This window comes from Chiloscyllium plagiosum, unplaced genomic scaffold (assembly GCF_037043375.1).
Source record: "Chiloscyllium plagiosum isolate Xiang-an unplaced genomic scaffold, Cpla_swu_hap1 HiC_scaffold_7, whole genome shotgun sequence".
NCBI lineage: Eukaryota > Metazoa > Chordata > Chondrichthyes > Orectolobiformes > Hemiscylliidae > Chiloscyllium > Chiloscyllium plagiosum.
In genome coordinates this window covers 86,711,763-87,865,195 of record NW_028270145.1, presented here as the reverse complement: position 1 = coordinate 87,865,195, position 1,153,433 = coordinate 86,711,763, and the positions used below count along the sequence as shown (strand labels likewise).

At 39.9% G+C, this 1,153,433-nt stretch overlaps 2 protein-coding genes and 1 long non-coding RNA gene across 13 annotated transcripts in view; 2 read left to right on the top strand and 1 right to left on the bottom strand.

Moving 5' to 3' along the window:
* The window catches only part of qtman (queuosine-tRNA mannosyltransferase), a 379,156-nt gene extending 286,671 nt beyond the window's left edge, over positions 1-92,485 (top strand). For 3 of the 11 annotated variants that reach the window (XM_043694102.2, XM_043694103.2, XM_043694106.2), the window contains 3 exons: positions 25,002-25,072; positions 27,779-27,870; positions 73,225-75,637. In XM_043694102.2, the coding sequence (XP_043550037.1) occupies positions 25,002-25,072; positions 27,779-27,870; positions 73,225-73,308 (247 nt within the window). In that variant the 3' untranslated portion in view covers positions 73,309-75,637. Of the gene's footprint in view, positions 1-25,001; positions 25,073-27,778; positions 27,871-28,154; positions 28,252-64,042; positions 66,423-73,224; positions 75,638-80,992; positions 81,067-90,770; positions 90,966-92,202 lie in introns of those variants that run through there. The other 8 variants (XR_015757718.1, XM_087989230.1, XM_043694110.2 and 5 more) reach the window with 8 other exon arrangements.
* Positions 92,486-247,877: 155,392 nt separating this feature from the next.
* On the bottom strand, positions 247,878-989,772 carry arhgap15 (Rho GTPase activating protein 15). Its single transcript, XM_043694095.2, has 15 exons — positions 989,660-989,772; positions 936,306-936,534; positions 904,569-904,751; positions 857,973-858,041; positions 853,799-853,869; positions 812,969-813,056; positions 796,855-796,944; positions 602,740-602,835; positions 600,601-600,730; positions 558,218-558,340; positions 500,641-500,739; positions 454,937-455,014; positions 370,774-370,908; positions 301,425-301,530; positions 247,878-253,302 (listed from the first exon to the last, which is right to left on the bottom strand). Exons 2-15 carry the CDS (start codon positions 936,423-936,425, stop codon positions 253,128-253,130), a joined length of 1,563 nt encoding a protein of 520 aa, XP_043550030.1. The 5' UTR covers positions 936,426-936,534; positions 989,660-989,772; the 3' UTR covers positions 247,878-253,127.
* On the top strand, positions 738,746-799,426 carry LOC148149658 (uncharacterized). The gene is made up of 3 exons (XR_015757719.1): positions 738,746-738,935; positions 762,183-762,210; positions 798,572-799,426. It is a non-coding gene; the product is annotated as an uncharacterized LOC148149658 (long non-coding RNA).
* Positions 989,773-1,153,433: the final 163,661 nt, after the last annotated feature.

The window sequence follows — 1,153,433 nt, the reverse complement described above, 5'->3', positions numbered from 1 at the left end:
AGGACAAACAGAAAGACAGCTAACGATCCGCATCCACGAACATCAACTAGCCACGAAACGACACGACCAGCTATCCCTAGTAGCCACACACGTAGACAACAAGCAACATGAATTTGACTGGGACAACACTACCATTATAGGGCAAGCGAAACAAAGAACAGCCGGGGAATTCCTAGAAGCATGGCACTCATTCACAAACTCCATCAACAAACACATCGACCTGGACCCAATATACCGGCCACTACAGCGGACAACTGAAACTGACAACCGGAAGTGGCAGGGACAAGCCACCTATAAATGCCGGAGGAAACACCACAGAAGCGCTTCACAGGAGGCTCCCAAGCACTGAGGATGTCACCTAGACAGGGGACGAAACGTTTGCAACAAAAACTTCCAGCTTGGCGAACAGAACCACAGCAGCTAGAGAAGTAATTGCTGGGTCTCTTGCTGAGATATTCGTATTATCGATGGTCACACGTGAGGTGCCGGAAGACTGGAGGTTGGCAAACGTGGTGCCACTGTTTAAGAAGGGCGGTAACGACAAGCCAGGGAACTATAGACCAGTGAGCCTGACCTCGGTGGTGGGCAAGTTGTTGGAGGGAATCCTGAGGGACAGGATGTACGTGTTTTTGGAAAGGCAAGGACTGATTAGGGATAGTCAACATGGCTTTGTGCGTGGGAAATCATGTCTCACAAACTTGATTGTGGCAGGTGGGACTAGATTGGGTTTGGATATCTGGCCGGCATGGACGGGTTGGACCGAAGGGTCTGTTTCCTTGCTGTACATTTCTATGACTCTATGAGTGAAGCTAAAATAGAATAAACCAATTTGACCACTTCTAATACAAATTCAAGGATTTTTAAACACACAAGCAAAATATAATTACATTAATTCTAAAACACTCCTTCATAAAGTAAGAAGAAAAACAACTTTTGTATAGTGCCCAAAACATGCCCATGGTACAGTATCTAAAACACTGCTTGGACAGTACTCACAGAAAAGTCCCTGCGACACCTTGATAGGTTTTCAACTTCAGGCTAGCTGCAGTTCTAGTCTTATTTTGGAACTATATCTAAACCTTTCAAAATTTTCAACTGCTAACAAATGTCTTCCTATTCTTCTCCAATCTACCCAGCAACTGCAATTCCTCTTCTCTGTAAACACCGTCATTAATCTTTTTTTCTGAATCTCGTCCAAAGTGTCCATGACCTTCTTAAAACATGGTGCCAAGAATTAAACTCGATTGGTTGGATTTTATGAGCGATCTATGAGTGGGAACTCAGGTGGGTAAACTGTAAAGTAGGTCATAGTACTGTGGGTGTGTGCCTGATATGGCCCAACCTCACTTGCACGGCTGCAATTTTACATTCTCTGATGAAGAGCTTATGCCCGAGACGGCGATTTTCCTGCTCCTTGAATGCTGTCTGAACTGCTGTGCTTTTCTGATGTCACACTTTTCATCTCCGATCTCCAGCATCTACAATCCTCACTTTCTCTCTGTAGTTTTACAGATGGAGGATGTGCCATCAGTCAATTCCTTCTCCTGCCAGGGTTTTGTTCCTTTGTTTCTCAGATTTAACTCTTTGTGGTAGAAGCATGTGCTCATCATCTAACGCAGCAATTCTGATGTGAGCCTGCAGGCTGCTGGTTAGTGAAAGGAGTCAAGATCAACTGGAGCACCCTAACTACCTTCTGACAGTTATTCCTCTTTGCCCATCTTCCTCCCTTCCCCTCTCCTACTAGACTGGGGCAAAAGCAAAAAATGCTGGAGAAACTCAACAGATCTGACAGTCTGTTCACTTTCGAGTTCAATATAGCTTCATAACTGTACTTCGATTTCCAGAAGGCACTTGATAAGGTGCAACATAAAAGTTTTTTGAGGAAAAATATAAGCTCATGTGTATGGAGTAACATATCGGCATGGCCAGAGGAAGGGCTAGCTAGGAAACAGAGCAGACATAAATGGATCACTTTCTCATTGGTGAGATGTAATGAGTGGTCTGCCACAGGGATTATTGCTGGGGTTTCAACTTTATTTAGTTTATATAAATGACTTAGGTGAAGGGATTGAGGCTAATATTGCTTATTTTCCAGATGATGCAAAGATAGAGAAGTAAATTGTGAAAAGGATGCAGGATGGTTACAAAGGGATGTGGGTAGATTAAGTGAAAGGCCAAAGATCTGGCAAATGGTGTATGAACTTAGGAAAATGCTAATAGAATATTATTTGTTGCAAAGGGAATTGAATACAAAAGTAGGGAGGTTAGAATTCAGTTATTCAGGGCACTGTTCTGCCTCTAGAATACAGTGTACAACATTGGTCTTTTTGTTTAAGAAAGGACTAAATGCATTGGAATCAGTTCAAAGAAGATTTATTTGATGAATACCTGGAATGGATGGGTTGTCTTATGAATAAATGTTGTCAAATTAGAATTTATAAGGATAAACAATTACTTGATTGAAACATATAGGATCCTATGGGAGCTTAGCAGAATGGATGTGAAAAGGATTTTGTTTTCATATGAGAATCTAGAAGCAGGCATCACTGTTTAAAAATAATAGCTTACCTATTTAAGACAGAAATGAAGCACCTGTTTTAGGTGCAATCTAGAAAGGGGAAAGTTTTAGGATTAGGGGTAGCAGATTTAAAACAGACATTAGGAGAAATTACTTCTCTCAAAGTGTTGTGCATCTATGAAATTCACTTCCCCAGCATGTGCTGGACACCCAGACATAGAGTAAATTTAAAGAGGTGCTTGACAGATTTTTAATTAGTGATGGGTGGAAGGATTGTGGAGAGCTGGCAGAAAATTAGAGTTGAGGCTGAGAAGTGATCAGCCATGGTTATGTTAAATGGGGAGCAGTCTTGAGGGTCTGATTTGACTACTCCTGCTTCTAGTTATTCTGTTTCCAACAACTGCCATATTGTTTTTGTAATCTCTTTAAATACTTGAGGAAGGGATTGAACTGGGTTGAGTTGTCAATCCCATGCTTGAAAATGAAATACTATTGGTGCTCACTGTCAAAAGGCACAAGTCATGGGAATTAGCCTGTTGTTTGTGGAAACAGGACTCCCTAAGAATTTGGTGCTATCAAGAAAAGAGGAAATTATGGAATGAAACCAAACTGTTCTGTCATGTAGTTTAGTATTAGTTCGATCAGCATTGGTGTAATATGGAGAGGAGTTGGCTTTTCATTTCTTAATGATTAATTATTATCCTGACAACATACTAATAATAAAATGTAATTTATTCACTTATTTCAAAGTGAAATTCCACACAGATACATTAAATGCTAGTCAGTAAGGATATTGGGTAAGCCAAAGGCTTAAACAAGCTTGGTATGGAACTGGAGATGGATATTTTCCAGATGCATTGGTGAAAGATACAGACGTCATTGCTGAGCTTATATTGTGTGTCCTTCATAAGAATAGGAAATTTGTTGTCTACCAGAATTATGGCACTTTGTTGCAAGTTTTTAAGAAGTTTCTAGTTGGAATCTTATAGGGGTCTGAGCGAAGTAAACTATGACAACATTATTAAGGTTCCTTATGGTAGCCTAGTTAGCAAGGCTAAATCACACGGAATCCAGGGAGAACCAGCCATTTAGATGCAGAACTCGCTCGAAGGTAGAAGACAGAGGGTGGTTCTGGAGGGCTGTTTTTCAGACTGGATGCCCGTGACCAGTGGTGTGCCACAAGTGATGAGTCCACTGCTTTTTGTTATTTATATAAATGATTTAGATGAACATCGGAGGTATAGTTAGTAAGTTTGCAGGTGACACCAAAGTTAGACATGTAGTGGGCAGTGAAGAAGGTACCTCAGAGTACAACGAGATCTCGATCAGGTGAGCCAATGGGCCCAGGAATGACAGATGGAGTTTAATTTAGATAAATGTGAGGTGCTGAATTTTGGAAAGGCAAATCAGGTCAGGACTTAGCCACTAAATGGTAAGGTCCTGCGTAGTGTTGCTGAACAAAGAGACCTTGGAATGCAGGTTCATTGTTCCTTGAAAGTAGAGTTGCGGGTAGGTAGGATAGTGAAGAAGGCATTTGGTATGCTTTCCTTTATTGGTCAGAGTATTTACTATAACAGTTGGGAAGTCATGTTGCAGCTGTACAAGACATTGGTTAGGCTACTTTTGGAATATTGTGTGGAATTCTGGTCTCCCTCCTATAAGAAGGATACTGTGAAACTTGAAAGATTTCTGGAAAGGTTTACAAGGATGTTGCCATGGTTAGGGCGTTTGAGCTGTAGAAAGAAACTGAATCGTCTGGGGCTGTTTTCCCTGGATTGTTGGAGGCTGAGGAATGACCTTACAGGGGTTTATAAAATCATGAGAGGCATGAATGGGGTAAATAGACAAGGCCTTTCTCCTGGACTGGGAGAGTCCAAAACTAGAGGGCATAGGTTTAGGGTGAGAGGGGAAAAATTTGCAAGGGACCTAAGGGGAAACCTTTTCATGCAGGGGGTGGTGCATGTTTGGAATGAGCTGTCAGAGGAAGTGGTGGAGGCCGGTACAATTACAACAATTAAAAGGCATTTGGATGGGTATATGAATAGGATGGGTTTAGAGGGATATGGGCCAAATGCTGACAAATGAAACTAGATTAATTTAGGATATCTGATTGGCGTGGATGAGTTGGACCAAAGGGTCTGTTTCCATGCTGTACATCTCTATGACTCTAATGGCAGAATCAGCCAAGATGTCTTGCGATTTCAATCCTTACATCAGGAGCATTTGGCTCCAACTTATATTCTTTTCACCAGCGGCATGTCAGGTTCCTCATTAGGCAGCAGTGAGTTGGTAATCAAAAGGGGTTCTTGCTTGTTAAGTGCCTTTTTGACAGCCCAAATGACCTCATTGACATTCAGCTTTCTACCTTACCAAACATAGTCCATCAACTAAATGGTGAGAAACTTGACATAGAAATGAGAGAGGTTTCTGGTGAATTCAGTTTGATGCTTGTTCCAAAGAACTTTCATGTTAGCTATTGATCTCAGGGCACTTTCCATGGACAATGTCATCCATTATGTGCTGACCTTTGAGAACTGGCACTCTCTGATCCACTTATAGTATGCTTCTGCACTTCAGTGTTGCAGCTTGGGCTGCACTGGCAACTATCATTGCAATGCTGCTGCAGGGACACTGTGCATTCAGGGTCAGGGACAAACACCTATCCCATGGACTGGGTCAGGTTACCTTTGAATGCTTTGTTCACTCTCATAGCACACAATCACTTTGGACCCTGCCTTGCCTTTGTGCATCTTAGCCCTTCAGCCAGATCTATCAGGTTGTGAGCAGGCCTCAGTCAAGTTGAGAGGGATAGATTTCACTCAGAGTGTCCTAGAACAGTAAGTGAAGGAAAGCCTTCAATACCATTTGAGTGATTTGCAATTGGTCCAGCAGCAGCTCGGGATGATCAGAGTCAGGCCGCTCGTCAGTGGGTGAAGAGCTGAATGCCAGACAGCCCTGAATGTTCCTACTGTAAAATGGGCATTTTCCTCCTGGAATATCAGAGAGGCAGGAGTTAAGGGAGATGAGAGCAAGTGGCACAGCTGTTAGCTTTGGTACAGGTGGGGAGGTGTACTGCACAAGTGACTAGGTAGAGCAGTCAGCATACAGAGTTAGTGATGTCAAGGTTTGGGATAGGTGGATGCATGAGATGTTGCAGGCGTTGATGAGAGTGTAGAACATGAGCCTTGGTGTGAGGTAGGCACAGTAACAGAGTTAGAGAGTGGACCTTCTTCCTATTGTACTGGACATTCCTCCAGACAACTGAGATTGCTTTAACCTGGATGTCAACCTCAGACCAGACTGTCTTGAACTGATGTCATGGTCTCCACTCCTTGTCCTGTTGTAAAAGGAAGGTCAACCAGAATCTTCACATTGCAGCACCAATTTCCCCATCTGCCATGTCCAGTGCAAATTTCATGAACCATGGAGGCATCTCTGCACTGACAGTGCTTGTCTGGGTGTATGATTGGCACATAGGCTAACATGGAATTTTGTGATATCCGCTAATTGGTGAGTTGTTTCAGGAATGGCCCATCTTACAACAGGGCTGGAATCAGACTTTTTTTCATTCAGCCATGAATTTCACTGTCATCAGGAGTATTCTTCCTGCATGTACCTTATCTAGTCCTGTTCGAATTTTATAGATTTCTATGACATACCCCCTCATTCCCCTGAACTCCAATTAATATAATCCTAACTGAGTCAATCTCACTTCATATGCCAGTGCTGCCATGCCAGGAATCAAAGTAGGCCTGTTTTCTTTAGAATTTACAAGTTTAAAGAATGATCTGATTGAAGTCTTCAAGATATTAACAGGAAAAGGCAAATTGGATAATAGTCTCTTTCCACTTGTTGGAGATTCTTGAACTAAGGGACATAGTCTAAGAATTACTAAGCACTTCTACAAAGAGTGGTAGCTGTTTGAAACACTCTTTTACAAATGTCATTAGATACCTGATCAGTTGTCAATTTTAAATTTGAGACATAAATTTTTAGTCAAAGTGTGGCACTGGAAAATCAACAGAAGATGAGACAGCATCTGTGGAGCAGGAGAGTCGATATTTCGGGCATACATGAAGGGCTTCTTGACTTTTCTCCTCCTTGGAAGCTGCCTGACCTGCTGTGCTTTTTCCAGCATGACATTTTTCGACTCTGACTCTCCAGCATCTGCAGTCCTCACTTTCTCCTAATAGAACAGGACATTGGTTAGGCCACTGTTGGAATATTGCGTGCAATTCTTATCTCCTTCCTATCGAAAAGATGTTGTGAAACTTGAAAGGGTTCAGAAAAGATTTACAAGGATGTTGCCAGGGTTGGAGGATTTGAGCTATAGGGAGAGGCTGAACAGACTGGGGCTGGTTTCCCTGGAGCGTCAGAGACTGCGGGGTGACCTTATAGAAGTTTACAAAATTATGAGGGGCATGGATAGGATAAATGGGCAAAATCTTTTCCCTGGGGAATCCAGAACTAGAGGGCATAGGTTTAGGGTGAGCGGGGAAAGATATAAAAGAGACCTAAGGGACAACTTTTTCACGCAGAAGGTGGTGCGCGTATGTAATGAGCTGCCAGAGGATGTGGTGGAGGCTGGTACAATTGCAACATTTAAGAGGCATTTGGATGGGTATATGAATAGGAAGGGTTTGGAGGGATATGGGCCGGGTGCTGGCAGGTGTAGTTTGTGTAGGGATATCTGGTTGGCATGGACGGGTTGGACCAATGGGTCTGTTTCCATGCTGTACATCTCTATGACTCTATAACTCTAGTGAATGAAAATAGTGTTTCGATCTAAGTTTTCAAATGGTGTTCAAAAATGTGTAAATTTCACTGTTTTGATTTGCAAAGTAGCTTTTTATTCAATGTGAGTGTTAATTTTATGCTTAGATGACTTATCCTGAGGATTTTACAGGTAGAAACAGTTATAAATCAACAAAATACTAACTTACAACAACCATTTGTATTTGTACATTTCTTAAAATAATTAAATGTCTCAAGATATTTCATGGAAGAATTATGAAACAAAATGTCACTGAGTCACATGAAATTAAGCAAATGATAAAATCTTGGTCAAAGAAGCAGATTTTAAAGAAATGTCTTCAAGAGGAGAAGGATATTGTGAGATAGAAAGGTTTAGTGCCGAGTTTAATGTTGAGGCAGCTGATTGCACAGCTACCACTGGTAGGATAATTACAATCAGAGAATGTTGAGGCCAGAATTAAAAAGTGCAGATATCGTGGAGGATTACAGAGGAGGGGTGAGATATAAAGGGATTTGCAAATACGGATGTAAATTTTAAAATCAAGGTGTTATTTAACACCAGTGTGATGGGTGAACAGGATTTGGCGCAAGTAAGAACATGGTCAGTAGATTCTTTTTACAGGCAAAAAGCAGTGTACCATTTGATGTAACAGCTCATTGAGAATTCAGTGTTATTTACAGTGATATTTCTGGTCAGCTTGTTGAATCCCAAGTAATTCCAAGGTTGTTTGGAAGTTTCTGTCTAAGCGAATAATATAATAAAAAGTATGACTAAATCAAATAAATGGCATTTCCTTCATAGAGTCATAAAATGTACAGCACGGAAATAGACCCTTCGGTCCAGCTCGTCCATGCCGACCAGATATCCCAACCCAATCTAGTCCCACCTGCCAGCACCCGGCCCATATCCCTCTGAACCCTTCCTATTCATATACCCATCCAAATGCCTTTTAAATGTTGCAATTGTACCAGCCTCCACCACATCCTCTGGCAGCTCATTCCATACACATACCACCCTCTGCTTGAAAGGTTGCCCCTTAGGTCTCTTTTATACCTTTCCCCTCTCACTCTAAACCAATGCCTTCTAGTTCTGGACTCCCCCACCCCAGAGAAGCGATTTTGTCTATTTATTCCTAACCATGCCCCTCATGATTTTATAATACTCTATAAGGTCACCTTGGCCTCCAGGGGAAAATTGCCCCAGCGTATTCAACCTCTCCATATAGCTGAAATCCTCCAACCCTGGTAACATCCTTGTAAATCTTTTGAATTGGAAGCAGACCAGAATTGTACATGATATTCAAACAGTGGACTAACCAATATCCTGTACAGCCGCAACGTGACCTCCCAACTCCTGTACTCAATACTCTGACCAATGAAGGAAAGCATACCAAACGCCTTCTTCAATATCCTATCTACCTGCGACTCCACTTTCAAGGAAGTATGAACCCAAATTATTCTCTGAACTAAAGGACAGATGCCCCTACCCCAAAAAACTTAAAGGTATGTGTAATATATCATTTCCTAATATAATTTCCTAATATAAGTATGGTACTTATACCATCAAACCCAGACATATATCAAATGTTCTTGTAATTTTACATTGTTTTTCAATGGAGATAGGAGTTATTCCATGTCAGGTTATTCCATGTGTCTCCACACCTCTTCTAGCTAAATCATCATATGCCTCTGTTCTGTTTTCCCTCCTGTGCCACAAATGCCGGTCAGTAAAAGAACCCTGGATGGATTTTTTTGGACACACCATTTTTCATGAATTTGCTCGTGTTTTTTGAAGAGGTAGCAGGAGGGGATTGATTGATGCTGTTGGTTATGTGTACTTAGCTTTCCAAAAGAGTTTTGATACATTGCCACATAACAGACCTGTATGAAAAGCTATCATTCATGGACTAAAAGGGGCACTAGCAACATAGATGTGAATTTGGTTGATGACAAGAAACTGAGAGTAGTGGTTAATGGATATTCAGGCTTGCAGAAATATTTCTAGTGGAGTTCCTCAGGGATTGGTGTTGGGAACTTTGCTCTCAGGTATATATCTATGACATTGATCTTGGTTTACAGGGACGTCATTTCATTGTGAACTCGAAGAAGGATAGTATAGAGCTTCAGAAAAGCATGAACAGGTTTATGGAAAGGGTGGACAAGTTGCAGGTGCTGTTCGATATAGAGAAATGGTTATTGATTTATTTGATAAGAGTATTCTAGAACATGCTAACAGAACTGTGAGTGTACCTGAACCATATGGACTGCAGTGATTCCAAAAAGAGGCTCATCTGTGATTACATTCCCTATTGTGTGGAAACAGGCCCTTCGGCCCAACAAGTCCACACCGACCCTCCGAAGACTCATTTCCCTCTGACTAATGCATCTAACACTATGGGCAATTTAGCATGGCCAATCCACCTGACCTGCACATCTTTGGACTGTGGGAGGAAACCAGAGCACCTGGAGGAAACCCACGCAGGCACAGGGAGAATGTGCAAACTCCACACAAACAGTTACCCAAGGCTGGAATCCCCCCACCTTGTCTCAGACCCAACCCTCGAACTCAGCACCACCTTCCTAACCTGCAATCTTCTTCCTGACCTCTCCGCGCCCACCCCCACTCCGGCCTATCACCCTCACCTTATCACCTTCACCTTAACCTCCTTCCACCTATCGCATTTCCAACGCCCCTCCCCGAAGTCTATCCTCCCTAACTTTTATCTTAGCCTGCTTGGCATATTTTCCTCATTCCTGAAGAAGGGCTCATGCCCAAAACGTCGATTTTCCTGCTCATTGGATGCTGCCTGACCTGCTGCGCTTTTCCAGCAACACATTTCAAGGCTGGAATCGAACCTGGGACTCTGGCACTGTGAGGCAACAGTACTAACCACTAAGCCACTGTGCCACCCCATGCCACAATGATTTTAACTCCTAGACTGGATAAGCTGATAACTTCTTCCTGGAACTACATAGCATTTATTTCAATGCAAGGGGCCTAACAGGGAAGGCAGATGAACTCAGGGCATGGTTAGGAACATGGGACTGGGATATCATAGCAATTATAGAAACATGGCTCCAGGATATAAATGCTTAAGGAAGGATAGAAAGGGAGGCAAGAGAGGAGGGGGAGTGGCATTTTAGATGAGGGATAGCATTACAGCTGTGCTGAGGGAAGATATTCCCGGAAATTCATCCAGGGAAGTTATTTGGGTGGAATTAAGAAATAAGAAAGGGATTATCTCCTTATTGGGATCAGATTATAGACCCCCTAATAATCAGAGGGAAATTGAGAAACAAACTTGTAAGGAGGTCTCAGCTATCTGTAAGAATAATAGGGTAGTTATGGTAGGCGATTTTAACTTTCCAAACATCGACTGGGACTGCCATAGTGTTAAAGGTTTAGATGGAGAGAAATTTGTTAAGTGCGTACAAGACAATTTTCTGATTGTGGATGTACCTACTAGAGAAGGTGTAAAACTTGACCTACTCTTGGGAAGTAAGGCAGGGCAGGTGACTGAGGTGTCAGTGGGGGAGCACTTTAGGACCAGCGACCATAATTCTATTAGATTTAAGATAATGATGGAAAAGGATAGACCAGATCTAAAAGTTGAAGTTCTAAATTTGAGAAAGGCCAATTTTGACGGTATTAGGCAAGAACTTTCGAATGCTGATTGGAGGCAGATGTTCGCAGGTAAACGGACGGCTGGAAAATGGGAAGCCTTCAGAAATGAGATAACAAGAATCCAGAGAAAGTATATTCCTGTCAGGGTGAAAGGGACCGCTGGTAGGTATAGGGAATGCTGGATGACTAAAGAAATTGAGAGTTTGGTTAAGAAAAAGAAGAAAACATATGTCACGTATAGACAGGATAGATCGAGTGAATCCTTAGAAGAGTATAAAGGAAATAGGAGTATACTTAAGAGGTAAATCAGGAGGGCAAAAAGGGGACATGAGATAGCTTTGGCAAATAGAATTAAGGAGAATCCAAAGGGTTTTTACAAATATATTAAGGACAAAAGGGTAACTAGGGAGAGAATAGGGCCCCTCAAAGATCAGCAAGGCGACCTTTGTGTGGAGCCACAGAAAATGGGGGACATACTAAATGAATATTTTGCATCAGTATTTACTGTGGAAAAGGATATGGAAGATATAGACTGTAGGAAATAGATGGTGACATCTTGCAAAATGTCTCGATTACAGAGGAGGAAGTGCTGGATGTCTTGAAACGGTTAAAGGTGGATAAATCCCCAGGACCTGATCAGGTGTACCTGAGAATTCTGTGGGAAGCTAGAGAAGTAATTGCTGGGCCTCTTGCTGAGATATTTGTATCATCAATAGTCACAGATGAGGTGCTGGAAGACTGGAGGTTGGCAAGCGTGGTGCCATTGTTTAAGAGGGCGGTAAAGACAAGCCAGGGAACTATAGACCGGTGAGCCTGACCTCACTGGTAGGCAAGTTGTTGGAGGGAATCCTGAGGGACAGGATGTACAGGCAAGGACTGATTTGGGATAGTCAGCATGGCTTTGTGTGTGGGAAATCATGTCTCACAAACTTGATTGAGTTTTTGAAGAAGTAACAAAGAAGATTGATGAGGGCAGAGCAGTAGATGTGATCTGTATGGACTTCAGTAAGGCATTCAACAAGGTTCCCATGGGAGACTGATTAGCAAGGTTAGATCTCATAAAATACAGGGAGAACTAGCCATTTGGATACAGAACTGGCTCAAAGGTAGAAGACAGAGGGTGGTGGTGGATGCCTGTTTTTCAGACTGGAGGTCTGTGACCAGTGGAGTGCCACAAGGATCGGTACTGGGCCCTCTACTTTTTGTTATTTATATGAATGATTTGGATGCGAGCATAAGAGATACAGTTAGTAAGTTCGCAGATGACACCAAAATTGGAGGTGTAGTGGACAGTGAAGAGGGTTACCTCAGATTACAACAGGATCTGGACTAGATGGGCCAATGGGCTAAGAAGCGGCAGATGGAGTTTAATTCAGATAAATGTGAGGTGTTACATTTTGTGAAAGCAAATCTTAGCAGGACTTATACACTTAATGGTAAGGTCCTAGGGAGTGTTACTGAACAAAGAAACCTTGGAGTGAGGTTCATAGCTCCTTGAAAGTGGAGTCGCAGGTAGATAGGATAGTGAAGAAGGTGTTTGGTATGCTTTCTTTTATAGGTCAGAATATTGAGTACAGGAGTTGGGAGGTTATGATGTGGCTGTACAGGACATTGGTTATGCCACTGTTGGAATATTGCGTGGAATTCTGGTCTCCTTCCTGTCTGAAAAATGTTGCGAAACCCGAAAGGGTTCAGAAAAGATTTACAAGGATGTTGCCAGGGTTGGAGGATTTGAGCTAGAGGGAGAGACTGAACAGACTGGGAATGTTTTCCCTGGAGCGTCGGAGGCTGAGGGGTGACCTTATAGAGGTTTACAAAATTATGAGGGGCATGGATAGGATAAATAGAGAAAGTCTTTTCCCTGGGGTCGGAGAGTCCATAACTAGAGGGCATAGGTTTAGAGTGAGAGTGGAAAGGTATAAAAGAGACCTAAGGGGCAACTTTTTCACGCAGAGGGTGATACGTATATGGAATGAGCTGCTAGAGGATGTGATGGAGGCTGGTACAATTGCAACATTTAAGAGGCATTTGGATGGGTGTATGAATAGCAAGGGTTTGAAGGGATATGGGTCGGGTGCTGGCAGCTGGGAATAGATTGGGTTGGGATATCTGGTCGACATGGACGGGTTGGACTGAAAGGTCTGTTACCATGCTGTACATCTCTATGACTCTTTACCTGATCTTAAATGTATTCAGCTTCAAGTAACCTCTTCAAGGTGTTGTCCTAGCACTTCTTATTTGGGTCTATCACTAATTCCTTACAATAAAGTATTCTAATTTGACTATATTCTCCTCTTCACTGGAGCACTGCTCTATACAACCATGTCTGTCCAAATCTTCACAGAACTACTCAAAGCAAAGTAAAATGAACAAATGTCTTTCTAAGCTTAAATGTGTTCCCTAAATTAAAAAGAAATCTGTCTATAAATTTCTAAAAGATGCTAAAACACAATGGCTTACCTTGCTAGATCTTGAGACACCCTGTGTTAAACCAAAAAAACCCTTAATGCTGCTAAAGAAGCTCCCTCAAATTGTTGAAAAAGAAATCACCGTGGTTAGCGAAATACTTAAAAGTTAATCATTAACTTCAGACACATTGAAAATTGATATGCTACTGAAGGTAAGTAATAACCTCCAGAATGTTGATAGTGGGGAAAGCGGAGGTGGTAGTGCCATGGAATGCTAAGTGAAAGTTATATTTTTTTTCTTGTTGTCAATTGTCATTGCTTGGCAATTCTGTGATGTGAGACTACGACTTGCCACTTACTAACTCAAACCCAAATATTGTTTACGTCTGGCCCTGCAAGGGTGCAGACTGCATCAATATCTGAGGTGTTATGACTTGTACAGAACATTGTGGAATCAAGCAAGCATTCCCACTTCTGATGTAATGATGGAGGGAATATCTTATATTTTGTCACATTCTTCTTTTGTTTAATTACGTTTCCCTATTTGGAGGCGCCCATAAATTTTGAAATATTCAACGTTTGCGAAAGGTTTTGTAGGTCAAGTGCCAGTTGCCATCGTTGTGGGTATGTTCGCTGAGCTGGGAAGTTGATTTGCAGACATTTCATCCCCCACCTAGGTGACATCTTAAGTGCTGCTGTGCTGTATCTTCTGAAATTTATTTGATTCCATTCCTGCTGTTTCCGGTTGCCGGTTCTGCTTGTTCATTTAAGTGACTGGTATATTGGGACCAGGTCTGCGTTTATTGATGGTGTCCGTGAATGAGTGCCATGCCTCTAGAAATTCTCTGGCTGTCCTCTGTTGCCGGAACTGGCAACAGGAAGCAACAGGAATGTAACCAAATAAATTCCAGAAGACATATTATAGCAGCGCTTCACATGAAGCTCTCAAGCACTGAAGATGTCAACTAGACAGGGGACGAAATGTCTGCAAATCATCTTCGCAGCTCGGTGAAGATACCCACAACTTTGAAATATATTTCCCATTTCCAAGTCTAAATTGGTAATGTAAACTGTAAAGAAGGTTAACTGAAATATGCTGGTATTTCCATACTCCAGTTAGATATATTTGGCTTAAGATGTAGGCAAGCAAAACAAAGCATGTTCAACAATATGAGATACTAATGAGACCACTAATGTAACCAGATTAAATGGGGACATAGACTTTTTATTCTAATTTCTTCATATGTACAGAGTACCACAGCAGATGTACATGGACTCATGTAAGATAACAGATTTCATCGAGTTCCAAACGAGAGTTACATTGAAACATCTCCTCAGTTGCTGCTTGACCTGCTGAGTTTCTCCAGCACTTCTGTTTTTATTTTAGTATTATATCTGCTTTAGTCTAACACTTAAATCTTGCATAGTATCTGAGAAATCAGTGGCACATCACAATATTCATATTATAGGGCATGTTTTGAAAGTGAGCACTGTAGATGCTGGAGGTCAGAGTTGAAGAGTGTGGTGCTGGCAAAGCACAGCCAGGAGCATCCAAGGAGCAGGAGAATCGATGTTTCGAGCATAGGCTCTTCATCAGGAATGAAGGGGTGGCCTAAGGGGGCTGAGAGATAAATGGGATGGGGCATGGGCTGGGGGGAAGGTAGCTCAGAATGTGATAGGTAGACGAAGAAGGGAGTGAAGATGATAGGTCAGAGAGGAGGGTGGAGTGGATAGATGGGAAGGAAGATAGACAAGTGGGACAGGTCAAGACGGTGGTGCTGAGTTGGAAAGTTGGATCTGGCGTGGGGGGAAGGTGAAATGAGAAAACTGGTGAAATCCATATTGATCTCATGTGGTTGGAGGGTCCCAAGGCAGAAGATAAGGCGTTCTTTCTCCAGGCATAAAGTGGTAATGGTTTGGTGGTGGAGGAGGCTCAGGACGTGTATGTCCTTGGCCGAGTGGGAGGGGGAGTTAAAGTGTTCGGCCAAAGGGTGATGGGGTTGTTTCGTGCCTGTGTCCTGGAGATGTTCTCTGAAGCGTTCCGTAAGTATGCGTCCTGTCTCCCTAATGTAGAGGAGACTTCATCAGGAGCAACAGATACATTAGATGATGTGTGTGGAAGTGCAGGTAAATCTATGACGGATGTGGAAACCTCTTTTGGGGCCTTGGATGGAGGTAAGAGGGGGGAGGAACAGGCACAGGTTTTGCAATTCCTGCAGTGTGAGGGAGGGTGGGTTGGTGGGGGGCAAGGACCTAACAAGGAAGCTATGGAGGGACTGGTCTTTACAGAATGCAGATAGGGGTGTCTGTAGGTGGCAGAAATGGCGGAGGATAATGTGATGTATCCATTGGTTGGTGAGGTGGAAGGTGAGGATGAGGGAAATTCTGTCCTTGTTGCAGAGTGGTGTGGTTGAGGGCAGAGATGCAGGAAATGGATGAGATGCGCTGCAAGGGATCATGGGAGGACCACGTGCGTCCTCTACTGTATCTGCTCCCAGGCAGACCAATTCCACCGCCTCCGCCACATTTGTTCCAAGGAGGACCTATAGGAGGACCTATTCCATCACAAAACATAGTTCCTCTGCTGTGTCTGCTCCCAGGAGACCCAACTCCACCACAGAACATATCGACATCTACACCACTGAAGTCCAGCGTGAACTCGCAGACACCTTCTCCTATTGCCCCCTTGACCACGGCCTCACCTCCCATCACCAAACCATCATATCCCAAACCACATACAACCTCAGGGGATCTCCCACCCATAGCCCCCAACCTCATCATCTGGGAACCCTGCACCACCCAGTTCTACCTCCTACCCAAAATTCACATACTTGATTGCCCCACTGAACTTATCTCTACATACCTTGACACAGTTCTATCCCCCCAATCCAGGAACTCCCCACCTATGTTCGGGACACCATCTACACTCTCCACCTCCTCCATGACTTTTGTTTCCCTGGCCCCCAACGCCTCATCTTCACTATGGACATCCATCCGCCATCCAATGCCTCAAAGGAGCCTTCCACATCTGTCAGCGATGTACCTGCACTTCCAAACACGGAATCTACTGTGTCCGGTGCTCCCGAAGTGGTCTCCTCTGTATCGGGGAGACAAGATGCCTACTTGCGGATCGTTTCAGAGAACATCTCCGGGACACCCGCACCAATCAACACCACCGCTCCGTGGCTGAATACTTCAACTCCCCCTCCCACTCTGCCAAGGACATGCAGGATCTGTGCCTCTTCCACTGCCAAACCCTTATCACCCGACGCCTGGAGGATGAACGCCTCATCTTCCGCCTTGAGACCCTCCAACCAACACGATCAATATGGATTTCACCGGTGTTCTCATTTCCTCCCACCATATCCCAGATCAAACTTTTCAATTCGGCAACATCCTTTTGACCTAACCTACCTGTCCATCTTCTTTCCCACCTAATCGCTCCACCCTCCTCTCCGACCTTTCACCTTCACGCCCTACTTCATCGACCTAAAAACATCAATTCTCCTGCTGCTCGGATGCTGTCTGACCGGCTTTGCTTTTCCAGCACCTCTTTGACTCATATTTTGAAATTGTCTATCCTTTCTAAAATGAGTATAGTCCTCCTGTCGGTTAGTACATTCCTGACAGTAAAGAGATTGAAATTAGTGCAACCAGAATAAAAAGAACAAACAGTCTGACTATTTCAATTTATTTGTACATACAGTGTCACAGCACGAATATGCCCACTTACCTGAGATAATAGATTTTGTTGCATTCAGAGTTCTACTGATGGAGTAAATATAACACTACCAGTGCAAGAGAGGCAACCTTTGATAGGTTAACTTATATTAATGGTGTTTACATTACAAGGATGAAAGGTAAAATATTGATAGCATTGCAAATAAAATAACTAAGTCCAAATACTGAGCATTTCCAAATGCATCTGTGGGTTGATACCCTTTCAGCCCAATATTACACTTGAATGTTAATTTGGAGTATCACAGTTAGCACCTGGGAGCTCGAAGTCTCCAATCCATTTTCTTTTCCACTTTAAAGATGCTTTAAGGAAAGCTAAAAGGTCTAACTTTTTTAAAAAAATAAACTTTTTAATAATTTTCTAGTTAGCTTAAATTTAGAGAAATATTACTTTAACTAACGTTCTGGTGGGGAAGCTCAGTCTCGTGTTTTGCACAGCCTGTACTATGTGAAAAGTTGTTGGTACTCCTGGCAGCTTGGATGACGACGTTTAAAGGTAGTGCCAGGATTTGGCCAGCTGGAGTGCTGGGCTTCAGAGCTTACACCTATACTGGAAGCACAGCAGTGCTTCTGCAAGGCTGAGAATTGTGTAAATAGTATGCTTTTAGACATGGTCATGCTGCAGCTTACAGAAATACTTTCAGAGAAGGAGTGGGTGACCACCATTATGGAGATGGAAAGCAAACAGGTAGTCAGGAAAGCCTCAGAGCGCATATCGATCAAGAACAGATTTTCTGTGTTGGAAAACAGTAAGACAGTGGGTAGCACAGCCAGACCGCAGCAGCACTAAGAGGAGGTTAGGGCGTGTGGAGGAAGAGAAGAAGACCAATAATGATAGGTGACCCAATAGTGAGGAATGGAGGCTGCCGCAGATGTGGTTCCAAGATGGTGTACTGCCTCCCAAAGATGTCACTGGCTCCAGGGCATTATGAGTCACGTAGTTACCAAAGACATAAGTAAAAAGAGGGATGAAGTTCTGTAAGAAGAATTTAGGGAGCAAGGTAGTAGACTGAAAAGCAGGACCTCAAATGTTGTAATATCTGTTTTATTCCAGGTGCCACATGCTAGTGAGTATGGGAATAGGTGGACAGAACAGGTGCGAGAGTGTGGTGCTGGAAAAACACAGCAGGTCAGGCAGCATCCGAGGAGCAGGAGAATCTATGTTTCGGGCAAGAGCCCTTCATCGGGATTCCTGATGAAAGTCTCTTGCCCGAAACGTCGATTCTCCCGCTCCTCGGATGCTGCCTGACCTGCTGTGCTTTTCCAGCACCACACTCTCAATTCTAATCTCCAGCATCTGCAGTCCTCACTTTCTCCCCGGATAGAACAGGTGAATGAGTGTTAGAGTCATAGAGATGTACAGCATGGAAACAGACCCTTCAGTCCAACCCGTCCATGCCGACCAGATATCCCAACCCAATCTAGTCCCACCTGCTGGCACCCGGCCCATATCCCTCCAAACGCTTCCTATTCATATACCCATCCAAATGCCTCTTAAATGTTGCAATTGTACCAGCCTCCACCACTTCCTCTGGCAGCTCATTCCATACACGTACCACCCTCTGTGTGAAATCGTTGCCCCTTAAGTCTCTTTTATATCTTTCCCCTCTCACCCTAAACCTATGCCCTCTAGTTCTGGACTCCCTGACCCCAGGGAAAAGACTTTGTCTATTTACCTTATCCATGCCCCTCATAATTTTGTAAACCTCTATAAGGTCACCCTTCAGCTTCCCATGCTCCAGAGAAAACAGCTCCACCCTGTTCAGCCTCTCCCTATAGCTCAAATCCTCCAACCCTGGCAATATCCTTGTAAATCTTTTCTGAACCCTTTCAAGTTTCACAGCATCTTTCCGATAGGAAGGAGACCAGAATTGCATGCAATATTCCAACAGTGACCTAACCAATGTCCTGTACAGCCGCAACATGACCTCCCAACTCCTGTACTCAATACTCTGACCAATAAAGGAAAGCATACCAAACACCTTCTTCACTATCCTATCTACCTGCGACTCCACTTTCAAGGAGCTATGAACCTGCACTCCAAGGTCTCTTTGTTCAGCAACACTCCCTAGGACCTTACCATTAAGTGTATAAGTCCTGCTAAGATTTGCTTTCCCAAAATGCAGCACCTTGCATTTATCTGAATTAAACTCCATCTGCCACTTTTCAGTCTTTGGCCCATCTAGTCCAGATCCTGTTGTAATCTGTGGTGACCTTCTTCGCTGTCCATTACACCTCCAATTTTGTTGTCATCTGCAAACTTACTAACTGTACCTCTTATGCTTGCTTCCAAATCCTTTATGTAAATGACAAAAAATAAAGGACCCAGCACCGATTCTTGTGGCACTCCACTGGTCACAGGCCTCCAGACTGAAAAACAACCCTCCACCACCAAACAGTCAGGGAGAGATTGAAGGACCAATATGTCAGCACATCTCACATCTCAGTATTAGTGGATTTCAACTAATTACCCAAATAATAGTGGATGTCACATTGCCCAATATTAATTGCAATAGATAGGGTGTGAAAGGTAAGAAGGGGACAGCATTCTTAAAATATATTCAGTCGAGATTTTTAAACCAGCAAATTGAAAGTGAGGGAGTGTTGCCAGACTTAATCTTATGGAACGAAGTAGGCAAATGGTAGAAACATCAGTGGGGAGCATTTTTGTGATGGTGATCATAACTTCATAAGCTTTATGGTCATTGTGGAAAAGATCAAATATGGACTAGAAATGAAGGACCTGAATTGAGGCAGGTTGATTTTAATGTAAGACAAAATTTGGCCAAAGTGGACTGGGAGCTGCTGCTTGTCGGAAAATTTGCATCTGAGCAATGGGATTCATTGAAAAAGGAAGCATTGAGAGTAAATGTTCCTGTAAAGGCAAAGGGTGAGACCAGCAAGTCTCGAGAATCCTGGGTGTCATGGGATGTACAAGATTGGGTCAGGTTAAAAAAGGAAAATATGGCAGATACTAATGGCTCAAAGCAGCAAAAGCCCTAGCAAGGTATTCAAAGTGCAGGGGCTTGCTTAAAAATTAAAGCAGGAACATGAACAAGAGGCATGGAGAAACACTGAAGAGTAAATTAATAGAAAATCTATATTGCTGTAAAATAATAAAATATATTAGGGGACAAGTTATAACTAGGGAAAGATCAGGGTCCATTAGGGACAAAAGGGACAATCTGTGTGGAGCCGAAGACATAGATGAGATTTTAAATGAATATTTTGCATCTTATTGGAAGGACTAGCAAGGCAAAGAGCTACATTGTGAATGGTGAACCCTAAAGGTTACAAAGGACCATATGGACCTTGGTGCTCATGAATTTGGATCCATGAACTTAGCAGGACAGGTTGATGTGGTGGTTAAGAAGGCATATGGGGCACTTGCCTTGACTTGTCAAAGCATTGAATACAACAGCAAGGAGGTTATGATAGAGCTTTATAAAACATCAAATATGGCACCGTTGAAGTACTGTGTACAATTCCTGGCCACCACAATATCGGAAGGATGTGGTTGCACCAGAGAGTGTGCAGACAAGTTTCACCGGGATGTTGTGTGAGGATTTCAGTTACAAGGAGAGAGACTAGATAGATGAGAATGAAGGGGAACCTAACTGAAGTGTACAAAATGATGAGTGGCATAGACAAGGTAGATAGGAAGAAATATGTCAATAAACAGTGGACATAGATTTAGTGAAAGTGACTGGAAGTTGAGAGAAGATTTCTGGAATTAATATTTACCCAGTATCAGGTGCATTGGAACTCATTGCCTGAAAGGACGGTAGAGGCAGGAACACATAACATTTAAGGAGTTTTTAGTGAACATGTGAAATGCCATTGCATGCAAGCCTGTGGACCACATGCTATAAAGTGGAATTAGACTAGGTTGATGATTGACGTGGGCAAGTTGGAATGAAGGGCCTCTTTCCATGTTGTAAAACTCTGAGTATTTCTATTAATTGCCTCAGGACAATAAGATTGTTGTCTTTTCGAAAGATGGCTCCTGAGGATTGGCATCTTGGAACTTGATTGGATCCAGTCTAGATGGTGAAGCGGTGGAGGAGAGATGGTGGTGCAGGTGTCATTGATGATGATAAGCGGGCTCAGGTCTGATGGACTATCTTTAAACTATATCTTTCTTTTTCCTTATTCTTGAATTATTCAAAATAATACCAAATCATGGCAACAAATGAAAGCTTTTCATTTGTATGTTATTGTACTGTTACTGTAAAATACATGTGAGAATAAATCATTCATTTGGACTAAAGGAGAGTTGTTGGCATCAAAGAGAATATGCCAGTATGACTTATTTGAATTGTTAGTCCACCACACACACATGTTTGTGGCTGAATGAAGTTGGAAATGCTCTCCTCCACCTCTTAAAAACAATTTTTTTTAAAGAAAAGCTCTTTAATTTATTCTGCTAGTTTTTCTTTATTCTGTTAGTAGATGGTGTAGGGACAATGAGGTAGACATAGCCAGGATTAGCTGTGCTTCACGAGTAACAAGACCACTGAGAAGAGGATGGATGAAAGCTGTGGTTGAATTATCAAACATGTACCATTGTACCAGAGAAGTCTGGCTGCACAGACTTTAGAGCATAGTATAATTTCATGGCCATAGCAATTCTGTTAAGCAATAAAAGTATGAAGATGGATTTATTTGAAATTCCTTGTCCACTATTTTAGCAATAATAAATAGGTTAATGTCTCTGCTGAAATAGCAGACAGTGATTTCATGAGACCTCGTAATTTCAAGGTCACTCAAAAGTAGTCAAATATGTATTTACTTGGTATGGTAACACTGTGCAACCTTTATACATGATGTAAAACAAGAACAATAATGGATTTCTGGGAGCGATTACAAGGCCACCAGCCTGCTTCTAGGGCTCAGGTAATCTGTATTACTTCCCTTCTGCAGAGATTTGAATTCATTCTAGGATTCTAACTCAGTACTGCATTGTTGGTGGCCATCTTTCAGATGAGATGCCCTACCTGTACTTTCAAGATTCCATGACACTATTCAAAGTTCCCTCTAGTGTCTGTTCACAATTTGTTTTTAACCAGTAATACTAAACTACCTTATCTGGTCATTTGTACTTGGTTGTCTGTGAGATTGTTACACGTTTACATGTAGTGCATGAAATGTGGTAGACAAAGGCTATCATGTAATAATAGGGACAAAGCATATTGGAGTGTCATGAGATCATCATGTTTTTATGTAAATAAATGTAAATGTTATCATCTGTCTTCAACACTCCAGGGGCTTTTAAATCTCAAGCATGGCACTGTTTTGCTGAAATCTTGATTTATCTCATCGTCTTTGCTCCTCATTTCAGCTCTATTCCCACTCTGAGCTGTAGCAATGTATTGTTGAGTATGAACTATAGCCATGTTCTGATTGGTTTCTGACAGCTGCAGTTAACAGTTATGTGCACCATAGAGTCATAGTCATACAGTGCAGAAACCAGTCCATGTTGAACATAATCCGAAACTAAACTAGTCCCACCTGCCTGCTCCTGGCCCATATCCCTTCAAACCTCTCCTATTCATTTATTTATCCAAATATCTTTTAAATGTTGTAATAGTGCCCACATCCACCACTTCCTCAGGAAGTTCATTCCACAGGCGAACCACCGTCTGTGTAAAAATAAAACTTGCCTCTCATGTCTTTTTTAATTCTTTCTCCTATCACCTTAAAAATATGCCCCCTAGTCTTGAAGTCCCCCATCCTAGGGAAAAGATATCTATCGTTAACTCTTTCTATACCCCTCATGATCTTATAAACTTCTATAAGGTCACTTCTCAACCTCCTGTATAGGCTCCAGTGAAAGAAGTTCCAGCTTTTCTTTATAACTCAAACTTTCCATACTCAACAGCATCCTGGTAAATCTCCTCTGCGCCCTCTGCACCCACTGAAGCTTAATATTATCCTTCTTATAATTCAAACAAGCAAGGAGTAAAATTATGAAGAAAATTGCTGCAAAGTTTGCATTGCTTTTCAAAATTATTTTCATAGATGCTCACCAAATCCTGATAGAAGTTTGTATAAATTCCTTTGTTGGCGCGATAATTTAGTTTTGTTGTAACTTTTAAATTTAGTAAAAACTTAACTCATCGATGATAATTGAGTGGGGAATCATTTTATTTGATTTTTATTTTCTTAACACTGGAATCTGAGCAATATGAGACAAAATAAATATAACACTTTCAGCAGGTTGTTGCTCGGGCTGCAGACAGGTTTGAATTGACCATGATTTCCAGATCATGTGAGTATCGCTGTAAATCAGGATTGGATTGCAACCTAAAATCCAAAAATGTTTTTCAAAAAAGGGCAAATAACAATATATAAAAATGTGAAAGCCTATTACAGCAATACGCAGAAAAAAAAAGTACATGGACTGGATTTTCCAAGGAGTCTCTCAATGCAATGAAAGAGCATCGTTTTTTTCTGAGAATCTGACTTGGGCTCCTTCAGAAATATGAAGCCGTTTTTCCATTCTGACAAGCTGTTGATAGTCAAAAGAAGGAAACCATGTCCCTTTTTTTCACAGCAGTCAGTTGCCATGCTCTGAAACTATTGGTCCAGCATCACAGACAGCCACCTTCACAATATTGCTAAAATGGTAAGACTCAGGTGAGGGTGCCAGGTGTTCAGGATGATAGGAGCTAACGGTGCCAAGTAGGTATGGAGTAGGGTGCAAGATGGAAAGGAAGCCAGGTCACAGATGAAGTGTTTAGGATAGATTGACGTGAATGCAAAATATCTGATCCAGCGGGGAGCAAGAGATGATCGGGTCCTCCAATAGGGTTGGAAAGTTGGAACCTGGTGGAGGGTGGGCAGGAAATGCAGGGAAGGAGAAGTCCTAGGTTCAGCAGTAGGGCAAGAGAGTTACTTCCCAAGTACGGAGGGAACGTGTCATGGGATGAGGATTTGGCGGGGGGGGTGGGGGGGTGGGGAGGAGACTGCAGGTCCCAGGTGATGAGGACGTGACAGGCAGGGTCTGAGGTGTTAGGTGTTTGAGAGAGTGTAATTAAGGGAATGTAGGGTAAACTGGGGTCAGTTGAAATGTTACCCACCGTCTAGATTAGGTTTCAATATCCTTAACTTTTTCTGAGTAACTGTGTACTTAGCTGCAAATGAACCCTTCAAAATTCTCTGGTTTAAATGAATTCCTTTGGAGATTTTCCAAGCGTAGGGGAGCTGTTCAGCAGGATTTTAAATTTCCCAGCAATTCCATTGACTACTATAATGGGGATTCCTTAGTGTCCCCAAGCGCAACTTCCATCTATGCTTCAGAAGAGAGTTTCTGGGTATCGGAAAATCCAGACCATTATTGTCCACAATTTAACTTTCAAACTGCTTCTGATTGTAATTTTCAGTGGTTTACTTCAAAAATGTACAATTTGTACTAATGCACAACAAAATCTGCAATTTTATGATAAATGTTTTTTTTAAATTAATTTGAAATTACTTTAATGCAAACCATGACCACAGTCCCTATTTGAAAGAGCTCCTGTTTTCTTGGTTAGGTTTTGTATACCAAGATAGCCACATTATTGCTGAGGAACAATTGGTTTACTACCAATAGCTGACCACTTCCCTGTAAACAAAAAAGAAAAGTGGAGGGTTTTTTTATATCATGTACCTCAACCCAATCAATATCCAGTTACGGTACAGCTATGTTAGAAACTTTAGAATAGTGTCAATCCAGAGCAGGAAAGTGAAGGTAATAATTGTGCCAAGAATTCTGTATTGCAAGATGGTTCCTAGTTGCTGCAATATAGTTAGTCATGCTAATAAGGACTAACTGATCACTTCATATATTGTTGGAATTTTAAGACTCGGTAGCATATAGTATTCCTTATGATGTGTAATTTTATGAGTATATTTTTGCTGATATCACACCTATTGTAATTCTTCAAATAACTTGTTGAATGTTTTAATTTGTTAGGTTGGAAGCAGTTCACTGTGGTTGCTATCCATTGTGTCCTAAAGCCTTAGTTTATCCAGAGATATTTCCAGGTAATCTTCTTGTGTGAACAAATATTATTGACAAGCTTGAAAGTCACTATTATTCTGTCAAGGTGGCTGCGTACCTTGATGGCTGGAGCACTATGATCAAACAGTTCTTCATTCTCCTCTTTCCACCCACCCCACTCCACTCCTTAACCTCACAGCAATGTAACCTTCTGGGAGAGGCAACAAATCAGAGGATAAACTATGACTGCCTGCAACAAAAACTTGCATCTATATCATACTGTTAGCCCACTAAGTTATAATAGAGACAACTCACAGGAACAATTATTCTGTAAATTTTACACCAAGCCATATGAAGCAGTAAGATTACCATCAAGTTTGTATAAAGAGGCAGGTTTTAATGAATTACATGAAGCAGGAGAGAGCAGTAGAAAAATGGCGAGGTGTAGGTTAATTGCAGAGTTAAGTCCTAGACAGCTGAAAACAGTGCCACAAATGAAGTAATGGCTAAAATCAGGGGTGGACAAGAGACCTGGAGCAAAATGTTGAGAACTTTGAGAGTTGTAGCCTTAATGAGGTTAGAGGTGGAAAATTGAAATCCAAAGATTTGGAATCAAGGAAAACTTTGGGAGGCAATGTAAGTCAACAGGTGCATGAACGTGTGACAGGGAAAAGAACCTTGAAAATCCTCTACTATTCCTTCTAGTAATCAAAACTAATTTAAGAAATAACATGGATCATGTGTTATATGTGAAGGCATTTATCTTTTCAATGATGATATCTCTGTCCCAGTCAAATTCTAGGCCCCTTGAAGGTACGCAGAGTCATCACCAAATCCCCCTGCCTCTCAAAAGATGTTAAATAGAAATTGTGACTATACAGTATGTTTTACAAAACTTAGGCAAATGTATTAAATTTACTTTAGAAAAATATTGTCAGTAACAAATGTGAAAAGAATATGAAGCAAGCATAAAAGTTTAAAAGTGGGAACTTAAAATCCTGGTTCAATGAAGTTAATACCATTGACTAAATTAAGCTAATGAAGGCTAGCAAAAAAAAGGCCTTTCAGTGGGAAAACCTTGTTCATTTGGACAACATGTAGAACCCAAAGAATCTTCCAGTTCTTCATTTCACATCTTAAGTTTATGTAATCAGAAAATTGTCAATACCTATCAGTAATTAAATTTTAAAATGTAATATTTTTCAAATTTTCTTATGCATAATTACAATATTAAATACATCCCTCCTTCAAAGGAAGTGAGCAATAGAAATGTTTGATCTACAAAATAATGGTATATGAATAAAATAATTTAGAATTGCATTGGATCTATGACATAGAAAAGTCCGTTTCAGCCCAATAGTTTGTGTTGTTGTTTATCCTCCACATAAAATCTAACCATACTTTACCTAAGTCATCTTTGCATGTCCCTTTTTGTGTCATACCTGACTTTCTTTTATATCAATCTGTGCCATTTTCCTATACTTCATGGGGTATCAAGTTCCACATTCTAACTACTCTCTGGTTAAGAAGCTTGGCTAGTTTCTTAATTGGATTTATTAAATACTTGATTAGATGTTTTGAATTTTTTGCTGAATTTAAAATTTACAAAGAATTTTATTGTATATTAGACTGTTTGTTATTTGCGATGTAGAGAACACTAAAATTCCCCTCTTCCTTTATACAATAGGTTTCTCTTAGTAAAATGCACCATTTTATCAGTTGGTTATGGATTACCAGAGTCTTTTACCCAGCTTTTACAAGCAAGTTAGTGCTGGGTTTACTGTACTGCTACACTGCCAATTGTGCACTCCAGTCTCCACCACAAAACTTTCATTTCTTTAAGCACCAAGTTTAAAGCCAGCATGAATTCAGAACCACAACTGCAAACTATGGTCAAACTCCAGGCCAAGATATACATTTTTCTATCCCCGGGATACTTGTCTGTCTGGCATTTTGAAGTGCCAGTGAGTTGAAGTCCATTTTGAAGATGTCTCTTTAATACGACATGCCCAATAAACACAGTGTGCAGACACCTATTTTGCTATTTGAAGACACGGGCCACAAAATTTATTCGAGCTGTTCCTGCTCCACCAGCATCATTGTTATATGAAGTGAAATAATCACGATCGAGCGAGAGTGATTCCAGGGAATTGCTTACCCTTGACTTTAACACAGCATTTGGTGTGATGAGGTGCATTTCTATCCACATTGAAAATGACACAAATAAAAACTAAAATATTTCAATGTGAAGTACCAATTAAACCTGTACTATCTGTTGTACAAAGTTTCAATTCTGGCAGGAGTGTAGGTTCTCATCAAAGGGTTAGCATTTGAAGGTCAATTATATCCAACATCAATTTCTCTCCAAGCCACTCACATTCTGACTTTGAACTATATCACTGTTCCATCATTGTTACTGGGTCAGTATCTTTCAATGCCCACCCCCCACCCTCCCTTAAAAAAAAGCATCACGAAATACATTGGTTTAAGAAGGCAATTCTTCACCACCACCCCGAGGACAATTAGCAATCATTAGTTAATGCTGGCCTAGCCAGTGGCACCCACTTTGTTCAACAATGAAACAAACATAACGTGTTTCCAAACATCCATTCTACTGGACCTAATATCATGGCAATGTTCTATCTACATTAAATCTCCATAGAGAACTAAACACAGTTTGAATTAATAAAGTATCTTGATTTTTACATACTTAGATGATTGTTTCACAAAAACTTCTAATTTACTTACAGATGTGTATCTATACTCTACACCGCAACAATTATTTAAGAGACTTCAGACTTTCTGCAAAAGACCTTATCTTGCAAGAAGGAATGCTATTAAGGTAATTTATTTAATTAATTATCAGGAGGAAAAGGTACCTGGGCAACCTTGTGATTTTCTACAAGTTTCATTTGCAAGCTCCTGCCTATGACATTACATGATAAAGTACTGAATTGAAGAACATCTGAACTTTTTCTTTTTTCTTGATTTTGTAATCGCATAATTAGAACGCAGCCAAACATTTTCAATACTAGACAAAAATTGCAATTGTTCAAAAAAGTTTGCTTCGAATTGCTAACTGAATTCAAAAATTTTGAGAGAATTCTATGATTTCTCTTTATTTAGATTAGGATGAACAGGAATTGGCTGGTTCCTCTGTGGTACATTAGCGACAACAAATGTTGAGACAGTGAGTTAATTTGAGATGGTTTGACCTTGCATGGTATGTGAAATGAAAACTCAATTTGTCTTTTTTGATAGTTCTCAAGTCCATTCAATATTTTCAATTTTTTTAAATGGTTACAAATACGTCCACAGAAATTGCTGGAAAAGCTCAGCAGATCCAGCAGCAACTGTAGAGAGAAATCATAATTAACATTTTGGGTCAAGTGAACAGACCTGCTGAGCTTTACCAGCAATTTCTGGTTTTGTTTCTGACTTACAGCATCTGCAGCTTTTTTTTTATTGAGAATACATCCTTCTTGCTTCAGTTGTTTAGCTAATCTTCATGTTGATGACAAGCAGAAAGCGGTTTTCCAGTGTATTTCATTGTCAGCCATTTTGAAACTTAGGTTCAGTTAAAAACAACTTATCACGGCAAGCCCAATGGTAAATATGAAAAAGTTTGAAGGGTATCCCATTAATTCATTCTCTCTTCATTTTTGTTTGAAATGTCTGGGTCATTTGTTCAAGTCATGGTCTCTTTCAGTTTTTAACATGTTAATGCACAGGTATATCTTAAAGGGAACGTTTTCTGCAGCACAGCTTACAAGGAACTTTGTGTTTCTGGAAAATTCAGAAAATATTTTTAAAATGATATTTATGTTCAATAATGATTTGTTTTATCAGATTAGATTCCTTACAATGTGGAAACAGGCACTTCAGCCCAACCAGTCCACACCGACCCTCCAAAGAGTAACCCACCCAGACCCATTTCCCTCTGACTAATGCACCTAACACTATGGGCAATTTAGCATAGCCAATTCACCTGACCTGCACATCTTTGGACTGTGGGAGGAAACCGGAGCACCCGGAGGAAACCCACACCAACACGGGGAAAATGTGCAAACTCCACACAGACAGTCGTCCAAGGTTGGAATCAAACCTGAGACTCTGGTGCTGTGAGGCAGCAGTGCTAACCATTGAGCCACCGTGCAGCCTAAATTCTTGAAAATAACTGGCTACTACCAATTGAACTGAAGTCATCAACAAAACTACATCTTGTGTACTTTATAATAGTCAGAGAAAACTAAGAGACTAAATCTGTGAATTAGATTTTCTAAAAGTAAACTCTTTTCCTCCTAAAGTAATTATATCAACTAGGTAAACAATGAACAAACAAATTAAAAAGCAAAACTTCATTCAGTTGGCAAGTTTTCATTTGATGATATGGAGAGCCTTTATATTCTGCAATTGTTTACATGCTTTTGGGATTGCAGTTCTATTAGAATTGTTTTGATAAGGAATATGATGACATTGAATACATGTAGTAGAATATTGTTATATGCAGTCAACTGATGTTGGTATTAAACAGATGCTTACATGCAATAAGACAAACCTTTCAAGGATTACATAACTTATGCCTACAACTGAGGATTCAGCTATCAACTTTGAATAAATATGAATTTACAGTATTATAGTTGCTTCTGTTAGAGACAGCTGTATTACTGCATACATTGTTGCCATTATTCTTCAGAATTATATGGGATGTTTTGTTATTCTTTCCTGTGATGTGGGCATTTTTTGGCAAGACTAGCAAGGCCAGCTCAATGCAGATTTTCAACATATATTCATATTGCTTTTCAGGCAGGAATGGATAATAAAAAAATGATAAAAGCTATATTATTTGGTCAGACTGTTTTCCCAAAACTTCAAAACAATGCAACAGCTTAAAAATCAGTAATTACTGCTCCAAGAAATCAAGGAAATCACTTCCAACACCTTAAAACCCTTAAAAAAGGACCAGCTCTTATAGCCATAAATTTCGCCCATCCTTGAGCAAAATGACTTGGTGAAAGTCTAGATTAGAGTGGTGCTGGAATGGCACAGCAAGTCAGGCAGTGTCCGAGGAGCAGAAAATCAACATTTCTGGCAAAAGTCCTTCTTGGTGGACCACTTCTGAGGTGTATTAAGAGTCATGTGACTGAATCTATAGTCACATCTAGGGCAGATAGGTAAGGATGACAGATTTTCTTTCCTAAAGAATATTAGTAAACCAGATTTATTTTTATGACAATCAATATGCTGGACTTGCACATCGACAACAGTGAATTGAGGGGTGCATAGGTTAGAACTTAGAATATAGAAAAATACAGCGCAGTACATGCCCTTTGGCCCTCGATGTTGCGCCGATCCAAGCCCACCTAACCTACACTAGCCCACTATCCTCCATATGCCTATCCAAGCAGTGGGAGAGTCCACCACTGATACTGGCAGGGCATTCCATGAACTCACAACTCGCTGAGTAAAGAATCTACTAACATCTGTCCTATACCTACCACCCCTTAATTTAAAGCTATGCCCCCTTGTAATAGCTGACTCCATACGTGGAAAAAGGTTCTCATGGTCAACCCTATCTAAACCCCTAATCATCTTGTACACCTCTATCAAGTCACCCCTAAACCTTCTTTTCTCCAATGAAAACAGCCCCAAGTGCCTCAGCCTTTCCTCATACAATCTTCCTACCATACCAGGCAACATCCTGGTAAACCTCCTCTGCACCCGTTCCAGTGCCTCCACATCCTTCCTATAGTATGGCGACCAAAACTGCACACAATACTCCAGATGCAGCCGCACCAGAGTCTTATACAACTGCAACATGACCTCAGGACTCCGGACCTCAATTCCTCTACCAATAAAAGCCAGTACGCCATATGCCTTCTTCACCGCACTATTTACCTGGGTGGCAACTTTCAGAGATCTGTGTACATGGACACCAAGATCCCTCTGCTCATCCACACTACCAAGTATCTGACCATTAGCCCAGAACCCCATCTTTTTGTTACTCTTACCAAAGTGAATCACCTCACACTTACCTACATTGAACTCCATTTGCCACCTTTCTGCCCAGCTCTGCAGCTTATCTATATCCCGCTGTAACCTGACACATCCTTCCTCACTGTCAACAACTCCACCGACTTTTGTATCATCCACAAACTTGCTCACCCAACCTTCTAGCCCCTCCTCCAGGTCATTTATAAAAAAGACAAACAGCAATGGTCCCAAAACAGATCCTTGCGGAACACCGCTAGTAATTGCACTCCAAGATGAACCTTTACCATCAACTACTACCCTCTGTCTTCTTCCAGCCAGCCAATTCCTAATCCAAACCTCCAACTCACCCTCAATGCCATACCTCCGTATTTTTTGCAGTAGCCTACCATGGGGAACCTTATCAAACGCCTTACTAAAATCCATATATACCACATCTACCGCTTTACCCTCGTCTACCTCCTTAGTCACCTTCTCAAAGAATTCAATAAGGTTTGTGAGGCACAACCTGCCCTTCACAAAACCATGCTGACTATCCTTAATCACATTATTCCTATCCAGATGCTCATAAATCCTATCCTTTACGATTCTCTCTAAGACTTTGCCCACAACAGAAGTGAGACTCACCGGCCTATAGTTACTAGGGTTATCCCTACTCCCCTTCTTGAACAAGGGAACCACATTTGCTATCCTCCAGTCTTCTGGCACTATTCCTGTAGACAACGAGGACATAAAACTCAAGGCCAGTGGCTCTGCAATCTCCTCCCTTGCTTCCCAGAGAATCCTAGGATAAATGCCATCAGGCCCAGGGGACTTATCTATTTTCACCCTTTCCAGAATTTCCAACACCTCTTCTCTACATACCTCAAAGCCATCCATTCTAATTAATTGTGACTCAATATTCACATCGGCAACAATGTCCTGTTCCTGAGTGAATACTGACGAAAAGTATTCATTCAGTGTCTCCCCAATCTCCTCAGCCTCCACACGCAACTTCCCACTACTATCCTTGATTGGACCTATTCCTACCCTAGTCATTCTTTTATTCCTGAGAAAGTGAGGGCTGCAGATGCTGGAGATCAGAGCTGAAAATGTGTTGCTGGAAAAGCGCAGCAGGTCAGGCAGTATCCAAGGAACAGGAGAATCGATGTTTCGGGCATAAGCCCTTCTTCAGGAATGAGGAAAGTGTGTCCAGCAGGCTAAGATTTCTCCAGTTTCCTCATTTCCCCTCCCCCCACCTTGTCTCAGTCAAATCCCTCGAACTCAGCACCGCCTTCCTAACCTGCAATCATCTTCCTGACCTCTCCGTCCCCACCCCACTCCGGCCTATCACCCTCACCTTGACCTCCCTCCACCTATCGCATTTCCCAAGCCCCTCCTCCCTACCTTTTATCTTAGCCTGCTGGACCCACTTTCCTCATTCCTGAAGAAGGGCTTATGCCCGAAATGTCGATTCTCCTGTTCCTTGGATTCTTTTATTCCTGACATACCTATAGAAAGCCTTTGGGTTTTCCCTAATCCTACCAACTAAGGACTTTTCATATCCCCTCCTTGCTGCTCTTAGCTCTCTCTTCAGATCCTTCCTGGCTACCTTATAACTCTCAATCGCCCCAATTGAACCTTCACGCATCATCTTTACATAGGTCGCCCTCTTCCCTTTAACAAGGAATTCCAATTCCTTATTAAACCACGGCTCCCTCACACGACCCTTTCCTCCCTGCCTGACAGGTACATACTTATCAAGGACGCTCACTAGTTGCTCCTTGAACAAGCTCCACATATCAAGGTTATTTTATTTTACATTAGGATTAATCCTCGGCACAACATCATAGGCCAAAGGGCCTGTTCTATGTTCTAATAGTATAGTCACCATTCAAGTAGATTTTGGGCCCATGGCTTATTGATTCAGTTTAATGATGTGGAAGAACATACTTCTGCAATACTAGCCCACTGATATTATCACCAAGATTAAATTCTAAAAAGAACCTCTGTAACTTGAAAATTCAAAGAAGTTACACACTTAATTGTTTAAACTGCAGTGGTTTCCTGAACATCATTTAGCATTTTATTAGCTGAAACAGCATATTAATTCATTGACAGACTTTTTTTTACTAAACTAGTTTACCATCGCTCAACTTCAGTAGCAATTTAAATGAAACTTTACCATATGTAAACAAGTCCCATTAGTTTAACCATGCAAAATGGTAAACCCCTGTCAATTAGGTTAAAAATGTGCAAAACAAAAACTCAATTTAACACATAATTTCAAAGTAATTATCTCTCAATGTCTATTAACTTGACAATGGTTCAGATGCCAGCTCATAATACTTCAGAATGCTGAGTGCACACTTCTTCTGTTCCTCATCATTCCTGCACACTGCATACTGCACATTCTTCTGGTTAGGCCCAAGCTTTAAAGGGAAACTGTTGCCAACTCTCCAGCTGCATCCAGTATTTGAACTTTTTCTAATTCAATATGTATGCTGTTACATTTTTGCAATTGTTACTTCCCTGAATGAATGATGAGGTCAATTGTCTTTTACAATATTTCCAAGAATAGCTGTCTCTTTCAAAACTCCTTTCAAGAGATCATTTCAGTGTGTCTTCTGATGATGAAATGGTAAAAGTAATTGACAATAATATTGATTGACATGTTGAACATACAGTATTTATTGTGGCCCAGAAACACTTTTAAGCAGTTAATGACTGGAGGTTAGTCACATGGGGATTGGGTGGTGCAGTGGGTTAGCGCATTGTTTCTTCATTTTTGGAACCTTGATTTGAATCAAATCCATATTGATGGAATGGAAGTCCCGTGATATGATTTCTATGTAAATTTAGTACATGCAGTTTTAGTACAAATCTCAGTGAACATTAGCTAATGCAGAAAACTACAATAAGTTTGACATGAACAAAGCAAAAGATCATGCTGCTGGGTCATTACAGAGAGGGTAGGCAGTGTTATGTTCTGTTTGCAATTGATGTCAGTGCATAACAGTGGTAACTGTTTTATATATAGTGGGAAACTCACTGTCTAGATTCACGCTAGAGGAACAGCCACATGAGGTTGAGGAAAGGAGTAATAGAGAGTGCAGGAGGAAAAGAAAATAAACTGACATGTCGCAAACACTCTTTTAGTAATGGCTGTGGGATGGATATATCTCCTAAAATTCCATCTAGACTTTTAGGTCATTTATTTGTACTGTCAAGTTTCCAATGTATCTCAATCCACCAATAAAAATGAGGAAATACTTAAAACTTTTAACTCTGTAAATCATCGTCTGTTAAATACGGATTTTCACCATATATTTATGTTTTTCAGGCAGGAAAAGTGAATTTAAAAAAAATTGGAAATATACATGACAAAAGCTATATTATTTGGTCATACATTTTTTTCTTAAAGTTCCAAAGTAATGCAACAGCTTATAAAACAGTAATTACTGCTACAAGAAATCGAGAAAATCAGTCCCAACACTTAAAAAATTCTCAAAAATGGAGTAGCTCTTAAAGCCACAATTTTCTCCCATCCTCCGTCTTGGATTGCACAGAATCCTTCTGGTTGCTTAACAAGGTTAGATCACACGCACTACAGGGAGAACTAGCCATTTGGATGCAAAGTAGGCTCATAGGTAGGAAAGATTGCTGTTGGAGGGCTGCTTTTCAGACTGGAGGCCTGTTCTGTGCTGGGTCGACTGCTTTTGTCATTGTTATAAATGATTTGGATGTGAATAAAGGAGGTGTAGTTCATAAGTTTCCAGATGACACCAAAACCGGTGGTGTAGTGAACAGTGAAGAAGGTTACATCAGAGTGCAACGGGAATTTGATCAAATGGGCCAGTGGGCTGAGGAGTGGCAGATGGAGTTTAATCTAGATAAATGAGAGGTACTACGTTTTGGGCAAATCAGGATAGGACTTACACACTTAATGGTAAGGACCTGGGGAGTGTTGCCAAACAAAGAGACCGAGGAGGGCAGGTTTATAGTTCCTTGAAAGTTGAGTCACAGGACGGCAGAGTAGTGAAGAAGGCGTTTGGTACGCTTGCCTTTATTGTTCATTTTATTGAGCATAAGAGTTTTGAGGTCATGTTGCAGCTGTACAAGATATTGGTTTGGCCACTTTTGGAATACTGCTTTCAATTCGGTCTCCTTGATATAGGAAAGATGTTGTGAAACTTGAAGCTGGAGCTATTTTCCCTGGAGCTTTAGAGGCTGAGAGGTGATCTTATTGGAGTTTGTAAAGTTAAGTGTTGCTGAACAAAGAGACCTTGGAGTGCAGGTTCATAGCTCCTTGAAAGTATAATCGCAGGTAGATAGGATAGTGAAGAAGGCATTTATTGTTCAGAGTACTGAGTATAGGATTAGGAGGCCGTGTTGCAGCAGTACAGGACGTTGGTTAAGCTATTTTTGGAATTTTGCGTGCTGTTTCGGTCTCCTTCCTTTCGGAGGGATGTTGTGAAACTTGAAAGGGTTCAGAAAAGATTTACAAGGATGTTGCCAGGGTTGGAGGATTTGCGCTATAGGGAGAGGCTGAATAGGCTGGAGCTATTTTCCTTGGAGCGTCGAAGGCTGAGGGGTGACCACATAGAGGTTTATAAGATCATGAGAGGCATGGATAGGGTAGCTAGATAAAGTCTTTTCCCTGGGGTGGGAGAGTCCAGAACTAGAGGGCATAGGTTTCGGGTGAGAGGGGAAAGATATAAAAGGGACCGAAGGGGCAATATTTTCACACAGAGGGTGGTGCATGTATGGAATGAGCTGCTAGCGGAAATGGTGAAGGCTGGTACAATTGCAACATTTAAAAGGCATCTGGATGGGAATATGAATAAGAAGGATTGAGAGGGATATGGGCCAAGTGCTGGTAAATTGGACGAGATTAGGTTGGGATATCTGGTCAACATGGATGAGTTGGACCAGAAGGTCTGTTTCCATGCTGTACATTTCTATGACTGTATCAAAGGTATGGTTTGGGTAAATAAACAAGGCCTTTTCCATAGGGTAGGGGAGTATCAAACTAGAGGACGTAGGTGAGGGGGAAAGATTTAAAAGGGACCTAAAGGGCAACGTTTTCACTCAAGGTGGTGCATGTATGGAATGAACTGCCAGAGGAAGTGGTGGAGGCTGGTACAGTTACAACATTTAAAAGGCACGTGGTGGTTATATAAATCGGAAGGGTTAGAGGGATATGGGCCAAATGCTGGCAAATAGGACTAGATTAATTTAAGATATCTGGTCTGCATGGACAAGTTGGGTTGAAGGGTCTGTTTCCACGCTGTATATCTCTATGATCCCATGACTTGTAACCATATGCTGCCCAGTGTGTTCTCTATGATGGATAATGCAAATGGTTGCTGAAATGCAGAAAATCAATTTGGTCAACATCTAGTATTTTTCAAGAATTCATATTTCTTAGGTTGATATAAATATTATCATTTTGGGAAAACTAAAATCATGTCTAAATCCATGCAATGTAGTATCCTTGAGTGAAAGACGCCTTCCTGACCATCCTAGAACAGAAAGCTTTTGAAACCTGAGTGCTACAATAATTAGGGCAACTTGATCTACTTGTCTCTCCTCTGGATTAATGGGTTTTGGCCTCATTGTGTGGGCAGAATTTAAATTTTGGACCTGCATGCAGCAAAGGATACCAGTATCATGTTGGAAACCTGAAATATCATGAAGCAAATTTCATGGTAGCTGTTAATAGCCTAACCATGCTGTTAACATCCAACATCTAGAGGACTGTGGAGGTTTAATTGTTGAGTATATTCAAGACAGATATCTGTGGATTTTTGGAGACAAATGACATCAAGAGGTACAGGGACAGTGACATTGAGGTATGATCAGCAACGATGTAATTGGCTATCCCCATTCCTATGTTCGTACAAGTTTCCTGACCAATCAGAGCAGGATACAAAGCAGTCTGCACGTGACTGTTCAAGACTTGGGATTTAAAGGGACCCTGACAAAGAATAGACTGAATAATTTCTACAATATCCAGTGGAGAGACAACTGCATCATACTCGAGAGTTTCAATCTAGGAAGCTACCTCACCTCCATCCCTCAGTTCTCAGACACATCCCGAGAGATCACGCTGTGGAGCTATAACACTCATCATCAAGCAGTGTTTTCAAAGAGAGAAGGAATAACAATGGCTCTGAAGTAAAGTGATTGTGGCTGTATGTCATTGAGGAGGTGACAGTAGAAGTTGCTTCCATCTTCATTGGCATAGTGTCACAAGAGATTATTTGAACTAATCAAGGTAATAAATGTGAGTAGAATGTTGTATTCAAGTTCCAAATCCCTCTTTCTGTCTTCTATCAGCACCATTCAGATCTTACAACTTCACTTATGCTCTCTTTCAAGGCACTTCCTCACAATCTCATCAGAGCAGGTATCACTGACTCTCACCCTCATTGTCACTAACATCAGATTATCGATACATGATTATTTTAAATCCTTTCACCGTTTCACTTCCAATTTAAATCTTTCATTAATGACACAACTACTTCAAGCACCCCATAAGAATTAGTGTAAAAGGTGGACAAAAGACTCCTCCAAGAAGGTCTGAGAAAATTCGCATCTTCCACTAGCTCAAATACACACATCTTTGAGGGGATTCCAGGGCAGTTAGTTGGTTTGTCACACATTGTACCTCATATCACAAGTAAACGTGCATAGATTTTGGAAGGTGCAAGATCTGTTCAGCTGAATGCAATGCTGAATTTGGAAATTATTGATGAAGTGGGCTAGACCAGAACAATGCTGAAAATGTGTTGCTGGAAAAGTGCAGCAGGTCAGGCAGCATCCAAGGAACAGAAGAATCGACGTTTCGGGCATAAGCCCTTCTTCAGGAATGAGGAAAGTGTGTCCAGCAGGCTAAGATAATAGGTAGGGAGGAGGGACTTGGGGAGGGGCTTTGGAAATGCGATAGGTGGAGGGAGGTCAAGGTGAGGGTGATAGGCCGGAGTGGGGTGGGGGTGGAGAGGTCAGGAAGAAGATTGCAGGTTAGGAAGGCGGTACTGAGTTCGAGGGATTTGACTGAGACAAGGTGAGGGGAGGGGAAATGAGGAAACTGGAGAAATCTGAGTTCATCCCTTGTGGTTGGAGGGTTCCCAGGCAGAATATGAGGCGCTCTTCCTCCAACCGTCGTGTTGCCATGGTCTGGCGATGGAGGAGTCCAAGGACCTGCATGTCCTTGGTGGAGTGGGGTGGGGGGGGGAGTAGTTAAAGTGTTGGGCTACGGGGTGGTTGGATTGGTTGGTCCGGGTGTCCCAGAGGTGTTCTCTGAAATGTTCCGCAAGTAGACGGCCTGTCTCCCCAATATAGAGGAGGCCACATCGGGTGCAGCGGATGCAAGAGATGATGTGTGAGGAGGTGCAGGTGAATTTGTGGCGGATATGGAAGTATCCCTTGGGGCCTTGGAGGGAAGAAAGGGGGGAGGTGTGGGCGCAAGTTTTGCATTTCTTGCGGTTGCAGGGGAAGGTGCCGGGAGTGGAGGTTGGGTTGGTGGGGGGTGTGGACCTGACGAGGGAGTCACGGAGGGAGTGGTCTTTTTGGAACACTGATAGGGGAGGGGAGGGAAATATATCACTGGTGGTGGGGTCCGTTTGGAGGTGGCGGAAATGACGGCGGATGAACAATAGCAGGTTCTACCTGGTGGAGCTGATGTAGACTAGTGGGGAGAGGTTGGAGGAAGCTGTCTCTGGTGTGAGTGCTATGATGTGTCCAGCCTTTGCACTGATGCCCATCTCCATGCATACGCAGTCTGTCAGCTTAAATAAGATGGATGAGAAGCCCTCAAATAAAAGCAAAATAATGTGGATGCTGGAAATCAGAAATAAAAACAGAAAATACTGGGCAGGGTCATATTGGAATTGAGATGTTAACTCTGTTTCTCTCCACAAATGCTTCCAGAACTATTGAGCTTCTTCACCAATTTATTATATATGAAGCTCTCATTCTGTTCATTCAGGATTTGTTGAAATGCAACAAATTACTTATCTGTTCTTGTGTTCTTGGACAATGCAGATAGGAAGGTGAAGAAAGGGCTCATGGAATGTACTCAGCATTCCCAGTTACTACTTCATGCCCTCCCATCCTCAGTTAGAGCTCCATATACTGGCCCTTGTCCCTATGACCAAGTTTTTTACAAAGCTCCAAAACCTAGAGAGTGACAGTCACAATCAACTAAGGAACTAACAGCCACTATTTGCTCAGCTGGAGCTAGTTGGATAGTAACATGAAGGAGTGGTGGCAAGAGGAAGAGAAAGATTTTGTTGTTTCTCAAGGGAAATTATTTCAGTGCATCATAAGCTTCATTTCAAATCATCATTCATCTTTATCACAACCTCTTGGCCTTGAGGTAAATGGTATGACAAGCGTGGAAGACAGACATATATGTCAGTGAGATGGAAGGATCATTGACTATGAGAATGTTTTGTGTTGTTGGAAGGTTCAGTGGCCAATGGGTACAGCAATGATATTTCAAATAGCTGCAATGCTTCAGGTTAGCTGAATCATGCTTATATTGTTCCATCCTAGAAATCACTGGTAATTTATCCTCACCCACATCCAGTTCCTTCTCATGTTGTTCTTCCCCTTCTCTTCTCAATTCTCCAATGATGAATAGTGGTTGTTACTTCTTTGCTCCTGCAACTCCAGTCATGACTATGTTGTGCAAGGTTTAGCAGACTACTAGACACCTTTGATGCATATTAAATGGGCAGCCCCCATCTATCCAAGTACCTGAATTCAAAAACCTAATAATAACTTACTCAGTGACTACTCTTGTGCTCACGTGGCTTCAGTTGTATCTTTCCTGTATAACAATAGTAGGAATCCCCACGTCTATGATCAGCTACATCTTCAAAGAGTAGCCCTTTTTTTCCAAAACAGTGATGACTGCATCTACTTGGAGGTGCAAAGATCTGTTGTAGAGTTTGCAGGTACAATGTAAGCATCTTGGCAGCATCCTGGTTATCTTATATTGATGTGTGCGATAATCTCCTGGTGGTTATATACCATCTGGACATTAATGTCCTTCGCTGGTGAACTTTATTAGTGACATGAATGTTCTTCATGGAAGGAAATCTGCCATCCTGACCTTGTCGAGCCTAAGGTGACTGCAGACCCACAGCAATATGGTTGATTCTCAGTTGCCTTCTGAAATGGCCAGGTAAAAACAATGACTGCAGATGCTGGAAACCAGATTAGTGGTGCTGGAAGAGCACAGCCGTTCAGGCAGCATCCAAGGAGCAGCAAAATCGACGTTTCAGGCAAAAACCCTTCCGGAATAAAGGCAGAGATCCTGAAGCGTGGAGAGATAAGCTAGAGGAGGGTGGGGGTGGGGAGAAAGTAGCATAGAGTACAATAGGTGAGTGGGACAGGGGATAAAGGTGATAGGTCAGGAAGGAGAGGGTGGAGTGAATAGGTAGAAAAGGAGATAGGCAGGTAGGACAAGTCGTGGGGACAGTGCTGAGCTGGAAGTTTGGAACTAGGGTGAGATGGGGGAAGGGGAAATGAGGAAAGTGTTGAAGTCCACATTGATGCCCTGGGGTTGAAGTGTTCCAAGGCAGAAGGTGAGGCGTTCTTCCTCCAGGCGTCTGGTGGTGAGGGAACGGCAGTGAAGGAGGCCTAGGACCTCCATGTCCTCAGCAGAGTGGGCGTGGGAGTTGAATGTTGGGCCACAGGGCGGTGTGGTTGATTGGTGCGGGTGTCCCGGAGATGTTCCCTAAAGCTCTCTGCGAGGAGGCGCCCAGTTTCCCCAATGTAGAGGAGACCGCATCGGGAGCAACGGATACAATAAATGATATTAGTGGATGTGCAGGTAAAACTTTGATGGATGTGGAAGGCTCCTTTAGGGCCTTGGATAGAGGTGAGGGAGGAGGTGTGGGCGCAGGTTTTACAGTTCCTGCGGTGGCAGGGGAAGATGCCAGGATGGGAGGGTGGGTTGTAGGGGGGCGTGGACCTGACCAGGTAGTCACAGAGGGAACGGTCTTTGCAGAAGGCGGAAAGGGGTGGGGAGGGAAATATATCCTTGGTGGTGGGGTCTTTTTGGATGTGGCGGAAATGTCGGCGGCCAAGCAAGCCATTCATATGGACCTATTGCTGAAAACTTTCAAAGGCACCATGAAAGACAACAGCTGAAACAGCCCTGTTGCCCCAGCAAAATCCTCCTTCCTAAAATCTGGGGCTAATGCCAAAATTTGGAGAGCTGCTCACAGACTAGTCAAGCAACAGTCTGACATAATCATATTCGTGGAATCATAACTTATACACCATGTCTCAGACACCACTATCACCATCCCTGGATATGTCCTGTCCCACCTGCAGTACAAACCCAGCAGAGATGTGTCACAGTGGTATACAATTGAGAGGGAGTTGCCCAGGGGGTCCTCAACATTGACACTGGACCCCATGAAGTCTGTGGCTTCGGGTTAAATACAGCAAGGCAACTTCTTTCTGATTACCACATACCAGCCTCCCTCAGCTGATGAATCAGTATTCCTCCATGTTAAACAACACTTGGAAAAAGCATTGACAATGACAAGGGCACAACATGTTCTCTGGCTGGGGGATTTCAGTGTCACCTGGAGTGGCTCGGTAGCAGGACTACTGATCAAGCTGGTTGAGCCCTAAAGAACATAACTGCTAAACTGAGGTCTGCGGCAGGTGGTGAGGGAAAAACAAACTTGACCTCATCCTTACCAATCTGCCAGCTGCAGATGCATCTGTCCATGACAGTATCAGTAAGAGTGACCATCACACAGTGCTTGTGCAGATGATATCCTGCCCTCACTTTGAAAATAACCTCCATCGTGTTTTATGGCACTATCAATGAGCTGAATGAGACAGAATTCCAACAGATCGAGCAACTCAGGACTGGGCATCCATGAGGTACTGTGGGCCGTCAACAGCAGCAGAATTGTACTCCAGCACAATCTGTAACCTCATGGCCCACATATTCCCAGTTCAATCATTACTACCAAGGCAGGGGATCAACCCTGATTCAATGGGGAGTGCAGGAGGGCTTGCCAGGAGCAGCACTAGACATACCTGAAAATGATGAGTCAAATTGCTGAAGGTACCGAACAGGACTAGTTTGCAGGACTTCCCCACCCCGCAACAACAACAAGGATACAGCCTCCCTCGGTCCTCACCTTCTACTCCATTAATCTCTCAATACAGCGCATTATCCTCTGTCATTTCTGTCACCTACAATCAGACCTCACCACGGTTGATATATTTCCCTCTGCACCCCTTTCTTCATTCTCCTCCCCCACCCCCCCACCCCCCACCACCAACCCACCCTTCACACCTGATACCTTCCTTTGCTACCGCAAGAGGAATAACCTACGTCCATACTTCCACACCGCTCGCCTCCATACACAGCCCTAAAGGATGTTTTCACATTCGGCAGAAGTTTTCCTGCACATCCACCCACCTCCTTTATTGTGTCCTTTGCGCTCGTTGTGGTCTGCTCTACATCAGGGAGAAAGGACGCCAATTCGTGGAGCGTTTCAGGGAACATCTCTGGGACACACGCACCAAACAACCCCACTGTGCTGCGGCCGACCACTTCAACGCCCGTCACACTCCCCTAAGGACATGCAAGTCCTCGGCGGCCTCTGCCGCCAAATCCAAGCTACCCGACACCTGGGGGAAGGGTGTCTCATTGGTCACCTTGAGATTCTTCAACTCCATGGCATCATAGAGTCATAGAGATGTACAGCGTGGAAACAGACCCTTCGGTCCAACCTGTCCATGCCGACCAGATATCCCAACCCAGTCTAGTCCCACCTGCCAGCACCCGGCTCATATCCCTCCAAATCCTTCCTATTCATATACCCATCCAAATGCCATTTAAATATTGCAATTGTACCAGCCTCCACCACTTCCTCTGGCAGCTCATTCCATACAAGTACCACCCTCTGTGTGAAAAAGTTGCCCCTTAGGTCTCTTTTATATCTTTCCCCTCTCATCCTAAACCTATGCCCTCCAGTTCTGGACTCCCCGACCCCAGGGAAAAGACTTTGCCCATTTACCCTATCCATGCCCCTCATAATTTTGTAAACCTCTATAAGGTCACCCCTCAGCCTCCGTCGCTCCAGGGAAAACAGCTCCCGCCTGTTCAGCCTCTCCCTATAGCTCAAATCCTCCAACCCTGGCAACATCCTTGTAAATCTTTTCTGAACCCTTTCAAGTTTCACAACATCTTCCCAATAGGAAGGAGACCCGAATTGCACACAATATTCCAACAGTGACCTAACTAATGTCCTGTACAGCCGCAAAATGACCTCCCAATTCCTGTACTCCATACTCTGACCAATAAAGGAAATCATACCAAATACCTTCACTATCCTATCTACCTGTGACTCCACTTTGAAGGAGCTATGAACCTGAACTCCAAGATCTCTTTGTTCAGCAACACTCCCTAGGACCTTACCTTTAAGTGTATAAGTCCTGCTAAGATTTTCTTTCCCAAAATGCAGCACCTCGTATTTATCTGAATTAAATTCCATCTGCCACTTCTCAGCGCATTGGCACATCTGGTCCAGATCCTGTTGTAATCTGAGGTAACCCTCTTTGCGTAATGGTTGGACCCTGAAGAGTGTTGCCAAATAAAGAGACCTATGGGGTCAGGTGCATATTTCCTTGAAGGTGGAGTCGCAGGTAGATAGGGTGATGAAGAAGGTGTTTGGCACACTTGCCTTTGTTGTTCAGAACATTGAGTGTAGGAGTTTGGACATCACTGTAGCTCTACAAAAAATTGGTGCGCCCACTGGTCGCATTTATATAGGATTGAGAGTGTGTTGCTGGAAAAGCACAGCAGGTCTGACAGCATCTGAGGGGCAGGAAAATTGACATTTTGGGCCAGAGCCCTTCATCATGCTCCGTCCCGAAACGTCGATTTTCCTGCTTCTCGGATGCTGCCTGATCTGCTGTACTTTTCCAGCAATACACTCTCAACTTTGATCTCCAGCATCTGCAGACCTCACTGTCTCCTAGCATTTCTATAGGAAGGATGTTGTTAAACTTGAGAAGGGTGCAGAAAATATTTACAAGGATGTTGCCAGAATGGGAAGGTTTGAGTTGCAAGGAGAGGGTCATAAACTATGGCATTTTTCCTGCAGTGTTGGACGCTAAGGGTGACCCTATGGAGGTTTATAAAATCACGAGGGACATGGATGGGTGAAAAGCCCAGGTGTTTTTCCAAGGTAGGGAAGCCTGAAACTAGAGGGCATAGGTTTATGGTTAGAGGAGAAAGATTTAAAAAGGAGGGGTAGCTATTTCATGCAGGGGGGGATGGTGCATGTATGGAATGATGTAGAATGGTAGTTGAGTAGCATTAAATGAAAGTTTCACTTTTTCTTTGGAAGTACATACTCTAAAGGCATTGCCTTTGGCTTAAGGTACCTTAGTAAACTTGTAACATGTACATATCAAAACGAGGTTGCAAAATATTGGAAGCAGTGTTTGCTGAATTGTAGCCTATTTTCAGAGACCACAAAGTTTGGGATTCCATGTGTGTGGTCACACAGATTATAAATGTGTCTGAGCTGAATCAATTTTGCTTTTGGTCTTCTTGAATGTGTAGATGTCAATACAAAGGCATTCCCACAAACTAATTAGAAAGGAGTAGGGCAGAAGAGGTCATTTCTCTTCCTGTCTACGGATGGCACAGGTAGCATCGCTAGAGAACATCCTGTCGAGAGAATGATAAATATCCAACCATGGATTGCTGCAGCGTGGCCTGTCATTTGGAAATATCACAATGTCCTCAATAAATTTTCTGGATGATGTCCCAATAGAGAGCTCATTGGGCTATCAACCTCTCCAGAGGGAAAAAGGCATAAGAAAAGTAAACTACTTGGACCATCAAATCAACTTCACCATTGAATGAGATCATTGCTGATCTAATAATTATTAATTCAGCTTTCCTGACTTTTCCCTAAAATCTTTGATTCTCTTTCTGATTAACAATATGTCAGCTTAATGATCCAGCCTGGACAACCTCGTGGTAAAGAATTTCGCAAATTCCAGACCTCAGAGAGAAGAAATTTCTCCTCATTTCTGTCTTAAACAGTAATCCCTTAATCTGAGGTTATGCCCTCTGGTCCTAGATTCTCCCACAAGCCAGAAACAATCTCTCAGTATCTACTCTGTTAAGGCACTAAAGAATCTTATATTTTTCAACATGGTTGTGTCTCATTCTTCGAAATGATAATGAGTATAGGTCCAAGCTACTCAATGTTTCCTCATAAGAAAATAATTCCATTCCTGGGAGCAACTCAGTGAACTTTCTCTGACTCTTTCCAATGCCAGTATATCTTTCTTTTGATAAAGGGACCAAAAATATTTATAGGATTCTAGATGTGGTCTAATTATTGCCTTGCAAGACTTAACTGTCATATTTATTCCATTCCATTTGAAATAAAGGCTATCATACCGTTTGCCTTCCCTATTACCTGCAGAACTTGTATGCTAGTTCTTTTTTGTGATTTATGTATGAAAATTCCTAACTCCCCTTGAGATGCTGCTTTCTGCAATCTTTCTCCACTTCATAATAAACCATAGGTCCTCAATAATGCTCGTGATGATGTTAAAAGTGCTGTAGCCATGATAGGTTGCTGAGATCATAAAAATAAAACAACAAACTGTGAATGCTGGGGTTTTGAAATAAACAGAAACAGAAATTGGTGAAGAAACTCAGCAGGTTGGCAGCATCTGTGAACCAAAAAAAAGAGTTAATTTTCGAGTCCAAAGGTCCTTCTTAGAACTAGAAGAGAACATGTTTCTTGTTAAAATATCAAATGAATCAAAGAATGAATTGGAACTGAGGGGCACAACTGCTTTGAGATAACATGAAGAGGTATTGATGCAAAGAGAGATCAAGAGTATGCATGTGGTGACACATGGCACTGAGTGTGGCCATACCTACTGTCTGAGGAACATTGTGCATCATCAAGATACCTGTGCTGCTGGATGGATTTGAAACACAAAGGATGAAATTTCCATTGGGAATCCATGTATGGTATGTCAGAGCTGGAGACAGTAGCCGAGAAGTGAGATGTGGCTATGAAGTGAGTTTTGGCCAGTACCTTGTCAAAATGAAAAGAATGATTGTGAACAACAGGGAAACCTAGAAAATATATGTAGGAGTAGGCCATTCAGCCCTTCAAGCCTGCACCACTATTCAATATGCTCATAACTAATCATGCAATATCAGTATCCCACCCTGCCGTCTCCCCATACCTCTTGATCCCTTTAGCCACAAGGGTCACATCCAACTCCCTCTTGAATATATCTAATGAACTGGTTCCAACAGCTTCCTATGGAAGATTTAAATGGAAATCCTGACAAAGAAAGGAGCAGAAATTCTTCAAGATCGGCATACCTGGAAGAGATGTGACAGGAATTAAACAGTAAAATAAAACAAATAACAAAGAATGTTGGAGATCTGAAACAAAGGAAAACTGGAATTGCTGGTGAAACTCAGCAGGTCTGACAGAGAGAAAATAGAATTTGTGTTGCACAATCCAGTGACACTTATAAATGTTTTCTCACCACAGAAGCTGACAGACCTGCTGATGGTCTCCAGCAATTTCTCTTTCTCTTTGTTACTGGGTACATGTTCTGACCACTCATCAAGGCAGTATGTCCAAATCGGCGTGCATTTTACATCACACAGTAGAGTCTCTCAGAACACTTACATTGTCCTTGGTGTGTCTGGAAATATTGGGTGCTTAAAGCTGCGAAGACTTCAACTTATTGGACACATTTTTCTTCTTATTTTCATGGTGATCTTGATAGATTGTCAGTGGTAATCTGGTATTTTCCTTTGCATTTCATAAGACGCTCACTCTGAAACAGCTTCCAACAAAATCTCTATTCTGGGTGTCATCTTTGAAATCTTCTTTGTGTTCAGTAGTTACCAGCAACTTGTGATCTATTTCAATCAAGTATGATAGGCCGAGGACATTCACAAACCCATGTACTTCTTTCTCTATAACTGCATGTCATTATTCAGTTACAGTAAAAATCCTTGAAGTGTAATAGACAGGTCATCAAATCCCATAGTGCAGAATCTACCCATACTTAGAGAAGACTGCCTCCAATGATATGAGCACTTTTTGATTGTGTCAAATGATTGCTGATGATGCTCAACCCACAGGTGACCTTGCTTCAAAAGTTGCCTGAGAGGTTCATTTACCTCAGCTGAGTGGGATAATAATTTTCCAACTTGGTTCATCACATCCACATATCCATAAAACATTTTATTATGTGAAGCACCCTGTATGATTATAATCTCTCAATGAATGAACATGTAAAATGGGCGCAGCCGTTGAAACATCACTCATAGTAAATAAAATTGCCCATTATTTAATATATTTCATTATTCTCAGTTTTGGTCAGAGAGTGCAAAAAGATAGTGAAGGAAATAGCAGTGCCACAATGTGATGGTAAGATCTCTGTTACTTGGTTTAATTTGGTTGAAATTAACCATGGCGTACCTGCCAAGAGATTCCTGTACTTCTTCATTCTAACACAAAAGTAGAAAAATATTCCATTCCCCAGTATTGACAGAAAAGATTCACAGTGTTTATTGCCCATCAAAGTATTTACTGAAGTTGAAGTTCTGGTAAGTATTTGAAGCCAAAGGGCAAGAGTAAAAGAGTTATTGACTATAATTCTTTGTATATAAGAGCTAAAGTTCTTTTATACTTTGGCATTGAAGTTAGTGAATTTGATGATGTAATGATACCCTTTGGCTTTGAGCATTATTATTTATAAATCGGTCAATATTTTAACACTGTCACTCTCCAAAATGTTCACATTTGTGTACCGTTAGACTTTGAAACACTGAATAGTATGAAATGTTATTAAAGAACTGATACTTAAACTGTAGCTAAAGGGTAAAATAAATACTGACTGACATTTGCTAGATAGAAATGTTTAAGTGTTGTCCCTTGGAGTTTAAGTAACCTGTGCATGCAATAATACATCCTGAATGACCTTTACAGTCCTTCTGGCAATATTTGAAACTCCCATTGAAAGCTGAGCTTTGTCTTTTCCTCACCAGCTTGCTTTTGCTCTTCCATATATTTCTTCTTTTCCTTCTCATGACGTATCCTTCCTTATTCATTCTTGTGAATTAGAATAGGATAATCTTAATTGTCACATGTACTCCAGCTTAGGAGTAAGAGAAAAGTTTTTACTATGGCTGCCTCTAATGGCATCATCTTAGGTACAAGTACCTAGGTACAAATCTTGGATGCAAAAGAGGATTAAAAGGACAGGTGGTGACGTTATCTACAGTGTCTAAAAAAGTAATTAGGAAATAAGATAGTTATAACAGTGGTAAAAGATTTTCATTACAGTATAGTAAAGAATTTCAGATAGCAGCAGCTCAGCATGTGGTCTGACCGCCAGTGCCAGGCACAAATCCAACAACTGTCCCACTCAGCTCCAGCCTCCAGTCTGCTCCTCACTGGCACTCAGCTGCAACAAAGTAAGTCGCACTGTACTGGGACTCACTTCTCGCGCTGCACCAGTACTCTGGCTTCCCTTCATGCTGTACCAATATTCAGGCCTCACCTTGCACTGCACCAGTACTTGGGCTTCCCTTCGCACTGTACCAGTATTCGGTCTTCCCTTCATGCTGCACCAATACTCGGACTTCCCTTCGCACTGTACCGATATTCGTGCCTCACCTCGCACTGCACCAGTACTCGGGCTTCCCTTCGCGCTGTACTGGTATTCGGGCTTCCCTTCGCGCTGCACCAGTACTCGGGCTTCCCTTCATACTGCGCCAGTACTCAAGTATCCTCTGGCACTGCACCGGTACTCTGGTTTCCCCTCGCACTGCCCCGGTACTCGGGCTTCCCTGGCACTGCACTGGTACTCAGGCTTCCCCTGGCATTGCACCGGTACTCGGGCTTCTCCTGGCCCTGCACCGGTACTCTGGCTTCCCCTGGCGCTGCACCGGTACTCAGGCTTCCCCTGGCGCTGCACCAATACTCGGGCTTCCCCTGGCACTGCACCGATACTCGGGCTTCACCTGGTGCTGCACCAGTACTCGGGCTTCCCCTGGTGCTGCACCAGTACTCGGGCTTCCCCTGGCGCTGCACCGGTACTCAGGCTTCCCCTGGCGCTGCACCAATACTCGGGCTTCCCCTGGCACTGCACCGATACTCGGGCTTCCCCTGGTGCTGCACCAGTACTCGGGCTTCCCCTGGTGCTGCACCAGTACTCGGGCTTCCCCTGGTGCTGCACTAGTACTCGGGCTTCCCCTGGCGCTGCACCGGTACTCGGGCTTCCCCTGGTGCTGCACCGATACTCGGGCTTCCCCTGGCGCTGCACCGGTACCCAGGCTTCCCTGGTGCTGCACCGATACTCGGGCTTCCCCTGGCGCTGCACCGGTACCCAGGCTTCCCTGGTGCTGCACCGATACTCGGGCTTCCCCTGGTGCTGCACCGGTACCCAGGCTTCCCTGGTGCTGCACCGATACTCGGGCTTCCCCTGGCGCTGCACCGGTACCCAGGCTTCCCCTGGCGCTGCACCGGTACTCGGGCTTCCCCTGGTGCTGCACCGGTACTCGGGCTTCCCCTGGCGCTGCACCGGTACCCAGGCTTCCCTGGTGCTGCACCGATACTCTGGCTTCCCCTGGCGCTGCACCGGTACCCAGGCTTCCCTGGTGCTGCACCGATACTCGGGCTTCCCCTGGCGCTGCACCGGTACTCGGGCTTCCCCTGGCGCTGCACCGGTACTCGGGCTTCCCCTGGCGCTGCACCGGTACCCAGGCTTCCCTGGTGCTGCACCGATACTCGGGTTTCCCCCTGGCGCTGCACCATTACTCTGGCTGCCCCTGATGCTGCCTCGGTGCTTGGGTTTCCCTTTGTGCTGCACCAGTACTCAGGTTTTCCCTCACCTTGCCAGTAATCGGGTTTCCTCTCGCTTCGCCGGTACTCTGGTTTCCCCTGGCGCTGCACTGGTACCCGGGCTTCCCTTCACACTGCGCCAGTACGCGTGCTTCCGCTGGCGCTGCACCAGTACTCAGGTTTCCCCTCACCTTGCCAATACTCTGGTTTCTCCTCAAGCTGCTCCAGTACTCGGGCTTCCCCTGGCGCTGCACCGGTATTTGGGCTTCTCTTCACACTGCATGAGTACTCGGGTTTCCCCTCATGCTGTGCCAGTACTCGAGTTTCCCTTCGTGCTGCACGGTACTCTGGTTTCCCCACACAATGCACAGGTACTCTGGTTTCCCCTCGCGCTACACTGGTACTCAAGTTTCCACACGCAACACTCCAGTACACTGGTTTCCCCACGCGCTGCTCCAGGAACGCTGAAAAGAAAGAAACAAAAAAGAAAAGAAACAAAAACAACAAGCAGAGCAAAGGAGCTTCAGCTGGAGCGTCCTATCCTGCCACCATCTTGCCAGAAGGCAAGAGTTACCCAAAGGTTTCTAAAATGGGTCAAATTTTGCCTGCATAAAATCCAATTTGATTTTTTTAAAGTAGTATTTGGCTCAATGAAATTAAATGTAAAAGTTTGTGTTGTTTTTTGTTTCTTCTGAGATCCCTCTGCATGTTGATGTTACTAAGGATTCTGCTCTTTGCAGTATACTTCCTTCCTGCATTAGATTTTCCCAAATGCATTACCTTGCATTTGACTGAATTAAACTCCATCTGTGCTACTTCTTCAAACAAGTTTCTAGCCTATCTGCATCCTTCTCTGTCCTCTGCCTATCCTCCTTACTATTTGCTACTCTCCCAATCTTTGTGCTGTCTGCGAATTTACTAATCATACAACTTACATTCTCCTTCAAATCATTTATATGTAATACAAGCAACAGGCATCCCAGCACAGTTCCCTGCGGAACACCTCTGATCACAGTCATAACATACCCTTCCACCGCTACTCTCTGTTTTGGTATATAAGCCACTTCTGTATCCATCTCACTAGCAATATCACAGATCCCATGTGATGTACCTTTTGTATCAATCATCCATGAAGGACCTTGTCAAAGACCTGCTAAAGTCCATTTAGACAACATCTACCTCTCTGTCCTCATCAATCATCATTTTCTGTAATTGTTGAGGGTTACTGTTCATAACAATTAGAACAGAAATATACCAAACTTTTGGTACCATCTTATTATTTGCATGTTTTCTTTTTTATCAAATAACTCTAGTAATAATTAAGTTCTGATTTTAACTCTGGTAGGAGGTGATTAGGTAGGTTTCAAGCAGGCCAAGGGGTCTTGCAAGTTTCAGAGTTTAGAAATTTTAATTGCTGGACCTTGTTAGCTGGTCAGAAGGGAGAATGGCAATTTCAAGGGTGAGGTGACTGAGTACCAAAGAAATTGTCCCTGAAATGCAAAATCAGTCAATTACTGATTCAAAGGTGTCACTGGACCCACAATGTTAACTTTGCTTTCTCTCCACAGATGCTGCCAGACTTACTGTATTATCCCAGCAATTTCTGTTTTGTTTCTGATTTCCATCATCTGCTACTCTTTATTTTCTTTAAATTTAGCATTGTCCTTTACTGTATTTAAGGAGAATCTTGTGTTTAAAGCATTGTGAAGTTAGGAACCTTACTTGCAGGCTCATTACCCATTAACATGAGTAGGCACTTTGTATTGTAGGCATTAATGAAAGGAATGCATCTGATGAAAGGATTTTGAACATTTATAGAATATAGCGATTCCACTTTTAAAATTTTGGTTTTGTTTGAACTTTAATTTGTCCCACATGAAATGCACTGTAAACAACCCTTTGAAAGAATTGTAAGCTTCACTATTCAGTGAAAACTATTTCTTTATTTTAAATTTTAGTAAATTTCCATTACTTGACCAGATTACTAGAAGACAGACTGTACACAGCATGCTTAGACTCTTTCAGAAACATTAGTCTTGCTATCCTTAGTTTGATTCGTTCAGTTGGCTGGATAGCTGTTTTGTAATGCAGTGCGATGCTAACAACATAGGTTCAATTCCAAAACAGGCTGATGTTGCCATGAGGTTGTCCTTTACCTCTCCTCTTGACTGAGGCAGGATGACCCTCAGATTAAAGCCCCTCCAATTTTCTCACTCTAATGGTGCTGTAGGACTGTGGTGACTTTACATTTATTTGCGTAATAGCTCTAGAAAGGCACTCTGTGAATTTTAATTATTAATTTTCAATTCTATTTTGATTTGCCCATATGAGGTTACAGGTTTAATTTTGGACTTAAGAAATGTCAGTTATAAAGGCAATAATGGTAGGAGGAATTTTGAAATGTCATAAAAGTTTGTTGAATTTCATATTTGTGTTCAATGACTGCATTTGCTACAGTACAAATTGTTGAATGGGAGGTGATAACCAAGTGGTATTATTGCTAGACTATTAATCCAGAGACCTAAGTAATGTTTTGGGGAAGTGAAATTATGGCAGATTATAGAATTTGAATTCAATGTAAATCTGGATTTAAGAGTTTAATGATGACCATTGACAATGTTGGGAAAAACCAACATCCTGTTCATTGATGCCCTTTCAGGAAGGAAACTGTAATCCTCACCTGGTTGGCCGACATGTAACTCCAGTCCCTCAGGAATGAGGTTGATTCTTAGATACTCTATGGGCAATTAGAGATGGCAATAAGTGCTGGCCAGCCAGTGATGACCACCTCCTGTGAATAATTTTTATAAAGCATGTTCTATACATTATTGTTTCAAAACGTATGTCACAAGAGTGTAATGCTAAAGGGTGATACAAAAAGTGCTTCAACTGAGCATCACATTGACATCAAGATAGATTGCTTGATTAGGGGTTTACATCAGGATTTGAAAATTGGTTTCCTGTCATAAACATGCTCTTGATTGAGAAAATTGATTTTGGTGAATCTGGTGATTTTGCTGATCAGGTAGAAATTTTTGAAGGCATTAATACATGGTTCCCAGTGAATTGGTTGCATTATACAAAATAAAATCCTTATTATATTGTTTTATATTTAGCCATTTGCATGGCTGTACAAATTGAGGTGAATGCTTAGTAAGTTATGATATAAACAAGAAACAAACTGCTTCAGAAATAATTTTAACTGTTTTTGTTTTGCTGAGAAATATATAGTGAGTAATAGGATTTTAATTAGTGACCTGATCTAGAAACATCGGATTAAAATTTGAACAGTTTATGAACTTCATCCAAATTTTGCAATGCATTAAGCTCTTGATGTTTGTGTATGGAATGAGCTGCCACAGGAAATGGTAGAAACTAGTACAGTTGCAATATTTAAGCAGCGTTTGGATGGGTATATGAATAGGACTAGATTGGGTTGGGATATCTGGTCACCATGGACGAGTTGGACCGAAGGGTCTGTTTCCATGCTGCACATCTCTCTGACTGTATGAACAATTTCTGCTTTTTTTAATGCAGTACAGTCCTCCATGTATTTTCTGAATCAAAGCATTTATTTTGGAGCTCATATGTGCCATCACCACAGGCAGTTTTTCTTTCTAAAATTATGGCCATTAGGGCTCAGCATCATGTGACAGGAAGAGCGTAGCTTTACAAGATTATATCACTGACAAGGGAATTCTACTGGGAAATAATATTTGTGGTCCATTTGAAAGACAGGAAGAACGTTTTAGTGAGAAATATTGGACTGCCTTTCATGAGGTTATGTCTTTCCTTTATATGTAGCATATTGGATAATAGATGGCTGGCAGTCCATTACAAGGCAGCAATTCAATCAGGTGAATCTCAAAACATCATAAGCTGTATGATTGAAATACTATCTTCAACTAATTGCTACATATTATTTGTTATTTGTGATTTATTGTGTATAGATTAATCCTTGACTGTTCTTTATTCCTATATGGAGTAGTGACAGTGCAGACTATGATACAAATGGAAATTTAACAGAAATGTCAAGAAAGTGAGGAAACTAGAGGTTTCATATTGATACTACTCGCACAAATTTATTCTGAGTTGAAAGTTAAGTAAAACTAAGAAGCAGTATCTTATCCTTTATCCTAAAAGAGCAATGCCTGTTTTTACTACATCTAATTTGTTTGCAACTTGAAGAATAAGAATAGCCATTCTTTTTATACCAGTCTTCCATATTGGATATGTTCTTGATATCATCGACAGAGAGATTTGAAAAGCAATAATCTTTAAAGATAATTTCTCACATCAGAGCTTTAATGTGACCTTTCATGTACACTAATAATGGTCCCTCTATAGAAATCATCAATAAGTTTGACATGTTTCTGATTTCATCCACATTTGTCAAGAAATTGCAACAGTTGTCTCAATTGCTTTTGTTGCTGAGTTTATCATTAAGATGTCAAAAGCCTGGTATGAAAGTTCAGCTCTGGGTCCTGACAACATAGGATGAATATTCACGTTGATGGTCATTTCTATGACATTGACCCTTAGCAGACACTGATAGTTAGCAGGGATACTTCTTAAAATTTTCATGAACAGGATGTGGGCATTCCTGGCTAAAGCAGCATTTATCCAGTCCTACTTGTGCAGAGGACAGTTAAGAGTCAAACATATCGTTTTGAGTCTGGACTCTCATATAGGCCAGACCAAGTAAGGATAGAAACTTCCTTTCCTAAAAGGCATTAATGAACCTTGAACAATGATGTTCAGAACTATAGCCATAGCAGTCTCAATGCGAGCAGATAATCTGTGGGAAATGTCAGGAAGATAACACACATTTAATTGAAGCATTTCCTCAGCCCTTGCATCCATCCCAGGGAAGCCTTTGCTCTGTCTCAGTGTGATATGGACCCTTCCCAAGAGGAGGCCATTATCATGCCTATATAAGGAGTTCTGTGGTATGTGACATTTTCTAGATATATAATTCAAGTGTTACTGCTACATTAAAAGTAGAATGGTGTTTCAATGGTTAGCTGCCTTCTGGCACCAGAGACCTGGGTTTGAATCCAGCCTTGGGTGACTGTCTGTGTTGGCGTGGGTTTCCTCCCACAGCCCAAAGATACGCACATTAGGTGGATTGGCCATGTTTAATTGTCCATAGTATCTAAGGATATGTAAGTTATGTGAATTAGTCATGGGAAATGCAGGGTTACAGGGGTAGGGTGGGGTGTTGTGTCTGGGTGAGATATTCTTTGGAGGGTCACTGTGGGCTTGATAGGCCGAATGACCTGCTTCCACACTGTAGGGATTCTATGATTCTGTGATATTAATCCTATATTACAGTGTATAAACTGAAAACATTCATGAAGGAATATGTGGAGGAGATTGTACAAATGCCTGTTGTTAAAGTATCGACCATGAAACAATGGATCCAGAGGACATATGAGACAACCGTTTTGGAGACATAACATCTTAACAAACCATTGTCACCTCCACAAATTTCATCACCCTCCTCCCAGCCCTTTATGAACTACTATCCCATGACATTCAGAGTGATTGTGATAAGTAATGGGTTTTATTTATTGTGTGCCACTTCCTTCCTGGCACAAAACCATCTGCTCAAGGTTGTCTTCCGATTATTTGGGATTTAAATTTGCAACTAGAAGCTAAGACTGGCATATATTGTATACAACGTTGCTAGATCTAGTGACACAAAATATAAATCATCTTGCTGGTTGAAGATAGGAATGCAATGTGGGTGCTTCTAAATAGTAAGTCATATTTTGTACCCTATGTTAGTGACATCTTTTTCACTTTCTTTTTGCTTTTGGGATAATTCAGAAATAATCTTGGTTTTATTCTTCACAGACAGTAAGGTAGTGAAATTCAGGATAACAACATTCTCCTAAACTGTACAAGTAAATACAGTTGATTATCTACCTCTTGGATAATTATTTCTAAACAAACAAAATAGTGTTTGTACTCATATTTTATAATGTTAAGTAACTGAAAAATCACTCCTAGATATCAGTATGACATTAACCCTCTTGCTTACCTTACCACTTGCTTTAAATTAGCTATAATTTTCTGGGTATCCTTTTATATGCATTTCGGCTGTACATGAACAAGAAAGATGATTTACTTCAGGGTATGAAGTTTGGTGCTGAAACCTGCATGGGTAAGAGGCAAGGTCAACACAGAAGCAGGTCCTGTGATGTACAAAGTTCAGGTAGGCGAGGTGGCCTGAACAAGCACGTGGACCACGTGAAACCTGCAAGTGGGTCAGGAGCAAAACATAGCCGGCCCCTCAGAACAGCCAAAAGGCTGAGATGGACATGGCAGTAATTGTAGCCTTGACGCCTTTACCACCTGAAGAAAAGATGCATTTCTTCAAAAGATGCTGCAGATGCAAGAGCCAGCTTTGGTCTGGAACACTCCGCCCACATCTGAGGCTGAACTGGAGGAATTGGACAAGGTGCAAAAATGTCCCGGAGTGAGAAATACTTTTACTGCTACCACTAGGTCATGGAGGTGCCACTGTTGTACTGGAGTGGACAAAGTTAAAAATCACACAACACCAGGTTATAGTCCAATAAGTTTATTTGGAAGCACTAGCTTTTGAAGCACTTCTTCTCCCTCAGGAGGTCTACAGGTTCCAAATAAACCTGTTGGACGATAACCTGGTGTTGTGTGATTTTTAACTTTGCTGTAACTAGAGAGGATATTTCTGAAAAATCGTCCAGTGAAAATATATGGGTAGAAGTTACAAATAAGAAAAGAAAGATCACTTTTGTTGGAATTATACTATAGGCCCCCCATAAGTAAAAGAGAAATTGAGAAACAAACATGTGAGGAGATCTCAGATATATGTAAGCAGAATAAGATTGTAAAAATGGGGGATTTTAATTTTCTATATATTGACTAGGGCTACCATAGTATTATAGGTTTGAATGGTGAAGAATTTGTCAAATGTGTTCAAGAAAATTTTCTTTATCAATATGTGGGTGGTCTTTCTAGAGAAGGAACAAAACTAGACCTTTTAGGCAATAAGGCAGGGCAGGTGATTCAAGTAAAATTGGTGGAACACTTTGGGTCTAGCAATCATAATTGTAATAGTTTCAAAATGGTTATGGAAAAGGATATATCTTCCATAAAAGTTTTTTAAAAATTAATTGAAGTAAAGCAAAATATTTTATGGTATGAGACAAGAACTTACAAAAGTTGATTGGAGTAGACTGTTCACAGTTAAAAGGACATCTGATAAATGGGAGGCATTCAAGAATGTAATGATGAGAGTTCAGTGGCATTATGTTCCTGTTAGAGTGAAGGGTAAGGTTGGTAAGATTAAGGACCAATGGAAGAATAAAGATATTGTGGTTCTGGTTGTGAATAAAAGAGAGAGTGAGGACTGCAGATGATGGAGAGTTAGAGTTAAAAAGTGTGGTGCTGGAAAAGCACAGCAGGTCAGGAGCAGGAGAGTTGATATTTCGGGCATAAACCCTTCAGAATGTGAAGGGGGAAGGGGGCTGAGACATAAATTGGGGTGGGGCTGGGAGCAAGATGATAGGTGGATGCAGGTGGGATGTGGAAGGAAGATGGATAGGTCAAGAGGGTGGCGCTGAATTGGAGGGTTCTGGGAGGAGGTGGGGGGTGGGGTGATTTGGAAATTGGTGAAGTCAGTGTTGATGCTGTGTGGTTGGAGGGTCCTGAAGTGGAAGATGAGGCATTCTTCACCCAGTTGACGGGTGGATTTGCTTTGGTGGTGGACAAGGCCCAAGGCTTGTATATCCTTGGAGGAATAGGAGGGGGAGTTGAAGTGATTGGCCACAGGGTGGTGGGGTTCTTTGATGTTCCCTGAACCGCTTCAGGAGTTGGCATCCTGTCCTTCTGATGTCGAGGAGACCACATCGAGAGCAAAGGACTCAGTAGATTAGGTGAATACAAGAGAATCTTATTTTAGATATAGCCAGTTTGGTTCAATTGAATCTCCTATTCAATGTAAAGAGTGTAGGGACATTCTTAGAAAAGAAATCAGGAAGGCAAAGAGGATATATGAGTTAGCATTGGCGGACAAGGTTAAGGATAATTCAAACAGATTCAACAAATACCTTAAGGACCAGGGGGTAACTAGAAAGAGGGTAGGGCCTCATAAGGATCAAGAGGGTCGTCTTTGTGTTGAACACCAGGAGATGGGAGAGATACTAAATGAATATGTCATGTCAGTTTTTACTGTGGAGAAAGAAATGGAGTCTAGAGAATGCAGAGAAATAAACTTTGACATTTTAGGAACAGTTCACATTATATAAGAGGAAATTCAGGAGGTTTTAGAGAATATAAAGATGGATAAATCTCTGGGACCTGATCTGATGTATCCCAGAATGTTGTGGGAAGTAAGGGAGGAAATTGCGAGAGCCCTTGCAGAAATATTTCCATCAGCTATAACTATGGATGAGGTGCCTGAAGACTGGAGGGTTGCTAATGTACCTTAGTTTAAAAAAGGTTGTAAGGAGAAACTGGGAAACTATAGACCTGTGAGTCTGACTTTGGTTGTGGGTAAATTGTTGGACGTGATTATAAAAGATAAGATTTATGGACACTTAGAGAGGCAAAAGTTAATTAGGGATAGTTAGCATGGTTTTGTGCGAGGAAATTTACATCTCATAAACTTGATTGAGTTTTTTGAGGAAGTTACCAACAAGATTATTGACAGAGCAGTAGACATTGTTTATTTTGATTTTAGTAAAATCTTTGACAAGGTTCCGTATGGTAGATTAATTAGTAAAGTTAGGTCTCATGGGATCCAGGGTGAGCTTGCCAATTGATACATAATTGGCTTAACATGCAGGAGATAGAGTGTGATGTTGGAAGGAGGCCTGTCACTAATGGTATTCCACAGGGATCAGTCCTGGGTCCTCTTATGTTTGTCATTTATATAAATGATTTGGATGAAAACATATAGAAGGCACATTTGGTAAGTTTGGGGATGACACCCAAATTGGTAGCATTGCAGACAGTAAAGAAGATTTTCTAAGATTACAAAGGAATCTTAATCAAATGGTCAATGGGATGAAAAATGGTAATAGAGCTCAATCTGGATAAATGAGAGGTATTGTATTTTGGTACAACAAACAAGGATACGGCTTATACAATTAATGGCAGAGCTGTGGGTACTGTAGTAGAATAGAGGGACCAGGAGTGCAGGTACATAATTCTTTGAAGTTTGCATCAATATAGACAGTGTGGTTAAAAAGGCATTTGACACGCTTGCCTTCATTGCTCAGTCCTTTGAGTAGTGGAGTTACAAAGTCATGTTGAGGTTGTACACGACATTGGTGACGCCTCTTCTGGAATACTGTGCCCAGTTCTGGTTGCCTGTTATATGAAGGATATTATTAAGTTGGAGAGGATTCCAAATAAATTTACCAGGATGTTGCCAGGTTTGGAAGGTTTGAGGTACAAAGAAAGGCTTGGACATTTTTTCACTTGAATATAGGAGGTTGAGAGGTGACCTTATAGAAGCTTATAAATTCATGAGGGATATAGTTGGGTTAATGGTAGTTTTCTTTTTCCTTAGAATGGGGGATTTCAAGACTTGGGGCATATTTTTAAGGTGAGAAAAGAGAGATTTAAAAAATAAAGGCAAATTTTTTACGCACAGGATAGTTCGCATGTGGAATGAATTTCTTGAAGACGTGATGGATGCGGGTACAATTACAACGTTTAAAAGACATTTGGATAGGTACATGAAGAGGAAAGGTTTGGACAGATATGGGCTAGGAGCAGGCAAGTGGGACTAGTTTAAGTTGGGAGTGCGTTCAGTATGGTCTGGTTGGACCGAAGGGTCTGTTTCTGTGCTGTATGACTCTATAGCTCTATAAAAAGAACAGGTCTACGTCTCTGGAATTAGGGGGATGTAGTGATTGAAACAAGGTCAGCAAGGTGGACCTCATAGAATATGAGTTTCCTGATTGGGGCTGATAATTTGGCCCAATCAGGGTGTCCTGGCGGCAGATATAAACAGGAGTGCCAGAGGTTCTGTTCACCCTGACAGCTGGCTCTGAGGAAACTGTACCAATGTCAAGTACTATGCACATGTAAATTAAGAGTGACTTGGGGATGGTATACTGACCTCTATGTCCAGCAACTCATTGCTGTACCAGGGCGGCACGGTGGCACAGTGGTTAGCACTGCTGCCTCACAGCGCCAGAGACCTCGGTTCAATTCCCGCCTCAGGTGACTGACTGTGTGGAGTTTGCACGTTCTCCCCGTGTCTGCGTGGGTTTCCTCCCACAGTCCAAAGATGTGCAGGTCAGGTGAATTGGCCATGCTAAATTGCCTGTAGTGTTAGGTAAGGGGTAAATGTAGGGGTATGGGTGGGTTGCGCTTCGGCAGGTCGGTATGGACTTGTTGGGCCAAAGGGCCTGTTTCCACACTGTAATGTAATCTAATGTAATCTAATCTAATCTAAAAGTGACTCACATCACTCAAAGAGAACCAACTTAGACAAACATCTACTAGAATACTAGTAAGCTTAGTGAGGCAAGATAGATAAGTCTTTGATCACAAAAGTAGAGGAGCACAAGTGTTGGGAAAGAACCATCGGTTCATACTGTGTACAGGAGCAACAAGGTCTTTAGGATTCAGGATTTATGTGCACATTATTTAGCGTTTAGTATATCTCTGTTCCAGCAGCTTCTGTTCTCGGTTGATCTTCTGTATTTTAACTACTGTTGAAAAGTTACTGTTACTTGCTTATGATACCTAGATTTAGAATGGCAGGGTAACCATCCTGATCTATGTTACCATTTTTATGTTACCATTGTACAGTACACCAGTCAGTAATGGCTGACACCCTGTGTTAGCTTCCAAACAAATAAATATTGTTTAGTACTTCTATTTTTAATTTTTTTCAGTCAAGTGTCTTGTTGACCAGACATATCTGTATTAGATTTTTGTTTTTACTTCATGATATATTCCTGATGTGAATTTATCATTGCAAATCATAAGGGCCAATAATGTGACACCTACTACTTTGGAAAAGGACTGGACAGTAAATCACTAAATGTAAGAATAACAATTTGCTAACTTGAGCACAGGTGAGAATCCTTTATTGTGTACACTCTACCTTAGCCTGCCTTTACCTGTGTCATTCAGATTATTAGATTAAAGTCGCCACATTTTGAGAGGACCATAGGGCTGGTCTCTCATCGGCAGTTTAACCTAAGAGTCACCACACCTTAGAGGGGCAAGCTTGAATGGTTCGGACCTTCATGGTGACCTCAGTTGGTCCAAGAATTGAACTGATGCTATTGATGTCCCTCCACATCACAAACCAGCCATCTAGCCAACTGAGCTAACTGATGCCCTCAAGATTATTAGCGTGGGAATCTATCCTACTCCATATATTAGGCATCAGGATTCAATATTTAATGAAAAATGCTTAGGCCAAAAGGATGGTATTAATTTTGTAATACATACAGTATAAAAACAACACCATCACTTCAAAGTACTGAAACACATGAGAGAATTCCTTTCTCATTTCATTCATAGGTTCGATTTAACTATTTATTTTATTTTTCGAATTTGATAATCTTCCTTGATTATTCATACAACTAAGCCTAGACTTTCTCAGCTTTAAATAACCCCTTCAGGGTTCCAACTAAACAGTTTTGGTCTGGTATTTTCAAACTAAATCCTTACTCTAAAGTCACCTAGTTCTTAACTGTTGTGACTTATCTCCATTCTTCAGGAATTGCATTTTAACTCCAACCTGTCACTGAAAATGTAACTGAAAACAATAGCTTTCCAAGCTATGAGTTTTTCCCCAAACAAAAGAAGTACATGATCTTCTAGTAGAAAGCAAGCTAATGCTCTTCTGTGTTTACTCTGACTACCCATAAAATGCCACAAATTCAAAGCAAATTCTCATTCATCACTCCAGGGACTTTCTCATACTAGTCCAAAAGAAACCTAGAAATACTGACAAGTGAACCATTAATTTATAGTTCTTTTTATTGACTGGTTAACCTGACATGGGTAGTATGAAAATGCTGGAGTCCATTGTAAAAGATTTAATAGCAGAGTATTTGGAAAACAGATATAGGATTAGACAGAGTCAGCTTAGATTTATAAAAGTGAAATCGTGCTTGACAAATCTACTGTAATTTTTTTAAAGATGTAACTTGTAGAGTTAGTAGCAAATGGTTGTGGCTTGCATGGATATCAGAAGGCTTTCAATAAGATCCCGGATTAAAGATTAACTTGTAAAATTGAAGTGCATTGAATAGGATACTATGCTGATCTGGATGACAGACAGAACACAAACAGTAGGAATAAATGGGTCATTTTCCAATTGGCAGACAGTGACTAGTGACTGCGAGCAGAAGTGCTTTGACCCCAGCTATTCACAATGTATATATAATGGTTTAGATGTGGGAGAACTAAATGTAATATCTCCAAACTTGCAGACGATATAAAGCTTAGCTGAAGGGTGAACTGTGAGGAGGATGCAAGGATGCTTCAGTGTGATTTGAACAAATTAAGTGGGGAAATGCATGGCAGATTAAGTATAAGTGAATAAATGAGAGGTTATCCACTTTGGTAGTAAAAATAGGAAGGCAGATTATTATTTGAATGGTGGTAGTTTGGGAAAGGGGAACATGGATGTTCTTGTATGCAGATTGCTGAAAGTAAGCATGCAGATGCAGAAGCAGTGAAGAAGGCAACTGGTATGCTGACCTTCATAGCAAGAGGATTCACTACAGAAGCAGAGGTGTCCTGTTGCAATTGTCCAGAGCCCTGGTGAGACGACAACTCTAGTATTGCATGAAGTTTTGGTCTCCTTGTCTGAGGAAAGATGTTCTGGATGTGGTAGGAGTGCAACAAAGGATTACTAGATTGATTCCTGGGATGGCAGGACTAACATACAAAGAGAGACCTGGTTAGTTGGAACTATATTCACTGGAATTTACAAGAGAGGGATCTCATAGAATTTATTAAAATTCTAACAAGAATAGACAGGTAAATGCAAGAAAGACGTTCTTGATGACTGGGAGACCAGAACCAGAGGTACAGTCTAAGGATATGCAGGAGGCCATTTTGGGCTGAGTTGAGGAGAGATTTATTTTCCCAGAATGGTGAAAGTGTGGAATTCTCTATCGCAGAAAGCATTTAAGGCCAAAGCATTGAATGTTTTCAACAAGAAATTAAGCATGGTTCTTGGGGCTTAAGGTTTCAAAGAGAATGGGGAGAAGGCGGGAACAGGGTACTTTGTTGGATGATCAACTTTGATCATGATAAATGAAGTCAAGAATCACACGACGCCAGAATATAGTCCAACAGGTTTATCTGAAACTGCAAGCTTTCAGAGCCTTCACTCCTCCGAAAGCTTTGTCCATCCCAGTCCAACACCGGCACCTCCACATCATATTAAATGACAAATGACAGACTCCAAGAGCTGAATGGACTACTCCTGCTCCTATTTCCTATCTTTGTATAAATCACCTTACATACAAGGCCAATGGCAATGGTAATCAATCTGAAGAGACCCTATTTCAAGTGGAATGTTTGTCAACTATCAAATCATATATATTAGGTTTTGCTGTTTTAGTTGTCAATGTGGTGATCTGAACATGATTGCATTTAAGGTGTTCAGTGTCTGAAATGAGGAGAGATCTTTAGAGATGACAAATTTAAACCAAGGTAACTAATGTATTATTTTGTCACACTATCCCAAAACCAACATTAGATCCATTGTTGTCAAACTGTGATACTTTCTGTGTTCAAATCTGACTATTAGAAACCATTTTAAATATAAGCCCCGCATTCAAGAAAAAAGTGTAAATTTTTCACTCTATCATTTGGACTAGATTTAGATGAAAAAGCCTGCCACCCATGACTCCTCCCCAAACCACAAATATCAGTAGGGTCAGGGGTGGAGGCTGTGAGTGGGCTCATTTGAAAAGAGCAGTGTGTTAACATTACGCACGGGGATCCAAGATGGCGGCATCCTGATAGGATCACGTTTGCAAGGCTCCGCACTGCAACACCGACCTGACAGAGCCAGAACCCATCCAAAACACTTTACTATGTGTAAAAACACAGTAAAGGAGCTGGAAACCTGAAAAATCTTACTTACCTTTGTCCTTGCAGCTGGAGAATGCCGAAGAAAGGAAGAAGCTCGCCCAAGGCCGGGGCCGCAGCCTAGCCCTCTGAGGCAGCGGGCTTGCTTACTCACCAGACCCTGTTTGAGGAGCTGATCAAATCTCATGAGGTCCCAGGGAGGCAGATCCAGGAAAAACATTGAAGAGAAGATGACTCCTGAATCTGCTATGCTGCAAGACCTGGGAAAAGAACCGATGAGCTTGAGCTCTGGGCTGAAGGGTAGAGGCATAGACTGACTCCTCCAAGAACCGGATTGAAGCCCTGGAAACACAGGTCCAGGGTCTATTGGATCTGGTAGACAATCTCGAAAACGGCAGCAGAAGAAAGAACCTGCTCATTGTTGGCACACTGGAGGGGACAGAAGGTAAACGTCCAGTGGATTTCTTCGAGAAGTGGTTCCCGGGGTCCCTTGGTTTGGAGAAAAGAGCCTACCGGATCGCGGCACAAAAGGCAGGTGCAGGTTAGCACTGACGCCCTGTCCTGGTAAGATTCCATCATTATAAAGACAAGCAGAGGGTCATGAAAGCCTCTAAAACCCAGGGGAGAGACCCGATGGCGTTGGTATGTTGCGACTCCAGGGTAATGTTTTTTTCAAGAACTCTTGGTGGCAGTGGTCCAGAAAAGAAAGTCCTATGATGGCGTCAAAAGGAGATTGAGAGAGCTTGGGATCCAGTATGCCTTAAGATATCCAGCAGTGCTTTGGATCAATCATAATGGATTCATACTTTTGTTCGACTCGTCAGAGAAAACAAAGAACTTTGTGGCCACTTTGACATAAGTCGAACGGCCGAATAGACATAGAGGACAGAACTGTTCGGGTTTGCTCTTCTTTAAAAAGGACTTGGTGGAGTCTCCTTTCTTATAATCAGTTGCGTGAAATGATGTCTGGGATGGATAGAGTATTTATTTTTAATTTCTAAGTTATGTTAAGGGATGGGTGATATATTTATTTTTAGTTTACTTGTCTATAGTATTAGATATTAGATTAGATTATTTACAGTGTGGAAACAGGCCCTTCGGCCCAACAAGTCCACACCGACCCGCCGAAGCGCAACCCACCCAGACCCATTCCCCTACATTTCACCCCTTCACCTAACACTATGGGCAATTTAGCATGGCCAATTCACCTAACCTTTACATTTTTTGGACTGTGGGAGGAAACCGGAGCACCCGGAGGAAACCCACGCAGACACAGGGAGAATGTGCAAACTCCACACAGTCAGTCGCCTGAGGCGGGAATTGAACCCGGGTCTCTGGCACTGTGAGGCAACAGTGCTAACCACTGTGCCACCGTGCTGCCCACAAAATAACTTTGCTCTTGGGATTTTTCTTTTCTCTCTACCAGGTGGTCGGTGGATGTGGTGCAATCCTTGCTGGTAGCAGCTGAGAGGGCAGTTGGGATGGTTAGTAGGGTTGTAGGATGTCTTGGTAACCCTTTGAAAGGGGGGGGGGGTAAATTCCTCCAATCAGTGCCTTTGATGATTTTTGTTTGTTTTTCTGTTTTTGCTGTATATAGTTTTTATGAGTTTTGTAGATCTGTTAGATGTAGTTTTTTTTTAGTCTTGTGTGGGTTTTGTGGATTCTTTTGCATTAAATCTCAGTGATCCATAGTTTAGGTTCCTCCTCTCTGGAGTCTAGGTGGTGCTGTGGAAGGTTATAGCTAAGGATGTGTTTAAGTGGTGCGCTTGGAATATTAAGGGGAGTCATTTGCCTGTCAAGAGGAAGAAGGTACTTTCCAGCCTTAAAAGGGAGAGAGTGGATGTGCTTTATTACAAGAACCACACTTGGGTGATGCAGAGCATTTGAAGTTGCAACAAAAAGGGTATGACAGTTTATTTCTCATCTTTCAATGAGAGGAGTAGAGGGTTGGCCATTTTGGTTGGAAAGAATCTCCCATTTAAGTTATTAGAGTGCATGAAAGATACTCATGGGAGATTTGTAATCCTTAAAGCTTTGTTACATAGGGAAAAATATGGGATATTAAATGCTTACTGTCCCCTGGCCCACCACCTTAAATTCTTGACAAATGCACTTTCTAGACTGGTTAACCTTGCATCTCAACATATTATCGTAGGAGGGGATTTCAGCTGTCTCATAGATCCTACGGTAGACAGATTGCCCAACGGCCCACCGATATCTTCTTTGCGATCTAAACAATTACGGGATTTGTGTGCTGAATTGGGGTTGATAGATGTTTGGAAGCTCCTTCACCCTATTAGCAGGAACTTCACGTTCTTCTCAAACCCACATAAATGCCATACCAGGATTGATCTTTCTCTGACCCCCGCAGCACATCTGGGTTCGGTTGCGTCATGTACAATTGGCAATATCACTATTTCCGATCACAGTTGAAAATGTGTTGCTGGAAAAGCGCAGCAGGTCAGACAGCATCCAAGGAACAGGAGAATCGACGTATGCCCGAAACGTCGATTCTCCTGTTCCTTGAATGCTGCCTGACCTGTTGCGCTTTTCCAGCAACACATTTTCAGCTCTGATCTCCAGCATCTGCAGTCCTCACTGTCTCCTCCTATTTCCGATCACTCCCCAGTGTATTTAATGGTTGAGAGTAAGGGTACAGTGGTAGGCTCGAGGCACTAGTGACTGACTGGACCCCTTCATCCTTAAGGATAGCAAGTTTATTGAATTCTTTTTTTTAAATGACTTCAAGCTTTCTTAGATATTAATTCAGGCTCGACCTTTAGCCCATCCATTCTTTGGGAAATAGCTAAAGCCAATGCTAGGGGTGAATTTATTATTCACCCAATAAGAAGCAACAGACTGGTGAGCAGCAACACTTGATCGCGATGCATCTGAAAGTAGCTGAAAAGGCATACTTTGACAGGCCCTCACTAGTTAAACTGCAGAGGATCACGGTGCTCTGGTCTACACTGAACTCCAGGTTCTCACGGACAGCCAAGAGGGAGCTTACATTTGCATGTCAAAGGCTGTTTGAGCATGGGGATAAGCCAGGCAAGTACCTAGCATATCTTGCTAGGAAAAGGAGTGCCCCCCCAAGCCGTAATGGAAGACAGTGGAAATTTGACTTGCAATTCTAAAAGGATTAATGCAGCATTCTGGAAATTTTACGCTGAATTATACCATTCTGAAAGCTGTGAGAGTGGGTGGGCTAGGATGGAGTCCTTTATTAAGAATTTGGGCCTTCCAGCAGTGACGCCTGAACAAGAGTTGTCAGAGCAAAAGGTGCAGGAGGCTGTCAGACAGCTCCAGAATAGGAAGGCTCCTGGTCCTGACAGGCTCCCCAGTGAGATCTATAAAGAATTTGTAGGTATATTGTCAGAGCCGATGCTTAGTATGTTTAACGACTCACATAGTCGTGGCCTCCTCCCACCATCTCTAAGAGAGGCGAACATCTCTCTCTCATCTCTCTCATTTTTAAAAAAAAGGGCAGGCCCCAGAGGATTGTGCTTCCGATAGACTCATTTCACTTCTGAATGTTGACTTCAAAATTCTATCCATGACTCTGGCATTAAGGCTAGAAACGATTTGAAACGATACTTGTTGGGAAGATGGTGTTATGAGGTAGCGCAATTAGGTTCAAACTTTCTATGGAACACCTCCAAGTTCCACCATTGATGAAGCTGTAAAAAACTTTTTAAAGGCTGAAGAATCGTCACAATGGATAATGTCAGGAGGTAACTTAACATCATCCAAGTATGTCAACAGCAATCGATACAGGGATTGGTGATCTCCTTAGATGCGGAAAGGTCATTTGACAGGGTCGGGTGGCCATATCTTTTTCATGCTTACAAGCGGTTTGACCTGGGAGAGACTTTCATTAAGTGAGTGGAAGTTTTGTATAGTGATCCTCTTGCTGTGGTCCTCGCCAATGGTGTATGGTCAAGCAATTTTAATATTTGTAGGGCCAGTCGACAGGGCTGTCCCTTGTTACCACTGCTTTTCACATTGGTGATCAAACGGCTGGCAAAGGCAATATGCAGGGATCCCAATATAATAACTCCAGAAGTGGGGACGAAGTCACATAAGATCTCACTGCATGCGGATGATGTTCTTATTGTCTTATCAAAACCCAACAGTTTCAGTGCCACATCTGATACAATGCATCAATCTGTTTGGTGGCTTCTCGGGTTATAAGATCAATTTTGCAAAGTCAGAGGCCATGCCCATGGGTTGTCTCCTGAAAGTGCCTGATCCTGAGGGCGGATCTCAGTGCCCCTTTAGATGGTCGCAGGAGGGCTTTCTCTACTTAGGTATATTTATTACTCCCATTTTTGATCAGCTATTTAAAGCCAGTTTTGCCCATTTATTTGACAGAATCAAGCAGGACCTTTGTAGATGGGAGGTGCTTCTGATCTCTTGAACGTTGAGATCGCTTGTGAAATATGGGAGGATATCTGGGAAAATGCAAGAAAAATCTCGATTTGCAGCAGGACACACAACGTGCAATTGAAGATTCTCCTCAGGGTCCATCTGGCCCCTGACTGCCTTGCTAAATTTAAAGCGGGAGCATCTTCAATGTGTCCTAAATGAAAAGTGAGCATGGGCACGCTTACTCATTGTCTTTGGTCCTGCCACAGACTGCGGGCATACTGGAGTGTTGTGGTAAGTGAAATAGAGAAGGCCTTGGGGACGGAGGTGGAGATGGACCTGGTATCTCCTCTTCTTGGCTTTATTCATTCTCTTTCATTAGATGCACAGAAGAAAAGCCTTTTCAGCATCCTCACTTTTTGTGCCAGGAAGAATTTTCTATTAGGGTGGGACAATCCCCCGGGGTTGGCTGGTTGGCGTAAGCTAGTCATGGAGCACACCCCTTGGACTGTCTGATGAGTTTGGTGCACCATAAAACTGAGAATTTCTATAAGACATGGAGGCCCTTTTTGAACTATCTGGGTACAGGTTTGTCCGCCATACTAATAAGAGCCTTTATATAGCCATGGCAATTCTATGTAATGTGTTTGGTGTCCAGAGGGGAGGAACTACGAACATATGAATATGTATAAACTTATGCGCTTGATGATCGAGGGCTATTGATTTGCTTTGCTGAGCTGTGTTATGGTTGTTATCATTATTATCATTAAGATTTTCCTTTTTTGCTTAGTTATTAGTATTTATTTATGTAATTAGCAGTTTTTTAAAAAATTGGTTTGAATTGTTTGGTTTTGTATTTGTAATATTCAAAAGAAAAAAGTTTCTTTTTAATAAAAATACATTTTAAAAAAATTATGTGCAATCCTATCTATTGAAAAGAGCCTAAAGTTTTTGATTTGATGGCATTGTTAACTTGATTTTTCCCAATCTTTTACAGCAGTGATTTAAGATAAATTTTATCTATCTGCTGTTAAGATGTAAGCGGCATGTGAAATGTTACAAAATAAATCAAAACTAATTCTCCATTGGTAGCTATTTGGACTATCTACTTATCAAATTTGGTAGCTCATGTAACCTTTTTATATCCAAAGACTATTCAGTCATGCTGTTCTCCTTGGCAGTACATCTGAGCACTGTAATGAACTCCACATGGTAAACACATGAACTAGTTCAGCTTAAGTTTAATTACTGCAATAGCAGAATTATGCTTCAACTTTTGCTCTGAACCCCATGTCTTCCATATGAGTGAACATGTAGCCAAATGGGCTTCTAAATTTTAGAATGTTATTGTCTTGAGATTACTGTCATAATGAAAATGTTAACAGCTGATAAAGGCCTTTGATGAAGTAAATAAAAAGAAAAAAAGAAAACTCCACATTTATAGGACTTTTCAGGACCACCAGATGTCTCAAAGCATTATATGGCTAATGAAGTACCTTTCAAGTGTAGTCACTGTTGAAATGTGGGAAAGCAGTTCAATTTGCATACAACAAACTGCATTGTGATAATGACTGGATAGTTTTTTTGTGTGATGTTGATTGAAGGATAAATGTTGGCTAGCAGAACAGAGATTACACCCTCCCTTGCTCTTCTTTAATGGGATCTTTAAACTCCACCTGAGCAGGCAAATGCCTTGGTTTAACACCTTATCAATGGAAATTACAACAGTCCCTGGTGCTGCACTGGAGTATCATTATTTTTAAAGGAAAGTACAAATAGTAGTCTTATCTACTGCAATTCTGGGACTCCTGGTTCCGTCCACATTTGCTCCTATCTCCTTATTTAAAAGCCTGACAAACTGTCATCACTTGCCCTTTTGCATTCTCCTTCTTAACCATCTGTTTTTCCCTTTTCTCCAATTCAGTGTTCCTTCTGTTCCAAATGTGAAGTGCTTTGAGGTATCTTGATGTACACAAACAACATTGTAGGAGTAAAGTTGTTATAATAAATAGGTCATTACATATAGAAGCTAGACCTGTTAAATCACAAGTTATTGCTTATGATAAAATAACTTAAATTGAAACTTTCACATTCCTGGACATTCAAAAGTACTTCACGGTGAATAAGGTACTTTTGAAGTACTTTCATTATGTGGAGAAGTACTGCCACCGGAGATGCACCAGTTAAATTGTTGCAATGATGGTCGAGGGATAAACAATAGCCAGAACACCAAAATGACTACCCTATTTTTCTTTGACTGTTGCCATAGTATAGTTTATGTCTCCTTTAGAAAGCCAGATGGGGCCTCATCTAAAACACTATACATTTCACAATGCATTCCTCCTTGAAGTGTCAGCATAGATTATCTGCTTTAGCCTCAGGAGTGGAATCCACACATTTCTGATTAGCATGAATGTTACCACTGAACTAAGTCTGACACTTTCAAACCTTGATTGGTCTATTGTAATTGGGGCTGGCACTCAGAGATGCCTTCACAATCATGGACAGTGTACAAATAAGGTTAACAACCAAAATGGGGGATTATTGATGTGAGGAAAGGTTAAAAAAAAGTGCTCAACAGTGAGTTCTTCATTTTCTTTGTGCGAATATAGATTTTGAAGTATTTTAAAATGAGTTAGAAAAGAATTATGGAAATTGATTTAGAACCAGTGAAGGTTGATAAACAATGGAATGACATCACCTAGCCATTCCTGATGAAGAGACAAATGTTGTATCTCTTGCATTTGCATGAAAGAGGGCTTGGAAAAGAGAGAGAGGACATTTTTGCTTGGTAAAGAGAGAGTGGACATAGATAGCTCCTCTTCTCATTTAAAATTGGGCCACAGAATCTTTTATATTCATCTTCAAGGCTGTGCAGAGATTCAGCCTATTGTCTCCACAAGATGACACTTCTAGTAGTGCAGTACTCCCTCACTGCTGCATTGGAGTGTCAGCTTTGATATTTATGCTCAAGTCCTGGAGTAGGATTTTTTTGTTGACTTGAGCACACAAACTTGTGCCTCAGAGCAAAGTGCTGCCAACTTAGTCAAGGTTGACAATTGTTCAGAAATTTTAAAAGCAGCAAAGAGAGTCAATGTTCACGGCATTATTTGAATAACATGCCTTTTTCAAACAAATCATGTGCCACAAGATCATATTCAGTTTGTTTTTTTAACTCAGGAGGTGTCTGTGTTTTCTTCTGTCCCTAAATGTTTAGTGCAACCTCAAATGAATAAAAGGGTTGCCAGATTATCCCACCCACCACTGAGAAAAGATGGCGAATAAAAAGAATCTCTTTATTTGTAAGCTTCCAGTTTCAGCTGTCCGGATCCAGGTGGAAATGCACAGTCACATCTCCATTGTCACTGCCTCTGCTGTTCCAATGCAAACTTGCCATTGAGAAGCAATCTGTTGTAAAATCTTCTTTACCTCTATTTTACCTCATGAATAGCCACAAGGCACAAAACATGAACCTAACGCTATAAATGACCCGTGTACAATGAATGGTTTAGCTTCTTGAAGAACCACGGATGAAGACGAGCAGAAGTTATAATCTGAGCTCCTCTCTCTAACTAGAGCAATACAGCAGTATTTTGTGTTTTTGTGTAGATATTTCCTTTTCTTTAAAACTTTATTCCTAAAACATCAGTGTTGTTACCCGGCTGTAGAACTAAGAAAATTTTTACCAAAGGCTTTTATACAACTGCAGTCAGTACCATTATGCTTACACCAACAGGAATTCATTTTGTAGGGTAGAGTAAATCCATTGTTTTCCTTTCCTAAATTGACGTACAATATTACCAATAGGCAATAAAAAAACAAACAAACTGCAGATGCTGTAATCAGAAGCATATTCAAATTGCTGGAAAAGCTCAGCAGGTCTGGCAGATCTGTGGAGACAAATCAGAGTTAATATTTCGGATCAAGTAGCCCTTCGTCACATGGGAAGGGTCGCTCGACCTGAAACTTTAACCCTGATTTCTCTCCACAGATTCTGCCAGACCTGCTGAGCTTTTCCAGTAACTTTGATTATTTCCAATAAGCTACTGTTTTGAACAGAGCCTAGGTTAGTGTTTCTGGAAAAGCACAGCAGGTCAGGCAGAATCTGAGGAACAGGAAAATTCATTCCTGAAGAAGGGCTTTTTCCCAAAACGTCGATTTTCCTGCTCCTCAGATGCTGCCTGACCTGCTGTGCTTTTCCAGCACCACTCTAATCTAGGCTCTGATTTCCAGCATCTGCAGACCTCACTTTTGGAGGTAAAAACAATGACTGCAGATGCTGGAAACCAGATTCTGGATTAGTGGTGCTGGAAGAGCACAGCAATTCAGGCAGCATCCAAGGAGCTTCGAAATCGACATTTCAGGCAAAAGCCCTTCATCAGGAATAAAGTACTACCTTTATTCCTGATGAAGGGCTTTTGCCCGAAACGTCGATTTCGAAGCTCCTTGGATGCTGCCTGAACTCCAGTCCTCAATTTTGCCTACTGTTTTGAACAGTTCTGGCAAAATTAGCCAAAACTTGGGTCACATCCTCAGAATCTGTGCACGAAACAGAGCAGACGTGCTGTTTCGCTACAAGTGCAGCAGAATTCAAGCCAGGTACACTCAGCTAGTTGAGTTAGTCAGAAGAACCGGTGACCATAATAGTTTGAAGTCAGCAATTTGTAACCATGCCACTGAGTTCTAGTATTGTGTGCATTTAAGTTTGAGGCTTTTCATTTTCATTAAATTGTCTTTATGTAAAAGAGCAGCATTGATGGAAAAGTGCAATGTAGTAAGTGCAGGTTTATTTTTTTCTAAGCACACTGTTGAGTACTTTATTATATGGAGATGTAAAAGGAAATTTCTTTGTCCTTTAAAAAAGTTTCTGTTCTTTCGTATAGGTTGACTTGGCCCGCTTTTCCTGGGTAGTTCTTCGTGGCAAATTCAGGTCTCTGCTCGCAGCAGAAGCTGGAGAAGATTTGTGACAGATGGGTTTAAGTCACAAACTTGCAGCCTTAGGCAGAATCTGTGGAAGTTTCCAGAGTGTGCCCATATTTACCTGATCAGAGAGAAAGAAAATCTGCAGAGGAAGCTGAGCCTGGCTGCTTGTCATAGCTGACACAGAGCCATCTGCCACAAACCTGTGGCGGCTTTAGATCTTCGATCCCTGCCACCACCCAACCCAAATTAAATACAGATTCATAGCAAAGTTACGATGGTTACACATGTCCCTGTTTCACATGCAGGAGACTATCTGTTCAAAAATATGTGGCCTGTTGTGTAACCACACTCATGTATCCCATATGTGGTGCCACATTGAATTTCCGGTCGAATCTGTTTTTATCCTTTGTACTGTATGACATGGTGCCTAAATACTTTCTTCTTGTGGACTTGATGGCAGCCAAGCTGCAGCTTCAAAAGCTCACACTTGGCTGTGTTTATACCTAGGTTGCCAGGTTATCGCTCGAGTCCTGTCATGTCCTCAAAGGGCCACAGGGTCTGAAAGGAGGATCAGAGTGCTAGCGGACTAATCGGGCAACCATCCATGAATTGTTTTCAGGCAAAGATTGCTTCTGTCTTTTTTTATTGTGAATTAATCAGTGTGCTGCAAGGATTCTTTAGCAAAGGTATTAATAAGAAGTCTGGCAGGTATTCCCTTGATTCACAGTGTTGCATTTGCAATTAATTAATTTTAGGGAAGGCTAAAAGATAAACAGCTGCAATTCAAACTAGCATTGAGAATATGTTGTGTGGTGCCATCTATTTGATGCACTGTAAACAGGGATGTTTTCTTCCCTCTCCGTGTGCAGACAGCAGGCACTATCAAAATCTACCTCCAACAAACTGTTTCCTAACTGATTATAGCTGTAAGCAGTTGCAAATTCGAGTATTTGAATGAAAAGCACAATTAAAGAGTAACATTTGCTGGCATAAATACTAAATAAATGTCCAGAAATATTCAGCATTGGTATTGCAGTATTAATTAACACTTGCCCAAAAGATTGGCAAATTGAGCCCTTTTACTTCTCGAATACCTCACAGCTATGTCACGATGCAAAGGATTTTTTTAAAATCATGCAGTAGTGCTGTTTGGGGTCATAGCTTTCTTCTCAGCATCTCTTCAGTGATACTGTATCTCTGTCGCTTACAGCAATGTTTTTTTGGCTTTTTAGATAGACTTGGCTTTTTACTCTGGAACGCTGATGGTATGACACCAGGCCAGGAAAATATAAGCAGCAGTAAAAAAAAACTTGGCGAGATAGGACACAATGAATCTCTAGTTTATGTACTTAATTTTAAGAAAAATGTTTCATGAGTAATGTTGTTTGTTAGGAGCAGAATGTGCTTAACTGTGGCATTAATAGACTTCGCAGAGGTTACTCAGGCCCCTGGGTACATCACAAAACTGTCCTCCTACACGATAGAGCGTGCAGCTGCAATTTAGCCCCAGGCACACCTACCCACAGTCACTATCTAATGCATTTTACATTTGTGCAGATGAAAAAGAGGAGGACTTTGCACTCTTTGTTCCTTTGTACCTCACATCAGCTGCCACATGGAAACTGTAGTGTAGGTTTTTCTTTGTCTTTAATCTGTAATTAGGAATTCTGTGTATAGTCTCTTCATTGTGGTTGCCGTCGGAGTTGACAAATATTACTAAGGCATCATGGTAGTCAAGTATAAGGAAAAGAATAATACATTATACCAGTGCTGGGAAGTTTTGGGAGGAGCATTCATTGTTCCCAAATTCAATTCTCACTTGAATGAATCCCCATGTCTGCAAGAATATAAACATGGAAAGGATACACATGTTCAAGACAAGTAAAGAAGAACAAGGAATATAGGAAATAATCTTCAGGAATAATTTCTTTCACCTGGTTATGACATCAAAACAAGAAGACATTAATGCAATTTTTTCATCATGACTGAAAATGTCAGACTGATTCAGATGTGCACGTTTGCAGTGCGAAGAATGCCCACCCCAAATCACAGTGGCAAGCTTTGTAAATAAAAAAAACCTATGGTGGTGACTGCTTCTAAGTCAATAGTGATGAGTTTGATATAATTAACTCTTGATGGGCTGTCAAGTAATTGTGGAGTGAATGTAGAAAATGTTAAATAGCTACTCAAGTTAATAGGATTTGTTCTCTTTAATAAAATGTTCCATGCTAGCCTGAAGTTTAAGACCTGCTGCAAATATTTACATTATATCTGTTGATATAGTTATTGCTTTATAGTTATTGTTTTATTTTTAAATGTGAAATTAGTTGGCTTGCAAGATTAAATTTTTTGAAATAAAAACATTTGAAAACCTGTCAATGAATGTTGTATTTTTAAAAATTCAATACAGTTTACACCGTGTTCAATGAATTACAATGCACCACTTTCTGAAACTGTTTACAGAATAATTGTATTTCTGGTTAGAAATACATCTTTGGATTACTATAGCATTTGCAATAAACTCCACAACTTAAATTCTGTGATTGAAAAGTATTAATCAGATCATATGATTGAGCCAGCACTCTACTTCCATCAATCAAATCAGTTTTGTTGCACCCTTTGTTCTCTGTGTAACAGGCCTCAATCTAGGGATCCTTTGTGTTTGGTTTATAAAGTTACATTACAAAAGGGTTTTAAGATTTCCCTGCCGTCTTTTCTTTAACGGGACCTTTTGATCCTAAACCTGCTGTGGCTAGTGAAATCCTCACCCATTCTTTAGCGTCGCACATCATTGGAATTTGAATAGACCTACCTGAAAGTCTTAACTTTCCACACAGCGTTAGTTGTTCTCCAGTTCAGTCTATTGTTCCTGTGGACAGAAGGGGGTCTCGGGGCACTTTTTGTCCATCTTTTGAGTGGCCAAAGGTGCTTTCTATGTGAGTTATATTCCCCTGGAAATAAATAACCAGGAAGAAAGAAATCCATATACCTCATTTCCTGCTTTCCATGTTTAGAGCTGAAGAGCAGGAGGTCATCTTAACACACCAGTATACCTTAATACCTTTAGACATTGGATGCATAGAAACCCGCTGAATGACTCCCTAAACTTTCATTGTGTGCACCAACCCCTACTGTGCTGTGTTACAAATCACACTGACAAAGGAGCGTTCACTCCATTCCCTATACCTTGATTGAATTTTTTAAAATTTACAGAAGAATTCCTTTATTTCCATACCAGTGATTCTTTTTGGATCTTACCCATAAAGATCCAATATAAAAGTTCAACAACATTTAGAATTTGTTATATGCAAACTGCAACTTTTTGAATCAATGAGCAAAATTAGAACAATAACAATATATGCACATTGCCTACATTGAGATAAAGCAGAGAGAACAATAAAGTGTTAGTTCATTGGATTATAATCTGTGAATTGGTTTATACATTAAAATGCCCCTTGCAAAGTTATTTTACAGCTGTGCTCCATAATTCTACAGTATAATAATTACGCCATTTGTTTTTGAGGTTTAGTGTTCTTAGTTTGGCTTTCAATGCTTGAAATGGCAAGAATCAAGCTTGCTATTGGAGTGAATATTTTTTGATAGCGACTGTGATAGTCGAGGTCCTTGGACAGCAGAGAATTCCACCTGATAAGCAGAAAAAGTTGATAAAGGTGAATCACTCTTCTATAAGAACTGCTTCTGTCAACTAGTAACTGAATAATATGCATACCCAGTTTTCAATAAGTATACTGAATATCATTATGTTCTCGTAATTAAAGGATGTGGAAAATGAGTAAAATATAATGAGGAATAGGAAATAATAATGTTTTGGAAAAATACATGATCCCTCACCTTTCCTGTGCTCAAACACCACAAATTCATATTTCAATGGGATCTTGTTGGCTTTCTTAAAACATAGAATAAGACAATTATTAAGACTTTCTTTACCACTGTCAAAGCATACAAACATTAAATGCAAAGACAAAGGAAGAATTACACTTTGACCATCTATAAGTGGAAATCCAATTTTCACAACCTTCCATAAATCTGTGGAAGGATTTATTATTCCTGAAATTGATCTGTTAGTTACTATGCTTTTTTCTCTTTTTTTGGAATAATTGTGTTTATATGAGGGCTGATGACATTTTTGGTGGAAATATTTAAAAGATTAATATTAAAAATAATCCTTGAAAATTAAACTACTACAAACTTTACTAACCTTATGTTCTATCTACCCTATTATTGACTTTTCAACAGAGGGAATAAAAGTGGTCAACGGTAAATCTAACAGTAGATTATCTGGATTTCCAAAAGACACTTGATAAGTTACCCCAGTATCAACTAATAAATAATGCCAGAGAATGTGGATCTGTGGGACAAGTGACAGCATAGATTGTTAGTTGGCTTCAAGATGGAAAGCAGAGTGGGAGTAAACAGTATTTATTCAGAGTGGCAGAATGTGGGGGAGTGATGCTCCAGAAGGATCTGTTCATCAATGACTGATGTTTGCAATTTATATTTACAGTTTAGACCTTAGAATCAAAAACACAATTTACAAATTTACAGGTGATAGCAAATTGGAGGCAATCAGTTCCTTCAAGAACTGCAATAAATTACAGAAAGAATAAACATTCAGAATGGATGAATAATTGGCAAACTGTTCAATACAAAATTGTTGCACACAGGAGGTCATTTGGCCTGTTGAATCTGCACTGACCCAGTTAATGAGTGATTCACTTAGTAGAACTCCCCTGTCTTTTCCATGTAACTCTGCACATTCTTCTTATAGCATGAGTTTGAGCCATACATTGGTAGGAAGAATAAGGAGATCGCTTACTACTTACAAAGTTAGAGTCTAAATGAATAATGGAACAAAAGGATCTTAAAACATAAATATGTCAATCATTATCAGTTATGCCTAAGCATAAAAGGCCTTTTAAAAAAAAGCAAACCAATCACAAAGCTTTATTTTTTGACTTGTGATGATAAAGGCCTTCTCTATCAGAGCTTCCAACATACTCAGAGTCTCACTACCTTCACACTTGGTCCTCAAGATAAATGCAGTTGGACAGAGGGCATTAAACACATCGTTGTGGCATTTGCAAAGCTGGTTTGGAAAGAAACGCAATTTTTTGTTGAGGTTCATCTCAAGCAGCTCCATGATGCAAGAGTCTGAATGCATACAAACAAGAAAAGTATCAGTTCTTGCTGGAGGAACATCAATTTGGCAAAAGATTTTCTTTGGTCTACATGAAACCAGCTGGTCTTCCCTTGAGCAGTTTGCACCAGAGAATGTATAACATGAAATATAAAGACACATTGTAAATATGACTTGCAATGGAAAATGTAACGAAGCATCCCAAATTATATTGAAAGAAACTGATATGGATTGCACTTTATGTATTGTGAAATATGAGTTTTGTGTGTACTCTTACAAATTTTATAAATTAAATATATCTTTGAAAAAAAAGCTTCATTTCTAGAGGAGTAGAGTTTAAAAAGAAGTTAAGATAATTCTGTTTCAAACTTTTGTTGGATTACACTTAGAATAGCACATGCAGTTCTGGTTACTGTATTAAGAAAAGGATATAGACAGGATACAGAAAAGATTTACAAAGATGATTCCAAAAATGCTTGGTAAACATACTGATAAAAAGCATTACAAATTGCGTCTTTTCTTTTCTAGGGCCAATCTAATAGATGTCTATAAATTATGAAAAGTTTTGCTAGAATGGATACAAGAGAGAATATCTCTTCTTGTGGGGAAGGATGTAATTGGAATGCATTCAACATAATATAAACACCAAAAAATTCAGAAAGAGTGTGTTTACCCAAAGAGTGATTAGATTGTGAAAGTTGAGACCACACGGAGTGGTTGAAATGAATAGTATATGCACATTTAAGTGGAAGCTAGAATGCACAGTCATAATGTTAGATTTTGATAAGGGAAGATAGGAAGAAGCTTGAGTGGTGCATAAATACCTTATTTATTAACATGATAAATATTGCAACTAAGTGGGTCAAAATACTTGTTTCTGTGCATTACATGTATTTCACGGTGGCAAATAATGACTTTTGAATTTAATAAAAACCTTGAACAGAAGAGTAGATAGTCTAATAGGGACCATGTGACCACAGTCAGTTGTTGTGAAAATCCCACCTGGTTCACTAATGTCCTCTCAGAAAGGAAATCTGCCATCCTTACCTGCTTGGCCTGCTTGTGAATCCAGACCCACAACAATGTGGACTCAACTGTCCTCTTAAATAAATGCTGGCAATACTTTTGAAAAAAACTCCTATGTAATGAATGCTGGTGACATCATCATTGGACTTATATTGATGTAGCTAAACTACATCTGCCAGTCTCAAATCGGTGTCTGAATAATATGAGTTGCAGACTGTTGATCTGAAAGATACAGTTCTCAGAAAAGTTACTTTAAACGTTTTAAGAGCACTTTTGATGTTTTAGGTCCTAGCATTAGAAATATTGAAAACTCATTTTATTTAGGTTGATAGGTGACAGATAGAATTTGCAGCACAGATTTGGACATTCAGCCCAACTGATTTTTGCTACACAAACTTGCTCTTTGTTCCTCTTCATCTATTAAGATATATCCTCCTTATGATTGTCGCTAAGGATTCTAAAGGGCCTAGATCTATAATGTCACAGTTCTGCTGGTTTTAGTTTTGTCAATGAAGCAGTCAGTGGAGACGAGTTGCTTTCCCACAAGATTAACAGTATGGGCTGGAAATAGATTCACCTCTCCTCATCTCTACATCTCTCCCAGTCTCAGTTTAATGAACTTGGAAAAAGAAGAAAATATTTCCGCAGACAAGAAAAGTAAATTAATTGTGGCATAATCTTTACTCTGGACACAGGTAGAAAGCTGGTGTTTATGGTTGAGTTACCGGTGATACAACCTGAACCATTTTATTTCCCACTGAAGTTAATGGAACAGCATTTTGGACAGGATGTTTGTTGGATTGCTGGTTTACAATTGTTCATTCTTGTAAAAACCTGAAACTGAAAAGTCTCATCTCCGAAAACTCTTCCTTGTAACTGTTTTAAAAACAACTACTGTGCTAAGACCCCACCTTTACAGGAATGTGCATGTTTTAGCTGCTGAGCACTTCAGCTGCTTCCATCATCTGACTGTTTACTACTTGAAATTCTGGGAGGCATGTGGAGCACTAAATCATTCTTACTCACGTCCCACAAAACAGTTGGCCTAATCCAGTAGTTGGTCGTCAGTGTTCGTTAAAAATTAAATTACCCTAAATTACAGATGATTTGATCCCCAAATGATTGAGGTTCAGGTGTACCTTTAAAGATTTGTACCTCTAATATGATTTCAGACTTCCAGTGGCTGATGATTCCTTACTGAATTTTTCTACAAAACATTTGCCTTCATATTGACATCATTAGATTACTTACAAGCATCATTGTTCAGTCATTGCAAGGCTATGGGAAATACTTAGGGAAGTAGACATGAGGAATGTTGGATCAGCCATGATCACATTGAATGGCAAGCAGGTTTGAGTAGCGTAATGGTCTACTCTTGATCTTATTTCTTACGGTCTTATGTTTCAAGTTGAAATATAAATTTGTATCTTTTTTCCATTGTGAGATTACTGTTTGTTATGAAAAAAAAATGTTTTTTTTCTGCTTTTGTGCAAATGTGTTTTAGCCTGTTCCTTTAATATTATTAAATTTTGAAAATCTATTAGGCTGGAAACTGTTTTGGATCACAAAATCCTTAAGTGTCCCTTGCTCAAACATGTGAAGCAAGAAATTCCTGTTGATGAACATTGCTGTGGGTAAGGTACTCTGCTTTTAGAGCAATGTTTCTGATATCATGGAACTTAAAATGTTAGCACACTTAAATCTACCTCTCTCCACTTTGTGATGCTAAGTGTTGTCTTGCATGTCCAGGGGAGACCTTAAGGCACAGGAGCATGCGGCAAGGTCTTTGTTGTTTGCAAGCAAAAAAAAGTCATGGCTTTCAGTGCTGTAATGCACAAGCAATAAAATTTGTCACATTTTGTAAATGAAGCACAGATGAAATCTGCATTTCATTTTTTAAACTCACTTAACTAGCACATTAAAATGAACTTTAGGCCCATGTTTGTGAAACTCATGTTTTAGCAGCTTTTCTGTAAAGATAATCTCACAGTTAACGCTTTGTTTTAATGTGATTGTTATGAAGGACAATGTTAAACATTATAGAACATGTCACAATTAATAGTTTCAAAATTATTTCTTCAGTTCAGCTCTCTCAAAGTGAAATAGCTCTCAAATTCTAAAATGGGTCAATAGTACCAACAGATACTGTCAAGCCTATATATATTGATAGTGTTAATCTTGTTCTATTTACTGCTCACATCTGAATTGACTCGCCATCAGCCTCAGGGTTACTGTTGTATTTTCCACTTTGAGCAAACAGTTGAAAAATGAAAAAGAAAAACTCATTGAAAATGTTTTTAGAAAAGCATTGTGTGAGTTATACAAAGCAACTGACGACAATTTCATTGCTATTGTGCCCACACCCTCTATAAAGACTCATACACGCACCAAACTTTGTGCTTCTTAACCTCTGTATTGAATCCCTCTTGCTAGTAAAAATGACGAGGTTAAACATTAAGCGCTTCTAGTGAAAGGACACCTGTATTTGCTGGTCACATTATGCGTAAACTGAAAACGCTTTACAGCTGGCCAAATTAGCATAATTAAATTCACATCAATTAGAAAAGCTCAATCAGCCCATTCTAGCCTTCTCATGCAGATACTGGCATTTGTCTAAGGTGATAAATAACAAAGACTTTCAGAGTTGAAGACTTCATAGCTGAAAGGAAGAGTAATAGGATTTGTATATTGTCCTGATGTTTCACCTTAAAGCTAGTGGAAGTGATTAGCACTAAACATGCCATTGAACGAGGTACTGTTGCATTTTGCATTCCAATTACACTAGAACACAGGAGTCAGCATTGCAGATGTGCATTTTACAACATGCCACTGTTGCAATTACTCTTTTATCCACAAATAATGAGGGTAAACAAAGCCTGGCTTTGTGACTTTGGCCCTGCTTTGCACAGGGAAGCCCCGATGACCCTGCGATCGTAACAAGACTTCACTGTGTGATGCTTGCAAGTAAATTCCTCCAGATGAGAAGTGACATGGGGTTCAAGGGTTAATTTGTGTAACAGGCAAATTTGCATACAAATGAAAAATGATGAAATTTCTGTTCTCCTAAATTTTCAATGTCAGTGACATCAAACAGCAGACTGCACTCCCTTGCTGTTCATGGAATATTCATTACTTGTGAAACAGAAGCATCTTGTTAGGTTTTAATCTAAAACTTCAAATCACTAGCTTAATTTGTTAAACTTTATCACTTGTAACACTTGCCTTCCTGTTTTAGCTGTTCTTTGTCTTAACGTCATGTGTACTTTATGCTTCACTATATACAGCTAATAAATTAGACAAATGGAAGCCTCATTGCTAAGGAATCTTCATTCATTTCACAAAATCATCTATGTCTGTTCTCCACTACCAGAATTAAGGCCTCATTTTATTTTCCCAGGATCTGGAGCCACAGCTAGAAAAATAGTAACAATGTTAATAAAACTAAATTGTGGATGTCATATTGCTTTTATTGATTTAAATATATCTCAGAATGTTATTGGATGTTATAGAAACAAACAATTCCCCTTTGCCTGTCAATTTATATGAATGTGAAGATGTGGGTTCAAAGAAAAATGTATAGTAAACATACTCCTTTAGCAAGTTCTGAATTTACACTTTCAATTCATATAAGGCTAATCTGAACATATTTGTTACATTGGCATTCAGATGTAACAGTTGCTAACTTAAATTTGTTTGCTGAACTGGATGATTTTTCTAAAGTGTGTGCATTCATTGTTTAGAATCTTCAATGTGCTAGTCACATTTAGATATGAGCCTCATTAAGTTCACAGATCAATGTCCACAGTCAATGTATAGATATAGTGATACCCTATTAGTGTAGGGTATAGTATAGTCCCCAGCCCAATGTAGGGTATAATATAGTCCCAAGCCCAACCTCAGGATATTGATAGTGTGTTATTCAGCAATGATAAGGTAATGCTAAGTGGCAGTGGTTAGATTCTCTCCTGTCAGAGCTAGCCAATTTGTAGCACTAATATTAGTCATCACTTATCTGGCCTCATCTGATTCTATCCAGATCTTACAGCAATGCAGACGTTGGTTATTCCATTGTCTGAGGAGCTTCAGATTGTACTAAACATTGTGCAACCATCAGCAAACATCTTCACTTCTGATATAATGATGGAAGGATGGTTATTGTTGAAACAGAAAATGTTTAGTCCCAGGATATTGCTTCAGAAATTCCTAAGGGTGATGTCCCAGAGTGAAGATCATTGTGGTTTGTTGAAGGTCACCATGGTTGACGACGCCACTGTTGTAGGTTGGATCTCAAACAAGGATGAGGTAGGATACAGGACTGAGATTCAGTGCTTAGTGGCATGGTGTAAGACAACAATCTCTCCATCAATGTCTGCAAAACAAAGGAACTGGTCATTGACTTCAGGAAATGAAGTGGAGGGCATGTCCCTGTCTGATTCAGCGGTGCTGAGGTGGAGGTGTTTGAGACCGTCAACCTCCTGGGAGTGACAATCACCAACAATCTGTCCTGATTCACCATGTCAACACTAGAATCAAGAAAACAACAATGCCTCTACTTCTTCAGGAGGCTAAGGAAATTCAATATGCCCACATGGACTGTTTCCAGTTTTTATACATGCACCATGGAAACACGCGAGCATTTTATGTGAATTTTATTCCGAACAATGTTCAAAGCTTGCTTGCAAAGTAACAAAACTGAAACTATTGTTATCAAAGTATAAAGGTCCCAAAAAGCAGTGATAACACTTAAAGAAATATTGTTAAACAGACAAAAGTAAAGCCAACTTAACAAAAATATCTCTGAACATTATATGACATCCCAGTGTGGTATGAACTACTATTCCCAAAAACTACAAGAAACTATAAAGTGTCATGAACACAGCCTAGTTCATCACGCAAACCAGCCTCCCATCCATTGACTCCATCTACACTTCCCGCTGCCTCGGGAAAGCAAGCCAACATAATCAATGATCCCTCCCACCCCAGTTATACTCTCTTCCACCCCCTTCCATCAGGCAGAAGGGATAAAAGTTTGAATAGATGAACAAACAGATTCAAGAACAGCCTTATGAATCGACCTCTCACGTTAATTCTGACCTTTCTCTCTGCACCTTCTCTACAGGTATAACACTGTATTCTGTACTCTGTTCTGCTACCCTGATGCATTAAGTATGGTATGATCTATCTGTATAGCACACAAAACAACACTTTTCACTGTGTCTTGGTATATGCAACAACAATAAATTAAACTGATAAATCAAGCTCATCATCTTCCTTTGTGTTTGGTGTATCTAATGTGGATAAATCTCTCAAAATTCCCATTGGCATATATTTGCTCAGGCTGCTTGATGTCACATGTTGTCAAATACTGCATAAAGCAATAGGGCAATAAATGGCCAGGTTGGGTCTGTCCTGCTGGTTATGGGCAAGTCATAACAAAACCATTCTCCAGTTGACGGAAAGATACTAGTGTTGTGGTTGCACAGCTTAATTTGGAGTATGAATAATCCTGAAGGATAATTCTTCAGCTCCATAGCCACAATATTGAAAGGTCCTATGGCTTTTACTGTTTTCAGGGCATTCAACGTTTTCATATTGTATGGAGAAAAATGAATTGACGGAGAACTGGTTCAAGGCTGATGGGAACCTTAGGAAGAAGCTGAAATGGAGGATTCACGCAGCACTTCTGCTGAAGATGTTTCTCAATGGTTTTTACACTGGCAACCTGAATTTTACCATCACTATATGTTCATGGATCCTCCTCCCCATACTCATTAGTTAATCATCCACTAACATTCACAACTGCATGTAGCAGGGTAGCAGAACATTCACCTGAACTAATGGCTGTGAAATTCTTCGTTCAGTCCATGTCTATCACAGAATACATGTGTGCAGTTTGGAGTATCACAATGCCACCGAAACATGGGTGAAGAGAGTGTACAGGGTTAAAGACAGTCTTGTTTTCTCCTGGGTTGCTGTGTAACAGGGGTTCCTGTGAGATACTTGTCAATTCCAGGAAGCTCCCAAACAATCCGGGAAGACAAGCAACTGAAAGTGCCATTTATACTCATATGCTGAATGTCATCAATCAATATATATCTTGAATGTCGAGCATGACCAGTAGCACATTTCCCTTCGTATACAGGTTCCTAACATAATGATATGCTGAGGGAAACTCCTAGCGTTTTTACCCATCATCTTTCATATGTGAATGCCACTAAGTTCCCAGACTAGAAAAGGAATATCAGTTTTCTTGAGATAAACATTGAATGAGGATTTGACTTTGTTAGTGATTACACCTGTCTAATCTGATCTGAATCAGATTGATGCACAGATGGCTTTAGACTGGCATCAGGCACTGAAATTTTGTAATCCCAGCTTTTGATGGAAGAAGATCAGACAGTGCCATTCAGGTTGAGAGCTACACAGTGTTCATCTGTATATTAACAACAGATTTTTTTTAACTGCAGTGTAGCCAAATATGAGACATTGTTATATAATGTTCAGAGATGTTTTTGTTAATTTGGCTTTACTTTTGTCTGTTTAATAATATTTCTTTAAGTGTTATCTTGCTTTTGGAGACTTTTGTACTTTGACAGTAATAGTTTCAGTTTTGTTACTTTGCAAGCAAGGGTTGAACATTGTTCAGAATAAAATTCACATAAAATGCTCCAGTGTTACCAGTTATTCTGTCTATTTCTGCTGTTTGAGATTAGCAAGGCCTCTGTCCACAATACTGTGAAATCAGCTGGTGGCAGGGGGAGAAAGCCTAAATTGCAATCCAGTGATTAATCCTTCCTAATATTCTTGTCTTGTTTCTGTCAGATAGGTCTTACTCCTTCTTGGTACTCTGACTAAGTACCCAACTCGAGAGTTGTAATCTGCTGTCGGGAAGAGATCTTTGAGTGTAACTATTCAACTAAGGGATTTCCAAAATTAAGTTTCAAATTTCCCAAAATTGTGCATTGCTGAATAACTCATTGTGCATTGGGGTTCCAATCTTATCGCCAAGAAAGGTTCACCTTAGATTACATTTAAATCAGAAATCCTGAGCATCGGGTACAACGACAGGCATTTCAGATACTAATCCATGGTTTTCCATCTCTGTAATATGAATGCACAGCATGATTTCATACTCTATTGTGGAATGCAGAACATGAAAATGGAGAAATTGTTCTGCTCTGAAGCACTGAGGAAACCAGAAAAATTAATCCCTGTTGTCACAGATTCTGGTAATAAGACAGGTGATTGAGTGATTAAGTAATTCAGCTGGCATCTTCATTAGTGTACCCAAATCTTGCAATCAGTTTTATTAAAGAAAGCACGATGCATGCAAAAATCCTGATTTACATAAGTTTATATTGCATAATGTGGAAGAATATTATTTTTAATAGGTTAAACTGCAGGATACTGTACAATGTGCTTAAGTTAGAATTTCTCTCATCAGCTATAGATATGTTGTAAATCTGCAGTAATAAAGTCCTATGTTTTTTTAAAAATTCCCTTCTGTGATTGTCGCGCTTCACTATTCTTGGCATTTTTTTACCACAGAAACTTGCAAGGGAATTAAAATAAAACAGTGCCTCATGAAGTCTAGCACAATAAAATATCACCATAGTTTCTGTCATGATCTGCTTTATCATGTTTGCTGACAGCTCAGAAATGTCTATATCCATCAGTAGCAAAATTGCAGCTCACACTGGAAAGAAAAAGTCAAAATAGAAACAAAGCTGCTGCTGAGATGAAACTTCTCTTTGACTTCATTGCGTCACATAGCTTGCAGAAGTAGCGCATAGCTGATAATGGTAAAATTCAATGACTTAAGATATAAGATAAAATGTATCTTATAAATATAGTTGTTTCAAAGCAATGGTTCAGTTTGGTATGGGCTGGGGGCTTGTTGGTCAGGGAGCTTGCACAACCTGAATCTTCCCTCTCACAAAATAATTTTCTCTTTGTACTTTTTCCTAGATGTTTGACTTAGCCATCTCTAGAAATTAATGTAATAAACATAATTTTATATATCTATTTCATGGCTAAATTAGTGTGCCTGATCATTATACATTATTGCAAAAGAGCAATAAATGTCAGCCATTAGTTTGCACAGAGCTTCCCAACCTGAGAGTTAGGACACAAGTAGAGTTTTGAGCTGAAATCCTGAGGTTGCAAGCACCAAATGGGCATTGGCTGACCACTGACACAATCATCCACCATCACCCCCGCGCTCTGTCACTCTCCACAGGGTCGAAACAGTTCTCCAGCCGGAAAACAGGCTCACAGTGAAAAGATGTTTGGAAAGCACTGGTTTAGTTTGATATCACTGTTGTCTGTAATTCAGAAAGTTGTGGGTTTTACAGCCAGTTCAGGACTTGAGTGCAAAAAGGTCAAGACTTGTCATTGCATTGCAGGACTGAAGAAGCATGCAATGTCAGTGATGCTGTCTTTCAGGTGATACAAAGCCTGTCTGCTCTCCCAGGTGGAGAGGGTCTCATTCCACTATTTTGAAGAGGAGCAAAGGGAGTTATCCCCAATGTCTTGGCCAAAATTTATCACTAAATCAGCATAAAAGAAAGAACCACCCCGTCGTCATCATCTTGCTCCCTGTGGGAGCTTCCTGTATATAAATTGGCTACCATATCACCAACATTACAATGGCAACTACACCATAAAAGTACTTGATTAGCTGTAAAGTGCTTTGGGATGTCCTTAGATGTGACAGGTACTATATAAATGAAAATAATTCTTTTAAGGCTGCAATTAGTTTATATAACCAGTAATTAAATACTGCAATTGTAACAAATAAAACAAGTTTGGCAGATTGGCTCACAAATCTCAGAACATTTGATATGGTTTATTAGTTGGTAGATGATTTTGAGATTTTTACATTTGTAGTTCATATTTGAATGTGGGGATATTTGTTTTTATCTATGTTAGTTTATGAAGATCTAACACCTTTTAATGTAGAGGAGGCAAGATATATTTTTGACAACATGGCAAGCATTGTTTGCTGCACTCCTTCATGTCTACAATGTTTTAATTTTGATATCTTGAAGGGGTGGGCAACTAAAGTAGTTTTACTATAGTTCAGTAATCTTGTTCATACGGACTCTACCAGAATGAAACGCCATGAGATACTGAAATACAGAAAGTTACATTTCTGGTTTTGTATGGACATGATTAAGTGATTCTCATTAAATCACAGATTTTATTTTTAAAATAACAACTCCCTGAAATGTAAATCAGTTTAAGAAATATAATAAATAGAGTGAGATGCTATATAATTTCTCCTTTTGATTTAAAGATTTCAATGTGTTATACATCATTTCAATCCAAGGAAATTGACATTTTCCCAGGGCTGTCAGTCATCTCTCCTTTGGTTTGACTCCTGGTAGCTACCTAAGAATACACTGGGACTGATTTCCTCTCTGTTTCCTTCTGTAAAGTGTTTATGTTCTTTGCCTCTTCCTTAAAGCCTCAGCATAATGTATGTAACTGTCTGAGGATGGAGTGATGCGTGAGTGGGGATGAAGGGCAGAAAAATTGTCACGATAGTGTACTGCTGTTTAAATTTACAGTGCCAAGTTGAAGTGCCATTCTTCACTGCTATTCCATTCAACTGTTTTGCTTTGTGAAAATCCAAAAACCCATTTGCGCTGTTTGCCTTCGTCAGTGTACTCCTTGAAGTGAAATACTTGGAATTCAGTGCTTGTGCATGAGTACAAGGGGAAAATAAAAAATAACCTGCTCTGCTGCTTTATGATTTTCATTTTATCTGACGTAAGAATAGAAGTTGTTATTGAGGATTCTGTGTCTGAAACATTTACCTTTTCTCAATCCGCTCCTGTCTGACCTATTGGTCATTCTCAGTATTCAGAATTCGTGGTAACTGGTTTCTCAAGGAAAGAGGAAATATTGATAGTTAAACTCTCCTTTTTAAAACACCACCTTTTTGAAACACCAAACTCTGCAAATACTTTGTTAAAGCACAACAGTTTCTGTTGGAGGAGGAGGCACACTCCCATAAGGCACTGTGCCATTGAACAGGTCTCATCTCTGAGTTAAACAGATTTCAATGCAAGCCTTCAACTCGGAGAACACATTTTGATGTACAAATCTAAATAGCTTCTCAGTTACGATGGCTTCTGAAATGACTTTCTGCAACTAGTGTGCACAGATAAACTGATTCATATCTATTTGAACCAGATTTGAACTCCAAAGCATTATATTCCAAATGAATTGTGTGATTTGCACACTTTAAAATTCCATGGTTCTGAACATTTTAGGCAATGTTTTAAACTCTTAGCTTTCTTTTTTTCTAGGATTGCTTGCTACATTGCCTTTGTTTGGAACGTTCTTCTTTTTCTCCCTCTTATTTTGTTTTAAGAGGCTTTCTGTACTAATTGAAATAAATCCCCAATCAGTGTGACCTTTTAGAGGTAACTATGGAGCTATTGCTTTATTCCTAATGCACTTTATTGAGGTCCTTTATGTTTTGTGTAGTTCTACCACCTAAAACGCAATTAATTGACTTCTGCCAGCTGTCAGTTACCATTTATTATCAATTAGTTCATCAAATTGATTAGCTGGCTTGGCCAAAATACGTAAAATGCACTTCTTTTCATTATAACTTTATTTACATGGGAGGAAGAACCATGATTAATTGATGTGATGGTGAAAAAAAAGCTTATGTGAACATTTAAAAAGAAGGTTTTCTAAGTAGGCATACTGTGCTCTTACAGTGATTGGGGTGGTGCAGGATATGTTGAAAGGCCTCCCCCTGTTGATGTGTGCGATATCTTTAGATACTGCACATCTGGCTTAACATGTTCAATTTAGGTCCTGAGACCTTAATGATCACTTACTTTATCTTGATGAGGTTTACTGTTAGTTAAGGATTAATTTCTGTTTAGATACATTTTGCATTAATTCTCTTGATGCTGTTAATATTACTTGCAGTTTTAATGTTACTGATCATGTGTACTAAATATGTTTACTGTACACAAAGTAAATATGCAACATACTTGGGTTGATTGCCATTTAATCTTATGCCATATTCTTTGAAGCATGCTCAAACAAATACAACCATAACCAGGGATGGTTTAAAAGTTATATTTATGTAAATGCTGTGCGGTACTAATCTCTTTAGTACAATTTATTGCCTATCCCAATCTGTTGAGTGTTTTCAAATATGTTTTCCATGCTGTTAAATTTCTTATAGCACAAATCCTATGTGACACTAATTTTGTTTCCATGTTTTACTTTATTGTCTTCCACTGGATGTTTCCCACCATCCACTCCTTGTCCCTGTCATTGTTGGGAACCCAGGGGAAAAAGCTAGTAGCGTCAATGGATGAGACAAGTGAAATAGATGGCCCTGAAAATGTGGAAGTTTAACATCTTCAGCATTTGGCATTCAAGCAATTAATTTTATTGGTCCCGGTGAACTGAACATAGACATACAAGTGGAGGAAGAACAGTTTCGCAAAGAGTTAAGAGACGTCAACACACCTTTGCTCTATTTCCACTACTCCACAGGTTGCAATATGAAATAAAAATACTTTCTTTCTAGTTTCCAAGGAGACCAGTTCAATGCCTAGTTGATTTTATGGCTGATTTGCAATGCAGTGTGATACCAGAAGTTTCAATTCCCACACTGGCTGAGGTTACCGTGACAGACTCTCCTTCACAACCTTTCCCCTTGCCTGAGGTGTGGTGACCGTTAGGTTAAATGACCACCAGTTGTCTCCCTCTCTCGAATGAAAGAGCAGCCTTATGATCTGGTAGGTGACTTTACATTTAGGTTCATATTAGTTTTTGAACAAAAGATCTATTAACAAGGTTCATTAATCATTTGTTTTCAAAACAAAGTTTATTCAATATTTGGTTAACATGCACAGTTAATAATATAGAAGTGTAAACTCTTATCCCTATATCTCGAAGAATGAAGCATGCAGAGATTGTGTGCAGCGTACAAAACCCTGGTTAGACCCCACTTGGAATACTGTGAGCAAACCTGGCTTCCAATCCTCCAAACCTTAGGAAAGATACATTGGCCTTGGAGGGTATAGAACATAGGTTTACAAGAATGATATCTGGGACTTCAGGGGATACATTATGAGGAGACATTATGTAAATTAGGCTTGTTTTCTCTAGAATTTTGAAGATTAAAGAGTGACTGATTGACGTCTTTGAGATATTAACAGGAAACGACAGGATAGATAAAGATAACTATTTCCACTCATTGAGAATTCTAGAACTAGGGAGTATAGTTAGAGAATTAGGGCCAGAATGCTCAGTAGAGATCTTAAGAAGCACTTCTATACACAAAGCAACTCTCTTCCTCAAAGGGCAGTTGATGTGAGAACAGTTGTTAGTTTTAAATCTGAGATTTTTATTTGCTGTGTAGGGGTATAAAGGGGTATGGGTCAAAGGCAGATAAATACAGTTAGACCACGGATCAGCCATGATCTCATTTAATGACAGAACAGGCTCAAGGGACTGAATGGCCTACTCCTGTTTCTACCTTTATAAATGTGCTGTATTCTTAAAACACATACACAGAATCACACCCTCTTAAAGAAAAGAGTGTAAAAAAATCATATTTCTTTGGAATATTCTTGAGGGATCAAAGATAAAGTTCAGAATGTTCCTGAGAATGATGCTGTCATGTTCTTGCATCTGTGTCAAGTCACTAATTGCATATTCAATGTTAGTTCGGCACACAGATGATATTGAGTTTCTTTTTATTCATTCACAGGATGTGACCATGCCAGAGCACAGTTGAGAGTCAACCATATTGCCAAGGGTCTGGAGTCACATATAGGTCAGACTGGGTAACGATGGCAAGTTTCTTCTCTGAAGGACATTAGTAAACCAGTTTTTTTTTTCCCTATGACAATCAGCAATGGTTTCATGCTCTTCATTAGACTCTTAATTCCAGGTTTTTAAATGTCATTCTAGAGTGCTATTCTAGACACTCATAAGTACATACACTTGAGTGTATAGTTCATAAGTCACATGGAATAAAATAACAATTATCCACACAAAGTGTGAATTATGCCATAAAGCTTCATGTTTGCTTTGTAAAAGAGTTTTATTGCAGTGTTTGATTCTACATGAAGTAATTAGCTAGATTTACTGTCTGATCAGGTTGCAGAAAATCTGGAAAGGATGTTTCAGAACTGCCACCATGTATGAAAGCTTCAACACTGAATAACACAAGATTGTAATGAGAGTAAAAATATAGTTAAGGATGGTTTTAATTACTTTCTAAACCACATGCTAACCTGCAATCCTTGATGCCCTTGATTCTAGTAATACATTTACTGTAACTCATCCTGATTTATTTTCCCTCGTGCTCCCACCTTCATTCCCTTAAGTTCATGGGATACAGATTTAAATCTTTATGGTGCACCCATGGCACTTCACAGAAGCATTATAAAACAAAATATGATATAAATCTACCTAATGAGAAAGTGAGGACTGCAGATGTCGAAAGTGGAGAGTCAGAGCTGGAAAAAGCACAGCAGATCAGGCATCATCCGAGGAGCAGAAGAGTGGGCGTTTCGGGCATATTCATCATTCCTAATGAAGGGCTTATCCCCGAAATGTCGACTCTCCTGCTCCTCGGATCCTGCTGTGCTTTTCCAGCGCCACACTTTTTGACAACAAATATTCCGAAGGAAATGTTAGTTCAGATGACTGAAAGCTTGGTCAAAGAGGTAATGTTTAAGGAAGTGAAGAGAAAAGAAAAACAAAGAAATGAAGAGAAGAAAGAAGAGGCAGAAAAGTGAAGAGGTGTAATGAAGACATTTCAGAGTTTAAGACTTGGGTATCTGAAAACGCAATCTCCAGTGCTGTAATAATTTAAACCAGGGATGTCAAAGAAGCCAGAATTGGAGAAGTGTATGTATCCCGAAAGAGTTAGCTGCTGGAGGAGAGGATAGGATTTGGACAGATTTGAAAACAAGGATAAGAATATTAAAAATAAGACATTTTGAAACTAAATCAATTTTAAGACAGCAAGCATAAAGTGATAAGTGAACAGGATTTGCTGTGAGCTAAGATATGGGCATGAGTTTTGGATGACACATGGTTTGACACAGTGTGGGAAACCAGCCAAACTATTGGAGTTGTCAAGTATTAGGGGAACAAAGATTAGTATGAGGATTTCAGCCAAGACAGAATTTATATCAAATGACTTACATGGTGAAAGACCGCAGAAAGCTACCGCATAGGTGGATTTGGGAGTTCTTGTCCATAAAACACAACAAAGCCAGCATACGATACAGCAGGTAAAAGGGAAGGCAAATGAAATGTTGGCCTTAATTTCAAAGGGAATCAAGTTTTAATGCTACGATATTATTGGTAAGACAGATGAGCTAAGGGTTGACATGTGGACTTGTGATGTCATCGCAGAAATGTGATTGATGGACGGGCCAGAAGAGCAACTCAACATTCTGGGGTAAAGGATCTCCAAACAAGAGTGTGGTGCTGGAAAAGACAATAGGTCAGGCAGTATCCGAGAAGCAAGTGAATCAACATTTTGGGCATAAGCCCTTCACCAAGAACGGGCTAATGCCCGAATCATCGATACTTCTCCTCGGATGCTGCCTGACCTACTGTGCTTTTCCAGCACCACACTCTTGACACTGATCTCCAGCATCTGCAGTTCTCACTTTCTCCAAGTGTAGGATCTCCAGGCAAGACATGAGAGAGTGTAAAAGTGGAGGTGGTGACACATTATTAATTAAACAATCAGTTATTGTTGGACAGAAGGACAAAATCATGGAAGAGTCTTCAAATGAGGCTTTGTGGATAGAGCTTAGGAATAAAAAGGGGACAGTCACAGTGCTAGGAGGGTGTTATATTTCCCCAAGTGGTTGGCAGGCAATGAAGGAACAGATATATGGACAGTTCACTAAGGTGTATAAAAATGCTTATAGGGCAGTAAAATGAGGGGATTTTAAATTCTCCAACATTAATTGAGTAAAGTCTTTCGATGGGGCAGATTTCTTGAAAATGTATTCAGGAGGGGCTTTTAATTCAACAAGAAGAAGCTCCAACAAGAAACATTCCAGTGCCGCATCTAATTCTGGGGAATCAAGCTGGACAGATATTTGAGGTGACAGTGGGAGAGCATTCTGCTGATAGAGACAATAACACTGTACATTTAGAGAATGGTTTTGAAAAACGTATCAACCATGATTAAATGGCAGAGCAGACACGATGAGCCAAATGGCCTAGTTCTGCTCCTTATGGTCTTACGTTTTAAGTTTGTTATTGAAAAGGAAAAAGATGGTTTGCAAATAAAAGGTTTTGGTCTGGGGAATGTCAGATTTTATTAAAATAAAGCAATATCTGGCCAAAGTGGACTGGGAACAGATACTTCTGGGTAATTCTATAGCAGAAGAGTGGGAGGAGGTGTTCCAAATGGAATTGGTGGGAATGCAGGCCCAATTTTTTGTGTGAAATACAGCAGCAACAAGCCCAGAGAACCCTGGATGTTAAGGAATATTCAGGATTGAATAGAAAGGGGAGAAAAAAAAGGTACAAATCAACAGAGCCCTTGTGGTGTAGAGAAAGTGCAGGGGGTAATTTAAAACAGTTAAGAGAATAAAGAAGGGGCATGAAAAAAAACTCTGGTTGGTAAGATTAGAGAGAATCCCAAGATACTTTCTAAGTATATCAAGGGGAGTTAAGTAATTAGGAAAAGAGTGGAGACCATTAAGGACCTAAGGGGAAATCTGTACGTAGAGCCAGAGCATATTGATAGGGTGTTAAATGAGTGTTTCATCTCTGTCAAGTTTGGAGAAGGAGGGCGTTGATACAGAATTTTGGAAGAGAGACTGTGAGTTTCTTGAGCAGGCTGACATAGGGAATGAGGAGGTATTGGAGAGCTTAACAGTGTACAAATCCCCAGGTCCTGATGAGTTGTATCCCAGGCTACTGTGAGTGACATGAAAGAAAATTATATGTGCTCTGACCCAAATTTTTAATTCTTCTCAGGCTCCAAGGTACAAGAGGGCTGGAGGATAGCTAATGTGGTTCCCCTTTTCCAGGAGGTAGTAGGTATAAACCGAGGAATTTCAGATCAGTGATTCTCATATTAATGGTAGAGAAACTATCGGAAAAAATTCTGAAACTGAGAACAAACCTCCATTTGGAGAGGAAGATTTGATCAGGGACAGTCAGTATGGCTTTGTTAGAGGAGTGTCACACTTAACAAATTTGATTGAACTTTTCAAGGAGATGACCAGGTGTGTAGATAAGGGTGGTAGTGTATTTGGATTTCGACAAAGCCTTTGGAAAGGTTTCCCCACATGGGAGCCTGATAAAGGAGGTAAAGGCACATGGGATCCCATAACTTGGCAAGTTGGATCCAAAGTTGGCTGTGTGGTAGGAGACAGAGGCGGTGTTAGAAGGCTGTTGTGTGATTGGAATCCGGTGTTCAGTGATATACCACAGGGATCAGTGCTGGGCCCCTTATTGTTTGTGATATACATAAATGGTACAGAAGAAAATATGGGGGAAGATGGTAGGTAAATTAATGAATTACATGAAGATTGGCCAGATGGTTGACAGTGAGGAAAAAGGTCTTAGGTTTCTGGATATAGATGGATTGGCCAGATGGGCAGATAAAATTTAATCCTGATAAGTGTGATATGCACTGATATGCACTTTGGAAAGGAATAACAAGCCAAGGGATGACTCAATGAATGGCAGGACACTAGCAAGCTCAAAGAAAACAAAGGCATCTTAGGATATTTGTCCCCAGATCCCTGAACGTTGCAGGACAGGTTAATAGGAGAGTTAAGAAGGCACTAGGACATTTCCCTTTGTAAGTGGTTACACAGATTATAAGAGCAGTGAGGCTATGTTGGTGTTATTCAGGACTTTGTTTAGAGCACAGCTGGAGTACTGTGTACAGTTCTGGTCACCACACTATAGGAAGGATGTAAATGCATTTGGGTGTAAAGGGGAAGATGCACGGAGATTCACCAAGATGTTCATTTGTTCATTGACAGCTGAAAATCCATTCTAAATTCACTTGTTCTTGTTTTACATAACATGTCAGATAGTTAGATTAATGTTCTTGGATGAAATTTCAGATACCAATTGTTTTTATTGACAGGAATTAAACATAATCAAATGTGTATGTAAACAGAAATGATATCAACTTGTTGACTGTTGACTGGAAATACAAGCAAAATTTGCCTTTACATACTACCTTCATTGTAGAAAATATCTCAAGGCAATTCACTAAAGCACAACCAGGCAAAAATGAATAGCTAAAAGGTGATGTTCAAGGGTGACTTAGAGTTTTGTGAAAAGTCTGGCCTTGAGAGCAATCAAATGCCAGGGGAGATGCTCTGGTAAGAATTAATAAGTAAAAGTGGAGCCATGCAACGAAATCCTATTAAGCTACACAATGCAAATGAAACTTTGGAAGAGAATGGTGGATTTGAGGAAATCACAGTCAAAGTCAAAGAGCATGTCACTTGTTACTTTGAATAAAGTTGCTGCTCTGCTGTGGCTGAAGCAGAACCTGCCGAGAGATTCAAACATAAAGTCATGGGAAAGCTGGACATGGATTAGGGAGGTGCAAATACATTCAGGACTCTGGACTGGAAGTAGAGGTCGGAGTACAGAATCTTGCATTGGGAGGAAACTAAGTTCAGAGTGAGGTTTTTGCAGAGGGGTCATGACACCGGTTCATAAAAAGTAGAAGTACGTTGGGTGGCGAGAGGCACAAGGAAGGTGTCAAAAGTGGACTTATTGGTGATCAAGGCAATGAAAGCAGAACAGAGATAATGGACAAGAGTATGTAGGTGAGCTTATATGGATGGTGGATAGGAAGGCAGGAACAAGTGTCAGATAAGTTAAGGTAGTGATTGAAATAATGAAGGATTAGGAGTACCTCAGTGCAGGCATTGACAGACGAGAAGAGGAAGGATGTCTCGGGCACAATCTTGGAGCAGCGTTTGGGGGGATTGCAGAGAATGACGATTTTAAATGAAGTAAGTAGACGATGAGGTTCTGGAAGAAATAGCAGAAGAAATATTGAGGTGAGATTTAATGACAAGCTCACCACTACCACAAAAGTGATTTGAACAGGCAAATGTTACCAAGCACAACCAAGCTGAGGGGCTCCAGTATGAGACAAGATGTTACTCCTCCACATTGTGCCTCGTTCCTTTCAAAGATCTGATGTTACTGCATTCACTCACAATAAGGATATGGTGAAACTGGCCTTATTTATGAGTGAAAGCACTCTTTAGGGAAATGCAGTGATGGATGATTTTCACTCTTTATAAGGCAGAGCTCAGGAAGCAGTGACATGAATGGATTAAAAGGGAGCATCGTGAGATCACATCTCCTCAAACCAGCCCGTGAGCGTGATAGTCAGTAAGACAGGACAATGTGTGTTTACAGCTGATAAGGAGTCAGAGGATTGGAACCTCAATTTGCCTTATGGATCATCCCAAGACTAGCATGGCAGGTAACAGAGGGCTTGTTCGAGGTCAAGCTCTGAGATGCCAGCAGGAGAACAGAAAGGTAGATGAGTAGGGATATATTAAGGTAAGAATTTAGAGAGGCAAATTATCCAATGTGGGAGAAATAAAAGAGGTCCAATTGTCAGATAGGAAGGAAAGGAAACAGGGGACAAAATCCAACAGAGACAAAGAACACACAAAATGAAGATTGAAGATGAATAGACAGGGAGATTTGAAAATGAGTTGCCAAATGGTTCAGGTTGGGGTTGTCTTTGCACAACGAATATACAAATGAATACAATAGGAATACAGATTGGATTGATATGGCAGAGGAACAGCTCACAAAAGACAACAATAAGCAGTAAAAATAAGAGTCAGGGTCTTAATGGGATAAAATGATCTTGTAATGAGTCAGGTTGGAGCATAGATGAACAAGAGTTTAAATTTGGAGGCGATTTTGGAGAGGGAGTGAGTCTATGAGGTGACAGATAGTTGCCAGTGGATACAATGTTGGAGAAGAAATCATTTGCTATATTATGTTACATGAACTCTGACCTATTAACTGTCACTCAGTCCAGGTCCCATGTGTTATGTTAGTTTAACAAGATTAACTCACAAAGCGCTATTGCCTGACCTGAAATGACATTCCTACACCACCTTGCTAAAGTTCCTCCAAAACGTATGCCCTTTTATTTGGACAAGCTTGCGTAAAAACTCCTAACTCTTTATGAGGTTTCAACTGCTTTGGATTTCTTTGTATTATGTAAACTGAATATCTAACATCATTTTGTCTGTAATCATCAGGTAAATGTTTATTACTCAACACTGAACAAATCGTGATTAGTTAAAGTAATGTTTTAGAGAGTTAAACAGTAAACAACCAACCTCACACATTATATGTCATTGTGATAAATGGTTCCTTTGCAACACCTGAGAGGAAACCATTTTTTCATTTTATTTACATAGCCAGGAGCATGGCGAGGACAGCCATTTGGGAGCTATGTACTTCCATATCATTTATTCAGCAAGATGCCCTGAACTGACAACTTGGAGTACCAAATCCCCACACTCACAGATTTAAGGGGCTGGCAAGATATCTTTCACTCTCATGCTCCTGCCTCTCTGTCCTATGTTAGCCTCTGAGAATGTTCCACGCTATAGCAGACAATGACAGAAGGTTCCAGAGTAAACTGGATGCAAAAGTGAGCCTACATCCAGACAGAAGGATGATCAGATAATATCTTTACCATTTTTCAATAAGCAATGAGTTTAGGAAATCAGATGTTCATGTATGGCATGCTGCAAAATGTTCACTGACATAGATATATGAAATAAACCACATCTCAAGTGGCACCTCATTCCTGTAGAACATATCTCAATTGACCTTCTAATGAGAGAAGAATGACACATGCTACTTTAGGCAGCTGAAACATGGGGCAATTTTCTTTGCTGCAATTTTCATCATTTATTTGCACATCAAGCATTTGAAGGTACAGTGAGAAATATGATGTCCGATAGGCCAATGTGAAATGATGAGCTAAATATCGGGCTTCGATCTCTAGGTAATAATTTGACAGAATAATTAGCCACTCATTGTGGAACCCACCCAATTATTATTCCATTGTTCGCGGGGTGTCTTCTGCAAAAGTTAAACAATCTGTTCAACCACCTTGCCACGCAAGTCACGCAGACAAAATTTCACCCTAATATCTCTGGTAAAACCTAGAACAGGTAGCAGTGAGTTTAACTATGAGTTATTTTCTGTCTCTTGAGCAGAGGCCAAACAGGTTCCATTTTGTACATTGTATGAGCTAAGATCTATTCCACCTACACTCCATATATCATTCCACCTATGCAATGTGCAAACTGGTAGAGGAAATATGCCAAATAAAAACTGCCTTCCCAGATAATGCCGTGGAAGTTACAATATGAGGAAAGGGAAATAAGCTCTGTCAACTAAAATGGTAACAATACCAGGCAAAGAGTCTAACAAGCATGGATACAGTCATTCAGCAGGTCACTAAGGTATTAACACTGATAGTAATTGGAAAGATTAACAGAAGAAAATGTATGATTTTGAAGGAAATTATTAAGATAAACAAGAAGGTGCAATGTTGATTACACTGCTATGTGACTGACTGTCAATCGTTTTGCATTACAATCTTGAGTATGAATGCAAATATCTTACATTAGTACAAATATCTATTCAAGGAGGTTGCAGGTGCCAGCTGCCTTTGAATTGATTTGCAGATTATTGTCAACTTGTACTTAGCTAGTAGCCTGCTGTAAATGGATCATAAAAGCGAGGTAATGAGGATATTTTATAACTATTATGATAGGCTATAAAAGGCAATCACTCTTAAGAGCGATTGAGAAACATTATTTGTACATAGGTGGAAATGAATGCTTTTCTATCTTTATCTCGATATATTCCACATATCGTTATTACAGACCAAGCAAGATAAACAGTATTGTGCAGCCTTCACGATATTGCAAAATTATGCTTTCCTCTGGTAAAACACAAAGTCTTCACCAGACATGACACATGATCATTGCCTGGCGGGATAGGTGTTGGTCAATAGTAAGTAGAACTGTTTATCTGTACAAGGATGCCATTATGTATAATGGTCTGTGAAATAATATGGAGTTGGGGTTCCAGTGGGGTACTGAGCTGTGGAGCCACACCCAACAGTTTGTATAATAACTGCAATTTTCACTTTGGTAAAAGTAAGAAATATGCACTGAAGAAGAAATAAATGAATTTTCAGTGCAGACAGGTTAATAGAAAACGCAATTCACTATGATGAAGTGTACGGCTGGTTCACTTTATTAAGAAAATTAGGGAGGTTAAATCTCTTGGAAGGTAACAACCCAAATAGAGTGGAGGAACAAATGGATCTGGCATATGTTCAGGTAATAAAGAGTACAAACATAATGCTGGGCTTACTTTCTAAAAGAACAGAATACAAAAGCAACCGATAACAGGGAGATAAGTGCTCACCTTTTCTGAAAGAAGCATCATTGAAATACTGTAACAGCAAAGGAACAAAACCTTGAAAGGAAAATTAATTAATCAAATTCAAATGACCTTCCTGGGGTTGATAACATGCTCCAATGACCCCACAATCCCCAGGGAAGTGGAAGGCCTGAGCTCTCAGGGTTACTCAGGCACGAGCATAGTTGTGGAAGAAAGGAAGGCAGCCAGGACAAATCGACTATGTACTCCCTGGACCTTGAAACAGTCGCCAAGGCTAGTCTCAGCAGCAATGCCATGAGGATGCTATAAACGTAGTCAGGTTCACTAAGCTATACAAAGATACTGAATCAGGAAGGAAAAATAAAATCAAATGAAATCTCCAAGACGGATTACAGAACTGAGAGGATGCAATAATTAGGGAATACTGAGCAGTTTCAGGCAATTTTCCCTGGAAAAGAGAAGACCAAATGGAAAACTTTAAACTTAAGTCAGGATTTAATGGAGGTGGATGTAGGGAATTTATTTTCTCTTAACTACAAGTGCAGAAAAAAAAGATTATCATAAATATAAAGTAACAACTCCAGAAGTACATGTGGACTTTTGAACTCTCTGTCTCTCTTTCCCCTTCCCTTCTTCCTTTCCATATTGTTTCTCTAGGACAACGAGAGATCCAATGCCTTTGGGAAATAATCATTAACTGAAAATTCAAGAAATGTACAGATTCTGCTATTGCTGCAGTATGAAACAATGAATAATCAAATCTCAGGTTAAAATCTAACACCGACAGAAAACCTCTAACGGCTTCTATACTGCGTAGTTTTATCTATTTGCCTATGCCAGTCACTTTCCCTGTTAAAGTATTAGTGTATACTTTCATTATATTTTTCCTAGGGTCAGTCAGTAAGAAAATTCCTTTCTTTCACTCATGAGAGCCTTTTTAATTGGCTCCTTTATTTTCTAATGAACACCACCATCTTCAAGTTCCCCACCAAGCCACTCACCATCCCAACCTGGAAATATATCCCTCTTCCTTCACTGTTGCTGGGTGAAAAACCTGGACCATCCTCCCTCAAGACAAAGTGGGTCAACCCACAGCAGGTGGACTGTAATGGTCCAAGAAGACAGTTCACTACCACCTTCTCAAGGGCAACTGGGGATGGGCAATGAATGTTGGCAGTCAGCGATGCCCACATCCCACAAATGAATATATTTTTAAAAAATGAAAGTATATTTCAATTAAAGTGTGACAGTGCATGTTAAAATGAAATAATAATACTTGTTGAAGCAGTAGTGAGATTCTGGCATGCACTGCCTTATAGAGTGGTTGAAGCAGATACTTTTGATGTATTTCTCCAGTGACATAGAACATAGAAAAGTACAGCGCAGAACAGGTCCTTAGGCCCACAATGATGTGCCGAGACTTAATCCTAATGTAAAATATAGTAACTTAACCTACATACCCCTCAACTCACTGCCATCATGTGCATGTCTAGCAGTCGCTTAAATGTTCCCAATGACTTCGCTTCCACCACCTCAGCTGGCAACGCATTCCATGCTTTCACCGTCTGAAGAGGTTAGATCCTAAGATAAAGGCAAGGATCAACAGGGGTCCAGAAAAGTAAAAGCTGTGGCACATCAGAATCAGTCCTTTGGACATGACTGATGGCACTTCCATAGCCACTGAATTAGTAAGGACAAGAAGTAATCATATCCAAGTTGCTGATGTCCAATTGAACACTGTAATCAGTGGTGTATCACTGGAACACTCAAGTTTACACCAATCGTTGATTTTTTTTTCTATTCTTTCTCAGTATGAGGGCATCACTGGTTAGGCCAGCATTTATTGCCTGGGGGATTAAGAGTCAACCACATTGCTGTGGGTCTGGAGTCACGTGTAGGCTAGACCAAGTAAAGATGCCAGTTGTCTTCCCTAAAGAACATTAGTGAACTAGATGGGTTTTTCCGACAGTCGGCCATTGAATTCATATTCCAACAGCTGCCGTGGTGGAATTTGAACCCGGGTCCTCAAAACATTACCAGGGTCTCTGGATTAACAGTCCAGCGATAATATTACTAGGCCATTACCTCCTCATGTAGGGCCCCATATAGGTTACGTTATTACCTCTCCATTCATTGTGATATCGCAATTATCTGGGAAACCAAGAGAACTAAAGAAAATTAACTTCTACCCATATACCAGGACCCCAATAACATCCTTCAACACTGTTTGAAGTTTTTGAATCCCTTTGGGTTATGAGTTTGATTTCATGGTAGGTCATCAGCAAACTACCCGGATACAAAGACCATACTTTGCATTGCCATGGAGATGGGCTTTAGAAAGGAAACTGTTTTTTCAAATAACCCCAACAGTCACAGCTGCAGGTAGTCTGCCAGCATCCAGGAGAAAGGGCACAATTAGAAGTTGAAATTATCTATAGCTCCCAATGTAGGTAGGTGAAGCTCATGTTGAAATTTAAAAGTTTTATGAAGGTTTGAAATGAGACTGGAAGACTTGTTTAGCTTTTACCAGAAGGAAAATAGTCATGAAGAACCCTGATCATAAAAAGTAATTGTTGGGTTAAAAATTATTAGGCTTGGGAAAAGAAATAACAGAATTAAATTGTTGGAAGCTGGGAATCGCTCTGGTTCTGGGAAAATTTAATTCTTACTTAAGGGACAGTGCAAAATAATCTGTGATGTGAGTTTTATGGCTGTGCTAAAAGTGAAGGGGTAGGTGCTGTTTGGCAGATGCCTATGAACACAGTATTTAGTCAATTATGCTTTCAGTCTTTGTTATAATAAAAATCTTAAAACATGTATTGTGACATTCTTTAACCTATCAACCGAGACTTTGAATTTCTTTTTGTTTTAAGTTGGCAATGTCTGGAGAGAGAAAATCCTGAGCTATGTAGATTTAACCATTTTGTTCTTGCATCACATCATGCAGAAGTCCCAGCAGTGGCTGCAATGTCTGTTAACATCCATCTACATATATCTGGATACTGACATCTGGAACATTTCACTTCTTATACTTTTTACCTTTAAGAACTGACAATTATTGGCCAAAGAGCTTTTCCTCAAAGTAAGCCTTTGTAGAGAAAATTAGTGTCTTTTTCCCATTACCGTGCACACGTGTGTTTTTGTGAGCATGTGTGGTAAATATTTGTACTTTCATAATTCAAACTGTTTTAATCTGATTTAATCTTGTTTTATGAAGTCAGTAATTTAGTTGTTTGTTAAATAAGTCTGATTGATGTATCCTTTTCTTCAAAATGCAATATAGATAAATTATATACTTGGCCATATCAGTAACTGTATGAAGTATTTGCAATTATGTTGTGACCAGTGGGGTGGTGGGATTAGACAATGACAGTGCGCTCCTCCAATTCAGCTTGGAAGATATAAAGAGAGCGCGGGGAAAGTGGATGCACTTATGATGTCACATGAAATAAAGAAATGCATGTGTAGATTGGTAAGGGGTGATTCAAGTGGAAGCAAGTTTATGTAATGTATATCATGGACTAGTAGAGCAGAATGTCCTGATTCATTGCTGTAGATTAATGATACATGATAGAATGATTTCTACTTTTAGATAATTTAAGTTTTCTATTCCAACACAAAACATACCAATTAATACAAGAAATATCCAGTGCAGTCAACTATAATAATCACCTCAGCACATTATATTATTCACATCACTTAAAGCAGGAACTAGACTAAACGTAAGAAATTTGGAAAGTTTTACTTAAGTTTAACAGAACAGTGCAGGCTGAATCTATGTTAATGTGAGTAAGAGATAGGAGTGCATAATGAGTTGTTTTGTGATTCTGACCTTATGTGCAGCAATGGAACTAGGAATCCTCATCAAACAGAAACCTTTGAGCATGCCACTTGAGTCAACACAAAGGATGATAAAAGCTAGTTTGAATAGAGCTGCTCTTTATTTCATTCACTGTCCTGCAGATTGACAAGTGGCATTTCTACAGATACCTCATGCAATGTCAGTACAGTAAAATTTATAGTTGGAACTTCTCTCAAGAATGTTGGTATTGATGAAAGTGAGATTTATAATGGAAAATGAAAGCTTATTGTAATGGGGGTAACATAATTGGCATGAATAAATGATTAGCTAGCAAGTTGTCACGCAGAGGTCAGTGCTAGGGTCTCAACTCTTACAGTGGGAATACAAAGTGTATGGGGTTGACAAAGAGGGCTATCAGGATGGAAGTGTTTACATTTTGTGGTTCACTAAGCGACAGAAATAAAGGCTGAGACTCTCTATTTGAGGAGGCTTCTATCTTGCTGTAAGTAACAAGTGCCCCATAGAGATGAAAATGGCAGCAACCACACCAGAGAAAGTGTTTTTTTTCTGTGAGGGAGGGGAGCTTCTAGTTTGAGGAATGTGTGGCCCTTCACAACCGTTACACAGATACGCATACGCTGAAACTCAAAAACACCTGAGAGCATTACATGCTTTTTGAACCATAGGCATTAGTTGATTGTGTGCAGTTCATTTCCTTGTCCCAAGCACTCCTAACTGTATCATTGCAAGAAAATAAATGAATACCACCAATGCCAGTAATGCGATAACAATATTAGTCTCTCTGGAAAGATGCACAGTTGTGAAGCTAGCAACCTCCAACGATTTAACCATTGTCAACACGTGGTACAGGAGTAACTCACTTCATGTCTTTTTTTTAATTCACTCATGGGATGTGGGCGCTGCTGGCTTACCCAGTATTTATTTCCCAACCTAATTGCCCTTGAGAAGGTGGTGATGAGCTGCATCCTTGAACTGCTGGAGTCTAAGTTCCATAGATACACCCACAAATTAATTGTGAACGGAGGGTGGGGGTCTAGGATCTTGACCCAGCAACAGTGACATGTCCCCTGACCCACCAATTTGGCCTCAGAAGGTCTCTTTCTTTTTTACTTCATAGTATACTCCTGGGAATGGGGTGGGGGGTGGGAGGGGAGGCTGCCCTACAGTGGAGCCCATTGGTTTTGGACATTTGACTACCTTTTTTTTCATTTAGCCAATACTGAGTGTATCTTGCCCAGAGGCAAGTGCACTCTCTTTGGCTTGACCTCCCACAGGTTGAGTGTGGCAGGCAAGTTGGAAATGGAATGCCCATGCACCTCTGTAGTTTCCTGACAGGAGACTTTTGGGGTAGCTGGTATGTAGTTCCTCCTCCAGCTGGGTACCCACCCTGAATCTCCTAATGAGGAAGGGACACTTGGAGTGAGATCAAGATTTCTTGACCCCTGTTGCCATTAGCCTTAATAGCTAGAGCAATAGAGTGCAGGGTGTGCACATATCCAGCAGACAATAACTGTCTATGGCAGATGCCAGCCTGTTGATGGAGGCAGCCAGATGCTTGCATATGTGAGACAACATAGTCCATAGCCTTCATATTAGATTAGTTGTCCCTCACAGACCTGCCTGTTCCTCCTGTGTCTGCATGGGCATTTTGATGAAGTTTTTAACTGTTCTCACCGTGGGTTCCTCTCCTGCCTGGGGCTGGTCACTGACAGTCCTCTGAGTTCCAGTGATCTGGGGCACTTTGTCCTTGGCCAGCTGTGGACACATGGCACTGAGATGCTCACCAGAACTGTGTGGACTGTTGGTCACCTAGTTATAGGAAGGATGTTATTAAACTGGAGAGGGTCTAGAAAAGATTTATCAGGATATTGCTGGGACTGGAGCATTTGAGCTAAAAAGATAGGCTGGATAGGCTGAGATGTTTTTCACTGGAGCGTAGGAGGCTGAGGGGAAACCTGATAGAGGTTTATAAAGTGATGAGGGGCATGGGTAAGGTGAATAGCAAAGGGCTTTTCCCTAAGGTGGGGGATTTCAAGACGAGGGGGCAAATTTTTTAAGGAGCAGAGAAAGATTTTAAAAGACATGAGGGGCAGCGTTTTTGCACAGAGAGTGGTTCAATTGTGGAATCAACTGCCAGAGGAAAGGGTGGATGCAGGTACAGTTACAACATTGAAAAGATATTTGGATAATTCCATGAATAGGAAAGGTTTGGAGGGATATGGTCCAAGCACAGGCATGTGAAATTAGTTTAAATTTGGAACATGGTCTGTGAGAATGAGTTGGACCGACGGCTGTGATTCCATGCTGTATGACATAGCGACTGTACAACAGGAGTTCCCAACTCTAATCTGAAAAAGATACCCAGAAAGGTGTCAGTATCTGAGCTGTTAGCAGGGCTTCAGGAATTAGCTTCCTCTCAGGTATGCAGATGAGCCCCTTGAAGGAAGAGTTTCTGTCCCCTTAGGAAGAAAAGATATAAATGTAAGATCACCATAGTCCCAGAGGACCTTAGGGCTGCTTTCTCAGAGAGAGAGACAACTCGTCATGAGTTTAATCTAAGAAATACCACAACTCAAATAAGGAGTGAGATCGAGAAGTTGGGATCTTCATGGACACCAGTTGATATGGATATTGAACCCACACTGTTGGCATTGCAAAGTTATACTAGCATTGGAGGAAGTCCAGAGACAGTTCTCCAGGCTGATCGCAGATATGTGTGGGCTGTCCTATGAGGAGAGGTGAAAGGGTGGGCCAATATTTGTTGGAGTTTAAAAGAATGAACGATGACCTTAATGAAATATATTGGATTGTTAGGGGTAGAAGTTGGGAGGTCATATTGTGGCTGTACAGGATATTGGTTAAGCCACCATTGGAATACTGCATGCAGTTCTGATCTCCCTCCTATAGGAACGATATTGTGAAAGTTGAAGGGATTCAGGAAAGATTTACAAAGATGTTGCCAGGGATGGAGAGTTTGAGCTACAGGGGGAGGCTGATTAGGCTGGGGCTATTTTCCCTGGAGTGTCAGAGCTGAGGGTGACCTTATAGAGATTTATAAAATTGTGAGAGGCATGGATAGGATAAATATACAATGTCCTTTCCCTGGGGTGGTGGAATTCAAAATTAGAAGGCATAGTTTTAAGGTGACAGGGGAAAGATTTAAAAGGGACCTAAGGGGCAACTTTCATACAGAGGGTGGTGTGTGTGTGGAATGAGCTGCCAGAGGAAATGGTGGAGGCTGCTACAATTACAACATTTAAATGGCATCTGGATGGGTATATGATTAGGAACAGTTTGGAAGGAGAATGGCCAAGTGCTGGCAATAGGGACTAGATTTGCATAGGATATCTGGTCAGCATGGACATGTTGAACTGGAGAGTCTGTTTCCATGCTGTATGTCTCTATGGCTCTATGACTTGATAGGACAAATGTAGAAAAGTTGATTACCTTTTTTTGGGAGAATCGAGGACCACAGGATGTAATCTCAGAGTATGGGATCACCCATTTAAAAACAGAGATGAGGAGGGATTTCTTCTCTCAGAAGGTAACAAATTAGTACAATTCTTTATTACAGAGAGTCATCGAGTCATACAGCATGTAATTAAACCTTTCAGTCCAACTCATCCATGCAAACCAGGTTTCCTAAACTAAGTTAGTTCAACTTGCCCAAGTGTATTCAAGGTTGAAATAGACAGACTTTTGATCTGTAAAGGAATTAGGTATTGTAGGGAAAAGGCTGGAAATTGGAGTTAAGGATGAGCAGACCAGCTGTGATCTCATTGAATGGCAGAGCATATTCAATATCCTGAATGGCCTATTTCTGCTCTTTCATTTTATGGTCTTATGGGCATCCCACTGCTGCCTGCAGGTGAGAAAATAGAGAATGTCTTCACTAAGCTTTCATTAGCATTCAATGCACACTGGGGTAACTGGAGAGTAGGACATAAAATGAGCAATGCCCGTTCTTTGGCTGCGGAACATAGAAGTTTCTGCATTTCCACAGGGATGGTCCAAGTCTTCTCTAGACAGCACCAAGACCCTCTCCACACTGAGATGAATATCCAACACCCCATCAGATCTAAAAGTTGAAGTTCTAAAATGGAGAAAGACCAATTTTGACGGTATTAGGCAAGAACTTTTGAAAGCAGATTGGGGGCAGATGTTCGAAGGTAAAGGGACGGCTGAAAAATGGGAATCATTCAGAAATGAGATAACGAGAATCCAGAGAAAGAATATCCCTGTTAGGGTGAAAGGAAAGGCTGGTAGGTATAGGGAATGCTGGATGACTAAAGAAATTGAAGGTTTGGTTAAGAAAAAGAAGGAAGCATATGTAAAGTATAGACAGAATAGATCGAGTGAATCCTTAGAACAGTATAAAGGAAGTACTTAAGAGGGATAACAGGAGGGCAAAAAAGGGACATGAGATAGCTTTGGCAAATACAATTAAGGAGAATCCAAAGGGATTTTACAAATATATTAAGGACAAACGGGTAACTAGAGAGAGAATAGGGCCCCTCAAAGATCAGCAAGACGGCCTTTGTGTGGAGCCACAGAAAATGGGGGAGATACTAAATGAGTACTTTGCATCAGTATTTACTGTGGAAAAGGATGTGGAAGATATAGAATGAAGGAAAATAGATGGTGACATCTTGCAAAATGTCTCGATTACAGAGGAGGAAATGCTGGATGTCTTGAAATGGGTAAAGGTGGATTAATCCCCAGGACCTGATCAGGTGTACCCTAGAACTCTGTGGGAAGTGAGAGAAGTGATCACTGGGCCTCTTGCTGAGATATTTGTATCATCGATAGTCACAGGTGAGGTGCCGGAAGACTGAAGGTTGGCAAACGTGGTGCCACTGTTTAAGAAGGGTGGTAAGGACAAGCCAGGGAACTATAGACCAGTGAGCCTGACCTCGGTGGTGGGCAAGTTGTTGGAGGGAATCCTGAGGGACAGGATGTACATGTATTTGGAAAGGCAAGGACTGATTAGGGAGAGTCAATATGGCTTTGTGCATGGAAAATCATGTCTCACAAACTTGAGTTTTTTGAGGAAGTAACAAAAAGGATTGATGAGGGCAGAGCGGTAGATGTGATTCATATGGACTTTAGTAAGGCGTTTGACAATGTTCCCCATGGGAGACTGATTAGCAAGGTTAGATCTCACGGTGTACAGGGAGAACTAACCATTTGGATACAGAACTGGCTCAAAGGTAGAAGACAGAGGGTGGTGGTGGAGGGTTGTTTTTCAGACTGGAGTCCTGTGACCAGTGGAGTGCCACAAGGATCAGTGCTGGGCCCTCTAATTTTTGTCATTTACATAAATGATTTGGATGCGAGCATAAGAGGTACAGTTAGTAAGTTTGTAGATGACACCAAAATTGGAGGTGTAGTGGACAACGAAGAGGGTTACCTCAGATTACAACAGGATCTTGACCAAATGGGCCAATGGGCTGAGAAGTGGCAGATGGAGTTTAATTCAGATAAATGCAAAGTGCTGTATTTTGGGAAAGCAAATCTTAGCATGACGTTTACACTTAATGGTAAGGTCCTAGGTAGCGTTGCTGAACAAAGAGACCTTGGAATGCAGGTTCATAGCTCCTTGAATGTGGAGTCGCAGGTAGATAGGATAGTGAAGAAAGCATTTGGTATGCTTTCTTTTATTGGTCAGAGTATTGAGTGCAGGAGTTGGGAAGTCATGTTGCGGCTGTACAGGAGATTGGTAAGGCCTCTGTTGGAATATTGTATGCAATTCTGGTCTCCTTCCTACTGGAAAGATGTTGTGAAATTTGAAAGGGTTCAGAAAAGATTTACAAGGATGTTGCCAGTGTTGGAGGATTAGAGCTGCAGGGAGAGGCTGAACAGGCTGGGACTGTTTTCCCTGGAGCGTCGGAGGCTGAGGGGTGACCTTACAGAGTTTACAAAATTATGAGGGGCATGGATAGGGTAAATAGTCAAAGTCTTTTCCCTGGGATCGGGGAGTCCAGAACTAGAGGGCGTAGGTTTAGTGTGAGAGGGGAAATATATAAAAGACACCTACGGGGCAACGTTTTCACACAGAGAGTGGTATGTGTATGGAATGAGCTGCCAGAGGAAGTGGTGGAGGCTGGTATAATTGCAACATTTAAGAGGCATTTGGATGCGTATATGAATAGGAAGTGTTTGGAGGAATATGGGCCGGGTGCTGACAGGTGGGACTCGATTGGTTGGGATATTTGGTCAGCATAGACGGGTTGGACCGAAGAGTCTGTTTCCATGCTATACATCTCTATGTCTCTATGACCTTTCCTGGCTCTTCCTGCTCAGTTTGGGCCATTTTCTCCTGTAATGTGAGAAAGGGAGGATTGAGTCAGATGAAACTGGGTGGCACAGTTGTTAGTACTGCTGCAGGTTGGAGAAATGTGATGAGATGGTTAGGCCCCATTTGGAGTACTGTGTCCAGTTTTGGTCCCCACACCTCAGGAAGGACATACTGGCACTGGAGCGTGTCCAGCCGAGATTCACACGGATGATCCCTGGAATGGTAGGTCTAACATATAAGGAACGGCTGAGGATCCTGGAGTATTGTATTCATTGGAGTTTAGAAGATTAAGGGGAGATCTAATAGAAACTTACAAGATAATACATGGCTTGGAGAGGGTGGATGCTAGGAAATTGTTTCCGTTAGGTGAGGAGACTAGGACCTGTGGACACAGCCTTAGAAGGGGTAAATTCAGAACAGAAATGCGGAGACATTTCTTCAGCCAGAGAGTGGTGGGCCTGTGGAATTCATTGCAGCAGAGTGCTGGGCTGGGCTGCTAAATGTCTTCAAGGCAGAAATTGATAAATTCTTGATGTCACAAGGAATTAAGGGCTACGGGGGGGAATGCGGGTAAGTGGAGTTGAAATGCCCATCAGCCATGATTGAATGGCGGAGTGGACTCGATGGGCCGAATGGCCTTACTTCCGCTCCTATGTCTTATGGTCTTATGGTTCGAGTGAGTAAGGAGGTTGTGAGATGGCTCGAGTGAGTAAGGAGGTGATGCAGAGGGCAAGCAGGATTAATAATTTGGAGTGGATGAGGGGTGAGGCTGGTGGGGGGATGGTTCGGGATGTGCAGGAGTGAATGTGGAAGGATGTCTTATGTGGTGATGAGAGTCGTTGAGCAGGAGCAAGAGTGGCAAGCGGGTGCAATAGCAGAGATAGAGTGTCTGAAGCAGCAGGGAGAAATAAGGTGGTGGCTCTTAGTCTGGCAGAGCAGAGAAGGTATTGTTGCTGTGCATTTTTCTGGACTTCTGTGGATGATACTGACCGGGCTGGCAGCGTTGGGTGCCATGGTCTCCTCTGCAGGTCCTCTGCATCACATCATCCAACAGGGCCTTCATGTCCCTGTCTGCAATGTAAAGAGCCAATTTCCCCTTCTCAGTCACACCCCGGCTAAATATCTGCAAACATACAGGGCAGCTATGAAATTCCCTCACTTGATTTGATTTATTATTTTTGCATGTGCCTAGGCACAGTTGTTTTGCGTGCAGTACAGCCAGATCATATCACACAAAGTACATAGAGTAATAGAACAGAGCAAAGAATGCAATGTTATGGTTGCAGAGAAGGTGCACAGAGAGCAAGATCAATATGAAATTTAAAATTTGAGAGGTCCATTCAGAAGTCGAATAACAGCAGGAAGGAAGCTGTTCATGAACCTGTTTGTACATTCATGCAAACTTCTATATCTCCTGTCTGACAGAGGAGGGTGGATGAGAGTATAATGGGATGGGAGGGTCTTTGATATGTTGGTTGCTTTCCTGCGGCAGTGGGAAGTATAGAAAGAGTCAATTGATGGAAGGCTGGTTTGCACTGGGCTGTGTTCACAACTCTTTGTAGTTTCTTGCTGTCTTGGAAGAGCAGTTGCCAAACCACACAGTGATATAGTCAGATAGAATGCTTTCAATAATGCATCTGCAATAATTGGTAAGAGTCCTTGTGTACATGCTGAATTTCCTTAGCCTTCTGAAGAAGTAGAGATGTTGTTCTTTCTTGACCATTGCGTCAACATGCTTTAAATATGGCACAGGTGCTAGGAATGCAGGTACACCCTGAAATAACCTGGCACTATCAAGTTCTCCTAGCTACAGTGAGTAGGAGAATCAGACAAGAGGGGCTCCATTACTATTGGTGGGTCGTTAATGGGGTAAGTTTGGGACAATAGTGTGAGAAAGATCATTCGGCTTTATGAAGAGAAGCTCTCCAAAAAACTCGATCAATGTGATTCCTTGTCAAAATATGGTGATAGGGTCTGCGCTCAGCTTCCATTTGCAATGTATGTGGAAGCCCACGAAAAGGTGGACAACTTTCAAGTTGCCTTTGGGCGTGTAATAGGTGAAGCATTTCAGAGCATGCAGACACCCATATTAGAGTCTCTACAGTGTGGAAAGAAGCCATTTGGCCCACCAAGTCTGTACTGACCCGCCAAAGAGCATCACAACTTATCCTCATGACCCTGATTTACCATGGATAACTCAACTAACCTGCATACTACAGGACAATTTACCATGGCCAATCCACTTTAGACATTGGGAGAAAACAGGAACACCCATGTAGGGACAGGGAGAATGTGTAAGCTCAACACTTCATCCAAGGCAAGAATTGAACCCAGGTCCTGGGAGTTGTGAGGCAGCTGTGCTAACCACTGAGTCATTACACCACGATGACTGCCATTATAGTTAGAAAGGTTGTTCTTGATGAATAGATATGATTATCTGGATGGAGAAACCCATTACATTCATTTTAATACTGGCTGCCTGTTGAAACCATATATTGTCTAGTTTACATTAATCTTTTGGTGCATTTAAACAGTGCTTTAAGAACAATTGGAACAAATCTCCCCAGTGGTTCAACATTATCTCCCCAATTGTTCAACAGTATTATAGAGACCTAAAAAGTTGAAAGGCTCCTTGTCTTTTGAGTTCATTTCAATCTGGACAATTTTAGGGAAACAAAAACAAAAATTGCTGGAAAAGCTCACCAGTTCTGGCAGCATCTGTGGGGAGAAATCAGAGTTGATGTTTCGGGTTGAGTGACCTTTCCTCAGAACATTTAGGGGAACCCAGTTTTGCCTCATGCACTGCCCTCTTGTGACCACTATTTACTGAGCACCTGGAAAATATCTAAGTGTAGAGGTTGGTCAAAAACAGCTGTGATGCCCACCATTGAACATGACTCCTGGTCTGAACTGCTCTCAAGAGAAAGTGAGGACTGCAGATGCTGGAGGTCAGAGTCAAAGAGTGTGGTGCTGGAAAAGCACAGCCGGTCAGGCAGCATCCGAGGAGGAGGAGAATTGACATTTTGAGCATAAACCCTTCATCAGGAATGAGGCTTGTGACTCAAGGGAACTGAGAAATAAATGGGAAGCAGGAGATTGGGGCTGGGGGAAAGGTATCTGGGAGTGCAATAGGTAGATGAAGGTGGGGGTGAACATGATAGTTTGGAGAGAAGGCCGGAACAGATAGGTGGGAAGGAAAATGGGCAGGTAGGATAGTTCAAGAGGGCAATGCCGAGGTGGAAGGTTGGATTTCGGATAAGGTGGGGGGGGTGGAAATGAGGAAATTGGTGAAATCCACATTGAACCCGTGTGGTTGCAGGGTCCCAAGGAAGATGAGACGTTCTTCCTCCAGGCATCAGATGGTTACAGTTTGGCGTGGAGGAGGCTCAGAACTTGTATGTCCTTGGCAGTATTGACGGGGGAGTTAAAGTGATTGGCCACAGGGCAGTGAGGTTGTTTAGTGTCTGTGTCCCAGAGATGTTCTCTGAAACATTGTGCAAATTGGCATCCTGTCTCTCCAGTGTAGAGGAGACCACATCACGAGCAACAGGCACTGTAAATGATGTGTGTGGAGGTACAGGTAAGTCTCTGTCAGAATTGGAAGGATCCTTTGGGGCCTTGGATGGAGGTGAGGGGGGAGGTGTGGGTGCAGGTTTTACACTTCTTGCAGTGGCAGGGTAAGGTGCCAGGAGGGAAGGGTGGGTTGTGGTTGGTGTAGACCTAACAAGGGAGTCGCAGAGGGAATGGTCTCTCTGGAACGGAGATAGGGGTAGAGAGGGAAATACATCCCTGATGGTGGGGTCTGTTTGTACATGACGGAAATGGCGGAGGATGATGCAATGTATTCGAAGATTAATGGGATGGAAGGTAAGGACTGGGGGTGGTTCTGTCCTTGTTGTGATTGGAGGGGTGGGGTTCAAGGGCAGAGGTGCGGGAAATGGAGGAGATATGCTGGAGGACATCATCGACCACGTGAGAGGGGAAAATGCGGTCTTTGAAGAAGGAGGCTATCTGGGATGTTCTGTGGTGAAATTGGTCCTCCTGGGAACAGATGCAGCAGAGGCAGAAGAATTGGGAATAAGAGATCACATTTTTACAAGAGGCAGGGTGGGAGGAGCTGTCGTCTAGATAGCTGTGGGAGTCAGTGAATTTATAGTAGATGTCCCTGTTGAGTCGGTCACCAGAAGTGGAGATGAAGAGGTCCAGGAAGGGGAGGAAGGTGTCCGAGATGGTCCAGGTGAACTTGAGGTCGGGGTGGAAGGTGTGAGTGAAGTTGATGAACTGTTCAACCTCCTCATGGGAGCACGAGGTGGCACTGATACAGTCATAGATGTAGCATAGGAAAAGGTGGGGAATGATGCCAGTGTAGTTGCAGAAGATACTTGATGAAGATACAGGCGTAGCTGGAGCCCATGCGGGTGCCCATGGCTACCCCTTTGGTCTGGAGGAAGTGGAAGGATTCAAAGGAGAAATTGTTGAGGGTGAGGACCAGTTCAGCCAATCGAATGAGTATGTCAGTGGAAGGATACTGGTTGTGTTGATGTGAGAGGAGGAAATGGACGGCATGGATCCCTTCGTCATGGCAGATGGATGTGTATAGGAAGTGGATGTCCATGGTGAAGATGAGACATTGGGGCCAGGGAAACGAAAGTCTTGGAGGGGGTGAAAGGTATGGGTGGTGTCCCGAACGTAGGTGGGGAGTTCCTGGACCAGGGGAGAAAGTACGATGTCAAGATATGTAGAGATAAGTTCGGTGGGGCAGGAGCAGGCCGAGATGATGTGTCAACCGGAGCAGTCAGGTTTGTGAATTTTGGATTGGAAATCGAACCGGGCAGTGCGGGGTTCCTGGATTATGAGGTTGGAGGCTGTGGATGGGAGATCCCCTGAGGTGATGGGGTTGTGGATGGTCTGGGAGATGATGGTTTGGTGATGGGAGGTGAGTCGTGGTCAAGGGGGCAGTAGGAGGAGTTTCCGCGGGTTGGTGCCTGGCTTAACCTTAAAGCAGGTTTGATGGTGATGTTGGGATTGGAGTGGAAGAGCGGAGGGCTGTACCTTGCGAGGATGAGAATTTGGAGTCAATGAGGTGGGTAGACAGGTTGAGGTGGCCAATGTCACGGCAACAATTGAAAATGAAGAGATCAAAGACCAGCGTGAGGTGTCCAGGTGAATGGGGTGTGTTGGAAGTGGGAGGATGGGTCTTCGGAGGGTGGGTGGGAGTTCTGATGGAAATGGGATCAATGTGGATTTCACTAGTTTCCTCATTTCCCCTCCCCCCACCCTATCCCAGATCCAACCTTCCAACTCAGCACCACCCTCATGACCTGTCCTACCTGCTAATCTTCCTTCCCACCTATCCACTCCACCCTCCTCTCTGATCTATTGCCTTCCGCCCAGCCCCAGCTTCCTCCCATTTATCTCTCAGCCCCCTTGGGCCACAAGCTTCAATCCTGATGAAGTGCTTATGCTCAAAACGTGGATTGAACTGCTATCAGACTCGTCATCTCAAGGGTATTGTTATCAAACATGCTTTCAACTGCGCTGATGTAGAGTTATATTGGATTTAAAACATTGACACTGGCTCACTCTCCAGAGATGCTGCCAGACCTGATGAGTTTTTCCAGTGCCTTTTTGTTTTCATTTCAGCTCTCCAGCAACCGCTCCACAGTACTTTACTTTTATCTCATTATCTCAACCACTCACTAGTTACAACTTAATCAAATCACTGGGCCTGCCTCCTGACCAGCCGAGTTTTCTATTTTTAATTTCGCTTCCAGGCTTCAATGTGCTGCAGTGAGTTGACATTCAGATTGTCATCATCAATTACTAATCTCTTCATGGTCACCCCACATTACCTCGGTGACTGTCCACAAATCTGCTTCTTTAATTCTGTATTCCTTTCCTGCTTTTCCTTAACTCCTGGAGGCCAATTATTCCAAATGTACTTCCACCTAGCTACCTCCCTCTTTGTAACTGCAACTTACTTTTGCTGTATCGCGCCCACTGTTTAATCCTCATTAACATAAAGAGCTTACAGAAATGTTCCTGCCTGCAAGCAGTACTTTAGAAATTGAACATCTTGCACATGTGAGAGTGTAACATTCCATAGAAAGCCACTTGATCATTAGACACTTGGATGAGGTTGTGTGTTATGCTGCACAAGAGGGAAGAAAATTAAGAAAATAAATAAATGAAAAACGCCAACGTGCATCTGGTCATAGGTGAGGTGAACTTAGTGGAAAAAGAACATTGGATGTGTTGGAGGTACACAGTATGAGACAATGTAAGAACAATGGGTTTACTGCAATGCCAGTTTATTTCATAAAAAAGGCAATTAAGTACCTTGTACAGTTTAATGAACTATGTGTTATGGGGTACTGTTTACTGGAGTTGGGGGAAACAACAGCTGTTCTCATAAATGCTGGTTAGTTACTTTGACAGTTACAGAGTGTTCTTGTTAATTACAGCCATGCGTTTGATCACCATGTGAATGGTTAACCCCCAGAATGCTGCAGGTGAATGTGATGGTTGTGACATGTTTATAAATTTTTTAGACCTCAAATCGGTTGAAATAAAAGTGGTTTTGGGAGCCATTGTTCATCCAATCAGGGTTTTTTTCTGATGTGGGTTATACTTCAAAAGAAAAGAACCCACGTAGATAAACCGATCAAGCAAGTAACACATCTTAAGGTTACCATTTGGGTCCACGCTAGTGGTTTTCCTGTGATCATCTGCCTGCCCTGTATCTTGTGCTTGCAAAAATAGCAGTGATACAAACTACAAAACATGGAAGAATAGGTAATTGTGCTGAATTAAATGATAGCAAAACTATTCATTTCAGTTAGTTAAAACACCACAGCAAGTGTCAAATAGGCTTTGTACCAAACTGCGATGAAAAGAGAATGACTGAATATATTGGCTGTTTATTTATCATATGATAATGAAAGAAAGATTGCATTTATATAACCCTTTTCATGATCTCAGGAGGCAAACTACTGTAAAACCAATGGTGATTTTTTAAGGTTTCAGCAGTGAAGCAATGTAGGAAATGTGGCAGCTTATTATCACATTATGTCCCCAAAACAACAGTGAGATAATGACCGTGTTATCTGTTTTGTGATGTTTAACACTGTCCTGTACGCCAGTGTTCACTCCCATGCTATTTCAAAACATTGTTACAACATCTTTATGCCTACGTGAGAGTAGTAGTAATTATCGTTCAGTAAGGGGAGGTGATAAAATTATGATGTCAGCATCAACATCAGATATTATACACAACAATCCCACAGTTCATTCCAAGATATTTTTAAATAGATGTACCATTGGACATTTTTTTAAGTAAGTCACATCCTTTGCAGAAACAATTCTTCAGAAATATCACAACAGACACCAAGAAAGCATGTTTCTACAATTTTTGGACTTAGCTTTGAAAATGCAGCACAACAAATCTAAAGCTGTCAATGCTGTAATTAATTTACTCATGGTAAAATTCTATTTTAAATTGGAATTAAAATGTTAACATTAGTTTTTTTTTTAAAAATCGATAGCTTATGATCCTGTACATTTCTTTACTACCCTATCTGCGCTGGAGATACATTGAAATTGCATGCCATTGCAATCAGGATAGCCAAAAGTATAAATGATTTCCTGTTCAGTTGGTAATGCCATGGTATTAAATATTTGCTTAAATTCACTGTCCAAGTTTTCCACAACACATTGTCTATAGAACATGACAACAAAGAAACCCTTTATTAAAACACTCATCAGTTTTGTGATGATTCTCCCTCTCCTTCTCATCCCAGCTCCTACCAGCTTACCTCATTGTCAAGTTGTGTTTGTCTCAAGCAGCCCTGCAAACCCTTCTCAATGCAATAACAATTCTGTTTTATGTTTTAATACAATCACTTTTGAAGTAATTTTCCTTAATGTCAGTGTGATCTTCTAGAAAGATGTTTTACTTAATTCAGAGCTCTTAGACAATGAAATAAAAACAGAAGTCGCTAGCAGACCTCAGCAGATCTGGCAGCATCTGTGGGGAGAAAACTGATTGAATGTTTTCAGTCTGGTGACTCGTCATCAGAACTCTGAGTTTTTCCAGCAAACTTTCTGTTTGTTTCAGATTGTCAGCATCCACAATTCTTTGTTTTATTTCTGTTAGAGTATGTATTTAGGGAAATAGTAATGGGCAATTAGGAAACAGGAGAGAATTTGAATAAATACTTTGTGTCAGTTTTCAAAGTAGAAGACACTAATAGCCTGTCAAATTTACTAAATAGTCAAGGGGTCAAAGGAAAAGAAGAAATGAATACAGTAACAACCACTGGAGAAAAAGCACCAGTGAAACTAATGGGGTTAAAGGTAAATTGATAGGTCCCCAGAGCTGATTGGATGTATCCCAGGATACTAAAGGAAGGTGACACAGAGATAGTAGGTGCAGAGTCGTGCTCTTCCAAGAATCCTTGGATTCCAGAAATGTTTGAGAGGAATGGAACTGCCAGTGTAACACCTTTAGTTAAAAAGGGAAGCAGACAAAAAAACAACTAACTATCGGCCAGTTAGTTCATGTTTGTTATTGTTACAGTCTATTGAATTGAATTCGTAGAATAGGTTGAATTCCTACAGTGTGTAAACAGGCTATTTGGCCCAACAGCTTAACACTGAACAGCATCCTACCCAGACCCATTCCCCTACCCCTGCATTTCTCATGGCTAACCCACCTAGCTTACTCATCCCTGAACACTATGGGCAACTTAGCATGGCTAATCTGCCTAACTTGCAAATCTTTGGACTGTGGGGGAAAACCAGACCACCTGACAGAAACCCATGCATACACAGGGAAAATGTGCAAACTCCACACAGTCACCTGAGGGTGGAATCAAACCCAGGTCCCTGGCACTGTGAGGCAGCAGTGCTAACCACTGAGCCACTGTGCTGCAGTGACAGTAATTTATTGTCACTTGCATTTTACAGTGAATAATGCAGTAAATTACAGTGAAAAGCTTCAACCTTCACCACAATCTGGCACTACTTTGAATAGTTTAAGAATAAAAAGAGTAAAAAGATATGACTGAAAGCAAGTCCACCTTCAGTCCGCTGCCTACACCATGAGTCCTGAGCCAGCTCACCAATGACACCTGTGCCTCCATCCTTCCTTCACCACTTCGCCTGTTTCAGACACACCAACGAAGGAGTCATCACTCTTCGGGAACCATCTCTTCACCGCTCGGCCCATCTCACTGACGCTGTTACCGAGTCCAATGCTGAACATCAGAAGATGTTTGATAAGGTACCACGCATTAGGCTATGAATAAAATAAGAGCTCATGGTGTTGGCAATAATATATCAACATGGACAGAAGATTGACAATCTAATGACAGGCAAAACGTTGGGATAATGGAGGCATTTTTAAGATGGCAACCTACAACAGAGGTCAATGCTGTGGCCACAATTATTTACAGTATTTGTTAATAACTTAGATGAGGAAAGCGAATGTACTACAGCCAATTTCCTGAATGGCATAAAAGTAGGCAGGAAGGCAAGAGGGAAAGATGACACGAAGAGTCCAATGACGGACATAAACTGGCTAAGTGAATGGGCAAAGACTTGGCAGATGGAATATTATATGGGAAAATGTGAGATTGTGCACTTTGTCAGGAAGAATAGAGGCATTGACTTATATTCAAATAGAGAAATACTGCGTAAAGCGACTGAACAGAGAGATTTGGAAGTCCTTGTGAATGAATAAAGAAATCCAGCATCCAAATTGGTTATAGGAAGGATAATGAAATATTGGCCATTATTTCAAAGGGGGTGGAATATAAAAGTAGGAAAGTTATGCTAAAACTATACAAGATACTCATGAAGGCACTCTGAACGGTTTTGTACCCCTTATTTAAGGAAAGATGAAGTCATAGATCACAGAGATTTACAACACAGGAAGAGGCCCTTTGGCCCATTGCATCCATGCTGGTCAAAAACAAACACCTAACTATTTTAATCCCACCTTCTAGCACTTAGCCCATTGCCCTGTATGCCTTCCATCGTAAAGTGCATTTAAATACTTCTTAAATGTTTTGAAGGTTTCTGCCTTTTCCACACTATAAGTTTCAGATTCCCTCCAAAATCTGTGTGAAAATGTTTTCCCTCACATCTCCTCTAAACCTTCTGCCCCTGTGTTAAATCTTCCCCCGGGTCATTGATCCCTCTCTACCCTATCTCTGCCCCTCATAGTTTTATACATCTCAATTATGTCTCTTCTCAATCTCCCATGATCAAAAGAAAATAACCCCAGTCAAATGCAGTGCAACCTTGGTTCGCTGAACACCAATTATCCGAGTTTTGGATTATCCGAACAGGATCTCAAGGTCCCGATGCTTGGGTAAGCTGTGATATCCGAGCATTCAATTATCTGAACAAAATACTCCCTGCCTGTGTCGAGGTTATGCTGTAGTGCCCAGTTTAGATGCAGCTCAGACAAGATTTACGAGGTGGATACCAGGAATGGTGGGACTGTCTTATGAGGAAAGGTTATGTAGGCTGGGTCTGTATTTGTTGGAGTTCAGAAGAATAAGAAACATATCCGATTATTAGGGGCTGGACACAGTAGATGTGGAAAGGTTGTTTTCACTTGTAAGAGATTCTAAGAACAGAAGACTAATTGAGAATAAGAATTTATACATGTACGACAGAGATGAGAAGGGATTTCTTCTCTCAGAGAGTAGTGAATCTGTGCAATTCTTTACTGTAGAGGGCTGTTGAGTCATTAAGTATATTCAAGGCTGAGATAGACCCTTAATCAAGAAGGGTATCAAGGGTTATAGGGAAAAGATAGGAAACTGGAGTTGAGGATTGGTTCTACTTTGCTAAATTACATTTTTGCCATATGGAGACATTACAATGTCAATTCATGTAAATAAAATCTTAAACATTTTTAAATTATAAAGGTACATTTTTCTCAATTTCTTTTCAAATTTTCTTAAATTTTCAATTATAGATTATTATTAGAATATGAATGAACCAAACATATTCTTTATACCATTTAATAATTGTGTCAATTATAAACTCAACTATTTCCATTGGTGCGAGAAATTCTATTACTGAAGGTATTCATGCTGTATAAATGTTATTCTCTGGGTCCTTCTCACTAATTCACAATCCAGACCCTCCTTCCATTCTAAGCTCCTGTCAAATTTCTACTTTACATTAGTTAGCTTATTCTTTATTCAAAACACTTTATAATAGCAGCAATTGCATTAAGCTAACAGACTAAAAGTCTAGTTTATATGAAGATTTTAAGAAGATGAAAGGTCTAGATTTTAATACTATTTTTACAATGTGTCAACTTCCTTTTAATATAGGATCATGCAGCTCAGAAGGAGGCCATTCAGTCATGATGCCTGTGTCTGCTGTTTGAAAGAGCTACCAAATTAAACCAATTCCACTATAGTCCTGCATATTTTTGCTATACCAAATATAATCTAATCCCGATTAATTGCTTCTACTTTTGCAATCTCCTGTCACCAGCCTTTCAAGCAGTACCTTCCAAATTATAGCAATACGTAGAATGTATTCTTAAACAAGAGGAGAAAGGTGCAGTGTATTCAAGAGAAAGTTTCAGACTTTAAAGGGCAAGGCAACTGGAAACATGATTGGCATGCAGTGCAATGAAAAGTGGGACTGAGTGAACAGAGGAACTAATGGCTAGAATCTCATAGGGGCATGAGTGAAATGGGTAATTGTAAGGTGGGTCGCAGTTGAAATGAGAATTGGCTAAGTTGGCTTTTGGGAGTGTCGGCTGCAGGGAGTGTCTGGGGAAGGGAAGATTATGATTATGAAGGGGAACAAAAGTGTCTGTAAGAAGGGGCAATGGAGGAGATCATGGCTGGGAAAAATATAATAAGGGGGGGGGGAGGCAATCTGTGGTTAGCAGCATAGAGTCATAGAGTCATACAGCATGGAAACAGACCTATCGGTCCAACTTGTCTGTGCCAACCAAGTTTCCCATACTAAACTAGTCCCATCTGCCTCTGTTTGGCTCATATTCCTCGCAACCTTTTCTACTGTGATGATACTATGGTTTTAAGAGGTGTATTTTGTCCTCTGTGTGTTTTTAAAGATGAAAAGTTCAGTGAGAGGTGATGAGCAATCTACCCAGAGCCACTAGAGTTAACAGTTTGTGAGGTATTTGGTTTTTTTTCTAAAAGTTGGAACAATAGAAGCAGCCTGAATGAGTGGGGCCAAGCTCCCACAGATCTAGGATTCTCACTTTGAGTTTTTTCAGTAGCAATGGCCAGAGTCTTGCAGTTCAGTTTGGAAGCTGCAGTACATTTTTCCCTGCTACTCTCTCTGTCCCAGGGTTTTCTCTTGATGTTTTTCCTTCTGGACTGGAGAATTGCATGTGAGACAATCTATTTTACTGAATTTGCCTTTCCATTCGTGTGTCTAAGGGATGTTATTATGTTGGAAGAGTTACTGTTTAGTGGTTAAATAATCTTTTATCCTGTTAGGTTTTCCAATAGAGTTCAGTTATTCCAATTCCTTCTTTCTTTTGTTGTATTTTAATGACAATGTATGAACAAAGTGTGTTTTGCTCCAAAATTCATAGTTTGACCAATCTAATTGCATCTGGAGTGCAATGCCTGGCACTTGCCTTTAAAATAAGAAAGAGTTAGGTTTGAGGCTGTCTTCTTAATCTGGTCTCCCTGTTATAGGAAGGATGTTGTTAAACCTGAAAGGATTCAAAAAATATTTACAAGGATGTTGCCAGGGTTGGAGGATTTGAGCTATAGAGAGAAGCTGAATAGGCAGGGGCTGTGTTCCCTGCAGCGTCAGAGCTGAGGGGTGACCTTATAGAGGTTTTTAAAATCATGAGGGACACAGATAGGGTAAAAGATAAGGTATCTTCCCTTGGTTGGGAGAGTCTAGAACTACAGGGCATAGATTTAGGGTGAGAGAGGAAAGATATAAAAGAGACCCAAGGGGCAACATTTTCAGGCAGGGCATGGTGCATGTATGGAATGAGCTGCCAGAGGAAGTGGTGGAGGTTGGTACAATTACAACATTTAAAAGGCATCTGGATGCAGATATGAGTAGGAAGGGTTTAGAGGGATATGGGCCAAGTGCTGGCAAATGGGATTCGATTAATTTAGGATATCTGGTCGGCATGGACAGGTTGAACCAAAAGGTTTGTTTCCATGCTGTACATCTCTGTGACTCTATTTTGAAGGGATTTTGTTCAGTCCATAACATTATTCATGTGCCTGTCCAAATGTCTTTTAAATTTTGTAACATTTATTATCTGTTGTAAATGTTGTAACCGTACCTGTTTATGGTGTGGCATCAGAAAAGCACAGCAGGTAAGGCAGCATCCGAGGAGCAGAAGAATTGATATTTCTGGCATAAGCCCTTCATCAGGAATGTTGAGGGGGGCACGCAAGGGGGCTAAGAGATAAATGGGAGGGGATGGGGCTGGGGGAAAAGTAGCTAGGAATGCAATAGGTGGATGTAGGTGGGTGTGATGGTGATAGTTCAGAGCTGAGAGTGGAGTGGATTGGTGGGAAGGAAGGCAGACAAGTAGGACAGTTCAAGAGGGCGGTGCTGAGTTGGAGGATTGGATCTGGGATAAGGTGGGGGGAGGTGCAATGAGGAAACTAGTGAAATTGACATTGATGCCGTGTGGTAGGAGGGGCCCAAGGCAAAAGATGAGGCATTCTTCCTCCAGGCGTCGGATGCTGCCTGCTGTGCTTTTCAGGTGCCATGCTTTTTGACTCTGTTCATGGTGTCAGTGAGTTACCATATCTGGCATGGTCACCTCGTATTCTCGAGGCTGTTTGGAATGGTGGGCAGATGCAGGCACATGTAGATGGTGTGGGTGGGATCCTGGGGGAAGAGAGGAGCCTGTAGATTTACAGGAGGGACTCTCAGGAAGGCTATTTATATGCATGGATGCTCACAGACAGAGGCGGGAAGCCATCGGCTATGGAACGCTTATCATCCCCTTCCATCGTGCTGGAAATGTAAAGTATCCAATGGGGATAAACATGGCTGAACACACACCTGGAGTAAGTTAACCTCCTAGTCAGGAGATTCCTGCAGGACCTATCGATAGTTTAAACATTATTACATAGGCATTTGCACAGGATATAGATCTATGGGGTCCCTATCGTTGGTAGAATCCTAAAGTATTGCACCCTTTGTCACACATGGTGTTGGCCAATGTATTGACAGCTCCATTTTCAGGCACAGAGGCAACAAAATAAAAGGGTTGTTACACAAGGAGGGCCAACGTTGTCAGTGTGACTCCCAGATCACGTACACACATTGTTTGTCTTGCTTCCACTTGATACAGTAAGCTTTCAGCACATTCTTCAATCCATGAAAAGTGATGTTGGATGCTGTAGCAATGCCTTTTTGCCATACACAGAGAGACTGACAACCAGATGTGTGGTCAAAGTACTTAAAATTAAATACAAGAAAAAAGTCAATATTTACAACCATTCTTACCTGATCCACCAAAGTTTCCTCAAAATGTCATCTTCCTACTCTGTGTCCCTTTATATCTAATTGTAGTCCTTGGTTCCAGAACTGGCTAGAGGGAGATTGCTTGCCAGTGGGGCTTTTTGGCCCTGAAGGTTTGGTCAGACATGCGAGGGTCTTCTTGCCAGAGACAGGTTGACTCCACTCGTGTTGGATTTTGATAGACGGGGGGAGGACAGGCAGAGAAGAAGTGGAGGAACAGCCACCTCTGTAGTGTCCCAAGTGGAGACTTCTGTGTGTGCTTTGTCCTGCAGGTGGAAGCCTCACGGCACTGTCCTGACTCCTTGTGAGGATGGAGCATCTGCAGTGTCTGCCAAGCTCACCATCACTAATCGTTGTGTCATCAGTCCTGAGGGCCAATGCCTGGAGCAGTGTAGTCCATTGTGTGCTCCTCTCCAGAAGATGCTGAAGTTGCTGGACCTTATTCTCCAATGCTAACTGCCAACCTGTCCGTGTAGGCAGATACATAGTCACATGATTTGCTGTACTGATCCAGCTTCTGGGCAACTAGGGCCATTAGGACAACACATCTATTCTGGGACAGGCTAAGCAAAGACATGCCAGAGAATTCCTAGAGGCCTGGCACTCCAACCACAATGCCATAAAGATACACATAGATCTAGATACCATCTATCAACCCCTCAGAAAATGAACAGGAAATGATATCATCACAAACCCCAGGAACCCCATTCAGGACAAACATATAAATAGAAAGCAGGAGACAACAGCTTTGCTTCACTTGGAGGTCGCCACTGATGATGTTACCGAGTCAGGTAATGAAGCATCTGGATATCAAACCTACAGCTCAGCGAGCAAACCTACACCCTAGGGCCATTGTATCTCACATACTTATCCACTGCTCCTCTCCCTCCCTGTAGATGTGAATGAGGTCTCTGAGGGTGATTGTAACAAGGTCAGCCAGCTGGATATCATAGAATATGAGTTCTCTGGTTGGGGCTGTTAATCTGGTATTGTCAGGAAGCCCTGGCTGACAGATTAAGAAGAAGTGTCAGAGATTCCGTGAATCTGAGAGCTGATTCTGAAGAGGCAGTACTACAGTCAAGGACTCTTCATGTGTAAACCAAGGGTGACTTGGTGATGGGATACGTCTATGGAGCTATCTCAGTGGTGACGAGAGTAAAGAATGTTCGTAAAGAAACTCGCTCACAATAGTCATCTTTGAGTCGGGGTGAACATTTCTATGTCATGCCTTTGTTTGGGAGGTTTGACTAATTTAACCCTACCGTCACAGACTGTGCCAATTATATGGAAAGAATGTTACTTTTTCCGAGCTAATGGCATTGTGGCTAAAGAATAGCAGAGTGATTCTCCTGACAACCTGTGGAACCACAGCTTTTTCTATTATTAGGAGTGTAATGTTCCCTGAGACACCAGATACTACTACCTTTCAAGAATTGACAGACATGATTAAGGAATATTACAATCCCAAGCTTCCTCTAATTCTGAAATGCAATCATCTTTACTTAGCAATTTGAGAAGGCGGAGAATTTGTATTGGGATTTTTGACCAAGTTAAGATGGCTGGCAGATGCATGTGACTTTGTTTTAACACTTAATGAGATGCTTAGAGACCATTTGGTATGTAGGATTAATGATGTGATCACCTAAAAGTGCCTACTAGCTGAAATCCAACTGGACTTCAAACAGGCACTACAACTGGCTGTATTATTATAAAATGAGGCAAATGGAACTTATGAGTTGCAAAGTTTTCTGATGGAAGTGGATATCCTTGCCAGTTCGATTGAGCTTGAGGAACACCACTTGAGTGCAGGCGATTGTGTAACTTCACTCAGAACATATCCAGGACAGACGGTCTCTAGGTTGGTCCACAGCAAAACACTAAAACAAAGCCAAGTCTTGGCGAAATGTTTAAAATTGTCTTCAAGATTCTGACTGGCAAGCCGTTGTATTTGCTGTTGCTATGCGGACTTGAGACAGCATAACAGTCCCACTAGGTCAGAACTGAGTAAGATAACTCATAGGCCGGAACCCAGGTGAGTTCATAACCTGGAAAGTCCATCAATAGCTGGTGTTCCCTCCCAGTCAGGGACCACTTCATTGGTCAGGGACATTCTGCCTTGGATCTTCAAGTGACCATTCTCCAAGGCAGACTTCGAGATACGAAGAGTGGCTGAGCATAAGCTGATAGCTGAAAATGTGTTGCTGGAAAAGCGCAGCATCCAAGGAACAGGAGAATCGACATTTCGGGCATAAGCCCTTCTTCAGGAAGAAGGGCTTATGCCCGAAACGACGATTCTCCTGTTTCCTGAAGAAGGGCTTATGCCCGAAACGTCGATTCCCCTGTATTCCTGAAGAAGGGCTTATGCCCGAAACGTCGATTCTCCTGTTCCTTGGATGCTGTCTGACCTGCTGCGCTTTTCCAGCAACACATTTTCAGCTCTGATCTCCAGCATCTGCAGTCCTCACTTTCTCCTCGAGCATAACCTGATAGCCAAGTTCAGTACCCATGAGGATGGCTTCAACTGGGACCTTGGGTTCATGTCACACTACAGATGACTCCATTGCACTATACACTCTCTCTCTCTCACACACACACACAAATCACACAAATCACACATGCACACTCAGGCAGACTCTCTCTCAAATACACGTTGTCGCTCATATACACACATACAAAATATTCAAACTCTCACAACACATGCACATACCTTCTCACAGGCTTATACTCCATCAGACCCACACACACACACTTTACCAAGCTTGCACACAGTAAAACACACACTCTCTCACATGCACTCACACTCACAAGCACACACTCCCTCTCTCTCTCTGTCTCTCTCCTGCACATGCACACATATATTAATCTATGCTGTGAATTTGTATTTGCAGAATTATATTTGTAGATACATTCTATTTTGCTCAAAAAAATGCACAATGTGCATGCAGTCAATCTATGTAATATTGTGTAAATTCTACTTTAGAAATAGAACCAGTCTAACTCAAGACTGGGATACAGGTAGACTGTAACCTTACATCCTTAATGCATTGTCTGACCTGAGATGTCACCTGTTTTAAAAAAAAGACCTTAAATTATCTCGAGACTGTGACTTAAAATAAATTCTGGGATTTACATATTAATGAACCGAAACCTGCAACCCATTGTAAAAGATGAAAGACTGAACAACAATCTAGGTTTGGTCAATATATCATTTCAGTTGCATGACACTGCAATCTTTTGCTATAAATTCTGTGTCTTATGGTCCTGCTCCACAACTATCTGATGAAGGAGCAGTGCTCTGAAAACTAGTATTTCCAAATAAACCTGTTGGATTATAACCTGTGTTGTGTGATTTTTAACTTACAAAGGGTCCTAATAAAGGGTCAATCTTGAAACTGGTCACATAGACAAGCCCGAGCAAAGAAAGAGATATGCTGAAAAGTGTTGGCATACTATCATGGTATTGACATGCGACGTCTATCTGTATGGCATTGGGATGGTATTAGTTCATAGGTTGCCCAATGGTGAGGAATGCCCAATTGCATATGCATTGGTTAATGCAGCGTCCAAATATGCCAGATAGAGAAAGAAGGTGGTCATATTTGGAGTAAGGAAGTTTCTTCAATACCTTTATGAATGAAAAGTTGTGATAATAACACACGACAAACCCCTACTTGGTCTGCTTAAAGAGGAAAACGTAGTGTTGCCCATTGCTTTGGGTTGCATTCAATAGTGGTCTGTAATATTAAGTGCTTATAATTACAGTTAGAAGGAGGCCGAGTAGTGAATGCAGAAGCATTGAGCTGCCTCCCACTAACAGATACACCACCAGTGGTACCCCTAATTTAAGAGTCTATAATGCTATTACATTTTCTGAACACACTCCCAATCACAGCTGATGATATCAGACTTTGGATGCAGAAAGATTCAGTCCTATCAAAACTGAAACAACAGGTGGTGATGAGTAAATCAAGAGGCCATCTCGATAGACTTGAAACCTTTTTGGACCTGGTGAGACAAGCTCAAAGTAAAAGATGGCATACTGTTATGGGGCGTAAGAATAATTGTCCCGAGCAAAGGTTACCATCAAATACTGGCTGAACTCCATCAGAGCCATGGGCCTTCAAAATGAAGATGTTGATGAGATGTTATGTCTAGTGGCCAGGCCTGGATGCAGATGTAGCTCTGTTGGTGGGCAGTGCCCAGAGTGAGAATGACATGGGAATAGTTGGGTAAACCTTGGATTTGGTTGTATGCCAACACTGCAGGTCCTTTCATGGGTTCAATGTGCTTTGTTATTGTAGATGCTCACTCAAAGTGGTTGGTCATGCACAGAGTCCATTCATCAAAAATGGGGATGACAATAGGAAAACTGTGCATCATTTGCGAAACACAGACTCCTGGTCATTGATAACGAGCCATTTTTGACAGCAGGAAATTTTGGAATTTGTTAAAGTCACATGGGATTTGATATATAAGGACAGGTCCACACCATGTATTAACCAATGGCCTAGCAGAAAGAATAGTGCAAACTTTGAAGGCTAGCTTGAAGAAAGAGCCTACAGCCTCTCAAGCTGTCACAGTTCTTATTTGCTTATAGTATTATCCCATATGCAACCAAAGGGATAGCTAATGGGTAGAAGACACTTCACCAGGTTAAGTCTGATATTCCCAGATTAGATTACTTACAGTGTGGAAATGGGCCCTTTGGCCCAACAAGTCCACACTGACTCACCGAAATGCAACCCACCCAGACCCATTCCCCTACATTTACCCCTTCACCTAACACTACGGGCAATTTAGCATGGCCAATTCACCTAACCTGCACATTTTTGGACTGTGGGAGGAAACTGGAGCACCCACACAGACACGGGCAGAGGGTGAAACGGCATTCAGGAACTCCAATGCCGTACACAAGACTCCGCCAAGTGTGAGAGACAGTTTGATACAGAGGATGATGATTGGTGTAAGAATCATAGAAATGGCTCAGCATAGGGAAGAGCAATGGTCAACATGAGGTCAGGATCAGTGATGTCTCAAGTTCAAGTAGGTGCGACAGTCCTGATCAAGCATATGGACGATATGCAAACCGTAAATTCACAAATGTTGCGGGATCAAACTGTAATCTGCCTCTCGGAGGATTCGGAAAGCCGTCTGGTATCTACGGGTTCACCCTCTCTGTCAAATGTTAATGTGTCATAGAATCATGGTCATAAAGATGTACAGCACTGAAACAGACCCTTCAGTTCAACTCGTCCATACTGACCAGATATCTACTGCCCCTATTCATAGACCCATCCAGATGTCTTTTAAATATCACAATTGTACCAGCCTCTACCTCTTCCTCTGGCAACTCATTCCATACATGTACCACCCTCTGTGTGAAAAGGTAGCCCTTTAAGTCTCTTTTATATCTTTCCCCTCTCACCCTAAACCTAGCCCTCTAGTTCTGGACTCCCCCACCCCAGGAAAAAGATTGTCTATTTATCCTATCCATGCCTTCATGATTTTATAAACCTCTATAAGGTCACCCCTCAGTCTCTAATACTCCAGGGAAAATAAGCAGAGCCTATTCAACCTCTTCCTTACACTCAAATCCTCTATCATCCTTGTAAATCTTTTCTGAATCCTTTCAAGTTTCACAACATCCTTCCATTAGGAAGGAGACCAGAATTGCATGCAATATTCCTAAAGTGGCCTAATCTATGTCCTGTATGGCCACAACATGACCTCCCAATTCCTGTATTCAATACTCTGACCAATAAAGGAAAGCGTACCAAATGCCTTCTTCACTATCCTATCCGCCTGTAACTCAACTTTCAAGGAGTTATAAACCTGCACGCCAAGGTCTCTTTGTTCAGCAACACTCCCCAGGACCTTACCATTAAGTGTATAAGTCCTGCTAAGATTTGCTTTCCCAAAATGCAGCACCTCGCATTTATCTGAATCAAACTCCATCTGCCATTGGCCCATCTGATCAAGATCCCATTGTAATCTGAGGTAACCTTCTTCATTGTCCACTACACCTCCAATTTTGGTGTCATCTGCAAACTTACTAACTACACCTGTTATGCTCACATCCAAATCATTTATGCAAATGACAAAAAGTAGAGGACCCAGCACCGATCCTTGTGGCACTCCACTGGTCACAGGCCTCCAGTCTGAAAAACAACCCTCCACTACCAACCTCTGTCTTCTACTTTTGAGCCAGTTCTGTATCCAAATGGCTAGTTCTCCCTGTATTCCATGATGTCTAACCTTGCTTTCCAGTCTCCCATGGGGAATTTGTAAAACGTCTTCCTGAAGTCCATATAGATCACATCTACCACTCTGCCTTCATCAGCCCTCTTTGTCCTTGATTCAAAGGTGGACATGACACATCTGGCCTCCTCAAGGCCTTTGCTGCTGGAAGAAGAGAGTGAACTTCTGCCGAGGCACCCCTGGTGCAAGAGATGAGCTGCTGTGCATTACCTGCTGCCCGTGCCGGGCACCTATTTGGAGGAATCTGATCCTGTGCTAAAACACCAAAGGGGCTTTGCAGGAAAAAGGACAGATCCATGTCCTCGGGCTCAGAGGGGAAGGAATGTAATGATTGTAACATGGCCAGCCAGCTATACCTTATGGAATATGACTTCCCTTACTGGAGTTGTTAATCTGGTCCAATCAGGGTGCCCTGGCTGACAAATAAAAAGAAGAGTGTCAGGGATTCTGGCACTCTGACAGCTGGCTCTGAAGAGGCAGTATGAGAGTCAAGGACCTTTGTGTGTAAATAAAGGGTGACTTGGTGATGGGATACTGTCCTCTGTGAAATTATTTCTCTCTCATAGTAGGTCCCCCTAGTATCTTGGGACAGAGCAGATGCTCGGTCTCAACAGTTTGACGAGATATGGAGAGAATACTCACTAGGATTCACGGCAATAAACCATTTGGAAAAATAAATGCAACTTGGACTTATCCAAAAAAAGTAAGATTCATCCCAGTGACCTTTAAGAGAAGTTGACCAATCTTATCATGATTCTCAAATCCTTGCCTGCTCTTTGTTTAGAGAGGAAAGAATTCTCAAATCAATAAGGAATATTGCATTTTCAGTTGTTATTGCATTCCTTTGTACCGACTCCTACTTCAATATGAAAATTATTATGGCTGTATGAGTTTGCTCTGGAACAGATGACTGGCAACTAACTATATTTCATAAACAAATTGCTCACATAATTAACATGTCCAGTTCGTTTGTGACTTAATGATTAGCACTGGTAGACCTATTCCTATTTATATATGATTTAGATCCACCATCTGGACCCACTTGGTGAGATAATACAGAATGCTTAGAAATAAACAGACCTCTATCACTCTGTATTCACTATTAAAAGTAAATCTTATTCTTTTACAGTTCAATGAAAAACCACAGTAAGTTAGGGACGTATGCAGAAAATTCTTGATGCAGTTCCACAAAAAAATGTAAAATCAGGAAAATGTAATAACGAAGATTAGTGAAAATGGACATTTACTTTCTTTCATAAATGTCTGGGCTCAGTTTTAATTTTTGATTGCCATCTTGGCTGCGATCAGCAAAACCAGCAAAGTCCATGAGCTGGAATTTTATGGCACTGTCGATGTTGGGTGAGATACAGAAGGATTTCAAAGTTGCAGGCACATCCAAATTCTGGGATTCCTGCCTTATTCCCAATGTGCCATTTTTATGGGTGTGTGATAAGAGTGTGGGCCCACATGCCCTACTCCATTTATATCTCTCGCTATTCCCATGCAGTTGGGCCCATTCTGGTGGCAGATGTGGTTCACAGTACTTCAGAGGAATTGTGAATTATGGAGGAGCTGTAATTTGGAGTTGGCATACAATTAGCAGATATGTATTGTGAACTTCACAATGAAGATGAAATCTTCCCAGATCCGGAACGACATGAGCAATGTCATGTCTACTGGGAAAATATTGCAAGATTAGAAAAATGAAGTTCTCCACATCAAGAAAAAGTCCATTTTTCCATTTGAGGTTTTAACTTTTAAGCAATAAAATAATAATCTTGCTTGAGCTGTGAGGGGCCTATTTGCATGCATTAACATCTAATTGTTTCCTAATCTCACCTCATTTATATGCCATTTGCTATTTAACCAGGCTGTGAAGTGAAACTAGATGATGACAATTCCCAATATGAAAATCTAAACAGGTACTTGTCTCCAGCTCACTGCTTGGTAATTTGGATTTCCATCATAGCTAGAAATCCCCAATATCTCAAGGTACACTCTATGGGTAGCAACTATCTGCATATCTCTGTCCATTCAGGTTGGCATTGGACAAGGACCAGCATCTTATGGATGTCCTTGTCAGAGTCCTCCACTTCCCACCGAATCAAAGACTATTTGCTTTAGAGTATTCAATTGAATACTATTTGATGTGAATACTTAGAGTCATAGAGATGTACAGCATGGAAACAGACCCTTCAGTCCAACCCTTCCATGCCGACCAGATATCCCAACCCAATCTAGTCCCACCTGTCAGCACCCGGCCCATATCCCTCCAAACCCTTCCTATTCATATACCCATCCAAATGCCTCTTAAATGTTGCAATTGTACCAGCCTCCACCACTTCCTCTGGCAGCTCATTCCATACACATACCACCCTCTGTGTGAAAAAGTTGCCCCTCAGGTCTTTTTTATATCTTTCCCCTCTCACCCTCTAGTTCTGGACTCCCCGACCCCAGGGAAAAGACTTTGTCTATTTACCCTATCCATGCCCCTCATAATTTTGTAAACTCTATAAGGTCACCCCTCAGCCTCCAACACTCCAGGGAAAACAGCCTCAGCCTGTTCAGCCTCTCCCTACAGCTCAAATCTTCCAACCCTAGCAACATCCTTGTAAATCTTTTCTGAACCCTTTCAAGTTTCACAGCATCTTTCCGATAGGAAGGAGACCAGAATTACACACAATATTCCAACAGTGGCCTAACTAATCGCCTGTACAGCTGCAACATGACCTCCCAACTCCTGTACTCAATACTCTGACCAATAAAGCAAAGCACACCAAATGCCTTCTTCACTATCCTATCTACCTGCGACTCCATTTTCAAGGATCTATGAACCTGCACTCCAAGGTCTCTTTGTTCAGCAACACTCCCTTGAATGCTCACTTTACCAAGAGACATTTTGTTCTGATATTTCCTGCATTGGTTTAATGGAATGAAGACCAAGGATCCATTCACTGCAGAGAGTCTTGTTGCTGTGACTATTGCAGAATAAAGGAACAGAGAAATTGAGGAGGAACAAATGTATCAGCAAGCCCAGGACCAGCAGTCACATCCAGCACTTGATACCATCTCCTCCTGCTGAGAAGAGACAGTGTCGAAATTGATTCAGGATGTCCCATGTTACTATAACAGAACTGTGACGTTCGCTGGAATAGGACTTGTGAACTGAAGAGTTGGGTGGCCATTCTATTCCAGTGCCCACCAAGATGGCAGCTGCACTACATTTATGTGCAATTAATTGTTTCCGTGGATCCTCGGCAGATCTGTCCCAAAAATACGACAAAGCTTTTACTGAAGATATTTGTAATTTCTGTCCACAAATTAGGTTTCAGCAACCTCACCCCTCCTCCCCCACTGCTGGAACATAAAATAATGAGCTTTAAAAGACCCAGTTGTCTAAAATATTCCACTGTCCACACAGCTTGGATCTGTTAACTGAAAGTTGCATTCTGATTGCAGCATGTTCTGAAACAAGCTGGGAAAGGTTCTCTGACCAGGTTAATAAATAGATGTGATGAACAGCAGACAGGGAAGTGTTCTAGGTCCTCGGATGAAGCTCCAGATATCTTAGTGCTGGAAGCAGAAAGAAGAATAGAGATAAAGAAGAATAGAGGACCTCAGGCATAAACTCATTAAAGGAGTGAAAGCAAATAAACTTGGAGATCAGCACCATTATACTAGCTCTTAAAACCTGGATACAGTGCCAGAAAAAAATCAGTGGTCTAAAGTGAGTGGTTAAGATTAGGGAATGCATCCTCAAATGTCATTGCCTACTAACTGCACCATCGACCTTACACACAGTTCAATGTGCCCCACTGCCATCACTCAGCAGTCTGAAATTTTCAACAATCAAGACTCATCTTTGACATTCACTCACACGACTCTTGCCTACACCTTGCAACTTTATCAAACTTTAAGCTATAAAGATAGTCCGTCATATCTCTGAAGTTTGGGCATATACTTTCTTTGTGCTGTAGGCTCCATCACCACTTGCATAGTGAATTGCATTATCAATGCTATGAAAAATCGAATGCAGTCCTAGAGTTACAAATGTTGATGTTGGACATAGTCCATTGGTTTTGTGACACCGTTCCAGTTCAATATTAAAAATACTTAAGATCATATTCAGGATTCAAAAAATTATTTATGCCCTATTGTGTTATTTAACATAAAATAAAACTAAAACATCTTTATACAAATATTATGGCACAAAATGTTCCATGGAGGACATCCCAAGCTTTATGAAGCTTTAATGGAATAATTGCCAGGGAAGCCCGAAGTTGAATGAAAAATTCTAATTATTAACCATTCCACATCATCTAGACAATAAGACTGCTTCATTTTACTTTCATTCTGAATACTGCTTGGAATTCCAATGATATGCTTAACGCAGCTGGATAACAGAAGGATGCACTGTTCTTATTCACAGGTCATCATGGACTGTACATGTCAAAATAATACCAAATTACATTTCTACAACATGCACGTTACACCAAAAAGATCTGTAAGGGAAAATAATATCTTTTGTTCAACTGTAGCATTTTTTTAACCTTATCATCCATTAGTAAAATCACATATCAAAATATTTTGATTTCCTAATATCATATACAGTATTAAATTCCCAAAGAGCTATTGGTAGTATTGTAGAAATATTGCAGCCAACAATTTCTATCTTAATATGACTACTGGATTTAAAATGAAAGCATTGCAAAGCAAAAGAAGGACATGGGAAAAAGGTGTAGGCCATTTAGAGTTCATTCTACCATTCAGTTAGATTATGGCTCTATTCCTCAATTCCACTAACCTGCATTTTAGGTAAACTCTTAATTTTGAAGAATATTGTCGGGGAAAGGCGGTGAGAGGTATCCTTAAGCCTACCAGACAGAATGAGTGCATTGAGCTGAAATGAAAAGATCGTGACCTAATGTTTCTCATGTAAATTCACAAACCCCCCATCCCCTCCCCTTAATATTCTTCAGTTCTCTTCAATTTTTTTTCTGAGTTGTTAAGAGAATGATACTTTCAAAAAGTGGAAAACTTGGCAAATGCATTTCAGAATGTAAATGGTTTTTTTTTCATTTTTATTTGCAAAGAATGTAATTTTTATTGGATGCCCATTGATTGTGTCCTGACAAATCTAGTGAATCCATGGATTAAAAAGAAACTTACACTGTTCAAATATCATTTTAACATTGCATAAACTCCCTTTACTACCAGTTCTCATTTCCCCGAGAAATGGTCACACTTCTCCCTCATCCCCCAACAGTGTCCACATCTTCTGACCCCCAGCAGCATTTACTGTCCCTCAGCCTCCATAACTCGTGACAATTCCAACTCTTCTGACATTGGTCAGGTAGGGGTCAAAAATTTTTTGTAGGTGAGTTGAGTGAGGGGGACAGAGGTTGAGGCAGAAAGTGGGTAACAGGGTCAAAGCTATGGAAAGGGATGGCTGAACTTTGCCAGGAGAGAGCGGATTATCATGCTGAACAGTTTCGGGACCAGAGAAAATGTTGACGTTGCTCCTTTTATGATTCGATATTCCAACTGATTTACTTATTGCTTGGCTTGTTTTATGCCTACTATGAAAATCTCTAAGTAAATCTGTGTAAAAGCCAGCAAAAGTCTAGGGAAAACAGCCCATATCTGTGTTGCTCCGTCTCACTGATCCCACCATCATAAGTAAGCATGCAGCAATCTGGATAGGTTGAAACCAGAAATCAAAATTTCAATCTTCCAATATACACGGACATGTGCCAGAAATTATTCAATGTTCCAAGATGCATCAGTGACTGAGATGATGACAAAAGTCTGGTTGATTCAAATTTAGCATTACTTCTTCACTCATCACTTTTAACCTTTCAGTAATAAACCCACAACTTTGTTTACTTTTGTATTGATGTGTTTTGGGAACCTATTAATTTTAGTAACTTGTGCACTTGAACTCCCAGATTCTTTTGCTGTATAACACAATCTTATTTTTCAAGTAATATGTGACTCATTTATTTTTCTTGCCAAAATGTCTTACTTCACATTTACCTGTTGAAATTTATTTGCCAAATATAAGATGATTCTGCAATTTATTACTGTCTTTGTACATTTTTTGAGAATCCTCTGTTTTGACAATGATTCCAGTTTAGTATCATCTACAAATTCAGAAACGCTGGATGGATTTCATGGGCGTGCAGAGTGTTGGGTACCTCATGTCCACCTCCTCTGGAATGAAAATGGTTGGCAGCTGACACACCGAAAAGAAGCTTTTCCCACTGGCATAACTGTGCGGCTGATTGGTTAAATGAGGAGAAAGTGGGATTCCAGCCCCTGAGTGGGAAGATAGCTTTGCCTCAAGATGCTGGATAATCTGATTGGCTAGCAGTTTTATCAACCCCAGCAACACCAGAACTTGGCAATGAGTACTGCTGTGGCTGCAAAGATATTCAGCTTGAAGAGAAGATGGATGCCAGAGTCAGGTAAGTCAAAGAGTTTTTGGGATGGTAAAGATTGGGCAGCTTAGCGATGGGTTTGTAATGTGGGCAGAGAATGGAGTGCTGCTTTGGAGACCAGGTGTGAGGGTGCAAAGGATGAGGTAAAAATGTGTAAAAATAATTGACTTTCCACTCATATCCATGTCATCCACATGGTAGTGAAAGCATATCTTATCCAGGTCATATGACTCAGTAAAAAACTCAATTTACCCTTAATTATTTACTGAAAATTCAGGGAGAAGCTGGCTGTCCACTCACTTACCATGTTACAGATGACAGCTTGAGGCTGTCTGGCAAAAGTCAGAAGTCATACAACAGCAGCTTATAATCCAACAGGTTTTTTTGGAAATCGCAAGCTTTCGTAGCGCTGCTCCTTCGTCAGATCTACTTCACCTAATGACGGAGCAGCGCCTTGAAAGCTTTCAATTTCAAATAAACCTGTTGGATTAGTGTAGTGTGATTTCTGATTTTGCCACATCAGTCCAACACCAGCACCTCTGCATCATGGTGCCTGCAAAGGTGATGCCACCTCCCATTTTAATTGCTGACCTGTTGAAAATACATTTGACATGGGTTTGTAAAATCCAGCCCATTTGATTCTAAACTTGAAGTCATTAATATAAATTCTAAACAACACAGTAAGCAGTGAAGATTTTTGTATCCCACTTTTTGTTACTCCAATAAACTATCCTATAATTTGTCCTGAACATAATTAGTTATCCAAACTGCGGCAGCTCCCATAACTCCATCATCTCTGACCTTATTCATTAATCTATTGCACTTCATCAAGGAACTTTGAAAATCTTGATAAACTACATTTACTGCATAATCCTTGTCTATCTGCATTTTACCTCTTCAAAGAATTAAATGTGATTGGTCTAGTAAGACTCCCCTTTTGCCTGATTTCCAATCAAGCACAACAGAGTCTCGGAACCAATTGGGGAAGTTCACAAGGTAGAGCTTCTCAGTTATTATCGTTAGGTCATTTAGACTGATTGAATGGTTGAATAGTGAACTATATCACCAGTCTCAGCCAGACTCTTCACCTTTCATCTTGAATCATCTTGGTTTCTCCACAGCAAAGTGTTCTACATTATTAGATTAATTAGCATTTAATAAAGGAAATATATTATAATTATTTGGACATAGTACAAAATACTCTTTTGAAAAGTGTTGTATTTAATTAAAAAGGGTATGATGTGACATTGATGAGAGAAGCGATAAGTATTGATTGACCTATTACTACTCATGCAAACTTTGCTCTGAAGTCTCAACTACAATAGCTCCCCTCTCTGACTCCCAAGCCACAATGTCTTTCTTCCCTGGAGTCCTGAGAAATATTAGTCCAAAAACTGTATACTAGTTCTTCAATGTCGTTTCAATCATACAGCACATTGGTTCTGCTTTAGGCCTGTTATTTTTGTGAATAAGATTGATAAAATAAACTTTTGTTTATAAACTTGGATCTCTTTGAATTGGGCTATGCAATCCATGACCTGTCTATGGTTATAACATCAAGTTTGAACTATTCCATTTGCGGAAGGTCATGATAAGGTCACAATCAATAATTTCCACTGACTCATCAATAAGGATGCACACTAAATGGATATATGTGGATGTAATTTATTGCCAACTCAAGCGTACCATATCATATACTTAGACATTAAATGAAATGAGGAAATTGAATTCAACATTTTCTGTTGGGGTCATCTTTGTTGATAATCTGGTAATCACCTGTGTTCTCTATGCAAAAATCTATTCATCAAACACTTTCTATAGCTTCAGGCTATAATGTCCAGCTCTAAGCAATTCACATGTTGTATTTTTTTAGCCACATAAAGGTCATAACTTTTGGCTAAGCAATGAAAATTCACAAATCATTTTATCGAGTTTCATTTTTTTGGTTGATACATCTACTCCAAGTGATGAAAATGCAAAGTGATCGTACCCATTTGCACTTATAAATAGGTTGATATGTTGACTCCAAAATGATAAAGCTGAAAATGTGTTGCTGGAAAATCGCAGCAGGTCAGGCAGCATCCAAGGAGCAGGAGAATCGACGTTTCGGGCATGAGCCCTTCTTCAGTTTCAGGCTCTTGCCCGAAACGTCGATTCTCCTGCTCCTTGGATGCTGCCTGACCTGCTGCGCTTTTCCAGCAACACATTTTCAGCTCTGATCTCCAGCATCTGCAGTCCTCAGTTTCTCCTCCAAAATGATAAATCCCAGCAACTCTTATAAAAATTCCAATTTAACTTGTGATTTAAAAAATACACCTCCCAAGCAAGGCTTAAGACATGCAGAACAGCTACAGATTAGATAAATGTTCTTTAAAGTAATACTAAACACAAAATGTTTGTTTGTCCAAGCCACTGAGTAAATAAACTGCTCTCTAATCTTAAAAATTGACTTTGATTTAGATTTCATTATAATCAGTTTTGATTAAATTGCTACCATCTAGACTGTCAAGGACAACTGTCTCATGGAACACCAACACTTGCAAATTACCTTCGAAACCACTCACTGTCCAGGCTTATAAATATATTGATGTTGCTTCACTGTCCTTGGGTATACCTGCACCAAACTGACTGCAGTGGTTCAAGTTCTCAAAGGCCTGTTAGGAATGGGTAACAAAGCCTGGTCTTACCAGCGATGCTCATACACCATACACCAAATAGATTGCAGCAGGTGAAAGCAGCAACTCACTGTGACCTTGTCAAGGGCAGTTAAAGATGGGCAATACATACTGGCCCAGCCAGCAACACTGATATCCCATGAACGAATTAAAAAACAGCAGTAGGTGGAAATGGAAGTTAATAATTTAGTGGCAGACTTTAGACAACTTAAAATATAAATGCAGAAACTTTTGAAAAGCTTGCACAATTTCATGAAGAGTAATGTTTTTCTGAACAAAAATACATACTCTTTTTTGATGATTGACTTCAGAAACTAACAAGTGAATCTGATAGGAGGAAACAGTGCAAGTTGTAAATTCCTATTGACTCAGATTTTCAGATTGCCTCCAATGTTAATTTAAAACAATATCATTCATACAGTCAGAAAGAGCGACTTTGGAGAAATGATCTTATAATGATATATAAATTGAATTTAGTTATTCTAATTATGGATGAATTTTGGATTGATATTTTAAAGCTCTTTTTTATATCGGAAGTAGTCTAAGAAAGAAAGATGTCCATTTATTTAGACTTCCCCTGGTCTTCTTTCAAAAATGTAATGGATTTTTGCATCCATCTGGAGAGGACAAATAAGATGATTCAATGACTCATCTTAAAGATGGCAAGTCCAAGTTAGAATAGATTTTCACACACAAAACATGTGAAAACCCAAGGTTTATTTAGAAGTGAATTTAATAGAAAACTCACCATTACTATGCTTTTGGGTGACTGAACAGAAGGTTCACAAAATATTCATACCCAGAATGCTCCTGTGATCTGAAAAGTGAATAAATAAGCCCATCATTGGGCATTTCACTGGTGTTCAATGGATTATTGATGTCAGACATTGCCAGTCAGCAGCAAGGCATTGCTATTTTTCTTTCCTCTAAATCATGAGCGATAATGAACTGAGGTTAAAAAGAGCCGGAAATTAGGGGGCAGTTTCCCAAATACCAGCAGCAAACCATGAAAAAAAGAGTGGGAAATCAGAGATCTTCAAATAAAGCCAGTGGCAACCAATAAAATTAGCTGGAAACTGGAGAAGGTTAAAAAAAAGTGGCATCCATTAAAAATAGCTGGAAATCAGAGAGGTTTAAAAAAGACCTGTGGCAGCTGTGAAAAAGAAAAGGTAAAGCTTAAGAGAGACAAGTTGTGTTTAAAGAATCCAGAGAGGATTCTTACAGATGGCAAAAATGAGCAGTAGGAGATCTCAAGGAAATTAAGCAAAATATTCAATTTGTAATGCACGCTTCTCTTTAAAATTACACTATGATGATTCAGATTAGTTAATAATTATTGTAAAATCAAACTAAAATCCATCTTTTAAATATAATCTGGACTTCAAGTGTTTCTATTAATGACTATCAAAAGCAAATGTTAAAAAAATTAATAAATGAAAACTCCAACTTCTAATGTTGTGACAAGAAGTTTAGACACTGCAAAATTGAACTGGATTGCTAAAACTGCAGGTAATGTCACTAGTTTGAGATTCTCCAGCTTGGAGTCCTCAAGCTGGAATACAAATTAATGATACTCAGACACATGAGGCAGGGGGGAAGGAATACTGGATCAAATTTCTTCTGAGTAAAGTCATAGCTCAGAGGGAAGCACAGGGTTAGAAAGCAGAAAGTGTGGTTGCGAGTCAAAAGGTAGTAGAAATCAATGAGAAACCAAGGAGAAGATTATGAAGACACTAGGTCTGACCATCTGTTACAAAGTAGTTGATAGCTGCAAGGATAAGGAGAAAGATTACAGGAAGGACCGCCAGGATGCAACTCCCTGAAGCAGAAGGCAATCCAAACAGGGAAGGAGCAGAATAGAAGTTACACTGCATTCAATGGAGATTAATGGCATATTTTGCAGTCACTACTCTGTTTCTGGATGTATTGAGGATATTTCAAAATATCTGGAGAGGAATTTGAAAGGGAGGGGATGAAATAAAAATATAAAGTGCTGGAGAAACTCAGCATCTTTGCACCACGAAATAGAGTTAGGGTTTCGAGTAGTCCAATATGACTTCTTTGTAAGAGAGTTGCCGCAGTCCATGTTGGAAACAATGATAGGAAAAAAAATAGAGAAATTCCTGCTAATTAAAAAAACTATGTCATACGTTATAATCAAAGGTACACAATAATTTCATAGGAAAAGAGATATCACGGATGCTTAAGTAAAAGACTGGTGTGAAAATGAGAGATTCCTTTTCAGGTGGCATTGACACCACTCAATTCAAGAAGGAGTCGTATTGGTGACTTCCTGAATTAGAATAAGCCCAACATTCCAGCCGAAAAGATAATCGTGGTTTTGGTAGAAGTTTAAATTAGCAAGATGCAGATGATGGAGTTAATGTAATGAAAATAGGTCATCTGAAGACAGACATTTTTAAGTTGTGCGTAAAGGCCAAACCAGTTTAAGGAATCAAGCAATGCGATCAATTAGGAAACAAATACAGTAAGCGAACTTACATATGAAATAGTTGTTAAAACAAAAGTGACAGGATTTATTAATCAGAATGAAATAGATTTTTTGCAAAGCAATAAGTACAGCATCTAAAACAGAACTCAGAAACAAAAGTCAATGATCCATAACAAATAGCCAGATATTTTATGGATAACTGAAATATAAAGGATAGGATTTGGTTGTTAAATATTGTAAGACATAACATATAAAGAAAGGGTATGGAAGGAAAAAAGGTTGGGGTAGCTGCATTAATTGATGACAATATAATGGTAATAAAAACAAAGGTAAAGTCACCATATTCTTACCAGTCAATAGAGCTGTTCTCTCATTAGAGAGGGTGAGTCAATTAGCGGTGGTTTAACCTGAGAGCTACCATGTCTCAAGCAAGGGGAGAGGTTAAGAAGGAGAGTCCTTCATGGTAACCTCAGTTGGTGCAGGAATTGAACACATGTCTCACTCTACATCACAAACCAGTCATCCAGCCAACTGATCTAACAATCCCAAAGTAAAACAAACATAACTAATATTAAGATTAGTTTGAGCCAACAGATAAAAAGGGATTGATTATGTTCATATGCTCTTCTGTAGACTACTATAGTTGAAGGAAGTAATTATCCCAAACTACAGGGTAGGCATTCAATTATTTGAAAAGAAAATTCAATGATCATTTGAGGGAAATAAGTTTGCAGAAGGATGGGATTAAGTAGAGATCAGACATGGATGATAGACCAAATGGCATCCTTCTGTCCCATAATGATTCAAGGACTTATGGCACTGATGACAAGGTCAGCATTTCAGTGTCAGCCTAGTTACTCTTCAGCCTTACTGCTTCCTAACCCTACTTGTACCTAATAGATCATTGAGAAGCTCTGGGGAGTAAGGAGTTAAGTCACTTTGATCAAAATATATAGCCTTTGACCTACATCAGTAATTTTGCAATTCATATGACTGCTTTTTTTAGATTCCCTATAGTGTGGAAACAGGCCCTTCAACCCAACAAGTCCACACCGACCCTCCGAAGAGCAACCTACCCAGACCCATTCCCCTACATTTACCCCAGCCTAATGCACCTAATACTACGGGCAATTTAGCATGGCCAATTCACCTGACCTGCACATCTTTGGACTGTGGAAGGAAACCGGAACACCCGGAGGAAACCCACACAGACACAGGGAGAATGTGCGAACGCCACACAGACAGTTTGCCCGAGACAGGAATTGAACCCGGGTCCCTGGCGCTGTAAGGCAGCAGTGCTAACCACTGAGCCACCATGCCGCCCTATTTAGTTCCTATTTAGTTTTTGGTTACAGGTGAACCCTAGGATATAGAATCAGGAGGACTTAACTTTTATAATAACTCTAAAAACACAGGGGTAAGATTAGGCTCTCACTTCATGGAGGTGGTTGTTGTGTGGCCCGTGTGTAACATGTATGTTATTTTCTCTTTATCAAAAAATGCTTAGTTGTGTCCAGGTCTTGCTCTGGGCATGAACTGTTGGTGTTAAGCCGAGGGATTGCAAACACAATGGAATACTGTCGAGAGTGTGGTGCTGGAAAAGCACAGCAGGTCAGGCAACATCTGAGAAGCAGGAAAATTTTATAGCACCACACTCTCGACTCTGATCTCCAGCATCTGCAATTCTCACTTTCTCCACAGTGGAATACTGTACAATCATGAAAGAATATCCCTACTTCTGGCCGTTATGGTGTGCAGTGATGCGGGGAAAGCCTAGGAGATTAGAACTAAGTAATAGAATTGGTGCAGGCATGAAATACCTGCACAGAGGTCGGTATCCTTTCACCAAATCATCCTTTATTTACATGTGCAAGTACATAGGATCTGACCAACCAGCTCAAAGCCAGTCCCTAGACTGAGGAGACCTTCAGAATCTCCTGCCTTTACTTTTTTTTTACAAGCAATGCCCTTATCTCCTGATTTTGTTTTTTAAATAAAGAAATCCAAACAAAAAAGAAACAAATATCTTCCCTAAACAAGAGGGGGTAAAAAGACAAAGAAACTCTCCTCCTCTTTAACAGCAGGAACACACTGACTATGGCCCAGCCAGCACAGAGTCAGTTCCCTAAACTGAGGAGATTCTAAATCTCCTAGTTATAATACACCCACCCCCAATAGCGGTAGTGCTATTTCCTGGTTATGTTTTTTTTCCTCCTTCTCTTTCCCCAGCATTTCCTGTCTCTATCTGTCAGCCTGATTGGCCCATGTTAACAAGCCCAATCAAAGATTTCATAGTCAATATGATCCATCTGGCCCTGGTTCCAATCACTACAGGCTGAATGGTCTCCTTTGGCATTGTAGCAATTCTGTGATTCTGCTATGATGGAGGGAATGTTCTTGAAAGGCAGATTGCAAATAGCTGGGCCAAGGATATTGCCTTGAGAAGCTCCTATGAGCAACCATGGTCATCTTCCTTTCTCTCAAGTAGGACTTCAGCCGTTGGAGAGTCCTGATCTCCATTGCCTTCAGTTTTATTAGGACTCCTTGGTGCCAAAACTCAGTCCCTTTCTGCTGCAAAGTTGTCATATCCATATTTGAACCACTGAGATCTGGAGTGAAATGTACGAAAAGTATTTGGAGTATGTAATCATTTGTAATTCCCAAAAATATGAAAGTTTTATAGTTGGCTTTTGACACTACTTGAAGTATTATGAAGGCAGAAACCATTCTTTAAAACAAAATTAAATTGAATGCGCAATTAAATAAAGTTTTGTGGAAATTCAAATTGAGTAACACACCATTAAACCTACCTGCTGTACTTACTTAATTGTTTCTTACATTTAAAAAAAACTTTCTGCTCTAACCTGTCTTTGTTAATTAAACAAACAGTTAGTTGGATCAATATTAAGGGGAAGAAATACAGGGTTAGAGCTTCTTTGAAAATTGAGCAATTCATTTGATTAGAATTGCAGAAAGGAAGGATCTGTATTCTTTATTTAAATTCAAAATCTTCCTGCATGATAGTTAATTGCTGTGGTCACTCTGTTCTTCAGATACCTGTAGCTTTAAAGCGGATGCAGGATTCAAAAATTCTGCAGTAAGTATTGGTTCATTGCAACCTTCTTCACAGCAATTATTCTTTGACAAGCCCTGTTAGCCAATATCGGATTCAAATCCAATTAGCTAGAGTTTCGCGCTTCACCAATTACTATGGTTAGTGTTTCTATGCATAATCAATAAGTAATTCATGAAAGGAATATTGATATTCACCTATTTAGTCCTATTTAATATTGGTTATTGTAACATAAGTTTTATTTCTCATCTTTTCATTGTCAAAAAGAAACAAATCTTCAAGGTACAGCTCAATGATATGATGTTATAGATCTTTGGAGACCTACACTACTATCAGCTTCATTACCCTTTATTACTCTTCACCTACACAACAACGTCTGTTGCAGTCGATGTGTCTTCCACATAATAGTGATGACTAGAAAATTAGCTATGTTTAACTCTATATCTCATACATTATATGTTACATTTATGGCAGTATTCCACCTTAGATTTTTGCTGATATTCTGCAAACTGCTTCAGCTTTGCTCTGGCAATTTATGTAGTTATGTTAGCTGATGCAAAGAAAGACTGCTTAGAATCTAGCTGCCAACCATCTATTGGTGCTGTTTGCAATTGACAAGTTGTCCATCAGGGAAACACAATGATTACCCTAGTTAGAAACTTGGATGATGTTCATACAAATTTGTTGCTCACATTCAGAATTTAAGTTGAGAATGTCGGTAGTGATGCAATTGTCCCAATTTAAATGTTTCTATTTAAGTCTGGATTTTCTTTTATTCATTTCTGCTTGCCAGACCTTCATTTGTTGCCCAACCTTAATTGCTCGTGAAAAAGGCAGTGGTGAGCTGCCTTCCTGAACCAGTGCAGGACAGTCAGAGGTAGTAATGCAGTGTTTGGTAGGGAGTTCCAGAAATTTTGGAGGCACAATGGTATAATTGTGGAAGGGAACTTGGAGGTGGTGTAATGGCCATGTGTCTGGTGCTTTTATTCTTCTGTGTGGTAGATGTCCTGAGTTTGGAATTAAAAGAAATCCAAAGACAATTTCTTTTTCAAAACTCTTCCAAACTGACAGAGGATATCCAAAAGCATTGCAAAACTGCACAGTACTGAGCACTGAAATGTATTCATCACAATGAGAGACACAAAATATAATCAGAACAAAAACATGGGATTGAGTCTTTTGAAGTGGTTTTAATTATAAATCAAAATAAATTTATGAACAAGAAGACTGCATTATGAAACATTGATGGAAAATATACCCTCTCTTTCTCAGCGCACCATTTTTTTCTTCTTTTTAGTTACTGCTAGGCTGCAGGCAATGCAATCTGGTCTGTCACTGAGATGCAGCATTTGTGTTCCGATGTGCTATTTCGCAGAAGAAAAGAAAGCACAAACTGCCATTAATCTTGCAGAGTCACTTTGAGCAACAAGGCATTGGCTGGTGAGGGAAGTAAATTGGTATTGTAGTGATGCAGTAAGGGTTACTCACTGAGGTTGGAGTTGAGGTGCATCATTGTTTGGAGGTAGAGGTCGGTTCAAACATATTACTGCACTCACCAGCTGACATTCTTAATGCTGTCATGAGGATTCTAGAATTTTCCTCATCATTACATTAAGACAAATGTGAGTAGCAAAGTCATGGAAAATAATGGTAAGCACCAATCGATCATTCAGGTCTGTGGCTGCTCTTAGGATTACTACATCTCAAAGAAAGGGAATTCATAAAAAAGCAAATAGTCATTAACTTCAAACTTGTGCATCTCCTACTGTTGTAGTATCACATCAAAAAATGATTGTATTACTCTAAATGAGATGCAGAATTATTGAAAGAAGAAGAAGTTAATGACACAGAAGAGTTTTCAATCTTAGAGCATGATTGTTGTGGATGTTGCTAGGAAGGTATAGGTAAAGCAAGAATTGGAAAGGAAACCTGGGAATGCAATGGCACAGAGGCACAGGTGAGTACCACCTTGGCAGTAGATTATTGTAATAGAATTGTAGTAGTTTTCCCTGGAGCGTCGGAGGTTGAGGGGTGACCTTATAGAGGTTTACAAAATTATGAGGGGCATGGATAGGGTAAACAGGCAAAGTCTTTTCCCTGGGTTTGGGGAGTCCTGACCTCGAGGGCATAGGTTTAGGGTGAGATGGGAAAGATATAAAAGAGACCTATGGAGCAACTTTTTCACACAGAGGGTGGTACGTGTATGGAATGAGCTGCCAGAGGAAGTGGTGGAGGCTGGTACAATTGCAACATTTAAGAGGCATTTGGATGGGTATATGAATAGGAAGGGTTTGGAGGGACATTGGCCGGTTACTGGCAGGTGGTATTATGACTCTATGACTCTATAATTGGTTATTGTACGTGACAGAGAAGTAATGGAAGCTTAGAATTACTAGACAAATTACGTGTGTAGTGTGCTAGCTGGCAATGAAGAACGAGTGGAAACATTAACAAGTTATAATATGCTACCAATTGCATTGGAAGTCACTTCTTCCCTCAATAGTTATGCCATAAGAACCTTCTAAGCACCCAAATGTAGGTTTCTAATTTACATATATTCATGAGCCCCCCCTCCCCCCCACTTCCTGTCTCTGGCAGGCATACTGATTACTTAATCAACTGTGTAGTCAAAATGGTGGGCTGTGAGAACAGCTGTGGCAACAGTGGCTCAGTAGTTAGCACTGCTGCCTTACAGTGCCAGGGACCTGGTTCAATTCCACCCTCAGGTGACTGTCTGTGTGGAGTTTGCAAGTTCCCACTGTGTCTCAATCGGTTTCCTCCGGTGCTCGATTCCTCCCACAGTCCAAAGGTGTACAGGTCAGGTGAGTTGATCATGCTAAAGTGCCCCATGGTGTCCAGGGAACACAGAGTACATGGCAGCCTTTGGGTAGAGCCACAGAAAATCGGGGCGATACTAACTGAATATTTTGCATCAGTATTTACTATGGAAAAGGATATGGAAGATATAGACTGTAGGGAAATAGATGGTGACATCTTGCAAAATGTCCAGATTACAGAGGAGGAAGTGCTGGATGTCTTGAAACAGTTAAAAGTGGATAAATCCCCAGGACCTGATCAGGTGTATCTGAGAACTCTGTGGGAAGCTAGAGAAGTGATTGCTGGGCCTCTTGCTGAAATATTTGTATCATCGATAGTCACAGGTGAGGTGCCGGAAGACTGGAGGTTGGCAAACGTGGTGCCACTGTTTAAGAAGGGCGGTAAAGGCAAGTCAGGGAACTATAGACCGGTGAGCCTGACCTCGGTGGTGGGCAAGTTGTTGGAGGGAATCCTGAGGGACAGGATGTACATATATTTGGAAAGGCAAGGACTGATTCGGGATAGTCAACATGGCTTTGTGCGTGGGAAATCATGTCTCACAAACTTGATTGAGTTTTTTGAAGAAGTAACAAAGAAGATTGTTGAGGGAAGAGCAGTAGATGTGATCTATATGGACTTCAGTAAGGCGTTCAACAAGGTTCCCCATGGGATTAGCAAGGTTAGATTTCGTGGAACACAGGGAGAACAAGCCATTTGGCCACAGAACTGGCTCAAAGGTAGAAGACAGAGGGTGGTATTAGAGGGTTGTTTTTCAGACTGGAGTCCTGTGACCAGTGGAGTGCCACAAGGATCAATGCTGGGCCCTCTACTTTTTGTCATTTATATAAAGGATTTGGAAGCAAGCATAAGAGGTACAGTTAGTAAGTTTGCAGATGACAACAAAATTGGAGGTGTAATGGACAGCGAAGAAGGTCACCACAGATTACAACAGGATCTAGACCAGATGAGCCAATGGGCCAATGGGCCTAGAAATGGCAGATGGAGTTTAATTCAGATAAATGTGAGGTGCTGCATTTTGGGAAAGCAAATCTTAGCAGGACTTATATACTTAAGGTCCTAGGGAGTGTTGCTGAACAAAGAGACCTTGGAGTGCAGGTTCATAGCTCCTTGAAAGTGGAATCGCAGGTCGATAGGATAGTGAAGAAGGCGTTTGGTATGCTTTCCTTTATTGGTCAGAGTATTGAGTACAGGAGTTGGGAGGTCATGTTGTGGCTGTACAAGACATTGGTTAGGCCACTGTTGGAATATTGCGTGCAATTCTGGTCTCCTTCCTATCGGAAAGATGTTGTGAAACTTGAAAGGGTTCAGAAAAGATTTACAAGGATGTTGCCAGGGTTGGAGGATTTGAGCTATAGGGAGAGGCTGAACAGGCGGGAGCTGTTTTCCCTGGAGCATCGGAGGCTGAGGGGTGACCTTATAGAGGTTTACAAAATTATGAGGGGCATGGATAGGATAAATAGACAAAGTATTTTCCCTGGGGTAGGGGAGTCCAGAACTAGAGGGCATAGGTTTAAGATGAGAGGGGAAAGATATAAAAGAGACCTATGGGGCAACTTTTTCACGCAGAGGGTGGTACGTGTATGGAATGAGCTGCCAGAGGATGTGGTGGAGGCTGGTAGAATTGCAACATTTATGAGGCATTTGGATGGGTATATGAATAGGAAGGGTTTGGAGGGATATGGGCCGGGTGCTGGCAGTTGGGACTAGATTGTGTTGGGATGTCTGGTTGGCGTGGACGGGTTGGACCGAAGGATCTGTTTCCATGCTGTACATCTCTATGACTCTATGGCTCTATGAATAGCCATGGGAAATGCAGGGTTTCAGGGATTGGTTGGGTAGGTGTGGATGGGATACTCTTCAGAGGGGTCGGTGTGGACCTGAAACACTGATTGGCCTGCTTCCACACTGTAAGGACTCTATGATTAAGAACCAGGAACAGGAGAAGGCAATTCATCCCCCGATCTCATCTCAGCCTCAACTCCACATTCCAGCCTACTCTCCAAAACCCTTCAATCCACTACTACTTAAAAAATTTCTCCTTAAATTTACTCAGGGTCCTGGAATCCATTGCAATCTGGAATCGTGAATTCACAGATTCACAATACTTTGAGTGAAGTAATTATTGTTAATCTCTGTTTTAAATGCGTCATCCCTTATCCAAGCTACAGCCTCTTTCTAAATTACCCCACGAAGGGAATCCTCTACTCCTCGTCGACCTCTATACAAGGTGAATTGAGTCATGACTATTCAGCAGCTTAATTGTCTCACTTCTACTATTCTTACTGAGAGGAGTTTTAAACATTTGGATCACAAAATAGAAAGCTATAAACTCATCAGTGTTAAGATTTACCGATGAGCGGGAAGAAAACACAGAAAGAAGCAATGCAGGTGACATCCCATGATAATAAAAGATAAAAGATAAGCAGTAGCGAAGTTTGGAAAATCATTTGAAAATGTTTGAACAAAGAAGAAGAATCTAACAGTCCTGATCTGTTCTTCTGGTCCTGTTACAATTAGTAACTGTAAATACATCGTGATCTAACCGATAAGAAGATTGAACCATATTGTTTATTCCCTCTTTGGAATTTTTAAACCAGGAGACAATCAATATATTTTGTTATGATTTGCTCCTCATTGCTTTTCCATCTGTTCTGTTTTTAAATTAATGCTAACCTTGGTAAGACACTAAAACCTATTTGTTCAATGTATACACTCAATAGAATTTACATCCCAGTCAGTAAAAATAAGTTACTAAAATCCAGCAAAAGAACATTTCGAAAGTGAAATATTTTCATTCACAAAGATTGTGTCTGTAAGTGTTTGTTCTCTAATGAGCTCCCTGCAGAGCTGCGTTCATGCTACTCTTTAACTATCCTGAAGGTGTTTCTTATGGGAACATGATAAAAGGAAATTATTGAGGGTTTCTGTGGAAATATTGGAAGGTAAAATAATTGAATTGAATTAATTTAAATTGTCAAAAATTTAAATAAAACTATGAGGAAAAGATTAATCTCGTTACTTATTCCTCACATATAGCTCAGATTGAAAATTTACAAAGAGAATCCACAGAAAAATGAATTTAACACTTTCCAACATGAAGCTGTTTTGAATTATTAAGGTTCCCAGTTATTTTTCCTATTCATATTCAAGTCTTACAAACATGATGGTATATTTTGGGTGGTAATGTTTTATCAAATTAATGTGAGTATACCTCTAGTACAAAAAGGGGATCCAGGAGTGTTAGAGCATACTTTGCTTTAAAGATATGCGGGATGATTTTCCAGGGTTTGTGTGGGTATGAATGGTACTGTGGAAGACCGTCCTTGGTGTTAAGCAGGAGGAAGAGCATTTAAGCAGGAGGAAGGTGCTGAGACATTGCTGGTTTGCGTTCTGGGAGGGGACTTTGCAGTCAACACGGGTGTGAAGAGTATCATGGAAGAACTTGCTTTGAGGAACAGTTAGCTCCAAACATTACGTTACTGTAGGGTTTCCATCCATCCTTCCTCCTCTAACCACTAAAAAAATTAGAGCTTAGGTTCAGAGGAGAAGAGGTAGAATGTCGTGAGAGGAAGGTTGGCAGTGAGAGTTTAACAAGAAACAAAGTAAATATTGAGATGTACAGATTGTACTAAGGAAGAGAGAATACCTACCACCCAGTGGCTTTGACATCCATCATTATGAATTGCTTTGAGAGGTTAGAAATGTTGCACATCAAATCCAGCTTTGCAGATTGCCTCCATCTGCTACAACTCACCTACCGCCTGAATAGGTCCATGACAGATGCAATCTCCCTGATCCTACACTCATCCCTGGAACATCTGGATAACAAGGACACCTATATCAGACTCATTTATTGAATTTAACTCCATCTTCAACACCATAATTCCAAAAAGATCTCATCTCTAAACTTCGAGATCTAGGACTCTGCTCCACCCTCTGAATTCCTGACCTGGAAACCAAAATCAGTAAGGATAGGTGACAACACCTCCTCCACAATAATCCTCAACATTGGTGTGCCACGAGGCTGCGTACTCAGCTCCTTATTCTACTCCTTATACACTCACTGCAGTGTGGCAAAATTTAACTCTAACTTCAATTACAAATTTGCAGATGACTGAATGGCTTAATTTCTGCTCCTATGTCTTATGATCTTATGACACCACCGCAGTGGGTCAGATCTCAAACAATAACAAGACAGAGTTGAGGAAGGAGATAGCTCAGTGACAAGGTGTAAAGATAACAATCTCTCCCTCAATGTCAGCAAAACAAAGGAGCATATCTTCAACTTCAGGAAGTGGAGTGGAGGACATGCCCCTATCTGTATCAATGGTGCTGAGGTGGAGCTTCAAGTTCCTAGGAGTAAATAACAATAATCTGTCCTGGTCCATCCACTTCAATGCTAAAGTCAAGAAAGCACATCAACACCTCTACTTCCTCAGGAAGCTAAGGAAATTCAGCACGTCCACAATGACTCTTACCATTTTATAGATGCACCTTAGAAAACATCCCAACCGGGTGCATCACAGCTTGGTACAGCAACTGCTCTGCCCAAAACCTTAAGAAATTACAGAGAGTTGTGAACCCATCCCAGTCCATCACAAAAACCAGTCTTCCCTCCGTTGACTCCATCTGCACTTCCCACTACCTCGGGAAAGCAACCAACATGATCAAAGACAACTCCCACCCCGAATATACTCCTTTTCACCTTCTTTCATTGGGCAAAAGATACAAAAATTTGAAAACACATTCCCAATAGTTTTAAGAACAGCTTCTTCCCCACTGAACAGATCTTTCCTATACTAGAGTTGATCTTTCTCTGCACCTTCTCTATCGCTGTAACACTGTATTCTGCATTCTGTTGTATTACACTGCTGTACTCATGTCAGGTATGATTGTCTGGTTAGGACACAAAATAATACTGTTTATTTCTTTTAGAAATTTGTAGCATTAATTTTCTTATGAGGAAATAAAACTCCACATTTGTCATATAAATTTTTCAGGCCCAGAGATGTTGATCAGCAGTTTTTAAAAATCAATTATTATACACTTCAAAACTCAAACTCATGATTCATTAGTCTTAAGAATTTCCAGGTGTTTTTAAAGTGATTGTAATACTAATTATCCTAAAGCTACACCATGTCCCTGTCTTCAGTGAGGAGTTCAGTGTGCAGCAAAGGCTGCAACAATACACCCTATGAAGGGGCATGGTATCCCTGCTGGAATGGTTTGAATTTCTACATTCAGCTTAGCATAGAAAAAATAGAATAGTATGTAAGTTAGCTTGCTGAGCTTGAAGATTTGTTTTCAGACATTTTGTCACCATACTAGGGAACATCATCAGCGAGAGTCTCCGGTGAAGTGCTGGTGGTATGTCTGCCTTTCTATTGAAAGGTGACAAAAAGTCAGAAAACAAACCTTCAAACTCAGCAAGCTAACTTACATACTTATCATCACCTGAACTACCAATCTTCTCAAAAATTACTGAAACAGAATAGTTTTTAACCTTAATTTTGCCAACAGTGAGTGCCGGTGGCATTGACTTTCTTATTACTACAAAATCCAGACCAATAAATCTCCACAAGATTACTATAAAGTTTATTCTGAAAGGACTTCATCTACTAATGTGATATTTACTGAGAAAGCTACTTACTTGGCAGGTTGAGAACAACTTACTAAGTGTCACACATAAAGGACTTTTCGTTGATGTTTCTCATTTAGTGGCGACTGAAATGCCTAACCACAAAGCTGATTGATGTCATCTCTGTGTAGGGTTCACAACAATTGCCAAAAAAGCTCACTTGAAAGAATTTTTCTTACAGAAAACAGCTGTAGAAGTTTGCCATTCCTACAACTTCAGATCATATCATGCCATCTTTGAGGAGACAGGCACATGTCAGGCAGAGAGAAAAGCAGTCCCATTTTAATTAGTTTTATATTTCATTTAGAAAATGTGCTGCTTTTATAACATTGTAAATTATATTAATTGAAAACACTTTCTCCTAGCACTGGTTCCAATAGATCATGAATAGTGTTTCAAATGAACTTAATTTCCAAAATGGTTGGGATTGAAAGCTTCACCCTTTCCCATAGATTCCTCTGTACTTTTGTGGTGATTGTGACACTTTTGTGATTAACACATGATTTAATTTTGTTTTTGCTAGTTCATCGTAAATTGAAATACAGAGAATGGAAAGTTGATTGTAATTACCTGCAGATTTCCTTATCCTCATTCAACTGTGTAAACAGAATATCAAAATAAAAATAGAAAAGCTCTAAAAACATTTTTATTCTGTTCTTAAATAAAAAAAAACAGAAAACTCTGGAAATGTTCAGCAGGTCTTGCAGTATTTATAGAGAAAGAATCAAGTTAATGTTTTAGGAAACAATCCAAGAAATGATAAATCTGTTTGTTTGCTTCACAGATGCTGCAAGAACTGTTGCGCATTTGCAGTATTTTCTGTGTAGAAAAAGGTTTAATGAATATGTAATTGGACTTATGAGGTATGCAACGTTATAACTGTGGCCTCAGTGATTATGCAATAGAATTCTGCTGGAAGGTTTGAACGGGAGCAGCTCGGACATGGAACTCTGCTGCCTTGCAATAATGTGCACATTATTAATAAATATTGTTGAAAATAGTCTGGCCCAAGCTTATATGCAGAACAAAGAAACAAATGCTAAAATAATCTGTTTTTATTTCAGGTGATCAGAAATTGCAGTGTTTTGCTTTCATTCAGCTCTGATTTGATTATTACTCAGTTAGGGATACTAGTATGAGATAATTTAGATAACCAGTAAGAAATATTAAATATTAAATATGATGCAACCAAAAGGAAACTAAACTCCTCCTGTTCTATTACAGTATCAGCAGAGCATGCTGACTAAGTGCTGAATTCTACTTTTTTTGAGTCAGGTCCAATTTCTGGAGGGTTTGGTCCGCAAGGCCCAAGGAATACACTTGCCATACCTTGCCAAACTTAGCTCATTAATTACCTGTCACACCCCTATACCATCTCTCATGTCTGATTTCTGCTCCATCTTATCAGGTGCTGTTCCCGGAACAACTTGACACTCAGCAATTATCCGGGAACTCTTTGCGTTCATGCCATCTTTAGAAGCTCATTGTGTACCCAGGCAAGCACCTGGGTCAGTCCAGAGCTACCCTTGCTGTTTGCTGACATTTGCCTTGGACGTGGTTGACTGTGCTCTACTTTGCAGATAGGGTCCTGGAGGTCCTGCTGGAAGGGGTGATGATAACACAGGGCTTCCCTGGACTCGCAGTGGAGACTGTGGCATCAGACCATTCCAGCTTAGTCTGTAGTTGCCTCATGGGGCAGTGCTTAGTTGTCTGGAGGAATGCCTCGCTCTGGAAGAAGGGGTCAGTGTCCTTCTCCAATCAATCAAGACGTGTTCTACACTCTTCTTTCTGATACCTCACGCACACTCCATCTCTGCCGCTGTATCCACCTCCCACCAAAGCTCATGCTCCACTACTTTCACTGTTACCTGCAACATCTTCCCCTCATTCTCAACCATCCCACACTTCAACACCACTAACTCTGCATGCAATTGCACTGCCTATGCACTCATTCAGGACACTTCTCCGTCAGCACTAACAGTGTAACACTGCTAACACTTTCATCTCTTGCCACACATGCCTGTCCCTGATTCCATGAGGAAAACAACCCGCAGTAGGGCAGAAAAAGTCAAAGCGGGAGGTTTGCCATCAGTCATTCAGCTTCTTAACACCATTTGAGGAGAGGATTCTGATTCTGATTGTCCCATGCAGTGCCTGGACTAGTATTGAAAGTTGTCCGTTGAATTGCCAGTTGTACCCCTTGACTTGACTGAGGCCTATTGACAACTTTGACAATATTTCTGCAGTTATATATGCATTAAATGGCATGGCAAGACAATTGTAAGGGATCATAGCCTCGTATCTGTGGCTGAGAGGGCAATGTGTAAAAAAGCAAGGCAGGGAGACTGTGGGCATCCAGGTAATCTCAGAATGTTTGAGCACTCTGAGAGCAAGTAAAGAGCCTGGAGATGCAACCTGGGTCAATTCATGAACTGGGCCCATGTCCCTGAGAGCACTATATCTTTGCTGCAGCATTTCAATGAGAGTTGCTGGTGCAGAACAAGGTGCAGCATTGAAGTGCAGAAGCATCTAGTAAGTGGTTTGGAACTATTCCATAAGATCCATTAGAGGCTGCCAATGTTAGCTACCAATGTTTGTGGATGTGGGGTGCGTGTGGGCTGGTAAGACATTGGTGCCTTGTGTTCAACATAGAGGTTGCTGTGAACAAGTAGCAAACCAAATCTGCCACATGGTTACTTTGGTTTCCTTGATGAGTTTTCCTGAAATGACGCCAGGTTGGTGAGTTTGGGATAAGTGAGGTGAGCTGGGGCTAATAAGATGTTCAACAACCACCATTGCCTCGTGAGAATCTCACTTCATTGCCTGTGCAAAGCGTAAAAGATTGTGTGAGTTGCTCCTGACGTGAAGATAGATATTTGATTCTACAACACATTTTGCCATAGCCCACCTTGTTCAGACCCCTGTAATATTCCACCTTATGTGAGAAGGACTTTTGTACATTCTTCTGTTCTCTTGGAAGTGATGATACCAATCAGGTGATATACCTGTTAACAAATAGAATAGCTTTGTCTCTTATTTTCCATTGGAGAATTACAGTAAAAAAGAACAATATTTCATCAAGGTTGACCAGATTTAAGTTCAGGCCAGCGTACCTTACTAGGAAAATTTCACCATGAAGCACTTTCAATTGAATTCAGCATATCTATTCTTTTATGGACTGTTATCAGAAAAATGAGCTGAAGGTTACTGAATTAGTTTGAAAATTCAGACAAAGGACCTGCAACCCCCTAACTAGCATTGTTTGACTGGGATTCCAGTCCCACACAGTGTCATTGACTCTAAATGCACTCAGATGTAGTCTAATAAGCCATTCAGTTGTAAAAATAATTGATTTCCACTAGATAGCAAATGTAACATTGCAAGTCGTGCCCATATAAAAGAACAAAGATTGCAGTTTCTCAGAAGTGAAAATCAGTGGTCTTAAAAATTGCCTTGTTAAATGATTTTAGCCTCAAATAAATAGATTGACACTTAAATTTCGATAGTAGCAAATGAAATGGACAGAAATGCCTTAAGCAATTGTGTGTTCATGGCTTATGTTAGCCTGTTGTCTCATACAGTCTTTCAAGTTAAAAGCAAAATATGTTTCCGGTGAGGTGTACATGAACATTCCCGAGCTGCTGCACCTGTCACAAAATCATTATAGAGTCATAGAGTCATAGAGATGTACAGCATGGAAACAGACCCTTCGGTCCAACCCGTCCATGCCGACCAGATATCCCAATCCAATTTAGTCCCACCTGCCAGCACCCGGCCCAATTCCCTCCAAACCCTTCCTATTCGTATACCCATCCAAATGCCTTTTAAATGTTGCAATTGTACCAGCCTCCACCACTTCCTCTAGCAGCTCGTTCCATACACATACCGCTCTCTGTGTGAAAACGTTGCCCCTTAGGTCTCTTTTATATCTTTCCCCTCTCACCCTAAACCTATGCCCTCTAGTTCTGGACTGCCCAACCCCAAGGAAAAGACTTTGTCTATTTATCCTATCCATGTCCCTCATGATTTTGTAAACCCCTATAAGGTCACCCCTCAGCTTCCGATGCTCCAGGGAAAACAGCTCCCGCCTGTTCAGCCTCTCCCTATAGCTCAAATCCTCCAACCCTGGCAACATCCTTGTAAATCTTTTCTGAACCCTTTCAAGTTTCACAACATCTTTCCGATAGGAAAGAGACCAGAATTGCACGCAATATTCCAACAGTGGCCGAACCAATGTCCTGTACAGCTGCAACACGACCTCCCAACTCCTGTACTCAATACTCTGACCAATAAAGGAAAGCATACCAAACACCTTCTTCACTATCCTGCGACTCTACTTTCAAGGAGCTATGAACCTGCACTCCAAGGTCTCTTTGTTCAGCAACACTCCCTAGGACCTCACCATTAAGTGTATAAGTCCTGCTAAGATTTGCTTTCCCAAAATGCAGCACCTCGCATTTATCTGAATTAAACTCCATTTGCCACTTCTCAGCCCATTTGCCCATCTAGTCAAGATCCTGTTGTAATCCGAGATAGCCTTCTTCGCTGTCCACTACACCTCCAATTTTGGTGGCATCTGCAAACTTACTAACTGTACCTCTTATGCTGACATCCAAATCATTTATGTAAATGACAATTACTTTTTTAAAATAAATGACTAGAGGCAGACTGAAGTGGAAGGTACCAGAAAACTATTATTTGAGCTACCAGAATTTGGAAGAAGCTAAACTTTCATTAATTTTATTTATATGTTTAATATTGGTTCTGCTTGCATGTACACAACTTTAAGTATATTCCCACAAATTAAGTGGCTGTGAATCCCAAATCTGTACCAGGCTGAACATCAACAATTTTAAATGATATGGTAAGAATAATAAGCTTTGTTCAGATATTGACACTGTAGAAAGCTGAGCATATTAGAATTGGGCTTTACTGTCATATGTACCCAAGTACAGGCATGCAGGAGTACAATGAAAAGTTTATAAGTCACCACTCATGGCCTCATCTTAGCTACAAGGTATCTAGGTAAAAGTTCAACATTTTGTGTCTTGCCAGCATGATGTAATAAATAAGAAATAAAGTTAAAAGTTCCAAATTTCAACCCTTCTTGAGCTATAGGCCTGTAGTCTCTCCATACTGGGCTTTCCCCATGACTGCTTGATCTCTTTCCTGCATTGGGCTGAATCTCTGTATCCCCATGTCTCCACTCCATTGTCTCATCATCGACCGTCATCCTCTCTCTCCCACGCTGGGCTAAATCTCCCTCTTCCTGTGCCTCCATCTCGCTGACCATCAGAGTCCTGCTTGGTTGCCGATCTAGGCCCCTTACCACTTCTACGATTCCACCAACCACCAGAGTTCTGCCTGAGCACACCAACCTCCTTGTGGCCAATCGGCAAAGACCCCGCTCTGGGTCCCCAGCCCCTGTCATTGCCACCGCTGCCTCTACAACCGAACTCCCACCAGAAGGTGGTAAAGAGAAAAAGAACAAAGAGAACTAAAAAAAAGAAGGCATGGAAAGAAGAAAGAAAAGTGGTCAGAGCAGACAAGCTCTGTCTCAGGAACATAACTCTGCTTCCACCTTGTAGCTGTGAGTTCCAAAATCATTTACAGTGCAGGCATGAAGCTAGAAAGGAAATTAGAAAATGAATATTCACATTATTTATAAAATCCCATATGGCAGTCTTGGTATGGAAAATAAAAGGCCATGTAATCCATGGAAAAGTGGCAAGTTTGACTCTAAAATAATTCAGCAGCATGAAGTAAAGGGTAATGGTCGAGGAGTATTTTTGTTTTTGGAAACATGTTTCCAGTGGTGTTCTACAGGGCTCTAAATTGGACCTCTTGTACATTGCAGTATATATCGATGATTTGAACTTAAATGTAGGTGGCACATTTAAAGGATTTTGCAAATGATATAATGATTGGCTGTATGATTGATCATGAGAAAGAAAGATATAAATTGCAGAATAGAGTGGACAAGCAAGCAGAAAGTGGCAAATGTAATTCAATCTGCAAAAGTCTGGTTTAATGTATTTCACAAGGGCAGTCAAGGTACTGGAGCAAATAATAAATGGTAGGATACAGAGAGTTTAAAGGAGTGGAGAACCTGAGGGTGCATGTCCATAGACATCTGGCAGTTACATAATGGGTAATAGAAGAACAGGGAGCTTATAAGGAACAACTCAATAAAATGCTGATTTGGTATGGTTAAAGTTCTGTATATTAGAGTTCTGGTCATCAGATGTCAAATTTGATCATACTTATGAGGATACAAAAGAGGTTTATGAAAATATTGCCAGAATAGATCATCTTAGCTTTGAGGCAATATTCAATATGCTGAATCCTCTGGATATTCTTTGCAACAATTTAATTGAGTTCTTTAACATTATAAATAGGGTGAATGGAAAGTATCTCTTTGACCCGGCCACATAAACTTAAAGTAATTGGCAGAAAAATTAATGCTATTGGTGTGTTTTATTTTCACCAAGAGAGTGGTGTGGTTGAGCACTCAATGCCTGAAAGGGTGTGGGGGCAGAAACCATCATTTTTCAAAAATAGTAGGATATGTTCAGGCTGTGTGCCCATACATCCCACTCACCTGGCTGGCTGCATTATTCTTTGTTCTTTGCCTTCGTTTTGTTTCTACATTTCTCTTTTCTTCTTTGCTCCGGCTGCAGTGGAGGAAGGTGATTGCGAAGTCTGCTCGGCAGCAATGTTGTGGATCCGGATGTCTGTTCTGCATGGCCATTGTGGCTGTGATTTTGTCAAAGGCTTCACCATCGGTGGGTCTGGCCTGTTTCTCCTGGTGGCGGTGCGGTGGTTTCAGCGGTAAATGCACAGTGGTTCCGATTCGTTCCTCATGGCTATGGTGGCAACTAAAGTGGTGACGGCTACATTGGTAGTGATTGGGAGGGTCCAGTCTCTTCCTCCTTGCTATGCCAGTGATTAGGTGGCTTTGATGCAGCAGCATGGTGGGTCCAGTCCGGAAATCCTTCCCTTGGTGGCCTCAGGGGTGGCTTCATCGGTGGCGATCTGTAGCCACTCCATAAACACAGATTGCCACAAAGGGAACAAAAGATGAACTTTGCCCTGACTTTAGGCAAAAGTGAAGACTGCAGATGCTGGAAACCAGAGTTTAGATTAGAGTGGTGCTGGAAAAGCACAGCAGTTCAGGCAGCATCCGAGGAGCAGGAAAATCGACGTTTCGGGCAAAAGCCCTTCATCAGGAATGGAGCCCTGACTTTGTCTCAATTATTCCTTTTTAAAATTTCTGTAACTGAAATGGCAGAAGTGGAATCATGACAACTTATACGCATCTCACTGTATTTTCATAAATACAAATGAAAATAAATTGCTATCCTATTCTATATGCTTTTGAAGTGTCATACCCTGCAGGACCAAACGTTTATAGGGGGTTAGGCTGAATACTCTTTGTTGAGGTCATCATGGCTAGATGGGTTGGATAATTTCATGTCAATGTTAATGTTTTGAAAATGTTTCCTTGTTGATAGAAATGTGAAACATCAAACACCTTCATCAGAGCTGAAATTCCTCTTTAACTAAAAATGGGAGAAAGCTGTTTTTCTCCATAATTAACAAACTACTAATGATATCTCGTTCTCGGAAATTACACTTTTCAAAGCCATGTAATTTCATTAGGAAGGTGTTAATTATAAAAAAACAAGTCTGGTATTCTTGTGTTTTTAGTTAAAGCAGGAATATTGGGCTCTAAATTCAGACCTTTAATATTAACAACAATATACAGCAACATGGATTTATTTACACCTTAGCTAACGTGTGCAATTAATCCATAAATAGTTACAGTTTGACTTAAAATCAATGTTTAATTAACTTTACATATTTTGAAACAGCAAACTCAAATTGCTGCCTTCTTTTTCTTCTCAAAACATTTGTGGCAAAGTTAGAGAATGTATTTGAAAGCAATTGGGATTTCCTAGCTAGAAATGTCAGTGTCTTTCATTTAAAACCTTAAAAAATTAATGTGACTGGATGTTGGAAACAATCAAGTTTGAGTTTTACATGATATTGCCCTTCATTTATTTTCCTCTGGCTCGGTGATTACACAGTAAAACTTATGACCTTCTTAAGACATTCTTTGCCTGCAGGAGGAAACAGCAGCTCATTAACTGGAGATCGTTTTTAATACTAAATCCAAAAAGAAAAGTTTAGGAGTAATTTGAAGTACAGTGCAATCGCACTTGGATATTTCAGAATTATATGCATAGGTTGAAAAATATAATTTAGGTATATGGTAAATGGTTACTTTACATCACCACCAAGGAAAAATGACATGATGTAGCTGTCTCCAGTATTGATGAATTTTGAGGATGTGAGAGACCTACAAACATGAAATTTCTGTGGTCTGTCTGAACGTGCTTTTGTTTATAGTGTAAGGAACGTAACTATTTTAAACCCACTGAAGACTTTGCCACTTTCTAAAAATAATGGGAAATTTCATTTCATTCCAGTATTTCAGTCCATAAAATAACACTATCTATCCATGAAATGTTGGAACAAATTCTAATGTCTTGCAGTGCTACGTTGTAGAGGCCCTCAATGTACTGTCCACCAAACTTCAAGAGTGCCATTTTATATCATGTGATTTTAGTCAGTTTATAGATCGAAGTATAATTTCCCTAATGAAACACAGAAGTGTTATTTTGTGACTCCAGGCAAAGAAACAATTTTCACTACTAAACATATTTGGCTAATAGAATTGTTTTAATGTATAATTGTTTACAACATTTTGTCAGGAAATTAAAATGCCCTTCGGGCCCAAAGGTCAAGGTCAATTAAAGTGTCCTGAATAGAATGGGACAACTCACTAGGTTTAAGTCGCTGTAATGATCATTGACCATTAACCCTCATAGGGCATTCTATCACAGGTAGTATCGTGGCTATCAGAACGACAGGTATCATGAATGATCTGACTTCTTTGATGAGAGACAGCTATTTATAATTAGATTGGAAAGAAGCCAATTTCCACATCATTAAAGTGTGCAATCAATACAAAATCAGTGCATTTTGTGTGATTTTTTTTACATTTGCTTGCTCTTAGTTTCCATAGAGTAGTAGCACAGGGAATCGGTCAAGCAGTTATGGAATTGTCTTGGGTCAGATGTCAGTGATTCCTATGGATAAGAAAAATGCTTGAATGCAAATGAAATGTTTTATGTGGCACAATAGACCTATGACATGCTTTGGCAGAATGTTGTGCAAAATATTGAATTTTTATTTTCAGGGTTAATGGAAGGTTTTATTTCAAATGGGATCTATATTATTTTCTAGAGGCGTTAATATGGAGTACCATAATAAGGGTTGTAATAGATTTTGGACAAGAAAGCCTGCTTTAAACTTCAGGTGCAAAAAGTTCAGAATTCTTCTGGCATTTTTGACTTTACCACCTAATGTTTGTTTAAATATGAAGCTTTAACCATTGGTGACCAATCCTTTAGCACAACAAAAATAAACATTAAAAATATGAATATAAAATGAAAATTCTGCAGGTGAAGGAAATTGGAATTAAGAGCAGAAAATTCTGGAAATTCCGAGCAAGTCAAGCAACATTTGTGGAGAGAGAAACAGAGTTGACATTTGTGGCCTTTCATCAGAATCTATATGAGAAGATTTGTTTTTGTAGTGTATGTATAGTCTTAGCAAATACTATGACAAATGTTTGCAACAACAATGATGTGCATTTATATAGTGCCAGTAATATTATAACACGTCACTATGCTCCACAGAAGTATATCAAATAAAAATCTGGTACAGAGCCACATAAGACATTATTAGGACAGATGACCAAAGCTTGGTCATACATGTATAGCACTTAAGAAATATGTTTAAATGAGGAGACACATGTAGAAATGCTTACAGTGGGAATTCCAGTGTTTACAGCTCAGATTGCTGAAGCTATAGAGTCATACAGCATAGAACAGACCCTTCAGTCCAACCAGTCCATGCTGAACATAATCCCAAACTAAACTAGTCCCATCTGCCTGCTCCTGACCCATATCCCTCCAAACCATTCCTGTCCTGTATTTATCCAAATACCTCATAAACGTTGTAATTGTATCCACATCCACCACTTCCTCATGCCACATACAAACCATCCTCTATGTAAAAAATTGTCCCAATGTCTTTTTAAATTTTTCTCCTCTAACCCTAGTCTTGAAATCCCCCCAACCGAGGGTAAAGGCAACTACCATTAACTCTATCTATACCCCTCATTATTTTACAAACTTCTATAAGGTCACCTCTCAACCTCCTATACTCCAATGAAAAAGGTACCAGGCTATCCAGTCTTTCTTTATAACTCAAACCATCCATATCTGCCAAAATCTTGCTAAATCTCTTCTGAACCCTCTCCAGCGTAATAATATGGTTGATAATTATGGAAGATTATGATTAATGAAGCATGATGGGTTAGAATTGTTGCAGCATGGAGCTTTGGAAGGGGTGTATGGCTGGTGGATGTTAAAGAAGTTGGCAAACCTTTCATTGTGGGGAGATTTGAAAACAAAGGTGAGAATTTTAAAACTGAAGTGTTGCTGGATTAGGAGCCATTATTAGTCAATGAGTGTAGGTGAATGGGACTTGGGTCAAGTCAGGAAATGGGCAGTAGCATTTTTGATTAACTCAAGTTTGGATTCAATAAGGGTTTCAGCTTTGGGTGAGCTAACATGGGGGTTGAATTAGCCTCGAGCAATGGAACAATTATACATCTGGAGGATAATCTCAGAGTCAGATAGGATGGCAATGTTATGAAAGGTATGATTCAGATCCAGGCAATAACCAAGGAAAGGAATGGTGCTGTTAGCTAGGAGGAGAGCTTGTGCAGAGTTGAACACAAGAAAATGATTTTGGTCTTCCCAATATTTAATTGAAGGAAATTTCTGCTCATTCAGGACAGCAAGCAGTTTGACAAATCAGAGAGAGATTGAGAGAGGTTGTGCTGTGGTCACCTAGATGTTGTCAACATACATGTGAACCTCAACGTTATGCTTTTGGACAATGGTTCCCAGAGGTCGTATGTGAATGAGAAATGGGAAGAGGCCAAACATAAATACGTGGGGTCTCCAGAGTTAATGATGCAGGATTGGGAAGAGAAACATTTCCTAATATGGAGTGATTCTCGATGCCAAACTTAATAAGCAGTTGCACCTAACATCCAGCTGCACAGTAACAGGGAGAACGTGAAAACAAAACTGAGAGAGGTTAGAACCCTCAAATGTACTCTCAGTCTTAAAAGATTCATAATTGTTTTATGACTAACATTCTGACAGATATTCTTATATGACCCAAAGGTAATTGTAAAATGAAATCAATCCTTTAAAATCTTTGGGCTATTATGTTGCTCGCCAATCAAGATTTTGTGAAGATTGCTGAATAAAGCCACTTTACCAGCCTGGTAGTATAATGGTTAAGTCATTCTGTTGTGTGACAATCCCTGGACCTGGGTCCTGCTCCCCGGGCTGCCTGACAAGTGAATCTGTCAGTCACACTTGGGATAAGTTTTGTCAGTTGTCATTTGAGTCACTAGGTAGTCACCATGAGTCACTCATGGTGGCAAACCACTTCCCCTTGGGGAGGTAAAATCTGACACACTGCTTTTTACCCTGCAGCAAGCATATTTCCTGTTGGCTGTAAACAGAATGACATTGGCATCAAAGTGCTGCCAACACCTTCACTAGCTAAAGGGAGCAAGCAGTGTAGAGGTCTGAAGGAGAAAAAGGGAAACATTAATAATTATTGGAAGCAGTTTCAGCAAGAATCCTGGGAAAGCAATGAACGGAGTGCAGATGCACAATTTACAAAGGCGGAGACACACCCAATTACTTTTGGAGAAATTTTCAGCTTCGGTATGACAAATTCTCAAAGAGAAACTCAATCCTGTTTAAAAGATTGCAGATTTGCACAGGTTGTGGAGAGATTATCGAGCATTTTAAATCTAATCATAATGTTTTGTGGAGAAAACCATCTCATAACTTTTATTTCAACTTTAACTGAAGCATTCCAAGTAATCTAAGGATATATAAAGCAAGGCAAAAGAAAATGGCAATTTTCATAGTATTTGCAGTTAATGCTGATTTTTCTCCATCTCTTTAATGTTTTGAATACCCACTTTCTGGAAATAATTAAATGCTTTAGTTGTCATTCTCTGATTCCCTTTCAGGAATTCTTCTTATCTATTTTTAGAGGGATGGTTTGCTTCTGAGATGCTAACATAATAGAAGGTGTTTTGGACTTTCATTATTAAAGAACAAAGAACAAAGAAAATTTACAACCCAGGAACAGGCCCAGGAACCCGAGCCAATCCAAATATACTGTCTAAACCTGTCAGTCAATTCCAAAGCATGTGTACCCCTCTGCTCCCCACCTACTCATGCATCTGTCCAGACGCATCTTAAATGAATCTACCGTGCCTGCCTCTATCACCTCTGCTGGCAACGCATTCCAGATGCCCACCACCCTCTGTATGAAATACTTGCCGTGTGTATCCTCCTTAAGCTTTCCACCTCTCACCTTGAAAGCATGACCTCTCGTTATTGAATCCTTCACCCTGAGAAGAAGCTTGTCTCTATCCACCGTGTCTATACCCTTCATGATTTTGTAAACCTCAATCAAGTTCCCCCTCAATCTCCTTTTTTCTAATGAAAATAAACCTAACCTACTCAACCTCTCTTCATAGCTAACACCTTCCATACCAGGCAACATCCTCGTAAATCTTCTCTGCACCCTCTCCAAAGCATCCACATCCTTTTGGTAATGTGGCAACCAGAACTGCACACAATATTCTAAATGCGACTGAACCAATGTCTTGTACAATTTTAAAATGACTTGCCAGCTCTTATACTCAATATCCCCGTCCAATGAAGGCAAGCAAGCTATATGCCTTCTTGACCACTCTATCCATGTGTGTAGCAACCTTCAGGGTACAATGGACCTGCACTCCCAGATCTCTCTGCCCATCAACTTTTCCCAAGGCTCTTCCATTCATTGTATAATTCGCTCTAGAATTAGACTTGCCTAAATATATCACCTCATATTTGTCTGGATTGAAAGCCATCTGCCACTTTTCCGGCCAACTTTCCAGTCTATTTATATCCTCCTGTATTCTCTGAGAGTCCCTTATGCTTTCTGCTACTCCACCAATCTTTGTGTCATCTGCAAACTTACTGATCATACCAACAGTGCCCTCTTCTAGATTATTTATGTATATTACAAACAACAGTGGCCCCAATACTGACCCCTGTGGAACACCATTGGTCACCTTTCTCCATTTCGAGAAACTCCCTTCAACTACTACTCTCTGTCTCCTGTTGCTCAACCAGTTCTTTATCCACCTAGCTAGAACACCCTGCACAACATGTGACTTCATTTTCTCCATTAGTCTACAATGGGAAACCGTATCAAATGCCTTACTAAAGTCCATGTAAATGACATCAACAGCCCTTCCTTCATCGAACAACTTGGTCACTTCCTCGAAGGACTCTATTAAGTTGGTAAGGCACGATTTCCCCCACACAAAACCATGTTGCCTATCACTGATAAGCTCATTCTTTTCTCAATATAAATACACCCTATCTCTCAGTACCCTCTCCAGCAACTTCCCCACCACCGACGTCAGGCTCACTGGTCTGTAGTTACCTGGAATATCCCGACTACCCTTCTTGTACAGGGGGACAACATGAGCAACCTTCCAGTCCTCCGGCACCTCACCTGTATTTAAGGATGCCACAAAGATATCTGTCAGGGCCCCAGCTATTTCCTCTCTTGCCTCCCTCAGCAACCTGGGATAGATCCCATCCGGTCCTGGGGATTTGTCCACTTTAATAACCTCTAACATACCTAACACATATTCCCTACTTATGCCAACATGATCCAGACTAATCAAACTTCTATCTCTAATCTCGAGATTCATCATATCCCTCTCCTCAGTGAACACTGATGCAGAGTAATCATTCAGAATCTCACCCATTCTCTCAGGTTCGGCACACAGCCTTCCTTCATTATCTTTTAGTGGACCAATCCTTTCTCTAGTTTCCCGCTTGCTTCTTATATAAGAATAAAATGCTTTGGGATTTTCCTTAATTCTGCTAGCTAAAGCTATTTTATGACCCCTTTTAGCCCGCTTGATTCCTTGTTTAAGACTTGTCCTACTCTTCCGATATTCCTCCAGGGCCCATTCTGTTCTTAGCTGCCTAGACCTTATGTACACTTCCCTTTTCCTCGTGGCTAGTTGTACAATTTCTCCTGTCATCCATGGTTCACAAATCTTGCCCTTCCTATCCTTTTCCTTCAACGGGACATGCCTATCCTGCACTACCGTTAACCTATTTTTGAAAGCCTCCACATCTCAAATGTGGACTTCCCTTCAAATAGCTGTGTCCAATCCACATTTCCCAGCTCCTGCCTAATTTTGATATAATTGGCCTTGGCCCAGTTTAGTACTCTTCCCTTAGGACCACTCTCTTCTTTATCTACGAATATTCTAAAACTTCCAGGATTGTGGTCACTGTTCCCAAAGAGATCGTCTACTGCAACTTCTACCACTTGTCCTGGCTCTTTCCCCAGTACCAGGTCCAATGTGGCCCCTTCCCTTGTCAGACTATTGACATACTACTCTAGAAAACTCTCCTGGACGCTTCGTACAAATTCTATTCCATCCAGACCTCTGATGCTAAGTGTATCCCAGTCAATGTTGGGAAAGTTAAAATCTCCCATCACCACTACCCTATTGCCTCTACATCTATTCACAATCTGTTTACCTATTTGTTCTTCTACCTCACACTCACTGTTGGGAGGTCCGTAATACAACCCCAACAATGTAACTGCACCCTTCTTATTTCTCAGCTCCACCCATAATGCCTCACTACCCAAGACCTCCATAGTGTCCTCCTTTAGCACAGCCGTGATATCGTCCCTGACCAGCAGTGCAACTCCACCCCCTCTTTTACTTCCCTCCCTGTCCTGTCTGAAGCATCTATATCCTGGAACATTTAGTTGCCAATCATCATGCCCTTCCTTCAACCAAGTCTCTGTGATGGCAATAATGTCATACTCCCAAGCAACAATCCAAGCCCTAAGTTCATCTGCCTTACACACTATACACCTTGCATTAAAGTAGATGCATTTCAGGCCATCAGTTCTTTTGTGCTCACCTGCTCTCTGCCTATTCTTCCCTTTATTAATGCTATCTTCATAATTCTTACAGTCTGCAGTCTCCACCTCGCTGCCTACTTGTTTTCTCTTCTGGTCCCCAGTTCCCTGCCACATTAGTTTAAAACCTCCCCAACAGCAGTAGCAAAAACTCCCCCATGGACACTGGGTCCGGTCTGGTTCAGATGTAGACTGTTCCTTTTGTAATAGTCCCACCTTCCCCAGAACCGGTCCCAGTGTCCAATAAATCTGAACCCCTCCCTCCTACACCATCTATCAAGCCACGTGTTCATCCTGCCTATTTTTTTATTTCAACACTGGCTAGTATGTAGCACTGGTAGTAATCCTGAGATCACTACCTTTGAGGTCCTCCCCTTTAATTTTTCTCCTAGCTCCCTGAATTCTTCTTTCAGGACCTCATCTCACTTTCTACTTATATCGTTGGTGCCTATATGCACCAAGACAACTGGCTGTTCAGCCTCCCCTTTTAGAATGCTCTGCAGCTGATCAGTGACATCCCTAACCCGAGCACCTGGGAGGCAACATACCCTTCGGGTATGTATTGGGCACTAAATATAAGGAATTCCTATACCCACCGAGTAAGTCTAATTTATAAAGTAATTACTTTAATATATATATATTTTTTAAAATATAAATTCATCTGAAGGACTGAACGACATTGCAGGTTCTAAAAGGAGATAATGCAAGATAGCAGACGATGACACATTCCTCCCAAATCATCTCAACGCTTTCTATGCTCGCTTTGAGCAGAATTTTGGTGGAGAGGTAACACCTATTTTGACAAGTCCTAATGGACCTATCCCAACAGTCACTGCATCAGAGGTCAGATCAGTTTTCCTTTGTGTGAATCCAAGGAAAGCGATGGGACCAGACGGAGTACCAGGCCGTGCACTCAGAGCATGCACAGATCAACTGACAGAGGTCTTCTCAGACATCTTCAACCCCTCCCTGCAGCAGGCCACTGCCTCTGCCTGTTTCAAGAGGTCCAAATCATCCCTGTGCCTATGAAGACTCATGTAGCATGTCTCAATGACTACCGCCCAATGGTCCTAACTTTGGTGGTCATGAAGTGCTTTGAAAGGCTGGTCATGGCATTAATCAACTCCAGCCTCCCCACTACTCTTGATCCACTCCAATTTGCCTGTCAGAGCAACAGATCCACATCAGATGCCATATCACTTGCCCTTCAATCCTTCCTAGAATATTTTGACGCCAAGAACAGCTATGTAAGAATCTTACTCGTTGACTATAGCTCAGCCTTCACCACTATTATCCCCTTGAGACTGATTACTAAACTTAGTGATCTCAGACAAAGCCCCACTCTCTGCAACTGGATCCTCGGTTTGCTGACCCACAGGCCACAATCAGTGAAGATTGTGGACAATGTTTCATCCTCACTAAAACTCAACATTGGAGCCCTCTGGGGTGTGTACTCAGCCCCCTACTGTACTCACTGTATACCCAAATATCAGACTAATGCCATTTACAAGTTCGCTGATGACACCACCATCGTCGGTCAAATCTCAGATGGCGACAAAACAGACTACAGACGGGAAGTGGAAGACCTGGAAAAATGGCGCACTGGAAACAACCTAGCTCTCAATGCTGGCAAAACCAAGAAACTCATTATTGACTTTCAGTGGGATGTTACTCATTCCCCCTGACACATCAACAGCACAGAGGTGGAATGAGTGGAGCGTGTCAAGCTCCTGGGAGTGGTCATCAACAACAAGCTTTCTTGGACTCTTCAGGTGGATGCGCTGGTTACGTAGGCCCAATAATGTCTCTTCTTCCTCAGACAGCTGAGGAAATTTGGCATGACGGTGAATACCCTTGCCAACTTTTATAAGTACGCCGTCGAGAACATTCTGTCTGGATATATCACTACCTGGTATGGCAACTGTCAGAGACGGTTACAGAGAGTGGTGAACTCGGCCCAGACAATCACAGAAGCCAACCTCCCATCTATAGAATCCATCTACCAAGCCCGCTGTCAAGGAAAGACCACCAGCCTTCTCAAAGATCCATCCCACCCTGGTAATGGTTTTCTACAACCTCTACCATCAGGGAGAAAGTACAGAAACCTGAATACATGCACCAGCCAGTTTTGAAACAGTTTCTACCCTACTGTTGTTAGAATACTGAATGGACTCACAAATTCTGAATATTTGCCTGTACCTGTGTTTTTTGTTATTGTCGCTGTTTACTTATCTATGCTACTTAACTCTGTGATCTGCCTGTACTGCTCGCTAAACAAAGCTTTTCACTGTGCCTTAGTACTCGTGACAATAAATTCAATTCAATTCAATTCAATTTATCAGAAATCACATCTATTTTATGGCACTGGTTGTAAGAGAAAATTTAATGGGAAGAAATTCAACATGATTTCAGCCATTCTGTTTGTCCTTTGGAACTATGCTGGCCTCAGTGTAGAATTAAACAACATTTAGGGTGACATGGTAGTTCAGTGGTTAGCACTGTAGCCTTATTGTACCAGGGATCCAGGTTTGACTCCAGTCTCAGGTGACTGTCTCTGTGGAGTTTGTGTGTTCTCCCTGTGTCTGCGTGGGTTTCCTTTGGGTGCTCTGGTTTCCTCCCACAGTCCAAAGATGTGCAGGTCTGAATTGGCTGTGCTAAATTGCCCATAGTGTTCAGGGATGTGTAGATTAGGTGCATTAGTCAGGGAAAAGAGAAATAAAAGGGTAGGGGAATGGGTCTGGGTGGGATACTTATCGCAGGTTTGGTGTGGACTTGTCGACCTGTTTCCACACTGTAGGAATTCTATGATTTAGGAAGAAATCTGCATTGCACAATTAAAGGAAGTTTAATTAAATAATTAAACAAGATCTTCCATCCATTGATGGTTACTTTCCCGAATTGAACGCTCTCACTATTGCATGCAACAACTTCCCTCACTCACGCGCACATCCCAACTGTCCACACGGCTAACTTTGCATGGCTTCTGCACAGCCTACTCACTTGCCTGGGACACCACAACAGCATTTCACTACCAGCACTAACAGCTGTTCCAACCACTTTGATCTCACTCAATTCCTCACTTTCTGTCATTCCAGGAGAAGAGAGCCCAGGATAGTGCTGTAAGGACCTGGGGAGATGGAGGAGGTCCTGACATCAGACTCCATAGGCCCTGTATGAAGAGAATCCTGTCTCTCTCAGGAAAAGACTGGCACTACTCCAGTGCAGATGCTGAAGCACCAATTGAGTAAATGACTTTTTTCATTCCACTGCAACTCTCACAGCAGCCCTGCTGGCAATGATAGCCCCAACTGAGGACAGCAGAGCCTCTGGACTGATGTTTTCTCATCACTCTGATTGACCTACTTATAATAACCAGTCTGTTGTATTTCATCAGCAGAACTGACTAAAACTAATCTATAAATACTATAAATGGACTATAAATACATGGGTCACTGGACTGTAATAGGACCAAGTGCTTATCAACCATAGTCAAACCCCTGGACTGGAATCAGACAAGCTCAATAAGGCCATCTCGTTTTGACTTATGCAAGGTCAGTTATTGAAGCAATGCGACGTGTATTCTGTTTAAACAGTTGGCGTATGCTGCAGGTGTGACATTGATGAGGCATAGTGCCATGCAGCTATATTTAAGCCCCTTGTCTATTGAGTGTTCCCCATTGTGACAAGCTGCTTGCCACCCTCTGCATTCAAAAGCAATGAAAGCTGAGGCTGGTAGCCTTAAGTAAGTGCAAAGTCAGCATGTGCTAAGGAAGCTTGCAACGAGCCATATAATGCATCCTGTGCTGCTGTATGAAATGCACATATGTTCTCATGTGAAAGGTCATCTGGCAGAAGTACATAGTCATGAAAGTCTCTGAGCTCCAGTGCTGAAGAGCTGAAATGATGTGTGTTCTGAGAACAGGCATGAACCCGTGCAGAGGCTGGTGTTTTGCTCCTAATGATTTCTGTGGGCACAGGGTCACGTAGGATGATGTCCATGAAGCATGTAAGTTCATTGTGATGAAGAAATAAATGGATGTCGACCAGGATAGGTAATCAGAAATCCTCCAGGTACACCTTTAATTTATATCGGGACATTGTGCCATTTAGTTTCTTGGAGAAATAGAGGAGAATTGGAAACTGCATAGAGATAGGCATTTTGGGCTAATAATAAGATGCAAATGTATGGAAAAAGATAATTGCCATTCTTAGCAAATTTGTGAAGTCACCATTTAAAGCTCAAAGGGAAAATTGGAAAAAATGTTTCTTTGTTTTCATTCTTGCCATATTTTCACAACTTTTCCATCACCATCCATTGCACATTAGGAAGCAGAAAATACCACCTAAAGATGCAATTCTTGGTCTGCTATTGGATCTGGAAGATTAGGCAGACAAATAGCAAGAAGCAAAAAAGAAGAGAACTGCATCCGACAGCCAATGATGTTCTCAAAAAGCAGGATAAATTCAACATGGTCAATTACTGCCTCATTTGTTTACTCTCAATTATTAACAGAGCGATGAAAGCCATTATCCTCTGTGCTATCAATTGGCACTTGCTTAGTGATAATCTGCGCACTATTGTTAGTGTATGTGCTGCCAGGCTATTCATTTCTTCACCTTATTATAGATATTTTCTAATCAATCTGTTCAGGGATATTATTATCTACATTTGAAGCATGTTGAACTTGAATCCAGGCCTCTTGACCCACTACAAGAACCCTTCACTTGCCTCATTATAGCCTTTGCCAAAGCATGAGCTAAAGAGCTGAACTCAAGAAGTGAGATGAGAGTGAGTGTTCTTAGCAGCAACTCAGCACTTGACTGACTAAGGCATCAAGGAACACTGGCAAAACAAAGTCACTGGGAATCAGGGGATAGCTTGCCACTGGTTGGATCATAACTTGCACAATAGAAGATGTTTGTTGTTGTCAGAGGTGAATCATCTTAGTCCCACAGGTTCACTGGAGGAGTTCCTCAGGGTAGTGGCTGAGGCCCAACCAATCTTCATTTGCTTCCTCAATGCCCTTCCTTTCTTCATAAGGTTAGATGTGAGGATGTCCACTGAACTATGTTCTACATCATTTGCAATTCCTCAGATATAGCTTGTGTCCACAGGCAGCATGACCTGGATAATATCCAGCCTTGAGCTGTTAAGAGGCAAGTAAATATAAATGACAGGGAATGCTATCCCCAACAAGAGAGAATCCAACCATTTTCCCTAGTCTTGAGTACAGGAGTTCAGAGGTCATGTTGCAGCTGTACAGGAGATTGATTCGGCCACTATTGAAATATTGCGTGCAATTCTGGAAAGATGTTGTGAAACTTGAAAGGGTTCAGAAAAGATTTACAAGGATGTTGCCAGGGTTGGAGGATTTGAGCTATAGGGAGAGGCTGAACAGGCTGGTGCTGTTTTCCCTGGAGCATCGAAGGCTGAGAGGAGACCTTATAGGGGTTTACAAAATCATGAGGGGCATGGATAGGATAAATTGACAAAGTCTTTTCCTTGGGGTCGGGGAGTCCAGAACCAGAGGACATAGGTTTAGGGTGAGAGGGGAAAGATATAAAAGAGACTTACGGGGTAACGTTTTCACACAGAGGGTGGTACGTGTATGGATTGAGCTGCCAGAGGAAGTGGTGGAGGCTGGTACAATTGCAACATTAAAGAGGCATTTGGATGTGTATATGAATAGGAAGTGTTCGGAGGGAAATGGGCCGGGTGCCAACAGGTGGGACTAGATTGGGTTGGGATTTCTGGTTGGCATGGACGGGTTGGACCAAAGGGTCTGTTTCCATGCTGTACATCTCTATGACTCTGTTTTATGGCATTCATTGCTGAATCCCTCACTATCAACATCCTGGGAGCTTAGTATTGTCCATAAACTGAACTGTACCAGCCATATAAATACAATGGCTACAAGAGCAAATCTGAAGCTAGAACTTCTGCCACAAATAATTCACCTCCTGAGTACCTACAATACATAATTTAGGGGTGTGATGGAATAATCTCCCCTTGTCTGGATTAGCATTCAAGAAACGTGACACCAATCAAGGCAAAGCCACCTCATCCATTAGTATCTATTCCAGCACTGATTCACAGTGGCAGCATTTTGTAACCTCTTTCAACACCACCCTCTAAACCTGCAACCACTACCACCTCAAAGGATAAGGACTTCAAATACTGGGATCATCACTACTTGTGGGTTCCTATCCAAGACATGCATCTTTCTGACTTGGAACTATATTGCCATTCCTTCATGGTTGCTGGATCAAAATCCTGGAACTTCAATCCTAACAGCACTGTGGATGTATCCAGCCTTCATGCACTGCAGCAGTTGTAGAAGGCAGCTCAATACCATCTTTTCAAGAGAAACTGGCAAAGGGCAATAAAGGCTGGCCTAGATTGGGATGTCCTAATCTTATGAATGAATGAAAATAAAGGGGAAAAAGAAGAAATAGCCATAGGAGATCTTGCACCTTCTGGATCTTCCTCAATAGAACAACCACCACAACTTATCTGTGAAACAGATTGTTTGGTAGCTTCACTAGGGAAGCTGTTGGTGATCTATGTGTTTTCTTGCAGAATCAGACCATGCACATCATTGCCTGTGGCTATAAACATCATTTTGGTATGGAATATTTTAACATTTGAGGTTATATATGAATGATATAATCAATATATGTCAGGTAGTAGTACATTGCTCCACAACTATTTTGTTAGCGTTCCAATGGACTCAGCTAAGAAAAGAGCTTAGATTAAGAAAGAGCTTTTTTTTTTGCCAGAACACCAGGTATCCTTTAGCTTTACAACATCATTGATTGTTACATTTTGCTCTGGGTGCTTCATGTGAAGACTCTAGAATATTCGTCACCTGGAGGAGCTTTCACTCCCTGAATGTGCATTTGGGTGCAACCACAAACTTTGGATCACGCATCTCTGTTTCTGGTTTCCTGGTGGTGTTTATGATGCAATTATCCTTTGTCAGTCCTTATTTCCCTTCTTTTTCCCCCAGACAATGGAGTGTGAGGCTGGCTGCATGTAGAATGGGTATCCCTAACCATCACCCTCACAATAGGCTCATAAACCTATAGAACAGATGCTGAGAAGTACTGAAGTGGAAGCCATATCGCAATCAGAACTCATTCAAAAGGGGAGCTTTCATTGCCTGTATAGATCTAAAGGGGTCCATCAGTCTATACAGCCCAGTGAGCAAGTTCAAATTTGTCATTGTATCCTCACATCTTGATCAATTTTCTTTTCCATTGATTTCAATGTGGAATGAGCATGAGTCATTTTGCACAACTGCCAAAGACGAATTTCCCCTCACTACTCACTATTCTAGATCAGGATATCATGTAACGTGTATTTTAGAGGGCTTTCATATCCTGAAGAGATCCCAAATGCATCATAGTTGGGGCACAGTCATTGATAAATCATGAGCAAACAATCTGTTTTCTTGATGCTTGTTGATTAAAATTTAGCTTGGAGAATTCTCATGCTCTTCCTCCTAACGGAAGGACCTCACTGAGGGCACATCGCTTTACATCTCATCCAAAAGATGCACCGCCAATAATGCAGTGGACTGTCAATATTAAACTCCATTATCTGTATCAATTGGGCATTCAAGTTTCTGAAGTGAAGCTTAAATCTTGACCTTCTGACCCAAATGCAAGACTGATGCTAAGGTTGACACTGAATTAGTAATATTTAATGTTATATTATTTTCAACTTCTATCCAAAACTGATGAACACTTGTCAGAAATCATCCTGTTTATCTCTATAAATAATCATTTTGGTTGCTGGTTCCCAAAAAATTGTATGTTTTTGCAAAATTGTGTTAACTACAAATGTGTTATTTAGTCATGTCGGGTATGTTTGGAGTTAATATGTATTATTTCTTCACAGAATGACATTTCTAGAATTAATATTCTAAACAAAATGCATAGACTGCAGTATAAGATAATACTGCAGAATATATTTTCTTCCAACATGCATTTGGCAAGATTTGGCCTACTCCCCCAATTATTTAGTGACCCTACATCTTCCACCAGAGAACATTGTTCATTACCCTTTACTGATAGTAATTTATTTTGAAGATCACATTCGGTATGTATATGTGTAACCTTTAATCTATTCACTGTTAGCACTTCTGCGTACTGAAACATTTATTGTAAGGTTTTTGAGATTAGCAATTGGGGCTGAGTCCTTTGTTATGAGAGCATGACTTGTTTGAGGCTGAAGAGATGGTCAGTTTTGTTATCTGACCATCAACTTGCAACTTGGTCATGTCAGGATTTTTCAAAGGTTCATAAATGAATTCTGATCATTACTCACTTCGTCAGCAAACAAATAATAAGCCCTAAATGTGCCTCTGAGAAAAATGTATGCATCATCTTAATGTTAGTGATAATAATAATTGAATTTCAATTTTCATCCATATATTATTAACCTCATAATCATTTACTGAATTAATCATTTTTAAGCAAGCTTGGAAAGGAACTTTCTTTCAAATGATCTTATAGTTCTTTTTGGAAACAGGACTAGTGTCAGAAGACTGGAGGGTCGCATATGTTGTCCCCTTGTTCAAGAAGGGGTGTAGAGACAACCCTGGGAATTATAGACTAGTGAGCCTCACTTCAGTTGCGGGTAAAGTGTTGGAAAAGGTTATAAGAGATAGGATTTATAATCATCTAGAAAGGAATAAATTGATTAGGAATAGTTTTTTGAAGGGTAGGTAGTACCTCACAAACCTTATTGAGTTCTATGAGAAGGTGACCAAACAGGTGGATGAAGGTAAAGCAGTTGATGTGGTTGTGTATGGATTTCAGTAAGGCATTTGATAAGGTTCCCCACAGTGGGCTATTGTGCAAAAAATGGAGGCATCGGATGAAGATGATTTAGTGATTTGGATCACAAATTGGCTAGCTAAAAGAAGATAGAGGATAGTGGTTGATGGGTAATGTTCATCCTAGAGTTCACTTACTAGTGGTGTACTGAAAGGATCTGTTCGGTACCACTGCTGTTTGTAGTTATTATAAATGACCTGGATGAAGGCATAGAAGGATCGGTTAGTAAATTTGCGGATGACACTAAGGTCGGTGGAGTTGTGGATATTGCCGAAGGATGTTGAAGGTTACAGAGGGACATAGATAAGCTGGAGAGCTGGGCTGAAAGATGGCAAATGGAGTTTATTGCAGAGAAATGTGAGGTGATTCACTTTAGATTAGATTAGATTACTTACAGTGTGGAAACAGGCCCTTCGGCCCAACAAGTCCACACCGACCCGCCGAAGCGTAACCCACCCATACCCCTATACTTAACACTACGGGCAATTTAGCATGGCCAATTCACCTGACTGCAAGGAGCAACAGGAATAAAGAGTACTGGGCTAACGGTATGATCATTGGTAGTGCAGATGGGCAGAGAGATTTCAGTGTCCATGTACATAGATCCCTGAAAGTTGCCACCCAGTTTGATAGGGTTATAAGTAAGGCATTATGTATGTTAGCTTTTGTTGGTAGAGGGATTAAGTTTCAGAGCCACGGGGTCATGGTGTGACTGCACTTGGAGTATTGTGTACAGTTCTGGTCACCGCATTATAGGAAGGATGTGGAAGCTTTGGAAAGGGTTCAAGGGAGATTTAGAAGGATGTTGCCTGGTATGGATGTAAGGTCTTATGAGGAACGACTGAGGAACTCGAGGCTGTTTTCATTAAAGAGTAGAAGATTGAGAGGTGACTTAGTTGAAACATATAGGATAATCAGAGGGTTAGATAGGGCGGACAGTGAGAGTCTTTTTCCTTGGATGGTGATGCCGAGCACAAGGGGACATAGCTTTAATTTGAGGAGTGATAGATGTAGGACAGATGTCAGAGGTAGTTTCTTTATTCAGAGAGTAGTAGGGATGTGGAATGCACTGCATGTAACAGTAGTGGACCTGCCAACTTTAAGAGCATTTAAATAGTTATTGGATAAACATATGGATGAAAATAGAATAGTGTAGGTTAGATGGGCTTCAGATTGGTTTCACAGGTTGGTGCAACATCAAGGGCCGAAGGGCCTGTACTGTGCTGTAATGGTCTATGTAAATAACTTTACTGGAATTATGTCTCTATCCTGTCAATAAATAAGTAATGTTTTATCTCAACTTAGTTGAACCGTGTAAGTAAGTTTGTTCTCCAGATACTGTATTTTGTTTGAAATCAGTCATGCAAAATCACCCACGTGTATCAACTTCTCAAATCAGGTAGGGACATATGTCAAAAGGCACCAATGCTTAAACATTTCTTCAGCTCCATGATTTTGGTTAAAAGCCTATAAAACCATTGAAGCATTTTACAGCTTGATTGTAATCCTCTAACACAGACAGAGTTCTCCTCAGGCACACAAAGTAACTTGACACAGATACTTACAGCTGACATGGTGTGACATATGGAGTGGAGAAACACTTGTTTCAACTAATAGTGGGCAGAATTTGAGTTGAACTAAGTCAATTTTTGTGGTTGTCCACTGATTTGTTCCATTTGTCTAAACTCACTGATGCTATTTATTTAAAAATGCTGCACACATTTTGATGTAACAATGTACTATTAGATTTTCAGTTTATGTCAGTACATGTCTGCATGTGCCTATCTTTTAATCATATTTGAACTACTCTTCCATAACACTTTTGGTTAGCAATATTATTGTTGACAGGTAAAAGGGGAGATTAGACCATATGTGAGCATTGCCTTATTTACTCCTGCCATTCTTTGCATGCCAATTAATGATTATCTTGAGCTGAGTTGCCCATTATGCAAAACAGTGGGAATAAAATTTATGTCTTTCTTGTATACAAATAAAGGGAACTCAAAATCTTTTTTTTGTGTGTGTGATTTTGGTCCTATTACTAAACTGTGAAATTGCTACACAGCAGAGTATTATCTTATAATGATGTAATTCTGTGGCCACATCAAGCCCTGCTATATATATTTTATGCTTTAAAAAATGGAGGTGTGTCTGGCTGTATGAAAATGTAATGCAAATAAGCCTTCACCCCTGTGGTACTTGAACTGTTTTCTCTTTGATAACCCAATTATTGTCTCAAGAGCTGTGTCAATTGCTCAAGCGATCTCTTCTTGAACAAATCACTCCTGTAACCTCGAGCACTTTATATTTGATTCTGCCATTTTTTGACAGTTCAAAGCAATCAGAGCCATCCTCACAAGGATGGGGATTGATTTTGTGTTCTCGCTTATCATGCTAATTCCTCTAAAATCGGTCTTTTCATCCCTTGCATGATTACTGCTGTTTCCAAAGGCTGTGTGCTGCGCAGAATCAGACCTGCCTCAACTGCCCATTGCATTAATGCTTCAGAGTAGCATAATTGCATTGTAATGTGTGCCTCTCCCATTACCCCGCTGGTATTATTAAAACTATGAAAAAGGCAACAAAAATGTTATCAGTCACCAATAACAATGTGAAAGGGAGCAAGCTGATCAATATTTTTTGAGGGCCAATTACACACACGTCACCATTGATTACATTAGAATCTCTTTGAGCCAGTGAGAGAAGACATTTTGTTCAATTATTAATTTTTAGGGGAATGTCTTTATGTATTTTCATTCTTTTTTAAATTTCACCAGCTCAAATCTGCTTCTGAATTGATTAAAATGTTCACCTCTCACACAGGACAATTAAAAAAACTGTGTTGAAATAACATAATATTAATATCAATGAGAAGTTCAGATAAGATCAAAGGGATGACGTTTGAATGACATATGAAAATTGTTTAAACACCTCCCTTCTGTTACTGCTTTCACCTTCCATCTACTTACCTACAATTTTTGCACAAGATAACATATATTGATAATATCTACTTCCTATTAATCAATTGCTGATTATTTCTCAATCAATTTGTGTAATAATATCACAATTGTTGGTCTCTGTTGTTGAACTGTCACCATGCATCAATGACATAGAATACACTGACAGTTGCCATTGGCACTGACAGTTGCTGTCAGCACAAGGAACAGTCCCAAATGGAATAAAATTTCCACATAAATTAAAACAGTAATAAAAGATAGCAGAGAAGCAATACGTGGTTATAATATGATTGAAAAGTTCTGCTGACAGTTTATGATGACACCTGAACATCCCAATTAGATTACCACCTTGGAATTGCTCCTCCAAGTTCGATATTCGAGACAAATATTAGAAATACAGGTATGATATTACAAGGAATAAAGCTTTGACTTGTTTATCACAATTAAACTGGCATATGTACTAATCTGCTAAACTAGATTGGTAAACATTTATCTATCTTTTACATTTGTAACAATTCCAATTAGAAGGAATCAGTTGAACGCCTTTGTGCCTTTATTTAATAAAAGCTATAAGGAGAGGACTGAGAGCTATGGACTGTGAGTCTAACATCAGTGCTGGGTCGGTTGTTGAAGGCAAATCTGAAAGATAGGATTTAAATGCATTTGGAAAGGTAAGGACTGATTAAGGATAGTCAGCATGGCTTTGTGCAAGGGAAATCGTGTCTCACAAACTTGATTGAATTTTCTTGAGGAAGTAACCAAAACAATTGATGAGGACAGAACAAAAGATATTGTTTACATGAATTTTAGTAAAGCCTTTGACAAGGTTCCTCATGGTAGACTAATTAGTAAAGTTAGATCATATGGGATTCAGGGAGAGGTTGCAATTGGATACAGTAGGAAACAGAGAGTGGTGGTGGAGGGTTGTTTTATGGACTGGAGGCCTGTGATCTGTAGTGTTCCACAGTAATCGGCACCGGGTCCACTTTTGTTAGTCATTTATATAAATGATTTGGATGAGAATTTAGAAGACATGGTTAGTAAGTTTGTGGATGACACCAAAATTTTTGGTATATAATTCTTTGAAATCTGTATCATGTGTAGATGGGATGATTAAGAAAACATTTAACTTGCCTTCATTGCTCAGTTAGACAGATTTTTATGAGCTGCATTGAACTCAGGGCCTGAGTTTATGGCTCTCACTGATTCCACCTTCTGGGATCAACCTGAAATTGGTCTTCATTCCCATGTTTACTTCATTCTGCAAATGGCGCCCAGTTATCTTGAGTGAAAGTGCCCGGTTTTTGGACAAATCCAGTTTTTGGAAAGCCATATTTTGGATAATGAAGCTATATTTCTTTTTGTATTTTAACAAAAATCCAAAGGACATACAGTTTTTCTATTCTGCCTAATGTGCATTTTCCACTGCTAATTAAAAATAAATGGGCTGAAAGTGTTTGCAATCTATTGTGAGAAAAAGGCTAGTGCTGTAAGTGGAAAATTGAACCTGCAAAATGCTATGGTTATTGGTTTTTTGTGAAACCATTCAGTTTTACAAGACACCAGTGTGTAATATCTCCTTAGAGAGCTCAGCAGAGCAATCTCTGAAAATCAAATGGAGCAACAAACTGACAGTTAATTTTAGATTTTAATAGTTTGGTTCATACCTTCAGGAAGTCACCTGACTTTCTTTATTGAGATTTCCAAGTCACAGTTTATCTGAGTGGCAAACCAAAAGAATTATAGATGCTGAAAATCAGAACCAAAATCATGAATTGCTGGTAAAACTCAGCAAGTATGACAGCATCTGTGGAGAGAAATCAAACTTCACATTTCAGGTAACTTGGAAAATGTTGATATTTGTGTGGAAGATGGGTTGGGGGGAGGAGGTAAGGCATAAATGATAGGTGGAGATAGAATCCAAAGAGAGAGAAAAACAGTTGGACAGACAAAGAAGTGCATTAAAGCCAGTCTTGGGGAATGAATAGCTGCTAACGAGGTTGTATGTGGTAGCAACCCATTTAATGGTAACACCATTGAATATAAGGGGCAGTGATTAGATCGTCTCTTATTGGAGGAGGTCATTGCTTGGCATTTGTGTGGTGTGAATGTTATTTGCCCCTTGTCAGCCCAATATCCAGATATTGCTGCATTTGAACATGGACTGCTTCAGTATCTGAGGAATCACTAATGGTGCTGGGCATTGTGCAATCTTCAGCAAACAGCACCACTTCTGATCTTATGATGGAGGGAAGGTCATTGATAAAGCAGCTGAAGATGGTCAGGCCTAGAACACTACCCTTAAGAGCTCCTGCATAGATGTCCTGGAGCTGAGTTGACTGATCTCCTACAATCACGACCATCTTCCTATATGTCAGGTATGACTCTAACCACTGGAGAGTTTGCTCCCAGATTCCCATTGATTCCAGTTTTACCAGGGCTTCTTGATCCCACATTTGATCAAATGCAGCTTTGATGTCAAGGGCTATCACTCTCACCTTACCTCTGAAATTCAGTGCTTTTGTCAATATTTGAAACAAGGCTCTGGATGTAGGTTTGCTTGCTGAGCTAGGAGGTTTATTTCCAGACATTTTGTCACCCTACCAGGTAACATCTTCAGTGGGCCTCAGGTGAAGCAGTGTACATGATTCCTGCTTTCTATTTATATGTTTGGCTTTCTTTGGGTTGGTGGTGTCATTTCCTGTGGTGATGTCATTTCCTGTGATAATGCCATTTTCTGTGGTGATGTCATTTCCCGTTCTTTTTCTCAGGGGGTGGTAGATGGGGTCTAACTCAATGTGCTTGTTGATAAAGTTCCGGTTGGAATGCCATGCTTCTAGGAATTCTCGTGTGTGTCTCTGTTTGGCTTGTCCTAAGATGGATGTGTTGTCCCAGTCGAAGTGCTGTCCTTCCTTATCTGTATGTAAGGATACTGGTGAGAGAGGGTCATGTCATTTTGTGGCTAGTTGGTGTTCATGTATCCTCGTGGCTAGTTTTCTGCCTGTTTGTTCAATGTGGTGTTTGTTACAGTTCTTGCATGGTATTTTGTAAATGACATTAATTTTGCTTGTTGTCTGTATAGGGTCTTTCAAGTTCATTAGCTCCTGTTTCAGTGTGTTGGTGGGTTTGTGGGCTACCATGATGCCAAGGGGTCTGAGTAGTCTGGCAGTCGTTTCTAAGATGTCTTTGATGTAGGGGAGAGTGGCTAGGGTTTCTGCATGTGTTTTGTCTGCTTGTTTGGGTTTGTTGCTGAGAAATCGGTGGACTGTGTTCATTGGGTACCCATTCTTTTTGAATACATGGTATAGGTGAAACAAGGCTGTAATGAGGTCAGGAGCTGAGTGGTCTGGCTGAAATCCAAACTGGGTGTCACTGAGCAGATTATTGCTGAGCAGATACTGCTTAATAGCGTTGTTGATGACTTGTTGCATAACTATACTTATAATTGAAAATAGACTGACGGGACGGTAATTGGTTGGATTGGATTTGTCCACTTTTGTAAGAATGAACCTGGGCAATTTGCTTATTTTCATTAGATGCCTGTCTTGTAATTGTACTGGAAGAGCATAGTTAGTAGAGCGGCAAGTTCTGGAGTACAAGTCTTCAGTACTATTGCTGGAATTTTGTCAGGGCCTATTAGCCTTTGCAGTATTCAGACTCTCCAACTGTTTCTTGATATCATGTCGAATGAATCAAATTGGCTTAAGTCTAGTATCTGTGATGCTGGGGACCACTGGAGAAGATAGTCCAGTGAAATGTATCAACTGCTTGGCACTTTTAGCTGAAGATTGCTGCAAATGCTTCGAATGGCAGTCTGGTACAAAATGTGAAGTCACATGGTATTAAGGATGAGCTGGCAAGATGGATACAGAACTGGCTTAGCCATAGGAGGCAGTGGGGAGCAATGGAAGGATGTTTGTTTGAATGGAGGGTTGTGACTAGTGTTGTTCCACAAGAATCAGTGCTGGGACCTCTGCTGTATGTGATCTACATCAATGACTTGGAGGAAAATGTAGCTGGGCTGATTAATAATTTTGCGGGTGATACAAAGATTGTTCAGAGTTGCAGATAGTAAGGAGGATTGTCACAGGATACAGCAAGATATAGATCAGTTAGAGGCATGGGTTAAAAGATGGCAAATGGAGTATTATCCGGACAGATGTGAGGTGATGTGTTTTGGAAGGTCAGGTACAGGTGGAAATTATACAGTGAATGGCAGAACACTTAGCATAATTGATATGCAGGGGGATGTAGGTCCACAGATCACTGAAGGTGGCAGCACAGGTAGTTAAGCACAAAAAAAGCCTATGGCATGCTTGCCTTCATTGGAAATGGCATTGAATATAAGAATAGACAAGTTGTGCTGCAGAGGTAAAAACAATGACTGCAGATGCTGGAAACCAGATTCTGGATTAGTGGTGCTGGAAGAGCACAGCAGTTCAGGCAGCATCCAAGGAGCAGCGAAATCGATGTTTTGCCCGAAACGTCGATTGCGCTGCTCCTTGGATGCTGCCTGAACTGCTATGCTCTTCCAGAACCACTAATTCAGAAGTTGTGCTGCAGCTTTATAGAACTTTAGTTTGGACACACTTGGACTATTCATACACTTCTGTTCATCACACTACCAGAAGGATGTGGATACTTTGGGGATGGTACAGAAAAACTGGGATGTTGCCTGGTAAGAGGGATTTTAGCTATGAAGACAGGTTGGCTGGACTGGGTTTGTTTTCACTGGAATGCGGGAGATTGAGGGATGTCTTGATCGAAGTTTATAAGATTGTGAATGGCATGGATAGAGTGGAAAGTATAAGTTTTTTTTCCCTGGGTGGAGTGGTCAATTCCCCCCAGGGCGCAAGGGGGGAAGTTTAAAAGAGAAATGCGAGGCATGTTTTTTATACAAAGGGTGGTGAGTGTGTGGAATGCATTGCCAGAGGAAGTGGTGGAAGCAGACTCAATAACAGCATTCAAGAAACACCTAGATGAATAAATGAAAAGGAAGGGAATAGAGGGATATGGGTCCTGTAAGTGAAGACAGTTTTAGTTTGGAAGGGCAAAATGTGTCAGCATAGGCTTGGAAGGCTGAAGGGCCTGTTCCTGTGCTGTATTGTTCTTCGTTCTTTGTTCTTTTTTATTCTTTGTTCTGGGTTATGTCTTGTTGACTTTGCTGTCAGTAGAATGGACCCATTATCTCATTTTAATACCTTCATTTACACCAATTTAAAATTGGTATTTTCTACTTTATCATCATCAGGACTGCCTTTATTCTTTGCTCTGGGTACCCTCAACATCAGTTCCACTCACTCCTTTTCCTATTCCATCAACAATATAAAAACTACCAATTTTCAGTGGTTTTCGGTTCTAAAGATGAGTCATGTCAGGCTTGAAATGTTAACTCTCTTTCTCGGCCAGACCTGCTGAGTTTCTTTAGTATGTTCTGTTTTCTTTCAGATTTCCTGGAATTACTTTATTTAATTTGAGTAGCTTTTTCAACTTGCATTTCATTGTAGTTTTCTTTGAGAGAGGGAGAAAAGATCTTTCTAATACTTGCTAATATAGCTGACAAGCTCAGAACATTCTCTGAGTTGCCTGAGCTTGTCAGCTGATCATAGCAGCCATTTTAGGTCAGTAGTACCCTTTCATTCACAAAAACTATATTGTCCAAGAAGGTCTCATTTATCTAAGTCAAATGATGAAGATTGAATATTGATAGTTCATTTTCACTTTAATGGTAACACTTTGTGTCCTCTGGCATATCCAATATAAGCATTGCTTCTGCCAACAACATTTTTTAACAAGTATCAAAGTGTTACAGGTCTTAGATGGTCAAATTATTAAAACAGATTGCATAAACCTGACTTGTATTCTCTTGTGTATAGAATTATCTATTTGAGGTATTTAAAATGTTTTAAAAATTCTGTACAGTTGATATAAAGAATCAATTTCTGAGAGAAAATTGACTTTGAAAATAATTGGGAAGAAATATAAAAACAAATTGCAAGAGCTTCTACATGTGTATATAAAAAATAAGAACAGCTAAAGGAGGATGTGACTGGGAAATTGACAATGAGAATGACAGGAAATGGCAGATAATTTAATTTATTATTTTGCATTGGTTTCACAGTGTAGGACACTATAAACATCATGAAGAAAACATAATAGCAAGGTACTAATGGGAGGGAAGATCTTGTAACAGTCTCTATGATGAGGGACAAATTATTTGTCAAGCTAATGGGACTAAAGGCAGTCAAATCACCAGGATGCAAAAGCTTGCATCCAAAGATTTTAAAGGAAGTAACTGCAAGGATAATGGAAGTATTGGTTGCAATATTGCAGAGTTCACTGAATTTTAGGAACGTTCCTGCAGTTCGGAAAACTGCTAATACCATTTCCCTATTCAAGACAGAAGGGAGACAGTAAGCAGGAAATTATAGAATCACTTAACATCTATCAGAAAGGTAATGCCAAATTCCATTATTAAGGAATAAATAACAGGATAATTAAAAAAAAACTTAACGCAATCAAACAGAGTCAACATGATTTTATGCAAGGGAAATCACGTTTACAAATTTATGAGCATTCTTTAAGGAAATAACAAGCAGAGTTAACAAAGAGAAACCAGTAGATGTAATGTATTTGGAATTCCAAATACATTTGATAAGGTGCTACGTAAAAGGATATTACATAAGGTAGGAGCTCACAGGGTTGGGGATAACATATTAATATGAATGCTGATTTGATAGCACACTATAAGGCCACAAGATAAAGGAGCAAAATCGGGCTATTCGGCCCATCCAAACAAGGATCAGACTTTTATAATTAATGGTAGGCTGGGTAGGGCTGTTGAACAGAGACATCGAGGAGTTCAAATGCATAATTCTTTGAATTTGCATCACAGGTAGACAGGGTGGTTAGGAAAGCATTTAGCACGCTTATCTTCATTGCTCAGATCTTTGAGTATAGGAGTTGAGACGTCATGTTGAGATTGTACAGAATTTTGGTGAGGCTGTGTGCTGTAGTTGTCCCTCTGGTATCGGAAAAATATTATTAAATTGGAGAGGATTCGGAAAAGAATTACCAGGATGTTGTCAGGAATGTGGGGTTTGATATGTAAAAATAAACTGGGAAGGCTGGGACTTTTTTCACTGGAGTGTAGGAGGTAGAGGGATTGATTTTATAAACCTTATAGAGGTTTATAAAATCATGAGGCGCATAGACAAGGTGAATGACAAGAGTCTTTTCCATGGTGTTCAAAACTAGGAGGCATATCTTTAAGATGAGCAACTTTTTTATACAGAAAGTGGTTAGTGTGTGGATGTAGTTGTGATGTTTAAAGGACATTTGAGTAAGTTCATTAATAGGAAAGGTTTGAAAGGATTTGGGTAAAGTGCAGACAAGTGGGGCGAGATTAGTTTGGGAACATGGTCGGCATGGACTAGTTGGAGCGTTGTTTCTAAGCTGTATGACTCTATGACTCCAAGTCTGCTCCACTATTCGATCTTGGCCTATATGTTTCTCAACCCCATTCTCCTCCCTCCTCCCCATAACCTTTGATTCACTGATTATTCAAGAAACTATCCAATCCTTAAATGCAATTAAACACTTGACCTTCACAGTCATAGAGTCATAGAATCATAGATATGTACAGCATAGAAACAGACCCTTCAGTCCAACCCATCTATACTGACCAGATATCCTAAATTAATCTAGCCCAATTTGCATGACCCATATCCCTCTATACTCTTCCTATTCATAGATCCATCCAGATGCCTTTTAAATATTGTAATTGTAACAGCCTCTACCACTTCCTCTGGCAATTCTGTGGCAATGCGTTCCTTGGATTCACCACCCTCTGGCTGACGAAATTCTTTCTTATGTCACTTCTAAAAGGTCTTCTGTTCACTCTGAGGCCGTGTCCTTGGGTCCTCGCCTCTTTGACTAGTGGAAACATCTTGTCCCCAGCCACTGTATCCAGGCCTCTCAGTATTCTGTAAGTTTTAATGAGATTCCCCCCCCCCCCAGAGTCCTCAACTACTCTTCATATGACAAGCCCTTCATCCCCGTTATCATTCTTGTAAGCCTTCTCTGGATCCCCTCCATTGCCAGCACATCGTTCCTTAGACATGGAGTCCAAAGCTGTTCACAATATACCAAATGCAGCATGACCATAGCCTTATACAGCTCAGCAGTGCATCCCTGCTCTTGTATTCTTGCCCTCTTGTAATGAGTGCTAACATTGCATTCATCTTCCAATTGCCAACTGAACCTGCATGATACCTTAAGAAAATTGTGAACCAGAATTCCACAGTCCTTTGTGTTTCAGATTTCTGAAGTCTTCCTCCACTTAAAAAATAGTCTGTCCTTTTACTTTTCCTATCAAAATGCACAATGTTGCACATTCCCATATTGTATTCCATCTGCCATATCTGTGCCCACTCTCCTAGGCTGTCCTTCTGTAGCATCTATGCTTCCACCATCCATCTTTATGTCATCTGAAAACTTAGCAACAAAGGTATCAGTTCCTATGTCCAGATTATTAATGTATAAAGTGAATAGTTGTGGTCCTAACACTGACCCATGCGGAACTTCACAATTCATTTGTTGCCATCTGAAAAAGTCCTCTTTATCCCTGCTGTCTGCCTTCTGTCAGTCAGCCAATCCTTAATCCATGCCAATGCCTTGCACCTAACACAATGGGCTCTTATCTTATTGAGTAGCTTCTTTGCGGTACCTTGTCAAAGGCCTTCTGGAAATCCAAATCAATCACGTCCAATGGTGCTCCTTTGTCTAACATGCAAACCCCCTCAAAGAATTCTAACCAATTTGACTGGCATGACCTTTCCTTGATGAAGCTGTGCTGACTCAGCCCTATTTTACCCTGCACTTCAAGCACTCTGTAATCTTATCCTTAATAATGAACTCTAAGATCTTAATTGGAGGTCAGGCTAATTGGCCTACAGATTCTTATTTTCTGCCTCCCTTCCTTCTTAAACAGAGGTGTTACATTAGCCAATTTCCAGTCCTCTGGGATCCTCCCTGACTCCAGTAATACTGGAAAGATCACTACCACACCACCAAAGCCTAGACAATCTCCTTAGCTATCTCCTTCAGAACTCTGAGTGTAGTCTATCTGGTCTGGGAGATATATCACCTTCAGACCTTTCAGCTTCTCCAGTACCTTCTCATTAATGATGGCCACTAACTTACCTCTGTCCCTGACTCTCAAAGTTCTGGTATGCTATTGGTTCTCTCACTTTGAATACTGATGCAAAGTACCTATTCAGTACCTCTGCCATTTCTTTGTTCCTCATAACGATTTCTCCGGCCTGAATTTCCAACTGTCCACCCTTGCCTCTCTCTTATTTTTTATGTATCTAAAAAATATCTTCACTTATATTACTCGCTAGCTTAACCTTATATTTCATCTTCTCCCCACTTTTTGTTTTTTAAGTTGTCCTTTGCTGGTTTTTAAATGTTTCCCAATCCTCCAGCTTCCCATTAATCTTCACCACCTTGTATGCTTTCTCTTTTGCTTTCATGCTTTTGCTGACTTCCCTTGTCAGCCATAGATGTCTCGTCCTCCTCTTAGTTTGGGTTTTACCAGGCCACTTATCACTTGACAACATTATGGTATAGTCTACGTGTGGGCTAAAGAGCTCACACAATATGAGGAGTGCAACACTTTACATGTGTGAGCCAGTATAGATCAAGGGGGAACATCCTCATCAGAGACAACTCTATCCTCAAAATCATCTATCATCTCAACTCTTCCTCCTTGCCTTGACGCTGGACCAACACAATCCTCTCACCTAACTCATCTCCCTGAGATCACCAGCCTGGATTTACCTCAAACAATGCCATTGCTCTAGACTGGCACTGTTGGGATTATCGAACCATCAACCAATCTCATCTGCACTATGAGATGGGACTTGCTGCTGAGAAAGTGGTGCAAATGTCACCTGAACACCATCAGCATTACTAACTCAAACAGTACATAGCAACATTCAAGCCACAGAATTTAAGAGTTGCTGACAAGACTGGCATTTGTCCCCATTCCTTAATTTCTCTTTAGAAGGTGGTACCGGGCCACTTTGTTGAACAGCCATATCTAGTGTAGATACACCCATAGCAATTCTGGAAAACAGTTCCAGATTTTTCAAAACAATAACCAAAAGAACTGCAAATGCTGTAATTCAGAAACAAAACAGAAATTGCTGGGAAAGCTCAGCAGGTCTGGCAGCATCTGTGGATGGAGATCGCAGTTAATGTCTAGAGTCCAGTGACCCTTCCTCAGAACTCAACCCGAAACGTTAACTCTGATTTCTCTCCACAGATGTTGCCAGAGTTGCTGAGCTTTTCCAGCAATTTCTGTCTATGTTTTTCATGGTCTGAATCTCTTCCATTTCGCTGGTATCACACAACATGATGGAAGGTGCACTCAGTATGAAGATGAGTGTTGTCTTTATAACTGAGCTGAAAATGTGTTGCTGGAAAAGCGCAGCAGGTCAGGCAGCATCCAAGGAGCAGGAGAATCGACGTTTCGGGCATAAGCCCTTCTTCAGATTCCTGGATGCTGCCTGACCTGCTGCGCTTTTCCAGCAACACATTTTTAGCTCTGATCTCCAGCATCTGCAGTCCCCACTTTCTCCTGTTGTCTTTATAAGATTATTTTCAACAATATCGTCAGGGATTGATACATCTGCAGAAGGTAAGACTACCAAGGATGAAATCAAGTAGGTTCTACCACAGCCCCCATCTCCATCTTGTAGCTTTGTTTTAGAAATGTATATTGTTACATTATTCTACCTTCTGTGCAGCTGTTGTATCAATTCACTTCAAGATTTTATGGCAACATGATAGCTGTGAACATAGCATCAGGAGACTAAGAACTTGAATTGAGTGGTATCTTTTCTGTCCTTAGGGTTTTCCAAAGCATGGCATCAGCCACCAATGTAATACTTTGAACAGAAGCTTACCGGTGAGGGTGTGTGGTGTTTGATGAGGAATAGATGGCTCAACCCTGTTGGAAAGAAAATCAGTTTGGAATCAATGCATTCCATACAAGCTCATCCCCATAGCCTTAACATGAAGTGGGTGGGCCACTTTGGTTAATTGTGGAACAGGTTCCTCTCACTCAAGAGCAATTAGGGCGGCACGGTGGCACAGTGGTTAGCACTGCTGCCTCACAGCTCCAGAGACCCGGGTTCAATTCCCGACTCAGGCAACTGACTGTGTGGAGTTTGCACATTCTCCCCGTGTCTGCATGGATTTCCTCCGGGTGCTCCGGTTTCCTCCCACAGTCCAAAGATGTGCAGGTCAGGTGAATTGGCTATGCTAAATTGCCCATAGTGTTAGGTTAAAAAAAGGGGTAAATATGGGGGTATGGGTGGGTTGCGCTTTGGCGGGTCGGTATGGACTTGTTGGGCCGAAGGGCCTGTTTCCACACTGTAAGTAATCTAATCTAATCTAATCTAATTCCTGCCCTCAGGATCTGTCAGCTGATCTGATTGAATAGCAGCTCCATTGCTTTTGGCAGTGCCAGGGTTCATTAGTGGCTGCTACCAGTAGTGGAGGGAGAGATCCAAAGGCTGCTTCAAGAAGGTATTAGAGGGACCCTCGGGTTCAGGGTGGGTGGAATGGGAATGAGAGGGGGCATGTCCAGCAGGCGGATGGAAGTAAATGTGACGATATCTTGGGGTGGTTGACCCATTACATGCAGGGCACCCCCTGAATGAGATGCACCCTCTCTATCTCACCTTTGTTCATAACAACCAGCCGATGACTGTCTGACTGCCAACACCAACTGTATTCTGGAATGGGCAGCATGGGCATTCTTATATAATTATTCATGGTGGGCAGGCTTTCAGCTCCCTCCTGCTCCTTCATATTATGGGTTTGGGCACATAGATAGTGGAAAGATGATGGGCTAGGCACTAGCAGTGCATGGTGGCTCAGCAGTTAGCACTGCTGCCTCACAGTGCCAGAGATCTGGGTTTGATTCCATCCTCAGGTGACTGTCTGTATGGAGCTTGCACTTTCTCCCTGTGTCTGTGTGAGTTTCCTCCAGGTGGTCGGCTTTTCTCCCACAATCCAAAGATGTGCAGGTTAGGTGGATTGGCTATGCTAAATTGCCCAATAGTGTCCAGAGATGTGCAGGCTAGTTGGATGAGCCATGAGAAATGTGGAGTTAAAGGGTTAGGGTAGAAAGGGTTGGTCTTCGGACGGTTGGTGTGACTTGATAGGCTGAATGGCCTGCTTCCACACTTGATTGTATGATTCTAGATCTATTTTACATGACCTCCTCATGGAAACATATCTAGGGAATGCAAGAATTATCCAGCTCTCAAGATTTTTAATGTTCTGTTGTTGTCACTTGATAGGTTAATGCACAAATATTAATGAGATGAATGATTATATGATTCTAGATCTATTTTACATGACCCCCTCATGGAAACATATCTAGGGAATGCAAGAATTATCCAGCTCTCAAGATTTTTAATGTTCTGTTGTTGTCACTTGATAGGTTAATGCACAAATATTAATGAGATGAATGATCAAATGATCTGATTTTCATTTATGTTAATTAGGTACCCACAGAATTATGTTTTTTTTTGATAACAATGAAATTTGTTAGATCCATCAGATAGATAATTCTTAGTTTACCATTCATGCAAGAAACAGCAACACAGAAAGCGTAACTCTCTCAGTACTGCACTAAAATGCCACGATTTTGGTCAAGTCTCCGAAATAGGGTTTGAGCCCACAATTCTCTGGCTAAGACATAACTAAGTACTATCACTATGAGCTGGATTCTCATTTCTGTTGTGGATTTACGGGTAACTAAAACAACTTGAATTTACAGTGCACCTTCACAATAGAATAATATTTCAAGGCACAGATCTTTGGACTTCATGCCAAAGGCCAAACTAAAACCAGATGAAGCAATCATTAAAGGAGGCAGTTAGATTGATGTAAACACACCCTTGGTCACTGCTAACTGAAAAGAAGTATACATTTTCCAGCTTTTGGACTGATGCTGATCATTGATTTTTGAACAGAACTTGGGTATGGTAAAATTCTCTGTAGAATGAAAAAAAATCAATGCCTCAGTTGACTTAACATCTAACTGAATGGACTAACAATTCTATTAAAATCAAATTACTTCTCTGTTATGATGAAAGTATGAATGCTAATCTTTTATTATTTAGCTTGTAAGAAGCAGCAAAATGAACCCTGGTAATAAATGGAAGTTGCTGACTCCTTTCACAAATCACTTATACCAATAAATTATGTAATGTATATTTTATTTAAAATATAAATCTTCAGTAACATCTTATATTCCAATTCAGCATATAATTCATACATAGTATTTAGATTCCAAATGGGTAGAGTGGATTTTCCCATGTAAACTCTGTGCATTCTGCCTTCCTTTACATTGTTGTTACATGTATCCAAGATCACTTGTATAGTGAAATTGAAGGGATGGCAATATTAAAATAACTGTAGTGTGTTGCATTCGGAAGCCTGGCAATGAATGGACGAAGGATATTTATTGGTTATACCAGTGATGCTATTCAGCCTCAAGTTGATTGTCAGGATATTCATCTACATTGGCCTCTTGGGTTTTACCAACTTTGAATCCAACCTTCAAAGTGCTATATAACATTGATTATGTTTCTTAAAAGCTTTCATTGTTGGGAGAAAGTTCGAAAGATCCGGAATTGTGCAAATTTGTTAAATGTGTTCTTGGGTTTTAAGTCAAGGATACAAAATAATGTAACATATATTTGCATTTAAGAACCTTTGAAACAGATAATGCAGTAACTTGAACTGCTTGCTCCATTCTATCAAAACCAAAGCTAGATAATAACATAGTAAATCTTTTCATGTAATGAAAATTTGTCAAGCCAAATGTTGCTTCATAATTAAAAACTGATGCTGTATGTTCATTTGACAAAGTCAGAATTACTGCACACGCAACATGGAACATGTGAAATTCCACATTCATTTTTTAATTGCTATTTTGTGTGAGAGAGTCCTAAACAAAATTAATTGCAGACTAATTCCTTGAGATTAATTTAAATGTGTTTTGTGTATGTATGCAGGACCTGCATCCATAGTAACTTTAATTTAAAGTTACCAAAGTATACTCAAATAATCTATCTTGTTCACTGCTGGCAAGTTTGGAATTCCGCATCAACCCACATGAAATTGACACCAAATGTAAGAAACAACTCCCCAAACATTAGTTCAAAAATAGCAATTTTTATACATTTCTAAATTACTGTTTTTTTTAAGGTTTTACTAGTCTTGATGTGTAATCAATCCTTTGGGTTACTGCTTGTCTGTTTATAATTGTAACTTATTGCATTCCTCCTTGAAAGTGATTGCAGAATTAAATCTGAATAAACAAATAAATATAATTCAGTGCAAAACCTTGAACTCAAATTAACATGGAATCTAATGAAGTGAGGTTGAGCATGCTTAGACTGTTCCTATTGGTTACAAACCCAGTGCAAAAGCCTTACTTCGCATTAATGTTGATATCATTGAGAGAAAATATTAGAAATAGCAAGTGTAGTAAATAGTTATATTTGTAATGGAACCAGAAGGGTTCCGCTTTGGGGATTGAATTCTGTGTTTCAGCTGTGATGTTCCTGATTAGGGAGAGCTTACTGCTGACACAGAATGCACAAAGTAGGAAGTGTTCTATTTGCTAACATTGAAATTGTCACGAAATAACATGGAGGACTGGATTTTCATAAAATTAAGACTACTCTTTTATATGGTGGGCAGAATCCGATGCAAAAGCTGATTTTCCATTTTTGTCAAACATGGAGAATGGGTCAAAGTGCAAATCACTAAGGCAGGATCCCACTCTCAGCAAAGTAACTTCAAAATAGTTGCAAGTGAATTCAAAAGGATGCCACACTGAAGTGTGGGTGTCATAAATTTTTGGAACCAATGTAAATGCTCTTTGAAAGATGGATAATATCTGTTTATGTGTCATGAACTGAAGGTATTTAAATCCTCAGTCCATCAAAATTAGAAAGAAAACAAATCTGAAACTGACAGAGTTAAGCAAAAAGGAACAAATATCCAATATTGAAGTGCATTGATGGAAAGGCTACATGATGCAGCTCAGCTAAATGCATTAACACATGTTCTTGCAATTTCAATCGACTTCATTGGTGACATTTTCAAAGGGCTGTTATTATAGCTTAGTCTATTATGAATGCTTGGTTGTGTTCCAAAAGGTCCAAAGCTACTTATCTGAGCGAGGGGCCTGAGTTTACATTTTGATTGTTAGTTTTGAGAAGGTATTTCAGGATTAATTTTATTTGATGTGGTCAGTAATGAAAGATTTGAAAATTTAAATAACCTTTAGTTTGTAGTTTTGTCGTTTATAATTTATAGTTTTGTTTTTAATTAACTACTAGAGGAAATCCAAAATTGTCATTTTGATTTCCTAAATGAGAGTTTTTTTTTCAATATAAAGTGAAAATAGGTGAACGGTCTCTTTGAGGCTATTCTTTTCCATCAGCACATGACCCCTGATTCCTACCAATAGTCAATACAGGGTGAACAATTATGAAGATATAATTGGTGTTATAAAGTGTCTATAAGGAGGAGGCATCAGTGTCTGATGTTTCATGGAAGCGGCATATAAGTGTTATGAACCAGGCTAGACCCCCTCAAAACATTTCAGGAAGATAGCCTGTACCTTAACTTTCTAGTTGTTTTAAGCAAGTGTAGAGTGGATATAGAGTGAATCAGCTGGCCCAACTACTTAGGTTTAAACAAAACAGAATCTATTTACAAAATTACTGAAATAAACACAAACAAAAGAGAGCAGAATACCGAATAATCTAACCTATCTGAAAACCCAACAGACTATCCCAACTTAATGATGAAGATCCAAATACTTGCAACAATTCCCATAAACAGCTCTCCACAAAAAGATAAAATCAAAAAAAGGTCTTACAGGGAGTGATATCAGCAAGGACCTGCTTCTTTAGGTCCAGCAGCTTCAAAACTGACTTACCGCTTTCAGTGAACAGCTGAAAGCCAAAACAAACCAGAGTAAACCTGAGCTGGGAGAACTGGCCAATCCTCTTTCATTGTACAAGTGTTTCTTTTAAAAACTTGAAAACCTTTTGTCTGTGGCAGTATCTGTTAGCTGGAATCAAATTGGCCCTAAAACCCATCCAAGGCAGACTACTCGGAATCCCTGCTTTAACGACAGCTCTGAAAAAAAAAGCCAAGGACAGAATAGCCTTATTAAAGGAGCAGCATCATCACAGAGGTATGGCAAGAACTGAGATGACGAAAAATGTCTTCACCCAGAGAGTGGTGAGCCTGAAGAATTATTTGCCACAGTTTAGTCCAAAACTTTGAATGTTTTCAATGAAAATTGTTCTGAGAGCTAAAAGGATCAAAAAAATTGGGGAGAAATCATGAACAAGGTACTCAGTTGGATGATCATTGTATTCAATGACTTGAAGAGCAGAATGGCCTACTCCTACTCTTATTTTCTATGTTTCTAAGTCATGAGGTGGGGGGAAGGGGAGGGATTAGTGGGACAGGACTTTACAAACATTTTTAAACTTGGGCGAGGCTGAAGTATTATAGAAATAAAGTGAGTCTTCTCTTCAGTCCACTTCAACACTCACCCACTTCCCTAACAGACTTCAAAGTGCCTCAGGAGGGAGCAGGTTCAACTGAATCATGGCTCCACCACCTCCCCAAGCAAAATTGTGTGTGTGTCGGAAATGTTACCATGGAGATGATCTGCCACATTTGTTGCATTCCTAACTCAAGCTTCCCTTCTCAATGGTGAAAATATAATTCAAAGTATCATCCAGCTCATCATCGATATATTGTCAATCAGAATTTCCAAAAATTTCCATTACTGTTTGACAAATTTTAGAAATTTGAAAAGGACTAGGAAAAGAGATGCTGAATCAACAGTTGTGAAAACTGTGGCCGGTATTAATAATAATGGAACAGTGCAGTGTGTTTGAGACAAATAAACTATTGGAGGAATTGAGTTTTGGCTTCGTGCTTGATATGATTACCACAGGCAAACACAGATGGTTATCCTTTATTACTTAAAACAACAAAAAAGTCTACGAGAATTACTTCAAATTTAGGGTACACCACTTTCTTCCCTTTTAGCTATAAGTATATTGATGTAGAAAAACATAAAACATCTAAGAGCAAGAATTAATTTTACTGGGGAACACTGTCTATGTCATTTGTATTGATTCCAAGACAATGAACTTTTCAATCAGATAAACAGGAAGAGAAGATACTGATCATGGCAAACACATGAAAAGTAATTTAAGAATTGCTGTAAAGGGAGAATGAACAAGGTAAACCTCAATTAATAGAACCCATTTCCAGCAATATTTCTAGTCTGTCTTTAAAAACTATTTTTAGTGATTAAGGAAACCCTTTTAAATTGGCTGTACCTGCCACTATTGTAATGAATCATTTTGTTTCTCTAAAAGAATACGCTTTCACAAGACCTGATGCAGTCGATAAGTATAAGAAAGTGGAATATTTTCCTTGCCATTATACGACAATGGCCTTCTGCCCGGTGTTGACAACTGAAGGCCCTTTAAAACTAAAGTTTTCTAGTATTTCCTGTTTAGCTTGCGATCCCAAGAAATGGCTGCAAGAGTAGCTACTTCCTTTCCCCAAAGGTAAAAGATTTCTAATAAATTAGGACAAAAGGAAAGCGGCACTAAAGAGCAACAAGACTATGTTCCATAAGGTGAAAACAAAGAATTATCTGGCATCATATGTACCTTATTATACATGCAACTTTCGAAATAGATTAGATTCTGTACAGTGTGGAAACAGGCCATTTGGTCCAACAAGTCCACACCGATCCTCTGAAGAGTAACCCACCCATACCCATTTTCCTTTGACTAATGCACCTAACATTATGGGCAATTCACCTAACCTGCACATCTTTGGACTGGGAGGAAACTGGAGCACCTGGAGGAAACCCAGGCAGCCATGTGGAAAATGTGCAAATGCCACTCAGACAGTCACCCGAGGCTGGTAGCGAACCCAGGTCCCTGGTGCTGTGAGGCAGCAGTGCTAACCACTCAGCCACCATACAGGAAAATGAATATTTTATTCCCAAGAAGAATGAAAACTTACCTTCACATGAACGTGGGAAAGAGGACAATGGTTATTCTTATGTTGTGAATAGGTGTCCTGTGTTCAAGGATTCAGACAAATGATTGACACATTGTAAATGTTTCACCCCCAAACTAGTATACATCCACAAGACCTTGTCAGCGGGTATTCTTCATCAGGTGACAGTATTTGACATCCGACTCCTTCAGCTGGAAGCTTGGTCAGGAGAGGAAGACAAAGACTCAGAGCTAGGTAAAAATAATGACTGCAAATGCTGGAAACCAGAGTCTAGATTAGAGTGGTGCTGGAAAAGCACAGCAGTTCAGGCAGCATCCAAGAAGCAGTACTCAGAGCTCTTCAGCTGAAGACGAGGAGGTTTTCTCCTTTGTTTCAATCTGTTATAGTTATATATTTTCCTGCCTAATTAACCGATATATCATGTTTAAATTTAATAAACTATCAGAGAGTTCCTTATGAATGGTTGACTGCTGGTATTCAGTAATTGTGGTAATGAATCCCTAAAACCGAACACAAAACAAGTTCAAATTAAATGTAATTTTTCATAACATTTATAACCCTGAAATTCATGGGCATGTTCTTTCAATATATACAGCTAGAAGATTTGATAATTAACAACATAAACTGGAATCCAAAGCATGACAGACTCGCAAGATGTGGCAAAATACTACAGGGGTTGCACTAAACTTACACTGTAATTAGTAGCAGCCCAATAGACCCTGTTCAGGAAAACAGGGATTTGATTTCACTGGATATTGGGACTCTGGCTGGACTTGTAAAGCATGGAACCTCTGCTCTCCCTATGTGGGAAAATGCTGCCAAGCGGGTGATCAGATTAGCAGAGCTAGGGCAGGCAGCTTTCCAGCTTCATTCATGTTTGTCACGGTGACTCAGTGGTTAGCTCTGCTGCCTTACAGTGCTGGGGACCTGGATTTGATTTCACTTGTAAGCGACTATCTGGGTGGTGTTTGCACATTTTTCCTATGTCTGTATTATTTTCCTTCAGATGCTTGGTTTCCTCCCACAGTTCAAAATGTGCAGGTTTGGTGGATTAGCCATAGGGAATGCAGAGTTACAGGGATAGGATAGGGGGATGGGTCTAGGTGCGAGCTCTTCAGAGGGTCGGTGTGGACTTGATGGACCAAATGGCCTGCTTCCTCACTGTAGGGATTCTAGTCTATGATTCTATCAGTTGTTGGACTAGAAGGAGGTGTAAAAAGTAAGATAAGGCATATCAATTTTCAAATGATAAATTTCATCTGTATGGTCCAGGTCAACAAAGGAGTCTTGCAGAATATCTGTTATTCTGTTGAATAAAAAGATTAACTTTTTACACTTGGAGTCTAAGGAAGACTTTTTTTTCTCTAACCAACTTTGTTTCCTCGAATAGGACAATACTAAATGTATTTCCCATCCCTGAGAAGCTGATGGTAAGTGAGTTTTAAGAAACTGTGTAGTTTATATGATGAAGAAACTTAGGTAAGGCATGCCAATCTGTTGTCTGAGCAATGCTGAAGGGATAGTGGTTTATCCCCATATCTGCACGGTGTATCTGACAGGGAAGGCAATTTGGCAATGATAACACTCTCATCATGATTGTGTCTCCAAGGATGAAGGAGCTAATGAAATAACCTTGGCATTCCACATTAGGCCCTGTGAATTGTATTTATGATGACAAATGCAGTGCTGATAGAGAGGTTGGGCATTAAATTCAATGGCATAGGCACATCCAAGCAAACTAGTATAGCTTGAATTGTGCTCAATCTCTTGAATGAATTTTTAATGGACCATCCAGTTAAACAATGAGCATTCTATTAAACTCCCAGTTCTAGAAGGGCAATGTTGATTGTGAGAGAATTCACAATGGTGGTGGACAAGGAGGATTATCTAACTTTTCTTTTGGAGTAATCATGGGTTCACACTTCAAGTAATGGAAACATTATTTTCCACTTGTCAGCCCAGGATGTTATCTAGATCCTGTTGTAAATTGACATGGATTAATTGATGAGTTATGAGTACAATTGAACACTATAGAATTGTCAGAAAATATTTAAGAAAAGCCCCACTCTTGACCTTGGGATGAAGGAAAAGTCAATCACTTTTTAATGTCATGAATTGGCTACATATTTGCATGGGGATGGGGATCCAATGAGTGACTCAAGTAGTATCATCAACTCGTGTTACATTGACAATATCATCCACTCCCAAATATGTACTGTTTAAAAGAAAATGAAACTGACTCTACACACATAAAGCACAGCACGTTTAAAGTGAAAATGTTGCTGCTTTTCACAAAGTTTCACAAGATGTGCTGGCATAGTCTATACATCTAATCAAAGTAATCATTGTACCAAGCCAGTGAGACTCTAGCAGAGTGTATTGTGACATAATTCCAGATGGAAAAGCAACTTGTTCCAAACAGAGAAGCAACTTGCACAAAAGCATTGGATAAGCAATAGTTTATCACTGTAACTGAGAGTCTGTTGAGACTTTTCATGTAGCTGCTCTTCATGCAGGATTACCCATGGTATGTTGCACTTACATGCAGTCAGATCCATATGTGTGATCCTGATATGCATCCTTCTCCTGTGCCACTACATAGAGAGATCTATGGACCAACAAGAGGGAATTCTACAATTAGGTGATAGATTCTGCAGCGCTGGGGATTCACTTGTAAATTAAAAATGATGAATACTGTGTATATTATATATAGTCTCATCAGTTTTGTGATTTACAATTTGTGACACTACTGATTAGTATTCCTGATTTTATTACTCCCCTTGTGGTCTAAATAGTTGTCAGAATCTCATAATTGTGTTGAAAGCTATTCAGACTACAACAATACTGTTAACGATACAATATTGTAGCATTGCATATGATTAGTCTCAAATTAGGAGCTTGGTTTTGAAGCTTTTGCTGATCTGGAATGTTAAGTCCACTGCTTCCGTACAATACATAATTGTACCTGAAATAATCTGAAGATCAAAGTATTGCTCTTAAGATTCAAATCTCTAGTCGATAGCTGGTTTTCCTCGCAGATTATTATACATTTGGAACAAAATAAAGAACATCTATGCTATCAAATCTTAAAAGCCAATGCTCATGCTAATAATTAGTTCAAGAACAATTAATATATTAGTTGCTAACCTTGCTTGTACCTCTAGGGTCAGCCATTGCTCTAACAATTTCTACTTCCATATTTTGAAATTATACATTTTTAGTCTCAGTTTAGTTAGTCTTTCTTTGTCTTGTCACAGAATCACAGAAGTCCGGTTCTCGTTAGGCCTCACGTCATTGCTGCAAAGGGAACACGTGAATTCGTCACATTGATGCTAATAACCGTCACAGAGCTCACAATGCCAACAGCAGGACACGCCCTTCACATTTTCTTATAGTCTCCAGATTTGCACGGCAAGCTGCAGACTGAGGTAGGGAGCTCATGGCTTTCTCATGACCAGAGCATGTCTTCTACCTGTGAAGAGGCAAACAGAAGATCAGCACGGTGTGAGGTCCTTGGACACATTCTACTCAGATGGAGTGATTGAACTAACCATACTGGTGTGACCAGACTCACTGTGTTTGACCTAATACTCATACCAGACCCACTTTTAATAGAAGTGATTTGAGAAATCGCCTCTTCACATGCTTCTTGTCATCATCCCTGAAATGTAAAACAGTAGAGAGAAAAATGTCAGAAATGTCAAACAAATAGATCAAGCTCTGAGATTGTGAACCCATGTACACACAAGTTTTATCACTCCTGCCATTTTTTGTCGGTTCTTGACCTGAAAATTTAAAATAAGTTTGGATCCATTTATGGGAATTCTTGAAGACTGTGCGACTAATGGGCCCGTGCCACTGACAAACATTTCTTTGTTACAGAGATTCTGCTTTCAATAACCTATTGAACACAGGTCCAACAAGTTGAGATGTACACTTCCAACACATTAGGGCGATACAGTGGCTCAGTGGCTAGCACTGCCACCTCACAGCGCCACGGACCCAGGTTTGATTCCAGCCTCAGGCGACTGTCTCTGTGGAGTTTGCACATTCTCCCTGTGTCTGTATGGGTTTCCTCCGGGTTCTCTAGTTCCCTTCCATAGTGCTGGTTAGGTGAATTGACCATGCTGAATTACCCATAGTGTTCAGTGATGCATAGATTAGGTGCATTAGCCATGGGAAATGTAGGGGAATGGATCTGAGTGGGATACTCTTCGGAGGGCCAGTGTGGACTTGTTGGGCTGAATGGCCTGTTTCCACACTGTGTGTATTCTATGAAGTCTAATGTCACAGAAGGAAGCCATTTGGCTCATTTTGTCTGTACTAGCGCTTCAGATGGCATGATTACCTCTGTCAATCTCCTTCCTTTTTCACCTTATTATTTTTATCCAAATAATCACCTAATTCCCTCTTCAATTATTCAATTAAATCTCTCTTCACCATAATTCCAGGTAGAGTATTCCAGTTCCTAATGACTTACTGGGTGAAAGATTTTTCTCACCTTATGTTTTTTTGCAAGTAACTTTAAATCTGTGTCCTCTGGTGCTTGATTTTTTTACGAGTGGGAACGGTTTGTCTCCACCCATTCTATTCAGAACTCTCATGATTTTGAAAACTTATATCAGATCTCCTCAAAACCTTCAACTCTCCAACAAGCACAGACACACTTTCTTCAATCTCTTTTCATAACTGAAATTTCTCATCCCTGGTACCATTCTTGTCAATTGCATCTGTGGTCAGCTGACACATGACCTCCAGGATTGTTACAGAAATATTGACATTTTTTCATAAGCAGGGATAAAGAAACCAAAACATCAAAGACAAGTTTAACCTGAAGTCACATGACACTAGGTTGTAATCCCAACAGGTTTATTTGAAATCACAAGCTTCTGGAGTGCAGCTCAAGTCACCTGACAAAAGATTAGTGCTCTGAAAGGTTGTGATTTCAAATAAACCTGTTGGACTACAACCTGGTGTTGTCACTTCTGACTTTGTCCACCCTAGTCCAACACCGGCACCTCCACATCAGGTTCAAACCTAAGTGGACTCTGCAATTTGCCAACTGCAGAGCTGGAACAGACAGAATTCATGCAGTCAGGCCTCAGACAATAAACTTTCCATCAAATCCAGACAGGCCTGGAACTGCCTGGCCAGTTGCTAACAGCTACATTGCTTCAGAATGAACCATTGTTTACATCTCCTTTGTTAGAAAAATGCTATTATCAAGATGGTGGCAGAACAGCAGGGCTGTGTGCAGACTCTTGCCTGGGGCTCATCTGCTCCCATCTGTTTTCTTTCTTTTCTTTCCTTTTTGCTTCTCTTTTTCTTCCATTTTCTCTTTTGTTTTTCTTTTCTTTGGTGAGTTAGTTGACAGCATTGGTGTGGCATGTGCACGGAGTGGCGGCAGCCTCCTGGTGATTGGAGGCAATGGCTGTGGCAAGGACATCTTCCTGGTGTTTAGGGCCAGCGGTAGTGGTGGCAGAACTCCTCCAGAGATCAGAGGCACCGGCAGCAGACTCTTCAAGATGGCAACGTCGGCAAGGCGACATCTACGGCCGGAATGGGACTCTTGGCTAGGTGACAGCGCTGAAAATGTATTGCTGGAAAAGCGCAGCAGGTCAGGCAGCATCCAAGGAACAGGAGAATCGACGTTTCGGGCATAAGCTCTTCTTCAGGAATGAGGAAAGTGTGTCCAGCAGGCTAAGATAAAAGGTAGGGAGGAGGGACTTGGGGGAGGGGCTTTGGAAATGCGATAGGTGGAGGGAGGTCAAGGTGAGGGTGATAGGCCGGAGTGGGGTGGGGTGGTGTTCTGCTGGACACACTTTCCTCATTCCTGAAGAAGGGCTTATGTCCGAAACGTCGATTCTCCTGTTCCTTGGATGCTGCCTGACTTGCTGCGCGTTTCCAGCAACACATTTCCAGCTCTGATCTCCAGCATCTCTCTTGGCTAGGTGACAGCCTGGCCTGGCAGCAGAGTTAAGAACTCCTGGTTACAATAGGCCAAGAGTGGGGCCTCCTGACATCAGTTAGGCAGCAGCAGAGCCAGGGGCACCTGGTCACGGTCACATTAGACCCAGAGCAGGGACATCTGGTTATTGGTGAGATGACAATGGAGCTGGACTCCTAGGTGTAGGGTGGGTGTAGCTTCAGCATGGTACTCTGTGGCAGTGAGGTGGGCTCAGTGGCAAGAGCTTGCACTTGAAAAGTGGAGATTCCTACATTGGTGGGTCTGGAGCAGGCAGCAGTGAGGCAGTGGAGGACATTCTTTCAGTTATATCGCTTTACTCTTTTTATTCTTAAACTATTCAAAATAGTGCCAGATTGCAGTGACAGTTGAAGATTTCCACTCCATTTTATGGTGTTATTCACTGTAAAATGCAAGTGAGATAATACATCATTCATTGATTGACTGGCTTGATGGGATTTACCTCCGTAGGAGGCCAGAGGCATGGTATGACAAGGACAGAATTTGACAAGTGAAGGTTGAAAATCATGTTCTGCAACCTCCAAATATGGATCTCTCTCACTTTCCAGTGTGTCATATTCTTTCTATGTGGTGCCCATAACTGTACACATTACTCCAACAGAAGTCTAACAAGTGCCTTATTCAACATCATCTCCTTGCTCTTGAATTTAAATGAATTGGCTTTATTGTCACGTACTCAAATGAGTACAGTGAAATGTTACACATCAACATCTTAGGTACAAAAGCACCAAGGTATACCTTCTTTAGTCACAAGATCTTAGAAAATAGAGAAATATAAAGTCCAGCATTGTGGAAATACAAGTCCAGAACAGTGGTGTTCCACCCAGACCACGCTGGCACTTAGACTCCGGTCCACACCAAGCTTCACATTGAGAATGATGAGGCTGGGAGATTGTTCTGGAATTGCCTCAAGACCAGGAGACCATGCTGAGGATATGGCAGACCTGAAACCATCACACCAGCTAAGAGGATGCCATACCATGAGGCTACCACGTCACTCTGAGTGGCGCCACGCCAGGCTGGGAGGTTGCTCCTTGTTATGTCTGTGCTGAGGTTGGGTTGTTGATTGCTGGGAGTCGACCAGAGGCTGGGAGTTGTCAGAGACCAGGAGTCAAACCCAGAGGCCGGGAGTTGACCAGGAGTCGAGCTGGTGGCCAGGAGTCGGGAGAAGCCAGGAGAGAAGAAGAAAAGAAATACAAAGAGGAAATAAATAGACAAGAGAAAGAAGAAGAACATGAGCTCCGGCTGAAGAGGCCTACTCCACCGCCATCTTGGATTGTTGCACTCTATGCCACTATTAATAAAGTCGAGGATACTGTATCCTTTTTTAATCGTTCTCTCTACCTTTCCTGTCACCTTCAGTGATCCATATGTACGTGTTCCCCTGCTCCTGCACAATCTTTAGAATTTATATTCTCTTTCAATGTTCTTCCACCAAAGTTCATCACTTCATACTTCTTTACATTGACGCCTAATTATTTGCCAACCTGTCTAGATCCTTTTGTAGTTCTACACTGTCCTCTTCACAATTTACAATTCTTCCAAGTTTCAAGGCATCTGCAAACTTTTAAATTATCCCTTGCACACTAAGGTCTAGATCATTAATCTAGGAAAAGCAAGGGGAACTCCATTACAAAACATGCCTCAAGCCCGAAAAATAACCACTGACCACTACACTCTTTTTTTTCTATCACTCAGCCAGTTTTGTATCCACATAATTACTTCCCATTTTATTTCATTTCATATAAGTTTCCTCATAAGTTTACTGTGTCAGTGAACGTTCATTTGAACAACTAAGGACCAATTTTCAAATGGGGAGCTTACACCAGCAGAATGGGAAATTCCTATTTCCATTAGTAATTGTAATGTAGATATAAGAGTGAGTCAGGTTGTGGGAAAGGAAGCAGCAGACCAAGTAAACATAAACAGCATTGTGTAGAAGTCATGGTCTGAGGAAGTTTAATTACCTCATCAATTGTGGTAAGGTACCGCATCCACTAGAGCTTGATAGGAAATTTGTGCTATTGTCTACGATGGCAAGAATACTTCCATCCCACTTATAGTCATACAATACTTTGAAAGTATTGCAAGACTACCTGCAATGATTACTATTTCAACTGGGAAATCCTTCCTTCTGCTGCACTTGAATTCTTGATAAACATTCTTGTCATTACCCTTCTTATTAGCGATACTTAGGCACAGGGTTTTCTGTGCAGGTGACACTGCCGACGTGACTTAATCTATTTCGTCCATTGCTTTACCTGGTGCTGAAGATGCATCGAACCAGAGAAGAGAAATTGCTTGAGAGAAAACAACTTTCCATCTGTGTTTTCTTTGATGAGCAGTGCAGCTGATCTAGGAAATATAGATTTTCTAAGATGTGAAAATAAAGTTTCATGGCTGGACTATGCTCAGGGTGAGGAAAAGTAGATGCTGACTGAAGCTCCACAGGCAACTTAAGTTAACATTGTTGCCTGGTATGGAAGGTTTGAGTTATAAAAAATGCTGGATAGGCTGGGACTTATTTTACAGGAGCATGGGAGGTTGAGAGGTGACCCGATAGAAACTTACAAAATGATGATGGGGGGGTAGACAGAATTGACGTTTGTTGTCTTTTCCCTAAGATGGGGATTTTCAAGACTAGAGGGCATATTTTTAAGGTGAGAGGAGAGAGGTTTAAAAAACACAGGAGAAAATCTTTTTACACAGATGGTGGTTCGCGTGTGGAATGAAGTTTCTGAGGAAGTGATAGATGTGGGTACAATTACAACATGTAAAAGACATTTAGATAGATATATGAATAGGAAAGGTTTGGTGGGATATGGGCCAGAAGCAGGCAGATGGGATTAGTTTAGTTTGGGATTATGTTCGGCATGGACTGGTTGGATTGAAAGGTCTGTTTCCATGCAGTATGACTCGATGACTCTATTTACATTCAGAAATGGTGTATGAATTACAGATGCAACCTTGAAGAGTGCAAAATTACTGAAACTTTCAGCAATAAGTTTAGGTACAGCCAATAATTAGGAAATGCTTTTTTCAGATGAAGTTAACTGTCCAACACGTGTAACTGAGGACTAATGTGACCTTTGGTAGTGCTTTTAATCATATTGAGGACCTGGCAGAAGCACTAAAGAACAAAACAGACCACTGAAAGGATGCAAAAAGTATTTTGACCTTGGAACCTTCCTGAACCAAATAGAACAAAGAAGAGAACACTAGCTGGGTGGGAACTACCGAAAACAAATGTTTCATATATGTGGAAGAAAGTGGCCATAACACTGTTATTTCTCTCACCCAATATGTGAAGTACCAGCAACACTTTTATGATACAACGAGAATAAATGAGACACTACACTGAAAATTTGACCAATTTTTGATTGGGTGTCAAGACTGCCAGCATACTGCTCACTGTCTGAAAATATGATATCTGTATGCAACTCTTTACACTGACCTATGGTCAAGAAATTTGCTAATTCTTGATGCACTATCCAATCTCCTGAAATTATTTTCACATAAAAACGTAAATAGCTTTTGTCCACTTTATCAAGTCATTACAAGTATATCTGTAACATTAGCTATCTAATGGCACTTTGGAGATATCCTTCACTTGCTTACATTCACATATGCACTCAATCTTGTTCCAGGTAAAACCAGTGTGCAATGTTGTATGAGATAGAGCAGCGTTGGAGACATTCTGGATATAAAGAGTTCAACCCATACAAGGACCATGCCAGTGAGCTTCTGGCCAGGCTGTTAAGATTAGCTTTCAGGTAGTAGATTTTTGAATGCACATCTAGAATCTCTGTGAAGTAGCACAGAGAAGATACTTTTATACTTGTTCTGTCTTCATAAATCTGTCACAGCAGTAATGAAATATGGACTATGAATTTTCAAACTGATTTTTTCAATTTGCAGCAAACCTATCAAAAGACTCTTTATAGTTTGTCAAAAGCAACACGGACAATCAGTGATTGATATCCTTTTCTATTAAGAAATTTTAGACATTAACAGTACCTGTGCTTTGAGAAGCCAAAGAAAAACCACTGGATGGACTGAACATGCTGTCATCTTACTATCATTTAATAGTGGATGAATTACCTAAAAATTTTTAAACTCTAATGTTAGTGATCTGACAACGATGTTACTTAATAACATACGGAGTGATTTTGTTGTGGCATAAAGATTGAGTACAGTTGTCATTTATTCAGCCACTGTTTAAGAAGGGTGGTAAGGACAAGCCAGGGAACTGTAGACCGGTGAGTCTGACCTCAGTGGTGGGCAAGTTGTTGGAGGGAATCCTGAGGGACAGTATGTACATATATTTGGAAAGGTAAGGACTAATTAGAGATAGTCAACATGGCTTTGTGCGTGGGAAATCATGTCTCACAAACTTGATTGAGTTTTTTGAGGAAATAACAAAGAGGATTGATGAGGGCAGAGCGGTTGGTGTGATCTAAATAGATTTCAGTAAGGAATTCGACAAGGTTCCCCATGGAAGATTGACTAGCAAGGTTAGATCTCACAAAATACAGGGAGAACTAGCCATTTGGATACAGAACTGGTTCAAAGATAGAAGACAGAGGGTAATGGTGGAGGGTAGTTTTTCAGACTGGAGGCCTGTGACCATTGGAGTGCCACAAGGATCGGTGCTGGGTCCTCTACTTTTTGTCATTTACATGAATGATTTGGATGCGAGCATAAGAGGTACAGTTAGTAAGTTTGCAAATGATACCAAAATTGGAGGTGTAGTGGACAGCGAAGAGGGTTACCTCAGATTACAACAGGATCTTGACCAGATGGGCCAATGGGCTGAGAAGTGGCAGATGGAGTTTAATTCAGATAAATGCGAGGTGCTGCATTTTGGGAAAGCAAACCTTAGCAGGACTTATACACTTAATGGTAATGTCCAAGGGAGTGTTGCTGAACAAAGAGACCTTGGAGTGCAGGTTCATAGCTCCTTGAAAGTGGATTCGCAGGTAGATAGGATAGTGAAGAAGGCGTTTGGTATGCTTTCCTTTATTGGTCAGAGTATTGAGTACAGGAGTTGGGAGGTCATGTTGTGGCTATACAGGACATTGGTTAGGCCACTGTTGGAATATTGTGTGCAATTCTGGTCTCCTTCCTATCAGAAAGATGTTGTGAAACTTGAAAGGATTCAGAAAAGATTTACAAGGATGTTGCCAGGATTTGAGGATTTGAGCTATAAGGAGAGGCTGAACAGGCTGGAGATGTTTTCCCTGGAGCATCAGAGGCTGAGGGGTGACCTTATAGAGGTTTACAAAATTATGAGGGGCATGGATAGAATAAATAGATAAAGTCTTTTCCCTGGGGTGGGGGAGTCCAGAACTAGAGGTTTAGTGTGAGAGGGGAAAGTTATAAACAAGATACTAAGGGGCAACTTTTTCATACAGATGGTGTTACGTGTATGGAATGAGCTGCCAGAGGATGTAGTGGAGGCTGGTACAATTGCAACATTGAAGAGGCATTTGGATGGGTATATGAATAGGAGGGGTTTGGAGGGATATGGGCCGGGTGCTGGCAGATGAGACTAGATTGGGTTGGGATACCTGGTCGGCATGGACAGGTTGGACCGAAAGATCAGTTTCCGTGCTGTACATTTCTATGACGATGACTCTATGACGAGGTAAAGTTGTCTGAGGAGATCACCTTGGTCACAGGTCTTCACTTAGCAAACAGCATAATTCTCCTGTTACCTCTTTGGTGAAGCACAGTCTTTTGCACAAGACTCCCTCTCTATTTACATTGTGATTCTGTGCTTGAAATCGGGGAAAGGGTTTTACTTTTAGTTTTCTCCTCAGACTTTCTTTACCTCATGCTGGTACTCCATTTGCAAAACATGCAGCTGCTTGTTCGAAATCTATACATTGTATTCAGAAACTCTTACTGTAGAGAGGAGCATTATTATCTTGACGGACTCACAGACTTGATGGAAACAAATCGACTTCTACTCTGTTTTAATGCAGCAAAACAAAAACAATTTGGCAATTTCAAAGATCTGTCAAGCATTGGAAAGTTTGCTCTACCTTGTGAGCTCAGTAAGATGGCACTCACAGCTCGTTATACCTGAAAGGTATACACAGTCGACATGCAGGGATGATGTATTAAGTTTCACTTGGATCCAATGTTATGAGTCTCTTCCAAGTCAAAACCTAAGAGGATTGACCTGGAATAAGAGCATGTAGATTGCTACTAGAGAAATAACTAAGAACCATTAAAATATTGCCGAATTTTGTAATTTGACTAGATAAAGTTTTAATGAATGACTTTTTGACAGCTATGTCAAAAATGTACACTAAAACAGACTATTGCCACTGAGAGATTTCTATATTTTGATCATGATGTATTTTTGATTAAATTGGGCAGGTCAAAGGTAACCAATGTTGATTGATTATTTTATATTGTAAAAACCAAAATATTGGAGTGGAATATCTGGTTTCTTATCTTTAGGGGATCTGTTTTCAGAAGATGGCTACTATACTAAGAAGGTGTAGGAAGTATTCTGAAAAAAGGATGCCTTGTGACCATTTTACAGACTTGCAATTTGCAGCATAACCCACCGGGTAAGAAATAGCAAGATCAATCAGTGAGATTCTCAAAAACACATAGACCACTATCATAAAAGCAACAACATTTTGGAGGAAGCCAGCTAACTCATGAGGATCCATTAAGGTTGAGGTTATAGTGAGACAGAGCAAAAGATCAAAGGGGTGTCATTAACTCTGCTGCCAAAATGATCAATGAGACAAAACTGGAATGGACATTGCTAATATTATTTCTCAAGATGGCAGCACATCATGATTCTGTTGTTACCTCTTACAATGGCTGGGTGTGTCAGAAAGGCATTCAGGAAAGGTTGTCCACCAACAAACATAAAAGCTGTTTAAAAACTGTTTTTAAAAACTGTTTTCTCACCAATCTTTGACGATCTTTTCATATGATTGGATAAGGAAAACACCAATATCCTAACCACAGCATTAAGAAATGGCATCAAGAACACATTAAAACCTCATGAGAAGCTTGTTTAAATACACAGGCTATCAAGCCGCCAGAAGAAAATGCCAAGTGAAATTTGCAAAGAATACTGAATTATGGAAGTGCCATTGTTGTTCTTTACCCTAACTTTCAGCATGTTTTAAAGTAATTTATGCCTATTCTTTTGAACAAAATTGATTCAAACTTTTAGTCTGTAACAGAAGTAAATCAGCCAATTTTGAAATATTCCCAATCACCTAAATACACTCAAACAGCTTTAACCAGTCTTCCTCTAAGTGTCAAATTGGCAATTTCTGACCATTATTATTACTCATCAAACATTTTGCAGATTTTTTAAGGTAATGCATGAATGGTATGTCCAAAATGAGCACTACGTATAAAAGTCGATGGTCAATGACAATTAATCTATGTTTTCTGTACAAGGTAAGCAAACCTCAGGCATTTTGAAATGACTTTATGTGTCTTGCCTTTTTAATCTACATAAAATCAATAAGTTAATAGCATAACCTGTGAAATGTTTCCTGCAATTATAATCTGTTAATAGAACTTTTAACCAAATGCTTTGTAATTGTTTTTCTTAAAGCAAATGTTTACAGTTTTTATTTTATCTGTGCATTATTAATGCATACTGTGGACCTATATGTTTTGACTGTTACCCAGGTTCATACTTCGAAATTTTATCAGACAATCACAAGCCTACATTTAGATTTTCCGCTGACTATAAGAAGCTACGTCAACATTGCATTAGCTGGCTTTGGAGTATCATTAACCCTAACAGAGCTGAATAAACAGATTTTTTTTACCATTGCATTGTTTTAAGGATTAATAATCTAGATGTCAATGAAATTCAAGCAATATTATAATGCAGGCTATCAATTACAAATAATTCAATGCCAAAGAATAAGTTGTTGGGTGAAATTGGTACATGCCAGTAGTTTGAATGGACTAATAGAAAATTGGCAAGCATGCATTGTGGATGATTTTCTATTAATAAGATTGATTCTGATGTAAAATGGGCTGCCAGTTCTCTATCAGTTAATTGTGTGGTGTTGGCAATGACTAGTGATATCTGCCAAACTACTTATTAAGATAATTTATAACTCTTAAATCCTTATTGCCAAAACAACCATGAATATAGATTAATAATGCACGCAAGTATCAGGTAAAGTGTTATGAAGTTGAAGTCAGGTACTGTACCTTTAATGTTGTTCTGAATAGCGAGTTTGCAAGCACCTATGATATAACTGATAGCAGTCTCAGAGTGGACTGGGAAATTGAAAATATGTAACATTTGGCTGTGAAATGGATACCTGAGTTGGTTGCTGTTTTGACAACAATGTGTATTTAACCAATCAGTTTAAATTGTGCCCCAGGATACTAAAACTGAATCAATTTGAATTTATTGTTTTGCTAACATCGAACCAATGAGATGATCCAATGTTGGGGATATAAAAATGCAGACAGTTTGAAAATTAGAGAGAGAGCAACTGCCATCAAGGGAGAACCAAGAAATTAGGAAACACTCTGTATCAAAGGTACCTTTTCATATGAAACATATTTGCAGTTAAAAAAAAAAGACAACTCAGGGAGATCTTCAGCCAGAAAAAGAGATACACAGAATATGACAGCGGCCACATGGTTTTGAAATTAAGTTGATGTAATTTTAATAAGTGTCTTATTGGTAATAAGCAGTTAAGAGAAATGGGGCCTTAGAGTTGTGAATAGTTGTTGTTTAATGTTCACTGTGAATAGTTGTTGTTTAATGTTCACTTTTAGAGTTAAAAAATAAATTGACGTTATTTTCTGTAAATAGTGGAATTTGGGAGTTCTCTGTCACTCATATTTTAACAAATTACGAGACAAAATGAGCTTTTCTAGGTGTTTGATTTAGTTTACAGAGGGGTTTACCACCGTGTCACAACAAAAAGCTTTCCAAATTGGGAAATTTGCTTTCTTTGTAGTTACTGATTAGATTGTCAAGAGTCTAGAAAAATGAAAGGTAGTCTCATTTAAGAATTCAAAATTCTGACAGTACATGACAGGGTAGATGCAGAAGGGCTATTTCCCTTAAATAAGTTTTGACTAGAACAAGGGGACACAGTTTCAGAATAAGAGGAAGTCCGTGTAATATTAAGAGGGAGGAATTTCTTCACTTTGACAGGGGTAAATTTTAATGAATTTCTATCCCAGAGGCCAAGAAACCTTAGTCATCAACTATATTCAAGAAAGAAACTGAGAAATTTCTAGATATTAAAAATATTAAATGATGTAGGACAGTGTGAGAAATTGTCATTGAGTTCGAAGATCAGCCATAATCTAGTTAAATGGTGGGGTAGAATTGATGAGCCAAATAGACTTCACTTCCTTCTATTTCCCATCTCTTATGTTAACATGTCTACTTCATTCTTCGTTTTACAACAAGCTGTACTAAAGGTGTATTTCAATCCATCCATCATAAATCTTTAGCATTAAGTGCCCATTCATTGGCTGTCAAAACCAGGTTTGGAATTTTATCCATTTCACAGAATTAAAATGCATAGCAATTGAGAATCTATTGTTGAAAACTTAAATTTTTGTAAGACCATAAGATATAGTAAAATAATAGGATGTTTAGACCTTTGTGCCTGCTCCACCATTCAATAGGCTCATGGCTGATCCAACATTCCTCACATTCATTTTCTTGTCCTTTCCCCATTGCCCTTCATTCCTTTACTGACCAAGAATCTTTATCTCAGCCTTAAATATACACATGAAAGACTCTTAAGCCTCAGGGAGAAAAAAAAATTCCTCCTTGTCTCAATCTTAAATTGGTAACCAAAGACCTCTGGTCCTTGATTTTCCCACAGGGGGAAACATCCTCTCAGCATTTACTCTGTTAAGCCCTGTAAGAATCTTATATATTTCAATAAGATCATCTCTCATTCTCAACATCAGTGACTAGAGGTCACAACCTGTTTAGCCCTTACTCATAAGGCAATCCTCTATATCAGGGATAATCCTCATGAACCTTCTCTGAACTGCCTCCATTGAAATGATATATTTTCTTTAATAAGAATACCAAACTGCCAAAATGTGGTCTTATCGATATCTTGTACATTTATAATACTACTCTTACACTCCAACTCCTTTAAAATAAGGGCAACATTCCATTAGCCTTCCTGATTACCTGTTGCACCTTTGTACTAGCTTTCTCTGCTTTGTGCACAAGTAACATCAAGTTCATTTGTGTTGCAGCTTTCCGTAGCTTTTCTATATTTAAATAATAATCTGTTCCTTTGTTCTCCCTTCCAAAATTAACAACTTTACAAAGCACATGGAATGAATACATGAATAGTACAGAAATAGAGGGATATAGACCCTGTAATTGAAGACAGTTTGAGTATGGAAGGGCAAAATGTGCCAGTGTGAGCTTGGAAGGCTGAGGGGTCCGTTTCTGTGCTGTATTGTTCTTTGTTCTCTTTGTTTAATATTCCATTTCCCAACTGTTTTGCCCATTTACTTGACCAATCAACATCTCTGTAAACTGTTTGTATCCCCCTTGCAACATACCTTTCCACCTATGTACTAAATTTCACATGAAGAAAGTTAACAATTAAACCGAAAGCTCACAAACATCAATGGAAATTCTGAGAAAAACTTCAAGTCTGGATTTTAAAAAATTTGAAAGTTGGGAAATGACAAGTATTGTTTTAAGTTGGAGTGCATTTGGAGGGATGAGTACTTAAACGATTGCTACTTGACTCTGTGCTATTCCACTATATCCAGTTTACATCAATAATTTGGATTCAGAAACCCATCGGAAATTAATCAAATTTGCGAATATTACCAATTTTGGAATGGCAGAGGAATCAAAGGAGTCAGTCCAGAGGCTCCAAACAAAGGAGGTATTCAAATGCAGTAGGCATCTTAGGAAAAAAAATCACAAGGTCAACCCATGGTGTCAGACATGTGAGTTATGAATTTATTGGAGAGATTTCAATTTTTCAGTCTTGGAAGGAGACATGTGAGATGTGAGCTTATAGAGGGGACAGACATTTACTACTTTAACTTGTAACTGTGAAAGTAGTACAAGTTAACAAATGTTTAAACTAAGGTAAATTTCTTCGTAAAACAAGAGATTTGAAAACTTGCCTTAGCAGAATGGTGAAGAGGAAAACAGGGACTCATTTACAAAATAGTTAAATTCTGAAATAAGAGGAGTGTAAGAATAAGATGAATGGATGAACTAAAATGGATTGAATTGGCTTCCTCAGCAGTAAGTAAGTCGTGATCTTGGAAGTGGAAAGAAAAGTTAAATAATGGGACAATCTTGTGAGACATCCAACAAACGTCTTTGCAACATCTTGTCTGGGTACATTTGCTCATGATGCTGTGTGAGCTGCTGTTCATGATGAAGGTTGCTGCCACCATGCACATTAAATTTAGGAAATGCAGAGCACATTTAATTTTGTTTGCCAGAGGAAGATCATTTCCTGGTCTGACTAGACGTTTGTCTTGTAATTAATAAGAGATGGTGGCACAGTGGCTCAGCAGTTAGCAACTGCTGCCTCACAGCTCCAGGGTCCCAGGCTCGATTCCAGCCTTGGGTGACTGTTTGTGTGTAGTTTGCACATTCTCTCCGTGTCTGCATGGGTTTCCTCCGGGTGCTCCAGTTTCCTCCCAAAATCCAAAGATGTGCAGGTGAGGTGAATTGGCCATGCTAAACTGCCTATAGTGTTAGGTGCATTAGTCAGAGGGAAATGGGGCTGGGTGGGTTACTCTTCAGAGGGTCGGTGTGGACTGGTTGGGCCGAAGGGCCTGTTTCCACACTGTAGGGAATCTAATCTAATGTTGCAAGATGGTTTATCGCATGTTAATAACTAGTTACGGATTACATTGATATGATAAACACTCTCACAGAGACTTTGAGGACAGCCATATTTGAGATTCCAAGGTGTTCTCCCCAAAAGTTAAAATGTCATTCCTATCATGGATGGTACTTATGGCAATCTTCAGTATTAACTCTTTCAGAGCTTTTCAGATCTTTGATCAACATCTCCCAAGCTCCTCTCACCTTCCCCCCCCCTTCCCCCCCACCAAGCTTGGTTCCCATTCTTAACGCTTTCTGATTATATTTCCCATTAAGTGCAACTGTCAGAAATTTGCAAGTTCAGGTCACTTGGAAGTTTGACTACTTTCCTGTCATTCTTTACATTGTCTTCTGACTTGGAAGCCTGATAGTTACTAATAGTTCTGAACAAGGGTACTGGACCCAAAACACAACTCATGTTTTCTCTCCACAGATGCTACCAGACCTGCTGAATTTCTCTAGCTCTTTCTATTTTTGTTTAAGACTGATAGTTTGTTGGCTGAATACTATCGGTTTTGATTCTCTTCCTGACAGCCTAGAGTCTGTAAATATGCTTATACAGGAGGATTTTTAAACTCTTGGATTTTATTTGTGGAAGATGTCTTCCCTGCTGAAACAGGGAATGTATTTCTGAAATTCTGAAATAGGCAACTCTAACTTACAATATCTCAAATTGTTGGACATTGGTTATTCCTTCTCAGTGGTGGCTTCCATGATGTTGTTTGCCTCATATCTTCAATCTATGTCTGCAGATTTTCATTCTCAATGTGGTTGTAGATTTATGCTGAGGTATGTAAACCTTTTACTTCAACATGTCAATTGGTTTAGGATCTCTTCTTCATCTTCAGCAGCTGCAGTATTGGTGAAAACACTTCTTCAGTTCTGTTATTTAAGGATTGCTTCTTGCTTCACATGATCTCAGTCACACTTACTGAAGATTATTGAAGACTAGTAAAACTGTTTTGTCCCCGAGTCCATCTCACATCGTTAGTGGATGGTACTTACAACATTGTTCAATGTTAACCCTTTCAGAGCTATATATAACTCTGTGAAAGAGATTAGTTCGAAGTAATTATGGTGCACTTTAAAACCCAACCTGGTATCTGGTGGATCTACCCCAGGCTTCACCATTTAAAAATGTAACATAGGAAATATCATTTTAAGAAAAATACTTCATCTGTGGGTTGGATGGAAAATCTTTAGGAATGAACATCTGATTCCAGATATGTGCTTCTTTGGGTGAGACTCCTCCCTGGGAGCATTCTTCTATCAAATTATTCCAATAGTGCAAAAAATATGCAAAATTAATTTTAAGCCAAATTAATCTTACTTAAACAGAACCAAAAACAAAAAAAAAAGAAAAAAACAAAGTTAACCTTGTATTCACGAATAAAACAAAATACACTGGAAATACATATCAAATCTGTCAACATCTGAATAAAGAAAAGGTCGACTAGAATTGCAAATGTTGACTTTTGCTCAGATTTTCCAGTATAGATTGTGTTCTCTCCCAAATCATTACAAATAGTCACTGCACTGCAACAACTCAAAGTATGTTATTTGCACATAGTTTTTGAAGTCAGCTTATTATGGTTAGGTGGAAAATCTTGTGTAATTAAAACTAATAGGATGAAATAAAAGAAAGGGACATTTTACTGTTGGAAATTTGTTTCATTCTAAATTCTTGAGTTCTTCCATTTAGTGACATCAATCAATGCTTATACACATATCCATGAACCTCCTCCGATCTTCTTCATCTAATCAAATCAGTATATCCTTCTATTCTTTTCTTCCTCATGTGGGACATGAGAATCACTGGCTAGGCCATTGATTGTCTATCCCTAAATACCCTTGACAAGGTTCTTGACGACCTTCCCTTAAACAAAATGAATGCTGTTCATATCATAGTAATGAATACTACATTCAAAACATTTGCATGTCAAGGTATAGCTTATGAAATTCTTATCAGGTTTATTGGTGACTATCTTATATTTATGTCTGCTCATTTACATTGAATAATAATATAACCTAAAGAATGTAAAAATACTACTTGCTGTAAGCCAAAAATGGAACATCTTTTGTTTTGCGAGTTCACATTTTTGAACACCCTGACATTTGACTGTGTGAACACTTAATTCTTGAATGTTTTGTCATTTTTTAAATCTGTGCCCTTTTTTTCTAACGATACTGTTTGCATTCCATTCATAGCATTGACACAAACATAAAGAAAAGAAAATCAGGGACAAGATTTCATGAAGACGTTCAGTTTCTGAAGAAGAGTTGTGTTTGTCTTGCAACATTAATTCTGTTTCTTCCTTCATGAACAATGCCAGACCTGTTGAGGATTTAATTCTGCTCCCATCCTCACAATATCACTGCAGTTGGTCTTCATACTTTAAATGCCATGATTGCATTTAACAGCAGAGCAGGTATGAAGGGATGAAAGGCTTACTTCTTCTCCTATTTTCTATATTTTTATATTTACCAAATGTTGTCTTTTCAAACTCACAAACATGATGTCTGTCTCCAAGAGAATACTGATGACACTCTGCCTTTCCTCTCCAAAATCTCCTTTGCCCCCTACACTGCTATTTCTTCAACATCTAATTTTGCATGAGCCACCAATTCCTTCAGCACTAATGTGGGGAAGACTGAAGAATTACCTGTGTGCCTGCCAAAAATTTCAATTTGCTTTTCTGTTGATGTATGATGAAAAGATTTTAAATTGTGACTGATCAGACTACAAAAATTCAAAAAGTTGTTATAAAGATATATAATCAAGTCCGTCCCTCTCTTTTCGATCATCAGTTAGGAGTAGGCCAGATTCTTTATTGCCTCAGTACCTTCAATGAGCTGAACTGAACTTTAGATACCAAATACTCTTAAGTCTCTGTGACATTGCTTCCCTTGCTTTCTAACTTGGCCTATCTGCCATTGATACCAACATCCATATCTTTGTCTCTGCAGACTGCAATACTCTGATGTCTCTGGCTTGTCTCCCATCCTCTATAAATTCAGTATATCCAAGGCTCTGCTGTCTCCTTCTTGTCTCGTCATTTATTCCTGTTTTCCATGAACTATCATGTCTTTTCTGGTAATTCTATAGTTACATACTTACCAGTAGTGCTACCAGCCTTTTATTCATTCTAGATTATTTCATTCACTTCTTAAAAAGTAATTTATGGGATGTGGGCATTGCTAGCCTGCCAGCATATATTGTCCATCCCGATGTGCTCTTAAAAAACTGATGGTAAGCTGCCTTCTTGAACTACTGAGTTCCACAATGACCCACAATGCTATCAGGGAAGGAATTCCAGGACTTTCATCCAGCAATAATGAAGGAATGGCGATATATTTCCAAATCAAGATTGTGAGTGGTTTGGAGGGAAACATGAAAGTGATAGTGTTCCAATGTATCTGCAGCCCTTGTCCTTCTAGATGGAAGAGTTTAGAAGTTGCTGTCTGAGGATCTTTGGTGAATTTCTCCAGTGTATCTTGTAGATAGTACATACTGCTGCAACTGAGCTTCAGAAATGGAGGGAGAGGATGTTTGTGGATGCAATGCCAATCAAGCAGGCTGCTTTGTCCTGGATGGTGTCAAGATTCTTGAGTATTGTTGGGGCTGCACTCATCCAGGCAAGAGGGGAGTATTCCATCACATTCCTGACTTGTGCCATGTAGATGATGAACAGGCTCTGAGGCGTCCGGAGTGAATTACTTGCTGCAGCATTTCTAGCCACTGACCTACCCTTGTAGCTGCTGTGTTTATGTGGCGAGTCCAGTTGAGTTTGTGGAATCATTCAAAGTCACCTGGTAGGATAGCTGGGGCCTTGGTTTAATGTTGCATTTGAAATACTGAATGCTTCTTACAGTGCAGCAGTCCTGGACTGCAGTGTCAGTTTAGATTGTGTGTTTAGCTCTTTGGAGAGGGGTTCATATCTACAAATTACTATCTTTCAAATGAGGATGCTACTCTAAAGTTACAGCAGATAAGTTATGCCTGATGTCTGCAGCACCTATTACAGTCACAGAGTCATAGAGATATACAGCACAGAAATAGACCCTTTGATCCAACTTGTCCATGTTGACCAGATATCTTAAATAAATCTAGTCCCATTTGCCAGTATCTCTCAAAACCCTTCCTGTTCACGTACCCATCCAGGTGCTTTTTTAATGTTGCAATTTTACCAGCCTCCACCATTTCCTCTGGCAGCTCATTCCATACATGCACCACCTTCTGTGGGAAAAAATTGTCCCTTAGGTCCCTTTTAATTCTTTCCCCTCTCACCTTAAATCTATGCCCTCTAGTTTTGGACTCCCCCACCTTGGGGAAAAGATCTTGTCTATATACCCTGTCCATGCCCCTCATGATTTTAAAAGGTCAGCCCTCAGCCTCTGATGCTCCAGAGAAAATGGCCCCAGCCTATTCACCCTCTCCCTATAGCTCAAACCCTCCAACTCTGGCAATGTCCTTGTTAAAGCAGGAAGACCAGAACCGCATGCAGTATTGCAATAGTGGCCTAACCAATGTCCTATACAGCTGCAACATGATCTACCAACTTCTATATTCAATGCACTGACCAGTAAAGGCAAGCATACCAAACATCTTTTTCACTATCCTATCTACCTGTGACTCCACTTTCAAGAAACTATGAACCTGCACTCCAAAGTCTCTTTGTTCAGCAATACTCCCCAGGACCTTACCATTAAGTGTATAAGTCCTACCATGGTTAGTCTTTCCAAAATGCAGCACCTCACATTTATCTAAATTAAACTCTATTGTTACTTTTTGTTTCAGATTTCAATTGTGATGTGGTTGATTTTAGATTCAAACCACTTGTTGAACACCAGGCTTTAAGTATCTGCTTCCTCCATTTTAAAAAAATCATTGACCCCGAATCATAAAGTCATTTCTCAAAGTCTGTCTTTTCCTTTCTGAAAGGAGGGAGCTGTCTTTTTGACATTCAGTGGTGAGGTTACATTCCCTTCTGAGATAAATGGAAAATTAGAACATAAGAAAATGTTGAAATTGGAACATTTCATAAAAGTTAGCTTTTAATTATGATTAAATGTTAGAATTTTCAATACGTTAAATGAGCATTCTGGTCTCTGCTTGAAACACACCAGAAACCCCTGGATTTGCATTTGCAGCTGACAGCAAGGAATAGGGTCAACAACTACACCAGATCATCTCCTGAAAGCAATTAGTGTCTTTTACCAACTAAGTGGAAAATCTGTCCTTTGAAGTTTTATTAAATTAATCAATTACCGTTGTGATCTAGATAACCACTGTCTATATATAGCTAGAAATAATTTGAAGTCTGGAGTTTTCCATTGACCATTGTTTTTGTTGAATCCAAAGTTTTCTGCAGTTTTTTTTTTAACCTCTAAACATTTTCTCAATCAATGCCTATGGAATATCCAGTCATAACATAATTTTATACAGGTAATGAATCTTGTCATAGTTTTTACATCAAGCAAGGTTGGATGTATTTAATATTCTCAAACAACTCGAGTAAATTTATCAATCATCATATCCTTTCCTGAAAGTGTATTATTAAAACTTTCTGATGAATAGATTCCTGAATTTTCCTGAATTTTGATGTTAAGCAAAGTGGTCCATTGTTCCCTGTTTTCCCTTAACTTCCTTGAATGGCAATATTACATTTGCTTCATTCCAATCTGCAGGAACTATTCTCGAATCTAAGGAAGTTTGGAAACTTTTAACAGCTGTCTTTGCAGCTATTTATTTTAGTGCCAGGAATGTATTGCATTCTAGACCCTTAAGTTTCTCCAATACTTGTTTTTTTTAGATTACTTACAGTGTGGAAACAGGCCCTTCGGCCCAACAAGTCCACACTGACCCTCCGAAGAGCAACCCACCCAGACCCATCCCCCTACATTTACTCCTTCACCTAATCTACAGGCAACTTAGCACGCCCAATTCACCTAACCTGCACAGTTTTGGACAGTGGGAGGAAACTGGAGCACCTGGAGGAAACCCACACAGACAAGGGGAGAATGTGCAAACTCCACACAGACAGTTGTCTGAGGCGAGAATTGAACCCGGGTCTCTGGCGCTGTGAGGCAGCAGTGCTAACCACTGTGCCACCGTGCTGCCCCGTTCTCTGCTGATAATAACTGCCTTAAATTTGCTATTCTTATTAGTCACTTGGTTCCCCTCTGTTAATAGTGTTTAATCTTTGCCATCTATTGTGATTATGCACAAAGGACCAGATTTTCAATAAGTGGTAAGAAATCTGACAAAGACACAGGGGAATTCTATGTCCTGACACTGACACCAAGACAAGCCACAATTGTGACCCTTTTTAAGATTTAAATGGCCTATTTGGCTAGGAGGTAACTTTGGCACCCAATTAGAGGTACCAAGTGTCTTAAGAAAAAGGCAGAGGTGGCCTATTTGGCACTAGTGGCAAAGGCAGGTGGCAACCATGTTGGGGAGTGCCACTTCATTGTCAATTAGAGTAGGCAGCACCTTAGAAGGTCAGAAGGTGAAAGCAGTGACGAAAAAGAGGTTTTGGTGTCGCACTCTTCCTGCAACTATTTGGCTCCTCAGATTTCAATCAAAATGACAGAGAGGAAATTACTAGGTCCCAGTGTTGAAACTGACATGTACGTGACTATTCGGCCTGATCAGAAAAAGCATGCTTAAATCCCCAAAACAAATGGACAGGTCTCTTAATAGGTTTCTTAAAGAGCTTCTGCTTGCTTATTTGGTGATAGGAATGTTCTCTATTCCCTTTGCTCTTCCAACTTGCTATTTAAAATTCAAAATTGACTCCGGACATGTTAGAATTTTGATATGATATTCAAGGCCATGATTGTCAAAGTTTATCCACTCCAGGATTCTGTATGCCTTGAAATGCCTTTGGGGCGGCACGGTGGCTCAGCGGTTAGCCATGCTGCCTCACAGTGCTCGGGACCTGGGTTTGATCCTGCCTCAGGCGACTGTCTGTGTGGAGTTTGCACATTCTCCCTGTGTCTGTGTGGGTTTCCTCTGGGTATTCCGGTTCCCTCCCACAATCCAAAGATGTGCAGACTAGGTGAATTGGCCATGCTAAATTGCCCATAGTGATAGGTGCATTAGTCGGGGTAAATGTAGGGGAATGGGTCTCGGTGGGTTGCTCTTCGGAGGGTCAGTGTGGACTTGTTGGGCCGAAGGGCCTGTTTCCATACTGTAGATAATCTAATCTAATGTAAAAAAAATCCTGGCAAACAAACATTATCTGATCTTGTTGTTATTTCCTCATTTGTCATGGCAATTTCTTCTTTCTCTCCCACTAAGTGACCAACATTTACTTGAGCAACTTACCTTTTCATGTACTTGTAAAAACTGTTACAGTCTGTTTTAAATAAGAGACTCTAGTTTTTTTCCCTTTTTATCAACTTTATGGAAGCTCTTTGCTGGTTTCTGAAAAACTCCCAGTGCTTAGGCTTATTCATATTCTTTGAAATATTATTAGCTTCTTTCAAATGAACAAAATCCTTCAGGGACAGATCTTTCTTGATGAGTTTTTGCTTTTTCAAGACATTTTTGTTGAACATTTTGAAGTGATTCTTGAAATGTTTTCCACTTTTTATTATAATCATCCCTGTTTCTCTATTTACTCAATCAACCTTAGTTAGCTGTTTCTCTCACACTGATGTAAGTGGCTTTATTTAAATTGAAGATTCTTTCTTTAGAACCAGATTGGCAGTGTCACTTTCAAACTTAATGTGGAATTTGATTTAATGATAATCACTATTGCTGTGGATATTTTACTATGGGATTACTTATTAATTTTGCCGCATTGCATAATAGTAAATCTAAAATAGCTTTATCCCTAATTGCTTCCCCAAATTATGTTCTAGAAGTGTCACAAATGCAGTTTACAGACTCATATTGCCCCCGAATACCTTTGTGAATTTGATTGGCACAGTTTATACTAAAATTAAAATACTTCAATTATTACATTTTCTGTGTTATAAGCACCAATTATTTCTTGCTTGATGCTCTGTACAACGTTATAATTACTATTATGGAGCATAAAAAAACTACTGCTCACCTGCATTTTCTGATCCTTTCTCACAGATCTCACAAATCTGACATAGCCATACTTTCAATGATATATATCTTTCAACCAACATCCCAGACTTCTCCATCGTTATTGCTATTATGCCCTGATCCACCAGGAGCATAAAACCATCTGAGGTGACCGCACAGCAACGTACAGTCAGATCTCAGCACTCCTGGGAATGCATAAGTTTGATTCAGAAGGTCACTGAGGTGAAAGCAGTGACGAAAAAGAGGTTTTGGTGTAGCACTCTTCTTGCACCTATTTGGCTCCTCAGATTTCAATCAAAGTGACAGAGAGGAGATTACCAGGTCCCAGTGTTGAAACTGACATGTACGTGACTATTCGGCCTGATCAGAAAAAGCATGTTTAAATCCCCAAAACAAATGGACAGGTCTCTTCATGGATGAGGAAGCTGACTTGTGATTTCCACCATTCTTCCTTGCACGAAGAATCAATGCACTTCCATATTGAATAGCTACTGGAAGAAATGCAGGTGGCAGGACAGTGCAGCCATGTACTCTAGAATACTGATTTAGAGCACTCCTACTGACTCAACTGGCTGAGATTTGAAGAATCTATCTGCTAGATTGAACCAGCACAGAACTTACATTAGTGGCCCACTTGACCTCATCCTCACTAGCATATACTAGTGTAAGTGTTGGTAGAAGTGATTACCAGACAATGCATCTTTACACTGAGGGTACCCTTTCCTGTGTTAGGTGCCATTACCATTATGTTGAATGGAAGAGATTGAGAAGCGATGTAGCAGCTCAAGTCTGGGCAAAAAGAGGCTCTGAAGATCATTAAAAGTGGCAGAATTGTTCACTACTACAATATGTAATCTCATAGCCTTGCAAGCTTTTCCACTGTCACCACCATCAATGAGGACCATAAAGGAGTTTAGTAGGAGCAGCACCAGGCTGCAAACCTTGTGAAGGGACAATGCAGACTGTCTGCATTTTAAACAGTGAAAGCAGCATGCATAAGGTAAATAGATTCTATGTGTGAGTCTCTATAATTAGCTATGTCTAGGATAAAAGGCTAGGTGATCCCACAACTGATGGATCTAATCAAATTCTTACCCAATTCAGTTGTGAATGTTGATGAGCAATTGGGGAGCTAATGGGGGAGAGGTACCTGAGTATCTCATCACAATGATCAGGGAGTAAAAGCAGATCTACAAGATCTGGAACATTACTAATGTTCAACTAGTTATGGTTGAACATATCTACACACAAGGGATGATTAGAAAGGATATCTCCAGAACCCTTCGAACCCGGTCCCAATCCAATATAATCTGACATCACTAAGACACATTTCCTTATGGTCAGTAGCTATTCCTAGTATAGTCAACCCTTTACTTCAAGAACCCAGCATGTAAGTGCAATAGATAAGGTTGAAGCTTTTACAATCAACTTTAGCCAAAACTGCTGAATAGATGATTCATCTTGGTTTCCTTTTGTAGGTGCCTACCAGAGCAGAAACCAGCCGTTAACCAATCTGATTTCCTCATTGTTTACCAAATGGCTGAGCCCACTCAATACGGGAAAGGTTCCAGGCTTTGAAAACAATTAAGCTAACAATGTTCACATGCCACGAAAACAAAAATCAATCTATAGGTTGTTTTTTTTAACCTTTTCTTGAAATTGCACTTTTGAGAAAATATTATGCTGTTACATTTAATTATCATTCCTGGCTTACTCTACCAAAAGCAAACCATAAATATGCTCAGTATACCATGGCTTTTTTTTGAACTAGATAATATCATAATATCATAATATTGGGCAATGCCATTTATTCATTCCTTTTTAATACAATGGCTAAAAAGATACAATCTGCAGATCCTGCAATACTGTGGCATGGCCAACACTAAACCTGTTTTACAAGGTGATTGGTATAATCTAGAGCAACTTTTCCTGTGTGCATGTGTAAACTCAAAGATGTTTTGACAACAAGATTGAATGATCTTGCATTCCCACCAAGAAGCAGCATTCACAAGGAATGCATCTTTGGCATAGTACAGACAAGTGAATGGGAATTTTTGGCTGCACAATAATGATTTACCAAAATGTGCTCTCAGTCTTCATTATGATCACCAGATTGCAAAATTACACTTAACGTATATCCAGCAATTTTACAGTGACATTTTGCAATCTACAATCTTCTCATTTTTGCAGCCAGAGTCGTATGCTGATTCTTGTACAGTGTTGGCTTTAGGATTTTTGTCTCGTCTTTGGTGCTAATTTCTGGTCTGCTGATATTTATCTCAAAAATGTCACTTTTTGCGCAATACAATTGAACGTATTTCAATGGATTTATCTGAAACTTGGATAGCAGGTTTGAGATAGAAACCTTTTATGTGATGGCAAGTTCCCTGGCACTATCTTTAATAGGGATGGGATCCTATATTCTTTACTTTTGATCAATGCTGAATCTATCCTCTTTCATTTTAAATTATGGTGTCTTTTGCATGTCTAATCCCATAGTGGGACATATAATATCAAAATAAACACTTCAGTATGACTTTTGTTTGCATTTTTTACCTAAAATCAATATCCATAGCATGTAAATTGCACTAAAGCAGGCATGCCATTGAAAATTGATAAGAAGTATGAAGATTGCTATCAATTAAGTTGGCTGCATTTTTTGATCAACAATTAAAGAAAACATAGTCGAAGTCATTCTCCAAAGTATAGTGATCCACTATATTTGTATTTTAGCAGTAATAATGTGTGGTCTTTGTTGTTGCATCAAGATCTCTAGATTTGTTTTGAACTTCTGGCGCTTTAATTTTGTGACAGCCTATTCCTTAATATCTTTGCTTGGGTCACAGGCAATTAAAATACAGTCTGGTATTTATAGATTAGTCTTGTGAAATGATTACATTAAAAAGTAATGTGTTATTGTAGCTCACATTTCTGTAGCGACCTCAGTGAACTCACTAATTACTTACTCCTTCCTGCCACCTTTTGATAGTGTGCATGTTTTGATACATTTTAAGAACAGGATTTTTGTTGGCAGTCATTCAATACCAAATTGGCAACTTTAAAAATTAAGGTAAAACAGGGCAAAGGATTCAAAGCAACAGATTAAAAATTATAATACAGTTGATAATGCTGGTTTGCAGCAAAGTCAGTCTCTAAATCCTGCTTTGTGGTGATTGATCCAGCAGTCTCTCTACTGGAGGATTGAAAAGGGATGTAAATCTAGATGAGTTCAGAAGATGGATCAGGACCCCTTGAAACAAGAATGCTTCATATTTAAAGTCAAAAAGAAAATATGAACAAGGAGTTTTCTGGAATGAAAACAGCTTCCCTTCACACCTAAATGCTTCATACAGACTGAGCACTCTTGCCTCCAAATTCTGAAACAAATAGCCAGATCAAAATATTAATCACAACCTCCCTGAATAATGAATGCACTAAAAGCACAGCCCCTCAATCACCAGAGGAACAGAGAGAGATATATTAGATCAGATGAAAATAGAGAGATTGTGACATTGCATCCAAAGTTGTGCAGGTTAGGTGAATTGGCCATGCTAAATTGCCCATAATGTTCAGGGATGTGTAGGCTTAGGTACATTGGTCAGAGGTAAATATAGGATAACAGGATAGGGGAATGGGTCTGGTGAGTTACTCTTCAGCAGGTTTGTATGGACTTGTTGGGCCGAAAGGCCTGTTCTCACACTAAAGGGATTCTATCACTGTTCTATGATTCTATGATTACTGAACTATCCAGAGGCCCAGGCTAATATGCGTTCATATCCAATTATGGGAGTTGGTTGTATTTAAATTCAATTATTAAAACTGAAATACAAAGACTGTGTTAGCAATGGTGACCATGTCAGCTGCATTGATTGTTGTAAAAGCTCAACTGATTCACTAATGTCCTTTAGAAAAGGAAATCTCTCATCTTTACTAATCTGACCTACAGATGGCTCCAGAACAATTGCCCCCTGAAATGGTCTAACAAGCTACATAGTTCAGGGGCAAGTAGGAATGGGCAAGAAATGCTGACCTGACCAGTGATATCCACATCTCAGATTCCATTATTCTAAGGGCATTGTGGGTCAACCTATTGTACGTAGATTACAACGGTACAAGAAGGCAGTTCACAACCATCTTCTCAACCAGATATAAGTGCTGGGCAGCCAGCAATGCCCACATTTCATGAATGAATTTTAAAAATGCAAACGTCAACTAATCAGGCTTGTACAGTCATTGTCTTCTGTCTGCCTTTGCCTGACCAAATGCTTCAAAGCAGTTCTGTCTCCGTGTCTGAAACATGAAATGTTGCTGACATTCAAGTGAAGAAGACTGAAAATTATCTTGGAACACAAACTTTCAACAGTTCTGAAGCTGGAGAGCCAGTGTGTGACTGACACCATTTTGACAGGCAGGGCAGCATTCTGTGTTATCTGGGAAGCAGGCATGAAAATTGGGAGAAAGACTCTGGAGGGAGGTTAAATGCTGTTTGTGGAGGGGGGACAGCAGATTCTTGCTGTACTGAACCACTGCTAATTCCTTGAGGTACTGCACAGCAATCTTAATAATTGTTGGAAGGCAGATGCTGAAAATCTCTTTGCACACTAAGAAGACAGCCATGAAAGCAGCAGCTTGAGGTTTGCACGATAACATTCTGTCCTTACGTGTCAGGATATGAACTTCTGCTGCAGCATGTGGACACTGGGGTAGGGGTGTGGTGCTACTTGTGCTACAATGGAAGCTGAGACCATCAGAATTGGTATTGCGGTTGGATCAACAGTTATGGATTCACTACTTCCACATGACAAAAGGATGGGCTGTAATCTCTGCACTTATCTTCAGCCAAGTTAGTGCCAAACCCCTCCATTTTGGATTCTTCTAGGTTTTGACCCATATTCTGCTGAATTCAAAGTCATATTTCCAAAATTTGTAATGTATCGATTGAGAGATGTACATGATACCATCATCAAATCAAGAACTGGTGTGAAACTCTTCCAGACCAAATAGTCAAAAAATTGAATCAGTGATAATAACAAAGAGATTCTTAATACAACCATACTTTGAAATCTGTTTTATCATAATTAGAGAATAAAATCATTTTAAATGGATGTAATTCCTCTAAAATATTAACAGATGAAGTCTATATTTATTTTAGAGGTTTGTCTGATACTCTGTACCGCCATCAATGTTTCTTTCTTGGCTCCAGATTTTGCAACCTTCGTGAATATTAGGAATTTCCATCTTCTCTTCTTCTTTGTTTTCAATCTGTCCTTGAGAATCTTTCTAAGAGCTGGATAAGAATTTAGGGTAAAATCACAGATTTGTTTCAACAGTGCTGGTATTTCTCAAGATTACTAATTTAACTACTCATTTTGGTTGCTGATTGCTTTCTGTCAAGTATTTTGTCTGAAGAGCATTATCATGCTAATTTAAAATCTTCTCTTGTACAGCAACGAACTCTTTGAAAGAGGATTATCACCTCCACCACTGTAGGTGCTGGTTTTGCCTGATGTGCACTTGTGCAAATGAATACTGTTCCAGCGTTTTGACATTTATGTTAGTGAACTGCATTGCACCCCCACTCCCCCTTATTGAATTAACCTTTTGAGGACTAGACCTTCCCTACATAACACTCATTTTAAAATGTCTTATTTGCATAGGATTTATCTGAATGCTGCTCTGTTCAGTTTAGTCTCCCAGTGTGCTGTAATTCTCTACTGTTGTTCAGCAGTGAGAATTTTTTGGGTTAAAACAAATAAGGAATATTCAGATGGAAATCCTATTGTTTTCTGTTTTCCTTTGTCAAAAGTGCTAGACAATAAATGAATATCTTAATGGGTAAAGGGATTCCAAAACAAATGGATATGTTTAGGCTCAGAAGCAAATCTTTCATTTTAAACATGTTTTACTTTACAATGTACTTGATCAGTTTCAAAAATTCACAATCAACCAAGCAGCACTCTTTGACTGATACAGCAATAAAATCATTAATTAAATCGGACAGAATGGAAATAAGTTCTGAAGAGAAAATGATTTGGTGCTTATAATGAATAAAATTCACAGCCCTGTGATGCTGGTTTTCTGATAGAGAGCTGTCAAAGTTCCAACAGAATAAGCATAGCACTTTAAGAATTGGAACTTTGCAGATTCTGTAGTTACAACTGTGAACACTATTTCTTCTCTGCAAAATCTCACAAAAGATCAGTATTTTTCAGTGTAAACTAGATAACGCCAGGTTGAAATTCTACCCTGTTTCATTGGTGATACAGAATTACAAGATTATATATTAGATTACTTGTTTGCACGATTGCAAGCAACCACTTGTACCATGAATGTGCACCACTGCTCATCAACTTGTATAAGCTATCTGGAATATTTGCTGCAGCCATTTTCATTGCTGGGAGAAATCTAGAGGATCTGTTTGATTGACTGTGGAAGAGGAAAACTACCTCATAATTTAATGGCAAAAAGCCCTCATCTGAACTTGATGCAACTATATACAAATTAGAGTAGCATGATAAAACTTGTTACAGAGACTATGAGGAAGACCCGTTGATATCCTTTGCTATTCTTTCCCATTCCCATGTAGAGTCATAGAATTGTACAGCATGGAAACAGTCTCTTCAAGCGACTCATCCATGCTGACCAGATATCCTCAATTAATATAGTCCCATTTGCCAGCATTTTGCCCGTATCCCTCTAAACCCTTCCTATTCATATACCCATCCAGCTGCCTTTTAAATGTTGCAATTGTACCAGCCTCCACCACTTCCTCTGGCAGCTCAGTCCATGCACGTACCACCCACTGTGCGAAATAATTGTCCCTTAGGTCCCTTTTATATCTTTCTTCTCTCACTTTAAACCTATGCCCTCTAGGTTTGGACTCCCCGATGCTGGGAAAAAGACCTTCGCTGTTCACCCTGTCTATGCTCCTCATGATTTTATAAACATCAATAAGGTCACCCCTCAACCTCCGATCCTCCAGGGAAGAAAGCCCAGTCTATTCAGCCTCTCCCGATAGTTCAAATCCTCTAATCCTGGTAATATCCTTTTAAATATTTTCTGCAAACTTTCAAGTTTAACAAAACATTTCCTATAGCGGGGAGACCAGAATTGAATGCAATATTCAGAAGTGGTCTAAGCAATATCCTGTACAGTTACAACATGATATCCCAACTCCTATACTCAATGCACTAACCAATAAAGGCCAGTGTGCCAACAACCTTCTTCAATAACTTGTTTGCCTGTGACTCCACCTTCAAGGAACTATGAACCTGTGCCCCAAGGCCACTTTGTTCAGCAACTCTCCTCAGGACCCTAATTTTAAGTGTGTTTCCCTAAAGGACATTAATTAACCAAATGTATTTTTCCTGACAATGATGATGGTCATTATTAGACTTTTATTGAATTCACATTCCATCATGTGCCATCATCAGATTTGAATCCATGCCTTCAGGACATTACTTATGTCTCCAGATTAATAGTTCAGCAATAATACCTCTTAATAGGCCATCACTTCCCCTCATTTTTTGTGAAGTTAATGTCCTTGTTCAAGAATACTAAAACTTCATCAAAAGCATTGGTTGCTTTTTTTATACATTGTTGAGCTGCGCTTATGAGCCATGCTCCCAATTGTTTAAATAGTACATTTATTCATTCAGATTCTGATTAATTTTAGAGGAAACTTTGTAACTTAAGAATTATTTTCTCCAAGATGTCTAGCTCTACATTTTTTTGACTCTCTTGAATGTTAAGTCTTTGCAGCAATATTATGTATGCTGCTGTGTCATCTCTAATGTGATTAATTATTTTCTTTGCTTCAAAGACTTTCATTCTGAACATAACAATGCTGCTACTGTGTACTATTGTGTTTAAAGTTTTTCCCATGCTTTAATAACCCAAATTAAGGATTCACAGGTTTTGCAAATAAAATAGATGATTCTTGCCTTCTGCAAGTCAAAGGAATGAATCCTACATTTTTTATAACTTGCTGAGATAAACCCCACTAATTGTGGCCTGAAAGCCCTTTTCCTGTAGCTTTAATAACAAATCTCATTGTCTTCACAGCCTTACAAACATATGAACATCTGTAATAGGAGTGGATCTGGCCACTCAGCCCCTTAAGCCAGCTCTGCTATTCAATGAGTTTATGCTTGATCTACTTATTTTCAATTCTGCATTCCCATCTATCACATAGCTTCAAATTCATTACCTAAAAGGACTTATCCACTTCTGCTCTGCTTCAAAGGTATTCAATATCCCCACTTCCAGTGCTTTCTGCGGCAGTAAATTTCAAAGTTGCACAACTCTCTGACCAAACAAGATCCTCCTTTTCATTTGAAAAGAGCAACTGCTAATTATAAAACCACACCCTTTAGTTCTGGACTCACCCATAAAAGAAAACATCATTTTCATATTTATCTTATGAAGACCTTTCAGAATTTTATACACTTCAATCAAGTTGCTCTTCATTCTTCTCTTCCTGGGTATATAAGATGAATTCCATTCCTTTAATGATTTTTCCTGGATAATTCCCATTGTCTGCATCTCCAACTGATAATCCCTATTATTTTCCCAGTTTTTCTGTTGATGAGCACTGGTTAACTAAATACTTCTTACCCTTACTGTGGTTTAAGTGATGGATCTCCTGCCTTGTATGCTTGGGTTTCTAAATTGCCTCTTTGTCACTTTAATTCTGATGCTGTGTCTTTTCGTGTCTGTGACCTCGTTTTAAATTGTTTCTGTGGTCCTTGATTTCCTCTACTGTTAACTGTGTCTTGTAGTGCTCACTTGTTCTGACAGTAATGCTTCATATGATCTTGTAAGTAATCTGTTTACTTTTTGTTTTTCCAGCCTATAAATATGCAACATATTTTTGAAGATTTCCTTTTGCTCATTGATGTTGTTAACTTCACTCAGACAGCCTCTGACGTTTGTTCGTTTTCTGGCTCAACTTAGAATTGTTCCAACAAATCATCGGCACCCAATCTAATCTATAACTGCCTTGGTCTGTCTAGTACTCCAGCTCAATGGCATTTTGACCTCACTCTTGCAGCTGCTGCTGCGTGTATCTTTTTGGGTCCAAAACTTTTTTTCATCATTGGCTATTGATTCAACCCTGTTAAATCTTGCCATGAGGTTGCTTTCTGTAGGATTCTCAAAGGTCCAGCTACTGACTGTGCATACAAACAACATTCTTAAAATTTTTTATGAAGGGTGGTAAAGGAAAAATACTGGTAGTCTAATGAAAAAAGCCTTTTGCTTTAAATATATCCACTGAGTGATAAGCATTGTGTACATGTTACATCAAGGTGATAGGCATCATTACAGAGCCCCAGGAACTGATCAGGTGTAACTGAGAATTCTGTGGGAAGCTAGGGAAGTGATTGCTGGGCCCCTTGCTGAGATGTTTGTATCATCAATAGTCACAGGTAACGTGCTGGAAGACTGGAAGTTGGCTGACGTAGCACCACTATTTAAGAAAGGTGGTAAGGAAAAGCCAGGAAACTATAGACCGGTGACCCTGATGTCAATGGTGGACAAATTGTTGGAGGGAATCCTGAGGCACAAATGTATACATATTTGGAAAGGCAAGGACTGATTAGGGATAGTCAACATGGCTTTATGTATGGGAAATCATGTCTCAAAAAGTTGATTGAGTTTTTTGAAGAAGTAACAAAGAGGATTAATGAGGGCAGGGTGGTTGACATGATCTATGTGGACTTCAGTAAGGCATTCAACAAGGTTACTCATGGGAGACTGGTTAGCAAGGTTAGATCCCATGGAATACAAGGAGAACAAGCCATTTGGATAGAGAACTGTCTTGAAGGTGGAAGACAGAGGGTGGTGATGGAGGGTTGCTTTTCAGATCGGAGGCCTGTGACAGTAGTATGCCACAAGGATCAGTGCTGGATCCACTGCTTTTCATCATTTATATAAATGATTTGGATATGAACATAGGAGGTATAGATGGTAAGTTTTCAGATGACACCAAAATTGGAGGTGTAGTGTACTGAGAAGAAGGTTACCTCAGAGTACAACAGGACCTTGATCAGATGGGCCAATGGGCAGAGGAGTGGCAGATGAAGTTTAATTTTGATAAGTGTGAGGTGCTGTATTTTGGAAAGGCAAATCAGAGCAAGACTTATACACTAATGGTAAGGTCCTAGGGAGTGTTGCTGAGCAAAGAGACCTTGGAGTGCAGGTTCATAGTTTCTTGAAAGTGGAGTCGCAGGTAGCTAGGGTGGTGAATAAGACATTTAGTATGCTTTCCTTTATTAGTCAGAGCATTGAGTAGAGGAGTTGAGAGGTTATGTTGCGGCTGTACAAGTTAGGCCACTTTTGGAATATTGTGTGCAGTTCTGTTCTCACTCCTATTGGAAGGATGTTGTGAAATTTGAAAGGGTTCTGAAAGGATTTGCAAGGATGTTGCCAGGGTTGGAGGATTTGAGCTATAGGGAGTGGCTGAATAGGCTAAGGCTGTTTTCCCTAGAACATCAGAGGCTGAGGGGTGACATTATAGAGGTTTATAAAATCATGAGAGGCACGGATAGGGTAAATTGGCAAGGTCTTTTCCCTTTAGTGGGGAAGTCCAGAACTGGAGGACATAGGTTTAGAGTGAGAAGAGGAAGCTTTAAAAGGGACATGAAGGGCAACATTTTCATGCAGAGGATGGTGCGTGACTGGAATGAGCTGCTAGAGGAAGTGGTGGAGGCTGATACAATTACAACATTTAAATGGCATCTGGATGGGTCTATGAATAGGAAGAGTTTATAGCGATATGGGCCAAATGCTGGCAAATGGGATTAGATTAGGTTCAGATGTCTGGTCGGCATGGACGAGTTGGACCCAAGGATCTGTTTCCGTGCTATACATCTCTATCATTCTGTGAGAGTGAACTTTCTATTCAGTATTCGTAGATGCCGGTGTTGGACTGGGGTGTACAAAGTTAAAAATCACACAACACCAGGTTATAGTCCAACAGGTTTAATTGGAAGCACACTAGCTTTCGGAGCGACGCTCCTTCATCAGGTGATTGTGCACAATCACCTGATGAAGGAGCGTCACTCCGAAAGCTAGTGTGCTTCCAATTAAACCTGGTGGACTATAACCTGGTGTTGTGTGATTTTTAACTTTCTATTTAGTACTTATCCTTCAAAGTGTAAAGAGAAAATTATTAGATACCTATAATTTATATTGTAGTGACTGGGAGAGACAGTTAGCACTAAAACAGAGATTAGTGAGGTAATAGCTTGTGTTGGAAAAAAGGAGAAATTATAATGTATTAAATCAACGTTACCGAGCATATGTGAACACATAGAGGACAGTAAATAATTGTGCAGATTGCCATGTGCAATTATGATTTTGTGGCTATGACAGATACCTGACTCAAGGAAGCGCAGAACAAGGTTTTAAATATCTTGGATACAAGATGTTCAGTGAAGTTGAGAAATAAGAAAATGAAAAGGGGTGGTATTGGTTAACGGGAGCATTGCAGTGCTGGAGAAAGTGAATGTCCCGGTGGGTTCGAGGATTGAATGAATTTAATTGGAATGAGAAACAAAATGCAGTTTTTTTTAACCATTCATGGGATGTGGGTGTCACTGGCTGGACCAGCATTTTTTGCCCATCTCTAATTGCCCTTGAGAAGGTTGCCTTCTTGAACCAATGCAGTTCATGCACTGGAGGTTGACCCACAATGCCCTTCAAGAGGGAATTCCAGGATTTTAATCCAGCACCAGTGAAGGAACAGGAATATATTTCCAAGTCAAGATGATGAGTGACTTGGAAGGGAAATTGCAGGTGATGGTGCTCCCATGTTTATGCTGCTCTTGCCCTTCTAAATGGAAGTGGTCATGTGTTTGGAAAGTTCTGTCTAAGGATATTTGGAGACTTTCTGAGTGCATATTGTAACTGCTACTGAGCATGAGGGCAATGGATGCTTGTGGATGTGGTGCTAATCAAGTTGACTGTTTTGTCCTGGATGGTGTCAAGCTTCTTGAGTGTCTTTGTAGCTGCGCTCATTCAAGCAAGTGGGAATTATTACATCCCATTCCTGACTTGTGCCTTGCAGACGGTGGACAGGCTATGGGCGGTCAGTGTGTTACTCACTATGGTATTAGAACAAAGAACAAAGGAAATTACAGCACAGGAACAGGCCTTTGGCCCTCAAAGCCCGTACCAATCCACATCCTCTATCTAAACCTGTCCACCTATTTTCTCAGGATCTATATCCCTCTGCTCCGTGCCCATTCATGTATCTGTCTAGATACATCTTAAATGATGCTATCGTGCCCACCTATACCACCTCCGCTTACAATGCGTTCCAGGCACCCACCATCCTCTGCGTAAAGAACTTTCTAAGCAAATCTCCCTTAAACTTTTCCCTTCTCACCTTGAACTCATGATCCCTGGTAATTGAGTCCCCCACTCTGGGAAAAAAGTGTCTTGCTATCCACCCTGTCCATATCTCTCATGATTTTGTAGACCTCAATCAGGTCCCTCCTCAACCTTCGTCTTTTTGATGAAAGTATTCCTAATCTACTTAACCTCTCTTTATAGTTAGTGCCCTCCATACCAGGCAACATCCTGGTGAACCTCCTCTGCACGCTCTCCAAAGCATCCACTTCCTTTTGATAATGTGGCAACCAGAACTGCACGCAGCATTCCAAATGTGGCCGAACCAAAGTCTTATACAACTGTAACATTGCCTACCAACTCTTGTACTCAATACCCATTCTGATGAAGGAAAGCATGCTGTATGCCTTCTTGACCACTCTATCTACCTGCATTGCCACCTTCAAGGTACAATGGATCTGAACACCCTGACCTCTCTGTATATCAATTTTCCCCAGGACCTTTCCATTTACCATATAGTTCGCTCCTGAATTGGATCTTATAGAATGCATCACCTCGCATTTGCCCAGATTGAACTCCATCTGTCATTTCTCCACCCAACTCTCAAATCTATCTGTATTCTGCTATATTCTCTGACAGTCCCCTTCACTATCTGCTACTCCACCAGTCTTCGTGTCATCTGCAAACTTGCTAATCAGACCACCTATACCTTCCACCAGATCATTTATATAGTGGTTCGAGCACGGATCCCTATGGAACACCAAAGGTCACAGTTCTCCATTTTGAGAAACTCCCTTCCACTACTACTCTCTGTATTCTGTTGCCCAGCCAGTTCTCTATCCATCTAGTTCGTACACCCTGGACCCATGCAGCTTCACTTTCTTCATCAGCTTACAATGGGGAACCTTATCAAATGCCTTACTGAAGTCAATTTATATGACATCTACAGCCCTTCCCTCATCAATAAACCTTGTCACTTGCTCAAATAATTCTATCAAGTTGGTAAAGCATGACTTTCCCTGCACAAAACCATGTTGCCTATCACTGATAAGCCCATTTTCTTCCAAATGGGAATAGATCCTATCCCTCAGTATCTTCTCCAGCAGCTTCCCTACCACTGACATCAGACTCGCCGGTCTATAATTACCTGGATTATCCCTGCTACCTTTCTTAAACAAGGGGACAACATTAGCAATTCCCAAGTCCTATGGAACTTCACCCGTGTTCAAGGATGTTGCAAAGATATTTGTTAGGTCCCAGCTATTTCCTCTCTCATTTCCCTCAGTAACCCGGGATAGATCCCATCCATACCTGGGGACCTGTCCACCTTAATGACTTTTACAGTCCCCAACAGCACCTCCCTCCTTATGCCGACTTGACCAAGAGTATTCAAACAGCTGTCCCTAATCTCAACATCCATCATGTCCCTCTCCCCAGTGAATACTGACGCAAAGTACTCATCCATTTTCTCTGACGCCACCGTAACTTTGGCCTGGAGGAGGCCAACCCTTTCTCTAGTTACCCTCTTGCTTCTTATATATGAATTAAAGTCTTTGGGACTTTCCTTAACCCTGTTGGCTAAAAATATTTCATGACCCCTTTGAACACTCTTAATTCCTCGTTTCAGATTGGTCCCATTTTCCCGATATTCTTCCAATGCTTCATCTGCCTAGACCTTATGTATGTTTCCTTTTTCCTCTTAGCTAGTTTGACAATTTCACCTGTTATCCATTGTTCCCTAATGTTGCCATTTTTATCCCTCATTTTCACAGGGACATGACTGTCCTGCACTCTAATCAACCCCTCTTTAAAAGTCTCCCACATACCAAATGTGGATTTACCTTCAAACAGCTGCTTGCTGAATTTTGCTACAGTTGGTCTTTCCCCAGTTTAGCACTCTTTCTTTAGGACCACTTTTGTCTTTGTCCATGAGTATTCTAAAGCTTACAGAATTGTGATCACAATTCACAAAGCAATCTACTACTGAAACTTCAACTACCTTGCTGGGCTCATTCCCCAACATTAGGTCCAGTATAGTCCCAAGTTGGACTATTTACATACTGCTCTAGAAAACCCACCTGGATGCTCCTTACGAATTCTGCTCCATCAAGACACCTAACATGAAGTGAATCCCCGGCAATGTTGGGAAAATTGAAATATTCTATCATCACCACCCTGTTGCTCTTACACTTTTCCATTATCTGTTCACATATTTGTACCTCTACCTCACTAAACTATAGGAACGTATACACATTGTATCTCTACCTCCATTCCTAATCTCTGACCTGCTCTTGTAGCTACTGTGTTTATGTGGAAAATCCAGTTGAGTTTCTGGTCAATGGTAACTCCCATGAATTTGTTAATTGGGGATTCAATGATGGTAACAACACTGAATACCAAGTGGCAAGGATTAGATTGTCTCTGATTGATGATGACCATTGCCTGGCATTTGAGTGGCGCAAATATTACTTGCCATTTGTCAGCCCTGGTGAAGAGATATCTGGACTTGAAATGTGAGCTTGCTTTCTCTCCATGGATCCTCCCTGACCTACTGTGATCTCCATCATTTGTTGTTTTCAGTATAGATTCCAGAACCTGCAGTAATTTACTCCTACATTGTCCCGATCTTGTTGCAATTGAACATGGACTCCTTTGTATCTGAGGTGTTGCAAATGGTGTTGAACATTGTTCAATCATTGATGAACATCTCCACTTCTGACCTTATGATGGTAGGAAGGTAATTGATGAGGCAGCTGAAGCTAGGGCCTAGGACCCCACCTTGACAGCAATTGCATTGTTCACCAACTAATTGGAGAGGTGTGAAGGAACAAACTTGGAAGAAAATACAGAGAAGTGCAAACATTATCAAGTAGTTAGATAGGAACAACAAAGGAGGATGAAGAGATTAAAAGGAGGAAATAAACTATGAGAACATATACACATTGTAAAAGCTTTTAAAAGTATGTGAAGAGAAAAAGATTAGCAAAGACAAATATAAGTATCTTTCTGTCAGAAACCAAGGAACAAAGAGATGGAAGAACAATTAAATACATATTTTGGCTGTCTTGACAAAGAGTGACACAAATAACACTCCAAAATATTGGGGAACATGGAACCTAGTAATTGGGAGGAACTGCAAGAAATTAGTATTAGTAGGGAAATACTGTTGGAGAAATTGATGTGATTAAAGGCTGACAAATCCCCAGGCCAATAATCTATACCCAGGGTACTTACGGAAGTGGACCTAGAAATAATGGATGCATTGGCGGTCATTTTTCAAGATTCTATTGTCTCTGAGAATACAGGGAATTATAGATCATAGAATCCCTATAGTGTGGAAGCAGGCCATTCAGCCCATCGAGTCCACAGTGACCCTCTGAAGAGCATCCCAACCAGACCCATCCCCCTACCCTATCCGTGTAACCCTACATTTCCCAGGGCTAATCCACTTAACCCACACATCTCTGGACACTATGGTCAATTTAGCTTGGCCAATTCACCTAACCTGCACCTCCTTGGACTGTGGGAGTAAACCAGAGCACACAAAGGAAACCCACACAGGCACGGAGAGAATGTGCAAACTCCATATAGCCAGTCACCTGAGGGTGAAATCGAGCCCTGGTCCCTGGCACTGTGAGGCACTAGAGTTAGCCATTGAGCCACTCTGCCACTTGATTCATTGAAGTATCTCTGGAATATACCCAGTGACTAAACCTCCACAGCATCTAGGGTACAGAATTCCAAACATTCACGGTTCCTTTCTGACTTGTCCTACAGTGAGTATAGACAATTTTGTGGCATAGGGATAACATCCCTAGCTCCAGGATTGCTTTCACTCTGGTTTGATTGATATGTCTAATTCATGATTTGCAGATTTTGCCAGATGTGTGGTAGTTAGTTCTTGAAGGTTGAGGATCCATGAGATGTTTGATTGGAAGTTTGTGTGCAATCACACACCTCAACCACATTGCCTCTTTAAGAACCAACCTTGTAGTTATGTGATGGGCAACAACTACAGGTCATTTTTCTGTGTGAAATCTCTGGGCATGTAGTACTAGGAAATACTACTGAAATGTTCTGAATCCTCACTTCTACTTCTTCCTAATGTTCACTTTGTTCTGGCCAGAGAAATCTGTCATGCAAATGATTTCACATACATTTTTACCCTGTCCTGAAAAGCAAGGGTTAAATCCAAACTTAAACCAAATGAAGAAGATTCAATACCTTTATGTGGTAGACTGGTTGAAAGCATCAAATCAGACTAAACAGTGTCATGTTAATAAGGTTTATCATATCACTATGAATCTTAAATCATGTTCAGCAGTGCCTATTTTAATTGCATTAAACTAACAATATGCTCTTTCCACTAATTAGGCCCTTTAGGAATGTCTACATTAAAGTATCTTTAATTTTCATATGCACTGATCATGAAACAAATTACAGATTCTCCCTATATGCTCACATGATTCAACCAAAGGCTTTTGAAAATATGCAAAATTGAAAAGATCTCTATTTAGGTGTTATTAATTTATGAGGTTTCAGTTCATAAGAAGAAAGAGAAGATTAGTTTGTACCTAGTGAGATTACAAAGCTGTAATGTTTCAGAATTGATATTCTTTACTGTCATAGTCAGGTGGTGTAACATAGCTTGTGAGAACAATCTGTAGAACCCAAGCTGAAATGAGCAAAGTAAATATCGAGCAACAGATTGGGGAGGGGATTACAAAGCTGCTAAAACGACACTGCAAACTGCATAAAAAAAGCTCAAGTTGTTTATCTGTACAACCTGAACCTTGAGCTTGTATTACTGTTGTTAACTTCCTGCTGCCTGATGCCACTTTCTGTAATAGATATTGCAATGATTTGTAATCCTTGGATGGTGCAAATTCTCAGAGATTTACCAGAATTCAGCTTTAGCTGTGGCATTGATGTCAATGAGAGCTTAGTTGTTAAGGTGCAAAAAAATGTGAGATTTTGACTACTTGACAGTGAAGTGTTTTACCAATAAACACTTTACAGCCATAAGAGTCAATAGAAATTTTTTTTAACAGTGATGCAGCATGATATTTCCTATTTTCTTATACTGCTTAGTCCCAAAAATCCATTGCAGTTTCACCAGAGTTCAGTTGTTATTTTGGTAGTACTGATCAAAGGGTAAGGTTCAAGTGGCTCGGATTACAAAATTGCATAAAAAGCACGCTCAAACATTCACAATTATAAGAGGGTGGAAATGAGTTTAAGACAGGGACTACTAACATCATGAATTCCCACATCCAAGACATTGCTGCAAAGTTGACTGCAAAATGGAGGTGCACTTGCTCAGGCACCCATAACACTCAGATGACTGGCAGTTCTACTCCGACCGGGGATTCAAGGCAGGATTGTGATCTGCCCCAAATAAAAAATAATAATTGCACATGTAAAAGATACCCCAGATGGAATTTAATGACTTTTTTGACTTCTTAAGTTAACTGTACAAAACCTATGAATGTCACTCCAATGACCCGAATTTTTAAGGAGATAGAATCTGAGTGAAAATAGTGCAGATGCATGTGTCTGGATGTTCTGTTGCTGAACCTGGCCCCTTCCATTTTCACAGACATGTCAAATAAAGATGTATTATAATTTGAATGTTCATGTTTCATATAGGCTGCCTCAGACAGATCTGATATTTGCTCATGGTATGTCCAAACATGATGTGCACTTTAGACCTAGTAGGAGAATGTCTAGAGCTGCTTAGGTTCTTGAGGAGTAGGGTACTTTTTTGAAGAGGTAAAGTCTCAATATATATAAGGTATTGAATACCTTTGGGACCTTAGTGATAGTGTCACTGGAATAGACATCTGTAACACCAAGATAATGTTTTGGGGACATGTATTTGAATTGCACGATGGCAAATGGTGAAATTTGGGATTAAAAAGCTGGTCTCATGGTGACTGTGTAACCATTATTGTTTGATTAGAAAAATGTCCATTGGGTTTACAAATCCCTTAGCAAAAGAAATCAGCCATCTTTACCTGGCCTGGCCTACATGTGACTCCAAATCCATAGCAATGTGCATGAATCTTAATTGACCTCTGGGAAATTAAGAATGGGCAAAGAATGCTGTCCTCGCCAGTAATGCTCATATGTTGTGACTGAATGAGAAAACTGTAAATTACCCTTTAGCACTGTTAAATATGGACATTAATATGTGTAGAATACCTTGGAACAATTAAGAAATCTGTCAAGGCATAAATTCCCTTCTTTGTAAATATTTGAAATAAACCCAGTCCTGTTAAGAATAAACCAGTACTTGCGAGTTCACCCTGTCAGTTGACATAAGCCTTAAGGTTGTCATTATATGGATTAGTGCTTTCATGAGCTGAAAATGTGTTGCTGGAAAAGCGCAGCAGGTCAGGCAGCATCCAAGGAGCAGGAGAATCGACGTTTCGGGCATGAGCCCTTCTTCAGGAATGAGGAAAGTGTGTCCAGCAGGCTAAGATAAAAGGTAGGGAGGAGGGACTTACAGGTGGGGGGGGGGCATTGGAAATGCGATAGGTGGAAGGAGGTTAAGGTGAGGGTGATAGGCCGGTGTGAGGGTGGGGGCGGAGAGGTCAGGAAGAAGATTGCAGGTTAGGAAGGTGGTGCTGAGTTCGAAGGTTGGGACTGAGACAAGGTGGGGGGAGGGGAAATGAGGAAACTGGAGAAATCTGAGTTCTTCCCTTGTGTTTGGAGGGTTCCTAGGCGGAAGATGAAGCGCTCTTCCTCCAGCCATCATGTTGCTATGGTCTGGCAATGGAGGAGTCCAAGGACCTGCATGTCCTTGGTGGATTGGGAGGGGGAGTTGAAGTGTTGAGCCACGGGGTGGTTGAGTTGGTTGGTCCGGGTGTCCAGAGGTGTTCTCTAAAACTTTCCGCAAGTAGGCGGCCTGTCTCCCCAATATAGAGGAGGCCACATCGGGTGCTTTCATGATCATAGCAGGGTTTCGGAGTGTTTGGTTTGATTCACAGCTCTAAATGGTCTTTGAAGAAGGATTATGAACACATATTATTGATTTTTACATGAAATTAAAGGAAGTTAAACGTGGCGAATGTATTTCTATCGGAGTGTTTTTCTTTAAAATTAGCGAATTCATCAGTAGACTATCAAAAGGTCTTTTAAATCTCATCATAGTTCCTGACGTCAGCTCATCATGGACACCTGGTGAGTTTGCATTCTAGGTATAAGGGAAAAGGGGTTGACCAGTGGATGATTTACCATATGTACTCGTGTAAAAGTCGATCTCATGTAAAAGTCGACCCCTTATTCTTGGCTGAAAAATCCTGCATTTTCCACATACCTCATGTAAAAGTCGACCCTACTATGTTGCATTACAAACCTCATACAAAGGAAACTACATGTTCCCATTAACCCACTTAAACAAAGTCGCATTCATTCATTTATACCGGTAACTCTACTCATCACCCTTTGTTTACTATTCATTCACTCATTCATTCATAACTCTACTTAGCCCACTTGGTTTACTACAGCACGTTTTGATTGATTCATTCATTCATTCATTCAGACCAGTACGAAATCTATCGGTACTTATCACATTTTTGTTCACTATACATCCAAAAGTTAATATTGTTAAAAAGTTGATCATTTTTATTGTGCCATTATATCTGAAGAAAAGTGAGATATATTAGCTACATAACGATATATCTTTAATAAATTTGTTAATGTTGCTAAGGCTTATAACATATGAGAGTAACTGGGAGGGAAATGGAAGTATTTTGTGGGAAAGTTCAAGACACTTACACATTCAGAATTTAATAAATGTTTCATTTTAAGTCTGTCATTATATCAGGCCATGACGATGTTGAACAGTGTGATTTTGCAGGATTTCAATGAATCTTTGACATGCTCAATTTTCATACCGGCATCTATAAATTAAATTTCCTACCAGTAATTCATTCTTGTTTCTCTTGCTTTTATCCGGTAATTACCTTTACTGTAATTCATTGTGTTTTGCTTGTTTACCTGGGATTAGTTGTGCGATCAAATTGACTTCTGCTAATAATACTGTATTTCGAACTGCAGCATGAATTTCAGCCCCTCAAAACTAGTACCCATGTATTAGTCGACCCTATAAATTGAACCTTTAAAAATAGTCTAAAAGATTCGACTTTTACACGAGTATATATGGCAGTTAGCATGATTGGTCACTAAGTAGGGATAAAGAACAATAGAAAATTAGTAGAGGAGTGTAATTTGGCATGGAGGCTATGAGAGGTTTGGATAGGTAATGGATGAGGTGGCATGGGTTGCCATAGATAGGGCATGGGTATTTTGTGTGAGGAGTGAGGAATGAAGGCCAGAGGATTGATTTTATTCTTCCTTAATGCATTTGACAAAGTGTCTGTGTACGACAGCAGTCTTCAATCCAGCCTGCTTCTGCTCCTGGTAGCCTCTGAAATCTCTGCAGGGTTACAGACTATGACCCCCATTTTCAATGGCTCCCTGGAACATAGATCCAAATATTTTCCTGGGCAGGGTGTGTGAACGTGCAACTTTCTTTGACTCTGCACTGAAGACTTGGAAAGAAAAATTCAGGCCTATCTATTCAATTCCTTGAATAAATAGATATATATATCTTTACTTGGCAACCTATGACCATATCTACATTGTAAATAAAACTTACCTTTAACTGCCTTTATGTTCATTCAAGACTAATTCCCTGGCCCTGCTTTAAATTTTATTGAATGGAAGAAGTGTTTCTCCAAAGCTGGGAAGAGATGCGAATGAGAGGTCATGTCCTCACTTCCTCTTAACTTGTACACTTCCAAATTATCATTTCAAATCCATTCTCTTATTTGAAAGAGGATTGTTCTGTGAAGTGATTGATGTTGTTAGGACTTTAAGGTACTAGATATAGTGGACCATAGATTAGAGAGGATTATTTCCAGTAGATAGAAACCAAGGAGGATGTGGTCTGTGCTTGAATGTGGTTAAATTCCAAATTAATCTGCTGAACTGGTAGTGAACAAGGGGCAATCTATGGCACAAACTCTTTCAGGAGACAGTGGGAGAAATTAACATTGATTCATTCAAATGCAAATTGGATAGATTTGCAGAAAACAATATTTCTGTTTACAAGATATGAATAATCTAAATCATGACTAATGCTCAGTGTAATCAGCTTTAGCAGGAAAATGGTGAAGAAGGATATATAGTTCCCAAAGTTTCCTACCTTTGGGGTTTTCCTTGAATCTTGGTGTCTGGTGCAGTCAGTTAATTGCCATTATTAGTCAATTACTCCATTATTAATGTATTAAATGAGTCTGGTGTAAAGTAAACTAGATGGATCCTTTATAAAACAAATCTTGATTCTTTTATCATTTAGCAATTTCAATGATCCTATGTAACATTTGTAGAAACTAAGTGACAGGTGTTGGGCTAAATATTTTATTGGGTTAAAAATAATACCTGGAGTGAGAGAGCAAGAGATTAGGAGTAAGATATCTTAATTTACAAAACATAAACAAAATATCAGACTGTATTAATGGCTTAAGCAGCTAAGCTTTTATTTTTGCTATCAAAACAAAGATAACATGGTGAAAAACATGGCAAAGCTTGGACTGTAATTTTTTTTACTGGACAGCAAAACGGGTTTGATACTTAAAGAACTTATTTCTGCAATTGAAGCAATAAACATGGGTTGCATGCAAGATAACAAATTTCGATGAAGACAATAGACTGAATCTTATTTTTTTTTATAAAGTCCACATTATATTGAGTTTTTTTGGAATGTCTGTCATCATGAGGCTTTGCGAGTTATTTTGCTTTATCTTATCAAATCTGCCTCATTATCTACCATATTCCTGTGGTGTCTCTCCTGTCTGATTCACAACACATCTTACCACAGGCCATTCCCACAACAGGTTGACACTTATCTGATATCCCAGAATTCACCAGCATCCCTTTCAGCTGCACCATATTTAAAAGGCCAATGTGTGCCCAGACAAGCACTGTCAGTCTGAAGCTGTCCTGTAAAGTTGCTGACTTTTACGTGGACCCGACAGGTGGGCAACATTGATGACCCATTTTGTAGGCAAAGTCCCGGAGGCTCTGCTGGATGGAGTGCAAATGTAAATCTCCCTCCTTCTCCAAGAGTAGCAATGAAGGCCATGACACCAGAACATGCCAACTTGATCTGAGGTTTCCACCCAGTTGGCGCACTCTCAGCCATCAGGAGGAATGCCCAGCAATGTAAGAAGAATATCAATGTTGTTCTCCACTGCACAGGATTGGTTCCACCATCTTTTCTCCGATTCCTCATACTCAATCTGTCTCAATGTGTCTGCGCTACTCTACCCCCTTTCCATTAAGTCACATGCTCTATGACTCTCATTATTACCTGCAACATTTTCTGCACTTGTTCTCACACAAGCCAACCCCTGATAGCACTAACTATGCATGTCCTCTGCGCTGACTATTCAATTGTTTTGCATAAATAGTAATGTCTTTGCCACCCACTTTCACTGCCTGCAATACTTGGCCCTTTCTCATTACAAGAGGAAGACAGCCTACAATAGGCAGCAAGAGTCAAGATCCTGTCATTCAGCTCCTTGCCTTTAATGAAGTGAAGATCCGACACTGACTGTCCTGAGCAGGGCCTGAACTGATACGGAGACTGCCCTTGACTTACTGTGTCAAGATCCCCTGACTGAAGACTATCCCCCTTGACTTGATTGAGACCTGCTGTCGACTATGGCAAGCTTCCTGGCTTTGTGGTTATGCTAAATGGCAAGGCAAGTCTGCAGTATTATGAGACTAGTATGACTGATTGGCAAAGTGCAAAACAACACATCAAGGCAGTACTAAGAATGGATACAGTGAGCATGCTCTCTAATATCATGTGAAGAGCCCATAGTTGCAGCCTAATCCATTCCATGATCTGGCTGTGTGTCTCTGAGCACAGTGTCCTTGCAGCAACATTACAATGATAGCTGCTGGTGCAGCTTGAGGTGCAGCATTGAAATGCAGGACCATTTTATAAGTACATTAGTGAGCGTACTTACAGATTGACACATGTTGAATGTCAAAGTCCATGGATGTGTTGTGTGTATATGTGTTCATGTGCATGTATATGTTTTACTGGTGGCCGTGGAGATGCTTTGGGATGTTGGTGCTTGGTGTCATCCAAATCAGAGCAAGCAGTGAGCCAAATCTACCAGGTGCCAACTCTAGTTTCCTTGTCAAGTTTTTCCAACATCTTGCCTATTTGGTGAGTTTGCCAAGGTGGGAGTGTGCATATTAATGAGGTGTTTCAGGTCTTTAATAAAGGTGTTTAACAAGCAATAATGACCATCAATTGGAATCTAGTGGGAATCTCACCTGGCTGCTTGTGAAAAGCCTAACAGATGGTGCTAGATGATCTTTATATTGGGCCTCACCGCATTCATTGTTTGATTCTGCTATAAATCTCTGCATAGCTCATGTTGCTTAGACCCCTAAAAGATTGCGCCCATTTATAATCATTACATAAAATCAAAAATCAGCTAAAATAAGTCAGGCACAATTCTAGAGCATATATTTTCAGTAAAAAAGCCTTTGTCTCCATTTTTCATTGCATTTTAAAATTGAACTGGATCTCAGAAGTCTCAATTTAGTATTAAAAACCAAACCAATAAATCTGCATCCATTCTCCTTCTCGTAACTATCCTTTGCAGAATCAAGTTTGATTATAATCAATAACAAAATTGTCAGTTTGATTGAACAGTGTACTATCAGTGCTCAAAAACCATGGGAAGTATACCTGGAATCTTATAAACAGTTTCCCTCACTGTGTTTACATTTCTATGTAACCGAACAAATGAATACAAGGCTGAAAAATACATTCATATGTACAACAGGTTCATAAAGGAACAAAATGCAACAACATTTCTTTCTCATTCTGAGGTTTGATTATTCCAGGAAAAAGAGAAAATGAGGTCTGCAGATGCTGGAGATCAGAGATGGAAATGTGTTGCTGGAGAAGCGCAGCAGGAAAAAGGCAAATACTGAACATAAACAATGTATCTTTTCTTCTGTGACCAATCATGATCCAACCAGTTTTGCTAAATCAAACTGATGATTTGAAAGCTCAAAAAGGTGTTAGGAATGAGAGATGACCGTATTTTTATTTTAAAATGGAATGAGATTTTATGTGTTGAATTCTGATTATATTCTAATTCAGTTGTAATTCAGGTATATTAATTAATGTATCAACAACATTATTGATTTTACAATACTTCACAGATATTGTTGACTTGCTGATGCAATCAGGCCTGGTCTGAGCTATGCAAATTGGTGTTTGTAAGGTTTGTAAGGTATAATTTTACTTAGTAATTTTAGTACTTTGAAAATAACTTAGCCTCAGTATTCTCTTATTAGGAGATAGGGCAGGAAAGTTGTCCATTGTTGAAGCTTGGAGACTGAAACAAAAGCCAGTGGGTTCCAATTTCCCATCACCTATCAGGTAGGTACCTGCCTCTTAAGTCACCTCTCCACAGCAAACATTTGAAAGCCAAATAACTTTATTGCTGTTCTAAAGATCTGTACTTCTGTGCTACCACGAGCATTTTAGACTTGCCATCCATTAATTATAGCTGACAGTGGAAAGTTATTGAACTGTATCAAGCATAACAATGAACTGGAAATGCTTCATTGATACTAAATGTTACTAGTAACTGCAACACTTAATTCACACCCTATCACGAGTGGTTTATTGACAAGAATTAGACTTGTTTGCCTCACACCTTTAATTCCACAACCTATGCAGAGTAAGTGTTAGCAATTCAAGGCCAGATTAGTAGGTAGGAATCAACTTCTAATGGTAGTGAGGAGAAACAGCCAGAATTTGGTCTGACACAAAGCAAACTGTCTGGCACGAGCTGAATGCCTCCCACCAGCTGCATGTGACAGTTTGTGAAAGTGAAAAGTCAACCTGACAAGGGCGAGAAGCAAAGTAGGAAATCAAACATCCAAATTCCAAAATTTATGCATAGTACCTTTTCTGTTTGTGAAATCACTCCCATCACTCAAATAGCAAAACTCTATCCATAAAGGTATCGACCCAAGAATATTTCAATACACTTGGATGTTTGGGGTTGGAGAAAAGAAATACATTAAATATACTGAATTAACTTAAATCATAGAAATAAGTTAATTTAGCAAATACTGGGCTATTATCAATTTCATGCTGAACATCTTGTGATATTTATAAAGTGACTAATTCAGTATGTCTAATCACAGGTAGTGAGTGTTAAGGGGCAACTTACCCTTGTGGGATATACTAGACAGTTTGATCCAATCATTGTCTTCAGTCAATATACTCTTAGATCTAAAAATATACATATATTCATGCTGCACCCTTGATTTTGGTCCTTGGACCTCATTTCCAGGAAGTAGATGATCTATGGAGGGAAGAAACAGTGTGTTGTGCATTCGGCCACAGTTAAGATAGGTGTGTCAATGAAGAAGTGGCCAGCGAGATCGCAGTGGCTAGATTTGGGATGATGTGAGATCAACAACTAAGGCAAGGTGTTCTGTAGCCATGGGGAGTCGGAGTCTTAAGAATAGAATTAAGGTTATTCAGTCCCTCAAGTTTGTTCCATCTTTCATGGTTGCTATAGATTCTATTCTGCCCTAAACTCCATATGAGTTTACACTCATTGGTAGCTAAATTCTATTGACCTTTGATTTAAAATTATAGCTCATGGGAGAGTGTTCCACACTCCTACAATCATTGCTTGAAGTACTCTTCCCAATCTTTCTGCTGAACAGACTGGGAGAGAGATGGATGGAAGGATGAGAAAATTACTTGTCTGAATGGTGGCTCACTCGTTCTTTTAAAAAGGGAGTTTGGCAAGTTGCATTCTGGTCTTACATTCAATAAAGTACATTTGAAATAGATTGAGATTTTATACTACAGGTTTTGTGGATACCAGGAGCCAATACAGACCAGTGAGGACAGGGGTGATGAGTGAGTGGGTCGTGGTGCATGCTTGCATAAAAGCTGCAGAGTTTTGGATATGTTGTAACAATTTAGAACCAAATACCAATTCAATGGGCAGCTCTTTTATGTTTTAGATGTCCCGAACAATCAAAAACAAGAACTTGCTGAGAGACCAATGTGTTTCTAAAAAGGAATAGTGCCAATTTTAGCAAATGCCTCAGTCGGTATTAACAGTGAACAGCTTGGAGATGAAAACCTAAAATGACTTTATAATTTAAGTTTGATTCTTCTAAATAACCATAATTTTGCTAATATAATTAATGTGAGTTTTTCACCTGACTTTTGCTAAAATGACTTTAAACTTTTTTTTGATTATTAGGATGCAGAGTTTTGTTGTATTTTCATCTTGTTTTGTTAATTAACCATGCAGCTATGATTCTGACTACATTCTGGCTGACCAATAGATACAATAAAAATCAGTAGATTTCAGTAACTCCATGAAAATGGAGGCTGTTTTGTCCCAGTTGGATTTTGATTGAGGGAAGCAATTTCAAATTCAGTTGTCAGCTGTCCGTTGATTTGAGAATGACTTAAGTAGTGATCAATCAGTGATTGTATAGTGGACTAAAAAAAAACCTAGCCTCAGGTAAATATCAACTATATAGGTTAATACAAATGAAAACACATTGAGGGAGGATACAAAAAATAAACAAGCAGCAGAACCACACACTGTCTTATACAAAAATTCAGCAAACACAAGTCCTTGGAGTACACTATTATCCCACTAAACAAGAGGCATCTTCATTTTCCCTACGGGTCGAAGATCTCAGTATGCTCTGTGAGGATCAGATCAATTATCTGGTTCTGGTATGTCATGAACACTGCCATGTTCGAGCTTTCATTTTCAGGCCACATAAGAGTTGGTCCAAATACGATGCCTAAACTCTGCGATGACATGAGATTCACCAGTGCTTTCGCTATAATCCTGGAATTTTAAAAAAAAGGACAGAGAAATTAACATGATTAAGACAGTAGTTTGCTTTAGTCAACAAAGAGAATGAAATGTATTTCAGAGTTTAGTTGAAACTTGAGCTCATAAAAATGAAGCATTGCAATGATTAGGAATAATACAATGTTAACCATTCATTAGTATCAGCTTAGTTTAAATTCTGAATAATCTAACAAAGTTACATACTTCCATATGTAATTTAACAATGTTGTTCAAGAAAAGCTGGAAACTCACTTAATGTGGGTGAATACATGTTGAAAAATGCATGTTAGAGACAGAGATGAGATTTATGTTAATAAATTTGATTATGTTCATATTTAAAAATCAGAACTGGAAGATCAGTGTGAAAATCTGGCACTGTTTGTTCCATTTAACCTTATCCAGGCCCAGTACAGTCTTTGGAAACTTGACTTTAATGAACATGTATAAAATAAAGCTTTACATCAAATGCAGAAATAGTTCAAAGTGTTACTTTTCAAAGATGCGAACAGTGTTTTGTAGGAAAATATACCACCCATTTTACACATAGCAAGCTCATACAGCAGCACTAAATTCAATTATAACAATAATCTATTTTTGGATTGTTGGAAGAGGATGGTTGATTAGGTTGTGAAGCAAGCTTTAATTTTCTCTAAGATTGTCAAAATATCTTTCATATTTGAAAATGGCAGATAGACTTAATGCTTAATCTGAGGAAAAACATTCTAATGCCATGCCATCTTAGGGCTATGTTGGAGTTACGTCTTGGATGATACAGTTAAAGCAATGAACTGGGTTTAGACCCATATTATTTTGACCTAGAGATAAGAATGCTACCAACTGAGCCAAGGTGACACACTGGAAAAAAACCAACCAAACAATATATCTCTAGAATACAGTATTATTCCTCTACACTTAGAGTCATAGAGATGTACAGCATGGAAACAGACCCTTCGGTCCAACCTGTCCATGCCGACCAGATATCCCAACCTAATCTAGTCCCACCTGCCAGCACCCGGCCCATATCCCTCCAAACCCTTATCAATTCATATCTGGCAGCAATCAAATAATAATGTTATAAACTCTCTTGTGAACACCTGCTTTTGTGATGCATCTTGAGTTGGGTATAAGTATTTATAATTACAAGTTGCTGTTGTTTTCTAAGAGACGTTGTGTAACATTAGCTTCTGTAAATCCCAAACCAGTCAAAGCATGATTAATTTAAGCTAATTTTATTAAAAGAACATGATAATAGCATTCCAGTTATCATGTTAGAATGGCATTTTATTATTTTTCTTTATTTTTAATTGTGAACTGGAAAGGAAAAGAATTGTTTTAAAAAGACAAGGATCATATAAAGATTGCTGCACTTTTTAAAAGCAAGTAACCCGGCACTCATTGCAAGTACAGTTTACACAGCTGCTTGTTGAAGCAAAAGTGGAAGCCTAGTTTGCGGACGAGCTAAAGCCAAGGGCTGTGCACAAATGGAGCTTTGGCTGGTAGCTGATTGGCCTCTGGACTAGTGATCAAAGGCTTTTTACCTGCCAACAACTATGTTTTTGGCTCCCTGGTAGCTGAACAGCTTGGGTTGTGAATGTTTTAGGAGAAACCATTGGACCTCTGAAGAAAAAAGAGCTATGCTTTTACCCTGCAGTAAAAAGCAACTCAAGCCTGAAGGTAGCTAGATATTTCACCTTTCCATTTGCTGTATGTTGTGACTTTTAATTGATAACTCAAAAATTGTTACAAGTAGGAACCTGTTACTCGTTGTCACTTGTGAACACTTGGATGTATCTGGAGAAGGAGTTTCAAGTACATCCCTACAAGTCTATGAATCTAAGAAGCAGCATTTTGATGCTGGCATTTTGGCACAAGAAACATCTCAATAAACCCTGTCGACAAGGAGTATTGAACAATCTTTCCAGTATTTCCTGCCTTCCATGACATTTTCTTCTTGTCCATGTTTTGTGTGTATAGATGAGTTGAGTTTATAAAGAGGTCAGAATTTCAACTAATAGAATTCATACTGTAGTTAGAATCTATATATTTTAAATGATTACTCATTCTTGTTAACTACAGAAGCCAGATTTCTGCTTTCTATCAATCTGGGTCAAAAAGACAGATGAATTAGGGAATCCTGAATACTTTTAAAAATCTGTAACTTCTGTGATGACTTCAGGTTTAGTGGGACTTGATTTCCAGCATGAGGTGTAACAATAATCAGACAACATTTACACTCCTATATGTCTTTTTTAAATCAATAGTATCAGAGGATGGTGCACAATTTCTCTTGGATTATTCAAAAACCATTTTCAGATTAGCTTATAACAATCTGACAGAATTGGGAAAATAAAGAAAACCAACCTCTCATATAATGCATGCAAATATGGCAATAAAACAGTTTATTAGTTTATTAGTCGCTAATATGCTTTTTAAGAATGACCATTAATTACAATACCAGGGAAATAATTAAAACATGGGGAATGCTTTCTTAAAAAGACTGATACTTGAAATTTTAAGACATGGCTTAATCTAGCATTGTGTGAACCAGCCTGAGAAGTTGAAAGATCAGTTAAATTATTTAGATTCCCCTTTATATTTAAATAATTGCTTATTCTGTAGTGCTCCACCCCACAAGTTCACTCTTTTGCATGCAGGAAATATTTTGTTTGCAAAGCTGGACGTCCTTACACTTCACTTGGATTTATGCTCTGGGGCAAGACAATGGGTGAAGTAACATGAATTAAGCAATGAACAATCTCAGTCTGGTTCCTGGTGGGTTTGAATCTATGGCAGCAACTGCCTGTAATTCAATGTTAATTGGTACTAAATTGGCAGTCTTAATCAAAGAGACCTCAAGGATGGTGAGTGCAAATGCCACATTAAAGCACAAAAATACTGTTACTCTTCTGAAATCATTTATGTGTTGGTGGGAAATTCTGACTATAAGTGCAAAAAATGAGAAAATTGTTATGTCTTCTGGTTTGCAGAAGTTTAAAAGTATCAAATGGGACGGCACAGTGGCTCGGTGGTTCACACCACTCATGGTGTCAGAGACCTGGGTTCAATTCCACCCTAGGGCGACTGTGTGAAGTTTACACATACTCCCCGTGCCTGTGTGGGTTTCCTCTGGGTACTCCATTTTCCTCCCTCAGTCCAAAGATGTGCAGGTTAGGTGGATGGGCATTCTAAATTGCTCATAGCATCCATGGATGTGCAGGCTAGGAGGATTATCCATTGGCAATGCATGATTACAGCAATAGGGTAGGGAGTTGGATCTCGGTGGGATCCTCTTCAGTGGGCTGATGTGGACTCAATGGGCCATATAGCCTGCTTCCATACTGTAGGGATTCTATGAGAGGAAAAAAGATTTAAGAAGAACCTGAAGGGCCACATTTTTACACAGAGTGTGTTTACTGCATGGAATGAACTGCCAGAGGAATTGGTGGATGCAGTTGCAGTTATAACGATTAAAGTACATTTGGATAAGTACATGAATAGGAAAGGTTTAGAGGGACATGGGTCAGTAATAAGGTAGGGAGGTGGGTCTGGTGGGTTGCTGTTTTGAGATTCAGGGTGAAGCATAGAAACAGAAAAAAGATGCAGGAGTAGGTCATTCGACTCTTTGAGCCTGCACCATCATTCAATATGATCATAGCTGAACATGCAATTTCAGTATCTCATTCCCGCCCTCTCCCCATGATCCCTTTAGCTGCAAGTGCCATGTCCAGCTCCCTCTAATGAACTGTCCACAAAGCTTCTTGTGGGAGAGAATTCCACAGGTTCACAACTCTGAGTGAACAAAATTCTTCCTCATCTCACACCTGAATGGCTTATCACTTATTCTTAGACTGTGACCTCTTGTTCCAGACTTCCCCAACATTTGGAACATTTTTCTCATGTCTAGCCTGTCCACTCCCATCAGGATTTTATATGTTTCTATGAGATCTCCCCTCATTCTTCTAAATTCCAGCAAATACTAGCCCAGTCAACTCAGTCTTTCCTCATATGTCAGTCCTGCCATCCTGAGAATCAGTCAGGTGAACCTTTGCTGGGTTCCCTCAATTGCAAGAATGTCCTTCCTCAGACTAGGAGATCAAAACTGCACACAATACTCAAGGCCTGGCTTCACCAAGGCCCTGTATAACTGCAACCACACATCCTTACTTCGATACTCAAATTCTTTTGCTATGTGGGAGAGCAGGACATTAGCTTTCCTCACTGCCTTCTGCACCTGCATGCCAACCTTCAACGACTGTTCCACCATGACACCCACGTCTCATTGCATCTCACTTTTTCCGAAACTGCCTCCACCATTCAGATATTAATCTGCCTTCCTGTTTTTGTGACCAAAGTGGATAATCTCACATTTATCCAAATTACATTGCATTTTCCAAGTGTTTGCCCACTCACCCAGTCTTTCCAAGTCACCCTGCAGCTTATTAGCATCCTCCTCACAGCACACACTGCCACTCAGTTAGTGTCATCTGCAAACCTGGAGATATGGCATTCAATTCCTTCATCCAAATCATTAATGTGTATCCTGAGCAGCTGAGGTCCCAGCACTGAAATCTGCAGCATCACATTACACCACCATTTATTTCAAATCTCTGCTTCCTGTCTGCCAACCAGTTGTCTATCCATGTCATTACATTCCCTCCGATACCATGAGCTTTAATTTTCCTTACTAATCTTTTGTGTGAAATCTTGTCAAAAGCCTTTTGGAAGTCCAGATACACATCTACTGATTCACCATTGTCTACCTTACTGGTCACATCCTCAAAAAAATTCCATAAGATCTATAAAGCATGGAGTTGGGATATCTGGTTGGCATGGACAAGTTGGACCGAAGGGTCTGTTTCCGTGCTGTACATCTCCATGACCCTGTGACTTTCCTTTAGTGAATCCACGCTGAGTTCTGTCACCACTTTCCAAATGCTCAGTTATTACATCCTTAATGAAGGACTCCAGCATTATCCCCAGCACTGATGTCAGGCTAACTGGCCTATAATTCCCCATTTTCTCTCTCCCACCTTTCCTAAAGAGGGGGTTGACATTGGTTATCCTCCAGTCCATTGGAACTCTTCCAGAGTCTACAGAATGCAGAAAAATGATCACCAATAGATCCTCTATTTCCAAGGCCGCTTCCTTAAGTACCCTTGGAAGCAGAGCATCAGGCTCTGAAGAATTATTGGGTTTTAATCCCATCAATTTCCCAATACCATTTCCTTCAGTTCCTCCTTCATGCTTGACGCTCTGTCCCCTTGCATTTCCTGGAGATTATTTGTGTCCTCCTTAGTGAAGACAGATCCAAAGTGTTTGTTCAACTGGTCTGCCATCTCTTTGATGTCCATTATGTGGATTCAATGGGCAGAACAGCCTGTAAGGATTCTATGCTTCAATGATCAGACTTGAAAGCTGAATCTTATTTTTGGCTAAGTGTAGCTTCTGTTGAGCTTTCTTGTGTTTTTTTTTTGCTACAAGTCCTAGTGAGCATCTTATCAAAACTGCCTCATTAACTATCTATCCTGCTCCTGTAGCATCCCTCACCTCCAATTCCATCTCCGATTTGCCATATCCCATTCCTGGAACAAGTCCCACTGCTAGGATATCCTAGCATTGACTGGCACCATGGTATTGGCATCACTTTTAACAGACTGTTGTGTACCTGGACAAGCTCTGTTAGTCGTACTTCCAGGCATTTGCACTGGACATGACAAAGGAAATTTTACACTCTGTGGGCAAGGCCCTGTGGGTCTTGCTGTATGTGTTGGTACACCCTCTTCCCCCAGGACAACCAGAGGTGGTCTTACTCGAACAGCCTGACATTGACATCTGGGTCACTGCAGTCTCAGGTGCCTGGAAGGGGATAATGGCCTAGTGGTATTATCATTTTACTGTTAATCCAGAGACCCAAGTAATGTTCAGGGAACCCAGGTTTGAATCCTGCCATGGCAGATTGTAGAATTTGAATTCAATAAAACAATCTAGAATCCATTCTTGAGTGTCGGTGAAAAGCCCATCTGGTTTACTAATATCCTTTAGGGAAGGAAACTACCATCTTTGCTTACATGTGGCTCCAAACCCACAGCAATGTGGTTGATTCTTAACTGCCCTCTGGGCAATTAGAGCTGGGCAATAAATATTGAGTTAGCCAGTGACACCCATATCCCATGAATGGAAAAAAAAGGAATACACTGCATTTTGGGAAGAAAGCCAGCATAAGTACCACCATCATCTCTGAAAACTCAAATTTATCTTCTGACAATGGTTTCAAACTAAATTCTCAGAATATTAGCCTGGGGCTCTGGGTTACTAATCCAATGACATTGCTAACACACAACCATATTTTGAGTTTGTCTTTTACAATGATAAAGTTTGCACTCAGAGTACAAAGCCCCCCAAAAGACCCTAAACTATCAACTTTTAATCTGGTTTCCTGAATTTTTTGATTATGTTTTTCAATCTTGTTGAAAAAGTTTCAACAGGTTCACCTGGTTCTTGCCTTAAGCTTTGAAATTCATGTTGGTGGGTCCAATAATGTGCCTTTGGCTAGAGATGCAGATTATATTTACAAAATTGTGGCTGGGTATTTTACTGTCATGCCCCCTCACCCCTCAGCAATTAAACAGATTTCTCTCCTGTTCACAACAGGATTCAATTAATTCAGTATGAAGTGCACTTAAAATGTTATGGTCTTATTCACAAACACTTATTGTCACCACATTATGCCTTCTAATGCTCAGAAATTTGAAATAATCATGTTTTTAGATACAAAATGCTGGAACTTCATTCACTGTATCTTTTTATGGGTGTGCATGTTGACAGATGCATTACTGTTTAGCATCTGAATGTAGTGCAGATGTAAGTTTGGTTTTTTGGGTGCATATTCTGATTGCAATTAGTTTCTGGTTCTTGATGAGTAAAATATCAAGATAACAAAAAAACTTTTGATTCTCATTCATTCTGTTGAACCTAAGAATCTCCTTGCTTTTCATTTTTCCCAGGTTTAATGATCAATTAGTCTTTATAGTCAACATGTTTACTGGGGCAGAATCCACTGCCATCAAGAATATATTCAATTTCCATTTATTTGATATTTTTAAGGATATTTGACATATTAAAATTACAGGCATTGTATGCTCGAGCTTTATTTTAAATTTAAAGATAATTAACTGGACAAAGTAAGAGTCAAATTAGTTTTAGCAGTGGCCATAGTGGTTTGGCTAAATTGTAAACATTATTAAATTACTCCATCTTGAATTGAAGGAATCTGTCATGATGATCTGTTGACAGTGCTGATAGAGACACATCCAACCAGTATCATCCTGGTTATAAAGGAGGATAGTAAAAGTTTTTTAGGTATATGAAAGGCAAAAAAATGGTTAAGACTAAAATTGGGCCCTAGAAGACAGAAACAGGGGAATATATTACGGGGAACAAAGAAATGGCAGAAGAATTGAATTGGTATTTCAGATCTGTGTTCACTGGGGAAGACACAAGCAATCTCCCTGAAGTAACAGTGGCTGAAGGACCAGAACTGAAGGGAATTTATATTTGCCAGGAATTGGTGTTGGAGAGACTGTTAGGTCTGAAGTTTGATAAGTCCCCGGGGCCTGATGGTCTACATCCCAGGGTACTGAAGGAGGTGGTTCGAGAAATCATGGATGCTTTGGCGATTAGTTTCCAGAGTTCGATAGTTTCGGGATCAGTTCCTGCGGATTGGAGGGTGGCTAATGGTATACCACTTTTTAAGAAAGGTGGGAGAGAGAAAGCAGGAAATTATAGACCAGTTAGTCTGACCTCAGTGGTGGGAAAGATGCTGGAGTCTATTATAAAGGATGAAATTACGACACATCTGGATAGTAGTAACAGGATAGGTCAGAGTCAGCATGGATTTATGAAGGGGAAATCATGCTTGACTAATCTTCTGGATTTTTTTGAGGATGTAACTCTGAAGATGGACGAGGGAGATCCAGTAGATGTAGTGTACCTGGACTTTCAGAAAGCTTTTGATAAAGTCCCACACAGGAGGTTAGTGAGCAAAATTAGGGCGCATGGTATTGGGGGCAAAGTACTAACTTGGATTGAAAGTTGGTTGGCTGATAGGAAACAAAGAGTAGTGATAAACGGCTCCCTTTCGGAATGGCAGGCAGTGGCCAGTGGGGTACCGCAGGGGTCAGTACTGGGACCGCAGCTATTTACAATATATATTAAGGATATAGAAGATGGTATTAGTAATAACATTAGCAAATTTGCTGATGATACTAAGCTGGGTGGCAGGGTGAAATGTGATGAGGTTGTTAGGAGATTACGGGGTGACCTGGACAAGTTAGGTGAGTGGTCAGATGCATGGCAGATGCAGTTTAATGTGGATAAATGTATGGTTTCCACTTTGGTGGCAAGAACAGGAAGGCAGATTACTACCTAAATGGAATCAATTTAGGTAAATGGGCAGTACAGAGAGATCTGGGTGTTCTTGTACACCAGTCAATAAAGGTAAGCATGCAGGTACAGCAGGTAGTGAAGAAGGCTAATAGCATGCTGGCTTTCATAACAAGAGGGATTGTATAGAAGCAAAGAGGTTCTTTTGCAGCTGTACAGGGCCCTGTTGAGACCGCACCTGGAGTTCTGTGTGCAGTTCTGGACTCCAAATTTGAGGAAAGACATTCTGGCTATTGAGGGAATGCAGCGTAGGTTCACGAGATCAATTCCTGGATTACCATACGCTGAAAGACTGGAGCGACTGGGCTTGTATACCCTTGAGTTTAGAAGACTGAGAGGGGATCTGATTGAGACATATAAGATTATGAAAGGATTGGACACTCTGGTGGCAGGAAACATGTTTCCGCTGATGGGTGAGTGCCGAACCAGAGGACACAGCTTAAAAATATGGGGTAGACCATTTAGGACAGAGATGAGGAGAAACTTCTTCACCCAGAGAGTGGTGGCTGTGTGGAATGCTCTGCCCCAGAGGGCAGTGGAGGCCCAGTCTCTGGATTCATTTAAGAAATAATTGGATAGAGCTCTCAAGGATTGTGGAATCAAGGGTTATGGAGATAAGGCAGGAACAGGATACTGATTAAGGATGATCAGCCATGATCATATTGAATGGTGGTGCAGGCTCGAAGGGCAGAATGGCCTACTCCTGCACCTATTGTCTATCCTCACCTCAAACGGAAGAACATACAGCAGTACAGGAATCAAATGAGATGTAAATAAAACATAGTGACATCCATATCCTCTTTATTATAAAGAATATAAAAGAATGCATTAGTTGAGGGCATTATAATAAACATTTATAAAAGAAAACAAAACATTAATAAAGAAAACACGTTATATATTTTGAGTTATAAACAAGCTTGAAAGGGACCAGATGTGCTTTTCAAACAATAGAATAACAAGCTATTCGCTGCACAAAATGTTCCATGTGGCATTTATTGGCAAATGATAATGAAAACAAGGCTTCAGAACTCTGAAAATAAGAAACAATACTTGAGTAAACATGAAAGAGGAAAATCTAAACTTGACTAATCTAGAAGGTGTATCAATGTCAAACATGGAGTATGAGAATAAAGTTAGTTAAAATCTTGTTGCGTTTGGTAACTGCACTGAATAGTGCAGTGTTACAGATTGTAATACCTCTATACTTATAGATGGCTAAACTCATTGAAAGGCAAACTTATTAGTTATACTATTATAAGTCTTTTAAACAATCAAATGAGTCGTTCCTACATTGTAGATCATATCCTTTTCCATTCGGGGCACCAAGGGCAGCTGATTTTTTTTACCTAGATTATAGATAATGGAGTTTATTACAGTGTTCAGTGCTATTGGTAAGTATTTGTTCAGGAAACAGGATTAATTGGAAATTGGTGATTCTACCAATATCTCATATCTACTTGTCTGCTACTTAGTAAAGCAGAATTTTACTTCCATTTATAATGCTTCTAAGGTTAAAAAGTAAGGTGAAGGTGGAAGTGTATTAAGCTCTGTAAGGACAGCTATTTTAAAATATCTCCCAGTATGCTTGGCAACTAACAGCAGTTGTTCATTTTAGTGATTCTAGCATCTTAGACACACAATAGCAAAGAAATGTTTTTTTAAAAGGAATTAAAAGGAATTTGGCCTCAACTAATATTTGGGAGACATGGATTGTAAATCTGTCCTACATGTAAAAGAAAGAACAACATGCATTTATCTGACACCTTTTATGACCTCAGGATGTTCCAGAGTACTTTACAGCTAATTAAATATTTTTGAATGTAGTCAACCAGCAGTCAAATTATGCACAGAAATATTCACAAATACCAACATGAGACTGATCAGATGATATATGTTTTTATAGTAATGCCCCTTGGTCAGGTGACTACAAATAACTACCCTGTCTTTCTTCGAAATACTGCCACAAGACTTTTAATCAGCTTGATGGGGTAAACAGGGCGTTGTTTTAACAGTTCACTTACAGACAAGCGGACTCTGAACTCTGTGCATGGTAGCAGCTTCTGGAATGGAAAGCCAATATGTCAACACACTGATTGGTGTGCATGGACCCTCTGAACAACTGTTCACCTGCACAGCTTAGAAGGAACATTGCATTTGATAGATGACACCTCTGACATACAACACACTGTACTGGACCACTTGGAGTTTTGTACTTATGTCTCTGAAGTGGGACCTGAAGCATCTGAATCAAAGGTGAGAGTGCTTCCAAATGAGCCAGAGATGCACATTGTAAAGTGAAAAACTACAATTTTAGATCACCATCACTGCAATTAAGAATTATAATTTTATCAGAAATTACCCACCTTTAGCTTACAGTAAAAGCTATTTGTTATAAAGAAGAAATCCAAATCAGTATTGAAAACATCAGTCTTAGTCCCTTTACCCTCGACAGAAGCCTTGCTGATCTTTCAATTTTGTTGGTACTGACTGTCCTCTGGTATATCAATGAATTATTATTCATATAATAAGTTATTTGATACAAGTTAATGATAACTTAGCTAGATTACATTCTTACTAAATGAAAGAATAGCTAATTTTCAACGAATGAACCCCCGCCCCCTCTCCCGCCCATTACACTCACAGAGCTCATCTGACTTTGCAACAAAAAGAGGTCAGATAAGCAAACCTTGCTGGTTCATATGGTTTAGTTACTCGCTGCCTTTCACCAGTTGAACCATTACAGGAGCTAAAAATCATTTGAAGTTTGATTTGTTTACCTTCTGTTTAAATTAAATAAATAAACATAATTTTCTTTTGTTCTTACTTTGAAAGTTAAGTTTGTTTCTACGAATCCTCCTCCACTGTAAAACATCATTGAGGCGCTGATTGCTATCTGACACTTTACTCTCTTGGTATTGTCTGAATCTAAACATTGATGCTTGCAGAACATTTGACCTTAAGAGACGTTAAAGCTGAGCCCTCACCAATCAGCTTTTGTTATTCATTCATGGGATGTGGGCTTTGCTGGCTCAGCCAGCGTTTATTGTCCATGCCTACTTGTGCTTGAGAAAGTGGTGGTGAGCTGCCATTGTTAGTCATCTTACAAGAATCCTTACACTCTGGAAAGTCTTAGACAACTGGAAAACTGCCAATGTAACAGCTTTATTTAAAAAGGGAATGGGACAAAAAAAAACAGGTAACTGAAGGTCAATTTCAGATTATCCGAACAAGATCACAAGGTCATGATGCTTGGCAAACTGTTATCTGGCATTCGATTATCTGGCATTTGGTTATCCAAACAAAATTTTCCCTGTCCATGTCGTTCAGATAATCGCGGTTCCTCTGTACGGATATTAGAGGCAATCCAGGGTAGGTTGACTAGGTTGAACCTGGGTATGGAGCAATTGTCTTATGAGGAAAGATTAGTAGGTTGGGGTTGCATTCATTGGAGTTCAGAAGAATGAGAGGTATTTTTATTGAAATGTACTAAGTCCTTCATAAGGTAGATGCACAAAGGTTATATTCCTCTCGAGGAAGAGTCTCAGATCAGACGCTGTAATTCCAAAGTAAGGGGTCACCCATTCAAGACAGATGAGGAGGAATTACTTCTCTCACAGGGTAGTGCACCTGTGGAACCCTTCACCGCCCAGTGCAATAGATGCCATTAAGTATATTCAAGGCTGAGATAGACAGATTTGTAATCTGTAAGAAAATTAAGGGTTATTGGAGCAAGACAGAAAAATGGATTTGAAGATGATCAGATCAGCCGTGATCTTATTGAATGGCAGAGTAGACTCAATGGGTTGAATAGTCTACTTTTGCTCCTAAATCTTATAATCTGGCACATATATGAATGAATTAGAAAAGAATATAGACAAGCACAGTCTTGCAGGAATCTTTGAAACTTGAAACTAAATTCCAGCAACATTAATGATAAAATATGACAAATGCCTTGGTGCAGGAAGTGGGCAGGAGGAGTGGATGGATGGATGGATGGATGGATGGATAGGTTCTCTATCCACAGTGGACCAGGAGATGCTCCAGATGGAAGCCTGCAAAGGCAGTTAAGTTTCCTGGTCAACATTAGCAAGGCAAACTTGAAGAGCTGGATGTAATTTTGCAAGAATTTCAGTGACCTCACTTGAGTTGTCAAAGTCAGTGATGCATTTTTAGATACTGTGCCCTACCGTGTGCCTCTCACACTGCTCAGTTCAACAACCTCTTATCACTCAGCTACAAACAATCTTATTAACCATAACTCAAACTCCATTCATAGCTTCATCTCACCTATGTACACCTGGCACTACTGCAAACCTCAAATTGAAATCCCACACATCGTCAGATATTCAGTTATGACAGGGACAACATGTAAATATGTTGCATCACACTCACTGACACATTTCCCTCTCTGCTGCAGGACCAGTTAGTGCACAACTGCTGGTAGCTGCAAGTATACAGGAGAATCACACTTATAGTCACATACTACCTCCTATTTTAATAGAATAGCCATAACAGGCAACATGATCAGAGGCAGGGCTAAAACTATCAAAGATAACAGTACAATCACACCCAATCTTCCTTCCCACTTCCCCTCACTCTACACTGCCTTTGAATTTATAAGCTACAGATGATTGAAATATGCATCTCTTATTTTTGCCCCAACTCCCATTCACAACTTGTCTCCCAATCATTAGATGCTCAGTTGCAGGCAAGATTAGCATTTGTTGCCGGTCCTTTGATGGCCTTAGAAATGCGATAGCTTGTCAACCTCTTGTACTGTCTGTTGTCAGGTAGTAAGGAAGGGCATTAACAGAGGTGATAGCTGATCAGAAGGCAAAATTTCACATAAGCTCTGCTGCACAGGATTAAGGTGGGGATATTGATGGGGAAAAAGACAATTCTGGTTGTCCTGCATTAGGAAGGATGTTTTCAAACTGGAAAGGATGCAACAAAAGGATTCATAAGGATGTTACCCAAGACTGGAAGTTTTGAGTTATAAGGAGAGGTTGGATCAGCTGGCACTTTTTTCCCTGGAGCGTATGAGGCTGAGGGGTGAATATATAGAAGTTTATAATCATGAGGGGCATGGATAAGGTGAATAGCCAAATTCTTTACCCCAGGGGAGGGGAGTCCAAAACTAGAGGTTTAAGATGAGAGGGGAAAGATTTAAAAAGGACCTGAGGGGCAACTTTTTCAGACATATGGATAGAGCTGCCAGAGGAAGTGGTAACGTGGGTACAATTGCAACATTTAAAAAACATTTGGACAGGTACATGGATAGGAAAGGTTTAGAAATATATGGGCCAAACACAGCAAATGGGACCAGCTCAGTTTAGGAAACCTGGTTGGCATGGAAGTGTTGGGCCGAAGGGTCTGTTTCCATGTTGTATGACTCTATGACTATCTGACAGCTGATGTCTCTGCTTTTACTATAGGACAAGCAGAACCATCCAGTGTCTGAGACCTGCAGTCGAAGCTCAGAAATCGGTGTATGTTCAGCAGTGTGAGTTTGGGACTGAGCGATAACTGGAGACTGCAAGTACCATCACTTGAGTCAAATCAGTGTTGGAAGTGGACTGATGTCTTGATCTGCATACTTTGTACACATGCGGCAAATGCTCACCATGTCCCACACAAGTGACCTACCCCAAATAGCATTCAATGTGACACCCTTCTGACATGCTGTATGTGGCACACATGCCATTTTGTGCCTGAAGCAGCATCCAAAGAACCAGAAAATGCACAAACAAATTTTGCAGCCACAGAATCTAATTGAACATTTGGTAAGCATTAGCTCCATATTTTATTGACAACAGTACTTAAAGAGTTAAAAAAAAACAAGAAATAAACTAACTGGAGCTTCAGTATGCTTTCAAATAAAAGGTAAGTGAAAAAAGCTTGCACAAATCAATTGGATTACATTACTGGCATCCTTGCAGGGAGATAAATATACAAAGCAGAAACAAAATAATTTGTCAAAGATAAAATATGTGGGGTGTTCTGTTATGAACTGTATATGAATCCCAAAAGTACATGCCAAATTAAACACAAACAGGATACTACTTCTTAAAAATTATAGCCTAATAGCACTAAGCAAGAATTCATCTTTACAGAGAAAGGCTTTGTACACCCATTAGTCTTTTGGCAACAGACAGAAAAGTAATATAAATTTAATAACATAAAAGAGGGGAAAGGAAATGCCAAAGCTATTCCTTGTCAAGCACAACTGGAAAAAGCAGTGATCCATCAATTTAAGATTATTATAGAGACAATCTATAATCCTAGGCTAACGATGCTGGAACGTAGAATCATGGACCATGGTTTCTTGCTATGTGTAATATTTTCCAAAGGCTAGCTGAAAAACTGTTGCTAATTCAGCAAAGCCATTGCAAGCATAAGCTATGCACTCACCTTGCAGTGAATTGGAAACCCTGCTGCCTAATTAAAGGCTGTTGCTTTTAGATGTACATCACTAATTGGTGGGATGGGTATTTTTTTTAAAAGCTGATCCACAGGTTAAACAAAAATGGTTTCCTGTTGAGCCGCAGCAACCCCACATAATCCTGTGATGTAAAACTTTGAACATTGTGCTATGCACATCCAGCATGCATTGTAATTTGTATCAAGTGTTCCAATTAAACTTTGCTGAAAGCATCAACAACAACATATACTTACATAATGGTTTTTGGCTAAGAGAGCATATCAACAACAAAACACTATGGACATAAAATCATCAATTGAAACTTACATATTACTCTAAATTACTTTATAACCAGAAAGGCATTTTGAACTACCGTCACTATTATATGGGTATAGCTTGTAGATAATATATACACAAGGCATCACACAAAAAAACAAATTAATGAATAACCAATTGGTCTGATCTTGGTGATATTGTTTGAGGAACTTTGGGAGAGTTTTCTGTGTTATGAGTGTGGGGCTTTACAGGAAATTTACCAGTGAAATGTCTATTTTAAATTAGGGCGAAACAGGTGCAGCATGATGGCTCAGTGGTAAGCGCTGCTGCCTCACAGCACCAGGGACCCAGGTTTGCTTCCAACTTAAGGCGATTGTCTGTGTGGAGTTTGCATGTTTCCCTCATGTCTGCAAGGGTTTCCTCCTACAATCCAAAAATGTGCAGGTTAGGTGAATTGGCCATGTTAAATTGTCCTTAGTGTTCAGGGATGTGTAGGTTAGGTGCATTTGTCGGGGTAACGTGTAGAGTAATAGGGAGATGGGTCTGGATGGGATACTCTCTGGAGGTCAGTGTGGACTTGCTGGGCTGAAGGTACTATTCCCACACTATAGGGATTTTGTGGTGATATTGAAAATTAACTGGATCATAGGGAATCTTGCCTCGAGACTGGACAATGTTATCCATTTGTCATGACGATAAGGAACGCAAACTGAAACCTATTGAAATTCAAGTGACATTTTACACATCTTGGCAAAGATAATGTGTGCTGCTGTTTTATAAAACACAGACCCTGGAAGACATTGCTGCATGGAAGCAAGATGTTGGTAGGAATCTTTTATTTGTGTTCATGAAGAGGAACAGAGCAGATGGGGATTTTGGAAATTTAAGAAACAAAGAGGTACCTTTGTAATGGAAGTCAAATCTGCAAGGCACGGTTTGAATGAACTGACTTCCAAAGGACACTGAAAATTAGAGCGTGGTGTAACAGTGAGAAGTGGAAACTGATTCCTGCATATCTATATATCTGCCAGAAATGCGGTGTGCAGAGAAAAGAATTGAAAGTCACTTCACCATTGCTTAAACTTGTTAAGAAAAAAGTACCATTTCTTTTGCTCGATCTATTTGATGCCTAATAAATAGTGCTTGATGTGTGTCAATTTTAGCTTGTTTGCTTAATAAAAGTCTTAAAATGTCCTTTGGTTAATTTTCAGTGGTCCAGCTAGTCCTCCATTACGGGAGGCATGAGGAGAGGTTCTGCTGCTATCAAAGCCAAATGAAACTACATCATTTGTTTAATTTCAGTTAAAGTTTAAAAAAAAGTTAGTGGAAATTAATTAGGGTCTATAGACGTTCAGATCTGCAATGGGTAAGTGCCACTCTTGCTGAAAGTGCCCAACTGTGGAATTGTCCCCATTTTGTACTGACCTCTTGGGCCCAGATTTTGTGGTCAGTGGCAAGTCAGCATTCTCTGTAAAAAGGCTGTTCAAAACAATGTATGCTGTTAAAAATCCAGGGGCACCTCATTACAAAGGCACACTTTGTCCAGGGATTTTAACAGCAATCAAGGGGAAGCTTATTTAGCTGGGTGACTTTAAAATGCTTGCAGTATTCAGCAACTTCAACAGTGCATCTTACTGAAGAGCACAAGCTCACCGCAAGAAACATATGGATTTCAGAGTTATGTTGAATGTGTGTGGACTCCTGAACTTGCTGTCAGCTTCAGAGAAATAATGATGGTGAACACTCATAATTGTGCCATCATTTAATACTGCAAAATCTGGGCCAAAGCTCAGCAACCTGAAAAACTGGTGCAGCTAAATTCTTATTCAACCTTTAAAGCCAAAAATTATCTCTGCAATGTGGAAATGATAGGTTGATTGGAAAGTTTGGGTTTGGCATACATATTTCTGATGTGTCTTTCTCGGTCTCACAATAACATTGTCAGCACTGAGATTATATCTAGTTAGATAATCATAACATTTAAATGAATTTTACCAGAAAGGTTAGACGAACACATCTTGTTTTTTAATCTCTATTTATCTATGAAACACAATAAATGCTTTGGTCTATGAACCCTTCACCCTCTCAGGCCAACTTTTAAGCTTTTCTCATAATTATACAGATTGAGGAGTGCCTGCACATTTGAGTGAAGTAACTATTCATGAATAATTTTTGAAAATACTTTATGTCCAGTTTTAAAAGCAGCATGACACATAAGAGGCTCTCCAAAAAGTTATGAAGTAAATATCATTTCCCACATTGAAGTATTCCTCTATGATCTGAACTTTTGATATAATATCCAAAGGACAGCAGGAACCATGAAATGTTATGGCAGAAAACACTGGACTATACTTATGACTGTAATAAGGATCACTACATTTACATTAATTTTGAAATCATGCAGTTGATATGCTCCACTGCTGTGCAGTGCTGCTTGACACTAGCCCACCACAGTATCCATGTGAGTAACTCGTGCTTCTATGCAGAAGATCATCCAGTTTGAACTAGATATTTGCAGCTCCATGGAAAATTTACAGCGTCATTGTTTAGTCAACTTCCTACTATTAATAGTTAAATTTTCCTGTTTAATTGACTAGTGAGCTCAGATGCATGTACTTTACGGTCCAGAAGCATACTGCCTCACAAACGAATAACAGATAGGGTCAGAAGGAGAAAGAACTCAGGATCTGATGTTGCTAGTGAACTGAATCTAGAATATAAAGTTTTGCATGAAGTTTTCAAATACTAATAGGAACATAAGAACAAAAGCTGACCATTTAGTCTATCAAACCTGTTGCTTCACTAAATAAGATCATGGTTGATCTGAAACCTTATTTCATAAAACCATCCTTCTCCCCAGATCTTTTTATTCTGTTGGATTACAAAAATTTATCAACCTTGGATTAAATATTAACATTGATCTCTCCTCAGTTGCCATCTGCTGAAGACTGTTCTCCTTTATAACTTCAACCATCTTTATAACTTTAACCACCTTCCTTGGGTGGCACAGTGACTCAGCGGTTAGCACTACTACCTCACAGCACCAGGAACCCGGGTTCGATTCTAACCTCGGGCAACTGTCTATGTGAAATTTGCATATTCTCCCCATGTCTGCCTGGGTTTCCTCCCACAATCCAAAGATGTGCAGGTTAGGTGAATTGGCCATGCTAAATTGCCCATAGTGTTCAGGTGGTATAGGTTAAGTGCATTAGTCAGGGGCAAATGTAGATAATAGGGTAGAGAATGGGTCTGGGTGGGTTATTGTTTGGAGGGGCAATGTGGACTTGTTGGGCTGAAGAGTCTGTTTCCACACTGTCGGGATTTTATGATGATTCAAAAACATAGTGCCTAGAACTGCCTGCAGGATACCAAGGATGATTCAATCAGGACTTTTCTTTCAAATAGTTAAAGCATAACTCTGACTCCTTTGCCTTCTAATTCACTTGATTTAAATGTCATACCAAAAGGAAAAAAAGTTAAGTTAAACATATTTGTGTAATGTGGAAGATGTTAAGTTGTTCCACCAGATTTGTGAACAGAGAAGGTCTTGAAATACAATTTCTGGAAATGTGAATTTAGATCATATGAATTACATGCACTAATAAAGAGAGATCTGAATGTCTTATGCTTTACTTGCTTGGTATATGCAATACAAGCTATATATGTAAACCAATATGATTTTCCGAATAGATTTCAATGGTTTACAGTAAATTTATGAAATGTTGCAAAAAGGCATTGTGGAGAGACTATAAACTCAGTCAAAGTTGTAAAGTGATAATTGTTAGAGAATGAGATTTCAAGCTGACTTGGGTAAAGACATCCATGTTGGGAAAAACAGCTTTTCCAGTTGCTAATATTGAGGTTGGTTTTCTTGCACTGACAAGAGTCATATAGTTAAACTCAGATTTTCAAACCACAGTACAGAATAACTGTTTAAATATTTGATTTGAGAATTTTAATTCAATTTAATTTATGTTTAGTGATCCCGAGGTAAAATGTAAGCTTGTTTCTATGCATTCTTAAATAATTAATGCACTTTGCCATCCTAACTGGCTACTTTGAATACAGACCCTGCAAGAGTCATTGACTATAACAGTACAGAAGGAGGCTATTTGTCCCAAACACAAACAGAAAGCACTAGAGAAATTCAGCAGGTCTGGCAGAGAGAAACAGAGTTAACATTTCACATCCAGAGTCCATTTGTCAGAATGCATTTGGGCCAATCTGCTTGTCTCAACACTTTGAAAGAATTTTACAATTCAGTCTCATGCTCCCAGCTTTTTCACCTGAAACCTGTAAATTAGTTCTCCTCAAATAAATGTCTAATAGCCAAGTGGACTTCCTATAGATTCCGCTTTCACCACCTTTCCAAATCTTTCAGGTGGTGTGTTCCAAATTTTAATAGCTTTCTGTGAAAGAGTTTCTCTTCATTTCCTCTCCAGTTCAATTGCCATTTATATTAAATCTTGGTTCAGTAACCATTTTGCAGAAGAGACAGTTTCTCCTTACTTAAAGTCCCAGCTTAAAGCTATCGGAATCCCACAGCACTGAAACAGATCATTCATTCCAATGAGCCGTCATCAGCTCTTTCAAACAGCAATCTGATTAATCTCATTACCCGCATTTTTTCCATTACCCTGCAATATTTTTCCTATTAGGTGAGTATTTAGAATTCGAATTGCACTACTTGAGGAAATTATGGAGCTATGTACAATCATGGCCTTCAAAGGAGAATCTGATAAGCACCGAAAAGAAAAGGTTTTCAGAGAAAAGATAAGGGTTTTGAGTAGGACTAGCTTAACTATCTTTGCTGAGTACTGGCACAGACTTGACCTGGGTCTCATTCTATGCTGTGACTGTTCTAGAACTTTATGTAGGTGCAAATTCATCTCCCGCATGTTGTGGGCTATAGAGGCTCCCCAGTCAGCTACTTTTTTATTTCCATTATTAGAAAAGGTTATTCATAAATCCCAACATTTCAGTTCTAATAAATCACTTGTTTTGATAATTAAAACTGATGGCCACCAAAAGGAAGAGCAGTACCTGTGGTTCAAGTTATTCCTGAGGTCATCTTGCTTAGCTAAGTAGCAGCTTCTTTGAGAAACCGATGCAGTACAGGCAAGTCTTTTGGTGACATGTGATTTTGGTAAGTTCTGGGTAATGACAGGTGTGGACATTATACCTCAAATTCTTAAAATCATTAGTGGAGAAATGATGTTTCAGAAACCATCCAGACCTACATAGAATGTTTCAACAAACTATGACATTGCAAAACTTTTGCTAGTTTGATAAGCATAGCCATTCTATTGATTGATTTCTACTGAAACCATATTCTTACAAAAGCTTAAGCACTTTCTGACAAACTGAAGTTGACCTTGAGAATCCCTTGCTGTTATTTAATCACTGCCAACTATCCTCTGTTCAATGAACGAAAGATCTACATCCCCTGAAATCCGACCAATTGAGGAACAATGATAATAATGATGATTTGATGCTTTTAAAGCAGCTAATAAGCCACCATTATAAATGTTGAAAGTTATTTTCCCAACTGTTGAAGTTAGCAAATTTTTTCATCATGGTTTTAATAAAAATTGATGCAATCTTATTTTAGCCCAAATTCCATGCATATGCTAAGGCACGTGCTTACTCTTATGACTTTCCGGTGGAAGATTTGTTTTGAAGAAATATTAATCATTGTTATTTGTCTTTATCAGTCAAATCCTAGATATAATAAAATAGGCTTATTGGTCAAAAATTCATCTTCTAAGTTTTAACCAATAGTGTGCTATTATTTCCTCCATCATGTTTAATAAATGCATCTTGGCTCCACACTGGCATTTTTGTTCAAGCTTTGAATGTTTTTTTAAAATTCGTGCTTGCCTTTTACAATGTAGTGTATACTTCTTGATGTTTATGTGATAGGTTATATCCTAAATCAGGGATTTAATTAACCTCACATCTGAAAGAAAGATCAAGTTAATATATTTCTTATAAACTTATGATGTCGACTTTTAGTTTAAGTGAAACAAAATAAACATGTCGTTTTAGCTGGTAATTCCTTCCAAATGTTGCCATATGATGTCAACTTAAAATGATTATTTTGCAAAACTTGTTAATTAAAACAACTTAAGGAATACTTTTGATTCCAACTCATAAAATTAGATTCAAAAGGAATATAGAATTGTTATAGAGTATTACAATACCAAAGGCAGATAGTGATGTCTCTGGGCAGGAAAGAAAAAAAAAACTAGTTTCATGGTGGCAATGTAACCACTGTCATTTTTTGTAAACACCCATCTAGTTCACTAATGTCCCTTTTGGAAGGAAATCTGCTATCCACATTTGATCTGGCCTGCATGTGATTCCAGACCCACAATAATGTAATTGACTTTTCACCTCTCTGTGGCAAGATAACTTAAGGTTTTATAAAACCTTCTTTTTGTAAAACCTCAAGTTACCTCAAAAATGTGACTTAAAACAAGTTCTAAGATTTACATATTAATGAATTGAATCCTGCAACCCATTCTAAAAGTTGAAAGACTTAACAGCAATTTAGGTTTGTTCAATATATTTTTAATTGCATGACACTGTGATCTTTTGCTATAAATGCTGTGTCTTATGATCCTGCCCTACTATTTATCTGATGAAGAAGCAGCACTCTGAAAGCTAGTGCTTCAAATAAACCTGTTGGACTATAACCTGGTGTTAAATGATTTTTAAGTTTGTCCACCCCAGTCCAACACTGGCACCTCCACATCATGTTTACCTGAACTGGCCTACATATAAGTCTAAACCCTCTAAAATGTGGTTGACTCTTAACCATTCTCAAGAGCAATTAAGGATGTGCAACAAATGTTGTCTTTACCAGTCGTGTCCACATTCTAACTGAAGACTAACATAACAATCGTATAGAACATGTCTCTTTCCAACATGTTCGTGTTTGCTTCTACTCAAAAGAAATTACCTGCCACTGGATTAGCTGAAATTATTTGACCCAAGATATCTTATCATTATTGGGAGCAACATGTGTCCTGATGTGGGGGAAGTTGGTTCTTTTTTTGACTCGACAGTTGAGCACAAAATAATTAGTTAGTAATTAGTCAAAGTAAATTTGTTCTGCATCTTTCAGAGTTGTTGCTGTGCTGCTGATGCTTTGAACCATTGGTTAGTCACAGTAATGCCACAACTAACTGGAAACAAAACATTCACATTACAATTTGACTCATCAGTTCAGAAGTTGCACAAGTACTGCTTCAATGAGTTTTACAATCATGAATCATTATATTTTTCTCATTTTCTAATTTTCATAAAAGCTATTAGAGATAAGTGCTAAATACTAAGGATTAATATAAAGATATTATTCTCTTTACAAAGATTAGAGGTAACGCTAAGGATTGTTACGAGGTCAGCCAGATGGATGTTATAGAATATGAGTTCCCTCATTGGGGCTATTAATCTGGTCCAAATAGGAAGCCCTGGCTGACAGATAAGAACAGGAGTCAGATGTCCTGTTCACTCTGAGAGCAGACACTGAGGGAGCTGGATGAATGTTAAGGATTCTCCACATTTAAATAAAGGGTGACTTAGTGACAGGGTATTGGTCGCTGTGGAGTTACTTCAGTAACAATAATCGCAAGTTTAGAACCTAATTAAAAGTTTTGCAACTTTCAGGCACAAATTTATATAAGAAACGAACAATCATACGAGCTGCAAGTATCCCACCTACAATTTATCTGAAGAGCCACTAGGGCTGGGCAATAAATGCTAGCCAGCTAGTGACATTAATGTCCTATGAATGAATAAAATAAATTCAGAAATTTGAACATTTCAATAGCATTTTGAATATAAATCATCTGACCATGAGTTATGGCTTACACTCCTGCATTCATTTAAGAGAAAAAAATTATTGGCTGACAATTGCAAAGTCAGAAAATTTTAACCACATACCCTATTCTAATGCACATATTGTTCTCATTTTTTCTCCTTCAGCTCCCATTGCATGTTTGCTTGTCCAAAAATGAGAGAGAATCTACTGAAAATGCAATGAAACAGTTCTGTTTCCTTTTGTCATTCTGCTGTTGAATTAGTTCCCTCCTTCTGTTCATCTAGTTTTCGTTCAGTCTTTGCTTCTTCCTCTTCTACTGTCTCTCTTTTCATTTGTTCTCACAAAATGGCTGCCATTATTATTTCCAATTTCTGATACTTTTTTTTGATTTACTGGGCAGGTTAACTGCAGGTAGCCTTGCAGAACAATGACATGGCTGTGCACCTGGCCTTCTGCTAACCCCAAAACTGTAATGGCAGTACCCCTTGAAGTAGGTGCCAATGCTTACAGATTTGCTGAGTTGCATTGTGTGATCTTGGCCAATCAATTTATGCTGCACATTGATTGGTATTAGATTAGATTAGATTACATTACAGTGTGGAAACAGACCCTTCGGCCCAACAAGTCCACACCGACCCGCCGAAGCGCAACCCACCCATACCCCTACATTTACCCCTTACCTAACACTACGGGCAATTTAGCGTGGCCAATTCACCTGACCTGCACATCTTTGGACTGTGGGAGGAAACGGGAGCACACCCACGCAGACACGGGGAGAACGTGCAAACTCCACACAGTCAGTCACCTGAGGCGGGAATTGAACCCGGGTCTCAGGCGCTGTGAGGCAGCAGTGTTAACCACTGTGCCACCGTGCCGCCCACATTACTTAGCATGTGGCATACTGTGTTTGAGATTCTTTCAGGAACTTGATTGTGTCATTTGCCATCAAAGCCTTCTTCGAGTATTCAATTCTCTGTCTGTACCAATTTGCTGCCAAAATGAAACATGCATACAAACGCACAGTGGTTATGTTACTGGATTAGTAACTGAGAGGCTTGCAGTAATGATTCAGAGGCTGGGGTTCCAATCTCAACATAGGAAATTCCAGCTGGGAAGTTCAACTTTAGTGAATTAAATAAATCTGGAATAAGAAGCCATGATGACCATGAAGCTGTAGACTCACCTGACTCTGGCAGTGATGTCCTTTCCCTCCCTGAGACTGTTGCAATCTCAGTAATGTACACACCGCTGAGTTCTGATGCTGCTGGGAGCTAGACCTGGCAGACAGTCAGGCTATCTAGCCCATCTACATAGAAGGACATGTTTTTTAATCATTCACAGGATGAGGGCATTGTTGGCTGGGTCAGCATTTATTGCCCATCCCTAATTGTCCAGGGAGCAGTTAAGAGTCAACCACATTGTTGTAGGTATGGAGCAACAGGGAAGCCAGACGAGGTAAGGATGATGGCTTCCCTCCCAAAAGGGGTCTGCCTGACAATGGTTTTGTGGTCATCATTAAAGTCTTAATTCCCTATTTTTATTGAATTCAAATTTCACCATGTGTCGTGATAGGATTCGAATCAAGGTCCCCAGGACATTACCTGGGTCTCTGGATTAACTGTCAAATGATAACAACACGAGGCCATCACCTCCCCCTCCCAAATGATGTGATAGTCCAATCCTAACCTTGTTAAAGCTGGAGTGGAGCGGACTGGAGGCATGGAGGGCATGGAGCGGCTGAGAGCCAGAATGGGCTGGGGACATGGAACAGAGTTGGTTGTAGGATTGGGGTCTGACCCAGACAGTCAGCGGCTTGCAAGGCTGGTCAGACCATGTCTGGAACCCCCCGCGCTAATCTTCTGTGATCTGTTTATCTGTAATCTGTTTATCTGACTGTAATGTTTATCCTTTTGACTATGTCTTATTTCTAACTTATATTATGAATCACTGTAAGGTAATGCAACTATTTTCTTCTTTATTCCTCTTTTTGTATCTAAGGTTTGTACTGAGGTACTTTGTACTCAAGTTGATGCAATATCAGGTGACATTGTAAACTTTTCACTGTACTCCTCTGCCTCTGTATTTGAGTACGTGTCACAATAAAACCTAATTCTGATTCTAAAGTTGACCAAAGCACGCGATGAATGGCCATGTTTGGAATTGATTTTGAATGACTTTTCTTTTCTTTTGGGTTTTTTTTGTGGGAGTGAGGTGGAGGAGTAGAGGGTTGTAGGGTCAGTGGTGATTAAAGTGGTGCTGGAAAAGCACAGTAGGTCAGGCAGCATCTGACGAGCAGGAAAATCGACGTTTTGAGCAAAAGCCCTTCATCAGGCACTTCCTGATGAAGGGCTTTCGCCCGAAACGTTGACCTTCCTGCTCCTCGGATGTTGCCTGACCAACTGTACATTTCCAGCACCCACTCTAATCTTGACTCTAATCTCCAGCATCTGCAGTATCCACATCCGCTCTGCGGGATCAGTGGGGCTTGGGGAGGAATATACCCTCCCTCCCCACCTTGAAAAATTCAGTCTGTAAAGCTAGAATAACCACGTGTTACCCCAACCTGCTTTACAGCTCATGAAGCGCTTTGCAATGTAGTTTCTGCTGTAATTAAGGAAACTTAGCAGCAAATTTGCATAAAGCCAACTCTCATAACAGCAATGTAAAAATGACCAGATAGAGTCATAGAGTCATAGAGATGTACAGCAGGGAAACAGACCCTTCGATCCAACTTGTCCATGCCGACCAGATATCCCACCCCAATCTAGTCCCACCTGCCAGCACCTGGCCCATATCCCTCCAAACCTGTCCTATTCATATACCCATCCAGATGCCTTTTAAATGTTGCAATTGTACTAGCCTCCATCACTTCCTCTGGCAGCCCATTCCACACATGACCATTCTGCATGAAAAAATTGCCCCTTGGGTCACTTTTATATCTTGCTCCTCTCATCCTAAGCCTATGCCCTCCAGTTCTGGACTCCCTCACCTCAGGGAAAAGACCTTGTCAATTTACCCTATCGATGCCCCTCATGATTTTATAAACCTCTAAAAGGTCACCCCTCAGCCTCCAATGCTCCAGGGAAAACAGCCCCAGCCTATTCAACCTCTCCCTGTAGCTCTAATCCTCCAACCCTGGCAACATTCTTGTAAATCTTTTCTGAACCCTTTCATGTTTCACATCATTCCAATAGGAAGGAGACCAAAATTGCACGCAATATTCCAAAAGTGGCATAACCAACGTCCTGTACAACCATAACATGACTTCCCAACTCATGTACTCATTACTCTGACCAATAAAGGAAAGCATACCAAACACCTTCTTCACTATCATATCCACCTGCGATTCTACTTTCAAGGAGCTATGACACTGCATTCCAAGGTCTCCTTGTTTAGCAACACGCCCCAAGACCTTACCATTCAGTGTATAAGTCCTGCTAAGGTTTGACGTTCCAAAATGTAGCACCTCACATTTATCTAAGTTAAACTCCATCTGCTATCTCTCAGCCCATTGGCTCATCTGATCAAGATCCCGTTGTAATCTGAGATAACCTTCTTCGCTGTCCACTACACCTCCAGTTTTGGTGTCATCTGCAAACTTACTAACTATACCTCTTATGCTCACATCCAAATCATTTATGTAAATGAGGAAAAGTAGTGGACCCAGCACTGATCCTTGTGGCACTCCACTGGTCACAGGTCTCCAGTCTGAAAAACAACCCTCCACCACCCCCCTCTGTCTTCTACCTTTTAACCAGTTCTGTATCCAAATGGCTAGTTCTCCCTGCATTCCATGAGATCTAACCTTATTAACCAGTTTCCCATGGGGAACCTTGTCAAACACCTTACTGAAGTCTATATGTTGATTGAGGAATAAGAATTGGCCAGAACACCAGATAGTTCTTCTGCGGTCTTCAAATAAATACCATGGGATATTTTAAAACCATCAGATAAGGTACATTGTGCTTTTTTTTATCTCATCCAAAACACAGCACCTATATCAGTAAAATGATGGAAAGTGTCATCAACAATGCTATCAAGCAGCTCAGTGACATCCAGTTTGGGTTCCGCCAGAGCCATGCAACTCCTGTCCTCACTAGAGCCTTGGTTCAAACATGGACATAAGAACTGAATTCCAGAGGTGACAGCCCTTGGCATCAAGGCTGCATTCAACCAAGTGTAGCATCAAGGAGCTCTGGCAAAACTGGAATCAATGGTGTTGGGGCAAACTCTCCAGTGATTGGAGTCATTCCCAGCACATCGGAAGATGTTAATGATTGTTAGAGGTCAGTCTTCTCAGCTCCAGGGACATCTTTGCAGGATTTCCTCAGGTTTAACCATCTTCAGCTGCTTCATCAATGACTTTCCCTTCATCATAAGGTCAGAAGTGGGAATGTTCGCTGATAATTGCAGTGTTCAGCACCATTCACGACTCCTCAGATACTGAAGCAATCCATGTTCAAATTCAACAAGATCTGAACAATATCCAGGCTTGGGCTGACAAGTGGCAAGTAACATTTGTGCCACACAGATGCCAGGCTATGACACCATCAGTAAGAGACAATCTTACCATTGCTTCTTGATAATCAATAATGTTAGCATCACTGATTTTCCCACGATCAACAACTATTATTGACCAGAAACAGAATTTGAATCACCATATAAATACAGAGGATACAACAGCAGGTCAGAGGCTAAGAACGCTGCGACGACTAACTCATCTCCTGACTCCCCAAAGCCTGTCCACCATCTACAAGACACAAGTCAGGAGTGTGATGGAATACACTCTACTTGCTTGGTTGGGTGAAGCTCCAACAACATTCACGAATCTTGACACCATCCAGGACAAAGCAGCCTGCTTGATTGACCCCACATCCACAAACATCCACTCCCTCCACCACTGATGCTCCGGAGCAGCAGCTTATGCGATCCTCAAGATGCACTGCAGAAATTCATCAAAGGTCCTCAGAAAGCACCTTCCAAACCCATGACCACTTCCATCTAGAAGGACAAGTTCAGCAGATATATGGGAACACTACCACATTCAAGTTCCCTTCCAAGGCACTCATCACCATGGCTTGGAAAAATATTGCCATTCCTTCACTGCTATTGGGTCAAAATCCTGGAATTCCTGCCCCAATGGCATTATGGGTCAACCCACAACAGGTGGACTGCAGCGGTTGAAGTAGGCAGCTCACCACTACCTTCTCAAGGGCAACGAGGGACAGTCAATAAATGCTGGACAGCCAGCGACACCCACATCCCACAAAAGAATAATAAAAACAGAACTCTTGCCATGTAGTACACTGTCATTACTGCACTGAAGTATTATCCTTCATGTTTGTGCTTAAATCCCAAAGTGGGACTTTGGAATTTAACTTGGAGTATTGTGACATGGAGGTGAGAGCATTACTCATTGAGCGATAGCTGACATTGATTAATAATTTCACACAGGGGTTCCAAACTGAAGCAATTCCTGTGCAGCCATTTTAATGAAGACTGATGTGTCTGGTAATGCTTGCCCTACTTTGATGGCTGTAATGTCTCTGCCTCTGCCACCATGGCATGACAACTGTTCTCTCTGATATTGCCCACACTGCACAGATAACTTCATGGCTGAGTTGGAATGCAGCCACTGGCATTAATTCGTTGGTAATCGCAAGGTGCCCACCCTATGTCCTGTCACTTGCTCTTCTCAGTTCCTGGCCTGGAACTCATCCTGACAGCTTGACCAGTACATTATGTTTGAAGATGACTAGGCTCACAAAAATAATAACTCACAAAATCTGGTCAAATAGTTCTTATAATGAACAATCTATAAAAAGTAAGCATTTTTATGGTGGCAGGGGATCAGGACAGTATGTTTTAAAAGCTTTTTGAGTATATTACTTTCATTTTGCTAAATTCAAATTTTCTGCATAGATTTTTGTTGTAAAAATCACTTTCTATAGTTTAAATAATTCCTGGTGATAAACTATTACTACTTGTGTAAACTGAACAGCAGTATTTCACCTCTCTTAAAAATGTCAAGGAATATATGCTATTGAAGAAATATCTAAACACTGACAACTGTTCTTGTCTGTGGCAGCATTTATGGTCAGTGATAAGCAAATGAGTCTGAACAAAAACTTTTCATAAGACTGGACCACTCTCCAAATCAAATAGTTGGCAATCAAATGGCCTAACCTTTATGGACAGTATTTGGTCAGGTGCTTTTACCCAATTTTAAGACAAGCTGGTGGCTGGAAGAACACAGCAAGCCAGGCAGAATCAGGAGGTGAAGTCAACATTTTGGGGTGACACCGAGAGCTGCCTGACTTGCTGTGTCTTTCAAACTTCCTGCTTGTCTACCTTGGATTGCAGCATCTTCAATTTTCTTTTGTCTCTTTTCTCCATTTCTAGCAGCTAGCTGGCTCAAATGCAGATGAACTACCTTAATGAATCATTGCAATGGATTCATGGTGCTGTTCAGATGATTTCCATGATTTTGACCCAGTCATAGCAAAGGAACATTGATTTAGTTCCACATAATATGGTTTGTACCTTGGAGGGGAATTTTCAGGCAGTGCCGATTCTATTCATCTGCTGCTTGTTTCCTTCTAGTTGATTGTGATTGTAGATTTGGAAGGTGCTATCAAAGGAGGATAACAAGTTGTTATGGTGCATATTACATATGGAGTACTGGACACTGCTGCTAATGTGCATTTGTGATGGAGGGTGTGAGCTGCTTTATCCTGGATAGTGCTGATGTTTCAAATTGCTATTGGAGCTGCACTCATCCAAGTAAGTCGAAAAATATCCTATCACACTCCTGACCTATGCCCTGTCGATGGAATGGAAGCTTTACAGTCATCAAGGTGACCTGGGACCTCTCAAAGATAACAAACCAGGAAGGAAAGAAACACTGAATATCCTCTGTTTTAATCATTTTACAGTCGGTGAGCTAAAGGTTGGGATAGTTTAAGCTACAAGATAAAACATCATAAAATTTAACAGAAAAATTGTTTTCAAAAAACCATGTAGTTTCAAAAAGTTGACATTGGAGTCATCTGGCATTCTGAAATTATTCATTTCTTTGACAGTCCCAAAGGTTGTTCAACAGTAGTTATGAATTTAGTATGTTATTGACACCCAGTCACACATAATTCAACTGGTCCTACACTTTTTCAAAGTTCTTGTAGGGAGACTAATATCATAAAATGTTAATGACAATCCAAGTAGTTTCACAAGATTTACAACTGAGTGGACATTAATGAAACTGCCATTGGAGGGCAGAATTATTGACAGCAAAGTCCACATTCCCAAAGTAACTGCACAGGTGCTAACCAGAAGTTGTCAATTTTATCATTGCAACAGTGTTCAACCATGATTGTTTTTTCACCATGACAACTGTGCAATCAGGTCTGCTTGATGGATCCAAGCAGTTTTCACCTGCTTTCTCCTTGTCAGCTACAAACTCCTAATTCATTTGGTGCAACAGGTCAGAAGATTCCTGTGCATTCTTCCAGTATACAACGAGCAATGCAGGTCAGAATGTGCAATCCTAAATTGTGACTATGTCATCTCTTTTGTGCAAGGTAATATCACAAAAAGCAAGTGTATCTCAGAAAACATTTTTTACTGAAATCACATGAAACAAATTAGTGATTTTTGAAACATACATATTCACTAAGTGACCAATTTGAGCCGAGTCATGTGGATCGGTAAATTTGCAATTTCAGGTGACATTACAAAGTTGACGCAATAATGAATGTGACTCTTTGTGTAATGTCCTCTTAGTCCAGGAAAGTAATTCTCTTAACATTTGCATGACAGACCTGATTCAGAGGAGTATTAAGAGCTACAAAAGTGCCAAACCTAACTAGTCATTACTGAATTAGTACATATGACATCACTTCCAGTGGTCTAAAGTCAAATACCAGCCTTTGATGCTCTTCTGTGCTACATCTGTGCACATTAGGTCTTCATGTTTAGTCAGCTTTGGTTCAACTACATCAGCCAAAATTGATGAAATTTAGTGTCCAACCCAGTTATTTTCACATACCTCATTCTAAACCACAGTCAAGAAGTGAACTTGTATCAGCACAAAATATAATCGCCATCCCAGATGTTAGCTACGTAAAGCCACACATGAGTTTGTGTTATCGGCAGGTTAAAATGTCAGGGTGTAGTTCAATTTTAATCAATATAGATAGCCAATTTTCTGTAAATTAAGTCTACATTGATCTTTAATCTTTAATTGATTTGCATTTCAATGGGCTACCTTCTTCAGAAGAACAAGGTATTCTGTAGAATTTGAGCCCGCATATTCTGTCACATTTCTACAGACAGCAGGAAAGTCAATGGTCTCTCGTGGGCCTCTGTTGACTTTTCTGTTACGAAAGCTACTTAAAAATTAGATTCTCCTGTACACAGGAAATAGGGCCTTTCTTGAAATGTTCAACCTTAGTGGAGAAATTAGGCAGGTTGTTTAATGGCAAACAATTCACAATTGACAGTTTCCTGACATGAAATTGAAAACGACCTCTCTTGTCTTTTTTTCAGATCATTGTTTCAAAATTTCCATGCATGTGATCTTACTCACAATTAAGCTCCTAATCTGTGCGTCATTCTACAGAGATGCTAAATATCTAACCTAATGATGCTCTACAGCATATAGGACAAAGACATTAAGGCTGTATAGTCATCCTGGACAATATATCCAGGTTTTACCATCTCAGTTCCACTGTAAAAGTTATATTTATGATCACTAAAGAGTAGCAATAAATTCTGAGTTTTACCATCCATTTTTGATGTTACCTGAGCAATAATCTGTTTGATCACCTTTGCCATGATCTACCTGTTTACAATTTTTCCATTTGAGGCCAAAATATGGCTTAACTAGTTTAATGATCCATATGGTTTTCCTCCTTCTTGATATTTCAAAGACTCAGCATTTCATGGTAAAAATGAAGTTTACTCATGGCAGCTTTCTTTAATTGCATTGTCGCATGACAGAGTACCTTGCTGTTGAAAGTACAATATGTGTCACAAGTTATTATATTACAGTTTGCTGCATGTGCTGTATTAAGCCTGGTTTGCAAGTCCAGTGGTTAGTTGAATCAAGCCTTTTGATGAGTCTGAGTTGAGTCATTTTGATTCCTGGTTAGGATTAAGACCAGTAGTGCAACATTGTTACTTTATGAAAAAAGCTGCATAATCACATTTAGTCTATTTACATGATGCCATTTGATACGGACCAGCAATAAACATCTGCACAAAGCTAAATACATAGCTGTGATGCTGACAGAATCACCAGTATCAATCCTGAGTGATGTCTGCATCATACTGGCCAAGCCACAAAGCAGTGCTATTTTAATTGGTACCTTTCATGTTCAGTTTTAGTGACCAACTCACCTGGCTATTCAATAATATGGAAAAGGAATTAAAATTAGTAGAAATGGACAATAAAACATAAATGACAAAGTATTTGCTTTTCGTAATTCCTACCATCGATTAGTGTTTGCATGATTAGGATTCAGTAGTCTTCTTGGATGCCTGGAATTTGTTGCATCTAATGCATAAGTTGTTTCAAAGGGATATTAAACTATTAACTGGGAGAGAAACATTACTGTTTGCTTCTCATGCATTTCAGATGACAGTTGCAACTTCCTAGATATTTTATTTTGCTATAATTTTTGGGCTTGCCTTAAAAACCCTACTCGATTCAGTGGGACTTTATCCCTGTCAGATGAAATGCCTGTGCCTTATTTTAAGGAGTGTGCTCATAATGTCCAATATCTAATCATCCGCAATACAGTGTCCCAAGGGAATAACGATAGTACCCCCTTGTGGTTTGAATTGGGCATTGTGACTTTCACATGTGCCATTTCGTGTACCACACCAACCTGTCAGTAGCTGGACTGTAACTGCTTAAGTGAGAATAGGCCACATACAAATTGTTAAACTGACATTTGTACAGAGGAATAGTGACAATAAAGAGGCACTTCTCTTAACATCAAGCCCTGCTCATGAATATGTAAAATAAAAAACTATGCCACATTGTCTGAAAATGTAACTTTTCCTGATCAGCCATTTGTATTGGCAGACACAAAAATGCCAAACTTGAAAGCAAAAGTCATACTATAAGAGAAAAGGGTACAAACTTATTGGTAAGTTGACTCTGATTGGTTGTGGTGTTTCCATGGAGAATGCATCAAGGAACTATTGACCCTCTTGCTTGTGTTTAATTCAAGCTTTTAGTTAGCCTTTTGGTTTGGTCTTGCTTAGTGATTAAGAGATGAGTGAGCTTTTCCTCACAGTGCTGGACTTCCTTCTTAAAGATAACCAGATGGACTATCCATCAGTGTGAGTATTTCTCTTATGTCTGTATTTCTGACCACAGAATGTGGGTGGGATATCCTTCTGACCTTATTGTATTCAGTGATTCACCACTAAACTTAATGGCAACTTCCGACCAAAGGAGTTTCTTAACAAAATTCCTATTTTGGGGATGAATGAGTAAGTCTTCCCAATGATAATGAGAGTGGAAGTTTGGAGAATAAATTAACTTTTGCCCTTGATCACTGTGAAAATGCATCATCGACTTATTGCTATCTTACTTAAGAAAGCATACAAATGTCAGAAGCAGTTCAGAGAAGGTTTACCAGGCTAATACTTGGAATAAGTGGTTGGCATTGGAGGAAAGATTGGATGGGCCAGACTTGTATCTGCTGGATTTTAGAGGACTGCCTGAAAGTTTATGGGAGAATCCAGAACTAACTGACACTGTTAACTATCAGCAGTCATCTATTAAAAACAAAAAAAAAAATTCCTCTTTTTCTCTCAGAGCTTGAGAGCCTTTGCAAATTCGTTTTGGAATGAAAAGATGATGGAGGTAGAGTCCTCGAATGGTAACCAGGTTTCTATTAACCAGGAAGATGAAAGTTAGCGGGGTGCAGGTTGCAGCTTTGAGGTTACAGTCAGATCATCCTTAAACTTACTGAACAATATATCCTTGCTTGTATGTCTGATCAGTGTCTGGCACATTTTTTGCTGGCAAAACTGGCATTTATTGTCTTTCCATGGTTATGCTATGTGAAATACATAACACAGTCTTAGTACACTGGAGGTGGATGTTTAAACTGGTAGATAAAGTGGTCACTGCTTTGATCTGGAAGGTGTAGACCTACCTGAGTGTTCATCAACCCAGGCAAATGGAAAATATCCATCACTCTCTTTATCTTTATGTAGAGAAAATCTCTGAGACACTGGAGGTGATTCCATTGCCAGAGAATATCCAGACTCTGGCCTGTTTTATTGTCCATGGTATGTGGCTGGGGCAGCAGAGTATTTTCTGGCAATGGCAATGCAATTCAATATCAATGGAAATGATAAGCTCTCTTTGTTGGCAGTGACAATTCCTGCCACTAATGTGGTGTTAATGTTTATGTTAATGTAAGGACTCTGATTTTTGCGTTGTAATGAAACTCCCACATGAATGTAATGAAAGGTTCTGTAGGTATGGTGGTTTAGTGCTAATGGAGCGGTAACTGGTACATAGGGATTTTCGTATTACTACTATCCCATTAGCTGAGTTAAAATGGAGTCTGATTTCTTCATAGTGATCTAAAATCAGGGAGTTCTAGGATCGCAAATATTCAGATCTTTGAAAATTGGAACTGGATTGGAAAAGCCATAAATAGCATACAAGAAAGTTCTGATTTTAGATGTAGAGTTAAAAATACAAAAGGAACAAGATGATGATGAATCTGTACAGCATGATAATTGGCTTTAGTTGGAGAATCTTATGTGATCCAGGGAACTGCCAATATCATTCTTCATTAGGTGCCAAGAAGGGAGGTATTAATGGGCTGTATTGCAGCTTCATTTATTTTCAGTAGTTGTTAATTGTACATTAGGGGTAGATGTACAAGTACATGCAGCTGACACACACCCTCACCTGCTGGCAACACAAGTCAGAACGTAAAGATTTCACAGACCATGATTTTCCAACCAATGATTAGTAGGTTGTCTTAGGTAATTAATTTGCACTGATGGTAGCTAAAGTTCCCCACTGGTAACTTTGAATTGTAGAATTCCCATCCGTTTTTGGTGAATGAGGTTCCACATTCTCTAGCGGAGTGAAACAGACAGAACTGCCAATACCCAACATTTTGAAAATATGTATAATTCTGATCACAAATGCATTGTGGGACAGTCACTCTATTGCTATTTAGAGGTTGCAATTACATTTGTGGGCAGCATGGTGGCACAGTAGTTAGCACTGCTACCTCCCAGTGCCAGAGACCCAGGTTCAATTCCCGCCTCAGGCAATTGTGTGGAGTTTGCACATTCTCCCCGTGTCTGCGTGGGTTTCCTTCGGGTCCAAAAATGTGCAGGTTAGGTGAATTGGCCATGCTAAATTGCTCGTAGTGTTAGGTGCAGGGGTAAAATTAGGAGAATGGGTCTGGGTTGGTTGCACTTCGGTGGGTCGGTGTGGACTTGTTGGGCCGAAGGGCCTGTTTCCACACTGTAAGTAATCTAATCCAACTAGAAAGTAATCAAACAGGCCTTGGCTCAATGGAGCATTTTTACATCTGAGTCAGATGATTGTTTAGAAGCACCATCCTAGTGATATAAGCATATAATGTAAACTGCAACCTTAGTGCAGTTAATGATGGATTTCTTTCAAATGAAATTTTAAATCCTGAAAACCTGACTTCTTCAGATGGATGCAAGATATTCCATGCCACTATTCAAAACAGAGCAAGAATGTTGTCCAGGTCAACATTTATCACTCAAGCCAAATACGTTAAAAGGAACACACATATTTCATTAATTGTCTTTTGTAGACCTTTTGTACAATTTTGGTAACTGTATCTTTTCTATGTTGCAATAGTGACTCCACTTCAAATATTGGCTGTGAAGTGTTTTGGGATACCCTGAGATTTTGAAAGGTGATATATAAATTCTCTCATTTTCTTTCATATTAAATTACATTCCAAAATGGTGTTGGTACAGTTCTTATCAGAAAATAGGTGTTTTCACTTATTGGGGAATAATTATTGCTGACTTTACAAAACTGAAATTGTTTCAATATATCAAATGACTTTTGATTTCAATACATTTCTTGGTAGGATAACAGCTTTTAGAATATTCAAAAATGTCTTTTTCTAAACTTAAAAGAGAAAGCATTGCTTCTAGTAAAAAAAATCACAATTGCTAAAATTAGCATCAATGAACTTTGACCTTGCTTCCAAGATCTTAGCAGAATAAATCACTTTGCACAGACTAATTGATTCCATGCACCACCATGTAGCAATTGTAGGTGGAGACCAAAAAGCAGGATGTTTATTAATGAAGGTTCATTAATCAAGATTGACAATCATTAGAAAAGACAAACATGGAACCCATAATGTGAAACAAAATAGATATTGAGAGCGAGGAAGCTTTATGCAGGGAACAAGCAAAATTAGTAGCCCAGCAAAGAGCACTGACACAGTATAGAAACCAAGTGAAATGGGCAATAATCCAATATATGTGAACAGGCACCACTGAAGATTCTGTGAGTAATTAATTACTATCTAATCTGAACCATTGTACAACAGGATACTGATGCTTTTTTCCCCTTAGGCACATCTCATTAGGGTCAGACGTAAAGCATCTACCGGTATGTTAAAGGTCAGTAGATAAATTTGAGATCATTTTGACACACTTTTTTTCATGGAGGATCTCGTTTACTCTTTTCAATGTCTCTCGTACTGTTGATGATAGGATACTATCGCTACTGCATTGTAGAAAATGTAGCCTTTTCTGCATCGACTTAGTGCCCCACCAGCCTTTGATTAAAATAGGCACATTTACAAAGTGAAAGCAATATTCAGTTTTGAACACATTCTACAAGTTACCTTCTGCCCAAATCAATTAAACTTCAGGATTGATCAAGTACTTTCAATGCTTTGTTAACATTATCCACATCACATAAAATAAGTTGGCACTCATATATTTATGTTAAAGATGAATTACATCACTTATAATTGCACAACCCTTCAAATGGCTTTGATTACATCAAAGTAAAGAGATTCCTCATTAATCATAATGTTAATATTGTTTCTTGAGAGTTTGGTACTTTGAGATTTGAAACAAGGATGAAGTTTAAACTAATTAAATGATGCTGATAAGTACAGGATAAGACTTTCCTGTACATAAAGCCAATTTCCTAGAGATCTCCGTAAGTGTGGTCACATGAACATGTGCCTGTCAGAGTTGGTTCTATTTCTACCAGACATAGGAAACAAACATTTCACATTTATACAGATGCTTTTAATTTTGCGTGGTTTTCAATGCAATTTAGATCAAACATATCCAGTCAGAGTTGCTTAATTTCATGCCTCTCCAGGGTAAAATTGAACCACATCAGTAGTTGTGGGTGTGACGCCCACAATACTGGAGACACTCCCAATAAAGTATCCCAGATCATTTGGGGCAGACATACATCTGTCCTTATAAAGTCAAAGAGTGGTTATGAAGAATGTGCAGTCTCAGATGGTCTATTTTTATTTTAAAGGTACACAGCATAATGTAAATGCATTAGTTTGAAAGCCAAACAGATCTCTAAGACTCTTGTGTTGTTTCTGTGTCTGCCTGATAAAGTTGGTGGATAAGATAGAGAAGGTACAGTGCTTATCAGCTGTCTTGTGGCATATGTCTGTGCATCTCAAAGTATTTTCTGTTAAGTCCAGGCTTTCAATGACGTGACCATATTCACAAATGTCAGTGCAATTCATGCTTAGTTTTACCAAGGTGGAATCTTCCTGGCTTCTGAACAACCTAGCCAATGCTGAGTCATTTGGGAAAATATGGCATGATTGGAAAAATGAGATTGTCAAAGTTGAGGTAACAAAGTTTTAAATGGGGAGATGGGAATCTTGCTAGTGAATGGGGCATGCCTGGCAAAGCCAGCATGACACAGGCAGCGTAGGTGGACTTCTCCGATTTTGATCCAGTTTCCAGAGTGTCTCCTACAAATCTATCTGCTGCTCTCGTGTCTGTTTGTGGACTTGAATGACATTACAAATTTCCAATGCTCAGGATTGAGGGTTTTAATGAGGAAGTCTCGCTAGCAAATAAAAAAATGGGTTGATCCTCAGGTCTTTTGCTTTGGCTATGCACTTCTCATGATATTAAAAGATCACACGTGAAAGCAAGACTGAGCAAGTCTACAAAAAAAAATATTTGCACTAGCTACAGTAAATAATGAGTTGCTATTTTGCTCATGTAAATGTTTAGGCAAGGTCAGACGTTTTGTTGTCTGTTTTGCATAATAGATCGAAGAACTGATTTGAATCATCACTGAACTGACTGGATTATCGAAAGAAATGGATATCGAAATGAGTATGATGTTATCTGGAAACCTCTATCCTCTAAGACCATTGAACCTGTATTCTCCCCACCTACATGCTGGGTAGGATAACTATGACACACTACATTATCAGAGAAGGAAATGAAACGAAGTCCAGAAATTGCTCGGTATATGGCTTTGATAATGTCAGTTCGATGGCTTTCCCAGATTATCAAGAAATACTATCGAATGTATCAGTAGTATGTCTGTATTATGCTTTATTGTAATGCTAGGTTAGAAAATGACCTTCATATTTGAATACATTGCTTAGGTAACATTCAACATAGTCCTTTGATAATAGAATTCAATTTACTTTGCATTTTCTTACAAATATAAATACATGATTGTATTGTATTGGGCTGCATCTTTACTTGAGGGTAAATGGAGGAATCAAGGTGACTCATTTTGAATGTTGCCCAACAAGCTTGGCGCCTCAATGTGGAAATAGGCTATTTAGCCCCACAAGTGTATACTGACTCTCCAAAAAGTTTGGCGCACCGATTTTTACATTGCTGAGGCTAAACGCCAGCTCGCGGACACCTCCTTCTACTGCCCCCTTGACCATGACTCCACCTCCCACCACCAAACCATCATCTCCCAGAGCATCCATTACCTCATCACCTCAGGGGATCTCCCATCCACCGCCTCCAACCTCATAGTTCCACAACCCCACACCGTCTGTTTCTACCTCCTGCACAAAATCCACAAACCTGACTGTCCCGGCCAACCCATTGTCTCAGCCTGGTCCTGCCCCACCGAACCCATCTCTCATACCTCGACACAGTCCTGTCCCCTTTAGTCAAGAACTCTCCACCTACATCCGGGACACCATCCACGCCCTCCATCTCCTCCATGATTTTCGCTTCCCCGGCCTCCAACGCCTTATCTTCACCATGTACATCCAGTCCCTATACACCTCCATCCCCCATCACGAAGGCCTCAAAGCCCTCCGCTTCTTCCTTTCCCGCCGACCCAACCAGTACTCTTTTACTGACACCCTCCTTCGACTGACTGAACTGGTCCTCACTCTGAACAACTTCTCTTTCCAATCCTCCCACTTCCTCCAAACCAAAGGAGTAGCCATGGGAACCCGCATGGGCCCCAGCTATGCCTGCCTCTTCATCGGATATGTGGAACAGTCCATCTTCTGCAGCTATACTGCCACCAACCCCCACCTTTTCCTCCGCTACATCGATGACTGTATTGGTGCTACCTCGTGCTCCCACGAGGAGGTTGAACAGTTCATCCACTTTACCTTCCACCCCGACCTCAAATTTACCTAGACTGTCTCAGACTCCTCCCTCCCCTTCCGAGACCTCTCCATTTCTATCTCGGTGACCGACTCAACACGGACATTTACTATAAACCGACCAACTCCCACAGCTAAGTGGATTACACCTCCTCCCACCCTGCCCCCTATAAAAACGCCATCCCATATTCCCAATTCCCTCGCCTCCGCCACATCTGCTCCCAGGAGGACCAATTTCAGTACCGAACAACCCAGATGGCCTCCTTCTTCAAAGACCACAATTTCCCCTCAGACGTTGTTGACGATGCTCTCCACCGCATCTACTCCACTTCCCGCTCCTCTGCCCTTGAACCCCGCCCCTCCAATCGCCACCAGGACAGAACCCCACTGGTCCTCACCTACCACCCCACCAACCTCCAGATACATTGTATCATCCTTCGTCATTTCCGCCATCTCCAAACAGACCCCACCACCAAGGATATATTTCCCTCCCCTCCCCTATTAGCATTCCGGAAAGACCACTCGCTCTGCGACTCCCTCGTCAGGTCCACACCCCCCACCAACCCAACTTCCACTCCCGGCACCTTCTCCTGCAACCGCAAGAAATGCAAAGCCTGCGCCCATGCCTCCCCCTTCAATTCCCTCCAAAGCCCCAAGAGATCCTTCCATATCTGTCACAAATTCACCTGCACCTCCACACACATCATTTACTGCATCCACTGCACCCGATGTGGCCTCCTCTATATTGGGGAGATGGGCCGCCTACTTATGGAACGTTTCAGAGAACACCTCTGGGACACCCGCACCAACCAACCCAACCACCCCGTGGCTGAACACTTTAATTCCCCCTCCCACTCTGCCAAGGACATGCAGGTCCTTAGCCTCCTCCATCATCAGACCATGGCAACACGACCCCTGAGGATGAGTGCCTCATCTTCCGCCTAGGAACCCTCCAACTAAGAGGGATGAATGCAGATTTCTCCAGCTTCCTCATTTCCCCTCCCCCCACCTTAGTGCCAACCCTCGGACTCAGCACCGCCTTCTTGACCTCCGATCTTCTTCCCGACCTCTCCGCCCCCACCCCCCTCCGGCCTCCGGCCTATCACCCTCACCATAACCTCCTTCCACCTATCGCATTTCCAACGCCCCTCCCCCCAGTCCCTCCTCCCTACCTTTTATCTTAGCCTGCTTGGCACACCTTCCTCATTCCTGAAGAAGGGCTTATGCCCGAAACATCGATTCTCCTGCTCCTTGGATGCTGCCTGACCTGCTGTGCTTTTCCAGCAACACATTTTTCAGCTCTGATCTCCAGCATCTGCAGTCCTTACTTTCTCCAAAGAGTACCCCAACTAGACCCATTCCCCTACCCTATTACTCTACATTTACCCCTAACTAATACACCTAACCTACACATTGTTGAACACATGGACAATTCATTTAATTTTTTGGATTTGGGAGGAAACCAGAGCAACTGGAAGAAACCCATACAGTCATAAGGAGAATGTACAAACTCCACACAGACAGACAGTCACTCAAGGCTGGAATTGAACCCGGGTCCCTGATGCTGTGAGGCAGCAGTGCTAACCAGTGAGCTACGGTGCTGCAGTTGTGAAATAATCAATATCCAGGGCAATTGTGTTGATGTTTGATGTGCTGTGAGTCTTCAACTCACAGGGTATAGTCAGGAATATCAGGTCGTGTAAATGTTTTTAAAACTGTAATTTAACCCCAAAATAGAATGGAATTGGAGTTCTCAAGAAGACCAAATCAACATTTCCACGTGGATATCAAATCCATGTTATCCATATTACTGTGAAATAGAATTGACTTTGACAGGAAAAACCTGCATATCTGTCAGTTCCGCTGAGGCTTAGCAGGGAGATTTAAAGTTATCTACACACTTTATTCTCGGACATGGCCACACACTTTGAGATAGGGTCTTCTGGGATGGTCAATAGTCAGGGACAGGAGGATGTGAAGCAAGTAAAGCAGGAAAGGGTAATCAGAGGGCAGGAAATCAGGGGTCTTAACTTTGCAGTTGTCCAACATGTTTGAGTTTTTCTCCAGTTGTTTAGATGACAGTGAGGGCTGCAAGGTGGTTTAGCTAAATGACAGGTACAAAGGTACATGAAGCCATTAAAGTCAGCTGAGTAAGAATGACTACAATGCTATTAGGGAATACTGTAGTGAAGGGAATCAACATTCTTCTCTGCAACAAAAAGTTTGGGATGTCTGTACTAAACTGGAGAAGAATTTGAGAAGGGACTGAGGTAAAACTATAAAAGAGCTTCTGCTGAGGGTGTAAAAGTGGTTATGTGCTAAATCTTTGAGATGATAATCTTTGGATTACAAGCTAAGTCATGTACGAACTGGCATTGGATGGTTAAGATTGGAGAAGTTAATGCATGCCTTAAAAACTGATATGGGGGGGATGTGGGTTACAGTTCAAGATATAACACCAATAGTGGGGAAAGAAGGGGTGGCACAGTGGTTAGCACTGCTATGTCACAGTGCTAGGGACCTGGGTTCGATCCCAGCCTTGGGCGACTGTCTGTGTGGAGTTTGCACGTTCTTCCTGTGTATGTATGGGTTTCTGCTGGGTGTTTCGGTTTCCTCCCATAGTCCAACATCTGCCATACTAAATTACCCATAGTGTCTAGGGATGTGTAGGTTAGGTTAGAAGTGTTAGCCATAGAAAATGCAGGGTTACAGGGAAAAGAAAGGGTGATGTGTCTGGGTGGATTGGTGTGGACTTGTTGGGTCAAATGGCCTGTTTCCACATTGTGGGGATTCTATTAAAAAAACTGTACCTGTAGGATTGTCTGCAGTTGAACTGTGGTAGGACTGGTGTTCTTGCAATCATGTAACAAGAGATGTAGAGGGCTTTGAATTAAATAAGTAGAGGGGTGAACTTGGGTAAATGTAACAAATCAAGGGATGCAGGAGAGCAAAACACGAATGTAGAAACTAAGGATCAGAGAATGGCAGGAAGGGACAGAGGGGGAAAAACCCTAAAAACATAATAGCGCATAAAGGCTTTGTCCCTGAATGCATGTAGCATTGCACCAAATTAACTGAACAGATAGTGCACATTGAAGTGAATAAATATGATCTGAAAGCCAACACTGAGATGTGGCTCCTGATTGACAAGGGCTGGGCTCTGAAAACTGACGCATATGTGGCACTCAAGATGAACAGGAAACTAGGTAATACCAGAGCAGCAACACTTGTGATCAAAAATGGCACTGGTGCAATTGTTAGAGAAGACAGATGGGACTGTGAAACCTTCAACATAAACAGATCAATCATGATCTTATTGGATTGCTGAGCAGTCTTGAAGTGCCAGCGAGTCACTTAGCTTAGTTGGCTGGATGGCCGACATGTGATGCAGAGACACACCAACAACAGCATGGGTTCAATTTATGGCTGCATGGTGTTTCAGTGGTTAGCACTGCTGTCTCACAGCACCAGGGACCCAGATTTGATTCCAGCCTTGGGGCGACTGTATGTGTGGAGCTTGCATATTCGCACTGTATCTGCGTGGGCTTCTTCCAGGTGTTCCGGTTTCCTCCCACAATCCAAAGATGTGCAGGTTAGGTGAACTGGCCATGCTAAATTGCCCATAGTGTTCAGGGATATGTAGGTTAGGGGCATTAGTCAGGGGTAAATGCAGAGTTATAAGGTAGGGGAATGGATCTGGGTGGGTTACTCATCGGAGGGCAAGTGTGGACATGTTGGGCCAAATGACTTGTTTCCACACTGTCAGGATTCTATGATTCTATGAGTTCTCACACCAGCTGAGGTTATCATGAAGGACCCTCCTTCTCAACCTGCCCACTTCTCTACGAATGGTGATCCTCAGAGTAAACCACTACAGTTTTCTCTCTTTAATGAGAGAGTAGCCCTATGTTCTGATAAGTTTATGGTGACCTTGACCCTGAACTGCCAAATGACCTACACTGCTTCTAATTTGTGTAACTCCATATTCTCACTGTGAAATCTGGCATTTGTTCCTGGAGAATGAAGTTCCACATAAAGGATAAAGTATAACACCAAAGGGAAATTATCTGTTACATTAAAAGTTAAGTGGGGGAATCTTTTCTGAGGCTTAGAATATAATTTGCCCACTGAACACTACTTACATAATGTTGTTTTGAGTTTGCTTATTACTGGAAATTATTAAAATATGAAATATTGTCATGAGATCCTTCCAGTTAGCCACTGAAAATTCAAATATCAATCTAAAGATTATTAGTCACCACAGTGAACACAAGTTACTAATATATCCAAACTTCATTAATGACTATTTGCAGTTTGTTTTAAAATTTTAAACTGTTTATGTATAGGTTGAAAATTATGAGTATAAAATTGTAATAAACATCGCTTTGAGTCCTCAGAGGATGCTACAGCACCACCAGTGGCAGAAGAGGAGAATAAAAATGTTTTTTTTTCTACAGAGGAATCTTCCAATATAAACATTGACTTATGAATTGATATAATATAAAAGTCTAAACAAGACTGCAGCACAAAGATGGAAACTAATTATGTCTGCATGGCCTGGCCAAAATATTCCTACTCTCTAACCCTGATTCCCCTAAAGGTTGTACTTGATCCTGACTATCTGCCAACTCTATAGGAGACTGATTACTACATTAGGAAGTATCCAAATGCATACTCTTTGAGTCAATTTCTTTCTTTATAAATGTGTCAATTCAGATCTATAATGGAAATGGCCTTTGTAAGCTTTTCATGGAATGCCAGCACAAATAAAAGTTGCCACAGTCCTCCAGGACTGTATTTAGATAGCTTATTAATGAGACACAACTGGTGGTGATTTAATTCAAAGTCACCACAACTCAGGCAAAGGGAGAGATTGTAGTTGAGAGTGTGGTGCTGGAAAAGCACAGCAGGTCAGGCAACATCTGAGGAGGAGGAGAATAGACGTTTTGAACATAAGTCCTTCATCAGGAATCCTCGACTCTGATCTCCAGCATCTGCAGTTCCCACTTTCTCCAAAGGGAGAGGTTGAAAAGGAGAGTCCTTATGATAATCTCAGCTGATGCAGGAATTGAACGTGCTGGATGGCTGGATGGTATCACTGTATTGCAGCTGGTATCACTTAGTTGCAAACCAGCCATCCAGCCAACTGTTGGATAGTGACACCTGATCTCAACTCTCTTTTAATGGAGTAGGTGAGGGCTGCAGATGCTGCAGATCAGAGTCGAAGAGTGTGGTGCTGGAAAAGCACAGCAAGTCAGGCTGCATCTGAAGAGCAGGAGGATCAACGTTTCGGGCATAGGTCCTTCATCAGGCTTATGACCAAAATGTCGATTCTCTTGTTCCTTGGATGTTGCCTGATCGGTTGTGCTTTTCCAGCGCCATACTTTTCAACTCTTCTCTGATAATGTTGACTTTATATGATAGCATTAAATATGCAAAGGTGAATTAAAAGGAGAAATTAAAATTGTCTCTGCCATTTGCAATGCCTTTTGCAATCCATTAGTATTTCTGATTTTTCATCCATTTTTCTTTTTTCTCTGTGTCCAGAATAAAGCATCAATGATGTTAAAGTTAAGCTTGTGTGAACAAGGAGATTAGTAACTGATATTAAACCCTATATTCCTGACTCCTATCCAATTTTGGGATATATCCACAGTAACAACAATGGATCTTACATACTTCACCCAAATGGTTATTCTCCACATGTGAGTTGAGAGAACAGGCACTATCAAGTGGTTTGACTAATTTGTCCTTTACTATTTTCATTTGTCATCTACAAATATTTCCTGCTCACTGCTGGTTCTGTTTCTTAGCCCAGAAACACTTAAGCCAATTGGCGCAATCCTGCAGCTACCATCATGATGATCAAAATCAATACAGACCAGTGATCTAATCTAGGGACTTTTGGCCTGTGTGTCTCATCACAACACATGTGCCAACATTGCTATCGTATGTGCCACTACTTCTGTACAACCATAGTGATTTCCTGCATGTGCAGGTCCATCACATGAGGCTGCCAGTCACTACACAATCAGATACAGCTAATTCTGGTTATCTGCTGTTTCTATTTTGGTTCACACATTAGTTTTATTTTAATTTTCATGCCACTCCAGTCAGATTAAAAAGTAAATCCCTGCACACCTCAAAAACATGCAGTAATATACAAACGATGAAAATTTAGCAATCATCAACTTACAGAATTCATCAAATAAGTAGACCTATTGATACAAATTTACTGATTATTATAGCCTAGATATTTAATGAAACAATTAGCATTAATTGAAAAATTCTATTAAATATTCTGTTGAAAGGTTGTTGATCTTGAATATTTCTCCAAATAAGACTACATCGTATTAATATAAAATGTAGTTTTGTCACTTCCTGATTATTTGTTTGGTTAACTAAATCCATTCTAAATCTTAACTGTCTTGTGTAATATATGCCAATGGAGCAAAATCCTGAGAAAAAGAAAAAGAGCTGAAACTTAATGCCTATCCTGAGAAAATGCTTGACATCTGCTCAAGCTAATGGTATCCTTATTAGTTTCAGTATTTGGAATTTGTTCCTTAAATGTTATTGTTTCAGTAATGATGCATTCCTTTTTCTGTATGCACTGTTCCATTGGACAATGCCATGTGTTGAACAGATAATGCTAACAGCACAGCTGAATCCAGATCTTGTCTAAAACAATCCATTGAGAGTGGGAGGGGCAATATAAATTTGCCAATTTGAAAATATGTCTGTATTCCACTCATGGAATTTTTATAAGTTATTATTTTTAATAAGGCATCAGAATAGCAATATGTAATAGTGTTATCATTCTTTTTAGTGGTTGATTATGTGTGGCTCAACTTTTAATAAAATAATCCAATATTTTTGGATGGGTAAAACAATAAACTAATTTTTATCAGATCATGAGGCAATATTTTACAAAGAGCTGGGAAATTGTCGCAATGTCCTGGCCATAATTTATCCCTCAAACAAAACCAGCAAACAACAATCTGATCATTTCTCCCATTTGTGGGAATGTGCTATATCTGACTTGATTGCTGCATTGACCTCATTACAAAATGGTTGCATTACACATGTTCTTCATTGGTTGTGAATTACTTTGGAAAATCCTGAGCATGTGAAAAATTGCCATCGACTGGCAAGGTCTGTCTTTTTTGAAAGCAACTGAAGAATATTTCTTTTCGGATTTTAATGTTAGTTTCTTAGCCTTCGATAATTAATAAACTGCTGTGCATTAGTTTCAGCGACAGAATTTCTGAAAGTTACATTCGTGATTTTATCTACTCCAGACTTGATTACTCTCATTCTCGATGGCTTCGGCCTCTGTCCATCATACAATGTAGCTCTGTCTGCATCCTATTCCATACTTACTCACCCATCAACCCCATGATTTCCATAATTTTCTAAAGCCTTACTTTACAATCCTCACCTTTGCATTTAAATGCAGCTATCACCTCACTCTTCCTTATCTCTTTAATCCCTCATACCCTAAAACGAAATCCTAAACTATCTGTTATGTTGATTTATTGTTCATTTCCTCATCACTTGCATCATCAACTGTATTCAAGCATTCATCAAGTGTGTTCATGCTCTGAAATTCCTTTCCTCAGTCTCTCTGCCTGTCCACCTTGTTATCCTTCTTCTAGCATCTCCTGAATGCATCCATTTGACCATTCCTTCTAAAAACTATTTTTTTGCCTTGGTATTCATTTGTTCTTCCTATTTACCAACATATTGGAACAGTTGTTTTGTACTAACTGGGTTGTGTAAACTCAAGTTGTTATTTGTTGTCATCACTGTCGTTCAGTGACTATCACCTAAGTATCTTTCCATGCCAATTTGTAATTGATTACAATAATTGGAATGAAGACTTCCCCTCGTTACTCAGTATTAACTAATCATAACAATAACAGGGACATTTTCTATGTTCACTACTTAGTCATAGAGTCATACAGGACAGAAACTGAGACTTTGGTCCACCCAGTCCATGCCAAACGTAATCCCAAACAAAAATTATCCCACTTGCTTGCTCTGGCCCATATCGCTCCAAACCTTTCCTTTTCATCTACTTAACTAAATATCTTTTAAGTGTTGTAACTGTGCCCACATCCACCACTTCCTCAGGAAGTTCATTCCATACGTGAAACACATGCTGTGTTAAAAAAATTTTTCCTCATGTCTTTTTAAAATTTCTCTCCTCACCTTAGAAATATGCTCCCTCGTCTTGAAAACCCCCATCTAAGAGAAAAGATACCTACCATTATCCCTATCTATACCCCTTATGATTTTATAAACCTCTATGAGGTCACCTCTCAACCTCCTTTGCTCCGGTGAAAAAAAGTGTGACTAGAATATTGGTGATATATAATGAGACAATGAAATCTTCTTCTGTTGTTCAAAGAGACTCAAAATACGTGAATTTTACAATTAATGTAATGTAATTTAAGTTTGTTGAAAGCATCTTGCATGTTAGGATACATAGACATGAAAGAAATATTTAATTGCTTACTTTTGTAAGTGTTTAACGAGAACTCCCAAGGTATCATGGTTAGGTTTAGGAAGCTTTTTCACCAATTCCTTCACACACTGAACACGTTGACTGTAATTGTGATATTCTGTTGAAGAAAAATGACCACAGTTAGATACTGGATGAATACTGTTATCTCTCTTCAGCTGGTCCCCTGCGACACATTTATTGCATTCTGAGACATATGCAGCAGTGACAGCTGAGTAAAGATACTACCGTAACAGAGAAACGGAATGCACTCCTAGTTCTTTTAACTAAACAATTGTTCACTTAATATCAGACATTCATGACAATGATAGAAGGCATGCATGACCCAGATTACCATCTGAGTTTTCCACAGTTATGTTTCTGAATCTTTAAAATCAAAACACTGAGTCTATTGTAACACTTCAATATAAAAGAAAAGTCTAAAGTACAGACTTTTGGAGAACATGGTCAACAGGAATCATTCATTTTAATTTGTTTATTGGACGCAAGATTTGATAAGACTTTAACCTGTTAGTCACAGTCTGAGTCTTAAAAAGAACTATATGGGAGAAATGACTGCCAACTACATTACTGTACATAGACTTAACACATAAAAACTTGAGTGCAGCTGTCTATTATCGTAAAGAAGAGTTTAACTGCTTAGTACAGGTTGATACTAAAAATAACAAAATTGGGTCCCCATGTCCTAAGCATTTTTGTGATGTGCCTGGCATTTCCTGGTACTATCTGGCATAGTTACACTGTAAGACTATTCTAACACCTTTTCTGTTAGGAAACTTGTGTGTAACTGATTTTGATAGATTTGTCTACATGTGTGTGAAATATTTCAGACTCATGCCTTTCCTGTCCCCCTCCCTGGTCTTGTTGTGTGCACCCTACCCCCACCCCAATACCAAAGGGCTAAGGAACTAAAATTACCTTCTTAAAGGAAATATCCCCTTTTGCAAAAATAAGAGGAACAAAGGAAAGACATGATGAGAGTGAAACATCATAGTGAAGAGAAATAACAGCATATTAACTATTAACCCCATAGCTCGTTTTTATATTGCAATGTCGCAACATGGGCTGCACAGGATATGTGGACAAAAACTACAGTCAGTACAGAAGCTGATATAAATTTAATTGTAATGTCAGCCTCGTTATGATCAAAAGAAATTTAAGATTAGCATAAATCAGACAAACCAGAATAACTACTAATTCTGATTCAGTTAGCTGATGGAAAACTATGCGTCACACCCCACAAAACCCTTCTCCCCCAAATTCAAAGTATTGTGTTACAGGAGAATAAAAGCAATGCTGTTATCTTAGAAATTCTGCCATTTACGTGGAGTATTACACATTACTGAAGCAATACTTGTAGGAATAAAAGAAAAGCTATCTTCATATTCTGACAGACTAGGAAGTGGTTATGTTCACTGGCTTTCAAAGTCCACAAATTTTGAGACGAACAACTCTCACTGAAGCAACTTGAAAAACCTTTTTCTCAGCAATGTAGTTAAGAAAGGAATTTGCAAGCTATCTTTCAGCTATGTCAAACAGAAAAGTCATTTTCTTCTTTACAGTGAAGCTTTTACCAAGAGTTCACAATGCTCATGTGTCCATATAATTGAGGTAGCAATAGTGCAAGAAGATGATGAAATGATAGCAGTAAACAGGACAATGCCAAACCAAAGGAGAAGACAAATGATGCAGAGGTACTCTTCTCCAGAGTATACAGGCTGCAGGGCTTTCTCGATAATATCTCAGTTGTGTTTATGGAAGTGATTATTCAATAGAAATGTTATCCATTCATTCTTGTGTACAGTAGGTGCAAGAAACATATTGATTTCTTTTTCATTTAGATGGAACCCATCCTTTTATCTTTCTTTGCTGTTTCCTCTCTTCCCCTTGCCAGTACCCAAATATCCACCCTAGTCCAAAACTCCAATAGCTCCAATTACTCCACCAAACCTTCATTTTCCACCTTGAGCTCATTTGTTGTTTATATCCAATCCTATTGCTTCAGCTCATTCTAATTAAAACTTAACCTTCCAACTTCATCTCCAGCTGCCATGCCCTCAGGAATTGTAAATCATTTATTTTCATCAGGCCCATTCAAAACTAGTATCAGCACATCCTCCTCAAACAATCCTTGACCTGTCTGTTTGTCTGACTTCTCTCCCATCTCCAACCAAAGTTTTATCTCCAAAGTCATTTAAATAAAAAAAAGATATCTACGATAAATAGAAGTGAATAATGGGCCATACCTCAGAAAATGGTACATTAAAGGTCTTCAGTACCTTTTCGACCCCTTAATTAGGATGTTCATTTTTAATTCACTCCTTTATCCCATTAAATTATTATTTTATTATCTTTCACATTTCAATCAGAGTGAAAAGGACCATATTACATGTATTCTCAGTAGCTGTTTGATGCTAACATTACTGGCAACTTAGTAGCTTCAATAGGAAGGGTTATATATTACTCACTCCACTCCCACAAAACTAACATAGAAATTTCAATACTAGCCTGGGATTTCTCTTAATTGGTTTCCAGCCGAATTGTCAGCCAACTTAATGCATTTACGCTAAAATTACTCTGGGAATCTGATGGAATGACCTTCAAGACCTTTCAAGTCACTTTTACATTTGGCCCCTTCCTGATATAGAGGCTTGGTGGAGATAAAACTGGTGTTAATAACTTTGGCAAAATTTAAAGTTTCCATGCTTATGACCATCATAATGACCATCACAAACATATAAAATGCTGTTAATGTGTGAATGGGTGGTGATGTCATAATGGTATTATTGCTGGAGTGTTAATCCAGAGACCCAGACAATGCTCCAGGGACCTGGGTTTGAATCCTGTCATGGCAGAGAATGGAATTTGAATCCAATAAAAATCTGGAATTGAGCATCTAATGATAACAATGAATTCATTGCTGATTGTTGGAAAAACCCATCTGGATGACTGATATCCTTCAGGGAAGGAAGCTGCCATCCTAACCTCGTCTGGCCTACATGTGACTCCAGACCCACAGCAACGTGGTTGACTCTTAACCACCCTGTGGGCAATTAGGAATGGGGCAATAAATTCTGCCTAGCCAGTGTTGCCCTCATCCGTACATGAATAAAATAAATTTGGAAGATTTAGTTGCTGAAAGCCTGTTTCTCTCTACAAGCAGCAGTCGTATTTTGAGTTTAAATAACCAAGGATCCTCTCCTAACAGCTCCACCTGAGGTCAGCAGTCTATACATTGACAAGGAGGTTGTAGAGCTTAAATGCAGTCATGGAAAGTGATTTACCATTCATCTCCCAGTAAGCCTAGTTGATCTCAGTTGTTTGTAAAGCAGTTACCTGTTATGTACAGGCATTCATCAAAATCATTTAACCACACAGATCATTCACGGAAAAGGTACTTTATCTTGATAAGAGATCAGTATGAATTATGGTTTGCAGCTAGGTAGAAAATTCCACTTACTATATACCTTTCTTTGTTATAAATCACCCAGTCACATCATTTTGTTCTTTTACACAAACCTGCTGAGGCTAGTTTTTTAGATAGCATTTTCATGCTTCCTGTAGAACTTCCAACTACTGCATCTAATGGTAAGTACACAATTATTTCTAAAGATGTTACTTCAGCGGATCACCACTGAGTATTATGAAGTGTTAGTATTACCAAAAGAGAGCATTTTCAGCTTCCTTTTCAGAATGAGAAGAAAGAAGTTTTCACTGTTTAAAGCAACATCATTTCCTTCAAACAAATTATTCTTTTTTTCAGTTTTTAACAGCATCTTTTGAAGTATAAGAAATGAAAGAACAGTACACTACAGTATTCTAATTTCTTGAATTTTCAATCTTTGTTTTCTTTCCAGAGCAGTTAACTGGCAACTCTATTGGCTGCCTGACTGGCTGTGCTTTTCCAGCACCACATGTTTTGAATCTGATCTCCAGCATCTGCAGTCCTCACTTTCTCCTGGCAATTATATGTCAACATTAGTAGAAAGAAATAGTTACTTAAGCGATTGTAATGATGTTAACATTGGACTGAAATTGACAGGCTGGTTGGAATTGCAAGCTTCTTTTTTATCGTGAGGCTTTCAAAGAACAATTGTGCTGCTTCCCTCTTTTTGTTTAATTGCTTCATGTGACACTGTTACAGCTGAGAGATTAGCACATGATTTACACCAAGATGAATGACCCAGGGATAACTTATCAAAGGACGCAAAGGGTTTACCACTTGTGATTCTGTGCTCTCCTTATCCTTCTAAATTAGAGACTTTGGAACCTCCACTTCCAGTTCTGCATGGTTTGGATAAGGTACCTGAGCTGAGCATGCGTTACTGAGTCAAACAGCATGGAAACAGACCCTTTGGTCCAATCTGATCCATGCCAACCAAGTTTCCCACACTAAACACAGCCCACTTGCCTGCGGTTGGCTCATATCCCTCTAAACTTTTTCTAAATATGCATGTTTCCAAATATCTTTTAAATGTTGTATCTGTACTTGCATCTACCACTTTCTCTGGCAGTTCATTCCACATATGAATTACCCTCTGTGTGAAAATGTTGCCCCTTAGTTGCCCTTTAAATTTTTCTCCTCTCATCTTAAAAATATGCCCCCCGGTTTGAAATTGTTATTCACCTCTCAATGCCCCTCATGATTTTATAAAACTCTGTAAGGTCACTTCTCAACTTCCTATGATGTCGTGAAAAAGGTCCCAGCCTATCCAGCCTCTCCTTATAACTCAAACCCTCCATTCCTGACATCATTCTGGTAAATCTTTTCTGAACCATCTCCAATTTAATAATATCTTTCTTAGAATGGGGTGACCAGAACCGCACACAGTACTCCAAACTACTGTACAACCTCAACACAACATCTCAACTTCTGTACTCAATAGTCTGAGCAATGAGGGCAAGCATGCTAAATGCCTTTTTACCCATCATGTCTACCTGTGATGCAACTGTCAGAGAACTAGGTATCTGAACTCCTCAGTCTCGCTGTTCAACAACACTCCCCAAGGCCCTACTATTAGCTGTATAAGTCCTGCTCTTCTTTGTTTTATAAAATGCAATTCCTTGCATTTATCCAAATTAAACTCCAACTGCCACTCCTCAGCCCATTGACCCAATTGATCAAGATACCTTTGTAATCTTAGTTAACCTTATTCACTGTTAATTATACCACCAATTTTGGTGTCACCCATTAACTTACTAACCATGCCTCCTAAATTCTCATCCAAATCATTGATATAAATGACAAATGCAAGTGGACCCAGCACCAATCCCTGCTAAACACAGCTTGTCAAAGGCCTCCAGTCCAAAAAACAACCCTCTACCACCATCCTCTGTCTCCTACTTTCAAGCCAATTTTGTATCCAATTGGCAAGCTTACCCAGATCCCATGTGATCTAACTTTACTAATTAGTCTAGTGTGCAGAACGTTGTCAAAGGCTTTATTAAAGTCCATACAGACAATGCCTATCCCTGTGCTCTCATCAATCTTTTTGGTCACAACCTAAAAAATCTCAATCAAGTTTGTGAGACACAATTTCTCATACACAAAGCCATGTTGACTATCCCTATTCAATCTTTGCCTCTCTATATGCTTGTAATCTTATCTCTTAGAATCCTGTCCAACAATTCACTCAGACTCACCGGTTTATAGTTCCCAGATGTCTCCTTACAGCCTCTCTTAAATAAAGGCACAACATTAGCCACCCTTCAGTCCTCTGGCACCTATGATCCTATGAATTAATCCTGTTTAATCAAGCAGTTCTGGTTTAAAGAGCTCACACTCTATTGCAGAAAGCTATACAAATATCAATGTTTTGAAATGTCACACTTTGTCACCTCATGAAAAATCTGTCATATTTTGATGAATTTCTTAATCAACCATTTGTCTCTAACTAACCTTAAAATGTGCCTACTTATAACCATGCACCCTGTGACCTTAAGGGGACAATCCAAGTTATATTTGGTTCCAACTCTGCTGAAGAATATTACATTATCTGTTTTATCATGGACTATTGACTTCTTTTGAAACAAATGCTGAGACTTACTATGAGAATGTTTATGGGATATCTGCTGTAAACTTTATAAATGGTCTTGTGGATGTAACTGTATTGGGAAGTGGACTGATACCATCAATCCTTGAACACATTGACAGCTTTTAGAAAGATTAATTTTTTGACCTCTTGTAAGACCTGAGTTGAACTAGAACCCAAATGGTCTGAAGTATTAAGTCTCAGGCTTATAAAGTTATGTGTGTGACATCCAGTAGCACTGAGGTCATATTTGTAAGAAATTTCATAATGATAGGCTTGTTATAGCAGTAACATATTATTCAAAGTTTGGGAGAAGATTTGTAGCTCGGGTGCTCGTTGTTGTGGTTCTGTTCGGCGAGCTGGGAATTTGTGTTGCAGACGTTTCGTCCCCTGTCTAGGTGACATCCTCAGTGCTTGGGAGCCTCCTGTGAAGCACTTCTGTGGTGTTTCCTCCTGCATTTATAGTGATTTGTACCTGCCGCTTCCGGTTGTCAGTTCCAGCTGTCCGCTGCAGTGGCCGGTATATTGTGACCAACTAGCCACGAAACGACATGACCAGCTATCCTTAGTAGCCACACACGCAGATGACAAGCAACATGAGTTCGACTGGGACAACATTACTATTATAGGACAAGCCAAACAGAGAACAGCCAGGGAATTCCTAGAGGCATGGCACTCATCCACAGATTCAATCAATAAGCACATTGACCTGGACCCAATATACTGGCCACTGCAGCGGACAGCTGGAACTGACAACCGGAAGCGGCAGATACAAAACACTATAAATGCCGGAGGAAAAGTCACAGAAGCGCTTCACAGGAGGCTCCCAAGCACTGAGGATGTCACCTAGACAGGGGACGAAACGTCTGCAACACAAATTTCTAGCTCAGCGAACAGAACCACAACATGTAAATATTATGTTACTGTGATTAAGATTCATAACAGGTATACTTTTTTGACAATTTGGATTCTAATGTGGAGGAATGATGAGCTTTGAGTTTTACTTTGAGTTGACTTTTTAGCTTTGAGTTCTGTGAAGTTCTGACAGCCTCTTATCAATATGTTCAGTGATTGACCACTATAATAAACAAAAAGAAAAATAAACCATATTGTCTATCAAGTCAGATTTCACTCTGGAATCTAACTTGTAGCTTTACAATCAGCTGGGACCATAACAGTACTATATTTGTTGTGTAGTAAAGAGCTTGTATTATGTAAAGCCTTCCATAACCCAGGACATCCCAAAACACTTCACAGACTGTGAAGTAACTTTGAATTGTAGTCACTGTCATATAACATAGGAAACAGTAGCCAACTTACACAATAGGTTCTCACAAGCAGAATTGTAATAATGGTGAGATCATATTCTCTTCATGGTGTTGGTGGAAGGATAAACATTGACTAGAATGCCAGGGAGCACTCCCTTGCTCCACTTCAAAGTGATAGTGTTGTAGAATCTTTTAGATTTACCTGAGAAAACAGATGTTGTCTTGACTTAACACATCTTCCAAAAGATGAGACTGCAGCAATGTCAGCCTGAATTATGTGATTGAGTATCTGAAGTGAAACTTAAACCTACAAACTTATGACTCTTGAGACTAGGACACTACCACATAGACCAAGTCTAAAACCTTGCATCATACACAATTTACTATGTTTTTTTAGCAGAACTGACTCTTTATTTTTAACACAGAATATTTAATTTTATCAGTTAAATGACCCAAGTGAATATAATTGCCCATGGGCAGAATGTAATGATCATGGGTGGCTCAGTGGTTAGCACAACTGCCTCACAGGACCAGGGATCTGGCTTCGATTCCAGCCTCCGGCGACTGTCTACGTGGAGTTTGCACTTTCTTCTTTTGTCTGCATGGGTTTCCTCCAGGTGCTCCGGTTTCCCCCCACAGTCCAAAGATGTGCGGGTCAGGTGAATTGGCCATGCTAAATTGCCCATAGTGATAGGTGCATTAGAAGGGAGTAGGTGAATGGGTCAGTGTGGACGTATTGGGCCGAAGGGCCTGTTTCCGCACTGTAGGTAATCTAATCTAATCATGTGCTCACAATTAAGAATTTGTATTTGACAGTCCTGACAAGAAGGCAACAAAGGAGCTTGTGATGCAGTGGTTAGCATTTCTCCATCTGAGCCAGAAGCTTTGGGTTCAAGTCCTATCCTAGAACTTGATGGCATGGAGAAGGTGCATTCATAATGTGGCCAAATAAGTTGACTCTCAACCTACGAATCATTCCAACAGATAACAATGGCAGATAGTATGATTGTGGGAGAGATTTCTGGACAACTAAAGCATGTTGAAAAGTCTACCATAAACACTTATAGTTCAGACTATAACGTGGCAAACTGAATGTTGCCGTAATCCTTTAGATTGTCTTTATGGCTTAGTAGAGCAACAAAAACAACTGCGATACTTTCATCCATGGTGCTGAACTAACAATTCCACAATGAAAAGATGCTGGCAGATCTAGCAACATATGTGGGAAGAAAGCAGAGTTAATGTATCAACTCTTCATCAGAACTATCAGCAGCATGGAAAAAGTGATATTTATGTTGAAGATGAGGTTGGGGGAGGGGTGAGAAAGGGGACATCTAAGTGGATAGGTGGAGCCAGAACCCAGAGAGAAAGATATGAAAAGGGTGGGTAAACAAGGAGATTATGCATTTCAGGCCAGGACAGAAAAAAAGCTGAATACATGATAATGAGAGCTAAGGAGAGAATGGATGAGCTGCATCAAAAGCAACCCATATAATCTGATAATAGGCCTAGGAGTAGATGAGAATCGATGTCTATGCTAAAAGTAACCTATGTCATAACAGGACTGGGTGTGGCGTGGTTGAAAAACATGAAAGACAGAATCAGGCTCCAAAGTCATTGAACTCGACATTGACTCCTTGTGGTGACAGGGTCCCCAAGTGGAAAATGAAATGTTGTTCTTTGAGTTTATGATGAGGCTTGCTGGAACACTGCAGCAGTTCTGCGACAGGAATGTTGGCATGGGAACCCATGTGCTACTGGACGCTTGGGGTCATTTTTGTGGGCAGAATGCAGGGGTTCTGCAAAGCAGTCTCACAGTCTGCAAGCAGCTTAGATTGATTGAAGTACAGATAAATCACTGCTTCACCTTGAAGGTATGTCTGAGGCCTTGGATAGTGAGAAGGGAGCAGATAAACGGGTTGCTATTCCACCTTCTGTGATTGCATGGGAAAGTGGCGTGGGAGTGTGAGGAGGTGTTTGGAATGGAGGAGGAGTGTACTAGAGTGTTCCGGAGGGAACAGTCTCTGCAGAATTCTGACAAGAGAGAGTAAGGAAATGTATGTCTGGTTGTGGCATCCTACTGGAGGTGACAAAAAAAGGTGGCTTACAATCCTTTGGATGCAGAGCCTGATGGAATGGAAAGTGAGGACTGGGGCACATTATCATTGTGGTGAGATGGAAGGGAAGGGGTGAGGGCAAATTATGGAAGATGGGTCAAACATGGCTAAGGGCTCTGTCAACCACGCAGTGGTTAATCCTCAGTTGAGGAAAAAGATGGACATTTCTGAGCCCCTGCAGAAGGTGGCATCATACAGTGGCAGAAATTCATCTTGTGCTGTAACAGAAAACATGCAGTATTCGATTGGCTGCATGTTGCATGTAGCACCCAATATTTGGTTTTAATATAGTCAAGAGAAGCAAATATCAGGTGATGTGTGTAACAGCAAATCTGTCTGATATTTCTCAGTTTGAACCAAATCAATACATATTTCAACATTTCATCCTCTTCATTGGACCTGGGTTTAAATCCCTTTACTGCAGTCTCATGACTTAATTACTATTTTTAGTTTCTCACTTGCTAGTCAATCAGTTCACAATGAGTGCATGGCATCTTTGTCCACATGTCTTGGGAATAATTATATTGGGATTTTCTAGGAATTAGAAAAGTACGCATTGACATCTTGATGTTTGAAGTACACGCTCTAAATACACAATAAAAAAACACAAACTGAGACGCCAATATCTAAACAAATGAGTAGAAAGATATTGGTTAGAACACAGACAGGAAGTCGGAGGAATAGACACATGGAATTAGAAATTACAAAACTCAGATCAGCTAAGACTCAGATAAGCTGCTTTTGATTAAAAAAAATTGTGAAATGCATTATCATGTTGAAACACTACAAAGTACCTTACACAATTATTTTTGAGCTATTGCAATGGTTATATTGGTAGACACAGGGTCATTAACTGCTCACAACATCTAACAAACAACAGTGAGATAAATGATCAGTTATTTATGTTTTATTTTTGGTGGTATATGTTTATGGAGCAATGTTGAAGAACACCAAAGGACAGCTCCCTGATCATTTTTAAATGTGGCTTCCATCACCACAACATCTCCTCTCTCTCCACTGGTTGAGCTCATCTGTTACTAAAAACCTCATTGTTCATATTATAACCATTAGACATAACTTCTCCAATGTTCTCCTGGCTGGGCATTCGCATGCACTTCATAAACCTGAACTCAGTTAAAATTCTGCCACCTGTATCTCTACTTCCAAAATTTCCCAAGTATATCCTGTACATAAAAAGCAGGACAAATCCAACCTGGCCAATTACCGCCCCATCAGTCTTCTCCTGATCATCAATAAAGTGATGGAAGGTGTCATCAACAGTGCTATCAAGCAGCATCTGCTTAGGAATAATCTACTCAATGATGTCCAGTCTGGGTTCCACCAGGACCACTCAGCTCCTAACCTCATCACAGCCTTGGCTCAAACATAGACAAAACAGCTGAAATTCGGAGGTGAGGTGAGAGTGATAACCCTTGACATCAAGGCTGCATTCGACCAAGCCTGGGATCCAGAAACCCTGGCAAAACTGGAATCAATGGGAATCCAGGGGCAGACTCTCCGGTGGCTAGAGTCATACCTGACATACAGGACAATGTTAGTGATTGTAGGAGATCAGTCATCTCAGCTTCAGGACATCTCTGCAGGAGTTCCTCAGGGTAATGTCCTAGGCCTGACCATCTTCAGCTGCTTCAGCAATGATCTTCCCTCCATCATAAGGTCAGAAGTAGAAATATTCACTGATGATTGTACAATGTTCAGCACACTTTGTGACTCCTCAGATACTGAAGCAGTCCATGTCCAAATGCAACAAGATCTGGATAATATCCAGGCATGGGCAGACAAGTGGCAAGTAACATTCGCGTTACACTAATATTAATAAGAGACAATTTAACCATCATCCCTTGACATTCAGTAGTGTTACCATCACTGAATCCCTCACTATCAACATCCTGGGAGTTATCATTGACCAGAAACTCAACTGACTCAGCACACATACACAGTGGCTACAACAGCAAGTCAGAGGCTAGGAATACTGCAGCAAATAACATACCTCCTGACACCCTGAAGCCTGTTCACCATTTATTACGCACAAGTCAGGAGTAGTGCTGGAATGGTCCCCACTTACCTGGATGAGTGCAGCCCCATCAACACTCAGGAAGCTTCACACCATTCAGGACAAAGCAGCCTGCTTGATTGGCACTACATCGAGAGAAATCCACTTCCTCCACCACCAATGCTCAATAGCAGCAGTGTGTACTATCTACTAGATGCAGTGCAGAAATTCACCAAAGATCCTCACACTGGATATTCCAAACCCATTGCGACTTCCATCTAGAAGGACAAGGGCAGCAGATATATGAGAACATCTCCACCTTTGAGTTCCTCTCCAAGCCACTCAGCTTCCTGACTTGGAAATATATCACCATTACGTCACTGTTGCTTGGTCAAAATCCTGGAATTCTCTCCCTTGGTCAACTCACAGAAGGTGGACTGCAGTGCTTCAAGGAGGCAGCTCACTATCACCTTCTCAAGGGCAGCTGGGAATGGGCAATAAATGCTAGCCAGCAAGTGATGCCCACATTCCACAAATGAATACTTTTTAAAAAATGTCAATAACCTTGCATACCTGTTACCTATGTTCTCCCTGACCCACTTTTAGCCAACTGTACATCCAGTATTTTCACTGCTCCAGCATTGACAGCCTAAGCCTTAAGCTCTGAACTTTCCTCTATAAGCATTGCTAACTCTTTCGCCTCCTTTAAGACCTTGCATGAACCGTAGCTGCTGAATTGAGTTTCTGATCACCTGAACTAATAACTGCTCATTCAACATGTCTAACTTTGTTTGATAATGCACCTTCAAAAAATTTACTATTCCAAGGATTATGAAATGCAAATTTTTAGTAGTACTTCTACAACGCCTACAAGGGTAGCCTTTCCCAGCCTATTTCTGAAGAATGGGCAGCTATTGAATAAATCGAGGAAAGGTATTGTTTGTTGGGTCTCTATCTAATCTGAGATGCACCTGAAACAGGCAGAGCCCCAACATATCTATTTGAAGTGACATGACCTGCGGGGGTGCTCATTAATTGCTGGTATGATCTCTGGACTTCTGCCAATGAAATAATTGCTAGGCTTATAGGGCAGCCAGAATACGTAAAGTCAAGTCAGATTTTTTTGTGATGGGACTGGTCTAATTAAAATTAGATCCATAACTCATCACTAGAAATTGACATATAAGCTAAAACATAAGAAACTATGAGATCAGGATACAAACGCTGCTACTTTAGTATCATAAGCCAGGCTTATAGTGGCAGAAGGTCACCTTGTAGGACAGTATTGAATCCATTGCCTGTTATATTTCTGTTTCATTGTAGTCAAGGCTTTTATATTTGTTCTACCACTGTCACAGTTGACTACTGTTCAAAAGAGACGTTCTGAGATCTTGGTAAGCATTATATAAATACAGGTCTTTATTTCTTCTTTCCAACATTGTAATGAGTATTAGATAGGACACATTGAAGGAGAATTTCATTTTTTATATTGCTTTTGGCTGTTGGATTGCTTAGCAATTCATTGATAAGGATGAATTGCTTGCCCATGTTTCATTAGTTGATCACCAGTGATCAGTTACATATGCTCCATCAAGAAATTACCAGAGATTGGGAACAGTATCTCTCAATAGACAGAATTCAGCACAAACTACATCACTAGACTGAACACCTATTTCGTTATTAAATTGTCAACTTACATCATTGCACATCCTGAGATTGGACACAGGCTTTACCATAAGAATTCCACCAACAAAACAAAGTGATGGGGAACAAATACATTCAGTACCAGCACAGCGTCAGAGATTAGAGCCCTGATTTTAACTCAGGATGAGGACCAAACTTTAAGAATGCTCCAGTTCACTGTGACCTGCAGTATCATAATTAATGGAATCTATTTCACAGTCCAGGCCTGACACTCATTTGATGATCTTGATGTCAGTGACACTGGGCTAACAGCTTGGAGTGAGGTGAGCACAGCAGGAGTTTCAGCCCTAGACTGAATTGGGAATAGGAAATGAGCAAGGGAAGGACAAACTAGAAATCCAAGGAATATCCTTTATAATTAAGTTACACTATTGGCCTCCTGCAGCTCAGCAGCTCAATGGCAGTGGGTTTCCCAGTGAGACAGTAAGAAACAGGAGCAGAATTAGGCCATTCAGCCCATCAGGTCTCCCTGTTTTTCAATCATGGCTGGTATGTTTCTCAACACCACCTCTCTTCTTTCTCTCTGTAACCCTTGATTCCCTTATCAGTCAAGAACCTACCTATCTCTGTCCTAAAGACATTCAATGACTTGGTCTCCACAGATTAACCATCCTCTGGCTGATGAAATTCCTCATCTCAATTCTAAAGCGTTGACCCTTCACCCTAAGACTGTGTCCTAGGAACATAGTCTCTGCTATGAGTGGAAACATCTACTCCACATTCATCTATTGAGGCCTCTCAGTATTCTGTAATTTTCAATTAGAACTCCCTTCATCTTTCTAAATTCCATCGAGTGCTTTAGATTTTCGAAGCCTTTCCCCATTTAAATAATAGTCTGAGGCTCTATTCTTTCCACCAAAGTGCATAACCTCACACTTTCCCACATCGTATTCCATCTGCCACTTCTTTGCCTATTCTCCAAGCCTGTGCAAGTCCTTCTGCAGCCTCCCAGTTTTCTTAACACTACCTGCCCCTTCTCCTATCTCTTTGTCTTCTACAAACTTAGCATCAATGTCCTCTGTTTCTTTGTCCAGATCGTTAAGTTATAACATGAATAGTTGTGGTCCCACTGATCTCTGTGGAACTCTGCTAGTCACAGACTGACATCAGTGAAAAAGGCCCCTTTATCCCTACTGTCTGCCTTTTTCCAGTCAAAAATCACACAACACTAGGTTATAGTCCAACAGGTTTAATTGAAAGCACACTAACTTTCAGAGTGTCGCACCTTCATCAGGTGATTGTCACCCCCTGATAAAGGAGCAATTTTTAAGTTTGTACACCCCAGTCTAACACCGGCATCTCCAAATCATGACTACTATTTTTCCAGTCAGCCAGTCCTTTATCCATGCCAGTACCTTGCCCTGATAACCATGGTCTTTTATATTATTTAGCAGTCTCCCGTGTGGCATTCTAGAAATCTAAATAGATCACACCCACTGGATCGTCTTTGTCTAAGTTGCTCATTACCTCCTCAAAGAATTCTAACAGATTTGTCAAGTATGACCTGCTAGTTCAGCTTGGAAGCAGGCATTAATCATATTGGTTAGTGACACATACATGTTATGGATTAAAAACTGGTTGGGTTTGGGGACTAATAACCCTATTAAACTGCCATTTTTTTAACTTTTAGTGAGACATCTGCTTGGAGTGGGGTTGAGGGGAGGTGGTGGGTGTGCATGTGGGAAAAAGGGTTGAGTGGTGAGGACCTCACAGGCTGCCTAAACCTTGCCAGTTAAAAAGCATAGGCAGTTTCAGTGAGTGCCACTCAGCCAATATTTCAACACTGCTTGTGCTCCATTCCAAGTGGACATGGGGAATTCAAACTAAGGCATATATCCTGCAACATCAGAATATTCAGGAGAATCTCAATTTTAAGAACAGTAAAAATCAGATCAGACTGCCAAGCATCAGACTTCCTAAGTATTTTATAACATTACAGACAACTCCTGATTGAATAGATTTAAAGTGATTTTCTTTTCTTCAAAGAAAAGCAATGTAAAATGATGGCTTCACTTATGATTTTGAAAGTTAACAACATACAACATCCTTTGTGAAGGCAATATCCTCCAGGAGGTATGTGAGAAACATCAGTACAAATGCACGGAAGTCCATTATAGCCTTTCTTTGGCCTTTTTTAAAAAAGGTGAACTTATCTAATTCGAATCAAATACAGATATGATTAAACAGTTCAGGTTATTTTTGATTACACATTCAGGTCAGTGCTTATCTACTGGAAATTTTTTAGTTTAATTTTTCTGATCAGTTATACCTGTTTGGAGTATGATGTGAGCGTAACTGAAACAGGAAAAGCAGTGGAAACATGTAATGTTAGATAGTGATTTATTTAAAACATTCCATGAATTTCCAGTGAAGTATTTGATAAGTACAGGCAAGAACTTCAAGTGATATTCTGCTATTAGGTGTACATGCAATTTCCTAACATACATTTATTCCTGACATGATTCATCTATATTTCAATATAAAATGGAGTCCCAGGTTCACTCAGACTGAGCTATGTAAGGAGGTTCATTGAAAATGCATATATCAGGATTGCACAATTTTCAGTTTAGAGAAAACTGTGGCCTTCATTGTGCTGCTGCCATTTTCCCTCCATGACCACAATAAGACTGCAAAAGGTTTGATTATGGGAATTTCCCCTGGACCTGTGCTTTTGAAAAATGTTGAAGATGCAAGGCAGGTCAGGTTGTACAAGAGCTGCAGTACCTCATCTGCTATTATTCTTATATTTTTGTTAACAGAATGAGATGCATAAAAAGATGACCATGGGAACAATGACACTTGTGAAGACTCTCATTCATAAGGTAGTGTGTGGTTTAGTTGTGTTACACACTGCAAAGTGATTTTCAGGCAAACTCCATCCACAACTCACCACCATCTTCTCAAGGGTATGTGGGGATGGTGATGAAGTAAAAATATCACTGGACTAGCAATGTAGAAACTCAGGCAGCTGGCAGCATCGAGGGTAAATTAATCGAGATTTGGAATTGAGAGTTTGTTTCAGTAATAGCAACCATGAAGCCACCATTAATTGCCGTAAGAATGCATCTCGTTCACTAATGCACTAATGTCCTTTAGGGAAGGAAATAGGCTATCTCCACCTGGTCTGGCTTAATGGGACTCCACAGCAATGTGGTGTCTGAAATGACCTTGTAAACCATTTAGTTCAAGACCAATTAGAGATGCACAACAAATGCAGGCCTTGTCAGTGATGCCCACATCCAATGTAAAAATAAACAGGAAAAGCAATCAAGGACCGGTAATAAATGCTTTCCTAGTATCACATCACATCCTATCACTGGTCAAAAAACATAAAGAACTGGCAATGATTATGAAGATCACATTGGTTCTTAGCTGAAATGTCGATTGATGATTTCAATGCACCAATGGCACCAATGCATAAATCAGACAAATTGCTGTCTGAAGGCATATTAAAAAAAATGAAATTGATACAACCAAACCTATTGCCTTCCTCATTCACAACAGGAAGCAGGATGACAGCTTTCCAACTTTAGCAAACGTCAGTAATTCTGAAGGCCAGCAGTTAGAGGCTCCAGCTAGATAATCTAGGTGCAGTATTGCACAAGGAAGAAAACTATAGAAATGAAAGGTGATTATGGTTGACAACGTTTAGCTCATTGGCAATGACTAACAATAGATTATGCATGACAATGCTTGGTGTCCAGGAAGTTGTCGCATGTCTTTACCATCCATTGACGCACCAATATCTGATTCATGGAAACAAATGTTAGCTTCATTTCTGAGTGATCAAGGCTATCATCTGAAGCTGTGACTCATGTCATTTGGTGAATTTCACCTGCAACAGTTTATATAGTTGCTGCTTTTGTACCATCCCACTTCCAAATTGCCTTATAACAGATTGGAATGTCTATATTTATATGTTTTGGCAATATTCTTTGAATAATGGTATTTTTATATATATATATATACACACATAAACACCCAGTATAACTCCCACCATTAGTTAATTTTTTATAACTAAAATAAGAATACTAAAAGTAAGGCTATGATCCATAAACAAATCTGATTTATAATCTGGATTTCATGGTATTTCCTTTGATACATTTTCAATTCCAAACGTTGACTGCTAACAACTGGAAATAATAATAACTTGGTTACCACCACTGAACATAACTGTTGCCAAGCTATTTTCCCAGTTGTAAGAAATGATTTTTTTATGTGATTGCTGCATTCCAACTCCAGAGGAGAGATATTGAACAATGTCAGCATTTACAACAATGTAAAATGGCATCTGCTATTAAGGTGAGGCAGGTATTATTTGCTTTATTCTTGTTGAATGTGAAATTAACTTGTCCTCAAGACGCACATTGACCAGGTAATCTCAAGTTAAATACTCTAAACAGGAAATGATCTCTTTTTCACTAAATGCCAAGGGCTACATGTGGTAAACTGTTTCTTCCACAGATTTAACATCCAGCAGATCATGCTGAAGGTTATTTATGCAACAAAGATCCTTTATGACATGAGGAATTGAATAGACAAGTACCAGCATCTTGCCAGGAGAAATGGTTAACTGTGATGGGAAGGGGATAGTGGGAGTAATGTAGCTCTTACTTTAATCATTTTAAGGATGACACTGAATATCAACACAGTATTTTGTGGGTGGGAATTCACGTCTCTATTCTGAAGTTGGCCTTGAACAGACAACCTGCTAACTCAGAAATGAGATTGCAGGCAGAATGCCAAGGTTCACTCTACCCTAAACAACAATGTCATGTTATTGCCAGGATATCAGGGCACGGAAAGGGTTACACTGACTTTAGCACATTAGTGATTACTAATCTGAAAGTCAGTTGTGAAAGACAGGATTGACTGGATTCACAAGGTTGCTTGATGAAAACAGAAAATGACACCAATATTGTGCAAAATTTTGTTAGGTGACAAAATGACTGGCCAAGGTCATGGTAGCAAGTTACCATTGCTCATTAATATTTTCTGAAGGAAGCAGCTTGTTAACCTTTCAGCTGATGCACTGGAAAAGAATAACAAAGTTCATTAATAGATCTATATTTACATATTGTAAAATAACTTTTCTGAAATTTACGTGTGAGGTGACCCCATGTAATCATTTATATCAGTAGCACATTAATAGATAATTGTTATAGGACTGCGAAAATCCCCGCAGTATATTGTTGCAAATAATAATGAATAGATAGTAATGATTATATGGTGGAAACCTATTGAAGGGCTTAGAGATGCAGTGCAATGCAAGAGGCAAAACTAACATTAATCCTATGTATGACAAGAAGAGTATGGGATGATAAAGTGATATGAAACATTGTATTGAAAAATATTTTACCAGGTCCTGGATTATGCAAATTTTGGCCAGAATGCTAATATTTGCTGAATGGCAGAAATAGAGGTGAAATGTCAGTAGAGTGGCAGGAAGCTGCATCAGGAAAGCTCCTCAATGAAGTTGCATCCCTAGTTTTCCAGGAGTGAGCAGCTGGTGGACCAGGGTGCAAATGGGCTGCCTACTACACAGAGTTGGGCAGTCGATCTTCATTAGCAAGGTCCCCATTAGATTATTGGCTTTTCAGAAGAATTCCTCTATCAGCCGATGAATATCAGCAGAGCCTATAGCTGAGGGGGCAGATGGGAGGAATTCCAATGATCTCCCAGGAAGGTCTACTCCTCCAATCAGCAGAACTATCTGTTCTCCACCACCTAGCATTTTAAAATAATATTTATCTCTCTAAGGTCTCCTGGCTAACTTAGCAGTGCTCACCTTTCCTGGTTGGTTGGCGGCATCAGAAGCCCATTTATCCTAATCGGACAGCAGGCCCAGAGACAGCCTGCTTCTAGCAAAATTGCTGAGCTAATCCTATTTCTAGTCTAGTGTGGTCAGGACCCATTTTGTCATTCATTAAGGTTCTGAAGGCCACAGTGAAATTCAATCCATTTTTATCCATACTTTGTGGACTTCTGCATTTTTGTGTGTGAGAGGAGAGAAACAGGAAATGATGATCTGACTGAACACATCTCTTCAAAATAACGAACTTGTCATAATCTCATCATTCACCATTTTCCTTAATGAGTTATAACCTGGCTTGGGCAGATAGATACAGCAATACTTGTTAGCTAGTCTGTTTAAGTATATTTTCCACCACTACATCCCTTTATCAAACAAATGTTTGAAAAAATGACAACCTTTTAGGCTGACATGATTAGTTAACTGCTCATCATATTCAGTTAAAAGATAAATGATTGTTCCAGTTGAAAACCAATGTTTAAGTAGGCAATTTTTGAGTTTGAATCTAAAGTATATACAATTGCAGATGTATGGAATCTAATTAATTCATCTTTTCATCGCAGTTACCTATTCTCTGAAAATGGTTAACCAAAAAAATGTGGGAATAAAAATCTCCATTATTTTATTGGAGGGTATGGCCTCAATATGTCAAATCTGTGAGAAATATAACTCCAACTCTGACCAAACAATCTGGATTCAAACATCTTAGAATTGATTTCAGAGTCTGAAATCAGCGGGCTAACATTGCATTGATAGCCCTACAAGTGCTTAATTTGGCAAAGTTTACCTGGACAGCCAATTTTCCACATTGTAGAACAACTGCAGGTGCATGTCATGGCAGTATGCTCACAAGAAGTATGAAACTGTACATGCTACTGAAAATCTTCAAAGCTACCAAGCTCTTTAAGAGACACTGAAATGTATTTTGCCAAAGGAAATTACAAGTTTATAATCTAATTGTCGTTTGTACAGGTTAGTATATGAGGAACAGGGTTTTATAGATGGACCATGTGTCAAATACATTTTGGTCATATTTTAGAATAAAAGCAGGAAAGGAGGGAAATATTCACAGATGCTATACTTAACAAGTAGAAATAGTCACCAGGAGATTGAAAACCATGTCAATACCAGTACTATTATTCTAATGGCATATCTATGGTGCAGGGAAACTTTCCATTTTGTGTATCAGGGATAATGATACATGTCTGTTCCCTAAGATGGGGGATTTCAAGACTGGGGGGTACATTTTTTTTAAGATGAGAGAAGAGAAATTTAAAAAAAGACATGAGCGACAAACTTTGTACACAGAGGCTGGTTCACATGTGGAATGAACTCCCTGAGGAAGTGATGGATGTGGTCACAGTTACAAAGTTTAAAAGGTTCTTAGATAGGTACATGAATAGGAAAGGTTTGGAGGGATATGAGCCAGAAGGAGGCAGATGGGACTAGTTTAGTTTGGAATTATTTTCAACATGGAGTGGTTGGATTGAAGGGTCTGTTTCTGTGTTCTACAACTCTATGGCTTAATTGCATTCCTATTTTCTATTCATGCTTCCTTTTCTGATATCATGAACTGTTGTTCCTCCTGAAAGCCTGTTATATCTACATAACAGCCTGATTGTGCTATTGTGCCCGAGTTCCCTACTGCCAAGAGCCATTTTTAACCCTTTTTCACTTCACTCAAAGGAGATTACCTATTGCCAAGAGGGAATAAAGCAGGAAAAGAGGAGGACAAGACAAGTTCCATCCTCTAACACATGTTAAGGAGTTGTGTGATACAATTGCATGTCATTTTGTGTTATACAAGCTTGCTATTGGAGGTAGTTACCTGCTTTATTTTTGTTTGCTTTCTTAACAAAAATATAAATAGAATTGGGGTTCAGTGATAACTTGAAGGACAGCACCAAATAAGAATTTCTTTTCTTGTCCACAATGCACCCATTCTCTCCCGGTTTATTGATATTTATCCTGAAGAATATATACAGTTGACTTTGTGGGGAGTACATTAAAAAATACAAAATAGGTAAATGAGCAGGAAAGGTGATGGGGATATAAATATTAAAGGAATAAAATGGCTTCTTCTGTCTGCATGGGAGACTATGCGATCAGCATTCAGGCTTCATTAGTTTTGGAAGAAGGACGCTTTAATGCTGAAATCATTCAAATGTACATTGAAGAGGTTTTTTTACACACAGTAGTTAATATGAAGAATGTTATAACTCACATATGCATGGTTCTGATGCAAAGGGATCAAAACATTTGTTAATCACAATGGAGTGGCACCAACTCTAGAGCAATCTTTAGTTAAAGCACTTGCAGTAAAGCCTCTGCCAGAATTACGGGGAAACATATATTATACTTTGCATGTCTCCAGCTCTACTGTCTCCTCCTTCTTAAAAATGATGATAATGATGATGAGTTATTGTCATTTGTACTCCACAATGAACAACACAGTAAAATACGGTGAAAAGCTTCAACTGTTGCCACAGTCCTGCGCCGTTTGAATATTTTAAGAATAAAAAGAATAGAAAGATAAAGCTGAAAGAGAGTCCATCTTTGTTCCACCACGAGTCTTGAGCTTTGAGCCGGCCACCCCTCCGCTGGACCCACCACTCTTCATCACTGGACCCAACTCACCGACAGACCGCCCGATGCCAGTTCCCGTGCTGGACCCACACTGACCCCACAACCCGGACCTGCCAGCTCTGTCACCACCTCACCAATAACTAGGAAACACCGGCTGCGGAGATTAACAGGATATTGAATTGAGAGTGGTTAGCACTGCTGCCTCACAACGCCAGAGACCCGGGTTCAATTCCCGCCTCAGGCAACTGTGTGGAGTTTGCACATTCTCTCTGTGTCTGTGTGGGTTTCGTTCGGGTGCTCCGGTTTCCTCCCACAATCCAAAAATGTGCAGGTTAGGTGAATTGGCTTTGCTAAATTGCCCATAGTGTTAGGTGAAGGGGTAAGTGTAGGGGAATGGGTCTGGGTGGGTTGCGCTTTGGCGGGTCAGTGTGAACTTGTTGGGCCAAAGGGCCTGTTTCCACACTGTAAGTAATCTAACCTCATCTAAAAGGGGCTTCAGTAGTTTCAGTGCTTTTGTTGGGTCTGCTCTTATGCAGGTCAGTGTACGTTGAGTTATAGAGCAGTCTGTGGACAGTGAAGGATTCTCCAGACGACAACAGATTGGAACCTTTTGCCTCATTCAGTGAGTGCATACATACCACAGGACATCTGAGTTCCTGTAGCTCTGTAGCAACAAATGTGGTGCATTATCAAGTCATGTCACATCAGGACCCTGAAGTTGATAGCCACCACTGTTTCAACAGCCCTTGGCTGAAACAAATGAGTAATCCATCCCTTAAACGCAGGCCAATAGAGGAACACATTGAAGAATGACTAAATTAGGAAGCAACTTCAAAATATGTAAGATTGGCACCGTTCCATCGGGTGATAATTTAATACTCCATTGCAATTTATTTTCAGGGTTCAGTCGTAATAGAGGTTATGATCGTCCTCACACAGTTAATCAGACTCACTTAACCTAGTATACAATATTACTGTGAAATTTTCAATGACTTTGTTCTTTGGATATTTGCCCACTACATAGTAATTTAACACTGAATCTTGTACACCATCTGACCCATACTCCTGGAGTAGTGTTCCAATGGGCATTGAAAATGATTGAGTATCAGTTTGGATTCATTTGAAGAAATAAGCTCCAAGGAGTGTCATTGCTGGGCTCTGGCAGGGGTCCTCTGCCACCACGTATGAGCATCTGGGCACATGCTGTTATATGCCACAAAAGTAACGGCATCTATCCATTAAGTTGCTTGTTGCTGTCTTCCATGTTACCAAGATAATAGTCACTTGTCTGCATGGAATCCAGCAGTCTCACATGAACCTGAACTTGACCCTGAATGCAGTTTCAGCATGATGTAGCAAAACTCTGTCATCTTGTGAATGACAACAGCTACTCAGGAGGGTTTTTGTTTGCCTTCCATTTAGTCACCCTGGGCTGGTTTCAATCCAGATCTTAGTCAACTGCGCCACCTAGCTAACTATTTCCACTTACTGTGATTCGTCACAATAATAGAAAAAATAAGAGGAGGAATAATTATCGAATAATGAATTATTTAAACTGAATGTTAAGGTACTTTTTGTTGTAGTGCATTATTAATTAAATATTTTAATATTCTGTCTATAAATGAGACAGTAGTCACATTTTGTAAAATTACAGTTGTCAATTTGTGTTTTTGCCAGCAGTTACTGAAGCTCTCTGTCAGTGGTTTAATACAGAATTTATTCAGAATCATTAGCAGAAGCACTACTGAGGCCAGTATCAGCACATCAAACTCTAGATGCCAGTGTTACAACAGAATGACCGATAAAATAGATTTTTTTTCATATTTGGTGTGACCAATCATGTGATGCATAAAGTCTAAATAGCTTACTGAATGTTGTAGCACGGTTCCATTCCATTGGCTGCAGTAGGGGTGCATGCAGATGGATGACAGTGACAAGGGGGAAGAAGTGCTTTTGCTTATCCGTGCGTTAAGATGCCATCCAGAGGCTCTATGCTACAGACACTTCATTAGAATGCCAAGATAATGGCAAACTACCACCAGGAGTGACACCCCATTTCCTGCTTACTGATCTCTCCCACCTCAGCAGATGTCAACAATCTCACACAGCCCTTGCACAGCCCTGACTTTCAAACACTTTGACTTCATGTTCTACTGTCCCTCTGACTTGAAAAATGCTACAAAATTGCAGGCGGAGAGGAAATTGTTCCACATTTCCTGACAAATTGAGTTAAACGGACATTAAGTGAGTTTAAGAAAACAAATGGCTTCCTTTATCACAGGTGGACACTGAGGCTCTGAATGGGTCTGTGCTGATTGTATCATTGCTAATGGTTTGACGGGAAGCATTAGAATTTTTCATGAAAAAAAAACTGGCAGAGCACATCTTGCTAACACAGACCTGTCAAGCGCACTCTGTCCCTTTTGTGCAGGGAAGCAGATGTTTCTAAGTATACTATAGACTGGCATTAGATCGAGTGGCAGATGCCTGTGAGGATGCCAGGTTTTTAGATTTTATGAAATGAGCATGTGGCGTTCTGGGCAGAGACTTCTCTGCTCAAACTTTGCTGCTTCTCAAAAGGCATTTCTCCTGTTTGAATGAGAACACAGTCTTTCATTATAAGTGCTTTAATACACCTAGGCATATACCTAAGGCAATTACTGAAAGCTTGGATTATATGTCACTCCACTCCGTTCACTTTATGCTTTAATCCACTACTCCCGCCTGCCTTTGTTCTCATCCCGCATTGGACCATTGCATTTTTACAAGGTTTGACAAGTTCTAGATAAATTCAAACACACTTCAATTTGATTTGTTTTATATCTGACAAGTTTTTTTTGTTAAATTAGATTAAACTGTTGCTAGAACATGCTGAAAATGCTGCAAGGTTTACTCTGTAAACTTTTTAATATCACTGAGGAACTTACTGTAAACAACAACAAATTGCCTGTGTTCAAGGTAAAACAATTCCACTAAACGCTGCAGTGTATGAAAAATTAACATTGTATCACATTGCATCCAACACTTAGCCAAAAGATATCAGAATCAGTAAAGATCTATTGTAACATCAAATAATAATGTAATTTTGAAGCATTTGCTGCTTAAATAAAGCTAGAATAACAAATACAAGGAAAACATACATGTGCTTTCCAGAATTTGCTGAAGTCATGTATACACTAGCAGGAGCAGTCAATCTGTTGACAAATTAAATGACTTATCTACTGACTAGTTTTTCAAAACTTACTGACAATTTCCCACTATCTTGATGACTAAGGCAATGATTAAATCTGCCTCTGCCATCATGCAACACCATCCAGTGAACTAGTTATTTAAACAAAATATTTAAACAAGAATTTCCTTTTTTATAGCCTCTAAGAATGTAAAATCATCAGTAACTGCAGCTAGTAATTCAAGCAAGTCCAAAAGATTGTGTAAGTTTTACAAAAGCTTAACTCTTATGTTGTCAGAAGATCCAGGGTAACAACAGTCTCTCTATGACAGGAAAAGTCACAACTCTTATAGCAACATAGTGAAATACATTGGTGTAGATATTCTGATGGCCAGATAATTCTTTGAGCAGCACAGACTGGACTTGCACTTTGGGACCATATGGAATCCCTGCCACATCAAATGTAATGGGGACTGATCAAAAAATTGAATATTTCAATGGGTAGTTTCCCTGTAGCCAGAACCCTCTGAAATGCTTCTGAACATTGGAAACTTTGAGGGTTCCACTTGCCCTAAGCTAATAGTTACTGAGGAAAGCTTGAATAACTAAAACCTAGTCTAACTGCTGTGAGCTATTAAGCTGATCCGAACTTCATGTCGCCCAACCTCTTACACTCCTGAACAACACAACTTCTGACCAGATTCCTCAACCCAACATGATTTTCGACCGACCAACCAGGTCCTGATATACCCCTCTATCACCTTGGCTGGGTCCATCGAACCATACCTGCTAGCTCTGATTTTCCACCCTTTGACATCCTACCTCTTGTGCTGGCCATGACATCCTTTCCCTCTAGCCACCATTTCTTTTTCTTCATTCATTGGGTGAGTATGTCGCTGACTAGGCCATCCCAGAAGGCAGTTATGTACTGTGGTCTGGAGTCACATGTAGGCCAAACCAGGTAAGGATGGCAGTTTCCTTTACCACATGACATTAGTGAACCAGATTACTTTTTCCCAACAATTGGCAATGGGTTCAAGAGGCATCATTAGACACTCAATTCCAGATTTTTTTTTCTTGAATTCAAATTCCACCATCTGCCATGGTGGGATTTGAACACAAGTCCGCAGAACATAACCTGGATCTCTGGATTAATGATCCAGTGGTCATACCACCAGGCTATCGCCTCCCCGGCTGGTAGCCCTGACACACCCACCTACTCTCACGTCCCCATCACACAAGCTAAGCACGCTATCATTTTCCAAGAACCCTAGCAATATAGCAACGTCTTATCCACCTACCTAAAACCTAAGGTGACATGCCTCAGTGGTTAGCACTGCTGCCTCACAGCGCCAGGGACCTGGGTTCAATTCCAGCCCCGGGCAACTGTCTGTGTGGAGATTGCATATTCTTCCCGTGTCTACGTGGGTTTCCTCCGGGTGCTCCAGTTCCTGAAGAAGGGCTTATGCCCGAAACGTCGATTCTCCTTCTCCTTGGATGCTGCCTGACCTGCTGCGCTTTTCCAACAACACATTTTTAAGCTCTGATCTCCAGCATCTGCAGTCCTCACTTTTTCCTCCCACAGTCCAAAGATGTGCAGGTTAAGTGAATTGGCCATGCTAAATTGCCTACAGTGTTCAGGGATGTGTTAGCTGGGTGCATTAGTCAGAGCAGGGGATAATAGAGCAGGGGATTGGGTCTGGGTGGGATACTCTTCAGAGGATGGGTGTGCACTTGTTGGACCAAATGGCCTGTTCCCACACTGTAGGGATTCTATGATACCCACTTCGCACCCTATTTAACTTACATAGAAACCCTACCCACCTAGCAGACCAGCCTTATATTTACCTTACAGGCTTACCCTTTCACAGCAGATCTCAAAGTGTCTGGCTGTACTGCTGCACATTTAAATCTCAGACATCAATTACTGAGAAAAGGAGGCAATCCAACTGCCACCCCTTGGAATATCCTTGGGCCATAATGTTTTCAAAAAAGTTAATCAACTTTTAAAAGTGGCTTTATATCTTAATATTTTCCCTAAGAGCTGTGTGGAAGAAATTGGTTTATGGGGTAGATAGAATTTTGCTTATAAATGCACTATCACCATAATGACAGTCTACATAAACAGAAAAAGAAACTTTCAAAGCTCCTCACTTTTAGGGTGGCACGGTGGCTCAGTGGTTAGCACTGCTGCCTCACAGTGTCAGGGACTCGGGTTCCATTCCCACCTCGGGCGACTGTCTGCGTGGTGTTTGCACATGCTCCCAGTGTCTGTGTGGATCTTCTCTAGCCGCTCCGGTTTCCTCCCACAATCCAAAGACGTGCAGGTCAAGTTAATTGGCCATGCTAAATTGCCCACTAAATTCGGTGCATTAGTCAGGGGTAAATGTAGGGTAGGGGAATGGGTCTGGACGGGTAACTCTTCGGAGGGTTGTTGTGGACTTGTTGGGCCGAAGGGCCTGTTTCCATACTGTAGGGAATCTAAAGGAGATCAACATATATAGTGCTTGAAACAGGAAGTGACCCAGGAGAAGTTCCTGAGAACATCTTGAAGGCAGGACAGATAATTAGATAAAAGCAAATTACTGCGGATGCTGGAATATGAAACCAAAAGAGAAAATGCTGGAAAATCTCAGCAGGTCTGGCAGCATCTGTAAGGAGAGAAAAGAGCTGATGTTTCGAGTCTAACTGACCCTTTGTTAAAGCTCTTGATGAAGGAGCGGCACTCCGAAAGCTAGTGTGCTTCCATTTAAACCTGTTGGACTATAACCTGGTGTTGTGTGATTTTTAACTTTTTACACCCCAGTTGAACACTGGCTTCTCCAAATCATGACTACTTTTGGTCCAAGTGTTGCTTTGGATATGTTCTGTAGCCTGGGCATTTGTGTGTTGACCTATTTTACCATTGTGTGTATTTGGCACTTTGAGACAAAATATGTGTATTCACAAAATTCTGTGCTAGAGTCTTTGCATTATGCTTTATCCGCAACATCAGACTTTATTTTTACTTTTCGGCAATTAATGAAAGATGGAATACAGTATAAAATGGCTGTTAATTACGTTGTTATTGCAGATTTCAAATAATTGAGTTATTTTATGTGCACATACTAGAATTCAGTAAAGTAGTACACCCTTTGATGTTTAGGGATGTGCCACTGATTCACTATAATGATGGGACAGACTTACGATTATTAAACAAAACTCTGACCTCTGAAGACATTAAAATAGATTAGGAATGTCAGGCTCACATCAGATTTACTGTCAGTGCCAGTGAAGGCGTCTCCTGCATTTACCTTCTGTGCCACTGGCACCTTTCAGACCCCTGCCATAGCAACCATCGGCATCACTCAGTCAGAAATGTCTGAAACAATTTCTCAATGCACTGTTGCTGCACTGAGGATGACAAATTGTTAACTTAGCTTCCAAATGAGCCTGAAGAACTAACAAAAAAAAGAATTGTTTGCTATTATCGACTTCCCTAATTACTTTGTAATGATGAGAATGTGCAAGTATACATTGACAGCAGAGATTTCTAGTCTATGAATTTACAGGTAGAACTTGATGCCAAGTGGGTCATTATGGATGAGTTTACCAGTTAACCTGATGGCCCTCATGACACATTTATCTGTGCTAATTTAGCACAATAGAACCATTTCCTAACTTAACTGAATGGTCACCGACCTGAAGTGTTAGCTCTGTTGCCTTCTCTGCAAATACTGGCTGATTTGCTAAGCAATTCCAGTTTGACTGGCTGGAAGAAATTCTATTCTTCTTCCTGATGGGAATTTCCCTTGCCTCACATACCTGTTCATGTCACTTGCTTAAAGAATGCATATCTCTAACATCTTTCAGTTCTGAACAAAGATCCTTGACCCGAAAAGTAAACTCTGTTTTCACCATTACAATAGTGGCTGTAATGTTAGTAAAGCACTTGGGACTTCCAGAAGCTGGACAAAGTGCTATATAAATATGTGACTCTTACTTTCTTTTTTTTCCAAATATGCTTCTGCTTTGTTGATATTTCCAGAATATTCTGTTTTTATTTCAGTACTTCAGCATTGCAGTGATAGCGTCACAGAGGAACACTTCAGTAAATTTGTGGAAGGTAGGGCAAACAAGGGCAGAAACAAAATAGAAACTCAGTTATGGCTTTTGTAGGAAATGAACAAATCTTTAATTCAACAGGGACCAGAGGGGTGAAGTTTTACACTGAGTGGAGAGGGAAATAAAAACAGTTCATATGAGATCATAGCATGGACTTAAATGATAAGGATGCTGGAATAGATGAGAGAACCTATCTTATTCTAGTATTCGGTTATTTTGATATTGTTACTTTGAAAAATGCTAGCTATTTTTTGCATACAATTGTACCTAGTTATGCTGCCACTTCCAGGCACCATCTCAAACAATGTACAATTAAAATTGACAAAAATAGCAAAAAAGGCAGCTTAATGTAGAATAATAACAGCTGATGATAGCAGCTGTTCAGATTGTCAATGAATTTGTTCAGCTTGCTGGCAGAATGTGCAGATCAGGGATGCAGTTTATAATAATGCATGTTGATGTGGCAAACATTTGTTATTAAACGGAACTTCTGGAAAATGATGTGAAACACAGTACACCTTAAAATGACATGAAACTTCAAAGGACATTAATGGCATACCTACCAGCTTTGGTTTCCTATTTTCTCTAGCAGTGACAGCAGGACTCATGACTGTCTGCTGCCAGCTTTGGGTGCAGCTGTTGTGCCTACTGACTCAATCCCACATGGGCATAAAGAGCCACTGCACTGGCAACACCTCCCATACAGCACTGCTGTTATGGTCTTTTCAAGTGAAATTTCATGTCAAAACCTGCAGCTCCCTACAGCATAATTTCCTAGTTAACAAATTGTAAACAAGACCTATTCTCAAAGCTTTAAAAGGCATTTGATTTGCAACAATTTCTTTTGTACACCAAGAGCAGTGAGTTTAGTTAATCTATAATTGATCCCATGGTTAATCAATTATGGGGAGTTTCACTGAGAGCTTCTCTTTGTGAGCCCCAATGAGTTTTCTCATGCATTTGTCCGCTCTTTTCCTCATCACCTGTGGACTATTCCCCCATAGTGCTGCTCTTATGTGGTCACCCATAATGGAAGTGCTTGTTGCTGCCTGCATCTTATGGATTTCTAGTCATTGGCGCTCTATTTAAAGTCCAGGGATGCATCAGGTTAAATGCTCAATCCAGGAAATGCCTTTCTCAGTTCCAATGTAAGAAAGTTTGCCCTTGAGATGACCAACAGAAGCAAGCTTACACTCTGATTTGTGGACAGGAACCTGGAGGAGTTGGTGATGGGCAGCACCCATCTATTTCCTCAGGACTGACAGAGGAAACAACTCCAAGACCCTTCTAGCCTGGTCTGCAATTGCCATCCAAGTCAATGTGGAGTCTATGGTCCAGAGGAATGCACAGCAAAGTTGCACGAATGCTTCTGTACTCCGCAATGGTAAGTGTCAATTTATTCTCTGCCCAGTAATAGTTATAATGACGAAGTGGGACAAGAAGGGACAGGAAGTACAGTAGCAAGTAGGGTCAAAGAGGATAAAAATGAACAAAAGGAAAAATGAATGGCTCTGAAATGCATGGAATAAGAATGGAAGATGTAGAAAGTATATGGAGGTCAGATATTAACAACAGGAAGAAAATGACAGTGTGAATATTTTAGAGAACTCCTAGCAGTAGCCATTACTGGGCAGAGAATAAATGAGTCGATTATAAGATATAAAATAGTCAGTGCATTAATTATGGGTGACTTTGAACTTCATGTAGACCGGAAATACCTAAACTAGCAAAGATAACCACAAGGAGGAATTCATAGTTATTTGGGATAGTTTCACAGAAAAAGTTATTTTGGATATAGTACTGTGTAATGAAATAGGGTTTAATAAATTATCTCAGAGTAAAAGATCCCCTAGGAAACAGTGACCATAATATGGAAGAATTTAACATTCAGTTTGAATGAGAAACTTGTGTCAGGAACAACAATGCCAATGTTAAATAAGGTTAATTTCAAAGGAATGAGGTTAGAGTTAACTTGGAATGTTCATGGACTTGGAAAAGAGTTTAGCAGAAATGTTGGTTGAGGATTAATGACAGATGTTTAATAAAGTAGTTAATGGATACCAGCAAAAATATATCTCAATGAGGAAGAGGATTCGAGAAAGGGGATAAACCAACCATGGTTTACTGAGGAGTTTAACGATAGCACCGGATGGAAAGAAAAAAAAACTTTAAATGTGGCGCAGATCAATGGATAGTCAAAGGATTGGCAAAATTTTAAAAACCTGCAAAGGATGAGATTTACAAAAAGAGGGAGAAAACAGACTATGAGGGTAAACTAGCAAGTGAAATTAAAATAGAAAACAAAAGCTCTTTTTAATATATATAAACCAAGAGAGAGGCTCAAGTGAACTCAGCTACCTGCGAGAATAAGACTTTGCGAATAATAAGTGGATGAAAGAATTGCCAGAGGAGTTGAATGAATGTTTTACATCACAATTCATTGTGGAATACATTAATTGTCTTACGTCACTCTTCACTATGGAAGACACTAATCTGAAGATACAAAATTATCAAGGGACAAAAGAGGGCAGGGACACATCATTCCAATAATTATCACCAGAGAAAAAGTAGGGAAACTCTTGGGGCTAAAGATGAAGAAGTCCACCAGACCTTATGGGCTGCATCCTCGGATATGAAAGGAAGTAGCTACAGAGATAGAGAATGTATTGGTAGTAATCTTCCATAAGTCTTTCAATTCTGTAAAGGTCCCAGAGGATTGGAAATCTGTCAACATAATAACACCTTTATTCAAAAAGGAAAACAGCCCAAAAGCAAGTAATTGTAGAAAATTTAGCTGAATGGCTGTCATTGGGAAAACGTTACAGTGGATTATAAAAGGATGTACAGAGGAACACAATTATCCGAATTTTGGATTATCCGAACTAGATTGCAAGGTCCCGAAGCTTGGCTAAACTGTGTTATCCGGCATTCAATTATCCGAACATTCTATTATCCGAACAAAATCCTCTCCACCTGTGTCGTTCGGATAATTGAGGTTCCTCTGTATTTACAAATACATAATATAATCAGGCAAAGCTAATATGACTTCGTAAAGGGGAAATTATGCCTGACAAATTTATTAGAATTTTTTGAGGAGGTAAAAGATAGATAGATAAAGGGGAACTAGTAGATAAATTTCTAAAGGCATTTTAAAGGTACCACATCTAATGTTACTTAAAAAGACAACAGCTCATGGTGTTGGAGGAAATATTTCAGCACGGATAGAAGATCGGCTAACAAAGAAAAGGCAGTGAGTTGGGTTAAGTTGGGACAGTGGTGTTTTTGGGGCGGGGTAGGTAGGTTGCATGGAAGTGCACTTTCAGGCATAATTGCTGATAGACCAATACTAAACGGACTGCAGCAGTTCAAAAGGTGGTTTGCCTTTCAAGGGCAACTCGGAATGGGCAATAAACATCCCCACATCCTGTGAATGCATTAAAAAAAAAACACCTCTTCAAGACTACACTGCTGTCATGCTGCTGCTAGGTGACAATGCCCGTAATTCAGGCACCCATCTCCTGCATCAGAACAGGGAGGTGAAGTGTTAGATGGGGAGAACAGACCCAATGGAACTGAATATTGTACAGGTATTATTGCATTTGGATATGGACTGCTTTATTATCTGATGAATCATTAATGTTGCTGAATATTGCGAACATCAGCGTACATTTCTACCTGACTTTATGATGAAGGGAAGGCCACTGATGAAGCAGCCGCAGATGGTTCAGCCAATGACACTACCCTGAGAAACTCTGATACAGATGTTCTGGAGCTGGGAAGACTGACCTCCAACAACCACAACCAGCTTTTGGCCAGCTATGATTCCAAGCAATGGAGACTTCTCTCTGATTTCCACAGACTCTAATTTTGTCAGAGTTCCTTATGCCACTCTCACTCAAGTGCAATTTTGATGTCAAGGGCAGGAGTTGTCATCTCACCTTTGAAATTCAGTTCTGTTGTCCCTGTTTGAACCAAGGCTGTAATGAGGTCAGGAGCCGAGTGGTCCGGTGGAACCCAAATTGGGTATCAGAGAGCAATTTACTGCGAAGCAAGTGCTGCTTGTTAGCATTTTTGATGACAACTTCCATCACTTTAGGTGATTGAAAGTAGACTAATTGGACAGTGATTGGTTAAGTTGGATTTGTCCTGATTTTTGAGTACAGGATATGCCTGGTTACTTTTTCTCATTGTTGAGTAGATACTTGTAACTATTATAAATGAGTCAAAGGTATGACTTGGTTGTATAGTTAGGCTATAGCTTGGCTGATGTCAACAATATGGATGAAAGAATGAATGGAGTGTGCCCTGAAGCACAGGGGTCACTGGCCAAGTTGGATATCTGAAGAAGATGCTAGAGACTTGTAACTGCCAAAAAAACACTCTGAGTTTCATGTTGGGAATAGTCACTATCTAAGTTCTTTCCTATTCCTGGGAAATTACAAACACAGCTAAATGAGGTAAGACCAGGTACTGAAGAAATGAAAATGTATGCAAATAGGCTCCATAACACGCACTAGTGAGATTATTATTTAGCCATTAAAACTTTATGCACAAAGCTGGGCATTTTTTTTCTGATTTTGAGAATCTTATTTCTTTTTCATTCTTGCCATTTTCCCCCCAACAGATCTGATTTGTCCACATCTTTCAGACCCTGGGAGGTTTCCACCTAAAGTAATATATACGTTACACTTTCATGTCATGAGTTCAAGTTACGAAGGTTCTCTATCTTTGGAATTCACTTAAGAACAAATGAATTTATTAATGAGTAGCAGAAGGTAGTCACTTGATCCCTTATGTCTGCAGTGCCATTCAATAAGCTTATGATTGACCTGATTGCTCCACACTCCCACCCAGCCCCAATATCCTATCATCCCATTGCTTGTCAAAAGTCCTTTGTTTTGCTTTAAAAATATTAAGAACTCTGCCTGCTGATGAAGAGTTCAAAGACTACCTTAAATTTTCTTTCTCAAAGCTACATAAAACATCACCAATAAGCTATCATTGTTCAATTTATTGTATTTGCAATAAATATTGGCTGATGATCATTGACAACAGATGTGTATCTGAGGCTTAGTTCCTTCAGAGTAAATGGGATTATATGGGACAGGTTGTGCAAATTGAAGGCTCAAATGTAGGAACCAATTCATAATTTAATTTTTAAAAGATCTCAAAAGCATGTTGTAGCTTTAAACACCGAGTACAGATTGGAATTAATTTAGTGACATATTTACAAATAAAGCAAAGCCATGGAATATACTATTTTAATCTCTAATACAAGAAAGCAGAAGCAGATAGGTTTATCGCATAGATTTATTTTAAAGTATGATTTGCCTATAAACCATGTAAGACAGCACTTTTCACTGTACCTCGGTACATGTGATAATAATAAACAAAATCAAATGAAATCATCCATGGCTTACTTTTCTTCATGACATTTTTCATCACATCTTTAAGATTGGTTCCTACAAATATACCTATAATGTTGAATTGTATGTAGGATATTAGGGAAATATAAGTACAATATGAGGTGAGGGACCTTGCTGTCAAACATCTGATTTTTATTTTATTTTAAGTTTTGCTTCCTGTGGCTTGTAATCTTGATATAAATGGAATCAAACCTGAGAATCAGTCTTGCCAGATAACATGCAGGTCTTGAGAGTAGTGGAAAACATTACTATTCCAAATGAATTTACAAAAAAAAATTAATGCACATTCTCTTTTTGCCATTGAGAGTCAAACAAAGAGCTTATTCTTCTCTTCCTCAGATCTATAAGGGCTGCCAACAAGCTTCAGAAACATCCTTTCCCAGTTTGTCATTTCCATGTTAAATAAGCAGGTACTAAAACAAAATATTTTTTAGCTCTGCCTATTTTTGATATTCTGCCTTGAATAATAAATATAAATCTGTCTGTCAACTCACATAATGGTAAAGATATGTTTGATAAAATCAATATAATTAATAATAAGCTATGTGCAGAAGTGTCTTGTGATATACATGCAATATATTGTGATATGTGTACAACTCCACTTTGTAACAGTGCAGCATAAAGAACATCTGAAATGATCAAAATCTGTGTCCATTTGATATTTGAATCAAATGCCATAATCACTTTTTTGCCTGTTTATCATTTCAACATAATTATTAAAACAATCTGGAAGAGCAAAGACTGGTCAATTGGCAAAGGGGTCTGTGTGATTTTTCATTCAGTACCAGGAAGCTATTTGCACAATTTCTCATCTCAGAGTTGGCCAAATGCAAAATGACAGGATGACATCAACCATCAGCAATGACATCACCAAAAGTTATTGCTACAGGATCTTTAAATGACATCTTGGCAAAGGTGCAATTTAAAATTGAGCAGAAACCATGTTTTCCTCTAATATGGTGCAGCCTTCAAACAAGTCTAGTAATAAAAGAAACTGACTAAATACAGTTCAGACACTAATTCCAGCCCATTTTTCAACACGTGGCTCATTCCAGCTCAGACTGACATTAAACAACCCTACCCGTCTGCCCAAGAGGTTAGTATGCTCTCTAGGCGCACAGCCACACTATGGCCTCATAAACCTAGGTGCATTGGGACTTGCTGAACATGCTCAAGGGCTGGATGACATCTCCCTTCAGTGTGCCAACTATTGGTCCCTCAGCACAGTGTAGACTACAGTGTGCTGACTACGGACTGCAAGCTGCAGATGATTTAATATACACAAACATCAAAGTACTTTCTTTCATAATTACATTTTTTCTGACAAATTTAATGCCAACCATTTCATGAATAATCAGACTCACACAAAAATGACTGATATTGTTAAAAAGAAAGGTAGGTCAGAGTGTATTAAGCAGATACAGTACTTCGAACTTTTACTTGTCATTTTATTTGGCGTTGAAAAATGACCGGTAGTTGGATTATAACATAATTTGTCTTGTCTTTATTACTAGTACAAAGGACACCATTCATTAATTATTCTGCCGTTGTAGCTTAACACTGCCTGGAAAGGTCCCTCTTTGGACAGATGGTTGCAAAGATGTTATTTATATCAATCAGTTCAAAATGCTCAGCAAGGATTACTGTTTCTGTGACTACAATGATTTATTTCTTGTTACCTCACACACGGTACACCTCATGGCTATTGTAGGAACTGCGCAAAGAATGCTGCATGTACAATATTCTACCAACATAACAAAAATTATGAAGAAAAGCAGATTAAATTGTTTATTATTCCAATTTTAAAAATCGCAATTTGTGAAAGCTTTAGGCAAACAATATGTTGTAACCTTGATGTTAATTTTTATCCTAAATACGAATATTTTTCACAGAATATCAAGATATTTCTTAGCACCCTGGTCATTCTATGCATTTTGCTGTTATGAGGTTTTGTAAAGATACAGAAACATAATATTTTCTAGAGTAACTCCCCCTTTCAAAGAGTTTGATTTAATCTGTGGTGGCACATTGTAGATAAATAGACTAAACAATTTGCACCGAGACAATTGTATATCAGTCCTGTCGGTGTCCTGAAAAGAAACAAGCAGATCTCTAGCTTTTTGAAAGATATCTTGAGTGCTGATTGTTTTTTTGGAGCCTAATCTACTCTTGTTGATACACAATACTTGTCACATTTTATGGAAATATGTTTTGTTCATGCAGAAATATTTTCAGGAATACAACTGGGATAGTATCTCATTCTTTGCTCTTTAACCAATAATGTTGGCAATTTGAAAACCTGTTAACATGCTGAGTATTACACTTAAAGTTATTATACTGTGTTTCCAACCAAGAGTAAATCAGGATACTTTGTCCAAACAGGAGCATAAGTGCAAATGTACAATAAAGTTACTCTTTTTTTCAGGCAATTTAAATTATATCCTTGCTATGAGAATCAGCTTGCTGGAATTAAGCCTCATGTAGCGAAGTGTCAGCAACATGCAAATAACCTTGCAGGTTCTGATTTAGATTTTAACCATATCCTTTTGCTTTTAGTTAGGGAAAAACAAAGTCTTTGTGGATCTAAGTTGTAATTTATTAAACATGAAAGACCCCTTGATGAAATATAGAAATGAGATACATTTTGCATTTCAAAGATTTAAGCTGACAACTTACTTGCATGCAAATGAGGGAGAGATTTGTAAAAATATTTGAAAAGAAATTATTCTTGAATGTACTTATTACAATAATGCGGCATGTAGATAAGTGTAACACGCTGCACAAAAAGGCATTCATTTCTCCAAAGTGTTGAAATTAGCTTCATTCTGCCATTATGAATTAATGTTCATCTGCCAGAAAGCTGAATACGCAAGGAAGTGCAAAGAATTTGTAATAAATTTGTTAATTACATATTTAAGTAATACAACTCTGTTGTTTTCTCAGTATATTTTCAAACGTAGTCTTAGTAATACAACTTTTGATCATTTACATTTAGCGCAATGCAGTCTATCTTAAAATCCTTCAGCTTAAGAGTCAAGAGCTCCTTATTTGCTAGCAAAATCAGATATGCTATATTACATATATTTTATCATTTTGCTCATCACATTCCCATTTGTCGAATGCAAATAAGACCAATTTAAGTGCTTTTAAACTGCAATTTAAATGAAGTATGTGACTGGCTCTATCAAAATCTGTTTAAGGTTGCCATGGTTGACATATCAGTCGGGTCAGAAACATGAGCAACAAAGGTCACCTATCTAAATTGATTTACAACCTTTCAACCTTTTGTTACTTGATTACACCAATGTTTATAATAAAACAAGAAATTCAATGGTGCTGGATAGTTCAAATCCATTTTAAATGGCTCCACTTTAGGTTTTGTGTTTTCTGAATCGTTTATGTCTTTTTTAAAATCAGACACTATCCTCTTCACTGCTGATATTTAAAGAAATTACAAATTATATAAAACGTTTTAAGTGAGCATTGTATGAGATATAAGTCCTAAGTACAACTGCTGTTGTATTTGTATATCAATAACATAAATCCAGATCCTTGCCTATCTTATTATAAGCACTTAAAAATATATTGCCCTTTAGGATTTTCAGAGTACTTTAAATTCTAAAGGCTTGAATCAAATGTACTGGTTAAATAGTTAACTTTAAAATTATTGGAAAAACATCCCAAAAATAGTGCAATTTCACCAAATATTATAATTTTTTTTTACACATTATACCCTATTTCATATGTTTCAAGTATCTTATTACAGTTTTGATAATTGACAAAAATATAACAATGCAACAAACATTTTTACATCCATCTCCAAAAGATTTCAACACAATTTCCACAGTTTCAAATTAACTTTTCTTTATTTTGTTCTCAGAAAAACACCTGGTTGGTGTGTCAAATCCACAACTCTATCTTCAATTAAAATGCTTCTTAATCTTTATGCTTACAATTTGAAGTCAGTCTAATTAAGATTAGACTTTAGTTTGAATTTTCATGCTGATCATTGCATGTTCTAAAGATGAATAACATTTATTCACTCATTAGTTTTATGCAAACTAAGATGAACATGAAAGAAAAATTGTAATAAATTATGGATGGATTGTTAAAACCTATCTCTATGCACATTATAGTATTCCTGTTTAAAATGGCACACTCACTCACTTTCGACAATTGGGCATATCTAGTATTCTTTTGGTAACCAACACCAAAAAAAAATCAAAAATCCAGTTGTATTGATGCAAAAAGTATATTTTGGGTAATATTCTTGAAAGGTTAGGTATAAACATGTAAAAGTAAATGACCATCACAAGAATTGAATGTAGGAAACAATGTGTTAGCCTTATTAAAGTAGGAAATGTACAAAGCCATGTTGCAAATTGCATATTTTTAAATGCCTGTAATTTTGCTTTTCAAAACATTTTCTTATTGGAAAATAATGCGAAGATTAGTTTGCTAAATGCGCATCAGTATAATGCAGCATAATTGTTATTAGGTTCAAGGAATGGTATTGTTGTATTAATGTAAACAGATACACTCAACAGATCCAAAGTCAAAAACTCAATTTATCTGTGATCCTGAATCATTCATTAAAACAACCTTATGAAGATTAGAGTTCACATGTGCCTTTAATATAGCAGACCTTTATTGCTGAGATATAATCGACTTTTTAGATTCATGATATTTTTTAACATTTGGAACTATGTAATAACTATGAAGAGAAGCTGATCAAAAGTTTCTATGCAACAGTTTCACTGAAAATTCTGGAGGTACAAGAAATGTGTTGGAGGTCCAATGTTTGAATTCAATCTTATATCTGTTTCTTCTGATTTAGGATTATGTGGTACAGAACAGCATGAAATGCCCATTTATAATACATTTGTGTCAAGAATCCACAGAACACATGAAAGGCCAAGACATGAGTAAGTTATCGGGAGTTTCCCTCAGCATTTGGTATGAATTGTTGTTATTTGTTATCTCCACGCTACACTATCCTCATATTAAACACTTTTTCTTTATTTAGAATGTCATGCAGGACTCACCATGGTCAATCATGTAGACCACATTAGATTGGGGAGAAAAGGATATAATAATTATTTGAAACATCACTATTCCTAAAGGAATAGATTTATGTTTGTAAAGAGCTTCCAAATTGAATGAATTTCTAGTATCACTATAATCAAACCACAATAACAGTGTGGGGAAGATGAGTAAATTATCCTTTATAGATCATGTGACAGAATGGGAGCACTGAGTTACGTAAGGATCCAAAGTTTGATGTTTGAAATATTATTTCCTCACAATTCTTCTCTCTTCCTTGTGGAAAGCACTCTGTTGAGGAAGCAATTCTACAGCAGACTTATGGTTAAGTGTTCTCTGTTCTATGTTTGATTATGCGACTTTCATGTTACATTAATACATTACTGTACATACATTTTACTATAACTCTATACGAAGCAGAACCAAGGATAATAAAAAAGATGTGGGTTCCCATATAAATGGATGTTTCATGTTGTTATCATTTTAAGACATAGCTAATACAACCTTAAAAAAAAATGTCTTGTTGTTGGAAAACAAATTATTACAGATGAACAATGTGTAGGTAATAGCAAACTGTACCAGATTAGGATACCTGTCATTAGTTAGGGAACAACTGTTTCTCAATTTAAATGCCAAATTTGTATAAATGTATCCCTCTGGGAACATTGAAGAGTCACTTTTTCAGCAAATAAAGTAAATATGAATATACAGAATTAAGACACATGAACTATATTATTATCAGAATCAGGTCTATGGCATCCTGGCGTTGTACTCTTCCTCCTTTAATAAGCCTAACACATTATTTCCTACATTTTATTCTTGTGATGGTCATTTGCTTTTATATCCCAGAATAGTTTATATTTTTTGTGGAAACATAAATGGTCTCAATATATTTGCATAAGATACATTGTAATTTAGAAAACGTTTGAGAATTGTAAAAATAATCTGAAGCTCTGAGAAAACTCAGAAGTGGTTCATGGTATCTATAGATTTTGGGAAAGTTTATAACTTAACTACAATTTTTGATAATTTCTGTCGATTCTTACAAAACATTTGCACTATTATCGCTATACCTAAAAATGACCAAAGCATTTCAAAAAAGTGGTATGAAACATGATTTTTTTATCATAGCAAAGTTCAAACCTATGAGGTAGAAATATATTCACAAGAGAATCACCTCAGCTATTTCCATCTTCCCTTGCCTTCTTTCTTTTGTCCACATAAACCTGTCTATCTAATTTCCCCCGACACATACAAATGGTCAACCCTTAGACATTACCATCTCTCATAGCCTTTGTAGAGCTATGGGGGTGGTACAGTGAAGGCACAGTGGCTCAGTGGTTAGCACTGCTGCCTCACAGCACCAGGGACCCAGGTTCAATTCCCACCTTGGGTGAGTGTCTGTGTGGAGTTTGCACATTCTCCCCATGTCTGTGTGGGTTTCCTCACCTGTGTGGGTTAACTCCCCACCTACGTTCGGGACACCATCCACGCCCTCCACCCCCTCCATGATTTTCGCTTCCCCGGCCCCCAACGCCTTATCCTAGTTCCTATACACAGACATTTCCTATACATCCAGTTCCTATACACCTCCATCCCCCATCACGAAGGCCTCAAAGCCCTCTGCTTCTTCCTTTCCCGCCGACCCAACCAGTACCCTTCCCCTGACACCCTCCTTCGACTGACTGAACTGGTCCTCACTCTAAACAACTTCTCTTTCCAATCCTCCCACTTCCTCCAAACCAAAGGAGTAGCCATGGGCACCTGCATGGGCCCCAGCTATGCCTGCCTCTTCGTCGGATATGTGGAACAGTCCATCTTCCGCAGCTACACTGGCACCACCCCCCACCTTTTCCTCCGCTACATCGATGACTGTATCGGCACTAACTCATGCTCCCACGAGGAGGTTGAACAGTTCATCCACTTTACTAACACTGTCCACCCCGACCTCAAATTTACCTGGACCATCTCAGACTCCTCCCTCCCTTTCCTAGACCTCTCCATTTCTATCTCGGGCGACAGACTCAACACAGACATTTACTATAAATCAACCAACTCCCACAGCTACCTAGATTACACCTCCTCCCATCCTGCCCCCTGTAAAAACGCCATCCCTTATTCCCAATTCCTTCGCCTCCGCCGCATCTGCTCCCAGGAGGACCAATTCCAATACTGAACAACCCAGATGGTCTCCTTCTTCAAAGACCGCAATTTCCCCTCAGACGTGGTTGACGATGCTCTCCACTGCATCTCCTCCACTTCCTGCTCCTCCGCCCTTGAACCCCACCCCTCCAATCGCCACCAGGACAGAACCCCACTAATCCTCACCTTCCACCCCATCAACCTCCAGATACATCGTATCATCCGTCGTATCATTTCCGCCACCTCCAAACAGACCCCACCACCAAGGATATATTTCCCTCCCCTCCCCTACCAGCATTCCGGAAAGACCACTCCCTCCACGATTCCCTTGTCAGGTCCACAACATCCACCAACCCAACTTCCACTCCCGGCACCTTCCCCTGCAACCGCAGGAAATGCAAAACTTGCGCCCACACCTCCCCACTTACTTCCCTTGAAGGCCCCAAGGGATCCATCACAAATTCACCTGTACCTCCACACACATTATTTACTGCATCCGCTGCACCCGATGTGGCCTCCTCCACATTGGGGATACAGGCCGCCTACTTGTGGAACGTTTCAGAGAACACCTCTGGGACACCCGGACCAACCAACTCAACCGCCCTGTGGCTGAACACTTTAACTCCCCTTCCCACTCCGCCAAGGACACGCAGGTCCTTGGCCTCTTCCATCACCAGACCATGGCAACACGACGCCTGGAGGAAGAGCGCCTCATCTTCCGCCTCATCTTCACTTTCTCCTAACTCTTCAAGCGTCAGGTTGGTTGTGGGTAAGGAAGATTGTGTGCAGGTTGAGTAGCTATGGCATGTATCAGACCATGTATTGACTTTCCAGTGTTAATCTTTCACCTCCAAAATAATCCATGGCTCTGGCATCATCCAGGAATGACAGTCCCAAGTATCTTTTCACTGCAAACAATAGCTTCATGAAACCTTCCTCCTCTTGCCTCTAATCTGAAACCCAAGATTCTTAGGTTTGTCATTAAGAAAAGGACTGTCTGGTCAATTTCCTCCTTTTCTCTCTCCTTCCATCAAGCATAACTTTCCACATGGTCCTTTATCTTCTTCTTTCCACACTATCAATTCAAAACTGAAGTCTCATCTTCCATTTCCCACTCCAGTATATCTCATTCATATAAATACTTTGCAATCTCCACAGTAGAAGAAACTAAAAGCATTCCAAAATTATTAAATAATCAAGGGGTGAAGGAAGAAGACCAAATAAAGTCACAACTATCACTCGAGAAAATGCTAGAGAAACAAATAGGGCTAAAGACTGATAGATCTGAGATTCTTAGAATCCGAGGATTCTGGAAAAATTCCAGAGAATTGCAAAACTGGCAAAGTAACACCTTTATTTAAAAAGGAATGGGGTAATAAATAGATAACTCTTGGCCAGTTAGCTTCATGTTAGTTACTGGGGAAACATTCGACTGTTTTATCAAAGGATGTAATGCAGAACATTTAAAAATACATAACATGATCAAGGGTCAGCATAACTTCATGAAAGGGAAATTATGCCTGACAAATCTACTAGGAATCCTTGAGGAGGTAACAAGAAGGATAAATGGGAAAGACTGAATGTAATAAACTTGAATTTTCAGAAGGCATTTGGTATGGTACACATATGAAGTTACTTAATAATATAAGAGTCCATGGTGTTGGAGGTTATATATTAGCATGAATAGAGAATTGGCTAACAAACTGAAGACAGAGTTGGGATGAAGGAGGCATTTTCAGGATGACAACCTGTAACCCATGGCCTGCCACAGAGGTCAATGTTGGACCCACAATTACTGACAATATATATTAATGACTTGCATGAGAAAAGTGAATGCATGTAACCAAGTTTGTAGATGACTCAAACAATAGGTGTAAAGGAAAGTGATGAGGATGACACAATGGGTATACAAAGGGATATAGATTGGTTAAGTGAGAGGGGAAAAAATGTAAGATGGGAAAATTTGACGTTATGCACATTGGCAGGAAGAACAGAGGAGTTGAATATTATTTAAATGAAGGAATACTGCAGCAAAACAACACAGCGGGATTTAGGAATCCTTGTGCATGAATCACAAAAGTTCAGTGAGTACACAGAGAAGGTAAGTGGAATATTGGCAACAAAAACAGAAATTGCAAGAAAAGTTCAGCAGGTCTGGCAGCATCTGTTAATGTTACAGGTCCAGGAACCCTTCCTGAGAAATAGAATATTGGTCTTTATTTCAAAAGAATGGAATATAGAAGAAGGAAGGTTTTGTCAAAACTATACAAGGCATTAGTAAAAACACAGCTGAAATACTGTGAGCAGTTTTTGACCTCTTATGTATGGAAACATACGTAGCATTGGAAGCAGTTCAGAAAAGGTTCACAAGGCTGATACTGTCTATGGAGGGATGTCTTGTGAGGTGAGGTAGAGTAGAATATCTGTGTTCATTGGAGTTTAGAAGAATGAGAAGTGACCTTATTGAAAAATACAAGATTCTGATGAATGACTTGAAATGTTATCTCTGTTTTTTATCCTGAACTGATACTGCCAGACCTGTGATGTTTCTCCAGCACTGTCTGTTTTTGTTTCAGATTTCCAGTATCTGCAGTTCTTTATATTTGTTTAAGAACATTAGAGGGCTTGACAGGGTGAATGCAGAAAGATTGTTTCCCTTGTGGGAGAGTTGAGGACCAGAGGGTATAATCTCAGAATAAGACGACATCCATTTTAAAAAGAGATGAGGTGGAATTTATTTTCTTAGAGGGTACTGAATCCAAATGCTTCTTTACTGCAGACAGCTATACAGGCTAGATCATATCAACTGCATCATATTCAAAGCTGAGATAGACAGATTTTAAGTTAGTAAGGTAATCAGGAAAAGACAGGAAAATGGAGTTGATGATTATTAGATTAGCCATGATTTCTTGAATGATGGAGCAGACCTGGTGGGCTGAATGGTCTACTTCTGTTTTTACATCTTATGGTCTTATGCAACTCACTTTCTGCTTCCTTTACACTATTTCAATCTGTCTATCGCTTCAGACCTGTGTCTGAAATTTTAAGTAAGACAAACAGTAATTTCCTTTGGCTGAGCATAGATTTGACGAGAAAAAATGTCTTTCCCCTGTCACAATCTCAGTATCATAGTCAGTCAATGCTGGCCTTTCTGGCAGACTGAAGAAATTGTTTAAACCCTCAGGATCCTATTTATCTGTCTCTTTCCAACTCCATAGTATTTGCCACCTAGACCTCAGATAGGATGTCACAGAACCCTTCATCCAAACTTTCCTCTTTTCCAATCTTGACCATTACTATGCTGTTTAGATGAGGTTCCCATGGTCCACTTTCTGTGAACTATTGCTCATATTCTGTACTGTGCAAAGTCCTGTTCAATCACTATTCACATCGTTGCTTCTAGTCCTCAAGCAAATAAATTCTAATTTCATTTCATTGTGTCTAGATTATTTTATGGTTTAATCCTCTCTATATCTGTAACCTTCTGTAATACTAAAACCTATTTTCAAACCTTCTGTACTTCTGGTTCTGATCACTTTTAAAAATCCTCCCTCGTTTCATCCCACCATTGGTAACGCTGTCTTCAGCCTCCTAGACCTCATCCTCAAGAGTTATTTGAGCTGCCCAACATCTCTAACGTTCTCTCCTCTCAAAATATCCTCTTTAACATAGTTCCTTTTCTGGCTAAATTTTTGATTTTCTTCGCTATGTTGATATTAAGCACCTTGGGAAAGTTTTTCAACATAAAGGTGCTATGTAAATGCATGTTTTTGTTATTCCCACCAACACCTGGAGAATATAATGAAAAACAATTATATGTTATTTAATACTTAACAACAGAAATAAATCCCTTTGGCTAAAGAGTTTATGAGGTTGAATATGCTTAAGAAGATCATGATCAAAGTATATGGGGAAATTCAGCCAGATATTCCGTAGGGCCATAATAGCTTGTGATTTGACTTAAAAACATTTCTGAATGATAAAGCAATGTGGAGCTGCAACACATGAATCTTGAAGCTGTGATTACATTGTATGCTGAACCTTCTTTCCTAGCAAACTGAAGATAGACTGAAAAATTGAAAATTTGTTTTTATCTTTTAAATTTCTGGCCAATCTTCAATTTTACAATGCGGTTCAAATGCCTTTTGACAATTGCTTCTGTATCATATACTATAAAGCGGGTGAGTAGAGAGAACAATCTAGCAAAACACCAATTCCTCTTTCCTCTCTGGCAGTCAGATCTGTACCAGGAGCAACAAGAAACGATGGGAATGAACCAGACTAGTTAGTAAAATGGACAGATCTGTATGCACCAGTTTTCCAAGAATATGTTATGCCATTCCTAAGTAGTTTCACCTGGCAAGGGTTAATAAAAATAAAGCTTGTGCTCTACTTGATATATTTCCAAGGGTGACGGTCAGAATACACATATTCTACTTTTGAAAAACTGATTCATTGGTGAAAGCACTGCACCATGATAGTTCCTTTATGGGTATATCTTTTAGCAAAGCTCATAAAACCTTAATTCATCAACATGAATTGTTGACTTTATTGCATGATGTCATTAACAACGAGCTCACAATAGGGTGAATTTGTCACATAGGCAGGTGGTTTGAGATCTCTCAGTGATACCGAATGATATAAATTCTAGTTTTTTTGTAAATTTATGCCAAGTTCCAGGCAGTAAACACAGCTGCCTTGATTCTCTTCCAGAATAACAGCTTGGAAAGACATGGAGGAGTTCTCTAAATCCACCTGAGGACCCGGCCTATAAACAAAATAATGGCAGCTTGTTGACGGCTAGATAATTTGGTGGACTAAGACTTTGGTCAAAGACCCAGTTCTTCACTTAGAAAAAAACATGTTTTCAATCCAACTGTGGGATGAATAGCATTTTCTTTTTGCTGACAGTCATCAGCGACTGTAAATAAAATGAATTTTGGCAATCAAAAATAGTCTTTCAGAAATGTGAATCTTCAGAATAATATCCTGTGAGTTTGGCAACACTAGATTAGTGATAAACATCTGGAAAATGAAAAAGATTGCTTGATGCGATGGGACATGCTCCGCTTAAAGTGTGGCTTTGAAAATATTCCTGCACTAAATACTCCAGTGCTGCCATCCAAAATGAACAGAACTACTATTCAATAAATGTGTTGTCCCACTACAGTACAATGCAACAATCCTACATTAAGGGATTGAAGCTGTGCAAGCAAAATTTAAATTGATCAAATAATATTCTTTATGGGTTTTTCCTGGTGTGAACGGGCGACAGTAAAGACGCAAAAGGCATCTGAAGGTTGAACCTTTGAATTGGTTCAAAGTATGTTTGCTACTTTGTGAATTGTTTTTGTCTTAAAGGATCTAAATGTACTGGCCATCAACCTGGTGCTTTGATTCTTTGGTTCTGTATCCCGACACCATCGAAAGGAGACCAACAGCATAGATCGGTGAGGTATTTTCAATACTGATTGCTAGCAATGCTATACCTGCAGCAAGAAATTAGCATGTAACAAAGAGGATTTTTTAACTTCCACTGTGCAGTAAATTGTTATGTGCATGAAGAATATAGGAAATGATTAAAATGCACAGTTAACATTTGTTAAGCAACTACATAAGGAAAACCAATTAAAATGTGGTATCCACAAACTGTGATACATCCATAAACTGTGAATTCAAAAGATAATTTTCACCTGAGTTGAAATACATCTACTGAATTAAAGAACACAAGTCAATAAAATATCTGTTTAAAATTACTTACGTTAATTAGATATCCTTTTAAAGAGAGTTTTTGAGTTATATTTTGCCATAGATATTTAACCCTTCAAAACCTATTTTACCAGATAACTCCAATGGCTTTGTTTTTTTTTTCTAGCACATCGCTTAACACATTTTTGTAAAGCTCCTTTGTGAACCATTTTAATAGATTTGCCAGTCTATTTATTTCAAGTTGGCAAACAACTACATTACAATGGCATACAGAGCAATGTTATACAACAAAAGACAACTAAGCATATGAAGCAGTCAACAAAAGGGGAAATTAAACCTTAAACTCTTCTGATTTTTGACATTATACAAATTAATCACTGCAGTCTACAGAATAATTTGAGATGAAATGGCTTCCGAAAGTCAGAATCATTTGTTGTTGCTGCTTTACAGATGAAATGTTCTTATTTTAAATTCAAACCTAAACTATTTGAAAAAAGATAGCATTTGAAAGAAGTGTTATATTGGATTTGGAAAATTTGATATTGTTGTCTTCACAAAAGCTGCCAGACCTACTGAGTTTCTCTAGCACTTCCTGGTTTCATTTCAAACCTACAGATTTTTCCGATATTACCACCACCTTGGATCCTGCTATGTAACAGTTGCTAAACTCCCTCAGGTGGGACATTATGTAATGCAATCTTTACTAAATGGTTGACATTAATGAATACTTTTCTGTCTAATGATCACACTGTTTCACCACTGTGCTTAAAAGTCAAACGTACTCTTTAATGCAGAAAGATAAATTATGTAAAATCATTATTTGGAATGGGATGTAGAAATAGGTTTTTACATTTACATTAATTGTGGAGGACAGCTAATTCTTATTTCCAAATAGTTCCAGTTAATGTTGTAGTTATGGTTCTTGTTATGACATTTTGTGACTTCAATGAGCCCAAGTTCAGTTCTTTAACATATTATAAAATATTGTGATCTGAAATTTGTTGGTTGGGTGGTCAGACTATAAAAGACATGTTGTGGCATCACAGATGGCTGGCAGCACAGCAGCACCAGGACAGGCGGTGAATTTTCAGACAGCCAGGGGTCCTACAGCCTTCAGCAAATACTTAAAAAAGTTTTAAAAACATTTCAGCTGAGTACTGAAGGAGAAACCCCTCTCGGGAGGTCATTGGCTTCCCCAACCATCCTACACTCCTCCGTCCACCCCATGGCTGAATATATTCTTTCTCTTAGTTTCTCTTCGTTTGCATCAAATAGTGCTAAGGTATGTATCATATGTCTGAAGTAAAGGAAACGTATCCATATTTTGGACTTGGAAAATTTGGCACTTCGCTCTTCACAAAAACTACCCAGCTTAATAAAGTTCTCCAGCTTCTTGCCATGAGAAACTGCCTCCACTTAGCTAGCAACTTCTTCGCGTGGCAGTGGTCAATCAGCCATTACAAAATACTGATGGCCTGTTAAAGTAGTCCTTAATAGTACCTCTGCAATATTGTCTCAATTCCAATACCATTGTCCGTAAAATCCGCCAATGACCGAACATGTCCGAGAGTCGATCCACCATCTTTTTCCCCCTTTATCTCCATTATCACCTTCAGGAGTTGGTAAAATTACATCCTACAAGCTTGGGATGATTTCTTAGAATAGTTTGTAAATTATTCTACAGTTCTATCTGATAAGGAATATTATAATTTCTAAGTAAGCATGTCTTTTGGCATTGTTTATCGGGTAAGAATGATTCTTTTTTCAAAGCATTAGTTAAAATGGCACCATGATAATCATTCCTGAAGAAGGGCGTATGCCCAGAACGTCAATTCTCCTGCTCCTTTGATGCTGCCTGACCTGCTGCACTTTTCCAGCAACACATTTTTCAACCATGATAATCAAGACAAAGTATAATGTAAAGTATACCCAGAGGAAATAACATTGAAAAAGCAACGGTACATTCTTTTTGCTCAATATTGGTATTGAAATCATAAATGTTTTCCTACAGATGCATTTACAAATGTTCCAAATAAAATGCAAAGGAAACTGCTCCTATTGTGTCCAATGTTCATTGGATTCTCAGAAAAAAACATTTCTTTCCTAAACAGTGGACTGGTCAATTAAAACGAAATGCAATAATTCTCAGAATTACAATCAGAATGTTACAACCATTTGAACTTTTGGTACAAAACTGCTTATCAGACATTGGCATAGAGTGGTGTAAGAAACAATAATTCAACATACCAAGAGCAACAGATGGTCTAGTGGACAAAATTAAAGGTAGACAATTAAGTGACCAATGCTCATTTCCTTTCTGCCAGAAGCACATGGTACATTAAATTTGGGAATAGACAATACCATGCAGGCAAAACTGGTCAGCAATTGCATTCCTGGACCTAACCACTTCACATACTAAGCTGTCAGAATTACAGTCAATTAAAACCAGAAGCTCAATAGGTTCTTAGTGAAATCTAGCACCCAGTCACCATTTGCAATACTTGCACCAAATTGTACTAAGGTTTGTCTCATATGTCTGAAGTAAAGGAAATGTATCCATATTTTTATAATGCTAAACCAAGTTAGAAGCAGATAAAATAAATGTCTCACACTTAACTTGAACTTTGTGCTTATTGTTTATCTGTTTGTGTTATCTGGTAGGAAGGTCTCAACATCAGATGCCAATTGGTAAGAACTGAGTTCACAAGTGGACAACAGGGTTAGTTTAGCTAGGTATACTTGACAGATTGTGATTGTTCAGGTAAAATATTTTGTAGATGTTGCAATCCTTGGAATGCATATGGAAATGTTGACTGGCACACCAGTCTTCTTCCCTATACTGCTGATTTGCTATTGACATTATCTCCTCCCTATTGTTTTCATGTCTTGGCTATCCCAGTCATGAGAACATGCATGCTGACCCTCTTTACAAAGTGAAAGTTGTGGAGCATACTGTAGATAACAATTATTTTGAAAACCTTAGATGTGGAGAGAAATTTAAACCATAAACTTTTCTCTGATAGACACTGCCACAAAACGTCAAATGCATTATTGATAATTCAGCATTCTCACAACAGTTGATCCTTAGCCTTGACTGGTGAATGAGAGTCCCAAGTACATGGGCGGCATGATGGCTCAGTGCTTAACACTTCTGCCTCACAGTGCCAGGGACCTGGTTCAATTCCTGTCTTGGGTGACTGTTTGTGTGGAGTTTGCACATTCTCCCTTTATCTAATGGGGGTTTCCTCCAGGTGCTCTGGTTTCCTCCCACAGTCCAAAGATGTGCAGGTAAGGTGAGTTGGCCATGCTAAATTGCCTATAGTGTTTGGTGCATTAGTCAGGGGTAAATGCTGGAAAATGGGTCTGGGTGGGTTACTCTTCGGACTTGTTGGGCCAAATGGCCTGTTTCCACAGTGTTAGGAATCTACAGGCAGTTCTGTTATAATGGGGATTTCTTCAACACGAATTGGCGATAACATGGTTGATGACTTTCGATCTGTATTTGTAAAACATGAACTTACCTTACCTATATTGGCTGTAACGTGATTCCGGTCTCATTGGTTTAAATCGTGCTGCTATTATGTGATTTTCTTATGACGTAAGATTGCACAGGAACTGAACTATCATGTTATATCAGAATAGACTGTAATGATTGAATTGAGTAGGTTATATTTCCTTGTTATCACCTCAAATTTTTGCATTTCAATATCTGACAAATAGGTGTATTACGTCAAAGGCTTGATGTAGACCTCATTGTTCTGCATGATTTAATTTGGCAGTTTTATACCATCTCCATCCTGACATTTAAAATTTCTTTTAAGTCATAAAGGACCACAATGACAACTGAAGTGCTGACCAACAGCATCTCAAGTGCCATGTTTGCAAAAGGAAGTAGCCAAATTACATTTGGTTAAAAATTTATGAAGGAGTAGAAATGTTCCACTTGATTCCAGCCTGCTGTTGGACACCACCTTCCTGTGCCTTACACCTACAGAACATAGAACATAGAACATAGAACATTACAGCGCAGTATCAGCCCCTTCAGCCCTCGATGTTGCGCCGACCTGTGAAACCAATCTGAAGCCCATCGAACCTACATTATTCCATTTTCGTCCATGTGTCTATCCAACGACCATTTAAATGCCCTTAAAGTTGGCGAGTCTACTACTGTTGCAGGCAGTGTGTTCCATGCCCCTACTACTCTCTGAAACTCATTGCCTGCAACAGTAGTAGACCTGTGCCTAGTTTTCTGTGAACTGATCTTTGTCTTTTAATATGATTATCATAGTATCTGTATGGTATCCTGATCAATTTTATGTTTCTTAACATGTTTTGTGCAAAAATGCCCGATCAATTTTACGTTTCTTAACATATCTGTATGGTATGCCTCATGTCTCCAACAAACCCATCACAGTTGTGTCCTGATGAGAGCAGAGGACATATCCACGCATGGGATGTACGTGTTGCTGGCTGGACCATCTGAAATCACTTTTGAATATAACTAGCTTATTCACAGATCAGTTCAGAGTCAACCACATTTCTGTGTGTCTTGTAGCCAACCCAGGTGACAACATTATATTCTAATCAAGAGTCACTGGACTCAAAGCATTAACTCTTCTTTCTTTCCATAGATGCTGCCAGATCTGCAGAGTTCCAACAGCAATTTCTACTTTTGTTTCAGGTCTCCAGTATCCGCAGTTCTTTGTTTTATTTTAAGGACAGCAGTTTCCTGCCCTAAAGGACATTAGTGAACCAGATGGGCTTTTACAACAATTCACTTTCAATTTCAAATTTTAAAAAAAATTGAACTTCAAGCATCTGCCATGGTGGATTTGAAACTGAGTCCCTGGGATCTCTTGAATTCGGGTCTCGCAAAAATACCACTTGGCCATTTTCTCTCCTATTTTTGCACAATTGTCTCGCTCGGTGTAGTGGTTTGCAGTTGTAGCTTCATAAAGTCACTGACATCTACAGCATAGAGAAAGGCCCTTTGGTCCATTCTGTCCATGTGTATCAAAATAAGCACCTAACTATTTTGAGGACTAAGAACCAGTTCTGAGGAATGGTCACCAGACCCGAAACATTAACTGTGGTTTCTCTTCACAGATGCTGTCAGACTTGCTCAGCTTTTCCAGCACCTTCTGCTTTTGTTTCTGTTTTACAGCATCTGGTTTATACCTAACTATTCTGAACGGATTTTCCAGCACTTGATCCATTGGGTGCCATGGCATCTCAAGTGTACATCTAAATAATCTGGAGTTCCTGATTGGTCTCAATGCTTAATTGATTGTGAGCCTATGTGTTTAAAGACATGGAGAAGGATTTAAGAAGCAGAATAGCCAAGATAAGTAAGCAGACGTTATGAATGATGATGCAGAGAATATAGTCCTCGATTTACAATGAGCTCAGGACAACCACACCCACTCACTTTTGTGCCTTGTGAAATATATATCTAACATGTGAATGATTTTGCTTGGAAGTTTTGCCTTTTCAGAAAGTGTTCCAGTTAGCAGTGCATTCTGCTAACTGCATTTGAGTATTTGAGGAGTAGGGGTGTAAAGGTTGGCCAGTTAGAAGGCTCACATCAAATATCCAATACAGTAGCCCAATTTTCTAACTGTTTAAAATTCTTCTAAACTTCAACACTTAACTCTCTCACTCATCCCAATGCTACCTCCATGCTCCTCACCTTCCACTCACTCCATATTACCCCATAACCCCTCAAGTGACTCAAGCCACATGATCCCTCCTCAGATCCTACGTACACCTCATGCCACATCCATGCGCCCCTGCATCCTACGTGATTGTTCACCCAGTATCCACTATGTCCAGCCTTCAGCAGCCAGGCAACAGCATTGGCATTAGCTTAAAATCATTGAAAACATAATCATTTCATGATCTATTAAATCCCTGAATTTAAATAGCGATCACAGATACCAGAAAGGAGAAAAATAAAAACTCTAATTTATATAAAATGCAATTATTTGAATGCTTAATAGATTTATAAACAAACAAGACACCATCATCAAAGGCATAATCTGTTAGTTTTAGCCTTTTAGAACTGTCAAAAAATCTTGGATCAATTGTCCACCTGCTGAGCTGAATTCACTGTTAATTATTCATTATTTTTGAAGCACATAAATCACTCATAATAGCCAATACTGCCATACCAAAAGCATCCAACGACATTGTCTGAAATTCACAGGACTAATGGTGTCTAATTTCCATTTTGATAGAGGATATCTGTGAATCAATTGAAATGAGTAGGTGTTGGAATTTTCTTTTCCAATGAACCATTTGAAAACATAAGTATTGACCAACGTGATACATAAAGGAGAGGTGCTAAAAGGCTGGCAGCACTCCAGGTGAAGAAGTCACCAGACCCAGATGGGATACATATTAGGTTGCTCAGAGAGGTAAGGGAGCAAATTTTGAAAGCATTGACAGAAATTTTCTAGGCCTCTCTGAATACAAAATTAGTGCAGGGAGACTGGAGGATTGCAAGTATGATGCCATTGTTTAAGAAAGGGGCAAAGGATAACTCAGAAAACTACAGATCTGTCAGCTTGACAACAAAAGTGGGAAAACTGATGGAGGCCATAATATAGATAAGATAAATATACACTTAGAGTAAAAAAGTTAATACTAGACAGTCAAAACGACTGTCAAGGGCAGGTTATGTATGACAAATTTAATTGAGTTCTTTGACGAGTTGACTCAGGCAATGCATGAGGATAGTGCTATATGTAGATGTACATTTGGACTTGCAGAAAGTATTTGATATGGTGCTACATGACAGGTTAGTTATCAAATTCAAAATGCTTTGGATTGATGGGTTCTTGGCAGCATTGATTAGATGTTGGCTAAAAGGTAGGAAACAGAGGGCATAGAGATAGACACTACTCAGACAAGACAAGAGATGAAAGTGGTGGTTCCCAGGTACCGGTGTTGTGACCCTTGCTTTTTCTGATTTATATCAATAATTTGGAGATGGATTTTAAGGGTAAAATCTCTATATTTGCAGATGATATTAAACTAGATCAATATTGAATCGGGAGGATGATGTTGAGTGGCTTCAGAGAGACATTGAGTAGTTGGCCAAATAGGCAGACACCTGCCAGATGAATTCAACTGCTGAGAAATGTGGAGAATGCATTTTGGTAGAAGAGACATGGAGAGACAACAGAGGCTCAATAGCACAACTTTGAGGATAGTATGAAAGCAGAGGGACCTTGAGGTTCAAGTGCATAATTCTCTGAAGGTCGCTAGGCAAGTTGAAACAATTGTTAAGAAGGCTTACAGCATCTTTGGGTTTATGCATAAAGGCACAGTGTATAAAAGCAAGCAAATCATTAGTCAGACCACATTTGGAGTATTGTGTTCAGTTCTGGGCATCTTATTTAAGGAAGGATGTTAAAATCTTGGACAGAGTGCAGAGGAGATTTATTAGAATGATACCAGAAATAAATGATTTTAAATGCAAGGAAGCATTAGAGAAATTTAACTTATTCTCCTTGGGGCAGAAAAGTTTCAAAGGTTATCTTAATCAATTTTGACAGAGAAGAGAAGGATATTCTGTTTCCAATAGTTGGTCTGTCAATACTGATGAGTCACAATTTTAAAATTGTCAACAAAACAGCTAGAGGTCTGGGGCGGCACGGTTGCACAGTAGTTAGCACTGCTGCCTCACAGTGCCGGAGACCCAGGTTCAATTCCCGCCTCAGGCGACTGACTGTGTGGAGTTTGCACATTCTCCCCGTTCTGCGTGGGTTTCCTCCGAGTGCTCTGGTTTCCTCCCACAGTCCAAAAAAAAATGTGCAGGTTAGGTGAATTTGCCATGCTAAATTGCCCATAGTGTTAGGTGTAGGGGAATGGGTCTGGGTGGGTTCCGCTTCAGCGGGTCGGTGTGGACTTGTTCAGCCGAAGGGCCTGTTTCCACACTGTAGGTAATCTAATCTAAAGTGAGATCAGGAGAAACTTCTTTGCTCAGAGTTGTTAGGAATTGCTGCCTAAGAGAGTGCTGGGTGGATTCCATAGGACATCATAAAAGGGAGCTTGATATGTTTCAAAGTGATGAATTTAGAAGGCTGTGGAGATCAAGCTGAAGAATGGGCTAGCTGGGTAGCTCTTTCAGGAGCTAGTATAGACATGATGGGCTGAATGGCCTTCTTCTGTACTATAGAACTCAATGATTCTACAATTACTAATTGCCTCTGCCCTGAAAAACAAAACAAAGTGTCATGTTTGCACTCTCATTCCCATCTCCGTTTGAAGATACAAATCTAGCCCATAGTGCCACAAACCCATCTCAGGGTCAAGCAGGGATTAAATATTACAACAACGTTAATTTACCAATAAATTTACCAAGAAAAAAAATCTGGCTTATCCAAATGTGGACATTTCAGTTGATAGTACTGAGTCATTTGAAGTACGCATAGAGTTGATGGAACATTGTCACTAATTATGGTGAAGGCTATGAATGATGGAAAATGTTCAGTGCAGGGAAACAGAGATTCCAGATCTTAGAACCTGTAGCTATCAAGATCAACTAAAATTGGTAGTGTATTATTGTGCATATTCTAATAGGAGATACAATTGAGGTTTTAAAGCTAAAGTGACTGGAGATAATATGGTTATATTACTTACTTGAAATATTAGCAATGGAAGGACTAATGTTCATGCCTTTAAAATCCATAGACAAAATTAGATGTCAGGAAGTATTTATTTTCACTCAGAGCCATTGCCATCTGGAACAGATGGTTGTGACATGTGTCGAGTATGGAGTCACTATAACCCTTAATAGGAGAGCTTGACAAGTTCTTGATAGAAAAAGGTATTTCCAGTCATAGAAGATGTGCTGTTAGTTAGTAATGATTGTGATGAGTCATTTTTTTTTTACAGTTTCTTTGGTCATGTTAGATTGCCTGAGGAAGTCAGTGAACCATTTTCTAAAGTGTTTTCTGAATCAGCCACAAAGCATTTGTTTTTCCTCTTTTCAAGGGGTGGCATAGTGAATATTGTCACAAGGTTGCATCATTAAATGGTTGGGAAGTGCAGTTGGATCTGATTGTCTTTTCTCTCATGCAAACACTATACTTTGTTTGTTTTTCTTTTGCTTTCTTTTGTAAGTTAGCAGAAGTGTGTATTCTATTTTTGGTTCAGATACATCATTAGGAAAATATACAACACAATACACAACATTGGCAATCTATCTGACAATGTGGAAAATTGCCCAGGTGTGTCCTGTCCACAAAAAGTATAGGATCAATCCAGAACTTGGTCAATTACTGCCCCGCCAGTCTTCACCTGATCATCCGTAAAATGGTGGAAGGTGTCACTCACAGTGCTGTCAAGCAGAACTCGATCAGCAATATCCTACTGGCTGATGCTGAAACTGGGTTCTGCTATAACCACTCAGCTACTGACATCATTGCAGCTTTGGTTTAAGAATGGACAAGAGAGCTGGATTACAGGGGTGCGGTGACGTCATGTTTGCATTTTACCAAGTGTGGCATTAAGGAACCTAGTAAATCTACAGTCAACTGGAATCAGGAAAAAAACCCTCCACTAGTTGGAATCAATGATAACACAAGGGAATTGGTTGCAATTTTTGGAGGCCACCTAAGCTCCATGACTTGTCTGAATGATTTCTCAGGTTAGTGTTCAAGGCTCAAACATCTAATGATGTTCCCTTCATCATACCTTGGGGATGTTTACTGATTAGTGCATAATGTTCAGCACCGTTCAAAACTGCTTAGAGACTGAAGCAGCCCTTGTTCAAATACAGCAAAACCTGATCAATATCCAGGTTTGGGCTGAGAAGTATGTGACAATGGACAATCCCAAGTATGGATGGTTTTTACTTTTTATTCCAAAATACCTTATTTTTAAAGGAAAAGCTGCATTAGGAAAACTATCAATTTAAATTTAGTGACTGTGCAAGTCCTGAATGGAAGCTTTGGAACGTCAGACATGCAAATTGTTACAGAATCTTCAAACAAGGAAACATTTAACACAAGACAATGAGCGAGCAGACTATTTCTACTGTCATGTGAAAATGATATCTTGAGGCCTTTGTGGTGCAGTGGGAGAGTCTCTATGTCAGTGAGGCATGGGTTCAAGTCCTACCTGCTCCAGGGCTGTGTGATAACACCTCTGAAGAGTGTGATTAGAAAATGTCCAGACACTTCTGTTTTTCCCTCTTACAATATACAAAAAAAGATTTCAAAAAGCCAGTTGCAATTCTACTGTGCTGAGACTAATGGAACTAAACATTCACATGTGAACTTACTTGGATTCGAGCATTAGCAGGTTGTGAAGGTCACAGTTGAAGAACATTTCACTAGTTAGCCCTGTGTTGTAAGCAAAGACCTTCTTTAACTGTGAGTGCTGCAAAGTAAAAGAATCAGCCTACAAAACCAAGAGTTTCGAAAGAATGACTTCTTTCATCTTCTCATGTCAATTTTACCAATCACCTTCACTTCAATGGCCACAATGTTCAATTATCGACTCTTCATGAACATTTCAGAGACTGATCTATATGCATATTATTCTTCGAACTTTTAACTTTTTGGACTCATCTCATTTGTAATCTGTGTGTATGTGCACTTAATTATTTTATATTTAGTAATTAATAAATTATTTCTTTATATTGATTAAAGACAGCCTAGTTAAATTGACTTCTTTTAAAATTTAAGTTAATTTGGGCCTGGCAGAAAGGTAATCTCAAGTAATCTTTTCTAAATTAACCCTGTTACAACCAATTGAGGATGCAGGTGAATAAAAAGGGGCACCAATTCATCCATTCTCATCGAGGAAATTAACAGTTAGGTTATTCTGACTGGAATCTTCACAAAATGAGGACCATAAGTCACAAATAACATCCGTACCACACAAGTGCCAGGCAATGATCATCTCCAACAAGAGATAATCTAATTATCATCCCTTGACATTCAATGGCATTACCATCATTGAAACTCCACTATCTATATTCTGGGGGCTTTACTATTGATGGGAAACTGAACTATGCAAGCAATATAAGTATCCACAATATAAGTATTGTGGATACAAGAGCAGATCAGAGCTTAGAAAAATACACTTCCTGATGTCACAAGGTTTATCCACCATCTACACAGACAAGTCAAGAGTATCACATATTATTTGCTTCCCTAACTGAATGCAGTTTCAGCAAAATTCAACAAGCTTGACATCATCCATGATAAAACAGCCAGTTTGATGGCTATGATCTATAAAGTCACTCCCTCAAACTACCAATGCTCAGTAGTAGCAGTATGTATCATCTGCAAGGTATATTGCAGAAATTCACCAAGACTCCTGAGGACCTTCCGAACCCATGACCAATACCATTCAGAAGATCAAAGGTAACAGAAATATGGGAACACCACCACTTGCAAGTTCTTCTTTAAGGCACTCATCATCCTGATTTGGACCTATACTGGTTTTCCTTGTGTGTCATTGGATCATAATCCTTGAATTTCCTCCCTAACAACATTGTGGGTGTACACACTCCAAATAGACTACAGCCATTCAAGAAGGCTGTTCACCATCACTTTCTCAAGGGCAGTTAGGCATGGGCAATCAATGTTGTTCGGCCAGTGACCCCTACACTCTGACTGAATGAAATAAAGATCCTGATCAATATGGAAACCAATATTGAATACACCACTTAGTTTGAAAGAGGTTGATTTTGCATGCAGCACAGGAACAAAAAAAAATTCATTTTTGTGTTGCGTTATTCAGTTGGTTGTAGGACTGCATTGTGCCATAGGAAGAAGGATTTAGTTGCATGCATTAGAGCAAATCAGCAAAAAATTTCATTAATAATTTTATGCTATATTTGTACTTCAGTTATTTCAATGATATTCAGGCAGTCCCTGGGCTGTGAACAGGCTCTGTTCTTGAGCCTGTTTGCAAGTCAATTTGTAAACAAGTCAGAAATCATTGCAGGACAATATATAGGAGCCATTCGCAAGTACAAGCAATGTTCTGTGTCAGGTTTTTAAAATTACACTCTTTAAAAGAATGTACTTGTAAGTACAAGCATTTGTAAGTCGAACATTCATAAATCAGGGACCCTTGCAATTGAACTATTTTTATATAATCTACTGTTGCTATGAAGCAGATGCATTGCAGAACAATCTAAAATGTTCCTGAAGTGATGGAATTAAAAGATGAGGTCTTCCAGAAAAATATTGGTTTGAAAAGGATCAAGGTCCATGTGGTAAAGGTTAACCCACAATGTTGTTAGGAAGGAAGATCAAGGATTGTGATCCAGTGACACACAAGGAAAGCCAGTAGAGGTTTGAGTCAGGACAATGAGTGCCTTGAAGAAGAGCATACAGGTGGTGGGTGGCACAGTAGCTCAGAGATTAGCACTACTGCTTCACAGCATCAATTCCAGCCTTGTGTGATAGTCTGTGTGGAGTTTGCATATTGTCCCTGTGTGGGATTCCTTCAGGTGTTCCAGTTGCCTCACACCATCCAAATATGTGCTGAATAGATGGATTGGCCATACTAAATTGTCATGTTGTTGGCTAGCTATGGTAAACATAGGGTTACAGGTAGAGGGTAGCAGTCCAGATCTGGGTAGGATGCTGTTCAGAGGGTCAGTACAGACCAATGGGCCAAATGGCCTTTTTCAGCATTGTAGGGATTCTGGCTATAATGATCATACTCTTTGTAGAGCACACTTGGAATGTAATGCAATAGAACTCAGATGAACTCTGTCTCCATTTTTACTTTTTTCTTCTTATCTATGATTTTTGTCATCAATATAGACCCCATGATATGGTTTAGAGTGTGATGCTGGAAAAGCACAGCAGGTCAGGCAGTATCCGAGGAGAAGGAGAATCGTTGATTCGGGCATAAGCCCTTAATATGGTTATAGTATAAATGGGTGTTCTGTTTTGACCAGATCTGGTGCAGTGGGATGAGCATGACACAAGGACATAAACAGGTTAGGTATACGGACAAAAACTTAGTAAATAAAATGTGTGGTTGTGAGGTTGTGCATTTTGCCAGGAAGAACATAAGAGCTGAATATTAAATAAATAGAAAAGGACTGCAGAAATCTGTGGAACAGAGTGAGAGACAATAGACAATAGGTGCAGGAGTAGGCCATTCTGCCCTTCGAGTCAGCACCACCATTCATTATGATCATGGCTGATCATCCTCAATCAGTATCCAGTTCTTGCCTTATCTCCATTACCCTTGATTCCACTATCCTTACGAGCTCTATCCAAATCTTCATTGAAAGTATCCAGAGACTTGGCCTCCACAGCCTTCTGGGGCAGAACATTCCATACACCCACCACTCTCTGGGTGAAGAAGTTTCTCCTCAGCTCTGTTCTAAGTGGCCTACCCCTTATTTTTAAACTGTGTCCTCTGGTTCGGGACTCACCCATCAGCAGAAACATGCTTCCTGCCTCCACAGTGTCCAATCCTTTAATAATCTTATACGTCTCAATCAGATCCCCTCTCAGCCTTCTGAACTTAAGCGTATACAAGCCCAGTCGCTCCAATCTTTCAGCGTAAGATAGTCCCGCCATTCTGGGAATTGACCTTGTGAACCTATGCTGCACTCCCTCAATAGCCAGAATGTCTTTCCTCAAATTTGGAGACCAAAACTGCATACAATATTCCAGGTGCGGTCTCACCAGTGCCCTGTACAGCTGCAGAAGGACCTCTTTGCTTCTATACTCAATTCCTCTTGTTATGAAGATCAGCATGCTATTAGCATCCTTCACTGCCTGCTGTACCTGCATGCTTTCATTGACTGATGTACAAGAACACCTAGATCTCGTTGTACTGCCCCTTTATCTAATTTGACTCCATTTAGGTAGTAATCTGCCTTCTTGTTCTTGCTACCAAAATGGATAACCACACATTTATCCACATTAAACTGCATCTACCATGCATCCTGTCCAGGTCACACTGTGTTCTCCTAACATCCTCCTCACATTTCACCCTGCCACCCAGCTTTGTGTCATCAGCAAATTTGCTAATATTACTTTTAATACCTTCATCTATATCATCAATATATATTGTAAAAAGCTGCGGTCCCAGCACTGATCCCTGCGGCACACCACTGGTAACCGCCTGCCATTCTGAAAGGGAGCCGTTTATCACTACTCTTTGTTTCCTGTCAGCCAACCAATTTTCAGTCCATGTCAGTATTTTGCCCCTAATAGCATGTGCCCTAATTTTGCTTACTGACCTCCTATGTGGGACTTTATCAAAAGCTTTCTGAAAGTCCAGGTATACTACATCTACTGGATCTCCCTTGTCCATCTTCTGAGTTACATCCTCAAAAAAATCCCGAAGATTAGTCAAGCATGATTTCCCCTTCATAAATCCACGCTGACTCTGACCTATCCTGTTACTGCTATCCAGATGTGTTGTAATTTCGTCCTTTATAATTGACTCCAGCATCTTTCCCACCACGGAGGTCAGACTAACTGGTCTATAATTCTCTGTTTTCTCTCTCCTTCCTTTCTTAAAAAGTGGGACAACATTAGCCACCCTCCAATCTGCAGGAACTGATCCTGAATCTATAGAACATTGGAAAATGATCACCAATGCAGCCACGATTTCTAGAGCCACCTCCTTCAGTACCCTGGGATACAGACCATCAGTTCCCGGGGACTTATCAGCCTTCAGACCTAACAGTCTCTCCAACACCATTTCCTGCCTAATATAAATTCCCTTCAGTTCAGGTCCTTCAGCCACTATTACATCTGGGAGATTGCTCGTGTCTTCCCCAGTGAAAACAGATCTAAAGTACCAATTCAACTCTTTGCCATTTCTTTGCTCCCTGTAATAAATTCACCCATTTCTGTCTTCAAGGGCCCAATTTTAGTCTTAACCATTTTTTTTCTTTTCACATACCTAAAAAAGCCTTTACTATCCTCCTTTATATTTTTGGTCAGTTTACCTTCGTACCTTTTTTTTCTTTGCATATTTCATTTTTAGTTATCCTCTGTTGTTATTTAAAAGCTTCCCAGTCCTCCGATTTCCCACTCATCTTTGCTATGTTATACTTTTTCTCTTTGGTCTTTATATGGTCCTTAACTTCCCTCATCAGCCACGGCCATCCCTGCCTCCCCTTAGGAACTTTCTTCCTTTTTGGAATGAACTGATCCTGCATCTTCTGCATTATACCCAGAAATACCTGCCATTGTTGTTCCACTGCCATCCCTGCTAGGATATTGCACCATTGAACTTTGGCCAGCTCCTCCTTCATAGCTCCATAGTTCCCCTTATACAACTGAAATATTGTCACTTCCGATTCTACACTCTCTCTTTCAAACTGCAGAGTAAAGCTTATTGTATTGTGGTCACTACCTCCTAATGGCTCCTTTACTTCGAGGTCCCTGATCAAATCCTGAACAACATCAGATCCAGAATTGCCTTCTTCCTGGTAGACTCCAGCACAGGCTGTTCTAAGAATCCATCTTGGAGGTACTCCACAAACTCCCTTTCTTGGTGTACAGTACCATCCTGATTCTCCCAGTCTACCTGCATGTTGAAATCCCCCATAACAACTGTATGCGACAGGCCAATTTCAGCTCCTTATTCAACTTAAACACTACATCCAGGCTACTGTTTGGGGCTTGTAGATAACTCCCATTAGGGTCTTTCTACCCTTAGAATTTCTTAGCTCTATCCATACTGACTCTACATCCCCTGATTCTAGGTCCCCCCTGCGCAAGGGATTGAACATCATTCCTTACCACCCCACCCCTCTGCCAGTCAGTCTGTCCTTACGATAGCACGTATAGCCTTGAATATTCATTTCCCAGGCCCTGTCCACTTGAAGCCATGTCTCAGTTATACCCACATCGTAACTGCCAATTTCCAAATGAGCCTCAAGCTCATCTACCTTATTTAAAACTTCGTGCATTCATATATAATATTTTTAATTTGTTACTCCGCTCACCCTTCCTATCAATCCCTACTTCACTTGACCTTACGGCATGATCCTATTTTGATTTCGAAGTACTTATCCATGAATAGTGAAAAGCTGGCATCCAAGTTCACTGGATAATAGGAAAGGAAATTGAAATGATGGCCTTTATTTTGAAAGAAATGGAATATAAAAGAAAGGTAGTTAAGCTAAAAATGTACAAGTCACCAGTCACACCACAGTTGGAATGCTGTGAACAGTTTTGTCTCAGAAGGTTCACTGGGCTGATACTAGGTATGGAGAGATTATGTTACAGGAGCGGTTTCATATATTAGATCTGTACTTCTTGGGAATTTTAAAGAGTGAGAGGGGTCCTTATTGAAACATATAAGAAGCTGAGGGGACTTGACAAGGTAGATGCAGAGATGTTGTTTCTCTTCATAGAGAATCAGACCAAAGGTCATAAACTCAGAATAAGGCGTCACACATTTAAGAGAGAGATGAAGAGGAATTTCTTCTGTTAGAGGATAGAGATTCTGTGGAATTCTTTTCTGCAGAGAACTGTCGAGGCTGGGTATTTGATATATTCAAGGCTGAGGGAGGCAGATTTTTAATCAGTAAGGAAATCAAAAGGTATGGGGAAATGCAGGAAAGTGGAGTAGAAGATTATCATATTAGCCATGATCTCACTGAATGTCAGAGCAAACTCAATGGGTTAAATGCCCTAATTCTGCTCCCAATCCTTGTGGTCACTGTGAGGTGTGGCTACAGGTTGATGGACATTTTTGGAATTCCAATGGTATTTTCTTTTTGACACATAAGAGGAAGTGAGCCACAAACAAGGACTACTGAATGTCAAATGCATTAAGAAATTCGGAAGAACTGCAAAACCTGAACAATGAAAAAAAAAATCGCATTGTAGAAGATCACTGTAGGAAACTGCTATAACCCTCAGTAGAAATTCCTCATTATCCAAACAGCACCCACAATTTGCCATCGTGTAATAGTCAATTCGCGTTGATGAGACACGTTACATGCGAACAACATGTATTGACAAATATTCTCACCGCTGACAATATGATGGAAGAAAGGTCATTGAAGAAGGAGCTAAATTGGCTGGATCTTGAACACTACCCTGAAGAACTAACGACCCTGTGGCTTTGTGGTGGTGTCTCTACTTCTGAGTCAGGAAGCCTGGCTTCAAGTCTCAACTGTTCCAGAGGTGTGCATTTACATCTCTTAACAGGTTGATTAGAAAACATAAATACCCTCAAGAACTCCGTTAAAAATCACACAACACCAGGCTATAGTCCAACAGGTTTAATTGGAAGCACACTGGCATTCGGAGCGCCGCTCCTTCATCAAGTGGTTGTGGCATCTCCAAATCATGACTAAAGAACTCCTGCAGTCATGTCTTGTGGTTGAGATGATTGATCTTCCAACAACCAGAAATATCTTTCTTTTGTGATAGGTATGACTCCAACTAATGGGATGTTTTCCTCCAGATTCCTATGACTCAAGTTTTGTGAACTCAACTGAACACAACACTTGGTCAAAAGGTGCCTTGATTTAAAGGACAGGCACCCTCACCTCCCCATATTAGTTCAGCTCTTTTGTCAAAGTTTGGACTAAGGCTTCAATGAGGTGAGGAGCCGAAGGACCTTGCAGAACACAATCAGTGAGAAGATTTTTGTTCAATAGGTTTTGCTGGAGACACCCTAACTCACTTTGCTGATGACTGAGAATAGACCGGTAGGGCAGTTATTGCCTGATTTGGATTTGTTTTGCTTTTTGAGGATAGGACAAAGATGGACAATTTTCCACATTTCCAGAGATATAGAAAACAGGAACAGGAGTAGGCCATTCAGTGCTTTGAATCTGCTCCTCCATTCATTATGATCATGGTGGATCATCCAACTCAATGGCTCATTTCTGCTTCTTCCCCCATATCATTTGACCCCTTTAGCATAAAATACCATAAATATCCAGCACCTTCTTGAAATTGTACAATGTTTTGGTCTCAAATGCTTTCCATGGTGATGAATTCCACAGGCTCACCACTGTCAAGGTAAAGACATTTCTCCTCATCTCATTCTAAATGGTCTACCTGCATTCCTACACTGTGACCCCTGCTTCTGTACTCTGCGATCACCAGGAACATCTTTTCTGCAATCGCCTTGTCTGTGCTGTTAGAATTTTCTAGGTTTTTATAAGATCTTCCCTTATTCTTCTGAAATGCAGTGAATATAATCCGAATTGATTTAACCACTTCTCATACATCAACCCTGTCATCTCAGGAGTTAGTTTGGTGAACTTTTACTGTACTCCCTCGATAGTAAGAGCGTCCTCAGATAAGGAGACCAAAACTGCGTACAATATTCCAGGTATGGAGGTCTCACGAAAGCCCTATACAATTACAGCAAGTCATCTCTGCTCCTGGAATCAATTCTTCTTGCAATGATGGTAATATACCATTTGCCTACTTGATCGCATGTTGTACCTGCACGCTGTTGTAGCTGTATTGGAACAGCATGGCGAGGGGGCACAATTAGTTCTGATCTGCATTCAATTTTAACACTGGAAAGAAACTAAGCAAAAGTGAGGACTGCAGATGTTGGAGATTAGAGTCGAGAGTGTAGTGCTGGAAAAGCACAATAGGTCGGGCAGCACCGGAGGAGCAGGAAAATCAACGTTTCGGGTGTCATTCGTGATGAAGGGCTTTTGCCTGAAACGTCGATTTTCCTACTCCTCGGATGCTGCCTGACCTTCTATGCTTTTCCAGCACCACATTCTCAACTGAAAAGAAGCTACCTGCTCCTGTGGTAGCAGCCCTTGAGGTCGGGATGAGGATGTGGAAAATTGAACTGAGATGTATTGAATGCAGGACATTGATATGTTCTTGCACTCTGAAGATTTTTCTGGTAGCAAGTTTCACGTGGTGTTTGAAAGGGTAGATAGCATTTAATTATGCATGGTAAGAATGTGTGCAGGTCTTACTTTGTGACAGGAATGCAGAAAGTCACACAGAGATGGTCTCAGCTCAGTACACCAGAGGAGCATTGGAGCTTGTTGACCATGGTACTGTGATGAAGCTACAATGCCAAAACAGGCAATTGCCCATCAATGCTGACAGTCCCAATAGCTCTGGACGTTACTTTTATCTTAATTCTCTGAAGTCTAGTGACTCTTCCTCAATTTTATGGCATTTTCACACTTTATATCTAACTATGCAGCACCTCACAGTGGGTTTGCTAACAGATTATTCCTGTGCGCCCTGCAGTTGGGTTTTTCATTCATCTCTCTCTTGCTGACCTTAATTGAATGGTTCACTATGATTATGCCACAAGGAACACCTATGTCACAAATGCAATTTGGCCTGCAAATCGTCCCCATGCCTGAAAGATATAAAGTGAAGAAAATCCCACACATTGTAGGTAGGCCTCAGTTCATTTATTTCTTTTACTTCTTCTGCTATCCTAACACGAAACAGCTTAAATGTGCAGCTGTTGATTTGTGTAACTATATCACACTGAAAAATCAAAGAGAAATAGGTGAGTTTTTTTAATAACTGGCAATCCCTGTTTTTCTAGTTCGGCCTCCTTATGATGATGAATTCTGAACAGCATCAAAGGAGGCATGGATAGGGTATAGCAGACATTTGCCAGAGTAACAACAGCGATGAGGTACTGCACTTTCACAAAGGGACTAAAGACACTATATTGTTAATGTTAAGAGTACAAAGGATTAAGAGGAAAATTGACAGAGTTGGATTTATGAGTGTGTTAAATAAATTATAAGGAGAAACTGTTTCACTGTCTGGTAGAGATGACGTGGGAAGTAATACAATAAGGATAGACCTTTAAAAAGTTGATGCAAGCTCTTTGACATTCAGATTGTAAGATAATGCATCTCTCATATTATGCAAGAAATTGGACCAATGTGAAAATTGCACTGCAATATATAATGAAGATTGTTGTAACATAGTGAGAGGAAACACGGGATGATATTTTTCTTGCAGTTTGTAACATAACAGGTGGATATTATTGGAATATAAATTCAATAAACTGTGATTCACAGAATCCTAAAAATGGTCTATACTGCAAAAGTATAAATAAAATAGAGAGAATACTCGATGCAATAAATAATGTCCTTGCATACTGTAAAATTAAGTAAGTAAAACAGCAAAGAATTATGTTATTCCAATTGAGTGCTCAAGATTACTTTCAGATTCTTGGAATCAATATCATTGTTTATAATAAATTTAGTTTTTATACCAAATATTTTGTTATAAAATTTTTATCAGCAGGATTTAAAAATAATTTCATGAATAAACACAAATCAGACTGATCTCAACTTCATCAGAAGTTTTAGAAACTGCTCCTAGGTTTTCAATTCAGCACTTTATATCCTTCCAAACTTGACATGCAGTTAACAATTTCAGATCACAATTACAGATCCCATTTTCAGTTAGACACCAGGTCTATGTAATAATTCTGTCATTGCTTATTGCGTACAGTTCTGGTCACTGCATTATAGAAAGGATGTGGAAGCTTTGGAAAGGGTTCAGAGGAGATTTACTAAGATGTTGCCTGGTATGGAAGGAAGGTCCTATGAGGAAAGGCTGAGGGAACTGAGGCTGTTTTCGTTAGAGAAAAGAAGGTTGAGAAGTGACTTGAGAAGAGACGTATAAGATAATCAGAAGGTTAGATAGGGTGGACAGGGAGAGCCTTTTTCCTCGGATTGCGATGGCTAGCATAAGAGGACATAGCTTTATATTGAGGGGTGATAGATATAGGACAGATGTCAGAGGTAGTTTCTTTACTCAGAGAATAGGAGGGATGTGGAACGGCCTGCCTGCAACAGTAGTAGACTCGCCAACTTTAAGGCATGTGAATGGTCATTGGATAGACATATGGATGAAAATGGAATAGTGTAGGTTAGATGGGCTTCAGATTGGTTTCACAGGTTGGCGCGACATTGAAGGCCGAAGGGCTTCTGCTGCGCTGTAATGGTCTATGTTCTCTGTTTACATTTCTCCTAACCCCATCATTCTTTTTCTACACTTGTCCTTTTACCATCTGCTTTGCTTTAGATAACCATCCTTTTTGTCATTTGATCATTCCTACTGTCCACTCTATCATCGGCCTTCCCATTTGTTCTTTATTCCCTTCCCATATTTCCCTGCCATTTTTTTGGCATCAACTGACTGGCTTGCTGACAACATCAGGGGACGGGGCACAGCCAAACATATTGCTGTGCATCTGGAGACACATGTAGTCAAGTCTGTGTAAGGATGGCAGATTTCCTTCTCTAAGGGACATTAAGTGAACCAGAAGGGTTCTTTTAATAATCAGTGATCGTGGTTGTGTCTATCTATATGAATATCTATATTAGTTTTTAATTTCAGGTTTTTATTATTTGAAACTAAATTTCACTAGCTGCATGGTGTCATTTGATCCCACATCCCTACAGCATTAGCCTAGGCTTCTGGATTACCAGTCCAATGATACCGCTTCTGCACTTGCTTAAAAGCTGTTACATGTTTAAAGGTTCTCATTTCTGATGAATAGTCATGAACTTGAAACTCCACAGATGCTACCTAAACCTACAAGCCTCCCCAGCATCTCTGCTTTTACTCCTGAAGCTATATCATTTCACACTAAAGATCATACCACACAAAGTAGGATTAATTTGTCCTATTGCTTGAGTTTAATGTATTAATAACAAGGAAGGCTTTCTCTCTCTCTCTCTTTCTCTCTCTCTCTTTGCCATTATTCATTCCAAGTGTTTACTTTCAAAGAATTGAAAACAACATGCTTCAATAACAAACAAAACATGTTAGAACAGCATCAGATCTGTGCCAGTGAGACTTTTTAAGTAATAAAGTCCAACATGCAATTGAAGAATGAAGCTTGGGAATGTGTAGTAATTAAACCAATAGTTTATAATTCATCGAAACCTTCTGCTTGGAAATCTGCTTGCAGACGTTGTGACAAACACTCAGGTTGAACTAAATATTGGTTGTAAATTAAAGTGGGACAGCTTGTATTTTTCAATGTTACAACCTTGCATGAAGTAAGTATAAAAGTGTACTATCAAAAATAAATTGCTGTCATGAATATTAAGAAACTGGAATTGAATAAATACAACTACATTCAAGGCACTGATTTATGAATGCCTTTCAGCTAGCTAATAAAAAAAATTAACCTCATCTTACTAAATGGTTGAATGCAGAATAGAGAATTGCTCCTTTAGTGCTTTGAGGGTTAAATTAACATTGTATTGTACTTACTTATGGCATCTACAAATTGATCAAAAAAACTGTATGGAAAAAGTGGCTCAGGCAGCTCTCTGAAAAACATCTTTAGTGCTCCGGTGACGACGTGGATGTCCTCCCACTGGCTGTCATCCAAATTCAGCTTCTCTTCTGGGAAAACATGAGGAGAAATGGAACAACTGGTTTTAATGAAACAATTACAAGACACTAATTATTATGTTAATGTTTGCCTACTATCATCAGCAACTGTTAACAGCCTCCTGCACCTAGAGGTTTAGAACTGCAATTTTCCACAGAAGGACATATTCAGTAGAACACCATCTGCAGGAATGTAACATGTGCTTGTGCATACACACACACAAACACACACACAAAGACTTGTGCTCATTGACTGGAGGTGTCAGGTACACTTATACCCATAATGCTTTTGCTGGAAAATTAACATCACCATTGAACATGATTCAAAGCTATTAGCATTCAAGGCTAAGGGGGGGGGCTGTGTAGTGGCAGCAACTGCTGGCTGAGCTGAACTCATGGGACCGGCCTGCAGGCCTTGCAGAGCCAACATGAGACATATGCTAAACATGGCAATTGAAAATGAGCTATTACTTTACATGTGTCAACTCTGCCACGTACAAGGGAATTAAAGCTAACTCCCTTTTTTTTGCTTGAAATTGGTGCCAGTGAAGAATGTATGGGAGGAAGAGAAGCTATTTCAACACTCATGTGTTCCTAACAAAATGTTGTTTCCTTGTAATTATTCTTTCCTGACTTTAAAAAAAAGGTAAGTACTGTACTTCAACTCAAATAGCATCAGTACTAATGTCAAGACACATAACTAAATTACTCTAAATTCCAGATCAATCATGGCCTAATGTTTGTGCATGTAATTATTTCTATTAAAAGTAAATGTGGTTATGCCCAGCACTATGAGAAAAAATATTGCTGACTGATTTACTTAGAACAGAATTTCACTGCTACGGTTGGTGTAAAAGTGCATTAAATGGCAACGATTGGCACAGAATATCAGTATCAAGACTGTCAACTGAATGATCCAAAAAAAACTACTGAAAATGGAAGATGGGTTTTCAACAGTAATTGATAGGTTGAGAGAATACTGCATACGTGAAGAAACATATGTTAAAACAAAAATACAAAACATGCATAAGATTATTAAGCTAATGATATGAAAATCATTAACAGGGATTGGTCCTCTGGCTTTGAAAATTTCAGATCAACAGTCACCCTCTAGAAGCCATCCATTCAATAATAAAAACCTGAATGAGAAATTCAGCTACATAGTGTATAGGCAGCAGAATAATAATGCCCTTCTTCACTATCAAGACTGTATTGTCAGATCTACCAAATTATCACTACCAGCAGTTCTGAAGTAAGAGGTTATTTGTGATAGCATCCAAATTGAGGTGTTTGCCACTATATTGATATAATTATGTTTGCACAATATTTTAAATTCAATTTTACATAAATAACCTGACCATCACTCTTAAATATTCCAATGTACAATATACACACTTAATTAATTTGACGTGCAGGGATGGCTATTACATACTCAAACATGGCAGCTATTTTACACAACAGGATTAATGACCCGTTAAATCTCTTTGTTGCTTTTGGTTGAGAAAAGAATGCCACAAGAGTGCCAAGAGAACTATCTACACTGCTTTTAAAAGTATACAGGATTTGTGATGTCTCATCTGAAATACTACATCTCCAGCAATGCAATACTCCAAAGGTATTGTACCAGAGTATCAGTCCAGATGTGAGATCTACAACATGGACAAAGGTCAACTCAATTAAGCTGAGAAATAACCAGAGATATCCTGGATTTACTCAATGGCATAGAGTCTTTCTTTCATTATGAAAAGAGGAAGAATAGGTGAAGTCCCCATATATAGTACTTAGAACTTTTCTGGGGACAGGTTGCATTCCTTGCATGTGTTATGCAGTGGCAGCTGCCTATATCAATCTTCTCTGAATTTGATGTCTAAAATGTAATGTGCACCAGATTAGACCTGGCAGGAGCAAGTATGAACTTTATTGATTTGTTTGAGTAACCAGAGTACTCTTTTGGACAGGTAAAGCACCCCTTTTTGATATGATCTTGGGACACCTTTGGTGAAGAGCTAGTGACTTCTTGAAGAAACAAGGTCCACTTTGGGATTATTAAAATTAGGCATGAATGTGCGCAAAAATATATCATCCCATTGTAACTGTTATGTTCATTTGAACAATCAAAAGGAAATGTCAAAAACACCTGTCAAAATTTTCAACAAGAATCATCAGAATAAATTTAACAAAAACAAGAGGAATTGTCAAAGAACATCTTTTGTAGGTGCCTAGAAGATCTGTCAAAACACTATCAAGCTATCTAGATATTTAACATTCCTTCTATTTACATGTAAAAAACATTGTTTGGCATGTTGAAAATATCATCACTTGATATTTCACTCTGTTGACATAAGACTGAGGGTTTTCATTACTAGATTAGTGCTCCATGTCTGATTTCACTGCATGTCACAATCTCTATGTGGTCCATAGCACTTCACAATTTGATTGATGGCTTCAAGTAGTCATAGACTACTTGACATAAGACTATGACTTCAAAAGCTTGTTTTATAAAGTGTTATAAAATTAATGAAGTGCATATTCTTGTACTTAAAGGAAGTTTAACATTGTAAATTACCTTTCATGACAGAGTGATTCCTTTAAATAAAGATTGCAGTAGACTTTTAAAACTGTATCACATTTCATCTCAACATTGATCCTGACATCTGCCCAGATTGTTTATTAGGTTAGTTGGACCAATAAGTATAAGGGAAAAGGATGTTGTGTGAGGATCATGGGTTGAAACTAGTTGTCACCTTACAGTCACTATGCAAACTGAGTGACATGAGAGTGTGAAGAGGTTAGCACGAGATATATGAGAGATTTTGATGGAAGGTGGAGGGGCTTAGATTGACACAGAGGCTATAAGAGGAAATGGACATGGGTAAAGGAGTACAGATTGGCATGGACATTATGATGAGTTATAGGGGCATTAGTGAAGAGCATAAGTTAGTATGGCTGAGGTATGGAGGAATAGGAGAGTGGTCAGCGTTATAAGGCTGTCTTATGCTTCATTGGTTAAGATTAAAATAGTGCTGGGACACCAAAATAAGCCTTCCACCCAGCCTGTCTCTGCATTCATTTAGGGTCACCTGGCCTAACTCACACAAGAACCTGTCACCGTAGGCTGACAACTCCACATTCTGGGGTATTTTCTCCCAGGTTATGTTTGTGCAGGAGGGACATGACCTGACTCTGCGTTCCCGAACAGGAAGCAAAGATTCAGGCCTCAGTTTTTCATCCAGATGCTCACTACCATCTAGGTGTTCCAATATAGAAGTGGGATTTATGCCCTACCTCTGCGTAGAGTGAGGCAAAAGGGGAATAGCCCTTCATTCATTCATGAGATGTGGGCATCACTGCTTAGGCCAGCATTTATTGCCCATCCTTAGTTGTCAAGTTAAAAATCAACTACATTTCTATGAGTCTGGAGTCACATGTTGGCCTGACCATGGAAGAATAGCAGATTTCCTTCCCTAAAGGACATCAGTGTACTAGGTGAGTTTTTTTCCGACAATCTGCAATGGTTTCATGGTCATCACAAGACCCTTCTTTATTGCAGTCTAATTCCACCATTTGCCACGGTGGGATTATGAACCTGAATGCCAGTGACATTAGCTGAGTTTCTGAATTAATAATCTAGCCATAATACCATTAGGCTATTCCCTCTGAAATGTGTTACTTTTGTGTTACTTTATTTATGCAGTCAAAAGTATCTCTGTTTATTACTGTGCAAATTGCCATTATTCAATAAAATCATTAGATTTCAAACAACTTCACCAGATTATGTAGTTTGAGGTAAAAAGGATTGTAATATTGCGTCAAATTATTCCTAAGTGATCTTTTAAGCGATCAAAAACACAAAGCTTTTAAATTCTTTTAATATGTTTTAAATTATATGAGGATTTTTGAGTCAATTTGAAAAAATAGACATATTTATATAAACATATAACAGGGCAAAAAGGTTGCAGAGTTTCAACACAATTTATATTTGGTGGAGTGCTCGGATTGAAACATGGAGGCATCATGCTGCCTGCTCATTTAAGTGACTGTACCATGTTGTCCATCATTGATTATGCCACTGACAGGCTGCAAGTTCAGCCTAGACCAAGGACTCTCTGTGTGATCATTATGATATGCAGACTGCAAGTGCTGAAGGTAGCTTAGCTCTCTTAAAGGGGAGGCGAATTCTGCTTCAGCATGCAATAATTAGTGGAAAAGTTTTGTGTGTATGATTAAAGTCTCTTAAGGTACAGTGTCTTTTTACTTCTAGATTTTGGTAAACAGTGTATTGTGATGGTCCACAAAAGAGGAATGAAATGCAGCAACCTATGAGGGATTACAACTATAGGCTATTAACGATAATAGGTTTCCTCCTGAGATGCCTTCAGACTGCCCTTGTTAAGATGCAGCGTCACTCCCTTTTGGTTCCTTACAACTTTTTGGAACCCTCCCTCATTGATTAGGTTAGTTGTTTTTAGATTTCCTATGGTGTGGAAACAGGCCCTTCGGCCCAACCAGTCCACACTGATCCTCTGAAGAGTAACCCATCCAGACCCATTGCCCTCTGACTAATGCACCTAACATTATGGGCAATTTAACATGGCCAATTCATTTGACCTGCACTTCTTTTGGACTGTGGGAGGAAACTGGAGCACCCGGACGAAACCCATGCAGACACGAGGAGAATGTGCAAACTCCACACAGACAGACATCTGAGGCTGGAATCAAACATGGGACCCTGGTACTGTGAGGCAGCAGTGCTTACCATTGTGCCACCGTGCTGCCCTAACACAATTTAATACAATGTGATGTAATACACAACACTGCCACTCAGTCTACAACAGCAAAAGAAAGCACAAAGCATTTTGTTTAAAAGCCCCACGCTTATGTCTTTAAGCAGTAATTGTGGAAGAAAGCGCAAAGCATCTTGCTTAAAAATCACATGCTTATGTCTTTAAATAGTAATTGTGGCTGGAGCGTGTGTAGGGTGGAGGTTTGGGGGGACGGTAGTGGGTTTATAGTAGATGAGGTGGATTCCATTTTTCTGATCAACACATTCATTTGACTAATGTTTAAGAGAAGGTAGTTTTGATGCATAGCTTCCCCAGAAGCTAGTGTGCTTTGTCTCAAATTAATGTATTCATGGATCTTCTAGTCCACCTCTTGAAGATATGGAAAAATAGAATATTGTTGAAATTAAGAATATTGAATACGCCTTAAGTAACTAAACTTCACTTAGTTAAATCATATGATCAAATTGTTGCACAAATGCAAATCATGTATCTTGATCTTATGTTTCATCGAACCCAATTTTTTTTCCCAGGGACAAAAATGTTATTTAATTTCTTCCCTTAATCTTAAACCATTAAAACAGAACTGTTTTATTTCTTTTGATCTTTTCTAAAGTCTCAACTGATTATGAATAAATAAAACAGTTTTCTCTCTTCAGGTTATTGCAGATCCAAGTGCTGGATTTTGCCATGGGCTTCAGGATCCTGAGAAGAGACCAAATGAGGTCCCTGAGCCCACACTTTCTGTGACTGAGACATGTTGCACAAGGATGTTTCTGGAGGCAGCCTCTTAATTGGCCATCTTCTTGCTTACCATTCAGTTAAGGCCGATGGGCAGACTCTTGATGTTGCCAGGCCAATCAGAGGGTTGGCAGCTTTGGACTGTCAGCAGATTCATCAAGAGAGTGGGTATTGCTTGTGGAGTAAAGGGTTGGTTATATTTTTACTCTAAAAATAGCTGCTGAGCGTATTTGAAATGGGCTATGTCATTGTGATGCTAGATTGTATTAAATTGGAATCTGAGTTTGACAGATTCCATATGAAGTCTTCTCTTATCATGCCTTTTACCATCCCATTCAGTCACTAGATATTAGACATTGGTTTGCTGCGGGTCAGTCAGACGTCCAAGGGGGACTCAACATAGAGGAACTTTCGCTGACCTGCATGAGCCGTTAAATTCGCTCAATCCAGCCTGATGTGCATATGGAAAAAGGAATTGGATTAGTATGGGCCCCAATTGTGGCCCTTTGCTCCTTCAGACCCCTGCCTGGGGTGCCTTAACAATGCAAGTTGGCTCTGATAGAAACAGAACTGCAAATTAGCTGTGCCAACTGAGTGTCAAAAGATGATGGTTAAATTCTGTCTTGTTGAAGATTGTCATTGTCTGACATTTGCATGGTGCAAATGTTACTTACCACTTGTCAGCCCAAGCCTGAATATTGTCCAGGTCTTGCTCCATTTTGACACAGACTGCTTCTGTATCTAAGGAGTCCTAAATGTTACTGGACATGATGCAATCATCAGCAAACATCTTCATTTCTGACCCTATGATAGAGGGAAGCCCACTGGTAAAGCAGCCAAAACTGGTTGAGCCTAGAGCACTCCCCTGAGGAACATCTGCAGAGACGTCCTGGAACTGAGGTGAATGACTTCACACAGCCTCCATATTCAGATCTATGATTGTGAGTTTCTGCTCATAATATTATTACCTAATTATCTTCAATAATCGGTTTATTTCCTTTATTGATGGGATTATAAAATCAAAAGTAATGTTGAATCATCAAACATTGGAACGATTTTAACTTTCTACCCAACTACCTTTACAAAACCAAAAGTCTTTATCTTATAAATTAAATGATGTGCATTATAGTTTATGAGTATAAAATTACAGGCAAAAGTGTAAATCACTTTATAAAATTGTTCCACAGGTTGGAGTTTTTAACATTATGCAGAAGTTGGAACGAATAGTAACTTTGGAAACTGCAGGACCTTAAACATATCCTTTTTTGAAATTAGCTTTTAATCATCAAACCAGCCCATTCACATGTTGGCCTTCTCCAGATCCCCATCTGTTTGATTGAAAACACTTCAGGAGTATCCTTTTATTACATTACATGGTTTTAATTTAAATTGACTATAGCCTAGTGGGTCTGTTCAGAACAGTCAGTGCTGAACAATGACATCAAGAGCCTAAGGCCTAATGTGGCGTACAGTCACTTTAAAGAACAGAGGTTTTCAGTTTGTTGAAGTCTGTCAACTACTTTGAGTGTTAATTCTCACCAGGGTGTCACACCCCCTACATGTCTCTTTTGATACAATCTGTTTCATTTGTCTTCAGTTAATTCAAATCTTACCACCTTCACCCCATTACCCCAACTCACTTTCCATATTGTCTGGGCTTATTCAAATCAATTGATCCCTTCCCATAACTCCTGCCAACCTTTCACATTATAATCCAGTACTTTAACTTCATTTTTTAAAGAAAAATTATTAAATAAGATGTATGAGATCATTTATAGCATTCTCTCTAAATGAGCTGCAAATTACTTCATCTGATAATAAAGTATGTTATTATTTTTGTGATTAATTATTTTCTTTACCATTAGTTTAGCATCACTGAATAGTTGCTGCATAAGATTTTTTTTAACCAGGGTTAATGGAAGGATTATTGCTCATTTAGAACATTTCATTTAATAGTTTCATAGTCCACACAGTGATACAAGACTCTCGAACTCTATACAAGCAGTGACAATCTCAAAACTGAGTTACCTCATAACTGACTAAAAAGACAAACATGACATTGTTACCTAACATAATTTCAAAATCTTCTGACCATTACAAGTTCATGCCGGCTACTTCAATGTAAACTAAGGGCCTGCTTTTTAAAAGATTTCTTTTATACCAAAGGAAACAATTTATTAGCTGGATGCCTAGAGAAATGTCAATGAATTCTTATCTGCGAGGCATTTTTAGAATTTTGGAAGTTTAGTTTGCAGTATTTTACGTTTGATACAGATATTGTAGTTTGTGGAGTTAAGTTACTGCTACTGCAGATGCATAACCAGCTAAAATACTTTTGGATGTTGTTGCTATTATCATCAGAAGATAGATCTTTAATTAATTAAATATGAACAAAATACTGATTTAATTACTGAAATGCATTATTTAGCTGCTGGTGTTTGTTTATACAATAAAATAAATCAGAAAGGTCAGCAAGTTAACATTTTCTGAATAATAAAGGGACGAGAATTTCAGACAACTAGATTTGGTTACAACAATCGCATATGGCACGATAATTGCTTCCTACTTTTTGTAATGTGGCACATCTATTGCAGAGTATTTTCCAGAAGCATTCAGCAAAGTCACAGGAAAGTGGTTCAATAACCACATGTATATCAGTAGTTCAATAAGACCCTGCATTGAATACTGTTAGAAATTATGTTCTGATTGTCTATGTAAATGTCACAGTAACATTAATTTGCTTTACATCGGATTGACTTTTAAACAATAGCTAGGGATTTTCATGACCTCAGCCAGCCATGTTATGTATCTCAGGTGACAGATATTCTTGTCAGGTGAGTATCTTTTGATATCTGGTTTCTTGGGTCAATGCAACAGCATTAGAAAATCAAATAACAGGCTTTTCAAATATCCTCAGTCCAATTACACACATACAGTTCCCAGTCCAACTGCTTAAAATGAGGACACCTTTTGGAAGGTTGTGCTTTGCCAGCAATACATATGGTCTATGATTCCTTGTACAAAGTCAGTCTTCAAACATCCTTTTATAGTTGAAGGAGTAAGCCCCATAACCACAGATCTTCTCTTGGGGAAATGATCCACAGAAGATGTTCCTCATTTTGGCATGTGTGTAGTGCTTCAGATCATTTCAAATTTACTTGACCTTTAGGCATATCATTTTTTAAATTTTGGAGTTTGTACTTCAGCAAGTGGAAGGTGCAGTGACTTTAACAAAGTTTGTCAGCATTATACATCATTTTATTTTTTCTTAAAAAAAGAAAAATCTTCAAGTCATTTTAACCAGTGTTTAAAACTACATAACTAATATTAATGATTCTTTTGGATTAAAAGATAGGGCTATTTTCAGATTACTTTATAATGTTGGGTGTTATTAATACTGTTGCCTCTAACTTTTAATTCATTTCTTTCACTGGTTTTCAGGGTCTCCCCACTTATGTACCGTCTAAGCTTCAAGTGAAGATATTGGAGGTAGGTGGATAGAAATCGGTCATCTGCCCAGAAACCATTACCATTATGTAGAAACAAGTCCCTAGAGAAACTAAAGGGCTTTGGTATTGGGTTTGCCAACAAAATTGCAACTTCCTTTGGATAACCTCAGGGTCTTTTCAATTTCCTTTCTCAAATGCAATAGCTAAGATGGGTAAATTAACATGTGGAATGTTTGTGAAAAAAAGTTAATATATTTTTATTGAAAAAATAGACCTTTTAAAATATTACAACAAATACAAAATACAAAGAGAGAACACAAAAAAACCTATCCTCATGTACAAATGTATAAATAAATATATACATAGAAAAAATATAAAAACACCCAATAATTATTTAACTAAATAAATAATAACCAACAAACTAATAGATATTAATAACTCAACTGAACCAAACAATACACTCATACGTTCACAATTTCTCCTCCCTGGATATTGGACTCTTAAAACACAATTGTTACAGCTATATAAAAGTGTGGTAGATAGATCTGTGTCCAGGTATTCCAAAAAGGGCTGCCATGTCTTATAGAAATTCTCAGCTTTGTGATGTACCATACTTGTAAGAAATTCCAAGGGGATATGCTGCATAACAAATCTTCCGCCAACCTGACAGGCCCAGGGTTTTTTCGGATATCCAGCCTAGCAAGATATTCTTGCTTGCGCAGAAAGTGAGAATGTTGAAAAGTTTTTTCTTATGCGCTTCTGCAGGGAACACACTGGGCAGAGAGAGATCGAGTACTTCTCCACCCTTACACCCAAAATCCTCTCCATTGCACTTGCCACAGCGCTCCAGTATGTTTGAAACCTACCACAGGACCAGAGACAATGGATAAGAGTGCCTGTAGAAATCTTGCACTTGGGACATGTTGAAGATACCCCTGGTTTAACCTTTGACAAATGGTGAAAATAATTTTAGTGAGTGAATGTTTAAGACTGGTGTGAGGCCAAACAATTTTGGAGGTAGAATTTTGTATGTGTTTTATTGGCAGAAAATTATTATTGATTCAAACAGCTCAAAATGTGGCCACTCAGCCAATCAAGCTTGCATTGCTGCTTTAGCAAAGATATCTAATTAATTTCAGATTGCTGTTCATTCCCTATAGCCTTGCAATTTTTTTCATTTATTCATCAAATTCATTTTATAATATTGCCATTGGATATGTTCCCACCACTCTTTTAAGCAACATGTTCCTTATCATGCTAACTTGCTTTACTGGAGGCCTCATACCCCCATTGTACCTCATTAGAGTACAGTAGGAATTCCTCTGGGATTTGTGGGTATTGGAAGCTGTTCTAACAGTGATGCTAAACAGGTTGATGGTCAACACACAATTCCTTCCAATAGGCCTATAACAAGCTTTCGGAGCAGGGTGGTCACTGGTCAGCTAGAGCCCTGCATGTGACAACCACAGCACAACCGCCTCTCCACATTCAAAGTTTCTTATCATGGGCTGTACTCTGTAGCATACTGTGAGAGTTGCTGTGAGAGACTGCCAGAAGAAGGAAAGAACTCACTACATAAAGAAAATGTTTCATCATCCTGTACTGATTAGATTAGATTAGATTACTTACAGTGTGGAAACAGGCCCTTTGGCCCAACAAGTCGACACTGTCCCTCTGAAGAGCAACCCACCCAGACCCATTCCCCTGCATTTACCCCTTCACCTAACACTATGGGCAATTTGGCATGGCCAATTCACCTGACCTGCACATCTTTGGACTGTGGGAGGAAACTGGAGCACCCGGAGGAAACCCATGCAGACACAGGGAGAATGTGCAAACTGCACACTGTTGCGTGAGGCAGGAGTTGAACCCGGGTCTCTGGCGCTGTGAGGCAGCAGTACTAACCACTGTGCCACCGTGCTGCCCCTAATTATTGTTGCCAATCACCTTGAATCTGTGTCTTCTGAAATACCAACCCTGCTGCCATTAGTTTCTCCTTAGTTAGTCAGCCAAAACAATTCATTATCTTTAGAGAAACCTTATTCTGAGTACAACCCCCTGTTTCAACATATATTCTTGTCCTCATGATGACCAACTTTGGTCGAGAAACAGGAAGGGTCATTTTGGTGTGGTTGGTTATGATGGACTCTTGAGACAGGGCCCAGTGGATCAAGTGGTGTACTTAAGATAGAAGGGTCGGAGGATATGCAGGCTTAAGGACCTTGTGGCCAAAGGGTGGGTGGTGTGGTGTCACTGGTGACTGATTTTGAGCCAGGAGGGATCTGGGGGAACATGCATGTTCCCCCAGATCCCTCCTGGCTCAAAATGGTGCTGCTGCCTTCTGGAATGGATTTCAAATGCATGAGAACACCAACAGTCAACTTGGTAGCAAGCAACAGCTGCACCTGGTCTATGCACATACAAAAAGCCAATCAATACTGTGAAAAAGGAAGGAAGACCTGACCCAGGACATGGGACAAAACAATGGAACTGCCCTGGAAAATCAGGGATGACTGTTATCCTTTCCACAGCTGGAACCATTCTAGTAAATTGATCTTGTTGTGTCCAAATCCTTGTCATCATTTCTAAAATGTGGCCAGGATGTGCTCAGAACTGAACTTATCCACTGGGGTTTTCACTATGGCTTTATCAAGGATTTGCATAACTTCATTGCTTTGTACTCTATTACACTAATAAGCCAAAGATCCAAACATTAGTTGAAGAGCCTTCTGAACTTGGATTTCTAATCATTTATGAGATGTGGGCTTTGCTGGCTAGGCCAGTATCTATTACTAATTCCTAACTGACATTGCAAAGGAACTTGAACCACAGCAGTCCATGTGGTGTAAGTGCACCATGGTGCTGGGGAAGTTCCAGAATTTTAACCTAACAATCACCAAGGAACAATTGTAATGTTTCCAATTCAGAGTAGTGTGTGGCTTGAAGGGGCACATACTGACATTCGGTGTGGCCATGTATCCATTGTCCTTGTCTTTTTAGGTGATAGAGGTCACTGGTTTGGAAGGTAGTGCCCACAGAGCCTGGGTGAACTTCTGAAGCACATTTCTGAAATTCTGAAGATGGTACACACTGTTGGTGGTGGAGGGAGTGGATGCAGTTGCAATCAAGTGAGCTACTTTGTCCTTGATGGTGTCAAGCTTCTTGAGTATTGTTGGAGCTGCACTCATCCAGACAAGTGGTGAGTATTCCATCACAGCCCTGCCTTGTGCCTTGCAGACTTTGCACAGACTTCGGGGAGTTAGGGGGCGAATTACTGGTCACAGAATTTCCAACATGTTGACCTGCTTTTGTAGCCAAAATATTTATATGCCAGGTACAATTCAGATTATATACAATAACAATCTCCAGGATGTTGATAGTAGGTTTTGTGATGGTTAATGCCATTAAATGTCAAGGGTGCTGGTTATATTCTCTCTTGTTTGAGATGATTATTGCCTAGCATTTGCATGGCATGAATCTTACGTATCACATGGTCGTCCAAGCTTGATTTTGATTAATTCCTGTTACATTTGAATATGGATTGCATCAGTATCTACAATATTATTGGGTCAAAAACATGGATCTGCCTCCCTAACAGCATTATGGGTTACCTACACCAAATGGACAACAGCGGTTGAAGTAAGAACCGCACCATAACTTGTTCAAGGGAATTGAAGGTTGGGAAATAAATGCTGGTCCAGCCAGCAATGCTTACATCGTCAAATGAATTGAAAAAAATATCAGCAAAAATACTCACCACTGATGTAACGATGAAAGGAAAGTCATTGATGAATCAGTTGAAGATGGTGGGGCCTTGAACACTGCCTTCAGGAACGTTTGCTGTCATTCCTGCATCCTCAAAGATTGCTAAACCTATATCCCCAGGGTCTTCTGCTCCTGCACCTCTTTAACATTGTCCCACATTTTTCAATTTGCCTATTCTTATCCTTCCTAACAAAATGCATCACTTTACAGTTCTCAATTTTAAATTGACTTTGCTTATTTCACCAGTTAGAACATGTCTTCCTGAATCTTGTTGCTATTCTTGTCTTTAGTTCGTGCATTTCTGAGTTTAGTGAAATCGTGCTAAATTGCGAAATAAAGCAAAATTAAAGCACTGAAGTGCATATTGTCAAATGTTTATTCTCAGCTATAGATGGTTATATGCAATTTTTGAAATTACAACGTGTATCGGTAATATAAGGTTCTGAAGCAGTTAGTGTTCTTGTCACATTAAGCTACTCCCCTTTGATGATCTCACACAGAGCATTAGTTGGACACAAGGAATTCTACACTAACCTCCATAAGGTACAGATATGTCAGGTACATCTTTCGTAACCAGGGTAATTGTGACTGACTTGTAACTACAATAAACCATATTGGTAACTAAGGACAGTAACTCTTCTGTAAAAACTCAGTGATGATTGATCCGCCACCATGGACCATTAGGTAGGTCCTAGGTGAATTATAGACAATGGAGCAATACTGGTAGCGAACAAACAAAGCTAACCTTTTAATCAACCTCATAATGGCAGAGGTGGCAGCTGCCACAAGTTACCAGTGTGGCAATCAGGGTAATACCATATGGTGTGCAACAGCATGGTTTTGAATTTCTTACAGACGGGCAAACCACTGGAAGAAGATCATTCAGAAGAAAATAACATCTTGAAGACAGGTGAGTTGACCACTTTAATAACATTATCACTTTAAGAATTTAGTCAGTCTGTTCAGATGAAACACAAGTAATGACAGAGAGAGAAGTTGCAGCAGTTGGAGAAGCTGCACAGGAAAGCTTGAATCTAACGCCAAATCTTCACCAAGAAGCTAGTAAGAGGTGCAGGTGGATTCAGAAAAGAGAGAAAATCCAACCACACTTAGAAAAAAGACATATCGCTGAGTGAAGGATGATTTGTAGGAATCAAGAGAGGCTCTGGGAGTAGGATTGGATGTACCTCAAAGAAAATGGCACAAAAGTGAGAAAAGAAAGGCATGAGAGTGAAAAAAAGAAAGTTCTTATTTCTCCCCATCAGTGACAGTGCCTTTGACATCAGGCTCCATAAAGCATTGCTGCAAGACACAGTGAACAAACCAGAAACCAGACTGGGGGTTAGAGAATCATAGAGGCCTAAGAATTTATCTACAATGAAACAGAGCAGATTTAAAGAAATCCAGAGAAGGAATCCAGTGGTAGACAAAATGTCAGGAGGAACTAATGATTTAAAAGCATCAGGATTTGATATTAAACCGTGATTTTGGCAAGAAAACTGATAAGGACAACAGCCAGAGAATCCTATTTGAACATTTGTGCAGAAGGAAGTGCTTGGTGTTTTAGAATAGGAAAGGCAGTAAAACATTCATTTTGTCTCAGAAGCAGGAGGAAAATGCTATCATGGCTACAGAAGGTGGGAAAACCTTGGAAAATGCAGGCATCCACCATTTCAATCATTAACAATGGCAGGAAAACACAATATACTGGACAGAGATACAGTGTTAAAAAGAAATAGAATTCAAAAATTGAAAGCAGTAACCTATGAAATAAAATGTTAATAGAATCTCCTTCTTGGAGATCTTAATAAAATATTACTCCATTAGAGAGTGTGAAAAGACTAAGGAATAAAGGAAATATGTACATAGTCAAGCAATTTCTACAGTAATTGAAGCTAAAACAGCATTGGTGATTACAATTTAATTGGGTTCCTGGGCTTATGACAACACTCAACAAGACAAAACTACTTGTTGTGATTGCCTACAAATGTATAAAAATGATTCATTCAGCCAAGAAGAAACGGTATCCATCAAGCCAGTAGACACTCAATCATACTCAACAGGAACTAAAGGGTGACTAAGAATTTGCTTTGCTACCGTTCACCATTATTGCATTGAAAGATAGCCAGGTGAAAAGTTGAGGGAATTGGCTGTGAGCACTGACTTGAAGCGCTGATAGCTTTTTAAAATCATAGACAATTTATGAGTGTATGAAATAAGTTTATCTGTCCTTGGTTCCCTTTGGGAAGATGTATGGAAAAGAATGTACTGCAGTCACTTAGTCATTGCCAGGTCTCAGTTAGCAGTCTGCTTGCCAGCGATTCAGAAGAGATTTAGGCTCTCATAACTTATTGTAAAATTTGCAATTACATAGATTTGAAAGATTTGGAAAATTACCAGTTATTACAGAAAATAAATCAGAAAACTCAGTAAAGTTTGTGGGAAGAAACCAATACTGAGAAAAAAGGATGAGCAGTACAATCCACTTGAGCTCATTCAGGACTCCTTAACTGCTGTTTTTCAGTCTGGTGAACAAACCATTTTCGTAGAACAGTCAATGCCAGTGGCAGAGATAGTGGTAAATGAGCATTAATCTTTTAATTATATGATTAACACCCTGAAAAAGTCTACTTTATTAGTCAAACAAGCAGAAAGGTAAAGACATACTCAAGGGAAGTCATTTGTATGCAACTCCATGGGAGACAGACCGATGTCCACAAATTCAGGACATGATCAAGAAGAGAAAACTGCCTGGCATAACTATCCAGGACATTGCAAGTTAGAAAGACTATCTCTTTAAGTTAGAAAGATATTGGCTTATAGAAATCCAGAGTACTGCAAGGAAGAAAGTTTCAGCAAAGCAGCTGTCTTCCTTGGTGAACATGAATAAAAATACCCTGGATGCCATGATGGAGTAAATAATTGAATAAGCAAAGAAAGAAGATTCTGGAGATTGATGGTGCTCTGACCAACAACAACACCTACAAGGAATTATATCCTCCATGAAAGGTAATCAAGAGATAAAATATCATCTACTAATTATGCAGAAAGCAAAATCAATGTCACCAGTCCTCAAGTGAAGAGCTATAATTCTTTCAAGTCTGAAGAGAACGTATTCTGCAAAACTTGGAAACATGCAGGCTTCCTGCATTTGTGAAGGCAGAGACTCAGGAGTGAACATATGGTAGGGAAAAAAAATGTAACATAGTTCTATACATATTGTATAATGGTTTACTATGGGAAAATAGCTTGGGAACATGTTGGATATGGTAATATTTCTGAAAGAGTTAATATTCTCGGTGCATTGAGCTCCATCCTTCTGATGATGATACACCCACAGCATTCTATGTGACCCTGTGTAGGGAGCAGTGCATTCTGTAAAGTTCTTGCGAGTCCAAGTAATTGTGCCCAACTTGTAACCTGGTTGTACTTAATGCTATTACCCAATAAGTCATCTTGTTAAATAAGAAGAATGCCTCTTCTGCAAAGAACCTGCAGTGGTGTATCCTTTACCATAATCATTTGATAAACCTTGGAAAGGTACAAACAAAGGAAGACTGGTGTCAGCAAACTACCTCAAAAATTCTTTCTCGAACCACAAACATGGTAGTGGATACCATGAAGAGCTAGTAATGGTCAATCATAGTAATGGGACTGATGTATGTTCATGTACCATTGATTGATATAATCTACCAATCCATGAGGTGAGAATAGACAGCTCCTGTCATCATAGACAAGGACTTTTCTGATTTTTGATTTTAAACTCTTGAAATACAATGGATTTGTTTAAGATCAGGTTTTTAGATTTTCTTTCTGGTATGTTTGCTCTAATATATTCAAAAAATTGCTTATTTGATAATATATTCAAAAAATTGCTTATTTGATAATATATTCAAAAAATTGCTTATTTGATAGGCTGGGTATGTGATAAATGAAACCATTTATAATGCATTTGTAAAACTGAGTTTTCAATAAATTTCTGCAAATATGTGTCAAACCATAAGATTAAGGGAAACGTACAGACTCTACAAACAGGCCCGATGGCCTGGGCCTCAAACTTCTCTGCTTTGATTTAGATTAGTATTGATGCATAATATTACAGTAAAGAAAATCAGCTTCATTTCTGGCTTAAATTTTGGTTTTGAAATACTACTGGCCTTCTTGGAGGGTCACACAGTTCTCCAAATAGACATTTATGTGTTACTGTTCTGTTTTACAACATAAGAGGTACTTGTTTTTCACAGCCTTTTGAAAATACAGAGGTCTTAGCTTTCTTTCACGGTCCTTTAAATTCTTCATTATTTCCTGCTACACAATTGACAACAGAAAGCACAGGGTAATCAAGGGATAAAATAATCATTCTATTCAATATAAGAGGGAACCAGCAAATCAATTAGTAAGCGATTATAATCCTGGCTATTTGAATACAGATTACAATAATGCTGGCACCTTGAGTTACTGTCGCTTTGTATAATTCATCATTTTTCATGAACAACAAAAAAAGATGTCAGGCTCAGGGCAAATTGCCCAATTCAGAATGTTCCAAACATCTACAGGTTTTTTTTGAAAGGGAGATGTTACCATACACATCACTATAAAAAAAAGTTATCATTCAGTGACTAAATAGAAATCCAGCGCATGACCTACTGTATCACAGCTTTCCAGTGCATTACCTCGAGCAGTAAATGAAATGAACAGGGTTTAGTACTATCGGATAGCAAAACAGGATTCTATTTTACTGCATGCATAATGGAAATAGCACGTATTGGGCCTTTCATGTTAATTTAGCATTGCATGAAATTCAGCGCCACAGGTCTGAGGTCAAGCATCATTCATCATTAGCTAAAGTGGCATTTTCTCCACTTCATAAAGCAGCTGCTTGGAAGAAAAAAGGTATTATTTAACAGTATAAGGCAAGGAATACAATTCGCTCTCTATGAGGAATGAACCACAAAAAAACAAGGTGCCCCGATGTCAGAATTCGAGTGCGTGCAAAGTTGGTGATGTCAGCTGCCATAACCCAAAGAATCACAAGACCACTGCATTCCTAAGCTCATAAAATGAGTGGATAAGTCATATCCATCTGGTTGTAAATGAATTACTGCTTGACTGAAAGCAGGTTTTTGTGCTCCTTAATCATGATTTATGTTGCCCTGTTATCTTGTTTGCTGCAACTTTCCAGTGCTACTATTGTCAACAAGAGCACCACTCATTCACATGGTAACCTCAAGGCAACAGAGGGACCATATCAGATAATTTGTCTGGAATAAATGGAAAGAAGTGTATTCCAAGTTTCCTGAAAAACATATTACTGAACCCACATGTGGATGCTTAAATGTAATTTCTTTCTCAATGGCAATTCTGACATTATATTAAAGGAACAGCATAAAAGGATAATATATTTTTGGAAGTCATGATAACTTAATGCTTGGTAAAGACCAGTCATAATCAGGGTATTTTCAAAGTGAAATATTGATAGGTTAATTATAAATTTGAAATGAATTCTAATAATTGAATAGAACTGGTGCATGCTTAACACTGAAATGTTCAGAATGTACTGCCACATTTCAGAAATAATATGTTAAAGCAATATGGAAAGAGTCAAAGGTATTGTGTCAAAATAATAGTACCATTTTATATAATATTGAATTGACACAAAAAGCAATGCACAGCAGCTTTTAAAAACTAAAGACAGAATGAATCATTATACATGTGTCACTCTCACATCAAGAAATTATACTTTCACATTGTTATTTTATCTGCTGCAGCTTTTGTAGTGAATCACCTGGTTTGATTTAATAATTTACTCAACTAATTGTAAGTTATTGTTGTTCAATAGAACAAAATGATACAGAAACTCACAGAAAACATTTAGCTCAAACTCAGTCCTTGAAATTATGCTTTGTGATATTAGCATCTCAAAGTTTAATGCCTTGTATTAAAATTCTTTTGCGAGTTCTTGAAAGGGGACATTATTAAATATCCAAGTCTGAGATGATCATACTCAAAGCTGTGTGGTGCTCTGATTGGGCTATACTTTGAATACTGTTTTGTTCATCAATGCAGACAGAAAACTGATTCAGGAAGAAGTACAGAAATGGTCATGAGTCTGATTAATGCCTTGGTTATTGCAAAGGACAAATTAGCTATTGTTTATATGTTAAACAGTATATCATATAATTTCAAGGTTATGAATATTACACAAAAATGTATAGACTTCTAAATTGCACTGCAGTCTCCAGCCAACACTTAGCAGGGAATTGACAACATTTAGTGGGCTCAGCAATTAAAAAAAATCATGGGATTGTGAGAAAAGTTCTTGCTTGGAGGGAAGGGCATCCAGTTCATTCTGTTGGGATTATTTGCTTTAGGTCAGGCATGAATTTAGAATTGACTGTCACCTAACTGTGGCAATAAAACTGATACTGCACATGAATGCAGGAAGGTATTACTTTGCTGTTGTTACACTGAAGAACAGTTGGAGTGTTGATTTCTACCGCTGACACAGACGATTAGAATATATTGAATGAACAGAGGAGCAGAATTGATACTACTGGCCAAAATCATCCTGCATCTGCTGCCATGTAAACTCACATACCAGGCACACAAATTGAATCTAGCAACTTGGAAGAAATAATGAGAGGTATGTTTAAATTCTACCTGAACCATGCCAAGTGAATGTTTAGCAGCAATCAATGGAACAAATAGAACATGAAGCAATATCACTGAATCAGAAAAGCTCTAACTCTGAGATTAATATACTGAAGCTTTGCTGAGCCTATACTCAGAATATGATCTAGTTTGACAAAGCAGAAGGAAAACATATTCAGGTAGAAGTGCAGAAATGATCATGAGTCTGATTGTATAGGCTGAATTTTCCTGCAGATTTTGGAACCTTAATACGGCTGGGTTGAGACCAGCACAGAGATATTCCTGGAAATGTCTTTCAAATTGGTAATCTCCTTCCCTGACATCCAGCAAAGCCTTTTGGGAAGATTTTCAATGCTGCTAACCGGATTAGAAGGCCTACAGCATAGAAGCCTCGGTAGCTTCAAAATGAGAGATGAAAACTGCTGAGGTGTGTAGGAGATGGAGACGGTGCCTCAAATTGGAGGTGCCCTGAGGTGCACACAAATGTTTAAAGATTTTAGATGGACCAAACCAATTTTTTCCTCCAAGCAAAGATGAAGTGCCTCTCGTGTCAGGGTTTGGGCTGTGGGTGCAACGATTCCTTTCTTTTAAGGGATGAACTGATGGCTCTGATGTCTTGCTGAAGTTGTCCAAGGTAAGCACCATTAATTTGACAAACTCACTCCTAAGTAAGGCCTTGTCCTCCTGTGGGAAGCATCCCTGGCAGTGGAGGTGCATTAGGGTGGCACCCTGGCACAGCTCCCCATTATTACCCTGGTTAGAGCCAAAAAACTGCAAATTCTAGAAACCAAAGTAGACAAGCAAGAGGCTGGGAGGACACAGCAAGCCAGGCAGCATCAGGAGGTGGGGATGTATAAAGTCTGACGAAAGTTTACACGCAAAATGTTGACTTCTCCACCTCCTGATGCTGCCTGGCTTGCTGTATTCTTCCAGCCTCCTGCTTGTCCCCATTATTACCCTGTCTCCCATATCCTGGCCATCATGCTGGAGCTAGAAATATCCAACCCCTAGTATCAGCATATTGAGCTATTAAAATAAAAAGAGTAATGTAATAGAAAAAGTTAAGAACAGGTACATTTATTTTAAACAAGACTGCAGTACTCAGGGGATACTGTTACAAACAGCCAAATACAAGTTCAGAAATGATGCTGCAAAACAAAACGATTAAAAACTGAAATAACCTTCCAGGATGGCCAGTCACAACTCTTCTTTTCAATTCTGATGAGCTGTCATCAACCAGAAACTCCTCTTACTCTCACTATTGATGCTATTACATTTGTTCAATATTTCCAGCATTTTCAGGTTGTGTTTTTTTTTAACTATGGAATTATTCAAGGGAACAGGTCCTGCGATGGTCAATCGGCTTCTATTCAGTGATGGACCAGAAGGACTGAATGGCTTTCTTCATCTCTAAATCTCTCAATAAATCTTTACTGAAAGCAAGGACTGACATTAAGGTGGTATATTTCAAAACCTATGGGAATTTCTCTGGGTCTTACAGCCAATGACATACCTTTGAAGAGTAGTCGCTGTTGGAAGACATAATAGCCATTTTCTGTGTAGTTAGGTCCTAAAAACAGAAATGTGATAATGCCAAACTAATTTTAATGACATTGATTAAAGGAAAAATATTGACCAGGACATGATTTAAAACTCCCTTGTTCTTCTTTGAAAATGTCCATCTCTAGTGGTTTAACATCTCATGTGAAAGATGGCGCCTTTGATAAAGCAGTAATCTTTATCAGTTGAGATTGTGTGCTGATGGTCTCTGAGATGGAACTTGCAACCAATTCATGCTACCTCTAAGTCACAGTTGAAAAGGATCACTTGTGTTCCAAACTTAATTGCAAATTGAAATGTGAAAATTATGATTAAACATTAATACATTCACATTTGTGCAAAAGATATTCATAACAGAGCTTCTCATTCCCCTAAAAGGACTCAAAGCATCATAAATAATACGTGAGAACTATTAGAACAGATTTCTGGAAAGAATTAAATCCTTTCTTATAATGATGGCATTTAGCTTCTTTCAGGCCGAGAAGGAAGAACTACTTTATGAATGATACTGCTTCACTTAAACCAAAGACTAGACTTTCCTTTCAAATTAGCAAACCCACACATAAGCCTAGATTTCTTTTGCCTAATTTTATTATTAACCCCAGTGGAGCATCAGGTAAAACAATATCTACTGTACAGCAGACAGAAAACTTCGGATTTGCTTTCTTTGCTGATTTCTTGAATGTGTTCAGCTTCAAACATGGAGAGGTGTGAGTGGCTGTAAAAATCTATCAACCTGAGCATTCTTTTGGCTTTCTTACACGTAGTGAAATCAGGCAGAGTAATGCACCCTCAAACTCCCCTGCAGCCAACAAAGATACAAAGAGGAAGGGGAAAAAAGTCAAAGAACAATGCAAAATGAATTAGTGCCAGAACAGCAGGACTTCTCTCTAATTTGACTTTCCCTACAGGTGGCATGCAGCTGCATCAGAGCAGGTTATTTCACTGACGGTCACTTGTGCTGTAACAAAGTGCTGCCTGTTTTCAACAGAATATATTTAGTGATGCGCAACGAGTTAGGTCTATAATAAGAAAAGCATTTTTTGGCATTGCCCAAGGAGACTCCCTATGCTGGCCATGGACAGTAATGCTCTTGTTTCAGTGTCTGCATACAGAGATAAAGGTTGTCAGGAAATGCTGGTGCACATGACCCAATGGAAATTTTTTTTTTGTGTGACTAGCCTATGACTGGTTGGCAAGCAACTCTTATCTAATTGAAAATGAATAAAGTGACTGAGGAACTGAGAGTGAAGCAGCACTGCCTCAGAGGCGGCCATGGAAATTAAAAAGAAAACCTCCCTTTTTAATCATTCTACCATAGAGAGGTGTCTCAGTCGGCGCCGCGAACTCATTGCTATGGACAAGAAATAAGCCAACTACGTTTTCCTAAACATCACGAGGCTCCTCTGAATTACATTAAGCATCAGAGTTTAAGTTAGATTTGATGTGGTCACATATAATAAGTGTGCCTTCATTGAATTTTGGACAATTATGGTATAAGAATCCTTCACTGTGTGCTTTGGGGGAGCTTGCCTTATTCAAGATTTTGGTTACTACTGTGAAACAAATGTGTAAAAATCTACTTAAATAATCATGTCATTGAACATTTTAAACACTTACATAAGTCTGTTTACTAGAGAACTGAAGTCCCATTCCAAAGTCCTGTGAATTTGGTATGGTTATTTCTGTTCTCCTCATACATTTTCTTCTGCATGTAATAGGAGCTATGGCTGCAAGGGGTGGGGAATAGGACTGCGATAGGGGCTGTTACTGTCTGACATTTTTGTTCACTACCCTGCCTGATTAGTACAGATGGAATCTTATTCACATGGGATGTATTATTGGAAATGGTGAGTTAGCAAAGCTGCCATTCAATGGGAAGATGGAAAGCTACCTCAAAGAGCCAATATGCAAAAACACAATGAGATTGCCCAGGGAGCCAATGCTTTGACCTCCCACTAGAGGTTACGGGAACAGCTGAGAAAGAAATGTTCTGCGCTCAAAAAAAGTGCATCCGGTTGAAGTTGTCTGTAGTTTAACAACTTAAATTAATATTCATAACAAGCAAACAATAAGAAGAGCCTCTCATATAATTAGGCATTTGTACATCAGTTTGGAGGGTACGAGACATCAAATCTTTAATTCCCAAATAACCAGCTTGAACACTATGGCTAGAAAAGTGAAAGATTCTAATGGCATACCTCAGTATTGCTTGGTTAGTTACCAAATCTAAGTACATCCCCAAACAATTTGAATGCACCATACTGGAGTTCTCCCTTCTCAAAGGGTGGAATACAAGCTGAATGCGGCTCAGTTGCAGCCAAATGTAGGCACCGCAATTAGATATTGTGCTTAATAAAAGCCTTTTATCATGTCAATGTGCTGTATCAAAGAATTCTTCTGTTATTTGCTTGATGAATTGGTTCATGAAAGTATGACTCATCTGGCAAATGTTTCTAATTTCCAAAAATTATTTGCAGTGATCGGGTTCAAAGAAACAATCAGCTTTGCCTCTGTTTTCTTTCAGTAATTCATGTAATGTGAGCATGGGCCTCAAGGTGAATTATTGAGTTCATCCCTAATTGCCCATAGTAATGGTGAGCTGTTTATTGTAGTCCATGAGATGCAGTTACACCCATAACGCCATTAAGGAGGTTCCCAGGGTTTTGACTCAGAAATATTAAAGGAATAATTTGTGACTTGGAGCGTAACTTGCCGGTGATGATGCTTCCATGCAACTGTCACCCTTATTCTTCCAGGCATTAGAGGTGCAGACTTGGAATAAGCTATCAAATGCACATTGGTGAGTTGCTATAGTGCATTTTACAGATGATATGTTCTGCTGTTACTTTGTGTTGATCATTGAGGTTTAAGTTGCTAGATGGAATGCTAATCAGAATGGCTGCTTTGTCTAAATGGTTTGTAGGTGCTGGTGTTGGACACGGGTGTACAAAGTTCCAGTTAACTTTTAGCAAAGTTAAATTTTTAACTTTGTCCAAATGATGTAGAGTATGGATTGTTTAGTGTTGAAGTTGCATGCATTCAGGGAAGTGATGAACATTCCAGTACACTCTTGACTTGTGACTTGTAGATGCTGGCTAGGCTTTAGATGTTAGGAAGTGAGTTACTGCAGAATTCCAAATCTTTGATCTGCTTTAGTAGCCACATAATTATTTGGCTGATTCAGTTCAGTTTTTGGTCAATGACAAGTCCCAGGATGTTGATGAAGGGAATGCATTGAAAGCCATTGAATGTCAAAGAAAAATGATTAGATTTTCTCTATTGTTGAAAATGGTCATTATCTAGGAGTAGGTGAGGACTGCAGATGCTGGAGATCAGAGTCAAGAATGTGGTGCTGGAAGAGCAGAGCAGGTCAGGCAGCATCCAAGGAGTAAGAGAATCAATGTTTCGGGCCTAAGGCCTTCATCAGGAATGACCATACATGGTCATTGTCTGGCACTTGTGTAACACTTGCCACTTATCAGTTTCCCCTGAATGTTGTACAGATCTTGTGGTTGTCAACAAGGTCCACTTCAATATTTGAGGAATTGCCAGTGGTACTGAACATTGTTATCATCAGTGAAGACCCCTTTTTTCTTAATGATGGAGGGATGGTTATTGATAAAACAGCTGAAGGTTGTTTGGCTTTGGCCACTACCCAAGGAACGTCTGCAGAGATACCAGAGAGCTAAATAATGGGCTACCAACAATTGAAACTATCTTCCTTTGTGTTAGCTATGACTCTGACCAGTACATTTTTCCCCTGAATAACACTGACTTCAACCTTAATCCCACACTTGCCAAATATTGCTTTGATGTCAAGTGCAGTCACTCTAACCTCACTTTCAGAATTAATTTATTATTCCATGTCTACACCAAAGCTGCTACCAAAGTCAAGAGCTGAATGGACCCGGTGAAATACATGCATTTGTATCAGAATTGAACCCTGAGTCTGCTTTAGACACTTAGTTCCCTGTTCACTCTCCTGTGCTTCCTTTTAAATTCTCTAGCTCAGTTGGCTAGACGATTAGCATATGGATCAAATTAATGCCCTCCCTATAATTTAGACGAAGTGGATCTGGGAATACCTGCCTCATCCTTCCTGTGATTAAAAAAAATCGCAGCGTTTAGCAGAGATTCAACAAATATTCACTCAGGCAATACTTTCAAATAGAGAACTCAAGAAAGGTAAAAGAAATGCTAACTTTGCCAGTCATGGCAAAATCAATGAACTTTTGTTTACAAAATGATGTGGTGGTGAATTTATTGACATTTTGATTCTTAATCTTCTCAACATGGACCTTCTTCTTACAGGCAGGCTTCACTGTTACTTCTAAACTGATTTGAAGAAAGTGATGCTTTGCATTTTTACCAGTAATGTGTGGCCACATTAAAAGTTTTTCTGCCCTCTCCAGTCTTTGGTTTCAGCATAAGCTTAGGCTTTAGCAGGACAGGCTCCTTTCATTGACATTTTCTCTGAGTTTGTACATAACCTTAATGATTATTACAACCTTTGTTTTTACAAAATTTCACAAAGATGCAGGTATAAAATTGGGACCAGTGCAGTAAGAATAATTTGTTGTATAGAATCTACCCTACCGCACTGACTGCATATAGACAATATATGTGGATAATGTACACACAACCTGAGAGCTTTGTCTTCTAGAACACTTCTAATCGAGCTGTTCAGAGATGTTACCACACACTTAGCAGGTGGGACTTGAACCTGAGACTCCTGCTTTGCAGGTAGGGACACTCCACTGCACCACAAGAGCCCTTAGCATGTTGTTTATGCCATTCCTGCATTTAAGGTCCTAGTTACTGAAATTGGAGCTTGTTAAATAATACTATTAAACCTGGTAGAGTAAATACTCTAATTTTTGAATCCTGAGTTTCCGAGCATTAATACAGATATTGAGATTCCTGAATCAGAGTGCCTTCCTCAACAAGCTGACTAATTGAATTCAATGAAAGAAAAGCTTTACAAAAATAAAGCATGCTTCACAGCCCATAAATTATTCCTGAAGGATGTTTGATGTTGTAATTTAGGACAACACAGTAGAGAGTTTGCTCTTAGCACAATAAACGGCAATAATACAAGCAATAACTAGCTTTTATGTAGCATTTTTAACACAATTTTTCTCATAACCACATAGTCATGGAGTTGTACAGCATGGATACAGACCATTCAATCCAACTCGTCCATGCTGACTAGATATCCTAAATTAATGTATTCCCATTTTCCAGCACTTGGCCCATATCCCTCTAAACCCTTCCTATTCATGTACCCCAGCAGATGCCGTTCAAATATTGTAATTGTACCAACCTCCGCCACTTCTTCTAGCAGCTCATTTCATGCACACATCACCCTCTGCATGAAAAATTTGCCCCTTAGGTCCCTTTTATATCTTTTCCTTCTCACCTTAAACCTGTGGCCTCTAGTTTTGGACTCCCATAACCTGGGGAAAAGACCTAGACTATTAACCCTATCCATACCCCTCATAATTTTATAAACCTGTATAAGGTCACCCCTCAACCTCTGACTTTCTAGGGAAAATAGCTCTAGTCTATTCAGTCTCTCCCTATAGCTCAAACCCTCCAATCCTGGCAACATCCTTGTTAATCATTTCTGCACCTTTTTTTTTAGTTTAACACCACCTTTCCTCTGGGAAGCAGACCAAAATTGCACGCAGTATTCCAAACGTGGCCTAACCAATGTCTTCTACAGCCGCAATGTGACATCCCAACTCCTATACTCAATGCACTGACCAATAAAGGCAAGTGTACCAAACACCTTTTTTCACTACCCTGTCCACCTGAGACTCTCCAACTTCAAAGAACTATGAACCTGCAGCACAAGGTATTTTTGTTCAGCAGTTCTCCCCATGACCCTACAATTAAGTGCATAAGTCCTGCCTGATTTGCATTATCAAATGCAACACCTCATGTTTATCTAAGTTAAACTCCATCTGCCAATTTTCAGCTCATCGGCTCATCACGTCAAGGTCCCTTTGAACTCTGAAGTAACCTTCTTCACTGTCCACTACACCATCAATTTTGGTTCATCTGCAAACTTACTAACCATTCCTCCTATATTCACACCCAAATCATTTAAACGAATGACAAAAAGCAGTGGATCCATCAATAATTCTTGCTGCATACCATTGGTCACAGGCCTCCATCCAATAAAACAACCCTCCACCATCACGGTCTGTCTCCCACCTTCAAGCCAATTTTGTTCCAAATGGCTAGCTCTCCCTTTATTCCAATATGTCTAATATGTGGAATCTTGTTGAACGCCTTATTGAAGTTCAGATAAACAATGTCCACTACTCTGCTTTTATCAATCTTCTTTGTCACTTCTTCAAAAAACTCAGTCAAGTTAGTGAGACATGATTTCCCACTCATAAAGCCATGTTGACTATCCCTATTCAGTCCTTGCCTTTCCAAATACTGTCCCTCAGAATCTTCCCCAACAACTTACCCACCACTGGCTTACCAGCCTGCAGCTCCCTGGCTTTTACTCACCACCTTTCTTAAATAATGGTACTACATTAGCCACCTTCCAGTCTTCCGGCACCTCACCCAGAGATATCAATGATACAAATATCTCAGCAAGGGGCCCAACAGTTAAAGTTGTGGTATACACATAATTAGGTCCCATTTATTAAAGGATTGGACACTCTGGAGGCAGGAAGCATGTTTCCACTGATGGGTGAGTCCCGAACCAGAGGACACAGTTTAATAATAAGTGGTAGGCCACTTAGAACAGAGTTGAGGAGAAACTTCTTCACCCAGAGAGTGGTGGGTGTATGGAATGCTCTGCCCCAGAAGGCTGTGGAGGCCAAGTTTCTGGATACTTTCAAGAAAGAGTTGGATAGAGCTCTTAAGAATAGTGGAATCAATGGTTATGGGGATAAGGCAGGAACAGGATACTGATTGAGGATAATCAGCCATGATCATAATGAATGGTGGTGCTGACTCGAAGGGCAGAACGGCCTACTCCTGCACCTATTGTCTATTGTTTATTTATCCACCTTTATTCGCTTTAAGACGTTCAGCACATCCTCTTCTGTGATGTGGAGGTGCCAATGTTGGACTGGTGTGGACAAAGTCAGAAGTCACGTGACAGTAGGTTGTAGTCCAACAGGTTCATTTGAAATCACAAGCTTTAGGCATGCTGCTCCTTCATCAGGTGAAGTCAACCTGACAAAGGAGCAGCACTCCAAAATCTTGTGATTTCAAATAAATATGTTAGACTATAACCTGGTGTCGTTCTTTTCTATAATATGGACGTTTTTACAGATATCACTATTTATCACATGGAGTGATTTTTAGATCAGATGATCAAAAACTTGCTGAACAGATAGGTTTTAAGGAATGTCTTAAAGGGAGATTGTGAGCTACACAGAGACAGAGGGATTTAGGAAAAGAAGTCCAGAGGTTAAGACAGCTGAAGATAAAGTGAAGGGTGGAGTAGAAACCAGAATTAAAGGACCATAGAGATGTTGCAGGTTTTTAGAACTAAAGAGGGTTATTGAGATAGGGAGGATAAGGCAATGAGAGAATTAAACACAAGTACAACAATTTAGAAATTTATGTGTTGTTGAACTAAAAACAACTGTAAGATGATGAGCAACAAGTGAATGAGATTTGGTGAAAGTCAGGAACTGGGCACAGTTTTTGTGGCTTCAAGGCAGTCTAGTTAAAATACTGTCCCTATGTCTTCTCTAATTCCATTCTATTTCGAGCTTCAAAAGGTTTGACGGTTCTCTGGTTCCTGATCAGTCAATTCTTGAAATTGTGAATCCATTTTTGGAAAAAAAAGATACTGGCTTATGTATTCTAGTGGATTATAGAGTCATAGAGATGTACAGCAAGGAAACAGACCTTTCGGTCTGACCTGTCCATGCCGACCAGATATCCCAACCCAACCTAGTCCCACCTGCCAGCACCCAGCCCATATCCCTCCAAACCCTTCCTATTCATATACCTATCCAAATGCCATTTAAATGTTGCAATTGTACCAGCCTCTACCACTTCCTCTGGCAGCTCATTCCATACATGTATCACCCTCTGTGTGAAAAAGTTGCCCCTTAGGTCACTTTAATCTTTCCCCTCTCACCCTAAACCTATGCCCTCTAGTTCTGGACTCACCGAACCCAGGAAAAGACTTTGTCTATTTATCCTAACCATGCCCCTCATAATTTTGTAAACCTCTATAAGGTCACCTCTCAGCCTCTGACAGTCCAGGGAAAAAAGCCCCAGCCTGTTCAGCCTCTCCCTATAGCTCAAATCCTCCAACCCTGGCAACATCCTTGTAGATCTTTTCTGAACAGTTTCAAGTTTCACAACATCTTTCCGACAGGAAGGAGACCAGAATTGCATGAAATATTCCAACAGTGGCCTAACCAATGTCCTGTACAGCCGCAACATGACCTCCCAACTCCTGTACTCAATACTCTGACCAATAAAAGAAAGCATTCCAAATGTCTTCTTCACTATCCTATCGACCTGCGCTTCCACTTTCAAGGAGCTATGAACCTGCACTACATGGTCTCTTTGTTCAGCAACACTCCCTAGGACCTTACCATTAAGTGTACAAGTCTTGCTAAGATTTGCTTTCCCAAAATGCAGCACCTCGCATTTATCTGAATTAAACTCCATCTGCTACTTCTCAGCCCATTGGCCCATCTGGTCAAGATCCTGTTGCAATCTGAGATAACCTTCTTCACTGTCCACTACACCTCCAATTTGGTGTAATCTTCAAACTTACTAACTGTACCTCTAATGCTCACATCCAAATCATTTATGTAAATGACAATTAGTAGAGGACCCAGCACCAACCCTTGTGGCACTCCACTGGTCACAGGCCTCCAGTCTGAAAAACAACCCTTCACCACCATCCTCTGTCTTCCACCTTGAAATATTAGTTCTTAGAGAAACATTATGGTTGAGAAGTTTTTGGCACTGGCATGATTTGTTTTTTAACAATGAATTAAGTGGTTCTTTTAAGGCGAACACGATAAAACAGATGGCAGACCATCATCACATAAGTTGAGTGATTGGCAAATACATGGCAGATACAATAAAATGTGGATAAATGTGAGGTTATCTACTTTGGGAACAAAAACAGGAAAGTGGATTATTTTCTGATTGGCTATAACTGAAGACAGGGAAATATGTAATACAATCTGGGTGTCCTCACCGACTAGTTACTGGAGATAAGTGTACAGATACAGCAGGTGGTCAAGAAGGTAAATGGTTTGTTGGCCTTTATAGTGAGAGGAATTCAATGCAGGCACAGGGATGTCTTGCTGCAATTGTACAGGGCCTTGGTGAGACCACACCAATTGGAATATTGTGTGCAGTTTTTGTCCCCTTATCCGAGGAAAGATGTTCTTGCTATTGAGAGTGTGCAGCTAAGATTTCCAAGACGATTCCTGCAATGGCAATATTGATGTGTAAGGAGTGGTTAAATCAGTTAGGACTTTTGCTGGAGTTCTGAAGAATGAGGGAAGATTATGCAGAAGCCTATAAACTTCTAACAGGACCAGACAGGGTAGATGCAGGAAGAACATTCCTGATGACAGAGGAGTCCAGAACCAGGAATCACTGTACGGATACAGGGTAGACAGTTTAGGACTCAGATAAGGAGAAATCTCTTCCCTCAGAGAGTGGTGAGCCTGTAAAATTCACGACCATGGAAAGCAGTCAAAACCAGATTACTGTGATTTTAAGAACAAGTTGATATTTATATCATTTAGTTCTAAATGGATCAATGGATATGGGGGAAAAATGGGAATAGGTTATTAAGTTGAATGATCTGAAATGATCCTCATGAATGGCAAAGCAAGCTGGGAACCTAATGGTTTACTCCTACTCTGATTTCTATACTTCTACATTCGATGACTGGCAGTTCAACAGTCTCAGATGTATCATGACTATGACAGTTACTGGTGAAGCTAGGTCTGGAGGAAGAGAACACGTCATTGTCCTTATCCTGACAGAGAGGTATGTAGGGTTTGGATGCATCAGGGCCAGTCAGTAAGACTAAGGTAGCAATGGTGAAGAGCAATGAGTGCAGGTGACATCAATACCACAAGGATAGCCATTGGTCTGGAGTGCCTATTAAAGGTATTCCTCTCTCTCAAAGGTGCTGACCATCAGACCCCACCATTCCTTTCTCTCTTAATGCCATTACACTGCAATTGGTAAAATGCAACAGAGATGGAAAAAGGTCCTTAGTTATTTAAGTGGCTCTGTTAGGTTTCAGTCTGGCAGGCTGTCTGCCACTCTTCCTGCTACTAACAACATGGCTTGTGGAACATGGAATGATTTTGTCTCTAATGGCCTAGCAAAATTCAAGCCTGAGATTTAGTAACCCTGAAGTGGACAATTTGTATATGAATCAAATAATACAACAGGAAGCTATGTAGTCCGATGTGTCATATCGGATCTTTGAATGAACAATCCAAGTTGTCCCACTTCCATATGATTTCCCCATTATCTTCCAGGTTTCTCCTTTCCAAGTAATTACCAAACTCCCTTTTGAATGTTATTGCTGAATACATTTCCACCAGTCTCACGGGCAGAGTTCCAGATGATAAGAACTCTTAGAATAGCAATAAATTCCCCTCATCTGAAATGAAAACATGTAATGCTAGAAGCACTCATTAGGTCAGGCAACATCTGTCAAGAAAAACAAAGTTAACATTTCAGGTCAACAATCCTTCATCAGGATCCTTCTGACAATCATCTTAAATTTGTGAAAGTGAGGACTGCAGATGCTGGAGACCAGAATTGAAAAATGTGGTACTGGAAAAACACAGCAGGCCAGGCAGCATCCGAAGAGCAGGAGAATTGACGTTTCCTGAAGAAGCTGAAAATGTGTTGCTGGAAAAGCGCAGCAGGTCAGGCAGCATCCAGGGAACAGGAGAATCGACGTTTCGGGCATAAGCCCTTCTTCAGGGCTTTCCTGAAGAAGGACTTATGCCCGAAAAGTCGATTCTCCTGCTCCTCGGATGTTGCCTGGCCTGCTGTGTTTTTCCAGCACCACATTTTTCAACATCTTCAATTTGTGTCCCTGTTACCTTCTTGCAGCAGAACCAGTTTCTACCAAAGTCTTTTGTGCTTTTGAATGCCTGTGTTAAAATGCGACTTTAATCTATCTCCATTGGTCAATCGAGAGCAACACAAGTTTCTTCATTCTCTTATGATCTGCTCCATAAGAATAAGAAGTTGTCCATTCCCTAAACTAGTTCCTGGGAATAAATATTATTTGCATTCAATAAATGAAGTTAGCACCTATAGCAAACTCTCATTTGACCAGACTGAATTATTGTAATCTGATGGTGTGTGACACTCTCACTGCCACTTTCTATCAATGAGATTATTTAGTAGTCATGTTTAACATCCCTGCTGATATACCTCAGGTCTTATGAAAGATTCTTGTGTCAACCACCTGCAGGACTTTGTGTACATAAACTAAATATGTTTTTAACCAATTTTATTTCCCCACTTTAAGTGATCCAAATTCCGACAAAGGTGAAAGTGAGGACTGCAGATGCTGGAGGTTAGAGTCAAGATTAGAGTGGTGCTGGAAATGCACAGCAGATCAGGCAGCATCCAAGGAGCAGGAAGGGCTCCTGCCCGCAATGTCAATTTTCCTGCATCTCAGATGCTGCCTGACCTGCTGTGCATTTCCAGCAGCACTCTAATCCAAATTCTAACAAAGTCCAGTTGCATTCATTCTTTGATGCAATTTTCAAAACTATTCTGACAGGATAGTTTATGGAAGGAAATAATTACAATAAAATTTAGGAAAATATTACAAGTAATAATATTGGCAGCCTTAGGTTGTTCTGGATGATGACATTCCACTAAATGTGTGGAATTCTTCAGCAATTCAGACACTTTCTAAACTAGCGAAGATCTAAATTTTTGCAATAATGTCACAAAAGGAACTGTGTTGACAGCACAGAAACCATTCTCATTTTGAAAAAAAATTGATCGGTGCATTTGAACACAATGAATTTGTATGAAATTCTTTGTCTGTTTACCTTAAAGGTTAACATCTCTGTTTTAGAGTACAATGCAATGTTATAAACATGTTAAGCATTCACACACTAATATTGCACAAACTGATTTCATCATTTTAAGGGTTTAGTGGGATTGTGCAGTATACTCAGTCTAAACATTGACCTTTCAAGTCAGCTGCACGAGATTCCCACAGTGATGGGATGAAAATTTTCTAATTCTGCGGGATTGTATTCTCTGCTGGCTATTTGTGGTGAAGCTTCAAAAGCGTTTTATCAAAGGTTTTCCATTTTTGCCGCAAATGGGGAGCTGGGGCAGTATTACCAATGGGTTTATGATTTTCCCACATGTGATTAATAAGGGAAATTGGCACTCCTTTCATTCTCATTCCCAGACAATTGTTGATATCACTAAATAGAACCCAGAGTGACATGTGTAATAGAGGACTTTGTTAACAATATTGTTCAAAGAGGCAACAAAGATGGTAGGTATTGGAGATAGGGATATAGACATATAGAATGGCTCCATTATTGAAGCTTAGAAAAGTGTCCAATCGAGGGACCACTAAATTTCCACTAAATTTCCACTAAATTTCCAGGAAATATGGTATTTAGCATATGGCATTGAGTAGGAAACATTTTCACTCAACAAAGTGATTCATGAAAAAGTTCTCTTTGAGCCGAAAAGAGGAGGTTGATCTTAAAATATTAATAAATACAAAGACAAAGAAAATAATAAAGTATTGTCTAATAGGGCTTTGGATCTCTTTGCATGTGCACATTCTCCGATCTCTGGACTGCTAATCCACTCCAGAAACTTACACACTCCTTTTGCAAAAACGAAACACTGAGTTACTTGTTTAGATCTGACATATCCTGTCAAAGGGGAGGCCCCACTTCAGGCATTTTTTGATAATTTTCTCTGATTTGTCACTCTGTTGTTTAACCTGCTCAAATTTTCCTATAATTATTCATTTCTTCACATGAAGGGGAGTCTACCCTCTGTGAAGAAGGAAACAAATCTGATGAAAATCAAGGTCCTGAAAATCAAGGGCATTTAGTCACAAGTTTCGGTTGTGTAAAGCTGCATATTTTTGGTGCCTCAGGTGATGTTTAGGGTCCAAAGTGGCATCCCTGACACAGGTGCATGTGTCTGAATCTGGTTGCATGTTTGCCATTATGGTACAAGCATTTGCATGGGTGCAGGCAGTGTTCGTTGGACGTATGCAGCATAAGCAGGTAAGCAATGTTCATGTGTAATGCTGACATGACACCACAAGTTTCTGGATTAGTGGTGCTGGAAAAGCACAGCAGTTCAGGCAGCATCCGAGGAGCAGTAAAATCGATGTTTCGGGCAAAAGCCCTTCATCAGGAGTACACCACAAGTGCCAATTATAATCTGAATACTGCAGTTGATATCCTTTCTTAACTGTGCATGGCTAAATATGAATTCAGCAGTTGGAAGGATATTTGAAGGGATTATTTTTAGTTTGTTTGTTGATTGATTTCTAGTGGAGTTTTCTGAGTGATGAGGTATTTGTAAGTTTGCTGAAAGCAGTGAAGCACTTCAGGATTATGCTTAGATCATTTGTTGCCCATGTATACACTTGTAATAGTTTCTATCCACTTTGTTCTGTTACATGACAGGAAGAATGGGCAAAGGCATCACAAGGAGAAAATGCTCCTTGAGGAGGAAGGAAAAGGTGGATGAGGAGAGCTCTCCACAGGTCACTATGTCTGCCCTGCATAATCTTCAGGAATCAGTTCTACTATTTGAACATTTATTGCCAGAGAAAGCATGCTGAGTAAGAATGCACTGTTTTCAAAATTGCAGATTTTCCTATGGTACATTGCCATTGACTGAATGCATATCACTTTGTCAGCACCATGTCTGAAACTGGACAGATCCCACAACTGGTAGAGATTCAACTCTCTCAATGCCCATACACAGCCCATCATACAGGCTAGTGCTCAGTATCCCGGCAATGCCTAACAATTCTGTGATAGTCCATTGAACAACAGCATTTGAGACACAAAGAGAAATCAAAAGCTGCTTCCTGGGCATTTGCTGACTGGCTTATAATGTACATATTAATAGAATGAATAAAACAAGAGCCTTACTAACACATGAAATATCCTTGAGGAGACCATTGGGTGCCTATGTAAGCAAGCCTAATCCTAGGAAAAGCTGTGGGAACTGTGGATGTTCACAGGAAGCTATACGCCATTAACAGTTCAGTGCAGCTGAGGATGAAAGTGAAGGAAGCTCACAGACAGTATTTGCTTTCTATAGCTGAGAAATCATAGCTCCAGAGAAATACATGGGCAATACTAGCTTGGTCAAGCAGGCTGTCTGCATAAAAGCTGAACTTATGACTGCAGCTTGGTGTTATGGTGTGGATTCAAAAATCCAGGAGAGTGTAATGCCAGGAAAAGAGGGTGAAGTAATAGAATGTGCGCACTTGCTGAGGAAGTCGGTAAATACTTTTGGTACAATTCTAAAGTTAGGTCTTTGAAAGAAAAGAAATGAGATTTTTGTAGAATTTAGCAAAGGTTGATTCACAGTGTCATGGGTTGAAGGGAATGCTGAGAAATATGTGGCATATGTCTTGACCACATTTGTGATGTGATGTTCTCTTAGGACTATTTGATTATAATTTGTTTGTTACCCTTATTTACCTCATAATTGGACCAATTGCAGATAAATAGGACTAGTTTAATTGTGAAAACTGGGCAGCATGGGCGAGTTGGGCCGAAAGGCAAATTTCCATGATGTAGACCTATACAATTCTATGACTCCATGGTTTCCCATGGCTAGTAGGGCAGGCACTGACCGGCGGGAGAAAGGGATCTATTAAGGAAACCAGCTATGGGTACCAGATGCTCGATTAAGTGGGCTGTCCTCCCACAAACTAGCAGGGATGTCTCCCTGTTTTACTAAGCTGCCTTACCATGTAGCTTTTTGCCAGTAATGATGGAATGCAAACTTTGGTGGCACTTTAAGGCTTCAAGTAGTTATGGGAAGAAGGCCATCCTTGATTTTTCCCAACCCCTGACTGAATTAGAGGAAGTCAGCTTTACCTTTGTCGAGTTTACAGATTCACCTTTGTTTCCAATTGTGAAATTCTAACCTTCCCCAGCCTGCTTCTGATGACAGGCTGTTGAGAGGTAAGTGATGCAGATTTGGTGATCTGAGCAGGTTTGAGTCACATGGTGCAATTGGTGGTGTATGGCATTTTGAGATGCCTTCAGAGATGTTGACTATTCATATGATGTCATTAAACTTCTTGTGCCATCCTCATGAAGTACTCAGGACTGAATGCCTGGCATTAACCACACTGCCATCTACTCCCATTCTCTTTTGACAATTTGTCTGTGAGGCCTGCTGGTGGATAACATCTCACTTTGTCTAGATCACCAAGGCCTCCAGTGCAGCACCAATAGATCTTGGTGTCTGCTGTCTATTTTACTGTATCATGATTCCTGATGAAGGGCTCCTGCCCGAAATGTCGATTCTCCTGCTCCTTGGATGCTGAATAACCTGCTGTGCTTTTCCAGCACCACACACTCTCGATTCTGTATCATAATTCAGTTTTCTTCTTTCTCACACTCCACTCTGCAACCAGTTTTGTATCTGCACATCCTAGAATATACTTCACTTTTAGAGATGCAGACTTACCTAAAGTAGTGAAAGCTTGTTTTTGTGGTGATAGTAAATGGTAATGGTTTTGAAGGACCCCTTAAGCCTGTATTGTGGCTGTTTTTATCTTAGCTTCAACTCCATTTGCCTGCCCTTTCCTTGTAACATTTTAACCTATTACTAATGAAAAATCTGTCCATCTCCGCAAATTTATTCACTATTCTCACACCACCACATGCTGAGGTAGTAAATTCCACAGATTCATGACCTTTTATGAGAATTCCTTCTCATCTCTGTTTTAAATCTTAGTCTAAAACTATGACCTCTCATTTTAGATTGCCCACAAGGGGAAATATCCACTCTATGTCTACTTTGTCAATCCTCATTAGCACCTTATATACCTCAATTAGAACTTCTCTTATTCTTCGAAACTCTGGCGAGTATAGGCCTAAACTGCTTAGTCTTGCATTATAACTCAAGCCTTGCATTTCTGGAATTAATCCAGTGAACCTTCTCTGAACTGCCTTCAGTGCAATTCCATCTTTCCTCAGGTACGAGAACCAAAACTGTATACAGATGCAACACTACAGCATTCTACGTTAGTGTATCTTCAACCACTGATCATTTGATAGACCCGAGACAAAATATTGGCAAAGGAGGATGGTTGGCAGCGAATAATCCTTACTCTGAACCAGGAATGACAGATACCATGAGGCAATCGGCATCTTAAAACATTAACCTGCCATAATTTTATGCCCTTGATTAGCTGTACAGCCACTCAATTGCTGCTGAGCACTGGCGGCATTGCTACAATCAATTCAATGTTCTGGCAGCACCAAATGTTAGCCCTGACTTTCTAAATGAGCTTGGGATACAATTGTGAATTGAGAAATGCACCCTTGAGTGGGACATTCCTGTTCAGGTTGCATCAGCAATGCTTCAGTGCTACTTCCATAGAGCAATGTCAGAGAGGTCAGATCCAATTTTATTAAGTCATCAGTTTTTAAAGGTCTGAAGGACTTTGGTAGAGTTAGGGAGTGTATGGGTAAATGAGTGACTGGTGGTGCAGTATTCAGAGTGTGAGGTTAGGCAGTCAGATCAGGAGGTTGGTAGCTTGGTGGGAGAATGGTTGTCCGGTGAATGGTGTGGTTAGTCGGATCAGGAATGAGGTTGTGGCTATTGGTGGTCAGATCTGGGTATGGATAGTCAGGTTGGGAGGTGGTTGGAGGTGTGCTGTGTCAGGTTTAGAGTTGGGTAGCTGGGTTGGGTGTGTAGATTGAGTGGATTAATAGTCAACTTAAAACAGGGGAAGTTGGATTGGGTTACGCTGTTAATCACTAAGCTGCATAAGAATTGAAACAGTGTGACAGTACTGGGACATGTAATGGGTAGATAGACCAGGTTTGGTCCAAAATCCTGATGCTGAACTCATTGTCAGAGACATGTTCTGTGCAGAGGAGAACAAACCATCAATACTTCCCAAGCAAGCACTGTGCACATGTGCTTGTCAGTATTTCCAAACCTCAAGTTATATAGCAGTGGACAGTTCAACATTTGCCATGGTTGTCATTGGAAGACCTGATCCAATGGGTGCAGGTTAATTGATTCCAACCATTTTCTAGCCTCATCAAATTTTGTGACCAATGAATGAAAACAGCTGAGAGTGAAAGAGAGCATATTGAAAGCTTATATCAAATTCACTTGCTTTTATGGTTCAGGTTTTTTAACACCAAGTAAAATTATTATGCCTCAGTAGTAACTGAATTAATGTCTATTTTATTAATATTGTAATGATACTTCTTCATCCTGAAACTGAATAGAGGTCCCATGAGTAAGAGATGCCATAGCTTTAATGATAGTAGATATTCTGAGCATTGTGGTTATGCATTTGTTGCCAATCAGACTGTAAAAGCAAATGAGCCTGACATCTGCTTCTGAAATATTATTGAAGAGCTGAGTCAAAATGTTTTGGAGCAGGTTTGATTATTTTAGACGCCCATTCCAATGATTTCCCTTAAACTGAATAAAAAGATTGTCAATCATTTTACAATGCATTTAGGCTGGAATTCTGGTGCTAATCGTGTCAAACAAAAATGTGAAGCAACACCCTGCACTGTGTGTAACATACTTCGTTCTTGAATCAGCTACAGCTGCAACTATGGATTGAAACAATAACTTTAATAGCAATGCCAAATGGATTGTTAAAGTTGTATTGGTATCATATGTGGGATATTACATGCCCCTATTAGGTCAGGTGACTAGACCATCATCTTCACACCCATATCCAAACTCATTCTCATAAAACAAAGTGTGCATTGATGGCAAAATTGGCATTCCACTCATCTTATGTAAAAAAAAATGATTAAGGCTGTAATCAACCCCAATAGTTGGCTGGTGAGGGCAGTTGGGTAGCAGTGGATGAGCAATTTTTAAAGAATTCCATCAAGGCCAGAAGAAAGGAGTGGCGGGGGGTATCCAATCTGTGTCAAAAATGCGTTGGGACACCCCTCTAAGATATATCTCACCATTCCTTTCCCATAGCCAGTCCAATGGAATGTGGTCCCCAAGACCCCTCCCCTGTCCTTCACCTTTAAAATCCCTCTCCACCCCAAAACTCCTGGGATGTACCTCTTGGGGCAATTATGGCCCTCAAAAGGCTTCCTCCTGAACTCTCAAGAGTGCCCCATGCTAGGCTTTGGCCTGACTGACCAGCAGTTTCTGAGTGTTGGACTTCCAAGTAAGTGAGGTGTAAAGATTCCACAATGAGGAACTGCAGCCATCTTATGGTGTAGTCCAGGCTTTATTCTGGTCTATCAGCTTGCCCCCACTTTCCATCTAGGGGTGGGTTGGTGGACGGAGTGGCAAGTGGTTGGCTCTACCTATAATTTCCCACTCTGTGTAGTGGTAGAACGTCTTATGAACACAGTCATATATTCAGTAAGATGACAGATCTAATTTCCCTAATACCTTGCTCTGATTTTATAAATTCCATCTTAAGCTTTTGAGAGAATCTAAATGCTCAGGTACAAGTAAAATCAATTGGCTTTTTCACATTACGTGCTTTCCATCCATCAGTGTCTAATCCACTGACACCAATAGATGCTAAAGGGTTTGTTTCAAATCTGAAGTTGATGTTAACATGGACAGCAAATTTGTGCAGTGTGGAGGAGCCCAGCATGCTGGAGTTGAGTTTTGTACCTAGGTACCTTGTACCTAGGATAGCGCCGTAAGTGGCAACTTTGTAAACTTTTCACTGCACTCATTTGAGTAAATGTGACAATAAACCTTATTCTAATTCTGGTTACTCTCTGCAGATGCTGCCAGACTTGCTGAGTTTCTCCAATAATTTCTGTTTTTGTTTCAGATTTCCAGCATCCACAGTTCTTTGTTTTATATAATGTCATATTTTTCTCATACTTTGGCAGCTCAAGCCTTGGACAGTATTCAAGATGGGATCTGACCGATATCATTTAAAACCACTCATGCTAGCTATTGTACAGGAGGCAGATTTTTCTAGTCTTTCTGTACTTTATTCCTATTTTCCTGCAACTTCAGCAGGTAGGATAAGCTGGCTTGACTGATCATCAAGAGATGTACAATCATAGAAGCATCAATAGTCTCACAAACGTTTCTTATATCTGCTCATCTCAGTTCAGAATATCACAGTAAAAAATGCCTTTTCTTGGTTAACGAAGAGTTGGCACATCTTGCTTATTGTATTCTGTAACATAATGTTTGAACAACAAAGACCGCAGCGACTGCATTTTCATGATTCTACCATCTTTCATGCCTCATTGCAATTGGCATCTTGTTGGATACACTGTCAAAAATGTTTAAAAGGATATTGTGGTAACAGGTCACTATGGGAATTTTAATTGACGTTAAGTAATTTTGACAAACAATCTGAAAAGCAAGTCACAAACAAGAAGGAAAACTATTCAATGGAAGGACTGGCGGTTGTGTGAGGCTGTTGGACTTTAAAAATTGTTCTATCTTATACTCTCACATATTTCCAATATTTCACTTCACTTTTTATAACATCAAAAATAATCTGCTGCCTTGATATATCATGTTGCTTCCCGCCATTGCAATACATAACGAATAGCAAAAATTACATTTTTTTGACGAACCTAATGTCAAGTTTTGGTGGAGAGATTCTCGCCTTGAGGCTCAATGAGTTTTCTCACCATATCTTACCAAGTGTGTCACATTACTTGGTGTTGCAGCCTACTATTGAGTATGTTGCTTGATTACTATGTTGTCACTTAGTGTTCCGAGAGATAAGAAGGAATTTCTTCTGCCAGAGGGTGTTTAATCTGTGGAATTCATTGCCACAGCAGGCTGTGGAGGCCAAGGCATTGCATGTATTTTATACAGAAATAAATAGATTCTTGATTGTTAAGAGAATCAAAGGTTTTGAGGAAAAGGCAAGAGAATGATTGCATCAGCCATGATTGCATTGCAGAGCAGACTTGACAGGCCAAATAATCTAATTTTGCTCCTGTGTCTTATGGTCTTACTGATCCCATGAGCAAAGTTTCACCTCTTGGTTGGTTCAAGTCCTGCTGACAATCATGGCAATCTCACTGATTTTGTGTCTGTGTTTTATGGCATGGCAAAGCAGTAGAAACATAAGCCTGGTATTTCTGGCTGAGGGAGCAATGCTCAATAAGGCAAGACTCAGTGACTGTCCAGGTAGTGTCAGAGAGAGTGAACATTATGACTATATGCTTAGATTTCAGAGATGCAGCGTGGGCCCATCCAAGAAGTATGTGTGTAGTCCTGAGTGAAAAGTGTCCCTACAACAGCATTACAATGATAATTGATGGTGCAGCCAAGGTGCACCACTGAAGTCCAGAGGTGTTTTGTAAATGGATTGGAATTGTGCCATAAAAGTTGTTAAAGACTGGCAAATGTCACACGTCAGTGTCCTTGGACATGAAGTATATGTGGCTGGTACCAAAAATGTTGGTGCCTGGTGTTCAACATGGAGATCTTTTGAAGTGAGTGGTGAGTCGAACTCACTGAGAACCTGCTCTGTTCCAAACTGAATTTTTACAATGGTGAGTTTGGCAGTTCCCTCCCAAAATATGTTTTCCTGAAGTAGTAAAATCTTATTGATGAAGTAATGCCTTGTCCAAATCAGTAAACAATGTAATTTATCTTGTGTTCCTTTGTTTCTCAGAAAATTGAGATTCCATAGTGCCCTTATTTCATTGGATGGGGTTATTCTGGCAAGGCCAACATTTGTTGCTCATCACTAATTTACCTTGAACGGAGTAGCTTGCTAGGCCATTTCAGAGTCAGCACATTGCTTTGAGTCTGGAGTCATGTGTAGCCTATCGACCATTAATCAATGGGACAGATATAGAGGAACAAACCCACAACGACGTGCAAGGATTATAGAATAGTTATAATGGGGGGCTTTGATTGTTTGAATATATGTTAAATATAAAGGGAGAGGGATGAAGAGTTTATTGAGTGTTTGTAGGAGTATGCTTCCAGTATAATGAGAAAGGGAAGATTGCTAGACCTTGTTCTTGGAAATAGTCTGGCACAATGTATTAAATGCCAGAATGGAACATTTGGTCAACATTGAACACTATATGAGCGGTATAGTGGCTCAGTAGGTAGCACTGATGGCTTATAGCACAAGATTCTCTTTGTGTCTGCGCAGGTTTCCTCTGGGTGCTCTGGTTTCCTCCCACTGTACAAAGGTGTGCAGGTTAGGTTGATTGGCCATCCTAAATTGCTGACAGTGTCCAGGGATGTGCAAGGTAGTTGGGTTAGCCATGGAAAATGTTGGGTTACAACGATAGGGTTGGGGTGTGGGTGGCATGCTCTTTGGAGGGTTGCTGTGGACTTGATGGACTGAATGGCCTGCTTCCATTCTGTAGGGATTCTATGAATGATGAGATTTAGGTTGATTATGGACAAGAAATAAGAATAATTAATTGGGAGACAGTCAAGTTCAGTAAATGAATAAATCTGACTCAGATAAATTAAAATCAAAGTTTTATATGCCAGACTGTAGCTGAACAATGGACTGCATTAAGGAAAATATAGTCTGGACACAGTCAAAGCATATTCCTGTGAAGGGGAAAGGTCACACAATCACATCTGGAATTCTCGCGTTGACAAATTAGATAAATAACAAGATGAAAAGAAAAGTGTTCTTAAGACGAATGTCAGGTAGACAATATGCTGGGCAACCTAGCTGAAGATGGAAAGTTAGAGGGAAAGTGAAGATACATTTAAGGAATTCAGACAGTGTATGACATGAGATAAGCAGCTAGCACCATGAGGAATCCAACAGTTTTCTATAAGCACATAAATTGTGAAATAACAGGTTTTGTGGTACCGTGGCAGTGTTTCTATCTCCAGACCAGGAAGCCTGGGTTCAAGTCCCACCAGGAGAAACTGAGGACTGCAGATGCTGGAGATCGGAGCTGAAAATGTGTTGCTGGAAAAGCGCAGCAGGTCAGGCAGCATCCAAGGAGCAGGAGAATCTACGTTTCGGGCATGAGCCCTTCTTCAGGAATGACCCACCAGCTCCACCAGAGATGTAATAACTTCTTTGAACAGATTGATTCAAAAATGTTAAATATTTGAAAATATTAAAAGGGTAGTTAAGAAAGGAATAAAACTTTAAGGCTCAAAAAGATGATTTGCACATGGATGTAAGGGGTAAAGCTAAATTATTTAGTGAGTACTTGTATTTGGCTGTATCAAAGAAGAAAGTGCTAAACAGGTAATGGTATGAGGAGATACATCAGACAGTTAAAAAGTTTCAAGTTGTTAAGGTGGAGGTATTAGATAGTTTGTCTGAAGATAATCTTCGTTGGGCACTAGGATCAGTGAGATGTGTCCTAGGAGACTGAGGCAATTAAGTGTGGAAATTGCAGACATACTAGTACTAATTTCCTAGTCCTCCTTATTCCCAGGAAGGTGCCAAGAGACTGAAGAATTACAAATGTAATAAATTTGTTCAAGTCCAGCAATGACATGCCAGTGGATTTTCTGCAAATTATAATGTGGAACAGGATCAATAGTCACTTGGGTAAATGCAGAGTAGACCTTACAACCATAAGAAATATGAACAGGAGTAAGCTGTTTGGGCCCTTGAGCCTGCTCTGCCATTGGATTGTGGCTGATTCGACATTCCTCATGTCAATTTTCCCTCATTTTCCCTATAGCCCCTGATTTCTCTACTGATCAAGAATTTATTACCTCAGCCATAAATATACACACGGACTTTGCCTCACATCTCTCTATGGCATGGAGTTGCAAAGATTCTCAAGAAGTAAGTTTATTTTATTATTTTCTTTAAAGCCATGGATTAAAAAATCTTGGATTTACATGAGTAAAACACCAAGTGGTAAATTTCATATAGAAAAATAAAATCTGTAAACAATTGTTTGTAATCACTCAGATACTGGACTCATGGTGGGAAATGCTCCTTCTGAGCCAAAGTCTAATCAAATTAAAATATCCATCTGCTCCAAGCCATTACCAGATTTGGGTGATTGGTCAGTTGAAGATTGCTTGCAAGTGCTTGTATTTTAAGATGAGAGGAGAAGGATTCAAAAAATGACATGAGGAGCAATTTTTTTCACACAAAGAGTGGTTCATGTGTGGAATGAGTTTCCAGAGGAAGTAGTGGATGTGGGTAGTTACAATGGACCAAAGGGTCTATTTCCATGCCAATAGACTCTATGACATGTGAAAAAGTTATTGTTGCTACTTGGAACTACATCTAACTGGAGAAGTACCGTCATGACATGCCAAGCTCTTCTGTCTGGTGCATTCCTCAAACATCCACCGCAGCTAATCTGCAGCCAATCTGTGACATCTGTCATCCAACAAGGCCTAAGTCAACCCCTCTTTATGCTTCTATCCACTTTGATTTCAAGATGAGATTTCTGTAGCTAGTTAGCTCTGATCAAATGGCCAAAATACTGCCATTTTCTTCTTTTTGTGGCATTCTTTTTTCCATTATAATTTCAAGCACTTCATCTGATTTATGGTTTGTACATGGAATTTTTAGAATGCATCTGGCATTCATGTTTCAAATGCTTTCTTTTTGCAGAACTGTAATGGTCGATCAAGTTTCTGAGACTCATGGAATGTGGACAGAATATAACATTATGAGTGTTTATTTCCTGGTTATAAGCTTGAAATGTCTTGTTAGCACATGCCTCATTTTCACAAAATTACTTCTAACTATCTAGAATCTTTTTCTAAATTTGGCATTACTTCTGCCATCTACTGTTAATATTGGTTCCTGTCTTTATGGTGTTCATATTCAATCCAGTTTATAAACTACTGCATTTCAGGGGTGGCACGGTGGCTCAGTGGTTAGCACTGCTGCCTCACAGCACCAGGGTCCCAGGTTAAATTCCAGCTTTGGGCAACTGTCTGTGTGGAGTTTGCACATTCTCCCCGTGTTTGTGTGGATTTCCTCCCGCAGTCCAAAGATGTGCAGGCCAGTTGAATTGACCATGCTAAATTGCCCGTAGTATTAGGTGCATCAGTCAGAGGGAAATGGGTCTGGGTGGAAGGTTGACTCTTCAGAGGGTCGGTGTGGACTGGTTCGGCAGTAGGGCCTGTTTCCACACTGTAGGTAATCTAATATAATCTACTTGATTTATGATATTTTGTAAGGACTCTTATGATTCTGCAAGTAGCACTATATCATCATTGTTTGTTATGTTCTTGCCTACAATTGTTACTCCTGGAAGTATGTCTAATTTTCTGAAAACTTTTCTGTGTGCAATCAATTATTTTGTTGCTTTTTATTTATTCCTCTATGCACTGAAATATGTCTGGCTGTACCTCTTCTAGCCTGTTCACTGTTTTCTCCACTTGTTAAGCCTCACATCTTTACCGTCCTATTTCAGTCACTCATTCATTATCTTTTGATGCTAAAGATGACTTTATTATCAATGAAGAAAATGTAAATGTTCTTATTTACTTTTAGATACTTGTCAAAGCTTCTCTTAAATTGATTGTTCTATCTTGTTCCTAAGAAACGTCAAAATCTAGACTATTTGTACCAATTTTTACTTCACATGTGCTAATATTTCTTTCTGTTATGATTCTCAAGATTACTTTAATGAGATGATTCATTAAGCTTATAGCTCTAAAATGATTGGATTCCATTTCTTTCAGCTTCTCAGTAATAACAAATGATGAATGTCTCCAGTCACTTGGAATATACCCTTTGGTATATATTTATTCACAAAGTTTGGATATCACTTCTAATTTTGATCCTTCAAGGGACTTCTAAATGTTCTGTTACTATTTCATTTAAGCTTGGAGCATCAATTTCAAAGCATGTAATATTGTGAAAGTTTTTAAACATGTTTTATTAGACTGGTTAAGTACAATAATTACTATTCTCTTTACAAAAGCTTACAAGGAAAGCTGTCTGTGTGTATCTTTTATAGTTACAATATGTAAACTGTTAAATACTTTTTTTTACTCTATTCGCTGTTCACAATGTGATCTACTCCACACGGAGGAGACAGAACACAGACTAGGTGACCACTTTGCAGAACACCTACTTTCTGTCCACAAAATTGGACCTGAGCTTCCTATTGGCTGCCACATCAACACATGACTGTGTTCCCAGGCCAATAAACGAGCGCAAGCTGGAAAAAACACCTTATTTTCTGCATATTTTTATTCATTTACAGTATGTAGGGATCTCTGGCTAAGACAGCATTTATTACTTATCTTTAATTGGCTAGAGGGTAGTTAACTGTCAACCACATTGCTATGGGTCTGGAGTTGTATGTAGCCAGACCAGGGAGAATATTGGGCTTGCGATGACAAAAAAATGGTGATCGTTGAGTTTGCTCCTTCAGAGAGCCAGCACTATCACATTGGGCTGAATGGCCTCCTTCTATAGTGTCACCTTTCTGTGATTTTGTGAATCTTAGAAATAGATTCTTAGAAATAGAAAGGCTTAAAAAGCGAACGCTGAACTATGAATTTCGGATGCAGCTTATTACATCCATTGTCATTGCACTGTTGACTTTTAAATGCTGGTATACAGGAAATAATGGGTTAATTTTCTCCCTGTTGCCTCCATGCCTTGATATTTGTGGAATATAAATTGAATGATTTGATGTTTTATTTGCTTCAATGGCAGCAGAGGTACCAATAGATATTTGGAATCGGTTTAAACACAGAAGATCTGTGAATAGAGGAATTTATTGTGATTCTTTTTGTATGGACATCAACCTGAAACGTTAACTCCATTTCTCTCTATCTAGATACTGGCTGACTGCTGAGTTTTTTCAACATCTTCTGTTTTAATTCAGATTTCCAATGACCCAAAAGTATTTTGCTTTTGTGTTTGGGATGTGGTTTTCGCCTTTAACCTAAGGCAGACCAAATGCTTAAGGGTTGTAGGACCCAGACATGAAGGATTAAACTAGAGAACAAAAAGTTCCTGCATTTATGGGGAATGTCCCAAAACACTTTACAGTTAATTAAATAACTTTTCAAAGTATAGTCACTGTTCTATGTTGAGAAACATAGCAACTAATTTATACACAGCAAGTTTCCACAAACAAACGAGTTCATTTAATTTCTGCAGCCAGAATCCTGTGCTGTTGTATACAAACATTGACTGCAGTTGAAAACCATAGAGGTAAGCTAATGATCCAAGCGTTACAGAAGTGATTAAGGATGCGCAAAGAAATTATTGATCTGCAATAAAATTTATTGTACATTAAAGACCATTTCTCGCAACCCAAAGGACAATAATTTATTCAGTATGTAATGATAAATATCTGTTTTATAGCATTCCTGGAATTAAAACCCAGTAATGCTCTTCCTTACTTGGCACAAGCAATCTGTTTTTTCTGATGTCAGACATCATTTACTGAGACATGCAGTGATACCAATTAGGAAACTCATGGTAGAAATAATTTTCCATTTTGAGTTTTGCTTTGTAAATCTATTTTTCCACCTGTAAACTTTCATGTTATGCTACTCACCCATTGTGAGCTGAACGGTTGCTTGGCAACCTGCTATGAAACCTTTCTGAATGCCATTTTTGAACAATGATATTTGTGACACTGGCCTAACCTGTTTAATATAATCCTTCCTTACACTCAAGTGGGAGGAAATCAGTTGTAGCTCATTTACAGTTCATAATAAATATCGTGGAGTAAAACCACAAACCTGTGGGTTATCCCAAAATTGATCCCATGGCCTTCCTATCATTACTTGGGTGTACTGAATATATATCTGTCACTCATCCATAGGCAGCTAATACCTTGTTACGTGATGACTGTTGGATAGCTTTTCTTTTGGCATCAACCGAGAAACCCAGAGACATATCATGGGAAGGAAATTGATACACAGGTGGGAGGAGCAGGAGGGTGGAGCTGTTTTGGGATGGAATTGTGGTGACTGGACAATATTTGTCACTGGTGGGCATGGAGACTGCTGATGAATCCTGAGGCTGACCAACCTCAGCATCTACTTCATCCATCAATAACCAGTGCCAGAAGAGGGACCTGAAACACAATTTGGATCCCTTATTTAAATTTGTAATGCAGCTGCCCAAACTGCTTGTTAAATGGATCTGAGGAATCCTGGTGCCCTGAACGCATATGAAGATTAAGTGTGGATCATCACTCTGCTTTTTAGTCATTTGTTTCACATATTCTACTTTCTGAAAAACACATATATCCGTTCTGACCTCAGTGCCTTCACAATGATAATGACTAAGATTGGAAACTTCAACCTTGTAGACAAAAGACAAATATCATCAGATGATTGATTGTCTTTCATTATCGACATTTCAGTTCAAGATTGCAACAAATATCTTACAGCAATTACAGAGAACAATTTGTTGTTCTAGTAATTTCTCCAGGACATAATTGCAAAATATCCAATATTATTCCCATTTTTAAATAAAAAAAAGCATTATATATGCCTATTAATAAAGTAGGATTAAAAGTATTCATTTGTTTGATTGCAACATCTGACTGATAAACTTTGCAATGTTAATTGTTATCTGGTTGAACAAATAGATGTGATACCTGCTGTGTTTAATGATGTTTTTTGCATATATATGTTTAATATAATCCTTCCTTACATACCATAAAATTTATATCAACTTTGAAAATACGCTTAGGTAGCATTAAATCTCTCAGAATCTCTCAGGCTGAAAGACTACATTGTGAAATAAATTGGTGTGAAGGAAATGACATAAGAACTTAAAAGCTTGAAGCTGGCATCTCTTTCAACTTCAAATTCAAATGTCAGTATATAATATATAATAGGCTGGATAAAAATGTTTGAACAAGTGCAGCTACTCTATTGTGTAAATTCACTTTCTATGTCAGGAGAAATAAAAAGGATGGGAAGGCCTATGATTAAAGTGATGAATGATACAGCTCTTTACAATCTATGGTACTTGTAGCAATTTGGAATATCATATTTCTGAAGCTGAAATATGGCTAAAAGGTGTCACATGTATGTTTAAACCAACTTTACATATTAACATTTGAAGCTTTTTTTTGTTAAACAAATTCATTGGCATACACTAAGTCTATAGTTTAAACAAAACCTCAATACTCCTCATGTAAAGATATTACTCACAAAAGTGGGGTTCTCACGACTGAGCTGTGTGGCTCAAGTTGTCCACATCCATTTAAAGAGCCCTGTTATTTAAATGTTGACTTTGGGGAGAAGGCAACTGGATTGAACTGGGCTTGCTAGTGCTGGAAGTAGATTCTGGGTGGCCAAGGGGTAGACAGTTGCTAAGCCAGGCTAGTTAAAAATCTGGTTAGATTTTGTCTCAGTTGTAATTACAATCCTTCTACTCCTTGCCCTCATACATCTTACCCTCATGTCATGTCTCTTGGTCCCTCCATGTAAACTCATACCCACAACAGATCACTCACGTACCCATGTCCCCTCATGCCAACAGATGTACTCAGCCAGCTCTGTACTTCCTCAAAGAGTACTCCATGTCAACTAATGCATCTACAACCATAACAATTCCCCCATGTATTAATTCCACAACCACTATTAGCAGAACTCATAGCTTATTTGGAGACAAAGAAAAAGCTTTTAATGATCTGAAACAGATGCCACTCCATACACAGCCAAGCATGAAAAAAAGTACTCTTATTCATGATACCCATTCAGTTGTTTTAAAACTCAAGTGGTTAGTCTCTTATAAGATCAAATTGAATTCTACTCAGACCACACAAGCATGACATCTGATCTTTCACTGGTATCTTTAAATTGTAGATCAAAATTGTGCGCTCAGAATTTCTCATGAGCTTATTATGGCTTTTGAAACTCAGCCAAGCACTCACAACAGCACAATACTGATCCTTTATAAATGTCAACAACAACCACAGATGATCTGTAAATTAAACCTGAGGTTGAGTTTTACTTCTCACTGACAATATTAGCTTGTTTTTCTTTCTTGTTTAATGAGTAAACAAAAACTTCAGATCATGACAATTTAAACAGAACATATCCATCCTTTGGAATTGTTTATGATTACTCCACTAACGTCTGATTCCCACACTTTAAATTATGGCCTTTGGAACTGCCATAATCAGATCTGTTTAAGCTCAGCATTAAGTTTGGGAGATTGGGTTTCACTCCTGTTTGATTTGCCACTTGGTCTCTTCCCCCAGCCAACAAAAATGGGATCTGTTTGAAATGGACCTGGGACGTGCATCCAGTTCCCACCCATGATTTTTAAATGTTTACTGAGTCCTACTGGCTCTATGAAGATATGTCACCAGAATCTGAAGCCACGGTAGAATCATACAGTCAGGACCAGGTTCACTGTAGACCAGGTCACTGTCAATATTAACCAATGGGATTGCTATTCCAGAGATGTTCAAAGCAATGAAATAAAAAACAGATTCAGTATTATAAGAGTTAAAAGTGCACATGGAAATAAGTCTTTTTAAAAAAAATGTCTGAGAAGTTTGCGGTAAATGTTTCTAGCTGTCAAAAAAATGACTACAAATCCTTTCAACTCAGCTCCGAACATTAAATCCATCTGCAGACGTGCAGTAAAATAAATTTCTCAGATACATTCATAAACAAAAATCTTATTTCCATAATTCATACAGCTGGCTGACATTTATTGTCACATCAGGTGCAATGGGGACATTTCAAAAACATTAACATGTACAGCATCATTTGTCAACAAAGCAACAATGTAAGCAAATCGTTCTGCACTCATACAGATTTACAGTGCACACTGCCAATTGCTAATTATGGTGTGTTGCTTATTTGCAGGAGACCATTCTACTGAATTATGATAAAGATAGGATCCCATCCTCCAGTATAGGAGCAATGCTAAATTCGAAAGCTAAACTGAGGCGAAGTCTAACAAACACACTTCCTTGGAAACAAATAAAGGAGGTGGTCTTAAGGGAGCATTGAATAGGCAGAAATGCACAGGCAACACTTTTCCTCCTCTCTTCATCTTGGCACCTTCCTTTTGGAAACAAATAGTGTCCGTCAGTTGTCACAGCTTTTTTTTGTAATAGTAACTGAAAAACTATTAAAACTACCAGTGGGAACAGGCAGAATAAACAAATGCCAGAGTGATGGTCTCAATTGCAGCTGTGCTTTTATAGTAAAGAAATGGGAATTAGTTCTACAGCAGAATTAATATATCTTGCTCATAAGATTCATTTTGACAGTTAGCATATGAATTCAGTTTTACCAATGTGATTAGATTACAAAAACAATTATATTTATATGATAATAAATGCCTATTTTTAAGGTGACAGTTCGGCAGTTACAGCTTGATTTTATATAGTACCAGCTAAGCTTTACACTGTAAAGTATCTTTCATTGACATATTTTATTGCCTTTATGAATGGCTATTCTTTTCTCATTTGCCTTGAGAGGCAATGAGCTTAGAAACAGCAGAAAGAATAGGTCACCAAAAAGGCAGTGAGAGTGTTTCCTGGATATTTTAAGGAAATGATTGACATGAGAAAGGATTTGTTTTTTTTTTCACTCTTGCACTTGATTTCATTTTGTTCGACATTGATTTTTAAAACTTTTGTTGGAAGCACTCCACTTGAAAAAGATATTCCATTTGTAACAATTCCCATCTTACAACTTCCATGACCTTTCTTGAAGAATACATTCTGGAACACGTTAATGAAGTTAAGTGAGTACAAATATTGAAAAGCATATTTTTCAGTAAAACGCATAAAGCCATACCAATGAATGTCCTAAAAGGTCCAGGTACAGAAATCATTAAAATGTCATGAACAGGTACAGAAAATAATCAAAAAGACTAATGGAATGCTGGCCTTTATATCTAGAGAAGAAAAATAGAATGGGATAAAAGTCATACTGCAGTTATACAAAGCGTTGATTAAACTATTATTTGGAGATGTCAGTGATGGACTGGGGTGTACAAAGTTAAAAATCACGCAACACCAGATTAAAGTCCAACAGGTTTAATTGGAAGCACACTAGCTTTTGGAATGGCATTCCTTCATTAGGTGGTTGTGGACACAACCACCTGAGGAAGGAGCGGCGCTCCGAAAACTAGTGTGTTTCCAATTAAACCTGTTGGATTATAACCTGGTGTTGTGTGATTTTTAACTTTGATTAAACTGTGCCTGGAGTATTGGGAGCAGTTCTGGATAAGACACTATTTTAAAGAGGTCTTACCAGAAGGGCGGTGTCCACTTGCTGATTGATATCTGAATTCGAAGAACAAAATTATGAGGCAAGACTACAAAAGGTACATTAACTCTTTCTATTTCCACTGTTGCTGTCAAACCTGAGTTCCTTCAGCACTTGCTCATTTTATTGCACAAAGTAAGATTCCATTTCTTGGCTATCATAAGCTTAAGCGGTGATTTGACCAAAGTCTTCAAGATACTAATTGGAATAGATGGGTTGACAGATACTATTTCCATTAGTTGGGAAGACTAGCTTGAGTGAACATGTCTAGGCATTGAAGCCAGGCATTTCAGGATTGAAATTAGGCAATAATTTTACACAAAAAGGGCATAGATGCTTGGAAATCTGCCAATGACAATTGATAACCAAACAAATTGTTTATTTTAAATCTGATATTAATAGATTTCACTAACCAAATAAATTAGTGATATTGAGAAATAGTAGGTGTATGAAATTTGATCACAGGTCTGTCTAAATCACATTGAACAGATTAAAGGAGCCAACTTCCATTCCAAGTTCCTTTGTTGGCTTTCATCCTGGATATCCACGATAATGCTCCACAACAGGTAAACAGCTTCATCTTATTGATAAAGCATGAACGGTGGAAGCCATAGCTGTGTCTTGAATATCTAAACAGTATCATGTAAAGTTTGAAAATCTGAGACAAATTACCAATTACACCTGGTAGAGATGACAGTGGGATCTCTCTGTGCATGTGCTTGGAGACGTGTATAGTACTTTCCTCCTTCAGTATCTAATTGTTAAAGTTATGAGAGAATGAGTAAATCCACTTTCTCTTTGCATTATAATCATGATGTGAAGATGCCAGTGTTGGACTGGGTTGGACAAAGATAAAAATCACGCAGCACCAGGTTATAGAAGAACAAGGTTATTTGGAAATACAAGCTTTCGGAGCACTGCTCCTTTGTCAGCGGCTTCTAGTCATGTTTGTCAAGTTCACAGGGTGTTCAACAGACTTCAGGTTGGAGAAATATTGCATTTGGCCTGAACACCAAATTGCGTGAGACTGTGTTGCAAATTTTGCCAAAATGTGCTCGAGCATTTGTTTCCGATTCCTAATTGCCCTAAATGGAGTAGTTTGCTGAATTCTGAAGGCAGTTAAGAGTCAACTACAGATGCCAGTTGTCATGGTCACGATTACTGAGAACAATTTTAATCCCAGATGTATTTATTGAATTCAAATTCCACCAGCTACTGTAGTCCTCAGGGTATTATGAATTACTAGTCTGGCATCATACATCACCATTGTCCGTTTTTGTCTCAACATAAAACTGGTAATGTATCCACAGTCAAACTAGATTTTTAGTTGGATTTTGTGACAGACTAATTCTCCCAGCAGAACAGCTAGCTTGTTAAAAAGGAATAATTGTTGAAAATAAAGTAATATAAAGGAAGACTGTAAGAGTTTCTTTAGAGATATAAGGGGCAAAAGGGGGCATAAATGAACATTGGGCCACTGGAAATAATGCTGGAAAGATAGTAGTTGACAACAAAGAAATGGCTGAGGAACTGAATAATTACATTGTGTCAATCTTCACAGTGGAAGATACAAGTAATTTTCCAAAAATTCAACAGAGTTAGGGGCAGAGCTGAGCACGGTGGCCAGCATGAAGGAGAAGGTGCTAGAAAAACTGAGTGGCCTGAAGGTGGATAAATCACTGGACCAGATGAAACTACACAGCAGAGTTCTAAGGGAGCTAATTGAAAAGACAGTGGAGGCATTAGTAGTAACCTTTCAGGAATCACTAGAATCAGAGAGGGTCCCTGAGGACTGGAAAATCACTAATGTAACACCCCTGTTTAAGTCAGGAGTAAGGCAGAAGATGGAAAATTACAGACCAATTAGTCTAACCTCGGTCATGGATAAGATCTTGGAATCCATCATAAGGATGAGATTTTTGAATACTTGGAAGTGTATGGTAAAATAGGGCAGAGTCAGCATGGTTTCATCAAGGGGAGGTCATGCCTGATAAATCCGCTAGAACTCTTTGAGGAAGTAACAAGCAGATTAAACCAAGGAGAACCAATGGATGTTACCTACCTGGACTTCAAGAAGGTGCCACACTGGAGGCTACTGAGCAAAATAAGGGCCCATGGTGTCAGAGGCAAAGTGCTGCCATTGATAGAAGCTTGGTTGTCTGGCAGAAAGCAGAGAATGGGGATAAAAGGGCTTTTCTCAGGGTGGCAGCCAGTGACAAATGGTGTTTTGCAAGGCTCAGTGTTGGGACCACAACTTTTCATTTAATACATTAAGGATCTGGATGAAGGAACTGAGGGCATTCTGGCTACTTTTGCAGATGATACAAAGATAGGTAGAGGGACAGGTAGCATTGAGGAGACAGAGAGACTGCAGCAGGATTTGGACAGGTTGGGAGAGTGGACAAAGATGTGGCAGATAGAGTACAATGTGAAAAAATGTGAGATCATACACCTCTGATCATCCCTGCAGAGGGATGGACTATTTTCTAAATGGGCAGAAAATTCAAAAGTCTGAAGTGCAAAGAGACTTGGGGATTCTAGTCCAGGATTCGCTCAAGGTAAACTTGGAGGTTGAGTCAGTAGTTCGGAAGGCAAATGCAATGTTGTCATTTATTTCAAGAGGATTTGAATACAAAAGCAGGAATGTACTCCTGAGGGTCTCAAAGGTTATGGTCAGGCCACATTTGGAGTATTATGTGCAGTTTTGGACTCCATATCTTAGGAAGGAAGTACTGGCCCTGGAGCATGTTCAGAGGAGATTCATGAGAATGGTCCCAGGAATGAACAGCTTAACATATGAGGGAATGTTTGAGGACTCTGGGTTTAAACTTGATGGAAGTTAGAAGGATGAGGGGAGATTCTAATTGAAGTGTACAAAGTACTGAATAGCCTGGATTGAGTGGATGTTGGGAAGATGTTTCCATTGGTAGGAGAAGCTAGGACTTGAGGACACATCCTTTGAGTAAAGGGAAGACCTTTTAGAACAGAGAGAAGGAGAAACTTCTTCAGCCAGAGAGTGGTGAATCTGTGGAATCCACGACTACAGAATACTGTGGAGGCAAGGACATTGAGTATATTTAAGATGGAAATAGATAGGTTCTTGATTGTAAAGGGGATCAAGGGTTACAGGGAGAAAATGGGTGAATTGGATTGAGAAACTTATCAGCCATGATTGAATGGCGGAGCGGACTTGATGGGCTGAATGGCCTAATTTATGCTCTTCTGTTGGCCCTGTAAGTATGTCATAAGATCATAATAAATGCTGCAGAGCAGGACAGCATTCGATTCTTCACCTTTCTGTTGGTATGAGGTTTAGATTAGACCTATAGTTAATTTTCATTGCTCACTCTGTGCAATCTTCAATATTTCTCTTCAAGTTTTTAACTAGTCCACATTAATTGGCCCAATTTACTCATTTTGGGGAATATATTCCATATCAGAATAATATTTACACGAAAAAGTCAAATTATTTCCTTTCTCTGCTTCCAGTACTAATCCTGAATTGACCCTCCTTTATTCACAATTCACTGATTAATGGAATTCATCTTTTATTTTGTTTTATGCTGTTGAATACTTGCTTAGTTTTTGTTTTTCAACCTTTCTATCCCAAGGAATATGGTTTAGTTTTTGAGCAGTTTATTATGACATCAGACTATCAATTGTTTATTCTCTACTGTTTATGAAACTTTAGGCAGGAAAATGAAAAGATCTAATTGAAAAATTGTATAAACAAACCTTACTCTATGACAGTTTTGTGTCTCATGACCTGTAATGCAATTTTGCTTGAGCTCTGTTGTGAGACCACGCTGTGTAGCATTGCAAAGTGTTGAATGTGTTTGCACAAAATACCTTTGTCCTATTATTTTAATTAAAACATTAACCCATTAAAAGGTGAGTGCATTCATTAAGATAATGGCTGGAGGAATTTCACATGATGAGTTTGTCTGCAAATATAACTTAATGCAATTTAATCCGTTGATTATTACAGAAACTGTAGCTGGTCACAAACTCTGCAAATAGTGTGATGACACCTATTCTCCTTTTCTGTAATGTTTGGAGAAATTATTTCAAATCAGTGGTTGGATGATTTAGCAATTTTCAATCACTGCTGCAAATTATGATTTTGAATTCATAATAATCTGCTTCTTTATTATTATACCAATCAAAATACAAACATCATTTACAGATCATATCTTATGGATGCATTCAAGCCTTTGAGTCAATGCACAGTCATAATTTTTGACATGAGGTGATATCAATACAATGCCCATGGCTCAGTGACATTTCAAAGCCTCTACTGCTATTTACTTTAGCAAGATTTGAGCTGATTCACATCTCAATCTGCAATTATAAGCAGGCTTCTAAAATTGCTGACAGCAGAATCTAGAGAGTTAATGAATAAGTAACTAAAGGAAAAGGTTTCTTTCATGACCATTCACTTCCATCTGACTCTCTTCTCTTGTGAAATTGGACAAGTATACCATGGATTCCAATGATTCTGGCACAAGTGCTTGATGGGTGAGCTACACATTTGAATAGGATAAAAATAACACTAGATAGAATGTTCTGGAAAAAAGAAATCCTAAAACGTAGACTTTGAAAAATACTTGAAAAAGCAAAGGACAAGGTAAAGTAATACATCAAAACTGATTTTTGATCATGAGAATAATTTTCTCACATTTTCAGGGAAAGGCATGTCGAACATGCAGGAATTCACATCTCTATTTGAATCATTTGTGAAATTGCAAAAGTATCCAGGCATGTCACTAATGATAAGGAAACAGAAAACATGAACTGACGGATTCAGGAGAAGTTCTGCGATTATATACGAAACCCAGCACAGGTACCAAAAATAAATTGGGCAGAAAGAAGCAACACCAGGGGCTAAAGATGAGAAGATGTAGACTCCATAGAGAATTGAAAAAAAGAAACTGATAGATGGAGATGCAGCATGAAAAGATTCAGGAAAGATGTCGTGGAATTTAGATGGCAAGGCAAAGAAAATTGTTGTTTAGCTATGAGGAGAAATATAGCTATTCACATACTGATATTAAGAAGAGGGAACATTGCAGAGATGGTCCAAATTCACAAATCTTCCAACAAAATAATTAAGAAATTACAGAGCTACTATTCTTTGATTACTAGTTTTACTATTATGAACTGACCAGAATAATCCTTTTTAAAAAGGCAATGGGCCACAAATATGGAAAAAAGATTATGAGGATTTCATCAAAATCATAGCTATGAATGTAGCACCAATTTTAACCAATGCTGTAAATCAAAACTTGCGACAAAAGTATGCCAATGAATGTATATCACAAGTAAAACAGATGGCAGAAGTCTGAAAAAAAGGTCTGAATACCACCAATTTAATTTGGATATAGCTTTCTGCATTTATGCTTTGCGTGGCAGGCATTTTATGATAGTTACTTTCAGCTTCTTGTAGTTTAACAAGGCATGGCTTTGGAAGGATCAATTGGATGAAGAAATCATCTTTTGTTAGAATTCTGTCTCTTTTTAAATCAAAAAGTGTATGTCTGCACCCCAGTGGAATTTTTTTTACATTTAATATCATGATGTTTTCTCTCCAAATCTGTAAAACTGCAAGACATGAATTGAGCAACTTCAAATATGCAAGGAGGAGCTGAGTTAAGGTATTGTTCAAATGTAAGATGTTCCAAAGAGTGATAAGACCTTGTTGTAAAATACTTAAATGGATTTGAATAAGTAGAATCTTTCATTTGTGTAAAATGCATTTCAAGACAACAAATGATAATAATATCTTCCACGAATGCATGCCAGTTGGTTCCCAAGCCTTCTTTTATAAAATCACAGATCACTTCTATTCTTGCTGATTGCCATTGAATCACAGTCTGATTATGCATCTATATTAAACTTCTTATTCCTGTTTTTAAATCACACCATGGCTTTAAACTTTCCCATCTCTGTAAACTTCTGAAAGTTCACCCTTCCAGGTCTCTATGTTCCTCTTACTTATGGTGGCATCATGGCTCAGTGCCAGGGATCTGGGTTCGATTCTAGCCTTGGGTGATTGTCTTTGTGGAGTTTGTATGTTCTCCCTGTGTCTGTGTGGGTTTCTGTTGGGTGCCTCAGTTTCCTTCCACAATCCAAAGATGCTCAATTGCCCCTTGGTGTCCAGGGACATGCACACTAGGTGGATTAGTCATGGTCAGTGTGGGGTTGCAGGGAAAGGATGGGAGGCTGGGTCTGGGTTGGATACACTTTGGAGGGTCAGGGCTAGTTGGCGTCTTTCCACACTTAAGGGATTCTATGTCATATTTGACTCTGAAATGAGCTTCCAACAACATGTCCACACAATTACTAAGACAACCAATTTTCAACTCTCCAATTTTGCCTGGCTGTACCATGATCTCAGACGTTCTACGACTGACATCCTCATTCAAGCATTTGTTATCTCTAGACTTGGCTATTGTAACAAGTATTTGGCTGGCCTCCTATATTCTGACCTTGGTAAACTTGAGGTGATCCAAAAATCTCGAGCCATGACCTATCTCACAACAAACTATATTCAAGCTCTGTTTTCACTGATCCACTTTTGCTCATGGTTAAACTGCACTGGGATTTTAAATTCTCATCAAGTTTTAAAATTTCTCCATCACCCACATCTCCTTAGTTTCCTACAATCCCACAGTTTTTTTGTGATGTCTGTCTTCAGCATCCTTGATTTTGATCTTTCCAATGGTCGCAGCAATGTTTAGCTGCCTAAACTATAGTTCCATCCATAAATTTTTCTTTCCTGCTTTAAGACACTCATCAGTGTAATATTGGAAAACCCGTTTATATTTAGAACATCCTGAGCTAAATTGCCAATTCTAGCCTGATGGGAGCATTTGCGGCTCCCACCATTGTTGTATTGACTCAGACACCTTTCTCAACTTTAAAAAGGCATTCAGTTTGTGGCGATATTGTGTGTTTGCTGTCCAATTAAGGAAGATAACAGGGTCTTGAAGTCAGAGGGCAAAGAAGGGATCCTCAAAAATCACAGAATTGCTACAGCACGGAAGAAGGCCAATTGGCCCATCATGTCTGCAGTGTTTCTTCAAATAAGCATCATTGCTGACTGATAATTTCCTACCCCCAAAACCTTGCACATTATTTCTATCCAAGTAATAATCAATTACCCTCTTGAATGCTTCATTTAAACCTGCCCTCACTTTCCTTCCAGACAGCACATTTCATACTGTAACTACACTGTGTGAAAAGTATTTTTTCTCACTTGGCATTTGCTACTTTTGTAAATCATTTTAAATCTGTGCTCTCTACTTGACTAGGAGGGAGAGGGAATGCTTCTTAACTTGGAAGTGACCCCTGAGGAGCTTTTTAAACTTAAAAAAGGCTACAATGGTCGTGACAAATCTGCGCTGGGGTGTCTTGTAGTTGAATGGAACAAATGTCTGCACAGGAATGGCTAGTGCTGCAAGTCTGGCAGCAAATAGTGAGCAGGATCAACGGTGTCAGCAAACACAAATAGAACTTAATCCAAACTGCATCATTATGAACAAGATGCCAGGCAATGAACAACATCATGAATAATGCAAACACAACAATCCAGCATCTTGCTATGCTGTGCTAAATGCATTTCAGAATATGCTTTCTTATGCCCTGCTCAAGGTTGTACCTCCCTAACCTGGCACACTCTGGTCTGCGAACACGTGTGGTCTGACATGCTCTGTCAGCATGAGCCCACACTACTTCTGGTTTGCAGAAGAACCTGTAGTGCTTTTGCTTTGCTGGAATTGTATTGACTACCTTCTAAAGAGATTGTTTACCTTCTCTAACCAAATGTCTTTTATGTAGCACCATGCTACCTCCTGTGGTTTGGCAAGTTCTATGGCTCGGCAAAGTCCGGTATCTCCAGATTATGGAGTTACAACCATTATTTTTCAACTGCTTCTCCACGGAAAATATGAATTACAGGAGTTTGAGTGCTTACTCTGTAAGGCTATAAATCTTTACTCTGTAAAAAGATTCAAATATGAGCTGCATTTTGTTTCTGATATTGATGTTGCATTGGAACCTTGTCAAAATTCACAAACAAGTTGACAGACCATTACTAATAACTATAATCTCTTAGTTCTGTGACTATCTTTTTACACTTTTGTGTGTTAATGATCTTTTTATAGCAATGGAGACCAGAGTTTTGCTCAGTATTCTAAGAGCTGCTAGACCATGCTGTAATAAAAGATTAAGTATAAGTTCACCACCTTTGAATTCTAAACCACAAGAAATAAATCCTAGTACTGTATTAGTATATTTAATTGTTAATATGTGATACTGCTGTTAATGATTTGTTCAACAGTATCTGCACATTGCTTTGCTCTTAGATAGTTTCTTCCTTTCTAAGGTGTCAGTAATATTCTATTCTCTCTGCCAAAGAACATTGCCATATATTTTTCTATGTTAAAATTCATTTGACACTTGACTGCCCACTGTGTGTTCTGTTTTCTTGTATTATGTTGTTTCCTTCCTCAGTATTTGCTACAACCCCTGGTTTGGTCTCATTTGTTATTGAGCTATTCTTCCTAACTCCGAACCATTCATGCAAATCATGAATAACAGAGAGGATGAATGAAGACAGAGCACTGGATGCAGGGGAAAGAAATGAATGAATGTTTATGGACTGAAGAACAGTTGAATAACTAAACAAAGAATCAAGATAGATGACAGATACTTCCTCTCTGAAAAGATTCACGTTGTGCTATTTCCCCAATAATTCTATTAGTCACTTTGCAAATTAAGCAATAGCAGGGCAAACTTTAAAGGTAATCAATCCCTTCCGTTATCAATCATTGTCCAATTAGATAGTTTCTGGAACCAGTGTGGTTCTGATATGGCATGAGTTTCCACTGGAGTTTATGAAAATATATTGGGCAGAAGTCCCAAAACTAGCCCAGACATGGCTGCACAGAAAAGAGATACGACTTGGTGGGGAGAAAACTGATGACTTTTCACTTACATGGGCAGTATACTGTTGACATCGACCGGTCCCAAACTGTGGCTGTTCTATATTATTGGTAGCCTAAATATTTTAATGCTTTCGCCTGATGATGTCGCCTAGCCAGGGGACGAAACATTTGCAACAAAAACTTCCAGCTCGGCGAACAGAACCACCCGAGCACCCGAGCTACAAATCTTCGCACAAACTTTGAATTTTAATGCTTTCTTAGGACTTGACAGGCTTGGATCCAGGACTTTTTCTCAGTTGTATTCAGAAAAAAAAAGAATTGGAAGCTTATAAACAGTGGTGGATATCATGATCCTCATACTCATGAAATAGACATTGCAACTCAATCATGATTCGGAATTATGTTCTGTGCATGTAATCTGCACAGTAGATTTAAATGTGTGCATGTGATTTCACACCAATGAGAAAGATGTCATTGATGGCGAAGTAGCACTTTCGCAGCATTAACCTGCTCAGTGATGCTCTGTTTAGATTTTCCTAGCATTACTCAACTCTGGGCCAAACTATAGCCTTGATGCAGCCATAAACAAAAGAGCTGAACTTGAGAGGTCAGATAGGATTGCCTGTCATTTACAGACATATAGATCTTAACTGAGTGTGGCATCAAGGAGCCTAACAAATTTGTAAGGCAATGGGACTAGCGGGAGTATGTTCCACTATTTGGAGTCATAACTTAAACAAGTAATAATGTTGTTGGCTATTGGAGGTCAATTGTCTCTGCCCCAGTATACTGCTGTAGGAGTTCCTCAGTATAGTGTCCTAGGCCCAACCATTCTCAGTTGCTACATCCATGATTTAGTTACATTGGTCAGAACTAATGATCCTCACAGATAATTCTACGGTGTTCAGTATCATTCAAATCTCCTCAGGTACTGATGGTGTCAATACTAACATACAGCAAAAGCTAGACAGCATTCAGGAGTTGTCTAATAAGTAGCATGTAACATTTGTACCATACTGACAGTCACCATGTCCAATAAGAGAGAATCTAACCATCTTTGTTTAAATCTGAAGGGCATTGAATCGTTGAATCCCCATCAACATCCCAGAGGTTACCAATGATGAAATTTAGACTAGATCAGCCATTTAAATAAGGTCATTTAAATATGAATGCAGGTAGAGACTGTGAATTCTGCAGCATCTCCTGATATCACAAAGCCCATCTATTGTCTAGAAAGCAGAAGTCAGGAGTGAGCTGAAATACTGTCTGTCTGCCTGGATGAGTGCAGTTCCAACAATAAGAAGCTCAATGCCATCCAAGCCAAAGTAACACTTTTATTGGCACCCCATCCACGACCTTAGACATTCATTCCTTTCATTACAGGTGTAAAGTGGCAGCAGTGGGCACCATATGTGAGATGCACAGCAGTACCTTGCCAAGATTCCTTTGACAGCACCTTCCAACCCAATAATCTCTACCATTTACAAGGATAAATGCAGTAGATGCTTTGGAACACCTCCACCTCACAATTCCCTCTAGGTTAGACACTATTCCTACTCAGAACTGTACTGCCACCCCTTCACTGTCATTGGAATTCCTTTTCTAACAGAACAGTGAGTGTATCTACATCACATGGATTTAAGTAATTCAAGAAGACTGCTCATGAACACCTTTGCAAGACAATTGGACTATAAACACTGACCTTGTCAGTGAAACTCACAAATTACAAATGAATAAAAAAATCTCTACGGCGTGTACCAGTGCTGCTTTGAAAGATCCCCAAACATTCCTTGTCACATTTTCTCAGCGATATTCTACTCAGGTTTGCAGATGTGGAGTGACTCTACAATTAATTATGACTTCATGTATTATATAAACATGGATTTATTCTCTGGACACTAGATGCAAAATGTCACCCTGAGGCAACAATGTTGTTACTTTTTGTATCAGCCATGGCGACACATTCATTCCTGCAATAAGCACAAAAAGGAGATGCACTGTATTGCAGCCCAATATAATATTTGTGTTTCTCCATTTTGAGCAATGTTAAGCAGATAGGACAAGACAGCAATGCTGTATCTACGAGGATATGGGCAATAGTATGCTGTCCCCTTGATATTTTGAACACTTGATTTTTTTACAACAGCAAAGACCAAAGGTTTTTTTTTTCAGTCTAATACCAACTGTGCGCTGGCACAATGTAATGGTCTGAGATCTTTTGTGCTTGTCTTTAAAGAAGCTTGGCGTTTGGCAGTCACCAGGATAATAGATCACAATGAGAATTTTTTTCACATAAAAATGCATTTTGCTCTATGTAAAGTTTCATTTTTCACAAAGTTTAGCATGCTGGGAGATCAGAACAAAGGCTACTTTCATATGTCCATTGCATTATTCAATTAAAAATGTCAGCTGCCATGGTAGGATATTATCTATGAGCTTCACTGAAACTGCAGTTTGTTTGTGCCAATTTTACTTCTCATGTCACTGAAGTGGAAGAATTTTCCCTGAATCCAACGGTGTGTAAATACAAGTATTTATTGATCATGAACCTCAAAGCTATTTGCAATTTTTATGGAATTAGTGTTATCTTGTTCAGCATTTGTGGTTGAACCTAATTCTGTCAAGTTTCTTATTTCTCTAGCCTCGTTGATTCCAATTACAATCAAGGACATGGGCACATCTTCCATTGGTGCCCCAATCATTTTATCATATGCAAAGACAAATGTAATAGGATATTAAATGCTGTGACTACTGCTGTTTTTCTCTCACAGTTTGTGACAGGTGGGGTTTATCCAGCTCCTTGGTTCAGCTGGTTGAGATCTTGAGAGTCAGGTAAAGTTAACAAAAAGATAATGTGATATTACCATACTATAAACAGGTTACACAATAACTTCCATATCTCCCCCTTGAATGTCTCAATCTTTCTGTAAGACTGTCCGTGTCATTTATTGGTGCTTATCTCACACTTCCAGATGTTAACCCTTTCACATCCATGTAGAACAATTAGCCCCTTTGAAATTGTAGCAGAATTACACTGTAAAGAACAATGGGAAGCTAGCCGTCTCAGTACCATAACTTAATTATAGTTATTGCAGGATACAAAGGGCAATGTAAATAGATGGTTTTGCAAATGGAAAGCACTCCACCCAGCAACATTCCACAAGGATCAGTTTTAGGTCTGTTGCTGTTTGTGGCACATATTAATGTACAATTTATATTAATTAATATATAATTACTATTCTGAGGAAGGGTCACTGGATTAAAGGCTTAACTGGGATTTTTCTCCACGGATGTTGCCAGACCTATGTAATTTATGTAAAGGGGCAGTACAGAGAGATCTGGGTGTTCTTGTACACCAGTCAATGAAGGCAAGCATGCAGGTACAGCAGGTAGTGAAGAAGGCTAATAGCATGCTGGCCTTCATAACAAGAGGAATTGAATATAGAAGCAAAGAGGTGCTTCTGCAGCTGTACAGGGCCCTGGTGAGACCACACCTGGAGTACTGTGTGCAGTTCTGGTCTCCAAATTTGAGAAAAGACATTCTGGCTATTGAGGGAGTGCAGCGTAGGTTCACGAGGTCAATTCCTGGAATGGCAGGATTACCTTACACTGAAAGACTGAAGCGACTGGGCTTGTATACCCTTGAGTTTCGAAGATTGAGAGGGGATCTGATTGAGACGTATAAGATTATGAAAGGATTGGACACTCTGGCAGCAGAAAACATGTTTCCACTGATGGGTGATTGCCGAACCAGACGACACAGCTTAAAAATACGGGGTAGACCATTTAGGACAGAGCTCAGGAGAAACTTCTTCACCCAGAGAGTGGTGGCTGTGTGGAATGCTCTGCCCCAGAGGGCAGTGGAGGCCCACTCTCTGGATTCATTTAAGAAAGAGTTGGATAGAGTTCTCAAAGATAGTGGAATCAAGGGTTATGGAGATAAGGCAGGAACAGGATACTGATTAGGAATGATCAGCCATGATTATATTGAATGGCGGTGCAGGCTCGAAGGGCTGAATGGCCTACTCCTGCACCTATTGTCTATTGTCTATTGACCTGTGAATTTTCCCAACAATTTCTGTTTTTGCGCACAAAATAGTGATACACTTGGACAGAATGGGAAGGGAGATCCTTGTTTCCCCGAGTAGACAGATCAATTTTCAGGGAGTGCAGCTTTAACATGATTGGTAGAAGGATTAGATGTGTCATGTAGAAAAATGTTTTCATCCAAAGAATGTTGAGTGCCAGAAATCCACTGCCTGGATTGGTGTTTGAGGGGCAAGTCATGAATTCATTTAAGAAGGAACGGGGATTAACACATGAAGTGCCACAATCTGCAAGGCTATGAACAAGGTACTAGTAGGTCGAATTAGAATGGATGGCTCGTTTATTTTACCAGTGTAGCACGATGTGATGAATAGCCTTTTTCTGTGCTGTACATTTTACCTGGTTAGTAATTCTGTAAAAGTAGCAACATCGAAGTAAATTCCACAAAGGAAGAATTTGCTATGCCCTAATAATGTTTGGCCATGGGACTGTGAAATTAATAAGTAGTTTGTTTACCTGATTTTTTTTTCTTTTTATTAATTCTTCTGACCGGGGATAACTGACAGGTCCATACCTTGTTGCCCATCCCTGGTTGCACTGAGAAGTTGTGATGAACTGCCTTCTTGAACTGCTGTAGATTTTTGAGTGAAATCGCTGCAACAATGTTATTAAGCAGGGAATTCCAGGACTTCTCCATCATGACAATGAAGTAACAGTGAGTGGTGTTCATGGAAGGATATTGCTCAACTTAGAGGCAAATCGGGAACTTGTTTCATTTGTGTGCACTTGCTGTCTTGTCCTTCCAGGTTTTGTATTTGTGAGGGACAGTTGATAAGGCTTTCGTAAATGCTGACAATACTTGCCTATATTGTAAATGTTACTGTAATATGTATTGGTTTAACAGTTTCTTCATGCAGCCCAACTATTTTGCACAAACTTTGTTTTTTTTTTATACATTAGATATAAATAATACAATAAAATGGCAGTGATCAGATGACTGATGTGGATACTATTTACAATACTAGATAATAATTTACTCATTAAGAATTTCTTGTCTTCCTTCTTGAATTAAGACATTTTTACTTTGAACGATGCTCAGGTGTTAACATATCCAAGTGGATAGGGGAAAAAAAACTCCAAGTTAATTAAAAGTAGGTGAAAGATTATCAAAATTATTAACTTCAATTGAAGCTAATATCTGGGATTTTAGCCCCAACAACTCTGAACACCAGAATCCATAAATTCTCATTCATTCTTGTTTAATTAATTCATTACTTCTCACTTCTTCACAGTAATATAAATGTGAAATATGGCACCAAAGAAAAATGGAAGAAATGGATTTTAGCTGACTACTGTCTTTAGTTTGAAAGATGGCATCATTATGAGTGAAATTAACAATACTTTTGCATTTGTATTCACTTATCTATGTAATTAAATCCTTGTTAAACATACCACATGGGTTGTAATAGTGCTTAGGAGACTTGTTGACTTTCTGTTATTTTATCGTCCCCCCCCACAAAAAAACAATTAATTGAGTTAAAACATTTTATTCAGTAAATTATTTAATCAACTTTAAATCGTTATTTAAATGAATAATTAAACATTATTTAATTAAAGTTTTCAAATGCAATTGGTTCCTGCTTAATTAATCTACAATTTTCACAATAAATGAGAACATTTGATCGACTAATTTACAACTTCTTCATGTTGGCATCTCTTATGCTTTAGTATCATCATTTGTTTATATTTTTGAGATTTTGTTTCAGAAGTAACATTGTGATTTCTGATTTGCAATAGAGCAATTCTTTCAAAATAAAAGTTGACATTTCTTTTCAGGTAGTTTATTGTTTAAAATGGTTGCCAAGCTATCAATAATTTATATTCTGTAACCAATGCCAGGTTGGAAGTTCCTCAAAAGGATTACATATATCAACCTTTACTATCGGGTCATCTCTACAGTTAGAGAGTGAATATCAAAATGGATTTTCTTTCTATTTTTCATTGGATTAAGTGTTTGCCCATTTAATCTCCAAGAGAGGTTTTAATTTGGTTATCACAGTGCTGTAGGAAATGTGTTCAGGTTACTTAATGATTTTTTGAGCCAAAAGATGATGTTCTTAGGCACTATGTTTGGACCTATATCTATTAAGAAATTAACACATTATTTCAACAATGGTTTCCCTAATGATTTGAAATAAAGCTTTCTAATTAAATGGTTTGCATTTCTTAACTGTAATACTAATCAGTTTGTTGGCTAATTAGAACTTGATTGGTATTTAGTTGGTCAACTTATCTATTTTAACAGAGTCTAGATTAGAGTGATGCTGAAAAGCACAGCAGGTCAGGCAGCATCCGAGGAGCAGGAAAATCGACTTTTCGGGCAAAAGCCCTTCATCGTCTATCTTCCTGCTTCACGGATGCTGCCTGACCTGCTGTGCTTTTCCAGCACCACTCTAATCTAGGCTCTGATTTCCAGCATCAGCAGTCCTCACTTTTGCCTTATCTATTTTAACAGTCATTATGTAATAACATTTGACTTCTGATACACTTTCTATCAATATGGCCAAAAGAACATTCTTATCGTCTAAACAAAGCATTTTATATTTCTGGTAATCACTTAAACTATTTAGGTTTGTTTGCAATACAGCTAATATAGTTATCTTGTCACTTTAATTTGAATACAGATTCGTTATGTTCTTCTCAGTCTGAAACACATTATCGATGAGGATGTGTGCCTCGCCAAGACCTTCCCTACACTTCCACTTCTCGCCTTTAAACAACCGCCAAACCTTAAACAGACCATTGTTCACAGCAAACTGCCTAGCCTTCAGGATATTAACCATAACACTGTACAATCCTGTCATGGCAACCACTGCAAGATATTTCAGAGTGTCAACATGGATACCACCATTACACATGGGGCCACCATCCACCATGTATACGTCAGGTACTCAGCCAATGCTGTCTCTCTCAAACGTTGCAGGCAAGCATGCCCAAGTCATGGTACATTGGTGAGACCAAGCAGACACTATGACAACGGATGAATGGACACTGTGCAACAATCACCAGACAGGGGTGTTCCCTCCCAGTCAGGGAACACTTCAGTGGTCAGGAACATTCGGCCTCGGATCTTCGGGTGACCATCCTCCAAGGTGGACTTCAGGATATGTAACAATGCAGAGTGGCCAAGCAGAGACTGATAGCCAAGTTTGGAACTCATGAGGATGGCCTTAAACTGGATCTTGAATTCATGTCACACTACAGGTGACCCCATTATACTATATATACACACAAACAAATGCTCTTACATACTCACATAGACCCTTTTTCATACACATGCTGTCTCTCTCTCTCTCTCTCTCTCACACGCACACATACACCCCCACATTCACACCCTCTCACAAGCTTATACTCCATCACACTCACACACACACTCTACCAAGCATACACACATGCAAACACATACTCTCCCATGTGCACTCACACTCAAACTCACACACTTACATGCACACACTCACACTCTCTCTCTCATGGATACACACACACACACAAAAGTCTATGGGGTGAATTTGCATTTGCAGATACATTCTATTTTGCTCAAAAAGTGCACAATCTGCAGGCAGTCAATGCAGTCAGTCCATGTAATATTTTGTAAATTCCTACTTTGGAAATAGAACCAGCCTAACTCAAGATTGGGAGACAGACAGACTCTAGCCTTACACCTTTAGTGCATTGTCTGAGCTGAGATGTCACTATTTTTAAAAAGACTTTAAGTTATCTCTAGAATGTGACTTAAAAGAAGTTCTGGGAGTTAGATATGAATGAACAGAAACCTGCAATCCATTTTAAAAGATGAAAGGCTTACCAGCAATCTAGGTTTGTTCAATATATCTGAAAATGTATTGCTGGAAAAGTGCAGCAGGTCAGGCAGCATCCAAGGAGCAGAAGAATCGACGTTTCGGGCATGAGCCCTTCTTCAGGAAGGGTTCATGCCCGAAACGTCGATTCTCCTGCTCCTTGGATGCTGCCTGATCTGCTGCGCTTTTCCAGCAACACATTTTCAGCTCTGATCTCCAGCATCTGCAGTCCTCACTTTCTCTTTGTTCAATATATCATTTCAGTTGCATGAAACTAACGTTTTGCTATAAATTCTGTGTCTTATGATCCTCTTCCAAAGCTACTGATGAAGAAGTAGTGCTCTGAAAGCTAATGCCTCCAAATAAACCTGATGAACTATAACCTGGTGTTGTGTGATGTTTAATTTTGTTCACTCCAGTCAAACACCAGCACCTCCACATCCAGTCATTTTAATGAAATAAATCTAACTGAAAGCAATGTGTGACCTGAAGCAGTTTTGAAATAATGTCTTTACATTTTCAGTTCTTTGATAATTTTTCAACGTTAGATATTTGACTATAGATACAATCTAATATGTATAGCCTACATGAATATTAGTAATTATTTTGTGTAAATAGCTGCTTTGCTATTTCTCTCAACAAATATACTATTTAAATATAATTTTTCTGTAAAATTACACGGAAACAAGTGAGAAGTAATAATTGCAGGTCATGTTGGGCTGATATTTAAATAAACTCACAATTCAGAGTGATTTGAATTGATCCTTCTAACTTCATTTATGAATTATGCTATCCTATTATATTATACTTGCATCAAAAAGTCCATTTATCACATTAAAATGTCTGAAAGCATTTCACATAATTAACTTTAACATGCAATGACTTGTTATGTAGATCAATGCAACAGCCATTATACAGCAACAACTTGGTTAAAAATGTAAGGTGAGGCACCATCAGCTAGTGTGTTTTATTTTGGGGTAATAGGTTAATAAATTTTGGTCAGAACCATGGAAGACCTCCGTGGCATTTGAATGGTGATGTGGGACATTTACAGGTCCATCAAAACAATCAGACAAAGCTTTAAAATTGAACCCAGAGGAAAATACCTTGGAATATATGACACCACTTCACTCATGGACTCATATACGAACTAGACTTTAAGCTTTGACTTTAGTATAGATCTGAAACCTGCAGTCTTATAATGGTGGTCCAATTGAGCTAACAATTGAGACGGTGTCACATCAGAAAACACAATCATCAATATAATGGGTGTATTAGATTTTGTCTCTTTGCGAAAATGGTCGTAGAAATGCATAGAGGCACAAAAAAGATACTGGCTTATGTATTCTAGTGGATTATAGAGTCATAGAGTCATACAGATGTACAGCATGGAAACAGACCCTTCGGTCCAACCTGTCATGCCAACCAGATATCCCAACCCAATCTAGTCCCACCTGCCAGCACCCGGCCCATATCCCTCCAAATCCTTCCTATTCATATACCCATCCAAATGCCATTTAAATATTGCAATTGTACCTTCCTGCACTACTTCCTCTGGCAGCTCATTCCATACACGCCCCACCTTTTATGTGAAAAAAAGGTGCCCCTTATGTCCCTTTTAATTCTTTCCCCTCTCACCCTATAACTATGCCCTCTCATTTTGGACTTCCCCAACCCCAGGGAAAAGACCTTGTATACTTATCCTATCCATGCCCCTCATGATTTTATAAACCTTTATAAGGTCACCCCTCAGCCTCCAACACTTCTGGGAAAACATCCCCAGCCTATTCAGCCTCTCCCTCTCACACAAATTCTCCAACCACAGCAATACAAGAAAAAAAGCAAAAGGTTCTGTATTTAAATGTGTGGACCATTCATACCAAAGTAAATGGATTGATAGCACACATAGAAATGAATAAATATGAGCTGATAGCTGTTTGCGAGGTGAGAAGGATAGGGTTCTGAATATTGAGGTGATAACATTTAAAAAGTGAAAGGCATATGGGTAGCTGTCTGAATCAAAGATTGTATTGGTATAAATTTTGGGTGATCTTGGTTAAAATCAGACTGTAAAATTGGTTTGAGTGGAGAAAAAGAAAGGAGGGGAAAATGCCAACAATAGAAAAGACATCCTGAACAATAACCTCAAAACTGGAAGTGTACACGGAGAGACAGGAGGTGCGTGTGATAAAGGCAGTAATTATTAGATTAGATTAGATTAGATTACATACAGTGTGGAAACAGGCCCTTCGGCCCAACAAGTCCACACCGCCCTGCCGAAGCGCAACCCACCCATACCCCTACATTTACCCCTTACCTAACACTACAGGCAATTTAGCATGGCCAATTCACCTGACCTGCACAGCTTTGGACTGTGGGAGGAAACCGGAGCACCCGGAGGAAACCCATGCAGACACGGGGAGAACGTGCAAACTCCACACAGTCAGTCACCTGAGGCGGGAATTGAACCCGGGTCTCTGGCGCTGTGATTTGATTTACGTATAAACTGGAAAAATCAGCTTGGTAATAGTTGCCTTGATTAGGAGATTATAGAATGCTTTCAAAACAGTTTCTCATAGCAGCACATTCTGGAATTGACCAGACAGTAGGCTATACTTTTATTGAGTAATGTGACAGCATTATTCATGGCCTCAGAGTAAAGGAACCTTCAGGTGGCAGCAATCATTATATGATTGAATTCGACATCCAGTTTGAAAGGGAGCTGAGTGGATCTAAGACCAATACTTTTATCTCCAAGAAGTAGAAGAGGTGAAAAACAGGAAGTTATAAGCTAGTTGGCTTGACATCTGATGTGCGGAAGGTGTCAGAACTGGGCTTTTGGAAAATCTCAAGATAATCAGCAGAGTCCACCTGGGTTTGAGAAACATAAATCATGTTTAATTCATTTATTAGAAAACATTGTTAGAGTAATATGATTTGTGGATAAAGGGAACCCATTTGATTTACTGTACTTGGATTTCCAGAAGATGTTTGATAAGGTTCCACATAACAGGTTATTGCACACATTAGAATCTCATGCTGTAGTGGGTAGCATACTAATATCCAAAAAAGATTCACTGGCTGGCTTGCCAAAAACAGAATATTTACCAATATGTCTTTTCCAGACTGGCAGGACCTCTTACCTCATTCTGCCACACATTTCACCAAAGCCACATTGCTCACACCACCATAAAAGTCTGACCTACATTTTCTTGTTAAAAGCTTAGGTATCTCTGAGAATGTTTCACCTTTTAATGGTCTCACCATTTCTTTCTCACCATTGTGCCTTTTAATTATGTGCACTCTGATTTTTACCCTTCCAATCTGTTCATTTACACAGATTAAGGTTCTTTAGTTTGGCTGTTGAAGCTTATGTAGCCCAGGGAGTCATTACGATATTAGTGTAAGAGAGTATAATACATAGATTAACCTTAATAATAACCCTTCTTTATGTTAGCCAGCTGTCCGATTACCAATACGTCAGATTAAGTTGTTTTTTTTCTCTCTGTGTCATACTCCCTTGATCTCTGCAATTATCAGGTAGTTCAGATCCACATGTAAAGTGTTTATGTCCATGGACTTTGGAAACAGATGATAAAATAATTTATATACCATGCTGCACATCAGCAAATAAATTAGCATTCCTAGTAAACATTTAAAAAGTACATAATTTATATTTTTTTAAAACATGACTTGCCTGTCACAGGTTAATTAGGTAGTCTGGTTGGAAACAGTCACATATACAGACAATTTAAGACCACTTCCTTTTCTGATGAAATATTACCTACTGATTGGTTTAGCAAACAATGAGATTTGTAGTGTGGCCTGGAGACTGTCATGACAAGCTTTACATAAACACAGTTTGAAAGTGAGACCATTAAAAGGTGAAACATTCTCAGAGGTACCTAAGCTTTTAACATGGGCCTGTCAGAAAGGAAATATGTAGAGCCATTTAGGTAGATAGCAGTGTCCTTTGGTTGCCTGTGGGTGTGGAGCAGGATATCTGGCAAATATTATTTAGCAATTAAAAAAACGTCTTTAAAGAGATTAACTCTTTTGTATGTAGTAACACTAGGAAGGTCATAAGCTCCCGGTCCTCCCAAATAGGTAGATGGAATCCATTTAGACATATATCTATAATTACTCATCATTGTGCAGCTATGCTTGACACTGCAAAGTAACCAGAACAGATATTTACTGCAGAAAACAGCTGGGACTAAAGAGTCTAGGACTGTAGGATTTCCTGATCCCTGACACATATATACTTAAAAGGTATACTTCATTATAATTGAAATATTACCAGATCTTCTCCCATACATCATATTGCCACATTGATTTCTGTTATTTTGTATTGGGCATTTGGATTTATTCATGCAAATCGGACATGAATTAAAATACAAAGCAAATTAAAATGGAGGGGGGTTGGACTTTCTGGGCGGCATGGTGGCACAGTGGTTAGCACTGCTACCTCACAGTGCCAGAGACCCGGATTCAATTCCCATCTCGCGCAACTCTCTGTGTGAAGTTTGCACGTTCTCCCCGTCCCTGTGTGGGTTTCCTCCAGGTGCTCTGGTTTCCTCCCACAATCCAAAAATGTGTAGGTTAGGTGAATTGGCCATGCTAAATTGCCCGTAGTGTTAGGTGAAGGAGTAAATGTAGGGGAATGGGTCTGGGTGGGTTGCTCTTCGTAGGATTGGTGTGGACTTGTTGGGTCGAAGGGCCTGTTTCCACACTGTAGGTAATCTAATCTAATCTTCCTCTGTGGTCAAGTTCATCTCAGCTTATCATCTATGCATGCATGGGCTAATTGAAATTTTACAGGCAGGCATGCAGGAAGTGAAAAAACAACTAGACAGCATTTCATTCTCTGCAACCTAGTAACATCACTCAGTTTCTGCCCATCACCTTCAGCTACCCCTGAGGATGTCAGATACAAGGTAAAAAGTGAAGTTTTCCTCCACTTGGATGGCTACAAGAGGCATTTCCAACTGATGAGTGTAGGCTTCACAGAGGTGGCTACACAGCTTAGTGCTTATGGACTGTTCAAGAGAACCTACATCCAGGACCGCAAGAGGGTGAATTATCTATTGCCCTCTAACAGTATATGGAGTACTCTTTAATCAATGCATTATGTTCCTGTGAATGCGAGTTAGCATTGCCATTGAAGAAGACTGTCGCTCAGGAGGTTGAGCGTCAAGCATCTCCATCAAGTGCTCCAAATGCAATTAATATCTGTTACTTCATTTCAGCGACAAGGGTAGCAGTGTTGGCTACACTGCTGTGTTCCTGGTGGTCACACATCTGCCAGAGTTCAGATATAAACCATAAGGAGCCTCTTCACTCTATATCTCATGCACCATCACCACTGACTTTACATCACAACCAGGAGAACATACTTAGATGATAGCTTTTAATCAAAGACTTAACGGATGAGCATACAACAACACAACCGCAAAGGTCTTTGGAGTTGATCCATTTTTCTAGCTAAGCCTGACCTGTCTATCCTTGTTATCTTTACAGTCAGTGTGGCCATCTTTTTGGGTAGGCTTGTTTGTCTAATGAGGCTTCATTACATTTCATGTAGTCATGTGCAATATGCATTAAATGACAAAAATGCATATTGCACATGACTACAATTTCTCTTGAGCTGGCGGACAGGGTGAGGTTTCAGCCCTTGCTGTGTTCATACAATGAGATGGTTTGATTCTCTTCGTGCCACATTAGTGAAGAAGTTCACCTGAGCTTGGAGGAAGAAGTTTACCCTGGCAGGTACATGCCCTGTGAATATACAGTTTGTGAACAGATGAATTTGTCATTTTGGTTGAGAGGACAGTGCTAGGAAACATAATTTTAGGAGGTTAATGTGTTCATGAGACTTGAAAACTCACTGATCACTGCAACATCAATTATGGCTGGGAAGGTCATCCCACCTGAAACATTCTGAGAATTGATTGAAAGATTTAAGCCACCATTAAAAGACATGGGTTACAGTCATGTCAGATAAAATATAGTAAAATACAGAAAAAATATTCAGAATCAGGACCATTTCCAGTTTTAATACAGATGAACAGAGGGACATTCACCAATTAATTTATAGAAAGTGGACTTGTCATTTAAACATATAGCTTCATGCCTCCATTTAATAGCATTAGCCCCAGGAAACTGTGTGTCATAGTTTCACAAAGCCCAGCAATTTAAACAAAGTGAGAAGAGCTTCATGGGTAAATGTTGTTATAGCATGGTTGTGGTTCAGGAAGAATGGTCAAGTTGTTACAAGCTTTACTCGACGCTTACCCTACAAGTGGGTCCCCAGAACTCATGTGATTCATGACTATAATCTAGAACCCTGGACTACTATTGGATCATAGCACCTATGATCTGTGGCGCTACCTCTTAATGCAGCCTTACTGCCTGCCCCAATACACATACTTGTTCTCCTGCTTTGTCCCTGTGAAACAGACTTCCAGGCTGACAGTTCCTAAAGTTGTCTGGCCATCACGGGACCAGAAACTCACAGGGGAAAAAAAGATTAAAGCAGCCTTGCAGTTAAATTCTGCAAGACATTCAGTTAATCTGTTTCCATGCATAACTTGCCTTGGGGCTAAGAAGCAGGCCTTTGAGTTGTGAGGCCACTGTAATCTAGGCTGAATCTTCATTCAGTATTAAGAGATTGTTGAGTGTTGTCTCTTCCATTGGACATTAAATGCAGATAAAAACCATCTATTGAGATGGATGTAACATATTTTCTAGTTTCCTAACAGTATTTATCCCAGGGTACCAATGTGCGTTAGCTCACGACCTGCCTGATACGTTGTTTGTAACAACTTGTTCTTTGCAAATTGTTTTGTAGGTTCTCCCAACATTGTTATTACTTTCTGATGACTTGTACTGAATGAACTGCAAAAATTTCAAAGACTGAGGAACATTGGGTTTGTCTTCTTTTAACAGGTAATTAAAAGGACACTTTGGTCTTTTGAGGACACTTACTAGGAGCCACCTGTCTTATGCCAGCTGCTTGAATTTGTTCATTGCAAGTCATGTGTGGATTTAAGGCTGTCAGGAGTTATGGACATTTGATATTGATGGGGTTCAGTTGCTGTGTTGCCTGCTCAAAGAAGTCACACAGCTCATCCTCGTTCACCTGCTTTGAAATATCTTCTGGGAATTCAGAGTCAGAGCTGGAAACAGAGACATCTCTCCTGAGTAATGATTTGGAGATGCCGGTGTTGGACTGGGGTGTACAAAGTTAAAAATCACACAACACCAGGTTATAGTCTAACGGGTTTATTTGGAAGCACACTAGCTTTCGGAGTGTGCTTCCAATTAAACCTGTTGGACTATAACCTGGTGTTGTGTGATTTTTAACACCTGAGTAAAGTGTTTCTGAGGAAATCCCAAAGACAATTGCACATGTCTAACGACACCGTCTGTGTCTAATGATAACTGTTTACATGAACCAAGATGCCAGACCATAAGCCATCTGGAACATTTCATATCTTATCCCATTTTTCCTCATGAACTGAGAATTATTTGCTGCAAGATTTTCTTAAGGTTTATCTCTGTAGACAATTTTAAAATAAAGTTAATTAGACTTTATCGTGTATGTATTTTGTTTAGAAATTCCAAATTGTGTTAATTAACTTTGTATCATTTTGAAGAAGACTTGTCCAAGGACTTCTCACATACATTCAGGACACCACCCATGCCCTCCACCTCCTCCATGATTTTCGTTTCCCCCGCCCCCAACGCCTCATCTTCACCATGGACATCCAGTCCCTATACATGTCGACCTACCGTGGTGAAGGGCTTCAAGCCTTCTGTTTTTCCCTCTCCCGCCAACTGAACTAGTACCCCTCCACCGACACACTTATTTGACTGGTGGAACTGGTCCTCACTCTCAATAACTTATCCTTTGAATCCTCCCACTTCCTTCAGACCAAAGGGATAGCTGCATGGGCCCTAGCTATGCCTGCCTCTTCATCAGGTATGTGGAGTGGTCAATCTTCTGTAGTTCCCCTGGCAATATCCCCACCTTTTCCTCTACGACATTGATGACTGTAGCAGTGCCACCTCATGCTCCCACGAGGAGGTTGAACAGTTCATCAACTTCACAAGCACCTTCCACCCTGACCTAAGTTCACCTGGACCATCTTGGCACCTCTCTCCCCTTCCTGGACATCTCCGTTTCATCTCCAGCGACCCACTCAACATGGACATCTACAACAAACCCACCAACTCCCACAGCTACCTGAACTACACCTCATCTTGTAAAATGCTATCCCTTACTTTCAATTCCTCGGGCATATCTGCTTCCATAGAGCAATTCTATTATAGGACATTAGATGGCCTCCTATTTCAAGGACTGCAATTTGCCCTCCCATGTGGTCAACAATGCCCATCAATGCATATCCTCCACTTTCCACACCTCTGCCTTTGAATCCCACCCCTCCAACTGCAACAAGGACAGAACCCCTATGGTCTTCACTTACCACCCTACTAATCTCCAGATACAGCTCATTATCTTCCACCATTGCTGCCACCTACAATCAGACTCACCACCAGAAATATATTTCCCTCCCCAACCCTATCTGCATTCTGCAGAGACCATTCCCTCTGTGACTCCCTTGTTAGGTCCACGCTGCCCATTAACCTACCCTTCACACCTGGCACTTCCCCCTGCTGTTGCACTTCTCCTTTTACTTCCATCCAAGCCCCCAAAGGATCCTTCCACATCTGGCTTAGATTTTCCTGGACATCCAAACACCTCATCTACTGTGTCCGTTGTTCTCGATGTGGTCTCCTCTACATTGTGGAACTCGTGGAACGATTCAGGGAACATCTCTGGGACAACATGCACCAAACAAACCCACTGCCCTGTGGCGACCACTTCAACTCCCAATCCCACTCCGCCAAGGATATGCAAGTCCTGGGCTGCCCCACCATCAAATCCAAGCAATTCAAAGACTGGAGGAAGAACGCCTCAACTTCCACCTTGGGACCCCCCCCGAATCACATGGCATCAACATCAACTTCACCAGTTTCCTTATCTCTCCTCCCCCACATCATCCCAGATCCAACCCTCCATGTGGTCAACAATGGCACCGCTGAACTGTCCATCCTGTCCATCTTCCTTCCCACTTATCTGTTCTATCCTCCCCTCCGACCCCCCCACCTGCATCTACCTATCACCGTCCTTGTGACCTCACCCCCAACCCCACCCTCCTATTGATCTCTCATCCCACGTTCCTGATAAAGGGCTTATGCCTGAAACATCAACTCTCCTGACCTGCTGTATTTTTCCCGCGCCACACTTTTCAACACTGATCTCCAGCATCTGCAGTCCTCACTTCCTCTCAGTTGTTTTATAATATGTCAATAGCTTTGTTGTTTATCTCAGAAACCTGTTCAGTAGATTTGTGTTCTAGATCACATAAACTGGTATATGTAATTGGCCATATTAATAGCTGGGGTAAAGCATTTTTAAATAAATGTATGTTGCAATAAGAGTAGTAGACCTAGAGAAAGATAGTGCAAAGCTCATGATTTCAATCATAACAAAATTGTCTAATGCATTTCCCTGCAGAACAACTGTGCCTATAGATCAAAGGGGATGAATTGGCAATGAAGTGAGGCATTCTAAGGATGTGAAAGACTCTTCATGAATACAAGGTCTTTCTCTATACCCTATTCAAATTTAATCTGAATTAAAAAGCCCATATCGTGTCATTTCTGCACAGTGGGAAAGTTGGGTCCTATAAAAACCACAGAGGCAAAGGCTTTTAAAATACACAATGTAAGAATTATATTGAGCATCAACTGGAAGACTAAGAGATAAACAGTGAGATACAGAGAAGGAATGAAATATGTGTACGTAATAGAATATGTTAGAGCAGTAAGGGCATAATGCATACACCATATTAATTAAGATCAATGCCCTGAAAAGAAATGGATAAATGCCAACTAAAAAAAATTAAAAGCGATACAGACAATGGGCTGAATTTTTCTCTTGACCACTGGGTGAAAGAACTTCTGGGGCCCAACTTATCGTTGTTTTGGCATCAGATTTTAATGATAGCCAATCAGTGTCCAGGGAGCATGGTCTCCATCCAACTGAAGATAATGTGTGGGTTTCTGAAACTGGAAGGCCAGCATTAGCACATTGGTGGCCATGGCCGGTGAATTCGACTGGGCTTTTGCTTGGTATGGAAGAATGCCTGTGCCCACACTCTCCAGCCTGTTGCCATGGGACAGTCTTCATCCTTTGGGTGTTCCTTGGCTGGAGGGAATGCACAAGTTCCTTGAATTTTTTTTGAGTACATTTCATATGCCAGTTAGTTAACCTAGAACTTTATCTGCTGTTGAAGGATGAGTAGATGTTATCCCCTTCCATCATCCAAAGGAAATGACTTGACAACCCAAGGCACTATAATTTAATTTTCTTCACATAGCTCATTCTGCCTCTGAGGGGAACAGAAAATTATGGCCAAATTGTAGTGTTAGGCAAGTAGGAAAGCCACCAAATGTATGGCTCATGAATATTGTTAGACCAGATCAAATACATGCTCCACTTCCTTCTTTTCCATGGCAAACTTGTGGTAGTAAATTTAGAAACAACTTGACACATATAATTTCTTAGACAACTGTGAATTAATTCTGTGATCCAACATCCTTAATCTAGATAGTACTGTCAGGATTGCTTGCAACAAGTAGTAATGACTTGTAAGAAACATACAAGGAAATACCATTTGAACCATCACATCTACCCCGTTCAACCACTGTTCAGCCAGGTATATCATCTATCCACCTATTTAAAGTAATAAAATCTCCTGGCAGAAACAAAAGCTTCAGAAAAGCCTTGGCCAATATTTGACAAAAAGGAAATTTTCTCTCTGCGTTCTAAGTTAGCGTGCCAGCTTTGCAAGAGACTGTTGATTCTTCAACAGTTACCTTGTAAGGCATCTTCTTTTAACTGGACACAGCCTCTATCAGAAATTTTAATTGCAGTGAATTGTTAAAATGTGGAATCCATTGCATGAAATGCGAAAGATTCAGTCGTCCAATACAATAGCCACCGTGTCTCATAGCAAATTATTCGTGTGTGGAAATAAATGCACAAAATTGATGGAAAACTGTTGAACTGCACCTCCTTCAATCCAAAACCAATGTCACGCTGACCTCAATCATTGAGCTTCAGTACGCAAATAATGCTTGTGCATGCACTCACTCAGAAACTAAGCTATAGGTCATTGTTGACTCCTTCTCCAAAGTAAATGAGAAAATAGACCTTTCATTAATAACCCTTTAAACTAAAATTCTCTTCCAGTTCCCAAAAAAACAATGCCTGTTTCCATTGATTAGGTTCAATAGCAAGATCCGGGAAATATTTATCATTTTCAGTGTCTTGATAGCTTCATGGCAGAGGCAGACAAAGACAACAACATTTTGAATTTCATCCAATTGCCAGCATTCTTTGGACAACTGAGGAAAAGTGTATGTGAGGGACAGGATGTCAAACCTGAGAATCAGATCATTGTTTATCAGCAGCAATGATCCCTGTGCTGTTATATGCTTTGGACACTTGGACCTACAAAGCCCTAGAGAGGCACCGTAAGACCAAAAGATGTTGGAGCCAAAGTAGGCCATTTGGCCCAGTGATTCTGCTCCACCATTCAATGAGACCATAGTTGACCTGCCTTTTCCTCATAACCCTTGATTTTCCTACTGATTAATCATTTGTCTATATTAGCCTTGAAAATACTCCCTTGGAAGCCATCTGTCATAATGAACTCTGCAGATTCACTGCTCTCAGAGTAGAAATGCCTCTGTTTTAAATGGGTATCATTGGTGTGTTCACCATATCTTCCCAGCTTGATGGCACGAGCAGTAGTCTAATCGCAATGTTTTCTCTCAAACCATACATTCAGAATCACGGTAGTCATCTGTCAAAACCAGGTCTGCTGAGTGCGCCATGTTATTCATATGCCTGAAATCAGTCTGCCAAAGCAACTGTACTACTTGCTGAACTCAGTGCTGGAAGGAGACTCGCAGGATGACATTGGAAATGCTTTAGGGGTGCTTTGAAAGTGTTCCTGATCTTTGCCAACTCATGGGAGATTTGGCACCAAATGCATCAAGGAACTTCATTTAGAGTGTGCAACAATACAATCTAGTCATCAAACAAAGATTGCACAAACCTCTAGCCACCTCATCTGCCTGACTACTTCAGCACCACCTTCCTCACATGTAACAGAGTCTGCAGATTATACATTGGATGAATTAACTATTTCAGAGCTCACTGAGGGATCACCAAAGAAGAAGGAAGGGGAATTGAAAACACTGTCCAATTTGTCTAAAGAACTGCCACAGGCATGCTGTGTCAATTGGCTTTCTCTGTGCTTTTTGATTTAATGGCATAAATCTAGTTGCACTATTGAAGGACTACTGGGAAATCATATTGACAATAAGGTTGGTGAGTTATTTCAAAGTATCATTACTCTGAAAAGACATACTTTCCAACATCTAACTTCATTTTTCATCAATGTACATTGTATTCAAATCCCCTAGTTCTTTCATGATTATTCATCTCAAATAACATACACAACTGTGCAGAATCGAATCTGCTCACTTTTAAAAAATGTTAGTTACATAGTCTTTCAGGTAAGGGATTTGGTATGCTCAGTTGGCTCAATGGGTGGTTTGTAAAATATAGTGATCCAACAGTGTAGGTTCAATTCCTGCATTGGCTAAGTTTACCACAAAGGATTCTCCTCACCAATGTCTCCCCTTGCCTGAGGTGTAGTGACCCGTAAGTTAAACTACCACCCATCATCTCTCTCATGAGAGACCATCCCTGTGGTCTTACAATACTATGGCAATTTTAGCTTTATAAATGAAAATAAACCTAATTCCTTGAAATTGAACTAATGACTCACACGATATATCCTAACATGATATCATTTTAGTTATTTTCTTTGTACTTTCTCCAAATCTTCGAAGATAAAATTCAATAAATATTTGAAGAAGTTGAAAATACAGGAAGTTAAAGAGAACTCAGGGCAGTTTAGTTCTGTATTAATTCAACAGTGCTCTTGACACTTTGAGCTGCAAGAATCTGTGATTCTACAATATGTTCGGTGGTGATCATTATGGCAGAAATGTTGAATTGCTGTAATCTCCTCATCTAATAAAGTCAAATTAGGCATCTTGGTTGAGCACTATGCCACCTTACACAGTGGCAAATAAGTCAATAAGTCACTTCATTGTGAAAGTAAGTATCACATTCAATCACTGTATAATGTAGCAAAATATCAATGTGCTGGATTGTGTCTTATTGAATAGATTGTAATTCCTTTGTTTAAGCAATGGTTTGTCTGTAGGATCAGCACTGGCATGGACCAGATGGGCTGAGTGGCATGTTTCTGTATTATAAATATTGTATAATACCATGTAACTAAACTTCTATGCACAGTATTCTGGATTGAAAATCCATGATTGACATAAACAATTCCAAATTGGATGAAGTGCTCAAACAATTTATCCAAATCTTGAACATTTAAGATGAATTATCTGATGAACTATGCAATCATTTTTTTTTATTATCTTAAATATAGCTTTCAATCCCATCTGTTGGGAAAGATACAAAGAACCAGGCAATTCAATGCTGCAGTGGAATCTGATGCATGTTCTGCTTATACACCTTTTTTGTGACAAATATTACACTGTATACTCCTCAGAAATTGATGTACAATTTTTAAAATCCATTTCAAAATGGACCTTACTGGTCATAGAGAAGTGACATGTGGAGCTCCATGTTTAGGAAATTACAGCACCTCACTCTGGAATGCACTTGAGAAAAGAGCAGTAGAAATGGATTGAAGAGTTACTTTCAAAAGGGATTGGACAAATGTTTGAACTGAAAAAATTTTCAGGGTGAGGAAAGAGCGGTGAATTGGGAAAATTGGATGGTTTTAAAGACCAATGTTGTCCTACATTGTATCATTCTATGATACCCTATGATGTAATTGTATTAGGTCCAGACAATTTTTATTTGTTCCAAATAATGTCAAACAAAGTGCTACATGAAGCTCAATGTCTGCATTAAGTAATCAAGTCAGAGTAAGTGATGAGTTCTAGCAGATCGGTGCTTTACACTAAATACTTTAAATTTACTTTTCCTGACGTAACAAACAATTTGACTTATTTTGTTTTCCATACTCTCTTGTTTACTGGAATTAAAATGTCAGTTATCTTTCACAAGAAATAACTGTAGAAATGGCAGAAGGACAAATCCACATGGTACATTCAAGTTTCCAAATATGGACTCATGCAGGTATGGGAATAAATTTTTAAAAATCAGTATTGTACTGATCCAACTACACTCCAGTTGGGAAAGGCCAACTGTTCAAAATCTGGTGATTTGGTTATTTGCTGTGCGACCCAAGTTTCAAGTTTTAAGCATTTTTCAAATGTTCAAAAATAATGTGGATGCATGTGCATGACAATTTGAATGAGAGCAACAGCAAGATTTGAAAAACAAACATTGTGTATTCAGGAGATGATTCTGTTCAAACAAGGATTGAATACACAATCATGTGGAATCCACATTAAGAAGTGGACAGCTATAAAGATTCAATTAGCACACAGCACTTTGTCTCAATGTTCGAATGGATATATAATCTCAGACGGAAATAAAATATCATTTTGAAGTTTGAAACAGTTTTGAAACCATTTATAATGATTAAATTCAACACACTCTCTGCAGCTGGAGAAATGTCAAAGAAGCAAGTCTTCCCATTTCCATTTAGACAAGATGATGAAAATAAAGTTGCACGTATGCATTAGGCAGTACTCACCATGGTCCACTACAAATCGTAATTTCTGTATTGTAGCCAGATTGCCGCTCACTCTGTAAATGCCATCAGCATCCAAACCTGACAAAACAAGCATTAATCTATGATTAAATTAAAATTTTACAATATTTTCTCCTATACAGTCCTTGAACTTTAGGCCTTATTAGAGCAATTATGTCTGCGCAACCTTGCTGGCTGACACTACATATACAATTCGAGTAGTTCACTCGTCTGTAAACGCATATCTCATCATCTGTTTACACCAGATCAGTCTCAAAATATTAATTTTACCTGACCAAAATCTTTGGGCTTCTAAAGCATTATTTTCCATTATTTGGGAGCATAAACATAAACTCAAAATATATTTGAAACTGAACCCTTTAAAATTCAAGAGGTAATTTATTATTATAACCTAATTCATGATACTAGTGAGGCATTATAAAATTACCTTGGTTACCTGTTCCTGGTTGCGTCATGAATGTATGTGGTAAAGCTATTTTGTGAACCATTGGTATGCTCATGATATACATTTGCCATTATTAAAAATAAAGGATTTATATTTTCAGTTTATAATTGCTAAGCATTAACCAACTAACATTTAAGACACAGAAATTCCCTGGACCCATGTGGTCTGTGACTTGCATGGTAAATCATTCTGTTCCCATTGCAAACCTACTCCAACATTTGCTGGAACATAACTTGAATATATTGGAGAATCAGAGAAATTATAAGGAGGGCAGCCAATGGTTTATACCATCTGCATCAAGAAACTAATTAAGCAGCTCAATATTGGCATGACCTGAATTATAGAATTCAGAATTTTAAACTCTCTCACTGCTGAATTTGGGCACATAGAGAATTTTCTTTGAGTTATGGACATGTTCAATTGGTGTATTTCCTTTTCAAGAACATCTTTAGATGAGTTTTGGGAGAAAAGATGTTTTCCTCACTGTTTACAGTTTTCTAAATAAATGTTATGGATTTGGTGATTTGGAGATGTCTTACATCATTGATACCTGAGTCAGACTGTTAGGTGCTGTCATGTGCTGGAAGTGTTCAGACAGTGAGGATCAAAACTGGCTCTCAGAGTCTCGAGCTGGGCAAAAGATCATGCATGTACAATCACTGAATTTATTGCAAGCGTTTGGAGACAGGCTTTGTTGGAAAACATTTTACAAAAAAATGCTTGAATGTTATCCTGAAAATTGGTGACATAACATTACCAGTATACCAATGGCATCAGTCTATTCAGGTTTTCAGACTTACTTGACGACAATATCAATCCCATCATGATGCATAGTGAAGAAGCTAATGCTTTCAGATTAGAAATAAAAATATAAATTGCTGGAAAAGCTCAGCAGGTCTTGCAGCAGCTGTGGAGCGAAATCAGAGATAACGTTTCAGGTCTAATGATCCTTCTTCAGTACTGAGCATTCAGTTCTAAAGAAGGGCCACTGGACCCAAAACGTTAACTCTTCTTTCTCTCCATAGATGCTGCCAGATCTGCTGAGTTTTTTTCTGATTTTGTTTCTGATTTCCACTTTGCACAGTTTTGTTTTTGTTTATTTTCAATTTAGATTGGGGGGGGGGGGGGGGGGGGGGGGGGGTTGATATAAAAATGACCTTGTTTTGATTATTGATAGTTTCTCAAAATGGTGCCCTTCTTTTTATCCATGATTTTGTTTGGAAACAGGAGAAGTAACTAAGAAGACAAAGAGCTTTTTGGTATATATCAACACACTGAAGTGTTTCAAAGTGTCATTGTGTACAGGGACTCAAGAACTCTCCCAAGTACATATTTTAACCCAAGGAATAAGGATATATTCCAAGGACATCTGTCACATCTGAGTGTTGGAAGTACTAGGACTGTGAAAAGAACATAAGTAGAAGTGTCAAATCGTGTCAGTCAGCATTACGACTAAGAAACCGTTGCAAGCATCTGTATTAGATCTGAGAATTGAACAGTTTTGTGACTAAATATTTTCATCGCCAACTGTGAAAATAGGAAGTAATTAAGCAGTTGAATTAAGATCAAAGTATAATTTAATGAAGATTAATTGAAGGAACAAAAACATCAATCAGATTTTATGTTAGAAAATAGGTGCTTTTTTACTTTGTTTTGATTTCTGGTGTTCATGTCTTCAGTTTCTCATTTTACTACATGCAGTTTTTTTTTAGTTCAGAGGTCATTGAGTTAATATATTCCTTTCACTGATGTGTACAATCTTTTGAAATATAATTACACAGGAAAACATTAATTATTTAACAGCTCAACTTTAGAATGTAGGTCTGTGTTGATTAGTGAGTTAAATGAAGATCTTAAGTGACATAAATTTTTAATGTTAGTGCCTAAATCTGGAAGTTGTGTGCAGCATATGTTGTGAATTCTTGAAAGTTAAAATGTTGACTTCCCATCACTTTTGTTAAATATGCTTTGTGTACCATAATAAATTGAATGCGTACTTTTTTAAAAATGCTGCAAGTAACAACTAACATCCTCGTGCTGTATACAGACAAACAGATGATTAAATACTCACATTATAGTTCATAGTATTAGGATATTGCTTGATCTCAATGCCCATTCACAATCATGCTGTTATTTGGAAGGTTTGGAAAACAGAATGTATGCCTCTCCAAATAGGGAGGGAAAATCAGTGAGAAATTGGCAGAAAAGTCATCCCTGGGCTCCTCTAGCATGTCTCTTTATTGTTGATACAGGGCTGGTAATTCTGGTGATTTGGGAGTAGTCAGTATGCCTGCCCACTCAATCACATAAGTATGGGAGAATCAAGGGAACTCTGGAGAAACAGTGAGATTTGATGCTTTACACAAAAACATCATGCTTGAAAGTGTTTTACAAGCCGTAACATGGCAATGATTTCACAAATCCCAGAAACAAAGATTTGCAGAAGTATTTGAAATCATCAGTTTTATAAAGACCTGTGTTATCTATAAGTTTCTTCTGGGTATATCTCTAGCTGTAAAAATGCTTTCAGCAGAAAGCTATTTCCTTTTCTTAACTGCACTTATAAATTTTTTTCTGTGCTCTGACTCTTTTTATTTGGTGGGCCTCTTTACAGGACTTCCAAAAATTACCATTGAACTTTATATTATTTGATTTAATATTGTCACATGTACTGAGATACAATAAACAGTATTATTTTGCATGCTAACCAGACCATTCATACCTTACAATAAGTACATCATGTGAAAAGAACAGAATGCAGAATATAGCGTTATAGCTACAGAAGAAGTGCAGAGAAAGATTAACTTCAATAAATGAGAGGTCCATTCATAATTCTGATAACAGGAGGGAAGAAGCTGTTCTTAAATCTACTGATATGTGTTTTCAAACTTTTGTATCTTCTGCCAGATGGAAAAGGTTGAAAGAGAGTATAGCTGGGGTGGGAGGAGTCATTGATTCTGTTGGCTGCTGTCCTGAGGCAGCAGGAAATATTCCTGGAGTCAATGGATGAAAGGTTGGTTTTCATGATGCATTGGGCTGCATTCAGAACCCTCTGTAATTCCTTGTGGTTTTGCCAGAGCAGTTGCAATACCAAGCTGTGATGTATATGAATAGGAAGCCTTCTATGGTGCATCTATAAAAATTGGTAAGAGTCATTGTGGACATGCTGAATTTCCTTAGCCTTCTGGGGAAGCAGAGGCATTGGCATGCTTCCTTGGCTGTCGAGGTGGCCAGACTAGGATAGTAATATTGGTAATATTTATTCCTTGGAACTTGAAGCTCATGACCACCTCCACCTCAGGACCATTGATATAGACAGGGACGTGGTATCTAATTGATATAGTAATCGTACCTAACTGATATATCCAAAATCAAGAGGGGAGGTGATGGCCTAGTGGTATTATTTTTGGATTACTATTCCAGAGACTCAGGAATATACCAGGGACCTAGGTTCAAATCCTGCCATAACAGCTATGGAATTTGAGTTCAATAACAAATCTGTAATTTAGATTTTTCTTGATGTCCATGAAACCAAAACAATACAATATAATTTTATTGTCATGTGTACTCCATTGTAGGAGTACAGTAAAAAACTTTTACAATGTCTGCCTTCTTATGGTGACAGCTTAGGCACAAGTACCTATGTAGAATTCTTGGATTCAGCAGAGGAATAAAAATAGTTGCATTACTTACAGAGTTGAAAAATAGTTTAAAATAGGACAACATTAAAGAGTTGACATTGCAGTAAGGTACGGAATTTCAAATAGACATAAACCATTGCCAATTGTTAGGAAAAGCCCACCTGGTTCACTCTTTAGGGAAGAAAACTGATGTCCTTACTTGGTCTGGCCTACATGTGATTTCAGACCCAAAGCAATATGGTTGACTCTTAAATACCCTCTGGGCAATTAGGGATGGGCAATAAATACTGGTCTAGCCAGTGACACCTTTACTCCATGAATGGAAGAAAAGAAATTGGAGTAAGTTTGAAGGTGCTCCAGAGAAGTGTATTCAAATATAAAATCAATGCCAAATCTAAGGCTGCTAAGGGCGCTATTAGTTAATAGCCTGTGTGATTGGTTGCGCAGTAATGGAGGAGAGACACTTTGCATGAAGCCTATGTCTCCGAGCTAGCTTTAGTGCTGACATGTAAACCGAAGCTGCATGGAGCAGAATCACTATTCTGAGTGACGTAGCAGCTAGTCACCATGGAAAGAATTGCATAGAAGCAGAATGAGAGCACTGCATCCCTTGTCTGTGATTGAAACGGCTGACTATGGGAAATGGTGTATCGTGTTGAGAGTGAATGGCAACTCAAAGAAATGAAGATTCCACTGCTTTGCACAGGGTCAGCACCTCCATAGCAGGTTATCTGGGTGTATCCGGGAATACACTGTTAGGAAAATTTACCTGTCCTGTCATTGTTTGCCTGCATGGGCACAAATATCTGCCATCCTGTGACCTAGGGTCTGACAGTCCCACCTAACAAGGCTAATTGGGAAGACGGTGCTGCTGGATGCAGTTGACAAACTGACAGCATGAAGGAATTGATATAGAGTCGTGGGGTCAAAGAGTTGTACAGCACGGAAACAGACTCTTCGGTCCAACTCGACCATGCCGACCAGATATCCTAAGTTAATCTAGTCCCATTTGCCAGTATTTGGTCTATACCCCTCCACATGGGCGGCACGGTGGCACAGTGGTTAGCACTGCTGCCTCACAGTGCCAGAGACCGGGGTTCAATTCCCGCCTTGGGCGAGTGTCTGTGTGGAGTTTGCACATTCTCCCAGTGTCTGCGTGGGTTTCCTCCGGGTGCTCTGGTTTCCTCCCACAGTCCAAAGATGTGTAGGTCAGGTGAATTGGCCATGCTAAATTGCCCGCAGTGTTAGGTGTAGGGGAATGGGTCTGGGTGGGTTGCTCTTCAGAGGGTTGGTGCTCACTTGTTGGGCTGAAGGGCCTGTTTTCACACTGTAAGTAATCTAATCAAATGTACACTCTTCCTATTCATATACCCATCCAGATGCCTTTTTAATTGTAATAATTGTTATAATTTATAACTTCCTCTGGCAGGTCATTCCATACAGGTACCCCCTCTGTGTGAAAAAGTTGCCCCTTAGGGTCCTTTTAATCTTTTCCCTCTCATCATAACTCTATGCCCTCTAGTTTTGAACTCCCCCCCAACTCCAGGGAAAAGACCTTGGATATTTACCCTAATCATGCCCCTCATGATTTTATAAACATTTATTAAGGTTACTCTTCAGCCTCCAATGCTCCAGCCCCAGCCTATTCAGCCTCTCCCTATAGCTCAAACTCTCCAATCCTGGCAACCTCCTTGTAAATCTTTTCTGAACTCTTTTAAGTTTCTTTCCTACAGCACAGAGTTCAGAATTGCATGCAATATCTCAAAAGTGACCTAACCAATGTCCTGTACAGCTGCAACATGACCTCCCAAATCCACTTTATCAATGCACTGACCAATAAATGCAAGCATACCAATGCCTTCTTCACTATCCTCTCTAATTGTGACTCCACTTTCAAGGAACAATGAACCTGCACTCTAAGGTCTCTTTGTCAGCAACACTTCCCAGCAGATTTCCATGAAGCATATAAGTCCTGCCTTGATTTGCTTTTCCAAAATGTAGCACCTCATATTTGTCTAAATTAAACTTCATTTGCCACTCCTTAGCCCACTGGCCCTTCTATTCTCTGAGGTAATCTTCTTCACTGTCCATTACACCTCCAATTTTGTTGTCAATTGCAAATTTACTAACCATATCTTCTATGTTCACATCCAAATCATTTATATAAATGACGAAAAACAGTGGACCCAACACTGATCATTGTGGCAAACAACTGCTCACAGGCCTCCAGTCTGAAAAGCAACCCTCCACCACCACCCTCTGTCTTCTGCCTTTGAGCCAGTTCTGTATCCTAATAGCTAATTTCCCCTGTATTCCATATGATCTAACCTTGCTAACCAGTCTACCATGAACTTTGTCAAATGCCTTACTGAAGTCCATATAATCACATCCACCACTGCGACCTCATCAATTTTCTTTATTACTTCTTCAAAAGAGTAAATCAAATTTGTTGCTGCTGTTCTAGACTTTAAATGGTTTATTGGAAAGAATCAACCATATGGTGCACAAGATCCTTATTGCTGGTTTATGGGAAGATGATTCTAGTGGGTCCACATGACCAAAGTTGATGGGAACAGTGCTGCAAATGTCCTGGTGAAATGCACTATTTTGTTGAACATCAATCCTGGGTTGAGTGTGAGCTGCTGTTGGATAAGGATCAGTGGCTAAATCCTTGAAGAAGGAAAGTATAGTTCTATCTCAAGAAGATTAATCTCGAAGGACTTTGGAGCTGAACTTGGTGCTAAATAGTCTGAGTGGTTCCTCAATAAATCTATAGTTTTATTTTGTGTGTATCAGCTGTTTTATGTGTAAGTTGTGACATGTGTTGATCATGATTTGCCTGTTAATTAATATCAATTCTGTATTTGATTGTCAAAGTAAACCTATAAAAGGTTTTTGAAATCTTGTCCATTTGTCTATCATTGGAGTCATTAAGTAACATTCAGTAATAGCACCAAATTCACTGTAATGTATCTCATCATGTTTTTCATTAAAATTGCAAACATTAATAATTTAAATTGCTATTAGTTAATGGCCGAATGGTGAAGCTTGAGATCCCACATTTCTATTGGGTTTCAGGCCCCATTAAGAATCAGCTCTGGCACCAACAGTAGATGATGAGGCTATGTTGGGTTATGATTTCAAAGACATTTTGGGTAGAAAAGCAGTGATCAAAGGAGGTGAAAGAGAGGGAAAGCAGGGCCCATGTTCTTTAAATATCATGTTAGGAGCAACACTGCTACCCTCTCTACATTCATGTGATGAAATTTCAAATTCCTGTCCTTCTAGTAGTAGGCAGCCCTAAGGCATTGATTTGCTGGGTAATGAACAGATATCAGTACAAACCAATCTTGCAGTGGAGGCATAAAAATGATACTAAGTAGCAGATTTGCAACTGACAGGTAACCTGGATTGGGGAATTCTTTGACCTGGAATTTAAAGAGTCTAGAATCATGCCATTTTCACTCTGGGAAGGTGGGTAGCAAGACAGAGTACCATTCAATGACGATAGAAGCAATTCCTAGTTGGTAAAGGATGTTGGTGAGTACTGAGATAGGCTAGTTAAAGGCCAACCTTGGATCTCTGGGTCCTTGTCCCAGTTATAACAAAAGTGTTTAGGACCTCTAGCCTTTATCCCTCACACCACTCACTCTACCCTGCCAAAATCCTCTTTGCAACTCAATGTCAACTCACATCCTCCACCTTTAGCCTCTCATAACCTTCTTTCTATCTCAGTGTGAACTTACTCCCCATGTTCTATGCTCTCCAAGCAATGCAATGTAAACTTCCATGTCATTCGTAAACCTTTCAACCTCTGATTTGAAATATTCAATTAACCTACTCTTAACAGCTTTTGAAGAAAATATTTTCAATTTTCCAAGCAAAGTTCAGAGAGGAACTGAAAAAATGCAATAATATCAACAGACTGTAAAAGAAAGTACTGGCAGACAACATAAGAGGAAGTCCAGAAATCTTCTATAGGGGTAAATAGTAAAAAGGGAGGCAGAGGGCATGGCATAGTTACAGTGATCAGATAAGCCATGATCGCATTGAATGGCAAAACAGACTTGAAGGCTGAATAGCCTACTCTTGTTCTTCTGTTCCTAAATACTAAATTACTACACCATCAATCTTTATCGAGGTAAACAAATCACACGAAAACAGAAGAACCAACAGTGTAAGTAGAAATTAATAGGTATGATCTGATAGCCACGATCGAGACATGGCTGTTTGCAGAATTACTCAGTCTTGAATTTCGAAGGGGACAAGATACGTAGCAATGAGAGGAAATGAGAAGAAGGTGGAAGGGGGGCCCTGCTAGTTAGTGATAATATTAGGACAATAGAGAGGATGGCTGAAATTCAGGAAATCAAGATGTGGAAACAATTTCGGTAGAAATGAGAAATAGTGAAAGCAAGAAGGCACTTGTGGGTATGCTATAAAGGCAATAACCATGTGGGTGGAACATATAGGAAGAAAAAGAGAGCTTGTTTGGCAGGCATGACGATAATCTTAAGAGATTTTTATCTATTTATGGACTGAAAGAGGGAGCCTAGGAGTTCATAGTATATTTCTGGGACTGTTTCCGAGAACAACATGTTCTGGAGCTGACCATAGAATAGACTATAAAAGACTGTTCTTGTGCAGTGAGATATGATTAACTAGTAATGGGCGACCCGACAGAGTAACATACATAATATTATTGAATTTCACATTCAGTAATTAAAATTAAAGTGAAAGCAGAGATAGCTAAAGTAAATTGGCAAATTAGGATAAGGATTGGCCAACAGAGATGGAGTGGTAGACATATTAGGGAATACTTCGGAATACACAGAACAGGTACATTCTAACAAGTAAGAAAAATTCCAGGGGATGGACTCACAGTCATCAAAGAGATAATATGGAATAAAGCTCTCGGGTCTGATGGACTTCATCCTAGGTTCTTACAAAAGTGACTAGTGAGATAGTTGATGCAATAGTTTTAATTTTCCAGGACTCCCTTGATTTAGAAATTGTCCCATTAGATTAAAGATAGTTAATGTCACTCCTTTATTTAGAGAAGTACTGAGAAGGAAAGCTGTAAAGTACAATTGAGTTAGCTTAACACCTGCTATTGTGAATAGGTTAGAAGCTGCTATTTAAGAAATTATAGCAGGACACTTGGATAAGTTCAAGGAATCAACTTGGGTCAAAATCGTCTTGAGAAGGTGATTACATTTGATCACTGTATTGGAATTCTTTGAGGAGGCAACATGTGGTAGATAAAGGTGAACCAGTGAATATGCTGTACTTGGATTTCCAGTAGGCATTTGATAAGATGCCACATTAAATGCTATTGCGGAAAATAATTAAACTCATGGTGCAGTGCACAGCATATTGGCATGGTTAGAAGCTTAGATGGTTAATAGGATTCAATAACATTCGTAAATGAGTCCTTTCAAGATGTAATGAATCATATTCCACAGGGATCACTGCTTACAAAATAAATACATGATTTTGATGAAAGTATATAAAGTACTGTTGCCAATTTTGCAGATGACGCAAATTTGGTCAGATAATAAGTTCTGAAGAGACACAAGGGGGCTACAAAAATATGTAATGAACACAAACAATGCTGGAAAAAACTCAACGGGTCTGGCAGCATCTGTGGAGAGTGAAAACAGTCAAGGTTTTGAGTCTGATAAAACATCTCTTCAATCTCTGAAGCAAAACAAAGTCATGGTGAACATTTGTGAAATCCATTCTTGGCACCATACCTTAGGAAGAAATGTAAAAGTATGACAGAGGATGCAGAAAATGAAATAAGAGATTTCAGATATACAGATAGACTGAAGAAACCTGGGCAATTCTCCTTGGAGAAGAGAAAGTTGAGAGAAGACATGTTTAAAATAATGAGGATTTTAAACACAGTAAGTAAAGAGAAATTGTCCCCATTAGTGTTGAGAACCAGAGGTCACCAGTTTAAAGTAATTGGCAAATAAAACAGAGACAAAAGAATCAGCAATGGGGCTCAGCGATTAGCACTGATACTTCATAGTGCCAGGGACCTGGGTTTGGTTCCAGCCTTGGGTGACTGCCTGTGTGGAGTTTCCTCTGGGTGCTCTGGTTTCCTCCCACAGTCCAAAAATGTGCAGGCTAGGTGGATTGGTCATGCTAAATTGCCCTGTAGTGTCGAGGGATGTGCAGGCTAAATAGATTAGCAATGGTAAATGTGGGATCATGGGACGAGGTCTGAGTGGGAGGGTTGGTGCAGACTCAGTGGGCCGAATACCCTCTTTCCACACTGAAAGAATTCTTAAATTCTACAACAAAAAGAAAAACACTTTTACATTGAAAAGGTCTGGGTTCTTGAATGCATTGAATGGGATTGTGTTGGGAGTTGATTTGGTCATGGTTTTAAAAGGGAATTGGATTATTACCTGAAGATAAAACTTTTGCAGTGTAGTAGGGATAAGGTTTAACTAGCTTGGCAGATATAATTGGCTGAATATATTTCTCTGTTGTTGTGATTGTGAGGTTCTATGATAAATAGCACTTGCATCTTTCTGGTACAGTTCTTAGCATTGTTTGTTGCCCTTGATTAAAAAGAAATTCTAAAGAAGTGCCATTCTTAACTGCATTTAGTTTTATATGCAGTATCAATTTGCTTCTTTAGATTTCTTACAGCTAGACAAGTCCTTAACAAACTATATAGTTGTTGCTGAAATTCCACAGAAATACTGAGTACATTACTAATATAATGAAATGATATTTTAAAAGTCATGCAGGCAATGTAAAATAAGTTATATCAGTCTGTACTTATTATCAAATTCTATTAAAGAGGGGAAAGTATAACGTCATTTTAATGCAAACATCCACAAGAAGATCTGGGAGCTACAGATCTTCATTTTTCACACGTTTCAATACAGTTGAACAAGCTATAACTTAGTCTCGGCACTGTAGTTGTTACAGTGAATTACTCAAGGCATAAAAACAATAGAGTCAGCACAAATGAAGAGCAAAAGGAGGTGCCTCTGCAAACAGGCAATGGATTTAAGACTGGAGCTGATTATTTGGAGATAAGACAAGATCATTTGTTTAACTCCTTATTGGTGGAATTAGACAGATTCATAAATCTGAGTTCCTGTATACCTAATGGCTGGGTTGCCACAGAGGCTGTGAAATATGCCTCATTTCCATTGTAAATATAGAATGATGTGCAAGTCCTATTTGTTATGAAAGCTGTGTTAAATAGGTGAAATAGTGATTTTTTTTCAACCTGTTAGCTATTTTCAAACACACTCTACTTAGCACTCATATGATCAAACTTCATGTTGCTAACAATTAATGAGTGAATCAATGTTACTTCACATTTGGAATTGCAATCTTTTTTACTGCATGTAGAGAGAATAGTACTGATGCTTTGTAAATAAGTAATGCAGAAAACAGAAATTAGATTTTGTGTAGCTCATGATATTAAATGTCAGGATCTCAATGTTGGTTGCATTAGAATAAACCTATCTCATACCCAAAATTAAGCTGATGTTCTGAACAGTTGAGAATTCATTCGGTGGTTTGGATTCGATCTTGCTTTCTGTATTCACTCTCATCTTTTATTTTGAGAAGCTTCCACAGGGGATTGTTTTAATATCATGTGCAACACTGGCATTTCACATCTGGAACCAGTCTTCAGTTGCAACCATACAATAAAAACAAAGAACTGCAGATGCTGGAAGTTTGAAACAAGACTGTAAGTGCTGGAGAAACTGGTTGCATCTGTAGCGAGAGAAGCACAGTTAACATTTTAAATCCAGTCAGAACTGATGAAGTGCAGCTGAGCTCAAAACGTTAACTCTGCTTCTCTCTCTACAGATGCTGTCAGACCTGCTGAGTTTCTCCAGCACTTGTATTTCAATTACAGAAAGTCTGATACTCTAAAGAGCTCCTTTGTTCCTTAACAGTATGAGGTCTGTGTGAAATGAACTTGGTCAACATCGAGTCATAAAGTCCTGGAGTCATACAGCAGTAAAACAGACCCTTCTGTCCAACTCGACACTGCTGAACAGTTTTCCCAAATTAAACTAGATTAGTTTGCCTATGTTTGGCCCATATCCCTCTAAACTTTTCCTAATCATGTGGCTGTCCAAATGTTGGAATTGAATCTGCATCTACGACTTATTCTGGCAGTTCATTCCATATATACACTACCCTCTGTGTGAAAATGATGCCCTTCAGGTCATTTTTAATCTTTCCCTTCTCACCTTGCAATGCAGCTTATCAATGCTTCACATGATTCAATTACCTTCCTTCAAATATTCAGATTAACAGGAGAAGAAAAGCCTTTTATTCATGTTTAGTTGTTTGCCTCACATAAAAATTAAAATATTTCAGAACTGCCTAATGGGAAAATGTCATGCCAGTTCTTAGTGGTGTTGAAAAGAGGAATTTATTAATTAGCTCCATTTGACATGATAGTGAAGATCAAAAGTAACTTGCAGAATACACACAAGAGTGTGCTAGCCACTTCATACAATTGTCCTCTCTATTAAGTTTGATGCACAGGAAATCAGAGCAAGCTATATGTTAAATGAGAGACCCACTACTGCAAATTTCACATCAATGTTAAAGTTGAATTTCATCCTCAAGTTTCAAAAATTGAACTAATAATTTTCAATGGATTTATATGACACTTCAAGATAATCCCATGCAATTTTAAAAATATTGTTTGTAATACTGGCAAAACATTTTTGCATACATCAATAACATACTGTTTAAAAAGGTATTTCTGCATAGTAGACAAATGTTTGTTATAAATGTGCAAACATTTTCAAAAAATCAATTAATAGTTCAAAATAAAATGAGTCTTCGGTTGGATAAGCCTAAGTTCACTAATTTCTAAAGCCTGATATTAGCCCTCTGTATACTGTGAAATTGTTTGTTAATATTTCAAAATTAATATTATGCTCATCAAACAGATGATTAATTAATCCCCAATGATTACTGTTATCATGGTTGTCTTCCAAGATGGAAAGTGTTTTGGTCAGCTTTCTAAGACTTGTTCCTATTTGTCTAGCCTACAAATAATTTGGCTGCATTAAGATGGAGTGCTCTTTCCAAATTCCATTTAGAAAACAAAATTATTGAACTGACTATGAAGTAGAAATTATGACAAATGACTGAAAACTTTTAACATAAGTAATTGCAGGAAGTGTAAGATTCAGTTTTCAATCTTATGTAAGGTTCATGTCTTTGTTCTATGTATACAGTTTATGTGCTATTTTAAAAACCCCAAACATATTTGAAAGGTTTAAGAAATGAAGTTTCTACCAACCATTCAAAAACAAAATACAACACAATTCAGTTTTATATATTTTTACTTGTAGTGTGGATTAAATCTGATTAATTATCCATCAAATTTAGGAATTTTTAAGAATCCCCCATTGATACTTCCCATTTGCAAGTGTTCATCGTCTTTTAAAATGCTTTATTGGGTATGGATACCATATGATAGAAGGAATTTGCAGTGTATGCTTATCTCTTGAGAGCAGTTTTTGTATTATGGGGAATACATCTGGACCAGGAACACAACTGTGAATTCAATTTCGTGCATGTTGATGGATTATTCCGTCATACTCTTCTCTTTGGTTTTTGCCAAACTTGGCACCAGAATTCAATAATAATTTTCAAAAGGGAATTGGATAAATAATTTAAGAATAAGAAGAGTACAGTTTTCTGGGGAGGATAATGGGAATGGCACTATTTAGATAGCTGTGAAAGGTTGTTCAAACAGGGAAGTTGGGGCAAAAGTCCTTCCTCTGTTGCAGCATTCTACCTTTTTGAGGATACAGGTTGTACATATTTAGATTTGTTGTTTTGATACAATTCTGATCCAAGCATGCAGTAAAAGTACAGAAAATTCACTAATAGTATTCACATTTTCATTGCAATAATTGTTCCAGTTATTCATGTTCAAGGCTCAAGACACAGAAAATGGTCAACCACTTCAACATATTCAACTGTCGTCATGTTTCTTAATTAACTTGCTCAGGAATTTGAAATGCTTAGTGCTTTTCCAAATGAAAGATTTAACTTTTTGTATAATAAATGCGTTGTCAGCATGAAGACACCAATGAATTAATAACTTAATTATGCACTGAACTAATCAATGGTAGGAATGTTTGTGATTATGTAATCAATAAAATACTTATGAACAAATTACTGTAATTTGAGAAATATTGGGCCCATTCAGTTTAATTTTTTGATCTCTTTTTTGACGTCAGGACACTTAGATCCAAACTGATCAAAGTATTGCATTCATTGCTTCGGACAGTAGCTGTTTATAGGAAATAATAGGGAAATTCCCTCTTTCTAATTTATGCAGTGGGGAATGCTATACTGTATTTTGAAGTTACGCCATTGGTCACTGTGGTTAGTGCAAACAATTCTCACCACTTTTCCAGTACATTTTGACATAACTTTACTTCAATGTTGGGAAGTACACCAATTTAACTTTTGCTTTCACCATAAAATTGTTGTACTAAAACCTGGCAATAACAATTTGTATCTAAATAATAACTAAAAAATGGAGAACATTCTGACGTGCTTCACAGCTGTTGACGAGAAAATAGGAGCAGATAGAGAGTGAACAAAAGCCAACAAGTTACTTTATATTTTTTTCACCATAGTGTTCAGATATTGAAATTGGCAATGGCCATCAACACATCGACTTCTATTTCGAAATCTGTTTTTATCCATTCAATTGCTATTCATTTTAAATTTATATGTCTACTTTTTCAGTAAGTGTTGACCGCCATATTCATCCCTGAAATTAAACTATCATTTAGTTGTTTTGCTCAGGCAGCCTAAAGATTTTTTCAACTCTTGTCTAATCGTCTTCTAAAAGAGTCAGCAGATCCACAATTAATTTTAATATTGATACCATTAAAACAATTGAAACAAGAAATATTCAAGACCCTTACTGACCCTTCCATTTAGCACCTCCTCTCAGTGATATATTTCATTTTACAAAAATGTTTAAAATCTTAGAAACCAACTCATAACCTAGTCTTTTGTTAGACTTTCTAAAGTGTTTGATTTAATGTTGTATTTGATTAAATGTTTAATAGAATCACTGTAAGATTTATACACAAATGGATGCTGAAACAAATTAAAGGTCGCTACCCAAGTGCCTGCTTAAAATGAACTGAAGTTATGAAGCAATTTGAAAAGTTTAATAGATGTAATGCTATACAAAGGATGCAAAACACTGGGGAGTGCTACGAGAGTGGAAATGTCTGGTTAAGATCACTTTGAACTCTTTTCATTCTAAACTATTAGTCACTGTTAAATGCCTGAAAGGACCCAGATAAATGTTTTGATTGAAAGTACTGTTAGTTATTCTCCACTCAGAGGATCATATCTATCAACCTATTCCTGTCTAAAAACAATAATTCAAGATGGCTTCATTAACTTTTATTGCATTCCCAGATTAGTTTGTTTCCTCCCATGCATTGTCCCTCCCCAATGCTGCCTTTGAAAATGCACGCTTGCAAACACAGCTTTTCTATTCCTGTGCCAAGTGTAGTTTAAAGATTACTGTTCATTATAACATATAAATATATTACATAGTTGTATGATATTTGATTGTTAGTTTAATGAAAGTATTATCTTGCATATGGATTATGTATTTTACCGAGGACAGCAAATAAAAAGTTCTCACCAACGTAATTTTTTAATAACTCTCTGTTGATTGATACATAGAATGTATTTATAAACTCCATTTTTACTATGTTGCGTATTTTGTATAACATGATGGAAATATTATTTTGTATAAAGAATCCTGGAAATATGAGGACTATCAATTCACCTGCTGGGATTCAAGCTTCAGGCTGGATTTATAGTATGAATGCCGCTAACATCAGCTGAAGTGCGTAAAATTGAGTTGAATTCTGAAATAAGAGGATACATTTCTTGCAGGGAGGCAGGCTTTTATGACTTATGTGCCGTTATAGAGCCATTTATCCAGTGAAAGTCAAATTTTAGAGCATTAGGTACTCCCCCCACATATCCGAAATACTGAGCGTGAAATGAGGAAACCTCATGCAACTCTTGGAATTAAGAAAAGTTTGCTCTACCAGAATGAATGTATTGAAAGTGATTGGTAGTGTATCAATTAGGATCTTTCAAATGTATTGGATAAAAAGTGCAGTTGGGACAGGATTGAGAAATGCAAGTCCAGCACTAATCTTTGAAGCCTGCACTGTCAGAGGGATTTTGCTATTTGCATTTATAAAGAGTTAAATTAAGAAGCTAATAATATCAGCTGCACCTTATCTGTCATAATGCATATCAGATATTCACTTATCTCTGTCAATAATTTTCTCACTATTCTGAAACTCATGGACTACACAGTTTAAATTTCCAATTAGGGTAGAGCAGAATACTCAACCACTGTGTGGAATCAAAAAAGTGATTTATTTTAAGGGTCAATGCAGATAATCTAGTGATTCATTAAATTCTGGAGTCATCAAAGTGGTGCACCAAGAAAGTCAACCAATTTGTCATCTATTAAATAAGGATGCAGGTTTGCAGAAGTCATAGAGTCATAGAGTCCGATAGCACAGTCTCAGGCTCTTTGGCCCAAACCTGCTCATGCCAACCAAAATGTCCATCAATGCTAACCCCACTTCCCTGCACTTGGCCCATATCCTTCTGAACCTTTCCTATCCATGTATTTATCCGAATGCCTTTTAAATGTTGTTCGTGTATCCGCCTCAAACTTGATCAACTAGGTGATCTGGAGCTTCTTGATTTGCTTAACCAGACATTCAGTTAGCCATGCCATTACCCTAGGCCCAATTCTTCCTCCACCTCCAACAAACTGACAATCAGCTGGTACTGCATTGTTTCATAGTTGGGCCATCCCACATGAATGAATATTTTCCTAAATGAATATTTTGCATCAGTATTTACTGTGGAAAAGAATATCGAAGATATAGACTGTAGGGAAATCGGTGACATCGGCAAAATGTCCAGATTACAGAGGAGGAAATACTGATTGTCTTGAAACAGTTAAATCCCCAGGACCTGATCAGGTGTACCCAAGAACTCTGTGGGAAGCTAGAGAAGTGATTGCTGGGCTTCTTGCTGAGATATTTGTATCATCGGTAGTCACAGGTGAGGTGCCAGAAGACTGGAGGTTGGCAAATGTGGTGCCATTGTTTAAGAAGGGCGGTAAAGACAAGCCAGGGAACTATAGACCGGTGAGCCTGACCTCAATGGTGGGCAAGTTGTTGGAGGGAATCCTGAGGGACAGGATGTACATGTATTTGGAAAGGCAAGGACTGATTAGGGATAGTCAACATGGCTTTGTGCGTGGGAAATCATGTCTTATAAACTTGATTGAATTTTTTTAAGAAGTAACAAAGAAGATTGATGAGGGCAGAGCAGTAGTTGTGATCTATATGGACTTCAGTAAGGTGTTCGACAAGATTCCCCATGGGAAGCTGATTAGCAAGGTTAGATCTCATGGAATGAAAGGAGAACTAGCCATTTGGATACAGAACTGGCTCAAAGGTAGAAGACAGAGGATGGTGGTGGAGGGTTGTTTTTCAGACTGGAGGCCTGTGACCAGTGGAGTGCCACAAGGATCAGTGCTGGCTACCCTACGTTTTGTCATTTACATAAATGATTTGGATGCGAGCATAAGAGGTACAGTTAGTAAGTTTGCAGATGACACCAAAATTGGAGGTGTAGTGGACAGCGAAGAGGGTTACCTCAGATTACAACAGGATTTGGACCGGATGGACCAATGGGCCGAGAAGTGGCAGATGGAGTTTAATTCAGATAAATGCGAGGTGCTGCATTTTGGGCAAGCAAACCTTAGCAGGACTTATACACTTAATGGTAAGGTCCTAGGGAGTGTTGCTGAAGAAAGAGATCTTGGAGTGCAGGTTCGTAGCTCCTTGAAAGTGGAGTCGCAGTTTGATAGGATAGTGAAAAAGGCGTTTAGTATGCTTTCCTTTATTGGTCAGAGTATTGAGTACAGGAGTTGGAAGGTCATGTTGCAGCTGTACAGGACATTGGTTAGGCCACTGTTGGAATATTGCGTGCAATTCTGGTCTCCTTCCTATCAGAAAGATGCTGTGAAACTTGAAAGGGTTCAGAAAAGATTTACAAGGATGTTGCCAGGGTTGGAGGATTTGAACTATAGGGAGAGGCTGAACAGGCTGGGCTGTTTACCCTGGAGCGTCGGAGGCTGAGGGGTGACCTTATAGAGATTTACAAAATTATGAGGGGCATGGATAGGATAAATAGACAAAGTCTTTTCCCTGGGATTGGGGAGTCCAGAACTAGAGGGCATAGATTTAGAGTAAGAGGGGAAAGATATAAAAGATACCTAAGGCCAACTTTTTCATGCAGAGGGTGGTACGTGTATGGAATGAGCTGCCAGAGGAAGTGGTGGAGGCTGGTACAATTGCAACATCTAAGAGGCATTTGGATGGGTATATGAATAGGAAGGGTTTGGAGGGATATGGGCCGGGTGCTGGCAGGTGGGACTAGATTGGGATGGGATATCAGGTCGGTGTGGACAGGTTGGACCGAAGGGTCTGTTTCCATGCTGTACATCTCTATGACTCTATGACATCTGAAGGCGCCCTTAAGGTCTCATTTTGCAATTGGTCAAGTAGCTTATGTTTAATTTAGATAGAGGAAAGAAGGCAGTTGGGTTCTGGAATGCTATCTTCCCACCTAATTACTTTGCCTCTCTGCTTCCAAGCACAACAATTCTGGGACCTGCAGATTCTGTCTGTTGTATGAAAATACTAAGTGACTGTGAAGTCTTGAAAGTAACCATCGAATATAGAAGAACAGTAGAACAACTGGTCTTGAACAAACAAAGGAAAAAAAGTTTGAACAGGTATAAAATGGAATTTACTCACACAAAGCGAGATGGATATGCAGAGTCATCTGAGGCATAGTGAACAGAGATTCAGACATTGGAAGCACTCAAAAGACAGCCTGATAAAGGGCTGATCAACAAAGAGAAATCTTTTGGTTTACCAAATAGCTTCTCCTTTGTAAGGCACACTATTTTGGTAAGTGCCATGTTTACAAAAGCTTTAGTATATTTTATATCATTAAAAATGAAATTGGCAAATAACAATAAGTCACATCAATTATCATAAAATTGCTTACAGGTGTAGTAGGTAAGTCATTACTCTTTCTGTGTTGGCATATCAAAATATGTCCTCCTGAACAACTGTCTTCTGCAATCATATTGAAGCTGGAATTTTCAAATGTCAAGTATGCAAAAACACTGTCGAATCAATTAGCAAAACGTGGGGATTTTGACCATTAAGCCTATGTAAAGGCTACTAACCAATTATTTGTACACTCCACAATACAATGCACTCAGTTTGCTGGAAGAGGAAGAAAGGTGAGATTAGTGAAGAGTGATTTATAATAGAACTGCATCTTAAATTATAACTGTCTTATAGTTGAGTGGGGTTGGCCACTTTGAAATATTCACGTTATTAAAATATTTTATAATCACAATAATGGCACTGTGGAGAAAAACAATGTCACTTTTACAATATTTCATTAAACCATATTGTGGGTTCACATCTATCAATCTGAAAAGCTCAATCTTGTTTACATTTGTGATATTATTATGATAAAGCCAACCAGCTGTAAAATTAATTGTCAAGTACACTTCATCGTGTTTCTATTTCACCATGACTTATGCTGGGCCATTTCTCAAATTGGGATTTCTAAAATGAACAAAGGTGAAACTGGATAGCACATCCTCCTGATCTGAGCTGAGTACAGGGATTAATCCCTGGGTCAGAGCAGTTGATCTAAGGTGCACTCAATCTTGTGCCTCAAGCTTCAGTTAAATTTGATGGGCCAACTGTAGATGATTTGTGCAATTTCCTTGGCCATAGACCAGTGAATCTGATGTAAATTTCAGGCCACAGTGTATCCAGCAACAACTCTGAGGAAAGCTTTGGGAAAAGGTATGTGGTAACGAATAAGAATGGAGGCAATCAAAATGCCAGAAAACATCAGGAAGGGCAGATGATGGGAAGATTTGAGCATTCTGGAGTAGATTGGCAAAGGTCCTCAGGATTAATTTTCACATAGTTCCACCATGTTTCACATTCAGGTGTCTCTTGGTGTCAACTTTCAGAATACACTTTACTGAGGCCACAAATAGACTATGAAAAAGAGATTTCTGCACTGACTATGTTTAGTACAGCCGAATCTTGGGAACAGTTCTTAAAAATAGCTGTTACGTACTCCATTTTGAAATGCAAAATGGCAACAATATGAAAAAATGGGTAGCAAACTGGCATCAATAAAAGATTGGCTGGCTAACAGGAGGCAGAGAGTAGGCATAAATGGCAATTTTTCAGGTTGGCAAGATGTAACAAGATGGTGTCAGGATTGGTGATGGAATATCAACTGTTTATAACTTAAGGAAATAACTTGGGTGAATGGGTGACATGGGTACAGTTGCCAAATTTGCAGGCAGTACAAAGATAGGTTGGAAAGTAAGCTCTGAAGATGGCATGATGAATCGACAAAAAGTTTAGCTAAGATAGGTGATTCTATATATGTAAAATGCCAGATGTTATTTGCAACCTTGCTATCATGTACTTCTTTTATTTTAAAGTAGATAACAATATACTTATAAATTTGATTTACTGCTGTTGTAGACTAGGCCAGACGATTCAAACATTCTGAAGCAGGCAGCCCAGACCATAACTTTGCAATTTGTTTCAGTAAGTGTACAGTGAAAATTACTTGGATTATGTTAACGAGGTTGACTACCAGGTTTAAAACAGACAAAACATTTGTTCACAAAATTATACAATGAAACATGAAGAATAAAACAAAGAACCCTTAGAGAGCTCAGTTTATCTAAACTAGACTTAAGTATGTTGTTCTGAACGTACACAATATTCCCAATAAGCAAACCCCCTTGAAAACACAGTACAAAAAAGGGTCCGATGCTTACAGGTTGAAGTTAGAATGGCAGAAGAGAGAGTATCCACACAGCTCACTGTTGAACTCCCAACCAGTTCTGGACTGAGTTAAACTGCTCAGCTAGAGAGTTAACCACGTTCACCCTGAAGCTTTTCAACCATGTCCTGAAACAGACTCGCTACTACAGCCACATTTGCTTTCTCAGTGCCTGCCTCCATAACCAACTCATCCCACACGGACTTCGGACCACCTTTAAACCAGCAGAGTTTGGATCCGAACAGGACAAACAGTACAGACTACAGATTCAAAAACGCCAGCAATGGTTCTCCTTCAAGATCCTTCGCTCCACACTCGCAGCAATGCGCCGGCACCTAACCTCTCTACAGTCTGCCCTGACTCAGCTGAGGGCCACACTCTCTCAGAATTGCAAAGGACCCCTCCTTCACTATATTCTCAGGAGAATTCATACTCTCAACAAACAGTATTTCAACACCGTCTCAAACATCAAAAACTGTAAGTACAACAAACTTTCATCTACCCACCTCCATAACCAGCACTCCTCAAACATTCCAGTAGATTTCCCCGGCCTCTGAAACTGCTCGGACGCCATTAGCCATGCGGCTGCTGCAGCCACCATCCCCACGCTGATTGATGACATCACTTCCGCCCCCATCACGGCCACTCCCACAGCCACTTCTACCCCTCACAATTCCTCATGCACCACACGTGACATCACTTCTGTCCCTCACATCATCGCTGTTGTCACACGCTCAGTGACGTCTGCCCTCCCTACTGCTGTGTTTGCCACCACTTCCACCCCCACCAATGCCACTCACCTGCATTCTGCTGACACGCCCCCCCCCTCAGATCCCATTGTCACCATCCCCGCCCCCCAGAACCCTGAAGGGAACACCACCCCTGCTCATGACTCTACCCCCATTCCCCCCACCACCACACCCACTCCAGTTACAGGCTCCGCCCCTGCTCCCAGCTCCTCACCCACACCAGATCCCAGCTCCCAGCCCTGCCAAGTTTCCACCATCCCTCCAGACCTCCCCCTCACTCAGAACGAATGATCAGTCCTCAGCAAAGGACACACCTTCATCCCCCTCTGCCCACGCATCAATGAATTTAATACACGCCGTGACATCGAACACTTCTTCTGCCACCTCTGCCTCCGGGCTTACTTTTACAATCAGGACTCCCGCCCACCTTCCGAGGACCCCTCCACTCGCCTCCAACACACTCCATTCACTTGGACACCCCGTGCTGGCCTATTACCCAACCTCAACGTCTTCATTTCCAACTGCCGCCAAGACATTAGCCGCCTCAACCTGTCTACCCCCCTCCCCCACTCCAACCTCTCACCCTCACAACGCGCAGCCCTCCAATCCCTCTGCTCCAATCCCAACCTCAATCAAGCCAGCAGATAAAGGGGGTACAGTGGTAGTCTGGCGCACTGACCTCTACACCGCTGAAGCCAGACACCAAATTGAGGGCACCTCCTCCTACTGCCCCCTCGACCATGACCCCACCCCCCATCACCAAACCATCATTTTCCAGACCATACAGAACCTCATCACCTCAGGAGATCTCCCACCCACAGCTTCCAATCTCATAGTCCGGGAGCCCCGCACTGTCCAGTTCTACCTCCTTCCCAAGATCCACAAGCCTCACCACCCTGGCCGACCCATTGTCTCAGCATACGCCTGACCCACTGAACTCGTCTCTACCTACCTCGACACTGTGTATCCCCCCCTAGTCCAAGAACTCCCCACATACATTCAAGACACCACCCATGCCCTCCACCTCCTCCAAGACTTCCGTTTCCCCGGCCCCCAATGCCTCATCTTCACCATGGATATCCAATCATTCCACACCACCAGCCGCCTTGACCAGGGCCTCCAAGCCCTCTGTTTCTTCCTCTCCCTACATCCCCAGCAGTACCCTTCCACTGACACTCTCATTCGTTTGGCCGAACTGGTCCTCACCATTAACAATTTCTCCTTTAAATCCTCCCACTTCCTCCAGACCAAAGGGGTAGCCATGGGCACCCATATGGGCCCCAGCTATGCCTGTCTCTTTGTTGGCTACGTAGAACAGTCCATCTTCCGTAGTTACACCGGCACCACTCCCCACCTCTTCCTCCTCTACATTGATGACTGCATTGGCGCCACCTCCCGCGAGGAGGTTGAGCAATTCATCAACTTCACCAACACATTCCACCCTGATCTTAAATTCACCTGGACATCTCTGACACCTCCCTCCCCTTCCTGGACCTCTCCATCTGCATTAATGATGACCGACTTAACACCGACATTTTTTACAAACCCACCGACTCCCACAGCTACCTGGATTACACCTCTTCCCACCCTACCTCCTGCAAAAATGCATTCCTGTATTCCCAATTTCTCCGCCTCCACGGTATCTGCTCCCAGGAGTATCAGTTCCACCACAGAACACACCAGATGGCCTCCTTCTTTAGAGACTGCAAATTCCCTTCCCACGTGGTTAAAGATGTCATCCAATGCATCCCGCACCTCTGCTCTCAGACCCCACCCCTCCAACTGTAACAAAGACAGAACCCCCCCCTAGTGCTCACCTTCCACCCTACCAACCTTCGCATAAACCAAATCATCCGCCGACATTTCCGCCACTTCCAAACGGACCCCACCACCAGGGATATATTTCCCTACCCAACCTTTTCTGCCTTCTGCAAAGACCGTTCCCTCTGTGACTACCTGGTCAGGTCCACGCCCCCCAACAACCCATCCTCCCATCCTGGCACCTTCCCCTGCCACCGCAGAATTGCAAAACATGTGCCCACACCTCCTCCCTCACCTCCATCCAAGGCCCGAAAGAAGCCTTCCACATCTAAAGTTTTACCTGCACATCCACCAATATTATTTAATGTATCCGTTGCTCCTGATGCAGTCTACTCTACTGGGCACCTCCTATCAGAGTGCTTTAGGGAATATCTCTGGCACACCCACACTAATCAACCACACCGCCCTGTGGCCCAACATTTCAACTCCCCCTCCCACTCAGCCAAGGACATGAAGGTCCTGGGCCTCCTTCACCGCCGCTCCCTCACCACCTGATGCCTGGAGGCAGAACGCCTCATCTTCCGCCTCAGAACACTTCAACCCCAGGGCATCAATGTGGACTTCACCAGTTTCCTCATTTCCCTTTCCCCCACCTCACCCCAGTTCCAAACTTCCAGCTCAGCACCGTCCCCATGACCTGTCCTACCTGCCTATCTTCTTTTCCACCTATTCACTCCATCCTCCTCTCTGACCTATCACATTCATCCCATCCCCATCCACCCATTGTACTCTTTGCTACCTTCCCCCACCCTTCTCCCTGACCTATCACCTTCATCCCCACCCCCATTCACCTATTGTACTCTCGGCTACTTTCTCCCCATCCCCACCCTCCTCTCATTTATCTCTCCACCCTTCAGGTACTTGCCTGTATTCCTGATGAAGGGCTTTTGCCCGAAACGTCGATTTTACTACTCCTCGGATGCTGCCTGAACTGCTGTGCTTTTCCAGCACCACTCTACTCCAGAATCTGGTTTCCAGCATCTGCAGTCATTGTTTTTACCCTGCTCATTCTACAAGTCTAAAGCATGACCATTTTCCCTGAAGTCTCATCTGTTTACATATAAACAAAAGGCCACTCAAAATTGTTTCATCTCTGTACCAAACCAGTCTGATCAGAGCCCAGCCTGGTTTATTACGCCTCTGAGAAACATCAAGGGGCAGAGTTTCCTTGAGCCAAGAACAGGTTTTAGGAAAAAAAGGACTCAATTTGTGACCCTGTTTTAGTTTTTAACTAAACCATATAAACCATCAAAAGGAATGCGCTCTCTTGCATACAAACTGTCATACCTTCATTACATGACAAAACTATTTACCCAAGCCTTCAAGCATCACTTGCCCTGCATGGAGCAGAGTGCAGATCCTGCAATGGACTTATTAGCCATCTCAGAATCTATCCAACTAGCATCCTTTTTCCCACAGGAATACCTAGGAGAGAGAGTACTCCCTGAAAGCAGTGTTATGTCAAAGGCAAACTTTCCACAAACACTGTCTCCAAACGTCAGGATGACACACACACAGGATTTGTAACCTAACATGATATGTAGAAAGGTAAAAACACGTTATAATTTCAATATGACAAATTAGCACAGTAATTCTTACATAAGAACACCTACCTCAAAATTTGATTTAATTTTCATGCAAACTTTGTGTAGTTCTAAGAGCAATTGTGTCAACGGAAACAATTTATAAGATAGAAATGTTGATTCATCATTTAGCATTCACTTAGATTTGATGAATATGACAACTTTTGTACCATGGCATCGTGATTCATTCAAATGCAAATGTGATAGATTTCTTTCAAAGTCTAGCACAGTACATGAGTAATTTGATGCATGATGTGTGGTAAATATCACTAGCTTGGCAACTTTGGGTGTATGGTTCACAAACGTTTCACCACTGGGGTTTCCCTCATGTCATTTCTTAGTCTGTTGATGATTAATTGATAGAGATTAATGGCTGTGTTTAGACAACTCCTCCATTATCATTACTTCATATGACTAGTGGTCCATAGAAGGTGGAATAGGTAGTCCTTCATACTTTTTTTAATCGAGCAATTTCTATGTGCTTTGCAAATAATTTTAAAACTGCCCAAACCTGTGCGATAATGTAATGTGACCAAGTAAACATAGACACTGTGACCCATATAATATTTTAACCTCAACAGCGCAAGCATGAAAATCCAGTATCCAGTTCAAGAAAAGGTTAAATTTAAAGGCAGTTCCTTCACTATTAAGTTTCACACCCACAGGATATATTACCACAGGTTAGAGTGTCGCAGGTTATGGAATATATCAGATAAATTATTGCTGCCACTTTACAACATATTAAACACTCATGGTTGGAAAATTCCAAATAATTAGCTGATGAACAATGGATAGCAGCTGCGTACTCACATCATTCTGGGATTACTTGCAGGACAGGTTGATGTCATATTGTAAAGTAGCAGTTGATTTTACTGTATTTTGTTTCTCAGAACTGAATGGAGTTTTTTTTTATATCAGAAATATGCATGTAACAGTATTTTGTTTTTGCAGCACCAGTTATTCATAATGTAAAATGTATAATTCCAGTTTGTTAATTTATGTTATGAGACACATTGTTACTTATGGTGACCTCACTATTTTATCATGCCTTTTATTTTGAGAATTCAGGAAAGGCAACTTAGTTGTTGGAATGTGGGAAACTCTATTCTGAAACTATGTCCAAACCAATTAATCGGGGCTGCAATTTTTTGGCAAGACATGAATCCTAAACTTCACATTCAGTTCAAGCTCTCTGTAAAATAATAATTCTTAAATGCTTTCCAGCTATCACTGCATCATTGGTAAATCGCACAGGACCTGAATAGGAAGTCTTTCAGAAACACACATACAAATGTTTTCCAAATCACAAGAGATAGATTTCCTATGAAAAAATAACAATTCTGTCCAGCAATGAGGGATGTTTTCCCACATGATGGCACATCCGGTCATCTATGCTCCATGAATTACTTTCTATTTTTGGCATTTATGGTTCTGCTTCTAGTTATACAGTAAGCATTTTAAAGTCAAAGTCAATCCAAATACAACAATAGTGAGTGTTTATTTTGAGGCAGATCTGTCGAATTTGATGAGAAAAGCATGCATAGGATCTAAGAAGGTCTGAAAATAGGTTAAACTTGACTTTATACCCATGGTTAAAAACCCATCTCTTTGACCAAGGTTTTGATTATTCATCTTAACATCTCTTTATGTGGTCCAATGTCAAACACTGCTTGTTAATATTTAAGTGAACCATCTTGGGAATAGTATACCATGTTAAAGGTGCCATACAAATGCACATTGTTGTTAAGGTAATAGTTGGCCACAGCTTGTCATTTTAAGAAACTCCAGCCCTATCAGCACAAGGAAAACCATGGCTCAGGGAGGCAGCTAACCATCTCTAGAGAGCAATGAGCAGTAGGGAAGAAATGCTGACCTCACCAGAGATCTCCAAATACAATGAAAGATGAACAAATGCTATGCTGATGTATTGAAACTTTAACATACAGGACATGAAGCATTTTCTCAAGGTCTGGTTTCCCAAAGAAGAGCCACATGCTTTCATTATTTCATCAAATCGAAATTCATGTCTATGAGGAGGGAAAACTAATCTTTTTTAAGTACTTGTAAATGAATGTACTGCTCATAATGGACCTTTTCACATAATCCCTACAGCGTGGAAACAGGCCCTATGGTCCTACAAGCCCACACCAAGACTCTGAAGAGTATACCACCCAAACCCATTCCCCATTACTCTACATTTAACCCTAACCTACACATCCCTGAACACTATGGGCAATTTAGCATGGCCAATTCACCTAACCCTCACATCTTTGGATTATGGGAGGAAACCAGAGCATTTAGAGGAAAACCATACAGATACAGGAAGCATGTCTGTGTGGAGTTTTCACAGTTGTCCGAGGCTGGAATCGGACCCAGGCCCCTGGCGCTGTGAGGCCACAGTGCTAACCACTGAGCCACCATACTGCCCTCTATTTGATGCATACAAAACAGATAAATTATTATGTTTCATGTGCACGTTTTATTGTTGTTTCAACCATCAAACTTATTTTTTTCTTAACAGAGTGCTGTTTCTTCGAATAAATGTGATATGTTTGCTCAGATGTTCACGCCACCTTGCCTTTGTGATACCAGAAATGACTGAGCTAATTGGTGCCTTAGCTGGAAAGTTTGATCTGACAAATAAAGAGAGATGAGAAGTTAGAATAATACACAGTTTTAACTATTGTAGCCTTAATGTGACAGTGGAGGTTCTCCTGGAGTTTGAATTTGGTTAAAAATCCTGCTGTACCTGTATATATTCATTTGGTAAATTGTTGATGGCAATGAGCAATACTTCACAAATGTCAAAATAATATCAAGTGCTTCTAAAGAGGATCTCAACATATAGAATAGTTGTGTTGAAAGATGGCCTAATGGCAACATTTGTAAGCAACATTAGTAAAACATTATTAAAATTTCCAGGTGACTAAGCTGATGAGCTCACACCTTCTTCCTGTGGCCTTTCATCTTAACGTGTTCTGCTGAACACATGGCAAGAAAGAAAACCTCTCTGCAAATGTAGATTGCTCTTCAGTGACAATATCAGGATTCATATCTTAGCTTAACCTGAAACCTGAGAGGGGAAAATGGCTTTGATTAGATTAGATTAGATTAGATTAGATTACATTACAGTGTAGAAACAGGCCCTTCGGCCCAACAAGTCCACACCGACCCGCCGAAGCGAAACCCACCCATACCCCTACATTTACCCCTTACTTAACACTACAGGCAATTTAGCATGGCCAATTCACCTGACCCTGCACATCTTTTTGGACTGTGGGAGGAAACCGGAGCACCCGGAGGAAACCCACGCAGACACGGGGAGAACGTGCAAACTCCACACAGTCAGTCGCCTGAGGCGGGAATTGAATCCGTGTCTACAGGCGCTGTGAGGCAGCAGTGCTAACCACTGTGCCACCGTGCCGCTGAAGCTAGCACAAAGAACACTCAGGGCCAGAAGAGTTCCAAAGAGGTAAATGTGCCTCAAGAGAAGTTTGTCTTTGATTCACTAACTTGAAAGTGAAGAAGCTTCCCTAATCCCAAAGTCCTCCCTAAAACCAAGTTCCAGGGACTATTCACTTGGTTTCCTGCTTGTTAACCTTCATCTCCCTCCTACTGTCAATATCCAGTTGTGAATGGCAAGCTAACTGAAGGAATGCACATGAGGTCTTTAAAACATGATTTGATTTAAGATGCAATGTAAGAATTAGTTTAAGTTACATAATACTGTTAGTTGCCCTCATATGCTAATGGGTCTTTTTGAACGAGTGTAATTCTTTTCATTGTCAGCTTATCGTAGCATAAAACAAAAAAATACTAAGCTACTGCATTTCATTTGCAACATAAATTTGTGCAAAAACCCATGAATTTAGTATGACTATCAACGTACAGCAGTCAACAGACATGAAATTATGTTGTGGTATATTCAGAATTGTTTCCATAAATGGTCTGAATGTATTTTGGCACAATAACATTTTTGTAGAGTTTTTAACGTAGAAAACATTCAAGGAACTGTTCTATGGACAGTTTGACGGGGCTGAGTTAATTAGTAATGTAACATTCAGATTGCTAATCTAGAAAGCAATCTATAGTAAATGGTATATCAGAAATGGAAATTACATCACATCTGTAGGATGTCTATTCATTTCCAGGAAACAATTTGTTTTCTATTCCCGTTTGCATTGAATCAAAGTGTTCAAGGAAATCAATTCGTACCCTAGTTCAACTTAGATCTTTTCCAAAGAATCATATTTTCTGAACATCATACAATTAACTTGTGCCAATATTCTAACTATTCACTCCACATAATACACATAAAATTCAAAATGAAACAAAGACCAATATATGAAGAATCATCTGGCTAATAAGCAATTATGGGACTCAATTCATCAATGATAGAAATGTAATTGCTATAACAAATAAACATTTCCAAAGCTACAGGAAAAGAAGTCAGGACCCAAAAGTATAATTAATAATCATCTTAGTGGTTTCTTAACTGTTTGGAACATGAATCAGCAGGAGACGAATCAAAGTGAAAGTTATGTGATGAAAAGTGTTTGTTACAAAGGGCAGTTCTTTGCCTGATAAAGTCTGTGAAAAAGCCTGGGAAAATACTGATCGTACATACAGCCAACATATTTAAAGCCAATAACCTCCCCATTTCTTTAAACACATATCTAAACCACCACTGGAACCTGTCAAACAAAGACAGCAAAAGCACAACAGCTGCTGCATAAATGGAGTTGAGAGATATTACTTGCTGATGACTGGATAATCATTGCAGAGGTGCAGTTCCCCGCCAAGGGCCAAAATAGAGAAACCCGAATGTGGCTTATTGGCATTGTACAAAAAATGTGAACTCTTTTGTATATCCTTACTGTCAAAGCACCTTATGTTCTTCAAAAAGAGCCATTTTTGAGTATGATTAGCTAAATATTTACATTCACTAGAATGTTGTATTAATTTTTCATAATGTCAAGAAACTGTTTACTGATGTGCAAGCTGTCACTGCAGTTATAATCGTTAACCCGTTTTGTCTGAGAATTGTATTCTCTAAGGCCAGTTAGCATCCTTGCATTAGCATTGCAAGATTTTAGTTCGAGAACAGTTAACAGCTTAACATTTTTAATCTGCCCTTCAATATCAATGTAGTAATAAAAAATGGAATTCTTGAAGCAACATTTAAAATCAGATACTGATAAAAAAATTCTTGCTGATTGTTTTTGAATTTAATACATTGTTGATTACATTTTGTTCTCAGTTCTCAACTGACTCACAGTTGAAATTTAGCCTACCCTATTTGGTAGTACAATACATATTATCTGAGGTTGAATTGATAAGAGTCTGTCACAAATGTTACCATGCAGGGAAGTGGAAAATGCCTTATGAATAATCTGAATGTATCTTGCTGTATGTCTTTGCTTTAAATTTCAATGTGTATTTTACATGAGGCAGAATAATGCATTAGTTTGGTATTGTGTTAGAAATATAATTTTAATCAATGAGTTCATACATGTTGAAGCATGCACCTCTGATGCAAGTTAGACTTGCACATAGGGTCTTTAGCACAGAGGTAGGGATATTAGAAGAGCACCACAAGACATAATGGTATTTTGTCAGACAGTAGTTGAATTGAAAATGAGTACTGAAGTTGTACGTTGGCTGAGGACAGAATACCTGGAAGTATGGGTTTCCTGACCTTATCACAACTGGAGAAAGAGTGTAGCAAGTTGTAGCTAGTTCATGGTAATCATTAGACTCTTAATTCCAGATTTTAAAAAAATTGAACTGAATTCCGATCTCTGTCATGACACGATTTGAACCTCAATCCTCAGAACGTTATCTGGGTCTACAGTCCAATGATAATTCCAGTAGGCCATTGCCTCCCCCATATCATGTTGAATAGATGAGTGCAATTAGAAGCAACTGGTCAACAACCCAGGAAAGACATTGAACCTTAAAATCAACTGTTTTGCTCAAATCAAGCAAACTGTACAATGAGACATAACTCTCCAAATGCTACAAGATGCAGTTCTGAAAAGTTGACAGAAGGAAGCTCGGTAAAAACAATGACTGCAGATGCTGGAAACCAGAGTCTGGATCAGTGGTGCTGGAAGAGCACAGCAGTTCAGGCAGCATCCGAGGACAGGCAAAATCGATGTTTCGGGCAAAAGCCCTTCATCAGGAATAAAGGCAGAGAGCCTGAAGCGTGGAGAGATCAAAAACTCTTATCTCTCCACGCTTCAGGCTCTCTGCCTTTATTCCTGATGAAGGGCTTTTGCCCGAAACGTCGATTTTGCCTGTCCTCGGATTTTGCCTGTCCTCGGATGCTGCCTGAACTGCTGTGCTCTTCCAGCACCACTGATCCAGAAGAAGGAAGCTAGGTACTAACTCATACAAGAATTTTTATCATAAGGAGATGAAGTGATAGCCCAAGTTGGTATCTTTTACAAAAGAAATAAAGTCATTATCCCAAAGGAAATGAGAAAAGGGATGGTGAAGCACATCCATGCAAGCCAGTAAGGTACTGAATATAGGGTGAGAAAGGCAAAAGCAGTGTTCGTTGAGCAAATCTGCGCAATGAGTTTAAGGACCACATTGGCAAGTGGAATGTTTATATAACACGTACCGATCTAAGCAAGTGAAAGAACCACTCATGACGTGACATACCAGGGATTTAGCCAGGAATAGACCTTCTCATTCTTATAATAACTGATTATCTTGTCATCATTGATCATTTCTTTAAAACCACATATATTGAGTAAGTTGATTAACTGTAACTGGAAATGTTAGTGCATTTTTTTTAATGAAAAGGAGGATATTTGGAGAAATGCCTTTGTACAATTAATATGCAACTAGCCAGATCGAGATGGTGATAGGCTAGGGATGACCTTCCAAAGAGAATAGAGAAGGGAAGAAAGATCAGGGAGATTGGTTGGGAACAAATATTGGAATGTGGAACTGGGGATGATCAGGCAAGCTGAGGTGGGGTTTGTGGGGGTGGGGAAGAATTGGGAGGCTGGAGTGATGGGGAGGATGCTTGAAATCTGGGACCAGGAAAGCTCAAACATGTTGTTGTGGGGAACGGAAATTGAAGTCTGAATGAAGGATGGTTGCAGAGGCAAAATTAAGCAGGAGATCAGGTTCTGGAATCAGTATATCAGAACAGTGAAGGTATAAGAAAATTGGGATCTAGATTCAGAGATTCTCTAAAAAAATTCTTCCAGGGGATGTGGTATTGCTGGCAAAGCCAGCATTTGTTTCCCATCCCAGTTGTACTTGAGAAGGTGATAGTGAGTAACATTTTTGAAGTGCTATAGTCTATCTGGTGCAGGAATTCCTGATGAAGGACTTATTCCCAAAACATTGATTCTCCTGCTCCTCGGATGCTGCCTGGCCAGCTGTAGTTTTCCAGCACCACACTCTTGACTCTGATTTTCAGCGTTTGCAGTCCTCAGTTTTTTAACATCCAAAATGTTGCAGGGATCGAAATTCAGGATTGTTGATCCCCCAACAATGAGGACACTATAACTTCAAGTCAGGCTCGGAGGGGAATGCACAGGGATCGGCATTTTCATGAATTTCCTGCCCCTTGTCAATCTAAGGCTAACATGTTTAGGAGGTGCTCTGCTACACAGTATATTCAAAAACTTGGGAGGTCACAGTTATGGTTAATATAATCCTTCAGTGATAGATTCTATGAAAAAGGAATTTGAAAAATATGGTAAATCATACAAATATATTTTTTCAAACCAAACTGCTGTTGCATTCTCCATTTTAGTCTATTTTAATTAATGAGTAGCTTTGTAAAAGGCTGATAACTTCTTTTGATGTGTATATAGCTACTTTTTATAAGAATTCTGTAAAGAATTTTCATTTGTACATTATTGATGTATCTTATTTTGGCACTGATCTTTTGCTCTGACAATTATATTCAACAGACCAACTGCAACAATAGCCATCAATTTACTAAAAAATATTTTTAAAATAAATGTAAAATCTGCAAATGCTGGCCCTCTGAAATTATAACTGAAAATGGAGAGAATACAAAGCAGTTCTGTCAGGTAATAAAAAATAAAAAATAAATTACTCTTTTAAGTGCAGGTCCTTTTATCAGAACAAAAAGCTCAAGCTGGAAAATTCAGTTTGCGGACAAACTGTTGGAGAGAGAGTACAGGGAATAACAGGTAAAAGCCATAACTGGTGTGTGCTGACTACTGTCTCAGAAAATCAGGTTGTGAGATCAAATAAATTCATGAATTTTACCTGATATTCTCCTTACCTGCCCTTTCTATTTCAGTTTGTTTCATTTTATAAAGAAGCTTGTTTATCTCTGAATTTTGGTAAAGGCTTTATATGCGTAGTTTTAAATTTTCCTCTTTACACATTTGATGGGCTGTGTCATGTATACGTCCTGCTAACTCTTATTGTATCACTGGTCAAGGTGAACAGGATGATAAAGTAAGATGAGCAACTTGTTTGTTCCTCCATTCTACTTGTAAACCTCATGAAATGCAAACATTGGTCATGCTTCAAATAGGCTTCTATTTGAGAAAAGAAATCATTCAAATTTATTGCATTTATGATTTAACAGCAATTAATTAGAAATGTGTACTCTTACTGAAATAAAAGCAAATTAGTCTACAAATGATACTATTGGCCATTTCAATGGGGCAGAACCACCTTTGTTTATGCTAAAATATGCAATTACTAGTAATTGTTCCTGCTCACATATAAAGTCCATTTTCAAGAGGCAAACTAAGCTAATTAACTGAATTAATTTTTCAAAAATGTAGTTTTATTTATTAATGCACAGTTAATTAAAATTAGATTTAGAAAGACCTAGCAAGTCTAACAGACATTATGCACAGATTGATCATTAATTGTAATATTGCTACTATATTAGTATAATGATGGCAGCTACCATTCTCCCCTGCATTAAAAGCATCTTCCCCATTCCTTTCATTTTTCAGTATCTTACTCCCAGGCATTCCAGGTCCTTAATGTTCTCAGTGTTCATGACTCTGCTACTTATCCTCCTCATGGCCCCACACAAAATATTGCCATACCCTGCAACCTTATACCAATATTGTCACAACCTGTGGCTGTTTTGCACTTTCCAATCATAGAGCCGACTCAGCATGATTTGTCAAAACACCTTGTAAAACATTGCGGCACACCATCCATGAGTTTATATAATGTTTAAAGTACTTTAGTAACATCTTAGGAGATTTGTTTGTATGTATAGGAGCTGAATGAAAGAAAATAATAATTTAGCTGGCATCATGATTACAGGCAGTTCTCGGGTTGCAAACTGGTTCCTTTCTGGAGTCTGTTCACAAGTCGATCTGTACACAAATCAGAACGCAATGCAGAACAATAAAAATACAAGAAATGTCCATATGTCAGCTCTTTAAAATTACATCACTGTATGAGATCATGTTCATAAGTTAGACATTCATAAACTGGATGTTCATAAATTGGCGACCCCCTGCTTAATCATTTCTTGTTCAAGTTGTAGCATTATGAAAATTAAACTATTTGGTTCACAGCTTCTAGGGAGAGGCATTGTGGCACAGTGGTAGTATGTGTTCCTATCTCTGGAACAGAAGCTCCAGGTTTAAGTCCCTGCCAGGAGTTAAAGGCCTCAGAAGGAGTGTTCATGATCTGGCTAAATGGTCTGGTGGCTTGAGAACTAGGAGTTTTTCCACTATTCCTCACTATAAAATAAAAGGAAAAGTTAAAAAAACAATGTGTGAAGATGTGCTAAAATAAACAACTCTAATAGTTTTGTGCTGATGTTTGACTAATGTGATAACTGTATATGTCACAAAGATGGTGGTCCATGCTTAGTATTAAACAAAACATGTAAAGTACAACTACTTTTTAAAACAGGATGGAAGAACAGCAAGACATTAAATAGTGTGTAACTGCTTCATTTTCTGGCCTCTTTGCTTTCTATTATTGATACTTAGTCTGGATTCATCGATGGGAATTACACACATGTTCTATTTCCCCCCATTATGGAGAGAAAATACGATCAGTAGGAATGCGGCGCATGGCAACACAGAGCAGGACACATGATTCCTGAACTGATTTACTCACTGTCTTTGTTTAGGAGAAAAGCTGTAGTTTGAGGTACCGGATGAATTTGTTGTGACCAAAGATTTGCAGAGCTCATAAATTTCAGTTCAGTGACCCCTTCAGTAAAACATTAAGAAGTTCACTAAATGTCAGATATAATTCAGAGGTTTCGACGAAGAACTGCTCACTGTATCAGTTCCAGAAAGAATAGGATCAGTTACGGTAAAATAAATGTGACATTAGATGAGTCAGTACCACCAGCATTCACATTTGTGACGTGAATTTGCCAAAGTCTGTATAAACAAAATTAACAATAACTTTCAGTCTCTCAAAGGAACTAATTCTTTTAGAATAGTCATTTATAAAATGTGGACACTGCTGGTTAGGTCAGTATTTATTGCCCATTCCTTCCAAGCTCTAGTGAAGGTAGTGAGCTACTTTCATGTACTACTGCAGTTCTTGTAGTATAGTGTCACTGTGCAGCTAAGAAGGGAATTCCAGGTTCTTGATAAATCAACAGGAAAAGAATGATGTTATGGGCTCATGACAGGATGGTTAGAGGGGAACGTGCAGGTGGTGACATTTTCATGAATTTGCTACTTACTACTTTCTACTTCCAGGTGTAGAGGTTGAGAGTGTGGAAGATGCTGTGGGAGGAAACTTGGTCAGTTACTGCAGTGCACCTTCTAGATGGTACATGGTGATACTACTGCACATTGTTGGTGCAGGGAGAAAATACTGAACGTGATGGTGGGGTTCAAATCAAGCAGACTACTTTGTCTTTACAGTTTTTGAGTGTTATTAGAACTGTATTCATTTAGGTGAGTGGAGAATATCCCATCACATGCAAGACTTGTGCCTTGTAGATGGTGGATAGGAACTTGGAGTGGAAGTTAATTGTTGCAGAGTTCCTAACCTCTGACCAGTCTTGTCGTACTTCTATGGCTCATTCAGTCAATTTTCTGCTAAAGTATAACCTGTGGGATATTGGTAGTGTGGGATTCAGTGATGATAATATCATTGAACTTCAAAGGTGATCATTAGATACTATTGAAAATAGTAATTGCCTTGCATTTCTGTGGTTGGAATATTCCTTGCTACAAACCTGAATTTTGAGCAGTTCTGCCTGCCAATGGAAATCGAATGCTTCAGTACCTGATGAGTCATGAATAGTGCTGAACATTATATGAGAAATATCATTGAAGATGGTTGGGCCGAGGACACTAGTCTGAGGAACTCCTGCAAAGGTATCCTGGGGCTGAGATGTTGATCACTGTTTTCCTATGTACTAGGTATAATTCTAACCAGCAGAGAATTATCCCCTCTGATTTTCCATTGACTCCAGTTTTGCTTGGGTTCCTTGATGCTGTGCTTGCTCAAATGTGGCCTTGATGTCAAGCGGTGCCTCTTTTGCACATGTTTCAACTAGGACAATAATGAGATCAAGAATCGAATGACCATGGTGTATTGTAAACTGAGCAGCATTGTGTAGTTTATTCCTTTTCAAATGCTGCTTGATGGCACCATCAATGACCTTTTCCATCATTTTACTGATGATCGAGCACAGACTAATAGGATTACATTTGGCTGGATTGGGCTTTCCATATTATTAAATAGTTATAACATTGTAACTGTGCTGAAACAGATGGACCAAGGGCATGGCTTGTTCTTGAGTACAGGTCTTCAGTACTATTGCTGGAATTTTGTCAGGACCCACAACTTTTGCAATATCCAAAGCCTTCAGCTATTTCTTGATATTGTGTGGATTGAATTGGTTGAAAACTGGCATCTATGATGTTGTTGACCTCAGGAGGAGGCTAACATGGATCACACACTTCAAGCTGAAAATTGATACAAATACTTCACCTTGTCTTTTGCAATGATGTGCTGGTCTCTCCCATCATTGGCAATGCTGTTAGTTTTGAAAATCTCTACCTGGCACAAATGTTTAATTGTCCACCACGATTCACAACTGGATGTAGCAGGACTGCAGAGTTTATATCTGATCTTGGTTTTGGGATCTCTTGGCCCTGTCTATTGCACTGTTACTTACATTATTTGGTATGCAAGTTGCCATGTGTTATAACTTCACCAATTTAAAACCTCATTTTTAGGTTTGCGTTATGCTACTTAAGGCATGCATTGTTGCACTCTTCATTGAACCAGCATTGATGTCCTGGCATAATGGTTATGGCAGAGTGGGGAAATATACTGGGCCATGAGGTTACAGATTATGGTTGAACATAATTGTGCTGCTGCTGATGGTCCACAGCAGCTCATGATAACTCAGTTTTGTGCACCACATATGCTGTATTCTCTAATTTTGATTTAATTATATTTGGGATTAACCAAGGATCAATGCATTCAAATTAGTATCCATTTTAACTAGCTTTATGCACCAGAGCTAAAATATATAAACCCCAATGCAATTTAACATGCTGATGGTCCACATTTCCATGACAAACCTATCATTGGGATTGAGTTAAATAACAATGACTTGTAATTATATGATGCCTTTGACAGAATAAACAATCGCAAGGCATTTTATTGAGCATTATGAGGTAAAATCTGGGTCTGAATTTCATGAGTCAAAAAGTGTAGTGCTGGAAAAGCACAGCCGGTCAGGCAGCATTCAAGGGGGCAGGAGAGTTGACGTTTCGAGCATAAGTTCTTCATCAGAAATGTAGGGGACGCCCAATGGGGCTGAGAGATAAATGGGAGGCGAGGGAGGAGGGGGGGTGAGATTAGGGGCAAGGTAGCTGGGATTGCAATAGGTAGATGAAAGTGGGGGCTAATGATGATATATTGGAGTGGAGGGTGGAGCGGATAGGTGGGAAGGAGGATGGGCAGGTAGGACAGTTCAAGCAGGCAGTGCCGAGTTTAGATTAGGTTAGATTACCTGCAGTATGGAAATAGGCCCTTCGGCCCAACATGTCCACACCGACCCTCCGAAGAATAGCCCACCCAGCCCCGTTCTCCTACATTTACCTCTGACTAATATAACTAACAACATGGGCAATTTAAAATAGCTAATTCATCTGACCTGCACATCTTTCGATTGTGGGAGGAAACCAGAGCACCTGGAGGAAACTCATGCACATGGGGAGAATGTGCAAACTCCACACAGTCACCTGAGGCTGGAATCAAACCTGGGTATCTGGTGCAGTGAGGCAGCAGGGCTAACCACTGAGCCACCGTGCCACCGTGCCACCCATGAAGGGATTGGATCTGTGATTAGGTGGGGGGAGGGGGGAGATGAGAAAACTGATGAATTCAACATTGATCCTGTGTGCTTAGCAGGCCCCAAGGCAGAGGATGAGGCGTTCTTCCTCCAGGCATTGAGTACTAGAATCTGGTGGTGGAGGAGACCCAGGACTTGCATGTTCTTGGAGGATTGGGAGAGGTAGTCCTGGGCTTCCTCTACCGCCAGATTCTAGCCACTTGTCGCCAGGAGGAAGAATCCATCATCCTTCTGTCTTGTGACCATCTTTGCTTGTGGTGCAGGTGTAGAGCAGTGTTTATAGACATAACAGCATATTGAAAAATGCAGCAACTTTCATGATTGAGATTTTCAAAATATTGATTATGGGGTAAGATGCTCTTCTAGAGAAGACAAGCTAGAAGACAAGCTACACCTTTGGGACTGGTCAGGTTCATTTAACAAAGATTAGTTACTTCTTTGGAGATGTCCAGATATTTCTTTTGGAGAGGTACCCAGGTGGAGAGGTTAATGTACCCTTTGGAATTGTTAAGAACCAACATATAATTTGCTTAAAAAATTAATAAGGTCTATGGAACTATTAAGCTTACCAATCATTTAAGTCACCTACCCCTTAATTTTTGAAAAAAAGACCAATTTAGACATGTGAGAAATTTCCCTTCATTTCCTTCATTCAAAATATAATGGCACAGATGGTTGGGAAAATAATTGAGAAAATAGATTTTGAAGCAACATTTACACTCTCAAGGGCATTGACAAGTATTAACCAGATGACTAGTAGCAAGCTAATATTTTTGTTCACCATTAGACTGTGTAAAAAACTGAAGAAAAAACCAACATGATTCAATTGATGGAAAAGTAAAGAAGAGCCAATCATTTTCTCAACATTATAAAATGTACAAACATTTTGATGGGCACTTTTCTTTTAAAATATGATTCAGAAGGTATGAGGCAATGTAAGTTTTTTTGATATGTTTTGTTTTTCAAGTTGTTGAAATTTCATGAATCTAGAATGTGTTCTTAATTTTGGGGGTGTTCGTAACAATAAACAAGCATTGCTCATTAGTAAAGAACTTGAATGTTATGTAAATGGGATACATCTACAAGAGTATATGCTGAATACAAGACAGAAAGCAATATTCAATAACTAAAAGGATTAAACTGAACTCATTTCTGTAACTGTTAACTGTCAGAGCTATGCCTATGCTTATTGGGGTACTTGCAAACTGCTTCTAAAAATGGCACTGTCCAAATAACAGATCTGTTCTTGTTAAAAGTAGTTAGGAAAATTAATCTCTTGAGTCTAGCTGTGTAGTGGGCAGTTTTCAGTCACTGGATGATGATGATGATGAATGCCTATATTTTTCAGATGGATCAAGACGCTGCATTTATAACTTGTGAATCATTTTCAAGTTTCTCAGCGTTGGTGGGAATAGAAGGCTCCTGTAAAATTCTCATTATAATTCCATGAAACTAATGCAAGGGAACTGAAAATAAAACTTTCACAAGCCCACACAGAGATAAGCCTTTCAATTCTGACCCAAAAGTGTTATGGTAAATTCCCCACTGAGTTTTTGAAAGTTGGAAATACAGATAGTTCCCAGTTGTCAGATTTGTGAAAAGATCCCACAGATGATGGCGACCTGAAAACTAATTTTAAAAAAATGCATTGAAATGGCCTCGTCTCTATTAATGTAATATTTATTTACTTGAATGTGACACACAAGTTGTCGATCACAAAGAACTCATTGTCTCACAGAGTGTATTGCTAACAAAAGTTGGTAAATATATTAGAAACTACATCACAGAGTAAGCTCAGAGAAGCTATGCCCTCAGCACAGTGGCTCACTGAACAGTTCCACTGCCTAGTTAAAAAAGTACTGAGGTCAATACTCCTGATTCATGATATTCCCTGACTCCAGTGATTAAAATCTATCATCCAAAAATTAGGAATGCCACGGACTGATCTCCTTAACCTTTGTGTTTGATTTTACAGACTGAACTCCTGTTAGCTGGAACTGCATTCCAGGAGCATAGCCTCGGTGAACATACACTATAACGTTCAATAACGTTTCAGTCTAAAAGGTATTTAGACCCTATTAGTTCTGCTTCTCAAAATCATTCACTCAATCTACTTGTAGACTCTTAGTTGCCTCAGTGCTGTGAAAGCCATATCTTCTGTCTTTAAAATCTTTCAAAAATCTATCTCTTTGACCATGTTTTCAATCATCTTTCTTAACTCTTGCATGTTGTCTTCTTGTCTTCTCTTAATCTTGTTTATCTATCTTATTAATTTCTTTTGCTTCCCCTTCCCAGTTTTCTAGAGCTCTTTGGGACATTTTCTATGATATGTTGCATTATAAATGCAATTTACTATTGTCTATCTTAGGTTTAATTCTGTGGGATGGAACTTTATATTGAGAAAAACACACAGTTATCATAATTTCACCTATGCCAACAGTCTATGTGTTCCACCAAGTAAACAAAGAAATAGTCCATGCTTTTATAAGTCTTCAACTGCTTAGGGCATTTTAAAGTACTTGAAAGCTAATTGTTTATATTGAACGGTAGGCACTCCTGTTCCAGGCATATGTAGCAGTTAAGGCCCCAAACCTAGCAAGAAAGATGAACTTGCTTTTAGTCAGGGGATATTGGAAATGAAGAAACTTTGTTGCATCTTCTATAACTAGTTTTATCTGGGGCCAAGGATGTCATTAGTACATCGAGAATTGCATATAGTCTGTCATTAAGCTTGCAGTGAAAATGGCATCTATGTCCTAGTGAGAGCATCAAAATGCAAGTTTCCCATTTCATGTACCCTGCTTGCCACTTTTCAGGAGCACGATCTATGAAGCTGCGTTATAGCTGTTCATCCCGACTATTTTTCAAGTCTTCACAATTCCTTCTGAGTCGTGAGAAGGAGCTGGTGCATTTCAAACCTCTCTTTGTGTTAGTTTGGAATGTGTACGCAAATGCAAGAGTGGGGTGTGCATTAATAAGTGTCAGATTTAAAATTTGGGAATGCTACCAAATTAGCTGAACTGAAATTGACACTGTGAAAATTTGTGCTCACTGAATAATTCCTGAATACAATGCTGCAAGTATGTGTATTTTTTTCCCCTGTGTACAGGAATAGTCCGGGGATGGCGGGACTGATGTATGAGGAGAGATTGACTAAGGTAGGACTGTTTCACTGGTGTTCAGATGAATGAGAGTGGATCTCATAGAGACTTACAAAATTCTAACAGGACTAGACAGAGTAGATGCAGGCAGGATGTTCGCAATTGTATGTCTGTCCACAACGGGGGTCACAGTCTGAGGACTCGGGATAGGCCATTTAGGATGAAGACAATATAAAGATAGGTAGAGGGAAGATGGGGGCAGGGACACTGCAGAAGGATTTGGACAGGTTAGGAGAGTAGGCAATGAAGTGTCAAATGGAGCACAACATGAAAGAGTGTCAGGTCATGCACCTTGGTAGGAAGAATAGAGGCATGGACCAATTTCTAAATGGGGAGAAAATTCAGAAGGCTGAAGTGCAAAGAGACTTGGGAGTTCGAGTCGAGGACTCTCTCAAAGCAAACTTGCAGGTTGAGTCAGTAGTTGGGAAGGCAAGTGCAATGATGGCATTTATTTTGAGAGGACTTGAATAAAAAAAAAAACAGGGATGTACTTCTGAGGCTCTGTAAGCCTCTGGTCAGACCACATATGGAATATTATGTGCAGTTTTGGGCCCCATATCTCAGGAAGGATGTATTGGCCCAGGACCATGTTCAGAGGAGGCTCATGAGAATGGTGCCAGAAATGAAAATATAAGCATATGAGGAATGTTTGAGGACTCTGGGTTTATACTCAATGGAGTTTAGAAGGATGAGGGGGATCTAATTGAAATATACAGAATACTGAATACTGGACAGAGTAGATGTTGGCTCTAAAGAGCCAACTTTAGATGTTTCCATTGGTAGGAGAGATTAGGACCTGAGGGCATAGACTTAGAGTAAAGGGAAGACCCTTTAGAAAGCAGGAGAATAGGATTGAAAAACTTACCAGCTATGATTGAATGGTGGAGCAGACTTGATGGGCTGAATAACCTAATTTTTGCTCCTATGTCTTACGGTCTCATGAGGAGATATTTATTCAACCAAAGAGTGCTGAATCTGTCAAATTCATTTGGACAGGAAATAGTTGATACAGAAACATTAAATGTATTCAAGAGGCAGCTAGATATAGTACTTGGGGTGAGGGGATCAAAGTTTATGGGGAGGGAGCAGGATTAGGCTACTGAGTTGGCCAATTAGCTATGAGCGTGATAAATGGCGGAGCAGGCTTCAAGGACGGAATGGTCTCCCCCAGCTCCTATCTTCAATGTTTCTATGTTTCTATATAGGAATTAGAGTTGGCCATTTAGCCCCTCCAGTCTGTCCCACCATTCAATGAGATCATGATGGGTCTGTGGCCTAACTCCATATACCTGCCTTTGCACGAGCCAGAATCCATTGCCATTTATGGAAGAGAGTTCTAAACATTTATCACTCTTTGTGTTTCTTAACATCTTTCCTGAATGGTCTGGCCCTGACTCTCAGACTATGTTATCCCCACCCCCCAATTTTAGAATCCCTCAACTGTGGGAATAGTTTATCTTTATCTATCCAGTCTTCTCTGCAAACTTACTAACCCATCCTTCTACTCCCTCATCCAGTCATTTCTAAAAATGACAAACAGCAGTGGCCCCAAAACAGATTCTTGCGGTCCACCACTAGTAATTGAACTCGAGGATGATCATTTTCCATCAACCACCACCCTTTGTCTTCTTACAACCAGCAATTTCTAATCCAAACCGCGGAATCATCCTCAATCCCATGCCTTTGTACTTTGTGCAATAGCCTACCGTGGGGAACCTTATCAAATGCCTTACTGAAATCCATATACACCACATCAACTGCTTTACCCTCATGCACCTGTTTGGCCACCTTCTCAAAGAACTCAATAAAGTTTGTAGGCCACGACCTACCCTTCACAAAACCGTGTTGATTATGCATAATCAACTTATTCCTTTCTAGATGATTAAAACTCCTATCTCTCATAATTCTTTCGAACACTTTATGCACAACTGAAGTAAGGCTGACTGGTCTACAACTATCAGGGTTGTCTCTAGTCCCCTTCTTAACAAGGGGCATTTGCTATCCTCCAGTCTTCTGGCATTATTGAAAGTGTTGTGACAACATTATATCTGTAAACGGATAGAGTAATAACTGTTCTGAAAGGTGAAGAGGCATGATTATCACGGAATACTTAACACAAAAGTGCTGCTTAGCCTTAGAGAGAACAAACAACTTCATAGAATGCATTGACTGAAGGCTCATCTGGTTCCATATAAAATTGCAAAGTACTGTAATAGTTTTGAGTAACTTATAATCATGGATTATAAGATATTGGAGTTTCTGGAAAAACTGTAAAGTATATAAGTGAGTGAGAAAATCTATAATTGAGAGACTGTCTCTACAAGAACTGTGTTCTGTCTTCATTCGTGTGGCCTCTTCGGACCAAAAGCAGTCTCCGCCTTTAGTACCACTTGAACATGATAACAGCACTTTTTATCATCTACAGCTGTAACTTTAGTCAAATCTTATGAATTGCTTACAGACTATAATGTTTTGTAAACCAAGCAAATAACAATATCACTCCTAAAGGATGTGATGTAGTATAATATCAACAGGCAGGAGAGTCAATGTTTCGGGCATAAGCCATTCATCAGACATTCCTGATGAAGGGCTTGTGCTCAAAACTTTGACTCTCCTGCTCCTTGGATGCTTTCTGGTCTGCTGTGCTTTTCCAGTGCCACACGTTTTGACTCTGACTCTCCAGCATCTGTAGTCCTCACTTTCTCCTAGTATAATACTAACAACATGGATTCAGTTCCCACACTGGCTAAGATTACCCTGAATGTCACACTTCCTCAAGTTCGCTTCATGCCAGAGGTCTGGTGATCCTCAGGGTGCACCATCACTAATTGTTCCTTTGTAATGGGAGAACAACCTTATGGTCCAGTAGGATGAGGGCTTCTTCACTTGCAGTATTGATATTTTCCTCAAAGTACACAGGGCACAGTTTCCCTTCCATTCATGGTGATTCATACTAAAAAAAAATCTAATGCCAGGTGTTCACTATAAATTCAATTATTTACTTGAATTGTGAAAGAGAGTAAATCTCCCACCTCTGACTCTTACTGTGTATGTAGCACATTGTGAATCTGTGATTCACTTTAGAAAACTACAAGCACACGTGCTAAATAAACAACCCATTATTTCTCCACATGAATGAACGCAAAGGCAAGTTACTGCATTTACAGTGCCCCATATTGACATAAACTGATAGTGATAACTTATAGTTGTCAGGTGGAACTTCAGATGAGACACTAAAGAGTGTCAGTTAAACTTTAATGAAACATTTTAATGTTATTGACAGCTTTATAGTTTGCAGGCAGATCAGCAGACAGACATAGCCAGAAAACAAATCCTCACTTCTACCCACCCTGTATCTACACCAAGCCACCCTCCCCTCTATTACCACCCCACCCCCCATATCCCCACCATAACTCACCACCTTCTCCAAATCATCACATCTTAGACACAGTGGGACTCATGGTCTTACATTTAGATGGTCAGGAAAATCAACGTTTCGGGCAAAAGCTCTTCATCAGGAATTCCTGATGAAGGGCTTTTGTCCGAAACATCGATTTTCCTGCTCCTCGGATGCTGCCTGACCTGCTGTGCTTTTCCAGCACCACTCTAATCTTGACTCTAATCTCCAGCACCTGCAGTACCCACTTCTGTCTTACATTTAGATGATGCTTGTTCTGCGTTTACATTGGACAAACATACTTAATACTGTATAAACTGTTGTTGTATTATTGCCAGAAACCTTGCATTTCTGCTTCAGAACTTTGAATCCTGATGCAGTAAAATTGCATTTGAGTGACAGCAGAATGGATTATGAAGAAACTAAATAAAACTTTGTATTTGTATTCCCATGAATTACTGAGTCATCTCTAGTTAGGTTCAGTTATCTGATAGTGTCATTGGTGAGTAATTCTACTAAAAGATGCAAAGGAGTTTATGTTACTGAATTGCCACCTACCTCTTTTTTCCACAGCTTCAATGCAAAGCTTCACAAATTTTGGAACGGTGGTTCCTTCGCGCTTGCACAGAGTAGCCAAGTGGCAGCCGAATACTTGATCTACAATATAAACACACAACGAGTGTTAATAAAAAGACTCTTGCATCAGTAATGATGTTGATTCTATCTTTGATTTATTTAGTTATTCCATTTTTTCAAGGTAATTCCTGCTTCTATTTTGATTCTGAACACTTCTAATATCTCTCGATTTCCTCACTTACTAAATTGCACTAAGAGATTTCAAAGTGTTTGTCTGAAGCAACTCAGAATCATAGAGGTTGTAATACCTGACAAAGAAGGAAAATCATAGAATTATAGAATCACCATACAGGTCAAAAGTGTTTGCATCTCATCTAGAAATCATAATGTTTTCCTGAGCTATTTTTCAACACTATTTTTCAGTATTCCAGCTGTGATTATTTTACCGATTCAAAAATGTTATGAAGATAAAACACTCAATACCACAGTCTTTAGGTGATTCTGACACCACCAATGCCACAAGCCAACAGAATTAGCAACATGGAGAAGGCAATATATGATAAGTAAGGTGTTTTGAGCTCATTGGTCAATTAGGCAGAGTGTGAGCATTCCTTAGGATCAGAGGTATCTTTCAGCACACTTCATGGTTGGGGAAAGGTAGATAGGGGGAAAAGCCATGGTCCACAGAGTACCTGATCAGGAGAACCGCAACTTGACCCTGCAAACAAGTCACCAGGTTATAACTGTTGGTGTCCAAATGTGGTGAAGTTCCCTTTTGCCCTGGTAAAGTATGAACGATAGAGATTAGAGGTCCTTGAATAACTGATTAGGTCCTCAATTGGCCCAAGAGTGGGAAGGCTTCCCATCTTGCCTGCTGCAGGGAAAATATCAGTGGGATTGGAAAGACTGTAGATATACCTCCTGCCATTCAACCCAATTTTGTTCCCTACCCCACAGACAATTTGCCGGCATGCTCATTCGCATTTCTAAAATTCTGGCTGTTAATTGAATGGGCATCAAGGTGGCAAATAAAGGACAAAGTAGGAAAGAGTGAGATTGTTCACTTAGTAGTAAGAGTAGAAAAGCAGAACATTTGAAAAAGCATGAACGAATGCTGACAGACTTGGTGTACTTGTGCAAGGATTGCAGAAAGTATTTTTGCAAATGGATTGGAGTGCAAGAATACTGAAAGGTTTAAGTTATAGGGAGAGGCTGAATAGGCTATGGCTTTTATTCCCTGAAGTTTTGGAAGCTGAGGAGTAGCCTTACGGAGGTTTATGAAATCATGAGGGGCATGAATAGCTAAGATCTTTTCCCCAGGGTAGGGGAGTTCAAAACCAGAGGGCACAGTTTTAGGTTGAGAGGGGAAATATTTAAGAGGGATCTGAGGGGTAACCTTTTCACAAAGAGGGTGGTGAGTATATGGAATAGGTGGCTAGAGGAAGTGGTGGAGGCTGGTATAATTACAACATTTAAAAGGCGTCTGGATGGGTATATGAATAGGAAGGGTTGAGAGGGACGTAGGCCAAACCCTGGAAAATGGGACTAGATCAGGTTGGGATGTCTAGTCAGCGCAGTCGAGTTGGACCAAAGGGTCTGTTCCCTTGCCGTGTAACTCTGTGACCATCATATGGGTGCCATGGTATGGCGACTTATACAACTTTTAACTTCTTTTTGTAAAAATATATGTGACAATAAATTGCTCTTCTATTCTAATAATGAAGCTTTATTACAGTTGTGTGGGGCTTTTGGGGGACTACTTTCGGGGTTCTGTGCACAGTTTTGTTCTCCATTTCTAATAAATACTATTTCCAAAGAATAACTTCATGTAAATGTTGAAGAACAAATGTTGACGAGATTGGTTCCTGGGTTGGTCAGCATGTCCTCTGATGAGGGGTTTAAAAATGTGGGCTTATATTCTATGGAGCTTAAAAGAACAAGAAATGAACTCATTGAAAAATATATGCTTGGAAAGCGTTTGACAGAGGATAAATTGATTTACTTGGCATGGTCTCAGGGTAACAGCTCAAAAATAAGGGACTGATGTGAAATAATTCTGAGAGTTGAGAATTTCTGGAATTTTGTACTTGATATGATTTCTGGAGACTATCTTTGCATTTTTTAAGATTGAGATAGATTTTTGAACTCTAAGGGATTCTATGATGATGGAAAATAGGAGGAAAAGTGGATCTGAGGCAGAGATCAGTTATGATCATATTAAATGTCAAGCAGCTTGAGGGATCATATGGTTTACTCCTGCTCCTATTTCTTATATTATTGTAAAGGAAAGACCAGACAAAGAGAGAATTTAAAAATTGTAAAGTAAAAATAATCTCTACTGCACTGAATTAATAACACAACTTTAGTTGCGACTGGCTTGTATCAACACACAAATACAACAACATCACACCATTCAAATTATTTTCAATTCTGTAGAAAAAAATGCCACTTCACAACGTTGATGGCAGAGCAGCTCAACCATGACAGCAATTTTTCAATATTCATATTTAACCTCAAATTCTCCCCCACTGGACAATCTGCACATAAATAATGATGAGCACCATTAGCTTCACCATTATTTTGACAGATACTTCTGGTCCATTGTCACCACTTCTTGGAATTCTCTTAGAAAACATCAATCGGATTACATTTGGCACCAAAGTCACTGAGAGTGCATTAGTGACATTATCCAGTGCGACTGAATAAACTGGATATCCATGCAATACAAAACCACAAATTCATGTCAGCAAAGGAAAAATGCATGAAAGCAGGGCATAAATAGAATTAGAAAGCATTGTTTATTGCGTGGAGTAATTGTTTGAAATTTGATTATGGCTACTGAGTACTCTATTACAAGCATTTACAATCAATAGGTATAATGGACATCTAAGAGATCCCAATTAAAATAGACAATAGAATAAAACACAAAGCAACTTTTATTCAATCTCCCTGGATGTAAGCAGAATATATGAATGCAAGCTGTTTTAATGTGTTTGGGATAATTTTCACAGAAACTCACTTCTCGGTACTTTAGCCCATTATATTTTTGTCCTTCACTTTTAGACTAGATTTCCTATCGTGTGGAAACAGGCCTTTTGGCCCAACAATTCCACACCGACCCTCCGAAGAGTAACCCACCCAGACCTACTTACCTCTAACTAATGCACCTAACACTATGTGCAATTTAGCATGGCCAATACACCTGGACTGTGGGAGGAAACTCATGCAGACATAGGAGAATGTGCAAACGCCACACAGATAGTCATCCGAGGCTGGAATCGAATGTGGGACCCTGGTGCTGTGAGACAACAGTGCTAACCACTGAGCCACCATGCCACGTAAACTTACTTTAGTCCAGTAACCATACATATATACACATGTACACACAAACGTACACACAAACCTGCAAATTTCCTATCCCAGTGATCTATCTGTTAGTGCTCACTAAAACCTCAGCAACATGCTTGAATTAAGTTGATAACCGCGAACTTGAAAATGTTCACATGTTCAGGATTTGGAGGTGCCGGTGTTGGACTGGGGTGTACAAAGTTGAAAATCACACAACACCAGGTTATAGTCCAACAGGTTTAATTGGAAGCGCACTAACTTTCGGAGTGCCGCAAATTCATCAGGTGGTAGTAGAGGGCTCAATCCTAACACACAGAATTTACAGCAAAAATTTACAGTGTGATGTAACTGAAGTTATACATTGAAAAATTGATTGTCTGTTAAGCCTTTCATCTGTTAGAATACCATGATAGTTTCACTTCTTTCATGTGTAAATCACAAAACCTTTTTAAAAAAAAGTTGCATTCTCAGGTTAGTTGTTAACAATGGTGATAGCTAGACACTATGTTGAAGGTGTTAGTCCCCTGTGTTCTCTGTCTATGCCATGATGTTTAGATTGATTCTAATCTAAAAAGTGAGATAACGGAGTTTTACATGAATTCATGCAGTTTTTGAGCAAAGTACAATGTAACCCTGCAAGTACAAATTCACCCCCCAAAATATATGTGTGCATGTGTGTCTTTTTTGTCTGTGTGTGTGTGTCTGTCTGGGTTGGGGGTTGTGAGTGTGAGAAAGTGTATGTGTGTATGTAGTGAGTGCAGAGTGTCTTAAGTCTGTGAGGGGGTGCATGTGTGATTGTGGGAGTGTGTGTGTCTGTAAGGGTGTGTGTGGGTGTCTGTGTGCGTGTCTGCATATATTTGTGTCCGTGTGCATGTGTGTATAGGAGTGCCTGTGTGTGTGTGAGAGTGCGTGTGTGTAGGAGTATCTGTGTGTGTGTATAGTGCAATGGTGGTCACCTGTAATGTGACATGAACCCAAGGTCCAGGTTGAGGCCCTCCCTATGGGTACCGAACTTAGCTATCAGCCTCTGCTCGGCCACTTTTCGCTGCTGTCTGTCCCGAAGTCTGCCTTGGAGGATGGTCACCCGAAGGTCCAAGGTCGAATGTCCTGGACTACTGAAGTGTTCCCCAACTGGGTGGGAACACTCCTGTCTGTTGATTGTTGTGCTGTGCCCATTCATCAGGTGTCGTAGCCTTTACATGGTTCCCCCAATGTACCATGCCTCCTGGCATCCTTGCCTGCAACGTATAAGATAGACAATGATGGCTGAGTCACATGAGTGCTCAAAAATGTGTTGCTGGAAAAGCGCAGCAGGTCAGATAGCATCCAAGGAGCAGGAAAATCGACGTTTCAGGCATAAGCCCTTCTTCAGGAGAAGGGCTTATGCCCGAAACGTCGATTCTCCTGCTCCTTGGATGCTGCCTGACCTGCTGCGCTTTTCCAGCAACACAATTTTGAGCTCTGATTCTCCAGCACCTGCAGTCCTCACTTTCTCCTGAGTCACATGAGTACCTGCCATGTACAAGGTGGGAGGTGTCCCCACGCGTAATGGTAATATCCATGTCCACACTCTGACACGTCTTGCAGCGCCTACCGTGACAGGGTTGTATGGAGTTGTCCTGAGAGCCGGGCGGTAGTATGAACAACAATCTGTTTGAGGTTTGGCAATTGTTTAAAGGCAAGTAGTGGAGGTGTGGGGAAAGTCTTGGTGAGGTGCTCATCCTTATTGATAATGTGTTGCAGGTCACAAAGAACATGGAGTAGTTTTTCAGCTCCTGGCAAATACTCAACAACGAAGGGGACCCTGTCGGTTGCAGCACGTGTCTGTCTCCTGAGGAGGTCATTATGGTTCCTTGCTGTGGCATGTCGGAACTGGTGGTCAATGAGTTGGGCATTGTACCCCGTTCTTGTGAGGGCATCCTTGAGTACTTCCAGGTGTCCGTCACGTTCCTCCTCATCTGAGCAGATCCGGTATATGTGTAGGGCTTGTCCATAGGGGATGGCTGTTTTAATATGCTTTGGGTGGAAGCTGGAGAAGTGTAGCATTGTCTGTGGGTTTGCGGTAAAGTGTGGTGCTGAGGTGTCCATCCTTGATGGAGATGCATGTGTCCAAGAATGAGACAGATAGTCGAGAGTAGTCCATGGTAAGTTTGATGGTGGGATGAAAGTTGTTGATGTCACTGTATAGTTTTATCAGTGACTCCTCGCCATGGGTCCAGAGGAAGAAAAATGTCATCAATGTACCTGGTGTATAATGTTGGTTGGAGATCCTGCATAGAAAGTTCTGATCAGTGTGTTTAATTCACGGGTGTGTTCTTTGGTCGGATCAGCTAGTAGTTGACTGTAGTGTTCCTGGTTGTTCAGTTGTCAGTACACTTCCTTGCAGTAATCTATTCTATTCTGAATGACAATGGCTCCTGCTTTATCTGCTGGTTTGATGACAATGTTGTGGTTGGTTTTGAGAGCCTGGATGGAATTGCATTGTGAACGGGTGATGTTTTGCTCTACTTTGTGGGTACGGATGATGAATCTGGCATTTGTATATTCCCTGACGGTTTGAGCAAACATGTCAAGCCCAGGGCAGCGGCCCTCCGGTGGAGTCCAAGTTGACACCTTCTTTGGTTGCTCCTCTACAGATCCCCATGATGACTGTTCCAGTTTGTCAGTGGGCTCAGTGGGATCACTGCTGGCACCTTGAAAGAATTCCCCGAACTCTGAGCTCAAAAACTGCATGAATTCATGTAAAACTCCGTTATCTCACTTTTTAAATTAGAATCAATCTAAACATCATGGCATAGACAGAGAACACAGGGAGCTTCAACATATTGTCTAGCTATCACCATTGTTAACAGCTAACCTGAGAATGCAACTTTTTTTAAAAAAAAGGTTTTGTGATTTACACATGAAAGAAGTGAAACTATCATGGTATTCTAACAGTTGAAAGGCTTAACAGACAATCAATTTTTCAATGTATAACTTGAGTTACATCACACTGTAAATTTTTGCTATAAATTCTGTGTGTTAGGATTGATCCCTCCACTACCACCTGATGAAGGAGCGATGCTCCGAAAGCTAGTGTGCTTCCAAATAAACCTGTTGGACTATAATCTGGTGTTGTGTGATTTTTAACTTTGTACACATGTTCAGAATAAGCTTTAGCCAAACTGTGCACCTGTTTAATGTATCATTTCAGATAGAAGTTAAAAATCTGTCACCTTTGAAGCTACATCTGTGTGTGTCTTAAATGATGACATAAAATTGCAAGTTGCTTAGAACATAGAAATAAGACATTCAATACGAAGGGGGTCATGAGGATACAAAGACAGGCAGTCAGTAGCCCCCAGAGGATCAGGCAAGATGAAAACTCCAGGAAAGATTTACAGCAGCACTTAGAGGAGTGGGTGAGAGAAGGACCTTGTGACAGGCAGTCAGTAATAAAACTATATTATTGTTGATCAGCTATAGTAATTTCCCTACTTATGTACAATATTAATAGAGTCTTCAAATAACAGAATCCCTACAGTGTGGAAACAAGTCATTCAACCCAACAAATGCACACCGATTTTTCGAAGATTAACCCACCCAAACCCATTCCCCTACCCTATATTTACTTCTGACTAATGCACCTGACCTGTACATCTTTGGACTGTGGGAAGAAACCAGAGCACCCGGAGGAAACCCATGCAGACATGTGGAGAATATGCAAACTTCATACAGACAGTTGCCTGAGGCTGGATGAACTTTCAATAAGGATATATCTGATCATACAATACAAATATCATTGACTTCAGTTTCTACAGAACACCTTAGTGCTCGTGGAAAATCCAAAAAAATTATGTAAAATGCTATGACTAAATTTTGAAGCACTGTACTCGCCAATTCCAAAAGTAGGTCTTCTCTTTGTAAAGATGCCACATATTACACAGATCTGTAATCTGCAGCCACATATACTGAATTCACATGGTTTAGAAGTTATTCTTTATAAGTTATGATTCTGAAAAGCTAAGGCAAAGATATTCAAAATTATAATTACCTGATTTAAAATAAAAAAGTATATTTTATTGAATTGAATGTGGAACCAAACAATCTATATTTACTTAAATTTACTTCAAAGAGTTAATTATTAAGTTTCTGCTGAAGACCAAGCATTTATTTATAGTTAACTATGGCCTGAAATTTGTCATCTTAATTTTGTTTGGGAGTACTTCATTCAAGAAATCAATTTAAGTATTAGCTTTTCTTATTCTTCTTTATTTAATTTGCATAAATTATTTTCACTAATTGGAAAGTTGGGCTAAAAAGCCCCTATAGATCGCAGTGTTTCAACAGCTTTAAGTTGTAGAAGCAGAAGTAGGCCATTCTGCCCAATGAGCTTGTTTCGCCATGCAATAAGATCACGGCAGATTTGATAATCCTCAACCTAAGTTTTTATGCTCAATTTCCTTTAAAATAAAAGCCAACGTTCCATTTTCCTTTCCCCCATAAACCATGCTTCCCTTTTTGATTAAAAATCTGTCAATGTCAGCCTTAAATATAATCAATATCAGACATCTACAGCTCTCTGTTGCAAAAACGTCCACAGATTCACGATGTTCTGAGAGAAATTCCTCCTCAATTCTGTTTTAAATAGATGACCTGAGATGACTTGAGATAATGCCCTCAGGTCCTCAACTCTCTCGCAATGGAAAACAACTTCTCTGCATCTCTCCTGTCAAGTCCCCTCAGAATCTTATATATTTCAACAATGTCATCTCTCAGTCTTCTAAACTCCAATGGGTTTAGGCCCAACCTACTCAATTTCTCCTCATAAAAAAAGTGGTTCAACCTGCTTCCATATTTCCTTAGATGAGGAGACACATATTAACAATATTTCAGGTTTGGTCGAATTAGTGCCTGACAGTTTCAGTAGGACTTTCCTACTTTTATAATCTATACTTTTGAAATAAAGGCCATCATTCTAATTGCATTCCCTATTATCTGCTGAACTTAGAACATAGAACGTTACAGCGCAGTAGAGGCCCTTCAGCCCTTGATGTTGGGCTGACCTATGAAATTAATCTGATGTCCACCTAACCTACATCATTCCATTATTATCCATATGTATGTCTAATGCCCATTTAAATGCCCTTAACGTTGGCGAGTCTACCACTGTTACAGGCAAGCCGTTCCATGCCCCTACTACTCTCTGAGGAAAGAAACTACTCCTGAAATCTGTCCTAAATCTATCAATCCTCAATATAAAGCTATGTCCCTTAGTCTTAGCCTTCACCATCTGAAGGAAAAGCCTCTCACTGTCCACCCTATCTAACCCTCTGATTACCTTAATCGTCTCGATTAAGTCACCTCTCAACCTTCTCCTCTCCAATGAAAACAGCCTCAGTTCCTTCAGCATTTCCTTGTAAGACCTTCCTTTCATAACAAGCAACATCCTAGTAAATCTCCTCTGAACCCTTTCCAAAGCTTCCACATCCTTCCTATAATGCGGTGACCAGGACTGCATGCAATACTCCAGGTGTGGCCTTATCAGTGTCTTATACAGCTGAAGCATGACCTTGTGGCTCTGAAAACCAATCCCCCTACCAATAAATGCCAACCCACCACATGCCTTCTTAACAGCCCTATCAACCTGAGTGGCAACTTTCAGGGATTTATGCACATGGACACCGAGATCTCTTTGTTCATCTATACTGCCAAGAATTTTATCATTAGCCCAGTACTCTGCATTCCTGCTACTTCTTCCAAAGTAAACTACCTCACACTTTTTTGCATTAAACTCCATTTGCAACTTCTCAGCTCTGTATTTTATCTATGTCCCTCTTATCCAGCATTTCCTACACCTTCCAGCCTTTCCTTTCACCATAAAAGGACTCTCGTTAAATTATTTTTTTGAAGGCTTCCCATTTTATCTGTGAACAATTGCCCCAAATCAGCTTTTGAAAGTTCTTGCCTCAACTTTAGATCTGGTCTTGCCCTTTCCATCACTATTTTAAAACCAATAGACTTATGGTCACTGGCCCCAGTGACACCTCAGTCACCTGTCCTGCCTTATTTCACAAGAGTAGATCAAATTTTGCATTTTCTCTCGTAGGTACATTCACTTACTGAATCGCTGGATTGTCAGAGGCTGAGAGGTGCCCTTATGGAGATCTATAAAATCATGAGGGGCATGGATAGGATAGATAGACAAGGTCTTTTCCCATGGGTGGGGGTGTCCAGAACTAGAGGGCATAGGTTTAGGGTGAGAGGTGAAAAATTTAAAAGGGACTTAAGGGGCATCTTTTTCACAGAGAGGGTGGTGCGTGTATGGAATGAGCTGCCAGTGGAAGTGGTGGAGGCTGGTATAATTACAACATTTAAAAGGCATCTGAATGGGTATATGAATAGGAAGAGTTTAGAGGGATATGGGCCAAGTGCTAGCAAATGGGAGTAGATTAGGTTAGGATATCTGGTCAACATGGATGAGTTGGACCAAAGGGTTTATTTCTGTGCTGTACATTTCTATGACTCATTCACTGAATTTACCTCTGAGCAAAGTAAATGGTCAATGATTTTAAAGGACAGTTTCAATTGTTAGCATTTAGAATTTGAAAAATGATCTTTGAGGAAGCTTTCATTTTTTTTTCTTAAATCTAAAACAAAATTTGAAGTAACCTCAAAAGTTACCAGTTCTGCAAACACTTTCTAACAAAAACTGTACCTGTACAGGAAGGGTAATTAATTCACAACTCTTCCAGTACACCTCTGCTGTGCCTTTGCGACATGTTACAACTTAAATTGAAAGTTCCTCATGGCCACTGTTGAAAGCATTAGCTCAAACTGAAACACGATCATGGTCATTGGATAAGAGATTGGGTTAGGGCACCAAATTCTATTCAAACTGAGCCTTTGAAAAGGGGCCACTGGGCTCTTCTTTCCAGATTGGAGTCCTACACTGACTCTCAAATCTCAAAATCCCTCAGTGAACCCCAGCCCAGTGAGCCTGACCGCAATGGTGGGCAAGTTGTTGGAGGGAATCCTGAGGGACAGGATGTACATGTATTTGGAAAGGCAAGGAATGATTAGGGATAGTCAACATGGCTTTGTACATGGGAAATCATGTCTCACAAACTTGATTGAGTTTTTTGAAGAAGTAGCAAAGAAGATTGATGAGGGTAGAGCAGTAGATGTGATCTATATGGACTTCAGTAAGGTGTTCGACAAGGTTTCCCATGGGAGACTGATTAGCAGGGTAAGATCTCATGGAATACAGGGAGAACTAGCCATTTGGATACAGAACTGGCTCAAAGGTAGAAGACAGAGGGTGGTGGTGGAGGGGTGTTTTTCAGACTGGAGGCCTGTGACCAGTGGGGTGCCACAAGGATCGGTGCTCGGCCCTCTACTTTTTGTAATTTACATAAATGATTTGGATGTGAGCATAAGAGGTACAGTTAGTACGTTTGCAGATGACACCAAAATTGGAGGTGTAGTGGACAGCGAAGAGGGTTACCTCAGATTACAACAGGATCTGGACCAGATGGGCCAATGGGCTAAGAAGTGGCAGATGGAGTTTAATTCAGATAAATGCGAGGTGCTGCATTTTGGGAAAGCAAATCTTAGCAGGACTTATACACTTAGTGGTAAAGTCCTAGAGAGTGTTGCTGAACAAAGAGACCTTGGAGTGCAGGTTCATAGCTCCTTGAAAGTGGAGTTGCAGGTAGATAGGATAGTGAAGAAGGCATTTGGTATGCTTTCCTTTATTGGTCAGAGTATTGAGTACAGGAGCTGGGAGGTTATGTTACTGCTGTACAGGACATTGGTTAGGCCACTGTTGGAATATTGCGTGCAATTCTGGTCTCCTTCCTATCGGAAAGATGTTGTGAAACTTGAAAGGGTTCAGAAACGATTTACAAGGATGTTGCCAGGGCTGGAGGATCTGAGCTACAGGGAGAGGCTGAACAGACTGGGGCTGGTTTCCCTGGAACGTCGGAGGCTGAGGGGTGACCTGATAGAGGTTTACAAAATTATGAGGGGCATGAATAGGATAAATAGATAAAGTCCTTTTCCTGGAATCGGGGAGTCCAGAACCATAGGGCATAGGTTTAGGGTGAGAGGGGAAAGATATAAAAGTGACCTAAGGGGCAACTCTTTCACGCAGAGGGTGGTACGTGTGTGGAATGAGCTGCCAGAGGATGTGGTGGAGGCTGGTACAATTGCAACAATTAAGAGGTATTTGGATGGCTATATGAATGGGAAGGGTTTGGAGGGATACGGGCCGGGTGCTGGCAGGTGGGACTAGATTGGGTTGGGATATCTGTCGGCATGGACGGGTTGGACCAAAGAGTCTGTTTTCATGCTGTACATCTCTATGACTCTATGACTCTAATTCAGCAACTCTTATCACAGTCTCCTCGGTGGATGGGTTGTTGACTTGCACTTCCAATTATTTGCAAGCACTTGTTGTTGGAAAGTAAAATAAGTAACCACTGCATATCATCAAATCCTGTTGTGGTATGCTGTGGATGTTCCCAGAGGGCACATCTTAATACTTTTACTCAGATGTGCATGTTATAAGTTAACACAGCCCAGTTAAAATAAGTTCTCGTGGCAATCATTCCCACCCTTATAACATAGTTAACTCTCCCTTGACCAATTCCTAAGCTGCTTAAACTTATAAGAAAGAGGTTGATAGTGAAGACAAATTTCTTTGTGATAATCTTGTTGTTAACACGGACACCATAAGCTAAGGTATTTGTTTAGTTGCTCTCTCCAAGGTTCTCGTAAACATGACATTTCAAGGAATTTACTGACATTTTACCAGTTCATAGTAATTTCCAAGAATATGTGAATTGGATCTATTCCATGAGCAGGATAAAGAAATGTCAGTAAGTAAAGTGAGGAGTACTAAATAAATGAAATGCCTTGTTTATGCATGCTTTAATAATGAATAGCAGAAAGTGTCATGTATAAGCCACATTGAAGAAACATGGCATTTGTGCAGAAAAGACATGGAAGATGCGAAATCCATCAAGATCTGAGATACAAGCTGGCAAATAAATGCTGCTGCTTCAGCCACTCATGTTCATTTTTGGTTCTTTCTCCTAAATTAGTTGAAAAATTGTTGATTTTTGTGCTGCAGATTGTTTCTTTAGGTTAATGCTAACTGTTAAAGTCTGTTTAAATGTTTCCCATTTCACCAATATCTAGGTTGATTAATTTAGTGCACCTAGAATAATGAATAGTGAACCAATGTTTGTACCTTCAATTACTGATTCTGTTTTGCACCTCCAAAGAAATTTCCTCTTTTTTTTAACTCTACAATGTAACACACACACACACACACACAAACACACACAAACACACCCACACACACACACTCACTCACTCTTATTTTAGGGTTTAATTGCCAAAGAAGCATATTAAACTGTAATAGAACGGGAACATGAGTGACAATAAATCATATTTTTACTGTGCTATTAAACTTTACTAACTGCATGAGTATGTTGTGTACACTCAGTTATAGCTACAAATGTCTGAAAAATGAACAATGGACAATATACATTGTAACATGATGAATTCACAGGGATCGGGTGACCTCCTTCCTTGCCTGCAAATTTATCTGAACCTTCCCAACGCTGGATATTAGCCTGCTTGTTGGCCATGACATTAAATTGTAAACAGCCTTTTGGAACATTCCTTTGTGAGGACATTAAAAACAGAGCAGATCTATCCCATGGATTTAGCTGCTACTTTTGTCATAATGCAGTATCATATGGAGAATTATGCACAATCACTAGACAGATTTAATGGTCATAGAATGAGTGTGACAAAAAAGCATTCTATCACGATGGGATGAAAATGGCCAAGATTCAAGCGCCAACATATGCCAATGCTAAAAGTGAAGGAATCATTTGTCTAGAAAAGGGAACATCAATAAATACCATGGTCACCTGATAGAAACTACTTTCTGTAAGGAAATAATGATCTTGACAGTAGTTTCAGGTCAGCCATTTTTAGGGAGAAAGACAGCACAAAAGGATGAGATCATACCCAGCAAAGAAAGAACTTTGCTTGGAATCCAAAAACAATAGAAAAGTGGGTCCAGCCTTTTTATGCATAATTTTTCAGAATGAAGCTTAGTCTTCACTAAAGAGAGTTAATTACAACATTGCCTGCAGCAAAGTCAGAAAGCACTTGTTGCAATGAGTAGGCCATTTCAAAGTCGTTATCAAAAACTTCTTCTTTATTTCCTCGGTGAAGCAAATCCCTCTCGAAAGTTTCAAGAGTAACAGTAACATTTCAGACGATACTAAAACTTCAGTGCATCACATTTTTGTAATCACCTTTTTTAAGTCTATGCAAGTGTGAGTGGGTGCCTTTGTGATTAAGTCTGGGTGTTGAGGAATAAACATTCATTCTCGTTCTTTTGAAACTCATGAGAAAGTCTTGTTTCTGTTCTTGAGAAGAACATCACTCAGTTGGGTTAGAACACTTCTTTCTTTAAAACACAAGTTTGTGCAGTTAGTTGAGAAATGAATGAAAAGGAGCAATTCTGTTAACTCTCTCCTGGCCACAAGAAGTAAACAAAATAAAGTTTGCAATTCTTGCATTAAAAAGCTGTAACAACTGTACCATATAATGTTTTTTAATGTTTTCCTGATCATACATCCTGATTTGTAAAGTACAGATTAATAGATACCTTAGAATAATAATGGAGCATTTTAAATTTAAATAACTGTCAATTTCAAAAGAAGCTGTGCATCAAATGTACATTTGAATAAGTCGTTTATATTCCAATTGAATGATTTGGCTCCCTCCTTTGGACAACTTTATACAGATAGATTATTGTAGTAAAATGTAATAAACTCATCTGGCACATACCTTGAATATTATTTTTGACTTTTATATGCATCATGACAAAACTCTACACTGAGCTAAATATTAAACTAAATTGCTAGATTTAAAGCAATGCGATGTGCTCTGGTTAAGGTAACTACTCTTGCATGTGAGGTATAAAGCTTACCCAACTTGCAGCATATACAGAGAGCTGAGAGTTCCACATGTCAAATTTCTGCTAGTGAATTGTGTCTCTTAACATTTCAAATCCTAAATCTTAAGAATTCATCTGCTAAAGTAATAGTTAGAAAACTCAAATGAAAATTTTAAAATTATCCTTTAAATTAAAGGATAAATAAATAAAATTAATATTATCCATTCATTCATGTGTATGGATAATAATCATGCATATACGAGCTGTAAGTTATTTTCCTTGAAATACTTAGGAGTAGTTCCTATGTCCTCTGTCTTCTTGTACAGCATTTACAGCTACAACTATACTGACAAGTTTCCCTATTTCCCCGTTTTATACTATATTGTTTCATGACTGCTGTGATATGCACTCATCTATTCAACTTAATAACGGAGTTAGCACACGATCGTTACTTTTCAGTTCTGCTGAACAACTGCAGAAAGCTGTACAAGTTCATTAGTGTTGAAGTCCTGAACATAATTTGACTATTTCTTACATTTTTGCTGCAGCCATTTATCCATTGCTGGAGGATAGGAATCAGAGTAATGCTTGCAAACTGATGAATATTTGGAATTTCTCCTTCCACTTAGTCAATTTTTATTCACATCCATATTTTAGCTAAAATTATCAAAAGCAGAAACCTTAGATTCCTAATCATTTGCCTTTAAAGAAATCTAACCTCTCAAGGTAATGTGAAAGATGTTTTTTAATCAATCTGTTCAGAAATGTTATTACAACCTCTGGAGTAAATAGGTTGGGTCAGATGGTAATGTAAAATAAAACACTCTCTGATTTTATTCTGCTATTTCGTCAGAATGATTTAGTCTTAATATTCGAATTTCCATACAATTCCATTAATATAATTTTGAAAATTTGTATAATATTGTTTTGAAAGAAATTTGAATGCCTTGAATCTCCAAATTAAGTAAAATTCTGTCGAATATTCTTCCTGTTATGCTTGTATGCAATAACAGGGCCAGTTTCATATCACTTCTGCAACACAATAGGTTCAGTCAAATCATTAGGTTGCCAGTATTTCAGGGGCCATGGGCCATTGCTTCTTCTTTTCAGGCTTGAAATACTGGTCAAAAATATCATGTAACAGTGTCAATGTCACAATAAATTCCACTAATGCCAAGCAATGTACCTTTAAAAGGAAAATGATTTTGTCAGCAATAATCTTGAATCTATCAATCCCAATACCATGGCAGGTCTTTTCCCATTCACTGCATTTACTTTATACTCACAGAAAATTAGAAATTACATTAAGACATAATATAATATTTGGTTACTGATGCTCAGAACATTCTGTTTTAATGAAAATTTCCCATTCTATGAAGGAAATTAAAGAGAAACTCCATTAAGCAGTATTTGAGTTGAATCAGGATTAGAATGAGTGGGAGATGAAAATGATGCACTGTTGAATGTGAATCAGGATCATAATAAATATGTTAAGTAAGGAAGTTCTATCTTTTATGGAATTTTAAGGACCACTCTAATTGAGCAATAATAAATGTGATAATGGCATAGCGTACTATAATGGTTATGGTACATTTTAGCAAGCCATGGTTATTTTGGCAGGATGTGAAGCTGATACCTTAAAATGACCTTGATTAGCTAAAATTAATCAACGCTGCACATTTCATCTACTGATTTAATGATCTGAAAATGAAAGGAAAGTTCTGCGAAAATGATATGTCTATTTTTTCTGATGTCCCTTGACTTACCAATTTGAACTATGTTTATGATAGCTTTCAAGTAAATAGGTTTTAAATAAAATCTGCTGCCTTTAAAAAAAATCAATAGCATATTCATAAACACAGTCCTTTAGTAAAAAGCATTTTGAACAATGTGTATCTACATTATGGAGAAATCAAAATCATTTCATCTTCACTGCATTGTTGGCAAACCTTACCACTTTTCTTTCTCTGAAACACTGTGGACTGTTTCATTCTACAGCTAACTACCTTTATTGCCGAGTTCTTGCTCATATGCTTTCCAGGCTAGGAAATATTGACTAAAGAAATGTGGCAACTTAAGAGCAAAATGCCAAATATCTCATCATTTTGTTATGAAATGAAGATGAATGCTAATGAAGATCATGAGGGGCATGGATTGGATAAATAGACAAAGTCTTTTCCCTGGAGTGAGGGAGTCCAGAACTAGAGGGCATAGGTTTAGGGTGAGAGGGGAAAGATATAAAAGGGACCTAAAGGGCAACTTCTTCACACAGATGGTGGTGCATGTATGGAATGATTTGCCAGAGGAAGTGGTGGAGCCTTTTATCAGCCTTTTATTTTCTGAGTGCACTATTTTTAATGTAGAGACACACATGCATCATAACTTTGAGCCTCTAATGTTTTAAAGCATAGGGTCATCGATGTACAGCACAGAAACTGCACGAAGTTCGGTCCAACTCATCCCATGCTGATCCAATATCCCAATCTAATCTCATCCCATTTGCCAGCACTTGGCCCATATCCCTTTAAACCCTTCCTATTCAAATACTATTCAGATGCCTTTTAAATGTTGCAATTGTACCTGCCTCCACCACTTCCTCTGGCAGATCATTCCATACACGCACCACTATCTGTGTGAAGAAGTTGCCTTTTTATATCTTTCCCCTCTCACCCTAAACCTATGCCCTCTCGTTCTGGACTCCCCCCACTCCAGGGAAAAGACTTTATCTGTTTATCCTATCCATGCCTGTCCTGATTTTATAAACTTCTATCAGGTCACCCCCCAATCTTCAATGCTTCAGGGAAAATAGCCCTAGCCTCTTCAGCCTCTTCCTATAGCTCAAATCCTCCAACCCTGGCAACATCCTTGTAAATCTTTTCTGAACCCTTTCAAGTTTCACAACATCTTTCCAATAGGAAGGAGACCAGGATTGCACACAATATTTCAACAGTAGCCTAACCAATGTCCTGTACAGCTGCAACATGACCTCCCAACTCCAGTACTCAATATTCTGACCAATAAAGGAAAGCATGCCAAATGCCTTCTTCACTATCCTATCTACCTGCGAATCCATTTTCAAGGAGCTATGAACCTCCACTCCAAGGTCTCTTTGTTCAGCAACACTCTCTCGGACCTTACCATTAAGTGTATAAGTCCTGCTAAGATTCGCATTCCCAAAATGCAGCAGCTCGCATTTATCTAAATTAAACTCCATCTGCCATTCTGCAGCCCATTGTCCGATCTGATCAAGATTCCATTGTAATCTGAGGTAACCTTTTTCTCTGTCCACTACGCCTCCGATTTTGGTGTCACCTGCAAACTTACTAACTATATATCCTATGTTCATATGCAAATCACTTACATAAATGATGAAGTTTAAAATTAATATTTTTGCTAAAATAATAGAATTACATTTATTCAACATCTTACTACAAAGAAGGATACCTCAAAGAACTTAAAAATAAACATTTTTTTAAAAAACCTAGTCATTGTAGTTGATGTACTTTTACACACAAATTTTACACATGAACCTTGTCTTTCTGGCTAAAAAGTTCTGACTTAGACTGTCCATGCTTAATTGGTCTTTCTGTCATCTTTTAAGGTTGTTGGATAGTTAATGGGCAAGAACAGGATCTCTGACCCTCCCTTCCGGAAGGAAGAGTGCCCTCCAGAGTTGCCACAGGTAAATAATTTCTGCAGTGCCACCAGGAGTACTGGTTACTGCTAAAACTACAGATAGATTTGAATATAAGCTTAAAGCTATGTTCATGGTTATGTCTAGGCTGATATGCTCTGGTGAGAGTATTGGAGAACTGTGTTCATCAGCAAATGAGATTTCTGTGTGTACATGTGCGTTTGTGTATGTGTGTGTGTGTTCACCAGTGCGCATGGGTGTGTGTGTGTGTATGTTTGGGAAATCTATCTTGATTGGAGGGGGGGCTTCTCAATTGGATGGACTCCTTAATTTGCTAAAATGGTTACCACATTTCATCAGGACAGCCTTACCACATTGCATGGACCCTCACATGATAAGTAAAATCCCAAAGCTGGAAAGAGGAGACCTTTAACTGTTCAATAATTAGTCATTTAATTAGTCCAATTTGTTGCACGGGTGAGTGGGCTACTCATCACCTTCTCTTCTATAGGTGAAATCCATGGGTAAAAGTTGAGTAAGTAAAGGGCATGTGACTACTGCCATGGCACCTAATTTTATGCCAACCCTGCTTGCATAAAACTCTGGTCAAGGTTTTATCCAGCAGGTAAAATAAATGATCATATAATTTGTTTTTGATGATGATAAGGGAGGAATTTCAGCTGGGTTGTCAGATGAACTCTTGGTTCACTTTCAAAACAGAATACTCTTTTTGCATCTATTTCAACGGGCAGAAATGGCTCCACGATAATAACTCAATCAAAAGACAATACTTCCAGCACTTGTTCAGTAATGACCCAGAGGTATCAATCAATCTTGTCTGCTTAAGTGCTGAGTGAAGATTGATGACACATTCTTCTCAAATGCTCTAGGACACTGGAGTTAGGTTCCAGACAGTCCAGGAGCATGGAGTTGAATCCTGCCACTGTCAGTTATGTGGGAGGAGGTGCCATAGCGGTAATGTCACTGAGTTAGTAATCTAAACTCCCCGATGTTCTATAATTAATGTTCTCGAGAAATGGGTTTGAATCCTTCCATGATAGGTGGTGAAATTTTAATTCAACAAAAGAAAACTAAAATGAAGACTCTGGACCAATAGTAATTCAGTTGACTTTAACTATGCTCTAGGCAACTAGGGCTGAGCAATAAATGCTGGCCTAATTTAAAAAAAGGATAGGTGAACACTAAGGCTCCCCCACCCTGTTTACTTTCTGTGCACCTCAGCTGAGTTTGGAGGGGATGTATACAATATCACTGGACTAGTAATTATGCAATATCTGGTAGTCAGAAGGATTGCTGATGTTTGGCCTGATGCCATGACACTTCATACAGTCTGGAGTCAATGTTGGGACCTCCCAGGTCAACTCCTTCCCATATGTATTTGATTGTTTTCCAACCTCTGCTGTGTCTGTCCTACAGTGATACAGCACACAGCCAGGAATGGTGATAGTGTTATCTGGACATGGTGCATAAGGTATGATTCTGTGAGTATAATCATATTCAGGCCTTTGCAAGACAAGCATGAGAGACAACTTCATCTCCAGATGTTGGGTCTTTGCTGTCGATATTGTGTTTCCTGTACCTTTCCCAATGTCAGTTGTCTCTTTGCTTTCATTGTTTGTTTGAAACCTTCTACTAACAACTGAATGGCTTGCTAGGCCTTTTCAGAAGGCAGTTGAGTCAATCACATTGCCATGGGTCTAGAGTCACATGTAGGCCAGACTATGGAGGGATGATAGATCCTAGAGCACAGCAATGAACCAATTTGTAAAACATATGAATGGTTCCATGCTTATCAATAAAATTTTAATTCTAGAGTTTTTTTGATTGAATTCAAATTTCACCTTTTGCTGAGATGGGCATTGAGCTTGGGCTTCCAGAACATCACTTGAGTCTCTAGATTAATTGTTCAATACCCCTATATTCAGTGTCCATCACCACTAATGGCTCAGCAGCATCACCACTGAATCAGCTGTTGGAGTCCAAAAGGGCACTACTGCTAGACCCAGTCTGCGGTATGTGGTGAGGAAACCAACAAAAGAGAAAACATACTTAGCCTCATCCTAGTGAATTTGCCTGCTGCAGAGTCCCCAGAATCACAGATGCCAGTTGTCAGCTAATTGGATTCACTCCACATGATATCATGGTGGAGGTACTGCGTAGTGTGAAGACTGGGATTGTGACAACATTGCAGCAATAATACTAAAGACGTGTGCTCCAGAGAAATATGGCAGCCAGTGACTAGTAGAGTTCTGCAGGGGCTGTGTTGAGACTACAACTATTCATTTTATACAGTAATGATCTGTATTCAGGAACTACGGGCATTGTTGTTAAGTTTGTAGATGATAGAATGATAGGCAGAGAAATAAGTAGTGTTGAGGAGGCAGGGAAGGATTGGACAGGCTTGGAAAGTGGGCAAAGAAGTAGCGGATGAGATACAATGTGGGTAAGTGTGAGGTTATGCACTTTGGTAGGAAGAATAGATGTGTTGACTATTTTCTAAATGGGTAGAGGCTTCAGAAATCTGAAGCACCAAGGGATTTAGGACTTCTTGTGCAGGGTTCTCTTAAGGTTAACATGAGATGATAATTAGGAAGGCTTCTACAACATTGGCATTCATTTCAAAAGGGCTAGAATACAGAAAGAAACAGCTGAGGTTCATTAAGGTTCTGGTCTGATCGTATGTTGAATGTTGTGAGCATGATTTGAGCCCTGCTTCTCAAGAATTTTGTGTTGGCTTACAATGATTCCAGAGGAGGTTTACAAGAAAGATCCTCAAGTGAAGGGCAGATTGGCTTAGAATACTGGCTGTGTACTTAATGGAGTTTAAAAAGGCGAGGAGGATTCTCTTTCAAACTCATAGAATACTGAGAAACCTGGATACAGTCAATGTGGAAAAGATGTTGCTTCTAGTAGAAGAGGCTAAGATCTGGAGGCACAAACTGAGAATAAAGGAACAAAACTGTAGAACTGAGATGAGGGGGGAAGAATTTCTTCAGCCATAGGGTGGTTAATCTGCATGGAACTCATTGCCACAAAAGGCTGTACAGGCCAAGTCTTTAAGTGTATTTAAGACCGATAGGTTCTTGATTGCTAAGTGGATCAAGAGTTATGGGGAGAAGGCAGGAGAATGACGTTGAGAAAAATATTAGCCACAATCAAAAGGCAGAAAGGACTTGATGGGCCAAATGGCCCAATTCTGCATGCATATTTTATGGTCTTGTCATCACCTCTTAACACTTAATGACATTACCATCACTGAATCCCACACAATCAACTTCCTGGGGTTACCAATGACCAGAACTGAACTGGACTCGTCAAATAAATATCGTGGTTACAAGAGCAGGTCAAAGACTAGGAATCCTCCATTGACTAACTCACCTCCTGACTCCCCACAATCTGTCCAATATCTACAAGCACAAGTCAGGGGCTTGATGGATTACTCTCCATTTGGCTGGATAAGTGCTACTCCACTCCAGAATATATCATCCAGGACAAATCAACCTGATTGATTGGCACTGAATCTACAATGATTCAGTCAGTTCAACATCACCAATATTCAGTAGCAGTAGTATATATCATCTATAAGATGCACTGCAGAAATTCACCAAGTCACCTTAGACAGCACTTTCTAAATACATGATCACTACCATCTAGAAAGAGAAGGACAGCAGGTAAATGGAATGCCACAATTTGCAAATTCCTCTCCTGACCACTCATCATTCTGACTTGGAATTTGCCTTGAATTCATTACAATTTCTATTTTGGATTTATGGTCTGTGAATGATTAGACTTTGTAATAAACCTGTTACACCAAATAACACAAAGCTAACACACATAATAGGCATTTCTGTCATTCCTGACACAATGATCCAAGAAGTGGAGGTTTCTCCTCCACTCGGAGGGATTGACTATATTTCTCCACATTGAAGTAGTTTATTTTTATGCCTCAATGTTAAAGTATTCTTGAGGTCACCCATATGCCTACTTCTGAATGGACCAGCAACAGTGAGAGCCTCCATGCTCTCCTTCCTTAGGTGGTGGGTGTGGAAATAGTCAATTAGGAGGTTGCCCCCTATGACATTGTGCGTGAGGGCACACTTACAGAAAATGCAGGCTCATGGTCCCTATTAAATCCCAACATGGGAGTTCTAAAGCCCTGATAAAATCCTTCTCAATTATTCTAGTCATCTCATGATATAAAATCTTGTCAAAAACTTCTTAAAAATCCAATTTTGCCCCCCACCCCTCACATCAATCTAGTCTCTAATTTTCTTGTTTTTCCCCCATCACCTGAATGCTAATGGTTTACTAGGATATGGGTACCAACTAGAACAAGTAGAGGCAATGTCCTGTTGGTATTATTGTTAGACTAATAATCCAGAAAGGAGAAAGTGACGACTGCAGATGTTGGAGATCAGAGCTGAAAATGTGTTGCTGGAAAAGCGCAGCAGGTCAGGCAGCATCCAAGGAGCAGGAGAATCGACGTTTCAGGCATGAGCCCTTCTTCAGAAATGAGGAAAGTGTGTCCAGCAGGCTAAGATAAAAGGTAGGGGCGTTGGAAATGCAATAGGTTGAAGGAGGTCAAGGTGAGGGTGATAGGCCGGAGTGGGGGTGGGGGCGGAGAGGTCAGGAAGAAGATTACAGGTTAGGAAGGCGGTGCTGAGTTCGAGGGATTTGACTGAGACAAGGTGGGGGGGAGGGGAAATGAGGAAACTGAAGAAATCTGAGTTCATCCCTTGTGGTTGGAGGGTTCCTAGGCGGAAGATGAGGCGTTCTTCCTCCAACCGTCGTGTTGCTATGGTCTGGCGATGGAGGAGTCCAAGGACCTGCATGTCCTTGGTGGAGTGGGAGGGGGAGTTGAAGTGTTGAGCCACGGGGTGGTTGGGTTGGTTGTTCCGGGTGTCCCAGAGGTGTTCTCTGAAACGTTCTGCAAGTAGGCGGCCTGTCTCCCCAATATAGAGGAGGCCATATTGGGTGCAGCGGATGCAATAAATGATGTGTTTGGAGGTGCAGGTGAATTTGTGGCAGATATGGAAGGATCCCTTGGGGCCTTGGTGGGAAGTAAGTGGGGGGGGGGTGGGCGCAAGTTTTGCATTTCTTGCGTTTGCAGGGGAAGGTGCCGGGAGTGGAGGTTGGGTTGGTGGGGGGTGTGGACCTGACGAGGGAGTCACGGAGGGAGTGGTCTTTTTGGAACGCTGATAGGGGAGGGGAGGGAAATATATCACTGGTGGTGGGGTCCGTTTGGAGGTGGCGGAAATGATGGCAGATGATACGCTGTATATGGAGGTTGGTGGGTTGGTAGGTGAGGACCAGTGGGGTTCTGTCCTAGTGGCGGTTGGAGGGGCGGGGCTCAAGGGCAGAGGAGCGGGAAGTGGAGGCGATGCGGTGGAGGGCATCGTCGATCACGTCTGGGGGGGAAATTGCGGTCTTTGAAAAAGGAGGCCATCTGGGTTGTACAGTATTGGAACTGGTCCTCCTGGGAGCAGATGCAGCCGAGACGAAGGAATTGGGAATATGGGATGGCATTTTTACAGGGGGCAGGGTGGGAGGAGGTGTAGTCTAAGTAGCTTTATAGTAAATGTCGGTTAATAGTAAATGTCCGTGTTGATTTGGTCGCCCCAGATCAGGTAAAGGTCGGTGTAGCTGGTGTTTAGCCTCAGCGGTGTAAAGGTCCCGTGCTGGCCTCTTACCTGCCCTCGATCTCTTCATAGCCAACTGCCGCCGCGACATTAACCGCCTCAACTTCTCCACCCCTCTCACCCACTCCAACCTCTCACCCTCGGAAAGTGCAGCCCTCCACTCCCTCCGTTCCAACCCCAACCTCACTATCAAACCGGCAGACAAGGGAGGCACGGTAGTAGTTTGGCGCACCGACCTTTACGCCACTGAGGCTAAACGCCAGCTCGCGGACACCTCCTCCTACTGCCCCCTTGACCATGATCCCACCTCCCACCACCAAACCATCATCTCCCAGACCATCCATAACCTCATCACCTCAGGGGATCTCCCATCCACCGACTCCAACCTCATAGTCCCACAACCCCGCACCGCCCGTTTCTACCTCCTGCCCAAAATCCATAAACCTGACTGCCCCGGCCGACCCATTGTCTCAGCCTGCTCCTGCCCCACCGAATTCATCTCTGCATACCTCGACATGGTCCTGTCCCCTTAGTCCAAGAACTCCCCACCTACGTTCGGGACACCACCCACGCCCTCCACCTCCTCCATGATTTTCGCTTCCCCGGTCCCCAACGCCTTATCTTCACCATGGATATCCAGTCCCTGTACACCCCTACCATCCCCCATCATGAAGGCCTCAAAGCCCTCCGCTTCTTCCTTTCCCGCCGTACCAACCAGTACCCTTCCACTGACACCCTCCTTCGACTGACTGAACTGGTCCTCAACCTGAACAACTTCTCTTTCCAATCCTCCCACTTTCTCCAAACCAAAGGAGTAGCCATGGGCACCCGCACGGGCCCCAGCTATGCCTGCCTCTTCGTCGGATATGTGGAACAGTCCATCTTCCGCAGCTACACTGGCACCACCCTCCACCTTTTCCTCCGCTACATCGATGACTGTATCGTCGCTGCCTCGTGCTCCCACGAGGAGGTTGAACATTTCATCCACTTTACCAACACCTTTCAGCCCGACTTCAAATTCACCTGGAATGTCTCAGACTCCTCCCTCCCCTTCCTAGACCTTTCCATTTCTATCTCGGGCGACTGAATCAACACAGACATTTACTATAAACCGACCGACTCCCAGAGCTACTTAGACTACACCTCCTCCCACCCTGCCCCCGGTAAAAATGCCATCCCACATTCCCAATTCCTTCGTCTCCGATGCATCTGCTCCCAGGAGGACCAGTTCCAATACCGTACAACCCAGATGGCTTCCTTCTTCAAAGACCGCAATTTCCCCCCAGACGTGATTGACGATGCCCTCCACTGCATCGCCTCCATTTCCCGCTCCTCCACCCTTAAGCCTCGCCTCTCCAACCGCCACCAGGACAGAACCCCACTGGTCCTCACCTACCACCCCACCAACCTCCATATACAGCGTATCATCCGCCGCCATTTCCACCACCTCCAAACGGACCCCACCACTAGGGATATATTTCCCTCCCCTCCCCTATCAGCGTTCCGAAAAGACCACTCCCTCATCGGTCCACACCCCCCACCAACCCAACCTCCACTGCAACCGCAAGAAATGCAAAACTTGCGCCCACACCTCCCCCCTTACTTCCCTCCAAGGCCCCAAGGGATCCTTCCATATCCGCCACAAATTCACCTCCACCTCCACACACATCATTTATTGCATCCGCTGCACCCAATATGGCCTCCTCTATATTGGGGAGACAGGCCGCCTACTTGCAGAACGTTTCAGAGAACACCTCTGGGACACCCGGAACAACCAACCCAACCACCCCGTGGCTCAACACTTCAACTCCCCCTCCCACTCCATCAAGGACATGCAGGTCCTTGGACTCCTCCATCGCCAGACCATAGCAACACGACGGTTGGAGGAAGAACGCCTCATCTTCCGCCTAGGAACCCTCCAACCACAAGGGATGAACTCAGATTTCTCCAGTTTCCTCATTTCCCCTCCCCCCACCTTGTCTCAGTCAAATCCCTCGAACTCAGCGTCACCTTCCTAACCTGCAATCTTCTTCCTGACCATTCCGCCCCCACCCGACTCCGGCCTATCACCCTCACCTTGACCTCCTTCCACCTATCGCATTTCCAACGCCCCTCCCCCAAGTCGCTCCTCCCTACCTTTTATCTTAGCCTGCTGGACACACTTTCCTCATTCCTGAAGAAGGGCTCATGCCCGAAACGTCGATTCCCCTGCTCCTTGGATGCTGCCTGACCTGCTGCGCTTTTCCAGCAACACATTTTCAGCTCTGATCTCCAGCATCTGCAGTCCTCACTTTCTCCTTTCTGGATTAATAGTCTAACAATAATACCAACAGGACATTGCCTCTCCTTGTTCTAGTTGGTACCCATATCCTAAATGATAACTGCCTGTCATTTGCCATACCAGCAAATATTTTTGGATGAGGCACAAACTTCACTGTTCATTTTTGTCATTTAGATTATAGATAGTTGTATCCTTTTATCATACTCCATTTATATTTAGGTTTAACAGTTCACGACATACGTTTCTGTAAAATACTCTAATGAAAGGTGTCCCTTTGAAAACAGGTTCTCAAACTCAACTAAATGATGATTTTTCCTATGCCAGCTGTGAGTCTTTTTTTAAAAAAAATATTCATTTTGTATGATGTAGGCATCGCTGGCTGGCCAGCATTTATTGCCCATACCTAGTTGCCCTTGAGATAGTAGTGGTGAGCTGCCTTCTTGAATTGCCTCAATCCACCTGCTGTGGATTTACACACAATATCATTAGGGAGGGAATTCCAGGATTTTGACTCAAAGACAGTGAAAGTTTTGTGATATATTTCCAAGTCAGGATGTTGAGTAGCTTGGAGGGGAACTTGAAGATGGTGGTGTTCCCATGTACCTGCTGCCCTTGTCTTTCTAAGTGGAAGTGATTATAGATTTGGAAGGTGCTGTCTCAGGATCTTTGGTGAATTTCTGCAGTGCGTCTTGTACTACTACTGCTACGGTAGTGGAAGGAATGGATGCGTGTGGATGTGGGGCCAATCAAGCTGACTGCTTTGTCCTGAATGGTGTCAAGCTTCTTTCGTGTTATTGGAGCTGCACCCATCCAGAGAAGTGGGGAGTATTCCATCACACTCCTGACTTGTGCCTTGTAAATAGAGAACAGGCTTTGGGGAGTCAGGGGTCACTTGCTGATGTATTCCTAGTCTCTGACCTTGTAACCACTGTGTTAATGTGGTGAGTCCAGTTGTGTTCCTGGTCAATGATAATCCTTAGGATGTTGATAGTGTGCTTATAACTAGGAGAGATATCACAACTGGACTCAGTCCTGTCTTTATTAAGTATCCATTTTAAGCAGATGTTATCAGAAGAGTTAAACCTCAATATTAAAATAGTTCAATTTCAATAAATGCTTCCCTCTCAAACTTGGAGACATTGAGGTCATTGTAGTCTTCCTGCTGCTGCCAAGCCCTAGCTGAGATCATCTAAATAAGCAAAGTTAAACTGGTGCTGTTCCTGTTTCTGAAGGTTGATATATTAAAACATGTACTCAGTGAACCAAGAGGGTGAGACACCAGTTGTACAACAAGGCAGTGTTTATGCATGTGTGTTGGCATGGTATGGACAGGAGGGTTGTATAAGTCCAATGAGTTGATCTTTATTCCGTAAAGACTATAATCAATATCTTTTGTTGATTTGAGAGTGTTATACTGCCAGATTTGCATACTATAGTCCCATGAATAAATCTTCATATTTACATCTATAATAGGATTGTGATTACAAAGATACTAAAAAGTCATTTTTAAAACAATAAAACAATCTAATACATTAACATTTGTTTCAAAATTCTTGTTGTCAGTTTAGCTGCTCTTCACACATGAAATTAGTTTATGGTTCTTTTGGGTAGGAAAAAATTATTTAGTTCTCGAAGATACAGCGAGGAAGAAGAGGAGAACTACATGCATTGATATTTAAACCATTACAAACATTAATTGTTGAGCTATTTACTGCTATTTAGTTTCAGTTGACTATGTACAGAGGCAGTGCCATCACAAAGTGGTTAATCTAAAAGCATGCTTCCAATTCACATGCAGACATTTACAGTGACAGCGATTATATATGTCATACAGTCACAAGTTCAAAAAGACTGGAAGTACTGATCAAACTATTGTGGGGATTATGCATTCTACAATAGTGTGGAAGACTGTCTCTTCACTGAAGCTCTTAGCTGTCTTAATCTTATTACTAAAATCAAATGAGAATGTTATGGCTTTTAAATACAAGGTTGCTATTTTCGCCACCTTATCATTTGAAAGAAATATGGAATCAGGAGAAATGGAATGCAAAGTTAAATGTGGATCATCATACTTTTGCTTGCTTTTGGCTTTTATTCGTTTTTTCCTGTGGTGCCTTACTCCACACAAACTTTACAGCACGACAAACATAAACGATAAACATTATTGATAAAATGTATTTTTTTGGAGAAGTTTTCTTGCACGCAACAAACATTATTTTTCTCAGTCACCCAAATCACCTATGGTATTTTTACATCTATTTTATATTAAGGTCAATTTTATTTTTCCCTTTGTGTAAATACAAATCGCATGATCACAGGACCTAGCTTTTGGAGGGTGATGAATAACATTTTAACTGTTTGAGAAATTAATTTGCTGCACAAAATTCTAGGATGCGTTCAGGATATGAAATGCACCTTAGAAATGAGATTTTTTTTCTTCCCAATTAAACATTTCTTCAGTAGAAGCATGGGATGCCTTTGGTCAAAAGCTTATTAGTATCCACTGTTAATAGCATCAACCAGTTCTGCCACCCTATTTTTAAAGTCTATCCTTTTTGTGTCAGACAGTAGAAGACATTAACAAGATTATGACTTCTTAGCTGTAGTCAGGCAGCCCACAGTCTTGAAAGCAGGCACATTTCTGTTAAGTTTTTTTAACAACTGAAATTGCATGTAAATTAATGTGACTTCAGTGTTGCACAATCCACTTCTATCATTATATCCTTGGTGTGTTTCCAAATTGTTATTTACTTTAAATCCATGGTGTAAATTTACAGTGAATCATGATACCATTCATTCTGCTTTGAATATGTGTTCCATGGAATGGCACGTTTTGTACTCATAATTATTGCTTGGAGCACCCACTACATTTCTGAGGTATTTTCATCTGGGAAAAGCCCCCTGAGGAGTGTCATATGATGGTCAAGGTCACTGAAATGCACACACGTTAGGCAGCCCATTGAAATCACATTTGGTAAGCATGAACATTTTCCAGCCAATTATGAAAGATAATTATCACCGTTGACTTGGTAACACAGATGTTGACTAAACTGAAGAATTTTCCTTCAAAGAAAAATGTCTTAGCTTTAATATGTGAAATATTTATTTCAGTATTTAAACATGGAGCAATGCTTTTACTCAAATAAAACTGAACTAAATATTAAGCATAATCAATCTTGAAGCAAATTTACCATTATATAATGTTGCATTTTTAGGAGAAAGGAATATAAATAATAGAATAATAGAACAATATCTATGGAAATCATTTATTGTTCAAATAGATTCATAAACAATTAATGTTAATCATCACAATGACCTCTAAAACCTGTATAGCATATTAACTGCAAACTTTATTTTCATGGTTGGCATATTAGATTCTGAGCAGAATTCATTATGTTTTATCAATTCATTAGCAATTATCAAAAAAAGTGTTCCTAAAGTAAGATGGGAACAGGGCCAGAGGCGTAAATGTGGGTTTTTTTTTTAATTAACCCCTTTGCAATCAGAAATAAGTAGCATCTGAATTTAATTGCTGAGCCCTTAGGAAGTGTTTAGTTTTCAAATGTATTAGTTCTAGTACTTATATGATGCATCTATACTTTGTTACATTCTTTAGAGAACTGGAACAAGCTGAAGATTCACATTTGGATCAGTATAAAATCTTCAATTGCCCTTCATTAACTGAGTAGAAAAAGCATACCATAAACTATATTCTTGTCAGCTTGGCTTTTAACCAAGGTAGAGATTATAACCTCTTTCTAAAATACAAACTATTAATGTAGGTTGATATTATAATGTAAACTGCTTTGTTGAAGAACCCAAGATCCTCTCAATTTATGGCGATATTCAAAATGAGAAGGAAATTCTCCACTTACATTGGCCAACATTTACTTCTTCATCAAACTAAATTGATTGCTTTTTATCTTGTTTGCTGTCTGTGAGAACTTAGTTATTTTTTCCCAATTATCTATAAATAAGAGCAACTACACTTCAAAAGATAATTGGCTGAGAAGCATATTGGGGTATCCAAAGGGCATGAAATGCACTCTAACAATGCAAGGTCTTTCTTGATCATTTATGAAACAATCTCGTGCTTGCCAAAATTCAAATCACATTAGTATTGCACATTGTGCACTGATGCGATACTAAAACCATATTGTATCAATGCAGAAACAGTTGTTTAACAAGCATCTCCATGCACAAGCCACTGTTTGATCACATTGATTTGGGTGTTTAATTATTTTGCATTATCATTGACATCATTAAGTCTCAATTAAGTGTAGTAAAGTTTTCATGCAAAACTCAAGCTGCCCTATAAGATTGGGAGGAGGGGGAAAATTGTGGGTTTCAATGTCTTTGAATTCTGTATTTTCTGTCTAGTTTGGTGTTAACAATGCTATTTTGGCCCTTCTACTCAAAGATAAACTCCAACAAAGCAACTACAGCATCTAAAGCTACAGCCTGATTAAACAAGTAACTCTTAAACCAAATGCCAATTGTGAGTGGGCAAGAATGTCACAGGAAAACAAGCAGAAGGCTGCCAGTTAATGAAGAAATGATTCATGAATTAAAAGATGGTAAGGGCATCAACAGTGTTTAGAATAGAATTTAGAAATAAATAAAGATATTTTAATTAAGATTTACCATCAGCTCGATGGAACACCTCAGAACCCTCAGAAACCTTTGTGGCCAGGAACATAATGAATAAGTCACAAGAGGATTGCTGATTAGCTAGCAACTGAAGGCAAGGATGGTATAACTGACGTCACAAACTACTACCAGATCCTTTGAATTTGAACCCAATTTGAAGATGCAAAAGTGATCTCAGAGTCAGGAGAAGACTGGATCACCCTGGAAACTTGGGAATTCATTGGCAGTATGGATTGATGCTGCTTTATTGCTTCTATTTCTTAATGAAGCAGATGTGTTAAAACACTTAATTGCTTTTTTCCTGAAATGGACCCACAATGCCAACAATTATGTGGAACGTGTAAGCTAACTTTTATTAACCAACAAATGCTGCATTTTCCCCAGTGGAAGAACTGCTCAATCTGACTCACTAAATACCCCTAAGTAATACAAACAAAAAATAACTTTGTATCCTGACATCTCAAGCTGGTGTAAAATTATTAGGAAGATAATTTTCAATTCAAAGTGTTCAAAGACTGATATAATTAAAGCTATAGGTATTTAGCTCTAAGCTCTAAGGCAATTGCATAATTTGGATATAGCTTAAAATCTAAAGCTGACTCGAACCCAATGTCACCTTTTATTCTCATACAAATAGTTTTAGACCATCATTTATGTTCACATTATATTGATATTTTATTTAGAACAAATTCTCTATTTCAGCTAGTCTAGAGTTGTAGGAAGCAAATTAAAATGAACAGAATCTGTTTCAAAAATGGCTAATGCTGCTAACAAGAAATAATATTAAGCTCTGAGCTAGTTTGAACATAAACCCTGCAATAAGGGTTTATGCCTTTCACTCCATTGTTCCTGCATCTTTTTTTCCAGCATGTTGAAGTTATATTGCTGATTATGACAATATTTTGAGAAACTCAAAACTTGTGATTATATTGTCTGTACAGTGTGTTGCATTAGCTGTGATCTGTTGGATAGAATGTGCATTAAAATCTGACAAGGAAACTGCCAGACCTCTGGCAAAAGCTACACAAATTACACACAACAATTTAAGATACTTGTGTAGCTCATGGGATGCATCAGTGAAAAGCTCATCTGTTAAGTCAAAAATGCCAGTCTGTTCCTGCAGATCCGAATCAATACTGTGTACACTTTTAGTGGTAAGGCCTTCTCCCTATTGTCTCTTTGCTTCTATTGCATCTGCCAGTGTGTGGCTGATTTAGATGTGTTCTTAGATTTCCTTTCCTAAAGTTTTTAATGTTATGAAGCCCAGGTGAATGATGAAGCAGAGATTGCACAGGGACTTCTCAAATTGTTATATTAATGCTGTTATATTCCTCTGATTAAAGTCAAATTGTACAGATTACATTAAAGAGACCAAAAAAGTTTGCCAAACCATGAGTTCACAAAAAATTCATGCAATCATACAAACTGTTTTCAAGGACGTTTAGCCATTGGTTCTGTGCAATACCATTGTCTTGTCAGGAACTTTGACTCTTCCCCTTTTTCAAACTGAAAAGAATCTCTGAAACACTTTTTCTGAGACATTAATGGGGCTATAAATCCTGGCAGACAAAACACATTACTTTGGATTATACGGGAACATTTAACCTGCTATTAAATCTTAGATCCACAATACGAATGCTGAAAACAGTATGAAGAATACAAAAATACCAGTTCAAATGTCACTCAGCTATTGATAACAAGCGGACAATCTTGCTCAAACAGCTTCACCAGAAAATCTAGCTGCTATCTCAGTTTTAAGTCAGTAAAAAGTCACTGATTTATTAACATAACCAGGTGATCAACACCGCCAAACCTATTTTTCAGTTCAACTTCACCTAATATTAGTAAGACATGAGTAACTGTAATCACCATGGCTACCATTACTTCTAATTACGTGCAACAATGAATACACTTCAATTTGAATTATGACTAAGTGCTGTACCACAAAAAAATTGTCAAATGGTTTGTGACCTTTCAGCCAATCGGAAACTTTTGACTCCTCCCTTTTTTCAAACAGAAAAAAATCTCTGAAACACTTTTTCTGAGACATTAATGGGGCTATAAATCCTGGCAGACAAAACACATTACTTTGGATCATATGGGAATATTTAACCTGTGATTAAATCTTATATCCACAATACTTACGCTGAAAACAGTATGAAGAATACAAAAATACCAGTTCAAATGTTACTCAGCTATTGATAACAAGTGGACAATCTTGCTCAAACAGCTTCACCAGGAAATCTAGCTGCTAGCTCAGTTTTAGCTCAATACAAAGCCACTGATTTATTAACACAACCAGATGATCAACACCACCAGTTCTTTTCAGTTCAACTTCACCTAATATTAGGAAGTCAAGAGTAACCATAATGCATTGCTCAATCACCATGGCTACCATTATTTCTAATTACGTGCAACAGTGAATACACTTCTATTTGAATTATGACTGTGTGCTATACCACAAAAAAATTGTCAAATGGTTTGTGACCTTTCAGCCAATCACAATTAAGAATCAATTATTAATATAATAATGATATTCAGTCATAGCTATGATCAATTTAATATCCATTAAAACATTATTCTCTATTTAAACACTGCACTGCAAGCTCCCAAAGCAGAAGAAACTTGATTGAAAAGTTTTAGGGTAGAGTTGTGCTGATGAATCATTTAAACAACCACAGCTGTTTAATATTTTTATGGTATATTAATCCTGAAACATATATAAGGGACCAGCTCAGACTCTTAAAAAAATCTGCAAACTCATGCCATTTTCCTGCTGACACAAAATTTTCCCCAACTTATGTTATAAGACCAGCTGACATTTTGCAACATAAATGTTATAATCTTGTTAATTTACTTAACTAAGAAACTGGCAAAAGTGAACAAGAAATAGGATGAGTACAGCAGAGCTTTCAGATAGTAAAAGGCAATAATGAAATAGCTAATTAACTAATAACCAGTTTTAAATGATAAATGTTTGCTTGCCCAAAAGTTATAGTTTTGTTTCTTCATCTCATTATTTCAGTACTTAATCTTGAGTTGTTGGTTAGAATTTAATATAGGGCGCTTCAAATAATTTAGACACACTTAAAGAGTAGACTAATATGCATACATCTATATTTGAAGATGTCAAAGGACAGATTTTTAAAAAGATACTTTAAACAACAAATATTTTAGAGAAATGAAATACTATGAAAAGGCATTTGGACAAGTACATGAATAAGAATGGTTTAAAGGGACATGGGCCAAGGGACTAAATTAGTTTGGGAAATCTGGTCGGTATGGATGAGTTGGCCTGAAGGGTCTGTTTTCATGCCGTATGATTCAATGATATTTCCTTCACAGATTTAACTTGAATGCCACAAAATGATGGTTATTTTGGATGGAAAACAGGCATTAAATGTGTGTAGTGTCAGTTTCAATCACCCTGTTTGGAAAGTCTAGATTTATCACATTGTTTTGGTCTTAATTACTGGTTGTCACAGTTTGAACTTGCCAAGTGTTGTTAAAAAATACTTACAGGTTGAGAACACAGATGCAGATTGAGTGCAATTCTTGTAGGTCCCTTTAACTGAATGAGTGGACTACTCTGGCTAGCAAACATTGACACATTGCTGGGTGACATAGTGATAGGAGAAGATACCCAGGGTCTCACATATGGCGCTGAAGATTCGCATGGGGAACTTCAATGGAAGAGGAATGGGAAGGATGAACACACCATGTTACTTTAGCTAGTGCAGCTCTGCCTGGTCCATTAGCCTCCATATATTTCTTGTCCAGCCCAAGTGAGAATCATTAACAAGATGCTCACAACTAAGCACTAACGTTTTTGGAGATCCCAATAAGTTGTTCAGTGAGATCAAGTAGAAAGATATTAAATTCTTTTAGCTGAAGTCTTCAGAGAATTTTTGAAAAAGTTGTTACTGTGCTGTTGATGAAATCTTGACAGACTGTCTGAGGAAATTTCCTAACAAACGTCAGAGCGCCTACACAGCCCCAGTGCAATGATCATGAAATAACAAATATTCCTTTAACAGATGCTTGAAATTGACCACAGTGCCATGATTATTCACAAACGATGAATCATTGTTAATAGAGAGCATTAAATGAAGTGCTGGTTCTTAAATGTTGTAAATTCTTTAACAACCAAACTTGGACTGGATTTAATATGATTTAACTTCTCCTAGCCCCCTCCCAGTAAAAATAAAGTTAGGTTTAGCTGATTCAAATTATGGCCAGTCATCGCCCAAGCATTTAGTAGCTGTTCGGTCATTGACTGTTTGGCAGGAGCTCCACTAACATCTGGATAGGTTGTCCCCCATCTCAGACTTGCTGGACAATCAAATGGTCAGCATTTTGCTGGTCCCAGCAGTACACCAGGAGCAGTGACAACTGCTGGGAAACAACAATCACCAATGGCAAAGAGCCGAAGAGTCTGACTTAGAGGTAATGATGGGTGTTACACAAAGGTCAGGCTGGAAGGCTCTGGTGAGAAGGCTAAGAGGACTTGGAGTCTTGATAGATAGGCTAGAGAGAGGGGGAAATGGAGGAGAGTATGGCCCACGGTTCCTTTCAACTATCTCAGGAGGAGAAAGTGAGTCTGCAGATGCTGGAGATCAAAGTTGAAACTTTATTGCTGGAACAGCACAGCAGGTCAGGCAGCATCTCAGGAGCCCTATTAAGTAAAATATTGCTCTTTCCACTGCAAGCTGCCTCAGTAAAAGGTACTGAGGCTGAAAGTTTCATGTGGGCTTGTCTCAATGCTGATGAAATCACTGCAGTGCCAGGATGAGGCCTGTAAGTGGTCATTACTTGAGCTGGCTAACGTTGTGACACCTCCCTGCCACTACTGGACAGACGGGCAAAATTGACCAGCAGTAAGTAGGGATTGTATGTTACAGGGCTGCACACCTGCAAGCTGAATAGCAGGTGAGCCATGTTTAACAAGATTCTGATGGCTGCTCCTAGTTCTTCTTTCAGCTTTAATGATGTGTTGGCATTTGGATCTGGGTTTAACAGTTTTGGACCCCATCTGGCCTCTCTAAGGCAGCACCTGGCAGCATCTAAATTATTCAATGAAAATCATCCTTCAATATCATTTTTGTTTTTTTTAGAAAAGAGCATCTTTCTGATGTGTTTTGATTATAATCCCATATAAATGCCTAATTCTGGTGTTACAATTACATTCCTACTTGTTCATAAACATGGTTTTCCATTGGTTGAGATAGTTTTGGGCCTCAGACATTTGGCTTCATGACTGAATGACTAAGAGTGTATAAAATGAAGCAAATCTTGACTTTTTTCCCTCTCTCCATTCGGTAAAGGAGGAGTTTTCTCCGAACTCTGACCCATTAAGCCACATGGTCCATAACTTATGATATGTGCCTTGTGAGCACAAGGCAATGACTTTAGCTGGCGTAATTTAGGGTCTAGATTTAAAGCACAGTAAATCTACTTGCAAATCCTGACACATCAGATCATTAAGTTTAATTCTGCTAAAAGTTTTCTTTATTGAAAAGTTTTGGTTTCAGCAGCAGAAGACTAGCATCTGATGTATTCATTGTGCATTATTGTTTCAGTGTACTGCTGGACTCCAAGACAAATATGTTATAGCATTATTGAGGATAGTTTTCAAGATTCCCTGTGTAAGTTCATTTCTAATACATGTTGGTCAATGATTTACATGAATGTGGTTATGGCATGAATACTTGTCCTATCAACCTTATAAATTAACCTATGAACCCACCACAGCTTCCACCCAGAAGGAAAAGACAATTGGCACTGTTTTCAAGTATCCTTCCAAGTCACAAATCATTCTGACTTGAAAAGATATCACCATTCCTTCATCATTGCTATTAAATCCATGAATTCCCTCCCTAACAGCACTGTGAGAGTACCTTCACCATACAACAAATTTCTGGAGTTCTCAAAGATGTTTCACCATTATCTTCTTCAAGTTAATTAGGAATAGCCAATAAATATAGGCAAAAGTGAGTACTGCAGATGCTGGAGATCAGAGTCAAGAATAGAGTGGTGCTGGAAAAACACAGCAGGTCAGGCAACATCTGAGGAGCAGGAAAATCAATGTTTCGGGCAAAAGTCCTTCATCAAGAATTTGGCCAATGATAACTCCATCCAATTATCCATCCAGTGAATGAAAAAAAAATTCTGATACAACCAAAGCATTACGGTCGCAAAGATACCTGCAATGGGAAGTCCGTCTACAGTGAGCAAATAATTAATTCTTAATCAGTAGTACAATACATAAACTATCGCAAAAGCATTTCATGAAATAGAAAAACATTATGTGAATCAATGAGGTATGTATATCAGTCAATCTTTACATGTCAGAATATCTATTATGATGACCACTTTGAAGTCCCAAAGTGTAACCTCAGAGAAGAAATTGCTTTGAGAATGGCTGTGTTTGTTTATATTCTCTTTGTCTTTCTGTAGGGAACTACACTGTCTCTGCTAAGCATGTTGCCCTAGGAGGATGATTTAAAACAGGAATTTACAGCACAGGTGGCATGAGAGCAAATCCATTGCATTTAAGTTTCCGTGTGTTATAACATTGCAACTTGTCTAGAATAGCTTCAGATTGCCATTTGCCTTGAGCTCAAAAACTGACCTAAGGTACTTTGTTTAAATACTTTGTCAAATATTGGACTGCATTCACAATTAATGCTTTGAATAGTGAATTTTATGTTTTAATGAGTAAAAAGAAAAGATTAAGTTAAAACAAAGATACAAGCAGCTCCATTATTCATTTTTCCTCAGATAATCTTCCCATAAAGCAATAGGAAGCAAGAATTTCAATGGTAAATCAACTTTTGGGGTGTAATATTGCTTCTTATCAGACCTAATCTCCTGAGATGAAATGATAGTAAAGGAGAAATATGCAACACTATAATACTGACCCTGACCATGGCTAGAGAATATCACCTTCAAATAGCATATATGCCAGACTGTAGAAATATTCACAATGTTTCTGGCAAGTGTTTTTCCAATATTCTAAGTTGATATATCTTCATACATTCTTATTGCTTCACTAAATCATAATATGGCAAGTTTCAACTGACAGTTCGCAAGTATGATTTGGGGTCATTAAAGTAACAATGCAGATCCCTTGATTTTACTACTGCCACATTTATAATGAACTGCAAAAATATGCTTTGTTTCAAATCATATCTTCTTTCAATCAAGTTAGTGAAAAATGTTAAACAAGTCACTTCTCTGCAGTTTCCACTAATGTTGTTATCTAATTTAATTACACATAATTTAATGCAGACTGCTATAAAATGAGTTTTATTCCTATCTCCATCACCACCTAGTCCTTCCTCCCTCAGATAAAGCAGTAAAAACACTTTTGTAATAATTCTTAGTCATACTCAAACTAAAGCAATTTGGGTGGGTGGTCAATACTGTTCCTTTTGAGACATGTTTCATTTTCCACTATTTCCAAAAGAATGGCATTGTTGCACAAAAGTACAGTAAATCCTTAAACAATTACTGTAAGTCAAGATATTTGTTAATCCTTGAGTTGTGTACTTCTTTGAAAGACAGATGGTCAATAAATCTGTACCTTCTAGATCATTGGGAGAAGAACTGCTGATGGAAAGATGGAAGTGGATTTGCTGAGACAAACCACAATGCTTTAAAATATGCTTTATATTAAGGGGCCAGGTCTATTGTGGTTTTGTCAATCTCGAGAACTTGTAACATGGCCTTTGCTACATCATGACATTAACTTTTCCTTATTTTACAACGTAATGCTTTTTTTTCATGACTCCACTCTATTCAACATTCTATTTTGAAATAAATGATGCAAACAGTAGTCTTATTGGTTAAAATATAAAATTTAAAAACTTCCAACATAAACCTCATCTATAAATGTTAATTGTAAAATTGTAACATTCTAAAAGACATACCTTTAATTTAACATTTTGTAAAAGATTAATGGAGACTTCATCCCTTCAAAAGTTATTTGTAAGATCTGAAATGTTCTGACTGGAAGATACCTCCAATTGATTCATGCAGAGTTGGTCTCTGATTAGAAACCATAAGTGAATCAACATTTCCTTGTTCTTCTAATCTAATTATTCAGATCAAAATATAAACTTTCAAGCACTCCTGGGTATCTGAGTCAATGCCAGATGTCACACTTGTGACAATCATTATCTAGGATGCAACAAATTAGTTCTGATGGAGATAGCTTTACAACAAATAATGTATTTCTCCTCTCAGAAAGGATTACTGGAATAAACTTCCATCTTCATGGTGTATAGAGTACTCTGACAAAGAAAATGCATTTTAACAGGAAGATGATGTCATAATGCATGACATCCCTCTGCTATATGAGCTGCTACTTAAAGATTGCTGCCAACTTTCTCTTTAAGTATAGGAAGTGACCAGGCCCACATTGTCATAAGCTTGGCTGCTCAGGAACAAGGTTTACATACTGACTGAGTAGTGCCTGGAGACAGATAAAGTATTTACCTTTTATTGTTATAGTCTGCTAGCGACAGAGAGCAGGAATAAGATCTGAGTTGGGTGACTACAGTTGTATGATTAGTTGCTGAATTGTTGTGTGTAGTTGATAAGTTTTGAAATGGCAGGAGAACTTGGCCCTATGAAGTGCTCCTCCTGCAATATGGGGGATATCAAGGACATATCCGTGTCCATGATGACTATGTGTGCAGAAAATGTATTCCGTTGCAGCTTCTGATTTGCTGTATGGAGCAGCTGGAGCTGCGAATGTGCTCATGATGGAACATCCATTGAGAATGTCGTGGATGGCACATTTAACAAGCTTGTCACACGACCAGTAAGGGTTTCATAGACAGAGAAGAATTGGGTGAGCACCAGGAAGATAATAAGAGTGGCAGTGCAGGAAGCCCCTGATTCCATCCCCTCTCAGACAGGTACACTGTGAGGATACTGTTGCGGGGTAGGAGGGGGTGGGGGGAGTGGAGATAGCCTTTCAAAGGAAAGCAGCACACCCAGCAGCAAGATCAGTGGCATCACAATAGGCTCTGTTTTACAGTAGGGAGGGTTGAAGTGTCAGGGAGCGCAGTAGCTTTTGGGAACTACATAATTAGGGGAACAGATAGGTTTTTCTGTGGCTGTCGGCAAGACTCCAGGATGGTTTGTGTCTGCCCTGGTGCAAGGGTAAAGGATTCTCTGGGTGGGCACAAGATATCCTGAAGGGGAAGGGTGAGCAATCAGAGGTTGTAGTTTATATTGGTACTAATGACAAAGTCAGAAAGAGAGATAAGCTCCAGCAAAGAGAGCTAGGTAGGAAGTTGAACAGTAGGACTTCTAAGGTTTCAGTCACCAAAATACTTCCTGTGCCATGTTCCAGTGAGGCTAGGAATAGGAAGATAGCACACTTGAATACATGGCTAAAGAGCTAGTGTAGGAGGGATGGCTTCAGATATATGGATCGTTGGGAAATCTTTCAGGCCAGGTGGGACTTGTAGAAGAAGGACATGTTACACTTAAATTGAAGGGGCACTAATATCCTGGCAGGGAGGTTTGGCAGTACCGCTTGCAGATGTTTAAACTAGTGCGTTGGGTAATTTTAACTTCCCCAATATTGACTGGGACTTGCTTAGTGACAGGGGCTTGGATTGTGGCGGGATTTGTTCGGTGTCTCCAGTACCTATTTTTGGAACTATATATAAATAGTCCAAATAAGGAAGGGGCCAAACTATACCAGGTATTGGGGATTGAGCCTGGCCAGATGATCAAAGTTTTAGTGAGGGAGCATTTCAGGAACAGTGATCATAATTCTTTAAGTTTTAAGTTACTTATGGATAAGGATAAGAGTAGTTGCATTAAAGACTAAACTGGGGGAAGGCTAACCATCACAAGGCAGAAACTGGAGAATGTAGATTGGGGGTAGTTATTTGGAAATAAATCCATATCTGTTGTATGGGAATCTTTTAAAGGCCAGTTGATTAGAGTTCAGGACCCATATGCTTGTATGAAAATGAAGTATAAGGATGGCAAGATTCGTGAACCTTGAATGTCAAGAGAAATTGAGAGCTTAGAGAAAAAGCAAAAGGAAGCATATGTTGTTGTTTTGTTAAAGAAGAACAGCATGGATAATCCAGGAAATTATAGGGTGGTGAGCCTTACATCAGTGGTAAGGAAATTATTGGAGAAGATTCTGAGGGATCGGATTTACTCACATTTGGAAAAATATGGACTTATTAGTGATAGGCAGCATAGCTTTCCAGGAAATCCTTGTCTCACAAACTTAATTGAGGAAGTGGCAAGGACGATTGATGAGGACAGGGTGGTAGTTGTTATCCAAATGTGACTTCAGCATGAACTTTGACAAGATCCTGAATAGTGGGCAGAAAGAAAAGGTGGAATCTTGTGAGACCCATTAGCAAGATGGTCAGGTGGATGCAGGACTGGCTTAGTCAGAGAAGATTGACTTAGTCATGGAAATGTTGGGTGTTTTTCAGACTGAAGATCTGTAACCAATGATGCTTTGCAGGGATCAGTGCTGGGACCCCTACATGATTTGGAAGAGGGTGCAGATGGCCTGATTTATAAGTTTACAGACAACAAAAATTTTGGGAGAGCTGCAAATAGTGAGGATGATTGCCATGGGTACAACAAGATATTGATAGGTTGGAAACTTGGCAGAGAAATGGCAGATGGAGTTTAATCTGGACAAATATGAGGTGATGTATATTAGGAGAGCTGATGAGGAGGGAAGTATGCAGTAAATGACAAGACACTTAGTAGCATCAACACAGAGACGCATGTTAGTGTACAGGTCCACAGTTCCCTGAAAGTGGCAATACAGGTGGTCAAGAAGGCATCTGGCATGCGTGCCTTCATCAGTCAGGGCATAGAATATAACAGTCGCCAAGCCATGTTGCTGTATAGAACTTTAGTTAGGCCATATTGGAATATTACGTACAGTTTGGTCACAACACTACCAGAAGGATATGGAGGCCTTGGAGAGGGTACAGAATTGGTTTACCAGGATGTTGTCTGGTTTGGGGCATACTAGCTATGAAGACAGTTTGGACAAACTTGGCTTGTTTTCATTTGAATGTCACAGGATAAGGGGTGACCTGATATAAGTTTACAAAATTATGAGAGGCATGGATAGAATGGATAGTTGGAGTGTTTTATCCAGGTTATAAATGTTAATTACTGGGGAACATAAGTTTCAGGTATGATTAAAGATGTGAGAGGCAAGTTTTTATAGGGGGCGCTAAGTGTCTGGAATGCACTGCCTGTAGAGGTGGAGAAGGTAAGAGTCAAAACATAGGCATCTTGACAGATATATGAATAGGCAGGGAATTAGAGGGATACAGACCACATAGAAGCACTTTTTAATTTAGAAAAGCATCATGTGTTGACACAGTTTTGGTGGGCTGAAGGGCCTGTTCCTGTGCTGTACTGTTCTTCATTGAATGTGGTAGAGGAAACTCACTCCAAAGTTTAACTAGAAATGTCTTTTATAAATAATAAGATACAGATTATTCTATTTAGCAGCATGTGACAGTTTGCATTATTATGATAGACATTGTTACAGAGGCCATCTTGAATTGTTGCAGTCAGTGTGCTGTAAGTAGACCCACAGTGCCATTAGGGGGGATCTCCAGGATTGTAACCCAACAATATTGAAGGAACCGCAATTCTAAGTCAGGATTGTGAGTGAATTGCACCCATAATCTTCTAATGCATAGGCCAAAATGATACCACTGTACTAAGAGAAAATGAAAATTAAATTATGATTTCTACAATGAACAATTTATCCACTCTGTTCGATTATAATCCAGATGAAGAAGGTGCAGATTTACCTCTTTCACAGTCTTTTGGCATAATGGCAACCGTTTCAAATGTTGAAAGGTAGCCAGAATAGAGTTCCACCATAATTTGTTCTCTCAATGGCAACAGAGTATCCTATTAATGATATCAGCAGCTGAAACTCAGCCAGGCCCCTCACATTATTTTTTTAACTTATTATATCAATTAGTGATACAGTTCATTTTATGAGAGTGCAGCAATGTAATTTAGGCTATAAAGCTCAAGATGAACATTAAAGATTTTAAAGTTTTAGTAGAATTACTTGTCATTTAAGTATATTGTTAGCTGATGGCTTCTCTTTCAAAATCTGCTCTGCGTAGGGTGAATTACAGGTCTTCCATAAATTTACCAGTGATCTCATAATGTGCACAGAAAACAAAAAGTGCACTGCAATACTTTATTTGAACTATATGGTCAGGTTGCTGGAACTTCACATTAGAAACTGAAATATATCTATGCATATATAAATGTTATACTGGTCGAAACACTAGCCAAACATTAAAGGTGATTGCTTTACAACTGAGAAACTGATGGTAACTATCCATCATATCTTACTCCACAAAAGCTGAAAAAGGTAGGAAAAAATCTAATGGCAAAAGAATCACAGCCAAGATGAAAAGGATCTCACATTTTACAGAGCTGTTCATATAGATTGCTAAAGTAATGGTGAAAGAGACAAACAAACTGTAGATGCTGGAATCCAAAGTAGACAGACAGGAGACTGGAAGAAAACAGCAAACCAAGCAGCATCAGGAGGTGGAGAAGTCTATGTTTCGGGTATAACCCTTCTTCAGGACTGGGAGTGAGTGTAGGGAGAGCTGCAGATAAAGGGGGTGGTGGGGGCAGAGTGGTGAAGTGGGAATAGGTGAGGACAGCTGGAGGGTACGACTTGGTTGGTCAATGGGAGAAATGAATCCAGTTGGTGGCAGGTAGGAATAGAAGGAAGGGAAGGGAGTAGGAGGATGGGAAATTAGAGAACTCAATTTTGAGTCCTCTGGGCTGTAGGCTGCCCAGGTGGAAGATAAGGTGTTCTTCCTCCAAATTGAGGTTTGGTTCTTTGTGGCAATGGAGGAGGCCAAGGATGGTCATGTCAGAAAGGGAATGGGAAGGGCAATTAAAATGAGCAGTGACTGGAAGGTCTGGTCAGCCCCTGCGGTCCCAGCTGAGATGCTCAGCGAACCCATTCCTTAAGTTTACAGTTGGTCTCCCTGATGTAGAGAAGACCATATTGTGAGCACCTGATACAGTAAACTAGGTTGGAAGAGAGGCAGGTGAACCTCGGTCTCACCTGGAAGGACTTTTTGGGACCCTGGATAGAGGTGAGGGGGGTTGTGTACCGGCAGGTTTTGCACCTTTTCCGGTTGCAGGGGAAGGTGTAATAAAGTTTGAGAATCTAAAAGTAAAAAAGTCTACTATACAGGCTTATCATAATGTTTTTGAGTTTTGTTAACTCAGCAGGAGAGATCCCCTCTTATGGTGACTTAACTATGTATTTGATTGTGTACCTGTCCTTTGACAGGCTGAGACCGGAAATCTGGCTACGTCTGAACTGCTGGAATCATCTGGAGCAATGTGTGTATTTTGCTCCCAGTCCCTGAATAAGACTGTTGGCCCTGGTTAGAGATCAACTCCTTCAATTTCCTCCAAATCCAGGATGAACTGGAGCAGTTTATCGACTTCTTCCACAACTTCCACCTCACCCCCAAATTCACTTGGTCCATATCGGGTACCTCCCTCCCCTTCCTTGACCTCTCTATTTCCATTTCCAGTAGCAGTCGCCAGACAGACATTTACACAAATCCACAGACTCCCATAACTACCTGTACTACACCTCCTCCCACCCAGTGTCCTGCAAGAACTCTAACCCATTCATCCAATTCCTCTGCCTCTGCCGCATCTGCTTGGATGACGACACATTCCACTCCCAAGCATCTCAGATGTCCTCCTATTTCACACAACGTGCTTTTCCTCCCTCTGTCATACAGACATCCCTCCACTGCACCATCTCCATTCCCCATTCTCCTGCTCTAAATCCCTACCTCCAGAGTCCCCCTTGTCCTCACCTACCACCCCATCACTCTCAGCATCCAAAGCATCATCCTTAAACACTTCCGCCAACTCCAACTAGAACCAACCACGAAGAACATCTTCCCCTCCCCACACCTCTCTACCATCCACAAGAACCATTCCCTTCAACAGTCCTTGGTTTGTGTCACTCTCCCCAAACCCCTACCCCAACTCCAACCCCCCAGGTATCTTCCCCTGCAACCGGAAAAGATGCAAGTTCTGCCAGTACACTACCCCTTTCATCCAGGGCCCCAAACAGTCCTTCCAGGTGAGACAGAGGTTCACCTACCTCTCTTCCAAACTAGTTAACTGCATTAGGTGCTCTCGATATGGTCTTCTCGACATGGCAGAGACCAAATGTAAACTTAGGTAATGGTTTGCCGAGCATCTCAACTGGGCCCACAGGGGCTGACCAGACCTTCCAGTCACTGCCCACTTTAATTCCTCTTCACACTCCCTTTCCGACATGACCATCCTTGGCCTCCCCCATTGTCACAATGAACCAAACCACAACTTGGAGGAACAACACTTCATCATCCGCCTGGGTATCCTCCAGCTCAGTGGATTCAACATTATGTTCTCAAATTTCAAATAACCACCCTTCCCATCCCCTGACACACTTCCCAGCCCCTCCCACTCCCTTCCATTCCTCTCTGCCAGTAACCAGATTAATTCCTCCCATTGACCAACCAGATCATATCCTTTACCTGTCTTCACCTATGCCCACTTCGCCACCCTGCCCCGTCACCCCCTTTATCTACAGCTCCTACTACAGCCACCTCCAGACCTGAAGAAGGGTTACAATGGAAACATTAACTTCTCTATCTCCTGTTGCTGCCTGACTTGCTGTGTTCTTCCTGCCTCCCATATGTCAACTAAACTAATGGTGAAAGCAGACTTGAAAGCATAACTTGACCAGGCTGAAATACCTTGCAAGAACAATAACGAACACTACATTGGAAAAACAGGCAGAAAACTAGCCACCAGGATACATGAACATCAACTAGCCACAAATGACCCTCTCACTAGTATCTTTACATACAGATGAGGCAGGACACCACTTCGACTGGGACAACACACCCATCCACAGACAAGCCAAACAGAGACATGCATGAGAACTCCTAGAAGCATGGCATTCCAACCAGAACTCTATCAACAAACACATTTTCTTGCATCCTATTTATCACCCCCTAAGAAAAAGAACAGGAAATGACATCACCAACCCAAGGAAACCTAGACATGTAAATAAAAAATGGGCCATACCACCACTGCTTCATCCAGAGGCTCACTGATCATGTTACCTACTATGGTGATGAAACATCTGAAACTGAACCTTCCAGCTCAGTGAGCAAACCTACATACAGAATTCAGTAAATATTTGAAAGGGAGAATAATAATGGAACTTAGCTTTTAAATGTCTGTCGATTGTTTGAGAAAAGAAAGACAAGTGGCAGAAATAAAGGTTTATATGATTTTTAAAACTGTGGTAATTTACATAGAACTGGTGTCTTTCAGCACAATCTTTATCCTTTCCTACATGGCGTGCTTGGGTTTTCCCAGGCTGCAGAAACGTGTCTGTTTGAGGGCTTATTATAATAGGCCCATGAGGAAACCTCACACATAATGTGCTTAAAGGTATTGTTCACAGAAGAGTTATTGATACTAGTGAACTGGCCTGTTTTGGGATAAATTTTCTTCATGACTTCTTGCACAAAGTTCAGTAACTCTCAACAACCTGGATTATGAAACAATTGGTTATAGTATCATTCAACACAGGAAAGGTATTAGGAAGGAAAAAAATGTTTGTGGGATAATCAATCAAGAAAACACAACGATATGAAAGGCTAACATGGAGAAAAGATAGAGATTCTAGATTGTGGTGAATAGTAGAGGCCTTGCAAAACCCTTACCTGCTCAAGAAAATCTGTCACAGAATTATTTCTTTCACATATTTGCATGCAACATCAGCGTTTTATAACCTAATTATTCAATTAGTGTTCCTAATTAGTAAAAACTCTCCATCCCAGTTTTATTCAGTAGCTTCTCTTCATTGTTTTGTGGCACAGAATGCTGTTTGCAGAGAGAACAGGTTTTATTCTTAGTTCATACATGCTTAATCTGTTTGGCTGCCCAGCTGTTATCAATTTAAACCCAATGAAACTCCCACACTGAGTCTATTTAAGCAGTCAATTTTAATATATCGTGAAATGTGCAGTTATTCTGAATTGGCTGAAAAAGTAAAATTCATATTTAAGGACTAATAGTAGGCTGCAAAGACCCAGTAAATCATACATCAAGCGCAGACAGTTAGTCAATATTTGAGTATGGAAAATCAACAGGCATTTTAAGAGAAATAATCCTGCAGCAGTTTATTTTGTGGCTGTTATTCATTAGGGGAGGATGAGATGATTGATATGGTTATAGCATTAATACAAAACCATGGACAAACTAAACTAAATCATCTCAGATTTTACGCTAATGTATCTTACCGTGCAGAGATGCTATCTGACCTGTCACTAATAGCTGTACATAAATGTCACCTGACATCATTCACAAGCTACTGAGGACCAGATTGGCAACAGATTACTTTTAACTATAATAGTATTTATAACCAGATTTCTAAAGACAGAGCTTTCACATTGGTGGATCTTTATAGGCTTATATTTAAATCTATAAAAATAAAAGTATATTGCTTTCATTTGTATTTCTTTAATAAAACATTCATATAACTCCAGTTTCAGAAGTTCAGGAAATTTTATTGCCATAACCTATTCACTGTCAGTTTTACATTTAAATTATATTCCGAGAATGAAGAGGTTATGATTTTGAACTCATAAAACTGATCTCAATGTATCAGGTATACCAATGAACAAAAAGTAATTTTGAAGCTATTTGTGAAATAAGGTTAAAATATTCACACCTGTGTTGATCGTCAAAGATTGAGTCACAGTTTATCTGTTAACATGTCTCAATTTACTTAACATTGCCTGAATATTCTTTAATGTGTTGCACTTTGAGAAAGTGCTTGAAAAGGATAAAATATTAACTAATCAATCATGGGAAAAAAACACAGCTGCTGCTTATTTCAGGCTGTGAACGGTCTGAACATTGTGTTTAGCAACTTCAGAGTGTATTTCAATAGACATTTTCCTTGAGCATTTTCCCTGCAATCCTTCCACTTATTTCCCCTCCCGAATGGAGTTGGTTTCTAATTTATATTTGAGCTTTTCATGCCTTCAGCTGCCTTAACTGCTTCACTATCACACATTGTTTGCTCTTCACTGCCTGAGGTGACCTTTATGTACTTAATGACTAACATCTCTTTCAATTCACCTGTTGAAAGTTAAAATTCACACAACACCAGGTTATAGTCCAACAGGTTTAATTGGAAGCACACTAGCTTTCGGAGCGTCACTCCTTCGTCCGGTGATAGTGGAGGGCCCAATCCTAACACACAGAATTGAAGGAGCGACGCTCCGAAAGCTAGTGTGCTTCCAATTAAACCTGTTGGACTATAACCTGGTGTTGTGTGATTTTTAATTTTGTACACCCCAGTCCAACACCGGCATCTCCAAATCATGTTTGAAAGTTCTGTGTATCAGCCATGGTTCTCAATCTCAAGGTTCAAGTTTTGAGGCCCACACCAGGATCTTGAGCAGAAAAATCAAGGATGACATTCTGATGCAGCACTGATGTCGCACTGCACTGTTGGAAGCACTGATATTTGGATGAGATGTTAAATCAAAGTTCTTGTTGAGAGGATGTAAACATTCCTGAGATACTAATTTGAGGAACAGTGGTTGTTCTGGCATTCTGGCTAATACTTCTCCATCAATCAACATGACAAAACAACCAAAAAAAAAGTTCGCCTTTCTTGCTGTCTGTCAGAGATTGCTGAATGTAAGTTAATTTCTGGGATTTCTATATTCCAATAGTGACTTCACTTTAAGCAGTTCCTCACTGACTGTAAAGGTCTTTGAAATATCTGACAGTCATCAAAAGTGCCATATCAATACAAATCTTTTATGCTTGTGAGTTACTGAAACTATTTTGCAAGCTGAACGTGGACTTGTTTTCAATGTCTCTCACCTTCTTTTGGTTTTGTTCAGCACTCTAAAATAGTTTGCTCTCTTTCAGTTTCCTGATTCTGGCAAAGAGTTTGCACCCAAAATGTGATTATATCTTTTTTTCTTCTCAGATCTGCACTTCAGACGCATTCAGGTTTCGAAACAAATGTGACCAAATGTGAAATTTTTCACTTTTCCCACAGCCCTGCATCTAAATATGAAGTGGGAAAGCTCTATGTAAATGTTTTACACAGTTAATGTAGAGACAAAGATTCAAAGATCTATTCTCATATATGTTTATGAAACTAAATGTAATGGATAGATAATATTGTATTGTGCACATGGCTACCAACCACTGAGGGTTTGTGGTTGGGCTACGATGCAGCCATCAATCCTCTTTCCTTGATACTTCTAATTAACCTGTTCAGAGATGTTATTACACAACTCTGGAACAGAATGGACTTGAACTCAGGATAGTACAGGTACATGGAAGAGTCTCTTGTGACTCTTGCATCCTGGCAAATTTAGCAGTCCATCAACATTACAAAGATAGATAATCTTGAGTTTTAGATCTTTTCAAATTATCTGTTCAGGGATGTAATGACATTCTGGCGGGACCTGAATCTTGGTTTTCTCACTCAGAAGTAGGGAATGTACCACGGCACCTCAAGAACCCTTAGCTATTAACTATTCAGTTTTCTAATCAACCTGTTCTGGGATGTTATTGCACACTTCCTGAGTGAGTTGGACTTAAACTGAGGCCTTCTGGCCCCAAGATAGGGACACTACATTTGTTCTACAGGAGCACCTGATCCTTCTTTCAATGTTGAGTCTAAGCTTGTCGAAGTAGAGGGTAGACACCAGTGCGTGTTAACAAGAGGCAGTTGTCTTATATAACAAGAGGCAGTTTATTGCATGATAGCAATAACTACAAGTTACATTGATTAGCTAAGCATTAGTACTTAAGACCATCAGGAGACAAAGATGACTCCTCCATCTCCTCTGGGGCTTCATGCTAGACTGCCTAATTCTCTACCCAAAGACCATGTAATGTAATCAGATTTTGTGGAGCTTAATGAAACTTAAACATGAACTTTTTTCAGAACCAATATATGACAGATGAGAATGAGTTTTCCTGAAAATCCATGTTAATGCATGTACGGTGACCTGGCTACAAATGCAGCCAAATCAATTCGGATCAGGAATGGTCATACAAGCTATATGCTTCCAATAGGCTAGGGATGCGCCTGATAATACCCTCTCCCCGCTTCAAAAAGAATCAGAAGTTCAGACAATGTATTCTGGGCTGGAGGGAATAGAATTTTGAATTCTACTTTGTCAGAACAAAAAATGTTCCATTAAAAAGGAATAGCTCCAAACCTCAACCAAAAATGTTGACAAATTTTTATCATTCAGACCAATCATGCCACCAAATTAAGGGAAGTATCTACTTCCAATGGATCAATTATGTTTTTAGTTCATACACATGGGCGGCACGGTGGCACAGTGGTTAGCACTGCTGCCTCACAGCGCCAGAGACCTGAGTTCAATTCCCGCCTCAGGCGACTGACTGTGTGGAGTTTGCATGTTCTCCCTGTGTCTGCGTGGGTTTCCTCCGGGTGCTCCGGTTTCCTCACACAGTCCAAAGATGTGCAGGTCAGGTGAATTGGCTATGCTAAATTGCCCGTAGTGTTAGGTAAGGGGTAAATGTAGGGGTATGGGTGGGTTGCGCTTCGGCAGGGCGGTGTGGACTTGTTGGGCCGAAGGGCCTGTTTCCACACTGTAAGTAATCTAATCTAATCTAATCTAAACATACTAGTAATGAAGCTACACAAGTATCAGGAATCACTTTCTTAATGTTATTATCCTAAACTATTAAAATGAAAACTGAAATTATAACTTTAATAGATTGTAAGCAGCAAATTACATAAATTACTTGCTGCTTTGTTCTTCTCTTCTGATCTGTTAGCTTTGAGCATAATAGATCAGAATTTAATATCCATCCTACTTTCCCCTCCCCCATCTACATGGGTGCTTTTGGAGTTGAAATCCGATATGATAAGAACATTAATAACTAAGAGCATGACTTTAAGAGAATTTTTCTGATGAAGAGTCATCAGACTTGAAATATTAACTCTGTTTTCTCTCCACAGGTGCGCCCAGACCTAATGAGTTTCTTCAGTAATTTCTGTTTTTGTTCCACCTTATTCATCTGTTTTGTGGGGCTTCATAATCCAGGGATGAAAGGCTTGCTTTATGAGGAGGGACTGAGCAGTTGAGGCCTGTACTCATTGGAGTTTAGAAGGATGAAAAAGAGGGTCAAATTGAGGTATATAAGAGACAAAAAGAGATTGATAAAGTAGACATGGAGTGGACGCTTCCCTTTGTGGGGCAATCTAGAATGAGAAAACATACTTTTAGGCTAAGGGATGACAGATTTAAAACAAAGTTAAGGAGGAATTCCATCTCTCAGATGATCATGAATCTGTGGAATTCATTACCCTAGAGTGTGGTGGACATAGGGACAGTGAAGTAATTTAAGGAGGAGTTAAGAAGATTTTTAACTAGGAATTTTTAGATTATATTCCCTACAGTGTGGAAACTGGCTTTTCGGCCCAACATGTCCACACCAACCCTCTGAAGCATAACCCACCCAGGCCCATTTCCCTCTGAATAATGCACCTAACACTGTGGGCAATTTAGCATGGCCAATTCACTTAACCTGCACATCTTTGGACTGTGGGAGGAAACTGGAGGAAACCCACGCAGACACAGGGAGAATGTGCAAACTCCACACAGTCACCCAAGGCTGGAATTGCACCCAGATCCCTGGTGCTGTGAGGCTGCAGTGCTAACCACTGAGCCACCGTGCCACCCCTAAAGGATTATGGGGAACAAGCAGGAAAGTGGAATGGAAGTTGAGATGTGATACGCCATGATTGTATTAAATGGCAGAGCATTATCAAGAGGCTGAATTGCCCACTCCTTATTATAATCATTCTGTTCTTATTTCAGAACCCCCTTGCACTGCTGGCCAAAACTTTAACATTGTGATTGTATTCCTTGTACGTTCAATTAATAGAAACTGTTTTTCTTAATTTCCCTTGTCGAAAATATGCACCTTCATCAAACATCTCCTCAATACTCTTTACTTCAAGCAGAAGAACCCTAGCTAAGACCCTTCAACAGTGGAACCATTTTACCTTTTTTCCAAATGATACAAGCTATTCTCCTCATTCTAACTGATTACTTCATTTTCGTTAACATCTAATTTAGTGAGGACATCTATTTAGAAACAAATGGTATTTGATTGTATAAATCTGGTGCAATTTTAGACCCTATTATTTTAGTCAATCAAACAATGAATTGCATCATAAACTTAATCAGAGGACAAGATCAAAGATAGGAGCAGGAGCAGGGCTTTCGACCCCTTAAACTTGCTCCGCCATTTAGTATGATCATGGCTGAATTTTTAGTGCAATACCCCAATCCTGCTCGGGTGATAGTTTTTGTTATCCATGTCCAAAAATGTTGGTATATTTGTAGGTAGTTTCAAGAAGAAAACTATGGCCAGATGAGTAGCTCCATGCACTGGCAAAGGATTAACAGGACTAATGGTATCAATGTTGAGAACATTTAAATGGATTTTATAACCAGTCAGTGACAAAATACTGTATTTTACAGAGAAGACAGACTTATCAAAATAAGTTTGGAGGTGATTGTAGCTTTGGCCTGTATGATTGCAAACGTATAGGTTATCAGCCTTTCCCATATAATAACAACTTGCCTTCAAATGGCACCTTTAACATAACAAAACATTCTATATTACTTCACAGAAGTTTTTTGAAAGAAAATTTGCCAATTAGTTGCATGAGGGAATTTCAGGGCAGGTAACTAAAGGAGTATCTTAATGAGAAATAAAACTTGAAGGTAAAGCATTTTATAAGAGATTTTCAAATTTAGTGTCTTAGCAGCTGAATGCATGCAAACAATAGTAGAACAATTAGATACAGAATGCTCAAGAAGCCAAAAGCTAGCTTACAGGATTGTGAATTCAGACAAGATGACAGAGATTTAGGTATGAGTGCGTGAGAGATTGTATGCAAAAATTGGAATATAGCACCATGTTATTTCTGAAAGAGAAATCAATGAGTACAGTGGTGTTGGATGAATCAGACTTGGTGCCAATTTGGTGATGGAAAGTAATATATTGGCTGACCTCAAATTTATAAAGGATAGAATGTGGGAGGCTGGCCAGGAGAGCATTGGAATAGTCAGACAGGGGAATAACAATGGTGCAGAAAACAAACAGCAAACAAACTGATGAAGGGTTGGGTTAGATATTGGGCTGATATAACAGAAGTGAACATAGGCAGTGGGTCGGTGATATAGCAATGTAGTGGAAAGCTTATCTTGGAGTTAAATAGTTAAATTTTCAACTGATCTCGTCCCACCTCAGATTGTCATCAAAAAGAGGAGTGGAATAATTGGCTCAGAGTGGACTTTATGGATGAAGTCAATGTTTTCGGTCTTTTCAATATTTAGTTGGGCGAAATTTCTGATCATTTAGCATTGAATATGTGTCTGGAATGTCAATACAGTAGAGGTGTTGACAGCTACAAAGGACTATAATCAGTAAAGATGGAATTTGGCATAGTTTTTAGATATTGTCACCAAGGGGCAGCATATAAATGAGAAATAAGAAGGGACCAAAGATAGATGCAAAGAGGATACCAGAGATTGAGGAACCAGAGATAAGGCATTGGAGAGATAAGGATGGAGTCAGTGATTGTAGTTCCACCCAGCTGTACAACGGTGTAGTGGCACGGAAGCAGTATGAACTTGGGATCTGTTTCAGAGGTCAGGCAATGGTCCAAATCAAATTGAAAAATGCAAGCATTGATGTTTGAACAAAAGAAAACGAATTTGTGATTCAACAATACTTTCAAGGATGTTGGAGGGGAAAGAGAGGTATGAACATGAGGAAATAGTTCGTAAAAGCAATGATGTTGCACAATTATATTTTAATGAGAAGGTTGATAATGGCTCATTCGAAAAAGTGGGAAACCTTTAAAGAGAAAATCAGATAATACAAGGAGCTAAAAATGAAAATTGGATCTTCAGCAATACAGTGGGACTGAATCAGAAGAAAAATGTGAATGGGAGAGAAAGTAGGGAAAGTTGCAAATTCAGGGACAGGGCACATTTGAGATTTCACGTTCAATTCCAAACCTCTCCCAAGCAATTGTCTGAGACTAAACCACACTGTGGCAACCTTGCTGTCATTATTTTTACCTCAAGATGAGCTCTCAATCACATATTTATGGCACTACTGAGGCCAATTAATTCTCCAGGTAGAACACTGTGCAGTACGGATCCTGACTGAGTACTCCTCCAACTGAAAGCTTAGTTCATGCTTGTTACCTTCAGACCTGATGATTCTAATGCACTCTTGGCTGGATTCCCACATTCTACCCACTGTAAAATTTACGCCATTCAAATCTCAGTTACGCATATCCTAACATGTATAAAATCTGATTTGTTCATCACCACTGTGTTTAGAGAATTATATAAGGTCAGAGGCTAGGACATCTGTGGCAAGTTAACTGACCTTCTTTCTCCTCAGTACCTACTCACCATCTACAAGACCATAACTGATAGAATACGCTGTTTCTGCTTGGATGAGAGCAGCTCCAACAACACTTAAGAAGCTTGAGACCATCCAGGACAAAGCAAATGGCTTGACTGACACCCTAACCACCACCTTTAAAATTCATTCCCTTCGCCACCAACACACTTTAGCAAGAAAATGTACCATCAACAAACTGAACTAAATAACTCACCAAAGCTGGTCTGAAAGCACTTTCCAAACTCTACCATCTCGGAGGACAAGGGCAGCAGAGGCTTGAGAACACTGCTACCTTCAAGTTCTCCACCTAGATGTTCAATCCCAAATTATTTTATTAAATATATAGGGCTGCTTCTTACCATAATTTGGAAAAGTGTCACTTCTGTCAGGTTTCATGGCGGGTTTTTCTCCAAAAAGCTGAACAAGTTTTCTTGCACGGTTGTCCCAAACGTGCCTCATTAACTTACCTACCACACCTTTTATGAGGCCCCTCTCATCTGATGCTAGCCTGGTTCTTCCACTCAAAGTAGTTAGAAGTACTCGCTACATCTAGCATATTAGGGTCCCTGGTGCCAGCACCAATTTTAAAGGCCATTGTGTGCTAAATCAACTGCTGGCAGTCTGAAGCTGTCCTGCAGAGTTTGTGACAGTTGCTCCCTGACATGGCAGATAAAAAGAAATTGGTGCCCCTCTTTGAGCACAAGGACTTCAAGGTCCGATGGATGAGATGGTGTGGAGGAAGGCTGCCCTCTTCTTGGACCATTAGAACTTGCCAGCCTCATCTGAAGTCACCACGCAGGTCAATATAGTCTCTGTGGATTGGAGGAACACCCAGCATTGTAAGAAAAATGCCAATGATCTTCTCTGCGCCACCAGAGTAAGCACCACCATTCTCTCTCCACTATCTCACATTCACTCCATTATACCTCCACATATTGAGGCACATGCTCTATCACTCTCATTATGGCATGCAACATCTTCCCACATTCACTGACATCCACCCAATACTCCTTTCTACAAACTCTGTCTGTCGTCTGCGCTACCTACTTACTCACCCAAGACACCTCACCACCTCAGCCCACCGACACCAGCACTAACAGCTATGCCACCAATCTTTATATCACTCAATCCCTCCCTTTCTTTCATTCCAAGGGAAAATGGTCCTTAACAGGACTGAAAGGGCAAGGATGGGTGGCCACATTCTGGACATTCAGCTCCTCATCCCAACAGGAGGGGATCTTGACCTTTGCTGGTGAAGATCAGGATTGTTCCTGTGGGGATGTGGAAACCTCCATGTTCTAACAACCAACTACAATGCATTGTTCATTGCTGTGGCAGACCCCTCTTATATTCAATGTGCATTTAATATTAATGTGCCACATCGTGTAATCTTGATCCATTATTCTCCAATCTGTCTCCTGCAGGCACCAAAGGGGTGCCCACAGTGTCCAAGGTTGAGGGCCACCCAGTAAAATATACCTTTCTCTACTTCTTAGAAAGATGGTGTGGAAGCCTCAGAGGAAACACCAATAAGTCTGCCTCCTGCACTTTCCAGCAGCTCCGAAGCTGATTCCTCGGTGGATATTTGACCAGATTAGATTTGGAAGCACTTGCTGGTGATGTCAGTGCCATGTCTCTGCACCTGGATGAGAGGGAAAATCTGCAGATTGCTTTCAATTGGAGGACTGCAGGAGACCGGGCACTTGCTCAGCCCCAGGAAGGAGAGGACCGCAAACCGAGATTTCTATACAAATGTACAAGCAGTGACAGTAGCTACAGGCTAGTTAGTCCAGTGCTCCGGACTAGCTAATGCAAATACTGCAGGACTACACAAATGCTATTTGCACCATGCTTCATCGGGCATGCAAGAGACCATGAACAGCTGCCAAAGAGAGGCAAGTCCAGCAGACTCAGAGTCTGCAGGCTATGTGCACAGACCAGCACTCCATCACTCCAGCAGTGGTGCTTAGCACTAATGGCAAGATAATGGGCAGGTGAGGGATATTGACCTCACATGGACACAGGGCAGTGCCATAAGGTAGCCAGCCAGAGGTGGCACCATATACAAATCCCCCAGAAGGCTCCTCTCATTTACACTGCCTGCCACTCTCAGGTCTGTAGGAGTTCAAACTAAGGAAGGTGCACTTGCTTCTGACCAAATCTCCAAAGTCAATGCATTCTGGTGTACAGCAAGCAGTCTCTATCCTCGCTGCAGACTACACTGTTTTTGGATGCACATTCGATGGTGTTATGTCACTGAGATCCCTACATCAACAGCCTAAAAGGCACTATTGATGAAAAAAGTAGTATTGAGAAATTAATGTGTAAATAATTTTAATGTCAATGATGATGATCTACATAATGATACCACACTGACATCAGCATGACATGATTGAGATTTGAAGAAGAGAAGATTGGAACCTCTGGACTCAGAGAGCTGTGAACAGTACAATTAATGTTTGAGTGATAACAATGTGAGTATAAGATTCACTTTAGCATGCAGGACAGTTATTCTTAGAGAAGGACAGAGTAGAACAGCCTCAAACAGTGCAGGACAGGAACCCAAAGATCAAGTGAACCCATGATAGACAACAATGTAAGCTTAAGTCTATAGGAGTAGCATGATCTATAGATAGAGCGACAGCAGCACAAAGCAAAGCAGCAACGGTATCTATTCAAATTAATAAATACTGTGGCTACCAGAATAATTTAGATGTTAGTCATTCTGTAGAGAGTGAATCAGGTCTGTGTTCCCCAAATTAATGTTTCTGGTACATTTGGAATGCTGTAATACACCTTCCACTTTACTGAACGTGTGGAGCTGCAAAATCTCTCAAAACAAAATAATGCGCATTATTGACACTGTCATCTACCAGTTTAAACATTTGTTCATGTAGCCAATTTTGTGGCAATTAATACAACATCAGGAGGCATTTTATACTTTGGAATCATGGCCATATGGGTTAACTGTCTTAGAAACTAGATGTTCCTAGGTCATATGCAATTTCAACACGAGTCCCAAAGTTGAAAGGATAAAAGTCTAGCACACTGCGGCACTCATTTGCAACCATCCCCCAAAAGTAAAGTATGGTGTGATGGTCACAACAGACATGCTGTCTTCAAAAGAATAAAATCAATGTGGCAATGTCTGGATATTGCATTAAGATAGTCTCCTTCCCTTACTTTAGTGGTAGTGACACACTGCCACAAATTGAAAGAGCACCAGAAGCACAAAGGCAATTGCGTTGTGTCCATAAGACAAAATCATAAAAGTTTGTGTTTTTACATAAGTTGTCTAGGGCTTAACCATTAGGGAAGCACTCATGATGCATAAACAATGCATGTAATATTAAAGGTTATAGTGCATCAGTGTATTCTAATGAGGAGCTATTGCACTTATGAATCAAACACATTACCTTTAATCAGTCCTTTTTCTTGTAAAGTTTTCAGTGAAGGTCGCCTTGATATGAATTTTTTTAGTCTGCTCTTAACTCTTTTCTTCTCATTGGTGTCTGATGAGCTATGGTTCAGTCGCAGTACTGGGGATTAAGGAAGCAAACAGATGTCACATTGTTGAAGAAACTGCCAGGAAAAGTTTGCTTTACAAATTAATGTTTCATAAAGAGCAAAAAACAAATTTTTTCAAGTTATCTGGAATTTCTAACATAATATAAAAAAACTTCAAATTTCCAAAGGTTGGTTTCTACTAATAAACATATCCAAAATGGTTGTGAACACTGAGAACACCTGATCCTCATGATTCGCCTTCGACAAATATATATATATACTATAGCTCATTTCTCATCCTCAATGTTTTCCTTCTTCTGGAAGAAATGACTCTTCCAGTTTAACTCACTGCAGAAACCTGACAGAAATCCATTCTTGGGTTTCTTTACGTGTCACCATAGATGTTGGGCATCAGCAGGTTATTTGACCACAGTCAAGGCTCACACACATCTATTTTCCAGCAGTCAAAAGCAGAAACGTTGATTGAATTACATTTCCTCCCTAAGTCAGGGGTGTTATGATCAATTGAAAACTTAACTTTAATGGGAAATTCAGACTGAACTCAGCCTTCCCTGTGACACCCCTAAATTAGTAGAGTTGTTCATGGTGTCATCAGCAATTTCATAAAATGGCTTCTAAAGTAAAATGTCTGGTTTTAAATCAGATCCTATTGTAAATATAAATGTCTTGACATTATTAGTGATAATAACATAGCCTGTTAAGTCCGTCTTTAAGCACAAAGGTACTGCAATAAGCTGTTCTGTATCCATGTACTAATATTATGCAATGCAAATTCATTTTAAAACAGATGATATCCTATTTCTCTTGGCTTGCTTGAACTATAATTAAAGCCTTAGACATTAAAAAGAATGAGAAAAATTCCAATGCAACTAGGGTATTGCATCAGAATCCGGCATCTTTAAAACTGAAGATAAAACTTATGATAAACAATTATTTGACCTCAGCTGAATGAAAGCCACAATGCGTTATTGCAACAGGAAGGTTACCTGTAAACTAACAGCTTCAAAGAGTTCAGAAAGAGAAGACAACGCAAACTAGTCCTTGCCATTTTGTCACTCATGGAATTAAAAGTAATGTGGTCAAGAGAACAAGTGTCTGTTTTAAATCACAAATAGAAAATTGTTTCCATCCTACATTATTTACTTACAGTATGGTAGCTGTGAAGTAGTGACATCTAGTGATATAAAATAGCTATCACATTGATTGGTAATGGAAACAGGAATAGGTCATTCAGTCCCTCCAGCTCATTTCTCCATTTAATTATATCAAGGTTGATCTGTACCTCAAACCCATTTACCCACTATTGCTCCACATCCCTTGCTAAACATTGATTTCTCTTGTGAATGCTTCATGTAGACCAGTCTGTTCTGCTTTTAAGTGGCAACTTTCCATGACTGTTTATGTGAAGGAGTGCATTTTGATTTCACTCCTAAATGGCCTGGGTTTAATTTTAAGTGTATGTCTCTTGTTCTGGATTCACCAGATGAAATAATTTCTCTTAATCTACGTTATTAAATCTGATTAGCCTTTTTAGCACATTATTTAAATTACCCTCAAACATCTATATTCAGGAAAATAAAACCAATGTTTATACCAATGGAATCATAATGCACTTCTTTTACATCACTATCCACTTGGTGAATCTATTCTACACTTTCTACATAGATTCTTCGAGAGAAGCAATAATCAGAACTGAATACATTATTCAAGGTGGGCATCTGACCAAGGCTGTTTGTGACTGAAGCATGATATCCTTACCTTCATTTTCTAGTTCCCTTAGATAAAAGGTAATTTTCCAACCATTTGTATTGCTTGGTCTTTGTCTATTTCCACTAACTCATTGTGATATACATACATGGACAATTTATTTGCTTTTCCATGTTTCCTAGTTTCTCATCATTTTGCTTATTATGCCTCCCAACTGCATATTTTGAAATGCAACTCTTTATTTGTTGTTTAATCGTTACCTTCAAATCTATTTAAACAATATCTGGTTAATCAAGTATTCCCTAAGAGTTTTAATGCAAAATTTAATGTGACATCAGATAGCTAAGATAGACAAAGATAACCAACATTCTCACATACTGTGCCCTTATTTAATTACAATTGTCCAAAAGATTTTTTTTCACTCAAAATAAGAGTTTTAATACTCAATTGAATGTGACATCAAATAGCTAAGAAAGACAAGGGATAACCAACATTTTCACACACTGCCCTTATTCAATGACAATCATTCAGAATATATTTTGACTGGTTCAAAACTGTATCAAATTGCATGATTTCACAGCTTGACTTGCCCTCAGAACCTATTGATATTTAAGCATAGCTATGAGGAATTCTGAAGAATCACAGGCAACCAGATTAGTTGTTTGCAAAGGTGTGAACTTCTCAGTAAGTTATAGCAACAAACTCAAATAACCTATGTTACAACCAGTTCCTGGGTGAGCTTCCCTAATTTCGCACAGTTTCAGATGGGATATAGTAGGCGGTGAAGAAGCAAATGGCATATTGGCCTTCATAGTGAGAGGATTCAAGTACAGGCCCAGGGATGTCTTGCTGCAATTATACCGGGCCTTGATGAGACCACCTTGGGAGTGTTGTGTTCAGTTTTCATCTCCTTATCTGATGAAGGATGTCTCGGATATGAAAGGAGTGCAACAGAGTTTACCAGACTGATTCCTGGGATGGAAAGACAAATGTATTAGCAGAGTTTGGATTGGCTAAGATTATATGCATAGGAGTTTTGAAGAATGAGGGGATGATCTCATAGAACCCTATTAAATTCTCGGAGGACTTGGCAGCGTAAATGCAGAAATGATGCTCCTGATGACAGTGGAGACTAGAACCAGAGGTCACAGCTGAAGTAGTTCATTTAGGACTGAGATGGGGAGAAATTTCCTCACCCAGAGAATGGTGCACATGTGGAATTCTTTGCCACAGAAAATGGTGAAGGCCAAAATATGTAATGTTTTCAAGAATGGGTTAGATGTAGTTTTTGGGGCTAAGGGATCAAAGAGTATGAGGATAATGTGGGAACAGATTGCTATAATCCAACTGAATGATGGGACAGGCTTAAAGGACTGAATGGGCTACTCTTTTCCTATTTTCTTTGTTTCCATGTTCCTATACCTAAAATTGTCAAGCTCACAGGTGAGGACATTTAAACCAGTTCCTCTTCTTTATTCACTGAACCCCTCAGTTGATCGCAACAAAGTTCATTTAAAACGGTTCCCCTTCCTTTGATGTTCTCAAGTAACGATCACCCCCGACAACATCAGACCACCAAGATGTTCAAACCCAGGTGACAGTAATTTTTTTTATTGCCATGGGAGGGAAGGGAAGGGTTGATGGCGGAAGTGCGGGAGATGGATTGAACGTGGCTGAGGGCCCTGTTCACCACGGTAACATGGGACTGTGGTTGAGGAGAAAGGTGGATCTTTCTCAGGCTCCTTTACAGAAAGTGGAACAGATGTGATGGAGACGGAGAATGGATTGGGAGAATTGGATGGAATCCTTCCAGGAAGCAGGGTGTGAGGGTGTATAATCTCTCTCTCTCTGTCCAGACTTTGGGAGCTGCTGAGTTTACAGCGTGCCAGCCTGTCCCCAGAAAAGGAAATACAGAAATGAAAATACAACACTTCCATGGGCAATATACAATAATCTTATCTTGCAGCATTGTCAATAATCAGAAAAGCTGGGAGGTCTTCATATAGATTTTTTGCAGATATTTTCAGACCAGACTGTTCAGAGATTTTACGACACCACTCTGGAGCAGGTGGGAGTAATCCTAGATCTCGAGGCTTAGACGTCAGGACACTACCACTGTTGCACAAGAACCCTCAGGATTGGAGTCATGGTGTACAAATGTCACCTTGCACCGATAGTGCTTCCAGGAGTCCAATGTCCATTTTTCCCTCTCTTTTGCCCTTTATATATCTGAAGAAACTCTTACAGTCTTCCTTTCTATTACTGGCTAGCTTACCCTCATATTTGATCTTCTCTCTCCTTATTTCTTTTCTTGTTGCCCTCTGTTGGTCTTTGTAAGCTTCCCAATCATCTGGTTTCCCACTGCCCTTCCCCACATTATGTGCTTTCTCTTTTGTTTTCATGCTATCCCTGACTTCCCCAGTCAGCCATGGTTGCCTCATCCTTCCTATACCATGCTTCCTTTTCCTTGGAATGAATCTTTGCTGTAACTCCTGAATTACTCCAAGAAACCTCTGCCATTGCTATTCTACTGTCTTTTGTGCTAGACTCTCTCCCAGTTAGGAGAAGAAAGTGAGGTCTGCAGATGCTGGAGATCAAAGTTGAAACTTTATTGCTGGAACAGCACAGCAGGTCAGGCAGCATCCAGGGAACAGGAGATTCGACGTTTCGGGCACAGGCCCTTCTTCAGGAATGAAGAAGGGCCTGTGCCCGAAACGTCGAATCTCCTGTTCCCTGGATGCTGCCTGACCTGCTGTGCTGTTCCAGCAATAAAGTTTCAACTTCTCTCTCCCAGTTAGTTCTCTCCAGCTCCTCCCCCATACCTCTGTAGTTGCAGTTATTCAGCTGTAATACTATTACCTCTGATGCTATTTTCTCCCTCTCAAATTGCAGAGTTAATTATATCATATTATGATCACTGCCTCATAAGGGTTCCTTCACCTTAAGCTCCTTCATCAAGTCTGCCTCATTGCACAACACTAAAAAGAATCCCTTCCCCTTGTGTTCTCAAGCAATGACCACCCCCTACTACATCAGACCACCAAGATGTTCAAACCCAGGTGGGCAGTAATTTTTTAACTCCTGGTTTTGTATATCACTGGAAGGGTGGAAAAAAAAACAAAGTTGTCTGCAGGAGATGGTTTACTGCTGCAGCCTCTCATGACCTCTCTTTCTTTTTAGTCTTTCTGTTTGAGGTTTACCTGACCCTGTACAGATGGAACACTCCATGGGACAAAAAAAGGAATCTGCCCCGTAGTCACTGAATTTATATCCACTGCCAAATTTTCACTGTGGCAATCCTCTTCTTAAAAGTGCAATTTGGAATTAGAAGTTTTATATGTCCATAAGTAGCTTTGAAATCTGATTTGTTATCATTGCATTGCAGCTTTTTGTAAGCCTCAGCTCAGGGAGAAGATTCAAAAACAATGCACACCATGGACTGTTATGTTTTGGTATTAAATATGGAAAATGCTCATTTGAAATCTATGCTTGACAATGAATAATGTAACATAATCTTCCTTTAAAAATGGGCGCAATACAGATTTTAATTATTAATTGATTTTTTAAGGCCAAATGCCAATGACAAAAATTATGTGGTAATTTTTTTTACTGCTTTATTTTACCAAACTTAACTCTCATTCAATTGTCTTTTGATTCATTTACAAGTATCGCATATTACAACTTATTTCAGGAAGCAAGGTTTTACGGTCAAGGTGTGAATCACTATAAATATTTTGTGGTTCTGTCAAAATTTGTGTAGCCAGTAATTTTGTCTGAATTACTCCACACAGAAAAACAATTCTGAAGAATACAAACTGCCCACATCCTATGAAATGGTTGAAATGCTGCATGGCTTTACAAATACTCCTGCCAAAGGGATCAATCCTTTCAAAATTGGAATCTTGCTACTTTTGCTGTACTAATTTAATTTCTTTTTTTCATAAAGATGAAAGTGACAGCCAGTTCATGGACTCCAGCTGATCACATGTAGTAAGACCATATAATCATAGCAAAAACATTTTTCAGAAATATGGTACCATGCATGTGGTCTGGTATGCCATATGTATATTTTTTTTGGTTAAAACTTCTGTAATTCCTAAGGCAATAGAGGCCTCCTGCTCATCTTCCTCCATTTGGAATCCCTCCTCCTGTGTAGATAAATCTCCTCCTTTAGCATAAAGATAAGTGAAGTATGTCTAGAAAGATCTACATAAAGCATTTCTGGTCATCCCAACTTTGTTTTGATGCATATACTGGACTCGTCTTCAGATACTGCAGTGACATTTTTACAGATGTTTCTCATGAGGTGGGCCAATAATAGGGAAGGCAGATTTTGCCCAGTTAAATATCACTTTTAGTACCTGACTGTACCCTAAGACCTGCATTATTTAGGTCTGATTTGACACCAAATATAGGACAATTGTGCAAGAACTTAAACATGAGATCAGTGGGACAAAGTGTAACTTTATTATCCTACCATTATAAAAATGCATGAAGTGAAATAAAAATCTCTTGGAAAGGACAGCTATGGTCAGACCAACTAGAACCTTTCTAATTAAAGGCATACTGGAATTCAAGTGACCATTGAGGTATTGACAATCGGTCTTAACTTTTAACGGTAGAAGAATTACACTTCTAACAGCACAAAAATGGCCCATTACAAATACCAAAAATCGATTAAAAACCAACATGCTATTTAGACACAACCAAATATCATGTCACATGCCAATAGTCCAGGTCAAACAAATAATCTCGTGCTGCTACATTATGGCAGTGTAATAGTGGGATTTTCTAATAAACAGAATGCTGCTGTAGGTCTAAATGGACACTGTGACTACTATACAATTGAACAATGTTGTGTGTGAATTGCATTGTTAAATGCAATGTCAGATATGTTGGATGTATGTTGCAATGATTGGCTGATTGAATAAAACATTAGACCTCACTTTCCTCCAGACCTCAATCAGCCAGCACTTGCAAAACCCAAAACAAAATGTCTATTGTTAGATGTTATTAAGCATCTGAAGACCCACAAATATATACCCTTTTGGATGACAATCATATATGATCCGAGAGGTCACTAATTATTATTATTAATAAATAATACTTGTTGAATAATCACAAGTGTGTTGATAGCCACACTAACAACTAATTCAAGATAATCAGTTAGGCTCATACAATGGCTCACTTTGGAGACATGATGGTGTAATGTTGTATTATTACTGAATGACTCATGCAGAAATACTGGAATACTCTAAGGCCCCAGGTTCTAATCCCAACACAGCAGTTGGTTGAACTTGACCCATATTCAAGGAGAACCAGGACAATATCCAGGCTTTGGCTGACATGTGGCAATTAGCATTCATGTCACACAAGTGCTAGGCAATGACCATCTCCAACAAGAGAGAACCTTTGGCCCCATATTCAGGGCATTACCACTACTGAATTTCTCACTATCAACACCATGGGGCCAACTATTGACCAGAAACTGAACTGGACCAACTATAAAAATATTATGGTTGCAAGACCAAGTCAGACACTCTGAATTCTTCAGTGACTAACTTACATCCTAACTCCCCAGTTGTCAGCCCACCATCTAAAAAGCACAAGCCAGGAATGAAATGAAATACTCCCTGCACTCCTGGATAAGTGCAGCTCCATCTCTGGTAAAGAGGCTTGGCATCATGGGAACACTGGATGCGACAGATCAAATGTGGAAAGAGCAGAGGAAGGTAAGGCAGAAACACAGTAACATGGAAAATGAGGATCAAAGAATGATAGTACAGGAAAAGGGGAGGACAGAAAAAAAAGGTAGGAATATACCGACAATTAACTAAATATTACAGACATGAAAACACAAAATTCAAAGTTCTGCATCTGAATTGTGTAGTAATCTTAACAAAGTAAACAAATTGCTAGTATTTATTTAGTTAAATGTATATTATCTGATTGACATTTCAGAGCCATACGTTCAGGATGTCAAGGGATTAAGTCCTGAATACATTTACAATGACATGTCACAAATCTGAATTACTGTGGGTGTTTTTAACTCCAAAATGTGTCTTTAAAAGGGGACTGCTAAAGCTACAAAATAACTGTGGGTGGAATTTCAATGGCTAGCTATCGAAATTTTGTGTAAAACTGATGGAATGTAACACATAAAATAGCAAAGAACTTCGGTGACAGACAGACTGAGGGAGAGTGTCACCATTTGCAGACTTTGTTTAAATGGTTCCCCTTTCCAGGAATGTGTTTAAAAGAAAGATTCATCACTCATCTGTGTGCTTTCTAAGGCGATAGACTAGGGTGTAGCTAGTATGCTGCAGAAACCATAATTTGAGAACAGCTGGTAAGTCGCCCTGCACTACAGGTAAAGAAAGAAATTCTTTCCCATTCTGAATACACCACATCATTTAAAATCAGGACAAAAGAAGTTCAATTAAGCTACAAAATCAAAACATTTCAAAACATTCTTATTCAACTCTCAACATCAATGTTACTGGTATAACCTAAAAATGGCCGCAACAACTTACTTGTTCTTCATGAACAATTCAGAGATTTTTTGCATTTTAAAAACAACTTTTATCTTTTGGGACACATCTCTTATTTATAATTTGTGAATTTGTGTTTTATTATTATTTCTTTACATGAGTTGATAAACTTTTCACTAATTCAATGAAGTCTGACTAATTTGGCTCCATTTTCAAGGATGTGTTCAATTGGTCTATGAAAATAAGTATCCAGAGAAGGGATCTTGTTAAAATTAACCTCATTGCAATCAACTGAGAGGGTGAGTAAATAAAAAAAGGGGAGGTGATTCATTTTTCTTCACCTGGGATCTTAGTAGTTAGGGATATTCCCTCTGGAAATGTAACGATTTATTAAGGAAGATGGCATTTGTAAGTTTGGTCTGATAAGTACAATATGAAATTTTCATATCATATTGCTTTTTTGTAATAATATTCAAGTTATAATCTTGCATTTGTTAGTTTTTTTTTGAGCCATACAACATTGGATGGATACAACAAAATAGGTATGCACACAAATAATTGTTTCTGTTCAGAACCAATGAAAGCTGATTAAATAATTGGATTTCAATTAGTTCATGATGCAGTTAAAACGACTATCATGTTATCACAATATAAAGAGCAGGCCAACCAAAATGATCCAACATATCATCAGCTAAAGGAAAAAATATTTATGATTGTTCATTTACACAATTTCTTAAGCAATTACTTCCAATGTATTATGAGCAACAAAAGGGAGTTTGAAGAAATGTCTATTAACCATCCTCAGTAATGGGTACAAGGTCTATTGACAGTGGATGTCAGAGTAAAGTGCTATTGATTGCCACTCTTCATGAGTATGACAAAATCTATTAATCTGAAGAGTAGAAATAATGTCTGCACTTTTCTGAAGTATCGTGTCATTGTCTGCCTTGACATGGCAAACTGACTAAATGTTGTAATGACTGAGCTTGGGAAAGGTAAGAACACTTACCAGAGTTAAGGAGAACAAAATTCTCCACACATAATGCAGGCACCGTGGTGAATGCTACTGCCTGCCTGTTTGAGCAGAGTCCAGTGTATTTTCATAGACTGTACAATAATTTATGACAAAGGCAATGCTGAGCTTTCTACCGCAGCATAGCAAAAATAATTTACTTTCCATCATTTAACATTTCTGAAAATAATATTCTGCCGCTTCTCAAGATTATACTTTTCAAAGAATTAAAACCAGATGAGAAAAAAAGTAATGTATCATTTTATTTGTACAAGAAAAAAAAACTGTCATCTAAACAAGGTGGAGATAAATGTTTCCCAAAGAATGCATTATTAAAAGGCTTAGTTGCATTCACGGTTTTCCCAGAAAAAAAAACTAACAGCAACTTATAGGATAAACTGATGGGGTGGTTAAACTCCTGGTTCATAACCTGGGTTTGTTCATGTTCCTACTGTATAGATAACAGATACGAGAAAGTCCACCCTTTCCCAGCTAAAGCACATTATTTAAAGTTAGGAGGTCAGAAGAAAAGGATATCTGAATTTTGTAATGTTGTACCAAGTGATACAACATTCTGATGAAAACATCTGTGCTTGCTAAATTTCAAGATGAGCACTTGAAATAAACTACCAAATGCCAATCATACTACCTTTCTGTACACTCGACTGAAAGGAGATTAATCAAACTGAAAGCAACATTATCTCTGTTTATTTGTGTAATCTGTCTAGACTAATCCACGATTATACAAAAATGTCACTGAACAAGAGGATATCCCTTGAATATCTGCCTCTTTTCAGAGCACATTCTTTGTAACCAGTGAAAAAGTTCAGCTTCAAGTATCGCAGTGGCTAAAATTCACCCTGCGTGTGAACTAAAATGACAATATTTATCATCCATGCAAATTTTTAATTATTTATGAACACTGATAAACCAAATAGAAAGTTTATTACTGTGACTATAACTTGTGTAATTCATAAAACTTTGCTTATGTTGTCATTTAATGATTTTGCTCCTATGAGCAGGATCTAATGGCACAGTTATGAATTTCATTTGAGCAATTGGTTTGAATGCAAATACCAATTGCAGAACAGCAAGACCTGTTATTTTATAAATCAACACGTTTTGATGGTATTGAGCATTTCAAGTTCACAAAAATCTACAGTTTTATGAAGTACATTTATAATATATTCTATTACATATCCCCATAATGAAAGAAGTAGAAGTTTCAATTACTTTATCATCTTTCCCAACTTCAGGATATTCTAAATGCTTTGCAGCCTAAAGGTGCTTTTTAAAAGTACAATTGCCATTGTAAATGTGATAAAATGTGGCAAACAGGTTGTGCATAACACAGTACTGAATTGAATGATATATTGTCACTTGTATTTTACAGTGAATAATACAGTAAAATACAATGAAAAGCCACAATCTGGCAGCATTTTCAATATTAAAAGAATAAAAAGAATGAAAAGATAACATTGAAAGAGAATCTGTGTTTGTTCTACCACGTTGCCATGATTCTTGTGCCCTGAGCCAGCTCACCAATGACACCTGTACCTCCACCCCTTCTCAACTGTCTCACTGCCACCACTCTTCAGGGACCATCTCTTCACCCCTTGGCCCACCTTGCTGACATGGCTGCCAATGCCAGCTCTCGAGCTGAGTCCACACTAGCCCTGCAACCAGGAGTCTCCAGCTCCGCTGCCATCTCTGCCATGCCGATAACCTGGAGTCCCTGCTCCAGGCCTATCACAACTGCAACCAGGGATCCCTGGCTCCGCTGCTGCCTTGATGACGCCAGGAGTCCCCGGTCCAGGTATATCATGCAGCCAATGCTGCCTCTCCCACACTGGAGTCCCCGCTTGGGGCCTACTGCAACCAGGATTCCCTGGCTCTGCTGCCAAGCCAGGCCATTCCCTTGCCAAGAGTCTGGCTCTGGCTGTCCTCCTCTAAGATGTCACCTTCTCCAAGAGGAAGAGAATGAGGAAACAAAAGAAAAGGAAAGAAGACAAGGATAAGGAAGAAGGAAGGAACTAGCTGGTCTGGAGCAGTCAGGCTCAGGAGACTGACACTGCCGACCTTGTCGGTGCCACCATCTTATTCACGATCACAGATAAATGTTAGGGCATGAAGGAAAACCTCATTAGTTGCCTTAAAAATGTACTTTAGTATGTTTATGCCCAAATTTGATTGCAGATGAGGCCTCAGTTCAATATCACATTTAAAAGACAGAACCTCCATAAGTGCAACACTTCTACAGTTCTTTGCTAATGTGTCCATTCTGGATTTCTGGGGCTTGAACCTACAACTTTTTAACATTGAGATGTGTTTGTAATTAAATAAGCACAAATGAATCATCCTCAGATTGGGAAACTGATGAGTTTGGGAAACTGATGAGTTTGGGAAACTGATGAGTTTGGGCACAATAGTCTGCCGATTGAGGTTAAAATTACTCTAAGTTTACCACTGACATTTAAACAGACCAAATAGAACTGGGATATTAGACATAATACCATAAAATAAAAGATTAAAATTAGGCCATTCAGCTAAGTCTTCTCCACCATTCGATCATGGTCGCAATGTTTCTCAACCCCATTCTCTTGCCTTCTCTTCATAATCCTTGATCTCCCTATCGAGCCCATCTATGTCTGTCTTAAGTACACTCATTAACTTGACCTCCGAGGCGTTATGTGGATATATAACATTGCCAAACATGCTTACCTTCACAATATTCTACAAGTTCAGCTGTTGCCTTGTGACTTCAGAAAGACTGATGACTTTGTTTTCTTTTTGGTTGGAGCCACCACCAGGACCTCAAGCGAGAGCTAACTTCAGTCCTGTCAGCAGCTCAGCCCAGGGGCAGCATCTAGTCAGGAATGGCCAATTCACAGGTCATCATTATCCAATTAAGAGCACAGCATGCCCTGAAGGATTATCAACCCAATTGGTGGGCCAGCATTTCCACAGTCTCAACATCATAACCATAGTATTGGCCAGGATGAGGCTGCATTACCAGGGAGAAGATGCTGGAGAAGTACTCTCCAGCACATGGAAGCTCCTTGATGATGTCTTGACTAAACAGGCAGGTGTGAGGGGTATGTTAGATAGTGGGCTGAAATGGAGCAGCATTTGGAGTTTTGGAGTGCTGGTACAGCCATTGTCCTCTCCATGGGACACAGAAGGAGTACTCTATAATCTCTCATCTCAAGTCCTCTGAAAGGCTGGCAGAGTTTCTCTGGTGATCTCCTAAAGCAGCATTTTGTCCACTCAACATGGGCAAGTGCCCACAAGGTAATTGAGTGGAATTGAGTGGGCGGCACGGTGGCACAGTGGTTAGCACTGTTGCCTCGCAGCGCCAGAGACCCGGGTTCAATTCCCGCCTCAGGTGACTGACTGTGTGGAGTTTGCACATTCTCCCTGTGTCTGCGTGGGTTTCCTCCCACAGGTGCTCCGGTTTCCTCCCACAGTCCAAAAGATGTGCAGGGTCAGGTGAATTGGCCATGCTAAATTGCCCGTAGTGTTAGGTAAGGGGTAAATGTGGGGGTATGGGTGGGTTCGCTTCGGCGGGTCGGTGTGGACTTGTTGGGCCGAAGGGCCTGTTTCCACACTGTAATGTAATGTAATGTAATAATTGGGTCATTAAGTGATTTAGTTGTCCATCTGAAGGGTGGGTATGCACATAGGATTCCAGCCACAGACATTTTGCCAATGCAGCGGCAAGTTGTTGAGATTCTTCGCAATACCTTTCTATTTTTTCATCCCTTCCATTTCCTATCCTATCTCCAATGGGCTGTTACAATTCAGCCCAAAGTGTCAATCCATTTGGGAGAATGCAGGAGAAACAAGAAAAAAATGAACACTAGGCAGTTTTCTGAAAAAAACCTTCATCAAACTGTAATGGTCCTCATTACACAATTTTTCCCAAACATGCTCATACATTTTGTCTTTATACAGTAATCTTTCATAATGAATTAAATTGCCTAATGTATACATCTATCATAAAATCTGGATGGAGGTCCAAGTGAAGTCCAGCATAAAGCATGTTATAGAATAATATGTTTCCATTGCAAAAACAATAAAAATTTTGAGAGCATATCAATGACGGCCATTTTTGTTTCATTTATGAAGATGTTGCTCCTCTTCTTGGTTTTGAAATAAAGCTAAAACAGGGACAAATAAATTATTGACGTTGGGTATTCGCAATTTTATTATTAATGATAATATTTCATTAAGGGAGCTTTGACTGCAGCATTGGGACTTACATAATTGTGGCATCCGTACTGATCTGATATTTATATCAATAGTAACAATTGTAACTCCCACTCTTTTTCACTTTGAGTGAAAACTTTTACCACAGAACTAAAGACTTAGCTGAGCAACAGTATATGAACATATTTACTCGACTTAAAATAATATTTGTACAATCTTAATATGCCATAATTATTTTTATAAATCTTACCAATACAGACTATGAAATTTCTGACAAAAGTTCACTGGATTGAAAGGTTAATTCTGTTTTCGTCTCCATGGATGTTGCCAGATCTGCTAAGTTTCTCCAGCACTTTCTGTTTTTGCTATGAAATTCATAATCTGGTTGTTCAATAATAGTAACTGACTGCTTGACTTCACTTGCTCATATATATCCATTACTTAACTGAAGTAAAATAGACATAAATCTGTCATGGAAACAACAAAGTCCCATTTTCATGCTGTAGACTAAAAAAAAGTTGACAGTATTATTACATGTGTGTGTGCTGTGAAGATCTTTAACTTTGAAGTACTGCAGTAAGGAAAGAACTATGTGTTTTCAGAAAGGTCAAACTGTGAACCAAGGTGTTATTGCTTTGTCAATTTTAAATGAACTCTGGAAAGCTACATCATCAGGACTGTCACGATCTGATGAAGAGGGGGTTTATAGAAGAATGCCTTGCTGATGGTGATCCTGATTTACCCTGTGTGGTTAAAGAAAACAATATTCTGGAATGACACAGCTATTTAGTGTCACATCTGTAATGGGAAGAGATGTAAGTGCTTGTGATCATGATACTTGTGTCTTTCTTATGTCAATCATTTAAAGAGAATGATTTGGAGGAGCTGGTGTTGGACTAGGGTGGTCAGAGTTAAAAATCATACAACACCAGTTTATAGTCCAACAGGTTTATTTGGAGGCACTAGCTTTAGAATCGCTATTTCTTCATGAGGTGGCTTCTTCTAACCTGGTGTTGTGTGATTTTTAAATTTAAAGGGAAAACACCTGTTTGTTTGAACCATCAATTGCTTGCTATGTAATTTGCATTTATTCTATTCCATGTTGAAGTAAAAGCTACAAGATATGGAAACTTGTTGGCATTTTCTTCATTTGTGTTTCCTTCTGTAAACTTGGCAATTTTGGTTTAAACTTTTTCCTGGAGATCATCACAATGCATTAAGTCGATCTGAAGTTGAGTCTTGTTCACTGTATGTTCTTAAATACTTGACTAATTATTGCTAAACTTTCAGATTATTTCCACACAGCATTGCTATATAATTTTGCAATTATATCCTGGAAGAATCTAAACAATTTTAGTACTCTCTGTAGAGTATTTGTCAGTCTGCTGCATTTATAAACAATGTTATTAACATTTATCAGGCATGAGCCCTGAAAGACGCTCAAAAACAAGGCACTGAAGTTTTGTTTTCGTACAGCAGCTTTAGTCAGTCAACTTCTGTGATTGTTCAGTGATTGTACCTGCTGAATAGCTTGAAAGCTCCAGGTTTGATCCACATTTTGTTGACCTAGCATTTCAATGGGCAAGGAAAGTGTCACATTTGTTGTTTCATTTGGAGATGAGGAAAATCAGTCAACATTTTAGCCTTGAACAGAGCACTTGAATATGTTGAATAAGGACAGAAAATGTCTTTTTTTGCATGGATTAATGTCACACTATGAGTTTGGGTTCAAGACAGACTGGTTCAGGACAAGGCAAATTTAGGGGCGCAGGTTCAATTCCACACTTGGGTGACTGTTGGTATGGAGTTTGAACATTCTTCCTGTGACTTACTCTGATTTCTTCCCACAATCCAAAGGTGTTCAGTTGAGTGGATTGGCAATGCTAAATTGCTCAAAGAGTTAGCAACTTTTGAAATTCTCTACACCGTGGGGCTGAGGTTATTCAGTGATAAAGTATCTTCAAGGTATAGTGATTTGGATAATAAGGGAGTCAGGGATGTGAAATAGTGTGGGAAGCTAGAGAAGAGAGGGGAGATCAGTCATGAATAGACTAAATGGTGGAACTGACTTGAAAGGCCAAATGGTTTTTTTCTGCTCTATTCTTGTCCTTGGGAATTCAGATTCTGCTATGAAATGTCTGAAATGCAATAGTTCACTGATTCTGTCAAGGAATACAGCTCAATAATGGTCACTGGTATGGCACACTATGGGTATGGTTGCATATGAGTTTGCATCATGCATCTGTTAAATTATATGTCATTAACTCCTGCATGCAAACATAGGAAGAATGAAATTGGTAAGAACGAAATGTAATAAAAATCTTCTAATGTTTAAATACTGAGCTAAGATTCTGCAAACACAACAAATTTGGATTACTTATTACAGGGACAAATAAGTTGAAGAAAGTAAAATATGTTTGTTCTGATGGAACTGTATATTCTTTGAAAAGGTGACGAAGGAGGTTGATGAGGGGAAAGCGGTAGATGTGGTATATATGGATTTTAGTAAGGCGTTTGATAAGGTTCCCCATGGTAGGCTACTGCAGAAAATACGGAGATATGGCATTGAGGGTGAGTTGGAGGTTTGGATTAGAAATTGGCTGGATGGAAGAAGACAGAGGGTAGTAGTTGATGGCAAAGTTTCTTCATGGAGTGCCGTCACTAGCGGTGTTCCACAAGGATCTGTTTTGGGACCATTGCTGTTTGTCATTTTTATAAATGACCTGGAAGAGGGGTTAGAAGGTTGGGTGAGCAAGTTTGCGGATGATACGAAAGTCGGAGGAGTTGTTGACAGTGAGGAAGCATGTGGCAGGTTACAGCAGGATATAGAGAAGCTGCAGAGCTGGGCAGAAAGGTGGCAGATGGAATTCAATGTAGCTAAGTGCGAGGTGATTCACTTTGGGAAGAATAACAAAAAGATGGGGTACTGGGCTAATGGTCGGATACTTGGTAGTGTGGATGAGCAGAGGGATCTTGGTGTCCATGTACACAGATCTCTGAAAGTTGCCACCCAGGTAAATAGTGCGGTGAGGAAGGCATATGGCGTACTGGCTTTTATTGGTAGAGGAATTGAGTTCCGGAGTCCTGAGGTCATGATGCAGTTGTATAAGACTCTGGTACGGCCGCATCTGGAATATTGTGTGCAGTTTTGGTCGCCATACTATAGGAAGGATGTGGAGGCATTGGAACGGGTGCAGAGGAGGTTTACCAGGATGTTGCCTGGTATGGAAGGAAAATCGTATGAGGAAAGACTGAGGCACGGGGCTGTTTTCACTAGAGAAAAGAAGGTTTAGGGGTGACTTGATTGAGGTGTACAAGATGATTAGGGGGTTAGATAGGGTCGACAGTATGAACCTTTTCCCGCGTATTGAGTCGGGTATTACAAGGGGGCATAGCTTTAAATTAAGGGGGGGTAGATATAGGACTGATGTTAGGGGTAGGTTCTTCACTCAGCGAGTTGTTAGTTCATGGAATGCCCTGCCAGTAACAGTGGTGGACTCTCCCTCTTTATGGGCATTTAAGAGGGCATTGGATAGGTATATGGAGGATAGTGGGTTAGTGTAGTTTAGGTGGGCTTGGATCGGCGCAACATCGAGGGCCCAAGGGCCTGTACTGCGCTGTATACTTCTATGTTCTATGTTCTATTCACCCAGTTAGAAAATGAACAGTGCCTAAGATTTCAATTGCCAAGGAAATTTTTAATTTTCAGAATGCAATATTGCATGCGAGTTAATTGAAGTATTAATTATTTCCCTTGCATTATAAAACTGAATGCTGCAAAAGACAATACATACAAAATAATAAAGTGTTTCCTAATTCAATATCCTTCAAAGGTTGTTGATAAGAATGCTCCACCAATTTATGATGCAGTAATAAAGGAGTTTAGTATCATGTACTGAACAAGTTAAGAAACTACAATCATTGAATGTCATTGCAAACTGAATAGATGTTATCTTCAAGGACACAATACCTTTGGCTTAAATATAGATGACCTTTCACAATGGAAGGTATAATTGCTTTTGTACCTGTTCAGATCACTATTTTGCTCTCAATCCACAATAACACACTCAAACCTTCTACTTGTTCTTTGCATTTGTCAGATCAGCACCCTGGGCTTTTTAGACAAACCACACCATTCACTAAAATTGCTCTTTCATTAGCTGACAGGAAGCATGGATCAAATGAATGGAAATGGACAATGCATAATACTTGTACTAGCATTCTTTATTATGGGGTAGACCATTTAGGACAGAGATGAGGAGAAACTTCTTCACCCAGAGAGTGGTGGCTGTGTGGAATGCTCTGCCCCAGAGGGCAGTGGAGGCCCACTCTCTGGATTCATTTAAGAAAGGGTTGGATAGAGCTCTCAAAGATAGTGGAATCAAGGGTTATGGAGATAAGGCAGGAAGAGGATACTGATTAGGAATGATCAGCCATGATCATATTGAATGGCGGTGCAGGCTAGAAGGGCTGAATGGCCTACTCCTGTACCTATTGTCTATTGTCTTTATGAGCTGGACTTCATGTTCGTTCACTGGAGGGGCAATTACTTGCAATTTTGGCATTTGTCATCCATTTCCAGATGCCCTTGAGGCAGTGATGGTAGGTCTTCTGGTTGAATCTCTGCAATTTGAGCCAAAGGCAGAGGCTGAATAGGCCTGAGCTATTTTCCCTGGAATATCGCAGGTTGAGGGGTGATCTTATACAGAAGTTTATAAAATCATGAGTGGTGTGGACATGGTGAATTGTCTTTTCCCAGGGGAGGGGAGTCCATAGCTAGAAGGCATAGGTTTAAGGTGAGAGGGGCAACTTTTTCATGCAGAGGGTGCTGTGTGTATGAAATGAAGTGCAAGAGGAAGTGATGGAGGTGGGTAGGATTTATGAACAGGGAGGTTTTAGAGGGCTGTGGGCTAAATTCTGGCGAATAGGATTAAATTAATTTTGGATATCTGGTCTACATGGACTGTTAGACTGAAAGTTCTGTATCCATGCTGGACATCTCTATGATTCCATGATTATATATATGCGCTGTGGTTGTTCCCAACTCTGCTGTTAGCTTGGGAGTATTAGGAGTCTGAGCTAAAGATGTTTAGTTTTCATGCAGTGCTTAATTTGGCGGCACATCAATCGGTAATAGGAAAGTGTCTAGCTGAAGAAAAGTGAGTTCCAATAATAAGCTATATTGGGACTTGAATAGGCAATCTTCTTGTTGAGAATAAAGCATTAAATTGCCTCAGCCATCTTACTCTTGTATGAAGTTAATTAGAAACAAAATTACTATTTTAAGCTCATATCATCACAAATCAGGAAATATTTCCCAAGGGTTCTCTGACAAAATGTTTGCTTTAGTTATTAGTTAAGAATTCCCATAATTTAGGTGGATATTTCTTTTGTTTGTTCTCAGTATGTGCAAACAGCCATGGTATGGTTCCCACAATCTTGCCAGGCTTCTCAGCTCCTTAAATTAATTCCAGAAATATAAAGTACTTTCAACTTCTAAGCCTTTCTAAACGTCCAGGCCAATGAGGAATAAATCTTTTTTCAAATGTTTTAGATGTAAAGAAAGAAGCAAAACAAAAAGCTATTTTTCCCAGAATCACTAAATCAATGTGGTAACTAAAAATGAATTATAGTTCACCCAAAAATGCTTATGGCTCTTGAAGAACTGAGCTTTGCACCATCTCCTGAACCAAATATGGCAAGTTTCCTGAGTGGCTTTTGTTGTTTATGTAATGCTTTTTGGCATCAAGTGATTGAACATTACAAATATGAGAATGCTTGAAGATAGATTGGAATGGACTATTTTTCATGTTTAAAAGATAATAGTCCTCCTTCCATTTCTGTCTTCACAGTAATTTTTAAGGCAATAAGATGATTTCTCGTGGTGTTGAAATTGAGTATCTCAATAATTAAAACCTTTTTTGGTTAGCAAAGTCCTGATGATATGGCAAAAATCAAATAGCCAATGTGCAGGAAGTACTGGTCAACATTAACACAAATGTGAAGAAAGCAAAAATAGTTTCTGATGCTTTCAATTCAACTCTGGTTCCAAGAAGAAGTAGCTTTTAGCACAGTAAAGGCCAGCAAGCAAAAGAAAAAGCAATCAATTCTATCTCTAAAGGAGAAAACGGTGTGAGAGATAACTGGAGGCCACTAATGCTGGAATTTCCAAAACAAGAGGAGGAAATTTATTATGCTAATAAAGCTGTAGCAAAGAGAGAAGAACAATGAACTGACAAAGAGAACCCAGGAAAGGGTAAAGGGAGAAACAGTAAGCTACTCGAATGAACTGGGGTGGAAGAGAGAACAATTGAAGATGAGGAAGAAAATTGTGACACAAACGCAATGAGAAAAATGACAGCAAGAACCTTGGATTCTTTAGGTTACAAGGTTGAAATTCCAGACATGGGCTCTAGCCATCCGAAAATACAGTGACCAGAGACAGGGCAAAATAAGAGATCCACAAGCCAGTCTGGCTGTTCATATGGAAATCAAAGATCCCATGACTTATTAATACTTCCTCAATCAATGCCATCAATTTTTTTTATTACTTAATTGTCTGTGCAGGGATTTGGTTGCATGAAGTTAGTTGCCACAACAAAAAAAACAATACTAATTGCCAGTAATATATTTTAGAATTTCCTGAGGATGTGAAAGGTGCTCTGTAAATATAAGCGTAACTTTCTGACCCTGTTTTAAATCCCACTAGAATGAAAATTGAATTGCATAATTCTGAATTTCCAGGTTCTCTTTTTGATGGGGGGACGCTCAGTTGCAGAGTATTCTGAAAGTGAACACTTTTGCATAATCTTCAGCTTGTGGTTTTCATCCATGAGTATTCTGAAGGTGTGACGTGTGGGGATTCCATAATGGTCATGGTTCTGATCTTAGTCTGGTGTAGAATACACCATCAGTGCAATATAAGTAAGTGATAATCTCACAACAGGAAACAGGAAACCCCCTCACTGACCCTCACACAACTTGAACATACTGCTGGGAACTGCAGTGTGAAAATGTCAGATGCAAGCCAGCTTCTGACTCACATCTATCATGAGCATTTGCTGAATGACGAATTCTATCATTTTATAGTAAATACATCAGCACCCACATTAAACTAAAGGCAAATAGGTGAAAATTCTAATAATACTATCTATACAAGGGGATCATCTATATGGTGCATAGTTGTTCTTGTATGTTGTGTGAGGCAACAAATTAATCATATTCACTTTTCAAACAACTTTGAACTCATTTAGCTAACTCCATCTTTTTTCTTCTTCCACCTCTTTGGAAGATACCAGTTGCTTCTGGGCAATGGTTGCAATCACACCCTCAAAACTTTTACCCTGGAGCTCCACTACATGTATGAGACTAAGACTGGTAATCTATTTGACCCTGGGGATTTTACAGCTCTCACTTATCATTCCACCATCAAATGGTCAGTGGAAATTCACTGGATAATGATCAAACATAGGAATCTCTTGTGCATTTTTTTTCTTCCTTGTTCCAACATGATGAGGCCAATATTCATATCCAACTCTAGAGTAAAACTTGTTGCCTATGTGGTTCAATTATCTTCATGTCTTCCAATGAGCAAGTGAGAGGTAGTGTGGATTTCATTCACATATTATCCAGATCCAGATTATTGACCCATTCAAAATTAAAAATGTTGTGTAGTAGTGTTCCACTTCTTATGAAAAGTACTTTGTCCGTTGCCACATTATTAGAATATCTGCTTCAGTTTCAAACACCATTCCTCAAGATAACAGAAATGAACATACAGAACCCTAATCAAAAGATTTTTTTTTTGCCTTTATGAATTACTCAGATGACCCCTCAAAGAAAGTTTTATCTTAAAAACAGAGTTTTACTTTTCTTCACAGAAGTTTGTATTTAGACTCCTTGAACTTAAAGAAAGCTAAAAGTCTAAGAATTCAAATGTAGCAATAAACTACAGAAACATTTTTAAAATCAAAATATATTTAAAGAGAAACTACATTAAATAAAATCTCTCATTCTGGTCATTCCTGCTGGTATTGCTTCCCATTTTGTTCAATGTTTTGGGTGCAAAACAGGCAAAAGTTTCCAATCCTACCTCCTCTTGACACCCTATAATATTTCGATATGACATAGGAACAACACATAATTCTATTGTTCTCTTCACATCAAAAAAAGGAAATCCCAAAGAACATTCATAGAGATGAACACTAAACAGGAAAAGCCAGGAATTTGAGGCCAGAGGAAGAGACCAACAGGTGCAATTAGACAGAAAGTTCTTCAGGATCCTTTGAAAGGAAATTGCACATTGGAGTACAATATTTTTTCCAGTATAAACCAAGCATTCTCACATCAGGTATAACGTTAATTACAGCAAAAAAATTCTGTCTTTACTCTTTTAACAATGTACCTTAACCACTCTTGAAGAGCACCCCCTAGTGCAGAAGTCTGACATTTTCATTTCTTAACCCAACCAATTGGTACTTGTTGAGTTACACTTCTACACTGTGCTGATAGCATATACAAATAGAAATTGGGTGGGAAATTAACTCAGTTTTGAATCTGTTTTGCAGCCTTATATTCGTGACACAGTGAGAGTGGATGCCACGTCTTCAGCCAAATTTGGAGCTCAGGTACGCTTTGCCTATAAATGGCAGATATACAAACACAGCTTGTTAGTAGGCAAGAGGATAAGGTAGCTCTGGCAGATTTCCTGACAAAGTCCCTCAAATCATTTTTTATGTGAGGGGATATTAGCAATTATGAGGGAGGAATTAATGATGGGGATTAATAAAATTTTTGGGACTGTCATGGAACCAGCAAGAATGAATCGTTCTTGGTGCAAATAATTTCAATTTGGCTGCTTTCAGTGAAGCTGAATTTCAGGAAGGATACTTCTAATGTATTCCCATCACTGGAGAAGTTTCCCAGTGAGGGGCTAGGATCTGGAACTGCTGTGTGCCTCACGGAAACTGGCAAGGAACTTCGGACAGACTCACTAATTGGGAGCAAAAGTGGGCCATTCCCCCATCCTCAAGCCTCCTGATCTTAATGAAATACCACCTTGGGAGGTTGAGTGTCAGTGAGAAAGGAGAGAGAGAGAGATAGTGTGTGCATTTTTCTGAGGGACAGATTGTGAGAATGTGTGAGAGCATGTGAATAAGTCTGTGATTGAGTGTGTGTGAGCATGAGGAAGTCTGTGAGAGTATGTATGAGTGAAAGTCAGTGAATGAGTGAGTGAGCAAATGAGAGTGAGGGAGTATAAGAGAGAGAGAGTGTATGTGCGTGTGTTTGGTGGAGCGGCAGTTGTAGACACAGCTGGCATTTTGCTGCAGCTAAGATCCTGGAAGCAGCCTCCCTGTGATCATCCAGGACTGTTTGGGGCTGGAGGGAGGAAACAAATCATCCCCCGACCACAATCCTCCATCAGGAAGTGTCTTGCTTCCTTTCTCTTGGAACAGTTCCCTCAGCCATCCAGAATAACATATTAGCATAGTCCACTTGTCCAGCATGTTTCCATATTGGGGTGGCTTCACATTATCTGAATTGCCTCAATGACATTCACCATTTGATAGGGTTGCTGAGGCTTCAGAGTTTCTGGTCTTCTGATTGGATTAGTGGTATTGACATCCTGTCCACTGTCATTTATTGGTTGACAAGCCTGGAGACAGTTAATTGGAGGCTGGCTATGGGAATATTGTTGCGCCAGTGCCATTATGGCCAGTTGAGTCAATAAAAGTCATTGTTTGCAGGAGAGGAATAGGGAAAATAATTAAGGAAAAATTTCAGTTTCAAAATTAGAATTGCCACCACACAAAAAATAGCTTGAAATACAAACACTGTTAGGGCTGTAAAGAGAGAGGCAGGAGACTTTAGAGTGCATGACTTCACAGAAGACTAATATATTTTCAAATTATCTTGTTGCTCTTCAATGAGTCAGCCAATTTATGTCTCATTGTTTATACAACACTTGTGAATATAGTATTTCTAATACTTGTGCTCAGGAGTCAATTTTTATTAATGTAGGGAAGAATTTATTTTACAAAGCCTGAATGAGCCAACTTACATTCAATTAAACTGCTTTCCCAATATCACAATATGGACACAATGAAGTGTTTTTTATTTCTGCACTACAAATTGCTTCATTGAGAAGGTCATTTTAGGCAATATATATCCAGTGTCGGCATCAATAAACATGTCCCACATGTTATATAAACAATGGGGTCTGGGCCAAACCATTCTATGGAAGATAGAAGTGAAGTCAACAATGATGATTTATGTAACTTCTATACTGTATAGCTTTAGCTGTGTCTCAGTGATATATGTTAAAAATATTGACGAGTGAATGATGAGGACACTGCAAAATAAGACAACATTTCTTGAGGTTACACGGCAATGGAGAGGGACTGGGTTCCCCCTGGGATAAACTATGTTGTGGAGGGAATGTGAGTCAGTAACAGTACAATTGGCTATCATAATATCCTTTCAACCCTACAGCCTAGATTCAGGCGTGGTCTGAAGTAGTCAGATTAATACTCTTGTCTGTGGAGAAGCTGTAACTAGTGGATTTCCTCAGGGATCAGTGCCAGGACCTCAACATTTATAATATACATCAATGACTTGAATATGGTGATTTAATGTGTGACAGCTAAATTTACCGATAACACTGAATTAGGTAAGATTGTAAGTTATCAAGAGGAGGTAGAGCTGAAATATGGGTATATGATTGGGTTCATTGAGTAGGCAAAAAAATTAGCAGAATGAGTGTAATATGGGAAAACCTTAAATTGTCTACTTTGCCAGATAGCACAGAAAAGTGGTATGCTACTGAAATAGAAAGTTTTTTTTTAATTTGCTCATGGGATGAGTCTGTTATCGGCTAGGCCAGCATTTATTACCTATCCCTAATTCCCAAAGGACAGTTGAGAGTCATCCACATTGTTGTCTGTCTGGAGTTACATGTAGGCCAGACCAGGTAAGGACAAAAAGAGATTAGTGAACCAGATAGGTTTTTCTGACAATCGGCAATCATTTCCTGGTAAATATTAGATCCTTAATTCCACATTTCTCTTGAATTCAAATTCGACCATCTGCTGTGGCAGGAATTCAAACCTGAGCGCCTAGAACATTACTCAGGTCTTGGGATCAACAGTCGAGTGATAATACCACTAGGCCAACACTACCTCAATTGCAGAACTCTGAGGTACAGAGGGAACTAGGTGTCCTGGTACATGCTTCACAAGAAGTTACATTTCAAGTAAAGTAGACTACTTGGATGGCAAATGGAATGGTGATGTTTACTGTAAGCGGAATATATAAAATATATAAAAATAGGGAACTTTACTACAGCTGACCAAGAGTAGTGTGCAGAGTTTTGGTCCCCTTATTTGAAAAAAATAACATAATTGTGTGAAAAACAGCTAAAAAAATATTAACTTAGCTTATTCCTTGGATGAAGGAACAAACTCATTAACAGTGAAGGTTTAACATATACCAAATCGAGAGTATATTATTAAACATAGGAGATGGGGAAGGAACTTAACAGCTCTTCTGCACAATCTCACAAGCCTTGTTCACCTTTGGCAGGATGTTATGGAGCTCATAAGTGTGGAGAATGTGGTTTGCAGGATAAGGTGGGATGTGAAGTTTCAATTTCCTCATGGTTACCGTGATAAAATTAGGAGCATGTTTGTGGTGTGACCTAATAATAATCATGAACTGTGGTCAATTTTCAAATAAGTCCTACTTTCAAGATTAAGTCAATGGCACAAGAGAATCTTGTAGCACGTAATTCACAATTGTTTTACAAGGTTTTCCAACAGTTTGCTAACTGTTAAATCAGATATGTTTTGCATGTATGCGGGTGAAATATAGCATATCAATTGTAATACTGTGGGGAAAAGACAAAGGGAGAAGACAGAAGTGACACACACCTCCAATTAGGACTTCTGTAATAACAAGCTGCTGACAAAATCAAACCCCTTAGTTAGGGGATCATGACTACAATCCCTTCCATTGTGAAGACTGTGGTGTGCGATTGTCCTGTTAGGAGAGATAGAAGAGACCTCACCTCTATTATCTAGAGTTTAGAGGAATATGAGGTGGTTCTTGCAGGATATTCCAGAGTCATTGATCATAAACATTAACTTTGTTTCTCTCTTTGCAGATCCTGCCAAAACTGTTGAGTTATTCCAGCGCTTTGCTACTTTGCATGTTTTTTTCTGGGTAGGATCAGAGGGGAAATAAAATTTCAATCAGGGCACACTAGATAATAAAGAAAACAAGAAATATGATGACTGTGCAGACAAGTGGCATTGAGGTAGAAGATCAACATAATCTGGCTGAATGGCAATGCAAGCTCGAAGGATAAAATAACTTACCCTGCTCCTATATTCCCAAATTCGTACATTAAAAACACATTGACAAAGAGTCACAGGATGCAAAATGGAAACTGTTTTCTCTCCATAGCTTTTGTGTTTCTCCAGCAATTTCTGCTTTTATTTGTTTGAGAAGTACAACCATGTGGAAACTCTCTAATCCTGGTATGCTAGTACCATCTTCAGAAGTGCTACGAAATGTGCCTTTAAGAAGGATTTACATAGAACATCGAACAGTACAGCACAGTACAGGCCCTTCGGCCCTCAATGTTGTGCAGACCTTTTATCTAATCAAACATCAAACTAACCTTCATACCCTTCATTTTACTATCATCCATGTGCCCATCAAAGAGTTGCTTAAATGTCCCTAATGTATCTGACTCTATTACCACCACTGGCAGTATATCCCATGTACCCACCATTCTCTGTGTAAAGAACCTACCTCTGACACCTCCCCTAAACCTTCCTCCACTCACCTTAAAATTATACCTCCTTGTGATATCCATTTCTGTCTTGGGAAAAAGTTTCTGATGATTCACTCTATCTATGCCTCTCATCACCTTGTACCCCTCTATCAAGTCACCTCTCATCCTTCTTAGCTCCAATGAGAAAAGCCCTAGCTCCCTCAACCTTTCTTCATAAGGCACACCCTCCAGTTCCTGGCAGCATCCAGGTAAATCTCCTCTGCACCCTCTCTAAAGCTTCCACATCCTCTCTATAATGATGTGATTGGAACTGACTGATTCAGAATACAATATTCCAATCAGGGCTCTATAGAGCTGCAGCATAACCTTGTGGCTCTTAAATTGAAACTCTCTGCTCATGAAAACCAATACACCATATGCCTTCTTAACAACCCTTTCAACTTGAGTGGCAACTTTGAGGGAATCATGAAAATGGACCCCAAGATCCCTTTTTTTTAGATTAAATTAGATTCCCTACAATGCGGAAACAGGCCCTTTGGCCCAACAAGTCCACACTGACCCTCCGAAGAGCAACCCATGCAGACCCATTCCCCTACATTTACCCCTGACTAATCCATCTAACACTATGGGCAATTTAGCATGGCCAATTCACCTAACCTGCACATCTTTGGACTGTGGGAGGAAACCCATGCAGACACGGGGAGAATGTGCAAACTCCACACAGACAGTTGCCCGAGGTGGGAATTGAACCTGGGGCCCTAGCACTGTGAGGCAGCAGTGCTAACCACTTACCCACCGTGCCGCCCTTTTCCTCCAGAATGCCAAGAGTCCTGCCTTTAACCCTGTGTTCTATATTCAAATGTGATTTTCCAAAATTAATCACTTCACTCTTTTTCAGGTTGAACTTCATTTGCTACTTCTCATTCCAGCTCTGCATCCTGTTAATCTCCTGTTGCAACCTACAACAGCCCCCCCACATTAAGCACCACTCCACCAACCTTTGTGTCTTTGGCAAATTTACTAACTCACCCTTCCACTTAAGTCATTTATATGAGTCACAAAGATCAAAGGTCCAGAATAGATCCCTGCAGAACACCACTGGTCACCGAGCTCCAGGCTGAGTACTTTCCATCTACTATCACCCTCTGTCTTCTATGGACCAGCCAATTCTGTAACCAGATAGACAGGTTTCCCTGGATCCCATGCTTCCTTATTTTCTGAATTATCCTACCATGGGAAACCTTATCAAATGTGTTACTAAAATCCATGTACACCACATCCACTGCTCTACCTTCATCAATGTGTTTTGTCACATCCTCAAAGAATTCAATAAGGCTTGTGAAGCATGACCTGCCGCTCACAAGGCCATTGATCTGTCATTTTTCTTTGGAAAGCAAGTGTAAACTTGGAGCAGAACCCAGCTAGCTTTTTTTAAAAAAGCTGTAACATTAGAAGCAGCATAAAGGGATGGGTCAAGCTTCCACAGAACCAGGATTTTAGTTGTAGCTTTCAGCAGTTGCTAGGGTTTTGATGCTAGATGTGGAATCTGTTATTCTTCTCTCTGTTACAGCTAAAAGCTGGGATTCTCTTCTTGCTGTTAGAATTCCACATGAGACCATCTATTTTACTGAATCTACTATTCTGTTAAGTTTTCCAATAGAGTTGACTTATTCCAATTCTTCTTTGTTTTGTTTATATTTTAACTATAGACCAAGGATAAAGTGTGTTTTGCTTCAAGCCTGGTAGTTTGACCAAATGAATTGTATCCAGATCAGAATACTTTACACTTGCCTTTAAAAATAAGAAAAATGTTGGGGTCGAGGCCATCTTACTATATTTCGAGGGGGCTTGGTCTGGTCCATAACAAGTGTGTTGCATTCTCTGTTTAACAATTATGCTTTATCAAATAAAAGCTGTAAACACTGGAAATCTGAAATAAAGAAAAAAATGCTGGAGCAAACCAACAGGTCTGGCACCATCTGTAGAGAAGGAAACAAAGTTAATATTTTGTATGCAAAGACTTCTTCAGGACTTTAAGGTCATAACTTTATTAAATATTCATTTCAAGCATAGATTGTTTCCTTCGTAAAGAAAAAATCAGGCTCTAAAGTACCCATTGTGGTGCTCTAAGCAAATCTGAAATACAATCCAGTGGAAAATCACATTTCCCGAATGTAATAAAACATATTTAAAAGTGGACAGTGTTCAATAATTATAAAAGTTTTGGTTTTGTGATTGTGATAAGCTTTATTTTGTTCCTCATCTACAAATTTTGCTTTATATCATGCCCAGAATCTATCCCTTACTTTTGAAGAAAGCCATGCACTCTCGAAAGGTTGAGGAGAAAAGAAAAATCTGTCACCTAATAGCTGAATAAAAGGTATTACATTCATCATGGCAAAACTTCTGTATATTACTTCGGCTGCCACTGCAGTGCTGATTAAAATCAATAATAATTTCAGTGACCTGAAGAAGTAAGTTCAGTGACTTAAAGAAGTAAATTATGAGCCAACCATGTTTTTTTATTAGGTTATAATAGATTCCTGATGGGCTTCAAGGCCACAGTGCCATGCAACAAACAGCACAGCAGCAACACATCTTTATCAAGGCAAAATTAATTTTTTTTGAAAAAAGAAAAGGACGTGCAGTTAAGAATCCATGACTGTTGCTTGACAGAACACACTCACTAACCATCAATTCAAATCATGAAGCCTTTACTTTGGCTTAAAAAACAAGGCAACAGCTTTTCCTCAAAAAATGTCATTATTCAGGCTAGATACTAGACATTGTGAAATATAGGATTAAGCACCAATATCATACACAAATTCATTATTACAGGATTATTGACCCAATTTTCCTCTATCAGTATTTTTATCAAAATATATCTACATATGCTGACTTTTCAAATTCTCTAACATAATGGTTAATGTGATGGACCAGATTATACCAAGCATAAAAATTTCCGGCCGGATTTTAGTTGTGATACTGATAAAACAAAATGAGGTCCTTTTCTTTGTCAACAGACACTGGCATCCAGTAAACTAAACTGAAATAATCCTTTAGTCAATATATATATATTGAATTATGAAGTCAATCTACTTCTAACTTCTGTGAGTGGTTACAAGACTTAATCACCACAATATCTTTTGAAAGAGTGGCAGGAACTCAGAAGTAAATTAACCCAGCTTAACAATATTTGGGGGCCACTGTGGAAATATCAAGTCTTTCCTATGCCTCTTGGGAATCAGTGCTTTACTGATTCCTGCCAGACAAATCCACAAAATCTGGATTTATTGGAACCTGCTGAAGTCTGTGTGTAATGCTGCGTTACTTATGCACAGATGCATGTATGCATGTCTAATGGCCCTTGTTATAAATGTTATAAGGATTTTGTTTTCAAATTTAAGGTTCAAAACAAGTTCAGAATTAATGATGATGAGAAATATCTAAATATAAGGTGTTAATTATATTATTGCATATATTGCCTGCTGACAAATTCTAATGCCATAATTAAAGACAAGTACAATGCCAAGTCACTGCCCAGTATGATAACAGCACCCTATTCTAAACTTATCCTTAATTTTGACTATCATTTCTGCCACCAGGGATAACAGTAGAGGAAGTTCAATTATTGAATGTAGCTTCTGCTGATGGCATTAGCAGAACACTCTTGCACAGAAAAACAGAAATAACTTTGTTCAGAATTTAGAACTTGCTGAGAGTTCACTTCTGTCTCTTGATCATTAAATACAAAATGGATTCTGGTGCATGTGCAGTGCTCCTACCAACAGGGAAACTAATTCGTAACAAAGCTTTTGTCTGGACCGGTGCATTAATATTCATCAGAAATTACGAAGACCACACTGGTGATCTGCAGAGGTTTAGTAATCTTAAATGGCCAACTTAATGGAGAGATACAAGCCAACAAAGTCAAGGTTTCTGGTTGCTCTTGTGCTGAGACTAAAAATATTTAGGCAACATAACACAGTTAGATTTTCACTAATTTCAGCATATATCTTGTACTAGAAATTGAATAAATTAAACACATTTAACTGTTCAAGAATGACAAGTCAACTAAGTCAGAGTTTCAGACTTATCACCTAGATACTTTCCCCAGTAGGTCATCATTTTTAAAGTAGATTCGACCTGTGTCTTCACACTGAGCCTTCTTGTACATTCATGCTCAAATTGAAAGCTTACCTTCCTCAGACAAACCTTACTTTCATCTACCTCTTTGCTTTGGAATACAAACTAAACACCTATATATCTAAGCCACAGTATCTATGTGAACTTGACAAAATATGTTAATACCAAAGCAAAATACTACAGATGTTGGATCTTTTTGTTACATTTTAATTGGTTTAGTCATATAATCTCTCCTGCTCATCACCATATTCGAAGTCACAGAATTGTTATGGTGCAGAAGGAGCCTATTTTGATCTGTCATGTCTGCGCCAAATGAGCATTATGACTTAGTCCTGTTTTCCTACCCTTTTCCCATAACTTTGCATATGTTTTCTTATTTAAATAATTTTCTAATAATCTTGTGAATACTTCAATTGAACCTGTCTCCATCACACTTCCCAGAAGTATGTGCCAAACCCTAACTACTCTCATGATTTTGAAAACTTCTACTAGATCTAATGTAAGCCTTTTGCATGCCAAGGAAAACAATCCCAACTTCTCCAATTCTCCAAATCTCTTCTGTGCTCTCTCTTTCATATGTTCATATCCTTCCAGAAGTGTGGGGCCCAGAAATGTTCATGGTATTCCTCCTAGCACAGACTTTCCCTATTATTCTTTACACCTTCCCATTTATTTGTTCTTGCCTTTTTTTAAAATATCTGTAACATCTCCAACTTCTCTCAGGTCTGATGAAAAGTCAGTGACCATAAACATTATCTTGTTTCTTTCCTTTCCATTTACTGCCTGCTGTGACTAGTATTTCCAGCAGTTTTCATTACATCAGTGTGTATTACATGATAATGTGTACAACTAGAAACATGGACAACAGCTAATAATGTACTTGCACATGATACATTTTTACACAACCCACTTCCCAGTACTGTGCTATGGTACATGTTGACAATGGAGAGGGAACAGTGGAGAGCAACTGTCATCATGGATTTTGGCATCTGAACTTTAAGAAGACACTAAAGACTGAACATTTGCATTGAATAAAAAGTAGTACAGTCGAGATTTCAAAAAGAGAAAGACTTGCAAATATACAGTGCCTTTCATGTCCTCAGGACAGAATGAAGAACTTCACAGCCAACAATTTATTTCTGAAGTGTAGTCACTGTTGTTTGATGATGAAATACAGCTGCCAATTTACATGCAGCAAATTCTTACAAACAAATCTTTAGTGTTGGTTGAAGAATAAATAACATCCAAGACACCAGGTGGACTTCCTGAACATTTTCAAATAGTGCTGTTCAGACTTTTTCACAGCAGAAATAACTGATATTGTAGGGGATATTCAAGATTCTAAAGACGAGATATAAATTGAAGTGTAATCATATGTTTGGCAAAAGGTCAAGGCATTAATTTATGTTCATAAAAAGGAAGATGATCAAATGTCAGAGACAAAATAGTTTTGTATAAAGAATGGTGAACATCAAAAAAGTACGATGTAAGATTGGGTAAATTAATAGTTTTAGTAAATTGTAGAAGGTACAAAATAGATAATTGACACAGCACATGATTAACATGATTTTTTTTTTTCTTGAGAGTGTTGAGATACACTGTAATCATCTCTTTCAGTTATATACGTTCTTAAAATCTATCAGCCAATGGCATAGGCAGGACAAGGCAGAAATTCTGCAGAATCATTATGAAGAGCTAAGCACTAAATTAGAAAGCATGTTCTCATAAATTTGAGTTAGGGGCAAATTAGCAAAGGGTAAGGAAGATTAGATAAATTAATGTATAGCTCAAAGATTGGTATGGGTGATGTAGATTTTGATTCATGAGACATTTCAACCAGTTCCATTTAAGTAGTTCCATTGGGGCGGTCTGCATCTGAACACTGCTGGGATTACTGTTCAAGAAAGCCACATCACCAGAGATTTAAAGAAGGTTTTGAACTTTTTAATGGGGGAAATGGATCAAACTTGGGAAGATGTGGTCAGCCAAAGAGTACAGACAAGGCAAGAGAGAAACACATTAAAAAGGGAAATGTTTAACAGACATTAAAAGAAAGGGATAGATGATGTATACTTGTGAGTGGTTCATGATTACAATGATAATAAATAAACAAAACTAAATTCAGGTTGCATTTGGGAAAAAACAAATAAACTATGCATTGAAATAGCATTAATTAATGACCTCATATTAAAGGTGCCCCTAGTAACCATGATAATAATATGCTTGAAATTTACTTTCAATTTGAGGAATGTGGAATGTGCCCTCTCATATTTTCAATTTCATTAAGGACAATTTTGAGGGTATGGAAGTAGAACTTGTCACAGTTAATTGGCAGATTCATTCCAACAAGAAAGAAAAATTCCGATAGGAGGACCCACCATCCATGGATAACTTAAAAAAAGTTAAAAGCAGTACCAAACTGAAAGAAAAAGCTTATAATTGTATAAAGATTGGTGGCAGGTTAGAAGATCGTAAAGAATATGAAAAAAGGTGAGTAAAAGGTTAATAAGGAGAAAACAATTAGAGTACAAGAGAAAATTAGCCAGAAATATAAAACCCATATAATAGTAGTTTCCATAGATATTTAAAAATGAAAAATGTTATCAAAGTGAACATTGGTCCTAAAGAATGTAAGTCTGGTGAATTTGAAATGGAATATATGGAGATGGCAGAGGAACTGACCAGGCATTTTGCAATGGTCTTCATTGCAGAAGTTACATATCAGAAATAACTATAATAAAGGAATGTTGTGGTTCTGTTCTGTCCTGGACCCAATATTCCAGCCACGGCAGCGGACAGCTGGAACTGACAACCGGAAGCGGCAGAGACAAGCCACGATAAATTCTGGAGGAAACATCACAGAAGCGTTTCACATGTGGCTCCCAAGCACTGAGGATGTCACCTAGACAGGGGACGAAACGTCTGCAACACAAATTCCTAGCTCGGCGAACAGAACCACAACAACGAGCACCCGAGCTACAAATCTTCTCACAAACTTTGAATAATAAAGGAATGGAAGAAATAGAGGAACAAAAGAAATTAACAAACACTGGGGAAGGGGTACTGTTGGAACTGCATGCTGACAAGTCATAGAATCCTGACAATGTGGTCGCAAGTCATTTAGTCAATCAAATCCACACGGACCCTCCAACCACATCTCTGTAATCCTGCATTTCCCATGGCTAATCCACCAAGCCTGAACATCCATGCATACTACAGATACGTTATCATGGCCAAGCCACCCAATATGCACCATCTTTGGACTCTGGAAGGAAATTAGAGCACCTGGGGGAAATCCACACAGACATGGGGAGAATATGCAAACTCCATACAGAGAGTAGCCTGAGGCTGGAATTTAACCTAGGTCCCTGGTGCTGTGAGGAAGCAGTGCTAACCACTGTGCCACTCAAGTCTTCAGGTCTTTTGGACTTCAACCTAGGGTCTTACTAGTTGCTAGTAAGATAGTTGATTTCTTAATTCTAATTTTCGCAAGTTGTCTGAATTCAGTGATGGTCCCCTTAGATGGAAGATAGCAAATTTTATTCAGAATTGGAAGGAGACAGAAAGCAAGAAACTACAAAGCCAGTTAGATTAGATTAAATTTCCCTACAGTATGGAAACAGGCCCTTTGGCCCAGTAAGTCCACACCGACCCACCCAGACTGATTCCCCTACCCTATATTTATCCCTGACGAGCACACCTAACACTATGGGCATAGCTGATTCACCTAACCTACACACCTTTGGTTTGTGGGAGGAAACCAGAGCACCTGGAGGAAACCTGCGCAGTGAGGAGAATGTGCAAACTCCACACAGACAGTCGCCCGCACCCAGGTCCTTGGCAATGTGAGACAGCAGTGCTAGCCACTGAGCTACCGTGCCACCCCGAATTAGCTTAATATTTGTCATTAGGAAGATGTTCAAAGATATCATTAAGACTTCATAGCAGGCAGTCAGACACGCTCAAGATAATCAGGTAGAGTCAGATGTTTGTGAAAGTGAAATCATATTTAAGCAATTTATTGACGTTCTTTGAAGAAGTATTATGTGTCATGGATAAAGGGGAATCAGTGGTTATACCATATTTAGATTTCTACAAGTTCTTTGATAAGGTGCCACATCAAAGCATATTGCAGAAAGTAAATGCTTAAGATCAAAGTGATAATATATTGGCATAGAAGATCAGGAAGCCAATGGGAAACAAACTATGGAGAAATGTGTCACTTTCCGGGAGGCAATGAGTGGGGTCCCACAGGGATCAGTACAGGGCTTCAACTTACAATTTATAGAAATGACTTGTATGAAGGGACCAATAGTCTGGCTGCTCACTTTGCTTATGAAACAAAGAATAGGTGGAAAAGTAATTTGTGAAATGAACTCAACGAAATTGTCCACTTTGGAAGGAAGAATTGTCTAAATGCTGAGAGATCGCAGAGCTTTGAGGTGCAAAGGCTATTGATGTTTTACTATAAGAATTGAGAAAGGCTTAGATGCAGGTTCAGCAAATAATTAATAAAGGAAATTGAATATTTATTTATTGATTGTTTATAATGAGGGAAATTGATGATAATAAGGGGTTATGCTACATTTATGTGGGGCACTGAGTGCGACCAAATCTGGAGTACAGTGTACATTGTTGAATTCAAATCATAAATGTAACAAAAGACGTCCTAAGCCTCTTCGGGACCTGATATATGTACCTTTAAATGTTTTCTTTCGACAATGTCTAGAACACACTCATTTGCAGATGAATCTTGTTTCATTTAATTGCATTGATGTCCTATCTCTATTCCACACCAATATTCATTTTTATTGTTGCCTTCTTGCTATTATATTTCAATATTATAGTTTAGACAGAGTGACTAAAATGTGCTGTAAAATGTCCAGAGATCTGGTCACTTATTTTTGATTGAGATAATGGAATGTCTTGGCATATGAGTTTCATGTAGTACTTTAAGAAAGTTTGGCAAACTAAACTTTCGTATGATCCTTTCTCAATTTGAAATAACACAGTTATCTGGAACTTCTGACTCATAATTCCTGTGTATTTGTATCTTGATAGAAGCTGATTTGGGAAAAGGAAAAAAAAATACCAGCAATGATGAGGTCAATTATACTTTGCAAAAAATGGTTATGTTTAAAAAGCTATGTTCTTTGTGATAATAAACAAATTTCATATCATTTCATAAAAAATAATGTAAGGCTGTTACATTCTGAATGTTGCAAAAAAAAACTGAAGGATGATAGGATTGAAATTCCTTACACTTTATGTTGTTTGTGACAGAAGTTGTCCTGACAAAATGAAGTTTACTATGAAGTAAATGCTTCAACTAAAAATTAATATAACTTTCCAAAATAAAGACTAATCTAAAGAAAGCATTACTTTATGTGAAATGCCATTGGCTTAGATGCACGCCTGAAAACATTCCATTAAATTTAATAGTGGTCTTAAGTATCCCTTTCTAATATTATTCCTCTGTCTAAGTCACAAGATTCAATTGTTTAATTGAAAGCTGCAAATATTTACCATTGCTGTGTGTAAATATGTGCAAAGTAAATGAGAAAAATATCATTGGTCTCTAATAAATGTTTTAATTAAACTTTCCAAATACTATTTTTTTCACTGACGTTTGTTAGAACATCAAGAGTCTTCAAAGTCAGAGTGACATTTTTGGGAGCATACTGCTTTCACTCCATTAAATTCTTTGTGCAAACAATCTCCCTGGCAGACTACAGGATTTGCTAATATGGTGGTCTCCAATGATTTGAGATCCCATGTCAAAGTCAGTGATCTAGAAAATAAAAAGTTTTAATCTATGGTTTAAAGGGCTTAGTGTTTGGTAAACAAGATCAAAAGAAATGTTGAAAAAATAATATTTGAAGTTTGACTGAATAGCAATACTTGCAAAAATATTGTCTTTCTGAATTGAAGATCATCAAAACGATTGAAAAGCTTTTGTCTCATCCTTCAATCATTCAGCCTATCCTCAATGGGTCTCTCTCAATAGTCAACTGAGCATGCTTAATTGGAATGTGTTATGAGAATATGCTTCTTTTATAGCAAAAGCAGCATGGGGGATAATTCTATAATGCATTGAGGTCCTTCCCCAATAAAAAGCTACTGCTAACTCTCATTTCTTAAGCCAATACATGGTCAAGCTCATTGCTGTTTAACTGTTGAAAATGCTTCAGTTGACAAATAATGGTTAATTGCTACAAACTGTTGTGTGTTGAGGTGAATAACATTTACACATGATCAAATAGTGCCTCTAAAATGCTTGAACTCCCACACTCAGTTAATCAAAACAAAAGTGACGAAGACGAAAGAAGTTTACAGAAGTTAGGTAACTCATATGCATAAAAGTAGCTGGTTTGATTCTAGATGTCACCATTTAAAAAAAAGTCACTGTTAATACTAACAATTACAGATTTCTGAACAGATTTCCTTTGAATAATTCTGATGAACCAAAGACAACAGAAATGTTTGCTGACTTGTTTTCTGCAGAGCAAAACAAACAGTGTAAATCTACAGGGGAACAGAAGAAAGAATAAAAAGACCAAGGTAAGTGTTTCAAAGCAAACATTCATTAAATGATGCACAAATTATTCCAACATTTAAACATGGTTTTCTCAGCATGATGAAAAGAGGATTAATCATCAAATATCAGTCTGATTTCAAATGCCAGGTTTCAACATAAGCTGATGGGAGAAAAAGGCAACAACAAAGAGGGCAGGAATAGTACAGAGCACCACAGGGAGTACTTCTGATTTGAGCTGCAAAAGGATTTCTTTGTTGAAACCTTTCTCAAAGCAAACATCAGTACCACATAACTGCAATCAGCAGCATTTACCAAATAGCCTACCTGTCTATAAAGTCTAATTCCCCGCGCATCACAGGAAGCCTTTAAAATTCCATGTATAGAAAAAAAAGACACAAGTTTAAGGATTAACTATGAGGATGACAATTACAAGTTTTTCTTCTTTTTACGAGTATCTTGAGCTAAAGTTATTGAACAAAATCCTCAATCTTGCTATAACCATGTGGGGACTCATTTGAAAGCTTGATTATTCCTTTTTGTTTGCCATATAAGGCAAATTTACACTATATCAAAATTGTATAATAAAACATCTGAACAAAACTGCAAATAACAATAATGCATAACAATACCTCTACAGTGATAGCTATTTTAGCATTCTTAGCAACTGAAAACCTGTGACATAAATAATTTAGAGGCATAAGCTGAATCCAAAACACATGTTTTGGTTGTTTTGAAATATTGTCAAGGTGACCTTGAGAAAAATAATCATGGATCATGTGCTTAACAATGTTTGTAATCAGTTTACGAAGGCACATCAGCATCATTGACATATCAAACCATTAATTAATACAAAAGTCTAAAAATAATTAATTACTGTTCATAGAAATCCAGCACCCAGCCCAACAAGCTTCTACATATGACATGCTGTGTCACTGTACTGTAAGATCCCACTCCACTGCAGGCTGCTTAGCTGAGAAATCCTATCCCTTTACTGATAGCCAAAAGGCCTTATGAAGTTTCAAAGTTGGAATCTTCAAAGACTCACCTCAGGTTTGTTATTTTGGGAGTGAAGTTGAATTTTCTGACTTGCTCAAATCAGAATTAAAATGTAAGAAAGCCAACTTTAACGGTTGTTGGTTCTGATGAGTGCAGGATAAAAACCTTCGACTTCATGGCTCTTTTTAGCAAAGTTTATGTTCTGTCGTATCAAACAAGCATTTACTTCTGAGTCTGACTTAGCACCAATGATAACAAGATATATCACCAAAAGAGAAACAGAATAAAACTTGCTTTATATGAATCAATTGTTCGATTGGAAAATGCATGGAGTAGCATCATGCAATCTAATAAGCTGTTTACATGATTTTTCTATGTATCAATATGCTCCCCATCAAGTATTAAGCAAAATATTAATGACATCTGCCAAAGGAACACTGAAATTTTGAAATCTTGAATTGAGGGTCAATAATTCACAAGCACTTCAGCCTAATCTAAATAAAAATTGCTAATGCGTAAGTCACGGAAAGAAAAACTGGTCAGGTTTGCATGATGCCTGTGCCTTTTGAAACATTCCAAAGAGGGCACTAGTTTAGCTTTAACAGTGTCAGCAGTGCATTTTTCACCATACTTTGGCAACGCTATAGCTGTGTTTTAAACATTGGCATATTTGCCATCCCTCATGTGAGCAACCTTATGTCACAGTATTTTTCAAAGAATCTGAAAATGTCAACATTTGATTAAAAAATGTAGACACATGAAAGTGGCAGAAAAAGGTAGGTAATCCTCAAAGAACACATTTTCAAATAGAGCAGAATCTAGACATGGCTAGCAATGCCACCAATTATCATGCCTTATATTTTATGTATGTTTGTGATTGTAAGAAAATCATTCGATGGGAATGACAGAACACAGGACTTAGCTGTAGGAGAAGGACATTCAGCACTTATTTAATTTGATCATGGTTAATCAGATTGTCATCACAGCTCCACTTTCCTATCTGCTCCCATAATCCTTATCTTCCTTGTTTAAAAATCACTTATCTAATGATTCCTTGAATAAATTCAATGGCCAAGCCTCCACTGCTTTCTGGAGAAGAAAATTCCACTTACTAGTGACCCCTGAAAAATATTTCTCTTCATCATCATCTTAATAGGAGGCTTCATTTTCTTAAAGTTTTTCCCTTCGTTTATTCATCAACAAAAGAGGAAACATCCTCTCAGTATTCAACTATACAAGTCATAGCGTCATAGAGTCATAGAGATGTACAGCATGGAATCTTACATAAGTTATCATGATCAGCTCTCACCTTTCTAAACTCCAATGGTTATTGACCTAAACTGCAAGATCAACACTTCATCCTAGATAAGGATTGAGTAAACCTTCTCTGAACTGTTTTGAATGCAGTTCTATTTTTTTCTTCAAATGAGACCAAAATCTTATATAAAACTTCAAATGTGATCTCACTTAAGACCTGCACAGCTTCAGAAAAAAATCCTGACTATTGTTCTTAAATGCCATTGGAATCAACACCAATATTCCCTTTGCCTTCCTATTTATTCACTGTACATGCTTCTTTAGCTTCTGGTGATTCATGTGTCAGGACACCCAGATCTCGATGTACTACCTAGATAAGCAGTCTACATTTACACAGTAGACTTTACACAATAGCATGCTTTTCTATCCTTCTTGTTAAAGTGGACAAGTGTACATTCTCTCATTTTATATTCCAACCATTTTTTTGTCCAATCACCTAACCTGTCCATTTCACTTTGCAGACTCTTTACCTCATCTTGACAACTTACAATTCCAACCTATCTTGGAATCATCAGCAAATTTAGTTACCATGTATTCAGTACCTCCATCCAAGTCATTGATATAAATTGCAAATGGTTGATCCTAATGGGTCCACTACTCTTTGCTAGCCACCTTACAAAAACATTTATACCTGTAGTGTGCAAACTGTTCGTGAACCAATGCTTTATCCACATTGATACGTCATCTCTGGCACTGTACGCTCTTACCTTACTTTGTAACATTTCATGTGGTACATTATCAAGTCTTTCTGAAATATAGCACTGTATTGAATTTTAACATAGAATCCCTACCATGTGGAAACAGGCCATTCAGCCCATTAAGTCCAGAGTGACCCACGAAAGAGCATTATACCCCAACTCACTCTCTACCCTATCCTTGTAACCCTGCAATTCCCATGGCTAATTCAGCTAGCCTGCACATCCCTGTAGAATATAGCAATTTAGCTTTGCCATTCCAACTAACTTGCATATCTTTGGGCTGTGGGAGGAAACCGGAGCACCCAGAGGATACCCAAGCAGACATGAGGAGAATAGGCAAACTCCACACAGATGGTTGCCCGAAGCTGGAATAAAATCTGGGTCCCTGGTGCTGTGAAGCAGTATTGCTAACCACTGAGTCACCATGCCACCCAACTGCTTATATCTGTAATCTTTACCATAATGTGTGATGATAGCCTTGCAATCACAGAAACATATCCATTTGTTGCAGTGATAAAAATATTTTTTAAAGTTGTAATTGGGCTGCTATTACTTTGGCCTCACGGTGTTAATGATTTTAGTATAACCACTTCCATTTGATTCAAAACTTATTTAAAGCCAGAACAAATATAGAATAGCCACCATACTTATCAGTGCAATAAAAATGCAAAAGCATTAATCCATCATCATAAATTCTGTTAGTTTACATTCAAAGAACACAGTTGCTGTTATAACAAAGCACAGAAGTATTATTTCAGCATATAGTTCCTCTATTGTTTTAGTTTAGAACTCAGGGAGTAATTTTTACCATAAACTATTAGCGGCATTGTCTGAAAGACCAAATAAATCAAAAAAATATCAGAAATAGTTTTTCATCAATACAGAAGCCACCAAGAAAAGGACAAGAAGTGATGGAACAATACTCAAACAATACTTGTCCACAATACTCAAAAAACACTTTAAATATTCTATAAAAGCAAAAGCAGTTTGATATCAGAAATAATTCAAAAATGAGCGATCGAAAAAGATTTAAAAAGCCTCCTAGATTATTCCTAATTCCAATTGAAAAGGAATTCTCCTCTAAGGTGATTGATGACAGTGCCAGGGAATACACCAATGTTTATTGCTTCATTTATTCTCTATACTAGACCAAAATATATTTTACAACATATACTTTTGTTAAAATACATTGCAATAAGAATTGTTACAACAAAGCTATTTTATCTAATTTTATTAGATCACATATTGCTCTCCTTCATATATCTCCTAGGTGGTTCTACTTTCAAGTACATTTTGAAAGTCAGTTACCGTATCAACTTAACAGCTAAGATTTAGACAATGGTAGAAGCTGTGACAGAACCTCAAAGTCTGATATAATTTATTTGTAATGGTTTCACTTAACCAATAAATTGTCTGTCTAGTGATCTGGATTTATACAAACGCCCTTGCAGAATCTGCTAAATAATAGCAACAAACTTTGACCTTGGGTGCAGATGTCTGCAATATCTTAGGTAAACTAAATGAGAATGAACACTGACAGTTTAGAAGTGCTTATTTGCTTATCCACAGTCCCAGCAGACACTATAGGGGATTAGGAATACTTTCAACTTCCAGCAGTAAGGAATCATAATGTTGAACATTTCTATGCAGCACAACAGAACATAAAAGAGCCAGAGAATTCTTTTGCTGAGCAAAGCATTGCACATTTTTTCAGATGATTAGTTTGTGTGTTTTTGTTGTCTTCACTGTGATTTTCCAACATAAACGTGAACGGTTATCATTGCCATAGCTGTTTTAAGTAATTCAGGAAGGACTGGTGGTTACCATTAGCTCCTGTTGATTTTATTTTTGTTTAGAATTGTAAAGAGTGGGTGGTTGAGGGGGTAAAGGGAAAAACTGGGAGTGTTGATGGAGGGGGAGGGTGTGGTATTGGGGGGGCGTGGTACAGAGGGTTTGGTGCTTGGTCTTGGTGGACACTTTCAAAAGGAAGGAGAAATATATAACTATTCATTAAATAATGAATTTGACACAAATTTTACCAAAGATAAATGTGAACATCAAAACCTTTTCCTTCTAAGCAACACACCATCTTGACTTGGAACTGTATTGCTGTTGCTTCATGTCATTCAGTCATAATCCTGGAATTTCCTCCCTAACAGCCCAATGGACAGTAACAGTTCAAGAGTATGGCTCATCATCACCTTCTTGAGGGCATTTAGGGGTGTGTAATCAATGCTTGCTTTTGCCAACGATTCTCTCATGAACAAATAGAAAATAATTAATACATTTGCAGAATACGATTCCATGTGACTTTCCAAAGAGAAGCTTACATATGAGATATGACAATGCTAAATTACTTACTTATTGATTTTCTGTGTTCAGGCTTTGCTTCTTTTGTGTTTGATTTGCTGTTGCTGTCACCCTCATTTCTACTCAGCTCTTCACTGCTTGAGCTTTTCCAGATACTGAATGCTGTTGTGGAGGTTCCCTTCTTTGACCGTAATGTCATTAATAGATAGATAAAAAAAGGAGACATACTCATTACCACATTTGTAAAACTATAATTATAGTACATGTGTCAATGGTCAATTTTAAATAAAATTGTGGTAGATAAGAGTAGGTGTAATAATGCACAGTGACTTAACTTTGTTGCCTCTGATTTATTCCAAAGCAAATTCCCATACAATATTAGATCACAAAGGGATTACTCTATAGCAAAAGAAGGAAACTGAACATTCACATGTAACCTAGCATGCCTGGCATGCCATCTACCAGCTCTTCCATTAATTCCTTTGAGTGGATGTGTGATCAAATATCTTGATTGTGAGTTGGTGTGTGGTGGTTGAGAAAGAGGAAAAAGAGAAACATTTTGCAAAATGTAAGTTGGTGGACTGCACCATGAACAACTGAGAAGCTCACAATGATACAGTTTGTATTATTTCACCTGATTAGGCACATGAACTGAAATAAAACTCCACCTTAGAGGTTTCCAAATTGGACATCAACCCACAGTTTCCTATCACACCCACTATTCCCACCACATCATTCGGTTAAAAAGTTACAACATCCTTTACATGACAATTTATTTCATTAATAGTTTCCTCTATAATCTCTACAGTGTGGAAGTAGGCCACTCAGCCCATACTAACCCTTCAAACAGGGACCCACCCCATCCCTGCAACCCTGTGTTTCCCATGGCTAATCCACCTTACATACACACCATGGGCAATTTAGCATGCTGATCCACCTAACTGCACATCTTCAGACTGTGGGAGGAAATCAGAAATCAAAATTGCAATTAATAAAAAAGGATGGTCAGTAGGATTCTGAAAAATCTCAGTGATAAAGCACATTCATGGCTTTGAGTCCGAAAGTTGTAGTTTCATGTCTTGGTCTTAAGCACAAAATCTAGGCAGATATTCAGTGTCCTAGAATACTTACCCCTCAAGAAACAGGTTACCCTGTTATTATCTTATTTTGGGGAATTTGTTATAGGTAAGTTGAGAATTACTTTTTTCAAATAAATATAAAAGTAATTCATTATCTCTAAATCATTTTAGGATGTCTAGCATTTGTGAAAATATGATATAAATGCAATTAAATTGAGGAGGTGCTGAAAAAACTTAGCAGTTTGGGTAAAATCTAAAGGGAGAAGCTACCTGATTTGCGAGAATTTGCAGCATTTTCTGTTTCTATTTGAGTATTTCCACAGCATTTTGCCTGTATATATGAAAGTCCTTTTATTTTTCTAACTTTAACTCTTGTAAGAAGGAACTTACTTCTATTTAATGTCCAACTTAATTAATTTAGTTATTTCTTAAATTCTATTGTTTGTGAGTGTGTCACGAGAGAGAAAAAAACAGAATAAGTAACATGGAACTGATTGTGGTGCTTCTAATGCAGAAACACTTCAGTTGAAAGTATTTCTGTCAGCATTAAAGGTGCTAAATACTATCAGTTAAAAATGATATATGATCTTATTGAATCAAAATGGAAAAGATGGGGCACACAAATAAGAATGAATGTGTCTGTTCATGTCAACTATGGAGAACTCATGCTTATTTCCAAATAACTATCTATGAATGAATTTCAAATAGTATTAGTTCGCTGATGGTAGTGTAAAGTCAGAGTACAAATTTATGGGTTACATGTTAATGTGCTGAATTTGATGCACACGATAAATGCACATTATGTCCTATTTGAGTAATTTCAGGTCTGTTTTAAATTTAAAAACATCATGCCAAACCATTTTATAGAAAATATGCAAAGAGGGATTAACAATGCCACAGGGAGCTATAAACAAAAGAAACATGGTCTAAAGGGGCCGATCAGAGCTTGAGAAACTCAGGAAATATATGGGAAAGTATTTTTTTGGCAAAAAATCTAAAAATGTTTATTGTGCAACTTCTAAGACAGATTGAACAAATACACATCTCCTTTCATTTGATTCCAAGAGAAACTATTTTAGTTAATGTTAAGAGTTAAAAGCATTATACGTACCAATTTATCAATCACATGTCTGATAGCCTGGTACCAGTCATGTATACTATCATCATCTGAATGTAGAAGAAATTCATTCCCTGAGATGGTGGTGAGCTGTGTCAAGAAAAAAAAGGAAAAACAGTGTGTAATTTTGTTTAATGCTGTAAGAAACATAAGAATAGCACTGCAATGTAATGGGTCACCATGTTATGATCCTAAATCCACATTAGTGAAAAATAACATAGTAATTGCTCCCAAAAATGACTAAAGTTCATCTAATTCTTCTTGTTCTTGTCATCACATGATACAATGAAAATTGGAGACCAATCAATGCCTTTTTGGCAATCCACTTTAAACTACTTATTACGTACACATCTGTCCAACACAGTGAAGGGAATATTACATTTAACCAGCTGTTTCAGTTCACTTTTTAACTTTAATTTTAAAAGAAAAAGTTCATATGAAAGTAAAACAACAAGTACACATTCTGTGACCATTTTAAATTAAAATATAAACACATTTTTTCTTACTTGCTAAGTAGTTGATGGCTGCCCTTACATTGAGCATTTAATGTTTATTTAAATGAAAAAGAACGGATTGTTCAATAATGAAGCACACAATAAGTGCCAGAACAATTGAAAAGGAGCAGGTTAATTACAACTCATCTATGAAAGTAAAATCCAAATTACTTCTTTGAAGTAACTTCATAAACATTATGTAAAACTTTAATTTGCAATATAGGTGAAGGAGAACATAAAGAAATTATATATGTTTTTGTTTCTCCTCTACAATGCAGGCTTTTTGGAACTTTTCTTTATTCATACGCAGGATATAGACATTGCCAACTCGCTCAGCATTTATTGCACATTTCTAGATGCCCTTGAGAAGGTACTTGTGAGCTGCTTTACTGAATCACTGCAATACATTTGTTTTAAAGAGTGTTCATGTGGTGTAGTGGTAATGTCCCTACCTCTGAGACCTGCTCTAGAGATGTGTCATAACATCTCTGAAAGGTTGATTAGAAAACAAGTACAAAATAAAAAATGGCTTAGATACACCCACGTTGCCATTAGGGAGTGAGTTCTGTATCTGTTGCCTTTGTCCCTGTAGATGATAATGGTTATAGTTTTGGAAGGAGCTGTTGCAGAGCCTTTGTGAATTTCTACAGAGCATCATGTACACTGCTGCTACTGAGAGACAGTGCTGGTTGGAGTGAATATTGGTGGATGTTTTGCCAATCAAGAGAGTTGCTTTGTCTGGATGGTGTCAATCTTTTGGAGTGATGTTAAGAGCTGCACTCATCCAGGCAAGTGTAGAACATTCTATTACACTCTTAACTTGTGCTCTGTAGGTCGTGGACAGGCTTTAGGGAGTCAGGAGGTGAGTTACTTACCACAGTATTCCTAGCTTCTGATCTGCTCTTGGAGCCATTTTGTTTATGTCACTAATCCGGTTCAGTTTCTGGTCAATAGTCACAAACAGATGGTTGATCATTGAGGGTTCAGTGATAGTAATGCCACTGAATGTCAAGGGGTGGTGGTTAGGTTCTGTCTTGTTAGAGATAGCCTTTGCTTGATATGTGTGGTATGAATGTTACTTGCCACTTGTCAGCCCACACCTGTCAAGATCTTGCTGTATTTGAATATTAAGTATTTCAGTATCTGAGGATTCGTAAATGGTGCTGAAGATTGTCCAATCATTGCCCTTACTTCTGACCTTATGATGTTGGGAAGATCATTGTCGTAGTGGCTGAAGATAGCATAGGATACCATCCTGAGGAACTCCTGAACAGATGTCCTGAAACTAAGATGACAGACTTTCAACAACCACACTATATTTCTTTGAGCTAGGTGTGATTCAAATCAGTGGAGAATTTTCCCTAATACACATTGATGCCAGTTTTGCTAGAGCTCTTTAATGCTATATTTAGTTAATTGTAGCCTTGATGTCAAAAGTAGTTACCTCACCTTGACAATTTAGTTGTCTTTGTTTGAACCAACCTTATAATTATGTCATGAGCTGAATGGCCCTGGTAAAACCCAAACTGAGTTAGGGTGAACAGATTATTTCTAAGCAAGCCCTGGTTGATAACACTCATCATTTTACTGATGATTGAGAGTAGATTGATAGGGCAATATTATGGTCAGGTTGGGTTTGTCCTGGTTCTTGTGTACAGGATATACTTGAGAAATCTTCCACATTGTCAGGTAGACACCACTGTTGTAGCTGTACGCCAACAATTTGGATGGGGTGCAATAATTGCAGGAACACAGAACTTCAGCTCTAATGCTGAAATGTTGTCAGGGCTCACAGCGTTTGCAGTATCGAGTACCTCCATTTTGATATCATGTGCAATGAATGAAATTTCATGAAGATTAGCATCTGTGATCCGAGGGACCACTGGAGGAGGCCAAGATGGATCATAAGACCATAAGACCATAAGACATAGGAGTAGAAGTAAGGCCATTCAGCCCATCGAGTCCACTCCGCTATTTAATCATGGCTGATGGGCATTTCAACTCCACTTACCCGCATTCTCCCCATAGCCCTTAATTCCTTGTAACATCAAGAATTTATCAATCTCTGCCTTGAAGACACTTAGCGTCCCGGCCTCCACTGCACTCCGCGGCAATGAATTCCACAGACCCACCACTTTCTGGCTGAAGAAATGTCTCCGCATTTCTGCTCTGAATTGACCCCCTCTAATTCTAAGGCTGTGCCCACGGGTCCTAGTCTCCCCGCCTAACAGAAACAATTTCTTAGCGTCCACCCTTACCAAGCCATGTATTATCTTGCAAGTTTCTATTAGATCTCCCTTAACCTTTTAAACTCCAATGAGAACAATCCCAGGATCCTCAGCCGTTCCTCATATGTTAGACCTACCATTCCAGGAATCATCCGTGTGAATCTCCGCTGGACACGCTCCAGTGCCAGTATGTCCCTCCTGAGGTGTGGGGCCCAAAACTGAGCACAATACTCCAAATGGGGCCTAACCAGAGCTTTATAAAGCCTCATCCTCTCAGCACTTCTGGTTGAAGTCTGTTGCAAATGCTTCAGCCCTATCTTTTGCACTGCTGTGCTGAGTTTCCACATTGTTAAGGATGGGGATATTTGTGGAGCCTCCTCCTCCAGTAAGTTGTCTAATTGTCCATCACCATTCACAACTTTATATGGCAGGACTGCCGAGCTTAGATCTGATCCATTGGTTGTTAAATCACTTACGCCTTATACAGTTTGGCACACAAATAAATCACTTCTGTACATCACTTGCGCCTTATACAGTTTGGCACACAAATAGTCCTGTTTCATAGATTCACCAGGTTGACAGCTCATTTTTGGGTATGCCTGGTGCTACTTCTTGCATGCACTCCTGCACTCTATATTGATGTAGGCTGGATGAGAGAAGGATAGTAGTTCCTTTCCTAAAATTTGGACATCAGTGAACCAAATGTTTATGTTATGAAAATAGATTCTTATTTTGTGATTTACTCATTGAATTTATCACATGCCTGGTGGGATACAAACCCTGGTCCTCAGTATGTTCAGACAGGTTGGGGTGGGTACACAGAGGTACAGGCACATCTTGATCATCCAACAGCCACATAATGAGATGGTCAGGCAGATTTTGATATGGGCACGCTTCACCTAAATCTGACTAGAGATGATTTCTATTTTAAAATTGTATCCTTTACTGGTTGTAGAACTCATTTGCAGTTTTGGTTACACACAGCAGTTTGTGCATTTTTGCCAAATGAGCAGTCCTTTGAAGTGGGAAGTTCAGATATGGCCTGATACTTTGTTTCTGGTGCAAAGCATTTCCTGACCTCAAAGGAAAACTGCATCCCTTTGCTTTTTGCTCCCAGACTGATGCCGTTTCTCTGTCCTTGACCACTGCCTTCCATGCAACATCTAACTTTCGGCATTGAACATAAATAGCTTCCACTAGCCCTTCTTGAGCTTTTAACAATTGACCTGAATAATACTGAGTGCCTGAAAATTATTTGGACCTTATCACTTTATGCTATTTTGGGAAAAGATTAACATATGAACATAAAAATCAGCAGCAGGAGTAGGCCATTCAGCCTCTTGAGTCTGTTCCACCAATGAATAAGATTATGACTGATCTGATTGTCACCTAAAGTCCATATTCTTACCTACCTTTTTCATTCACTAGACTAAAACATATTCAAGGACTTGCTTCCACTAAGTTTTCAGAAAGAGAATTTCAAAGTCAGAGACGTTTGAAATGAATTTGTATCTCATCCAGAACTGGAGGGCATGTCAGACAGGCAGTTCACATTGCAGAGGCAGTGGATGGTTAAAGAGTGGTGATGGACAACCAGACTTAGCTGTCATCAGTATACTTATAATACTGATGCTATGCCTTTAAATCAGATCATCAAGGGCAATATGTAAGTGGGCAATTGTAGGAAACAAGGCAAATTCCTTAAGGTAAAGGTGCAGGGTAGGGAAAATAAATCATCCCAGGGTATTCACTGGTTATGATCAAGTATATAAAAGTGGAACAAACTGAGTATGTGGAAATGAGACATCTAAGGATGACCAAATATAAAATTGATGAGAGCCTACAGAATTCTTAACAGGATCATTGAGGGAGATGCAGGAAGGATGCTTCTCCTAGCTGTGAGGTCACTTAAGATTGAGATGAAGTAGAACTTCTTCACCAAGAACATGGCGAATCTTGGGAATTCTTTTTCCCTAAGAGCGTGGACACTCAAGCATTGACTGCATTCAAAATGAGACTGATAGATATCTGGATATTGACAGGTATCAGGATTGCTAGAAATTGGCATTAAGGTGAAATAATCTTGTTGAATAATGGAGCAGGCTTGAGAGGCTGAATACTGCTCCTATTTCCCATGTTCCTATAGTTATTTGGCATACATAACATTCAAAAGATTAATTGTCTTTATCTGTTTCAAGCATTATTGAACAAACATGTTTATTTTGGAGTACAACCTTGTAAGATACAACCCCATGGTTAAATTGTTCTGCAAACAATGCAGTATTTGTATTATTATAGTATAATGAAACTTTATAACCTCTGCAGCTTCTATGATGATGGTGGAATCTTTGAGTGACCTTTAAATTAACCACCGCTTGTGAAGTTACTTTTACAAATTCATGCTAATATTTGTGTACAAAAAATGTCAAACGTGGTGTAATTCTGAACAATGTTTTTACATATTGTGGAATATGCTGATCACATGGAATACAATATTAATTAGTTAATTTATTAACCCAATTTGAGTGTGCTCGATTGTTTCTTCCTGATACCTGGAGTATTACCTCCAGACAGGAGTGGATAACAGACCCACCCATAGACTTTGTGAGGAACAATCACTCCCTCTCCTTAGTGACTTGCAAGATATTTATTTCTAAGATGAAAGAAGGCATCCAACCTTCCCACTGGCCAGTATTTCTTACCTGTAATATATAACTTTGAGACTATTGAAAATTATGATGTTGAATAAGGAAAAGTGGGAGTATCAACATAAATTGGGATACACAAACTTTAGGACTCATAGAGTAATCCAAACTTCAATGAGCAATTAATGGATGCAAGATGTGTGATTTATATAGATATATTTATACATAGTTTAATATCATTTATTTTAGAGTATGGATTTTGAACTAGTGACATGTGGGTTTTCAGTTTTACGTACAAGGAGGTTTAATGGTTAACTTGCAAGTAATGACTATTCTTAACCAATAGGAGAGGGAGAGTTCTTGAGGTGATTACAGGGATAATGGGAATTTGCTTGCATTGAGAGAATGGACAGAGTAAATGTTGAAAAGCATTAGCTTGCCTTTGGTTTAAAGGATCAGGATAATTTTGTATAGAAGAAAAATCTGACGCTTGGAAATATTTTGCTTTCTGTTCACAAAAGTCCTGGCTGAAGTTAAATGTATGAAACAGTTTCTTCTGAAGAAAGAGCTAGTTCAGAAAAATTAGGAAATAGGTTAATAAGAGTTTTAGTTTGCAAGTTCAAAATCAAAAATGTTTGGTTAGAATACTGAAGGAGAAAGTGAGGACTGCAGATACTGGAGACCAGATTTGAAAAATGTGATGCTGGAAAAACACAGCAGGCCAGGCAGCATCCGAGGAGCAGGAGAATCGACGTTTCAGGCATAAGCCCTTCTTCAGGAATGAGGCTGGTGTGCCAGGCGGGCTGAGATAAAAGGTAGGGGGGAGGGAATTTGGGGGAGGAGCACTGGGAATACAATAGGTAGAAGGAGGTGAGGGTGAGGGTGATAGGCCGGAGAGGAAGTGGGGGCGGAGAGGTCAGGAAGATGATTGCAGGTCAAGAGGGCGGTGCTGAATTCGGGGGTTGGGACTGAGATAAGGTGGGGGGAGGGGAAATGAGGAAGCTGGAGAAATCTACATTCATCCCGTGTGGTTGGAGGGTTCCTACGCAGAAGATGAGGTGCTCTTCCTCCAGGCGTCGTGTGGTCAGGGTCTGGTGATGGAGGAGAGATGTAGAGGAGACAGGCCGCCTACTTGCGGAACATTTCAGGGAACACCTCAGGGACACCCGCACCAACCAACCCAACCGTCCCGTGGCTGAACACTTTAACTCCCCCTCCCACTCCGCCAAGGACATGCAGGTCCTTGGCCTCCTCCATCGCCAGACACTGACCACACGACGCCTGGAGGAAGAGCGCCTCATCTTCCGCCTAGGAACCCTCCAACCACATGGGATGAATGTAGATTTCTCCAGCTTCCTCATTTCCCCCTCCCCCCACTTTATCTCAGTCCCAACCCCTGGATTCAGCACTGCCCTCTTGACCTGCAATCTTCTTCCCAAGCTCTCCACCCCCACCCCCTCTCCGGCCTATCACCCTCACCCTCACCTTCTTCCACCTATCGTATTCCCAGTGCCCCTCCCCCAAGTCCCTCCTCCCTACCTTTTATCTCAGCCCGCCTGGCACACCAGTCTCATTCCTGAAGAAGGGCTTATGCCCGAAACGTCGATTCTCCTGCTCCTCGGATGCTGCCTGGCCTGCTGTGTTTTTCCAGCATCACATTTTTCAACTCTAGAATACTGAAGGGGTTATTTGAAGCAGAAAACTATGTAAACTGAGTTTTGTGACTACTCAACAAAGAGGCTATCAAACGCTCAAGCTAACAAATTGAACAAAATAGTTAAGTTAAACCTATACGCATGACAGAAAAGTAAATTCTCTCTGAAGATTGAGGACTGCATCATCGATTGCAGGAAGCCAAGGGAAGTTCCTTGGGGGAGTTACTGTCCATTTTGAAATCTTTCAGATTGTGATACATGTAAATAGCCTCGTTGATTCTGTTTTATTTTCATTTCTTTTGCATAATAAACTTCTATTCTATTATTACATCCAAATCTGCAACATTATATGCCTGTGCTTGAATGAAAGACCACTTTGTTAAATAAAAACAAAAATAAAATGATCCATCAAGCCAAATTTCAACCTGGGATTTGACTTTTCCAAGGAACAGCATCAGCTGGGATCATAACAATATATTTTACCAAAACAACAGTAATCGAGTTGAAAAGGGTTGAAGCATTTTGAAGAAGAATATGGTAATGTGTATATTTTCAATCATTTTATCAAGTTCATCTGTGTTTTCATTGCAGTTTTTTTTTAAAAAGTGTCTTTTTCTGTAACGTATCACATAATATTTATGATACTATGATAAAATAACATTTACTTGTAAAACTGTGCTTAAAAAAAAGCAGTGGCTCTAAATTCATATCCAAAGGAATCACCAATGGATTTATGGATCAAAGTTTTTATGTAATGGGTTAGTGATGAATTTGCTCATGTCTATAATGGTCTATTTCATATATTAACAATCTAAGTCATGCTTTAAGGGGAAAGATCTCAGTGAAAGTCAAAAACTTGCCAATTATAAAATCAAAATTATTAAATTGCATATTATGAAAAAGGACAAAGAGTTAAAACCATAAAAATAGCTAAAAGCACTAATTGAACACTATCTCAATTTAATAAATGCATTTTGCTGCATGTTGGTTCTCTATTGCTCAAGAAAGTAAAACCTCATAGCTGACGAGATCTTTGAAGGAACATATTGCTGCAAGTTATACCCACTAGTCAAAAAATGCAGGCAAGCATAATAATTAAAAGGAAACACAGCATTTTCAGCCAAAATGTAAAAATAAGTGTTGGAGATATGCTTCTGTATAGTTCCCTTGTAAACTATAATACTGCACAGATTGTGAAGATTGACACTGAATCTGGTGCTATCATTCATTATTGCCATGTCACTCAGCTTCTTGGCTCACTCAAGCTCAATCTGTGACATGTTTGTGATTATCATACTCATTTAGTAACTATATGGCATATGGAACACAAATACTATTTAGCTGCTTAGGGTTGGGTCATTCGCTTCTAAAATGCCACCAAACTGGAATAATTTAATGTCCGCATTACACTTACATGAGGCTCCAAAACCAAACAAAAATCAATAATCTCAGTCTTTTAACTACTTGATGTTCCCAGAGCACTTAAAATACAGCATTTAACTGAAAAAAAAAACCCACAACTGAATATGAGTCACAGATTGTGTTTAAAGACTTGGTTCATAATCTGCACCTAAGCAACGGGTAGTAGGTTTAATAAGCAATAAAAACCAAAACAAAATCAGAACTGTTTTTTGGCCCCAGAACATTTATGGGCCACAACTATCATTGCTAAATTATGAAGGCATTAATGACTGCAATTTAAATGTTCATTTTTGCATCAGAGGTATGATGAAGACCAAGATGCCTTAACCAATAGAAATCAAACAGAAGTCTTCTATCTCCTTAAAATATTTCTGCCATCACTTTAAAAAGGATTTGATGGTGCAAGTATAAAATATCAAAAACTTCAACTTATACAAGTTCAACTTATACAGTATCATTCAAAACATACTTTGCTTTTAATTCTGCATAACATTGATATACTTCAATCAGAATATCTAAGGGGCCTAATTTCTGCTGTTTACTGAAGCTAATATTCACAGATAAAGTAACTCTTGAACAGTAGTGGAACTCAATAGCATTTTTGCCATGCCTTTCATTGTAAATATTCTAATGCAAATTAACATGTAACATGGGGCAGCACAGTAGCTCAGTGGTTAGCACTGCTGCCTCACAGTGCCAGGGACCTTGGTTTGATTCCCGCCTTGAGCGATTGTCTGTGTGGAATTTGCACATTTTCACTGTGTCTGTGTGGGTTTCCTCTTGATGCTCAGGTTTCTTCCCACATTCAAAGATGTGCAGGTTAGGTGAATTGGCATGCTAAATTGCCCATAGTGTTAGATGTGTTATTCAGGGGTAAATGTCGGGTCGGGGAATGGGTGTGGGTGGGTTACTCTTCAGAGGGTCAGTGTGGACTTGTTGGGCCAAATGGCCTGTTTCCATACTGTAGGGGATCTAATCTAAATCTAGAATTAGTATGCTCACTGATTGTTAACTGTTTTATTAGCAATCTATATGAAACACACAGGATTAATACAGCACTGAATACATTCCTTTGAATTACTTGTTCCTAATTCATTCATGGGATGCAGGATCACTGGCTGGCCCAGTGTTTATTGCCAATCCCTATTTGCTCACAAGCCAGTTAAAGGTCAATTGCATTGCTGTGAGTCACATGTAGGCCAGATCAGTTAAGGTCAGCATTTTCCTTCCCTAAAGGACATTAGCAAACAAGATAGGTTTTTCCAACAATCAACAATTGTTTCATGGTCATCATTATATCCATAATTCCATGATTTGGAGATGCCGGTGTTGGACTGGGGTGTACAAAGTTAAAAATCACACAACACCAGGTTATAGTCCAACAGGTGACCTGTTGTTGTGTGATTTTTAACTCCGTAATTCTAGAATTTTATTGAATTAGAGTCCTGGTGACCCAGATCCCCAGAACTTTCCCTGGATTAACAGTCTAGCAACAATACCATGAGGCCACCACCTCCTCTTTGGCTTTTATTACAAGAAAATTTAAGTTCAGAAATAGAGATATCTTATTGCAGTTATACAGAGCCTTTGTGAGGCCACATATGGAGTATTGTATGCAGGTTTGATCTGCCTACCTCAGAGAGAATATATTTGCCATAGGGGGAATAAGGATCATTAGGCTGACACCAGGAATGGCAGGACTATCTTCTGAAGAGAAATTGGTTCAACTTGGCCTGTATTCATTAGAGTTTATAAGAATGAGGGAGGACCTGATTGAAACACAAAACTCTAACAGGGCTAGACCAGGCTAGATGTAGGGAGGAAGTTTCCTCAGTTGGAGCCCCTAGAATCTGGGGTCACAGTCTCAGAATACAGAGTAAGCCATTTGGGACTAAGATAAGGAATCATTTCTTCATTCAAAGCTATCATTGAAGTTTGTGGTGACCAGGCCTCTGGATATATTTGATATAGAGCTTTAACCTTTTTGATATTAAAGGCATCAAGCGATATGGAGAGAAAACAGGAATATGGGCATTGAAATAGATGATAATCCATGATCAAATTGAATGGCAAAGCAGGCTCGATGGGCCAAATGGCTCATTCCTGTATTTTTCCCTAATAAGGACACCTCACATATCATTATTTGCTTGAAGCAGTGTATTTGACTTATAGGCTTCTGAGATGGTCTGTAGCATTAATATTGATGTAGCACAGTACAATACAGTGATATGTCCACTTTCAGTGTAACTGAAACATTTATTTCTTCCCACTGTCACAAACTGCCTGTTTCTTCCATTGTACAAAAAAGCAAGCTAAAGCATAGAGGGTGGCAGCCTGCAACTGAACGCTTAATACCTTGTGTGTTAAGAAAGCAATGTGACTCACACGGAGCCTGGCAGCCTGTAATTCAGTGAAAACATCAGTGTGCACTAAGAAAGCATGAAAGAGAATAAGATGCTTATGGCCATGGCAGCTGAAATGCTTCTTCATGTGTAGAAGTATACGCTGTGTGGCTGACCTATACAAAGTGACCTGACAGAAGCTTGCAAATCATCAATGTCTGTCAACTCCAAAGAAAAAGGTTGAAAGTCAGCAGTGGTGGCTGATTTGGTCCAACAGTAGGTATGATGATCCGAGGAGGCTGCGGGTTCTCTGATGCTGAGTTGCATACTTGAAGCGTTAAGAAGGATGGTGACAATTGAGCATGTCGTGACACAGTTCTGAAGAAGCAGTGGCATGATGGCTGAGGCAAGCATTTAGTGTCCAGGTGCCACTTTGTTTTACCTGTTGGCAAATCGTGTTGTCTATCTTCTCAGAAGAGGAGAAGAGAATGAAAATTTGGTGTGTTGGGATTTTAATAAAATGAAAATGGTTGGAGTTAAGGTAGTCACCACTCAAGGACAAGATTCTGAAATCATCCTTTCACACTTGAGGGAAAAATCAGGAGAAAGAAATAGAAATCTTATTTTTTAAACTTTTGCCCTATTTTGTCGCCATAATCACCATTAAGCTTGTCCCACCTGGCATGGCAGAATTCCACCCTTTTTTCCTTTGATAGCTATTTATTTTCCATTTCTTCACTGAACCAAAATAAGATCTATTTATCCATGGCTTATCCCACTTGCACCCCAAACTTACCTAAGTGTAGCTGTAACATCTGTTCCTTGAGTTTTGGTCTAGTATTTCATTAGTGCCCTTGACATGGATCAAAATACTGTTGTTTAGCAGCAGAATAATTTAATGCCAGGATTTTAAAGACAATTTACTTTAACAAGCACAAATACTGCTGTAGAAATCATTTACAATCAATAAATTTTTTTCTTTCATTCTGTCTAATCACCCTTCTGGGATCAACAGAATGTTTATTTGGTGGGATTACTGAACTGTGTTGTGTTAGTATCCAAATTGTTCCCTCTATTATTGTACTGTTGCCATTCTGAACTTCTGCCACTTTTAGAAAGGGATTTATGCAAACTCTTTAGCACCCCCTAGTAATGGGCACTGGACATTTTAATTTACTGGCAGTTTAATTGTTCCTCAAGAAGTTTCTTCAGTTTGCAGGCCTATGAAACTATCTTGCACACTATGTGTAATGGTATACTTACTTGCAGAGTTGAGAAAGAAAAGACGTGTATTAAGAATTTTCATAACCCCTGAAGTTTCAGCGTGGCTTGCAGTCAGTTCAAGACTTTTAACCCACCTAATTTGCATTGAAGGTTCCATGGTAAGACTGATTTGCTCACGTGGTTAGAGTGTGATGCTTAGTAACATTGACAGTGCAAATTAAATCTCCATACCATTTGAAGTAATTTGTGGACCTTGATTCATCTACTTGTCTCATTGTGATATCATAGGATCATAGACAGGCTTTGTGAAATAGAGGTGTGTGGAGAGCCATAATTAGCAAACTTCAGATCATCTAGGACACTTCATTAAGTGAGAGGAAATTTAATAAATAGTTATAAGATGAATGGATAGGTAAACTATATTTAGTGGTGTTGTTTGAGGAATCAGTGTTGGCTAGAGCAACAGAAATATTCCCTATGCTTCTTCAACATCATGGAATCTTTTGCACTCACTTGACAGAATAACATGACTTCAGTTTAATGCCTCAACATAAAGATTGCATTCCTAGCAATGTTGCAGTCTCTCAGCTTAAATAGTATAGAGTGGTGCTTGAACCTAATTGTCATTCAAGTATTTTGGATTGTGAAGAGGACGTAGGAAGTAAGAAATGCATGAATTAGGAATTGCTCATCTTACCTAATTGAGGTGGGACAATTTGTCAGCACTTATTCCGGGAGTTTTACACATAACTTTCTGTTTGGGAACTGAACCTCTGATGTCTGTGTATCAGATATTGTTATGGCCAATAAAGTTGTAATTTTTAAAACACAAAGTATTTTTGTTGATTGTCATGCTATTTTCACATTTATCAAAACAAAGATTCCATTTTCATTTTGACAAAACCAAAAGTTCCTCTCATGTTCTTCTCCTTAACGATGTTAGCATGAATATTTCCGTGAGGCAACCAAAGGAAATAAATGGGTATAGCATCTCATCATCCATAGAGGGTGTTATAATGTTACTACATTCATTGAAACGTGAGATTGTCTTCATATTTTATGTATTATACTGTGAGTGTTTTATGTGATTATTGATTTGGCAAACATTAACATTTCCAAAAGAACCTTTCTTTTTCTGTTTGAGTACTTATTTATTGCTTGACATGTATCACCTAACAAATCTACAGTTCATATCTGTACTGCTAATAATTGAAAGCAAATAAAATTACCATTTTGGTTACTGTAATAAAAGTAAAAATGCCATGTACCCTTCCATGTAAGATAATAATAACTACCTATTTTCTTCAATTCTAGCTTGGAGAGTCTAATAATGGAATTGGTGAAAACAATTATGAAATAGGGCTAAAATGACAGTTCTTTTCAGTTTGGATTTGTAGAGTCAGAGACTGGGAGAATATAATGAAGTGCATAGGCATCTTATATTTCCACTAATCTACATCTGCTTGATAGCAGAATGGAGCTGAATTAACCCGAGCATAAGTGCAATTATTAACATAGAGCACTTCAGGGATTGTGCCATTTCAATTGTGCCTGACATTCTGCTCCTTTGCACTGTTGCATCTTAGCAATTCTTACTAGCCAGTTCCCCAAAGAGAATTTTTAAAAAAGTACTGGAAAATGAACAGAAATTAATAAAAGTAAAGCAAGATGTTAAACATATTCTTAATTTGTTGTAACTACTTTTTTTAAGGAGTGTGAACAGGAAGACTTTGTTTTTCAAATAATGTCATAATCATGGCCATTTTAAGAAATCAAAGTTATCATTCATCTAACTTTTCTAGTAAGCAGTGAGAACTAATTACATTATTGTGGGATGAGGGAAGTGACTCAGAGTTACTGTCCCTTGATACTGTGAAATAACTGAACTGACATATCAAACTGTTTTAACTTTAATTGTACACATTACTTCAACTTCCTCACACTGTCAAACTCAGTAACTCCTCTGGGGCACTTGAGCTGGGATCACTAACACTATTTAAACAAAAACATTCTTAAAGAAATCAACTGGGAAAACATGCTTAATGTTGACTCTTTATGACTGTCTGCTGTCCACAAATACACTGATGATAAGACTCATTCATATATCTTAAATGGGAAATCTATATTTGAGACGTAGTCATGGGGAAAAGGTGTGTCAACTCTCAGAAAGGAACCCAATATTAGTGTGCAGTTGACAGACTGAGTCACACAAATATATGAGAGCTCAGTATAAGCAAATAAGAAACTGGATTCTCGTGGGATTGATAATGCTGGAATAAACAAGAGTTAATGATATCATCTACCATGCTGATATTGCATGGACTGAAAGCTCAGAAGCCCTGTTAAAAAGGCCAGGTTTTGGCCAGAGTTGAGATTCAACATTAGCATGCCTGTCCCCAGCTGTTGCATGTTGGAGAGTTTACAACTTCTGATTCATTGTAATAATATGTATTTACACTGTATATAACCCCTTAAGTGCTGATTGCACAGATCAAGTTCATACATAAAAGGTCTTCTGGCATCATGATCATTGGATAGCCATAAAATAATAATTCAATCTTCAGGCTAAACCAGAGTGTTTTAAGAAATATTGCACATGGACTGCCAATTACATTCTGTTGTTCTTTTTTTTTCTCTTTTAAGTTCTATTTGACATGATGTTGCCTTTGTGGTTTTTCATTGTGATATTCATTTAATCTCTTATGAAAATGTATTTTTAAGTTGCTGTTAAAATGAATAAATGAACAAACTAATCAAAACAGAGATATCTTGTGTTACGCTATTTGGGCTATATGCAAGTCTCAAGGTTAATTCTAATGCACTGCTCCATTTAAAATTATGTGTAATAAATGCAAAAGATGAATTGCCATTTTGGGGAGATGGTGGCAAAGTGGTGATTTCATTGGTTTAGTAATCTAAATGTTGAAGTTAAAGTTGTGGGGATATGGATTTAAGCCTCAAATGGAAGATGACGAAATTTGAATAAAATTTGCAATTTAAAAGTTCTTGTTCTTTAGAGAAAAAATCTGGTGTACTCATTCAGTCTGACCTACACATGATTCCAGAACCACAGTGATGTGGTTGACTCTCAACTTTCTTGTGAAAAAGATGAGCAAGCTATTCAGTTCAAGGGAAACAATGGATAGGTAACAAATTTGTTGATTTTGCCAGAAATGCCCAAATCTCATGCAGAGATAAATCTAAAGTCGATATTTACTTTCCTTATAAATTAAAAACCTGAAGTTATAGCTGGATAGTTGGGTAAAGTGCATCAATAATGAATGGCAATGTTCATAAAAACATTATGCTCATTTCCTGAACCACTATGCAGATTTGAAATAAATTCTTAATGACTATTATTTGGTCTAATATAAAGTGGTAGTGTTTCACTTCTGTTGAATGTTTTGTTGACAATTGTTGGCAGTTACAGATATTGGATGCCACAGCACTCCATTCAGCCATATGGGAAGTCAGTCATGAATGGGCAGGTCAGTGCATTGGTCAGTGTTTTGAGTATAGGAGTTGAGATGCCTTGTTGCTGCTGTGTGGGACATTGGCAAGGCCATTTTTGGAATATTGCATTCAATTCTGGTCTCCCTGTAATAGGAAGGATGTTAAACTTGGAAGGGTTCAGAATAAATTTACAAGGAATGGAATGAGATGCCAGAGGAAGTAGTGGAGATCAGTACATTTACAACATTTAAAAGGCATCTGGATGGTTATATGATTAGGAAGCATTTGAAATATAGATATGGGACAAATGCTGGCAAATGAGATTAGATTAATTTAGGATATCAGGTCAGTATGGACAAGTTGGACTGAATGGTCTGTTTCTGTGCTGTACCACTCTATGAGTCTAAGTTAGATCATTGTAGTCTTACTGGCAAAGAACATATCAAATGCCATAGATTTGTTTGTTAGCTGATAGCATGATTAAATTTGTTTACCGGTAGATGAAGAACACAAAATAATCAATATATATATATATTTTTAAAAATGCTAAATTAACAAGAAACAGAAAGCAATAGGATAATTCATTGAAAATTGGAATCCAAAAGAGTTTAGACATATAAGAAATGGAAACAAAAAACTAGTATTTAAAAAAAAATCTTTTTTACTCTAAAAGAAAGAAGTGATATCGAGAAGCAAGTCAAAATTGGTTAAAACCCATGATGCATTTCTTTTGGAGGACAAAACCATGCATTGTACCTCTCTGGGATGACTCTGAGCTCATGAAATCCCTGTTGTAATGAACATCTGAAAACATGTGGCACAGTGGCTCAGTGGTTAGCACTGCTACTGCATAGTGCCAGTGACCTAGGTTCGATTCCAGTTGAGTATGACTGTCTGTGTGGGTTTTCTCCCATGGTTCAAAGATATTCAGGTTAGGTGGATTAGCCATGCTAAACCTCCCATTGTGTCTAGGGATATGCAGGCTATGTAGATTAGCTATGGTGAATGCAAGGTTATAGAGGGGTGTCTCTGGGTGAGATGCTCCTTGGAGGGTCACTATGGACATGATGGGCTGACTGGCTTGCTGCCACTCTGTAGGAATTCCATAAAATGCAAGTTGGATGTAGATGTTTTAGGAATGCTGATATGGAAATGTTAAATCTTTTATGCAGTATGACTAAGAGAACACAAACAATTGCCATAAGTTGTTGGACATAGTTCAAAACTTTCACCAGTGATCTTCCAGGCAAAATACATTTACTGATGATAATTTATCAGTAATATAACTTCCAAGCCTTGACAAATGCAACGTTATACATAGAAGTCAGTATGCAAGATAACAAACAATGTTATATAAAGAGCATGAAGGCTGGCTGAGTTATGTATGCAGAAAGCTATTGTCACTGTTTTATAAGGAGCTCGAAAAAATAACAACGAGAAGGATGTGAATAAATGTAATGGCTTGTCACGCCTTTCTGTTGTACAGACATTGCACTGCATGTGCTAGCAAATGGTACTTCAACATAAAAGTCTTCAAAACACACTCGGTACAATGAATATCAGTAATTATATTAACTGGAATGGCAAATCTATTCTGAAGTTTGACTCCCGTCTGCAGTGGCAGACATAGCATCATAAGGGATTAGAATAAAATGAATTGTCACAGCACAGTGTGAGACCATTCAAATCATTATATTGGTGCTGACTTTCTGCAAGAGAAATTCAGCTAGTCCCATTGTCTGATCTTTTCCATAGCCCAGAAATTTTTTTTTTTCCCTTTTCAATTAACTATTTTATTCCCATTTTGGACACCTTGACTAAATTTGCCCCACCACACTCTTAGTCAAATCCCACCCACCTTTTTTTGTCGAAAAGCATATTTGCTCATATTGCCTTTGCTTCATTCACTCCTTCACCCGGTTTCTCAATGCTTCCAACAAAAGGAACAGTCTTCCTTATTTATTCTGAACAGATCTCCCAGGATATAGAGAAGTCCACTCAAATCTCCACTTAAACTTCTCATCTTTAAGAATATTAGCTCCTGCTTCTCTAATCCATTCATCCAACTGATTCCTTGGAACTATTCACATAAATCTTTTCTGCATCCACTCATTTCCTAATGTTTGGTCTCCTGATGATGTGTTAACCTTGAAATGTCTGCTCTCTTGCTTCTCAGATGCTGCCTGACCTGCTGTGCATTTTCCAGTGCCACACTTTATCAACTCCAGAATCAAACACAATGCTTCAGTTGATACCAAACTAGTGCTTCATAAAGGATCATCATAACTAGTGTGCTGTTCTATTGTTTGCCTTCATTTATAAGGCACAAGATCCATAACCTTTCTTAGCCATGTTCTTGATCTCTGTGACACGTCTTCTGATTTAAGCACATGTTCTCTGAGATCCTTCTGCTCTGGTTGCCCTTTTAGAATTGCAATCTTTATGTCACATAATTATAGTTGTTTTACAGTTAACTTTATTGAATAGCATGGAAAATTCTGTAATTACGACTGTCACACAGTTCCATTTAAGCTAAAACCTTAATTGAAAACTAAATTGGCAAACAATTGGAAAGAATTACTTGCTCAGATTATCAGATGTTTAACAAGTTGGGCATTCGCACACAATAGAGCTTTTTGTGTGCAAATAATAGACAGTATGTGTTAACAACATAGCAAATTTTTTAAAATTCTGAAGTGAATATTTCAGTAATTTGCTGATATTTTCAAAAGTACATCAACAACAATGGCAATTCTATTGGGTAGCAACTGTGGCAGTGAATGTTGACTCCATGTTTACTACCATTGCATTGCTGCTCATGCCAATGAAGTTTAACTTTTCTCATACTAATAAAACTATTTTAAAATCCTGCTTTGAAATATCTGTATGACATGAAACTATTTAGCAAATGCAATGTGTGAATTCAATAGATCAAATAACAAAATCTAAAAACAACAAATGTTCAAAGTGGAACACTGTTTTCCAACAAATGCAGGAAAACCACCTTATAGTGGCTCCTGGATGGTTTACAATCACACAGGGTATCACATTACATGAGACAATTTCATTTCTTGGTGAGGAAACATAGGTTGAACACGAGGAATTAACTTAACCAGCCTATGTTCTTCTTTCAAAGAACTATGATACAATATCAATAGAAGCCACTAAACCATCACCTGTGTGTATTTTTGCTTATAACCTATTTATGAGGACAATTGCCATGTGTATAAAATGCGCAAAAAAGTCAGGACTCTAAGACTTCATACAAATAACGTAGAGATGCATAACTGCATTTTATTTGAATTGGAACTGGTTTATGAAGTACCTCTCATTCTTTGGATTATTTTTTCAGCTCTTGAGACACTTCAGTCAGTATTCATGAAAATACTTCAACATATTAAATATCCATCCTTCCATATTTCAGAGAACCTGACCATAAAGATGTTCCTGAAACCCTGTGATGAAAATCTGATGTTACTTACATTATGAAAGACAGATTTATGTAATACAGGTCAGGTATAAGAACAGAAGAAATAGGAGCAGTAGTAGATAATTCAGCCCCTCAAGCCTGCTCCACCATTTGACATGACTTTGGCTGATCTCACCTTGGCCTCAACTCCGTTTTCCTGCCTGCTCTCCATAACCATTGCACCTATACTAATCACAAATCTGTCTACATCTTCCTTAAATTTACTTAATTGTTTATCCATACACCCAGAAAGATCTTTCCACTTCAGAAAAGCAGGTCTTTTCAAATGGACCTAAACAGACCCAAATAAACCCATTAACATGCTGAGTTTGAGCCTTTTAAAAAAAAAACCTTTGCTTGGCTTGTCAAAAAGTCCAAACTCAATGTGGTTACAGATCTATTCAGTTCTGTTCAGGCCCTTTGCGAAGAATAGCACTTTGCTTCTATGTCCATTCTCACCAAAAGCATTCTCACCAAAGGATCTGAATGGACCCAAACGGACCCAAGTGAGTAAGGGTAGTAACAAATGGAAACAAAGAATTATAATTACAGAGATAATCAAATAAAGAAATTATAGATACCATCACGTTTTTGGAGAAGATAACATTAGCCCATGCCCCAACAGATTAGAGTACAATGAGTGAAGAGTGAATGAAAATATTGTTTTGGGTTGTGAGATAGTTAGTAAAAGATCTCAGAGGGGAATTAAGTGTATTTACAAGCCAAGAAAGTCCTTCATCCGGTAAACAGTTGGTCGCGAGATTTTCGGAAAATGATTTCCCAACATGTCGTAAAAATTATACATTAAGAGACAGTAACATTGTGTTAAAAGTTACTGGGAATCAGCTTTTTTTCTGAGAGACAAAAACTAAATCAAAAGGAAAATTGTGTTATTTTCATTCAGATGAAGTTTCCTTGTAATGTCATTACAATGTAAATAGATGCAGTTAGGTGATCTCATTTTTGTGCTAATACTCTTTTACTAAAGGATGGCATCTTTTTAAAACAGGGAAACACAAGGCCATCAAGCAATTGTGAAAAAAACATAATATTCTCCCAAGTGTGAAGAAAGATCCAGTAACACTAAAAAATGTGGCAATACATATGACAAATACTTCTATATGCCAAGGCAAAAAACCGAATACAGAAACCTTGACTGGAAAGGCCATTACACAGTATTGCAAGCATTTTTGTCACGCATGTGAAAAATATTCCACATCCCCAAAAAATGTCGAAACAGCTGCTGCTCCCATATCAATCAGCCAAATTATCCATTTATTTACCTGTAATACTATACGGCCAGCACCTGTAGTCCTTTAGTGTCAGGTGGCAGCTTAACAACAAGAAATGAAAGGGGAAAATGGTTCAGGACCTTATCTGTGTTTTCAATTTTTCAACACCTGTCATACTGAGGGCTTTGTCAGTCACATTTGAATCCTCTCAGGAGAATTTTGCTTGCCAACCTGAGTGATGCCAGCCTGAGAAACTGAAGACTGTGCCAGAAGGTTGTTCTGCTTTTTATACCACATGCTTGGATTCAGAACAAGTGGAGTAAAAATTTGTTTTTGTAATGTACCAATCTACTTGGCATGCACTGCTTTGACTCAAAATTGCAGCCGAGCTCCCTGCAGAGCCTCACATTATGTTTCAAAAACTTTTTTTTGAAACTTCAGGATAAAAGTTGCTTTGGGTGCCAGGTTTGGGGGAGGGAGGAGTTTCCTACTTAATTGATGAAATAAATTATATGATGTAATAGCACCAATTAAAATTTGTAACAATAGCTACATCGACGCGTGAGTGTTTATGTTTATATAACTTCAGTTTTTCTAAACAAATAAATAATCCAATATATAAATCATCCAAATATTTGAAGTTCTCCCATTTAGAATCAGCAAGATGGGCAGCGTATTTCCACACACTCAACTCCATCCAATGTCCTTCCATAAATCATACTTTTTGCAAGTTGATTTTAGAAACAACAGTCTTGGTGAGATGTCAGGGGTTGCGTCTGCCTTCTGAGAACCAGCAAGACAGCCACAGTCCTTCATGGGTAAGCCTGCTTAACCACATACCAACTGACAATGCCAAGGGCACTGGCAGACCTTTCCCTGGAAACAAGGTCCAAGGGGAACTGCCGAGCAAGAGCTGAAGGCCAATCATCGTCCAGTAAGCTCCTGCGCTCAGCATACTCTCAACAAACAGTATTTCAATTCCATCTCAAACATCAAAACCTGTAAGTCCAACAAACTTTTATCCACCCACCTCCATAACCAGCGCTCCTCAAACATTCCAGAAGATTCCCCTGGCCTCAGAAACACCATTAGCCATGCGGCTGATGCAGCTACCACCCCCACGCTGATTGATGATGTCACTTCTGCCCCCATCATGGCCACTCCCACAGCCACTTCCGCCCCTCACATCATCGCTGATGCCACACGCTCAGTGACTTCCACCACCCCTACTGCCATGTCTGCCACCACTTCCGCCCCCACCAGCGCCACTCACCTGCATTCTGCTGACATGCCCCCCACAGACCCCACTGTCACTATCCCCACCCCCCAGAATCCCGAGGGGAACACTGCCCCTGCTCATGACTCTACCCCCATTCCCCCCACCATCACACCCACTACAGGTACTGGCTCCGACCCCACTCCCAGCTCTACACCCACACCAGCTCCCAGCTCCCAGCCCTGCCGAGTTTTCACCATCCCTCCAGACCTCCCCCTCACTGAGGACGAACGATCAGTCCTCAGCAAAGGACTCACCTTCGTCCCCCTCTGTCCACGCATCAATGAATTTAATACACGCCGTGACATCGAACAATTCTTCCGTCGCCTCCGCCTCCGAGCTTACTTTCACAATCAGGACTCCCGCCCATCTTCCGAGGACCCCTTCGCCCACCTCCAACACACTGCATCCACCTGGACACCCCGCGCTGGCCTAATACTTGCCCTCGACCTCTTCACTTCCAACTGCCGCCGGGACATTAACCGCCTCAACCTGTCGACCCCCCCTCCCCCACTCCAACCTCTCACCCTCACAACGCGCAGCCCTCCAATCCCTCTGCTCCAATCCAGACCTCACCATCAAGCCAGCGGATAAAGGGGGCGCAATGGTAGTCTGGCGCACTGACCTCTACATCGCTGAAGCCAAATGCCAACTCGAGGACACCTCTTCCTACCGCCCCCTTGACCATGACCCCACCCCCCATCACCAAACCATCATCTCCCAGACCACACAGAACCTCATCACCTCAGGAGATCTCCCACCCACAGCTTCCAACCTCATAGTCCGGGAACCCTGCACTGCCCGTTCTACCTCCTTCCCAAGATCCACAAGCCTGACCACCCTGGCCGACCCATTGTCTCAGATTGCTCCTGCCCCACTGAACTCATCTCTACCTACCTCGACACTGTCCTATCCCCCCTAGTCCAGGAACTCCCCACATACGTTCGAGACACCACCCACGCCCTCCACCTCCTCCAAGACTTCCGTTTCCCCAGCCCCCAATGCCTCATCTTCACCATGGATATCCAATCCCTCTACACCTCCATCCGCTATGACCAGGGCCTCCAAGCCCTCCGTTTTTTCCTTTCCAGACGTTCCCAACAGTACCCTTCCACCGACACTCTCATTCGTTTGGCCGAACTGGTCCTCACCCTTAACAATTTCTCCTTTGAATCCTCCCACTTCCTCCAGACCAAAGGGTAGCGTAGCCATGGGCACCAGCTATGCCTGTCTCTTTGTTGGCTATGTAGAGCAGTTGATCTTCCGTAATTACATCGGCACCACTCCCCACCTCTTCCTCTGCTACATTGATGACTGCATTGGCGCCACCTCGTGCTCCCGCAAGGAGGTTGAGCAATTCATCAACTTCACCAACACATTCCACCCTGACCTTAAATTTACCTGGACCATCTCTGACACCTCCCTCCCCTTCCTGGACCTCTCCATCTCCATTAATGACGACCGACTTGACACTGACATTTTCTACAAACCCACCGACTCACACAGCTACCTGGATTACATCTTTTCCCACCCTATCTCTTGCAAAAATGCCATCCCGTATTCCCAATTCCTCCGCCTCTGCCGTATCTGCTCCCAGGAGGACCAGTTCCACCATAGAACACACCAGATGGCCTCCTTCTTTAGAGACCGCAATTTCCCTTCCCACGTGGTTAAAGATGCCCTCCAACGCATCTCGTCCACATCCCGCACCTCCGCCCTCAGACCCAACCCCTCCAACCGCAACAAGGACAGAACGCCCCTGGTGCTCACCTTCCACCCTACCAACCTTCGCATAAACCAAATCATCCGCCGACATTTCCGCCACCTCCAAACAGATTCCACCACCAGGGATATATTCCCCTCCCCACCCCTCTCCACCTTCCGCAAAGACCGTTTCCTCCGTGACTACCTGGTCAGGTCCACGCCCCCCTACGACCCACCCTCCCATCCTGGCACTTTCCCCTGCCACCTCAGGAACTGTAAAACCTGTGCCCACACCTCCTCCCTCACCTCCATCCAAGGCCCTAAAGGAGCCTTCCACATTTTTCAAAGTTTTACCTGCACATCCACTAATATCATTTATTGTATCCGTTGCTCCCGATGCTGCCTCCTCTATATTGGGGAGACTGGGCGCCTCCTAGCAGAGCGCTTTTGGGAACATCTCCGAGACACCCTCACCAATCAACCAAACCGCCCTGTGGCCCAACATTTCAACTCCCCCTCCCACTCTGCCGAGGATATGGAGGTGCTGGACCTCCTCCACCGCCGCTCCCTCACCACCAGACGCATGGAAGAAGAACGCCTCATCTTCCGCCTCAGAGCACTTCAACCCCAGGGCATCAATGTGGACTTCAACAGCTTCCTCATTTCCCCTTCCCCCACCTCATCCTAGTTTCTAACCTCCAGCTCAACACTGTCCCCTTGACTTGTCCAGACTTGTCCGACCTGCCCAGCTCCTTTTCCACCTATCCACTCCACCCTCTCCTCCCTGTCCTATCACCTTCATCTCCTCCCCCACTGACCTATTGTACTCTATGCTACTCTATCCCCACCCCCACCCTCCTCTGGCTTATCTCTCCACGCTTTAGGCTCTGTCTTTATTCCTGATGAAGGGCTTTTGCCCGAAATGTCGATTTTGCCTGTCCTCGGATGCTGCCTGAATTGCTGTGCTCTTCCAGCACCACTGATCCAGAAGACCGTTATCAAGGGGCCATTTATTGTTGGTAGAAACCTATACTTGAAGTCTCAGGATCACAGAAGATGCAAGACGAGGGGACAAAGAACACAGAACAGAGAGCATTAAAGCACAGAAATAGGCCCTTCAGCCCCCCAAGCCTGCGCCAATCTAGATCCTCTATCTAAACCTGTTACCTATTTTCTGGGGATCTCAGGCTTGGAGGGCCAAAGGACCTGTTCCTGGGCTGTAAATTTTCTTTGTTCTTTGTTCTTTGATCTGTATCCCTCTGCTCCCTGTCTATTCATGTATCTGTCTAGATACATCTTAAATGACATTATCATGCCCACCTCCACCACTTCCACTGGCAACATGTTCCAGACACCCACCACTTTCTGCAGAAAGAATTTTCCACATATATCTCCCTTAAACTTGTCCCCTCTTACCTTGAACTCATGAACCCTAGGAAAAAGCTTCTTGCTATCCACCCTGTCTATATTTTTCATGATTTTGTAAGCCTCAATCAGGTCCATCCTCAATCTCCGTCTTTCTAATAAAAATAATCCCCATCTATGCAACCTCTCTTCATAGCTAGCACACTCCATACCAGGCAACGTTCTGGACAACCTCTTCTGCACCCTCTCCAAAGCATCCAGTTCTTTTTGGTAATGTGGTGACCAGAACTGAATGCAGTATTCCAAATGAGTTTGAACCAAAGTCCGATACAACTGTAACATGATCTGCCAACTCTTGTACTCAATAACCCCATCTGATGAAGGAAAGCATGCTGTATGCCTTCTTGACTACTCTGTCGATCTGTGATGCCTCCTTAAGGATACAATGGCCCTGAACCCCCAGATCTCTCTAGACATCAATTTTCCCCAGTGCTTTTCCATTTACTGTAGAGTACGCTCTTGAATTGGATTTTCCGTTTCTCCGCCCAACACGCCAAACTATCTATATTCTGCTACATTCTCTGACGGTCCCCTTCACTATCTGCTACTCTACCAATCTTAGTGTCATCTGCAAACTTGCTAATCATACCACCTATACCTTCCTCCAGATCATTTATGTATATTACAGATGACAGTGGTCCCAGTACAGATCCCTGTGGGACACACTGGTCACAGTTCTCCATTTTGAGAAACTCCCTTCCACTACTACCCTGTCTCCTGTTGCCCAGCCAGTTCTCTATCCATCTAGTGAGTATAACCTGGACCCCATGTGACTTCACCTTCTCCATCAGCCTTACTGAAGTTCATGTATATGATATCTACGGCCCTTCCCTCATCAATCAACGTTTTCACTTCCTCAAAGAATTCTATTAAGTAGATAAGACATGACCTTACCTGCACAAAACCATGATAAGCCCATTTTCTTCCAAATGTAAATAGATCCTATCTCTCAGTATCTTCTCCAGCAGCTTCCCTATCACTGACGTCAGACTCACAGGTCTGTGATTACCTGGATTATCCCTGCTCCCTTCTTAAACAACGGGACAATATGAGCAATTCAGATGATATGGGTGGTGGGACTCCTCAATGGGGGGTGGAGGTCACAGGAAGAATGGGATGGGGGTATCAAAAGCAAGGGCTGACACTAAGTTTTCACCTATGTGTGTATTATTTCATTGTATTCCAGAGCCTCTCCCCCCCAAACCCAAGGTGGTAAATTATCTGTAATGTAACAGTTACTGTGCATGCCATATGGCAACATGCCCATGTGTAGCCAGTTGTGGTAAACTGAAGCCCTTGCATGATTTTACATCAACCAGCACTTGTTTCCCACCCTTAATTATCCATGAGCGGGATCAAAGTGATTAGGACCAAGGCAAGAAAAAGGTACTGAGTTCATTGATCAGCCATGACCATATTGACCAGTAGAGCAGACACAGGGGATGAAATAGCCCACTTCTGTTCCTCTTAATCATTTCAGAGGGCAGTTAAGAGTCAACCACATTGGTGTAAATTCAGTCACATTATGACCAGACAAATAAAAGATGACAGATTTCCCTCTTTCAAAAGGCATTAGTGAATCATATGTGTTTCTACAATTTAAACTATAATTGTCAAAGTCACTATTACGGATACCAGTGTTACATTCCAGAATTATAAACCAAATTTATATTTAATCAGCTACTATGTTGGGATTTGAATCCAGGTTCCCATATCATCAGCCTTGAACTCCATATCGATGGTTCAGTGACAGTGTGACTACCTCACCATCCCCTCCCTCTTTTCAACAACTTAAAATGCATCTCACTTTTAAACCCATGTGCAAAATATCCAAACCTATTTAATAATATTTATATATATTGAATAAAATACTGGAACAGAGATGTACTTCTGTGTATCTATAATTGTATTCAAAGCATAATTTCTAAGAAAATTATTTATTTTATACCTAAATAAACATTTTTTTTCTGTATGTCATCTTAATCATAATAAAGCCATTCCTATATTCTTTTTCAAGTACATCTAATCTTGCTGCAAATTGCTTTTGAAACCCATGTACATATTGAACATAACTTACTTAATTAGGGCCATGGGAATGGTATAAATGATTTGAAACAGGTTTTCAACTATTTGTTACTATTCAAACCTAGTTCTAATTGTTCAGTATTGCTATTCTTTTTGAATAATCTTGCCAACAATTGACTCAAAACACACTTAAGGGAACACATGTTTGACAAATTGCTGCTACCCTAGATGAAGGTTGAAATTGGAATCAGGGTAGAGTATGTACAAATAGTAGGTCAATAATTCTTGTGGCATTGCACTTTTCCAAAATAATCTATAGTGTGGAAAAAGTTTTCAGTGCAACATTAGTACTAACTGGACACATATCGTTGGTCTAGAACAAGGGACAGTCGCAGAATGAAAGGATAAAATTTAGATCTGTGATGAGGAAGAACTTCTTTACTCCGAGGAGAATGAGACTTTGAGTTTCTCTGTGCCAATGGGCTGTGTAAACTCAGACATCAAATGAGTTTAAGGGAGAAATTTATTGATTTCTACCTATTATTGATAACAAAGAATACAGGGATAGCATGGACATAAGGCATTGAGGTAGATGGTCTGCTATGAGCTAGAATATTGGAGAAAGATTGCATAGCTTAATGGCATATTCCTGCTCCTGTGTTCCTAAGTTAGTAATCATCTTAAAATTCCATATATATTCATTGCATGTATATATAAATTTAAAATTACTAACTAAAAAGCTAGATAGATTTATTTAATGCACAATAATAAAACATAACAACATTGTAAATAAAAGTAGTTACAACCTTCATCCATTTCTTTTGCTAGCTGTGTATGTTTAACTGCTATCTAGATCAGGCATTTAATCATCTCTAAGTTGTAATCTTACACAAATTCCTGCCCTACACACGTTCTTAATGTTTACTTTGATTAGTTTGCACAAAAAGCTAAACATTTCAAAAAATTCTTGTTTCTTTCTGTGCAAGTTTACAACATCATTGTGAAACATAAAATCTCACAAGTCAATGCAATTTAAATCTTACATGACATATCCTAATAAATTATAGTGAAACATTTCCTTGTACAATTTCTTCCCCTATCATTTTGCAGAGCTCTTTTTCAATGAATCCATTTTCTTTTTCCGATATCATGTGACATGTGTCTTCATTATGGAGAAGCGATAGCCAAATAATATGCAGGTAAAATAGTTTCAATGAAAATTTTAACAAGTGGTATTGCTATCCAGCAAAAAAACCCATGGCATTGCTCACAGTAAGGTCAAGGATTTGCTGTCATCAACAAAACAGTAATGCCATTTAATATACAATCTATTATTTACTCACACAAGTAAATTGGAATTTAATCAGCCTATTCTGTTTAACACCACAAGATTTAATTCTTGTAAATCATGAGGGTAAATGGAGTCCAGTTACTATTAGACACATTCTGAATCAGTCAGAGTTAAATATTGGCTTTTGGTCTGCTTTTGGGCCCTTTCTTAAAAATGACCACTTCTGATTTATTGTTCAGCACAGTGTGACATCTGAAATCTGATGTATTAACAAAAACTTTATTTGATAGATAAAATAAGAGGAAGTCAATATAATGCAGCTCAGGGTTTGATGTTCTTTGATTCTTTTTCGATAAACACTCAGTTTTTGAAGTCATCCAAACACATTAAATGTTGATGACTCCTACTTCATATGTCATATTCAAATATCATTCCATGCAGAATTTGTGAAAAGTGCATAGTTTTTAACATCAGAGAAGCTATTACATTTGGAGGATCAGTTACAGTATAGGAAAGTTTGGGCAGGCTGAGTTCCTGGAATGCCAGGAACAGGCTTGGTCCAAAAATTCAGTTGCTGTGCTACCATGTTGGCTGTCAGGGTAACATTTGTACTGCAGCAAGATGTTATACTTATGCAAAACAGATTTTGTGTTGATATCATGGACTCCATTTCTAAACATGGCTAAAGGTCTTGCAAGACACTTTACTATGGCAACGTTGCCCCTTTCAAGGCAGTTCAAAGCTAGGGGAATATCGTCAATCTCAGACACATGGTTTATTCCCAATCAGTTCTGCGCTTCGGTGTAGATATGATTGCACCTTGAGAACAAACAACATCATAGTGCCACAAAATGCAGGACAGTCATCAGACTAAAACATATGTTCGAGCATGCAGAGAGTAAATTCCACATCTTTGCGCAATGGTACCTGCTTAGTCAGTCACAGAAAATCTTTTTCTGATTGCAATGGTTTCTTTTCCAGATAATTTTAATTTGGCATATCCTACTCCTTTGACCCACTTGTTCTACAATAGTGTTATGGGTCCAATTCTTAGCACATGAGAATTACTTTGCAGAAATCCAGATAATTGTATACTGGAGATAAGTCAGGGATATAAAGCTGATTCTCCTCTACAATATGCCAGTGAAGGGCACGTTTTAAGGATTATTTTAGTTTATTGTTTGTTCAGTAACTTAGCAGAGGCCATTTCACAACAGGACTGACCTCTGATATGTATAAATGGGGAATTAAGGATCACTGTTTCAAAATAGAAGCAAAAATGTACCAAAGGTAAATTTTAATCAAAAGCAACTTTCAGGTATATCTTTATAAAAGGTAAATTTACACACTTCCTTGCATGAATGTCGCGTGGCGAAAATGATGCAGTTAACCACAGTGAAACTATACTTAAAAGCCATATCTTCTAGATAATAAAGCCATATGTAATTAATGGTATGCTTATTTGGGAATACTTTATTGAGTGAACAATTTTTGAAAACTAATGTGGTTTGAGATCAGAACGCAAAGTAAAATACCTTTGTTTAGGATAACATGACTCCAGGTGCAAACCATCACTGCAAAAGCTGTCATGGGCTATCTTGACTCAGCAGAGAAGGGAAGCACTGCACTTGATCACCCTGCCTTTCATATTAAAGAGTTCCAGCTCCCACACCCCCGCTCCCTCCACCATTCTAGGCTCTAACCCAACACCGTTTAAATACAGAGCTAATGGTAAATCAAAGATATGTTTCTCTTCAGACTTTGACACAAAGGGGAAATCCAAAAAGCCATTTGTCAAGTTTTTCTTGTCATTGTTAAACTGCGATCAACATTGTTCCTGCTAACCTACAAGTTTAATGAAGGTGTTGTGTCAAATGAAGTCCTTCCTCCCATTATTTCTCCACAAGGCCTAAGGTTGAGATCCTCTGATCTTGAGCCACATGCTGCCGGTGACTGATCTGCTTCCTGTTTTTGTCAGAGGCAGTTTGAAGACAAAACTGAATAATTACTTCCACAGTTACAACATCTGCACTGCTTCTTGAAATCTACCTCAGATTTAGGAAAATAATTAAACAGGCAGGCATTATCATGTTGAGGACAGGATGATAGACCAGTCATTGAACTCATGAAAATTGGGGCACTATCTGAAATAAAACACATCACATGATTTACAGAAGTAAAACCAACACTGAATTAAAGATGGGCAAATCTGCTTCTTAAGTAGTAAGCTGTTGTCTTTGTTTTTTAACTCAAGGTTCACATAGGTCAAAGATTCCGATTTCCGAATTGTTTGGTTTACAAAACTTAAGGTAAAGATTGCCTCTCCATGCTGGAAGCTAGTCAATAGAAGCAAGCTTGTTATTGTGGAATCATTAATCCAGAAGAGTGTAAATTAAATCCGACCAAAAAATAGCAAAAGGATCATTGCTGACAATTGCTTAAAGGACTAATTGTGGTTCTGCTGCAAATCAGCTGCAATTCATGCTGGTAAAATGATTTATAAGTGATGTTATCAGATTGCTAAAACCTGAAATGTACAAAGAGCACACAAATAAAACTAGAATAATCAAAAAATCAAGATTTGCAATAGCTGTAGCAGATTCTGGAACACAGCTCTCAAGGCATGCTTACATAATTAAACTGAGATTTCAGAACAGACTGCTTCTGCTTTTCCAGGAAGTGGGGTCTCAATGCTATGACCAATTGCCTTTAAAACTAAAAGTTCAATGTGAACGTTCAACAAAATAATAAAGTGAGATAGGAGCAGTACTCAGAATGAATGTCTAGCATAAATAATAGCCATAAATGATGCATATTTCTGAGATGATCAGGGACTTGATTCTTAATGAATTTTAGGCGCACTATTGGAGTGTATAACTTCTGTTCCTGAGTGAATTATTTTATTCAAATCAGATCTTCACCCTTTGAGTTAAAAAAACAAAGAACAAGTTTTGTTTTTACAGAAATCTGATACCATTCTGAAGCATGTTTTACTCCCTTCAATCCCAAGAAATGTCTGAATGTTAATTGTGTGCCTGTGCCTTCATCACAGTACAAAACACTGATTTGTTGTGGGTATATATTTTTCCTGTCCATAAAAGAAATCTTGATTTTTGGGTCGAACTATCAGCTCTCTAAATTATTGTTGGAATCATTATATTAACCTACACAAAACAAAAGTGCTGAAGAAACGCAACAATTCTGGCAGCATCTATGGAGAGAAAGTAGAGTTAAAGTTTTGAGTCAGATAAAGAGTCACCTGACTCAAAACATTAATTCTGTTTTTCTCACAGATGCTGCCAGAATTGTTGGGTTTCATCAGCATTTTTGTTTTTTTATAGGTTAATATAATGATTCCAACAATCCTTAGAAAGTAGAGCTAACGTTTTGAGTCAGATGAAGAGTCACCTGACTCTGTTTTCTGTCACAGATGCTACCAGACCTGTTGAGTTCCTCCAGCAATTTCTGTTTTTATTTCAGATCCCCATCATCTGCGATCCTTTGTTTTATATTTTAACTTACATTGCCATCATGAGCAGCGGTGGGTAGTGGAACCTCATGCCCAGTAACAAAAGTGTTAAGTTTTCTTGCCTCATTCGCAAAATGCTGAGAAACTTGAAGGCTCGTCAGTGTATGACAATAGAAAGAGAAGGCAATTTGTAAATAATATTTTTCATGAATTAAAATGCAATATGTCCTAAACTGAAAATGCACTAAACAATACAATGCCCATGAGTAAATATCCTTTATGAATGCAGAAGTGTTTTTAAAAATAACATATTTGTTTGAATATGAATCAAATTATTATCACATCTTCAAATGATTTAACCTATCCTTTTTATTTGTTCATTTGACACACTTATAGACACTATCAAATCTATTGCATGTATTGCAACTTTTATTTTGGAATACCTTGTTGACTACACTGTTCTCAAATTTTTATGAACCCCTGTCAATTCCACCAGAGTCAAAGCATTCAATATGGCATCCAGCATGGAGACATGTTCTAAGCTGGTAGCATTTCATATGCCGTATTGGTATTTCCAAATCAAAGACAGTTTTTTAGTATGAATTTGCACTGACTGTAGCAGTTACTCGGTTGACATTGTTCTGAAAAATCAACGAGGAGAAAGTGAGGGCTGCAGATGCTGGAGATCAGAGCTGAAAATGTGTTACTGGAAAAGCGCAGCAGGTCAGGCAGCATCCAAGGAACAGGAGAATCGACGTTTCGGGCATAAGCCCTTCTTCAGGACTAAGATGTATAAGGAACCAATGTTAAAATGGAGTATTGTAAGGGCCACAAAAGAAGTAAACTTTTTAAAAATACTGATCATAATATGGAGACAATGAGGTGCCAAGCCTTGATAGAGAATCATATTTTTCACAACTTTGTGTGGTGTAAAATTATGTCCCAATACATGTGTGAATCATAATGTAACACATGTATTGGGCCAAGCAGTGGAATGTGGTGAAACGGTTAAAAATTATGTCCCAATACATGTGTGAATCTAACCGGAATGGAGGTGTTGCTTAGTCCCGTGTGAATCTTATTACACACCTCCCCGTGTGAATCTTCTTATCTGTATGTAACCAGAATGGAATGTGTTTTTTAGCCTTGCTCTGCTGTTCACATGAATGTTTATATCTGGAAAAGAGTATATCAGCTGGAAAAGTCTCCAGTTCGGTGAGTCTGCTCCGGGGTTACGTTTAATCGCCGAGCGTGGGTTGTTGGCAACCGCTCTACGAGAACTGACGGCTCCCAGTTCCGGTAACATGTAGAGTGAGTATAAGCCAGACCCGTTGTATGAGACCTGGTTGTGGCGACGCTGCGGGGAATAAAATGCCCATATTCTAGCAGACTCGCCTCTTGGTCGTTTGTTCTGTGTCAGACTACTCTCCTACGAACCTGACCTTGAGAATTTTTTAAAACATTTGGCATAGTCGAGCAGGGTCAATCGCAATTGAGGAGAGATTTTGATACAGAACAATGTTTTGGAAAAAGACTAAGAAACCAGAAGAACAAACTGTGGAGGTCCCGACCGTCCCAGGATGGCATGGATGTGGGCATGTACGTGGCAGTTTGTTTGAGAGAGGATCCCAGTCCTGCCGAAGAACCCCTTGCCTGGGGTACAGCGGAGGATGTGGGCATGTCCAAAACGCTGAAGCGGAGTTAACAGAATTGAATGGGATTGAACTGAACTGAACTGAGTGGAACTGAAGTGAATCAAATTGAACGGAACAAAATGGAACTGAGCTAAATTGAATTGAAATGGACGGAACTGAATTGAACACAATTGAATTAAACTGAACAGACCTGAACTGAGCTGAATTGAACTACACTGAATTGACTGAACTGAAATTAACTGAAACGAATTGAACTGAATTAAGCATAATGTAACACATGTATTGGGCCAAGCAGTGGAATGTGGTGTAAAATTATGTCCCAATACATGTGTGAATCATAATGTAACACATGTATTGGGCCAAGCAGTGGAATGTGGTGAAACGGTTAAAAATTATGTCCCAATACATGTGTAAATCTAACCGGAATGGAGGTGTTGCTTAGTCCCGTGTGAATCTTATTACACACCTCCCCGTGTGAATCTTCTTATCTGTATGTAACCAGAATGGAATGTGTTTTTTAGCCTTGCTCTGCTGTTCACATGAATGTTTATATCTGGAAAAGAGTATATCAGCTGGAAAAGTCTCCAGTTCGGTGAGTCTGCTCCGGGGTTACGTTTAACCGCCGAGCGTGGGTTGTTGGCAACCGCTCTACGAGAACTGACGGCTCCCAGTTCCGGTAACATGTAGAGTGAGTATAAGCCAGACCCGTTGTATGAGACCTGGTTGTGGCGACGCTGCGGGGAATAAAATGCCCATATTCTAGCAGACTCGCCTCTTGGTCATTTGTTCTGTGTCAGACTACTCTCCTACGAACCTGACCTTGAGAATTTTTTAAAACACTTTGGCATCATACTTAGTATCACGTTGGCCATATAAGACTATATTCACTTAATAAACTTGTTGCAACCATTGCACTAATCGACTGTGTATGCCCCATCTTAACTCATTTTCTCCTGAATCTTTCATCCATATTTCTTTTGCAGTCTTGATTCTTTCAACACCATACTTACTGACCTTCCATGTTCTATTTTCTTAAGTTGCAATAGAAATTCTCAGATAGTTTGATCAAATGACTGAGTTGGTATGTTGTAACCCACACTAATTACAGTTCAACAGTCACCTGCTTGCTTGCTTGCTGATCTGCATTAGTTCTTTTTAAACCCCAAATTCTCAGCTTCATATTAAGACCTCTTCATAACCCTACTCTTTTCTATCTCTGAAACTTCTTCAAACCCGACAACTCTTTAACAACTCTGTGCTCCTGGACCTCTGAGCTGTAATGCATCTCCACTTGCTTCAGCAAATGTTTAGAGCAATATTATTAGCTGTGTGGGTCAAACTTGGGGAATTCTATCCTTGAACTACTTTATATGTCTCCTCCTTTAAGATCCTCCTTAAAACTGTTTCTTTGTACAAAATTTTATTATATGTCCAGCTTTGGCTTAGTATCAATTTTTTGTCCGATTACATTTCTGTGAAATGTCTTGCGATATTTTATGTTCCAAACACTACAAATCATGGAATCACAGAATGATGACAGCACAGAAAAAGACCATTTAGCTGATCATGTTGATGCCAGCTCGCTGAAATACTCAGTTAGTCCCAGCATTGCCTGTGCCATTGGATCCTTACCCGACATTTTTATCTCTTTTGAGATAAGTTGTTGTTATAGAACTCAAGTAATATTGGCTGTTGCTAAAATCTCAATGCAAGTAGCTATTGTGTGGATCACATATTCAATCTGTAGAGGACAAAGATACGTAGTTCTCTTCTCAACAAGAAAAAAATGCAGGATTGAGATAAGTGAAGAATTGTTTTCGAATGGTTCTGTCTCTTAAAATAAAACAGCTGCAGAATAAATTAAATGTTACATCAGTAGCACAGCATTATTGACTTATTTCACCTGTGAAAACAGCCTGAATACATTTGCACCTATGTCACTCTCTTGATTTATGACATTCTGTGACTCCACATTTTGACATAAATTTTGACAAGTCTCAGAGAGACTTAGGGTCTTTTATGTTTCAATGCAGGAGAGGAGTGCAATGGAAATATTTCAAACCAAAGGTTTATCCATGGAGTTTATAATTTTCTTTACTCTAAAGAGATGAAAATATACTGTAATCTATTCTACAGTTGTATTTCAGTAGATGTTTCTTCTGAAAACAAAATGCACACTGTATGCAACAGCTTGACCTTGGCAAGTACGCCAACAATGTCTGAAGTTTTAAAACCAATTTGTTATGCCTGGCTTTTCTGCACCTGTGGCATTAAATCAGCAGAACTAATTCTCTCTATATTGCTTATTTAGCCCTTGAACACTGGAACTATGTAGGCAATATATTTGATTGTTTGCAAGGCCTGCATTTACAAGATAGTAACTATGAGTGCATTAGTTTCCAGTTCTCATCCAGCTACATGTTCTAGTTACATGGTATTCAGGTTGAATGCAGAAATAGAATAGAGAATGCTCTGTCCAAAATAGAGTTTTACCTTTAGGGAGTGCCTATGAGGCAAGAAGATTATCAAAATGGCCTGGGAAGGTGTTTAATGGTGCCATCCCATCACCATGCTATTTGACAATGCCAGGAAGGGTAGCAGGTTGGCTGACAGTCTGGAGACAAATTGAGCTACTTAGGTGGCCAATTAAAGCCCATTTGCCACCTCACTGGCATTTTCTTCCTGATATAGGCAATAGACAATAGGTGCAGGAGTAGGGCATTCAGTCCTTCGAGCCAGCACTGCCATTCATTATGATCATGGCTGATCACCCACAATCAGTATCCTGTTCCTGCCTTATCCTCATAACCCTTGATTCTACAATCTCTAAGAGCTCTTTCCATCTCTTTCTTGAAAGTATCCAAAGACCTGGCCTCCACTGCCTTCTGGGACAAAGCATTCCATATACCCACCACTCTCTGGGTGACGACGTTTCTTCTCAACTCTGTTCTAAATGGCCTACCCTTTATTTTTAAACTGTGTCCTCTGGTTCTGGACTCACCCATCAGCAGAAACATGTTTCTGTCTCCAGACTGTCCAATGCTTTAATAATTTTATATGTCTCAGATCCCCTCTCATTCTTCTAAACTCAAGTGTATACAAGCCCAGTCGCTCCAATCTTTCAACGTATGATAGCCCCTCCATTCCGGGAATTGACTTTGTGAACCTACGCTGCAGTCCCTCAATAGCCAGAATGTCCTTCCTCAAATTTGGAGACCGAAACTGCACACAATACTCCAGGCACGGTCTCGCTAGGGCCATGTACAGCCGCAGAAGGACCTCTTTGCTCCTATACTCAATTCCTCTTGTTATGAAGGCCAGCATGCAATTAGCTTTCTTCACTGCCTGCTGTACCTGCATGCTTGCTTTCATTGTGAGGTAAAAGGAAGCAAAACATATCAGTTGTCTCGCTGTTTTGGAATGAGCTCATTTATGGATTGTTATTTATGGATCCAGGGAGGAGCCTCTGGCAGTAATGTCTGTCCCTGTGGTCATGACATGTCTGTGCTTCATGAACACCCTGCCTGATTGCTGGGATCAGCCTGTCAAACCCTTATTTCATCAAACTCTACTTGCTCCTCTTTGTAAAGTCATAGAGTCATACAGGACCCTTCGGTCTAATTCGTCTGTGCTGACCAGACAGCCCAAACTGACCTTGTCCTATCTGCCAGCATTTGGTCCATATCCCTCTAATCCCTTCCTATTCATATACCCATTCAGATTCCTTTTAAATGCTGTAATGGTACCAGTCTCGGGCAGCTCTTTCCATGTACACAACCGTCTGCATGAAAAAAATATCGCTTAGGTCCCTTTTGCATCTTTTTCCTCTCATCTGAAACCTATGCCATCCAGTTTTCCTGCCCAAGGAAAAAGGCCTTGGTTATTCACCCTATCCATGCCCTTCATGATTTTATAAACCTCTATAAGTTCACTTCTCAGCCTCAGAAGCTCCATGGAAAAATGCCCCAGCCTATTCAGCCTCTCCCTGTAACTCAAACCCTCCAGTCCCGACAACATCCTTTGTTGTGCTCTCTCCAGTTTAACAACATAGCTCCTGTGATGGGCAATCAGAGTTGCATGCGGTATTCCAAATGTGACCTCACCAGTGTCCTGTACAGCTGCAACATGATGTTCCCACTTCTGTACTCAATGTTTAAAGACAGCTTGCTCATTGGTGTGATCTCTCTTCGGTTGAGTTTGATTGGACCAGCGGGTCTTAGAGTTGCAGCCCCATAATTGACCATAACAGGAATACCACCCACCCCAAACACCCCCTACGCCTTAGGCTCACCTGCTGAAGCGGGTCTTCTTTCACTTCCAGCCCCTGTAGTGAGAGTTCAGCTATTTTGAGGAAATTTGGGTTGATATGTCTGTCATTTATTGACGTTCAATGGAGTTGTATAGCCTCTTATAAGTGATATTGCTGGTCAAAGAACCTGTGAAGTATCTTTCAAGAGATTTTCCATGGGACAGGTAATTTGATTAGCTGTAGTAACTGTGTAACAGAGGAGCAACAAGCTCATAATTCCCACACAAATTATCCTCATGATAGTGTTCGGGAAAGGTAATTGATGCAAAGTATAAGATCCAATTGATATGTAAAGATGAATTGTTTCTCCCAACAATATGAAATGAAGTTTTATCAAACAAATATTGGCCCAATGCAGAATAAATGGCCAAAAAGGATACACAGGTATTACCATCATTACTTGTCTCATTACATATTTTAACGAGTGACTCTTGTTGCACAGTGATAATGTCCCTTCCCCTGAGCCAGAAGGACTTGGATCAAATTCCACCTGCTCCAGGGTATGAAATAGCATCTCTGAACAGTTGATTGGAAAATATCTTAAAATTATACCTCCACTGTATCCTAACCTTTCTTCACTGGCCTGCTTTCGTATGGGTTTAGATCAGAGTGGTGCTGGAAAAGCACAGCAGGTCAGGTAGCATCTGAGGAGCAGGAAAATCAACGTTTCGGGCAAAAGCCCTTCATCAGGATTCCTGATGAAGGACTTTTGCTCAAAACGTCGATTTTCCTGCTCCTCAGATGCTGCCTGACCTGCTGTGCTTTTCCAGCAGCACTCTAATTAAACTCTGGTTTCCAGCATCTGCAGTCCTCACTTTTGCCTACCTGCTTTCTTATGGGTATTGAAGAAAAAAAAAGGATAAAATGTCCAGGGAATACAGGAATAATCTTATCATGATCTAGAAACATTAACATAGTGATTGATCATCATTGATTGCAATTTATTTACATCATTTGATGATGTTATTCTCAAGTTCATTGAAATATTGTATGCATTATTGTATGCAGAATGCTTTATAATACTATTCTGCACCAGGTCATCCATGTTCAAAGTATGTTCCCTGAACTCTTTCATCTGCTGTAAAACATCAAGTATGTGCCTTGCTTGCTGAGAAACCCTCCCTCTACCCAATGCCATAAAGTTATTAGGGAAAAATGCCCTTATTGCCAACATGATTACATGTTTTATTAAGTGTGCAACAATTACATGTTTTGCGATCAGTCAGTTGTAACTAATAATCAGTTAATGGATGAATAATAACATTTTGTACTTTTACCATCCTGTTATTGGCCCCTTTTCAAATACCACACAATATAATAGTCATAAATTGTTTTCAATATGGCTTGTGGGCAGTGAAGAACTGAGTGTTATCATTTTAAGGATATGTAATATATCTGATGCAAATTGAAGGGTTTTGCATTGTTCAGTAAAAACAGGAGCCAAATGTTTATCTGTACAACAGATGCTGCTTTTCAATGGCTTACAGGTGGATCACAGATTACAAATAAACCACAGACTAAATCAGTTCACCTAATCACCGAGTAATCATATTGGTCAGGTTTACATACATTTGCTGGATTTAAGAAAGGTTAACTATCCTGATTTAGCCTGAGAAACTAGTTTTTAGATTGCAATCAGCATGGAAATCTGCTGTTGTTTGCCTAAATCCTTCCGTCAGACTGGCGATTAACAACTATTTTGATTTGATTAATGATGCATACGGTGTAAGCAGCTTTAAAAAGGAAAACAAAAATCAGTACATTTTTCTACGCTGCACTTTATGTCAGGTTCTATTTCCCATTCAGCTGCTAATAAGCAAGTCGGCAAAATTGAGTCACAGTGTGGGTTAACAACGTTTTCCAGACTGTGTTGAACATCTTCATCTACTCAGTGATAATTAAATCTGAGAATCACAGGTGATGTCCTCACACAGACTCTTCCAGGGGCTCCCAGTAGGCCTATAATGCAGGCCTCCCTCTGAGGCCTGTTAGCACAGATCAGGTGGTTATGTGGAAGGACAGATGAGCTTTATCTGACAGATGGTAGAATGACCTGGAAAACCTGCCCCCTTTTCTGGGATCAGACAACAGCTGACAGGTATTATTTAATAAAACAAAGTCTAAAAGGAATCACTGGAGTCCTCACATTAATCTGAGGCTGCAACCAGGCATATAACTTTCGTGTCAAGACCAATCTGCCTGTGCTTTATAAAAAGAAAATGGATTGCAGTTAATTTCTTTCCAAAGTTAATGGACTGGATTTTAACTTCATGACATGCTGGATGTTTGATGGAGTCCATGGGGAATGAACAGGGCATTTGGTCTGAGGTATATTTAGCCTGTACTGCATTCAGACACTATTTTGTGTTTTTGTCCAACTAGTGTAACTAGACATGATGACAATTTGCCTGGGGAGATTTCAACTCCAGAATCTGATGCCACACTCCAACCATGTAATTTGATAACGCTAGGTGGACAATAGAGTGAACTAGCAGAGTGCAGCCCAGATGTTTAAACACTGTGCCTCTTTTTAGTGAAGCCGCCTTGGATTGGCTGCAAGGGCTTCTAAAGGCCTTCTGGGAAATACTCCTCCTTACTACTGCAAAAAAGAAGCCTACTGATAAGATAAAAAAAATTGAATCTTATCTATGAAGTTAATGGAAGGACAGTGGTGCCATGCTTATAATTTTGCTGCCAAAGTGATTTAATTGACGAATCATGACTAAAAAATAAACTCAGTCAATTAAATCCAAATGAATCTCCCTCAACTTCACCAGGTCTAAATTTTACATATTTTATTGGATAGGCAGTGTATGGCTTTGTTTATGGTCACAGGCCCTCAACAGGGGAGATCAGCCTATCTCTGGGAAGGAGAAAGTGAGGTCTGCAGATGCTGGAGATCAAAGTTGAAACTTTATTGCTGGAACAGCACAGCAGGTCAGGCAGCATCCAGGGAACAGGAGATTCGACGTTTCGGGCACAGGCCCTTCTTCAGGAATCTGAAGAAGGGCCTGTGCCCGAAACGTCGAATCTCCTGTTCCCTGGATGCTGCCTGACCTGCTGTGCTGTTCCAGCAATAAAGTTTCAACCTATCTCTGGGAAGGATCAGGTAAAGTGATGTGATCTTTAGAGGTGGTGGGTGCCCATTGGAATGGTTAAAGGAAGCCATGAGTGGGCAAAAAAGTGCACAGGTTTATCAACTGTCAAGCTCATTCATATTGTCAACAGATTCATCAAAATCAAATTCCAAAAGCATCAAAAGCCATGATGCAGAGAACTTGTTAAGAAAACCTGTCAGAACTATCAAGAGGAACTGTGAATGGCAATTGTCAAAGAAGGGTATTAGTCTGTCAAGATACTTAAAACTCCTTCCTTTTATATCTTTGATATCCACTAAAAAATGCTTGCTGCTTCACTGTTGATATAGTCTTAAGATTTTCATTGCTGAGTTATTGCTGCATGACTATTTTCATATTCATCCATTATCACAGCAGTGCCTACCATTGCATTGTTTGACTGATAGCTCAAGCAGTTGTAGACTATTTGAAGCAGGAGTATAAAATAATTCCAATGCTTGTTATTATGAGAGAATGTACAACTAAATGAAAAGTTTATTTTTATAAGTCACTATGTAGTTGAAAGAGTGTAAATATAGAAAATGGGGTTTTATGAATGGCAATTCCTGGGGGGTAGGTTTGCTAGCACTCTTCGGGGGGGGTTTAAACTAATTTGGCAGGGGGATGGGATCTGGACTTGTAGTCCAGCAAGTAGGCTAGTTTGTCAGGATGTCCAAGAATGTAGGGAGGCTGTGAAGAAGGTAGCACTGACAGGGATACTTGCGGACACAGAGATGGGTTCAAGTGCGTATACTTCGATGCAAGGAGTATCAGAAATAAGGTGGGTGAACTTAAGGCGTGGATCGGTACCTGGGACTACGATGTTGTGGCCATCATGGAAACGTGGATAGAAGAGGGACAGGAATGGTTGTTGGAAGTTCCTGGTTACAGATGTTTCAGTAAGATTAGGGAGGGTGGTAAAAAAGGAGGGGGGGGGGTGGCGTTGCTAATTAGAAATGGTATAACGGCTGCAGAAAGGCAGTTCGAGGGGGATCTGCCTTTGGAGGTAGTATGGGCTGAAGTCAGAAATAGGAAAGGTGCAGTCACCTTGTTGGGTGTTTACTATAGGCCCCCCAATAACAGCAGAGATGTGGAGAAACAGATTGGGAAACAGATTTTGGAAAGGTACAGAAGCCACGGGGTAGTAGTCATGGACGATTTCAACTTCCCAAATATTGATTGGAAGCTCTTTAGATCAAGTAGATTGGATGGGGCGGTGTTTGCGCAGTGTGTCCAGGAAGCTTTTCTAACTCAGTATGTAGATTTTCCGACCAGAGGGGAGGCCATATTGGATTTGGTACTTGGTAATGAACCGGGACAAGTGATGGGCTTGTTAGTGGGTGAACATTTTGGTGATGGTGACCACAATTCTGTGACTTTCACCTTGGTTATGGAGAGAGATAGGTGCGTGCAACAGGGTAGGTTTTACAATTGGGGGAAGGGTAATTACGATGCTGTAAGACAGGATCTGAGGAGCATAAGTTGGGAGCATAGGCTGTCAGGGAAGGATGTCGTGGACATGTGGAACTTTTTCAAGGAACAGATAAGATGTGTCCTTGATACGTATGTACCTGTCAGGCAGGAAAGAAATGGTCGTGTGATGGATCCTTTGTTGACGAGGGAGGTTGAATGTCTTGTAAAGAGGAAGAAGGAGGCTTACATAAGGTTGAGGAAACAGAGTTCAGACAGAGCAGTGGAGGAATACAGGATAGCCAGAAGGGACCTGAAGAAAGGGATTAGGAGAGCTAAGAGAGGGCATGAAAAATCTTTGGCGGATAGGATCAAGGATAACCCAAAGGCATTTTATGCGTATGTGAGAAACACGAGAATGACGAGAACGAGGGTAGGTCTGATCAAGGACAGTAGTGGGAGACTGTGTATTGAGTCGGAAGAGATAGGAGTGGTCTTTAATGAGTACTTTTCTTCAGTTTTTACGAACGAGAGGGACCGTATTGTTGAAGAGGAGAGTGTGAAACGGACTAGTAAGCTAGAGGAGATACTTGTTAGGAAGGAAGATGTGTTGGACATTTTGAACAACTTGAGGATAGACAAGTCCCCTGGGCCTGACGGGATATATCCTAGGATTATGTGGGAAGCAAGAGAGGAAATTGCAGTACTGTTGGCAATGATCTTTTCGTCTTCACTGTCAACGGGGGTGGTACCAGGGGACTGGAGAGTGGCGAATGTTGTGCCCTTGTTCAAAAAAGGGAATAGGGATAACCCCGGGAATTACAGGCCAGTTAGTCTTACTTCAGTGGTAGGCAAAGTAATGGAAAGGGTACTGAGGGATAGGATTTATGAGTATCTGGAAAGACACTGCTTGATTAGGGACAGCCAGCACGGATTTGTGAAGGGTAGGTCTTGCCTTACAAGTCTTATTGAATTCTTTGAGGAGGTGACCAAGCATGTGGATGAGGATAGAGCAGTGGATGTAGTATACATGGATTTTAGTAAGGCATTTGATAAGGTTTCCCATGGTAGGCTTATGCGGAAAGTCAGGAGGCATGGGATAGAGGGAAATGTGGCCAATTGGATAGAAAACTGGCTAACCAGTCGAAGTCAGAGAGTGGTGGTAGATGGTAAATATTCAGCCTGAAGCCCAGTTACAAGTGGAGTTCCGCAGGGATCAGTTCTGGCTCCTCTGCTGTTTGTAATTTTTATTAATGACTTGAATGAGGGAGTCGAAGGATGGGTCAGTAAATTTGCAGATGATACGAAGATTGGTGGAGTTGTGGATAGTGAGGAGGGCTGTTGTCGGCTGCAAAGGGACTTAGATATGATGCAGAGCTGGGCTGAGGAGTGGCAGATGGAGTTCAATCCTGCCAAGTGTAAGATTGTCCATTTTGGAAAGACAAATAAGAATGCGGAATACAGGGTTAATGGTAGGGTTCTTAGTGAGGTGGAGGAACAGAGGGATCTTGGGGTCTATGTTCATAGATCTTTGAAAGTTGCCACTCAGGTGGATAGAGCTTGTCAGAAGGCCTATGGTGTATTAGCGTTCATTAGCAGAGGGATTGAATTCAAGAGTCGTGAAGTGATGTTGCAACTGTACAGGACTTTGGTTAGGCCACATTTGGAGTACTGTGTGCAGTTCTGGTCACCTCACTTTAGGAAAGATGTGGAAGCTTTGGAGAGGGTGCAGAGAAGATTTACCAGGATGTTGCCTGGAATGGAGAATAGGTCGTATGAGGATAGGTTGAGAGTGCTAGGCCTTTTCTCGTTGGAACGGCGAAGGATGTGGGGTGACTTGATAGAGGTTTATAAGATGATCAGAGGAATAGATAGAGTAGACAGTCAGAAACTTTTTCCCCGGGTGCAACAGAGTGTTACAAGGGGACATATATTTAAGGTGAAGGGTGGAAAGTATAGGGGAGACGTCAGGGGTGGGTTCTTTACCCAGAGAGTGGTGGGGCCATGGAATGCGCTGCCTGTGGGAGTAGTAGAGTCAGAATCTTTGGTGACCTTTAAGCGGCAATTGGATAGGTACATGAATGCGTGCTTAAGCTAGGACAAATGTTCGGCACAACATCGTGGGCCAAAGGGCCTGTTCTGTGCTGCATTGTTCTAATTCTTTTTTCAATATAGCGAACCGTAAAATACACATTTAAAACAACATTATATTGTTGCTCATCTCTTCATGGGTCCTGAGGACTGTCCATTGTGGATCCAATAGGAGTTGGCATGGTAGATGTCGGCAAAAGCTGATTGATGGAAAGTATTGACTGGAAATTTTCATAAAGTTACATTTGCATTAAGTTGACATCTTGATTTTACACAGCCATGGAGGTTTATGTGACATAGGTTAGCATAGAAGTTATGAGGGGCCATGGGCACATATACAGTGGCATAGGCTAGTATGGAGCATATGAGGCAGTATGGGCTGGATAGAGATTGTGTTTTGACCAGGAAAGGAGAGGAGAGTCAACTTTCCTCCTTTCAATCTCCACAGTTAGCCACAAAGAATTAATGTTCATGTTTAGCAAACAGCTATACCTCACTCCAGTTTAAATGTAGTTAACAACTTCACAAGAAAAAAGACGAAAAATACTTTCTTGTTCTGCTGCTCCAAATCCACTTTCAACGCTCTGCAAATCAATTGCTTGATATATAATTCATTTGTGTATTCCCTTGTCTGTGGTTATTATTTCCAAACTGGATAATTACACGTGATTCTTTCATCTCCACTGTATAAAATTTGTCATGCAGGTCTAACTCCTAGATAGGTATGTTTCTTCACATCTGTCTGATTTCAACGAGGTAAAAACAATGACTGCAGATGCTGGAAACCAGATTCTCGATTAGTGGTGCTGGAAGAGCACAGCAGTTCAGGCAGCATCCAAGGAGCTTCAAAATCGACGTTTTGGGCAAAAGCCCTTCATCAGGAAGAAAGGCAGTGAGCCGGAAGCGTGGAGAGATAAGCTAGAGGAGGGTCGGGGTGGGGAGAAAGTAGCATAGAGTACAATGGGTGAGTCGGGGAGGGGATGAAGATGAGAGGTCAGGGAGGAGAGGGTGGAGAGGGTGGAGGGTGAGGTGGAAAAGGAGATAGGCAGGTAGGACAAGTCCGGACAAGTCATGGGGACAGTGCTGAGCTGGAAGTTTGGAACTCGGGTGAGGTGGGGGAAGGGGAAATGAGGAAACTGTTGAAGTCCACATTGATGCCCTGGGGTTGAAGTGTTCCGAGGCGGAAGATGAGGCGTTCTTCCTCCAGGCGTCTGGTGGTGAGGGAGCAGCAGTGAAGGAGGCCCAGGACCTCCATGTCCTCGGCAGAGTGGGAGGGGGAATTGAAATGTTGGGCCACGGGGCGGTGTGGTTGATTGGTGCGGGTGTCCCCGGAGATGTTCCCTATAGCGCTCTGCTAGGAGGCGTCAAGTCTCCTCAATGTAGAGGAGACCGCATCGGGAGCAACAGATACAATAAATGATATTAGTGGATGTGGAAGGCTCCTTTAGGGCCTTGGATAGAGGTGAGGGAGGAGGTGTGGGCGCAGGTTTTTACAGTTCCTGTGGTGGCACGGGAAAGTGCCAGGATGGGAGGGTGGGTTGTAGGGGGGCGTGGACCTGACCAGGTAGTCACGGAGGGAACGGTCTTTGTGGAAAGCGGAAAGGGGTGGGGAGGGAAATATATTCCTGGTGGTGGGGTCTGTTTGGAGGTGGCGGAAATGTCGGCAGATGATTTGGTTTATGCGAAGGTTGGTAGGGTGGAAGGTGAGCACCAGGGGCATTCTGTCCTTGTTACGGTTGGAGGGGTGGGTTCTGAGGGCGGAGGTGCGGGATGTAGACAAGATGCGTTGGAGGACATCTTTAACCACGTGGGAAGGGAAATTGCGGTCTCTAAAGAAGGAGGCCATCTGGTGTGTTCTGTGATGGAACTGGTCCTCCTGGGAGCAGATACGGCGGAGGCGGAGGAATTGGGAATACGGGATGGCATTTTTGCAAGAGGTAGGGTGGGAAGAGGTGTAATCCAGGTAGCTGTGGGAGTCGGTGGGTTTGTAAAAAATGTCAGTGTCAAGTCGGTCGTCATTAATGGAGATGGAGAGGTCCAGGAAGGGGAGGGAGGTGTCAGAGATGGTCCAGGTAAATTTAAGGTCAGGGTGGAATGTGTTGGTGAAGTTGATGAATTGCTCAACCTCCTCGCGGGAGCACGAGGTGGCACCAATGCAGTCATCAATGTAGCGGAGGAAGAGGTGGGGAGTGGTGCCGGTGTAATTACAGAAGATTAGCTGCTCTACGTAGCCACAAAGAGACAGGCATAGCTGGGGCCCATATGTGTGCTCATGGCTACCCCTTTGGTCTGGAGGAAGTGGGAGGCTTCAAAGGAGAAATTGTTAAGGGTGAGGACCAGCTTGGCCAAACGAATGAGTGTGTCGGTGGAAGGGCACTGTTGGGAACGTCTGGAGAGGAAAAACGGAGGGTTTGGAGGCCCTGGTAATGGCGGATGGAGGTGTAGAGGGATTGGATATACATGGTGAAGATGAGGCGTTGGGGGTCAGGGAAACGGAAGTCTTGGAGGAGGTGGAGGGCGTTGGTGGTGTCTCGAACGTATGTGGGGAGTTCCTGGACTAGGAGGGATAGGACAGTGTCGAGGTAGGTAGCGATGAGTTCAGTGGGGCAGGAGCATGATGAGACAATGGGTCAGCCAGGGTGGTCAGGCTTGTGGATCTTGGGAAGGAGGTAGAACCGGGCAGTGCGGGGTTCCCAGACTATGAGGTTGGAAGCTGTGGGTGGGAGATCTCCTGAGGTGATGAAGTTCTGTATGGTCTGGGAGATGATGGTTTGGTGATGGGGGGTGGGGTCATGGTCGAGGGGCAGTAAGAAGAGGTGTCCTCGAGTTGGCATTTGGCTTCAGCGGTGTAGAGGTCAGTGCGCCAGACTACCACTGCGCCCTCTTTATCCGCTGGCTTGATGGTGAGGTTGGGATTGGAGCAGAGGGATTGGAGGGCTGCGCATTGTGAGGGTGAGAGGTTGGAGTGGGATTGGGAGGTAGACAGGTTGAGGTGGTTAATGTGCCGGCGGCAGGTGGAAATGAAGAGGTCGAGGGCAGGTAATAGGCCAGCGCGGGGTGTCCAGGTGGATGCAGTGTGTTGGAGGTGGGCGAAGGGGTCCTCAGAAGGTGGGTGGGAGTCCTGATTGTGAAAGTAAGCTCGGAGGCGGAGGCGACAGAAGAATTGTTTGACGTCACGGCGTGTATTAAATTCATTGATGCGTGGATGAAGGGGGATGAAGGTGAGTCCTTTGCTGAGGACTGATCGTTCATCCTCAGTTAGGGGGATGATCAACCTCTGTTTTACTCCTCTGTGACTCTTCCCCTCAATGCCTCCGGATCTTCTTGAGGCCATCATAATATTCAAGGATATTATTGTAACATTCCAGGATATGGGATAATTGCAGGAAATTGGGATTAGCGCACCTTTGATGGTAGTTATGTTGGTGCAGACTTGATGAATGGAAGAGTATTTTCTGCACTGTATGACTCCATGACTCTATCTGCTAATGAGGTCAATGACTCTGTCCTGTCATCTTTTATGTGGTGGTGGTAATATAATCATAATGTCACTGGAATAGTAATCCAGTGCCCAGGCTAATGTTCCAAACGCATAAGTTGAATCCCATCACAGTAGATGGTGAAAATTGAATTGACTAAAAATTAGGAATTTACAGTTGGGCTAATGGTGATTGTAAAGACTTACTTGATTTATTCATGCCTTTTCCTCTACATGAGGAAACATGCTGTCCTTCCCCATCTGACCCCATACTGACAAAAATGTAATTGACTCTGAATTACATTCTGAGCAATTAGGGATGGCCCAGCCAGAGACACCCACATCCTGTGAATGATTAAAATAATAATTTTCCCTCGATTTTCTTTTATGTCTATGGTTGAGCTCTGGCTCTTTGACTCTTTGAGGCTTTTCCCGAACCTTTCTGAACCTGCGGACCTGTCTTTAGCCTTGTAAGTCTTCCTTAGCCACCCTAATTTTGCAGGTTTTACTATTCCCTGTATGGCTGCTAGATATTTCTCAGTGTTTATGCCTCTTGACTTCCTCAAACCTTCATTGGTTTTACTGTCGCTGACGGGTTTCCACGGCTCTCTGTTGCTGCTGTCTTTGCTGTTTTCTTTCTCCTGCCTTTCCAACGTCTCATGACTGTCATATTCTGTTTGGGGGAGATATCTGATAACCAATTAAACTGCTCCCAATAAGTATCTATCCCTAGCATTGGCAAGTGCAGGACTACAACCATGTTTACTGTCCACAAACTCTCTGAAAGTAATCAAGGTTTGTGTAGAGATTTGTAGCTCGGATGTTGGTTGTCATGGTTGTGGGTATGTTCGCCGAGCTGAGAAGTTGATTTGTAGACGTTTCATCCCCTGTCGAAGTGATATCTTCAGTGCGTTGGAGCCTACTGTGAAGCGTTGCTGTACTATGTCTCCTGAGGTTAATTTGGTTCTGTTTCTGCTGCTTCTGATTGCTGGTTCCAGATGTTTGTTGCATGGCCGGTACATTGGGTCTAGGTCAATGTGCTTGTTGATGGAGTCTGTGGCTGAGTGCCATGCTTCTAGAAGGGCCCTGCTATTTTCTCTTCCCCTTTATCAATGCTGGTTAGAAAGCATATTGAATTTTTTTTTATTTCCTGAGATTTCCCCAATGAAAAGCTTGTATGTGGACTCAATTTTAAGTGCACTTGCCCACTAGTCATAGGACAGCAGCTTAAGTCATTCAAATTACACATTTTCTGATCCCAACTTTTCCTGACTGTGTGGATTTTTTACTGATGGATCTCTCACACTATCTGGTCCTCACTTCCAATCGCCCCCTTTGCTGCCTCTTAGTTACTCTTCTCATGCAAGATGGAGTGACCTTGTGAGCTTTCTCTGTCAGTCTGTTCTGCAACAACCATGTTTCTTGGTCACTGGCCATTTCAACTGCTGTTCTAACTGCTCAAAAGAGCTAAAAATAGTATTGACCACTTCTCACCAAAAAAAAGAGAACTTGAATATTTCTGCCATTAAATCAATAAAAGGGTGATTCGTCAGCGGAGGTTTCATTGCTGTGGGATTCCCTCCCTCAACTCAAGCTATTTCAATTTTCACTCGCTTTTCCCTTCCTTTTCTTAGAATCATTTCTTTTATCTCTGTTTATCTTCATACTCCCTTTACCGTTAGCTTTCTGATTCCTGCTTCTCTCTTTTACTCATTGTTATTCCTGCAAATCTCTTTCCGCTTTTTTTACATTGGAATTACAGTTCTAATCATAGCTGCCCCAATTTTAGTTTATTTGTATTGGTATCCACAATTTCTAATTCAAGATCATTTTGCCACCAGTCTTGCAATTTCTGTTTCCCTGGCTTTCAGTCAGAGTTCTACCTCTGAATGTCTGGCTATCCTTTCTAACTCATCGATGGGCAGCACTGTGAATTTTAAATATGTTATCTTGTCCTACAAAACTATTAACATCAATTGCAAACATCTGAGTGCTTTCTTGAGTACAGACCCAAGAAAGTGTTATTGCAGTTATTTGTTTCAAAACAAATATCCTAAAATTCAACTCTTTAATAGAACTATGGAACCAGAGAAATGTTACAGCACAGAAAGAAGTTAGCCAACCATCTCTGCACTGGTTCAATAACATTTCTGCCCATTCTAATCGGACTGTAACCTTGCGGGTTGTATCACTTCATATGCAAATTCAAATTTCTTTTAAAATATTTGATTCGATTTGATTTATTATTGTCACATCAAATCGAGTTGAGGGTTTCCACCTCAATTAGCAAACTGGGAGGCAAAGTCCAGACGCCCACCAACATCTGGGTTTTACATTATAAAATATGTTTATATTTTCCTTAATTTTACCAGCCAAAAGTTTCTAGTATCCTCTCTTTGCATTTGTAATTTCCTTATTTATTTTCACCCCTACATTATCCATACTCATCCAAGATTTGTCCATTTGTTATGCTTTTGGAACATTTTGAGTTGAGCCTCAATTTTGTATTTAGCAGGTGGGGAGGTGTGAATATTGCAGTATTTAGCATTCCACTATAGTTCACTGCAATTAAAATGCAGTTAACGAGTTCACCAGAAAAAAAATAAAGCCAATTACAAAGTCTTCTTCATTAAAAGGAAGAACCAACTTATTACTTGCTAACCTCAAGAAAACTAATTGATGCAACATCAAGCACACACACATATGAACGCAAGTGCATAGTGTCCAGTTTGAAAAAGAAGATAAAAGAATATGCAATTTATAGACCTTAAGGTGTCCTTGAGGTTTTAGGTTTTAACTTGAGTCCATAGTTCATTAAAGTTGTCCTACGTTAGCAATAGCTTCAAATAATACAGGGATCTTTGAGTTCTCAGTGTTCAGATGGTCCTCTAATTTGTGCTGTTAATGATTACTTTGCTGTTCTATTCTGCTATTACAAATACATCTCAAATATTCTACCAAAGCAATTGTTTGAAATGCGCTCATTCTCATGTTCCTCTGTCTGGGGTTATTTCTTGTGAATTGGATATTTGCAGGCAAGGCTTTCATCTCAAAGATGTGTAACTTATCATGCAGGTGTAAATTAAAAATAGGAGATGTAAGTTTCTTCGCACATGACTGGCTTCAGTCCCTCTTGATAAAAGTGTTAACTTCAGTTCAGACAATTTAGTTTGTTCCACATTGATTTCTTGGAGCTTGGCTAAAACTGTGGTCAGGTGATCCCTGAGGCCATTTTAAAATCCACGACTTTCCTTTTTAAAGCATTTCAACCAATCTCCTAGGTATTAAAATCAAATAATGTTTGTCATAAAATAGAGGGGACATAGATTGTCACAGTTGGCATGGAAAATATGAAGTTGAATGTAGGGTGGGTACAGGGCATCAGGTAGCATGGATTATCATTGATGGAATAAGGGGAGTGTGTGGTGATTAGGTGTTTTAGGGCGAGTTTTCTTTGGTACTGTAATACAGTGCTTAGAGGCAGACATTCTGCCTAGCTTACCTCTTCATCCAAAGCCCATGCTCTCCTTTCAACATCCAATTTGGACTCTTCACCTAAAAGCAGCATTAGAGCAGCCATTTTAAAACCAGGGCTAATGGCACTGGGAATTCTCCTGAAATTGTGCACCCAACCTGCCGATGAAAATCTAGGCTCTAAGTGTTTGTGCACATGTACCCTGTGGGTGATTTGAACCCTTAATTTTCTGACTCAGAGTCAAGAGTGCTAACAGCTGAGTCATGAATGAATAAAATATCAACTCCTAACATGGGTTTAATGTTGCTGTTTATTGATAGCCTTTTTCTGTAGTTGAATTTGCTAAAGCAACTAAAGTATCAATGCAAATGTGTATATCATTTTTCTTACTCTGATCCTGAGACTCAATAACATTGTTTAGGTGGCATGGCTCCTTTTCAGCTATTGTTGCATGATGTAGTGTTTTAAACCTGATATTAATCCTCTATGTCTGATAACAGAATTGAAATAGGAATCTCATGTGCATACATGAGAACAGTAGATAGCATCTTAAACAACATCGCCAAAGGTTACAGATATAGCTGATTTTCATCATCTTTACTTCATCGGTCCTTCTGTAAAGTGATTCCATGGAGCATTGAGTATTTTGCTCAGGTGTGCAATTATTCAATAAATACTGCTGGCTGAATATTTAATTCCATATTTAAATTTGCTTTCTTTCCTTACTTGCCCCACTGTTGTTCCATCCCATCAGACTTCCCCCATTTTTCCGTCTATTGGAGATTAAGAAATAGCAGCAGAAATTTAATGCAAAGTTATCATTTGTTCAGTTCTGATTTATATTCTGTACTTAAATCTATAACTAGCGTGACAATATGTGTACATGCTTACATACAGATCTTTATTATATCTCTAAATTAGATACTCAATATCACTGCTTTGCGGGAATGGCTTCCTTCACATCACACAGACTTTGAAATGCCAATATTTTTTCTATATAACTCAAAAACATAAGATATTAAATACAGACTGACTGGGAGAGAATCAAGACCATAACACTGAGTTAGAGGATGAAGACAGAAACTACCTGGAAGATTGCAAATACACAACTGAAATATTTATATACTCTGTGGCATCTCAACTTGCTTGTTGAATGCGTATACGTAACATTTAATTATAATTAACCTGTTCCATAAACAACAGTATGTTGAATTCACTCACTAATAACTGGTAATTTCTCAAACAATCTCTAACATTTTCTGTCCTGAATGTTGTACAAAAGGTGCAAGGTTCTGAGGAGTGCTGGAGAGTGTATTAAATATCAACCAATATATGATTTGAATTTGGGCTAGGTAATAGATCTTGCAGGACATAAACTCACCATGTATTTCTTGTTTATAGCCTTAGTAACAATCTCTATCATAATAATCATGCCAGCATGTAACAAACAACATTTTATTGAAGACAACAGCCTCTTCTCATGAGACTGTTGAGTAACTTTTCTCCAACCTTGCTAGAACAGTAAAACCACTTAGAACTCAATGCAAAAAGAGATTAGTGGCAACAACTCTGCCTGATGTATCTTTCACCAGGGTGACTGTAGTGATGATCCATGGACTGTTGCTGTTATATGGTTCCACAGCTAATGACAATCCTTTGTACTCTGCCTAAGAAATCACTCTATGTGTGAACAAGATGAGTGGAGGGCTTTTCTGTTGTAACATTTTCATAGAGAAGAGCACAAGTGAATACATGTGCATCCCTTACTACCAGAGACTAGGCCACACTTACTTTTCTCCTCATCTAGGAAAATTGAGGACAATTTAAACACCTCTGCTTTAGCCAATATTACTATTGTGTTAGCATATTCATGCAAAAGAACATTGAATCAAGGTTTTAAAGTTCTTTTGAACATGTGTTACACAATTAGGATCTCAGCAGAAGTATCAGTCAGACCATTTGTGTTGCCCAGAAAGGAAAGTTGTTACATAATTTATGACATGTTTTGTAGTCTGATCTTATTAAATTGTTTACCAAACTAATATGATTCTGTATTCAGCATCTGCTACCATTTGCCTGGCTCTGCCCTTTCTCAGAATGCTGATGAGTCAAGGAAGACATAAATACCTAATTTTCAAATATTTAAACAGCATCAGTGCTGCATTTGTGTCTCTGTAGCTAGTCAACTCCACCGTTCATCATCAGCAACCTAACTATCTCGCTGTTTATAGTTTACACTAATTTTAAAATCCTTACGACCTTACATTTTCATACTATATATCTTCAAATGTCAGAATATTTAAAATTTTCATCTCTTTCTATAAATTTTCATCAGAACGATCTTCCTATTGTCCAAACATATGCATCAAACACAACCATTATGAAAAATAGGTGTCATGGTATGGCAACTTCAACACGTCTCACTTTTTGTTTGTAAAAAATACAAGTGACAATAAATGATTATTCTATTCCATATTTGGAAAGGTAAAGCATTCCTCCAAATGTATTTAAATGGATGCCTAATAACATGCTTTAGGAAAGAACCAGGAACTCTCAAAACTTCTATTTACACTAAGACTTTGCAAAGAGGCAGAGGTGGTGCAGGAATCTCCAGCATTTTCTAACATTAGAAATCACTTGTCTTCGCAGTCCCCAACAGCAAAGGTAAACAGATTTCAAACCATGTTCAAACCTCGTTAACAACGATCAGCAAGAGGCACAATCAAGTTTTATAATCAGTGCTCTGAATGCATGTACCAAGCAACTATGAATGTGTTGACACCTAATGATAGATTCTGCCACTTGTTCAGGCAGATAACCGCTCTTCGAAAATAATTTATGTAGAAAATTAATCAAATGCCGTCAAGGACAATCTACTGCATGTACCAAATAGTAGTGGCAGTACAAAACCCTGCATTATCATGCTTAGGACAAATAACTGCATAACATGTAACTAAACATCTTTCTCCTCTTTCATTCATCTTTCCCGAAGGTGTCAATTGATTGTATTTTTCCCTAAAGTGACTATATTCATTTGTGAGGTAGATGATCGCAATAGCAAGCTGTGTCACTAAGGTAAGGTGGTTGAGGTCAAACCTGTCCTTATCTAATTTACATACACATGAAACTTCCCATATTGTGTCTTTGGACAGTCACCAGGGGGAGTAATTCTGGTTGGTTTCCTCCTCCTGAAAACTGGGGCTTGAGCCAAACAAAGTATATACTAAGAGTTTTTATTCAGTTGTTGGACATGGGTGCTATTAGCTGGCCAGCATTTATTGTTTCCCTTGAGAAGGTGGTGATAATCTGCTTTCTTGAACTGTTGCAGTCAATGTGCTATAGGTAGATCCACAATGCAGGTAGAGAAGGAACTGCAATCTTATTTCAAGTCAGAATGGTGAGTGGCTTAGAGGGAAACTAGCAGGTGGTAGTGTTCCCATGTACTTGCTACCCTTGTCCTTCAAGATGGAAGTGGTCACGATTTTAGCAGGTTCATTGGTGAATTTCTGCAGTGTAGATTGTACTCACTGTTGCTACTGAGCGTCACTGGTGGAGGGAATGGATCCTTCTGAATGTAGTGCTAATCAAGTGGGTTACTTTGTCCTGGATGGTGTCAAGCTTCTTGACTGTTGTTGGAGCTCATCCAGGCAAGTGTGGAGTATTCAATCACATTCCTGATTTGAGCCTTGTAGATGGTGGATAGGCTTTGAGGAGTTAGGAGGTGACTTACTCATTGCATTATTCATGACCTGTACCTTGATGTCAAGGGCTGTCACTCTCACCTAATCTCTAAAATTCAGCACTTCTGTCCATATTTTAAGCAAGGCTGGAGTGAGGTCAGAAGCTGGGTGGCCCTAGTAGAACCCAAAAGTGGCATCATTGTTGCTGAGCAGTTGCTGCTTGATAGCACTGTTGATAAAACTTTCCATCACATTACTTATGATCAAGAGTAGACTGATGGGATGGTAATTTAACAGGTTGATTTTTGAGTCCTGCTTTTTGAGTACAGGACATAACTGAGTAATTTTCCACATTGGCCGATAGATGCTGATGCTGTAACTGTACTAGAAGACCTTGGTGAGAAGTACAGCAAGTTCTGGAGCACAAGTCATCAGTACCATTGCAAGAATGTTGTTGGGCCCATAGCCTTTATGGTATCCAGTGCATCTACCTGTTTCTTGTTATCACATGGAGTTAATTGGATTGGCTAAAAACTAGTATGTTAGTCCCCTGGAAGAGGCTGAATTGAATCATCTACTTGGTAGTTCTAGCTGAAGATTGCTGTGAATACTTCAGTCTTGTCTTTTGCACTGATATGCTGGGCTCTTCTATCACTGAGGATAGGGATATTTATGGAGCCTCCTCCTCCAGTGAGTTGTTTAATTGGAAGATGGAAATCAGGAATACAGAAATCCTCAGAATTGGAAGATCGCAGAATTCTCAAGTTTGTAGGTTGGGTTACATTGTTGGGGTGCAATGAGGCAATGGAGGGATTTTAACTTAAAGTTGAGAATTTTACATTTGAGGCTTATCTGGATTTGAGCTTCTCAAGATAGCCATGTCGGTTGATAAGGTAAGAGAAAGTACAAATACTGGGATTAATTTCTAGTGCTGTAAAATATAAATAGAATTTTATATAGACCCTTGGTTGCAGCATACTTAAAATACTGTGCATTGTTCAGTTCCTGAAACAAGTGCTTTCCCTTGGAAACTTTTCTGCATTGTGTCTTGAATCAAGTCAAGGTAAGTCATAGTTCTCAATAATTCACGAATTCTGCTCAGTACCACTGCTATGCTCTAAAATGTGAAATTTCTTGGCATCCTTTCACAAGGTGAGACAGCCCAAACTCATCTCATGATTGTGAACATCCCAGTTCAAGTATATCCATCACCGCTTTCTTTCTTCGTGACTCCAAAGTCAGAAAACACCCATGGTTTCTGATAGCCCTTTGCTACTATCTACAGGTCCTGGGAGATTCTCTCTCCAGTTCTCAAAGCTGTTCTGAAGCTGACACATACTGCAAGAGAAAACACAGAGAAACCTAAAATCAATGTTTTTGCAATCTGTCTTCATGGCAATGTGGCACAACTGGGATGTCCCACTGAGATATTCCCAAATCATCTCTCTGTTCTGAGAAATCAGGTAAGTGATTTAAACCCCTCTGAAGGCAACTGTAGATATCTTATCTCCATAAGAAACTCAGAAAGAGGCCACCTATTGTTTAGCATTTTACCACTTCTAACTCTGAACTTGTTAAATAAACACAAACAATTCAGTGCAACCATTTGCAAACACTCTGGATCGGTTTACTAGCCTTTCACCAAGGTTTTCATTTAACTTACATTTAAAGATTTCAATCCCCCAAACATTTCCAAAACATATGAATATTTTAAATTGACATTTTCAACGTGAATATAAAAGCAGCCAGAATTAATTCAAATTCAAAATTTAGGAGAAATTTCTTAATAAAAGAGGATGGTGAGAATGTAATTTCTTTCTTACATGGCATAGTTGAAATATAAAACACGAGCCTATTTATGAGAAAGTTTGGTGCATACACAATGGAGATCTGAAAATAGAAAAATTTGAGCAGGATAGAAATAATCTGAGTTAGAGGAGGCATACCTGGAGGGAAGATTGGGTACAATGGTCTCTTACTGTGCTGTTTATTACATTAACCAGACTGTTACCTCTGTAGGATTACAGAAATTTCCCAAGTTTGTGAAGAAGCAAGTGTGAGTGGGATACATCCATCCAGTATGTCTTCGTTCTTACTTATTCAAATGTCATAATAATAATTGATGAGAATGCTTAACTCTTTGAACCTAATTTCATTTCTGTCCTCTAGGAGTAGTAAATAATTGCCCACCAAATTTTGATTACCAAGATATTCACTGCTGTTTTATTTGTGATCCTAAACACTGTGAAAAACTATGTGGCACACAAGGATGTAATTATACGAAGAATCAAAAATACACAATCCTGTTACATATAAGTAGAAAAGCAGAATTTCGCCTTAATAAGTATGCCTTAGTTGTGAAGTCAGCATTCTGAGGGAAATTGACATTAGAAACATGTATAAAAGGAAACATTGCAATGCTATCATGGTTGTGCAGCTCACACATTGTGTAATTTTGAGACTCCATTCATAGAAAGTGACAAAAAAACAGAACAACACAATGATTAATGAGTATGCGGTTTATAGTCTATTAATATTGTAAAATATAATCACTTCTGATGTAAACCTTACAAAAATCTATGACTACTTGTGTGTTTCTCCTCTCTCTCAAACTTGGCTGGAAAACATATGACAGTGACATATTCTTCAGGCTTTGTCTCCTGGGATGAATCTGCTACTGTCAAGCTGCAAAGCACCACCAGGTACGGCTGCTGCCACTAATTACACTGCATCAATTTATATTCAAATTTTTATACGAACCAAGAGGTGCGCTTTAGGGCATCGGCGTTATGCTTTTTAACAGTGCCATCACCACTTGATAGGAATCATTCATAGCTTCCAGGATTCTATACATTTAAAAATATAGAAATATATTTCAAATTCTTGACAAGCAAGTTTGTAAAATTTTACACCTCGTCCGACAAGTTTATTTTGCATTTACACCTTCCAAGTGCTCTTTATGTGCTGGCGATAGTGTAAAAGCCCAGATTGTGGCCTCTTTTTTTTGTCTGTATGCGTGTGTGTTTCCCCTGCCGCCCCTGTGCCCCCTCCCCCCAAATAAAAAATTGTCTTGGCTGAGCAGCCACTGAGGGATTCAGGATTTAGTGAATAAGGTAAGTGTGACTACGAGCTTTGGCTCACCATCTGCTCCCCAGCAGAGCCTGGGCCAACCTGCATAGCCTGCAGCAAGGACCAGGGCGCCATTCTCCCCAGAACCCTTTCCAACCTGGCTCAGGCATCAAATCACAAACAACCCTGCCATCAATTCTCCTGTGTAGCCTGTGTGTTTGGGTGAAGGAACAATGAACAACTGGGAAAATACAAAATACAATGCTGCTGATTAAATTGCAACAGTGGTTAATGTTAAGATCATCTTCCTGGACATCAATTATTCATAAAGCCATTTTTGTAATCCATGTTCAGGTGGGACTGAATACGATAGAATGTGTTACAATTTAATACTGACATAGAATTTAACTGTTGGGAGACAAAAATCAAGGCGAAAGATTAAAAGTAATAACCAAATATGGAAAACAGATTGCACTAAGAAAAATTTGAATGTCATGTTACTGTTGTGCTTTCCTGTTTGACACTGGTTTTCAGCCAGTTTAAATAAACAGCACAGAATTGATACGTGGGAGAGATTAGAATGTTATTATCTGTGCAAAGGGTTTAGATGACATCATATAACTTGAGTGCAAAACTTGAATTGTTCATGACAGTGACTTGAAGCACTTATTTATAATTTTTACCTCTCACATGTCAGAGTTTCTTTAGCTTTTTATCAGTTTGGGTGTTGGCACTAACTCATAGCGTCGATATTTCCTTCATTCTCAATTCACAAAAAACGTCAACTGTAAAATCATGCCACCATTATCAATCTGTGATTTCCCGAAAACGAATTCACATTTGATCATACCAAATCAAATAAATAATAGTTTGAATGTATCAAGTATTTTATAGAAAGAGGTCACTTATAAACATATTCTCATCAAACTGTATATGTTTATCCAGTACTGCTCTACTCAGCCCCACTCTGAGTTGCCACTATTTTTGTAAACATAGCAGCAGAAGATAGCACTTCAAAATTATATGGTCATTTGAATTAATGAAAATATCTAATAAAGAATATTTTGAAGTACACACCATTTACTTCAAATGCAAAATGAATAGACAGAAAAATAAAACAAAGGGGTCCTCAGTGACTTCAGTGAAAATATTAACAGTATGTCTACAAATGTTTCTATGGAAACACTGGCAAAATGTCAACTGGTACTTCTGTAGGTTAAAGAGTTAAACTCATAACTGAGATTTATGACTTGTGCTCTGGTAGCACAATGCATGAAAAAGAAAAGGTAGCATTATCACTTCAGTGATTGTCTGTTAATATTCCTGCTCACATGATTCCTCCAGGTCTTTGGGTTAGCTCAAAATCAAAATACTGAGTTACCTTACACAAAGATTGTGTTAAAAACAGGTAAAATTAGATGAGTATTCTCATAATGAGGTGTCAGAAAAGTAATTCTAGTATACCATCTGGTATTACTTTGTAAATCTAACACACCTTAATTTCCTAATGATACTCATGATGTTGTGCCACATGGCACAATTTTCATCTTTATTTGACAACTAAGAGATTTATATTGACTTGAAATAAGAAAGCAATATTTAAAAAGGGAATGTTTTAAAGGAAATTAGATATGGAAAAGAGAAAACTTCTGATTCCAGCCCAAAAACACTAATAGTTTCACATTTTCAAAGGTCTGCACAGTCACAATAAGTAAAATGAACTCTTTCCTTCATTTACAATTCTGCTCTTAATTCATTCATGCCTGCTTATGGATTTCTTTTCTTTTACTCACATAAAGAACCATAGAAATGTTTCAATCTTTGGTACATGTTATTTGTGGGAACACTCATAAATTGGTTGCAACATTTGCCAAAAACGATCACCTCCACTGCATAGGCAAAGAATTTGATAATCTTCATTGATTAGTATCACACGTAAAGAATACCAATTGAGCAAAGTACTGGAACCCTGAAGGGTCTTTGTCTTCTAAGAATCTGCACCCCACCATGAATTACTGCCTTCAGGACAGGAGAAATGTAGAAGAAAACAAAAGAAAATTCAAAGTATTATATATCACTAAGTGAATTACAAGGCAATAATCCCGACATAAAATCAACTATATACTTTATATATTAAAAAAGAAAGATGTCCCGAAGTGATTTATAATGCAATCTGCAGCTCTTGATTGGATTAGTGCCTTGTAATTTACTGAGATGTATCCATTATTCTCTCTATAACATGCATGGGAGTGTTAAATCTCTATGGTACAGATTGTATTAGTTTGCAGTAAAAAGACTTTTCTTCTGTCAGCTGCCATTATTTTACCCGAGGTCATGTACTGTAATGTTATGATCCCACCTAGCTGTGTAACATGGAAATATGGGGAAGGGAGGTGACAATTATTCTACCCCTCCCCTCCATGTGTTAAGTCAGAACAGTGTTGCCCAAGTTTGCCTTTCTGAAACACACCTAAATCTGCCTACATAATCAAGATTCAGTAATTTGCATTTAGTTGGTGTACGCAAACAGCATATATCATTTGGGCTTGGGCATATGGCCAAGAAGGAGGACTTGAAAGATATAGCAATTCTTTTTATACTGTGCTGAACACGTATGTAGCAACAGTGAAGGAAACAGCTGAGACTAACTGCACCCATGCCTGTACCACTGATCCAGGTTTGATGTCCTGTTACAAAAAGTTCAGTTCAGCATGTTGTAGTACTTAAACAGGAGATTATTAGGTCAGTAAGATTATGGAGAAGTAACGTAGGCAGAAATGGCCAACTGCATCAACACCAGCAGTTATGCAGAGAATAGGCTACAATGCCAGCATTTGCATCTCACACAATAACACTTAATGCTGCCATGCTAGCCTTGAATGGATGTGAATGGATAAGGTTTCAGTCCTGCCTGACTACAGCAGTCACAAACACAGTAGTCTGCCTTCACATCAAATAACATGACAGGACTGCAAAATGGGCAGAGGTAGATTCTGCTTTCCCATGTGTCTGTTCCTGCAGAACTCAGTTACATGCTGCTACTTGCAGTTGTCATAGGGTAGATTTATGGTGGATATTGGTTCAGTGGGTGGTGAGACAGCAGAACTGCTCATGCCCTGAGAGAGGGCTAAATGTGTCACTCCTGACTTCTAATAAGAATCCCATAAGCTGTTATTGAAATAAGATCCAAAGGAGACATGAGAATTTTTTTTTGGGTGTTATGATCCGGTATGCACTGACTCAAAGGGCAATGAAGGCAGTTTCAATAGTAAAAGTCAAAAGGGAACTGGATAAATATTGCAAAAAGGGAAAGCACTGTTGACCAAAGAGGCAACTACGAGAGAGAAGGTATAAAGCCCAACTCATTTAAATACACTGCAGTCACAATAGATAAAACTATCTCTTAGTTCACAATTCTGATCCTAATTCATTCATGCTTGGTTGTGCCTTTCTTTATTTATCATGCAAGGAATCACAGACATGTTTCAACCTCTGGAATATCCCATTGCCTAGTTATGGGAATATTCACAAGTTTGTTGCCACATTTGCCAAATACCAACCATTCTAATTAACTGCTTATGAAATAACTTGAGAATATGACAATGTCTTATATGTATGAAAGTATATTCTCTTTTAATTGTCATGAATAATGGAAAGTTCCATTAAAACAATAGCAATAACAGTGCCTGTAATTAACTTGTAAAGTCTTTAGGATTGAAATCCTAATTAATTATTTCACAGAGAGAAAGAATTATGTTTTATGGAATAAAAACTACCATAGCCTGTCAGATGGGTGTATGACTAGATGCTAGAATGCAGTAAGTAATGACTTTGGCAATGTATCAAATCTGTTGTAAGCTCTCAAAAACGTACATGAGTTCAATTTAGTGAATTGTGGTGATGGCTCTGTTGGTATCACTTAAGTCTCTAAATCAGAAAGTTGCAGATTCCAGTTCAGGACTTGAGTGAAACATTTTAAGCTAACACTTCAATGCAATACTAGGAAGTGCTGCATTGTCAGAGATGTTATCTTTTGGATAAGAATAAATCTATAGCCCCCACAGGTGAATGTTAAAGAACTTATGATACTATTTTAAGGAAGAGCAATAGTGGTATTCAGTCCAATATTTATCCTGCAATCAACATTGCAAAAATAAATTATTTGCTTATTTTCCTTGCTGTTTGTGGCAACCTGTTGTGTACAAAATAGCTGCTGTGTTTCCTACATTGCAGCTGTGTGCAGAAACTTTCAATGGTTACAGTGTGCTTTGGGAGATTGGTGGCTAAGAATGATGCTATTTGCAAATCTTTCTTTTATTTTTCTTTCTAAGGAAGACCACCAAAGATACAAGTGTATATATGGAAGGTGTTAACACAATACGGAGAGAAAATTTAATTTGATCCTGTGGGCTGTTGATAATTTGTGGCTTAGCATTTTAGATTAAAACGTGCCAGCTTTTGACAGAGAACATTTTAATACAAGCTTGGAAATGCCAAATCACTTGGTTTCAGCTTATGTAGATGTTCTAGGTAGTAAGGCAGACAATTTCTAACCCATAACTACTGCTCCTTACAATAGCAATATATATTTGAGTGCTTTAACTTTCCTTAATCAACTCTGTAATGGAAAGAAAGAACCATATTTTTGGAGCAACAAGTAGCTTAACCTGGGAGAAAGTGAGGACTGCAGATGTTGGGATCTCTTAACCTGTCAACAAAGTATGAGGAAAAAATGGTGGCAATTGTTACATGGACTGTGATTTAAATTACAGAGAACAAAAATATTTTCAACTACCACCATTCCAAAACCACAATAATTTTGACCCTTCTTACAAATGTAACAATCTCTAACTTATTTTGTCAAGCACTGAACATTTGAAGTTAAGAAAACATTGAGATGTTCCTAACACTTATCCTAAGATAATTTAGTGTAGGCTCAGAATGCAGTTTTGACTCCATTCTCACTGCACCATCAAGACCCTGTTTCATTTTATTCTCAGAGTTTTTTTCCTTCTACCAGATCTCACATGAGACATTTTTGTAACCAAGATGTGGCACTTCCAAGCAAGACTGTCAATAATAATTAGTCAAATACTTCTGTAATCAGGCTACTTTTGAATTTGAATTGACACTTCATGTACCCATTTTACATGGGACTGTTACAGCAGGCATGCCCTCAACAGGAAATAAGGGACCACCAAACAAGACTTGAGTCCAGAGGTGAAATGGAAGATAAAAGCCTGGTCTCACATTAATGATGTTTGCTAAATCATTACAATTGATACTAAAAGTGCCCCATCAGTTTATAAACAGAAGATAACATGTGAATCTTTACAATTGAATGCAGTAGTTACTTACCAAAATCCAATGTTTAGAGAGAACTGTAATGAGCAAAATGCTTTAGACTGTAGTTCTATGTGGCTGTTTATTGTGAGAAAGTCATAAACATGTCATGGCAGAGGTTAGAAACTATAATGGATCACAAAACATTATAATGAGAGGCTAATATATTTGTCCTTTTCTCTCAGCCACTCACACATAATAAAACAGGCATGCAGCAAGCACCTGCTATAGTCATGACAAATACAGTCTTTCACAAAAGCCTGTATTTTAATATTTACTACTGCTAGGTGTTTATTATACTTTATTCAATCATGTGTCCTGAGGGATAGTTAATATATTTCTTGGATTGGCTTGAATTTACCACCCCATTTTTACTTGTCATGTATTTGAAGTTATTGAGAACACAAATACATGTATAGTTTCTTCTATTCACTAATTATAACAAAACTGTAATTTAGAGCTTAAACCCAGAAGAAATAGAATCAGGAGTAGGCCATTATTTCCAAAATGAGCAAAGTTTTTATTATAATCTTGATGCACTATTAGGATCAATGTCATGATAAAGGATAGGATTTTGATCACGTATGAGTGCAAAACCAAAAATATTGGCAGGAGCAGAAACAATTTACAATTTCTGCCTCTATGGAACTTTTGAGTGTATGTGATCCTCCCAATAAAAGGGAAGTACTATTAATAGAGCTTGTTAATCTGCCTGAGTTACATCTTAAATTGATTCAATTATACAATCAACCTTTCTCGCCTTTTAATTCAACAATTCAAGTGGAATTTAAAGCCTTAGCATTTTAACCATTTTTGAACAATGTTTTCAATGTAATGGATACAGAATTCATCTGTGTTTCCAAATAAAAAACAAATTTCTCTAATATCATGGTTATACAGTTTTATCCTTACAAAATCACATGATAAACCCAAACCTCTCTCAATCTCTAACCATTGTAGTGTAGATGATGATAACAATTAGTTATTTTGGTCATAGGAGATTTTCTTTGAGCAGCTGGAACTCAATTGTGAAATATTCAAACACACTTTAAACATGGATTTAACTCTCAAATCCTAAGGTATACCCATGTGAAATCAAAGGAAAGTCAGCAATGCTGCTAACAGCAATGTATTTTTGTGACCAGGTGAGGAGAGTGAAATTGATTTCTTGCTCTTTAACCCCCTTGGTTTGGGGGTTACCAAGTATTTTTATTATTTATTTTCAGCGTGCAGCTATCATGACTCAATTAAAATAATAGATTGTTAGAAAATGAATGAGCAAACCACTACAGTATTCTGAAATGTAAAAGGAATTTCATTATTTACAAACCCCAGGGAAAAAAAATGAAAACATGACTACAATCACACTCACAAACACAAATAGTCAGTTTAAAATAGAGGCAGGTAGGATAAAGGCTTCACAGCTAAACAGTAGCTGTAGCCATAGAGTCATAAAGTCATAAAGATATACAGCATGAAAACAGACCCTTCGATCCAACCTGTCCATGTCGACCAGATATTCCAACCCAATCTATTCCCACCTGCCAGCACCCAGCCCATAATCCTCCAAACCCTTCCTATTCATATACCCATCCATATGCCTTTTAAATGTTGCAATTGTACTAGCCTCCACCACTTCCTCTGGCAGCTCATTCCATATATGTACCACACTCTGCATGGAAATGTTGTCCCTTAGGTCTCTTTTATATAGTTCCCCTCTCCCCCTAAACCTATGCCCTCTAGTTCTGGACTCCCCCACCCCAGGGAAGAGACGTTGTCTATTTATCCTATCAATGCCCCTAATGATTTTGTAAACCATGCCACCATTCGGCCTCTGACGCTCCAGGGAAAATAGCCCCAGCCGATTCAACCTCCCTCTATAGCTCAAATCCTCCAACCCTGGCAACATCCTTATGATTCCTTTCTGAACCTTCAACTTTCACAACATCCCTCCGATAGGAAGGAGACCAGAATTGCACACAATATTCCAAAAATGGCTTCATCAATGGCCTGTACTCAATACTCTGACCAATAAAGGAACGCCTTCTTCACTATCCTATCTACCTGCGACTCCACTTTCAAGGAGCTATGAACCTGTACTCCAAGGTCTCTTTGTTCAGCAACTCTCCCTAGGACCTTACCATTAAGTGTATAAGTCCTGCTAAGATTTGCTTTCCAAAAATGCATTTATCTGAATTAAACTCCATCTGCCACTTCTCAGCCCATTGGCCCATCTGATCAAGATTCCATCGTAATCTGAGGTAACTTTCTTCGCTGTCCACTACATCTCCAATTTTGGTGTCATCTGCAAACATACTAACTATAACTGTTATGCTCACATCCACATCATTTATATAAATGACGAAAAGTCGTGGCCCCAGTACTCCACTGGTCACAGGCCTCCAGTCTGAAAAACAACCCTCCACCACCACCTTCTGTCTTCTACCTTTCAGCCAATTCTACATCCAAATGACTAGTTCTCCGTGTATTTCACTAGCTTTAATCTTGCTAACCAGTCTTCCAAGAGGAACTTTGTCGAACGCTTCACTGAAGTCCATATAGATCACGTCCACTGCTCTGCTCATCAATCACCTTTGTGACTTGTTCAAAAAATTCAAATCAAATTTGTGAGACATGATTTCCCACGCACAAAGCCATGTTGACTATCCCTAATCAGTCCTTGCCTTTCCAAATACATGTACATCCTGTCCCTCAGGATTCCCTCCAACAACTTGCCCACCACTGACGTTAGGCTCACTGGTCTATAGTTCCCTGGCTTGTCCTTAGCGCCCTTCTTAAACAGTGGCACCATGTTAGCCAACCTCCAGTTTTCCAGCACCTCACCTGTGAATATCAAATACCTCAGCAAGGGGCCCAACAATTACTTCCTTAGCTTCCCCCAGAGTACTCGGGTGCACCTGATCAAGTCCTGGGGATTTATCCACTTTTACGTGTTTCAAGACATGTAGCACTTCGTACTCTGTAATTTGAACATTTTTCAAGATGTCACCATTTATTTTCCTACATTCTATATCTTCCATGTCCTTTTCCACAGTAAACACTGATGCAAAATATTTATTTAGTTTCTCCCCCACCTCCTGCAGTTCCACACAAAGTCCGCCTTGCTGATCTTTGAGGGGCCTTATTCTCTCCCTGGTTACCCTTTTGTCCTTAATGTATTTGTAAAAGCCCTTTGGATTCTCCTTAACTCTATTTGCCAAAGCTATCTCATGTTCCCTTTTTTGCCCTCGCGATTTCCCTCTTAAGTATACTCTTATTGACTTTATACTCTCCCAGGGATTCATTTCATCTATCTTATCCATACCTGACATTTGCTTCCTTCTTTTTCTTCACCAATACTTCAATTTCTTTAGTCATCCAGCATTCCCTACATCTAGCCTTTCCTTTCACCCTAACAGGAATATACTGTCTCTGGACTCATGTTACCTCATTTCTGAAGACTTCCCATTTTCTAGCTATCCCTTTACCTACAAACATCTACCCCCAATCAGCTTTTGAAAGTTCTTGCCTTATACCATCAAAATTAGACTTTCTCAGTTTAGAACTTCAACTTTTAGATCTGGTCTATCCTTTTCCATCACTATTTTAAAATTAATAGAATTATGGTCGCTGGTCCCAAGTGTTCCCCCACTGACACCTCAGTTACCCGCCCTGCTTTATTTCCCAAGTGTAGGTCAAGTTTTGCACCATCTCTGGTAGTTATATCCACATATTGAATCAGACATTTTTCTTGTATACACTTAACAAATTCCTCTCCATTTAAACTTTTAACACTATGGCAGTTCCAGTCTATATTTGGAAAGTTAAAATCCCTACCATAACCACCCTATTATTCTTACAGATAACTAAGATCTCCTTACAAATCTGTTTCTCAATTTCCTTCTGACTATTAGGGATCTTTGACGTGTTAGCTTGTAAACCAGTAACAGTTGTTGATTAATTATTTATTCATAACTGCAGTGGTAGCAGAATCGATAAATATATTGGTATTTGGTCAATAGTTGTTTTTCCTGGGCGGTGAGTGAGCCAAGCAAGGAGATGGAGAAGGAGAGTGAAAAACCCTTCTATGTTCTGCTTTGAAAAATGCATGTACTTTCTATCAGTTGTTAAGCAAACACAAAAACTATTCTGTAGTCTTCAAAATATCCAGGATTAGCATATGAGTAGTTATTTTGTTGTTGATCGAGTTGTTTGAGGGATTTATATTAGCTAGGTTTTTTTCCTATTCAGTCACAAGATGAGTGCATTGCCTGTTTGGCCAGCATTTATTGCCCATTCCTAATTGCCCAGAGGGCAGTTAAGAGTCAACCACAATGCAGTGGGTCTAGAGTCACATGTTGGCCAGACCAGGTAAGGACAGCAGTTTCCTTCCCTAAAGTACATTAGCGAACCACATGGGTTTTTCTAACAATCTGCAATGGATTCTTGGTTGTCATTAGACAAATTCCAGATTTTTATTGAATTCAAATTCCATCGTCTACCATGGGAGTGTTTGAACCTGTGCCCCTGGAACATTATCTGGGTCTCTTGATTAATAGTCCAGCAACATTACAATAGGCCATCACCTTCTCTAAGGAAAACTCTCAATCTTCTTCAAAATCTGCAACAAGATCCTTGACATCGCATCGTGGAATTTTATTGTCTTTTCTGAAGGCTAGAGTACGACCTAAGTAACATGAGATACCCAATTCTTACAATGAGGCTCGAATCCACGGTCTTCTGATTCAGCAATGAGAGAAATATATCTCAGCCAAGCATTTATTAAATTATATAGCATTTCCAGCACCTCACCTGTGACTATCAAATATCTCAGTAAGGGGCCCAGCAATTACTTCCTTAGCTTCCCCCAGAGTACTCTGGTGTACCTGATCAAGTCCTGGGGAAAAGTAAATTTACATGCAGAGATTGTTTGAAGAGCAGACTGGGCTAAATCAAGTAAGTCTAATGGAAAGAGCAGGCAGCACCAAGTTAACGGACAAGGTAAGACTAGCAGTCTGAAGTGTATTCATTTTATTGTGGGCGGCACAGTGGCACAGTGGTTAGCACTGCTGCCTCACAGCGCCAGAGACCGGGGTTCAATTCCCGCCTCAGGTGACTGACTGTGTGGAGTTTGCACGTTCTCCCCGTCTCTGCGTGGGTTTCCTCTGGGTGCTCCGGTTTCCTCCCACAGTCCAAAGATGTGCAGGGCCAGGTGAATTGGCCATGCTAAATTGCCCGTAGTGTTAGGTAAGGGGTAAATGTAGGGGTATGGGTGGGTTGCGCTTCGGCGGGTCGGTGTGGACTTGTTGGGCCGAAGGGCCTGTTTCCACACTGTAATGTAATCTACAATCTATAATAGGTAAAGCAGATGAGCTTAGTGCCTGGATTAGTACATGGAATTACAATGATGTAGCCATTTTGGAAAATTGGTTGAGAGAATTGCAGGACTGGTAGCTCAATGTTCCAGGGTTCAGGTGTTTCAAGCATAATAGAGAGGGATGTAAAAGGGTGGAGGAATCACATTGCCGATTAAAGAGAACTTCACAGCTTTACCAAGACTGTATGACAAAACTCAGGAAGACGAAAGTGAGTTACTGTGATGGGTTATACTATAGGCCACCCAATAGCCAGGGGGAATTAAAGGAACAGATATGTGAGGAGATCGTGTAAAGATGTAAAAAACAACAGGGCTATGGTTGTGGGTGATTTTAATTTTCCCTAAGAGCCAAGGGCTGAGATGGGGCAGAATTTGTTTGGTGTATCGAGGAGGGATTCTTGAAACAACATGTAGGTATTAGAAAATTCCTGCAGTAGGCAAACAGGCCCTTTGGCCCAACAAGTCCACACTGACTCTCTGAAGAGTAACCCATCCAGACCCCTACCCTATATTTACCCCTGACTAATGCACCTAACCTACATATCCCTATAGGCAATTTAGCATGGCCAATTCATCTAATTTGCACATCTTTGGACTGTGGGAGGAAACCCATGCAATGCAGACACGGGGAGAACGTGCCAACTCCACACAGATAGTTGCCCCCTGAGGCTAGAATCGAACCTTGGTCCCTGACACCATGAGGCAGCAGTGCTAACCACCGAGCCACCGTGCTACCCTAAAAGCAATTGGAAAGGAACTATATCAGACCTTGTATTGGCCAGATGATTGACATTTCAGTGGGGGAGCACCTTTGGAACAGTGGCCATAATTCTATCAGTTTTAGGATAGTATTAGAAAGAATAGCACACATCTTCAGGTGAAAGTACTAAATTGTGGAGGACTAATTACAACAATAGTGGGCAAGAAATGAAAAAAATCCATTCAGGACAGCTGTTTGAAGGTAAATTCACAACTGACATGTGAGAGTATTTCAAAAATAGCATGATCCTGTGAGGATGAAAGATTAGGGTAGCAAGATTCAGGAGTCTTGGTTGATGAGAAATGTTATTCATTTAATTAAAAAAAAAGAAAAAAAAGGTTTAGGAAACAGAAATTAAACAAGACCCTTAAGAAGTAACTAGAAAGCAGAAATAACTTAAAAAAAAACAAATTAGGAAGTCTAGAAGGGGCCATTTGATGGTCTTGGCAAATAGGATTAAGGAGAATCCTGAGGCATTTTATATGTATATTTGGAGCACAAGGATAACTTGGGAAAGCATACTTCCATTCAAGGACAGAGGACCTGGGTGAGGTCCTTAATAAGCACTTTGCATTGGTATTCACCAAGGTAAAAGGCATGGATGATGGTAACTTTACAGAAGGGTTTGTTGATACTCCAAAACATGTGGATTTGAAGGAGGAGGAGGAGTTGGATCTCTTTAAAAACATGTAAGAAGGTAAGTCCCCAGGGCAGGTGGGGATAGAATCTATCCCAGGATACTGAAGAAGGTAAGGGAGGAGATTGCTGGAGCATTTACAGAACTCTTTGTATTCTCTTTAGCCATAAGTGAGTTCCCAGTTAACTGGAAAATAGCCATACATACACATACACACACACACGCTTCTTTGCTCAAGAAGGCCAATAGGGATAATCCAGGAAATTATAGGTCGGTAAACCTTGCATAGCAGTAGGGAAATAATTGGAGGAGATTCTTAGGGACAGGATTTACTTTCATTTGGAGAAGAATGATTTATTTGGGATCATCAATAATGATTTATGCAGGAGCAGTCTTGTCTCACAAATGTGATCGAGTTTTGAGGAAGTGACAAAGATGAGATTAAGGCAGGGAATGTTGCCGACATGGTCTTTACAAAACCATGACAAGATCGCTCATGGTAGGCTGGTCCAGAAGATGAAATCACATGAAGTCCATGGTGATTTAGCAAGTTAGATACAAAATTGGCTTGACTATAGAAGACAGAGGATAGTTGTGGTGGGGTGTTATTCTGACTGGAGATCTGTGACCAGCGGTGTTCTAACATCAGTGTTGGAATACCTGTTGTTTGTAATATACATGGATAATTCAAATGAAAATATTAGTGGTCTGATTAGTAAATTGGGTGTAGAAATAGCGGATCAAATTTATTCTGAAAATGTGTGAGGTGATGCATTTTGGGAGGTCAAATGCAAGAGGAAATTATACCGTAAATTGTTGATCCTGAGGAGCATTGATACACAGAGGGCTCTTGGGGTCCAATACCACAGCTCCCTGAAAGTGGCAACACAAGTGGATTAGGTGGTAAAGAATGCATATATCTTTTTTGCTTCCACTGGTCAGTGCAAAAGTGTAAAATTGGCAAGTCATGTTGAAACTCCATAAAACTTTGGTCAGACCACATTTGGAATACAGTTGCAGTTCTGATTGGTGTACTACAGGAGGGATGTGGAGGCTTTGGATAGGGTGAAAAAGAGGTTTATTAGCATGTTCTTGGAATGAAGTGTATTAGCTACAAGGAGAGGTTGGACAAATTTGGATTGGTTTCTCTGGAGTGTCAGAGGCTGAGGAGTGACCTGATAGAAGTATATCAAATTATGAGAAGCATGGATAGGTTGGATGGGTATAGTCTCTTTCCCAGCGTGGAAATGTCATATTCTAGGGCACTCAGATTTAAGGTGAAAGGGGACTGTTTAAAGGTGATGTCCGAGGAATGTTTTTTTTCACATAGAGGCTGGGAGGTGCCTGGAATGCATGCCATGAGAGGTGGGAGGTGGAGATTAAATAGAGCATTTCAACAGACATGATCAGACAGAAAATAGAAAGATATGGACCATGTGCAGGCAGATGGTGAGATTAGAACAGCATCATGGTCAGCATGGTGGGGATGGTGGGGGGATGTTGAAGGGCCAGTTTCTTTGCTGTACTGTTCTATGTTCTATGTTAATGCTGCAAGTAGGCTGCAGCGGTTCAAGAAGGCAGGTCACCACAACCTTCTGAAGTGCAGCTAGGAATGGGTAAAAAATGCTGGACAGCCAGCAATGCCCACACCTCACAAATGAATAAAAAAACACTAAAAATGCACAGCATATTCCAGGTACAGTCATTTTCTTATTTGCAATATTGATAGGGTTGAGTACTGTATTTAATGCATTGTTCAAGGAGTTCAGATTAGTCCAAATATTTTTTTCCAATGCATTCTGTTTCTGGTAATGTATTTTTCTTCTTTTACACACAGTTTTTTCAACAATTACTCACTGTTTGCCACCCTGTGTATGTGTCACACATGTATTGTGTGTATGTCAGATTTATGAAAGGATCATTCCCATGCGACTGACTGTGCATTATGTGAGTCATTTCATTTAACGTCATAATTTAATTCATTATGACCAGCTTGGAACCAACTTGCAATGAACCACTATATGAGAAGATTATTTTGTAGGAAATATCATCCTTAATTTAACAGTCAATATTTACATGGCGCCTCTTTTATTTTGAACAAAACTTTGGATATTACCTCATTCTCAAGACCAACCACCTCAAGTACAAGAGATATGCAAAACGCCATGAGTACCAGATTATGAGGCAGCTTCACACCCCATTTTCCATGGACAGGAGCCTACTGAGAGCTCTGTTTTAGCCACAATGTCAACTCTGATTTGTCTGCTCACAGGGTCCAGGCATAGGTTGTCATGGGCAGCCTCTAATACCAGTCCAAAGGCTTAGGCATAGCCAACCTACCACTCAGTGTGGTCAGAGGCAGGACCCTGTCCAAATAAGAGGCAAGGAGCCACATTTCAGACAACCTACCACCTTTTGGATTCTTTCAGCCCCCGAACATACATGAACACCAACTATCCACAAAAAGACATGACTGAGTCTCTCTAGTATCCTTACTAGAGAAGGACACTACTTCGACCGGGACAACACACATCCATCCTAGGACAAGCCAAACAGAGACATGCACGAGAATTCCTTGAAGCATGGCACTCCAACCAGAACAAACACATTAACTTGGATCTCACTTACCATCCTCTGAGAGAAAGAACCGGAAATGACATCACCAGAGGAAATGACGACACCACAGGAAATGGCATCACCAACCCAAGGAATCAGAAATACATAAATAGAAAGCAGGCTATATCACAAATGCTTCATCTGGTGACAATTGGGTACAATAGGAAAGACAAAATGTGTATTAGGTATTGGATGGAAGATGGTGACACATATCAGTGGAATGGGGAAGGTCGTTGACCTACTTAGAACCATAGAGTCAGACACTATGGAAATAGACCCTCCAGTCCAACTTGTCTGTGCTGACTAGACATCCCAATCTGACCTAGTCCTATTTTCCAGGATTTGGTCAGTTCCTTTTAAACCCTTCCTATTCATATACCTATCCAAATGCCATCACTTCCTCTGGTAGCTTGTTCTATGCACTCACCACCTTCTGTGTGAAAAGGTAACTCTTCAGGTCCTTTTTAAATCTTTCCCCTCTTATCTTAAATCTATGCCCTCCAGATTAGGATGCATCCCCCCCCCAATTCTAGGAAAAATACCTTGGCACTTCACCCTATTCATGTTCCTCATGATCTTATTAAGCTCTATAAAGTCACCCCTCAGCCTCTGATGCTTCAGGGAAAAAAGTCCCAGTCTATTCAACCTCTCCCAATAACTCAAACACTCCAGTCCCAGCAACATTCTTGTCAATCTTTTCTGCACTCTCACAAGTTTAACAACATTGTTCCTATAGAAGTGTAACCAGAATTGTACAGAATTGTAAAAGTGGCCTCACCAATATCCTGTACAACCACAACAAGATATCCCAACTCCTAAGCTCAATGTTCAGACCAATGAGGGCAAGTATGCCAAACACCTTCTTCATCACTTAGTCTACCTACAACTCTGCTTTCAAGGATCTATGCACTAGCACCTCTAGGTCTCTTTGTTTGGTAACACTCCCCAGGGCCCTATCATCAACTGCATATGAACTATTTTGGTTTCTCTAATCAAAATGCAACACCTCACATTCATCTAAATTAAACTCCATCTGCTACTCCTCAGCTTATTGGTCCATCTGATCAAGGTCCCATTGTACTCTAAAATAACCTTCTTCACTGTCCACAATGCTACCTTACAAACTTACAAACCATACCTCCTACATTCACATCCTAATCATTTAAATATTTGACAAAAAACAGTGAACCCAACACCAATCCTTACGGCACATCGTTGGTCACAGGATTCCAGTCCAAAAAGCAACACTCTACCACCACCATCTGTCTTGTACTTGCAAGCCAATTTTGTTTTCAATTGGCTAGCTCCTCTGGATTCCATTTGATCTAATCTCACTAACCAGTCTACCATGTGGAACTTTGTCAAATGTTTTATTTTCTTACAATGCTGGGCATTCCTCCAGATAGCTGAGACTGGTTAGTCCCTGGCTAACCTAGGAGGCAACCACAGACCAGGCTGATATGATCTAGTGCTGTGGCCTCCACAGCTAGTTATGGGGGAAGAGAAAGTCCCATGTTTGCACCACCCCATCCAGCAGGACCTCCATGTCCCAGCCTGAAAAGTGGGATGACAATTTCCCACTGACTGCAATGTTAGGTGTGAATGTGAGGAACAAGGCATTGAAGTTTTAGACTGGCAGTGCTTGTCTGGGTACATAGTAGACTTTTGAAGATGCTGCAAGCTCAAATGTAAGGATAAAGTGGATATGGAAAAGAAGTTTCCATTGGTAGGAAAGACTACAACCTGAGGGTACAGATGCAGAGTGAAGGGATGATCCTTTAGAACTGAGTTGTGGAGGAATTTCTTCAGCCATAAGATGTAAATCTATGGAATGCCTTGCTGCGGAGGGTTGTACAGGACAAGTCATTGAGTGTCTTTAAGGCAGAGATAGATATGTTCTTGATTAGTAAAGCGATCAAGGGTTGTGGGGAGAAGGCAGGAGAATTGAGTTGAGAAGGATAACCACAATGGAATAGTGGACCAGACTTGATGAGCCAAATGGCCTAATTCTGAACCTAATCTTATGCTGCTCTTTCAGTGGATATCCCATAAAAGGTGGGATGTTCTGGAAATGGCATGTGGCAAGATGGGACAGAATTGGATGTGAATGTTACCATAGGGACAAAGTAGCCAATTAATGAGGAATGACTGGTACAATACAGTGAGTAAACTCACCTTGGTGAGAATCAGTCCAAAACACTTGTCATAACTCTAACTTAGCTAAGAAACATAAGATTCAGCTCACTGTATTAGTTAAATTTCAGTATCGCACTTAGAAAAATAAAATAGACAACCATTTAGAATGCACAGAAAATTATCCAGAGATGCATAATATTATTGTCAGATTGTGAATTAAACTAATATTCTTGTGTGCCTTCAACGAAACACAGCTTCATTGAGGCAGCAGAATGCACTGTGGGTGAAAATTTCCATTTTTTGCTGAAGTGTGGGGGCAAGTGTGTTAAATAGTGACTAATGTGTCATTCCTGCCACCAACAAACTCTGTCCAATTGCCTGCCAACCAGCTCATTAAGAGCAGACATGCGAACGTGGACAAATCTCGGGTCTTGACACTGGCGTCTGGGTCACCAGACGTTGCCGGAAAATCAGACGCTGGCAGCTTCCGGATCCTAAGGTCCATGACTTCAGGCCTACTTCTTGGGTGAAGTATTGGCAAGGAAGTAAGTACAGGATATAATGAGGTGGGGATCATGGGGATGGGCAGGTGGACGTGTATGTTGGAGGCAAGGTCAAAAGGTATATAAGATTTTGGTTCAGCCACATTTGGAATACTGCTTACAGTTCTGGTCACCACATTACAAAAGGATGTGGATGCTTTGGAAAGGGTGAAGAGGAGGTTCACCAGAATGTTGCCTGATATAGAGGGTACTAGCTATGAAGAGAAGTTGAGTAGATTAGGATTATTTTCATTAGAAAGATGGATGTTGAGGGGGAACCTGACTGAGGTCTAAAAAATCATGAGAGGTGTAGACAGGGTGGATAGTGAAAAATCACGCACAATAAATGGTGTTCTTTTTCAGAAAAAAGGGGGAGGGAGGCAGGTGCTGATGTATGTAAGTGTTACCCTTGACCCAAATGAGTGAGGATATGCCTGCAATAGCAAGAAACTTTTTCCCAGAGTGGGGGACTTAATTAATAGGGGTCACGAGTTCAAAGTGAGATGGGATAAGTTTAAGGGAGATATACATGGAAAGTTCTTTACACAGAGGGTGGTGGGTGCCTGGAACATGTTGCCAGTGAGGGTGGTAGAGGCAGGCATGATAGCATCTTTTAAGATGTATCTAGACAGATACATGAATGGGCAGGGAACAGAGGGTCAAAGGACCTGTTCCTGTGTTGTAATTTTCTTTGTTGTTTGTTCTTGTTCATGCTCACCATCTGAGTCCAAGATTACCACCAGCTTTGGATAAGTGGAGGCATTCCTTGCTAACCCAGTTAGGAAACTAGACACATTTTGCCCAGCAGGGAGGGAGATGATCGGGGAAGTCGTGTGTTGAAGCCCTTAAGTAACTATCAATTGATCATTTGAACATTTGGTCAAAAAGGTCACATATGGATCAACTTGCCCAGGAGTTAATTAGTGACATGGTGAGAAGGGGTGAGTTCCTTATCAGGGACAACTCATCCATTTATTTATTTTTCTCAAAAATTCACTTCTTTCTTGCCACTTTGCAATGTTAGAAAGAATCAGTTGTAATAATTTTTGGTAATAATAATAACAATACAAAGGTAATATTTGTCACAGATGTGAAACAATCCCATCATATAAACTGTGAGGCTAAATGCCACTGTTGTTTCACCAGCCTCCAGCCATATCTCCAATGGGCAACAAGTGGAATCTCAGGGAAAATGACAGAAACAATCAGTTCCACTGTTTCCTGGGAAGTTCACTGATCTGCTATCAGAGTAATAGCAGGATACCAATGGAAGCACAAGGAATTTCTGCTGACTGCTTTTGAGTTGAAATTTGAAACTGGTAAATATATTTCGTTGATCCATAATTTTAAATGAGATCTGAATAACCAAAGGCTGCGTTAACCTGTCGTTTAGACTTGTGACCTTGAAAGGTATTCATTTACCTGAGGACTGTGATAGTGCATTGCAAATTTCTTGATTCAATGCTCACGTTCTAGCAACATATTCTTTGATGCATCTTTACTGTGTGCAGTAACACTGAAGATTTACAAGCAGTGTGGTAAAAATGATACATCTATACGACAGTGGGTAAAGGACTAAGAGTGTATTCTTTTTGAAATGAAGTAGTAAAGGATCACAAACTCTACAATATTTTGAAAGCATAGATAATGTTTAACATACACATAATCATCTAAAACTAAAACACAATTGAGGCAAAGTATTTTGGGTATGTATATTTCAGAAAGATCTTTCAATATTGCTAAAATGACTGCATTTGCTATACTTCCTTTCTAACTATTCTGAATGTCAAAAACTGATAAACTAACATTTACAAATTTTTGAGAAGTTCTATCTTTATTTAAGTTTGAAGAGAAGTTCCAACTAGAATTCTTGAAATCTAATGCAATTGTTTCAGTTGACAATTTTAGCAAACACCAGGTACTGCTGCTATAATCATTAATAAAGAAGAAAAGGTATGTTTTTTTTCTCAAGTCTGACCTTTTGGTGTGTTTTGCTTTATGATTCTTGCCACAGTATGTGTATAGATTTGCACCCATATTACTTGCAAATACTTAGTTATGTTGGTGAGATACAGTAGAACAACAAATGTAATTATTTAGCTTTGTGTTATAGTTGAAGAAAATTTGACTTGTTTTCCAAAACCAGACAAAAAGCATTTTTTCATTGTTTCTATAGTATTTGCTTATAAACCTCTCTCTTCAGTGCAGATGTGTACCAATGCACTGCTCTCATGTCCAAGCAATAACTTACAATCGTGAAGCTTTTAGTCAAATGTAACTAACGCCCTGCAAGATCTGATTGGAGAAAATCAGCTCTGCAGCATCTGAATTTTAGGCATTCACCAGCCGTTTTTTCTCTAGTTATTTCAAAATAATTCAAATGCACCTCTTTATTAATCATCATCACCATCCTTAGGAGACTGTGCCTTTAATAGGTACTGATGATAAGATTCCCGATAAGTAAACATATGGTTGCTGTTTAAAGTGCCTCAGGATAGTTTCTCAACAGGAGCTGTGATTAGTATTGCTGAACCACTTCAGGAAGCAGCTCTGTCATATAAATGTAGTATTAACTGGGAACATTGTACCACATTCAATCGGTTAGATGTAACAGTGCACATGGGGTGAAATCTTCTGCACTCAGCCCCTGCTGGAAGAGCAGTTTCAGTTGAGGCAAATGATTCACCATATAGCTTCAATGAAGCTCTTTCTGAGAGTTGTAGTTTCCCATCCTGCCTCTGGCTCACTTGACAAATCAGCAGAGACAGAGTAAACACAGCATTCATTATATCAAAGGAAGGGCAGCACTTGCATTTTTGAGGATGTGGGCGTGGGCATTAGGTGGAAGGGTTGTAGGGGAAGATGGTGGTTGCTGATGGCTATCCTCCAGTGACAGGCAACTGGTTGGCCATAGCTAATTTGTTCCTACTTGCTGCAATGGGAAGGTGGTCTGAGGCTGTAGAAATCAGCAATTGTTGAGTGTCTCTCTTGCCTGATGAAAGTGATGATCCTCTTTGTATACATCTTATGTGGGAATGTTGCTTCTTTCTAACTGATCACAGTGTTCATACTCTCTATCCTGTGGAAGGGTGTGCTTTTGAGGAGAAAGCAAATGCAGAAAGTGCTGCTAGTGCAAAAGGCATGGTTTTGCTCTGCTTGTCCCTTCATCAGGGCAAAAGCATGCAGTTACATTATTCCTTCCCAAGCCATGGCAGCAAGAAGTGCAGCTGAAAGTGTATTAAGTACGAGACAGATGAAGAACCTTCCAAAGAGTCGGCAAACACTTGGCCAGCAATGAAAACACTGTTTCAGAGAAGAAACTGTTTTAACAACAGCTTCTCACCTGGCTACTACTGGAGCTCTTCAGAGTACCTGATCAAATCTATCCCAGTTTATCAGTATACTGAAGGAACACTTACTGTAGTGCGCTCATCTTGTTGTGCCAGGTGTGTTTGTAGCAAAACAGAATACAGGTCCTGGTTAGGAAATCTAAAGTTGACAATTAGTGCTGGTCTGAATGAGTGTCACCTCAGCAAGTAATAGTGAAACAGCATGTCATTCAGGTTGGTAGAGAAAAGCCCCAAATAACTTAGAGAAGAATGAGGGAATTCTTCCTTTGCTCTGACGATATTTAGCCAGTAATCACATTGCTAAAAGAGATTATGTGGTAATGCCACCTGTCAGCAAACTGTAGTTGATGGAAAGCACCATCAGACTTCCTGAAGACCTGGAGCCAAGGGGTATGTATGAATGGAGCTTAAGCTGGAAACAGGTAGCTGATTGGTCTGGGCTAAGGTGATCAGTTATCAATGACTTCTGACTGACAATAACTGTATGACTGACTCACAGATAACTGAACAAATTGAGAAAACAAACTGAATGCTTTGGTAGAAAGCATTGGACTTTCAAAAGGGTGCTGGCTGTTCCTTTTCTTTGGGGTAAATAAAACACCTTAAGCCAGAAGAAAGGCAATACATTTTGCCTCAGCATTTGCCATGAGCTGTGATTTTTTTTTAACCCAGTAAGTCAGAGATTTTATACATGTGAACCATCAGCTCTGTGCCTCCTGCAAGCAAGTGGGAGTAACTAGAGAAAGAAGATCAAGATGTACAATCCTGACAAACAAATAGTATAATCTCAATGAACCCTATTAAACTGTCTGTCCAATCTATCTCTCAACCCATCACATCCACTTCTTTTTCCTGTCAGTACATGTCTATATGAGTGTGTCGGGGAAGTTTATGGGAGAGGTCAAAGTTTAACTTATAGAGCTATATGCCAATGGCTCGTAGTTGTTTACTTGGAAGAAGAGTCTACTTATTCACCATAGATAGTAATTCAAGGAAAGCACAGAAACGTGTTCCATGTTTTCTGTCAACCTTGGTCTAAAACACAGGTAAACTGGAGAATTCTGCTTATATTTTAAAATAAGTAACGTTTGTGATAACTCCAGGGACAGTACAGTTTGATTTCCAGCATGCCACTTTATTGAGGCATAACACTACTTATAGACCTTGGGCAGACATTGCAAGGAAGCTTTGCTGCATAATAGAGGACAAGTGAAGCCCCACTGTATATAACCGATTTTGGGTTGGAAAACATTTGTGGGCCACAATTGTTGCTGGAAGCAGCCAATTCAGCGGTGAGCTCACTCAAATGCCCAGCTGCTCAGCAGCCTCTGCTTGTGGTGGCCATTGAAAAAGGTGTGGATGATGGGCGTTAGAGCCCAACCAGCAAGTTTCATGTGGGAACAGGTTACCACCAGAATATTCTTTTATATGGCAAAAAGTGCAAAAACAGGGGTCCTCTTCTCCCATCCCATAATACATGGAGCCTGCTAGAAGATTATCAAGAACAACATGGTACTCTCCCCATGGTGTAGCATTTCCCTTAACAAATTGCAGCAGTGAGAGGGAAAAGTGTTTTATTGATCAATAAGTGGCTCAGTTGTGTTCCTGGTGACAACTCAGTGGCCATTTTTCCCCACTGTTGACACACATGGTCATTTTGTCAGCCTTCCTACCTTTGAGCTTATTACTGATGGGCCTGGATAATTCCTGCCCTTAAGACAATTAAATTCAATCAACTTTATTTAAATAATTAAATTAAATATACTTACATTCACAATAATTATGTAAGTTGTGACGTAATCTGGATATATATTTTAACATCATTTCATTTTGACTTTGGATTTTTGAATTTGAACTGGTGATGTATGTGTTTCCTGTGTGTCTGAAGCTGTCTAACATCAACTTTTTGAGCATTTCTGTTGCCATGGTGATTTCTTTTGGAACAGTTTGAGAGAGCTAGCCTCCATGAAGTAATGGATTTACACTGGCAGAGTATATCAGCAAGCTAAGTTCACAGTGCAGTATATTAGATTTTCTGATTAAAGATCCCAAACCTTTTTTTAAGTTTAGGGAGAAACATATAGCTGAAAGGGGACTTGTTAGTTTTGTTTCAGTGTACTTCTCTGGGGTTTTGAATTGAAGGTGAACGTGTAAATTGATTGCTTTCAAGAAAGGAAGGAAATAGTTTAGATTTGTTCAAAATTGATCAGCTCAGAGTAAGGAGTTTAGATCCAGGCTAGAAATATTTGGTATAGAACCTGAATGGTTTATTTGAATCTGACAAAGTGACAGCTCATATGAGCGAATGCTCCGGGAAGAAATCAGATTGTCCAGACTGGGAGTTGAAGTAATAGTTAAGTTAAGCTTGGAGAGTTGATAGAGAAGGAGATTCTGTCTGCTGTGGGTACTGTAAAACTGTGCTTTTGTGATCTACAAAGGAGTGTTTTGGTATCTATAAAAGATTACTTTGGGGATTAATAGGAATATATTTTTACTTTGTTTCAAAATCTTTAAATGCACTGTAGATATACATAATTTGCTTTATTCCGTTATATCTTAATTTCTTTTGTAAAATAAACTTCTGTTTTACTATTAAAGCCAAACCTGCAACTTATTTTTAGACATGTTACTACGTGGCACCACATTGTTAAAACTAAATGGAAAATAATCTATCAAGCTAATTTTCAGTCTGAAATTTGAATTATTCAATAATAAGTTCTGTTGAAATCATACCAAAATATCAATTTATTTTTATATTTCTCTTATTTTGAGGTTGCATTTTCTTGCTTATTTTTCTGAAGGTGTTGGCTCATGCTATGGCTCATGTTCTAGGATGGACGACTGACATTCTTTCTATTTTACCTTGATTTATTGATTAATTTGCTGAGGGAGACGAGTATTATTAAATCTAAGTCCAATATTTATGTCATCTGATCCTTTCAGTGTACCTTTTCTAATAGAGATCATTGGATACAAGAAGCTCTGGCTGAATTTCCTTAGCCCTATCCCAGGGTGCTAAAGTTTTGCTCTTCATTTTGCCACCCCTGTTGAAGTGTAAGAGTTAAATAGATGGATAATGAATTATAATTTCCAAATGTAAATAAAGGCAAGAAATAAAATTATTTTTTTTACATTGTGCCAAGAGCATCAAAGTTAGTCAAGGGTTAAGAATGAAATAAATGAATGATAAAAAAAAAGTCTCCTGGGTGTTATTTCAAGGAATGAACAATGTACTAATTTTAATTTTAACATTAATTAAAAGTTGTCTGTTGAATTGTTTGAAACATTGCTCTATTATGTTTTGAAATATGTCTTAGAGAAGTCAGAAATTGCCTGAAACTGGAAATGAAGATATTAAAATCATCCTCATACAATATGTGCAATGCATGAATGTACATGAATTATAAAAATGTTAACTGGTAAATAATAATTTTGTGGGCTATTAATGAGCAAATATTCATGAGCATTTTCTAGAAGCTAAGGCACAGTCATAAAATGATCTTGGCATTCCGATACATTACGTTCCAATTCCAGTTGGATATGGCTGCTCCCTGAAATTCCTCAGTGAGAAGCAACTAATCTAAAGCAAAGAGATTTTGATCATCAAATTGACTAATTAATTGACAAAGTTAATTGAGTAAAAAGGATGTTTTAAAGTAATTCCTGGAAAATGTTTAAAAATATTTACATTGCTATTTTATGCATTATTATAATAATGTCAGCTCTAAATGACCTGGGGCTGTATTCTGGTAAAATGAGAAGATAATTATGCAAAATGTACAGGTCTCTTACAACGTAGGGGTTTACTCGGTATGGTGTTGGTATTTGTGTATTCCTACAAGTTCACTCTTTTAATCAATTTGTTAGTCCTACAAAGCCTTCCCCCATACTAAAAAGCACAGCTAAGTTACCAAATGAAGACTTAACCAAAAAAAACGAAGTGTTCTGAAGAAGGATCAGTAGACTTGCAACATGAACTCTGCTTTCACTCTACAGATGCAGCCAGACTTGCTGAGTGTTCCCAGTAGTTTTTTTTTGTTAAAGGCATAACTAGACTTGTGACAGCAGCATTTATACAGGCAAGAAACATGTCACACTAATTAAATGCTATATGATTACAATGTTGCAATCTTTTTAAAATTTGTTTCCTGCATCATACACCATTGAGTCAGTCAGGATCGTATGAAATTGCCTTGTAGGTCTCTAGCAGGATTTAGTTGTGAAACAATGGCCAGGTCTCTGTTTAGTTGTGAAACAATGGCCAGGTCTCTGTTCACCAGTTTCGTTAATCTCTTATTTGAAGTGCCCAAATCATGTAAAATTAAAAATATTGGGCTGAATCTTGTGTCATACCCTGTGGACAAGTTTGGTGCTGGGAGGGGGATTTAATCATTTGGGATGGTGATGGGTGAGAATCTTGCTTCCAGCAATGACAGAAGGCCTCTGGAGTGTCTTCCCCTAATACCACCAAACTTGTGCATGTTGATGTATAGGGTCTTTGTTAGGGATGTGTTTGAAGGCATTTAGTGCTTGACCTGGAGATTTAACATTGAGAAACAAAGGCAGGCCACTCCATTTCCCATGTTAAACCTCCCTATCCAATCCCAGGTCCTGCCAATAATCAATACCATGCAACCTCCTTCCCTCCATTGCTCATCACTGGTCTGTGATCTAGTGATTAGACTAAGCCTTAGGTAAAAATGGTACCGGCAGCAGTCACCATCTCTTTGCTGGTGCTGCCATTCAAGAACGCAGCAGGCCTCTGTTTGGTAGAACATTTGCTCCCCAATATTTTGAGCCCGAGTGAAGCACGAATGATGCCCTGTCAAAAACAAGATGCAGCAAGCTTTTCTGAAAAATTGTGAGGCAGGGCTGTCACTGGCTCTCTGGGTTAGGGTTGACACATCCATTTACCCATGTATAGTGATTGTATAGTGATTAGATGGACTTCATAGATTATGATTTCCTTGATTGGGTCTGTTCGTCTGGTCCAATCAAGGAGCCCTTGCTGACAGTTATAAACAGGAGTGTCAACTCTATTCTGATTTAGTCCCTACCCTCCCCTTCACTGTTTTGATCACACAGCACTGCCCTTTGATGTGAAGGGCAGTGTTTGTCACTGGCCACCCGGGTGTTTTCCTATCTTCCTGGTGGTGGAATTTGAATAAAGATTCGTGCACTTTGTGTCTTTCACTGTGTCTCACAAAAAAAAATAAACAGGAGTGTCAAACATCCTGTTCACTCTGAGAGCTGGATCTGAAGGATCTCGATCAGTGCCAAGGACTCTCCATGTGTAAGTAAAGGGTGACTTGGCGACAGGATATAGACCTCTGTGGAGTTATTTCATAGACATTCCCTGAATTGCAGTATAACTATTTTAATATAATTTTTCATTTATCTAAATGTTACTGGATCAGAACAAATCTGCAAGTCTGGAAATGCATTGTGGATTCAAAGGGTTAAATTTTGTTGCAGAAAGTATTCTTTTGACTGATTAATCAGCAAATAATGGTTTGTCTATAACATCATAGACTGTCACATATTTTACATGAAGATATACTTGTAATTAAGATAACTAATGAACAACATTCCCATATATTAATATCTAAATTTCCATTTCTCCAAGTCCCCTGCACCACAACACAAAACAATTTGCAACAGAGTCACCAATCTATAAAAAAATTGGAGCTAATTATTTAGCAGCCATTGGATTCCAAAAATATTTTAAATTTAGTTTACAGTTGTTCCTTCATGAATATCCTGTTTATGTCTACAGGGCACACAAAGCATCTCTGCTCTGTCACAGCTATTTCTCTCAAGCAAGTCCTCCATATTCTAGTCTTGCAATGCATTACTGTTGAAGCACTAAGTGCAGTATCAATTAACAGAGAAATAACATTAACAATGCTCCCCTGCACACCACTTGGTGCCAACTGTTCTCTCAGAAACCATTAAAGGTCAGGTCTGGACAAATGTGTGGTGGAAAAACACCTTATTTCTCTGGGGAAGGATTTCCCAGGTGCAAGCTAAAGGTTGTTAAATTACCTATCAAGGCTGTACTGTCTCTCTGATGATAATAATTATATGCTTTTAGAGAATGCATCCCTGATGCCTTGGTCCCTAATGGCCACATCTCTGTATGAGTCATTCTGCCTGTCTGCAGGGTCTGGACCATCAGGACAGGTCAGCAGAATGGCACAGCTTGAAGGGACTAAATTCATTGCATGCAAGTCACTGAATCAAATGTTCTTAAACTTCAGACACAATTTGACATCTTGTCCCTCCCATTTTACTAAGGTTTTAACTATAGCTTTAATAATTGGTAAGTGCCCCGTCTTAAAACTATGATAGATGTCTATAGATATTTATGTTCCGCTACATGTAATTAAGAGCTACAAACATGTACTATGAGTGATGAGTCATACATCCCTCTCACACAATTGCTAGGAATGCTGACCAAAGATTGAGTTCAAACCTAAGGAATGTTGGCTAATTAAAATGGAGCTTGTATTTTAACACCTTTTCATTATTTATAAATACTCAAGATAAGAAGTGGTCTACAGAAATATATGCAAGGTGAGTGAATGGTGCAATACTAAGTATATAAAATATGAAATCAAGCAAACTAGTGGGCAGGCTACAAAATGTGAATGAAATAATTAAGGATACGTGACACCTTTCTACACCAGAGTGCTTCACAATCAAAGAAAGATTTTTGAAATATTATCATGATTGTAATGTAGGAATCATAGCAGTGAATTTGCATACAGCCGGCTCTCACAAATGGCAATAAACAAATGCTCAGATCATTTATTTTTGATTATGGTTGATGGAGACACATTGACCACGCTATTGGTTCAACTTCCCTGCTGATCTTCACATAGTGCAATGGATATTTTGTGTCACCTGAGAGTGCAGATGGAGCCTCACTTTTATATCTCAGCCAAAAATGACAACTCACACAGCATAGCAGTTCCCTAGCACTGCTCTGAAGTATCAGCTGAGACTGCATAAATCTCTGAAATGAACGTTTAACCCAAAACTTGCTAACTCAAATGCCAGATTGCTAATGCCCAGGCAGGGCTAAGATATAATGGGTTCATCGATCTTAATGAGGACAGTACATCCTGGAACCAGCCAGGAAATGTCTAATGAAATAGGATTAGTATTAGATCTCACAGTAAAGAATTTTCTTGGTAAGGGTGTCCATAAAACAATAGTAATTTACATTCAGTCTGAGGACAAAAAATCTGAGTCTGAAACAGGTGTCATAAACTTAAATAAAGGCAATTACAGGAATATGATTTCGTTAAAGTGAATAGGGAAACGTTAAAGGGTAAGATAATCAAGAAGCAGTGGCAGACATTTAAGAAGGTCTTCACAATTCCCAAATATAAATTCAATTAAGAAAGAAAAAGAATCTTTCTTAAGATGCAAGATGCCAGCTAACAAAAGAAGTTGCTTCTTATTTATTCATGGAATTGCTGGCCAGGCTGGCATTTTGCTCAAAACAATTCACCTTGAGCTAATGTGTTAGTTGACTGCCGACTTAAACTGCTGCAGTCCCAGGGGTGTAGGAACACCCATAGTGCTGTTAGGAGGGAAGTTTCAGGATTTTGACCCAGCAAAAGTGAAGGAATTGTAAAATAATTCCAAGTCAGGATGGTGTATCCCACTTGAGGGAACTTCAAGATAGTGGAGTTCCTACGCATCTTACTTCAAGGTGGTAGATGTTGTGGATTTGGAAAGTACTATTGGAGAACCCCTAGTTACTGCAGTGCACCATGCAAATTGTGTAGACTGCTGCCATTGTGAAGGGAGTGAATGTTAAAGGTGGTGGATGGTGTGCAATCAATTAAGTTGCTTTGTCATGGATATTGTCAAGTGTTGTCATCTAGGTAAGTGGAAAGTATTTAATCAAATTCCTCACTTGTGCTTTATAGATGCTGAACAGGCATTAGGCAGATAATAGGTGAGTTACTCACAGCAGAATTCCTACCCTCTAACTTGCTTTTGTTGCTACAGTATTTATGTGGTAGGTCTAGCTTAGTTTTTGACCAGTGGTAACTGCACAAAATGTTGATAACGGGGAATTTCAGCTACAAAGATTTCATTCAATGTCAAGAGGTGACAGACAGATTCTCTCTTAATGTAGATGGTCATTGCTTGGCACTGTGTGGTGTGAATGTTCCTTGCCACGTCTTAAACCAAGCTTGGATGTTTTTCAGGCATTGCAGCATATGTATATGGATTGTTTCAGCATCTGAGGTGTTGTGAGTGGTGCTGAACATTGTACATTGATCAGTAAACATTCTCACTTCTGACCATATAATGGAGTGAAGTTCATTGATGAACCAGCTGGAATTGTTGGGCCTAGATCACTTCCCTAAGGAACTTGGGCAGTGATATCCAGAGGCTTAAATTATTGACTTCTGTCAACCACAGCCATCTCCATTTGTGCTGGGCATGACTTCAACCCATGGAATAGTACCCCTCAATCCACTGACTGCAGTTTTGCAAGGCGTCCTTGATGCCACACTCAGTCAAATGTTAGGTGATATCAAGGACAGTCACACTCATCTTACCACTCTTGGTCAGTTCTTTTGCTGATGTTTGGGTCAAAGCTGTATTGAAGTTAGAGCTGAGCAGCCCAAGCAGAATTAAACTGAGCATCAGTGGGCAGGTTATTCCTTTACAAGTGCTGTTTTATAGCACCTTTGATGCTGCTTCCATCACTTTGCTCATAATCAAAAGTAGGCTGTTTATGTGAGCAGACTAGGTTGGATTTGTTCTTCTTTGTTTGCACTGGACATACCTGAACAATTTTCCAAGGAACTTAAAGGAAGTAGCTGAAGTGATAATTGATATATTTGTTCAAATCTTTCAAAATTCTCTTTACTGTAGAAATACCCCATCTGATTGAAAAGATGTTACTGCGTAAAACCACTTTTCTGGAATAGAGCAAGACAGATAACAAGAAACTCTAGGCTAATTAGTTTAACATCTGTCATTGGGAAAGTGTGTGAAAATACTTTGGTTTTAGGAGGCGTATTTTGTCTTGACTTATTTTTATGAAGAGAGGTTGAGACAGAGGTGCTGAGTCGTCTTTAGCAGGTCAGTAAAGTAAACAGTTTGTGAGGCCATGTTTTTTTCTTAAAGTTGGAAGAATAGAAGCAGCCTAAATGGTTGGGGCCAAGCTCCCACAAAACCAGGATCTTAGTTTTTGCTTTCAGTAGCTGTTGGGGTTGTGAAAGCTGCTACATCTCTCTCTCTCTCTCTTTCTCTGTTACAGCTAAAAGCTTGTATTCTCTTCCTGCTGCTGGAACGACATGTGAGAAAATCTATGTTACTGAATTTGTCTTTGTCAAAATGGGATGTTACTATGATGGAACAGTCAATGAATAGTTTATTATTTTGTTAAGTATTTCAATAGAGTTACAGTTAAGCATTTCTTTAGTTTCATTTTTATTTTGTCTGTATTTTAACTATAATACATGAATAAAGTATGTTTTGCTTCAAGTCTGACAGTTTGAACAATCGAATTGCATTCGGAACACAATGCCTTTAAAATAAGAAAAAGTTAGGATCTAGACTATCTATTTGACATGTTTGAGAAGGTTTGGTCTGATACATATAAAGTGCTGAAATCCATTATTACAGAGGAAATGGTGGGATAATTAGCAAAGCAACACAATCAGGAAGCTAACATAATGTTTTGACAGAAATTATGTTTGACAAATCATTCAGTGTTTTGAGAATGTGAAAAGATAAAAAAAAACAAACCAGTAGGTGTTGTGACAAGTACATAATAATACAGGTGATTGAAAATCTTAAATAAAAATAAAGAGCTGGAGGAACTCAGCAGGTCTGGTGATACACATGGAGAAACAAGCAAAATTAATATTTTGAATCCAAATGAATCTTGAGAACTAAAGAGAGAGGTGGAAAAGTGATGACTCGTATATTGGACAAAAATATGGGAAATAGCAAGGGGTTCCACTTGTTCTTCTGCACCTTTACTACAGTATAAATTTTAGTTTTATTACAGTAGATATTTTGTATGTGGTTTATCATAAGGTATTCCATACAAAATCACATAAAATATTATTGTACAAGATAACAGCTTATGGTGTTATTTATGGCATTATGGTAATATTTTAGCATGAATAGAAGTTTGGCTAATTAACAGAAACAGAAAGTCAGGATAAATTTTAAGGCTGACAAACTGCAAAAAGTTGGATGCCGCAATGATCAGTGTACTGGGACTTCAATTAGACACAATCTTTATTCATGATGTGGAAGAAGGGACTGATTGTATTTTAACCAAATTTGCTGATGATACAAAGATGGGAGGAGAATATAAACATGTACACACGGAGTGACAGAAATAGGTTTCATGAGTTGACACAAAATTAGGCAGTATAATGTGGGAAAATATGAGTTTATGTATTTTGGCTGGTAGAATAGCAGGTCAGGCGGCATCCAAGGAGCAGGAGAATCGACGTTTCGGGCATGAGCCCTTCTTCAGGAATCATGCCCGAAACATCGATTCTCCTGCTCCTTGGATGCTGCCTGACCTGCTGCGTTTTTCCAGCAACACATTTTCAGCTCTGATCTCCAGCATCTGCGGTCCTCACTTTCTCCTGGCTGGTAGAATAGTAAAGTAGAATATTATTTAAATGGAGAGAGACTGAAATTTGCTGCAGTACAGAGAGATCTGGCTGTTCTTGTCATTTAAGAAGTTTGCATGTCATTCCAACAAGTAATCAGAAAGGCAAATGGATTGTTTCCATTTATTGCAAAATGGTTTGAATATGAAAGTCGGGAAATCTACTGTCAAGGGCAGAGGTGAGTCCACATCTGGAATGATCTGTCCAATGTTAATCTTGTTGCTTAATAGAGATATACTTGAGCAATTCAGTGAAGGTTCCTCCTTGGGGTGAAGGGGTTTACTTTACAGGATAGAATGCACAGACTCAAACGATATCCTTTCGAGTTCAGAAGTGATCTAATTGAACATAGAGGATTGCAAAAAGGCCTGACAAGTTATATGATGAGAGAGTATTTTTGCTTTTGACCGTATGTAAAAATAAAGGGCACAGTTTAAGGGCAAAATAAGGGGTCTCTCCCAAAACTTTATTGAATGGTCAAATATGAATCAAGTGGGTCAAATAATCCTGTCATTATTTGTTGTGATTCTTATTACAAAAATATTCATACAAATTTCCAATTATGCCAAATTAGAATATGATTTTTGGTTGCATCAAGTCCTGAAGAAGGGTTACACCCGAAATGTTGACTTCACTTCCTGATGCAGCCTGGCTTGCTGTATTCTTTCGGCCTCCTGCTTGTCTACCCTTCATTTCTTAAGACAATTATTCAACACTATCAATATGCAAAAAGTGCATGGTGTTATGATTTATTGTTGCTTGTTGGTGCAACCTTTGCAGCTAACAGGACAATGGGGTCAAAAAATCAACATTGATAGAAAATGACTGATTAGGAAGAAGAATTACATTGAGCTGGGGGTGTTTGAAAGTTATATTCTTTACCTTCAAAATGTTAATTACTCTAATGTATGGAAGTTCCTATGCTGGGAAAGGCTGTACAGATGAAAGTAAAACCATATTCACTTTCCTTGTGGCTTTATCATTGCACAAATCTATTATGTCTTTATTTTGAATGAAATACTACATTACACAGTAACATTGACAAAAGATTTAGAACCTTAGGCCACTTAATTAGTAGCAACATTTCACAAATGAATTACAAATTTGTAAAGTTGATTTATGTTTCCTAGTTAGATGCAAAAATATTATGGGCAATCTGAGAAATTTCAGCGTTACTCTACGTTTTCCAATGTCAACATTTTGTTTCTGTGAGAGCAGATATCAGCACAACTTCAAGAAGGGTAATCTCACAGTGGCACATGTGAGTGAGAGTGAGAACAGGGGTCCTGGTTTATTGATCATGTGGCGGAGAACTGGTATAGGAGAGAAGGTATCAGATTTCTGGAGCAGACAAACTGGTCAGGTTACATTTTGACAGAACAGGGACTGATATCCTCTCAGGCAGACTTGCTAGTTTTGTTGGAATAGGTTTATGTTAGCTTGGTATTGGAATGGGGACCTGAGGGATAATCAAAATTTGAAGGAGTTAAGTTTAATTACAGCAAGTGGAAAAGCTGGAGAGGAAACTAGAAGGCAGGAGAAACAAAGCTGAACATTGAGCGTGCTTCGAATGCAGAATGATGTCAACAAGACCAAGTTAAGTGCACGCTCCATAAATGCAAAAGGGTAAACAATCTAAATGCGTACATTGAGGTAGATGAGTGTGAGCTATTTGCTATTACAGAGACATAGCTGCATGGTTATCAGGAATGGGAACTGAATATTCAAGGATGTTCAACATTTTGGACGCATGGATAATAAGGATAAAGAAGTAGAGTTGAGCTAAAAATAAGGGATGCAACCAATACACTAATAAGTCAGGATCTCAGATCAGAAAGGCAATGGTTAGACTCTATTTGTGTGGAGCTCAAAAACTGAGAGACAGTAAACATTGGTTGAAGTAATTTAAAGGTCAACAAATAGTACTGGTAGTGGGAGCATGGTATTAATCGGGAGATGAGATAAACATTTAACATGCACACACAGTTATCATGGGTGACTTCAATCTGCACTGAGTACATTAAACAGTAAAACTGTGGAGGGCAAGTTAGGGGTGGCATGGTGGCTCAGTGGTTAGCACTGCTACATCACAGGGCCAGGGACCCAGGTTCGATTCCAGAGTTTGCACATTCTCCCTGTGTCTGCGTGGGTTTCCTCCAGGTGTTCTGGTTTCTTCCCACAATCCTGTGCAGGTTAGGTGAATTGATCATGCTACATTGCCTCGAGTATTCAGGAATGTATAGGTTAGGTGCATTAGTTTGTGGTAAATGTAGAGCAATAGGTTCACTGGGTCTGGTTGGGTTACTCTTCAGAGGATTGGTGTGGACACTGTATGGATTTTAATTCTAAGTTTCCAGAGTATGTTTGAGATGGTTTTTGTAAACTTTGCAATTGATATTAATAATGAAAAGGAATAAATTGACAAAATTGTTGCAGAAGAACTTTTGGGTCGAGTGAGCAAAATATGTGGAATATTACATTATGTTTGAAAATGTGATAGTTCAATCTGAAGCAAAGATTTCAAAATCGAATACCGGAAGTAATGATGGCATAAGGCAGAAATTAGCTAAGGTGAACTGGAAAAATACAGTAAAAGGCACATTGGTTGTGTGATAGTCTTTAAAGAACTAGTACATGGTTTGCAGCAAGATAAATTCCTTCAAAGTATGAAAAGGGTCAGTAAACCGTGGTTGACAAAGGAAGTTAAGGATGGTATTAGATGACTAGAAAAGGCTTATAAAGTTGCTATAAATAGCAATAGGTTGGAGGAATAATTTTTGAAATACAGCAAAGGAGCATCAAGAAAACAATAGAGATTACAGAATGTATAAACGCCTGAGTTAGATACATTTTTGAACTCAGCAGGAGTCAAGCATTATTGGAAGCAGCCAGTAAAAGTGTGTTCATGCCAAGATCAGGTCAGCCATGATCTATTGAATGGTGGAGGAGGTTTGAGGAGCTGAATGGTCTACTCTAGCTTCTCCTTTTCAGATTTTAAATCTGATTACTGCTATTTAACAACCTGTTTGTCAGATGAGCAATGCCTAATTCTGAACCAGAGGCTTTGTTTTTGAATAACGTCCCAATCTCTATCATCAACATGCAATTTCTGTTAATCCTCTGCTGAACCACTGGATGAAATAGTTTGCAAAATTGGGAATATTTGCCTGCTGAACCCCATCTCACACAGGCAGCTCACAGAAACATGTCATTTGTTAAGCAAGCACAGTGTGCCATTGACAGCAGCTGTGAAGTGTGCAGTCTAGATCATGCCATTTTGACAGTAGGACAGCAGTGGGGATGTAATAAGGGAAGGGGCTGGTAAATCTAAATAATTACTGCTCTTTCTAAGTCCCATGGTATCATTTTTGTTTTGACAGTACCAACTGCTACTGCACTAGGCTGCCAGAAAACTCAGGTGCACACCTCACGACACTAGGCTACTTGGATATAAACCCCATAACACTAGTCAAGAACTCAAATGTTTGTAAGTCAGTACATTATAAAGGAATTGAGATTCCATTAGACTAGCAGGAACATTAATGTTATTGTTTATATTTTTGCTGTTAAATTCTTGTTTTATATTTCAGAATATTTCAGCTCAATTCCAGAGGTTAGTAATATTGCACAATGTGTTGGTTCAATGCATCAGACTCACTAGATCACTAAGTCAAAGTATCCTCCAACCTACTAGACAATATGAATCAGCTATCAGGGGCAACCAGAAAAGAGCAAAGCATAGCCACTGTGCAACATAATGCTGACAAAGAAGCTACGTATTAATCATAAGACCACCATGAAACAATACAACTGAACTATCAGGAGAATGGGACAGAATGGGCTACATAACTTTGAAATTTTCACGAATAGCAGGCACTTAGCCACAAGACCACCATGAAACAATTAGTGAACAGAAGGCAGAAATGTAAAACTGTTGGATACTGTGGCATAAGCTAAAAAGAGCATACAGACCTGGAAGAGGAGCTTTACCTGAAGAGCTGATATGCACAGAGCATGGTGAAACTTATTTTCTGAGCTATTCATAGTTAGTATGACATTGAAACTAATAGAATGGACAAATCCTGCAAACAAGTCTAACATTTTTTTTAAAGGGACAGGCAAATCTGGTTTTAAATGGTCCAATGTGCACCCCAAGTTCTTGCCTTCACAGATATCAGGATTTTGTCTCCATCAAACTAATTCTTCTTAAGATTTCATCTTGCATCCTAATCTTCCAGTGAAGTTTCTGCTCCAATAGGCCAGGTTAATAGCAAACGATTTCACAGCATTCAGTAATTTGTCTCCAGGACCAACTTTCAATACCAAATAGCAACAGGAGAAAGATAAAACCCCTTTAACAGGAATTTCAATTTATAGCAAGTATTTATGGATGAATATTCTTCCTTGTTCCTAAGAGGATTGGTCTGTGTCTTTGTGGTATCTTATTCTGTATAAGACAGAAGAGCCACATCTGTTCACTGTTTGAAATCCAATTGAAACAGATGCAGAGAAAGGTTTTTTCTAAATATGAGTGATTAAAAAAAGTTAAGTCTTTAAGCTGACTCCTCTGGGCATGTCTTTCTGTTTATTATCTATTATAGGTTCTGCTTGCTGTGTTTGCAATGGATTGACTCATATAATTACTTGCATGTCACAAGTTCTATTTTAACATTTTTATATTCCACACTAGTTATTGTCAAAATACACTATTAGTTTGTTTGAATGAAATCCCTCAACCACAAATTAAAATAATAATTTGATATCCAAAATGATAACTGTACCAGAAAAATCAACTTACAACCATTGAGCACTGTTCATTGCAAAATATTTTCTTGACTGTTTTAAAGTTGGGATTTTTAAAAATATATTCTTAAGGGAGTGTTATTTTAAAATATTGCTTCTCGTTCCATAACAAGACATTATAGCTCACGAGTCAGTAAGACTTCAAAATTTCTGCTAGTTCAAATTGAAGAACACAGAATCTACAAAAATTCTGTAAAAAGTTTTAAGCATACCTCAAACTCACAAAATAAAATTTTAATAACATTACTATGAATTTTCTTATGGTTAGCAGAAGCCAAACTATTTCAATCTCTTTATTGCTGAAATTAAAACTAAAATATATTTGAAAATAATATTATACTTGCTTGTAAAAAAGCATTCACACATCTTTATTACTACAGGACAGGAAGTAATGAAACTTTATAAGCACAATAACTTGGTGTAACTAGCTCATATTATGTTAAATAAGTACCAGATCCATATCTGTGGTCATACAAATATGACACATTCAGTAATAATGGATAATGCATCATAAATGCAATTCAGAGAAATAGATGAATTAACCTTTATATATGTAGGAACAGAGTCATTGATTTCCTGCTTATGTGTGAATTGTTCATGACAAAATAATGCACTGAAGAGAAAAACAGTTTTTTTTTAACAAAGTTAACAGAACTTTGCAGAGAAATTAAGAGAGTTTAGGAAACAATCTACTTAAACCTAAATGAATTTGACCATCCTCACACAATTAATTAAAAACTGAACTGCAGAATTAAGGGAGTAAAAGTAAAACAGCTCGTCTCAGCTGGGTGGCTCAGGAACAGTAGCATAAAACTCATAACATATCTGCAACAATTTACTGGGGCTACTTATCTGTTCAATCACATAAAAAAGGCTATACTTGATTTAAAAAAAAAACTCCCCATAATAAAATAATAACAAAATAATCTGTTGTGAGGCTGTTCAGGAGAAGGACATATTTCAAAAGCTAAGTCCTTTTGATTTTGTGATGTATCTGCACATATGAAAACTGATTAGTTGAGAACAAGTATGGTAAGGTCTCATAAATGTGATACTGCAATAACATGTGACATTAATATTTAATTGCAGTTTCACTGCTGCAAAATCTTGGAAATTAATGTTTTGCAAAATTAACATTCAGTGCACAGAAGCTAAGTCATTCTGGGTGTGACTGTGATTAACAATGCCATTCACTCCAGATAATATATGAATATATTATACAAGATATAGTCTAATGCCTCCAAATTGGAAAGGTATCATCATTTTATTAAAAAGATAAAATACTATTCTCTAATTTTTTTCCGCTTTGAGTTTGAGATACTATGTACTTCATCTATCAATGTTTTAGTGCTGCTTTAACGTTTTTCTTACACTTCTCATAACTCCCTTGTACTTCTTTTAATAGCCACAGTTTGAGTGCAGTTCAGACAAATTTATCAAACTTATGGTGTTGTCACTGTTACAAGCTGAAGTAATTAACATAGAACAAAAGCTAAATGACACACTTGTTTGAAACAGCAGAATGCTCATCATTTGTGGGAATTTATTTTCCAACCCTAAAATGAGTGAAGTAAAACCTTATTTTCCATTACCAGTTTTAGTTTCATACAACTGAACTGTTTCCAAAATGTGAAACTTATTATTGTGGCATTAAGCTGTATTCTTAAAGTTGAAATGCATTAGAATCATAATGTATAGCTGGTTTATCTGTTTGTTTTGGAAATATGTACTTTCACAGAAAATGTAGATCAGCCATCTGGTGAGAGTCTGGGCACGGACTGCATGTAGGAAGTGGACTTATCAGTATTCAAATAGTTTTGCTTCTCTCCATCCAAATTTGTGCAGAAATGGCAGGAATAAAAAATATATAATCTCCACAGATAAATACAATTACTCCAATTTGGTTAGAATTCTTTTAAAAGCATAATTTCCTTTTTAGAAGCACTTAAATGATGATTTTGGGAAAAAAACATCATGAAGACATAATTGAACTAACTCACTTTGGTAAATTGTAATATATGTACACACATGTATAGATAAGTTAGCATGATAATAATATAAAATTATAATAGATAGTTTCTAAGCACCTAAATGATATGAACTTGAGGTACCCAGAGACTTGTATAAGTGGAAGAGGTGGATTTTTCATTAATTAAAACAAGTAATGGTTGAAAGATCAACTATTAGCAGGATGTATTGATAACTGATACATGCTGCTTCAATTTTATTGGGGATATGAGAAAAGCAATATGAAATTGTAGCACTTACCACAATTTTTAAAAAGCCAATATAACATAGCCTTCTTCATTTACAGTAAATGATTCTCCAAGGATATAATGGCAGCGTATTAATTGAAAATGACAATTTTTGACCACTTGGCACCAAACTGAATTCCCAACTGCACTCTTAAGCAGTCGGTGTCATATTAATTGCCTTGCTCAAGATTGTTTAACACTTTTTCAATACTGAAATCACAATTGCCTTAAAATACAATTTACCATGCTTTATCACAAGTGCTTTAAAATACATTTTACCATGCTTTATTCGTTAATATTGTCATTCTGTAAAAGTTACTAGTAAGCTCTTCTTTTAAGACTATGCAAGTTAATTATGATTTAAAGCAATTACAAGTTTTTAAGTTACATGGCAGGTGACGTCTTGAATTTATTAAATTACATTTTGCATTGCTAACATTTCATGAGAAAATTTGGAATTTCCTGGGCAGCAATCTTTGGAGAAGTACCTTTTCTATCTTTGTACAATCATGATCGACTTCTTATTACTTATGTTAATTATGTTTGTCCAGTGGCTGGTGAATAGAAATCCACAATATGATGTGGAAATAGTACAGTACACAAAGATCTTAAAGATGTTTATGGTACTCATTTTCTGGTTACGTGCATTGTGGGTTAACCATACCAATTGCAAACATTGAAGTAAGCTTACCAGAATAATTTAAACCCATAACATGAAATATCATCATCTCTCAATCTCCCTTACTCTGCCTGCACTGTATTGAACTGTCTAGGAAATGAGCTAGAGCATTGATATTGACACATTCCTGTAGCAATGTCATCAAGTACATCATGATGTCTTCAAATACGAACATATATATTTGTCTTGATATTATGCTGGTATTGCTGAATATTCTGGACCACCTTCAGTGAGACCTAGCAGTTTCACTTTTATCTTACAATTCAAGAACACAGTGACATTTGGGTATAGCACATTTTTGAATGCAATTTGAGACCAGCATTCAAATCTTCTTCTAGAATCCAACTTCACAGGTTAATAACAAAATATAAGCTGTAACCATTAACAATGCTTGTACTGGCACATTAAAACAAATGTTTAAGTTGAAGTACTACTTCTGTTCCTCAGGTAAAGTTCAAAGCAAACTTTCTTAATGGTGAACATTGCGAATTAACTATTCTCATTTTTAATAAATCTCCAAATATGGAGACAATAAGTTTTAAAAATATGTAGGTTTCTCTTGCATCTAGCATCCAATCTAGTTGACATTTGAAAGTGAAAGGTATCAGGAATAAATTTCTTTAATGAAATTAAATGGTACACTATCTTTTCCTCAATTATCAAGCTTTAAAGTATTTGCAGGTTTTCCTCAAAGTGGAACTACTTTTAGTGGTGTTCCAAGTAGCTTATTACTATAGGCACCCTAATACCACAGTTTGATTTTTTATAGTTTTCAAACATTACAGAGAGAAATTTTTCAAAGTAATTTATGAGGTAGCTGATAGAGAGTAGAAACTGAATTCAGGTAAGTGGGGTGAAAATGGAAGAAAGAAAATGGAAGAAAGAAAAAAGACAGTTTAAGAGGGGCTATTGGAGGAGTACATGAGAATGCCTTATACAAAAGCCAAATTACATTTTAGATATTAATGTTCCATTACAATAATGATACAGTATGGATCTACTCTGTCTGGAAATTCAAGTAAAAACTATCTAGATGACTGGCCAGGGACATGATATTGTATGAGTTAAAATTTCAGTACATGCTTATTTGCATGGAATACATTTATCAGCCTCAAGTATTCCTGATGCCTTTTTAGTTATACACAGAAGCCTTACAAGTCTGCAATACTTTGTTGTGACCAAGCTGTTTCTGGATTTCAGAAATTCTGGATTATGGATCTTTCTTAGAATACCTAACCAATAGAACAATGTAGATATAAATATTTACTTAAAGCTGTGATAAAATGATAAAAAAAACCCAAGAGCTTTAATATCCAAATGCTGTATCTTCCTTGTTTGCACTCTCAGCTGGTATACAAGTTAGTTGAGAGCTGACTCCATAGGTTGCTTGAATCTACTTAAAAACTTTCTTTTGGAATGCCTGGGATTCTTGAAGTGGAGCGATTATAATGAATAAAGTCGAAAAAGAAATAACTTACCAATTAGTCATTTCCAAAAAGTAAATCAAAGCACAACTGACAAGCAAAACTCAGTAAGGCCATTTCATTGACATGGTCTCAGTCAGTTACTTCAGTCAAGGTTGGAATTACCTCCAACTGCATTATATTTGAAATGATGAGAGAGAAATCTCAGTGCAATAATGATATTAAAGATACAGAGTAACCACTTTATTCAACCTAGAGGAGCGCTTCTGCATATAAAAGAAGGTTACTATATCAAGAGTGTTCTATTTCACTATAAAGCTGCTGATTCAAAATCAGTTGTGTTTGGCTTACCAAGGATTCAAAATTATTGGTTTGTATTATTTATGGAATGAACACCAGCAAACCAGTAGAGTTACATATTGGTGCTAACTGTCAGAAAATAGACATAAGAACACTGAGCATAGCAAAGTTATTCCTTTCCAAATTCCCTAAATATAAGCATTAAGAAACCTGTCATAAAAATGTGATGGCAAGGAATAATAAATAGAATAAATCTCATTGGGTGAGTCTTTCACCTCTGAACCAGATGGCCCTGAGTTCACATCCCATTCCAAGGTGTGCTTGTCACTGAAGAACACAACCAAGTGTGTATGAGTATCAGTCCACAGCCTGGGTAAATGGAAGTGTTAGCAGCAGGAAGGGCACCCAGCTATAAAACCATTTGTCAATTCCAAAAAAAAATGATGGTTGGAATGAAGGGTGATCAACCTACATGCCACATGGGAAAAGCTGAAATAAAATATAAAGAACAGCAAATCAAAGCAATTCATGTAAAAATTGGAGTGAAAAATGTTAATGTATTTCTTTCCCCACAATTTGAACAACTGGCAATTTTTTTCAGAATAAAAGCAAACTGTTAATAGTCCCAAAAGTTAACTTCAAATCCTGACATCATTTAAAGGCTTATTCTAATTAGTTAGTTGTTAATTTGTCTCCTAATGGCACAGTAAACTTCACCAACAGGAATAAAGATGTTCCTGTTCCCATTGACTGCATTTATATTCCTACCACAACATCACAACAGCTAATAGCAGGGTTATTAACATAACAAACGTAAATGTTCTATATAAATAATACTGTTTCAGGCAGACATCAGCTCAGCTGACAGCATTTAAGCACCATCTCAACATCTGTTTATGAACACTTTGCCTAATGATATCATCAGATATCATTAAGTGCTGTGTAGCTGCGCAGAGGCAGGTGCAGCTGCCTTCCGATGTTTTAACTACCCATCACACAGAAAGCTGCATCTTGATCCCAGACCCATCATTAGAAAAATTTTCTTCTACAAGCCATCCCTATGATTTAAATCTGTATATCACCTGTAATTTTGTGGTTAAGTGAAGTCTGATTCTATACATTAAGCAGAGGCTCCACATTTAACGTCTGAATACAAAAAAAGTGTGCATCCAGCTGTAGGCATTATTCAGATTATTAACAAATTACTCAACAAAGTAATACTCTTATGTGTTGCTTTGTTTTATTTTATCCTTACTATATTGTTAAGCGGAGCTCCAATGACGAACATTGAAGCTCTATTAATCATGGCCAATAATCTTATTGTTTATTAATTAACTCTTCTATCTCTGTGTCAGCAATTTTACAATTGCAATTTTGATGGTTTTTTTGTTTTTGATTAATACCCAAATGCTAATCAAAGTATTACTTATAACTGCTGCCCTTTCATTGGGAAAAAAACCAAAGGAAATGAACCTAAGTTTTTTTTCAAATTTAAGCAAACAACAACAGAATGGCTTAAATATAATGTGAATCAGGCCTGAGACAAGGTATTTAATGGAAGAATGCCCTACTAGTGATGTATATTCAATTGCACCTAATGTGCAGCAATAAAACATGGTCCGAAGAATTGATATTCACCTGCAAAATGGCAGTGTAACATAGAATTTTCTTATTACAATGGCAGTAGATAACATGTCAAGAGATTGCAACACCCTCACCTTAACCCCCTTCCACCTATCGTATTCCCAGCGCCCCTCCCCCAAGTCCCTCCTCCCTACCTTTTATCTTAACCTGCTTGGCACAGCCTCCTCATTCCTGAAGAAGGGCTTATGTCGATTCTCCTGTTCCTTTGATGCTGCCTGACCTGCTGCGCTTTTCCAGCAACACATTTTTAAGCAAGAGATTGCAACAGGCAGACCTGGCATGTTTTCAGCAAAAATTAGATGAAACTCCCCTGGCATTTATCTATTTCTGTGACCCCAATCTCTGCCTGTATGTGAAGGTATGTGAAGTCAAAGATGACAGTCACATGACTGCGGATCATTGAATGAGCCCATAGCTCAGATGGAAAATATGTGCTCAAATCAAAGAGGGATATAAACAAACAAACCAGAAGTGGCTGCACTTGGAGTCAGAGTGCTTGCTTACATCAGAAGAAAAAAATTAGTCTGGTGGTGAATGACAAAACAATAAAGTAGTTGTGGAAGGGGAATAGGGAATCTTAAATGAAGTCTTAAACAGGTACAGCCAGGAGTGAACAAATGGGAAGCACAAGGTTTTGATGTGCTTTGCGGATCGAAAACAAAAACTGTGCATGTTTGAAATTGTAGAATGGTTACAACAAAGAAGGAGGTCATTTTGGTCCATCAAACTTGTACAAGCCCCTGAAAGTGCAATTCAGCTATTCTATCTCCTGCTCCATTTACCCAGAGCTCTGTATCTTTCTCCAGATAAATATCCAATTTCTGATTAAATCTATTTCCACCATACCTGCAGGCAATGCATTCTGGATCCTAGACACTCACTGTATTAAAAAGATTTTCTTCATGTCACCTTTCATTCATTTGTCATTGATTTTAAATTGCTTCTTGTTGATTCTTGATCCTTGGATTTCTCTATAATAACCCCTAATGATTTGGAGCACCTTTACAAAATATCCCCTCAATTTTCTTTATTCCAATGAAAGCAGGGGCACTTTCTCCACTCTATTCATGAAATTGAAGCTCTTTTCCTTGGAAACAAGCTCCTAAATATTTCCCACAAACTCTTTTATACCTTCACATCCTTCCTAAATTACAATGCCCAGAACTGGACATAATACTCCATCTGAGTCTGAAAGTGTTTAAAAAAGATTAATCACAATTTCCTTGCTCTATGCCTCTATTTTTAAGTCAAAGATCCTCAATCTGACAAATAGAAGAGAAAGGTTTGGAAACAGTTAGCAAGTCAGGCTATATTTCAGTGAACCTAGAAGGAGGCAATGGTCTAGTGGTATTATCTCAGGACTACTAATCCAGTGACCTTGGTATTAGAATCCCAAGTGTGGAAACAAACCCTTCAGCCCAACAAGTCTACACCAACCCTCCAAAGAGTAACCTACTCAGACAATTCCCCGACCCTATATTTACCCCTGACTAATAACCTATACTTGGGCAATTCAGCATGGCCTATTGACTTAACCTACACATCTTTGGGCTGTGGGAGGAAACTGGAGCACCTGGAGGAAAACCACGCAGACACGAGGAGAATGTGCAAACTCCACACAGATGGTTGCCCGAGGCTGGAATCGTACCCGGGTCCCTGGCACTGTGAGGCAGCTGTGCTAATAACTGAGCCACCATGCCACTCCTTAATGTTCTGGGGACCTGGTTTGAATTCTGTCATGGCAGATGGTGGAATTTGAAGTCAACAATAAAAAAAATCTGGAATTAGGAGTCTAATAGTGACCATAAAAATAACATTGTTGGCTGTTGAAAAAACCCATCCAGTTCATTAATGTCTCTGAAGAAGGAAACTGCCATCCTCACCTGGTTTACATGCAACTCTCCAGCAACGTAGTTGCCACTTAACTGCTCGCTGGGCACTTAGGGCTGGGCAGCAAATACTGGCCTGGCCACTGATGCTCACATGCCATAAATTAATTTTAAAAATTAACAGTTGGGGCTCTGATGACAGGTCATTGAATTGAAATGTTAAGACTGCTTCTCTTTCCACCATGCTGCCTGAACTCTTAAACATATCCAACATTTTCTGTTTGTATACATTAGTGGGAGATGTTGGCAATGCAGATTTAATGATACTTCAATGCTCACCTCAACTTATGATGTGGAGGAGCTGATGTTGGACCTGTGTGAGCAAAGTTAAAATTCACACAGCTGCCTGATGAAGGAGCAGTGCTCCGAAAGCTAGTGCTTCCAAATAAACCTGTTGGACAATAACTTGGTGTTGTGTGAATTTTAACTTTGTAGATTTCCAGATCTACACCTTTTAAAACAGAATAGGTAGCATAGTGGCCCAGTGGTTAGCACTGCCTTCTTGTTGGGCCAGGGACCCAGGTTCAATTCCACCTCAGGCAGCTGTGTGGAGTTTGCAATTTGCCCTGTATTTACGTGTTTTTTTTCTGGGTGCTCTGGTTTCCTCACCCAGTCCAAAGATGTGCAGTTTAGTGAACTGGCCTTGCTAAATTGTCCATGGTGCTCAGGCATGTGCAGGTTAGGTGCATCATTCATGAAAATGTAGACTAATAGAATGGGGGAATGGGTCTGGCTAGGTTACTCTTTGGAGGGTCGGTGTGCACTTGTTGGGCCAACTGGCCTGTTTCCATACTGTAGGATTAAATGAGAACAACAGAAATAAGCCATTCAGACCTCAATTGTTTCATTCATAATTAATATCTGAACACCATTTACTCTTTTTGGTTTCATTTTTCATAAAACGTATTTGATAAAAATCTCATCAGTCCACAATTTTTAAAATATCTATAATTGACTTTGCCTTGTTCGGAAGAAAAAGAGTTTTGAAACTCCTCTATCTTTGGTGTAAAGAAATGCTTTCAGCCATCACCTTGAATGGTCTACTTTTAAGATTATCCCCCTTTTTTCTGGGCTTCCCTACAAAATATAATAGGCTCTCCATTGCATAACTTAATCTTTCATATTAAACACTTCAGGTAAAGTACCCTTAAGTACACATAAGAAATACGAGCTTAGTTGATGCATCCCATGCTCTGAATTTAACCTTTTGAACTTGGTATCATCTTGGTGATCTGCACAGCATCCTTCAAAGGTCAACATATCCTTCCTGCGGAGCAATGTCCAGATGTGAAAGCAGAACACAATATGTAATTTATTCAGGTCTTTTTAGAATGGCGGCACACCTCCCACCCTTTTTAGATTAGATTAGATTATAGTGTGGAAACAGGCCCTTCGGCCCAACAAGTCCACACCGACCCGCCAAAGCGCAACCCACCCAGACCCACTCCTCCACATTTACCCCTTCACCTAACACTACGGGCAATTTAGCATGGCCAATTCACCTGACCTGCACATTTTTTTTGGATTGTGGGAGGAAACCGGAGCACCCGGAGGAAACCCACGCAGACACGGGGAGAATGTGCAAACTCCACACAGAGAGTCGCCTGAGGCGGGAATTGAACCCGGGTGTCTGGCGCTGTGAGGCTGTAGTGCTAACCACTGTGCCACCATGCTGCCCATATCCTGGCATCCTTGAGATAAAGGCCAACATTCAATTAACCTTTTGATTTATTCCTTTTGCTTTTGTAGACATGCATTTTTAGTGATTTCTGTATATAGATACCAAAATCTCTTGAATCCTCCTGATTCTCAGCCATTTAGGAAATGCTCTGATCTAACTATTTTCGGTAAACTTGGGAATCAACTGCAAGTAATTCTGACTTGAAACAATGTCTAATAATTATCATTTGACATGTGATTCATTGGTTAAAAGAAGAGTTGAGGCCCTTCTAATATGTATCTCTGCACAGTACATGTTTCTTTTTGGAAATGCCCTGGGGCTCCACCGCAATATGTAAATAACCAAACAGTAATTTGGTGCTGACTGACTTTGCTTTAAGAATTGGTAAAAGGTTTCATGCCCCTAATCCTGCAATTATTTCTATTGTTGCTGCTTCAAGGTTTTCAGGATCTCATCACCTTATCAGCCCAAACCTCAATATTGTCCAGATCTTGCTGCATTTGGACATGGACTACAATCCCCAAGGGGAGGATACAGTCTCCCTGGAGAGATGCAATCTGTGAAGATGCTAACTCTCTACAAGCTGAGCGTAATTAATTATTTGCCTGTAGCCTCAGTGTACAGAGTAGTATCTTCTCCTACCACAGGTTTGATGCTGTAGTCATCTTTCTTATTCGACTCCTTGCACAACAGCTTATCCCGCACCTTCCTGGAATACAGGCAGCACCTCTCGCTCGAAATCTGGCCTCCTCCATCTCCTTCATCTCATTTTCTCCTCACTAGCAGAATCTCCTTCAGAATGCATAGGGTCCATGAGAACACTGATTGTTTTCTTTTTGCCATTGTTCTCTCTCCAGGATAATTCTGTAGCCAGGCCCTCTTCCTTCTCACTTTCATCTTATTTATAATGTCAACATATAAAACTGAAAAAGTAAATATCTATTAACAGCAAAACCTTGTCATCTTCAATTGAAGGTTTGGCTGCCATGGCCCCATTTGCAGGTCTTTACATCAGCCCTTGTGCCATCTCCTCACGTCTGGCATAAATTACTCCAATGGATTTTTACAGCTACCAAACAATGAAGTGTGTGGTGTCAAACTGCAGTCAATTGCCTCCTTAATAAACTGAATACTGTAGATCATCATTTTTTTTTCCAACATGACAATGGGTTTCAACTTATGGCATCCGCCTACCTACCATTATTTTAGAAACAAGTACTCTGACACTGGATTTATGTCATTGCACTGCATTTTACATAAACATGGAGGAGGAGCTGCCCATCAATTTGTGTTCTTAAAATTTAGCCTAATGGTTCATGAGCAAAATGCTGGAAATCTGAAATAAAAGCAGAAAACATTGCAAATGATGATTCACAAACTCTCAGTTCTGTCTCCAGATGCATCAATGATCCGTTCTAGTTCTGCCTGAAGTGGAATGTCCATCCTGCATTGCAACATCAATTTGAAACAACTGGAATGCAAGCTCCCTTTCGATGCAGCTGTAAGCTCTGTCATAATGCCCCAGATATTCTCTCAGAAATTCACTAGCAAGTAGTGGAACCCTATTTATACATGTAACTGTATAAATTATGCCCACAAGGTGAACCTGACACATTTTCCAGGTACTATGGTAGGATAGGCAATTTTTTAAAAAAAATCATCTGTAGAATGTGGGTGTCACTGGCTGGCCAGCATTTATTGCCCATCCCTAATTGTCCTTGAGAAGTTGGTGGTGAGCTGCCTTCTCAAATTGTTGCAGTCTACCAATTGTTGAAGTCTAATAGTACAACAATACTTCACAGTAAAACCCAAAATATCAAAGAATCAGAATCAAAACAGCTGAGTGATCAAATTGCCAAATTAGATTACTAGTCAATTATGCAGACATTTCGTAGAATAAACTAAAAACATATATGTCATGAGCCTCAGAAGAGACACTGGAAGAAAATGTTTGAAACTCTATAAGTCAGAAATACAAATAATTGTAGCTCCTCTGTTCATATCAAATTAGATCTTACATATTGCTGTGTGAATCAGAAAGATTTTTTGTTGCAATTGATATACAACTGATTTTGAGATATGAGTTGCCTAACAGGATAGCAACATTGTGATGGACTGATGAATTGTCCCTTTCACTTCAAGTGTCAAATATAGAAGTAAGATGAGAAATGGAGGCTCAACATGTAAGTAACAGGAAAAGGAGATTAAATATGATGCACAAATGCTGAATGCATGAAATCAACCCACCTACACAACTACTGGTACAGAACCAAAGAAGGAGGAAAGATAAGTGCGAGAACTATCTGATAAATATTGTTTTATAAGCATGTTAAAGTTGAGATAATCAGCAAAAGAAGGTAGAATTCATAGATTCCAAAGTGTAGCCTTTAAATGTACAACACTATAGTCTGTCATTTCTCCAACATTATACGAGTTTACTTGGTAGAATTTGCTCAAAATCATTTTTTTTAAATGGAAAATTAAAGCTGCATATTAATTACCAATTACTTTCAGCACAAACTGAATTTCCATAGCCATTTACTTTTGTTTTAAAACTGTAGTGATTGGAATGAAGGCCCGGTGGATCCCATTGAGTATGAAATCCCTGATTTATGTTGTTAACCTGAGCCAAGCAGGGAGTCCTAGCTGACAGACATAAACAGGAGTCTCAGAGATTCTCAGAACCTTCGGGACTAGCTCTGAGCTAGCTGGTCAGAGTCCATGTACTGTGCATGTGTAAATAAAGGGTGACTTGGTGATGGGATATTGGTCTCTGTGGAGTTATTTTAAAAACGTTTTGCTAGAATTAGGTCAATTCACACAACTGGCTGTGCAACCCAGGATGAATCCATCACTGTTGTTTCTAATAACTGTACTCGTTTGAAGGCATAGAGTCATGGAGATATACAGCATGGAAACAGACCTTTGGTGCAACTCATCCATGCCAACCATATCCTAAATTAATCTAGTCCCATTTGCCAACATTTGGCCCATATTCGTCTAATCTCTTCCTATTCATATACTTAACCAGAGGCCTTTTAAATGTTGTAATTGTATCAGCCTCCACCACTTCTACTTTTAGCTCATTCCATACACCCTTTGAAAAGGCTCTTTAAAATGGTTTATTTAAGAGCAATGCTATTAATGGTAAAGTTATAAAAATATTTTGATCCTTTTTAAATTTACAAACAAACTGACCAGCACACCCCAAACACACCTGCTTCTGCATTTTTAAGAAGTCATTTTTAGCTATTTGAAATCATGGATAAGTCAAATTCCAGCTAAGTTAATCCATAATAATTTATGAAAGAATATTTTTAAAGCAATTTTTATTTTTAAGGATAAATTTTAGAAAGTTGTCTCATTATACTGGTTCATGTCAAATTTTCTGTTTGGCTTCATGTAAGTGAATTGAAGTTGAGAAAAATAAATTGGTAAATCTGCACTCATTTTATCAATTGTACACAAAATGGAATAAAGTAAAAACAATGACTGCAGATGCAGGGAACCAGATTCTGGATTAGAGTGGTGCTGGAAAAGCACAGCAGTTCAGGCAGCACCACTCTAATCCACAAAATGGAATCTCTATCCATATGTATACATTTTGGACAGTGTTGGGGATTTAATCATAATAGCGGTGGATGTCACTCCTAGATTGTTTTCATATCTATCACCCAGAGCCACAATCAAGCCCTGGTTAACCACCTTGGGCCTCTTTGCTTTTGGAAAACTGGAGAAATACCCATTCCATCTCATAATTTATAACTGATGTATTCAACTTCCTACTTCGGTGATGATAGAAAACAGTTTCACTAGTTCTAATAAAGAAAAACTGGCGAAATATAAACTCATCAAAAATTCTGGGCTGGATTTTCCAAAGAGTTGCAATCACATACAGATTGCCATTTTTCACTTAAAAAAAACTCCACATTCCTGACAAAAAAAATCAATCAAGACTCATTCAGAAAAGAATGACCACAAAGTTATTGAGGACATAATATTAGAGTACCAGACAAAGCTGGTTAGAAATATAAAAATAGGCAATAAGAGTTTCTATAAATATTTCAAGTGATGTGTTAACGAAGTGAGTATAGTCCAATTGGAAGTGATACTGGAGAATTTGTAATAAAATAAGGAAGTGGCAGATGAATTGAACAGAAATTTTGCAGCAGTCTTCATAATAGGACACACATATAAAGTAATATCTCAGAAGCAACAATAAATTAGGAAATGGAAGAGAGGGAAATAATGTTCAGAGAAGGGGTACAGAATAAATTATTGGAGCTATGGCCTTACAGGTCCTATGGTCACAATGAACTTGTTGCATTGATTTTAATGTTCTGAGACTCCCTTGATTTGGGGACAATCCATGAGATGGAAAGAGACCAAATGTAACTCCTATATTTAAGAAAGGAGAGAAAAAGAAAGCAGAAAATGTTATGTTTGGAAGAAAAAGAGACATTTTGATTGAAGTATGTAAAACCCTGATAGTTTATCTGGTCAGGCCGCACTTGAAGTATTGTGCACAGTTTTGGGTCCCATATCTCAGGAAGGATGTACGAGCCCTGGAGTGTGTTCAGAGGAGGTTCATGAGAAAGGTCCTAGGAATGAAAAGCTTAACATATGAGAAACGTATGAGGACTCTGGGTCTATACTCGAAGGAGTCTAGTGGTTGAATGAGGGAGCTATGACTTACTAAGGAAGTTGAATCTCTTGTCAAGAGGAAGGAGAAGGCTTATTTTAAGATGAGACGTGAAGGCTCAGTTAGGGCACTTGACAGTTAGCCAGGAAAGATATAAAGAGAGAGCTAAGACGAGCCAAGAGTGAACATGATAAGTTGTTGGCAAAGAGGATCAAAGAAAACCGTAAAGCTGTCTACAGGTATATCAAGATTAAAAGAAAGGCTAAAATAAGATTAGGGCCAATCAAGGACTGTGTTGGGACATTGTGCATGGAGTCCAAAGAGATGGGGAAGCGCTAAATGAATATTTTTCATCAATATTCACAATGGAAAAAGACAATATTGTTGAGGATAATACTGAGATATAGGGTACAAGACTAGATGGGATTGAGGTTCACAAGGAGGAAGTGTAAGCAATTCTGGAAAATAGGAAAATAGATAAGTCTCCTGAGCTGGGTGGCATTTATCCTCAGATTCTCTGGGAAGCCAGGGACGAGATTGTAGAGCCTTTGGCTTTGATCTTTATGTCATCATTGTCTTCAGAAGACTGAAGGATCGCATATGTTGTCCTCTTGTTCAAGAAGGGAAGTAGAGACAATCTAGTAATTATGGACCAGTGAGCCTTACTTAGGTTATGGGTGAAGTGTTGGAAAAAAGTTATAAGAGATAGGATTTACAATCATCTAGACAGGAATAAATTGATTAGGGATAGTTAGTACAGTTTTGTGAAGGGTAGATCATGCCTCACCAATCTTATTGAGTTCTTTGAGATGGTGACCAAATAGGTGGCTGAGGGTAAAGTGGTTGATGTGGTATATATGGATTCCAGTAAGGTGTTTGATAAGGTTCCCCACAGTATGCTATTGCACAAAATATGGAGACATGGAATTGAGGGTGATTTAGCAGTTTGGATCAGAAATTGGCTGGCTGAAAGAAGACTTGGTTCTTGGTGGTTGTTGATGGGAAATGCTCATCCTGGAGTTCAGTTACAAGTGGTGTACTGCAAGGATCTGCTTTGGAGCCAATGTTGTTTGTTTTTTTATAAATGATCTGGATGAGGATGTAGAAGGATGGGTTAGTAAATTTGCTGATAACACTAAGGTCACTGGAGTTGTGGATAGTGCTGAAGGAAGGTGCAGGTAACAGAGGGACATAGATACACTATAGAGCTCGGCTGAGAGGTGACAATTAGAGTTTAATTGGAAAAGTTTGAGATGATTCACTTTGGAAGCAGCAACAGGATCACAGAATACTGGGCTAATGGTAAGGTTCTTGGCAGTGTGGATGAGCAGAGAGATCTTCGTCTCCATGTACATAGATCTCTGAAAGTTGCCACCTAGATTGATAGGATTGATAAGAAGGCATACAGTGTGTTAACTTTTATTGGTAGAAGGATTGGGTTTCGAAGCGATGAGGTCATTTTGCAGCTGTACAAAACTCTGGTGTGGCCACACTTGGAGTATTGCATACAGCTCTGGACACCATATTATAGGAAGGATGTGGAAGCATTGGAATGGGTTGAGAGGAGATTTACTAGGATGTTGCCTGGTATGGAGGAAAGGTTTTACGAGGAAAGGTTGAGGGATTTGAGTTTGTTTTCATTAGAGAGAAGAAGGTTGAGAGGTGACTTATTTGAGACATATGAGATAATCAGCGGTTTAGATAGGGTGGACAATGAAAGCTTTTTTCCTCAGATGGAGATGGCTAGCACAAGGAGACAAAGCTTTAAGTTGAGGAGTTATAGATATAAAACAGATGTCAGGGGTAGTTTCTTTACTCAGAGAGTAGTAGAGTTGTGGAATGCAACAGTAGTGGACTCGCCAACTTTATTGGATAAACATATGAATGAAAATGGAATAGTGTAGTATAGATATGCTTCAGATTGGTTCCAGAAGACAGTGCAACATCGAGGGCTGAAGGGCCTGTACTGCGCTGTAATGTTCAATGTTCTAATGATTTATTTTGTGGGGAGAAAGTGGGTTGAGAATCTTATTAGCTGAAAATGTGTTGCTGGAAAAGTGCAGCAGGTCAGGCAGCATCCAAGGAGCAGGAGAATCGACGTTTCGGGCATGAGCCCTTCTTCAGGAATGAGCAAAGTGCGCCAAGCAGACTAAGATAAAAGGTAGGGAGGAGGGACTTAGGGAGGGGTGTTGAAAATGCGATAGGTGGAAGGAGGTTAAGGTGAGGGTGATAAGGTGAGGGTGATAGGCCGGAGTGGGGGTGGGGGCGGAGAGGTCAGGAAGAAGATTGCAGGTTAGGAAGGTGGTGCTGAGTTCGAGGGTTGGGATTGAGACAAGGTGGGAGGAGGGAAAATGAAGAAACTGGAGAAATCTGAGCTCATCCCTTGTGGTTGGAGAGTTCCTAGGCAGAAGATGAGGCGCTCTTCCTCCAGCCGTCGTGTTGCTATGGTCTGGCGATGGAGGAGTCCAAGGACCTGCATGACCTTGGTGGAGTGGGAGGGGGAGTTGAAGTGTTGAGCCACGGGTTAGTTTGGTTGGTTGGTCCGGGTGTCCCAAGGGTATTCTCTGAAACGTTCCGCAAGTAGGCGGCCTGTCTCCCCAATATAGAGGAGACCACATCGGGTGCAGCGGATGCAGTAAATGATGTGTGTGGAGGTGCAGGTGAATTTGTGGTGGACATGGAAGGATCCCTTGGGGCCTTGGAGGGACGTAAGGGGGGAGGTGTGGGCGCAAGTTTTGCATTTCTTGCGGTTGCAGGGGAAGGTGCCGGGAGTGGAGGTTGGGTTGGTTGGGGGTGTGGACCTGACGAGGGAGTGTACCTCCACACACATCATTTACTGCATCCGCTGCACCCAATGTGGCCTCCTCTATATTGGGGAGACAGGCCGCCTACTTGCGGATGCAAAGGCAGGTGTTCCTGACAATATTTTGGGAGGCACAGCAGAAATTCATCCCAATGAAGAAGAAACATGCAAAGGGGAGGATGACGAAAACATGACTGACCAAGAAAGTCAGGGACAGCAATAAAGCAAAATATCAAGCACACAATGTAGTCAAGACTAACGGGAAGCCAGAGGATTGGGAAGGTTTTAAAAACCAGCAGAGGACAAATAAAAAACATTTATAAGTGTATTGAAGATAAGATATGAGGGTAAGCTAGCTAATGATATAAAAGAAGATTGCAAGAGCTTTTTTAAATATTTAAAAAGGTAAGACAGTGGCAAGAGTGGACATTGGATAATTAGAAAATGAGGCTGGAGAGGTAGTATTGTGGGAAAAAACGACAAAGGAACTGAATAGGTACTTTGCATAAGTTTTCACAATGGAAGATATTAGCAGCATATGAAAACTTCAAGAGAGTCCTGGGGGCAGAAATGAGTATAGTGACCATTGCTAAGGAGAAGGTGCTAGTAATGCTGAAAGGCCTTAAGGGGGATCAATCACACAGAGGGACTATCCCCAGAGTTCTGAAAGAGAAAGCTGAAGAGATTGTCAAGGCATTGGTGGTGATCTTTCAGAAATCGCTGGAGTCAGGAAGGGTCCCAGAATACTGGAAAATGGCAAATGTAACAGCTTCAACAAGGGGAGGTTATTCCCAACAAATCTGTTGGAAAGTTTTGAGGAAATAATGAGCAAGTTAGACAAAGGAGAGCCAGAGGATGTGATTTATTTGGATTTCCAGAAGACCATTGACAAGGTGCCGCAAAAAGGCTGCTAAATGAGGTAAGAGCCGACAGTTAGGGATTGATAGAGGCTTGGCTGACTGACAGAAAGCAGAGAACAGGGATAAAAAGGTGTTTTTCAGGATCTCAGCTGGTAACTAGTGGAGTTCCGCAGCAGTCACTGTTTAAACCATTAGTTATGCAGAACATTATACATTAACAAACTGAATGAAGGAACTGAGGATATTGTTGCCAAGTTTGCAGAAGACACAAAGGTAGATGGAGGTTCAGGTAGTGTTGAGGAAATGGGGAGGCTGCAGAAGAATTTGGACAGGATAAAAGAGATGATGAAGAAGTGGCAGATGGAATACAATATGGGAAAATGTGAGGTTATGCATTTTGGAATAAATAGTTGAGATGTAAACTTCTACATGGGGAAAAACTTTGGAAATATGAAGCACTGAGGAGTCAGACTATCAACTGGCTGAAGGGAAAGAATTTAACAAGCAGTGATGGTTGGAACGGTGAAATGGCTGCTACTCAAAACCCAAAAGATGCTGGAGCATGGCTCTCAACCAGAGAAATATCTCAAAAACTAAACTCACTGTTCACTTCCTGGAGCCAAAAGGATTCACTACAGAAATCTAGTTCATATTTTAGTTATACTTTTGTCTTAATTTTATATTGCTGAGTGATACAGAATTTTGCATTTGTTTTGATTTGTTACTTCACTACTCACTGCATTGGGAAATAAATTTGAAATACAGTTTAAAAAGCCATTTTTTAAATTAAATAGGCATTGTACCAAAAGATTGCACCGATCAGACTTAATGCATGAATGTTTGTCATTTCCTGTCTCTGTTTAAAATTAGGAAGGAGTTTGTTTCACTGCTTTATTAAATAACCAATATTGGATTAGATTGAATTATTGCAATGTATCACTGTACTTGACCAATCTTGAGTAAATTGCCAAATAAAAAAAAAGATTTTATTTCTAGTAACATTTTAGTGGAGTTGAAAGTGTCACCTTTGTGAAAATATTAAAAGTCAAGCTTTGTTGTGGCGTCTTTTAGAAACTCAACTAATTAATGTGTTTCCATTTATTGTATTAAAACAACTGAAGCGAGATTAGGTCAGATATGGCTACTATATTGTGATAGCTGAATTGTCTGAATATTCAATTTATGATTTTTTAAAAATCTGGTAATTTGCCTTTTACCAGCCTATTTATGAAATAAATATAATTACATAATAGTTGTTGTTCATCAATAAATCATTAGAGACTTGAAGAAACAATACACTATTAAGCTTAATCGCAATCAGTAGTACAACAAAATATTGACAACACATGGCTGTATTTGTAACTTCAATTCGGCATGTTTATCGTCATAAATCCCAGGATTTAAAACTTGCTTCTATCTTGCATTGGCTTCAGTAGGATAATCACAGTTTAGCTGACTTGGTTTTAATGGACGAAAAAAATTCAAGAGTTAAATTCACTTAGTATAGATCTAGTTTTCACCAGTCAAAACTGAAAATGTTATTCGAAAGAAACTTGATTATTTTACTAGAATTTCTTGAATTTTTCAAACATATATTTTAAATAAAAATGGCAATATTTAAAATAATGTTGCTGTAAAATTTTCTGGGTAGTGTGAGGCATTCAATACCAGTTTAAGAGATTATTCATATTATGAGTGCTGAGAGAACACTGAACTGAAATATAAGTCAACAGGTCAAACATATCCTACCAATTAACAAGAGTCCAAAATAGATGTTTTTATCCATAAAGAAAGAAAATTGGACATGGAACTTAGTAATAAGACAGCTGAAGTTATTGCAAACTTACTGCATAATTTGGATATGTCTTCATGACCTGTAGCTAAATTCTCTGCGTAAATCTGCATTTTGAGTTTCTAATTAAAGTGACATGATAAACCTTTTAGGTACAGAGACTTCCAGTCTGACCTTGAGGGGTTGGATTAACTCTCCACTGGCATTATGATATTACTACTCCTTGGGCAGGGAGCTCATAAATCTCAGATTCAGAAATAAACTGGCCTCACAGTAGCAGTTCTATGTAATGAGACGATTTTCAGAAATTGATTGAACACATCTGCTTATACTAGGCTTTTTAAAAAAACCTCTCTCTACCTATAATCCAGCAGAGGTAAAAAGAATACCAGTTTCCACAAGGTTAACAACAAACACTATGAATTTATTTAGTGCCTAATCATATCCTTCAAATAATACTAATTTCTATGCTGAGCAGCAGTATTTGGTTTACCAAAGGCAGGGAATGACTTAGTTTCATTGATTCAAACAACGCAGAAAATGCCCCTTGGCCCATCAAGTCTGCGCTAACGTAACTACCACAAAAAGTGCGCTAATCGCAATTTCTTGCACTTGTACCATATCCTTGAATATTATATTTCAAGTGCTCATCCAAATATTTTTTAATGGTTATAACATTTCCAACCTCCACTACTTTCCCAGGCAGTGCATTCTAGATTCCCAGCAGTCTTTGAGTGAAACATTTTCCACAAATCCCGTCTGAATCTCCTGCCCCTTACCCTAAAACTATGCCCTCTTGTGATTGATCCCTCAACCAAAGGGTACAGTTGCTTACTATTCACCCTGTCCATAAGTCTCATAAACTTATATACCTCAATCATGCTGCCCCCTCAGTCTTTGCTGCTCAAAAGAAAACAATCCAAGCCTGTCTCGTCTCTCCTTTTAGCTCAATTTCTCCATCCCAGGCAACAACCTGGTGATTCTCCTCTGTACCCATCTTGTGGTACCAGATCCATCCTGTAGTGAGATGACCAGAACTGCACACAGTTGTGGCCTAACTAATGCTCTGTACAAATTCAACATTACCACCTTGGTCTTATACTCTCTGCCACAACTGATTAAAGCAAGTGTCACATATGCTTCTGTAACTATCTTATTCACATATTCTGTCGACTTCAGGGATCTGTGAATAATTACCTCAAGATTCCTCTGTTTGTCTGAACTACCCAGTATTGTGCCATTTATTAAATACTTCCTTATCCTGTAGTTTCTTCCAAAGTGCATCGTCTTGCACTTATCGGGGTTAAATGCCCATAACTTACCATTTCTTTATCCCATTCGTTTGCAGATAAAAGATTTTGAGCATTTCTGATTAGCTCCTGATTGTGTGGTGAAATCTAACTTTTATTTTATTCATTCATGGGATGAGAGTGGCGCTGGCATTCATTGCCCATCCTTAATTGACAAAGGCAACCATTTTGTTGTCGGTATGGGGTCACAATAGACCAAGCAGGTCAGGCAGCATCCAAGGAGCAGGAGAATCGACGTTTCGGGCATGAGCCTCATGCCCGAAACGTCGATTCTCCTGCTCCTTGGATGCTGCCTGACCTGCTGCGCTTTTCCAGCAACACATTTTCAGCTCTGATGTCCAGCATCTGCAGTCCTCACTTTCTCCTCACAATAGACCAAGCCAGGTAAGGATGGAAGTTTCCTTCCGTAAAGGATATTGACAATTGATAATGGTTCATGGTCATCATTAGATTCTTAATTTCAGACTTTTTATTGAATTCAAGTTTCACCATCTGCTGTGGCAGGATTTGAACCTAGGTTCCCAGAACATTATTTGGGTCTCTGGATGAATAGACCAGCAATAGTATAATTATATCATCACCTCCTCTCCCTGTATAACTCTAAATGTTTCTTCTACTTATAAAGCTCTTATCTCCTACAAAGTGTAATGACTATGCTAACATATTGACACACGATAAAATCAGCCCAATTATAATATCAAATACAATAATAAAGTTGCACGTAAGTTCTTTGCCCAAGATTACCCAAGATTAAAATAGAAAATGGAAAGCTTACTGATGATTACATTTTGTAATCAGCCCTACCTTCAGATAAACAACCCAATCCCTGATAAATAATCAGTCACAAGATCGCAAACACTTGGAAAACAGTTTATTTTCACTGTTGGATCAACTGAATTGTTTCAAAATAATTGAAACAAAATAATAACAGTTCTGCTCAAGCAATGCACATATTTATTTGATATTTCTGATATAAATTATTATTCAGCCAGCTGCTGTCTATCTGAACTCTATGGCAATGAGGTTTTATGTTTATATGATGCAAACCAAGAAGCCCTATGTATCTCAAAGCCAAATCAGAAGGAATGTCAATTTTTACAGTCCATTTATGGTAATGTGATAGTGTAATAAAATCTCAGTTGAGGTTTTCACATTATAATGACCTCTAACCCTGAAATAATACTGGTTGAAAAAGTTGCAATTTATTTCAAGTGTTCGTGAAATCTGTGACTGTTAATAACGTTTGAAAAAGACCTTTTAGATTATGCATCAGTTGCAAAGAGAAATATTGGTCCATTCGATCTATTGATTCTTGACATGGAAGCAGTACTAACAGGAAGGGAGATTCAACCAGAAGCTGAGCCTCACAGATCAGAAGGCATTTGGAGGCAGAAGGTGATCATTACACAGCTACAGGTAGAAATAGGGGCTGCAGGACAACACAGTTATCAAAACCTAGAATATTTAGGAACATATTGAGCTCTCAATGAAGTTATCGTTTTCTTTCTGGCAGTAAGTAGAAAAGTAGAATTCCAGCAGTTTCGAAAGTGATGTATGACCAAGCTAATGGATCAGATCCTGTAGGTACGATGGCTAGCTTGGGCATGAAAAGATTGGAGAGGTTTGATCAGAGGACCAGATCATAAATCAGGTATTGTCAAGTGGTCTGTTAGAAAGGAGATCTGGAAGGCGATGCCAAAAGAATTGATGTGAACCGAGTGAGAGAGAGTTTGTAGGAGAAAGCTTTGTTGGTGTTAACCAACCCTGGGGACCTCATTAAAGTACAGCTGTTGGTGAATGCGAATTGAAGGCCGAATCTATTCTGTGGCAGAATGGGACTTCCAGCATACCAGAGCTTCAGTTAGAAAGAGTATGAGGTTGCATATGGTGCTACACTTGTGCAGGAAGTGATACGGGTGCTTGTGATGATATAAGACATAGCTTTGGTGTATCAACTTATTCAATTTACCTTTTTGAAATTCACCTTTCTATTTGAGGCATCATTTGTCCGATAATTCATGTGTAATTAGCATTGATCCAGAAACAATAAATTAAAAGCTACCAAAAATAGAATCCACTAGGTAATGTCTTAATTTGATCATTCAGTAAAATTGTTATTTTGGTTCACAGTATTCCGACAGGGATCATAACATCCTGAACATGCATCCAATACAATATATCAATTGTACAATTTTCCCACAACTTAAGTATCAAACATTGTATTAGTCATATATACAAATAATCAAGAGGATGATTTAGTCTACATTGATGAATCTATACATATTAATGACAAATTCATTGTAACATTTCATATATACCTTGACCTGCGTGTAGGGAGTAGCATTAGAAAGTTTGCAGGTGAAGTAAAATTTGAAAATGTTTAATATAATAACGAGGATTCTTTTATTAAGGATGACATGCATTAGATGGTCAAATGGGTAGAAATGTTAGATATTAAAGTGTGAACTTCAGGACTACCATATAATCACAATACAGTATAAATGTCAAGATTCTGCAGATTAGATTAGATTAGATTACTTACAGTGTGGAAACAACAAGTCCACATTGACCCGCCGAAGCGCAACCCATCCAGACCCATTCCCTTACATTTACCCCTTCACCTAACACTATGGGCAATTTTGCACGGCTAATTCACCTAACCTGCACATCTTTGGATTGTGGGAGGAAACCGGACCACCCAGAGGAAACCCACGCAGACACGGGGAGAATGTGCAAACTCCACACAGTCAATCGCCTGAGGCGGGAATTGAACCCGGGTCTCTGGCATTGTGAGGCAGATCCTAAAAATGGAACGGCAATTTTATAAGCATGTAAGTTATTTGGATTCACAGATAGACAAATGAAATATAACAGCAAAGGGAACAGACTGAAACTTTACACATTATAGGTTAGGCTGCAACTGGGAGATTGGAGATAAATTTGGGTACCACACTTCAGGAAACATGTAAAGAACTGAGAAAGGCTGAAGAAGACATGAACTGGACTGTTCCCAGAGATAAAGAAGTCTCCAAAAAGATCTACTAGGATGTTGCTGGGACTAGAGGGTTTGAGTTGTAAGGAGAGGCTGGATAGACTGGACTTTTTACACTGGAGCATAGAAGGTGTAGGGGCAATCTCATAGAGGTTTATAAAATCATGAGAGGCATAGATAATGTAAATAGCAATGGTCTTTTCCCTAGGCTGTGGGAGTTAAAAACTAGGAGGCATACTTTTAAGGTGATTGGAGAAAGTGGTTATAGACAATAGACAATAGGTGCAGGAGTAGGCCATTCTGCCCTTCGAGCCAGCACCATCATTCATTATGATCATGGCTGATCATCCTCAATCAGTATCCTGTTCCTGCCTTATCCCTATAACCCTTGATTCCACTATCCTTAAGAGCTCTATCCAACTCTTTCTTGAAAGTATCCAGAGACTTGGCCTCCACAGCCTTCTGGGGCATAGCATTCCATACACAATGTTGATGTAGATAGTTAAAAAGTTTAAAGAAATTTGGACACATATATAAATAGGAAATGTTTAGAGGAATATAGGCCAAATGCAGGCGCGTGAGACCAATTTAGTTTGCAAACTTGGTCAGCTTGGATGAGTTGGACTGAAGGGTCTGTTTCTGTGCCGTACGACTCCATGACTCTATGAGGGAGCTGTTACCAGAAGAGGTTGGAAAGGTTGGGAATATTGTTCTTGAAAATGAGCAATTAAAGCTCAAGAGATATTCCAGATGATGAGGTTTGATGATGTAAATACAAATTCCACAAGTTTCTCATGAATGTTACAAGTCTAACCATATAAATACTGCACCTACAACAGTAGGTCAGAGTTTGGGAGTCTTGCAGCCAGTAATTCACCTTCTGAACTTCCAAAGTCTGTCCACCTACAAAATCAGGAGTGTGATGGAATATCCTCCATTTGCCTGGATGAGTGCAGCTCGAATATCACTCATGAGATGTCACACCATTCAGGTCAAGGCAGTCTGTTTACGGCACCACATCCACAAATGTTCACTGCACACACCAGCAACATTAAGCAACAGCTGTGTATACTATCTATAAGACGCTCTACAGAAATTCACCAAGGCTGCTTAGATAACACCTTTCAAACTCATGGCCACTATCATCAAGAACGACAAGGGCAGCAAATACATGCAGATACCATTACATGCAAGTTTCCTTTCAAGCCAATCACCATCCTGACTTGTAATTATATCCATGATGTGGAGGAGTGGTGTTGAACTAGGGTGGAAACCTGTTGGATGAGATCCTCGTGTTGTGTAATTTTTAAGTTTGTAATTATATCGCCATTCTTTGGTGTCACCGTGTCAAATTCCTCAAATTGCCACTTGAAACAACATTGAAAATGTACCTATATGGTCTATAATAGTTGAAAAGGCAACTCTCCACCTTCTCAAGGGCAATAAAAGATGGGCAATAAACGCTGAATTCACACACCTGAAGAAATAATACAAAAAGGAAGTCTATTCCCTGTTGCAAGTGGATCAAAAACCGTATGTCCCAGAAATATCATCAGTAAAAGATTTAAAGACAAATGAGGTCAAATCTTTACACTCAGAAAGTTATTGATGTTGAGGAAACCCAGCCTGCAAACATGCTGAACGCCATTCAATATCACAATAATGTTAAACGTTCATTCCACAGGTAATTGAGGATGTATAACTAATAAAGTTAAAGAAAAATATGTGGGTGTGTGATTAAGAAATGTTGGTTTTTCAATGAGATAGAACAGACATAAAAAGTCAAATGGCCACCTTTGTCTGTTTCTACAACTCTACGTGCAGTTAGTGAGAAGAGATGGTTTGGCAACACTTGGTACCTGATCAAATGCCAGCTTGATTGAATTGGTTGATTCAGCCTCACACCAGGAGCACATAATCTAACTAGACTCTTCAGTGAAGCACTGAAGTACATTAAATTATCACAAAAGCCATCATCATTTAGATGAGTCATTATATTGAAGCCTATGATATATTCTAGACTTCAAACCTAGAAATGAAAATGTCATTAAAGCTTCGTAGGACACCTAATCAGTAGCTTAATGCAATATTTGGAAAATGTAGTCTTTTGAAATTCTGAATTTTTTTTATGCATACTTCAACAGCATCTCTCAAATTTACAATCTGTATCAAGTAAGAGCACAAGCACAGGAGGTGAGTAAGAACTCCAAGATTCCCTCATATTAACTGGACTTAGATATATATTGGTGTTCCTTCATTATTTTTACTTTAACTTGGACCTCCTGACCTAACAGCTTCATGGGAGCACCTTCACCATATGGACTGCAGCAATTCAAGAAAACGCAACAGCTACTTCCCAAGGGAACTACGTATTTGCAATAAATTCTGCTCTTGTCTGTAATGTCTACATGCACAGAAAGAAAGGTAGAGAAAGGAAATATGCATGAGCAGGTAAGTCCATGATACTGATATTCTAATTATGAGGGATAGATTGCCTTCATCACATCTTAAATCATGCCTCAGCATGATACACTGCTCTGTGTTCCAATATATTTTTGTATTCTCGACTTGCTACGAAAGTTGGGATGTTGGGAATACTAAAGTAAACAAGCTAAAGCCACTAAATTATGAACACAGATCAGCAGTGACTTTCTTGATATTGCCTAGCTACAATGAATTCAACAATTATAGTATTTAGGTTACTTGAAGCTGAGTAAGAAGAATTGGTAGCCCCATTTGATGATCTATTGCTATTTGTTGATATATCTAACAGCATTTATTACATGACTGATCAGTAACATCCTGAAGTTCCACCAACTTGATAGCCATGTCATTTTGAATCAAATTCAATTCCAAATGGCCCTTTAAAATGCTTGAAACCAACCCTGAAAGGATAATTTTCTCTCATTGTCAACAATGAGAGAGTTTTTCTCTCGACAACAGGCTGTTATAAATTAGTAAACAAAAATGTATGTTTATGATATTGCTAAACCTATGACCAGAAAAATTTTCAACCAATGTTTGCCTAATGATCCTAATGTTTCAGTGACCTAAAAGTTAAACCAGAAATTTGCTGTAGTATCAGAATAAAGTGAGAAAAATAATGTTGAAGAGTGACAGTTTGCACTTTTGACTTAAATGATTGAAGAATTTCACAATTTGCTCTTTCACAGGAAACAAGTTTTAGAAATCAAAAGTTTTTTTAAAATTCTTTCATGGGATACGGGCATGATTGTAGGTTTGCTGCCCATCGTTAATTGTTCTGGAGAAGGTGGTGGTGAGGAGCCTTCATGAACAACTGCACTTCATTTGATGCAGGTACAGGTACCTGTTGGAAGGGGACTCCCAGATTTTGTTCAGTCACAAGTCAAATGGTTTTTGGCTAGGAAAGCAATTGGTAAGTGGTGGTGTTCCCTACAGCTGTGCTCTTCTGCTTTTCAGTGGTAGAGGTTGCTGGTTTGAAATATGCTGTTGAAGGAATGTGGATGAGTTGCTGTAGTGCAACCTTTAAAGGGTACACTCTGCTGTCACTGCGTGTCAGTGTTGAAGGGAATGAATCTTTATGTTAGTGAATGAGCTGCTAATCAAGAAAGCTGCTTTCCACAGAATTATATCAAGCTTCTTGAACATTGGCGAGCCACACTCATCGGATAATTAAAGAATATTGCATCACATTCCTTATTCGTGTCACGGAGATAGTGGACAGGTTTTGGGCAGTCAGGAAGTGAGCTTCTTGCCTCAGAATTCCCAATCTCTAACCTGTTCAGATTGAACGGAAAATTGGGTGAGCTATGCTTCTTTATTGTATTAATCATTCTTAACTTTGTGAAAAAGCTGCCGCCTTTTTCAGATTTAGAAAGAAGATTTGATGTTAACAAATAAAAATGGGTAAACAGTACAACAAAATATATTGTCTCCCAACTGACAGAGGATATTGTACAGAAGAAAAATTCACTGAGATATCATCAAAGACATCAATAGCAATTACAGGCTGGTTTTAATAACTTGCTCGTGTAAATCTATACAACCGTTACAAAAACAAATAAAGGAAATAATTTTTGCTATACTTTCTGAACAAATATCAAATAAATAGTCAAACCCGTTATCAAAAGACACTGAATAAGCATGTTTTTGTTCTATTTTGGGAAGTATTACACTAATAGTAAATTATTAACACAAGAAACATTTATTAAAGTTGAATTGTGTTTTCTTGCTCAGGCTTTAGATTCAGTAATTTCTCTTTTCATCTGCCTTCTTTTGTTCAAATAACAGGTCAAAATTCTCTGTGGAAAAATGCTCATTACTTTATAGCTTCAGGCAGTATTTACTGCTCTAACATATCCATCTTCTTGTTTTTTTTGTATCTATATTTCCAGAATCTTGTTCTTGTAAACGTGCCTAATGCTATAATGTAGCAGCAGTTTGTTCAAAGCACCACACTGATTTTTGCTAACAGCAGGTGATACACAAACTCTGATAAATTATTGAACTAGGAGCCCTGCAGTAAGAGAGACATTTCTGCACCCTGCTGCTGAAATAGTGACATGGTCAGCTCAAGTTTCTTTTCTTTCCAGAAGCCAAAGAAGATAAGCTCAGTTTGTTTTCTTTTGTAATATATGATGTCTATAACCTGTTTAAATTAATGATGGAAATTAACCTCTGAATGTATAATTACATTGACCTGTGTATGATAACTGCTGCAAAATGCACAGCAACTTTTTAACTTAAAATGGAATTTTCACTTTTGATCATTATTTTGTGTTCATTACATTTTGCAATCATTTAGTGTGTTAATTTAAGAAAAAATACAAACATATCAACTAGTAGCCTATATCAACTAGGCCCCTTGAGCCTGCTTCACCATTTTGTAAGATCGTGGTTGATCTGATTGTTATTTGGACTTTACTTTCCTGTCTATCTCCTATATCCTTTGACTTATTTGTCAATCAAGAATTTATCTAATTCAACCTGAAAAAAACAATCATGATACAATCTCCAATGCTCTCTGGGGAAAGAATTCTCTTTACCTTTGATTTAAATGAGATAGTCATTTTCAAACTCTGTATGCCTCATAATAGTGTTTATGTGAAACATTATTTCAGTGTCTAATTTATCAAATCTTCTAGGCTATGATATGTTTCAATAAGATCACTTCTCATTGTTCTAAACTCAAATGCACATGTCTAACTTTTCCAAAAAAGGTAATCCTTCCATCCCAGACACAAGTGTACGGTCTCTGAATTGCTTTGAATGCCATTGTATCCTAATTTAACTAATAAGACCAAAACTGTACCTCGTACTCCAGATATGATCTCACCTTGTGCCTTGTAAATGGTGATCAGGCTTTGGGGAGTCAGGAGGTGAATAATTTGCTGCAGGATTCCCAAACTCTGCACTGATCTTTTGGCGCAGTACTCATATGGCTCGTCCAGTTCAGCTTCTGGTCAATGTTGTTAGTGGGAGAATCAGTGATGGTAAACTCATTTAATGTCACGGAGTGATGGTTAGACTCTCTCTTGTTGAAGCCTGGCATCTGTGTTGTGGGACTGTCACTTGTCATTTATCAACCTCGATATTGACCAGGTTTTCCTGCATTTGGATATAGCTTCTGTGTCTGGTGACTTGTGAGTAGCACTGAACATTGTCCAATTATTAGCAAGCAACATCACTTTTGGTCTAAAGATCAAGGGAAAGTCATTGATGAAGCAACTGAAAATAGTTGGAACCAGCACGTCCCACTCACAGAGCAAAAAAGAAAAAATGCTGGAAAATCTCAGTAGGACTGGCAGCATCTGTAAGGAGAGAAAAGAGCTGACATTTCGAGTCTAACTGACCCTTTGTCATCAGGGTCAGTTAGACCCGAAACGTCAGCTCTTTTCTCTCCTTACAAATGCTGCCAGTCCTACTGAGATTTTCCAGCATTTTTTCTTTTTGGTTTCAGATTCCAGCATCCGCAGTAATTTGCTTTTATCCACTCACTGAGAGTCCTGAGGAAATTACATCCTTAATTGGCAGTGAGAACTCTGCAATCCATGCTCCAACTCCATGGTGTTCACGAGTTGCCAGCCAATTGGTCCATCACTGTGCATGATAGCTAGTGCCAATAAAATACAGTGATGACTGTGATAAACTTGATAAAAGTGAAATTAGGATGGGGCTGTTAGTGAGGAATTGTAAGGAAGGGGAGAGGACTGGCTTGCTTCAGCCCCCACTTCCTGATATGGGGGTCCCTTGATCAGGTACTGAGTGCGTTTGATTAAGCTGTCCCCCTAGAATCCTGCAAGCTTTCATTCGCCAATCTTCCTATATTAGGTATATACAGGTATCACCCCAGTGGCAAGATGAGGCACTTAAATTTATTAAAGGAGAAGAAGTAAGGGCCTCAATTGGAAATCTAGCAGGAAGGAAAGCTGCAAGTCATTCTGCCCACATTGAACACAGGGCAAAGGTAGGGAGACAGCAGGATGTGCATCCTCTGCCTGATCACATGGCAGTGGGAGAGGGGACATTAACTTCTGCTCTCATTCAATGAATTATGATTCAAATCATGTTGACAAGATAAAGGAGAGATAGAAGCAGCCAATTGATAGATCCTAATGTAATATTGCTGGGGTGTGAAGGGGAGTCATTGATTCTCTACTGACAACTGAACATATAGGATGGAATCAGCTGAAGGCAGTCCCAACCATTTAGGTGTTGGAGGATTGTTTGGGAGGAGGGCAGCATGATCAACTATATCAATGGCAGACTTGGAAATAACAGCTTTTCTGCACATTATGTGCACAGGTTTATCCAGGTTTAGATCAAGTTTAGATTTTCACACCTTGACCAAAGAATGATTCACCATTACCTCTCAAGGGCAATTATGGATGGACAATAAATGCAGTTCCTTTCCAGTGACATTCAAATTCCATGAATGAATAAAAATAATATAACCATTCAATTTTTCACAACAGATATGGTTATGCTCTATAGGGGTGCCATTGCCAACTTAATTCAATGTCTGCCAAGTTATTGTATTGATTTCTGACAAAATGCCACTCGTGATTAGACAATTTCAGGAATCTGGGAACTGCACTTGATGGTAATTTGGTTAAACCTAAAATCTGCCAATTCCAAACAAAATGTTTGAATCAATTTTCTCTGAAATGAGTTAAAATGTAAGAATTAAAATGATCTAAGTATACTTTATCAGCAGGGAACCCTGCGAAACCAGCTTGTATCTTGGGAAAATGTGACCAAATAGGTTTAAATTATAGACATATGGGGCCAATTGCTTATGTCTCAACAAATGTTTCTTCATTTTTTTTTCAAAAAGCACTAATTTGTTTTCAAATGAGGATGTAAGGCAGAAGGTTACAAGCTTAGTCTCTGCAGAAACAGTAGAATCATATTATGGGAATTATCATATCATCTTTGATTTGCCTGCCTTGTGCTTGGTTTTTCCCACAGCAAACCAATTAGCAGCCCCCCTCTGGAGTCCCTGAACAATCATGAGGCAATATAGAATCTTTATTTAAAGGGACCCCAGCCAGGGCAATAGTGTTTGGAATTAAAAATCTGCTGTGGCTGAGCTGCAGAAATGGATAGCACAATGGATGGAAAACGTGCCCTCTGATTTACAGATTCATCCATGGATTCAAGCAAGGTTGAAATGAAGAGAAGCCGTCTTCCGTGAGGATGGCAAGGTGAGGCCAATCACCCCGACAATGCTGGCAAGCGTTCAAGTTGCTGAGGCAATGAGTAGAAGGAGTGCAATGCTGAGGATTAGGATACAGTGCTGGATAAGGTGCAGTGACCTCATGAGCAAGTAAGTGTCCAACAAATCTCGTTAGAGACAGAAAAAAACTGCAGATGCAAACTCCAAGGGAGACAAGTAGGAGGCTGGAAGAACACAGCAAGCCAGGCAACATCAGGAGATGGAGAAGTCAACGTTCTGGGTATAATCTGAAGAAAGGTTACACCCAAAATGTTGACTTCTTTACCTCCTGATGCTGCCTGGCTTGCTGTGTTCTTCCAGCCTCCTGCTTGTCTATCATGCAAATCTCAGCTCTCAGCTCAATCACTTCCTTTGCATTCTCCTGCCCAGTCCCCTGTTAACTTACACAACCACGGACCCACAAACTCCTTTCTCTCCAGCTTCCGCCTCACAATCTCCAACTTAACAAATGACATACAGTTCATTCCTCACATCCAGTGGCCTCAAATATCTACACATAGTCCTCAGAAATCAGGGAACTGCTGGCAATTCCAACTCTGTGCCTTTCCTATTGCAGAGGAGAGCTGATCAATCCAGGTAGAGACAGACTTCTTGGAGTGGACATCGAGCTATCGATGGAGGAGGAAGACATGGAGAATGGTAGAATGGTAGAAATACAAGTGTTTACCAATGAAGAGAAAGAGACTGCTAGTGACTTGAGGCTGAATTTTAGCAGCTGATAAGAAGTCCTGTTGCGAGTAAAAGGTAGGACTGGATTTTACATTGCTGAGGGGACAAGAGGAGTGGTGGGTGGTGTGGAAGTGTCTTTGGGGAAGCATTTTACTAGTGGGAGCCAATTAGAAAGCCACCTCAAGTTCAGTGGTCTAATTGAAGCCAGTTGAACATCCATTCATTCCCAATGGAAGGATATTTTCAGATAATGGCATTCTGCTAAAGCAATAGAGATTCTATATTGAAATTACAAAAGGAAAGATGCAAACTGGCAGGGTCACTTTCAGAATCCAGACCTACCATCCTTTTCTGGAAACCTCCAAGTGTGCTTGCTCCTCATATTCACCTACTATGGTCTGGGAAAATACTGTTAATATTTTAATTAAATTTTGCTGAAAAAGACACATTTTGCTGAAACATTTTGCTTTGCAAACATCAGGACAATTTGCAAGAATATTAATGTAAAGGATCCATTGGTGAATAAGCTAGCAAAGTCAAGTGAGCAGTTGGACACTGCATTACTCTGGTATGCAAGTCCTTGTATGGCCTTCACAAATATGAAGGAAAAACCTCATTGTGTATGTGGAAAATCTGCTCACATCTGGCACGCCTTGAATGTCCTTATAGAAGGTATATGGCTTTGAGCAGAAGCAACAAGTCACTTTGTTCCCATGTATTAGATGCTCTTGCCCTTATAGATGGTGTAAGTCACTTATATGCAAGTTGCTGTCCAGAGGAGCCTAAGTGATCAAATTCTCCATATTCTTACAGACCGGGTGGGGGTATTTCACAAAGCTGTCACCCTGCCTGCTTTTGTTCTCCCCACTGTTAATATAGTAGACTAGATTGCAGATAGCTTAAAATTGATTACACTTCCACCACCCCCATCCTTGCTTTGTTTCCAAAGAAGAGCCACATTGGGCTCTAAATATTAACTCTGTTTCCCACTGCACAGATTGGTTAGCTTGCAACACAGAGAGATGCCAACAGAGTAGATTAAATCCCCACACTAGCTGACATTGCCATGAAAGAGTCACCTTCTCTCTCTTTGCCTGAGGTGTAAATGGGGTCTAACTTGATGTGTTTGTTGGTAGAGGTCTGGTTGGAATGCCATGCTTCTAGGAATTCTCATGTGTGTCTTTGTTTTTTTGGATAAGTCAAACAAAGTTTGACCCCCATCTACCAACCCCTGAGAAAAGGAACCAGAAGTGACTTCACCCACAGGAAGTGACACAATCACAGGAAATGACATCACCAATCCAAAAAACCCAAACATATAAATAGAAAGCAGGAATTATCAGCTTTGCTTCATCTGAGGCCCACTGAATATGTTACCTAGTAGGGTGATGAAACGACTGGAAATGAACCCAACAGCTCAGCGAGCAAACCTATATCCAGAAATGCTTTCTCTAGCACATTCCATCAGCTAAACATAATTTCTTTTTCTGCTCGTCATGGACTTACTGGACCAAAGAGTCTGATTTCATGCTGTATGACTCTATGACTCTATCACATGGCTTTTCTTTACATTTAACAGCTGAGCTTCCCTTGGTGCTCCTTTCAAACTACTTTTGTTCTCGAATTTTTGTTAACTACCAACTGGGTTGCCAGGGAATTCCTGTTTAAAGGTATTTTTCATATGCTGGTGGTGAAGCAGCGACCTATATTTCCTCTGAGGGTTGGAGCATGCTGATGCATTGACTTCTAGTTCCTGAGGTCTCTGTTGTGCGCAGATTTCAGAGATTCACACAGAAGAAACAATATTCCAGGAAATGTCACCAGACTAGTCATCCTGAAATGTAGGCAAATGTTCAAGACAACCTGGGTTTGAATCCCACCATGGCAGATGGTGAAACTTAAATGTAATAAAAATCTGAAAGAGAAAGATGGTCAAGTAACCACCATGTAACCACTATTTATTGTCATTTTAAACAAAGAAATGTCTGATTCACTAATATCGCAACCTCCAATCCTCCGGATCAAATTTTTAAAAATCCTTTGCTTTTTGACTGGCTTCTTCTCATCTTATCTAGACTGTTTATGGTATAATAGTAGACATTTCTATGAAGGATTCATAGGCTGGGTGTCCAGGTGGCATGCTTTTTGAAGAGTTGGTGCAGACTCGATGGGCCAAGTGGCTTCTTTCTGCATTGTAAGGAATCTATGATTCTATGATTTGTAATTAGTAATACAACATCAAAACTGTTATTATGCATAAACAAAAAGTGCAATATTGCTCTGGAAGGCTTGCACAAATCAGACAAAACATATGAGTAAATGCTGATGTTACAGTTGTGCAATAAGTTCATTGTGGTAATTTCTTAGAATTGTGTTCCTGTTAAGAAACATTTAAATTGTGTTATTCGTAACCTATTTACAGGTATTCTACTTGTAAATCAAGTTGAATGTGTAGCGATCACTGCTTGGTTAACCTTGAATTTATAAAATTGGGCTGAAATTGACTAGCTCATAGTGATAAGGAAAACTACACAATTAATCACACATCAGTTTTATTTATTCATTGCATTTCTTATTTACTGAAAGAAGTATTAGAGAAAGGAATGTGCTGCTTTTTGCCACACCTTGTTAATTTTAGGAATATTTCATATTCAACTGTAATCAGTGTTGCCAGGTTCTGATTGTGTGCAGTGACTTTAGCGAAGCAATCTCACTTGATCTTGAAAGTACATTTGACAATACTGATGCATTTTGGCAAAATTATTTTGGGTGTGTCATAGAAACTACTGTTGAGAATTATAACGGAACAACAACAGAAAAAATAAATAATAGTGAGTTTCAAAAGTTTTATTTTCTTATTTTCCCACCTTTGTTTCCTTCCTGCTCCTACTTCTGCTCACCTCTGGGCAATTTCCTGCAATTGGTATGGTTGCCAAATCTTTTAATGTCTTTGGCAAATAAAGCGATTCAATGCCACTGAATGTCAAGTGATGAGATTGAACTTTCTCTTCTTGGAATTTGTCATTACCTGGCAGTTGTGTGACCCAAACATCACTTGCCAAGTATCAGACCAAGTCTGGATGTTGTCCAGGTCATGGACGTGGAATGCCTCAGGATCTGAGTAGTAGCAAGTGATGCCGCACATTGTGCAAGCATCAGTGTTCAGCCCCACCTCTGACTTTATGATGCAGCAGTACTACTGATTGAGCTGGTTGGGTTCTAAACAACATAGCTGCTAGACCCGATCTGCAGTAGATGGTGAGGGAACCAACAAGAGGGAAAAAACATACTTTACCTTATCCTTACCAATCTGCTAGTTGCAGATGCAACAGTCCATAACAAAAGTGGTAAGAGTGACCACCAGACTGTCCTTGTGGAGACGAAATCCCACCTTCACATTGAGAATAACCTCCATCATGTTTTGTAGCACTATGTGTTAAATGGGACATACTTTGAACAGATTGAGCAACTCAAGACTGGGCATCTGAGAGGCACTGTGGGCCATCAATTGCAGCAGAAGTGTCCTCTAGCACAATCTACAACCTTATAGCCTGGCAAATCCTCCACTCAAGCATCACAATCAAGGCAGAGGATCAACTCTGGTTCAGTGGAGAGTGCAGAAGGGCATGCCAGAAGCAGCACCAGGCACATCTGAAGATGAGGTGTCAACCTGGTGAAGCTATCAAACAGTACTACTTGCATGCCAAACAGCACAAGCAGTAAGTGATAGACATAGTTAAGTGATCCCACAACCAATGGATCAGATCTAAGCTCTGCAGTCCTGCCACACCTGCTTGAGAATGCTGGTCGACAATTAAACAACAGCTCCACAAATATCTCCATATTCAATGATAGAAGATCCCAGCATATCAATGCAAAAGATAAAGTTGAAGCACTCGCAGCAATCTTCAGCCATAAGTGCCGAGTGGATGATCCATCTCAGCCTCCTCTAGTGGGCCTCAGCATTACAGATACAAGATTTCAGCCATTTTGATTCACCCTCCATGGTATTAAGAAAGGGTTTGAGACACTGGATACTGCAAAAACTATTGGCCCTGTGCTCCAGTACTTGCTGCTCTCTGAGCCAAGCTGATCTAGTACGATTGCATTACTGGCATCCACACAACAATGTGGAAAATTATGCAGGTATGCCCTGTAGACAAAAAGCAGGACAAAAGCAACCAGCCAATTACTGCCCCATCAGTTTACTCTTGATCATCAGTAAAGTGATGGAAGGTACCATCATCAGTGCTTTCAAGCAGCACCTGCTCACAGTGATGCCCAATTTGGGTTCTGCCAGGGCCACTCTGCTCCGGACCTCATTACAGCCTTGGTTCAAACTTGGACAAAAGAGCTGAATTCCAAAGGTGAGGTGGAAGTGATAATCCTTGACATCAAGGCTGCATTCAACCAAGTGTGGCATCAAGGAGTCCTAGCAACACTAGAATCAGTGAGTGGTTGGAGTCATATCTGGCACATAGGAAAATGGTCATTTCAGCTCCAGGACATCTCTGTAGGAATTCCTCAGAGCAGTGTCTTAGGCCAAACCATCTTCAACTGCTTCATCAATAACCTTCGCTCCATCATAAGGTCAGAAGGGGGGATGTTCACCAATGATTGCACAAAGTTCAGCATCATTGCTTCTCCACAGATACTGAAGTACTTCATGCCCAAACATAGAAAGATCTGCCAGGTATGGGCAAGTACCATTCATTCCACACAAATGCCAGGCAATGACCATCACCAATAAGAGACAATCTAACTACTGCCCCTTGGCATTCAATGGTGTTACCATCACTGAATCCCCCACTATCAGCATCTTGGGGGTTATCATTGACCAGAAACTCAACTGGACTCACCACATAAACACAGTGGCTATGAGAGCAGCCCTGAGGCTAGGAATACTGCAGCAAGTAACTCGCCTCCTGATTCCCCAAAGTCTTTCCACCATGGACAAGACACAAGTTAGGAGTGTGATGGAATACCCCCCACTTGCCAGGATAAGTGTCCCCAACAACTCTCAAGAAGCTTGACACCATCCAGGACAAAGCAGCCTGCTTTATTGGCATTTGATCCACAAGCATCCACTTCCTTCATCGCAAATGCTTAGTAGCAGCAGTGTGCACTATCTACAAGATGCACTGCAGAAGTTCAACAAAGATCCTCAGACACTATCCAAACGCACAACTACTTTCATCTAAAAGGATAAAGGAACATTATCACCTTCAAGTTCCCCTACAAGCTACTCACCACCTTGACTTAGAAATTTATTACTGTTCTTTCCCTGTCACTGGGTCACAATCCTGGTATTCCCTCCCTAATGGCATTGTGGGTCAACCCACAGCAGGTGGACTCCAATGGTTCAAGAAGGCGGCTCACCATCACCTTCTCAAGAGCAACACGGGACAGACAATAAATGCTGGCTAGTCAGTGATGCCCACATCCCTCAAAAGTGACTTAAGAAAAAAAAAATGCAGTATAGGTAATTAGTGAAGCAGTTGAGAATAGTTGAACTTGGACCATTGCCCTGAGGAATTCTGACAGAGATGTCCTGGAGCTGAGATGATTGACCTCAAACATTTTCTTTATTGCCAGGTATGACTTCAACAACAGAGATTTGACTCCTATTTCCCATTGATTCCACTTTTTTTTAAGGGCTTCTTCAAACAATACTGAGTAGAATATTGCCTCCTCATCAGAAGTACTCTTATCTTAACTTTGGAGTACAGCGCTTTTTTCCATGATTAATCCAAAGTTGCATTGAGGTCAGGTGTTGAATAACCCTGATGGAACCCAGACTGAGTGTTCGTATGCAGGTTATTCCATTGCAATTCCATTTCTATTGTACTGTCAATGACTCTTCATTCACTTTGCTGATATTTGAGAGAAGGTTGTTAGATGGTAACTGCTGGATTGGATTTGTCATTCTTTTTGCCCACCAGACATACTTGCCAATTTTCTATATTTTTGATAGATCCTAGTGTTGTAAGTGTACTGGAACAGCTTGTCTGGGGATACAGCTAGTTCTGCAGCACAGGTCTTCAGCACTCATTCTGGAATATTCTCAGAGCCTTTGCCAGTATCTTCAGCCAATTCTATATCTCACATGAAGTGAATCAAATTAGATGTATGCCGAAAACAAAATTCAACACTGTAAGCCATAATCTATCAGTTGCAAGGAATTGTATACGTACTTCCATCTTGAGCTGCTTAATTGTACCTGCTGAATTTGTTGTGCTACTGCTATCACTTTGAAAAGGACAATACAAAACAGAAACAAACAAACCTCAGCACGTTTCAAATCATTTGTCTCTTCCTAGGTAACAATAATACGATGAGCTTTAGTACCACTCTGAGCCAAATGGAATCTTATAGCATTTAGCAATGCTGTATAGCCTGAAGGATTCTTTGAGGCAAAAATATCTATAATCAAGTTAACAATTCACTGACTGATGGTACAAGAAAACTATTTCATACTGGTCTTCCTTCACTGATAATGTTGAACAAATACATGAAATATTACAAATGCTCAACTCACATCTAATTTTATAATACTATAGAGATGGTCTTTCTAATCAAATTTCTTGGCTTTTTTTTGCATATTAAGTCTGCCCTGGGCATTGAGTATCTATTATTCTTCTCTTTTATTGATTTAAAGTTTAATTTATTTTGTCTTCTTTTTAGTTACTTATATCTACTTTGATTATATTGACCAATTATGTTGTTGCACTTTTTTTTTGCTTATAATTACACAGTACCAAATAAAATACTCAAAATAATCTAACAAAAAAAATACACCTCAACATTCTACATGAAGTTGTGTGAAACTGGATTCAATGTCACTGGTAGTTTTTTAGTTAAAATTACACAGTGTGAGATCTTACAGGGACATGAATAATGTGGGTCATGGCAAGAAATGAGACAGAATTGCATGGGAAATCTAGCAAGGTGTGTCTCAACATTGGGAGCAACCCACTGCAGCTTTTAACTGAATTCCAGTTGTTGATGTGAAATTCTCACCAGACAGCAATGAATTGCCTATTAAGGGAGATCATTGCCTCTTAATGATCTTATTAATTGTGCATCTTGCCTCAATAATATGCAGCTTCTTATCATTCGCCTCAAGCAAGCAACAAGTCAAGAGTTCTGGAAATAGAAATCAGAGCAGCAACCCAGCAAGTTCAGCTTGTCACTTGCTCCCTAGAACAAGTTGAATTGACAACACAAATTACATTATTCTGCCTAACTTTTCATGCTCACATTTATGCTCTACATTAGCCTCCTTCCATGCTTAATCATCTAATATCATAAGCATAATCTTCTGTCCCTTTTCCCTCATTTGCTTATCTAGCTTCCAATTACAACATCTTGATCATTCACCTTAACCATTCCCAACATTCTCACTACTGTCTAGATAAGGAAACTGCTTCTGAATTCTGCATCTGATTTCTTGGTGACCACTATGTTTTGAAGATCTCTACTTTTGCTTTTCACCACAAGTAGGACTCTCTCTCTGTGTTTATTTTAATCCTAATTCTTTATAATTTAAAAAGTTTTATAAAACTGTCCCTCTTTCTTCTTTCAGCTTGTTCATTCTTTCCTGATAGATATACACTCTTAGCCTGGTATAATCACTGTCGATTCATTTTGTAGCCTCACTAGTCTAGCCTTTTATAATGTGAGCTACAATGCTTCAGTGTGACCCAGCCAAGCTTAACATAACTAATTTTCAATTCTACACCTCTTGGGGGAAAGAAAAGCCCAAGTGCTATGTCACTACTTTCAGCAATTGGTTCATTTGTACTCCCAGATTTCTTTGCTTTTCTAACCCATTTAGTTTCTTTTTATTTTGAATAATATATGGCCTCCTTAATTTTCTTCCTAAATACAGTACCTCATGCTTATCTACATTGAAGTTAATTTGATCCTAAATACATTCATTTCTTCTATTTAAATAATACACATTGCCTATCCTCCAATTTATGAATTATGCCTGTATTACTGTTGGTTTAAATGTTTTATATTTAACAAGAAGAACTGAGTTAAAAGTCTATCACAGCATTTTAAGTAATCTGTAACATGAATAGTTAATTAATATTTAACCATGTGAGACACATTGTAAGTCAAAGGAAAAGCTTAAACATATTTAATTAACTTCCTTTATAACCACATAATGCTTTATACTAGTTTATTACAGTGCTTCTTGTTTCAATATTTGTTATTTCTACAGCTTTTATCAAATAATGTGTTTCAGTACCATTGACATTCTATCTCCAAAAACTGATGTCATGTATTGAAGATTCTGCAATTGCCACACTTTGAAATCTGTACATATTTATGGTTACAAAATCCTTGAAAAATGCCCTATCTTTCATTTTGCTTTAGACTGCATCCATTTCTCAGTTGATCTCATTAGTTTTGAGGGGTTCAGACCATTTATAAAGATGTAGATGACACAAACTTTAATGATCTTAATTAATAAAGCAACATGGCCTTACATCCAAGCTATACACACACCAAAAAAAATCAAAGGAGTTCAGTAATAAATTGTTCTGGAATGGAACAGAAATGGATAGAATTATTAATCAATAATAAAACATGTTTTACTGTTTCCTTTGTTTTACAGTTTGTGATCCAATCTAAAATAAATAGAGTTCTGGTCATGTAGAAATCTGAGATGATAACATTTCAAATTGCCTGCAAAAGTCGTACATTAGAACTAAAGCTGAACACGGAGATATTCAAAGACTGATTTAAAAAAAAAACACTTCTCACAAAGAAGAAAAAATTCCCACAAGATTTTTTTGAAAGTGAATTTCCCATGTCATAATTAGCCATCCTAGTAATGGAATGTTAATCCAAGCAGGTGGCTGCAGTGGTTCGAAGTGTGAACAGGTGCTGATCCAGCAATACAACTGTAGAAAGTGTTCTGGTCACCCGATAACGGGATGCAATTGAGTTCCTTTCTCAAAAATACAAAAAATTGTGAACTTCTTGTTTCACTGACGAACTGCACTTGCCAGGGAACAGTGAAATGCAATTGCCCTTTATCAACATTATTTCTTTCCACAGCTGGAATTGTCGGCAAACATAGGCAACTATGCTGACCCATTGTGCCATTGCTGAGTGATGTGTGCTACAGCCTATGAACTGTACGTCTGAAGCTAACTTTGTTTTTCACAGCTGAATGGGGGGAGAGAGAGAAAGGTACTGATTAAGATTCTAACACAGCTGAAACTGTCAATCTTGGTTCTGCCCTTTCTAAACATTTCTGGAACAACTGCAGCTGCTAGCGAGAGGGAGGATTAACTCTGCCCACCCCCACCACCTCCCCACCAACCCCCTCCCCTCAGTCCAAGAGCAGTGCAAAGCACACAATGATCAGCCTGGACAGAGCAACCATTCAGTCAGATCCAGAGCTCCTAGAAAAGCAGCTGCCATGGCCAATCCTCCTGGGGTCTCCTGTTGAATCACTTGAACAAATATTAAAATATTCAGACAAGTACAGCCTTGTCGACAACATGTAGTACCCCTGCCTGAATGCCTCACATGTGCAAGCCGGACCAGCTTGCCAAGGAGAACAATGGAGCAAAAACAGGTGCTTACGAAAAATGTCTCCTGCTCTCAAGACCAGCTGCTGGAGATGAAATTTGATCAAGGTAACCCCACAAAAAGCTCTTCATCCCCATGTGCCTAGTATACGAATGAGGCACTTAATGCTGATTTAAACTGAGTATTATGCATTAGGGCAACTGCTGTAAGATGACTGACATAATCACAGTACTTAGTGTTGCTGATATTTTTAAAATTGCACTTAACTTGTTTACTGTGAATACAAATGCCCCATTCACTGAGCAGAAGGAAGCTGTTTCCTGAGGCTTTAGCCACCACTGTTTCTCTTGCATTGCTATTTTACTTTTGGACTTCTCGAGCTACAAAAGCACCAGGGCAGACCATAGTAATGAATGGAATGTGAAGTGGCATCCATTGGTCAGTTACATTTCCTAATTTCTGAATTATTTTGAATTGAGCATGTGTCACAGTAGATTAGGATTTATGGGACATATTGACTTGATGGTGGTGAGTGATCAAATCCACGAATTGTGGAAGGACAGCCCAATGCATTAGCTGAATAAGTAAAACTAACCTATATCTGTAAGGCATGGAGTTGCGCATGTGTGTATCCTTTGTTTTAAGTGTCCAGAGATCTTAAAGGCAAAAGGTCCTCTTTACATTTACACAAAAAGATATTCTGAGTATAAAATGATAAAACTATTTTGTTTTAAATGTATAGTGATTAACCCTCTTCTGTGTTCAATTTCACCCTGGAACTGCTTATATAATAATTGTTTAAATATCTGCTAGCGACTAAAAAGTTAATATTTTAATTACTGGGCCATTAAAAGTTTGAAGTAGGCATATTACTGTAAATATGTAAAACGGTATTGACTATGTTTTCCTGTCAATGGATGGCACTATTGAAGAGATCATCCTGTTAGCATGGGAAGTTTTGAACAAATTATATATTTTTTTCTTTGATAATGATACTGTTCCATTTTGATATGAAACAGATGCCAACAGAAGAACATCAAGAAACATATCTGGCCCAGTAGAAACATCCAGACAGGAAGTATAAATGCAATGTATTAAAATGTTTTCAGACAAGGTTTACTTCTGTCAAGTTATGTCTCAGACTCGTTTGAGTTTCCCTGTGCTCTGCACTATTTCTGGCCAACAGTATGAGCTGTCAATGCCATTCTGAAATCTGATGTGATTCTCATTTCCTTTCTCTGTCTGGGCTTCATTTCCATGTTTTTGTCTTGCAGCTGCTTCTTAAAGCTGTTTCTTTTAAAAGGGCGTAAGTCTTACTTGAAGTCTACTCTAAAGTAAGAGAAATGGGTAGTATTTCAACTTAATGACCAAAGGTAAAACTGGTGATGCCAACTGGATGTATGCCATAGAAACTAGCCAATTTTATGGTTATTAAAATGAATGATGTGATTATTGGTTGAGCATGATAACAACTGGATGTCCCGTTCAATTAATTTACTGTTGCATAGTTTTGGTGAAAACTGAACACTAAATGATGTACACCACGGAACTTCTTAAATTAAGACAACATTACTGGCTATCACTTCAAGCTAAGCTAATCCATTAGAAGTAACTATCTTTTCATGCCTAGATATAAGCTTTGGAATTCCCTCACCATTGAAAAATCTTGTGCCCTCCACTATGTAGTGTTTGATGGCAGAAGCCAATGAATCAGATGGAAGGGTAGCAGGTATGGACATTGTTTTCTTCATGTCCCCATCACAGTAAGTCTGTGGCAGGGAGGCCTGTAGACAACCTTCCTACCCTACTGCCAACTCTGGTCATTGTGGCCAATTAATGCCCACTTAAGGGCCTCATCTACTGCTTGTGTTAATCTATTGGTGGGCAGGGGAATCTTCGAGTGGTTGTGTTCCTACCTTAAGGTCAGAAAGTCCATTTTCAAGTCTGACTCTCAGCAATGATGGAAAGATTAAAATTTGGCATGTCCAAGACTTTCTGTGATGTATGTATATTGGAGGGTTGCAGAGCCACAAGAGATTATGGGTTGTGGGAAGGCCATTGTGGAATATGAAAAGAGCGATAAGCAATTTATAATGTTTGTTATCCAGAGGTCAATTTAGGTCAGCAGGCACAGAGGTAATGGGAAAAAGTGACCTGGCAACAGAGTTTTGGTTGGGTTAGAGCTGGGGCCGTTCTGAGGAAGGGTTACTGTGAGGAAGTTAAAAAAACCACAAGGGATCAGTTCCATCTTTTACTTCTCCTTCAAGGCACATTGGGGACTCAAGGGTTAAACATTCCACTGCCAAAAAGACTCACTGCAGTATCAATCAGAAGCCTGTCCTCTTACAATATAGACAGAACATCTCAGTAGGGGGAAGGCTGACTGTATCCAAGAAGAGGAGCCTCGTGGAACCACAAATGTGGATTCCCCTGTAGCCCTCAGACAGAGGTATTTGCCCTTTCCAGACAAGACTGATAGCTTTGGCCGTAACCCTGTTAAACTGCCTCCCACTCCCATTGTCTTACTTCCCCTCCATATTAGCATAGGTATGTGAATCCCCCATTTACAGCAAGCAAAACCCTTCTGCCTTAATCTCTTCCCATCAACATATAATCATGAAGAATATGGTAATCAGTTCCTGTAATCCATTCACACGTTATCACAGGACATCAACATTCATCAGGCTTTGTAAATTCATAATTACCTACTTTGAATTATGTAATGACAATCGACCATGTAACTGATCAACCTTTTGTTTAATCCCTATATAAAAAATACTGTCTTTGTGAGTAGAGCAGAAATTCCTGGAAAAGTGTCACCACAAGTAGACAAATGGCTACTTTTGGGGACATTGAGAATCTCTTGCCGGCTGTCCAATAATAAAGCATTTGCTGTTGTACTGAAACTTGTGTCGTCTGGATTTGTGGAACAAAGCAGACATTGAAACATTGGAAAAGTCAGGTCTAGAGGAGGAAGCAATAGAATTTCAGCAACAGATGGGTTGGGCAATAGATATTTTCTAATCAACCATTTTGGAGATGTTATTATATACGTCTGGAGCAAGTGGGACTTGAACCAGGGACTATTAAGCCAGTGGCAGGGACACTACCACTGCACCACCAGCACCTAATGCAGACAGAATTGAGTAGTGTTACAGAAGTGGAAATGGATTATTTCGTGATTTTAACCTGTGGCTATTCACTGTAGTTTCTTCTTTTAAGTCTGTAGGTTGTAGAAATTAGGAGCACCTAAAGATTTTGCATTAATTTTCCCTTCTGTAGGTGTCCTTGCTGCAGAAGTGATAGTATGAACAGGGAATAAATTTAATACTCTCATCATTGGTATGGTCTGGTTGGGTTGGGAAGATTAACCATGTCCGGTCCATTGCAATTAATACTAGGTCTGATTTAATCACAATGATAATTGACAATAAACTTATTTCCTTCAAAATCATATGAGAATATTTGCTATTTTTTTCTATAATAAGGGTATTTATATTGCAGAAATACATTCATTTTTAGTTTTACAAGGTCCAGAAGAATCTTAGTAATTTGGCATCGATAAGAAAGGAATATTTGCCTTTATACAGCATGTTTTATGCCAAAATACTGGTAAAGATTTCACATTGCTAATTAATTAATGATGTTATAGTTAATGTTGGTATGTAACAATGAATCATAATAAAGTTAATCATGATATTAAACTTGTGACCAGAATTATCATAATGCAAATTTATCTTCAGCATCATGTTGCTGAGAATGACATTATATGTAGATTGAACAATAATTATTAAAAAATCTATCTTATTTGGTTACAATATGTAGGCATAACAGGGAGAGATTACATTTTGAGTCACTGAATAATGACAATTTTGGAATTTCAAAGCTTTAAGAAGTAGTTAGACATCCCTGTACCATTTGGATCAGGCTGGCAAATGAGGAACATGATGAGTGCGGATTCAGGTGGAATAACAAGGAGTGGCATACCTGCCACTTTTCCACCTTTGTAGTTATTTCCCAGCAGCTAGCAGGGTGAGGGGTATACCATGTGGCGAGGTTACGAGGTGTGCTGTGATGGCTTTACTTTGGGCTTTGGACTGTAGGTAACCTGACTCTGCAGAGGGCCTACCAATGACAAGAACTGCCTATGCTGGATGACAGTGCCGATTGGCTGACAGCTTTTAGAGGTTGATGCACCCTTCCTCAAAAGGGAGGAAGCCACAACTTCAGGCAACTAATTGTTTGCTGCAAATTCAATAAAGTCGGGGTCTCCAGTGCTGCAAGAATGGCCTGAATTTCCAGCTCCTGTATGGGGACCACTACTTCCATGTTAAATTCCACTCAGGCATTATTGTAATCTGAGCATTCCACAGTGTGGAGAACAGGGCAGGTGGAACTCATAAGTGCACGGCCATTTTAGAAATTAACAAATGATCCTTGAAGCAATTCCCAAATTCTGCTCAATGGACTGCTAATGTTATGATCCCTTTAAGCTTGCTGAAACAAAATTGGTCAGTAGTAATTCCCTCATTTATTATAAGTTTAAGGAAATAAAGAAATGAAGAATGAGTTCTGTTTTTTGCAGGCTCCTTTGAGCAATTTCTTTTACATTTCTCATTCTGCAAACTAAATCCAGTGTCCATACTTTGGAATATGTCACAGAAATAGAGAATTTTGATCAATAGGAATTTCAAGTGCCATATCAGCCACTTTGGAAAAGAGATAAGTTGCAGCTTTAAAAGGGCTGTCTCCAGAAATACAAACGGAATTATGTTTAATTCATTCACAGGATGTGGGAGTCGCTGGCAAGGATTATCCATCCCTTAATTGCCCAGAGAGCAGTTAAAAGTCAATTGGATTACTGTGGGTCTGGAATCACATGCAGTCCAGATCAGATATGGATGGTAGTATCCTTCTCTAAAGGGCATTCATGAACATGATGGGTTTTCCCAACAATTGACAATGGTTTCGTGGTCATCATTAAATTATTAGTTCCAGATTTTTTGATGAATTCACATTCAAATTCTACTATCTGCCATGGTGACATTCAAACCCAAGTCCCCGGAAGATTACCTGGATCTCTGGATTAACAGTCTAGTAATATCATATGACCAATGTATCCTTGCAATTGACTTACATTGGCTTCAATACCATTGGAACTTCTAGCCTATCCAAGAATACTGAAACATATAATTCCTTTCAGTTGTGGGCTTTCTCAACTTCAATTTCACCACCCTGCAACCTGTTTTGTTTGTGGGCTACCGTGTGTGTGTATGCCTCAGAATTCATGCTATGTTTCATCTTTTTATAGGTTTTCTACACTTCTTGAATAAATTTTACAATAAATAATTTCTATTTATTAGAGAGGCTCTTTCTGGTTTACTTCTTCATGTGATTTTACGCATAGTCATGTACATATTCAAATGATAAAGCAGATCTTAAAAATTCAGACTGTGTTACAATGGACCTCAGGAGCGAAAAGAGAGGAGCTTATTCATCTTCTTGGACTTGGTTGTAACATTCTCTATAGATGCTGCCTGACCAAATGAGGTTTTCTAGCTTCCTCTTTTCTTATTTTAGTTACCAGACTTCCTAGTATTTTGCTTTTAGTTCAGTCTAGCTGGCTTAGCTATCTCTTGAGTGTTGTTAAAATCCATCAACATCCATCACCAAGTGTGGATCAGTAATATCCACTAATGATTACATTGGTGAAGCGCTGAAGAATATGTCTGCAAGTTGATCAAAGGACCAAAATGAAATGAAAACATATTCAACCATCATCATCAATGTACCAGTGGATGGATATGTCCATGAGCGTATTCGTAAGAGTGACAACGACAATGTCTTTATGGTAATGCCCTTACTGTTCTCCTTCTAAAGCCACCCTCCATTGAGTTGTGTTGTAACTACTTAAAAACTGGGAATGTTTCAGAAGACAGCTAATGGCTCAGAACTAGATATCTATGAGTTTCTGTGGATCATAATCGACTTCAGAAATGATGCTGAAAAATGTTTTGAAGAAGAGTCCTATCGGCTTTTAAATGTCAACTGACTAAATGGCTGATGGGAGGGGAAAGAACATTGCCATCCCCAAGATAGTGGAGTCCAGCAGGTCTGTGTAAAAGACAAAGTTAAAATGTTGTAATCATTTTCACTGGAAGTGTCACATAGATAATCCATCTTGGTGTCTTTCTGAGACCCCCAGTATCGCAGAAAACAGCCTGGAGCCAGTTAAATTTGTTTCTCATGATACCAAGAGATGCTAAACACACTGAATAGAGCAAAGATGATGGATCATGATAACTTTCAGTCTATTATGCTGAAGACTTGTGATGCAAAACTAATCACCCCTAGCCGAGCTGTTCCAGTATAACACTTGCATCTGCTCAACACTATGGAAAGTTGCCCCTAGTATTTCCTTTCCATCAAAAGAATGACAAATCCAATCAAACCATTATTGTATATTCCCAATCATCAATAAAAGCAATGAAAAGTGCTGTTGACAGTGTTATCAAGAGGTACTTTCTTAACTGTTAACCACTTACAAAAGCTCATTTTGAGTTTTGCTGAGGCCATTCAACTTGAAACATCATAACAATTTTTGACCAAGCATGGATAAAACTGCTGAAATCCAAAAGTAAGGTGAGAGAGACTGACCTTGGATTCAGGATGAATTTGACTGAATATGGTATTAAGGAGGCTTCAGAAAATTGAAAGTCAATAGCAATCAAAAGAAAACTCTTCTCTAGCTGGAGGCATGCCTAGCACAGAAGAAAAAATGATTGTTTTTGAAAGTTAGTCCTCTCAGGCACAGAACATTTGTGTCCCATTCATTTCAGCTCCTTCCATCTTAAGGTCAGATATGGAGATTTTTGCTGATAGTTGCACAGCATTCAATTCCATTGACTCAAAGATATATTGATGCCAATGATTAATTTTAATTTCATCAGTTAGATTCATACCTTGAATTTTCAAAAGGGATACTTACATTGAAATAAATAAAGAGCTTGACATTAAGATGACCAAAACTAATTATGTCTCCAGATATTTTTGTAGCATCCTTATAGAAATAGGCTTCCCTGGAGATGTGTGAATAGCATTCATCCTGTCTGACCAAACGATACCTAGGTAAGCCCTTACCATATGCACTCAGTTAGAAACAGGACATTAAAATCTAATCACCTGGGGCCATAACAGCATGGCTAACATAAACAATGCAAGATATGAGCTATTCATGTCACTGAGAAAAAAAAATGTTGCCAAACTTTTTTGTCTTGCACTAACCAGAACATTTATAAGAACACTGGTGTAAAGGAGAACAAGATTTTTTCATTGCATGAAAAGGGAATGCTGATTGGTTGACAAGTGGACTCATTTTAAAAATTTCTATGCAATCACATCTCAATAAGCATCCTAAGTTATTGACAATTAATATCAAACTGAATAGAAAATCTAAGAATTCAATGATGCATTTCAGGAATGGAAACAATACGCAATATCAAGAATGACATGTCACAGAAAGGGGTACAAATAACTAAAGTGGCCAGACGAGTTCAAAACTGACAACAGTGGAATAAATGATTATAATCTCATCCTTGTTGCAAAGTTGACAAATAGGAATTTAATATTAGCGGTATTTGAATTGAGCTAACTGCTCCAAACAAACATGTAGGTACATATAGTAAAGACATTCAATGAACCCTAACAATTTTTATTAGAGTAGATTTTTATAACCTTAACAAGCTGAATTGATGATATGGACTGAGTTAACCTGGAACAATGCATGTGGGAATATAAAACATCTTTTGATATGTCTAACTCTGAAAGATTTTCTATCTTTCATTTACTAGCAACATGCCTTTTCGCTTGTACAGTTTCAATAATAATTCTGAAAAGTAGTGCATTGATACTAAAAAGCACTCTTGCACGGTAAGAAATCAAGAAATATACAGTATACGGCTGGTAGCTAGACCCAAGGGAAGCTCTTCCAATTCTGTTTGTCATAGCTGAGATCCATCATGTCATGCAAGCCTAACTTACTAGCACTCTGTTTTTGCATGCTCCAACTATTTTCTATTGAACTTGGCTGTCACAAGAAAACTGATAAAAATGTTCTTTTGCAAATACAACATTGGCACATGTTCACTTCCCATTGAAATTCTTGAGAGTTAGTGTTCTTTTTCCTTTGTCTCTACCAAGGTGAAAGGTGACTGACTGCCGAACATTCCTATAATCTGTGACAGGGTAAAAACTATTTAGTGTAATGTTCAGAATACCAAAGGAATGTTTAATATTTGGCCACAATTGAATTGAATTATATAATGATGCAGAATAGTGATAGAAGATAATATTGAGATAAGGCAAATAGCTGCAGCCAAATGAATTATCATTATGAATTGGCAATATATTATTAATTGATATGTATCATATTTTCTTCAGTCTTCACCCAATATAGTTAATTGTAAAGATATATGTAAATGTGTTATGAATTGAGGTTTACAGAGTCTGTTTTAAATGATTTAGGCATTTTTACTTGGTAACTTTTGCTGCAACCTCCACCTCTATTGGTGTTAGATCTTCAGAATCAGCATACTGATTATTGTGCATCTATCATCGCATTCCTATGGATCAAAATTTTGGTGATTGATATTCATTATGAAATTCATTCACCAAAATACCAATCACCAGTATAAGCCTTCTGTTTCTTTTCAGTGATCCTCATTTCCCCTATGAGCTAGCCCAACAGATAGGTAAATGTAGCAAGACCCTAGAGACAAACAGAGAAACCTCCTCACTGTTATTCAATTTGCTGGAATCCCTCATGTACAGCCGCAGCCATTCTCATCTTTGATAGGCTGAAAAATACACACATTTTTAGCAGATGGTTACAAAACTGTGAGCCAAATGTTTTCAACACCAAAAGCAGGTAAATGAACAATTGCTAAGACAAAAGGTATTTTGAAATTAAGTTTAATATTTATTAGTTACCTGATACAGACCATAGTACACAGGCTATCCTTAGCTAATACTATTTGTTTCTTTCAGAGGATAAAAATAGTACTTTTTGTACAGAATTCGGTGTCCTATGATCCTGACCCCAGCTACCTAATGAAGGAGCAGCGTTCCGAAAGCTTGTGCTTCCAAATCCACCTGTTGGACTATAACCTGACTAAAACCTGGCGTTGTGTGTTTTTTTTAACTTTTTTACAGTAAGTGTTACCTCTCTGACACCAATTGAGACCTAAAGCAGACAAGTAGTGGAGCCACATCCTGAAGTCACTGGTATTAATGCAGCAATGGTTCAGGAGGATTCACCTTGTGGGGTGTACAACAAGCAAACCCCTGCAGAATTGCTTGTTGCTGTATCTAATTCAATAGCTCTCAGCGAGTTGTCAATCTCCCTGCATCGGGAGCGGGTATGGTATAGGACTGAGTGGCATCCCCAAGTTCTTGTTGTTAACTCTTTTTGGCCAAAGTCCATATCTCTACTCATGACACTAACCTGTCATCCCTTACCTCTGACCTGACTTTGAATGATGATATCGAGTGATGAGTGAGTCAGCATGGTACTGGCAGAAACCACAATGTTGGTGGGGGAAGGCCTGCAACTGGCACATCAAGCTTCTGAGTTGAACAAGATGCACCAGGCCTTTCCAGAAATAAGTAATGTGAGGTTCTGGTCAGTTCTCTATCCAGCGGCCATGACCCCTGTCACCTCCAAATGACTTCTCCCATTGAGTCATTAAGACAGTCCAGTTTACAGATTTTCAGTTCACTATAAATCAATTCAGCCAGTCCCATTTCCACTGCATCAAACTATGTGTTAAGAAATGAAGGTTGCAACACAGTTTAGTAATAAGATACTTTTTATCTGATTGAGTTTTCATCATGCATTCATTCAAACTCTTAAATTGTCCAAACGTATTGCATTTAACATGAAATCTCCACCATTAGTATTGTTTTATTTTGAGGTTTGGGCTTTCAGGTGCCTAGGGTCAAAGCTCTGGAATTCCCTCCCTATCCTTCTCAACCTGTATCTGCTTCATTTCTTAAAACACTCCCTAAAAGCTTTTAGTCGCTGTTCTAATATATCTTTATATCGTTTGATATACTAGTTTTTACAGTGACTTTATACATACAAGTTTAAAACCTGTCTCACAGTTGCAAGGTATTAGAAAGTTACTGAATGGTACATATTTTAATTGTCTAAATGTTGAAGTTCTAGAAAGTAGCAGAAGCTTGTATGTAAATAATCTCTAAGCATCTAGCTAAGTATCTCTAAGCATCTAGCTAAGGAGTGGCAGTAGCATGCGACCCTACTCATTTGAAACATGATATCTTAAGGACTATTTTTACCACCCAGGCTGGAATTGCACCACAAGTTCTACATAATTAATCCAGCAGCCTTGAGACTGGATCTCTGCTGGACCAGAGAGTGCTGGACCACAGAAAGTCACTTGTCAGGATCAAAACAATCATCAATCAAATATAAGTTATTCACTTTAGTACCAAAATCAACAACTGAAGCCCTAATGAAACCTTTTGAGCTATCAAAAATATCAAGTCAAAATATCATTTATCAAAATATCCAAATATATTTTCAACATGCCCACACCTTTTTCCACTATTGAGTAAAGACTTCACCTTGACTTGTTTTAATCACATATGTAATGGATGAGTAATTTTCTAATTGGACATGAAAACAGGATTTAGAGTATCCAAGCTACACAAAATATAACAAAGAGTATTACAAATAAAGATTGATGCCAGTAATTGCTATTGCAGAAAAAAAAAGCAGAAATATTGTGAGTGATGGACAGCAGACCAGAGAATTCCAGATTATGGAGTTGCAACCTGTACCTCCCAATATATTTTTATTGGAAAGCTATGAACAGTTTTAATTAATAAGCTGTACTGACACGATTTGAATCAACTCTATTATATATCAACAGAAAATGTATATGTAAGCTGATATATTGAACTAAGTGCTCATCCATTTCACTCACATAAAGGACAATATAATAGAGTACTAACACTTGAATTCAGCAGAACTGAATCTCTTTCATATTGTACTTGTAGTAATATAGTTCCTGCAGTTAAAACCCAAGAGCTATATTTGGAAAACAAATTATAAAAAAAATCCCTGTAGTTTGCTTTTAAAAATTAGCCTTTGATACTTCTTTAACAAGTTTCAGTGGGGCTAGGTAGAATATTGCTTTTGTTTGTTCACATTCGTTAACAATTTCACTGCTAAAGCTCTAGAGACACTGTTAATTGGATCCATATGTTAATACTATTTATGGTCAGATAGGTAAAACTTTGCACATGGGGTTGGCAAAACAAAGAATGCAAGTTCTTTATCTGAAATAATTGACTTCTTTAAAACTAAGAGTTAGAATAGATTTATTTTTAGAAATCATAACTGGTAACTTAATATTTATGCCTGCACACTCTCCGACTTGATATCAACTTGCTCAGGTATGCTAAAAGATTAATTATAATGGTCAGTGCAAAATATCCCTGCAAGATTTTTATAATTTTTCCAGAGTACAGTATCTTGTTAATAAAAAGTTACATATTAGCACAACAGTGACAGATATAAGTTTTCTTTCCATTTATTTTGACTCTGATCACTGTGCAATCCAACTGGCACTCGAGTATAATTCATTATATTTATAGGTAGATTGTAGATTGCTGAAGAGAGGTATTTGTTTTAAATAATCTCAAACACGCCAGAGAGAAACAGACATAGGACATGACAAGAGAAAACCACTGAGTTCATAGACTAGTTCTGAACTTCCTTATCATTTTTTTTGTCTCTGGGAAAGGCTCTATTTGTGCAGCTGGCTCTAACTTCTGTTGAACAGATCTTTGCATTGATTGTTCCCACAGATATTCTTTTTAAATAATATTCACCTCAACGAACTCTCGTGCTTAAAGCTGTACTCCCCTTTGACAGCTCTCATATTGCATTCAAAGCTACTCAAGTTTTACTGTATTTAGAAATGATGAAATAGAATAACCCCGATTCACTGTCAGTTATAAGCAGCAGTTTCAGTATATTATGTAAAACATGAAAAAACTGTGTTAATGTGACTAGATTTATTTCAGCTACTAGAGGTCAGTTTGGACTGTTCTATTAATAATGTAGTTTTTTTTAGCAGTTTACCATTAATTTTGGCAACAAAAATTATACGAATGATGTTGCAATCCCTAACAAGTTTGCTTTTAAGGTGTAACTTCCTCCTGTCATCTGACTGCAATAACAAAATTAACAGCAACCAAAATAAATGACTTCAGACAGAACAACAATGTTCTCAGCTTGGGTTGGGCTGAATTATTGCTCCTGAGTCATGTATGTAGAGTCAGGGACATTCCTAGTGTTCTTAAACTGACGTGGACCCTATATGCTCTGACTTTCATTCTGGGGTGGGGTTGGAGATAATTGCTAATAGAATTCAGGCCGATTGTCTCAGGAAACTGCCTTAGCAGAGGCATACACAGGGTTTACCATGTACAGGAATGAGCTCTCTAGCAGGTTCACCTCTATGATACAGAGCTGTACAAGAGAGCTCACCCTTCAGACTGCACCTTCTGCGTACTCTGCATACCCGATCCATGACAACTCATGGCATCTCAGGCCTCCTACCAACACCAATGCTAATGATAGCTTTTGCCCTTATATTAGCCATTACAACTCACCCTATTATTTACCATCAACAAGCCTTTGCTGACATGAAAAGAAATACATTTGTTAGTGTGTATTAATGCATTCAATATTTTTTTAAAAAAGCTCTCATTGAGAACCAAATCTATTCAAAGCATTTCCAAACCTATAATTAGTTCATCACATATGAGAACAATCATTTGTATTCAAACTCCCACTTCAAAGGTAGCTCTCAAACAAATTGTGTTTACAAGTTTACGAAATATTCCCCCAACCCTCCACCAAATCTCACAGCTACTTGGACTAAACCCACTGACTCTCACTGCTACCTGGACTAACCCATCACCTCCCACAGCTAACTGGACTAACTCATCAACTCCCACAGCTACCTGGACTAAACGTACCGACTCCCACAGCTACCTGGACGAACCCACTGCCTCCCACAGTTATGTGGATGAACCCACCGCCTCCCACAACTAATTGGGCTAACCCACTGACTCTTACAGCTACCTGGACTAACCCACTGACTCCCACAGCCTACCTGGACTAAACCCACTGACTCCCATAGCTACCTGAACTAACCCACCACCTCCCACAGCTATCTGGACTACACCTTCTCCCACCCTGTCTCCTGTAAAAATGCCATCCCTTATTCCCAATTCCTCTTCCTCCATTGCATCGGCTCCCAGGAGGATCAATTCCACCATAGAACATCCCAGATGGCCTCCTTGTTCAAAGACCGCAATTATCCTTTCCACGTGGTAGACAATGTCTTCCAGCATATCTACTCCTCTTCACGCACCTCTGCCTTTGAACCCCACCCCTCCCAATGCTACAAGGACAGAACCATCCTGGTCCTCACCTTCCACCCTACCAACCTCCAGATATATTGCATTATCCTCCGCCAATTCTGCCACCTACAAACAGACCCCACGACTAGGGATATATTTCCTTCCCCACCTCTATCTGCATTTTGGAGGACTATTCCCTCTGTGACTCCCTTGTTAGATTCACACTCCCCACTAGCCCACACCTCACTCCGGGCACCTTTCCCTGACATCGTAAGAAGTGCAAACTCTGCGCCCAAACCTCCCCCCTCACGTCCGTCCAAGGCCCCACAGGATCCTTTTACATCTAGCAGAAATTTACTTGCACTTCCATACATGTTATCTAATGTATCTGTTGCACCCAATGTGGTCTCCTCTACATTGGGGAGACAGGACGCCAACTTGTGGAATGTTTCAGAAAACATCTCTGGGACACCCGTATCAACCAACCCTACCACCCCATGGCCAAACACTTTAACTCCCCGTCCCATTCCACCGAGGACATGCAGATCCTGGGCCTCTTCCATTGCCAAACCCTAAATCACTTGATGCCTAGAGGAAGAACACCTCATCTTCTGCCTTGGGACTCTGCAACCACATGGAATCAATGTGGATTTCACCAGTTTCTTCATCTCCCCAACCCTCAACTTATCCCAGTCCTAAGCCTCCAGCTCAGTGCCACCCTCTTGACCTGTCCATCTTCCTTCCCACCTTTCTGCTCCACCTCCTGTCTGACCTCTAACCTTCCTCCCACCTTCATCTACTCTCCCAGCTACCTTCCCCTCAGCCCCACTCCCCTCCCAGTTATCTCTCACATGTACCCCCAACCCCTCCCTCTCCCCCCGGTCCACATATCTCATTCCTAATGAAGGGCTTATGCTCGAAACATCGATTCTCCTGATCCTTGGATGCTGCCTGACCTGCTGTGCTTTTCAGCACCACACTTTCGACTCGATCTCAGCATCTGTACTCTTCACCTTCTCCTTGGAGGTGGAATTAGTCATAATGTGCTTATGTTTTCATGATAACCTTCAGGCTTATGTCAACAGATAGCCAATGAAATTGTCAACTTCATAGCACGATTTATTTCAGGTTAAAAGAGCTTGGATATTTAAATGCTTTACAACTTAACAGTTCCCATTAGAATATCCACTTATTATGCACATCCATGACCACTTTTAATAATCCCAAATGGCACCACTAAGAACATCTTCTAACAGGAATCTTATTTCTCCCAAAGGGATTTCTGGACCTATCCCTATGGTCTCTTTCCTCTCCAAGGCTCCTGCAGCATTAGGCCTTTTGCTCAAATGACTAAAATCCATGATTTACATTTTGCACATTCCACTGATAGAAAGTGCAAGTGTTTGAAGGCCAACCATGAACATTGGATGTGCAATGTGACCCCATTCTGCAAATAATGAAATCTAAAGTGCTGGGTTCAAGGGCAGGTCCTCCAGAATGGGGTTCCAGTTCCATTTTAGCCAAGTATCATAACAGACAATTTTTATGTACACACCAAAGTGACCAGCTGGTCAACAGAATGCCAGTGTGTGAATCTACGCTTACTAATTCAGCACATAGTGAGTTCCTTCTCCCATTGTGGAGATAAAGCAACAGAGAAGAGGAGAGATTAAGGTGATAGAATGCAAATTCATAGCTTGAATTCTCCACATGTTGAGAAACATCTCCTGCAGTTGGAGAGAAAAACCTTATTTTGTGCATCCCTAAGAAGCTGGATAGGCTATGGCAGTGCCATTACCGGTTACTTCAAAAATAGCAACTTGTGTTTTTATGGTATTGCTAAATACCTGAATAAGTTTCCATTAACTCCCTGCACATAAGTTCTGTGCCAGTACATTTCCCTTCACTGCCATGTTTTATAGCAGCCCATAGCTGAGCTCCATGATCAACTGTCACATAGTTGGGAGCTTCAGTCCCACCTCAGGAATTAAGTTCATCATCCAAACTGAAACTGCAATACAGTACAGAGGGACTACTTCATTTTCAGACAATGTCAGCCATATCCTTTAAATCTTCCACTGGGACATCCCAGATTTAGAGCTTTCATTGGCGTTTCTGGATACGGGCAGCCACATTTACTTCATAATACTTGGAAAAGAAAATTGCTTTATTGAACTTTCAACCCAGGTCCTTTCTATCTTTACAGCATCCTCCTATCTCCTCACCTATTCCCTCTCCAATATGAGTGACATTTTATTTCCCAAAATTAAGCCACAAAATATCAGACTTTTACTATAATAGTGCAACCTATTTATAGCTTAAAGATGACCAGCGAAAAAGAGAGTATGGACTGGAAATGAAGATGAAGGAAAGAAAGCAGGTGAGCATTGTCAGTGGGTGGACAAACATTTTAACAAGTCCAAAGCACAACTTAGTTTCAAGGCTACAGTAGGAGATACGCGAACTGAAAAGAGAAATTAGGGCATGATGTTAAATTTAAACTGTTTACATTCAGTTGTTTAATTCAAGATAAAGAAAGTGACAAATATAGCGAAGAGACTTCTCCAATCCAGCATTTGACAAAGGGTCAGTTAGACACGAAACGTAAGCTCTTTTCTCTCCTTACAGATGCTGCCAGACCTGCTGAGATTTTCCAGCATTTTCTTTTTTGGTTTCAGATTCCAGCATCCGCAGTAATTTTCTTTTATTTGATCCATCTTAGTGCTCTTTTCAAGTGATCTCTGGTGTAGGTGAGGAGAGCAAGAATCAGCAAGGCTCAATATCTATTTAGAAGGAAAAATCCTTACTGAATCATGCAGAGTATAGATTAGATTATTTACAGTGTGGAAACAGGTCCTTCGGCCCAACAAGTCCACATCGACCCGCCAAAGCACAACCCACCCAAATCCATTCCCCTATACCTAACACAACGGGCAATTTAGCATGGCCAATTCACCTAGCCTGCACATTTTTGGATTGTGGGAGGAAATCGGAGCACCTGGAGGAAACCCATGCAGACACAGGCAGAATGTGCAAACTCCACACAGGGAGTCTCCTGAGGCGGGAATTGAACCAAGGTCTCTGGTGCTGTGAGGCAGCAGTGCTAACCACTGTGCCACCGTGCCGCCCTTTTTTTTTCAAACTAGAAAAACAAGAAAGCATATATTAGATTTAAATCACATTAAGAAAAATAATGATTGGGCAAGAAAGAATCAGTTAAGAAGGCAAGATATTTGCAGAGAAGAGTAATAGTGAGCCCTTGCTTCAGAAACACAGAGGGCTTTTGTTGTGCAGTGATACTGTCTATTCCTCTGGGATTGGAGACCTGGGTTCAAGTCCTGCCTGTTCCAGAGGTGTGCAATATCTTCCTGAACAGATGGATTAAAATGCCTGTAGTAATACTCAAGTGTTAATCCAGGTAAAATAAATCTGAAAAGACTGTAGAAAAGACATGTCACAAATTGCAAATTGTTTTTTTAGAGAAAGCACAATAGGCACAAGACCTTTAGTATTTGACAGAGTGATAGATGACCACCCACACATTAAATGACATTTCTCTGGCAAAAACTGAGAAGAATTCAAATACTTCTTACTCTTCCTTTCACTTGAGCTACTGATATACACAGACTCAGTGGTATCATCTCACCTCTACCCAGAAATGACCTCTGTAATCTGTGCTGCCTGTTCATCACTCTCTGAAAGTCAGCTCTCTTTCAAGTTTTGTTATAACGTACCTCCCTTTCACATGTACCTTAGTAGATGAAATTTAAACCACATGCATGGAAAAAAAAACAGAATTCTGATTTTATCCTCTGATATCACTGTTAAAACTGATACATGTTAAAAGTGTACAGCTTGATGTATATTAGTTCCTAAAAGGACAATTAATCAGCAAAATTATACCTATAGCTGTCTGTTACATGCCTCAGCAAGATGTTTGAAATATACGGTTATTACCAATAACTGCTGACCAGTTCCATTGGCTTTTTTGCTGAGCTATACTGAAACCACTACAGATACAATATTTCCAGCTGCTTTAGTGTTGCTTTTCAAAAATCAATGTGAGTGAACAAAGTCTCCTTGCAAGACTTACCGATTCATTATATGTAGAGGGTTTGTGTTTCTTGGCACTTGTTAGTGCTCATGGGAAAAAAGCATATTTAGAGTTCTCTGATCAATAATAAAATACTGGCAAGTGCAGCATTTTTGGAACGTTTTCACAATCTACAAAAGTAAGTAATATGCAGCAGATCTTGTTGTACACAGTAGTCTTTGACTGACACCAGATAGCTATTAGAATTATATTGAGCATCGTGTAACTAATACTGTTTGATAGAGGAAAACAAAAGAAACTTCATTACAGACAAGTTTCAATTAGAAATATCCCCATATTTTGATTTAAATTCAGCAAATACACAGTAATGTTTATCAAATTAATATTGATATTGTAAATTTAATAACTTAGCAAATTATTTCAAAACAAGGGACATTATCTCTCTGTACTAACCATAACAAGGCCTCTAGTGACATTTCTTTTCATAAAAGTGATTGTAATTTTGTTTTGTGTAAAGTTGGCAAAGTCCCAGAAGACCACCGAGCTGCTCTCTTATTAAAGAGAGATAACTAGTGCAAAGTGGTATGGACCAGACTAAACTCCTTTAAAATATTTTAAGAAGGTAGCCTAGCCGCCAACTTTCTCTTATTTTTTAAAAGCAAGCTTTGTTCTGGATCCAATTCAATTGGTTAAACTATCAGGCTTGAAGCAAAACACATTTTATTCTTACACTATAGTTAAAATACAGACAAAATCAGAATGTTAAAAAAAAATTAGCTTAGCTGTAACTCGATCAAAATACTTAGCAAGATAATATCTATGGTAAATGCTACTGATTAGCTGTTCCAAGAGAGTAACCTCTCATAAACGCACCCTTGGCAAAGACAAATTCAGTAAAATAGATTGTCTCATATGTAATTCTCCAGTCCAGGAGGAAAGAACATCAAGAGAAAGCTCTGAGAGAACAACAGAATGCAGGCATTTTTCTGTAGCAGGAGAAATGTTTTAGCAGCTTCCACAACCCAATAGCTACTGAAAGTTGAACTAAAATCCTGGTTCTGTTGGAGCTTAACCACATCCACTCATGATTCTTTTGTCCACTAAAAAACAAAAGCTAGCTACATTGCTGCCTTGAAAAGACAGCTCTGCTCCAAGTTTATAACACTTGCTTTCAAAAGAAACATGAGAGGACAAATCTGTCTTAAAGGAACATCTAATAACATAACTTTAACCGGAAGGTCACCATGCCACAGATGAGGGGTAAGGTTTAGAGAGTGGTACCTTCAGGGTAACACAGCCAAAGAAGGAGCTGCACCTACACATTTGGTGTCACTATGCATTGCAAATGAGCTGTCCAAACACCTGATAATGCACCCTCATGCCCTGTGTATCCCATTGCAAACTCATGTTTTCCTGAATTTTACTTAGGTAACAATGGTAAGGCTAACAATACTAAATGTTAGAATTGTCAGAAAATAAAATGGACAGCACCTTTCGCATTTGCACGTACACAGATTTACATAGAAATTTGGAAGCTGTGGTCTGCGCTAAATCATAGAATCATAGATGTTTATAGCATGGAAATAGGCCCTCCAGCCCAACTTCTCCATGTTGCCCAGTTTTCACAGTTAATCTCGTCCCATTTGCCTCAGTTTGGTCCATATCCCTCTATACTTATCCCATCTATGTACCTGGACAAATATCTCTTAAATAACTAAATCGTTTTCACCTCCATCACTACTTCTGGTGGCCGATTCGAGACACTCATCACCCTCTGTGTGAACAAAATTGCCCCTCTGGACCCTTCTGTACTTCTCACCTCTCACCTTAAACCTATTCCCTCTAGTTTTAGACTCCCCTACCATGGCTATCTACTTTATTGTGCCTCTATAAGGTCATCCCTCAGTCTCCTACGCTCCAGGGAAAAAGGTTCAGGCCAATCCAGTCTCACCTTATAACTCAACCTTCTAGTCCAGTTAGCATCCTAGTAAATCTTTTCTGCACTCTTTCTAGTTTGATAATATCTTTTCTATAGTAGGATGACCAGAACTGCCTACAGTACTCTAAACTTGGCCTTACCAACATCATGTTCAGCTGCAACAAGATGTCCTAACTCCTCTACTCAATGCTCTGACTGTTGCAAGCATGCGAAAAGCCTTCTTGACCACTCTGTCTACTTGTGACTCCACTTTCAAGAAACTATGAACCTGCACCCTGAGATCCTACCATTGACTGTGCTGAGCAGATGAACTGCTCTCTTCGGGTTTGACTGTAGCAGTGCTCACTAATAGTCTAGGCACTGAAATCAACAGAAGAGTATAAAATGTGGTTCTTTGCCTCCCAGTTACTCTCTGAAGATGCCTAAAAACTTGCAGCGAGTACATTCAGGAGTAAGTGAATGTTTAATGATGTATGTGATAAATACTGCAAATACTACGCTAGCTTTGAAAATTTAATTTTACTTTCACATATTTGTTTTTTTTCCTTTATGTCCTTACTGTCTGTATTTTTGAATTCTTCATTGAGGAGACTGCTCACATCTCTGCCCCAGAAAGAAAGTCAGCAAGAAGTTGGTTCACTCCTTGTGAGCCCACTCCATAACCATAACAAACTTCAGGACATCATCCTCAGGTTGTTCCATCTCAGGGAACTGTGAGCTGGAGAGAGAGAAGGGTTGGGTGAGGAGAGGATGGATTCTATTAGATTGGCATGGAAGGAAGTGGTATATGACATCTTAGTGCAGATGACCTGACACACACAGAACATAACTCACCTGACTGAACTGCTGCCCCCTTTTCTACTTGCCTTTCCTCACAATGGCCATACAAAAACTGTCAATTTCTGTCCAAATACCCAACGTATTATACGTTGGCCAACAAATTATCCAAGACATTGTCTGTGGGCGGCCTGGTGGCACAGTGGTTCGCACTGCTGCCTCACAGCGCCAGAGACCTGGGTTCAATTCCCGCCTCAGGTAATTGTCTGTGTGGAGTTTGCACATTCTCCCTGTGTCTGCGTGGGTTTCCTCCTGGTGCTCCGGGTTTCTCCCACAGTCCAAAAATGTGTAGGTTAGGTGAATTGGCCATGCTAAATTGCCCATAGTGTTAAGTGAAGGGGTAAATGTAGGGGAATGGGCTTGGGTGGGTTGGTGTGGTCTTGTTGGGCCGAAGGGCCTGTTTCCACACTGTAAGTAATCTAATCTATTAAAAAGGTCTAATTGATTTGTTTATGTAAATATAGGAGTGCCAGTCATTTTTTTAGCACCCACCTTCCTAGTGTATTATGGGAATGAGATCTTGGATAGATAGAAATGTAGTAAACCTGTTCCCCTATTTACCTGAGGATTGGCTAACCAACAGAAAATAGAGAGGAAGCAAAATATTGTCCTTTACTGTTTGGCAAGCTGTGACTACTGGGGTGCCAGAAGATTTTTTTCACGGGCCTCAACTATTTACAATCTATATTCATCACCTGAATGCAGGGAAAGAAAGTGCTACAGCCAAATTTGCAGAAGGCACAAAAATAAGTGGGAAAGTAAGTTACATTAAAGTAATAAGAAATTTACAAATGGATATGGATAGACTGGGTGAATGTGCCAAAATTTATACAAGCTGAGTTTAATGTAGCTAAGTGTGAGGTTATCCATTTTGGTCAGAAGAACCAAAAGGTTACTTACAATCTCAATGGAGAGAAACTTCAAAATGCTTTGATGCTGATGAATCTGAGTCTCCTCATGCATGAGTCACAGAAAACTGTCAGGTACAGCAGGTAATAAAAAGGCCAAAAGGAATTATTATTAAAAGCAGGAAAATATTGTTACAATTGCACAAGACATTGGTGAGACCACATCTCGAGTACTGTGTCGAGGTTTTGACCTTTTGCTTGAGGAAGGATGTAATTGTTTTCGAAGCAGTTTAGAGAAGGTTTACTAGATTAATTCTAGAGAGGACAGGTTTGGCAGCAATGGGCAAGATGATGACAGAGTAGAACCCTCCAACCAGAGCTCCACCACTCCTTCTGTTTAGTTTCTGTTTCCTTCTCTTTGTTTCACTCTTTCTCCCCTTTTTGATGTTTTTCCATAATGTAGAGGGGGTTGGAGGCATGAAGCAGAATGGGCTGGAGGCCTGAGCATCGTGGGGACAGCCAGCATGCTGGAGGATCGAGTGGAGAAGGGGGCTGAAGGATCAGGCGGAGTGGGGATATCCAGCGGGCTGGAGGTTCGAGCAGAGTGGGGACGGCCAGCAAGCTGAAGGATCGAGCAGAGCAGGGATGGTTCTTGGAGCAAGAGTCAGTGCAGGCAGTTAGCGGCTTGCGAGCTTGGTCAGACCATGTGTGGAAGCCACTAAGCTGATCTACTGCAGATGCTTTGTAGAAAGATTGTAAAGTGTATCTTTTTAACTTTATTGCTCATTTAAACTTATACTATCAATAACTGTAAGTAACATAATCTTTCTCCCCTTTTTTTCCCTTATTTTTCTATTTTGTCTCGAAGCTCTGTACCGAGGTACCTGTAACTAAGATGGTGCCAAATGGGCAACATTTTAAATTTGCACTATATTCCTGTACTTCTGTACTTGAGTACACATGACAATAATGGATATTCTATTCTATTCTATTGTCTTATGAGGAGAGAGTGAACAGTTTAATCTATACTAGTTAGAGTTTAGAAGGATGCAAGGAGATCTAATTGAAGTATATAAGATGGTAAAGGTAATTGACAAAGTAGATGTAGCGATGTAGAGTAGATGTTTCCCTTGTGGGGCAATCTTGAACAAAGGTCATAGTTTTAAACTAAGAGGTGACAGACTGAAACTAGAAATGAGGAGAAGTTACTTCTCTTAAAGGATTGTGAATCTGTGGAATTCATGACAACAGAGTGCAGTGGACGTTGGGATACTGAATAAATTTAAGGAGAAGATAGACAGGTTCTTAATTAGTAATTGATTGTGTGGTTATAGGGAGCAGACAGTAAAGTCAAGATAGGATGAACCATGATCATATTCAATGGCGAAGCAGGCTCAAGGGGCTTGAGGGCTCTTAGTTCTTATGTTCTCATGTGCTAACCCCAGTTGGAAACATATATGATGATATATATGATTCAGCTCTTTTGTTCTTTTATTTTATCTGGTTTAAATCTAATTCCTACTTCCTAGTTTAGACTCTGTGTGTCTCAGTGAAGGTTTTCCATTTTAATTAGTTAAAGATCCTTGTTGTTGCTTGCCTCATCACAGATGCCTTAGATCTCCTATAGAGAGCACTGTGCTAGATCATTCACTGGACCAAACATTGTTTGGTTCAAAAGTCTGCAAGATTTGTGAGGCAACTGTCAATGTGGTGAACAGTGAACACTGTCCCTTTGGCATGAAATAAAAATCAAAACCTTTCTGTCTTGAAAGCAGAATAGATGCGGCTGTTGATTTTTCGCATTTAAATGTCACATTTAATCTCACCTTTGCTAACCCAAATAAGCATTCCTGGAAAATGTTGGCTTTCTTTTGTCAACTATTTCAGTGTCATCTTTATTATACAAAATAGAAATCAGACATAATTACTCCCTTTGAAATGGGCACTCAAGTTAATTACTTTTGATATTTTGTTAAAGCTATTAATAAAATGTTACTGCACTAAATATGGGTTTTATGGTATTCATAAGCAACCCAGAAATTTTATCTTATTCATGCATGGTGATACCTACACTGAGGTGTTAAGAATGGAACATTATCATTCTAAGTCAACAATATAGTTACATAAAACTGTTTTATAAGAAATAACACATCAGAGAAATATTCGTATGGAACATTTGTACTTTAATATTTATTGTTGTTCTCTTGTTTATTTTCAGTAAAATATGGAATCCAATGGGAGGATTGGTAAGTAAAACACATTGACATGAAGTGATTAGTGAAAAAGCAGTGATGATGTGTGGAAACATCCTTTACACAGATCTGGCATGGATTGTCTGAAAAGATGGTGGAAGCACACTAATTTAATTACATTTAAAAGAAAATTGGATAAATACTTGCTGATAAAAAGGAACAGCCCTGTGGTGAAAGAGCAGGAGACTGGGAATAATTGGATAGCTCTACCAACAAAATATCACTAGCATAATTAACTGGCCTCCTTCTGTGTAATGTTCTATGTTTCATATAATGCTTCAGATTTTATAAAACAGGTAAGTTGGTTATTAGCTATAGTTCACAAAGAACTACAGGCATATCTCTCTAACTGAGAGACAGAGAGAGAGAGAGAGAGAGAGAGAGAAACAAAATCTAATAGCTTGAGGGGCACCACTCTGTCGAGTATAGGGCAGGAAAAGAGGTAGCTTCCAAGTCAAGCTCAGCCAGAACAAGAATTGAATCCATTCTGTTGGCATTATTCTGAAGCACATGTCTGCCATCTAGCCAAATGAGTTAACTGGCTCTGTGTTTTCAAGCTACTGTGGAGTAAATAATGCCAGTTGACACATATACTATTTATTGATAAAACTAGTGTGTGCTGAATAAGATTCCAACAAGCGCAAGAATGGTGGGTCCTTGATTTTTGTTCATTTTACAGAAAGCATTCACCCTTCTGTTATTCAAGTAGTTACTGCAATAAACAGCTATTTCATGGAATCAAGCCACAAATACAATTCAAAAGGGTGTACAAATCAAAGAATCTGTGTAATAATATAACCTTTCTGCCCAGCTCTCCTCTTTCTTAAACTTTGCAGACCAGATTTTTATTGTTATGGAAAAGAAATTTTGAAGCAATGTCTCTTGCTATTTCAGAGTATTTTTATCCATGTACAGCAAGCAAGACTCCTTTTACAACCCCATACCCATTTCCTTAAATTTCACTTCCTATCATTTGGACAGAAAAGATTTCTCTCCTCTTCTTTCTAGTGCCAGATTAAACAATTGACAAGCATTCAAAAATTTACATCAGATGACCCTTTCCATCCAAACTCCCTCCTACAACTTGGCTGAGCCATCAAAGCTATGTGCTGCGAAAGGTTTTGGTCTGTTGACTGCAACAACGAACAACCCAGCAGTGCACAAGCTTTTGATATTTTCTCACAAAATCTGCACAATGACCCTTTCAAGCTCCTATTTTGCTCCGGCACATGACCTTGCTGCAGCAGCTAAGTGGAAACTGCTATGGCTTTTTCGAATATTGTTTCTCTACTTTAGTTAGGAGTCATAAAAATTAAATTGTCTTTTCTTGCATCTCTTCTTTGGAGATTCTCAATTCTTACACTATGTTGCACAGCATTTATACACATCTCTGTCAGCTTTCGTGTGGTAATGAATTTAATATTCTAAAATTTTTCCTGAATCCAACTCTTACATTTCTAATTATGTTATATTTAAGGTTCCCAGTTGTGATCTCTCCCACAATTGGAGACATATTCTTTTCATCAATGTAAAGAAAGCCTTTCGTAATCTTAACCCTCTTAATTGGACAATGACAATTCCTATCTTATTTCTTGCTATTGAAATAAATTTTAACCTGTTTACTCTTTCCTGAAAGGTTTAGATTCTCAACTCTGATATAATTCTAGTAAATAGTTATTGCTTGTATTTTGGCACAATTGTCCAAAGTTACCAAGTGAATTGCTGAAACAATATTTTCATTTTACTTTTTCTGACCACTTTCAGACACAAATTGAATACAATCTCCTTCAGATCACAGAAGATTCAGCACTAAACATGTCTCTATTTGTCTTTGGAAAGACCAACATTAAAATCAGATTACATTGCAGAAATCTGTTTTTAGCAATATTAATGTTATTTATGGAAATCTTCCAGCCTAAAACACAACTCTCAGATTTTAATATTAAACCTGGGGAATTAAATTCTGTCAGTGACAGAGATGAGCGCCCTCTGTGTGCATTGCCAGTTCTCTTCTGAATGTGTATGAAGTTTCCATTTATCCAGCTGTAAAAACACGTGGGTGTGGATATTCTGCGAAGATAGGATTGGACTTAATTTTGATATCCGTGCAATGATTCGGAACTTTATGAGAATAGTTGATTGTCATGGCAAAGATGGAGGAAATTCAAGGATGAGTGACTTAGGCTGTTTTTGCACCACACTAAAGTTTCCTTTATCTCTTGCACTGATTCACTGAAATTACATTAAATCTCCCTATTTCTCATGATTACTATCCACACCCTATTGAAAGAACTAACAAATATGTTTTAACTATGAAAAGGGTCTCATAAAGTTCTTGCATTGATGCCAATATGAACATGTATAATTTTCTACCTAAAGTTTAGGTGCTGTGGGACTCTAAGTCAGAAATATTGAATCTCATTAAAAAAATAAAAGGTTCTCAGACTGATTTTGTTTCTTTAAATACATTATTAAGAAATCAGGATGAGTTACATTAACAATGGGTAAACATCCAAATGGTATTTGTTCAGAATGATGGCTTCAAATTTCTTTCATACATTAAAAAGAATATAGAATAGGTTTTGTCATTTTCTTAGACCCTGCTAATTTTTTATGGAATTTTACCAGTTTTGTGCTGGCATTTCAGCAGATGTTGATGAAATCCTTAGGTTATTTCAGCATCAGTTATTCAAAAAAAGTGCTGCAAATTTCACGTAGACCAATGGCTACCCCATCGTGAGGAATTCTTAGGTTACTGTACCAGGCATAGAGAAAACTAGATGAAGTTTAATTCCTGATGGTCTTGATTTATCGAATTCAAGTGCCCATTTTTCTGATATCATAGAACTATAGAATGTGCTGAAAGAAATATGCATTTTGTCAAACCTTTTCATCTATTGTCTTTTTGCAATATTCATTTGTGATTAGTATGATAGGCAGAACATCTTTTTGAATTGACGGAAGAATCTTATTAAGAGGGAACCACACTCATGTTATTATTGCATAATGTGGAGCTGTTGGTGCTGGCTGGGGGTGGACAAAGTCAAAAATCACATGACACCAGGTTATAGACCAACAGGTTTATTTGAAACGGCAAGCTTTCAGACCCCCCGCTCCTTCCTCAGGCAGCTAGTTTAGAACATAGAACAATACAGCACAGAACATGCCCTTCGGCCCATGATGTTGTGCTGAACATTTGTCCTAGCTTAAGCACCTATCCATGTACCTATCCAATTGCCGCTTAAAGGTCACCAATGATTCTGACTCTGCCACTCCCACAGGCAGCGCATTCCATGCTCCCACCACTCTCTGGGTAAAGAACCTACCCCTGACATCCCCCCTATACCTTCCACCCTTCACCCTAAATTTATGTCCCCTTGTAACACTCTGTTGTACCCGGGGAAAAAGTCTCTGACTATCTACTCTATCTATTCCCCTGATCATCTTATAAACCTCCATCAAGTCACCCCTCATTCTTCGCCGTTCCAATGAGAAAAGGCCGAGCACTCTCAGCCTATCCTCGTACGACCTATTCTCCATTCCAGGCAACATCCTGGTAAATCTCCTCTGCACCCTCTCCAAAGCTTCCACATCTTTCCTAAAATGAGGTGACCAGAACTGCACACAGTACTCCAAATTTGGCCTTACCAAGGTCCTATAGAGCTGCAACATCACCTCACGACTCTTGAATTCAATCCCTCTGCTAATGAACGTTAATACACCATAGGACTTCTGACAAGCTCTATCCACCTGAGTGGCAACTTTCAAAGAGCTATGAACATAGACCCCAAGATCCCTCTGCTCCTCCACCTTACTAAGAACCCTACCGTTAACCCTGTATTCCGCATTCTTATTTGTCCTTCCAAAATGGACAACCTCACACTTGACAGGGTTGAACTCCATCTGCCACTCCTCAGCCCAGCTCTACATCATATCTGAGTCCCTTTTCACCGACAACAGCCCTCCTCACTATCCACCAACTCCACCAATCTCCGTATCGTCTGCAAATTTACTGACCCAGCCTTTGACTTCCTCTTCCAAGTCATTAATAAACATTACAAACAGCAGAGGACCCAGAACTGATCCCTGCGGAACTCCACTTGTAACTGGGCTCCAGGCTGAATATTTACCATCTACCACCACTCTCTGACTTCGACCGGTTAGCCAGTTCTCTATCCAACTGGCCAAATTTCCCACTATCCCATGCTTCCTGACTTTCCGCATAAGCCTACCATGGGGAACCTTATCAAATGCCTTACTAAAATCCATGTACACTACATCCAATGCTCTACCCTCATCCACATGCTTGGTCACCTCCTCAAAGAATTCAATAAGACTTGTAAGGCAAGACCTACCCCTCACAAATCCGTGCTGCTGTTCCTAATCAAGCAGTGTCTTTCCAGATACTCATAAATCCTATCCCTCAGTACCCTTTCCATTACTTTGCCTACCACCGAAGTAAGACTAACTGGCCTGTAATTCCTGAAGTTATCCCTATTCCTTTTTTTGAACAGGGGTACAACATTCGCCACTCTCCAGTCCCCTGGTACCATCCCCTGTTTCAAATAAACCTGTTGGACTATAACCCAGTGTCGTGTGACTTTTGACTTTTTTGCAATAGTGACAGCAGGAAACAGCTTCACCTGGTGCCGAAACGTTTGAGATATCTCCCAGGGTAATCTAAGGTAGACTGTTCAGATAGGGTGTGTGTGTGTGTGTGTGATTTACATTGTGAAATCATCTTATCATGATATCCTTTATCCCACAGAATGGCTTTGATGCATCCGATTTCAGTCTCATGCATGCATAGTAAATAAATTACCCAGATCTTATTTACAAGGTTTCTGATAAGGCCAATCTTAAAGCATGTGAAACTGTAAGAATGCCATTGCATTCAGTGAAAGTCAGCTGCGGCTGGACAGCAGTAGAGAATTCTATGACAGGTTTTTCAACTTGAACATAAAGGAAGGGACTGCTTCATTTCAAAGGTGAGTTTAAGTGCAAGATATGTAAGGAAATTCTTCCATGCAACTGTGAAAACAAATGTGACAAAGATATCATCTACATATCAGAACTGTGCAAAGGGTAGGAAGTCAGCTATCATTTCATCAAAGGGTTATTTATCATGGAAACCCAATAAAAATGTTTGAAAGTGTGAGCCTAGCCTAGGACCCCATGGCAACATTTGAGCTTGCATGGTGTCACTGATATTGAACTCAACCACATCAGTTTTTAGGTTCATAAATTCAATGAATACTGATTCAATAATTTCAGCAGTACTCTAGTTTTTTTGTTTAGCTACCAAAGAATTAATCGTAGAACAGCACAACGCTGAAAGAAATATTTGGTCCATTGACTCTACACTAACTCATTCAAAGAATCTTCCAGTCATTCCCATGACCATCCACATTAAGTCTTTTCTCTTTTTCTTTAAATATTCATCTTTTTCCCTGCTATTTGTATTTCTTAGTTGTTTCTACCCCACAATGGGGAATGGTTGGAGTGAGGATAGAAGAGAATCCCATTTACCACAAATTTCCGGGTCTGGAAACTCCCATTTCTCCCAAGGGTGCAGAGTGTCTAATGTTGACAATCTGTGCAACCATAGTAGGAAGCCAATTAAAATAGTTAAGGAATCAATTTTCTTCAATTTTCCCAGCAAAAAGGAAATGTTGCCAGAGTGGTATGGGCCCCCAGCTGTGTGAGCAAACCAACAACACAGAGGAGGCAGCTGAACAGCGTGAGGTTAGAGCTGTGTGAGATTTCAATGCTTTTTCAAAAGGCGGCAAGGCTGCTGCATTCCTGTTTTAAAGGACTGCCACAGTATTAGGATACCCCGGAAATCAATATCTAACGTTGACACTGAGACATTGTTTCCAATGGTCAAGGAATCTAAAACATCAGGGTACAGTCTTCGAGTAAGGGTCTGATCATTTATGACTGAGGTGAAATGAAAATAATTCATTCAAAGTTTTGTGAATCAATGGAATTTTGTCTCCTAGAGGCCTGTGGATGCTCCATGGGTGAACATATTTAAGGCTGGATATCTCAGGGAATCAAGGAATATGGGGACTGAGCAAAAAGGTGGAGTTGAAGCCCAAGTTCAGCTACAATCGTATTAAATTGAGGAACAGGTGCAATTGGCCAAATGGACTATGCCTGCTCCTATTTATTGTTCATGTGTTCTTCCGAGGACTGATCGAGCACTAACCGCTTCACTTAAAATACTGCCCCTACCCCTCCTGCTGCCTGCAGCTCAGCAACAACTTTCGCAGGTGACATTACAAAAGTTCCTGACCATCCTCTTATTGGCTGCAGTGTATCCACCTTTTGCCTTTGGAACCTGTCTGCCAGTGCAAATAGGACAGTGGCCCTGGAGGCAGAGTCTTAATTGAACAACTCATGCAGTTGAAATCTTTCTGTTTTCTGAATGTAGTCAGGATCTGAAAATGGTTCCAATGCTTCTATTTTTTTCCAAAGAATCCAACAAAATCAGCTGCACTTACTCTGAAAATGCAATTCATAATTTGCCAGCACTTTATATACATTTTAGACTGATCCTTCTCCTGAGCATAATGCAGGAATTGCTGATGCACGTGTGCAATAGTGTAAATGTCAGTAGTGTGTACAGTGTAGATGTATGCATTAGTACAAAGTTCACATCAAAACAGAATAGTGCTCTGCTCTAGATTCATGCACTGATAATAATTGCTTAGACAAAGTGTTGGGAAGAAATTGGCACTTGGAAAATGTACTCAAGGGAAGAATCAATGCTTTCACAAAAGGAAGAAGTGCAAAGAATTGGCAAGCAGCAAAAGAGCAGAATGAAACCACATTGACTCTGAAATTCTGGAGACACTTTTAGCTAAATGTTTGTGTGCAGCCAAAATATGTGGCAAGGGTCCACAGATGAAACACGTACCATTCTTACAATGCATGAGAAAGTCACCTTTCACCCATTCAAAGCACACAAACTACACCACAAACTGGGTCATGACTCATGCACTTTTCCCACCCGTCACATCCTAATGTGGAACTTATATTTTCCTAGAATTCTTGTGTTATATTTTCCAATCCAGGGACTGCACATTGGTAAAACCCTTGACATTTTTTTTCTCAGCTTTTTTTTCAACAACACTAGGAACATTTCATAAGAGCTCCTCCCAACAACCATTGTCCAGCTCAATTTCTGTAACACTTCACACAAACAAAAGTCATTCCACATATTCCATTGTAAGTATGTCAAACTCAAAATGAATTCCTGGCAAACTTACCTCAGGGCTGCCTTGATAGAAAAGCATTTTTCTTTTTCAGAATCATAGCAGTGTATTAACTTTTCTTTGCAACGCAAAATGACAGCCAGCATTCTTACACAATGCCACCATGTTGTTTCCAAAACATTTCAGAGGAATAACATGGTTTATATTTGCAAAAGATATGCCTTACCCTGAATTAATTTCAGCTATGCAAAGTGTTTGAAGTGTTGGTAGCCCTCCAGAACCTCTGTCTTTGATGCAAAATAGTCTTGTGAATTGCAGAAGCATCAGCTGTATAACCAATGCCATGCTCGCCTAATATCCAAACATAGCTATACAATGATGGTTAATAGATATGGATTAAAAACTGGAATTTCTACTTGATATTTCCTTCTTTTCCACTCTCAAAGTCTCTTACCTTCAATACCTTTGTTGATCAGTTTACTCAGCATTGCACATATAGTTCAGTATCATGTTACTCCATGTTTCGGGGAACGAAATAATTCTTAAACTGAAATCTCTTTATCTATGATATTGTAATATTGATGTTGGGTTTTGGCAAACCAACTGGAAGAATGTAGTGGTCAATCACACATACCCATAGTGAAGATTACAAATCAAGAAGAGCAGAAGGTTTAGTTCCTCCATTAACAATTGCTTATCTAACCACAACAGTGTTACTAGTATATTTTTCCTGTATGAGTTATGAGTTTTTGCCATGTAAATAGTCCAGGTACACCCTCAGATTAAGTCAGTACCCAAAGTAGCACTGAAAATGGAGGCAGAAATTCAACTTCTTATTGCAGTAGTAGCAATAACATGTTTTGAAGCCTTCTGCTTATGAACAATAAACAACAACCACGTGGGTTCTAGTCAATCTCTTACCCGATGTTCTGTTAACAAGGAAAAACATTCCTATGTAGGTCCACTCATAGAACACAGAGACTTGAGGTTACTAGCTCCAAGTAAGGAGGTAAGGAGATTGCAGCATCTTGCATGTTCTCACATAAAGGAGAGTCATTGGAATTGTGCCTATTGTAGGCATGGACATATCCTGCCCCTTATTCTCTCATCCCCAAGGAAGCTCCAGAAATCCAAAAGTGAAAAGGTGAGAGGAGTAAGGGCATGTTACTACCACCAAATTTCCCCTGAAGCAAACAATGCTGGTAGGACTGGTGAAATATGGGGTACAGGTCTCTGGCACAGAGTCTGTCCCTGTTGCTCAAGGGGGAAGAGGGGAGAAGAGCAGAGCATTAGTCACTGGGGACTCTCGATTTAGGGGGACAGATACGAGGTTTTGTGGGAACGAGAGAGACTTACGGTTGGCATATTGCTTCCCAGGTGCTAGGGCTTCTGATGTCTCGGGTCATATTTTCGGGATCCTTGAGGGAGAGGGAGAGCATCCCCAAGTCATGGTCCACATAGGCACTAATGACATAGATAGGAAGAAAGGTGGGGATCTAAGGCAGAAATTCAGGGAGCTAGGGTAGCAGCTTAGAGCAAGGAAAAACAGAGTTATTATCTCTGGTTTGTTACACGTCCCACGTGCTAGCAAAGCGAGGAATAGGAAGAGACAGGAATTGAACATGTGGCTACAGGGACGATGCAGGAGGGAAGGTTTCGGATACTTGGATAATTAGGACTCATTCTGGGTTAGGTGGGACCTCTACAAACAGGATGGTCTATGCCTGAAGCAAAGGGGTATCAATATCCTGGGGGAGGAAATTTGCTAATGCTCTGCAGGAGGGTTTAAACTAATTCAGCAAGAGGGATGGGAACCTAAATTGTAGTTCCAGTGTCCAGGAGGTTGAGAGTAGTTCGGTCAGAAATAATATTTCAAGGTTGCAAGAGTGCACTGACAAGCATGAAGGTGGTTCGAAGTGTGTCTACTTCAACACCAGGAGCACCTGGAATAAGGTGTGTGAACGTGCAGCATGAGTTGGCACCTGGGACTTCGATGTTGTGGCCATTTTGGAAACAGGATAGAGAAGGTACAGGAATAGTTGCAGTGGGTTTCGAGATTTAGATATTTCAGTAAGAACAGAGAAGATGGTAAAAAATGAGGTGTGGCATTGTTAGCCAAGGACAGTATTACGGTGGCAGAAAGGATGTTTGAGGACTCCTCTACTGAGGTAGTATGGGCAGAGGTTAGAAACAGGAAAAGAGAGGTAACCTTGTTAGGATTTTTCTATATACCTCCGAATAGTTCCAGAGACGTAGAGGAAAGGATAACAAAGATGGCTCGAGATAGCAGCGAGAGTAACAGGGTGGTTGTTATGGGGGACTTTAACTTTCCAAATATTTACTGGAAATGCTATCGTTCGAATACTTTAGATGGGTCAGCTTTTGTCCAATGTGCACAGGAGGGTTTCCTGATACAGTATGTAAACAGGCCAATAAGAGGCGAGGCCACATTATATTTGGTACTGGTAATGAACCTGACCAGGTGTTGGATTTGGAGGTAGGTGAGCACTTCGGTGAAAGTGATGACAATTCAGTTATGTTTATTTTAGTGATGAAAAAGGATAGGTACACCGCAGGGTAAGAGTTATAGCACGGGAAAGACAATTATGATGTGATTAGGCAAGATTTAGGATGCATATGATAAGGAAGGAAGCTGCAAGAGATGGGCACAATTGAAATGTGGAGCTTATTCAAAGAACAGCTACTCTGTGTCTTTGATAAGTATGTACCTGTCAGGCAGGGAGGAAGTGGTCGAATGAGGGAGCCACAGTTTACTGAGGAAGTTGAATCTTTTTGTCAAGAAGAAGAAGAAGAAGGCTTATGTTAGAATGAGATGTAAGGGCTCAGTTAGAGCTCTTGAGAGTTACAAGTTAGCCAGGAAATAACTAAAGAGAGAGCTACTAAGCGCAAGGAAGGGACATGAGAAGTCATTGACAGATAGGATCAAGGACAACCCTAAAGCTTTCTATCGGTATATCAGGAATAAAATAATGACTAGAGTAAGATAGGGGCCAATCAAGGACAGTAGTGGGAAGTTGTGTGTAGAGTCCGAGGAGGCAGGGGAAGCACTAAATGAATATTTTTTGTCAGTGTTCACATTGGAGAAAAACAATGTTGTCGAGGAGAATACTGAGATACAGGCGACTAGACTAGGCTAGATTGAAGTTCGCTCGGAGGAGGTTTTAGCAATTCTGGCAAGTGAGAAAATAGAAAAGTCTTCTGGGCCAGACGGGATTTATCTTCAGATTTGCTGGAAAGCCAGGAAGGAGATTGCAGAGCTTTTGGCTTGAATCTTTATGTTGTCAGTGTTTAGAGGAATAGTACCAGAAAACTGGAGGATGGCAAATGTTGTCCCCTTGTTCAAGAAGGGGAGTAGAGACAACCCTGGTAATTGCAGACCAGTAAGCCTTACTTTGGTTGTGGGTGAAGTGTTGGAAAAGGTTATAAGAGGTAGGATTTATAATCATGTAGAAAAGAATAAGTTGATTAGGGATAGTCAACATGGTTTTGTGAAGGGTAAGTAGTGCCTCACAAACCTTATTGAGTTCTTTAAGAAGGTGACCAAACACGTGGATGAGGGTAAAGCCATTGATGTGGTGTATATGGATTTCAGTGAGGTATTTGATGAGGTTCCCCATGGTAGGCTACTGCACAAAATATGGAGGCATAAGATTGAGTGTGTTTTTGCGGTTTGGATTAGAAATTGGCTAGCTGAAAGAAGACAGAGGGTGATGGTTGATGGGAAATGTTCATCCTGGAGTTCAGTTACGAGTGGTGTAGTGCAAGGATCTGTTTTAGAGCCACTGCTGTTTGTCATTTTTATAAATGACCTGGATGAGGGCGTAGAAGGATGTGTTAGTAAATTTGCGGATTACACTAAGGTTGGTGGATGTTGCAGGTTACAGAGGGACATAGATAAGCTGCAGAGCTGGGCTGAGAGGTGGCAAATGGAGTTTAATGTGGAAAAGTGTTAGGTGATTCACTTTGGAAGGAGCACCAGGAATACAGAATACTGGATTAATGCTAAGATTCTTGGTAGTGTAGGTGAGCAGAGAGATCTCGGTCTCCATGTACATCGATCCCTGAAAGTTGCCACCCAGGTTGACAGGGTTGATAAAGAAGGCATACAGTGTGTTAGCTTTTATTGGTAGAGGGATTGAGTTTCGAAGCAATTAAGTCATTTTGCAGCTCTGGTGTGGCCACACTTGGAGTATTGCGTATATGTGGTGGTCACCGCATTATAGGAAGGATGTGGAAGCGTTGGAATGGGTTCAGAGGAGATTTACTAGGACGTTGCCTGGTAAGGAGGGAAGATCTTATGAGGAAAGGCTGAGGGATTTGAGGCTGTTTTCGTTAGAGAGAAGAAAGTTGAGAAGTGACTTAACAGAGACATACAAGATGATCAAAGGATTAGATAGGGTGGACAGTGAGAGCATTTTCCTTGAATGGCGATGGCTAGCACTAGGAGACATAGCTTTAAATTGAGGGGTGATAGATGTCAGAGGGAAGTTCTTTACTCAGAGAGTAGAAAGGGCATGGAACACCCTGCCTGCAACAATAGTAGACTCGTAAATGGTCATTGAATAAAGATATGGATGAAAATGGAATAGTGCAGGTTCGATGGATTTCAGATTGGTTTCACAGCTCGCTACAACATCGAGCACTGAAGGGCCTGTACTGTGCTGTAATGTTCTATGCTTGATATGCTTCAAGATTAGATCCTTGAGTATTTGCCAAAATTGTAAAATGTTGACTGGAACTAAAACTTCATATTAACACAATGCATCGAACCATCAGGTACCTCACACCTTGGTCCAGTCTCATTGGCTGCAATGGAGAATGTGAGAAATCAAATTGTTTTTGTTATACAAGCCAGATCTTGATTTGTCAATTTTGACTGTTCTTGCAAATGCAATTGAAGGGATAGGACAGGATGGGATTGATGCCCTTTGAGCAGAAAAGAATAAGCTAAGATTTGATAAAGGTGTTCAAAATTATGGAGAATTTTGATGAGGCATATGAGGAGAAACTATTTTTACTAGCTTAAGGATCAGTAACCGAAAGGCACAGATTTAAAATAATTGCAAAAGCACCAAGGTGAAATTGAGAAGGCTTTCTATTAGTCAACAAGTTGTTATAGAATATATTGCTTGAAAGGGTGGCAAGACAGGTTCAATAGTCAGGGAATTAGATACATATTTGAATAGGAAAATAATATTGCAGGGTTTTGGGTAAAGCACAGGAAAATAGAACCAATTAAATTGTTTAAAGAGCTGACACAGCATGAATGTACTCTTTCTGTACTCTATAATTCTGCAATTTAATATTGAAATAAAAACGTAGAGCGAATATAGTTATGTCAGCTTTAATTTATCAGTCTGTACTTCTTGTGCTATGTCATTTTCAATTGCACTTGCAATCAAAGTATTAAAAGTTGAATTCATAAGGTACAAATTTGATATTTACCCAGTTTAACAAGAATAATTTTAAGCACTAGATGGCAGCAGATTTGATTTTATTTGTTCATGAAGTGTTTCCTGTTCCAGACTCTCTGTGCACAAATATAGCACAGGGACTGAATTCACATTTCAAGCATCAAAACCTGGAGCATATGAAACATGAAGCATGAGCTTACAACAGCAAAACTTAAACAGAATCATTTCTGGCAGACTGGTGGAATCCGAGGTATATTCAAAGGAACAAGCACAATTGAAGCATTCAGATGGTTCATCCCTCAGGTTAACATAGGAAATCTGGCCTTGATGATTAAATCTAAGCCTGATACATTTATTTAAAGAAAATCGTGTTGGTTTAGAATACATTGGCTTCAGTGCCTGTAGCTTTAGTTTACAGTTGGGCAGATAAGGTCATGGAAAGAGTGGGTAGGTATTTTAATCCATTTAACTCCCGCTACCTCCCTTTCTTAACTAAGGAACGGGCAATAAATGCTGGCCAGCCAGTGATGCCCACATCCCAAAAGCTTGTTCATATTTTTCTGACTTGAGTTTAGAAAGTAGGAAATCTCCTCAGCTTTCTCTAAAGAATAGTGCGAACAATTTCAAAATGTATTCCCTTATTGAAAATATATGAAAAAAGCCCTACAATATCTTTGGAATTTCTGGGCAAGACTTCATTATTGTTTATTTATTTTGGCAGTGTTTGAACAAGACATTTTACCCATCTATTTCTACTGCACCCAATCAAACCCCAGATGGTACAGTTATGATATAATATATGACAGAATTGGAGATCAAATTAATTGAATAACCATTATTAATAAGTGTATTATGTAGCTAAATCTTCATAAGAGTTAGTAACAAATTTGAAAATCAATATGACTAACTTTTAGTAAAATGCTTAATGTATTGGCCTCCATGATTTAGCATTAATAAAGTTTTATCTCAACACATTTTCACTGCATGCAGTGTACAATTTGCAGATGAGAATAACCGCCCTTTGCTTCGATCTATCTATACTGTTTCTTGGCCCTAAGAACACAGGATGCATGTTTGTTATTTCAAATGCTGAATTCGAAAATTCATTCAACAAGATAACAAGATGGTTGCTACTTTCCAATGATTGAAAATTAATTAACTACAGCATTAATCTCTTATTATTAATTTCTTTGTTTTCTTTGGTAATCTAAAATTTTAAATTTGTCAAGTTTTAAATGCATCCTATTTCTGAATGTTTGGCAGTGTTGTTAATAATGAGGAACATTAAGCAAGGTGTATTTGTCACAATTTAAAATATCACAGATTTTCTGAGCTAAACTATCAACAAAATCAAAACATTGGGAATCTGTAATAAAGACAGAAAAATGCTGGAAATATTCAGCAGGTCAAGCAGCATCTGTGAAAACAAAACAGAGTTAATGCTTAAGATCACTGCTCATATATCAAAAATGAGAAAGTATCTTCCCATTCTGATGAAAGGTTATTGACCCAAAACATTTTACAACCCATAAGCAATAGCAATGTCTTAACTCAGTGACCTGAAATAATAAAATGACTAAAACGCTTGGAATTCAAGTGATATTGAAGTAATTTAATTTAATAGAGGTGAAAAAGTTTAGGGTTGGATAAGCTTTGCATTTGGAACCATGGAGCTGAAACCTGAGCACAATGACTCAGAATTGAAATATGTTTAAAAACAATGAAGTACGGATGCTGGAACTCTGAATCCAAAACAGAAGTTGCTCGAGAAACACAGCAAATCTGGCAGTATCTGTGGAGAGAAAGCAGAGTCAATGTTTCAGGTCCACTGATCCTTCTTTGAAATACTGACTCGGCTTTCTCCAGCAATTTCTGTTTTTACTTTAAATACATTCAATTTTGCATTGTAATTACCTCATAAATGTCAAATCTTATCCCTGGAAGTAAATTTTTAAGATGGTTATAACTAGCCATGGAAAAGAAATGAAGAATGTTTCTGTTACAACAGGATCAACAATGAAACATCTTTCATATTTGTAAATGTCACAAGGAAAATTAGTTAAGTGAAAAAAAATGAGCTGCATAAATATGAGTTTCAAAGAAACACTAGTGACAAAAAAATTCTGGATAATTTATTTATGACTTTAGCACTCATAAGTTATTAAGGTCTGCCTCACTCATGAAATAAATTCTATATTCTACAGTTTTCCATGGAGACTACCCCACTCAGGCCACTCCTTAAAGTGGCTTGAGAACAAACGTATTATAAGTGAATATAAGTTGTGGCAACATCACAGAAATCACTTTGTGATGGAAATATTTATGTTTTATTCATTTCTTTTGAATTGTTAACAATGCAACAACTTGACAATTGTGCCTTTTGAAAAAAGCAAAACTCCTTCAAACTGAAATGAAATATAGACTCAAAATCACAATTTAAATCAGCTGTGTTTACTGTAATATGAAATACTTTTATGAAATCTTGTTTACTCTAAATTTAAGGTATGTATTCAAGATGCTGATAAAAATTGCAATTGTTTTCAAGTAACTCTTAATGTTAGTTCATGTAAAAGGTCTGGAAGGAAATGATGAGTGTTAGCCCATCTGTTTCAGACTATACTGCTCTGAACTGTCCATCATATTCAATGTTTCTGGTGTGGCCAAATCAGCGATAAGTACTGTGTAAGTTAATCTTTAGAAATGGAAAATGGAAATTAGAATTCGAGAATAGGAGCCTTCTATCCAAAACCTGTCCAACCTGTCCAAGATTATAACAAATTGAGGCAAATTTGTTTTTGTGAACACAAAACAAAAATTCCATGAATTAATACCAGAAAGGATCCTGTAACAGGTGGGCCAATTATTCTGCCAGATTACCCCACAGGGATGAAGGCAGGAATTTATTTCATGTAGGCCTCAAAATGGAAACATTTGCAAACATAATATACACATTAGTCAATTAATTTTATTTTCTTTATACTTTCTTGGGGTGGGAATATTGCTTACGATTCCAGTGTTTCTTACCTATCCATAATTAGCCTTGAACTGAATGGTTTACCAGGCCATTGCAGAGTGCAGTAAAGAGTGGGGCAAATGGCATTGGGTCCAGAGTCACATGTAGACCAGACCAATCAATGATGGCAGACTTCCTTCCCAAATGACACCAGTGATCTAGATGGGTTGTCAAGACAATCAAGAAGCTTCATGATCACCATCACTAAGACTGGCTTTTTATATTCCGGGTATATTAACCATCCCTTAAACATTAGCCTGAGCATCTGGATTCTTGTCCAGTGATATTACCACTATGTCAGCATCTCCTCCAATTATTGGCCAAATAGGTACAGAGAATAGTACTTAATATTAAAAGTCACTAAATCTCACCCTCCTAATTTGAATATTTTTACAGATAAAAATATAAATAATTAAGGCATACATATAGAAATAAAGTAGAAAATAAAATATTGTATGAACAAACTTCAAAACGTATTTAAAATATTGTGGAATATATTTTACTTTCAGAATGAATAAGATGTTTCCTTTATTAATTCATGGGATGTGGACATCACTGGCTGGCCAGCATTTATTACCCGTCCCTAATTGTCCTTATGAAGGTGGTGGGGAATTGACTTCTTAAAAACACTGCAGTCCACATGCTGTAGGTTGACCCAGAATGTCCTTAGGGAGGGAATTTCTAGATTTTGACTCAAAGATAATGAAGAAATGGTGATATATTTCCAAATCAGGACGGTGAGTGGCTTGGAGGGAAACTTGCAGGTGGTGGTGTTCCTGCATCTGCTGCCTTTATCCTTCTAGATGGGAATGATCATGGGTTTGGAAGGTGCTGTCTATGGATCTTTGGTGAATTTCTGCAGTACATCTTATAGATAGTACACACTGCAGCTACAGAGCATCAGTGGTGGACGGAGTGGATGTTTGTGGATGTGGTGCCAATTAAGTGGATTGCTTTGACCTGGATGGTGTCAGGCTTCTTGCGTGTTGTTGGAGCTGCAGGCAGGTGGGAAGTATTCCATCAGGTTTTGGGGAGTCAGGAGATTGAGTTACCCAATGCAGTAACCATGTGTTTATGTGACTCGTCCAGTTCAGTTTCTGGTCAATGGTAGCCCCAAAAATGTTGATCGTGGAGTATTCAGTGATGGTAACACCATTAAATGTCAAAGGATAGTGGTTAAAAAGTCTCTTATTGGTAATGGTCATTGGCTAGCATTTATGTATTATTAATGTTACATGCCACTCATTAGCCCAAGCATGGATATTGTCCAGATCATGTTACATTTGAACATGGACTACTTCAATATCTGAGGAGTCATGAATAGTGCTGAACATTATGCAATCATCTGAACATCCCCACTTCTGACCTTAAAATAGAGAGAAGGTCATTGATAAAATAGCTGAAGATGATTGGGCTGAGGACACTATGCTGAGTAACTCCTGCAGAAAGTCCTGGAGATGAGAAGACTGACCTCTAACATCCACAACCATTTGTGCCAGGTATGACTCCAACGAGTGGAGAGTTTGCCCCCTGTTATCCATTGATTCTAGTTTTACTAGGGCTCCTTGATGTCATGGGCTGTCACTCTCATCTCACAAATGATGTTGAACATCATGCAATCATTGGTGAACATCCCCACTTCTGACCTTACGATAAAGGGTTCGTAAGGGATCATGGTTGACAGTAATGATGCATTTAGGTCATGGTTAAGAAACTAGTAATGGCATTTTCAATGAGGCACAACTGAAGATTAAGTGCACAAGTGTAGAATTTCTCATCAGTTCAGAAACTTAGAATCATAGAGTCATAGAAATGTGTAGCACGGAAATAGACCCTTCAGTCCAACTCGTCCACGTCGACCAAATATCCTAAATAAATCTCGTCCCATTTGCTAGCATTTGGCACATATCCTTCTGAACCTTTTCTATTCATATACTCATCCAGATGCCTTTTAAATGTTGCAATTGTACCAGCCTCCACCACTTCCTCTGGCAGCTTGTTCCATACACGTACTACCGTCTGCATGAAAAAGTTGCCCCGAGGTCTCTTTTAAATCTTTCCCCTGTCACTTTCAACCTACACCCTCTAGTTTTGGTCTTCCCCACACCGGCGAAAATACCTGGGCTCTTCACCCTATTCATGCCCCTCATGATTTTATAACTTTCTATACAGTCACCCCTCAGCCTCTGACACTCCCGGGAAAAAGCTCCAATGTATTCAGACTCTGCCTACAGCTCAAACACTCCAATCCTAGCAGCATCCTTGTATACGTTTCTGAGCCCTTTCAAGTTTCAGAACATCCTTCCTATAGCAGGGAGACCAGAATTGCACACAGTATTCCAATAGTGGCCTAACCAATGTCCTGTACAGCTGCAACATAACGTTCCAACTCTTATACTTAATGCACTGACCAATAAAGGCAAGCATACCTAACATCCCACACACTATTCTACCTGTGAATCCATGTTCAAGGAGCTATGAACCTGCACTCCAAGATCTCTTTGTTCAGCAACACTCCCCAGAACCTTACCTTTAAGTGTATAGGTCCTTCCTGATTTGCCTTTCCAAAATGCAGCACCTCATATTTATCTAACTTAAACTCCATTTGACATTCCTCAGCCCATTCGCCTAGCTGATCAAGATCTCTTTGTACTCTGAGGTAACTTTCTTCACTGTCCACTCACATCCAATTTTGATGATATCTGCAAACTTACTAACAAGACCTCCTATGTTCACATCCAAATCATTTATATAAATGACAAAATGAAGGGGACCCAGCACTGATCCTTGTGGCACACCACTGGTCACAAGCCATCAGTCTGAAAAGCAACCCTCCACCACACCCCTCTGTCTTCTATAATTGAGCCAGTTCTGTATCCAAGTAGCTAGTTCTCCCTGTATTCCATGTGATCTAACCTTGATAACCAGTCTACCATGAGGAATCTTGTCAAATGCCTTACTGAAGACCATATAGATCATGTGCACTGATCTGCCCTCATCAATCCTCTTTGCTATTTCTTCAAAAAACTCAATCAAGTTAATGAGACATGTTTCCCATTCACAGCCCTTGTCATTCCAAATACACATAAATCCTGTTCCCTCAGAATTCCTTTCAACAACTTGTCCACCATGATGTCAGGCTCACCGGTCTATAGTTCCATGACTTTTTAAAATCACCTTCCTTAAATGGTGGCACTATGTTATCCAACCTCCAGTCTTCCAGCACCTCACCTGTGGCTATCGATGATACAAGTATCTCAGCAAGGGGCCCAGCATTCACTTCCATAGCTTCCCACAGAGTTCTAGGGTACACCCCATCAGGTCCCAGGGATTTATCCACCTTTATGCATTTTAAGGCATCCAGCACCTCCTCCCCTGTAATGTGGACATTTTTCAGGATGTCGCTATTTATTTCCCCACATTCTCTATTTTCCATATCCTTTTCAACAGTAAACACTGATGCAAAATACTCATTCTGTATCTCCCCTATCTCCTGCAATTCCACACCTTGCGGACTTGTGAGCTGTAAGAGGCCCAATTCTCTCTCTAGTTATCCTTATGTCTTAAATGTATTTGAAGATCCCTTCGGATTCTCCTTAACCCTATTCACATCAGTCGTATGATACTTTGATCTTTTACTATAAATTTTGTGTCCTATGGTCCTGCCCCACTAGTTACCTGACAAAGGAGCAGCACTCAGAAGACTTATACATCCAAATAAACCTGTTCAACTATAATCTGGTGTTGTGTGATTTTTAACTTTGTTCACCCCAGTCCAACATTGGCACCTCCATATCATGGCTATTTGGCAAAGCTATCTCATGTCCCCTTTTTGTCCTCCAGATTTCCCTCTTAAGTATACTCCTACTGCCTTTATACTTTTCTAAGGATTCATTCAATCTCCGCTGTCTATACCTGACTTTTAATTGAGGAATGAAAATCAGAGTATTACTTCAACGGTGAACCAGAGAATCACAAGATGCAAGTGATTTAGGTGTGCTTGTGCACGAGTCACAAACTTGTAGTGTGCAGATACAAGAAAGCTGATGGGATACTATCCTTTACAAAGGAATTCAACATAAAAGTAAGGATGTTATGGTTCAGTTATACAGGACACTCACAAGATTGCATGTTGAATACCGAGTAGTTTTTGCCTCCTTAATTGAAGAAGAAACTGGTTAAGAGAAGGTTTACTATGCAAAGACAGAAATTGCTGGAGAAACCCAGTAGGTCTGCTAGCTTCTATGGGAAGAAAACAGTGTTAATGTTTCTAGTCCAGTTCTTTGTTACATTTTAGTTAGCTTATTCCTGGAATGAGTGGATTGTCTTATGAGGATAAGTTGGACAGGCTGGGCTTGTTTCTATTAGACCTCAGAAAAGTGAGAAGTGACTTGATTGAAATTTATATGATCCTGAATGGCATCGACAAAGTTACTGCAGAAAGGAGGTTTCCCTCTGTGTCAACCCAGAAGTAGTGTATGCTGTTTTAAAATTAGTGATTGGCCCTTTTAGAGCAGATGTCAATGTGCCAGTGTCAGACTGAAATGGACAAAGTCAGAAGTCACATGACACCTGACGAAGGGGCACCGCTCTGAAAGCTTATGATTTCACTTAAACCTGTTGGACTATAACCTGGTGGCTTGTGACTTCTGACTTTTAGAACAGAGGTGAAGAGAGGGTTTGAAACTTTTTGCCTCAGAATACAGTAGAGGCAGGATCATTAACTATTTTTAAAATGAAAGTAGATAGATTTTCATTAATCAAGATGTTCAAAGATTATTTGTGTGGATATGAATATGGAATTGGAAATACAAGCTGATCACCATCATCTTATTGAATGAAAAGCAGGATTAAGTGCCCAAAAAGGCTACTTCTCCAACTATTTTGTGTGTTCATAGGAATATCATCTGTGTGGACTTTAACAGCACACCCTCCACAAAACCACAGAATGACTGAAGGCAACTTCTGCATCTGAGCATGTAAGTAGAAACATGCAAATGTCAGAAGTTCCAACAGTTTCAGAAGAATTATTATGGTAAAGGCTGGTCATTTTCTTCATTATTACTACTGGAAAATTGAGGCCTTATATGATAGTTTTATTATTGGACTGGATAAATTCTATAATATCACTTTTTGTCACATCAGAGATGCATGTCTAAAGAGTATTGCAAATAGGCAGAGATGTTTAGTTTATCCACTTGTGTTATTATTCAAACAATTCAAAAGGATGTTACCTCCAACCACTTGGCATCAGTAAATAAAATCCTAGCGCAGGCATAGGATTATCATCTACATATTAAGTTTCCATGTATTCTGACCCAATAAAGTTTCTTAATTCCTAGGTAAGAAGAGCAACTTCACTGTATCAGAAGGCCTTCTGTTTCTCAAATCTGCCATACCTGCTAATTCCTGGGCCCATTATAATGAAAATGCAGTCATTTTGATCTGAAGATATGCCATTAGGCATTACTAATGCTCAAACTATTTGATATAGAAGAAAGTATTTAACAAAGAAAAATAGGAATTATTGTCCAATAATTCTGAGTTGAATTCAAATCCAATGCTTAGATGTACAGTGCTTAGGGAATGCACCATCAGCAGCATTGCAGTGTTGAAGATACAGAAATAACTCCTTCTTTCTTTCATCAGATGATCAAAAGAATCTAATTGGCAGAAATTACTGACGTTGGGGCTTTGACATCATGACATACAGTACTTTCCTAAATGTCAGTATTTGCTGAACTTAAGAAAGAAAATCTAACTTTGGAAGCTTTCTTTGCATTTTCAAACAAAATCTAGTATTCCTCAGACAAATGTAGCCTATTAAAATTCAAGTTTTTATTTCAATCTATGCAGTTCAAAAGGAATTTATTATTTGTCTGTATAATTTTAAACTTCAATTTTAATACCATTAGTTCTGCACTCCATGTGTGAATTCTATTTGACAGGAGAATATAGTGAAAGAGGTTATTAAAACCTAACAACAGGAAACAGATGATTCAAAAAGATTTATGTAGATTAAAGCTTAACTTAGGTTTGAATGATTCAATATCAAAGTTTGATTCAGGTTTGGATTTGTTTGCTGCTTAGAGTGAGAAACCTCTAAATCTTTTTGTTAAAAATCTGGTGGCAAGTTAATTAAAACATTGAACTGTGCTTCAGTGTAAGCATTGAAAAATAGAAAATTTCAAAGCAATGTCATTTGAAATACAACAGTGCAGAATATCTGATATGGATACAACTTATACCAGTATGAGTGGTGAGGTGTACTAATCTCATCTGTACTGCAGTGTAGTGATTGCATACAATTTCCATGGTTATCTTATTATGATGATCATGCATTATTTACAGATTTGAACATTAACAGAGAATACATTAGAGTGGAAAATTACATGTAGGTAAAATTAGAAAGGGCATAGAAAATTGAAGAAGAACAACATAATTTAAAAAAAAATATTTTGTGAAGCTTGGCATTTAAATCCACAGGCAATCTGAGGCAACCACAGATGAAGGCATTGGATCTATAAGATGTTGAATACGATGTGCAGGCTTTGTTTGTGGATGTGATGCAGCTCTACACATGGCCAATGGGGTTGTGAAATATACCACAGAATTTAATAATTGAAGATGATGACCATTGTTTGACACTCTGCATTATCATTTTCTTAGACCAGGAGTGTAGTATGCCATGAAGATTATAGTGTCATGTCTTCTTTCATAATATACCACTAAATGATTCCCAACAATGACTTATATTTCTTTACAGGATGGTGCTAGCATCAGAAAATATTGCAATATACCTCACAGGAGTGTCATAAAACATATTTTGAACTCTTGGGTCAAATTGTCATTTTAATTATCTACTTCAAGGATGAAAAATGGTGTAAGTATCCAGAGAGATGAAGGAAGTGCATTGCAGAGTGAAGCATCTGAAGGCATGGCCACCAGTGGGGGAGCAAATAAAATCAGGGAAGCTCCAAGGTAAGAATTAGATGAGAATGGATTTTGCAGCAGTTTGTGGAACTAGCTGAGGTAGAATGGAAAAAAAAACAACAGAGAAACTTGAAAACACGGATGCAAATTTTAAATTTTTCAGCAATTTGTTTATATTTTCCATTTTAAAGTTTTGCGAGTCATTGTAGGTTGATGAGTGTGGGAGTGTTGAGTGAATGGAACTTGGTGTGTGGTTAGCAGATGTTTGGATGACCTTAAGTTTATGGTGGGTGAATGTATACTAACCAGGAGAATGGTCAGGCCGAGAGGTAATAAAGGCATGAGTAAAAGCTTGGGCAGCCCATCAACTGAGGCAGCCATAGAGTCTGCTAAGATTACAGAGTTGGAAAAACAGTCTTAATGATGGTTTAGGTATATGCTCAGAAACTCATCTCAGGATCAAGTATGACACCAAGATTGCAATCAATCTGTTTTAGCTTCCAACAATTGTCAATAAGGTGGTATGATTGAATTGGGTGTCGGTCATCCATATGAAAACTAATACTTTCTAGATATTGAAGGCAGCATGTAAATCAGTAAAAGGGGATTACAGAAAATAGGAGATTAATATGTAAGTACTTCTGATCAAAAACAACACTTATAGTTTGCTTGGATTTACAAACACGTTTTCTCCTTTGGGGAACAATAGGGAAAGTTTTGAAAAGATTAGTAGATTGGTCATCAACCTGTTTGAACCACATCCCAGATAATCCTTCTGGTGCCAACCAATTCTTGAAGCAGGCTCAAGGTGCCAAATGGCCTACTCCTGCTCCTATTTTCTGTGTGAGACTTGAACTCAGAGGTTCTGACTCAGAAGCAGACATGCTACCCGCAGTGCCACAATACACTGATATTTACCTATTGTATTTATGCTGTTCAATCTGTGGTTCTGAGTTCCTCTGGACATTGGAGAATCTGTATTGCAAAGCACTGAAATATATGCCTTTGTCTACTGTTGATATGCAAATATCAATGAGTAAGCATGTAATTCGCATGGTACTGTCTTATCTGTTTAAGGCATCATCCATTGCTCCTACTTCATCAATTATTATTGGTACAGAAAGGATGGTAATAGGAAACTTAGTGTGCCAATGATACAGTCAGAGAAAGAAGGTAATTGTACAGCAAATATCACAAGACTGGATATAAAGTGTAAAGATATAGAAAAGGAAATAGAGAAATGATGGCGAAATGACATTTTTGTCATTTCTTTGCTACATTCTGCTCATTGTCTCGGAATCTTGAACACAAAATATTATGAGATAATACAATAAAGGAGAAATAACAAACAAAAGCATGCATGATATCATTAATGCCCTTTTACCTAATGTGGACATGTACACAAAAATAGGCAGGTGCTTCCTACCTGCATATGATGGTAGAAAGAGTGAAGTTGCAGTAGTGAGCAGAAATCCAGCATAGCCTTCACTCACTTTGCAACTGGGTAAATCTAATATCTATTTTCAAATTTGATGAATTCAATCCAAAAATGCACACTTACCATATATTCACTTAATACTATCTATTGACGACAGTACTATTCTTAGGCAAAGGCAGCAAGCGAACTCCTTAAAATTGCCAGGATATGTGAAATCGCAGCTTTCTTCAGTTAAGCAATTGTTTTATCGTTGTATTATGCAAATTACTGGATTTGCAATAATGTTAAATGTATAAGTTGATAGTGAAGACTGCCAAATACATTAGGTACCTTCCATTTAAAATATATAGGTATTTCGTTTTTCTGTTTTCTCTGCAAAACGTTTTCACTTTTCATGTTAGAACATGCTCTTGTTGCTTGCCATTTATCTCCATGTCAGATCTCCCTCACAGCTAAGGGTGCTTTTTGGTAGCAACAATTGGAAGCAGTTTATCTTTTAAATTACTCTTGTGTAGCCTGCTGAATGGAGGGGGAATGTGCAGAATTAGTGCGTGTTAGGATCTTACAGGATTAGGACACTAGTGATTCCATGAGCAAAAGCTCCTTTCCCCAGGTCTATGATTTTCTCCATAATTGACACCACTATAATATTTTTTGTGGGAGATTTATCTTTGCCCACAAGAGTCTCAAAAATAGCAATACATTTGACACATTAAAAGTGAATGCTACACAAAGTTGTGGAAAAAAATAGTATTTACTTCTGAACAATACAGGTTTCTTTTCTATTTCCTTCCTCTGTAAGCTCTATAATTACCTTTCTAAATTGTGCATCATGGTACTACTTTCATTATGTTTTGACAAAGGGGTATTATATTTAAAGTATGGGAATCATTGCTAATATTGCTGTCAGAGATTTCTGCAAATGATTTTGCATTTCTTCCCATATCTTCCTACTATGAAATTTTACCCTTGTTTTTCTTATTTTCATTAATTTATTCCAAGATTTTCATGTCCATTGTTAAGGATGAAATTGTAGTAAAAGAACTTGGTAAAATAGGGTTGAGTCAGCATAACTTCATCAAGGAAAGGTCATGCCTGACAAATCTGTTAGAATTCTTTGAGGAGGTAACAAGCCAGTTAGACAAAGGAGAGCCAGTGGATGTGATCTATTTCGATTTCCAAAGGCCTTCGACAAACTGTCACATAGGAGGCTGCTAAACAAGATAAGAACCCGTGGAGTGAGGAACAAGAAACTGGCATGGGTAGAGAATGCGCCAACTGGCAGAAAGCAGAGAGTAGGGAAAAAATATCTTTTTCAGGATGGCAGCAGCTGTCTAGTAGAGTTCAGCAGGGTTCCGTGTTGGGACCACAACTATTCACTTTATACATTAATGGTCTTCATTATTGCAGATGAAACATTGATAGTTAGAGAAACAGATAATATTGAGGAAGTGGGCAGATTATAGGAGGACTTAGACTGGCTAGGAATGTGGACAAAGAAAAGCAGATGGAGCACAATGTGGAAAATTGTGGAGATGTGCACTTTGGTAGGAAGAATAGAGGTGTAGATTATTTTCTAACTGGAGAAAGGATTCAGAAATATGAAGCACAAAAGATCTTGAAAGTCCTAGTTCAGGATTATCTTAAGGTTAACATGCAGGTTCAGTTGGCAGTTAGGAAGGCAAGTGCAATATTACCATACATTTCAAGAGAGCTAGAATACAAGAGCAGAGACGTACTACAGAAGCTGTACAAGGGTCTGGTCAGACTGCATTTGGAATATTGTGAACAGTTTTGTGCCCCATATCTAAGGTAGGATGTGCTGGCACTGGCAGGGTTCCAGAAAACATTTACAAGAATGAAGATCTTGTCATACACAGTCAAGTGCTCTACATCTGTATTCTGTGGAGTTTAGAATGATGTTGGTGGGGGTTGGGGGCAGGGATATCTCATTAAAACTCACAGAATACTGAGAGACCTGGAGAGGGTAGAAATTGTGAAGATATGTGTCCTGGTAGGAGAGACTAGGACCCAATGGCACAGCCTCAGAATGAAGAGACAAAACTTTAGAACTGAGATGAGGAGGAATTTCTTTAGCCAGTGGGTGGTTAAAGTGTGGAATCCATTGTTGTAGCAAGCTGTGGAGATCAAGTAATTGCATGTATTTAAGACAGAGATAGATTTCTTGATTGGTAAGTGGATTCAAGGTCATGGTCGAGAAACAAATCAACCATGATTGAATGGCATAGCAGATTTGATGAGCCGAATGGATTATTCTGCTTTGATCTCTTATGGTCTGATGGATACCAAGAAATGGGGAGATTCATTCGTAAAGCTAAATAGTTCTATATTTCTTAAATAACTCAGTTACTGAGCAATCATTTTTGGTGTTGACTGTAAGGTTAAAATAAGTTTTAGAGGGAAAATCTCAGTAGGCACATGCCCGTAATCATATTCTCCAAATCATTCCAAAAAATCACCAATATGGAGCCAGGGGACAGGTAGCAACCTGCTCATTGTTGCAAAGTGGTGGGGGAGGGGTGGATTCCAAGGATAGGAAGGAGGTCTGAGCCTCAGTGGAGGGAGGTAACTGGGGGAATAATTACAAATCTAGGTCGAAGATTGGAGGCCTATGATGTAGGTGGGACCCTGCAGCTTTGGTGATTTGTGAGCTGGGGATTGGGCTTTGGAAAAGAGAACTTGTTGGCTTGGGCAGTGAAACCAGAAGTTGTCGGAGAAATAAATCCACAGAATTAGAAGGTTTGGGATGGGGTCAGCCAATTATAGACTTGCCTATGTAGGAACATTAGATTCAGCAGATAGCTGCAAAGGCACTTGACTCCTAAACTTGGCAGCTTAATTGCAATATTTCAAAATGCCCACTTTTGATTTCCAGAATTGGCTAGGCTAGAGATGGGTTGGTGTTGGGATTTTGAGTTTTATGGCTTTAATCCCACCAAACAACCCAAACCTGTTTATTTTTATTATTAAAGTATCCCCATTGGGTAAAAAGCTTGATCAGTTAGGCTGGGGAAGCACACACCAGTTGCTAAATGACTAGTTTCTGCACTCTAAATTCTATATCATTCCCACTCTGGAATAATGAGTTCAAGAAAGCAGTACTTTAGTGAGGACCTCTTTAACAGGCTTGAATTTTAGGAAAATATTTTAGATCATTTCAACAAAATCAGTTGCTTCCTTCCCTTGGCACATCTTCCATTCACACTGACAAACTGTGCATGGAACATACCTGCACAGCATATATACAATGCAGCAGGATGAAAATAGGATATGTATATATATCATCAGTATTTAATTGCATCAGAATATATCAATGGATTGGGTGAAGTATAAGTGCATATTACAGTTGACAATTTTAATTGTTGGAAGCTGGGATCATTCTTACTCAAACTATTGCCCCCTTTAACATATTGTAGTCAAGCATGAGGCAAATCTAATTTTGTCTGCCAGCCAGTCGCAATGTTTCAGCAATAATTGTATTCATCAGAATCTTAGCCTTACTTATTGATTAATCTTGGATTAAGCCACTTTTCATGTTGAGACTTAATGAGATTTCTGTAATTACATCCAACTAAACTACTTAGTGTTTCTAATTGCTCTTTCTCTAACAACAAAGTGCCATACTGCACTATTATATCCTGGAGCAATCTAGAATTATATCCAAGGTATGAATCTACATGTATATGAACTAAGAGCAGAAGTAGGTAATTCAACTCCTAAGCCTACTCCACCATTGAATAAGATCATCACTGACCTGATTGTCATCTCAACTCCATCTTCTGACCTATCTTAGACAACCTTTGACACACTTGTTAATCAGGAATCTTTATACCTCTTACATCTCCCCATACCAACACCTCCACACCCTTTAACTTTTCACTGATGTTTTATTTTTCATTGTAACATTTAATATGGCACCTTGCTGAATGCTTTCTAGAAATCTAACTACAATATAACTACAACATATCTGTATTTCTTGTAGATGTGCTTATTATTTCTGAAAGAACTTCAATAAACTAGTCAACTATGATTGACTTCTCACAAAACAATGCTGTCTGAGAGTATTGAGGTGATCCATTGCAAACCTTCTTAATAAGAGTCCAGTGTTTTCCCTATGACAGATTTTAAGCTCACTGGTCTCTCGATGATGGTTTCCTGTCTTTTTTCTTTTTTGAAAATAGGAGAATTTTCTACTCTCAAATTTGATTGGACCTTATTTGAATCACAGAAATTTTGGAAAAATAAAAAAAACTCCATTATCTAAGTAGTAACTTCTTTTAAAACCTTATGATGAAGTCCATTGGGACCATGAATTTGTTGGCTTTTAGTTCAAATAATTTTACATGCACCCTTTACCTCCTTCCTTCTTTCTACCAACTAACACAGAATTATTTCTGGGAAGCTACTTGCATCCTCCACACTGAAGACAGATGCAAAATATCTGTTCAATTCATCTACCATTTCCTTGTTTGCCATTACTTAACCTTGGTTTCTAGAAAAATCAATGCTCAATTGACTTTTTTCAGTTTTGAATGCCTGGATACTCTCTTACTATTTGTGTTGATATTTCTAGCTAGTCTTCTCTCATAATGTCATTTCTTTCCCTCTTATTAACCTTTAAGTCACTCATTGCTGTTCTTTATCATTTGTTCAATCTTCTGACTTGCCACTCATTTTTACAAAATTAAATGTTTGTTCTTTCAATGCAATACAATCCTTAACTACCTTCAAACACCATAGATGGTGCATTCTTCCTTTAAAATCTTTCTTTCTCGCTGAAATGTATCTTTTCTGAGTATCTCTGATCCTAGCTGATCTAAGCAATGGACAAATCTGATTTGAATAGCTTATTTTTATTTCATTTAACAAGAAGGTCTTTCACTGAAAAAGCAAGCATGCAATGTTCCAGTTATGGCTTTAATACTAATAGAGACAGTTTTATGCAAAATAAAATAAATTAGAATAAAACAAGTTAGTTACACATGTGATAATTTGAGAGATTTCACAATACATAATAAAGATATAATTTCGTCAATTGCAACACCATCACTTTAAAGAACTCCAACACCAGAGAGATTTCCCTTCACTATCACATCTATAGGTTTGATTTAATTGTCTCTTTCAAATCTCACTCTTTAAAGTTTGATAGTCTTTTTCTTCAACTGAGCTGAAACCCATCCAGGGCTTTATTCAACCATTTTTGATTTGGCACTTTCAAACTAAAAACATTTCATTAAGGTGACCTATTTTCTTTACTTAACTGACTCCCTTCTCAACGAGAAACTGTGTCATACAGGAAATTTCAACCAGGTTGGAGTGTTGGATAGGAGTACAGTCCTTCTTCCAGTGGACCACAGGAGGCACATTATCAGACCATGCTAACCTGGAACTAAATAGTAGGCTAAGACAGTACTGTGTCCTGAAAAAGGAGGGCTGTCCAATAGTGCAGATAAAAGGCCAATAATCTACTCTTCTGTACAAAGGCTATGCCACCATCTTCTCACACAGCCACCATTCACTCCAACTCTCTCACTGAACACACATCTCATTAAGGCACATGGACTGCAACTCTCACTACTGTGTGCATCCCATCCACTCTACTGTACTCACCCACATCAGACTCTCAAGCTATTCACTATTCCTGCTTTCTGTGCCTCCGAGTGACTCAAAGGGGAAATCTCACCATTTCTCCTCGGGGTGCAGATATATGGTTCCTTGAAAGTGGAGTCGCAGGGAGACAGGGTGGTGAAGAAGGCACTTGTTGCCATTGGACAATACATTGAGCATAGGAGTTGGGACACCATGTTCTGACTGTACAGGAGCTGCAACATGATAGAAGGTGAGGCCACGTCTAGAATAATGCATACAATTCTAATCTCCCTGCTAAAGGAAAGATGTTGTTAAACTTGAAAGGGCTCAGAAAGGATTTACAAGGATGTTGGCAAGATGGGGGGTGGGGGGGGGGGGGGGAGGTGTTGAGCCATAGGGAGAGGGTGAATAGGCTGGGGCTGTTTTCCCTGAAGCATCGGGACGCTGAATGCTAACCCGATAGATGTTTATAAAGTCATGTGAGTCATGGATAGGATAAATAGCCAAGGTATTTTTTCCTCAAAGTTAAAGAGTCCAAAACTGGAGGGCATACATGAGACAGCAAGATTTAAAAGGGACGGAAGGGGCAAATTTTTCATGCAGAGGGTGATGCATGTATGGAACGAGCTACCAAAGGAAGTGGTGGCAGATGGGTACAATTACAACATTTAAAAGGCATTCTGCTGGGTACAAAAATAAGAAGGGTTTAGAGGGAGTAAGAGCCAAATGCTGGCCAGTGGGATTAGATCAGTTTAGGATATCTGGTTGGCATGAACAAGTCAGACTAAAGGGCCTATTTCCATGCTTTATAACTCCAGGCCTACTTTCTGGACCTTGATACCTATCTCATTTGCAGTCATATCCTCCTTTTCCTGACCATTTACTAAATCAGAAAACTTTATCCTAAAATGTATGCACAGCTCTAGGAGCAAGGTGTCTCATTGCATACTGTCCCTGATATGGTATCGTGTTTGCAGTTTAACCACCAGCTCAATAATTCTGAACTAAATTCCCTCAAGCTGCAGATATGTTTGCCTGGATCACCACCAGTGTCCAGAAGCTCTCACATCTTGCAGCTGTAGCACATCAGTTGTTGTACTGTTATTATTGTATTCAACAATTATTTTATCTTAATTAATAAACAGTACTATCTCAATAAACAGATGAAGTTACCAATAGCAGAGTGTAACAATTACAAATGAATGACACGAGTTTTGACAAGATTACAGCTTAGCTTTTCAAAAGATAATTGCCTAAGCATGCTACACAAGAACCACATAGCCCTTCAACATTCATTTCAGCACACAATTTAAAATAAAGAACTTACGGAAAAAAAAATCAACAATCGACTTGAGAGATGATAATTATTATTATTTGGCTTAGAATTGTTTAGCCCTTTCTAAATATTCACTGCAATAGTTTGCATTTTCATGTAAATATTTAGGTTTCATTGTTATGAAATGTCTAGCTGACTTTTGCACAAAAGTCAGTAAGGAGAAGAGTGTAAGAAAATAAATATTACTTTGGGAAAGAGCATTTTAGACTATTTCCCACAATTTATCAAAAATGCAAACACTTCAAAAGGCAAATGTAAACATTTTAACTGTGTCACCATTATGGACAAAGATCAAAAAGTACTTTGTCCTCCTTCACTGACCTAATATAGTGTGTATGGAAACAAATCCGAGTTAACAAAGAGGTTGTTAAAAAGCAACATCTGTAAATTGTAAAGATCTGTATTTTATTTACCGTTCTGTCTAAGTTTAAATGATCTTTCCCATCTCCATTATATAATTTACAGAAAGCTTTTTCTCCCACATTCTTTCAACAAACTATGTCACATTTCTAGATGTTTTCTGATACACTACAACTAAATATGTGACATTTTTGAAAAATCCAAAGGCTTTTTTTGGTTTCATCACTGAAAGTATAAGCTCAGTGTTGCAATATTCTTCTCTCAGTTCTGAATTCTCCATACTCAGCATAAAGCTTATCTGGCAAGCACAAACATAATTAATTGACCCCAAAATAAAATATGATTCGAGATTGATGGCCTCACTTTAGGAAAATAAGAGGACACCTTGACTGAATTGTTTCTCATCAAGCATGACTCCTGTCAAACAAGCAGGAAAGATTTGAAAAGGCTTGAAGAAGACTGTGACCCAATTTTAGAGCTTCCCTTTAGAAGGAAAATGTGGGAAGTTACAATAAGGATTACATTAAATAAAAGTCCAGATAAATAGTCTAAACTGAAGCAGGAAAAGAAAACACTAATTTTTAAGTTATTTGTGGATGCTGAGCATATTGATTTGCTAATTGAATTTTAGGTGAGTGTAAGAATTTTTTACTGAACAGTGCATTAACCATGTGTTCAAGGATATCCCCAGAAGAAGGCTGCTTTAGATGGTGCTGATATGTTTTTGTGCTTCATTCTATAATTCCACCAAACTGTGCAATTTAAATCTGATGTTCCTTTCGCCCTTTTCCATGCAGAAGCTGAATTCACTTGCAATAGATGGAATGAAGAAAAGTGACATCCTTCAGCAAAGCAGTGCATGATTTTCAAGTGAAACCTAGCTCGGCATACATCATTTGAAACATTTTGCAAATGATAGCTTTGCACAACCTTTTGTTTCGGTGCCAGCAGCACAGCTAGGATGTGCTGCATCAGCTTGAAATGGAAAAGTAATATGTTTCAACATCAGAAAATGCAGCACAAATTTAAATTTTAAATCTACCGCCATCCCCCTCAAGAAGACTTTATTTAGCTCCATTTAAAATTTAAAAAGGTGCAGGGATTTCAGAACATTACAAGCAAACATCTACACACCACGCACATGCACGCATACAAAATTATTCTTGACAAATGAATGTCAAGCCATGGCACATTTTCTGAAGCACTTAACCCCCTGCTGTTGATTGACAGTATTGTCCACCTTTAAGATGGTTTTATTTAGTCACTACATACACTGTTATGTTGATGACACTTTGGATTATTTGGGTTTATGGAGTAATCCTTTCCAATCCTCATCACCTCAAATTTCAAACCAAAAAGTTAACATTAAACTAACACCTAATATTGAAAATATTTTAAACATCTCAATTCGCAAGAAAACCTGGGTTATTCAAGTGACAAAAATAAAGCTTGCCTTTAGCAAAGCTGATGCAACCTGTTTTAATCTAAACCAAACTTCTCACAGCCAGCCTTATCAGATAATCATTGGCTGCAATCTTGGAACGTCTGTTTTTAGCCACAGGCAGCAGTACAAATAAACTGTGCGGTCACCAGCACTAGGACTATGATCTTGTGTAAGCGTTTTAGAAAAGTAGCTTTTTATTAAACTCTTCAGACTTGAGATGGTAGGAGAGACTATCATACTCTGTATGTCTACAAAATGAAGTGCTGAGTGGCTTTATAAAAAGCCTGCATGTAAATGTGATTGAAGTTGGATGGAGAAGAAAAGCTCTTTCACACTGAGCTCCAAAGATCTCTCAAGATTTCTGAAGGATGTAGTTAATGGATAACTATGAAACAGATTTCTTGGAAAGAGATTCAAACACAACATAATTTAACCCAATTGAAGAGGGTAATGTGTATGTGATAAAAGATAGTAACAACTGAAGAGAATTATAAACTGTGAAATAATAGTACCACTACAGAAGTTTCCTGGTGGCTCCTTTTTGAGCTGTACCATTTCTTTCTCAATATTTGACATTTTTGTACAATCCTGCATGGCCCATTTCAGCTAACTTATCACTTTTATGTATTTCCTGCTCAACATCAATGGAAAGGACAGGAAGCCTTTGTCAGACTGTCATAATGAAGTCGACGTTTGAAACCTTTATTTTTCAAAATAAACAATGGTATTTCGAATAAAAACATTACTGAGCACCTTACTAATATCACAACCTGTGATTTGAATCGTAATGCATTACACAATGGTTACTCAGATGCACAATTTTAATTTGGCAATGATGACATTAAATTAAATGGATGGCTGTTTAATCAATTAGAAAACAACTCCCTATCCAATGGTCACAATGAAAAGAAAAGGCACATGGAGGATAAGAGAGAATTTTAACATTTGGGAAACTAACTGTGAGGAATGCTTGGGCTGGCTACCCAATACTTTCAATGAGAGGCCTAGTTCATTTCGAAGGACAAGACTCATGAACATACATCCTACAAGCTGGAGAGCTTTCATGGATACGCCATAGCTGCTTGAGCAGAATCAATCATAAGAGGCTTTGAGATTGATCTGATAGACCTGGATGGAATGCATGATCATGGAGAGTTGGGAGGGGAAGAGTGAGAGCATTGAATGACAGATGTCTATGTTGACCCTAGAGAAACAACTGGGCCCCGTCAAAGTAATTTGAAAACTTGTCTTTTCCTGTTGCCTGTATCTTTAGCATACCAAATCTTATTGAGAGTACAGGCCATGGAATACAATCTGATTAATATGTCACTCAATTCTTTTGCACATATGAATGTCGATTAAAGGATGTCTGTCTGCATGGTTTCATAAAGGTTGCCATCAGGTGTATAGAGTTGGATGTCCATGAAAACTTGAGAGTGAATAAAGCAGTGAATATAAACTAAGTAGGAAATCTGGTGGTAAATGGACATTTATGATTTTAGTTCGAACTGCTCCCTTTCCAACAGAGGCAGTTAATGTAGGTGTCACTGTTTTGGTAAATTGAATAGATTGTGCTAGTTAAGTACTGCATAAGATAGCAACATGGTCTAATGTTGTTAAAAAAGGCTTTTCCAAGTGAGATTCTTTTCAGTAAGCTGTCATCTATACAGTACATGGGGATTCTTCTACTTCAACATGCTGTTTTCCCTTAATCAGTTCTATTTACTGTCTTTTCTGCATCAATTTCAAACGAAAATGACAGCTCATCTCCGAAAGCTCAAGTACTGAAAAATTTCCAGCCAGACAATTGAGTACAAGATTGATCATGTTGTTATCGAAACTATCCTACCTGAAGCACATTTTTTCTGCTGGATTTGTCTTTTGCCCAGTCAATCTGAGCACCGCACAGGTCCACGTTCTCCGGCTTACAGCCTGTTTTCTGCACAGAGGGAGTGAGAAACAATGTCACATCCAAATCTCAAAAATTGTGAACAAATACTGAAATGTGAGGATTAATCAAGAAGAAAAAAAACCGTTTTGACAACTTCAGTTGAAATTGGAAACAATATTTAATAACTCACTCCAGTGCTCATCATTGTATGAGAGAGGACATTTCACATCAAATATCAAAAGTGAAAAGAATAATTTATGTCTGTGTTATAGTGGAATAGAAGTTTAAAAAAAAAAATGGCATGGTTGAAAACATACTTTGAATACCATTAAAGATCAGATCCATAAACATAAAAATGTTCTGGCGAGTTTTTCATGATTATGGATTTTAGTGCCGGAGTTTGATTTGAATTTCTTTCTAACTTTACCGAATATCGGCATCAAATATTTTCAAGTAGGTATGTGCAAATAAAACACTCTCTTCTTTTCCATAGCAGTGTGTCAACACAAAACAAGAAAGAGCACCACCTACTGCCTCTCTCAGTTGTTTCACTTTCATAATTCCTCATTATGATCTATCCAAGTGAGACTGTCATTTAGTGGGGTCATTAGTTGGCCTACTGCCCTGTAAACCTGTCACTGCTGCCGAGAGTAAACCAACTGCTTCCATGAACAACCCTGATAACCTACAAACAATACTATCACACTGGGCTGCTATTGAATTTCAATCCTATTATGCCACTCCATCCCCTTTCCTGCTTCTTAGGTAGTCTTTTGAGACCGAGGATGACTGGTTACCACTCCAGAGTTGTTGAGGCAACAAAACAGTTCAATTCTGGATCCCTGTCAATGCTGCTGGTTGATGAGTTGGTTGGTGGGATTCTTAGGTCTCCATAGGCTCCTTCCACTGTCTGGGCTTGGCCTCCACCTGTGCCTGTCAGCAATACCCAAAATAGTTGGAACCCACAAAGATGCCTCTTCTCTAGTTTGGGTGGTCTTGACAAGAGATTCCCATGTGGTATTGGCAAGAGATTTCTATAACTTCATGGGAATGTTGCATTTTTTTCAGGAAGGCTTTGAAGATGTCTTTTGCATTTCTGGTAACCACTTTCCATGACAAAACTTAGTGTAGAGAGCTTGTTCGGAATCATAGAATCCCCATAGTGTGGAAGCAGGCTATTCATCCCACCTAGTCCACACCGACCCTCCGATGAGCATTCCACTCAGATCCACATCCCTTACCCTAACCCTGTAATCCTGGACTTCCTATGGCTAACCCACTTCGTCTGCGCATTCCTGGACACCATGGGTGATTTAGCATGGCCAACCCATTTAACCTGCATACCTTGGACTTATGTTCTGGGGAGTCTTGTGTCAGTCATGTGGCTCACCCAGCACAGCTAATTGATCACAACCAATGCCTTGATACCAGACTGGCTTATTGGTTGCACTAATTCCCCATTTTGAAGTTCCTATTCTAACCCAAAGCTTTATTTCAACATAAAATAAAATATAATACAGAATGGTCGGTTTCCTGTCATATGATGCATGCAAAGTAACAAGAACATTAACGCCGTTACCATTTCAGTTTGAGTGTGATACGTAAAGGGTTAAAGTAAATTATGAAACCACTTCATAATTAAAGTGCCTTATAAATATGTTTTCTTTGTTCACAGCCCAAAAGCAAGCTGGTGGCAGCCAGCCATGGTGCCTGAGGTCTTTGCCAAATGTATCCTGTATGCTACATCCCCAACTGATTTCAGTGGAGACTGGACTCCGGAGTTCCAGCAAATCTCACACTGAACATGGAAAGCATGAGTTGATTATCATCTACCACAGCCTGGAAGCACACCATATGAGGACTCAGCATTTTACTTAGTTTCATGCGTTTAAAGTCCTCTAGCACCATCGTCTGACCTCCACAACATATACAAGTCAATGAAAGAGCAAAGCATCCCGAAGTCAGCACCATTCCTTCAGTTAAACAAAAAAAAAACGAACTGCAGATGCTGGAAATCAAAAACAAATGCAGAAATTGCTGGAAAAACTCAGTATGACTGGCAGCATTTATGGAGAGAAGTCAGAGTTAATGATTCAGGGGTCCAGTGACCCTTCTACAGAACCATTTTTGTTTTTGCTTCCATTTTATCAATTAGCTACTTTCAACAATTAGTGTAAGCTTTAGTCATTGCATTTCACCAATAATCTAGCATTAGTCTTCTTGAAGTAATAAGGTGGTTAAGGTAATAACACATTCAAATAATGCTCTATTTTTTCCTTCAAGATGAAAAGCAAAATCCACCTCTAGAGAATTTGTTAAAATGTATTCATTGCTTTCATTGCTGAACTCTAGTTATTTTCCAATGTTATTTTCTAGTTACTCAGATTGATGGAAATGAACATCTAACTACTTCTGATTAGTTGCTGAGTTGTTAAATAGTGAACATCCGATGATAATCCAGCCATGCTTTCCTTGTTCAATGAGAGATTGAGTGGCTTCAAACAATTTACCTATTCTGCAAATGGCTTGAATTGATACTTACAGGAGAATCCAATAAATCTGGAGACTAAAATTCATGAAAAGTTAATTTGCTCATTAAGGTCTGTTTAGAGAGCAGTAGATCAGGGGCGTACTTAAATCATAATAAAACCGAAACCAAAATTGAATCTGATCTGCCATTCAGTGAGATCCCTTGATCCAAAACAAAATCATAACTGCAACACACTGAATAAAACTGCTGAACCAACAACCTTTATTTAAAGGGTTGATAATCAAATTTTCTGAGACATGGGAGATTGTGAAAGGCACTACATAAATGGAAATCTTTCTTTCTTTTCCTACTTTACTGACAGGATTGCATTCGAGTTGAAAGGTATGGTGCTGGAAAAGGACAGCAGGTCAGGCAGCATCCAAGGAGCAGGACAATTGACGTTTCGTGCATAAGCCCAAGACCTGCTGTCCTTTTCCAGCACGACACTTTTCACACTGATCTCCAGCATCTGCAGTCCTCACTCTCTCCTTGACAAGATTACACCTCAAAGGAACTTTATAAGCCACAAAATACTTTAAAGCATTTTGTGGTTGCCTTACGACTAGGTGATAAGGAGGGGATGCGGGAAATTACCTTGTCCTCTTATATGACCCTCTCTGTCAGTTGCAACAAATAGTTTTATTTTATTTTTAGCAGCCAGCCATTATATTTCCAAGAGCATATAATTAAATAAATTAAAATTAAGCCGCCAAATTACAAGGTGAAACAAAGAGGACTGTATTTCCTATGACCATCAAAAAATTAAAAAGACATCATCAAACACATAGACAAACATAGGTAATGAGTTTTAAAATGAATGAATGATTTTATTGTCACATATGTTTTATAGTGAATAGTCCAGTAAAATACTGTGGAAAGCTTCCACTGCAGCCATGACCTGGTGCCATTTTGAAAAGTTTAAAAATAACAATTTTAAAAAATATATAGCTTAAAGAGAGTCCATAACCCTTGCGCCACCATAAGTGCCTGACGCAATGTTAAAGCCGCCAATCCTCAGGCACCATCTCTTGCCACTGGGCCTACCTCGCCCGACAACACCTCTGTCACGGCTGATGCCAGGTCCCATGCTTGCCACTCTGCCAGCTGCCTCTGCAAAGCTGCTGCCAGAGCCCCGCTCTGGCCTCACAACTATCCTGGGCCACCCATCCACCAGAATCCCACTCCGGGCTCACTAGTCACCGCCACCCTCAGATCAGACTTATCCTTGTGTACTCATGGTTTCCTAAGCTTGTCTCAACCTGGTCAGGTAATCACAGCAGCTGTCGTGGTTCTGTTTTTAAATATAAAGTACTGCAGATGCTGGAAATCTTAATTAAAAATAGAAAATGTTGGAGAAACTCAGCAGGTCTGGTGGCATTTATGAAGAGAGTTAAAAAAAATACTTTGAGTCCAATATGATTCTTATTCATAAACAACTCAAAATGTTCACTGCACATCTCTCTCTAGTGACGTTGATAGACTACTGAGTTTCACCAGCACTTTATCTTTCTAATTTAGGTTAGTATTTGTCCTCTTTTAAAAAATAACTTTCTTCCATGAACATCTCAGATATTAAAATCAGAGATGAAAATTGAATATTGATAATTTATGTAACCATCTATGTAACAGTTGTGAAAAGACCTGTATAATTCTAAGTATTTATATTCTCTCTCTCTATTAAATTTCTGAGTCAGAACCAAAAGCCTTTGGATTCAAAGAATGTCAGATCTCATCAGTGATTCATTCTTCTGATATGTATAATACCGAGAACCAAGTCACAGGGAGGAAAGGAAATATTGACCATTAAGCAGCAATTCTTGCATGTTTACAATATTTTGCAAGTGTTCAGCAAAATGTGCCTTCCAAACCACACCCGAAAGCATCTTATGCCCACAAGAAATTGACCTCTGAGGTTAATGAAATTCAAGAATAATCATAGATAGTTAATTCAAAAATGTATTAAGTTGAATAAACACACATATTCTAAAACAAAGGAAAATCAATGCTTAATTCCACTTTGTTGATGCCATGACCATAGTGACCACAATTTAAAAGTGAAAACATTCTTCCTTTGTCCAAGTTGCAGCAATGTGTATAATGTTAACAACTCCCTAATGAAAATGGGAATAGCATGTCCATTTCCTTCAATCTTTATATCAAATATCCAGTTATGCAAAATGATTTTAAGTGCCAGATTTGAACTCATATACTAGAAATACTAAACGCCGAACCAAATATATGGATGAAAAGTCAGCTTTCAGGATGTGGGCTCTTAGCCTAGTTAGCTATCAATTATAGATATTGAAAAAAATATTGGAAGAAGAATAGCAAATCAAGAACTCGGCTTACAGTAATATCATACACATATCCACATGTAAATACACATCCTAGAAAATGCAAAACTTAGTGGTTAATTAACTTTGCATTTGTTGATGATATTCATTCCAGTTTATATTAGACATTTTTTCTTTTATTCTTTTATGCGATATGGAAGTCACTGGCCAGTGCATTATTTACTGTCCATCCCTATTTCTAAATAATGCTATTATCTGTGGGGACTTAAGTTCATATCTGCTTTGCACAAAGCTCTTCAGATCCATAAACCATTGTCCCTTAAGTTGATCATTTCTTTGAGTTTATAGGAAAACAAAACTGTCATCAAATGCTATTTTTGAATGCAGAAAAGAATGTAATTAAAGTTTTATTAATGTAGAGATACAGCTAACATGCATTAGAAGTGGCATGCGGCAATCAAAGAATCAAAAAGGCTCTGTCTCTGTTTCTCTTGCATTTTGAATCCAATGGAACGACCTGCTAGCAGAAATGGAGTGACCTTGAGTAAGCCACTTCCTAGCCTTGATAATGAAACTCCTTTTCCCACCTTCATTGGCATCTTGATGACTACTCTGGTGATCCTGCCCATCTCTTTAACTCCCGGGTTTCAATGACAATCCTTTCCTCAGCCTACTGCAGTACAACAGTGGCCACCAATCTCAATGGCACTGCTGACCTCTTTGTCACACTGGCATCTCTTAGAGGATAGGACAGCTGCCCAGTATCAGGAGGTCCAGCAGGGAAACTTCCCTGGAGGAACTCTGATGGCAGCCAGTGGGTTGGGATTTAATCCTTATGGACTCACAATGAAGGTTCCTTTTGTTTGTCCAGTCCCGAGACAGGGACACTTATATGACGATTAAATTCTGACCGCAGTGTAAAATGTATGAATTCCAAATTTCATCTATCTTCACAAGTTGAACAATCTTAAAGAAAAGTATACGCTTAAGTTGAGGCTTAGTGTGGAGGAAATCTGAAACAGGGATGATATGTCTTATGATGTAATATTAAAATTGACCCGCCATCACTGGCAATACCACGATACCGTCTACACTGGTTTCCTTTGTCACTGCTTATGCTGCCATTGGTTCATTGTATTATGAAACCAGTAACTAACTGGACAGTTGAATGACAAAAGAATTAGATCAGTAACAATATAACTTTGAGGTGCGATGGCTTGCTCATATTCATTGAGCAACTGTAAGTTACTTTTTGCAAGGTTTCATATTAAGCATTGGGAAAATAAAGAAATACTGTCATGTGAGTAGTGTTTTTCATAACATCAAGATGTCTCAAAGTGCTCAATAGTCAAGTAAGCAAATTAAAATGAAATTGCTGCTTTATTGGATGGAACATGGTCAATATCCACACAGTAAGCTTCGACAAATGGTAAACAGATTACCACCAGATAATCTGTTTTATAATCTTGATTGAAGTTATAAAGTCTCCCAGGTTCTTCCTCAGAGTCAGGCATTAGGACCTTTTATGTCTACTGGCACTTGTGTGGGTAAATGGACTTTGGTTTAATGTCTCAACTGGGAGTTGGCATTCTTTTAATACTGCACTCCCTAGATAATTACAGTGTATATTTCCAATTCCCTAGTGTGAATTTGGCTGGGTTCAGACCACCTTCCCATTAATTTTGTTTCTGTTTCCATTGATTTCACAATGTTTGGTAACACTTTAAATATTTTCTTTATTGTATATAAACATATCTCCCCTTCTTATGTGGTCAATGTAAAGTGAATGCACAATGCACATTCATTACGCAAAATGCTGATAATCTAATCCAAATAAACACCAGCTTGGAGCTGGGACACTAATTTTAAACATAATACCTGAACAATTGTGCCACTGTTACGTTAGAAAATCATTAGACAAAAAGAGAAAAAAAATAAATTGGTGCAGTTTGAAGTAAATGACAATGCATAATCATTATCATAATCAAGCTAATCTTAAAAGAGAGTTAAAACACCTATCTAAATGTATGAAGCTGTAATCACTCAATGTTGAATAGTAGATACAGTTGTAAACAAGTTCTAGATAATTACCAGCAGATATCACACATTCCGTTCATGGATTCACTAATTTACTGATTGGTTAAATTTGTTTATCAGTCCATGTTTTATGGCTTGTGGTATTTGACTATAACTCCTTCAATGTATGTAAACTAAAGCATCTATAATGGGGTTAGATCCATTAAATGTAGTACTTAGGCTCTTTTTACTATGTTTTAGTAAACACTAGAACAGCCTAAGTGATTGAGTAAATTCCACTTATCACATAAATTAAAGTTTACTGTCTAATTTGTTTATATGTCTCTGTTATAGCTTTCTTTTTGCTGTCACTGAAGCTTGGACTGATTAGTTAAATTATACACAATGTAAGGTAAACTTCATTTGAATACATATTCAAATTCTGTGTCCTGTCATTACTAACTGGAAATAATGCTCCACATCACAGTACTAGCCCAGAATTGCAGTTAATGTTAATGCACACCATTTGTTTTTGACAACATTTTAGTGACGATGACTTTTTGTTGACCCTGACAGTTCCTGCTAACTTGTTCAAAATTCAGTACGCTTTTTGTTACACCTTATCTGGATTTTCTTATGTTTAAAAGAAGTATTTGACCTGAGGCATGATGGCAGTGTAGCAGTAAGAGCACATGTTTCATAATCTCAGTGTCTCAGGTTTGGGTTCGGTGACTGCTTAATAACTGAATCTGCCAGCTTTTCCACCCACCAGCTACAAAGTCTGATAAGTCCAATTGCTCTGATTCTGCAGTAACTCTGAAGTGATCTGCGCCTGTGATCACTGTCATGCAGACTCTTTCACAATAGATACAGCAGAATTTATCCATCTTGTACTTGTCAGTTTTATTGGTTACAGACTTGGAACATGTCAGGTTTATTATTTTCTTTCAACAAAAAAAAAGTTTGCGATAAACTACCCTGCTCTAAATTCCAATTTGCTGGAATTGAATTGGGTTCAGTGGTTTAAACTGTCCTTTACTATTGCTGGAATTTCAGCAAGGTATTATTTCAAACAAGTCAGCCAGACCCATTCATGATCAAATTTGTCATCAGATTCTAAAAAGAAAGACTGTCTATGAGCATGTTCCCAGTATACATGAAGAAGAAAGAAAATGTTGACAATGCTTGAGAGGTGCAATCAAAAGTACATTTCTGCTGGTCAATCATTAAACAATCTTATATTTTGCATCCACTAACCAGACATAAATTGATTTGCACAAAAATATAGCTCATCTCCATATTTCCTTTATCAATTCAGAGAGTCAGGTAATACCCAGTTAGCAAGTAAATAACAGCATTTTCACCGATAGAGCTACGACCTGAATCTTGAGCCCACCCTCGGGTGAATTTGGTAGTAGGGGCGTTTAATTAGACAATTAAATGCCCCATTTTCCTTCATTTCATTTAACCTATTTATCAAATCAATCTGTTTGTAGATGTTATTGCACATCTCTGGAGCAGGTGGCACTTTTACAGCCTTGGTTCAAACATGACAAAAGAGCTGAATTCCAGAGGTGAGATGCGAGTGACAGCCCTTGACAACAATGCTACATTCGACTGGGTATGGCATCGACAAGGCCAAGCAAAACTGGAATCAATGGGTATCAGGGGGTAAACTCTCCGATGATTGGACACAGGAAGATGGTTGTATGTCAGTCATCTCAGCTGCAGGACGTCTCTGCATGAGTTTCTCAGCAATGTGTCCAAGCTCCAATCATCCTCAGCTGCTTCATCAATGATCTTCCCTCTATCATAAGGTCAGAAGTGGGGAGGTCCACCAACGATTGCACAATGTTTAGTACCATTCACAACTTCTCAGATACTGAAGCAACCATGTTCAAATGCAACAAGATCAGGACAATACCCAGGCTTGGGTTGATAAGTGGGAAGTAACATTTGAACCACACAATGCCAGACTATGACCATGATGAATAAGAGACAATCAAACCCACTGCCCCTTGGCACTCAACAATGTTGACATCACGAAATCCCACAGAATCAACATCCTGGGGGTTACCACTGACCAGAAACTCAACTAGACTCACAACACAAATAAAATGACTACAAAAGCAGACCAGAAGTTAGGAAAATTGCAGCGAGTAACACACTTCCTGACTCCTCAAAGCCCATCCACCATCTGCAAGACACAAGTCAGGAGTGTGATGAAATACACCCCACTTGCCTGGATGAGTGCAGCCCCAAAAACACTCACGAAGCTTGACACCATCCAAGACAAAGCAGCTCTCTTGATTGGCACCACATCCACAAGCATCCACTCCTTCCACTACTGATGTTCAGTAGCAGCAGTGTGTACTGTCTACAAGATGCACAGCAGAAATTCACCAAAGATCCTCAGACAGCACCTTCCAAATCCACAACCATGTCCATCAAGAAGGATAAGCAAGCAGATATATGGGAACCATCACCTTCAAGTTCCTCTCCAACTCAATCACCACCCTGACTTAGAAATATATCGCTGTTCCTTCACTGCTGCTGGGTCAAAATCCTAAATTCCCTCCCTAATGGCATTGTGGGTCAACCCACAGCAAGTGTACTGCAGCAGTTCAAGAAAGCAGCTCACCACCACCTTCTCAAGGGCAACTAGGGACGGGCAATAAATGCTGGACAGCCAGCAATGTCCACATCCCACAAATGAATTTTTAAGAAGTCCTTCCCAAAGTGCAGCGATGCAGGAAATCTTGCTGGTTTTCTGCTCAGCAAATGAGACACCCATGACTGCCATAGGATTCCAAGTGATATCACATCTGTTCTCTCACCCCAGTTGACATGTAATCCTGTTATAACGTGAAAAATTCATTAAATTATTGAGTACTTTCAATGACTAGTGCTGTAGTGGGGACTTGAGCACTTGTGACAATGTGAGTTTGTGGCTTGTTCACAATAGACGGTGCCTCAGGATTTCCCTGGGGCAAAAGTAAGGATGGTTAGCAAAATCTTGAAAGGGTGATAATCTATTTCATCCTCCTGACCAAACCATCTTGCATCATGTGGGCTTTCTCAATTCGGAAACTCGATTTGGAATTTCTAAAATATTTAACTTAAAGCCAGAATTCTTTGTCCAAGTTCATTCAATTTTTGTCAAAATATTTACTGATGCCAAAGCATTGTTTGATGAAAACAAAATGCTCTCAAATGTTACATTTCCTTGAGCAGATACTATCTTTCATTTTAACATGCCAGATTTAATTTCATTGATGGAAATGCATTAAATTATATCTGAACGTGTACATTATTTTGTTTTTCTTGTGTCATTTGCATAATACAGCTTATTAAATATTCTATTGTATTTTGGCTTCAATTTTTTTCATTTTGTATGAAGCATTCGAAAAATTAATAAAATGGAAATGTGACTTTTGATTTAAAAAAATGCCTGAGAGAAGCCCAGTAGTACAGTAGCAAAACATACATTTAATATATATAATTTTGATCCTGTCTTGATGCCGATTCTGAGGACTTTCATATTTTAAGTTGATAGCATTTCCCTTGGTCTGTAAATCTCCAATCGTAGCTGTTGCAGTATTCATACCTTCACACTCTTCTCTTGGAGAATGGTGTGAAGTAGTGACAGGAGTCATACATTAATTAACAGTCTGACTGCCTGCAAAGTGAATGCACCTTCCTTTGCTGCAGCCAACTATATAGTAGCTGAAGAGGCGGCCTGCCCGAACTGGCAGAAAGGTTTTGTAGAGCCCGTCATCCATACTGTGAAGAATGGTCACCCATCAGATGTCAGTATTCCTCTGCACTTCAACCTGAATTCACCCATTACTGCCTGACCTAATCTTGGAGAGTAATACAATATAGAAACTGGCCCTACAGCCCACCATGTCAAAGAAGAATAACACCAAACTACACTTATCCCACTTACCTGCATTTGGTGCGAAGTCTATTATGACCTGGCATTTTAAGTGCTGATCCCGATGCTCCTTAAATATTGTGAGAATACCTGCCTCCACCACCATCTCAGGAAGTGCATTCCATATTTCTACTATCCTCTGGGTCAAAAAATTTATTTGTCAGATCTTCTTTAGCCACTTATTTCTCACCTTAAAATTGTGCCCTTTGGTCTTAGACATATCTGCTATGGACAAAAGATTCTCACAATCTATCCTGTCTATGCCTTTCATAATTTTGTATCCATCAATCGGATCCTCTCTCCACAGAAAACAAACCCACCCTATCCTGTGTCTCTTCACAAGTGAGACTTCTCATCCCATGCAGCATCCTCGTGAAGCTCCTCTGCACCCTCTCCAGCATGATCACATCTTTCCAATAGTGTGATGATTAGAACTGTACATAGTATTCCATCTGTGGTCAAACCAATGTTTTATAAAGTTTAATAAGGCATCTTTGCTCCAATATTCTATGACTTGAATAATGAAGGCAAGTATGCCTTCCTCACGACTGTGTCTCCCTTTACTGACACCTTCAGGTATTCAAGGTCTCTTTATTCCTCAGTTCTGCCTAAGGACCTACCATTCATTATGTATATCCTTCCCTGATGAGACCTCCAAAAATGTACTTATCAGCTGATTGATATCAATGTGTACTCAGAGCGCATCCTCCTCAATATCAACCACACCACCACTTTTCCTGTCAGCTGCAAATGTAATGATTATATCTTCTACATTCGCATCTAAGTCATTAATATACAGAACAGAGAGCAAGGATCCCAGCACTAGTCTCAATGGTACACCACTGGCTACACGCTTCCAATCATAGACACAACCCTCCATCATTGCATTTTGCCTTGAATTTGTTCGCCAATTTTGGATCCACTTTGCCAACTTGCCTTGGATCCCGTGGACTCTTACCTTTTGGACCAGCCTTCAATGTAGAACCTTGTCAACGGCCTTACTGAAGTTAATGCAAACCATGTTAACTGCACTGCCCTCATCAATATATTTAATCACCTTTTATTACATATTATATGTATGTATAATATATTATGGGGAACAAAGAAATGGTAGAAGAGTTGAATTGGTACTTCAGATTCGTGTTCACTGGGGAAGACACAAGCAATCTTCCAGAGGTAACAGTGGCTGAAGGACCTGAACTGAAGGGAATTTATATTTGCCAGGTATTGGTGTTGGAGAGACTATTAGGTCTGAAGGCTGATAAGTTCCCGGAGCCTGATGGTCTACATCCCAGGGTACTAAAGGAGATGGCTCTAGAAATCGTGGATGCATTGGTGATTATTTTCCAGAGTTCGATAGATTCAGGATCAGTTCCTGCAGGTTGGAGGGTGGCTAATGTTGTACCACTTTTTAAGAAAGGAGCGAGAGAGAAAGCAGGAAATTATAGACCAGTTAGTCTGACCTCAGTGGTGGGAAAGATGCTGGAGTCAATTATAAAGGATGAAATTACGACACATCTGGATAGTAGTAACAGGATAGGTCAGAGTCAGCATGGATTTATGAAGGGGAAATCATGCTTGACTAATCTTCTGGAATTTTTTGAGGATGCAACTCTGAAGATGGACAAGGGAGATCCAGTGGATGTGGTGTACCTGGACTTTCAGAAAGCCTTTGATAAAGTCCCACATAGGAGGTTAGTGAGCAAAATTCGGGCGCATGGTATTGGGGGCAAAGTACTGACTTGGACTGAAAATGGGTTGGCTGACAGGAAACAAAGAGTAGTGATAAACGGCTCCCTTTCAGAATGGCAGGCGGTGACCAGTGGGGTACCATAGGGATCAGTGCTGTGACCGCAGCTTTTTGCAATATATATTAATGATAGAGAAGATGATATTAATAGTAACATTAGCAAATTTGCTGATGATACAAAGCTGGGTGGCAGGGTGAAATGTGAGGAGGATGTTAGGAGATTACAGGGTGACCTGGACAGGTTAAGTGAGTGGACAGATGCATGGCAGATGCAGTTTAATGTGTATAAATGTATGGTTATCCACTTTGGTGGCAAGAACAGGAAGGCAGATTCCTATCTAAATGGAATCAATTTAGGTAAAGGGGCAGTACAAATAGATCTGGGTGTTTTTGTACACTAGTCAATGAAGGTAAGCATGCAGGTACAGCAGGTAGTGAAGAAAGCTAATAGCATGCTGGCCTTCATAACAAGAGGGATTGAGTATAGAAGCAAAGAGGTTCTTCTGCAGCTGTAGAGGGCCCTGGTGAGACCACACCTGGAATATTGTGTGCAGTTCTGGTCTCCCAATTTGAGAAAAGATATTCTGGCTATTGAGGGAGTGCAGCGTAGGTTCACGAGGTCAATTCTGGAATGGCGGGACTATCTTATGTTGAAAGATTGGAGCGACTGGGCTTGTATACCCTTGAGTTTAGAAGACTGAGAGGGGATCTGATTGAGACGTATAAGATTATTAAAGGATTGGACACTCTGGAGGCAGAAAACATGTTTCCGTTGATGGGTGAGTCCCGAACCAGAGGACACAGCTTAAAAATAAGGGGTAGGCCATTTAGGACAGAGATGAGGAGAAACTTCTTTACCCAGAGAGTGGTGGGTGTGTGGAATGCTCTGTCCCAGAAGGCAGTGGAGGCCCAGTCTCTGGATTCATTTAAGAAAGAGTTGGATAGAGCTCTCAAGGATATTGGAATCAAGGGTTATGGAGATAAGGCAGGAACAGGATACTGATTAAGGATGATCAGCCATGATCATAATGAATGGTAGTGCAGGCTCGAAGGGCAGAATGGCCTACTCCTGCACCTATTGTCTATTGTCTTTTCAAACTACTCAACAAAATTAGTCATTCTAACATTTGACTCACTCTAACAAATCCATGCTGACTATGCCTGATCAATCCCTGCCTTTCCCAGTGTTGATTAAGCCTGTGCCTCAGAATTATTTCCAATAATTTCCCTAACACTGATGTCAGAATAACTGGTCAGTAATTACCTGGCCTATTCCTGCTGCCCTCCTTGACCAAGGAACCACATTAGCTATTCTCCAGTCATCTGATACTTAATCTGTGACCAGCAAAGTATTAAATATCTCTGCCAGGGCTCCGGCAATTTCTTCCTTTGCCTCCCAATGCAGCCTGGAATAAAGCTCATCAGGACCTTGGGGGCTTTATGCACCTTTATGCCCATTAAAACATGTAATACTCATCCTTATTATCCTTAACATGCTCTAAAACCTCAACATCCCAACTGAAACCCCAGCAATAATGCCATTGTACTCTGAGGCTCTCTTCCCTGGGACTTCCAAGACCTGAAACCTCTGACAAAAAAATACAAATGCTATGACTAAGGCTCACCCTTTCCCATTCTAATGGTAGCAACATTACTGAAACAAATACATATAATTATTTCCTCAAAAAGTTCCCTCATGTCAGAAAAGGCTGATATTCTTCTCTCACTGCAATTACATTTTAAAATTAAAAATGACCAAGTGGATCTAAGTATTGAACTGTCATGATAAGTTATATTAAATGCCTCTACCAAATTCATCTTTCCACAACTGGAAGAAAGACAAGAAGATGTCAATGTTCTGAACATTGTCGAGAGTGTGGTGCTGGAAAAGCACAGCAGGTCAGGCAGCATCCGAGGAGCAGGAGAATCAAGGTTTCGGGCATAAGCCCTTCACCAGGAATGACATTTTGTTTCAGTTTTTGTTTCAGTGTAAAGACACTAATAGACATTTTTTCAAGCTTTCATGTTTCAAAGTCACTTTCAAGTATTTAAAATCAGAGTGGTCTGGACATTTCCAAAAGTATTAATATTTGCAGAGATACTTGCAATTGCATTCATAAAACTTCATCAACTAGGAGAAAGTGAGGATTGCAGATGCTGGAGAGTCAGAGTTGCAACATGTGGCATTGCAAAAGCACAGCAGGTCAGCTAACTTCCGAAGTGCAGGAGAGTTGACCTTTCCAGCATAAACCCTTCATCAGCTTACCCATTGCAAAACCATAAGACCAATTTTTCATGCAAAGAAGGTATGTTCCATTGCACTTCCCAGTTGCACTTCCTTATGGAAGACTTTATGTTGTGATTATGTAAATTATTTGAGTGAAAACTTGGACCATAGCTTCACTTCAGGAAATGATTATAATTGAGGTCCAGATTGCCAATTGTTCTGAAAGTAGAAATTCTTCTTATCGTCATTTCATAACAGATTCTCCAAAGGGATTTACTGATGCAAAGCACAAGTCTCAGCAGAATAAATAATAGCAAATTATAAGCATAATTTTTAAAGGAAAGGCATCATCAACACATGCATAAAGTGTACTAACTCATTTTCCTTACATCTAATAATGTCATTTGACTCTTTTAAAGTGATCAGATTAACAGATCAAACGGTTATGTTGTTATGGATTATTTTAAGGGGTACGTATAATTTAAAAAAGAGCGACACATAACCCGGATAGTTAAATATTTCTTTAAAAATCTTTTGTGCTTGCTAAATTTGAACAAAAAGTTGCAAGCTTGTACTCATTTGGATGCATTCTTCCTTTGTTTATAATGGTCAACCGCTTTTGGAAGGATTTAACTTTTGGCTATTAAGTTCAAGTGTAAGGCTTTGAAATACAGATTGCCTTTCCTGTGGCGTTTAACATTTCAATTTTTTCAATAGCTTATCTTGGTCATTTTGTCAGAATTAATATGGGAATCGGATATTACAAACTGCCAAAATGCTTGCATGACAATCGGAGTAATGGATTTTTGTTAACTGCAACATCAAAAGAGTTTATTCATTTTGACTCCTGCACAGAGAACACCTTCCCAGCCGCACATCATTTCAATAAGGTCTGGCAGGTCCTACCCACCCTTGAGAGCACTTAGCAGTGGGCTATCATCAAAAGCAGCTATCTTCTACAGACACTGTGTCACTGTCTGCTCCCTGGCCTTGATCCCACACAGAGGTGCGCATCTTGCTTTTCCCTGAGCATCTTTCAGCTGCAAGGTAACAACTGCTGTCATACAGTCAAAATCTTTGATATTTTTACCCACGTCTGTCACAGTTAGTTATTAATGCCGAGTGCTTGGGAAAGAAAATCAGTGGTCTTGTGTCTTCCTTAAGGCTTGCTTTTATTCCCAACTGCAGCTATTCCTATCCCACCTTCAAACTGACTAGCAGACAGCATGAGACATTTAGCTGCAGATCAAAGGCTGCACGTCAAGTGCAGGTCTCACTTTAACAAGATGTCACAACAGATATCTTTAGAAGATCTTACCAAACTGGCTAAAGTTTGTTGCTTGCGCTCTTTGTAGAATTCAATTTTGTTTCCCTCGAGACAAACCCAAGAAGTAGTCCAGTTTTTCCTGAAAAAGAAACAAGAGATTGATGCCCTCAGACCAAATGTTGTCACAGTGAGAAATATTCATGACGATCAATCTTAGTGCAATACTCGATCAATCAATCTGTTAATAATTAGTCTGACAAAAGGTTTGTTCTTAAATTAAGAACTAGATAGATTTATTCCTGCATCAAGTTTCATTTCATTCTCCTGTTACCCTTGGAACACAAAACAGACTGCAACAACTTAGGTGCTGAAATCTCTTCCCCTGAAGTTGACGGTTAGGGTTTAGAATGGATATCAGCAGAATATCAAAACTAACATGGCATCATATGGAAGAAAAATGTGTGCTTTCATCTCATTTTTATGATCCTCATCATTCCCTACTGATTTCCAAGAAGGATTTTATTGCTACAACAAAAACTTGTCATAGAACATTATGCAGTGAAATTCTACTACTTTTGAATGAGAGCAGCTTCATTAATTTTATTCTAGTGCATCAAACTTCTTCATTTCTCTTTAACTAGATAGCATGTTTTCAACATTGTCAATTTTGTTACCAAAGGATTCATTAGTTATACACTATCCTTACGTTAGTACATTTTGAAAAGTATTGAAATAAAGTTGAATTAATTTTTCCCCCTCATCACTGGAAAGTATGTTTTAGGCTGTACTGTGGTTATATGGACCCGACTACACATCAATGCTTAGGTCAAATTGTTATTCTCCATTTCTGATCTGAGCCAGGCTATTTGAGCGTGACAGCATCAGAGGCATAACCAATTCTCTCTTGTCATCATCTTTTTTTTAAATGGCTGGTAGAAGGAATGTCAGTTATTTTGTTCTCTCTCCTGCATTACCCAGGGAGAATGAATGAGGCACTAGGGATTACCCTGACTGAGATCAACAAACTCAGCAAGGACTAAGTATCAAATCTGAGACCTTACTTGTTGGAATTATTCAATTCCAAACTTTTGATTCAGTTCTCAATCAAGTCACTGAAGATATTTCAGATGAAGTTTCATATTTCTGTTTCTCATGCAATAATGACTTGTTTTAATGTAGAAAAATTGGAAAATTAGTGCAGCCACAGGATAGTGCCATTGCTATCTTATTAAAACTATCACCACATTTATCACCTTAGGACCTAATAATGAAAGAAAAAGAAAAAAACAAGGCTAATCTGCTCCTGTAAGTTAAGCATAGGATAGTTATACATTGCAAATCAGATGCCCTTCTAATGAAATATAGTGCATTTGAGAACATCTATGAAAAGGCACATCTTTATAAAAATATCTGATTAAGGTGTTGATGAACCCTGGTCAATTCATACCCCTACCTCTGGACCAGGAGGCCCAGGTTTAAGTCCCACCTGCTCCAGAGGTATGTAACAATATTTCTGAACAGGTTGCCCTGGAAAACATCCTGATGAAGGGCTTTTGCCCGAAACGTCAATTTCGAAGCTCCTTGGATGCTGCCTGAACTGCGGTGCTCTTCCAGCACCACTAATCCAGAATCTGGTTTCCAGCATTTGCAGTCATTGTTTTTACCTCATCTAAGATATAGTACCAATGCTAGAAATACATCTTGTACAACAAATGATGAGAAAATAAGGAAATGCTTTGGATCTCCTGAATAATTATTATGATTAACTTTAAAAACCTCCTTACTACTTCCTTAGCAAATACATTGCCTTGGACTTCACCAGTTTCCTCATTTTCCTTTCCTCCACCTTACCTCAGTTCCAACCTTCCAGCTCAGCACTGTCCTCATGACCTGTCCTACATGCCAATCTCCCTTCCCACCTATCCGCTCCACCCTCCTCTCTGACCTATCAAAGAACAAAGAAAGAACAAAGAAAATTTACAGCCCAGGAACAGGCCCTTCGGCCCTTCAAGCCTGAGCCGATCCAAATCAACTGTCTAAACTTGTCACCCAATTCCTAAGCATCTGTATCCCTCTGCTCCCCACCTACTCATGCATCTGTCCAGACGCATCTTAAATGAATCTACCATGCCTGCCTCGACCACCTCTGCTGGCAACTCGTTCCAAACGCCCACCACTTCTGTGTGAAGTACTTGGCGCGTGTATCCCCCTTAAACTTTCCACCTCTCACCTTGAAAGGGTGACCTCTCATTATTGAATCCTTCACCCAGGGAAAAAACTTGTCTCTATCCACCCTGTCCAAACCCTTCATGATTATGTAAACCTCAATCAGGTCCCCCCTCAATCTCCTTTTGTCTAATGAAAATAAATCTAACCTACTCAACCTCTCTTCATAGCTAGCACCTTCCATACCAGGCAACATCCTCATAAACCTTCTCTGCACCCTCTCCAAAGCGTCCACATCCTTTCAGTAATGTGGCGACCAGAACTGTACATAGTATTCCAAGTGCTGCCGAACCAATGTCTTGTACAATTTTAACATGACTTGCCAGCTGTTATACTCAATACCCCTTCCAATGAAGGCAAGCATACTATATGCTTTCTTGACCACTCTATCCACCTGTGCAGCAAACATTCCCATCCCCATTCCTCCATCCCCACCCCCATTCACCTATTGTGCTCTTTGCTACCTTCCCCCACCCTCCTCTCTGACCTATCACCTCCAGCCCCACCCCCATTCACCTATTGTGCTCTTTGCTACCTTCCCCCACCCTCCTCTCTGACCTATCACCTCCAGCCCCACCCCCATTCACCTATTGTGCTCTTTGCTACCTTCCCCCACCCTCCTCTCTGACCTATCACCTCCAGCCCCACCCCCATTCACCTATTGTACTCTTTGCTACCTTCTCCCCAGCCGCACCTCCCCGTGCTCCCCCCCTCACCCCCACCCCTCACTTTTCTCTCCCCACCCTGGAGGCTCCCTGCCTCCATTCCTGATGAAGGGCTTTTGCCTGAAACATCAATTTTCCTGTTCCTCAGATGCTGCCTGACCTGCTGTGCTTTTCCAGCAACACTCTAATCTAAACTCTATATATTAGAACTGTTTCTTTGACAAATATTTCAACAGATTTCTGATTAAAAACTAGGTGTGAACAAACATATATAGGATCCCCATTATCATTTTAAGACTAAATTAAATGGAGGGTGCCAATGCATGATCTGCTCTCCTCCATTCTAAATAAAGAGATGTCACTGAAGGTGGGACAGATTTTAACTCGTCCCAGTCAGCCTTTACAAGAAAAGAAATTGCACAAAATGTTGTCAAGAAACTTACCATCCTCTGAACTCATCCTTCTGTCACCATTATTAAAGAGACTGACAACTGGTAAGACAACTGCCTGCTTTATGTAATATGCATTTTCTAAATCTGAATATTGGAGTCCCATTGCATAGGGCCTTGACTAATATGCATGGAGACAACTTGGCAGTACATGCATTGGACACTCTCTGACTAATTTTACTGGTCATCCAGAAGGACAACAGTCAAAAAGGTAAATATTGTTTTTCGTGTGTGGAGGCTGAAAGAGCAAGAAAGCTCTGTTGAATGTTTATCTTGATTAAAACAGATTCTCTCTGCACTTGCCAAGTAATTTAATCATTCTTTGATTTAAATTCAGATTTCCAATAATCACAGAACTTTGCTTTCGTATCAGCGATACAAAAATGGATGCCACAAATCACTGCAATTTCTTGTAACTACATGACAGAATACATTTATTAGACACATATTGCTATCAGTCCCTATTAATACCAATTCCTATAGATAAGTGTTTAAGTGGCATCATTAACCATTTTAACATGTATGTCTAAAGGGGGTGAGAAAAAGCTTTCTGTGTGACATGTCCTTACATAGCCACCAGATGGTAGCAAAATCAGCAACACACCAATGGAGATGAAAGGAAAATACCAAATGGCAATTTTATTATTTTTTAAAAGCCCATTTTATTGTGCAGTTAGTAACGTCTGTATAATTAGGATGCTCAGAATGTGAACTCCTCCAGGATTTCACAGTCTACTGAATTGTACAGGAGAGATTTATGAACGGGACTGCACAGAATCAAATGGAAGTTAAGATCTCCCTGAGGTGTGAGCCAGGGGTGAATGTATTACATTTGTCTTACTTTTCCTGCCTGTTACTATTAACACATGAATCTATTCTGAAACAGTTAGATCAAAGAAATCATCATGGAAACTGAAAATCATACAATAGGTGAGATGCAAGACAGGTGATTTTTAAAACAAAAACACAACTGCAAATGCTTTTATGTGTAACAAATGTTGCTCCTGACAGAATTTATTAGTATTGAGAGCTCTTTTAGCATAATTACATTTTGGTAAATCAGGAGAAACTGAAGTTAACTGAGAAATACAATGTTTTGCTAGTGCCAATGAATTATATTGTTATACATGACGGAAATGGACAATTTTATGTTTAGTACCATCACTCAACTGAAGGGAAAGGAAATATATAACTTCTTAAAAAAATACTTTTTTTCAAAGAATGCAAACTATTGTCCTACTCATTCTTGTTTAATTTTTGGTTAATATCTTCAAATGGTTGTTAAATGCTCCTTCTTTTGTTCAGATTAAAATATTTTAACTGACTTGATTTTAAAATACAAACACTTAAAGAACAAAGTGGTCACTTTTAGCTCTAAATGCACATTCATTGAATAGGGTGCTGAATTTTTGAGTCAGGTTGTTTTTATTCATATGAAAATTTGACAATTACTACACAGTTGGAAATAAATATTAGAATTTTTACTTCTTTTTGGAGTTTTGCACATTATTAGTAAATCTACTACACATTTAAAAATGAACTGGACCTACTCTGGATCACTAAATTCAACCAATAAATGAAACAAATTATTAAGAATCACAGTATCAAGAATGAATTGTCAACCATGGTATGTCACGGAGGGAGAAGGTGTAAACATCAATAAGAAAAGCTAATGTATGAATTATTATCCATGGGACACAAGTTTAAATGAACCTATCAAACAATACATTGCTAGTATGCAAAAGAACGTTTGGTTTGCAAAATTGCATAAGTGCATCTAACAATAGATAACCTCTCAGGCTTTGAATTAAATTTGAGCTATGTTTTATTTGATACTATGGTGCATTCAGATACTGTAACTTCCTATTATAAATTTTCAAATCAAAATACACCTGTTGATAACTTTGTCCTGTTTTTTAACATCAGACAACACTAGTAAAATTAAAATGAGAGATTTAGAAATAATGTACTCTCTCAAACTGCACATTAAAAGGTAAACAATTAGTTTGAGTTCAAAACTCAACTACCGGTAACAAAACAATGAACAAAATTGGAGAGTCATAAAGTTTTACAGCACAAAGAAAGGCATTTTTGCCCATCATTTCTACACTGGTTATCAAGCACCTGTCTGCTCTAGCTTCATTTTCCAGCTCTTGGCTAGTATCCCTGCATTTTATGGCATTGCAAGTGATCTTCTAAGCACTTCTTACAGTTTGTGATGGTTCTTGCATCTATCATCCTTTGAGGCAGTGAGTTCTAGATATCCACAACCCTGCAGTTGAAAATTCCTTAAATCCCTTTAAACCTTTTGCCCCTTACCTTAAAGCTATGTCCCTTTGTTAATTATCTTTCTATTTATGGGAAAAGTCCTTATCTACTTTATCCATGCCCCTCAATTTTACACACCACAATCAGTTACCCTCTTAGACTTCTCTACTTTGAGGAAACAACCTAGCATATCTAGACTCTCTTCATAGCTAAAATGCTCTAACCCAAGTAAAATCATAGTAAATGTCCTCTGCACCCTTTCAACTGCAATGACTTTCTTCCTACAGTTTGGCAACTAAAACTGTCTACAGTACTCAAATTGTGGTCTAAACAATACTTTACGCAACTCCATCATAACCATTGTATCTCAACTATTAAAGACAAGTATCCCATCTGCTTTCCTAACCAATTTATCCACTTGTCCTAAATAAAAACAGAAATAACTGCTGATGCTGGTATTCAGGGACAAAATCAAAAATTTCTGGAAAACCCAGCAGGTCTGGCAGTATTTGTGGAGAGAAGTCAGAGCTAATGTTTCAGGTGCAGTGATCTTTCCTCAGAACACTTGCCCTGTTGCCTTCAAGGATCAGTGAACATAAAAAAAAATGCTGCTCTGATCCTCCCTATTTCATTAGGTCTTACCATTCATCATGTACCTTATTGTCTTGTTCAACTTCCCAAAATCCATCAGCTCACAATTCTCAGTATTAAATTTCATTTACCATTGTTCTGTCCATCTGACCAGCCATCCGTAATGTCATGTAGACTTAAGCTTTCCTACTTGCAATTGACCACACTACCAATTTTTATGTCACCTGTGCACTTTCTGATTAAACCTCCTACATTCATGTCTAGACCATTAATGCCAAAAACAGCATTATGCCCCTCATAGCAACAAATGCTATGGTATGCACTGAAAACAGGCTTTCAGTCACAAAAAAAAATCTGAGCATCACCTACTGCCTCCTGCTGCTGAGCCATTTTTGGATCCAATTTGCCAAATTGCCCTGAACTCCATTGGCTCTTACCTTCTTGAACAGTGTCCCATGAGAGATCTCAGCAAAAGCCTTACTGAAGTTTATGTGGACTACGTCAGCTGCATTATCCTCATCAACACACCTAGTCACCAGCTTGTAAAACTCAACATACCTTTCAAACATGATCTTTGCTCGACAAAGCCATGCTGACAATGCTTGATTAATCCTTGCCTCTATTAATGCAGATTAATTCCATCCTTAGAATGTTTTTCCAATAGTTTCCCTGTCATTGATGCTAGATTCAATAGCCTACAGTTCCCTGGTTTATCCCTACCATCCTTCTCTAATAATGATACCATCTTATCTGTCCTTTAGTTCTAGGACACTTCACTCCAGAAAAGTTAATTTTGTACCAACATTAAAAAGAAATTAGGGCATGACAAGAAGTAATGGTTAAATGATGACAAATATGACTTTCAATAGCTTGCTTCTTGAATTAGGCAGAGGGAAAAGGGAAAGATTGAGAGAAGCAATAAGTTCCACAGTTCTAAGGTCCTAGAGAAGAATGAGTTGGAGTAGGAGACTGTGAAATGAATGTTGATTTTAATGCAGAGAGAGGATAAGTATGTGGCACCTGCTGGTTCATGAATTAACTGGAAAACAGATATTGGATTTATATGCAAATCCCAATGAGTCCACATCATGAAAGTAGAATCAATATTCATTGGAACAGACTGCAGCATTTAAAAGCAGTTCCGTGATACTGTTTACAAATGTTGCAGTCTGTTCCTTAGGCACACAAATTTACTTCTACAGAATATATTTTACAGACCTAAAAAAAGGTGATAGGTATTTAATTTTGTACGTGGTATCTTGAACAAAATAAATCATTCATGAAAACAATAATGATTTCTGGTGGTTGGAACAAACTTGTTTATAGCTATCCAGCTGTCAGTGAGCTCTGTGATAACCACAGAATAGAATTATTAATTCTCTTTCATGAGATCCCAAACAAGAACATCATTGTGAACGCAGCTTTTAAAATTTAGGCAGCAGTATACTTTGAGATAACATAGGGCACAATATTTTTGACCAAATTTTGTCTTGAAATAATGGTGAAACAGAACAGCATTTGCTGCTATAAAGAAGTGTATCAGACGGTAACTTCCAGTATCCCCACCTGCACAGATAAACATAGACATTCATAAAGTGCCACCAATGCCACCCTGCTCCACCATAACCTGTAAGAGACTTTGCTGATTGGTTTAGAACTAATATCAACATAATAGGAAGACTAAAGAAATATTACTGAGCGTACATTTAGGAGTCAGAGAATTTTTAACTATATATTAATAGTAAGTACTATCAATGATCTCTTTAGCCTAGAAAATTCAATTTCATCAATATGGAGTCATATTCCTGCCAAATCATTTTCCTGTTGAAAATCATGTTTTTTTTTATTGATTCTTTTACCTTTGTTGTCTCATTCAATCTTTATTTCACTTTCTGCCAACGATTTAAATCTAATTGATACGTTCTAGTTTAGATTATTTCTGGGAAGTTTGCCCAGACAATCGAAGGCAGGTTTGGATGTTCATTGAGAATGAATTCTCCTAAAACTTTACATCAGATTCGGAACCTGATGTCATCTTGTCCTCTTCTCACAAGTGTGGGTTTGAGGGAAAGAAGGGAAACTACATGCAGTTGTGGGGAGAATACTAAAATGAAAAATTAAGCTCTCTTGTTAACCAAGTCTTCTACATTTAACAGGCAGTGCACCTATTTCTCTGGTTGTATTGAATCTGTTGTAAGTACACAATGTGACTGCTACTCCAGTGAAATTCAAAGGCTGGGAAACCTTTGATCACTGAAAATCAAGAGCACGGGCCCGAGTAAGGTTAGAAATTGCAGCTAACAGGAATTTTCTTCAAAGTGTTTTTTTTCATGTCTTGACACCTGATTGTCAACTTCACTTATCTTATCCTTTCAATACTTGGCTCTACCCCACGTGGATACTGTAGGCAGGAATTCAGGGGTTAAGTTATGAGCAGAGATTACAAATATTAGACCTGTTTTCTCTATAAGTTAGAAGGTTAAGAAGTGATCTGATCAGTCTTAAAGAATTTAACAGGAAGAAACAGGCCAGTTAGAGATAGAAATAGAAATTGCTGGAAAAGTTCAGCAGGTCTGGCAGCATCTGTGGAGAGAAATTAGAGCTAACATTTCAGGTTGAGTGACCCTTCCTCAGAATCTAGATAGAGATAAGCTATTTCTACTGGTTGAAGATTCTAGAACAATGGGGTGCAGTTTAAAAATTAGGGCAAGACCATTCAGGACAGATGTTAGGAAGCACTTCTACATACAAATAATGGCAGATGTTTGGAATTCTCTTTGACAAATGGCAGTTAATGCTAAAGCAGTTGTTAATTTTAAATCAAAACTGATTGAGTGAAAGTATTAAGGGATATGGGTCAAAGACAGGTATATTGAATTAGACCAGAGATCAGCCATGATCTCACTGAATGGTGGAACAAACTCAAGGGGCTGATTAAGCTCCTCCTGTTCCTATGTTCCTATACAGCTTCAGCTGCACATCCCTGTTGTTAGGCAATGCCATGGAATGGGAGTGGATTATACACTATCATTGCACCTCCAATGAAGAAAAGACCAGCAACACCAATGGCAGGAGAAGCTATACATGCCACAGCCCTCATCTCAAACAAATTCCATACCACAGGGCAGGGGGAACAGATACAGAAATTAAGCTCCAAGAACCTAGAAACATCAACATAGGTGCACTGTCTATTAAATGCAGAAGCTTTGGTTAAAAAGAGAATTTAATTTTTCATTTTAATATTCACCCCACAACTGCACTTGGTTTCCCTTCTTGCCCTCAAACCTGTACTTGTGAGAAAAGGACAGGATGAAGTCAGCTTACATCCAGAAGCTCTCAGTATGTGGGTATGTGCCTCAGCAGGGTTAGATATCTGCAATCCCCTGGTATAAGACCTTCTTCCCATTTGGTCACAGGGACACACATTGTCAGTGGCCATCAATAGAGGACCATCCCCAGACCATGGGAATGATGTTCTTCTTTGTATCCCTATTGCACTTCTGTCTCAAAACATTAAACCAGTGTCCCCTAATTCTTGCACCATTAGCTAATAGAAGCTTTTCTTTGTCCATCTAATTTAAACCTGTCATAATGACGTACTCCTCTATCAGTTCCCCCCTCCCCTTGCTTTTCTCCAAAGAAACAATATCAGCTTCTCCAAACTGAACCTGTCATTGAATTCCCTCATTCCTGAAACCATTCTTGTAAATCTCCTTTGCACCCTTTAGAAGATTTTCTCAACCTTCTTACACTGGGCTGACCAGAACTGCCCCTTACAGGAAAATGTGGTGTTATTCTGTGCTCACCAGCATTTAATCACTCTCATTTACTACAAATCTGTATTCAAAAGTATTTAATCAGCATTCTAAACTGTTCATTCAGTCATTGCTTGACATCTAGTGGTGGTCTATTGAAATCAACAACTATGAACGAGATCACGCATCAAGCACAGCAATTGCAAGCAATTATGTTCTGTTAAAGTACTCAACATTGTTCAACTAAAATCATTGGAAATCAACTCAAAAGAAAGCAAGCTGAAACAAAAGCTTGATTAGCTTTGAAGTGATCAAGAGGAGGAAAGACTCAGAGATCAGAATATTTTAAGCCCCAGCTGAACATTCTGATTATTTAACAAGGTAAAGAAGAACACGGACAAATTTCAGATTTTTTCCAAGTCCCAGTTGCAAGTACAATTTAGAACTAAGCTGATTACAGACAAGTTATAAAGAAAGTGAAAAAGTAAATAAGAGAAACAAAGAGGGATTATGAGAAAAGTCTAGTAGCTAACATAAAGGGAAATCCCAAAGTCTTCTCTCGATGCAACACTGGTACAAGAATGGTAAAAGAAAGAGTAGGGCTGATTAGGGATGAAAAGGTGATGACTAGGAGGCAAGAATCATGGGTGTGGTGTTAAATGAATACTTTGTATCTGTCTTTACTTACTTGCAGATGTTGTCAAAGCTATGGCGACAGAGATCGAAATTCTGTCATTCAAAGAATTCAATATTGGTAAGAATTAAAATTGAATAAGCTGTCAGTACATAAATTTGATAACGCATTGGGTCCAGATGAGATGTATCGAAGGATATTGAAGGATATTGAAGGAAATGGCAGTAGAAATTGCATAAGCAATAATCTTTCAATCTGCCATGGATTTGAGGGTGGTGCCAGAGGACTGGAGTTTTGTAAACATTATGCCCTTATTCAAAAATATTGTAAAGATCAGTCCAGCAATTACACACCAGTCAGTTTAACTTAAATGGTGAGGAAAACTTTAGAAACAATAGATTAAATAGTCACATCGAAAATCGTAGGTTAGTTCAGAAGTGTCAGCTTGTCTAATTAACTTGCTTGAATTTTTAAGAGGTAAATAGGAGGGTTGATGAGGGCATGGCTATTGATGTGCTTCCAAAGGTATTCAATACAGTGCTATATAATAGCCTTGTGAGGAAAGTGAGAGGTCATAGAATAATAGGGACAGTAGCAAAATGGATATGCTGAGTGATAGGAAACAGTGAGTAATAGTTAATGCATATTTTTCAGGCTGGCAATGGTTGGTAGAGGAGTTCTCCAAGTACTGGTATTGATACCCTTACTTTTCCAGATATATACAAATGATCGAGAACATGATGTGCTGGCAAAAATTTCGAAGTTTGCGGAAGACCAAAAATGTGGGAAGATCGTCGACTGTGAAGAAGACTGAGTAAAATGTCAAAAATGTCATTGACAAGTTGGTGGAGTGGGCAGATATGTGGCTGATGAGATTCAATGCAGAGAATAGTGAGGTGATACACTTTGGTACAAAGAGTGCGGAGAAGCAATTTACAATAAAGGGTACTACTCTAAAGAGTGCATAGGAACCGAGAAACCTGGGTATGTGTGTACATGTCATTAATGATGGCAGAACAGGTAAAGCTAGCTGTTAATAAAGCTGTTAAGTACAAGATTCCATGTTTCATTAACAAGTGTAGAAAGTCCAACAGTAAGGAGGTTATGCTGAATGTATGTAGGTCTTTAGTTACATCTCAGCTTGGAGTATTACGTACAAATTTGGGTGCAACAGTTTAGGAAAAATATAAATGCATGGGGAGAGTGCAGAAGAAGTCTACAAATATTACTTCAAAGATGAAATCCTTCAGTTATGAGGATAAATTGGAGAGGTTTGCACTGTTTTTCATGAAGAGGTGAGATCTGAGGGGAGATTTCAGCCTCTGATGACTGTCTGTGCGGAGTTTGCACATTCTCCCCATGTGTGCATGGGTTTCCTCCAAGTGCTCCAGTTTCCTCCCACAGTCCAAAAATGTGCAGGTTAGGTGAATTGGTAGTGATAAATTGCGAATAGTGTTCAGGGATGTGTAGGCTAGGTGCATTAGTCAAGGAGAATGTAAAGTAATAGTGTTGAGGAGTGGGTCTGGGTGGGATACTCTTTGGAGGGTCTGTGTGAACTTGTTCGGCCAAATGGTCTGTTTCTACATTGTAGGGACTCTATGATTCCATGATTTGAAAGAAGCTTTTCTTATTGTTTGGGTCTGGACAGAGTAGATAGGGCAAAACTGTTTCTGCTTATAAAGGGATCCAGAACTAAAGGGTAAAGTTTTAAAATGTTTTAGAGTCATAGAGTCATAGAGATATACAGCATGGAAACAGACCCTTCAGTCCAACCTGTCCATGCTGACCAGATATCCCAACAAACACACATAAGTTGACAAAAAAAAACTTGTTCACAACAGTGAGTCATCTGGATTTGGAATACACACCCTAGAAGTGTGATGGAGGTAAGTCCACTTGAGGCATTCAAGAGGGCATTGAATGATTATTCAAATAGAAACACCATGTAGAGCTATGGGGAAAGTTAGGAGTTTGAGCCAAGATACTCGTTCTGCTGGTGCAGCCATGATGGATCGAATGGCCTCCCTTCTGCAACAAAACAGCTCTTAGATACTTTGATTCTGTTATTCCTAAGTCCAGAGCCATTGTTTTTCTAAGCTGTCTAACTGACAAGTGAACGTTTTATCTCCTAATATCTAAAATTATCACTTGAATAGTATGATTATAATAAAAATGGACAATCGATATTCAACTTCAATAATTTGATTCCTAAGACCTTGCATGGATGAAAATATGTATTTTTAAAGGACTAATACTGGCAAAATATAGCAAAATATAAATATAAAAAATAGCTGCTGTGATCACCTCACTAGGTTTAACCAAACGGATGAAACCATCAGCAAGTCAGTACATGTCGGAGCTGAAATTAATGTCATTATAAAAGAACACTAAAACTCAAATCTGTACCTCCCAGTTGATTCAAACTTTGTTGTTATTTTACACATTAAAATATTGCCCACAGACTATTCATCTTCGACAAATGTTCTGAGCAGAAAGAGACATGTACAAATGGACGTTTACTAACAACGGTTTCTGAGTAACAGTTCAGAGAGCAGGAAAAGTTGAATTCATACACAAATAGAAGAGGCATTCTGACTGTCTCCCTCGCTCAACCTCAGAGATCAGTGCCCAGTGAAAAAGCAATGATAATAACAGTTCACTGAGTGCTCAAGGTGTATAAACTTCTCGACTGTTGAAGTGACAGAAAACTAAATAGTTGAGCTTCAGATGATTATCAAAACTAAAGGATTTTTAGAATTTTGGAGTACAATTGCCTATACCTCCCATCAGCAAAGACACTCCTCTACTGCTCAGTTATTTGTAAGCTTATTTCCTATGTTTGTGTCTTTGTTTGATATGGTTTTATCAGGATTGTAGCTAATAAAATTCCTCTTTCTTTCACCCAAGAAAGCCTCATAACTATTTGGCTCCCTCAGTTTAACCTAGTTAAGTATGCTTTTGTTGAAGTGTGATATTGCATGCTAGAATGAATAAAAATAGTTGTTGAGACTGACCAAGAGGGGAATAAAATTAAAGGATCCATTTGCTTCTCCTCACCTGGTTATAATACAAGTATGGATCAGGGCAGGAGGTACAAGACCATAAGACCAGAAGATACAGGAGAAGAGTTAGGCAATTTTGCCTATCGGGTTTCTCGACCCCATTCTCCTTTCTTCTCCCAGCAACTTTGATCCCCTTTCTAATCAAGATATTATTTATCTATTTTAAATACACTCAATAACTTGGTTTCCACAGCCTTCTGTGGTAATGAGTTCCACAGAGTGACCTCCATTTGGCTGAAGAAATTTTTCTTCATCTCAATTCTAAAGGATCATCCCTTCACTCTGAGGCTGTGCCCTTAGTTTTCAGTTGCTCCTAGTGGGGAAAACATCTTCTCCACATCCACTCTATCCAGGCCTCTCAGTATTCTGTAAATTTCAATTAGATCCCCCCTCATTCTTCTAATCTCGACTGAGTAGAGACCCAGAGTCCTCAACCATTCCTCATATAATAAGGCTTTCATATCCAGGATTATTCTTGTAAACCTCATCTGGACCCCCTCCAGTGACAGCACATCCTTCCTTAGACATGGGGCCCAAACCTGCTCACAATGTTCCAAATGCAGTTGGACGAGAGCCTTAAACAGAACATCAGACCAGAAATGTTAACTCTGCTTTCTTTCCACAGATGCTGCCAGACCCGCTGAGTATTTACAGCAATTTCTGTTTTTGTTTTGTTTCTGATTTCCATCATCCGCAGTTGTCTAGTTTTTATGCCCAATTCCTATTGGCTTTTTTAAATAGACAACCACTCGCAATTGATTAATTCTTTGTCATGCAAATCACTTTGAAAAATCATCCCTTTTATAATAGCTGTCCGTCTTGACATACAACTGCACGGATCTTTAACAAGAAAAGGCGGTACTCATGAACAATATGCACCTGCTGAGAGTATGTTGTGTCACCTCCCAGAGATTAACTATCATCCAAAATGTCCCAAATGATGCATCAGAATGAGCCACCAAACCAAACAATTATTTCTAACTAAAAAGAACCGGGAATGACTCCAAAACAACTATTGACACCTAAAGCAACTTCAGTGAAGTTATTTTCAAAGGCCCATACAGGCTTCTTTTGTTCTCAAAGAGATCTGTCTTATATGTTATGTAACCAAGTTAAAACTGGTCATGTCCTTGAGCAAAAGCCTTTTACATCAAGGCATTTTCACATTTGTTAGCCAGAGCTTAAATTAGTGGAAGCCCTAAAAACAGCAATGAAACAATAAACTCATGACCTTACTTCAAAACTGAGCCATATGACTTGATTGCTACAGAAACTGTTTTACCAACTAACCATAATTAAATAAAGTATAATTCAAATCCTCACTTGATTAATTAGGATGAAATAATTAATTATTGAAAAACAACTCAGTCTCAGACGTTACTAAGCTAAATCTCATGACGTGATAATATCTCTTCTTCAAATGTTCTTTCAAAGACACTTGGCTCACTTGTCGAGAGTGTGATGCTGGAAAAGCACAGCAGGTCAGGCAGCGTCCAAGGAGCAGGAGAATCAACGTTACAGGCATAAGCCCTTCATTCAAAAAACTTGGCTCACCTCATTGCTACAGGGTCAAACCCAACAAAGTCTTCTTTCTTTGGACTAAATACCAAGACTAAATTTGTTTGTAAGAATACTAGTGATGACATCAGTGCTGACCTACTTTAATGTGACTGGTTAGCAATGACATGCAACCTTACCTGTGCATTCAGTGCAGAATTCTAGAACTTGCTGTTAGGAATACCTTACTTCTGCCTAACATGTGCAGTTGCAGTCCTTAGCTCTGAAATAATTAATGACATCAATTGGCTGTACATGCACATCTGTTTTCCATGTTGATACTGCTGAGCAACCGCTGGAAACTTAAGATGCAGTTAAGACCCTGGGGCCAAATGCTCCAAGCTCTTGTGGGGAAGCTCTAAGTGCACAGGGTAACTTTATTGGCACTGAATGATGAAGAAGCCACCATAGAGGCTACTGTCCAAATATGCTCACCTGCTTCTCAGCATGACTGCACCATAATGGTCAAACCGTACATCATTAGATTTTCTGCCTGGAGAATCTTGTGATCTACTACAGTTATTTCTGTCCACACAAACTACACCTCTTGGTTAAAAGGAAGGGAAAATAAGTGGCAGAGTAAAAAAAAATAACTCAATTCAAAACACAAGAATAGACAGCAATGCAAAGGGGGCAAATTCCTGGAACTAACGCAAAGCTTAGAATTGTTTTAAGGTGTCAAATCTGAGTTTTCTTCCATCCAATGCTAAAATGACATAATCTGAGCTTTTCAAACTGCAATACATATTAACATTAGGGTAGGGCAATGTCTGATCACAGTGCCATTCAGTTTGCCTCTTTCCAAAAGGATTAATCAGTTAAAACAAAACTTATCAATCGATCATCAAAAACACTTACCACTTGGATGTCTACACTATTTATGGCACAAAGCAAGCAATAGAGTAGATGTATTTCTACAAGAGCCAAAACAAAAGACAGACAGCTTTCTTGAGTCTCAGGCACTTTCTTGCTGAGTACTCACCGTGTCCAACCCTGCACAGCAGAAGAAACAAGATGCCCGTTGATGCAGTGTCACTACCCTCCTACTGTGACACATGCTAATTTGCATATAATTAAAATTTCGTGTGAGCACTGGCAGGATAAATAGTTTGCACTACAGTGAGAGAAAAGAAGACTTGTAAAGTTTTAGAAAAATCTTCATTTGGGAATTGGAATTAGGTTAACAGCACTTAACATGGGAAAAGCATTAGCAGTTCTTATTTGTGAGACAAAAACTGGCTCTGCACAAGTTTAAAAGACAAGTTTATGTAACTCCTGATAGTTGTGAAACACCAGAAGTTAGGAGAGAAATGGAAACAGTGAAATAGATAAGTTGTTAAGACTAACTTCAAATTAAATTTTTCCTATGATGTCAAGTTTGTATATTAATATGATGATACAGAACTCTGCTCAATTTACATTTTTTTCTGAGCTGTTACATTACTGGAATCTCCATGTAGGAGGACATAGTTGTATCAGTTTACATATTAATACTTGGTGTTGTTGTAATGAATATTATCTGGCCAATCTTCTTCCTGCACCAATGCCTGTTTCGTAACACTTCCAACATCACTACTTAAACCAACAAGGTGCTGCACGAGTTACTCAGTGTGTCATGTGGTGGACCAGAAGGAAATTCTCATCTTGGGAGGGTTAGAGGTTCAGATGCCATATTTAAAGATCAGTTAGATGCTATCTCAATGCAAACAAGGAGCTTTCCTTGAGAGAAAGCAGTTAGATACTATTTCATTGCAAAGGAGCTTTCTATGAGCATCCCAGGAGAGTTCTAGGAGGTTATACAAAGAACAAAGAAAATTACAGAACAGGAACAGGCCTGTCAGCCCTCTAAGCCTGCGCCAATCCAGATCCTTTATCTAAACCGGTCACCTATTTTTTAAGGATCTCTACCCCTCTGTTCTGTGACCATTCATGTATCTGTCTAGATACATCTTAACTGATGCTATTGTGCCCACCTCTATATGTCCGCTGGCAACACGTTCCAGGCAGCCATCACCCTCTGCGTAAAGGAATTTCCACGTTATCTCCCCTAAATTATTCTCTTCTCACTTTGAACTCGTGACCCATAGTAATTGAATCCCCTACTCTGGGAAAAAAAAAGCTTCTCTTTATCCACCCTGTCTATACCTCTCATGATTTTGCAGAGCTCGGTCAGGTCCCCCCTGAAAATAATCCTAATCTACTCAAACGCTCCTCATAGCTAGCCCCCTCCATATTAGGCAACATGCTGGTGAACCTCCTCTGCACCCTCTCCAAAGCATCCACATCCTTTTGGTAATGAGGCAACCAGAATTGTATGTGGTATTCCAAATGTGGCCAAACCAAAGTCATATACAACTGTAACATGACCTGCCAACTCTTGTACTCAATACTCTGATGAAGGAAAGCATGCTATATGCCTTCTTGACCACTCCATTGACCTGCGTTGCCACCTTCAGGGTACAATGGACCTGAACACCCAGATCTCTCTGTACCTCAACTTGCCCCAGTGCTTTTCCATTTACTGTATAGTTTGGTCTTGAATTCGATCTTCTAAAATACATCACTTCGCATTTGCCTGGATTGAACTCCATCTGTCATTTCTCCAAACAACTCTCTAATCTATCTATATTCAACTGTATTTTCTGACAGTCCCCTTCACCATCTGCTACTCCACCAATCTTAGTGTCATCTGCAAACTTGCAATCAGACCATCTATACACTCCTCCAGATCATTTATGTATATCATAAACAACAGTGGTTCCAACACTGATCCCTGTGGAACACCACTGGTCACATTTCTCTATTTTGAGAAATTCGCTTCCACTACTGCTTTCTGTCTCCTGTTGCCCAGCCAGTTCTTTATCCATTTAGCTAGTACACCCTGGACCCCATGCAACTTCACTTTCTCCATCACCATGGGGATACTTATCAAATGCCTTACTGAAGTCTATGTAAATTTTATCTACAGCCCTCCCCTCATCAATCAGCTTTGTCACTTCCTCAAAGAATTCTACTAAGTTAATAAGACATGACCTTCCCTGCACAAAACCATGTTGTCTACCACTGATAAGCCCCTTTCCTTCCAAATGGGATTAGATCCTATCCCTCAGTATCTTCTCCAGCAGCCTCCTACCACTGACGTCAGGCTCACTTGTCTGTGATTACCTGGATTATCTCTGCTACCCTTCTTAAACAAGGGGACAACATTAACAATTCTCCAGTCCTCCAGGACCTCACCTGTGTTCAAGGATTCTGCAAAGATATCTGTTAAAGCCCCAGCTATTTCCTCTCTCACTTCCCTCAGTAACTTAATAGAGATCCCATCTGGACCTGGGGACTTGTCCACCTTAATGCCTTTTAGAATACCCAACACTTCTTTCCTTCTTATGCCGACTTGGCCTAGAGCAATCAAACATCTATCCTTAATCTCAATGTCAGTCATGTCCCTCTCCTTGGTGAGTACCAATGCAAAATACTCATTAAGAATTCTCTGACTCCACGTATAACATTCCTCCCCTGTCCTTGAGTGGCCCCACCCTTTCTCCAGGCGCTCTCTTGCTCCTTATGCATGAATAAAAGGCTTGAAATTTTCCTTAACCCTGTTTGCTAAAGATATTTCATGACCCCTTTTAGCTCTCTTAATTCCTCATTTCAGATTGGTCCTACTTTCACGATATTCTTTCAAAGGTTCATTTGTCTTCAGTTGCATAGACCTTATGTATGCTTGCTATTTGCTCTGAGCTAATTTCACAATTTCACCTGTCATCCATGGTTCCCTAGTCTTGCCATTTCTATCCCTCATTTTCATAGGAACATTTCTCTCCTGCAAATCTCCTATCACCACCACCCTGTTGCTCCTACATCTTTCTGTGATCTCTCTACATATTTGTACCTCTATTTCACGCTAGCTGTTGGAAGGCCTGTGGTACAGCCTCAACATTGTTTCCGCACCCTTCCTATTTCTGAGCTCTGCCCATATTGCTTCACGGCTCGAGTCCTCCATAGTGCCCTCCTTCAGCACAGCTGTGATATCTTTGACCAGTAATGCAACTCCTCCACCCCTTTTATCTCCCTTTCTATCCTGTCTGAAGCATCTATATCCTGAGATATTTAGTTGCCAATCTTACCCTTCCCTCAACCAAGTCTCAGTAATAACAATAATATGATACTCCCAGGTACTAATCCAAGCCCTAAGTTCATCTGCCTTACCTACTACACTTTTTGCATTAAAACAAATGCACCTCAGACCACCAATCCCTTTGCATTCTTCATCTGCTCTATGCCTAGTCTTCCCCTTACTCATGCTGACTTCATTATCTAGTTCTTAACATGCTTTAGTTCCTACCTCCTTATTATCCATTAACCTCCTCATTTTGGTTCTCATCCCCCTGCCACATTAGTTTCAACCCTCCCCAACAGCATTAACAAAAGCACCCCTAGGACATTGGTTCCAGTCTGGCTCAGGGCTGGACCATTCAATTTGTAGTGGTCCCACCTCCCCCAGAACCAGTCCAAATTTCCCAAAAATCTGAACCCCTCCCTCCTGTACCATCACTCAAGCCATGCATTCATCCTGCCTATTCCTTCATTTCTACTCTGACTGGCCCTGGTAACAATCCTGAGATTACTATCTCTGAGGTCTTGCTTTTTAACTTGGCTTCTAACTCCCTAAGTTCTGCTTATGGTGGTTGTCACCAACTATGAATGTAATGCCTCCTAAGTAGCAGAAGCTGCTTACAACTACTTCTGGATGGGGTCACTGGCAGAAGGAACATTCTGATGCCAGGGGATGGTACCCAGAGGCCATGCTATTTAAACTATTTGATCTGAGACCAGACAGCTGCATAGATCTTTGCTAGTGGCCTTCACTAACAGGACTGCAAGCAGTGCAGAAGGAAAATGAATGATGTCCTACACTCCAGAAGGAAAGGTGGCATCATATTCTCTTTTCTACTTAAATTCACAGCGCACCATTCATCCTAAACCTGACACTATACGAATAACTCACAAAGACATGTAGCATATAACCCTCAGCACTACATGCAAGAGATGCATTCAAGGGTTCACAATGACTTTACACTCTCAAATGGCTAACCTTTCCTGGGTGCTGCATTTCCTGCTTGTTTACTAGGATGGTTCACTGCCTGACAGTTCTACATGTTCAAAATTGCACCTGCACCCATTTCCATCACACTTAATCCTTTGCTTTATCTCTTTCAGGATAAACTGGCACACAAATGTGTGGTGAGGGCTTAGACCAGTGAATGGTTACTGGACATCAAGGTCATCACTTCATGGCTGGGAACAACTGAAAGTGTCTTTTAGTGACAGGAGAGACAGGAATGGGCAGGAAGCCACGAAGCAAATTGTAATCTGCTCTTCTCAGATGTGTGCAAAGGCAAGGTTGTTGATTGGCTTGAGCTAAACTGCATCTCCACCAACTAATTCTTTCTCTTCTCTTCTGCAAGCACAAGTGACATACAGCACCAGGATCAGCAGAAGAGAGCACAGCCTGAGCTTCTCAATGCCTGTACCACCCCTAATGGAGAAGCTATAATTCCTCAGAGGACTGACCAATTCATCTGCACTGTCCACCATTACCTTCGTGGATAGATTAGACTTGAGAACACAATTTGGTAGGAACATCTTTGATATCTCTCTGCAGACAGTGGAGGAAAAAATATCTAAGGTCTCTTATATTCAGACTGATGCACTTGTTGAGGCACATGTTGTTGACATACCTCAGTGCTCAGCCATAATAGAAATGGTCAACTTGCACAGAGAGGCATAGAACATCAGGTAAATGTGCCAGAAGCTTTCCATAAGCTGGAACGAAGGATGGAATATGCAGTACAGGGTCTTGCAGCAGACATACAATGTATCTTTAAGGGACGTGCTTTCAATATGATCACCTTATCATTGCATGTGACCTAATAGTATAAGGTTTTCAGCCTCCATTTTATTGAACTTCATTGTCTTTGCAGCAAGATATGATGAGGAAGCATGCTGCATTATATCCCATCTGCTTAGATTCAGTCAGAGACACACACAAATGCCTTTGATTGTCATGTACTTAAATACCAGGAACTGTGATAAAAGTTAATTTAATTCTTCAGTACACATGATCCACATCTCATATTTATGCTTTGGGAGCTAGTATGTTTATCACAATGCCACAGTGAGGAGCTGAAGATCATCAGCTATCATGCCATATAATCACGTCATGGAGGCAGAGCAATACTAAACATCAATAACTGCTTATGAAGGAATCCTCACTGAAGATTAGGTAGCTCTGCATTGTAAGGCATTTAGACAAGCAACCACAATAAATTTACTTGAGTAGAGATCTTCAACTTAAATAGCCAGGAGGAAAGCTCACATTTTTCTACTTAAAATTCAAGACCTATTAAGCTATAAGTCTGCACCTCTCTTACAAAACCAAAACGAAGTTTCAGGTTGCTTCCTGACATAAAAGTTTAAATAGAATGAACATGAGTTTTCTTATGGATTTAAAGATAAAATTAGCAGCCAAAAGGCTTCTTCCAGGCTAACAACTAACAGTGGCAGTCAAAGGAATCTACTGGTTTAGGTACACATCCTGTTGAAAAGCATGGTGTTTTAAGCACTAAAATGTAACATAGTGTCCTTAGGTTAATACGTATTATTCGACATGAATTGCCTCTTGTGGATGAAACCTGATAAAACTTACTTTTTTTCTCTAAAAGATACAAAGCCACATTCAACAGCTCTCTCAAAAAGGCCAAGAAATGTGAAAAATAAAGTAAAATAAAAAACGACAGAAGGAAAACAAAAAGGCAGGAAAGCAAACAATTAAAAGACAGGAAGAAACAAAGCCCTGCATTCTACTTCAATAAAACAAAATGCTACAAACCTTCAACAAGAATTGAAGGCAAGCATTTGACTATGAATTGGGTAGCAAGTGACATCTTCACTGAACTACAGTGACCTGCGAACCTTTACTTCACAGATTAAGACAGAAATCATCCTGAGAGGAGATCTCTTAAAACATTAATTTATATAAAGAAATATAAAATGCAGGTATGAGACTGACTTAACAAATTATCATAGTGCAAGCTGTATGCTCCCTTGCCTGAGATTTGCTGACCAGCAAAGTGAGATGCCTGGTTGCATTACTACGTTAATTAGCACAGTAAAAACAGGCAAATGCTGATGCTCATAGAAATCATAGAAGCCCTATAGTGTGGAAGCCCATCAAGTCCACACTGACCCTCTGAAGAGTGTCCCACCCAGACCCACCTTCTCTACCTTATCAGTGTTATCCTGCATTTTCCTATGGCCAACCCATGTAGCCTGCACATCCTTAGACATTTTGGGCAATTTGGCATGGCCAAACCACCTTACTTGCACATCTTTGGACTGCGTGAGGAAACTGGAGCATCCGGAGAAAACCTATGCAGACACAGAGAGAATCTGCAAACTCCACACTGACAGTCGCTCGGGGGTGGAATCAAATCCCGGTCCCCGGTGCTGCGAGGCAACAGTGTTAACCACTGAGCTACCAGGCCACCCATGTTGTGAGATTGCAGGTAGCTGTTAAATGAATGAGTGGTGAGAGAGTAAGTGAGCAGCCCAGAGATGCAAGCTTGTCTGACTTGTGAGCCGGGTGTCCATATGCATGAAGAGTCTCAGAGCAGCCTTCCAAAGCTAATTGTGATGCTCATCATGCAGTGCACTGCTTGTGTTTTGTAGAGGTGCAAGGTTAGCAAATGCTGGGTGCCTGAGGATCATGCCTTGAGATACAGCTTGGCTCATCACATAAAGATGCCTTTTGGAGCAAGCAGTGAGCTGAATTCATCAGGTACTGTTCTGTCTTCCCTGTTGAGATCCCCTGATGTCTAGTTTGTTTGTCACATTTGGTCGGATGGAAAGTTAAATATTACTGAATGAAAAATAGACATTGCTGCATAAACTCAGCATGTCTGGCAGCATCTTTGGAGAGAAAGCAGAATCAATGTCTCAGTCCAGTGACTCTTCTTCAGAACTGACTGTAGCTGAGAAACAGTTGTGTGAATCCTGAAGGCTGTGATTTCCCCTGCACTGGGGAGATGAAAGGCAGACTGGGTGACTGCGTTGCAGTTACCAGAGAGCACATATTTAAGATGATTAATGAAAAACGAGAAGTGAGATGAAGAAATAGTTTTTTTTTAAAAATCAAACAGGTTGTTGTGAGTTCAAACATATTTCCTAAAGAGGTGTTGGATACAAGTTCACAAAGTAATGGGAATTGGATGAATACCTGAAAGGTTAAAAAAAATTATGAGGGAAGTGCAAGTCTACCAATGGCCCAACAGCCTCCTTCTGTGCTGTATCATTCTATCATTCCATCATTTTATTCTTCATTGATTCTATCACTGCTGACTTTCTTTGATCTTAATTAGGTTTTTGCAGTGTATTCACCAATTTCCCCACTTTCCCAAACAGCACAGGAATATCATATGAAATAGTGACACAAAAACTTGGTATCCAATAAGCGAAGACATTCATAGATTGTGAAGATCATCAAATTAAAAGCAGATATAATGGCCACAGCATTGTGGAGCAAAGACTATTTTATTTAGCAAAACTCTTAATTTTACTACTTATTTCTTCCTGGTAAAGTTTCTGAGAAACTTTGTGCGTAACAATATTTTAACACATATTGGTTTACTTTAATTGGGTATAATTAATGCCCATACATCTTCCAACATTATTAAGACAATTTGCTAAATTATGAATCCAATTCACCTCAGATGAGAAACCTGTCTCTTCAGTTCAGTTTAGTTGCAACAATCATATGTAATCATTTAACTTTTGTACAATTCCTAAGTAACAAATTGTTCTATATTCGCTTGGGATAATAACTCGTAGATTTACAGTAAGGCTCATATACATTTGTATTCTGCATGAATCAGAGGTTACATTGTTGATCTGCTTTATGCCTACCAAAGTGTATTAGAGATTGATGGTAATTGAAAAACAATTAGTAAATATTAAAAATAACTCAGCACAAAGTAGCCCGATAAAACGATGAAAATAAAAGTTGCAGATGCAGTTTGCTTAAAATGGTGATGCTTATTTCAGATTATTAACACATAACATCAAATGTCATTATGTATTACTGATTTGTAATTATCATCACCAGAAATACAACTTTCACTACAGCCCATTATAGAGCATTTGTGTTCCCTTGTAAGTAATTCAAACATAGTCAATCTTTTAAAGGGATAGGGAAAAATCAGTCAGGCAGAATGTGTTAATTATTTCTAAGCAGTCCCACAAATTTTTTGACAGAGAATACACATTATGCAAGTTCCCACATTTTGGTAATTACGAAAATAAAATTTGCTCAAAGTTACTTGCAATGGGGGATGAGATCTGCCATCGACAGTAGCTCAAACAGACTCATAGACAATTTGCAGTTATTTTTACATCATACTCAATTGTGTTTTCCATTGAAATCAACAGATTTTCACTTTCACACTCATTTTGCAATACTGTTGTGGGTGATAGCCAGTTCAATAGTCTCCATATTTGAATAACCTGAAGGGTGTATAGCAACACATTCAATTCTCAGCAAAGAACACTGTATTGGCCCAAAGATTGCTGGACAGTTAATAGCAATCATCAATACTCATTTGTAAAGTAAATGCAGCAGTTATAGGAGAGATAGGTCAGTTCTGATATCCTGCGAATTGCTAGATCATTTATGTTTTCCACATTTTGCCTCAAAACCTTAGGAATATTGCAACCTTGGCATATTCCTCTCCACTGTGTTGCACATCACAAATCTATTAGATTTATGTTGTTAATGTGAATTAATCTTCCTGTAGTGACTCAAGGCAGATAATTCATGTCATAAGGACCTTGTAATTGAGATGATTTATAAGGCTGACAAACATGAATGTCCAGATATGGAACAATGAAAAGGGGAGCTACAGTCTCACAAATAGTTCTTTAATTCTTCTCATTTTCTTCAGATCATAGGTGTGGTCATGGGTAGCCATATGGGCCGCAGTTATGCCTGTGTCTTTCTGGGTATGTGAAACAATCCTTTTCTATTCCTACTAAGGTCCCTCCTCACAATGCTTTCTCTAGTACATCAATGCTTCCCTCTCTCATTCTAATTTCCACCTTGCCCTCACCTTTACCTGGTCTATCTCCGACTCTTCTCTTCTCCTCACTTCCTTGACATCTCTGTTTCCATTTCTGGTGATAGGCTGGCCATCAATATCCATTACAAACCCACTTTGGCACTGCTGCCTCACAGCATCAGGCACACTGGCTTGATTCCCGCCTTGGGTGAATATGTGTGCACATTCTGCCCGTACCTGTGTGAGTTTCCTCCAGGTGCTCTGATTTCCTCCCACAGTCCAAAGACGTTCAGGTTAGATGGATTGGACATGCTAAATTGCCCATAATGTCCAGGGATGTGCAAGCGAGGTGGTTTAGCCATGGGAAATGCAAGGATATAAGGGTGGGTCTGGATGGGATGCTCTTCGGAAGGTTGGTGTGGATTTGATGGGCTAAATGTCCTACTTCCACACTGTAGGGAATCTATGATAGACCTTCTCTGATGATTCTCCCACAGTTACATCAACTGTACATTTTCATGGACCCCTTCTTATTCTCCCAGTTTCTCTGTCTTCATGGTATCTTTTCTGAGGAAGCCATCTTCTGCAGGGGAGCCTCAGAAATGCCCACCTTTTTCCTTAACTGAGAATTCCCACACAATTGTGTTCAACAGGCCCTTAGTTGTGTTCAACCCATCTCCTGCACTTCTGGCCTCACTCCTTCCCTTCCCTCCCAAAACAACAGTAGCAACACTGTAAGTAATCTAATCTAATCTAATCACCCGGCCCTCAGATACCAGCTCCCTAGCCTCCCCATCCAAAGGTTGTAAGCCTCCATTTCTGTTGCCTCCAATGGGATGACACAACCAGGCACATAATCCCCTTCCCTCTCTCATCAGCATTCCGCAGGATCTGTTCTCTCCAGGACACCCTGTTTCACTCCTGCTCCATTCTGAACACCTCCCCACATTCCTATGCATCTTACCATGCAATCACAGCAAGTGTAATACCTCCTGTTTATCTCCTTTCTCCTCACCATCCAAGGCCCCTAACGTACCTTCCTGGGAAGCAGTGATTTGTGTGAACTTTATCCTATCTAGTCTGCTGCATTCACTGTTCACAGTGTTGTCTTCCCGACATTGGGAAAACAAAACTTAGACTGGGTGATTGCTTTGCCTGCAAAAATGATCTGAGCTTGCAGTTACCTGCCACTTCAATACAACATTGTGGTCCCTGGGCAACATTTGTGTCACAGGCCTGCTGCAGTGTTCCAGTGAGTCTTAGCCCAATCTCAAAGAGCAACATCTCATTTTCCACTTAGCGACCCTGCCTCTAGCTCTTAACATCAAGTTCAATAACTTTGGAGCCTGATTACATTCTTCCATTTTTTTTCCCCCAACCCCACACACAGTCCTATATGACATGGTTGTGTTTAGCACAGTCACTCATTCTGAGGTCTATTACCTCATTATATGGATTGCTTTCAGTACAGCACACCCATTGTTATCATTGATTCAGTTTCTCTTTTCTCCTGACCTGCTATCCATAATCTCCTTTCTAACCCACCACTTTCATCTCTCTCTCTTCTGGGCTCCAACTCCACCAATCTGCTCACTTCTCCTCTTTGCACCCCACCTTCCCATCCTCCTTTTCAGCAAAAATAATATTTTCCTAGCTGCTGGCTTCTGATGAAGTGCCACTGGACTTGAAATGTTAACTCTGAACTCCCCTCCCCTCTCCATTTCTCTCCTCCCTCTCCTCCCCTCCCCTCCCCTCTCCTCTTTCTTCCCACAGATACTGCCAGACCTGCTGTGTTTTGCCAGCAATTTTTATTCTCGCAGATAGAGGTTTATTTTGAAAACTTCTTATGCATCTTGGCTGCTTCTTTGTGCCAACCTTGGCATTCACATGTCTGTTGGCTTTGGAAGGCCATCAAGATTCAAAGCTGTTTCGACACTCAGCCTGAATGGGAAAATGAGAAGTCCAACTCACATTGCTCACCGCAAGGTAATAGCAATTTCTGAGCCAATATATATTGTTTTCTTCCCAGACATGACTGGCTGTTTTGGCATGAAAAGGGAAAAATAAAATCACAGGCATGAAAATGAGAAGCAGTGAAGAAACAAACTAAGAATGAATAAAATCCATCAGTTTATTCAACCATGTCTCCCGAAGGAATTATATGGCAAATAAAGATTCTGCTGGCAATTCCCAAACACCTCAGACCTCCTGATAAGTATCCATCTAAATTATGGAATTTGGAGGGTTTATACTGTCGATAATTACGGGATGTGTATTAGGTCTTTTCTCTCAGGTAGGTGATTTCAAGATTAGGAGGCATACTTTTAAAGTGAGAAGAGAACGATTTATAATTGCCATGAGAGGCCTTTTTTTTTAAACTCAGGGTGTGGCTTGTGTGTGGAATGGACTTCCAGAGGAAGTGATGGATGCAGGTACGGCTACAATATTTAAAAGACATGAACAAGAAATGTTTGGAGTGATATGGGTCACTGCAGGCAGGTGGGACTAGTTTAGTTTGGGATTATGGTCAGCATGGACTGGTTGGATGGAAGGGACTGTCTTTGTGCTGTATGAATCAATTACTCTTTTAGTAAATAGTTGCGCAAGTAAATTAGATTATTAAGTATGTGACATCCCTCCCTCTACCCACCTCTGACACAGATCTGACATCCTCCGTAGCTCCTGATTCTGGTCCCCCTTTCTCTGCAACAGGGTCTGACATTGCCACCAGATCCAACACTCTTTCTTCATGTTCCTGATCTTCTTCATGCCTTCACATATCCTTTCTGGAACCTGACACCCTTCCTGTCCCAGGACACATAACTTCCTGCCCTGCTGCTAGACCTGACCCATGCTGCCCCACTCTGGACCAGACATCCACTGAAGCTGACCTCCCCGGCTTGCTGCTAGACCGTACCCCTTTTTTCATCGTTTTTGTAACCACAACACCTGCCCCTTGCCCCCTCTGAAACCTGACAACAAGGAGCAAATCCAAGCCCCACATTCCGAGCTCTGGAGCCGACACCGTTCTCTGCTACTGCCCCATTGCCAGACCTGAACCCTGTCCCATTCCCCGTGGGACCTGAAATTACTCACCATCCCCAAAGTGGTATCTCCCATCCACCCTAATCTCCCCAAAATGCCATCTTGTTCTCCCCACTGCCATCTGGCAGCCTACCCTCTATCTCATTGACACCCTGTTTTTCTAGCACTCTATTTCCTGGCACTTTACTCACCAAGTCCATTACACATCTGGCACACAAAACTACCAGCACCCTAATTTCACAATTACCTGATTACAGAAGCTGTTAGGTAGTTGTCTATACACTGGACCTGTAAACCACAGAATACGGCAACTACAACAACAAAAATAGAAGTTAAGGGAAAGCTCAGCAGGTCTAGCAGCATCTGTGAAGAGAAGTCAGAGTTAACATCTTGGGTCCGGTGACGCTTCCTCAGAAGGGTTCTGAGGATGGGTTACTGGACCTGAAATGTTGACTTTTCCAGCAACTTCTGTTTTTGTTTCTGATGTACAGCATCCACAGTTCTTTCTGTTTTTAATTTGAATACAGCAAGTGACTGCTGTGGATAAGAGGACATGCGTGCCTTCTCCCAACTGTTCTACTGTGTATACTCTGTCAGATATGAAGTATGGCTTCCCATTTCTGAAAGAACCTGGATCAAATTTCCTGTCCAAAAATGAAGGGCTTTCACATTTCATAAAAAAAGGAACGTAATGCTAATCTGCTTAAGATTCCATGCCTCTGTAAATTCAGTCAATTGTACAAGATTCTTCTCAATTTCCTCCTTTCACCATTCAAAACATTGACTGTAATACATTAAAACCCCAATGTTCTTTCAGCACAACGTGTGGAGCCATTTACCATGTATATATTGTAAACCCTTATCAACTATAACAACAGATGTTCTTCAGAATAAAGTGAATGGCCTTTCTTATAAATCTGCTTAATTTCCCTAGCAGGCATCTCCAGAGGCTGTGAAAGAATAATACCAAGATTCCCTTGTTAACTGCTCCCAGGTCCAGGTTGTTGGCTATAATATTCCCACAAGCACTCCTGCACAGCGGATTGCACCTTTTCTTCATAGACTTCAGCATTTTGATTCTGGAAATATTAATTAAATTTTATTATTAAAATACTCTCTGTAATCCTTAAAGGCTGGAATATGTCTAAGGTTAGTTTTGGACAATGTTATGCAGGTTTCAGTTATGGATTGAGTCCAACACTTAATGTCAACAGACATATTTCACTCTCTTTAGACAAGCATTGCTCTTCCTACTCCGAGACAGAGCTGGAGAGGGTGATACTGGAATATTTAAGTATTCTCTTATCACTGACCAAATTTTTAGCAAAGACTGTCTGGATACTTGGACCGCTGCCAAATGGTCTCTGCTGTATCCTGAAGGATCTGAATTATCTCGTTGAGAATGTCAGTTCAGACATCTGGGCATTGTATCATTAAGCTAACATTTCCAAAGAACGTTTCCTCATCACCTAGGGCCTAAGTGTCAATTTATGTTTCCTTTAATGAAAATGTCTTGCTCTTTGAGATGCAAAAATATTTTAAGAATGTCATTTCTTTGCATTGGCTGTTTTTCATGGAACACATCATGAATGCATGCAGCTAAGATCAAACAGCTCTTAACACACCAACAGCCTACTCATTAATGCTCAGTTTGGATACTTCAAGGTCACTTGGTTACAGCCTTTATTAGCACTTTGTTCCAAATGGGGACTAAAGAACTGACCTCCAATGGTGATGTGAGATTGAACGCACCCGACATCAGTACAACATTTGACCGAAAATGACATTAGGAAACTGAACAAAATTGAAGCCAATGGGAACAAAGGTGAAAGCTGGCTAGTATAATACTGAACATAAAGAAAATGGCTGTGTTTGTTGGAGGCAATCAACTAATCTCCAGGGCAATGTTGGAGGAGTTTCCTCAGGATAACTATTTTACATCAACCTTTTTCGCCATGTTATATCACATCTCTGGACAAGATGGGACTTGAATAAAGGCCTTTTGGTCCAGAGGCAGGAACACTACCACTCTGTCAGAAAAGCCCTTTTTCAGGGCACCACACATGTTTGTAATCAATCTGCTCCAGAGATGCGATGACACACCTCAGGAGCAGGTCTGACCTTAACTCTTTCTTAGGGCAGACATTTTCTTATGAACCTATTCAGAAAAGCTATTATACACTTCTGAATTGCTACGACTTGAACCTGGGACTCTTGTTTCAGAGGGAGGGATGCTACTAATATGCCAAGAGCCGTCCTTTGTCAGGGCAGATATTTTCTAATCAACCTATTCAGAGATGTTATGACATACCTCTGATGCACGTGAGACTTGAAACTGGGCCTCTGGCTCAGATATAGCGTCATTACTACTGTGCCACAAGAACCAACTTTTCTCAAGGCATGGTCCTTGGACAAATTACCTAGAAGTGTTTCATCAATGGCTTTCCTTCCAATTTATGACTAGAAGTGAGGATACTCACTGAGTATTCAATGTTCAGTACCACTTGCAATCTCTTAGATAATAAATCAATCTCTGCCTGAAAGCACAATATTAAGGTTTGTGCTGGTGAGAGGCAAATAATAATCACATAAGGCAATGACCATCTCTAACAAGAGTGAACCTCACCATCTCCCCTTGGCATTAAATGGTATTTTCATTGATGAAATTTCTTTTCATCACTATCCTAAGGCTCACCATTGGCCATAAATTGACGACACGGGCTAGATAAATACTGTGACTCGAGCAGGTCAGAATTTAGAACTTCCAAAGTGTGTATCTCATCTCCAGACTTCTCAAAGCCTGTCTGCCATCTACAAAGTATAAGCCAGAATTGTGGCAGTATGTTCTCTACTTGCGTAGATGGAAGTTTTAAGGAGGAAATTGAGGTAGAAAAACACAGATGCACACAGGGAAGGAAATTCCAGGGTCTAGAGCCTTGACCATTGAAGATAAAACCACTAATGGGGGTGCAATTATGATTGGGAATGAGCAAGGAGACAGGATCAGAGAAGCACAGATTGGAGGAAATTGCAGAAATATTGAAGTGTGAGGAATTTGAAGTCAAGACAAGAATTTGAAAATCAAGGTGCTGCCTGACAGGGAGACAGTAGATTAGGAAGCAGTGATTTGTCAATTGGACATGCTGCAAATTTAGATAGGTGGCAGAGTTTTGGATGTCTTCAAGCTTATATAAATTAGAATTTGAATGACTCACATCATTACCAGAACCTGGATGAGGTTTTCTAATCTGTTCCAGATCCAGACAGGATACCCCAAACTGTTAGAGCCAGGCAAAATGAACTTCTTTGTTTTGCAGGTAGATTAATGTTCCTTCATTCTGGATTAATGGTGCTGGAAGAGCACAGCAGTTCATGCAGCATCCGAGGAGCAGTAAAATCGATGTTTCGGGCAAAAGCCCTTCATCAGGAATACAGGCAGAGAGCCTGAAGCGTGGGGAGATAAGTGAGAGGAGGGTGGGGGTGGGGAGAAAGTAGCATAGAGTACAATAGGTGAGTGGGGGAGGGGATGAAGGTGATAGGTCGGGGGGGAGAGTGGAGTGGATAGGTGGAAAAGAAAATAAGCAGGTAGGACAAGTCATGGGGACAGTGCTGAGCTGGAAGTTGGGAACTGCAGTGAGGTGGGGGAAGGGGAAATGAGGAAACTGTTGAAGTCCACATTGATGCCCTGGGGTTGAAGTGTTCCGAGGCAGAAGATGAGGCATTCTTCCTCCAGGCGTCTGGTGGTGAGGGAGTGGCGGTGAAGGAGGCCCAGGACCTCCATGTCCTCAGCCAGAATCTGGTTTCCAGCATCTGCAGTCATTGTTTTTCCCTAATGTTCCTTCATGCTGATTTTTTAACTGGCTTCAAGCACTCAGGGTAGGATAGGGTCTTTAGTTGCGATTCATGGATAATTAGGGGATTGCTCTTTAAGAGTGACCTTCACAGCTCTCTAATGTTTGAATCCAGGCATGTGCTCACAAGGGCATTCAGTGCCATTAATGCAACCCCGGTAGAGTTGAAACTGCCTTTTTAACCTCTGTCCTTGTATATTCTTTAAAGGAGAGTAATAAGATGTGTTTGCAGTTTGGGATATTATCTACAATGGTGGATTGTTGTTGGACAGGGAGTTATCAGTCCCTTATTACATTTGCAGTTGCAAGAGCTCAGTCCAGTCTGTTCAAAGTTTCTTTTGGCTCGTTTAGGTATTACATCCCATTAATCCCATACAGAATTAACAACTGCCATTGAATTTACACATGAAGTCATTTTATCTCTGTAATAGTCATCTTTTAGAAACACACACTTTGGAATTAAAGGCTAAAATGTCCACAGTACTTGGAGGTTTTGACTCATTGTTGTAACACTAGTCAGTCATGCAATGGAACAGCCGAGTCTAGAGATAACAAATGGATGGATGTGGCTTTCAGTGGTAAATGAGCTGAGACAGGGGCAAAGTCAGACAGGTGAATGGGACCACCACAATTTTCAACCCCCTGTTCGAATTACACATCATTCTGACTTATAAATATCTCATAGTTTCTTGACTGCTGCTGGGTAAAAATTTTGGAACTCCCTTTCTAACAGCACTGTGAATGTAACCCAACCACATAGACTCCAAGCACTTCAAAATGATGACTCACAAATACCTTCTCAAGAGCAACTGGGGATGGGCAGCACTTGTTGACCTTGCCAGTAACTGTCATATCACATTTGATGCATAATGTGTCAGTAAGGCAGTTGGAAAAGACATAACAGTGTGAGATAAACATAAAAGAGTCAATTCTATTGCCATGGTTAAAGGTTTCAGGGGCTGCTTTGATGAAATAGAAACAAAATACTTCACCTAACATTCATTTTTTTTTATTTGTTTAAGGGGATGTGGGTGTTGCTGGTCAGCCCATCACTAATTACCCAGAAGAATGTAGTGATGAATTGCCTTCTCGAACTGCTGAAGTCCTTGGGGTGTTGGAACACCCCCATTACTATTAGAAAAGGAATACCAGGATTTGACCCAGCAACAATGAAGGAACAGCAATATAGTTCCAAGTCAGGATGGTGTGTGATTTGGAGGGGAATTAAAGAATCTCATCTCTGCATGAAAGACAGTAAACATTAATGGGCACGTAATGAACCAGCCAAAACAGCGATTGAAAAGATATTTTGATAGGAACAAGGTGTTCCAGAAAGCATCATTCAATATATAGGGTGATCATTTTACACATACAAACACATGCACTGCTATTCATGTGCACCCAACTGAGGTAGTCATTTCTTCCTTTTTTATAATGCATTTTGAGACTTCTAATCTTACAGTTAGATCACTGAAGACCACTTCAAAAGACATCAAGCTATTAACAATCCCTCTGATCCGAACATCAGCTGGAACAGGAATCCTAACACTGAATAATGCTATCCCTGCTGCCATCACATAACAGATGCCAGTCCTAGGAAACAGCGGGAGAAACTGCCATCCTCCCTCTTAATGACAGGAACAATATCAATTATTTATTCTGCAATAACGTTGTGACACAGAATTTCATCAGAAGCTGGAAATATTTTAAAACTGTTAAACTAAATTCTTTCCTTGCATTTCTTACAACTTTACAATATTGGGAAAGTAATAAAATGCACATTTCCTTGTCTTTCATTTTCCAGAGAAATTTTGACTTGATGGTAATGTGGTGGCAGGGGCAATTAAAATTAAGAAATGCAGTTGGAACTGTTGTAATCTTTTTTGATAAATACCTGAAAACAGAAAATGCATGAAATATATCTAAACTACTGTTTTCTCGTGGTTGTGAGAATAATACATGCAGTGAGAGAAAATTTTATGAAAATTAATCTCTGAAACTGGAAAATTGTTGTCTTCAAAGTTTCTTGTCAGCTAAAAGTGAAGTGAGAACAGTGTCATCGACTACCAAGATGTCAAAAAGTCATTAATAGTACAGAAGCATTGCACCACAGGCTCTGCTTACTGCTTATTTTACAATTTCTTATTCATGAGTGACTGAAAGAAAAAAAATACCATATTACATTACATTTTGGTAAATAAAGTAACTTGAGTGTTAACCCTGTCTCAGTTCTTGACTCTGACTCTCAAGGTTCAATTACATAAGAATCAAAGCTGAAACTCAGTCCAATACTGAGTGAAGCATCTTTGGAGGTGCCAACTTTTGAATGAGTCATTAATCTGTGTGCTCTTGAGTGGACATAATAGATTCCAGAACATTATTTCAAAAAAGAGCAAGACAGCTTTCCTCGGTGTCTTGGCCAATATTTATTTTCAATCGACATGACAAAATAGGAAAAGTAAAACAGCTTATACAGTCATTATCACATCACTGCTTGCTGTGTGCAAATTTGCTGTCATGTTTCCTATATTGCAGCAATGGCTACAATTCAAAACATATTTAATTAACTCAAAAATGCTTTGAAGTGGCCTGAAATCATGAGAGATGCTATTTAAATGAAACACTTTTTTGTACCCTACCACAATTTATTTAGTGTACAAAGAAAGCATAGCAATCTATGGATTTTGCTTTAAAAAGTTCTATGTGAAGGACGTACACCTTCAGTAACACCCATCTGTGTACTCTTCACAGATGCTTACAGATTCTATAATCTCTTACTCCTGGAACCTTTCTTCACTAATCCTCCTGAGTACTGTTTCCATATGGCTATGATATCTTTCCTACAACTAGGTGCCAAGATTCAAAAACAATGCTTCCACTATGATCTAACCAATGTTCTGTTCAAATTCAACATGACTTCCTTGCTTTTGTATATTGGCATACAAAACTTATGCACTTTTTATAACTGTTCCCAGTTAACTTCTACCTTTTAAAATCTATTAATTCTTATATTCTTATTCCCACAGTTAAACTAAAAAAGGCCCCATGCGTCTGCCACTTACAAAATGAGTTGCAGTAGTAAGTTAGTAGTCCAGTCTATTAGATTCCACACTACCAGATAACTAACGTGATTTAAATAATCCCAATGATGCATTTTCTCATGTATAGTGCTGCATGAATTTGTAAATTACAATGCACTTACACCTCCGCATGCTTGGGAATTAACCCATTCTGCAGCCTTTTTAAGTGCATCCACTCCCTTCTGTGAGTGGCAACGCAGCAGAGTGTACGATGGGCACATAATCTTTGATATTTTCTTGAAGAATATAGTTTAGGTGACAGAGGATTGCCACAAAATACTGGCTCTATGTTCGACAGGAGTTTGGGTGAAGACATGAGTCTCACTGTACATTCATTCATTTCCAGTCTGGGGGAATCAAAAGCCAGGACAGGAAGGCTCTTCAGCAGCCAATCTTCCACTTCCTTCTGACAATTGGGCCCTTACTAATGCATACTTTACTGCGATTGGTACTGAGGTATCCTACAACTTTAAGATGTTAGAAAATGGGTAGAGGTTCTATTGGAGACCATTAATCAAAATGAATACTTTTCATATGGGACTGTTATTTTGTGGTTTGATTGTTGAAATCAATAGGGCTTTGCACATTTAGGAACCTAGTTACTTAGCAGAAATCCATGTTCTCTTCACTTGCTCCTTCCTTTCCATTGGGAAAATAACATGTGTTTTTCCTGGAACAGGGAATGTTTTGATGCAGGCAGCTGACTAATCTTGTACCTAGTAGCCTAAAACAAACTAACAGCATAAAAATTGAAGTGGTGCTGACTTTTCACCACAACACAAAGGGCTTCTTTTTGTGCTGGATATGGTGAGAGTATCCGGCTCCATTGAACCACATGACTGTCCGACAGTCTCCCTGAAGTTTCATAGACTGTAAAGGGCAAAGTATATGGGCTTGACGCTTATGACTTAAATCTTGGGTCACTCACAGATGGATGCTGGATGCCTGCCATGCCAACAGACCTGCTTGTCCTTTTCAGGAATTTCTGTTCTTTTCCAAATCCAACACTGCCATCAACTGGCCAGATTGAATGCCTATGGTCAATACTGCTTGCAGCTACAGGAGCCAACTATTAGGAAAAGGAATGTTACTGTGGGAGGTATGTTCAAATGAAGAAGACCAGCAGTAAGCAAAATAAATCAGAAAGACAGCATCACAGATATGACAAGTTGCTTTACGTTTGCCTTTGTTCAGCAAACAGTTTATAAGCCTACCAGTAGCAGATTGCAGCAAAAATCAATAAACCAAGAAAATGAAAGCACTGCTTTCAAAAAATTTCAGACTTTTCTGTAGTTGCAATGGGTGCAATAATTACCAGAGAAAGAGCCTCAGAAATTCTGAGGAGCTGTAATAGAGATTCTGTGTCACAGGTTTTGCTCTTTATTCCTCTCCTTCGTGCTGCAATTGCATTTTTTGTCACATGCAAAGGAGTGGACCATGGGTGGCTTGGTGCTTAGGTATACTCCCTATTACTGTACTTTTCCCCAAACTAAATACGCATATCCTGTTCAATGCCATTTATCTATCCGTGCAGTTTCCAATTTATTTCCTCATAGTTTGCCTGCATCCTAATGAAACAACAGTTTGTTTTGATAGCATTCATTTTACGTCTTTGTCCAATCACAAACATAATGAAAAACAATTGAAAAATGAGGACATAGCCCTCGAGTGAGCCAGAATCCTGCAAATTTAGAAAAATATCTGTTTGCCATTCCACAAATTTCTGCCTTCTAACTAGATGGTGATGTTTCCTAAATATCTAACAGCAATCTTGGAGAGTGGATCAATTGGCCCATATAGAACTTGTCTAATATTAATAGCACTGATTTCAGGTAATGACTATCTATAAAGGGTTTATTTTAAATTCATTTTGCTTAATTACCACCCAGAATAAAAGGCCCCATCTTATCCCCATGTACCTTAATTTGTGCAACATTTATTTTATGTCGAGCTTTCAGTATATTTCAAAATCCAGATTTGCAACATTCAATGCATTTCCTTTATTCATGCACTTTACATATCTTTAGTTTCTTTGCAAATGTTAAGTAGGTAACTTTCGCTTTCAGAGCAGACTCGCAGTAATGGACCGGCTGCTTCTTAATCAAGTCACCAAGTTTCTTATGCATTGACTTTAATGGAAAGATTCATTTTCGGGGTGGACAAAGGATAGCTGAACCATGCTGGCAAGTTTTCATCTGTGCTCAAAGTGAACATTCCTCCCTGGGGTTTTACGTATTACTAGACTCAAAAAGTTCTGAGGAAGCATTACTAGACCTGAAACATTAACTGTGATTACTCCCCACAGATGCTGCCAGATGAGCTGATCTTTTCCAGCAATTTCTGTTTTGTTTCTGACTTCCAGCATCTGCGTTATTTTGGTTTTTAGATTTAAACTGGATGAGTTATAATTTGTGGTTTGGACAAGCAACAACTTACTGCCTCTGTGGATTTGGTATAATACCCATTTTCAAAGAATGGGGGATCATTGCGATTGACAGGCATGATCATTTTTGTGTTAAGATGTTCTGCTCAAGAAACAAGGAACAAATTTACACATTTGGGAAAGTACAAAGTAAACAAATTCTTCAAAACTTGTAACAAATGCATTCAACTCATCCCAAGCAAGACCAGACATAAAGTAAAAATAAATGAGGGGAATGTGTAAGCATTAATTCACAAGATACAGTCAATCCATATATATTTTTAGGGAGGGACCTCAATGAATTGTAAAACTAAATTGTACTGCAAACCTTTCACTGAAGTAGAAAAAGGAGAAGACAGCTGTCATCTTTCTAGTATTCATTGAACTCTTGATCTTGGCTGCCTTTTTTTTGACCTGAATCTTCCATCATACCACTTGTTGTGCACTTCAAACCACTCTCAACCTGCTTGAGATAGCTATGTTCAATTTCTGAATGATGCTTTGCCAAGTTACTTTTGGCAACATTAATGAATCTCCTGCTGCATGAAGTCTGAACTCTTAAAGACAATAAAGAAGGACAAAGCATCATTCAGAACTGAAAGATTCATATGTGTATTTCCACTTCCCCTGAAGTGACCTGTGATTCCCAATCTGAATTTATTACCCTCATTTTTGAAGAGGAAAGAAAAGTGGATACCATTACCACACTTTTGAACATCTTCCTCAATTTAAGTCCATCTTCTAAATTAGAAATTATAGTGATTTTAGTGTCATTTTTATTCACGTCAAAAGCGTGCCTTACATCCTAAAAGGCAGGAAGTTGCTGATTAATGAACATAGCTTGCTTGAACAGAAGAAAATTAATTGTTTTTGTCAGTTCAGATATCCCATTTTAAAAATTTTATTATGTGTATGTAAGGACTGAGATGATTGAATGATAGAATTTTGTAATATTACATTTTCAGCTCTCAGACATAATAGAACAGGCACTTGAGTGATTGACTACAGGTTTTTAATTGGTATCAGTGCTCTTGGACAGTGTGGGTTATCTGGAAAGAAACTATAATTTAATTGGCAACATAGAATATGACTTGTGACTAAAACACGGTGATAGCAATAGCACTGATAAGCGTATTGTCAGCTTTCCCAAAACATTTTGGACTTGAATTGAAGAATAATGCATTAATTTAAGGAGAAAGTTTGTAAATAGCAGAATGAGAAGATTAATATTACCCTAATGTGAGTAAAGTTTACTCTGGAGCAAATACATCATTGTAGAAAAGTAATAAGGATTGACTTAATAATTGATTCCAATTACTAAAACTTGCTTTAAACAGGCTGTAAAAGTGTGGGGAGAATATCATAATATTCACGAATAAAGTTCTAATAACAGTAGAGATTAAATAGGATGGCTGCATCTTTTGATAGCCTGTACTATGCATCTCTTCCAAACTATTATAAGTTCCAAATTATGTTAATTCCACCTACACCAACCAGCTCAACAGTGAATTTGACCAGGAATATGTGCAGACATTTTAAGAATATTTACTTTGAAAATAAATAGAAGGAACTATTTTACAATGAGATAACTGTTTTCCATCCATAAACATAACTGTTGCTTTATATTCATATCTTGTACAATATTATTTTGGTAAGATCAGAATTTGGAAGTGTAGTAAAAATGGCATTTCTAGATTTCATTCTTTTCTCTTGTTGAGCTGCAATATTAGATTTGACTAGATTAGATTAGATTCCCTACAGTGTGGAAACAGGCCCTTCGGCCCAACAAGTCCACACTGACCCTCTGAAAGTAACCCACCCAGACCCATTTCCCTCTGACTAATTTACCTAACACAATGGGCAATTTAGCATGGCCAATTTACCTGATCTGCACAGCTTTGGACTGTGGGAGGAAACCGGAGTACCCAGAGGAAACCCACGCAGAGACGAGGAGAATGTGCAAACTCCACCCAGGCAGTCACCCAAGGCTGGAATCGAACCTGGGACCCTGGTGCTGTGAGGCAGCAGTGCTAACCACTGAGCCACAGTATATAAAGATCTAAATAACAATCTCTAGGAAATCATGAGTGATATTAGTTATTTATCTTTCTGATTTTTAAACTTGCTATTTCACAGAATCTCCATGTGTCTTGACTGTAAAAAATGAACTTATTATAAGTTTATTAGGACAGTTATATACTCACTAACATTACTTGAACTTACAAAAGCTTGGAGATGGTTTCACATTACTTAGGTACACATACAACATATCTCTCTTTCTAAGTTAAAATGTATTATAATACACAGCCAGATTTATTGGCAATGAGAAATATTTAACATGGGGATAACACAAATGCAGCCTCATATATTAAGTGACTTAAAGTGTTGAGGCCTCCCTAAGAGCTTTTGTTAAGATTGTTGAGGTACTTTGATACCTGAAGCTGCCTAAAAATTGAGCATCAGAATTCACTAAATCACATGGGTAAGTGACAAAGTGTTGATGCCACAGAAAACTCTACATGAGAATCAGTTGAAATCATTATTGGTGGACCACTTGCTTTGTGAACAAAGTCATTAGTGGTGAGGAATGCAATTTCAGGGAACTGCAGCTCTCAGAAATGACATTTTTTCCTTGTCTAATATAAGATTACCATTTTGAACGCAGTGACTTCCTGAACCACATCCACCTGGAAAACTAAGGGACCAGATGCACGTCTATTTTATTCATGGGAGACAATACTGCTCTATTCAAAATGCTTTATGTGTGTTTAAAGACAAAGCAAATAGTGGAATGGGCATCTTTAGAGGAAGTTGTGTTGAATGACAAGTTCATAAAACAGGTGCAAAAAGATCCAATTTTTACTCTAAAGCTGTTTTATAGTAAAGTGTTCATCTATGTATCCATCAAAGGCATGGTTATTCCACTGAAATATCGTCACAAATACCATACAGCTATAAAATATGTAGTGCATTACACCAGAGAACTTAGCTAACAGAATAGTACAACTCTTTGGATTCAAACTCATATTTCTAATTATATTTATGATATCTTCAATGAAAATTCATACAAAGCAGAACAAGTCATTCAACATAAAAATAAGCAATGCCTTAACATGGCCAATTTTAGATTCTTGTCACTGCAGAACAAAGTATGTCAAACATACCTCACTTTTTTGCCACCCTCTGTAATCTTTGCCTTATTGAGGAATCCATTTTTCTCCATTGGTGGTAAACACTGGAATCAACAGGATAGAATACAAATGAAAATAAACCAACTAAGCGGTGTACATGATCAAATAGAACAAAAGCTCAGACTGATCAGCTGAAGGGCAATTAATTTGCCATGGAATTACAAATCATGACTTTTTTTTGTATTTCCACATTTAATGCGGACAATACAATAAATGACCCAAGTGAAAAGGCTTGCTCCTCAGTACATCTGAATAATGATTATAAAATATCACTTGTTCTGGTAATATGCTGAAGGAGTGCTGTTGACAGTGTTGGAATAATTGATTTTCATATGAGAAATTAAGCCAAGGTTCTGATTCCCACTTGGTAAGACATAAGCAGCAGAAAATTGTCCCCTAATAAAAATAGAAAGTGATGGAAAAAACCTAACAGGTCAGGGAGTACTGATGGACTCAGAAAAAGAGAAAAAGAGTCCAAAATGACTTATCTTCTGATTCATCTCATGTTCTGAAGTCTGTCTGAATGTTTCTCTCTCCACTGATGCCAGACCATTTGAATTTCTCAAACCCTTTCTGTTTTTATTTCAGATTTCAGCATCTACAGTATTTTGCTTTCATCAGAATGTTCTCGCCATGTTCTGGCTAATAATTATCTCTCAACCGACATCATTAAAATAGATTGTCGTGTTTATTGTGATATTGCTGTTTGCACGAACTTGGTTTCTGTTGCCATATTTTCTACATTTTAACAGTGACATAACTCCAAATATATTTTGTTGCATATGAAGTACTTTTGCACAGCCTAAGGTTTTGAAAGGCACAAAGTAAATGAGTATTCTTTCTCCTACTATGTTGAACCCTATAATTAGAAAGTAGACTTGCAACTGAAGCTGCTTTTACACAGTATGGTAATTTAATATTTTCACGTAAGATTTTACTCTTGAGCAGCATACAGGTTAGAAATTGATTTGAGGAATACTTTGTGCAAGACCACAGAGCTACATTGAATTATGTGAATCACTTCAGGCAGAACTAAGATGGAATCAGAAGTATCCTGCAAGCCTCTGTATCCAAAGGGATAGCACAAACATAACAGGCAGAGTATTGCGCTCCACCTGGACCTCCTCTGCTCCAACTGTTTTTTTTTTAAGAGAGTCACTGAGACGTTCAGCACAGAAACAGACCCTTCGGTCCAACTCTTCCATGCCGACCAGATATCCTAACCTAATCTAGTCCCATTTGCCAGCACTTGGCCCATAACCCTCTAAGCCCTTCCTATTCATATACCCATCCAGATGCCTTTTAAATGCTGTAATTGTATCAGTCTCCACCACTTTCTCTGGCAGCTCATTCCACACATGCATCACCCTCTGTGTGAAAATGTTGCCCCTTGGGTCGTTTTTTTATATCTTTCCGCTCTCACCCTAAACCTGTGCCCTCTAATTCTGGACTTCCCCACCCCAGAGAAAAGACCTTGTCTATTTATCCTATCCATGTCCATCATAACTTTATAAGCTTCTATAAGGTCACCCCTCAGCCTCAGATGCTCCAGGGAAAACAGCCCAGCCTGTTCAGCCTCTTCCTATAGCTCAAATCCTCCAACCCTGCAGCATCCTTGTAAATCCTTTCTGAACGCTTTCAAGTTTCGCAAAATCCTTCCAATAGGAAGGAGATTGGAATTGCATGCAATATTCCAAAAGTGGCCTAACCAATGTCTTGTATAGCAGTAACATAACCTCCCAACTTCTATTCTCATCTTTTCTTTCTTTCTCTCTCTTTTTAGCAGTGGCTGAGTAAAGTGAGGGGAAACGAGTCCCAGAACAGCTTGAGAGGAAGTGGATCCTGAGCAGTATGAGGAGAAACTAGTCCTGGGGCAATGAGGGCAATGAGACCAGGAGCAGCATGAGGCAACGAGACCAGGAACAGCATGAGGGCAATGAGACCTGGAGCAGCGTAAGGGCAATGAGATCTGGAGCAGCATGAGGGTAACTAGACCTGGAGCAGCGTGAGGGCAACGAGACCAGGAACAGCATGAGGGCAATGAGACCTGGAGCAGCGTGAGGGCAATGAGACTTGGAGCAGCATGAGGGTAACTAGACCTGGAGCAGTGTTAATGCAATGAGACCCGGAGCAGCATGAGGGTAACGAGACCTGGAGCAGAGTGAGGGCAATGAGACCTGAAGCAGAATGAGGGTAACTAGACCTGGAGCAGCGCGAGGGCAATGAGACCTGGAGCAGCGTGAGGGCAATGAGACCTGAAGCAGCGTGAGGGTAACAAGACCTGGAGCAGCGTGAGGGTAGCTAGACCTGGAGCAGCGTGAGGGTAACTAGACCTGGAGCAGCGTGAGGGTAACTAGACCTGGAGCAGCGTGAGGGTAGCTAGACCTGGAGCAGTGTGAGGGTAACTAGTCCTGGAGCAGCGTGAGGGCAACGAGACCTGGAGCAGCGTGAGGGCAACGAGACCTGGAGCAGCACGACGGCAACGAGACCTGGAGCAGCATGAGGGCAACGAGACCTGGAGCAGCGCAAGGGTAACTAGACCTGGAGCAGTGTGAGGGCAACGAGACCAGGAGCAGTGTGAGGGCAGTGAGACCTGGAGCAGTGTGAGGGCAATGACACCTGGAGCAGTGTGAGAGCAGGTCCAGTGCAGAGTGAGGGGTAGCAGGTCCCAGTGCAGAGGGGAAGCAGGTCCCAGTGCAGAGTGAGGGGAAGCAGGTCCCAGTGCAGCGAGGGGAAGTAGGTCCCAGTGCAGAGTGAGGGGAAGCAGGTCCCAGTGCAGAGAGATGGGAATCAGGTCCCAGTGCAGAATGAGGGAATGCAGGTCCCAGTGCAGAGAGATGGGAAGCAGGTCCCAGTGTAGAGTGAGGGGAAGCAGGTCCAGCGCAGAGTGAGGGAAAGCAGGTTTCAGTACAGAGGGGGAGCAGGTCCCAGTGCAGAGCAAGGGGAAGCAGGTTCCAGTGCAGAGTGGATACAGGTCCCTGTGCAGGGTGAGGGGATGCAGGTCCCAGTGCAGAGCAAGGGGAAGCAGGTCCCAATGCAGAGTGGATGCAGGTCCCAGTGCAGAGAGACGGTAAGCAGGTCCCAATGCAGAGCAAGGGAAAGCAGGTCCCAGTGCAGAGAGACGGAAAGTGAATCCTCATGCAGTGCAACATACTTTGGGCTGGAGCAGACTAGAGGCTTGGAACTGAGTGGGACAGTCGTTGGACTGTTGTCTGGTTTGGACGGTCGGACCTCGTGCTGAGCTGCTGCTATTTGAAACTCTTTACCAGACTGACATATCAATTCTTTAACTATGTTATAGCTACCTTATTTCTAACTTATGTTTTACACACTGTGGGTAATGCTACCACTTTTTCTTTTATTCTTCTTTTATATCCAAGATTTGTACATGGGTACTTGTACCTAAGATGGTGCCATTTGAGGCAGCCATTTTAAAAAAAACTTTTTACTGTACTCCTATACTTGTACTGGAGTACATGTGACAATAAAAGGATATTCATATTCATGTTCATAATATTGGCAATCCAGAGCTGATGATGTGTGTCATTTTGATGTTGATTACTGCTTTTAGATAGAATAATAGTCTAGCAAATGGGAACAATTAAATTGCTGCAGAAAGACAGGATAGGATATGTCAGTTACAGGAAAGAGGATCCATTTATTGGTGATATGAAAGGACAAAGTCCAGTCTGGTCATCTTGGGTTAACTCCTGTTTTTAGTTCACCATGTCCACACACCAAAGTTTTATGCCACAGCATGTATCCTTTATGGAATCTACATGTCATAACAAAACCCTCAAGAACACAAATAAGCTTATCTTTGCAAAAACATTTCCTATTGTATTCAAAGTGACATGGGACCTTGTCACTTGCAATGCGTTGGCTGTGTATTGAGGTCAACGGTTTCCTTCAACTCAGTTCCAGGTAGAAAAAAATTGATGTTGGAACAATCTTGACAACATGATTAGTGTTTGTTGTACTTTCCTTTCTTCCAGACATGAACAGTAGCCTGGAAATATATCTCCATTGAACAGACCATATGTCAGCACAAATTATAGTCATTCAATCTTTTTCTTTAACAAATATAAGCTGTGATGTATGATAAGAAAGAAACATAACTAGAATGCATGTGAGTAAGAATACTTACAGACTGATCCACCATCCCAGTAATTTCTGTAAGATTGTGCTGAGAGTGGTTTCGTCTATGGCGGGGTCCCTGGAAGACAAAATCATAAGGGCATTTTAAACTTAAATACTTGTTCTCAGTATGTATTTTACAGTTACTGGGTGAAATATATGATAGAATCTGCTTTTGGGTAAAGAACTTCCTTGTGTCAGTTTCTTGTGAGTTAAGATGCACCCAAACTCTGCTGCTCAATCAACAACGTAACTGTGGTGTGCTGCTCAATGAAAATTGTGCTGCTGACTGAAGGAACTCAACAGGGACCTAAGAGTTAGAATAACTACATTCCCTGTGCAGCTAAGAGATAGCCCGACCCTATTGAAGATGGAATGCACTCTGTTTCCTCAGAAACAGTCTCACGAAGTCTCTGGTTGAAGGTAGAATGCTGATAATGGAGCATCAAATCAGAGAAAAGGAATCCCGTCAGCAGCAATATAGTACTGGACACATTAATGATGGAGGTGGAAATGGAAAGATTAGATTAGATTAGATTACCTACAGTGTGGAAACAGGCCCTTTGGCCCAACAGGTCCACACCGACCCTCTGAAGAGCAACCCACCCCCAACATTCACCCCTGACTAATGCACCTAACACTATAGGCAATTTAGCATGACCAATTCACCTGACCTGCACATCTTTGGACTGTGGGAGGAAACCGGAGCACCGGAGGAAACCCACGCAGACACAGGGAGAATGTGCAAACTCCACACGGACAGTTGCCCAAATTTTAAATTTCAAATTTCCACAGGGGCTTAGTGGCTTTCAAGATGTGCTCTCCTCAAGGAAAATGAGGACGTGCTTGGGAAGTCAATTACTGGAGTTTGGCCTTAAGGTTCCAGCTGATGTGCCACACAAAAGTTCAAAGATCTCATGTGTGAAGTTAAGATAAGTGAATGCAGCTTCACATATTGTCTACTCCCGATCTACCAGACACGTGTCCTGTTCAATGTAGTATATTCCATAATTTGCATGTGAACAATTATGCTCAATGTCCACCCTGCACCCCCCACACATTTACCAATGCTGTCAGCATCACATGCACCTCTCATGGATTCCACTCCAGGTATTTGACTATTGCAGCACTTTACCCAAAAATGTTGCAGCACACTAACATGCTACTCTCTCTCTTGCAAGAGGTTCATGGATAATACAGTCTGCAACACAGAACCAGCAGGGAACCAAAACATCTTTCATCTTTGATGGAGTAGATGGTACTCCACATAATATGGTTGGCAGACACTGAGCCCCTTGAATCCTACATCATTGGGAACATTTAGAATGATGGTATGTTTCTGTGTTAGGCTCCTTCTGTAATCCAACTTCACCTTCATCCTACTATCTGACATGAAGTACATACTGTGATTAAGGGCCATTTTGTTCATCCTCCTTCCTCGGGTCCTCTCCTACATACCAGCACCTTCTCATGCATTTTTTTCTTTTCCAGATTTGTTTACTAGTCAGCCAGTGCAACTTCATCCTAAAGGGCATAAGCAACTGCATGCCTATGATGAAAATGCACCTGCCTGTAATTCATCCTGGTGGCTCAAAGATATCGGGTTTGACAGGGTGGCTTCAGTGAATGCATCATGGCTACTGTCAGGATAGCACTCATCTTCTAATAGGATGTTCTGCGTATGCAGCTGCATGTTTACTGAGTGGTAGCCTTTAATCTCCCATTAATATGTGAAACCTGCAGTTGTGCTTTACTTCCCCTTGTGCTTGTTTAGTAGCTAATATCAGGCATGAATCATGCATAAGTGACTTGGTAAAACAAAGGTAAAGGAGAGGTTAGTAACAGTACTATACAGTTAGAGAAGTTAAACAAATATCTGAATTGGTAGCTTTCTTAGAACAAGCTGTGAGGAGATCTGAATCACATCGTATATTACATCATTCCCCCTTAATGGTATGGATAGAAAATCATCACACCCACTTAAAGGTTTATCACAGAACCCACAGAGCTAGATGTAGGGAATTAATAGGCCTAAACCGTTGTGAAACCGATCACCATGACAAACCCATGTGTTTATTCTTCCTGCTTTTCTCGGTGATGAGACTATGAGCTACTCTTTCCTAGCACACTGTCACTTCCTTGACACAATGTAAACTGTGACATTAGAAATGTGATCTGCTCCCACCTCAGAAGGGATGTGTCATTAAAAATTGAAGTCCACAGTATTCTTCATGATCACTGTTAGCACACTGCATGGTCTGCTGTGAAGTTAGGTCTGGTGGCAGGAGATAGAACAGTTCTGTCACCTCCTTGGAAAAATACAGACACCACAGGAAATGTTCCTAGCTGAAGTGGAGGTTGGGTGAGGCTATTGTCTGAAAACTCTCAGCGACAATGACTTTCTAATGAGAGCTCTCCTCTCTGCTCCATTTACGTGCATAGCCACAGTCCGGAAGAACTGCAGAGTTTGCAATCCAAACTCCCATTAATGAGAATAGGTTTTCTCCTGAGAGACCTTCAAGTTCTTCAGACTTCTATGTCAAATTAACTTCCTATACTCCTCCAAAATCACTCAATTGAATACCTCCAATTATTTCACAGTTACAGCTGGAGCTTCATAAGGGACACAGTTGTAAAGATGCAGTTGGAATGATCTGGACACTCAAGTTTAACCAGAATGAAGTCATCGGTCAAATTTTCCAGTAACTTTATTAACATAAATCTGAACATTATATCACTCTTGAATCCACACAATTAATAATGCAATCAGACTTGATCACTTACTGTCGGATATATGGCCAACAGGCTTTGAACTTGCTGAATTATACCAAATTAGAAGGACCATGTGTTCAGGTAGGTGCAGCAGTGTAGGAAGGATATTATTAAACTGGACAGGTTTCAGAAACCAGGATGTTGCCGTGATTAGAGGGTTTGAGATATAAAAATAGACTGGAAAGGTTGGGGCTTTTTTTTACTGGAGCATAGGAGGTTGAGGAAAGGTTTGGAGGGATATGGGCCAAGCACAGGCAGCTGGTACTAGTTTAGTTTGGGACCATGGTTGGCATGGACTGGTTGGACCGAAGGGTCTGTTTCCATGCTGTTAAGACTCTATGATTCTTTGACTCTAATAAGGGTATCAACAATTTCAATTGACTGGTAGTCACTGGAATACACATTTGGATGGTCAATTGTCTGAATTTGGACTAATTTAAATTATAATTTAAAATAATTTTACATCAGCATGGGAAACAGACCAGAGTGAGATTTCCAATGGTTGTTGGTCACTACGGCTGCTAGTCATTAACAATGGATTAATATGCAAGGGTCCTTGTAGTACTGTGGTAGTGTCTCTCCCTCTGAGCCAAGAGGTTAAGGGTCAAGTCCCATCAGAGGTGCGTAATACCATCTCTAAACAGGCTGATTAGAATACATATGATCATGTTTGCTTATGCATCTGAAATTTAGAGTGTAATGAAATAGACATCCACAAATAGAAGCCATCATTGGAAATTTGCCTGAGGGCAGGGATTCCAATCAGATTGCATTTGTATCTGGTCAAAAAGCATGTGAAAATGTAAGGGTGTTATTGTAATTAATTATTGCACAAGCAACATCTCTTTGTTAAGTAAATTATTATTTCACAGATTGTAGTTCATGCATTGTATTTTATGAGGTAAAATCAATAGGATCTGGGACACCGGTCGTGTAGTGTTTTCTATTGTCCTATGGTACTGCAGATTTAATGCGATGCAACAGTTGGTTCTACCCATCATTAAATTCATGATAGTGAGTTTTTGATCTTAGACATGTTATATCACTAACACAGCTCCAGCACTGGACTTTCCCTTTTCCTAACAGATGATCTTATTTTCAGTTACACACATTTTCACTCTTGATGTTGATCATTGACTTTGGATATAATTTCACATCCTTCTGACAATTTATTGGAAGTTTCGTGTCTTTCATAAATGGTAATTTAACAATATCCAGGGATATATTTTACAAAATGTACCTAACATCTTCAGTTACATGGTCAATTGCCATAGTAAAAGCAAAGCAATTGCTTTTATGTAAGAGAAGTGATACTGTTATTTTATTCAGTATATTACTGTTCTAATTGTTGAACCAATGAATGCTATGACTCTATGAGAGAGCATTACTATTTAAATTTTATGTAAAGCTTATTTCTTCTTAAACACTTAAGGGTGAAAAAATATTTCCCTAACATCCTATTTTGCTGAATATTATTCATGCATAATATCTCAGTTATAGTTTGTTATGTGACATAGCTTTGTCCCCCAAGTGTTTTCTTACTCCTATTATTGTCCTGTATCTTCAGCAAGACAGCTTCCAAAAGAAATAGTGTAGTTTCTGGCAGCTGCTCCTTCAGGGAATTGCAAAAGTGTCAGTTTAAATTTTATACATACTAAACCTTTTTACTGAAGTGTCACTTCACTGTCTTAGTACCATATTCGCTACGTAATTTGCACAGATAAATATGAAATTTGTTATCCATTGTGCTTTGATGCATGTTACTCTGTATTACATATTTGTTCTTCCATTAACTACTACCAGTGTACATCTTGTACTGGATCCCTACTTTTCACAAAGTATTTTTAAAAATTATTTGTCCATTTTTAAAGTCATCTTTACTTGTCATCTTGTGCTTTCTCCTTCCTTTAGTCAAGAAATTAAATACATTTTGAATTGAAAGTTGTCTGCTTGCTTCTTTGTTTCCCTGATCCAATACAACATTGTCACGCAAAAATCTATTAACAAGCCCAATTCAGCAGTAGTCATATTATTCCATTTATAGCAAGTATCTTTGGATGTATATTTACATTTGGTTCTGCAGTTTTGTGAACAAAGATTTAATGCCCCACTACAAAGCTTTCAAATATATAGTTCTGCTGTTGGTTTTACCAGTTTAATATCTTCCCTATGCGTCAGATCATACATGGAATTCCAGATAGGAGAATGGATCTTTTATCCACACCATTCGCAAACATAGCCAGCATCAAGGATTCTTGAGCTCATATACAATGGAGGCTCATGATATAGATACCATAGAAAGATTGAAGGCTGTATGGCCTGTCACGTACATGCTCGTTCTTTGAAATTGTCATTATTTATAGTCCAGCATTTCCCAGGCATTTTGATCATAAGATAAATAAGTTCTCTTTCCTCAAATTGCGCTCTATTAAAATTATACATGGAATCAGCTTCCATCACCTTTGCAGGTAAGGCATTTGAGATCCTAGAAATAGTGAGATAAGAATAGAATTCACCTTCATCTTTCTTCTAGATCGTTTGACATGAGTTAATCCATGAAATGTGGTTATTGAAATCCTCAGCAGAGGAAACATTTATTCTTGATTTACTTTATCAAGGCTTCTCATCACCTGGAAAATCTCAAGATTTTCCACACATTTTTTGTTCCAAGGAACAATTAGAATTTTATCAAACTCTCCTCATAAATGAGGTTATCTTGGTAAAACTCTTTTGTGCCTTATATCTATTCCAAATATCTGAGGGACATTCTTTATGGTGTTCTAGCATAATCCTTTTTTTGTTTTTTGCATCATACAAATGTTTAATAACCCAAATAACCCATGTACTGTTGGCCATTTTAACAATACTGTGCCATTCTTGAACTTCTTTTTATTCACAATTTTCCTCAGTAATCTTCTCTGATTTCCTTTCATTCCATGTCTTAGGTTTACAATGTTTGAAATATGTAAATATTTTGTTCTCCAGACTTATCATTTTTGAGTGTAATGAAAGAGGACATAGTTGTAACAGGGCTCCTACCCAAACGTTGAGGAGATCAACCCTTTGTTCCTCTGTTACTTATGAGGAAACTGTGTCAACACTTCTATGTCTAGAATATGTGCAATGCTCAGCATCTGATTGATCTGTGATGTTTCACCATCTTATTGGAAATAATCTACAAATTAACTTAAAATAAATCACAAGAACTTGACTTTCTGGCTCCTATTCTGAGAGATCGTGGCTGAATACCGCAGATGCTGAGATCTGAAATTAAAACAGAAAATGCTGGAGAAAGTGAACAAATCTGGCAGCATTTGTGGAGAATAGTACTGGACATGAAATGTTAACTCTGTTTCTCAGTTGCCAGGTTGCCAAACCTGCTGAGTTTCTTCAGCAGTTCTTGTTTTTAATCCTGTGACCTAATTTTTTTCATGAAAATGGCTAATTAAACCAGCAACCGCAGATTTAAAAGAAATAATGAGATCATTCAGCAGAGTGGAAAGCTCCACCCTTCTGTATTAATTGTAATACTATTACAATTAAATAACGCTTTGTTGAGTCTTTTTCCTGCCCAGTTGATGTTCTGTAACCAACAAAGCTCAAATTAAAATGTTTCTTTGTTAAGAGCTTCATCTCACTGATGAGGTTTCAGCCTAATCCACATCCACCAATCTGCTCTGAAAGGTCTGCTCACATTTTGACAGCAATGCAGGTTGTAGCACAGTATAGATTCTGAGACAATGTGCATTTTTTAAAAAAATCAGCAGTATTCTAAATTAAACAAAGCATGACATTTCAAAAGGATTAATCAGTTTGCCCCGTCTCCAAATGTTAATGGTTCCTTTAAAAACATCCAGAGTCCAGATCCAAAACTTCACTAAAATTTCAACAGTTCTTTGTTAGGCTATCCCCTTTCTGGGTACCAAATTTAGTTGAAAACTGTCATTTGTACATCAGTTTTTTAGAAATGTTTACAGACAGATAAATGGGGTGAAAAAAATTACCTCTCCACAGCAGCGGTGAAGGTAGTTAGCAATTAATTAATATCCATTTCCAGCTGTGAAATGAATTCCAAGCCTCTTCCTCACCTCAAGTGTTCTTTGTTGGAAAGTCTGATTACTCAAAACTGTATTAATTGTGCTGCTAGAAATAATATTATTTTTGTGTACGTTTTGTAGAACATGTCATTTAATGTCTGTGGACCTTGCTATGTACAAAACAGTGGCAACACTTTAAGCATAATTTGTTGTTTTAAGAGTTTTGGGGCAATTAGTAACCACTATAAAATGCAAGTTTTTTTTCTTCCAAGCTGTCATTTGGTTTCTAAATTGATTTAAAAAAATTAAAGTCTAGTTAATTTTCAACTATGCTGAACTTAGGTAGGATTACAATAGACAATTTTAGGTGCAGCATAAATCATGTTAAAAAGGAAGGGCTAGAAAATATAACCTACTTATTGTCTAGATTAACTGAACCATATTTGATCGTGAAAGGTGACAAACCTACATTGCAAACACTTCCTTTAAATTCCACATTCATAATATGCTGTAATTACTGAAACTGTTTGGTTAAATTTACCATTGAGTGGTGCCCACAAGAAATTCAAAGCACTATGAAGAAATACAATTCTGTACAGAGAAGTTTTATTGTGCTATCTACAAATAAGAGCAAAAGGACTTACATATGATCAGAGGAGGACACAATTTTTTAAAAAGTAAAGATTGTACAATTTAGCATCTCATGGTGACTGAGCACTCCTGAGTCAGATGGATGCAGGCCTGTTCATTCACTTGCACATCGTTTTAATTGCAAAACTCTTACCCATGTGACAAACCGAACAGTAATCCAATTTCTGTTGTCTCCATCCTTAATCAGTCCCTCCAAAAAACATCCAGCATTTCAAAATTTCTCATATCTTTCCAAATAATACCTCAGGACACATTGCATGCACTTACATTGTCATCACAATATTTTTATATTAATATATGCTGAATTCTAGCCTTTCAGCTCGATCTGATGTACAGTATAAAAGTCCTCAATTGATTTTACAATAACATCTTACACTTAAAATTGTTAGGAGATAATGTGTGATGTTACTTCTCCACCAGGTGCATTTTTACTATGGTCTGAATAGCCAATGTTTCCACATATACGCAAAAGACTTAAATAAAAGTGAAGTGACAAGGGTTTATTACTGCAATGACAATTTATTTCTGTAATAGTGACATGAAGAGGTTTTAGTACATAAAGCACAAATCGCTAGCGCTTTTTCACTGCCTTGGCAGGTTCAAGGTCAGAACCCAGCTATTCAGCTCATCTTCCCCAATCCATGAAATAAAATGACAAGGTAATGCTAGCTGGGGTCAGCTATGTTATAGGAACTGTTACATAAAGCAAGAAAGTGGAAATCAATCCCAGTTGACAAGTTCTTCAGGATAATCAGAACTCGCTCCATGCCACTGTCAAGTCCCCAATATCAAACACCAGATCAGCGATGTCATCTCTATTTATTAACAAACAACTCTTGAGTGTAACAGAATGATTCAGGATTTAATTACTCCTCTGCTTCTGTGGCAAAACAATGCATGAATTGGCAGACATTCTAAACTCTCACAGGTCATTGAGCATTCTAGTTAATTACTCCACGAATAACCTACTTTTCCACCCTCTGGAAACAGTTTTATAATGGCAGTCTAGGTCTGACAAATGTGTCATCTACATAATTAGCTAGGAAGCAACACATAAAACATTAAGCGCGCTTTGTGTCGTTAACTATCAAAACATTTCATTTGTTGTCAATAATTCATCACTTGTAGGCTCTGAAGGGGTTTTTAATATGTAAATAAGTCCAGATGCTAACAAGGTCACACTTATCATTTGAAATAGCAAACAGAGAACCAGATTGAATAGCTCAGAGTCTGACAATACTGCACTAATCTCTTCATCAAATGAAAAAAAAAACGATGGCTGATGATCAATGCTTCTCTCATATTGATCCTCAAATGAAGTTTGACAGCATTCATTGGCAGTATATTTAGGAAACATCACTACTTGCAAGTAGAAAAAGTGCTGACTAGAATGGCAAGCAATTATCTGCCTGTTAGATGCCAAATCTTATCAATCTGTGCTGACTCAATGTCATTTAAGTGGAACACCATTATCTAGAGCAGGCACATCTGAAGAAAAAGCTCCAAATTATCCTCTAAACCTGATGCTTCAAAAATAGAGCCCTACCCCTGTCCGCCAAATTGCAGCATAAATCCTTGAAAAAAAATGTTCTGAGTTACTTTGCAGATGGTGCAGACACAATGGGCCAAATGGCTCTGTTCTACACTGTAAATATTCTATGATTCTGTAATACTATTTACAGAAGTTTACAGCAAATATAATGTGTCCCATAATTTGGAATTATATGCCTAATTTATTACCCTCAACAATACAAATCGCATCAGGTTCAGAAACCTATTGAGATACATTATAAATGCTCTGGTATTTATATTCAAAATGAATAACTTGATCATACAGGCCTCCAAAATCTGTCAAATCCTTACAGTTATAACGTTCAAGCTTTGAAACCAGTCAACATTCAGCCATTGAGGTCACTTAGTTCCTCTTTGTTACTATTTGATTAAATAGGGCCAAAGGAAATGAGAATATTATCCCTGGACAAGGAATAAAATCATATATTCTCATTCATCCAGTAATTAATTTATAAAGAAAAAACATAGTAATTTTTTGGCACTAAACTGCCATTAATAATGCACAGCCTCAGCAAAGTCAGCCAGATTTGTTTTAATGAGGTAAATTTCTACAGAGGTCATCAGGAACATCTTTATCCTGGAAATATTTACTGATTTTATTTTGACTGCAATAGATTTTGGCATTTGGACTCCCGTGCAGCTTGAAAAATGTCCAATGTAAAGAAAATGTGAATTATTCCAGGACAATGAGGCTGATTCTAAGTTTTCAACTCTGATTAATGAGGCAATATTGCAAAGCTTTGGCTTTTCAGTCTTGAAATAAGGTTTAGAAATGATCCTGCTAAGTATATAAAGATATTAATGGCCTCTATTTTGCAGTAGAAGTAACAGTGAGGCTATCAGTACTCACTGTTATTAAGGAATAAATTAAAGAGCATCTTCAACATATGCACAGTTAAATGTAGAAATCAGGAAAATGTCTCAGTCATCGTGCTGATCTACAAACATTGCTACAGAGTATCGATATCTCACAAAAGGCCCAGCATTCAAAGTCTTGAAAATGAAAATACAATTCTTACAATGTTATATACAACCAAACATGCCTAAAACAGTAAGATTTCTCCGTTTGAGTGTAAGGGAATTTCTAATGGCATGATAAGTCTTAATTTCCATGGCACTGAATATGGTGCCCATCCTTTCAGTTATTCTCAGAGATTTCTAAAGAGAAAAAAAAGGAATAGTCTTTGATTTATCAATCTCTTTTTCTCTCATTTTCATTTCTCTTTCAGCTTTTTTTGCTTTCTGTACATGATTTGGCATTGAATTAAATACTCAAAGATATTTCCTGGTTCAGATGCTGTGATGTGCAACTTGATGATTTAATGACAAGATGTCCCAGATCTTTTGAGAGGACACTACACTGTTTTCAATCCATAATCACCACAGATTCTGGTGCAAAACTACGGAAAGCCTGTAACAAACAGCAAAAGCCCTTTGTTGTGAATGCAAAATCTAAGCTAATAAATATTACAAGACACTGCTAATTAAATCTTGAAAGTCAGATAAGTTAGTTAAAAATGAAATTAAGACTGCAATCGGGATGTTCTTTCTCGCAGCACTGTATGAATGGACTTCTAAATAGAATATTGCAATAAAAATATTGAAATTATTTAAGTAATAATTGAATGATGCAAAAATTCCAACTTATTGAATGAATTAACTAGTTTGAAATCTCTTCTTTGGGCATCTAATTGATTAGGCCTGATGCTTGGGTCTGGAACCACAATTTGCAACCACCTGGTTGCCACTGTTTAGATTTAGGTGGCAAAGTACAGATTTTGTGCAGTTGTCACATCTGTACAATTGTGGCTTGGACCCAAGATGCCCCTATGCTACTGTTGGCTCTTGAACAGCATTGTCTCTGAATCAAGCAAGACAGCTATGCAGCAAACCATGTCGTGTAGCCAGATTGCATTTATAAATGACGGGCTACATTTTAAACAGAAACACTACAAAATTATTATTGCAATGTAAATTTGTGCAGCAAAGGGCGGGAAGAATTCATCATGATGAACGTGGTGATAGAGACATTAATAATGCAGGTCAGCAGTGGGAGGCGGGGGGAAGATGCATTGAGTTCTACAGAAGCCAGGAGGTAGCCCTCAGAATGGCGTGGGACCAGATATTTCAGCTCCTACATCTGGATGACATTACCTCAAAAGGTCTAATGACTTCACACAATTGGTCAATGTGATTTCAAGACATCTTGTCTCAATTTTAACATCAGTCCCTTGCTTAATACACCCCACACATATTACTCACTCAGCAGCATTCACTAGCAGTAAGGGCTAATGCTTAACATCTTTATACTCAAACTCTTTATACACTGACCAAAGCTGCCAATCTAATTTCCACTTCTCACTGCCTACACAAAACTTCTGCTATTCTTATAAGGCACATCTTCCAAACACTTTTCTACACAGCCACTGATATTCTGCTCTCTTCTTTGCTGGAACTGATGGTACACAGTTGAAGGGAGTGGATCAGAATTGGCATGGCATCTCTGCATCCTACATCCTCTAAAGAGGGATCTGCACTCTGTGTCATTGTACCATCTGCAAAGAGGCTGCATTGAACATTGCTGAGAACATTTAGATTAGATTAGATTATTTTACAGTGTGGAAACACGCCCTTCGGCCCAACAAGTCCACACCGACCCGCCGAAGCGTAACCCACCCAGACCCATTCCCCTACATTTATTCCTGCACCTAACACTACGGGCAATTTAGCATGGCCAATTCACCTGACCTGCACATTTTTGGACTGTGGGAGGAAACCGGAGCACCCGGAGGAAACCCATGCAGACACGGGGAGAATGTGCAAACTCCAGACAGTCGGTCGCCTGAAGCGGGAATGGAACCCGGGTCTCTGGCGTTGTGAGGCAGCAGTGCTAACCACTGTGCCACCGTGCCGCCCAACATTGAGGATGAAGGTATGTGTCCACCTTTAAATCATTTCTCAACTCTCAAAACAACCTTATGTGGCTATTAGGCATGACAAGCAAGCTGCTAATAGTGTGACCATGGAGCTGTTACTTTTAACCTTACCCACCTTCACTCACACAAGCCCTCCACTTTCATGGACCCAAGAATTACTCACAATCAGAGGAGTCCCAGGAAGAGGAAAGACAGTAACAGATCAGCACTAATAAAAATGCTTTGTCACTTGATCTGACACTTGCAGGCATCATGGACGTAACAGAGAGGACAGTGTACAGTTAAGATCAACACAAGGTAAGCTATCCACGCAGTTGTATTCAGCCAGAGCAAGGGTTAATAATGATTCAGACATCAAGGTTTAAGGCAAGTGCTACTGTATAGTATTCATTTGAGGGCTTCGGTAGGATGACACGCAGTTGTGTGCTGATGAGGATATACTGTGTACTGAGATGTTGGGTCAATTGGCTGGACAGTTGGCCAGGTACCTGTTACGAGGTGGAAGTAGGTACTGCAGATGCTGGAGATTAGAGTCAAGATTAGAGTGGTGCTGGAAAAGCACAGCAGGTCAGGCAGCATCCAAGGAGCAGGAAAATCAACGTTTTGGGTTTTCCTGAGGAAAGGCTTTTGCCCGAAATGTCGATTTTCCTGCTCCTCGAATGCTGCCTTACCTGCTGTGCTTTTCCAGCACCACTCTAATCTTGACAGGTAGCTGTTACTGTCAAGGAGCATGGATAAGCTGGGACAGGACAACAAACAGAGCTATCCTCTCCTCTGATGAGCCCAAAGATCTCACTGAATTGAAGGGCAAGAGGATTGCTGTATTGTCATGCCAGCTGACAAGATTGTGGTGAGCTCATGATGAAGTTTGCTGCTATCATTCCTTATAAGTGTAGAAAACTACAAAGCCTGCCTAGCCTAATGGGGGAGAGGAAAACAGCCTGTTGGTCTAGCTGTATGTGTTTCTTGTTGGTCTAGGGCTAGATGATGTATGCAACATTGGCCGTATTTTGGGTGCATGGAACATGGAAAAGTGGCTCACCACCGCTCTTTCACTCACCCCTGGGTTCACACCCCCAAATCTAAGTACATGATTAAGGGTCAATTAAGTTGTTAAAATCTATTCTGAATTCACATCTCTGTCACTTTGTAGACACAAATACACTGGCACAGCTCCACACCTGTCAAAACCATTGTGCAGCCAAGTTACATTCTGTACTGCCCTCCCATGGCAAGGTTTGAGCAATAGTCTGGCAAATCCAGGAACTCACCTCAACAATAACAATCCAGAGAAGTTCCAGATACTTTGAAATAGAGAAGTTCCAAATACTTACATTACTCAAAGTGTCTATTTTTTTAAAATGTGCAAATCAATCTTGCATATTCATGTCTTTTTTGGACTGAACAAATAATGCAGATCCTTCTTGGACACTCATTAAACAAATTTGGAATTCTGGTGTAGTATCAGCCATTTGCGCTGTTCATTCATCTATCAGCTTTTTGGAAGTGATATCAGTTTGGTTACTGTTCCCCTCCTTTTCCCTAATGTCTGGCTATTTTTTAGTCTTTCAAGCAGATTTTCAATTCCTTTTTAAGGTTGTTACTGCATTTTTTTTAGGCATTCCATACCTGATGATAAGGCTGGTTGCATTACAAAGTCTCCTGACTTTGCCTCCTGTTCCTTCTTTATCTCTGATGATCTTGTAATTTTGCAATCTGCAATTTAATTCTCAGACTGTGTCTATTTCAAACACAAAATCTCAACAATGTTTAAGTTATGCTTATCATACTGTATTCTAGGAAAAATGGCCAAGGTATTTCTGGGCTATTGGAATTACCACAAACTAGTTTGCATTTTCAGTATTGTTGACATGAATGAGGCAACATGGGAAGCAGTGATGGATTATGGCCTCCTATGTGTGTGTGCCTTTCAATTTGCCTGGAGATCACTGTATCACATGATGAGACAAGACATGATATTATATTAGCTTATTGACTGATACATGGGCAGTTATAACTTCCAGGTACAAGGAAACATTTGCACTTCCTAAGGGGTTATGGATTTATCAAAAAATAAACCACTTAAAATATGGATCTTACAGATGCCCTTCGTCTTGCATGGCTTGATATGATCAATGGTTTATTTCTTGGTATACCACTGAAGCTCAGCCATATTTCCTCTGATCAAGATATTTTAATTTTCTACATGAATGAAAGATCTTACACTTTGACAGTATTTATAAAATGCATTGATGCTGATCCTATGAAGTTAGCTTCAGGGCTCCTGGTTGCACACATGAAGTCAGTATCATTAAAATTCACTGTATAGTTACATTGATTGTGCATACAGAGTGAGGAAAATATCTTCAAGACATGCTGTATTGCCAGTGACACTTTTGCAAAACTATTTGAAATATTTTGACTGAATTTACATGTGGCTGTTAGATCGAAGGTTAACCCTTTAAACCTAATATATCGAATCTAACTGGACTATTATATTTAGTTATACTTATAGGATAAAGGGTCAGTCCAAATTTTACTAAAACTCAAGAACCGTGGCTACTGCAAATCAGAAACAAAATCAAAAATTGCTGGAAAAACTGAGCAGATTTGGCAGCATCCGTGGAGAGAAATCAGAGTTAACATTTTGGGTCCAGTGACCCTTCTTCAGAATGGCAGCTTCCTCTCTGCAGATCTATGGAATTTTTCCCAGCAATTTCTGTTTCTGAGTCCACGTTATGCATTATTTCCCAGTCTAATTTGTTCTCTATTATCTCTGAACTCACAAAATGCACATGGAGATGAATAACACACTACCAGGATTTCATCAAGACCTTTCTAAAAAAATGGTCCATAAAAAAATAAATGCAATCAACCCTGTAACAAAAATTGCCTGGGATTTGTTGAAATTGTGATATTGGTAAGAAATATCTCAGTTGGATCATGAGCACTACAGTTGTCCACTGGAAAGTTTTTGTTATAGTTTGCTAGAAAAATAATCCAGCGTGTACAATACATCAAAAAGACCTAAGTAGGAAGAGGGAAGAGTTCCTGCAAAGACAATTCAGGGAGTTAAAGTAGGGAGCGACAAGCAGGACTACCAGCACAGTAAACTCAGGATTACTATCCATGCCATATGTGAATGAGGCTAGGAACAGAGAGAGAGTATAGTTGAACACGTGGCTATGGAGCTGGTGTAGTAAGGAGAGCTTTAGATATATAGATCATTGGGATGTCCTCTGGGGAAGGTGGGACTTGTACAAGAAGAACAAGATAAACCTAAGTGGGAAGGGCACCAACATCCTGGATGGGAGGTTTGCTAGAGCTCTTCAGGAAGGTTGAAACTAGTGTGTGGGGAAGGCAGGAACTGGAACAACAAGCCAGTAAGTGCAGGGACTGGGGAAAAATTGAGATATACATAGTGCAGAGTAAAAGCAAGTATGGGAAAGTCACGGGGCTCAGAGGAACTGGAGGTCTGGACTACATTTACTTTAATACAAGAAGGTAAGACAGATGAACTAAGAACATGAATTACTGCATGGACTTATGATGTTATTTCCATTACGAAGACATGATTAAAGGAGGAACAGGACTGGCAGCTTAACATTCCAGGATATCGCTGATTTATGTGGGACAAGAAGGAAAACAAAATGGGTGGGGGAGTTGCATTGCTAATTAGGGGTCACATCATAACTGTGTTGAGGGAGGACATGTTGGAGGGATCGTGCAGTGAGGCATTATGAGTGGAGCTCAGGAACAGGAAGGGTGAAACAATGTTGGGATTTTTCGAAATACCTCCCTACAATCCAACCAGAGAGGAGGCCATACTATACTTGATATTAGGGAATGAGCCAGGACATGTGATCAATGTTTCGGTAGGAGAGCATTTTGGGCTTAGCAACCATAACTCCATATGAGTTAAGGACAAGAGTGATCCTCTGGTGAGGGTGCTTAATTGGGCAAGGGTCAAGTACGTACAAATTCAACAGGAACTAGGAAATATGGATTGGGGGCATTTATTTGAGGGCAAATGTCCTCCTTACATGTGGCAGACTTTTAAAGACCAGTTGATTAAAGTGAAGGACATGCAAGTCCCTGCAATAGGAATAGTAGAGTTCAGGAACCATGCATGAGATGGGAAATTGTAAGCTTACTCAAAAGTAAAAAGGAAATATATGATAGGTCTAGGCAGCTACAAACTGATAGAGCCCTTCAGAGTATAGAGAAATTAGGAAGGAACTTAAACATGGAATTAGGAAGGCTAAAAGGGGCCATGAAATGTCTTTAGCAAACAAGGTCAAGGAGAATCACAAGGTTTTCTACGCATATATTAGAAGAAAGAGAGTATCAAGCACTAAGGAGAGAAGTTATGCATGGAGCCATAGGAAGTTGGAGAGATCCGTAATGAATACTTTTGGATCAGTATTCACCAAAGGATATGACTGATAATGAGGTCAGAGATGAATGTGTGAATACTTTAGAGAATGTCAATATATTGAAGGAGGAAGTTTTGGGTATCCTAAATTGCATTAAGGTAGACAAGTCCCCAGGGCCAGATGGGATCTATTCCAGGTTTCTGCAAGAGACATGGGAAGAAATAGCTTGTGCATTAGCAGATGTCTTCTCATCCTCTTTGACCACAGGCAAAGTTCCAGGGGACTGGAGATTAGCCAATGTTGTTCCCTTGTTTAAGAAAAGTAGCAATAATCCAGGAAATTATAGGCCTGTGAGTCTGTGGTGTGAAAGCTTTTGGAGAAGATACTAAGGGACAAGATAAATACACATGTGGAAGAAAATGGTCTAAGTAGTGACAAGCAGCATGGTTTTGTATGGGGAAGGTCATGTCTTATCAACCTGACTGAATGTTTTGAAGAGTTGACAAAGATAACTGATGAGGGAAAGGCTGTGGATGTACTTTTCATTTACTTTAGTAAAGCATTTGATAAAGTCTCACATGGCAGATTGGTACAAAACCTCCTACTCAAAGGAGTTGCCCAGGCGGTAAAAAGGCATATGGCATGGTTGCCTTCATCGGCTGGGGCATGGAGTACAAGAATTGGCAAACCATGTTGCAGTTATATAAAACCCTTGTTAGACCACATTTGGAGTATTATGTGCAGTTTATGTCACCACATTGCCCAAAAGACTTGGAGGTTTTGGAGAGAATGCAGAGAAGGTGCACCAGAATGTTGCCTGATCATGTGGGCATTGGCTATGAGGAATAGTTAAAAAAGACTGAAATAGATAGTCAGAGGCTTTTTCCCAGGGTTGAAGTTTCAATTACAAGGGGCTACAAGTTCAAGGTGAGAGGGGGAAAGTTTAAGGGAGGTGTGCAAAGGAAGTTTTTCACACAGAGACTGATAGGAGCCTGGAATGTACTGCCAAAAACTGATGGTGGAGGCAGGCACATTGACAACATTTAAGAGGCATGAATACATGAATACGGAGGGAATAGAGGGATATGGACCAAATGAGGGCAGAACGTTTGTATTTTAGTTTAGTTAGGGCATGGTGATTGTCACAGGCTGTGAGGGCCGAAGGGCCTGTTCCTGTGCTGTACTTCTGTTTTGTTCTCTTTGTTCTAATACTCCAGACCATAGATAGTTGAGTACCAACTGATTTCTGCCAGAATTTCAACCTAAGTTATTTAGTTAATTATTTATATGGGCAGCAAGTTATTAAATGATATATTAAAGATTAAATGTTAGCATATGAACAAATAATTCTTGATAAGTTGCATAATGTATCACAAATCTATGATTAGGATCTGCGTATTTTAAGAAAACATCTGCACTTTGCACTCTGAATAACATCAGAAAGTGGTTTCAACAGCTGAGGAGAAAACAGTTAAACCAAAGAAACAATTTCAAAGTGCTTCAAGGATTATCCTTGCTTTTCTATTTATAATATCAGTGCGTAAATGAATATCATTCATATTGACATTAAACTTTGAAAATATGTGACCTCTACTTAAATCATGCTGATGATTATATGGGTAGGCAATGGCATAATAGTAATTTCACAACACTATTAATCCAGAGAACCAGGTAATGTTCTTTCATTGCATTCTTCAGTACTTAGTTCTTTCCTGTCAGTTTTAAACACTCATGAGGACAACTCTTTGCACTTGAAGACCAGCAGGTTATGCGAGTGTTTAAGAAATCAAAATTCTATATGAATTTTTGGGAAAAATGAGATAAAACCATTCCAGATGCCTCACCCACCTTCTTGACTTGGAACTGCATTGTGGCCCCTCTACTGTCACCTGGAGCCCCTTATCAAACAGCACTGTGGGAGTACCTACAGAAAATGGACATACGGCTCTGGAAAACAGCTCACCATTGCCTTCTTAAGAGCAGTCCCGGATGGACAATAAATGCTGGGCTAGCCATAAATATGCACATTCCATAAGTTATTATATTTTTAAAATTATACTTGGAAATGCAATGTCTTCTGGTTCAAATAAATCTGGAAAGCTGAACAGCCATGTGGTGCAGACTAATGACAAATCAGGTATTTTCAAAATGTCTAGAACTAAAGAATTTAAACAGTGTATGGAAGCCTCTGTCTGATAACTACAGTATTCAACTCTTCAAATCTGGTATCCTTGTACTTACATTGTTACATCCAGTACTTTTGAAACCTTCTAGGAAGATTTGCAGTTCACTGGCATCATAGATGTGATTGCTGTTCTCCAAATGAGAAGTCCTGTCTTCTCCTTAACAGGACTCCTAATGACAGTGGACCTTTAACAAGGTGGATACATGGCACTTATAGAACACATGCTGGCCTCTACTTATAATCCTGACTCTCATAACCACAAGCAATAGTTATGCAGCTGGTTTACTCATTAAATACATTTCTTGTACCACAGGAGACTGGCAAGTAGCCTTTCTCTGTAGAATAACCCTCGAAGCTTTTTCAAAACCTTCATTATGAAATTCATTTTAGGGATAAAGGCTATCTGCCAAATCATAGTTTGTTGAAGTCTAACACAGTGACATCTGTGCAGCAGAGAACTATTCTACCATAATGCACTGCCAGGTTTCCAGAAAATAAATGCTGCAGGCAGACCTGACCAGGCAGATCAACAGCCCTCTTAGGGGTTGGATTGAATGGACACTTTTTTTCAAAAATCGGCAGCTTCTTCACAAACATTTTTCAATCAATGAGACATTCATCTATGTCGACAGTTTAAAATCAGCAAATTTTTCACTAAAAATTTCAAATCATAAGTCACTCGCCCATGTCCACATCTGTATGACTACAGAACTCATGTCTGTAAAGGAGGACACGTAGTGGTGGGTTTTTACTTACATCAATGACAAATTGATAGAAAATGGGCATAATTAAGTATATTTAAGTTTTCTTTGAAGTATAATTTTTTTTGTAAGAACTGAATGAAAAATGGGTACAGTATTGAAAATGAATTATTGCCAATAGTTTTGGTTTTGAGTAATATAAAGGATTAAGCATAATTACCTTTACTTCAAGATCTTTAAAACAACAATAGCTTCATCCTATCAAATAGAAGTTAATTCTATCACAACTGAGGTATCAATTACTAACTGCTTTTGTACTTTTTAAAAATTTAATTTGAGCATAAATTCTACTGAGAACTTGCTGGACCAGTTGATTTGTTTCTGTACCGTGATTCCCTGCAATTAAAGGCTGGCCACAAATCAGCAATGGAAGTAATGACTCAGATATTTAAGGAGTGGGAATTCCAAATGATGGGGTGGATCCTTGATATTTTGCAGTATGCATGTTTGTTTCCACAGGTCCCTGCCAAACAGGAATGCAAAATTGTTGACAGGCTCCCTAATGAAACCTACAGCTCAGCGAGCAAACCTACACGCTGCTGTGCTATGTCAAAAGAAAAGTTGGTCCAGATTTTCCAGCAATGGTAAGGTTGGTGATGCAGAGCATAAATTTTGCAAAGTCCTATACTGATTTTATCATTGATAAATAGCTCCACACTTTCATGCATTTCTCACTAGAATGAACCTTGTTGAACATGGTGATGACTAAGAAGCAACACAAGAAGCAAGGGCTAACTATTACAAAGAGAGACAGGGAGTTTCCAGAGAATTTTCATTTTCACCATGAATGATTGTTTAGGACAAAAAAAACCTTTGGACTGTGTGAAGCAATTTGAACTCCAATTAGATCCTGAATTTTTCCAAGTGTGAAAGTAAGTAAAGTTGATTTTATTAGATTTTTTGAACAAAATTCACCCACAGAATGAAAGCTTCAGTAGCTGGACCAGCGTTTAATGCCCATACATAACTGCCCTTAAGAAGGTGGTGTTCTTGAACTGCTGCAGTCCATTTGGTGGAGCTACAATCGCACTGCTATTAGTAAGGGACTTCCAGGATTTTGAGTCAGTGTTCTTGAAGGGATGATGATGCACTTCCACGTCAGGATGTTGAGTAACTTGGAGGGTAATCTTCAAATGGTGATATTTATATGTACCTTATATTCTCAACCTGTGAGATGACAGTGCCATGGATTTCGAAAGTTCTTAGATTATTAGATTAACAGACCTACAGCATTTTTTCATCCAGGTAGGAGATGTTAATTCTAAATATGATGGGGATCTGGGGCCAATATTATCCAAGAGTAATTTAACTTTGAGTAGAGTTTCCACTTTGGTACAATCAAAAAATTGTACTCAAAATATATACAAAATTCCACAAATTAATTAATTTGCATAATTTCAAATATAAAGTCTTTGAATCAGCACAAATGAGCAGCACAGTGGAAGCTAATTGCTTCTTCCAATCTTCCTGTTACATTTTCTTTGATGTATTTAACAGCTTTAACCTGCTGCAGTTTTATTAATACAGTTGAAAGTAGATTTATCATCAAGGTAATAATATTAATAGAGGTGTCCAGCTTGTGTGTAAACTTTTTGTGCAAATTTTCCTTTAACTAAATGATTGAACACAAAAAGTTGTACTGCATGCTTGATTTGAACTAATTGCATAGGACCGGCGTTAAGACAAAAGCTTTACTTCATCAACGTTAATAAGACAGACTTGGGGACAATGAGAATAATATTAAAGTTTTCAGATGGAACAAAACTTGTAAATGTACTAAAGTGAGGAGGACAGCAGCATATTTCAGGAGAATGTAGATTGACCAGGCAGATAGAGTCAGAGGGTCACACTGCACAGAAACCGATCCTTCGGTCTAACTTGTCCAAGCTGACTGAGTTTCCCAAACTTAACTAGTCCCACTTATCTGCATTTGGCCCATATCCCTCTAAATGTTTCCTATTCATGTATTTATCAAATGTCCTTTAAATGTTGTAACTGAAGCTACCACTTCCTCAAGTAGTTCATTCCAAACGCAAGCCACCCTCTTGTGACAAAGTTGCCATTAGGCCCTTTTTAAATATTTCTCCACTCATCTTAAAAATATGCACGCTAATTTTGAACTGCCCCACTCTAGGGAAAAAGACCTTTGGTATTCACCTTATCTATGCTCCTCGTGATTTTATAAACCTCCATAAGGTCAGCCTTCAACCTCTTACACTCCAGAGAAAAATGTTCCAACCTATCGAGCTGATCTTATAGTTCAAACACTCCAGTCCCAGCAACATCCTTGTAAATCTTCTCTGAACACTCTCCAATTTAATAATATCCTTTCTATAACAGAATGATCAGAACTGCACACAGTTCTCCAGAAGTGGCCTCATCAATGTCCTGTACAATCTCAAAATGGTGTGTGTATGGAATGAGCTGCCAGAGGAAGTAGTGGAGGCTGCTACAATTACAACATTTAAAAGGCATCTGGATGGGTACATGATTAGGAAGGGCCAAATATTGGTAAATAGGACCAGATTAATTTAGGATATCTAGTCAGCATGGACGAGTTGGACCAAAAGGTCAGTTTCCATGCTGAATAGTTCTATGACATCTCAACTTCCATACTCAATGGGCTGAGCATCAAAGGCAAGAATGCTGAACACCTTCTTAACCACCATGTCGACCTGTGCTGTAACTTTCAAAGAATATGTGCCTGAAGGATGAGGCTAGTTGAAATGATCAAAAATGGTATAATTTTAAAGTGGCTGCAAGTACAGAGAGAATCAGTACTCACAGCGCCAGGGACCCGAGTTCGATTCCTGGCTTGGGCAACTGTCTGTGTGGAGTTTGCACATTGTCCCTGTGTCTGCGTGGGTTTCCTCTGGGTACTCCAGTTTCCTCCCACAGTCCAAAGATATGCAGGTCAGGTGAATTGGCCATATTAAATTGCCCATAGTGTTAGGTTCATTAGTTAACAGAGTGGGTCTGGGTGGGTTACTCTTCTGAGGGTCAGTGTGGACTTGTTGGGCCGAAGGGTCTGTTTCCATACTGTAGGGATGTTCACATAATCAAACCTTTAAGGTGGCCAGACAATGTCATTTTTAAAAAAAATGTAGTTTCTATGGCGTGCAAATAGAATTTTATATTTATAATTTATAAATGAATGTAAAACACTTGGAAAAAAACATTATTAATGATATGGTTTTATTGATGAGATGCTGCAATGGTTTAAAAGCTGCCTTTCAAAAAGTCCCAATCAGTGAACACATTAGCATATGAATTCAGTGTAACCAAAGAATGTAGTTAAACTCAACAATTCTGTTGCCAGACAACCAGTACAGACAGCTGCAGTGGCAACAAAAGTGGTTTAAAAGGCATAACATTTGTGAATGCTATTGATTTGAATGAGGGGTAGAACTATGATAATTACCTTCTAACTGTTTTTGGCAAGGGTAATAAACTTCCAAGAAGATATGGCATGGAATATTTTACTCATTTACGGCTTGTGGGTGTTGCTGGCAGGGTCAGTATTTACTGTCCAATCCTATTTTTTCTTCAGAAGGTGTTGGTGAGCTGCCTTCTTATATCACTCAGTCCATATGGTGTATGCACACGCACACTGCGGTTAGGGAAGGAGTTTCAGGACATTTTCCCCTGTGACAGTGAAGAAATGGCAACTTACTTCCAAGTCAGGATGATGAAGGGGAACTTGAAGGTTTTGACACTTCTATCCATCTGCTGCCCTTTTCTTACTAGGCAGAAATGGGTTTGGAAGATAATGTTGAAGGAGTCTTAGTGAGTTGTTGCAGCATATTTCAAACATGGTACACACTTCTTCCATTGTCCACCAGAGGTGGAGAGGGTGAATGGTGAGGTGCCAATCAAGTATGTTGCTTTAGTCTTGGATGGTGTTGATGTGCTCAAGTGAATTTGCGCTGCAGTTTCTCAAGTGACTTGGAGTTGACCACATTCACACAAACCGAAAGCATTCCACCACACCCCTGACATGTGCCTTGTAGATGGTGAACCAGCTTTGAGTTACTAACCACAGAATTCCTAGCTTCTGACCTTCCTTTGTATAACATGACTTCTAAAGCTGATCCAATTCAGTTTCTAGTCAATGGTAACCTGTAGGATGTTGATAGTGGAGTATTCAGTATTGGCAACGCTATTGAATGGCATATCTTGTTAACTGCATTCTTTCTTGTTGCAGATGGTAATTGCCTGATACTTTTATAGTAGAAATGTTACTTGCCAATTGTCAGCCTCATTCCTGATGAAGGGCTTTTGCTCGAAATGTCTATTCTCCTCGGATGCTGCCTGACCTACTGTGCTTTTCCAGCACCACACTCTCGACACTTATCAGCCCAAGTCCGAATGTTGTCTAGGTTTTGCTGCATTTGGATATGGACTGCTTCAATAACTGAGGAATCATGAAAGGTGACAAACATTGTGTAATCATCAGTCACCATCCCCATATCTGACCTTATAATGGAGGAAAGGCAATTGATGAAGCAGCTGGACATATTTAGGCCTATGAGAATGATGGTTGGTGATCTTCATTTGTATAAGGTATGACCACAACCAACAGAGAGCTTTCCTCCTGAAATGTGAGGTGCTACATTTTAGAAAGGCAAATTGAGGCAGGACTTATATATTTAATGGTAAGATCCTGGGGAGTGTTGCCGAACAACGATACCTTGAACTACAGGCTCAAAGTTCTTTGAAAGTGGAGTTGCAGATAGATAGGATAGTGAAGAAGGCGTTTTGCCCGCTTTTCTTCATTGGTTACAGCAATGAGAGTAAGAGTTAGGAGCATCAGAGTTGTGGCTGTACTGGACTTTGTTAGGCCACTTTTGAAATATTGTGTGCAATTCTGATCTCCTTCCTGTCGGAAGGATGTTGTGAAACTTGAAAGGATTCAGAAAAAATTTACAATGATGTTGCCAGAGTTGGAGGATTTGAGCTAAAGGGTAAGGCTGAATAGTCTGGGGCTGTTTTCCCTGGAGCATTGAGGCTGAGGGGGCGACCTTATAGAGGTTTATAAAATCATGAGGGGTATGGATAGGGTAAATAGACAAGATCTTTTTCCTGGGGTGGGGGAATCCAGAACAAGAGGGCATAGGTTTAGGGTGAGAGGGGTAAGAGTTACAAGGGTCCTAAGGGGTAACGTTTTCATGCAGGGAATGGTGCGAGTATTGAATGAGCTGCCAAAGGAAGTGGTGGAAGTTGTTACAATTGCAACATTTAAAAGGCGTCTGGGTGGGTATATGAATAGAAGGATTTAGAGGGAAATGGGCTACGTACTGGCAAATGGGACTACAATTATTTAGGATATGTGGTTGGCAGTTTTGCTGTGGCTGCTTCATTCCACATGTTTGGACCAGGGTATAATAAAGTCAGGAGCTGAGTAGGCCAGGCTGAACATAAACTGAACATCAATGGCAGCCTTTTGCTGAATAAGTGCTGCTTGATAGGATAGTTGAGCACACCATACAGCACTTTTGCTGACAGCAACTGTTGCCAGGATAGCAGGCATTCACCAGCACAATGTATTCTGTGCAGCCAAACATCAACTACACATCAAATGAGTGGTTCCTTGACAATTTCTGGACATCACACCATTGAGCTGACTGCCACAAGCTATTTATGCAGTCAGTGGTTCACTGCACCACTCGAAGTCTGTTATGCTGACAAAGTCAAATATCTGCTTTTTTTTTGCTTCTTTACATATTGAGAGAGGACAATGTCATCCCCCTCCTGAATTAAATACATTCTGTCACCTCTGAACAAAGTGGCAGAGGGCAATATGCAAGTTGTTTCCCATGCTACCCTGTTCCAGTCTGAAACCATTGGCTGATGAAAAATTCAAGGCACAGTCACATTGCTGACCACTGACAATACCATTCTCACCGTTTTCTGAGGCTGTGGCTATGGTTCCAGGAGGCTACACAATTTCTTCTAGTTTTTTGGTGAAATTCTGCCATCAAAGATACGGTTCCTATCTTAAGTACAGGCTCCCTGAAGAGCTTGATCTTCTGGTTAGTTGGAGTTTTCATCTTCCCTCTGCGAACAACTTATATTCTTGTTGCCTCTACTCCATCTCTCTTTGAAACTGCTGTCCATGGGAGACAGGTAACAGCCACATGATTTAGAGCAAATAATTGAAAGACCTTGCAGTAGAAACCAATATTTCCCTATTGTCCATCACCACTCTGTTCAGACTTTACTAACTTTTATAAACTAATCCAAATACCAGTACTTGCATGACCTATGACCTCGGCAAAAGCCAGCAGTAAGCAATCAGTAACTGGTCTACAAGTTTGTTGATGATTTGTGTGCGTGCCTGTGTGTGTGTGTGTGTGCACATATCTGTTGAGGCCTCCCTTCTGCTGAACATATTTGCAGCTGTGTACATTTAAAGATGGCATTAACTACAATGGTAAAGTTGAAAATGGCATGGCAAAAATCAAATCAGCATTGAATGCTAACTGACTTCACAATCTTCGGATTTTGCAAACTTGCAATGCAAGTATGTAACACTGGTGATAATGCCCTCAACAAAATGGCACTCACCTTGTGCTATGTTTAAAGTAGGTGGGTGCAGCCTGGACTAAGTTTAATGTCAAAACAGTAACCATCGCAGCAAAACTACAGATGCTAGAGATGCCAAATTTACTGATCCTTCCTCCCCATTTGAAACAGAAAATGTATTCTCTGAATGTTTTAACACTTAGAATATCACAATACTTTAATAACAAATATAATCTCTGTGTAAAACATATTCCAGAATGACAATTTTAGTACAACTCAATGGAAATCATCACAATAGTATGTCTATTCTAAAAATTCTGAATATTAGTCTGTAATCTCATATTAATCTGAAGTTTGTACATTTGTTTGACAGAATTTCAAACAAAAATACAACTGTTATAAAAATGAAGTACCCAATAATCAGAAGAAAAGGTTTAATGAATGATTTCCTATCAAAAATGAAAGATGCTTACCTTGTCATATTTAGCAGCTGGATGCAGAAATGCTCATTAGTTTTAAGAGGATTAATATATTTAGCTGTTGCATATTGATATCCCAATTATGTCTAATTGTATAAAAGCCATCACTCAAGGTAATAGTGCATAAACATATGAAAGTTATTAAGTATATCCCAACATGTAATAAAGTAGGTGTTAATTGGTAGCTGAGTTCTTCAGGGTATTGAGGTGGATAATCTGGCGGGAGATGGATCACTAGAAATTTTTTGCACATAATTCCATTTGCAGGCACATGCTGTGCAGCTTTCATGCTTGTCAAAACCATCTACAGTCTAATACCTTTTGCCATATGCATTGCATAAAGGCATAAAAACATCATTAGAAAACAAAGTTAAATTTTATTCCACTCTATTCCCAATTAAAAGTTACAAAGAGACATGAATCTGTTAGAAATCAGCATACTATAATATGACAACTGATGAAAATTGCTGTAAGAAGGTACCTGGTTTTGCCTTTCATTTTTTGATACTCAAGGTCAAATTAAGCAAAATGGATACCAATATATTGCTAACTTTAATTTGCTGGCACCTCAGATGAGATATGCCAATGCTGTAGACATCAATTTCATCTAAAATTTCATTTTGTTCTTACATCTTATATAATAAGTGACAAAGTCTATTAAATTAGCTTTATTCAAGGAAGCAAACACAATGTTGTTGAATCCATCACAATTTGTTTCAACTGAAGCTAGTCTGGAATTGGTTTCACTTTAACCCAAATATGGCTGGAAGCTTGTTGAGATGGTGGGGGGTGCGGTTTGTCACTCGGCTGGAGAGCTACAGGGAGACCTGCACTGCCTCGAGCAGGGAAGGTCCATCCAGTCAGTCCAGTAGTGGTGAGTACATTGGCGGACGTTTCACCTTCATTTAAGTCCACAGAGTTAGATCTCCTACCCAGTGGCAATGGCCAGTAAATCAGAGGCCAGCAGCTCTTGCACTCAGCAGCTTCACAGAGGAGGTAGTGGCTGCTGTTGGAAGAGAACCCCAGGAATCCCAGTCTAACAGACCATGGATCAAGGTGTAAGTAACGACTTGTGTAAGTTATGAGACTTTGGGGACTGCAGGGAGATGGTGGCAAGCAGATCATGGCCAAGGGAAGGTTGATAGCTTTCAGCAGATACCCCCTCACCTTATGTACAGTTCCATGATCACTGATTCCCTTTTATCGAAGAAGCTGCCCAGACGGAGCATGTTGGACATGCTCTTCGGTTCATCCCTGCAGCGGGGGCAGCTGAGGTGCTTAAGTGGCTCTTAATTGGGCACTTAGAGCTTTGAATGGCAGCAGGGAGGAAGGTGATTCATAGATCCTACAGGCCTTCTCTTATTTCCAGTGATGTGTTTTAGTCATACCTAATGAAATTCCCTTCCTGTATTCAAGCTCACCACCTCCAGGAGAAGAAGATTGCACCTAAAGTCCCCCACATGAATCATAGTTGCATGAAGTTTCATTTTAAATAAATCTGGAATAATCTCAGAATAAAACTCCTCACCTTGGAAACTGGACTGAATATAGAACACCTCAGGAAGAGGTCCTTCAGCCCACCAGGGGAGCAATTATAATGCCATTGTAAATGCTATCTGTCTGCCCTTGGTTGGAATCCCTCTATTTCCTGCCTGCTTCCAATATTTGTCTAAATGCCTCTTAAATAGTGTTGTTCTGGCTCTAACAAAAACAATCCAAGTTTTTTCCCACCTCTTCTTATAGCTAATACACTCCAATCCAGGCGACATCCTGGTAAACCATTTTTGTATCCTCTCCAAAGTTTCTACACCCTTCTTATAGTGTGGTGAACAGAACTGTACATAATACTCCAAACCTGACCTAACTAAATTCTTAAGTAGCTGCAACATGACTTGCCAGCTTTTATGCTCAATGCCTCTGTTCATTAAGAGACATATCTTTGCCATCTTATCCACTTGTGTTGCTACTTTCAGGCAGCTATAGACTTGCAGCCCAAGATCTCTCTGTATATCAATGATCTGCTATTTACTGTATACTTTGTTCTTACACTTGACCTCCAAAATGCATCACCTCACAGTTGGCTGGATTAAACCCCATCTGCCATTTCTTTGCCCAAATTTCCAACTGGTTCACATTTTGTTGTAGTCTTTGGTAACCTTCCTCACTAATCCACAACACTAGCAATTTTCATGTCATTTGAAAACTTCCTAATCAGACTACTTACATTTACATCTGCATTATGTGTTACAAACAACAGAGGCCCACAGCACTGATTCTTGAAGAACACAACTGGTCACAGAATTCTGGTTAGAATAAAACCTCTCCACAATTACCCTCTGTCATCTATTACCAAGCCAATTTTGTAACCAACTTACCAACTCTCTATGGATCCCATGTGACTTAATCTCCTGGACCAGTCTACCATTAGGGACCTTGTCAATTGCTTTAGTAAAGTTCATGTAAACAACATCCACTGCCCTAACGTGATCAATCATCTTTGTTCCTTCCTCTAAAAATGCAATCATGTTTGTGAGACAAATCATGCTGCCAATCCCTAATAAGTCAATTATTTCCAAATGTGAGTAAATCCTGTCTCTAGAAATCTTCTTGAATAATATCCCTATCGCTGATGTGAGGCTTACCAGCCTATAATTTCCTGGGTTGAAGACCTAAATGAGTGTTGGAGGTCTCGGGGGAGAATACTTGGAATCCTGAGAGTGTGTCAGATATCTTAGTTGCTTAAATGAGGTATTGCTGGTGTGGATTGAGGGTCTGTGGCTTTGTTGAGTAACTAAGAGATTGGATGCCTCCTGGGTAAGATTAGTGATTTCAGATGGTGAAAGGATCAAAGTTAACAATCCCTTTAAAGGTCATATGTTCAGCTGAGTGAGGTTAGGAGAGAGCATTGAGGGGAAAATTGAATTTTGAAGAGTCACTACTGGCATCCAATTAACAAACTGATGATTTGTCTGCTCTGCTGGACATTCACTTCATGCAGTAACAGTTACCCATATGCGTTCCAAGAAAATGCATCTCATAAGCATGCACATCTGCTAGAGAATGCTAGATGTGATTCTGGGATTGGGTAGCGATTGCTGATCAGTCTTGAGGGTGCTAATAGCTACACTAACAACCAGCTTAAGATAATGTTGAATTGTTGTGGTCATATTAAATTTTAAATTTTTGCATTTGTGCTTATGAGGGCAAAATTAATATCTTTAGCAACATGTCTGTGTTTTCAGAGATATTTGGGTTGTGTACTATCAAGTGACAGTTTTTAAATCTTGCACTAATATGAAGCAAACTCTAATACATTTTGATTGATTTGCTTTGGAAAAGTGAATGATGCTGACAAGGTCACTTTTACTTCCTCTGTGAAGGTGGTCCTGGATTTTTTTCAGAACCAATTCAATACCTATGGTCCATGGAGCTCCAGACATAATAATGTAAAGGGCCACTGTCAACATATACCCTTCATACCAGCAAATAGCTCTCATCATGTTCATGCCACCATATTTCCCTACTGCTTTAACCTCATCTTCATTCATTCACAGATACAATTTAATCTTAAATACTGGCATAGGTTCTATGTCAAACAAGAACTCTCAAAGTAAATCTTACTGCCTCATCGTACACTTTGTTAAATAAGTTCATTTGCCCTCTGTTCTAAAACATTTACATTTAATCTTGTACTTCCAGCCCTGTGTTCAGGAAATCTCAACTATCATCAGTCTGCTCCTGTTCACTCAGTCCCAGCCTTTCATACAGTTAAATAATTCAATCGTGTTACTGTATAATTTGTGATGTTCTGAAAGGAAAAGTTTTAACCTTTTGGATCTTTTGTGGGGATGATGCTCAAATGAACTAACTATATATAAAAGCCCTGTAAAGAGATGCATATTGTTTGCCAGTGTACGTCTTTCAAGGTTTTCTTTCACTGAAGAAAATTGTGTATATAGCATATCCTCATACAGATTGATCAGTGAACAGCTAATCATGTAAGTTGTATGTGGTTGAGTTAAGATTGTGCATACTTTGAATTTTCACTTCTGATTAGAAACTTAAAAACAGATCAAATTTTTTTCAACGTGTTTTCAAATGTAGTTCTAGATAACTGCTGCTTTTAATTCAACCAGACATTGAAAAATGCCTGCAACTTATCTTTTTAAGTGCCTGCATTATTGTGCATGAGATTGGAAGGAATAAATCTGTTTCTGGAAACAACACTATAGATTGACTAATCCACATGTGGCATGCCCATCACATTTAATGTCAGGATTGAATCTTAAATATACGCTTTGCCAAATCTGTTGTTCCACAAAAGACTAATCCTATAATCTTTCCAACTAAACTTAATGCAATGCAATGGGCCTGATTTACATGAAGTCAACTCCTTTACCTTGAGATTTTTCTGTTTCAATAACCCATAATAGGAATGGGAATAGGAATCTGAAAACTACTTACTAAAATGTTCATTCAAAACAACGTTAAATTAATCAAAATTTGTCTTTACGCATCTATTTGCTTGTATCTGCAAAAATGTAATTTTATGATATTTTTTCTATGCCACCGGCATGTAATATAGGTCTGTCTATAGAAACAATCTACAATTTTGAGATTTACTCCAGTTGCAGAAATTTAGTCAACTTTCCCAAGTAAGCATGAGCCACAGTTTCCATTAGCAAGCTTTTACATCCCTAAAGTCATGAAATATCCTGTTCAAAATAGTACCCGAAGACAAATATATAAAATATCTAAATCATAATGTCTCATCATTAAATTTTATGGGTCTTTTCTACAGCTTAAATAATTTATTTTGTCTCTAACTTTCAGAAATATTCTGCTGAAAATTCAACATTTTAATTAGATTAAATTCAGAAAAAAAAGCCTGACGAATGCAGAATGGGGCAACAGTAGTAACCAGAAGAGGTTTGTAGAAAAGGAACAGAAAAGTAGGAGCAAAAACATGAAATAAAATTCATTTCATTTCACGTCAAATTAAGTTGAGACAATAAAGAAAACAAAACGCATTTTTCAGGAACATTAGTCATGTCATGACCAAATTCTTGTCGAGGTCCCCAATGGTCTCAAAGAGAATACTCCAAACTGTTGAGATCTTTACAGAGAAGAGATAAATGGATTATTGTCTCTGTCGCAGTCCTCTTTCAAAAATAAAACACATTTTTGACTTTAGGGCTAAAGATATCTGTAGTATTTCAGGGTTCTGACCCATAACATCTGAGTAACAAATACTGTACTTTAATCTACATCTGAGTTATAACCTTTCTATGGAGGAGATTTTACGGATTTTGCAAAATCAGGAAACAGGATGTGCAAGGTGACTAAATTAGGTTGGAGTGAAACTTTTAATTTCCAAACAATGAATTCAGATGTGAAAGCATCTTGCAATATGGGACGTGCAACTATAGATTTTATGCAGTTGTTTCTCAGGTCAATATTTTTCCTGTTGATGTCTGCTGTACAAGGGAGTGGAGCATGAGAATGGCATCTTGCATGGAAGCTCAGGGCCGGCAAGGTTGAGTTAATGGTGAGATGAAGGTTTTGGAGTGGGGCTCTGATGAAGTGAACTAGGAAGGGCTTGGTGTCCTGAATGTGATGGATTTTGTGGGAATAGTTAACCAATGAAAAGGGAATAGTATCAGGATTTATTTTACATATGCATCTACTGCTGAGAGTATGTCTTTTAAAATGCACAGCAAAGAAGTGATATCTGAGGCTGCAAATTCAGCTCTGTCCTCCAGACTGACAAGTAGAATACCAGCTACTAAAATTAACATTCAATAAAGAGTCACAGCAAAAACATCTCATTGTTTCTTCTGCCAACTCCACTGTAACAATCAACATGTGTCAGCCATGAGGTGTGCCAATGTATCTAACTCTTTGTGCTAATCTAAGAGCATAATTATCATGCCCATAAGGATTACGTTAAATCAATGTAATATTGAATATTTACAAGTGAACTTCAAATTTGAAAAACATCCATGCTACCTTTATGTCTTTAAAAAGCCTAATGTTAAGGTGAATAGAGTTGACTGCAAAAGTTGTGGCTATAATCTAGAGCCTCATAGTTTATCATAGAGTCTCTTTCAATGTCCACCCATTATTGATGGTGGGCTACAAAAGAACCTCCTGGGCAAATAGGGAGACACTTTGAAAAGCTTCCCCCATCATGTTCTTGATTCCTGATTACGAAGGTGAAGAAAGATTATCACAGGTATGTAAGAATGTAGAGTTGTGGTTATAATAAAATCAGCCATGATCTTATTGACAGGTGGAAAAAGCTCAAAGAGGCAATTAGCCTACTCTTGTTCCTGGTTCATTCACTCGTACATGATCACACAAGTCCCCCGTGAATGTTGATGTCTTTTAAACTTTAATTGTTATCGTAAGGCAACCAGCAAAAAGCACAAGAGCTGAAATGGCATTATTTCCTGTTCTGCCATCAGAACGACCATGGAACAGTTAAAATTCTGCCCTTAACTGAGTAAGTTTTATATGATAGCATTTATTGTTAACACTATTGCAACATAGTAAGGAAACAAATCTACACAAAACTCTAACAGTAAACTTTTTCTAACAATTCAAACTCCAATTTACTTTGGATTAGAATCCAAGACATAGGGTGCAGCATTTCTTCCCATCTACGGCCTAATCACATCCCCCACTGTTACTCAATATGTTGTAAGCTACCTAACTAATGATGCTTCTCAACCAAAGATGTTATATTCCATGACTGAAAAGTTATTCCTACTCAAAATTCTAAAGATTTTGCATTTAATCTGTTTAAATCTCCACAACATTAGCAAAGGACTGTTAAGATCAGTTGCACAAGGCTGCTACAAAGCTTTTGAATGTGAGGGTAGATTTTAAGCCAGTCATATCTTAATTTTTTTATGTATTTCTAATGACCACAAATAGCAATTTTAAAAAAATCATTCACATGATATCTGGGGTAGTTGGCTAGACCAGCATTTATTGCCTGTTCCTAATTGCCCAGAGAGTAGTTGAGCGTCAACTGTATTACGATGGATCTGGAGTTACATGTAGGGCAGACAAGGCAAGGATGGAAGTTTGCTCCCTGAAAGGACCTTAATGAACCAAATAGGATTTTCCTGACAATCGGCAACAGTTTAATGGTCACCATTAGCCTCCTAATTGTAGATTTTTATTAAATTCAAATTCCACCATCTGCATGGTGGTATTTGAAACGAGGTCCCTAGAACCTATTAAGTAAACTAGTAATACCGCAACACATTTGATACTATCACAATTACAGCACTTCTTAAAAATACACCTTTCGAATCAACAGACAAAATATAAAATACATCTGAGATAGCACACTTGATAACCATATTGTAAGCAGACTTAAACCTTACTACACAAACTATGGATTATTGATATTTCTAATCAAGCTGTTCAGACATGTTATGATACACTTCTGGAGTAGGTGGGACTTGAACCCAGGTCTTCTGAACAACCCCCATAAGTGTTCCTACAAGAACCATCCTTAAGTATTATAGAGTTATAATTGATGGAGATCAAATAATGTTATTTTTAATCATTTTAAACTCACTATAATATATCCTATTGTTGGAGACATTGACTATAATGTTTCAGTTATTTGCACTTTATACTACCAACTTTACATTAAAATGATTGTAGGTTTTGCAATAAGTTTTGTACTGTAATATTGTGAAAAGGTATGAGCCATGTATAATATTAACTTGTTTGGACTGTAAACAGTACTGCTTTCACAGTTAATGCAAACTAATTAATGTCAAGCTTGACACTTTGAGATCATTAATATTTAAGCAGGATTTAGGCACGACCAAATGGAACTCAAAACAATGCTGGTTCCTGTCGAAAGAACAGCACAGAGCTTTTAGATATTGTTACTATGTCATTGCACTACATTGACTGCATCGTTTTAGCAAGTGACTGTTTCCAGGCAGTACTGTCATTGTGGTCATGAGTATCACTTTAAATCAGCATTTTATCGAAGATTTTACAGGTATTCTTATATGAAACATCTGTATTTTAGGCATATGTAACCTGTTTGCTGTTTGTAGGCAGATAATATTTTCCAATTCCAATACCAATCAAAGATTTTTTTTAACATAAGCTTTCAAGCACAATTTTAGTATGCTCCTAATATTAATTAGGACAGCTTATATGTTTTTACATTTCGTTGCAGTAATCTGGGAGGATTGGCAGAAGGCTCAACAATGTGACAACTGAAGAAGAAAAAATTATGGCATTCTGAAAACTACGAGACTTCCATCTCACTCATTGTTTCTTTGCTTTGGCTGAACAATATTCATAGAGGATTAGTAAGACATTTAACTTTCATAAAGTTGATCAAAATAAATTTCAATTCTCTTTGCCTTCATAAAATGGGAGTTTCTTCCATGTAAACTAATATTTCCTGTAAAGAGTACGAGTGCTCAAGAGTTTATATGGTGGGCCTCAAATCTGTTTGTCATGATTTACTGAGCTTCATTATGACAGTGAGACTGAAATATATTAATTGCACACTTTATATCATACTGAGCTGCATCTGGGGCTCTGAATTTTAAATTATAAATGGTAGAAATGTATTACAGCAGAGTTATTTTCAGAGCTACAATTATGTGACTCTGCTGTAAACCTCCACTGTTTATGGTGGAATGATCCAATTGAGATAGTGGGCCAGATTGTCATGGTCACTGTGGGAAACAAATGTATGCAGGATCTAAAAAAAAATCATACAGCAAGTTATCCCCATTCATTCACTCAACTATTTTCCCCAAGGGTAGCGGCTGGAATAGGCCCATTGTGATCCCTCCTGAGGTAGGGTTATTGTCAATTTTCACAGAAGTGTTTGAGCTTTAGCAGCTTTCTCATTTTACACTAGCTGTATGGGGTTGTGAAGCATGAATTGGAAGTGGGAAGAATTTAAACGTCAAGTGAGATATTTTTCTCACTTTCACCATTCATCATTAAATGCCGTATCATGAATTATATCTGTGTTCTGTAAGGTGAGTTATGATAGTGCTGTGAGTGGAAGGTAAAACTATCACCTAAAAATGCATTTGCCAGATTGTCACTTCTACCAAATTTTATAGAATCCCTATAGAGTGGAAGCAGGCCATGCAGCCCATTGAGTCCACACTGACCCTCCAAAGAGCATCCCACCCAGACCTACCCTCCCTCCGTTATTCCTGTATCTAACAAAAATAACCTACATGTCCCTGGACAGTATGGGCAATTTAGCATGGCCAATCCAGCTAACCTGTACATCTTTGGACCATGTTAGGAAACTGGAGCACCTGATGTAAATCAATACAGACACACGGAGAATGTGCAAACTCCACACATACAATCACCTGAGGCTGGAAGTGAACCAAAGTCCCTGATGCTGTACTAACCATTAAGCCACCATGTCATCCCCTTGACTAGCACTGTCAAGTAAAAGAGCAACATCATGAATGTGGAAAAGTCTTCAGGTTAATTTTTTTTAAATTTCATCTTATGACTATGATATTTCATACTATTAAAAGGATAGCTAAATATTACAATCATGTGTAAATATTTAAGCATTTATCATTTAACCCCAAAAATTTATCTTTGGTGTTCTCCTAAAAGAATTATGCAAGTTCGAAACACTTATTGTAGGCCTTTAGCATCTGCAAGGGCTTAATTCTGGAAAACTATTGCAGCCATCAGCAGCTCCATTGGAATACCACAAGTTTGTATAATTCGTGACTTGACTCACCCACCAAGACAGTGTCGAGCATTTTGTGGCATATATAAACTATGTTCTGCAAAAGGAGATTAGGATAAACTATTCACAAATCCCATTGTCTGGAAAAATTCAAAGTATGACACAATACTAAACAGTGTATGTGAAGAAGAACTAACTGAGAAACAATGCCTACAAACTTTCCAGAGTTTAATTGAGGTCTATATGCCTGTCATAGAGTCATAGAGGTGTACAGTCCGAAAACAGACCCTTGGATCCAACATGTCCATACCGACCAGATATCTCAACCCAATCTAGTCCCATCTGCCAGCACTTGGCCCATATCCCACCAAACTCTTCCTATTCATAAACCCATCCAGATGCTTTTTAAATGTTGCAATTTTACTAGCCTCCACCACTTCCTCTGGCAGCTCATTCCACACACGTACCACCCTCTGTGTGAAAACGTTGCCCTTTTATATTTTTCTCCTCTCACCCTAAACCTATACCTTCGAGTTCTGGACTCCCCAATCCCAGGGACAAGACTTTGTCTATTTATCCTATCCATGCCCCTCATGATTTTATAAACTTCTATAAGGTTATCCCTCAGCCTCCGAGACTCCAGGGAAATCCTCCAACCCTGGCAACACACTTGTAAATCTTTTCTGAACCCTTTCAAATTTCACAACATCTTTCCGATAGGAAGGAGACCAGAATTGCATGCAATATTCCAACAGTGGCCGAACCAATGTCCTTTACAGCCGCAACATGACCTCCCAACTCCTTTACTCAATTCTCTTACCAATAAAAACAAGCATACTAAACGCCTTCTTCACTATCCTTTCTACCTGCGACTCCACTTACAGAAGCTATGAACCTGCACTCCAAGATGTCTTTGTTCAGCAACACTCCCTCGGACCTTAACACTAAGTGTATAAGTCCTGCTATGATTCCCAAAATGCAGCACTTCACATTTACCTAAATTAAACTCCATTTGCCTCTTCTCAGCCCATTGGCCCATCTGATCAAGATCCCATTGTAATCTGAGGTAACCTTCTTCACTGTCCACTACACCTCCAATTTTGGTGTCATCTGCAAATTTACTAGCTATACCTCTTATGCTCACATCCAAATAATTTATATAAATGACGAAAAGTAGTAGACCCAGCACCGTTCCTTGTGGCACTCCACTGATCACAGGCTTCCAGTCTGAAAAACAACTCTCCACCACCACCCTCTGTCTTCTACCTTTGAGCCAGTTCTGTATCCAAATGGCTAGTTCTCCCTGTATCCCATGAGATCTAACCTTGCTAACCATTCTCCATGGGGAACCTTGTTGAACACCTTACTGAAGTCAATATAGATCACATCTAGCACTCTGTCCTCATCAATCCTCTTTGTTACTTCTTCACAAAAACTCAGTCAAGTTTGTGAAACATGATTTCCCATGCACAAAGCCATACTGACTATCCCTAATCAGTCCTGACCTTTCAAAATATATGTACATCCTGTCCCTCAGGATTCCCTCCAATAACTTGCCCATCACCAATGTCAAGCTCACTGGTCTATAGTACCCTGGCTTGTCCTTACCACCTTTCTTAAACAGTAGCACCACATTAGCCAACCACATCTGTGATTATCGATGTAACAAGTATCTCAGCAAGAGGCCCAGCAATTACTTCCCTAGCTTCCCACAGAGTTCTAGGGTACACCTGATCAGGTCCTGGGGATTTATCCACTTTTATGCATTTTAAGACATCCAGCACTTCCTCCTCTGTAATATGGACAGTTTTAAGATGTCACCATCTATTTCCCTAGATTCTATAACTTCAATGTCCTTTTCCACAGTAAATACTGATGCAAAATACTCAACCAAGCAAACAAGGTAACTGTAATGTTACAACTTAGAGACTACAGATTGTCAGAACATATGGTAAAGTTGATGCCCCATATGAATAGGATCAGAAAAGTTGAGCCATTAGTTCAGTTGAAGCCCTCAGTTCCAGTTGATATAACTCAAAAGGAATGGACAACATGAACTATATGCCAAACACTGATCTTTGTGCAAATGAAAATATAATCCCTATTTGCATCTTATACAAGGTGTACTCAGGAAACTGGAACAGCAAGGTGCAATCCACACAAGCTATGCTAACTGCTTACAATAGGTCTGGGATTACATGCACCATCATTATCTGCCTTAAATGCTAATAAGGATCATTGGGTTGGACACCCAAAGCACTCTACATCGTTGAAATAGGTGGACCTTTTATTATTGGTTTACCTGTATGCACAGATCTACATATTCTTATGGTCTACAAGATAATGAAGCAGAGCTGAAAATGTGTTGCTGGAAAAGCGCAGCAGGTCAGGCAGCATCTAAGGAGCAGGAGAATTGATGTTTCAGGAATGAGCCCTCATTCCTGAAGAAGGACTCATGCCCGAAACGTCGATTCTCCTGCTCCTTGGATGCTGCCTGACTTGCTGCGCTTTTCCAGCAACACATTTTCAGCTCTGATCTCCAGCATCTGCAGTCCTCACTTTCTCCAAGATAATGAACCAGTCAGTTGCAAAGCTAGGTTCACATGAATCACATATATTCTGACCACAGCTGAGCAAAGCAGAAAGACCTGATGATGATTAGCTCCGAACTCAAAAACAGCATCATTGGAAAGTGACAATGCATCCAACAGGTCCTCAAACTGATAAATTTATTCTGGTTACTCAGAGATGAACAAGGACACTCCAAGAATGTAATATTCAAAGGTAAATACATTGTATTTCTGCAAGCTCTACATCAAGATGTGCTAGATATATACATGTAGGTTACGTGGTGCAGAAAAAACTCAAGAAATTGATGGTATAAATTTATTTAAAGGCCTGGCATTACTAAGAGCATCAATTAATGATTCAAGTCATGTGAATCATGCCAATTTTAAGATTCTGAACTATTGAGAGGACTTTTCTTTCTACACAGGATTCCTTCTAAGCCACGGGGTGGCACGGTGGCTCAGTGGTTAGTACTGCTGCCTCACAGCACCAAGGTCCCAGGTTCAATCCCAGCCTCGGGCAACTGGAGTTTGCATATTCTCCCCGTGTCTGCGGGGGTTTCTTCCGGGTGCTCCGGTTTCCTACCAGAGTCCAAAGAGGTGCAGGTCAGGTGAATTGGCCACGCTAAATTGCCCATAGTGTTAGGTGCAATAGTCAGAGGAAATGGGACTGGGTTGGTTACTCTTCGGAGGGTCAGTGTAGACTTGTTGGGCCAAAGGACCTGTTTCCACACTGTAGGAAATCTAATCTAATCTATGATGCAAGACTGCAACTGATACTTATCATGGCTATGGTCACAATTACATTCTAGTGACTGAATATTTCACTAACTTCCCTCTTGAGTGATAAATGAAAGGTAGTACTAGTACAACCGTTGCTGATGTTTTCTGCCAGATTTAGTAGGTTCGGTGTGCCTCATTAAATTATATCCATCAACACCCTTTCAAAACATGCAAGAAATACAGTGCTCAACATATTATCTCCTCTCATCACTACCCTCAGTTGAATTGTCTCACAGATTGCATTGTTAGTAGTAGAAAAAACAAGTCTTTTGGATAACTGTGTTAAATCTGCGTGCTACTCCTGTTGGCAAAAGTTTACACTCACCAACAGCTCTCAGATTTGCAAGGCAAATTCATTTAGTCATTTCTTTTCACACCCTCACTACCCAATGAATTGTGCATGTCATACGTTGGAAAGAAGGGACAAAATGGTACAAGAGTTTGGCCAACCAGCATGCAGGCAGTTATCCAAACATGAACCAGGACAAAACATAAAATAAAAGTTTAAAATTTTTGCATGAGTTTATGGAAATGTTATATTTTGGCTTTTTCCAGCTTATGTCATATAATGCTGTAATAAGCAATAATCAAGTCTCCCAAAGATAAAGATGAAATATCTGCACAGCATGACATCAACCACCCATCACATAGGAGAGTCAATTGAATACTGAAGGTATGATGCCAAGCAACAACTGCACATCTACAACAAATAATACATACGCTTCTGTGATGACATCGCAGAGTGAAGCTACCCCGCAAAGCCAAGATAACTGTATAAGAACTAGATATAGTCATATTATATGTCTATTAAGGTGTTATCTGAAAGTATAGAGACAATACATCTCTATGGATAATTGTATATATTTATATGAAAGACACCTCCCATTCTTTAAAGAGAAAAAATTAGAAGTTGCATTGTGGCATTGATTCCAGAACAAGCAGATCTGTACATTTAAGACAATTACATGGTACATGTGGCATTTTGGTACAAAGGTACTAGCCTGGCCTTCAGTCATTCTCTATTATCTTTGCACTAATATACTGCGCTCAGTCAGCATGTGTGTATAATGCAGAGTAACATCAGTAAAACAGAACTCAGATTGTGTATACAAGTCTGTGATATTATAGCTTTGTAAGTATTTATTGTTCTAAATATACTTCAAGATATCTGACTCAACACAAACCTGACTATCTGTGGTATACATCACATGGGCTAACATATAAAAACCACAAATTGCCTCAGAATAGTTACAATAATAACAGATTTGTAGAAATAGGAAAGGCAATAATAACTTCTGCAATTTACAATTACAATTTAACATATTTTAAAACTATTATCACATGCAACTATAATATGAGATGCAGAGAGAGGGGGAGGGAAGAAATTCTAAGGACAGGAAGCATAGCGTACTGGATGACTTAATGAAGTAGGATGTGAAATCTTGATTTTTCTCACGGTGGTTTGAGATGCAGCGATAAAGTCAGTGGTGTGTTTGTGGTGTGTTGCACATTATACCGACCTGTGGCAGCTTCATGCTTGTAATGCACTAGCATGAAATGAATACCCAAGATTGTGAAATAGTTTTCAATAAAGTCCGACCTTCAATAAAAGGTGAGTAATGCACAAGAACCTCATGGCACCCAGTTCACAGGCATTAAAATGTAGTGTTCAGCAGTTCACTTTGTGTGGTTTTGTATACTATCAGCAATTTTTCCTGTTTCGCTCTGCATTACCAGGGAGAGAAGTAGGCAAATGAATTCTTGAAGCTTGGGACTGACAAGAATAAGTCAACAATAGATGGAAGTGGGATTGAGGCAGATTCAAACAGGGATACATAGGAATTCAGCAGAGGACAATGTGGGTGCAGAGGAATGGAGAAGGTGGAGGATAGAAATGGGTTGGACCTGGATAATTGGGTGTGTTTGCAGTGACAGTTGTGGGGTGGGGTTGGGAAAGGGTGGTTGGTGCTGAAGGTGTTGTTGAGAACAATCAGTCTGGGTAAGTTTGTCTATGGGCAGTGCTGTCCAAACATGCATGGATCTCAGGGAGTTAGTTGCCAGCGTCCTTGCAGGGCTTTGACATCAACTTCAATATTTCAATTACTAATGCTGAGATTGCTCTGGCATAATGTCCTTTACAGCGCATTGGTTGGAGGATCCGCTAAGTCTGTAAGTTCGGGTATGCCACATGGATGGTTAAGTGCTACAATGGACACCAGTATAAACATTCAATAAAGACTGGGCAAAGAAACAAAGTTCAGTAAAATTTGCTGCTTTTTCTTCGACGTACACTGGTAAGTGCAAAAGTGCAGGGGGAACACTTTTTCCCCTCACACAGTGAGCAGTAAAGCCCATATCATCATGAGCCTATCAGATTTTCAAGTGGGTTACTGATGTTTGCTCTTTGGAAGCTACTAGCCAATTAGAAACCAGCAGCCACTGTGATTCAGCTATACATCTCTGGAGTAACAAGCCACTCGATTAACTTCCACTCTCATTCTGTCCTCACCACTTTGCATGAGAGGAAGAGATAATAAAGAAAGTGTCTCTAATTCCCATGTAATCATCAATGCATGCCAATCATGAGGCCTATCAGTACACTTAGCTCTGTGACTAAGCTATTCTTAACAATTAATGACAATGCATACTTGAATAAAGTTAAATCAATGTAATGTGAAATATTTACAACTGAAATTTAATTTTGCAAAATGCTCATGTCAATTTAGTGTTTCCAATTCGTATGTTATTTGTTATTGAGCTGGTCAAGAAATTTGTGATCATGATGCAGTCTTTTTTGTTTGGCCAATGTCTCTTTAAAAGGTTGTGCATAGATGCAGTATTGTCAGCTGATGATTGGTTTTCCTTATACAAAGCATCCCCAGTCACTAATTTGAATGTAATTTCTGCTGGAAATTAGATTTCATTTCTAAGCACATGGGAAAAGGCAACAAGAGAGAGAAAAAAAAAGTGGTATACAGTCCCAGTTAAGACACTGAGCATGGTACACTGTGACTCTAGACTAGAGCGGTGCTGGAAAACCACAGCAGGTCAGGCAGCATCCGAGAAGCAGGAAAATCGACGTTTTGGGAAAAGATATAGAGATGAAGGATTTTTGCCCGAAACGTCGATTTTCCTGCTCCTCGGATGCTGCCTGACCTGCTGTGCTTTTCCAGCACTGCTCTAGTCTACACTCTGGTTTCCAGCATCTGCAGTTCTTGTTTTAACCATGGTTCACTGTGAACAAATCTAGCCCATGTTTCTGGTCAAGTGCAGGAGCCACCTCTGTTTTATCATTTTACAAAGTGATTTTCCAATTCATGTGCTCAATGTGATCTCCTTTTCTCACCATTCACTAACTTCAACATATATGCAACAGGGAAATATAAATTATATTGTCATTTATAACAATTTGTAAATCTGAATCTGTATACAGTCTGCCAGGCCCATTAAAAAACGTTCTCCATTTCTCCATTTTAAGCTATCATTTATGGAAAATATTAAGAAACTAAAAAAGAAAAGGTGACCAGTTGTCAGAACTCAGTTCTACAGTTTTTCTCGACAGTATTATCACTTATGAAACAGCTTAAAAGTATTCCATTGAAAATGATTTAATCAGCAGACTGTGTCCAGCTAACAGACCTCTGCTTTGCCTGCCTTAGGGTCCATGTCAGACTTGATTGTGAGCCAGTTTGTCTTGTGAATGTTAAATGCATGCCTGCTTGAGATTATTGTTGCTTCATGTTACAAATGGGTTCCGTCATAGATTAACACGTTAAATCTGGCGTTTATTTTTAATAAAGGGAGCTGTATCCTCTAATGTTCTGCCAATGCCTTGACAATTACTGTCATTTTTCATACAAAGCTAGTGGTAGCCCTTTATCAAGGGCCAGATAATGTGCTCAAAATAACAGTGAGGCTAAAGGTGTCCACCGTTACTAAAGTGTAAATTGAACGGCAGCTTCCAGCAACTTGCAATAAAGTTCCACTTAGGCCATAGTTACAGTATTACATTCAGTTATCTTAATTAGAATCCTTCAGGAAGGATATAAGGGTTCTTGAGAGGATGCAGAGGAGATTATTCCATAAAGTTCTAGAGATGAAGGATTTTAGCAAGAAGGTTTTTTTTGTTCACAGGAGTTTTGACGTCATAGAACATAGAACATAGAACATAGAAAAATACAGCGCAGTACAGGCCCTTTGGCCCTCGATGTTGCGCCGATCCAAGCCCACCTAACCTACACTAGCCCACTATCCTTCATATGCCTAGCCAATGCCCGTTTAAATGCCCATAAAGAGGGAGAGTCCACCACTGCTACTGGCAGGGCATTCCATGAACTCATGACTCGCTGAGTAAAGAATCTACCCCTAACATCTGTCCTATACCTACCACCCCTTAATTTAAAGCTATGCCCCCTCGTAATAGCTGACTCCATACATCACTGGCTAGGACTGAACCATTGCTTCCAGTACTATAAGAATAGTGCACTAAAATCACTCACTGCTCTGTCACTTACATTACTGTCGAAAGAGAATTCTAAGATTTTGAGCCAGTGACCCAGGAATGGTGCAATAGTTTCAAGTCAGGTTTGTGTGTGGCTAGGGTGGGGAACCTGCACATGATAGTGTTTCATACATAAATTGCATTAGTCCTTCTGGGTGGCAGAGATTGTGTGTTTGGAACATATTGTTTTGTGCTCACTTCGGCTGCACATATACTAAAAAAGTGGAATGTGTTGTTGAAGAATCCTTGGTGAGTTGCTACAGCATAGTGATACATAATGCTGCCACAGTGCATCAATAGTGGAGAAAGTGAATGTTTAAAGAGTGGATGGGTGCCAATCAAATGGAGCGCTTTAGTTTGGATGGTGTCAAGCTTGAGCTATACATATTCAGGTGAGTGAAGAACACCATATTCTTCACCTAGGCCTTGTAGATGTTGTTAAGGCTTTAGGGAATCAGCAATTACACTACTTGCAACAGGATTTGCCATGCTCTTGTTTCAACAGTTTTTATCGGGTTGGTCCATTTTAGTTTCTGGTCAATGGTCAACCCCAGGATATTGATTTGTGGTAACTAAGTGCCCGAAATGTCTGGTAAATTTTAGTTATCACTAAGAAAACCTCATAGCATTAAGAAGTAACTTTAACAAAAGTGTAGTGTCAATCCTTTATTGCTTAATGGTTGTTGGCAATTTAAAGTAACAACTAATAATTTTTCATTATGTAATTTCATTTCTTCCTTTTTCAATTTTTTGTTTTAATTTCACTCTTTAATGTCTCTCTTTAACAACTGACATTGACTTTACTGAACATTTCGAATTCAGACTTAGTGCTGTTTATTAACATTTCTTCAGGAGATATACTTTCTTGCCCTGTCTGAAGGTACCAGATTCTCTCTGGAGGTCATTGGGCATTTTCAATAGTTAGGTAACAGCAAACGCCAGTACAAATCCCTATTGAAGTCTAAGTTCAAGTTTAATGAATGACTGACACAAAAGCGTAACCATTAAAGTATTTGTGACAATTCCACAAGGAACCATTTTTGACTTGAAATTCAGTTATGCCAGGTTCCAAGGTTCTGGAAAGTGCACAAAATAATGCTTTAAGTCTAAAACCTTCTTGGGAATAAGTCCCAAACCACCTCAGAAAATTATTCTTCAGACTTCATACTGTTCTTAGTAATTCCTGTGTTCACCACTTCCATAAGCCTCCACTTTTGTGTATTTAAAAATGTTTCCTCTGCAATAAATTTGATTGAATATTGGCTATAGCAGCCTTTCAGTTTTGGCAATTTTAGGTACAACAACACTTTCTCTATCTTTGGTCTGGATGATCAGTTACTTGGCCCATCAGATCAGAATGAGACCATACGAAATAGAAATAGGAGCAGGAATTCTATTCTGCTAATCAATAGAAGCATGGATGACCCAACACTCCTCACATCCACTTTCCTACCTTTTCCCCACAATCTTTGATTCCCCCACTGATCAAAAATCTATCTCAGTCTTAAATTTCTACAAGTACTTTGCCCCCTCAGCTGTTTGTGGCAAGGAGCTCCAAAGATTCAGAACCCTCTGAGAGAACCAGAACCTCCTTCTCTCAGTCTTAAATTGGGAACCCTTTATTCTGAGATTATGCCCTCTGGTCCTAGATGTTTCCATGAGGTGAAACATCCTCTCAGCATTTACTCTGTCAAGCTCATTCAGATTCCTATATGTTTCAATGCCAGTATCTCTCATTCTTCTCAAGTTCAATGAATAGAGCCCCAGCCTTTGCTCATAAATCAAGTCCCTTCATATCACGGATCATTCTAGTGAACCTTCTCTGAATTGCCTCCAATGGAATGATATCTTTCCTCAGATAAGGGAACTAAAACTGCTCACAGTACTCCAGATGTGGTCTCACCAGCACCTTGTATATTTGTATTAAGCAGCAGAGGGGATAAAGTACAGGAAACACTAAAAATCAGGATGCCACCCATATCGTGGAGATTTAACCATCCATGACAAAAATTCAAAAAGCTGAATAGCAATATGATTGACAATCCTATTGTCATGGTTAAGGTGTCAACTCACTTAGAGTAGCTCTTTTATCGACCAGACCACTTCATCTCTATGCTTCAGTTAAAATTGTGAGTGACCAGATGCAAATTCTGGATTTATACATCCACTGAACCAGATCTACAAATATCCTAAGGTGTACATTCAGGTCTATTCATTAGCCATGTCAGACTTATTTGAAACTGTTCTATTTTGTTAGTCTTTTTCAGCCGGTATGCATGGACACAGTGCAGAAACCAATTATAAATAGCAATTCCTGAATGAATGTGATCAATGTGATCAGTGTATAGTTGAATACATCAGCAGGAGCCAGATTTAACCCTGTGGAGCTCTGCATCTCTAAAAACAATCAATTCATCATAACAATGTATGTGACAAGCATGACTTAAAAAAGCTCATGAAAAACCAACACAACTTTCTTGATAAATCCCACATTTCAGTCAGAATGTGAAAAATCATGAAAGCAGCAATTTCTGCTGCTGTCCATATCTACAGGTCATTCGATATTGCCAGACAACATCATCGTTTTGATTCTTATTTGTGAATGCCGTTTATTTGGATAAAATTTAGAAAACATTTTGAAATATAGTTCACCCACCATTCAACAAAATGAAAACCTGAAATTGCTTGCCAGCAACCATTTCCCACATTTTTACCAAATGTGGTATTGTCTACTCACCGGTAATTTGAGTGGGCTGGAGTCAGTGAGAACCATTGACTTTGTCTGGCTGAGACGATCACAGTTAGCGGCTGCACTTTTCACTCTCCGCTGTACTGCAGAAGGACTAGCTTGGGATGAGGAAATATGCTCGGTGGTGGATGTTGGCTGGGCATTTGGTTTTGGTTGTGGTGTTGGTCCAACCTTTGGAAAGAAATAAGGAATTCATGCTTAGAAGCTGAAATTAATTCACACAAAATGTTTATTATCTGAATATCTATATTGCCTCAGTATGCTTACTGCCAATCATACTTTGCAACCTTATTTACTGTCTGTTAATAATTTCCTTTTACCTTCATTCAGTATGATCACTGTGTCAGAATTTAATCATTATAATGAGTTTGTTAACTGGGGTGTGTTGAATGAAGTGACCTTGGGTCCAGTTTCAAAGTTTCTTGAAAGTGGAGTTGCAGGTAGTCAGGTAGTGAAGAAGGCATTTGGTATGCTTGCCTTGGTCAGTGCCTTAAGAATAGGAATTGGGACATCATGTTGCAGCTGTACGGGACATCAGTTAGGCCACTTTTGGAATATTGCATTCAATTCTGATCTCTCTGCTACAGAAAAACTTGAAAGGATTCAGAAAAGATTTACAAGGATGCAGGGGGGTTGGAGAGTTTGAGTTATAGGGAGAGGCTGAATAGGCTGAGCATATTTTCCCTGGAGTGTCAGAGGCTGAAAGGTGACCTTATAGGTTTATTAAATCATAAGGAGTATGGATAGGGTGACTAGCCAAGGTCTTTTTTTCCCCAGGGCAGGAGAGTCCAAAACCAGAGGGCACAGGTTTACGGTGAGAGGGCAAAGATTTAAGAGGAACCTAGGGGCACCTCTTTCATGCAGATTGTGGTGTGTGTATGGAATGAGCTACCAGAGGAGGTGATAGAGGTTATACAACTACAACATTTAAAAGGCATCTGAATGAATATATGAATAGGAAGAGTTTAGAGAAATATGGGCTAAATGATGGCAAATAGGGCTGGATTAATTTAGTATATCTGGTCAGTGTGGATGAGTTGGACTGAAGGATCTGTTTCCATGCTGTACATCTCTATGACTCTAATGTGCTGAATATTAGAAGGGGGAACGTTTGAATGCTTCAGATCAAAAGCAATCAGAACCTTTCCCTGAACCTGGAGTGATTGCATCACCAGCAAATGCTGAGTGTAGGAATTTCTGAAAAGGCAGGAACACAAACCCCTCAATGATTAGGTAAAACCTGAAAGTGCCGGGAAAACTCAGCATGCCCGGCAGCATCTGTGGATTAAAAAAAAGTTAATGTTTCAACTATAATGTTCGTCTTCTTTACCCAGTAGTGACCAGACACTAAACTGAAACCTCCATATTCTCTCAAGTTCAGTTCCAAATCAAACCAAATGTTGGGACCACAACTGTTGACTTTATACATTAGTGAAGTAACTGAGGGCAGATGACACAAAGATAGAAAATGTTATTTAGACTCAAACCATTTACTCTCTTTCTCTTGTCACAGATGCTGCCAGTAGCTGCTGAGTTTTCCCTGCACTTTTTGTTTTTATTTCAGGTTTTCTGCAGCTGTGATTCTTTGCTCCTGTTTTAACTAATAACTAAATAATTTATTTGCTTTTCATCTGTTAGACATAAAACTAAAGTTTTGAAAATTTGGCTGATATTAATTTACAGATAAGTGGTCCTCCCAATTTACTGCACTAGTAACAGCTTACCATCTCAAACATTTTCCTGCTATTTCTAATCCTGATTTACTGATTCTCAATCCACACCCGTACTGTAGATATTGGCATATATATGCAACTTATACCAGACGAACAAAATAATGGCAGTGCAGTAAGCCCCAACGTAAGTTTTCTAATTTAGCCTTCTTCTGCTTTAACATCACAGACATAATAGGACATGTATGCACACTGGTGCAGGGATTTGAGCTTTTTCATTCTTTTATGCCAGGGGCAATGTAGCAACTGAAACAACTTTGGATAAGGGAGAGCTGTTTGATTAAACTTAAAGCAACAATGATTTACCTTCAAATTCTGCAGCACACTTTTGTGAAATCTATCGCATGAGCAATTTTTTTCTGTGGTCCCCACTTAACCTTTCACATTGGCTGAGCCCCATCCATTAATTTTCTCTCCCCTGTTCACCAATGCTCCGAGTCATCATTATCCTCGATGACTTTCCCACTTGCTAGTCATTCCCCTCACTTGCCACTTCTCCTGGTAGCTTCTTTCTTCCCTGACACTCCGTTCACAATTACTCTTACTCCTTCACTTCCTCCCCCTCATTGCTTCTCTCCTAAGCCCTTGCTCACGCGTGTACTTCGGAAACAAGTGGCAAGTGGAAAGGAAAGGGAAGCAGCAAAAAGGAGGTGCTGAGTCTAATGGTCAGAGATTGAAATGCATTGAGAGGCAGTGAATGGGAGGGTCGGCAAATGATAGGGTTCGTGAGAGAAGCTTTGAGTGTAAGGGTCAGAGACTGGGAGAACCAGCAAGCGAGAAGGTCGGTAAATAGAAAGGTCAGGGCAGTGGGTGGAAAGTGCGAGAGGTTACGATTGAGAAGGCAGAGGAGCAGGAGGCAAGGAAAGGGGACGGGAGGGAGAGACAGGTGGGAGGACAGCATAATTCTTTTATATCTTAAACTTATGTTATTTGGAAAGTTACTTCAGTGACCAATGCAGAAATATAAAATGTAATTTAGGAACTACAGTATACTATTTCAACTTATGTGGCATAATGTTTCAATTGGCTTTCTGATGAGAGAAGTCTGGCAGATTCAAATGACAACTTTTATATTAGTTATAGTGTGCAAGTCTCATTTGCTTAACTTTGTTTTACATAAAGTCACACTTTTCAGGAACGCAATAACAATGTTAAGTTAGGAATTATGGTGGACCATCGCATGTGCTCCATTATTCTGTTATGTCATGATTGGTTTGTAACTGAGTACCATTTACCCACCTCTGTTTCATTACTCTTGATATTAGCTCGCAAAAATCTATTGCTATCTGTCAATATTTATAGTTTGCATTGACAGTATTAATAACATTTTGGCAAAGCTCATTTCTGATTTTGATTTAGAGGATGCTGTGTAAAGTTATGTTATAGACTGACTCCACACCACTTCCTAGCTAAAAAAGGCAGGGCTCCGGGAATGCATGATGGTTACATTTTGAAAATAACAAAGAGTTGACAACAGAAATTAAGAATGAAGATTAGATGTTACCATTTTAAATCCTGTTTTGCTTTCATTTCTATTGCATGGCAATTATATAATGTCACATTTGGGCAATTTCAGTCAAATTACAGTTTGCACCATTAAGAAACAGAAACTACTTTGCATTCATTCAAAATGAGAGTATGACTCTCAGAGATATTTAAAACTAAATTGCTTGACATTTCTATTCCGCATCATCAAATCTGAAAGGACAGCAGCTTGACATCATGAGCACAAACAGGATTCATCAAGTCAACAAATGTAACATTTTACCTCATCTTTAATTCAAATGAAGATAATAATATAAAAGCTGCATTGAGAAAATTTACATTAATGCTGCTGTAATATCTGCTGCTGTATAAACTTGCTGCAGCACATCCTGCCAAAACGTCATGGCATTTTTTCATCAAGATAATCAGCTGATATCAACATCTTTAGATTAGATTACTTACTTACAGTGTGGAAACAGGCCTTTCGGCCCAACAAGTCCACACCAACCCGCCGAAGCGCAACCCACCCAGACCCATTCCCCTACACCTAACACTACGAGGAACTTAGCATGGCCAATTCACCTAACCTGCACATTTTTGGATTGTGGGAGGAAACTGGAGCAAACCCACGCAGACACGGGGAGAACATACAGAGAGTCGCCTGAGGCGGGAATTGAACCCGGGTCTCTGGCGCTGTGAGGCAGCAGTGCTAACCACTGTGCCACTGTGCCACCATGCCACCCATATCTTGCACAATGTTTCTAAAAATTATCAACTTTTACAACTTTTAAATTGCATTTTACTATGAGAGTAAATAATGGACATCCTATCCGACACCAAAAAGCTAATTAATATCATTTTTGTTTTCAGTGAAACAACTTGATTATTGCACAGAAGTGTAGTTATTGACATGCAAATAGTTGGTTAGTACAAATGCAGCAAAGAATAAAATCAATGCATTTCAAACCACAGATTTCATACTGTAGTTCCAATAAGAGGTCAAAAGTTGAATCTTTGTGCTAGTAACAATTGCAAATACCTATGTATTTTGACAGGACTCAAATTTAATAATTTTCAGGAGCAGTGTATTTTGCTACTGGCTTTAAGTGTCACTAAAACAAAATGTTCTTTTTACCACCAACAAAACTAATCAGAATTAAAGACTAACAACCTGGATGACAATAAAGACTTTGTGAGACACAGGATTTTTGCTCAAAACATTTTGCCAGTGGCTGAATTAATAACTAGCAGAACTGTAAATTCCACCTGCATATTGCTAGTGGGTTAGCATCATATTTGATCTCCACAATCATTGAGTCAGTTTAGTGAGCCTAATAACCAGTGATCATTCTATATAGGTTTTATGGGAATCCAAATTTGGAGGGGAAAGGGTCAAGCTATGTATATTTATACAAATATATACAGTCAGTATATACAGTTGGTTCTGTTATAATCATATTTCTTCAACGCAAATTGGCTTTAATGTGAAAGAAGAATTTCATCCGTTATTTATAGAATGTGAACTTTCCTTACCTGTTTTGGCTATAACACAATTCCAGCCACATTAGTTTAACTGATGTAGCCACTGCACGATTTTCTTATAACGCAAGATTACACGAGAATGAAACTATCACATTATATCAGAACCGACTGTGGTTACGTTCTCAAAAACGAAGTTGTAACATTTATGAAAACATCCAGCAAGAATCGTCTTTCCTCCAATGTCAAAGAAATTAAGATGGAAAAGTGGAAATTGCCATAAACATCTCTGCTAATTATGTATCTCGATTGATCATGTCACAAAGCCCCCGAGAAATGAACATAGACTTGTACATGAACAAAAAAAAGCAAATTAACGGCAAGTACCGTTATTATTTCTCAAATCATTCAGCAATTTGGGGTAAAGAGATATGCCATGACTTCCTTATGTACAACTTAATAGATGATTACCGTATTAGCCATGACTTATCAGCAAAAACTACAATTTAATCATGAGCCTTATTATTTTGCAGAAATCTCGATGGTCAAGAATAAACAAGTTTCTGTCCTGACAACTTTTATTAGTATTTAATGTTCTCCAAGTTTTATTTGCCTTTAAAACATTCCCAAATTTTGAGTGCTTCATCAAGTGTGAATAAAGCCATACTTTTGGTCTAGTGTGAGTATACAACCTGACCAAAGAAGTTCTGGATTTCTTCTTTGGAAATAACATAAATTTGTGAGAGATGGACATCAAAAATGAATGCTAGAGTCTGTGAATTCACAGATGACCCTGTGATATTAAATAGCTATGATATGACCTCCATTTATAGAATGTGTCTGTGTATGCATGGATGATATTATCAGCTTGGTATCTGAATCCCTCCATGTTATTCCCTCAAGGTGGCTGTGGTGGGGAAGAGATTGCTGTCAACCTTGTTGTGGATTGCCCCTTCATAAAGAAGATCAGGAGGGATATGCAGTGACTTTTAGTTGAGGTTCATATCACGCAACTCCATGCTGCAGGACTCTGTGCTCCACTGGGATGCACAGAGAGACAAACATCAGCTGTGGCCAGAGAACCATCAAGATAGGAAAATGTGCTTTTGCTTATCCAAAATCTGCTGATATTCAAGTGCCAGGAATTGTCTTCAAATGAATGTTGCAGACTGATATATTCCATGTCCTGAGGCATGCATTAAAGAGGCAGCAGAGGTATAATGGGGTAAGTTCACTGCCTAGAAACTTTCAGCAGTGGAAAAGCTGGAAACAGTACTGTCACTCATGCTGTGTACCTTATGAATAACTGCACGTTTTGACTCAAGTGTTGGGAATGTATTGAGCCACCTCAGATTGGTGTATAGAGGGAAATAGTAAATCTACTGAACATTTTGTAATTTCTGAATTGAAATGTCTTAGCTCATTCTACATACCTGGAATAAAAGGTATTTTTTAAATATAAACACAATTACAATTGTGTACGGTAATTATACGGTAATCATCTACAAATGGTACATGCTGTATTGGGACAAAGAGAATTTTCTTGCCAATTCTGTAATATTCAATTCAAATGTTTTGCAATATTTTAGGAACCAAATTTTATGAATGAAGTACATTTTTTGGAAAAAAAGTGACTGAAAAGTTGCAAAAGCTTTATTGGAGTGAATTGTGATGGGTTACACTCATTCCAGCCTTCTAACTGGTTTGGAAAAAGTCCTTTTCCTAATTAAAGACTCTTTGGGAAAACTTTACCAGTTGACAAGAAACAGATATTCCTTCACCCACTTCTTTTTTTTCTCTCTGCATCACCAGCAGGTGAAAATGCTGATGTAGAAATTCAACGTATTTTCAGGCTTCAAAATGCAGGCATGTTTATCTGAATGGGCTTTTGGACCTAAAATCATTTTACTGGAATGGTTGTACCTCCAGAGGTAGCTCACACATTGAAGTTGGTGTAAAATACATAGCCTGGAACTAAACCCTAAGGCACGTTATTTTGAGTAGGGAGTTATTGGAATATTCTTACTCTACTTGACTGAACAGGAATGTTTGGTGAAAATATGTGTATCTTTGAATTCTCTTTTATTGCTGGCCCAACCTTTTCAACTCAACTGTAAGTTTGTCTGAGGAATCTTAAACAAGTATTAAGCCCTAATTAGTATGTTCAAGCAGCCTGATGTCTTTAAGGAACTGTCCATGATGTATAAAAACTGGGCTGAACAATTTTAATTGTGGTCTGTTTGCCTACGCAACTTGAAGATGTGTTTATCAGTATTGTGCTGGTTTTATTTCAAAAAACCAATGCAAGTCGATTTCAATCACAAAATATCTCTTCTGCTTGCTATACTAATCATAACCAGGAGGTGGCTCTGTACGACCACAACTGCAACCTAAAGGTTTGACTCTGAGTAGCCAGAAGAGGGAGTGGTAGGCTACAAAAAGAGAGTATTTTCCTCACTTAAAACTCAAAACTTGCATTCACAGCATTTTTAATTAATGCTTTTAATAAAAATCTTGAACAGTTGTTAAATGAATTCATAAACAGTAAAAATGATTTATGTAACCTTTAATCAACACAAATTCTGTTATGCAAGTAGGCTTAAAAATGCCCACATTGAATATTAACTATTAGTAAATCAAAATAATCATACCCTCATCTGGCTGCAAGAGCATGTTCTCACATTGACCAATGTCTCCTTTGACATCATTCATTTCTTCCAAATAAGAAGTGTTGCTATGGGAACTGTATTGAGTTGCCTGACATAGTGAAATATTTCTTACTTGATTGCCACTCAGGTTCCCCTCTTTATGGCTTTTCCTGGTGCATTTATGACGTTATCAGTGCTGTCACCCAGAAGTGGAAAATTTCATCAATTTTATTTGCATTTTCCAAGTTCAACTTTCCTCAAGTTCACATGATCCTTTTCTGAGTCTTTCCTTCCTTTCCTTCACTTGTCTGTCTGAATTTCTGGAAATCGGCTATTGCCTAATGTCCCATAGATAATCACAGCTACCCCTGCTATACGTCCTAACACTTCACTTCCTGTAACACATTCTCATTGTTTCTGTGGCTGAATTATATCTCTTCTGACCATGCCATCTTGCACACCAAACCATTTGACCAGTTTCTTCAACCAAGCATTCCACATACCCATGTGACCATTTCTGTTCCATTTCCTGCAGTTCTCCTCACAATCCATTCCATACCACTCAGAACCACAATATGGTCCTCCTTATTTTTCACATTCAACCTATCAGTCTCTACATTAAACAAACCATCCTCCATCCATTTCTGCCTCCTCCAACATATTGCCACCATCAAACACACCTTTTCCTTCCTTTCAAGCGTTCTCTCCTTGACACGCCGACTGACTGTTCAATCCCTCGTGATAGCTCCTCCAATTCCCACAGCACATTGCCACACTACAGCTGGAGAGGTAATATGTGTCAATTAACTTCCTCCTGTCCCACTACCTAGGATGGCAAATATTTCTTCCAGACTTATCTATACTTCTTCCAATTTAGCAAATTCTGTTTGCTGTTTGTGATGCAGTGCCTGCTACATTGGAGACACCACATACAGATTGAGTGGCTGTCTCTATTCAGCTTGCAAGCATTCCCCTGAGCTTCCACCTCGTCATTTTAATCCTCCACCTCTTTCTGTCTCTGAGGCTCCCTGCTCTTTGTTGCCCACACTTATCCAACATAAGCAAGAAAGTAGCACCTCATGTTTCAACTTGATACTTGACAGCCTCCCACATTCTTTCAATAAAGAAAAATGTCATTTATAGAACATTGAGGTGGGTGGATAGATGGCAGATGAATGCTAATGCAGAGAAGGGTGAGTTGATGAACTTTAATAGGAGGAACATTGAAATACAATACAAAATAGAGGTAAATTCTATAGGGGTGCAGAGCAGAGGGACCTGAGTGCATATGTGTGCAGATCATCGAAGATGGCAGAACAGGTGGGGAGAGTAGTTAATAAAGTTTACAATGTCCTCAGCTTTACTGATAGGGACTAAGAATACAAGAGCAAGGAGGTGATGATGAACTTGTATGAGCCATCTGTCAGATGTCAGTTAGAAGATTGTCTAAAATAGTAGTTACCACATTATAGGAATGGTGTGACTGCGTTGGAGAGAGTGAGGCAGCAGTTTCCAATGGTTCCAGGAATGAGAAACTTCAGTCATGTGAAAAGAAGGAGGAGGGGAGTATTGAAGCAGGTTTTCAATCATGAATGGGCTGGATAGAGCAGATGGGAAGAAGCTGTTCCTCCTTGTAGAAGGACAAGAACAAAAAGGCATCAATATAAAATGATGAGTAAAAGAAGTAAAAGCGAAACTTTTACATACCGTCATTGGGGTATGCAATGCTTTCCTGGAAATGTGCTAGAGGCTGGTTCAATTGTGAAATTTGAGAGGGCATTGAAGGTTATAGGGAGAAAAATAATTTCCAAGGATTTGAGGGAAAAACAGGAGATTGGCACACATAATGCTTTGAAGAGCCAGTGTAGGCACAATGGACCGAATGCCTTCCTGTGCCATAACGATTGTGTGATTCTCTGAATTTCTGAACATAACTTCTGATCTCCGTTTTTAAGGATGACAGCATTTGGTGATGATTCTGTTTACCCATTTTTATTTCAACGTTACCTCCTAATGCAGTGCAGAAATATCGCATTGTCATTGAATCCTTCCTGCATATCACCGTATCACCCTCTTTCCTTATCTCCCTTCCCCTACTTTGGTGTTTTATTAAACAGGGGGTGTTTAGCTCAGTTGGCTGGACAGCTGATTTATAAGGCCAAAGTAATGGTAACAACAGAGGTTCAATTCCTGCACTAGTTGAGATTACCATGAAAGTTACACCTTTCAACCTCATCACTTGCCTGAGGCATGGTGACCCTCAGGTCAAACCACCACCAGGCATCTCACTCTCTCTGTAATGGGAGAGAAAGACTATGGTGACTTTACTATTTCACTTTCTTAACAGATCAGCACTTCTAACTTTTTCCAGTCTGAGGAAAGACCATTGATCTGTGAAGTATGATATTAATTTGGTTTATGTCTCCGGACTGACCCACTGAGTTTTTCTGGCATTTCCATTATTATTTCAGTTCTAGCAACTACAATATATTGCTTCTGTCTTTGTGTCAGACTTCTCAATAGAAACACAATGTATTTCTTAATTAGAAATGTCTGACACAGCAACAGTGACAAGTGAATCTTCACACAGTTTCCTGATCTCTGCTGGTAGCAATACTCACAAAAAAACTGAGTTGGTGGAATGTGACAACATATGTCAAAATTGCTCACTCTACATTATAAGGTAGCCATCAATAAATGCAACTGTGAATTCGGAAGAAATTTCTATACTCTAGGAGTAGTGAGAATGGGGAATTATTTTCCATAAAGACTACCACAAAGTACAATATTCTGCCCCAGTAGTGGCATGTTTGGAGGTAGGGAAAGCATTGAATCAGGCCAAATTATTTTGCATCATCAACTCCCTGCACACTGAAAAGGACCGTCATACCACCCATTAAGACCTTTGATACCTACACGTTTCAGCCTGTTGTCACTACCATTAGCCCAGCAGTGTGGCCCCAGACAGCCCCAGTAAAAGCTAGGCAAGCTACTCCTGGGAGGAAAGTGGGGTGGGTGGGGGGACTGGTGAGGGTTGGGAGGTGTGGGGTTGTGGGAGGGTGGCTTGGGTTGGGGGTAGGTTGTGTTCCTCCTTCAAAGGCACTCAGTGTTTAATTGAGGGCTATGGTATCAGTACGTTGGGGGGTAGGAGAGGGGGGTTTTGTGGGGGTGAGGGCAGAGAGCTGTCAGAGAACCACTCTTTGCTTTTGCTACCAATACCCCATATACCCACTCCCTTCTACCTCTTGCAGCCACACCGGGAAACCATGACAACAATGATCAGTGTCACCCCTTACTCCTAGCCCTTTAGTTGATGACATTTTGGAGAAGACACTGCCTCCTTGATAACACTGCTGAACAAAAGAGCTACTAACTTTTGATTGGCAACAGCTTTTGATAGCTGGGACCTCCACCTCCTGTTGCCAGGGCAAGGCTAGCCATCAGGTTCTCAAATTCCTGGTTGGCTTATATTTAAATGGACCTTCTGCAAAGGAGAAAATATGTGTCTCGCAATGGCTCCTCTGCCAAATTAGCACCCCACCCTGTTGCCATCATAAGATTTCAAGCCATAGTTTAAATTGAGTTAAAACCAGTGAGCATTAAGAACAAAGGAACTGAGTGTTAAGCAGTATGGTTTGATGTAAAAAGTGTAGACAAAGGCTTATGTGGAACATAAAGAGCAGCATTGGATTGAATATCTTGATTCAGTGTTGCAGGCTCAATGTAATTTGTTTATGTAAATACAAAACCTCAAGTGAGGACTAGCTAATTGACAAAACAGATAGCAACTACAACATAATCATAAAGTGACATGTGGATTTCCATAACACAATCTAAACTAATTCAGATTTATTCAGGCGACAGAAAACAATCGAGATTAAATTACTGATCTCCATCCCGTTTTATAATTTGACCTCCTTTCTTTCTGTTCCCTGAGCTGTACTAAGTAAAATGCAATTCAATTATTTTAGTGGCATTCTTTCCATAATGTGCTGAATCAGAGCTCTTAAAGTAATTAATCATGAAACACCACATATTTTTTAAAGAGATGATTATTGTAAGTGGAAGGAATTTGTTCATTGCTGTAGGGACACCATGTCTGATACTTGCTCTGACCAGCATTTAAATGCGAGAAGCTTTGGCATTAGACAGTTTGCTTGATGCATTTCAGATAGATCCCTGCACTTACTAAACTGTAAATGAAAAGCTTTTATGAATGCTGACAAATCTCAAATGAGCAAATTTTAAAAATACATACACAAAAGAAATAACTTCTTATTTTGTCTTCAACCTCTGAGATAGTTGAGATTCTCTCAAAAAAGATGTATCAACAAATCTGAAGAAATTACCAATAGTGGTCAGCTTCACAACAACATTAGTGTTGATTTCAAGCACAGGGAAAGCATGTTATATTTATAACTTCAAACACTGCCTGTGCTCCTGTAGAAGCTTCTGGACTTGTCCTTTTTTTAAAATGGAAGCTTATTGGATGACTAAGATGGCTGCTGAAAATGTGTTGCTGGAAAAGCGCAGCAGGTCAGGCAGCATCCAGGGAACAGGAGAATCGACGTTTCGGGCATAAGCCCTTCTTTAGCCTGACTAAGATGGCTGCCAAGGAAATATAGAATATAGTAGCAGGAGTAGGTCTCTTTGGCCCTTCAAGTTTGCTCTTCCTTTTAATATGATCATGGCTGATCATCCAATTCAGTATCCTGCTCCTGCTTTCTCCCCATATCATCTGTCTGGATCTGGAGAACTTTGCAACACTAACACAGACAATCTTAAGCCTCCAAAATACTCCCAACTGAAATTGTCCTGAGTGGGGGACAGCCCCCTTGATTGGACCATGCCAGACAGAACACATTTGTGGAAATCACACTGTGTCAGAACAATAATGAGACTTATTTCAGTTTAAGAATTATTGTGAAACCATCCTAAACTGCATTCCAGGCTTGATTATTTTTTCAATATCATGAATAGTAATGGTCTTAATCCACCTGGGTTTGGGGGTTACAGGTGGAATGGCTGAAAGTGATACAACAGGATGTGGCTAATGAAGAAAGACCAACACCATATTTGGAAGGGAACGGCCAAATGGTGAGATAACTGTGGTTTCAGCTGTCCTTTTTATTCAAACTTGCGGTTTTCAAAAAAAAAACACCAAAAAGACAACAGCTGCAACTTAAGGCTGTTCCATCTTTGCCATTTAAGAACCAGGAAGCTGTAAATATTTTATCATCCTTTCAGACTGACTCCTAAGTCCAAGTTCACCCCTAGAGGAATTGGAGCTTCTGATACAAAAGCCATTAGTGCCTAGCTTTGCAAACTGCTGAATACTCATCTCATTAGGGCACTTCTGCACTAACCCTGATAGTCAAACCAAAATAATGCTCCAGTTTTAAAGACGTCATTTCAGATTCGAAATGTCAACTGTTTTTCTCTTTCCACAGAAGTAGCCAGACCTGCTGAGTCTCTGCAGCACTGCCTGTATTTATTTCATTTTCCGTCATCCTTGAAGATTTCAATACTAAAACTGTTAGTTAGTCCAGTATTATCCAGTCCAGCGATGAAGCCAATGCCCAATCCCAGTCACAGGCAGGGACATCTCTACAATGCTTATAGCAGCAAGGCATTGAGCATGTTCTCAATGCTGTTTGAGTGTGAGAATGTGGGCCCATAATTTCAATAATTTGAACCCTTGTTCCAGCAAGACAATAGGTGAAAAAAGCTGAAAAATGTGTTGCTGGAAAAGCACAGCAGGTCAGGCAGCATCCAAGGAGCAGGAGAATCGACGTTTCGGGCATAAGCCCTTCTTCAGGAATGAGGAAAGTGTGCCAAGCAGGCTAAGATAAAAGGTAGGGAGGGGGTACTTGGGAGAGTGGCGTTGGGAATGCGATAGGTGGAAGGAGGTTAAGGTGAGAGTGATAGGCCGGAGAGGGGGTGGGGGCGGAGAGGTCGGGAAGAAGATTACAGGTCAAGAAGGCGGTGCTGAGTCCGAGGGTTGGGACTGAGATAAGGTGGGGGGGAGGGGAATTGAGGAAGCTGGAGAAATCTGAGTTCATCCCTTGTGGTTGGAGGGTTCCTAGGTAGAAGATGAGGTGCTCTTCCTCCAGGCATCGTGTTGCCATGATCTGGCGATGGAGGAGTCCAAGGACCTGCATGTCCTTAGTAGTGTGGGAGGGGGAGTTAAAGTGTTCAGCCACTGGGCAGTTGGGTTGGTTGGTGCGGGTGTCCCAGAGGTGTTCTCTGAAATGTTCCGCAAGTAGTCGGCCTGTCTCCCCAATGTAGAGGAGGCCACATCGGGTGCAGCGGATGCAGTAAATGATGTGTGTGGAGGTGCAGGTGAATTTGTGACAGATATGGAAGGATCCCTTGGGGTCTAGGAGGGAAGTGAAGGGGGAGGTGTGGGCACAAGTTTTGCATTTCTTGCGGTTGCAGGGGAAGGTGCCAGGAGTGGAGGTTGGGTTGGTGGGGGGTGTGGCCCTGACGAGGGAGTCGCGGAGGGAGTGGTCTTTCCGGAACGCTGATAGGGGAGGGGAGGGAAATATATCCTTAGTGGTGGGGTCTGTTTGGAGGTGGTGGAAATGACGACGGATGATACGATGTAGCTGGAGGTTGGTGGGGTGATAGGTGAGGACCAGTGAGGTTCTGTCCTGGTGCCGATTGGAGGGGCGGGGTTCAAGGGCGGAGGAGCGGGAAGTGGAGGAGATGCGGTGGAGAGCATCATCAACCACGTCTGAGGGGAAATTGCGGTCTTTGAAGAAGGAGGCCATCTGGATTGTTCGGTATTGGAATTGGTCCTCCTGGGAGCAGATGCGGTGGAGGCGAAGGAATTGGGAATATGGGATGGCGTTTTTACAGGGGGCAGGGTGGGAGGAGGTGTAGTTTAGGTAGCTGCAGGAGTCGGTCAGTTTGTAGTAAATGACTGTGTTGAGTCGGTCGCCCGAGATAGAAATGGAGAGGGTCTAGGAAGTGGAGGGAGGAGTCTGAGATGGTCCAGGTAAATTTGAGGATGGGGTGGAAGGTGTTAGTAAAATGGATGAACTGTTCAACCTCCTCGTGGGAGCACAAGGTAGCGCTGATACAGTCAAAAAATGTAGCGGAGGAAAAGGTGGAGGGTGGTGCCAGTGTGGCTGCGGAAGATGGACTATTCCACACATCCAGCATCTTTGGCTGAACACTTTAACTCCCTCTCCCACTCCGCCAAGGACATGCAGGAACCCTCCAACCACAAGGGATGAATGCAGATTTCTCCAGCTTCCTCAATTCCCCTCCCCCCACCTTATCTCAGTCCCAATTCTCAGACTCAGCACCGCCTTCTTGACCTGCAATCTTCTTCCCGACCTCTCCGCCCCCACCCCCTCTCCGGCATATCACCCTCACCATAACCTCCTTCCACCTATCGCATTCCCAATGCCACTCCCCCAAGTTCCCTCCTCCCTATTTTTTATCTTAGCCTGCTTGGCACACCTTCCTCATTCCTGAAGAAGGGCTTATGCCCGAAACATCGATTCTCCTGCTCCCTGGATGCTGCCTGACCTGCTGTGCTTTTCCAGCGACACATTTTTCAGTTCTGATCTCCCGCATCTGCAGTCCTCACTTTCTCCTAATAGGTGAAACAAGGTCTAATTTCACTGTCTGTTCCTTTTATACAGCCACTTTGTTTCAATTATATGAGAGCTTTCTTCAGACACAAAATATCACAAACAGTGAATCATAAAACGTTATAAAATTATGCCAAAGTATGAAACCATTCAGCCCATCGTTCTTGTGCCAGTTCTAGTTATTTATTTCAACCCAATTTCCTTGTATTAGTATGCATTTGTTATACTTTCTGTCTTTAAGTATTAATAATCCCATTTCACATTATGTTACAGATTCTGCACAACAGCTTCAATGGTAAAGAATGTCACATTCAAATACTCCTCCATGAGAAAAAAAAAGTATTTTTGAACTTTGTACTTCATATGTCCAGTGATAATTCTTAATTATTGTCCTCTATTACTTAGTTATCAGTCTTTTATGACTCATTCTCTGAATATACATTGTAAGAAGTACTTTGGGGAGTGACGTTTTACAGCTGGTTCAAGCGAAAGCCTTGGTAGAGTATTCTTTTAACATAATCCTCCTAATTTTATTAGTCAAGCTTGATAGGATTCGCTGGAATTGTTAAACTGGTCCTGTTGATCTGGGAATGGAACACCCAAGCATGCTCATTATAGTTTCAAATAAACCTGTGCATTAAGTAAGAAATTAGCTTGAAGACTTGCCTCATTTTACCTAAGACAAAGTGAAATAAAAGCACTGATTTAAGTAATTTAAGTTGCTTCTAAAGCAATTAAGAACAGATTTCAAACTCATGCAATTAGACCGTATTAAGACTGTGAGCCAAAGCAAGGATTGTTGTTTACAGAATTTATCATTTTCATGTATAAGGAAACAGAATAGTGCCTGTTTGCATTATAATTACATCAACAGTATATTTTCTGAAATCATACATTTCTATGCCAGATTTCCTAACAAATAAGGAGACAGAAAACAACAAATGTTTTTAGTTGCAAGGAAAGTTCTGGACTTAGTTGTTTACTTAAGGCCTTTATACCCCCAAAAAAATCAACACAACTGGAGATGAAAAAGGATAGGGACAGGAAAAAAAAATTAATATAAGTTCTCCCAAGACGTTTCACTGCAGATTATCAGTAATTCAGTTCATTTGTTTTCCTAAATCATGAATAAAAATACAAGATTTCATTATCAATATGGATGTCTCTGATATCAAAAATGTATTGCTAAATTTATATTTAAAGTAATTTCTGATCAACTATCAATAATACTCATGTTATAAGCAGGAAGACAAAACTGCTTTTGATGATTACAGAACATTCCAGAGCACTTTACAATTGATGATGTACATATCAAGTGTTGTTATGTTGGAAATGAAGCAACAAATTTGCACATAGTAAAATTTCACAAACAGCCTGAAAATAACCTGATAAGCTACTTTTAATAATGTCCATTGAAGGATAAATATTAGCCAAAATACTGGAAAGAAGTCCCCAGGTCTTTTTCAGAATACTGTGATGCATTCTTGGAAGTCTACCTGGGAGCCCAGATAGCTCAGATTTACATTTCATCCAAAAGATGGCATCTCTGATACTGCAGTACACATTCAGTGCTGACATGAGATTGCCAGCTTTTATTGCATACCCAAATCTCTGCAGAGGGAAATGATTTAAATGATTTGATCTGCAGCATATTGGCAATAAATTTGTTTTGATGATATTCTGAATTTTCAGAAGAACTGTTTATATCATAAATCATTGTAAGTTTCACTCATATTTTTAAAATCCTAAGTAATGCATTGGAAAGCTACCTTTGAAGTAAAATATACGTTTTATCAATTTATATTTTAAAATATTACATACCAGATCCTAAGTAATTTGGTAGTGTAACTGGAATTCAGAGATTGATTTACAGTATTAAACAGAGGACTTAAGTTTATGTTACATAATATTATTCAATGGCTTCTCTTACTTTTGAGCTATCAGATGAGGTTTTGATTTTTTAAATAAATATATACAGAGGAATATACCTTACATTACTATGTAGGATTGTAATCAAGAGACAGTATGTTTAGGTAAGGGTGTATTAAAAATTTATTGTGAAACTTGATCTGAAGGGATTAAACACCAGGTACTTGAAATAACTGCACAGAAGCTGGTATCTCATCACCAAGTCTCTATTTATTTACATGTCCACTTTGGCCAGCCAGCTCAGAGTCAGTCCCTGATCTGATCAAAGTCTAAATCTACTGTGTTTTTTTTTAAACGTGTGCACTTTGGCCAGTCAGCTTGGAGTAAGTGACCCGAACTGAGGAGATTCTATATCCCCTCTTCATATTTTTTCTTTTTTTTCTTCTTTTTTTTAATAGAACTTCTGACACTCCTTTTTTTTCTTACCCCCACAATCCCGCCTAACTGCAGTAGTGCTTATTATTTTTTCCCCAGCACCCATGTGTATGTGTACAGGTGTGAGACACAGTGAGAGACACAAGGTGCACAAATCTTTATTCGGTTTCCACCACCAGGAAGAAAGGAAACACCCGAGTGGCCAGTGACAAGCAGTGCCCTTCACAAAAGGGCAATGCTGTGTGATCAAACAGTGAAAGGGAGGGCAGGGACTAAACCAAAATAGAGTTGGAGGGGGAAATAATGCACTCCACTCCCTGCGGCGCCCACCTCTCCCTGAACAACTCCAGGGTGTTGGTGGAGACCGCGTACTCCTTCTCCAAGTACACCCGGGCTCTAACGTAACCGCGGAAGAGGGACAGGCAGTCGGCCCTAACAATGCCCTCCACGGCCCGCTGCCTGGACCTGTTTATGGCCAGTTTGGCCAGGCCTAGGAGCAGACCCATGAGGAGGTCTTCAGACCTGCCCTCCCTCCACCGTACCGGGTGCCCGAAGATCAGGAGCGTGGGACTGAAGTGCAACCAAAAGCAGAGGAGGAGGTTTTTAAGAAAATCAAAAAGGGAGTGCAAATGCCCACACCCAATATAATCCCCTGTTTAGTTTTTTCTTTCTTTTCTTTTTCGGTAGTGCTTATTTTTTCCCCAGCACCCATGGTGTGTGTGAATCCCCTGTTTATATTGGTCAGCCAGGCCTTCCTGATTGGCCCAGGTTAGCAACCTGGGCCAATCAGGCCTTCATTCCTGATGAAGGGCTTTTGTCTGAAACATCGATTTTCCTGCTCCTTGGATGCAGCCTGACCTGCTGTGCTTTTCCGGCACCTCTCTAATTTAGACTCTGATTTCAAGCATCTGCAGTACCCACTTTGCCAGGTTAACAACACCAATCCAGAATCTCATGATCATTGAGATCTGCCTGGTTCCAATCACTACAATGCTATATTGCAACAGTAACACTTCAGCTGTATTTTATATAAATATAAATGTCATGTTTTTTCACATTTTTCTGTTAAAATGGATTATTGACATTGAACTTCCATTGCCTGATTTGGATACCTGAGACCGTAATGGATAAAAGTGATTTTTAGAAGGACAAATATTGACATGAAATGATGTGTGGTGATCATTTGATTACAGACGGAAACAAATCTATGTAGAATATCCAAAACCAGCTATGCTGAAATGACCACTTCACCAAAGGCAGTGAAGACAGTTAACTAAGTCAACATTCAGAAATTTGCATTATTTATTTAATTCACTCTTGAAAAATAACATACATAATGAGAAATAAACAGCTGCCTATGGAATATTTTGCTTGGAAAGACCATGGATCTACTCTTGAGAATATAGAAACAGACCATATTTCAGTGGCTTGCTTTGCAGAGAGGAATCTGAATTCAAAAAAAAAGCAAAACCATTCAATGAGAAGACCAGAATTCTGAAAATTTCACTCCTGCTGAGATAGACAACAGCTAAGTAGTTGGGACTCAGGTTTCATTCTCACACTACAAGACATTAAGGACTTTTACTCTGCCTGTCTTTATTCTGTACCACTTTTTTCCCTTCGCAATTTATTATCATTAAGTGTGTTTATGTGTATGTGTGCTTGATTTCTTTTTTTTTCTTGAAGGGGTTAGTGGGTAACTAGAGGACTCAAAATTGAAATGGAGGAGATAAGGATAGGCTGTTCTTGAAGTAAGTGAGGCACCTGAGGCCAGATAAGAGGCATCCAAGGGTTCTGAAAGAAATAAGAGTGAAAGTTATTGGGGGACTCACCACATGTTTTCAGTCCTCTTTATACTCAGGGGTGGTGACCAAAGGCTGGAGCATTGCAAATCTTGTTCAAATTAAGATAAGGATAAGTCGAAAAGTGTGGCGCTGGAAAAGGCTGCATCTGAGGAATAGGAGAGTCAAAGTTTTGGGCATAAGTCCTTCATCAGGAATGTGGAGGGGGAAGGGGACTGAGAGATAAATAGGAATGTGAGAGTGGGGGTTGGGGGTAAGTAGCTGGGAAGATGATAGGTGGATGCAGGTGGGGGATGATGGTGATAGGTATGTGGGGAGGGTGGAGCGGATAAGTGGGAAGGAAGATGGACAGGTGGGACAGGTCAAAAGGGTGGTGCTGAGTTGGAGGATTGGATCTGGGATGAGATGGGAGAAGGGGAAATTTAGAACCTAGTGAAGTCGATATTGATACCATGTGTTTGAAGGGTCCCAAGGCAGAAGATGTGGCGTCCTTCCTCCAGTTGAAGGGTGGATTTAATCAAGTGGTGGAGAAGGCCCAGGACTTGCATGTCCTTGAGGGAGTGGGAGGGGGAGGGGGAGAGGTCGGAGGCAGGGCAGTGGGATTGTTTGGTTCATGCTTATCAGTTTAAATTTAGTAGTGAGGAAATTTCTATCAACAATAAACATAGGATTGAATTAATGGTCACATAAACGAAATGTGGGGTTAATTGAGGAGAGCTCACATGGATTTCCCAAGAAAATATCATATTTACTTAACTAACTACAATTTTCTGAAGAGGCAACAAGAGATTTTCTGAAAATGATGTTGTTGATGTGAACATATGGATTCCAAATGGTTTTTGATATTATGCTGCACAACAAACATTCAAGCAAAGTTACAGCTCTTGGAATAAACAGGACAGTAGCAAATGAAAAAAAAAATGGCTTAGTGATAGGGAACAGAAAGCAATAGTTAATGGGTGCTAGAGATAATGCAGGAAGGCTTGCAGCAAGGCATTTCTTGACAAGTATAAATTATTTAGACCTTAACGTAAGGAGACAAATTCAAAGCTTGCTGATAATACAAAACTTGAAAGTATTGGGGATGGAAATGTGTTGCTGGAAAAGCGCAGCAGGTCAGGCAGCATCTAGGGAACAGGAAAATCGACGTTTTGGGCATTAGCCCTTCTTCAGGAATTCGGCTAATGCCCGAAACGTCGATTCTCCTGTAGCCTAGATGCTGCCTGACCTGCTGCGCTTTTCCAGCAACACATTTCCATCTCTGATCTCCAGCATCTGCAGACCTCACTTTCTCCTTGAAAGTATTGGAACTTGGAAATCTAAGTACAGTATATCCTCAAGTTTCCCTTTATCCACAACACATGTGACCTCCTCGGTAGATCCAACAGAGTGGTCAAAATGATTCCCCTTTCACAAAACTGCATTGACTCTTCCTTATTAACATCAACTTATCCAAGAGTCTTTCTATTACTTCTTTAATATTCTTTTCCTCGATGATGGATGTTAAGTTAACTGGCCTTTAGTATCCTATTTTGTCTCCCTTTGACTTCGAATGAAAAAATTACATTCACTATCTTCTCATTTAACAGGACTGTCCTTTCATCAAGGAATTTTAAAGTTTCTGAATAATTGACGTTCTATTGTCTTCTGATAAAAAGAGATTCCTCTTAAGAGAGTCAAACATACTGAGTTAATGATGGTGTTTAAAAAGAACTTTTAACATATCCTAATATTCCTCTATAGTTGATTGCTTCTATACAGTGTATAGTGGATGAATGGAAATCAGTGTGCCATACAAGTCGTAAAGCACAAAAACAGATATTCAGTCCAATCAGTCCATGCCGATCATAATCCCAAACTAAACCAGTGCCAACTGCCTGCTCCTGACCCATGTCCCTCTAAACCTTCGCTACTCATGTAATTATTCAAATGTCTTCCTCAGGAAGGTCATTCTACACATGAACCACCCTCTGCATTAAAAAAAAATGACCCTCATGTCTTTTTTTAAATCTCTCTCCTCTAATGAGGAAATATTTTTGAACTTACCTTTCAGAAATTCCTGCAAGGAGACTATGGCTTCTGACAACTCTGAAACGCCATGAACCACAAATTCTTTATGTGCTGAGGTCAACATGAAAATTGTGGCGGCATGGGACTTGCCTGAACTCATAATGAAGCCTGCCAGTTCAGGAATGCCAGGTGTAGACTTGCATTCTTAAACCAACTCCTTTAATGACACTCCTAAACTTTGGAAAACCTGGCACATGGTCAGGATTCCCAGAATAGGGGCACCTTCATCATTTTAAAGAGCTCTTGAATCATCCTAACTTTGCAAAAATCCAGGCCTACCTCTTCTACCATCCACAGAGCACCATCTTTGTACACCTGGCCATTTCCATTTTGAGATTGTACCTACACGATCCCTTCTTTAACAATGGATCATTGTTTATTCATAGTTTTGACATACATCACTTGATAATCTTTGATTCAAGGAAGAATTATGTTCCCATCACATCAAAATGAGCTCTCCTCTGTTTTAAACACTTTAACCCTAGATTTTTCCAGCTATCCCAAAACTTATGATACCATGATTACCATTCCTTAAATATTTCACAATTGGTATTAGATCCATTATTTCAAAAAAATTTAAATTCTTTGCTTGTAATTATACTCTAGATACTAACATTCAACCAATTAAAGTAATTAACTCCCTATAATTCGTATAATTATTCTCAATTTTTTTAACAGAGGCAATTAATTCATTTAAGAAAGCATTAATCTAATATATTTCAGATTAATTTTAGGGCATCTGTTATTAAATAAGGACTATTTGTAACAGGAATTTACATATTGTCTCAAGTTTATATGATCATAATTTATCCTCAAGTTAGTTAATACTGAGTAGGTGTAAGAAACACACAGAAACTCTGTTACCGTGTGAATAATTGCCACAAATATTTTGACACTGCATGGGATGCCATTCCTTCTAGCATCAAACCAAGTTAGCCTGAAAGTGACACAGAATGAGCCTTAGAAATATTTCGAATTGCAACTTCTTGCTGCAAGTCAGGATGTGATGGAATACTCTCCACTAGCCTTAATGAGTGCAACTCCAACACTTAGAAAGTGTGAAACCATCCAGCCTGCTTGTTTGGTACCCCATTGACCACTGTAAACATTCAGTGAGTCCTACATCAATGACAATAGTAGCAACATTTACTAGATGCACTGCAACAACTTGCAAAAGATCTCTTGATAGCATCTTCCAAACCCATAATCTCTATTGCTTAGATACTATTCGCAAGTTTGTTTCCAAGTCATGCAACATTCTGGCATAGAATGATATTGCAGTTCCTGGATCATCTCTGGATGAAAATCCTGAAACTTTCTCACAAATAGTTACATGGAAACATAAAGAATGGGTAGGCACAGGCTATCCTGCAAATTGAGCCTGCTCTATCATTCAATGTGATGATGACTGATCCCCTACTTCACCTCCATACTCCAGCTCTCTCTCCATACTTCTTGACACCTTTGGTGTTCAGAAATCCATATATTTCTAGAGACATAAGGTGATGGATTCATGGAGTCTTACAGCACCGAAATGGACCCTTCAGTCTAACTCATTCATCCTGACCACATTTCATAAACCGAACGAGTCCCATCTGTGTGTGTTTGGCCCATAGTTCTCTAAACGTTTCTTATTCATGCACCTGTCCAAATGTTTTCGAAAACAGACACAGGTACATTTTTTTCCTGTAGATGTCTACATTATGTGGGTTGCATTAGTTCAAAACAGCAGTGGAATCATGACATCATAAGATCTGGGAGCATAATTAGGTCATTCTCCTATCGAGTCTGCTTCATCATTTGATCATGACTGTTATGTTTCTCAACCCTGATTGCTCAATGCCTTTTTAAAGAAAATTAAGTAATGTTCACAACCAAGAATGAGCAAAAATATGTTAGCTCTAGTTGCAATGCAAATATACCTCAAATGTAACTTTAAATGGACAACTTAGTTTATGTAATTTGCGCACAATGAAAAAGTGCAAGGTCACCTTAGATGATTTGCGTGTACTGTGTTCATATCAAAGCAGTAGTTGTAATTAAAATGGTCTTCCATTAGGAATTTAAATTAAGATACTTCAAACAGATTTATTCCTAGCAGATTTGAACCTAAATAGAGTAGCCTGTACAAATGTAATTGGATTTCAAAAAAAAAATAAAGTTCTTGCATTTCTATAACATCTTATATGACCTCAGGTCATCCTAAAGCATTTGACAACCAATTAAGTATTAAGTTAAAACAGTAGCTAGTCTTGTAATGGGAAAAAAAAAGACATGGCTGTCAATATGAACAGTGCAAGGTCCCAAAAAGAGTAATGTGGCTTGGGGGATCTAAACTGGCAATATCACCATTCCTTGTCTTATCCACGAACAGTGCCTTGAGATATTTTGTCTACCTGGGACGGATGGAAGGCTTTTGGTTTAATGCCTCATCTGAAAGACAACATATGCTATTTGCATAGCTCTGGAATGTCAGTCATGAATCTCTATAATGAAATTTTCCAAGAAATTTCAAACTCAGTTGTGAGTGTGCTACCATGCTGCTAGCATTTACTGAGTCTTAGCAATTTACTACTTATTTTTTATCTTCAGCATTGTATTATCCCTTTTTGGTTAAGGGTTCTCATTGTTTAATTTTTTTTCAACTGCAAATAAAACCGTATGCTTCAGACAACAACTTAAGTTTGTAGCAATAATGTAGCTAACAATATATACCAGCTAGACTATCTTGTTTTAGCACATATCAACTTATAGGATTCGAGGTGCAGTTTCAGTGGAGCTCTATATCTATATACAAGGCCTCCATTCATTTGTAACATTCAAAACTTCTTTTCAAATTTGCCGAAGAATCTCAGCTATCTAGCTAAACCCTGGGCACTTATGAAATGTGTCTGAAAGTATCCGTTAAGCAATATGCATGAAATCCAGTTTTGAAGAGGCTTTCATACTGCTGTAGTTTCCTGTGCTCAGATGTCAGGTCAAGATCATCAAATGACAGTGTCACTGTAATCTAAAATTTCAACTGCAAATATGAATGTAACTGATATTTGAAGCATTTATCCCATGAATCATAGAATTATAGTATCACGCGACACAGAAGGATACTACCTGGTCCATTCTTCTTCATCAGCCTTTTGACAGAGCTACCCAATTAGTCGTACTTCCAAAGCTTTACTTCATTGCCGTACAATTTCTTCCCTCATCCAATTTCCTTTTGAAAGTCACTACAGATTCTGTTACCACTGCCCTTTCAGGAAGTGCATTCCAGATGTAAAGACAAATGCTGCATAAAACTAATTCTCCAGTTTCAACCCTTGATTTTCCTTTTCAATTATTTTAAGATTGCTGTGACACTTGGTAACTGGCCCTTGAGCTAGTGGAATCAGGCTTTACGAAGCCTTTGCATCACAGAACAGGTCAATCAACCCAGCAAGCCGAAGCTGTTGTTTGTGCTTCATTATACACTATCTCACACTTATCTATCTTGAAGTCAAGTCAATTTGCTCAAATCTATTCTGTACATTTATTATTGTCTTCTAGCATTTTGTCACATCCTCCATCTGGAACAATCACACCGCAATTTCACGCAAGTTACTCGAGCAAAATCCAAAATAATGCCTTCTTTTTAATCTTATTGTATGCCTTTTCTTCATTCAAAATAGATTAATTTAAATGTTAAACACCAAATTTTAATGGTCCTCTGAATGGAAGTATTTGGATTTAAAATGTTTTAAATTTTGAACTTGAATTGAGGTTTGCTGACAAAAACCTACATTTACTGATCAATAATGTAATTAATCACATTAATTAAATTGTTGCCATATTTACCCTGAAATTAAAATTGTAAGCATAATATTTAAGTGAAATAGCTGGACAGACATAAAGTGAATTTTTTTGTACAAGAATGAGTGGTAGAGCAACGTGTGTAGAGGATACTGGGTGACTGCAGAGAGATTTGGATAGGTTAAGTGAGTGGGTAAAGGTCTGTCAGGTGGAGTATAATGTTGGTAAATGTGAGGTCATCCATTTTTGCTGGAATAACAGCAAAATGGACTATTATTTAAATAGTGAAAAATTGCAGCATACTGCTATGCAGAGGGACTTGGGTATCCTTGTGCATGAATCATGAAAAGGTTGGTTTGCAGCTGCAGCCGGTAATAAAGAAGGCAAATGGAATTTGTCCTTCATTGTTAAAGGGATAGAGTTTAACAAATAGGGAGGTCATACTATATAGGATGCTGGTAAGGCCACACTAGAGTATTATATACAGTTTTGGTCTCCTTATTTGAGAAAGGATTTACTGACACTGGAGGGAGTGCAGAGGAGGTTCACTAGGTTGATTTCAAAATTGAGAGGGTTGGCTTATGAAGAGAGATTAAGTAGACTGGAGTTATACTCAGGAGAAAGTGAGGATTGCAGATGCTGGAGATCAGAGCTGAAAATGTGTTGCTGGAAAAGCGCAGCAGGTCAGGCAGAAGAAGGTCTCATGCCCGAAACGTCGATTCTCCTGGAATTATACTCATTATAATTTAGAAGAATGATGGTGGATCTTATTGAAACATATACAATTATGAAGGGAATAGATAAGATAGAAACAGTTAGGTTGTTTCCCCTGGCAGGTGAAACTAGAACAAGGGGGCAAAGCCTCAAGATAAGGGTGAAACTAGAACAAGGGGGCAAAGCCTCAAGATAAGGGTGAAACTAGAACAAGGGGGCAAAGCCTCAAGATAAGATTTAGGACTGAGTTGAGGAGGAACTTCTTCACGCAAAGAATTGTGAATGTGTGGAATTCCCTTCTGGTGAAGTAGTGAGGCTATCTTGTTGAACATTTTTAAGGTAGAGATAGATAGATTTTTGAACAGTAAAAGAATTAAGGGTTATGGTGAGCAGGTGGGTAAGTGGAGCTGAGTCCATGATCTTACTGAATGGCAGAGCAGGCTAGATGGGACAGATGGTCTATCCCTGCTCCTATTTCTTATGTTCTTATGAAAGAATATTTTATGGATTCTCAGAAAAATGAGAGAACAAAAATGTTGTCTTATGTCTTGCATCACTGTACCTTCAAGGGATATATTCATGATTTAGTCCCTGAATTGTAACACATGACCTATGAGTATTAAGCTCAGAATTTCCAGCTGACTTATCTCTGTTCTCTTGGAGCACGACAAGCTGAAAGAAGTATGCCAGAGAACATTTCAATGATTTAGTTCAAGCTAAGACATGCTTTGTTATGTTTAGCTGCCAAGTACTCTGTTAATGTGTAATGTTTCAATCCTTAAAGACCATTGTTCAATAGTACAGTAATACAGTGGAAATCTGGATTATTGGAGATATTGCATTTTGGGTGAGATGTAAACTAAGACTTCATCTTTCTATCCAGGCTGACCCATGGCATTCTAATCATCTTAACTAATCTGAGAAGTTGTGTTATGGGAAGGCAGAGGGCAGACAGCTACTTGGAGATAGTGAGGACTGCAGATGCTGGAAAGTCAGAGTTGATAAAACATGAAGCTGGAAAAAGCACAGCAGTTCAACTAGCATCAGAAGAGCAAGAGAGTCAATGTTCCGGGCCCAAAACATTGATTCTCTTGCTCCTCTGATACTACTTGACCTGCTGTGCTTTCTCTAGCTCTACATTTTATCGACAGAGGATAGGCAGTTATGCTTGCAATCCACAGGCAGATCGATGGGGGTAAAGGAACATACATAGCAGAAACAAAGTGTGAGATTTGTGAAGCATACTGACACAGTTTACTGCACATTAAGTGTATAAATGAAAGTTGCTATTTTTGGTCTATCTGGTAATTTCGCTAAAATGTCTAAAATAAAATCAACTGGACCTTCAGTTGCCAAAGGCAAAGGTTCCCGATGACAGGCTTTTGCCCAAAACGTCAATTTTCCTACTCCTCGGATGCTGCCTGGCCTGTTTGCTTTTCCAGCACCACTCTAATCCAGACTCTGGTTTCCTCACTTTTGACTTCAGTTGGCAAAATTTAGTGCTTAAATGGGACCCTGAATCTGCTTGTTTGATGCTGCTAAACTGTTTGACTTTGCCTTAACCATACTTGGAATATCCATTTGCTTCTGAATTACTTCAGTTTCTATAAAGCTGTCTGTGACACCATTATGGTGCAGTATGCCAAACTTAAATTGAAAAGCAATCTTGCTCTTGGAATTTGGGCAGGGTCAAAGGCAGTCCAAATTTCCATTCTGCTACTTTTTTTTTAGATTAGATTAGATTACATTAGATTACATTACAGTGTGGAAACAGGCCCTTCAGCCCAACAAGTCCACACCGACCCGCCGAAGCGCAACCCACCCATACCCCACGTATTACCCCTTACCTAACACTACTGCCAATTTAGCATGGCCAATTCACCTGACCTGCACATCTTTGGACTATGGGAGGAAACCGGAGCACCCGGAGGAAACCCACGCAGACACGAGGAGAACGTGCAAACTCCACACAGTCAGTCGCCTGAGGCGGGAATTGAACCCGGGTCTCTGGCACTGTGAGGCAGCAGTGCTAGCCACTGTGCCACCGTGCCGCCCACCGTGTGGCCATGATATCATCACAATGTTTGTTCCCTAAAATCTTCACATTAGGGACCTTTATAGAAATTTGTACACAGGATTACTGTTTGAGAAGCTTCTGTACAATGTCTTTAAGGGATATTTTAGAAGCTGGTCTAGTTTCTTCTAGAATTCACTTTGCACTTAATTTCCAGGCAATGGGGACAGTTCCAAAAGTCTCATAAGTTATCTGATACAATTCTTGTAATTGGTAATATTTGAACTTTTTGAAATATTTCAGATTGACATCAGGTGGGGGGGGGCAAGTTGTTGGAGGGAATTCTGAGGGACAGGATTTACAATTATTTGGAAAGGCAAAAACTGATCAAGGTTAGTCAACATGTCTTTGTGTGTGGGAAATCATGTCTCTATAGCTTGATTGAGTTTTTTGAGGCAGTAACAAAGAGGATGAGACCAGAGTGGTGGACGTGAGCAATATGGACTTCAGTAAGGTGTTCAGCAAGGTTTCTCAAAGTAGACTGGTTGGGAAGGTTAAATCTAATGGAATACAAGGAGAACTAACCATTTGGATGCAGAACTGACTCAAAAGTAGAAGACAGAGGGTGGTGAAGGGTTGTTTTTCAGACTGGAGGCCTGTGACCAGCAGTGTGCCACAAGGATCAGTATTGTGTCCACTGCCTTTTTGGATGTGAACATAGGAGGTATAGTTAGTACGTTTATAGAAGACACCAAATTTGGAAGTGCAGAGGACAACAAAGAATGTTACCTCAGAGTACAATGGGATCTTGATCAGATAGACCAATGGGCTAAGGCATGGCAGATGGAGTTTAATTTAGATAAAAGTGACGTGCAGCATTTTTGAAAGGCAAATCAGGGCAGGGTGTACACACTTAATGGTGAGGTCCCAAGGAATGTTGCTGATCAAAGAGACCTTGGAGTGCAGATTTAAGTTCCTTGTAAGTGGACTCGCAGGTAGACAGGATACTAAAGAAGGCATTTGGTATGCTTTCTTTTATTGGTCAGTGCATTGAGTATTGGAATGGGGGCGGGGTCAGGTTGAGGTTATACAGGATATTGGTTAGGCCATTTTTGGAATACTGTGTGCAATTCTGGTCTCCCTGCTATAAGAAGGATGTTGTGAAACATGAAAGGGTTAAAAAAAAGATTTACAAGGATGTTTCCAGTGTTGGAAGGTTTGAGCTATAGGAAGAGGCTGAATAGGGTAGGATTATTTTCCCTGGAGCTTTGGAGGCTGAGGGGTGACCTTATAGAGGTTTATAAAATCATGAGGGGCATGGACAGGGTGAACACCAGTCATTTCCCAGGGGTGAGGGAATCCAAAACTAGAGGGCACAGGTTTAGCGCATGAGAGGAATGATTTAAGAAGTACCTTAAGTGGCAACTTTTTCATGCAGAGGGTGGTGCATGTATGGAATGAGCTGCCAGAGGAAGTAGTGGAGGCTAGTACAATTACAACATTTAAAATGCATCTGGATGGGTGTATGAATAGGAAGGGTTTAGAGGAATATGGACCAAGTGCTGGCAAATGGGACTGGATTAGTTTACGATATCTTGTCAGCACGGACAAGTTGGACTGAAGGGTCTGTTTCTGTGCTGTACAGTTCTATGACTGTATGACTTTATGACATCTATAATATCTGAGATGTGACGTGACAACATAATATAAATAAGATTTTCTCTTCTGCTCCTACTTCAACATTCTGAATGGATAGTGGATCCACTATACCCAGGTCCACTCCTTCTTCACCCATAATACTTCCTCCCATTTCAACAGCACTTTCCCATACAAGTTATAGCAGATACAATGCATGCAGTTTTACTGTCTCCTTTCCTATTGTCCAATGTCCCAAACACTACTTCCAGGTGACTCAGCAATTTACTTGTACGCCCTCCTGCCTATTGTAGTTACTGCTCAGAATGCAGTCTTCTCCAAAAGTGGGAAACCAAACTACGACCATGTTGTAGAACATCTTCAAAATGTAATCCTGAGTTTTAGGTCAACTGTGATTTATTTTTCGACACCATTTCCATTCTGATTTGCCTATCCTTGTATTTCCATTTGATACAATGACAAAAGTTAAAGGAACTTCATCTCATGGTTCACTTCGACATCATACAGTCTTCCAACATTTAAGCTCAAGAATTTCATATGACAGCCTCTGCCCCTATTTTTTGTTTGGAAATCAGCTTTTGACACTTTTCTCCTTATATTTCCTTTAGATCTTTCCTTTTAATTATTATCTTATTATTATCTCTTTTTACATTCTGCCATCAATCTTTTTACATTTAATCCTGCCTTTCTTACCCCTTGTCAACTGCTTTCCCTTTGCCATTTTCCCTCATCTTTTTCCCTGCTCTGAATTTGCTTAAAAGCTCAGTATTTCTGATGTTTTCAGTTTAGAGAAAGGTCAGCATCCTGAAACATCTTTTGTTTCTGTTTTTATGAGTATTCCAGAATTTTCAACTTAGTTTAAAATTCCAATATCCAGGATTTTGTTTTTGTATTATCACTTCAGTAGAAACTAACAAATATGGCATAATTCAGATGAGTTAACAATTAATTATTTTTCACTTTAAGGATTGCAGTATTGAGAAAGAAAACATGCTTGTTGTAGAAAATAGCTCAGCAACAGGCCCATCAGCCCACCATGTCTGTACCGACCAGGAATGCTATTTTAAACTGATCTCATCTGCCTGCACAGGCAACATCCTGGTAAACGTCTGCACCTCAATGTCCTTCCTGTAGTGTGGTGAGCAGAACTCCATACAGTACTCCAAATGTGGCCTGACTAAAGTCTCACATAGTTGCAATATGACTTGCCACTTTTACTGAATGCCCAAAAAAAAAGCAAACGAGCAGTATTCTTCCTTTCCCACCTTATCTACTTGTGTTGTCACTGTTAAGGAACTATAGACTTGGAACCCAAGATTCCTCTGTATATCAATATCCTAAAAATCTGACATTTATAGCATTCATTTCTCTCACATTTAACCTCCCAAATGCATCACTTCACAATTGTCCTTCTGCCATTTCTCCACACTGCTATCTAGCCAAACTATAACCTGCTGCATCATTTGACATCCTTCCTCGCTGTTCATTACTCTTTACCTTCCATGGTCAAACTAATTTTTATCCAACTTGCCAAGTCACCACTGATTCCATAAGATTTGATCTTTAGGATTAGTCTACCATGAGAAACCTTGTGAAATGTTTTAGTAAAGTCCATGTGGACAACATCCACTGCCTCACTTTGTCCCTTCCTCAAAATACTTAATCAAGTTTGTGAGAGAAAACTTTCCTGCATAAAGCCATTCCGACTATCCCTATTAAATCAATTTTTCTCCAAATGCAAGTATATCCTGTCTCTGAGAATGTTCTACAATAATTTCCCTACCATTGATATAAGGCTCTCTGGCCTTTACGTTCTTCGATTATCCCTGTTGCCCATCTTGAATAAAGGAACAACATTGACTATTCTCCAGTTTTCTGAGACCTCACCTGTGGCTAAAGAAGATACAAAGACCTCTGTCAAGACCCAGCTATCTCTTCCCTTGCCTCCTTCAATGTCTGAAGATAGATCCCATCAGGCCATTGGACTTATGAACCTTAATGTTTTTGAAGGTACTCAACACCTCCTCCTTCTTAATGTTGATGTGCCTTAGAGTATCAAAAAAGCTCTTCTCTATAACGTTTCAGCATCTATGTCTTTCTCCTTGGTGAATACTGTTGCAAAGTATTCATTAACAACCTCACCCACTTTCTCTAGCTCCATCCACAAATCTCCCCCTTTGTCCTTGAGCTTACCTTTTCTCGAGTTACTCCCTGCTCCAAATATATGTATAAATTGGATTGGAATTCTCCAGACATTCTCGCCCATCTTTGTTTATTTGTTTCCAAAATTCTGTGTGTGGACTTTTTTTTTTGAAAATGCTAATTCATTCACAGTATAATTATGTTAGTCTCAATATAACTTTTGTTCTTCTGCAGAAATCATACACTGCGAGATTATACAACTCCTTATGTATCCTTTGGAAAATTTTCATTTACCTTTATGTCTCGCATGCCCACAAAGAGCCTTGGCGGTTTCCAGGTCTTCTCTTTTGTGACCGTATTAATGTAGAATTTGCGATCTGTACTTTCATCCAAGTGAACCTCCCAAATGTCCATCAGCTGGATGGGAGGTCGATTGGGATTTGGAGGCTCCAGTCTCACTTATTTTATATCTTCCCTTAGAAATAAAATTTGCCTTTTGGCTTGGCAGTAGGCTTCAGCTGACCTACAAGTAAAACAAATGTGCAATATCTTTTAGTTGAGTTGAATAAATACACATGAGCCAAAATTTATAGTTTCCTTCTGGCTCACCAATGTCAATGAACTCAATCACTTCAAATTATTTGTCAGGCAAAGTATTTGATGTATTTCAGTTGCATAAATGAACTAAATTACTTCAGACTCAAACTTTGGCTTAGTACTTTACAAAGCAATTGTTTTTATAAAAAAATCCATAGCACAATATGAATGATATATATTGATTACCTTCAAGATAAAAATGATCAAGCTATTTATTATTAACACCATTTATTTCCTTTCATAATTTGCCCCAGTTTTTACCCCTTCTCGCCTGAAGCCATTAACAATTTTAGGGCATCCATTTTCTTACTGTGACCTGTTCTCTGTACTTTTTCAACACGCAACACAAATTTCAGCAAATACTCAATTGCCTTGCCTGATATGTCATGGAAACAACATAAAGTCACAGAATATTGCCATGAAATTGCAGATATTAGACACACTTTGCAAAGTGTTCAGTAGCAAATGTGTTTTATATAAATTTTAATATAATTTATATTTAAGGTTGGATTTTTGAATACTGAATTCAGAGCATATGGTTTTTGTTGTGTGTCTGAATTGTTAAATGATTAATCTGTAAGCATTTCTGCTGCATTGCTGAGTTATTTTAAAACAGTCAAGAAGAGAAATTATCTCCAGGGCTAATTAACTGTCATTTACATTAGGAGACTTTATAATGAACAAAGTCAACAATTGTGAATCAAGATTGCAGTTGGAAAATTCTGAACTTACTTGTAAGCTTGGAAAATCCATCACTTGTTAAAAATAAAAAAAAGATTTTGGTTTGGGAATTCTGCAGAAGCTTGGGGTGCAGATAGATGTGTAAAGACGTTGCTCCTCAGAAGGAGAGAAGATATTAAGATTTGTTAACAAAACATTACCTCAGAATATTGAGTTTAATAATAATTTCAGACGAGGTGATTTTGCATACAACCACATAGATGTCATTTAAAGTGAAAAATGTTTAAGTTCAGGTGTATGAAAGTCCAGGAAGGGGCTATCAGATTTTCCACACTGGGAGTGGAAGTCACAGCTATATTAAACCTATAGATGGATTAGAGAAGGCATTTTTTTTCTGATGTGAATATTGTACCAGACTGCTTTTGGGTACTGTACATGGCTGTTTGGGGGATCTTTAAGGGAGTGCTTTGCAATAACTGAGATAATGTGTTACCATGTGTTTCAAAATCTTAAAGTTTTTGTTGTAATAAATAGTCTGGTTAATTCTATTTTTACTTTCACCTCTTTTGTTTAATAAACTTCTTTTTTATTGATAAAATCAAAAGATATTGTGTAGTTATGATTGAGTTAAGGATCAACTTGTTAAAAACAAAACAAAACAAGTATCAATCTTGATTTCAGTCTGGGATCTGACTTATCCAGTAATAATTGGTTGTATAGAATTTAAGTTTTGTTGAAGAACAGGGACATGTGGTCGAAGCTTTTAGTCTTGTACTCCTCAGGATAGACACAAGAATGCCACATTTAAAACTGAATAATAACTTATCATTCATAAGAAAGGGTTGCCAATTGGTTAATTGGTCATAACCTTACTACTCAGAATACATAAGAAGCCTTTAACCTGGCACTATTGTTTGATCCTGTTAGGGACCAGGCAAGACTCCCTCAAACCATTTCAAGAAAGTAGCCTGGACCCTAACCTTTTCTTATTTAAATGTAAATGTCATGCTGCGTGCCAGATGCAATTTGATTGGTCAAAACACGTGATGTTAAGCAAAACACAATTTCTTCAAGCACTGGTTAAAACACAACAAAAGACAGAAGGACTTGGAATACCTTAACTCTATTGGAAAACTTAACAGAATAATAGATACAGTAACTATGATTAATTACTGTTCCAACATTGTAACACCCCATAAACAGAGCCTTGGCAAAAAGCAAATCCAGAAAATAGATCTTGTCTCACATGCAATCCAGCAGCCTAGAAAGAGAGCCCCCAGCTTTGGCTGTAACCAAGATAGAGAAAAATTGCTTCCACTTCTTCAAGACCCCAACAGCAATTGCTGAAAGCTAAAGCTAAAATCCCTGGTTCAGTGGGTGGGAGTTTAACCATCATACAAGCTACTTCTGTTGTTCCAGCTTTCAAACAAAAAACACCCAGAGCTTCACAAGTTGTTTATCTTCTCATAGACTGCTAAGCATCTCCACCCCAGTCTCTCTCAAAAAGAAACTATAACAAAACACACCTCTTAATGCGACTGCTTCATCATAATGCAAACAAGGCACAATGGACAATTACCTTGGAAAGGTAAGGCATCTCAAAGAATTGGAGCAACAGGGGAACTAGCTGTTTTATCCTGCCACTATGCAGTGTAAATGAACTAACAGGTTGTTTCACTCAAGTGAAAAAGATGCTCAGTTTGCCACACAAGCGAGTATAGTATTATATTAAATTTAGTGACAGTGTGATCACTGACAAAGGAACAATGCCCCAACAACTCGTGGAAGCATATGGAACAATACACTCCTTCAGTTGTTCACAATAGGCAAACTATTGATCCCACTCAACCAATCCAAAAACGTGAAAACTGTGGCTGAGCTTTCCCCATGCATGACATTCACAGTCGGATTGATTGCCACTCCACTCCTGTTTTTTAACTCTTCAACAGAGCTCTAAATTTCTAGTTGGGAGTGCAGATCATAGTTCCTTCTGAAGTGTGGAGCATTTGTGAAATCAGCACAGTTGCCCCATAGTGCAGGATAATCAGTGAAAGTCAAAACGTGTTCTTCTTTTGCAATAGAGACAAAAGAACTGCAGATGCTGGAATCCAAAGTAGACAGATAGAAGGCTGGAAGAACACAACAAACCATCCAGCATCAAGTCTTCATTTTGGGTGTAACCCTTCTTCAGTCCTGCCTTTCTACTTTGGATTCCAGTATCTGCAGATTTTTTGTCTCTAACCAAGTTTGTTCCCCTGCAAAGTCTCTTCAGAAGTTCTCTGCCTGTCCTGAAGAAGGGTTACACTCAAAACATTCACTTCTCCACCTCCTAATGCTGTGTTCTTCCAGCCTCCTGCCTGTCTTCTTTTGCAATAGTCAGCTACTATGTTGTGAGTTTAAAGATTGGGCAGCGCAGCAAGACACTTTCACAGCTGCTGTGAAAAGGTAAAAATGTCGGGCAAGTGTGGAGTTCATATAGTAATTGGTTAATGAGTTAGGATGTCAGGTGTGTATACAGCACACCTAACTTTGTAAAACTTTTCAAGGCACTTAACAATCATGCTTGACATTTTTATGACACTAAATAAGAAACAGTCAAGGAGGGAATGCCAATAACAGGCATAGAGAAAAGAAAGAGAAATGTAGAAGTTCTGACCATAGAAAGCAAAGGCGTTGTGAAGAATAGCATTCAGATGAGGGAACAGCATATAGGGATTTGCAATGAATTCAAAGGGGCAGCAGCATGATGACAGGAGTATCTGTTGATGGTGTACTGGAAGGAGTGAATGGTGAAAAGTACAAAATTGGAAGAGCAGAAGGCATGACCTGGGATAGAAAATTGCAGGCACACTAGACAATTGCTGTGTGGCAGCATCACAGTGCCCAGCCACATACATAATTTTGACAGCATAGTTTGTGACTACCTGTGCATTCATTAAGAAGACTGCCTTCCTGTTCAGGAAAACTACTAGCTTATATGCACCATTGCAACTGTTGCAGTCTGAATAACCTTGTGGTGCAAACAATGCAGAGCTGTTGTACCAGTAAATATCTGGTCATCTCTCACTTTGTTCTCCATGTCCAGCAGCAACAGGAGCAAGCTCTCAATGGAAGCAACTAGAAATTGAGAGTTTTTCACTTGCTCAAGCAGACTTTGCTGTTTGTATTTGAAATGACTCAGGCATAGGAGAAAAAATTGTTTCAAATTTCCAGCTCGGCAATGACTCTTGCTTATTTAGTACTGAATTACAGAATGGCATAGCACAGAAAGCAGCCAGTCAGCTTATCAGCCTGCACTGGCAGCAAATTCAGGAAGTGCTTTCTTAAATTACCCAGATTTAGTACCGGCACTACCCAACAAGTGTCTCACTGGGTAGGTGCCCTGAATTTCCCTCTTAAATTACAGCAAGTTCCTACTTGCCTAACTGAATTGCTATTTAAATACTGTTACTGCAACATACTGCTGACAAGTCAGCAGCCAGACCAAGTTTAAGCAACAGCAGCATCACTGAGAACCAGCTTGCACTATTTAAAGTCAAGCTACACCACTTAAAAGGGAAAGGTATTTTGGCTGCAACAGTCTTAGAAATGGTTACAGAGAAACAAAAAAAAACAGGAAAAATTAACAATGAATTATGGCACAGCAGGGTAAGGGATCCAAGAAGCCTTCCAGACAAAACCAATGTTTGATGACCTCTCACAAATGCAAGGGGCCAGTGAGTTCATCTTGCAATATCAAATCCCTTCAACTGTTCCAGTAGCCTCACAGACTGCTCAATTCTGACAGCCTCAACCCTTTCCCCCAGCGCTTTTAAAATCATACACAACCCATCTCGAACAAACAGAGCTTCACCTCACCCTCACAGGTTTAACACAACTGCAAGCTTCATGCCAACACCTCACACACTATTCAATTAAGTTAGCTCCATCACCTAGCAACTCTCACTGACACAGTTCCCTCTCTCTTACAGGATAAGATAGAAAATAACCAGTGATTGCAACATCTGAACAGTGTGACTGCTATGACTGCAAGTTATTAATCCTTGAAGGAGATAGTTGTTCCCGTTACTGGAATAACCATGACTGACATAATTATTATTGGTTGAGTTTGAAATGATTTTAGATTATGGCATATGTAAATCTAAGCCTCCTTGTCTCAACCTACATGCCCCTCATGATACAATCTCTTCGGATTTAGAAACTGCAGATAGTGTAAGAATGCATTTCTTGCTTTCCCCACATCTTCCCTTATTACAGCTTACCTTCGCATGTCTGTCCTTTCAGCTCCACACGAGCTTTTAAAAATATAGGGAGGGATGAATCAGAAAGTGCTGCTACAAGAAGATAGTGATGAATGAAAAACAATATCAAAACCTCTAACGTATGCAACCCCAATCTCAAATTGTGGTAAGGGAAGATGTGGTAAAGCAAGAAATGCATTCTTACACCATCTCCAGTTTCTGATTATTCCAGCAATGGGAACCAGTATCTCCTCCACAGGATTAATAACTTGTAGTCATGCCAATCTCACTGGTTAGATGCTGCTGTCTGCAGAACTTCAGCAGATGGCTTAGAGGTGGATATGCACTTGGTAGTATGCTGAAATATTTGACCTGAGAGGCCTACAAACTGGATAGGGCGGGTGGTGCAGCACAAGTGTCAGATCATCAAAGACAGAGTTCTCACATGGGAACTGCTGCCGTGGACTTAGATGCCATGCCCTACTGAAAGAGGCTGTAAGGGCTAGTCAACGTTAGTAAGTCTGACACAAAATCCTCCATAAATATCAAAGAACATGAAGATGTGGGGCATGGGTTTTGCACCACACTTTATGTAGAACTTGGAGACTATACTTTTCACTATGAAAGTTGTGACCACCTCCATGTACAGAGGAACCTCGATTGTCTGGCATTCAATTATCAGAATATCGGATTGTCCGGCAACATTGCAAGGTCCCGATACTTGGCTGAACTATGTTATCCGGCATTCGATTACCCGGATGAAATACTCCCTGCCCATACCCTTCGGATAATTGAGGTTCCGCTGGACACACTTGGAAACCCATCCTTTATGCAGGGTCCAATGACCAATGTCACACATACCATTGCAATTCAAGAAGAACACACTTAACACCTATGTGCTGGAGTAAAAGCTCAAACTAAAGTCATCCAAGGTCTGCTGATCTTACTGGACCCAGTCAAAACAATTTGCAGGGTAGTGAGCAGCCTTTCTAAATATTTCTCAGAAATTCCTTACAAAGGAGACATTTTGTCAAAACCTTTTATCTTGCACTTATCAAGTCATATCACAAGACATCACCAGAATGAAGGGAAAAACAACATCTGGACTATATGGCAGAGGTGTGCTGTTTAATTGACAAGTGGAGTTTGATTGGTGAATGCATTGCCATGAAGAATTCAGCAGTTAATGATGATTGACAATTAAACATTAAAGCTTTATTGAAATATGAAGCAAGACTGGTTGGGGTGGTAATGTCCAAATAAATGAGCCAGAATATGGCTGGCACTATTTTGTTGAATTGAAAGGGTTTAACACTGCTGCCCCACAGCACCAGGGACACAGGTTCGACTCCAGCCTTGGGCAACTGTCTGTGTGGAGTTTGCACATTCTCCCCGTGTCTGTGTGGGTTTCCTCTGGGTGCTCCAGTTTCCTCCCACATTCTAAAGATGTGCAGTTTAGGTGAATTGGCCATGCTAAATTGCCCACAGTGTCCAAGGATATGTAGGTTAGGTGTATTAGTTAGGGAATGGGTCTCGTTCTTTGGGCAGTCAGTGTGGACCTTTTGGGCCAATTGGCCTGTTTCCACACGTAGGGATTCTATGATTCTATGAAACAAGTTTGTGTACACGTTCTTTCTGTCCACAAAGAACAAAAACAGAGATTCCAGTGTGCAAGGGTCCAAGACCAACTGACAAACCTAAATGTGTTGTTCCAGCAGCAGAAATTGTGGAAGCATTGAGCAGGAGGCTGTCGGGAAGGTGAAGTAAATTGTTCAAAAGCTTACCTCTGGCATCAGAGCCTGCCATTGGTGTTCCAACAGCCGGAAGTGCAGCAGCCTCAAGCAGGAGGCACTCAGAGAGGTCATGAGATGACATATTTGCTTTAACTGAAACACTACTTGGCTAGTGTCTCCCACCCATCCTCCTCCTCTAACAAAAACAAAAGTTCTGTGCATCAGTTGGTAAGGTGGTAAGTGTTTCCTTTCATGTTTCATTTTCTCAGCAGTTTATTTGGGAATTTAGAATAGTGAGAATGAAGGTTAAGGCAGGTAAAGGTTCCTCCTGCAGTATGGGAGATAAGAATCATCTCTGGTGTCCCTGCTGCCTGCTGACTTCATTTGTGGGAAGTGCACCCAACTCCAGCTCCTTGGGAACCATGTTAAGGAATTGGAGCTAAAGCTGGGTGGACTTTGGATCATTCAGGAGGCAGAGGAGGTTATTGAGAGGAATTACAGGGAGGTAGTTATTCCACAGCCACGTGAAGAAAGTCGATGGGTTACCGTCAGGGGTAGGAAAGGGAACCGGCAGGCAGTGCAGAATCTCCTGTGGTGGTTCCCCTCAACAACGTATACCATTTTGGATCCTGTTGGGGGGCTGGGGGAAGCGCACTTACCAGGGGTAAGCATTGGGGTACAGGTTTCTGGTGCAGAGTCTGTCCTTGCTGCTCAGAGGGAAAGGGGGAAGAGGAGCAGAGCATTAGTCATTGGGGACTCCGTAGTTAGGGAGACAGGAGGTTTTGCGGGAACGGTGAGACTCACGAATAATTTGTTACTTCCCAGATGCCAGGCTTCGTGATGCCTCTGATTGTGTTTTTGGGATCCTTGAGAGTGAGGGGGAGCAGCCCCAAGTCTTGGTTTACATAGGCACCAATAACGTAGGAAAGAAGAAAGGTGTGGATCTAAGGCAGAAATTCAGGGAGCTAGGTTGGATGCTTACAGCTAGAACAAACAGAGTTGTCATCTCTGGTTTGCTGCCCGTGCCACGTGCTAGTGAAGCAAGGAACAGGGAGTGAGCAGAGCTGAATACGTGATGGCAGGGATGGTGCAGGAGGGAGGGTTTTGGATTCTTGGAGAATTGGAGCTCTTTCTGGGGAAGGTGGGGCCTCTACAAACAGGATGGTCTTCACCTGAACCAAAGGGGAACCAATATCCTGGGATGGGGGGCGGGTGGGATTTGCCAATGCAATGCTCTATGGGGGCGGGGGGGTAAGTGGGTTAAACTAATGTAGCAGAGGGATGGGAACCTGAATTATAGTTTCAGTGTACATGAGGTTGAGGGTGGTGAGGTCAGGGATAGGTTTACAAGGTTTACAAGAGGGCACGGCAGCCAGGATGTTGGTTTGAAATGTGTGTACTTCAATGCCAGGAGCATCTGGAATGAGGTAGGTGAACTTGCAGCATGAGTTGGTACCTGGGATTTCGATGTTGTGGCTATTTGAGAGACGTGGCTAGAGGAGGGACAGGAACAGCTGTTGCAGATTTCAGGATTTAGATATTTCAGCAAGAACAGAGAAGATGGTAGAATAGGCGGGATGTGTGGCATTGTTAATCAAGAGTAGTATTACAGCAGCTGAGATAACAATTTGAGGACTCATCCACTGAGGTAGTTTGGGCTGAGGTTAGAAACAGGAGAAGAGAGTTCACCCTGTTGGGAGTTTTCTATCAGCCTCCAAGTTGTTCAAGGGATATAGAGGAAAGGAGAGCAAAGATGATTCTCGATAGGAGCGAGAGTAACAGGATAGTTGTTATGGGGGACTTTAACTTCCCCCAATATTGACTGGGATATTATAGTTCAAGTAGTTTAGATGGGTCAGTTTTTGTTCAATGTGTTCTAGGGGGGTTTCGGACACAGTATGTAGACAGGCCAACAAGGGACAATGCCATATTGGATATTGGTACTGGGGAATGAACCCGGCCAGGTATTAGATTTGGAGGTAGGTGAGCACTTTGGCGATAGTGACCATAATTCGGCTACGTCTACAATAGCAATGAGCAGGGATAGATGTATACTCCAGGAAGTAGGTATAACTGGGGGAAAGGCAATTATGATGAAATTAGGCAAGATTTAGGATGCATAAGATGGGGAAGGAAACTGCAGGGATGGACACACTTTAAATGTGGAGCTTATTCAATGAACAGCTATTGCAGGTCCTTGATAAGTATATACCTATCAGGCAGGGAGGTAGTTGTCAAGAAAGGGAGCCATGGTTTACTAAAGGAGTTGTCAAGATGAAGAAGGCTTATGTGAGGATGAGGCATGAAGGCTCAGTTAGAGGGCTGGGGAGTTATAAGTTAACCAGAAAAGATCGAAAGAATGCGCTAGGAAGAGCAAGAAGGGGACATGAGAGTTGTTTGCGAATGGGATCAATGAAAACCCTAAGGTCTTCTATTGATATATCAGGAATAAAAAAATGCTTCAATTAAGATTAGGGCCAATGAAAGATAGTTGTGGAAAGTTGTGTGTGGAATCTGAGGACATAGGGGGAGTGCTTAATGAATACTTTCTGTCAGTATTCATACTGGAAAAGGGCAATGTTAGTGAGAATATGGAGATACAAGCAACAATATTAGCTGGGATTGAGGTTGACAAAGAGGAGGTTTTAGCAATTTTGGAAGATCTGAGAAGAGATAAGACCCCTGGGCTGGATGGGATTTATCTTCGATTATCTGGGAAGCCAGGGAGGAGATTGCAGAGTCCTTTGGCTTTGATCCTTATGTCATCATTGTCAACAGGAGTAGTGCCAAAAAACTGGAGGATAGCAAATGCTTAAGAAGGGAAGTCGGGACAACCCTGGTTACTGTAGGCCAGTGAGCCTTCCTTCAGTTGTGGGTAAGGTCATAGAGTCAGAGAGATGTACAGCATGGAACCAGACCCTTCGGTGCAATCTGTCTATGCCGACCAGATATCCCAACCCAATCTAGTCCCACCTGCCAGCACCCGGCCCATATGCCTCCAAACCCTTCCTATTCATATACCCATCCAAATGTACCAGCCTCCACCACTTCCTCTGGCAGCTCATTCCATACACGTACCACCTCTGCATGAAAACGTTGCTCCGTAGGTCTCTTTTATATCTTTCCCCTCTCACCCTAAATCTATGCCCTCTAGTTCTGAACTCCACGACCCCAGGGAAAAGACTTTTTCTAATTGCCCTATCCATGCCCCTCATAATTTTGTAAACCTCTATAAGGTCACCCCTCAGCCTCCGATGCTCCAGTGAAAACAACCCCAGCCTGTTCAGCCTCTCCCTATAGCTCAAATCCTCCAACCCTGGCAACATCCTTGTAAATCTTTTCTGAACCCTTTCAAGTTTAACACCTCTCTGATAGGAAGAAGACCAGAATTGCATGCAATATTCCAACAATGGCCTAACCAATGTCCTGTACAGCCGCAAAATGATCTCCCTACTCCTGTACTCAATACTCTGACCAATAAAAGAAAGCATACCAAACGCCTTCTTCACTATCCTATCTATCTGCAACTACACTTTCAAGGTCTCTTTGTTCAGCAACACTCCCTAGGACCTCACCATTAAGTATATAAATCCTGCTAAAATTTGCTTTCCCAAAATGCAGCACCTCGCATTTATCTGAATTAAACTCCATCTGCCACTTCTCCGCCCATTGGCTCATCTGGTCAAGATCCTGTTGTAATCTGAGGTAACCTTCTTCACTGTCCACTACACCTCCAATTTTGGAGTCATCTGTGAACTTACTAATTGTACCTCTTATCTTCGCATCCAAATCATTTATGTAAATGACAAAAAGTAGAGGGCCCAGCACTGATCCTTGTGGTACTCCACTGGTCACAGGCCTCCAGTCTGAAAAACAACCCTCCACCACCACCCTCTGTCTTCTACCTTTGAGCTAGTTCTGTATTCAAATGGCTAGTTCTCCCTGTATTCTGTGAGATCTAACCTTGCTAATCAGTCTCCCATGGGACCTTGTTGAACGCCTTACTGAAGTCCATATATATCACATCTACTGCTCTGCCCTCATCAATCTTCTTTGTTACTTCTTCAAAAAATGCAATCAAGTTTTTGAGACATGATTTCCCACGCACAAAGTCATGTTGACTATCCCTAATCAGTCCTTGCCCTCCCAAATACATGTACATCCTGTCCCTCAGGATTCCCTCCAACAACTTGCCTACCATTGACGTCGGGCTCACTGGTCTGTAGTTCTCTGGTTTGTCCTTACCACCCTTCTTAAACAGTGGCACTAAGTTAACCAACCTCCAGTCTTCCGGCACCTCACCTGTGACTATCGATGGTACAAATATCTCAGCAAGAGGCCCATCAATCACTTCTCCAGCTTCCCACAGAGTTCTCGGGTACACCTGATCAGGTCCTGGGATTTATCAACTTTTATGCGTTTCTACACATCCAGCACTTCCTCCTCTGTAATATGGACATTTTGCAAGATGTCACCATCTATTTTCCTACAGTCTATATCTTCCATATCTTTTTCCACAGTAAATACTGATGCAAAATACTCATTTAGTATCTCCCCCATATTCTGTGGCTCCACACAAGGGATACCTTGCTGATCTTTGAGGGGCTCTATTCTCTCCCTAATTACCCTTTTGTCCTTAATATATTTGTAAAAACCCTGAAATAGGATTTATAATCATCTGGAAAGGAATAATCTGATTCGGGATATTCAACAGGATTTTGTGAGGGTAGGTCGTGTCTCACTAACGTTATTTAGTTCTTTAAGAAGGTGACAAAACGAGTGGACGAAAGTAAAGTGGTTGATGTGGTGTAAATGGACTTCAGTAAGGTGTATAATAAGGCTCCACATGGTAGGCTATTGCATACAATACTGAGTTTCAAGTTTGAAGGTGATTTAGCAGTTTGGATCAGAAATTGGCTAGCTGAAAGAAGACAGAGGATGGTTGTTGATGGGAAATGTTCATCCTGGAGCTCAGTTACCAGTTGTGTGCTGCAAGGATCTGTTTTGGGGCCTCTACCATTTGTCATTTTTACAAATGATGTGGATGTGTGCATAGAAGGACGGGTTAGTAAATTTGTGGATGACACTAAGGTAGGCAGAGTTGTGGATTGTGCCGAAGGATGTTGTGGGTAATAAAGAGACATACATAAGATGCAGAGCTGGGCTGAAAAGTAGCAAATTAAGTTTAATGTGGAAAAGTGTGAGGTAATTCACTTCGGAAGAAGTAAAAGGAATGCAGAGTACTGGGCTAATGCTAAAATTCTTGGCATTGTAGATGAATAGAGAGAAAGCGATGTCCATGTGCAAAAATCCCTGGAAGTTGCCACCCAGGTTGATAGGGTTATTAAGAAGGCATATGGTGTGTTGGCTTTTATTGTTGGGGGTTTGAATTTTGAAGGCATGAGGCCATGCTTTAGCTGTACTAGACACTGTTAAAGCCGCACCAGGAGTATTGCATGCATTTCTGATCACCGCATTATAGGAAGGATGTGGAAGCTTTGGAAAGGGTTCAGAGGAGATTTACTAGGATGTTGCCTGGTATAGAAAGAAGGTCTTACAAAGAAAACCTGAGGGAACTGAGGCGGTCTTTGTTGGAGAGAAGAAGGTTGAGAGTTGACTTAATCGAGATGTATAAGATAATCAGAGGGTTAGATAGGGTGGACATACAGAGCCTTTTTCCTCAGAGTGAAGGCTAACATGAGGGGACATGGTATTAAGTTGAGGGGTGATGGATTAGGACAGATATCAGGAGTAGTTTCTTCATTCAGGGGCGTGGAACAATCTACCTGCAATAATAGTAGACTCGCCGACATTAAGGGTATTTAAGTGGGCCTTGGACATAATATGGATAATAATGGAATTGTGTAGGTTAGATAGGCATCAGATTATTTTCACAGATTGGCACAACATTGAGGGCCTAAGGGTGTGTACTGCGCTGTAACAGTCTATGTTCTATGTTCTAAATTTGTTTTTTGCATAATTCTTCGCACATTCAGGATTGTGTGAGAAATGGTGTCTAATTGTGGAATTGCGTGCTCTATTCTTTAGAACATGAAAGAACGTGTGTACACTCTGTATCAGTTCCAGTAAAGCAGAATAGGGGACAGCCATTCTCTAGCTCTGGTTACTCTCATTGCCACTGGTGATGCTATCTTCTCTTTCATTGAAAATTGATGTTGGGGCTGCAGAAAGTGGCAAAATCCAGTGAGTACCTTTCTCATAAAGCGGTATGTCAGATACAGTGTTCACCCCAGACATTCTGGCAGGAAAACCATTCTCTCAGCCAACAGACTATACAGAGTTTTTCTCTAACTTTTACTTGTTCCTCTTTCAGCAGCTTATCCGACATTGTGTGTTGACCCTAGTCATTTCTCGCCCACCACCCCCTCATACACAAACCACCCCAACCCCCACCTCTAGACCGAGGCAAATGCAAATTACAGCCACTGTGTCTATGAAAATGTTGCTTACTCAGAGTTCCTGAAGTCAGAACAATATCTGTCAGCAGTTGTCTTAATCACTTCCTGTAGAGTTCAGCAATTGAACATAGCTCTGGAAACCACCAACCAGTTCTATAATTGTCATGGATAGAAATCAACCAACAACTCAACTGAATGGAGTTGAGGATCCTTTTATATAGCATCCTCGGTCCATAATCAGGACTGCCCTAGCAGACCCAGTATTTCAGTCATGCTATAGGGCTTTTGTGGCACATTGGTAGTGTCTCTACCTCTGAGCCAGAAGGCCCATGTTCAAGTCTCGCTTGTTCCAGAGTGTCATAACATGTCTGAACAGGTTGACAAAAAAGCACATTTGGGTATAATTACGCTGCAGAACATCTCTCCAGCTGTGCGAAGTTCAGTGCTGAGTTTCAAAACAGCAGTAGTGCTATTAAACCTGGAATACATTCCTGACAGATGTCAGAATCTACCTGTGCGAACACTCTCATCAAAATGGCAACTAGCATCCTTACCACTCTATGCACCAGCGACAGCTAATATTGCTTTGGAATATTGTACTGAAACCCAGGTTCTACAAATCTAAATTTCAGGACTAAGTTTTACTATAATTTTTGCTTCACAGTTTTTTTTCTAAATGTGAGTAAGTGCAAAGCAAAGCTGATCAACAAATTATCCTTCATTCTGGATATAAATGGGTCATTTTTTGAGCTTGTGGGAGATTGAGTTCCTAATACCATGTCCAGGTTATAGACCTGTGCCTCAACAAAAATATAACATTGTTGACAGTTCAAGGCTTCAGTCATGTATGTGAAATTGTTAGCTTTGGTTGTGATTTTCATTCTTTTAACCAATTTTAAACAAAATCAGGGCTCACACTTTGTTGGCACAATTTTCTTTGAGCTAATTTGGCTACACTTGATGCAACACAATTGATATAAACCGTATAAATTATCTGTTTATCACATATTTGTTACTTGAAAATCTTTTGTCCTTTTTTTGTCTTTATTTTTAAACTTCATTTCTGTCATCAAACTTATAAGCATTGCTTATTTAAACTTTTGGTGCACATAAAATAAATTTCCAAGGAGCCAGTGCTGTTGTTGCAACTGCTTTTCAGATTCAGTGCATAAGCAACTAAGAAATGCAGAAGTATGAGGCCATTTGGACCATCGAGTCCATGCCAGGTCTTTCTGGAGCAACCCAATCCGTTGCACTCCCCTGTTTAATCCTCATATTGCTGCAGGTTACTTTCATTTCTAATTTCATCCAATTTCCTTTTGAAATCTTCAATTATTTTTGCTTCCATCAACTTCATGGATAACAGGAACCCAGTCATTTGATTTGATTTGCTTCAACTTATTGTTGTCACATGTACCTAGGTCTAGTGAAAAGTTTTGTTTTGTGTGCAGAACAGGCAGATCATATCATGCAAAGTGTGTTAGGGTAATAGAACAGAATGTTTCAGGAATCCTGCTGAGGGGCTTATGCCCAAAATGTTAATTCTCCTGCTCCTTGGATGCTGCCTGACCAGCTGTGCTTTTCCAGCACCACACTCTCGACTCAATGTTTGAATGACAAGATGAGCATTTCCAATATGTGAGAATCTATATGCATACATTAACATCTCATTACTGATTTTCAACTTATTTGCAGTTTACTATTTCTTCCAAAGAGCAGCGAGAGCGGGTATATGGCAACTATTCCTGACATGAAAGTTAGAGTGGTTCCAATTCACCCCCTCTCCTTCAGCCCTCAATGCTGATACCATTGCAATTTGTGATGGATTACACTGTTTCATCTTGTTTTCCCGTGATTAGTTTGAGGCTTTAGTTACCAATATAGCTGGCATTACCAAGCTGCAGGGCACTATAGAATACACACACATTGCATAATGTTGCTGACTTCATCAACAGCACAGGGTTTCATAAATGTATAAGTCACATGCGATCATTGGTACCTAATTGAAGAAGACTGTGCTAGGTGCCCTGGGAGCTGCCATGATGCATATTTCATAGAGAGCCCTCATATTCCAACTTCAAGTGTTAGGTGACTTTCTAGAATGACTACTGGGAGACAAGGACTACTCGCTGCAACCATTCCAAATGACTCCAACCTCACTGAGGTTGAGTGTAGATGCCATGTAGCTCATTCTTCCACTAAGGCCATTATTATAGCAGACAATAGGCCACTTAGTGATAAGGTTCCAATGCCAGGATCAGTCTTGGATTTGGGATAATGTCAAAAGATTATGGAGGTATACAGCATACGAAAAAGGCCATTCAGCCCATTGAGTCTGCACTGGTCTCTCTCTCTATCTCTCTCTCTCTTTCTCTCTCTCACACACACAGACACATGCACACACACACAGACACACACACCTTTTTTTTGCGGACTCACAGCAGGGAGCCAGGCCCTTTGGCCCAGGCTGGTCCATGCCAAACAAAACGTTCACCAATGCTAACCCCATTTCCCTGCACTTGGCCCATGTCCGTCTAAACCTTTCCCATCCATGTGTTTGTTCAAATGCCTTTTAAATATTGTTAATTTACTGGCCTTAACCACTTCTGCTGGCAGCTCATTCCATATGCATAGCACCCTCTGTGTAAAAACGTTGCCCATCAGGTTCCCTTTTATTCCTTCCCTTCTAACTTTAAATGGATGCCCCCTCGTCCTTGATTCCTGAACTCTGGGAAAAAGACTGAATGCATTCATCCTATCCATGCTCTCATGATCTTATACACTTCTGTAAGATCCCCTCTCAGTTTCCTATGCTCTAAACCTAGCTTGTCCAACCTCTTCTCATAACTCAGACCATTGAGTCCTGGCAACTTTCTTGTAAATTTCTTCTGCACTCTTTTCAGTTTAATAACATAGTTCCTAAAGCAAGGTGACCAAAACCGAACACAACACTCCAAATGTGGACCCACCAACATTCTGTACAACTGTAACATAGCTTCCCAACTTATATACTCAGTGCCCTGCCTGATAAAGGCCAGTGTACCAAAAGGGTTCTTCACCTGTGATTCCACTTTCCGAGAACCATGCACCTGAACTCCAAGATCCCTCTGTTCCACTACGCTCCTTAAGGCCCTACCATTCACCATCAAACTCCTATCTTGATTTGACTTTGCAAAATGTGAAATCTCACACTTATCGAGATTAAACTCCATTTGCCATTTCTTGGCCCATTTCCCCAGCTGATCAAGGTCCTGTTGCAATTTCTGATAACCTTCCTCACTGTTCACAGCACTGCCTGTTTTAGTGTCATCTGCAAACTTACTAATCATTCCTTGCACATTCTCATCCAAATCATTGATATGGATAACAAACAGCAAAGGGCCCAGCACCGATCCCTAAAGCACTCCAAGAATCATTGACCTCCAGTCCATCAAACACCCTTCCACTATTACCCTCTGCTTCCTACCATTCCTGAAGAAGGGCTTATGCCCGAAACGTCGATTCTCCTGTTCCCTGGATGCTGCCTGACCTGCTGCGCTTTTCCAGCAACACATTTTCAGCTTCCTACCATTAAGCCAATTGTGCATCCAATTTGTGTATTCTAATCTCTTTTCCAGCATTTGACCCAATGTGAGTGCGGCATCGACATACTACTTAAAATTTATGAGAGTATCAGCCTCTACCATCTTCACAGAACTCTTGCAGTACAGAGCAGACAGTATACGCTGCTTAATCTGCTTATTGAACCAGATCTAGAGGGGATGTAACTGAGGCTGAAGAGCTGGGAGAGTGGCAACAGTCATCTGAGGATGAAGATGAGGACATTACACAGGAGGAATTTTACCTTCACCACGCTGCATCAGACACAACAGGATAGATGGAACTTAATTGATTTCTGGTTCTAGTAATTGTGAGCGAGGTGATGTGATCATTCATTTTCTGTTGATTTGTTGTTACTCAAAAAAACACATAGACCCAGTTTATTCCCCCCAAAAAATTCTTTTTTTGTTTGCTTTTACTGTTGTTGAATAAAAGTTAATATTTTCAACTCTTTGAAAGATTTCCAGTATTTGATACTCTCACATTGAACAATGACAAAATATTATGCTGTGCTAGGACCTTGGGAAAAAGTAGTACACCTGAGAGAGAATTGTAAGGGATAGGATTTATGAACATCTGGATAGGAATAATGTGATCAAGGATAGTCAGCATGGTTTTGTGAAGGGCAGGTCGTGCCTCACAAACCTTATTGAATTCTTTGAGAAGGTGACTAAGGAGGTGGACGAGGGGAAAGTGGTAGATGTGGTGTATATGGATTTTAGTAAGGCGTTTGATATGGTTCCCCATGGTAGGCTACTTCATAAAATACGAAGGTATGGCATTGAGGGTGAGTTGGAGGTTTGGATTAGGAATTGGCTGGCAGAAAGAAGACAAAGGGTAGTAGTTGATGGTAAAGGTTCATCTTGGAGTGCCGTTACTAGCGGTGTTCCGCAAGGATCTGTTTTGGGACCATTGCTGTTTGTCATTTTTATAAATGACCTGGAGGAGGGGCTAGAAGGTTGGGTGAGCAAGTTTGCAGATGATACGAAAGTCGGTGGAGTTGTTGACAGTGAGGAAGGATGTGGCAGGTTACAGCGGGATATAGATAAGCTGCAGAACTGGGCAGAAAGGTGGCAAATGAAGTTCAATGTAGCTAAGTGTGAGGTGATTCACTTTGGTAAGAGTAACAAAAAGATGGGGTACTGGGCTAATGGTCGGATACTTGGTAGTGTGGATGAGCAGAGGGATCTTGGTGTCCATGTACACAGATCTTTAAAAGTTGCCACCCAGGTAAATAGTGCGGTGAAGAAGGCATATGGCGTACTGGCTTTTATTGGTAGAGGAATTGAGTTCCGGAGCCCTGAGATCATGTTGCAGTTGTATAAGACTCTGATGTGGCCGCACCTGGAGTATTGTGTGCAGTTTGTTTGCCATACTATAGGAAGGATGTGGAGGCACTGGAACGGGTGCAGAGGAGGTTTACCAGGATGTTGCCTGGTTTGTTAGGAAGATCGTATGAGGAAAGGCTGAGGCACTTGGGGTTGTTTTCATTGGAGAAAAGAAGGTTTAAGGGTGACTTGATAGAGGTGTACAAGATGATTAGGGGTTTAGATAGGGTTGACCGTGAGAACCTTTTTCCACCTATGGAGTCAGCTATTACGAGGGGGCATAGCTTTAAATTAAGGGATGGTAGGTATAGGATGTTAGGGGTAGGTTCTTTACTCAGCGAGTCGTGAGTTCATGGAATGCACTGCCAGTAGCAGTGGTGGACTCTCCCTCTTTATGGGCATTTAAGCGGGCATTGGATAGGCATATGGAGGATAGTGGGCTAGTGTAGGTTAGGTGAGCTTGGATCGGCGCAACATCGAGGGCCAAAGGGCCTGTACTGCGCTGTATTCTTCTATGTTCTATGTTCATACAGAGTTCTGAGATGATATGTTGCTCAGCCCAGGTATCTTGTGCATAATCTTTGATTCATCTAGCCGCAGTTACAATGACAGTTGAGCATATAGGTGGAGGTGTAATGTAGCAATATATTTATGAATGTGAGCTTCTGTCTCCAATGAAATATCACTCAAGCCATTTATGTAACCTAAGAAGCTGTTCTTCTTGTTTTTCTCCTACTACCTGAATTGTGTTTGGCTAGCCCTGGCTGGCAAAGACTGACCTGGTGCAAAGATGAGCTTGAAATATGGCACCAGCAGCAGAAATCCTGGAAAGCTCCAGCAGTGTCAAGTATATGTGCCAATGTTGAGTGCAAAAGAGTTGGGTGACAGTGCCATAGAGGTGTGATATTTACTTAATGAGTTAAGAAGTGGAGAATTTCATGAGATAACTCACTGGAACTCAAGCTCCTCAAAACTCATTGCAATTGACACCTAGTTGATTGTGGATTCATTTCAGACCAATATTGTACTTGAGCCTTAGTTCTGCTTTGTGAAGTTTGAAAATAAATTGCCTGCTCTTGTACTCCAAGCTTCTGTTCATTAAAGGCAGGGTCCTTTATGCTTTCAATATGTTCTGTGACTTCCACATATTGATGCAGTTGCATCCACAGTTCCATCTGTTTTTGCTCACTCTTTAGAACTGTACAGGATGGCTTATATGCTTTTGAAAGCATGTAATCATCTTTTTGAGTGATATCCCTTTGAGATAGAAATATTCTGTAAGCGAGTTAATTAGTTTCCTGATTGTAACTTTAGTGTCCAAGATATGCCCTTGTAACTTTATGCTGCAATACGAATAAATCACTAAGAAGCAAGGGGTAAGTAGAGTTAATTGTAGTGGTGTTTGACCAGCTTTTGTTTTCTGTTCGGCAGTTCAAAACATACACAGAACTGAAGAGGAAACAAGCAAGGTTGTCTCTGCAATAAATGGTTTTCTATTTGGCAGTCTTCAAGCAGACCTCAATGTCAAAGCAAGCAGACCTCTGCAAATTAAATGGAGTCTGTGTCACTATGTTATAAATTTGGAAAGAGAATGAGGAGTACAAGATTTTGAGAGTTGGACAAGACCCATTGTTGCTGTTTCAGTGTTTCCTGAACCCACCAGAACATTTAAAAGAGGGAAACAAGGGAGTCTGTAGTTCGTGAATTTGGAGAAAAGATTGTGTGTAGTGGTTGTGTGTCATGAGAACTGCAATAACTGAAGTGTAAGAGGAGATGTATGTTCGTCAGTGGTAACCATGTCTGAAGACTTTAGATATATTATGACTATTGGTAAATGTTTTTCGAGATTACGATAATTGGGTGGGAAGTGAAAATCCTACAAAATGGCGCCAACTTGGAATAGTGTAGGATTAAATGTGACCCTGCATTTGCATGGATAGCAATATGTACACTTTTAACTGTATTACATGCATCTTTGTTGATTCATCTATTTAAAATGAAATGTATGATTTTATTAAATATCCTTCACCTGTTAATTCATGTTTGTCTTACATTGATTAAAGTTGATTTGTTAAAGTAAAAGTTACTGTAAAAGGTAAATTCTTCTCCAACGACTGTCATTCCCTTTATTTTACCTAATTGCCCAATATTATATCCCACTGCAAGAAGGCTTGTCAAACTATGTAATTTTGTATTTTCATTTGAGACAATTAAATGAATTGTATATTTCAATTAACCTAACTAATACAAATGCATGTTCCTGACAAAGTTGAGTTGTAATGACAAGTAGCCCTGAACATCACCAGAAGTTTGCAGTGCAATCAAATCTGTAACATGTGAACAAGTTGGACTCCATTTGCAGATTCTTCAATGAACTGCAGAGGCAGTGCTGTAGAGCTTCTGCTTGAAATATGATTGGCAACCCAGATGCAAGTAGTGCTTAAAACTTTACTAGGTTTCCAAAATGAGGTTTTCGTCTTGTGTTCCATTCAAACTTATTTGCATACTTGTAAATATAGAATCCTTCATGAATCAGCACAATCAGGCATGAATTATTTCTTTTCCCTTCCATTAAAATTGTTCACTGATGCATCAAAGAATTCTAAATTGGGGCAGTTTTATGAATTCAGTAAAAATTGGTTGTCACAAAGAAAATAAGGATTTTAATCAAAGTGTCTTAGTAAATTGAATGTTTCTTTAATATTTAAAATTTTTTAGAGGCTTGTTGAAGACATAAAAACGTACACAATTACATGGATGTCACCATAGTGAAGGATGTGTGACCAATTTTAATGGTGAACTCATCTTCCTGGGGGCTAAGTTCATGCTCATTTGGCCATTTTCAGGTGAACTTAGGAGAAACTGTGGACAAGAAGGTATATACTGCAGCTGTATAACATGAAGGTGCTTTTATCTAGAATGTTATATACTTAAAATGCACAATGTAGACAATGTTGCTCTGTTCTATTAATTTATAATTTTAATTATCTTATAGTCATTGTGATGAAATATATTTTCTGACTAGTGCATTTTAGTTTTCGAAAAAGTCATTTCAGCTTTTAATTAAAGAAATTGTAATTTCTAAAATACACACTGGATGTTGAGGCCCAGATTTTAGACCCTGTTGCACTCCATAAATAGCCTTATTCCATACATACTGAAACAGTGACAGTCTGATCTTGGCCAACGTCAGTTTTATCTAAAGCCGTAATGTGTGTTGATTATGTCTTTCAGACTCAAGATAATTTTACCAATCCTTACAGTAGAAATAAGAGCTAACTAATCCTATTAAGAACCTTATTCTTTGATACAGTCAACAACAATAAAAAATTGTGGATGATGGAAATCTGAAACAAAAACAGAATTTGCTGGAGGAACTCAGCAGATAATGCAGAAGGGTCACTGGACCCTAAACATTGACTACCAGCTTTCTCTCCACTGACACTGTCAGACCTGCTGAGGTTCTTCAACAAAATCTGTTTTTGTTACCTTTCGTTAGATTACTTGATTTTTGGGACACTATACAAGAGATTGGGAATGATGGAAACACAAAGCAATCTTGATTTCCTCATTGGTTATTACTCTTCATCAATTGTAAGGCTCACAAAGTATTATGGATTTTTGTGGACTCAACTTAGAAGTGACGGATGCAGACTGCTATTAACCAGGGAAGCTATAACAAAGTCACGTTGCTGGGTTAAAATCCTACTTGTAATTTAATATCATTATGGGAATGTTTTCACCATTGGGAGAGCAGTCAGTTCAAAGTGAGTGCTGGTCATCTTAAAGCCAACTTCAAAGTCAACCTTGCACATGGAAAAAGCAACACCTAAAAAACGTTGTAATCTGACTCAGAATCGAACTTGAAGAATGTGCGATCACTTTCAGTGCTGTAAGTAGGCGTAACAATGGAAAATTCAGAATGAAAGTACAGTGAACCTATAAAGAGGAATAACAGTTAAAGATGCATCCATGACCATTACACCATGTCCTCTGCATTTAAATACTATGGTACTGCTTATACATGGAGAAAGGCAAGCTGACATATTGTTGTTGTTAATAACAGCTATGACTTGGTAGCAGCACCCTTACCTCTGAGCCAGCAGCTTTTGGTTTTAAGTCCCAATCCTGAGACTTGAACACAAAAGAAAGCCAGAGGTAGTGTCGTTTGGATGAGATGTTAAACCGAGGCCAAGTCTATTTCATGAGGTGAATTTAAAAATACCACATGACATGATTTCAAAGAAAAGTAATGAAGTGTATTTATCCATCAACCAACATAAAATCCCTGAAGCATGGAAGCAGGCCATTTTGTCCATACCAACTGTCCAAAGAAGATCCCATCCCCATCCCTGTAATCCTGCATTTCCCATGACTAATTTAGTTAGCCTGCACATGCTTTGACACTATGGTCAATTTAGCACAGCCAATCTACATATCATTGATCTTGAGAGGAAACCAACACAGACATGAAGAGAAAGTACAAACTCCTCGCAGATAGTCATCCAAGGGTGGAATTGAACTCAGGTCCCAGCTGCTGTGAGGCAGCAGTACTAACCACTGAGCCACTTATTGATTGTTTTACAGCATTAGCAGCAAATGATCTAATCATTTACTTATTGTGTTTCTGGCACATTATTATCTGAAGATTGACTGGCACATTTCCTTCATTACAAAAGTAAACTGTTCTGAAATTCAGAAAGGTAACATTAAAATCCATATCTTTATTTGCAATCTCTGGGAAACTCAAGAGTGCCTGATTTTTATTTTAGTTGTCAGATGAATCCTCACCAGAGCTCCTCGTCGTGTAAGATCCCGCTGCTAGATTTTCTACCACCATCCTCCTTCGAGGATGGGAGCTATAGGGCCTGGTGATGGTAGAAGAAAACCACTTGGAAAACAAATGAGAGGACGCTCTTAAACAAGATGTTGTTTCTTGCCTGATAGCAACTAAGTACACATTGTACTGCTATGATAGTTGTTGTTACATGGAATATCAGAGAGGCCATGACATTCTGCCTTGATCCTTTGAGATCCAAAGGTGTTTAAACACTCTTCAACACTAACCCTTTCTGATCCATAAATCCACTGAATATTTTTACTTCATTTCATCTTAATTGATTTTAGCCTCATATAGCCAATTATGGTGCAACTTTACAGAGGATGCCTGACAATGCTGATGATCTCCAACATTTTCTTTATTTCAGGATTCCAACATCTGCAGTATTTTTCTTTTGATTACCTCTTCTTTTGTGTCTTGTCAGCAGGGTTGCATTTCTGGTTTCCCTCGACTCTGACTTAGATTTGAGTGAGGAAGGAGTAAGGGGGACAGCAAGCATCCAGAGGGTAGGAGGAATTGTGTGAATGTGAATATCTTTTTTTAAGCCCTCTCTAAATTCTGAAAATATGTTCACACCACTATGCAATGAGATACAACCAACTCCTGAGGGAATCTGATATCATGCAACTGAGAGTAATGGTCAAAATAAAATGGGGTTCTTATCCCATAACAGGGGAAAATAATAGTACTAACATTTATATTTTCATAACGCCCATTCATGGAAATTAATGTAAATTTAAATTTTGATGGATATTAGACTTGAATTACTTCTTGCATGAAGAGGCGCCTGAGGCAAATGAAGCATGTCTGTTTCTTGAGCTCATTTTACCTATAATAAATCTCTAGGCTGCAGCTATAGCTTGAGTGGTGTAGTTTCACACCACGCAGGAAGCCTCTCCTGCTCTATTTATCTGCCAGATATTTTGGAAGAATTTGCAGACTGATAATAAACCTCTTTACAATGTCATGAATTCATCATCCATGATCATTTATGCCTAGAGTGGAATTTGAACCTGGAATGTGTTCAAAGGCAGGGTATGACGTATTGTGCCTCAAGGCCTCCCTCTGATGGTATTTGCCTGCAGGCACTGCAAAATTTAGCTCAGTTAACAGGTTCTGAGGAACAGGGGGGCATCATATTCCATGGATTACAAGTGAAAGTGAGAGAGGTTGAAAGTGATATAAGAAGTACCGGATTCCAAAGAAATGGAAAAACAGGAACAGACCATTTTTTCTTCTGATCCATTCTTCATTTACCTGATGCTAATATATCTCTCACTGTGACAAAGACAAAAAAACTAAGGCATTTATTGTCACCACAAAATTCTGAGTAGACTTTTCTTCAGTAAAATAACCCTTTGCTGTTAAAGGAAAAGTCTGCATAAATTCTTCAATGGTTTGTAAAACATGATACATCTTTCTGGATTATGAACTGAAACAGATAATGCTAAGGACAGAACTTTTCAGTTCTCCACAGATGGGTTTGCAGTTGGCAGAGAGGAATGGTAAGGTTTTCTGGGATGCCTTTCTTCTACCTTCCGTCTATCTCCCACCAGCTCACATGGGATGTGCAAGGCCAAGTTGCCGTACACTGTCTCACTACAACTGAGACCATTTAAGTGTCGCATCTCAGCTGACATTGATCCTAAGGCTGCTGGTCCCCTTTGCTCTCTGTGATACCTACTCCATAACTCCTCATCCACCTGTCAGCAGTCACCCATGGCCTGGAACTGCTTGATAATAATAGGTATCAGGTGGGTGTAGTACCACCAGGAGACATCACCTTGCTCTGGTAATTTAGCTTTTTAAGGGAGCTCATCTCCCCTGATTGGCTGGTAGCTTTTGATGGGTAAAATTTCTGCCCTAGAGCCATTGGTCCCAGGGACGACTTCCCATTTTACATTTTAATGCTTGTGTGGACCTTCCCTAAAATAGACTCTTTTTGTGCTTGCCACCTCTATAGATATGGTAGGCTAGACAGCCCAGAACGTCCATCAAACACTGTCAATGTATTATCGACTGGTCAGCTCCCTTGGAATCCTTCGTTCAGAACATTGAATTCAAGAACTTCAGAGTTTACCTATAGCCTAATTTCAAACCCATTTTAATTCCACACCCAATCTTCATGCTTTATAGTTCTGATACTTTTCTGTATTTTCCAAAGTCTTAAATTTCCTTCATTCAAGGTCATAAGTTTGCATTGATTTGAGTTTGACTTAGTTATATTTCCCCATTCCCTTTCTCTGATTGTATTGTGGACACCTAACTCTCATTTTCCAATATCTGAAATATTAACTTATCTTTTCTCTTCTCAGATGTTGTGTGCTTCTGGCATTTTCTGTTTTTTTTTAATATATATAGTGCAAGTTAGTTGCAGAGAATTTGCTGCACTCACTGTACCTGAAACATAATTGGTAGTGATCTCTCATTCTGTTCTCCAGGTGCCTATGATACACATGATCAATTTAAGTGTCAGTTTTTGGACAGTTTTGTTCTGTGGACCTGTGCTCTCCAAAAAGAAGGTCAATTGTTCATTCAATTGATTTAGCAATTTGAAGATATCAGAAAGATGAATGTTCAATCCAAACATCCAAATTAGTCCCAGACGTAGAAGTAAAAGAAGAGTGTTCACCTGAGCCATGATTTAAAGTGAATAGATAAGTAAATTACACTCAGGAATTCATATTTTATTATTTTTTTCCCCTTTTCCCTCATGAAGGTGTTGACCACTTGTTTGCTTTGAAATTGTTGTTGTCAGTCACCCTCCAAAGAATAACTGTATTAACATAAGAAACAAAAATAGAAATTGCTGTAAAATTACAATAGGACTGGCAGCATCTGTGGAGAGAAAGTGGAGTTAACGTTTCAGGTCTAGTGACTCTTCTTCAGAACTCTGTTTTGACCTGCTGTGTTTTTCCAGCAATTTATGTTTTTGTTGGTGATTTCCAACATCTGACGTTCTTTGTTTTTTTTTTAATGTCATAAGATTTTGCTATAAATATCAGCAGCATATTAAATCACAGACCAAATGTAATCATGTTCACACCATGTGTCTTGTTTTGTTTCCTTTTGCTAATTCTGGGTCGCTGCAAGTTTTAGATACCCTATATTCATTGCTGCTGAAATCACTTTACCAGCATAGACTGAGGATTGGATATGGATGCGTTTGGTCTGAGGATTCAGCTATGTATTGATTACATGGGGCTAAAAGTGTTAGGCATGTCCCAAAGAATTGCCTTTTTCCATGCAGGCATTTCAAAGGCTTGAGCGCAAAATCTAGACTAAAACTTTAGTGCCATACTGAGGAAGATTCCATGATTTCAATTAGATGTTAAACCGCATAAACCATCACCTACCATTTGAGGTGAACTGAAAAGATTGCATGCCACTATTTCAGAGGGGAACAAATATCTTCTGGTTACTCCCTGGTCAATATTTATCTCACGACCAACATTGGTCGACAGATTATCTTGGTAATTTTCTTATTTTTGTTTGTGTGACATTGTTGAACAAAAATTAGCAGTGATAGTTCCTGCAGCAAAAGAATAGCTAGACCTTTAAAGTAATTCACTTCCTATAAAACGCTGTATGATCTCCTCAGCATATGGAAGGCGCTATATAAATATAGTTTTATCTTTCCCTTTTTGACTAGAGAAGTCAACATTTGATATTGAATTAGATATTTTCAGTTTAGAACCTGAAATATATATTGCTACAGACCTGAATTAACATTTTTTAATAAAAATGGTTACATCATAATAAATTTCAACCAGTTTTTATACTCATCTAAATCAGATCCATTTAACTGTTCACTGAGTAGTAAAAAGAATATCTGATTTTTAGCGTACAGAGTCATCAAAAACCAAAATAAAATATATTAACCCTAATGCAATTAATCTGTTGCTATTAGCAAACATGTTGGAAAGAAATATTTTGAACGCGGTGGGTAAATTACTTGTATCTTCGAAATTTACAATATTACTGGAGTTAAGAGATGATAGAAACATTTCTCTAAAACTAAGCTTCAGCACTCAATGAGACAGGTTTAAAAATATAACTGTCATGGAGGCCTGAACAGTGAAAAACAAAGCATGTCTCCAGTTTTTTTTATTAGCTCAAGTGCCTGAATGCACCCATAGTATTCATGGAAGGTCAAATTATTTTAATATTTTGGTTAATTGCCTGTGTTATAAAAACAGCATACAGTCTCGGGAGACCAAAAATGCATTTTACAACAAAGGTTGGAGAAGTGTACCAATTTACTTTCAGTCTCACGTCTCTACTCATCAGAATACCTGTTAAATTTACTAAGTCTGGTGATTTGGCCAATTAAATAGATATCAGACTGTAGCTGATTCAGTATTAGAAACAAGTCAAATGGGTTCTTTAGTAAAACAAACATTATACAAAGATTGAATATATTTGGTAAAAGAGCATTTAGATAAGGGGGGGGAGTGTGTTAGATTGGTGAAGGGTAGGAGGAATATAAGTGGGGTGAGGGGTCAATGCACTAAATGGGTGAGGTGTAAAGTAGCAGATAAATGGGTGTGGGGGATCGGGTGACAGATAGGTGTGTGGTTATAGGTGGCAGGCAAGTGAATGAGGGAGTTTGATGGTAATTTTAAAAAATGAGAGGGGAGTGGATGAAGGAGGACAAATGGATGGGTGAGAGGTTAAGGAGGTTTGATGAGGTAAAAACAACGACTGCAGCATCCAAGGAGCAGCAAAATCATTGCTGCCTGAACTGCTGTGCTCTTCCAGCACCACTAATCCAAAATAAGGAGGTTTGATGTCAAGGGCAATGACAGAGGGGTGGCTGGACATGGGCAGTTCAAGCATGGTGTGACATCAGGTGTGACATCAGGTGTGTGCCGGGGTGGGGAGGGTTTCAGTGATTCGGGGAGGGGTCAGTATGATAAATTGGTGGCTATTTTTTATCGTCAGTCAAGAATTGGAGCATGTTTTAATCCCTCTAAAACTTCCTTGGATAACTATTAACTTGGAACTCTATTAAATTGGAAAACAATTTAGTGTTCAACCCCGAATCAGAGTTGGGGTCTTTTCAAAGAGTTCCAGATGCGAGGCATTGCTCATCAGGAGTTGAAACTTTGTGGGCAATTGCTGTATTGTCAGTGTTTGAAGAATTCTGAGTGGTCCCACAACACACCTATCATGACCTGTCTGGTCTCTGACCATCTACAGATCAGAAGTTCTGTGCTAAATCTTTCTTCTAGGACCCATTCTATTACAGCACATATCTTTGTTTTTCATAAGTAATGTAATAAAATAATATGTGGAAATCATTCTTGAGTCCAGGCTATGAATGAGGGTCTAATGTTGAGAAAAAGAAAGACTCTGGATATATGTCACACTTTTTATGATCTCAATATTCCCCAAAGCATTTCACAGGCAACATTTAAAACTATAGCCAGTGTTATCATGAAGGCTGGTCTTATATCCTTCAAGTTGAGAGTGTGGTGCTGGGAAAACACAGCAGGTCAGGCAGCATTCCTGATGAAGGACTTTTGCCTAAAACGTCGATTCTCCTGCTCCTCGGATGCTGCCTGACCTGCTGTGATTTTCCAGCACCACACTCTCAACTCTAATCTCCAGCATCTGCAGTCTTCACTTTTGCTTATATGCTCACAAGGCTGTTTCACAAAGTCAAATGTGATAAAATCTTAAAATGGAAAATTCTTATTGCATCCACTTCCATTATGATTCTTTGGAGTTTCCATGCCAAAACAAGGCCTTAAAAAAACTGTCAGTGCAGATACAGATCATTCCACAACCATTTTCTGAATTGTTTATATCTTGGATACTCTCAAGGTTGCGTTCTACAGACATCTGATAAACAACATATATGAAAGACTGCAGAAAAGTGGTGATCAAGTCATCATCAGCTCAGCCATGATCTTATAAAATGGTGGTGCAGGTTTAATGGGCTGAATGGCCCTTGCTTATGCTTTTATTTCTCAGGATCTTATGCTGCCTGTTTGCTGTACTTACCTTATGAATACAGAAATATTGCTGCAAAGTATACAGTTTCAGACTCTGATTCCTCAGATTACAAACTAACACCTTTTCCAATTTGCCTATGATTATTATGCAAAAGAAAACCTGGTCTTTTGAGTTTTATGAATGATTGATAGAATAGAACTTATTACCCAGGAGGTACATCAACCACAGATGCTGAAATTGTTCTGCTTGGTCCATATTCCTATTCTTAATCACATGTTCACTCATGGCTATGAATAATAGGTTTGTCAATTCTAAGGAAGTTCAGTATATATACAAATACCACTGAGAATTAGATTGAAATTGAAAAAAGATCTTATGACTCTAAGCCATCAAATAGAATCAATCACAATTAACAATTATTTGATTACATTATTATGCTATTGAATCCACATAGACCTGTGCTGAAGATATTAGTTAATTTTGGAACCTTGAATTTGGATTAAAGCTGGCATTGATCTGCACAACCTGAACTCTCTGGGGTTATAAACAATTCAGAAAAGTAACTGACAATGTTCACTTAGAAAATTCAATATGAATCTGTTGAACTATAGTTAAGTAAAAACATGGCAATTTATTATATGCACTGATTTCCCCAGGAGGAGAATTTCTTGGTCAAACAGCAAGACTTTTGCTTAACAAGGAATGAAAGTCAAACTGTTGGCTAAAATATTTGCTCCTCCTTGCCAGCTACGAAATTGAGTTTGAAACATGATATTTCAAATTAGTTATCAATACTGAACTTCATTTTTCTTTTTGTTTTGAAATAACTCACAAAGAGAGAGCTGGTATGAGATCTGAAAATGGATGTGTGTTGTTAGCCCATGCTCATACAATTAGTGCTGTAGCGACAGAATTTACTGGCTATTGCAATTAGGTTTCTGGCCAATGATAATCCCCAAATATTAATAGTCAGCAATATAATGACCATTAATGCTATTAAACATCAAATGAAGGTAAGTGACATTTTCTTGTTGGAAATAGAACTTTTGTGGTGGGAAAAATAGAAACCACTTATCAGCCTAAGGCTGAATCTTTCATAGAAACTTAGAACAAACAGGCAGGAATAGACCATTCAAATCCTCAAGGCTACTCCTCCACTCAAGATGATCATGGTTGATCATCGAGCTCAATTCTCTAATTCCATTCTCCCCCATATCCCTTGAGCTCATTAGCATCAAAGCTATATTTATCTCCTTCGTGAAAACACATAACGTTTTGGCCTCAGCCACTTTCTGAATTTGACAGGCTTACCACTCTCTGGATGAAAAGAATTTCTCCCCATCTTAGTTCTGGAAGCTATTAACTTATCCTTAAACTATGACCCCTCATTCTGGACTCGTCAACCACTGGGAACATCCCCTTTTCATCCAACCTGTCTAGTCCTGTTAAAATTTTATAGGTTTTCATGAGATCCAACTCATCCCCGCGATTCTTTTAACTCCAGTGAATATAATCCTAAGACTTCTGAAAATCCAAATAAACCATATCTACTGGCTCTACAAATGAACTCTATTACTTATATCCTGAAAGAATTCCAGTAAATATGTCAAGCAGGATTTCTCTCTTGTAGATCCATGCTGATTGTGTCTGATTCAATCATTGTTTTCTAAGTGCTCTGCTATAAAATCCTTCACAATGGACTTCAGCATCTTCCTCATCACCAACATCAGACCCACTGGTGTATAATTCACAATTTTCACTCTGCCTCCTGTTTTAGCTATCGAGGTTACATTAGCTACCCTCCAATATGTAAGAACTGTTCCATTCTCTGCATAGTATCATTGACAGCTTCAATATTTAGGATTTGTAAACTAACTAACACCTTGCAGTTGTCAACAAACACTTCTAATCTTAAAATGAAAGAAAGGTTATTGATGGAGCAGATGAAGATGGATGCACCAAGGACAATGATGATCACTTTGATGTGGCATCTTTCAGTTGTCCATCCTTCAGTAGTGACCTCTACGCAGAAGTGGATTCAAGGCGTATAAGGGGTTTGGTGAGGAATAGTTAGCGCTGTATTAGGTAAGTTTAGATCAGAGTGGTGCTGGGAAAGCACAGTAGGTCAGGCAGCATCCGAGGATCAGGAAAATCAATGTTTTGGGCAAAAGCTCTTCATCAGGAACCTGCTTTTGCCTGAAACGTCACTTTTCCTGCTCCTCGAATGCTGCCTGACCTGCTACGTTTTTCCAGCACCACTCTGATCTAAACTCTGGTTTCCAGCTTCTGCAGTCCTCACTTTTGCTTAGCTGTATTAGGTAAGTACAGTATCAGTTTAATCATTTAATTCTTGCATAAATGCATACTTAACTGCTTAACCTTCCCTAAATAGCCATTTCACTTAATTATAAAAGGAGGCTTTCAAAGGGTTCCTGGCATGGAAAAAATTCCCAGTAGAAAAGTTAACTTCCTGAGCAATTCCTTTGATGTGTTCTATGAAAGGGGTTCTAAGAGTCCCCATGTGAAACTCCTACCTGGAATCAAAGAATCCCTACAGAGCAAATGCAGGCCATTCAACCCATCAAGTGCACACTGACCCTCTGAAGAATGACACACCCCTATAACCCTGCATTTACCATGGCTTGGAGACAATGAGGCCTGTAGATGCTGGAGATCAGAGTCAAAAAGTGTGATGCTGGAAAAGCACAGCTGGTCAGGCAGCATCCGAGGAGCTGGAGAGTTGATGTTTTGAGCATGAGCTCTTTGTCTCGTGATGAAGACCTTATGCCAAAATGTTGACTCTCCTACTCCTCGGTTGCTGCCTGACTGGCTGTGCTTTTCCAGCACCACACTTATTGACATTAAACATGGTTAATCCACCCAGACTGTACATCCCGAGACATTACAGGGCAATTTAGCATGGTCAATCTACCTAATCTACACATCTTTGGACAGTGGGAGGAGCCTAGAACACTTGGCAGAAATGAGGAAAACATGCAAATTCCACATAGACAGTTATCTAAGGCTGTAATTGAACCCTGATCCCTGTTGCTGTGAGGTAGCTGTGTTAACCACCATGCCACCTATACAGGAATAATGACTGAGTTGCCAGCAGAATCTGAGTCTCTTTTGTCATGCAATTTCACTTGAGATTCACAACAATTACTGGCTGCCAAATCTTGTAAAGGTAGTGAAGCACTTTGGGACCCTTTAATAACGTCGTTTACGGGCTACCTAAATGCAAGTCATTCTTTGGCATATGTTTAGAATGGCTACAATGGGCTGAATGAAGCCTAAGAAGTCTCGACTATTTCATCACAACTACAATTGCACAAAAACATGATCCACAGTTTCCTGCAATGATGAAATCAGTGACATATGCCATAATTTCATCAAGGTTGACCTCCCCATTAATGTCATGCCTTAATTTGCAGGAGTTTGAACACATTGTCACAAGTACATTGCTGAATCAGGAGTGACATGGAAATAGCATTCAATTGTGTTATTTTAGAATATAATATATAATATTTAAATGTCTCAAAATAACTTTACTATAATTAATATAAACTCCAAAACTGGTGGAACATTACAGCTGTTTGTCTTCAGTTCCTCTTTGTTTTATAATGTTTTTGTACATTTTGTGGGCTGGATCTTTAGAATGCATGATATTATTAATGTGTTCTGAAAAGGGTTACACCCGAGATGTCGACTTCTCCACCTCTCGATGCTGCCTGGCTTGCTGTATACTTTCAGCTTCCTGCCTGTCTACTTTGAATTCCAGCATCTGCAGTTTTTTTGTCTCTAAGCGTTATCAATGTACCTACCAGTTGTGATTGTCAGGGAAGTAAGAGATATGTGTGGTTTGAAAATTTTCAAAATTTTTTGGTTGGTTTGTACATTGTTTGCTGAACACAAACAGCATCTCACTTTATCCTGCTCTTTTTAAAAACTCTTTCTTTAGACCTTGGAATGGAGGTTCATAGCTCCTTGAAAGTGGAGTCGCAGGTAGATAGGATAGTGAAGAAGGCGTTTGGTATGCTTTCCGTTATTGGTCAGAGCATTGAGTACAGGGGTTGGGAGTTCATGTTGCGGCTGTACAGGACATTGGTTAGACCACTGTTGGAATATTGCGTGCAATTCTGGTCTCCTTCCTATCGGAAAGATGTTGTGAAACTTGAAAGAGTTCATAAAAGACTTACAAGGACGTTGCCAGGGTTGGAGGATTTGAGCTATAGGAAGAGGCTGAACAGGCTGGGGCTGTTTTCCCTGGAGCATCGGAGGCTGAGGGGTGACCTTATAGAGGTTTATAAAATTATGAGGGACATGGATAGGATAAATAGGCAAAGTCCAGAACTAGAGGGCATAGATTTAGGGTGAGAAGAGAAAGATATAAAAGAGACCTAAGGGGAAACTTTTTCACACAGATGGTGGTACGTGTATGGAATGAGCTGCCAGAGGAAGTGGTGGAGGCTGGTAGAATTGCAACATTTAAGAGGCATTTGGATGGGTATATGAATAGGAAGGGTTTGGAGGGATATGGGCTGGGTGCTGGCAGGTGGGACTAGATTGGGTTGGGATATCTGGTCGGTGTGGACGGGTTGGACTGAAGGGTCTGTTTCCATGCTGTACATCTCTATGACTCTATGACTTGGAAGCACCATCACTTTCAATTTTCCCTCGAACCCACTTAACATCCTGACTTCGAAATATATTGCTATTTCTTCACTGTCGCTGTGTCAATTTCCTGGAATTTCCTCCCTAATGGCATTGTGGGTCAATCCACAGCACATGGACTGCAGCAGTTCAAAAAGGCAACTCACCACCACCTTCTCAAGTGCAACTAGGGTCAGGCAATACACGCTGGTCAGGCAGCAACGCCTACATTCCAGAAATAAAAAAAAAATCTGAACTATGTGTCCAGACTATTCAAATGCTGTGTTGTGACTAAGCTAAAGGAAAGATCTTATGAAAGTATGTAAAATCTTAAATGTTATTGTGAGAGTGCAACAAAGATCATTAATACAAGGGAAGCAAGAGGACACATTTGATTAATTTAACTTCATCAGAAAACTCCTTATGTTTGTGTAATATTTATTCTTCTAATATTTGATTTTTCTTGTTTTTTTTGCCAAGCTTTTGATGCCAGAACGGTTATGCATAGTGTCTTATATTAGTTCAAATATATCTGCAGTTAATAAGCCCTTCTGCGCAACATATTATTGAAGAGGTGATACATATGTTTTGATTTACAAACAATGATATAATGAAAGTATAGGTACATGAAACTTTAATGGAAAAACAATTCAAAGAATTCCTACAGTATGGAAAAAGGCCATTTGGCCCAACTAGTCCACACCGACACTCCGAAGAGTAACCTTCCCAGACCCTTTCCCCTACCCTTTTTTTCTAACTTTACCCCTGAATAATGCACCTAACCTACACATCCCTGAGCACTATGGGTTATTTATCATAGCCAATTCACCTAACTTACACATCTTTGGACTGTTGGAGGAAACCCATGCAGACATGGGGAGAATGTGCAAACTTGACACAGTCGCCTGAGGCTGGAATCGAGCCTGGGTCCCTGGCGCTGGAAGGCAACAGTACTAGTCACTGAGTCACCACATGTCACAGTAGATACTATTATACAAACAATTTGTAAGAATTATAACTTGAATATGCCATCAACTTAGAACATCACTACACACGTTAATTCACATTTTAGCATTGACTTTGATTCCTTGCTGGGTTTTAAATTTCCGACTCTCTTTTATCTGAATCTATTAACAATGCTCCTCTCCACATTTTTTTTTGCTTCTGCTGAGTCAGCCTGCAACACATAAATTATATTGTCTTCTGATCTTTTAAATTTAACATTCATTTCAATAGGACTTATTTTAGTTTGGAGTTTGTGGTAAGAATTACGTTGAGGTTATCAGGGAGGAAATTGGAGAGTATTTTTGGCATCCACGTGTGCAATTAATACACAAGTCAGGAAGTTGCTGTCCATGCTACTCTGCTCCTCTATAAGCTGCACGACACTGGTACCTCATCAACAGATTAAATGTTCAAACACAAAGCGATCATGATGATCTGCTACTGCACAGGATCGCAGAAGTGTTATGGTACAGAAGGAGGCTATTCATCACGTCCTGTCTGCACTGGCTCTGCAATGAGCATTATGACTTGATGCCATTCATCAACTCTTTTCCCAATACCCTTGCACATATACAGGAGGCGATGGCATAGTCATGTTATCAGCAGAGTTCAAACTAGAGACTGTATGATGTATTGGGGACCCAGGTTTGAATCCTCCAATGCAGATAATGAAATTTCAATTTCTTAGAAATCTGGAATTAACAGCCCAATAATGACCACTGTTGATTGTCAGTGGGAGGGAAGCTAAACAAATGTCTGATTCACAAATGTTGCTTGGGAAGGAATCTGATAACCTTACTCAGTCTGGCCTACACTTGGCTCTTGACTGCTCTCTGGGTAATTAAAAACTGCAATGAATGCTGGTCTTGGTCAGTGAAGCCGCCATCTTGTGAATAAATAAAAAAAGACTTTGGATGATTATTTGAATAGAAATCTCTTTTGCATTGTCAGGACAAACTTCAGCCTCTGTTTGCGAACAGTCTATGTAAATAAAAGTTCATGTTTGCATTTGACTGATTGCTTGCCAGTATACATTGTTTCCCTGTTAGACAACGACAGTTTGTGAGACAACAGTGGCCATTGAAGACAAGATTCGGAAACGCTGGCGTTGGACTGGGGTGAACAAAATTAAAATTCACGCAACACCAGGTTTTAGTTTAATTGGAAGCACTAGCTTTCGGAGCACCGCTCCTTCATCAGGTGGTTGTGGAGGACACAACTGTAAGGCACAGAATTTATCGCAAAAATTTCCAGTGTGATGTAACTGAAATTATACATTGGAAAATACCTTGATTATCTGTTGAGTCTTTCATCTGTTCGAATACCATGATACTTTCACTTCTTTCATGCGTAAATCACAAAACCTTTTTTAAAAAAGTTGCATCTCAGGTTAACTGTAACAATTGATGTTAGCTAGACAATATGTTGAAGGTGTTAGCCCCCTGTGTTCTCTGTCTGTGCAATGAGGTTTAGATTGATTCTAATCTAAAAAGTGAGATAACAGAGTTTTACATGAATTCATGCAGTTTTTGAGTGTATATATGTATATGTGTATGTGTGCAAGTGGGTCTTTGTGTGTCTGTCTGTCTGTCTGGGTTGGGGGATTGTGAGTGAGAGAGAGTGTATATGTGTGTGTATGTGAGACAGAGTGTGGACATAGATACCACCATTACACGTGGGGACACCTCCCACCATGTACGTGGCAGGTACTCATGTGACTCAGCCAACGTTGTCTATCTTATATATTGCAGGCAAGGATGCCCTGAGGCATGGTGCATTGAAGAAACCGAGCAAAGGCTATGGCAACGGATGAATGGGCACCGCACAACAATCAACAGACAGGAGTGTTCCCTCCCAGTTGGGGAACACTTCAGTGGTCCAGGACATTTGACCTCGGACCTTCGGGTGACCATCCTCCAAGGCAGACTTTGGGACAGGCAGCAGCGAAAAGTGGCCAAGCAGAGGCTGGTGGCTAAGTTCCATACCCATAGGGAGGGCCTCAATCGGGACTTTGGGTTCATGTCACACTACAGTTGACCACTATTGCACTATACACACACACACATACAAACTGACACACATATACACAGACACTCGCACAGACACTCACACACACTCCTACAGACACACACACTCCCACACTCACACATGCATCCTCTCAGAGACTTAGACCACTCTACACTCACCTACACACATATACACTCTCTCTCACAGACACTCACAACCCCCCACCCTAGACACACACATACACTCCCACACTCACACCTGCACCCCCTCACAGACTTAAGACACTCTATATTCACATACACAAACATAAGCACTTTCTCTCACACTCACAACCCACCAACGCAGATAGACAGACAGACAGACACACCCACATCCACACACACAGACACAAAGCCCCACATGCACACATATACCTATACGTTTGTGGGGTGAATTTGTACTTGCAGAATTACATTGTACTTTGCTCAAAAACTGCATGAATTTATGTAAAACTCTGTTCTCTTACACTTTCGATTAGAATTAATCTAAACATCATTGCACAGACAGAGAACACAGGGGGCTAATACCTTCTACACATTGTGTAGCTAACACCAATTGTTACAGTTAACCTGAGAATGCAACTTTTTTAAAAAACGTTTTGTGATTTACACACGGAAGAAGTGAAACTATCATGGTATTCAAACAGATGAAAGACTCAACAGACAATCAAGGTATTTTTCAATGTATAATTTCAGTTACATCACACTGGAAATTTTTGCGATAAATTCTGTGCCTTACAGTTGTGTCCTCCACAACCACCTGATGAAGGAGTGGTGCTCTGAAAGCGAGTGCTTCCGATTAAACCTGTTGGACTATAACCTGGTGTTGTGTGATTTTTAATATTGCAGACAAAGCAGTGCTGATGTAGAGGGTGTTCAAATGGGATACAACTACAGACAAGTAAAATGCATGCTTATACAATGACTGCAGTGAGAAATGGAGTTGTCTGTTCATGGGAGTGTCAGTTATGTGCTGAGGGCAACATAGCTTCATGGCTGCTGTACCATGACATTGTTGATGAGGGGTAACACTGGATTACCAATGTTTGTCTGGTGCACAGTGGCCTAAAGTTTGCATAGGTGCAAATGATGACAATCTTTCTGTAGATATCTCCTGAATGTTAAGTTGTTCTGTGAGCAGCACATGGTAAAATAGAGCCAGAATCAAAACTGAAGAACACCATAAAAGCAGTGTAGTTAATTAATGAGTTGAAACTTTATTGCTGGAACAGCACAGCAGGTCAGGCAGCATCCAGGGAACAGGAGATCCGACGTTTCGGGCACAGGCCCTTCTTCAGGAATTGGTGTTCCCTGGATGCTGCCTGACCTGCTGTGCTGTTCCAGCAATAAAGTTTCAACTTTGATCTCCAGCATCTGCAGACCTCACTTTCTCCTCCAGTTAATTAATGAGGATGATTTGGGAAGAAACCCTGAGAAATTTCACGATACCTATGACAGAAATCCTTCTAAAAATACAATCCTTCTTAACACAATTCAGACTTAGCCGAAACCTCTAAGATTCAGACCAATGTTAGCTTATGAAGTAAGCACAGGAAATGTCAGGAATACTCAATTGGTCCGACAACAGATTAGTTAGTTGAGATTGAATGTGACTGTCCTTGATGTCAAGGCAGATTTGACTGAATGTGTCATCAAGGGGCTCTAGATAAATGGTAATCAGAGGAAAACGTAACTGAGTGGAGTCATACATAGCATAAAGGAAGATGGTTGAACTCAGTCGCAGGGCACCCTGTAGGAGTTCCTTAGGTTTATGTCATAAAACCATCCATTTTCAACTGTTTCTTTAATGATCTTCCCTCCATATTCAGATAATAAGTGAAGATTTTCAATGCTGATAGCACAGTACACAGAACTATCCACAACTCCATGGACACTGAAGTAGTCCATGTCTGTATGCAGCATGTATTGAACAACATTTAGACTTTTTAGCAGAAGTAGTAAGTGACATTTGCACCACAAAAGTGCCGAGCAATGATCACTTCCAACAAGATTCATTCCAAGTATCTCCCCTTGTGGCTATAGCATCAGTGAATTCCTGATTAATAACATTCTGGATGTTATCACTAACTAGAAACTGAACTGGAACAGCCATGTACTGTTGTTACAACGGTGTGTCAGAGGTAGAGATTTTTCAGTGATTAACTCATCTCTTCATTGCCAAAGTCTTGTCTACCACTTACAAGGTAGAAGTCAGGAATGTGATGGAAGAATACACTTCACTTAGCAAGAAGAGTGCTGCTCCAAAAACACTCAAGAAGCTCAACACCATTATGGATAAAGCAATCCCCTTTTGGCCACCCGATATACCACCTAAGTATCCATTTCCTCTACCATCTGTGCATTACAGATGTATCTATATCAGTACTGAAGAAGGCGACTCACCACTGTTGTGCAAGGTCATTAACACCCTGGAGCAATACTGTGATAATGCCACATAGCCACATATCATTGAGCAAAACTAATAATGTGGGTGGAGATAGACTGCACTGCACACTCTGAAAAAACTGCACCAGAAAAGTAGAATCTAGCTAGAAGACTCACAGGACTATTTGGTCATCATGAAGCATATGAAGAAGGCAGATTACTTCATACCTAATGTAACCATAAATAAGAAGTTACTGTGGCTATGACTACCATATATTACAGTATTTAATATTGTGATGATGCTGCTCCTTTAACAAGGTTATGTTGTCCTTGTATTTTTTTTTCCAGGAGGTCATAAAGGCACAGGTTCTGAAATGTCTGGATGTTGATTTTCTTGAAGAAGCTTTCAAGTTTAAAGAAAAACACTTGATAATGGAAGAGGAGTGGCCAATTCTCCCAGCTCAGCTTTTCACTGGTTTGGGTTTTGTTTTGTTAGCAAGTAGTCAGTTATGAAGCTGCCGGGCCCAAAGAAGCAGGGCATGGCTGATCTTTCCTCTTTCTAACATCTCTCCAGAAAGAACCTGTGTTAGATTTTTCCTTGTTTTTGCAAAGGGATGTTTTTGGGGATTGTTGCATGTATTTGGAACAGCATCATTAAGTGGGATAATCTGTTGGGTCTTCAGATAGGTTACGTTATTCTATATTCTGTCCTCTTTTGTTTGTGGTTTATTCGGCAATCTTGCAAATAAATTCTGTTTTCTTTAAAACTAAGTGGTTGGGCCAACTGCATCACTCCTGGAATATCCACAAACACCTGCTTAAAACAACTGGAAAGTTAGGGTCTGGGCTACTTTCTTGAACTATTTTGAGGGGGTGTGGCCTGGTCCAAACCAATATTAACGTATAATTAGTGTTATTCTGAATTGTAAGGCTTAAGGCAGTTCTTGACAATACCCTCTCCTTGACTATTCTGTACAGAACTCAAACTCATAGTGCCTATAAGAAAATATCTACCACTTCTGTTACAATTTATAAAACATTGGTTAGGCCACAGATGATATATTGTGTGCAGTTCTGATTGCCACACTCTTGGAAGGAGAGAGGGTGCGGAGCATATTCACCAAGGTGTTGCCTAGCATTAAATGTCTTAGTTTTGAGGAGACTGAATACGCTGGGCTTGTTTTCCTTGGAGCAGAGGTGGCTGAAGGGGATTCTGTTTCAAAACTACAAGAGGCACAGATAGAGCTACTCGTGGGAATATTTTTCTATGGAAGATGAGTCTAAGACCAGAGGGCATAAGATTAAGGTGAGGAGCAAGTGGTTTAAAGGAGCTCTAAGAAAAAAAAACCTGGAGGTGGTAGATATATGGAACTTGCTGTTCTGAGATGGTGGTGGCTGCAGTGCTCTCACAACATTTAAGAAGCATCTGGATGAATACTTGAAATGCTGGGGTGTAGTAGGCTATGGATCAAGTACAGGTAAATGGAATTAGCTTAATTGAGTGTTTGTTGCATGATATAGACATGGCAGACAGTAGGGCCTGTTTCAATACTGTAAGACTCTATAACAATCATTTGTTGTTTGCATTTCTAATTTCCAGCATTCAGAGTTTTGTCTTTTCCTGTCAAAACCCTTCAAATCTCCTGTTAGCCTTCCATGTTGTAAAGAAAATATCATTGAGTTCTCTCAACAAAACTACTAGAGTCCATTGGGGTCTCAATTGGTAGCACTGTTGCCTTTGAGGTACAAGGTTCTTGGCTGAAGTCCTACTCTTGTGAAGTATTGAAGGAGTGCTATTGAAGGTGCTGTGTCTTACTGCATGTATTGGACATATTAAACTGAGGTTCTGTCTTCCCTTTTGGTTTGATGCACATGCTTTGAAGAAGACCCTGGAATCCTGGCTAATATTTGTCCCTCAAACATGATCACAAGAACAGATTATCTGGTAATTATCACATTGTGGTTTGTGTGAACTGTTGTGTTCAAAATGGCCGCCATGATTGTTGGTCTACAAAAGTGATTACTCTTCACCTTTAGTGGCTGCAAAAGCATTTTAAGATGCTCAATGTTTATGAAAAGAGCAATATAATTCAAGTCTTTTTTTTCTTTTCTACATGTAACTTTACTCCCTCATTTCAGAATCAAATCTCCTCTGCACACTGTCCAAAGCCTTGCCATCCTTCAGAAAGGGAATACCAAGAAGGATATTCCACCTGAGACCTTTCCATTGACCTATACAGATTTATTATACTTCCTTGCTGATTAAATCAATGCTACTATTATAAAGCCAAGGATATATGATTTTTACCAGTTTCATGTATAGGTCTTACTCGTATCAAAACAAATGAGTCCCCATGTTTCTCTGTTCCTGAGCATCCTTCAACTGTGTAACATTTCATTTAGATTATCTGTCCTCATTCTTCTTCTGAAATGCATCAGATCACATATCGCTGCATTAAATTTTATCTCCCATGTATTGCCCATTTCCCTGTCTGCCTATGTCTTCCAAAAGCCTGCTGCAATCCATTTCATCATTTCATGCATTTTTGAGTTTTGTGGGATCAAAAATCGTTGAAGTTGTCAGCTGTATACCCAAGTCCAGGTCATTATTACATGAAAAAATTACCAGTGTAATGCACTGTGCACATCCCTTCGGGCTGAAAATATCAGTTCACTACGACTCATTGCTTTCTGCACTTACGTAAATATTGCATTCAAAATGCTGCCACCACCTTTTTGTCACATGGACATCAATTTTGAAAACAGAAAAGGTAATTTCCACCTCACTGGCCTAGCTGAATGCAAGCTATGAACCTAAAGGACAAATATCATTAGATTACCTACAGTATGAAAAAGGCCAAAAGTGCACACTGACCCCTTCTCCTACTCTATATTTATACCTGACTAATGCACCTAATAGTACAGGCAAATTAGCATGGCTAATTCACCCAACTTGCACATCTTTGGATTGTGGGAGGAAACTGGAGTACCCGGAGGAAACCCATGCAGACAGAGGGAGAATATGCAAACTCCACATAGACAGTTGCCGGAGGCTGGAATCGAACCCAGGTCCCTGGCACTATGAGGTAACAATGGCAACCACTAAGCCACTGTGCTACTCTAAACAATTGTGTTCCAATTCATTTCCTCCACTAGGCTTTTCATATTACAGCCAAATATAAAATACATACAATAAAAAAAAAATGGTTGTAGGAACTGCTAATTTTATCCCAACTCGTAGTAACACCATTCTAGAAAGAAAAAAACGTTGATGGGTCCCAAGTTGCGATGGCATTCACTAAGTTACAATTCCAATTTATTGAGCAATGAAAAGTTATTCTTCTATTATACTTTCAGTTAACATTACATCGAAGGCTGATGGAATTTGGGTTATCTCTACAATGCTTCAGACACAACGATTCTCAGTTTATTGGTGATGATGATCAGAAAGAGAAAGATAATCTACAGGGGGGAGCAGTTGAAAGTTTAGTTGACACTTGTGTTAGCATGGTTATTATAGACCATTTAGAGGTGACCCACGTAAAGTGCCAAGCACAGAATTAGGAGGAAATGATGGCCTAGTGATAATATCACAGGACTGGTACTCCCCAAGGGCCCCGGTAAGTGTTCTTGAGAACACGGGCTCAAATCCCATCACAGAAAATGGGGAGTTTAAAACTCAATGATTAAAGTATGCAGTATTGTTGACCATAAAGTTATTATTAATTGTTAAATGGGCACAAAAACCTGATTCACTAACAGTAAGAAGACATGTTATCCTTACTTGGTCTCTATGTGACTTCAGACCTACTTCCATAAGACATTGGAACAGAAATTAGGCCATTCAATCATGGCTGATGAGAGATGGCTGACATAGTTGACAATTAACTGCCCTCTGAATTAGCAAGTTCCTCAGTTCAATGGCAATTGTATAGAGTTAATTATTTTCAAATTGCTAATGCCACTAACATCACAAATTCATTGTATAAGATTTATATGCAATGGCAAAAGCAAATAATTAAGAGTTAACAAGCGTGAATTTGCATTTCAAAATATTAATGTACTTAACAATTGAAGTATTATGAGTGCAGAAAGTGACAATGTTATGAGGATTCTCTGATCTGTAGCCATAAAGGTATTTGTGATACTAAGAGAATAGGAAATATAATTGATTTTAACCATAGACCACAAGTTTCCTCTTACAACATTGCACCAGCCTTAGCTCAGTGCAAGAATTCTCTCCAATGAGTCAGAAGGTTATGGGTTCAAGTCCCACTCTTCAGGTCTAAATGCAAAGTCTAGGCCAACACTTCAGTGCATTATTGAAGGAGTGCGATACTATATTAACAGGCGATGTCCATTGTAATGCCCTAAACACTCGCTGGAAATGCATACCAGCCACACCACTGGGAAGGAAGTCTATTTACAGGAGATTGCACATGCCAACAGTGACCCGCTGAAATTGTCTTAAGCATGGCTTTTCACAGATATAGAGTGGCTGGTCCTCTACCTGTAGATCTTATATTGGAAGGTTCGTGCGTTTTTGGAATTCAACTTTTGTAATTACCCCTTTTGTCCAGTGGAGCAGCATTTGGCTGAGACAGGAGGCAGCAGGCACTGCCTCTGTTGCTATTTCTGTGCTGCTGCTAATAATACGAGTTTTCCTGTTCCTCTTGCTCTTCATAAGGTGCAGCATTGCTGTGATGAGTAGTGACAGCAATGAAATGAAATTGAAAATGAATCAAAAATGGAACAGTGACTTCCAAGGAGTTAGCAAACAACTGTGAAAAATTGCCAGGTAATACTGACAGTATGTGATGCATGCATTGTCAGTAATCCTGCTGGATAACCTCAATTTTGGGATCAAGCTTGAGTAAATGGCTCAGGTATTATTTGTGAGATTGCCTATAAGGCCAAGCTTAAAACACATGGAGCAGTAGAAATACTCTTATACACCAGTAAAGGATAGCTTGCTGTTGACAGAAGTGGAGAATCCATTCATGGATATCAGAACAAACACATTAAAAAAAGGTTGCTCACTAGATTTCTCCATTTCAAAGGTGAACTGAAAAGGTGATGAAAGTAGACATTCTTGCATCTACATCTACAAGAAAACACTGACAGTATTTCTCTTTTTTACAGCAATTCTTAAGTTAGTTTTCCAACTGTAACATACATAACAATAAAAGGAAACATTAGGCTAGTATAGGCCATTTGATCTTTCTAATGCACACCTGCCATAGACCACAAGCAGCATTCAAATGATTTAGTCACCTGAGTAAAAGTTTTATGATTCAAAAAAGTAATTCAGTGAACATTGAGCATAACTTCTGAATTTTGTGAAAAGCTCATTCATGAAATAGAATAATATAATGGGATAGAAATGCATTGAATAAATGGTCTGTAAATGTATTAGGGAAAAGTGAATGGCTGGCTATTACTTGTGCCCTGACAGATAGGTGATAAGTAGATTTCTGCATGCATTAGTTACACTTGGAGTGGCATTTACTGCATTGTCTCATGGCGATTTGGGTAGTGGGGAGCCATTTAAATAGATTGGAGTGTGGTGTGTAAAGAACCTGCTACCTACACAACTCTACCCTAATTAAGTTACAATACTGGCATTGAAGTGAAAAATTGCACAGATATGCTTTGTACAAAACAAACAAGACGAGTCCAACTCAGCCAATTACCACCTCATTAGTCTACTCTTGATCATCAGTAAAATGATGGAAGGGGTCATCAACAATACTGTCAAGCTGCAACTAGTTAGCAATAACCTGCACATTGATGTTCAGTTTGTGTTTTGCCATGGAGACTCAGCTCCTGTTCTCATTACAGCCTTAGGTCAAACTTGGACAATGGACCTGAATTGCAGAGTTGAAATGAGAGTGACTGCCGTTGACTTCAAGGCAGCATTTGACTAAATGCAACATTTAAAGATCTCTTGAGAAACCCGAGTCAATGGGAATCAGGGAAAGCACACTGCTGGTCGAATCAATACCTAAGAGAAAGGAAAATGGTTGTGGTTGTTGGAGGTCTGTCATCTCAGCTCCAGGACATCTCTGGTTTCTTGGCTCAACATCTTTAGCTGCTTCATCAATGATCTTCCCACCATCGTAAGATCACAAGTGGGCATGCTAACTGATGATTGCAATATATTCACCACAATTACAACTCCTTAGATACTGATGCAGACTATGAGCAAATGCAGCAAGCCCTGAAGAATATCCATATTTGGACTACCATTTGATAAGTGACACCCTTGCCACATAAGTGCCAGGCAATGACCACCTTCAACAAGAGAAAGTCTAGCCATTGCCTCTTGACATTCAATGGGATTACCATCATCAAAACCCCCACTATCAGCATTCTGGGCGATACCTATGATCAGAAACTGAACTGGTTTGGCATATAAGTACTGTGACTACAAGAATAGCTCAGAGTCCAGCAATTCCTGCGGTGAGTAACTTACCTACTGATTCCTCCAATTTTGTCTATCATCTATAAGGCACAAGTCAGGAGTGTGGTGGAATTCTCCCCGCTTGCCTGGATGATTATAGCTCCAAGCATACTCGTAAAGTCAGAGTCCTAGAGATTAACAGCATAGGAAAGGGTCTTTTGGCCTGTCAAATCAGCATCTGTCAGAAACAACCATCTAACTATTCCAGTCCCATTTTCTAGAACTTGGCCCATAGTCGTGGCATTATTCTTAAATATTATGAATGTTTCTGTTTCTACCACTCTTACAAGCTCCAGATTCCCACCAACCTCTGGGAACATTTTCCTCGCATCTCCTTTGAACCTTCTGCTGACCTTAAATCTTTGCTCCTGGACATTGATCCCTCCATAAAGGGTAAAAGTTCTTCCTGTTTATCCAACCTATGCCCTTCATAATTTCATACATCTGAAACATGAACCCTCTCAATCTCCTCTGCTCCAAGGAAAACAACCAGTTTGTCAATCTCTCTGTATAACTGAAATTCTCCAGCTCAGGCACTATCTTGGTTAGAATTCTCTCCACCTCTCCAATGCTGTCATACCTCTGTTATAATGTGGATTTCAGAACTGCACACAAGACTCTAGTTATGGCCTAACCAACGTTTTGTACAGTTGCAGCATAACCTCCCTGCTCGTAAACTCCATGCCTGGGCTAATAAAGGCAAACATCCCACAAGTCTTTTTAACTATATTACCCATCTGTTCAGGAACTTTAAGTGACCAGTGTACATGTACACAAAGGTCTCAGATCCTTGGTGCTTCCCAGGTTCCTATCATTCAGCATCATTCTCTCGCCTTGATGGCCCTATCCAGTGTACCACCTCATACTTCTCTGGATTTAATTCCATTTTCCACTACCAGCCAATTTGACTGTCTTTATCCTCCTGTAACCTCAAGATCACTTACTCATTATTTACCACATAGGCAATTGTTGTATCATCTATGAAGTTATCGATCAATCCTCCTAAATTCATGGCAAGATCATTTATATAACCACAAACAGCAAGGTCTCAACCCTGACCCCGATAAGGCCCCACTGGATACAGACTTCCAGTCAGAAAAAACACCTTTCGATCATTACCCTCTGCTTCCTGCCACTCAGCCAATTGTGGATCTAATTTGTCAAATTTCCTTGGATCCCATAGCCTCTCAGCTTTGCTCTCAGTGTCCTATGCACGACTTTATCAAAAGCTTTGTTGATGTGCAAGTATATTATGTCAAACACATTTCTCTCATCTACGTACTTGGTCACCTCTGAAAAATTTGGCTGGTTTGAGGTATAGACAAGATGGATAGCAAGACGCTTTTTCCCAGAGTGGTGGAGTCAATTACTAGGGGTCACAAGTTCAAGGTGAGAGGGGAAAAGTTTAAGAGAAATATGGGTGGAAAGCTCTTTACACAGAGGGTGGTGGGTGCCTGAAACACATTGACAGGAGAGGTGGGAGAGGTGAGCACGAAAGCATCATTTAAGATGTATCTAGACAGATACATGAATGGGCAGGGAGCAGAGAGGTACAGATCTTTGAAAAATAGGCAACAGCTTTAGATAGAAGATCTGGATCAGTGCAGGCTTGGAGGGCCAAAGGGCCTGTTCTTGTGCTGTTTTTTTTGTGCTTTGGTGAGACAAGGCTCCACCCCTTAACATAACCTGTTAAGACTGTTCTTGATTAATCCCCACCTCTCCAAGTCCAGATTAATTCAGTCCCTGAGCATTGCTTCCAATAGTTTCCCTAACGCTGAAGTTAGACTGACTCAAGGAACTTTACACTATGCAGAGATAAGCAGCCCACTTGACTGGCATCACATCCTCAGAGACAGAGAACTTACTGGCATGGTGTAAAGACAATAATCTCTCCCTCAGTTTCAGTAATATGATGGAGCTGGTTGTCAACCTCAGGAAGCAGAGTGGAGTTCATGCCCCTGTTTGTATCAATGGTGCTGAGGTGAAAATGGTTGAGAGATTCAACTTCCCAGGAGTAAATACTACCAACAATCTGTCCTGATCCATCCATGTCTTCACTATGGTCAAGAAAGCACATCAACACCTCTACTTCCTCCGAAGGCCGAGGAAATTCGACATTTCCACAAAAACTCTTATCAATTTTTATAGATGCATGATAGAAAGCATCCTATTTGGATGCTTTACAGGTTGGTATGGTAACTGCTCTGCCCAAGACCACAAGAAATTACAGAGAGCTGTGAACACAGCCTTCATACAAACCAGCCTTCCTTCTATTGTTTCCGTCTACACTTTCTGCTGCTTCCAGAAAGCAGTCAACATAACCAACGAACACCGCCCCACCCCCATCCCGGTTATACTCTCTTCCACCCTCTTTGATGAGGAAGAAGATGCAAATGTTTGAAAACATGAACCAACAGATTCAAAAACAACTTCCCCACTGTTATCAGACTTATGAACAGACCTGTCATAAATTTGAGCTCATCTTTCTCTGCACTTTCTCTGTAGCTGTAACACAAAATTCTGCATTCTATTCTAATGCCCTGATGTACTTAGGTAAGGTATGATTTGTCTGGATAGCAGACAGAACAATACTTTTCATTGTTTCTCACATGTAACAACAGTAATTCTAATCAAATCAAATTAAATCAAATCAAATCAAATCAAAGGAAATCTAACAGCATCATACCTACCTACACCAAATTTACTGCAGTGGTTTGAGAAGGCAGATGTACACCACCTTCTCAAAAGCATGGAGGCCCAGACAGTGACATCCACATATCATGCTGCACCATCAACTGAGGCCTTTAATGGATCAATTGATGCCCACTTAAGACTTAAGACATCCTCCTGTCATTGCTGGTGCTCACCACATTGTGCACATGACAATCATAGAGTCACAGAGTCATAGAGATGTACAGCACGGAAACTCGACCATGCCGATCAGATATCCCAACCCAATCTAGTCCCACCTGCCAGGACCTGGCCCATATCCCTCCAAACCCCTCGTATTCATATACCCATCCAGATGCCTTTTAAATGTTGCAATTGTACCAGCCTCCACCACTTCCTCTGGCAGCTTATTCTATACACAGACCACCCTCTGCGTGAAAACATTGCCCCTTAGATCTCTTTATATCTTTCCCCTCTCACCCTAAATCTTGCCCTCTAGTTTTGGGCTCCCCACCCCAGGGTAAAGACTTTGTCTATTTATCCTATCCATGCCCCTCATAATTTTGTAAACATCTATAAGGTCACCCTTCAGCCACTGACGCTCCAGGGAAAACAGCCCCAGCCTGTTCAGCCTTTCCCTATAGCTCAAATCCTCCAACCCTGGCAACATCCTTGTAAATCTTTTCTGAACCCTTTCAAGTTTCACAACATCTTTCCAATAGGAAGGAGACCAGAATTGCACTCAATATTCCAACAGTGGCCTAGCCAATGTCCTGTACAGCCGCAACATGATCGCCCAACTCCTGTACTCAATGCTCTGACCAATAAAGGAAAGCATACCAAACACATTCTTCACTATCCTATCTACCTGTGACTCGACTTTTAAGGAGCTATGAACCTGCACTCCAAGGCCTCTTTGTTCAGCAACACTCCCTAGGACCTTACCATTAAGTGTATAAGTTCTGCTAAGATTTGCTTTCCCAAAATGCAGCATCTCACAATTATCTAAATTAAACTGATCCAGATCCTGTTGTAAACAGAGGCAACCTTCTTCGCTGCCTTCTGCACCTCCAATTTTGGTGTCATCTGCAAACTTACTAACTATACCTCTTATGCTCGCATCCAAATCCTTTATATAAATGATGAAAAGTAGTGGACTCAGCACCGATCTTTGTGGCACTCCACTGGTCACAGGCCTCTAGTCTGAAAAACAACCCTTCACCACCACCCTATGTCTTCGACCTTTGAGCCAGTTCTGTATCCAAATGGCTAGTTCTCCCTGTATTCCATGAGTTCTAACCTTGTTAACCAGTCTCCCATGGGGAACCTTGTTGAACACCTTACTGAAATCCATATATATCACACCTACTACTCTGCCCTCATCAATCCTCTTTGTTACTTCTTCAAAAAAGCTTAATCAAGTTTGTGAGACATAATTTCCCACACATAAAGCCATGTTGACTATTCCTAACCAGTCCTTGCCTTTCCAAATACATTGACATCCTGTCCCTCAGGGTTCCCTCGAACATCTTTCCCACCACCGACGTCAGGCTCACTGGTCCATAGTTCCCTGGCTTGTCCTTACCACTTTTCTGAAACAGTGGCACCACGTAAAGCAACCTCCAGTCTTCCGGCACCTTACCTGTGACTATCGATGTTACAAACATCTCAGCAAGAGGCCCAGCAATCACTTTCCTAGCTTCCCACAGAGTTCTTGGGTATACCTGATCAGGTCCTGGGGATTTATCCAGCTTTGATGCATTTCAAGACATCCAGTACTTCCCCCACTGCAATATGGACATTTTTCTAGATGTCACCATGTATTTCCCTACATTCTATCTCTTCCACATCCTTTTCCACAGTAAATACTGATGCAAAATACTTGTTTAGTATCTCGCCCATCTCCTGTGGCTCCACACAAAGGCTGCCTTGCTGATCTTTGGGGGGCCCTCTTCTCTCCCTAGTTACCCTTTTGTCCTTAATATATTTGTAAAAACCCTTTGGATTCTCCTTAACTCTATTTGCCAAAGCTATCTCATGTCCCCTTTTTGCCTTCCTGATTTCTCTCTTAAGTATACTCCTACTGCCTTTATACTCTTCTAAGGATTCACTCGACCTATCCTCTCTATACCTGACATATGCTTCCTTCTTTATCTTAAACAAAACCACAAGTAATTACATATACGTTTGCTTGGGGAGTGATGGGATCAATGGGTAGTGGGTGTGGTTCTTTATTCAAAGGCATTCAATACTTGATCACTGGTTCAAGACATAGGAAAGTGCAAAAGTAAACTCAGAGCCACCCATCCCTGCCTTTTCTACCAACCCTGCACCTCTTCCTCAGGACATCTTATTTGTCATCCCTCACCATTGTCCTGGGAACCAGTGATAATACTAGGATGAGTGTTGTACTGGCAACAGCCACCACCATCCCCTTTCAGTATATCTCCTGGCCTGTGATTTGCTGACAGGTCCTCATGATTAAAACTTTCATCCCTTGACTCTTGATCTGAGGGAAGGCTGTCAAGTGCCTGAATAATGAAATTGGCCTTCCTGAAAGCATGTGACATAGGACTCAATGGCTACTTGGGTAATAGATGAGACCTTCATCTCCTTCCTTAAACATTGCCCATAGCTTCTAAAAGTAGAAAACCTTGGCTTAACTTTGACTCAGTTCTGGGGCAAGGACATAACCAAGATATTTAATGTATTCTTTGTATCTGTCTTCAGCAAGGAAGAAGGTACTGCCCAGGTCATGGCATAAAAGGAAGTAGTTCGAACATGTGAAGCATTTAAAACTGATAAACAGGCAGTTTAGATATTGTGTATAAACTGTCAGGAATAGATGAGATACAAATAAATGTACTAAGGGAAGAAATTGCAATGGCACTGGTTACAATTTTCAAGTCTTCCTTTGACATGGGGGATGACTTGGTCATCAGAGAATGGAAAATTGCAAATATTATACCCTTGTTTGAAGAAATGTGCAAATTTGCTCAGCAATTGTATACTAGTCAAGTTGGATTTCATGGTGGGCAAGTTTCTAGAAGTAGTAATTTGGGACAAAAATAGTAGTCACTTTGGAAAATGTGTCCTCATTAAGGAAAACCAACATAGTGTTGTTAAGTAAAATCTTGTTTAATAAACTTGCTGGAGATTTTTATTTGAAGAGTTTACAGATAGGGCTGATGAGAGCAATATTATTGATGTCATGTTAATGGCATATGATACAATGCAGCACTGCAGACTTGTGAGCAAAGTTATAGCTTAAGTTAGAGAACAATAACATTGATACAGAAATTGAGTGATAGCAAAGAGATCTGTGTTTTTGGAAATTTTCATACCAGGGGAAGGTTTGTGGTGAGTTCCCCAAAGGATGGTGTTCTTAAGATGCTCTTTCTAAAATATTACTGATCCAAATTTTGGAGTACAAAAGTTGCAGATGATAAATATTGAAAACATTGTAAACTGTAAGGGAAGTGTAGAACATCAAACATACATGTACAAGTTAGTGGAGTGGGTGGACTTCAATACCGAGTAGTGTAAAATAATTCAATTTGGTGGGAAGAACTATACAGACAATGTGGAATAAAGAGTGCAATTCTAAAAAGGCTCTGGGTGCATATCTGCATAAGTCTTTATAGGTAGTAGGACAGTTTGTACATGTGTTTAAGGATTACAGTATCCTATGCTGAAATGGGACATGGAATACAAAATCAAAAAGGACATATTAAACTTAACATCAACTGTAGTGTTGTATTCAATATTGGATGCAGACATTAGAGAAAGTGCAGAGAAGATTCACAGGAATGGCTTCAGGTCTGAGGAAGTTCACTTACATAGATAGATTGGAGAAGATGAGACTGTTTTCCTTGGATAAGAGAAAGGTGGAAGGAGATATGGTAGAGATAATCAAAATCATGAAGTATCTGGGGACAGGAAATAAGGAAAATATCTTCCACTGGTGAACGGTCTTAGATTGAAAATAATTGGCAAAAAAAAGGGCAAAATTTCTTGATCAGGCAGTGGTTAAGCTCTTTGATGCCCAAGAGTGTGATGAAGGTGGTTTTAAATAAGACAGTCAATAGGAAATTGGATTAATTACTGAAAAGAAATTGCAGGGTTACAGGGAAAAGTTTGAGAAATGGCATAAGATGTATTGCTCATTCGGTGAGCTGGTACAGACACGATAGGCTGAATGGTCGCCTCCTGTGCTTTAACAATTCTGAGATCTAAGCATAAAGCCATCTTTGATTTACTTACAGAGAAAAATAATCTTATCGCAGTCAGCAGGGTATGTCAAAAGATCTGGATGAAACTAGTTTTTATCTGTGAAGGCAGGCAAATGTTAGAAAGAAGTTAATCAAGGACACACATGAGGTAGGTGATATACCTAAAATGGATGCAGCTCTGGGCCTATGCACATTTGGGTCATAGCTACGTCCCTACAATAAGATGAGAGGGAAGCAAATTGAACACAAGCTGCAGAGCAGAACATTTTTAGGTTTGCAAGTAATGTCAAAAGTGAAGACACAGTGTGAAAGTAACGCATGTATTTAGTTTAAAAATAGAAATTCCTCCAGTGGTCATCATATATACATATTTAAACATGAACCATATATTGAAATGTCGATTCAATTTAAATTTATTTGTCTAAGAATATCTGCTTCTGTTTTTGGATTTCACACTCCTTAAATGTAGAAATGCAGATCATCTACTGTAAGTCTAACTTTGCACAGAATATTGAAATGCACAATAACTTCATCAAATGTGACTACATGTGAAATATCTTTTTCTCCACAAGTATATATTGTCCACAGTAACCTTGAAGAAAAAAACACACTTGGCTTTACATCTGTGCCAAAGGCATTGAGCAACATGTGCAACTGAATAAGTCAGCAAATCAGAGAAGAAATAAAATACCCATTCCACAATGATGGCCAGATCCAATGCCATCCACAACATCTGTTAAATGAAAGAAGCCAATAACTGCTGGTTAAAGTTAGATTAAAATAGCATGTTCTTACCTAGTCCTCAGCTTACTTTTGTCTGTTCAAACTGCCATTAGGACACAACGGTTTTGAGAACGTTTTACCAAATAAAGGAACCTACCAGTGGTCACATGCATATAACGCAATAATTGTTGCAAAAAATCTTGCAGGGCGTACGTTGTGGATGAAAGATACAGTGCCTACACACAATCTGCAAAGTTAAACCACATCCTGTTAGTTCAATGTTAATTTTTCTAAAACTGTAGAACAAATAACTACAAAACCCATTAACACTTGTGCTGCACTGTTTTGAAATACTGTGTCACATATAGAATTGAAAAAAAAAACCCTTTGTCAGCTAACAAGAGAAAGCTTTTCTGATGTCATACATATTTATCAATTAAGGTGGAAACTAGGGATTTAGCCTTAATGTGAATGTAAACCTTCTATTGCCACCTGTGGCAACTTCTTCTTTTTCTGATCATATTTAGCAACTGCTGACTAAAATATTTTTTGAACATTTAGATGTTCCAGTTTAATAAGCAGGTTTCATTTTAAAAATGTAGAGTTATATTTGCATGAATAATAATGTTACTTGCCCTTGCTGTAACAGGTTGTATCTTTGAACAGAACTTAATCCAGGCAAGGATCATAGGAAATACAATTAGGAGTAGGCCATTCAGCCCCTTGAATCTGCCCTACAGTTCCATAAGGTTATGGCTGAACTGACTGTGGTCTTCACTTTTGTGCCCATCACCCTTATTATAAAGTCATATAATCATCGAGCTATACAACATGGAAGCAGACCCTTCGATCCAACTCATCTATGCTGGCCAAATATCCTAAATTAATGTTGTCCCATTTGCCAGCATTTGGCCCATATCCCTCTAAACCCTTACTACCCACCCAGATGTCTTTTAACTGATGCTATTGTACCAGCTTCCACCACTTCCTCTGGTCACTCATTCCATACATGCATCACCATCAGCGGGAAAGTCACTCCTTAGGTCTCTTTAAATAGTTTTCCTCTCACCTTAAACTTATGCCCTCTTGTTTTGGACTCCCCTACCCAGGGGAAAAGAGCTTGTCTATTCACCTTAACCCTCATGATTTTGTAAACTTCAATAAGGTTATTCCTCAGTCTCCAACACTCCAGGTAAAACAGCCTCAACCTATTCAGACTATCTCCATAGCTCAAATCCTCCAAACCTGGCAACATCTTTGTAATTTTTTTCTGAACCTTTTCAAGTTTCTCATGTTAATCAAAAAATGGCACTGAATTGATTATATTCACTGACCCAGTCTGAAAAGGAGAATTCCAAAGTTCAAAACTCCTCTGAGAGAGAGAAAAAAAATTCTCCTAATCTTCAAAATACTTTTATTTTTAAATTGTATCCCTGACCCGATTGTAATTTAATATTGAGGGGCTGTCAAAAACATGACCAAATTGTCTTTTGTATGATACTAAGAAACACTAGTTTTGAAAAACTGTTAGAGGTTTAACAGAAGCGAATTGCGTTAAACTGCCAAATGAGCAAAAATCACTTTAGAGGCCCATCAAAATCCTCAAAACAGTCATCAGGTTAAACAATACCAAGGGAAGAAAAGAGAAGTCAAAAATTCAGTTCTGATAAATTAACAGCTTTTCTAAACAACTTCCATGGAATCTCAGGAATGGAACTGCAAAGTGTAAAAAGATAGTAACCTGGAACAATAAGGGCATAATGAAAGAAATTGAAGATAGTTATAGCAAAGTATGTTTCCCCTGTGGGTGTATGTCTTTTCCTATCCCCTCCCTTTTTGTTCTTGTCATGGTATATGATAATCATTTGTAACAGCTTTCAGTCCTGCAGAGAATGCACAACTGAAACTTTAACTGATCTGTACACATGCTAACAGTATTTCTATTCTGTTTGTTTTTACACCAAATTACCAACCTCTGCCATTTTTTGACTTTATAAATGCTATATAATGGCCCGTTTACTTTCAGATTTAAATGTAGAACAGCGTAGGAACGGGTCCTTCGGCCCACAAATATGATGCTGAATTAAACTGATCCCTTCTGTCTGCCTTTGGTCCATATCCCTCCATTCCTTGAATATTCATGTGCTTATCTAAAAGTCCCTTCAACACCCTTATTTTATCTGCCTCCACCACCACTCCTGGTAGTGCATTCCAGACTCCCGCCACCCTCTGTGTAAAAAGCTTGCCCCTCACATCTCCTTTGACCTCTTCCCCCTCTCACCTTAAATGCATACCCCCTAAAATTAGACGTTTCAACTCTGGGGAAAAGACTCTAAATGTCAACTCTACCTATGTATCTCATAATTTTATAGACTTCTGTCAAATCTCCCTACAGCCTATGCCGTTACTGAGAAAACAACTGGAGTTTAACTAGCCTCTCCTTATAGCTCATTAAAGTTGGTATGGCCAAACACCTAATGAGTCAAATGATTTTACGTAGAGAAATAGAAGCAAAGCCCAAATCTCCATAATTGTATCCTCTCAGTATATAATTTCTGACTTAGTCTTTCCACACCAATGCTCAGTCCCTCCCACCTCTCATCCTCACCCAGTATAAATTCAACTCTGTTTTCCCACAGTAAAAACTAATCTTAATCAGAATTAGTCTTCTGAGGAACGGCCTTTCTATTATTACTGAGGATAAATCGCTCAACTGCACATATATTTATCAGGGCAACGTTTAAAACAGTGGTCTGGAATTTAAGAGAAATATGTAATTTTAGAAAAAGTTAAAGGATTTTCATTTATATAGATCCTTTTATAATCTCGGGATTACAAATTTATACTCCAATAATTATACACGCATTGAAGGCCATACTGTCGGACAAATAAAATCATGGTAGCAGGAGGAGTGAAACAGGAAGATTCGTTGTCACCTGTTTTATTCAATACTCTTATCCAACAGTATTAGACCTCCAATTATCAATGCATTTTAGTTCTTCTATTTCATTACTCTTGGGAATTAAGGTACTCCTACTTATCTTAAGACAGTCGGGTATTACCCCTGTTTTAATCCACAAGGAATAAAATATCAAAAGTTCGGTAATATGCTCATTATAAAGTGCCTTTAAGGTTTAATAATCCATGCCATCTGGCTCTGGTACAGTCTTGAGGTCTATCCTCCCCAATGCTTGTTCTACCTCCATAAGGCTTATTGGCTGAATCAACAATTGTCCTCGAACTATACCTTCATAATTAGCAAATTCACAATGTTAGCTTTATTATTTGGCAGCGATAATTTACTTGAAAACACTTCCTCAAGTCCATCCTTCTTAAGGCGATGCACATTATTTGAGGGGGCTCCCATAAGCTCCCTTGTCAGTTGCTATCGTTTCCATCAAAACATCATCTGCATTTCCTGAAATCTACCTTTCTTCTTTGTATAATGCTGTTTGGCATTATTTCTAGAGGTTTCTTTTCCATCTAATTTATTATATACTTTATTCTGAACTATTTTACCCTTATTCTTGCGGCCCTTCCTTATCTTTCTGAAGATTTGTTCAGTAACGGTTTCAGTTTATACTAAATTTTCTGCCGTACTACTGTGATGTTTTCTTTTACTAATATCATTCTCCAGCTGTTTTAATAATTCATTAATAGGTCATAAAACATTTTGAAGCATTTTAACTATTTGAAAGAGTGCCTCTGTTGGAATACAGGAAGCTGGGGACAATTAGCAACAGCAATAGCTGACAAACAACAGTGAGGTCCCTGAATAGACAGCCTTTTGCTCATTGAGATATAAGAAATGATTAGGACACCTCTTTGACTCTTTTTCGAATTGCAGCAAGGGACTTTCTACATTCACCTGAGAGGACAGAAGGGGCCTCCTGCTTATCATCTCATTTAAAACTTGCACCATAGACAATGGAGGGTTTTCTCAGAATTACAATGAAATTCTAGATTCGCTAGAGTCATAGAACAGAGCAGTACGGAATCAGACCCTTCAGTCTAAGTTGTCAAAGCCAACCAGATATCCAAAAGTAATCTAGTTCCATTTGCCAGCATTTGGGCTCATATCCCTCTGAACCCTTCCTATTCATATACCCATCCAGATGCTTTTTAAATGTTGTAATTGTATCATACACACATCACCCTCTGTGCAAAAAAGCTGCCCCTTGCGTTCCTTTTAAATCTTACCCCTCTCACCTTAAATCCTTCAATATCCTTTTTCCACACTATAAGTAATCTAATCTAAACTCATCCTGAACTAGTGATCATCTCCCCATTGGAGAGTTATGAGTTGCTATCAATTGTTCTTTGTTGACAACTTAGTTGTCTTGCTCCTGGTTGCTGTGTAATAATGTTGTGTGATAATCATTGGTGTTTTCTTAAATAAAACAGAAAATCCTGGAGAAACTCAGCAAGTCTGATAGCAACTGTGGAGAGATAAATAGAGTTAATGTTTGAATCCGATATGATTCCTCTTTAGAACTGAAAAGGGTTAAAGAATGGTGGGTTTTAGGCTGTTGTTGGGGGTGGGAGTAGGAGCGAGTGGAACTAATGGTGACAATGCCAAGAGCAAATGCTGACTGGCTGAATTTCAGCAAAGCTTAAATGTGTAATGGTACTGAGAACTTACATTCTGTTAGAAGTGGCCACTGTTGTTTACCACATTGCCATCGTCATTTGCCATTGTGTTGAGTCTTTGCTATCAGAATGGTATTTGTTCCTGATGCAGCAATACTTAATTCCCAAAGCATAAGAAATAGATATGGATAAAGTAACACTGAAACGTTTAACAGATATTTAGTACAGCTATATGCTTCTGTAATTGGGTAAATAGAAAGCTGTTTTGATACAGACCGTAACTAATTGCCATTGGCATGTCATGATTCAGTTAGCTCCAGTTAACATAGAAATTGAAACTGTTATGCCCTCAGGTTTCCTGTGATGTTAATGCTGGTGATATTATGAGCATGTTGCGTGATCCTGCATACTAGCTGTGAGAAGCAACACAACAGTGCAAAAAACTCCACTGCTAACTTAGCCTCGCTCCACACCTGTCCCTTGTTGTGGACCCAGGCTATTGCTTCCCCTGATGAGTCTTCGCCCTCTTGGAGAGCTACAGCCCCAGGTGACAGCTCCAGCCGCTGCAATTACACTGTTGAGGCAACTGGGCTACTGATTGGCTGCTGGGTTTAAAGGTTATCCGTGCCAGTGGTGACCACTTTAATTGACCGCTGCTGGGAAAATACCTTTACATCCTCTCCAGCCCCAAAATCTTTTATAGTATTCCACTTGCATCATTAACATTGAACAGTGACCTTTTTTCAAACCTTTTTCTAAACCTTCTTATTCCATTTTCTGCACTCCCTGCACCTCAAGAAGCTTGAGGAACTAATATCCAATAGCATATTCTGTTCTTTTCTATGTCCCACATGTCCTCTATGCTTTCTTGCTGTAGAATGGCAGCTTCTGGTAACAGTTAGACTTTAGGCTGTATCACACACAAGGACTTGACAGTAGCAGCAGTGAAGGATGAGAACATTGACTTTCTGAGTGTGAGACTTTTGTAAACCTTCTGCAAATTTTCACCCTGCAAAATTTGCTTGCACTGGTTGATTGCTAAAAGTTGAACATTTAGTTTCTTAGCCTCACTGAGGTGATTAGATTGTTTCAGTTCTTACTGAGTTCTTTCCTTTTCAAGCTCACTCCAATTCTCACTAAAAAGGGAGGGCCTCAACCGGGACCTTGGGTTCATGTCACATTAAAGGTGACCACCATTGCACTATACACACACACAGATACTCCTACACACGCGCACTCTCACACACACATACAGGCACTCCTATACATACATACACACGGACACACATATACACAGACGAGCACACAGACACCCACACACACCCTTACAGACGCACACACTCCCACACTCACACATGCATCCCCTCACAGACTTAAGACACTCTGCACTCACTACACACACACACACATACACTTTCTTACACTCACAACCCCAAACCCAGACAGAGACACACATACACAGACAGACAAAGACATATATTTTGTGCAGTGAATTTGTACTTGCAGGGTTACATTGTATTTTGCTCAACAACTGCATTCATGTAGAACTCTGGGCTCAAAAACTGCATGAATTCATGTAAAACTCGATTATCTCACTTTTTAGATTAGGATCAATCTGAACATCATGGCATAGGCAGAGAACACAGGGGCTAACACCTTTAACATATTGTCTAGCTATCATCATTGTTAACAGCTAACCTGAGAATGCAACTTTTTAAAAAAAGGTTTTGTGATTTATACATGAAAGAAGTGAAACTATCATGATATTCTAACAGATGAAAGGCTTGACAGACAATCAATTTTTCAATGTATAAGTTCAGTTACATCACACTGTATATTTTTGCTATAAATTCTGTGTTAGGATTGATCCCTCCACTACCACCTGATGAAGGAGTGACGCTCCAAAAGCTAGTGTGCTTCCAATTAAACCTGTTGGACTATAACCTGGTATTGTGTGATTTTTAACTTTGTACACCCCAGTCCAACACCAGCGTCTCCAAATCATTCTTTCTTTGTAACTGTGTGCTGAAAGAGCAAACCACTGTCTGAAACACCCTCTGGTAGCTATTGTTTTCTTTTGTTGGTGTTTTCTGTTCCTGCAATTTTCAGCTTCTGTATTTAAACGAAGAAGAGGGTCTTCTCCATTTTCTTGTAACACTGGGGCTGGTGTTTCTGTAGCGTCTGCCAACCAGGGAATGATTAAGACAATATAAGCAGGTCCATTCAATAAAGAATCATAATGAAAAGGAATCAGGTACGAGATTTCTGAAATCTCACTTCCATTATAGTAAATGCATATGACCACTTATATTTTAGTATCTCAGTTTCATAACGGGATAGAAGGCATTGTAAAGATCCCTAGCCTCAATCCAGAATGATAGATAATTTCATTTCTGTATCTACTTTGAAAATGACTTTATTTTTACTGCCATTTACCCTTATCTCTGCATCATAGAGTTCAGTAAAAACCAAAAGATTTGCAGATGCTGTAAATCAGAAACAAAAACAGAAATTGCTGGGAAAGCTCAGCAGGTCTGGCAGCATCTGTGGAGAGAAATCAGAGTTAATGTTTCAGGTCTAGTGACCCTTCCTCAGAACTGTAGAGTTCAACCTTTGTGTCTGTACCATCCAAAGGTTCAACGTTTGCTCTCAGCCTGCTACATCTCCTGATTGCTTTCCATATATATTGTTGTGGACCTTCTTCTAGCTTTCTAAATTTTCAATTTTGGCTGTTCCAGTCTATGATGCAGTCCATAAATCAGAATTGAAGTCTGTCATTCACTAGCTCCTACTAATGCTCAGCTTTATGTCCGGTATTTATGACTGCTAGCTGCAGGTTGTATGGCTCTTGTCATCATTACCACTATATAGTAATATGTGATCTACACCCTTGCCAGTGAACAGTAACAGGCTTTAATGAATAAAATGGCATAGAGAAGATACCATTGAATATAATGCCATAGAAGAGAAGACATCTTATCAAGACCCTAATTCATAATGTATTTTTAATGGGAGATCCAGACTATACTCTACATTTCCTTCTTCCATTATGTTGAAAGCAAAAGTTTGTCTTTTGCTAAAGCCACCTTAGCTGCTTACTTTATCTGAACATGATGAGGGAGGAATGGTGATGATTCAAAACTTTCAGAACCATAGAATTTCATTCCAGATTATTTGTGACCAACTGTAACCCAGTAATAAAAAGATAAGAGCAGGTGGCATGAGGTATGCATCTACATTAGCACATTATTCGGATATGGGTGTTAACTGGTCTTTTGCATAATTTGGAATTGCATAATTTAACAGCAGAAAGTGTTGGCAGGTATTTCTTAAACAACAAAACCAATTGAGGGAATTTGTGTGTTGTAATGTGACAGCTTAAAATACACGCAAGTGAGTTTTTTTGTCCAAATTGTCTCACTGAAACATTGCAGGAAATCCCAAGACAGCTTGCAAGAAACCAAAAGCAATTTTACAGATAAATTTCAAATCAGGTTTATAGTACACGAATTACATTTTAAGAAACTCAAAAAATGCAGTTTGGCTAACTAAATTGACTCCTGTCATGCACAGTTAACATCAAGGAAACTTTAGTCAATGGCAGAAGGCCTTTTCATGCCAAGTGGCAGTATTCAGCACATGTTGCACAATTTGCAGTCTAAGTGCATAAATTCACAAATTGTGACATTAAATCTCATGTCCAATGGCTTAAGTGATGCTTTTCCGTTTCTGAGCCACAATCAATAACTGCTGCTCTGAAACTTGTTTTGACAATGACAGATTCAAAATATCCTGAGTGTCAAAGTTATCAGTTTACATTTTGTTGTCTAAATTGGCAGCAATATTACTGTATAGCTTTGTTTCAATTTGAGCTTTCAGCATATACGGCTCTTCAATGGGACACAGCTCCTCCCTTAGAATGTATAATGTTCAATGTATCTTTTATAAGGACTGTAAATGTGGAAACAAATTCAGCAGAGGAGATAGAAACTTAAGCTTTAAATTTAACAAAATTTTGGTGTGTACCACTGAGAAGCGTGGAAGATGGATATTTGTGTGATGGGAACACAACCACCTGCAAGTTCCTGTCCAAGCCACTCACCTGCCTGACTTGGAAATATGTTGCCATTCCTTCAGTGGTATTGAGTCAAAATCGTGGTACTCCCTCCATAATGGCATTGTGGTCTACCTATTATGCAAGGACTGCAGCAGTTCTAGAAGACAGCTGATCGTCATCCTCTCGAGGGCAACTAGGCAAGGGCAATAAATGCTGGGTCAGCCACTGATGCCCATGTCACTCAACCATGACAACCAAGTGAATAATTTTTTTAAAAACTCGATCATTGATTAAGTTAATTTGAAGGTTTTTTTAGAAAAGGTAACACTTAAAGAGATCGAAGAGTGTGATGCTGGAAAAGCACAGCCAGTCAGGCAGCATCTGAGGAGCAGGAGAATTGACGTTTCGGGCATAAACCCTTTATCGAGCTTTTGCTCCAAACATCAATTCTCCTGCTCCTCGGAAGCTGCCTGACTGGCTGTGTGTTTGCAGTACCACAATCTTCGACTCTGATCTCCAGTAGTCTTCACTTTTGCCTAACACCTAAAGAAAGGCAGATATTGTACTTTCAGCTGATCATAACTCCAACTTGAATGAAGTGAGGTCAGCGTGACAGTAACTTCAGTTCTCCTGCTAGCGTGCCTTGAATTGTTCATTTAATTAGATTCATTTGGATAGATGACACATCTTACATGTTAAGCAAAACCTTTTGAAATTAAGTTTTAAAAAAATCTCATTATTACTGAATTTGTCGTGCACAACCCAGGAGGGATTGTTTTAATCAAAGTTTGCACATTTACGCTTATTGGCATAATGGAAATAAAAGCAACAAAAGATCCAGAAACATGGAGGAGGGCAGTCAGTTTCTCCAGAGAGAAAGAGTAAAAAGATATGTTTGATGTAATTCCTCGGTAGGACTGACAAGGAATCGACAGTAAACAGCGTTTAAATATCAGAACAAAGAGTAATAAATAAACACAGATGAATGCAGTTAACTGTAATATCTTTAAAGGAAACAAATTGTTTGAGGGGCAATTTGTGTTCTATTGACAATGTAACTGACACAAGAATCCTGAATTAGTGGTGCTGGAAGAGCACAGCACTTCAGGCAGCATCCAAGGAGCTTCGAAATCGACATTTCGGGCAAAAACCCTTCATCAGGAATGAAGGGCTTTTGCCCGAAACGTCAATTTCGAAGCTCCTTGGATGCTGCCTGAACTGCTGTGCTCTTCCAGCACCACTAATCCAGAATCTGGTTTCCAGCATCTGCCGTCATTGATTTTACCCCACAAGAATCCTGAAGCCTGGGTTGCTGCTCAATTGATAAAAGTTAAAAAATTACAAAAATCTTAGTGTCAGCATTGGTGACCATGACACTGTAGTCAACTGTCACCAAAAATTCATCTGGTTCACTAATTTAGGGAAGAAATGTTGACCTTATTACCTGATCTGGCCCACATGTGACTTCAGACTCTCGATGATGTGGTTGATTCTTAACTGCCCTCTGAAATGGCCAAGCAAAAACTTCAAGGGTAATTAGGAATAAGCAAATGTTGACCCAGCAAGCGACAGCCACATTCCATAAGAGTATTCTATAACAGTTGGCAGTTTTCCCTGAGAAGGCACAAGATTGACATGTGACCATACTTCCACTTATTCCATAGGCACAGGTCTGCCATGCAAAGCTGTAATTTGCATATATTTTTCCAATTTCCTGCTGCTGATAGTGCTGTTTCCTGGGGAAACCAAATATAGGTTAGATTACTCCAATGCAGTATGTATCCATTCTGGCCACAAATGCATAGGTTCATACAGCATGGAAACAGACCTTTCTATTTCAGTCCAGTCCACACCAATCATGTTTCCACACTAAACTCGTCTTGCCTGCACTTGACCAATATCCCTCCAAACCATTCCTCTTCATGAACTTATCTAAATGTCTTTCAAACATTATAACTGTACTTGCATCCACCACTTTTTCTGACAGTTCATTCCACATACAAATCACTCTCTATGTCAAAAAAGATACACTGTGTATCCATTTTAAGTCTTTCTCCTCTCACCTTAAAAATACATCCCCGATTTTGACCTGGCCTACACTAGAGAAAGGACCCTCATCATTCCTCCTGTCATGTACCACTTCAATTGCCTTCCCCATTTTCACAGATATTTCCAAATAAGCACTTTACCTTGCTATTAGGTGCTCTGCTGCCTTCTGACATTAACACCAAATTTCCTAAATCTTCACTCCATCCTCCACTTTCTTCATGGTAAGATTTGTTGATGTTGCAGGTTGACACTACTTGCCTGGGGGCAGGGGAAGCGACTTGACAGTTTGGAGGTGAAGATTTCTGCCACACCACATTGTTAGCCGGTGCATATTTGCTTTTGCTGTCAGCCTACTTTTCTTTCAAGGCTACTGAATCCTGCAACAGGTCCAAATTTCTCAAATTCACATAGTGTAAAGCCTTGCCTTCTTCCTTTTACCCTGATCTTATCAATACCTGCTGTGTTAAGTTTCCCTTCCTTTATCTCCCTGTCTTTCAGAAAACTTATATGTTTCCTTTATCATTTCAGCCTTTCAAAAGTCTCCTGCTTTTCTTAACAGCACATTGAAGGTCATCCTCTCTCATTCTGTTCTGATGCTGTTTCAAGTGCTGGTCCTTTCCTGAAGTCTGATACTGCAGTAAACTTTCAACACCACAAGAAAACATTTTGTTTGTTCTTTTCACAAGTACTGACTGAATGTTACTTTCCTTTTCAATTTCCATCTTTCTTTTTACTGGTTTTGATTTTATAATAAGAACACCAAACAAAGTTTCTGGAAACTGGGGTGAAGTAGCTAAATTATGACATAATGTTAGTCATTAAGTGGAAACCATTGAAAAAGCAAGCAATAAATTATCAGGACCTTGATCAGCAGTCATATAAAAATGGGAACACTTTTTTTTCAAATTATTGCAGATTGTTTGCAAAAATCTATGCATCGTGACTACAAATAAATGTTGGAAACTTCATTGAATTGTACCTTCTTCTCTCCAGGGTGAACAGTCACAACATCTTCAGTCTATCCTCTTAGCTGAATTTTTCCATATCTGAAACCATTCAAGTAAATTGCTTCTGCACTACCTCCATTTTTATCATTGCTTTTGTCAGTGTAATAACTATTCATTACTTAACATTCATTTCCCATTGCATTGCTTCTTTCCTATAATGTGGCGCCCACACCTGTACACAATACTGCAGCTGAGGTCGAACAAGTGTCATGTACAAATTCAACATTACCTTCTTGCTGTTGTAGTCCAAGGTCTATTAAAGTAGTTAAGAACACTGTATGCTTTACTTACTGCCTTCTGCACGTGTCCTGCCACCTTTTATTAAATGTGCACATATACACCTAATTCTGTCTGCACCTGCAACACCTTCAGAATTGTATCCCTTTTTATATCATCCTTCAGCAGTTTTCCATTCAAACTGCATCCCCTCATGCTTCTCTGCATTGACCTTCATCAGCCATCTATCCACCCACTCTGCCAACTTACAATGTCCTTTTGGAGTTCCACCCTCTCCTTCTCAGTTTATAGTTCTAACAGCTTTAGTATCACCTCCAAATTTGGAAGTTGTTCCCACACACCAAGACCAGGTCATTAATATATATCAGGAACAGCAAGGGTTACGATACTGACCACTAAGGAACTCCACTACAAACCATCCTCTTGTCTAAAAAAAATTAATTGATCATTACTGTTATCTATCACTTATTCAATTTTGTATCCACACTTTTCTACCATCACCTGCAACTTCCCTCAAGTCTACTATGAGGCTTATTTCAAATGCTGTCTGGAAATCTGTGCATACCACATAATAGTAGTCACCCTTGTTCACCTATTCCATTATCTCTTCAAAAATTCTGACAAGTCACTTAAACATGATTTTCCCTTTAGAAATCCATGCTGACCTTTCCTAATTAATCCATCTTTTTCCATGTGAGTGCAGGGGAGTCAGGAGTTAGCGCATAGACAGTAAGGTGGTTTCAACGGCTAACCCTTTTATTACATACATGATCTTGATGAGGCACTGGGTGCATTTGATGGTGTCCTAATGCCACTTCCCCAAATGAGCGACGTGCTAGGTTTTTGCCAGGGTTCAATTTGTAGTGGGCTGACTACTGAACTGTCATTAATTGACCACTGAAGGACCCCAGTTAGTGGCAGGCTGGAAAGATGACCCTTTCTGCTGAGAACTTAATTCAGCTGAAGATGAGAAAGCAGTGGAGACCAGATATCCCTCCTCCTTAATAAAATATACTTGTCGCCTCCTCCCAGACCTCTTTTGGGGTCAGAAGATTCTGCCTGTAGTGTATCCAGTGCAATGTGCTCTTCTAGAAAGAGCATAGACATTCAGCATCAAGGATTGAAATTATGATGCTATTCATATGGATTTCTCAGGAGATGCATTGAGGTGCTGCATTTGTGTCGGTGACAGTTGACTCTAACTAAATAGGACACCGTCTGTCACCAATATGAGAAATAAATGGAAGTGGGAGTGAGGAAAGAAATTCTTGCTTTGACTTTAAAAAGAACGAGAATTTACTCTAAGCAGTGATCAAATTAAGTCTCTTCCTCTGGTCAGGTATTATATAGCGTGCTGCAAAGGTGAGCTGGATATCAAACGATATGTAGCTGCATCTTCCACTCTTTAGAATGTTAAAAATCACACAACACCAGCGGCACGGTGGCACAGTGGTTAGCACTGCTGCCTCACAGCGCCAGAGACCCGGGTTCAATTCCCGCCTCAGGCGACTGACTGTGTGGAGTTTGCACGTTCTCCCCGTGTCTGCGTGGGTTTCCTCCGGGTGCTCCGGTTTCCTCCCACAATCCAAAAGATGTGCAGGTCAGGTGAATTGGCCATGCTAAATTGCCCCTAGTGTTAGGTAAGGGGTAAAGGTAGGGGTATGGGTGGGTTGCGCTTCGGCGGGGCGGTGTGGACTTGTTGGGCCGAAGGGCCTGTTTCCACACTGTAAGTTATCTAATCTAAAACCAGGTTATAGTCCAACAGGTTTAATTGGAAGTACTTGCTTTTGGAGCACCGCTCCTTCATCAGGTAGCCGTGAAGTAGGATCATAAAACACAGAATTTAGAGCAAAAAATTACAGTGTCATGCAACTAAAACAATATATTGAACAACCCTAGATTGCTGTTAAGTCTTTCATATTTTAGAATGGATTGTAGGTTTCGCTTTATTAATATGCAAATCCCAGAACTTCTTTTAAGTCACATTTTTGAGATAACTTAAGATTTTATAAAATAAAGGTGACATCTCAACTCAGGCAATGCATTAAAGGTATAAGGTTAGAGGCTGTCTGGATTCCAGTCTTGAGTCAGACTGGTTCTATTTCCAAAGTAGGAATTTCTAAAATGTCATATGCTTTCACTGCCTGCAGGTTGTGTGTTTTTTGAGCAAAATAGAATGTATCTGCAAATACAGTTTTTTTTTAGATTAGATTACTTACAGTGTGGAAACAGGCCCTTCGGCCCAGCAAGTCCACACCGACCCTCCAAAGAGCAACCCACCCAGACCCATTCCCCTACATTTACCCCTTCACCTCACACTATGGGCAATTTAGCATGGCCAATTCACCTAACCTGCACATTTTTTTTGGACTGTGGGAGGAAACCGGAGTACCCGGAGGAAACCCACACAGACATGAGGAGAATGTGCAAAATCCACACAGACAGTTGACTGAGGCAGCAATTGAACCAGGGTCTCTGGCGCTGTAAGACAGCAGTGCTAACCACTGTGCCACTGTGCTGCCCATATGCCACCATGCTGCCCATTGCCACCGTGCCGCCCATTGCCACCATGCCACCCATTCTGCAAATGCAAATTCGCCCCATAGACTTATATATGTGTGTGTGCACATGAGTGTGTGCTTGTGAGTGTGAATATGCATGAGAGAGTGTATGTTTGCATGTGTGCATGCTTGGTGGAGTATGCGCATGAGTGTGGCAGAGCATAAGCCTGTAAGAGGGTGTTTGCGTGGGTGTGTGTGTGGGGTATGTATATGCGCGCACGTGTGTGTGTATGAGAGAACGTGTGCATGAGTGAGGGTCTGCATGAGTGCATGAGTATGTAAGAGTGTGTAAGAGTGTGTGTGTGTGTGTGAGAGAGAGAGACAGAGAGAGACAGAGAGAGAGAGAGAGAGAGAGAGAGGTTGTATAGTATAGTGAAGTCACCTGTAGTATAGTGAAGTCACCTGTAGTATGACATGAACGCAAGGTCCCTGTTGAGATCATCATCATGTGCAGTGAACTTGGCTCTCAGCCTCTGTTCGGCCACTCTGCGTTGTTGCATATTACGAAGTCTGCTTTGGAGGATTGTCACCCGAGGTTGATTCGAGGCCGAGTGTCCCTGACTGCTGAAGTGCTCCCTGACTGGGAGAGAACATCCCTGTCTGGCAATTGTTGCGCGGTGTCCATTCATCCATTGTCGTAGTCTCTGCTTGGTCTCGCCAATGTACCATGCCTCAGGGAATTCTTACCTGCAGCGTATGAGATAGACAACATTGGCTGAGTCATTTTAGTACCTGCTGCATACATGGTGGGTGGTGTCCTCATGTCTAATGGTAGTATCCATGTCGACACTCTGACACGTCTTGCAGTGGTTGCCATGATAGGGTTGTACAGTGTCATGGTCGATGTTGTCCTGATGGCTGGGCAGTTTGCTGCGAACACTAATCTGTTTAAAGTTTGGCGGCTGTTTAAAGGTGACAAGTGGAGTTATTGGGAAGGTCTTGGCAAGGTGCTTATCCTAATTGATAATGTGTTGCAGGCTGTGAAGAACATGACATAGCTTCTCCACTCCCAGGAAGTACTGGACAACAAAGGGTTCCCTATCGGTTGCATTCCATGTCTGTCTCCTGAAGAGGTCATTACAGTTTCTTGCTGTGACACACCAGAACTGGCAAGCAATGAGTTGAGCATCATACCCTGTTCTTATGAGGGCGTCCTTCAGCACCTTCAGGTGTCTGTCGCATTCCTCATCTGAACAGATCTGAATACTATGTACCAGATATATTGACGACATTTTCTTCCTCTGGACCCATGGCGAGGAGCCACTGAAACAAACACATGGTGATATCAACAAGTTTCATCCCACCATCAGATTTACCATGGACTACTCTTTAATATCTATCTCATTTTTCGACGCACGCGTTTCCATCAAGGGCAGGCTCCTCAGTACCTCACTCTACTGCAAAACCATGGATAACCTCACAAAACTGCATTTTTTCTAGCTTCCACCATAAACATATTAAAACAGACAAGCCCTTATACATACACAGGAATCTGTTCAGATGAGGAGAAATGTGACAGACACCTGAAGATGCTGAAGGACACCCTCTTAAGAACAGGGTATGACGCTCAACTCATCAAATACCAAATCTGACGTGCCACAGCAAAAATCTGTAATGACGTCCTCAGGAGACAGAAATGGGATCCAACCAATAGGGTATTCTTCATTGTCCAGTAATTCCTGGGAGTGGAGAAACTATGTCATGTTCTTCACAGCCTGCAACACATTATCGATGAGGATAAGCACCCCACCAAGACCTTCCCAACACCTCCACTTCTCGTGTTTAAACAACCACCAAACCCTAAACAGACCATTGTTTGCAGCAAACTTCCCAGCCTTCAGGACAACTTCGACCACAACATTGTACAACCCTGTCATGGCAACCACTGCAAGACGTGTCAGTGTCGTCATGGACACTGCCATTACTCGTGAGGACACCACCCACCATGTACGCAGCAGGTATTCATGCAACTCAGCCAACGTTGTCTGTCTCATACAATGCAGGCAAGGATGCCCTGAGGCATGGTAAATTGGCGAGACCAAGCAAGTGCTATGACAATGGATAAATGAACACCGCACAACAATTGCCAGACAGGGGTGCTCTCTCTCAGTCGGGAAACACTTTAGTGGTCAGGGGCATTCAGCCTCAGAACTTCAGGTGACAATCCTCTAAGGCGGACTTTGGTATATGCAACAATGCAGAGTGGCCGAACGGAGGCTGATCGCCAAGTTCGTTACCCATGAGGATAGCCTCAACTGGGACCTTGGGTTCATGTCCCATTACAGGTGGCCCCACTATACTATAGACACAAACACAAACACACACACACACACTCTCTCTCTCTCTCTCTCTTACATACTCACACTCACGCAGACCCTCTATCATACACGCTCTCTCTCATACACACACACATACACCCTCCCACACTCACACCCATTTACAGACTTATATTCCATTACTCTCATGCACACACTCTATTAAGCATACACATATGCAAACATACACTCTCTCACATGCACACACACTGACACGTACACATTTACATGCACACACTGACTCTTCTCATGTATACACGCACACAAGTCGATAGGGTTAATTTGCATTTCCAGAATTATATTTGTAGATATATTTTATTTTGCTCAAAAAGCACGCAATCTGCGAGCAGTCAATGTAGGCAATCAATCCACATAGCATTTTAGAAATTTGTATGTTGGAAATAGAATCAGTCTGATCCAAGGTTGGGATACAGACAGACTCTAACCTTACACCTGGGAGGCAACACACCAACCGTGAGTCTCTCTCTCGTTCCCACAGAACCCCCTATCTGTCCCCCTAACTATGGAATCCCCAATGACTACTGCTCAGCTCCTCTTCCCCCTTCCCTTCTGAGCAGCAGGGACAGACTCTGTGCCAGAGCCCTGTGCCCCACTGCTTTCTCCTGGTAAGTCATTCCCCTCAAAAGTATCCAAAATGGTATACCTATTGTTGAGGTGAATAACCACAGGGGATCCCTGCACAGCCTGCCGGTTCCCTTTCCGTCCCCTGACTGCACCTATCTGCCTTTTTCTTGTACCTGAGAAGTGACTACCTCCCTGTAACTCCTCTCCATAACCCCCTCTGCCTCCCGAATGATCCAAAGTTCATCCAGCTCCAGCTCCAGTTCCCTAATGCGGTTTTTGAGGAGCTGGAGTTGGGTGCATTTCCCAACTGTAGTTAGCAGGGACACTAGTGGTGACCCTTACCTCCCACATTCTGCAGGAGGAATATTCAACTGCCCTAACCTCCATTCCCACTATTCTAAATTCCCAAAGAGACTGTTGAAAAATAAGGAATAAAAAATGAACTCGTTACCTTGCCAATCTGGCGCACGCAACCATTTTTTTTTTGGTTAGAGGAGGAGGATGAGTGGGAGACACTACCTGAGTAGTGTTTCGGGTAACACAACCACACAAATATATGACTTCTCGGAAGTCCTTTGCTCCTCCCTCACACCTCTCCCTTTTAATGCGGGAAAACTCATCCCTCCTGGCAGCCCTCGTTTCATCTCTCCTTCTCTCCTCGCCGCTCTGGCAAGATTATATTGAATGAAGGAGCAAGCCCAAAAGGCCAAAAGGCCTACTCCTATTCTTATTTTCTATGTTTCTACCATTTATCTGTCTAAAACATTCTGAGGTTAGAAGCAGAAAAGAAGAGGTCTCACTGTTGAAAGTTTTCTATAAGCCTCTGAGTAGTTCCAGACATGTAGAGGAAAGGATAGCAAAGATGATACTGCTTGGGAGTGCAAGAAACAGGGCAGTTGTTATGGGGGCCTTTAACTTTCCAAATATTGATTGGAAATATTATAGTTATAGTACTTTAGATTGGTCAAGAGGGATGTTACAGAGCAACGTTTTAAACCAACTCACATAAGGAAATATAAGGACAGACATTCTTAGGCTTGGTTAAACCAGTAGATTAGAAAAAGCATTTTGCATGAAGAACAAATTCCTGAACTTCGGACTTTTAATAGCTAGAAGTAGAAGTGAAATCCAAACAAATCTTCATTTTAATCATTGTTGTAGTTCTCTCTTGTTCTGTCAAAAAGATGATATACCATGTAATCCTTAAAGAAAACTATTCAACATAACACCAACACATGCTTTGTAAGTAATGGAAACCGCTTCAATATTGCAGATTTAAGTAAACTGTACATTCAGTTGTTATGATTACCCATTCACCAGTGTTACTCCCTTGGTATTATGTTGACCATAGCATACATAAGGAAGCACACTTAAGTTCACAACACACATGAGCAAAAATACATGCAGCATGCAATACGCTTTCAGTATGGTGTCAATTCCTTTTTTTAAAGAATGAAACAGATTGCTTGCCCCATGTACACAAAACCATTAAAAGTTACATGAACCACACACAGTTCTGCAGAAATTATAGTCCCCAAATGGAAGTTTACTGAATTGAGTAGGCAATGAGATATCTTACTCAATATGTATCTTAAGTGTTTTGTCTGGTTTCAATTGTCCATCATAAGTACTCAAATTCTACATGGATGGCAGATGTTCACCACCCAAGTTCTCATGATCTCTATGCCTACTATGCATCACCTACCAATGATTTTTCATTAATGTTGCTTGAGCATCAGACTTTCTTTCCAAGCCCAAGAGTATAAAACACTAGCCTTGATTTTCTGCAGGCCAGTCATTATGCCAGTATGAATCAATGGTGCACCTGAGGACTCTGCAGGGCTCTCAGAAGGAATTCAAGGAATTGAATTTTCCGCTGAAAGGTTCCTCTGAAAATTAAATTGGGAATTTGAGAAGTTCCAACAAAATTAAGTCAAAATTGTTCAGGAATGGTTATATTATTAAATACACAGTCTAACTTTTGAGTAACTATTCAAATAACTATTAAACGTGCCTCACACATGCCCAAATACACCTTTCCAAGACCCTGATCTAATATATATCGGGGACCTGATACACTTTTCCCCACAATTCAAGACCCGATAACCTGGCTCTGCATTAGACCCACTGTTGTTCCCAGGCCCCCAATGTTGCCCACCTGTTGTTGATGTTGGACCAGACTCCTGAACTCTGACCCCTGACCTCCAAACTCTTGCTGACTGCCAGACCCAAACTCTTTTTGGACACATGCATCTATGCATAAGAATGTTATTTCACAGCGACAAGTTTCTTTTTTTTTAATGTCACATGTAGTCAAGTACAAAAGTACAGGAGTGCAGTGAAAAGATGTAATATTGCCACACAAGATACCATCTTAAGTACAAGTACCCAGTTACAGAATCTTAAGAATGATGTAGAATGGAAGAACAAAGTTAAGATTTAAATACTTCAGATGTTCTACCTTTCATTTGCTCACGAGTGTCGCATGTACCTTTTAGTAAAATACATGTCTTTGTTATTTACCATAGTTATATAATTCTGTTTAAACATCAAGCTCTAATTAAAATGATGCCTATTGCTCCTTTTGAGTGTTTTAATGTTCATGAAGGAACAGGAAACATTCCCAGCGCTGTGCTAAAGGTGGATTTGTGATCCATTAGCACATTCTACCAGAATTCTGTCACTTTGTAAAGTCATGATGTGGAGCTGCCAGTGTTGGACTGGAGTGGACAAAGTTAAAAATCACACAACAGCAGATTATAGTCCAACAGGTTTAGTTGGAAGTATTAGCTTTCGGAGCATCGATCCTACATCAGGTAGCTGTGGAACAGGATCATAAGACACAAAATTTATAGCAAAAGTTTATAACAAATGATATATTGAACAACCCAAGATTGCTGTTAAGTCTTTCATCTTTTAGAATGGGTTGCAGTTTTCACTTCATTAATATGTTAATCCTAGAAATTCTTTCAAGTCACATTCTCGAGATAACTTAAAGTTTCATTAAAAAAAAGACATCTCAGCTCAGACAATGCATTAAAGGTGTAAGGTTAGAGTCTGTCTGTAAATGTCTCTGATTATGTTTTTGGGATCCTTAAGGGGGAGGGGGAGCAGCCCCAAGTCGTGGTCCACATAGGCAACAACGACATAGGTAGGAAGAGAGATGGGGATTTAAGGCAGAAATACAGGGAGCTAGGATGGAAGCTTAGAGGTAGGACGAACAGAGTTGTTGTGAGGAATAGGGAGAGAGAGGAATTGAACACGTGGCTACAGGAATGGTGCAGGAGGGAGGGTTTTGGATACTTGGATAATTGGGCTCTTTCTGGGGTAGGTGGGACCTCTACAAGCAGGATGGTCTTCATCTGAACCAGAGGCTTACCAATACCCTGGGGGGGGGATATTCGCTAAGGCTATTGGGGTGGGTTTAAATTAATCCAGCAGAGGGATGGGAACCAAAATTGTAGTTCGAGTATAGAAAAGGTTGAGAGTAGGGAGGTCCAAAATCAAGTTTCAGGGACGCAAGATGGCACCGGCAAGCAAGAAGTTGGTTTGAAGTGTGTCTACTTCAATGCCAGGAGCATCCGGAATAAGGTGGGTGAACTTGCAGCTTGGGTTGGTACCTGGGACTTCGATGTTGTGGCCATTTTGGAGACATGGATAGAGTAGGGACAGGAATGGTTGTTGCAGGTTCCAGGATTTAGATGTTTCAGTAAGAACAAAGAAGGTGGTAAAATAGGGGGAGGTGTGGCATTGTTGGTCAAGGACAATATTACAGTGGCAGAAAGGATGTTTGGGGACTCGTCAACTGAGGTAGTATGGGCTGAGATTAGAATCAGGAAAAGAGAGGTCACCCTGTTGGGAGTTTTCTATAGGCCTCCAAATAGTTCTAGAGATGTAGAGGAAAGGATAGCAAAGATGATTCTCGATAGGAGTGAGAGAGACAGGGTAATTGTCATGGGGGATTTCAACTTTCCAAATATTGACTGGGAACATTATAGTACGAATACTATAGATGGGTCAGTTTTTGTCCAGTGTGTGCAGGAGGGCTTCCTGACACAATATGTAGACAGGCTAACAAGGGGCGAAGCCACATTAGATTTGGTACTGGGTACTGAGCCCAGCCAGGTGTTAGACTTGGAAGTAGGTGAACACTTTGGTGATAGTGATCACAATTCTGTTATGTTTACTTTAGTGATAGAAAGGTATAGGTGTATACCACTGGGCAAGAGTTATAGCTAGGGGAAAGGCAATTACGATGCAATTAGGCAAGATTTAGGAAGCATAGCATGGGGAAGGAAACTGCAGGGGATGGGCACATTAGAAATGCGGAGCTTATTCAAGGAAACACTCCTGAGTGTCCTAGATAAGTATATACCTGTCAGGCAGGGAGGAAGCTGTAGAGCATGGGAGCCGTGATTTACAAAGGAAGTGGAATCTCTGGTCAAGAGGAAGAAGAAGGCTTATGTTAGGATGAGATGTGAAGACTAAGTTAGGGCACTTGAGGGTTACAAAGTAGCCAGGAAAGACCTAAAGAGAGAGCTCAGAAGAGCCAGGAGGAGACATGAGAAGTTGTTGGCGGATAGGATCAGGGTAAACCCTAAGGCTTTCTATACGCATTCAAGGAATAAAAGAATGATGAGAGTAAGGTTAGGGCCAATCAAGTAGTGGGAAGTTGTGTGCGGAGTCAGAGGAGACAGGGGAAGCACTAAATGAATATTTTTTGACAGTATTCACTCTAGAAAACGATAATGTTATCGAGGAGAATGCTGAGATACAGACTACTAGACTAGGTGGGATTGAGATTCACAAGGAAGAGGAATTAGAAATCCTGCAGAGTGTGAAAATAGATAAGTCCCCTGGGCCAGATGGGATTTATCCTAGGATCCTCTGGGAAGCTAGGGAGGAGATTGCTGAACCTTTGGCATTGATCTTTAAATCGTCATTGTCTACAGGAATAGTGCCAGAAGACTGGAGGATAGCAAATGTGGTTCCCCTGTTCAAGAAGGGGAGGAGAGACAACCCTGGTAATTATAGACCAGTGAGCCTTACTTCAGTTGTTGGTAAAGTGTTGGAAAAGGTTATAAGAGATAGGATTTATTATCATCTAGAAAAGAATAATTTGATTAAGAATAGTCAGCACAGTTTTGTAAAGGGTAGGTCGTGCCTCACAAACCTTATTGAGTTCTTTGAGAAGGTGACCAAACAGGTAGATGAGAGTAAACTGGTTGATGTGATGTATATGGATTTCAGCAAGGCATTCGATAAGGTTCCCCACAGTCGGCTATTGTACAAAATGTGGAGGAATGAGATTGTGGGAGATATAGCAGTATGGATCAGCAATTGGCTTGCTGAAAGAAGACAGAGAGTGGTGGTTGATGGGAAATGTTCATCCTGGAGTCCAGTTACTAGTGGTGTACCGCAAGGGTCAGATGTTGGCTCCACTGCTGTTCATCATTTTTTTTTAAAAGACCTGGATGAAGGCGTAGAAGGGTGGGTCAGTAAATTTGCAGACAAACTAATGTTGGTGGAGTTATAGATAGTGATGAAGGATGTTGTAGTTTACAGAGAGACATAGGTAACTTGCAGAGCTGGGCTGAGAGGTGGCAAATGGAGTTTAATGCGGACATGTGTGAGGTGATTCACTTTGGTTAGAGTAACCGGAATGCTGGAGTAACTGGAGTACTGGGCTAATGGTAAGATTCTTGGGAGTGTAAATGAGCAGAGAGATCTTGGTGTCCAGGTACACAGATCCTTGAAAGTTGCCACCCATGTTGACAGGGTTATTAAGAAGGCATACAATGTTTTAGCTTTTATTAACAGAGGGATTGAGTTTTGGAACGATGAGGTTATGATACAGCTGTACAAAACTCTGGTGCGGCCACACTTGGAGTATTGTGTACAGTTCTGGTTACCGCATTACAAGAAGGATGTGGAAGCTTTGGAAAGGGTGCAGAGGAGATATACTAGGATGTTACCTGGTATGGAGGGAAGGTCTTACGAGGAAAGGCTGAGGGACTTCAGGCTGTTTTCGTTGGAGAGAAGGTTGAGAGGTGACTTAATAGAGACATATAAGATAATCAGAGGGTTAGATAGGGTGGACAGGGAGAGCCTTTTTCCAAGTATGGTGACGGCGAGCATGAGGGCATAGCTTTAAATTGAGGGATGATAGATATAGGACAGATGTCAGAGGTAGTTTCTTTACTCAGAGAGTAGTAAGGGTATGGAAATGCTTTGCCTACAACGGTAGTAGATTCGCCAATTTTAAGTACATTTAAGTTGTCATTGGACAAGCATATGGACGTACATGGAATAGTGTAGGTTAGATGGGCTTCAGATTGGTCGGCGCAACATCGAGGGCCGAAGAGCCTGTACTACGCTGTAATGTTCTAAAAAAAATCTTTGTTGCTCATCCTACTCTACCGTGGATGGCAGTGGATTAGGACTTCTGAGCCCAAGACTCCTCCACTCTGTCTGCTTTTCTTTTCATTTATGTTCTTTTTCTTTATCCCTTTTCTCAGTTGTTTTTTCAACTAAGGGAACCTAAATTGTAGCTCCAGTATCCAGGAGGTTGAGAGCAATGAGTTTTTAGGTCGCAAGAGTGCACTGGCAAGCAGGAAGGTGGTTTGAAGTGTATCTACTTCAATGCCAGGAGCATTGGAATAAGGTGGGTGAACTTGCAGCATGGTTTGGCCATTTTAGAGACATGGATAGAGCAGGGACAGGAATAGTCATTGCAGGTTCTGTGTGTACTTGATATACATGTACATGCCAGGCAGGGAGGAAGTGGTTGAGCGAGGGAGCCATGGTTTACTAAAGAAGTTGAATCTCTTGTCAAGAGGAAGAAGAAGGCTTATGTTATGATGAGACTTGAAGGCTCAGTTGGTACGCTTAAGAGTTACAGGTTAGCCAGGAAATACATAAAGAGAGAGCTTAGAAGAGACAGCAGGGGAAATGAGAAGTCACTGGCAGATAGGATCAGGGGAAAGCCTAAAGCATTCTAAAGGTATATAAACTAGAGAAAGATTAGGGCCAATCAAGAGTAGTAGTGGGAAGTGAGTGGAGTCCAAGAAGATAGGGGTAGCACTAAATTAATATTTTCATTAGTATTCACACTGGAGAAGACAATGTTGTTGAGGAGAATACTGAGACACAGGCTACTAGACTAGTTGAGATTGAGGTTCACAAGGAGGAAGTGTTAGCAATTCTGGAAAATGTGAAAATAGATTAATCCCCTGGGCTGGATGGGATTTATCATCGGATTCTCTGGGAAGCCAGGGAGGAGATTGTGGAGCTTTTGGCTTTAATCTTTATGTCATCATTGTCTACAGGAATAGTGCCAGAAGACTGGAGGATAGCAAATCTAGTTCCCTTGTTCAAGAAGAAGAGTAGAGACATCCCTGCTAATTACAGACCAGTGACCCTCATTTCGGTTGTGGATAAAATGTTGGAAAAGGAGAGGAAAAAGGTGATTAGAGATGCTTTTGTGAAGGGTAGGTCATGCTTCATAAACCTTATTGATGTTTTTGAGAAGGTGACAAAGCAGGTGCATGAGGGTAAAGCTGTTAATGTGGTGTATATAGATTCCAGGAAGGCATTTGATAAGGTTCCTCATGGTAGGCTATTGCACAAAATACAGAGGCATGGGGTTGAGGGTGATTTAGCAGTTTGGATCAGAAATTGGCTCACTGAAAGAAGACAGAGGATAGTGATTGATGGGAAATGTTCATCCTGGAGTTCCGTTACGAGTAGTGTGCCACAAGGATCTGTTTTGGGGCCACCGCCGTTTGTCATTTTAAAAAATTACGTAGCTGAGTGCGTAGCAGGATGGGTTAGTAAATTTGGTGATGACACTAAAGTCAGTAGAGTTCTGGATATTGCCAAAGGATATTGCAGGTTACAGAGGGACAAAGATAAGCTGCAGGGTTGGGCTGAGAGGTGGCAAATGGAGGTTAATACGGAAAAGTGTGAGATGATTCACTTTGGAAGGAGCAATAGGAATACAGAATACTGGGCTAATGGTAAGACTGTTGGTAGTGTAGATGAGCAGAGAGATCTTGTCCATAGCATTTGGAGTATTGGGTGCAGTTCTGGTCACAGCAATATAGGAAGGATGCAGATGCTTTGGAAAGGGTTCAGAGGCAATTCACTCAGATGTTGCCTGATATGGAGGGAATGTCTTATGAGGAAAGGCTGAGAAACTTGAGGTTGTTTCTGTTAGAGAGAAGAAGATTGAGAGGTGACTTAATTGAGACATATGGGATAATCAGAGGGTTAACTAGGGTGGACAGTGAGAGTCTTTTTCCTCGGATGGTGATGGATGGCATGAGGGGACATAGCTCTCAAATGAGAGGTCATAGATATAGGACAGACATCAGAGGTAGTTTCTGTACTCAGAGATTAGAAGGGACGTGGAATGCCCTGCCTCCAATAGTAGTAGACTCGCCAACTTTAAGGGCATTTAAATGGTAATTGGATAAATATACGGATGAAAATGGAATAGTGTAGGTTGGATGGGCTTCAGATTGGTTCCACAGGTCGGCACAACATCGAGGGCTGAATGGCCTGTACTGCACTGTAATGTTCTGTAATCTTGAAGAGCTTGGTTGCAGTGATGGCTCAGTGGCAGGGGGTAGGCCGAGCAGGGTGGACCTGTGGCAACAGCGGCAGAGGTGGGTTTTGGTTCCCAGAGGTATCTGTGTTTGCTGCAGACTCTTGGAAGCAGCAGCGGAGGTGGGTTTGGGCCCAGAATGAGACCCAGTGAGTTGGTAGCTGCTGCATTGGTGAAATGGGCCTGATGCCAGCTACAGGGTAGAGTTTGAGCTGGTGCAGTATCCAATGACATTGATGGTTTCTGCATTGGTGAAGTCCATCAAGGACTCATTTAATAATGCTGCTCCTTTAACAAAGTTAAGTTGTCCATGTTTTTGTTTCAAAACTGTTTTATGAGGCAGAATTGCTGAGAGGTTTGACTTGGATGGGTTTTAGGGCCATTTGATTATAGCTAACAGATACTGCCTCAGAAAAAAGGCTTTCAAGTTAAAAAGCGACACTTGTACAATGAAATGGGAGTGGCTAGTTCTCCCAGCTCAGCTCTTCTCTGATTGGGTTTTTACAGTCTGGCTGTTCAGTTTAAGCTGGTCAAAGAAACAGCTCCATGGAAGAAGGTGTTCCATGCTGAATCTCTCTGCCATCTCTCTCTCTCCTGTAAGACCCTGGGTTTTATATTTCCTTTTTTGCCAAGGGGTGTTTATGGGGATTGTGCCAAAAGTTTGGTTCTGTTATGAGTAGTGAGCCACAAGGATCTGTTTTGGGGCCACCATTGTTTGTCATTTTAAAAGATTACCTAGCTGAGTGCGTAAAAGGATGGGTTAGTAAATCTCTCTCTCCTGTAAGACCCTGTGTTTTATATTTCCATTTTTGCCAAGTGGTGTTTATGGGGACTGTGCCAAAAGTTTGGAACAGTACCATTAAGTTGGGATAATCTGTTGGGTTTTCGGACCAGTTACATTATTCTATATTGTATTCTCTTTTTGTGATTTATTCGACAATCTTGCAAATAAGTTCAGTTTTGTTTAAAAATAAGTGATTGGGCCAACTGCATCACTCCCAGAATATCCACTTAACATCTGCTTAAAACAACTAGCAAAGATAGGGTCTGGGTTACTTTCTTGAAATGTTTTGAGGGGGTCTGACCTGGTCTATAACCCTCATAGAGGTGAGGGAGTCGGTGATGGTGAGATAGCACTGAAGACTGGCAATGTTCATTCCAGTGGCAACAAAGGGGACTCATGGCTGGCCAACAGACCCATGGACCATGACAGAGCACTTAACAAGGACTGCAAAGTCGAACACTTCTTTTTTGTTTCTGCATTTTTATGCCTTTATTTTGATGTTTTGGTTTATTTTTCTGTGTTTTAAGATGACACAGGAGAGTGGCGACATTATGCAATACTTTTCACTATATTTTGTAAAATACACATGACAATAATGAAATTAAATCAAATCAAATCAAATTCCTGCAATCTTACCTAGTCATCAGCAGCATTCTCTTACATTTACCCTCTCTCGGCTTGTTCGAATTTTCTCAGTCTCGATGAGACTCCCCACCTCCCCACCCTGCCCTAACCGATGCAGGCTCTCTTCATGTTTCAGTCATGTAAGAACATCCTTCCTCTAATAAAGGAGACCAATACCACACACTATACTCTAGGTGTGGTCTCACCAATGTCCTGTACAATTGCAGCAAAACACACTTGTTCCCGACTCAAATCCTCTTATGATGGAGGCCAACGTACCATTTGCCTTCTTTACAGCCTATTGGACCTCCACGTTTACTTCCTGTAACCAACATACAAGGACAAACTGGTAACATTGTAATTCCCCTGTTACTAATATTTCACTATTCAGATAATAATCTGCCTTCCTGTATTTTCTACCCAAAGTGGATAATCTCATATTTATCCTTAACATACTTAATGCTTTCTGGGGATAAGCTGGCCATCAATATCCATTACAAACCAACCTACTCCTACAGTTACCTCGACTATATATCCTCACCTGATTCCAACTATGACAAGGGGGCCTCTGAAATGTTCACCGTCTTCCTCAATTGAGGATTAGATTAGATTACTTACAGGCTGGAAACAGGCCCTTTGGCCCAACTTTTTATATCCACACCGACCCGCTGAAGCGCAACCCACCCAGACCAATTCCCCTATATTTACCCCTTCACCTAACACTACGGGCAATTTAGCATGACCAATTCACCTAACCTGCACATTTTTGGATTGTGGGAGGAAACCGGAGCACCCGGAAGAAACCCACGCAGACACGGGGACAATATGCAAGCTCCACACAGTCAGTCGCCTGAGGCGGGAAATGAACCCGGGTCTCTGGCGCTGTGAGGCAGCAGTGCTAACCACTGTGCCATCGTGCCGCCCAGCACCATTGTTGACAGACCTCTCAGCCAGGTCTGACCAACCTACCACACTTCAGCCCTCACCACCTCTCTGTTCCTCACCTACTATCCCACCAACATCCACATCCAGAGGATCATTAGCACCATTTCTCCAACAGGTTGCCACCATCAAACATACTTCCTCCCCTCCCTCATCAGCCTTCCACAAGGACTGGAACATCCTGTCTACTCCTCCTTCACTCCCAAGACCCATCCACGCCCTAGCCCCATGGCACTTGCCCCTGCAACCACAGAAGGTCATAAAACCTGCCTGTTTGTTGCACTATTGTTTTCTGCCTTTTGTTGTCATTAAATCCTGTCCATACAGATTCCACTTCGTGAAGCTAATATCCGTCTTCACGAATGAGTTAACATCCTCTTTAATGGTACATCCTCACCTGATTCCAACTTTTTGTCTGTCCTTTCTAAAAGCTGAATATCCTGGATATTCAATTCCCATTCCTGGTTACCCTGTGTTTAGTAATGTGTAAACTCAATCCTTTGTTCATTCAAGAAAGCCTGCTGAAATTTGTTCTTTTCAAAGGTCTAAGTTCACTTGATTTCAAAAGGAAGGTATCCACAAGGAAAGGGATCATTTTTTAAATTAACCACCTTGCAACCAATTGAGGAGCTGGACGAATAAAGAATGGGAGTGAGTTTATTCCTCCTCACCAGGGAGCTTAACAAGTTTGCGGTAAACCGTCTAGAATTATAACAAATTACGAAAATCACTTGGGGTCTAGTCGTAATATTGTGACCTCAAATCAAATTCAGCCAGATACATGGGTGAGGAATGTAACGGCAAGGATCTGTGCAGATGCCAAAGAGAAGCTCTTGTATTATGTCAATATGAGAAAACATACTCAAGTTGCTTACTATGTGAGGAGGGTAAGATAGACCCTAATGGAGCTTTCACAAGCTCTCCTCAATGTTCTCTATAAGCATTCTCTGAGGTTGAAGCCATCCATCTTAAAGAAGGATTTTATAATATTATCATCATCACTTTTCTCCAAAATGGCCTCATACAACTGTTTGCCAATTATTCCTTTCTCATTACATAATACCCATTCAAGGAGGCCTGTCATTTAGTTGGTTCCTCAACATTTTGATCCAACAAAGCATCTCATACACACTGCAGGAATTCCTCCGTGGTGATATTGGTACTAATTTGGCTTGCTCAATCAATATACAGATTAAAGTTGCCTATAAATATAGCTCTACTTGTTAAGATGCCAACATCACTGCAGCCACTAAGCCATCCTGCAGAAATGATGTGGAGGTGCCGATGTTGGACGGAAGTGAGAAAAGTTAAAAATCACACAACACCAGGTTATAGTCCAACAGGTTTATTTGGAAGTACAAGGTTTCAGAGCACTGCTTATTCGTCAGGTAGCTAGTAACCTGAGGAAGGAGCAGTGCTCCAAATGCTTATGCTGGACTATAATCTGGTGTTGAGTGATTTTTAGAACATAGAACATAGAACAATACAGCGCAGAACAGGCCCTTCAACCCTTGATCTTGTGCCGACCTGTGAACTATTCTCAGCTCGGTCCCCTACATGATCCCATCATCATCCATGCGCTTATCCAAGGAACTTTTAACTTTATCTTGTAGAAAGAAAGACCTGATAATGGTTAAGATCTTAATTGAAGATGGGACCAGTGTTGCCTTGTTTTTAACAACACATACAGTTGATATGCCAAAGACACTACTCATCTGGAACTTCATGTATTTGGTTATTGGGCTGTCCTAAATTACTCAGCCAGAGTTTCACTGTCACGGCAGAGCAGATGAGTGTCTGTCTAGTATAAAATGTTCTTCAACTTTTATTTCCTAGTAAGTTCTGTATCCCTGCCATACTGAAGGAGATGGGCACACTGCATGCTGGGCTTGTGCTGTGCATGTTTTGCTTTTCGTGCAAAGTGAATGCCATTCAATTTCTTGTATGTGGCACATAAGTATTCTTTCAGAACTATATTTGAGGTTTATTTGTTGAAAATGGTCTCAATTTTCATGCTGTGAAATGTTTCTTCAGTGCAATTGCTCAGAAAGTGAATTACAGACATTGATAATTTCCAGCATCAACAAACAGACATCACACAGATTGCTGTTTCTGCATAGAGTGGGTTGCATTTCATCATGATTGATTCTTGTGTTGTCCACCTCTGATCGACAACAATATGTATCTTTAGACGAAGATACAGTGGAGACAATTACAGCTCGATGAATAGCACATGCTTTTAACTATAGAGATATCTTAATGTCTTTCACTGCCCTGGATTCTGTAACTTAGCCCAAACCTTATTCTCCAGGAGTGTTGGTAGTTGGTCAGGCTGGAAGCCTTCTTGACATCTTCACCATGCCTTCAGATGTAGGGTACCTCCTGCAGAGCTATTCTTCAAAGTCCAGTTGAAAATCAATGATTTCTTTGGGGCTGCTTTGTACACAAGTCTTGTGCCAAATGTGTGCCTTATTTGGAATTAGCCCTGCATGTGATGAATCCTGAATGTTTTTGTCTTCATTTGGTAGATACAGCCGTTACTGATTTCCTGCAATCTTAGTTCGTAGCAGACTTGAATGACATCATAATCCGACTAACATAACAGCCCGCTGTAAAGCCTCTTGTGGGTTCCTATCATCTTGAGCCTTATCCAACACTTGTATTTGCATGTTGAAGTAAAAAGTAGGAACTTGGTTTTAACAGCATAGCTTCTGCAAGATAACAGGATATGCTGACAAATCACAGAAACCAGTTTTAACTTTTGAGAGCTCAATAGCTCAGTCTTTTGCTAAGGATGTCAAAAAGTGCAATTGGACTGACCACACAGTGTCATCTGTGAGGACTGCCAATCATTTTCGTGGCTGAGTCTCAGAAAGACAAGAACCAAAGCAACCCACTGGCAGCTTGTAGACGGACAGAGTGGGGTAAGTGCAGTAATCCAGTGGCTCTTCCCCGGAGCCAAGACTGAAGCTTGCAAATCACTTGAGAAGAAAATTTCAGTGGGAGCATGGCTCAACAAGACAAGCAATGGCCAACACTAATTGTTGTGCAACCAAGAGCAGTATTCCTGTATACAGTGGATGTCCCTTCAAAAATCATTGATGTCTGCAAGCAGTTAAATGTGCCCTTTGAAGATCTGGTGGTGTTTCACCCATTGATAACTAGGAAATCATCTTAGGACCCTAATTTATATCCATAAAAGGAGATGACTCCCTGAATAAGGAAGTCATTTTAGGTTTGAAGCCTCAACAAAATGGCAGTTGAATCTGGATGAGAATGAGGCAGTAAGTTAGCTGATTTTCAGAATGTCCATATTCTCCTTGTAAACAGTGAAAATAAAAGGACCAGATGGAGGAAAACAGAACTGCATAATTTGAACTACATCAGAACTGTAGCTTGTAATTAAGTGTTACTGGCAGAATGTTTATTGAAGCCAAGGAGGGAACAAATTGTGTCCCTGAAACTGGTCAAACAACACCAATGAAAATATTATCTTGGAACTGCTTCCTTAAGATTTAATTGATCTCAGCATACCCACATTTTCTGATACTTCATATAGTGAGTTTGATCAAACAATATATCTGCACTGAACACAAAATATGCAAATATCCAAGATTGTATTCTCTTGAAATTATGTGGAAGTAATGTGTTCAAAAATGTAATGAAAAAATTGTCAGTACACAGAAAGATGAGTCATTTTACCAGTCCAAATTTACTTTTAGCTTTGAATAAATTCAATTCTACTTAGCATTAATATTGATGTTTGCATTGCTATTTCTATTTCTTAACTTAGCTGTATTAGATTATGAAGGATTAATTTAAATGTCTCATGATGTAGAGTTTAATTTCCTTCTTGGGTTCAGGTTACTGGGAGGAGGTCTTTGCCAATGGGACCTGGTAGTCAGAGCTGCAGAAGAATACTCTTAATTTGCAGATCCACTGATTTTCCATTTTCTCTCAGTGAAACACCTTGCTTTTAACTTACTTTGTATCTTTGAACTGCAAAATTATTAAAATCAGAAATTCATTCTGTGGAATACTGAAGTATATATAGGAAGAGAAAATTGACCAGAGTTAGTGGGTACAGATTTGATGTCCTTACATAAAGAATTATGCTTCTTTTAGAGGGATGCAATGAAATTGCGTATTGTGTGCAGTTTTGTTTTCCAAATTTGAGGAAGGACATTCTGGCTACTGAGGGAGTTCAGCGTAGGTTCATAAGATCAATTCCTGGAATGGTGGGACTATCATATGTTGAAAGATTGGAATGACTGGGCTTGTATACATTTGAGGCAAAAATGAGGACTGCAGATGCTGGACACCAGAGTTTAGATCAGAGTGGTGCTGGAAAAGCACAGCAGGTCAGGCAGCATCCGAGGGGCAGGAAAATCGACATTTCAGGCAAAAGCCCTTCATCAGGAATAGAGAAGCCTCCAGGGTGGAGAGATATATGGGGGGGGGAACGTGGGGCTGGGAGAAGGTAGCAAAGAGTACAATAGGTGAATGGGGGTGGGGATGGAGGTGGTAGGTCAGAGGGGAGGGTGGGGGAAGGTAGAAAAGAGTACAATAGGTGAATGGGGGTGGGGATGGAGATGATAGGTCAGATGGGAGGGTGGAGTGGATAGGTGGGAAGGGAGATTGGCAGGTAGGACAGGTCATGAGGATGGTGCTGCGCTGGAAGGTTTATATATACTTCAGTATTCCACATAATGAATTTCTGATTTTAATAATGTTGCAGTTCAAAGATACTAAGACTTTATAAAGCTCTGGTTAGGCCCCATTTGGAGTACTGTGTCCAGTTTTGGTCCCCACACCTCAGGAAGGACATACTGGCACTGGAACGTGTCCAGCGGAGATTCACACGGATGATCCCTGGAATGACAGGTCTTACATATGAGGAACGGCTGAGGATACTGGGATTGTATTCGTTGGAGTTTAGAAGATTAAGGGGAGACTTAATAGAGACGTACAAAATAATACATGGCTTTGTGAGAAACAAAAGCTCACTCACTTTAATAATTTCAGTCCGAGACAAATATCTGAATAACAGCTTCTTTTTTATTTATACACCTATAGATGGGTGCCTTGTCTAATTACCAGGTAAGGTAATTACAGAATGCACACTATATCCAAAAAATCCTCGCAATTTATACCATATTTTGTTCCTTATTCCATTGTCTGTTCCCTGCTTCGCTTACGTCACTCATTTCCTTAAGACTTATCCCACAACTTCTGTTTATCCTGTTTTGTCCGTGACAAACTCTTATCTCTGACTCCCATAAGGGTGTTTGACGTCAGTCTATTGTAGATTATTGATTAGGCATATCTTTTCTTCTATCAGCATCTATTTCCATCCAGAGGCCACTTTGACCTCTTTGATTAGGGTTAGTTCCTGTGTCTTCAGGAAGGGAAACAGATGCTTTCCTGTTTGCCCATATATCCACCATTGTTCTGTATTCATGTCTCATGCTCACATATCCTTTGTTTTTGCTGAATATGTATTTTCTCATTCCTATTCTGTATCAGAATTTATACTTGCAGAAATAACATTAATTCATTTATATCCCACAATTTCCCCTTTTTCTTTTCATTACTATCTGTTATTTTCTGCATTTTTGTCTCCCTCTTATTTTTTTTAAACATTGTTCCCAAAATTCGCAAGCATCATTTCAGAGATTTCATCCATCTTAGTCTCACTCATCTCCTTATTATTTAGTTGATAAAGTCCCTCTGTCAAATTTCCCCTCAGGGGCATTCGTTTCATCAAGGCTGTTTCAATCAGCCTCTGGGTGAGCCCTCGTATACAGGGTATGATACAACAGCCAATGGCCACCAATACCCCGACTACTACTATCAGGGAAGTAAGGATAGAAACCACCACCCCCTTCCATTTTCCAAACCAGGATTCAAGCCACCCTGTGAGAGATGTGTCTACTCCTGAATTCTCAGCCAGTTCCTCTGCTAAGGTGGTCAATCCCCGTAAGGCCCGAGTAATTGAACCATCGGGCGCAGTGTTATTAGGAATAAAGGTACAACAGCTTCCTCCTAACATCACACATACACCCCCTTTCTCTGCTAAAATCATATCAAGGGCTATTCTATTTTCCCATGCCATCCTACTCGTCGCATCAAGCTGTTCTGATATTCCTTTAACCGCCTCTCTTGTATAATTTATAAATCGCTGTTGATTATAGAAAATGTAATTTATCCAATCTACATTTTTATTAATTGTTACCCACCAAAAGAGAGCTGACTCAAAGCCTGCTGCAATCTGGTTACGAGCCTTGAATTCATCAGGTACTCCCCTAGGAACTCCTACCGAATCAAGATAAATCCTGTCATCAAAAGAAGTATCTAACAGTAATCTCTTACCCCTTCCCCTTTTTCTTACTATCTTCTCCTTCTCAAATGCCAAGGTAAATGGAATTGCCAATTGTACAATTGCGCATATCCCTTTCCAATCCGGAGGTAGGGTGGGTCTCAATATTTTTCCTCCACAGTACCACCACAGATCCGCTCGGGGAACCTTTAATGCCGAGTAGTTCCCTCCCTTCTCCGTTTCGGTAACATTCTTAATCTCTGTACACAATTTCAGCTCCCCCAAATCTCTCGACCGACTTGTACCTCGCCTGTGCACACATGACGTGTGATTTCCAACTGCGGCGGAAAATGTGGGGGGAACTTTTGCATCTTTCTCCTCCAAGGGAGGGAACATCAGAGATAGGGAGGTACAATTCCTATCATTCCATGCAGTCTCATCCTGATACAGGGCTATCATACATTTCATGCCCTTCCTGTCTCGCTTCCACCCGAGCGGAAAGGGAACCACCTGGGCCACTGGCCTACCGGAGGCACATGCATAGCAATTGCTTTTGTTCAGACTTTTTACAGTATACTTTACCCATTCAACCCAGGCATTTGTATCCCCGTACCCAGTCTCTATCTCGATGGTCTGTTTCAAATCCTTTACCTCTATAATTTTTACTACTTTAGGATCATCGGGAGGGGTGAAAGGTTGTATCTCATTACCCAGTAATTCTACCCGTTTTCCCTGTCCTACGCTAATTCGAAAACAACAGCCCACAAATTCCTTCCCCCGGCTATTGATCAATCCTCTTTCCTGCCATATCTTTCCGAACGTATGCACAACACCAAATGCATATTTAGAATCAGTGTATACTGTTCCCTCTTTATTTTCTAATGTCCTAAGGGCTCTCTCCAATGCATAGAGTTCGCAGGTCTGAGCTGACCACCCATTTGGCAACCTTCCTGCCTCCACCACACGACCTTCTGTCCCGTCTACGACTGCATACCCATTATGCCTTTTCCCTTCAATCACCCGGGATGACCCGTCTATAAAAAGTCTAGCCCCTGCATGAAGTGGAACATCTCTCAGGTCCATACGGACCTTAGTTTGGTATTCAATAATGTCAAGGCAGTCGTGCCCTGGATTCTGAGGAGAGTCTCCTTCCCCTTTCCAAAGAAAAGCAGCTGGATTTAAACAATTGTCGGTGACCAACACTAAATCATCCTTTTCTATTAGTATCGCCTCATATTTCAAAATACGCGAGTCTGTCAACCATCGCCCAGCTTTTTGGTTTAGGATTGTTCTCACTTGATGTGGAGTGCTTACTATTAGGGCTCCCCCAAACGTAAGCTTTCTGCTTTCCTCCACCAACAGTGCAGTGGCAGCCACAGCCTGCACACACTCAGGCCACCCTAGGGATACTGGATCCAATAGCTTTGAAAGATATGCTACTGGCTGTTTCATCCCTCCCCACCTCTGGGTTAATACTCCTAAAGCCGCTCCCTTATCTACGGTGACAAAGAGGTGGAAGGGTTTATCTAGGGAGGGTAAGGCTAACACGGGGGCATAAATCAAATCTCTTTTGAGTTTCTCGACTAGTTCTTTTTCCTCATCATTCCAATTTAGATGTTCTGGCTCCCCCTCTATTAGTTTGAGATATAATTTCCTAGTCTTCTGAGCATAGGAATCTATCCACAATCTGCAATATCCCGTTAGACCCAAAAATTTGCGTAACTCTCGTTTAATGCTGGGCAGTGGCATCCCCACTATTCCCTGTATCCGCTCCGGGCTTATCTTTCGCTTACCCTCACTCACTAAATGTCCCAAGTATTTTACTTCTTGCTCCACATATTGTAATTTGTTTTTAGATACTCGCAGTCCTTGCTGGCCCAGAAAATTCAATAATTTGTTAGTAGCTTCTACTACTCTGTCTCTTCTTATTCCTGATACTAAGAGGTCGTCTACATACTGCAACAGGGTAATCCCCTTGGGGCTGCTAAATTTCTCCAATATTTGTTCTAACTTCTGTCCAAATAAATTCGGGGATTCCGTAAACCCCTGGGGGAGCACAGTCCATCGGTATTGCTGTTTCCGCCCTGTCTTGGGATCTTCCCATTCAAAGGCAAACAAATTCCTACTTTCCTCCGCCAAGGGACAAGCCCAAAAGGCATCCTTTAAATCTATCACACTAAACCATTTGTGGTCATGAGGGATCTTACTTAATAACGTATAGGGGTTTGGCACCACTGTGTGCCTGACCTGCACTATCCGATTTAATGTTCTCAAATCCTGCACCAATCGATAAGTTCCATCAGATTTCCGTACTGGTAGAATTGGGGTATTATAAGGAGACATACATGGTTCCAACAGTCCATCTCTAATCAGTCCCTCAATTACTGGCTGCAGTCCCCGTTTACCTTCTATGGAAATAGGATATTGTCGTTCACAGACAACGTCCCCTTTCTGTTTTAAATTTATTAAAAGGGGAGGGATCTGTAGTTTTCCACGATTCCCTTCTCTAGCCCATACTATAGGGTCTATCTCTCTCTCTGCATCCTCTGTCAATATTGCCAGTTGTACAACTAATTCTTTTTCCTGAATTCCAATCTCCAGTCCTAAAAGGATAATTAGGTCTCTCCCCAGTAAGTTACTTCCTATATCAGGGATATACAGCAGTTCCCCTGTAACCCTACCTTTAGGACCTTCTATCATCATAGGTTCAAATAGTGGAACAGTAAATCCTTCCCCTTTCACCCCCGAAACAGTAATTGACCGTGTTAACATTTCTACTTTCTTTGGTTTAAAATTTAGCGATGACCGTGCTGCCCCCGTATCTACTAGGAAGACTACCTCTTCCCTACAGGGTCCCACCTTCAAGTTTATCAAGGGTTCCTGGTGGGCCCCTGAGGGCAGGAACCCCTGACACCCCTATTCTTCATCATAATTCATAAGCGGAATTGCCTTTTCTTCCCTTTGTAGATCAGGACACTCCCGCTTAAAATGCCCTATCTTTCCACAATAATAGCATCCTGCCTGTAGCGACTTCCATCTCTGCCCCTGTCGCTCAAACCCTCTATCAAATGTTCCCCCTTGTCCTCTCCCTCTCCCTCTCTGTCCTACATGCTGCCTCCTGCCACTCCGGTTGCTCACTATTGGTTCCATTCTCCTCTTAATTACCTCATCAACCGTAGCTACCATCATTTTCGCCTTCTGTTTTTGTCTCTCATCCTCCCTCTTTACAAACACTTTCTGTGCCTCTCTCAACAATTCATCTAATGGTTTTTCGCTCCATCCTTCTATCTTCTGTATCTTTCTCTGTATGTCTGGCCATGCTTTTGTCACAAAATGTACTTTCAAAAGACCCTGTGCCACTGGGTCCTCAGGGTTCATTCCAGAGTATTTCCGCATTGAGTCCCTTAATCTTTGCAAGAAAGCTGAGGGAGTCTCATCTTTCTCCTGTCTAATTTCAAAGGCTTTAATCAAATTCTGTGACTTCGGAACTGCCTCCCTTATCCCTTTTAGAATCAGGTCTTTCAATTCCCTCATTTCTTCTCTATGCTCTGGGTTTTGGTTTTCCCACTGGGGATCTCTGAGGGGAAACTTCACCTCTCCCTGTCCAGCATCCCCATCTCCAATCGGGTGTTCCCTGTCCCATATTTTAATGGCAGCTCCTCGTATAAGTCCCCTCTCCTCCCCAGTAAATAGTATATTCAAAATAGACATTAATTCAGCCCAGGTATACAGACTGGGCCCCAAAAATTGATCAATTTGTTCAGACAACCCCACCGGATCCTCAACCAGGACCTTCATTTCCTTTTTAAATGTTCTGACCTCCCCACTGGTGAGGGGGGCACTTACAAACCCAATCTCTTTGTCCCCTATGGGTACCTCCCGAAGGGGATAAGTCGTTACGTTTTTCCCCTTTTTCTTTTGTTTTCCCCCCTTAGACTTTGATTTAGATTCTCCGGAGGCCTCCTCTACATCTACTGTAGCTTCCCTTTCTTTTGCTGAGGATTGAGGGTCAGGAACAACAACATCCCCAGCCCCTGTCCCTTCGTCCTCCTCTTGTGAATCATCTGTTCCCTGTCTGTCTGTCTGTCCTCCTTCCCCTTGTTCACCTAACCTGATTTTATGGTACGGGGGGGGCAAACAGTTAAGAGGATCCCAGGGACTGGGTGGGGCAGAGGGGGAATCCTTTGTCTTTACTAACATCATTCCCAAACTGCCCTTCCAACAGGATGCATAATCCGCCTCCTCTTGACTAAAAGGTTGTTTTCCATTCACATACAACCCTAAATACTGACAGACCCAATCCTCGTCCGAACCATACTTTGGCCAGAAGACAGCAGGACGAAGGATTGGTTCTTTGGTCCATATTAAACAACAATATTTAATCATTTTCTTTTTATCTTTTGCCCTTGTACAAGTATTACTTGTCCAATCCCGCAACATCCTCCCCAACGGACTTTCAGGAGGAATGTTACCAGGGACTTTTTCATCCCTTACTCCGTGACAGCTACTCTGCCTACCCCCCATTTTCCCGGGGCCCTCGCTAGTCCCCCAGCGAGTAAATTCCTCTTTTCCCGGCCACCAAGGCAATACTTAAAAGTCAATTTTCTTACCTTGGTCTGTGCACAGAATTGTCTGGCCCCTTTTGTCACCGTATCTTCTATCGAGCTCCTATCACTGTCTGATTCAGATGTCTCTCTTGTGGGATTCACATCAGTCACCCAAGGGAGCAGACCAAACCAGGACACGAGACCGCTCCTCAATGGGGAACGGGACGCGTCTTCCCAGTGTCCAAGGCCAGCCACTCCCCCCTGGTGATGGAAGAAAATCCCGGACACGAGCCCCCAATTGTGAGAAACAAAAGCTCACTCACTTTAATAATTTCAGTCCGAGACAAATATCTGAATAACAGCTTCTTTTTTATTTATACACCTATAGATGGGTGCCTTGTCTAATTACCAGGTAAGGTAATTACAGAATGCACACTATATCCAAAAAATCCTCGCAATTTATACCATATTTTGTTCCTTATTCCATTGTCTGTTCCCTGCTTCGCTTACGTCACTCATTTCCTTAAGACTTATCCCACAACTTCTGTTTATCCTGTTTTGTCCGTGACAAACTCTTATCTCTGACTCCCATAAGGGTGTTTGACGTCAGTCTATTGTAGATTATTGATTAGGCATATCTTTTCTTCTATCAGCATCTATTTCCATCCAGAGGCCACTTTGACCTCTTTGATTAGGGTTAGTTCCTGTGTCTTCAGGAAGGGAAACAGATGCTTTCCTGTTTGCCCATATATCCACCATTGTTCTGTATTCATGTCTCATGCTCACATATCCTTTGTTTTTGCTGAATATGTATTTTCTCATTCCTATTCTGTATCAGAATTTATACTTGCAGAAATAACATTAATTCATTTATATCCCACAGCTTGGAAAAGGTGGATGCTAGGAAATTGTTTCAGTTAAACGAGGAGACTAGGACCCGTGGACACAGCCTTAGAATTAGAGGGGGTCATTTCAGAACAGAAATGCGGAGGCATTTCTTCAGCCAGAGAGTGGTGGGCCTGTGGAATTCATTGCCACGGAGTGCAGTGGAAGCCGGGACGCTAAATGTCTTCAAGGCCGAGATTGATAGTTTCTTGTTGTCTCGAGGAATTAAGGGCTACGGGGAGAACGCTGGTAAGTGGAGCTGAAATGCGCATCAGCCATGATTGAATGGTGGAGTGGACTTGATGGGCCGAATGGCCTTACTTCCACTCCTATGTCTTATGGTCTTATGGTCTTATGGTAAGGTTGGAACTGGGGTAAGTTGAGGGGAGGGGAAATGAGGAAATTGGTGAAGTCCACATTGATGCCCTGGGGTTCAAGTGTTCTGAGGAGGAAGATGAGGCATTCTTCCTCCAGGTGTCAGGTGGTGAGGGAGTGGCGGTGGAGGAGTCTCAGGACCTGCATGTCCTCGGCAGAGTGGGAGAGGGGAGTTGAAATGTTGGGCCACGGGGTGATGGAGTTGATTGATGCGAGTTTCCCGGAGACGTTCCCTGAAGTGTTCTGCGAGGAAGCGTCCAGTCTCCCCAATGTAGAGGAGACCACATCGGGAGCAACGGATACAATAAATGACATTGGTGGATGTGCAGGTGAAACTTTGATGGATGTGGAAGGCTCCTTTGGGGCCTTGGATGGAGGTGAGGGAGGAGGTTTGGGCTCAGGGTTTGCAATTCCTGCGGTGGCAGGGGACGGTGCCAGGATGGGAGGGTGGTTTGTTGGGGAGCGTGGACCTGACCAGGTAGTCATGGAGGGAACGGTCTTTACGGAAAGCGATAAGAGGTGGGGAGGGAAATATATCTCTGGTGATGGGGTCCGTTTGGAGATGGTGGATATGTCGGCGGATGATGCAGTTCTGTTTGTTACATTTGGAGGGGTTGGGCTTGAGGGCGGATGTGCGGGATGTGGATGAGATGCGTTGGAGGGCATCTTCAACCATGTAAGAAGGGAAATTGCGATCACTAAAGAAGGAGGCTATCTGGTGTGTTCTGTGGTGGAACTGGTCCTCCTGGGAGCAGATATGGCGAAGGCGGAGGAATTGGGAATACGGGATGGCATTTTTGCAGGAGGTAGGGTGGGAAGAGGTGTAATCCAGGTAGCTGTGGGAATCCGTGGGTTTGTAAAAAATGTCAGTGTCAAGTCGTTCGTCATTAATGGAGATGGAGAGGTCCAGGAAGGGGAGGGAGGTGTCAGATGGTCCAGGTGAATTTAAGGTCGAGGTGGAATGTGTTGGTGAAGTTGATGAACTGCTCAACCTCCTCGCGGGAGCATGAGATGGCGCCGATGCTGTCATCAATATAGCGAAGGAAGAAGTGGGAAGTGGTGCCGGTGTAACTACAGAAGATGGACGTTTCTACGTAGCCGACAAAGAGACAGGCATAGCTGGGGCCCATATAGGTACCCATGGCTACCCCTTTGGTCTGGAGGAAGTTGGAGGATTCGAAGTGGAAATTGTTAAGGGTGAGAACCAGTTCAGTCAAATGAATGAGAGTGTCGGTGGAAGGGTACTGTTGGGGACGTCAGGAGAGGAAGAAACGGAGGTCTTGAAGACCCTGGTCATGGTGGATGGAGGTGTAGAGGGATTGACTGTCCATGGTAAAGATGAGGCGTTGGGGGTAAAAGGATGAGAGGGGATCTGATTGAGACATATAAAATTATTAAAGCATTGGACATTCTGGTGGCAAGAAGCATGTTTCAGCTGATGAGTCCAGAACCAGAGGAGACTGTTTATAAATAAGGCATAGGCCATTTAGAATAGAGTTGAGGAGAAACTTTGTCACCCAGAGAGTGATGGCTGTATGGAATGCTCCACCCCAGAAGGCAGTGGAGGCCAAGTCTCTGGATACTTTCAAGAAAGAGATGGATAGAGCCTCTTAGAGATAGTGGAATCAAGGGTTATGGGGATAAGGCAGGAACAGGATACTGATTGTGGATGATCAGCCATGATCATAATCAATGGTGGTGCTGGCTCGAAGGGCCAAATGGCCTACTCCTGCACCTATCGTCTATTGTCTATTGAAATTTTATTGTGGTTTTTGGGATAAGTGGGATGGCCCAAAAGGAAAGATTGAGGAGAATGATATCTAGAGTTTACAAAATTGGAACAATTTTGTTTTCAGAGAGTTTGACATATTAGATGCTGAGACTGTGTTAAAGAGCAAAGGTTAAAGTTTAAAGTCTCAGCTATTTAGGTCTGAAATAATGAGAAAAGTCAATACAGAGTAGCAAATCTTTTGAGTATTTTACACAAAGACTGATATAGATGCTTTGTGGATGCACATATTCAAGTTTGGTATAATAATTGGGTTATTAAAGGAAATTAATGATAATGCGGCACAGTGGCATTGATGCAGAAGTTTAACTAGGATCTTATTAGGATCCCCAAAGGAGACTTCTACATCCATCAAAGTTACATCTGCACTTCCATACATGTCATTTAATGTATCCGTTGCTCCCGTTGCAGTCTCCTCTACTTCGGGGAGACAAGACGCCTGCTCGAAGAGCGCTTCAGAGAACATCTGTGGAACACCCACAACAAACAAGCCCACTGTCCTGTGGCCGAACACTTCAAGTCCCCCTCCCACTCCACCAAGGACATTCAGATCCTGGGCCTCCTCCATCGCCAAACCTTAACCACATGACACTTGGAGAAAGAATGCCTCACCTTCTGCCTCAGGACCCCCCAAACCCCATGGCATCAATGTGGATTTCACCAGTTTCCTCATTTCCCCTCCCCCTACATTATCCCAGATCTAACCTTCCAACTCGGCACCATCCTCATGAGCTGTCCTATCTGTCCATCTTCCTTCCCACCTATCTGCTCCACCCTCCTCTCTGACCTATCACCATTACCCCGACCCCACCTCCATCTATCTATCGCACTCCCAGCTACCTTCCTCCCAGCTCCACCCCCTCCCATTTATCTCACCACCCCCTCGGCTCACAGCATCACTCCTGATGAAGAGCTTTTGCCCAAAATGTCAATTCTCCTGCTCCTCAGATGCTGCCTGACCTGCTGTGCTTTTCCAGCACCACACTCTTGACTCTAATCTCCAGCATCTCATAAAGTCATGGAGTCATAGAGATATACAGCATGGAAACAGACCCTTCCGTCCAACTCGTCCAGGCCAACCAGATATCCCAACCCAATCTGGTCCCATCTGCCAGGACCTGGCCCATATCCCTCCAAATCCTTCCTATTCATATACCCATCCAGAAGCCTGTTAAATGTTGCAATTGTACTTGCCTCCACCACTTCCTCTGGTAGCTCATTCTATACACGTACCACCCTCTGCATGAAAAAGTTGCCCCTTGGGTCCCTTTTATATCTGTCCCCTTTCATCCTGTGGGATATAAATGAATTAATGTTATTTCTGCAAGTATAAATTCTGATACAGAATGGGAATGAGAAAATACATATTCAGCAAAAAGAAAGCATGAGACGTGAATACAGAACAATGGTGGATATATGGGCAAACAGGAAAGCATCTGTTTCCCCCTTACATGGGGACACAGGAACAAACCCTAATCAAAGAGGTCAAAGTGGCGTCTGGATGGAAATAGATGCTGATAGAAGAAAAGATATGCCTAATCAATAATCTATAATAGACTGACGTCAAACACCCTTATGGGAGTCAGAGATAAGAGTTTGTCACGGACAAAACAGGATAAACAGAAGTTGTGGGATAAGTCTTAAGGAAATGAGTGACGTAAGCGAAGCAGGGAACAAACAATGGAATAAGGAAAAATATGGGGATTCAAACTGTATAAATTTCGAGAGTTTGTTGGATTTGGTGTGCATTTTGTCATTACCTTACCTGGTAATGAGACAGGGCACCCACCTATAGGTGTATAATTAAATGGCGGATTCAGATATTTGTCTCGGACTTAAATTATTAAAGTGAGTGAGCTTTTGTTTCTCACAATCCTAAACCTGTGCCCTCTAGTTCTGGACTCCCCCACCCCAGGGAAAATACCTTGTCTATTTATCTTATCCATGCCTCTCATGATTTTATAAACCTCTATGAGGTCACCCCTCAGCCTCCGACGCTCCAGGGAAAACAGCCCTAGCCTATTCAACCTCTCCATTTAGCTCAAACCCTCCACCCCTGGCAGCATTGTTGTAAATCTTTTCTGAATCTCACTTTCACCTGGGATCTTATTAAATACAGACACATGTATGGTGTAATCTACTTAGAGTCATACAGCATGAAAACAGATCCTTTGGGCCAATTAATCAATGCCAACCATGTTCCCAAATTTAACTCGTCCAACCTGCTTGCATTTGGCCCATATCCCTCCAAACCTTTACTACTCATGTCGTTATCTCAGTGTCTTTTAAATATTGTAACTGTATCTCTATCCATCACTTCCTCTGGCAAATCATTCCACCCACATTCCATTCACTGTGTAAAAGAGTTGCCCCCTTTTAAATCTTTCTTCTCTCAACTTAAAAATATGCCCCCTAGTTTCTTAAGCATGATGCAATATATTAATTGTTTGTTAAGACTCTGATGAATTCATCAGCAGTGTAAAATAATTAGCTGATCATAAGGTCATCCCACCACTCAGATGAATAAATTGAATCCTAGTGTGTTACCCATGAACTTGGAAAACATTGTTATGGCTCGTCTACAGAGTAGGAACCCATCAATGGTCCACAAGTATGCAAGATTAATTGTTGCATTCCATAATCATTTGGGACTTCTGCACTGATCTACCATCACCCTGGCCAAAATACTTAGAATTTGATTATTATAGCTGCATTCTCTGTTCAAATCAATAGTGATCATAGTTGATGTCATATTATTGTCACTTGGACTCAAATCACTGGTGAGTTGGGAGTGGTGTGATTTATTGCTCCAAGTTAGGTTTTATTAGGCATATTTCCAAAACCCAAAAGAAAATTTCAGCAACCTTGCAACAGCAGTTCATTCTAAAGCAGCATGTCACTAATTAGAAAAGTGCTCATTGAGCACAGGAGACACTGTTGCAGACCATTCTCATACATCCAAGGTGCCTATGAAGTCTGCTATCTCAACTTCTCTTGGCTCCAAGATTAATTAGTATGAAGTTCAGGACATCACAATGACATTTGCTCTGTTAAAAGTGATGAAGTTGGAAGAAATATATATGGTTCCAGGAAAGAGCAGAGACAAAATTTGAACAAGTTTAATGAAAATAGAGAGGATTAGGAACTAATACAATCAAATTAAACAGCGAAATTTCAATTGGAACAATGATTAAAAAGAAAACATCCAATTGGTCTGTCAGCTAGTTATAATGATCTTGCTCTATTTATCAGAAATAGCAATCTCCCAGTCTCCTTGACAGAGGCAGGATCTCTGTCTCAGTGCACCTACCGTTTACTTCGAGCTTTTACAATCATTAACAGAGCACTTACAAAATGCATTAGCTGGAGTTGGAGTGTTGTACAAAGCTATGGATATTTCATAAAAAAATGATTAACGCCAGGGAAAATTGCAACGCAAATTCATTATGATGACAGACTTAAAAGGATGCATTAATGATGTGAGCCTCAACCAAGGCTACGTTCATTATTCTAATGATTAAAAGGAGAGGTTTTGTGAGAGGGAAGAACAGGAATTAATAGGGATGAGGTTAAGAGGAAGAAAAGTTGTGAAATGATTGAAGAGGGTAAATTCTGAAAAAGCTACTTCCACTAATCAACGAATCAATAAAGGAGGGACAGAAGTTCAGAATTAGTATTAAAGCAGGAGATTAGATTGTTTTAATGCAGGACTGTTGGGTAGATCTTCCACTTAGGCTGTTGATGCCTCAATACAAATGCTGTACAAGTTCATTTCATCATTTTTCAGCTAAGCTTCCAAATGGAAGTTTTATCTCATAACTTATTGAACCAAAAATGGCTATTAAAACACAGACAATCACAATAAGTAGACATCCTGCCATTTGTGATATTCCCATCCACGAAATTGCTGATCCATACAAAATATTATGTAACTCATTTCACTTATTGGAGTCCAATCTTAGTCAGGAGTTTCAGATAAAAGGAAACTTGTGCAAATGTCAAAAAATGAAAATGTCCCTCAGCAAATGAAAACAAACTTACGATACAGAAGGTATCCATAACATACTGTACTGAATGGACTAGAATATGCACAGTTCTCATCCATTGTCTGCCATGTTGCCTACTGGAGTGTTTGCATGTGGGTATTCATAGTTGTTATCATCATCATGTTTAGCTAAAGAGCCTTATAATTAAGGACAAGCGTGGTCTAATATTTCAAATGATTTTACAGATTGCTGTAAAGATGTCCTCCTGGAATTTGTGTAAAATAACTGCTTTAGTCTTCTATCTTCCACAATACATTACATTGGTCAAAGTTTGGCATGACTGGAACATAAGAGAAAGTGAGGACTGCAGGTACTGCACAGCTAAAATGTGTGGTGCTGGTAAAGTACAGCAGGTCAGGCAGCATCCGAGGAGTAGGAGAGTCAACATTTCAGGCATATGCCCTTCAGCAGGAATATGGCTAAGAAATTTGGTTAGTGTGAGTTTTAAAATAGAAACCTTGTTAAAATCGAGACACAGAACTGTTGTGAAAAATTTTAAAATCCAGCTCCTGAGAGTGGACAATTTGGTGCCAATCGTTCTTTCTCTGTTAAGACTGGAATATGTGGGCTCAAACTGGGTTGAATTCTTTTTGAAGTTTCAGGGGAATCACTCTTGCAGCTCCAAACTTCATATAACCCTAGACCTGCTTTATTCAAAATAGCTTCATGAAGATGGCATCCCTTTCAAAAAACTGCTGAATGGTATAGGCCATATTTTACTGAAGTCAGCCCATTTTGGTCCTTTCGTGAAGTCAAAGACTTGACCTTGTTTGTAGAACTGATCCCAACTGTCCTTTTTCTGCTTTTAGAAGTGGTATACCTTTAGTGCGTGACTAAAATCTGTTTTCTCCCTGCCATATTGAATGCATGCGCCTGTTTGGAAGTACACTATAAGATGTTCTGGGATTGTCTAAAAACTCTCTGGTTCTTTTCAGTAAGCTTCTAAAATTCCTCTTTATTGAGTTGCCTATTTTTCTGTTATTGACAGTAAAATACTGCTATTCCAAATGTTTACATTCCTGGTAAATCTCATGCACAGATATTATAATGAGAGTCAATTGAGTAAGTTCTAATCACAGTCGAAAAGTGTGGCACTGGAAAAGCACAGCAGATCAGGCAGCATTCGAGGAGTGGAAGAATTGACATTTCAGGCCTAAGCCCATCATCAGGGAAATGGAGCGGGGGAGGGGTCTGAGAGATAAATAGGAGGGGTGGGGTGGGGGGTAGGGGTGAGAAAGCTGGGAAGACAATAGTTAGATGCAGGAGCAGGGGTGATGGTGATAGGTCAGAGCGAAACATGGAGTGGATCATTGGGAATAGCAGTAATTTACTGTCTACAACAGAAAAATAGACAATTCGTTAAAGAGGAATTTTAGAAGCTTACTGAAAAGGACCAGGGAGTTTTTAGACAATCCCAAAACATTTATAGTATACTTCCAAACAGGCACAAGCATTCAATATGGCAGGGAGAAAACATATTTTAGTTATGCACTGAAGGTATACCACTTCTAAAAGCAGAAAAAAGGACATTTAAGATCAGTTCTAGAAACAAATGTCAATTCTTTGGCTTCATGACAGTACCAAAGTGCCTTCACTAAAATATGGCCTATACTCAGGCCATCCAGCAGTTTTTTGAAAGGGATGCCATCTTCATGAAGCTATTTTGCATAAAGCAGGTCGAGGGTTATATGAAGTTTAGAGCTGCAAGAGTGATTCTCATAAAATTTCAAAAAGAATTCAACCCAGTTTGTGCCCACATATTCCAATCTTAACAGAGAAAGAACAATTGGCACCAAATTATCCATTCTCAGGAGCTGGATTTCAAAATCTTTCACGGATGCTCTGCGTCTCCATTTTAACAAGGTTTCTATTTTAAAACTCACACTAGCCAAATTTCTTGGTCCTCAGATAACCTATCAGATAAAGAAAACCTCTAGCTCCTTACGTGCCTCTATAGGGTTGCCTGTGGGCCAAGAGAAGGGGGAATATTTCCTCCATGGCCTGCGATCACCTCAATGATGCTCCACCCACAACTTTCTCCCATACCAATTTGTAATCTCTCCTCCTTCCTACTATGATCTCTCAATCCAAATGTCCCACCTTCAGCTCCTTGCCTACCTGACCCTTGGCATCATCCTGATGCTTCATCTTTTTTGCTCGACAGACAGATAAGCATTTCAATCACCGGATTGGATGCAGAAACTATAGGGGAAGTAAAGAAAAAAGTCACTCAGACTGGAATTAAAGCTCCCAATAATGTGCAAATTGTTTAACATGTTTTGTTCCCTCAAACATCTGATGTGTATGATATCAACAATTCATCCTTTCTCTAGGCTACCAAGAACATCAAATCACAAAAATGTATGAGTAAGTGACTTGCAATTAGTAAGATAGAAGGCCAATAATACTTGATCATTTTCACAATTTTCTTCTTTAAAGAAAAAAACTGTGACAGTTGTGACTTTTTTATGCCATTTATATAAAGGATTTAGATGAAAAGAGAGAAGGCATAGTTAGTAAGCTTTCAGACAACACCAAAATTGGTGGTATAATGGACAGTAAAGAAGTTAATCTAAGATTACAAAGACATCATGATCAATTGGTTCAATGGGCTGAAGAGTGGCAGTTGGAGTTTAGTTTGGATAAGTACGAGGTATGGGATTTTGGTAAAACAAACGAGGACAGGACTTATGCAAATAAGAGTAGGGTCTTGGCTAGTGTTGTAAAACAGAGACTGGGATGCTCAGGTAGATAATACTTTGAATTTTGCATGACATACAAACTGGGTGGTTAAGAAAGCATTTAGCATTCTTGCCTTCATTGGTCAGACATTTGAGGAGAGCAATTGGAATGTCATGTTGAAGTTGTACAGAACATTGCTGAGGACTTTTCTGGAGAACTGAGTCCAGTTCTGGTTGTCCTGTTACAGTAAGGATATTATTAAGCTAGAGAAGGTTCAGAAGAGATTTACCAGGATATTGCCAAGAATTGAGGATTTGAGTTATAAGGAGAGGTTGTATAGGCTAGGTTTCACTGCAGCATAGGAGGCTGAGGAGCTCATAAGATGTAGGGCAGAATTAGCCATTTGGCCCATTGAGTATGCTCCATCATTCGATCATGGCTGATATGCTCCTCACCCCCAATTTCCTACATTCTCTCCATGACCCTTCAACACATTACCAACTAAAAGTCTGTCTAACTCCTCCTTAAATTTACTCACTGTCCCAGCATCCACTGCATTTTGGGAAGCAAATTCCACAGAATATCAAAGAAGGGTGACCTTCTCGATGTTTAAAAAAATCATGAGGAGTATAGATAAGGTTCATGGTAGTGTTTTTCCCTATGCTAGGAGATTTCAAAATTGGGGGCATATTTTTAAGGTGAGAGGAGAAAGATTTAAAAAGACATGAGGGGCAATATTTTTACAAAGAGATAGTTCATGTGTGGAATGACCTTCCAGAGAAAGTGGTGCAAGTTGGTACAGTTACAATGTTTAAAAGCCATTTGGAAAAGTACATGAATAAGAGGTGTTTGGAGGGATATGGGTGAAACATAGGCAGGTGCAAATAGTTTAATATAAGATTATGCTCAGTATGGACTGATTGGACCTAAGAATCACAGCGCCAGAGACCTGGGTTCAATTCCCGCCTCAGGCGACTGACTGTGTGGAGTTTGCACGTTCTCCCCGTGTCTGCATGGGTTTCCTCCGGGTGCTCCGGTTTCCTCCCACAGTCCAAAGATGTGCAGGTCAGGTGAATTGGCCATGCTAAATTGCCCGTAGTGTTAGGTAAGGGGTAAATGTAGGGGTATGGGTGGGTTGCGCTTCGGTGGGGCGGTGTGGACTTGTTGGGCCGAAGGGCCTGTTTCCACACTGTAAGAAATCTAATCTAATCTAATCTAATCTGTTTCTGTGCTGTATGACTCGATGACTATGTAGTCTTCTTCTCTTGGATAATTGTCATGCTTATGACTATAAAGGTTGAAATTTTTTTTTTTTTACACTCTTTCACAGGTTTTAAAGCTGATGTGGCAATGAATAAACGTATCATTCCAAAATAGTAATTTTGAACATCCAAAACTTTCTGATATACTACAACAGTAAATCTTATCAACAAGCAAAAATTAGGCTTGACAATACCCAGAAGGTGGCGCTCTAAATCAAATTATCATTTGATACAGCTTTGCACAAGTAAATGATTTTAAAAATAATCACTTAACAATAATGTTGAAAAATTTGAAGTTTTTACCTTGTTTCACACAATTAAGTCATTAAAAAATTCCTAGAAACATCATAGAACATAGACATAGAACACAGAAAAGTACAGCACAGAACAGGCCCTTTGGCCCATGATGTTGTGCCGAGGATTAATCCTAATGTAAAATAAAATAACCTAACCTACGCACCCCTCAATTCACTGCTATCCATGTGCATGTCCAGCAGTCACTTAAATGTCCCTAATGACCCTGCTTCCACCACAACCGCTGGCAACGCATTCAATTCATTCACAACTCTCTGCGTAAAGAGCATACCTCGAATGTCTCCTCTATACCTTTCTCCTAATATCTTAGAACTGTGACCCCTTGTGCCAGCCAATCCTGCCCTGGGGAAAAGTCTCTGGCTATTGACTCTATCCATGCCTCTCATTACCTTGTATATCTCAATCAGGTCGCTTCTCTTCCTCCTTCTCTCCAGAGAGAAAAGTCTGAGCTTAGTCACCTCTCTTTGTAAGACAAGTCCTCCAGTCCAGGCAGCATCTTGGCAAACCTTCTTAGCACCCTTTCCAAAGCCTCCTCATCCTTCCTATAATAGGGCGATCAGAACTGGACAGAATATTCCAAGTGTGGTCTCACCAGGGTCTTGTAGAGCTGTTGCAAAACCTCGCAGCTCTTAAATTCGATCCCCCTGTTAATGAAAGCCAAAACACCATATGTTTTCTTAACAACCCTATCCACTTGGGTGGCAACTTTGAGGGACCTATGCACTTGAACACCAAGATCCCTTTATTCCTCCACACAGCCAAGAATCCGGTCTGTAATCCTATATTCAGCATTTACGTTTGACCTTTCAAAAATGCATCAATTTGCACTTATCCAGTTTGAACTCCATATGTCATTTCTCAGCCCAGCTCTGCATCCTGTCTATGTCGCACTGCAGCCTGCAATAGCCCTCGATACTGTCAATGGCACCTCCAACCTTTGTGTCATCGGCAAATTTACTAACCCACACCTCAACTTCCTCATCCAAGTTATTTGTAAAAACTACAAAAAGCAGAGGCCCGAGAACAGATCCTTGCAGTACACCACTCACCACTGACCGCCAGGCAGAATACTCTCCATCAACAACCACTCTCTGTCAGCCAACCAATTCTGAATCCAGATAGCCAAATCTTCCTGTATCCCATACCTCCTGACTTTATGAATGAGCCTACCATGGGGAATCTTATCGAACACCTTGCTGAAGAACATATACACCAATTCCACTGCTCGACCTTCGTCAACCTGTCTCGTCACCTCCTCAAAGAACTCAAAAAGATTTGAGAGCATGACCTGCCCCTCAAAATGCCATGCTGACTGCCGTTAATCATGCTATGATTAGATTAGATTACCTACAGTGTGGAAACAGGCCCTTCAGCCCAACCAGTCCACTCCGATGCGTAACCCATCCAGACCCATTCCCCTCTGACAAATACACCTATCACTATGGGCAATTTAGCATGGCCAATACGCCTGACCTGCAGATCTTTGGACTGTGGGAGGACACCCATGCAGACATAGGGAGAATGTGCAAACTCCACACAGACAGTCACCCAAGTCTGGAATCAAACCTGGTGCTGTGAGGCAGCAGTGCTAACCTCTGAGCCCCTGTGCTGCCCCTGCTTTTCCAAATGGTCATAAATCCTATCCCTTAGAATTCTTTCCAAAACCTTGCTGATCACAGACATAAGACTGACAGGTCTGTAAGTGCCAGGGATTTCCCTATTCCCCTTCTTGAAAAGAGAACAACATTCACCTCCTTCCAATCCTTCTATACTACTCCTGTGGAGAGTGAGGAGGCAAATATCCTCGCCAGTGGCTTAGCAACCTCCTTTCTCACTTCACAGAGCAACCTAGGATAAATCTGGTCTGGCCCTGGGGGCGTATCAATCTTAATGTTTTCCAAAGTTTCCAGCACATCAACTTCCTCAATCTTGATCTGGTCAAACCTTTTCCCAGCTCCTCAAAGTTCTCATTCACAACAAGGTCCCTTTCCTTAGTGAAAACCAAAGTAAAAAAAAACTCATTTAGGGCTTCCCCTATCTGCTCAGACTCCACGCAGAAGTTCTCTACACTATCCCTGACCGGCCCTACCTTCTCCCTAATCATTCTCTTATTCCTCATGTATGAGTAGAATGTCTTTGAGTTCTCCCTAATCCTTCCTGCCAAGCCTTTTTTGTGCCCCCTCCTGGCACTCCTCAGTCCATTTCTGAGCTCCTTTCTAGCAAGCCTGTAATCCTCTAAAGCTGTGCTAGATCCTTGCTTCCTCCACCTTACTTAAGCTGCGTTCTTCCTTTTGACAAGAAGCTCCTCTGTTCTTGTCATTCAAGGTTCCTTAACCTTACCTCTTCTTACCTGTCTCAGAGGAACAAATTTGTGCATCACGAGCAACAACTGCTCCTTAAACAGTCTCCGTATGTCTGTTATGCCCTTTCTGTGGAACAATTGCTCCCAATCTGTACTTCCCACTCCTGTCTGATAGCGTCATCATTTCATTTTCCTCAATTAAATATCTTCCCTCGGTAACTGCTCCTTTCCCTCTACAAGGCTATGGTAAATGTGAGGCAGTTGTGGTCACTATCACCGAAGTGTTCTCCCATCACAGGATCTGACACCTGTCCTGGCTCATTGCTGAACACCAAATCCAAAATGGCCTCTGCCCTCATTGGCCTGTCTACATACTGAGTAAGGAAACTCTCCTAAACACACCTGACAAAAACAGCTCCATCCAAACCATGTGCACTAAGGAGGTTCCAGTCAATATTGAGAAACTTGAAGTCACCCATAACAACAACACTGCTACATCTGCATTTTTCTAAAATCTGCTGGCCTATGAGTTCTTCAATCTCCCTACTATTATAATTTAAAAGATTCTGTGGCTTATCCAAATTTTAAACACTACATTTGCACTTTTGGGTGAGTTTCAAATTTGCAAAATGATAATTTGTCCTATAAAGGCATATCCTGATGTTGTCTGATTACATGCAGTATCTTATCAAAATGAATTTTGAGGTGGGAACCTGTTAGCAGCTTTGAAAAAGTGAACCTAAAGTAACAGTATTGAACTGTTTGTGCACATTTTTAAACTCTTCTAAAAAAAGGAATTATCAAACTGAAAAATGTTAATATTGTGCCGAGAAAAAGAATGGCAAAATCGTTCACATGTTCTTGAAGCTGGTTCATACATGTCAGAAGTTCTTTATCTGACAATTTTATTTTTATAAGATTTCTTGTTTTTAATGTTGGTCAGTCATACAAGGTAACCTTTTTAGTGTCCAAATAAGAAAATGTTATGGTGCATTAGATTAGAAATACCACCATAAAAGTTATTTTCATATTTTAAAATTTTTGATTTACTGGGTGATTTTTATTATAATGTTCAAATGTGATCAAGGCTGTGTGAGGAGAATTCTTTTGTTGTTTACATGCAGTATTTCAGTGATAGCAATAATTGCAGCATTGGGGAGTCAATAGCCGAGTGGTATTATCAATAGACTGTTAATACAGAGACTCAGATAAAGTTCTGGAGACCGGTGTTCAAATCCTGCCATGGCAGATAGTGGAATTTGTATTCAATGAAAGAAAATCAGGAATTGAAAGTCTAATGATGACCATGAATCCATTGTTGATTGTTCGGAAACGTCCTTTAGGGAAAGAAATCAGTGTTTCAGGCATAAGCCCTTCATCAGGAATCCAGAGGGTCCTGATGAACTCTGCCTGAAACGTCGATTCTCCTGCTCCTTGAATGCTGCCTGACCTGCTGTGCTCTTCCAGCATCACACTCTCAACGCTGATCTCCAGCATCTGCAGTCCTCACTTCCTCATAATTAGGGATGGGTATTAAATGGTGCCGGGTCAGTGACGCTCTCTTCCCATGTATAAATAAAAAAAAATATTGACATAACCATGATGGCCAGGAAAAGGTCAGAATACATCATTAATAAATGATTGTTACAGTTCCAATTATTGTACGCTATTATTGAAATTATTTCAGGTCAAGCAAACTATCACAATCACTTCTCTAATGCATTTAAAATTGCTTGTTAATTTATCATTTGTAGGACTGAACATAAAATGCAAAGCAGGTCACAATTAAAATGGTTGCAGAATATTCTAAGTACATGTACATCCATACATCCAGTTGAAAGGTTATCTGAAGAGTTGTCTATTGATCATATTATGACATCGCCTACTCATAGAGCCAATATATATTTAAAAAGAACTATAGACATGGAAACCAGGTGAGTGAAAAAGTGAGAAATTCATCCAAGATACTAATACAAAACAAATCATCAGTGGTTTGATATTGATTTCCTTTGAACACAATGGTTTGGACATGATCTGGTAGCTTTCCAATTCTGCCTGCCTCATGATAACCTTTCACCCACACACCCCTCTCCCCTCCCCTACCCTGTGTATCAGAATATATCTACCTTAGTGTTAAAACGTTCAAATAATCTGCTTCCACCATATTTTGAGGAAGAGAGAGTTCCAACAATTCGCCATTTTCTGTGAGAAAAATATCCCTCCTCCTCTGCACCTGATATGGTTGACCCCTGATTTTTAAACTTTTATTCCCAGTCCCAGCTTCATTCACAATCTACATCCAGCTTGTCAAGAGGAATTGAATTGAATTGAACTTATTGTCACGTGTACTGAGGCACAGTGAAAAGCTTTGTTTTGTGAGCAATACAGGAAGATCACATAGTTAAGTAGCATAGATAAGTAAATAATAGGTAAACAGTAGCAAAAATAAAAACACAGGTACAGACGAATGTTAAGAGTTTGTGAGTCCATTTAGTATTCTAACAGAAGGGTCGAAGCTGTTTCGAAACTGGCTGGTGCATATGTTCAGGCTTCTGTACCTTCTCCCTGATGATATAGGTTGTAGAAAAACATTGCCAGAGTAGGATGGATCTTTGAGAATCCTGGCAGCCTTTCCTGCTAGATGGATTCTATAGATGGGAGGTTGGCCTTTGTGTTTGTCCGGGCCAAGTTCACAACTCTCTGTAACCGTCTCCAATCTTGAATGGTACAGTTGCCATAGCAGGTCATGATACATCCAGACAGAATGCTCTCGATGGCGCACCTATAAAAGTTGGCAAATTTCCTCAACTGCCTTAGGAAGAAGAGACGTTGTTGGACCTTTGTAACCAGTGCTTCCACATCAAGAAAGCTTGTTGTTGATGTCCACTCCCAGGAGCTCGACATTCTCCATTCGTTCCATCTCTGTGCTGTTAATGTGTAGGGGGGCATGAGTAACATCCTGCCGAAAGTCAGTAATGAGTTACTTGATTTTGCCAGCATTGAGAGCTAGGTTGTTCTCAGTGCACCATTTTTCCCAGGTCTTCCACCTCCCATCTGTAGTCTGTTTTGTTGCCATCTGAGATTTGATCGACTACGGTCGTGCCATCAGCAAACTTGTAAATGGCATTAGTTGGTATTTGGTGATGCAGTCATGGGTATACAGTGAGGACAATGAATGAATTTTATTGTCCTCCTCTCCCATCCATAACAGAGAGGAGTTTCAATTTTTCTTTTCTTAATTTCTTCTTTCTTTAAAATAAAGCATAGGTAACAAATGTTTCCATTCCTACTTGGGATATCCAATTTTAACTTGCCCAAAACAAATTATTTTTGAGTCAATTAAACCATAAACAGGAAGGCGATGGCCTAGTGGTATTATCATTAGAATATTAATCCAAAAACTCAGCTAATGTTCTGGGGATCTGATTTCAAATCCTGCCATGGCAAATGATGGAATTTGAATTTAACTAAGAATCTTCTGGGAACCATTGTTGATTGTTAGGAAAAAAAAACAATCATTCTAGTTCACTAACGTCCTTCAGGGAAGCAGATCTGCCACCCTCACTTGATCTGTCACATATTTTACTCTAGAACTACAGTAAAGTGGTTGGTTCTCAACTGTCTCTTAAATAGCCTAGCAAGCCACTCAGTTGTGCCAACTGTTACAAAATTGCAGCAAAGAAATGAAACTAGATGAACATCTGTCATTGAACTAGGGACCAAAAAGATAATAGCAGAAACAATCCTGCAAAGTCCTCCTCTCCAATATTTGAGAGATAACATCAAAATTGGGAGACCTGTCACACAGTTTAGTCAAATAACAGCCTGACAGATTCATAATTACAGAATCATACCTTAGAGATAATACCCCAAATGCAATCATTACCATCCCTCAATATGTTCCTTTCCACCAGCCAGACAGACTGAGCAGAGATGGTGGCACAGTGGAATAAAGTTTGGAGGAAGTTTCCCTGGGAATGCTCACAGTTGACTCTAGATCCCTGAACTTTCATGGATTCAGGTTAAAGATGGATAATCCTGCTGATTAGCACATACCATTCTCCCATGGCTGATAAGTCAGTACTTCTCCATTTTGAACAACACTTGGAAGGAAGCACTGAAGATGGTAATGGCATAAAGTGTACTCTGGGTGGTGAATTTCAATGCCCACCACCAAGAGTGGCTCAGCAGCAGTATTACAGATTGAGTTGGTTGGGTCCTAAAGGACATAGCTGCTAGATTTGGTCTGTGGCAGGTGGTGAAGGAACCAAGAGGGAAAAGCATACTTGACCTCATCCTTACTAATCTACCAGATGCAGATGCATCTGTCCATGACAGAATTAGTAAGAGTGATCACCACACAGTTCTTGTGGAGATGAAGTCCTGCCTTCACATTAAGAATAATCTCCATTGTGTTGTATAGCACTATCACTGTGCTAAATGAGACAGACTTTGAACATATCTAACAGTTGAAGACTGAGCATCCATGAGGCACTGTGGGCCATCAACAGAAGCAGAACTGTACTCTAGCACAATCTGTAACTTCAGGGGCCAGCATATTCCCCACTCAATCATTACCATCAAGCCAGAGGATCAGCACTAGTTCAATAGAGATTGCAGGAGGGCATGCTGGGAGCAGCTCTCGGCATACCTAAAAGTGAGATGTTAAGCGAGCCCACAATTAGCAGATCAGATTTAAGCTCTACAATCCTGCCACATCCAGTTTTGAATGTTGGGGAACAATCAAGCAACTCACTGGAGGAGAAGGCAACAAAAATATCCCCATCCTCAATGAAGGACGATCTCAGCACATCAGTGCAAAAGATAACCCTGAAACATTTGCGGCAAACTTCAGCCAAAAGGGCCAAGCAGGTGATCCATCTTGGCCTCCTCCAGTGGTCTCCAGTGTTGCAGATGCTAGTCTTCAGCCAATTCGATTCACTCCATGGGATATCAAGAAACACAGAATTGCAAAGGCTATGGACCCTGATAATATTCCAGCAATAGTACTGAAGACTGGTGCTTCAGAACTTGCTGCTCTCCTAACCAAGTTGTTGCATTATTGACTTTCTTCGGGATGTTACTCATGCCACCCAATACATGAACAGTACAGAGGTGGAACGAGTGGAGAATATCAATCTCCTGGGAGTGGTCATCAACAACAAGCTTTCTTGCACTCTTCATGTGGATGCACTGGTTACAAAGGCCATATAACACTGACAAGACATATTACAAAAGCAATATAACACTGGCATCTAATCAACAATGTGGAAAATCACCCAGGTATGTCCTGTGGACAAAAAGCAGGACAAATCCAACCCGGTCAATTACCACCCCATCAGTCTACTCTCGATCATCAGTAAAGTGATGGAAGGTGTCAACAATAGTGCGAATAGGTCACACCTACTGAGCAATAACCTGTCCAGTTTGGGTTCTGCCAGGGCCACTCAACTCCTTACCTCATTATAGCCTTGCTTCAAACACGGACAAAAGCGCTGATTTTCAGAGGTGAGGTGAGAGTGACAGCCCTTCATATCAAGGCTGCATTTGACCAAGGGTGCCATCAGGGAGCCCTAGCCAAATTGGAATCAATGGGTATCAACAGGCAAACTGTCTGTTAAAATTACATGAACTTCATCTCAAAGCTACTCTGTCTTGGTCTTCCCTGATGTTCTCAGTTTTCCTGCTGTTGATCTCTGAGTTATCTTCTTTCTTTTCACTGCGAATAGGCTTTGCATGAAAAGGTATTTTGATAGAAAGGGTTTTTTTCTGATTTCATGGTTGGAGTCATGCCTGGCACTTAGGAAGATGGTCGTGGTTGTTGGAAGTCAGTCATCTCAACTCTGCATCTCTGCAGGAGTTCCTCAGGGTAGTGTCCTTGGCCCAAATATCTTCAGTTGTGTCATCAATGTCCTTCCCTGTATCAAAAGGTCAGAAGTGCAGATGTTCACTTATGATTGCATAATGTTCGGTACCACCAGCAACTCCTCAGAAACTAGAATAGTCCATGTTCAAATACAACAATATCGGGACAATATCCAGGCCCTTACAATTTGCAAATAATATTGGCACCACATATTTGTCAGACAATAGCCATTTCCAATAAGAGATAATCTAACCACCTCCTTGACATTTAATAGCATTACCACCACTGAATCGCTCACTATCAACAACCTGGGGTTCACAATTAACCAAAAACTCAACTGGACTCAACATATAAACAAAGTCACTACAAGAACAGGTCAGAGGCTAGGAATACTGTGGTAAGTAATTCATCTCCTGACTCCCCAAAGACTGTCCATCATCTGCATGCCACAAATCAGAGTGTGATGGAATACTTCCCACCTGGATGTGCCTACTTGATTGGCACAATATCCACAATCACCTACTCCCTCCACCTCTAGGCTCAGTACCAATAAGAAGTATTGCAGAAATTCACCAAAGATCATGAGACAGCATCTTCCAAACTCATGCTCATTTCTATCTAGAAAGACAAGGACAGCAGATACATGAGAATACCATCCCCTGAATGTTCTCCCTAAACCACTCGTCATACTGACTTGGAAATATGTTCACAGTCACTGGGTCAAAACCCTGAATTCCTTCCCTAAGAGCATTGTGTGTCAAACTACAGTACATAGACTGCAGCAGTTCAAGAAGGCAGTTCAGCACCACCTTCTCAAGTGCAATTAGGGACGTGAAATAAAAGCCAGTGACACTGACATTCATGAATTTTTTTTTAAATAAGCAAGGTTCATTAATGCATTCCATACTCAGAAGAATAGTTTGCAACACACATCCTCACACACATGCATTCAAGGAAAGGGAACAGAAAGGAGAGGAGCTACCAATTACTTCAATTCAAAGATAAGGATACCTGAAATAGTTCCCGTGAAAAAGGAAATCCAGTGAGTCAATGTCCAGTTGAACCTCTTTCAGTTGGCTGTGCAAAAAATTCTCTTTTATGGGAGCTCAGATGCAATAGGATTTCTGGTGAAAGTGTAGCAGTCAGGAGTATTTCATATCAGATTGAAGTGAGGATAAATGTCTTCGGAGAGTAGTGAGGCTATAGAACTTTGTAGCACAAATGACTGTAAAGGCCAAATTACCTAATATATTTAAGAAATATTGAGATTTCTAGAAGTTTGAGGTGTCACAGATTTTGGGGAGAGAATACAAGAGTAGCATTGAGATAAAGGACTAGCCACGTTCATTTTGAATGGTAGAATGAGCTTGATTGGCTGAATGGTCAATTCCTGCTCTTATTTTATGTATTATTATTTTTCTATGAAGCAGGTTTATTTCTGAAAATCAGACTTTTAATGCAATATTGAGATCTCGTACATGGGTTTACCCAAGCCTAGATTTGCTTAATCTTCTAGTGTCGCATGCAGATTGACAAAAAGGTGTCAAGGATGTATAATTAAAATATGTGCCAAACTACAGGCCGTTCTGCTGTAATGCGTGTTTCATTCATGCAAATTCACTATAAGAATTGAAATTTTATGCCATCATGAATTATATCCACCTCCTTAACCACTGTCATGCAATACTACAGAACACTTAATTTTATCCTTTAGTATATCATTGTTTGCTTTCCTTGACTGACTGCTTCATATCAATGAGGAGAAAGTGAGGTCTGCAGATGCTGGAGATCAAAGTTGAAACTTTATTGCTGGAGCAGCACAGCAGGTCAGGCAGCATCCAGGGAACAGGAGATTTGACGTTTCGGGCACAGGCCCTTCTTCAGGAATGAGCAGAGAGTGTTCAGCAGGAGAAGATAAAAGGTAGGGAGGAGGGACTTGGTCCTCCTCCCTACCTTTTATCTTCTCCTGCTGAACACTCTCTGCTCATTCCTGAAGAAGGGCCTGTGCCCGAAACGTCGAGTCTCCTGTTCCCTGGATGCTGCCTGACCTGCTGTGCTGCTCCAGCAATAAAGTTTCAACTGCTTCATATCAATGACTATCTTTCCACATAGAATTCATCATTTATCTGTATTTATGCAATTAAAAGCAGTGATTGTCTTGACAATATATTTATCCAATGTATTTGAATTTAATTTAAATTATATTTACTATCTTAGCTGAGTTATTATTTCATATATCCTTTCTTTAGAAATTGATTGGACTTTGTTGATTGTAGCTAAGAAACTTCATCCTGGTGTGAATTTCACGTATCCATGTGATTTTGGAATGAATATATTTAGATAATCATAGAGTCATAGAGATGTACAGCATGGAAGCAGATCCTTCGGTCAACCTGTCCATGTCGACCAATTATCCCAACCCAATCTAGTCCCACCTGCCAGCACCCGGCCTATATCCCTCCAAATCATTCCTATTCATATACCCATCCAAATGCCTTTTAAATGTTGCAATTGTACCTGTCTCCACCACATCCTCTGGCAGCTCATTCCATACACGTACCACCCTCTGTGTGAAAAGATTGCCACTTAGATCTCTTTTATATCTTTCCCCTCTCACCCTAAACCTATGCCCTCTAGTTCTGGACTCCTCGATCCCAGGGAAAAGACTTTGTCTATTAATCTTATCCATGCCCCTCATAATTTTGTAAACCTCTATCAGGTCACCCCTCAGCCTCCGACACTCCAGGAAAAACAGCCCCAGCCTGTTCAGCCTCTCCTTATAACTCAAATCCTCCAACCCTGGCAACATCCTTGTAAATATTTTCTGAACTTGAAATATTTTCAAGTTTCACAACATCTTTCCGATAGGAAGGAGACCAGAATTGCATGCAATATTCCAACAGCGGCCTAACCAATGTCCTGTACAGCTGCAACATGACCTCCCAACTCATGTACTCAATACTCTGACCAATAACAGAAAGCATACCAAACGCCTTCTTCACTGTCCTATCTACCTACGACTCCACTTTCAAGGAGCTATTAACCTGCACGCCAAGGTCTCTTTGTTCAGCAACACTCTTTTGGACCTTACCATTAAGTGTATAAGTCCTGCGAAGCACCTAAATGGCAAATTGCCTAATGGGGGTACTCACCCTCTGGATTGTGTAGAATTATTCAAGAGTACGATATTGGTGGGGCCATGAACCTACAAACTCTACTTAGTTTATGTCAAACATCTTACATATTTTGCAGATAGCAAAATGACAGTCAATCTTTCTTAAAATATTTACTATTCAAACATGGCATCATGGGGCACTCTCATTAGCAGAGTTTGTGACACGATTTACCATTGCCTATCTAATAGCAGAGTCAGTATTTCCTGAAAAGAGTCAGTATTTCCTGAAACTGAAGAATTGACAGTAAGGAAGAAGACTGAGAGGTTCCTAAATAATTCAATGTGGAGAAGGTATGGTGGAGCAAGATGGTCATCAGCCTACAGCCACAGAAAGGAAACAAAAGTTGCACTTTCACTGAATGGCAGAAGAGAAACTGAGAAGTATTTCTTTCTTATCAATGTTTCTTTCCATCCATAAAGACCTGTACTTCATGCTTTGTAAAGGTCATGCTCTACAAAAAGATCATGCTCTCATTTGTCTTGACCCAAATTAGCCAAGTTCAAAAGATCTACAACAATGAATTCTGACGTTTGTGGTTAAGAAATATATACTTTACCAAGCAAAATCCAACTATAGACTCTAATAAGTTCCTACATCTTATTTGCAACCCAGTGCTGATCCTCACATCTACACTCTGCCAGCCACCTTACTTCTTGCAGTTACTAACTTACTTCTCAGAAGTGTTCCATTAATGACGTGTGTTTGAGAGATGGCAGTGTGAAAAATCTCCACTGGGATCTCTGTGACCTTAAATAACTCTTAACTCACTGAAGCTGCTGGTCCTGAGGGACCTGCTTCTTCAGGCCCCTCAGGACCAGGAGCTGTCAGTGAATTCTGAAGTTTCCTTGCATGCTTCTAAAGCAATTAGGTGAGACAGCAATTTCCGTGAAAACTCCTTACAGTTTAGTGCATGGTGGCTCAGTGGTTAGCACTGCTGCCTCACAGCACCAGGGATCCTGGTTGAATTCCTGCCTTGGGTGAATGTCGGGGTGGAGTTTGCACATTCTCCCCGTGTCTGCGTGGGTTTCCTCGCAAGATGTGCAGGTCAGGTGAACTGGCCATACCAAATTGCCCATTGTGTTACATGCATTAGTCAGAGGGAAATGGGTCTAGGTGGGTTACTGTTCAGAGGGCCGGTGTGGACTTGTTGGGCCAAAGGGCCTGTTTCTACACTGTAAGGAATCTAGTCTAGTCACACAGAGCACAGGCTTAGATCTGTATTAGTCAGCATGACTAGAGGAAAATTAGTCCCCAAGTGCTGGAAGCACTGCAAAGATGTTTCCTTCCAAAACCTTAAACTCTGATTTTCAATTGAGTACAACCAATTTTCTGTATCGGTACCAAGTTTTGAGAATTGCAGATGCTGGTTTAAATTAAACATCTGTTTCCCACATGGACAATATATGAGTCCACATATTTGTGGACCAAAATGGTGTATTAAGTTTTTAACATAGTCGCTTTTGCAAAATCAATTTTATCTGATTTTCTTCCCAGGAATTAGACGGATAGGGCATGGGAGGTAAGAAAGCACATCATGCCAATATCAATCATTTCATATTTGCATGGGATGCAGTGCCTTTATATAGAATCACAGTCATACAACATAGTCATAGACCCTTCAGTCCAACTCGTCCATGCCAACCAAACTAAACCTGTGTTTGGCCCATATCCTTCTAAACCTTTATCATTAATGTACCTGCCCAAATGTCTTTTAAACATTGTCAATGTACCTGCCACTTCTTCTGGCTGTTCATTGCACATATGAACCACCCTGTGTGTGAAAAAAGTTGTCCCTCCTGTCCTTCTTAAATCTTTCTCATCTCAACCTTTGCTGCCTAGTTTTGAACTTCCCACCCCAGAGAAAAGACCTTTATGAGGGGCATGGATAAGGTGAAGAGAAAAGACCTTTTTTCTCTTCACCTTATCCATGCCCCTCATAATTTTATAAACCTCTACAAGGTCACCATTCAAACTTCTATGCTCCAGTGAAAAACTTCTCCAGCCTCTCTTTATAACTCAAATTTACCTGATGTTAATTCAATAAAGTCCTTTATTTTGTCTGCCTCCATTTGAACAAAAGTGGTTTACAGTTTCAGAGTGCTTTCTATCCTCAGTTGTCCAGAAAATTCAGCTGTAGACTATTTTTGCAAATTAAGATATCCATTGAAACATCAGCAAATCTGAAACATTTCACCATTCCATTACTCTGAAAAATTTTCCTTTCCCATGCTTTGTAGTTTTGAACTGCTGCCCCCGGTCACAGGAGCTTGCTCCCCTCCTATTACAAAGGAACAGTAAACCAATAGCCAGTGGTTTTACCATTACAAATACATCCTTCATAACTAGTGAGCCCCATGGTAGGTTCATGGGCTAAGTGGTGCAACACTTCACAGAGCAGCTCAGAGCAAAAGGAGAAAGCGCTGGATGTGGTTGATGTTAGGATTTTGGGTGACTCTCATATTGCAATAGATGATGACAAGAAACTTTATGAACTATATAAAACAGGCCGAGTTACTGATGTAAATATGAAGATCTCAGTGTCTGAGGCACACTTGCATTAATCCAAGCTCCACAATATTGAGGATTAAATAATAGAGGGTTACTTTAATACACTTTAACAGACTGTAATTCATAAAAATGCCCAGAATTGGAGCTCTAGTGCAACGTGGTAAGGCTTTGCAAACATTGAGATAGATTTAACACAGCCTCCTCTCCTAATTAGTAGCAATGACAAAAAAAGAGATCTCATATATGAGAAGTGGAGCAGGAAAGAAGGTTAAGCACTAAAAATGACATTAAATTATTATTAGAGCTTGGTTTAGCAGAATAGTCATGTGGTTATAGCAGCTTTATTCTTGATCCAAGGGGACAATATTATGGATTCTGTCTGCAGGGTTTCAAACAGCATCCACATGGTTCTAAGAATATTTTGTAATTACATTGCATTGAGCAAAGCCTCTAATGATTACCAGGGTGTGTGACAATTCAGCACTGAAAAAGACTAATGACATGTAAATTTTCATTTTAGCTCCCACAGTCTTGGATTAAATGGGGCTAATGTTAATCCTGTAAATTTAGAAAATTATTGTGTTGCTTATATATACACAGTTGTTGAAGAAATTGGTCTTGAACAACTGCTGCTCAGTTGGATTCACTCACTTGATGGTTTTTTTATTGTCACACCTGTGCTATACATATAGGATTATTGCCTGTACTTTCCACGCATCCATGTCAATCTTTCACAAAGATGTTAGGGTCATAAATCAAAAGCAATGAGCGCACGAGTGAGTAATGTAGTTCTTACAAAATAGTGATTGATCAATCGATTCATTGTTCCCTGATGAAAGTTAACACATGTTTTAATAAATTGTTGTTCAAAAAAGATGTTTTTGCCTGAGATCACACACTAACAACCAACATAATTTGTAACAGTTTGTACGTTTGTCGTCTCAGGGCTGTGCTCCATGTATAAAATCCTTTGCCTCTTCATGGTGATTTAAAGATATCTGCCGTACAAAGATTTTACATTTCCAAATGTACAGTCAATAAGTGATTTAGAATTTCTAGAAACAACCCGAACAAATGGTTTCTTTACTAAATAGTGGCTCTCTTTTGTAGTTATTATGCAATAATGTGTGAAGTACCATTTCTCTGAAGTTTAACTCTCTGCATATTTCTGAGCTGTACAAAGTGATTTTTCCAGGTAAAATGTGGTCACAATAGCAGTGGCACAGTTACCTGGTCACCTAAAGTGTCTTTAACATAACAACAAAACATTTTGGCATTTCATTGAGAAAAAAACAACTGTAAATTAATCACTTCTTAAATGTCTTGTACTGTAACTGTTGTATTTTGTTTGTATTTCAGTGCTCATTACTAAGGAGAAACGATGCAAATACCATAAGCCAATAAGACCATAAGACATAAGAGCCAAAATTAGACCATTCAGCCCATCGAGTCTGCTCCATCATTCAGTCATGGCTGATAAATTTCTTAACCACATTCTCCAGCTTTCTCCCCATAACCCTTGATCCCCTTCACATCAAGAACCTATCTATCTCCATTTTAAATATATTCAATGACCCCTGGCTTCCACAGCCTTCTGTAGTAGCGAATTCCATAGATTCACCACACTCTGGCCGAAGAAGTTTCTCCTTATCTCCATTCTAAAAGGTCTTCCCTTTACTCTAAGGCTGTTCCCTTGGGCCCTAATCTCTCCTATTAATGGAAACATCTTCCCAACATCTACTCTGTCCAAGCCATTCAGTATTCTGCACGTTTCAATTAGGTTTCATCGCGTTTAGACCGAGAGTCCTCAGACCTCCCTCATATGTTAAGCTTTTCATTCCTGGGACTATTCTCGCGAATTTCATCAGAACACGTTCCAGAGCCAGTACATCCTTCCTGAGATATGGGGCCCAAGACTGCGCACAATACTCCAAATGTGGTCTGACAAGAGGCTTATAGAGCCTCAGAAGTACACCCCTGCTTTTATATTCAAGTTGCCCCAAAATAAATGCCAACATTGCATTTGCCTACCTAACTATTGACTCAACCTGCAAGTTTACCTTGAGAAAATCTAGAACTCTCAAGTCTCTTTGGACTTCAGACTTCTGAATTTTTTCCCCCATTTAGAAAACAGTTCATGCTTCTATTCTTCTTCCCAAAGTGCATGACCTCACATTTTTCTACATTGTATTCTATCTGCCACTTCTTTGCTGACTCTCCTAACTTGTCCAAGTCTTTCTGTAGCCTCCCCTGCCTCATTAATGCTACCTGTCCCTCTACCTATCTTTGTACCGAATGGAAACTTAACTAGAATGCCCTCAGCTCCTTCATCCAGATTGTTAATGTATAAAGTGAAAAGTTGTGGTCCCAACACTAGCCATTGCAGAACACCACTTGTCACCAGCTGCCATCGTAAGAAAAACCCTTTTATCCTACTCTGTTTTCTGTCAGACAGCCAATCTTTTATCCATGCTAGTACCTTGCCTCTAACACCAAGGGCCCTTATCTTACTCAGCAGCCTCTTGTGCAGCACCTTATCAAAGGCCTTCATGAAAGCAAATGACCAGAGGGGGTGGGTTTGCCTTACTAGTAAGGAACAAAATAAAATTAATACTAAGAAATGAAGTGGGGTCAGATGATGCGGAATCTGTGTGGGTCAAATTGAGGAACCACAAAGGTAAAAAAACGCCATAGTTGGAATTATGTGCAGGCCTCCAAATTGTTGTGAGGAGCTGGGATGTAAGATACACCAGGAAATAGAAAGGGTGCGTAAGTAAGGCAAAGTTACAGTGATCATCGAGGATTTCAATCTGCAGGTGGACTAGGAAAATCAGGTCGTTAGTGGATTACAAGAAAAGGAAGTTGCCTACAAGATGGCTTTTTGGAGCAGCTTGAGGTGGACTCCACTAGGGAACAGGCAGTTCCAACCTCATAGTCCGAGAACCCCGCACTGCCCGGTTCTACCTCTTTCCCAAGATCCACAAGCCTGACCACCCTGGCCGACCCCATTGTCTCAGCATGCTCCTGCCCCACTGAACTTATTTCTACCTACCTCAACACTGTCCTATCCCCCCCTCGTCCAGGAACTCCCCACATATGTTCGAGACACCACCCACGCCCTCCACTCCTCCAAGACTTCCGTTTCCCTGGCCCCCAATGCCTCATCTTAACCATGGATATCCAATCCCTCTACACCTCCATCCGCCATGACCAGGGCCTCCAAACCCTCCATTTCTTCCTCTCCTGACGTCCCCAACAATACCCTTCCATCGACACTCTCATTTGTTTGGCTGAACTGGTCCTCACCCTTAACAATTTCTCCTTCAAATCCTCCCACTTCCTCCAGACCAAAGGGTAGCCATGGGCACATGTATGGGCCCCAGCTATGCCTGTCTCTTTGTTGGCTACGTAGAACAGTCGATCTTCTGTAATTACACCGGCGCCACTCCCCACCTCTTCCTCCGCTACACTGATGACTGCATTGGCGCCACCTCGTGCTCCCACGTGGAGGTTGAGCAATTCATCAACTTCACCAACGCATTCCACCCCGACCTTAAATTTACCTGGACCATCTCTGACACCTCCCTCCCCTTTCTGGACCTCTCCATCTCCATTAATGATGACCGAAATTGTTTACAAACCCACTGACTTCCACAGCTACCTGGATTACACCTCTTCCCACCCTACCTCCTGCAAAAATGCCATCCCGTATTCCCAATTTCTCCGCCTTCTCCATATCGGCTCCCAGGAGGACCAGTTCCACCACAGAACATACCAGATGGCCTCCTTCTTTGGAGACCGCAATTTCCCTTCCCACATGGTTCAAGATGCCCTCCAACGCATCTCGTCCACATCCCGCACCTCCGCCATCAGACCCCACCTCTCCAACTGTAACAATGACAGAACGCCCCTGGTGCTCACTTTCCACCCTACCAACCTTTGCATGAACCAAATCATCCGCCAACATTTCCACCACCTCCAAACAGACCCCACCACCAGGGATATATTTCCCTCCCCATCCCTTTCCGTCTTCCGCAAAGACCGTTCCCTCTGTGACTACCTGGTCAGGTCCACACCCCCCTACAACCCACCCTCCCATTCTGGTACCTTCCCCTGCCACCGCAGGAATTGCAAAATCTGCGCCCACACCTCCTCCCTCACCTCTATCCAAGGCCCTAAAAGAACCTTCCACATCCATCAAAGTTTTACTTGCACATCGACCAATATCATTTAATGTATCCATTGCTTCTGATGCAGTCTCCTCTACATTGGGGAGACTGAACGCCTCCTAGCAGAGCGCTTTATGGAACATCTCCGGGACACCCAGACCAAACAACCACACCACCCAATGGCCCAACATTTCAACTCCCCCTCCCACTCTGCCGAGGACATGGAGGTCCTGGGCCTCCTTCACCGCTGCTCCCTCACCACCAGATGCCTGGAGGAAAAACGCCTCATCTTCCGCCTCGGAACACTTCAACCCCAGGGCATCAACGTGGACTTCAACAGTTTCCTCATTTCCCCTTCCCCCACCTCACCCCAGTTCCAAACTTCCAGCTCAGCACTGTCCCCATGACTTGTCCTACCTGCCTATCCTCTTTTCCACCTATCCACTCCACCCTCCCCCCAACCTATCACCTTCATCTCCTCCCCCACTCACCTATTGTACTCTAGGCTACTTTCTCCCCACCCCCACCCTCCTCTCACTTATCTCTCCACACTTCAGTCTCTCTGCCTTTATTCCTGATGAAGGGCTTTTGCCCGAAACGTCGATTTTACTGCTCCTGGGATGCTGCCTGAACTGTTGTGGCCTTCCAGCACCACTAACCCAGAAATCTGGTTTCCACCATCTGCAGTCATTGTTGTTCTGGATCAGTGGTGCTGGAAGAGCACAGCAATTCAGGCAGCATCCGAGGACAGGCAAAATCGATGTTTCGGGCAAAAGCCCTTCATCAGGAATAAAGGCAGAGAGCCTGAAGCGTGGATCCTTTTAAGTCATTGTTGTTACCTAGTACTGGATTTGGTGTTGTACAATAAGGCAGACTTGATAAGGGAGCTCATGGTGAATGCAGTGATCATAATATGATTGAATTTACTCTGCAATTTGAGAGAGAAAAGACAGAATCATAGAGAACAAATTATTGCTGAATAAAGCAACTACAGAGGCAGACAGGAGAAGCTAGGCAGTATTGACTAGGAGAGGAACCTAGCAGGAAAGAAACTGGAACAATAATGGCAGGATTTTCTGGGAGTAATTGTGGAGTCACAGCAAAACTTTATCTCTAGGAAAAAGATGCATGGTACAGGGAGGATGAGGCAGCCATGGCTAACTAAAAAAGTCAGGGATAGCACAACAGCAAAAGACAAAACATATAATGTGCTGAAAGGCAGTGGGAAACCAAAGGATTAGGAAACTTACAAAGACTAACAGAGCACAAAATGAGGGAGAAGATTAAATAGGAGGGTAAGCTAGCTAATAATATAAAGGAAGACTGTAAAAAATTTCTTTTGATATATAACAGGCAAAAGAGAGGACTGTAGGAAAATGATACTAGAGCGAAGGTTGTGGGGAATAATGTAATGGCTGAAGAACTGAATAATTCCATCGTGTCAGTCTTCACGGTGAAAGACTGTGTATTATCCCAAAAATTCAAGAGAGTCAAGGCAGAGCTGAGTATGATGGCCATCACCAAGGAGAAGGTGCTAGAAAAACTGAATGGCCTGAAGGTGGATGCATCACTTGGACCAGATGGACTACACCCCAGGATTCTAAAGGAGATAGCTGAAGAGGTAGTGGAGGCATTAGTGGTGACCTTTCAGGAATCATTAGAGTCAGAGAGGATCCCAGAGGACTGAAAAATTGCTAACTTGACACCCCAGTTTAAAAAGAGAGTAAGGCAAAAGATGAAAAATTACAGACTGATTAGCCCCACCTTGGTCATGGGTAGGATTTTGGAGTCCATTGTGAAGGATGAGATTTCTGACTCCTTGGAAATATATGGTAAAATAGGGCAAAGTCGGCTTGATTTCAACAAGGGGGGGTCATGCCCGACAAATCTGTTAGAATACTTTGAGGAAGTAACAAGCAGGTTAGACCAAGGAGAGCCAATATTAGCTAGCTAGACTTCTCGACCATCATTTCTGGATAGTTTAAAATCATAGCAACAATGAGAACTGTGTGGAGTTTGCACGTTCTCCCCGTGTCTGCGTGGGTTTCCTCCGGGTGCTCCGGTTTCCTCCCACAGTCCAAAGATGTGCAGGTCAGGTAAATTGGTCATGCTAAATTGCCCGTAGTGCTAGGTAAAGGGTAAATGTAGGGGTATGGGTGGGTTGCGCTTCGGCGGGTCGGTGTGGACTTGTTGGGCTGAAGGGCCTGTTTCCACACTGTAATGTAATGTCATCTAATCTAATCTAAACTAGAAATGTTAAAAAATAAACTGATCTCAAGTTTGACTGTGCACTCAGACAGCAAAGTGGTGAACAAATCACCCTGGTTCTTATCCATGGACTGAAGTGACAAATCAAATTGAGACAGGCCCACAAAAAAAATCATTTACTTTATAAAGTATGAATAAAATGCTAGTTAAATAATACTGATGTGTAAACTTATCCTTTTAAAATGGATTTTTGTTCCTCTTGAACATTGCCCAAAAGGACAGGCACTTTCAAGTGCTTTTGTAATCAAAGGTCCAGATTATCTAGTTTCTGGATCATTAGAGACTGAATGCACAACTCAATGTGTGTCAGGTCCCTGCAGAGATGATAATGCATTAAACCTCTGCAGGAAGGAATGTTCAGGGATATAGACAAAATTCCAAGGATACATCTCTTGCTTCTTTTCATGCTATAATGATCTTTTAATTACAGACATATAAGCAGATGGGGTATATACTATAGCTCAGATTTGTTTGTGTCAGTAACTTTCTTCTGAGAAAATATTTCCATCAGAATTCAAATTGTGATAGCAATTCCAGTTGCAGACATTTGTCTTGGCCTCTGCTTTTGAACCATTATTTCCTTCCAATTTTCATAACTTTTCTGATACACACTAATTTTCATTCGATAGCCTTTCATCAATTTGTTCATTCTATTATAAAGCACCTGGTCAACTGCAAATTCACTATCCTCACCTATTTAACTTCTTTGATCATTTCCTGCACAACACCCAATGATTCATTTTATCATTACTTCACATTAGAAGTAAAAAAAAAGGTGTGCTGGACAAAAATCACTAAACAATAGATCAGAGATAAATTAGCAATGGCAAAGAATACATTCTCAAAACAGAGTTGCTCTGCATAAGAAACAATAAGCAAGGGCAAAGAAATGACGATTGATCATTTGGAGTGTTCTGCTAAATAAGGCTGAAGCAGGCTAAGCAGGCTAAGATATCACCCTCACCTTAACCTCCTTCCACCTATCGCATTCCCAACACCCCTCCCCCAAGTCCCTCCTCCCTACCTTTTATCTTAGCTTGCTTGGCACACCCTCCTCTTTCCTGAAAAAGGGCTTCTGCCTGAAACGTTGATTCTCCTGCTCCGTTGCAACATATTTTTCAGCTCTGATCTCCAGCATCTGCAGTCCTCACTTTCTCGTAATGAAGAGGAGGTACCAGTGTTGGACTGGGGTGGACGAAGTTAAAAATTACAACCTGTTGGACTATAACTGTTGTTGTGTGATTTTTAAAGAATAATGAAAACATTCTTAATATAACGGACTTGGAAACTTCATGAAAAGGCAGTAACATTAGAGTCATCAAATTCCAAGGCAGGAGATCTAGCTGAAGAAAATCATTAATGGAAGATTAGAAAGAAATAAAAAAAGAATAAATTTGGGAAACTTGCAGTTTAAAATGAAAGACTCTTTGAAGCAAATGAAGAAGAAAACATAAGAGATGTGAAAAAGTAAGGACATACCCTTCGGTAGGTCATCACAACCTTGTCTTTATTCAGATTGGTTAATCATCTGGTTAGTCATTTCAGATTGAGGGTTATAGTTCGACTGATTTTTGTTTTAGTGGCAAGATTTGTTAAGGCTACAACCCTCAAACCTGGTCATATTGACATTTTATAGACTTATTAAACAGTGCTTCCCATATATTGATTACAAAACTTTCATATGGTTTTGACTCACATTTCATCCCTCGCTCAATCAATTTGTACATTATGTTCTTCTTTCTAGCCTTCCAATAATCTTCACCACGTTCTAATGAGTTATCATTTTTTGATTCACAAATATGTTTTAACTCCTCCATTCACAGGCATAAATGAATCAGATTTTTCAACATAATTGGTGTCAGGTGTTTAGCAATTGCCAGACCAAATTAACAAGTACCTCATCATTTAGAGTCTATGGGGAAATTAAAGCAAAATTATCTCATTAGTGTGTTAACTACCTATCAGCTCAATGTTTATAGACTTGGATAAAGTGAGTACACCTTGAAATGCAACATTTAAAAAGCAATTATGGTAGTAGCCATACCTTTGGGCCAGATAGTTCAAGTTTATGTCACATTTGCCCCAAAGATGTGTTTATAGTATGCCTGTGTTATGATGATGATGATGATGATGATGGAGGACCAGAACACCAAAATATTTATAACTGTTTTTGTATGTTCAGTTCTAAAATGTTTTGTTTATTTTAGAAAGGAGGACCGCAACAGAAAAAAAATGCAGACTTAAATTCAGTGGCTGTGTAGCAAAGTCTTGTCTGGAAACCATAAAATATCCCCCCTGTAAAGTATCAGGGAAATTCCAACAGCGAGATCCTTCATTTTTAAAAAAAGGAAAAAGGTAACTAGCAGGGCCAACCTCTTCTGTCCTCTACCCCATGCAATTTAAAAAAAGTCAGTTTTACTTTCCAGGGATATACAAAAAATGAGGATAAGCATAAGCCTGTTTCAAATCTACTGAAGGGAACGAGTAGGAATGAACATTCAAATGTTTACCAGGTTGGGTTTGAGTATTGGACTATAACTTTCTCTTATTTTAAAGATAAGTATAAGGTATTGCAGTTCAGATGCAATTTCATTGGTCAAACTACTGTACTTTATTTTTACACTATTGTTAAAATATAGACAAATAAAAAAGTCTTAACTGTGACTCCACTGAAATGATTAAATCTAATTTAACTGTTCCAATATAGTAACATCCATAAATGCACCCTTGACAAAGGCAAATTCAGTAAAATAGATTGTCTCACATGCCATTCTAGCAACAGGAATAGAATCCCAGCTTTTAGTTGTAACAGAGAGAGTTAAAGCATCCACTTCCAACTTCAAAACCAAGCAACTGGAGAAAGCTAAAATGAAAAAAATTCTGGTTCTAAGGGAGCCTGACCACACTCATTCAGACTGTATCTATTGTTCCAAAAAAAACCCTCAAGGCCTCACGAGCTGTTTCCTCCATTGGCTTTACACAGACTGTATTTCACCTCTACCTCCATCTTGCTTAATTTTAAAAAAGGAAAAACAAATAAACCTCTTAAAGCCATAATATCATCACACCTGCTGTTAGATTCAAGAACTATCCCTAATTACTCCTGTGTCCCAGGTAAAGAACCCCTCTCTAGCTCCAAGTGTTGAAAACCAGTTTAAAAATTAATCCGGACAAAGGAATTTCAATCAGCTTACAAAAGTAGGGAGATCAAAAGTTGGCGATTCAACTGCTGACAACATCATTACTGGTAAATTTAACAGCAATGGCTACAATATTCAACTGTCTGATTTTCAAGGACATTTCAGAGACTGATCCATATTTCTTAAGCATTAATATTTATGGACTCAACTTGTTATTAATTTGTGTGTATGTGTATTATATTACTAATTCTTCTTGCATATAATAATTTACAATCTCACTCTTTTCCTTAGTCAGGATAGCCTGGATAAATTGGCTCCCTTTGAAGCAGGTCCATTTGAGTTGCGAAGAAAATAAGGAGGGGGATTGTGTAACCTTGCCAGGGATCAGGTCATGACAGTAGGCATATTTCAATTAATGTGTGCAGTTGTAGAATGGTTACAGTACAGTTGGAGGCCATTTGGCCCATTATGTCCATGCCTGTTCCTTGCCCAGGCCAACTCAGCTACACCCACAGCTCCACTCTTTGCAAATTACCCTCCATGTAATTGTCCATCAGAGATCCATAGGAGGGGCAGGAGCTTTGCAAGTGCAGAGAGATATTATGCTAAAGGTGAACATGGAAAGTAATGGGTTTGGAGGGAAAGTGGGATGTGGCTGCAGACAGAAACAAAGAAATGCTCAGAAACTAAACTGGTCCTCACTCTGAACAACTTCTCTTTCCAATTCTCCCACTTCCTCCAAACCAAAGAAGTAGCCATGTGCACCCGCATGGGCCCCAGCTATGCCTGCCTCTTCGTCGGATATGTGGAACAGTCCATCTTCCACAGCCACACTGGCACCACCCCCCACCTTTTCCTCCGCTACATCGATGACTGTATTGGCACTATATCGTGCTTCCACGAGGAGGTTGAACAGTTCATCCACTTTACTAACACCTTCCACCCAGACCTCAAATTTACCTGGACCATCTCAGACTCCTCCCTCCCCTTCCTAGACATCTCCATTTCTATCTCGGACGACCGACTCAACACGGACGTTTACTATAAACCGACTGATTCCCAAAGCTACCTAGTTTACACCTCCTCCCACCCTGCGCCCTGTAAAAATGCCATCCTGTATTCCCAATTCCTTCGCCTCTGCCGCATCTGCTCCCAGGAGGACCAGTTCCAATACTGAACAACCCAGATGGCCTCCTTCTTCAAAGACCGCAATTTCCCCGCAGATGTGGTTGACGGTGCTCTCCACCGCATCTCCTCCACTTCACGATCCTCTGCCTTTGAACTCCGCCCCTCCAATCGCCACCAGGACAGAACCCCACTGGTCCTCACCAATCACCCTCCAGACACATCGTATCATCCTTTGTCATTTCCGCCATCTCCAAACAGACCCCACCACCAGGATATATTTCCCTCCCCTCCCCTATCAGCGTTCCGGAAAGACCACTCCCTCCGTGACTCGCTCGTCAGGTCCACACCCCCCACCAACCCAACCTCCACTCCCGGCACCTTCCCCTGCAACTGCAAGAAATGCAAAACTTGCGCCCACACCTCCCCCCTCACTTCCCTCCAAGGCCCCAAGGGATCCTTCCATATCCATCAAAAATTCACCTGCATCTCCACAATTCATTTACTGCATCTGCTGCACCCAATGTGGCCTCCTCTACAGTGGGGAGACAGGCCACCTACTTGCAGAACATTTCAGGGAACACCTCTGGGACACCCGCACAAACCAAAACAACCGCCCCGTGGCTGAACTCTTTAACTCCCCCTCCCACTCCACCAAGGACATGCAGGTCCTTGGACTCCTCCATTGCCAGACCATGGCAACACGACGCCTGGAGGAAGAGCGACTCATCTTCTGCCGAGGAACCCTCCAACCACAAGGGATGAATGCAGATTTCTCCAGTTTCCTCATTTCCCCTCCCCCCACATTATCTCAGTCCCAACCCTCGGACTCAGCACCGCCTTCTTGACCTGCATTCTTCTTCCCGACCTCTCCGCCCCCACCCCCTCTCCGGCCTATCACCCTCACCTTAACCTCCTTCCACCTATTGCATTCCCAACGCCCCTCCCCCAAGTCCCTCCTCCCTACCTTTTATCTTAGCCTGCTTGGCACACTTTCCTCATTCCTGAAGAAGGGCTTATGCCCAAAACGTCGATTCTCCTGCTCCTTGGATGCTGCCTGACCTGCTGCGCTTTTCCAGCAATACATTTTTCAGTTGAGATGAAGTCATCAAGGATGAGAATTTGCCTGGTGCAGAAGCTGAGCAAAAAGTTGCAAAGTCAGCTTGGTGAAGAGCTTGGCATGCTATTTGGGTGATGATAAAGAACAAAGCTATTAAAGGTGAGCGTTGAAAGTGCTGGAACAAAACAGAAGCCTCAAAGGAAGAGGGGTAAGGTGTTAGAGTAGAAGAGTGACAAACCAAATTGGGAGCAAATAGTCAGGATTACACCACCATTGCAGCAGTTTTGGTGGGTCAAGTGTTGGAGGGTGTAGACTAAGAATTATTTTTGAGGATATTGTCGGGGAAAGGATTTGTGTCAAGCTTATAGATTCAAGCAATAAACTCCCATTGATGGCAAAAGTCATGTTCAGTAGTGAATAGACATTCTGGAGCAAGATGCAGAGAGGCATTACTGGCAAAGTCCACAGAGTCAATGCCAGGAATCATGAGTGGCATGAAAAGGAGCATGGCATGATTATTTCCTAAGAGGTGCACAGGGCATGAAGGGTTGGCAGCACAGCTGTATGGAGCAGTTGGCAGTGGCTGCTTGTGAGGATGCAGCAAGAATTGATGTGAGTCATCTTTTGGAAAATATCCATTGAGGTATAGAATGAAGCTGCAGTTTTCAAGAAGGAGTCAAATTTGGGACAGTGGCTGGGGAATAGGAAGGTCAATAATTAATAGAGTTGGAATAGGGATTTGGATGGGCAGAGTACTCGAGAGTAGAGATGAAAAGAAGAATGACAACAGGAGAATGGGGCCTCGCTGGGGTTTATAATGAAAAGGGCAAAGGAGAGAATAAAAGGGAAATCAAAATGTTAGACTTAAGCTCAAAATAATAGCAGGTGCATAGATAAATGAGTGCCGAGAATTCAAATTACATAGGCTTGGTTACATCCAAATTAAAACAGCTATGTCCTGGTCTTAAAGGGTGATTGTAGAGGAAATAATGAGTGATAATCTTGAGTTAAAATCAGCCTTTTCATGGTGGGAATAAATTTGAAGTAGGTAACATGGAGTCAGCTTGCTGGATCAACTTGCCTGGATGCATGAAATTGAATAATAGAATGGTTATTACATAGCTGTAGGCCATTCAGCCAGTCATGTGCAAGCCAGCTATCTGTAAAAGCAGTTTGACTCGTGCCAGCATCCATATATTTATTTCCTTAAGATGATTATCCAAATATTTTGAAAGTCTAATCATCAGATGCAAAAAAAAATTCAAGACCAAACTATAGTCACCCAAATGACTCTTGCATTACAAAGGGAGACTAAACAAATGAAAAGTAAAAAACAAACAAACTGTGATTTTGTTGACAAATTACGTGCATAATCCAATGCAGTAGATGTACTTACAAGGGAAAATGGAGGATTGTAAAGATTTCTCCCTTCTTTGTTGTGGTGTTTGCTCGAGTTGCATGACTTAAACATCTAAACCATCAGTGCCAATCCAAAAGGCAGGAGGATAAAAAGTTTGTCCCAGTGTTTACATTTTAAAAACATTACAGTTTCAGTCTGTCAAACAGTCATTTATTTTTCAGTCTGATGACTTCTTGAGTAATTTTAGGATGCAATCCCCTTCTAAAACATTCAAATCATCATGTCGTGCACCATAACGAACACAAAGTGTTGCATGACAGTAAATGGGTCTCTAATACAAGATATTTGACAGAGTTTTGGTGTATCAGCAGAATATTGTTTTCCAGTTGTCATGCTGATAAAATAGTAGCCTGCAGGTATCAGTGTGGATGCAGCTAAAGCACGCTAAATAAAAACTGACTTACAGCTTTCATCAGATTCCTGCCAGAAACTGCCAAGTCCCCAGCAGATAAAAACATGAAATTGTCTTGCAAGAGGTGAACAGATGGGGCTGCGATAATGATTTTGCATTCAGATAAATTCTTGAAAAACATTTTCATGAAGGTGTCACCTCATGATCAGGAGTCGGGCAAGGCCCTGGGAAGTGAAAGTGTAAACTTTGTTGTGGATATTGGTTAACTATTGTTACTTCTCTTAAATTGACAAGAAAAGTCATAAAGAGGGAAAATAAACCTTTTTTGGGATTCTTCTGGCTTGAGCCCCATTGTTACTTGAGTTTACTTTGTTGGAAAGTCACCGTCGTTTCTGTTGTTACATTATTTGTGTATTATTTTTTTAAAAACTACATTTACTGGTAGGCATGTCTCAGGTCTTCTTACTTGAGTTGCCCAGCAAAATTGGATAATGGAACATGTCAGCACACCATTTCATCTCTGAGATGGTCGGATTGAAAATGTTCTCTTTCCGTTGTCTCTGACTCCTATGGATAATAGATTTTGAACAATCTCAACTCAGGTCCTAATGGATAATTGATCCACTTCATAAAATTAGTAAATTCACTTGTTATCATTGAGACAGTAGGAGATTCCCTTTATAAGATTTGAGCCTGGACGTATTAATGGGATTGAGAAGATTCAGCATTATTTTATATTTGATGACACCAATTATTGCACTCTTTATACAGATACTAGACTGCAAAGTGGAAGTGTTCATTCCCAATATTGATTTTCCTCAATTAGTGAACAATAATTCATCGCACCAAATTGTGAAATGAACTGAATGGAAAAGCAAGACATTTAAAAACATAATATGTGCAATTATGTGATAAAATATATAGCATAAGAACTTCCAAACTGCAAAAGGCCAAAATTAAGTGTAGCCCAAATTAAAAGAAAAATGTGCATTTCTATAATAACTTATTATCGCCTCAGAATGTCCTAAAGTACTACACATTCGATCAATTATCTTGAAGTGCAGTAAATGCTGTTATTCAGCCATTATCTCATTAACCTTTGAAAATTAGCAGACTCAGTTTCTCTAAGTGCACAGATTAAAAAGATATGTAGAACTGTCAGCAAGCAATTGTTGAAGTATTACTAGGAACACTTTTAAACTCGGCATGTAAGATTTAATATTAACCCCAACATGATAGGCAGGAGAAGTAAAACATAACCTTAACCTGCCATGCACTTTCACCCTGGTTAAGAAAAGGTCAGGGTTTTGAATATCCCACTTTGGTCAGGCAAGAATAATATTTTTAAAATCAAACTCTTACGTTGGCATTGGGAACCCAGCTTGAAATTAATTTCTTTTGCACACCTTTCCCATGAAACTCAGCAGAGCAAATCAGACTGAGAATGGGTGGCATTTAAATGGGATTGTGAACTGTGTGGAGGTCCAAATAACATACTCACATTTGCTTTTTCAGTTTTTTTTTCTGCGAGTGATTTAACAAAAGCATTTAGTTTGAAAGATTCATTTGCAGAATTTTGAGGTGGCTCTGCAGAGACAATCAAGTTGACTACTTTTGATTGGATTGAAGACAAGAAGGAAAATGAACATCATCAGCAGTGTGCTACAGACACGCTATTGCAAATGGATCAGAATATAGCTCTGGCACATCCAGTTACAAATAGTGATCAACAATAATAAAAAAAATTAGAATGAGGCTCCATATGTCTTCTTCAGTGCCTGCAAAGCCCAGCACATGAGTACAAAGGACAAGGCTGAAGCATTTGCAACTACCTTTGGCCAGAAATGCCAATTAGATGATCCATTTTGGCCTCCTTCTGAGGTCCACAGATAACAATCTTCATCGAACCAAGACAGCAAATGCTAGAGAAACTCAGCATCTGGAGAGGAAGAAACAGAGTTTTGAGTCTGGTATGTCTCTTCTACAGAATGGTTTGTTGCCTCTGTTTCTCTCCACAGACGCAGCCAGACTTGCTGAGTTTATTCAGCATTCTTTAAGTTTTGTTTTCAGATTTACAGCAACCACAGTACTTTTCTTTTATTCTAGTCTTCAGCCAATTCAATTAATTCCACCTAACATCAAGAAACAGCTGAATGAACTGAACACAGAAAAGGTTATGTGCTCTTGCAGGAGAATCTTTCTCCAGAATTAACTGCACCCTTAGCTAAGTTGCTCAGCACTATTAAAACACTGGGATTAGCCCAACAATATAATAATTGCTGAGGCTTAACCTGCCACAAAGGTGGGACAACTCCAACCCAGCCAATCAACACCCCATCATAGAATATAGAACATTACAGTACAGTACAGGGCCTTCGGTCCTCGATGTTGCACCGATCTGTGGAACCAATCTGCAGCCCATCTAACATACATTATTCCATCCTCATCCATATGTTTATCCAATGACCATTAAATGCCCTAAATGTTGGCTAGTCTGCTACTGTTGCAGACAGGGTGTTCCATGCCACCCCTGCTCTCTGAGTAAAGAAACTACCTCTGACATCTGTCCTACATCTATCACTCCTGAATTTAAGGCTATGTCTCCTCGTGCTAGCCATTACCATCCCAAGGAAAAATGCTCTCGCTCTCCACCCGATCTAACCCTCTGATGATCTTAACCTCTCAACCTTCTTCTCGCCAACTGAAACAGCCTCAAGTCCCTCAGCCTTTCCTCATCAGGCTTTCTCTCCATACCAGGCAACATCCTAGTAAATCACCTCTGAACCCTTTCCAAAGCTTCCACACCCTTCCTCCAGCTTATCTATGTCCCTCTGTAACCTGCAACATCCTTTAGCATTGTCCACAGCTCCACCAACCATAGTGCCATCAGCAAATTTACTAACCCTACTTCTACACACTCACCCAGGTCATTTAAAAAAAAAAACAGCAGTGGACCCAAAACAGATCCTTGCTGTAAAACACGAGTAACTGAACTCCAGGATGAACATTTCCCATCTACCACCACCCTCTGTTTTCTTTCAGCTAGCCTATATCTGATCCAAACTGCTAAATCACCTTCAATCCCATGCCTCTGTATTTTGTGCAATAGCCTACCATGAGGAACGTTATCAAATGCCTTACTGAAATCCATATATACCATATCAACTGCTTTACCCTCATCCACCTGTTTAGTCACCATCCCGAAGATATTAATAAGGTTTGTGAGGCACGACCTACCCTTTACAAAACCGTGTTGACTGTCCCTAACAACTTATTCCTCTCTAGATGATTATAAATCTGATCTCTTATAGCCTTTTCCAACACTTTACCCACAACCAAAGTAAGGCTCACTGTCTACATTTACCAGGGTTGTCTCTAATCCCCTTCTTGAACAAGGGGACAACATTTGCTATCCTTCAGTCTTCTGGCACTATTCCTGTAGACAATGATGACATAAGGATCAAAGTCAAAGGCTCAGTAATCTCCTCCCTGGCTTCCCAGAGAATCATAGGATAAATGTCATTCAACCCAGGAGACTATTCTATTGTCACACTTTCCAGAATTGCTAACACCTCCTCCTAGTGAATTTCAATCCCATCTAGTGTAGTAGTCTGTATCTCAGTATTCTCCTCGGCAACATTGTCTTTTCCAGTATAAATACTGATGAAAAATATTCATTTAGCTCTTCTCCCATCTCCTCGGACTCCACTCACAACTTCCCACTACTGTCCTTGATTGGCCCTAATCGTATTCTAGTCATTCTTTTATTCCTGATATTCCTATAGAAAACTTTAGGCTTTTCCTTTATCCTACCCGCCAACAACTTCTCATATCCCCTCCTGGCTCTTAGTAGCTCTCTCTTTAGTATTTCCTGGCTAGTTTGTAACTCTGAAATGTCCAAATTAAGCCTTCACGTCTCATCCTAACATAAGCCTTCTTCTTCCTCTCGACAAGAGATTCGACTTCTTGCCTAATTGCATCATAATTGCCTTTACCCCAGCTATAACTCTTGCTCTGCGGTATATACCTATGCCTTTCCATCGCTAAAGTAAACATAACTGATTTGTGGTCACATCACCAAAGTGCTTATCTGTCTCCAAAGCTGACATCTGGCTGGGTTCATTACTCAGTACCAAATCCAATGTGGCCTAGTCCCTGTTGGCCTGTATACATACTGTGTCAGGAAACCCTCCTGCACACATTGGACAAAAACTGACCTATCTAAAGTACTTGAACTATAGTATTGCCAGTCAATATTTGGAAAGTTAAAATCCCCCATAACAACCAAGCTGTTACTCTCGCTTTGATCCAGAATCATCTTTGCTACCCTTTCCTTTACATCTCTGGAACTATTTTGAGGCCTATAGAAAACTCCCAACAGGGTGACCTCTCCTTTCCTGTTTCTAACCTCAGCGCATACTACCTCAGTAGACGAGTCATCAAATATCTTTTCTGCCACCTGTCCTTGACTAACAATGCCACACCTCCCCCTCTTTTACCACCTTTTCTGTTCTTACTGAAACATCTAAATCCCGGAACCTGCAACAACCATTCCTGTCCCTGCTCGATCCATGTCTCCAAAATGGCCACAACATCGAAGTCCCAGGTACCAAACCATGCTGCAAGTTCACTCACCTTATTCTGGATGCTCCTGGTATTGAAGCAGACACACTTCAAATCACTTTTTTGCTTGCCGGTGAACTCTTGTGACAGAGAAGCCTTATTTCTGACCTCTCTACTCTCAATCTCCTGGACACAAGAACTACAACTTAGGTTCCCACCCCCCTGCTGAATTAGTTTCAACCCTCCTGAAGGGTATTAGCAAATCTCTCCCCCCAGGATATTGGTACCCCTTTGGTTCAGGTTTGGACCATCCTGTTTGTAGAAGTCACACCTACCCCAGAATGAGCCCCAATTATCCAGGTATCTGAAACCCTCTCTCCTGCGCCATCCCTGTGCCCATATGTTCAACTCCTCTCTCTCCGTATTCCTCGCCCTGCTAACAAGTGGCATGTGTAACAAACCGGAGACAACAACTCTGTTTGTTCTAGCTACAAGCTTCCACCCTCACTCCCTGAATTTCTGCCTTAAATTCCCATTCCTTTTCCTACCTATGTCGTTGGTGTCTATGTGGACCACGACCTGTGGTTTCTCCCCCTCCCCCTCAAGGATCCTGAAAATACAATCCGAAACATTACAAACTCTGCCATCTGGGAGGCAACAAATGAAGCGTGAGTCTCTCGTGCTCCCACAGAAGTGTCAGAGACCTGTACCCCATGGCTTAACCCTTGTAAACTCCACCTCCCCCCAACAGTATCCAAAACAGTCTACTTGTGACTGAGAGGAAAGGTCACAGTTCTGTTTCTATCACCTGACTATAACCATCTGCCTTTTTCTTGTACTGTGGTGTGACTACCTTCCTGTAACACATCTTAATAACTCCATTCACCTCTCGAATGGTCTGAAGTTCATCCAGCTTCAGCTCTAGTTCCCTATCAATTTATTTTCAATCATCAGGAAAATGACACAAGGGCTAGTCAACAGTGCTATCACATGATATTTACACAGCAATGATTTGCTGACTGATGCTCAGTTTGATTTTCATTAGCACTACCCTGTTCTAGACCTCATTGCATCCTTGATCCTGATATTACAATGGAGTTGAAATCTAGAGGTAAGTAACACCAGAAAACCTCAAGAAATAGAAACAGGAGAAGACTGTTCAGTCCCTTGAGGCTGTTCCACCATTCAATAGGATCACAGGTGACTCAACATGCCTCATGTCCACTTTCCTGCCCTTTCCCTGTAGTCCTTGATTCCCTGTTGATCAAGAATCTATCTCTCTTGGCCTTGAATATACAAAAAGGATTCTATTCACACAGCTATCAATGGCAAGGATTCCCAAAGACTCAGAACTCACTAAAAGAAAAAAATCCCTTTTACATTAGTCTTAAATTGGTGCCCCTTTATTTTGCAACTATGTTTTCTGGTCCTATATATTCCCATAAGGAGAAACATCTTCTCAGCATTTACATTGTCAAGACCCTAAGAATCTTACATATTTCAAGGCCACTTTTGGAATATTGTGAAATTGAAAGGGTTCAGAAAGGATTTACAAGAATTTTGCCAGGGTTGGAGGGTTTGAGCTATAGGGAGAGGCTGATTAGGCTGGGGCTGTTTTCCCTGGAGCATCAAAGGCTGCAGGGTGACCTTATAGAGGTTTATAAGATCATAAGAGGCATGGATAGGAAAAATAGATAAGGCCTTTTACCGGGGATGGGGGAGTCCAGAACTGGAGGGCATAGGTTTAGTGTGAGAGGGGAAAAATTTAAAAGGGACCTCAGAGGCAAATTATTATTGCAGAATGGTGCATGTATGGAGTGAGCTGTCAAGAGAAGTGGTGGAAGCATCTGGATGGGTATATGAATAGGAAGGATTTAGAGGGTTATGGGCCAATTGCCAGCAAATGGGACGAGATGAAATTAGGATATCTGGTCGGCATGGGTGAGTTGGACCGAAGGATCTGTTTCCGTGCTGTACATCTCTATGACTCTGTGAAATCACCTCTCATTTTTGTAAACTCCAGTGAGTGAACTCCCAATCTGTTTGGTCTGTGCTCATAAGACGATCCCTCCATACCAGGGATCACCGTAGTGAGCCTTCTTTGAACTGCTCAAATGAAATGAATTGTCTCCTTAAATAAGGGAACCCAAACAGCTCACAGTACTCCAGATGTGGTCTCACCAGCACATTGTACAATTACTGTAAGATTATCATACTCTTTCACTTCAACCCTTTGAAATAAGGGTCAACATTCCATTGGGCTTCCTGATCACCTGCTGGCCCTGTGTGTTAGCTCTCTGTGTTTCATGCACAAGAACCTCGAGCCCCTTTGTGTTGCAACTTTCTGCAGTTTTTCTCCATTTAAATAATGTTCCGTTCTTTTGTTCTTCCTTTCAAAATGAACAGCTTTGCATCTTCCGACACAATATTCCATTTGCCATCATTTTGCCCAAATACTGAACCTATCAAAATCTGTCTGCAAACTTAAAAAATTATACAACACCAGGTTATAGTACACCCCAGTCCAACACCGGCATCTCCAAATCATGTCTGCAAACTGTTTATATCCATTTCATTATTTGCCTTTCCACCTATTTTTGTGACATCTGCTAATTTGGCTACAATATATTCACTTTCTTCCTCCAAGACATTGATATACATTGTAAACTTTTGTCGTCCCAGCACTGATCCCTGTGGAAGAGGGTTTAAGAAGATAGAAGGAAGAATGAAATCCAGATGGTCAAGAATGTGCAGGATCACACTTGGAAGAAGACAAGGGCAGAAAAATGACCCTTGGTATCTTCAGTCAGCAAAACACCATGGAAGAACATCTGCTACTGTTAATTGGGAAAGAACAACCAATGTCTGAATGGCATGATGGATACCATCACTTTGAAGAATGGCTGCTTTCATTTGCCTTTGCAGCAATAATAACCATATTTTAAGGTAACATGAGATGTATATGAAGCGTTTTGATAAGGTACTAAGGCCCAGATATTAGCTAAGAGGGGTGCAAATGAAAGGGGTACAAACCAAAACAGGACCAATACAGGCAGTCAGCTGGGGAGCATGAGGTGGTGATCAGCAACTGGAGGGGATTTGAGTAGCAAATGATAATTATTTTATTCATTCATGGGATATGGATTTTACTGTCTGACCAGCATTTATTGCCCATCCATCATTGCGGTTAAGAAGGTAATAGTGAGCTGCCTTCTTGAATCATTGAAGTTCACCCGCTGTAGGTAAAAACCCAATGCCACTTAGGAGGGAATTCCAGGATGTGGAACCAGTGACAGTGAAGGAATGGCGATATGTTTCCAAGTCAGGATGTGAATAGAGGGGAACTTGAAGGTTGTGGTGTTCCCATGTATATGCTTGTCCTTCTAGGTGAAGGTGATTGTGGGTTTGAAAACTGCTGTTTGAAGATCTTTGGTGAATGTCTGCAGTGCATTTTGCAGGTACAGACTGCTGCTACTGAGTATCAGTGGTGGTGTAAGAAGTGTTTTTAATAAGAAGGCAGAGAAACTATTATTTTTTAAACAGCTTGCAGTTAAGTAGCAACCTGTAGCAGTCTCCTTAATTAGGATGCAGAAATGAATGTTCTGAATGCAACTGTCCTACATTACAGGATGTCTGGCATGATTGTAAACTATTGATTATGTGGCCTGGCCAGGCTGAAATTCATAATGTTACTTGCAAAATGTCCATATTACAGAGGAGGAAGTGCTGGATGTCTTGAAATGGTTAAAAGTGGATAAATCACTAGAACCTGATCAGGTGTACCCAAGAACTCTGTGGGAAGCTAGAGAAGTGATTGCTGGGCTTCTTGCTGAGATATTTGTATCGTCGATAGTCACAGATGAGGTGCCGGAAGACTTGAGGTTGGTAAATGTGGTGCCACTGTTTAAAAAGACAAGCCAGGGAACTATAGACCGGTAAGCCTGACCTCACTGGTAGGCAAGTTGTTGGAGGGAATTCTGAGGTGGTGGAGGGTTGTTTTTCAGACTGGAGGCCTGTGACCAGTGGAGTGCCACAAGGATCGATGCTGGGCCCTTTACTTTTTGTCATTTACATGAATGACTTGGATGCGAGCATAAGAGGTACACTTAGTAAGTTTGCAGATGACATGAAAATTGGAGGTGTAGTGAACAGCGAAGAGGGTCTTGACCAGATGGGCCAATGGGCTGAGAAGTGGCAGATGGAGTTTAATTCAGATAAATGCGAGGTGCTGTATTTTGGGAAAGCAAATCTTAGCAGGACTTATACAGTTAATGGTAAGGTCCTAGGGAGTGTTGCTGAACAAAGAGACCTTGGAGTGCAGGTCCATAACTCTTGAAAGTGGAGTCGCAGGTAGATAGGATAGTGAAGAAGGCGTTTGGTATGCTTTCCTTTATTGGTCCGAGTATTGAGTACAGGAGTTGGGAGGTCATGTTGCGGCTGTACAGGACATTGGTTAGGCCACTCTTCTTTTAGAATATTGTGTGCAATTCTGGCCTCCTTCCTATCGGAAAGATGTTGTGAAACTTGAAAGGGTTCAGAAAAGATTTACAAGGATGTTGCCAGGGTTGGAGGATCTGAGCTACAGGGAGAGGCTGAACAGGCTGGGGCTGTTTTCCCTGGAGTGTCGGAGGCTGAGGGGTGACCTTGTAGAGGTTTACAAAATTATAAGGGGCATGGATAGGGTAAATAGACAAAGTCTTTTCCCTGGGATTGGGGAGTCCAGAACTAGAGAGCATAGGTTTAGGCTGAGAGGGGAAAGATATAAAAGAGACCTAAGGGGCAACATTTTCATGCAGAGGGTGGTATGTGTATGGAATGAGCTGCCAGAGGATTTTGGTGGAGGCTGGTAGAATTGCAACATATAAGAGGCATTTGGATGGGTATATGAATAGGAGGGGTTTGGTGGGATATGGGCTGGGTGCTGGTAGGTGGGACTAGATTGGGTTGGGATTATTGGTCGGCATGGACGGGTTGGACCGAACGGTCTGTTTCCATGCTGTACATCTCTATGACTCTATGACTCTTGATGTGAATTCATGTTCAGAATGCAAAGAATTAATTCTCTAAATGTCCATATTCTTTCAATTACGCTGGAAAGTAGACAACCATTGAACCTAATAAGAAATAATCCTATCGACAAAAGTTATTCAGTGAGCCATTTAAACTGTTATTCATAACAGTCTGAGACAATAGGGATATTTTGCTCTCACTTCAGGTGATCTCTGGCTATTCAACTCGAGACTTGGTGAGAAAAGCTGTATTCTTGTGTACACAGCATGGGTTACTTGGAAGGAATATACTTTTGTAAGGACAGTAGTTTAATTGGAAATGCTAAAGATCCCCATGGACAAAGAATAAGCCAGAGGTCAAAATGGCAATTTTTTTCCATTTAGAAAAGCCACTTGAGAGCAAATACCTATTCAGTGTACATTTAGAACGTTTGCAAATGACACAAAACTTGGAAATATCATAACACAATAAAGATTTCACAAGAACTTAGATGAAAATTTGAAATGGGCAGACATATGAGAGAGAAAATTTGTGAAATGTGAAGTCGGTGAGACTGCCAGGAAAAATGAGGAGAAGAGTAAGAACAAATGGGACAATCTTAAAGGTGGTGCGATAACTTTGGGATATGTGTGCCCGGATCTTTGAATATGACAAGACTCATTGAGAAGGTTGTTAAAAGACACATATGATTGGATTTGATACTAGAGTATAAAACAAGAAAGCTGAGCTATATATATATATATATATAAAATTGTGTTCAATTTAATTCTGGGAAGTATACTAGTGGAGAAGGTTATGACCCAAGAAAAGAAGAGAAATACATTTACAAAAATAGAATATGGCACTTCTGGTTTTCTGAAGAGAAAGAATAAGCTTACAGTGAAGAAGTAAAAAAAGGAGATGTCATCGAGGTGTTCATTAATGGTTTAGCTTAAGTGAATATCCCGGACTGTTTCCATTGCCAGACGTAAATATAAAAAAGGACTCAGATTCAAGTTGATGGGAAATGAAAGTAGAGATGACATGTAAAAATTCCTGTTATACTGTGAGTTATTATGATTTATAATAACTGCATGATTGGGTATTAAATGCCAAATTTCAGCACAGTGGCTCAGTGGTTAGCATTGCTGCCTCACAGCACCTAGATTACATTTGATTGCACCCTTGAGCCACTGTCTGTGTGGAGTTTGCATGTTCTCCCTGTGTCTGCAGGCATTTCCTCCAGGTACTCCAGTTTCCTCCCACACTCCAAAGACATGCAGGTTAGATAGATCGGCTGTGCTAGATTCCCCATAATGTTCAGGTATGTGTAGGCTCAGTGAGTTAGTGGTGGGGAATGAAGGGTTACAGGGATGGGGTGGGTCTGGGTGGGATGTTGTTTAGGAAGTCAGTGTGGACTTAATGTGCTAAATTCAAGAGTGTGGTGCTGGAAAAGCACAACAGATCAGGCAGCATCCGAAGAGCAGGAGAACCAATGTTTCGGGCAAAAGCCCTTCATCAGGAATGAGGCTTGTGAGCCAAGGGAGTGGAGAGATAAATGGGAGGGGGGCGTGGGGGGGGGACTGAGGGGAAGGTAGCTGGGAGTGTGATAGGTAGATGGAGGTGTGGGCGGTAATGATGATAGGTTGGAGAGGAGGGTGGAGCAGATAGGTGGGAAGGAAGGTGGACAGGTAGGGTAGCTCATGAGGGTGGTGCCGAGTTTGAAGATTGGAAATGGGATAAGGTGGGGGGAGGGGAAATGAGGAAACTGGTGAAATCCACATAGATGTCATGTATTTGGAGGGTCCCAAGGCAGAAGATGAGGTGTTCTTCCTTCAGGCATTGGGTGGTTAGAGTGTGACGATGGAAGAGGCCCAGGACCTGCATGTCCTTGGCGGAGTGGGAGCGAGAGTTGAAGTGTTTGGCCATGGGATGGTGGGGTTGGTTGTTGCAGGTGTCCTAGAGATGTTCTCTGAAACGATCCGGAAGTAGGCGCCCTGTCTCGCCGATGTAGCGGAGACCATATCAGGTGCAATGTATACAGTAGGTGACATTGGTGAAGGTATAAGTACATTTTGTTGGATGTGGAAGGATCCTTTGGGGCCTTCCTCTATGTCGAGAAGACAGGACACCTACTTGCAGATCGTTTCAGAGAACAGCTCTGGGACACCTACACCAATCAATCTCACTGCCCCATGGCTGAACACTTCAATTCCTCGTCCCATTCCATCAAGGACACATCGGTCCTGGGCCTCCTCCATCGCCAAACCCTTACCACCCGATACCTAGAGGAAAAACACCTTGTATTATGCCTTAGGACCCTGCAACCACACGGGATCATTGTGGATTTCAACAGTTTCCTCATTTCCCCTCCTCACATATTATCCCAGTCCCAAGCCTCCAACTTGGCACCACCCTCCTGACCTGTCCATCAGCCTTTCCATCTATCTGCTCCACTCTCCTCTCCGACCTATGACCTTCTCCCTCATCTTCACCCACCTATTGCATTCTCAGCTACCTCACCCCAACCCCACTGCCACACGCCCCACCCCCCATTATGATCGAAATGTCGATTATCCTGCTCCTCGGATGCTGCCTGACCTGCTGTGCTTTTCTAGCACCACACTCTCAACTCAAAACATTAACTCTGCTTTTCTTTCCACAAATGCTACAAGGCCTGTTGAATTTCTCTGGCATTCCTGATGAAGGGCTTATGCCCGAAACATCGATTCTCCTGCTCCTCGGATACTGCCTGACTTGCTGTGCTTTTCCAGCACCACACTCTCGACTCTGATCTCGAGCATCTGCAGTCCTCACTTTCTTTTCATTGGGTCAAATGGGCGGCTTCCACACTCTAGGCATTCTATGATTCTAAATATTAGAACAAAGGTACTCGGTAAGTACTTGAAGGGAAAAGCGTACAGGATTGGGAATAAAACACAAGGATTGGAGTTATTTTGATGGCATTACTCAGGAGCCAGCACAGACATGTTGACCTGATTATCCTCCTTCTGAGCTGTACTGTACTGCACTACTATACAATGTTCAACATCAGTTCAAACAGCTTCTGTGAGAAACAAGTCTGACCTGGGCTAGAAATTAAGATTTCTGTATTGGCTGACCTGAATAAAATAATACTACTTCCCACATAAATTGGGCAGTGACAATTAGATATACTTGTTGATCTCTATCATCTAAGACTTTATCTGAGTAAAAATATACTGGCATTGGTGACAATCTAGAGAAGCTTCACAGAACTGATGCCAGGTATAGAGGGACTGTCTTATGGTTGAGTTAGGTCGAGCCTGTACTTGTAGTAGTTTAGAAATAGGAGATGTGACCTTTTTGAGCTTGTGAGATTCATACAGGATAGATGTGTTGCAGTTATTTCCCCTTGTGGGAGAATTTAACGCCAGAGGGCATAATCTCAGACTAAGGGGAGCCCAGTTTAGACAGAGATGAGGAGGAATCTCTTGTCTTGGAGGGCAGTGATTCTGTGGAATTATTTACCGCAGAGGACTGTCAAAGCTGGTCATTAAGTATTTTCAAGGTTGAGATCGATAGATTTTTAATCAGGAAGGAAACCACAGGTTGTGGAAAAGGCAGATATGTGGAGTTAAAGATTATCAGACTGGTCATGATCTCATTGAATGGCAGAACAGACTCAATGGGCTGAATAGCCCATTTCTGCTCCTATGTCTCATGGCCTTAAATATATTTGAAAAAGTTTAAAAACAAACATTAAAAATAAAAATTGAAATGCACATTATTCTGTTAAATTATGTAAAATCAGCTTTACATTAATATTGACTCATCACTTTGGCTTTTAGAAGATTAAAACTAACAAATATGAAGGCAGGTAGGAGGATTATGATTTCCTGTTTGACTAACTAAGTTCATCTAATTCCTACATTCTTCAGATTAATTTATCATACACCTCGGTGTTGTCCTACATTAGTAATCCTTTGAATCTGTTCCATAGTGGACCTAAAGATACAATCAGAATCACTAAACCTAAGATTCCAAGATGTACCTGAAATTTATTACAACTACTTTTTCTTCTCCATGTTGAATTCATTATGCTTGCTCACAGGAAGCAGAATCTCAAAGAGCTTTCCAAAGTTAATTGAAAGTGGCCAGAATGTGATACCCTACTCAAAAAACCACAACAAACAACCTGTAATCTATTTAGGGGTACAAAACCTACTGGCATTGCTAGATTGGCAAATGCATTTTCATAAGCATGGCATGTTTTACTTTCTCAGTGTAAATTGACACCAGATTCCTTATAATGTATCATAACCAACTCAAGCTGAATCTGTACAGTCTAAATATTGATTTGCAATTTAGTTATATTTTATTATGGCAGGAGCTTGCATCAATATAAGCAGAAGTTTGATAGCAAGTTTGTACTAAAGAATGCTTGGTTTATGCCAATTGCAAGTCTGATTTCAGACTAAGATTGTTTCCTCACAAATGCTGTGGATCTTAAGTGATAAATAAAATGCAATAATCCCTAAATTACACTTTGACGTCATTTCAACCTTTTTTATTGATGTGTAGTTAACCTAATCTGACAAGAAAATGTCAAATTCTATAATTAATTCCTCTTAATGTTCGTTTTAATTTGGCAGTCAAACATTGACAGCTGGTGTGAGGTTACATGAAGAGGCTTTCAGCAGGTAAACTCTGTGACTGTAAGCAGAATCAGTATGTGTGGATATACATTATTCAACATCTGAACTGGCCTGGCTAAGGAGAGCCTATGGGATTTCAGTTTATTGAAAAGAAACAGACAATAAAAGTAATGGCTAAAAATGGAAAACAATCATGAAAGGGACACCTCAGTTTTCTCGATTACAAATTAATAGACATAAACTGCCCAGATAACTCAATTCCGACCAATATTGAACACCTCATGTATTGCTAAGAGGGGACAAGTATAAATATTGAAAACGAGACAATCCAGTTATATATATTTCTGTCAGCTAGGAACCTGAGTAGTTTATTTTATACAATTTGGATATTAGTAGCAAAACCAATGTTAGCAATACTCAAGATTAAAAATTCATTTCCAATGTTTTTAGGCATGCGGTGGTAGGAGAGTGGTCACAAATTGCAATTGGCGATCACTTATTGCTGTTGAGGCATTCTGCATGCAAGCTTGAATGATTACACAGAGCTCCAAAGAGTCTGTGCTGCCAGTATCTGCATGTTTAACAGGGGACCAAACAGCTTGTGAGACCAGTACACGCTTCAGCTAGTTTCCTGGCAGCAGTTTTAGAGGACCTTTAACAATACAAATCAGAAATTGCTGGAAAAACTCGGCTGGTCTGACAGCAGCTGTTGAGAGAAAGCAGAGTTAACGTTCCGGGTCCGATGACCCACTTCAGAATTCAGATCTCTAATGCCCAAGTGTGAGTGGGCAGTCATTGAACAAAAGTCCAAAGGACATCTTATACGTCCCAAAAAGTTTTCATTACCATCCATAAACTATCCCTGGCACTCAAAATTCACTCCTCATATTCGAAAGTCTCTCTCATCCTCGTAGATGATGCTTGTGCTGCTGACCTCATACCAATCTCTCACTGCATCCATATATAATCAGGTGTGGCAGACATACCAACAAAGGTGATAGAAATATAACAACTTATAAATGGCTTTCTGCCTTTTGTCTTGCACGAAAAGATTGCACATAATGGAAGGGACCAAAATCAGACTGACAGGAAACAGGCAAAGTTTGTTCCACTGAGGTTGGTGGAAGAAATGATGCTGTGTATCATGGGACAGTTGTGAGCCAGCACTGAGCATCCCTTGTCTCTGACAACATTTAAGACAAAGATATGCTACTGAGGTATTATGTTCAAAACATCACAATATTCTCCTATTAATGTTCCGGTCCTAGTCTTATGCAGTGTTCCAGCAAAGATCTATGCAAGCTCTCTAAAGAAAGAATAACTTTTCAATTTCCACTTAGCCATCTTAGAGCCTACAGGATTCAAAATTGAGATCAAAAATTTCAGAGCAAGATCTCTGTCCACGATTTTTGTTAGAGACCTTTACCCCTATCCCTCCCAACCTAACCCTAACGATGCTGTCTTACCCGCTTTGATCTTCAGCATTTGTTGTTTTCAATACAGATTTCAGCATCTGGATAAATTTAGTCTAACCCTAACCCCAACATCTTGATGGCATGGCTTTGGTCTCAGTAATCTCTATGATTCACAGCAAACTTATAACCTATTTTGCAAACACATCTCTCCTTTACGACTTTTAACACTTCCTTTTCTCTTTTACTCTCAGCACATGGATGCTCATGGCACCTCTGCTTTATGTTTTGCACATCGCTGCCTCAGTTACAACTTAAAGGTTCACAGAAATAAAAATAAAATAATGCAGATGCTGGAAATCTGAAAAAAAACAACTTTGAAATGCTGGACAACCTCAGCAGGTTTGTCAGTACTTATGAAGAGAGAAACAAAGTTAATTTTCAAATCCAATTGTTTGACAAGGTTCCTCAATGTGGACTGGTTAGCAAGATGAGATCTCATGGAATACAGGGAGAACTAACCATTTGCTTTTCAGACTGGAGACCTGTGACTAGTGGTGTGCTGCCTGGTCCACTGCTATTCATCATTAATGTAAATGATTTGTATGTGAACATAGGAGGTATACTTAGTAGGTTTGCAAATGACACCAAAATTGGAGGTGTAGTGGACAGCAAAGAAGGTTATCTCAAATTACAATAGGATCTTGATCAGATGGGCCAATGGGTGAAGGAGTGGCATAGAGTTTAGTTTAGATAAATGTGAGGTGTTGCATTTTGGAAAAACAAATCAGAGCAGGACTTATGCACTTAATAGTTAGGTCCTGGGGAGTGTTGTTGAACAAAGAGACCTTGGAGTTCTGTGTTTGTAGTTTCTTGAAAGTAGAGTTGCAGGTAAATAGGATGGTGAAGAAGGCATTTGGCATGCTTTCCTTTATTGGTCAGAGCATTGAGCAGAGGCGTTGGGAGATCATATTGAGGTTGTACAGGACATTGGTTAGGCCACTTTTGGAATATTGCATGCAATTCTGGTCTCCTTCCTATCAGAAGGATGTAGTGAAATTTGAAAGGGTTCAGAAATGTTTTACAAGGATGTTGCCAGGGTTGAAGGATTTGAGCTCTAGAGAGTGGTTGAATAGGCTAGGGCTGTTTTCCCTGGAGCATCGGAATCTGAGAGGTGACATTATAGAGGTTTATAAACCATGAGGGGCATGGATACAATGAATAGGCAAGGTCTTTATCCTGGGGCGTGGGATTCCAGCCTAGGTTTAGGCTGAGAGGGGGAAGATATAAAAGACAATAGACAATAGGTGCAGGAGTAGGCCATTCTGCTCTTCGAGCCTGCACCACCATTTAATATGGCTGATCATCCTTAATCAGTATACTGTTCCTGCCTTATCTCCATAACCCTTGATTCCACTATCCTTGAGAGCTCTATCCAATTCTTTCTAAAGTGAATCCAGAGACTGGGCCTCCACTGCCCTCTGGGGCAGAGCATTCCACACAGCCACCACTCTCTGGGTGAAGACGTTTCTCCTCATCTCTGTCCTGAATGGTCTACCCTGTATTTTGAAGCTGTGTCCTCTGGTTCGGCACTCACCTATCAGCAGAAACATGTTTCCTACCGCCAGAATGTCCAATACTCTAATAATCTTATATGTCTCAATCGGATCCCCTCTCAGTCTTCTAAACTCAAGGGTATACAAGCCCAGTTGCTCCAGTCTTTCAGCGTAAGGTAGTCCCGCCATTCCAGGAATTGACCTCATGAACCTACACTGCACTCCCTCAATAGCCAGAATGTCTTTCCTCAAATTTGGAGACCAGAACTGCACACAATACTCCAGGTGTGGTCTCACCAGGGCCCTGTACAGCTGCAGAAGAACCTCTTTGCTTCGTTACTCAATCCTTCTTGTTATGAAGGCCAGCATGCTATTAGCCTTCTTCACTACCTGTCGTACCTGCATGCTTACTTTCATTGACTGGTGTACAAGAACACCCAGATCTCTTTGTACTGCCCCTTTACCTAAATTGATCCCATTTAGGTAGTAATCAGCCTTCCTGTTCTTGCCACCAAAGTGGATAACCATACATTTATCCACATTAAATTGCATCTGCCATGCATCTGACCACTCACCTAACCTGTCCAGGTCACCGTGTAATTTCCTAACATCCTCCTCACATTTCACCCTGCCACCCAGCTTAGTATCATCAGCAAATTTGCTAAGGTTATTACTAATACCATCTCCTATATCATTAATATATATTGTAAAAAGCTGCGGTCCCAGCACTGATCCCTGCGGTACCCCACTGGTCACTGCCTGCCATTCTGAAATGGGGCCGTTTATCACAACTCTTTGTTTCCTGTCAGCCAACCAACTTTCAATCCAAGTCAGTACTTTGCCCCCAATACCATGCGCCCTAATTTTGCTCACTAACCTCCTGTGTGGGACTTTATCAAAAGCTTTCTGAAAGTCCAGGTACACTACATCTACTGGATCTCCCTCGTCCATCTTCAGAGTTACATCCTCAAAAAATTCCAGAAGATTAGTCAAGCATGATTTCCCCTTCATAAATCCATGCTGATTCTGACCTATCCTGTTACTACTATCCAGACGTGTCGTAATTTCATCCTTTATAATAGACTCCAGCATCTTTCCCATCACTGAGGTCAGACTAACTGGTCTATAATTTCCTGCTTTCTCTCTCGCTCCTTTCTTAAAAAGTGGTACAACATTAGCCACCCACCAATCCACAGGAACTGATCCCGAATCTATCGAATTCTGGAAAATAATCACCAACGCATCCACGATTTCTAGAGCCACCTCCTTCAGTACCCTGGGATGTAGATCATCAGACCCTGGGGACTTATCAACCTTCAGACCTAACACCAGCCTTCAGTCTCTCCAACACCAATTCCTGGCAAATATAAATTCCCTTAAGTTCAGGTCCTTCAGCCACTGTTACCTCAGGGAGATTGCTTGTGTCTTCCCCAGTGAACACAGATCTGAAGTACCAATTCAATTTTTCTGCCATTTCTTTGTTCCACATAATATAAAAGGGATCTAAGGGGCAACTTTTTCATGCAGAGGGTGGTGCATGCATGGAATGAGCAGCCCGAGAATGTGGTTGAGTCTGGTACAATTACAGCATTTAAAAGGCAGCATGGGGTATATGAATCGGAAGGGTTTAGAGGAAGATGGGCCAAGTCCTGGCAAATGTGACTAGATTAGGTTGTGATGTCTGGTTGGCATGAACAAGTTGGACTGAAGGGTTTGTTTCCATCCTGTACATCTCTATGACTCAAGTCTACTGTATTTGCTGCTCATATGTCGTTTCCATTACATTGGCAAGGCCAAAGGCAGATTAGTTGACCACTGTGCGGAACACCTCCTCTGTGTTTATAGGAATGACCTCAATCTTCCAGTTGCTTGACATTTCAATAAACCACTTTGTTCTCCTGCTAAGATTTCTGCCCTGAGCCAGCTACAATATTGCAACAAAGTACAATGTAAGCTGAAGGAACAACATCTCATTTTCCACAGAAGCACTTTACAGCCTCAAGGACTCAATATTGAATTCCAAAACTTCTGAGGCTGACTGCATGATATCTGTTCGCCACTTAGCTTACACTCTTCCCCACATACCCAAACCCCAGCCCCACAGCCGTATTTTGTTTGTGTGTTATCTACTTTGTGTTTAAAAGCAATAACCCATTTTCTTCATTTCACATCTTAATTTACACAATTTTACATCTCTGTTTCTCTTTCATTACAGTGAACAACCTCTTTGTCTTTTGCACTAGGCCTCTGCACCATCTGTGTCCCTCACCCCTCCTCTACTTCTGTCAATGCGTACTCTTTGGAGGGTCAGTGCACTGTAGGGATTCTATGATTCTAAGAACCATTGATCTCTGGAAAAGTGAATGGTCACAGCTTCATTCATTTATGTCTTCTTGAGGCACAGTGGTAGTGCCCTTACCCTTGGACTGGGAAGCTCAGGTTTAAATCCCATCTGCTCTAGAGCTGTGTAATAACATCTCTGAACAGGTTGATTGGAAAAATAAGTTAAATTTAAAACAACAATTTTCAACAATTTTCAGTTCTGAAGCAGAATTGTACTGGACTAAAAACGTACCCCTCCCCCACCAGGCCACACCCCACTTCCATCATCTCTCCCTGCAGGAAGTGCAAAGCCTATGCCCACCCCTCCCCACTCACCTCCGTCCAAGGCCCAAAAGGATCCTTCCACATCCGCCAGAAATTTACCTGTACCTCCACCAATGTCATCCATTGTATCTGTTATACCTGATGTAGTCTCTTCTACATCGGGGAGACAGGACACCAACTTGCTGATCATTACAGAGATCATCTCTGGGACACACGCACCAACCAACCCTGCCACCTGTGAACATTTCAATTCCCCCTCCGACATGCAGGTCCTGGGCCTCCTCCATTGCCAAACCCTTACCACCCGACGTCTGGAGGAAGAGCGCCTCATATGCAGCCTTGGGACCCTGCAACCACACGGGATCAATGTGGATGTTACCAGTTTTCTCATTTCCCTTTCCCCACCTTATCCCAGATCCAACCTTCCAACTCAGTATTGCTCCCTTGAACTGTCCTAACTGTCCATCTTCCTTCTCATCTATCTGCTCCACCCTCCTCTCTGGCCTATCACTTTCTCCTCCATGTTCATCTACCTATCACATTCTCAGTTACCTTCCTCCCAACCCCATCCCCTTCCACTTATCTCTCAGCCCCCCCGCCCACAAGTCTCATTCCTGGTGAAGGGCTTATGCCCGAAATGTGGATTTTCCTGTTCTCAGATGCTGCCTGACCTGCTGTGCTTTTCCAGTACCACACTCTCAACTCAAAACATTGCCCCTGTTTGTCTCTCCACAGATGCTTCCAGACCTGTTGAATTTCTCTGGCATTTTCGGTGCTTGACAAAGGCTTTCAGTACTTCCATTTGGACTTGCCTTTCAGGCAGACACAATGCCAACCAGATTGTCACTGCCATCATCCTTGTCATCTGTCAAAGGGGTTGACATGTTGCTGACCATCACTGGGCTATGTCAGTCTCATTCCTTGTACTGTGCGCCAGCAGCTTATGTGGCAAACACAATGAATGTTTCAATGAAATGGGCATGTCCCAAAGTATAAGAGTAGGTAAACCTCAGTCTGGCCAATGGAGACTGTCTTCAGTCAGGGGACCCTGGGACAGTAAGTCAAGGACAATGTCTAATATCAGCCCATTGGCTTGAGTACTATGTCAGTTAGTTATTTGTACATATATGGTATCAGTATCGTTAGAGTCCAGAGAGTGGGTCATCGTCAGTCTTGCCGGACCAGTGCAAGCATTGTGAGGAGTTATAGTAAGTCAGTTGGGGATCTGCACATTGACAAGGGTATAGTCACACATTAGTTGTGGTTGTCTAGCCAATTCAGTCAGTAGTGTAGGCCAGGACACTATTAAGTGTCTGCCATGGTAGACATATTTGGGGAAGTTAATTGTCGGACTGGAAGTGTGTGCTGGGGTGCAAAGGGTCAATACTTATGAAGGTTGTGCTGAATATACAAAGGGGAGAAGATATACATCTGAGGACCTAAGTTACTGTGAAGGGGGGAATGGAGGGAGCGATCGGTGTTAACAACAACATTGTCTTCAGAGTGAGGGGAGAAGATGGAGCAGCCTGATAGTTGACATGATGATGCCGAAAGGCCAGGGCTCAGGGCATAATGTTGGGAAACAAAGTCACAATTCAAAGATATGTGCATCAATGTTTGGAACCTTAGTCTTGATGGGCTGAATCAGAGATTCATCCCGAGGAAAAAGGAGCATTGTACAGGGAGGCTGAGGCAACCATGGTTGACTAGGGAAGTCAGACATGCATAAAAGAAAAAATGAAAAGCATATAATGTCGTGATGGACAGTGGGAAACCAGAGGTTTGGGAAGCTTACCAAAAAAGAAATAAGGAGGGAGAAAATTAAATAGCCAGTAATATAAAGGAAGACTATAAGAGATTTTTGGATATAGAAAGGGCAAAAGAGAGGCAAAAGTGAACATTGGGCTGCCAGAAAATGATGCAGGAGAGCTAGTAGAGGGGAACAAAGAAATGGCTGAGGAACTAATTAATTACTTCTCGTCAGTCTTCACAGTGGAGACAAGTAGTTTCCCAAAATTTCAAGAGAGTGAGGAGGTGCAGCTGATTATGGTGGCCATCACCAAGGAGAAGGTGTTAGAAAAACTGAATGACCTAAAGGTGGATAAATCATCGGGACGAGATGGGTGACACCCCAGAGTTCTAAGGGAGATAGCTGAAGAGATCCTGGAGGAATTGCTGGTGATCTTTCAGGAATAATAGAATCAGGGAGGATCACAGAGGAGTGCGAGCAGCAGCTAAGGGAGTGCGAGCAGCAGCTAAGGGAGTGCGAGCAGCAGCTAAGGTAAGAGAGTTTGTTTTAAAATTGCTTACCGGTAGCGGGCAGCGGTGTTTTTTTTCTCTCTTTACAGAAAGAGCGGGAGCAGCAGGGGGAAGTGACGAAGACCAGAGGGGCAGCCGGGTAGGTTTTTTTTTCCTTTAAAAGCGCGCAGGAGAAGAACCCGAGACACTACAGAGGTAGTGTCTCCCACCCACCCTCCTCCTCTAACCTAAATAATAAGACCTGTTGTGGTAATAAGGTAAGTGCTGCATTTTGCTTGTTGTATTCTTTAGACCCAGTTTTTTTTAAATAAAAGGTTACTTTCAGAGGGATGGCAGTGAAGGCAGTGCAATGTTCCTCTTGCAACATGTTTGAGGTGAGGGATGCCATCGACGTCCCTGCCGATTACACTTGCAGGAAGTGCACCCATCTCCAGCTCCTCCAAGACCGTGTTAGGGAACTGGAGCTGGAGTTGGATGAACTTAGGATCATTCGGGAGGCAGAGGGGGTCATAGATCGGAGCTTTAGGAAAGTAGTAACTCCAAAGATGGCAGATAGATGGGTGACAGTGAGGGGGACTGGGAGGAAGCAGCCAGTGCAGGGACCCCCTGCGGCCGTTCCCCTCAAGAACAAGTATACCGTTTTGGATACTTGTGGGGGGGGGGACTTACCAGGGGTAAGTAATGGGACTCAGGTCTCTGGCACGGAGCCTGTCCCCATTACTCAGCATTAGTAATTGGGTACTCGATAGTTCGGGGCACAGATAGGCGGTTTTGTGGGAACGAGAGAGACTCACGTTTGGTATGTTGCCTCCCAGGTGCAAGGGTACGTGATGTCTCTGATCGTGTTTTCCGGGTCCTTAAGGGGGAGGGGGAGCAGCCCGAAGTCGTGGTCCACATTGGCACCAATGACATAGGTAGGAGGAGCACTGAGGATGTTAGGCAGGCTTTCAGGGAGCTAGGTTGGAAGCTCAAAGTTAGAACGAACAGAGTTGTTGTCTCTGGTTTGTTACCCGTGCCACGCGATAGAGAGTCGAGGAATAGGGAGAGAGAACAGTTAAATGCGTGGCTACAGGGATGGTGCAGGAGGGAGGGATTCCGGTATTTGGATAACTGGGGTTCTTTCTGGGGAAGGTGGGACCTCTATAAACAGGATGATCTGCACCTGAACCTGAGGGGCACCAGTATCCTTGGGGGGAGGTTTGCTAGTGCTCTTGGGGGGGGTTTAAACTAACTCTGCAGGGGCATGGGAACCCAGACTGTAGCTTTAGGGTGCAGGACCTGGAGTGTAGGGGGGTTAGGAACATGGCATCAATTTCAAAGGAGGGTGCCTGTAAACAGGAAAGTGGCTTGAAGTGTGTATACTTCAATGCAAGAAGTATACGAAATAAGGTAGGTGAACTTGCAGCGTGGGTTGGTACCTGGGACTTCGATGTTGTGGCTATTACGGAGACATGGGTAGAACAGGGACAGGATTGGCTGTTGCAGGTTCCAGGGTTTAAATGTTTTAGTAGGGTCAGAGGTCGGGGTAAAAGAGGGGGAGGTGTGGCATTGCTTGTCAAAGATAGTATTACAGCTGTGGAAAGGACGATGGATGAAGACTCGCCATCTGAGGTAGTTTGGGTTGAGGTTAGGAATAGGAAAGGTGAGCTCACCCTGTTAGGAGTTTTTTACAGGCCTCCTAATAGTCCTAGAAACGTAGAAGAAAGGATTGCGAGGATGATTCAAGAGAAGAGTGAAAGTAATAGGGTGGTTGTTATGGGGGACTTTAACTTTCCTGATATTGATTGGGAAAGCTATAGCTCAAGTTCGTTAGATGGGTCAGTGTTTGTCCAATGTGTGCAGGAGGGTTTCCTGACACAATATGTAGATAGGCCAACAAGAGGTGAGGCCATACTGGATTTGGTTCTGGGTAATTTGGTTAGAATTAGAGGTAGGTGAGCACTTTGGGGACAGTGACCACAATTCGGTGACTTTTACTCTAGTGATGGAGAGGGATAAGTGTGCACTACAGGGCAAGAGTTATAGCTGGGGGCAGGGAAATTATGATGCGGTGAGGCATGACTTATGATGTGTGGCTTGGAAAAGTAAGCTTCAAGGCAAAGGCGTAATTGATATTACACAGAAAGAGCGGGAGCACCAGGGGGAAGTGACGACGACCAGAGGGGCAGCCGGGAAGGAAAGCGGTGAGTATTTATACTCACCCTTCGAGGCGGTCGGTCATTTCCAGTGCGAGCAACAGCGAAGGTAAGACCGTTTGGTTTTAAAAGTGCTTACCGGTAGCGGGCAGCGGTGTTTTTTTTTTCTCTTTCACTCTCTCTTCACAGAAAGAGCGGGAGCACCAGGGGGAAGTGACGACGACCAGAGGGGCAGCCGGGAAGGAAAGCGGTGAGTATTTATACTCACCCTTCGAGGCGGTCGGTCATTTCCAGTGCGAGCAGCAGCGAAGGTAAGACCGTTTGGTTTTAAAAGTGCTTACCGGTAGCGGGCAGCGGTGTTTTTTTTTTCTCTTTCACTCTCTCTTCACAGAAAGAGCGGGAGCACCAGGGGGAAGTGACGACGACCAGAGGGGCAGCCGGGAAGGAAAGCGGTGAGTATTTATACTCACCCTTCGAGGCGGTCGGTCATTTCCAGTGCGAGCAGCAGCGAAGGTAAGACCGTTTGGTTTTAAAAGTGCTTACCGGTAGCGGGCAGCGGTGTTTTTTTTTTCTCTTTCACTCTCTCTTCACAGAAAGAGCGGGAGCACCAGGGGGAAGTGACGACGACCAGAGGGGCAGCCGAGACCCGGAAGCAGTTAGTGTAAGCTTACCTGGGTAGGTTTTTTCCCCCTTTAAAAGCGCGAAGGAGAGGAACCCGAGGCTCTACACGGGTAGTGCCTCCCACCCGCCCTCCTCCTCTAACCTAATAATAACACCTGTTTTGGTAAGTAGGTAAGTGCTGAATTTTGCTTGTTGTATTCTTTAGACCCAGTTTTTTTTAAAATAAAAGTTAGCTTTAGAGGGATGGCAGTGAAGGCAGTGCAATGTTCCTCCTGCAACATGTATGAGGTGAGGGATGCCATCGACGTCCCTGCCGATTACACTTGCAGGAAGTGCACCCATCTCCAGCTCCTCCAAGACCGTGTTAGGGAACTGGAGCTGGAGTTGGATGAACTTCGGATCATTCGGGAGGCAGAGGGGGTCATAGATCAGAGTTATAGGGAGGTAGTAACTCCAAAGATGGCAGATAGATGGGTGACAGTGAGGGGGACTGGGAGGAAGCAGCCAGTGCAAGGACCCCCTGCGGCCGTTCCCCTCAAGAACAAGTATACCGCTTTGGATACTTGTGGGGGGGATGACTTACCAGGGGTAAGTAACGGGGCTCAGGTCTCTGGCACGGAGCCTGTCCCCGTTACTCAGAAGGGAAGGGTGAAGAAGAGCAGAGCAGTAGTAATTGGGGACTCGATAGTTAGGGGCACAGATAGGCGGTTTTGTGGGAACGAGAGAGACTCACGTTTGGTATGTTGCCTCCCAGGTGCAAGGGTACGTGATGTCTCTGATCGTGTTTTCCGGGTCCTGGAGGGGGAGGGGGAGCAGCCCGAAGTCGTGGTCCATATTGGCACCAACGACATAGGTAGGAGGAGTGCCGAGGATGTTAGACAGGCTTTCAGGGAGCTAGGTTGGAAGCTCAGAGTTAGAACGAACAGAGTTGTTGTCTCTGGTTTGTTACCCGTGCCACGTGATAGAGATTCGAGGAATAGGGAAAGAGAACACTTAAATGCGTGGCTACAGGGATGGTGCAGGAGGGAGGGATTCCGGTTTTTGGATAACTGGGGTTCTTTCTGGGGACGGTGGGACCTCTATAAACAGGATGGTCTACACCTGAACCTGAGGGGCACCAGTATCCTTGGGGGGAGGTTTGCTAGTGCTCTTGGAGGGGGTTTAAACTAACTCTGCAGGGGCATGGGAACCCAGATTGTAGCTTCAGGGTGCAGGGCCTGGAGTGTAGGGAGGTTATGAACATGGCATCAATTTCCAAGGAGGGTGTCTGTAAACAGGAAAGTGGCTTGAAGTGTGTATACTTCAATGCAAGAAGTATACGAAATAAGGTAGGTGAACCTGCAGCGTGGGTTGGTACCTGGGACTTCGATGTTGTGGCTATTACGGAGACATGGCTCGAACAGGGACAGGATTGGCTGTTGCAGGTTCCAGGATTTAAATGTTTTAGTAGGGTCAGAGGTGGGGGTAAAAGAGGGGGAGGTGTGGCATTGCTTGTCAAATTGCTTGGTGGAAAGGACGATGGATGAGGACTTGCCATCTGAGGTAGTTTGGGCTGAGGTTAGGAATAGGAAAGGTGAGGTCACCCTGTTAGGAGTCTTTTACAGGCCTCCTAATAGTCCTAGAATCATTGAAGATAGAATAGGGAAGGTGATTCAGGAGATGAGTGACAGTAATAGGGTGGTTGTTATGGGGGACTTTAACTTTCCTGATATTGATTGGGAAAGCTATAGCTCAAGTTCGTTAGATGGGTCAGTGTTTGTTCAATGTGTGCAGGAGAGTTTCCTGACACAATATGTAGACAGGCCAACAAGAGGTGAGGCCATACTGGATTTGGTTCTGGGTAACAAACCAGGCCAGGTGTTAGAATTAGAGGTAGGTGAGCACTTTGGGGATAGTGACCATAATTCGGTGATTTTTACTCTCGTGATGGAGAGGGATAAGTGTGTACTACAGGGCAAGAGTTATAGCTGGGGTCAGGGAAATTATGATGCGGTGAGGCATGACTTAGGATGTGTGGCTTGGAAAAGTAGACTCCAAGGCAAGAGTGTAAATGATATGTGGAGCTTGTTCAAGGAGCAACTATTGAGTGTCCTTGATAATTATGTACCTGTCAGGCAGGGAGGAAAGGGTCGTGCGAGGGAGCCGTGGTTTAATAAGGAATTGGAATCCCTTGTTAAATGGAAGAGGGCGGCCTATCTCAAGATGAGACGTGAAGGTTCAATTGGGGCGATTGAGAGTTATAGGGTAGCCAGGAAGGACCTGAAGAGAGAGCTAAGAGCAGCAAGGAGGGGACATGAAAGGTCCTTAGTCGGTAGGATTAGGGAAAACCCTAAGGCTTTCTATAGGTATGTTAGGAATAAAAGAATGACTAGGGTAGGAATAGGTCCAGTCAAGGATAGTAGTGGGAAGTTGCGTGTGGAGGCGGAAGAGATTGGGGAGACACTGAATGAATACTTTTCTTCAGTATTTACTCAGGAACAGGGCATTGTCGTCGATGTGAATACTGAGTCACAAATAAGTAGAATGGATGGCTTTGAGGTATGTAGAGAAGAGGTGTTGGAAATCCTGGAAAAGGTGAAAATAGATAAGTCCCCTGGGCCTGATGGCATTTATCCTAGGATTCTCTGGGAAGCAAGGGAGGAGATTGCAGAGCCATTGGCCTTGATTTTTATGTCCTCTTTGTCTACTGGAGTAGTGCCAGAAGACTGGAGGATAGCAAATGTGGTTCCCTTGTTCAAAAAGGGGAGTAGGGATAACCCTAGTAACTATAGGCCGGTGAGTCTCACTTCTGTTGTGGGCAAAGTCTTAGAGAGAATTGTAAGGGATAGGATTTATGCACATCTGGATAGGAATAATGTGATCAAGGATAGTCAGCATGGTTTTGTGAAGGGCAGGTCGTGCCTCACAAACCTTATTGAATTCTTTGAAAAGGTGACGAAGGAGGTTGATGAGGGGAAAGCGGTAGATGTGGTATATATGGATTTTAGTAAGGCGTTTGATAAGGTTCCCCATGGTAGGCTACTGCAGAAAATACGGAGATATGGCATTGAGGGTGAGTTGGAGATTTGGATTAGGAATTGGCTGGATGGAAGAAGACAGAGGGTAGTAGTTGATGGCAAAGTTTCTTCATGGAGTGCCGTCACTAGCGGTGTTCCGCAAGGATCTGTTTTGGGACCATTGCTGTTTGTCATTTTTATAAATGACCTGGAAGAGGGGTTAGAAGGTTGGGTGAGCAAGTTTGCGGATGATACGAAAGTCGGAGGAGTTGTTGACAGTGAGGAAGGATGTGGCAGGTTACAGCAGGATATAGAGAAGCTGCAGAGCTGGGCAGAAAGGTGGCAAATGGAATTCAATGTAGCTAAGTGTGAGGTGATTCACTTTGGGAAGAATAACAAAAAGATGGGGTACTGGGCTAATGGTCGGATACTTGGTAGTGTGGATGAGCAGAGGGATCTTGGTGTCCATGTACACAGATCTCTGAAAGTTGCCACCCAGGTAAATAGTGCAGTGAGGAAGGCATATGGCGTACTGGCTTTTATTGGTAGAGGAATTGAGTTCCGGAGTCCTGAGGTCATGATGCAGTTGTATAAGACTCTGGTGCGGCCGCATCTGGAATATTGTGTGCAGTTTTGGTCGCCATACTATAGGAAGGATGTGGAGGCACTGGAACGGGTGCAGAGGAGGTTTACCAGGATGTTGCCTGGTATGGAAGGAAGATCGTATGAGGAAAGACTGAGACACTTGGGGCTGTTTTCATTAGAGAAAAGAAGGTTTAGGGGTGACTTGATTGAGGTGTACAGGATGATTAGGGGGTTAGATAGGGTTGACAGTGTGAACCTTTTCCCGCGTATGGAGTCGGGTATTACAAGGGGGCATAGCTTTAAATTAAGGGGGGGGGTAGATATAGGACTGAAGTTAGGGGTAGGTTCTTCACTCAGCGAGTCGTAAGTTCATGGAATGCCCTGCCAGTAGCAGTGGTGGACTCTCCCTCTTTATGGGCATTTAAGCGGGCATTGGATAGGTATATGGAGGATAGTGGGTTAGTATAGGTCAGGTGGGCTTGGATCGGCGCAACATCGAGGGCCAAAGGGCCTGTACTGCGCTGTATTCTTCTATGTTCTATGTTCTATGATATGTGGAGCTTGTTCAAGGAGCAACTATTGAGTGTCCTTGATAAGTATGTACCCGTCAGGCAGGGAGGAAAGGGTCGTGTGAGGGAGCCGTGGTTTAATAAGGAATTGGAATCCCTTGTTAAATGGAAGAGGGCGGCCTATGTAAAGATGAGGCGTGAAGGTTCAATTGGGGTGATTGAGGTAGCCAGGAAGGACCTGAAGAGAGAGCTAAGAGCTGCAAGGAGGGGACATGAAAGGTCCTCAGTTGGTAGGATTAGGGAAAACCCTAAGGCTTTCTATAGGTATGTCAGGAATAAAAGAATGACTAGGATAGGAATGGGTCCAGTCAAGGATAGTAGTGGGAAGTTGCGTGTGGAGGCTGAAGAGATCGGGGAGACATTGAATGAATACTTTTCGTCAGTATTCAATCAGGAATAGGACATTGTTGTCAATGTGAATACTAAGTCACAATTAAGTAGAATGGATGGCTTTGAGGTATATAGGGAAGAGGTGTTGGAAATTCTGGAAAGGGTGAAAATAGATAAGTCCCCTGGGCCTGATGGCATTTATCCTAGGATTCTCTGGGAAGCAAGGGAGGAGATTGCAGAGCCATTGGCCTTGATTTTTATGTCCTCGTTGTCTACAGGAGTAGTGCCAGAAGATTGGAGGCTAGCAGATGTGGTTCCCTTGTTCAAGAAGGAGAGTAGGGATAACCCTAGTAACTATAGGCCGGTGAGTCTCACTTCTGTTGTGGGCAAAATCTTAGAGAGAATTGTAAGGGATAGGATTTATGAACATCTGGATAGGAATAATGTGATCAAGGATAGTCAGCATGGTTTTGTGAAGGGCAGGTCGTGCCTCACAAACCTTATTGAATTCTTTGAAAAGGTGACTAAGGAGGTGGACGAGGGGAAAGCGGTAGATGTGGTGTATATGGATTTTAGTAAGGCGTTTGATAAGGTACCCCATGGTAGACTACTGCAAAAAATACGGAGGTATGGCATTGAGGGTGAGTTGGAGGTTTGGATTAGGAGTTGGCTGGCTGGAAGAAGACAAAGGGTAATACTTGATGGCAAAGGTTCATCTTGGAGTGCCGTCACTAGCGGTGTTCCGCAAGGATCTGTTTTGGGACCATTGCTGTTTGTCATTTTTATAAATGACCTGGAGGAGGGGTTATAAGGTTGGGTGAGCAAGTTTGCGGATGATACGAAAGTCGGAGGAGTTGTAGACAGTGAAGAAGGATGTGGCAGGTTACAGCGGGATATAGATAGGCTGCAGAACTGGGCAGAAAGGTGGCAAATGGAGTTCAATGTAGCTAAGTGTGAGGTGATTCACTTTGGTAAGAGTAATAAAAAGATGGAGTACTGGGCTAATGGATGGATACTTGGTAGTGTGGATGAGCAGAGGGATCTTGGTGTCCATGTACACAGATCTTTGAAAGTTGCCACCCAGGTAAATAGTGCAGTGAAGAAGGCATATGGCGTACTGGCTTTTATTGGTAGAGGAATTGAGTTCCAGAGTACTGAGGTCATGTCGCAGTTGTATAAGACTCTGGTGCGGCCGCATCTGGAGTATTGTGTGCAGTTTTGGTCGCCCTACTATAGGAAGGATGTGGAGGAGGTTTACCAGGATGTTGCCTGGTATGGTAGAAAGATTGTATGAGGAAAGGCTGAGGCACTTGGGGTTGTTTTCATTGGAGAAAAGAAGGTTTAAGGGTGACTTGATAGAGGTGTACAAGATGATTAGGGGCTTAGATAGGGTCGACAGTGAGAATCTTTTTCCACGAATGGAGTCAGCTATTACAAGGGGGCATAGCTTTAAATTAAGGGGGGGTAAGTATAGGACAGATGTTAGGGGTAGGTTCTTTACTCAGCGAGTCATGAGTTCATGGAATGCCCTGCCAGTAACAGTGGTGGACTCTCCCTCATTATGGGCATTTAAGTGGGCATTGGATAGGCATATGGAGGATAGTGGGCTAGTGTAGGTTAGGTGGGCTTGGATTGGCGCAACATCGAGGGCCAAAGGGCCTGTACTCCGCTGTATTCTTCTATGTTCTATGTTCTATGTTCTAGGACTGGAAAATCGCTAACTTGACACCCCTATTTAAAAAGGGAGTAAAGCAGAAGATGGAAACTTACAGACCAATTAACCTAACCCCAGTTGTGGATAAGATCCTGGAATCCATCATGAAGGAAGGATTCCTTAATACTTAGAAGCGTATGGTAAAATAGGGGAAAGTCAGCATGGTTTCATCAAGAGGATGAAACTGCTAGAACTCTTTGAGGAAGTAATGAGCAGGTTAGACCAAAGAGAATCAATGGATGTTATCTATCTGGACTTCAAGAAGGCCTTTGACAATGTGCCGCACAGGAGGCTACTGAGTAAGATAAGGGCCCATGGTGTCAGAGGCAAGGTGCTAGCATGGATAGAAGCTTGGCTGTCTGACAGAAAGCAGAGAGTGGAGATAAAAGGGTTTTTGTCAGGATGGCAGCTGGTGAAAAGTGGTGTTGTGCAACGCTCAGAGTTTGGAAAACTACTTTTCACTTTATATGTTAAGGATCTAGATAAAGGAACTGAGCATTTTGGCTAAGTTTGCAGATGATATAAAGATATGTAGAGGGGCAGGTAGCATTGAGGAGATGAGGCTGCAGAGGGATTTAGACAGGTTAAGAGAGTGGGCAAGAAGTGGCAGATGGAGTACAACGTGGGAAAGTGTGAGGTCATGGACCTTGGTAGGAAGAATAGAAGCTAAATGGGGAGAAAATTCGGCACGGTGGCACAGTGGTTAGCACTGCTGCCTCACAGCGCCAGAGACCCGGGTTCAATTCCCGACTCAGGCGACTGACTGTGTGGAGTTTGCACGTTCTCCCCGTGTCTGTGTGGGTTTCCTCCGGGTGCTCCGGTTTCCTCCCACATCACAAAGATGTGCAGGGTCAGGTGAATTGGCCATACTAAATTGCCCGTAGTGTTAGGTAAGGGGTAAATGTAGGGGTATGGGTGGGTTTCGCTTCGGCGGGTCGGTGTGGACTTGTTGGGCCGAAGGGCCTGTTTCCACACTGTAATCTAATCTAATCTAAAGTCTGAAGTGCAAAGAGACTTGAGAGTTCTAGTCCAGGATTCTCTCAAGGTAAATATACAGTTTGAATCAGTAGTTAGGAAGGCAAATGCAATGTTGGCATTTATTTCGAGAGGACTTGAATATAAAAGCAGGGATGTACTTCTGAGGCTGTATAAGGTTTTGGCCAGGCCACATTTGTGCAGTTTTGGGCTCCATATCTCAGGAAGGATGTAGTAGCCCTGGACCGTGTTCTGAGGAGATTCAGAAGAATGGTGCCAAGAATGAAAAGCTTAACATCTGAGTAACGTTTGAGGACTCTGGGTGTATATTCGATAGACGTTAGAAGGATGAAGGGGGGATCTAATTGAAACTTAAAGAATACTGAATGGCAGAATGGATATTGAGAAGATGTTTCCATTGGTAGGAGAAACTAGGACCTGAGGGCACAGCCTTAGAACAAAGGGAAGATCTTTTAGAACAGAGATAAGGAGAAATTTCTTCAACCAGAGAGTGGTGAATCTATGGAATTCACTGCCACAAAAGGCTGTGGAGTCTAGTTCATTGAGTATATTTAAGAGGGAGATTGATAGGTTCTTGATTGTCGAGGGGATCAAGGAGTATGTGAAGAGAGAGTGGGAGAGTGGGGTTAAGAAACATATCAACCATGATTGAATGGCGGAGCAGACCCGATGGGCTGAATGACCTAATTTCTGTTCCTATGTCTTTGGGTCTTAACAAGGAGTTCAAGGAAGAAAGCTTCAACGGATTTCAGGTCAGGGCTTGAATTGCCAAGCAGGGCCTGTGTCTCACTATGACATCTGTGATCTGTGTTGCCTTCCATACACATGTAACATGTACATTTGCATTGGAAATGGAAAATGGCAATGACCACACCTGGACTAAGTGTTGCCTTTCTGTCTGAGCAGGCAGCCTCTGCTTCTTAGCAATGTCAGGCTCTCCAAATGGCAATTGCACAAATAATTTTATTTTAAGAGAACAGTTTTAAGTCATCTGTCATAATAGCACCATGCATGTGAAATATATGTGATGTCCCGCTATGTGGGATTCAAATCCTTGACACAATCAATGTTGACCACATAATTGGTCATTGCAGATTGATCATTGTCTTCTTGGTAAAGCAAAAGTAATCACAGACAACGTTAGAAGGGGCAACCAAGGGCCACAATTTACGAAGCCAGCTTTTGATCTCATTGCTGCACGAGGGCATGCATTTGATTCTCTCACACTTTGAACTCTTAAGTATTCACCAACATGTTCTTATGTGCAATGTTGCCTGTCTTGGATGATATGGTGATAGGAGATCAAAGTATCAGTAATCATTACAGAACTTACAATCTCCTGTATTAACATGACATGACTTATGCTGTGTTCATCATACAGTCATCAAGATGTACAGCACAGAGGCAGACCCTTTTGTCCGACACATCCATGCTGACCAGATATCCCAAATTAATCTAGTGTCATTTGACAGCATTTGGCCAATATCCCTTTCAACCCTTCCTCTTCTTATACCCACCCAGATGCCTTGTAAATATTGCAATTGTACCAACCTCCACCACTTCCTCTGGCAGCTCATTCCAGACATGCACCACACTGCATGAAAAAGTTGCCCCTTCGGTCCCTTTTAAATTTTTCCCCTCTCACCTTAAATCTATACTTCTAGTTTCAGACTCCTCTATGCAGGGAAAAATGGTTTGGCTGTTTACCCTATACATGCCCCTCATGTTTTCATAAACCTCTATTAAGTCACCCCTCAACTTTCAATGTTCCAGGGAAAACAATCCCAGATTATCTAACCTCTCCCTATAGCTCATGCCTTCCAGCCCAGGGAAAGTCCTTATAAATCTTTTCTGCAACCTTTCAAGTTTAACAACGTCTCTCCTATACCAGGGAGATTACATTTAAACACAGTGTTCCAAAAGTGGCCTAAACAATGTCATGTACAGCTGTCACATGACTTCCTAACTCTTATACTCATTGCACTGAAAAAGAGACAGGACTAATCATGACTAAGAGAAACCAAAGACCTTTGGAAGCTGGAATTTCTGCATACAGAAATTTCTGGTAAAACCTAGCCTGAAGTACTGAGGAAGAGTCAACAGAATAATATCTCTATGTCAAAGATTCAAGTATCAGTGTTCCTTAGCTATTCTTCTCAGAGTTCTCCATGTCCCATTGTGTGGACAAATATGCTAAACTCTTATTTGTGAGTGATGTAAATGCTCTCTGCTCACATTACAAAAGATATGTTCTGTTTCTTATGTTCCCAACACAGATTCATTAAAAGTATGACAGATGGATCCAACCACAAAATGGGTTCTTGTTGCTATTGCTGTGCTGTGATGGAAAAAAGATGCATAGAAACTGAGGAGAAACCAATGCGTCAACAAGATCAGGATCAATAGCAAACTCCAGTGGAGATGAATAGCTTCCACATGAAGAAATTGCAGAAGAAGGTCCATGCTGGATGTGCACGAGGCTTAGAGTCTATTGTCCTTCATCCTTTTCATCCAGTTTAGCAAGGCATTGTCACACACTGAGGTCACTCAAGGCTGGAGTGGCAACATGAGTGGGTCTATTAACCTGGTGGCTGTCAAGGTAACAGATGTGCTAAATATCTATGCAACTGGCTGCAAAAGATCCATTAGTAGTGCCCAGTATTAGAGGTTAGTAAACAAAATTATATCACATAGAATCTGAGGTAATAACCTCATATGGACTGACAAATTATTAATGAACAGAAATGAATCATAAGCATAAATGGACCATTCTCAGTTTGGTAGACTATGACCATTGTATATCCTAAGAGTTTGAGCCTCAGGTATTCACAATCTTTTAAAATGATTTGGATGAGAGGACCAAATGTTATATTTCCAAGTTTGCTGATGACACAAACTAATTTGGAATGTATTGGTAAAGAGCATGCAATGATGCTTCAAGGAGTTATAAACAGGCTAAATAAATGGGCAAGAACATAGCAGATGGTAACTAATGAGGAAAAATGTAAAGTTATTAAATTTGGTAGAATAAACAGAAATGGAAAATGTTTTATAAAAGGCATGAATTTGTGAAGTGTTGATATTCAAAAAACCTGGGTGCCTTTGTTCAAGTGTCATTGAAAGCTAACATGCAGATTCAGGAAACAGGAAAGTAAATGATATGTTGGTCTCCATCATTAGAATATTTGAGTACAAGTGTAAGAGGTCTTGCTGATGTTATATAAAGCTTTGGTGAGATTTCACCTGGAGTATTGTGTCAGACTGAAATTCTTAATTCAGGAAGGATATATTTGTGCGATAAAGATATACAAGATAGTATTATCAATGTCAAAATTTGTGTTTAAAAAAAACAATTGAAGCAGATGGATTTTGTTTTCAATTCTGTAAAGGTGATTTTATTTAAAGAGGTCAGAAGTCATTTGGAACAATGCTTGAATACATTATTTTTAAGAATGCAATTCAGTTAAGTGCCTTCCTGTGACATTAATTGCATTGCTAAATTGGTGTATATAGTTAGTTTTGACTTTAGTTCATTCCATAAATAATTTCCTTCAATTAGAAGAATCAAGTTCTCGAAAATATTCATCCAGAAGAAAGATTTCAATTTGCAAATCTCTAAACTATGAGATTTGGTACAGAAGTTTCAACTTGTCACAACCAAAAATTTGTTCAGGTCAACAGAACTGTAAATAGGTCATTACCTTGTCATCGTAGTCCAAGAAGGAGAACTGGAAAAGAATCCGTCAATCAAGAAATTACAGAGTTGAGTTAGGAGTAATATTTATCTCAGATTGAGTAGCTGTAAAGGATATTGCAGGGTAACAGATTGAAACTGTTCATGTTCAGATTTGCTGTTTGTGTGTCTAACCACAATGCTAAACAACAGCAAAAATTAAAATTACTATCTATTTAAGTCAGGTTTCATTCCAAGATTTGACTTGTCCATTATTACCATCAACTGAGATAATAAAACATGCCACAAAGGGAATGCAACACAGTTTCATCAGGCTAATTCCTAGCCTGGCAGGATTGTCCTTGGATGGTCAACAAGTATCATCTTGGTTTCTACAGTTGGTCTACATTCTCTGGAATTCTCAAGCATATAAAATCTTTACAGGACTTGACAGGGGTATATAGTCACAGAATAAGGGGTAGCCCATTTGGGACTGAGATGAGGAGAGATTGCTTTACTCCGAATGTGCTGAATCTTTGGAATTCTTTACTTTAGAGGGTCGTGTTTTCAAGTCCCAGGTAAGAAAGCATCAAGGGATATTAGGGTACAGCAGGAAATTGGCATTCTGATGGGAGAAGCTTGCCTATTTCTTAATTGTATGGTGGAGCAGGTTTGATGGGCTGTATGGCCTATTTCTACTCCCATTTCTTATTTCCTATGTCCCTATAAATGGATGCAACAATACTGTCATGTAGGTAAACCTGGAATCTAAATCAATTCTGATTTATCAAACCAAGTTAATGTGTCTCAATATGTTTTTAAAAAAGTTAAATTTTATAATAGATTAGTAAGTTTAGTGATATAGTGTTTGTTTGTATTTGAAACTCTGACCTGTGCATGATTTTAATCATCATTTTTTGAAAATGACTTAGAAAAGGTACTACATATCACTAGAGCATGGAAATAGTTTTCTGAAAATAGATTAGAAAACCATTTCTGAAAATAGATTAGAACATAGATTTATATATTCACTGACAAAAGCAATAAGTTAAGAATTCAAATCAACCAGTATCTGCACCGAGAAACAGTATATAACAAATGGCACCAGGTACTTTCAAGAAATTAAGGAAAGCAATTCGATTTGTTTCATGATTGAAACAATCAAAAAGGATTGGCACCTTTTTATTTACAGCTATGTCAAGACTATTCAGAGAAGCTCGTTATCACTAAATTATACCATCTCAGGTGGTGAGATGATAATCAACATTTCATTAACTATCCAACTCACCAGACTTAATGTTCTTTTCCCAATTAATCACTACCTACTTCAGATACTTGACGTTTTAAAATCTCAACTGTAGAAATCAAGAGAATACTTGTTGAGTTGAGTGTTCTACCACCGTCTTGGATGAGTACAACTATTGTGGCCATATTCCCCCTTCTCATCTTAACATAGAACTACTACAACTCTGGGAGGTGCATCCATGTTGATTGAGGCACAATGCATCCCTGGATCATCCCTCCACCCAACTGGCAAAGACAATGCACATAGTCAAATTCTCAGCTGGCACTACAGTGCAAAAGTTCAACAATCAGCATCAGCTGATTAGGTGATACATTTGTGGGCAGGTTCAAGCAGTATGTTTTGTCTCTTGGCTTACACTTTAGCACAGAAGGGATGGCAGAAAAGCTTGTAATTGTAGGAAAGAATGAGGAATAAATGTGGAAAGGAGGATCGGGGAGGGAAATCACAGGGCATGACAAAGAGATGTATCAATGTCAGAAGTGATATGTATGCCAGCAGCTAATGTCGCAAATACACTGCACATACTTGAAAAGCATGACTTTGTGCAAAAGGTAAAAGGGAGCCAAATTGTTTATTGGTGTAGGTTGCTCCCCATTCAGTCAGTGGGTACTGTCACACCAAGTCCAAAGGACGGCCATTGGTTCTGGAGATGGTGATTGTGGCCTGTCAGGTGGTTGGTCCAATACAAATCAGGAGATCTGCAACATTGCATCCTGAGAAGTTGACCACTGTCTGTCTTGGCAGTCAAACAAAATCACTCCAGGCCTTGCCTGGTCAGTTGGAGTCATCCAACGAAATTAGCCCAGAGGCTACCCTGTGAATTCTGTCCAAGAGATGGGTTACAGTAAGTCAAGGAATGTGTGTCATACGGATTCCTGAGGGGAATTTCAATTAGTTCAAATTATTCTCAAAGCTGTGGACAGCTCAAGTCTAGAGACGAGCTGACTGTATTCAATGGCTGAAGAATGGTCACAGATATTGCGCAATTATAGATAATAGATGGGACCCTGGTATCTTGTTAGAGGAGACTGCACAGTCTTGATATGCAGTGTAGTTGGAGTGGTTGAAGGCATGTTCTGGTCAATCTAGGCTCAATATGGGAAGTGTACAGAACAGCAAGAGCAACAGAACTTCAATTACTAGGGATTCTGAGAGTAAAACAGAGACATTAAGGAATATGGAAAGGATCTTAGTTGAAGTAGTGGAGAAGTTATAGGGTTACAGAGTCATACAGCATGGAAACAGACCTTTCCATCCAGTTCATTTGTGCCAACCAGAAGTTGTAAGCTGACCGAGACCCATTTGCCAGCATTTGGCACATATCCCTCTAAACTATTCCTATTCATGTACCCATCAAGATGCCTTTTAAATGTTGCAATTTTAACAGCCTCCACCACTTCCTCTGGCAGCTTGTTGAAAAGTCATTGGGGCATAGGCTCACACCACACTGGTGGATATGATGAATGACAGATGGAAATAGTCTTGCAATATGAGCTCAGAAACTCATCTTGGGAGCAAACATGGCTACGTACACTCTGATACAACCTCAGACAATTACCAGAGAAAGGGACAGTGCTGGGGAACAGGATTTCTGGGAGGGTCCAAAGACAATCGCTTCAGGTTATTTTTATTTAATTAATTTATGAGATGTGGGTGTTATTGGTAGACCAGCAATTTTTATCCATTCTAGTTAGAATTAAAATCCCTATAGTGTGGAAACAGGTCCTTCAGCCCAACAAGTCCACACCAACCCTCCGAAGAGTATCCCACCCAAACCCATTCCACATTACTCTACATTTACCCCTGACTAATGCACCTAACCTACACATCCCTGAACACTATGGGCAATTTAGAGTCATAGAGTCATAGAGATGTAAAGCATGGAAACAAACCCTTCGGTCCAACCTGTCCATGTCGACCAGTTATCCCAACCCAATTAAGTCCCACCTGCCAGCACCGACCCATATCCCTCCAAACCCTTCCTATTCATATACCCATCCAAATGCCTTTGAAATGTTGCAATTGTACCAGCCTCCACCACTTCCTCTGGCAGCTCAGTCCATACACGTACCACCCTCTGCATGAAAAAGTTGCCCCTTAGGTCTTTTTATATCTTTCCCCTCTCTCTAGTTCTGGACTCCCGAACTCCAGGGAAAAGACCTTGTCTATTTATCCTATCCATGCCCCTCATAATTTTGTAAACCTCTATAAGGTCACCCCTCAGCCTCCGACGCTCCAGGGAAAACAGCACTAGCCTGTTCAGCCTCTCCCTATAGTTCAAATCCTCCAACCCTGGCAACATCCTTGTAAATCTTTTCTGAACCCTTTCAAGTTTCACAGCATCTTTCCGATAGGAAGGAGACCAGAATTGCACACAATATTCCAACAGTGGCCTAACCAATGTCCTGAACAGCCACAACATGACCTCCCAACTCCTGTACTCAATTCTCTGACCAATAAAGGAAAGCATACCAAACGCCTTCTTCACTATCCTATCTACCTGCGACTCCACTTTCAAGGAGCTATGAACCTGCACTCCAAGGTCTGTTTGTTCAGCAACACTCCCTAGGAGCTTACCATTAAGTGTATAAGTCCTGCTAAGATTTGCTTTCCTAAAATGCAGCACCTCGCACTTATCTGAATTAAACTCCATCTGCCAATTCTTGGCCCATTGGCCAATCTGATCAAGATCCTATTGTAATCTGAGGTAACCTTCTTCTCAGTACACTACACCTCCAATGATGGTGTCATCTGCAAACTTACTAAGTGTACCTCTTATGCTCACATCCAAATCATTTATGTAAATGACAAAAAGTAGAGGACCCAGCACTGATCCTTGTGGCACTCCACTGGTCACAGGCCTCCAGTCTGAAAAACAACCCTCCACCACCGCCTTCTGTCTTCTACCTTTGAGCCAGTTCTGTATCCAAACAGCTAGTTCTCCCTGTATTCCGTGAGATCTAACCTCGCTAATCAGTGTCCCATGAGGAACCTTGTCAAATGCCTTACTGAAGTCCATACAGATCACATCTACTGCTCTGCCCTCATCAATCTTCTTTGTTACTTCTTCAAAAAACTCAAACAAGTTTGTGAGGCATGATTTCCTTCGCACAAAGCCATGTTGACTATCCCTAATCAGTTGTTGCCTTTCAAAATACATGTATATCCTTCCCCTCAGGATTCCCTCCAACAACTTGCCCACCAATGACGTCAGGCTCACTGGTCTATAGTTCCCTGGCTTGTCTTTACCACCCTTCTTAAACAGTGGCACCACGTTTGCCAAACTCCAGTCTTCCGGCACCTCACCTGAGGCTATCGATGATACAAATATCTCAGCAAAAAGCCCAGCAATCACTTCTCTAGCTTCCCACAGAGTTCTTGGGTACACCTGATCAGGTCCTGGGGATTTATCCACCTTTAAATGTTTCAAGACATCCAGCACTTCCTCCTCTGTAATATGGACATTTTGCAAAGTGTCACCATCTATTTTGTTACTTTCTATATCTTCCATATCCTTTTCCACAGTAAATACTAAAATGCGCGTTTAGTATCTCCCCAATTTTCTGCAGCTCCACACAAAGGCCGCCTTGCTGATCTTTGAGGGGCCTATTCTCTCCCTCGTTATCCTTTTGTCTTTGTAAAAACCCTTTGGATTCTCCTTAATTCTATTTGCCAAAGCTATTTCATGTCTCCTTTTTGCCCTCCTGATTTCTCTCTTAAGTATACTCCTACTGCCTTTATACTGTCAACCTATCCCGTCTATACCTTACATATGCTTCCTTCTTTTTCTAAACCAAACCCTCAATTTCTTCAGTCATCCAGCATTCCCTACACCTACCAGGCTTTCCTTTCACCCTAACAGGAATAAACTTTCTCTGGATTCTCGTTATCTCATTTCTGAAGACTTCCCATTTTTCAGCCGTCCCTTTACCTGCAAACATCTGCCCCCAATCAGCCTTCGAAAGGTCTTGCCTAATACTGTCAAAATTGTCCTTTCTCCAATTTAGAACTTCAACTTTTAGATCTGGTCTATTCTTTTCCATCACTATTTTAAATCTAATAGAATTATGGTCGCTGGCCCCAAAGTGCTCCCCCACTGACACCTCAGTCACCTGCCCTGCCTTATTTCCCAAGAGTGGGTCAAGTTTTACAGCTTCTCTAGTAGGTACATCCACTTACTGAATCAGAACATTATCTTGTACACACTTAACAAATTCCTCTCCATCTAAACCCTTAACACTATGGCAGTCCCAGTGTATGCTTGGAAAGTTAAAATCCCCTACCATAACCACCCTATTATTCTTACAGATAGCTGAGATCTCCTCACAAGTTTATTTCTCAGTTTCCCTCTGACTATTAGGTGGTCTCTAATACAATCCCAATAAGGTGATCATCCCTTTCTTATTTCTCAGTTCCACCCAAATAACCTCCCTGGCTGTATTTCCAGGAATATCCTCCCTCAGCACAGCTGAAATGCTATCCCTTATCAAAAACGCCATTCCCCCTCCTCTCTTGTCTCCCTTTCTTTCCTTCCTGTAGCATTTGTACCCTGGAACATTAAGCAGCCAGCCCTGCCCATCCCAGAGCCTTGTTTCTGTATTTGCTATGATATTCTAGTCCCATGTTCCTAATCATGCCCTGAGTTCATCTGCCTTCACTGTTAGGCCCCCTGCATTGAAATAAATGCAGTTTAATTTATTAGTCCTACCTTGTCTCTGCCTACCCTGACTCTTTGACTCACTTCTGTTCTCAACTGTACCAGTCTCAGATAGATCTCTTTTCTCACTATCTCCCTGGGTCCCATTCCCCCCGCAACCTTACTAGTTTAAATCCTCCCGAGCAGCTCTAGCAAATTTCCCTGCCAGTATATTAGCCCCCTTTCAATTTAGGTGCAAACCATTCTTCTTGTATACGTCACTTTTATCCCAAAAGAGATTCCAATGGTCCAAAAATGTGAATCCTTTGCCCATACACCAGCTCCTCAGCCATGCATTCATGTGCTCTGTCCTTCTATTCCTGCCCTCACTAGCTCGTAGCACCGGGAGTAATCCAGATATTCCTACTCTCGAGGACTTCCTTTTTAAAATCCTGCCTAAGTCTGTGTAATCTTCCTTCAGAACCTCAACCTTTCCCCTTCCTATTTATTGGTTCTAATGTGAACAATGAACTCTTGCTGGCCTCTCTCCCTTCTCCCCCTTGAGAACATTCTGCACCCTTTCTGAGACATCCTTGATCCTGGCACCAAGGAAGCAACACACCACTCTGATTTTCGCTGCTGGCCACAGAAAAGTCTGTCTGTACCTCGGACTAGAGAGTCCCCTAACACAATTGATCTCTTGGAACCCGACGCAGCCCTCATTGCATTAGAGCCAGTCTCAATACCAGAAACTTGCCTGTTCCTGCTACGTTCCCCTGAGAATCCATCACGCCCTACATTTTCCAAAACTGCATACTTGTTTGAAATGGGTATAGCCACAGAAGGAACCTGCACTAGCTGCCTACCTCTCTTACTTTTCTATTTATGTGACTGTATCTGAGTGTTAACCCATCTGTGTGACTGTATCTGAGACTTCCTCCCTTCTTATAACTGCCATCCAACAACTGCTGCTGTTGCAAATTCCTCATTGCTTCTAACAGTTACAATCTTAGCAGATTCATTCGATCTGATAAGATTAGCAACCAATAGCATTTATTGCAGATAAAATCCACAGTAACCCTTAAACTCTTTAAACTCCCACGTCTGACAAGAAGCGCATATCACTCTACCAAAGGCCATTTTTGCTCCTTCACAATCTACAGACCCAGAAAATAACACCATCTAATTATTCTCCAAAACACTGTCCTAGGTTCAATTAATAGTTATGGCTTATATTTAAAGTTTAATCAAGAGACATATCTCAAAAAAACATATAATCAAGAAAGAACTCACTCTTTTCATTACTACAGACTTTCTGTAGGTCACACTTAAAAACGAAAGGATACACTTATCTGCTTCTGTGCTCTGAACTTGGCCCAAACAGTTCCTCCAAGATCAGTTGTAAATTTCACTGTTTGCTAATTTTCCCAGACGCACTCCAATGTCCAGCAATATATGAATTCAAACAGCAAAGGCAATAACTGTGCAGGTTCACTGCTCTGTCAGTTTCTTTCTCTCTCTCTCCTGCACTGACCTCACCATGTGCTTCCTTTGTCTGTTTTCTCCCTTTTAAAACTGCTGTTGTTTTGATTTTTTCCCCAAAGTTCCAAAACAATACAAAGCATATAAAACAGTAATGGTGCTCCTGGAATTCGAGGAAATCACCTCCAGCATCTAAAATACCTCAAAAAAGGAGCAGCTGTTACAGCCAGAAATTTTTCCCATCCTCCATCTGGGATTATCCAGAATCCTCTTTAGCATGGCCAATTCACCTAAACTGCCCATCTTTGGATTGTGGGAGGAAACCAGAGCACCCAGAGGAAACTCATGCAGGAATGGGGAGAATGTGCAAACTCCACACAGGCAGTCTCCTGAGGCTGGAAACGAACCCTAGTCCCTGGTGCTTTGAGGCAGCAGTGCTAACTACTGAGCCACTATGCCACTCCAATAGTTGTCTGTGTATCAGTGAGCTGTCTCCTTGTGCTACTGCAGTCCATTTGATATGAATTGACCCACAATGCCATCAGAGAAAGAGTTTTAGTGAGTTCCTGCAGTGTGTCTTGTTTTTGGAACATGCTGCTGCTCCTGCTGAACATCTGAGTGGACAGTGTGAATGTTTGTGAATGTTATGTTAATCAGATAGGCTTCTTTACCATGAATGTTGTCAAATTTCTTGTGTGCTCTTGGAGCTGCAATCCTCCTAGTGAATGGGAAGTATCAGTTACATTCCTGACATACCTTTTAGATGGTGGGCAGATTTTGGGGAGTCAGGAGGTGCACTGCACCTGCACTGTTCACTGCAGGATTCCCAACTTCTGACCTGATTTTGTTGCCATAGCATTTTTATGGCCAGATGTTTAGTTTCTTGTCAGTGTAAACTACCAGAATTACTATAGTGGAGGAGTCTGTAATGGTAATGCTGTTGAATGTCAAACAGCAGTGGTTACATTCTCACTGGTTGGAGATGGTCATTACACAGCACTTGGAGACAAGAAAGCTACTTGCCACTTGTCAGCCCAAACTCGGATATTATTCAGGTCTTGCAATGTTTGGATTACACCTGCTTCAATATCTGATGAATCAGGAATGGTGCTGAGCAGCATGCAAACCTTTTCATTTATAACCTTATGATGGAGGGAAGGTCATTAATGAAGCTGCTCAAGATAATCTTTGGACTTGGACATTGCCCTGAGGGAACTCCTGCAGAGGTGTTCTGGAAAAGAGCTAACTGACCTACAACAAGCACAAACACCTTCCTTCGTTCCAGGTATGAATCCACCCAAAGGACAGTTCTTCCTGATTCTAATTAGCTTCAGTTCACTCAATGTCAAAGGCTGTCATTCACCTCACCTCTGGAATTCAACTTGTTTGTCCATGTTTGAACCAAGACTGAGATGAGGTAAGAGTTATGTGGCTCAGGCTGAATTTTGGATGGCATGGTGGCACAGTGGTTAGCACTGCTGCCTCACAGCGCCAGAAACCCAGGTTTCATTCCCACCTCAGGCAACTGTGTGGAGTTTGCACGTTCTCCCTGTGTCTGCGTGGGTTTCCTCCGGGTGCTCCGGTTTCCTCTCACAATCCAAACATGTGCAGGTTAGGTGAATTGGCCATGCTAAATTGCCCGTAGTGTTAGGTGAAGGGGTAAATGTAGGGGAATGGGTCTGGGTGGGTTGCTCTTCAGAGGGTCGGTGTGGACTTGTTGGGCTGAAGGGCTTGTTTCCACACTGTAAATAAGTAATCTAATCTAATCTAAACTGTCCGTCAGTGAGCAAGTTACTGGTAAGGAAGTGCTGCTTGATAACACACTGTAGATGTCCCCTTCATGCTTTAATCATGAGTTTAAACGTTGCTACACATGGCATTTGTGGGTTTGTATTAGTATGGATTGAGAATTAACAGACAGAAAACGAGAATGGGAATAATTGGATCATTTTAAAGAAAGCAATGTATAACTTGTAGAATGTCACAATGATTGATAGTTGACTTCAGCTATTAACACTGGCTTTGATGAGAGAACCAGTTGTAATATATCTAGATTTCTAGTTGATACAAAGCTAGGGAGGAGCAAGTAAAGAGGCTGCAAGTTGAGAGACTGGGAAAGGAAGTAGCAAATAGAGTACAATAACAACAATAACAAAATCATATCATTATATAGTTTCTTGCAGGCACTGAAACATTCCAAGATGCTTCACACAAACATTACAAAACAAGATAGGACAGCGTATCACAAGGAAACACAAGATCAGATCATTTAAAACCTTGGTCGATGAGCTCAATAGTTTTAGAGTGTTTTAAAGGAAGAAAGCAAAGTGGACAGGCGAGTGTATATGGGTGTTCTACAACTTGAGGCCTAGTTAACTGAAGACATGGCAACCAATTAAAATTGGGAATGTACAAGAGGCCGGACTTAGAGGAGTGCAGCTATCTCCAAGTTACTGGAGGAGATTACAGATAGAACCAAGATTACAGAGGGATTTGAAAATACAAACTGGCACTTAAAATCAAGACAGCTGGTTGTCCAGGAGCTAATCCAAGTCAAACAGTGCAGACGTGATTGTTGAATAGTAAAAACTGCAAACTAAGACAGAGACAACAGAGTTTTGGATGACCTTATTATACAAGATACAATGTGGGACACTAGTCAAGGGTGCACTGTAACAGTCATACTTAGAGACAGCAATGGCATGAATTTCAGCAGCAGATGAGCTATGTCAGAGGCAAAGTTGGGCAAAATTACTTCGGTTGAAATAGGTGATTATTGTGATGATGTAAAATGTAGTCAGAAGCTCTCTAGGGAAAGGTATGACTCCAAGTTATGAATAAAATAATTAAGTATCCAATTTTTGCCAGGGAGGAATATTTAATTAGAAGAAATTTCTGTGCACTTAATGTGAGAAAGTATGAAATTACTTGTTTTGGCAGGAAGAAATGGAGCAATCTGGAATATTATACTCAAAAGTATGAGTACGTGTGGTATTCAGAATAATTTGGAGATAACGGTACACAAATCACAAAATGTTAGCATGTAACTATACCAAGCAATTAGTATGACAAATGAGACATAAGCCTTTACTGTAAGGGGGTTAAAACAAGGAACTCTTGCTGCAACTATAACCTTAGATGAGACCATGAGACCACAAGGGAACACCTAGAGTACAATTTACAGTTTATGTTTCACCTAATTTTCATTGGATTGATTCCTTGCTCGAGTATAATTTTTCTGTGAGGAGTCTTTGAATATCATGAACCGATATTGCCTGGAGGGAATAATTGTTGATAAACTGCTTCCCCAGCTAGAAAATCAGTAACTAGCAACTTAGACTCAAAAAGGAGAAGAAATTTCTTCAGTCAAAATGTTGTGAATCTTGTACTTCTGCACTACAGAGATCTGTGGATATTTAGTTCTTAAGCAAGATTGACAGTGATAGGAATTTTGGGCACTACAGGAGTGAAAGAGAAGTTATCGCTTATTATCATATTGAATGTTAGAGCAAGATTAATGCAATGTAAGAACTACTTCTGTTTTAGTGTCTCATATTATTTTGTTCTACTTGCGTTTTATTGTCCTTTTTTTGTTCTAATGTTGAAAATTCAAGCTAAAGTAATACAGAATATGGAACTAAATCAAATGAAGAATGTTTGGCAAGGTTTAAATAAACAGGGCTTAACACAAAACATTGACATATTTCAGCCAGAAGGAAGAAAGTAAGATTTACGTGGAGAAAATAATAACTGAGTAAAATGTTGCAATATTATTAAAATAAGATTAGAAAGATATGCCAAGCAAAAAGACAAGATGAACTTTTGTAAGGAAACACTGAGTAAATATAACTTATTGCATGAATTAAATTTTAATCAAACTAAAACTATTTAATTTTTCCTGAATAAATTGGACTGGTTGAGAAAATGTAGAAATCAGGCAAAAGTGTAAAATACAACGTTGTGCAGGAATTCATAAAATAATTGAATTCATTGTTGTGATTAGATAGATGTCTCTCAATCATAATATTCATGATGCTGAAGCAAAAAGTGCAGTAATCCATCAGCTTCAAATATAATTTCAATTTGACTTTACTTCCCAACTTCATGAGGCCCTAAAACACTTCTCAGCCAAGAAAGCCTGTTTGAAAGTTAGGAGGAAGTGAGGACTGCAGATGCTGGCGATCAGAGTTGAGAGTGTGGTGCTGGAAAAGCACAGTAGGTCAGGCAACATCCGTGGAGCAGGAGAATACTTAATTTGCATGGGTAAACATTTCCTCTCCTATGGTTAATACTTCAGGCTCTCCAGTGTTCTCCATTTTTCCTCCAATGTTCTGCCCTTTCCCAACATTGAAACATCAAAGGGACAGGGATGTGAAGTTTCCAAATTCATTTCTCAAAACTTTGATCTATTTCCATGCACAATTTCTGATTATGTACGGTGCTCAACGTAATTTTCAAAAAAAGCTATGGCAAAATTATCCTTAAGTGGAAGAAAGTAGTTGGAAGGCATGAATTATTCCATGTCTTATAAACAATTGTTGCTTAGATCCTTGCCCCTAGGCACTACTTGTCTGTGTCAGCTGGAACAAGGTGAAATAATTTAATGTCTGCCGGTCACTGTTCACAATCAGTCATTCACGAATGCTGTCGTGACTGTTAGTGGAAGTGAAAGCATGTTTAGCTACCTGAAGAGTAAGTTGATGCATTTATCTTTCTACTGCCATTCAACTGATGTTGGGTAAAGTAACTTGAAGGAGGAGGGATTGCATGAGCAATTTCCATAGCTTATGAAGAAAAAGAGCTGACATTTATACATCATCCTTCCCAACTTCATGAGGCCCGAAAACAATTCTAACCCAGAAAGCCCATTTGAAAGTTAGGAAAAAGTGAGGACTGCAGATGCTGGAGATCAGAGGTGAGAGTGTGGTGCTGGAAAAGCACAGCAGGTCAGGCAGCATTTGAGGAGCAAGAGAATCGATGTTTCAGGCATAAGCCCTTCATCAGGAATGATGCTTGTGAACCAGGGGGCTGAGAGATAAATGGAAGGGGGTGGGGGTGAGGGGAAGGTAGCTGGGAATATGATAGGTTGATAAGGGTGGGGTGAAATGAATTGGTCGGAGAGGAGGGTGGAGCAGATAGGTGGGAAGGAAGATGGACAGGTCAAGAGGGCAGAGCTAAGTTGGAGGCTTGGGACAGGGATAAGGTGGGGGAGGGGAAATGAGGAAACTGGTGAAATCCACATCGATCCCTTGTGGTTGCAGGGTCCCAAGGCAGAAGTTGAGGTGTTCTTCCACCAGGCGTCAGGTGGTTAGGGTTTGGTGATGAAGGAGGCCCAGGACTTGTATGTCCTTGGTGGAGTAGGAGGGGGAGTTGAAGTATTCATCTATGGGCAAGTGTGTTTGGTTCATGCGGATGTCCCAAAGATGTTCTCGGAAACGATCCGCAAGTTGACGTCCTATCTCTCCAATGTAGAGGAGAACACATCAGGTGCAACGGATATAGTAGATGTATCTGTCGGATGTGTAAGGATCCTTTGGGGCCTTGGATGGAGATGAGGGGGGAGGTGCAAGTGCAACATTTCCAAGTTTGCTGATAACACAACACTGTTGAGATGGAGTTTTGAAGAAAATGTGAGGAGCCTTCACTGTGATTGAAATGATTTGAGCAAATGGGCAAACACAAGGCAGATGCAGCGCAATGTGGCTAAGCGTGAAGTTATGCTTATGGTGTAAAACATATGTTCAACACATTACCTTCTCTCCACTCTACCCTCAGTCAATCACATAGACCACATCATTCATAAACATAAAATCCATAATTATTAAATGTACAGTGACTTGCCCTTGGACAGTTATGTTAAACCTATCTACTGCTCCTCGAGGCAATTCTTTATTCTCTCTGGCAGCTCTTGGGAAATTTGCATGTACTGAGTGATCTGGGTGTCCTTGTACCCAGTCAAAATAGATAGGTGGCAGCAGCAAGAAATGAGGAAGCCAAATGATATATTGGTCTTCACTACATGTAGGTTTGCCCTAATAAATAGGAATATCTTACTACAGTTGTAAAGGGGCTTGATGAGACCACAACTAGAGTATTGTGAGAAGGCTTGATTCCCTATTGAAGAAAGGTTATACTTGCCATAGAGCGAGTACAGCACAAGTTCACTCGGCTGATACTCAGGGTGGCAGGACTGTCCTAAGAGGAGAGATTGGTTTGACTGAATCTTTATTCACTAGAGTTTAGATGGATGAGAAGGGATCTAATTGAAATATGTAAAACTCTTACAGGGCTGAACAGACGAGGTGCAGTGAGGATGTTTTCACTGTTTGGGGAGTCTTAAGCCGGGGACGCAGTCTCAGAATACAGGAGAGATCTTTTCAAAATTATATGAGGAAACATTTCTTCACTCAACAGGAAGTGAACTATGACGTTTTCTTCAAACAATGAGTGTTTCCCTGAACCTAAAATAAAGCACAACCCAAATCTGCCAAACTGAAGCCAAATGGACAAACTATTTACTCTGTTTGAAAACAAAGCCACATTACTCTTTAGGAAATCTCTGCCTTTCATACGGTGTTTCAAAAGAAATCGTCATGGCAACATAAATGCTTAGAAGTTAATCATTAAATGCTTTCATGGACACAAAGCAAACTTGCATACCTAACGTTACAAAACCTTTACTCCATCCAAATATTGGATCCCAAAAGGGATAATTGACATGCACTATATGTTAAAATTGGCACTGGTGTCAGTGCAAAAATCACCCCTTTACAAACCTAACAAGAGATTTCCTCAATAAAATGGCATAGTTGCAGTACGCACAAGAAAAGCCAACTGCTTATATTGTGTCAGACATCCCATTCACAGGCACTATCCATCATAAATCTGAATACAGATCCTTTGCATGGACATTCCATGAAACCCTTTTCATCATTGAAACAGATGGAGTTTCTATCATTGGTCTACCTGTAGGTACAGATCATATGGTTCATGAGATAATAAATTCATCAGTTGCAACAAGAACGATTCTTGATTACAATATCAATCTTACATATTTTGGCCATCGTGAACCAGAATACACTTAGATGATGACTAGCTGCAATAGCTCAAGAAGATTATCACCTGTGGGAGGCCTGTAAGCTTTTGACAGTTCCCTGAGCTAGAACATTCACAAATGAAATTTGGCTCTCCCCGAACGCAACTTTTGCATGTAAACAACTCATAATTCTGTAAGGTCAACAATAATACATGCTTAAACATTTGTTTATATGTCACATGGGTGCAGATGAAAATGTGAGATCAATATGTGTATTCATATATTTGCCTGGCATAAATAAGAACATCAATCATGCAATTAGGTTGTATGTTTCATGTCAATTTATTAACACGAACAATCAAGGAACTTCTCCTTCCACATGTTGTTCTTTTTAAGCAACATAAAAAATTGTGACTCCTATTTATCATGCCCATGGATAGAATTACATTCAGGTGACAAACTATTTCATGAAATTTCTTTTGTGTGACAAATCAAAGATACCAGTAGTGCAACACTGTTGGCATGCTGACCACCATATTTAATATGTTCAAAGTACGTCAAGAAAGTGTGTCCAACAATAGTTTGTAAATCATAAGTACACTATTCCAAGGATTGTGTAGGAAATGGGGTATTCAACATATGACTTCCTCCCCTCTCTACCCTCATTTAAATAGTCACATGATCATTTTATTCATGAACATAAAATCCATAATCATTAAATGTAAATGCTTGTGGATTGTTATGTTAGATCTATGTACTGCTCCCCAGGCAACTGTTTATTCTCTCTAGCACTTCTGAAGTTTGGAAGACAGGTCCACACAGTCCTTTCATCCCATACTCCTGCCACCGCATGTGCACACCATATGGTTGAAAATAAAAGAGGAAATGATGGAAAAGCAGGAACAATGAGCATGCTCAGTAATTCCAAATGGAATCAGAACAATCTTCACAAGTTTAATTTTATCACAATAATATATGGGTTCATGGAAAGATATTACATTGTCTTGTTCAGACTGTCCATATATTGGACAGTCACCAAACTCCCAAGTCACCCAAAACTCAAGTGCACCCAACTCCAGCTCCTCGAGAACCATGTTAGGGAACCGGAGCTGGAGCTGGATGAATTTTGGATCATTCACTCACCTTATTCCGGATGCTCCTGGCATTGAAGTCCATACATTTCAAATCAATATCCTGATTGCCGGAGGTGGAAGGTATTATTGACAGGAGTTACAGGGAGGTAGTTACTCCACAGCCACATAAAGAAGGTAGATTGGTTACCGTCAGGAGTAAGAAAGGGAACCAGCAGACAGTGCAGGGATCTCCTTTAGTGGTTTCCCCTCAAAAACAAGTATACTGTGAATACTGTTGGTGGTGGGGGGGGGGGGGGGGGGGGGTGACTTACCAGGGGTAAGCAATGGGGCGTAGGTCTCTGGCACAGACCCTGTCCCTGTTGTTCAGAGGGGAAGGGGGAAGAGGAGCAGACCTTTAGTCATTGGGGACTTCATAGTCAGGGGGACAGATAGGAAGTTTTGTGGGAACAAGTGTTGGTGTGTTTCCTCCCAGGTGCCAGGGTTCGTGGTGTCTCTGATTGTGTTTTTGGGATCGTTGAGGGGGAGGGGAGCAGGATGATCTTCACCTGAGCCAGAGAGGTACCAATATCCTGGTGGAGAAATTTGCTAATGCTCTTCGGGGTGTGGTTTAAACTAATGTAGCAGGGTGGTGGGAACTTGAATTCTAGTTCCAGTGTACAGGAGGTTGAGGGTAGTGAGGTCAGGGATAGGTTTACAAGGTCATGAAAGAGGACCGGCAATCAGGATATTGATTTGAAATGTATGGACTTCAATGCCAGGAGCATCCGGAATAAGGTGAGTGAATTTGCAGCATGGGTTGGTACCTGGGATTTTGATGTTGTGGCCATTTCAGAAACATGGCTAGAGGATGGACAGGAATGGTTGTTGCATATTCCAGGATTTAGATGTTTCAGTCAGAACAGAGAAGATGGTAAAAGAGGCAAGGGGATGTGGCATTGTTAATCAAAGGTAGTATTACAGCAGCTGAGAGAATGTTTGAGGCATATTGGGCTGAGGTTAGAAACAGGAAAGGAGAGGTCACCCTGTTGGGAGTTTTCCATAACAATTCTCTCTGAATTGTTCTGGGGATATAGAGAAAAGGATAGCAAAGATGATTCTTAATTGGAGCGAGAGTAACAGGGTAGTTATTATGGGGGACTTTAACTTCCCCATCATTGACTGGGAATACCGTAGTTCAAGTAGTTTAGATAGTTCAATTTTTGTTCAATGTGTGCAGGAGGGTTTTCTGACACAGTACGTAGGCATGCCAACAAAGGATGATGCCATATTGGATTTGGTACTAGGGAATGAACCCAGCCAGGTGTTAGATTTGGAGTTAGGTGAGCACTTTGGTGATAGTGACTGCAATTTGATTATGTATACAATAGTAATGTGCAGGGAGATGTATATACCACAGGGAAAGAGGTATAATTGCAGGAAAGGCAAAATGATGCAATTAGGCAAGATTTAGGATGCACAGGATGGGGAAGGAAACTTCAGGGGATGGACACACTTGAAATGTGGAGCTTATACAAGCTACTGCAGGTCCTTGATAAGTATATACCTATCAGGCAGGGAGGTAGTTGTCAAGAGAGGGAGCCATGGTTTACTAAAGAAGTTGAAGCTCTTGTCAAGAGGAAGATGAAAACTTATGTGAGGAAGAGGCATGAAGGCTCAGTTAGGGGGCCTGAAAGTTATAAGTGAGCCAGAAAAGATCTAAAGAGAGAACTAAGAAGAGCCAGGAGGGGATATGAGAAGTTGTTGGCAGAGAGGATCAAGGAAAACCCTAAGGCCTTTTATTGGTATATCAGGAATAAAAGAATGACGAGTGTAATATTAGAGCCAATCAAAGACAGTAGTGGGAAGTTGTGTGAGGAATCTGAGGACATAGGGGAAGTGCTTAATGAATACTTTTCACCAGTATTCACATTGGAAATGGGCAATATTAGTGAGAATACGGAGGTACAAGCTACTAGATTAGATGGGATTGAGGTTGAAAAAGAGGAGATTTTAGAAATTTGGGAAGATCTGAAAATAGATAAGACTCCCAGTCTGTTTGGGATTTATCCTCTGGTTCTCTGGAAAGCCAGGAAGGAGATTGCGGACTCTTTGGCTTTGGTCTTTATGGCATCATTGTTGACAGAAGTAGTGCCAGAAGACTGAAGGATAGCAAATGTTCCCTTGTTCAAGAAGGGGAGTCGGACAGCTCTTGTAATTATAGGTCAGCGAGCCTTACTTTGGTTGTGGATAAGGTACTAGAAAAGGTTATAAGAGATAGGATTTATAGTAATCTGGAAAGGAATAATTTGATTAGAGACAGTCAACATAGTTTTGTGAAGGGTAGGTCATGCCTAACTAACCTTATTGAGTTCTTCGAGAAGGTGACAAAACAGATGGATGAAGGTAAAGCGGTTAATGTGGTGTATGTGGACTTCAATAAGGTGTTTAATAAGTTTCCACATGGTGGGCTATTGCACAAAATACGGAGTTTCGGGATTGAAGGTGATTTAGTGGTTTGGATCAGAGATTGGCTAGCTGAAAGAAGACAGAGGGTAGTGGTTGATGGGAAACATTCAACCTGGAGTTCAGCTATGAGTGGTGTGCTGCAAGGAACTGTTTTGGGGCCACTGCTGTTTGTCATTTTCATAAATGATCTGGATGTGGGCATAGAAAGATTGGTTAGTAAATTTGTGGATGACACTAAGATAGGGAGAGTTGTGGATAGTGCTGAAGGTTTTTGTGAGTTACAAAGGGACATAGATAAAATGTAAAGTTGGGCTGAGGAGTGGCAAATGGAGTCTAATGCAGAAAAGTGTAAGGTAGTTCACTTCAAAAGAAGTAACAGGAATGCAGGGTACTGGGCTAATGATAAAATTCTTTGCAGTGTAGATTAACAGAGACATCTCGGTGTCCAGGTGTATAAATCCCTGAAAGTTGCCACCCAGGTTGATAGGGTTGTTAAGAAGGCATATGGTGTGTTGGTGTTTATTGGTAGGGGGATTGAATTTCGGAGCCACAAGGTCATGCTTCAGCTGTATAAGACACTGGTAAGGCTGCACCTGGAGTATTGCAGACAGTTCTGGTCACTGCATTATAGGAAGGATGTGGAAGCATTGGAAAGGATTCAGAGGAGATTTGCCAAAATGTTGCCTGGTATGGAAGGAAGGCCTTATGAAGAAAGGCTGAGGGATCTGAGGCTGTTTTCATCAGCGAGAAGAAAGTTGAGAGGTGATTTAATCAAGACGTATAAGATAATCAAAAGGTTCAATTTGGGTGGACGTTTGCTCAGATGGTGAAGGCTAACATAAGGGGACATTGCTTTAAATTGAGGAATGATAGATTGAGGACAGATATCAGTTTTCTTTATTCCGAGAGTTGTAGGTGGGGGGAACGACTTGCGTGCAATAGTAATAGACTTGTCGGCGTTAAGAGCATTTGAATGGGCATTGGACATACATATGGATAATTATGGAATGTTATAGGTTAGGTGGACATCAGATTAATTTTACAGGTTGGCTCAACATCGAGGGCTGTAGAGCCTGTACTGTGCTGTAACTTTCTGTGTTCTATGTTCTTTGTTCTATTACAGTGAGCAATGGCCAAGTCCTGTGAAGAAATAGACAGCATATCCAAACTGCATATCATCATCTGTCACACAGGATGATAACTGAGATAGTGAAGATATCATGCTAGACAACAACTACATAGCTATGACAAATTATACACTTCAATCGTGATGACAGGTAGAACACAGTAGAATGAAGCTAAGCTGCCAAACTGTGACAAATATGTAAAGACTAGATCTGGCTGTGTCATATATCCACCAATAATGTTATCTGATTGTCGTGAGAAGTATGTGTGAGCATCTTTGTAAATGTTTTCAGGAATGATTGCCATTCTTTAAAGGGGAAAATGGGAGTGTTATATTTCATCATAGATTCCACACCACAGAGGACAAGTAAATGAAAAAAAACTCAGATTGATATTACCTTTTGTGGACCCAAGTAGAGCAGGGATGCAATCTGGGCTCCATCAGAATATTGTTTTCCCAGCCACCTCACCGTGATTGTTACTTCCTTCTCCAAATCTATCGGCCTATGTAGGATTTGGACCTCCTGGTAATCTGCCAGCTCGATAGAGCCAAATGGTAAAATGCTGGAATCTGAAATAGGAACAGAAATTGTTGGAGAAACTCATCAGTTCTAGCAGTGGAGTGTGGAGAGTTCATTTTTGCAGTTCAATATGTTTGTCTTTTGTAAGTGCAGATAAAGGAGAATAAGTGATGTATTTCATAATGTATGGCATATGTTCTTCACCTGCAGTCACTCACTTTCTGAAATGGAGCCAGTAGAGTCAGTTATGTCTGTAATGTACAGTAAAATATCTATGAAATATGGAAACTAGATGATATGTGTAAGTCTGTGATATTGTAATCTTGTAAATACCTGTATTGTACATAAACTTCAAGGTGTTTTAAGAAGAATCTGACTGTGATATAAATTACCCAGAGAAAGTGAGGACTGCAGATGGTGGAGATCAGAGTCACAGCCCACACTGTTTGAGCTGGAAGGTTGGAACTGGGATAATGTGGGGAGTAGGGAAAATGAAAAAACTGGTGAAATCCACATCGATCCGTGTGGTTGGAGGTCCCCAAGGTGGAAAATGAGGCGTTCTTCCTCCAAGCATCGGGTGGTTAGTGTTTGGTGATGCATGTCCTTGGCAGAGTGGGAGGGGGAGCTGAAGTGTTCATCCAGGGGACGGTGGAGTTGGTTAGTGCAGGTGTCCCAGAGATGTTCTCTGAAACGATCCGCAAGTTGGTGTCCTGTCTCCCCAATGTAGAAGATACCACATTGGGTGCAACCGATACAGTAGACAATGTGTGTAGAAGTACAAATAAACGTCTGTTGGATGTGGAAGGATCCTCTGGGGACTTGGACAGAGGTGAAGGAGGAGGTGTGTTTGCAGATTTTGCATTTCCTGCAGTGGCAGGGGAAGGTGCCCAGATTAGCAAACTTATATATAAGACCATGAAACGTCACCACAATGAATCTACTAGCACACAGATAATGTAAGACTAACCTTTTTACATACAATAAACTCACAGACAACAGAACAAACCACTGGGGACAGTGGAAAGCAAAATACAAACAAAATGCAGCAAATACTTTGCAGTCAAGCAGCATTTGCGGAGAGAAGCAGTGGTAATGATTTCAATTGGTGACATTCCATCACTTGAGTTTTGACTATAGATCATAGACTTAAAAGTTTAACTCTGTCTCTGCCCAATATGCTAAGCTTTTCAAGCATTTTCTGTTTTGCTTAAAGCTAATGTGAAATCCCCAATCCTGCATTTATCATTTTAGATATTGTTATGAATCATTCTTATCAGGAACTGTGTTGTCATGATGAAAACAATAATTCTGTTGAAATAGAGTGGGAGAACCTCATGGCTACATTGAGCAGATGTGGTATGTTGGAGCCCTGAAAATTGTCAGGAAAAAACCTATTGTCCTATTCCTGTTCCAAGTTGGCTGACAAGACACTGAAGGAGCCTACTGGAAGGTAGCCTGCTTACTTCAGGTGTCCATAAAATGCTTTCATTTTATGGACACAAATGAAATTCTATAACATTTAATGGGATCCAGTGCCAGGAATCTTAGGAAACAACAGGGGTCCCATGACTAGATCAAAAAGCTGGGCTGACCTCGCTCTAATAGGTGACAGAATCCACAACCAGCTGCAGCTGGTTACCATCTCTATTAAGGGTTTCCAACACCCGCCCCTATCCCCAGTATTCTCGAGACTGGTTAACCCAATCAAAAGACTAGCAGCTCAGTTGCTTCAGCTATACCACCACGAGTGGTGATTTTTGCTGGTGCTCTACTGAGGGGATGAGGACACATTGTCACATGGGTGTCACACCACCCAGGTCAGTGAGATTTGGGGGCAAAGGGCCAGTCAGACAGTACTTACTGAGGAGAGCAGGAAGATGGGTCACTGACTGTATGGATGGTACCAGGCAGACATGCCATTAGGGGACGCCATTGTGTGGCAAAGGATACCCAGAATGCAACTCACTGCAAATTCACCCTGGATCCTGCTGGGAGACCACAGGGATTGACTCCCACAGCTACCTGGATCAACACGGACATCTAATACAAACCGACCGACTCCCACAGTTACCTGGACTACACCTCCTCCCACCCTGCCCCCTGTAAAAATGCCATCCCATTCTCCCAATTCCTTCATCTCTGCCGCATCTGCTCCCAGGAGGACCAGGTCCAAAAATGTACAACCCAGATGGCCTCCTTCTTCAAGGACCGCAATTTCCCCCCCAACGTGGTCGACGATGCCCTCCACCGCATCTCTTCCACTTCCCGCTCCTCCACCCTTGAGCCCCGCCCCTCCAACTGCCACCAGGACAGAACCCCACTGGTCCTCACCTACCACCCCACCAATCTCCATGTACAGCGCATCATCCACCGTCATTTCCGACACCTCCAAACGGACCCCACCACCAAGGATATATTTCCCTCCCATCCCCTATCAGCATTCCGTAAAGACCACTCCCTCCGTGACTCCCTCGTCAGATCCACACCCCCCACCAACCCAACCTCCACTCCCGGCACCTTCCCCTGCAACCGCAGGAGGTGCAAGACTTGTGCCTCCCCCCTCACCTCCCTCCAAGGCCCCAAAGGAAACTTCCATATCCGCCACAGATTCACCTGCACCTCCACACACATCATCTATTGCATCCTTTGCACCCGATGTGGCCTCCTCTATATTGGGGAGACAGGCCGCCTACTTGCGGAGCGTTTCAGAGAACACCTCTGGGGCACCCGGACCAACCAACCCAATCACCCTGTAGCTCAACACTTCAACTCCCCCTCCCACTCCACCAAGGATATGCAGGTCTTTGGACTCCTCCATTGCCAGACCACAACAACACGACGGTTGGAGGAAGAGCGCATCATCTTCCGCCTAGGAACCCTCCAACCACAAGGGATGAACTCGGATTTCACCAGTTTCCTCATTTCCCCTCCCCCCACCTTGTCTCAGTCAAATCCATCGAACTCAGCACCGCCTTCCTAACCTGCAATCTTCTTCCTGACCTCTCCGCCCCCACCCCAGTCTGACCTATCACCCTCACCTTGACCTCTTTCCACCTATCGCATTTCCGACGCCCCTCCCCCAAGTCCCTCCTCCCTACCTTTTATCTTAGCCTGCTGGACAAACTTTCCTCATTCCTGAAGAAGGGCTTATGCCCGAAACGTCAATTCTCCTGTTCCCTGGATGCTGCCTGACCTGCTGCGCTTTTCCAGCAACACATTTTCAGCTCTGATCTCCAGCATCTGCAGACCTCACTTTCTCCTCAAAGAAACAGGCATTGCATGGGTAAGACATGGGATATACCACCATGCCTTCCTATGCCAGTTTTCTACAGTTCTTGCCTTCCACTCACTTTCCAAAGGCCTGTAGAATTTCTGTGATGAATTCTGTATTCAAAAATGATTGGTGGATCATATGCATTACATGGTGTAGTTAAAAGTACAGCCAAACAATGGAAGAATGTCAGCTTACTGTTATCTTTTGGGGAGCCATGCAGTGTAGGCATGCAGCCCTTGTATCCACAAGAATACTGTGGGATTTTGTCACTCCAGCTTCCTCACTGTGATCATCAGTTCCTCCTGCACCATCCACATTTCTTTGGCCTAGTTAGATTTTGGGTCTCCTGGTATTCTGCCAGTCCTAAAGTCAGCAGGAAAGAGAAAGTCAAAATACTGCACGTATTGGAAATCTGAAATAAAAACTGGAAGTGCTGGATAAGTTGAGCAGATCTGGCACCTTCTGTGGAGAGAGAGAAACAGAATAAATGTTTTCGGTCCAATATAACTCGCTTTCTAAACTGAAGGGAGTGCTGAAAAAGAGATGTATACTCTCAGGTTGAAAAGATGGAGCAGACCAAAGGAAACACAAGGGAAGGTTGGGGAAGTGTTTAGAGGGGAAGGGAGTTTCTAGACAATAAGTATCATAGAACAAAAGGCAAACAAAGTGGTGAAACTACTGAAAAGATGAGAACTTTATGAGACATTAATTCTGTTGCTCTCTCAACAGATGTTGCCAGACTTGCTGAGTTTCTCAAGTATTCTCTGTTTTTGTTTCAGACCTCCAGCACCTACAGCATTTTGCTTTTATATGGTGATGTGAGACAATTGTTTGTTGCTCTCTGTTTGTTGGTGATGTGATACAAAGGTTCAACCCAGAAAATGCTATCCAGTAGTTCAAAACCTGCTTCACAATGTCCATGATAAGAAACTAAATGAGATAGCCAAAGTTCCATTTACTGAAACTATCTAAAAATGGCTTTAACGCGATATAAAAACAAAATGACATACAAAACTCTCACTGTGAATGTCACCATGTTCAACATTTGTTTTTAAGGTCACAATCCAGTCAACCTTCAACATTGTGACATTTCAGACAGCTGAACATTCAGCCTGATTTTCTTTTTCTAGAGTAGCAAGCTGCAGCAATTCCAATTTCCCCTGAGGGAAAACCATGGATTGATGAACAGCAGATCTTCAGGGTCCACAATGACAGCATCCACTGAATTCCAAGTGTCTCCTTTGAGTAAATGGTTAGAGCTGATAGATTGCCCATAAATTCAGATTGCAATCTTAACTCCAGTGAGCAAATGCAGGACTGAATATGTTACAGCTGTAATTTTTTAGTTTCAGTTGACAAGAGGTATGGAGTATTGCCTTAAAGAACAAGAATTAATCCTTTAAAGATCCAGAATATTAGATGCATTGGAAGAGACTTAAACATAAGAAGACTGTGTATGACATTGTGGTTTTGCAAACTGGAGTTCTGATAGACTGTCCTATCCAGAGCAATGAAATAAGTTTGCTCTCACAGAGCTGTAGAGAATTTCCAATTTGAGTTGTTCTGCTGAGGAAGGCATTTAGACAAAGAAAGTTATGTAACTAGCTGAATGGAAACAGTAAAAAAAGGAGACAAACTTATTGAAGAAGTATTTTTTAAACATGTTTTATTCATCTTTTTGTTCACACTTGGTGAATAGCTCAGGGAAAAGATGGCAGAAGAGTAGAACATCTGAGCCCAAGGCTTGTCCCCTCTGAGCACTTTTCATTTCTTTTCTTTTTTTTTACTCTATTCTCTCATTTTCATTTTGGTCCTCTTCCATTTTGTTTCACTTACCTCTTGGTGATGAGCTTGGTTGCAGTGACAGACGTGACGGTGGATGGACCCAGCAGTGTGGGCTTATGGTAGCAGGTGGGTTTGGGCAGAGAGTGGGACCTGATGGCATCAGCAGTGACTTCATCAGTGAGGTGGGCCCGACATGGTGCAGTAGAATCGAGTTTGGGCCAGATCGGTACCCGGCAGCATCGGTGGCATCTGCATTGGCGAGATCCATTGAGGACTCATCGTGGCAAGGGAGTTGGTGGAGGCAAGATAGTGTCAAAGACTGGTGCTCCCATGGAGCATGGCGAAGGGGACTTGTGCCTGGCCACCAGGCCCGTAACCCATGATGGAGCACTTAACAAGAAGGACTATAAAGTTGGACACTTCCCTTATTTCTTCATTTTGCTGTCTTTATGTTCTATGATTTGGTTTATTTTTCTATGTTTTAAGATGGCGCCAGGGAGTGGTGATGCTATACCAAACTTTTCACTACATTTTGTAACAAGATACATATGACAGCAAATAAATCAAATTAAATTAAATCAGAAAGGAGGAAACATTATTTTGATTTAAAATCTGTAAAACATGACAATACCATTCCTGGTATTATAATGGTGTTATGCCTTAAAGCAGAATGAACATTAATGAACTAAGGACTAGCTTTCAAGTTTGTCAGCTGCTTAATAACACAATTATCTGTGACAACTAATCCTTAACTGTGACAGCCTAACTGTGTAGCATCCTTGTGGAGACTGCCTTTTGCAGGTTATCACTGAGGAATTCGCAGTGACACCCAAATCTAACACTTTATGGAATTAACAAATATGTAACTTGTGCACTACAACAACAGAATGCCTAAATATTCAAGGGTGTTTTGACTTCAAATGTTATGCATGTGTTTCTGAAAATCTATCCAACCATAGATTGCTCAGGAGAGTATTAACCTGTTTCACAGCCTGTCATGTTCATAGTGGATATACCGGGAAAGTTCACTTCTGTATGACAAAACCTATACGGGGGACTCAAAATTAAACTTGGTAGAATAAAGATATTTAGAAACAAGCTTAAAGACTTCAGTATGAAAGTTTTTATTCAGCATGAACAGTTACTTTAGAATTCTTCCCATTAGGTAGCTAGTGCTGCTCTTTCGTTTTTTATACTGCTTGCATTTTTGGCAATACTGCCATCCCACTCCCCTGGTTTACCTATTGATTTAAGTCTCTCTAATTTCCACGACTCATAGTAAGTTTATTGAATCAATAAATTTAGATGTTTAATCTGATTAAGGAATTCAGACAACCACTACCAGTTTCATGACCAGACCCAGAATGAGGTTCCTCATTCAGACAGAATTATCTCAAATTGATGAGGGATGAACTGACTCCCTTTCTTTATTCACCTGCCTCTTCAGTTTGTTGTCACAATGTTAGATTGCAAGGATGACTTCTCCTGTAGATACCTGTCTGCCAGGCCCAAATGAACCTATGTGTTTTAAGGGAATCAGTTTAGCCAGGCTTACTTGAAATAATTAAACATAAGTGTGAGTTTATTAATCACTACATGCAAGAAGGTGTAAACATACTGAAATGTGAAGAAGTAGTAAATAGATGCACATAGATTAGAAATAAGAAATTAGACCAAAGGATTAAAGTTAAAAATAAATACATAATGGATCAGCCTCTGAATTATTTGGACAGGGCAGATGGTTGAACTTTGTAAGCCAATGCAGTAAAGGTTATGGTTATTAGTAGCATTAACATTAGCAGCTGAACAGTTGGTATCACGGTTCTAGTTTTGCAGATTGGTTGAGATTTTGTAGTTTTGATTTTTTCGACTGAGATTGAATTCTGGTATTCAAGGTGAGAGAGAGTTAATTTGTTGCCATGTCTCCTTTTGTCTGGTTTGCAGTAGTCCGAGTGAGAGAGCATCTCCCTTAACTTGCAACATAGGGCTGACTCGGGGATAGGTATTTGATAATGAACATCACAGCACAGTAATGCTCAAACCCAGGCCAGTGCACATGAGAACATGCAAACCCAATACTATACCCCAATAGTGTTGAAACTAACTATTGAAACATTGTCCTTGTCTATTCTTCAAAGGGAAAAACACAGCTTGGTACAAAATCTGCAGGGGTTGACTCGTTTTTGAGGATGGGGTCTGACTTACCTCTTCTATCATTTTCCACCCCAATTTTGAAGACCAAATGTTTGAAGTTCCCTTTGTATCTTTACATGTGGAATTCCATGAATCTCTCTCTTCAGACAGCCATCTCATTTATATCTTCAGCCAACTTGACTGTATGAGCCCTCTTTAAAGAAAAACACATTTTCAGAATTATAATTTTTAAAAAGCCCACAGCTCTTTCTGGTTCTGACCGTTAATCATCACATGAATGAGTTTGACTGAATTTGAGGCAACTGACCACTTTTCCCATCTGGCATCTATGTTTTAAGAATCTTGCTGTATGTCTATGAAACTTGATGCCTCAGCTGTCAAGCATAGAAAGGCAACAATTTCTAGTTTCCATGTCTTTGGTGCTCAGGCAAATGCAAGGATTAGTGATGGTTGCATCTCAGAAGACCTTCACTGAAGCCAGATGACAACCAGGAAGGCCAAAGCGCAGCCAAAATCTAATGCAGGAGGGAAATTTACAGTGAATGGCAGAATACTTTGAAGCATTAATATACAGAGATAGCTGGATGTATAGGTCCACATTTCCTTGAAAGTGGCAACACAGATGGATAAGGTAATCAAGAAGGTATGTGACATGCTTGCATTCATCGTTCAGGGCATAAAGTATAAAAACATGTTGTAGCTGTATAGAACTTTTGTTAGCTGAAAATGAGTTGCTGGAAAAGTGCAGCAGGTCAGGCAGCATCCAAGGAACAGGAGAATCGACGTTTCAGGCATAAGCCCTTCTTCAGGAATGAGGAAAGTGTGTCCAGCAGGCTAAGATAAAAGGTAGGGAGGAGGGACTTGGGGGAGGGGCTTTGGAAATGCGATAGGTGGAGGGAGGTCAAGGTGAGGGTGATAGGCCGGAGTGGGGTGGGGGTAGAGAGGTCAGGAAGAAGATTGCAGGTTAGGAAGGCGGTGCTGAGTTCAAGGGATTTGACTGAGACAAGATGGGGGGAGGGGAAATGAGGAAACTGAAGAAGGGCTTATGCCTGAAACGTCGATTCTCCTGTTCCTTGGATGCTGCCTGATCTGCTGCGCTTTTCCAGCAACACATTTTCAGCTCTGATCTCCAGCATCTGCAGCCCTCACTTTCTCCTAGAACTTTTGTTAGGCCACATTTGGAATTTGGCGTAGAATTCTGGTCACCACACTACCAGAAGGATGTAGAGGCTTTGGACAGGGTATAAAGAAAATTTCCAGGATGTTACCTAGTTTGGAGAATATTAACTATGATGCAAAATTGGACAAATTTGATTTGTTTTCACTTGAATTTCAGAGGCTGAGGGCTAACCTGACCGAAGTTTACAAAATTATGAGAGGCATGGATAGAGTCAGTCTTTCTCCCAGGGTAGAGATGTCAAGTACAAGCGAATGTAAGTTTAAGGCAAAAGGGGGAATGTTTAATGGAAGTGTGAGAGGCAATTCCTTTTGCAAAGAGGGTGGTAAGTGCCTGGAACATGCTGCCAGAGGATATGGTAGAAGCAGATGCAATGCAAAAAAGAAAAGAGCTGTGGATACTGGAAGTCAGAAACAAAATCAAAATTTGCTGGAAACACTTAGCAGGTTTAGCAACATCGGTGAAGAGAAATCAGGGTTAATGTTTTGGGTCCAATAAACCTTCTTCAGAACTAATAACCATAGTAATTTTTCAAAGGTATCTTGACAGATATATGAATATACTGGTAATAGAGAGATACAGATGGGTCAAATTAAAAGGTTTTTAGTTTAGCAAGGTGTCACATGTCAGCACAGGCTTGGGGCCAAAGGACCTGTTTCTCTGCTGTCCTGTTCTTTGGGTGACATGAGGTCCTAAAGTATGGTATAATAAAATTCATTTCAACTTATTACCAGAGTGAAGGGTTTTAGACACAAGCAAAGGTTACAGAAATTGGGCTTATATTCTCCTTGAAACAGAGAAGATTAAGATGCAACATCATTCAGGTCTTCAAAATTATGAACAATTTTGACAGGTTAAAGAATGATATTCTGTTTCCACTTATTAGTTTATACTAAATAGGGGCCACAATTTCCAAGATTGTCAGCAAGAGAGCAAGAACTGAGGTGAGGAGAAACTTCTTCACTCAGAGTGTTGTTAGGATTTGGAATGCTCTGCCTGGGAGACTGGTGGAGGAGGATTCATTAGGAGGTTTCAAAAGAGAGCTGGATATATATTTGAAAGTGATGAATAACAGAGGGCTTTGGGATAGTGCTGGGGAATGGGATGAGCTGGATAATGCTTTCAGGGCAGACACGATGGGTTGAATGGTCTCCATGTACTGTAAAATTCTATGAATCTATGATTCTATAACTAATCACATAAACATATTATCAGGAAGAGAGATGACACAAGGACAAAATTTTGCAGGGGTCCGAGTGACTTAGGTAATGTGAGATTTGTGGCAGAATTGGATGAGGTGACCAATGAGGCCTATCTTGACATTGGAATCATTTCATGTTTCATGTCTTTGACAAGAAGCATGGCAAGCTTTTCACTAGGCAGTGGCAAGTTGGGAATTAAGGGGATTATTGCTTGTAAATATCTTGTCAATGATGCAACTCACCTCATTAATATTTAGCTTTTGAATTCACTAAATGCACCAAGTGTACCATACAAGCTTATATTAAGAAACCTTGACATGGAAATCATAGCAGGAACCTGGTGACTTCAGCTCACCATGTACTCCACAAAACATCCATGTTGGAAACTGGACACCAACATCTCAAGGCGTGTACCTTGGGTATTGACCCACCATGTCCATGGAAATTAGCATCCAGTGTGTGCAGCTTCGAAGAACCCTCATGACACATCTCTGTTTCACTTACAGGACACTTGTGCAACTTTGGATTGCACCGACAACTATCGGTGGAATGCTGTAACAAGGACACTGTACTCAGCACAAGACAGAACCTGACTGGGTTTATTCACTGTCCCATGCTCACTCATTCTGAGCCTATAGCATCATAGAATCCATACGGTGGGAAAAGTGGCCATTCAGCCCATCAAGTCTGCATCAGCACCAGTCCGAAGAGTATCCCACTTGGACCTGGCCCGCCACCCTGTAACCCTGCATTTCCCGTGGTTAACCCACCTAGCCTGCACAACACTGGACACTATGAGGCAATTTAGCATGGCAAATCCACCCAGCCTACACACCTTTGGATTCTCAAAGTATCCCTGTGTTGCATTGACTTGCCTTGCCTTTGTATGAGCCATAAGGCTCATATGAATTCGATCTTGCCTTGCAGTTTTTCATAGGCACAGAGGCAGGTAGGCTGCTGTGGTTTTCAGCAGGTCTTAGTCAAGTCAAAGGTAATACTCTTCGGTGAGATGTGCCAGCACAGTAAGTCAAGTGAAGACCCCTTATACGGAGAAAAAATGTGCATAATATATATATAGGTGACCCCAGTGCCCCATGACATTCAACGGTATTATGTTCACTGAATCCCCCATTGTCAACATCCTTGAGGTTACCATTGAACAGAAACCGAACTGGACTCACCATATAAACACAGTGGCTAAAAGAGCAGATCAGAGGCTAGGGATACTGCGGCAACTAACTGACCTCCTGACACCCCAAAGTCTATCCAAATTTAACAAGATAGAAGTCAGGAGTGTGATGGAATACTCCCCACTTGCCTGGATGGGTGCAGCCCCAACAACACTCAAGAAGCTGGACACCATCCAGGACAAAGCAACCAACTTCATTGGCACCACATCTACAAACATTCAGTCCCACCACCACTGCTGCTCAGTAACAGAAGTGTGTGCTATCTACAAGATGCACTGCAGAAATTCACCAAAGGTCCTTAGACAGCAACTTCCAAAATCTATGACCACTTCCATCCATTCCTTCACAGTCGTTGAGTCAAAATTCTGGAATTCCCTCCCTACTAGCATTGTGGGTCAACCCACAGCAGGTGGATTGCAGCAATCCTCAAGGACAAATAGAGCTATCAATGCTGCCCAACCAGTGATACCCAAGTCCCACAAATAACTTTAAAAGCAAGAGCCAAATGTTGGGTAGCTGACCACCTGTCTTGACTCTTTCTTCCTTTTTTTAGTAGAACAAGAGTGAAAATGAGGCAGATTCTAAAGGAGGTGAAAGGGGGTGGCACAGCTGCTACTTTTGGTGCAGTTGGGGTAAGTAACAAGCCAATAAGAAAGCAACAAAGTGACAGTAGAATTGGAGGTTGAAGTGGTTGAGAGTGAGTAAGGTAAGATATTGCAGTCAATAGTGAGTGTCTTAGAGCATGAAAATTTGTGGGAGGTGTAGCAGCAGAGATAGAGGTAGTGTGAGGTAATGGAGAGAAGATGGTGGAACTTATGCTGGTGAGGTAGAGAATCCAAAACTAATTGGTAATTCTCGAGAAGTTCAGATTATTTTAAATCAGGGAGCAAACCCAGACCAGGCTGACATGGTCTGGTATCTTGGCTTCTTCTGATGACCCTGGATGGAAGAGATATCCTGCCTCGACACCATCCTTGGTGGCAGAATCTCCAAATGACTACCCAAAAAACTGGTTTCCCAATTGCTGCGTCTGGGGACAAATTTCAGCAACAGTGCAGAGCAGTTGTGGACTGTGTTATCCCAACAAATCTCCTAGTTTGTTATGGATCAGTCCAAAACATGTTAAGGAGGTAGACCAGACCCTAACTTTTTCTTATTTTAGAAGTAACTGTATGTGTTACATTCCAGATACAATTCGATTGGTCAAACTACTCGACTGTAAGCAGAGCACACATTATTTTTGCAATACATTTAAAATACAGACACAATAAAATAAAGGAATTGGATTAACTATAATCCTATTGAAATGCTTAACAAAATAATATAACATATATAAACTACTATTAATTAACTGTTCCAATATAATAACATCTCAGAAACACACCCTTGGCAAAGGCAAATTCAGTAAAATAGATTTTCTCACGTGCAATTCTAGCAACAGAAAAGAACCCTTAATTAAATGAAGAGTTGAGGATCCTTACTTAGAGATGGAGAGAAACCTGACTCAAATGCAGCGTACGTTTAGAAACCTACAGATTGAAATTCTCCGCACCTATATTTAGGGCTGCACAGTAGCTCAGTGGTTAGCACTGCTACCTCACAGCACCAGGGACCTAGGTTTGATTCCAGTCTCGGGTGACTGTCTGTGTGAAGTTTGCATATTCTCCCCGTGTCTGCGTGAGTTTCCTCCAGGTTCTCTGGTTTCCTCCCACAACCTGACGATGTGCAGGTTAGGTGAATTGGCCATGCTAAATTACCCATCGTGTTCAGGGAAGGGTAGGTTAGGTGCATTAGTCAGGGGTATATGTGGCAGAATGGATCTAGGTGGGCTTGTTCGGCTGAATGGCCTGTTTTCACACTGTAGGGATTCTAAGTGTAGATAGTAGTAGTAATGGACAAGATACAAGAAAACATCAATTATCATGCCTGAGATGACAAAGGATAATAACAATACCTCCTATCCGTTGTCACCCCCTCAATGACCAGTGTCTATCGCAAGGCCGAAAGTAACAACTCATGATGACAATTCGGTTAGTGTGCAGAGCCTGCCACTCAGGTGTTGGCGTCATCAGTAATGTGCTGTGTATGAAAGCCACCCATGAAGACCACCCCATTTGAAGTGGCAGTCAGTTTGCTGCTAATTCATTATCTTCTGTAGTTGGCGTAATTTAATTTTAATTTTGGTCGAGCAGCCATTTACATTTTAAATAGCTCCCATGACTTGAAGCAGACTAAAAACTATCTGTAATTTATATTGAACACTCTGCTCTCAATTAATTGCAGTTACCATAAGACATCTTGATTTTAAAGCAGCAATGTATCACTTAGTGAAAAGCATTTTAGTGCCTGTGTCAAATGGATTAACATGATACTGAATTCCAGAACAAATTAATTATGATTGCTGCAGGAATTTTTGTGGTTGATACTACTCTTCTGAATACCACTGCTACCATTGGAGTCCCAATGAGCAGTCCATCATGATCCAAATCTCACCAAACCTTGTAAGTCCTCTCTAAATTTCTCTCCTTCAGAGAAGTAATACCTCACCTCCATACATCATTGCTCAAAACTTGAATACTGAACTCTTGAGTGATCCTGTATGTTGTTGGTGCTTAATTGTGTTGTAGACAGGTTTGAATGCAGCTATGGAAAGAGCCCTATTGTGTCTCAGTGGTCATGTCCTTTCCAATGGATCCAAGTTCAAGTCCCACCTGAGTTCCTGAGGTGTATAATAACAATGCTGAACAGGTTGATTAGGAAAGAAAAGTCGGGAATGGTGAACCAATAGAAAAGAAATAAAATGTTAACTACAAATAGTTATACGGTCCATCAGAATGCTTACCCCAGAACAATCCTCTAGATGTTTAAGAAACACATATTTTCATCCATCATTTTGCTTGGAAGTACAATCCTGATGCTTTTCAGATTTTGATGTTCTCATTTCATTCTAAAGATACTTTTTGATGATTTTAAACATGGTCTCTGTGTTCTTTTCTCACCTTTAATAAAATGTATTTAATTTAAAGGAGTATTGTAGGTTACTTTTTCTGATAGAATTTGCTTTTCAATGTAATTACATACGTGAGAGGAATTTTCTGCAAATTGAACATTCTAAATCTTTCTCATCTTTCCTCAGAACAGAGATCCCCTACATTGCAGAATCTCCATGGGTGCTGACAGTAAATAGGTAATGTGGCAATTATTTCCAAATGACCTATTGATTTTAAAGTTCTACCATTCATTTCAATATTTCAAACACACATAGACTGAAATTAGTTTACAAAGGAATCAAAAAGCATTGACTTACAATGGCCATAGACATGAACTGAATGAACATACTTGGGGGGCTACATTACCCAAAACGTGACTTAGGTAGTGTTTCCCACCCATCCTCCTCTTCTAACCAAAACTAAAGGTTCTGTGAGCTGGATTGGTAAGGTAGCGAGTTTTAGTTTTTTTTCTTATTTTTTAATAGTCTGGAAATTTAGAATAGTGGGAATGGAGGTTAGGGCAGTTGAATGTTCCTTCTGCAGAATGTGGGAGGTAAGGTTCACCACTAGTGTCCCCACTGACTTCATCTGCAGGAAGTGCGCCCAACTCCAGGTCCTTGAAAACCACATTAGGGAACTGGAGCTGGAGGTGGATGAACTTCAGATCATTCAGGAGGTGGAGGGAGTTATTGAGATGAGTTACAGGGAGGTAGTCACACCTCAAATACAAGAAAAAGGTGGATGGGTTGCAGTCAGGGGACGGAAAGGGAACTGGCAGACAGTGCATGGATTCCCTGTGGCCGTTCCCCTCAATAACAAGTAGATATTTTGGATACTGTTATGAGGGACGACTTACCAGGAGTAAGCCATGGGGAGCAGGTCTCTGCGCAGAGTCTATCCCTGTTGCTGAGAAGGGAATGGGGGGAGATGAGCAGAGCATTAGTCACTGGGGACTCCACAGTTAGGGGGACAGGGAAGAGATTCTGTGGGAATGACAGAGACTCTTGGCTAGTGTGTTGCCTGTCAGATGCCAGGGTCCGTGATGTCTCGGATCATGTTTTGGGGATCCTTGAGGGGAAGGGGGAGCAGCCCAAAGTTATGGTCCACAGGGGCACTAACAAGGTAAGAAAAGGACTGGGGATTTAAGGAAGAAATTAAAGGAGCTAGGATAGAAGCCTATTGGTAGAACAAACAGAGTTGTTATCTCTGGTTTGTTGTCCATGCAACATGCTAGCAAGGCAAGGAATAGGGAGAGAGAGGTGTTGAACACATGGTAATAGGGATGGTGCAGGAGGGCAGGAGGGCTTTGGGCACCTGGATAATTGGGGCTCATTCTGAGGTAGGTGGGACCTCTCCAAACAGGATGGTCTACACCTGAACCAGAGTGATGCCAACATCCTGGGCGGGGGTGGGCAGAATTATACTAATGCTTTTAGGAAGGGTTTAAACTAATTCAGCACAGGGATGGGATCCTAAATTATAGTTCCAATGTCCAGGAGTTTGACAGTAGTGAGGTCAGAAGTATGGTTTCAAGCTTGCAAGATTTCACTGGCAAGCAGGAAGGTAGTTTGAAATGTGTCTACTTCAACGCCAGGAGCATTGGAATAATTTGGGTGAACTTGCAGCATGGGTTGGTACCTGGGATTTTGATGTTGTTGCCATCTCAGAGACATGGGTAGAGCAGGGGCAGGAATGGTTGTTGCAGATTCTGGGATGTAGATGTTTCGGTAAGACCAGAGAAGATGGTAAAAGAGGAGGAGGTGTGGCATTGTTAGTCAAGGACAGTATTATGGTGGCAGAAAGAACATTTGAGGACTCGTCTACTGAGGTAGTATGGGCTGAGGTTAGAAACAGGAAAGCAGAGGTCACCCTATTGGGAATTTCCTATAGACCTCCGAATAGTTCCAGAGATGAAGAGGAAAGGATAGGAAAGATATTTCTGGATAGGGGTGAGAGAAACAGGGTAGTTGTAATGGGGGACGTTAACTTTCCAAATACTGACTGGAAATACTATAGTTTAAGTACTTTAGATAGGTCAGGTTTTGTCCAATGTTTGCAGGAGGGATTCCTGACACAGTAGGTAGACCGGTCAACAAGGGGAGAGGCAACATTGAATTTGGTACTGGGTAATGAACTCAGCCAGGTGTTAGATTTGGAAGTAGGTGAGCACTTTGATGATAGTGACCACAATTCGGTTATATTTATAGAACATAGAACATAGAACATTACAGCGCAGTACAGGCCCTTCGGCCCTCGATGTTGCGTCACCATGTCATACTAATCTGAAGCCCATCCCACCTACACTATTCCATGTACGTCCATATGCCTGTCCAATGACGACTTAAATGCACTTAAACTTGGTGAATCTACTCCCGTTGCAAGCAAGGTATTCCATACCCTTACTACTCTCTGAGTAAAGAAACTACCTCTGACATCTGTCTTATACCTATCTCCCCTCACTTTAAAGTTGTGTCCCCTCATGTTTGCCGTCCCCATACTTGGAAAAAAGCTCTCCCTGTCCACCCTATCTAACCCTCTGATTATCTTGTATGTCTCTATTAAGTCACCTCTCAACCTTCTTCTCTTCAACGAGAACAGCCTCAAGGCCCTCGGCCTTTCCTCGTAAGACATTCCTTCCATACCAGGCAACATCCTAGTAAATCTCCTCTGCACCCTTTCCAAAGCTTCCACATCCTTCTTATAATGATGCAAAGGGATTGGTATATACCGCAGGACAAAAGTTATAGTTGGGAGAAAGGCAATTATGATGCAATTAGGGAAGATTTAGGATGCATAGGATGGGGAAGGAAACTGCAGGGGATGGGCACAATTGAAATGTGCAGCTTATTCAAGAAACAGCTGCTACGTGTCCCTGGTAAGTATCTACCTGTCAGGCAGGGAGGAGGTGGTCTAGTAGGGGAGCTGTGGTTTACCAAAGAAGTTGAATCTCTTGTCAAGAGGAAGAAGAAGGCTTATGTTAGGAGGAAACGTGAAAGCTCAGTTAAGGCACTTGAGAGTTACAAGTTAGCCTGGAAAGACCTAAAGAGAGAGTTAAGACGAGCCAGGAGGGAACATGAGAAACCATTTACAGATAGGATCAAGAAAAACCGCAAAGCTTTCTATAGGTATATCAGGAATAAAACAATGACTGGAATAAGATTAGGGCCAATCAAGGACAGTAGTGGGAAGTTGTGCGTGGAGTCTGAGGAGACAGGAGAAATGCTAAATGAATATTTTTTGTCAGTATTCACACAGGAAAAAGACAATGTTGGTGAGGAGAATCATGAGATATAGGCTACTTAGATTAGACAAGATTGAGGTTCACAAGGATGAGGTGTTAGCAATTCTGGAAAGTGTGAAAATAGATAAGTCCAAATGGGATTTATCCTCGGGTTCTCTGGGAAGCCAGGGAGGAGATTGCAAAGCCTTTGGATTTGATCTTTATACCATCATTGTCTATAGGAATAGTACCAGAAGACTGGAGGGTAGCAAATGTTGTCCCCTTTGTTCAAGATGGGAAGTAGAGATAACCCTTGTAATTATAGATCAGTGATCCTTACTTCAGTTGTGAGTAAAGTATTGGAAAAGATTTTAGGAGATAGAATTTATAATCATCTAGAAAGGAATAATTTGATTAGGTGGTTTGGATCAGAAATTGGCTAGCTGAAAGAAGACAGAGGCTGGTGGTTGATGGGAAATGTTCATCCTGGAATTCAGTTACTAGTGGTGTACTGCAAGGATCTGTTTTGGAGCCACTGCTGTTTGTCATTTTTATAAATGACCTGGATGGGGACATAGAAGGATGGGTTAGTAAATTTGCAGATGACACTAAGGTGGGTGGAGTTGTGGATCGTGCTGAAGGATGTTGTAGGTTACAGAAGGACATAGATAAGCTGCAGAGCTGAGCTGCAAGGTGGCAAATGGAGTTTAATGTGGAAAAGTGTGAGGTGATTCACTTGGGAAGGAGCAACAGGAATAAAGAGTACTGGGCTAATGATAAGATTCTTGGCTGTTCAGATGAGCAGAAAGATCTCAGTGTCCATGAACATAGATCCCTGAAAGTTGCCACCAAGGCTGATAGGGTTGTTAAGAAGGCATACAGTGTATTAGTTTTTATTGGTAGAGAAATTGAGTTTCGGAGCCACAAGGTCATGCTGCAGTTGGACAAAACTCTGGTGCAACTGCAGTTGAAGTATTGCGTGGTGTTCTGGTCACCAGATTGTCGGAAGGATGTGGAAGCTTTGGAAATGGTTATTAACGAAGTTGTTGCGTTGCATGGAGAGAATGTCTTATGAGGAAAGGTTGAGGGACTTGAGGCTATTTTTGTTAGCAAGAAGGTTGAGAGATTGAGACATTTAAGATAATCAGAGGGTTAGATAGGGTGGACAGTAGAGCCTTTTTCCTCAGATTGTAATGGCTAGCATGAGGGAACGTAGCTTTAAACTGAGGGGTGATAGATATAGGATAGATGTCAGACGTTGTTTCTTTTCTCAGAGAGCAGTAGGGGCATGGAATGCTCAACCTGCAACAGTAGTAGACTCACTAACTTTAAGGCCATTTAAATGGTCAATGGATAAACATATGGCTGAAAATAGAATAGTGTATGTTAGATAGGTTTCAGATGGTTCCACAGGTCGGCGTAACACTGAGGGATGAAGGGCCTGTACTGTGCTGTAATGTTCTATGTTCTATGAATAGGCAGCAAAGTTTTCAGATTCATTATGGATTAAAAAGCAAATAGTTGAGCTGAAATGAACATTTTATGCAATGTGATTAAAAAGCCAGCAAACTCCCTGGAAAGGTCAGAACAATACCTCATCTCCTGTTTTTATTTACACCTTTATGAGAATGTTCACATATCGGAGATGAAAACTCACCTGTATCTTTATTCGTGTTCTTGTAACTAACATGAAATAAAATGGCTGTTTTTTTCACTCAAGAAATCTTGTAATTGGCTCCTTATTCTTCTGATGAAAACAGCTAACTACATTTTAATTGGGAAAAGACAGAGCTGAAAACCAAAAAGCTTACATTTTTATTACACCAGTGCAAATTGGAGGACCAGGATTCAAATGAAGGGAACCTGCTTATAAAACTGAGGCTAATAACCAAATTAGGAATATATATGTTGTCAGGTCTGTCACTGCCAAGTTAATGGCAAAATGGACAGCTTGACCAATGGACAAAAGCGAACACCACCTTTAGAATTGTAGCAAAGAGCTTTTGGGGCTAGGCACCAACAATTGGATCTAGGTGGGAGTAAGACTGGCAATTGGGAAGCTAAAGGTGCAAGCACTCATTGGGATTGCTCGTCCATGAAGAATGTAAAAGAGATCCATTTACCTTATGGATCCAGTAGCTTCTTCATCCCTTCATTGCAAGTTGCATGGTCTCCTGTGAAATCATTATAGAGTGCTAAATTTCAAACCCTTCTCCCAAATTTAGCATTACATGATGAAACCCTGAGATTTCTTGACATCCACTGTCATTAAAAATTAACATGCAGTGGTAGGGAAGCTGCTGGAGAAGATAGTGAGGGATAGGACCTATTCCCATTTGGGAGAAAATGTGCTTATCAGTGATAGGCAACAAGGTTTTGTGTAGGGAAGGTCATGTCTTACCAAATTAATAGAATTCTTTGAGGAAGCGACCAAGTTGATTGATGAGCGAAGGGCTGTAGGTGTCATATACATGGAGCTGAAAATGTGTTGCTGGAAAAGCGCAGCAGGTCAGGCAGCATCCAGGGAACAGGAGAATCGACGTTTCGGGCACTTCAACACTTCAACTCCCCCTCCCACTCCACCAAGGATATGCAGGTCTTTGGAGTCCTCCATCGCCAGACCACAACAACACGACTGTTGGAGGAAGAGCGCCTCATCTTCCGCCTAGGAACCCTCCAACCACAAGGGATGAACTCAGATTTCACCAGTTTCCTCATTTCCCCTCCCCCCACCTTGTCTCAGTCAAATCCATCGAACTCAGCACCGCCTTCCTAATCTGCAATCTTCTTCCTGACCTCTCCGCCCCCACCCCAGTCTGACCTATCACCCTCACCTTGACCTCTTTCCACCTATCGCATTTCCGACGCCCCTCCCCCAAGTTCCTCCTCCCTACCTTTTATCTTAGCCTGCTGGACAAACTTTCCTCATTCCTGAAGAAGGGCTTATGCCCGAAACGTCGATTCTCCTGTTCCCTGGATGCTGCCTGACCTGCTGCGCTTTTCCAGCAACACATTTTCAGCTCTGATCTCCATCATCTGATAACCTCACTTTCTCCTCATATACATGGACTCTAGTAAAGCATTTGATAGGGTTCCCCATGGTAGGCTGATGGATAAGGTGAAGTTGAATGCGATCCAGTGTGTACTAGCTAGATGGATAGAGAACTGACTGTGCAACAGGAGACAGAGAGAGTAGTCAAGAGAGTTTCTTAAAATGGAGACCTGTGACAAGTGATGTTGCACAGGAATCCATACTGGGACCAATGTTGGTTGTGATATATATAAAGGAAGGTCTGATTAGCAAGTTTGCAGATGACACTAAGATTAGTGGAGTAGCAGCTAGTGAAGGGAGTACTTCAGAATATCGATAGATTGGAGAATTGGGCAGAGAAATGGCAGATGGAGTTCAATCTGGACAAATGTGAGGTGATGCATTTTGGAAGATCCAGTTCAAGGACAAGCTATACAGTAAATGGAAAAGTCCTGGGGGATATTTCGGTACAGAGAGATCTGGGTGTTCAGGTCCATTGTACCCTGAAGGTGGCAACGCAGGTTAATGGAGTGGTCAAGAAGGCTTATGGCATGCTTTCCTTCATCAGACTGGGTATTGAGTACAAGAGTTGGCAAGTTTTATTACAGTTGTATAAAACTTTGGTTCAGCCATATTTGGAATACCTGCAGACAGTTCTAGTCGCCATATTATCAAAATGATGTGGATGTTTTAGAAAGAGGAGGTTAATTAGGATATTGTCTGGTATGGAGTGTGCTAGCTATGAAGAGAGGTTGAGCAGAATAGGATTATTTTCATTAGAAAGACAGAGGTTGAGGGAGGACCTGATTGAGGTTTACAAAATCATGAGAGCTATAGTCAGGGTGGATAGCAAGAAGCCTTTTTTCATGGTGGGGAACTCAATTACTAGGGGTGACGAGTTCAAAGTGAGGGGTGAAAGGTTTAGGGGAGATATGCATGAAAAGTTCTTTACGTAGAGGGTGGTGGGTGCCTGGAACATATTGCCAGTGGACATGTAGAGGTGGGCACGATGGCATCATTTAAGATGTATCTAGACAGATACATGAATGGCCAGGAAGCAGGGGGATACAGACACTTAGAAAATAGGTGAGTGGTTTAGATAGATGATCTAGATCGGAGCAAACTTGGAGAGCTGAATAGCCTGTTCTTGTGCTGTAATTTTCTTTGTTCTTTGTTCATTGTTCTTGGAACATAGGAAGCAGATGCAGTAGTAGGCCATTCAGCCCATCATGCTTGTTCTGCCATTCAACAAGATCATGGTCGATTTTCGACCTGCTCGCTAGTTTCCCCATATCCATATGCTTCAATTCTTTTTCTTTACAGAGTGTCTGCTTCTCTCCTGCTTGTCATGAAAGGGGTGCAAGGAATGAATGATATGCTAGGACATAGAATGTAGAATATTACAGTGCAGTACAGGCCTTTCTGCCCTCAATGTTGCGCTGACCTGTGGAACCAATCTGAAGCCCAACTAACTTACACTATTCCATTCTCGACCATATGCATATCCAATGATCATTTAAATGCCCTTAAAGTTGGCGAGTTGACTAATGTTGCAGGCAGTGTGTTCCATGCCCCTACTACTCTGAGTAAAGAAACTACCTCTGACCTCTCTCTTCTATCTATCACCCCTCAATTTCAATCAAATCTCCTCTTAAACTGTAGTCTTGGGTAGCAGCTGAATAATGACTTTTCTCTGCAACACCTAAAGGGTGTCAAATCTTACTCATTCTTCAACAACAAGTGGGCAGCACGGTGGCACAGTGGTTAGCACTGCTGCCTCACAGCACCAGAGACCCGGGTTCCATTCCCGCCTCAGGCGACTGACTGTCTGGAGTTTGCACATTCTCCCCGTGTCTGCGTGGGTTTCCTCCGGGTGCTCCGGTTTCCTCCCACAGTCCAAAAATGTGCAGGTCAGGTGAATTGGCCATGCTAAATTGCCCGTAGTGTTAGGTGCAGGGGTAAATGTAGGGGAATGGGTCTGGGTGGGTTACGCTTCGGAGGGTCGGTGTGGACTTGTTGGGCCGAAGGGCGTGTTTCCACACTGTAAAGTAATCTAATCTAATCTTAAAAAAAAATTGATGTGCTACATTGTCATTGATCAAGCACTGCACTGTTTGATCACACTGATCCACTGACGTATTCTCTACTGATTTGATGATGTAATTTGACCTTCATTTAGCTTTGTTGATTTCTACTCTACATTGATGGATGTATTGATTTTGACAAGATTCCAATCTCATTTTAACCAATTCAGTACCATTTCAGGAGTACATATGTTTGCAGATCTTTCTTTCTATGTTCAAAATCTTACACTGCTCAGCATGAAATTAAAACTGCTATGTCTTGGCATCCTCACATATTTTGTTCAGTCCGTCATGTAGCTTCTCACTTAGCTGTTTCCTTTGCATGTTTCTTGATATCATTTGAAATTTCAATCTCTAAGCTTTGCAGTCCTGAATCTAGTTTTGATGTGATTTAAAGGCTGTAGTGATTTCAACAATGCATCTGAGGCACCTCGCTCAGCACTGTTGCTCACTAAGGCATTACTTGTATTGATTTTGTTTCTAACCTTCAGATAATATCTTATTTATAGTCAGGTTTTGGCCTGGATTCCACATAGCTTTCAATTAACTTTGTAATTGCTCACGTGGAATCCTGTTACATTTCTTTTGGAAGTCACATTACAGTTAACTTATATTTGGACTTCCTCAAAGAAACTAAGATGGTTTATCTTTCAGGATTTTCAATATCTGAAGTAGTGTTGACTGTTGTTTATTGGATGTTGATGTGCAAATAATCCTCAAGTTTTCTCCTGATAATTGATTCTATTATTTTACACATATTTGAAATAAGATTGAAGTGTCTGAATTTGTATCTCTCCAGTGCCCATTTCTCCTCTCATAATAATTATAATATGGTCCTGAATCCTCTGGAATGAATATTATTTAAATCTGGAGATTTACTATTTTGGGCTTTTCACCTTTGTTTACATTGAGGTCTTGAGTTATACCTTCATACCTGTTTTTGAGAAACTCATGTCTTGATTCCACCTCCTTCCACCTATCGCATTCCTAACACCCCTCCCCCAAATCCCTCCTCCCTACCTTTTATCTTAGCCTGCTTGGCACACCCTCCTCATTCCTGAAGAAGGGCTTATGCCCGAATGCCAATTCTCCTGCTCCTTTGATGCTGCCTGACCTGCTGCACTTTTCCAGCAACACATTTTTCAGGACTCTCTCAAGGCAAACTTACAGGTTGAGTTAGTAGTTAGGAAGGCAAATGCAATCATGGCATTTATTTTGAGAAGACTTGAATATATAAGTGGGGATGTAAATGGAGTTTAGAAGGATGGGGGGTGGGGGCGGGGATGTAATGAAACTTACAGAATACTGAATATCCTGGGTAGACTAAGTGTTTTAGAACAGAGATAAGGACAAACTTCTTCAGCTAGAAAGTGGTGAATCTATGAAATTCATCACCACAGAGGGCTGTAGAGGCCAGCTCATTGAGGATGTTTAAGACTGAGGTAGATAGGTTCTTGAATATCAAGTGGATCAAGGGTTACTGGGAGAAAGCAGGACAATGCGGTTGAGAAACATATCAGCCATAATTGAATGGCAAAGCAGGCTTGATGGGCTGAATGGCCTAATTTCTGCTCCTATGTCTTATGGTCTTATGGTATATAGCATTCCATTGTCAGAAACCTGCACAGAAATGACGATTTGAACTTTGAACAGACAGTTAAAATGTCAATTAGAGAGTTATCGTGGAAGTAGATTCAGCATTTGTCCACTACTATTGCCAATGGAACTTCTTAAATCATTGAACATAGTGAAATATTTGGCAGTCATCTGATCTATCAGTGCCAAAATCTTAATAACCCTTAGTCAAATATATACCAAATTTTCCATGAAACTCTTCCACTTTTTGTTTCCTTGGTAAATGTTTTTGATTGATAGCCCTGAAGTTTACAGCAACACAAGTTAATATCTAACCCTGCTTAAATGCGATGACATCCTTTGACTCAACCACTTTTTAGGTAACTCAACTAATGTTCCATGAACCTGAGTTCAATCCCACCAAAGTAGATGGTAGAATTTGAATTCAGTTTAAAAAAATCTGCAATTATGAATCTACTGATGAATCATAGTTAACGTTCGGAAAAACTTGTCTGGGTCACCACTGTCTGTCATGGAAGAAAATCTGCCAGTTTATCTGGTATTCTGAGAATTGTGGAGAATCGAGAATAATGCCTTCACAACCTCTGAGCCAGTCTTGTTTTAATCTCTAGGATGTAGGACATTAGCCCAAATCAATTTGTCAGCTTCTCAGTCCAGTAATTTCTCCAGTGCTGTGTTTTTTTTTTTGCTGCTACTGATTGCTATGAGTTATTGTTCTTTTCATATTTGATTCCTACTGTTTATAATTCAGGCTAAAATTCACTTTGTCTGGACAACGGCAAATTGCAATGAGAGTTTTGTAAGAATTCCAATCGGAATGCCCAGTGAGATTTCCTACTGTATTTTACCCTTTTCCTACTTTGGCTATCCTTGAGGATTGAAAATGACTTGCTTCCAATCTGGCTGAATATAGTTCTGCGGTGGTTGAACAATCCTATGCTGGAGCCGTGGACTCTGCTACAGCTTGGGCGGGTGGTATTTAAGGACGTGAGTGGGTGTGATGCTTAGGATTCTGCATGCTGTGTCCACTGTTTACATTTGGTATTCACAACTCCACTCGGTGACGCTTGAAATCTTTGGCACCTTGTGTGGATACTTCCTTCTCAGACAGTGCGTTCCAGAGCAAGTGACTCCTATGAGTCAGTGGGTGTGCTGCATTTCTTTAGGGATGCTTTTAAGGTGTCCTTTACTCTCCTCATGAATCACTTTCTATTGTTGAGTTCAAAGGAGAGCACTTGCTTGGGAGTCTTCGGTCAAACATGAAGACAATATGGCTTGTCCATCTGATGCTGCACTATTCAGTCAAGGACACTTTGTGAAGACATTTGAGATGGGAAAATTGGCACCATGACTCTCTAACAGGGATTTGGAGATCTGGCTGAGGGGTGGTACAAAGGGGAGGAATCTTTTTTCTCATAAGACCAGCAGAGGAGGCCTTGCAACCTGACCCTATAATATGGTTCGAGGTTGCTACAATGCCATATTGATGTTGCGGAGAAATGGCCAACAGTGCCATGGAAAAATTACTGACATGCCCGGGTAAGTACCACACTTTTTATCTGTCACTTCACACTCGCTTTATCTCTGTTACTGCTTCCACTTCTCAGCACGGCTCATGCTCAACCATTCTCACTCTTATCTGTATTGTCTGCAACACCTTCTCTTTCACTCTTACATAACCAATTCTGCCTCATTACTAACCTTGACTGGTGTCTGTACTGCTTCTTCACTCCTTTAGAACAATTCAACAACTTTTGCCAAACAGTATCAGCGCTAGCAGAGCTGCAACCAACTCTTATCTCACTCAGTCAATCCCTTTCTATCATTATTGTAGAAAACTACTCATAACGATGCAGAAAGACTCTTAATGGGTGGAGGAGTGCCCAAAGTTAGATTCCTCAGCCCCTATGAGGAGAGAACCCTGGCCCTCGCAGGAGGAGACCAAGACAGCTCCTGTGAAAATGCCAAGACAACCATGTCCCACTAATCGAGTAAATACCACTCTTCATTCCACTACAACCCTTATAGTGAACCCACTGTTTTATGTTTTGGACATCACCTCCTACCATTGGTTGTGACACCTTTTCCCTCTTTTGATTTGTAGGCACAGCCCGCATATCAATCACTTCTAGAGAGAAGTGGACTCACCTCCCCCAATATGTCTCTTCCTTGACATCTAAGAGCTGGAGTACTGAGGCCTCAAAAAGGCAACCACCTGCATTCCCCCACAAAATCACATACTGAAACCTCGATAATAACATTCAGCTTAGAGTCTGAGGGAGTATAATATCATGAGCACCTCAACCTGGCAGCTCTGCAACTGGCCAAGTAAGAAACTCCCAAGAAACTAAATATCAGAGGACAACAGAGCTTAGATAATTAGCAATTTTTGTGATTTGTAGGTCAGGTTGATGATAAGTATGTAAGTTAATTTGCTGAGCTTGAAGGTCTGTTTTCAGAAGTTTCATCACCATACCAGGTAATATCATCAGTGAGAGTCTCCGGTGAAGCACTGGTGATATGTCTCGCCTTCCTATTTATAGGTCTTGCTTTCTTTACTTGGGCGATGTCAGTTCCATTTTTTTTCAAGGGAAGGTAGATAAGATCTAAAGCGATGTGATGGAGTTCTGGTTAGAATGCCATGCCTCTAAGAATTCTTGTGCGTGTCTTTGTTTCGCCTGTCCCAGGATGTGTGTGTTGTCCCAGTCAAAGAACAAAGTCAAAGATTACATACTTGCTCAGCCCCAGGCAAACAAGGATCTGAAAATTCTGTTTGCTGTGTGCCCTGCAATGCAGGTCTATGCTTCCAGAGTATTCTGCATGTGTATCAGACAGGTGCATGATGGTCATGAGGGATTGGTAAATGCAAGATGGCAATGTCTGTGGATGAGGGATACATTTAGCTTGTGCCTGTGCTTACACCCTGAGATGTTGTTCCATCTTCATCAACAAAACAAGCAGCAAAATGAAGTCACCCGTTACCAGCTTTGATTTCCATGCCAAGTGTTCTTGACAGCTCGCCTGTCCACTAAATTTGGTGAGACAGGTAGTTGAACATTAATGAGTTAAGTTGGACTGTTAACAAGGTACTTAACAACATGTTTAACAAACAGTAATCTCTGTTAATTGGTAACTCACCATTCCCCAGTGGGACACTCATGTATCAAAAACTAAAAGTTGGAGTGAGATGCTCCCGATGTCACAACAGACACCATTGGACTTCTTGTCCAAATCTGCTACAGTCTTGCTATTGCCTATATCCCTAAGGTTATGATAAGATTCCACCCAATGTGTTTAATATCTTCTTACTTGACAACAGATACAAAAATACAAGCTTTGAATGGAGACTGGGTTCTTAGATGGTTTTAGGGTTGTGGAACATTGCAAGATTGTGGAAAAGCAATGCCATGGAGGGATTTAATTATGATGATGACAATTTACAATTTGCTGTATCCAGTTATTAAATAATGATTCAAAGTAGGGGGAAAAAACCATCCATGAGCACTGATGTGATGTTGAAACAAAGCTTGACATGTAGAAGATACCTGAATTTTAAATAAGCTCAGGTTTATGGAGATCAAGAATTGGCCAGGAAAGCCTGCTAAACACTGGGTGATGAGGTTACAGAGGTGGATCTGAATCGTGCATGTACATTCTTCCTTTTCTCTCCTTTCACAATTATGATAGAAATTTTAGCCAGTGATAGATTTTTGTTATTTGCTTTGATCTGCATTTCTAATTGTTGAACCTGCTACAAATGTTTCATATCCATGAAGAATGTTCTTCTGAAATCTCTACTTACCTCAGATTCTACTTTGAAGTCAGAGTAATGAAGCTTGAAAATCTGACTGTGCTCAAAAATGGATGTGAATAAGTCAGCAGATGCACTAAAGATGTTGTTTCAAGCTGCACTTAATTTTGTCTGTCTCCTATAGTCATTTAGATTTCCTGCTAGATCTAGCAGTGTGACAAGCCAGTTTCAATTTTTTTTAGAACTCTAAAAACAACTGTTCACAGAAAATTAAACAACAGATGTTTCTGAAAGCGGCAAATTAATTACTCATCTGACATGTGGAATATCCATGCCTAGAACAAATTATTAAAGCCATACATCCATTTGTTTCGCTACAAAGACTAATTTCACAAATGACTAAACACATAAGCTGAGGTATTCTGTTCATTCTCTTTCTAAATTGTTTTTTGCTTCTCAATTTTCCCATTGCTCCCTGAAGATGATTATTCCCATTGGATATTGTTCAATTGATGCTGGTAGATTCCTGGAATCATGCTTGTGCCCATTCTTTACATGTGAGATAGTGAATAGATCTTTCACTTCCCACCCTGGAATCATACTGACAATGCCAATTAGGCATCCAATATTTTCACATCCACATAAATCCAGGAGACACGTTTCCAAGAAGCTGTGATAAAATAATAGAGTTTTAGAATGGTTACCCCACAGAAATGTGCCATTCATCCCATCAGGTATATGGTTGCTGTCTTCAAGAATAACACAGTCATGGAGTCATAGATTAATAGAGTTGTACAGAACAGAAAGAGACTCTTTGGTGCAACTCATCCATTCCAACCAGATTTCCCAAATTAATCTAATCTCATTTGCCAGCATTTGGCCCACGTCCCTCTAAACCTGTCCTATTCATATGACAGGAGAAAGTGAGGACTGCAGATGCTGGAGATCAGAGCTGAAAATGTGTTGCTGGAAAAGCGCAGCAGGTCAGGCAGCATCCAAGGAACAGGAGAATCGACATTTCGGGCATATGCCCGAAACGTCGATTCTCCTGTTCCTTGGATGCTGCCTGACCTGCTGCGCTTTTCCAGCAACACATTTTCAGCTATTCATATGACAATCCAGATAATCTTTTAAATGTTATAATTGTATGCAGCTTTTTAAAATCTTTTCCCTCTCATCTTAAGCCTATGCCCTCTAGTTTGGACTCCCCTGCCCTGGGAAAAAGACCTTGGCGATGGAAACTCCTTGACACTGATTTAGTTCCCTCAGAACCAGCTCTCAGAGAGAACAAGGTGCTTACCATACCTAATCTTAACTGTCAGCCAAGGCTCCCTGATTGGACCAGATTAACCAATCAGCCTCAATCAGCAAACTCATATTCTATGAGAAACAAAGACAGAAGTTGCTGGAAAAGCTCAAAGGTTTGGACAGCATCCGTGATGAGAAATCAGAGTTAATGTTTCGAGTCTGGTGACCCTTCCTCAGACCTATTGAGCTTTTCAGCAACTTTTGTTTTTGTTTCTGATTTACAGCATCCACAGTTCTTTCAGTATTTATTCATATAAGGTCCTCCGGGCTAACCTCATTCCAATCACTACAGTGAATCTTTGGAGCTCCCTGCTACAGAGGGCTGTGTGGCCAGAGTTCTTGTGCACACTTAAGGCTGAGATTGGTGCGTTCTTGGTCAGCAGAGGAAATCAAAGGTTACATGGAAAGGGCAGGAAAACAGATATGAAGAATGTTGGATTAGTCATGATCCAAATGGCCTACTCCTATTTCTATGATCTTATGGTCTTCTAGAACATTCTCAAAACTATTCATGATGTACAATGATTTTATTGATCCAAGTCACATCTTGAAGCACATCTATTGTGATGATGCCAAAACAATATAGATCACAATGATTGTGCCTAGATTATTGTAAATTCAACACAGTAACATGTGTGGGTTCATATCCAATTCCATTAATAGAAGATTGTTTTGAAAGGATTGGACAATCGTGTATCATTACAAAAATTGACTTATTAAAGAAATATTGGCTTGATCCATTAGATTATTGAGGAGAAAGTGAGGTCTGCAGATGCTGGAGATCAAAGTTGAAACTTTATTGCTGGAACAGCACAGCAGGTCAGGCAGCATCCAGGGAACAGGAGATTCGACATTTCGGGCACAGGCCCTTCTTCAGGAATGAGCAGAGAGTGTTCAGCAGGAGAAGATAAAAGGTAGGGAGGAGGGACTTGGAGGAGGGGCGTTGGAAATGTGATAGGTGGAAAGAGGTCAAGGTGAGGGTGATAGGTCGGAGTAGGATGGAGGCGGAGAGGTCAAGAAGAAGACTGCAGGTCAGGAAGGCGGTGCCGGGCTGGAGGGATTCGGCTGAGACAAGGTGGGGGGAGGGGGGATGAAGAAACTGGCGAAGTCCAAGTTCATCCCCTGTGGTTGGAGAGTTCCCAGTCGGAAGATAAGACGCTCCTCCTCCGACCGTCGCGTTGTTGTGGTTTGGCGGTGGATGAGTCCAATGACCTGCATATCCTCGGTGGAGTGGGAGGGGGAGTTGAAATGCTGTGCTACAGGGTGGTTGGGTTGGTTCGTCCAGGTGGCCCAGAGGTGCTCTCTGAATCGCTCCGCAAGTAGGCGGCCTGTCTCCCCAATATAGAGGAGGCCACACCGGCTGCAGCAGATGCAGTAGATGATGTGGGTGGAGGTGCAGGTGAATCTGTGGCGGATATGGAAGTTTCCTTTGGGGCCTTGGAGAGAAGTGAGGAGGGAGGTGTGGGCGCAAGTGTTGCACCTCCTGCGGTTGCAAGGGAAGGTGCCTGGAATGGAGGTTGGGTCGGTGGGGGGTGTGGATCTGACAAGGGAGTCGCGGAGGGAGTGGTCTCTACGGAAAGCTGATAGGGGAGGGGAGGGAAATATATCCTTGGTGCTGGGGTCTGTTTGGAGGTGGCGTAAGTGACGGCGGATGATGCGCGGTACATGGAGATTGGTGGTGTGGTAGGTGAGGACCAGTGGGGTTCTGTCCTGGTGGCGGTTGGAGGGGCGGGGCTCAAGGGCGGAGGAGCGGGAAGTGGAGGAGATGCGGTGGAGGGCACCGTCGACCACGTCGGGGGGGAAATTGCAGTCCTTGAAGAAGGAGGCCATCT

What these genes read in the sequence shown, in the direction of transcription:
- arhgap15 (XM_043694095.2), bottom strand. Translation starts at nt 936,425, where the DNA reads ATGGACATTTGGGAGGTTCACTTGGATGAAAGTACAGATCGCAAATTC. An exon ending in TGGGCATGCGAGACATAAAG is followed by an intron (nt 904,752 to 936,305) that starts GTAAATGAAAAT and finishes TTCTTTCCAAAG; the next exon opens with GTTGGACCAACACCACAACC. An exon ending in TCAATTTGTAGATGCCATAA is followed by an intron (nt 301,531 to 370,773) that starts GTAAGTACAATA and finishes TTTCTTCAACAG; the next exon opens with AATATCACAATTACAGTCAA.